At 42.8% G+C, this 1,153,433-nt stretch overlaps 6 protein-coding genes, 3 long non-coding RNA genes and 3 pseudogenes across 12 annotated transcripts; 6 read left to right on the forward strand and 6 right to left on the reverse strand.

The window, feature by feature from the left end:
• Window positions 1–24,482: 24,482 nt before the first annotated feature.
• Window positions 24,483–24,892, forward strand: LOC103222249 (small ribosomal subunit protein uS13-like; annotated as a pseudogene).
• A 15,476-nt stretch (window positions 24,893–40,368) lies between these two features.
• On the reverse strand, window positions 40,369–48,883 carry RPP40 (ribonuclease P/MRP subunit p40). The gene is made up of 8 exons (XM_007973802.3): window positions 48,708–48,883; window positions 47,221–47,365; window positions 45,899–45,967; window positions 45,120–45,215; window positions 44,019–44,144; window positions 41,540–41,738; window positions 41,272–41,406; window positions 40,369–40,604 (listed from the first exon to the last, which is right to left on the reverse strand). The coding sequence occupies exons 1-8, from the start codon at window positions 48,828–48,830 to the stop codon at window positions 40,406–40,408; spliced, it is 1,092 nt and encodes a 363-aa protein (XP_007971993.1). The 5' UTR covers window positions 48,831–48,883; the 3' UTR covers window positions 40,369–40,405.
• On the forward strand, window positions 48,597–52,035 carry LOC119626781 (uncharacterized). Its single transcript, XR_005242930.2, has 2 exons — window positions 48,597–48,787; window positions 50,844–52,035. It is a non-coding gene; the product is annotated as an uncharacterized lncRNA (long non-coding RNA).
• A 48,545-nt stretch (window positions 52,036–100,580) lies between these two features.
• LOC119626711 (dimethyladenosine transferase 2, mitochondrial pseudogene) lies at window positions 100,581–104,108 on the reverse strand (annotated as a pseudogene).
• Window positions 104,109–120,212: 16,104 nt separating this feature from the next.
• Window positions 120,213–125,106, forward strand: PPP1R3G (protein phosphatase 1 regulatory subunit 3G). The gene has a single exon (XM_007973801.3). It carries the CDS (start codon window positions 121,130–121,132, stop codon window positions 122,189–122,191), a length of 1,062 nt encoding a protein of 353 aa, XP_007971992.3. The 5' UTR covers window positions 120,213–121,129; the 3' UTR covers window positions 122,192–125,106.
• Window positions 125,107–145,766: 20,660 nt separating this feature from the next.
• Window positions 145,767–306,980, reverse strand: LYRM4 (LYR motif containing 4). Its single transcript, XM_007973800.3, has 3 exons — window positions 306,652–306,980; window positions 258,699–258,819; window positions 145,767–146,205 (listed from the first exon to the last, which is right to left on the reverse strand). Exons 1-3 carry the CDS (start codon window positions 306,735–306,737, stop codon window positions 146,137–146,139), a joined length of 276 nt encoding a protein of 91 aa, XP_007971991.1. The 5' UTR covers window positions 306,738–306,980; the 3' UTR covers window positions 145,767–146,136.
• A 28-nt stretch (window positions 306,981–307,008) lies between these two features.
• FARS2 (phenylalanyl-tRNA synthetase 2, mitochondrial) lies at window positions 307,009–818,405 on the forward strand. Of its 3 annotated transcripts, none has more exons than XM_007973794.3 (7): window positions 307,009–307,367; window positions 426,166–426,798; window positions 457,910–458,069; window positions 484,589–484,720; window positions 597,520–597,680; window positions 664,001–664,152; window positions 818,113–818,405. In XM_007973794.3, the coding sequence occupies exons 2-7, from the start codon at window positions 426,187–426,189 to the stop codon at window positions 818,249–818,251; spliced, it is 1,356 nt and encodes a 451-aa protein (XP_007971985.1). In that variant the 5' UTR covers window positions 307,009–307,367; window positions 426,166–426,186; the 3' UTR covers window positions 818,252–818,405. The 3 variants fall into 3 exon arrangements, with proteins under 3 accessions (XP_007971985.1, XP_007971987.1, XP_007971984.1); XM_007973796.3 differs by having other exon boundaries at window positions 307,015–307,129; XM_007973793.3 differs by lacking the exon at window positions 307,009–307,367 and adding an exon at window positions 307,433–307,670.
• Window positions 642,142–645,687, reverse strand: LOC103222241 (uncharacterized). Of its 2 annotated transcripts, none has more exons than XR_012089019.1 (3): window positions 644,471–645,687; window positions 642,953–643,047; window positions 642,142–642,507 (listed from the first exon to the last, which is right to left on the reverse strand). It is a non-coding gene; the product is annotated as an uncharacterized lncRNA (long non-coding RNA). The 2 variants fall into 2 exon arrangements; XR_005242852.2 differs by lacking the exon at window positions 644,471–645,687 and adding an exon at window positions 644,342–644,431.
• Window positions 658,175–662,656, reverse strand: LOC140708914 (heterogeneous nuclear ribonucleoprotein A1-like 3). The gene is made up of 2 exons (XM_073006188.1): window positions 662,625–662,656; window positions 658,175–661,126 (listed from the first exon to the last, which is right to left on the reverse strand). Exons 1-2 carry the CDS (start codon window positions 662,654–662,656, stop codon window positions 660,436–660,438), a joined length of 723 nt encoding a protein of 240 aa, XP_072862289.1. The 3' UTR covers window positions 658,175–660,435.
• A 44,451-nt stretch (window positions 818,406–862,856) lies between the features above and the next one.
• On the forward strand, window positions 862,857–880,393 carry LOC119626782 (uncharacterized). The gene is made up of 3 exons (XR_005242931.2): window positions 862,857–862,999; window positions 875,364–877,417; window positions 879,995–880,393. It is a non-coding gene; the product is annotated as an uncharacterized lncRNA (long non-coding RNA).
• A 120,747-nt stretch (window positions 880,394–1,001,140) lies between these two features.
• Window positions 1,001,141–1,009,870, forward strand: LOC103222239 (pyruvate kinase PKM pseudogene; annotated as a pseudogene).
• A 23,956-nt stretch (window positions 1,009,871–1,033,826) lies between these two features.
• On the reverse strand, window positions 1,033,827–1,042,828 carry NRN1 (neuritin 1). The gene is made up of 3 exons (XM_007973792.3): window positions 1,042,501–1,042,828; window positions 1,038,147–1,038,291; window positions 1,033,827–1,035,040 (listed from the first exon to the last, which is right to left on the reverse strand). Exons 1-3 carry the CDS (start codon window positions 1,042,553–1,042,555, stop codon window positions 1,034,812–1,034,814), a joined length of 429 nt encoding a protein of 142 aa, XP_007971983.1. The 5' UTR covers window positions 1,042,556–1,042,828; the 3' UTR covers window positions 1,033,827–1,034,811.
• Between the last annotated feature and the right edge of the window lie 110,605 nt (window positions 1,042,829–1,153,433).

Below are 1,153,433 nucleotides of genomic sequence, written 5' to 3' on the forward strand. Positions count from 1 at the left end.
CTTCAAAGAACTTATTCCTAAAATAACTTACTTTTAGTTCTACATATTTTTAACCTTTATATCACAAAAAAGCTTCTGTGACTGACTGACTTCATTCAGTGTTACATTTTCTCTTACTTAGAGTTGTAACTTACCCCTCCTCTGCCCAAACCTGTCATGTGGCTGTTTTCACTCCTGTTTTGCAGATGAGGAACCTGAAGAATTAAACACGTGCTCAAGGTCATGTAGGTAATTTGATCAGGAGTAGCACCAAGCTTTCATCCAAGGTCGATGTGGCAAAGCACATACTCTGACAAAGACACCAAGATGTCTGTTGTAGAATTTACAAATAGGGAACCAAGTGAAATCTCCATCATCCGAGACTTTGCATCCTCTGGGCCTTGTGAGCCACCTCCCCTTTTTCTGAAGCAAATCTTCCACCTTTCAACTTCTTGCACAAGAACTGAGCCCAGCTAGAAGTAGCACTGGCGACAGCAGTGAAGTTCTTCTGTTTTGTGCCCCGTGTGGGTGAGGAGGAAGGGAAATGTGACTGCTCAGATGGGTGCAAGTCTTGGTCCAACTTTAGAGGAGAATTTGACAGTAACTGTCAAATATAAAAAACCTGAACCCAGCAACTCCATCTATAAGGATTCATCTTAAGGAACGAGTGGTAGGAAAGGTAGGAAATATGACAATAAAGACACGTATGCAGTTAAGTTCATCTCAGGATTGTTCCTGACAGTGAAGCATTGGAAACTACATTCATGTTCATCAGTAGGGTTTTGGTTAAATAATTGTGCACCACCACAGTGGAATACACATTTATTGAAAAAGAATGTTGATGGAATCTTAGGTTTTAAAAAAAAAAACTATACTTTTAAAAACTTCAGGATATGCATGAAAAAATATTATCTTGTATATATATCAAGTTCTCTCCTCTAGAGCTTCCTAGCTCCTCGGCTTAAGACTGCTCAGCCCCTCAAAGCCAACGTCGGGAGCCTGTTACCTCTGAGCTCCAGAGAGAGGCACAACACCCAGGCAGCCTTGCTTCCTCGACCATGAGGGTAACAGTGACGGTGGCACTTACACTGCAGTGTAGACCAGGCTCGCTTCGAGACACTTGTCCATTTGCTCATTCAGGTTTTTGAGATTATTTTGCAGAGAATATTAATGTAATACACGTTAATACGCTCTTCCCAGATCCACTCACTGAGCCCATCAGGTGGCGTCTCTGTACCTCTCCTGTAGCTCACGGCCTTCCTGTCTTAGCATTACTCTATAAAACGAGAGCTCTCAAAAAGTCTTTAGGCAGGCTGATTTAGTTTGTGATGTCCCCAGCAAAACTAGTGACAGCTACAGAAATGAGAAGAACCCAGAACTCTGACAGTCTTGGAAAGGCGTGCCAACTACGTAAATGGGACTGTAGATGGCCTCAGACTGGGGCTGCTCCCATTCTCTCGCCCCGTATTTGGTCAAGAGGGAGTGAAGGGTGCCCCCAGTCTCTGGGCACAGCAGGTGCGTAGGGGGCTAGGGCCAGCCTTATGGCCAACTCCCTCTCTTGTTGGGCCCCATCAGAGGCTCCAACCCACTTGTACACTACTTACTCGTTCCACTAGTATGAACATACTCGTTCATACTTGTAGACCATCAGACTCGTTCATACTCATTACACGAGTATGAACAAGCGTTACAGCTTCTCCAAAACAAGAAAAGTTCTCTCCCCTAGAGATAAATATAAATATTTATAAATATTCTAAAAGAAGAAAATATATTTTCTGTGTGTTGCAAGAGAATTGGCACTTGCCAAATAGTGACACACAGCTTAAGAAGGAAAAACCCTGGGGACAGGGTTCTGTTGTTGCCCTAGGGAAACTCAGTCTCTGCTTTTCCCAGATCTCACTGAGCCATCTGGTGGTCTCTCTGTACTGACCTCTTCTGTAACCAACTTTCCCCGGCTCATGGCCTTCCTGTCCTAGCGTGCAGACAGCTTTCTGAGACTTTTCTGACACAATAACCCCAGGTCTGTGCTCCACCAAGTGTGAGAAGCTGTTTCCAAGCTGAAGCTTTTCAAATGGACTCCAGGACATGCCAGGGAGTCCTGCCCTCTAGAGGAAGGGAGAGACTCGGGCAGGTGAAAGCACTTCTCTGGGAACATGAGACCCTGGAGTACAGCCGAGAACTAGAGAAGAGGAGATTGCTGATGTTTCATGCACCAGTTTAACTTTACATGTGAAGAAACCAAGGCCCAGCAGAGTCAGGCAACCTGCCCAGCATCACACAGCTTTTTGGTGACCTTGCACCTGGGAAGAGAGGTCTACACTCCACTGCTCTATGCACTCTTCCCTTGAGTGGGAAGGCGAGGAGGGGATGAATAGCCTGCAGTGTCCAGCCCATCCTGGCATCCCATAGGCCTGTAATTCTCTGCAAGTGAGAGTGGTGGGGCAGCATGGCAGAACGGGTGGTTCCAGCCTGCTCGGTGGCTCTGGATTTAGGGTTATTTTCAAGTCAAGGCTAAACTTACCAGGTAATTCTGATGGTCTACAAGTTTCTGCCTCTGTAAGAGCTGGACCAGCCCACCGAGCTTTCTCAATACTAACTAGCATTTAGATAAATACCTTCACTATTTGGCAACAGGGAAAGGCTGACTATATCACAGGAATCCTCTCCCTCTTCCCCAGGGAACATTCTGACAACGTGTCTGAAGAAGCAAACGAATATCTGCTTTGGTGAAAATGACATTGAATGATTTCAACCCAGGTTTAAAATTTACTTTTTTGGCAGGATAAAAGACTAGCATTTCAAAGTTTAAAATCTGTTTTATGACCTTAGAGTCATAAGCAGTTAAATGGCTAATAAATGGTTTAATACAGGCATTAGAATAAAAGCTAAGATCTAATGTATTTAACATTAATTCTTATTTTCTTAAATTTTATATGCTAAAACTGGGCAAATTATATACATATCTATCTATATCACCTATATGGAACACACTGCATAGGACAACTAGACAGAGGATCAACAAGGAAATAGAAGACTTGAACAACATTTTAAACCATCTAGACCTAACACACCTATACAACCCTTCATCCAATAACAACAGAGTACATATTCTTCTCAAGTGCACCTGGGACATTCTCCAGGATACATCATATGTTACGCAATAAAACAAGAAACAAGTCTTAAAATTTTTAAATTATTAAAATCATACAAAGTATGTCCTCCAACCTCAATGGAATGCAGTGAGATATCAGTAACAAAGAAATGTGGAGAATTCAAAAATATGTGGAAATTAAACAACATTCCTAAATAACAAATGTGTCAAAGAAAGAAACCACAAGAGAAATTAGAAAATATTTTGAGATGAATGAAGGTGAAGACACAACATAACAAAATTTATGTAATGAATTATATAATAAAACATCTATATGAGAAAAGTAGATGCTAAATCAATAACCTAATCTTCTACCTTAAGAAACTAGAAATAAAGTACAGCAAACTAAACCCATAGCAAGTACAAGGAAAGAAATGAAGATTAGAGCAGGAATATGTAAAATGAAGTATAGAAAAACAGTAGAAAAAAATCTGTGAAACCTAAAGTCATTTCTTGGAAAAGATCAACAAAATTAACAAATTTTAGTTAGACTGACCAACGAAATAAGAGAATATTCAAATCACCAAAACAAAAATGAAAAGGGAGACACTACTACCAACCTTACAGAAATAAAAAGAACTATAACAGAGTACTATGAGTAATCGTATCCCAACAAATTAGATTAGCTAAATGAAATGGACAAATTCCTAGAAAGACACAAACTATCGAAATTGACTCAAGAAGAAAGAAAAAACTAAAATAGACTAAAAGATTGAATCTGCTGTCAAAGAACTTTCTGCGAAGAAAAGTCCAGCACTACATGGCTTCACTCATAAATTCTGTCAAAGGTTTAAAAAGGAACACAAACTCTTCCAAAAAGTAAGAGGAGCGAATGCTTCCTTACCTCTGTAAGGCTAGTGTTGCCCTAATACCAAAACCAGACAAAGCCATCACAAGAAAACTATAGACCATGTAGATTATATATGTTAACATTTTTTATTAATACAAATGCAGATATTCTCAATGAAATAATCTGACAACATATAAAACTTATATGTATACCATTACCAAGTAGGATTTATCCCAGGAATGCAACATCGGCTCAACCTAAATCAACAAAAATCAATGAACACAATATATCACATTAATAAAAGATAAAACCATATATCTCAATTTAAGAAAAGTGTTTGACAAAATCCAACAGCCATCACAATGAAAACACACAATAAACTAGGACTAGAAAAATTTCCTCAACCTCATAAAAGGTATCTATTAAAAACCCACAGCTAACATTATACTTAATGGAGAGACTAAAAGCTTTTACCTTAAAATCAGTAACAAGGCAAAACTGTTTGCTATTGCCACTTTGATTCAACATTGTACTGAAAGTTCTAGTCAGAGCAATTAGACAAGAAACAGAAGTAAAATGCATCCGGATTTGCTGAGGAAAACGTAAAACTATTTGCAGATAACATGATTTTATATTTAGAAAATGTTAAGTCACAAGAAATTATTAAAACTAGTAAGTTCAGTAAGGTTGCAGGGTATAAGATTAGTTTACAAAAATTGGTTCTATTTATAAACACTAACAATAAATCATTTGAAAATGAAATTAAGAAAATTCCCTTTATAATCAAAACAGTCTAAAATATTTAGGAATAAATTAACCAAAGAAGTACAAGTTGGGCAGGCATGGTGGCTCACGCCTGTCATCCCAGCAGTTTGGGAGGCCAAGGTGAGCATATTACCCTGAGGTCAGTAGTTCGAGACCAGCCTGGCCAACATGGTGAAACCCCGTCTCTACTAAAAATTACAAAAATTAGCTGGCATGATGCCGTGTGCCTGTAATCCCAGGTACGTGGGAGGCTGAGACAGGAGAACTGCTTGAACCCGGGAGGTAGAGGTTGCAGTGAGCCAAGATTGCACCACTGCACTCCAGCCTGGGGGACAGAGCGAAACACCTTCTCAAAAAACAAACAAAAAAAGTGAAGTGTAAGCCTTATGCACTAAAAACTACAAAACATTGCTGGAAGAAATTAAAGAAGACAAATAAATGAAAATATGAATTGGAAGACAACATTTTTAAACTGGTAAAACTAAATTTACAGATTCATTGAAATCCCTATCAAATTCTAGTTGCTGTTTTGGCAGAAGTGAACAAGCTGGTCTTAAAATTCATATGGAAATGGAAGGAACCCGGAATAGCATAAACAAACTTGAAAGTGAAGAACAAAGTTGCTCTTTCTGGTTTCAAAACTTCCTACAAAGCCACAGGAAAATCGAGATAATGTGGTACTAGCATAAAGATAGATGTAGAGATCGGCTGGGCGCGGTGGCTCACGCCTGTAATCCCAGCACTTTGGGAGGCCAAGGCGGGAGGATCACGAGGTCAGGAGATTGAGACCACGGTGAAACCCCGTCTCTACTAAAAATACAAAAAATTAGCCGGGCGTGGTGGCGGGCGCCTGTAGTCCCAGCTACACTGGAGACTGAAGCAGGAGAATGGCGGGAACCCTGGAGGCGGAGCTTGCAGTGAGCCCAGATTGCGCCACTGCACTCCAGCCTGGGCGACAGAGTGAGATTCCGTCTCAAAAAAAAAAAAAAAAAAGATAGATGTAGAGATCAATGAAACAGAATTGAAAGTCCAGAAATAAACCCATACATCTATAGTCAACTGATTTTCAATAAGAGTGCCAAGACCATCCAATGGAGAAAGAATAGTCTTTTCCACAAATGATGCTGGAACAACTAAATATCCACATGCAAAAGAGTGAAATTGGAGACTTATCTCATACCATATACAAAAATTAAAGTGGATCAAAAACCTAAATGTAAGCATAAAATTCTTAGAATAAAGCATAGGTGTACAACTTCATGATCTTGGATTAGGCAACAATTTTCATTAGATATGGTATAGTTTAGCTCAAAATATTAATAGATATATTCAACAAAAATGGACTAAATTCTTCTGTGAAAGACAAATATTTTCAGACTGTACTCAAAATATATTGACCTAAAGGTACATATATGCTGTTGACAAATAAAAAACTACACATCTGAAACTGAAAAGTTGAAAGTAAAAAGGTAGAAAATATATACTGTGCAAATAATAACCAAACAAAAGCTGGTGTAGCTATACTAATATCAAAATATCCATTAAAGCAAAAAGCATGCTCGGCAATAAAAAGACAACCCAAGTTTTTAAATGGGCAAAGGATCTTAACAGACATTTCTTCAAAGATATATAAATGGCCAATAACCACATGAAAAGATGCTCAGGCCGGGCACAGTGGCTCAAATATGTAATCTCAGCTCTTCAGGAGGCCAAGGTGGGAGGATTGCTTGAGGCCAGGAATACAAGACCAGCCTGGACAATGTGGCAAATCCCTGTCTCTACAAAAACTACAAAAATTAGCTGGGTGTGGTGGCATGCACCTGTAATCCCAGCTACTCAGGAGGCTGAGGTGGGAGAATCGCTTGAGCCCAGCAGGCAGAGTTTGCAGTGAACTGCAATTGCGCCACTGCCCTCCAGCCTGGGTGACAGAGCAAGACTCTGTCACAAAAAAAAAAAAAAAAAAAAAAGAAAAGATACTTAATGTCATAGCCACTATGGAAATGCAAATCAAACTACAATAAGATACCACTTTATCCCACTATAAGAGGAAAATACCAAAAACTAAAGTAGTAAGTTCAATTATAATAACAAATGTTGATGAAAATGTGAAAAATTGAAATCCTCCCACATTTGCTGATGAAAATGTAAATTGGTACAGCCACAGTAGAAAACTGCTTGATATTTCCTCAAACTGGCATAAGGATGATGTTAAACTTCTTGAGGAAATCTTACAGCCTTGCAATTCCACACCTAGTATATATCCAAGAGAATTAAAGATAGGTGCTCAAATACTTCTCTGTGAATGTCCATACCAGCATTATTCATTATAGCCACCAAAGATTCACCAACTGAAGAAAGGATAAACAATGAATTGGCATATTCAATGGAATGTTATTTGGTAGTAAAGATTAAGGAATGAAGTATTGATACATGCTACAGTGTGGTTGAACCTTGAAACCATTATGGTAAGTGAAAGAAGCCAGACGCAAAAGGCCACATATTGTATGATTCCATTTATATAAAATGCCAAGGATTGGTAAATCCATAGAAACAGAAAATAGATTCGTGGTTGCCAAGGACTGGGGGTGACACGGGGCAGTTGGAGTGGGGAGTGGCAGGTACAGGTTTTTACTTGGGGGGTATGAAAATGTTCTGGAATTAAATGATGGTAATGTTCACACAACCTTGTAAATATCCTTTAAAAATGGAATTGTATGCTTTTAAATGGTTAATTTTTTATGTTGTTTCAATTATATCTCAATTTTTTGAATATGTGTGTATATTATATATATAATCCTCTAAACTAACATAAGGAGACTATGGAAAAATACTTAACTGATGCTAAATATGCAAGAAACATGTGAAAAAGGAACATAGACTGGCAGGACAAATAACACATAGCAAATATGTTATATTTTATCTCAAAATATTAACAAACATATTAAATAAAAATAGACTAAATTCTTGTGTGAAAGCCACAATTTTCAGGCTGTATTCAAAATATATTGACCTAGATATCCATATATGCTATTGACAAGAAAACATATCAGAAACTGAAAAGTTGAAAGTAAAAAGGTAGAAGATATATACTGTGCAAACAATAACCAAACAAAAACTGGTGTAGCTATGCTAGTATCAAAATATCTATTAAAGCAGAAAGCATGAGAGGAAAAAGTTTTTCATAATGACAGCAGACTAAGTTCTACTGAAAGATATATAGTTCCAAATTTGTGTGCGCCTCGTTACTTATCCTCAGAGAAGAAGAAGAAAAAGAAGAAGAAAAAAAAGGGAGAAGGAGGAGGAGGAAGAGGAGGAGGAAGAAAGAGAAAGAGGAGGAGGAGGAGAAGGAGAAAAAAGGAGAAGGAGGAGAAAGAGGAGGAGGAGGAAGAAGAGGAGGAGGAGAAGGAGAAGGAGGAGGAAGTGTGGTCAGCAGCTTCTAAACTGGCTCCCAGTGATCCCGACCTCCTGCTCTTCACATCCGTGTATGATGTCGGGCTAGACCTGCTGACTTGCTTCTAACAAACAGAACATGGCAAAAGCAGTCACTTCTGAAATCTGGCTGTAAAAGACTGGCTTGCAGCTGGTGCACACATGTTCTCTTTTTGCCTCCTCTGGCGGTCTTACTATGGGAGAGTCCAGCTGCCATGCTGGGAGGTGCCCTGAGGAGAGGCCCATGAGCCAAGGGACAGAGGGCGACCTCCCACGAACACCCAGTGAGGGGCTGAGACACTCGGTGTAACAACCCACAAGGCTTTCAGTCCTGCCAGTGTCCACAGGAGCGGGCTTGGGAGAGAATCCTTTCCCAGTCCAGCCCGGTTCACCCTTTAACCGCAGCCCTGGAGAGACCTCTAGACAGAGGATCCAGCTAAGCTACACCTGGATTTTCGTTCCAGAAAGTGTGAGTTTGGGGGTAATTTGCTATTCAACAATGGACAACTAATACAACCAGGGTGCTCAGTCTCACAGCTCACTTTTGATAAATATACAGATAGATACAGAGATAGATTGATAGAGAGAGAGATAGAGATATAAATACAAGCATAGACATTGATATAGATGGGGTCTCAGACAAAATTTTCATCTTCACCTCCTGTAACCACTTGCTAAAATAGTCTATTCTCTGCATGTAAATGTCCCTTTATGTGGGACTGGATGTACAAATGATCTTATGCCCATACTGCGCAACTCGTTAAGAGAACATGCAGCAATGATGATGATGAATATTTATTACTGTCTTAGATGAGAATTACAATCAGCCCTATTTTTCAAATGAGAATTCTGAGACCAAAAGAGGTTATATCATTTACGTAAGGTCACCCCCCTAGCAAGGGCTGGAACAGAGATTTCATGGCAACCAAGCCACATCCAAGAACCGCATTCTCCTTTCTCATCCTTTGGGCTCTAGAGACCCCAGGGTAACGATGTGTCACGAGCTCCTGGACTTTCTCTTTCTATGACAATAAGTAAATGTGACGTTTCTTGCCCCTTGAATTTTAGAAGCAATTTGTAGACTTGTCATATGTATGTTATTACAGGTATTCTTGCTAGCCAAGCTGTCACTGTTGAGATCCTGGGTGAAATAAAATTAGGTAAGTTTTTAGACAAAATCTTGGTATATAAACTTTGGCTACTCGCTGTCTTAAACTCAGGAATGCAATTCATTTGGAATATGTGCCGTCACTCCTGATTCAGGCTTGTGCCTGACACTCATTATCCCCAGCAGGAACTTCTTGGCAATTTCCATGATGAGGGACAGTTATGTCAGCACAGAAAAGACACCCGACTTTCGGTTTGATTATCACTAATTACCTCTAGTGGGTGTGATTACGAGAAACTTTTACTTTTCAAATCAATTGGGAAAATGTTTTAATTGTTACAAACATGTTGACATGACTAATTCTTATAAAATATAACTATAGATAGCTGCTTCTTGTCCCTGTCTCAAGTTTCCCCAAGGGGTTTTACCTGAATATTTGGAAACTGATGCCCTCAGAGATGTGAACATCAGCTCTGTTTCCCTTCTTCCTATTTAAAGATCTGGGCCAGGCATGGTGGCTCATGCCTGTAATCCCAGCACTTTGGGAAGCCAAGGCCAGGAGGATCGCTTGAGGCCAAGAGTTCAAGACCAGTCTGGGCAACATAGTAAGACCCCCATCTCTGCCAAAAATAAAAAATAAAAATAAATTAGCCAGACGTGGTGGTGCATACCTGTAGTTCCAGCTACTCAGGAGGCTGAGGTGGGTAGATTGCTTGAGTCTGGGAGGTCCAGGCTGCAGTGAACTGTGATCACACCACTGCACTTCAGCCTGGGCGACAGAGTGAGACCATGTCTACCCCGCCATAAAAAGATCTCAGTTCACCTGAGGGAGGCCTCTGGCTTCCTGGCTGTGCTGGCTGGATGTTCCCTGTTTTAGAGGCGTTCACCCACGTGTCACAAGAGCTTTTTAGATTTTACTATGAAGCAAACAATTTCCTCCCCAGGCCCTCGGTCACTCAGGGTCCATTGCCAGGTGTTTCTAAGAGTGGGGAGTGGGAGCCTTTCCAACATTTTGCTTTGGGGCTCAGCTTTACTGCTCCTCTCTCTTTTTCCTCTGGAGCTGGCACTCAGAGATGGTGAGAGCCCTGTGCTGATGAGGTGTGGTCCTAGTGTGGGGACCCATCGCACCCCAGTAGCCCCAATTCCCACCAAAGACCTCGGCTGGCCGCCAGCAAGAACGATTGATCAGCAGAGAGCCCGTGAAAGGCAGGGTCAATGGTCCAGGGCCAGCGGGCCTCCCGCAAAAGGCTGCACAGGTAAGCAGTCGGCTACCATCATTTGGTAAAAGGAAAGATAATCTGTTGATTTTTATGCCTTGCTGTAAATGTCTGCCGGTAGCAATCTGTGAGTGTGACAGTCACCACTGTTTTTTATTTTTCTGTATCACTAGAGATATTCTTTGGAGCTTTAAAGCCTCCTGCAGTGAGAAACTAGTACATAAACACACTGTTTGGAGAGAAGAAAATTCCCTGTGATTCTTGTTCTCTAGAGGTGTGTGGTGATCATTAGAACCACAATCCTCAGCTCTGTCCTGGGGGCCCCAGATATGGTTCATTCCCTTGGTGTGTTAACCCCCGAACCCTTCATTCTCCGTTTTTAAATCTCCCCTGAAGAAGGAAAGAAGACATTCCCATTGCCTGTGAGGACAGGGATCCTGGGGTGAGCCCTGTAGATTGTGAAGTTCAAGCCACAAGCTCAGTGATCGTCGGGGTTGAAGGGTCGTGGGGATGAGATAGATGCAGATTCAGGAGTCTGCCCTGTTCTGTGCACCTGGCAGTTCTCTCCTCAGCTCAGGCCTTCCCGGATCTTGGAATATTGAACTTTAAGTGGTATCACAGTCACACTGCAGCCACAGAGTCAGGCCGTCTCAGTGTTGGTTTGTCCATCTTGTGACAAGGACACAAAAGATCCATGGCTCCTGCAAGTGGGGAGGTTTGCGGAGAGGTGCGCACTGTGCAATTAAAGTGTAACCTGAACCACTGCCCTGCAGACTGTGCCAGAGCTCGCACGTGTGTGCCTGTGGGGGGGTGTGTGTAGGTGCGCGTGTGGAGTGTATGTGTGTGAGCACATGCGTGTGTGCTGGGGGGATGTTAACAGCTTCACTGAGGGGCAATTGACATACGATAACTCTGTGTTCAAAGTGTAGAATCTGACAAGTTTTGACGGACGTATATACCCATGAAACCATCACCATACAGTGAACACGTCCATCCCCCCTAAGTATTTTCCTGTGCTTCTTTGCAATCCCTCCCTCCTGCCCTCCCACTCTGCCCCACCCCAGGCAACCACTGATCTGCTTTCTGCCACAATACAAAGATTTGCAAACCGCTTCTAAAACCGTTTCTGAGCCCAGCAGGCAAATCCTTTCTTTTTGGAGGGTGGGCCTTTCACTGATTGTTTAAAATCCTCAATTCAGAGAGAGATGGGGAGGAAGGAGGAGAGGAAAGACTGGCCTGGGCCCCTTCTGGGAGGCCTGGCCCTAACCACAACCCCAACTTGACTCAGGTGCCCTGGAACCTCTGCCCACAAGACAGCCCTGACTTCCCCTCTCCAAGCTTTGCAGGGCCCTCATCACCTTTCCTGGTCAGGCTCTGTACAATCTGGGACTCTTAGCCAGTCCCGACACCAAAACAACAGAAACCAGAGACGGCGCGGCGGCGGGGGGTGGGGGTGTTGGAGCCAATCCCTGCAACCTCTCTCTCATCCCTGCAGTGCTGAGCTGCTAAACCAGGTCCTTCTCTCTCTTTCCTTTCTTAGGGCTTTGCTCCTGGTGCTCTGCTCTTCTTCATTCTGGATCTCTCCTTTACTGGCTTCTCTCCCACCTTCTGCCACCCCTGCAGCCCATGGCAATGCAAACAGACTCATCTATGTCCTCAATCTGTTTGCAGAACCACTGCCCTGGCCTGGCTCTGCTCAAGGACACCACACCTCCGTTCTCCAAGTCCCGCACCTGTGGGATGCAGGTGAGGCTGGGAATGGGCACTCCCCTGACCCCACTCCTGCATCAATCCGATCCCCCTCCGATGCAGGAAGGGTTCCAGATGTTGGGGAGCCATGGAAATTTTCCAGTGTACATATGGTGTTCTGGCTTGGGCAAATCATGATGAAGATAATTTCCCCACAAAATAGGAGAGAACATCTGTGATGGCGCCTGGTTCATTTCCTAGCACAATGTAGGCATCAGGACACTGAAGGGCTTACACAAGAGGTTTACTGGGGTTATGGAAAAACAAAACTCAGAAGAGTAGAGCTTAGTAGGCAGATGTAGATTTTAAAAGCTCTGTAAGAGATACATAAATATTTATTCAACAGGACACAAAAATCACTAACCCAAAAGAAAAAGGTTGGTACATTAGATGATAGTAAAATTAAGAATTTCTTTTCATCAGTAAGAAAGTAAAAAGGAGTATACAGTAGCCAAAAGACCCATATCTGGAATATATAAAGAATTCCTACAACCTACTAAGAAAAGACTGATGATTCAATAGAGAAAAAAAAAAAAAGAGCCACAAAAATAAACAGCTAGAAATGGATGGCAGTAATGGTGGCACATCAACATGAATATACCTAATGCCACTGAACTGCACACTGGCAAAAATGGGAGCTGGGTACAGGGGCTCATGCCTGCAATCCGAGCTACTCAGATGGCTGAGTAGATATAAAACCAGAGTTAAAAATAATAAAATAATTTAATTAATTGTAAAAAGAAAAAGAAATTAACAGCTGCTTCACAAAAGAAAGAAACAATAAAAGAAGGAAGGAAAAGGAAGGGAAGGAAGAAAGAAAAAAATGATGCAATTGGCCAAGAAGAAAATTAAAAATGCTCAACCTCATACGGCATCAACCAATTAAAACCACAGTGAGAAACAAATACTCACCTACCAGAATGGCTGAAACTATAGAGATTGTTAACACCAAGTGCTGGGAGAAATGTGAGGTAACTGAAATTCTCATACACTGCTGGTGAGAATGTAAAATAGCACAACCACTTGAGAAAACTCTTTGGCAGTATCTACCAACACCAGCATACTCCACTACCCAGAAATGCCACTCCTAGGCATAGACCCAAAAGAAACGTGAAAATGTGTTCACCAGTGATGTGTACATGTCCATCAACAGGAGAATGGCTGGTCAGGCGCTGTGGCTCACACCTGTAATCCCAGCACTTTGGGAGGCCAATCATTTGAGCCCAGGAGTTCGAGACCAGTCTGGGCAACATAGTAAGACCCCCATCTCTACAAAGAATTTTAAAAATTAGCTGGGTGTGGTCGTGCACACCTGTGGTCCTAGCTACTTAGGAAGCTGAGGCAGGAGAATCACTTGAGCCCAGGAGTCAGAGGCTGTAGTGAGTTATGATTCAACACTGCACTCCAGCTGGGTGACAGAGCAAGCCCCTGTCTCTAAAACAAATAACAATAATAAGTTAATTTTAAAAAAACCCAGGAGAATGCCTAAATACATTTTAATAAACTTATAAATGAATTCTTATAGTAATGAAAGTGGATTAGCAACTGCTAAACCCAGCTGATGAATTTCATCAATGTGTTGAACAAAAGAAGCCAGATACAGAGGAATTCATACCGCATGATTACATTAGACAAGGTTAAAACCCAGGCCAAACTAACTATGGTATTAAGAAGCAGTGTCAGTGAGCTGCTTAGTGCTTCGGGGAATGGTGCTTGTGGGGAGGGTGGCTCTGGTAATATTCTCTTTCTTGATTTGGGTCTGGTGTCCCAGGTGTGCCTACTTCGTGACAATTCATCAAGCTGTACTCAGGGCCGGTAGCTTTTCTGTATATATATTACACACACACACACACACACACACACACACACACACATATATATATTTTGAGACAAAGTCTCACTCTGTCACCCAGGCTGGAGTGCAGTGGCATGATCTAGGCACACTGCAACCTCCGCCTCCTGGATTCTCCTGCCTCAGCCTCCCGAGTAGCTGGGATTACAGCATGCTCCACGACACCCAGCTAATTTTTGTATTTTTAGTAGAGACGAAGTTTCACCATGTTGGCCAGGATGGTCTCAATCTCCTGACCTCATGATCCTCCCACCTCGGCCTCCCAAAGTGCTGGGATTACAGACGTGAGCCACTGCGCCCGGCCTTCAGTTGATTTTTAAACGCTCCTACTGATTGAAGCTTAATCGATTGATTGATTGATTGCTTGGTTGGCAGGGTGTCTCTCTGCTGCTCAGGCTATAGTGCGGTGGTGCCATCTCGGCTCACTGCAACCTCTGCCTCCCAGGTTCAAATGATCCTCGTACCTCAGCCTCCTGAGTAGCTGGGACTACAGGTACGCACCACCATGCCTGGCTAATTTTTGTATTTTTTGTAGAGATGGAGTTTCACCATGTTGCCCAGACTGATCTCAAACTCCTGAGTTCAAATGATCAGCCTGCTTCAACCTGCCAAAGTGCTGGGATTACAGGCATGAGCCACTACACCCAGCCTGAAGCATTATATTGTATTTAAAACAAACAGTCCTGGCTGGGCCCGGTGGCTCACGCCTGTAATCCCAGCACTATGGGAGGCTGAGGCGGGTGGAACGCTTGAGGTCAGGAGTTTGAGACCAGTCTGGCCAACATGGCAGAATCCCATCTCTACTAAAAATACAAAAATTAACCGGGTGTGGTGGAGAACACTTGTAATCCCAGCTACTCAGGAGGCTGAGGCAGAAAGATTGCTTGAACTTTGGAGGTGGAGGTTGCAGTGAGCCGAGATCATGCCACTGCACTCCAACCTGGGTGACAGAGTGAGACTGCACTTCAAAAACAAAAACCTCTTCTCATTGTCATCCTCACTTGCTCTTTTTGCCCCATATAAAATAATCAAAAGCAGAATAGTTCTCAGCAGACTGATTTCCATGTAATGATATGTACATCTCAACAATGCATGCATTCTTTGTTTATAAAAGAATAAAGCATTATTGATTCTGGAATTGATTGAAAAAGGGAAGGGTAGGTCTTCAAACCAACAAATTGGCCAATGGATAAAATTGCAAAATGCCAAGCAGAGAAAGGTGGGGACCAGCCATATTTTCTTTTGAATCTTCACTTTGACTTACGGAATGAGGGTGTTCTCTCCCTTAAAGAGAAGTGTACCTTGGTGGAGCAGACAGGAAAGATGTTCACGCGTAGGCAGGTTCCTTTCTTACAGAACTGATTCCGTGCGGACCGACTCTTACCTAAGACCAGTCCTGGGCGTAGGGCAGGAGCTGAAGCCGGGAAGCTGGTGTCTTGCCTTTGCCAGACCAGGTGGCCTGTGAGAGGTTCCATTCTATTCTGTTCAGTTCTTCATGGCAACAATTCCTTATCATGTTACTTAAGCTGAGCCTTGGGGATCCAAAAATAAATTCGACGTGGCTCCTCTTCTCAAGGGCAGTGTCTTAGTCTGTTTGGGTTGCTACAACAGAATACCATGAATGGAGTGGCTTATCAACAACAGAAATGTGCTATTCACACACACACTCTGGTGGCTGAACGTGCGCAATCAAGGCGCTGGTGGATGTGGTGCCTGCCAAGGCCCCACTTTCTCTACCACAGACGGTGCCTTCTCACCGTGTCCTCGCATGGTGAAGGGGCAAAGGAGCTCCCTGGAGCCTCTTTTTTTTTTTTTTTTTTTGAGACGGAGTCTCGCTCTGTCGCCCAGGCTGGAGTGCGGTGGCGCGGTCTCGGCTCACTGCAAGCTCCGCCTCCCGGGTTTACGCCATTCTCCTGCCTCAGCCTCCCGAGTAGCTGGGACTACAGGTGCCGCCACCTCGCCCGGCTAGTTTTTTGTATTTTTAGTAGAGACGGGGTTTCACTGTGTTAGCCAGGATGGTCTCGATCTCCTGACCTCGTGATCCGCCCGTCTCGGCCTCCCAAAGTGCTGGGATTACAGGCTTGAGCCACCGCGCCCGGCGGAGCCTCTTTTATAAGGGCGTTAATCCCATTCATGAGGGGTCCACCCTCATGACCTATTCACCTTTCAAAGGCCCCAGCTCCTAATACTATCACTTTGACCATTAGGTTTCAACACACGAGTTTCGGGGGGACCACGTACATTCAGACCATCGCAGGCGATACAAAGGAGGAGGAGATTAGAAGATGGGGTCTTGATACAAAGGTGATGAATAATGCTGTAATTGACTATGACCCTGGACAAGTGGCTGAACCTCTCTGTGCCTCAGTCTCCTCAGCAGTGAACTGAGGATAGCACAGTCCCTCCTCCACAGGGCTGTTGTAAGGGTAAAATGAGATTAAACCTGTGCCCAACACGACCATTGCTCAGTACATGATTTTGCTGTATAACTGTAACAATGATGGCAAGACCCTGGTGATGACGATGATGAGGGCACCCATCAAGAAGGGGCACTCAACCCAGCCCGGGAATTCAGGGTTGCCTTCTTGGAGGAGGTCATGCCCGAGCTGGGTCTCAGAAGATGAACGTTTGGGAGAGGCTATGGTTAAAAAAAAAAAAAAAAAAAAAAAAGGGAGAATGTGCTTCAGACCAGGCACAGTCCAAGAATGTGAGACAGCGTAACCCTCCAGGAGCTGGGGTGTGGGGTACGGAGTGGTGGGGAGTGGTGGGGGTGCTGGAGGCGGCCCTTCTATACCAGATTGATGAGCTAGAATCTCATCCTGTGACAGGGAATCACTGAGGGGATTTTGTTAAATGCCTTTGAAGTAAAATCATCAGGACACGGTGTTTGATTGGTGAGGGTTGAAGGGACGAGGAGTCCGTGACACTGGGAACAAGAAGAAACTGGGTGTGGTGGAAGAGGGCCACGCATCCTGTTTTGACGGGGCCGACTTGGATTCGCCTGTGAAGCAGTCTTAAGCGAAAGTCTGGCAAGCGGTCAGCACACCCAGCTGAGGCTCGGGGAGGGCGTGTGATGCCGGGACTGTGACAGAGGAGTGCCAGGCACAGAGAGGAGGGGTCGCCTCAGAGCACCAGCACCCGGGGGCAAGCGCAGGGAGAGGGGAGGACCAGGAGGACGAGGACCAGAAGGAGCTTAGTATTTGTTTGTTTGTGTGCTGCCATAACAAAGCATCACAGGCCGGGGGCTTCACCAACAGACACCTTCTCTCTCACAGTGCTGGAGGCGGGGAGTCCGCGAGCAAAGGGTGAGCAGGGCTGGTTCCTCCCGCGGCCTCTCTGTTGGCTCCAGACGGCCACCTTCCTGCCGTGTCCTCACATGCTCACTCCTTGCTCTGAGTGTTGTCTATGTCCAAATTTCCTCTTCTTATGAGGACACCAGTTCTACTGGATTAGGGGCCACTCTGATAGCCTTGCCCTAACTTCATCACTGCTGTAAGGAGCCTGTCTCCAAATATAGTCACATTCTGAGACGCTGGAGGTTAGTACTTCAACAGCGAATTTGAGGGTACACAGCTCAGCCTATGACAGGCCTGCTGGACTTGGCATTGGGAAGTCATTGATATGCTTGATAAGAACAAGGGGAGAGGAAAGGGGCCGGCTGCAGGCCTGGAGAGAGGGGGTGACATGGGGTAGCCCAGGGGCTGACTGTGGGCAGGAGCTGGATGGAGAAGGAGTCTCCAGGCTCAGGAGGGACTTGAGCAGGGCACAGGCTGAGGGAAGCATGGACTGAGGGAGGGAAGGGATGAAAGGTGGGGTCACAGAGCCACTGGCCGAGCATGCCTGTCCGCCTGGGGTCCAGGTTGCCCCACATCAAGCACACTGAGTTAAACCTCCAGGAGAGCATGGAGCCTGCCCAGAGACTGTGTCAAACCCTGATGCATCCTGGCTCTCACTCCCTCAGGAACGGTGACCAAAGGAAGAACTGGTCACCCTGGAACACCAGAGGTTGTGTCACTGTGGCTTCATGGAACAGAAATGTCAAATATGTGGATTTAGCTGATAATTGTCTCCTTAGCCACAAGATATTTTCTAAATTAAAAAACAATTTTTTCCACTTATGTGAGGTTCCTAGAGTAGTGAATTTCACAGAGACAAATGGGGGTGCCAGGGAACAGGGAGAGGAAGAGTAAGAAATGAGTGTTTAATGGGACAGAATTTCAGTTCGGGACGATGGAAAGGACCTGGAGATGGACGGTGGTGATGGTTGCACAGCAGTGCGAAGGCACATAACACTGGTGAAATGCACACTTAAAAATGGTTACGATGGTACACTGTGGGAAGCCGAGGTGGGTGGATTGCTTGAGCCTAGGAGTTCAAGCCAGCTTGGGCAACATGCTGAAACCCCATCTCTACTAAAAACACAAAACATTTTTGGGCATGGTGGCGTGCACCTGCAGTCCCAGTTATTCAGGAAACTGAGGTGGGAGGATTGCTTGAGCCGAGATCGCACCACTGCACCTCGGCCTGGGAGACAGAGGAAGACTCTGTCTCAAAAAAATAAAAATAAATATGGTTAAGATGGTACATTTTCCGTTGTATTTTACCACAATTTAAATAAATAAATTGTTAGGCCAGGCGCAGTGGCTCACGCTTGTAATCCCAGCACTTTGGCAGGCCGAGGTGGGTGGATCTCTTGAGGTCAGGAGTTCAAGACCAGCCTGGGCAACATGGTAAAACCCCTTCTCTACTAAAAATACAAAAATCAACTGGATGTGGTGGCGCACACCTGTAATCCCAGCTACTCGGAGGCTGAGGTAGGAGAATTGCTTGAACCCGGGAGGTGGAGGTTGCAGTGAGCTGAGATCACACCACTGCACTCCAGCCTGGGTGACAGAGCAAGACTCTATCTTAAATAAATAAATAAATAAGTAAATACATAAATACATAAATTTGTTTTAAAGAAAGATTTCTATGGAGTTAGTTTTCCCCCCTGACATGCATTTTTGAATATTTGGGACAAAATATCCCTAGTGGTCTTGATCAGCAAAGCTGTTTTTTAGAAAGTGTCAGAAGAGTTGCTCGGAACAGTCCATGAAGTACACATAACTTGACCTTTCCAATGGGCAAAAAGAGAGTTAGGAAGTTGGTACTCAGTGAGGCAATCTTGTCAACAAGCAATTCGACTGAACTGACGTTTACTGGGCATCCACTGTGCGCCAGGCGTGGTAGGGAGGGAGACTTGTCTGCATGGCTTTTTCTCGTGCTCTGCTTTTTCACGATTGGCATCTTGCTCTCCAGGTGAACAGCCGTGTCGAGCAGTGCTGTGATTTGGGGTGCTCCCTGCTCTCCCATGTCTATGGCCTGGTCTTTTCCCAGAAGCAGCTGGGGCGCCTCCACCTTGCCCTCCCTTGGGTCCCTTTGTGTCTTGGGTGTCCTTCCAAAGTGGGGAGGCAGATCTGAGTCCTTCCCATGTCCTCACCTCAGAGGCCCAAGTACCTTCCAAGTGTGAAGACTTAAAAAAAACACAAACCTACAATGGAGGGCGGTGGGAGAGGATTGGAATTGCAGAAAATTCTGAATGAAAACAGCAGTTGCAAAATGGAATGGCTTTGCAAACTGCAGCCGATTATTCAGTGGCTGTCTTGGGCTTTGGCCAGACCATTCAAAAATCTGCCGCTGAAGGATCCAGAGAGAGCAGCAGAAAGCACAGGGAAGCTAGAACCAAGGGGGCCCCAGCTCCCAGCCCACCAGCTCCCAGCCTCAGGCCCTGTTTGGCTGTGACTGAGGAAGCTCAAGCCCCAAAGCCAGCGTGAAGCAAGGGTTGGGGCAGCTCCGGTTTCAGCCGGACTTGCCTGTGTAATACTGGGACTGGGTAACCTGATGCCCCAAACTTAGAGCCAGTTCTGGCTGTTGGCTCCAGCGGCCTGGGGAGCTGAGGCTACTTTTCAGGCACACCAGAAATGTCTGTGTTCTTTCTCAGATGGGTCCGCAGACTGTTCTGGGTGCCAGGTCTTTGATGAAATGGATTTGGATACAAATCAAATATTTAAATTGATGTTTTCCCTCTTTGGAAGGACCATTCCAGTTGGACCTGTGGACTTGTTTTTACATAAGATTTGGACTCCTTTAAATGTGCATTTTTTTCCCCTGTCTTGAATATGCCTGGGGCAGACAGTGGCTGTATTTGAAAGCCCCGAGGCTGCTGGTCTGGCTCCAGAGAGGGAGCAGGCACCTCAGCTAACCCTCTTGGCCGAAAGTGCACTTGTTAGAAAACCAATTCATGTGCCTGCTGGCTCCCCATGGTTATACATTATTTAATCACCCAGGTCTTGGGTTTATGCCAAGCAGCAACTTGCTGTCTGCCATCTTTCAGGGAAGAATACCCAAGGCAAATTCCTTCAGTTCTGTCTCTTTTTCAGCTTCTTGGGCTAAACGAAAGCAAGACAGTGTTATGAACATCCCAAAGTGCTGTGAAATACCCATCTTGGTGAAAATAGACGCCCTGCTTCCTTTTGAAAAATAGCATTTTGTGAAAGGAATTTTTACCCATACATTTAGCTCAGATATTTCTAGATATTTCAAAGGGCCTCCCTTCTTCCCTTTACTTTAGATAGAGAGACAGACTAAAGAAATGTGAAATTCCTTTAGCTACAAACTTGTCTGGGACCTGGCCTGGGGCATGAGTCTCCATCCCGGCTGGTGACAGCTGACACCGGGGCATACAGTGGCAGTTGTGAGAGAATTTCCAGGGAGGTGCAAAAACTCGGTACTTTTACTTCTACAGAGCCCACAAAGCCCTGTGCACAAAGGCCCCCTGCATCTTGGAAGGAGCCGGTGGGACATTTTCTTTTGGGGATGGGGTCCCGGATGAGCTGTGAGCTCCTCTCTGTCCCGCCATCCAAGTGGTTCCACTGTTGCCCGGCTGAGAGCTGGAGGCCCCATTACCCCTCCGAGCCCAGCCTGCCAGCCCCTTCACACGCCTTTAATCTGGTGCCTTCCTCGTAGCATGCACCTTTCTTTTTCTAAAAATAAAAATAAAAATAAAAATAAAAGTTTTACTTTATTTCAATAGTTTTTGGGGGAACCAGTGGTTTTTGGTTACATGGATAAGTTCTTTAGTGGTTATTTCTGAGATTTTGGTGCACCCATCACCCACGAGTGTACACTGAACACAATATGTGGTCTTTTATCCCTCATCCCCCTTCTACCCTTCCTCCTTGAACTCCCCCTGGAGTCCATTACATCATTCTTAGGCCTTTTCATCCACATGGTTTAGTTCTCACTTGTAAGTGAGAACATACGATATTTGGCTTTCCATTCCTGAGTTAGTTCACTTAGAATAATAACCTCCAATTCCATCCAAGTTGCCACAAAGGCTTTTATTTCACTTAGTTTTATGTCTGAGTAGTATTCCATGTTGTAAATATACCACGTTTTCTTTATTCACTCATTGGTTGATGGGCATTTAGGTTGGTTCTGTATTCTTGCAGTTGTGAATTGTGCTGCTATAAACATGTGTGTGCAAGTGTCTTTTTCGTATAATGACTTCTTTTCCTTTGGGTAGACACACAGGAGTAGGATTGCCAGATTGAATGGTAGCTCTACTTTTACTTCTTTAAGGAATCTCCACCCTGTTTTCCATAGTGGTTGTACTAGTTTACATTTTCACCAGCAGTGTAAAAGTGTTCCCTTTTCAGCAAATCCATGCCGACATCTATTGTTTTTTTAATTTTTTAATTATGGCCATTCTTGCAGAGTAAGGTGGTATCACATTGTGGTTTTAATTTGCATTTCCCTGATAATTAGTGATGTTAAGCATTTTTTCATATGTTCGTTGACTATTTGTATATCTTCTTTTGAGAATTGTCTGTTCACGCCCTTTGCCCACTTTTTGATGGGATTATTATTATTGTTATTTGTTTGAGTTCCTTGTAGATTCTGGATATTTATCCTTTGACAGAGGCATAATTTGAGAATATTTTCTCCCCACTCTGTGGGTTGTCTGTTTACTCTGCTGATTATTTCTTTTGCTGTGCAGAAGCCTTTCAGTTTAATTAGGTGCCATTTATTTATTTTTGTTTTCGTTGCATTTGTTTTTGGGTTTTTAGTCATGAATTATTTTCTGAATCCAATGTGTAGAAGAGTCTTTCCAATATGATCTTCTAGAATTTGTATGTCTTCAGGTCTTAGATTCTAAGTGTTTGATCCATCTTGAGTTGATTTTTGTGTAAGGTGAGAGATGAGGATCCTGCTTCATTCTTCTACATGTGGCTTGCCAGTTTTCTCAGCACCATTTATTGAATAGAATATCCTTTCTCCACTTTATGTTTTTGTATGCTTTGTCAAAGATCAGTTGACTGTAAGAATTTGGCTTTATTTCTGTGTTCTCTATTTTGTTCCACTGGTTTATCTGCTTATTTCTATTCCAGTACCATGCTGATTTGGTGACTATAGTCTTGTAGTATAATTTGAAGTCAGGTAATGTGATCCCTCTGGCTTTCTTCCTTTTGCTTAGTGTTTCTTTGGCTATGTGTACCTTTTTTTGGTGCCATATTAATTTTAGGATTTTTTTTTTCTAGTTCTGTGAAGAATGATGATGGTATTTTGATGGGAGTTGCATTGAATCTATAATTGCTTTGAGCAGTATGGTCATTTTTACAATATTGATTCTACCCATCCATGAGCATGGGATGTGTTTCCATCTGATTGTGTCATCTATGATTTCTTTCAGCAGTGCCTTGTAGTTTTCCTAGTAAAGCTCTTTCACCTCCTTGGTTAAGTATTTTCCTAAGTATTTTATTATTATTATTTTAATTTTTTACAGCTGTTGTAAAAGGGATTGAGTTCTTGATTGATTCTCAGCTTGGTCATTGTTGGTGTATAGCACAGCTACTGCTTTGTGTACATTAATTTTGTATCCTGAAACTTTACTGAATTCATTTATCAGATCTAGGAGTTTTTTGGAAGAGTCTTTAGGGCATTCTAGGTATATGATCACATCATCAGGAAGCAGTGGCAGTTTGACTTCCTCTTTTCCAATTTGAATGACCTTTATTTATTTCTCTTGTCTGACTCTGGGTAGGACTTCCAGTACCAAGTTGAGTAGAAGTTGTGAAAGTGGGCATTTTTGTCTTGTTCCAATTCTCAGGGAGAATCAAGCACACGACGTTCTCCTTCCCTCTTTCCACCCTTTGTGCAGTCTGGCGGGAGTCATGTTTTCCTACAGTGACTCTTTCTGTGTCATTTATTGCCAGAAATACATATCCCCAGAATCCCCTTTATTTACTCTGTCATTTGAGTGTCACCTGCATGGTGTCCAGCCTAGAGACCAGCCTCTGCTATGTCCACAGTTAAAGGTTTCTGTCTCGGCACAGCCAAGCACACATCAGATGCTGGGTCAGACTCCTCAAAGCAATATCTAGGAGTCAGGGGACACAAGCGCTTCTATGCCTGTTGTTCCAGTGAGGAAGTCTTGACTTAAAACTATGGTTGTGGGAATTGAAAACCAAAGAGAAGCTCAATGCACAGGCTTGCTAAAAAGAGAGAGCACTGGAGTCCCTACCTCATGGGGTCCTTGGGAGAACTAAACGAGGAAACTCACACAGTTGCTTAGCACTCTCTGGCACATGGTAAACTGTTGATACTTTAATCTCCTTGAACTACTGGCATCCCTCAGAATTCAGTCCTTAGAGATCACATGTGGATCTACACAGCGTACAGAAGAAAAGTGCAAGAAGACTGCACAGCATCCAAAAGCTAAGCTTCTCCAGCTTGGATGAATTCTGGGGTCAGCAGATCCTCCCTTTAGGATCTGGGGGCTGCCATCCAGCATCTAGAATCAGGGCTGACAGTCACTGCTCAGTCTCTCTCTCTCTCTCTCTCTCTCTCTCTCTCTCTCTCTCTCTCTCTCTCTCACACACACACACACACACACACACACACATCTGGGAGGCCCAGGGGGCTACAGTGTCCAGAGTCAGCCCGTCCTGGAAATCCACAGCCCACCAGGTCTGTGTCAAGGCTTTGAAATCACATCCGAGTGTTTTGATTGAGAGCAAGTATGCTGCATGGAAAATGATTTCTTTGTAATCGCACAGTAGAAAAATGAAACTGTCTCCTAAATAAAATGTCAAATATCTTAAAGTGCCTGGGAGCATTGTAGTGACATCAGCTTCAGAGTTTATTATTTCATTGATGGAGCCAGACTTGGGGCAAAAAGGCAATGACACTTTATCAGAAAAGGAATTTTTTTAGGAAAAAAGATAAAACCTTTTGTTTTATGAGACTAGCATTACTCTTATAGCAGAGCAGGCAAGGACACTACAAGAAAAGAAAATTAAAGGCCAATATCCCTAATGAACATAGATGTAAAAGTTCTCAACACAATTCTAGCAAGCTACTCTTACACCAGAGTCCTACGGACTGCTGCTCATGCTGCCACCATGTGTTTAGTGATCCTTGAGAGGCTCCAGCACATTTTGTGAGTATTCAAGGGGTGACAGAAAATAGCCTTTGCCATCACTGCCATTAAGGGTGTGGGTCGAAGATATGCTCATGTGGCATTGAGGAAAGCAGATACTGACCTCACCAAAAGGTCAGGAAAGCTCACTGAGGATGTGGTGGAACATGTCATCATCCATGCCAGTACAAGATCCCAGACTGGTTCTTGAATAGACAGGAGGATGTACATTATGGAAAATATAGCCAGGACCTGGCCAATGGTCTGGAGAAACTAAAGAAGATTTGGGTCAATAAAGGGCTGCACCAATTCTGAGACTTTTGTGTCCAAGGTCAGCACACCAAGACCATTGGCCATCACGTCCATACCATAGGTATGTCCAAGAAGAAATAAGTCTGTGGGCCTTGTCTGTTAATTAATAGTTAATATACCCCCAAAAAATACTAGCAACTAGAATTCAACAGCAGAGTAAAGGAACCATTCATCATGATCAAGTGGGATTTATCCTTGGAATGCAAGGATGGCTCAACATATTCAAATCAATTGATGTGATATATCACATTTACAGAATGAGGGACAAAAACCATATGATCATCTCAATATTTGCAGAAAAGACACCTGACAAAATTCACTGTGCTTTCTTCATAAAAACTCTTAACAAATTAGGTATAAAAGGAATCCACCTCAGCACAATGAAGGCCATATATGATAAGGCCAAAGTCAACATCATATTCAACAGGGAAAAGTTGAAAGCTTTTCCTCTAAGATCAGGAACAAGACAAGAATGCCCATTTTCACTACTTCTATTCAACATGGTACTGGAAGTCCTTGTTAGAGCAGTTAGGCAAGAAAAAGAAATAAAGGGCATCCACATTGGAAAGGAAGAAGTTAAGTTGTCTCTGTAGATGACATGATATTATAACCCCTTAGGTAGTTACACTTCCACTTTACCCTTGCAAGTAGCTGGGACTACTGGAGCACACCACCATACCTGGCTCTGTTCTTTTATTTATTTATTTATTTATTTATTTTTTTTAAGATGGAATCTTGCTCTGTCACCAAGGCTGGAGTGCAGTGGCACAATCTTGGCTGACTGCAAACTCCGCCTCCCAGTTTCAAGCAATTCACCTGCCTCAGCCTCCTGAGTAGCTGGGATTACAGGTGCCTGCCACAACACCCAGCTAATTTTTGTATTTTTAGTGGAGACAGGGTTTCACCATGTTGGCCAGGCTGGTCTTGAACTGCTGACCTCAAGTGATCCATCCCCGTTGGTCTCCCAAAATGGTGGGATTACAGACATGAGCCACCATACCTGGCCTAGTCTACTTTCTGTATCTATGAATGTGCTGATTCTATAAGTGAAATCATACAATACTGTTCCTTTTGTGACTGGCTTACCTCACTTAGCATATGTCTTTGGTTCATCCATGTTGCAGCATGTCAGAATTGTAACCACCCAAGGGGTTCACCTTGCCTCCTGCCTAGACAGAGCCAATTTATCAAGACAGGGGAATTACAATAGAGAAAGAGTAATTCACACAGAGCTGGCTGTGCAGGAGACCAGAGTTTTATTATTACTCAAATCAGTCTCCCCCAAAACTCAGGGATCAGAGTTTTAAAGAATAATTTGGTGGATAGGGGGCCAGCGAATTGGGAGTGCTGACTGGCTGGCTCAGGGATGAAATCACAAGGAGTTGAAGCTGTTCTCTTCTGCTGGGTCAGTTCCTGGGTGGGGGCCACAGAACTTGCTGGCAAGTTCAGGTAGGGCCATCTGGATGTTAGAAATGCAAAAATCCTGAAAAGATACCTCAAAAGTTCAATCTCAGGTTCACAGTTATGATGTTACCTTCAAGAGTAATTGGGGAAGTTGCAAATCTTATGACTTCTGGAATAATGGCTGGTAATATTTAGAATTCTAGCCCCTCTCATCTTGACTTGGTGGCTGGTGGCTTTCCTTTGTTTTACAAGAACAGTTTAGCCTTTTAGGAAAGGCTATTATATTAACTATACACTAAATTCCTTCCCAAAGCTAGTTTGGCCTACGCCCAGGAAGGAAGAACAGTTTAGAGGTTAGAAGCAAGATGGGGTCAGTTAGATCTGATATCTTTCACGGTCATAATTTTCTCTGTTATTATGATTTTTGCAAAGGCGGTTTGAGAATTTTCTTCCTTTTTGAATAAATACATGTATTCCAGCCTGGGCAGCATAGTGAGACCCTGTCACTACAGAAATAACTATAAAAATTAGCTTGGCATGGTGGTGCGTGCCTGTAGTCCCAGCTGTTCAGAAAGCTGGGGCGGGAGGGCTGTTTGAGGCCAGGAGTTTGAGGTTACAGTGAGCTGTGTTCACACCACTGCACTCCAGCCTTGAGCTTGATCTCAGGAGGTTGAGGCTCCAGTGAGCTGTGTTCACACCACTGCACTCCAGCCTTGAGCTTGATCTCAGGAGGTTGAGGTTACAGTGAGCTGTGTTCACACCACTGCACTCCAGCCTTGAGCTTGATCTCAGGAGGTTGAGGCTCCAGTGAGCTGTGATCGTGCCACTGCACTCCAGCCTGAGAAACAGAGTGAGATCCTGTCTTGAAACAAGAAAAAGAAAAAACTCCAACTGTGGAATCAAATTTAATTAGTAATTTTGGTTTGACTGCTTACTTAGCCAAGTGGCCTTGGGAAGGTTACTTAATTTCTCTAAATTTAGTTGTCAAATGTGAGTATCGGGGAGGAAATAGAATTTGTCCTTAACTCTCATAAGTTCATAGTTAGGGCAGACCCCTGTGGAAAAAAAACAGATTAACAAGAGGAAGATAAGCCAGTTGATGAACACGCACATGGCATGCACCATGTGGAGAAATCTCAGTGGGAGGTCACTCGGAGCAGGGGTTTAGAACGCTGGCTTATCTAGCATCTTCAACAAAGAACAATACAGTTTGGAGAAGCAGCAGGACAAAGCAGAAGAACTGTGGGTCTCTGTGGGCAGCAACTGGAGGGAAGGCAAGCCATGGCTGATGCAGGTTAGTCAGTAAAGCTTGTTAGTGTAAACGTCTCTGGTTCCATCTCCAGGCCGTTGGGGGCCCACAGCTGTCTTCGGTGGCAACCTTTGTTCTCCCTGGCAGAGCAAGGGGCAGGGCAGGATACCTTTTCTCTTTGTCAATCTATGTCCTGCCTTTTGGCAGACAGAGGGTCAGCATGGAGCTCTGCTGCATCAGCTTCTTCATCATTCTCAGCACAATCTACAATCCTTTGCGTTTTGGACCGGTATGTTCAATTTTCCTGTGTGAGCAAAACCTGCCTTGAGGGGCTGTAGGGGGCATGAACTGACGGAGGGTATATCAGATGCTCAGCCTGCTTGAACACACAGGAAGTGCTCAGAAATGTCAGCTATTATTATGAAGTCAAATATACCGGCTGTACTTTTATTCTGAGAACTTTAAAATGAAATAGGGGCAAAGTTTACCAGCTGAGAAAAAGTGACACATTTTAGAAGTTCAGAAGGCATTATATGCCTACGACTTTCCCTCGGGAACAAAGAGATGGAGGCCTGTTAGAGGCCTAAAAGAAACATGACAAATCTGGCTGCTTATAGATCCAAGAAACTGCCCCCCATTCTCACGCTTCCCAATCTTCCCTGGGTGCTGCGTGGTCTAAGAACCAAGAGGCACTAAGACGCACAGTGTGCCAGATGTGAGCACTTCCTAAACGAAAGGAAGGCCTCCAACTTACCTCACTAGTTGAGAAAGACAAAGTCTGTAAGAATATACTTTTTTTTTTTTTGAGACAGAGTCTTGCTCTGTCGCCAGGCTGGAGTGCAGTGGTGAGATCTTGGCTCACTGCAACCTCTGACTCCCTGGTTCAAGCGATTTTCTTGCCTCAGCCTCCCAAGTAGCTGGGACTACAGGCACACGCCAACACGCCCAGCTAATTTTTGTATCTTTTAGTAGAGAAAGGGTTTCACCACATTGGTCAGGATGGTCTCCATCTCCTGACCTCATGATCCTCCTGCCTCGGTCTCCCAAAGTGCTGGGATTACAGGCGTGAACCACTGAGCTGGGCCGAATATACATTTTTTTTCTGTGTGTATTTTCTCCTCAGACAGAGCTCACAGATGCTAATCGAGGAATGGCCTGGGTTTCCAGTCCCTGAACCATCTGACCCTCCCACCTTTCTCACGGAGCTTTCCCTGCCGATGGTGCTCATGTGACTACAGTGCGCTTCTGCAGTTCCTTCCCGCCCAGCTTGCCCCTGATGCCTCTCCTCCAGCCCCCACCCATGGATATTAAAAGAGAAAGAAAAAAGGCAGCCCTACCCCAAGTCCAGCCACCTTTCCATGACTCTCCCTGTCCTAAAACAAGGAAAGTCACCATAGGCACAATGTGGGAGCTGATAATCCATCACTGGGTACGGAGTTTTATCTAAGAAAACTGTTGCTTCTGTAAAGTCAAGCATTCTTCTGAGAAAAGTTTCCATTCACCGCTAGGGGAAAATGGCCCTTGTGAAGCTCTAGCCAGTGTGCTGTTGAGCAATGCCTTTTTAAACAGGTACACTGGGGCCCAGGAATGGGAGAAAGGTGAGGCGGCTGGAGCTCCAAGACCAGGAAGTTCCCGGTGGCTTTCCTCCCCGGGGCAAGGGTCCCAGCTGACCCAAGGCTCTGCCTCTTCCCGCGTGTTCATGCAGCTCTTTGGGGATAACCGTCTAGCACATCAGCTTGAGCCAAGAACTGATGAGGTCAAGATAGGGACGGCAGTCCCCTTAAAAGTCTTCTCCTCAAAGGGAGGAGTAGGTTCATCCCTTCCTCCTGTCCTCACAGCCCCCACAGGAACTGGATGGAGTATAAGCCAGGTGCTCAGTGCACGTTACAATGGACCCAAGTAATTCATGAAGGAGCCTTGTGGTGAAAATGCCACCTGGGTTTGGGGGCAACATGCCATTGGGGCCAACCCCAATGTTGGCCACAGGAAAACGAGACCATTATTTCTCCAATTATAAGAGATGAAAAGCATCCTCTTTGGCCTCAGTCATATCCTTGGAATTGGGTGGATCTCGCTGGCTGCCAAGTAACTAGTTTAATTTGACCTCTTCGCTAAAGCGAATATTGAATAACTTTCACTCAGAGGAGAAACTATTTTCCATAACCTGTATTCTGAGGAATATGCTTGCATAGACACTCTACTCCCCATGATCCAGCAGGTTACACTGAGAACTCAGCACAATCTTAGCTCCTTAAAAGGAGGGCTTCTGGTGTAGTTTCTTGCTGTGTTACTGCTCCCTTGCTCCAAACCTAAGAGAACTGCCTGGGTAACTTTGTAGAGTCTTTTTCCCCACAGAAACCTCTTGACACTCGTTCCTTGAAGATTTACAAGTTTTTTTTTTCCTATTTATATAAATTCCTCAACTCAGTCTTTTAAAACCCCTCTTTTATATCAGTCTTCTCTCTCTCTCTCTCTCTCTTTTTTTTTTTTGTTTCTGTTTTTTTAAGACGGAGTCTTGCTCTGTCGCCCAGGCTGGAGTACAGTGGCGTGATCTCTGCTCACTGCAACCTCCACCTCCCAGGTTCACGCCATTCTCCTGCCTCAGCCTCCTCAGTAGCTGGGACTACAGGCGCACACCACCGCGCCCGACTAATTTTTTGTATTTTTAGTAGAGACGGGGTTTTACCATGTTAGCCAGGATGGTCTTGATCTCCTGACCTTGTGATCCGCCCACCTCAGCCTCCCAAAGTGCTGGGATTACAGACGTGAGCCACTGTACCCGGCCAGTCTTTTCTTTAAAATGGAAGATAGTCTAACATGGTATTAACTGGTAGATACAGATAGTTTGAAAGCATGAGTCAAAAGCATGGGATGACTAAAGAGAATTAACAGCAATTAATCTTATTTCCAACTTCAACTGACACCTCCTAAGTTCCTTATTATATCACTTCCTCTCCGTTGGTGTGCATTATTACAGATAATAAGAGTAACACACTGAAACAACACCCCTTCCTGGCTTCCTGCTGGGCTGGTTCCATCAGGTTGAGGGAGGAAGAACCCAGCAGCTGGAAGCTTTCTCAGTCCTTTGTGACAGGACTCCTCAGGATGGTGATATATTGTCAAGGTCTAAGCAGTCCTGGATGGATGAGTTACTGAGCTAGAAACTTCAGGAGAGTCAGTGGTTGGAGACACTGACCTGCCCTCAAGGCTTAGAGCCAAGGAGGGGCCTGAAGATAGGGCAGAGAAACTCCAAGACCAAACAAGCAAGCTGTGTCCTCAGTGTGCAGAGTGCTCCAGAGAAGAGAAAGGCAACTTCTGCTGGGAAATCATGCAGGAGGTGACAACCCCCTGGGCATGTGATGGGCGGGGTTGGAGGTGAGGAAGACATAGATATGGGAATGCCAATTAAGAACTGGAAAATGCAAGAGTATTTTGATGGAGTGGAGAGTGTAGGTCAGAACATAACCTGACAACAGTGTATTAGAGACACCTGGCTGACCTCAGTATCGGTGAGCACACCCAGCACCCAGACTTTAGTGTCTAGTGCCATTCTCAAAAAAACAAAAAGGAACCAACATTCCTGAGAGAAATGGTTGATTCTAGGACTGAGGCAGGAAATGTGAGGTGCGCCAGGAGCATCTTGTGGTGCCAGGAAGTAAGGAAGTGCTCAGCGTAACAGTAAAAACACACGCATCCCATTGATGGGTTTATGTTGAAGGGGCACAGGAGCCAACTGAAAGAGCTTCCAATGGCCAGAGCTGGAACAGTTTGAGCTACAAAATACAGAAAGCAGTATTAGAATTGGATTTTAACAAAGTCGAAAGACCCATGAGTCCACACTGATAGAAATCAATGATTGAATACATTAATGAGTGGGGGAGAAGAGATCTCCCCTGCAGAATTTGAAATGCTTTATGTATCTATTCCACTCTAAAGGAGGGGAGCAGAATTCTCCACTCCTTAACGGTGGACTGCACATAGTGACTCCCTTCCAAAGAGGACAGAATGGAAAGGGGACCAGAGGAGAGTAACTTCACAGTGGAGATGCCTGACAATCACCGCCTCGGCCAGCTGATCAAGGTCAACAGCAACAGCCCTAAATCACATTGAGTCTATGTGCCCTTGAAATAATGTGATGACAATGGCATTTTACCTCTGTGGTCTTCCTTTCTAAAATCCACAGCTCTTATCTAATCTCAAGAAAAAAATATCAGACAAATTGCAACAAAGGGGCATTCCACAATTTCCCCAAGCAGCACCCTGAAGAACTGTCAAGACCACCCCAAACCAGGAGAGCCTCAGACACTCACAGCCAGGAGGACTCAATGGAACGTGAGGTCCTGGAGGGACCTGGGACAGGAAAAGGACTCTGGGGAAAACGAAGGGTGTCTGAATATAGTCTGGACCCTAGGTAATAATAACACGTATCAATATTGGTTCACTAACTGTAACAAATATATCATACTAATGAAAGACGTTAATTTAGGAGAAATTGTGCGTGTGTGTGTGTGTGTCTGTATGTGTGTGTTGGGGGAAGTACATAGGAACTCTCTGTACTGCTTTTTTCCCATAAATCTAAAACTGTTCTTTAAAAAAGTCTTTTTTTTTTTTATTTGAGATACGGTCTTGCTCTGTCACCCAAGCTGGAGTGCAGTGGTGTGATCTCAGTTCACTGCAGCCTCAATCTCCCAGGCTCAGGTGATCCTCCCACCTCAGCCTCCTGAGTAGCTGGGACTACAGGCATGCACCACCATGTCCAGCTAATTTGTGTATTTTTTTGTAGAAATAGGGTCTTGCCGTGTTGGCTAGGCTGATCTTGAACTCCTGAGTTCAAGCAATCCACCTGCCTCAGCCTCCCAAAGTGCTAGGATTATAGGGCTGGGCCACCATGCCTAGCCTCTAAAAAAGTTTTAATGAAGAAAGGGGGAAAAAAAAAAACCTCTTGGCAGTAAGGATGGGTGTGGCTGAGTGGTTAGTGGAGAGGGGAGGCAGTAGATGCCCCTGGATGGATATCACTCTGAACATGATAGGGATAGTCACTGAATGTTACTGCTAGAGATGGGGGCTTAGCTCAGCCTGCCATAACCAAATACCGTAGACTGCATGCCTTAAACAAGATAAACCGATTTCTCATAGTTCTGGAGGCTGGGAAGTCCCTGGAGCTGGGTGCCAGCATGACTGGGGTCCTGGTGAGGGCTCCCTTCCTGGCTTTTCCATGGCTGTGTCCTTGCTGTACCCTCACATGCCCAAGAGAGCGGTGATCTCATCCTCTTCCTGTGAGGACACTAATCCCACTGTGGGGGCTCCACCCTGAAGACCTCATCTAAGCCCAAGCACCTCCCAAAGGCCCCGCCTGCTAAGACCATCACACTGGGGTTAGGGCCTCAGCATATGAATTTTCAGGGGACAGAAACATTCAGTCCATAACAGATGGGCAAAGACAGCAACTTGTCCCAGAGAAGATATCCATGTGGCAGGTAGTGTGATGCTAAACAAGTCATATACAGAGTAGCTTTGCTAAAAATAAGATCCAAAATTTTGCCATCAACACTACTGAAGGAGGTTGCCCCAGCTAGAGCAGGGGATGGCCAGTGGCTGGGGTTGGGGGCATAAAGGAGACATAGAGGGAGAGTCCTGGGGACTGATCCTAGGTTTTTGGAAGCCCACCACGAGTGCCCTCCACATCCTGACCCACCACAGCCCTCTTCAACCAGTCTAGGCATTCCTCCCCACAGGCTGGCTCACAGCTCTTTCCCAGCAGAGGCTGGGCGCCAGAACAGGCTGCCACAGAGCCCAGCCCTGTGCCCCGCCTCGCCATCCTTGGGGTCACCCTGGCTGCCTGCCTTTTTCAGGGAGAGACCAGCCTTACCTACGGTGCAAAAGACAGTGCATGCTGCGGCCTTATGTTCTGAGCACTACCTGCCTTCTTTGTTTTGCTTGTTCCTATGCTCTCAGTTGCTTTTCATCCTCAGGAAATCCAGGACTAACTGTCTACTGGAGACATCCACCCCACCCTCATTCCCTTCCACCCCCTGTAGACTTCCTCCAGGCTCAGTGCACAGGGCTGGAGTAACCACTGTGATTTTGCATTGATTTTGACCCATTTTCATCACTGTTCCCATGCATGACCATTTATTTATTCGAATACTGTAATAAATCCACAGGAATCATCCATTCTGCAAGGAAGTTTGAGTCAGGACAATTCACATATACCTGTATGGGCCTCCCTCCTCCTATCCCCTTTTCTCTTTCCCAAATTTGTGTTTACCTTTTGAAACAATTATAGATTCAGAGGAAGTGGCGGATATCATACAGAAAGGTCCTGTGTAACATTTGATACCTCCAGTGGTAACATCTAATATAACTGTAGCACATTGTCAAAACTAGGAAATTGACATTGGTACAATCCACAGACCTGATTCAGATTTCCTTAGTTTTACTTGTAGTGTGTGTGTTGGGGGCGGCGGTGGGGTGTGTTCTATGCAGTTTTATTTCATGTGTAGGTCCGTGTACTGACAACCACAGTCAAGATATAGAAGAGTTCCATCACCACGATGATCCTTTTTATTGCCCTGTTACAGCCACACCGACCCCTCCGTACCCCCAACATCCCTAATCTCAGGCAACCACTAGTCTGGTCTCCATTCCTACAATTTTTTCATTTCAAGGATGTTATATAAATGGAATCATACAACAGTGCCTTTTTGGTCTGGGTTTTTTTCCACTCCGTATAATTCCCTTGAGATCCTTCCAAGTTACTGGGTGTGTTAATAACTTGCTCCTTTTTATTGTTAAGCAGTATTTCACGGATCACAAGTTCACACACTGAAGGACATTTGTTTTTTTCCTGGGTTTTGTTCATTACACATAAAGCTGCCATGAACATTTGAGTATGGGTTTTTGTGTGACCATAAGTTCATTTCCCCAGGATAAATGCCCAAGAGTGAAACTACTGTGTCATACAATAATTTCATGTTTACCTTTATAAGTAAACTGGGAAATATTTTTCCGAATGGTTGTGAAATTATACATTACCACCGGCAATATATGAGAGATGAAGTTTCTCAGCATACTTGTCAGAATTCCGTGTTATCGCTATCTTTTAACCATTCTAGTAGAAGTTAGTGATATCATGATTTTAATTTGCCTTTTTCCTAATGGTTAATGATGTTAGAACATCTTTTCATTCATTTATCTGCTGTCTAAATATACTCTTTGGTAAAATGTCTGTTGATGTCTTTCCTTCATTTTCCATTTGGATTGTTTGTTTTCTTATTGCTGAGTTTTGAAAGTACTTTATATTCTGGATACAATTCCTGTATCATTGATCTATTGGTATATCCTTCATGTCAATACCACACTCTCTTGATTACTGTAGCTTCAGAATAACTCCTTAAAATACGGTAATATTAGTCCTCAAACTTGGTTCTTCTTTTGTGGAGTTGTTTGGCTACTCTAGGTCCTTTGAAGTTCTACAAATATTTTAGAATCAGCTTGTCAATTTACACACACACACATACACACACACACGCATGCACGCACAAATAGGCTGCTGGGATTTTGATTGAGATTATATTAAATCTATATTGAATCTATATTTTGGGAGTATGACACGACATCTTAACAATATTGAGTCTTGTAACCCATGAACAAGGTATATCATCTACTTAGGTCTTCTTTATCATAGTAATATTTTGTAGTTTTCAGTGTACGGTATTTTTCTCATTTTTTTGGTCAGACTTATCCCAGGTATTTCTGCTATTGCAAAGGTAGTATTGTTTATGCGACTGCTAATGTTGTTGATTTTTTATTTCAATTATTAATTTTTCATTGCTACCACATACAACTGATTTTTGTACACTACTTTTTATCCTGCAACCTTGACAGACTCACTTATTTGTTCTAGTAGCTCATTTGTAGAGTCCATTGAATTTTGCAATGGAATTTTGCAAAAGCTGGATTTTGTCAAATGCCTTTCTGTATTGATTGATTATACGAATATTCTTTCTGAGTTTGTTTATATGATGAATTAGATTGATTGATTTTTCAAATATTAAGTCAACCCTACACTCCTTGGATATTCCCTCTTGATCATACTGTGTTACCTGTTTCTTATCTTGTAGGATTCAATTTGATAAATTGGCTTAGAATTTTACCCTATGCTCATGAGAAATGTTGGTCTGTAGTTTTCTTTCCTTCGTAGCATGTTGTTTGGCCAGGGTCCTAGGATAATTTTGGTACTAGGATAATTCTGTCCTCAGATAATGAGGTGGAAAGTATTTCTTCCTCTCTCTCTCTCCTTCTCTCCCTTTCTTGAGTCAGGGCCTTGATTTGTCAGCGAGGCTGGAGTGCAGTGGTGTGATCATAGATCACTGCAGCCTTCAATTCCTAGGCTCAAGCAATCATCCTGCCTCAGCCTCTCAAGTAGCTAGGACTACAGGCATGTGCTACCATGCCTGGCTAATTTTTTTAGTTTTTTAGTTTTTTTCTTTTTTCTTCAGAATCTCGCTATGTTGTCCAGCCTGTCCTTGAACTCCTGGCTTCAAGTGATCCTCCCATCTCAACTTCCCAACATGCTGGGAATACAGGTGAGATTTTCGTTACAGGTTTTTAAACTGTAATTTCAACTTCTTGAACAGACATAGAGCTATTCAGGTAATCTATTTCTTCTTGGGTGAGCTTTGGTAATCTGTGCCTTTCAAAGGATGTGTCAATTTAATCCATGTTGAATTTATTGCTATAAAGGTGTTCCTAATATTTCCTCACTATCCTTTTCTATCTGTAGGCTCTTCAGTGATGTCACCTGTCTCATTGCTTATATTGGTAACTTGTGTCTTGTTTCTTTTTTCCCTGATATATCTACCTGGCTGGAGATTTCTCAATTTAAAAATATTTCCCCCCAAACTCCCCAAATTTTGATTCATTAATTTTTCTCTATTTTAAAAATTTCATTAAGTCCCACTTTGACCTTTATTATTCCTTTCCTTCTGCTTACTTTAGGTTTTTCTCTTTTCTAGTTTCTGCTATTGATTTCTAATTTAATTCCACCATGGCCAGACAATATACTTCATGTGACAAATCTTTTGAATTTGAGACTTTTTAAATGGTCTATAATGTAGTCCATCTCTATAAACGTTCCATATGTACTTGAGAAAAACTTAATCCTTCTACATTTTACATTCCTTTTTACAAAAGGAAAAACTTTTCCTTTTACGTATGTTATAAATCTGATACTATTATTTTAACTCAAACAACTAAACATTTTTCTCAAGTTATTCCTCAGAAAACAAAATTGAGTTGTTTCTCAATTTTCTCAAGAAAAATTTTCTGCTGTTGTAAGATACAATGTTCTAAAAATATCAGTCGGGTCAAGTAGATTGAAAGAATTGTTGAAGTCTACTTTATTCTTGTTGATTTCCTGCCTACTTGTTCTGTCAATTATTGAGGGTTGGGTATTAACGTCTGATAATAGTGGATTGATCTATGTCTCCTTGAAGTTCTACTTGTTCTTGCTTCATGTGTTTTGAAGCTTTGTTATGAGGTGTGTGTTATAAGTATGAAATAACTTCCTATGATCCTGGGTGATATGGCTTGGGTCTATGTCCCTGCCTAAACCTCATGTCAAATTGTAATCCCCAGTGTTGGAGGTGGGGCCTGGTGGGAGGTGACTGGATCATGGGGGTGGGTTCCCCCATTTAGTGCTCTTCTCATGATAGAATTCTGACAAGATCTGGTTGTTTAAAAGTGTGTGGTACTTCCCTGACCCTTCCCTCCTTCTATGGCCATGTTTCTCTTTCACTTTCCGCCATGACTGAGTTTTCCTGAGGCCTCCCCAGAAGTCAAGTGGATGCCCACCGTGCTTCCTGCACAGCCTGCAGAAATGTGAGCCAATTAGGCCGGGTGCGGCGGCCCATGCCTGTAATCCTAGCACTTTGGGACGCTGAGGTGGGCGGATCACAAGGTCAGGAGTTCGAGACCAGCCTGGCCAATATGGTGAAACCCCGTCTCTACTAAAAAAAAAAAAATTGAACAAACAAACAAAAAAACTAGCCGGGCGTGGTGGTGCATGTCTGTAATACCAGCTACTCAAGAGGCTGAGGCAGCAGAATCACCTGAACCCAGGAGGTGGAGGTTGCAGTGAGCCGAGATTGTGCCACTGCAGTCCATCCTGGGCAACAGAGGGAGGTTCTATCTCAAAAAAAAAAAAAAAAAAAAAAAGAAATATGAGCCAATTAAACCTCTTTTGTTTATAAGCTACCCACTTTCAGATATTTCTTTATGGCAGTATTCTTTATGGCAATATTTCTTTATGGCCATAAAGATATTTCTTTATGGCAGTATGACTAATATGCTGGGAATTACTTTTTGCTCTATTTTGATTAATATAGCCACTTCAATTTTCATGTAACTAGTGTTAGCATATCTTTTTTCCCATCCTTTAAGTATTTGTATCTTTCTATTTAAAGTACATTTCTTGTAGACAGAATATAATTGGCTCATGTGTTTTCAATCCAGTCTGAAAATCTGTGCCTTTTAATTGGGGTGTTTACACTATTCACATTTAATGTGATTTTTGATACAGTTAGGTTGAGTCTCTCATCTTGCTATTTGTCTTCTATTCATCCTATCTGGTCTTTATTCCCTTTTACCTCTTTTTCTGTCTTTTTGATGAATCAAGTTTTAAAAATAATTCCATTTTATCTTTTGATAGTTTAATAGGTATGATTTTTTGGTACGTCATTTTAGCAGCTGCTTTAGCACACATCTGTAACTTATCACACTCTATCTTCAAATGGTAGCATGTCACTTTGTGCATAAGAACTTTACAATAGCAATGATTCTCCTCTCCTGGTCTTTAAGCTATTGTGGTCATCCATTCTACTTTTACACATATAAATCTCACACTATGACTTTCATTTAAACAACTGTCTTTTAAAGAGGTTTAAATAATAAATCCTACATTTACCCATGTTCTTACTATTTTCAGTGTTCTTCATTTCCTTCAGAAGGCAGGCATTTTCCTTATGCCCAAAGGACATCCTTTAACTTTTCTTGTAGTGCAGACCTATGGATGACAGTCTTTCAGCTTTTGCAAATTTGAAAAGATCTTAATTTCTTCATATCCATTATTCTATTTTCAGTGGCATCTAGTCTGCTGTTAAACCAACCAGTGGAACTTGCAATTTCAATTATATTTTTCATTCCTAGATTTGTTTGGCACTTTTTACAATCTGCTTCATTGTTTTTATGCTCATGCCATTTAAACCCCCTTATTTCTGTAAGTATAAAGCACACTTTATGGATGTGCTTGCTAACTTAACATCTTAAGTCTTTCTAAGACTTAGTGGCCTTCTTCTGCCCCTTGTTTCTGCCGGTTCTTGCCTATTTTACGTTTGTGATTTTTTTTCTATGAACTTATATTCCTTGAAATTCTCCGAGTTTCTCCAAAGACAATCTGTTTTGCTTCTGCCAGTTACCAGTAAGGCACTAAAATCCTGTTATCACTTGAAATTTCCAGCTTGAGTTTTTTTTTTTGTTTTTTTTTGAGACGGAGTCTCGCTCTCTCGCCCAGGCTGGAGTGCAGTGGCCGGATCTCAGCTCACTGCAAGCTCCGCCTCCCGGGTTCACGCCATTCTCCTGCCTCAGCCTCCCGAGTAGCTGGGAGTACAGGCGCCCGCCACCTCGCCCGGCTAGTTTTTTGTAATTTTTAGTAGAGACGGGTTTCACCATGTTAGCCAGGATGGTCTCTATCTCCTGACTTTGTGATCCACCTGTCTCGGCCTCCCAAAGTGCTGGGCAGCTTGAGATTTTTTAAGACTACCCAGGTTGAGCAAACAAACCACCCTAAAAACTGCCTGTGGTTGTATATAGACCCTCAAGTAAGATGTCTTCCTCCAGGACAGAAATCTTCCTTGCTGTTCCCAGGGGTTGGGGGGATGGGTGAAGCAGATGGATTTATTCCTAGTTCACCCCTACATTACATCTATCCTTTTGGGGTCTCACTTTATGAGGTCTCCTCTTAGTTTTCCTCCCTTGGGCAGGCCCTGAGCTTTGTGTGCGGTTCTGCAGCCCCTTCCCACCCCAGGCTATGAGAAGAAAAATTCAATTTGACATTTGGCAGATGCACTAAGGCTGAAAAGTGGCATCAGTACGTCACTTACTTCTTTGGGTTTCTGCTTCCATTTACACACACACACACACACACACACACAATTCTTTTTGCCTTTGAGAACTCTTATTTTGCAGCTCTTATTTTTTACATTAAAAAAATGGTTCTTCATATGTATTCTAAAGTTTTAGTTGTTTTCAACTGGTCCTTATCAGCCTTACTGCTGGAAATAAAATTCTTTCAACCTGTTCTGTAACAATTGACAGTATCCACTGATCCCTCTCTGATCCAGAGGCATTAGCGTGAGAACACACTTAGGAACTAGGCTGGCCTGAGATGAAGTCTCAGGTCCACTAGCACTGTAACTTCGGTAGCGTATTTACACACTGTGCCTCAGTTTCCTCAAAGGGTTGGTGTGAGAATCTAACATGGTAACATATAAACAGCACTTACAACAGGGACTGGCCCTGGTAAGGATGAGATTTCTTTTTATTATCTGAAAAAGTTGTAATGAGCAAAATATATCTCACCCAATGGGGTGAGATGGGGACCAATACCCCTGGTCCTTGGACATCCTGGCCCAGTCTACCACGTAGTAACCACAACCTTGTGCTTATATTGACAGAGAGGAATCAACTACGAGCTATTCATTGGACAGCAGGCCCTGCCGCCATCACAGATGGGTCCCAGGTGCAGCGCAGGATGCTAGCAAATGCTGATCTGAGAAACGTCACCATCACACAAGCCTGAGTGGACACACAGACCTTTTACCATTAAGAAATCTGAAAGCAAGCATAAACGTAGGCAAACATGATTTTTAATTCTGTAATTTTTATGGTGGACAGTGATCATTTGCCCCAACAGCCATCTGAAGCCAATAGTCTTGATTATTAAAAATCACAAAGTTATATAAATGTTCTCCTCCTTTCCAAAAACCATGTTCATTTTTTCCCCAAGAAACAGGGCTGTCTGCAAAGCCTTGAACGGACAATGTAACCCACGGAGCTAACTTCAGTTCATCAAAGTAGTGACTGAAAAAAAGGTAATTGTTAAACAGGGAGAGTTAGGAATGTCTGCATTTTAAAAAAATTTATTCAGGATAAGTAGTATTTCTGATACTCTAATAAAGCTTAGATCTTAGCTTTAATTTATGAAAATCAAGAAGTGTGTGATAAATTCCTGATGTCACATTGTGAATTCCATAAGGGTTAACTAACATACAACACACAAAACAAACCTCAGCTGTTCCCACCCTAATTCTGGGAGGTCTTTAAGAGGAAAAGAACCCAAAACAAAAAACCCCACAGGCGTTTCAAGGATAGTTTCCCTTCTATTAAGAGTACTGTTCTCAGAGTCTCAGTTAACTGAAACGTTGCAGGATAATTCACCAGAGTTTTAATATCCAGCCTTCCTATTGAAGAAAATCAAAGTACTAAACCAATAAATGTGAAAAGGGATGTTGGGCTTAAAAAGGAAAACCTTCAAGACTTAAATCTGACATTTTAAAAGGGAAGATTGAGAAGATATGCTTACTAAATAGGATTATACTCAATGTACAGTCTTTGCAATAGGGGATTTGAGTTTCCTTTCAATGTACATTTTATTTATATACTACCTCCCAAAATGAAAAATCTATACTATTTTACATACTGTTCTATACAGCAACGATGAGCGATATAAAAGGCAAAGAGTTCTTACCAGAGATGTTCCAATAGGAGACAGATCTTCTCTGGAAGTATGAAGCCAGTGATTGTACACAAATAAGCTTTTGCCACTACCGTGCTTGGCTGAGGACAGCAATAGGTTGATATGAAATTATTAGGCTCATTATTTCTGTCACCAAAAAAAAAAAGAGAGAGATAACATATTGATATCCATCATGTGATCCCTTCCAAAGTATTAAACTCATATTAAAAACAAGCAGCAGGCCAGAGCCCTAGAAGACACAGGGAGTCCAGATACCCACAGGCTGACATTACTGAAGACGGCGCCAAGCCAGTCGAAGAGCTCCAGAGCCTGGCAGGACACCTCCGGCGCTCCCTCGAGCTCACTGCTCTGCAGCACCGGGCACTGGAGATCTCTCACCGTACTCAGCGCTACTTTTGGCTGATGCTCCTGAATTTGGTACTTGGAAAAATATGACATCATTGTTGATTCTTCCGAACCTTAAAAACACACCACACAAAGCCATTTGAATCCATTTGACCATCGTAAGCAAGTTTTGTGAATCCCTGAACCCATCCATTCCCATTTGAGTGGCAAGATTAAGTAAGATGGAAGCTGTGCAGCGCTGCATTCAAATTAAAATCATTTAAAGCTGCTTTCAGCTCCTTTTGCCCAAGTTCTGTAAATGTTCATCTTTTTTCACACTTTTCCTGGAAAAGCACAATAGTTTCTGATCAGACCCAAACTAGTTTCACCGTGTGTGCTAATAAAAAAATTTCAACTTCACACTTAAAACCAAAAGCATTCCTGATGTATGAATAACATTAGTGAACTCCAGAGAGAAGCAGCTTATCTGCACAATCTCTATGAAAGAAAAATAAGAGAAACTGAATGGTGATGGAACCTCATCCAAACTTTACTCTGAAAACCCAGTAAAATCCAGTGTATCTTTTCAGGGATGTTTGCGTAGCCAATGGCCTTGGAAGACAGAGATAGTACTCCCTCCACAGCAAAGGGCAGGCTTGTTTACTGTCCAGTATAATAGAAATAATGTCACCCTCCCTCTCTCCAGGCAGAGATCAGCAGGCTTACTGCCCCTTACAAAGGACTGGAGTTCTTAAACTCCAGGTTCCTCTCCTGTAATGCAACCTACTGCATGTGCCAGCATCGCTTGGTGTCACTCTGGCAAGTGGGACTTGGTGAACTGGTGCAAACGGTGATATTCGGTGTGATGGTTAATTTTAGGTGTCAACCTGACTGGATGAAGGGTTATCTAGATGGCTGGTAAAGCATTATTTCTAGGTGTGTCTGTGAGGGCGTTTCTGGGGGTTACTGGCATGTGAGTGAGAAGACTGAGTGGGAAGATCTGCCCTCACTGTGGGCGCACCATCTACCCGGCTGGGGCGTCAGACAGAACAAAACGGCAGAGAAAAAGTGAATTCGCTGTCCCTTGCAGCTGGGACTTCCTTCTTCCCCTGCCCTTGGACAGCAGAACTCCAGGTTCTCTAGCCTTTGGACTCTGGGGCTTGCAACAGCAGATCCACAGATTGTCATATTTGGACTGAGCCACGCTACCAGCATCCCTGGGTCTCCCACTTGCAGACAGCCTGTCATGGGACTCCTCAGCCTCCACAGTTGCATGATCAATTCCCCTAATAAATCATCCATCCATCCATCCATCCATCCATCCATCCATAAATCATCCATCCATCCATCCATCCATCCATCCATCCATCCATCCATCCATCCATCCAATTGGTCCTTTCTCTCTGGAGAACCCTGACTGATATATTCTGGCTACTGCTATTCCTCTGAGGAATTAAGTCCTGTGTCTCTGACCCAGGGCTCGTGTGTCTTCTGCCAGCATCCCTGAGACCGTGGCAGGCTATCTTGTTAGCCTGCAAGTATGAGGAAATCTCAGACCTTTCACAGTTCCTGACAAATCCTTAAAACAGGAGCTTTAGGAACAGGGAGCTATTCGGAACCCAATGTCTGGATGATCCGCATAGAAGACTTTACGCAACGGAAACTTCAATAAGCCTTTCTGCTCTCTTTTCTATCTACCACAGGAGAGGCACCGAAAGCCAGACCTAGGGCTCATGGGAGCAACTTGGAGCACCCAGTGACCAGACACCTCCCACGAGGAGCAGAAAGATGGGTCTATTTCTAAAACAGACCACCATGCTTCCTATCCTCCAAAAGAAAGTACTATACCATAATTCCTGATGACTTGATCCATTATGATCTTGGCCAAAGATACACTTCTAAAAGAAGCAACACACATAGATGGCCATTTTGGGCAGATTACGCTGTGTGGTGAATAGCAAACTTCGAACTAAATTTAGTGTCCTAATCAATTAAAAGTTATTACAAATTAATCTGACATTTAACAGTAGGTCTGAGTTACTGCCTTGTGGTAATAAATAAGCAGATTGTGTATATAACTATAAAAATATTATAGTCAAGACTGTTCGAGGTAAGCCGGAGAGAGGAAAGGGGAGAAATAGATAAAATTTAGCTGCTCTAAAGCCACTCTCAAGATCTCTGGATTTATGTATAACCCAAAAAGACTCAGGCAGAAAGGCCTGCATGCCTAGACAATCCTGGACAATGGTTTTCAGAGATGTCAGAAGGGTTACTTTCCTTAATACTATTTTTATATATATATACACTATTCCTTGACTATAAGAGTGAATCACCATTCAATCCTCCATTACTCCTCTTTAATTAACAATTAATTTCAAAAATCACTGTATCATTACATAATTGTTTCTTCATACCTGTATTATGCCAAGCCAAAAGAAAATCAAATTTCAATGGTTTCTTTTCTTTGAAGGACCAAGATATTCTTTCATACTTCTTAGAATCCAAGTTTAAGGATAATTCCATCAAATCAATGGAAACAACTTTAAAAATGAAAAAAAGAATATATATTTCATTCATAGACATACAGCTTATACTATGGAAAAAGTGTTGTATTTTTAAAAACCAGAATTTTGGGAAATTTTATGGATAGTAAAATTATTTTATTCTTCTTCCACTCCCTTTGGTTTGCCAAATAAAAAAGATCCCTTTGGTGGGCACTTCTAACCTTGAGAGCTAACAGAAACAGACATTTTAAATTTATATATTTCCTAGGTCAAAGACCAAGGGCAGAGGACCTTGAGAGGTCAGGTTTAATCTGCTAATGGATGTGGCAGCCTTAGCTATTGATGTTCGAGCCAGACACTGTCAGCAAAAGATCTCTTCACTCGTGGGTGAATTTCTACTAGTAATCATAAAGACCTGGGGAAGCCAAAGGAAATTCTTCATTATAATAAGTAGACTCCTATCTTGGGTTCAGTACTTTGAATTTTTTTTTTTTTTTGAGATGGAGTCTCACTCTGTCACTAGGCTGAAGTGCAGTGATTGTGATCTTGGCTCACTGCAACCTCCTCCTCCTGGGTTCAAGCGATTCTCCTGCCTCAGCCTCCCGAGTAGCTGGGAGTACAGGCGCCCGCCACCATGCTCGGCTAATTTTTGTATTTTTAGCAGAGACAGGGTTTCGCCATGTTGGCCAGGATGGTCTCAATCTCTTGCCCTCATGATCCGCCTGCCTAGGCTTCCCAAATTACTTTGAATGTTTAACCCAAAACATATATATTTAATTGACCAGTCCAAGTCTACGATCTTTATCAAACGCATCTACAGCTGAAAAGAAATGAACTTAAAAGCATCATCCTATCCTCTATGAAGCTCAAGTCAGAAGTTTGGTAGATTTTTTTAAAAAGCCACATTTTTCTGAACAAAGAGATTAGAGGCAATTCAAACATTTAAATTTAAATTGCCACAAGAAGATTACAGACTTCTTAAGACACAGATGGAGCACACATGATACTTACTAAATTTCATAATCTTTCTGCCAGAAAACTGAGATGGATGACCCTGAAGTCCAGTTTCTTCATAAGTGTCTTTATCCAGTGACAAAATTAATTTCCCTACAAATCAGATAATAACTCCCATAAGAGATGCCAAAAATAGAACTTATGTTGTCTGACTAAAAGAAAGCAAAGCAAATTGAGCAGTTAGATATTGATGTACCAAACTGCATACAAGGATCTTATTTATATCACAAGAATATTTATATGTATACATGTCTTATAACACAGATATCATTTATACATTATACATCCAAGGATATTATTCATAATAATGAAATTAGAAATAATCTGAATTTCTACTAAAGATGAAATAAACAAGTCATGGTCTCATTCTTTTGAATATCTTCTTTTTTTTTTTTTAGACAGAGTCTCACTCTGTCACCCAGGCTGGAGTGCAGTGGCATGATCTTGGCTCACTGCACCCTCCGCCTCCCAAGTTCAAGTGATTATCCTGCCTCAGCCTCCCAAGCTGGGACTACAGGCGTGCGCCACCACGCTGGCTCATTTTTGTATTTTTAGTAGAGGCAGGGTTTCACCATGTTGGCCAGGCAGGTCTTGAACTCCTGACCTCAGGTGATCCACCTGCTTTGGCCTCCCAAAGTGCAGGGATTATAGGCGTGAGCCACCGTGCCCGGCCTTTTTTTTTTTTTTTTTTTTTTTTTTACAGTATGCATTTTTTTTTTAATTTTTTTTTTGCATTTTTTTTAACAATTAAAGAAAGATGAAAAAATAAGCATTACCATTTGGTAGCAGGGCAACTGTATTATCTTCATCAATATTTGTATTGTATGTTAGTGCATAGCAAGAACCTGTAAGAGAAAGTCCAGAGGACAAATTTAAAAGAAGAAATTACACCTGCAAGATGTTAGTGGATTATTTTCACAAGATAACCTGTCTTCCAGGTAATTAAAGGTCAGTTTCTACCACTGCTCCAGTTCATTCAATAAACCAAACATCTGCTAAAGGTAAGCTGGAGCATGCAGAAGACCAAGCTCCAGCTAGTTCACTCCCCGACCAAGGGCCTATTTGTGCAAGTTTACTATCATCAAGCAAAAAATTGACTCAGAATGGAATGTGACCTTTGGGGATGCATGGAGAGGGGTACAAAGTAGAATTCTAGATAAACATACACATCTTAGAGGCAGAGTTCCGGGTTAAGATTCAAAAGCTACTCAACCTCTCCAAGCCTCAGCTTCCTCACCTGTTAAATGAGGATCACAGGCCTGCTTCATAACACTGTTGCAAGGGTTAAATTTGGTAAGATAGTTAACAGTGCCTGCTACAGCCAGTGTCCATGTAATTGACAGAGTGGTGTCAGACCTCAAAATAGATGAAAGGGATAATGGTGATGAGACCAGACAAGATGCCCAGCTCATAAGTAGCCCCAGCAGTGTCAGAATGAGAGGAGCTACTGGTAACTAGTATTCTTCATATCTTCACTGGAGAGGACACATGTGGGGACCACCACAAGATAAGCATGTGGCCACTGTACAGGTGACTCACGTACTGTGGGTGGAGTCCCTAAATACCCTCTGAAATAGTTTCAAACAAACGGCTCTCAGGAAACAAATGAAACAAACCAGTCCAACCCAGCAGACGTGGGTGGAAATGGGGTGCGCAGAGAGGGGTTATGGCTACAAAATCTAAGCAGAGGACACTGGACTGCAACGAGCACTCTGCTCTGTGAACAGTAGCTGTGGCTGCATCTGGAGACCAACCCTGTGAGGCAGCTGCTGTGGGGCTGCTCACAGCGCAGGGTCTCTGCAGCCACTTCCTCCAGAGCAGTGCGTCTGAACACAGACTGCAAGTCTCTCCTCTCCATCAATCCTCATTTCAAGGGGACGGATACCCTCATGTTACAACGTCCCCATCCAACACTTGTGGGCAATTGCAGTCAGAAACCACCACCTAAAGAGGGCACAAGAAAGAACAGGATGAGAACGGGGGGCGGGGGTAGTGCATGTGTGCACCTGACCACACAGACTATCCCACAGGCCCTGTTCAAAACAAAATAACAGCCCCTCATCTTGCCTTGTTTAAAGCCATTTCAGGTTTTTCTTACCTTTCTTTATAAAGGTACTGATGAATTCGGGTGTAATTAATTCATAAAGAGGTAAATTCTTCACAAAGTAATAGGGTCCAGTTTGCATGACCAGATTTTTCAGTTCTTCCGATAGTATCCCACATTCAGGAATGAGAAATGAAACCTATTGGAATGTGTAATACAAACAAGGTCTTACTTCCATGAAGATGAACACCCAGGTTTTTAGGAATGAAATAAGATCATGAAAGTTGTTATTTCTCCACGAGTTTCACTGGAACATAAAAACACAGGCAACAAAACTCTTACGTTAACTTACCTATCTCAGGCAAAGAGAAATCTGACTACTCAAGTTTTTCATTTCTGCATTCAAATGTACAGTACAGGAAGGGGACTGAATAGAATACTTTTAATGGAAAACTCTTGCTTGCATTTTATCTTTTGCAAATTAGCAATACTGTATATTTTATGTCCTATTCCTTTCACCATTTTATTTTCAAGGAAATATAGTATAATTGAATATCCCTTGATTTGTTTACCCTGGTGTTATCCTGGAAGGAAATGAATTGTCTGTCGGGACATAAGGAATTAATTTATGGATATCCAATTACCAAGAAGCTGTGTGCAAGCAACGGTGCTCCTGTATGTTTCCAATTTCGAGACAGAAAAGTGCAACAGGCGAGTTAAGGTATACATCCCTGGCTGCTGTGATGAGCTTTCCATCCAAAATAGGTGTTAAAAACAGGACAGGCTTCAAATGCTGCCACACTGTAAAAGTCATCACTGTCCCAAGGCTCAAACACTAGCCTATTCTGACTGATCAGGTCACCACTTAAATCTCTGAGACACTGCTCAGTCAAACCTGAGTGATTAAGCTGATCCATTTAAAGTGTAAAATGTTTAATCCCCCATTATAAGGTTGGTTTCTTGAAGTTTCTAGATATCACATTAGTTCCCACAACCAGTTTAGAAAATCAGGTGGCTTCCTGGGCCGAGCCTAGGCAGAATGGTCCGGAGAGATCCACAGGTATGCAGGTGGGAGAGGGATCCAAGCCGGGGAGAGAGGCGGTGGTGGGGACGAGGCGCGAGACCCGCCCTGATTTGGGGAAGAAGCGAGGTGCACGTGGCTGCCCGGCAGCTACACATCGCAGCCATCACACCATCGTAACTCTCCGGTCCCGGCCCTGAACCTCGAATCCCTCCCTGGACCCACTCCCAGTTAGGCGGGTTGACCCGAGTGAGCAGCCAGAACGCCCCTGACACAGCTCCCTTCAGACTGGGTGCCGCCCCCACGCCCTGCCTATCCTGGGAGTTGTAGTCCTGCAGCCCTGCAAACCACTGGCCTACAGTAGTTAAGAGACTACAACTCCCAGCAAGCCAGGCGAGGGCCCCCGCCCCCTCCGCGCACCGCCGGCGGCCCCGCCCCGCGAAGCCTAGCACTCTCCCTAAACCTCTCTCGCACGCGGGGATTGAGCACGGCCCGAAAAGCCGAGGACAACCGGACTCACCCTGTAGTTATAGTAGTGCGTCTGCACAAGATGCCAGTGGCGCGACTTGTGGTTGCCGAAGTTGGATTTCTCGCAAACCAGTAAGTGCCGCGGCGCCTCCCGAAGCCTGCGCAGCGTGGCCATGCGCTCCTGGGTTCCTGGTCCTCCCGGCCTTCGCTGGCAGGGCAGGCCCCGCCCCTTCCCCCGCCCCGCCCCGCCCCTTCCCTCCGGTCGCGTACCCGCTGATGTGCGCCCCCGGCGGCGGTGGAGTAGGGCTGGCGGCGCCGGGCGGCTGAGACGTTCTTACACTCCACGCAGCAAGCAGCTCCCTGGTGGATGTCTGAAAATGTAAATTCACTGCCTCAAGTGGAAATATCCAGTCGCTGAGAACCTGGCTCTTGCCTTTTCAACGCCACCTTTCCTCCGTCCTCGCCATCCCTCGGAATTGCCCTAAACCCTCTATGGGCCCCGCCTCGGAGCGCCCCTGGGACCCCGGCCTGGCGCCGGCACATACCTCGGTCAGGCCCTTCAGAGGGACCGCTTCCTGCCACCGTTATGAAAGGAAAACATCGCATGGAAAGGCCCAGTTCCTTTAGTATGTGGTCAAGAAATGTAGCCGCACAGTTAAATAAGCCCCTAAGCTGCTTTGAGGGTCCACACCCAGCTGCTTTTCTGACTTCTCACACTGTTTGCTTCACAGGACTCTGTTACCCACTGGGGACCTCTTGGCCATTATTAACACAGGCCAGTAGGACTAAAGGTTTGCCTCCGCCCTTCCCAAAGCATCAGGGAAGTTTGTGCGGAACGGTAAAGCACAATTTTTACCTTACAATAGGACTCCTTTGAAGCTACTATTGATTTCCCTTTTCAATAGCCTTCAGAACCGCTTTTAACAATGCGTTGTTTCTGGGGGTTAATAGTGATGATTCTCCTAAGTCATTTTTCCATTTAGTTTTTCTGTCACGGGCTTGGAGCGGTTAAGAGACTGCGGCTCCCAGCATGCAGTACGTTACTGATTCAGGGCAAAATCAAGTGTATTACTACATGCTTCTCAAACTAGAGAAGGCAGTCCACCCACTTTGGCCTCCCAGAGTGCTGGGATTATAGGTGTGAGTCACCACACTGGGTTGCAGTTAGTATTTGTGATGTTAGAAACTAAAGTGCTGGTAAACCTTGGAAAGAAAGATCCTGTGGTCTCTGAGAGCTTCAAATTTAATCTTGGCCTCATTCCCTAATCACATCGGAAGAAGAGAATCTGTGAAAAATGGAAGTGATCAAAGGACGATGGGGTCCCAGGAGAGGGAAATCTCGTGCCTTCTGATCTATTCACGGCTTTGACCCGCAGACCTTAGATATGGGAGGAATAGACTAAAAACAAACTGTCACTGTTGTTACTGTTTTGGAGATGGGGTCTCACTCTATCACTCAGGATGGAGTGCAGTCTCAGTTCACTGCGACCTCTGCTTCCCAGGTTCAAGCGATCCTCCCACCTTAGCCTCCTGAGTATCTGGGACTACAGGTGTGTGCCACCACACCCTGCTAATTTTTGTAATTTTTGTAGAGACTGGGTCTCTCTGTGTTTCCCAGGCTGGTCTTGAACTCCTGGACTCAAGTGATCGTCCACCTCAGACACCAAAAGTGCTGGGATTACAGGCATGAGCCACTGCATCTGGGAAAGCAAATTTCTTATTTTGCAGTTTGGCCTTGGGGCCTGAGTGCCAGGCTATGATTGTCTGTTTCCTCTTTGGAGTGGGGAAATGTGTGAGCTGAAGCACCAGTCACATACACACATATCTATATGCATTTCTGTACAACCCAAGAGATCCAACTTTAATAGGGGGAAAAGGAAATCAGAATGTAGAGGCGGCCTGCTGTTTACCAGTAACTTGTAATCAACATGTCATTGAGTCCCATCTGCAATGGGTGTGTGTATGAGTTAGCTATTGCTGCATAACAAACCATCCCAAAACTTAATTAGCTTATAATTGAGCTGGTTAGCAATTTAGGCTGGGCTCAACTAGGCCATTCTTCTGGTCTCAGCTCAGCTCCATGTGTGTGGTGTGTGTGGTGTGTGTGTGTTTTGCTCTGCTTCTGGGGGTGAGCTGGCTGTCAACTGGGGTACCTTGGTTCTCCTGCTTATGGTATCTCTTCCTCCAGCAGGCTAACATGGGCTTGTTCTCATGGAGATGAAAGCATTCTGAAAGAAAAAGCAGAAGCATTCAAGATCTTTTGAGCCTAACCCTGAAACTGGCACACTGTCATACTCTCTGCATTCTGCTGGCCAGAGGAAATAAGGCCAGCCCAGATACAAGACTTGGGGAAACAAATTCTGTCTGTTTATGGGAGCAGCTATAAAATCTCATTGCAAAGGTCATAGATAGGGAAGTATGAAGAATTGTTCTTATTTTTTCAATCAGTATCATTATGCCTTTTCTTGCAGATGAGGTTTACCTAATTGTTCCAAATCAAATTCAAAACCTTGAAGTTACTAAGTGACTAGGTTGTAACTCAGTAGTATCAACTATACTTGACTCCAAAGCCCCGACACCTCTATAGACCACAGTACTCATACATCTCCCCTATTCCTTCAAGATTCTGGAGAGTGACACTTCTGTAAATGCCCATCTAGGGCTCTTCACTTATACCCATTGGGTATAATTCCCTCCAGAGAAAGCTGAACTGTCTTGGAAGAACTTAAAATAAATTAGGGAAACAGCTGAGGGCTGAGTTTAGAAATCAAGGCTCCAGCAATATATTTTTTATTTCTAATTATAGGGGAAATTTGAAAACACATATAGTGCACTCCATATGTTTGCAAATTCTTTTCGTCCATTTTTAGTATTTGTAGGCTATTTATGATTTTCAAAGCAAGCTAAATCAAACGGTGCCTGAAACAACCTCTTACTCTGAAAAGCAGGCAACATAAAGATAGATCTGCTGAGAAGACATTTCCACCTGCTGCAATTTAGACAAACAGCTGACTGTGTATTGAAGCAGTCCTTTGATTTTCACAGGGCAAAGCTGTTTCCAAGACCCCAAACTGAGGAACTGCCATGGGGCACACATGGAAATCACACACAGCTAATGCATCCCTCACTCTGAACCAGTGGTCCATATCCATGGCTGCACGTTAAAATCACCTGGGGAGCTTTTAAAATTCCCAAAACCCAAGTTACAACAGACCTATTAAATTGGATTCCCTGGAGTGGGACCCAGGCAACGGTGTCGTTTAAAGCTCTCTATGTGGTTATATTGTGTGGTCAAGGCTGAAAAGCCACTGCTTTAAACCAGCATCTTTTGATGAACTAGTTGCAAATAATTTCTCAAATGTAAAATGTTCGCTGCTGAATTGTAGGCTTTCAGTCTTATCTGTGGTACCTACTTACTGTCTTTGTACAAACCTACCTCTGCTGCTTGTTTTGTTCCTGGTTCAACCCAGTTCCATGGGTATTGAGGGCATTTTACATGCAGAAGAGTGTGGCAGGTGCCATGGCCTTGGTGAGCATCATTGTTGGGGAAGGACTTTGCTGGGGGGAAAAAAATTGTATTATAAAAACTCAAAACTATGCCATTTACCAAACTGAGGCAAAAATACAAATATCTGGGTGGTCACCTGAGAAAACATGAATAGATACCTTGGAATTTTAATATCTGTCTGATGACACCTTAAGTGAATGTATTCTACTTTTTAAAAAAATTCTGCTGTTATTCTCAGATATTGGGTTAGGATTTTTGTGTCAGTATGATGCTGGCTGGCCTCATCACTTGGGTTTGGAAGTGTTCTCTTCAATTTTTAAAAAGAGTTTGAAGAAGATTGGTGTTCTCCATTAAAGATTTGGTAGAATTCACCAGTGAAGCCAACAGGTTCAGGGCTGTTTGTTTTTGGTCAGGAGGTTTTTGATTACCCATTCAGTCCCCTTAATTATGGATCTATTCAGATTTTGTATTTCTTTGCAATTCAATATTTTGTGTCTCTAGGAATTTGCCCATTTTATCTAGGTTATCCAGTTTGTTGGCATACGGTTGTTCATAGTGCAGTCTTATAACCCTTTTTATTTCTCTAGAATTGATAGTCATGTCCCCACTTTAATTTTGATTTTAGTAACTTGCTTCTTCTGTCCTTTTTTCTTAGTCAAACTAAAGGTTTGTCAATTTTGTTAGTCTTGAAGAACTGACTTTTGGGTTTGTTGATTTTCTTGTGTTTTTCTATTCTCCATTATTTATCTCTGCTCTAATCTTTACTATTTCCTCCTTCTACTAACTTTGGATGTAGTTCTTTTTCTCATTTCTTAAGTAGTAAAGTTAGGTTGTTGATTTGAAACCTTTCTTCCTTTTTAATATAGTATAGCTATAAATTTCCCCCTTAGGATTGCTTTCAAAGTGTCTCATAAGTTTTAGTACGCTGTTTTCATTTTCACTGGTCTCTAGTACTTTCTAATTTCCCTTGATTTCTTCTTTGACCTGTGGTTGTTTAATAATGTATTGCTCAATTTTTTAGTTTTCCTTCTATTATTGATTTCTAACTTTATCCTGTTGTGGTCAGGGAAGATACTATGTATGACAGCTATCTTTTTTTTATCCCCCCAACACAAGGTCTCACTCTGTCCCCCAGGCTGGAATGCAGTGGCCCTATCTCGGCTCACCACAGCCGCCACCTCCCGGGTTCAAGCGATTCTCCTGCGTCAGCCTCCCAAGTAGCTGGGATTAAAGGTGCATGCCACCACACCTGGCTAATTTTTGTATTTTCAGTAGAGACGGGATTTCACCATGTTTGCCAGGATGGTCTCGAACTCCTGACCTCGTGATCTGCCTGCCTTGGCCTCCCAAAGTGCTGGGATTACAGGTGTGAACCACTGCCTCCGGCCTGATATCTATCTTTTTAAGTCTATTGAGACTTAATCTGTGGTCCAACATATGCTCTATCCTGAAGAATGTTCCATGCGCACTTGAGAAAACTGTTCATTTTGTTGTTGTTGGGCAGAGTTTTCTGTGTGTTTGTTAGGTCTGGTTGGTTTACAGTGTTGTTCATGTCTTCTATTTCCTTACTTATTTCTACCTGATTATTCTGTCTGTTATTGGGTGGGATAGTGAAGTCTGCAGTTGTAAAACTGCTTCTCCCTTCAGTCTGTCAATTTTTATTTCCTATATTTTGATGGTATATAATCAGGTATGTAAATGTTTGTAATTGTTATTTCTTTTTCTTGTATTGAACCTTTTGTTAGATAATATGCTTCTTTTTTTTAATTTTTAAAATTTAAAGTCTATTTTGTCTGATATAGTATAGCTTTTCATGATTTCTTTTTTTTTTTTTTTTTCCCTGTTTGCATGGAATACCATTTTCTATCTTTTCACTTTCAACCTATTTGGTTGGAGGGACTTCTGTCATTTTGCTATTTGTTTTCTATTATGTTGGTGCAAAAGTAATTGCAGTTTTGCCATTACTTTTATTTTTATTTTATTTTATTTTATTTATTTTATTTTTTTGAAATGGAGTCTCCCTCTGCAATCTCGGCTCACTGCAACCTCCCCTCCCGGGTTCAAGTGATCTCCTGCCTCAGCCTCCTGACTAGCTAGGATTACAGGCACCTGCCACCAACCCCGGCTAGTTTTTGTTTGTTTGTTTGTTTGTTTGGATTTTTGGTTCTGGTTTTTTTTTTTTTTTTTTTTTTTTTTTAAGATGGAGTCTTGCTCTGTCACCAGGCTGGAGTGCAGTGGCACAATCTTGGCTTACTGCAACCTCTGCCTCCTGGGTTCAAGGGATTCTCCTGCCTCAGCCTCCCAAGTAGCTGGGACTACAGGTGTGCACCACCACGCCCAGCTAATTTTTGTATTTTTAGTAGAGGTGGGGTTTCACCATGTTGGCAAAGATGGTCTCTATCTCTTGACCTAGTGATCCACCTGCCATGGCCTCCCAAAGTTTTGGGATTACAGGCGTTAGCCACTGTGTCCAGCTGCCAGGCTAGTTTTTGTATTTTTAGTAGAGATAGGGTTTTCCCATGGTGGCCAGCCTGGTCTTGAACCTCTGACCTCAGTTGATCCACCCTCCTCAACCTCCCAAAGTGCTGGGACTGCAGGCGTGAGCACTGTGCCCAGCCTTTTGCTATTACTTTTAATATATGCCTGAGAGCACTGTGTTCCACATTTCCCGCATTCCTGTTTTCTTTTGTGTTTAGCTGACTTTTTGTGGTGAGAATTTTAATTTCCTTCTCTTTTTGGTTGGTATATATAGTTATCTTTTTCGCGGGGTGGAGGAGTGGTTACCACCAAGGGGATCACATTTAACATCTGAGTCTGTTCATTTAATTATTGCGTAGCATTTAATGATGGGAACATACTGCAAATTGTCAGTGAGGTCCACACACCCCAGCCCTGACAGCTCCCTCTGCTCCCAGAGCCAGGCTGGGGTGCAGCGTGTAGACTCCATGCCCCGATTGACTTTCGGTGTGGTTGGGTGGGTGACAAATGGGATTGCTTCAACCTTTTAGCCACTTTCCCTTGATTTCTCACAAGCCCCAAATATGGGTGGTGCCAATCCAGAGACACCTCCAGCCTTCTCAGACTTGGGGCGAGCTGTCCCATGCTGGCTCTGATTGGCAGCACAGGCCATTTAGCGGCCAAAGGCCCCTTTGAAGGAAACAGCGCAGTGAGCACCCTCAGCCTGCTACTCACAAATCTCTGGAGGAGCGAGGGAGGAAGGCCTTAAGCCAGGGTCTTCGCTCCCAGGTTCTGGGGTTCCTGATCTGCCAGAAGGAGAAAAGGAAGGTGGATATGGGGCTGAGGAAAAGCTTCACAGGGAGGTACAATAAACATGTTCCCCTTGGGCAGACCCCCACAAAGATCAAACAAGGGAGGGACAAAAAACTGTCTATATTTACCTTTGAACAGTTTTCCTCCTCCCTGCTCCTCTGGTCACCTCCAACCTTCTTGCTAGATCAATTCCTGGTTTCTGGGATGCAATTTGTGCAGAACCCAGGTGCTAGGAAATTTTTTAAAAAAAGAAAATTATAGCATCCAGAAAGGTTAAATGGATGACAGAATAAAGAGATAGGCAGAGGCCAGGTGTGATGGCTCGTACCTGCAATCCCAGCACTCTGGGAGGCCGAGGTGGGAGGATTGCTTGAGCTCAGGAGTTTGAGACCAGCCTGGGCAACACAGCAAGACTCCTGTCTCTACAAAAATTAAAAGATTAGCAGGATGAGTGGTACATGCCTGTAGTCCCAGCTACTCAGGAGGCTGAGGTGGGAGGATCACTTGAGCCCAGGAGTTTGAGGATGCAGTGAACCATGATCGTGCCACTGCACTCCAGCCTGAGTGACAGAGTGAGACCCTGTCTCTATAAAGAGAGAGAGAGGAGAGAGAGAGAGAGAGTGAGAGAGGCAGAGAATGGAGAGTGAAGGGGAGAGAAGAGAGGGAGGGGCCTTGCGGGCTGGATCTTACACAGTCGAGGGTGTCAGAGGCAGGGTCTTCAGGAGGCTGCCATGCCGGTGGTCAGGAGTGTGGGGGACCGGGGAGATCAAGAGGCACAATTTTTAATAGATGTTTTGCTGTGTCTTAAGAACAAATGTTCCTTCTTAGCATTCCCTCAAAGGACTACATAAAGGTTTGGACTGCTTTCAGTCTTTCTTTAAGTCAGGCTATTGTTTTTTGGAAGGTGGCAAGGATGGGCGCTATTGGGGTTCCATGTTTATATGATAACATTGCACTGAGGCTTGTGTTTTCATAAACAACAGTCAGTGAGGATTTTGCTGCCACCCAATTTTTATAGCAGAGCAGAAGCACTCCGGCTTTCATGTTTTGGAAGATAGAAGAGGTGGGTGTGGGATCTAAGGACAGCAATCCTGACTTCACCTTCTTCCCCAAGGGCGGGGTCAGAAGCCCGGGTCTCCTATTTTGATCTCAGTCTCGGAGGTAAATCAGGTACATCGGGCTTTTTTTCTGAAGAAACATCCACACAACGCCAAACAAGCTGGGGGACATCGAGCGGTTTGGCCTACAAGGGTGGCAGAATAACCGAAGAGGGTGGTTTGGCCCTAGGTCTCTGCTTTATTCCCCGGCTTTGTTTCCACTCAGTTGTAACTGAGGACTGGCCGTTTCAGACCGCGCACAAAGTCTTTGTGAGTTTTCTCAGCCGCAGACTCTCGGGCCTCTTTGTTTTGGATGGCGAGGTCACACCGAATGCAACTTCGAGGCGGCGCGTTGCTGAATGCAGGACAGGAGACCTGTGCAGGAGACACCGAGAATGAAGAGGGAAACCTGCCGGCCTGCAGATACTTAAGGCAGCCGGGAAGCCGCGCGCTCGGTGGAGAACCTCTGTTAAAAAACAGGCAGCCCCTTCAGCAGTTTAAAGTTGAAAGAGTAGCTGCTGCTACTTGTGATTTCTTCCTTAAAGGAGATCAATTGGAGCCCTCAGATCGCGTCCCCAAAGGTCCTGGTCTGTGCTTGCTGACTCAGGAGAGGCCCACAGCGCTCCCTTCTGCGACCAAGGCACTTCTCCTTAATTGGTTTGAAAAATTGCAGCTGGATCCCGACAGCTGCTGCTCCCGGGGTGGGTCCGGAGGGAGGGAGCGAGGAGGGAGGGGACAGCTCAGCCTCCCGCCTCCCGGAGCCTCTCCGGAGGCTCCCACCCAGCGCCTTTCTTTCCTTCCTCCCTTCGTTGATTTCTGGGACCCCTCCCCCCAAACTTTCTTTAAAGCCTGGTCACGTGAGGTCTCCTCTGAGGTTTTGCTCTCCGCGGTCTGGGACGGCGTTTCTGGAGGCAGCACTTCCCGAGTCTCTGGAGAGTCACTTTCCTGGTCTCTGCCCCGCTGGAGCAGGCGACTCTGCTGTTTCCACCTTTGGCTGAATGCCCGTGTCTGGTTTTCTCTCCTGCATTCATTCTGTGCCCTGGTGTCCTAGAGCGCTGACCCTGCTCTGGTGACTCCATAGGCTTCCTGGGGAAGGCAGAGCCACTGCCCTGTGTCCATGGGTAGCCCGGAGAGTGGACAGCAACTCCTGGCTTCTGGTCTGGAGAAGAAGGAGCTGCGTTTGCCTTAGCCTGGGTTTCTTCCTCTGTAAAATGAAGAAGGCTGGATTAAATTGGTCTGTTTTCAGATCCCCTTTTCTTTTGATTTTATTTATTTATTTATTTATTTATTTATTTATTTATTGAGACTGAGTCCCACTCTGTCCAGGCTGGAGTGCAGTGGTGCTATCTGGGCTCACTGTAACCTCCACCTCCTGGGTTCAAGCGATTCTCCTGCCTTGGCCTCCCAGTAGCTGGGATTACAGGTGCCCACCACCACGCCTGGCTAATTTTTGTATTTGTATTTTTATTTATTTATTTTATTATTATTATTATTTTGAGACGGAGTCTCACTCTATTGCCCAGGCTGGCATGCAGTGGCACAATCTTGGTTCCCTGCAACCTCCACCTCCTGGGTTTAAGCGATTCTCTTGCCTCAGCCTCTTGAGCAGCTGGGATTACAGGCGCTCACCACCACACCCAGCTAATTTTTTATAATTTCTGATAGAGTCAGGGTTTCACCATACTGGCCAGGCGAGTCTTGAACTCCTGACCTCAGGTGATCTCTCCACCTTGACCTCCCAGAGGGCTGAGATTACAGACATGAGCCATCATGACTGGCCTAATTTTTGTATGTTTAGGAGAGACGGAGTTTCCCCATGTTGGCTAGGCTGGTCTCGATCTCCTGACCTCAGGTGATCCACAGACTTGGCCTCCCAAAGTGCTGGGATTACAGGCGTGAGCCACCACACCGGCTCAGATCCCTTTTTCTTTGTGCTGATAAGAATTCTGTTCAAACAAAACTGCCAGGAAACACACCCACAGAGCCCTGGGACTCAGTGTCACTCCCTGGTTCCCAGCTCTGACAGGTCCCCGCAGTACAGAGCTGCCCAGGGCACAGCTGGAAAGCCAGCCAGGCTGGGTGTTCCCCAAGCCCCTCTCAGCTCTAACTTTCAGGCGTCTTGGGCTGTGGAATTTTCAAGAGGGGCCCTGGAGACAAGAGGACTGGTGGCACCGCAGCCTTTCCCTTTCAGGTTGCTTAAGTGCCCTGGGCTGGTGGAGGGCTGGGCACAGGAGAGAGGCAAGTGGCAACAGTGTTTATGCTGCAGAGGACTGTAGCCCCACTGTACCCTAAAGCGAGCTGGGGTAAACAGAGGGGTGTTCCTAGCCCCATCTCCGACTCCCCTCCCCCAGAGATGGGGTTGAAGAGGAAGGCCAGATGAAGCTTTGGCATTTTTTTCCTCAGTGCAATGGAAAATTATGGAAAGATTTTACATACAGGGTTCAGCATGATACAATTTACACATTTAAAAGATTTACATGTTTAAAAAAACTAGACTAGGCTGGGTGCAGTGGCTCATGCCTATAATCCCAGCACTGGGAGGTTGAGGCAGGCAAATCACTTGAGTTCAGGAGTTCAAGACCAGCCTGGCCAACATGGGGAAACCCTGTCTCTACTAAAAATACAAAAATTAGCCGGGTGTGGTGGTGCACGCCTGTAGTCCCAGCTAGTCAGGAGGCTGAGACAGGAGAATCGCTTGACCCGGAAGGCAGAGGTTGCAGTGAGCCGAGATCACACCACTGCACTCCAGCCTGGGAGACAGAGTGAGACTCTGTCTCAATAAATGAATGAATGAATAAATAAATAGATTTGACTAAAAGGTTGGAGAATGGGTTGAGAGGATAAATCTGGAGGCAGGAGAAACTGAGCAATGTACTCACCAATCTTACGAAGAGCTGAAGGCGCACCCAAGAGAAGTGAAGCCATAAGTTCACACAAACACTTAAGCAAGAATTGCTATAGGCTGAAAGTGCATGTCTCCCCCAAATTCCTATGTTGAAATCCTCACCCCCAAGGTGATGGTATTTGCAGGCAGGACCTTCGTGAGGTGATTGGGTCATAAGAATGGAGCCCTCATGAACGGGATTACTGCCTTATCAAAGAGGACCCAGAGGGTTCATTGGCCCTTTCTGCCATGTGAGGACACAGTGAGAAGGTGCCATCATGGACCAGGAAACAGGCCCTCAGCACACACCAAATCTGCTGGTACCTTTGCTTGAACTTGCAGCCTCCAAAAGGGTGAGAAATAAATTTTTGTGGTATGTAAGCCACCCAGCTGTGGTATTTTCTTATAGCAGCCCAAATGGATTAAGACAGGAATGTACATAGCCACACTATTCATAATCCCCCCAAAGTGGACACAACCCTGATGTCCATGGGCAAACAAAAGCATACTGTTATTCACCCATGAATGGATAAACAAAAGCACTATGGCCATACAAAAGAATATTGTCCGGCCATGAAAAGGAATAAAATGATATTGATGTGTGCTGCAACATGGAAACCTTTCAACAAACTTGAAAACATTATGCTGAGTGAAAGAAGATAGTTACAAAAGACCACATATTGTTGGATTCCATTTATATGAAATGTTCAGAACAGAGACACCTATAGAGACACAAAGGAGATTTGTGGTTGCCAGGGAGAGGGGAAGGGGAGATGAGTGGCTGCTCATGGATGTGGGACTTATTTTGGGGTGATGGAATGTTCTGGAATAAGATAGTGGTGATGGTTGCACAGCTTTGTGAAAACACTAAAAACTACTGAATTGTATGCTTTAAAAGGATGAATGTTATGGCAGTGAATTATATCTCAATTTTTTTTTAAATGTAAAAAGAAGACCAAGCATCAAACTCATTCTGTAGTCTGTGCTTTAGGAGGCCAAGGCAGTAGGATTATTTGAGGCCAGGAGTTCAAAAATCAGTCAGACCAACACAGACCCCACCTCTACAACAAATTTAAAAAATAGCCGGGCATGGTGGAGCATGCCTGTAGTCCCAGCTAGTCAGGAGGCTGAAGCGGGAGGATTTCTTGAGCCCAGGAGTTCAAGGCTGCAGTGAGCTATGATTACACGACTGCACTCCAGCCTGGACAACAGAGCAAGATCCTATCTCTTAAAAAAAAAAAAAAGTAAAAAGAAGAGAGGGAAAGAGAGAAAAAGATGATGGGAGCTGGGACAAAGATAGTCGTGGGGATGGATGAAGCAGTTTCTAGAACTTATAGAAAAAAAAAAAGAATAGAGTGTGCCAGCAGGTTAGATATAGAGTGTGAGAGAGAAGAGTGGAGGCTGGTTCTCAGGCCCCAGAAGCATAAGCCTACGTGGAGCATGGCATCACTGAGCAAGGTGGGTGTGGAGGATGAGAAGCGGGGCCACAAGATGGGAAGGGAACCTGTGTGCAGATGGTGCCCTGAACATGCTGCCTTGAGGAGGGACCTTTACATGGGGTGGCCGGGCAAAGCCTGGTGAATGGAACAAAGCCACAGTCAGGGGAATCATCAGGCCACCCTCCCATCTGCTCCCCTGTGTCCTGGGCTCTGCAGCTCCCTCCATCCCAGCTCCTTTCTTGCCTTCTTTACAGGGATGCTATCTCCTCTAGCAAGCATGCCTTCCCCACCTTCCCCACCCTAGGCTGGGCCCTGGGCTCGTCTTTATCTTTGCGATGCATGGCTATGAGGGTTTAAAAGTGAGTGCCTCCCAGTCTGTGTGCCCTACTAGGACAGGGATCTCGTCGGTTTTTGTTTGTTTGTTTGTTTGTTTTCAACTTCATAACCAGACCAAGTTCTGGTACATGGCAGGTATGCGAGACATGGTTACTGAACTGAACTACGTTTTTATTTAGAGTTGGTCCATTCTCTGAATTACCCATCTGACCCTCATTCTTAGGCTACAATGGCCAAAACCCCATGTGGCATTCCAGGTATGGACCTGCCACAAGGCAGTTGTGTGCAGGAGAGAGCACAGCGTGGGGTTAACTGGGCTGGTTCCCAGTCTTGGTTCTGTCCTGAGCTCATCGTTTCTCTTCAGCAGGGTGAACATAAATAAATATCTCTCGAACGTCGTTACTCCCCTATAAAGTAAGGCCTGTACCCTAGATGTCCCTGGAGACAGCGCCATCTGGTGGAGCTTCCTGTAATGATGGAGCTGTTCTGTCTGTGCCGTCCAACATGGGAGCCAGGCAGGACACATGGTGACTGAGCACTGGGACCGTATGCCACGTGGCCAAGAGCCGCTCAGCTCTAAGGTCTCCCCTAGCTTTAGGACGCCACTTCCTGTATCTTCTCTGCACATTCTTTCCTTCAGCCTGTTGTTTTTAAGTTTTTATGTAGGAAAGTAGAAAATTCAGAATATGTTTCACCAGGTTTTTGTTTGGCGAAATGTCAACATGTTTATAACAGAGTAAAGGAAACCTTTTGGGTTATTTTGGAGAAATGAGGGCAGGACAAAAGGCTCCCTAACTGCAGGGAAAGGGGAGGCAAGTCATGAGCTCTGAGAGGGCCTGGCAGTGTCTGTGAACACATGAGATGTGCCTGTCACCCCAACTCTGCCAAGGCAGCATGCAAACAGCCCCTGTTGCACTTCCACTTTCTGCCTGGAGGCCCAAGCAACTGAAGGCTGTCGCATCAGCCCAGCGGAGGCCCAAGCAGCTGAAGGCTGTCGCATCAGCCCAGCTGCTGGGAAAGGCCAATTTGGAATCCCAGGACTTACTGCCGAACCTATGGGCCTGTCCCCAGTACATGTAAAAGTACACCCACTCCAGCATCAACATGCTACTTAGAGGAGTGTTTCTCAACTGGGGGCAGTTTTGCCCCCTGGGGACATTTGGTTGTGACAAATGAGGGAGGGGGTGCTACTGGCATCTAGTGGGCGGAGGCCAGGGATGCTGCTAAACGTCCCACAGCCCACAAGACAGCCTCCACAACAGAGTTATCCAGCTGCCCCAAACCTCAGCAGTGCTCAGGTTGTGATACCTTGATTTATGGCATCATTTCCTCCAAAAATACAAAGCTCTATTACTTGGATCCCTGGAGCAGAAGTAACTTTTGAATAAACAAAATGTCTTATTTTCAGACAATGTCATCATCTGGTTCTCTTTATTAACTATGAATAAGGCCAGCAGTTCTTTTTGTTTCCTGCTATTTACATCATATGCAATTTTATTAATATCTCAGGTAGGTAGAGTGCAAATGACATAACCAATTAAGTGAAAACAGAATCATCACATTTTAAAAATTATATTGATCAATGGAAACACTCAATCTTATATGAAAGGCATATTTTCCTACTTTGTTCTTGCATAATTTCGACTTTCTTTTCCTGCTTTCATAGGAAAAAATATATATGCATATATTTGTGCACATTTTAAATGGGCTATACTTTGTGATTACAACTAGGCTGTAAAAATGCTAGTATTTATAAATGCAGTTAGATAATATTTACCATACAATATCATCAAGTATTTAATATTTAGATTCAATAATTTCATACGTATTAATTAACTATGAGCAGTCTCGCAAGACAATATTTTCTGGCTTCATTAAGGGAAACCAAGACGTAATAAGGGATAAGCGGTTCCCTCAAGGCTCTAAGAAGGAGCAAGTTCCAAATATTCCTATATTTCTATTTCTTGGATCTCGGTATACAAATTAGCAAATAATTACCTTTTAGTTTTTTTTTTTTTTTTTTTTGAGACGGAGTCTCGCTCTGTCGCCCAGGCTGGAGTGCAGTGGTACGATCTCGGTTCACTACAAGCTCCGCCTCCCGGGTTCACGCCGTTCTCCTGCCTCAGCCTCCTGAGTAGCTGCGACTACACGCGCCGCCACCTCGCTCGGCTAATTTTTTGTATTTTTAGTAGAGACAGGGTTTCACCGTGTGAGCCTGGATGGTCTTGATCTCCTGACCTCGTGATCAGCCCACCTCGACCTCCCAAAGTGCTGGGATTACGGGCTTGAGCCACCGCGACCGGCCTACCTTTTAGTTTTAATAGCTCAACTTTTTATTCACTGTTTTTTAAAATTGAGCTTCATTGAGGTATAATAACATATATTAAAATTAAAAGATACAGTTTAATGAGTTATGACTATTGCTTTTAAACTTACTGTTTACAGCAAAATTTGTTAAATGTACAATAAAAATAGATTTCAGAGGCGCAGTTTGACTACACAGTGTCTTAGTACATGGCAAAGACCACAGCTGTTCAGTAGGTCAATAAAATCTCAATAATTTTGTCACATTGGGAGAAAGTCCAGTGTGACTGAACAGGAAGAATTTTGAACTGAGAATGTCTGTAGTTTTTTAATGAATTAGGAGTTAGGGTATCCTGCTGTGAAGTCACAGTACAACTGACTTTACTTTTGAATCTCGCTGTCTTCATCTGGACGAGATGGAGACTAAAAGAGGATTAGACTGAAAGATCTCCCGGTTCCTTGCAGCCCAAATCCACTGTGGCTTCCAGTCCATGCTTTCAGAACAGTCACCTCGGCCACTCCCTCCTGGAACTCCTCCTCCCCTCCTCCCGTCCCTCCACAGCCTCCTGCTTTTCCTCCTCTTCCTCATCCTGCTGCTCTTCCTAGTCCTCCTTCCCTGCCTCTTCTGAAATGTGGGAATTCCGCAGGCTTTACCCTGGCCTCTGATCCTGGCACTGCCCGCTCTTCATGGCAGTAGCAGCCTCCTACCTGCTGGCAATGCCCGTGTGTGTCTCCACCCCAGCTTCCCGCTCCCCCCACCCCTGCAGCCCTGGGAAACATCAGACAGCCTCAGGATATTTGTCCATGGGTGTCCACGGCAGGTCCAACTCCCCACGCCCAGACAGATGCCTCTCCTTGTCCCTCCCACCCCACATACTGCTTCTCTCCCCGTTTTCCTTGTTCAGGCGAAAAGCACCAGCACTCATTTCAATCTCAGAATAACCCCAGGGGGTGTGTTCTTCCTGCCACACAGAATCTTTAGATTAGAAATGAAACAACTAGGCTTAGGGAAGTGGGGGAGCATGTCTAAGCCACACAGCCCTCCAGTGGTGGAGACTGGATTTAAAATCAGGGGTGTCTGACTCCAAGGCTAGGGCCCTTGACCACTGCCCTACACCCCAGCATGTGCCCCAGCCAGGGACCCGGGCGCTGTCCTCAATGCCTCCCCTTCACCACTCACCGCCGCCTAGTTGTCGGACCCGAGACTCACAGAGCTCTCAGATCTGCTCCTCCGAGGACCTCTACCCCTGACTCGGTTCACCCACCCTCATCCTCGCCTGGATACAACCATCTCCTAACCAGTCTCCCATCTTCCTCTCTTCAAGCCACACTTTAAGCTGAGAAAAGGTGCTGTTCCTGCAACACAGATCAAGCCACTCCCTTGCTTAAAACACTCCAGTGGCAGTCCACAGCTTCTGGGACAAGAGCCGGCCCTTCACTTGGCAGCAGCCTCTCCATCTTCGTCTCCAGCCTTACAGTCCAATCTCATTATTTCTGGATTCCGTACTTGCAAATTCACCTCTTCACTAAAATGTATTTGTAAACCAAATCAATACTTGTGGCTTCACAGTGATTCTCAGGCTGTACAGAGCAGGGAAAATATCTGAGTAGTGCAAGGCACCTGTTCCCAGCTGAGGCGAAGCCAGGTGACCCCTCTGCCTTCTTGTCCCAGCTCTCACACTATAAACAAGTGGTCCTTCCTGCTGTCTATCCAGGGCCATGCTTTTGCATTTCTGTACTTTTTTGGTGATTTTGCTGTTTAAAATGCTCCCAGGCACGGTGCTGAAGTGCTGTCTACTGTCTCTGAGTGCAGGAGGCTGCGATGTACCTGTGGAGACAGTCGTGTGCTGCATGAGCTGCCTGTAGCGTGAGTTGGATGAGCTGCCTTCAGTGTGAGCTGGATGAGCTGCCTTCAGCATGAGTTGCAGTGCTGTTGGCAGTGAGTTCAGTGTTACTGAATCCACAGCCAGGTACATCGAGGCCATGGAAGAGGAAATTCACTTCTGCAGGCCCCTCTGGAAAGTGCTTCTATAGTAGGTTGTGAAACTACAGAAAAGAAAGAAAAGCAGCTGAATTTGTGGATTCGTGAGATGATGTCTCTTACAGTGTGGATGTCTGTCCCATTCAAATCTCATGTTGAAATGCGACCCCCAGTGTGGGAGATGGGGCCTGGTGGGCGGCGTTTGGGTCATGGAGTCTGGTCCCCCACGAATGGCTTGGAGTCATCCTTGCAGTAATGAGTGAGTTCTCGCTCTTCTGAGTTTCCATGAGAACTGATTGTTAAAAAGAGCCTGGCATCTCTCCTCTCTTTCTTGCTTCCTCTCTCGCCATGTGACTCGCCGGCTCCCCTGTGCCTTCTGCCATGAGCGGAAGCAGCCTGAACCCTCTAGCAGAAGCAGATGCTGGCACCATGCTTCCTGTACAGCCTGCAGAACCAACAGCCAAATAAACTTTTCTTTATAAATTACCCAGCCTAGGTATTCCTTTATAGAAATGCAAAGACTGACAATAAATGATTTTTTTTTTTCCCAAAAAGCGTGGTAGCAACACTGTTGTGAGTCTGAAAGCCAAAGAAGTTTACAGTCAGGAAAATGTTAAGTCCTTCTCAGCTAATGTTGACTGGTTCGCATGTTCCAGAAGGTGATACAATGTGAAAAAGGTTAAACCTGCAGGTGAGGCGGGTTCTGCAGATCAGGAGGCTGCGGGAGAGTTGTGAAAACACCCTCTGAGTGCTATCCAGGAAAAGGGTTATGTGGAAGGGCAGGTTCTCAGTGCTGATGAGACCTGCGTGTTCTACAGGTTTGTTGGTAAACACTATTTGAAACACAAATAGTGTTTCAGCTGATAAAAATGTTGTAACCAGAGGTTCACAGAACCCAACCCATGCTTTCCCCAGGAGAAACAGCTCAGTATTTGCTAGTTCAGGATTTGAAGCACATTCGTAGAACATAACTACCTTGAATCACAAGAATCAGCTGTGCTTCCCACTATCCTTAGCCCGGGGGCTCCCGTCCCATTGAACTCTCTGTAGTTGCCTGAAGTTGCTTTTCCTGGGGTGCCCTCTCCTCTCTGTCTAGTCACCCAGATCCGTCTGTTAAGCCTCAGCCCCAGTGATGCCCAAGAAGTCTCTCGGGACCCTCCCCTAGGGTGGCTGAGAATTTCCTCTTCGGCGCCAGGCGACACGCCCTGCACACACCTCTGGCTCAGTGTGCATCACAGCAGTGAGATCAGTTGCACACTCCTGCACCTCCCCCACCAGCTGCTTCAAGGCAAGGCTCTTTCTTCTTCCTTCTTTCCTTCCTTCCTTCCTCCCTTCCTTCCTTCCTTCCTTCTTTCCCTTCCTTCCTTTCTTCCCTTCCTTCCTTCCTTTCTCTTTCCTTTGCCTCCTTCCCTCCCTCCCTTCCTTCTTTTCCTTCCCTTCCCTTTCTTCCCTTCCTTCCTTCCCTCCCTTCCTTTCCTTCCTTCCTTCTTTCCTTCCTTCCTTCCTTTCCTTTTCTTCCTTCCTTCCTCTCCCTTCCTTTCCCTTTCCTTCCCTCCTTCCTTCCTTCCCTTCCCTTCCTTCCCTTCCCTTCCCTCCTTTCTTTCCTCCCTTCCTTCTTTCCTTCTTTTCCTTCCTTCCCTTTTCCTTCCTTTCTTCCTTCCTTTCCTTTCCTTTTCCTTCCTTTCTTCCTTCCTTTCCTTCCTTTCCTTTCCTTTCCTTTTCCTTCCTTCCTTCCTTCCCTCCTTCCTTCCCTCCCTCCTTCCTTCCTTCCTTTCTTCTTTCCCTTCCTTCCTTTCTTCCCTCCTTCCTTCCCTCCCTCCTTCCTTCCTTCCTTTCTTCTTTCCCTTCCTTCCTTTCTTCCCTTCCTTCCTTCCCTTCTCTTTCTTTTGCCTCCTTCCCTCCCTCCCTTCCTTCCTTCCCTTCCCTTCTTCCCTTCCTTCCTTCCCTCCCTTCCTTTCCTTCCTTCCTTCCTTTCCTTTCCTTCCTTCCTTCCTTCCCCTCCCTTCCTTTCCCTTTCCTTCCCTCCTTCCTTCCTTCCCCCCTCCTTCCTTCCTTCCTTTCCTTCCCTTCCTTCCCTTCCCTTCCTTCCTCTCTTTCCTCCCTTCCTTCTTTCCTTCTTTTCCTTCCTTCCCTTTTCCTTCCTTTCTTTCTTCCTTTCCTTCCTTTCCTTTTCTTTCCTTTTCCTTCTTTCCTTCCTTCCTTCCTTCCTTCCTTCCTTCCTTCCTTCCTTCCTTCCTTCCCTCCTTCCTTCCTCCCTTTCTTCCTTCTCCCCCTACACATACATATGTATGTATATTAGTATATGTGTATACATATAGACATGTTTGGGATGGCGGTGAAAAACAATACTTCAAGATATTTCTTGTGTTGCACTTTTATTTTTAAATTAAACTACAGTATCATGCCTATTTACTTAATTTGATGTTGTGTTCTGGAATTTAGCATAGAGCCTGGCCCAAAGAAAGGACAATAAATATTCGCTGAAGAAAAGCACAAAGCTTAACAATTGATTTATTTTACCTAACTGAACTTCCTTGTGTCATGAATTTTTAATAAATAGTTTAAAATTAACATGTTAAATTAATAGCATGTTCCCTTAAATATTTTAAGTAATTCCTCTGCCCCCTCTCTTTTTAATTTGAGCTATCTATAATAAAATTTTGTTGAGCAAAATAAACTCCAGTTTAATCCAAATCGAATAATTAAAAATGTGGAAGAAGTGGTCTGAATTAATGAGCTTTCTCAGTGTAATTCTAGAATATTGAGCCAGAGGAGATCTTAATTTACACGTGTGTTAATTAGACCCTTCCAGGTTAGCCAAGGAGATAGGAAGGAAAGAACAGAGAGAGCCTCAGCAGGCTGCTGGAGCCTGAAAGGAAGGTCATTCACAGGCAGCCCACACACGGTTTCAACAGCAGCTCTGAGAGGCAACACCAGCTGCCTCCGCTGAGTTGGCATTTGCTGCTCCGGGAGCTGGGGCTGCTGTCACAGAGCCCTGGCCGCTCAGCCCTGCTTGGCCATGGTTTGTCCTGACTCGTTACTTCTACCACTGCTTTCTCTGCCTGCCATCTGCTTCTGTCCAGACTAGCGAGTGCTGATGGTCTCTACAGTTTCAAATTCAAATCCCTCTGCAAAGAAAGCATCTGATTGCTTCAGATAGTCACTCTCCTTCCTGCTGGACTGAGAACTTACATCGGTTTCTCTCCTGAGATAAAGGCCTCCCTCTAAATGAGCTTCCCTTCAGTTCAACACCTTCTCCTTGGACCCGGACATTGAGAAGACACAGTCCACTTTCTCAGGAGACCTGTGGGCACGGGACACGCTCAAGTCACACCACTGGGAGCTCCTTTCTGAGTCAACAGAGGCAGAAACTGAGAAGTTAGGAGGTCCTTCCTAGGAGGGTGCCCTTCAAAACCCCCCTGTTATCTAGGTCTCTGAAGCACATCACTGCTCCAGTATTGAGAAGTCTTGTCTCTTTAGATTGTATTTTTTAAAACCTGCCTCAAATATTTGGATTAAGCCTGCAAAGTCTGGATGAACAGCCACACCTGGTTTATGGGATGTTTACATATGTTTCTTTTATCAAAATTATTTATGGTTAAAATTTAAGATTGCCTGATATCACTGGAACACTGAAAAGGTGGGCCCACAATACAGTATTTGTTTTCATTAATCTAAATAAATGAGTTGTTGCTTTAAAAATAAATATGTAACACTACAAGGGAAATTGGTATGAAGCTTACCAGAAGCCACCATTACTTAAAAGCTATTAGTATTGTTTTGTCTTAGAATTTCAAAGCAAGGTAATGTGTAAGATAGCATTTACTCAATTAATATTTATTGAGAACCAACTATATTCCAGGCACTGTTCTAAGTGCTGGGAATACAATAGTGACCAGGACAAACATATTCCTGCTTTCATGAAACTTAAATAGTATGTATTCAATCAATCTGTGTCCCCATTTTTTAGAACAATGAAGAGCAGGGTAAGGGGTGGAATGAGGGTCAAAAGTAAGTCCTAGAGTCCTGCCCCAAAGTTTTCCAATTACAGTATGAAGGAACAACCTTATGCCACCAAATTCGCAATTTGAACATTGAAAACGGCAATTTAACTTTAAGCAAGCTGTGAGTCAGAATCGTGCTTAATGAGATTTGTGATTATTAATGGTCTTGAGGCCACTAATTGGTTGCTTCCTTTTCCTTCTCTCTCACTCTCATGTTCCCTGACCAAAAAGAAAAGAAAACCCAAAACTCTCAAAAAAATAACTGGCAGTTGACAGCTGATATCTTCCCTACTGGATAGATCTCATAAACCCAGTGCTGTGCGATGAAACAGCTCTACAACCCAGTTTCCACCACAGAAGACTCATAGCTGCCTCAGCCGGTGTCCATCTGGCCCCTGAAGGGCATGAAGACCTGACCTACTTCCAGCTCTGATTTACTTTTTTGGCAGCAGATTCATCACTGCTCACAAAGCAATTCCTTTAAAACGGTCCCTTTAGGCCGGTGCAGTGGCTCATGCCTGTAATCACAGCACTTTGGGAGGCCAAGCCAGGAGGATTGCCTGAGCTCAGGAGTTCGAGACCAGCCTTGGCAACAAAGGGAGACCCCATTTCTACAAAAACATTAAAAACGAGCTAGGCATGGTGATGTGTACCTGCAGTCCCAACTACTTGGGAGGCTGGGGCAGAAGGATCCCTTGAGCCCAGGAGTTTGAGGTTGCAGTGAGCTATATGGTCACTGTACTCTAGCCTGGGGGACACAGCAAGACCCTGTCTCAAAAAATAAAAAACAAAAACAAACAAAAGAACAATCCCATTAAAATCCCTGAAGTATGCACCCCGAATGGGGCTCTCCTCTGTAAGGTGACTCTCAGCACCGAGAGGGCATGTTGCAGGCAGCGGAGGCTCAGCAGCAGATTTCTGGAATAACTTAACATCTTCCTGCTCACTGCCTAGAACCTTCAAAGGCCCAGATTCCCAGGGGAAGACCTTGCTTCCAGAGCATCGCTGCTCCGATCAGGATCAACAGATGATGCCCACATCCAACCCAAGGGATACTGAGCCCAAAAAGCAAACTCCAGCCTGTGCCTGAACAATATTAGTATCACTTCATTTATTTTCAACTTTTATTTTAGATTCGGGGGCTACATGTGCAGAGTTGTTACAAGGGCATATTGCATGAGGCTGAGGTTTGGGGTATGTCTGAACCCATCACCCAGGTAGCATGCTGGCACAGTACCCATTAGGTAGTTTTTCAACCCTTGCTCCTTCCCTGTCTTCCCCATCTAGGAGTCCCCGGTGTTCACTGTTCCCATCTTTATGTCCATGGGTACCTAATGGTTAGCTTCGACTTATAAGTGAGAATATGTGGTATTTGGTATTCTGTTCCTGCATTAATTCACTTAGGATAATGGCCAGCAGCTGCATGCATGGTGTTGCCAAGGACATGATTTCGTTCTTTTTTATGGCTGTGTAGTATTCCATGGCATGTATGTACTGCATTTTCTTTATCCAGTTCACCACTGATGGGCACCTAGGTTGATTCCACGTCTTTGCTATTGTGAATAGTGCTGTGATGAACATGCAGGTGTATGTGTCTTTTTGGTAAAACGATTTGTTTTCCTTTGGGTATATACCAAGTAATGGGATTGCTGTGTAGTTCTGTTTTTAGTTCTTTGAGGAATCTACAAATTGCTTTCCACAGTGGCTGAACTAATTTACATTCTCACCAACAGTGCATAGGCATTCCCTTTTCTCTGCAGCCCTACCACCATTGTTATTTTTTGACTTTTTAACAATAGCCATTCTGACTGGTGTGTGATGGTGTCTCATTGCATTTTGATTTGCCTTTCTCTGATAATTAATAATGATGAGCATTTTTTTCATATCTTGTTGGCTGCTTGTATGTCTAATTTTAGGAAGTGTCTGTTCATGTACTTTGCCCACTTTTAAAGGAGGTTATTTGGTATTTGCTAGTTGATTTAAATTCCTTACAGATTCTGGATATTAGACCTTTGTTGGATACATAGTTTGTGAATATTTTCTCTCATTCTATTGTTTGTCCATTTACTCTGTTCATAGTTTCTTTTGCAGAAACTCTTTAGTTTAATTAGGTTTCATTTGTCAATTTTCGTTTTTGTTGCAGCTGTTGTTTTTGAGGACTTAGCCATAAATTATTTGCCAAGGCAGAGGTTGAGAAGGGTATTTCCTAGGTTATCTTCTAGGATTTTTATAGTTTGAGAACTTACACTTAAGTTTTTAATCTACATTGAGTTAACTTCTGTAAATGGTGATAGGCAAGGGTCCAGTTTCATTCTTCTGGCTAGCCAGTTATCCCAGCACCATTTATTGAATAGGAAGTCCTTTCCCCATTACTTATTTTCATCAACTTTGTCTAAGATCAGATGGTTGTAGGTGTGTGGCTTTATTTTTAGGTTCTTTATTCTGTTCCATTAGTCTATGTGCCTGTTTTTTGTACCAGTACCATATTGTTTTGGTCACTGTAGCCTTATCGTATAGTTTGAACCCAGATAGTATGATGCCTCTGGCTTTATTCTTTTTGCTTAGGATTGCTTTGGTTATTAGGGTTCTTTTTCAGTTCAATATGAATTTTAGAAGAATTTTTTCTAATTCTGTGAAAAATGACGTTGATAGTTTTGTAGGAATAGCGTTGAATCTGTAGATTGCTTGGAGCAGTATGGCCATTTTAACAACACTGACTTCAAATCCACGAGCATGCAATGTTTTTCCATTTGCTCGTGTCATTGATGATTTTTTTCAGATGTGTTTTGTTGTGCTTGTAGAGATCTTTCATCTCCTGCTTAAATATATCCTAGTTATCTTATTTTTTTTGATATCACTTTATTTAAAATGGGACATGGATTTACATTTTTGAGCTTCACCCAACTCTTCTTCTATGTTCTGAAACGGTTTATAATACTCTGCGTCTTCAGCCAAAGTCTCTCTCCATCTTTGGCCCCTAATATCTACGTAATTAGTAAGTACACCCACTCACCCAGCCCCAACTCCCACTCTAACTGTTTTCAATGAAGATACTATTATAATCCTAAATTATATGTGAGCACCCTGTGATACTGAGCTCCTGGGCCGTTTCACCGGGAGAGGGATGCTTCTGACCTCCTGTTGGAAAATGAACCAGCTGTCAGATTTACCTGGAAGCCACCTGATGGACATGTCACCCTTGGACATTGATTGACTTACAGGTACAGGGAAGTGTCTGAGCAGCTTTTACCTGCTTTGGTAGAATGCTTGCTGGATTCAATAACAAGATAACATATATATTATGAGATGAAATTAAAATACTTGTCATGCTGGTAAATTTGTAAGATTGAAATAGGTTTTTGTAAGGGCATATTTATTTTTATTGTGATAACCTATCTTTGTATTTAAAGTAATAGTATCAATTATTGGGCCAGGCGCGGTGGCTTATGCCTGTAATTCCAGCACTTTGGGAGGCCGAGGCAGGTGGATCACCTGAGGTCGGGAGTTCGAGACAAGCCTGACCAACATGGAGAAACCCTGTCTGTACTAAAAATACAAAATTAGCCGGGCATGGTGGCGCATGCCTGTAATTCCAGCTCAGCCACTTGGGAAGCTGAGGCAGGAGAATCGCTTGAACTCAGGAGGCGGAGGTTGCAGTGAACCAAGATCACACCATTGTACTCCAGCCTGGGCAACAAGAGCGAAACTCTATCTCAAAGAAAACAAAAAAGTACTAATTATTACTAAAATCTGGTAGGTGATTGTAGAGCTTACTGATACATAAAACACTGGACATCTTTAAAGCCCTCATCCAGTAAGTCTATCCCATCCACCAGGTGAAGTGAGGCTTACAGGCTTCAGGTGAATCTGTGACATATGATATGAAAAACATTAAGAAATTTACATATCACTCTCTGGTTTTCTTTACCATGATTTGGGCATAGATATTATACGACTTGTTTAATTTTTTAAAGGTCATCGAAAAGATCCAGAATATGCTTATCTCATTTTTTAAGGTTATCCTCTAAAATACAACATTTAAAAACGTTTTGGAGAAATCTGGACTCATTGAGATATGTCTATAGATTCCTGGGAGTTTTGTGAACCCTCCCATAGTTCGTTTCTGCAGAAACAATTAAGAGCTCCATCCATTCCTCCTAATCCTCCCAGGATTTGGAGCTTCTCATAAAATTCCAGATTGATCCACCAATCTTGATTGCATGGCTATGCTGACAAATCTATTGTGACGACCAGTTATAAACTTTAAAAGGGGTTTCTTCTTGCAGGATATGTCTTTTTTTTTTTTTTTTTTTTTTTTTTAAATGGAGTTTCGCTCTTGTAGCCCAGGCTGGAGTGCAGTGGCAGGATCTTGGCTCATCACAACCTCTGCCTCCTGGGTTCAGGTGATTCTCCTCCCTCAGCCTCCGGAGTAGCTGGGATTACAGGTGCCTGCCACCATGCCTGGCTAATTTTGTATTTTTAGTAGAGATGGGGTTTCTCCATGTTGGTCAGGCTGGTCTCGAACTCCTGACTTCAGGTGATCAACCCCCCTCAGGCTCCCAAAGTGCTGGGATTACAGGCATGAGCCACCACACCCGGCCAGGATGTGTTTAACATTAAAAAAATATATATAAAATACTGACCCTGCTTTCTGATATTTTGTAATCCTGCTATCATCTATGAAACATCATAATTATAATAATAAAAATTGGAAACAGAGAAAGGGAGCATTCTGACATCCAATTAAAAATTAAAACTAAGTAAGTCAAACTCCCCACAGGGTTTCAGATATGGAAATTGAAAATCTGATCTAAAATTTATGTGAGGTGAAAAGGACCAAGAAAAGCCAAGACATTCTTAAGAAGAAAGAACCAAATAAAAGAAATTAACTTACAGATATAAGGACTTAATATAAAGCCACAGGAATTAAGGGAGTAATGTTGAAATAAGAATAGAAAATAGACCAATGGAATAGAACAGAGCCTAAAAACAGACCCAAACATGTGTGGACACATATCTGTGACAAAGGAAATACTGTAGATTAGTGATTAAAAATATATTTAAGAAATTAATGTTGATAGATCAATTAGCCATATGCAAAAAGAAAATCTTGAAACATATCCTAAACTACCCACAAAAATCAATTTCAGAAGGAATGTAGCTTTAAACAGCTTGGGCAACGTAGTGAGATCCCATCTCTACAAAAAATACAAAAAATTTAGCTGAGCATGGTGGTGCATGCCTGTCGTCCCTGCTACTTGGGAGGCTGAGGTGGGAGGGTCATTTGAGCTCAAGAGGTTGAGGCGAGCTATGATCATGCCAGTGCACTCCAGCCTGGGTGACAGAGTGAGGCCCTGTCTCTAACAATAGACAGATAGATGATAGATAGATAGATAGATAGATAGATAGATAGATAGATAGATAGACAGATAGATAGATAGACAGATATATAGATGGATACATACATACATACATACATAGATACATAGATACGTACATACACACATACATAGATACATAGATAAAGAAATGTCTTTTAAGGAAAGAAGGCCAGGCATCGTGACTCATACCTGCAATCTCAGCATTTTGGGAAGCCAAAATGGGAAGATTGCTTGAGCTCAGGAGTTCAAGACCAGCCTGGGCAACATAGTGAGACCTCATCTCTAAAAAAAAAAAAAAAAAAGAAAGAAGAAATAAGATTTAGTGTTCCATCAATGAGTTGAGTGACTATAGAAAACAATAATCTACTGTATATTTCAAAACAGCTTCAACTTTGAGAATAATTTGAATGTTTTCAGCATAAAGAAAAGATAAATGTTTAAGGTGATGATATCCCAATTACCCTGATTTTATTATTATACATTATATGAATGTATCAAAGTATCACATTACCTCCAAAATATGTACACTTATTATGTATCAATAAAAACCTGATTATGTAAAACCTAATTAATAGAAGGGTTATCTTTACTGCTTCTCCATTTGACAATCCAATTTTGTCAAAATTTTGGGAAGCAGAAAAAAATCAGTGGCGCCTGATGGTGGATTACTGCAACCTTAATGCTGTGGTTCCATGCCTAAAGAGTCCCATATGCAGCGCCAAGATTCAGACTTGAGTATGTTCTTTGAAGAGCTTCTTAAGAAGTTACAATTAGCTGGGCATGGTGGCCCGTGCCTATAATCCCAGCTACTTGAGAGGCTGAGGCAGGAGAATCGCTTGAACACAGGAGGTGGAGGTTGCAGTGAGCGGAGATCACGCCACTGCACTCCAGCCTGGGTGACAGAGTGAGACTCAGCTCAAAAAATAAAGTTACGCCTAGGTGTGAATTTTGGCACAAAGGAGTGACAAACTTATAGTTAAAAGCTGAATAACTTCAGTGTGGTGTAAAATGTGGTTTATAGGCTATGTTTGTGATTGCTAAAAATAATTCTCATTTACCTCAGAATCCTTCTCTTTCCCCAAATTAAGTGCCTGGCCAGCTGTCATAAATTACATATTCCTTTTGGTTTTTTTTAAAGGTTACATGTTTAAGAGTGTGAAAATAAGATGTTCTGTCTAAAGGCTACTATGCCTGGTCTGTAAATGAACCTGTTAAATGCTGTATTTGCTCCAACAGCTTACTATAGAATGTTACTTAATACAATATCATACTTATTACAATTTTTAGTATAAGAGTGTAATATGTAAAATTAGTCTCTATTTTAGTGGGTCCATGTTCAGTCTTTCACCATTCTTTAAACTGCTGTGAATTTTTTTGTCATGACTTGAAAGAAAGGATAGAGAAACACTTTAGAGATATTTGAGGATTTTTCCCATTCCAGAACTTGTGAGTATGATCATATTTGCTTGATATTTATAGTCATGAATTCTTAAGCTGGCAGCGAAAACCAAGAACCAAAAAATGGTGCATTCAGCTTCTTGTAATTCATCTCTGCTAACAAACTATCAGAAGTAAGGAAAATTAGGGAAAATATTTTATTTGGATGGTTTCTATAAACAAGGGACTGTAATTCTTGTACATTATTGTTCATCTTCGCTGTTTCTTTGAGCGGTCTAATGTGCCACAGAATTACCTAAGGTATTTGTTTTCTGTAAGAATTGTTTTAAAAGTATTCTTGTTACCAGAGTAGTTGTATTATCTTTCAAAATGTGAGATGATTTTTAAAAGCCTGAGTACTGATCTGAGAGGCAATTGTATGAACTCCACTCTGGAGGGCGGGGAGGGTGTCAGTGGAAATTGTAAGACTTTTATTTTTGTGTGTCATCAAATACAGGTAAAAACAATTGTGCAATTCTGCTGTTTAAACAGGAATTATTGGCCTCCTTGGCCCTAAATGGAGGGGCTGATATTTTAAGTTGGTTATTTTATTGTAAATTAATCCAACCTAATTTTTTTTAATTTGGTTGACTGTTTTTCTTGTTAAATGATGTTTAAAAAATAAAAACTGGAAGTTCTTGGCAAAAAAAAAAAAAAGCCCCATACGCAATATTCAGTATTATTAAAATAATCGACACCACCCAGTCAATAACTGGTATTTTATTATTACAGATTTGGCTACTGTGTTCTGTTCGTTGCCCCCTTCAAAAACCCTTCAGCACAGTTTGCCTTCACCTCTAACGGGTCACAATTTACCTTTCCTAGGCTACGCAGGGGGACCTCAACAGCTTTGCCATTGCACACTATCTTTGCAGACAAGATCTTAATCACATCCACCTTTCTGCAGTTGCACAGGGCACCTCAGACCCACATCCCAGAGGGCATTGCTCCGAAGCTCGCAGCTGGAGATGACATCACCTTGGACAACATCACCCTAGCCCAAGACATCGCTATGAAAGATACATCACCGGGACACTAAAGCCTCCACCCCAGTGACATCCATGGAATGCCTCTCCCAAGGTGCGACAAAATGGACATGGGACATTTACTGCTTTTCTTCTTTTGAATTAGGAGCTCTATTGTGTTTCCTGCTATTTACTATCTGCTTGGTCTATGATCCTGGTATGTTCCTTGCTCTCTGCCAAAACATGCACCCTCCCCTCCACGCCTAAGGAAAATCTGGTAGAAGCTACTACTCTCAGTGCCATTCTAAAATTAACGAAGAGTATTATTTTCCCCAGAAGGCAGCTGCCGCAGGTCAGTGAATCCTTTGGACCCTGGGGAGAGGGTCATACACTCCCTAGTGACTTCTATTCCACCCTCGAGCTTTCCACCAGGACCTCCTGCCCTGTTCCCAACTGTTACCACCACAACCACCCCATCCCCTTGGTTACACACAAATATCACCAATCTTCACATGTACTTTACTGACTTCTCAGATCATACCCTCCAACAACATAACTGCAGCACTTACCACCATGACCTGAGAATACACCAAGATATTATTGTCCAACTTTTTTTGAGAGGTATCTATCTATCTCATACTTTTAACATACTTTGCAATCCACCAAGATATTGGTAGAGATCCTGGAAATTTCGAATCCATTTCCCCTGCTAATGTCACATGAATGGGAAGCTTAGCTACAGGCTGGCGTACAAGGACTCCTTATACTTTGATTTTTGTTCCTCCTTTCAACTCTCATAAAAAATATTTTCTATACTATTTAGGGCAAATGATGGCCTTCTTTCTAAGTCTCATCCATCATCGCTGCAAAGGTGCCTTACTTAGCTTGATGTTAAAGTGTCACAGGGCCAAATGTGTTGACCATGTTTCTGGCATCCATAAAGTCGATGTTTTAACATCTGTCCTACATGTGTGTATCAAACATTCCTTGATCTGGAAAACCCAACAATATGCTTTGCTTCAGCCTCAGGCCTCCCTTGTCGCCTCCTCTGTGCCACCCCCCATTCCTCAGAAGTCCTCCTCCTCCCAGGGGTGTACTTTTCAAATACAAACCAACCAATCCAGAGCCCACACCCCAACCACCTCCTTTATTGGTCTCTCACATGCTGGGCCACTATCCACTTTCCCTAATCACCCAAAGTCAGGTACCAGACAGCTAGGGACAGCCCCTATACCTCAGAGCCTGCTGAAACTAGCAAACTGGTCAATCCTGAGCCTCTTCACTTTGCCTTCCTGTTTCTTCCCATGGAAACCACACAGAAAAGGCACTTGTCCACAGCCCCCCTCTCGCTGTGCCTCCTGCTTCCCTGTGCGGCCCTGTGGTGTGGTGCACACCTTCCTCTTGGGAACTGTGTGGAACTTTCCTCTACATTGGCCTTAGCATACCTCAAATTTTTTGTATTGATACACTGTTTATTGTGGGGTTTTTTTTTTTTTTTTTTTAGACGGAGTTTCACTCTTGTCTCCCAGGCTGGAGTGCAGTGGCGTGATCTCGCTTCACTGCAACCTCTGCCTCCCGGGTTCAAGTGATTCTCCTGCCTCGGCCTCCCGAGTAGCTGGGATTACGGGTGCACACCACCATGCCTGGCTAATTTTTGTATTTTTAGTAGAGATACAGTTTCACTGTGTTGGCCAGGCTGGTCTCAAACTCCTGACCTCAAGTGATCAGCCAGCCTTGGCCTCCCAAAGTGCTGGGATTACAGGCGTGAGCCACCATGCCCGGCTGATACACTGTTTTCTTTTGAACAGCTGGGAAACCTCTTATCCTCATCACCAGTGCAGGGTCCAGCTTCAGGAGGGCGGGGCTCACCTGCTTTGCTTCAGATCCCCACGTGCAGCCTGGAGCCTCTCTCTGAGCTGTTTGTTGGACTTGTTTCAGAAAGGCAGCCATGGTTTCTTCTTTTTCTTCCTCAGCCCTGATTAAGTTCAACAGCAGAAAAAGTATCCCCTCTAGTTTGTGATGGAATCCAAGTTTGATTAGCCATTCATGGTGCTAAACTGTCCTGCACCGGATGACCCAATCACTTCCGATTTTCCAGGCTTGGCTCTCAGACCATCCTGGTGGAGGGAACACTAGCAGTCTGCCCAATCTGAATGCAAGTCCAGAATAATCTTTTCTTTTGTTGACACACAGTTAGGAGGGCAATTTTTAAACTGCTGCTACTCTACAGCCTGCTTAATAATCTCTCCAGCTGGACCCCACGCACTCACATGGACACACTTCTCTCCTTCAGTGATCATCGTCCTTGTACCATGTCGGTGGCACGCTCTAATGGTCACTCAACATCTGGTTGTCTATTGCTATGTAACAAACCACCTCAACATTCAGTGGCTTGAAATGAAAGCAGGGTCTGGAAGAGATATTTGCACATTTCACGCTCATAGCAGCATTATTCACAATAGCCAACAGCTGGAAGCAACCCGATGTCCAACAACTGATGAGTGGATAACCAAAATGTGGTCCATCCATACAATGAAATATGATTCAGCCTTAACAAGGAAGGAAGTCTCGCCACGTGCTGCAACATGGATGGACCTTGAGGACACTATGCTAAGTGAAGTAAGCCAGGCACAGAAAGACAGATACTGTGTGATTCCACTTTATAGGGTACCAAAGATAATCACACTCACAGAGGTAGAAAGCAGACTGGGGTGGCCAGGGACTCGGGGAGAGAGGAAAGGGCAGTTATTGTTTAAAGGGTACAGACTTTCAGCCTGGGAAGATGAAAATGTTCTGGAAATGGTTGATGGTGATTTTATGTTGTTTATGTTACCACGATTTGTAAAAGAGCAGCTGCGCTGAGCATGAACATGCTTGTCATTGGCAGCTCTCAGATTTTCGGTGCCTGTTACTGGCTTGTTAAGAAGATGGCAGATTCTTTTCGCCGTCTGCTTCTTTCATTGTAAAATTCCATTTCCATTTTGCCTCTAGGTAGAAGCTCATGGAACTCAAATGGGAAATGATGATGGCAGGATTTTCCTGCCCAAAAGAGGTATCTCAAAAGACAAACATGTGTATTTAACATGGAGAAATGAAATCCTCCAAAGCGAGCTTTATGAACTGAATTACCCAGAATGGCCTTACCTCTATTGTCAGTATTTTTCTGCTGCCCCTTTGAGCTTGTGGTGCCTGCATAACTAAAAGAGCAGGACATCGTGCTGCTTAGTGGGGTTTGCAGTGGGAGGCGGGAACAGACGCGGGGCACTCTGCCCAGAGCCCAGGCACATTCCCTTAGGCACAGAAGTAAGGAAGAGGTCTCCAGTACGTAGGTAGGGAAATAGACCTTCAGCATGAGCTTACTACAGCTTTTTTAAGGAAAAAATTAGTGGCTTAAAATAATATTCCACTGTTTTTTTTATTTTTATTTTTTTGAGACGGAGTCTCGCTCTGTCGCCCAGGCTGGAGTGCAGTGGCCGGATCTCAGCTCACTGCAAGCTCCGCCTCCCGGGTTCCCGCCATTCTCCTGCCTCAGCCTCCCAAGTAGCTGGGACTACAGGCGCCCGCCACCTCGCCCGGCTAGTTTTCTTATTATTTTTAGTACAAACGGGGTTTCACTGTGTTAGCCAGGATGGTCTCGATTTCCTGACCTCGTGATCCGCCCACCTCGGCCTCCCAAAGGGCTGGGATTCAGATATTCCACTATTTTTTATCATAATTGTGTGGACTGACTGGATTCAGCTGGGTGATTTGCACTTGGAGTCTCTGGCAGGGCTGCCATCTTCTGAAGGCCGGACGTCCCACGTGGCTTCTTTACTAACACATCTGGTGCTTCAGCTGGGACAGCTGGGACAGCTGTGGCCTGCACAGGCATCGCGTTCCGTCCACACAGGCTCCCCATATGGTTAGTCTGAGCTTGGTGATTTTAAAGTAGTTGACCTTAGATGGCAGCTGGCTTCCCTCAGAGTAAATATGCCAAGACACCCAGGTGGAACCTGTAAGGTTTCTAACGACCTAGTCTTGGATTTCACGCCAAGATGGCTTCTGTCATATTCTGTTGGTCAAAAATCAGCCACACGTGGGGCATGGTAGCACACACCTGTAATGCCAACACTTTGGGAGGTCAAGACGGGTGGATCACGTGAGCCCAGGAATTCGAGACCAGCCCAGGCAACACGGTGAAACCCCCTCTCTACAAAAAAATACAAAAATTAGCCGGGCATAGTGGCCCATCTCTGTGGTCTCAGCTACTTGGGAGGCTGTGGTGGGAGAATCTCCTGAGCCCAGGGAAGTTGAGATTTCAGTGAGCCGTGATGATGCCGCTGCACTCCAGTCTGGCTGACAAAATGAGACCCTGTGTCAAAAAAAAAAAAAAAAAAAAAAAAAAAAAAAGCCACAGGTCAACCCAGATTCAAGGGGATAGGCTTACACAAAGTCACAGATTCAGGAAGGTATAATTTATTGGGGAACTGTCTTTAGAGACTGGCTACCACAATCTGTCACCATCTTTTAGATAAGATGATCAACATATTTCTGAGTATACTTTACATTTCCATTATCAGTGAATTTTCTGAAACTTCCCCAGTCTTAGCATTGAAGGTCCTGCACCCCGGGAAATATCTATCAGTCGTTGTCAAACCAGGACGGTTGGTCACCCTACTTTTAGACCTCCTCAGTTTCAGGAACTCCATGTTGTATAAGGTTGATCTTCCAAAAGCATGTATCTGCCTTAAAATTGTGATTTCCATCCGGATGAGTTCTCCTCATATTCCTCTGTCTTCCTGGTTTGTTTAGGACCCACTTGACTTCAGAGCTGTATAAATCCAATAATATGACAGTGATAATGCATTCTTTTATCGGCCCACAGTTATTATTTTAATCGAAGATACAGCTGAACACCATATCTTAGATCTAAAATCTCATACAATAAGCCTTAAAATGTAACTAATATAAATCTGGGTGTTCATATGACCCTGTCTTGGTGGGAGTGACATATTCAAAAAACCATCAATTTGACGAAAAATATAATCAAAAAGCAATTCAAGTTGTATTTGGACTATGAACACCAATACACTATTAGTACTAATACATACATGCTTGTTACCTTGTTAAAATAGCATAAAATATCACAAAGTAAAAAGAGTTCTGGGTGGACAGGAGTCCTGCTGAGTAGTTCTGCGTCCTGGGTGGGGGTTATGAGGAAGGGTTCCCAGGTGTGCTTCCTCCATGCTGAGGTCACCATTAAAGTTGGAAGACGATTAAAAATCAGACAGCATCAATCTCCTTCAATAGTTTTCTACAGTGTATGTGTTCAGTAAATTCTGGGTCATAGAACGGTCTTGGATAAGCTTAATCTCTCTTAGCCTCAATGTCTACTAACATAGTTCATATTCTGTTAAAGTTATGAGCATCCATATTCTAAGATTTGTATTGAGTATAGATGATAGATTAAAATTTTAGTGACAAATTTCGATGATTTTGTAGGAACTTTTCCATGTGATAAATCTTCTTTTCATGCTATCTTGGCTTCAGCAGAATGGCAACATTACATTTAAAGACAGGCTTTGACACTTTGTGGTGTGTGTGTGTGTGTGTTTGGAGGCACCCTCTCTGTTGCCCAGGCTGGATTGCAGTGATGTGATCCAGCCCAGGCTGAATTTTACTGAAGCCTTGAATTCCTGGGCTCAAGTGATCCTCCCACCTCAGCCTTTCAAGTAGCTGGGACTACAGGTGCATGGCACCATGCCCAGGTCATTTTCTTATTTTTTGTAGAAACAGCGTTGCCCAGGCTGGTCTTGAACTATGTTGCCCAGGCTGGTCTTGAACTCCTGGGCTCAAGTGATCCTACTGCCTCAGCCTCCCAAAGTGCTGGGTTTACAGGTGTAAGCCAACGTGCCCAGCCCTTGTGTTTCCATTAATGCATTCTGTGCTGTCCATCACAGACCCCTACTTCACTTCATCACTTCTTGCCTCAGAGCCCCATGTGTACAATGATCCATGGAGGCATATAGCAGCTCACAGGAGGGTAGGTGTAGCCACATAGTATGTACCTAAAGTGAGGAGAACAATTGCATAAAGGAAGGTAAATAATGGTTTGAATGGGGCTATGGGAAAGGAAAGAAAGCCAATCGTTCCTCTGAGCTTGTGGGACTGGGAAACAAATGTGGAAGAATTAGCAGGACTTGCTCCAGAAGGCTGCAAGGGAGTCAGTGCACTCAGGGAGAGCCAGAAGATTGAGTAGACTTTCAGGGAGAAAGTTAGGATAAACCTTGAGAACAAAGAGGGCTTTAATTACAGTGTAAGAAAGATTTGGGAGGAATCACTGCAGAGGAAGATTGGGAAGGGGGATGGCAGTGGAAGGATGGGCAGAGTGAGGTAGTAAAGGTCTCACGGGCATGACCACTGTGAGACAGACCTGGTATTCGTCAGGACAACATTCACCTCCATCTCTGGTCCCAACAGCAGCTATGTTACTGGAGTGAGAAGCTGCAGAGATAACATGAGCCCCCTACTACCACCCAAATTGAGAGCTGAGGATGGGCTCTCCATTTGACTCTGAATGCACTGCCAAATTAATATCCTATCCTCAGAGCACCCAACTACTGGGAGCACAAGCTTCTTACCTAGGTCAACTAATAGTCATGACATACTGTCCTCGAGTCTTCCCTGCATCCTGCCACCCCCAGGAAACCATCCCATGACAAAAGAGCACAGTATTAGTTGAGATCATAGATACTAGAATTAGTAGGACCTGACATTTGGCAGTTAAGGAACATTTAATAGGTAAGTTATTAACTGTTTTAACCCTCAGTTTCCTCATCTGTAACATAATAACAGCTCGTTGTAATAGTACATAACCTCCTTGAGTGAGAACCTAAATTGAATTCCTTCTCCTGGTTTGGTTTGGGCAGCGTCATTTTTTTTTTTTTTAAACAGAGTCTTGCTCTGTCACCCAGACTGGAGTACAGTGGCACAATCTTGGCTCACTGCAACCTCCACCTCCCGGGTTCAAGTGATTCTCCTGTCTCAGCTTCCCCAGTAGTTGGGATTACAGGTTCGCACTACCATGACTGGCTAATTTTTGTATTTTTAGTAGAGACGGGGTTTCACCATGTTGGCCAGGCTGGTCTTGAACTCCTGACCTCGTGAGCTGCCTGCCTCGGCCTCTTGAAGTGCTGGGATTACAGGCGTAAGCCACTGTGCCCAGCCTGGGCAGTGTCATTCTTCTAGAATATAAAGGCATTGGCTTTTCAGCCATAGACATCCACACCCTGCACTAAGAAGCACTCTGATGTTTGACATTCAAGAAGATGGCAGCATAGAAGCACCAGGAATCCGTCTCCCCATTTAGACAACAATTGCACTGGCAGGATCTCTCGAATGTAACTATTTTGGAACTTTGGTGTCTACTGAAGGCTTGCAACATCCAGGGGAAGACTTGGGCGGTAAATTGTGGTTGATTTTGGTTAATTTTAGCTATCAGCACAGTAGCAGCTGTCACCCACCAGCCAGGCAAACAGCTATGCATGTGTGCCTGAGGCAGCTTGCAAAAAGCTTGAAGGAGCCACGGTGGGTGTAAGGACCCAATCCTCCAAATAATGGGGATCTTTGCTGTGATTGCTAATTGCTGCTTCTGGTTATGGAAGTGTAGACACAGAGGTGAACAGCATTGCTGCAACCATCATTTGCAATTTTACAATCTTCATCTCTCTGGCTGAAGCAACTTCCAGGGGAATTGAAGGGCCAGCACCTGTTTTTGGAGCCTGCTCTTTTTTTCTTCTTTATTTTTCCTTTATTCCCCTTTCGTAAGAAAATATTTAAGAACTAGGACATCAACAACAACAATATATACAGAGGCATTTGGAAAGTCATCACACATGCCCAGGGAAAGGTGCAGGCTCAAAAAAAGAGCTGAGAAGACCTTAAGTTTACACTTAAGGCTGAACTTTGGCAGGCAGACACCCTACCAAGGCAGAGAGTTGCAGAGTTACATATTATAAGATTCAAATGTCCAGTTTTCAGCAAAAAAATCACAAAGTATACAAACAGAAAAGTATAAGATTTTAAAAAGTCAATGGAAACCATCCGTGAGAAAGACTAGATGGTAGACTTACTATACAAAGAGTTTAAAACAATTGTCTTAAAGATGCTCAAAGAACTTAAAGATGTAGACAAAAGTCAAGAAAATGTATGAACAAAATGGAAATATCAGTGAAGAGATAGAAAACATGAAAAGGAACTAAAGGAGCTAAAAAGTACAATCACTGAAATGAAATTTTCACAGAGGACTCAAAAACAGATTTGAGCAGGTGAAAGAAAGAATAAGCAAACATGCAGATAGAACAATTGAAATTCTTGACTCTGAGGACTTGAAGGCCAAAAAGATCACAGAAGAGTGAACAGAGCCTTAGGAATCTGTGGCACATCATGAAGTAAACTAACATATACATTGTTGAGGTTCCAGAAGGAGAAGACAAAGGGGCAAGGAGATTATTTTAATAAATCGTGGTTAAAACTTCCAAAATATGATAAATATATGAACACAAATATGAACATGAACATAAATTCAAGAAGCTCAATGATCTCAAAAGACCCACACCAGACACATTATACTCAAACCGTCAAGACAAAGAAAGAATCTTGAAAGCAACAAGAAAGAAATGACTCATCCCATATAATGAATCCCTGGTAAGGTAAGCAGATTTCTCAGCAGAAACCTTGGAGAGGCCAGAAGGCAGTGAGTTGATACATTCAGAGTGTTCTAGGAGGAAAAAACAAACAAAACAAAACTGTTGACCAAGAATGTTATATCCAGCAAAACTATCCTTTAAAAATGAGGAAGAAATTAAGACATTCCCAGATAAACAAAAGCTGAGGGAGTTTGTTACCACTAGACCTGCTGTCTTGGTCTGTCATGTGTTGCTATAAAGAATACCTGTTGCTAGGTAATTTTTTTTTAATGAAAAAAGAAGTTTATTTGGCTTAGAATTCTCATGTCTGGAAAAGTTCAAGATTGGGCATCTAATGAAGGCATCAGGCTGCTTCCACTCATGGCAGAAGGTGAAGGGGAGCTGGCATGTGCAAAGATCACATGGTGAGAGAGGAAGCAAGAGAGGTAGCAGGGAGATGCCAGGCTCTTTTTAACAACCAACTCTCATGGGAACTAATAGAGTGAGAACTCACCCTCCCTGTGACTGTGTAGGTATTAATCTATTCGTGAAGTGTCTGCCTCCATAACCCAAACACTTCCCATTAGGCCTCACTTCCCAGCACCACCACACCAGGGATCAAATTTCAACAAGAGGTCTGGAGGAGTCAAACATTCAAACTGTAGCACCTGCCCTGCAAGAAGGGAGTTCTTTAGGTTGAAATGAAAGGGCACTAAACAGTAACTCAAAGCTATGTGAAAAATAAAGACCTCTGGCAAAAGTAAATATATAAACAATTATAAAATAGTATTATTGCAACTTTGGTTTGTTACTTCCACTTTTTATTTTCTACATGATTCAAGAGAGTAATGTATTTAAAAACTTATTAGTTTATATTTGTGGTGACAGGATGCACAAAGATATCATTTTGTGATATCAATAACTGAAAGGGGTTAGGAACAGAGCTGCATAGAAGCAGAGCATTTGTATGCTCTTGAAGTTAAGCTGTTATAAATTCAAACTACAGTGTATATCTTTCTTTCTTTCTTTCTTTCTTTTTTTTTTTTGCAGAGATAGCATCTCACTATGTTGCCCAGTCTATTCTCAAACTCCTGGCCTCAAGTGATCGTCCCGCCTTGGCCTCCCAAAGTGCTACAATTACAGGCGGGTGTGAGCCATCATGTCTGGCCCAGTGTATAACATCAGGAAGTGCAGTTTTAAAGGTGAAAAATTTTCTAGAGATGGATGGTGGTTATAGTTACATAATAATGTGAATGTACATAATGCCACTGAACTGCACACTGAAAACGGTTATATAATAGTTAATTTTATGTTATGCATGTTTACAATCTTGAAAAATAATTTTTAAAAAATTAAAGAAGAGTCAGTTTATGCTTTTCTACCTACCCTCTCTATGCTTCACTCCTACTCACTTCACTTTTGAGGAGGAGCATGTACACTCAGTTTTGAACTCGCTCCCATTAACTGATTCTTCTTTTCAAAGGGTAACGCTTTTTCTTTCTCTCACTTTTGGCTATTCTAGTGAAGACTAGCTACTGTCTCTTATATTATGGAGCCATGCAAACTAAAAAATACACATATTATGATTATGCATAATAGAAAGAAAGACAAGATATTTCTACTTCCCTTGGTGCTATGTAGTACTAGCTGTTTTGGATATGAAATGGTTAAGTAGTCATCCCCTTGGAAGCTCTGCAGAAAGTGGGGATAGGGGATTTTTTTAATATGATTTTAAACAGGAAATGCCATGATGATCTGTTTCCACCAGAATGGGTTTTTATGTTCAGTTCTTACTCTAAATCAGGAAGTTCTTGTTCCTGCCAGAAAGTGAGACAGATAAACCCTTTCCTCTACTCCAGTCCACTAACAGTTCCACAGAGCACAGAATCCAGAAAAAGGAAATGGCTGGATATAGGGTAAAGTCTCTGACTCTACCTCAGGGCCATGAATATGGGGCTGGGGAGCAAGAAGAGAAGACAGGGATAGAGAAGCAGAGGGAGGAACATGGGAGCAGAAGAGGGAGAGGTGGAAAGAGAAAGAAAACTGGTGAGGTGACTTCACCCGTAGTTCCAGCTACTTGGGAGGATCACTTGAGCCCCAGAAGTTTGAGGCTGCAGTGAGCTATTATCCTGTCATTGCACTCCAGCCTGGGTGACAGAATGAAATCCTGTCTCTTGGAAAAAAAAAAAAAAAGAAAAGAAAAGAAACTGGACATTAAAACCAGAATTCCTAGGAAATTATTTCTAGTATTTTTGTATTGTTTCCAAGTTATCTGTACAGACAATTGTAAGTAATTGGCCTGTTTGGAGGAATCTCAGCCAGTTTCGACGACTCTCTTTGTTGCCTTCATGAAGTCCCAAGGTAAGTAACCTATCAAGCATACATACATTCATGGGGTGCCTTCTGCCTATTACAGTAAAAACAGCTAGAACTCAATGTGCCCCCAAACAGGTAAACAGGTTCCCAGAATATACTTTAATCGGACTTAAGATAGTCTGGTTATTCTACAAATTCTGGGAGTAACACCTGTGTTCTTGCTGACTCACCACTAGCAGAAAATGATTAAGATGGCTATTTACAGGGTACGCAATGTTTTCTAGCTTAATTAGCCTCTTACCTTCATCCAGGAACTAACGCCAGATGGCTCTGTCCTCATGGCAGTCACCTGGCTGTGACCAGAATCCCAGTTTGAGTGTCTCTGCAGGGAGGAAGAAAAGGGGAGGGAAAGGAAGGAAAGACATCAGTATTTATCACACAAATGCCTTGTCCCTGGCACTGTGCTTCCACATATGTTCCTGATTAATTGTCCCAGCAACTCTGAGAGGTTGGTGTTACTATGTTCAGTTTCCAGATGTGGAAACAGAGGCTTAAGGACTTGGAGTAATTTACTCAAGATCCCAGAGTCAGGAGAGAGGGAAGCCAAAATTGCAACTGTCCTGCTCCAGTGTGCACGGTCTTTTCATGGGAGGTTTGTGCAAACACCACCAAATTCTAAGCCTTTACTGTCAGCCTCCAATCATGCAGAGTATTTCCTGATAAATTCCTGGTAACAGCGTTATTCTGCGGCATGCCCCGGGAGTCTTGGGAGTCATACTTGGTTATGAGAAGTGTAAGACAAAAATAAAAGTCTAAGCGCCCCCAACCAACTGAATGGATCCCTCTGTTGGCCAAGAGGGATTCCAAAAAATACCTGAAAAACTACATCAGCCCATGATGGGAAGGGGGAGTCAGACTTGCCCCCTTCTACTGTCTTCCCTTTGGAGTTCAGACACGACTGACCAGCATTAACATTGACTCAGAGACCTTAAGACTGAAAAAACAAACTCTTTGTAGCAATAACATGCCACATTCCCACCTGACTCTGGTATGGAATTACATGGCGGATAGCAGGCCCTGAAAGAAATGGCAGTATTTTATCCCAAAATATATTTCCTTGACATATTTTGAAATGGCCCTGAAAACCTGTCTCTTGTGGGGGAAATTTGCATTCTATAATCTTCTTCCCTTATTAGGCCTTTTCTGGAGAGGTTGACACCTCTTAAAGTCAGACAAGAGACATTCACCACCTGCTCTCTTTGAAGCCTGCTATTTGGAGGCTTCATCTACATGACAAGAACCTTGGCTTAAGCTCCAGCTTAACTCTTTCAACCAATTGCCAGTCAGGAAATCTTTGAATCCACCTATGATCTGGAAGCCCCTGCTTCAAGATGTCCTGCCTTTCTGAGCAGACCCAATGTATACCTTACGTGTATTAATTTATGTATTTTCCTGGGAACTTCTGTCTCCCTAAAAGGTATAAAACCAAGCTGTAACCCAGCCACCTTGGGCACATGTTCTCAGGACCTCCTGAGGCTGTGTAACTGGCCATGGTCCTTAACCTTGGCAAAATAAGCCTCTAAATTGATTGAGGCCTGTCTCAAATACTTTCTGATTTACAGAAGAAAAGTAGAAATGGGAGTAAAAGTAGGCCAAAGAAGAGAAGAATGGACATGGTTTCACCCTGATGAAGTCAGCGTGCCTAGTAATATCTCAGACCTGTGATTATTACATTGCCTGGCCAAATAAGACACGTTCCTCAAGATTAGGCTCAAATGCTACCTAGTATCTGTCCCACTTTGTACTCCCCACCCTGGAATCCTCTTGGCTCAGTTAAAAGTGTGTCACGTTCTTGACTGGCATCTCCAAACTGAATATACCTTCACTCTACCCGCCACCTCTAAACCACTCAGGTTCAGAGAAAGCTTCTAAATGGGAGAAAGGATCCTTAGCTAAGAGATCTCTGGTTCCCATGCCAGAACCTACTCAGAGGGTCAGTTTGTGGCTTCCCTTCAGTGGAGCTTGAGAGACAGGGCCAAAGGGACCCACCAACGTAACCTGGGAACAGTTAAAAACCACATGCACCTGCCAGATAGACCTACTAGAACCTCAGGCCAGTGTATTCACGTTTTTGGTTTTTGGATCTCCCTCCCTTCCTTCCTTCCTTCCTTCCTTCCTTCCTTCCTTCGTTCCTTCCTTCTTTCCTTCCTTCGTTCCTTCCTTCTTTCCTTCCTTCCTTCCTTCCTTCTTTCCTTCCTTCCTTCCTTCCTTCCTTCCTTCCTTCCTTCCTTCCTTCCTTCCTTCCTTTCTTCCTTCCTTCTTTCCTTCTTTCCTTCTCTCTCTCTCTCTTCTCTCTCTCTCTCCTTCTTTCTTTCTCTCTTTCTCTCTTTCTTTTTGTTATTAGAGACAGGTTCTTACTATGTTGCCCAAGCTGGAATCCAGTGGCTATTCAACAAGTGCCATCTTAGCCTGCTGAGCACAAGGAATCCTCCCACCCACTTAGTATCTTGAGTAGCTGGGACTACAGGCACATGCCACCATGCCCGCCTGGCTTTTTTGCAAATCTTTTTAATGATTGGCTTTTTAAAAAACAGTTGGATCCTCATACCTACTTCTGCATTCAACAAGTTTTGATATGTGTTCTGCTTGAAGTATGTGAAGAAAATCCAGCCTCGGATAGATATACAGCTGGAAAAGGAAGGAGTGTCTTTAACGGCCTTTTCAGAAGACTGTAGACATTCTTCTTTGATATGACACCAAGACTAAACTGGATGTCATTTCTTTAAGGTAGTTACAATGTGGAATCTGAAACCTTATCATCAAACTGTCCACACTATGTTACATTACAGTCGGTTGATCTTGTACTTTACATGGATCTTTTTACCAATGCATGGTTGTGTAACATTATACGTTGATCACTTGGAAAATATGGTTCACTGAAAAATGCAGGTCTTCCAAATGTTGACAGCTTTTCTTATCCAATAACAACAATCACATTTGTTTCAATGCTAAGCTCACCATAAAAGTCTTTAAATACCGGGTAGCTGCCAAGCTCATGGTGCATACAAGTATTTCAAAATTATCATTTTTCCTTCAAAGTTCAGATTTTAGCATCAGCAATGCATTATTTCAGTTGTTTACACTGTGCTTCATTGTAGTCAGAGGCTCACATGGGACATTTTCAAGAAAATGTCTACCAGATGCCCAAGTCTGAATAATTATAGTTTATCCATTGTTCTTTTAAGTAAAAAATAGTGTTTCACTATAAAAGCAGCCAGTTCAATTCAAAACTCAATCATCCAAGAGCTTTTCCTCAAGGCAACCGTCATACATTGGTAGTAGAAGTGACAAAATACTTCCTATTTCATCACTGAATATTAAAAAGACATGCACTCAAGAGTTGAGAGTTAATAAAATTAATTCTTTTTATTGGTTTATCTAGGATATTTTTAAGTGATATTGGCAAGGTTTTACCCATCATTGCTTTTGCAGTATCAGTGCAAGTGTCCACAAAGTTAAAAAGGCAAATAATGTCTGAACATTGTTACGAAAATAGTTTCAACCTCACAACCCAACTCCCTTTCCCCAAAGGCTCTAGGAGACCTGGGGGCCCACCAGCCACACACCGAGAACTGCTCTCCTAGCCTGCTCTCATTGCTAAAGTCTGCACAGACTTTGACCTGAAGGGGGAGCTCAAGGCCTTCCCAATCTTCTTCCTTCCCTCTCCTCCCTGCCCACCCTTTCCCTCAACTTTGGGACAAAAGAGACCAGAATGGAAGACCCAAAGGGACTCTAGCTTTGGAGTTTAAGCTTCCTTCATCCCAGCTGGAGGTGGTGGCTCAAGCCTGTAATCCCAGCACTTTGGGAGGCCAAGGCAGGCGGACTGCTTGGGGTCCGGAGTTCGAGACCAGCCTGGCCAAGATGGTGAAATCCCATCTCTACTAAAAATTCAAAAAATTAGCCGGGCGTGATGGTGCCTGTAGTCCTAGCTACTCAGGAAGCTGAGGCGGGAGAATTGCTTGAACCCAGGAGGCGGAGCTTGCAGTGAGCTAAGATCACACCACAGCACTCCAGCCTGGGAGACAGAGCGACACTCCATCTCAAAAAAGAAAAAAGAAAAAGAAAAAGAAACAACAACTTCCCCCATTCCTGGTGAAACTCTCACTTTTTTTTTTTTTCTTAAAGAGACAGAGTCTTGCTCTGTCCTCCAGGCTGAGTGCGGTGGTGCAATCATAGCTGACTGCAGCCTTGACCTCCTGGGCTCAAGCAATCCTCCCACCTCAGCCTCTTGAGTAGCTGGGTGCACCACCACATGCCCAGCTAATTCTTATTTTTTGTAGAGATGGAATCTCTTTATGTTGCCCAGGCTGGTCTCGAAATTCCAGCCTCAAGCAATCCTCCTGCCTTGGCCTCCCAAAGTGCTGGAATTACAGGCATGAGCCACCACACCTGGCCTCTATTCAGTTATGTATATGGCCCATTCCTCCACATTAGGTTCCAAATACAATGTGGAACCTTTATTGTTCCATTTACCCGAGACCCAGTGTCTCCTTCTTAGGGTTCCACCCTATGAAGAGTCTACACGAGGCTCTCTGTGACTGGAGAGAGGAGAGGACCTGAGTTCCATGAAACCATGGGAACCACTGCTTCTTTTTGTCATACGGGGTCATTGATGAAACCAAATCTTGCACAGTGTGGCAGCAGATGTCGGTTCAGAGCTGCTGGTCTTCCCTGCGTGCTGCCTGCTCTCTCAACAGCCTGTCCCAAGCCTGCTCTCGCATGTCTGTGGGAACAGGTGCTCTAAGGTCCGGGACTTAACATCCACTTCCACGCCAGCCATCGTTCTCCAAACCACAGCCACAGGGCCATGGAGAGTGGGCCTGGGGAGCTTTTGCACCCGCCACACAGTGGTTTCCCTCTTCAGCCTGGATTCTCTCTGTCCTCCTTTTCTGCCTCTGAGCCTCCGCCACCTCCATGTGACTCAGCTTCAGGCATCCCTCGGGGGGAACCCATGGGCACCCGGTGTCCAACCTACGCCCTCCTCAGAGGACTCGGCTCTGTCTGCCTCCCCCTGCTATGTTTTGCCTTCTGCCTTCCTTATTCCCCTGTTATTTTTCCTGTTTTAGCCATGCTTGATTCGGTTTTACAGCCCTTTATCTCCACACTATTCATATATATATGTGTGTGTGTGTGTGTATATATATATATAAAATGCTTGAACGCTTGCTGTTTTGTTTTCCATTTTCTCTTTCTAGTTTAATTTTCTTTATATTCCTTTAAGGTAAAAATGTCTTGCTTCCAACTTGTTTTCCCTGATTTAGTATTAACTGCTTTTAATTGAAAAAGTAATAAAAGCACATGACGAACATGGAAAGAGATGAAAAGCATATACAATGACAAGCAAGCCAGACCTCTGCTCTCCTAATCTCTGTCTCCAGAGGCAACACTGCTACTGGCTTCTTGTGTTGCCTGTTAGAAGTCCTCTGTGTGGACAGGCATGGTGGCTCATGTCTGTCATCCTAGCACTTTGGGAGACTGAGGCCGGAGGATCCCTTGAGCCCAGGAGTTCAGGACTAGCATGGGCAACATTGAGAGACCCAGTCTGTATAGAAAATTGAAAAATTAACCAGATGTGGTGGCACACGCATGCAGTCTGAGCGACTCGGGAGGTGGGAGAATCCCTTGAGGCCAGAAGCTCAAGGCCGCAGTGAGCTATGATGGTGCCACGGCATTCCGGCCTGTGCAACAGAGTGGGACCCTGTCTCAAAAAAAAAAAAAAAAAAGTCCTCTATGTACATACCAAGCACACTCCTCCCCTTTTATTGCACTAATAAAAGCTTGGTATTCACACAGTTCTGGGCCTCCCTGATTTTTTCTTAACTCTGTATCTTGGGGATTGCTTCATATCTGCACAAGAATAGCTACTCGACTCCCTTCCCTGAGTTTCCATTAACTGAATTCATGTCGCAGGAAGAGGACTGTGGTCTGTCAACACACCTGGACATGCCTGCTCTGTGGCCCCATCAGACTTTGTCCCCAGGCCATTGTATGCTCTTCAAGTTCACTGAATCATCCTAAAACTCCTTTACTACCCTCCTACCATCATCCATGCTTCCTCATCTCCCTTTCCCTAAAAGAAAGGGTATTTAACCATCTGTACCCCATTGCATGGTGGGAGAATCACACACTAATAAATTTATATGACTCTTCTCCTGTTAATCTGCCCTTTTTTTTTTTTTTTAAGAGACAGGGATCTTGCTCTGTTGCCCAGGCTGGAGTAGAGGGTATAAGCATAGCTCACTGCAGCCTTGAACTCCTGGGTTCAAGTGATGCTCCTGCCTCAGTCTTTTGAGTAGCTGGGACTATAGGCGTGAGACATGACACCTGGCTTTAATCTATCTTTGGTCAGTTGATTTTCAGCATTCAGAGGGCAAAGGGGAAGTTTTCTTTTGGCCCCTCCGACATAAATTACGGATGTCCCGTAATATATTGAACCTGTGCCCTCTTTACAGAGCATGTACAGTGTTTCTGCTCTTTTCCTGTTACTAACCGTGCTTCAGTGAAATACATATGTACACACAAAAGTGTGGGATCAAGTTCTAGAAGCAGACTTATTAGGTCAAAACTATTTCTTTGAAGACATTGATAGATATTATTTTATTGCCCACCAAAGAGTGAGCCTTTTGTCAAAGATGGTGGGAATATTGATCCCTGTGTGGTTTCTTTTGGCTTTGCTCATTATAATTTTTGCCGTGAAGAAATGTTGGATTTTTAAGCAGGTGAATTACTGTTTATGCTTTGCAGGTACATTCATGTCAGCCTTTTGATTTTGTTTCTTGCTTAAGTCAGGTCTTGCCCAGTGAGGGTTTTCTTTTTTTTTTTTTTTTTTCTCGCTTACACTTTCTTAGAGTCCCCTTGGGATTCGATTTTTGTATTACTTTTTTTTTTTTTTGAGACAAAGTCTCACTCTGTCACCCAGGCTGGAGTGCAGTGGTACGATCTCCACTCTGGAACCTCTGCCTCTCAGGTTCAAGTTATTCTTGTGTCTCAGTCTCCTGAGTAGCTGGGATTACAGGAGTGCGCCACCATGCCTGGGTAATTTTTGTACTTTTAGTAGAGATGGGGTTTCACTGTGTTGCCCTGGCTGGTCTTGAACTCCTGACCTCAGATGATCTCCCTGCCTCAGCCTCCCAAAGTGCTAGGATTACAGGCGTGAGCCACCGTGCCCAGCTGTATTACGTTTTTCAATCTACCTGGAATTTATTTTGAGAATTAGAAGTCAGAGAGATTCTTCTCACCTCATAGCCAACTAGTTATACCAGTGGTATTTATTAAATGATTCATATTTTCCTGACCAATTTTGAATGCTACCTTTATCCCATACTGTTTTGTGTTCTTTTAGGTGATGGCCAATCAGGTGCAACCTCAAGAGGGGACACAGGAGAGGCTCAGAAACAGTTTATAGTCCTTTCAGGTCCTGGAGACAGGAGGCTGGCCATGCAGGTCACTTAATTAATTAAAAAGACAATTAATTAACTGTATTTTTTGGTGAGGGATTATTTTACTTTTAACTTCTTAGTGTTTAATTTTTAGTCCTTCATTTCATCTATTTTTCTGATTTTAACTTATTTATCACCTTTAGCTTTTTGTCTCTTTTATCCCAAACCGGATTTACTACAAGTTGTCTATTTTCATGCACAAACTATCACACCACGTGCAGAGGCCTGCCTGTCAGTCAATAGTTCAGTTTTGGCTGAACTGCCACCTTTGTTTCACAATAGTAAAATGATGATTTCACAATTGTTTGAATATCTTATTGCATTTTGCCCTTATTTTATACAAAATAGTGAACAAGTCTAAAATAAAAAATGCAATTCTATTTGTATCATAAATAATGAGAGAAATGTAGAAATATTAGCTGCCTCCCAAGCTTTTCACTTACCAGGATTACACCGATCCAATGTGTCTTCAATAGCAAAAGCTGAAGGTGGCTAGGAGCTATGGGGTTGGGATCTGAATCTAACTCCCTGCGTGGTGCAAGAACTAAAATCTGAAAAATGAACACACAGCTGGACCCATGACCACTGAAATCCCCAGAGACTCTGGCAACAGGAAGTCTTGTACTGTTTTATTCCGCAGCCACGTTTTTACCACCCAGAACTCACAGGGCTCCCATAGAAAACTCACAAAAATTAGTTCACACACAAAGAATTACAAAGCACTGGAAGAAATGAACATCATGAATAAGATGCAAGACCCAGAGATGGAATATTTATGCCATAATTGAGAATGTTATCACTTTTGTAATTCTCTGGAAATGGAGGTCTTGTATATGTGTGCATTGCTCAACTTTTTTATAATTAACTCTGGTACTTTTGTACCACCTCCACAATAGCAGGGCATTTAATACTGATATTTTGCCCTTTTCTTCCTTCTATTCTCCTGGCTTAAAATACTATTATTTTCATTTCTTTATTTCTTCTTTCTCTTCCTTCTTCTCTTTTTTTTTTTGAGATAGGGTCTCGCTCTATTGCCCAGGCTAGTGTGCGATGGTGCGATAATAGCTCATTGCAGCCTCAAACTCCTGGGCTCAAGTGATCCTCCTACTTCAGTCTCCCAAGTAGCTAGGACGACATGTGCACACCAACACCCCCAGCTAATTAATATCTATTAATTATATATTTAGATATTAATATCAATACCTATTAATTAACATAGTGATAATATATAAACTTATATAGTTATATACATTGACTATGTTTTATATATATTATATAATATATTAACTATATGTTTATATATAACCATATAAGTTAATATATATTAACTTACAAAATATAATTAACTTATAAATATATATTATATTTATAATCTATATTAACTTATAACAGGGTCTCACTGTGTTGCCCAGGCTGGTCTCAAACTCCTGGCATCAAGTGATCCTCCCACCTCAGCCTCCCAAAGTGCTGAGAGCCACCATGTCTGGCCTTATTTTCATTTCATAATAATATCATTTCCCCCGAATTTCTTCCACATCATTGTTTTATTTAATTCACGCTTCCCTTTTAATAAAGGCCCAAGACAGGTGCGGCCAAAGGGATGGTATCAAACGGGCAGCACGGCAGGAAGGGTCAGAAGCCTACCTTGCTGCGAGTTCCGGGTGAGCTGCCAGCTGCCTCTTCTACTGAACGCACGTCCTATTTGAGGACACCTTTCCACCTCCCCAGGATCCAGGCAACTGTCAGGACATAATTTATTTCTCTGTGCAAGCGGCACGTGCATTTCTGGCTCCGTCAGGTGACCTCTGGAACTGTAGCCTCATGGGCGAGGCTGCACACTTTAGAATCTGTGATCTCCGAGGAATGCAACCATTGGATTTGGAGCAAATCAAAGCCTGTCGCAAGCCAGGAGGGGAAGGGAAGGAGGAGGTCACACTGGCAAGGGCCCTTAGAAGGACTCATGTGCCGCTGACTGTCCTGTGGTCAAGTGGACCGTGGTGGAGGGTGCTGTGGGCATCCATCATCGAACCACTAGGTCTGCTGGTTCACAAAGCAGCTTCCCATGAGTCGTTTCCATCCCTGCACCTCCTTCTCAACAGGCACGAGAGGAGTCACTGTGGACATTTTCCCTCAACACAAAGTCTTCCTGAATAGGATTGTTTTTTTGAATGGGGCAAGCTGGGCAGCAAGCTTTGATTTTTCTTTTTTAGGAAGGCACTGAGAATGGCACAGACGGGCAGGCCATTTCATCCACCGACTAAAGCCTTGGTCCCCATGAAGCATTCTGTGCACTGAGACCTGGCTGACCCTGGGCTTTTCGGAGGCACTGTAGCCCTCAGGGAGGACCTGGTGCTTTTCTGGGGCGATTGGAGTCCCTGGAAGACACGTTAGCCCACTGCCCATTTCCAGCCCCGCAAGCCTTTCCTGACCCCCATCCTACCCGGCCCCTCCCGCGGGCCTCTCCTCCTGGTCTCCTTCCCTTGCTTTGGTTTTTTCACAGCAGTTGTCGTCATGGGATGCTACTTAAACCCTAGTGTGGCTGCTTATTCTGGCACAATCTGAACCCCACTGGAAGAAGCTCTCGAGCCTGGAACCCAGGCTTGTTCACCTGTGTCTCCCCAGCACTGAGCTTGGCCTGGAGTGATGCTTGTTCAGTGAGCGAGAGGCACTGCTCCTGGTGTGTGTGGCTTCCTCCCCCCACAGATCACATGTGAGTGCCACCGTGGACCACAGTGGGGAAGCCGTCTCCCGGGACCAGACTCAGCCTTCATCACTGCCCAGCCTGGTGCCACCCAGCGCCTCTCCAGTCTGCCCCCCTTCCCCAGACCCTGGACAGTCCTGTTCATCTCTCTGCTCACCCCCGCATGTTAAGAACCTGACCCGGAAAGTGGGCATGCGCGGGTCCCAGGAGCTGTCTGGGCGCACTAGGCCTCTGGGCGAAGGAGTTGACTTGCCAGGCCAGGGGCAGTGGCTCCAGTGCGAGCTGCCTCTCTTGTGGCCTAGAGCCATGCAGTGAGGTTCACTCCTGAGTTCTTCCAGATCTGTTGGCTCCCCAGAGCCTCTCAGCACATCATGGGAGCCCATTCTCAACTTGTGTTTGGCTTTTTGGGGCCTGTTTCTAACAATACATGCTTGTAAGGGACCCAGGTTTTAGAATGTTCTTTATTCCAAAGTCAAGGTTTTTCAAATTTTATCCCATCTGCTGGCTGGAAAAAAAAAAAAAGGTGGGGGCAGAAATAAGGGTGACAAATGAATCAGCCTTCCCACCTTGCTCAGAAAAGTTGCTATTCAAGCAAGCTCTGAATGGCAAATTAGATGTGATATCTATGTTTGTCTGTTTGTCTTTAGTCATCTTATAATTTTATTTTATTTTAAAAATAATTAATATGTTTTATTTTTAGAGCAGTTTTAGGTTTACAGAAAAACTGAGTGGAAGGTTCAGCTTTCCCATACACCCCTCGGCAACCCAAGCTCACTGTTTGCTCTGTTAACAATGAACATGAATGTAATGTATTTGTTACAGCTGATGAGACTTTGATACATTCTTTTGTATCATATATTTTTAAATTTAATTAACTTTTTGCTTAAACATTTTTTTTATAGAGACGAGGGTCTCACTATATTGGTTAGACTGGTCTTGAACTCTTGGCCTCAAGGCAATCCTCTCGCCTCAGCCTCCCGAAGTGCTAGGACTGCAGGGATGAATCATTGTGGCTAGCCTTATTATTATTTTTAGTTGAAACACAATTGTACGTATTTATGCGGTACAGTGTGATATTTCAATTCATGTATACATTGTGTAGTGATCAAATCAGGGTAATTAAGCTGTTCATCACCTAAAACATTCCTCGTTTCTTTGTGTTGGGAACATTAAAATGTGCTCTTTTAGCTGGATACATTATTTTAAACTAAAGTCCATAGTTTACATTAAGGCTTAGTCTTGGTGTTGCACTTTCTACAGGGTTTTTTTGTTTTGTTTTGTTTTTTGTTTTTTTTGAGATGGAGTCTCGCTCTGTCACCCAGGCTGGAGTGCAGTAGCACAAACTCAGCTCATTGCAGGCTCTGCCTCCTGGGTTCACCCCATTCTCCTGCCTCAGCCTCACGAGCAGCTGGGACTACAGGCACCCGCCACCACGCCTGGCTAATTTTTTTGTGTTTTTAGTAGAGACGGGGTTTCACTGTGTTAGCCAGGATGGTGTCGATCTCCTGACCTCATAATCTGCCCGCCTCGGTCTCCCAAAGTGCTGAGATTACAGGCATGAGCCATCGTGCCTGGCCCATTCTACGGGTTTTAATAATGTTATGTATCCACCATTACAGTGTCATGCAGAATAGTTTCACTGCCCTCAAACCTCTGTGCTCTGCCTACTCATCCCTCTCTCCCCTAAACCATGGCACCCACTGCTCTTCCCATCTCCAAGTTTCGCCTTTTCCAGAATGTCATAGTGAGAATCATACAGTATATAGTCTTTTCAAGCTTCTTTCACTTAGTCATATGCACTTCAGTTTTCTCCCTGTCTTTTTGTGGCTTGACAGTGTGTTCCTCTTTACTGCTGAATAATATTCCACTGTCTAGATATACTACAGTTTATTTATGCATTCACCTACTGAAGGACATCTTCGTTGCTTCCAAGCTTTGGCTTCAAATTTATTTATTTATTTTTATTTAAAATATTTTAATTTCTAAAAATGTTTAAATCATATTAAAATTTAAACAATTTCATTGTACAGTACTTGACAATACATTTCAACCAACTGAAATGCAAAACAAATCAGTAAATCAGGTTTTGTTTACTTTCTAAGCTTAATAATAAACAGACTCTTGCTCCTCAAGAAGATGCAAAAATCAGCAACAGTGAAAGTGAAATATTTAAATAGGAATCTGAAACAAAACGAATTCAATCTGATCAAATCCACAATTAATTGAAGTTTTCATTTTATTCAAGTGTGAATAAAATAGCAGCCACTATTTCATCCAATATGCCAATGATATCAACTAAATGATCTGCCTGGCATGTGCAAAACAAGAACAGTTATCTTCTGCTGAAAGGATGTGAGCTTTCAAATTTGGTTTTCATGTCATAGTTTCAAAACAAATAAACTGCTCCACCAAAAACAACAGTCTAGGTGCTACATATCTTCCAGGGTTTCATCATATAGCCATTTATAAGCACAATCTTTGGAACACTGTATAGTTTCAAAAAGTTTTTTGAAGTCTTGAGGGTACACGTTAGTTATTTTCTCTTCTTCCTTTTTTCCTATTTGCATCAATATATCCATTGCATCAAGTGGAGTCAGTGAACGTAAGTGGTCTATTAGATTGGCACTGCGCCTCACAAAACAGTGCTTTAACATGTGAAAAATATATTATAGTGAATAAGTGTTCAGTTCTTGGTAAATAAATTTCCATAAGGAGTCATTTGAATAAGATACAGATTGTGTTGTAATAGTTCTAATAATTCCCTATGCTTGGGTTTTCCAGCTGCCCATTTCAGGTGTACACATCAAACGATGACCAAGGCTCCATGTGCAGAACCTTAATCTCACAAGCTGCGTACCAGATAACACTTCATACATGATACAAGTCTGGATTTCGGGGATCTGCCGTTAGTTTCTGGAATTCTTTTTCACCAATAAAGATATTTCGTTCTATTCGTCCAAATAGAAGCACAGGAATACAAGTCATATGCAGGTTTCCAAAGTGCCCTTTCTTCACCTCTACTTGGGAACATTCCAGTTACTTTTAGAGGGATGCCTGCTGTCCAAGGAACTGCTTCTATTCCCAAATTCTGAAACAGCCCTTGAGAAGCCATAGCAGGTGGTTTTATTACTCCACCACTTCTAGGATCTATTTTAAAGAAGTCACAGTGACTCACTTGTAGTTTTCCATCCAGATTTTTTCCTAAGGACTCCAAATGTGCAATAAAAGTTTTGTCACTTTCAAGGGCAACCACTTTGGCATCAACTTCAAGTAATGCCTGAGTCAGGATTCCAGGACCCGGATTGCGCTGCAGCAATAGGTGTGGAGGCCTATTTTGTTTTCTCCATACGATTGGTGACATTTGTCGCTGCCCACAGCGGGCAGCGCCAGGGTCTCAGCCAATCTCCGATTGGTTACGTAATGCTTAAAGTCTAAGCTGGACTTAGACATCTTCCTTGGCGTGTTCCTGAAATCCGGATTGGGCCACAGCTGCGGAGAGGAGTCAGACAGGCCACGGTGGTTCCTCGCCGGCAAGTGCTTTCGTGTCGCCGCTCCAGACCCTCAAATGCAAAAGCGACCAGTGCCCGCCAAGGCGGAGAGCCTCAGCCAAGGAGGAAGCCCGGCCACTGGGATCCACATGTCCTTGTCTCTCAGGCCCTCTCCAAGGATTACCCAGGGTTGCTACTATAGTGAATCCCTAAATTTATTTTTAATTATATAATTGAAACATACATATATGCACTTGGAGGAAAAATTAAAGCAATACAGACAAAAGTATTATTTCTTTGCTACTACTCCATCTCTTCCAAGTTCACCATATTCCCTATGTGCATCTTTCTAGATCCTTCCTAAGCATTTATAGATATTTATGTACACAGAGTACGTTAATTATCTATGGCTGTGTAACAGATGACCTCAAACTTAGTATGTCTTTAGCAACAGTAAATATTTACAATTGTACAGCTTCTGAGGGTTAGGGAATTGGGGAATGTTTTATTAGGGTGGTTCTGGCTCAGTTTCTCATGAGGTTGCAATGAACCTGTCAGCCAGGGCTACAGCCATCAGAGTCTTAAATCTGCTTCCAAGGAGGTGAACTCACATGGCTGGCAAATTGATGCTGGTTGCTCTGAAGGGCTGCTTGAGTGTTCTCACAACATGGCGGCCAACTTCCTCAAAGCAGGGGAGAGCTGGGGGAGTGCTCAGCTCTTTTGTGACTCAGCCTTGGACGTTACACATTACCACTTGTGCAGCCTCCTGTTGGTGACATGGGCTATGGGAGAGGTGTGAACACCAGGAGGCAAGGCTTGGCGACTGTTTTATAAAGACTGACTACCATGTAGAGAAACTAATGGATTTTTTTGTAGTTTTTGTGGAAAGCTTTACATTTGGGAAAAGGAAAAGTTACAAATCTTAATCGTTTTTAAGCTTTACTGATACACACAAAGCAAGCAGTATTAAAACACATCCCATGCCAGTTTGTAGCAAACAATCTGTGTTGAGGAATTTTAGCCATCATAGTAGTGAAAAAATGATTACATATATAGTGTGATGATTTAAACTTTGTGAGAACTGATCTGTTAAGGTTTGGATATGGGAAGATTGCAGGAATAAATTAACTTTCACATACTTAAAATCTCCTCACAAGAATACCCTACATTTATCACAGTGCTGAAGGTGCTATGGAAAGCACACGCTTATGGAAAACAGGCTCTAAGTTTTATTTTTCCTTTAAAAAGGCAACCCTCTTGCCCCTACTCTGATTTATTTTAGGTTTGGGCTCATTCATTTTGACCCAGGTGGTTAGGTTTCTCCTTATTTACAAACAGGTGTTTGCCTTACAATTCTGTTGTCTATTCCCCGTCACGCTGCATGAGGTCAAAGTAGAGGTCTGTTTGGAAATGCGACGGGAGCAGAGCAAAGGTAAACACGGTGAAAGGTCCTGCAGCAGCAGCCAGGCAGACACAGTCAGGACCTGCCTGGGATCACAAACGCCTCCTGCCAGCGTGCCAGCCCCTCACCCCACGCAGAACCACGGGCCACTGTTTACTGTCCTGACCTCACAGTGCCATGACTACTGATCACGGGTGAGCGCAAACACAAGAGTACAACAGTGTGACGGTCCAGAGGAAAACTCACAGCAAAACACCTGTTGGTATCTTCTGACGTCCTAGGTTCAAATGTCCCATGACCTTGGGGCTTGGCTCTTCCATGCCGCAGCCCTTCCAAACAGCACACTCAGGGCCCACTGCATGCTGTGTCTGCTGTAGACGCTGTGCACGTTACTTAATCCCATCGGAAAGGGGACACTGGAACAGACAGAAACTAGAGGAGGGGAGTCTGGGGAAAAAATTGGTCAATCCGTATGTAAACAAACCTGCACGTTGTGCACATGTGCCCTACGACTTAAAGTATAATAATAATAAAAAAGAATTTTTAAAATGAGTTATCCATTTGCAAACTGCTGATTTCTTTGGGCATCGTGCCTATAAACTTTTTGTAAAGCATCGGTGATTTCACCAGTCTTCCACCCAAACTTCACCATAAGTCTGATGTTTCTTCTTGCTTCAATTTGAGCAGGATCCATGCTTCTCTGACAGAGGGGTTTTTTCAAACTGATGTCTCATCCTTCTTACAGCCTCAGCCTAGATCCTGTCCAGACATGCTACAACAAGTTAGTACAAGTTTATTTGGTGCAAAAAAAAAAAAAAAAAAGGAAATCCATGCATAGTTTTTAAATAATATGCATTTTCATGAACTTTTTGAAGACCCATTGTATACTTAAGCTGTTCCACATGGAAAAGCTTCCGTATCAAATGCAGTAAGGCAGCATCTCAAACATTTTGTTCTAAGGATTTCTTTTCGCTCTTCAAAGTTGCTAAGGATCCCAAGACCATCAGTTTATTTGGGTTATATCTACTAATGCGTACTCTGTTAGAAATTAAAACTCAGATATTGTAAAGATATTAATTTGTTAAAAAACAAAAGTAATAAACATCTACATGTTAACATAAAAAAACTAGTCAGTTGGTTCATATGTAATGAGTACTTACGATATCCAAAGCTTTATATTTCCCACAATACATATATCATCAGCTACACTATATATACACACACGTATATATACATACATATACACACATATATATACACATATACACACACATATACACACATATATATACACACACATACACACACACACACATATACATATGGGGTTTTTTTTGGAGGGGTTTTTTTTTTGTTTGTTTTATTTTGAGATGGAGTCTTGCTCTGTCACCAGGCTGGAGTGCAGTAGCACAAACTCAGCTTACTGTAGGCTCCGCCTCCCGGGTTCAAGCAACTCCTTTGCCTTTGCCTCCCAAGTAGCTGGGACTACAGGCATGCACCACCATGCCTGGCTAATTTTTTGTATTTAGTAGAGATAAGGTTTCACCATGTTGACCAGGCTGATCTCGATCTCCTGACCTCATGATCTGCCCGCCTCGGGCTCCCAAAGTGCTGGGATTACAGGTGTGAGCCACCGTGCCCGGCCTACACTATGTATTTTATATATTTATTTGCATAGTGTTTGTCTCCCTTTCCCAGACAATAGAATATGAACTCCCCAAAGGGAAGGATTTGTATCTGTTTTATTTACTGCTGTGTCCCCAGCACCTAGAAGCATATCACACAGCCAGCATATACTATGAGTTGAGTTAATGAATGGAAGCGCCGTGCTGATATGTGATCACAGCAAACAATTAGTGTGCACCAACACATGCTAGGCTTAGCAATTTGCATGAGTTTTCCTGTTTCAATGTTCATAATGGAGCAACACTACGACTCAGGCTCTAACATTATCCCATTTTACAGATGAGGAAACTGCAGTTCAGAAAGGCCATATAACTTGCAGAAACAGTGTCACTGGGGTTTAATCCCAGGTGTTCTGTCTTGTAGGTCTTCAGTTCAGACCAAGCCTCCAAAGCCACACTCTAGGAAAGTTACAAAGACCAATTAGACACAGTCCCTGTTTTGCAAGCAGAATATGCTAGTTGGAGATAAAATCTGAAAGTAAGTCAGAACCAACCAGGGCACTAATGGTATGAAGTGTGATGGAGGGTGCAGGAGTGAAAATGGGCGGGCAGAAAAAGATAAACAGCAAGATGTTTAATAACAGTATTATTGCTAGATGGTGAAAGTATAAATGTTTAATGTTTTTATTTCCTACTTTAGCTTATGTTTTCTAATTTTTCCATAATAAACAAGTATTGATTGTTTGTAATAAGTATTGTAATTATTACAAGTAATGTCATAAAGAAAAAATATATTTATCTTAAGAAATTTTCTCTTGAAAATTTAAAACAGGCTGGGTTCAGTGGCTTGCACCTGTAATCCCAGCACTTTGAGAGGCTGAGAGGGGAGGATTGCTGGAGGCCAGCAGTTCAGAACTAACCTGGTCAACATAGCGATACACAATCTATACCAAAGGAAAAAGAAATTACCTGGGCATGGTGGTGCATGCCTGTAGTCCCAGCTACTTGGGATGCTGAGGGGGAGGATTGTTAGAGCCCAGGAATTCAAGGTTGCAGTGAGCCATGATCGCACCACTGCACTCCAGCCTGGGTGACAGAGCAACACCCTGTCTCAAAAAAAATAAAAAAATAAAAGAAAAAGAAAAAGAAAAAAAAAGGTTTAAAAATACATTTTTGGTTGGGCGCGGTGACTCATGCCTGTAATCCCAGCACTTTAAGAGGCTGAGGTGGGCGGATCACGAGGTCAGGAGATCAAACCAGCCTGGCCAACAAGGTGAAACCCTGTCTCTACTAACAATACAAAATTTAGCTGGGCATGGTAGCAGGCACCTGTAATCCCAGCTACTGGGGAAGCTGAGGCAGGAGAATGGTTTGAACCCAGGAGGCAGAGGTTGCAGTGAGCTGAGATCTTGCCATTGCATTCCAGCCTAGGTGACATGGTAAGAATCTGTCTCAAAAAAAAAAAAAAGTTTCTGAGGTAAGTGTCTAAGATAAGCTTCTTTCCTATCTTTCCATTTTCGCTCCTTCAAAGTGAACTCTATTACTAGTTTTTGGATAACCTTTCAATGATAGTCTGTGCATAAAAGTAATATACAATTATAACTATTTAAAAAAATTTTTTAAACCACACTAAATTCAACTTTAACCCAAGGGCTGGCTGCTTAGGAAGAAAATGTATCTTAGGTTACTTTTCAACCACCTCCAGCAAGCAGGACTAGGACTCTGGTGAGGTGAGCAAGGCACTTGGCTTGGGCATCAAATTTAAGGGAGTGCCAGAAAACTCAGCACTCATGATAAATTATATGTGTGTGTGTGTGTATATATATGTGTGTGTATATATGTGTGTGTATATATATGTGTGAATATATATGTGTGTGTGTGTATACACACACACACAAACACACACACACGCGCGCACACACACACACATATATATATATATGAGACAGAGTTTTGCTCTGTCACCCAGGCTGGAGTGCAGTGGCACGATCTTGGCTCACTGCAACCTCTGCCTCCCAGGCTCACGCGATTCTCTTGCCTTAGCCTCCCTCGTAGCTGGGATTATAGGCATGCACCACCATACCCAGCTAATTTTTTTGTGTGTATTTTTAGTAGAGATGGGGTTTCGCCATGTTGGCCAGGCTGGTCTCGAACTCCTGACTGCAAGTGATCTGCCCACCTCGGCCTCCCAAAGTGCTGGGATTACAGGTGTGAGCCACCACACCCAGTTCATTAGCTGTTCTTCCTGATCCTCTCCCTCCTCCCCACTCCCCACCTTCTGTCAGGCCCCAGCATGTGTTTTTCCCCACCACGTGTCCATGTGTTCTCATCACTTAGCTCCCACCTATAAGTGAGAACACGCAGTATTTGGTTTTCTGTTCCTGTTAATTTAGCAAGAATAATGACCTTCAGCTCCATCCATGTATTTGCAAAGGACATAATCATGTTCCTTTTTATGGTTGCATAGTATTCCACGGTGTATATGTACCACATTTTCTTTATCCATTCTGTCATTGATGGGCATTTAGGTTGATTCCATGTCTTTGCTATTGTGAATAGTGTTGCAATGAGCATATGTGTGCCTGTGTCTTTATGATAGAATGATTTATATTCCTTTGGGTATATATCCAGTAATGAGATTGCTGGGTTGAACGGTATTTGTGTCTCTAGGTCTTTGAGGAATTGCCACACTGCCTTTAACAATGGTTAAAGTAATTTACACTCTCAACAACAGTGTAAAAGGCTACATTTTTCTCCACAAACTCGTCAGCATCTGTTGTTTTTTGACTTTTTAATAATATGCATTCTGACTGGTGTGAGATGGTATCTCATTGTGGTTCTGATTTGCATTTCTCAATCAAAGTTGTTGTTGTTGTTGTTTTTAGATGTAGTTTCACTCGTTGCCCAGGCTGGAGTTCAATGGCACGATCTTGGCTCACTGCAACCTCTGCCTCCCAGGTTCAAGTGATTCTCCTGCCTCAGCCTCCCCAATAGCTAGGATTACAGGCAAGCGCCACCACGCCCTGCTAATTTTGTATTTTTAGTAGAGACGGGGTTTCTCTGCGTTGGTCAGGCTGATCTCAAACTCCTGACCTCAGGTTATCTGCCCGCCTTGGCCTCCCAAAGTGCTGGTATTACAGGCGTGAGCCACCGCATCTGGCCAGTTTTCTTTTTGTTGTTGTTTTGTTTTGTTTTTGTTTTTGTTTTCTGTGTGGGTTTTGTTTTTTTCTTCCAAGATGGAGTCTCGCTCTGTCTCCCAGGCTGGAGTGCAGTGGCGCAATCTCGGCTCACTGCAACCTCTGCCTCCTGAGTTCAAGCAATTCTCCTGCCTCAGTCTCCCGAGTAGGTTGGACTACAGGCATGTGCCAACACGCCTGACTAATTATTTTTGTATTTTTAGTCGACATGGGGTTTCACCATTTTGGCCAGGCTGGTTTGAACTCCTAACCTCAGGTGATTCGCCTGCCTCAGCCTCCCAAAATGCTGGGATTACAGGCGTGAGTCACCGTGCCCAGCCCTCATCAAAGTTTTAAACAAAGATAAGACCAGGTTTTTGTTTGTTTGTTTGTTTTTAAAAGCAGATCCAGACTCTACAGAGCCTGAAGCTTTTCTGATTGTAGGTGATCAGGGAGTGGCAGGGGATGAAGACTTCTTTTAGAAAAAGTTCACAAAATTTCCAGTAAAAATTAGATGGAAGAAGTATTTATTTAGAATAAGAAAATAACAAAGTTTAAACATTTAAAGACTGACATATACCACAAACATCACAAAATGTGTTAAACATAATTTTTAAATTAATTGCATGACATGTCTCTATATTACATTTTCCTTTACATTTTTGTAGAAAAATTTCGGAAGACTTTTATGAAGTTTCCTTTGTATGTCAGTTGTTAAAAAATGTAGTATGGGGCCAGACATGGTGGCTCACACCTGTAATCCCAGCACTTTGGGAGGCCGAGGCGGGCAGCAGGCCAGTCACTTGAGGCCAGAGTTCGAGACCAGCCTAGCCAACATCTCTACTTAAAATACAAAAATGTAGTCAGGCATGGTGGCACATGCCTGTAACCCCAGTTACTCTGGAGGCTGTGGCACAAGAATCATTTGAACCCGGAAAGTGGAGGTTACTGTGAGCTGAGATAGTGCTACTGCGCTCCAGCCTGGATGACACAGCAAGACTGTTAAAAATATATATATATATTTTTTCCTATACTATATATATATTCTCTACTATATATCCTATATTCTATATAGTATATATTCTTTATGTCTAGTATATATAATATACAATCATATATATATAGGATTGTGACAACAAGCACAGAAATCTGATACATTCCACTTCGCATGATCACCACAAAATAAAACGTGACTCTCTATGTGAGCCTCTCCAGAAAGCATTTTAAGGCACAACAGCTGGATTCATCAGAATGTCAGCAAGAGGGAGTGCTGGCAAGAGACCTAATCACAGAAATGACATCCCACAGCTATTCAGTAGGCGGGGGGCCCTAGGCCCCGCCACACTCAGGGGAGTGGGTAACATGGAAGTGAACATCGGGTAATATGGAAGTGAACATCTGGAAGTGGGGTTCCTCTGCGACTGGCTGGCCTTATACCTTCCTGTCATGCTGCTAGCTGGGGGCACAAGGGGTCACAGAAGCCGCCTGGAAGCCATTCTGACACTATTTCAACATCCATCAATGCCTCAGCTAGACACACAGTGACTGCAAGCCACCTCTATGTACACCATTAAACTCATCTGTCCCTTGTTTGTCCCTAATTCACCTGCCCCCCATCTAGACCCCCAAAATGCCACTGGCCACTCCAACACCATCTTATACAAATGGCCTTAACTGAATACAGTTAAAATACCTTACTTTTGCAAATTCTACAAAAACGTGGTTATGTAAATACATAGAAAAGAGGTCGAAGGGCACTGAAGCTTCAGTAGTTTCACCATAAATTGGCCTCTGAGTGGAAGCCATTATTACCGACTAAGTTGGTCCAGAAAAATGGCAAAAAGGTGGTAAAATTTGTAAATTGTCTGTGACTAGCTAATTTTGATAACAAGGTGGGGAGAGAAGCACAGGTACTCTTTTTTTGTTTGTTTGTTTTTGGAGTTTGGGAGAAGTTTATTCCAGTCCTCATGGATGGCTTTGAGGGGTTCAAGACTTCAGTGGAAGAAGTCAATGCAGATGTGGTAGGAACAGCAGCAGGAGAACTAGAATTCTGAGTACGGCTTGAAGCTGTGACTGAATTGCTGCAATTTCATGATAAAACTTGAACAAATGAGGAGTTGCTTTTCTTTTTTTTTTTTTTTTAAATATACTTTAAGTTCTAGGGTACATGTGCACAACATGCAGATTTGTTATATAGGTGTATATGGAGAAGCACATGTACTTTTAAGGGAAGAGATTTGGAGGAGTTTTCTCTAAGGCACTGGCTTTTATATACAAGGTGATGGTGGTGGTGGTGGTGATGGTGGTCATAACGGTGATACTGTTTTACTGTGGAGTCCTGATATAGTTTGTATGTTGTCCCTGCTAAATCTCATGTTGAATTGTAATCCCTAATGTTGGAGGTGGGTCTTGGTGAGAGGTGATTGGATTATGGGGGCAGATTTCTCATAACTGGTTTAGTGCTCTTCCTTTGGTGCTGTCCTCACAATAGGGAGGGAGTTCTTGCAAGATCTGGGTGTTTAAAAGTGTATGGCGTCTCCCCCCACCTTGCTCCCTCTCTTGCCTGTGACCTGCTGGCTCCCTGTTCACCTTCTGCCGTGACTGCAGGCTTCCTGAGGACTCCCCAGAAGCCAAGCAGATGCCAGTGCCATGCTTCCTGTGCAGCCTGCAGATCTGTGATCCAAATCAACCTCTTTTCTTTATAAATTATCCAGTCTCAGATATTTATAGCAGTGGAAGAACAGCGTAAGAAAAGCACTTTGCTCAAACAAAATCCTAGGGAATCTGCACGTGCAAAACAGGTAAAAGTATGGCTCTCAGCTAAATTTGGAGCAGAGGGCCTGGAGCTCACATTAGCCCAAGGGGTTCCTAGGGAAGCTCTGCAGAAAACACTGTCTTAAGGGGGCTAGAGGAGAGGAGGATGGACACATGGTCAGTGTCAGATTATGTTGGGGTGAGGAGTTCGGAACATACTTGGTAGGTGGATATAGTTGGCATCAAAGATTTCTCTGTCAGAGCTGCACCCGAGGACTGGAGGTGGGTCACACTAGGCAGGCAACAGCAATCTGGAAAAGGAAGGAGTGGACAGGAAGACATTATAATGAAAGGAAGAATGGGCACAGAAATAAGACCAAGTGGCCAAAGGTAGCGAATGAGAGGACAGAAGTCAAATGCTGTAATGAATCCCGTAAGAACAATGTTGAGTGCTACATTGCTTTAAAAAAATTCTTATTATGTTTTAAATTGTGGCAAAACATACATGACATAACATTTATTTACAACTGCTTTTTAAATTTTGCTGTTTTACCAAATAGAAAGATATTTGCACTAGATAAAGAATTCAATCTGCAATGAAAAGTAAGTTTCCCTCCCACTTCATATACCTTAGTTCCTCAGAGGCACCCCCTGCTAACTGGGTTTATGTATTATTATTATTATTATTTTTGAAACAGGTTTCTCAGAAAAAACCTGTCACCCAGGCTGGAGTGCAGTGGTGTGATCATGGCTCACTGCAACCTCATCCTCCTGGGCTGAGGTAATCCTCTCACCTCAGCTTCCTTAGTAGCTGGAACTATAGGTGTGCATCACCACGCCCAGCTAATTTTTCTGTTTTTATTGTAGAGACAGGGTTTCACCATGTTGCCCAGGCTGGTCTCAAACTCCTGGGCTCAAGTGATCCACCCGTCTTGGCCTCCCAAAGTGCTGGGATTACAGGTGCGAGCCACCGCTCCCAGCTATTTTTTTTTCCACATAACTATTCTGTACCTTGTTGGTTTTGTTTGTTTGTTTCCCTTTGAACCAACCAGCCAGAGTAACTTGCATGTGACCGGAAGGAAGGTAGGCAGGGAGCAAATAGCCAGGACGTGGAGTTAGACCTTGAACCAAATCCTGGCTCTGTTACCAATTCACTGATAGCCTTGGGCACATTTCTTGAGCTCTTGGAGGCTCAATGTATTCTTTCTTTCAAAATTATTACTATAATGTCTTCCTGTTTGGACACTCTGGGCTGCAAGGAGCAGTCAACTCAACTCCAGCTGGCTGAAACCTAAGGTTGTGTTTTTCATCCCACACAATAGGAGGTTTAGCCACAGCGCATCTTTGCTGTCAACGGGGTTGAGATGGTATCACCACCCAAGGAGGGGTGCTTGGGAACAGGGGTGTAGAACTTTCGGTTGTCACGATTCCAAGGGCTGCTGGCAGCATTCTGAGGGTGGGGATCATGGATGTTGGAGATCTTAGAATGTTTGTAGCAGCCCACCACATCAAGAAACTGTTCTGCTGAAAACGCCGGTAGCCGGCTCACTGAGAAGCATCCATCCAGCCATTCAATCACATGACCACGCCAAGGACCTCCGTTCTTCTCTCTTCCATTTCTCATGCTCATGGCTTCACCTCTGACGGCAGCAGGGTGGCTGTGACCATTCAGGGTGATGCAACAATGTCCAGGGAACAAGAGAGGCCGTATCTTTTACTTTTTCTTGAGAAAAAAGGAAACTTCCCTCTGGAGATTCCTTGAAGGCTCCCGCTACCACATCTTACTTGCTCCTTCCTGAACTCATCCTAGGCTGGTCTTAGGTCACATGGACACCATTCTGGAGCAGGGTGAGGTCAGCTTCCCCTGAGCCAGGGGCTTTGTGTGGGACTATGGGGATACCTGTTAGGGCAGGTCAGCCACGCTGCCTGCCCCACCACCTCACTAGGTTCCTATAAGGATTACAGAAGACATGGTCTGTGTCATACAGTGAGAACGCAAAGTTCTTCCCTCAAAGAAAACTGTCAAACGCAGTCATTTCCCTAACCTTTTAGTTCCACCTCCCATAGAAAAATGGGCAGGCTCTGTGGACAGGGAAGCTGAGAAGGCGAACAAAGAGTGTTCCTCCCAGAAGCTGAAAGAGGCTGGGGACGGGACCTGCTCCTGGTGATGATGTGGAAGTTGGAGGTCGCCGTCAGTCCTGGACTCCCAATGGTTTTTCTGTTCATCAGTTAGAATCCTGTCACATGTATCAAGAGCTGACATTTTCACATACTTGTGTTTATCATGATGCGTATTTACAGTCATCCAAAATTAAATTTTAGAAAACTATGAAATACAAGTGAAATGACTTAAAAGGGGTGTAAGATCTATATGAGCATAAAAACTTGACACTAAAACTTGAAGAATTAATAGAAAGAAAGTCAACTATCTTCTAGTGGTCCCTTTAGAATGTAAAGAGTTTTTTATCTTTAATTTTTATTTGGTGGAAATATTCTAAGAATTTTATTACTAAAAACAGCATGTAAAATCAATGATTACACAACTAACAGAATCATATAAATAGAAGCAAAACTGAGTTAAAACTGATTCTTTAGAAGCAGAATCCATTTAGGGTTCTTCTAAAATATGGAGGATGATTCTTAACTTTCTTCAGTAACCTTAACAAATTTGTATCGCTTGTACATTAACAATAATTGCAGAATTTAAAGTTTACATTATTGTTACTTTTAGAAACATTTTGGGTTTCATCCTCAGGCCAGTCAGTTCCGACCTACAAGTTACACTGAGACAAGATTATGCAAATCATGTTAAAGTCTTAATCAAGTAAACATAAGTAAAGCACATTGACATGGAGAAGCCAAAGAGATTAAGAATTTTAAAAACACATAAAAAGCCTCAAATCTTTCCTATTTACTCCTCATCCCCTTGGTTGTAAGAAGGTGGGATGGCCCCTTGTAACTGGGTACTTTTTTTTTTTTTTGCAAATCAAAAGCAACATGACCTGTCTCAAGTGGAATTCCAGAGAGGGCTGCAATGGGGCTCAGACGGTGGACTGTGCCAGTGCCCTTCAGCTCAGTTCCTGGCTCAGCAGTTTGCTACCTGGGTAACAAGGGCTGTTCATTTAACCTCTCTCAACCTCCAAGACCTGTTGTTGGGTATAATCATCATGCTCATCCCATAGGGCTGTGTGAGGACGACCAATGATGTAAGCAGTGTTTAGTACACGGTGACCAGTAGGTGTCAGTGTACTAGATGTCATTCTAGTCCTGGCTCTTCTGGATTGGCTAAATGGCTTTGGTTAAACACATTATTTAAATATCTCTGGCTTTATTTTCTGAGCCCTTACGGTTCCTCAGTTCTATTAGAAGGCACTCATATGAGAAAACAAATGATCCAGGCAAGCAGGGTCATGTTTTTTTTTTTTCAAATTCATTGCAAGTTTATTCCCTTGCCATATTTCAGTTTCCGTTGATAAATGGGGCCTAAGGTGCTATAGAACTTGATCCCCTCAAGTTAAAAGGCATTTTTCTTGAAAGTTTCCACTGCTGCAGTTAAGCCCCTGAAAAATCACTGTGGCTTTAGCTTAAGCAAGCTAATCTCTTTCAAAAATCCAAAGAAGAGTTAGGAAAATTATTTCTAAAATGCTTTTGCTCTTTTGAAATGCTTAAAATTTTTAAATATTAAAAAAATACTTTGGCATATTATATATAGTGTAGGAGATGAAAAGCTTTTCCTCTACCTTTTTAGGTTCTATGACTGGGCCTGAGAATTAAACTCACAAAGGCAGCTAAACAGGAGAAAACCATACAAATTTTACTTAATCTGAATATTTCTATGTGTACACAATGCCCTTCCTATGTAAGAAATAGAAACCCAAAGAAGAGGATAGGTCTGAGAGTTTACACACCCTTTTAACAAAGAATGGTAAATTGTGGAGATGTAATAAAACAAAGGAAAAAGGGGTTTGAGCTGGGGTCAGTAAACTGTCAGAAAGTAACTAGGAAATATATGGAGGAAACTAATGAAAGATAAAGGTTAATTTAGTAGGTTTGTTTGCACAGATTCATCTCCGCATTGACTTCCCATCTCTAATGATAAGAATACTCTCCTCTTCTTGGTGCAAGGCAGGCATCTTTCCTATAGAATATTTACATCCTGCTTTTAGGTAGGAAGGGGAAGTTTGAGAGGTCTTCCAGCATCTTCTCAATTGCTTCCAGCTCAAAATAATCAACATGCTAAAATGGCATATTTTGGGGTCGCATGTTCTGATCCCCTTCAATTCCCTATCTGAAACTTCACAGGAAGCATCACATATTAAAAGCTGACTTGGTGGATGTGAAGAGAAAAATTGAATCAGTAGCTGAGTGGTAAGAGATTTGCAAAAGGAGAGAAGAAGATGGATTAGAACAAGAATAAACAAACAGAACAGCAACAACATCTAAACATACTTCTCATTATACCATTAAACCAGTCTCCCAATCCTGGGAATAGGCCAGTCCAATCAAATGGTTGAGCCTCATTGATCTGATAGAGTGTTAACTTCCTGTTTTTAAAGGTACGAATTGGACACCACTTATCCTATCTGATTCACACAGAAGCAGAATTTTTCACCAATGACTGTGCAAGCTCCTCCTTGTTGGGCAGTCAGTGTATCCAGGGCACAACTATTTTGGAGTATGATAGTCACTAAACTATTCATTTCTGACTGGAATACTTCCAGTGTTTGCACAGTAGTATTGAACTCTGGTTCTATTACCATGGGAAGATTTGGGATCACCTTTTCCAAACCATAAATTCTAAAACTTGGAAATAAGGTTCTCAACATTGAAAAGAACTTGGAGTGAGGGTATAGTGGGTATTCTATGACATCTCATCTGGTATGTTTATGTGGTACTACTATATGGATGAAGGAGTCCGAGTTTGTGATGTGGCTAGCATTCAAGATACAGTACATGGTGATGGAAAGTCCCAGATATCTGAGTCCACACTGTCCTGATCTTTTAAGTGAAAACCCTTTACATGCCTTGTTGCCACATAAAAAAAAAAAGAGAGAAAAAGACCAGTGCTGTTCATGGTCAAAGTCAGAGTGGAATCTGCAATTCTCCAGATCTAATGTGTTTCACGACCCTTGTCATTGGTCATACTGGGATCTGCACACCTCCATGTGCCCCTGGAAGAGCAGAACTGGTTGCCATATATCTAGTACAGGAGGCCTGCAACCTGGGTCTGGAAGTTCTAAGGCCTGGTTTTGTTACTTGGCCAAGTTATTCCAGGTTTTCGGTCTACTCATTCATAATTTCTGGCGTTGACCATCCGAACTGGGGAGCACCTGAACTATCTCTGGTTGTGCAAGCGTGGCCTGGGAAACAGCTGAAACATTTGGTAATTTGGCAAAGATTTGTGCTTAAAAGGCAGTGCGGGAACCACTTATGACTTCCGTGAGGGGTTTGAGAATGCTACCTGTGGAATCTGACTACAGGGTTTGAGTGCAACACTGCCTTGGTGTATCACCGAGGAAGAGTCCAGGACCATTTCTGTTTTCAATGCAAAGGGGAAAATTCCTTTCCAATGACTTCACCTGAATTGTTTGACATTTCCCAGCCCAGACCCCAAACCTGGTGATCAGATGATCCCAGCCCCAGCCTTCAAACCACTGCAAATAGAGAAGAGACAAGCTATTCCTGAGAGAGCCCTGCCCAATCTACAGATTAATAAAGAGAATAAATTTGTTATTTTTAAAAACAGCTCTGTTTGGGGTGGTTTGTTATGCAGCAATAGGTAACATGAATACACGGTAAAGCTTGGAGCCTCTGAATGCCTGGAGTAAATCTTTTAGCAGTGGAGGCACACGATGTTTGAAGTAGGACTGAACACACTTCAGTGGGGGTAGACTGCACAGTCTAAATTTCAAGAAGTTATTTTGCATGTTACATCATTTAACTATTAACTTCAGGGCTTTGCATCTCAGAGTAGAGAAGACCTGGGCCCTGTCCCCAGGAGAAAGCTTCGGGGACAGTGAGCTTGGGAGAGCAGTCCATCCCCACCACCCACTGTGCCAGAGTGGAGGAGTGGTGTGGGAACCACAGATCACCCATTGTATCTGTACCTTTCGGGAGGCAAGGGGGAGGATCCCAAAGTCCTCACGGGCCCCAAGGTGGGTGCACACCGTTTCTGCTTCTGAAGTCCTTCTTTGGCTTCTGAGAACAGCCCTCTCCCATTCCCTCCAACCCTTCTGGCTGTTCATTCTCTAACCCCTTTGCAGGTTCATCCTCCTCCTCCTGACCTGGGAACATCAGGGCTGCTCAAAGCTCAGTCCTGGACCCTCGTCCCTTCTCAGCTATGGACCTACTGTGGTATGATAAAAATAGACATCTGGTCTTTGTCCTTGGTTCCTGGAATAGAAAGGCTAAAACTCTTGGAATTTTCTGATAGGACATTTGTTATTATTTACATTGTTAGTGTTATTTTGTTGTAACATAATTGTTTCTTATAAAGAGACCCTTTTGATCACACCTGAATTTATGCTAATGAGATGACTTAGAGTGGGCTCCGCAGAGAGCCTCCAGATGGGCTGGGTACCAGAAACGCCACGTCATTAGAGGACTGGAACTTCTAACTCCACCCACTGACCTCCAGAAAGGGGCAAGGGCTGGAGACTGAGCTCCAGAGGTCTTGAAGAGCAAGGCTGGTGGGGCTTCTGGGTGGGGAGCATGTGGGGACCCTGGAGGCTGGTGCACCCAGAGGGGTCCTGGAAGTCCCATGCCCATCCCACACTCTGTCTTCTATCTCTTCCCTTTGCCACTTCCTGAGTTTTCTTCTTTATAATAAACTTGTGAACTCAAGCAAAGTGTTTTCCTGAGTTCCACGAGACATCTGGAAGCTGGAGACGGGTTGTGGGAACGCTAACTTGTAGCTGGCGGGGCAGGAATGCAGGCAGCCTGGGCACCCCATTTGCAAGTGGCTTCTGAAGTGGGGGCAGTGTTGTGGGACTCAGCCTCTAAACTGTGGAGACAGACAGTAGCTCCAGGTAGATAATGTCAGAATTGAATTGTTGGACACCCTGTTGGAGAACGGGTGTTAGATACCACTTGGTGTTGGAAAGAACCAGAGAAGTTCAACCTGGTCAAAACAGAATTCATGATCTTGCCCTCCCTCTATTCCTCTTCTGGGGATCCCTGCCCCAGTGACTGCTACTGTCTCTACCCAACAGCTCAAGTCCAAATCCTAAGGCACCTCCCTCCCCCCACCTCCCTCCACCTCCCCCCACTTGGGGCTGTAAGTGTGCTACCTTGGTTTTCACTCCTAAATAGCTCTCAGATCTGTCCACCCCACAACAGCCATCTCTTAAGTATGATCACCCTTCACTGCAACAATGGCAACAGTCTCCTACGGGGCTCACTCCATTGTTTCTGTTCCCAGTAATTTGCTCTTTGTCCTGTAGCCACAATGATCTTTTCAAAATTTAAATCTGGTTAGTCACATTCATGACTCAAAACCTTCTGAGTGCCTCTCACTGCTCAAGGTTGAGTGGCTGTCCCCTCCCATCCTCAGCTCTGCCAGCTCCTCCCTGCTCTCTGCCTTCAGGCCACCCTGGCCTTCTTCCAGTCCAGCCCCCGACACTCCCTCCAACACAGAGCCTCTGTGTGGCCCAGCGTGTTCTTCCTGCAGTCCCAGCTGTTCCTTCCACCTCACCTTCCTCACAGGCCTCCCTGGCCTCCTGACCAGGTCAGATCCCACCTTCTCAGCATCGGCCAGAGGGGCTGAGTTTGTATAGTGTTGGCCCCTTCAATGCACTGAGAGCTCCCCCGGGGTGCGACCTCTAGCATTTCCGCCGCACAGAGGAGGGTGGGTTGGGGCTGGGGCTGGGACCAGTGCACCTGCATGACCCTAAGAGTGACGCCTCCTTAAATTTTATGCCCCAGCACCTCCCTCACCTCCTTCCTGTCCTGAGTGAACATGTGCCCCAATGAGGGTTGTAGCCCAAAGGGTCACCACCACCACCTCAAAATCTCTTTTAAGTCTTATTTTATCTTTAAAATAGCTTGTGAATTTTGCATTCAAGTCCATGATATAGCAATGTTTGTTTAAGTGTAAAAGCAATATCCTTCTCCAAATCAGAGCTGCTGCAGGAAGACAGGCTGTGTGTGCCTGGGGCCTCTTGGCCACGCCCCAGGGCATGAGGTGCCACGCCCATGTCGAGACACAATCATGGAATTCCACACTGGCGTAAAATGACCAGCAAGAGTCCAGCAAAGGGACCGACAGGGCCCCCTTTACAGGACACCACTCCCAGCCCAAGATTAGTAGTGATGGGGGAAATGTCTCCTCTTAGCTGCCTGGGTTCAAATCTCATGAGAGCCACGCTGCGGGGCCTTGGTGATGAGAAACCTTTCCGCAGTGTTGTGTCCTATCTGTAGTCAGGAACTATGTGACTCCTATTTCATGGATGGGACATCCTGTAGCTACTCAATCAATGAATGTTAGCTCTTAACACGCTTCTCACCCTCCACTCACCATCTCTTTTACCTGCCCTCTGCTAACATGGCTAAAGTCCTGGCCCCTTTCAATTCTGCCAAACCATGACATGTTTTATTTATGAAGGCTCAATTAATTACGTTTCTTAATGAGTGGTTCTGTTTCTAGAATGCCCATCTTTCTATGTAAGTAACTGTATACACATCCACATAGGTTTAAATACGGTCGCCAGAGCCCAGCATAAGCACCCCCTTGTTAGAAATACTTCCAGGCCCCAGCCCAAGCCACTGAGTCACAAACGCTAGGGAGCTGGTAGCAGTGGGACGTGCCTGTAATCCCAGCTGCCTTAGAGGTTGAGGCGGGAGGACGGCTTGAGGCCGGGAATTTGGGACCAAACTGGGCAGCATAGCAAGACTCCTATCTCGAAAAAGTTAGAAAGAAGGAAACTCTGGAAGTGGGGCCCTGTGATGTGCCAACAAGCCCCCCAGTGATGTCTATGCAGGCTGAAGTGAGAATCACTGACTTAGATGGCCCTCAGGGTGGCCTTAAAACTAAAACAAGAAAAACACCACTTTTAGAAGTTCCACCAACCCCCGGGTACCCCCACCCCTCCCCGACCCCAGGTTCGGGCTTTGGCCCCTGGCAAGGCCGAAGGGCAGGGCGGTGACAGCACAGTCCGGTCCGGGCCTGGCCCCCACTCCCGGTGGGCGGGGAGGGTGGGTAGGGCGCCGGCGTCCGGTCGCGGTGGGAGGTGGTGCGTGCGGCGTGGGCGCCGGCCCCACGGGGCTCCCTCTCCTCCCTCCCTGCAGGGACCCGGGGCGCGGACTCGCGGGCGCGGCGGGCGGGACAGGGGGAGGGGCGGGACGTGCTCCTGGGCCCGGCGCAAATGGCCTCCCGCCGCTCTCGGCTGCTGGCCGTGGCCGCTCCCCCGCGCGTCCCCGCACGGTCCCCGCCCCAGTCTGGCCGCAGCCCACCCCGCGCCGCCACTGGGCGGATGGGGGCGGCGGCTCCTGCCTCCCGGCTTTCGGAAGCGCAGAGCGGAGCGCGCCTGATCGAGTCAGGCTTCCGAGTGGGATTGGAACCCGGGGCACACTGAAGTCTGGGGAAGGCAGGAGCAGAAGGGAAGGGATGCGCTCCCTGCTTTCCGGCGGCGCGGAATGGGCCTCCTTCAAGCCTCTGCCTAGGCAAGTTTTCCCCAGTTGCGCGCTGCACCGGGGACTCGCCCGGCCCGTGAGACAGCCAAGAGGAGAGCGCTCAGTGACCCTCCGAGGGGCAGGCACGTCAGGTCAAGTTCATGGGCAGGAAGACTTTGTGCACGTGGGGGTCTCTAAAGGTTGAGCGCGACCTCTATACCCCCACTTCGAGGCACTCCGGCGGCGGAATAGACGCTAGCCCGGCCGGGGGTGCGGGTGAGGGCCGCAGGGAGCCCGCGAACTACGGGACGTCGCCCCCCACACTGCACCCGAGCACTCGGGAACTCGCTTCCAGGTGTCCCAGGGGCCGCGCCTCCCCGCCCCCGGCCCTCCCCCGTCGCGGGCAGGTTCAACCAGGAGGCGGCGTGGCCCCGGAGCCGGCCCCAGGCCCGCATCCTCCTCCCACTTCGCCCTGCCGCAGCTAAAAGCCGGAGGCTGCAAAGTGGAACTAACTGCGTTGTCTTGTCGAGCCTGGAGCGACTCGCCTCGGGGAGGGCGAGCCTGAACTGCAGCCCTGCGCTCCTTCCACGGCCCGAGGAGTTAGTTACGTCTCCAGAGGGGCGAACGGCGTCATGGAACCCACAGGGGCGCGGTTAAGTTTGGAGGCGCCGGGACCAGCGCCCTTCGGAGAGACCCCGCTGGTCGAGGAACCGTCCGTCCCGGGGGTCTTCTGCGTGCAGGGTGGCGGCGACGGCGGTGGCACTTCGGAGACCCCGAGTCCTGACGCTCAGCTAGGGGACAGGCCCCTGTCCCCGAAGGAAGAGGCTGCCCTCCAGGAGCAGGAGGACCTGCTGCAATGCCGCCGCCGCTGCCGCGCGCGCTCCTTCTCCTTGCCCGCCGACCCCATCCTGCAGGCGGCTAAGTTCCTGCAGCAGCAGCAGCAACAGGCAGCGGTGCTGGGTGGCGAGGGGGCGGAGGACGCGCCGCTCAGCCCGGGCGGCTGCTGCGCCAAGTGCAAGAAGCGGGTGCAGTTCGCGGACACCCTGGGGCTGACCCTGGCCAGCGTGAAGCACTTCAGCGAGGCGGAGGAGCCGCAGGTGCCGCCCGCAGTGCTCTCGCGCCTCCGAAGCTTCCCTATGCGTGCTGAGGACCTGGAGCAGCTCGGGGGACTGCTGGCCGCGCCCCTCTCAGCGCAGCCTTCCCGGCTCCGGCCGCTCTTCCAGCTCCCGGGGCCGAGCGCCGCGGCAGAGCGCCTGCAGCGGCAGCGCGTGTGCCTGGAGCGCGTGCAGTGCTCGACGGCCTCGGGCGCGGAGGTGAAGGGCTCCGGCCGCGTGCTCAGCTGCCCTGGGCCCAGGGCCGTGATCGTGCGCTACACCTTTACCGAGTGGCGCTCCTTCCTGGACGTGCCAGCTGAGCTGCAGCCCGAGCCGCTGGAGCCACAGCCGCCAGAGGCGCAGTCGGGGGCCTCCGAGCCAGGTTCCGGGGATGCCAAGAAAGAGCCAGGCGCCGAGTGCTTCCACTTCTCGCTGTGCCTGCCCCCGGGCCTGCAGCCTGAGGGCGAAGAGCAAGCTGACGCGCGCGGCGTCGCGGTCCACTTCGCTGTCTGCTACCGCTGTGCGCAGGGCGAGTACTGGGACAACAACGGGGGCGCCAACTACACGCTGCGCTTTGCGCGCCCTGCGGACGCGCTCTGAGCCTGGAGAGCTTCGAAGAGCCGTGGGGCGGGGTTCATTAGCACGTGGAGCTCGGGCTGCCGCCCCAAGGGACTTGCTGCGACGCTTTGCTGAGCATGGCGAATCTGGCGGGAGGGGCGCGTGAAGGAAAAGGAGGGAGACGTTGAACCGTTGACTCGCACCCCAGCAGAGAAGTGAGCGAGCTTAGAGAGCCCGGACAAAGCTCCGAAAGCCTCTGGCCCCAGTCTTCTCGTCCTTTGGACCTTTCTGCAAGGCCTCTAGAATTCCCAGCCTGCGTCAGAATAGGAAGAAACTTCCAAGGCCCGGAGCAGCTGCCTCCAAGAAAAAGGCTCCTGACTCCTGGTCGTGGTTCTAAGGCCTGGGGATTGGTGTTTCACTCTAACATATTTTAGCCCTTGCAGCTTGCTGGAGACCCCTAGGGAAAGAACAGAGGTCCTGCCACCGCGCACCAAAGGAAGGTGCCACGGGCTGTGGGTGGACGCGTGGGACCTTTACATCCCAACCTATTTCTCAGAGAAAACCCGGTCGCGGCTGGGTCAGGCCACCCTTTCCTTTTGACTGAGATGTGGGAAATATTTGCCCGGACTTGGCATTGTTTATTTGTGCGATTGTGTACAAATGTCCTTTAAAAAAGTAAAGGCCACTCGCACCCCGTTTGACGCTGTGCTCTGTATTTTGGCTTTCGTGCGTTTGGGGAGGCGCTGGCAGTCAGCCAACCTGTCAGCTGGTGATGTGCGCACTTTAACAATTGTTCAACAACAGCCTACAAATTCCTCTCCTTCAGGCCTCCCTCTTTACTGCGAAAGGGCCCAAACTTCCCTTGTGCTTTAAAATGTTCTGTAGAAAGTGTTCTGACCCTCTCCGAATTAAGACGTTTGGTGAATTGAAAAGCCAGAGTCCTCGGCCAGGCCTTGGCTGTGATCTGCGAGAGCCGGGCACGCACGCCCCAGCGCCCTTTGTGTAGACAGACCACACTGTTGTGAGACTCGCCGGGGCCATTAGCAGCCAGAGAAGTTGGGCCCTTTTAGTCGCTGGACTGCGAGCGCAGGGGATGGGGGATGGAAAGGTGGCTTTCTGTTCCTCTCAGAGCCACAGTGGCGAGTGGAGACTTGATGGAAGAGGAAGCATGCCCAGCGAGTCAGTGCTGCGCAGACGCAGATGGCCACCTCTGCAGGCCTGTGGGGTGGGGTATGGACGGCCTTGGTCGCTGTGCTGGCTGTGGATGCAGGATGATGTGGCCGTCTGTGCACGGGCGGGCAGGAGGGCGTCCCGAGTAAGGTCTGTCACCCCTTGACTCTGCCTCAGTGATTTCCCTTTTTTTTTTTAAATTCTTCCCATTTTCCAGCAGGTGGCGAGTACAATCAGTGGTTTTAGGGATGGTGGTCTCTAAGGAGGGACAGTTTCATTGTTGCTTGATAGAACAGGGCTGGGCATGGATACTATAGCCCATGGGCCAAATTTGGCACATTGCCTGTTCTTGTAAGGCCTGCGACCTAAAAATCGTTTTTACATTTTGATTTTTTATTTTATTTTATTATTATTTTTTGAGACGGAGTTCCACTCTTGTCGCCCAGGCTGGAGTGCAATAGTGCAATCTTGGCTCATTGCAACCTCCGCCCTCCAGGTTCAAGCGATTCTCCTGCCTCAACCTCCAGAGTAGCTGGGATTATAGGCATCTGCCACCATACCTGGCTAATTTTTGTATTTTTGGTAGAGACAGGGTTTCACCATGTTGGCCAGGCTACTCTTGAACACCTGACCTCAGGTGATCCACCCGCCTTGGCCTCCCAAAGTGCTAGGATTATAGGCATGAGCCACTTCACCCGGCCTTACGTTTTTAAATTGTTGAAAAAAATTCCAAAGAAAGTACTATTTGGTGGTACATGAGAATTATATAAAATCCATATTTCAGTGTTCACAAATCAGGTTTTACTGGAACACAGCCGTGCACACTCGTTTCTGTCTTCTCTGTGCTGCTTCCACGCTACCACAGCAGAGTGGAGTAGACACGGCAGAGACCAGATGGCAAAGTGGAAAATATTTACTGTCTAGCCCTTTTATAGAAGACTTGCCAACCCCTGCTCTAGAGAAGTAGTGTTTTTTAAACACTATATGCTGAGAATTATAGTTAATAAAGCATTTAGACTTTTAATGAGCTTTTGCCACTTGAAATAAACCCCCTTTGGGTAAAGATAAAACTTTATATGACTCTCAGTAATCTTGTTTAGAATAAACATGAAAATGTGAAAAGTGCAGTTATTATTGTGTCAGATAAGGGAATCTACCTGTTGCCTTCTTTCACCTAAAAAAATAATAACACATCAGTGCAACTGAAATACAGCCCCTGTTTGAATTAGCTTCAAACTACAAAACTGCCAGGTATTTCTGTGCTTCAAAATGTGGCATCTTACACAATAGACGTATTTAGTTTGAACTTCGGTTTGGAGATATCCCTTTGACTATGGCAGTGTTTCCAAAGGAAACGGATCATAGGGAAAATTAATTTATTGATAGCAAGCCATCAGGAGTTAACAAATTACAATTTAGACTTTTAAAAATTGTCAGTGGCCACATCGATGAAATAATGAATACTTAATTCATATATGCTTATAAAACTTTATGACTAAAAATAAATGACAACATGACATAATTTTTCTGTTACTAAATATAAAAGCAATCAAGCCTTCTCATGCATCATTAGGTAATCTTGATCTGGTATACCATTTCTTAAAAGTACATTAGTGCATAACCGTGTTTTTCCTATGTATTTATAAATACATTAATTTTTAAGATATTGACAATATACATACGCTATAATATTGTTTGAAAATGCTTGTTTATGTGGCAATAAGCAACATTTTGGATTGTTTTGGATTACTTAAAATTAAATGAGGAGCCCAATATAATGATCCAGAGATCTTCTTGTCTAGTATCCTTTAAAATGGTAACCCATTGAATCTAGAATCAAACAGAGAGAAATAGATTTTTAGTGTTACGTCCAGAAGACTTTCTATTCTGTCATAACAGCATTACTGATTTTCAGAACTATATTTTAAAGTTCAAATGATTCATTTTAAAAGGAATTATTTCATAATATAATGAGCATCCAGTTTGGCTGCTAGGAAAGGAAACCTCGTTTTGCTCTCTTCCCAGTCTCAGAGTAGTACTAATGCTACCAATATTCATAATTTGGTAAAATATTTTAAACAGCCCAGTATTTCACCAATGCGTGCAGCCTTTCCAAAGCATTAGCACTGGCAATCTTTTGAATGTCAATTTTATTTTATAAAAGTGCCAGCTTCTCATTGTAGACTAATAGCAAACATTACGCAGTGATGTAAAGGTAATAAAAATAGGTTTTCTTTGTTTTTGAAAAGTTATTTCAAAGGAAAGGGCAATATGACCAGAGTCAGGAAGTATTTAAGAGTGCATTTCCTGAAAGGAACACACACACACACATACACCGCACACACACACCACAAACACAATTCTTGCCATGCAGTCAGTGCTTTTTTGCAGCAATATTTGCTTCAGCTTGACTAAGTGAAGGTCATTCTCCTTAAACATGCAGTTACTTTAACATGTTGCCTAGCTCTAGTGATAAAAACTAAGTTCTCAGCTGAGTTAATGACCCTGTCCTCCACCAGAGAGGGAGTCTAGTTTCTCCCTTATTGGCAGCGTGTCCATGGATCACTGGGTGAGGGAATGTTGGATGAATTGTGTCCCGATCTAGAGCTTCAGAAGCATGGGCTGAGAATGTGGCAGTTTGTATGAAACAATATTCTACCTGGGAACTTTCTGGTGTATAGAGCAAGGTGGTCAGCCAGTTCCAAGACCTAACTAGAGAGGCTGGGATCCTGCTCCAGGAAACGTACTGTGGACTCTGGAAGCCCACTGAGCTCTGGGGACACCAGAAGTCTCTGTCCAGGGCAGCAAGAGCTGCAGCTCAGGCAGCCTTTCAGGAGCAACTGGGAATGGGGATAGTTGCTGTTATCCACAAACCTCGGCTGTAGGGGCAGGGGATTTTCTCCTCTCAGGTGTGCAATGGGCTTTCCGTTCTGACCATCTCCTCACGCAGCGTCCTTTTTTCTGCCTTGACCCAGGGTGAGGGCTTCCCTGCAACGCTGCGGCTCTTGAGCTTGTCCACAAGGAGTCCGCCCACAGGGAAGCACAGCCTTCCTACTCAGTTCATTTTAGGAGCGTTAGTGTCGGGCTCTTCATACATCATTTCACAGGTTTCCATATTTCAGCTTTCTAGCACAACGGTGTCTATTGTAGCAGGCTAAGATCTTTCATTCCCCGACTCAGTCGTGTGTTTCTTTGGAGTGTTGTGGCTTGGAGCTTTGTTAGGCAGAGTGATTGGTGCCATGTGTTCTTTGTCAGGAGTGTAAGGAACAGCCCTAGGGAGGACATGTGATTTGTGTGTCTGTGTGTGTGGCATCGTGAAACGAAATCAAACTTGCATTTTTGGTTCACGCAATAGGACCCAGGTTTGGAGATTAAAAGAATATGCTGTGACTTGTGGAAACTGAACTGGCAACACGGATCGTGAGCTATTTGCAGTCCAGCGTTTGTCCAGCCAGTCGCCAAGATGCGGGACCCGATGGGCTCCTGGAATCGGGGATGTGCTGCCTGAAGTCACTAAGGCAAGGGGCTGGGAACAGCTGACAACCCGGGCTCATTGCAGCGTCCCAGCCTCCCCTCCCACACAGTGGTTCTGGCTGTCTTATGTGTAAGTGGGCAGGTACTTGGAAACCTGGGAAACACTGTGTTTTGCTTCCAGACCACAAAATAGACACATTCCACCTTGTGATCTGTTGTGTTCCTCTTTGGACTCCCTTTAGCTGATCAGGGAGGTGCCATCAGAATGCAGCCATCACTGATCCTTAAATCCTCCAAGGTCTGGTTGTTAGAGGGCTAAATACTGTAACTTCAGGCACATTCAGATTTCAACTCTTTTGAATCTTTTTGGTAGACATTGCATTTGCTTTTTGTGAAGTCTAGTTCCTTGACTTTGGTAGACTGTGAACAGGAAAATTTTGGAAAGAACAGAGGCACATGTCAGCTAAATGAAGATGTTTGAGATGGCAAAGATCAAGGGCTTCCTTTTAAGATTTGCTGGTGAGATTTTCCTACTGAGTTGGGTACTAGAAGAATCAAATAGGTGAGATCAATGGAGTAGTAAAAGGCTATTTAACTAAGTCATGAGTTCAGAGCAAGTTCAACCAGAATCTCCACATTTATACAAACCACACGTACACATATGCAAACTTTTCTGGTAAGGCAAAGCCATTTTCAAGTGACTTATAAGACATTTAAGGAGACTGGGCTGGTATAATTTCTCTGATTGTAGTTCCTCCTCCCATTCTCATCACTGTCATTGGTCAGGTCCTGTTCTTTGAAACTTGTTACCTGAGGCCATTTCCCACAGAGTCAACAGCATCCTAACATAGCTGGAAATAGGAAATTCGGTCTGAAAATCTGGATGGAATTAGGAGTGGGGCAGACACATTTCATGAACTAAGCTTGAAACATTTCATCTTTAAGTTGAAAATTTCATGAACACATCCTGCAGATGATTTTTCTAGAAGTAGCTACTCTCGGGTCAGGTTGAGGAAGCGTCCACTCCGGCAGATGACAGTTTTATGTTCCTGGGAAACTAACAGCCCTTAAAGGGATAGTCTCGCGGTGCTCTCTGAGGATGTGCGGTTTCAGCTCCTCCCCTGATGGCTTTGGGTAAAGAACCCTTGTCATCAGGAGGCTGTTCTGGTGCAGGTGAGGCAGCATCTTTTTAAACCCTTAGTAGGTGAAAGAACTCACTATTTCCCAGAAAGTTTTTCTTCCCATAGATTTTACATTGTATTTTAAAAATGGCCGGCCGTGGTGGCTCACGCCTGTAACCCCAACACTTTGGGAAGCTGAGGCGGGCCGATCACAAGGTCAGGAGTTCAAGACCAGCCTGGCCAATATGGTGAAACCCCGTCTCTACTAAAAATATGGAAAAAAATATTAGCTGGGTGTGGTGGTGCACGCCTGTAGTCCCAGCTACCCGGGAGGCTGAGGCAGAACAATCCCTTGAACCTGGGAGGCGGAAGTTGCAGTGAGCTGAGATTGTGCCACTGCACTCTGGCCTGGGCGACAGAGGGAGACTCCATCTCAAAAAAAAAAAAAAAAAAAAAAAAAGTGCAGTGAGTATGTCCAGAACCACCGTAAGTAGGTTGAGGCATTCCGTTTGCGTTCCTTTCAGTCTGGTGAAGCAGCAGTCACGTTTATGTGCACAGACTTCAGGCATTTTTTTTTAAATTGCATTTTTCAGCCAGCAAACCCAGAGCCCCTGTGGCGCTTGGATCACCATCAGGTGCAGAACCTGAGATTAGTGAGTTTCTGTTTGCTGCATTAGGATTGTAAAAGCATAGATCCAACTGGGTGTGAAGGTCCCCAAGATATCTGTGAATATACTTGGATATTAAACTGCAGACAAGTGTTAACAATGAAACACACGATATGCTCTTTGGAAATAAAATAACTCAGTACACATTTAGAAAGGTCTGTGAGTCCCCCACCTGCAACCCCTCCCAAAAAAAGCAACCTGAACTAGATGTTGCTTTTGTAACCAGAATCCTGAGCTAGTTTGGATTGTGCTGTTTACCAAAGTAATTAAAGATGAATTTATATGTTGGTGCAATGAGCCCTGGAGGACTGATTTCTTTTTTTTTTTCTGGCAGAGGAAACGATGCCTTTGAGATGTATTGTAAAAATATTAAGTTCTGAGGCCAGAGGCTGTCCCTGCCTAGCATGGCCCACCACTATGACAGTGGAGGGGATGGAACGCCTGCCTTGGGGCTCCATGCCCAGGCTGTGGGTGGTTCTCTCTGACCTCTGCTGACTCTGGTCTGGGCAGAAGTGCCCAGATGCTGCTTCAAAGGCAAAGGCAGAGCTTTCTGAGCCTTCACTTTAGACTCTGCCACATCCAGTTAACTCAGAAAATCTTACAAAATGAGTCTGGTACATCCAGCTATAATTTGTCACTTTACAAACTTGTGTTTTTTTTTTTTTTTTTTTTTGAGACAGAGTCTCGCTCTGTTGCCCAGGCTGGAGGGCAGTGGCGTGATCTCGGCTCACTGTAAGCTCTGCCTCCCGGGTTCACGCCATTCTCCTGCCTCAGCCTCCTGAGTAGCTGGAACTACAGGCACCCACCACCACGCCCAGCTAATTTTTTGTACTTTTAGTAGAGACAGAGTTTCACTATGTTAGCTAGGATGGTCTCGATCTCCCGACCTCGTGATCCGCCCGCCTCGGCCTCCCAAAGTGCTGGGATTACAGGCGTGAGCCGCTGCACCCGGCCACAAAAAAATTTTTTAAAAAGGGTCTCTACTATCTGGTTAGATTTGTTAGATTCAAGGGTGTCTGTAACAATTCGGCCCCATTCTCTGCAGGCACATGCATGAGAGGCAACGGTGGATGCTTGTGGTCCATTAACCATTACGTGATAGCAGAGGTTTGGGACTGTAGGGCAAGGGAGACCCAATTTCATGTGCAATGGCTTCCTTGTGAGTAATAGTCCATCGTCCACCATTGTAATATCACTGAAATGTCCAAGTCATTTCTTCAGGGTCTGAAAATGCAAGGTAGCCTAGCCGGGTGTGTGTCTGGAGTCCCTGAGCTTTCTAGGGATGCTGCCTGTGCAGGGTCCTGACTTGCCAGTGGGCCTGATGAGGCCCCCAACCCCAACTGGGGCAGAGACAGCCATCCACTTCTATTGGTAAACTGTCTGACTTAACTGCAACCAGATGGGGCTGGGTGCTCCTTCATCAGCTACGCAAGTAGTGATAAACCGTGGCGAGAACGAGCCACTATGGTAGACGGTGTATTTTAATGTGATTACGTGGAATTTTATACAGTTCCTTCTAATAATGTGAAAGAAAAAAACCTCATTTACCTCTGTTTTAAGATTTCCTTGAGGCCAGGTGCAGCGGCTCATGCCTGTAACCCTAGCACTTTGGGAGGCTGAGGCAGGAGGTTCATTTGAGGCCAGGAGTTCAAGACAAGCCTGGACAACAAAGCAAGACCACATCTCTATAAAAAATTTTTAAAAAATTAGCTAGGCCTGATGGCACACACCTGTAGTCCAAGCTACTCAGGAGGCTTAGGTAGGAGCATCACTTGAGCCAAGGAGTTTGAGGCTGCAGTGAACTATGATGGCACCACTGGACTCCAGCCTGGATGACAGAGTGAGATCCTGTTTCTTAACACAACAAAATAACAAATTAGAAAAAACATTTGCTTGAGCAATGTGCCTGGTGGAATATTAGGGATGGCTAACAGATTTCTGTGAATGTGGTTTTGACAGTGTTTATTTACACTGAAAACTACTGCAGTCCAAGCCCAGCCTTCAGATGTCTCTTTGGTTTTTAAACAGGGTAATTCTATGTGTGTGGCTTGAAAATGTCTGTTCAACTCTGAGGATTTTCTTGTACTTTTTGTTTGCTGTGTGACTGTATGGTTATGTTTCTGTATGTGTTACACCTAAAAATCGTGGAACCAAAGCCCTGATTTGAATACAGAATGTAAGCAATGTTGTACTTTGAAAAGGATCACTGAAGGGGAAGGGGAATGAAGAGGAGTTGGTTAATAGGTAAAAATATACAGTTAAATAGAAGGAATATCTTTAATATTCGGTAGTACTGGAGGGAAAGTATAGTTCACAGTAATTTACTGTGTATTTAAAAATAGCCAGAAGAGAAGATTTGTAATGTTTTCAACACCAAGATAATTGTTTGAGATGATGGATAGTGCAGTTACCCTGATATGATCATCACACATATTATACAGGTATCAAAATAGCACATGTACCCCCAAATATGTACAACTATTATATATCAATTAAAGATTTAAAATAAAAGTGATCATTGTGTCTACAAACATTTTTTGGTGCTCACAGTCGGGGAGAGGGTGTGAGTCTGGCACCTAGTGGTAGGACCCCTGGGTGCTGCTAAACAGCTCCTCATAATAAAGAATTATTTGACCTAAAACCTGTTAAAGGAAAAACCTTAGACAAATTAAATTTAACAGAGTTTAACCAAGCAAAGAACTATTCATGAGTCAGGCAGCCTGGGGACTAGAATAGATGCAGAGAGCTTCCAGTGAAACCACGTGGTGGAAGAAGATTAATGAACAGAAAAAGGCAAGTGATGTACAGAAAATGGAAGTGAAGTACAGAAACAGCCGGATTGGTTACAACTTATTGCCTTATTTGAAGCTGATTTCAACAGTTGGCTGCCTGTGATTGGCTGAAACTCAATGGTTGGCACAAATGTAGGTTACAGTCTGTTTACATATCCAGTTAGGTTACAGTGCACTATGTACAGAAAAACCTCTAGGCCAAACTTAAAATATGTAAGGAGACAGCTTTAGGATAAACTTAATTTAACAAACCTCATTGCTGAGGTTAAAAACCCTGAGTATTGGCTGGGTGCAGTGGCTCATGCCTATAATCCCAGCACTTTGGAAGGCTGACTCAGGTAGGTCATTTAAGGTCAGGAGTTCGAGGCCAGCCTGGCCAATGTGGTGAAACCTCATCTCCACTAAAAATACAAAAATTAGCCAGGCATGGTGGCTCACCCTTGTTGTCCCAGCTACTCGGGAGGCTGAGGCAGGAGGATTGCTTAAGCCCAGGAGGTGGAGGCTGCAGTGAGCCAAGATCGCACAACTGCACTACAGCCTGGGCGACAGAGTGAGTCTCCATCTCAAAAAAACAAAAAACAAAACAAAACAAAACAAATCCCGGGTATTATGCCAAAGAAGATTTCCTGATTTTGACAATGTACTATGATTACAAAAGACATTTTCATTGTGGAAATCTGTGTGAAGGGTATATGGGACCTGTGTGTGCTATTTCTGCAATTTCTTGTGAGTTTTAAACCATTTCACAATAAGAGTTACAATAATAAAAATTAAACAAAACCTTACAAAAAAAAAGAGAGACAGAGAGAAAAAACTACCACTAGGTGGGTGCAGTAGCGCATCCCTGTAATCTCAGCACTTTGGGAAACTGAGGTGGGAGGATTGCTTGAGGCCAGGAGTTTGAGACCAGCCAGGACAACATAGTGAGACCCTATATCTACAAAAAATTTAAAAATTAGCTGGGTGTGGTGGTGCACCCCTGTAGTCCCAGCTACTTGGGAGGCTGAGGTAGGAGGATTGCTTGAGCCTGGGAGGTAGAGGCTGCAGTGAGTCATGATCATGCCACTGCGCTCCAGTCTGGTGACGGAGCAAGACTGTTTCAAAAAAACAAACACAAAAATCCAACCCTACCACTGAGTAGTGTATAAAGCATTGGTGAAGAAGTACCCTTAGCTATGGGGGAGGTGACCTGTGTGGGGTGAGGCACTGACTCCAGGACAGCCAGGCCTGCAGTTGCCACCAGCTTGCCCCTGGCTAACCAAGTGCTTTCAGACAAGACCCTTAAAATAGTGAGTGAGTTTTCCTGCTTGCAAAATAGGGGCGGTAACTCCTGCCTAATATAGCTTGTTGTGAGCACTGAGGGAAGTTAGTTGTGAAGTGCCAAGCAAGCCGTTGGTCTCAGCATCTTTCTCTTTTCCCTCTGGCCTCTGGCAGTTTGGTTTTTGCTGGTTTTATTCTGAGGATCAGCAGTGTCTGGCTCTAGCTGAATGTCGGAAGCGTAACTGAACCTTGCAGCTGGGAGAACAAATGATAGTAGCCCTGAGTGTGCTAACCAGACGAACTGTTTTTGCTACCTGGGCAGAAAGCATCCATTTGCTTCTTGTCCACATGGCGGGATGCTCTTAGTTTGTTTTGTGGTTTATAACAGAACACCTGGAACTGGACAATTTATAAAGAAAGGGAATTCACGTCTTACAGTTATGGAGGCTGAGCAGTCCATGGTGAAGGAGCTGCATGTGGTGAGGGCCTTCTTGCTGGTGGAGACTCCCTGAAGAGTTCTGAGGTGATGCAGAGCATCACGTGGTGAGGGGGCTGAGCAGGCGTGTTCAGGTTTCTCTTCCTCTTCTTAGAAAGCCACCAGTCTAACATATCTATATATTTGAGACGGGGTCTTGTTCTGTCACCCAGGCTGGAGTATAGTGGCACGATCATGGCTCATGGCAGCCTCGATCTCCTGGGCTAAAGTGATCCTCCAGCCTCAGCCTCCTAAGTAGCTGGGACTACAGGCATAAGCCACCACACCTGGATCATTTTTGTTGATTTTTTATAGAGACAGCATCTCACTATGTTTTCCAGGCTGGTCTCTAACTCCTGAGCTCATGGAATCCTCCTGCCTCAGACTCCTAAAGTGCTGGGATTACAGGTGTGATCCACTGCACCCGGGCAATAAATTAATATATTAATGGATGAATCTATTCATGATGGCAGAGCCTGCATGACCTGATCACCTCTTAAAGGCCCCCTTCTCTCAATACTGCCACTTTGGGATTCAGTTTCAACATGAGCAATGAAGGAGACAAATACTCAAACCACCACAGATGTGTATTAAGCATGCACATCATTATGACATCATATACATGGTGTACACACGCTAATCTCACTTACATACACTGCCTTTCCTTACGACAGCCTCTTCAGAGAGTATCCGCCCGATCTGAGGCAGCTACTCTTGAGGGGCCTCCTGTTTGCTGTCTGTTCTTTTTGTTTTTGTGTGTTTTAAACGACAACAAAAAACTATTTTTAGAGATAGGATCTTGCTATGTTGCCCAGGCTGGCCTTGAACTCCTGGGCCAGGCAGTCCTCCTGCCTTGGCCTCCTGAGTGGCTGGGACTACAGGGGTGCACCACCGCACCCAGCTTGGACCTTAATTTCTATGGACAACTCCACACCTACATCTACAGATACAGTCTCTGCGTTTACACATCCTGCTTCATTCCAAACCCAGCCAGCTCCACACATGTAAGGAAATGGCATTTTCTTCATTCAGATGGACCCTCAGCCTCCCCCGGGTTGGCACTGTGAGTAGCTGGTAGGGCAGGGCCAGCAGGCCGTGTGGCTCTGCTCTGCTCAGGAGTGGTGTAGGGCCGGGCGGCCTTTGGATGCAGGCTGCCCACAGCAGAGAGCTGCTTCTCGGCCTGAGTTTGGCCCAGAGATGCCCGCTTCACATCAATGCCATTCTCATAAGCAAACCCATTTACACACCCTCGGAGCAGGCCTGTCACTGTGCAAACCTGTTTGGCAGGATCTCCTGAACCAGAACAACCTCACGATCAGAAATCCACCTAGGTACAGGAGTGCGTACACATGAGTGCCAGGAGACACATACAAGAACATTGACAGTGGCTTTATCTGCTATAGTCAAAAGCTGGAAACAATGCATGCTGCCAACGGCCCACCTGAGGCAGGGTGGCTGGAACAGAGTGAGGGAGGTACACGTCCACATGCCTCATCTTACATCACCCGAGGCACGCACCCGTCAGTGGCAGGTGGGCAGAAGCCCTGGTGTCCTCACTTGACACCTGTGTCTCTCTCTTGCTGAGGGGAATGGCTGCTTTCGACTTGGTTAGGTACGCATGGGATGTGATGCCACTTTCCTGGATGACTTTACTCAATCCTAACTCTCAGCTGGGGGGTGGGCTGGAGGAACCCCTATTCTTCACACCTGGTTGCTGAGAGGACTTTTCCCATATTTGTGGTCTCTCCCCTGCCAGTCCCCCCCTCAACTGCTGCTCACAGTCACCTGCTCAGTGGGTGACAGCCATTGTCCACACTGACTGGTGGCATCAGCTCGTCTATCAGAGGTTCTCAGGGTGGGTCACAGCTTTCTTCTCTCTTCTTGTACCAGTGGGGGCTACAACCTGGGCAGTGCCTGTGCTTTGCAGACTCATGTTTCCCTTGGATTTGGGGGGCTGGTTGAAGATACACACTTACAGATTTTTTTTTTTTCCCCTAAAGACAGGGTCTCACTCTGTTACCCAGGCTAGAGTGCAGAGGCCTGATCTAGGCTCACTGCAACCTCCACCTCCTGGGCTCAGGCGATCTTCCTCGCTCAGCCTCTTGAGTAGCTGGGACCACTATAGCACGTACCACCACAATCGGCTAATTAAAATATATATACACACACACATGTTATATACATATTATGTACATATATATGTTATATGTATGTTATGTACATATATATGTTATATATATATATATATTTTTTTTTGTAGCGATGAGGCCTCACTATATTGCCCAAGCTGATCTTGAATTACTGTGCTCAAGTGATCCTCCCACCTTGGCCTCCCAAAGTGCTGGGATAGAACCAATTTTGACCCTCATGTTGTTCATTGTAGTCTATGTCAATTATCAAGGTGACATTCTGTCTCTATGATCTTCATATTTTTTAATTTCTTTTCTTTTGTTTTGAGATGGGGTCTTGCTATGTTGCCCAGGCTGGCCTTGAACTCCTGGCCTCAAGTAATCCTCCCACCTTTGCTTCCTGAGCTGCTGGAATTACAGGTGTGAGTCACTGCGGCTGGCACATCATTCCTAGTTTATAGTTGAAGAAATTGACTGTCAGAAGGTTGAGTCATGTGCCAGGAAATAAGAGCCCGAGCCTGGATTTGAACCCAGGTCAATCTGACCCAGATCCACTGCTCTTAACCATCTACTCATAAAACAAATACACACACAGAGAAGACAGCATATCTGCACTTGATCCTCTCCTCCTCGGTCTCTCCTCAGGATGCAGCCCTAAACATTTGGACCTGTTCAGCCTTCCTGTCTTTATCACCTTGGACCTGTCATGGCTCTTCTGCAGGACTGAGCAGGACGAGGTCCCTTTCTCAGTAGGGAACTTACCTACTAAAAAATGGGACTTTACCTCTTGCAGGTCTCAACATGGCCCCATATTTCAATAAAACCCAGCATGTGCCAAACTGCAAGTTACAGAAACTGATATAAGCCAGCTTGAGCAAGAAAGGGAGTTGGTTCATGGATGCTGGGTTCTTGTGTAGAATCTAAGGGCTGTGAGGCCTCTCCAGGGCCTGGAAGCCAAGACATATGGAGTCCTGGAACCAGCAGGAACGGTCCCTGCCTCATCTCTGATCTCGGCGGCTCATTCTTCTCTCCCTCCAGACCGGATTTCTCTTCTCTTCTGTCTACATGATGGATGGAAGATGGCTGCTTTGGACCTCCCAGGCCTATGTCATCTGAGCTCCATCCAGCAAGAATCCCAGACAGAAACAGCAGCTCTCACTCTTGGCTCTTTTTTGGTTTGTTTGTTTTTTTGTTTTTTTGAGATGGAGTCTCGCTCTGTTGCCCAGGCTGGAGTGCAGTGGCATGATCTTGGCTCACTGCAAGCTCCGCCTCCTGGGTTCACGCCATTCTCCTGTCTCAGCTTCCCAAGTAGCTGGGACTACAGGCACATGCCACCACGCCTGGCTAATTTTTTCTATTTTTAGTAGAGACGGGGTTTCACCATGTTAGCCAGGATGGTCTTGATCTCCTGACCTTGTGATCTGCCCACCTCGGCCTCCTGAAGTGCTGGGATTACAGGTGTGAGCCACCGCGTCTGGCCAACTCGTAGTTTTAAGAGCAAGTACTTGGCCTACTTGGGGACGGGTGTCATCCCAGTTCCATCAGCTGTGGTTAGAGGTGGGGATGGGGTTATGATGCAAAATGGTGGTCAAGAGCCCCCAACTCCTGTTGTGAGGGATCAAAAGGGGTTTCTGTGAGCTTGGCTGATACCCCAGTGTCTCTACTGCAACCAGGACACTGCAAAACACAGGCATACAGCGGTGCGTGAGGTGTGTTCCTGTGGACGTGTGTTTCTGTTAAGGGGGATGTGCTGTTGCCTGCCTCTTATTTCAGTGAGGGGCATTCTCCCTGCCAGTCTTTCAGGATCAAAGCACTGGTGTTATCTTTGCTTCGCCCCCATCCTTTATTCTGTGTCTCCGTTACTTATCCAGTCCATCATTTGGAAATGCCTTTTAGATTCATTCTTTCTTCTCCATCTGACCCATACAGACACTGCCCTCTGCCAGCCCCTAGTCCCCTCACATCTCCGTGCCTGCCACAGGGCCCTAGCTGGTCCCCTCCTCACTCAGTGGCCACTCTGTGTCTCTCCCTAGCTGCTCCACCACACATCACTGCCATACATCGCTGTTCCCTTGCATAACAGCTCCCCTTCCCACCACATAACCCCCACACACCTGGCTCAGGTAGAAGTAGTTCCTCCTTCTGAATATTACTCCCTCCCTCTTCCAGCCCTATTTTATCTGTGCCTCTCCCAGGGAATTTATAGAACTCGTAAAGCTATTTACATACATGTCTTAAGGACAATGCAAAATGTTCTGTGATTAACGGATGATGAATCCATGTTTGGTCCATTTCTTCATCCCCTAAGGTATCTGGCAGTTTCTAGAAGGAATGACACAGGAGCTAACAGTTATTGCTTACTGTACATTAAACCTCGTGAAAGAACTTTGTGTTATGCATTTAAAATCCTTATAGCAACCCTACAAAGTAGGTATGTGATTAACTCCTGTTTACGAATGAGGAAACAGAAATTTGGTGAAGCTACTCGCCCAGGATCTCACCGCCAGGAAGTGGCAGGACTGGGAGATGAAGGAATGAATGACTTTCTAGGCTGTCCATACCTGGGGGCCACATAGAGTTGACCTGCTCTTATTTTCTCAACAAGAAGCCTCTATGAACCAGGATTCAGGCAACATCACACAGCCAGCTAGTGGCTGGGCTGGGGTTAGAGTCCCTCGTACATGAAGACATTCACCAGCTCAGACTGTCCCATCCAGTGACTAGTTTCTTTTCACCATTCTCAAAACTACCACCACACCATTTTCCCTTTCTCTCTCTCTCTTTTTTTTTCACTCTGTCCCCTAGCCTGGAGTGCAATGGTGTGATCATGGCTCACTTGCCCTCCTGGGCTCAAGTGGTCCTCCTGCCTCAGCCTCCCGATTCGCTGGGACTACAGGTGAAACACGACATCCAACTAATGTTTTGATTTTTTTTTTTTTTTTTGAGTGTTATGTTGCCTAGGCTGGTCTTGAACTCCTGGCCTCAAGTAGTCCTCTTGCTTTGGCCTCCCAAAGTGTTGGGATTAAAGGTGTGAGCCATTGCACCTGGCCTGATTTTGGACAAGCTTCTATTTATATAGAACCACAGGGAAGTGTTGGTTATGTTTTAAGTATCTTAATGTATGCTAAAATTTGGCAAATTAATAATTTTAAACCCATTACATTCTTGAAATATGAATGGAAGAGTGTATTTGGCAACTCTTGACAAGACTTAGCCTCAGCATTGTAGTCCTTGATCATACATCCTATATGTGCTGTGTATTTCACACGTGTACGTAAATGAAACGCTCCTTTAAGACTAGAACCAATTGTATTGTTATTAAACGGTCTCTGTATTCAAGTCACATGAATTCACTAGGTAACTGACAGAAAGTTCTAGTGAAATGTTTCAACAATATTTAACTGGCACTCCCAAACAAAGTAAATAAAGTACCTTTCTGGCTGATGGAAGAAAAAGGTTTCTATTTAGTACCATTGAACTAAGAAAGCTTATCACTTTACTAGGAAGAGAAAGTGGACCATTTCTAGGCAGGTATTTTCTTGCTGAACCAGCCTCTCACTGGAAGGCTGGCATCCCTGGGGAGGTACAGCCAGAATGCCTCATGATGAACACGGGCCACGGTGTGATCAGCACAGATATGGTCAGCCTGAGACAGGCTACTCAGACAGGCTCCAAGTGCAGGTCCAGCTCTATTGGCGTCAGTTATTCTTGTCATCTAATTTCAAGACAGCACAACACTGACTTTGCTGTTATGGTCGTGGCGTCAACGATCCCCCAGGTAAAGAATATAGTCCATTAATCTCTGAGAGTTTTCCTTCTGGGTTCTCTTCACGTTCTTTGGAGTTAGAACTCTGCCCTTGAACAAAAGCAACTGCATCCATCCTATTCCCCAAATGGATATCAACACGAGAAGCAATTTTCTTCCATGGTTCCCTGTGGCACTAATAAGGGCTGCAGAAAGATTGAAAAGTGAAGATCCTAGTGTTCTCAGAGGTGAGCTGAGCCACTGTGCATATAGATTTTGGGTAAACTCTTGAAGAAAGCCTGCTGAATCATAAGTCATCGCTTTCTCCATCAAGTTCCCGTTTTTCTCTAGATCATTTTGTAACAACTGGCAAATATTAGAAGCAGCAGGGAGGCATCTGTCAACTCACGGTATGCACGTGGCACGGCTCCTGTTGGTTGTTCTTTTGTTTGTAATAATGAATAAGAAACACAGGCTCTGCCAGCTTCATCTTTGTGATCTCAGCAAATGTGCACATTCCAGAGATCCAGGCAAGATGGCTGCTTCATGGGGCTTCTGAATCACCCTGGGCTACTGACACACAGCCACTGTCCCAGGTTCACGGAGCTAACATTGGATCATGTGGGTTCAGACCCTACTTATCAAGGGACTTCTCATCCACAACTATGGGCAGGTCCTTGGGGACAGGGAAGCTTTCTCCTTCTGCCTTTTTTTTTTTTTTTTTTTTTTTTTTTTTGAGATGGAGTCTCGCTCTTTTGCCCAGGCTGGAGTGCAGTGGCCGGATCTCAGCTCACTGCAAGCTCCGCCTCCTGGGTTTATGCCATTCTCCTGCCTCAGCCTCCTGAGTAGCTGGGACTACAGGCGCCCGCCACCTCGCCCGGCTAGTTTTGTTTTTTTTTTTTTTTGTATTTTTTAGTAGAGATGGGGTTTCACCGTGTTAGCCAGGATGGTCTCGATCTCCTGACCTCGTGATCCGCCCATCTCGGCCTCCCAAAGTGCTGGGATTACAGGCTTGAGCCACCGCGCCCGGCCTCCTTCTGCTTTTTGAGCCGTTATCTTTTCTTCAGCTTCTGCTATATTTATAGGTTGGCTTCAATATCTGAGTTTGTTTTTTTTTTTTTTTTTTGATGGAATCTCGCTTTGTCACCCAGGCTGGAGTGCAGTGGCGTGATCTCAGCTCACTGCAACCTCCGCCTCTGGGTTCAAGCAATTCTCTGCCTCAGTCTCCTGAGTAGCTGGGATTACAGGCACCCACTGCCACTCCTGGCTATTTTTTTTTGTATCTTTAGTAGAGATGGGGTTTCACCATATTAGCCAGGCTGGCCTTGAACTCCTGACCTTGTGATCCACCCGCCTCAGCCAGCCTCCCAAAGTGCTGGGATTACAGGTGTAAGCCACCGCGCCTGGATGAGATATTCTTTTTTTTTTTTTTTGAGATGGAGTCTCTCTCTGTCGCCCAGGCTGGAGTGCAGTGGCATGATCTCGGCTCACTGCAAGCTCTACCTCCTGGGTTCATGCCATTCTCCTGCCTCAGCCTCCTGAGTAGCTGGGACTACAGGCACCCGCCACCACGCCTGGCTAATTTTTTGTATTTTCAATAGAGACGGGGTTTCACCACGGTAGCCAGGATGGTCTCGATCTCCTGACCTCATGATCCACCCACCTTGGCCTCCCAAAGTGCTGGGATTACAGGTGTGAGTCACTGTGCCCGGCCAATATTCTTTAATCTAGAAAGCAAATACTAGTTTGTACGAAGTACTTAGCAAAAAACAAACAAAAAAACCCCAAAAAACCCCCCCAAAAATAGCTCATTTTCTACAAATGTATTTTATGTTTTCTGTATACTTGTCGTTATTTTACTGTGCTTTTATTTTCACTCTTAGAAACAGGCAGCCAATATATAGAGCAACCTTCCTCAAACTTTTAATGTTAATCTCATGATCAAAGTAGAAAATTTCCCCTCTACCAGCCCTCCTCTTCCAATCGAAGTTACACACAAAGAGCTTTGCCTAAAAAGGGAAGTTACTTGCTCTATAGAGAGTTACAGTTAAAATCTTTATAAGGGTCTTTTAAGTTGTTTTATTCCAGTGAATCTTTTTTTTTTTTTTTTGATACAGGGTCTCACTCTGTCACCCAGGCTGGAGTGCAGTAGTGCAGTGGTGCGATCATAGCTCAGTGCAACCTCCACCTCCCAGGCTCAAGTGATCCTCACACCTCAGGCTCCAGAGCAGCTAGGACAACAGCTGCATGCCACCACACCCAGCTAATTTTTGTATGTTTTGTATAGACAGGGTTTCATTATGTTGCCCAGGCTGTTCTCGAACTCCTGAGCTCAAGTGATCTGCCCACTTCAGCCTCTCAAAGTGCTGAGATTACCAGTTAGGAGCCACCACACCCAACTCCAGTGATTTTTTAAATTATTAAATGAATAAACAATTTCCAACCTCTGGGAAGAAAAGATAAATTCACAGAGTCTGGGCTTTCTGTTTGAAGTTGAGGCTGTTCGAAGTCAGCAGTGGGGGGAAATTCCAGACGGTGGCTGCTCCTGCCCGGTCTCAGCCAGGGCCCCTTCTTCGTTCCTCAGGCTCTGCTCCTGGGACTCCTCCTGGACTCCCTGCAGCCCTCTGCCCTGGTCTCCTCATCCAATCAATCACCAGGTCCTGTTGACTCGACTTTTTCTTTCCTTTCTGGTTGGCCAGCCCTTCTATCTGTAGGACACGTGATGACTGTTTCTCCAGGACCTGTTCTCTAAAGGGAGTGACCTGTATTCTGAAGATATTTGTGGAAATGTCCCCATACAGGAGACGTCAGTTTTGGCCATTTGTCTACCTACTCTTTGGTTTGCTATGTGGCCCTGAGAAAGTAATAAAGTATTACACGAGATGCTCTGTATATTAGTTTGCTGTTACCTCATAATAATCTACCTCCAAATTCAGTGACTAATGCACCAGTTGATTATTTAGCACATGTCTGAGGGGTGGCTGAATATGACTGACCTAAGCTAGCCCAGGCTAGGGGACTCTGTGGACTTCCTCGTGTGTCCGCAGGTGGGCTGGGGAGCTCGGGCTGTGCTCAGCTGCGGCAGCTCTGCTCCAGTTTTCCTGTCCTCCTTGGACGGCGGCCCAGCCCCGCCAGTTCTCAGGGTGATGCTGACTCTGCTTCTGTTCAGCTGTTGTCTCTTGGTGAAGTTACCATCATCGCTTGCCTGGAATGCCACACCCAATCCCCACTGCTCCCAAAAGCTGGCCTCCCTGCAGCTTTCCCAGTGGATCCCCTCAAAATCAGACAACGTGACCTTTTAAAAAAATACAAACCTCGGCGGGGGGGTGGTAGCTCACGCCTGTAATCCCAGCACTTTGGGAGGCCAAGGCAGGCGGATCATCTGGGGTCAGGAGTTCAAGACCAGCCTGGCCAACATGGCAAAACCCTGTGTCTACTAAAAAATATAACAATTAGCTGGGTGTGGTGGTGCACACCTGTAGTCCCAGCTCCTCAGGAGGCTAAGGCAAGAGAATTGCTTGAACCTGGGAGGCAGAGGTTGTAGTGAGCTGAGATTGCACCACTGCACTCCAGGCTGGGCAACAGAGCGAGACTCCATCTCAACAAAACAAAACAAAAACCTCACCTTGCTTAAAAACTCCTGAGTTTCTCCATCCTTAGGCTGAGGCTCCAAGCTGCCCCACGATGTGGAAAGAGCCCTCTTTCTTGCCTGCCGCCATCCCAGACTCCCTTCAGTTCTTTGCATGTGCCGTTCCTCCTGCCTGGAGAGCTCCTCTCCCCAGCTTCACACAGCCAATCCTCATCGTTACTTTGCAAGCGTAAGTATCCCCTCCCCAGGGAGCCCTTCCCTGGCCCATCCCATCAGCTCTGGCAGCACTCTTATTTCCCCCTTTGTAACATTCATAAGACTTGTCGTTTTCTTCTTGGATTTCCCTGCTAGACACAGGCTCTGTGAAGGTACGTCTGTCTTGTTCACTGGTTGCTCCCTGGCACCTGGCACTCGGTGGCCTTAGTCAATACTGAGTAAACAAATTAATGAGGGAAAGGGGTTTAGGGAAAAGGCCCTGACTCTCTACATGATCTGCAGATGTTCAAGCTCTTCGTTTTAACACCTGAAGATCTGAGCGTTGGCCTAGGTGAGCTCTGGTGTTTGCCATCTTTGTAGGCTTCACCCTCTGCCTGTCCCTTTTGCTCCTGGATGACGGTGGGTTGTAGGGCAGGGCTTGAGATAATGGGTGAGGCTGTGGATGAGGGGAGTTAGTAGCTAGTTACTTAGCAGCAGGACGGAGTATACCTAAAGCAATCTAGCCAATTCTTTCAGTTCCAAAATCCAGATTCCAACAGCCATCAGAACACAGTCCTGTACTTGGCTGTGCAAGACTTCCCAGCCATGAGGTCATGCCAGCCAGCCCAGCCCAGAGCCATCTCTGAATGTCTAGGACATAGCCTTGCTCGGCCAATGAGTTTTGCCTGGGAAGTTAACTAATGACAGTATTTCTCATTTGCCAAACGTTAGCGCTGCAAAGTGATCTCCAGACCCCAGCCTGGATCCTATCTTCAGAGCAGGCACAAGTTCTAGAGAGTTCTGTGAGGCTGGCAGGCCATGGATGTTCGAGCTGCCCATAGTCCCCTCAGTTGGTGCATAGTCAAGGAGGCGGAATGCTTCCCTAGAGAAACACCAGGGATCATCCCCACGGGAATGCCGCTTTATTCAAAGCTCTAGCATCAATACTGGGTCATCTGAGTTGGGGAGTACCCAGTACCAGGCTCTGCCTGGCAGATATACACCTGAGATGTGGAGGACCAAAGCCTGTTTGTGGCATTTCCTGCCACAGAATTTGGATTTATATCTTTCTGTAAATTCCAAACGCATAGTTAATTTTACAAAATTAAGTTTGCATTAGCAAGGCTTTGGGCATGTTCAAACCCATTCATGCAGTTTAATGAACACAAAAGCAACCTGCTGTTACAGCCTGCAGCCCACGTTAAGTTTGGGTGGACTGCCTCATTGCTTAAAACCTGGGGGCGTGGGAGAAGTCTACTATGGAGCTGTTATCTTGCTAGCAATTTGATACCTTTAGCACGGAGGTTCAAATCTGGACTTCGGTTCCAAGTAGCAGTTGCTTAAATTAAGTATAAATCGGCAGTGCTGTCGTTAGTACCGTGGTTGGAAGCATTCACTGCTGAGTGACCACGAACTCCACTGATGCAGGGTGGGAAACCTGAGCCAGAGCCACACACAGGGCTGGGCTGGGCGGCTCTGCCCCGTGACAGTCAGCTGAAGGGAGTGATTACTCTTGCCACGTCACCTCCGTTCACTGTCCACCGAAGGGCTGTCCCCCAATTAAGGGCTTTGCATGTGCTCTAACACTGCAGCTCCCAGGCAGGAACTGGTTAGAGGGTAAGAGATCTGGGACTTGCTAAGAGCTTCATTATTTTCACAGATGCTCAAGACTTATCCTGAAATTGGCAGGGCACGGTGGCTCACGTCTGTAGTCCCAGCACTTTGAGGGGATCATGAGGTCAGGAGTTCAAGACCAGCCTGGCCAACATAGTGAAACCCTATCTCTACTAAAAATACAAAAATTAGCTGGGCGTGGTAGCAGGCCCCTGTAATCCCAACTACTCAGGAGGCTGAGGCAGGAGAATGGCTTGAACCCAGGAAGCAGAGGTTACAGTGAGCCAAGATCGCACCACTGCACTCCAGCCTGGGCGACAGAGCGAGACTCCATCTCAATAATAATAAAAAAAAGACTTTATCCTGAAATCAAAAGTTGTACTGCCAAATAGAATGGCTACATGTTACATCTATTTGAATGCATCACTGCAGCAAATCTATGCTCTCTGGAAGACAACAGAAGACATGAGTTCTCACGTGAGGGTGAGAAGAACGTGGGCTCAGACTGCGCGTGCCCACTCCCATGACTGTGAGAGTTAAAATGAGGGGGTGACAGTGCTGCAGCTATTCCAGGACTGGTGCTATTTATATGAGCCTATTCCAAACCTTAACACACAGATACCAAATCCACTCAGCACTGTATGCAAAGGGAAACAAGAAACCACTCTGACAGGTCTGGTCCCTCGTAAATTCCCCAGATGACAAGCAAATTATTTAATACTTTCTTTCTATGTTTGGAATGAATCTGTTTCCAAGAATAAAAGCATACAAACAATATCTTTATTACCTGTAATATGCTTAAAGAGCAGGGGTCCCCAACGGGTTAAACATGAGAAACACTGGCAGAGCTTTAGAAAGAGAGGAAAATGTGCCTCACCCCTCACTTACTGAGTCAGAATCTGCAGAGAGCGAAGTGCTGAGACGTCTTTTTAAAAAGCGCTCCAACTCTCCAGGTGCTTCTGTCCACCAGCCAGATGTGGGCACCAGTGCTGCGCAGCATGTTCCCGGCTTCAGGGTATGGGGGTTGTCCTGGGCCTGGATCAGACTGGGGGCTCTCATTCACCAGGTGTTGGGAGGGGCTGGAGCCTGCATTTCCAGCAAGCTCCCAGGTGGGGCTAAGGTTGCTGATGCGCAGTGCGCCATCTCTGGGCGTGTACCTACACACCTGTCACCTTTGTCGTACTGGTTCAGGTATACGTTACAGGGTGCACCGTGTACCCTCGCAGCTCTGCCCTACTCCACACTGCCCCCAGTCTCAAGGGGGCTTGGACTTGCCTTCACCAAGGCACTTCTTTTCTCAGGGTCGAACCCTCCCCTGAGGGCCCCCAACAGCCCTCTCCAGGCCTTCTGTCAGTAGAAAATGAAAATGCATTAATCGGGAGCGGTTTATCTGGTGTGAAAGGCTCAGGGAGATAATTCTTTTTATTGTCAAGGACCAAGAAACAACATGTAGAAATGCTATACACAATGGCCATGAGCTACGAGATAGGAGTGGGGTGGAGGGGAGACGCAGTAACATACAGCACTATTCTGAACAAACTCCAGCTCTCCATTCTAACACGTGAACCAAGGAGACACAGCCATTCTTTTTCACTAAGGCTGCAACAGAACGCAAACGTGACTTGGTTTATCAGCTCCCACAGGGCAGGCAGCACAAAAGGCTATTGTAAGCTGGTTTTGGGAGCCCCCATCTCAAACAGAGAGTGGATGCTGAAGGTGGTCCCTGGCCGCCACTGGTGGCTGGTCCCCGGCTTGCTAGGTCCTGGGCATGTCTCGATTCTCAATGATCAGCTTGTCAGTTGAATACAGTTGGCCAATGTGGACCTGAAGGCAAAGAAAGGACACAGGTCAGGAACTATGGCCCTCTAGCCCCTGGGAAAGGTCAGAAGGAACATTTCCTAACATTTCGAATACTAATGTTGGCCATCCCAGGGCTGCTCCCTTCTGGCAACTGCACTGTGGGGCAAAGCCAGTCATTACAGCCGCTTGGCTAGCTCCTTGCACCATCCAACGCCCACTTCCCTCACTGTGAGAAGTTACAGAGATCCACACACCCATTCCTTCTCTCTGAAACAGCATGGGAGGGCTGTGCTGAGCTGGGTGAGGCCTGCCTGCTGCTGGCATAGCTGTCAGATGTGTGCCCAGTACCTCCTCTCCTAAGACGGTTTCCTTCCCTTTGAACTGCTTCTTGCATAGAGAAAGGGTTTTAGAACAATGTAGAAATGGGTGCCGACTATGCTGGGGTAGAAAAAGCACTGCATTCAGGGTAATGCTAACACTATTCCGTGTCCCATCCCGGGTGGGGTTGAGGGCAGCTGTCTGAGTGCCTGCACCTCCTGCCTTCCATCTTTCCTGCCCCCTTCTTTTTAAAGTGTCCTTTTTATTAAGTGTCAATGCCCAATGTTTCCACTGTCCCAGGTGGATGCTGGAGTCATCATCTGGGGCTAGAGAAGGTCTTTCCTTGGGAACAAAGGGTCTTGCCACAATTTTTCTGTAAAAGCATTTCCTGAGTGATACATTTTTAAGGATAAGTGGAACTGGTGAAGAAAGGGCTGACCATTAGCAACTCTATCTGGATTTCAGACCAGTTGGTCACTATCTATGGGAAATTTGAGGCGAGTAACTGCTGTTTAAGCAAACGATAGTAAACTCCTAAAGGCCACAGCTACCACCCAGAGCAGCCAGGGGTCAACATCCTCATATGGTTTTCCTCCCCGACCTTAGTGCTCTGTTTTGAAGTGAAGGCCCCGGACAGAAGGCGATCATGTCATTACTATAGCGCGTGTTAAAGAGCAGTACTCTGTCGCCAAGGACAGCCCCGTGGTCCACCTGAGGTGTCCTGTTTTCCATGCCATTTGCTCGGTCTTCAGTCTGCCCTTGCACAGAGGTATCCTGAAGGTCCGTGGCACGGATAATAACTGCTAAGTGTTGTGGTGCAAGAGAAAGCGAAGAAAGAGGCAAGAGCAGCGCGTCATCTAAGAAGAACGAAAAGTAGACAGTGGAGATTTGGGGGATGGGGGAGATCTTGCAGGTATTTTTAAATGCAAGTGAATGTCCTAATTAAAAACCAAAAGAGATAGGTAGGAGTTATGGGAAGGTGGTGTAGAGAACGAGCGCTCCAGCACAACTCCTAACAAGTCACAGTGATGAGCTTGGCTACTGTGTCCTCAGTCCTCCCTTCCTCTCACTAATATAGAGAAGACTTTGGATGCAAGTGGATGGGAGGCGGGGTCTGGGGTGCTGCATTTCTCACAACCTGCAGGTAATGCTGATGCTGCTGGTCCATGGGCCACACTTTAGGTGGCAAGGTCGGAAATCATCTTGAGGGCTGTGAGGAGCTGCACTGGGTTTCTTGGGGGCTACAGTACAGTCATGATGAATGCAGGGACTTTGAGTTTCCCAGCTGGACAACCTGAAATAGCTACTGGGTGAGCTGAAGCCATCTATACCCTACTACAGAGAAGAGGAGGATCGGCACTGTCCTCCACCCTGAATAGTACATGGTTTTGTTTTCATATATTAACCTCAACAGATAGATGCACCCACTATCAAACGATACTGAGAACAGAAAGGCTAGAATACCAATGATCCTTAAAAAAAAGGGAACCATTACTTTTTGGATAATTAAAACTAGGCTAATACAAACAATTTTGTATAACAGCTTGGATGGTTCAGTTACCTGGGAGCTTGTTCTGTATTTAATTGATCTCAGGGGATTCACCAGGAACCCATCCTAGAAGTATCCACAATCGGACATTCCATGAGTACTTGACAGAGTTTACCATCATCTTCTCAAGGCTTTAGTGGCAGGCAGGGGTTATGGAATGGCATAAGAAGAAACCTGTTCAAAACTGCAGTGGGCTGGCTTGGGAAGCTGTGAGTTCTCTGTCCCCATGAGGAGCAGAAAGTGAGGATGGAGAAGGAAGGTATATGCTAGACCAGGGCTGAACCAGATGGATTCCTTCCGACTCTCAGCTTCTGTGATTACAGGCACTGTCCATGGCTCCAGGATCCATCTGGGATGCATGGTCTCTGAATGGCCCAGAGTTGATCTACATGTTCTACTTCTGGCACTCTGGAAGGAAAGGCGGCACCCTGGAAAGGCCCTGGGATGAGGGGGAGGGGGGCAGCAGGAAGAGGACAGCTGGGCTGCAGCTGGGATGGCTCCGCCACTTGCCATGTGAGACTCTCCACTTCCTCTAGACTCAGTTCCTCGCCTGTGGGATGAGGTCTGGAAACTTCTAGGTGATCTTTACAGTCCTTTGCAGCTCCAGCAGTCTTTGGGCCCTCAATAAAGTTGGCCAGTGTCAAGAAAAAGATGTGTGAGGTCCCCAACCAGTACAGCACCTACATGGCATGGGAGTCCCTAGGGCAGCTGGTGGGAATCTGGCCAAGGGAGAGTCGTGGCAGACATGGAGGGGAGAAACGTGTTGCAGCAGCAGGAGGGGTGACCGGCTTCCCGCCCCCTCCTGAAGGGAGGGCGCACCTCTGTCCACCCGTCCACTGCCTGCAGCCCGGGCGGCAAGCTCGCGAAGCCTGCCCTCCTCTTTGCAGCCACCTGGACCATGTGTGTGGTCTGTGTGTGTGGGCCCTATGAGGTCACGTGCTCTAGTTCATGTCTGTCTTCCCTTCTCCAGCCCCCTGAGAGCCCCTCAAGGGCGGGACTGGTGAACGCTGCTTTCTGTGTCCCTGGGCCCCACACAGTCCTAGGAGACAACACTGCTCAGCAGATCTGTGACGAGCGAGTGAGAGAAGGAATCTGAGCCCAGTGCACTCAGAGCAAATGGCTCTGCCCCGACGATGGACAGGCAGGCAGGGCTCTTTCCGACAAGTGAAAGGCACACACAGCACACAATGCACAGGTGTTCAAAGACCCAGAAAACCCGGAGGAGCTGGAAGGGCAGCCCCAGCCCTGAGTCATTCTGCAGACAAGCAGTGAGCACCTCCTGTCCCAGGCACCTTGTGCGGGTGAGACTTTCAGATGTGATTAACGTCTGCAGAAATCTCTGAGTCCAGGAAGGGAAAACAGACAAGAATCGAGATAAACGACCTAGCATCTGGAATGTACTGGCACAGGAGGGCACACAGGACTAGAGGGATCTAGAAGATGTGACTCAGCCTGAGGGAGTCAGGGAAGACTTCTCAGAGGAGACAGCCTCAGGGGAGGAGGAGCTCAGAGGCCAGAGGCTGGAGCTGCGGCAGGGGTGAGAAGCCCACGACACGACTGGATGTGGAGACCGTCAGAGACAGACATAGACTAAATGTGGATACGGAAGGGTGAGGGTGAGGATGCGGGTGGAGACGGTAGAGAAGAGAGAATAAAAGGAAAGTGGGGTAGGGCCAGAACACAGATGCCATGCTCCACTTGGAGGGAATGGAAAGCTGGTAGAATGTTAAAAATGGAGGACCAGAGCATCCAGACCTGTGGTTAAAAAGATCACCTTGTTTTAGGGTCAAGGCAAGGAAGAGGTGGAGAGTTGTGGCAGGGGACCCGGTTAAGGGACCAGTGAGAGTGCAGGTGAGGCTGGGCGCGGTGGCTTACGCCTGTAATCCCAGCACTTTGGGAGGTCGAGGTGGGTGGATCATGGGGTCACAGGTCCGAGATCAGCCTGACCAACACGGTGAAGCCCCGTCTCTATTAAAAATATATAGGGCGAGGTTGCGGGCGCCTATAATCCCAGCTATTCAGGAGGCTGAGGCAGAAGAATGACGTGAACCCGGGAGGCGGAGGTTGCAGTGAGCCGAGATGGTGTCACTGCACTGTGGCCTGGGTGACAGAGCGAGACTCTGTCTTGAAAAAAAACAAAAAAAAAAAAAGGAAAAAGAGTGTAGGTGAGAGGTGACCCAGCTTGGAAGGAGTGGCAGAAGTTATAGAGGAGCAGCCAGAGGAATGGGTGCTGCACTGAAGGGGGACCCACCCTTGCAAGTCCAAGACTGCTGCATGTGGATGCTGTAAGAATCACTGCCCTCAGCTTTTTTGGTGAAGAATGAAGCCCAGAAGAATCAATCCATATAGAAGCAAAGACATGAACCCCAGATCTTCTGATCTCTGTCCAGTGCTTTCTCCAAAATGCTGCTCCTCTAACAGGTCCCAACCATTTCTTCCTTTCTTTTCTCTCTCTCTCTCTCTCTTTTTTTTAGAGACAGGTTCTCACTATATTGCCCAGGTTGGTCTTGAACTCCTGGGTTTGAGTGATCCTCCTGCCTCAGCCTCCTGAGTAGCTGGGATTACAGGCATGTGCCACCATGCCTGGCTAATCAATGATTTCTTCATAACGCAAATTACACATCACTATAATTATAAGCCTATGTTATGAAAATTTGAGATAACCACATGAGAGAACTGTGGCCTGCCCAGCATCCATCTCTCCTTTTTCCTTACAGGGTCAGTGCACATCTAGAAGTGTACACTCTCCAGACTCCTGTGCAGCTAGATGTGGCCAATGAGGTGTCAGCTGTCATCAAGGCAGGAGCATCTAGGAAAGTTCTTTAAAATGGGCCGCCTCAGACTGGGGGCACTCCACTGCCTGCCTGCCCCCTCTTTGTCTCCGTTCTGCCTGGAATACGAACTTGATAGCTGGAACACCAGCAGACATCTAGCACCGTAAGGTAAGTTTGTTATGGGAGCTGCACGCTAAGGCTGGGGGGCAGAAAGGAGGTGTCTGAGTGCTTGATGACCATGGAGACACCATGCCAGCTCTGGACACCTTATTGCCAGCTTTCTTTTATGTGCGAGAAAAATAAACCTCCATCTTTTAAAAGCTCCTGTTACTTGGGTTTCTTGCTACATACAGCTAAACCAATCTTTACTGACTTGAATGCACAATGAGAATTTTAATGTGAGATCATAGGACTAATGAAACAAAGGCTGGTGCAGAGAAGGGGGTGATCTGTGCCCTGTGGCAAGTGGAAACAATGTCCCTGTCATCGGGGGAGGTGCAATTAACAGGTACCTACTGTAGCTGTTTCCAAATTTAAAAAAGCTACACGAGAAATTATAAAGATTCTGTTCTTTTTCTCTTTAAATCAGGGTATCCAATCTTTTTGCTTCCCTGGGCCACACTGGAAGAAGAAGAATTGTCTTGGGCCACACATAAGACACACTAACAGTAACAAAAGCTGATGAGCTAAAGAAAAAAAAAATCACCAAAAAAAATCTCATGTTTTAAGTTTACGAATTTGTGTTGGGCTGCATTCAAGGCCATCCTGGGCTGCACGTGGCCCACAGGCTGTGTGTTGGACAAGCTTGCCCTAAATATTTAGTTGCATTCGGATATGTGGCTATTAGTAGTTTGGTATTTTTGAGTAGTCTGTTAAATCACATGTAGATTTAAAATGTGTGTGTATATATACACAATACTTAAATGTGCAATCATAGCATAACTTGCTTTTGAAATTAACTTCATATTATGATCCTTATATCATTAACTACCCTTTGAAGGAATATTTTCAGTAACTGTGTAATACTCCATTGTAAAGATACATGATAATCTATTTAATCACTCCCATATGATGAACATTTAGACTGTTTTCACTTAATGCCAGGATTATCATTTATATATAACCTTTTATCAAATCTGATTTTTTTCCTTATAAAAGGTTTCTAGAAGTAGAATTGTTGGATAAACAGATATGAAATTTTTTCTTTTTTTTGAGATGGAGTCTCGCTCTGTCGCCCAGGCGGGAGTGCAGTGGCACGATCTCGGCTCACTGCAAGCTCCACCTCCTGGGTTCACGCCATTTTCCTGCCTTAGCCTCCCAAGTAGCTGGGACTACAGGCGCCCGCCAACACGCCGGGTTAATTTTTTTGTGTTTTTAGTAGAGACGGGGTTTCACCATGGTCTCGATCTCCTGACCTCGTGATCCACCCACCTCGGCCTCCCAAAGTGCTGGGATTACAGGCGTGAGCCACCATGCTTGGCCAGATATGATTATTTTTATGGTTACTGATGGATCTTGCAAAACTACTTTCCAGAAGGTCTGTTTGTCTGGCTGACACTTCCTCTGGTGGCCCCTTTGAAGGCTTTGGTGGCACACTTATCATGCCTCAGAACAAACACGCTTCTCCCCATGTAGCTTGCTGTGTGTGAGCTCTGCGTGCTAAAGGCTGTATTCTCTATGCGCCGGCTAGAACAAGAACACAGGATTCTCTAACAGGAGAATGCGGCCCTCTGCTGTGTGTCTTACAAAAGCCCCCATTACAGTAGTTACCATCATGTTTATTTCACAAAGTCCACCAATCTAGAGGATGAAACTTCTGGGGGAGGGGTGCTCTCCTGTAAGGCATGTAGCTGTGAGGTGGGATCGGCCCCATGGAAAAGACCCTAAAGGAAACCCACAGAATGAAGAACTGGGGGGCAATCTGAAGAGCCAAGTTTCAGGAAACTTGAAATCAAAACAAACCAAATTTATAGTCTGCTTTGACAGAAGTTTTAATTAAATTAAAAAACAAAAAACAAACAACAAACCCCATTCCAGTATGACAATTTTATGGCCCTTGGGGAGGAAAAACTAATGACATCAGGTCTTACAATATGAATGGTATTAAGAGGATATAGAGATGCATGTCTGTCTGACATATATACTGCATATATTGGGGCCACTCACATGGTCCCTATACTGTAATGGTACGTGGGTCTGCCTCAGTTCCCCAGCATGAGCATCGGTGACTGAGGGGAGGGGGGAGAAGGGATCATGTTACTTGACTTAGGTGCCTTCAAAGCGCAGTTTAGGACCGTGCCAGACGCATACAAAGTGCTCAGAAAGTACCTGACAACTAAAAATATCAGTCCCGTACTCCACGGTTCTAAGGGTCTGTGCCCACTGACTCTAAAATCCAGATAGCTGAGTGATTACAGAGTGCTCTGATGGTGAGCCACAAGTGGAAATATAGAACTGATGAAGACAAGTGAATCAAAACAGCAGTAGGACCATTTAGTGCAACAAGAATGTTCACTGACCGTTAAGTGAAATGAAATGATTTAAATGTGGCCCAGCAGAGGGTTTAAGGCTAGAATCCAGGGCTATATGGGATTTACCTAGAGCCATTACAGAAGAAGTAGGGGAAATACTCAGTTCACACAGGGAGGAAATATTAAAAAGTTATCTCAATGAGGGCTAAGGAGTTGAGGCAATAAATGTTTGTGTAGCAGTTCTGTTGCATTTATTTGGGCTGTAAAATGTGTCAGCACACAACAGGAGGCTAGCCAGGATTGATGCTGTGGTGCTAATGGCAGAGAAGGATGCTCCAAGCTGCAGGTGAGAAGGTCTGGTCAACGCAAGTAAGGCAGTGCAATTAACAGCTTCAAGTTCCAGTCCCTCTAGAATCCCAAATTGACTTATACAGCCACATCAAACCAGTACTGTGCATAAACTGGTCATTAAGGCTGATCACACTTTTATTCTATTAAGTTTCGGGGGTTGGCATTAGAGTTCATTGGAAAAGTACACAGATTACTCAACTGCCAGTAGCCGGGATGACTAGATGGCCCAGAAACACTTAAGAGCTCTGAGACTCATTAGACAAATAACCTGCAGGGGAGGAAGGAGCAAGATAGAAGAAAATACAACTGGGTACAATGTTTCAGGTCTTCACTGCTTAGTCTTTCTTCTGAAGCAATGCCCAGCCATCCCTGCAACACATGTCTACAGGACCTGGGTCCCAGGAACTGGGCTCACTCGCCAGGGGAGTGGGTGGGGAAGGTGGGGAATGGACGCAGCCCTGGGCTGGGATCCTACTCCTGCCTCTGCCACTTCTGGCCTATTTTGCAGAGTTATTATGGGAATCAAACGAAACACTAGATGTGAAGAAAATCTACCATTTTCCCCAGTTCCTTCCCAGGGCCCACATACATGAAATGTCCTAACACTACTGGGAAAATCAAATAAGCACAGTGCTAAGCAGCTGGCAAGGGCCTGCTAAACATTACTTACATGCACAGATTTGTGCAAGGCCTGTCTCTGTCAAGATGCATATCATGGGCGGGGCGCGGTGGCTCACGCCTGTAATCCCAGCACTTTGGGAGGCTTAGCGGGTGGATCACAAGGTCAGGAGTTTGAGATCAGCCTGGCCAACATGGTGAAACCCTGTCTCTACTAAAAATACAAAAATTAGCCGGGTGTGGTGGTGGGTGCCTGTAATCCCTGCTACTCGGGAGGCTGAGGCAGGAGAATCGCTTGAACCTGGGAGGCGGAGGTTGCAGTGAGCCAAGATCGCGCCACTGTACTCCAGCCTGAGTAACAGAGCGAGACTTTGTCTCAAAAAAAAAAAAAAAAAAAAAAAACAACACACAACAAAAAAACCACAAAAAACCAAAATGCATATCATGGGGTCACAGACCCTGATCTTAGGATCTCAAGGCCCCTCACCCTTCAGCTATAAGTGCACCTGATTCTGTAATAATTAACCCCCAACTGCAGAATATGGTGGCAATGACAGCTGAGCTCACCACCTGGGTGTGAATGTGAGCTTTCAGGGCTGGACTCAAGGACTGACTGCTGAGTTGTTCTTCCCTCATCTCTCCTCTTATCAGCTTCCTGCCCAGACAGGGCCCATGACACTGCCAGTTGGTCAGAGCAGTCTGGTATGAGAAGGAGGTGGCTGTGCCTGTGAAGTTACAGGAGAGACAGGGATGTCTAGCTTTGCTGGTGAAGCCAAGGGGCAAACTGTTCTGCTCTCTTCCCCCTCAGAGATTGGGGGCCGCAGGGCACAGTGCCAAATCTTGCCTCTGGTGAATTTTCAATTAATGATGATAATGCTATGACTAGTACAAAATAATGACGATGATGGTGAAAGCAATAGTGACGATTAATGAGCATTCACTATGTGCCAGGCACTGCTCTAAGTGCTTAATCAATTATTAATAACTAAATGAAAGTATTTCTTTTAGCCTCACAATGACTTTATGAGGAGAGTACCATTATTATCATCAATTTGTAGGCTTTTACAGGCAAACTCTGTCATGTTTTCTTTGAATTTCTATTTTTGGAGGGTGTGTACTTGCTCTGCTAGGCATGCTCTTCCATTTCACATGTCAGAAGCTGGCACCCCAGTGAATCACACTGAAAACATGCTGGAAAGGGCAGTAACAACAGTCACAGCGACAAAAAACACTCCTAGATGTAAACTTAGTAAGACATGTGTGATCTTTAGAAAGAAACTAAAAAGCTAAGAAATATAAAATTTTAGTGAGAGATACCCATATTCGTGAAAAGACTGAGTCATATAAAAATGCCAATTTTTGCAAATGAATTCACATTTAATACAATGATAATACAAAATCTGACAAGATTTTAAAAAATACATGACAAAGTGACTTTAAGGTTTTTGTGAATAAAAAGTCACGAATAAGAAAACCTTTGTAAAGGAAAAATCTTAAAGCGTTTTTGAGATATTATTAAAACAGAATGGCATTGGCCCAAGGAGAGAGAAATTCACACAAGAGAGAGTTACAAACCAGACCCTGTTATGCAGAGGTAGTTCACACATAAAATCATACTCCTGGCCGTGTAGTGGCTCACGCCTGTAATCCCACCACTTTGGGAGGCCAAGTCAGGTGGATCACGAGGTCAAGAGATCGAGACCGTCCTGGCAAACATGGTGAAACCCCGTCTCTACTAAACATACAAAAATTAGCTGGGTGTGGTGGTGTGCGCCTATAGTCCCAGCTACTTGGGAAGCTGAGGCAGGACAATTACTTGAACCTGGGAGGCAGAGGTTGCAGTGAGCCGAGATTGAGTCACTGCACTCCAGCCTGGGCGACAGAGTGAGACTCTGTCTCAAAAACCAAAACCAAAACCAAAACAAAACAAACAAAAAAACCACAAAAAACCAAAATCGTTCTTCTGGGGATTTGGGACTTAGCTTAAAGGGGCTGTGGTAGCCAGAATATTTCTTGGAAGTCTCATATTGATCTTCATGTAAATGGTGTACTCTGCTGTACAGCATATCTGTGCTTATTTTCATATAAAAATGTTTTCCCTGCCAGATGTGGTAGGGAAACCCACCTTGGTGCACACCTGTAGTCTCAGCTACTCGGGAGGCTAAGGTGGGAAGATTGCTTGAGCCCAGGAGTTCGAGGCTGCAGTGCTCTATGATCTCGCCTGTGAATACATACCGCACTCTAGTCTCAGCAACATAGCAAGACCCGGTCTCTTCACAGTTTTTTCCCCTCCAAGTTGACAAGTAACCCTGACCCTCCAAGAGGACGCACTGGTTTTACCCTGTTACTTTTGAGTGCCTTTTGATACACCCAGTTTCAGAAACATATTATTAAGATACTGCACTTTCCTAAGATAGCTACACTTTCATGGGGGCTTTGCAAGGCAAGAAAAAACCCCCCTTGAGCCACCAAAACAGTATCTATACACATATATATTTGGAGGCAGAGTCTCACTCTGTCATCCAGGCTGGAGTTCTGTGGTGTGATCTCAGCTCGCTGCAACCTCCTCCTCCTGTGTTCAAGTGATTCTCATGCCTCAGCTTCTTGAATAGCTGGGACTACAGGCATGTGCCACCACACCTGCCTAATTTTTGTATTTTTAGTAGAGATGGGCTTTCATCATGTTGGCCAGGCTGGTCTCAAACTCCCACTTCAGGTGATCCGCCTGACTTGGCCTCCTAAAGTGCTAGAATTACAGGTATGAGCCACCATGCCCGGCCAACACGTTTTTGACAGAATTTCAACATATGGTCTCAGATGGCACATGCTAAGCCGCCTGCTCCTGTTCACCTGCACTGGGGAAGGTAAGCATGACATCTGGGCCCCTCCTCTGGCTTATGACAAGGCTGGACATCCTTTCACGCTGCCTGCAATTCCTGCAGCAATTGTTCCTGGTGAGATCCCAGCATGGAGAGGCACTGCCACAGCCTTGTCACAGTCAAGTCACCAGTGATAAAAGCTTATTTGTCAAATAGACTGTTTTTTATCATGTTTTTTATATTTCTCAATTTTTTTTAAAAAGCACACTGAAATAGGCACGCATGAATTTATGTCTACATTTTTTCAGTCTTTTCTGTATGGCAACAAGAAGTATTGTGAAACCCAAACTTAGGAATATCGACCACATGGTGTTCCTGTAAAAACAGCCCTCAGTCCACATAACCTTTTCTTCTTTTTAGAATCCAGTAGGCTTGTTCTTCAAAATGTTTACATATAATAGCATAACACTGCTACGTTTAATTCTGCCACCATTTTATGCAACAGAAGGGTGCCTGAAGGGATCATCCAAACTGGATTTACTGAAACCCCAATCTCCAATGACGCGGCCATTTCAAAGAAGCAGGAGTGCATCTTTTTGCTTCCCCTCTCCCGGTACACACTCCATCTCCATCCTTCCTGTAAGCCTTGAATGCCAGATATGGGATATTCTTTTTTTTTTTTGAGACGGAGTCTCGCTGTGTCGCCCAGGCTGGAGTGCAGTGGCCAGATCTCAGCTGACTGCAAGCTCCGCCTCCCGGGTTCATGCCATTCTCCTGCCTCAGTCTCCCGAGTAGCTGGGACTACAGGCGCCCGCCACCTCGCCCGGCTAATTTTTTTTTTTTTGTTTTTTTTTTTTTAGTAGAGACGGGGTTTCACTGGGTTAGCCAGGATGGTCTCAATCTCCTGACCTCGTGATCCACCCGTCTCGGCCTCCCAAAGTGCTGGGATTACAGGCTTGAGCCACCGCGCCCGGCCGGGATATCTTAATGTGGGGGGAGGTGGTGGGGAGTCGGCCTCTTATTTCCTCTGTGTTGTTGCTGGCAGAGTGATGAGTAAATTCATATCCCTGCCCACTATCCCGTGTCACAGTTAATAATTAATATGTTTCATCTTTGCTTGCTGGGACAAGAGAGAAACAAGGTGCAAGAGCGTGCACTCTTCGTCAGCATGACCACACGTCCAGTCCACATCCACTGTCCCAGGGTGACTATAGAGCTTTGTCCACTCTCAAGTGTCTGCCTCAATCATGAACACACAGTTGCCCTCACTCTTATCCACTTTTATCGGCATGCTGCCCCGGCTTGTGGTCTTTCTGAATGTCTCATGTTCAGTTAAAAAAGGCCGGGTGCGGCGTCTCACACCTGTGATCCCACCACTGAGGCGGGTGGATCGCTTGTGGCCAGGAGTTCGAGACCAGCCTGATCAACGTGACAAGACCCCACCTCTACTAAAAATACAAACAAAGTTAGCTGGGTGTGGTGTCATATGCCTGTAATCCCAGCTAGTGGGAAGCTGAGGCAGGAGAAACGCTTGAACCCAGGAGGCGGAGGTTGCAGTGAGCTAAGATTGTGCTATCGCACTATAGCCTCGGTGGCAGAATGAGACTCTCCAAAAAAAAAAAAAAAAACCAGCCCACCATGTGATGGTCTCTTTCCGTGGCATTCCACATCATCACAGGAAAGGGAATGAAACTACTTTATTTTGTTTTATTTTATTTTTTGAGATGATATCTCGTTCTGTCACCCAAGCTGGAGTGTAGTGGCGTGATCTCGGCTCACTGCAACCTCTGCCTCCCGGGTTCAAGAGATTCTTCTGCCTCAGCCTCCTGAGTAGCTGGAACTATAGGCGTGTGCCACCATGTCTGGCTAATTTTTTTGTATTTTTAGTACAGACAGGGTTTCACCATATTGGCCAGGTTGGTCTTGATCTCCTGACCTCCTGATCCACCCACCTCGACCTCCCAAAGTGCTAGGATTATAGGTGCGAGCCACCGCGCCCGGCGGGGAATGAAACTATTTTAATGGATCTCAAAGAGTCCGAAGTTGTGGGCAGGTAGCAGAGGTTCCCATCTCACAAGCCGCCTGTTCCCTCTGCAGGAATGAGTCCTTTTTGAATGGAGACACGGGTTAAGGCAGAGGTTCCTATTGAGGTCTGTGCACTGGAGTCACGGGGTCTGCTTTGTAGGACCTGGGTGACCCAGCCCCACCTGTGGAATTTCTCCTTAGGGAGGTAACGGGGGGGTGGGGGCACCATGTCTTTGCTTCCTTGCTTCTGACTAGCGTCCCTGAATGAGAAGCAGTGCTCATCTATGGGGATTCAGGCTGAGCACTTATTTTTTGAGTATTGCCTGGCTTTCCTCCCCCTCCACCCCTGCCCTGCAATGGAGTGCATACTTTTCCAAAAAACAAAAAACCAGGGGAGCGATTTTCCTACCAGGTGCACTTTGGGTACAGTTCTTCCAGAAGGTAGGGCCATGGACTACAAAACCAGGGGACAGAAGTGCCTTTGCACCCTATGGTGTTCCTATAGGATGCTATCGCCTGCTACGCTGCTAGCTGAAGGCAGGGAATATCTTTCTGTCTTCTATACATACACCTGTACTTTAGGGGAGCTGGGTTTTATGGGTGATTTCTATCTGCTGCTCTAGACCACTGCTCAGGGTGGAGAGACAGTTATAAAGCAGGAGATAGGTAGCTGCCTCCCATCACACTTACACATCCACCCTCTCCGCCCCTGATGGTCAGTGCAGAGAAGGCCACATGGGGACAGTGGATATCAACAGTGCCAGTCACTAGCCAGGAGTCCCCTGGGGCTGGCACTGCAGCATTGCACAACAGAGCCTCCTCGAGACAAAAGCATCCAAACAGTCAGCACACCATGTTACACGTCAGCACCGCTGCAACTGTCACCAGGCCCTTCTGGGAACTGGGCAGAACTCAGGGCCCAAACATCACGTCAGAGGAAAACCTGGCATTTCCCTGGGATGGCGACAACAGAGCCCAGGCAAACTGCCAGAGGTCATGTCCTACCAGAGGTCACACTCCCGCATTTGGGGAGAGACCAAAGCTCAGCTGCAGGTCTTTCCCTGAACTCTGCTTCATGCCACCAAAACCACAGCGGCAAGGCCAGGATCCTGGCTACTCTACAATTAGCTACAAGGTGATGCAAATGCTGAGGCTGATCCTTCCTGGGATGTGTGCCGGGGAAGGAGCAAGTTCTTGATGGTGTGTTTACCACCTGCTCTGGCGGATATATATCTTTGACAAACTTCCTGGGGGCTATCAGGCTGCCTCTATTTTACCCCTCCAGGGACACCTTTTTTAAAAGTCAACTTGAACCAGTTCTGGTTTTGATATTTGCTTTAATAGAATAGAATTGAGCAGGGAAGCTCAGCAGAAACCTGCGGAAAAAGGCGCACCCTGAGCCTGCTCGCCCAGCCCAGACGACTTGTATGCAGAGACTGGAATATTGACTGCCTCTTTGGTTGTGCCTGTTGCCTTTGCCCGGTGATGACTGACAACACCTGCTTGGTTGGAGAGTACGGAGAATAATCACCCACACTAATTTGTTTGATTCTAGAAGTTCCTGACCTTGTGGGCTTCCAGATGGGGGGTAGCATTAATTGAGAAGTCACCACTCTGAGAGTTTCACAATTTCCAGAGCAACAAACACAGCAGAACCCAAGTTAAGGGTCCCACACTAGAAACGTGACACTGAGGACTGGAAAGGGCTTCCAGAATAGGAACCAGGAGTCACACTTTTTTTTTCCTTTAAATTCAGGCTTGTAAAATGTGCTGATTACCAGCCTCCTTAAATAAGCAGTCCAGGGGAGTTTGACACTTTTTGGCGTCAAATAGTCAGGAATGAATATCCCTTGATGAGAGGCAATGAGTGCCCCTTCCCTGCTGGGCTCCTTCCTCTTGCCAACACAGTGCTTTCCAGAAGTTTCTCTCGGACAGTCCCACATCCACCTGCTCCTGACTGCACGCCATGGCTGGTGGCAGCTGTCCTACCTCTGCCCTGATGGGCTGGCATCTGGCTCATGCAAGAAATGGTGGTGAATACCCACAGAGACCAATGAGGCCGACATCCCCGTCCGCACGGTTTCCTAGCATGTGCTCTCCTTCACGCTCAGCATCCCAGGCATCTTTCCACGTAACTCTCTCTTCCCGATGGCTGCACTATGTTCCTCTGCTCACCTTCAACAGGGAGCAGCTACGTGATATCCACGGACTTGAACACACATGCCAGCAACACCCTCTCAATGGCCCAGGGCTTGGGAGCCTTCCAGGAATGATGTCATGGGCTAACAATATTGGGGTCCTATGTATACCAACATACCCAACCACCTGGGCTCCCTTCTGTCTCCCCCTAACCCAGAAATCAGGCTGAAGGGAGCACCAACATGGTGAGAGGGAAAACATCGCCTTGAGCCACAGGGCGTGACAGGGCCTCGGCTGGAGCGGTGGGCCCAGTGCTCTGATAATACTTGACCCCTGCCCAGCACACATGTCCTCATCCCAACCCCAGCCTCAGGAAGGCAGCAGCTCTGTTCCCAGAAGCCCTCAGAAGAGCTGGTCATTGAGAGTGGAGGTGAGAGAGAGAACAGAGGGTGGGACATGGGAAGTCAGCAGTGGTGGGGCAGGGGGCGGTAAGCAGAGAACAGGTAGTGCCCTGGTTAACATGACTAACCCCCGAAGACGCTGGTCCTAGACTCTTCTGCAGGACCCCCACATGGCAGGGCCTAGGAGATGTCTGAGTGTAGGTATAAGCACTTCTGGGGGAAGGGGACGCTTGGCCAGGCTACAGGACAAAACTGACGTTCAGCTAGCATGTCCTGGTCTTGTGGTCAGAAGCTGAACAACTTCCAGCTTCCCAGGGCCCCTCCTTCATAAACCGCCTTCCTCCCTTTTCCCTCCCCTGGGGTGCCCTGACCCCCGTCTGGCCTGGTGGGTCCCTGAAATGCTGCTCTAGCGTGACCAGATTCCATTCTGAGGGGCCCAGGCTGATGGCCCACAGCAGTTCAGTATTTTGAGCGTCACCTGGAGGGTGAGGACCTCAGAGTAAAAGTTTGGGCTGTCCCTGGAAAGGAAGCCATGGTCTGTGGTGACAGGCCACGATCAAGCAACTCACAGTGCAGTTTCTCTCCAGCATTGTGCAGGGGAGATGCGCGCACAGCTGCACAGAACAGCCTGTGCTGCAAGAGATGAAGATGACACGAATGGGAGCCTGAGACGACACCGGGGTCTGGGAGGTGGGGAGCTGGGCCTCCTGTTTTCTGGTGCCAGTCCAGCTGTGGTGGCTCTTTGGTAGTCCTCTGCTCTCCCAGGGCCATGGAGAGGGCGGGCACACACGCTCTCTCAAGCAAGCTCTCCTCCCGGGTCCCTGGGACTGTCTTGGGGCATGGGGAACTGGCTGGTGGCTCCACAGCCCTAGTGTGGTTCCTGAAGCCCAGTTTACTGGATACACCTTCCAGTTAAACACCTAGAGGGAAAACAATCCACTTGCCGGGCTCCACATACCGGCCCAGAAGCCTCGGCCTCCACACCAGAACATGTCCACTTCTCTCCCGCAGCCGCCCCTGCTGCTCTGTCTCAGGTGATCCTCCCACCTCGGCCTCACGAAGTGCTGGGATTACAGGCGTGAGCCACTGCATCCAGCCTTACTTTGTAGTTTTAAGAAAATTTAGAGAAAAGGCTTCTTTCCTAGCGGACACTGCTTTAATGAGTTCATGTGTCCTCTGCTTCTCTGTTCTTTCTCCTCTTTTCCATTTCCCCCTTTTGCCTCTGCCTCTGACTGGCCTAAAGTGTGACTTCAGAAATATTCGCCCTCATGGGTGAACCTCCCAGCAATAATCACCTCAATGCAGGGAGATGGGATTCAACTTTAATCACCATGATTACAAGTAGGTAGCCATTTAACAAAGGATCAATAGTGGGCAGCGGACTTCATCCTGACAGGGGCTGGCGCTCCAACCAGCAAGTGTCCCTGACCCACCTCCCTGCCCAGCTCCCTTGGCCAGCAGGGCTCAGACTGCAGTGGGTGTCGGATTTACCGGAGGGCTCTCTGCCACCCCAGAGATTATGAGTTAGTAGATCTGGGACAAGGCTGCAGACCATGCTTTGGAAAACTGCTCCAGAAAACTGTGCTCTGTCACCATCCCAGCACCAGCCACACTGGGCTGTCAATATACTTTGTGTGGTTTTGGTGTTTGTCTCCGACATGAGACTGTGAGCTCCCTGAAGTCAGGGGATGAGCCCATTTCATGTCCCCAGCACCTAGCAGTGCAGAGCTTCCCTCATCTCCTAGTGAAACTATTCCTAAGAGTCTGGGAAGCCGGTCATTTTCATACGAGACCTGTGGGCATCTTCCTGGCCTTGCTGACGTGGCTGGTGCAGCCATGGTAAGGAGAAGGGGCCTGTGCCCCACCTTGCTGCACCTGCACGGCTGCTGAAGTCATCCCTCTAGAGACAAATGCTCATCACATCAACCCATGGCCCAGAAACCTCCAGTGGTTTCTAGGACGGCTCCCTCCTATGGAATCCTCATTCCCTGGCTGGGTGCCAGGCCCTCCCCAGCTCTCCTCTCTCTTCCAAGCAACTAGGCCTGGCCTATCACTTGCTTTGGCTGCCTCGACATGGAATCTTTGGTCTAGGCAGCCAGGGTGGAGCCCAGGACCCAGGCTGTGAGCAAACACCCCCATGGACCTGTCAGCTGCTCGAGCACAGTGACCCTGGCCTGTGCCCAGTGCCTCAGCCACTCTGCTGAACGAAGGAATGAATTCCAAGAGAAGGAGGCACCTGTGTAATGTTTCAGGGCAAGCCCTGGCAGAAGAGGAACAAGAATCCCAGAGTGGTCACCACATATGGAGTTGCCACAAGCCTGCAGCTGAGCCTGGCAGAGGAAGATACCCCTCCCAGGAGGATTCTTCATGCTGTTTAGGGACCAGATGTTCTAATGTACTCATATGAATTAGGGAACTGAGATATCGGAGGGACTCAGATCTTTTTAGGCAAAGCAAACCTTAAAGGCTTTGACGATAAGCTCAGGGAGAAAAGCTCTGAGTTTCTTTCTGACCCCTGAATCCCACAAACTCAGCCTGCAGCAAGTGACTTTCCTTCGGACCCATTTCTGATGTGTGTTTTGGTTCAAACAAGGTGGCTGATCCACTTCTCTCAGCATCAAGACAAAGGGACTCTGACGCTGGGTCCAACCCTAAGGACACACCCATTGGTGGGACAAGATCTTCCTTCTGGGCAGTTTGCGAAGACATCGCCTTTCACCACTCACATGGTTTATTTCTGAATTACGGTAATATGTTCCTGTCACTTACCTTTGGGACCCTATTGTAGAAAGCTGCAGAGTTTAGCACAAAGTTGAGCCCTTTAGATATGAAGATTATTTCCTTTATTTTTTGATAGAAGTATCTTAAGGTCTTCTGATGCAACACAATGGCTCTTCCGGAGCTGTGCAAACGCAAGGCTTCCTCTCCCTTAGGAGACAGTGATGAAAGCCCTTCACATCCTTGGCCCTTTGCTAGTGACCTGGCTAAAGCCAGGCCATGAGCACCAACTGAGTATAATGCTCAGGGGAATGGAAACAAACCCCTCAAGACCACGGGGAGATCGGCAGTGTAGCTGCTAGAAATGCTCAGGTATTTGAGGAATGCAGACAGCAAGCAGCTCACGGCCAAGAGAAATGCATGAAAAAGCAACTGCAGTACAGTGCAAGAATGATTCTGTACACAGCCATACCCAAGGGAATGAAAACATGCGCCTCAGAGACGTGTAGATCTGATCACAGCAACACAGTTCGCAACAGCCAAGAAGTGAAAACAGCCCAAATATATATTAACTGATGAACAAATAAATAAAATAGGGTATATTCATACAATGGAATATTATTTAGCCACAAAAAGGAACGAGGTTCAGATACATGCTATAAGGATGAACCTTGAAAATATTATGCTAACTGATAAAAGCCAAACACGAAAGGCCACATACTGTATGATTCAATTTATATGAAATATCCAGAATAGGCCAATACATAGAGACAGAGGGCAGGTTAGTGGCTGGGGATGGGTGGGCCAGTGGGAGGGAATGTGGAGCAACTGCCAATGAGTACGGGGTTTCTTTCTGGGGTGCTGAAAATGTTTTAAAATTGATTGTAGTGATGCTGGCACAACTCTGAATATACTAAAAACCAGTGAATAATATATTTTATTGATTTATTTATTTTTCTGAGACAGAGTCTCACTCTGTTACCCAGGCACGATCTTGGCTCACTGCAACCTCTGCCTCCCGGGTTCAAGCAATTCTCCTGTCTCAACATCCCAAGTAGCTGGGTCTTCAGGCACCTGCCACCACACCCGGCTAATTTTTGTATTTTTAGTAGAGACGGGGTTTCACCATGTTGGCCAGGCTGGTCTCAAACTTCTGACCTTAAGTGATCTGCCCCAAGTCAGCCTCCGAAAGTACTGGGATTATAGGCATGTGCCACTGCACCTGGCCTCTTTTTGTATTTTTTGTGGAGATAGAGTTTTGTCATGTTACCCAGGATGGTCTCGAACTCCTGGGCTCAAGTGATCCATCCACCTCGGCCTCTCAATGTACTGCAATTACAGCATAAGCCACTGTGCCTGGCCGAATAATATACTTTAAATGGGTGAATTTTAAGGTATGTGAATTCTCAATAAAGATGTTAAAAATACAGGTTAAAAAGTCATTAAAGATTTTGCAATTACAGCCCCAATACTGTCTAGACTTGTGCTACTCTATTGGACATGTGGCTATTTAGCACATGAAATATGGCTGGTCCAAACAGAGATGTTCTATAAGTATAAAATACAGACTGGGTTTCAAAGACTTAGTAAGAAAAAAAGCAAAATATCTTAATTTTTTTGTTTGTATTGCTTAAATGGCAATATTTTAAATATACTGGGTTAAAGAAATTATGTTATTAGAATTAATTTTGTCTGTTCTTTTTTGCTTTTTAAAATGTGGCAACTTGGCCGGGCGCAGTGGCTCACGCCTGTAATCCTAGCATTTTGGGAGGCCGAGGCGGGTGGATCACAAGGTCAGGAGATCGAGACCATCCTGGCTAACTCGGTGAAACCCCGTCTCTACTAAAAAAAAATACAAAAAATTAGCTGGGCCTGGTGGCAGGTGCCTGTAGTCCCAGCTACTTGGGAGGCTGAGGCAGGAGAATGGCGTGAACCCGGGAGGCGGAGTTTGCAGTGAGCCGAGATTGCGCCACCGCACTCCAACCTGGGTGACAGAGTGAGACTCCGTCTCAAAAAAAAAAAAAAAAAAAAAAAAAAAAGGCAACTAGACAATTACACATATAGCTTGCATTTATAGCTTATGTTATTTTTCTAATGGACACTGTGATCTGTATCCTTTTTTCATTTTTATTTATTTTTAGTTGGTTTTTAAAAACCTGTGATAAAAACAACATTGTTATATACATTCACAGGAAGCTGCAAAAAAATAGTAGAGGGTCCCTGTACCCTTCACCCTATTTCCTCCAATGGAGACATCCTGCTGAATTATAGGACAGCATGAAACCTCGAAATTGACATTTACACCATCCTTTACAATTTTTTTGGTGGTAGCCAAATCGGCACCTGGATGAGGAAGAGTCTGGGCAGGCAGTGGGAGAGGGTATCTTACAGTTGTTGATTTCTCTATAAAGCAAACTTGGTTCTGCTCGGAATAACAAAAATTAAGTGAAAATCCAAACTTAGGTTTCTCACTGTCTGCAGAGAAATATTTTCTAGAAGCTGCCAATAGTGAAGAGGATAGCAGTGATGACATTTATATCCTGGAAGCAGGGCACCCATCACCGCTCACACCCTGCTCCCAGCTGTAGGTAGGGGTGACATGGAGTTGCAAAGTAAGAATGCCCTGTGGCCTTGTAGATACAAATCGCGTCCCTAGCTCAGCCCTCACTCAGGAGTAAATGAACTACTGGGCTTCATAGTGGTGGAGTGCATCTCTTTGAGGAAAGTCAAAGTGACAAGGCTGCCTGGATGACAGATGGCAGATGAGAAGGAGCCACCTTTTACTTTTCCCTCTTCAGGGAAGGAAATCCTGTCTGGAGATTTCAGTGCCCCTTGTGAGGAAGTGACAGTCACAAACACGTGCATTTGGAGAAGATGCCTCCCTCTTCTTTTCCCTCCTGACCATTTTGTGAACATGTCTCTTGAACCCTCTTACTGTTCTTCTGGTTTCCTCTTTGTCCACAGTTCCCATCCATGTTCTCACACGACTCTGGATGTGAACTACTACATGGGGTATGACCAAGCTCATCAATCTTGCTTTTACTTACATTTTTTGTGTGAGGCCCCATGTCAGCTGCATGACTAGGTGACGCTACCAGCAGAGAAGGCCTGGGGCTTCTCTTGGGCAGCCAGTGCTTGGGCCTATGCCCTTCAAAGGCTTGACTTTGCCTCTCCAGAGCTTCTGATGTGCTCCTTACATACGCGCTTGCTCAAAAAAAAGCTCAATTCCCCCAAAGGACTTCTCTCCATGTGTGCACTGTCTCTGAGGGCTTAGAGGCTGCAACCAGCCACTGCCTGCACTCCAGCCATGCTTCCAGGGAATCAAGGGCCACTGCACTTGATGGTGTGATCCTAGGGCTGCGTCTACCTGCTCCCACACTCAGCTGGGGATATGGGAAATAGTGGCATTGGGCTTGCGGGCTGCCCTGAGGCAACCCAGGTTTCTCCAAAGGATTGCCCTGTGTGTTAGCTTCCTAATGCTGCAGTCAAAAATCACCCCCAAACAGGTGGCTTAGAACAACACAAACTTATTCTCTTACAGTTATGGAGGCCAGAAGTCAAAAATCAGTTGCACTGGGTGAAAGTCCAGGTGTTGTCAGGACTGGCTTCTTCCCGAGGCTCTGGGGAGAGCCTGTTTCCTTGTCTTTTCCAGCTTGCACGGCCTCCTGCATTGCTTAGCGTGTGGTGCCTGCCTCATCCTCAGAGTAGCCACTCCGATCTCTGCTTCTGTCACTTTCTCTCCCTCAGCAGTCAAGCCTCCCTCTGCCTTCCTCTTAGAATAATAGTTGTGATTACAGCAGGGCCAATGTGGATAACCCAGGCTGATCTCCATCTTACGATGCTCATTTGATCATACCTGTGAAGTCCCTTTTGCCATAAAATGTAACAGTCACAGGTCTCGTGGATTAGGATGTGGACGCCTTTGGGGGTCATTATTCAACCTACCATATCTTCCTTTATGGCTTTGTTGAAAACAATTATTTAAAAAAATTTTAATGTACCTTACTGTAGAAAATGTGAAAATATAGCTCTAGGACTATCCTTACTCCACCAGCCACACTGAAGGGAGGGAGAAGCGAGAGCGCAGAGCAGCCCAACAGGCCAAGTCAGAGAGATTCGTGCCGAGGTGAAGCAGGGGTGTGGAAGGGTGGGAAGGCAGCTGTGCTGCGGAAGTCTTCATTCAAAGTTGGTGAAGCACTTGGAATATGCTTTTCTTACAGATTATGTTCTAAATATGGATTAGGTTCCCAGCTCTGACTACAAAAACTAATTAAATCTGAAATCTTTTTATTAAGAGGTACCAGAGAGAGGAATTCTGAACTGTGGAGCCCTGAATAGACTACGCTTCCCCTGTACCCACCTCAGGGCTGGGGGCGACGCTGGGGTGAGTGAGGTCTTGGGCCTGGGAGTGGGCTGCAGGGGGAATTCGGGAGAGCTTTCCTCCTGGTGGACCATGCAGGGCCTGGAGGCCAACGCTGGGATTCTGGGATTAGTGGGGCTGGAGGAGACATGGGGGCCCTGGGGATCCGGCTGACACTGGCCTCCCAAGTGAGCTTTATCTGCCAAGTTGGGGCTAGAGAGCAAGGCTGTTGCTCCCTGCTCCTCAGGCTGGGATTGCACAGGGGACCTGGGAACAGGGAGACTGGCAGCTGCAGCTGCTGCTACCCCACCGGTCCTCCGGGGTAGGGAGCCCTTCACTTTTATCACCTACAGAACTGCAGCCACAGGGGGCACTCTAGCAAGCAGGCCTGGGCCCGGGTGAGGTGACAAAGAAAAATACCAACACATCTAATGGAGTCCAGGAGTCAGAGAGAAAAAAATCGGAAAGAAATGGCTGCTTCTCAAACTGCGGAGGAGAGGACGACAAGCGGTACGCAGGAAGAGCACTCAGAGACTCGGGAAAACTAGGAAGCAATACACTTACTTATGAAATGTATGTCTAGGGAAACAGGGCTTGGTGGGAACAACTGGTATCCTCTTACACATAATAGTAGAAAATATATGCTTCTAATTATAAGCATTGGGCTACAGAAGACAGTCATTAAGGGCACAGAAAAGCAGAATGGAATTTCCAAAGTGACAAAAGAAAAGAGAGATAAAAAGGGAATGAATAGTTACCTGATAAAACCAGTAAAGATAAGAAAGGGAAAAGAGAGAATCAACTAAAATACGTAATAGCATAAGACAGAATAAAATCAACTCCATCAGCCATAATATGAAATGTGAATGGACTAACTGTGATAGGTAACAAGACAAGACAAAAACCCCTTAAACAAAAGTGGTAAAGGAAGACTGAAAATCAAGGGATGCGTTAAGATATACTGGATACATTTGTGGGGGAAAATTCTACATTAACATCTGACAAGGCAGAATTGAGTCTAAAACCTTCAAACTAAATAATGAGCAACATTTACAGAAAGGATGCAGCAGCCATAAACCTGTATGCACTAAATAAGACTGTAGCTAAGCATATAAAACCTAAATTATTAGAAATAAAAGGAGAAACTGACAAAGGCAAAATGATGGTAGGGAACTTTGACATTCCTCTTTCCAAGCTGGATAGAAACAGTACATTTAAAAAGGTAATGACGGAGAATTTGAATAATACAATGGACAAACTAAATACGCACACATGTATCTCAGAGAATACATTTAAAAAAAAATGGTGTCTGGCCGGGTGCAATGGCTCATGCCTGTAATCCCAGCAGTTTGGGAGGTAAAGGCAGGAGGATCACTTGAGGCCAGGAGTTTGAGACCAACTTGGCACCTCATCTCTTAAAAGAGAAAAAAGAAAATTGTGCCTGCAAGAAAGCTCCCTCCAAAAGCGACAAAGAAAACGTTGTCTGTAAGCCATTCACAAAAATTCATCAAGGGCTAGGCCAAAAGAAAGTCTGAAAAGGTTCAAACCAGTAGATATTTTAATCTCTTCTATGGTAATTGGTCTATTCAAGCTTTCTATTCCTCAGGTTAATTTACTTTTTTATTAGATTTTCAAATTAGCTGCCACAGAGCTGTCCATAGCTTTTTCCTATGCCATATCCTCACTATGCAATTATTAAGAATGACATTATAGAGGAATATTTAAAGACTTGGAAAATATGTTTTGTGAAAAGAAGCAGCAGGATACAACTCATAATTGAGAGGCAATCACTGTACGCCTTGACTTCTCTATTTTATCCCTGACGTACGCCTGTATCTTTAAGCAGTCGTGGATCCCCAGTTGACAGATCAAGGCATATCAGCAGATCCTAAATTTTAACTTGGTTTAACCCAAAGCAAGTTTTCATGATTGTACTCAATTCCTTGTGGCTTTCGGGACAGGCCCACAGAAAAGAAAAAGGGCATTTTTGCATCTCACCTGTCTCTTAACCTCCCTGCCTCTTTGGGATTAAGTTTGAGGATTACTTGCTTAATACATAAGCAACACATATTTAGGAAAGTGACATTTCTTGGGCATGTGCTAAGCTTACATGCTTTAGTTTCTCACAGTTTTTGCCCTGTCCTATGCAATACATAATATTCACATTTCCTTAGGAATGAGTATATGGAATCAGAGAAACTGAGTAACCTGTGTACATCTGCACAACTGGTAAATGAATTATGGAGCTGAGATATTCCTTTCCAGGTCTTCCTGACTTCAAAATCTAGCACTTAGAAAAAACAAAAACAAAAACAAAAACTACAACACACCTCCTCTGAAAGAGTGTCTTCTTTCTAATTAACATTTTAAATGAAAATCCCATGCTTTCAAAGAGGAGTACCCAGTCTGTGCTACAAAAGGCTGAGAGTGAAAGTGGGAGGTTTGATTTCCAAGTTTAACTTGTAGTTCTGCTCCAGGAGCACATCTCAGCTACAGTTGTTTTCAGAAATGTGAGTTCAGGATATTAACGAGTAATGCTGAGCAAAGAAAATCACAGGCCAGCCATCTCTTGGATCACATAAGTGGAACTTATCTTTGTGAAGCTCCACAGGGAGCCGCAAACCACTTGCCCAGTTTCTTTGAGTTTATTCAGATTTAGCCAGAAAAGGAAGCTGGCTGAAGCAAAGGAGAACTAGAACTCCCATCTCCATTTAACCTATTTGCAGCTCTGCCAAGGCTGCAGAGCCAGCAGCAGCTGTGGCCTATCAGTGCTCATGAGAAGTGAGTCTTGCAAGGAATGACATTTCCTTCCCAGGGTAGGGAAGCACGCCCCGCTGAGATTCTGCGCGTGACGGCAGCACCAGACACTGCAGGAGAAAGACGGCTACAGGAGATTCGCCAGTCTCCCCAAGGAATCAGGAGTGGTTACTTTGCCTCTTGCCTCTTTTTGTTGTTGTTGTTGTTGTTGTTGTTGTGTTGGGCAGGGTGTGTGCGCATGTGCTGGGCAGCCTGAGGGCCACTTGTCCTGGTGCTGCCATCTCACGGGTAAGGCCATAGGCGGCACTGTTTTACACATCAAGATGGTAGCTAGAAACAGAAGGCCCTTTCCTCTCACATAAAAACAAAATCAGGATGATCGATCGTTTTCTTCTTAGGTTTTACTAAGTTTTATTTTCTAAAAAACGACAGAACTTTTTTTGTGACTGTAGGCAGCAGATTCCTGACAGTGTCTGCTGTGTGACAGGCATGCAAGGGACATGGCTTCCTTGAGAATACAGAAGCAAACTTGCATGGGTTTAAATATAGCACGCCACCACCACCTGCGAGGAAGGCTTGAAAGACGTGATCCTGGCCCGTCCGGCCTCTGCCAATGATTCCAAACCTTGCTTGTACACCGGCATCCCTTGGAGGGCTTTAGAATATTCTGATGCTTGGGTCACACTTAAGAGACTATGATACTTGGTCTGGGGTGTTCTTATACATCAGAATTATAAAATATTGTGGTAAAATACACATAACATAAAACCATTTAAACCACTTCAAAGTGCGTAATTCAGTGGTATTAGGTACATTCACAATTGTACAATCATCAACACTCTTTAGTTCTGGAAATTTTCATCACCCCAAAAGGAAACCCCATACTCATTAAGCAGCCACTCCCTGTTTTCTTATTTTCCCAGCCTCTGGCAACCACGAATCTATGTTCTGTTTCTATGGGTTTCTGTAGACATTTCATACAGATGAAATAATATACTACATGGCCTTTGTGTCAGGCTTCTTTCATTTACCGCAGTGTTTTCAAGGTTCATCCAGGTTGTAAACATGCACCAGTACTTCGTGACTTCTAAGGATGAACACTATTCCATTGCGTGGATATACCACATTTTGTTGACCCTTTCCTCAGCTGAAGGACATCTGGGTTGTTTCCATCTTTTGGCTACTGAAAATAGTGCTGCTGTGAACATACGAATACAAGACTATGTTTGAACCTGTTTCAATTCCTTTGGAGTGAAATTGCTGGGTCATATGGTAATTCTATGTTTAACCTATTGAGGAAGTGACAAGTCACTTTCCACACATGCCAGGATTTTACCAGCTTCCCAGGTGAGTGTAATGTCTGGCCAAGGCTAAGAACCACGTTGGTTAAGATAGGGCTTTCAGTTTTTACATAAGATAAGCAAGAAAATAAAGATAAAATCAGCAAAATCCAGATAAAATAACTGACTTCTTCAACAAAGAAATTATAAGGAAAAATAAGAGCAAGGAAGAAAAAAACATACACATGGGCCTATAGATTTCTTTTAAAGACATATTACAGACAGATCACCCAGTTTGAAAATTGGTGATATTTGTGAGACATTAAAATTTTAACACTTTGTATTTGATGATATTAAGGAATTAGTATTATTTTGTTAGTTATGATAATGGTATCATAGCTATGTTTTAAAAAGAATCATCTTTTCAGACATGTACCAAAATACATTATATGAAACGAATACACATTTTTTCAAAACAATACGGGAGAGCATGGGTAGCTGTAAGGATGAAAAAAATACCAGCTATTGATATTACAGAGTATCTAACTCTTAAAAATGGGTGATGGATATACAGGACTCATTTGACAATTCTACATACTTTTGTATATGTTCACATTTTTCCATAATAACAGGCTAAAAAGCAAAAAGTCTTAGTCATTGCAAACTAACAAATTGGGGAAAATGTCATCAAATGTCTATTTAAGAGACCTCATCCCTATTCCTTCTCCTTCCCCTCCCTTGGTAACAGCACTCCTAGGACTGCGACGAGTGCAGATCACTCCAGGTGTGATTTTCGTGGGAACGGAATTGGCTCCCTAGGTGGCCTTCATTCCCTCTGGATGCCTCAGGCCTGTCTCCTCCAAAGACAAGAACTTTCTTTTAAGTTTTCCTGCTAAACACACTCAAAAAAGCTTTCTAGCTCTAGACTTTCGAACAAACATAATACTGGTGTGTGTGTGTGTGTGTGTGTGTTAAATATACAAAACACAACATTTACCATTTTATCCATTTTAAGTGTACAGTTCTGTGGTGTTAAGTACATTCACACTGTTGTACAACCATCAACAGCATCCTTCTCCGGAATCTTTTCATTTTCCTCCACTGAAACCCTGTAGCCATTCAACACTAACTCTCCGTTCCCCCTCCCCTCTAGCCCTTGGCAACCCCAATTCTACTTTCTGTCTATAGGGGGACTCTAGGGACCCCTATAAGTGGAATCATACAGCATTTCTTTCTTTTATGGCTTACTTCACTTAGGACAATGTCCTCAAGGTTCATCCTTGTTGTGGCATGTGGAATTTCCTTCCTTTTTAGGGCTGAGTACCATTCCATTGTATGGCTACACCACATTTTGTTCATCCATCCATCTGTTGAGGACACTGGGTTGCTGTTGTGAATAATACTGCTCTGAACGTTGGTGGGCAAGTATCATTTTGAGTCCCTGCTTTCAGTTCTCTGAGGCATATACTGAGAAATGGATTTACTAGGTCATTTGGTCATTCTATTCAATACTTTTAAAACCAAATCAATATTCTTCTAAGTGATAACTTGTCCCATTTCCTGCTGCTTTTCTGACTGGGGCTGGGTTGAGGGTGGAGAAGGGAGAAGGCAGGCTAATGTAGTACTTAAGAGCCTGGGGTTTGTTCCAAGACAAACCTGGTTTAAACACCTGCTCTGCCAATCACTGGCTCAGAAACCTTGGGTTTCACCTAACTCTGTAGTCTCAGTTTCCTTACCTACAGAATGGGATAATATCAATTTTACATAAATTAGATGGTATTTATAATGTCTTAGTACAACGCCTGGCACACAGCATTCAATTAATGGCTTCTAGTAATTGATTACTTCCCTTTCAACAATCCCAGGTATTGTCAAAGACGGTGGCATTTACAAATGCGTCTCACAGGTCCTAGCCATGGTCTGTGGTAATGGCATGCTAAACCACCCCAAGGAGCAACGCCTGTAGGAGGACTGGGTAGACTTCCTTCATTTCCTGTGGCAGAGGGCTCTGCACAGAAGAAACTCTGGTCTCTTCCTGATGTCTCTTAACAGCTTTATGGAGATTTAATTCATACACCATCAAATCTATCCAATTAAAGTGTACAATTCAATGGTTTTTAGTATATTCACAGTTGTGCATCCATTACCACAATCAATTTTAGAGCATTTTCATTACTCCCAAGGAAACACCACTCATTAGTCACCTTTCAAATGTCCCATCCTCCCTAGCCCCTGGCAACCACTAACCCACTTTCTGTCTCTATGCATTCGCCTATTTTGGCCATTTCATAAAAACGAAATCATACAATACATGACTTTTTGTGTCTGGCTTCTTTCCCGTAGCATAATGTTCTCAAGGGCCATCCATGTTCTAGCGCGTGTCAGTGCTTTGTTCCGTTTTACCACCAGTAATACTTTTATTGTATGGCTACACCACATGTTGCTCATCCATTTATTATCTGATGGCCATCTGAGTTGTTTCTACTTTTTGGCTATTGCTAATAAAGTTTCAATAAATATTTGCATGTAAGTCTTTGTGTGGACATGTTTTCATTTCTCTTGAGTATACATGGAGGGATGGGATTGCTGGATCACACTACCTCTTCTTTTTAAGCCTCAACATAGAATTGTTGCTTCTAGGATCTGTCAAGAGATTACCAGACAAGCAAACACCAAGCTCTTGGAATTGGCCCCACTCCTCCACTTAGTGAGAAGCTTACAAAGGTGTTTAGGTGTGTACTTTGTAATCTCACTGTATTGATACTGAGCATCATCTCTGCGCACAGTTCCTCCTCACAAAGGAACTCTGGTGTTCTTTAAATAATGACTTTGCTACCCAGCTGGTGATATGCCTCTATATGTCTACCTGTATTTAAAATAATTTTCCCTGGATGATGGAGATTTTAATATTCTGCATCTAATGTCCTGTGACTCCATCTGAATAATTAAAACCACCCACTCGATTATTGCCCTATTCTCAAAGAAGAGAGGATTCCTGCTCTTTTGCAGACATTTCCACTCAGGTCACACACTGGAGTAAGAGTTGACAAGGCTTTGAGTTTGCAAGCTGCCTGTGGCCAACACCCAAATTAGCCTCATCTGAATGTATTTTTGAGGGAGGATATGGAGCATTCGTCCTGCCATTTTTGCAAATCACAACAGCCAAGTCTTCTGACCCCTTTCCACTGTGTTACTCATAGACTTGAAGTGGTGCAGACTTAACTTTGACTTTGGTCAAAATGTACTGGGTATGGTGGTGGCTCCACAAGTCACCAAGAAAAATACAATGGTGCTGCCTTTCAGCAGGTCAAAAAGGATTCCAAAAAGACTAATGGTAGATAAGGGGCTCTCAGAAGGTTTCATGAAAGTAAATTTCATGATGACAAAAGAAGACATTTCTGCCAAGATTTTATATATAGAAGAAAAGATATTCAAAGGCCAGGTGTGGTAGCGCACACCTGTAATCCCAGCACTTTGGGAGGCCAAGGTGGGCAGATTGCTTGAGCCTAGGAGTTTGAGACCAGCCTGGGCAACATGGCAAAACCCTGTCTCTACAAACAACACAAAAATTAACCAGGCATGGTGGCACACGCCTGTAGTCCCAGCTACTCGGGAGGCTGAGGTGGGAGGATCACCTGAGACTGGGGAGGTCAAGGCTGCAGTGAACCATAATCATGCCAGCTGCACTTCAGCCTGGGCCAACAGAGTGACACCCTGTATCCAAAAAAAAAAAAAAAAAAAAAAGTATATATATATATATTCGATAGTTTTTCTTACTTAAAGAATTTTTATCAGTAGCCAGTAAGAATACTTTTTTTAATGACTGATTTCTAGACTAAGTCACAAGAAAACCTTATATACAATGACATCTATATATTAAGGAATTCTAACATGCTCCCCCCTGAAAACACAAGAAAATATCAAGATGCAATAGAAAACAAACCTGGTGGCAGACATGACTATGGACTTTATGCCTGGGGGGAAAAAAGAGAAAAAAACTAAAAGAAAGTTAAGAGTAAGAGTTAACAGAAAGAAAGAAGTCTTTGGGATTTCAAACAGAAGCAAGTGCTAGAGGTGTTTAAGACAGGTTAAAAGATAGAAATGAGATTAATCCTTTAGACATAGACATTTTGCTCTTCAAAATCAGGTTAATACTTTGAAGTCTTAAAGAAAGTCTTTCGAGCAATCAGAGGACTTCAAAGTGATTGTTACACATAAGCCTAAAAGAATTTGATCTCAAAAGAAGAATATTAATGTTCATTGAGTACCTACTATGTTCTAGGCCCTTACGCTAGGTACTTTGTCGATGTAATTAAATGTCATCCTTGTTAACATTCTCGGGAAATAGGTCTTGACATCTCTGTGGTAGGAGAAGAGCAGAAGTAGCTTGTTCTGAATGACAATAACTGGTGAGTGGCAGAGCAAACTACCCCTGTCAGCCCAATGCCTCTGATATTCCCAGGCACTGCTGCATTTCCACCTCGCTAACTGGAGAAACACCAGCAACTCTGGAAACATGGTGAGCATATCATATCCAGAACTCTGACTCTGGAAACATGGTGAGCATATCATATGCAGAACTCTGACTCTGGAAACATGGTGAGCATATCATATCCAGAACTCTGACTCTGGAAACATGGTGAGCATATCATATCCAGAACTCTGACTCTGGAAACATGGTGAGCATATCATATCCAGAACTCTGACTCTGGAAACATGGTGAGCATATCATATCCAGAACTCTGACTCTGGAAACATGGTGAGCATATCATATCCAGAACTCTGACTCTGGAAACATGGTGAGCATATCATATGCAGAACTCTGACTCTGGAAACATGGTGAGCATATCATATCCAGAACTCTGACTCTGGAAACATGGTGAGCATATCATATCCAGAACTCTGACTCTGGAAACATGGTGAGCATATCATATCCAGAACTCTGACTCTGGAAACATGGTGAGCATATCATATGCAGAACTCTGACTCTGGAAACATGGTGAGCATATCATATCCAGAACTCTGACTCTGGAAACATGGTGAGCATATCATATCCAGAACTCTGACTCTGGAAACATGGTGAGCATATCATATGCAGAACTCTGACTCTGGAAACATGGTGAGCATATCATATGCAGAACTCTGACTCTGGAAACATGGTGAGCATATCATATCCAGAACTCTGACTCTGGAAACATGGTGAGCATATCATATCCAGAACTCTGACTCTGGAAACATGGTGAGCATATCATATCCAGAACTCTGACTCTGGAAACATGGTGAGCATATCATATCCAGAACTCTGACTCTGGAAACATGGTGAGCATATCATATGCAGAACTCTGACTCTGGAAACATGGTGAGCATATCATATGCAGAACTCTGACTCTGGAAACATGGTGAGCATATCATATCCATATCCAGAACTCTGACCAATGAAGGCATAGGCTTCATTCAAAGTTAGGCAACAGGATATCAAGGTTCATTCATGACACAGGTCACTCTGTATTTACAAATACACACTGGAGTAGGGCACGGAGGAGTATCAGATAAAAGTTAATGTTTGGCTCGATTTAAAACAGTAGCACTTGACTGGTTTTCGACACGTTTGCTATGATTGTGTTTAATATTAACAAGATATTGTTAAATTAGGTTTAGCCTAAAGTTGCCTCTTTACATATTTTAAAGGTTTCTGTGTACATAGTGAACGGTAACCCAACTGGATGTGTTACACAGACTATAATCTACTCCTGTGCTGATCACTGAGCTTTGGCTACAGGCAGCCAATTGTTCAAACTGCGCTCAAATACGGCAAACAAACAAACTGTAGCCAGTCTGGCTGTTGAGCATCTCACTTCCATTTTCTGTATGTCCTTTTCCTTTTTATTGTCTATAAATTTTCTTCCAGGCTGGGGTGTGGTGGCTCATGCCTGTGACCCCACCACCTTTTTTTTTTTTTTTGAGACAGGGTCTCGCTCTGTTGCCCAGGCTCCAGGGCAGTGGTGTGATCATGGCTCCCTGCAGCTTTGGCCTCCCAGGCTCAAGTGATCCTCCCACATAAGACTTCCAAGCAGCTAGGACAAGCACACCACCAATTCTCAGGCTGAGGCAGGTGGATCACTCGTGCCCAGGAGTTTAAGACCAGCCTGGAAAACATGGTAAAGCCCCGTCCCTCCCAAAATACAAAAATTAGTGGGCCATGGTGCTGTGCCTGGCCCAGCTACTTGGGAGGCTTAGGGGGGAAGATCACTTAAGCCTGGGAGTCCAAGGCTGCAGTGAGCCGTGATCGCACCACTGCCTCCCAGCCTGGGCAATAGAGCGAGACCCTGTCTCAAAAGAAAAAAAAAATCTTTCAGCACATGACTGTGCTGGAGCCTCTCTGAACCTGTTCTGACTCATAGGCCGCCTGATTTGCAAATTGTTATTTGCTCAGTTAAACTTGGTTAATTTGTCTAAGGTTTTTCTTTTAACAATACTTAAAATAAAGCTTAACTAAAATTTGAAAAGATTGAAAAAAAATTGAAAAAAATTTGAAAAGTCTGTTTGGAGGAAGGAGTATTTAAACCTGTACAACGAGTATTTCCAAAGGACATAAGGGTGTGGCATTGCAGGACACCAACACAAAAGTTTAGATACACTATGATGTGCTTTCTGTACTTTACAAGTCAAAAGTACTTAAGTGCATTACAGGTATTCACAGTGTGTGGCTGAGGACCCCATTTCTGGAACACGGAGCTGGGCTCGGGGAAGTCAATTTGTTCTTCAACTTGATTTGCACTTGGGAACACGTGAGGCTTATCATTTCCGAGATTCTTAACCATTCAACAACAGCATGTTAAAAATGTAACATACATGCTTAAAAATGGTTAAGAAGGTAAATTTTATGTTACGTGTATTTTGCCACTATGAAAAATAAAAGAGGTAACACAAATTGAAACCAAAATGTAGACGCTTTCCCTTTTCCTAGACTGTGAGCAGTACTGACTTCCTTATGCCACTTCCACCTCCTAAATCACCAACCAAATGGCTTTAAAAGCCTTCCCACTAGTTTTACAGGTGTCCAGTTCTATAAGTATTCAAGCATTGTTTCTCTCTGTAGAAATCAGACCAAGAGCCTCTATGTGTGATTATCACTACCACGACCTTTGGTTGTAATTATTTTGGATGTTCAGCTTTTGAATCTAATTTTCATGTTTGAAAGCCTGTACTTTCATAACAGTTGAGCATTGATCACATTTGTGGAAATAAAAATAAGATGGCACTGTTGAGGGCACTGGCCCTTCACAGGAAAAATGCAGATGGGAGAGATGGGGTGGTATGACTCAGGGTCCTCATGCTCACGTATTTTCTATTAAGAGGATGAGGTCACAACAGTAAAGTACACTGCCTTAGGTCACAGGATTGTAGCCTGATTTATCAGTAACTCGCCCTCTGTCCTTGGCAGTCGCTTGGCTTCTCTGCCCAACAGTTTTCTCTTCTGTAAAGTGGAGAGTATGCTGACTTCCCAGGTCCCTGCTGCAAAAGCCACTCAAGCTTCTATCATTCCACAGAAAGGAAGACTTCTTCAATAGCCCAGGCAGGAACTTGTAAACATAGGATTTCTTCTGCCGACTCACATGTCCACAGTAGCAGAACAGTACTGGTGTAGATGAAGGAACCTCATTATGCCAAAACGAACACTACCATCAAACGTGATAGCTGGAAAAAGTTTAACTGATAATTGAGTAGACCCTTCATTTTACAGAGCAGGAAAGGAAAATCCCAAAAGGCCAAAGAGCATGACCAACGTCTCAGCACTCACAGAGGTCAGAGCTGGAAGGGATTCTAGAGTTTTTGAGGGAGGCTTTTCCAAACTTTTACCCCCCCACCAAACTGAATTGTGACCCTCACTACCACTGAGACATACGCATCAGGATACAAAAAAGGTTAAGAGAAAAGGTTAAAGTTTCCAATGACTTGGTTTGCAGCTCAGCCTTTTTGTTTCCCAGAAGAAGAAACTGAGATCCAGAGAGGTTAAGACCAGGTCAAACTACAAAGAACAAGTAGAGCTGACCCACAAACGCACCTATTTACCCAGCACAAACCCATGCCACAATCGCTGAGGGTCTGTGACAGGCTGCCCTGCTTCTGTGCCTGTGTGGGGGGATGCAGGTACGGGTGATAAGGGAACTGGTGTGGCAGATGGTATTTTCCAATGCTTGTCTTACAATGACTGGACCCTCCTCTACCGAGAGAAGGGGTTTATCTTCTTCTAAGTGAACCTGGACAGGTTCTGTAACCTTGACAGTGGAGGTGACGCTGTACAACTCCTGAGGCTATGCCGTAGAGACAATATGGCTGCTGTCTGGCTCTCTCTGCTGGGACTCTTCTTGCCCTTGGAACCCAGCCGCCACATTGTGAGGAAGCCCAGGTTACAGTGAGGCCATGTGTGCTACGTTCCGGCTGACACCCTGGCCAGACTCCTGATCACAGCCAGCATCAACCTCCAGACAGCTACGTAAAAAATGATTTCTGTCCCCAGCTTTCCAATCTTCCAGCTGAGGTTCAATCACTGTGGAGCAACACAAGTCCCCCTCACCATGCCCTGTCTGAATTCTTGACCTGTAGAAGTGGGGTATGGCAATAAATGAAGATTGTTCTTTGAAGCCACTAAGTTTTAGGGGATGATTTACTGTGCAGCAATAACTGATACATAAGGTCCTTAAGTTACCAGCCATCGTTAGATTTCTTGATTTTCATTTCTACCATTCAACCATTCCCCACTCCCTTCTACTGTTTACAGTTAAAGGCCATGCACCTTTTCATTTTTTCCCCTTAAAACCTGAGACATGATTTTTTCCCTAATGACTTAGCCTGTGTATTAGGAGACGACGTAAACCGACGACAACTCTTTGGGGCTCACAGCCATGCCCAGATTTGAAGAGCCCAGGATGCTTTACCTACGGCTGCCTCGTAACTTCAGTTTCTGGAACGTCTCTCCCTAAGGAGAGCACAGCCATCCCTAGCCACGGACCCTTGGCCTGCTGGCCTCATGCAGATGTCTCCCAGAAGGTTGCTTCGTGGGCTGGTCCCCCGTGTTTTCAGTTTTCAACAGCACCCCTATATCCCTGCCCTACTCTGACTCCCCATGTGGCTGCATTCTGGAAATGCTCTGTCAGCCTCTCAAGAAGTTGGGATGCCACATTTATTGGTTCAGAGCTGGTGAGAGATCAGTGATGCCACTTCATGTTCACAATGGCTCAGGGGTGATCCTGACAAGTGACATCTGTTAGCACTGTAGGGCCTGTGGCCACACTGAGGAGGCCAAGCCCTGCACCACGAGCGGATCTTCTGTGTGAGGGGAGTCTGATGCCATGTCAGCACACCACTGTCATTCAGGGAATGGTGGCCAATCTTACACAAATTTGCCTTCTGGCTCCAGTGACTTACGGCAACCTTTGGGGCACAGTTTCGCCACTGGGGATGGTCTTCAGGCCCACAATTGTGTGACTGCGTGCTTACACATGGGCAAGTTTTACTGGCAAAGTTAGTAATTCCTATCTCCTTAGTATAATATATTGGTGACTGTGATACAGACATCGGGAGGTTGACAGACACAATAACAGGACCTGTTACAAAGACAAACTGAGTATTGTGTCCTTGGCCTTGAGATGTGTCTGGCAGAGGCCTAAGCTCAGACGGCCTGATAGTGCACACAACCAGTTAAAAAAGCCAGGGGGAAGAAATCGGCTTTGTCATCTCTCTCCATCTTGTTTTCTCTGTCCTCCCAGAATTTTAGAGTGCTAAGGGTCTCTTCTGAAAGCCTCAAAAACACAAGGCAATACAGCTCTGATGGAGGCAAATTTTACAGCAGAAGAACCTGAGTGCCCCAAAGGCTGCAGGAACAACAAATACCAAAGAGCAAGAATTAACAGCATGAGAAAGCATGTGGCCAGCAGATGGCAACAGAGGCCTTTGTGAGCTACTGGCTGCCTGGTTCTGAAGTGCTGGAAGGTGGCTCTTCACAGCTATTGTATAAGTGATTTATGTATTTGGATTCTGCTCAATGTTATATATGCATTACTGAATAAAACATTCACAGTGTATTTTCCACCAGCAGCAGAGCTCCAATTCTAAGCTTCTGAGGTCTAATTCCCAGGGCTCAAAGGAGCCTCTGACATCAAACTGCTTTCCTCCCTGAACAGCTATTTCATACTCCAGAAAAAGAAATGCTTAGAGAGGTGAGAGCGATCTGATGTGACCACGTAGTCAGAATGCCCACCAACTCTGTGTGAGGAAGAGCAAACGTCCGTCAGGTGGTTTCCTCAAGGCCAATGTGTGCAGGGCTTCCCCAGGCTCCGGCTGCTGTTCCCTGCCTTCCTCCTGGCGGCTGTGCCTTGCTCAGCTACCTGCACTGAGATATAGGCAAGTCTTGGGTGAGGGCTGGCCTCAGCTTGGACAAGAAAAAGAAGTGGCTTACATGAAAGAAATATGTCAGGTGAGGCTGGGCACGGTGGCTCACACCTGTAATCCCAGCACTTTGGGAGGCTGAGGCGGGTGGATCACGAGGTCAGGAGATCGAGACCATCCTGGCTAACACGGTGAAACCCCGTCTCTGCTAAAAATACAAAAAAATCTAGCCAGGCATGGTGGCGGGCACCTGTAGTCCCAGCTACTCGGGAGGCTGAGGCAGGAGAACGGCGGGAACCCAGGAGGCAGAGCTTGCAGTGAGCTGAGATCGCGCCACTGCACTCCAGCCTGGGTGACAGTGAGACTCTGTCTCAAAAAAAAAAAAAAAAAAAAGAAATATGTCAGGTGAATTTCCCAAACCAGATATTTAATCAGTCAGCTACCCATGGCCCCAGGAGCTGGGAAACCACTTCATTCCTGCCTGGGAGCAGGAGCTGCATGTGTCTGGGGGCTGCAGTGTGGCACTCACTCCCAGGCTGCCCGGCCTTCCCTGCAAACCTCCGTAATCCCTTCCCGCAGGTGTTTCTGTGAGGCCACGCTGGGTGACCTCTGAGGTCTCCTTTAGGTCTGTGTGCTGAGACGCTTTGATGTGACATGGGAAGCAGGTGCAGGCTACAGAGTTTCTAGCTAATGAGCCCAACGTGAGATTCAGTGTGATGGGGTGGCCCCCAGAGAAGGACACACTTCCCTGGGAACATATGTGAGAGGTAAAAGGGCAGGCCTCATCTCCAGGCCTGGCGCTGGAAGACAGTTCCACAGAAAACAGAGAACAACGGGCACATCCCCGTGGAAAACACCAACCTGGTGTGTTGGCATTCCGTCTTTAGTCACTAACAGGTCATACGAGTTGGAATCTGAGGCAAGCTTCTCCTGCTCCTTTCTCCCATTTGCTCCCCACACTTGGTTTCTCTTTTAGAACAAAGGAGAGAAAATGCAGTTTTGGTGAGCAGAGGAGCCAGCAGCATCTACGGCATTTCCCCCATGTGGGGGCATGCGCCTGTGTAAGCGCCTTAGCTCACTGCCACTGCAAGCAGTGCTGTGAAGTCGGCACTATTATCGTTCTCATTTTGCAGGAGGGGAACTGAGGTTTATAAAGATTAATAAAACATGTGCTTAATTTCACTTGGTTAATATGCGGTGCAGTGGGACCGATACCCAGCGCCTGACTCCGGGGTCTACGCTCTTCATCACTGCGACGGCGAGGGCGAGGCTGTGGAATTTCTCTGCCACACCCAAGGCCCTCGACCCAGCAAGTAACAAAAAAGCTTCATCGAAAGGGAACGCAACAGGACCCCAGCCTTACGAGGAAAAAACATCACAGGAGAGAAGGCTGCCAGGGAGGAAGAAAGAAAAATCATTTCCTGTTTTCATTCCTCAGGCGTATTCATATGAAACGGTAGAAAACATCAGAAAGGTCACCAATTTGTCTTTCACATATGCCCACTTCATGTGGTCTTATTTATCCCACGGCTTCATCACCAATGCTCTAGTAATACTGACTGCTAGACGCAGGTTCCTAACGCAAGCCTGCAAACCAGCACATTCAGCCTTTAAATCCCCTCTAGAGTTCCTGCATTCCATTCCATTCCCTTCCCCTTGGCACTCTCTTCCCTCAGCCGTCAAATGATCTCTTGCTTGGATGAGGGTTCTGCCTGGACACTATGCCTCCACGATCAACTCCGCGATTAACTGTTCTCATGATTGCATTTCTCTAGCACATGCATACATCCGATGACACTGCATCAGTGCTCCGAATATTCTAACGCCACCTCACGGCCCATGGTGCTTGTGGCACTGGATTCAGACCTGCCTGCCTCAGCACGGGCTGTGTCTCACCCAGCACACACCACAAGCCTGTGAGTTCGGGGGCAGTTTAGTAGCCTGTCTCCTTTGTTCAGTCCTAGCAAGTGCGGCTGAGAACCACATGAATCGTGCGGAGTGCTGACGGGGCCCTTACTGACGCCCTGTCCCTAAGGAGGCTTGACTCAGAGTAAAGAAGGGGCCTGTGCTGGGTCTGTGTTTCCATCTTGCATCGCATGTTATCTTCTGAGGGGTATTGTTATCTTCATGTTTTTTATTGGTGAAAACACAGAAATGCCGAGAAGTTAGATAGTAAACTTTTATGCAGCCCACAGAGCTGGAAAAGGGAGAGCCAGGATTTATACTCCCAGGCAGGACCTGGAGTGCTTGTGAAACACGGTCCGGCTCAGTGGCCCATTCCACAGCTGCCCTCCTTTCTTCTCCACACAGCCCCAATGTTCCCCTGAAGTGGGCCTCCTCCCAGCCTAGCCCAAAGCCATCAATCTTGCTTGACCTAAGGCCGCTGTGGTGCGGTCCAGCTACCTGTCCAGTGAACAGCTTAGGCATAACTGTACACCACAACTCTGGTCAACGTGGCTAGAGGAGGGGGTGCCTGGGCCTTCTGCAAAAGGGTTCTTTGCTCTCAAAAGAAGACATAAGTCAGGGGCTTTTCTATTTTTACTGTTGGACACTGCTAAACTGGAGCTAGGAGGTCGGTCTGTGGGCAGACTCACTGTTTATAAAATAATTTCAATACATTCTCACATCAGGGATTGAGAGAGAAAGTGAGAGATCATCAAAGATGGCCATTTTAGGTCAATTTACAGAAAAGTAGAAGAGCACGTGAGAGCTCAGCACTGGGATGGATGGAACGATTTCCCCATCATCTATCCCCCAGAGGCAGGGGCTTTTCCTACTTGGGAGTCAAACCCCAGTGGCCTGCTGGAAGCCACTGGTTCCAGGCCATTGGTATTACTTGAGTAGAACTGGGATTTATGTTTTCATGATGCTCCTAATTGGGTCACAGGTAAGCTTTGTTGTGATGTTTGTGTTTGAGCCCACAAAAAAATTTTAAAGTAATTTAAACCTATATGTTCGATATGAGCTCATTTTGTTACTGTAACAAAACAAGGACGTGCTGGGATTTTCTTTTCTTTAAGCAAGTTAATGACTCTAGGAAATAAACATGTGTAGTCATGGTCTAGCTCAAGTCACTCATGTCATAATATTTTAACCTGGATTTTGGGTTAAATAATGGATAAAGTACCTAATTAGGCTACTAATAAATCACTTCAGGATTTCACCTAAAATGTCAGTGACCAGAAGTAGATGAGTATCCTCTTTCCCTGAAAACTGAGGATCAATGTGAGGTTACAGTTGAAACCATGGGTTATCAATGTCCATAGGATATACTGACCCTAGGTAAGTAGAAAAGGTTCTTGAATGGCCGGGTGCGGTGGCTCACGCCTGTAATCCCAGCACTTTGGGAGGCCGAGGTGGGTGGATCATGAGGTCAGGAGACCGAGACCATCCTGTGAAATCCCATCTCTACTAAAAATACAAAAAATTAGCCGGGCATGGTGGCGGCACCTATAGTCCCAGCTACTCGGGAGGCTGAGGTGGGAGAATGGTGGGAACCCGGGAGGCGGAGCTTGCAGTGAGCCAAGATCACGCCACTGTACTCCAGTCTGGGCGACAGAGCAAGACTCCGTCTCAAAAAAAAAAAAAAGTCCTTGAATTTGCTTAACCAAATTTTATATATGCTCATGTGACTACCTTTTTATACATGGATTCCTTTTAATCTCTGAAGGAAGACAGGAAACAGAGATACTAAAATTCACAGTCATAAAATATTTCCTTGTAGAGACATCCATCTTCCCTCGCTTCTCTCCCTACTGCCTAAAGTTGCTTTGTTAGCAGGCCAAGTCAGACATAGTCAACTGGGGGGTGAATTAGGCCCTTCTGTCTCACTGCTCCTTCCTTTTTAATTTTCCTGAGGAAGTAACAGTATGGTACTTATTAAGCCAGATTTTCCTGGAAGCTCCAGGTCTCATTAATAGCTGCACTGATGAGAGATTATTGTCCGACTTTTCTTTTGTAAATTAGTGGGTGACAGATTCTCTCCACATGGAGCGGGAAAACAATCTCTGTCTTCTTTTAGTTCCAGAACACACCAAGCTCTTTAGCACTCAGGGTCTCCGATAATCTGTCCCTCCCCAGGCCACCTGCCCTCCCCTCCTCTCCCTTCACCTCACCTTACTCATCACCAGGTCCCAGACTAAAGTGCTCTTGCTCAAAGAAGACATGTGAGACGGGTGTCCCCGCCACCCTCCCAGCCCACCCTTTTGAACAGCACTTCTTACAGCCGGTTGTGTTTTACTCACCCGCATGCTCGTCTGTTGAACATTGGCTCCCAGACCGACTGAGGCACTGAGGAGTGGATGATGCAGACTTGGTCCCCACCCTCTGCAGTGGGTACCGAGTCTCCATCATCCACTACCCAGTGCCTCAATATTCACTGAAACGTGAAAGCAGGAAGGACAAGCAAAGACCTTTACGAGCCTCAAGGGTATCTGACACCCAGATCAACAGGATATGCAGGGCTTCCCTGTGCTGTGTGGGGCAGAGTTAGAACTCTGAATCTTCATCCTGAGCTGGGCTGGGTATATGCCTTGAACAAGTCATGGTGCCTTCTAAATATTCTCAAGTGTAAAACATGGATGAGAAAATGAGAAACATTATAGAAAATTTTTTTTAATGAAAGAAATAATTCATATTGGGTGACAGGTAATGACCTTTACACACACACACTTCTCTCTCTGTTTATAGTGACCAAGAAATCAGCTTCCCATAACCTTACTAACAATAATTCTTGGAGATGACAGTCTATTGTTTGAAATCATTTTCCATGTATAGTTATATGAAAGATATAATGAAATAACTGCTAATTAAATCTATAAATATACACATAAAAATTACCTTGTCATTTGCAGTGCACTACCAAGTATAAAATTAAACGTGGTTCTGAATTTTTCCCCTAGAACTCTAGTTTTCATTTCTTAATCGTCTAGAATAGCTCCTTTAATAAAATTTCATTTTTTGACATGATGCTTGTTTGATATTTTAAAACTGTACTTTAAACCTGAAATTTCACATTAATTATTATATTTTTAGAACTGCAAAATGACACCGTATTTCAGATAAATTATTGAATGAGTAATATTTAGCCAATTTCGCTTTCTGTTGCATGTACAGTTCTGAGTGTTCATCAATATTCAATGAAATCTCCATTAGTATGTGTGATATTTTCAGGTTTTCAAAAATAAGTGAACTAGGCACTAATGTGGTGATGACAGTAAAATGAGGACCTGAAAGAAGCTCCCATATGTGGGAAAAGCCTGCTAACAAAGATGCACTGCAACAGGAAGACCTCACAGGAGAGGCCCTTCAACCCAGGATCAGTATTTTATGGCATCAGCTCATTAATTCCTCCAGGTCCCCAGGACACAGATATCAAGGATGGTGTCTGGCTCATTATCTCAGACACTGAAACTGAGGTTAGGGAGATTTTCAGTGTTTAACCAAGGTCAGACAGCATGTCGCAAAGCTGGGATTCAAACCTCCTTACATGTCTGCTTTCAAAGTCGTGGCTCAAACCACTGATCCTTACTGCTTCTCAGACAGACATTCTCCAGAATACTCTAGGATTAAGGGAAACATTAATCTAAAAATCTTGGTATGTCTTCTGGAGGGTAGGGGCGGGGGTGGGGGGGCGGAAAGAGGAACCCTGAAGTCCCTGATTACTGTGGAGATCAGGATATCGGAGGGCTTTTTATATCTTAAAAGTTCTGACTGGATTAATAAAACTAAGAGATAATAGAAAATCTGGACCAAATTATATATAAATTGTTTAGATACATAAACATCAGATACACAATTCTACTTAAAAGCATGCCTGTCCACACATGGACACACATATACACAACAGGCAGGTGCAAGCCATTCCCAGAATACATCGTCTTACTAGTTTATCATGGTACTAAGTTTGTTACTCCTCTCAATGATTTCCTACAAGCAAAACATCCATCACTTGAAAATAATGTTAAGAAACTCTAGGATAATGGTAAAAAAGGGCAAACGTCAAATGTTAAATCTTTATGCACAGAAGCAGATGAACACAGCAGCACGCCTCTGGCATTCCCAAGTGCTCGCTGACATTCAGACAGCCACCCTTGTTTCAGGCTCAAGTAATGCACGGTATTCAGAGGCAGTAATGCACCGCAGCCCATCTGTCCCATAAAAGCTCAATATGTAAGCTTTGTAGAAGGCAGGTGATCATTAACCGTGGTGAACCAGGTGTACATTATTTTAAGCAACTACATTCTCAACCTTTATTCTCAAAGTTTCTAATGGCAAACGAACCAACAGAGAAACCAACCGTATCTGCACTCCTGGCAATTTTTTTCTTCTTTTGGAGTCTGATTTTCCCCTATTGCTGCACCTCCTTTCCTCCTCTGTTTAACCAAGGCTGGAGACCTTAGGCCATCAGGCCTGGGTTCAAGTCTCACCTTTGCCATTTATTAGTTCTGTGACCATGGATACCCTGGTTTCAGGTACTTTCTTTGAAAACGGGATATAATAATGATACCTCATAAGGAAGTGAGGTCTGAGGTACGCAAAATCCTGAGCACAGTGCCTGGTACACAGTAGGCCCTCGCTCATCGTTAGCTATTAACATAATTATTCTTTCTTTGTGGCCTCTCGTTTGGCCACCTTGAAAAGCATCTCAGATAGCAAATGTGCACATGCTCTGTGAGCGGCAGAGTGCCACGCATCTACTAATTCTCAGTCGAGCCTCCAGCTCTGCCCTGCAATTGTGCGACCCCTGCACGCTCAGGCTCTGACCACTGTCTTGAGTTTTAGAATTACAGCTGAAGCAATCTCTTGCAGCTTAGAGTCACTAAATTCAGAGTCCTCAATGTGTTTCTAAGGTTGGCTCCTATTCCTGAGTTTGGTATTTCTGATGATACAGCCTTTACGAGAATGGTAGAGCATTCTCTTCCATGTCTTCTTTTCTCCCTTCCTGACTTTTAATCTTAAATTCAAGCCCCTATCAGCTTATTTAATTAGTGTCTACACTCGTACTCTCAAGGCATGACTGGAGGTGACCTTTACCTATTTAACTCCAAATCTTCGGGGGCTCCAAAATGTTTTTTTTTTTTTTTTTTTTTTTTGGGACGGAGTCTCACTCTGTTGCTAGGCTGGGTTGCAGTGGCGCGATCTCGGCTCACTGCAGCCCCTGCCTCCCGGGTTCAAGGGATCCTCCTGCCTCAGCCTCTTGAGTAGCTGGGACTACAGCCGTGCGCCACCACGCCCAGCTAATTTTTTGTATTTTTAGTAGAGACAGGGTTTCACCATGTTGGTCAGGATGGTCTCTATCTGTTGACTTTGTGATCCGCCCGCCTTGGCCTCCCAAAGTGCTGGGATTACAGGCGTGAGCCACTGCGCCCGGCCTCCAAAATGCCTTTTAATTAACGTCTGAAGTCTCTGCCTGGTCGGTCTCCCTGTTCACTGGGTTTGCCCCTGCTCCTTCACAGTTGTTGCCTCCAGGAAATCCTCTCCGCCAAGTCCACCCATTTCTAGGTCCTTGAGCAAATGGCTCCTCTCTCAGAAAATGCTTATCCTACCCTCAGTGGCATACGCTATCCCCTCTATCAATTCTCTGAGCATTTTATCAGGAGGCAGCATGTTCTAATGGAGAAGGAATGGGCTTTGAAATCAGAAAGGCTTGTTTCGAAATCCTGGCTCAATTTACTAGCTGCATGACCAGGGGCAGATTATTTCTTCTCTGAATGTTTGATTCCTTATCTATAAAGTGGGATAATAATATCCACCCTACCAGATTACTGTCATAATTAAATTAAAAGTCCATTAATTATCAAAGAGAGTCTTTAGGGCACAGAGGAAAGCTTCACAAATAGAAGATAATTTTTCCATGTCCTTTTCAACCGGTATTTTTCACGTTTTGCTTTCTGGGAGAATCATGTGTGCCCCCATTTTGTCTCCCTGGCTGGATGACAGGCTCCAGGAAAGCAGGATCTTTGTGGAATTCACTGCTGCATTGCTCACAGCATCGAGCAAGCTCCCAGACATGGGTGATTCACACATACTTGATGAATGAATAAAAGAATGATACCACATTCTTGTCAATATATCACTGGAACCACTAAGTATGGGAACTGGAAAGGACCTTAGAGATAAATCATTGACCCAATTTCGTTCTATAGCTGAGGAATACGATGCTGAGAAGCTAAGCGGCTTGCCCATGGTTAGCATGCCAGTGAGCAGTGGCAGACTCAGCTCTGTGCTTCTCCTGCCCTGCCGAGCTGCTTCCCTGATCAGCTGCAGGCAGGTATGTGATGCCAAAAGCATGTCCTAGGAAAGTGGAACCTCCCTTACAACTATGCCACTTGGGGAAATGCCCACAAACAATAAACAACACACCTGGACCGTCTCCAGTGCCGGCACGACACACTAGATTAAATAGGGAACGAGAGCTGGCTTTTAATAACCTGCCATCCTTCTAATATTTTTTTAAAAAGCATACCCCACCGTACCTTCTTTGGTGAAAATGTCCAGTCAGAAGGCATGGCTGGCGGAGGCAAATGGAGAAGTGAGGCAGCCCCAGCTGTGTGTCTGTCTCTGGCCTGGCTGTTCCCCTCTGGTCTACACCCTTCCTCCCACAGCCCCGTTACAAAGGTCTGTTTTACTCACTGCCTGAGCTGATGCCTTGCTACACTCACAACCAGCTAAGCTAACGTGCTCATGGGAACTGTTCCCAAGAATGGGACTGCATGTTTCTGGGGAAAGCCTTCCTCTTGGGCCTCCTTTGTTGTTGGCTGGTAGGAGTTCTAGGCTAGATCACGGGGCAAATGGAAACACACGGCAACACGTTACCCACTGGCCTGTGCTGACAAACTTGCTGCCAGATGAGAAAGGCATAGAGTGGCTTTTATAACGATAGGATTTAGAATTTTATTTATGTGACAACTACTATATCCTTAGTAGCATACTTAAGGCCGCTGGGCTTGCAGTTTCCTTAAATGAAGGCAGTACGTACCTAATTCTTCCTCTGTGTCCCATGACTGTCACTATACACTACGCTGTCAGTTTTGTTTCTGTTGAACCGCCGGTAATCTTATTATTTTTTGTGTGTGTGTGAGACAGGGTCTTGTTCTGTCGCGCAGGCTGGAGTGCAGTGGTGTGATCTCAGCTCTGCCTCTGCCTCCTGGGTTCAAGCAATTCTCGTGCCTCAGTCTCTTGAGTAGCTGGGATTACAGGTGTGCACCACCATGCCCGGCTAATTTTTGTATTTTAGTAGAGATGGTGTTTTGTCATGGTGGCCAGGTTGCTCTCAAACTCCTGACCTCAAGTGATCCGTGCACCTCAGCCTCCAAAAGTGCTAGGATTACAAGTGTGAGCCACTGCACCCAGCGCCCTTGCTAATCTTAAACACGGCTAAGACACCAGGTCCTAACACAGCAAGTCTCTTGTGCCTGCCTAGCTGGGCGGAGAGAAGCTGGACATCTGAAACTAACTTGATGAAGTGCTGCTGTTCAGTGTGACCGGGGGTAACTCACAGAACCTTCCAGAGCCTCAGTTTCCTCTTTTGTAAAAGAGGCAATCACCAGTACCATGTGCAATACCTTCTTCTGACGAGTAAAGCCATGTGAAATACACACGGACACTCTCGGAAAACCTGTGGTTTTCAACAGTGGTGCTCATCAAAAGCATCTCTGTAAATCTTCAAAAATACATCCTGATGTGTAGTCAGAACTGGCAACTACCGCTGTGTGGTGCTTTACAAATATAAGGAATTATTGATATATTGATATATCAATATATATTGACCTGTCTTTGGTATGTTACACCTCTCGGAAGTGTGTATGTTCCAAAGTATTATACACGATCCCTGAGAAATACACATTAGTTGACTCCTGTGGCTAAAGACAACAGGCAGAGAGAAATGTCTTGAGATACGTTTGGAGGCAGGCTGGACAAACCCAGTGTTCTCATTTCACACACAGTTCTCCAGAGGAAATACACAGATTCATAATCTGTTATTGAATATTGATATAATGCCTGTTCATTAACACGCAAATGAAATGACCATATATGCTGTGAATACAGACAGATACAATGAAAGACTCTAATAATTCTAAAACAGCAAACAGAGAGCCTGTCCCTTAGAAGCTGAACATCCCAGACAAAAATGCTAAATTGCATCAATAAACCCTGAAACGTCCTAAATAGGGACACATGGAATGCTCTGATTGTACATTACTGGCTCTTCCCTAAATCTAGTAAAGAAAATTACCTGCTAAGTGTTATCATAAATGCTACAGAAACATTTTTTACCTAAGCTATACCAAGAAAAAAAAACTGTATAAATTAGATATTCTAAATCTTTAAGCCACTAATTTTAATCAATATCAGTCTGGAAGTTTTAAATGACTTTCTCCTGAACCTCCCCACCCCACAAGTAATTATCAGAAACATCGATTTCATTCCATATATTCAATCTTATAAGTTCGTAAAATATTAGCCTATTAAGTTAACATAAAAATGTAATGCAGTGGAATGAAACAGCAGAAGGAATTCCACATAACGTCTGCAAACTGGGTCTATAGAAGGTTGATTTGTAATGTTTCACTGACCACCCCTCTTCCCCCACCTCCAGCTCCCAAGCCCCAGGGTGGGTGAGAAAGGAGGTTGCAAAGGGGATCCCGTGCTGGACAGAGAGTGGCACGCAGGACCTACGATCACACAGGACACGGATAGAAACATCACAAGACAACCCAACACCTCATGCAGATTAAAAAGAAAGGCGGATTCACAAAGATGCAGTAACTGAACCCAAATTACACAGTGTCAGAGGGGGGCGTCGGGGTTCAGGTCTCCTCATCCCAGGCCTGGGACTTTTAATAAACAATGCCATTGTCACAGGATGGTGGATGGGATGGATAGATGGAGCAAGAGTGACACAGAAGCACTGTTTCTTTTCTGTACAGAATCATCGAGTCCCCTACCCTGCCTACGGGGAGACTGAACTTTTATTATTATTATTTTTTTCAGATGGAGTCTTGCTTTCTTGCCCAGGCTGGAGTGCAGTGGTGTGATCTCAGCTCACTGCAAACTCTGCCTCCCGGGTTCAAGCAATTCTACTGCTTCAGCCTCCTGAGAAGCTGGGATTATAGGCGTGTGCCACCACGCATGGATAATTTTTGTATTTTTAGTAGAGACAGGGCTTCACCATGTTGGTCAGGCTGGTCTGAACTCTTGGTCTCAAGTGATCTGCCTGACATGGACTCCCAATGTGTTGGGATTACAGGTGTGAGCTGCTGAGCCCAGCTGAGATAGATTACTATTAAATACTACTACAGAAACATAGGACAGTTTTCAGAGTCCGCCTTTACTAGGCTATTAGGCAGTTCCCCAGCCACCGAGATCATATACACAGAAGGAAATTACAGATGCTGGTAAATTCCGTCATTTTTCAGTAACTGGGTTTCACTGGCTGTGGGTACTGGGAAGGCTGGGTAGTCATGCCAACATTTATATATCTTTTAAGGACGATACGTTGCTGTGCTGGGATGTCAGGGAACCAGCCTACCAGAAAACCAGAATTCTCACACTGGTCCTGCCATTTTTCTGTTGTAAAGTGTTGGGCCTGTTTTTCTTGGCAGCAAAATATATGGATAGCCTCTCCTAGGTGCTGTGAAGGTTCACATGTTAATGTACGGAGGAGCACTTAAGAAGGTTTAAGGCATTAAGCAAAGCAAAGGAAAAAACACAGGTCTTTGGTAGGTGACACCTCTCGGAAGTGTGTATGTTCCAAAGTATTATACACGATCCCTGAGAAATACACATTAGTTGACTCCTGTGGCTAAAGACAACAGGCAGAGAGAAATGTCTTGAGATACGTTTGGAGGCAGGCTGGACAAACCCAGTGTTCTCATTTCACACACAGTTCTCCAGAGGAAATACACAGATTTATAATCTGTTATTCAACAGTCATTTTCTCAATAGGATGGTATCATCTGTCTTCTGGAGTGTTTGCCAAAATAGGAGGCAAAGAGATAGAATGAATAACCCTTATCAAATCCAGGATGATGAAATGAAGTTAGCTCTGAAGAGGAAGACTGTGCTCCCAAGATACAGCCTAAGCTCAACACGCAAGGCAGCCGTTCATAAAGCTGAGGCTCACAGTCCTTCTCTGCAGCGTGGTCCAGAGGCGGCTCCTTCCAGCAAGGCACTGTGCTTCAAGTGGAGAGCCCTGGGTCCTAGGAGAGGACGTGGGACCACAGGCGCCTGCTAGTGGTCCAGGTCTTTGGAGTGGCTGGGGCAGGAACCCATGGTATGTATGTGTGCAAGAGTGTGCCTGTCCATTTCCTATACTGAACTCATCACAGCATTCCAGAACACAGTGGCAGCCAATCCACTAGTAGCAGAAAGAATATGCGGGGGGGGGCAGAAGCCAGGATAGAAGGGCAAAGAGATAAAAAGGAAAGCAATGGTGCACGTGTGGAATGGCTGGAGCTGCCCGTGCATCTTGAAGGACTTCCAGTCTGGGTGGGTGACCTGTGGAGGCTCCTTGCTGAGCCGCCTCATGTTCTAGGTGTCATTAGAATAATGCCCTGTCTCAGATTTGTTTTATGCAACCGAAATCCAGATCTCTTATCATCTGTTTTGTGCTAAAACAAGAAACAGAAACACCCAGCTCTTCTTCAGGAAGGGGTGGTGGCGGGGAAGATGGATAGGAGAGTACGGGTGGGAATCTGTACTGCAAGGCAGTCCTGACATCCCAGGGGCAGCTCTGCAGCTGCTCATGAACCTGCAAGGGTTTCAAATCACAACAGACATGATGGGAATGTCACAAGTCTCCCCTGAAGCTCTCGCTTTAGCCCAATTCCATCTTTTTAAGAGAAAAATAAACACAAACCTCTCTGGCCTTTTGAGTTTTTCCTGATAAATAAGAGTAAAGCAATGCTAAGCCCACTTTCCAGAATTTTCCCCTTCAAGCCAAATAAACAGTACTGAGCTACAAGGTCAGTGAGTTAGTGACCCTAGCAAAAGAAAGAGGAAAGCATTCTGTTCTCTTAAGAATATTTGCTCCTTTATAAAGAGTTACTGAGTGAAAGCACTCGATGTGAAAAAGTATTTTCCCTAGATCATCAGGAATAGCCTAGTGTGGCAAAAGTTACCATTTAATGCCTACATTTTATGACACATAATTTCACTTAAAAACATGTAAATAAATAAGGACTTAGGTATCTGCGACGGACTATGATGCAGTACTCTGATAATCGGTAGTTTATTGCCAGGTTCAGATTGTAGTTTATTTGTGAAGGAAGATCCACAGCAATTACTTCTCATACAATCAGATAGTCACAACCAGTAAACATGATGAAATGTTCTTTGCATGAGCCCTGCGAACAGGAAGTACCTAAACAGTATCTAAAACTAAAAAAAAAAGAAGACTGAAATCTTATAATTTCAACAGTATGCCTTAACTACAGAAGGAATCATGTAGGTTACTTTAAAATAGAAACAACAGAGAATTCCCAGAGGTGGCATTTGGGGTGAGATTTGGTTTTCATTTTACCTGGCTTAATAATGAAAACACGAAAGATGGCTCCCAGTTTCTCCGAGATCAACATATTAGTCCATTTAAAGAAATGCCACAAGAGGCTGTTCGTACTTTTCTTTAGAAGACAGATTTAGTTTGTTCTTGTTTAAAACTGAATATATCTCTCAATTTGAACAGTGCCTGAGCCAGAGTAGGGTAACATGAATTGGATTTTCATAAAGCCTGTAGGCGCAGACTGCAGTGAGAACACCCCGGCCGGCCAGCAGCTGCTCTGCACTGTCGGCAGGCTCTGCTGCCATCCAGGAGGTCTGATGAAAAGAGGATGCAGGATTTGACAGGAGGGCTGGCCCGAAACGCCAAGGCAACACCACAAACCACACACTCTTTGCTATGAGGACAGGATCAGAGAGAAGGAAAAAAAGAACAAAAGAAAAAAAGGAAGAAAAACAGTCCCCCCCACCCAAATTTATAATGTGTATGTCTGTGTGTGTGTGTGTACATTTATGCATGCATGTGAATGCACACATGTATGTTCATAGTATGCATGCATATACACGTGTCTTCATGTATGTACATATATATCTATACTGATATAAGAGTAACTAAGCAGTGTTTCAAAGTATTTCAAGAAGCATAAATAAACAGGAACAGAAAAACCTTGGGCAAGTATTCTTGGCAATAAAAATTTATACCATTGTAAATTTTTGTCACAAGCCAGCATTAATGATAATATTCTTTTCTAAAGCCCTTGCCACACAGAGAGTGAGATAAATTGGCTATGGCAGGTTTATTTCTCTGGTCTGCAGCTTTTTTTTTTTTTTTTTTTTTTAAAGTCAGGGTCTTGCTTTGTCACACAGGCTGGAGTGCAGTGGTTCAGTAATAGCTTTCTACAGCCTCAAACTCTTGGGCTCAAGCGATCCTCCCACTTCAGCCTCCTAAGTAGCTGGGACTACAGGCATGCACCACTACGCCCGACTAATTTTTTACTTTTTTGTGGAGGGTCCCAGTATGTTGCCCAGGCTGGTCTCAAAACTCCTGGCCTCAAGTAATCCTTCCACCTTGGCCTCCCAAAGTGTTGGGATTAGAGGTGTGAGCCACCATGCCTGGTCAAGTCTGCAGGTCTTGAGGTCATATCTGTCAAGCAGAAATCTAGAGTGGCAGCCACTGTCTTTGCCAGGCTGGAAGAGGGTCAAATCTGGAAGAAACAAAGATTTCCAGGGGCAACATGCCTAGCAGTTTGAGAGGGAGTATTTTAAAGGTTCATAATTTTACTGAAATGTGGGTGAGATGGTAACCTTGGCCCCCTCATCGTGCAGGCAGGTTCTGAAGCTGGACCTCGGCTGGGCCGCATGGGGGAGATGGGATCAGGGAAATTCTAATGCCACTCCATGCTAACGTCATGGATTTCAGGGAAAGGCATGACCACATCTGTGTCGGGAGAAAGCTGGGCTGGAGGGGGCCAGACTGACAGCAGTGATAGTACTCTTCCAGAGAACTGTATAGTAGGCAGGTAGGATGGCACCCATGGGGTCCTGGCAGGGGGGTGGGCCCCAGACAGGTACGTGGGTGTCATCCTCACTCAGGATAAGATGAAGGTGAGTAGAGGACAGGGCCAGACTAGGCAATGCTGGGACAAGGGGACAAGCCTAGAAGGGGCCATGGAGGGGACTGAGTCATAGAGGGAAGCCAGGAGAGAGGGTGTTTCAGAAACCAGTGCAGCAGGATTGTCCAGAGAAACTGGTCAATGCACTGTCAGAATTTGAGAGTGATCATGCAGGAGAAGGGATAGAAAGGACTTATTTTCTAATAATTTATTCACTGTATTTACAACAAAGAGGCCACTGGTGACCCTGGTAAGAGTAGCGTTTGAACAAAAGTATTTTTAGCGGTCCTTTACCGCCTACACGGCTACTATCCAAGCCCATCTCAAGCTCTCTCCAAAGAAAACCTGTCCTCTAGCCTCCCACTGCGCGAGCACACCTTAGGTCTTGGGTCTTCCCATCTTGACATTCTGTTCAAGACCTTTCCTTACAATTCATATCTATCTTTTATAATCTACCTCGAATCACATTCTGGGAAGTTTTATGGGACTCCTTAGTTCACAGCTCTTGATACTTCCTTTAACCTCAGAAAGCATATGAACATTGACTTTGGCTTACATCAAACATAGCTCTGTAATCTCGACACATATGCACTGGCTGGGAATCTGCTTTATTTTCCCACATCCTCATCTCCCCTCGTCTATGCCTTTCTCATTTGAAGTGATCACTTTTTCCTGGGATGTTTTTCTTCCGTTTTAGTTTTTTGCTTTCTGAAATCCCTTCTCGTTTTAAAGCTTCAGCTTATGGCTGATCTTTTTCAATGCAGAAGCAGTTCGAGGACCAACCACCCGGAAGTGAGGTCTTATTTCTCAGGACCCCATGAGCTTGGTGACTGCTAGTTTTGTAACTCGTAACACTAAATGGCCCTTTTCTTCAGCTGTGTCTATTTGTGTGTGTATCATTCCCTTCTTCCCAGTGGATGCTAAGCTCCTGGAGAAGTAGCAAACTGGTGGCAGTTCAGAGTTGGGTAAACCTGGGTTCGACTCCCTTGGATTGGTTACTAGCCCCTCGGACCCTCTACTTGCTCAGCTGAGAAGTGGAGCGCAGAAGGCTGATGCATCATGCATCAGGGATGGGTCTCAACCCAAGAGATATGGTTTGGCTGTTTCCCCACCCAAATCTCATCTTGAATTGTAGCTCCCATAATTCCCACGTGTGGGGGGAGGGACCTGGTGGGAGGTGATTGAATCATGGGGGTGGGTCTTTTCCGTGCTGTTCTTGTGATAGTGACTAAGTCTCACAAAATCTGATATTTTTATAAAGGGCAGCTCCCCTGCACATGCTCTCTGGCCTGCTGCCATGTAAGATGTGCCTTTGCTCCTCCTTTGCCTTCTGCCATGATTGTGAGGCCTCCCCAGCCATGTGGAACTGTGAGTGCAGTAAACCTCCTTCTCTTATAAATTACTCAGTCTTGTGCATGTCTTTATAATGAAAACGAGCTAACACACCAGGTAAGGCGGAAAGGCACCTGCTTGGTGCATGGCTCTGCGGGCCTTCAATGACCACGAGATGCTCTCCTTCCCTATGCCTCCGAGTCAACTGCCCATTTATAGACATGGGAAAGTTCCAAATATATGATGGAGAGCAAATGATTTAGACCAGAAAAATGGCATTCCATTTCCTGTGCCCTATGTTAACAACATAGAAAGTCAGTCACAGTCTAACTGCTCTGGACTTCAGCTTTCCTTTTCCCACTAGACGAATGAAGGATATGGTCTTGTCCGAAACTACGGAAAATGCGAGACCCTACATTGATAATACTACATATGTGGAATATCTAAAACTAGAAGAAGAAATCGCTAAGTTACAGAATTATGAAAATATTCCACATTATATTAATGATATATAAATTTAGATTTTTAAAATTAAATAACAATATTCTGAACTAGTGAATGAAAAACTACATTAAGAATTAGAACCAGGCTGGAGGTGGTAGATGAAAATTTTATTTACTGTTTGCTCTTTGGTTGGCAGAGAAGATAGGTAAATAAACAGAAAAATAAAATAAATGCAAAAACCTATTAGCTAAATGATAAATTAGTAGGACCTATCTTTAAAAGTTTTTATTTAGACTTTTCTATTGCATTGTCTTCAAACTGTTCTATATAACCCGTTTTCTTGAACATATGACAACTTTAAATAGATTATTAGGTGAGTGCAGCCTTACTGGTTAGCATTTGGAATAACTTATGAAATCAAAGCAGTATAGTACAAAATATTAAAATATATCTAGTATTTTTTGTTACTGAAGAGTAAATAAGATTTTAGTTGCTGAAGAAAGCAGTTGAAAAGGGCTGTATGAAATATGTAAATATTTCAGAAATGTATTTTCATTACAGTATATCTGTATTCACAATAGCATTTAAGAAATATAAATTAAAACAGTGCCTACCACTCCATTTCTCATTGGAGGAGGCTGTTGGAGCCCTGTGCTTTCACAGTATTGACTTAATTGTGTTACGCTCATGAACTCCTAATCAGTGTAGTAGGGCTGAGGAGAAGGACAGAAGAAGGGACACAGGAACAATCCAGGCCTTTCTTGTTTGCAAGAGCTCTCTCTGCTGAGATAACATTGGGTGCCCATTATCTTCAGCGAGGTTCTCAAGGGGTGATTAGGAAGGGAGGGAAATCTATCTCTTTAGGAAATCTGTGAGCATATTCATGAAAAGACACTCTTACCACTTTCTGTTACTCATTCCCAGGATTTATAACAGCCCCCAGAAAAAAACTGTAAAAAGAACTCCTCCCCAACCCAGCTACAACACAAGTCATGTAGCCTAACAGGGTTGCTCAGGAGGGGGACCAAGGCATTTCAGCTTTAACTATGAGAGGACTGAGCACCACCAAGGCTTTCAACCCCACCTGCACTGCAAGATCACCTGGCTACACTCTTGGCCTCAGGCATCGCTAGTTTCTGAAGCTCGCTAGATGATTTCAATCTATCAGTATGTATCAGAGCAGAATGTTTTAACTTGGTCTCTGTGTCAATTTTACACCTATTTCATTTACCTTATTTTTAAAAATCCCACTAAGTCTTCCAGCTTTTTAGAATTTCCAGGCAGAGCACACAAGAGGCCTCCTTACTTCATCCTTGCTCCTTACATGTCCCTTCAGTGTTTCCCGAAGGATGACACAACTGACCCTCGACAGTGAGCCTGATGTGGCCCAGGGTCAGGGATGTGATGTCTACAGCTCAGAGACTGGAGAGGGAGGGAGGGAGAGAGAGAATGAGAGAGAGAGAGAGAGAGAGAGAGAGAAGGGAGGCAGGTGGCAGGGGAGATCTGTTTGCTCACATTTCATGGTAATGGAAAAACTACTTTTTTCAAAGGGTTATAAGTATTTGTGAAGCCATCTGGTGCTTCCTGCTGTTGCATCCTTTAGATTCTGTATGTTTATGTGTCTATGGCATCAAAACATCATGAGCCTAAACAGTAATATTTAAAGTACGTTGTATTTTAATGCAATCATACATAATGCCAATGCTTTATAAACATACTATTTAAGAACGTCATTAGTATAGAAGTATTTGAATAGTTGAATTACACACGTATTCTCTCATTAGAAGAAAAGGGAAACCGACAACAATAAAAGATGGAATCATTGTATGTTAATTGGCCATCTGGATTCCGCCTTTCGTAAAGTGAACATTCAGGTCTTTACCTATTTTTAGAAGTTGGCTTTCAGCCTTAAAAAAACTGATTTGTAGGATTCTTTATATATTGTGGATATAAATTTTTCATGTATTTTCTTCCTTTTCATTCTACTTTTTCATTCTCTCAATAATAGTGCCCCGACACCAGACTTTTACGGTCCAATGTATTAATTTTTCCCTTTTATGGTTCCCTCTTTTGTGACCTGTTTAAGAAGTCTTTGCCTGCTCCAAGTTGACAAAGGTGTTTTTTGTTTCCTCCAACACTTCGTTGTTTCATCATTCCCATTTAAATCTACAATCCATTTCATGTACGGTATGAGGAAGGGGTCAAGACACCTTTCCCTTCAAATAGCAATCCAATTGGCTAAATCCATTTATTGACAAGGCCGTGCCATTCCCACTGCACTGCATAACACCTTTGACATAATCAGGTGACTGTATAAAAGTGGGTTTCTTTCTGCAGGCTCTTCTGTTTCACTGATCGGTTTGCCTAGCCTCGCACCAAAGCCACACTACCTTCATCATCAGAGCTTGGCATCTGGTGGCAGAAGCATTCCAACTTTTTTTCTTTAAGAATTCTTTGGCTGTTCTTGGCCATTTGCATTTTCATGTGAATTTTTGAATGAGTGTCTCAGTTTCTGCAAAAGAAAATTTGCTAGTCCCAGGACTGCATTAATTTTTTTTTTTTTTTTTTTTTTGAAATAGAGTCTCACTGTCACCTGGGCTAGAGTGCAGTGGCACAATCTTGGCTCACTGCAACCTCTGCCTCCGGGTTCAAGCTATTGAGTATTCTAACCTATAAACATGGAATATGCAGTCATCTATAAATACATGAAAAGGCAATAATCTCATTACAGAAATTCAAATTAAAACCACCATATCCACTAGAATGGTTAAAAATAATACAGGAAATACCAAGTATTAGAACGGACATAGAAAAGCCAGAATACACCTTGCTGATGGGAATGCATCTTGGCATAACTACTTTGGATAACCGCTTGGTCATATTTTCTAAAGCTGGACACATATGCAAAATCTATGATCTAGCAATTCCATTCCTAGAATGACAGCTCACTAAAGGTAAGTACCTGAAAGTTCATATTGGCACTATTCCCACTAGCCCAAAATTGGAAACCACCCAAATGCCCAGCAATAGTAAAAAGAATGAATACGTGGTGCTTTATTCACACAATGAAAAAACATACAGCTCTGAGGAAGAACTGTCCACATCTACATGCAGCAATATGGATGAATCTCACAAATACTAATGAGCAAGAGTAATCAGACTCCATCTAGATAACGTATAAAGAGAGCACCACTGAATGAGATTCCTTTTATAGAAGAGAAAAAACAGAAAAACCAGCCTCTTTCAGAAGTCAGGATAGTGGTTATTGGTGGTAGAGTACAGTGACTGCAAAAAAATTCTAGGTGTTTTTGGTTCCCTTTGTTTATGTGGATTCTGGGAAGATGATATATATCTTCAGTATATAAAAATCCATCTTGGCCGGGTGCAGCGGCTCATGCCTGTAATCCCAGCACTTTGGGAGGCCCAGGCGGGCTGATCACCTGAGGTTAGGAGTTTCAGACCAGCCTGGCCAAAATGGTGAAACCCAGTCTCAGTCTCTACTAAAAATAGAAAAATTAGCTGGGCGTGGTGGTGCACACTTGTGATCCCAGCTACTTGGGAGGCTGAGACAGGAGAATCACTTGAACCCGGGAGGCGGAGGTTGCAGTGAGCCGAGATCACGCCACTGCACTCTACCCTGGGTGACAGAGACTCTGTCTCAAAAAAAAAAAAAAAAAAAAAAAAAAAAAAAAAAAAAAAAAAGCCGGGCACAGTGGCTCACACCCATAATCCTAGCACTTTGGGAGGCCGAGGTAGGTGGATCACCTGAGGTCAGGAGTTTAAGACCAGCCTGGCCAACATGGGGAAACCCCATCTCTACTAAGAATACAAAAATTAGCCAGGCATAGTGACAGGCGCCTGTAATCCCAGCTACTCAGGAGGCTGAGGCAGGAGAATCGCTTGAACCCAGGAGGCAGAGGCTGCAGTGAGCTGAGATCGTGCCATTGCACTCCAGCCTGGGCAACACGAGCAAAACTCCGTCTAAAAAAAAATACTAGTACTAAGGGGAAAAAAAAGTTTTTATGTTCTATAAAAGCTTTCAAAATTGTAAATTAAATATTTTAATGCAGTATTTTTTGAATATTATATCTTTCCTCCTAGCATCCTGAATTCTTTGTAAGCATACAATTAGAAACATTTTCTTTGTTATTAGATGAGAAAATGGAGAAATAAAAGATACAACATATTCCCATGTTCAATCGGTTTGCTTTAATTCTCATTAAAACGATCACTTATCATCCCCGTTACAGCGCTTTATCAATCGCTCCAGCGTGGACACAAGTGTGTATCTGGGTTTAGTTTTCCAAGAACTGTAATACAATATCATAAAAAGGCACAGCGGCTTTAAGTGTTCTTTCAGATTCTGCAGATTAGTTATGCTACTGTTCTTGCTATAATTTGTTTTTCTCTAGTTTTGTGTTAACGCTAAACTAATCAGTAGATGCAATAACTGAATTCCAGGAGATTCATTTTTAGATGTGACACAACCCGATTTCCCAAGACACTTGTAACAAATGCAAGTTTATTTTTTTTCTGTTTTTAAAATTTTTTTGAGACAGAATCTCACTCTGTTGCCCAGGCTGGAGTGCAGTGGCACGATCTCGGCTCACTGCAGCCTCCATCTCCCAGGTTCAAGTGATTGTCCTGCTTCAGCCTCCTGAGTAGCTGGGACTACAGGTGCATGCCACCACACCCAACAGATTTTCACAATTATAGTAGAGATGGGGTTTCACCGTGTTGGCTAGAGTTGGTCTTGAACTCCTGACCTCAGGTGATCCGCCTGCCTCAGCCTCCCAAAGTGCTGGAATCACAGGTGTGAGCCACTGTGCCCGGCCACGAATGCAAGTTTATATCCTTTCAGTTTCTTTTTAGATAGTATGGTATTGTAATTGAGCCTCACATATAATTCACTAAAAAATTCACTAAGAAATTCTCAAATGAAACTACGAATTATGGAAGAAGTTGAGATTATTCAAGCAAACACGTATACTGAATGGCTAGATGGATAATTTCAGTGTTTTCTAAAATTATAAACTTCTATAAAATTGTCATTATAACTTCTATTTCAATAAAAATAAATCCTGACACACGAGAATAGCAAGTGCTGTGAAAGAGCTAACCTGAAGAATATGTTGTTGTGTCTGTATTTACTTCAGCTTTGGTAATGCATGAAACACTTAAAATTTTTAAGGAACACATTACAATAACTATCACTACAAATAGATCTGTGGTAGTGTTGAAAGCCATTCACAGAAAAACTTTTAAAAACCACATCGAATATTTAAAGGTTTCATTAAAGAAAGCACAGAGGTTACCCAACATGGTCATATCATGACATAAACAGCGGAGAGCTGAGTGTTTGACGGTCATTTTGGAAAGCCCTGTCACGTGATATTCCGGCTCCCTTTTTAAGCTGAATATATCATGCAGTTATTTTTCATTTGTTTTCAAGGTATTCTACTGACTGTTGATTTTGGGGGCAGGATAGAAAGACTGTAGACAACATTACTGTATCGAAGCCTTTTCCTACTTGTCCTATTTGTTCCAGGATATCGGTCCGAGACTAGCAGAGAGAAAAAACCGAGTCATTTTACCCCCAGAATAACCCATGTATATGATCATCACCACAGTCAGGTAAGACTTTAGCACAGATGAAACAAAATATTGGTCTGGGTTTCACATGGTTACTTTTGGAGAGAGGAGGAAAGTGACAAGCTGCTTAAAATGAATGAGGAATGAAACATTCTTTTTCAAAAGCTCGCTTGGATGTGAGTGAATAAAAGTTGAATTATTCAGAGTATTTGATTATTTTCCTTCGATATAGGTTGTTATATTCAAGGGAGGGAAACAAACAAACACCACATATATACACCTGAAACTTGTCAAAACCAAAAAGTCACTCAAACCAAACCAGTCTTGAACTCTTGGGTTCCAACCATTCTCCTGCCTCAGCCTCCCAAGATACTGGTTTTACAGGTGTGAGCCGCCGGCCCAGCCCAATGCCTGCTTTTATCACTGGCTTTCAGCAGTTACTGTTGCCTGAGATCAGCTCTACTCTCATCATCTGACCCAATCCATTATGAGGCTTGAGGCATTTTGTTCAGTTGGTGTAGATACCTTTTTCCCATAAGTTCAAACATTTTTAATTAAAAAAAAAATCTTAAATTAGTTTTTTTGTTGTCAGAGTAATATCTGCAAGGTGTAAAATATTTAAAAGCACAGAAGGGAATGAAGTTAAATGTTTAATTTTCCTTCTCTCTTATCCCTCTGGTCACCCTCCCCAAAGATAATCACCATTAACAGTCTTATACCTGAAAATATCTTGTTCTGTGTCTACCCAAATACACAGAAACAGACTAATTCCTCCACACTCTTCATTGCCTTCCCTCTTCCCCTATTAATTCCTGTAACACTAGTAAGTACACCCTAATGTATTTACTTTTAATAAAAATTTCTGTTTTTCAATTAGTTCCATCTTATTTTGCCTTTTTAACAGCACCTCCTTTTATATCTATAATACCAGTTAATGCAGCGCTAGGCACGCAATATAAATGGTAAAACCCCTGTCTGATGAATGTTCTTACATTCTGAATCACAAGTAGAATTCGCCTTCCTTCTTCTCCTGTCACGAAGGAGGCATTTCACACGCAAACAATGCTGAGCTCGATATTTCTTAATGGCTTACTCTTCATGTATAGGAAGTCCCTGTTTATTTGGGTTATTAGTAGTTGGGTTCTGATCCAGAGATCCATTTCTGGAGAAATACATTGCATTTTTTTTTTAAGCTATGAATGGGGTATACCTTTTTTTGTTTGCTGATTTGAAATACTCAGCTCTTCTGATACAACTATGGCTAGAAAATAACAATTGCATCTTATCATATTACTGGGAAAAGGCAGAGAAAAAAAAACCGTAATAAAGCAAGGATGTGCTCAAAGACTAATGGGGCCATGTCAAAGGGACACAGGAACTGGGTTGCAAGGGCTCCCACTGGCAGATGTGGGACAATGTGAACATCAAAAAGAATAAGGATGGTCATGGATTGTAATATGCTGAATAAAAGAAAATCCATGAGTCTATCATGATAGTTAAAAAACAAAAACAAAAACAAAAACAAAACAAAAAACAGTGAGAGAAGAGAGAGGAAGGAGAAAAGAAGCTCTTCTTTATAAAATAATGCTGGCTACATGCAAATTAATCTCCTGCAACCACTCACGTAATAATTAAATCAGGCAAGGGTCATCATCAATGGATGCAAAATGTGGGCGAAATGTTGCTGCAGAACAGGGTATTAACTAAGTTTCAAATATTACTTGCTAATGACAAGGAGAAAGATCTCAAGCAAATGCTGAAACTTGGCATCACCAATAATGGAACTCACAATATGTGCCTCCTGATGTGACAGAATGGGAAGCACACATCATGCATGCAGGATTCTCGCCAGAAACGTTTAACCTGAACCCAAGCATGAGGACAATGAGACACGTCCAGACTGCGGGACAACTGGCTTGGATTCTTCAAAACCAAAATGTCACGAAAGACAAAAAAAGGAGAAAGTGGGGGTGCCCAGATTACAGGAGATAAAACAAACATGATAGCCAAGGAGAGCCAATGGACTGACCCTTTACTGATCTGGATGGGGCAGGGGCAGGGAAGGGCTTGGTGGGGAGTTTGGAGAAATTTGTATTGGATTGTATTTTATGGCAATGAACAGTAGTATTGCAATATTGATAAATGTCTTGGGTGTGACATTAGTACTGTGGTCATGCAGGAGACCACGCTTCTTCTTAGGAGACGTATGTTGAAGAATTTAGGGGTGAAGTCGCATTACATGTGCAATTTACTTTCAAATGGCTCAGGAAAGAATACACTGCAAGAGTGACGCTGATAAAGGAAAGGGAGGAGGGCCAGGGCATGTGTGAATGAGCGAGAGCTGGCGAATGTGGCAAACAGTAACAGCTGGTGAATCAGGGAAGGTATATGGGTTTTCATTATATTATTTTTATTCTTGAAAATTTGCAACATAAAAAATTAGGGGGAAAAAAGACGAATGTGCATTTGGCTTGTTCTTTTTTTTCGTTTTTAACTTTTTTTTTGAGACAAGTTCTCACTCTGTTGCCCAGGCCAGCCAGGAACTCCTGGGTTCAAGCCACTCTCCAGCCTCAGCCTCTGGAGTAGCTGTGATTACAGGTGTGGGCCACCGTGCCCGGCCCGGCACTTGCTTGCTCTTGCCTGAATATCAAATCTTATCATTTATATGACAGCAGTCAGATCTGATCATTTTGGAATTCAATGGTGGAGATAAAACTGGCCAGAATAAGAACAAAAGGAAGGAACCGGCACACACAAAATGCATCTGGCCACACAGGAGTATTTTCAAGCAGGAATCCCTTTTAAGATGAGGAATTACAATGAGACTTTTAATGACAGCCAAGAGTATAGTTAAATAAGTGGAAATGAGCAGATAACTATACAAGGCAAAAATGCAGTGAGCATGGGTTCTAAGGTTACAAATAAATTCAGTGAGTAGCCGAATTGATAAGCATGAATAATGAGAATGAGAGTAGATGGGATGTGAAATACACACCTATTTTCATACATATACACCATGCACATTTTCCCCTTTAATTCAAACCTTTTTTTCAACCTTGAAAGTGGTTATTGTCTTGGGTTAGGATTCACAACGTAGAATGACACGCGGACTTATTTGCTTGCCTATTTCCCGATGATTTTTCTCACTGTTTTATAAGATCCACAGATCACCTCGTGTTCTGTGTCTGCTGTGAGCCCTCTATTGGGATTGGAGGAGGAACTCATGACCAGTGTAGGAGGGAAAGCTCCAAGGGTAGGAAAACTTGAGAAAGCTTTCAGAGAGAGAAGCGTTTCACAAGAAATGGCCAGCAAAGGTGCCGTGGAGGGATATTATGGACAAGGTACAAACACGGCTACAGCCCAGGGTCACGCAGACAACAACTGGGCAGGCTGAAGGAGCTGAGGTTTCAGGGATTTGGTAACGGTTGTGCAAGCAGAACTGTAGGAGAAAAGGCTAACCTGGCTACAGTGTACAGTGTTGGTTGAAGGGAGAAGAGGTTATGGGATTTCCACCTGGCCCCTTTGGATGCCAAAGGGTTTTGGATCTGAGAAAGGGGGTAAGGTAAATGTCAACATCAAATCTTTGTTTGAAAGTAAGCATTTTCATTTTGTTTTTCCAGCAAACCTAATGGAATTGGCATACTGAGCTACAATAACATGGCACAAGTGAATCCAACCATCAACCTTTTGGTCTTGGTTGAGATTCTACCAACGTGCTGTGGAAACGCACAGATGGTCTCACGTCACTCCCAGCACCGAACTGGAAGCAGTGTAGTTGTGAGGTGGAGACCAGGGCTCTGGGTTCATAGTTCTGGATTTGAATCCTGCCTCTACTATTTACTAGCTGTGCAATATTGGGCTGTTTATGTAGCCTCTGAGGCTTAAGTTTCCTCGTGATAAAGTGGGAATGGAACAGTGTCTGCCTTATAGAGAGGTAATTTGTATACTTAAGGTAATTTATAGAAATATATAAATATTAAAATATATAAATATAAATACATAAATCACATTTAAATAATGTGATTTATACAAAGGCTAGAATAGTGCCTTGTATATAGTAAATAATAAGTGCTACTTATTGACAACTATAAATGTTTTCCATTAATAAAAATGGCAAAACAGCTGGCTTGGTAGACAAAACACTCTCAGAAGCTGGGATTCATAGGGAAAAACAGGAAAAAGCGTACTGGTGGTAAAAACCTTGACAATCACTTGACAAAGGCAAAAATACCATTTAGGAGGTGACTGCAACAGACCTGGGTTAAGAGAAGAGTCGGAACTATCAGAACTAAGCAGGTAGAGCTGGAGATGGAGAGAATAAGCGAGCGATAAAGAGACACCAGGCAGGAGGAATTAACACGATTTGGGGGCCCATTAATAAGTGGAGATGTGGAGTGTGATGGTCAATTTCATGTGTCAACTTGACTGGGCCATGAGGTGCCGATGTATTTGGTCAAACATTACTCTGGGTGTGTCTGTGAGGGTGTTTTTGCATGACATTCACATCTGAATCAGCAGACTAAGTAAGGCGGATTGCCTTCCCTAATGTGGGCGGGCCTAATCCAATCAGTTGAAGGCCTGAATAGAACAAAAACGCTGATTTCCCCAGAGTAAGAGAATTCTTCCTGCCTGATGGCCCTCAAACTGGAACGCTGGCATTTTTTCTGCCTTCACACTTGAAGTGAAATATAGCCTCTTTCTCGGTCTTGAGTTTGCTGGCCTTTGACCTAGAATTATACTGTCAACTGTCCCGGTGCTCTGGTCTTTGGATTCAGGCTGGGAATTGTATCAGTTTTCCTGAGTCTCCAGCTTGCCACCTCATCCTGCAGATCTTAGGACTTCACAGCTTCCATAATGGCATGAGCCAATTCCTTATAATCAATAAATCTATCTACATCTGTGTCTGCATCTATATTTACACACACACACACACACATCTCCTCTTCTGTTTCTTGGGAGAATGAGGCTCGAGGTGAATCTAAAGTTTCAACCATAAGTGACTGGGAAAAGTGGGGTGCAACGAACAAGTATTTGGATAGAAGGAGGTGGATGGAGCATTGTTTTTCTTTTTCTTTTTTTTTTTTGAGAGGGCATCTGGCTCTGTTGCCCAGGCTGGAGTGCAGTGGTGCAATCCTGGCTCACTGCAACCTCTGCCTCTCAGGTTCAAATCTCCTACCTGAGACATGTGCCACCACACCCGGCTAATTTTTTGTATTTTTAGTAGAGACAGGGTTTCACCATGTTGCCTAGGCTGGTCTCAAACTCCTGAGCTCAAGCGATCTGCTTGCCTTGGCCTCCTGAAGTGTTGGGATTACAGGCATGAGCCACTGTGGCTGGTCGGATGGAGCATGTTTTGAGAGAAAAACAATGACTTTGGCTTTGGTCACGCCAAAGGGGACAGTATTTAACTGGATAAATAACCACATTCAGGGAAAATACATGAACAGATGTAATAAGGTGAAGTATGAGACCACCACATCCTGTATATTTGCAGTAGTCTCACTAAAATAGTTGAGATAAATCTTTGGTGAATCATTGCCAAATTTAAGCCTAGAGCAGTAGGGGCATTCTACATGTCTGGAAAATCATTTCATTCTCAATTTTTTGATAGTTCAATATAAAATAGACTATAAAAAAGGAGTTATATTTACTAGATGAACACAGAAACAATGAATTAACTTCATTCTTAACTGGCATGAAGATAATAATTAAAAACAAAAAGCAATCACTAGGAAGTAGCTATAAATCAAAGACTTAACTGAAATCCACGGGTTAGGTCCATGCCTTAGTAAAACTGTGTGTGCATGTGCATATATACATATATGTATTTTTCAAGGGGAGTATCCAAAGCTTAGTCAGATTCACAAAGGGCCTGTAACCCAAAATATACTTGGGTATCAAAAGAGCTTTCTCACTTCATTTCATTCATTCATTTATTTATTTTATATTTTTGAGATGGAGTCTCCCTCTGTCGCCCAGGCTGGAGTGCAGTGGTGTGATCTCAGCTCACTGCAACCTCTGCCTTCTGGGTTCAAACGATTCTTATGCCTCAGCCTCCCAACTTTATTTCTTTTAAATAGGGCTATACGAGTAACAGGGTTTCATTCAGTCTCATACCACAAGAATAATACAGTAGCAGAATGTTAAGAACAAACACACCCTCTTTTCTCCCCAATTGGGCATGTATAAAATCTCTTTATACTGGGTATACATTTTGGCCTGTCAATTCCACTTCTAATAATCTATCCTAGTGAACCAAGATATAGGAGTCACAAAGGTGTTCATCACAGCATCACTTAAACAAGCAAAAGCTGAAGTGACCTAACGGTCCACCATTAGGGGTTGGCTCAACATCTGATGGTTTCTGTGCTGAGTGGCACCCTATGTGTCCATTTTAAACCGATGATGCAGGCATATTTTTACTGATGAAAGATGTTAATTTGAAATTAGGAAATCATAAAAGTAAGTTATAAATGATTAGTAGGATTCCATTTAAGGAAAACTATACGTTCATATTTATCTGCAGAGTAACATTTTGAAAGGATATACATGAAAATAATATTTCATGATAAAAAGATTATGAATAATTTTTCTTTCTACCCTCAAACATTATTACAATAACCATGGATTATCTGTGTAATAAAAAAGCAATACTTCCCTTAAGCCACCGCTCCTAATGCCAACCAAACCCCTAGTCATCCATCAACGTTACAGTCCTCTCTAGCTCCTACCCTAACTCTCCTTTCCTGCCAGGCACAACACTAAAACACTGTTTCAGGAGAGTCCTCCATCCCTCCAGCTCCCATGTTTACAACTGTGAATCACTAAAGCCATTCCGCACCTAATATTTCGAAGACCTATTCCGACCTCCAGTTTATACCTCTTGCCTGAGAAAGACACACCAACGTCAAACAAAAATAAATGATTCCTGGCATGTGTGTTGGGGGAAGTGGTGGGGGGAGAAACAGTGAAGGCTAAAAGAGAGCCAGGCGATGTTTTTATAAGCAGAGATAAATCAGGGGGTTCAAACTTTTCCCAAACTCAATATAAGAATCGATAAGCAGTTGTTACCATTCTGCTGATGCTTGTTAACCAACCGTATAAACATTTTAAGAGTCCAAAGTGATGACAAAGCACCTCTTTCTGTGGTGAAAACTCTCATTAAGCAAAATTATGTAAAATGCAGGGCTTTTACACCACTGTCATTGTAGGTGATGAGATTTCCCCTGCTTTATCAAACATGGCAGATTTATACAGCATCTTTAAATTGTTTTTTATCTTGATTTTTAGGTTGAAGGGATACGGGAAGAATTATGAATGGGGGAAAACCTACTCAGAGTTTATCAATTTCTGGGACAGAACACTGTAAATCACCACTCCATTGGAAGAGTCCATAACAGTGACACCCACACGGCAATACGGGGTCATGGACAGGACTGCAGTCTGTATGTGGAGCTCTGGGTCGTGTCCTTTAGGGACAGCTCTCCTAGGTTACAGAACGCAGAGTCCACACACCACGAGCCTCACAGGCTGCACACAGGAACCCTTCACCATTCCTGAAAGGTCCTCTGGGGACACACTAACCACCTGATGACAGATCTACCTGGAAACCCTAGGGTGGCAGCTGATCTAAAAGCAAGCAAGTGAAGACATGTGCTGCACGTCGTGTGTTCCAACACGCTGGGAAAGCACGCTGAAACACGGGCTGCACGGCCCGGAAGAGCATCACCCGAGCGGCAACAACTCTCAGAAGGCCCACTAAAAGGAGCTAAGGAGGGAGGATTTGTCGGAGCATTTCCAAACACTTTCATGGGAGAGGAAGCTCTGGACTGTCCAGGAACGATGACCACGGTTCCATGAGCACCTCCCTTCCTTTTGCTTTGATGCTAGCGTCACTAAGCTGCCCCGACCCTACCTTGCTTTGAAATGTGAGATGCCCTAAGGAAAGCCTCTCCTCCCAGGGACTGAGCACCTTGTATTCTCACATCCTGGACCCGCGGGGTTGAAAGTTCCTCTCTGCGAAGGGAGGACCAGACAAATTACTGCACCGGGTCCAAAGGGCTCCCCAGCATCTCACAGACACTGTGCTGTTTATCACGCAGACAGAAACACGCACCGAAAATCATTCTCATGCTCACAAAGTCAAAAGCCTGATGTTTGCATTAATTCTAAAGAGACACGTTAAAGCACTTGAGAGAATAAAATTATCCCTTGAAGATTTTCAGAAATACTAATTTTACTCCTATCTCCACCAAAATACTAATAAAGCAATATGGTATTATTTCAGTGACCTACAGGGCTAGCAGCCAGTGACGTTCTACTCTTTGACAATAGATGATCAAAACAACCTCCCCAGATGATCTGGAGTCAAGTTGGAGAGCAGCTTCTTCACTGCCAATAAATCCATTTTCTAATTACTCAGAAAGACAGGTTTGTCTTTGGCCCTGACTGCATTAAAAACACCAGAAGTACCATCGCTTTAATGTGCATTAGAGAAACACGACTCCCCAAGTGGATCTGATCCATTAATAACATCTCTTTAACTGCTGGCTAATGATTTCTGCAGACATGTAATAGAATATTTTATGGCTGTTTTCAACCATCTGTCCTTCTTTCTTTCAATATGAATTTGCCAGAGATGTAATGAAATTTCCTGTACTCTGTGCCATTACATGTTTGTTAATACCAACACACCAATCAGACACATCAGCACTGTTATGCTCACTATATATGGAGCTATGCTCTGGGCACTGCTCAAGGAACTAGAACCTTCTGTCTGCAATATTCTCTTAGGCTACCCTTGAGCTAGCCCAAGAATGTGCTCTGTATGAGCACATTCATGTATGTTCTCGAGATGTGCAGGGCTAATGAATCATGAAGTCTGAATCAGTCATACAATTAAGAGTTCTAAGAACAAATACCTGCATTAAAGATGCCACAGTTAACAAAGCTAAACACGAAGTGTAAAATTACAATCCTTTTCTTTTCAATGAATGATATCCTACATGAACACATTTGAAATTCAACTAAATTATGCTTTTGAACAGTTTATGAGTACCCCAGTGATCAGTATTTCATATTTTCAGCTTTTTTCATTTACAAATTCTTTGAGTGAGTTCTATGTGCTAATCGCAATCACCTTTTATAAAACAGTCCATTGTTCTGAGTGTACGGCTCATGTTTAAACATGTATGCAAAAGAGAAAGCCGTTTGATAAAAAGATCTGTCCCGAATTACTGCAGTGGGTTTCAAAATAGAGCTGTAATCTGCTTTAAGGCAGGTTAACATAGAGTTGCTTTCAATAGGAAGCTGTCCTGGGGACAAGTGGCAGATTCCTGGCAGCATGGGTTGCTGTGGCATGAAAAGAGCTGTGAAGTGATACTAGAGCTATAGACTGGGGGGCTTTGTTTCGAGGCCTGGGGTAAATGCAGGTCCAAGGAGCAAGCTCCCATCTTGTCCTGAGCCCCAGGATTCTGTGAGAACTGCAACCCAGCGTGCAGAGTGCAGAACGCTGCCTCCTCTTCGCTCGCAGTTCTCCCCTGTTGTCAGACCTGATGCTTTCCTTAGCAGATTCTCTGGAAACATTCTCTTTTTTTTTTTTTTTTTTTTTTTTTTTTAAGTTAGGGTAAAGAAAAAATAAAGAGTCTTCCACAATCAGCTGCAGGTGTTTAGATCTTACAATGCATTTTGCGGTGAGTGCTCTACAGAATATCAAAAAAATCACTAACATTTCACCTGCACAGAAAACACAACTAATTTTACCCCTACAGGGCATCAGCCACGTTACTGAGGACAGTGTCACCTTTAAAATCAATTCCTGTGGTTGAAATGAGGACTATCTGCATCTGTCCTACTTCCGGCTCCACCCAGAGTGGTAATGAGGAGAGACAGGCACGCACAATGACAGTCTTCACAAAAGCTCGAGTTTCAAAATGGAACGGGAGAGCGTTCAGCGCGCCGCATGCTGTCTGGTGTCACTTGGACATTTCTTCTCAGAGGAAGGAGGCTATTTATAAACTTAGCTAATAATTACTTCAAGGAGGGCAGGCAGAAAAATAAATCTTTAGTTTCAGATTTCTTAAATCTTCTGTTGGTCACTGTTCATTTTGTCTATTTTTCTATAACTTTGATTTAGTCTTCACACTTATAATTGGTAACTGGAGGGTCCCCAATACTAAATTAAGGTGTGTATATATAAACATGTACTATCCCCCCTTTCTTCTGAACAGATGTTGTCAAGCTTAGGACAAGTTTAAATTCTAACAAACATTGAGAAAGGCTGAGAATATAAAAGATAAGCAAGCCTTAGCGTCAAAATTGAAGCTCTCTTTTTTTTATACAGCTAATCATGAAAGTTCTGCTCCTCAGCCAATTCAGCTTAGAGACATCACACACATAATTAATGCACAAAATGCTGCCATTCATGTGTGGATGAAGGAAGGGTGAGGTCTATTTATTGATAGCCTAGATTCTCAGTTACAAGAATTCTTTGCAAATGTGATTTAAAGAAAGAAGTATTTAAAGAAGGAAGGGCATTCCAGACCCCGATGTGGAAATGTCTGGGGATAAACATAATGTGCAATCTTAAATACTGCCTTGTTTTAGAGTTCTGGGTCTTTCAAAGAGGGGCTCAGAGCCAGGACACAGACAACAGCATAAACCCAGATCTCATGGTATGCTTTTAAAACACTGTGAAGCAACATTTCAATATTTAATTTCACATTAAAATGGGAAATCTGGGAACACAAGAACTTCATTCCCACCTCCGTTTCGAACAGCTGTCCTTTAGAACGCACAGGGGCTTTCCAGTCAGCCACAGCGCCCTCCACTGGCACTTGTACACATGCCAGCCTCACCCTTCACTTTCCTGCCCGACCTGTAGATTCAAGAGGGAACAGGACACAGGTGGAGTTCTAGGCCCTCATCCTTGAACTGAATTGAGGAAGGGATGGGAGAGGAGAACTAAAGAAGATAATTAGGAACAACAATTCCCGAGGTTTCCGGGATAAAGGGCCAGTGGAATACTAAGGAGAGGGGGCCTGTGGTGGTTTTAAAACAGGGTCACACGTTTTGTGACACCCCTGCCATTGAGAGTCGGTGGTCTATGTCCCCATCCCTTACATCTGAGCTTGTGACTCCTTTGACCACAAAAATATGGCAGAAATGAAACTACGTATTTCCAAGGCTATTTCACAAAAGGCACACAGCTCTGTTTTGTCCTCCAGGACACTCTTCTCTGCAGTTCTGCCCACCAAGTAGGAAGTCGCACTGCTCTGAGGCTACCACGATGTGAGGAAGCCCCGGCCACATACAGATTCTGTTCTACAGCGGCCGCTGATCCTGGCCTAGGCACCAGACCTGTCTCCAGGTGATTCCGAACCCCAGCCATTTGAGTACACCCAGTGTTAGTCTTCTCAGCTAAGGCTGATAGCATGTGCACTGTCACATTCCCAGTCCAGATCATCTGTGAGTTATAACAAAAATGGTGGTTGTATTACACTTTTTTTTTTTTTTGAGACAGAGTCTCACTCTATTGCCCAGGCTGGAGTGCAGTGGCGCGATCTCAGCTCACTGCAACCTGCCTTCCAGGTTCAAGCCATTCTTTTGCCTCAGCCTCCCAAGCAGCTGGGACTACAGGCACGCCACCATGCCCGGTTACTTTTTGTATTTTTAGTAGAGATGGGGTTTCACCATATTGGCCAGGCTGGTCTCGAACTCCTGACCTCATGATCCACCCGCCTCAGCCTCCCAAAGTGCTAGGATTACAGGCGTGAGCCACCGTGCCTGGCTTACACTATTAAATTTTAAGGTGGTAGAAACAGATTGTTGGTATACTAAGGCCTATGGAATACTAAGAAATTATCTGAAATGGCTTCTTTTGTGCTACCAGTGTTACTGTCTGTTAGCCTTTGCTGGGTTCTAAGCTTTACCTGAGATGATCAAATTGAATACTCACCTGTGTGCAGTCTGCTCCTCCCCTCCTCAGGAACCAATGGGAAGGAGGTTTCCTGGACAGTTTTCATAGACTGCACCCTGATGAGTAGTGTGGTTTAGAGGTAAGTCTTGGCTGTTACTGAGGCCTGAAGGACTGACGGAAGTGTGCTTATGTTATGACAGATTTGCCTTTGAAAATGAAGTTTCGGTCTTCATCTTGAACACAAGGGCAATGACAGCTGATTATCTGTGTCTTTCACAGTGGTTACAAGTTTTGGTAAATGTGTATCTCGGATTTCTAAAAGTATGAGTATATAATTTTATCTACAATGGTATGGAGGCAGAAGTATTACTTCTGAAAGTCCTGTACATTTCCCCAAGCTTCCCATCACATAATTACAAATGACTAGTTGTCCACAGGAAGATACTTGTTTTAATACTCCAAATAACTTATTTCAGTAGCACACATTTTGATGAGGATTGTTGGCTCTTTGAAAATATCTCCATAGATCCCCTACTGTGTAAATACCATACAAGTGCACAAAACTTGAGAATGGCAATATGAAGGGAAAATATGGAAAAGTGCGAACACAGCTGCACCATCAACAACTGCCAGAGGACTACCAAGGCCTCCTGTCTCTTCCCTGTGTGTTTAAAAGAACTCTGCTCTTAATAGGTATGACCACTGCTGAAATCACAGATGAGCTTAGAAGTTTCTCTGCTACTTAATCTCTTCTTAAGGCTGTCCTCAAATGACACAGTCCTCTTAAGGACTGAACAAGTAAGTTGTCCTAGAAAGGCAGTGACAGTGAGGGATAAGCATGTCCTTGGAGGAGTACTGCATCCAAACATTTTAATCGCTTGGAACTCAGTCTATCTGACTGGAAAGCCTACCCAGCTCTCCAGGATGACCCCTTCCTAGGCACTGCCTGCCTCTGTAAGGGCACCATTCAGTGAGATACAAGCTCTTGGTGCCAACACCAACACAATGATCATTCGGGTGAAGGATGTTTGCTGAATTGGCCTCTAGACCCAGTCTCCCATGTTGTCTTGTTAGGACATGCTGTTTCTGTCCTGCCGCTCTGGCTTGAGGAATCTTTCATTTACGTACTTTCTTTAATCCCTGTAGCTACATCTGTCAAATATATCCTTGCGGTACCAGGTTATTTCAGTGACTAATAAAAAAATAAAATCTAACTAGAGTCACAAGATGTTGTCACTTGTTATCTTCTCTGAATAGTCTGAGGGGCTAGAGGACAAGTTATCACACACAGTAATGTCTGTTTCATACTCTTACAAACAGGTCAGATGCATTTATACAGGGATGAGAAGTGATTATCTGGAAATAAAGATTTCTTTCTAAGAACATACTAGGCCTCACGTGCTCAACACTGCCAGCTTGGGGGTAATGCATTCTGGGGATGACATCTTTGTTTAAAACATTTCTGAAAGCCACTCCTCACCCTGGGCTCTCATTATACCCACACATGCCACTACCTTTTTTGTTTTTTTAAACTAAGTATTTAATTACTTTTGAGAATGTCTGTCTTCCTCTAAGAGTGTCAGCAGCTTAAGAACAGTGACTAAAATTGTCTTTTCATCTTATACCCCTGGTGTCTAGCAGAACACTTGGCAACACAGTAGACACTCAATATTTATTGAATGAATCACACATACTTTCTTTTGTATATTGTCTGTGTTGGCAGTTTCATCCTTTGAGGGTAGATTTACCTTTTGGTAACAGTCAAAAGTCATTCGGAGTCAAGTATGAATAAAGAGGCCACTAGACTACTCAATTTTCTTATGTTTATCATCAGCTAAAACTGAAGGCCATTCTGAAACGGAAGTTTATTGGAATAAACAGACAGACACTCTAAGGCAAATAATTTGAAAGGTAACACCTGGATGCAGGAATTCTCACATGGTTCTTAAAAAAAATTGTTCAGGGATTCACAACTTTTTTTTTTTTTTTTTTTAAATTAAGCTTCTAAAAGTAAACTCTTTTATTTTCTGCATTAGTGGGTGGAGGGGGGAATGAAAAATACAGAAATAGGCTGGGTGCCTAAAATGCTATAACCCCAGCATTTTGGGAGGCCAAGGCGGGTGGATTACCTGAGGTCAGGAGTTTGAGACTAGCCTGACCAACATGGTGAAACCCTGTCTCTACCAAAAACACAAAAATTAGCTGGGCCCGCGCCTGTAATCCCAGCTACTCCAGAGGCTGAGGCAGGAGAATCTCTTGAGCCCAGGAGGCGGAGGTTGCAGTGAGCTGAGATCACGCCACTGCACTCCAGCCTGGGCAACAGAGTGAGACTCCGTCTCAAAAAAAAAAAAAAAAAAAAAAAAAAAGAAAGGAGTTTCCTCTGATTGCATCTCACTGCTACAAAGGGTTGAAACACAGTGAGTTCCTTTTAAGGAAAGAAGTTTACTGGCAGTTCAAATCTGTTGTTTCAAAAGCTGAATAAAGCATGTATTTTTCCATGCCCTTGTCAGATTAGAAAATGATCTACGGGTCCTGCGCTTGCTGCTTTTCTTCTCACTGAGAAGTAAATGTACAATGGCAAGAAATAAAGAAAGGAAGGAAGAAAGAAAGAGGAAACATCCCTCAATAACTCAAAGTCAGGGCTAAGTTTTTATTTTTATTTTTTTCCTTATTGTGGCAAAATATATATAACAAGATTTAGCATGTAAAGCCCTTTTCCAGAAGGACCTATTCATGTTTTTCTTTTTAAAAAGGTGTTTAATTATTCATAGCCAAATTTACCATTTAAACTGTAATTATGTGCAATTTCAGTGACATGAAATACATTTACATTGTTTTTCTACTATCACCACCATTCAGCTCCAAAATATTCTCATCTTCCAAAACTGAAACACATTACCCATCAAACGCCAACTCTCCATCCTCACCCCTCAGCCTTCCCCAGCCCCTCATCACCCAGCCCCTGGCAACCACCATTCTACTTTCTACCTCTATGAATTTGACTTTAGTAGCTCATATAATTGGAATAGCACAGTATTTGTTCTTTTGTGCCTGGCTTATTTCACCTAGCATCATGTCCTCCAGACTCATCCATGTTATAGCATGTATCAGAATTTCCTCCCTTTTTAAGGCTACAAAATATTCCATTGTATGTATAGACCACATTTTGTTTATCCATTCATCCATCCATGGACACTTGGGCTGCACCTGTTTCCTATTGTGAAAATGCAGCTACCCATATAGGGTGTACAAAGACATAATCAAGACCCTGCTTTCACTTCCTTTGAGTATACAGCCAGAAGTGTAATTGTTGCATCCTATGGTAATGCTGTGTTTCATTTCTGGAGAAACAACATTACTAAGCTGGGTTTTATAATATTTTGCCCCATCATGCTTACAACCCACTTTAGACTATGGCTCTGCTTATCAATAATTTCTTACTGTGCCTCATCATAGGAGATGTAAGTATGGCAGACAGAATCTTTACTAGGCCAGTCACTCAGAATAATCAATTTCCTTTACATCTGGTCACATACCAGTTTCCTAGGCAGAAACAAACAAGGCTAAATCTCAACACAGAACCACAAATGATGACTCAGCTAAATAAGTAGATTCGTTTACGGGGCCGATCTGACAATGCCAGCATCTCACAGGAGCTGGTTACTAATGAAATCTGAAGGGCTGCTAATCCTAGAGGTCTCTACAAAACCTGAGGATTCTTCTGCAGTTTACACCTCCTGCTGCTCCACAGACAGGAGCCGTTCCCTGGGGCTATCATGTATGGTGGCACAGGTGTACACCACTGCAGTATTGACCTTCTTCCCAAGTGTGTGACTGTTGTCTCATGATTTCCTTACCGTGACAATGTCAATACCTAGCTCAGTTTTCCTGTCAATATTCAGCCTGCATTTTTAGGCTCAGCACTAGGCTAAAGGTCTTCCAAACAGTCTGGCTCTACACAGGCCCTAGCATCCTCAAATGTAGATCCTCATTGCCTCCCTAATGTTACCTAAACTTAGGTAGGTTGCAGCTTGGATCTCACCACCATTAGAACATATTTGATCCCTAGACTTTGACTCAGTTTCCCATCTTCCCACTTTTCTCAATCTGTCACCCCTGAGCTTGCTCTTCCTCAATATGTCTTCTGGTTCGTTGGTTCCTCCTATTCTAGCCCAGAGTCCCCTCCAGCCTCTCAGCTGCTCTGCCGGCTTGGACCTGGTGACCCACCACTGCAGTGATGCTCCCGTGGATACCCTTGCTTCACCTGACTTCTATTGCTGCATTCTCCTTGCCAATCCCAGCTTGGGGAAGATGGCACCAATCTCTCTCTCCCATCTGCGCCAGAACTGTTTCATACTCTTACAAACAGGTCACATGCATTTATACAGGGATGAGAAGTGATTATCAGGAAATAAAGATTTCTTTCCAAGAACATACTAGGCCTCATGTGCTCCTCAACACTGCCAACTTGGGGGAAAATGCATTCTGTAAAACAGGACTGACTGGTCTTGCTGGTGAAGTGTGTCACTCACCTTTGTTATCACTGCGTACAGCTATCCTTGAACCCATTGTTAATGGAGTGTCCTCACCGTCTCCACATCCACTACACTACTACTGAACCCTTTTCCCTTTTCCCAAGCAACACATCTCAATCCTACAACACAGACTTTATGCAGAGTTTTGCTCTCTTCATTTAATTTTTTGAAAGGATCACACCCATTTAAGATGAATTTTCATGCCAAATAAAAACATGAAAGAAATAATTGAAATATTTGCTTATACAATTAAAAGGTTTTTTTTTTTTTTTTTTTTTTTTTTTTTTTTTTTTTTAAAGCACAAACCAGGTTGAAAGAGGAATGATAAGGTGGGAAAAGAAAATGTGAGCTTCTTTAACTTCTTTGCCTTAGAATTGTCCCACATAGCTCTCATTTGTTCCCTCCCTCTTTCCTTCCATGACATATTAAGGACTCATGCGGGAAACCCGGCTTTTCCCTCGTTGCCCTGGGACCAGGCTCCATGAATGGTTTTCTACCCTGTATTGTGTTGCCAGTGATTTCTTTTGCATTGGCTTTTTCTTCCTAGTCAACACACACAATACGATCTTTACATCCTTATAAAAACCACAACCTAAAATCCAAAGAAAACAAAACAAGATCCCACATGGGCCCATCTGCCCATTCCCTAGATTTTCAAATGGTCTCTGTGTCCTCTCCTCCTCTTCCCCACCACACTGTTCCTCTGGGTCTGGTGCCCCTGCCTCCTGCCACGCTGTGTCCTCCCCTCCTCTTCCCCACCACACTGTTCCTCTGGGTCTGGTGCCCCTGCCTCCTGACCACACTGTGTCCTCCCCTCCTCTTCCCCACCACACTGTTCCTCTGGGTCTGGTGCCCCTGCCTCCTGCCACGCTGTGTCCTCCCCTCCTCTTCCCCACCACACTGTTCCTCTGGGTCTGGTGCCCCTGCCTCCTGACCACACTGTGTCCTCCCCTCCTCTTCACCACTACACTGTTCCTCTGGGTCTGGTGCCCCTGCCTCTTGCCCACGCCCTGGATCCACGCCCCCTGCTCTCCTCCTCTTCACCACCACACTGTTCCTCTGGGTCTGGTGCCCCTGCCTCCTGCCCACGCCCTGGATCCACGCCCCCTGCTCTCCTCCTCTTCACCACCACACTGTTCCTCTGGGTCTGGTGCCCCTGCCTCCTGCCCACGCCCTGGATCCACGCCCGCTGCTCTCCTCCTCTTCCCCACTACACTCTTCCTCTGGGTCTGGTGCCCCTGCCTCCTGCCCACGCCCTGGATCCACGCCCGCTGTGAGCAGATTCCATTCTTTCCTACAGGCCATGCTCAACTGGCCTCCCTGCCGAGCTCTCTGTAAATAAGAGATGTGGCCAAACACCCCACTTTGCAACTCTCTTCCTCCTACTGCTCTTCTCAGCCTCTTCTCTTTCTGGTCACTCCCTCTAGGTAACACAGTCCAGTTTCACCTCTTACCAGATGACTTCCAAACTTGGGTCTCCTGCCCAGATGGCCTCTGAGCTCTAGGTCTGCATTTTCACCTGCCTGCTGAATGTACCCAGAAGACACAATGCTAGCATCTTAGACTCAGCCTGTCTCCAAGAGAATTCTCCTTCCTTCCACGGATCCCCGTTGTTCCTCATTGCTGTTAATAGCATTCCTGTTGAACCAAGCCAAAAAATACCTCCCCCCGATCCCCAAACGTACTTTGTAATAAGTAAACTTTATAACAAATGAACAAATGAACTTCGCCCATGAGGCAGTTCAGACTGGTGACCAGTGCCCTGCCTGGGAGTCAGGTGATATCTCCTCCAGTTCCAGTAACTGCAGCTATTTTTTTTTCTCATGTTATGAAGCTGAGACAGGTATTAATTAATGTGACATTTCTGAACCCCTATGATGTTATGTAGGAAGAATGAAGATTTGAATTAAACCAATGATGTGAATATTTTGAAACAGGTAGAATTGTAAATGTAGTAACTGGTTTTGTAATGACTATTTTTGTGTTGTTTTAGTTACCCTTTAAGGTGTCTGAAAACTTTAAAAGAAACAGCTATATTAGATTAGCAACTGCTTTTTAAATTGGTTATAGAAATATAATTTAGCTTTTAATCAATGCTTAAATGTTTAACAAAAATCCATTTTAAAGTTTCATTTATTAGATGTGTAAAATTCATAAATTAATCATTAAACTGAGATTAAACTTATACATACTCATAAGCCCTGCAGATATTGAAAACCCATCAATACTTTAGATATGTATCATACACATCTCTCTTTTCATTCTAAGAGTGGTTTAGAACAATGACTTTAGGAGAGCCCAGGGGCTCAGAACTACGAGCTTGAATAAGTGTATTTTAAAAAGGTAACCTGTTTGAGAACCACTGTTTAGACTCATCCTTTAACCAGCCAGGAGAGAGGACAGTAATTAGTGTAGCCTTTGTTAACACCTGAATTACTAGTTAAATCTAATTTTGCTTGACATTCATGGACCTTCTGTATTTTTTTGCTGAAATGCATCAGTTTTGAAGGAAGCCATTGCCTGAGAGCGGGGAATATTTTATGTTATAGAGAAATTTTTATTGTAAAAAATTTAATCTGTATGCATGCTTTATTTTTATATTCTAGCATTTGCCACACACAGTTGTAGAGACTATAATGAAGGCATAAATCTTAGATTTTAAGTGAAAGTACCTGGCACATTTACATTATTTCATTACTAAAGCTTCTTCTTCCCTTTACCCCACTTTCCCCTCTCCAGGGTTTAGGCTCCCCGTGCTACCAAAACTAACCTACAGCCAATGTGTCTTTATGTAGAAAGACGTTCAGGGATCAGGCCTCTAGCTGGCTAATCCAGAGCTTATGGGGACATGGTTGGAGGAAAGAAAGAGAAAATGAAAGTGCTGTGTTGTAATTCCACCCTTTCCTATGATGCATAAATGAAAGGTTCCCTGTGCTCTATCCCTGCACAACATCCTCCGTCTGCTGTTGGAGAAATAATCTTAAATACTTAAATGCAGAATTCTGCAGCTTTCAGAGGCATGCATTTTTTTTTAACTTTAGTCAGTGAGAACAGTTTATAGCATGTAGCATATAAGCAATGCATTCAATGGTAACTGCTATTATTATAGCCATAATAATACACAGTAAAGCAAAGGTCTCCTATTCAAAAGGAATCAACTTGCACCAATGCAATAAAGTTGGTAAAAAAATTTCTGGAGAATAAGCTTACTACTGAGTAATTCTGCTACGCCTCTACAATCTCCAATTTTGAATTTCACATCAAACCTCAGTTCTCCCTATTCCCACACCCCTCTGCTCCCCCTTTAGATCGACAAAATCAAGTGTATGGCACAGAAGTGGTAATTTCTCATCTTTCGGCTGTGCAATTACGCGACTAGAAATAAACAAAATGGGAGAAAAATAGTCTGACAACTAAATAAGAAGGCAAGCCTGGATCTTATTTAATGCTCCACTTGAGCTGTTAAGAATAATAAGAACCACTGGAGATCTATTGTCTAACATGGGGGCTATTGTTAATAATAATGTATTGCATAGCATACTTGAAAACTGCTAAGAAAGTAGACCTCAAATGTTCTCACTATAAACAAATGGTAAGTATGTGAAGTAATGGATGTGGTAACTGGATTAAATCATTTCACAATGTACACATCTATCCAAACATCATGTTGCACACCATAAATATATACAATTTTTATGTGTCCATTTTTTTAAAAAGAGTAAGAACCAAAAGTCATACTTTTTTTTCTTGTGTATCAAAGTTTTTATACAAGAAACTAAGTGGTAATCTAGTCCATTTTCTTATCTTCAGACTTGCCTGCATTGAAGACAAATGTTTTTCATACATATTCTTAAAGACAATGATCCCGAGATGTCCACTTTGTAGTTATTCAAATAAATAAACCCCAACAATCTAAAGCAGGATATAAATGGAGAGTGGCATGGAGTTTCACAAGAAAGGGGTTCAAAATTATAACTGGATAATCTCTCTTTCTTCTTCAAAAGAGCTGTCCCTTTAAGAGAAAAGAAGTTAAAATTTTCTTTTTCCCCATCAGAAGGCAGTAGATATTAAACATCCTAGTGTCCAAAAGGGACCTATATTAATAAGCACATAGCCATAAGGATTGTTTTGCTTTGTGGAGATGTCATTAAGAACACAGGAAAACAAAAAGTCTTGCTTACATTTTATAAAGGGCAACCTCATTAACATTTTAATAAATTAATTTAAGTCATCGGGTACTTAGAAGATGGATCTTGTTCCTCAAAGAAAATAAATGAACAGGATGTAAGTAGCTCATGAGTTCAAGCTTTTAAGAACAAGTAGACCCTTTTGCTCACATGCCCTGCACTGTAACCCCCACTCATTCACCCAGCAAACTCCTGCTGAGCTGCTACTGTGGATCAGGTACTGTTTTGGGTTCTGGGGCTGAAAAAGGCAGTCCCTGATCTCCAGGCACTCCGAGAGGGTGGTAAATGAGCAGATGGTCCTTGCGGATATCAGTACAGAAAACAGGGAAGAGCGGAGGAACACAGCCTCATCACACCTCTGATTACACTTAGAAGGGCCCTTCCCCCGCACAAGCCCAAACACAGGGTCAAGGTCACGCGAGCTTGCTGCCTCTTGCTTTCTCTGAGGTTCGCCTCACAAGCCCTGCTTCTTGTCACTTGTGCACTGAAGTCCCTTCCTCCTTGCCCTGTGTCTTTTCCGGCCCCTGTACTTACTTTGCTGCATCACAATACTCTCCTACCTAGTTCCTCGAAGGTCGAGTCTGCCCCTTGTTACCATGAATCCCAATACCCGGGTGAAAGTCTGGCACAAAGACAAGGATAAATATGTGTCCAATGAATGAATGAGTGAACGAATGAATGAGGATACTGTGTCCCTCAGAGACTAAACAATGACTGACCAAGCATCTGCCCTGTGCTCAAGCTAAGGAAAGGCAGAAAGCTGGCTAAGCCAGTGGAAAGAGCACAGGCAGTTAAGACAGCTAGAAAGGACATTTTCCCAGGAGAACAGGGCTTGTCTTCTGCTAGAGCATAAGCTTCTGTAGACATACCAACAAATACTGGGAAGCAATGGGTTTCGGATTCAAATACCTCTGAGCTGAGATACAAAGCGAATACAAACACACACCTACTTCATCCGAGATGAGCTGCATAAAGTGCACAGTGTAACACCTGACACCAAGTGAGCATTCAATATGGTAAAATCTCATCTAATATCTAGTCTCTGCCCGAGCAACCCCACAGTCCAGGAGGAGAGACAGGCCCACAAGGAGGCTGAGAAATACTGAGTGGCTTCCTCAGGGTCAGCTGGTTCGTGGTGGAGATCTGAACCCAGGCTTGTCTGGTTTCCATACCTGTGCTCTGAACCACCACACTTAAGTGAGATGTCAGGACAGGAGACAGACTTCAGAGTCATCCTTGCAGGAGAGAGGTGTGTTATGGTGGCGGATGTGATCACAGGGAAAGAGAGGGACCAATAATGAAAGCTTGGGGAGTGCCTGAGTTTCAGAGGGACAGAGGGGGAGGGCCAGCAGAGGAGACTGGGCCAGGGCCAGCAGAAGGGGAGGCAGGAGTGAGGAGGGCTGGGAGAACCTCCTGGAGTGGCCAGCCAGAATGGTCAGATGCCATGGACAGGTCAAATTGGACAAAGGCATGCACGTTTTTGGCGATCAGAACCCTGGGTATCTGCGCAGGAGATGGTTCAGCACAGCATGGGAGGTTACTGCTTGGATGCCAGGGGGTTGAGGTGTTAAGGGGAGGGAGTGAAGCTTTTGAGTGCAAATGACCCTGCAGATAGAGGAGTAAGGGAAAGAGCTGGGTAGAAGTATGACCTGGAAGCCGGGAAGCCAAAGGCTTCTTTCTGGACTGGGGAGATGGAACGTGGAGAGGAAGAAGGGGAGGTTTAGGAGAGCAGACAGCTGAAGGAGCAGGCTTACCAGCACCACAGAGGAAAACGTGGTAACTCGGAGCAAAGCAGACCAGTCACTTCCGCAAAAGGATGGATGTTTCCTTTGGAAGCAAAATGCAGGGAACTGAGGGAGTTCTGGCCTCGCGTTCTGGTATGCTGGACTAAGACAAAAATGTCTCCTTATTCCGTAAATGATACTAGAACAGGAGAGAGTTATCATTTTGGAGAATGTTAAGCTGAACTCCCATCTCCTTTCTTATAACAAAATAAATTCAAAATACTTCAAAAATTAAACATTTAAAAAATCTACAAAAGCACCAGAAGAAAATACAAGAGAATTTTTATAATCTTGCAGTGGGAATTCAGCATGACACAAAATTCAAAGGCAATGAAGTGAAATGTAACTACATAAAAATTATAATTGTCTGCCAGGCACAGTGGCTCACGCCTGTAATCCCAGCACTTTGGGAGGCTGCGGCAGGTGGATCACTGGAGGTCAGGAGTTCGAGACCAGCCTGACTAATATAGTGAAACCCCATCTCTACTAAAAATACAAAAATTAGCCAGGTGTGATGTGTGTGCCTGTAATCCCAGCTAATCAGGAGGTTGAGGTAGGAAAATTGCTTGAACCGGGGAGGTGGAGGTTGTAGTGAGCTGAGATTATGCCAATACACTTCAGCCTGGGCAACAGTGCGAGAGTCCATCTCAAAAAAAGAAAAAAAAAGAATAGTAAATGGGGCCCCAAAATAAATGACAAACAAGGAACTGTATTTGTAACAAATATAAGAAACAATAGAATGGTGAATGAATAATATAGAAAAGAAATGCACATGCTAATGGCACCAAATATTCTTAACATGACCCCAACAGAGGAGATACTATCTTTCACGTGCTGTGTTGATAAAGGTGAAAATATGGGATCTTCTCAGGGCTGAAGAATCAGGGTGAAGACAGGAGGCTGGGACAGTAAGTCGTTCAGACCACATTTTAAATGTTCTTACCCAGTGATTCAGCCATCTTACCTCAAGGCCTTTGTCCATCACAAAGACACACATATCAGCTTGTTCACTACAGCACTGCTCATAATGGCAAAAAGGTGAAATCAATGTAAACGTCCATCATTCAGTGGATAATTAGAGAGATTACAGCATGTCCACACTGTGGAGTATTTGGGCATTAAAAATAAAAGACAGTTCTCTGCAAACTATCACAAGGAAAGAAAACCAAACACCACATGTCCTCACTCATAGGTGGGAACTGAACAGTGAGACACTTGGACACAGCGCGAGGAACATCACACCCCAAGTCCTGTCAGGGGGTGGGAGGCTGGGGGAGGGATAACATTAGGAGAAATATCTAATGTAAATGATGAGCTGATGGGTGCAGTAAACCAACATGGCACATGTATACCTATGTATCAAACCTGCACGTTGTGCACATGTACCCTAGAACTTAAAGTATAATAAAAAACATAAAAATAAAAGACAGGTTCATATATTCCAATGTAGAATAATGTACTATATGTTGTGTTAGTGGAAAAAAAAAGAAGCTGTAAGGGAGTATTTATAGTGTAGTCTCATTTGTGTTAAACAAACAAAAAAAGAGTATACACACACACAATCTCTCTAAATGCATGGGAAATTTCTGGAAGGCTACATAAGAATCTTCATGTGGGAAGTGAGATTTTGCAGTCAGAAGAAAGGGAGAGGAGAAAAACTTTCCTGTTGACTTTGAAGTTTCTTGTTTAAATTTACAATCTTTAGAATGCATTGGCCACGCATGGTGGCTCACACCTGTAATCCCAGCACGTTGGGAGGCTGAGGTGGGAGGACTACTGGAGGCCCAGGAGTTTGAGAGCAGCCTGGGAAACATGATGAAACCCCATGTTTACCAAAAACAAACAAACAAAAACAACCAAAAATTAGCCGAGAGTGGTGGCATGTGCCTGTTGCATGAGGTCCCAGCTACTCAGGAGGCTGAGGTGGGAGGATTGCTTGAGCACTGGAGGTGCTGTGAAATCACGCCACTGCACTCCAGCCTGGGTGACACAGCAAGACTCGCTCTCAAAAGCAAAAAAAAAAAAAAAAAAAGAGACAGTACTTTATTTTGGTTAAAAAATGGTAAGTAAATAAATACAAATTTCAGAAAAATTAAGTGACCTAAGTTGTAAATCAAAGTAGGATAAAAGGGGACTATTGGTTGTGTTTTTGTTCCTCTTATTTTTAACAATAATAGTGATCATAATAATCACATCAAGTCCCGATTAAAAGCTTCGGATCTTAGTCTGAGTGGTCTGGGTGTGAAACTGGGCTCCTTTACTCACCAGGGGAGTGAAAGTGGGTAAGTTAACCTGTCTAAACTTGTTTCCTCAGCTTAGAGTACTGTTGGAGGATTAAATGAGACAGTGCATTAAATCATTTTGTGTAGAGCTTGGTACACAGTAAGAACTTAATAAACATGACCCACTATTATTATGATGTATTTTCTGTGACAGAGTCTCGTCCTGTCACCCAGGCGGGAGTGCAGTGGCTCAATCATGGCTCACCGCAGCCTTGACCTCCTGGGCTCAAGGAATCCTCTCACCTCAGCCTCCCAAGTAGCTGGGACTACAGGGTGCATGTCACCGTGCTGAATAATTTTTATATTTTTTGTAGAGATGGGGGTTTCACCCTGTTGCCCAGGCTGGTTTCAAACTCTTGCGCTCAAGTGATCTGCCTGTCTCAGCCTCCCAAAGTGCTGTGATTACAGGTGTGAGCCACTGCACGTGGCTCCCGTGGTGCCTGGCCCATTTTCCCGTACTGTATTACATACAATTGTTATTAACATTTGCCTCTTGCTAACATATTGTTTTTAGATTATAAAACACTATTATCATATCTCAATTTCACAACAGCCCCAGTTTTATGTGTTTTGGAGAAATTAAGTGGTTAGCCGAGGATTTGAAAGCAGATCTGTGACTTTAAGAGTTTATGTCACTCCAGCACAGTTGTCGGAAGGCCGGTAAGCCACCAGTCCTGGTGCTCTGACATGCATTTTGGGTGACTGAAATTCCAGCCACAAGGCACCATAAAGCTCTACATTATTCCACATGGTGCCTAGGACAGGAAAATTAAGAGCTACTTATAACTCCATTTTGTTGATGAGCATGACTTTAAAAGCTTTTAAATTTGTCTACAGTGCTAGCCATGAGAATGAGAAGAGTTCAAAAAGCAAAAAAATAAAACACACAAAGGTGGCTAAATTACCTGTCTAAAAAAATCAGTACATGCTTCACCTAATCTATGAATCTAACCACTGTTTTCCCCAAATCTAGGCATTTTCACTGTAGTACTACTGTGTTCAATAAATCTATATACAACAAAGGTTGATCTGACCCAAATAATTCTTTTCCTGGTCTAGAAAAGTAGGCTGATATTGTTGTCTTTATTTAATAGACAGAACAAAAAGAATTTATGCAATTTCCCCAGATCTTTTTAGTGATTTAATGACGGAACCAGATTTGAGTTCAGAGACTCCCGCTTTCTAATTTGCCTCAAACACCGCACAAAGGGATTACCTCCTCCTCACTTTAATTTTTCCCTAGGATTTTCTTGGAATCAGTTCTGAGTTGATTTTGGAATAATAAAGTATTACAGTAAGTACACACAGTAGATAGTACTGGAGCCTCAGTAAATTCCTTAATAGACTCAAAGCAACTGATTTCCTTGAGGCTTTTTTTTTTTTTTTAAACCAATTTGGCTCAAACTGAGAATGTTCAACATTTTTAAGTAGCAGTGACTTCTAAATGCTCTCGTAATAGACAGATAGATGCATGGATGTATTTTAGCACAATGTAACTCTGCTTAGGCAAAAGCCCATTTGGAAAAAAATTCACTTGATATTCTGTAGTAACACCGTATCTTTTCTAATAGGCTCTGGCATTAAATATTCAATTAAATGATATTTATTTAATTAAAATCACTGCCCCCTAATATACACATGGGGGACACACACATGCATGCATGCAGAGCAGGATAACTTGACCATCTCTCATGTGACTCAAAACACTGAATCCCAAAAACCAGTCATGTGCCACATAGTAACAGATCCCATGTATGACAGCAGTCCCATAAAATTACAATGGAGTTGAAAAATTCCTATCATCTAGTAACTCTGCCGTTGTAATACCACTGTGCAATGCATTACTCACGTGTTGTCATAAGGCTGATGCTAAATCTAGTGTCTGAAACTGTGGAATGGTGTGATCAGAGAAAGCCTGAGAGAATTTCCTAGATAATACAATCTTGGGAATTTTCAGATTTCAAGTTTCTGAACCTGAGCCTATGGCTTCAGGAACTTCCAGATATGTTATGCAAACCTTTGTCTCTGTGTATATACATACCTATTTCTGGGGAAAGGGTGAAGAGTTTTTATCAGATAAAGGCATTGTATTAAAAACTTGCCTCATCTGCCTTAAGAGTATCCACATTATTTGATCTAGTTATTTTAATAAGATTTTTCCCAAGAAAAAATCAGGGATGTACACGAAGATATTTATGGCAACACTGTAATAGAAAAAAAAATTAGGGACCAAGTAAATATTCAACATTTGGAGGAAAAATAAACAAATTTAGATAAGCTATAAAATGAAATACTGGAAGCTGTTAAAACAACATGAGTCAAGAGAGAATGGGGTCACATGAGAAAAGTTCACCATGCATTGGGTAAAAAGAGGTTACTATCCCAAAGAGACTAGAAAGGGAACCTAGTCTCCATTTTTGTCCATGTCAGTGGTCCAGGCAGGTTGGATGATTGTCACAGGCAGCTCAGGGAAGCAACCTGAAGTCCTTTTGATGCCAGACTGACCCCATGTCTCTGAGTGGAAAGAAGAGCTACGTGCCATTCTGAGAAGTATATAACTCAAAGACAAGACCTGAAAATGTGTTGTGAGAGAGTATTTTCACTGTCTTGAGCTAAGTGACACTTAGCTAAGTGAATGAATTTGTTAAACTAGGAATGAGAACTGAGATAGATTAGTGAGAAATTTACCTGATTGTAATTTAGGACTTAATTCTCATTAAAATGGGCCCTAGTGTGTTATTAAGAAGACAACTTGGTGATCAGAGAATTAGAAAAATCACCATATTGCAACCACTAATGTAACAACTGATTCAGGCAAGGCACATCAATGGGTCTGAAAACCACTGAGTGAAAGGTTGTTGGGGAACAGATTTATTAATTCGAAGAGAAACAGTATGTTTACAGTGTAAACATCTGGTCAATTCTACTCTGACAAATGATCAAACTCAGCGTGAACCAGTAACGGTACAATTCACATTATGGGCCTCCTGATGTGGTGCACTGAGAAGAATGCCATACTACTTAACGTAGTTTTCCTGCCGAAAGTGCTTATTCTGAATGTAATCTTGGAGAAACAAATCTGACAAACAAAGATTGGAGAACATTTGGACTCAATACATCAATGTCATAAAAGTTAAAAAAATGCAGGGGAGCCAATCCATGCAATGCTTGATGCTTGCATGGATTCTGGATAAAAAGAGAAAATTATAAAAGATAATATAGGACAACAGAGGAAATTTGAAAACAAAGAGTGTATTAGAAAAGGCAACGGTTTATAATCCAACTTTTCAGCAATAAAAGTTTGTGTTTCCTCTGCTGAACATCCTGGGGCTGTTCCCCACAGGACTTTGTGAATGACATTTAAAGTGTTGCTACTTCTGACTGAAGATGGCCTGGGGTGGGGTGGTGGAGGGACCCTGTGTGGGTGGAGAACGGCCGGGGGCAAGGCAGGAGGCCAGTACATAATGTCCTCGCCTGGAGAGCAGGAAGAGGACAGCACACACTGCAGGAGCTGTGTTAATACGCTTCCTGAATGTGCTCTGAGGAAGCACCCCTCCCTTTACTCAGTCCCCCAAAAGAGACATGTACTAAGGCTCTGTCAGGAAAAATTGACTTTTTCAATTTAACGAAAACCGTTCTGAGGTCCTAATCATTACCACAGCATTGGGAGAGTTAGGCCTTTGAGTCCCACTGTGCTCATTAGCACAGGACAGAATGTCTGTGAGGGGCATCATCCACAGGGGACTGCATCTCTACGGCGCTGTTGCTGCTGTCCTCTTCCATGATGAGATCTAATCTTTCTGAATCTGTGCATGGTTAAAAGGTATCAAATCCACAACAGGCTGTGTATTCCACTGTATCCAAAGTGCATTTAGGGCCTGGCCAGTGGTGGCTCATGCCTGTAATCCCAGCACTTTGGGAGGCTGAGGCGGGCAGATCGCCTGAAATCAGGAGTTTGAGACCAGCTCGGCCAACATGGCGAAACCCCATCTCTACTAAAAATACAAAAATTAGCCAGGCATGGTGGTGCATGCCTGTAATCCCAGCTACTTGGGAGGCTGAGGCAGGAGAATCGCTTGAACCCAGGAGACAGATTGCAGTGAGCCAAGATCATGCCACTGTACTCCAGCCTGGGTGACAGTGTGAGGCTGTCTCAAAAACAAAAAACAGAAAACAAAGTGTGTTTGGGCCTAAGAGCTTACTGTTGGATTTCAGTTCAGTAGGCAGAGGTAACAGGCACACAACCCTACAAAATGCAAGATTCCTTAAACAAGAAGAGTGGGCTGACATGACAGCAACAACAAAAACAACAACAAGGGAACAACCCTTGGGTTTACAGGGCTTTCTTCTCCTATGAGTGAAGAAATAGAAATAACTGTAAGCTCTATTTTTAGCACCTCTATGTACTATATGTGATTTTTTTTTTTTAAACACCTTAGCTTTGTAAAGAGCAGTATTTCTGAAGACCATTTCAAATTGTAGCTTGCTAGCCATCGAGTTGAGAAACATGAAATAGAGGGCAGGGTTCTTTGTGACTCTTCCCAAAGCATCTAATAATCCTCAGAGAGAGCAGTGAAGGATGGCCAGAAATTTCATACTCAGCTGAGAGATTCTGTGTGTTGCGTTTCTGTCTTCCTGTTTTGGTCTTTGAAACTAAGGCAGCAGGGAATCTTAGAGAAGTCAGAGGGAGAGTAAAGCAGACTGTCCTAGTTAATCAGAAGTGCTAAAAGGGCAAACTAAAGCTGTTCTCTAATTAACCAACAATCTAAGTTATCAAGAGACCACGTTGATGGCTGAGATGGATGAACAGCCAGAGATCTTGACAACCTTCCTAGGCTGAAACTAAGAACCCATCAGCAAAAGCCCTTGGAAAGTATGACACAGCCAGGACTGACAGTGACTTAGAAAGATGCATACTATGGATATGATTTGGTTAGGAATTAAGAGAAACTCTGAAAAGGGACATAGAACACCTAGGTACTTAAAACTTCCCACATTTTAATAAAACGGATGATCAAATTTAATGGTTCATGCTTCATTTCAGTTGCTTTAACAGAAATACATGATTGTTAAAAAAGCATGTTACGCAGGCCAGGTCTGACTTCAAAGGTTTAGACCTTGTATTAGGCAGGGTTCTCCAAAGAAACAGAACCAACAGGGTGTGTGTTTGTGTGTACCCACATACGTGTGTGTGTGGTAGGGGGAAGAGAATGAGAAAGAGAGAGACAGAGGACAAACATGGAGACTATCCTCCAAATTAAAGTTTGCCACTAATTAACAGTCAGCTTCATACTTTCCATTTGGGGATTAGAAAAGATACGTTACCTCTTCTTATAAACTGAAAGCTCCTGAAGGTTTGGCCAACTGTAGTTTCCTAATAAATTTTGTTGAAGGGTACGTATTTGAAGGGTGCTGTCTTTGGGTAAGAACAGAGGGTGGCACTAGTAAGAACAAATGGCCACAGTCCCTCCCAGCATCCCCTGTGACCGGTGTGAACAGGCATACCCTGGTGTGCGGCTAGTAACAAGCACCAGCTTTACGGTTCCTAAGTCTGTAATTTCTCTTCTCTGGCAAAATGATGAGGTGCCACCAGAACTGGGCATGCCTTCAAAAAGGCTTAGTTCCCTCTTCTTCAAGGTGGGACATAAGACCTACCTCATGGGCTCCTAGGAGGGTTAAATGCAATAGCATTGTTAAGTCCTATAAAAACATCAAGTATTTCATGATTCTTTTTTAAGCTCTCCAGTAGAAGTGACAGCGTCTTTGGAAAAATACTACCTTTGAAAATTATCCATAAATGGCTAAATCATAACATTAGGAAAATACAGAAACACTGTTAATTTTATTTTATTTTATGGGTAGGGTCTCACTCTGTCATCTAGGCTGGAGTGCAGTGGCACGATCATAGCTGACTGCAGCCTCAAACTCCTGGGCTCAAGCGATCCTTCCACCTCAGCCTCCTGGGTAGCTGGGACTCCAGGTGTGCACCACTGCACCCAGCTATGGAAACACTGTTTTATTACTCTGATAGCTTCTGACTTTACAAAGCTCAGGTATTTTGGTAAAACCTACAGTGGTAGACTTTAAACTTTTAAAATTGTTTACGTCATTAGCAAGAAACTGTTACACATAAAGGCTTAATATACATACATTTATTTAAAAATTATGTACGTGTTCCTGTGCCACGAAATTGTTCTCATTAAAATATATACGATAAATGAAAATTGTAAGGAGAAGTCCTACCTTTTGTTCTTGCAGCTCACAGGACGGCCCTTCATAATCCTGAAGTTTACTCACCTCACTCTGGAGACCTGGAGGGTGCCAGGTAGTTTTAAAGTAAAGCAATGTACATATTGATGCTGTTATCATTGGTTGCATTTAATTAACCTTCCCTTGCAGAGGGATGTTAAGGACATTATAAAACCCCACAGTATCAGGCCGGGCGCGGTGGCTCACGCCTATAATCCCAGCACTTTGGGAGGCTGAGGCAGGCGATCACTTGAGGTCAGAAGTTTGAGATCAGCCTGGCCAACATGGTGAAACCCTATCTCTACAAAACAAACAAACAAACAAAAAAACCAAAAAAACCCCCCAAACATTAGCCGGCCATGGTGGCATGTGCCTATAGTCCCAGATACTCGGGAGGCTGAGGCAGGAGGATCGCTTGAACCTGGGAGGCAGTGGTTGCAATGAGCTGAGAGACCACCACTGCACTCTAGCCTGGGTGACAAAGTGAGACCTTGTCTCATCAAAACAAAACAAGACAAAGTACCCCCACAGTATGAAGCCCTTCTCACAAGGACTTCAGTGTCTGCTTCGGCATCTTCAATGACAAGGAAAGGGTGGGGTCAAGGTCTCAGACATGGCTCCTTCAGGTGCTCAACAGCTATTCTCCTGATGCACATGGCAATTCCCTTTCTAACATAGATTGTAAGCTGCATGAGGGCAGGGGCAGATACTATATCTGTCTTATCTATCACTGTATCCCCATAATTAATGAATAAATATTGAATGATTTCTTAGGAAAAAACTTCCTCACACCAACTGAAAGTCTGGCTTTATAACAAAGTAACAGCAAATCCTTATAATGCACTTAGTATGCATCATGCATCATCATAAGCACTTGTCATGTATTAGTTTGTGAATCCTCCCAATGACCGCACAAGTGAGGCGCTCCCACATTTCCATCTCAGAGCTGAGGAAACTGCGACAGAGAGTGGGTAAGAGTCGCTTAAGGACGCTGGGGCAGTGTGGCTCCGACCCCGCAGCACTGCCTCTGCCCAGGGCAGTGGACTCCCTCTACCTTTCCAGTCCCCATCATCTCGCGCAGATACCGTGTCTAACTCTCCCTCATGTGACTGTCTTGCAGCTACAGGAGCCTTCACAACCATTCCTTTTCCAAGCCCAACACCCTATTGCCTCTACCTGCTTGACCAGATGACGGACATTCATGCCTTCTAACACCCAGGCCTCATCCTCCTTTGGGTTTAAGCTTGTCCCTAAAAGGTCGAGTCCAAACATGGACTCAGACAGCCCTGAGCTGCAAAATCACTGTTTGACTCTAGGCAAGTAACTGCAGCTCACCAAGCTTCCTCACAGAGTTTCCTCTTCTGAAAAGCAGGTTGGTCTGGTGCCTTCCTCCTAAGAGTGCTCACTGTCCCACTGTCCAGATGCCTCTCCTCAGAGGAGCTGAGCACAGCACACCACTCTCAGGGGAAACATATTTGCATTAATCTAGATGAGACGCCGAACTCTATGTGAAAGAATTGTACCAGCTTGGGAAATAGCTTTGTTCTATTTCCATTGGAATGATTTGGTTCTTTAACGTAATTGTATATGGTGACAGTGACTCAATTCTTTGTCTCTTGCTGTACAGTTCCTCCTACCTCCCAGGAAAAAATTCTCATAAAAACAATTTATAATACATCAAAATATTGACAGGAATGTAAAGCTGTAACGTCTGAAGTTATCTGTGGGCATGATTTATTACAGAAGTTCCACTGTGATAACTCGGCAATTAGGAAATATTGATAAATGCAAACACATTATTGATGTCAATTAAAAAAGCAAAAGATTGATGAGCCTCCCCAAGTGCTTTGACACAAGCAGTTAGAGAGTAATGCTCATCAATACACATCTAACCACTGTAACTGTGCAGAGAAATTAGGCTGCCAGGAAACAAAGGGTGCTTCCACATTCAAGTGAGATTACTGAAACAGATGAGCGTCTAGTCAACAGGAACATCTAACAGAACCTCAAACCAAGTCCTTTGGAAAAAAACATAGGTGCTTACTGGTGATTCATGATAAGGTAGGCAAGGAAGGTCTTCAAGAGGGTTCAAGACGATGACACACTGAGTTGGTTAAAGGTGGGGGCCAAGTGCCTGAGTTGGCTGTGCCTGATTATGTAAGTCTAGAGCATATGCCAAGCCAGAACCTCAAGAAAAAGGGTAATATCTTAGAATAGATTTTAGTATTCGGCCGGGCATGGTGGCTCATGCCTGTAATCCCAGCACTTTGGGAGGCCGAGGCATGTGGATCACGAGGTCAGGAGTTCAAGATCAGCCTGGCCAAGATGGTGAAACCCCGTCTCTACTAAAAATACAAAAAAAGTTAGCCAGGCACGGTGGCGGGAGCCTGTAATCCCAGCTACTCGGTAGGCTGAGGCAGAGAATTGCTTGAACCTGGGAGGCTGAGGTTACAGTGAGCCGAGATCATGAGATTCTGTCTCAAAAAAAAAAAAAAAAAAAGATATATTTTAATATTCACAGCGATCTTCTATTTTGGAGGACTTGAACAAAGTCCCGAATTTATTTTAAATAGATAAACTAATCAAGGTACCATCTTCTATGTGTAGGCAAGAGGGAGGATTTGAGCCTTGGTTACTGAGAAATAGAGGAACTGGGAAGATAAATTAGTTTAAGAGAAGGGGAAGGCAGTGCCAGGCGCGGTGGCTCACGCCTGTAATCCCAGCACTTTTGGAGGCTGAGGCGGGCAGATCACCTGAGATCAGGAGTTTGAGACCAGCCTGACCAACATGGTGAAACCCCATCTCTACTAAAATACAAAAAAAACAAAAAACAAAAAAAAAAATCCTGGGTGTAGTGGCGGGTGCCTGTAATCTCAGCTACTTAGGAGGCTGAGGCGGGAGAATCGCTTGAACCCAGAAGGTGGAGGGTTGCAGTGAGCCGAGATTGCGCCACTGTACTCCAGCCTGGGCAACAAGAGTGAGACTCCGTCTAGAAGAAGAAAAAAGAGAAAAAAAAAAAAAAAAAAAAAAGAGAAAGGGAGGGCACCTAATTCAGTTTTGGACATCACTGGTTTCAAGTACTCATAAAACACCCAAGTGCAAATATCTATTTGTCACAGAGGCCTGTATCTTGCATGAAAAAAGAAGGCTAAAGATGAAGTTTCAAAGAGGAGGTATGATAAACAGTATCAAGTCCGTCAAGAAGAATCAGGCTAAGAAAAGTATGGCTGGCTTAGCACTAAGAAGGTCTGTGTTTTTGATGTGAAAAAAAGCAACCTACACCTACTGTGTTAAAGGACTCTATGAGGTACCACGAAAGGCAAGACACATTACTCTTGTCCATCTGGAGGTCATTGTCTTCCACTGCAGCTCAGGGAGGCCACAGGGAGCAGTGAGAGACAGGATTATTACCCGGAGCTCCAGATGCTCTGAATTAGTCCCTAGCTATCCAAACCTCATTGCCCAGTGATACCCATTTCTTACAAGCACTGTAAAGTCAGCAAAGGGCTAAACTGGTTCTCAATCCACAGAGAATGGAGTTTAGATACAGAGGACTGGCCTAAGGTTCATGACCCTCGCCGCCTCCCCCAAGTCTTAACCTTCCTTAAAGGGTAACTAGGTCAAAGTTAGCCTCCTAATCTAAATCTGGTTGCTTTTATGTATAAAAGGTGTATCTTACACCACTCATAACCCCTAGGATGGCTATAATCAAAATGACAGGAAAAAACAAGGGTTTACAAGAATGTGGCAAAATTAGAACCCTTATACCTTGCTGGTGGTAATAATGCACAACGGTGCAGCCACTTTGGAAAAAGACTAGGTAATTCCTCAGAAAGTTAAAACACAGTCATCATATGACCCAGCCATTCCACTCCTAAGTATATATCCAAGAGGAATGAAAACATATGGCCACACAAAAACTGGCATATGAATGTTCATAGCAACATCATTCACAACAGCAAAAACATGGGAATGACCCAAATGTTCATCTACAGATGAATGGATAAATAAAATGTAGTATATCCATATAATAGAAGATTATTTGGCATTAAAAAGGAAGAAGAACTCCCTTATGCTACAACATGGATGAATCGTGCAAACATCATGCTAAGTGAAAGAGGCCGGTCATGAATATAAATTTCATCCACAGAGATAGAAAGTAGGCTGATGACTGGCTAGGGCTAGGGAAGGGCGGGTTGGGGGAAAAAGGGGAGTCACAGCTACAGGTATGGGGTTTCTTTCTGGGGAGAGAAAATGTTCTAAAATTGATCATGGTGATGGTTGCGCAACTCTGAATATACTAAAAACCACTGACTTGTATACTTTAAATGGGTGCATTTTGTGGTACGTGAATCACATCTTAATAAAGCTGTTATAAATGCTTTTGTGAAATCTACACAGTATTGTAGGGAAGAATAGTCACTACCAGACTGAAACTGTCACAGAGATTTCCATCAACAGGCTGAACCCTGAATGGCCCCGAAGGTGAGAAAAATCAGACTAGGGAATTGCCAGGCAACTGCCTGAAAAAAGTTTGGTGTTCTGGTCTGGCCAACCCATCCCAGTTTAAGTTGTGCCATCCAGTTCCTTTGGATGCTAGGACATTTGGCCCAGTGTATTAGCATTTATCACTGGGCCAGCTCCCAAAAACCATTGCCCTGTTTTGCTTCCACAGGTCTCCTTGCTGCTCCCAAGGTGCTAGGAGAGAGTTGATATTGAGAACAAGTTGTGCAGCTGAGGACGGCAACATAGTTTCAAAACAGACTGGTCTACAGCATATCCATAACAACAATCTTGAAGGGCTGAACACATTTGACATGCATCTTTCTTGATATATAGGTATACTAATCTTCTTTTCTTCCCACAAATTCCCCCTGAAAGGACAGAAGGTGTGTGACTTTCTTAATAACTGTACATGTACTTAATCCTACTTGGGAAAATGCTTGCTATAAATATACAGGACACTGCGGATATTCTTATTGTCAGCGTTTACATGATAAGCCTGTCTCCAGAAGTGCAGGATGGATGAGCCACAATTTGTATGGGTAGCAAACCCTCAGCTGCACTACAAAAATGCCTGCAAAAGAATGTGAAATAACATCTCCTTCAGATGAGGACTCCATTCTTGAGGATATGTCTCCGGTATTCTTTTGGCACTAAGCCTTGTTATTCTACTTGGTTGTTAAGGGTATTGTCTTGTGATATCAGCCTGAACCCCAAAGAGCCTCATCAGGAGTATGCACTCTACTCCACTGGGTGGAAGCACATGAAATTTTCAGTTGCAGTAAAACTTTCATTGTTTAATTTAAAATGAAACTTATAAACAGAGTCTGAAACTCGGTAAAAGTTCAACAGAATAAAAATAATCAGCAGAACAAAGATTGAATTTAGAGAGATCCAGATATGAGGGAAAGTCATCACAAAAACCAGAGACAGCTTGCCCAGAGACTGGCCTTCTGGAGAACATGTACTCCGCAGGGCTCACAGGTGGAGGACCAGGCCAAGGCCCCTCTCTAGTTCGTTATATAAGCCACTGGTTCTCAACTGTGGCTGCACACTGTCATCACTTCGGGATACTGATGTCTGAGTCCCACACTCAGAGATTCAAATTCAATGGGTCTGGAGTAGCCTGGTCACTGTACAAGCACTGTAGATGGTTCTGATGTACAGTCAGGGTTGATAACCACTGGCATAAGTTAAGTCTCGTCTTTGAAGATACCCTTAGAGCCAGATAGCCTTTCGTTCACCTAGTAATACTGTGTAAAAGAGAAAATTGAACTAAATTCCAAGTGTACTGTAATGTATAAGAACAAAATATTTTAAAATTAAGATTAATTTTTCGTTTTTTTGGGGGGAGTGAATCATGGTTGTTTGAGATTGGTTATGGTTTTTCTTTCCAAATATTACAAGTGCTTAGATAGTGGAACGCTCCAGCTGTGTAGGGTTTAATGTATCTGAGGAGAGTACTCTAGAGTGCAACATGGGTATTTGGTATGGAATGCATCAGTCTTCATTTAGTTTTCTTTTGCCATCAAGGATGGGGACAAGTGATCAGGCAAACCTCGGCACTGCTTGCCAGTCCCGGCAATGCAAGTGCACGGGCAGGCTCCAGTGATCTTCCCTGTCTAGCCAAGAATTTCAGATCCCTGAAAGTGACCTGGAGACATACCAACGCATTAAATCGTCATCAACTGGCAAGAGGGAAGGGGGTTGACAAGCTCATGCCACAAACTGTCTTACTTTTCTTTGAGTGAATCAGTTCACCGAGCTGACTAAATCCTCTTTTCAGCCTTCTGCATTCAGCTCTGGGGCTGGCTGGGTCACCTCCTTAGCTAATCTGTTTATTGCTCCAGAGGGAACCATCTGTCTTTCCAAACCTGCTGGCAGTGACCCCCTCACACTTCTGAGGGCTTGGGGGCAGCTGCGCCTCATTTCTCTCTGCGAGCTCCTGAAGATCCAGGGCACGGAGACGGGGCAGTCAGGAATCACGGGGCTGGGGGCGCCTTCCCCAGAGATGCACTCTGACTTTGAGCAAGTCACTGGCTCTCAGTTGGAAGGGGTTAGCCAAGGCTACAAAAGTATATCTATGTAAAATTTTAATAAAATTCATTCTATTAAAATGTAATTAAAGGATCCTACTGGGGGCAGCATGATATGGTGACAGAGACTTCAGCTCAAATCCTGGCATCAACCATTCCTGGCTGTGGAGTCTCAAGCTCCTTAACCTCTCTGAGCTCATTTCTTAACTTCCCTGCGCCTCAGTTTCCTCATCTGCAAAATAAGGAGGCCCTGCAGGGTCATCCTCTTTCATGAAATGATCCATGCCTGCGGCACCTGGTATATAAAACATAAATGAAAAGTGAACTGCCTCAGCGTCCACAATCAGTGAATAACTGTGACCAACAGCTGTTTTTGCATGTGCTCAATGAACCGAATTGCACTTTGTTGGTAAATCTAAATTTTTATAATGAATTTGTGTAAACTAAGTGCCCTGACAAGAACATTACGCATATGATCTTTCTGTATTTTCATCATGTCTGAATTCACATACATAGAATTCTCCCACAGGTAAAGGTGAGTAAATTAACACTGTGTGAAGAGTCTGTGTGTCTATAATACCTGTATTCCGTGGAAGTCCGGACACAAACTGAGAGGCAGGGGGGCCTGGCTCATTGTGCGGTGTGTGGTTCCTGGACTTGCCTTTGATGCTCCAACTACCACGCGCAGCCTGATTTCCCAACTTCCAACCTCCTTACGTACAAACAGGGGGAATATGAACTTTCTATGCCATCCCAGGAGGCTGCGAAAGGATGATATGGGCACTGGATGGACCACGTGGCCTAACTCAGCAAAGGGCCTTTTGTTCAGATTTGGGCAAGAAGTACTTGTTCCAACAGGCCTTTCCAAAGTGGTTTTTGTACACCCCATCCACCTTATTTCTCCCTAGTTCTCCCAAGAAAAGATGAATAGCCTGCCCTAAGTTTGTATGTATGTCAGGGCTGCCAACTGCCTCCAAAGGCAGAGCTGTTATAATTAGTTATAGCTCTAATTATTGTTCCAGGATATAGCTAAAATTTTGTTAGCTTAGACTTTTTGCTTTTTCATAAGGGTATTCCATAAACATAGTGAATGACATGAGCTACTATGAAGGAATTCAAGTTTGTGGAATCTAGTTCTTTATAATTATAGATATAATTCATTTGGCAACATTTTCTAAGCATTATCAGTGTGTAGGGCACTGTGATAAGTGTGAGACAGAGAGGACAGCCCTAGTCCCCAAGGAGAGAAGGACATACAACACTAATAAACCAAGTCACTCTGATTACTTGTCCACCTCTACAGGCATGTGTTTGAACATGCACACATGAAATCTGTCCTTCAGCTGTCATTAGAAAACAAGTTCCTCAAATACAAACCATCAACTACCCACACCCCCTGGACTTTAGTAACGAGTTCCAGGGGACATTCCATGATGCTCGGAAAGACAGGTTGAGATGGGTAGCACAGAAATCCAAGGACAATTTCACTGAAGCTCTAATTAGGCACATCTTGTTGATCAGGCACCATTCTATGTACATGGGTATGGAGGAAAAGACAACAGTGAAAATCAGGCCTTTCTGTCTGTATACAGTAGTCTGCTGTCTGGGATAGCTGCTTGCTAGGCCTCCTAATGGCTCCTCGTCCTGCCTCCCCATCTTCTGAATTTGAGAACACCTTTATTCAAATTAAGGGACTCCCATTTTTTACTTCCAAACACCAACTTGCCCTACATGAGATTTCTATTTTCCTGGAGCCTTTATTTCACTTCATTGCCTAGCAGTCGGCAAAGTGATGGGAACGTTCAAAATATGGAAGATTACGTGGACTGAAATTCTCCCTTGGCCCTCCTGATTCTATTCGGGTAGATATACTTTTATCAGCATGCAATAAATATTTCATACTGAAACTGTCACTTGGAATTTAGTCTTCACAGCTCCACCTAACGCACTGAAAAGCGTCTGGGAAAGTCAGACATGTATTATAACGAGAACGGCCTGCCGAGAGCCTGCAGCTGGGCAGGGCCCCTCGTGTCGCGTCTAAGTGGCTGAAGAGCAGAAGCACATGAAAGAAGAACGGACAGCTGCTCCCTTTCCGCACACTTATGGGGCTGAAACCAAAGTGGGAACGTCTCCATCGGGATTTGTTTTAGCACTTGAGTTTTTAAAAGTAGTATGGAAAAAGCAGTTTAAAGTATAGATGAGGCTGCAGCTGTCTCTTGCTTATTGAACACTTACCACAGGCCCAGTGCTGTGCTGTGTGCCTCACAAACACTGTCAAGTCTCCTTCACACCTCTAGGAAGGACAGACAATTATGCCTATTTTACAGAAGAGAAAGAGTCCCACAGAAAGTCATTTGCCTAAACTCATAAAGCCTGGGAGTGACAGCCAGGACTTGAAACCACTCCTGTTGTACTCCTGGGCCTGTGCCTTCATGCCTCCCCATGGGGCACCAGGGAAAATAAAAAAGTTCCACAGTCTCCTTTCATCGTTCTGGAACTTACCTCATGGATCACCTTTTCTTTTCAACTGACTCTGGGGGTGGGCTGGGGGACAGGGGAATACTCTAGTTTCTTTGACTTCTTTTCTGGTACAGGATATGGCCACTTCATCAAGGAAAGGAGGAGTATTAGTTTGAGTGTTTGTTAGTTAAGGATAACAGGACTCACTGGTGTGAAAGAAAAGCAGAATCGAAGGACCCCAAACTCATGATGCCAAAGGGAAAGTGAAGCTTGGGAAGTGAGTCACAAAAATTGCCTTCCTTTTGCTCCCAAACAGATAACTGACATTCCCCCGTCTTCACATGTGAAATGCAGACTCACTGAGCGCTAGTCAGAGCCTCACAAGGACGGAACCACTTGTCTCACTGCTACCCTCTCTCCTTTTTTTCCCCTTCCTCTCCTGCATGCTCTTTCCCCTTTAAACACTGAAGTTCCCAAAACCCTCTTTGGAAAAAGTACAGATGACAGATCCTCCTATGACTTGTGTTTCTTTTTCCCGGGTGCGTCCTCAACCTTGGCCAAATAAACCTCTATCCGTTGAGGTCTGCCTCCATCACTTTCTGGTTTACACTGATCAGCAGCTTTGCTGTTTTCAGAGGCTGCTAGTGCACATCATCTCACTTTGTCTATTCACACAGATAGTAGGTGGTGCGCAGGGTAGGTGAAGACTGTTGGCCAGAAAACAAGTTAGAGTCTGGACCAGAACCATGAGTCTCAGTAGAACTCCCTGTGCTTTTCTACCGAGCCAGCTTGACTTTATTAGGCATTAATGGCGTGCTTTCTGCATCGACAAGGCACTGGGGGTATCACAGTGAATACAAACAACCCTGACCCTCTGGTAGCTCACAGGGTAGGGACAGGGTGACTTATTAAAATGCCATTCTCAAACAATGTGATCATGCTATTAAACGAAGTCACAATCAAGTGTGTTGTTGGCCCAGAGGATGACGAGATTTCAACAGGAAGAAAAGGGCAGGAAGGTCACTGAAGGCCTTCCCCAGGGGAGGAGGTAAATGCAGACAGAAGTGCACTGGGTGTGCTGTGGGCCTCATGCTGTGCTAGGTTCCAAGGACATGCAAGGCCCAGCCCGACAGCATCCTGCAATCTGGCTGGAGAGAGACTCATGGTTAGGAATCAACCGGAATACTGCAGAGGCTGGCCATGAAGTAGACTATCATGGGACAGGCTGAACACAGTACGGAAACAGACAGGAGCAAGCTATTTTCCGAGTGGTTCCCTGAACTGCTTGGGAGAGAAGAAAGTATGGTCAACGTCTTGTAGAAAAAAACCAGGCTGAGTTTCAAAAATTATTTCCAGTAGGAAAAATACTTTAATATTATGAAAAACATGAACAGCTATACAGACAGCAGTGAGCTTTAAATAATAGCTGAGACTTATTTTGAAAAAAACAAAACACTAAGTTTGGCTCTGTTAAAATAGAACTTGGTTCAAAGCAAGAGGAAAATTTATTTTTGCAATTTTTACCAGCCCCTCCCTTCTCCACCTCACTCCTTCTCACAAGCTCTGATGAGTTCCAGGGAGGGAAACCTCATTTGTAAATGAGGTATCTACAACCTGTCACCTGTAGGAAAGGGCAGTCTCTGTTTTCCAGGTCACAGTACCCCAGAAGTCACGATGATCCATGCAACACTCCTGCCACTGCTGGGTGTCAAAAGCTTTCACAAGGTGCAGCTCCAGGCTTTTCTCAAACAGGCCCTGCTGCTGGGGCCGACCGTGAAGAACCAGCATTACATAACTCAGCATTACATCATCCAGTTACTCTCCTATGTGCAAGAAAACACACTTGCTGGGAGATCTGGGCAGTCAGGCTTTCCCTTTACAGTCAGTTTAGTCAATAGAGAGGGTCAGTGACATAGCTCACCCTTGGTCAAAATCCAGCATTCGCCAGGGTGTTTCTGGGACTTAGCAATCATTAGCATTTATTTTCAGAACCAGAAAATGTCAGGCATGAAAGGGACCTTAGAGATCCACTGAGCAACCCTCTCTTTACCCACAGGAGGAAGCTGGCCTCTGAGGGCTGGCTGCCAGCCAGTGGCGGGTGGGGGCAGAACCTAGGTCTCCGGGCTCACTGGGCCAGCAATCAGTGAGTATTTATTGGGTTCCCACGGCATAGCTATCTCTGTGTGTAATTCTGAAATGCACTCACTTATCAGTGAAATGGAATAGCCTATTGAAAGAAACCCCAAGGATCTCAACAAGGCAGTTAAATTTAGATGGTAACAATAGAGCCAATTCATGAAAAAATTCTTGGGCTATGAAAACCAATATGCTCAACTCCTCACTTTTTACAGGTGAGGCCTAGAGGTGAGGACTTCGTGGTGATGCTATCATTAACTTGTGACAGACTTTGAAGGGGAATCCTTATGACTTCAGGGTTGCGCTATTTTTATTCCACTGAGGAGGCGGGAGGAGTGGGAAGAAAAGTGCTTCTTAGGCTGGATGACGTGGAAATGTTTGGGGAAGAGAAAGATATGTAAAATACTGATTTAATTCCACACTAGCATTATTTAATCAAACTAAGGTCATTCTGGTACCACATGTTAGAGAATTCTTAGAGCCTTTTCAGTATTCATAACTGACCAATCCAGGAAATCGCAGTTTTAATTACCAGACTGGGGAAGATACAAAATTTCTGAGACATCACTTGGCTCTGGTATTTGACTTGACTTTAGAGAGACTCAATACCAGCTCCTGAGTAAGTGTTATTAGGGTTTAAATTTAGGTGCATCTTGCTCAAAACCTCTTCTCTTATTCACCACTCCTATTACATCTCAGGGAGGAAAAAGTCACGCCGTTTTTTAGACTGATAGATGTATAATTAGGAGAGATCTTCCCAACAGCACTGATGAAACTAGCCTTCACATATACACAGGTGAAATCCAACTAGTCTGAAAAGAAGATTCAGCTGTAGCTATCAAGGGCTCAGGAAATGAGTGCATTTCCTCATATACACCGCGGGCAAGGGGTCATCACCTCCCTGCCACCTCAGAGGGTGCAATACAGAAATACAAATTAACACAAACAAGGGGGAGCCCCTTGGATTGTCCTTCCTAAAAGCTGTGACACTGTTCCTTTGTCATCTTGGGAGAAGGTCTGCATAAGCAGGACTGGAGTCAACTTTGATTACTTGAAAGGACAAGATAAGCAGTGAGGCATCAAAAAGCTTCCACTTAAGGGTACTTCGGTGATAGCTTGCCTGGAAAAGCACGATTGGAGCTGCAGCCTTCAGATCTACAGGGAAATTCTGAGCAAATACTTCTTAAATAAGGTGGTTGAACTTTCACATTTTCAGAGTGTAGTTTTTGTATTTTTTTTCTTTTGAAGGCAGAGAGACAGTGTGTTTTCTGATAAACGATAAAGGAGCCTGGCCTCTAGGGATCAAGCTATTCATGAGCCTACAGAGGGTAAGCTGTTACCTTCTAATAAGAGCTCTAAATGAACAATTAGAAAAAGGAAGCATGCATCTTGCCACCGTCTTTCATCTTCAATGTCTTGTCTTCCTTCTGTCAAGGTAAGGCCACCCATAATCTGATCCCTCTTCTGACAGCTGGCTAACAAGCGAGGTTGCATATGGGCCCATCATTCTCCTAATTGTGTGTCCTTGGGAGAATTGCTCCAGAATGCCAGGTCTGAATTTCCTCACCTACAAACATGAGGATAAGAGTTCCTTTCTCTTAGGAGACACTGAGACCACATATTTAAAGTGTGGAGTACAGTGTGTGGTGCACGGTGTGTGTGCAAGGAAGCAGCACTGACAGGCACACATCACCACTGCTGTCACCACCATCATAAACGTGACTCTTTACAGATGTGGTAAATTAGGCAAACAGGCAACTTGCCCGAGATCATGAGGGAAAATACCATCTGAGCTGAGAACTTCCACTTCTTGCCTCTGAGACCAATGTGCTTTCTCTGCCAGAGTTAATAATATCTGTTTCCACTTTAGGTGCTTCTGCATCAAAACAGTTTCTCAAGGAATTCCACAGTGAATGATATGAGGACTAAATGGGAGAAGGATGGATATCATAATAAAAATTCCCAAATGAAACTCCTGCAAAAGTTTTCGATGCAGATCATTACTGCTGCCTTCTTCGGGAGCTCTCCAGCACACAGAAATACACTAAAGGACAACTGTTGTATATGAAAGACGCATAGGGGAGACAGGCTTCTTTTAGAAAGGAAATGGAATCTTGTTTTATGCACATTATCCTTGGAGAAATCAAGCAAAACTAACAGGCAATCTCCAACTAAATGAGAGGCATTCCTTCCACAGGAACGCCGACTATGGGCATGCTGTTGCCCAGACTTGAGGATTTACTAGAATTTCTAGAAAAAGCAGGGAGGGAATTAGTTTAAATTCCTATTTGAAGACATCTTTTTATGGCTGCAGAGGAATTATGTATTAAATAGATTGAAAAAATGAATGTCATACAGGGGCCAAGCTATAAAGCTAAACAAACTGTCTCATTGCCTTGCATTCTTAAACTTCGACAGGGGGCTGGGGAATTTTCCACCCATCTGGAAAAACTTCTTATATCCAAAAGATATAGGGTTCACTTAGGGGGCAGTTCTGGTCTTTGTATGTAAATTCATGTTGCTTTCCTGAGGATTTTTACTGCAGTCCAAGACAGAATATTTAAATCTCCTTTGCCTCGGATGGGTTTATTATTACTTTTCATTTTATTATTATTATTTTTGAGATGAAGTCTCGCTCTGTTGCCCAGGCTGGAGTGCAGTGGCGTGATCTTGGCTCACTGCAACCTCCATCTCCCAGGTTCAAACAATTCTCCTGCCTCAGTCTCCCAAGTAGCTGGGATTATAGGTGCCTGCCACCACACCCGGCTAATTTTTTTGTATTTTTAGTAGAGATGGGGTTTCACCACGTTTGCCAGGCTGATCTGGAACTCCTGACCTCAAGTGATCCACCCAACTTGGCCTCCCAAAGTGCTGGGATTACAAGTTTGAGTCTATTATTACTTTTTTATTACACCCAGCCTATTATTACATTTTTATTGCACCCAGCCTATTATTACTTTTTAAATATGTAGATTGAGCCCTTGATTTAATCATAATTGATCTATAAAGGTATAGGGGAAAGTACTGCTGGGGTATGCTTTGAAACTTTATCCCTGTTCTATTAAATGAGCGAAAAGATGGGACATTTAGAAGTGGGAAGAATGCTATGTCCCCGAAGGGTCAAAATGAGAAAGAGCTTCTACAAGGTCCGAAGGACCTCACAATTCCATGTTAACTCCCCACTTCATAATTATACGGCATAGAGTGGGTGCTCAGTAAATATCTAGGAAAAGAAACTATGGACAATGGAATTGTAAACTATACAGTGTGTGTTACTTATCCAGAAGATGATGTGGAGCATAGCTGAGAAGCCAACCAGGGAACGGGGAGAAGTCAAACCAAGACAGTAGTATAAACTTAAGATGGGGCTTAGGAGAAGCATTTAAATCTCTCTTTGTCTATCAGTTATTACGTTATTGTTCTTCAACTGTTATTTCATTTTCTTTGGAAGAAATTGTCTCATCAGAGATATTTTCTAGTACTGGTAACATACCTTCTACCAGGAAGGAAGAAGGCTAACAGCAGAGGTGCTAACAACATGAATGAAATAATTCAATTTTCTGCGTTTCCTTCTAACAGAAAGGCTAGATGAAGAGAAGTCTATGGAATCTATAATGATAGAAATATATAGCTGGCATATAACTTTGTTCATCTGCAGCCTAAACTCTGTAGAGTTAAGTTCTTGGTGAAAAATGGCCAAGGAAAACCGGGCACAGAGTATTTCAGTCTAACATGTATCAGTAGTTTCTCTAAATAGAGAAGAAGGGGACAGATATTTATGTGAATGTTGAACATGAGATTTTAGAACTGGCAGCAGCCTTAGAAAATACAGTATAATCCTTTGGTTTTACAGATGAGAAAACAGAGGGCTCACAGATATAAATTCACTAGGTTCAAGCTTCAAATAACTTAAGCTTCCTATCCCTAAATACCAGCATCTGAAGAATTTAATTTCATTCTTCCAAATTAAAAAAAAAAAAATCAATGACTGGCTATAATTCATTTTGAAAAAGAAGCGGTTTGTTTTTATTGTGAAAAAAACACAAACCATAAAATTTATCATCTTAACCATTTTTAAGCATTCAGTTTAGCAGTGCTAAGTATATTCGCATTGTTGTGAAACATGACCAGAACTTTTTCATCTTCCCAAATTGAAACTCTGTACCAATTAAACAACTCGCCTTTTTCTCCTCCTCCAGCCCCTGTTATTCATCATTCTACTTTGAATTTCTACAAATTTGACTGCTTTAGACACCTCATATAAATGGAATCATATAGTATTTTTTTGTGTATGGCTTATTTCGTTTAGTGTTAAGTCCTCAAGGTTCATCCATATGGTAACATGTAACAGGATTCTGTTACTTTTTAAGGCTGAATAACATTCAATTGTATGTATATACCATATCTTGTTTATCCATTCGTTGTTGGACATTTGGACTGATTCTACCTTTTGGCTATTGTGAATAGTACGTAATTATTTTCATGTATTTTAAATGTCCCTTAGATAGGGATTGACTTCCCTTTATTCCACTAAAACAATAGGCACATAAATTTTATAAATTCTCTCCAACTATCAAATATTAACAATACTTAAGTTAAATGCATACAAGTGGAGAGATACAGGGTGCACTATGTGTTTTCCCACAAAGGACCTCAAACATACCTACTTCTTCTCAGGCTGTTACTTTCATTCAAGTTTTAACCACCATCTAGGGCACTGGAGTGGATATTGCAGTGACTGACAATGAGAGAGGGCCTGGTCATGATTCACCAGCTTCTAATTTCACAACAGCACATTCAAAGACTGAACCATATAATAGCAAATAAAGGTAAAAATAAGTATGGTTTCACAGACTCAATACTGCTACCCCAAATAGCAATAAATTCAGCAAATTACTTTGCTTAGTATTCTACAAAACGAAAAATAAAGTGTAAGCTAAGAAACACTGCAAATACTTCATCTCACACTGACATTAACAAAAATGGATACTATGTGTAGTATTAACCCCTTTTCCAATAATCTTTAATGGTTGTACATGGTGTCTGCTCTTAATCTCTTGCAACTGCAGATTCTGAACCTGAGTGTAATACATCCACTATTTTCAGTTGCTTAACTAAAAAAGCACTAGCTTAAGAACAGCTGCTGTGGTAGAAAACAGTGACCCCTGAAAAGCTGATGGGAAGATGGGCACGACTCCAAAGCCCTACCATTATCTAGAATTGGAACACATCCAGTTACCTTCTTACTGCACAATTATGTACTATAATAACAATATATTTTTTCATCCAAATACTTAGATTTTGCTGAATATTCCTGAAATCATGATCTTAATTCATGTGTTCAGGGGAATCGCATTAGAATCCAGAAATCCAGTTCTGGCAACTTCTCTGGTGCATTCCCATTCCTGTTTCCCATTCCCACTCCCAACACTCTCTATTTTTTTTTCCCCTTTTTCTTTTTTTTTTTTTTGAGATGGAGACTCGCTCTGTCGCCCAGGCTGGAGTGTACTGGCGTGATCTCGGCTCACTGCAAGCTCCGACTCCCAGGTTCACGCCATTCTCCTGCCTCAGCCTCCAGAGCTGGGACTACAGGCACCTGCCACCATGCCCGGCTAATTTTTTGTATTTTTGGTAGAGATGGGGTTTCACCACATTAGCCAGGATGGTCTCGATCTTCTGACCTCGTGATCCACCGCGCCTGGCCACAACGCTCTCTTTTACTTTGTTTTCTCTAGACATGAGGCTATGAAGCTAGCCCTACAACAAAGATTACAACTCTATTTCAAAATGCTTAGAAAATATTTTCTCTTTGGTGAACACTAAACCTCTATGAACTACACAGGGAAGGAAGGCACCCCAGTGATGCTGATGCTGCAAGTCTTTAGAGGATGCTTGAAGAGCAGGTGCTAACAGACAGGAAATAGTGACACAAAACAAGGTACACTAGAGTTAAAAACCAAAGGGGAGTGGCATACTGCAGAACTACCTATAAGCCAGGGCAGTTTACTGATAGTGACTCTAACTAACACCTTGCAAATAGGGTCCAGAGGAGTATCTTTATTTAGAATAGCTAAATGGAGGAAAGTACAGAGACAAAAGCAAAATTGGGCTGCCTTTTTGCTCCTGTTTCTGATGTAAAACACCTAAGAAGCCTTGTCAATTGTCTGGGGTAGAAATCCTTTGGTGCTTCTTTGCCGCTCAGACTGTTTGAGAGCTATTTGCCCAGCCCTACAAACCACCCAGGTTTGTCCATTCTTTCTGGCTCCAGCCGGTCTGGACATAAAAGGCCTCTCCAATCTTTCTGATCTCACCCGGGGGCAGACAGGGAAATTAGGTGTAGTGGGGGCTCGCCCAGAACTTGCTTTCAGCAGAGAGGGGGAGCTTTCAGGGTCGGCTGGCTTTACAGAATCATCTTATATGGAAACAACGGCAGTTTATCAAAAGGTAGAAGAATGTCTCTGCTAATTCTGGGATATGACATGATGCGTGAAGTTGGAAAGAGATTCGAGACTGACAGACTGGATGGTAATTTTCCAGGGGAGATGTGGTCCAAGAATGTTAAGGAAAGAACAAGTGTATGTCTGGCTTCTACTGAGTGGGCCATAATCATGGGAAATGAGCAAAAGGAGGCTGACTTGCTTATCACGAAAGAAAAACGAGCTGCCACTTCTTGGAATGAGAGTAATCCTTAAGCGCTGGGTGAAGGCTAACAAAGGCTGATGTATCTAGAATCCCTCAGGGTTGCCACAATGAAGACGACGATCTTGCACATTAAGGACACAAAGGAAGAATGAATGACCTCTGAGGAGAGTTGAAGTGGTCCTTAAATATCATCGGAACAAAACGGGAGGATGACTTAAGACTATCCTTCAGTTTCTACTGACTCAGGAGCCCATGTCCTTGAACTTCTGAGTTTGCTCTAAGGAGCTAGAAGAGCTGAGCGCATGCCAGGCCATGTGACCTTAGACAAGGCTTCCAGATTTCCTGCACCTCGGTTTCTCTACCCAGGAAACCAGATCATTTTTGTCCACAGACTTATTTTAAAAAGCAAAATTTACCAGGGTTATGGGACGGGGGGTGGGGGTATCATTAGCACCACAGCGGGACTCATGTGACTGAAGAAGCCGCCCTCTGAAGAATGAGTGGAAAGCAGGGGGAGCAGGTAAGTGTTGTGGGTGGAGAATTTCAGTGTGAGCACTGCCTTTATGGTGTGCATGTCTGGCAGCTGGAAAAGTGGCTGTGGGCTTCCTCACTGGTGGAACCGTGAAGCTGGGATCCATGTGCACCTGGGCAGGTGGGGCTTGGAGTCCAAATCATCAAGTGGAAGAGAGACTTGACATGAAGACTATCACAACTCCATGAGAGTTAATATGTCATGATCCCCATCAGATTTCCATATTCCTTTCATGGTTCATTCCTTCAGGAGGGAGACTGCGGGTGGCCAAAAAGACACCCTGATTTTGGTGGTGTTGACCCCGTGACTGAGGTGTATGACCTCAGGGAATATACTTCATGCATTTAGTTAGTCAGTGAAAACTTACTAAGAGCCAGCTCTTAGTAAGGATGTTCTTACGTGGGATGTTCTCGATCCTGTGGATAATAACAGCAAGCATTTGCATAACATTTACTATGTGCTAGCATTATCCCAGGGGCTTTGCATATGTTAGTGTACTTGATCCTCACCACCATCCATAAAGTAGGGCTTACTTTCATCTGCAGTTTGCATTAGGCACTGAGAGGTTAAATATCTTGCTCAGGGTCACATGGCTAGCAGGCTGAGTCAGGACGTGAACACAGACGGGCTGGCCCCAGAGTCCATGCTCTTCCCCACCCAGTGGAGATGATGACAACGACAGGGGAGATCCCTGTTCTCATGGCCCCTGCTGTCTTGCAAAAGAGGGAGAAAACAGACAAGGCCACAAGTAATGTCATAGTAGGTACTGATAAGTGCTGTCAGGAAAACTAATGCAGGGCAGGGGAGAGAGAGTGAGTCTGTTTTATATGGTGTGATCCCAGAGGGGCCCCTACGGGAAGATGAAATCTGAGCACAGGCCTGGGTGGAAGGGGAAGGGAGCTACAGGAATGTTTGGAGGGACTCCTCCAGGCAGGGGGTGCACAGGCATTGAGATGGGAGCAAGTTCATGGAAACAGGGAGAGTGAGGAAGAGGAGAGCAATGGAGGGCCTCTGGGGACCTCGGACGGGCTTCAGGTTTTATGTTAGGGTGCCATGAAGCAAGAGCCTGGAAGGGGTTGAGCGGGGCAGTGGCCTAATCTCTCTTTTGAAAAAGATCACTGTGATGGTGGTGTGTGGAAAACAGACCATGTGTGGGGTGCAGTGGTAGTGGGGGCACCCGGAGGACAGGTCAGAAGGCTACTACAGCAGCCAGTTACAGAGGACAGTGTGCAAGAATACAGACTCTCCACCCCACCATAGGCTGTTAGTCCAAAGGCAACTTATGCCAGCTTGCAGCCAGATGGCTTGGGGGGCCACTATGCCTTATACCCTAACTACGGTAAAGGCTGCATGTGGATTCAGGAAGAGTCTTGACATGAAAGGGAAGTGAGTAGAAACTTCCTAGCTGCTGCTGTCTAACTGGTTCTCTGAAGGGATGAGAACGCTTTCATCCCTGAGGTGGTGACAGCATGCTGTTCTGCAAGGTCGCCGTGGAAGCCCTGGCCCCGCAGTGTGTATTCTCCATCACGAAGGTGCAGTAGACAGGCTGCCCTGGGGAGGGCGCCCTTGCCCCGCACATGTCACTGCTCCAGTGAGTCTGTCGTGGGGGGTGGGGGGACTCACTGGGATGTGAGATGAGGGCCAGTTTAGTCTTTCGTTTTTGTTTTTTGGTTTTTTTTGAAAGGGTGGTTTGAGCATTTCAAACCAAGAAGTGACACAGACAATTAGATATAGCAGGAGAAATGATGGCACAGATTATTTACAATCCCCCTTTTCTAAGCAGTTTATACTCTGTATAATTTTACGCTAAAGATAAAACCTGCCTGTTTTGCCAACCTCTACACACAGAAAGTGCCAAAGAACAAAATCTTTCTGCGTTTATGCAAAATAAGAACTCAGCTGCTTGTTCTTCTATGCTCCACTGCTAAAGGATCTCATAAAATTCAACTACTGGTGACTGGAAATGCCATTGTTCTAGAGTTTTCAAAATGTTTACTCACATAAATGCTATTCTCAAAGTATATATAAATGTGCAGATCAGTTTCTTTTCTGAGTACCCTACAATCCTCATGGCTCTAGAGATCATTTCCCAGGCCTGAGTGTGGCAGTTATTCTATTACTAAATAGCTGTAGAACTCAAGGATGGTTATGAGAATCCAAAATGTTATTCTAGAAAGAATTGTTATATTATGTAGGCAATATAACAAGACCTTTACTCTTGACATAAATTGCAAATTATAGTTTCAAATATTGCTTCTTTTTTGAATTCTGTTTAGAGTCAAGCATGAAGAAGGGTCAGGGAAAGATTATTATCTAATTTAATATCAGCCAAGCTGGCATCTCCTGATGATGCTAAAGACGCCCTCTCAAAACAGTACAGCATAACTTACAGAAATGGTAAACGGTTTCCCACTCCACACTTTATAAACAAATTTCCTGCAAGTAAAAGAGAAACACGAATGGAAGCAGAAATGGAGTTTATTGCGTGATTGCTGCTAAGTCCAAGAAAAACAGTGAAAAGGGTGTTTTTATAGAGAGCAAGAAAACCCATTGGTGGACGGTGACTTTAACCGCTGACGTTCTAATTACTCTTGGGGATGTTATCAGACCGCCCAGGAGATTAAGCCGCTGCACAAGCTCCACCCACCTCACGAGAATGAGACAAGCCCCACCCGCCTCACGAGAATGAGACAAGCCCCGCCCGACTCAAGAGAATGAGAGAAGCCCCGCCCACCTCACGAGAATGAGAGAAGCCCCACCCCCGCCTCACGAGGATGAGAGAAGCTCCGCCCACCTCACGAGAATGAGAGAAGCTCCGCCCGCCTCACGAGAATGAGAAGCCCCGCCCACCTCACGAGAATGAGAGAAGCCCCGCCCGCCTCACGAGAATGAGACAAACCCCGCCCGCCTCACGAGAATGAGAAGCCCCGCCCGCCTCACGAGAATGAGACAAGCCCCGCCCGCCTCACGAGAATAAGCCCCGCCCGCCTCAAGAGAATGAGAAGCCCCGCCCACCTCACGAGGATGAGAGAAGCCCCGCCCGCCTCACGAGGATGAGAGAAGCCCCACCCCCGCCTCACGAGGATGAGAGAAGCCCCACCCCCGCCTCACGAGGATGAGAGAAGCCCCGCCCGCCTCACGAGGATGGGAGAAGCCCCGCCCGCCTCACGAGGATGGGAGAAGCCCCGCCCGCCTCACGAGGATGGGAGAAGCCCCGCCCGCCTCACGAGGATGAGAAAAGGAAGCACAAGGTGATCCTTGGCACTTCCACGAAATGAAAACACGCCCTCCAGGGTCCTTTATGGGGTCAGCACCCAAGCAGCTGACTTGACACCATTTGCACCTGCAGATGCACCGCCCATGTGCAACGTAATTCAGGTTCACCACCCACGATGGTGTCTTCAAGAAAAGGGCCACGTTCTGTTTATCCTGAATTGTGATTAAAAAATACTAGGAAAGGGAGAATATATTTATACTCTGAAATATATCGAAGTATACATGTGCAATACATCTTATAAAAACTTAGCTTTCAATAAAAGTAATGCAGAAGTTTCTCATATTTAAAGTATCAGCTTTCCAGAAGGATACACTTCCTGGAAATTCTGGAAAGCTGATATTTTAAGTTCAACTTGAATCTGAAAATATGAGAGTTCACCTTTACATATCTGTATTAGTACAAGGAACAGAGTTTCATGATCCTGCTCTGTAAATCACCAACACCAAAAGCACTGCTGTCTAATCAAGGGGGATATGTCAAAGTTTAAAGCTCTTAATGAAAAACAGTACGTCATTGAACCATCTTACCTGTCGACGAATTACTTCAAGGTCTCTCTTGGCTTTATTCACTAGGGTTTGAATTTCTACAGGATCCTTCACATTTTTATTTTCTCTGAAGGCATCTCTTATCCTCCTGACAGCATATGTTCTAAATGAATTCAGAGGAAAAAAAAAGAAAAGGTGTCAGTGTGTCTGAGACGATGCTTTCAAATGAATTTAAAAGCTTTTCCTTTAGAATTAACTGTCTAATCTTCCCCTATGGATAATCTACTTTGATCTCTGCTCGTGGCGCAGGCAGATCCATTACCATTCTGGGATGACTAAGCAAACAGATTTAGGAAAATAAATCTACTCTCAACAAGTCACATACAAATGGCAAACTGCTACTGAAGAGTTCCTTAGATTATTGGTTCTTTAGCATTATTAACATCTGGCTTCACTCCATTTACATGGATAATTGAACCTTTAGTGTAGAGACATAAATCAAAAATTCAGAGGTTAGCTGCAGTGATCCATGATTGTGCTACTGCACTCCAGCCTAGGCGACAATGCAAGACCTTGTCTTTAAAAAAGAAAGAAAAAAAATTCAGAGGTTAAATGATGATCACATTTGCATGTACCCAGATAGTGACTTACGCTTTCCAATCCCTGTCCCGTCTTCTGGCTCTCACTTCCCTTTCTGTGGTCCACATTAGGATCCCACACAGTTGAACCTGTGGAATTAGGCCAACGTGCTTTCTTTTCCTCCATCTTGACAGTGCACACGCCTACCACCCACCCGCAACCAGACAGATCACTTGCAGTACAGGACAGCAGTTCCACAGCAAGGCTTGTACATCAGACAGGCTTGGGTTCGTAGCCTTGCTTCAGTTCCTACTGTTTGTGTGAACTTGGGCAAGCTTTTTAACAAAAGGCCATGTCTCCTCATCTGTCAAAAAGGCATAATAATGCTAAGTGCTGCTGGGAGGATTTGGCTTTATAACATGGGTCTGGAATTTGGCCCAAAGCCTGTTATATAGAAAGACTCAATAAATGAAAGCTATTCTTAACACTTGTTACGCCTTAATGCAATTAGTATTCCCTCTCCTCATGCCATAACCTTGCCTTAGTCCTGCATCTTTACAGTCACACCACAGTGTGTGTAGAGAAGGTAGAGTGGTCTGGATAATTAACCACAACAGACAACTCAGCAGTCCTTAGACATAGTCCCACACTCAGATGGCTATGGTCTATCTCTAGCTCCACCCCATCTACTCCAGAATGAAAGGCACAAGACTAAGGAGAAGCAGACTGAGTCAGACATGTGAGACACCATTTTCTCTATTTTTTTCTTTTTCTTTTTTAGAGATGGGGTGTCCCTCTGTTGCCCAGGCAGTGTCATGATCATAGCTCACTACAATCACAAACTCCTGGGCTCAAGTGATCCTCCCGCCTCAGCCTCCACAGTGGCTAGGATTATAGGCACCCACCACCACGCCTGGCTAATTTAAAACAATTTTGGGGGGGATGGGGACTTGCTGTGTTGCCCAGGCTGGTCTTAAACTCCTGGGCTCAAGCTACCCTGCTGCCTTAGCATCTCAAGGAACTAGGATTACAAGCACACGCCATAGTGCCTGGCTCTCCAGTCTTAATGATCACAGACTGCTCTGCTTTTAACCTTGAGCACCGGTTAAAGAATCCATGTGATGCCAGTAGTAATATTGAGCAATAGAAGAATGGAAATATAGGCAAAGAAATGAGAGGAAGGGAATATCAATTTCCTTGGGAGCAGCGGGGAGGGGGTGTTGGGAGCTCATACAACTTACTGGGAAACTTTATCTTAAAAAGGACAAATTTTGTTTTAGATAAAGTTTTTTAAAGTAAAAAGGCATTTTACATTAAAAAATTCAAATGTCAGGTCTATTTGCATTTAAAAGCAAGAGTAAAACTAAATCTTATAATATTAGGAATCATAAAGGAGAAGGGAAGAGTTTAGGAACTGGTATTTTCAGAACGTAAGACACTGCTGAGACTTTGATCTTAACCCTCTGTGAACCAGCTGGAGTATTTCAGAGGAGCTGCTGGGTGCTCAGTATCAATCCTAAAGGGCTACAGTGATTGAGCATGGAATCCATGTACTAGCAGCTGCTACATAACTGGGGCTCATTCACTTCTAAAGGGATATAGGAGGATTTTACAAATAGAATACATCAGATACAGACTCTCCTCAGGTGCAGCTGCTAATCTAACAAGATTTTAGATGGCAGCTAGGTAAATTAACAGCAATTTCTGGCACACTTTTTTGCATTGCCTAATGGCTATTTATATAACACAGTATCACTGTTCTTGACACCCACACACTCCTCTAAAGCAGTTTCTTTTTTGGCAATGATGGCAGCAAAGAGGGGACAAAATAATTTAATTCTAATATTTGTTCCATAGGCAAAATTGGTTTACAACATGAATTTACCTCCAGGAATCATCTATTGTTTCAATTTTTCATTTCGTATGCTGCATGGGCTTCTCAGACAAACAAAATGGGCAACAGTAGTCATCGCTAAACTCATTTTTCTAAAAGCTAGTAACTAGTTTAGAATAGCTAGGAAAAAAGGAGTACTGTTTGGAATGTAAAGACCTAAGGTCTTCCAAAGTTTAAGGAAATGGGAAAATAGCTTAAAACACTCAACAATTTATATCAACTGGGCTCAAGGTCCAGGGTCCGGATATTCTGCTATGTATTCTTGTTTTTCTCCCCAGCTCTCCAAAGTCCTTACCTAAAGAAAAGAAGCTCTAGATCTTGGACTTAAATGTGTCTAAAGCAATCAAGAGTCACGATTCAAATTTTCGATGCACTTTTGAGATGAATGCTGTAATGGTTCCCTCCTCTCTGTCTTGCTCTTTCTGCCCCACTTACAGCACCAAGTGTTATTCTTTGCCCTGAGGGAAAATATTTCACTGGTTCAGAAACACAAAATTCCTACTGCATGAACAGTTGATTCCTTAGTTGTAAGAATTCTTATTTCAAATGATCACAGCTTTGTGAAAGTCATCACAAATTTGAGTGAATCTTCAAATTTGGTGGAAGGGGGCTAATCACCAATTATTTCAATCCTGGCCCTGCCCTGGTTTTTACTTTTTTTTTTTTTTTTGCAGATTCTGGTTATCAGCCTCTTGACCATACCACCGAGCAAGAACATTTCAAAGAAAAATTTGCAGATGTTGCAGTGAAAATGGCAGCTAGCTGCTACACAATGCCATGCATTAGGATGATCCTAATGAGTCAGACGCTGTCTGAAATACAGCATGAAAAACTGACACAGAAAGGGCAACACAACCAAATACAAAGAAGCAGCCCCACATCCACAGAAACGGCGAGGTGATGATGTTCTCACACACACTGTCCTTTCCAGTGTCCTGAAGCTTGGCAGTTTCTTGATGCTTCTTTGCGCAGGAGACTCCCATTGGGCTTTCCTTCTCCACCCCAGCCTTTGCTTCATTCTGTCATTAGATCTCAAGTGCCCACAGGTTCTTTTTACCATTGCAAGGATTATACTCTTTTCTGAGATTCCTCCATTCACTCCAATTTCCCAGCTGCACAGCAACACAGCAGGCAGTAACGAACGCTTGTTAGTGTTTGAGGTTCTGCTTTACTCTGTCCCCTCCCAGAAACACCAAATGCAGCCATAATCACAGCCTCTGAGCACTTAGAGGCTCCTATCAGCTTTAGCATCCAATGTGTGATGTGGAAACCAGCTAATGTAATGCCTTTCATTTCTGTCATCTTCATCAGCATCTCAAGTGCTGGTTTCTCTGTGTACCCATCCTATAAACACATCGTGCTTTTTCTTGGTCCTCTGCAACCTTAACTCAAGTATCCTAGGAAAAATAAAAGCTCAATCCTTTCTACTGGCCTCTGTGGGGCAAACTCATCTACCTCCGACAACTTGGAAGGACACATCCTCCACCTACTTGCCTTAACTGAAACGTGCAAGGGGAAGCTGCTAAATTCTAGCATGTCCCCATATTCCACAGGGCCCAGAGGAGGGTGCTAGTGTATTCCGGGAGCCTGCTGCTGCTTCCAGATCACTGATTCACCCCTATGCATCTTTGAGGCCATGCCATCTGACAATACTGTGTTGCACACCTCCATGACACTGTTATTTGTTAATTTCTGGAGGTCAAGTCTTCATATTCAAGTCTTAATGTCTAAAGAGCACTCATTGCAATACACAGGCCATCAGTTTTAGGTTTCTTTTTTTAGAGACAGGGTTTCACTGTCACCCAGGCTGAAGTGCAATGGCGCTATTACAGCTCTCTGTAGCCTCAAACTCCTGGGCTCAAATGATCGTTTCTGCCTCACCTCCCAAGTAGCTGGGAATAGAGCAGCACGCCACCACGACCCGCTAATTTTTATTTTGTAGAGACAGGGTGTCACTATGCTGCCCAGGCTGGTCTCAAACTCCTGACTTCTCACCTTGGCCTCTCAAAGTGTGGGGATTACAGGTGTGAGCCACGGTGTCTGGCATAGCTACTCCTTCCTAAGCTCCTCTGTGGGCTCATCTCATTCTGCTGCCCCTTATATGCTGTATTCTCTAGGGCACATATGTGAACCATTTTTCTTATTTATAAGATCTCTGCCAGTAATTGCATCTGTCAAAGGTTTCACCTGCCATATAGATGCCATTGGCTACCAATATTTCTCTAGTCCAGACCTTCCTTCTGAGGTCAAAATCCATATACCCAATTGCCTTTTGGACTTGTCAACTAAAATATAGACTCTTCTAGTGAACACATTCAAAACTGAAGTGCCCGGCTGGGCGAGGTGGCTCATGCCTGTAATCCCAGCACTTTGGGAGGTTGAGGTGGGCGGATCACATGGTCAGGAGTTCGAGACCAGCCTGGCCAACATGGTGAAACCCCATCTTTACTGAAAATACAAAAATTAGCCGGGCGTGGTGGCGCATGCTTGTAATCCCAGCTACTCGGGAGGCTGAGACAGAAGAACTGCTTGAACCTGGAGGCAGAAGTTGCAGTGAGCTGAGACCATGCCACTGCACTCCAGCCTGGGCTACGGGTCAAGACGGTATCTAAAAACAACAACAAAAACCAAAAACAACTGAAGTGCTCATGATGACCAGTATTTCTTTCCTCAGGTAGGAGAATCTTCATGTAGCCAACTGCCCAAGTCAAATACTTAAGAGACTCATCCTAAATTCTTTCCTTTCCCAGAACTCCCTATATGCAACCAATCATAAATCTTCCAATGTTAACTTTCCACATCCCTTCTAAATCACCTCTACTTCTCCAACTCCTCAGTCCCAATCCTGGCTCAGGCTCTTCTCTCTCAAAGTAATTTAACAGTCTTGGGGTTATGGTGTATGTATGTGTGTGGTATATAACAAAATGGATCATGATGCCTATGGACAGGAAGCTCAAGGATCATTTGAAGGTCACACGGACTCTGGGTATCTAACAGAGTGAAGAACAGCAGAAAGCTTCTTTCTGATCATGTGAGCTCCTGGTACAAAGTAAGCCCCATGTAGCAGGAACTTGAATCTTTCTGGCTCACCACTGTACGTGTCTGGCACAGAGAAGATATTCAATACATGTTTAATGAATAAATGAGCTTATCAAAATACCATAGGCAATATCAAAAAGAACTTCAAGAAAAAGATCAATAACCAATAATGAAAACAAAACCATGAAAAAAGGGTTTGCAGCAAAAAGATTAAAACAACTTCTAGAAGGCAATGATTACAAAATTCACAATTAGAATTTATTCAAGAAATACATACTAAATGCCTACTATGTAAGCATTATGCCAGGAGCTGGGAATACGGTGGAGAATAACTAGGGTGCTGGTCTCAGGTTCGGTGGGTGGCGAGATCTGTAGATAAAGAGATGATATACGAAACAGAAGCCATTCCAAGTTAACACAAAGGGCCCAAGGGGACTGATTTGAGGTAATGGAGTGGTCCTTCTCTTGAATGTGGCGGTGTTTTCACATGACCTTAGGTTTGTCAAATCAATGAACTGTACACTTAAAATGGATGCACTTTATTGTATGTAAATTATTCCTCAGTAAGTTGACTATTAAAGTAAATTAAAAAAAAAGTATAGAAGTTATATTACATTTGCCCACTTTTAAGAACAGCAAAATGAGAAAACACAAAAGAAAGATTAGAATGCTAGAGAATATGTACCTGGCTGACAGAAGCAATAACACTGAATCAAAGAAAACAGAAGACAAACTAGAAATTCAAATACAAAGCATGGAAAAATTAAATATGTTGGTGAGAAACATGTATTAAAAAAATTAACCTTCAGAATAGGGCAAAGGTGTATAACCTATGAATAATAAGTGTGAACAAACTGAACTGCATAGGTAATTAAATTTATAATGGAAGGAAATGTCCCAGAAGTGATTATAAAAAATTGAGAAGACTCGCCACTGAAATTTAACAACCAGAGGACAATGCCAAGATATTTACTTATAAAACCCTGGACTCCAAGGTTAAGAGAAAGAATACTTTAAGGACAAAGAAAGAACTTTAAGCAATTAATATCGAATGGAATACAGATAAGCACATCCTCAGATACCTATTTTCAAATCTTCAAAGAAAAGGGCTGCTTTCCACAGTCATTTGCATTGCTGTTTTAAGGGTACAATAGGATAACAAAAGAATATCATCAATTAATGATACACACACCATGCACAGAGTAGTGTGCTAAGTACCTGATACATATTGATCTCATTTAATCCTCACAAACTACAACTCAGAAAGATTTAAAAAATGTAGGCCAAGCTCTCGCATGTCTGGTAAGTGGCAGAGCTGGGTTCTAAACCCAGCTGACTCTAGAGCCTGTGATTTTCAACCCTAGGCTATTCCTCCTCCACAGGTCGATAACCCCTATCCAATCTTTGTTAAGTACTTGGTATAAAGCCGAGTGGTTGTCCATTTGAAGAGGCATTTAAAAAAATTGTCTCTGGCATCACAAAGCTTAAAAAGGTCATCTAACCTTTCAACTCTGCTTCAAGTGTTCCTACAAATAGTTCAGCACCAAACATGTCTTAAGAAAAGCAAATGGATGAGAGCATTTCAAGGGAAAGAACTATTAATAAAAGCACTAGGTAAAATAATTGAGTTTAATTGTTTTAAAAAGGAGGAGGGCAACCAATGGAGGCTTGTGCAGTGGGAGGTGAAATTACCATGAGAAAATCCATTTTGGAGATCAAAGCTTCGGGTTTTTGGGCAGTTGTAAATAAAACCTATTACACACTTCCCTATTAAAATTCCCAAATGGTTTTCCATTATCTTGAGATAACGATCAACTGCATTGGCATGGATGGCCTACAGGACTCTCTGGATTCCTGCTCATCTCTCCTACTCCATCTAGCAGCTTCCAGCAAGGACCACCAACTCTGGCCATCCTGGAAGACTTGCAGTCTCCCTGGTTTTCTCTCCTGGAGGCCTGCTATTTCTCCACACATGGAGCGTCCTTTTCCAGCTGGATTCTTGGCTAACTCCTATTCCTCTTTAAAGATCTAAGCCAGTTAGAAACAAATATGACAAAATATTAATATCCTTAGAATACAAACAGCACATATAAATTGAGTAGAAAGACAATAAGACCACAGTAAATAAGTGGCATAAAACAATAACTCACAAGAGACCAGAGAGTGATGAAACAGACAGATATAGATGTGTGCATGTTCAGCCTCAGTCACCATCAGACAAATGAAAATTTAAATGAGGCATCATTTTGTGTCCACCAAATTACCTGAAGTTTTTGAAAAGACAAAGGGACAGGTACACCCTGCTGGTGTGAGCACGAACTGGTACTTCCTGTGAAGAAAACAGTATACTAATGGATGGATACTGATGTTCTTAATATTTTACCCAGTAATCTACTTTTAGGGATCTATCCTACAGAAATAACCTGAAATATGCAGAGATATACAGAATGATGTTCATTTTAGATTTATAAGCATTAAAAATAGAAACTACCTAAGTTTTCAATAATAGAGAATTGGCTACATAAATTATGAAATTATGTAGCTTTAAAAACAGATGTTTCACCCAGGCACGGTGGCTTCCGCCTATAATCCCAAGCACTTTGGGAGGCCGAGGTGGGTGGATCACCTGAGGTCAGGAGTTCGAGAGCAGCCTGACCAACACGGTGAAACCCTATCTCTACTAAAAATACAAAACTTAGCCAGGGATGGTGGTGCATGCCTGTAATCCCAGCTACTCAGGAGGCTGAGGCAGGAGAACCACTTGAACCTCAGAGGCGAAGACTGCAGTGAGCCAAGATTGCGCCACTGCACTCCAGCCTGGGCAACAAGAGTGAAACTGTCTCAAAAAAGAGGCCAGGTGCTGTGGCTCACACCTATAATCCCAGCACTTTGGGAGGCTGAGGCAGGAGGATCACCTGAGATTGGGAGTTTGAGACCAGCCTGACCAACATGGGGAAACCCTGTTTCTACCAAAAATACAAAATTAGCTGGGTGTGGTGGTGGGCACCTGTGGTCCCAGCTGCTTCGGAAGCTGAGGTAGGAGAATGGTGTGAACCTGGGAGGCAGAGTTTGCAGTGAGCCGAGAATGTGCCACTGCACTCCAGCCTGGCTAACAGAGCAAGACCCCAAATTAAAAAAAAAAAAAGGTGTTTTAAAAAAACATAAAGTCACAGGTAAAAAAGATGTAAGGTGGAAAATCATTCTCCCTCTCATTCCTGTCCCTTAAACAACCAGTTCTCTCTAGATGCTATTACAGTTGTCAGTTTCTTTTACAGCTTTCTGGAGACATTAGGTTCATATTAAAATCTGTATATTTTTTTTCTTTCACAAATGGTAGCATTCTAAACATACCGTAGACTTTTAATTTTTAAATGAAAATCTATCTTAGTGATCATTTGATAACACAAATAAAGGTGACCAGTTTTAAAGACGGTTATATCCTATTGTACAGATGAACTAGAATTCATTCGGGTAGCCCTTTATTAACGGATGTTTCGGTTGTCTCCAATTGTGCTACTATAAACAATGCGGTAATCAGCATCCTTGCGTACAGTAGCATCCCGTGCATGTCTATGTGTGGGATGGATTCTCTAAAGTGGAACTGATAGTTCAAAGATAGATAAATATTTTACTGGGCAAAATATTATAAAAAATTATATATTATAAGGCTATTTTCCTCATAGGAAGTACAAGTTTATGTCCCCAACATCTCTGCCAACACAGTGCATCATCGAACTTTTCGATCTTTGCTAATCAATCTAATAGGTGAAAAACAGTACTTCATTTTACTTTTAATTGGCTTTCTCTCATTATGTATGATGTCCACCACATTGTCCCAAGTCTATTTGTACTTCTGTTTCTATCCTTCGCCTCTTCTTCACTGAGTGATTGGTCTTTCGAATGGATTTGTAAGGAGGTCTTTAAGAAGCTAGCCTTTTGTGTAGAGTTACAATATTCATTCTGGTTTGTTGCCATTTGGCTATGTTTATGGTGCTTTTTATTTTTGTGATGTAGAAATGTTCACTTTTTGTGTGGTCAGGTGTACCAAATTTTGTGTTACAGCTTCTGTTCATATGTATAAAAGCCTACCCTACTGTGAAATTTAAACAAATATTCATCCATGTGTTCTCGAGAACTTAATTTTTCATGTTTAACTCTGGTCTTTCCGGAGTCTGTTTTGGTGGAAGTTGTTGAATACGAATCTAACTTCACCATCCATTGTTAACAATTTGCTTTTTTGAGATGGAGTTTCGCTCTTGTTGCCCAGGCTGGAGTGCAATGGCGTAATCTCAGCTTACAGCAACCTCCGCTTCCTGGGTTCAAGCGATTCTCCTGCCTCAGCCTCCTGAGTAGCTGGGATTACAGGCATGGGCCACCAAGCCCAGCTAATCTATTCTGTATTTTTAGCAGAGACGGGGTTTCTTCATGTTGGTCAGGCTGGTCTCAAACTCCCGACCTCAGGTGATCCGCCCGCCTCAGTCTCTCAAAGTGCTGGGATTAGAGGCGTGAGCCACTGCGCCTGACCCATTGTTAAGTTTTTAAAAGTGAAAGATACAATTTGATATTTGGGATGATCTCAATTATGGAAAATATATGTGTAGGAAAAATTAGAAGGAAATATGACAGCATGTTAACGATAATTACTTTTGGTTATTGAAATTTATGCCTCCTAAATTACTACAATAACTGTTATTTCTTAATGATTTTAAAGTACCTATTGATATAATAAAAATCAGTAATATACCACAATAAGGAAACATCAGTAGTACAGAGGGCTCAAATTGTGTGAGAAGAGAATGGGGAAGGGTATATACAATTAGATCAACACATATAAGCAGGTGAGATATATGATGAGGAATTAAACCCTGGTGAAAAGAAGAGGGGTTGGATTAAGAAGTATTTATTTGATAAAGACAAAGGCTCTATGAGTATATTTTTAGACTGTTTATTTTGAGGCAACAATGGGACAAGGTGGACATGTCCAATAGGCTACCAGAAATAAAGTTTTGGAGCTCAGGTGAGAAGGTTTAGACTGGCAATAAACCTGAAAATCAGGGACAAGGAAGTGTGAGGCAACACCATGGGGTAAGAAGAGCTTGTTCTGATGAAAGCCATAGAATGGGAAGAGGCATTAGCCTTGGAAGGAGCCCTGGAGAAATCATAATACTTAAGAGCAGGCAGAGAAGGATCTATGAAAGGAGAGGGAGCAAGAAGGGTCAACCTAGAAGCTGAAAACCCAGAATAATCACAGGAGACAAGGCAGCAAATTTTACAGAGAGTAGATAAGATTGTTAGGATGTCACTGATTTTTGCAAAAACCCCCACCAGCTTAGGAACACCAGAAATAGGAACGCTTTGATACTGTTGGTAGGAGTGTAAATTAATTCAACCATTGTGGAAGACAGTGTGGCGATTCCTCAAGGATCTAGAACCACAAATACCATTTGACCCAGCAATTCTATTACTGGGTATATACCCAAAGGATTATAAATCATTCTACTATAAATATACATGCACATGTTATGTTTACTGCAGCACTATTTACAATAGCAAAGACTTGGAACCAACCCAAATGCCCATCAAAGACTAAAGAAAATGTGGCACATATATACACCACAGAATACTATACAGTCATAAAAAAGAATGAGTTCATGTCCTTTGCAGCGACATGGATGAAGCTGGAAACCATCATCCTCAGCAAACTATCACAGGAACAGAAAACCAAACACCACATGTTCGCACTCATAAGCGGGAGGTGAACAGTGAGAACTCAAGGACACAGAGCGGTGAACATTACACACCAGGACCTGTTGGGGGGTAGGGGCAAGCGGAGCAAGAGCATTAGGAAAAATACCTATTGCATGTGAAGCTTAAAACCTAGACGATGGGTTGATAGGTGCAGCAAACCACCACGGCACATGTATACCTATGGAACAACCTGCATCTTCTGCACATGTATCCCAGAACTTAAAGTAAAACAAAACAAAACGAAAACAAAAACAAAACAAAAAAACACCAGCATATACTTATTGATCACAATGTAGTAAATATGGCAGAAAAAAACCCCCTAAATTCATGGAAGTACAGTCATAAATAATAATTGGGCCTTGGAGGAAATTCATTACACAATAAGAAAGTGTCTTTTTTTTTTTTTTTGAGATAGTCTTGCTCTGTCGTCCAGGCTGCAAGTGCAGTGATGTGGTCTCAGCTCACTGCAACCTTCACCTCCTTGGTACAAGTGATTCTCATGCCTCCGCCTCTGGAGTAGCTGGGACTACAGGACTGTGCCACCATGCCTAGCTAATTTTTGTATATCTGAGTAGAGGCAGGGTTTCACCCATGCTGGCCAGGCTGGTCTTGGACTCCTGACCTCAGGTAATCCACCCGCTTCGGTCTCCCAAAGTGCTGGGATTATACGCATGAGCTACCACCCCCGGCCAAGAAAGTGTCTTTAAAATAAAGAAAAAGATAATGCATAAAATCTTTGGAATTTAGTCAAAGCCATACTTAGATGAAACTTAACGGTTTAAACCGTTATATCTTTGTTAATAATAAAATACTAGCGAAGTTTAATAAATTAAGAATATTTCCTAATAGTCCAGAAAAGCAAAATAGTACAATTCCCATGAGAAAATAGAGAACACAAGGTTTTAAAAATATTTGTTAAACAAGTTCAAAGTGAAAAAAACAATGTCAGTAGACACAGCTAAGACAATTTTGTTTTTTAATGTTGTGGCTCTTGGGTTACACCTCAGAAAAAACAATTATAACAAAAAAAGTGAAGAGGTTTGGTAAGAGCCCTATTTGGAACAGTCATTTTGAAAACTGTGGGCAGACTCCAGAACTTGCCAAGCAAATGAAGAAGGCTGCTGAGGCTGGAAATGGCCAGTGTGGCGGTACCAATTTGCCAAAGAGGGTGGCTGTCTTCCAGCTGTGGTTGATGCCCAGGTGTAGTTACAGAAAAGGCAGATGTCTGATTACATCCACAGGTGCAGTTTTGACAGATGGGTGTAACATAAGGGCAAAGAGGGAGGGAAGAACTCTCTCCATGGCTCAGAGTGGGTGGCGCTAGTAATTTATTCCTCCACAGTTACAAAATTCCCAAAGCCCCAGCTCCTGTGACTTAGGCTATCCTCTGACTCAGCCCCCTAAGTAGGACTCAAGTCCTAATCTAAATGTCCAATAAAAACCAGTCAGAGAAATTATGGTAAATCAATTGAAAGATATCTGTTGAGATAAATATGAAATTTATGTGCAAAAAAAGTATATTCAAAACAACATGACACAGTTTCATATAACTGCAGGTTTTGAGACAGGTTCTAAAGTAACACTGTCTTAAAAAAATTAATAAAATAATAGAAAGAAAGAAACATCACCATTCTACAGCAGATGCTCCTTTCAGTCCCTAGAGGAAAAGTTTAGGAGTATTTCTGCCCAGGCGCCCTTCTCGGTGCTCAATAACATTTAAGATCTTTAACCTGTAATTTATCAAAATTAAACTCTATCACTTGGATTTATCCTCATAGCCACTGACATTTTGTTGCAAATAAGATTTTTCAAAGTGTAAACCAATTTATCAAAGTAAAGGCCACCTATAAAACGAAACGTGTTTAGCTTGTCTGAGCTAGGCATACAGATCAAGCAGCAGCGAGGTCCCTGGCTCCTTTTCTGTTTGGTTGTAGACGTGCCTATTCAGACAGTGCAGTTCCCTGAAGGCTGAAGGCTAAGAACTGGTGGCTACAGCTAAGATCCGCAGTTCCCTCCACATGCTCCCAGACTCAAAGACGACCACGTGCTTCATTTGTGGAGTCCTACAAACTACTCTTGTCAGGGGAAAGACACACTTTCCTCATATCTACTTATCCTCTTATGAAACTGGTCATATTTCTTCTAAAAGTGTCACTGTGACAGTACGGTGCCCATGTATAAAAGTGTCACTGTGACAGTACAGTCCCCATGTATAAAAGTGTCACTGTGACAGTACGGTGCCCATGTATAAAAGTGTCACTGTGACAGTACGGTGCCCATGTATAAAAGTATCACTGTGACAGTACGGTGCCCATGTATAAAAGTGTCACTGTGACAGTACAGTCCCCATGTATAAAAGTATCACTGTGACAGTACAGTCCCCATGTATAAAAGTGTCACTGTGACAGTACGGTGCCCATGTATAAAAGTGTCACTGTGACAGTACAGTCCCCCATGTATAAAAGTGTCACTGTGACAGTACGGTGCCCATGTATAAAAGTGTCACTGTGACAGTACAGTCCCCATGTATAAAAGTGTCACTGTGACAGTACGGTCCCCATGTATAAAAGTATCACTGTGACAGTACAGTCCCCATGTATAAAAGTATCACTGTGACAGTACGGTGCCCATGTATAAAAGTATCACTGTGACAGTACAGTGCCCATGTATAAAAGTATCACTGTGACAGTACGGTGCCCATGTATAAAAGTGTCACTGTGACAGTACAGTCCCCATGTATAAAAGTGTCACTGTGACAGTACAGTCCCCATGTATAAAAGTGTCACTGTGACAGTACAGTCCCCATGTATAAAAGTGTCACTGTGACAGTACAGTGCCCATGTATAAAAGTGTCACTGTGACAGTACAGTCCCCATGTATAAAAGTGTCACTGTGACAGTACGGTGCCCATGTATAAAAGTATCACTGTGACAGTACAGTCCCCATGTATAAAAGTGTCACTGTGACAGTACAGTCCCCATGTATAAAAGTGTCACTGTGACAGTACGGTGCCCATGTATAAAAGTATCACTGTGACAGTACAGTCCCCCATGTATAAAAGTGTCACTGTGACAGTACAGTCCCCCATGTATAAAAGTATCACTGTGACAGTACAGTCCCCATGTATAAAAGTGTCACTGTGACAGTACAGTCCCCCATGTATAAAAGTATCACTGTGACAGTACGGTGCCCATGTATAAAAGTGTCACTGTGACAGTACAGTCCCCCATGTATAAAAGTATCACTGTGACAGTACAGTCCCCCATGTATAAAAGTATCACTGTGACAGTACGGTGCCCATGTATAAAAGTATCACTGTGACAGTACAGTCCCCATGTATAAAAGTGTCACTGTGACAGTACGGTGCCCATGTATAAAAGTATCACTGTGACAGTACGGTGCCCATGTATAAAAGTGTCACTGTGACAGTACGGTGCCCATGTATAAAAGTATCACTGTGACAGTACAGTCCCCATGTATAAAAGTGTCACTGTGACAGTACGGTGCCCATGTATAAAAGTATCACTGTGACAGTACAGTCCCCCATGTATAAAAGTATCACTGTGACAGTACGGTGCCCATGTATAAAAGTGTCACTGTGACAGTACAGTCCCCATGTATAAAAGTATCACTGTGACAGTACAGTCCCCCATGTATAAAAGTATCACTGTGACAGTACGGTGCCCATGTATAAAAGTGTCACTGTGACAGTACAGTCCCCATGTATAAAAGTATCACTGTGACAGTACAGTGCCCATGTATAAAAGTATCACTGTGACAGTACAGTGCCATGTATAAAAGTGTCACTGTGACAGTACGGTCCCCATGTATAAAAGTGTCACTGTGACAGTACAGTGCCCATGTATAAAAGTATCACTGTGACAGTACAGTGCCATGTATAAAAGTGTCACTGTGACAGTACAGTCCCCCATGTATAAAAGTGTCACTGTGACAGTACAGTCCCCCATGTATAAAAGTATCACTGTGACAGTACAGTCCCCCATGTATAAAAGTATCACTGTGACAGTACGGTGCCCATGTATAAAAGTATCACTGTGACAGTACAGTCCCCATGTATAAAAGTGTCACTGTGACAGTACGGTGCCCATGTATAAAAGTATCACTGTGACAGTACGGTGCCCATGTATAAAAGTGTCACTGTGACAGTACGGTGCCCATGTATAAAAGTATCACTGTGACAGTACAGTCCCCATGTATAAAAGTGTCACTGTGACAGTACGGTGCCCATGTATAAAAGTATCACTGTGACAGTACAGTCCCCCATGTATAAAAGTATCACTGTGACAGTACGGTGCCCATGTATAAAAGTGTCACTGTGACAGTACAGTCCCCATGTATAAAAGTATCACTGTGACAGTACAGTGCCCATGTATAAAAGTATCACTGTGACAGTACAGTGCCATGTATAAAAGTGTCACTGTGACAGTACGGTGCCCATGTATAAAAGTATCACTGTGACAGTACAGTCCCCATGTATAAAAGTGTCACTGTGACAGTACGGTGCCCATGTATAAAAGTGTCACTGTGACAGTACAGTGCCCATGTATAAAAGTGTCACTGTGACAGTACAGTGCCCATGTATAAAAGTGTCACTGTGACAGTACGGTGCCCATGTATAAAAGTATCACTGTGACAGTACAGTCCCCATGTATAAAAGTGTCATTGTGACAGTACGGTGCCCATGTATAAAAGTGTCACTGTGACAGTACAGTCCCCATGTATAAAAGTGTCACTGTGACAGTACGGTGCCCATGTATAAAAGTATCACTGTGACAGTACAGTCCCCATGTATAAAAGTATCACTGTGACAGTACAGTCCCCATGTATAAAAGTGTCACTGTGACAGTACAGTCCCCATGTATAAAAGTGTCACTGTGACAGTACGGTGCCCATGTATAAAAGTATCACTGTGACAGTACAGTCCCCCATGTATAAAAGTGTCACTGTGACAGTACAGTCCCCCATGTATAAAAGTATCACTGTGACAGTACAGTCCCCATGTATAAAAGTGTCACTGTGACAGTACAGTCCCCCATGTATAAAAGTATCACTGTGACAGTACGGTGCCCATGTATAAAAGTGTCACTGTGACAGTACAGTCCCCCATGTATAAAAGTATCACTGTGACAGTACGGTGCCCATGTATAAAAGTATCACTGTGACAGTACAGTCCCCATGTATAAAAGTGTCACTGTGACAGTACGGTGCCCATGTATAAAAGTATCACTGTGACAGTACGGTGCCCATGTATAAAAGTGTCACTGTGACAGTACGGTGCCCATGTATAAAAGTATCACTGTGACAGTACAGTCCCCATGTATAAAAGTGTCACTGTGACAGTACGGTGCCCATGTATAAAAGTATCACTGTGACAGTACAGTCCCCCATGTATAAAAGTATCACTGTGACAGTACGGTGCCCATGTATAAAAGTGTCACTGTGACAGTACAGTCCCCATGTATAAAAGTATCACTGTGACAGTACAGTGCCCATGTATAAAAGTATCACTGTGACAGTACGGTGCCCATGTATAAAAGTGTCACTGTGACAGTACGGTGCCCATGTATAAAAGTATCACTGTGACAGTACAGTCCCCATGTATAAAAGTGTCACTGTGACAGTACGGTGCCCATGTATAAAAGTATCACTGTGACAGTACAGTCCCCCATGTATAAAAGTATCACTGTGACAGTACGGTGCCCATGTATAAAAGTGTCACTGTGACAGTACAGTCCCCATGTATAAAAGTATCACTGTGACAGTACAGTGCCCATGTATAAAAGTATCACTGTGACAGTACGGTGCCCATGTATAAAAGTGTCACTGTGACAGTACAGTCCCCATGTATAAAAGTATCACTGTGACAGTACAGTCCCCATGTATAAAAGTATCACTGTGACAGTACGGTGCCCATGTATAAAAGTATCACTGTGACAGTACAGTGCCCATGTATAAAAGTGTCACTGTGACAGTACAGTGCCCATGTATAAAAGTGTCACTGTGACAGTACAGTGCCCATGTATAAAAGTGTCACTGTGACAGTACAGTCCCCATGTATAAAAGTGTCACTGTGACAGTACAGTGCCCATGTATAAAAGTGTCACTGTGACAGTACGGTCCCCATGTATAAAAGTATCACTGTGACAGTACAGTGCCATGTATAAAAGTGTCACTGTGACAGTACGGTGCCCATGTATAAAAGTATCACTGTGACAGTACAGTGCCCATGTATAAAAGTATCACTGTGACAGTACGGTGCCCATGTATAAAAGTATCACTGTGACAGTACAGTGCCCATGTATAAAAGTGTCACTGTGACAGTACGGTGCCCATGTATAAAAGTATCACTGTGACAGTACAGTCCCCATGTATAAAAGTGTCACTGTGACAGTACGGTGCCCATGTATAAAAGTGTCACTGTGACAGTACAGTCCCCATGTATAAAAGTGTCACTGTGACAGTACAGTGCCCATGTATAAAAGTATCACTGTGACAGTACAGTCCCCATGTATAAAAGTGTCACTGTGACAGTACAGTGCCCATGTATAAAAGTGTCACTGTGACAGTACAGTGCCCATGTATAAAAGTATCACTGTGACAGTACGGTGCCCATGTATAAAAGTGTCACTGTGACAGTACGGTCCCCATGTATAAAAGTGTCACTGTGACAGTACAGTCCCCATGTATAAAAGTGTCACTGTGACAGTACAGTCCCCATGTATAAAAGTGTCACTGTGACAGTACAGTCCCCATGTATAAAAGTGTCACTGTGACAGTACAGTGCCCATGTATAAAAGTGTCACTGTGACAGTACTGTCCCCATGTATAAAAGTGTCACTGTGACAGTACAGTCCCCATGTATAAAAGCTCCATGTATATGGAAAAGGTTTTTTGGCTTATTTTTTCCCCCACCTACCAGACTGAGCTTGATCTCATACCAGAAAAGCCAGCTCAAGATTCCATCATGTATTAGGAGTTAAATATTAGACTACAGAACACAGTTTTCTAAATTTTATTTTAAAATTAGGTGTGAACCAGTCAATAATGTAAGACATGGCCTTTAAATTATTTAACATTTATGGAGAATAACTACCTACGGTAGATCAGTTAATTCCAGATTTTCCACTTTATGGGGTAAAATAAAGCATGAACAATGAAAATTCCTCTTCATTAAAATTTCCATTGGAAATAGGAAATAGGAGTCAAAGAAAATGACTTTCACCTTACCCCTTCCAACAGCTATTAGTCACTGGCAACAACACAAGAGCAAGGAAGGAAGGAGAAAAGGGGACACATATCAGTCATTTACCTTCTTCTGGACACGTCAAGAAGGATGATGAACTCAGCACAAAAATGGAGTACAATTCTCCCTCCCCCTTCCTAAACTATGTGAAATGGCAGAATGTTTACTGGGCTATTCAGAAGGAAAAAAAAGTCTATATAAACACATTTCAAGGCCAGGTGCAGTGGCTCACGCCTGTAATCCCAGCACTTTGGGAGGTTGAAGTGGATGGATCACTTGAGGTCAGGAGTTCAAGACCAGTCTGGCCAATATGGTGAAACCGTGTATCTACTAAAAATACAAAAATTAGCTGGGCGTGGTGGCGGGCACCTATAATCCCAGCTACTGCACTCCAGTCTGGGCGACACAGCAAGACTCTGTCTCAAACAAACAAACAAACAAACACACAAACAACCCCCGAACATTTCAGGTGTACAGTAACCTTACCCGTTCATAAGAAAGCTACAAACCCGGCGGTAATGAGAAAAGGCTGCAGGGCTGAATTCGGGGAGGCCACAGAGCATAGTCAAAAGCTTGCTGGGCTTCCGAGTGTTCTGGTTTTGAAAGGACAGCAAGGGAACAAGCTGGGCCTCTGTTCCCTGAATCCCTGAATACTGGATTGAATTTAGGGCAAGGGAACCCACCAGCTAACTTTACTTCACTTCTTGAAGTTAAAGGGCTCCAAATGCTGTATGTAATTTTTATGCAGATGAGCATGTGAACCACATGCCTGTGTTTACTAAAAAATTCTGGTAACCCTTTCTCCCTTTGGAGAACTTTAATTTTCCCTGTTGCAGAGAAGGGGCATTTCTAAAGTCTTGTCCAGTCTAAAATTCCATAAATTTGAAAATACACTTAGCTTCTTTCATCTGCTGGGATGCCGTAAGCAGCATGAGACCCGGAATACAATACCACGCACTGTAACATAACTAGGGATAGTTATTTTGATCGGAGTGCCATATTGTCTTGAAACAAAGTTTGTTTGCTTGGCTATTTATAATACAAATAACTTGTTACAGCATCTTTCTTCCAAGTAGGTCAAAATATTTCCATGCATTACATAATTTATTTCCATAACATCCCTGTGAATCATCCAGTAGGTGTTTGTGTGTTAGGATTTATTTTTACTTTAAAGAACTTGAGGACTTTGAGACTGAATAAAATTGAGCAAACATTTGCATTTACAAATTGTTACTGGTTACCATGGCACTTTTTTCTTCTTAATACTAACCAAACAATATCAGAATGGCACTTGGCATTGATCTGTCAAAACACAAGAAGAACAGACATGGAAGGTCAAGTCAAAAAATGCAGTCTCAAAATAAACTGATGAATAATATAAACTGGACTCTTCTCCTTCCTGCCACAGGATTGGCAAAAGGAGTGTTCACCTGAGGGAATATCACATCTCTCCCTTCAGGGCACACTGCCGCTGAAGAAACCTGGTCACTCCTGTAAGCTGCAGTCACTCTGCAGACCTCCGAGGAAAACTGCCTGCTTGACTGGACAGCCCAGCTGTGGAAATTCTCTAAAGATGCCACACAGAGGTGGTGCCAATTTCCAGACACTTAAAGAGAGCATGCCTGGCTTAGGAGACATGGAAAAGACAGGCAATTGAGGGTCATTACATCAAAGGAGCCAGTATATTTTCTAGCAGTGCAAAGAAGTACAAGAAAGAATTTGCTGCATTGGTAACAAAACCATTCACATATCTCACTGGAGTCTTTTCTTTTTGAATTTGGTGTCTTCCAATTGCTTCGGTCCAGGGTCTCAGCAACTGCTGCTGTTTGGATGCTGTCCTTAAGTATGTAGATACCAGGTTGCAAATGGTGAAATAAGGAGTTTACTCTCCACCACTTGTATTTTAGCACTAAAACCTCAGGGATCAGAAATCTGCAACACACTTTCATTTTGAGTTGCATGAAACTTTTATTACTTGGCCTAAGTCCAAGGCTGAGTTTTCCATATACACAAATGCTCAGAGCAAGAAGGTATTTGGCCTCAGTATTGTTTGTAATTCCAAGATCCAATAAGCCCTGTTCAGAATCAACAAACAGCAGCTTCCCTGTGGGTGTTCAGCAACCATGTCAATGTAGGGTAGACCCACTTAACTGAGTTCCATCTTAACTACCTACTAAAAATTTAAAATTGTGCACCCTGCATTAAAGGCCACAATAGTGTGATACTCTGTATTTATCAGAATACTTAAGAGAACGCTCATCCACGGATTAGCACACAAAGCCCCATCCCCAGCATTCAGTATGCGGAGGCTCCACTTTGCCCTCACTGCCTTCTCTCTGAAGATGCCCTGCCTCCCATTTCCTGAGAGAGGGTCTCATCCACATGATCAACGGCAGGCAAAAAAAGAAACAAACAAACAAAAAACCCAAAAGAGTGACTTGGCAAATTTGGGGAGGGCCTTCTGATTGCCTAGTTGTGCTTCAGCAAGCTGAAAGCAGGTGACAATCAGATTCCACATGTGAACCAGCATTTCCCAGCATGTGTTACCTGAAAATACTAGTCCTAAGTGAGGAAGAAGAAACATAGTATCTTATTCCCTTTACTCCCAAAACAATCACAAAGAAAACTTGAATATTAAAGCAGTGGAGAAGCCCTGGAACGTGAGAAGAAAAGTTAGGGACCTGGATTCATTCGCAGAACCTTACCCACTCCCAGTAACACCCATTTATACTGTGGGAAATGCTGATCTGCACAAAATTTCTACCCAGCCAGTGCCTTCAACATTCGGAGGCTGGAGGCTGATTCAACGTATCTTACTTGAATCTCACATAACCCTCTAGCCACATATCCTAAGAAGTGCCTCAGAGCTCGCTCTCTCACTCTCTCTCTTTTAAAAGACAGGGCCTCTCTATGTTGCCGAGGCTGGACTCCAAATGCTGGGTGCAACTGATCCTCCTGCCCCAGCCTCCCCAGTAGCTGGCACCACAGGCCCATGCCACCATGCTTAGCTTAGCATCTGATAATCTTAGTCGGATGAGTTCCATTAGTTACAACAGAGATCTTCAATATATATTCACAGTCCCTTCTCCCAAAAGGTCCCAGACCATACAGATCCCTGTGTTGGGTCATGGTCATGCACACAACTGGCTGTGAGAAGACGCCTACCCAGGCAAGTGAAACCTGGTCTGATCTAAACATTCTTTGTCACAATGCAGTTCCACAGCCTGCCCTTTCACCCCCTCCTCCCCAACAACTGTAACTAATCATTTCATTTGGTTTAAAACAGGTGACCAAAATTGGCTCTAATTTCAAGTCATATTTCTGAAAATAGTCTATACAATATATGTTCTATCATGATGTAAAACATAAAAGAACAAAATAAAAAACTCTCATTCTTGTTTAGGAAGACTAAATTTAGCACTGCTTTACATTTGAAGCATTAGTTTTGGGGAAAATTTCACTATTATTTAAACTGCTTATTCTGTTTGTGTCTAGCATCCCTGAGATGTGGACAAAACAAGGAACTTCTGTGAGATGAGGCCCTCGTGTGCTTATCACCCAACGGCAAGGGGCCTTCACCGGGCAGCTCCGTTCACTCCTGAGCTCCTCTGCAGAGATGCCAGGTGCCCTTAGGCGGTAAGGATTCAAATGAAAACAGGACAAGCTTTACAAAGCTCCTGGTGCTGAGGACATATTATAAATTACTTTGTTTTATAGCAGGAGTATACATGTGGCGCTCTGAGAACAGAGAAGGAGGGAGTAACTCAGCCAGGGGCTTTGAGAAGTCTTTCCAGGGAAGGTGATGTCTTTGAAGGATGAATAGAATTTCACCACAGGGAAAGCAATTCTGCAAAGACATACTAATAATAAATACAGAATTCAAAATCCCATGTTCTACCTGAGTAGGAAAACACAGAAAAGGAAAGATAAAAATATGGAAGAAAGAATACAAAGTTTTGGAAAAAGGAGAGAGGAGCTATAAGAAAAAAAGAAAGGTAACTTTATAAAGAAGTACATGGAACTGAACATGGGATGGAATTCTCTGGTAATATTATTAGATTGAGGGGGAAGGAAATTACCAGGAAAGCTGTAGTTTCAGAATTACAGCTAGCAAGCAAAATTCGGTTTCTACCAATGAGAATGCCGAACTCCTGTCCCCCAACTCCCAAGCCCCCAGAGCCCAGGCTCACTGCCAGCCGTACACCTGCCGAGCTTTGTACCTGGCACGCTGCTTACCTATTGTATTGCCTTGTACCCGGGGATTCACCCGCAGGTCTCTCCTCCCACCAGGTTCTGCATCTCTTTAAGACAGTGCTTGGCCCCTTTCCATCATTACTTCCCCCACAGGACCTACTATGCTTTGCACACAGTGGTGCCAAAACCACTGTTAAATTGAAAAATTTTTTTTTTTTGAGATGGACTCTTATTCCATCACTCAGGCTGGAGTGCAGTAGTATGATCTCGGCTCATGGCAACCTCCAGCTCCCGGGTTCACGCGATTCTCCTGCCTCAGCCTCCTGAGTAGTTGGGATTACAGGCGTGAGCCACTGCGCCCGGCACATTGTAAATTTTATTTAATTAAAAAAAAAATACAATCACAAAGATCCATGAGCTGATTTCTATTCTAAAAGGAATAAAAATTCAGTTACATTTAGTCACAAGAATGACCTATATCAATAGACTAAACTAATATAGTACTCATATTTTTTTTTAACTTCACAAGAAATTTTGGATAATAGTTTTATGTTTTGGCGACTAATCACATGCTTATCTTCTCTTCATTATTCATTTAACAGCCATTACAGCAAATGCTAATATTTGGTAGTTGTGGAAATAATTTACATATACCTCTATTTATCAGCATATTATACTCAACATTTGCTGTATCAGGCATAAGGTATTTAAACACATGATTACAATTCTACTCCGGCACAAGATTAAGTATGTGGATGTAAGTTACTTTCAAATTCTTTGAACAGAAAAATAATTTGGTTGTATTAGTCTTAAGAACATCGCTCAAAGTCTGTTCTTTTACCCCTGTGTTTGAGCTTGATTTGGTTACGAAGTGGTTTCATCAGAAGAAAATGTGTTTACTGACTGCCACTGGAAAAAATGTGAAAATATAAAATGTTCTCACTGGTTTTGAGATTCCTAATACTGTATATGTAATATACTGGCCAAGAATAAGAAAACAATGTTAACAACATGCTAAATGCCACATTTTTGACACTATCTGAGAAGGAACTATATGTCAACAAATCGGCGACCACTCTACAAGAACAAAATATTCTTCCTGAGCGTAGAGGTTAAGCCATTTTCCCGTAGGTGGATATTGAGGTCTCAATTAACAAGTGGAGTGGTGTTAATAGGTAATGGCACTGAGCTCAAAATATTGCATTAAGAAAAATGAGCATTAGGCTGGGCTTGGTGGCTCACGCCTGTAATCCCCACACTTTTGGAGGCCGAGGCGGGTGGATTACCTGAGATCAGGAGTTTGAGACCTGCCTCGTCAACATGGTGAAACCCCGTCTCTATTAAAAATACAAAAATCAGCTGGGCATGGTAGCGGGTACCTGTAATCCCAGCTACTTGGGAAGCTGAGGCAGGAGAATTGCTTGAACCCAGGAGGCAGAGGTTGTGGTGAACTGAGATAGCACCACTGCACTCCAGCCTGGGCGACAGAGACTCCAACTGAAAAAAAAGAAAAAAAAAATAAGCGTTAGATAAAATTTTCTGAAACCAAAGTTTCAATTTTTGGTACATGTTAAGTGGCTCCCAGCTCTAGCTAAACCTACAGACCTATAGTTTATAAATTATTTGAAGGTCTCATCTGAACATTATTTTGTTTAAAAGAGATGGTCTGTTATAATAATCCCTTTAAAAACGTCTCTAAGGGGGCCAAGCGCAGTAGCTCACATCTGTAATCCCAGCATTTTGGGAGGCCAAGGCGGGAGGATTGCTTGAGCTCAGGAGTTCAAGACCAGCCTGAGCAACACAGTGAGACCCTGCCTCTAAAAAAAAAAAAAAGAAAAAAATTAAAAAATAGTTCGGTGTGGTGCTGCACGCCTGTAGTCCCAGCTATCTGGGAGCCTCAGGTGGGTGGCTCACTTGAGCCCAGGTCAAGGGGTTGAGCTTGCACTGGGCTGTGATTGCGCCACTGCATTCCAGCCAGAGTGACAGTGAGACCCTGTCTCTTAAAAAAAACAATCTCTAAGGAACAGAATAGAAGGGCTTTGAATTGCAGCAGGTTCAAAGTTCTTAGGGGTCTTTGACTGTCCACTGGAAATCCCTCAAGGTAAAGAACTGGCTTTCTACTCAGTCTAGAGCTTGTATGGGAGTGTAACTTCACATCCATTGGTGTTTGAAACAGGGGTCCCCAAACCCTGGGTCTGTGGCCTGTCAGGATCTGGGCCGCACAGCAGCGGGTGAGTGAAGCTTCATGTGTATTTACAGCCACTCCCCACTGCTCGTATTACCGCCTGAGCTCCACCTCCTGTCAGATCAGTGGTGGCCTTAGATTCTCATAGGAGCACAAACCCTATTGTGAGCTGCGCACGCGAGAGATCTAGGTTGTGCGCTCCCTATGAGAATCTAATGCCTGAAGATCTGCCGCTGTCTCCCATCATCCCCCGATGGATCCATCTAGCTGTAGGAAAACAAGCTCAGGGCTCCCACTGATTCTATATTATGGTGAGTTTCATAATTATTTCATTATATAGTACAATGTAATAAATAGAAATAAAGTACACAATAAATGTAATGTGCTTGAATCATCCTGAAACCATCCCCTCCCCCTTCAACCCCAGTCCGTGGAACAATTGTCTTCCATGAAACCGGTCCCTGGTGCCAAAAAGGGTGGGGACCACTGGTTTAAAATGTATCAAAAGTTGGGCTGGACTGAGTACTACTTATGAAGGATTGTCTAAAAGGCAAGCCCCATATCTACTCTTCTGGATATGCTAAGCTGTGTCTGTGGATGTGCCAAGGACCTGTAATTTTGGTTACCTGCAAAATGCTTTCCTACTGTGGCCTTGTGCTACCAGCCAACATGACAGGATACCAGAGGCACAGGCCCTTTGAGACCATTGTATTTATGCTGAGGATGCTGCCCTTCATGGAAAAAGCATAAGAGAATGTCCTGCGCTTTCGTACCCGAGTTACAATTCTTCTAAGAAACTGGCTGCTTGTGTACCACAGACACTCTGACTCACATTACTAATCATGGTCCTCTCCCTGCATAGGCTGCTGGGAAGCTCAGAACCAGAACTGAGGCCGTACTCCTGGCTGCCTACTGTCTGTCCTGCCTTCTAACCACTCTTTTGCTTGGGAACCTCATCCCAGGGCTTATTTTGGTTTTCTTATTCTTATTTTCCTGATTTTCTTACTTAAAGCACCCACAAACAATTCTGATCTGTGGTTAAAAACACATTGAAATTCAGAATAAAATTAAATGTAACTTGTTTTCAAATAAACTATGAGAGTATAAACTATGTACTAAGAGACATGATAGGGTTCTAAAATTTCTTACTGAGAATTTGGAACAACAATGTTAAAAGATGGTGAAGTTCACAGGGCAGTCCAGGGCAATTTAATTTAACCATGATACAGCAAAATGACAGTGTTAAGAGAAGTCACTCCCAGGGTAATTCTATATTCAGGTTAAAAAAGAAAGTCTTATTAGAGGATTTGTGTTTAAAGAGACATCATTGATTATCTGAATTTGTATAGGCACTGGATATGTAAGTTAAGTCAACTAACAAATCATAAGCATTTAAATAGGAATGAGTCCAAGGGCCTTATAAATAATCCATATTTTATTCAGTCAGTTGACTTGTTCTTTTTTCCTTACATAAACAAATAACACGGTGATTTAATTCAGTGAGGTGAAGTGAATACAGATCTGTGAAGAACAATAAAATGTTAATTTTATGATCCTGTCTATTTTGCTGAAGTTTCTACAGGATAGGAAACAAATGCAAATTTTGACCCAGGGTCAGACCTTACTATTTCCAGCAGCAGAAAATGAATCTACCAGGATACCTGAATTTTATAAGCAAATCCAACCTATTTCATATAAACATAATAACGTCTTGGATACAGTTATTCATAGTCCAAGACTATTAACTGGGCTCTCATTCAGCATTTATGCATTTGAAATCTATCTAGTCAAATTTTCTTGACAAAATTTCAGCCCCTGAAGGAAGAATTCTGCATCTGATAACCCATTATGCTACTTTCACACCCATGTGTTAAACTAGTAGCACAATCAGATAGACCCCGAGGGGGCTGTAAAAATGCAGACAGAAACTGATGACCCAACAAAAAGCAGCCACTCGTGAGACATAAGGAAGGTCCGCAAGGGAAATCAGTGAGCGAGAACCTGCTGGGCATAAGGACCTACTGACTATGGTCAAGTAACGGGAGAAAGTGAAGTGACTTCCAGCTTGCTCAAGTAAACACTGCGATGATGAGAGGGAATGCTGGAGTGTTGCATTTGCCTGACGGGCCAGGATGGGATAAGGATGATGTGCAGTTTTAGTTTAGATACGAAGTGTTGGTAGCATAACCAGAAAATGCCCAGGAGGCCCCTGGAAAGGATAAATGGAGGTGAATCACTACAGCACACAAGGCTGGAGCCATGACTTGTGTGGGCATCTAGGGAGGGTGTGAGACACTCCAGATGGAGTGCAGGGGGCCTCCAATGTCAAGGGGAGCGAAGAAAGGAGGAGGCAAGGAGAAGGTGGTGTCCCGCGGGCTAGGGAAGGAGGAAAAAAGCTGGAGACTGGTCAAACAGGCCAAAGATACAATGAAGGAAAGTGACGAGAAGGAAGGTGGCAAGCCAGACTGCAGCAGTGAGGAGTGGGGACAGCTGACAGCAGGGAGAGTGCGCAGGCCACTCCTACCAGCAGCAGGCGGTCAAGGTGTCACTGACTTCCTAATCAGCACAGGCCACATTGGTCTTTTCCCAAGAGGGTCACAGGCTCTTCCAGGTCCTGATGTGGACCTGCAGAATCTGGGTTTCTGCTCTGTGAGGGTCCCTGAGCACAGGCCCTTAGCCACATTCTCACCACCCCCATAGGGAACAGTACCTGGCCATGGGAGAAAACAAGTGCATGGGAGGACAGAGAGAGGAGGGAAGCTGATGCCCCCGGCAGGGATGCTCATGCTGCCTGCTGCAGCCAATCAGGTAAAACCCAGCGCCTGTGGTCTAGGATCTTTCCTTCCATTAATGTAAACAGGGCAAAATAAGACTCAAAACCCAACAGGCTTCGAAGACATCACCTTTCAGTACTCCACCCAGCTCCGCCAAACCTAGCCTCACTGTATCCTATTGCTGAAAACTTTCCTTACAGTACATCCAACCTTTCCAGGCCTTCTGTATGTCTGCTTGTTCCCTGACTCACTCTGGTAAAATCTTGCCTCCTATCTTTCCTTTCTCTTCATTTTTTCTGCCATCCATTATTACTACTTTGCAGAAATATTTTACATTAACACTCCTCACCCTCCTCTGTTGACACTTTGGAATACGGCATCACCCAAGTTAATTTATTTTCAATTTATAACACTGTACCCTTTGTGATAATGTTACCTTAGGATATTCAAACACAACACACAAATATTTACTTAAGAAATCTAAAACAATAGCAGCTGGGAGAAATATCTATTAAAATACCAACTGTGAAATGACGGTTGTTAAGTATCTGTTTTACCCTCTGTCTTAAAAGAAGAGCACACAAAGGGTTTTGCCAAGCTGGGGGAGAAGTGGAGTTCCAAAGACAAGACATCCTGGGCAAAGTACTCAGGGGCTTCCGTCTCCCCGCAGACAGGTCGACTGAGGATCGTAAATCCGCAGTAGCAGTATACCAATGTAGGTCCCAGCTTTGTGAGCATGGCCAGGGAAAGAAAGGACTGCCAAGAAAATGAAAATAATTATTTAGGGAGTAACAACTAAAGAGTCCACATTATGACCTGTAATTTGAAGTCAAGGGGAGGCAAGAACAGAAAAACCTTCACTGCAATACCAGCAGCAGCTCAACGGCGGGAGCCCACTTGGCGGGACACTGGAATGCGCCAGTCTTATTATCACTTACATAAAGCAGCACATCCAAAGATGCAGAAGGAGGTGGAGGCAGAGCATGTACCTGCCTGTACCAGCGTGGAATATGGGGAAAAGCGCTGGCTTTGGAGAATCCGGTGTAAAGCTGGCTCCATAGCAACTTAGTTATTTTAGGTTTGTTACTTCTATTCTATGAACTGCAGCAGCTTTCTTGTTTGCAAAATGGGGGAAATTAAAAGTGTCTGCTTAATAGAGTTTTTATGACGGTTAAATAAGATAATGCAAGGAAGGGCCTAGCATGTGTCTGGCCCCTGGGAGATGGTTAATAAAAAAAAGAGCTGTTATGATTGTATTTGTAAAATGAAGTAAGAATACCCATTTCGTAGTGATTCTATACTAAATAAAACAATGCATATTAAAGTCTATAACATATACTGTATGACAGACAGCATGTATTCAATTAATGTTAATTCACTCTGGAGCTACCCTTTCTTCTCAGTCTAGCAAATAATAAGGGATTTGTGTGAGTAGGGAAGAGAGATCCCTAAGGCAGTAAACAGTCTCATAGGCAAGTACAGACTTTATTAGCATTACAATGGTTTTCATCAGCATTTGAATGAAACCAATTCTTCCAATGTTTTTGATCCCTGGAATCTAACTGTAACTTAGCCTCACTATAGAATTTTGTACAGCAAAGGCATTTATGAGACTACTGCCTCCAGTGTATTCAGTGATCAAAAGTATTGGAAGTCTCTGTTGTAGCATAAATCTTAGTAGAACATAAATTCCATGAAGCCTGAAACTTGGTAAGTTCCGTTTCCCTGATGAATCTCCAGTGCCTAGAACAGTGCCTGTTACATGGTGGAAGCTCAGTAAATTTGTTAATTGAACGAATACGGCTCACAGGCATATGTTATATATCAATATTAAAAAGTTACTGTCCACAAGGATTAGAGACAGGAAAACAGGCAGTGGAGATAATTGGAAGTAAAATGGTGATACATGCCATCGGTCTGACTCAGAAATACTGGAGATTCTAATCGAGGCCTTCATCTTCTTTAGCAAGGCTGTAAGATCCTCCAAGCTAGATAAGAAACTCCCAAACACTCCCAACCATATTACTACTACTATCTTAATTTGTAAGTGCTTTACAGATTACAAAGTCTTCACGCACAAATTCTCTCATTTATAATTTCCTGGTTTACTTACACTTTATTTTTTTTTTGAGATGGAGTCTTGCTCTGCCACCCAGCCTGGAGTGCAGTGGTATGATCTCGGCTCACTGCAACCTCTGCTTCTTTGGTTCAAGTGATTCTCCTGCCTCAGCCTCCCGAGTAACTGGGACTATAAGCACGTGCCACCATGCCCGGCTAATTTTTTGTACTTTTAGTAAAGACAGGGTTTTACCATGTTAGCCAGGATGATCTCGATCTCCTGACCTCGTGATCTGCCCGCCTCGGCCTCCAAAGTGCTGGGATTACAATCGTGAGCCACCGCACCCAGTCACTTACACTTTTTATTAGAGTTCCTATTCTAGGCAAAGTCAATGGGAGATTTAAAAATACGTGAGGCCGGGCACAGTCGCACAAGTCTGTAATCCCAGCACTTTGGGAGGCCGAGGCAGGTTAATCTCCTGAGGTCAGGAGTTCGAGACCAGCCTGGCCAACATGGTAAAACCCCCGTTTCTACTAAAAATACAAAATTGGCCAGGTGTGGTGGTGTGCGCCTGTAATCCCAGATACTTGGGAGGCTGAGGCAGGAGAACCACTTGAACCTGGGAGGTGGAGGCTGCAGTGAGCCAAGAGCGTGCCACTGCACTCCAGCCTGGGCAAAAAAAGCGAAACCCCTTCTCAAAACAACAACAACAACAACATTAATATGATAGGATTTCTGCTCTTAAATATAGCTGGAAATATGGCAGGGCTGAGAGAATTCTTCAAGGGCAAATTTGAAGGACAAATGCTCAGTTCGTCTGTCTGCTCCACCCACACTTGTCCCATTTGTTTTGCCTGTACCCTGTGCTTTCTTTTATTTGCAGTGCCCCGTCACTGAGTCAGTCAGGACTGTGGTGACGCTCATGCCTGGGGTGCACAGCATGCTGGGTTCTAATCCTGCTGGCCATATAGGTCCCACTCTTGTGCACAGGGCAAGGACTCTGCAAATAGGAAATACATCAACCATATTCTCTTTTCTTACGTACCAATATTCTGAACACATTTTTCTCCAGGCTGGCAAATGAAAATACAAAAGAATTGCAAAATGAAACAGGTTGCGCTGAAAGGCAATAACTCTTTCCTCCATTTTTAAAGAAGAAGAAGAAAAAATGGAGGATACAATAAAAATAAACACTGGATTCCCTCTTATTCCATAGGGGTAGAAGAATTCTGGGAAATAATTCCCTGTGATAATAATTATATGCCTGAAGTATGTGAAGCTGTTTGAGAGACCGTGGGTTAAATTTAATTACTATGAAAATAATATTACCAGAAGACTGGATATGATAATAGAAGTTATGAAACAAGAAGCTCTTTTTATATGTTATTTTTAATTAATTAAAACAAAGAGTTATTTTTCCATACATTATCTTTCAAATTGGTTCTTCCGGCCTTCGAAAATCGTTGGTGAAACAGATGGTGGCATCTTAATAAAACAACATATCCACAATCATATGGTGGCAGACACTTCCAATGACATGAACCTTTCTTATTCCTAGACCAAATTTTGCTCATAATCTGAGATGTCTCAATATCTGGGGTAATTTTCCCTTATGTTCTTATTTTTTAAAAGGGAAAGGAAATGATTTTCAAGAAACTATATTTCTAACATATCTTGTTTCCTGAATTGAGTCTAAAGATGGTCCCAGACGAACGATGGTTTGACTTAGGATTTCTCAACTTTATGATGGCATGAGGGCAACAGGCACTCTGTACAAACCATACTTCGAGTACCCATACAATCACTGTGTTTTCCACTTTCAGTACAGCGTTCAACAGGTTACATGAAATAGTCAATACTTTATTATAAAACAGGGTTTGTGTTAGATGATTTTGCCCAACTGTATTCTAAGGGTAGTGTTCTGAGCACATTTAAAATTGGCTAGCTAAGCTCTATGTTCTGTAGGCTGGGTGTACTGCGTTAAATATATTTTCAACTTATGATGGTTTTACGGGAATGTGACCCTGTCCTAAGTCGAGGAGCATCTGTCCTTCTTAAAAACGCTATTGACGTGACATCTCTGTAATACATCCCTTCCCCCATCCCTGTTCGTTCCTTAGGGGATGGACCAGCTCTGAAGATCTCAGGGAATGGGGAGCCAAAAGCAGAGGGGTGAGAGTGTTGGAAAGGAGAAGAGAGACTCCTCTCTGGGCCAGTTTGTGAGTTCAGCCAGAACACAGGAAGAAAGAGCCCCAGACCTGAGTCCCTTACTCTGTGACGAGAAGCAGTTCTGACCTAGCTTGGGATAGAGGGACCCGCTGTCTGCATGGCCACCTAGCGTGAGGCACTGAGAGGGCCACAACAACAGTGACGACGTGGGCAGATGGGTCAGTAGTGACAGGATGCACACATGGACGTTCAAATCATGAGGCACGAAGAGCCCATCTGCGCTGACTGCGGGCTGTGGTACAAGAGGTGCCAGGATGAGCGTGGCGCTTTCATGGCACGGATGGGGGTAGCTGAGTGTAGTTCTGAGAAGCGGATGGCATCTGAGGTGGGGTGGGGCAGGCTGAGGGCTGTTCTCCTGGTTCCTGCTGAGGCTCATCCCCTGCTAATTGTCTTCTCCAGATTATCCTGTTACTGCATGGCTATGTATTAGCTCTTTGTTTGCCTACAACACATATGTGACACTGATCCCAATGACAAAGAAATCATGCTGACTTCATTTGCAGGAAAATCTTTAAAAAAAAAAATATATATATATATATAAAAATATATATAAAATAGGTGAATTTCTGGAAACAAAAAAGATTGATATAAACTTGGTTTGGGAAAACAGCACCTGATCTTAAAACTCTATGGGAATCTTTCATGTTCAGATGTGACGAGGAAGGAAGGACAAGGAAATGAGTGACTGGGCCTGAACATGGCCACCCCAGTAGTTCACCCAAATCCCTTTACTCCTACTTGTTAATAAGCAGCACGCACACATGCAGCGTTCACTCAGCCAATGGTTCTTATGCTTTGCAGTGTTCTGTCACTGTGGAAAGAGTTAACTCAAACACAGTTCCTACACCCACGGAGGATGGCAGTCTAGTGAAAATGTGGCAAGAGTGATGGGGACATGTTACAGCCAGGACTTTGCATACAGTGTCTGGAAGACAAGAGAGGGGCTGCCATAAACATGACTCATATGCACGGACTTGTGCACTCCACAAGCTGCCTGGCATTGATGCTGGGCTGACAGTGCTGAGCAAAAGCAAATCTAGTCCTCATCCTTGACCTCCTGGAGCCTGAGCCAGAGAACCATGATGCAGATCAGAACAAAATACATTAACAGTTACAAGTGGTGTAAGTGTCACTATGGAAACATGTATGGGGCTGTGAGCTTACAGGACTAGGGAGTACCTTGCTGGGGTCCAGGCGAGTGAGTGCAGATCTTAAGACAGAGGGACAGCATGAGCACCAGGGAGCAGAGCATTTAAGAAGCTGGGAAAACGCCAGAGTGACACCACCATCCCAAATGGGAAGGTGACAGGACATAAGGTGAGAAAGGGAGGCAAACACAGGCTATGGGAAGGATGCTGGACTTTAGCCCAAGAACAATAAGAAACAACTATAGTTTTTTCCTTTTCCTTCTTCTTCCCTTTAAAAAATTTAAAAAAGGGAGCAGGGTGGTGTTGGGCAGTTTCAGAGTGCTTACCCAGAGCTGACCTGTAAGTTGAATTTTGAAGGATGAATAAAACTTTGCTAATAAGGGAGGAAAGTGTGTTCCAAACATAGGAAGCAATATGGAATCACATGAAGGTCTATAGCCCTGTGGCACTATTAATATGCAGGAAGTTGGATTTGCTGACATGAAGAGCAGACAGGAAGCGAGGGGGAAGAACAAGAGTGTCATGTGAAGCTAACAATGAGTTCCCTTCCAGAAACCACGTGGTGCCACTGGCACATTTGAAGCAAGGGGGTGGAGTGGCTGGGTGAGACCGTGCAGGTTCTGGAGTCAAAGATTGGGTTCACTTCTCTGTTCTCCTTACAAGGTCTTTAATTTGGAGAAACCACTGAACTTCCTCTTCCTAAGAATCCCCCAACTACCACATTTATCCTAGTGCCCAGCACACAGCTAAGTGAGTTGCTGCTGTACTTGAGAAACCTCACAGAGAGGAGGCACGGTACAGTGGGGACTGACAGTGGTATACAGACACAGCCATCCAGGTGAGAAGTCAGGATGGGATGGGCGAAGGTAGTGAGGGTGAAGGGGAGGGAACGGGCCTGGGAGGTGTCCAGGCAGAACGCGGGGAAGTTGGGGCGAGGAAGGACAAATGCCCAGTTCCAGCTCTGGTGTGGCAGGTCTGGGTGGATGTGGAGCAGCTGCCTATGTGCCTCTGAAGAACCCTCACAGGAGGCAGGTGAGTAATGTGTCTGGTGTCTGGAAGAGGGGCTGGGGCTGGAAACAGAGACTTGGGAGCAAACACAGAGGTGGCAATTGAAACCATGGAATGTGATAAAATGACAGGGAAAGTACAAAGAAGGAAATGGGTGAAGGACGAACCACAGAGATCTGAGGTGCATGGACATACTTTTAGTACGTCAGAGCCTCAAGAGAAAACAGTCCTTGCGACACAGGAAAGGAGGCGTCTCACCCTCCCCTAACCCTCCGTGCTGAGACTGACGGTCATGGTCAGGATTCTGCGGCTCACAGCAGGCAGAGCTCGTGAGCAATGCCCCTTCCAGAAGGCTGCCTGATCAGGGTCTGCTCTGGTGTGGTTATACCCGCACTGGGAATTTCCTTCAAGTTTCAAGTTTGAGGAGACAGCATGCCATGCTCACTATGTCAATGTCACCACAACTCCCGAGACCCGCCCCGTGCTGGAAGCTTTTGATTCTTAGTCTGAGGAGGAGAGAAACAGAACACTAGACTTCAGGACACAGTGAGTGCTCAAACAAGATTTGTTGGATGAATAAAAGACAACTGGACTAACACAGGAGAATCAATGATTCTTTCTGGGTCTAATCTGTGTGCAAGGAATTGTTTTCTCATTTAATTTAGCTTTTTGTTTAGTCAAGGGCAAAGAAGATCTTAGTTAAGAGACACTTCTGCCTATAGAAGTGATATCTGGTTAAAACAATATCACTCTTAGGAATCAGATGTGGAGGACGGTTAACTGTATAGGGAAAATATCTGAGTGAATATGCAGAAAAATGTATAGAATCCTTAAGTCAGTAACTATGCTACAGAGTAATATTCATAATTACAATGAATTGATCACATAAGTTAACTTGGAATAAACTAAGTCAAAGGGAGAGGGTGGTAAACCCTTTCAGAACATTACACCAGAAACAAAAGAAAAATATACACGGCTTGATACAAGCATCAGTGATGTCTAATGAGGGCAGCAGTCATCCAATAAATTAAAAAAAAAATTACTCTGAGAGCAGACATAATCAACTAATTGAGCACTGAAGAACATTAATAGGCAAATTATTAACATTAATATAGAAAAGATACATCCAAATTGGAAGAAGAAGAGAGAAATAAGCAGATATAGAGGGCTACACATTAGGTTAAGACCCAGATCCAGGTACCTGCTTTCAGATCATGCGTGCAATGTTCGGATGCTCTCAGGAAGTGATACTGTACGAAAAGGTACTCAAGGAAGATGTCTTCCTCATACCAAGAAGGCAGTGTCCTCTATGTTTGATGCTTCATTTGGAATGACTTTTCTTCTTCCAACGATATTCCCATAACCTTAGTTTGATTTGTTCTCTCTAATCCAACATATTCAACCTAACACTAAGGCCAGCCAATTCTGTTTATCAACATGCCTCAAAGCCACTCCCCTTCTCCCTGTGCTGTCACATTGCTCTAGCCAGGCCTCTGGCATCATCTGAGTAAACTCAACTAGGGCAATGGCCTTCTGACTGGCCTCCATGTCTTCAGCATCTTTTCTATACGGGGTGAGCTAGCTAAAGGAGTGTCTGCAATCTGCTGAAAACACCTGAATGGCTTTTCAATGCCGAGGACCACATTCTAGCATCTTATCTTAGCACAGCATATGGAGCTCTCTGTGATTAGCAGTCCCACCTTCCTCCACCCTCATCTCCCACTACATGCCATCAGCAAAACCAGAGTGTCAGCAAAACCAGAGTTCCTGACAGCCAACACCAACTACGCTGCGTTTCTCATCTGCTCCTGCCTCCCTTCCCCAGCGAGTCCCTACTAGCCCTTTATAGCTCAGGTCAGCCACCACTACTTTCTTCAGCTCCGATCCCCTTTTGGGTTAGGCTGCTGTCTCTCCTATCTGCTTCCACAATATTCTGTTCATTTCGCTATTGGTATTTTGTCAACATGCTGTTGTAGAAATTTCAGGGAATCTATCAGTCCATATCCTGAACTACAGGTGCTTCTTGGGCAAAGGTTATGTTTTGTTTATCTCCACATCCTCAGCAAGGAACAATGAGTCTGGCACAAAGCAGGTACCCAATAAATGTTTGCTGAATGAAACATCAAACAAGCATATCAAAGCTACATACTACAGTGATAGAGTTCTTTGGATGACTAACAAATACCTGGCTGAGAATATGGTTCAACAAGTTTAACTGAGTTGGCAAAGTGACAGTTAGTTATGAGAAATTTCAAAGATTTGGCAGCTGGACTACCAGTGTAAGAGACAATCATGTAGTAATTAATTCATCTGTATCTACTGAAATACAGAAATGATTTTGGAGCACTTACTAGAATACCAAATATTCTGCTAGAAAGTTCTGCAACTGTAGTAATCTCACTTTACAGATGACACACAGGGAGTATATGATTTATACCAAAGTCACCGAATAAAAAAATTAGTTGGCCTAAAATTTGAGCCAAGGTTTCTTAAAGGCCAGAAATCTTTCTAAGACTGCCTCACTCATGATACTCATCCATTATAGTGAAAACAACATGTAAGTCAAAGTAGTTCAGGAGTCACAATTTTGGGGACAGATGGGGTGAAAAGAAAATTAGGGGAAACTTCTAGAAGGAAGTCACTGCGATTTTTTTTTTTTTAATCACGAAAGATCATTTCTGCGAGCTGTTTTTTAACCTCAAAATGCCTGAGTTAAGGGAACTATTAATACAATCAAACAGAATTCCAATGAGAACCTATGAAACCATACAGATGATTAAGATATCACAGTGATACATTATGTCATAACCTTGGCAACTTGCATTCCTATCACAGATCCAGACAACAGCCAGGAGGACCCGCCTTAACTGAGCCGAACTTTGCTAAATCTAGGAACTCTCAGCTCGGTTCATGTAACTTACCTAGTTTTATTACTTCATTTGGTTTCTGAAGGTCAGAACTTTCCTAAATTGGCTAGGTACCAGTTGATTGGGGAAATACTAAGACAAATGAAATCTATGATCTGATGAGGTGGGATTCAGTGTGAAGAAAGGGGTATACATGAGCAGTAATATGATATGAAGTGCCTTTCATCCTCAGCAAAGTCTGTATATGACTCTTGACATGAGTCATTAAGAGGTAATTTTCTATTAGGCTCATTATAGCCATTTTCAAAGAGAATGCTTTGTAATTATACTTTGCATACAAAAGAGTATCATCCTACTGCAACAGAGAATAATTGAGAGATACTTTCAGAAAATTCTATTTACTTATAATCGTACTTTCTGGCCTAACTTTACTCCGCATTTTCTTATATTCTTTTATTTTCTCTTTGCTTTGATTCCCTCATTATTTTTTAATCATAACAATTATTTTATTTTATTATATTTTACTATATGTATTTTTGTAAGTTTTAAAAATGCTTTAAAGGCCAAGGCAGAGTATAAATAGAATAAGTGCAATTTAGAAACTCTTGTAAACTACAGTTAATAAATCAGCAATGACACACAGATCTAATAACTTTTGACACTTTGCTTTAATATCTAGAGTAAAAAAGAATGCTATTTTTCACCCCAAAACCTTGGCTGCTGAATATAATTTTCTTATCTAAACATCTTAAATATTTTCTACTCTAAGTTAACTGTACTATTTTTATTTTTTGAAACCATTATCACTAAACCTGGCAGAACTTAGCAACGTAAGAGAAAAAAAATTTTTTTGGAAACTCCAGCATATTTAACAATAATGAATAATCTTTCAAAAGTCTAAGAAACTGTTTTTAGGCACAAATGAATTACCTCTAGTTGCCTGTGGTGCATTGTTGAAGAGGTCAGGTAACAAGAGTTCTTTGTAATATAGTGCCACAGGCTCTATATGAAATCCAGTCACATAAATTCAGAACAAATATAAGAACTGATTTGGAAACAACTGAGAAAATTTGACAAAGCAGTCTTTTTCTCTTTTAATTTTCCCTTCCTTTACTATGTTCTTACGTATGGTATAATTAAAGAATTAAAGCAATTTTTACCGATATGTATGATGTGTTCAACATTTCACAGTGAGCAAAACTCTTATTTGGCTGCTGAAAATAGAATACAGTGTTATTTTAAAAATATTTCTGTAATATAATATGTGACAGCCAAAACATTATGCAAGGTGTCTCCTCAGCCCCACTACATTCTGCAGATCTCCACCGTTTGGGCACTATTTCAATTTGCATGCTTCCTCTGTGAGTTTCTTGAGCTGTCCTTATATGTACATTTCATATGCCCAACCATACTACAATCTTGTAGCAGCAGGGCCATCTTGTGTTTGTATTCTACCTATTCCTAGGTTCTAGTGTGGTAACACACACACACACACACACACACTGTGAGCGTTCAAGAAATATTAGGAAGAAATGGATTTGTTGATTTGTCTCAAAGAGGAAGAATATTTGGCATTAAGGCTTTCACTGTAGCCGCCTTGTTTTACAACGTGAAAGGTGCTTGTGAATACTATTCAAATTAGGGTTGATATTGAATTAGTCTGTTCTCACTTGACTGGATAATTTATGAAGAAAAGAGGTTTGATTGGCTCACAGTTCTGCAGACTGTACAGGAATTGTGATGCTGGCATCTGCTCAGCTTTTGGGGAGGCCTCAGGAAGCTTACAATCAAGGCAGAAGGTGAAGGGGGAGCAGACACATCACATGCCAGAGCAGGAGCAAGCAAGCGAGGAAGAAGATGCCACACACTTTAAAACAACTGGATCTCATGAGAACTCACTCATTATTGTGAAGACAGTACCAAGGGGAACGGTGCTAAACTATTCATGAGAAATCTGCCCCCATGATCCAACTACTTTCTCCCAGGCCCCACCTCCAAAACTGGGGATTACATTTTGGAATGAGATTTGGGTGGAGACAACATCCAAACTGTATCATTACTATTCATGCTAGCTTTCTTGATCAATCAGTGACACATAGGGTGGAAGAGGCAGTCACTGTTAAAAGATTCACAACAAGGAAAACATGCGAAAGAAATCCTTTGATGAGTGAGAGGGCTGCCTGGTTCCCATTCCAGGAGCTCATGGTTCTAATTCCTCAGCTTGCCAATAAATCTGGATTGCAACTAGTAATATATTAAAGAGTTCCAGTGGCTCAAAAAGAAAACAAGACTCCTAAACATGAATCATTATTTGGTTCCTTCATTAAGACTGCAATCACAGATATCAATAATGTTTCATTCAGTTGTGTAGTACATAGTAATTGAGATCTGACGTTGATCAGTACTTAGGTTGATCAGGACTTAGGAATCGTACCACTCATGAAACTAGGGAGCCTGTTTAACCATTTCACCTGTAAGGAGGAACTGTGAAAATAAATTTCCTCGGGTTGATGTTTCTACAGATTTTGCAGGCTTAGTCGCAGGATGCACGGGTGCAGGAAGTTTCTTCTGAAAAGGATGGGGTTGTGGAAGCAGCAGCCCATGGGGAGTGAGGCGGCCTTCTAATCCCATTGTGCCCTTGACCAACTGTGAGGCCAATCAAGTTGCTTCCCCTTTCTATGCCTCACTCTGCTGTGAGACCTATTTTGTCACTTACTGGGGATTTTACCTCGCACTTAACATCATGGCATTTAGCTCAGCCCAACGCTTCAGCCACAGTTACCCACATCTGGTTCTGACACACACTTTGCATTTTACTTTTCACATGCCTTACTGTCTTTGCCTGGAATGCTCCTCCATCGCATGTCCACCTCTGTGGCTGACACAGACTGTTGCCTGACCAGTAGTTCTTCCCACCATTTTCTCTCTGCTGTCTTTTCACTAGAGAAGCTAGAATAGCTGTATCCTAATTTTCCAGCCTGTCGTTTACCTAGTGATATAAAATGTAATGATTAAGTTTTGGTCAATGAGACAAAAGCAGAGTCCTCCTGGAAAGCTTTACCCTTTCCTGGCTGTGACTGCCCTTCTTCTTCCTGACTAAATAAGGATATATCTGGAGCTTCAAAAGCTGTTTGCAACCATCAGGCATAAGCATGAGAGGAACACTGAGACTCACACACACCTTGATGTTTTCTAGCTGCTAAATAAGCTCTGGCAGCTACATACCTCTAGACTTTTTCTATGTGAGAAGAATAAGCCCCCAATTTACTTAAGCCCGTGTAAGGGCTTCCTATGACTTCTGGTCAAAAGCATTCCTAATTCTAAGTTGGCACTTAGGAGACCAGCTCCTCTCTATGGCCTTTTCTTTGTACTTCACTGATAAACTTCTTTGGGAGCTTGTAATTTTTTACCCTTAATAGGGGGCTCATTTTGATCTGCAGCTCTTTGCACAATGCTTAGTGTATAACACATTAATAAAAACTCAAATATCTGATGAAGAATTAGGGAGTTCTGACACTACATCTGATATGCATTTGGGCATCACTTTAGCCTTTTCTCAAGTTTTATAATAACATATTTCTTAATTTGTAAGAGGGATACCTCTGAATACAATTTTCTCTTGCATTTCAACACTGAATATTTATTAGGTTGGTGCAAAAGGAACTGTGGTTTTTGCATTGTTGGAATTTGCTGTTTGACACTGGAATACATTCTTGAATAAATGTGGTTATATTATACATCATTTTAATGGGCAATTCTCAGTTTATTTTTTCTTTTTGCTAATGACTTGCTGTTTACGTTTATTTTAGACTATGGAAATGATGTCAGACAAAAAGCACATTTGAGCAATTTTCTTATTTGAGCTCAAAATGGGTCAAAAAGCAGCAGAGACAACTTGTGACAATGCATTTGGCCTACAAACTGCTAACGAACGTACAGTGCTGTGGTGGTTCAAGGAGTTCTGCAAAGGAGACGAGAGCCTCGAAAATGAGGAGCCTAGTGGCCAGCCATTGGAAGTCATCACCGACCAATTGAGAGCAATCATGGAAACTTATCCCCTTACAGCTACCCAAGAAGTTGCCAAAGAACTCAATGTTGACCATTTGATGGTCATTCAATTTTTGAAGCAAATTGCAAAGGTGAAAAACTTCGATAAGTGGGTGCCTCATGACTGAGCAAAAAAAACCCAAAAAATTGTCATTATGAAGTGTTGTCTTCTCTTATTCCATGCAACAGTGAACCATTTCTTGATCACATTGTGATGTGTGATGAAAAGTGGATTTTATACGACAACGGGCGATGACCAGCTTAGTGGCTGGACTGAGAAGCTCCAAAGCACTTCCCAAAGCCAAACTTGCACCAAAGAAAGATCATGCTCACTGTCTGGTGGTCTGCTCCACTACAGCTTTCTGAATCCCGGCAAAACCGTTTCATCTGAGAAATATGCTCAGTAAATCCAGGAGACGCACTGAGAACGGCAATGCCTGCAGCCGGCACTGGTCAACAGAAATGGCCCAATGTCTCCATAATGACCCTCGACTGCTGGTCGCAAAACCAACACTTCACAAGTTGAACAAACTGGCCTCATCCACCATTAGTCTGACTTCTCGCTAACCGACTTCCACTTCTTCAAGCATCTCGACAACTTTTTGCGGGGAAAATGCTTCCTTGACTAGCAGGATGAAGAAAATGCTTTCCAAGGGTTTGTAGAATCCCGAACCATGGATTTTTACACCACAGCAATAAATTATTTCTTTTTGGCAAAAACGTGTTGATTGTAATAGTTCCTATTTTGATTAATATACAGTTGAGCCTAGTTATAATAATTTAAAATTTATGGTCAAAAACCGGAATTACTTTTGCACCAACTTGCTACATAGGTACTGCGCTAAGTAGTAGGAATAGAGATAAGACAGAATTTCTGCTAACTGTGTATGTGTGATATGTGCCCTAATAAAGGTAAGAACAGGTGCTTCCTCAACATCTGCTTATCTCCTGCTTTACCCAGAAACTGGCTGGCAGGCTTGGCACATAAACTCAACTTTCCACCTTCTCATACTCCACCTTACCCTCTTCTCCTTCATTCCACTCCTGTAAAACGAAACACCATTCCAGCTGTGCTCTCAGGTACCACTTTTCACCTCTCATGGGGTCCTGCTCTAGCAGTTATCTACTTTCATGTTTTAATAACCAAATTTCCGGTGGGAGGTGGAGGGGGTATCTATACTCGTGGGAGCAATTTACTCACTTCTGATTCATGTCTCAACCCCCACAATCTGGGTTCTGCCGTAACCACTTGACTAACAATGCTGCTCTGGTAACGGCACCAGAGGTCTCTACACTGCCCTCTTCATGAACTGGATATTGCTTAGACAAGCCACCCTGCTGGCCACAGCTACCTTCCCCAAACATATGACTATCTTGACTTCTGCACCACTACTCTTTACTTGGGCTCCTCCCATTTCTTAAACCCTACAGTAGGTAGCCAAGAGACCAGGCGGGGGTCTCTGAGACCTTTCACGGATCCACCAGGAAAACTATTTTCTTTTTTTTTTTTTTTTTGAGACGGAGTCTTGCTCCGTCGCCCGGGCTGGAGTGCAGTGGCCGGATCTCAGCTCACTGCAAGCTCCGCCTCCCGGGTTCACGCCATTCTCCTGCCTCAGCCTCCCGAGTAGCTGGGACTACAGGCGCCCGCCACCTCGCCCGGCTAGTTTTTTTTGTATTTTTAGTAGAGACGGGGTTTCACCGTGTTAGCCAGGATGGTCTCGATCTCCTGACCTCGTGATCCGCCCGTCTCGGCCTCCCAAAGTGCTGGGATTACAGGCTTGAGCCACCGCGCCCGGCCAGGAAAACTATTTTCATAGTTATCAGGAAGACATTGCATTCTCTTATGAGCATACAGGTGAAGTTACTAGATACTAAGTGACACGTGATATAGCAACAAATTGTAGTTAGCAACAAATATAAGCACCCAGTTGTCTTCTATTAAGCCAAACATGAAAGAGACATGCACAAGTGTCAAACTATCTTGGCTCTTCTTCAGCCAGCTCCTTCAATTTTGATGTTCCCTAGAACAGCATCTGTAGCTCACTAATTTTCTCACCTTAAACTAGGATTTCTCAATCTTGGCACGACCAACCCTTTGGGCCAGCTAATTCTTTGTCAGTGGGGGCTGTCCCCCGTGCATCCCTGGCCTCAGACACCATCCCCCGTGCATCCCTGGCCTCAGACACCTAGCACCCACTTTCCAAGTTGTGGCAACCAAAAATGTCTTCAGATACTGTCAAATAAAATCACCCCAGGATGAGAACTACTAACCTAAATAGTATTCCTAGATAATTCATCTAATATCTAGGTTTTAATTTGACTTACGATGATAATTCCACTTATCAAGTACCTATTCTGCACCAGGGACTATCCTAAGTACTTGATGTGCATTAACTCACAACAGTGGTGCTGACTACAGCCCCCATTAACAAAGAATTAGCTGGCCCAAAAGGTTGGTCGTGCCAAGATTGAGAAATCCTAGTTTAAGGTGAGAAAATTAGTGGCTACTGATGCTATTCTAGGGAACATCAAAATTGAAGGAGTTGGCTGAAGAAGAGCCAAGAAGACAAAGTTTAAGAATGTGGTTCTTGGCCAGGCACGGTGGCTCACATCTGTAATCCTAGCACTTTGAGAGGCTGACGTGGGCAGATCACCTGAGGTCAGGAGTTGAAGACCAACTTGGCCAACATGTTGAAACCCCGTCTCTACTAAAAATACAAAAATTAGCTAGGCACAGTGGCAGGTGCCTGTAATCCCAGCTACTTGGGAGGCTGAGGCAGGAGAATCACTTGAACCCGGGAAGTGGAGGTTGCAGTGAGCCAAGATCGCGCCATTGCACTCCAGCCTGGGCAATAAGGGCAAGATTTCAACTGGAAAAAAAAAATGTGGTTCTTAAACTTACTGGTCTCAGGACCTTTTTACACTGTGTGAGATGGATCAATTATGACTCTCATTTTATGAAGAAACTACAGAACAGAGAGTGATGTGACTGGCTCGGGGTCACACAGAGCTGCTGTTGCTGACTATTGCGGTGCTGACCACTCCTCTGAGCCTCAGAGCCCTGTGATTAACCACCTCTGCTGGGCATCCCAGGGGAAATTTACACCCAGGATACCCTAAAAATGAACTAAAAAACCCTTTCTCCACAAGACCTAGTTCTGCATTACCTAAGTCAGTTAAATGTGCAAGTTTAAATTCACCCTCTCTGTGCTTTAGCTTCACCAGAAACCTGGATGCCATTCTAAACTCTGCTTGGATTCTCTTTTCCTTAGTCCTCAATCCAATCATTCTAGTTCTAACAATTTTCCCTTGTAATGATTTCTCAAATACAACATTTTTCTCTATCTTCCCCTATTCCGGTCCTTACTAGCGTCCTAACCTCTACTCTGCACTGCTGTAATCAACTCCCATTTGATGTCCTTGGCCCCTCAAAATCATCTTCTACAATGCTGACAGAGTGATCTATCAAAAAATGCAAACCTGGTCACGTCATGTTAGTGGCTGCCTGTGAGCTAAGGGTAAAATCCAGGGTCCTCAGCACAGCCCCCAGACCCTCAAATCAATGGCCCTCTCCAACCTCAGTGCCTTCCTGTCACCCCCTGTATCATACTTCTCTCTCTGGCAGTGCTGTGCTGTTTGCCTGCCTGAGCACACCACGCTGCTTCATGCCTTTGATTCAACGTCACCCCTTGGGAGGCCTTCTAGATTCTACACCCTGTGCATCCTTCTGTCACAACACTTAACCTATCACAGAGATAGTCTGTGATAACTATCTCTGTACCTGTGTCCCACATAGGCCTGTAACGCCATTGATAACAGGTGCCTAGCTTAGCTCAAAAATCTCAACTTTGTCTCTCCAGGGCCTGGTATAGCAGGGGTCCCCAACCCCGGGGCCATAGGCCTGTCAGTACTGGTCTGTGGCCTGTTAGGAACCAGGCCACACAGCAACTGAGTGGTAGGTAGGTAAGTGTGCACCATGGCCTGAGCTCCATCTCCTGTCAGATCAGCTGCGGCATCAGATTCTCGTAGGTGCACCTACTGTACTGCGCATGCGAGTGACGCAGGTTGCATGCTCCTTATGAGAATATGAGGTGGAACAGTTTCATCCTGAAACCCTCCCTTGACCCGGTCCATGGAAAAGTCATCTTCCATGAAATTGGTTCCTGGTGCCAAGAAGGTTGGGGACTGCTATGGTATAGCACTAGGCAAAGTACGCTTCAGAGAAGTTTCGTAGAAGCACTGAGGTAAAAGAATGACACACAGCAATGAGACCTGTTTGGGTGGCGGGAGGGATGGGAGTGGAGGCTGTGGGATGAAGAGAGTTGGGAAAACTTTTGTTCAGAGAAGGTCACAATTGAGCTGAATCTTGAAGGAAGACGAGGCACTCTAGACAGGATAAAGGTCCCGCTGGATAGAACAGTACTTGCAAAGGCCTGGAGGCACAAGAGGACGTGGCACATTTAGGAAACTGCAACAGATGATGACAGAGGACAGGATGCACATGGGGGACTTGGGCTGAGACTGGAGGAGCAGACAGGGCTCCTGCTATCAAAAAGTGGCCTATATTATAGGTCTTGCAAGAGGGTTCCAAATTATTTATTTCACTACTCCAATTACTTTAGGCACCACAATTCGCAGGTCATTAAAAAATGTGTACTAGTCTACTTTGGATTACTTATTCAGCACTACCTGTGTTAGTTTTGATAGGTAACTTAACCTCTCTGTGCCTCAGCTGCCTTACAGGGTAATAAAAATAGTACCTACCTCACAAGATTATTGTCAAAACAAAGGTGTTAACAGACGTGAAGAACATAAGATAGCAGTGGTACACAGAATTGATAGTGGATGTTGTGTTGCCATTGATTTGCCATTAGTGACAAACAGCTGCTGGGATTAGAAAGGAGGAAGGGGTTGTTCTTGAAATTCACAAGACAGAGCCTTAATGTAAAAGAAAGACATATTTTATAACAAGTAAGTTTATCTAGGGAGGTAATAGTAGCAGGAATCTAGGTTTTTAGGTCCATGATCTCAGGCCACAGTATAAAACGATTACCAGACTCCTTTGGATAATATATTCATAGTTGGATAATAAATTTAGCTTAAAAGTATATGCTTATAAAGTATAATTTGACCAATTATTTTCTGAACGCATATGATCTTACAGTTGCCCATACTGAAGCCCATTTTCAATTTTCTGCCTTTCAGGTACAGCCTTGAATGGTTTTCCTAAAGTTTGAATGATTTTCCTGTTGAGTTTCGTGAATGATTTTCCTCTTCAGTTGGCAATTACTCATTTGAAAACACCTGGGCCTCATTTGCTCATAAATCATTTCCAAACAGAATTTCAGAAACAGAAGGGTCCTTAGAGATTGTCTAGTCCAACAGTCTATTTCATAAACAAGAAAACTGAAATACGGAGATTAAGTAACTTGTCCAAGTTATAGTCTTCGAGGGCTCCACCTTGACTTTCCTACGTGCTCTCACATAAGACTCTTCCCGCCAGGGTGAACTGCCTGCTGATTCCAAGTCCTTGTGTACCCCGAGTAAGCTTTATGACAAACTCTCTCACTCCAGACTACGGTGAAATCAAATGGTTTCCATGTATTTAACTTGCATATTTCATGTGTTTCCTCAACAGACTTGGTTAAGTACTTGATGCTAGATGTTTGGTTAATTCTTGCTAAAGTTCCACCAGTATGCCTATTATTACACTCTTTATTCTCCAGAGTCAAAGTCATTAAGTAAAATCATTCTCTCCCATGAAATTTAACCACTTAACTGGGTGGATACAACCTCAGGGGCATGACCCAGATGCTGTTTTCAAATCTGCAGGGTGAGTATATTTTCTAGGTGGGTTTCTAAAAATTTGAGAATCGTTGCTTAAGAGGCTTAGTGTTCCTGTCCTCTGACAGAGGTTGTACTGGGCAGACCCATCTCAGGGCCTGCCAGCTCACACACCTGGTGGAGGGCGGCCGACCTAACCAGGTGTGTTCCAAGGGTAGGCTCTGCTCTTATGACATCCAATCCACAGTCTGGCCAGTCACCTAAGGGGGCCTTGGGGGAAAGAGATGAGTTGATCCAATCAGATTCTTTCTCATAGGAATATGGCTCAAACTCAGAGAGGAGCAGGTAGTTAGTAAAAACGAAACAAAACAAAAAACAAACCTAAAAAAAATGCAGAGAGAGAATCCATAAGAAAATGATGGGTCACAACCAGCAACACTGTGAAAGCAGAGGCTCTGAATTACAAAAAACATACAAAGAGTAACAATAAAAGACTCAGAGGCAAACAGGGAAGTGGGGAGGCGTGGGAAAAAGTGAATGTGTTATATTAAAGATGTAAGAGTTTAGGCCCTCAGTATTCTGCTGTCAAGGTCCAGTAAGCCGGATCTCTGTCTGGTGAGCCAGGATAAACTGAGGTTTCAGCTCTAAAGCTTGAGACGCCTTTTCCTTTACCGCTACGCGTTTCCACCGTACCCTAAACAGAATGGATTTGATTCTTGCAACCAAAAGAACTCATTACGACACCCAGGAAATTTTAGGGAGGTGCTAGAGTGTGCCTTCAGCTTTGCCGCTGTGTGCAACTCACTGGCCACTTCCACTCTCAACTCTTCCAGCTCAAGGGAAGTTTTACATATGCAACACATTGGCCTTAACTTCACCAATGGCTGATTTCCATCCTTTTTTTCTCTTCTGCAGAAACATAACACTAATCATGCTCGTAGAACAACTACCAAGATAGTCTTTAGGGGGAAAACGTCACAGGTCATGAACGTCTTCCCTGATAGAAACAATGGCTCCTCCCCGAGGTCACAGAGGCCACACCTGTAGGTAAGAGCACGCTTTTCGATGGCGGAGCCCGGTCCTTGCCTCGCGGACGCCGGCGCAGGAGCTCCCGCGGCAACCCGCATCCCCGGTCCCCGGCCCCTGGCCCCCGGTCCCCGGTGCCCGCTGGGTCACCTGTAATTGTAGGAGCTGAAACGCTTGCTCTCTCTCAGCATCGCCCGGTACAGATCTAACACTTGTGCGCGACTGGAGGCTGCCATTTTGGAAAGAAAAAAAATTAACGGGTCCTCTTCGCCGAGGTCCCAAGTACGACCCAACCTCGGAACTCCAGCCTGTGCAGAAACCACGCACGAAATAAAATGCAGCGGCTCGACCTTGCCAGCGGGCCGGTCCTAAGCCTAAGCCGGCAGCCCTGCGGACCGCAGACCGCACCGGGCGTCCCGCGCCGCTTCGGGGGCGGGCGAAGGCAGGGCTCGGGGCAGCTAAGGGGGCGGTGCAGGGAGGGAGATGCCTCCGCCCCGCCCCGCTCCCGCCTCCGCCCCCGCCGGGAGGCTCGGGATCCAGCAGCCGCTCCACGCGGCCGGCGGGCGAGGAAATAAGAGGCCCGGCCGCCTGTGCATCCAGCCAAGCTCCTGGGGGACGGATATTGGAGGTCCGGGCATTCGAGGGACGTGCAGTTGCATCACGGAGAGCCTTTGCGAACCGTCTGGGGTTTTGGCGGAGACATTTGTGTTTCGGGGCGCAGCGCCCCTTTGTACCTTTAGAAGGCCGCGTTGCCCGGGTTACCGAAGGCCGCCGCGTCGACGCCCCGCCCCTGACAGCCGATGCCCCGCCCACGCTGGCTGCGGCCGCCCTCGGCGCTGCCTGAGAGACCTTGCGGGATTTCAAGGGTGACTTAACTTCGCCCGATCATGGTCGGCAGGGTGGGGTTTATTGGCATTCCTTGGGCCGGGGGATGCGACGTCTGGGTGTGGAGGTGATGAGACAGGGGTTCCGTGGCACTCCGGCTCTGCTCAGGGCGACCTGCGTAGGGGCCTCCGGGGCAAGGCCCGCTTTCTGTCAAAATGGCAGCGCCCAGCGTGCACGGGTATCTCTGAAGTTGGGGTTTAAGATTCTTGCCCGTGAGAGCCAACGAGCCTGCAGTGCTTCTGGTTTTGAAACACCTGGGTCTGGGTTTCCTGGGCGAGCGGTGGGTGAGTGCCGACCTCGTTGCAGCCTGGGGTAGGACGTGGGCGGTTCGTGTGGTTAGGGGGTTACATTGGCCATGGATTTTTTCCTCTTTCCGGATGTGTTTTTGCTTTTGAGTGAAGAGTCCCCGTGGTTTTGTAATCTAATAAATGCGTAAAATGCAGCTTGGGCTGTAGACTTTGGAGAGTAATTAGAGCCCGTTAGGGCTTTAGGCGTTCTCCAAGAAGCGGAGCAAGTTTTCAACCATGGCTTTCTTCAGAAGACTTCAACTTTTTTGAATCATTTTATTAAAGTGGTGGATAAACTTGCTTGTTCTGATCTTTGAGCATGGGACTGGACGCTGGAAGCTTCAGCCAGTTCTAGTTACTGTGTTTGCAAAGCACTTTTCTTGTTTTTGGAATCTTGCTTTATGTAATCAACCTTAGGAAGAACCACACCTTTCTGCACTCGAGCACAGAGGGGAGTACCTTATGCGTAAAAACAAAACAACTTTGCATTAAAATCCATCTTTCTCCCAACCACTTGGTCACGGTTGTGTTCTCATCTGCTTTAGTGTATTTGGTTTTAAAACGATAAACCTGCTGTATATCTAAGCAACTTTATATTTTCAGGAACTTTTTTTTCCTTTCTTTTATATTTTTTGAGATGGAGTCACTCTCCGTCGCCCAGGCTGGAGTGCAGTGGCAGGATCTCGGACTCACTGCAACCTCCGCGTCCCGGGTTCAAGGTATTCTCCTGCCTCAGGCTCCCGAATAGCTGGGATTACAGGCGCGCGCTACCTTGCGGAGCTAGATTTTGTATTTTTAGTAGATACGGGGTTTCACCATGTTGGTCAGGCTGGTCTCGAACTCCTGACCTTGTGATTCGCCCGCCTCAACCTCCCAAAGTGCTGGGATTACAGGCCTGAGCCACCACGCCTAGCCTCTATTTTCAGGAACTTTAAAGGCAGGAAACACTTCTCTGACCTTACCATTCTTTAGTGTACTTGCAACCTGGTGTCCTTGCATCCAGATATTCTTATTGATCCTGATGCAGTGACATTTTTTAAAAGGCACTGAAGAGAAAATACTTTCATTAAGATACCTTTAAGTCTCCTCCCTGACTTCTTGACAATCTCATGTCTGTGATTTTGTTTTTGTTTTTTTGTTTTTTTTTTTAAAACAGGATAGCAAAACTTCTATTACTTCCTGGTTGGTCAGGTCGTTGAGCAAATCTAGTCTCGGGTTTATTGAAAAGACTTTTTTGAGTTTTCCCTTTAGTATTTCTTAAAGGATCCAAGACCAAGGCAATTGCACATTGTTACAGAGTAAGATTCAGAGCTGATTTCTCTTGATACACTGTTGTGTGCTGGTGATATGAAATGATATGCGGCACCTCAAAGCTGCAACATTAATGCAAGTTGCTGATAGGGAATGCTATCAGAGTGAAAAAGAAAAACTTGAAGATTATTTTGGCATGTTTAAAAATAGCAAGGATTACATTATTTATATTTTGCTTTTGAGAGTAAAGTTGGAATAATTACTATATACAATTGTTTCTACCTAATTATCAAGGAATTTAATCACTAATGTATGTGGTATATCTAAATGAATCTACTTTGTTGTAATCAAATAAAACTTTTCCAAATAAATATGTATAGTTTAAATAGTTTGGGTAGCTTAATCCTCCGTTAGTACGAGCAATGGTTGCAGTTAGGAAAGTGATAGCTTCCCAGTTAATTCTTAGCCAAGTCTTCACACAAATTATTTTATTTAAAATGGTTTACCAATGTGTTGGACATCATTACCTGGAGAAACTAAAAGAAAATAATCATTCCGAAGCTACGTCTCACTTTTGCACATCTTCACTGCGGAGATTATGTAAAAAAAAAGAAACAAAAAAAAACTCTATTTGAGATTGTAAGTAGAATTGGGCCAGAAACTGAAGAATGGACCTTACACATATGTCCTTTAATATGCATTCATTCTGGGTTGAAATTTTTCTTAGCGAATATCTGTAAAGTAGGAGGTACCATTTAGGCATCAAAACATAAAAATTTCTTTAGTATTCGTTTATCGAAAGTTACCAACTACCTGTAGTTCTTTATGTAAGATCATTTATTACCTTCTATTAAAATTAGGGTTGTCAATGACCACTTAATGCTTCGTGAAGAGAAATTTCTCTAATCATAATAAACAGTGTAACAACAATTTGCTGTCCTTAAGCTTAAATATCAAAATGATGTATAAAGTAAAATTTATATAGTAGTAGTAATTTATGATATTATTTTGAAATTATTCAGCTGGGCATGGTGGCTTACACCTGTAATCTCAGCACTTTGGGAGGCTGAGGTAAATGGATTGCTTGAGCCCAGGAGTTTGAGACCAGCCTGGGCAACATGGCAAAACCCCATCTATACAAAAAATACATCATAGCGAAACCTCATCTCTACACAAAAAATACAAAAATTAGCTGGGTGTGGTGGCATGTGCCTGTAGTCCCAGCTACTTGGGAGGCTGAGGTGGGAGGATTGCTTGAGCCCTGGAGCTTGAGGCTGCATTGTGCCATGATCACACTACTGCACTGTAGCCTGGGCAATAGAGTGAGACCCTGTCTACCAAAAAAAAAAAAAAAAAAAAGAAAAAAGAAATTATTCTATTCTACACCACACATGAATCCAAGTATGATACATTGGTCCTTCATTTTAATAGAACATGAAGGGGAAAGACCTTAGATATCAACTCATTCGTTTGTACAGATGAATAAACTGAAGTCTTTTTCCTCGTTCATTCATTCCTTCAGCATTTATTGAACACTTCCTGAGTACTATAGGTTATGGTTTTTCTTTTTTTTTTTTTGAGACAGAGTGTCACTCTTGTTGCTCAGGCTAGAGTGCAATAGTGCGATCTTGCCCGGCTAATTTTTTGTATTTTCAGTAGAGATGGAGTTTCACCATGTTGTCCAAGCTTGTCTTGAACCCCTGACCTCAGGTGATCCACCTGCCTGGGCCTCCCAAAGTGTGGGAATTACAGGCGCAAGCCATCGCACCCAGCCCATGAGTACCATATGTTATATAAGACGATATAGTTACAGTGATGAGAGCCTCCCCACCCCTAAGAAACTTGTACGTGACTAGATAAGCCAAACAATAATTTATTTTATAGAGACAGGGCCTCGCTCTGTTTACTAAGCTGGAGTGCAGTGGTGCGATCGTATCTCGTTGTAACTTCAAACTCCTGTGCTGAAGTGATTTTCCTGTCTCAGCCTCCTGAGTAGCTAGGCCTACAGGCTCATGCCACCATGCCTGACGAATTTTTAAGTTTTTTTTTTTTTTTTTTGGTAGAGATGAGATTTCACTATGACGTCCAGGGTGGTCTCAAACTCCTCAGTGCCTCTCCTGTCTTGGCCTCCCAAAGAGCTCAGATTATAGTTGTGAGTCATGGCACTTGGCCAGTAATTTATTTTTGACAGTTGCTGTGATATGAGTAATATTAGCAAACACTAAAGGAATACAGAAGAGGAATACTGAGCCAGGACTTTCACCTAAGGGAAGGCTTTTCCAGAATGAGACGTAGAATTTTCAGAATCAGAATGAGAAGTAGAAGGTGTTTCCAGAATGAGAAGTAAGAGCCAGTTGAGGAATGTGGTTGAAGATTGCAGTGTATATTCCAAGCATGGAGGAAGAAAGGTGCTTGATCTATTTAGAGAACTCTAAGTGTTTTAGAATGGTAGGAGGTGGGAAGGGAGGGAGCACTGCAGTGTTTAGCCCTGTATTAGCTTTATTTTAGCGATGTTGTGTCTCTTTGTGGAATAAATTATTTTTTCCCTTATGCATTGGCTGAGTCATATAACTAGAACTTAACAGCTGAAATGTTGAAATGGAGATTATTTATTTATTTGGGTACTGATAACCTTTTGTTTCAAATCATGAATTTGAATCCTATATTCCAGGGGCACTGAAATGTTATTTATTTACCTGTGCATTCAGGAGATAGCTGGCAGCCTAGCAATTCAAGTTACTGTTCTTGTGGTAACTTGAGGGCGATATATAAATCAAACACTGATCCTGTTTTCCAGAACTTTATAGTTTAAATGCATTTGTATATGATTAAAATGAGGTATTAGGTTGGTGCAAAAGTAGCTGCAGTTTTGACCGTTACTTTTAATGGTAAAAACTGCAATAACTTTTCCACCATCCTGTACAAAGTGCTGCAAGGAAAGGGCTGGTGAAGCGTTGTGGGGTCTCAGTGCAACGAGAGGTCACTTCCTTCCCCGATGCTTGGGCCACACCTCAGACCAACAGCATGGCTAAGGCCCAGGGTTCAGAGAATTTTGTTTAATTTTTAAAAAAATTCCCTCCATGATTAGGTGTAGCCAGGGCTGAGAAACATTGACCTGAAGGAATTAGGGGGCTTCATGGAGGAGGTAGTGTTTGTGTTGGGTTTGAGAGGATTTAAGTTTCTCCTGGGCCTTGAAAGGAATGGAAGGATTTAAATGTGTGTTGTTGTTGTAAGATGACTACTGTAGCCCTTTACCTTGAAAGGATGAAGGAGAAACCCTGATTGAGATCTAAGAAAAACAATCATAACCTGCAGAAGGCTTTGGCCAGAGCTGTAGAGTGCATGAGGGTGAGAACAGGGAGATCCCGTGGAAAGTTTAATACATCGACTTTCATATGTTTTAGGCAGGAGATGAGCTGAATCCTGATAGGACTTGAGTTCATCTTTCCATGACCTGATGGAAGAGCTGTGATCTCCATTTAAGATAAGTGAAGCTGCCCAGGTGTGTTGGCTCACATCTGAATCCCAGCACTGTGGAAGGCCAAGGCAGGAGGATCACCTGAGCTTGGGAGTTTGAGGCCAGCCTGGGAAACATAGCGAGACCGCATCTCAATAAAATAAAATAAAATAAAATAAAGAAAAAAAAAATGAAGCTGAAGCTGAGAGTTTCTTTAGCCAGGGTCAGACAACTGGAAAGTAGCTAGGGTGGGCCTTGCCCTGAGATGTGATCTGTCTAGCTATGATGCAACACTGCTTCACAGATAAAGCACCGGCTTCAGGAATTTGAAGTTTTTTGATTTTTCTTGGATAATATGGGTAAATTTTAGTCATATTTGAATTTTAATTTAGTTGGATTCTCACTTATTTGTAAAGCTAACCGGTTTGTATTGGAAATATTATAAATATTCTGGGAATCTCAAGTGTTGATTTTATACCAGCTTTTTAGTTATTTAAGATAAATTTACATTTTATTCTATTAACATTTCTTTGAAAAGACTTAGTGCTTTTTTAGGTTGTCTATTTATGTGTGTGTGTGAGACATTTCCTCTTGGGGGATTTTCTGAGACTCGCATTTCTGTAGAAGCTCTTTTCAGATATACTTATGAAAATCTGTTCTCTGTTTTGAGAAATCTTGAAAGCTATGATATGTTGCAACTAGACACTCTAGCTTCATTGATTGGAGGCTAAGGGTTCCCATATTTGTGGGCAGTAACAATAAAATTGACAATTTATTTTGTGTAAAATATATCAAATGTCAGTTATTTCTAGAGGTTTTTTTTTTTTTTTTTTAAAAAACACATTACTTCCTTTCATTGTAAAGGAAAGAAACCGTCTTTTCATACTACAAACCCCGACCAACATGAGAATTCTTTGACAGTGTGATTTGTTGTAATCTGTTACAGATCACTTTCATTCTTTCTTTCTTGCTGCTTATGAGAGACCGGTATTTTAGGAATAGTGCTTTCATATTGTCTGGATATTTTAGAATGATTCGTTAATCAAACTAGATACAGCTTATTGTAATGATAGCTATTATTTATTTAGAGTTTGTTTTCTGTCTTCTAGGAGCTTTGCCATGAAAAGAAGAGTCCAGGCCGGGCGCAGTGGCTCACGCCTGTAATCCTAGCACTTTGGGAGGCTGAGGCGGGTGGATCACGAGGTCAGGAGATCAAGACCATCCTGGCTAACATGGTGAAACCCCGTCTCTACTAAAAAAATAAAAAAAAAAATTAGCCAGGTGTGGTGGCGGGCGCCTGTAGTCCCAGCTACTCCAGAGGCTGAGGCAAGAGAATGGTGTGAACCTGGGAGGCGGAGCTTGCAGTGAGCCCAGTTAGCGCCACCGCACTCCAGCCTGGGAGACAGAGCAAGACTCCGTCTCAAAAAAAAAAATCGCCACACTGTCTTCCACAATGGTTGAACTAGTTTACACTCCCACCAACAGTATAAAAGTGTTCCTGTTTCTCCATGTCCTCTCCACCACGTGTTGTTTCTTTACTTTTTAATGATTGCCATTCTAACTGGTGTGAGATGGTATCTCATTGTGGTTTTGATTTGCATTTCTCTGATGGCCAGTGATGATGAGCATTTTTTCATGTGTCTATTGACTGCATAAATGTCTTCTTTTGAGAGTATCTGTTCGTATCCTTTGCCCACTTTTTGATTTTTTCTTGTAAATTTGTTTAAGTTCTTTGTAGATTTTGGTTATTAGCCCTTTGTCAGATGGGTAGATTGCAAAAATTTTCTCCCATTCTGTAGGTTGCCTGTTCACTCTGATGGTAGTTTCTTTTGCTGTGCAGAAGCTCTTTAGTTTAGTTAGATCTCATTTGTAAATTTTGGCTTATGTTGCCATTGCTTTTGGTGTTTTAGACATGAAGTCCTTGCCCATGCCTATGTCCTGAATGGATTGCCTAGGTTTTCTTCTAGGGTTTTTATGGTTTTAGGTCTAACATTTAAAAGTCTTTAATCCATCGTGATTTAATTTTTGTATAAGGTGTAAGGAAAGGATCCAGTTTCAGCTTTCTACTTATGGCTAACCAATTTTCCCTGCACCATTTATTAAATAGGGAATCCTGTCCCTATTTCTTGTTTTTGTCAGGTTTGTCAAAGATCAGATGGTTGTAGATGTGTGGTATTATTTCTGAGGGCTCTGTTCTGTACCATTGGTCTGTATCTGTTTTGGTACCAGTATTACGCTGTTTTGGTTACTGTAGCCTTGTAGTATAGTTTGAAGTCAGGTAGTGTGATGCCACCAGCATTGTTCTTTTGGCTTAGGATTGTCTTGGCAATGTGGGCTCTTTTTTGGTTCCATATGAACTTTAAAGTACTTTTTCCAATTCTGTGAAGAACGTCGTTGGTAGCTTGATGGGGGTGGCATTGAATCTATAAATTACCTTGGGCAGTATGGCTATTTTCACGATATTGATTCTTCCTATCCATGAGCATGGAATGTTCTTCCATTTGTTTGTGTCCTGTTTTATTTTGTTGAGCGGTGGTTTGTAGTTCTCCTTGAAGAGGTCCTTCACATCCCTTGTAAGTTGGATTCCTAGGTATTAGAACTAGAAATACCATTTGACCCAGCCATCCTATTACTAGGTATATACCCAAAGGATTATAAATCATGCTGCTATAAAGACAGATGCGCACGTATGTTTATTACGGCACTGTTCACAATAACAAAGACTTGGAACCAGCCCAAATGTCCATCAATGATAGACTGGATTAAGAAAATGTGGCATATATACACCATGGAATACTATGCAGCCATGAAAAGGGGATGAGTTCATGTCCTTTGTAGGGACATGGGTGAAGCTGCAAACCATCATTCTGAGCAAACTATCATGGACAGAAAACCAAACACCGCATGTTCTCACTCAAAGGTAGGAATTGAACAATGAGATCACTTGGACATAGGATGGGGAACATCACACACCAGGGCCTGTTGTTGGGTGGGGGGAGGGGGGAGGAATAGCATTAGGAGATATACCTAATGTAAATGACGTGTTAATGGGTGCAGCACACCAACATGGCACATGTGTACAAATGTAAAAACCTGCACGTTGTGCACATGTACCCTAGAACTTAAAGTAGAATAAAAAAAATCAAAAAGAAAAAAGGAAAGAAGAGTCCTTTTCATGCTGTTTAGCAATATCTTATTTTAGTAATTTTTCTAGTGACATATTTCAAATTCTGATTGACTTCTTTGAATGAGAGTATTAGCTGCCGTCTCTTGTTTGTTCAGGTCAGTAGGTTGTTTACAGAAAGCATTTAGGATTTGCAGTGTTGAGTCGGTTTACAAAAAACAGCCAACATTTTGCTAATCACTGGAAAAATACTAGGTCAATGTCTTAAGATATGCAGTACTGTGATCTGTGATGTTAACTGATCTCTCAGAGGGTGATACATACCGTCCATAGTATACTGTAGACTGTTATAAACAATAGAAGATATACAGAGAATTCATGATTTCTTTGCTATTACAGTGAATTACATGATTTAATATTTTGTAACTTTTCAATGTAAATGTTTATTTTCTGAGCACAATTGAAACACTTCAGCCTGGCAGACCTGTCATCTGTATGTGTAATTGTGAGTTTGAGTTAACTAACAATATTTGAGAGTAATAAAAGCCTGTCTTCTGTGAAATGGATTGCAGTAATATTGGCAGAGAGTAAAACAGTTAGCTTCAGTTAATGAAGATGAGTTTTTTGGGAGAATTATATATTTTTAGCAATTCCTGGAATTCTGCAGTGCAGGGGAAAGTAAAATGAAGCAGTCATTAAATAAAAAAAGCTTAGCAGGCAGCTGTTTCTTGACGTTTTGAGATAAGCACATTGTTATTTATTTCCAGTCTTGGAGCACTTTGAGACAAGCACATGTGCCTGGGCATTCCTGACAGTGAGCCCCTTTAGGAATCCCACTGACACCCTTGGCTTCAGTGCATCGTGAGAGCTGGACTGGTTGATAATTACAGTCAGCTGTCATTTGTACAGCCCATGTCTTCAAATAATTTCCAAGTAAACTATCCTGGATTAACACATGTCAGGACATAAGTGTGGTTCACTAGAACTGTCAAGCTGTCTGGATGCCCTTCTGTTAACTTGGTAGAAGAGATTCCACGTGTATCAAGTTACAGTGTTTCCTGACATTTTTCTGTTGTCTTGAAAGCTATTTGAAAATTAAATGTTCATTATAGTACTGGTAGTCAGGTATGTTCCTTAGGTATATGTGATTTAATGTCACCACACTATAGACAGTAATTTTTATGCCACTTTCTCTGCAAAAATCTGCAGCACTTTTTGGATGAAGTCTAATTCCTTAGCACAGCCTGTGAGACCCTGATGAGTATGGCGCTTACCCACTTCTCCAGTCCCATGTCACTTGCTGTGTTTTCTTTTTCACTCGCGGCTTTTCATTCTTCAGTACTCACCTCTTTCCCCGCTACCCTGGGGGACTTTGCAGATGCTGGTCCAGCTGCCTGGAGTGCCCTTCCTTCCCTTCCTAATTATTCTTCTGATCTCAGTTTAAGAGTTGCTTACTCAAGAGCTACCTTCTCTAACTTGAGTAAACCTTCGTCTGTTAAGCTCCCTTAGTATTGTGAATTGCTCTTCAGCTTAGAGTGACTGCTGTTGCAAGTAACAGGAAACTGAAGTCAAATTGATTTAAACAAGCATAGTGACTTTATTGTCTCCTGTGTCCTGAGAGTTCAGAAACCAGATGGGCTGTAGGGTTGATTGGTTTGAGTGATGTTGCCAAAGATTCAATTTTGTGCTTTTCTCCACTTTGTCTTCTCTACTGTCAATTTTATCGTCTGGCCAGAGTCCTCGCTTGATTATGGGAAGCCATCAACTGTTTGAGGGTACTTGTTTCTAGAATCTTAGAGGAGTGAGAGCTTGTGGACCAACAGTGCCCAGCAGTCCTCTCCGTTCATGTGTCTGGCCCTCCTTGTGTCATGTACTCATCCATTTCTGAACCAGTAACTGTGGCCAGGGAGAAGATAGGATTCTTTTGGCCTTGAACAACTTGCCTAGCTCCTAGAGAGAAAGGGGAATTAATTTTTGTAAAAGGTAACAAAGTTCACTAGAGTAATCTTGCCAGAGTTATATGTTTCCTTATTTGATTAATTATTTTTTTTTGTGATACTAGGCCATGTATAAGAACAGAGACTATGTCTGTTTTTTGTTGTTGTTGTTGTTGTTTTTTTGAGAAGGAGTCTCACTCTGTCACCCAGGCTGGAGTGCAGTGGCACGATCTCAGCTCACTGCAACCTCCGCCTCCAGGGTTCGAGTGATTCTTCTGCCTCAACCTCCTGAGTAGCTAGGACTACAGTCGCCTGCCACCACGCCCAGCTAATGTTTGTAGTTTTAGTACAGATGGGGTTTCACTATATTGGCCAGACTGGTCTCGAACTCCTGACCTTATAATCCACCCAGCCTCCCAAGTCTGTTTTTGACTATTATTGTTTCTTCAACATTTTACATCTAGCTTTGCACATAGTAAATGATCAATAAATATTAATAGTGTGATGACTCAGTCAATCACATAAGCTCCAAATACAGTAAGGCCTCCCTCCCCACCCTTACCCATGGTTTTGCTTTCTTAGTTACCCAGAGTCAACTATCTTCTGAAAATATATAATGGAGAATTCCAGAAATAAACAGTGCATGCTTTAAATGAGTGCATTCTGAGTTTTGTGTTGAAATCTGCACAGGGCATGAAACCTCCCTTTGTCCAGTGTCTCCATGCTGTATACATGCTACCTGCCCGTTAGTCACTTTGTTGCCTTCTCAGTTACCACAAGATCACTATTTTAGTTATGGACAGATCACAAGAAGAAACAGGGTGAGTGCAGTGGGATGAGATACTTTGAGAGAGAGAAAGAGACCATCTTCTTTCTCTTTTTCATAACTTTTATTACAGTAGGTATATTATAATTGCTCCACTTATTAGTTTTTCTTGTTGAATTAATGATGGTTTTTATTTTTTCTTTCCAAAAAATAATAATAACCATGATCTTATGCAGAAATGATATCACGAACAGTTGCATTATCAAATCAAGGAGAAAATGCAATCATAGAACAGGCAGAAAAACTGTGATTTTAATGGTTTGTATTTTTCTTGTCTCAAATTCTTTTATTTATTTATTTTTATTGATACATAATAGATGTACATGTTTTTAGGATACATGTGATAATTTAATACATTCATATGATTTGTAAAGATCAAATGAGTGTAATTGTGATATCTATCACCTTTAGTATTTGCCTTTATGCTAGAAACATTCAAATTGTTTTCTTGTAGCTATTTTGAAACATGCAATAGATTATCATAAACTGTAGTCACCCAGTGATCTATCAGACACTAAGGCTTATCTCTTCTATGAAGCTATGTTTTTACCTATTAGCCAACCTGTCTGCATCCCTCCTGCCCTATACCCTTCCTGGCCTCTGGTAACCCCCAGTCTCTTCTCTATTTCCATGAGATTTGCTTTTTTAGCTCCAACGTGTAAGAAAGAACATATGATATTTGTCTTTCTGTGCTTGGTTTGTTTCACTTAACTTAATGACCTCCAATTCCGTCCATGTTGCTGCAAAGGACAGAATTTCATTCTTTTCTACAGCTGGATAATACTCTATTGTGTATTTATGCCACATTTTCTTTGTCCTTTCATCTGTTGATGTCCCCTTCACGTTGATTCCATATTTTGGCTTTGGGAATAGTGCTGCAGTAAACACGGGTGTGCTGTTTATAATGCACATATCTTTTTGATAATACTGATTTCCTTTCTTTTGGATCTATTCCCAGCAGTGGAATTGCTGGACATATGGTAGTTCTATTTCTGGTCTTTTGAGGAACCTCCACACAGTCTTCCATGTTGGCTATACTAACTTACATTTCCACCAACAGTTTACAAGGGTTCCCCTTTCTCCACACCCATGCCAGCATCTTTTATTCCCTTTTTGTAAAAGCCACTTTAACTGGGGTTAGATGATATCTCATTGTGGTTTTGATTTGCATTTATCTGATAATTAGTGATGTTGAGCATTTTTCATATATCTACTGGCCATTTGTATGTCTTCATTTGAGAAATGTCTATTCAGATCTTTTGCCCAATTTTTAATCAGATTGTGTTTTTTTTTTATTGAGTTGTTTGTGCTCATTATATATTTTGGTTATTAATCGCTTGCCAGGTGGATGCTTTGCAGATACTTTCTCCTATACTGTGGGAGATTCTGAGTTGTGTTTTCACTTTGTTGATTGTTTCCTTTGCTTACAGAAGCATTTTTGCTTTATGTAATCTAATTTTTCTGGTTTTGCTTTGATGGCCTGTGCTTTTGAGGTCTTCACAAAAAATCTTTGCCCAGACCAATATCCTGGGTTGTTTCCCCAATGTATTCTTGTAGTGGTTTCATAGTTTCAGGTCTTAGATTTAAATCTTTAATCTACTTTTATTTGATTTTTGTATATGGTGAGAGATAGGAACTTAGCATCATTTATTGAAGAGTGTTTTTTTTTTTCCCATTGTACGTTCTTAAGACCTTTGTGGAAAATAAATTGACTGTAAATGTGTGGATTTATATCTGGTTCTCTATTTTATTATTAGTTATTGTTGTTAAATTTCTTACTGTACCTAATTTATAAATTGAACTTTATTAGAGATATTCACATACAGGAAAAAACATAGTAAACAGTACTTAGGGTTTCGTATGCTCCATGGTTTCAGGCATCAACTGCAGGTCTTGGAACCTCCGCAGACAAAGAGGAGCTACTGTAACTTGTCTGTAAAAATTGTTGAGTGACTTTGGCAGATAGTAGTTTTTGGCTGCCCATCAACCATATCAACTGTACTTCTTCCCGGCCATCAGAACCCTGATTTTGTTTGGGTGGCCACGTGCCTAGTTCCTGGAAATGAATTGTAATGTGGTCTTAGGCTTCATGGTGATTCCATTCCTTCTTTACCAGATACTTGTTTTTCATAGCCAGGCATAGCCACAAGACACAGATCTGGTTAACGAGACAACAGGAAGTTGTCTGGAAGGTTTCTAGGAAAGATTTTTTTCTATTAAAAGATAAGTATTCACACAAGGGGGCTTGCTTATGTTATCTTCTCCCCTGCTTGGAATGCAAGTAATACTAAAGCTTGAAGCTCAGCAGATATGCGTGAGGGAAAGACCAAGAGAATATGAGATTCCAGCCTAAACATTGGCTTTTCTGAGCCATGGAATGAACCCTGGAACTGGATGTCTCTAGACTTCATATTTTTTTTAACAACTAATGTCTTTCTGTTTTCCTGTTTTCAGCCACGGTTATTTGGTCTTTCTGTTTTATGCAGTTCACCGTGTCCTTTTTTTTTTTTTTTTTTTTTTTTTTTGAGACAAGGTCTTGCTCTGTCACCCAAGCTGGAGTGCAGTGGCACCATCATGGCTCACTGCAGCCTCCAAGTCCTGAGCTCAAGCAATCCTCCTGCCTCAGCCTCCCAAGTAGCTGGGACTACAGGTGCATGCCACCTCACCCAGCTAATTAAAATAAATTTGTTTTTGGTAGAAATGGGGTTTTGCTCTGTTGCCCAGGCTAGTTTTGAACTTCTGGCTTTAAGCATTCCTCCTGCCTCAGCCTCCCAAAGTGTTGGGATTACAGGTGTGAGCCTGACCCAATATATTTCAATATAGTGCCAAACATAAAATAGAGCTTCCCTGCTTCAGCTTTGCCAAAAGTCTTTATTTGGAATTTATTATATTTGTCAATTTAAGGTTATTTGTTTTTGCTACTTTTGAAGCACTGGGATATTTTCTTTTTTTTTTTTTTCTTAAACAGAATGTGTTTGTTATGTGTATATAAGGCCCAGCTTTTTTGCACTGAAGGACATTTGTATATGAGGGTCCTTCTCTTGAGTAATCAATGTTTTCTTATACTCTTCACTCCAGTCATGACTACTCAGCTTAAATGTTACTTCTTCAGGGAATGTTCCCAACCTCAGTTTAAATTACACCCTTCTGATTTTATTATTATTTCTTATGGCATCTTATTCTTTACTTTAACTTTTTATAATTTAAAATTGTACAAAGTATATCTACATAATAGAAGGTTCTTGGTTTAATGTTGAGTTCTCTCACCAGAATGTGAATTCCATGAGGGCAGGGACCATGTCTGTTTTGTTCATCACTAGAGGCATAATGCCTGCTAAGTGCTCAGTAAACGTTTGTTAAATGAGGAAATGAAGGAATATAAGCCTGACTTTTTTAGATTTCTGCGTCTTTCGTCCTCCTGCCCAGTCACCACCAGGAATATTAGGGAACTTGGAGTTTTCAGCCACAGCACAGAATCTGCTGCGTTTGTTTGGATCATATTGCTCCCTGCTGGTCAGGATTTAGGTTTAGATTTTAGGCATTTAGACTTTAATTTTGTTTACCTCAATAGAAAATATAATGGGAGTAGCACAGTCACTTAGCATAGTAACTGAGTAAACACCCCGTCAGTTCCTTCAGAAGAGTGATTCATATTTTGCATACTTTATCTCTTGCGTTACGATTTATTCTCCCAGAATTTTACATTATCTTAAGCTTTGCTGGCACTGTTTCTATAAATTGAAGTTAAGAGCCCCTAGTAGTGAATGTTTTTATTTTATGCTTTTGGATAGCACTAGAAGCACAGAAATGACTATCATTTTAGCTCTGTTACTAGTCACAATCATTTAAAATTGCGTTTGGAAACCCTATTTTCTTTCCAAAAAAGGCTTAATGGGGGGGTTGTATGAATTATTGATACAAGTTATTGACTTAGAATGGAGATACTTTAAAATAAATTTTTTAGTTTCAGCATGCTGTAATTCTAGATTGTTGGTATTAGTTTTACTGTGTTGAGGAAGATTTATTGTGCATTTCTGAAATGAGTGTAAATGCTGTATATATGTGATAGTAAGGGAGAAAACTTGACTAAGATTTTGTCGATTTGGTCTCATTTTGCAGCTGTGTCGTAGGTTTTTTCACATCATTGTAGGTAAATTACTTAGCATTTGGACAATCACATACTTTGTTTCCTACATCAGGACACTTGCGATCAGTGAAAGTGGGTGCTGTTAACTAATTCTGCTGGCATGACAAGCATAAACATGAACTGTCTTGGGGATACTGGGACATATGGTCGCTCTATTTGATAATAATAATCTGTGATGACTCTGTTAATCTGCATACCCTTGTGAATTGCAGGAACTAAGAATTGGAGGCTCATCAAAGAGCTTTACTTTCCCTTTATTCTTTACAGAGTGGCTGCATCCTCAATACCTTCTGCCCAGAGGTGTGATTCTTCAATTGTGGGGATCACTCTGGGTCCCCAAACTGATGTGACTCCCTGGGCAGTAGGAGATTGGGACTGTGGGGTGTTCTCTGCTTCAGGGATGAATCTCTTTGTGCGTGATTAGCTGGCTGTACTAAGGTGCAGGAGGAAGGGAAATGTTTGCTTAATACAGAATTGGGGGGTACATGATTATTTAATCATGATCTTGTTTTGTATTATTTGGGCTTCTAAAAGAAAGCTTCTGAATATCAACAGGAACATAAAAAAGTAGTTGGGCATTTCAGTACAGGAACTTTTAGCAAAAGATTTGCAGTCTTTTCCCCATGCTGCATCTCTGCCATCTGTGCTTTGGAACGGGCCTCTACCCCTGCCTTTCCTTGGTTAAGATAGTGATTGTCTGTTAACTCAGTCTGTCTTCCATTAAACAGAAAAATGATAACATGTCAGTGTGAGGTGGTCTTGAGCCTCATGTAGGAGATTTTCCTGAGAGTCACAGACAATATTGAATTCTCTTCTTTCTCAAACAGTTTTTTTTTTTTTTTTTTTTTCCCAAGACGGAGTCTTGCTCTGTTGCCCAGGCTGGAGTGCAGTGGCACGATCTGAGCTCACTGCAAGCTCCGCCTCCTGGGTTCACGCCATTCTCCCGCCTCAGCCTCCCGAGTAGCTGGGACTACAGGCGCTGCCACCACGACAGGCTAATTTTTTGTATTTTTAGTAGAGACGGGGTTTCACCGTGTTAGCCAGGATGGTCTCGATCTCCTGAGCTCGTGATCCGCCCGTCTCAGCCTCCCAAAGTGCTGTGATTACAGGCGTGAGCCGCCGCGCCCAGCCTCTCAAACAGTTTTTGATTGATTGCCCAGCATTGCAAAAGACATTTGACATACATTCTTACTTGGTTGATTCTCATACTAATTTAACAAAGTAGACATTGTTACTCATATTTTATCAATAACAAAACAGAAACACCCCTCTTCCTCTTCCACCACCACCAAAGCTTAGAGAATTTAAATAAGTGGCCCCAGTTCACGTGACAGATTTGATACTTGAACTGAGGACTGTTTGATTCCAAAATGTGTGCATTTGCCCGACTATGGCATGCCATATTTGACTTGGTGGTACAAATTAAAAGCAGCCTTGAACAACTAAAAAATTATTTATGTTTAATTCTTTACTGTCTGTAATTAGCATCCGTCTACACTGGGTAAGCATTTTTGCCACTAAATGTTTGTTTTCAAGCCCTAGTTGTCCAATAATTGGGTTATTCTCTTTGGCTCTATGCTTGAAGAAGTACGATGGGTGTGTAGATTTTTAAATATGATTATAGAAAGTGATCATTAGTAAGCATACACTAAACATTCAATGAATATTTGCTACTTGGTCATTTGAGGAAACTTGAGCTTTGATTTTGTATTTAGGTTGAATCCCTTGCAAACATTTTTTCAACTTCAATATCAGTTTTTTTTTTTTTTTCCTTACTATATTGCAGGTTTTGCAATTCTAGGCTGGGGAATATGAATTTTAGAAGACTTATGGTTCTGTCAGCTTAATTAATGACAACTTGGTCTCTAACCTGTGTGCTAGGCAACTGTAGGAGCCACAGAAACAAAGGCTTATGAATCCCTGAGTGTTCCCAACATCATCTGTTGATTTAACAAGAGTTTTAAAATTTTAAACATATATATGTCCTCCCCATTTTCAAACATATGCAGGCAGTGTAGTGATTGTAAAAATATACAGTGATTAAAAACTACTGTGATTCATTAATGCTTTCAAGTAATTTTGAATTACACAATGGATGTTGAAAGTATGTATCTGATTTGTTGGGGGTTAGATACTTTTTCAAAGTTAAAACTTACCCTCAGGCTAGAATAGCCTGAGAATCCCTGGTGTGGTCATAATCAGGTCGGGATGTTTCTCCCATTTTGACCATGTGGCTTCTGTCTCTTCCATGGCTACATGGCATATTCTCATCTACCCTCATGTGGCAGAAGCATGTCCTCTCGTCATTCTGTTGGCAGCTCCTGGGTCATGTCATTCTTGGCTCCCACCCCTTTTTGACTGAGCAATCAATAAAACTCTCTATTTTGCTTCTAATCCAGCTCTGATTTTGTTTATGTGCTGAACAATATATTATTAGCAGATAGATGCTGAGATAAATTCTGAGATTGCACCTTGCGTAGGATTCAATAACTATTTGCATAGAATTCGACAAGTATTTGCTAATTGAATGATTAATTATTCACTGGAATACCCTTATCTTGCTGTAGATTCATTGTTTACTAATGTCTCTTGATTTTCTTACTTCTTTGCCCTGAAAATTGGATTTCTTTCATGATGCAGGATTCTTGTATTTGAAGCTAGGTAATATGAATTTTAAAATGTACGTGGTTCTATTCTGGTAGCTCAGTTGTCTTTGTTCCTTGTCCCTCTGATGTTCTTGGTTCATGCTCTCCTGAGCTCTCATCTGCATTAGTGGGACTACTCTGAGTGCTTATTATGTGTTGGGTGTTGGGTAGCTGCTTCAGGTGTTACCTTATTTAATACTCATAGCAATCCTGTAGAAGGACGAAACATGCACAGTGAGTGGCTTGGCTGGGATTTGGAGTCAAACATGGTTTATTGACTGAACTTCCTCCATAACCTCAATTTTAAGCATTTCTCTTACTCTGATATTCTTAGATTTCATTTGACTCCTTTTGCTCCCACTACTGTGCAGTTCTTTGAAGCTGCTAGGATTTACAATCCATTGGCCTTCCCACCTTTTCACTGTGCCATATCCCTCTCATATCTTTACTTCCCTCCTTACTTAGCCGAGATTTTGTGTTCACTGCTTTGTAATATCCTAATTGGTCTGCTATATAGTTTCCAGTTCTAATTATTTCCCTATTCTGCTTTGTTGATGAGCTTTTACTTATAGACTAATTTATAGCGTAAAGAAGAAACCTTGTAGGTATATGTGCACCTTGCTAGCTATCTACATTTCTGCTTATTATTTGGTGATATTGCATATGTAACCAGTATGTGGACCTGGCACAAGCCATGAAATGTAAATCGAACACATTTTTTTTTTTTTTTTCTCCAGCATGCCTTTAAAACTGTGTTCAGGGACACTTACTTTATTTTATTTTATGAAATGAAGTGTTGTGTGGTTCTAGAATCCTAATAAAGCCCATTGAGATCTTTCAACTAAAAAAGAAATGTGGTCATTCAGGGTATTCTTCTCCTGCCTCTGGATGAAAACGTCTTTCCTTATCCACTCCCCCTGCAAAGGATTTGGTGATGGGAAAGGGTTGGGGTGTACGTCTGGCTTTTTTTCTCTTTCTCTGCTTTCTCCCTTTCCCCTGAGCTGGCTGTTTACCACTTAGGCCACTGCCAGGGTGGAAGAATTGGGAGAGGAGAGTAAAGGACCACAACAGTCATGTTAGCTGGGTGACTTGGTACTCAAGGCTTTTTCTTGGGTTCTTCAGAAGACCCCTACTGGATCCTTCCAACTCCATCTTCCTTGAATTAGGCAATTCTTCCTTGGCTTGCTATATTGTCCTTTGCCCCTGGCTCTTCAGAGGTTCCTTCCAAGAAGAAATGTTATTGTTGATGTTCTCCAACCTGCCCAGGTGCTTTCTTGGGCAAGACTTACAGTGGCTTAGCACTGGCTCTTTCCTCTACTGCCTTGTCTGGCCCATGAGACAACTCACTGCTGGCTGGTGCAGTGACCTCAGCGGTGCAGTCCTCTGTGCTCACTCTTGGCCCTTCCTCAGGTTTCTAGTGCCCGTTGGGTGCATGTTCATAGTCTGCCGCATTGCATGGAGCACACATCAGCCTGTTTCCCCAGGGGGTTGGTTGAAACTTCCTGAGCTTAGGAGGCAAACACTTTTCTCTCCTTCCCTTGGCTTGAGGCCAGGGGCTCCACCAAGCTTCCTCTGAAGGAATCCTATTAAAATCCATCTCCTTTCAACACTCTGACTGCTTTTTGTATCTTCTTTGGACTGACTGTAGTCCTAGAGTAGCAGAAGTAATTTTCACCCATTCCTTTTGTAAATTAAACATTTTGTTATGTGACATTTATTTATTTTTACCTCATTGAAAACTTCATTTAACATCCTGACTTACAGGTTTTGTGAAAAATGATACCCACTCATTATTTAAAAATCCAAACATGTTGGAAAAGAAGTGGGAGACAATTAAGCCACCCCAAGACTTGTAGTGTAGAAATAATGGTGGTTAATATTTGGTAAACATCATTCTAATCACCTGTGTTAGTTCGTTCTCACACTGCTATAAGGACATACCTGAGACTGAGTAATTTATAAAGGAAAGAGATTCAGTTGACTCATAGTTCCTGGGGAGGCTTCAGCAAACTTACAATCATGGCAGAAGGGAAGCAAACACATCCTTCTTCACAAGGCAGCAGGATAGAGAAGAATGAGAGCCAAGCAAAGGGGGAAGCCTCTTTGAAACCATCAGCTCTCGTGAGAACTTACTCTTACGACAATAGCATGAGGGAAACCGTCCTCATGATTCAGTTACCTCCCACCGGGTCCCTCTCATGACACTTGGGGATTATGGGAACTACAATTCAAGATGAGATTTGGGTGGGGACACAGCCAAACCATATCATCACCCCTCTGAGTTTTTTTTCTTTTTTGAAACAAGGTCTTGCTCTGTTGCTGAGGCTGTAGTTCAATGGCATGATCTTGACTCACTGTAGACCTTTGCCTTCTGGGCTCAAGGGATTCATCCACCTCAGTCTCCTGAGTAGTTGGGACTATAGGTGTGAGCCACCATAGTCAACTAATTTTTGTATTATTTATTTATTTATTTATTTAATTTTATTTTTTACAGATAGGGTTTTACTGTGTTGCCCAGGCTGGCCTCAAATTCCTGGTCTCACGTGATCCACTTGCCTTGGCCTCCCAAAGTGCTGGGATTATAGGCATGAGCCACCATGCCCAGCCTCCTCTCTGAATTTTTATGTCTATGAATGGAAGCATGGATGGCTAGACAGTCTTTTACAAAGATAGGATCATACCACACATGGTGTTTTTAATTTTAATAAACATATTTAATTTTACTTGAATGTAACAGAAGAGAGAGAAATTATGAAACTGAAGGTATTGCTGAACTTCAATCATGAAACACTGATGTTTGGGTCATGATTTTTTTTGACAGAAAGTTTTGATTTTAGCTGGTCTATGTGGTTGCTTTGAAAGATGAATAAAAGGAGTGCATTTGCACTTCCTCCCACCTTCCCTCCCTGCTCCACCTTTTGATTTGTTTTATTTTTATGTTGTTTGATTTTTAACTTGAACTTTCTTCTGTTACCCAGTAACTCCAGTGGTTGTTTAGCTATACTCTTTTAAGTGGCATCAGTGCCCGCCAACCAGTTCTTTTCAAAGAGTTTTCCATTTCTTGGATGTGTATTTTGACCAACTTTTTTTCTTTTTTTCAAGGAAAGGTTTATCAGTATTATGTCTTTGAGTTATTGGATGTTTGAGAATATGTGTTACCTTTGTACTCCAAGAAACACCAGCCAGCCTTAAAACTGATGCCAGCCTGACTTTTCTGTTTTCTAGGTGACTAGCTTTTTCTGCCTAATCATACGGAATCTGATTCCAGTTTCCATATTTTGAATGACTCTACTGTCTTTCAGAGCCCACGTGATGAATTCTTTTTCTCTGAAGTTCAGTACCTTTACCAGGCTATTAGTGTTGATCATTACATATTAATTTTTCTCGGAGCATGGTCTGCTATTTTAATTTACGAGAGGTCTCTTTTCTATAATGTCTTTGAATATTTTTCTATTTCTTTTTTTGTTTGTTTGTTGTTGTTCCTTAGGAGCATGTAATGTGAAGCTAGATCTCTTGTCTTACGTACCCAGCATCTTCCTTCTGGTTATGCCTGTATTTGTATTCTTTGTCATCTTTTTTGGTGAGGCTTCTCAGGCTCGTCTTGCCTTCTTTTGACTGGATTTTTATTTATGCTTACTTAACATGTTGTTACTTCTAATATCACAATCATTTTGAATTAGTTTCATTTTTCTCCTCTATTTTTTGAGCTGTACCAATATATTTTTTGTCTTCTGTTGTCTTAAGATGTTTCTCTTTTTTAAAAAATCTCTAGTATATCTTGTTTGACTTGCCCCTCCCAAGACTACTCTATCTGTCTGTCTATCTGTCTGTCTGTCTGTCTATCCACCATCCATCCCATCCATCCCATCCATCCATCCATCCATCCATCCATCCATCCATCCATTCATCCATCTATCCATCCATCTATTTATTGAGACAGGGTCTCTGTTGCCGAGGCTGGAGAATGGTGCCATGCTCATGACTCACTGCAGCCTCAATATCCCGGGCTGAAGATTTCCTCCCACCTCAGCCTCCTAAGTAGCTAGAACTGTAGGCATGCACCAACACGCCCGGCTAATTTTTTGTATTTTTTGCTGAGACAGGGTTTCGCCATGTTGCCCAGGCTGGTCTGGAACTTCAAGGCTCAAGTGATCCTTCCACCTTGGCCTCCCAAAGTGCTGGGATCACAGGCATGAGCCACTATGCCTGGCCTGTTTATTTTTTACCTTTATCTTTAGATTTTGGATAGCAATTTGTTCAAACACTTAGCCTCCTAGGGTAATTTCTGTTCTGAGGAATGTGCTATTCCTCTTTTCTGCTTGTATTTTAAGTTTTGTTTTCATCTATCAGTGTCTACAGATAGTCTTTGATTTGGTTCTTTTCTGGTAATTCCTCATCTCTGGATCGGCAGTTTCTTTTTGTCAAAAAATAGTCACCGTGCAGCTTCCATTTTGGTTTGGTTATTTATCACAGTCTGAGGGCTCCTGAGCTTTTGAGGTTCAGGTCAGTGTGGCTTATGTTAAAAGCTTTGTATATTGTGATGTAATGACTGCTGCTTTTTTGTTTCCTTCCTCAATCCTACCTCACTGTGGCAGTCACGCACTGACAGGTTGTAACATTAAAGGTGGTGTATCTTTGCCATTCCTTTTCCTTCAGCCCCACATCCCCTGTGAGTTTCAGGGTGATATTTGTAACACACAAGTCATTATTATTGCTTTTCTGATGATACTGACCTTACTTTTTCTTTAGGGCAAAAACAAGTATTATTAGCTCCTCAATATGTAGCCCCAAACTCCCTTTGTTTTCCTATTCTTTACCACCCCATGTGTTCTCTACACTTCATTCATCCTGAAGGACTTGCTCTTTGATGGTCTTTACACTCTCTTGCCTCTAGTCCTTTGCACATGTGGTCTTTGCTGAGAACTTTGCCATTAAGATCATGGTGTGTCGGTAGGTGTTCGGTAACAGTTTGTATAGAGGGAGGCTGATTTGCAGTCTTTGGCCACGGGGGGTGTATTTACACTCCATTTCAGGATGCCAACATGAAGGCACCATAGAATTGGGAAGAGGGGTGCACAGTGTCTAATGGTGAGAGTGGGCAACCACTGAAGATTCCCTTGTTGTGAAATCTTTGTTCTTCGTTGCTTCTTCTTTTTCCCCACGTTGGGTAGTCACTTCCTGTGTTTTAGTTGCAAACCTATATATCTCTCACTCCTGGTTCTCTGGTAGTCTGCGAGCTGCTTGAAAGGTGTGACCAGTTGTTAGTTACGGTGCCAAATACTCAATTCACTCTTAAAAAATGGCTAAACCTGTGTAACAGTGATATTAGTTGTGATATTTCAGAAGAGTACATGCGGATGGATTTTTGTAGACTACTGGAAAAAGTAAGTCATTTTGATGTTTATATAATCATGTACCTCTACTTCTCATCTGTCTCATTCTAACCATAATAATAATTATATAACATCATCTGTAGGTTGCTAGATTTCACAGGTTGATAATTCAAGTAGAAAACCGGTTGAGTTTCTTTTCTGTCAACCAATGGCAATTGTTCATCAATTGATCACATATCTCAGCTTTTATGTCACTTAGTTGCAGTATTTGATACAGATTTCCTATATGAATCTCATAATTTAATGTGATTTGTTTGCTGCTTAGTAATTAATCTGTACCTCCATAGAGTGCCCCTTTGAGACCTGGTTAGATGATGACAACTTCAAGATTTGGAAGGATATTACAGTCCATGGTACATGAAAGAGCAAGAAATAAACTTACGACATTATCATTCTTACTCTTTTTAATGAATTTTTTTTTTTTTTTCAGTAGTGTTGAAGTTCAGACATTGGAAATGTTACGTGAGACTTGAAGTCAGTGTTCAGTGGAATTAACTCATCTCTATCTCAATTTGTGTCTTACCCTTTTCTTACCTTTCCAATCACTCGCTTCCAAAAGGTAAACCACTCTCCCAAAGATACCTTTCTGGTGACTTTTAATAGGATTGTCTGTGAATTTTCGCTCACTATGTTTGACAGTTGTTTGATTCATGAAGAAGAAAGATTTCAGAGGCATTATTAATCAGAAACTTCTTGACTAGGGATCAAAATGTAGCTGGGACGAGGGAAATAAAGCCAGATTGGCCAAACATCACCTGTGCTGAGCACTTTCTCTACATTTCGCTTTTACTTTTGACGAGAACTCTGAGAAAGGTGGCAGAATCCCTGTTTAGTAGATGAATACGTTGGAGCTGCAAGGGTGTGTGATGTACTGAAGTGTTGAAGCTGGAGTTTGAACCCAAGACCGTGGGACTCTAAAGCCACAGGGATGTGTTTGTTCTGGAATTTGCGTTCCTTCTCTGCCTCTCAGTTAAGTATTCCATTCTTCTGTAGATGTGGGGCTGAGGCTCTTGGACATTTTTCCTTTGCTCTGACATTCAAGTTAATCACTCCCCTCTTTCTCAGAGTTTGGCATTACTGGCAATGTTGTTTAACAAACAAGCTATGCTCTCTCCACATGTTCGCCCTGAAAGATTTTTGGAGAAAAATTTGGAGATTGTGAAAGTTGTGAAAGTTTGAGAAATGATTTATTGAATGCTTCTTATGTGTGAAGGGCTGAACTACGGGATGCTTCTCTTTATTGCCGTAGCTCATGTGGATCGCTCAGATGTTGACACAGCTCTTACTTTTGAATACCTGTTGCACTACTTTTACATCTTGTTCATTTTAATCTTGGCAAAACCCGGATGAGATATAATTGAGTCCCATTTTACGTTTGGGAAAACCACGCCTGAAAGAACCCTCACAAATTTACCAAGATTACACAGCTAGTTATTGGTGAAGCTGGGATTTGAACTCTTGTCTGGATGACTGTGAGCTCAAGCTCTTTTCTCACTTGCCTTCTGTTTTTATTTCTGTCTAGATTAGAGACCAAGGTTTGAATTACCTCACCAAGCCCAGAGGTCAGACCCATGTTCATCTATAGTTCTGTGCCCCTTGAGTTACTTCCTGCCACATGACTTGGCAGATAGGTAACTTTGTAGTTTCATTGGCACTGGGTAGCTATCCTGGCCTCTCTTTAGACTGCCAAGAACCTTTGAAAAAATACTGATCCCAGGGTTCTCCCTGTACCAAAGATACAGAAACTCTAGGGATGGGGCACAGCAATAAGGTCTTTAAAAAGCTCCAGAGGCTTCTAATGTGCCACCAGGAGGGAGAACCACGCTCCTCAGGCCTGAGTCAGACAGCTGAGTGGAATGGCAGAGGGTACCCATCTGTGCCTGTTGCCCCCATGAAGTGTGTCCTCGCCATTTCTTTTCAGCACAGCTGTGATGTGTCTCTGAATTCAGCAGGATGATATAAATGCCACCAGGAAAAATAATTGCCACCTTTGTCTCCACATCACAGATCTCCAGAAACAACTCATGCCTGTGGGTGAGCTGTGTGCAGAGCTTCTCTTGGTAAGCTCCTTTGACATGAGAGAGAAGTTACTCTTAGGGTAAAAAAAAAGTCCTGTACTTGAACTTTTCCTGCCTTAAGTAGCTTTAGAATTGATTCTGTCCGTAATTTTGAAATACGTGACAGTTAACATCACACCAAGACTTCTTGCTACCTCATTTAACCAGTCTTCTTATAACATATGTGTGTCATTCTTTCAAACTCTAACAGCAAAACTGTAAAGCAAAATCTGATGTTGCATAAAGGCCTGAATTTATATCTTAGCCTGCTGTTGAACTGGTCTTAGCAAAACTTTCTGTAGAAGATGTGAAGATAATTTTAGGATCTTTCTGAAAATGGCTAGTATTTCTTGCTTTTTACTTATTTGCAAAATATTTTTATTTCTGTTAAATATTTTGACACATCCTAGTGATTAATTCAAAATGAAATTATCATATGAAGTGATTTTTCTGATAAAAGTGATATCGGGAAATGTAGATAAATTTAAAAGTGATTATCTAAATGTGCTTATAGCCTTCTAAGTTATGTTTATATACTAGTTGAAGTTCAAGTTACAGAAAGTGTTTTGAACATAAAGCAAAAAAAAAAAGGAAGAAATTGATGGGTAGTGTGCTAGGTATTTCATGAAATCCAAGACCGAGGTGAACACCGCTTGACAGTTTGAGAACCAGCATGAGGAATCCTGGACCGTAGCGATGGCGGGAATTTGTGAACTGCTGGTTCAGGCTGTGGTTCTTGGTCCTGGCTGCACCTTGGAATCCCTGGGAGCTTGTAAAACTGCTGTCAGGGCATCCAGTTTCCTCCATCCTCCAGTACATCAAATACAAATTTCTGGAGGTGGCACCTTGACAGAGATACTTTTAAATAGCTTCCCAGGAAATTCTAATGTTCAGTCAGGACTGAGAAACGCTGGCCTTAGTGTTACCCCCAGAATATGTGACTTATGAAATGATAGTAATTGCCCATACCTCATTTCGGAGTCTTGCAAGGCCTGCCTTGTTAAGTCTTTGAAAGCAAATTTCTTACTCTTCTTTGTTTCCATAATAGGTGACAGCTCTGAACCTCTCAAGTCTATAGTAAATATTTTCAAATCAGTTTCATTTGTTTTAAAATATGACAGAATTCAAGCTGCTTCTAGCCGAAATGGATTTTATCTCCCTAGATAAGCACAGACTCATGTGCATAATTATTGAAACAACGACGCAAAAACCAAACCAGCGTGTTTGTAGGAAATGGTGAGCAGAGTGCATGGCTTGGTGTGATGGGAGTGGTCGTCCGGGTAGCTGGGCATCCAGGAGGAGGGCATGTCAGGCTGTCCAGACACTCCCAGGGACTTGGCTGACCCTCAAGGATTTCTCTCTGCCTGTCCCTTCCCATCTCTATAAATCAGGCAGCACAGGAGGAATAAACACATGTTATTGTTATACCTTGAAGTGAAATCCAACTATTCCAGTGCAGGCTCAGGATCTCCTGAGCCAGCCTCAGTACATTGTGGTGTAAGGAGAAATAATTTTTCTTCCCTGTGGTGTTTAAGCCTGATTCAAATAGAAGCTGCTCTGTAATTAACTTCACCTTTCTGTCATTCATTGATCAAATGGTGACTGAAGCAGCAGCTGGATGAAGGCACAGATAGTGACACAGATAGCAAGTGCAGTGTCATGTCACTCAAAGCTTTTTCATTTGTCAGCAGGAATGTTCACAGTATTTTATTTTATTTTTTCAGATCAATTGTTGCTTGTCACATGTAGATGTCTGACTTTTTGAAAGACTTAAAAGAAACCAAAACATTAAATAAAGTAGCAGCTTAGAATGGCAAAATAAAGTAAAGTAGCAGCTTAGAATGGCAAAATGGTTGGTTTTTTAAACAAATTAAATTGACCCAAGAGGTTTTAGAATGACTGTATTTTTCAGTTACATTTTTGAGGAAAAGAAAATGGATAGCAATTACAAATGGGTGGTGGCAGATACTTTTTTTTAATAGTTCCAATAATACACATTTTTTTATTTACCAGAAAAGTACAAGTTCAGCTGCAAAGAAAATGCAGTAAAGCTTGGTAAAGTTAAGGAATGCCACCTTCTGAATACTTTATACATTTGTTTGTAAAGAGATGATATATAATCTCTGTAGGGCATAAAGGGTGCTGGCAATTTCAAAACTAAAATCTACTTCTATGTTATAGCATATTATCAGCAATACCAGATTTAGAGTGAATATATTTAAGATTTGAAAGATATTTTGAGGACTTTCGGTTTTTTATTTAATCTTTATATATCATAATTTATAATATGCGAGAACATTGGCTTTTTTTCCTTGCTCAGCATTATTCTAAATTTTTTTGCAATAAAATCCTAATACCATGTTGTCCATTTTCACTGCCCCCTGACCCCTCATTTTAAGGAATATCACTGTACCCAGTCCATTTTGGATATCCTGACTTCATAAATGAGGGAAGTGTTAGCGGAATGGATACTTAGGAGTTTGATGTCTTATATTCTGCTCCGTTTGGACTAAAACCTTAATCTTTTCAATATTTTCTCCTTAAAGTATACTTCATCTGTAATTAATCTAAATTATAGTCTCAAAGCAGTTGACTGTTGACGTTTTCAGTTATTACAGTGTGATCCTGAATTGGGGAAGGACAACAGAGCCCTGAAAGATGAGAGTTTGGCTCTGGCTCTACCCTAGCTTGTGTGGTCTGTGAGTAAATGACCTTTTCCTCCTTGGCTTTCTTCAATCGAAAGCAGAACTGTAATAACCTATTCTCTTTTTACCCCTAGGGACATTGTAAAGATTAAGAACATATTCTCATTAGCGTGCTTTGGTTTTCTGAAATAAGGAGGGTGTGTAGGCAGAGCTTGGTATTGTTGCCATGAGTGCTGGGGTCTGATAGGAACACTGGTTTTTGGTTGGTTGTTTTTTAACTTGCATGGTGTTTTAATAGCAAAAGATTATGGTTTCTTCAAAATGTGGTACAATGAAGGGATTTTTTACACAAAGTTTTTTTTTTTTTTTTTTTTTTTTTTTTTTTTTTTTACTAAAAATAACAATGTTAATGGCATACTTTATTTGAAAGAAACCTTATTTTTATTACTGAAATACTTGATGTATGTTATAGCCTGTGTGGATTTAAAATATATTCCTTAACATTCTCCTCCATAACTATTCAACCTCACTGGGTTTCCCTGTTTACCATTGGTAATGGTTTCCCATTGCTCACTGGGTTAGCAATGGTCTTTTCTTTATTAGACTTAAAAAAACCCATCAAAACCTGTCATGAGTAGCATGATTTCCATATTTGACTCTGAATTAATTTGGTTTGAGACGCAGGCTTCCCCTTCCCCACCCAGTATGATACACTTTAGCTCTTCCCAGCAAAAGAGGTTCTGTTTTCTCTCTCTCAAAGAAATGCAGTGGGAAAGGAAATGCCTGGATGGTTTGGCTCCCACTAAGTAGAGAGGAGGGTAGAGTCTTCCAGTCATCCTCAGGAGGCCTTGAGTGCACAAGAAGACAGGTGGCTTCAGCAAATTGCTTGTGGCCCTCCTGTCCACACGGTTCGGAGGTCTTGGTGATGTGTCCTGTGTGTCCTGCAGATGCTTTGCATATGTCTTTGAAAGGAACTTGAACTAAGGATGGTGTGCTGTGATGAACACAGCCAGGGCTGTAAGATTAGAAAATCTTGAGGCTGGGCGCGGTGGCTCATGCCTGTAATCCCAGCACTTTGGGAGGCCGAGGTGGGTGCATCACGAGGTCAGGAGATCGAGACCATCCTGGCTAAGATGGTGAAACCCCATCTCTACTAAAAATACAAAAAATTAGCCAGGCGCGGTGGCACGTGCCTGTAGTCCCAGCTACTCGGGAGGCTGAGGCAGGAGAATCACTTGAACCTGGGAGGCGGAGGTTGCAGTGAGCTGAGATTGTACAACTGCACTCCAGCCTGAGCGACAGAGCAAGACTCCATCTCAAAAAAAAAAAAAAAAAAAAAAAAGAAAACAATATTGAGTTGAAAATGCAGTCAGAAGATTGAAAGATAATAGAATGAAAAGCGTATGTAAATGGAGTTCAGTGAGTTGCTGAGTGTATTTGTTTGGTTATATTTCTCTCTATAAATAAATATAGAGAAATAAATAAAAAATATAAATATGTGTGTGTGTATATATATACACTATATATGTGTGTATGTGTATGTATATGTATCTCTCTCTCTTTATCTATCTATCTAATCTATATAAAATAAGGAAGACGAGATCTGTAGTTGGCAACCTGGAGACCCAGGAGAGCACATGGCATAAGTTTCAGCTCAGGACTGAAGGCCTGAGAACCAGGAGAGCGGATGGTGTAAGTTCTAGTCCAGGTCCAAGTTCAAAGGCAGGAGAAGGCCAGTGTCCCAGGTTGAAAGACAGGCAGAGAGAGAATTCTTTCTTACTCAGCCTTTTTTCTACTCAGGACCTCAGTGAATGGTGGATGAGGACTACCACATTGGAGAGGGCAATCCGTTATACTTAAGTCTGCTGATTCAAGTGTTAATCTCATCTGGAAACATGCTCATAGACACACCAGATAATGTTTAACCAAATATCTGGGCACCCTAAGGCCCAGTTACGTTGACGTAAGACTAACTATTACACTGGGCAAAGGCACTGAAAACACCTAGTTTCCTCTTAGTCCTGTCTTTTGAAGGCTAGGGGTGTTTTTGGTTTGCTGTCTATGAGCTGTCTGTGGAGCAGTGACAGTGCTGTGGCTGCATGTCTGCCAGCTACATTTCCTGGATACTGCTGCTTGAAGTCTATGTGCGTTTTTTGCCCTTGGCATAAATAATGATAATGTGCCATTAAATGGAAACTGTTGAACCTATGATGAAAATATCTTAATTACTCATATGAATAGTGGCATGGAAGAACACAGCTATTTAAAATTCACAGTAATTCAGAAACAAACTTACACCTATTCTCTTCTAAGAAGTAGCAAAATTAATTGCTCTTTCTGTACCTGCCCACTCAGAAATTGGTGCTTCAAGAGATTAAATGACAGGCAGGTGATTTAGAGGGAGAAGGAGAACTGCCTTGGATAATATATGAACTGTTGTCTAACTTCCCCATTGGAATAGATTTGGGTGTCAGTTAAATGCTTTGCTTGGTGTTTCAAGTTTAATGAGACAGCTCTGTAGAATAAGCTAAAATCGTTTTCTAGAACATGCTAAGCCTTTCCCATCTGAGTACCTTGATATATCAGTTTATCTGGAAACTGTCTTTTTGAATGGCTTATCTTTTTAATCTTGATTTAAAGTTTACTTCCTCAGAAAGGCCTTCCCAAACCATCTTTTCTTTTTTTAATTTAAAAAAAAGGTCTCCATTCCTATTTTTAGGTTTCTAATGATTCCTACTTGAATTGTTAGGCCTTCACAGCTTCAGAAAGTACCTAGGTTTACAGTAAATTATACGCTATGTGTAATTCATTTTTCAATATATTGTAGGTATATTTTAAGGTTTAGTTAAGAAGTATGTAGGAGTAGAAGATCTTATGTTTTTAGTGACATTTTATGACTTACGATTGTCATTGCATTTTCCTTCCATTTTTCATTTTTGATTTATATTATTTTAATTGTATTTTGTCAGATTAGCTGGAGCTATCCTGGACTTTAGTTTGAGGGATGACACTTTGGGGAGTAAAGATTGGGTTACTTTGTACTTGAGCCTTCCACAGTTTCCTTTGTAGGGCTAACCATTGTCAGCAAGTATTTATGCAACTGTTGCCTTTATGACTTCATAGCATGGATTGGTCCTGCAGTCTAAAAGCTTCTTAAACAAAGCATGGGATTTAGAAAAGAAGAATTAGCAGATTAAATTTTAATAATATATTAATACTTTATAAGTGAAGGTAACACTTAAAAAGATTTAATAGAATAAACTGTAATAATTAATGTATTAGAGGCATCAGGTTTAAAATAAACTGCTGCTCTTTCACTTATTTTGTCTTATTCCAGTCTTTAGAAATGAAAAGAACATGTAGTTGTTTTGTTTTTATTGTGTCAAAAAATGCTTGAAAGTCATGTTTCATAATGGATTTTTAAAATTGTGGTAAGATATATATAACATGAAATTTACCATTTTAGCCATTTTTAAGTATACAGTTCAGTGGCATTAAGTATATTCGCATGGTTGAGTAAAACACCACCACCATCTATTTTTCAGGACTTCATCATCCCACGCTGAAACTCTGTACTCCTTAAACAGCAACTCCCCATTCTCCCACTCCCCTGCCCCTGGTAACCACTATTCTGTGAATTTGATGATATTTTAAAATTGTTGTCCTCAGCCGGGAGTGGTGGCTCACGCCTGTAATCCCAGCACTTTGGGAGGCCGAGGCGGGTGGATCACGAGGTCAGGAGATCGAGACCATCCTGGCTAACACGGTGAACCCCGTCTGTACTAAAAACAAAACAAAACAAAACAATACAAAAAAAAAAAAAATCAGCCGGGTGTGGTGGCGGGCACCTGTAGTCCCAGCTACTCGGGAGGCTGTGGCAGGAGAATGGCGCGAACCTGGGAGGCGGAGCTTGCAGTGAGCTGAGATGCGCCACTGCACTCCAGCCTGGGTGACAGAGCGAGACTCCGTCTCAAAAAATAAATAAAATTGTTGTCCACAGTGATTGTCCAAACCAATACGTAATGATGATATCTCTCTGTGTGTCTTCAGGGATCACCTCCTTTAACATGACTGTAACCTAACTAAATGCATAATTGCCTTGGATTGGGAAATGGTAGACACTTCTTAAGGACCTGAAACCATTCAATTTAGTCAGTGCTCCTAGCCATCACTAACCTTACATGTTCACCCTGAGTCAGATCATTTCTCTCATTTAAGAAAACAATAATTCTAGAAAATGACTTTTAACTGACAGGTGGTAAAATGGACTGTCTTGGGTATGTGCTTGATATTCCAAACTTTTTACCAGTCTCCACTGAGAAGGCAAAAAAAAATCAGTAACTGTTATGTAATATTTTTAATACTTACTAGCTTGTCAGTATAATGTCATGGTGAATGCTGTGCAACCATGCAAAATAAGTACATTTAAACATAGGGATTCAGATGACATTTTAGTCATTTAATGAGCAATAGGAATTTTTGGAATTTCAAGGAAAGTGTTACCTTACCAGAGGACTTGCTCTGTATTGCTAGGGTAATATCACTGAGGAACAGAGCAGGGTGTGCAGCCACTGCAGGGAGAGGCCTACCATTGCCATGGCTGCTTAGAAGGAAGCAGCAGCAAGCAGGCGTGAGAGGCAGCCTATTGCAGGGGCTGCAAAAGAAAAACAGTCCATGGCGCTTAGGGGAGGGAGCATTCATATCCCGGGTGGACCCAGGGGAAGCGCCTGAGGTTGCTGGTGGTTTCAGTAGGTGCTGAAGGCCATGAGCCATTTTAGCTGGTGCACATGGGGAAGGGAGACAACCATGACGTGGGCATTCCTGATAAGGGAGGCCACCGGAGTTGAGGGTTAGTGGTCGGGAAAAAAGGAGCAGCTGTTCAAGTTTTGATCCACTGGAGTGTGCGACGTAGTCCCTGGAAGAGAAAGGAGCTTGGGCCCGTATGGAGCACTTTGATAGGCCAAGTGGAACCCTGATTTTGTGAACGTTAATAAACTGGTGCTTTAGAAAGCTCGGTCCAGGAATGATGCCTAACGTCAGTCAGAGAAGGTAAGTTATTTAAAAGGGAAAGGGGTTAAAGCCTGTTGTAATTCTCCAGGAGGACGATGCTGAGGGTCTCTACGTTATGTCCATTGTGGTGAGGGTGGAAAGGAGGGCCAAATGGCAGACAGATTGTCAAGACCGAGGCCGGCTGAACAGCAGGGATAAAGGAGAGAGTGGCCATAAAGCCACTAGCTTGCAATGCATATAGTAGAACATTCAAGGGCCAGGCACGGTGGCTCACACCTGTAATCCCAGCAGTTTGGGAGGCCAAGGTGGGTGGACCATTTGAGTCAGGAGTTCAAGACCAGTCTAGCTGACACGGTGAAACCCTGTCTCGACTAAAAGTAAAAAAAAAAAAAAAAATGCTGGGTGTAGTGGCTCACGCCTGTATTCCCAGCATTTTGGGAGGCCGAGGCAGGCAGATCACCTGAGGTCAGGAGTTTGAGACCAACCTGACCAGTATGAAGAAACACTCTCTACTAAAAATACAAAAATTAGCTGGGCATGTTGGCATGCCCCTGTAATCCCAGCTACTCAGGAGGCTGAGATAGGAGAATCTCTTGAACCTGGGAGGCGGATGTTGCAGTGAGTTGAGATCATGCCATTGCACTCCAGCCTGGGCAACAAGAGTGAAACTCTGCCCCCCCCCCCCCCAAAAAAAAAAGGCCGGGCGCGGTGGCTCAAACCTGTAATTCCAGCACTTTGGGAGGCCGAGACAGGCGGATCACGAGGTCAGGAGATCGAGACCATCCTGGCTAATATGGTGAAACTCCGTCTCTACTAAAAAAATACAAAAAAACTAGCCGGGCGAGGTGGCGGGCGCCTGTAGTCCCAGCTACTCCGGAGGCTGAGTCAGGAGAATGGCGTGAACCTGGGAGGTGGAGCTTGCAGTGAGCTGAGATCCGGCCACTGCACTCCAACCTGGGCGACAGAGCGAGACTCCATCTCAAAAAAAAAAAAAAAAAAAAGCCAGGAGTCGTGTTGGGCACCTGTAGTCCTGGTTACTTGGGAAGCTGAGTCAGGAAAATCGCTTGAACCTGGGAGGTGGAGGCTGCAGTAAGCTGAGATCGTGCCACTACACTCCAGCCTGGATGGCAGAGCAAGACTCTGAAAAAAAAAAAACAATCAAAAGGCATAAATGTATACAGGATGAAAAATCAGCTTCTCTCCTGTCTCTGTCCTTCAGCTCTTACCTGGTCTTAGACATTTTCTTATATATGTATGTATATGCATAAGCTGCATTTATGTTGCATTTCTAAAAGGTGTCAGGTGCCATTCACACTAATAGGTACCATTCACACTAATAGGTATCTTGCTTTTTTCCTTTAACAGTATATCCCACAGATACCCTATGTCAATACATGTAGAGGTGCCTTATTCTTAATTTACTTAGCCAGTCCCCAATCAATGAAAATTTGTTTCCTGTCTTTGGCTTTTTTGTTTAGTGAATATAATACTCTCATTCAGGCACCATTTTGCACACATACAAACAGGTGTATATGTAGATTTAAATTACTACTTTAAACTTTAAATGCATAAAAGGATATATGCATTTAAAATGATAGATACTGTCAAATTATCTTCTACAAAGGTTTTTACCAGCAATGCCTCTTTCTTAGACCCTTACTGATCATGTTATCAAACAATTTGATCTTTCCCAAACTGCACATTAAAAATGCTATCTAATTGTCATTTCAATTTGCATTTCTCTCATGAATGCTATTGAGCACCTTATTATAGCTTTCAGAGGTATTTGTAATTCATTTCAGGGGAACTTTCTGTCATTAGCTCATTCTCATTTTGCTATTCAGAGGTTGGACTTTTATGGAATGCTGGTGGTGGTTTCTAGTAAATCACTATTTTGGAGTTTTGGTGGATATATTAAGGCAACAGGCTTCTATTTTATTAAAAGTTTATTTGTCTTAAGAGGGAATTTTAACTTTGGTCAAATATCTGGGGAGTTGATGGTATGTTGTTTCTCTTGATCATAGTACAAATTAGAGAAATAGATTTCCTATTTTGAATGATGGCGTGTGTGCCTGCCGTCCACCACCGGCTCTGGCTGTGGTCCGGCGTTCCCTCCATGGCTTCTGGGTTCTGGTTGTTAATATTTTATTTGGGATTTCTGCATTTAGATCATAAATAGTGCTTATGTTTTATGTCTTATTTATCACTGGAACTACTTTTCAAAGATCACCAATCGCCTCCTGGTGATTACATTAACACTCTCTCACCCTGTTTACTGTCTTCCAACCCCTTCCACTCATCTGTGGCATTTTGCACCCTGACTAGTGTTCTCATTTCACCTTCTTGAAATGTTCTCCCTCCTCTTCTGTGACGTGAAGAGCTGAGCTCTGTGGTCCTTGGCGGGTCTTCCTCCTCACAGCGCCTCTGTCTTCTGCCCAGAGCCTCCCTCGGTGGTCTTTGGACTCCCATGATCACTGGCGTGGGCCTGTCTCAAGCATTGCTTAACATGGTCATCTGCATGGCCTGCCATAGCCTGGGACTCAATGTGTCTGAAACAAACTCAGTTGTCACCCCCACCCTGAGTCAGCTTCTCACTCAACCTCTAATGTTCTGTTAAGGATCCTGGCTCCAGCATGTGTGGAGTGCCTGCCATGTGCCTGGCTCTGAGAAGCCAGGTAGCAAGGAGAAAAAGTAACAGCAAAGGGGGCAGGCAACAAATACAGATTTCAAGAGACTTGAAGTGAGAAAGAAAAGGCCACAGGTTGGAGAGGGAGAGGCTGACAGGAGCCTTATCTGTCTGAGGTGCAGAAGCAGTCAGGGTGAGAAGCATCAGATGCAGGGACCAAAGAGGCTAATGAAGCAATGTCCAGGAGGCGACTGAGGGGAGTAGAAGCCAGAGGAGGAGTCCAGAGGGAGAAGGGGAGGAAGGTGGGATCCAGAGATACTCATGGGGGAACACCAGCTGCTGGAGGATGAGCCTGTGCTGAGAAGAGTGGGGTTTGGTTCTTGAGGCGAATAGGCATTTTAAGTCCTCTGAACATTTTTCTTAACGTGTATTATACCTTTGTGAGCAAAATGCTGTTCTCAGCTACTTTTGAGAGACTCCTAAAGTGTGTAGGAGGATGCGGAGGACCATGGAGGGTTCATCTTTGCACATGGTGGGTACTGACAGTTATTTCTGGAATGTAAGGCTGCATCAGCAGGTGCATTCTGTCTTCAGGGAAGACTGCTTTTTCAGTCTCTCCGTTAGCAGTTCCATATCAGCAGCTTTAGGGCAGGTAGAGAAGGAGTTCATGTCTTGAAATGTCAGTCAAACCATTTAAGTCAAGTTTCAGTGTCTGTCTCAGTGATGTTATCTCTGTGGGTGGTAAGGGGCCATGAAGCCCAGCTAGCAGTCATCCTCAGCACTCCTGAGAGGCCTCGTGGCATTCCCTGGAATTCCTCAGTCTTGGGTGGTGCTGCTGCTTTGCACGGGGCTGCTTCTCTCCAGTTGTTTGCCCCAGTTGTTAAGAAAGTTCGTACCTGTGGAGAATATGGTTCTTCCACTTTGCTCTCTCCTTCCCACCCACAGTCTCATACAGCTGCCTAGAACACATTTCTTCCTCCGTTTGCATCATAACATTTCAAATATGATATCTGTGCCCTTCTTATGTCTCTTTCTCCAGGATATAGGTAACCTTTTTTGCTCATCCTCTAAATACTGATTTCCAAACACTTTAATTCATAGGCCTGCATTTAGTACACTTTAAGTTGAACACTGGATTGATTGTTGTCAGTGGGGTCAACACTGACCCCTTTTTCCTAGATAGAATTATAATCTGACTGTCCATGTTTCCTTATAGTATCTTATGGTGGTTTTCCTAAGGGCACTAAGTTTATACTTTTTTTCGAGACAGAGGCTCACTTTGTCACCAGGCTGGAGTGCAGGGGTGTGATCTTGGCTCACTGCAGCCTTGACCTTCTGGGCTCAAGTGATCCTCCTGCCTCAGCCTCCCAAGTAGCTGGGACTACAGTTGCATGTCACCATACCTGGATAATTTTTGTGTTATTTGTAGAGAGGGGTTTTCTCCATGTTGCCCAGACTGGTAACTCCTGGGATGAAGTGATTTGCCTGCCTCGGTCTCCCAAACTGCTAGGATTATAGGTGTGAGCCACTGTGCCTGGCCAATTTGTACTTCTATTCAGAATATAAAGTGCTTTTTCCTACCCATGCTCTATCACTCTGTATGTAGAACTACATTACATATATGTGTATGTGTGTGTATTATATACATAATTATATATAATGCGATTTATAAAATACGTGTATGATATGGGTACCAAATACATTAATATCATATAATTATATATATAATATAGAACATGCATATTATATACTTTATTTTTATGTATGTAACACATACGTTGGCCTGTGTGTATGTGTGTGAGACAGAATAGTTTCTATAGGTTAAATAATTTCCACGTTAATTTTGGTGCCACTGCGGAATCTTTCCGAGAGTGATAAACTCCTCCTGGGGCCTGTTCCCCTCCGAACCCAGAGTGCAGAAAGCCTGACCTCATCAGACCTAACACGGGAACACTGGCTGCACTTGTGGTCCCAGGCCTGGCCACCTGTGGAGCACAGAGCATGGCCATTGCCCCGTGGCTTGACTCTGTTGAGGGCTGCCTGTTAGCTCCAGCTTTACTGGCTAGCTTTTTAGGTAAAGAGCCAGAGAAGCTCAGTTTGGTTTTGGTGTTGATTCTTTCCAAAGCAAAGCAAATGTTCCAGGTGTGATACAGTGTTCAGATTTGATTTTGCGTGTTGAGCCCGAGGCATTCCTGTGCCTGACTTGGCTTCTCAGCTCTGTTTGTGGGGAACTGGGCTGTAGACATTCGCTGTGGACCTTGTGTTAGAGGTGGCAGTGGTGCTAGTGGGGAAGGGAGAAGAGAAATGGTGGAGTGGTCCTTGTTATCATCCTGTTCTAGTGCTCAGAACTTCTCACGGAGGTGTTCTCAGCCCATCCCACGGCCCGTTCCTTCCTGGCTGCACTGTTTCCTTTTTCTATCCTGATTCTCTTTTTGGCATTGAGAGTGGCCATTTTTCCGTTGCCTATTTCCTCTTGCTCTCCCATGTCCCTGAAGTTAGCCTGCCCCTGGCCTGGTGCGAGCCCAACGAGGGGACGTTCGGGCTGCTGTTCCTTCGTGCTTTCTCCCACCTCATAGCCCTTCCCCGTCCCACAGAAAGTCTTAGAGAGTTGGCCTGCTTTCTGTCGATGCTACTCTCTTGGAGGACCTTGTAGAATGCCACAAATTCTGTGTCAGAAATAGCTCTGTTTATCTGAATGGTTGGATGTCAGCCTCTTCCAGAAAAACACTTTAGTACATACGGGGAATTCCTTAAGATGCAGAGCTCTTCAAGTTGCTCCAGCCCCATGTGGCTCCAGTTGTTTTTTTCAAGAGATGGTTCATCTTTGTGGCCACACTTGGGAAATTTAAAGCTGTTCACTCTACTGAAGACAGAGGCTGGGGATGAGGAAAACAGTCACAGAAGCCTCTGATGATTATTAAGGTAGTGCAGGTGTCTGTCATGTTCTCCTGCAATGTTTTCTCTTTTCCTCTCCCTTTAGTCATCTTCCTCCCACCTGCCTTGTTCCCTGAGCTCTCCTCGTATTTATCCAGGGAGTGTCGCTGCATCCAACATGTTTGTTCCCATGTCGCTCTTTGGCACCGTCACAGCTGGGACTGGGTGACAAAGATCTTCTCCTCTGGGTCTTGCTTTCCTACTGTGCCGAGTCCAGTGATCATCTTTCATGTTTTGTCCAACCATCTGCCCTGAGATCTTGCTGTCTGCTTCTTTTGATGTTTCTAGTCAATAGCTTGAAGTGACTACTTCTTCTTCTTGTTTTTTAACCTCAATGAATTATAACAAAGCAAATACCCTGACCATCCTAGTCATAAAAGAACATTACATACACCACTGAGCTTCTCCCAAACACCAATCCCTCCTGCCTTCCAAGAGGGAATCACTCTCAGAACTCTTGGGGGTCATCGCTTCTTTCTGGAGCACCTTTGTTTGATAACTTATTGTGAAGTCAAGGTTGTTTTGTTACTGGAGGAAGGTGTCCAGGTCCACGTTTTGAACAAAGAATTGGACAAAAAGCACAAACAAAGCAATGAAAGAAAACCACAGATTTTGAAAGTACACTCCCCAGAATGGGAAGGGGCACGAGCAGGTGGCTCAAGAGCCCAGTTAAAGAATTTTCTGGGGTTTAAATACCCTCTAGAGGGTTCACATTGGTTACTTGGTGTACGCTCTGCGTAAATGAGGTAGTGGTCCACGACCAGTCTGATTGGTTGCGGAAAGGGACCAATGAGAGGCTGAAGTGAAGTTACAAAGTTACACTCCTATGCAAATGAAAACTTGGCCTGTGACCAGTCTGATTGGTTGCAGGAGGGAACTAATCAGAGGCTGAAGTGAAGTTACAAGGTTATACTCTAGTGCAAATGAAGACTTGGCCTGTGACCAGTCTGATTGGTTGCAGGAGGGGACTAATCAGAGGCTGGAGTGAAGTTACAAGGTTATACTCCAGTGCAAATGAAGACTTGGCTTGTGACTAGTCTGATTGGTTGCAGGAGGGGACCAATCAGAGGTACTTTCAATTTTTCATCTGCCACATGGAGAAGAGTGGGGAGAAGTAGGCTCTGGTTCTTTTGTTACTTGGGCATGGAAAGTTGGGGTTTTCCTTTTGATTTAGTTGTAGGAAGTCAGTGTGAATTGGCCTTAGGTTCCCTGCCTCCAAACCCTATTCTCCTGCCTCAGTTTGAATTCTTGTACCAGAGAAAATCCAAAACAGAAGGAATGCCACTCTTTTGTGTTCATGGTTCTTTTTGAAAGCTAGTTAGAGAGTGTAAAATTTTCAAGATTGATATTGAATAATGGTGCTTTAAAGTGTAAAATAGTTTTGGACAGAAATAAGAAATAGCTTACTGTGTATTACATTTCCTGAAACTACCGGAAAGTTGACTTTTGGTAAATTTTGATATCCAGAACCTTCAACAGAAGTCTTAAGTCAATGACATTTTACCCCATTTATCTGTTTTGTACCGACTCTGTGTGTGAGGGAAACAGTAACGGCTGACAACTCAAGCTTCCTGATACAGAGGTTTCTCGAGGTAGGTAGTTCACTTTCTGTACAAAGCTGGCAGGTTCTGTGGATGGAAACCATATCTCACAGATTGCATTTAAGTTACCTCTGAGATTGCAAACTCCATGGGAGAAAAGATCAAAGCAATTTGGGTATCTGTTTTAAATTGACAACTTAAAATGCACAATATGTTTATTTCTAAATTTTTGAAGTTGGAAAACAAGACAGCCTATATTAAATAATATAGGAGTTTTTAAAGCAGAATATGCTTCATATGGAAAGTAGCTCAGTTTTTCTACTTGAAGGATAAAAATTCTAGGTTGACATATTCCTATTTTGATGACCTGTGATTGGTTGATGAGCTCAACATTAGTTGGTAGTATTTCCCTTTTATCCCCCTGGGGGTGGTTTTAGATAATTCTAGAATGGCAGCACTGTGTTAATCTTTGGTTTGTTTGTTTTGAGATGGTTTCTCACTCTGTCCTGTAGGCTGGAGTACAGTGACACAATCATGGTTCACTGTAGCCTCCACCTCCTGCCAGCCTCCCACCTCCCACCTCAGCTTCTCGAGTAACTGGGATCACAGGCACACACCACCATGCCCAGTTACTTTTAAACTTTTTTATAGAGACAGGGTTTCACTATGTTGCCCTGTCTGGTCTAGAACTCCTGGGCTCAAGTGATCCTCCCACCTCAGCCTCCCAGAGTGCTGGGATTACAGGTGTGAGCCACCATGCCTAGCCTGTGCTAATCTTACAAGGAAAATCTCTTTCCAAATGTCTTCTTGAAGCATGTAGTGTATATAAGAGTCTACCTGTATCTTTATTACTTTCATACACTTCAGAAATGGTTGTAGAAACTTTATGGTGCAATGTGCATTTACCATGAAGAACAGGCTTTGTTAGCATTTACCTAATAAGTACCTAGTCATTCTGATTAATTCAGTCTTGTTGACATGATGTAATACAAGATCTAACCACAAGAAGCTGGTGCTTAGCCTCGATCCTTTCATTTATGATTGGGATTTTAGTAGGATGCTGTTTTTGAATAAGTTGAACACCTTCTAATCTTTTTTCCAAAATCCAGTGCTGCTTAAAACGTTTCTCTGATGGTGAGGTCCTGGAGGGTTCGGCGGGAGGTGGGTGAAGAGGCTTTAGTGGCCAATGGTGATCCCAACTTCCTAAACTATCCAATTTGGGGAAAAGAATCCTCTTTGATTTTTATAATTTTTAAGAAAATGAAGTCTGAGATCTTTCTTATGAAAAATAATTATTTAGTCTTTCTGGTACTGAGAATTAGTGAGAGATTTATTAATCCTTTTTACCTTTAGAATTAAATATTGAATAGCTGAGTGGTGGCATATGACTATGGTCTCGGCTACTAGGGAGGCTAAGATGGGAACCCAGGAGTTTGAGGCTAAAGTGAGCTGTGATTGAGCCACTGCACACCAGTATGGACAACAACAAGACCCCATCTCTTTAAAAAAAGAAAAAAAGAATTAAATATTGAATAGTTTTGATGAAGAATCAGATTTCTTTGTGAGTATTCATTTGTTAATTTTACAAAGATGTGCTAATTGTTGCATATACAAAGTCTAGTGAGATATACTATTTTCTTCCTCCAAAGAGTGCATAGTCTGTAGGGGAGACTAATAAGTGAACAATTACAATAAAAATCTATAATATGGGTGATCATATTATAGATAGGTAGACAGATATGTGCTGTGAGGTCAGAAAGGAGGACCCAGACAGATCGAGTCAGAGAAGGTTTTCTCAGGAGGGTTGTCAGAATGAACAGGAGGTAAGCAGGTGAAGGGGCTGGGAGACCTTTCCTTGGCTGAGGGAACTATGTTTGTATGACATATGTGTCTATATGGTTGATGTTTCCAGGGAGGTAGTTGATGACAAGACATGAGATTGGTCAGGTATTCAGGAAATGAATTATGAAGGCAAAAGACTTTAGATTTTTCTGAAGAGTCTTAAGCAGAAAAGTGACCTTTTAAGACTTGTGTTTTAGATCATTTTGACAGCAGCCTGGAGAGCAGGCCAGAGGCACGTGTGTGAATTGGTGGCAGAGAACTACGTTTGTGTTATACTTCTGGTAATCTCAGTGAGAGATGATGAAGTCTTGAACTGCCAGCAATAGACAAAATGGAGAGATGGACAAATGCCAGAGTGATTTGGGATTTGGAAGTAATAAGGCGTGGTCCCTGATTGGATATGAGGAATTGAAGAGAAGGACACTAAAGGATGCCTGCCAGTTTTCTGGATTGGGTACTCAGGTGGTGGTTGGTAGTATTCACCCAGGTAGTAAATGCACAAGGTGGTATTAGATTTGGTTGTGTTGAGTTTGAGGTACCCGAGGGGCACCCAAATGGAGAAGTCCTGCATAGACAGGTGCACGTGTAGCTTGGAGATTTTAAGGGAGACTGGTGTTGGAAATACAAATATTTAAGAGACCTTGGTGTATAATTGGTAATTCAAGCCTATTATATTTGTAGGTAGGTGAGACCAAAAAAGGGTATGTAGTAGAGGGAGAAGAGGACCAAAGATGGAACTCTGTATTGAGTGATAGGGATGATGGAAGATCCTTAAAGAAGATGAGTGGGAGTGTTCAGGGAGGTGAGAAGGCCAGAAGAGAGGCCACAAAAACTGACGGAAGGCGCAGTTCTGAAGAGGGTACAACCAATGTGCAACCGATGGCGGCCAATGCTGTACAGAATTCAAGTAAGAAAAGCACTGACAAGTGGCTGCTGGATTGAGTAGATAGGAGGGCATTGGTGACACTGTTGGAAATAGCTCCAGTGCAGTGGTAGAGAGAACCCAGAATTCACTGGGTTGAGAGGTGAATTGCAAACAAGAAGTGTTTAGTGTTTATGTCTGAGTGCCTTCTTGGGAAAGAAAGACACAAGGCCATGAAAGAGGGGGTTGAGCTATCAAGAGAGGATCGTCAAGAGAGGGGGTGCTTTTTGTTTCAGTAGGAGAAATTATGTGCTGAAGTGAATGAGCCATGAGGCTTTGGCCTAGGCCAGAAAGCTTCTGCTTGCATCCACATAGGATGCGAGCAGGAAAGATGGATGCTAATGCAATTCAGGTTGCATGTATGCTGGGAGGGGAGGAGGTGGGGACGGAATGATTATTACTTGACCATTCTGTATATCTACATTATAAAAGATGGCATTTAAAGCCACAACTGGGCCATGAGATTTTCGTGGTGAAGAGACTAGATTCACTACAGGAAACTTGGATGATTTATAAATCTCTAAACCCCAATGGGAGAAAGGTTATTACTTAATAATATCATAGATATTCACTTTTATTTAAAGAATCTTGTTAGAAAACAAATTAGAAACTCCGTGTACCATTTTTTTGTTGTTGTTGTTATTCATCAATCAGAAGGTTTGTTCAAATTATATCCCTGTCACTGGCATTTTGGAACTTGAGGACAACAGAACTGTTACAACAGGAATTTTTAGAGTCAATTTTGACCACAGTGAAGTGGCTGTGAAGGCTGAAGGTCAAGAACATGATTGATTGGGTGATTAGAATTCCTTTTAAGGCAAATTAGAGGTGGCAGGACTGCCACAGTGAGAAGTACTGCAAAGAAATGAATCTCATTATCAGATAAAACTTCTTAGATCATCAAAAAATAAGTTTAATGTTTAAAACACACACACACACACACACACACACACACACACACACACACACGAATGACCTGCATTTGAATTCCTGTTTGTGATTATTATGCAACCTAGCATCTAGCCTGATGTTCTATATAGTTATAAATAATAAAGAGGTATGTTTTATAGTTTTAATTCAGGAACAAGTGCCCTAATTGTGAAATACATTTATCAGTTCAATTTAGCCACTTATTTGGGGTCTTCTTGATGATTGAATTGGTGACTAGGCATTTGAGTTTCGGATTCTTGGTGTAAAAGGAGGTGGAGGGGCAGGAAGGAAGCCAGGACCAGTGTTTAGAAAGGGAAAGGAGGAGTAGAGGACAAAGAATGGAGAATGACGTGTTTGTGGTGGTATGTAGGGGAAACTCTCTAACTGTGTTTTTCCTGTACTCTCACACTACAACAATCATCAACACAGAAGAAGGCTTCTGTGACCAAATGTGTGGGGTTTTTCCCCATACAGCAAGCAGCAGGCACCAGTTGAGTGTCCTCTAATTCAGTTCTGACACTCTCTACTCAGAGATAGTGTCAGATCCCACAGGTTGAGGGCTCAGTCCCCATGACTGTCCTCCTCGCTCCCCGACAGTCACAAGTCCTGGCCTCCTGAACTTCTGACTGATGAGTTCCTCTTTGGGTGTGATTAATTTGCTGGAGAGGCTCACAGGACTCAGGGAGAAACTTATGATTGCTGGTTTTTCATAAAGGATATTACAAAGGGTACAGATGAAGAGACGTGCAGGGCAAGGTATGGGGGAAGTAGCGTGTAGCTCCCACGCCCTCCCTGGGTGTGCCACCCTCAAGGAACCTTCACATGTTCAGCTATCAGGAAGCTCCCTGATCCCTTTCCCCTTCGGTTTTTATGGAAGCTTCATGGCATCAGCATTCCTTCCCCCAAAGTATAGGGTGGGACTCTCTCACGGAAGGATCTTAAGACCCACTATCAGAAAGCTGGGGGAACATATAGTGAAAGGAGCGCAGGAGGTCAGAGGCCTGCCCCTGATGCCTGAAGCATCTGACATGGCCTAACACACCCACAACAAGGGCTGTAGGAGTTATGAGCCAGGAACTGTGGGCAAAAGCCAACATACCACTTAACACCACAGATGGGGGGTGTGTCTCAGTCTTGGAGAGTGGCATGAGGCAGCAGTCTATGGAGAACTGGTATTTCTCAGGAACTAGTACATGCTACACACCAAGCTATGTGCCTTCATATACATTACATCCTCACAATAACCTAGCAAGGTGGGCATTGACATTATTTGAAGTTTCAAAGGAAGAAATGAAAGGAGGTGAAAATATATTTTTAAAAGATCTTTTAAAAGTAAATAAAAATAGTGATGATGATGATTGTTGTTAGAGTTAGAAATTCTTTCAATTGTAACTGATGGTATTATTCTTTTTTTTGAGTCTTAGGTGTTTGAGTCAACAGGGTTACAATTGGCTTTGAAGCTGGTAACCTGATGCTAGCTGAACTCTCCTTTTGTGTGTGCTTGGAAATTTAATAATAAAATATTTTAAAAAGGATCAAGCAAAGAAATAAAATAGTTTTGGTAAAAAATGATAAAAATGAGAGAATGTTTATGAATAGCAAGGGGACTTTTTTCTCTCTTTTATCAGATTTATACGATAACCATAGTCTTTGAACCTATTTTTGAGCCAAAATTATTAACAAACCATTTAGGAAGTAAAGACAGTAGACTCGGTTGTTTTCAGTGGGTCATCTTAGCTTTATATAAGGTGAAGACTCAGTTCAGAAATAGGTGGCTTCTTCATCTTCATCCTGTTGCAGTGGGAGTTTTCTCTAAACGAAGGAGTGTTTATACTGGAAAGAAGCCCAGGGCTAGATATGTTTTGTCACAGAAGGTGTATAGCTCCAAGGGGGAGAATCAGAGTCTAGGTAGTGAGCATCTTTTTACGTAAAACACTGTGGCAGGGAGTGTGGGGAGCTACAGAGGCGGTAAGGTAAGATAGCAGTGATATCCATGGAGGGCTTACTGTGTGCCAGGTGCATGCTAAACACTTCCCGTGTGTTTAATCCTCACTGCAACTCTAGGAGTAGGTACTATTCTTTCTCGTTTTTAAATTTTTACTTTTAATTGTGGTGAAATGTACAAACATAAAAATTATCATTGTGGCCATTTTTAAGCATACAGTTTGCTAGCATTGAGTACATTCATGGTCTCGTATAACCATCACCAACACCCATCTCTAGAACTCTCTCTTCCCAAATTGAAACTCTGTACCCATTAAACACGAACTCCCCATCCCCCTCCCGCAAGCCTCTAGCAACCACCATTCTACTTTCTGTCTCTGAATTTAACCACTCTAGGAACTTCATATGAGTGGAATCATACAGTATTTTTCCTTTTCATCTGGTTTCTTTCAGTGAGCATAACATTTTCATGGTTCACCCATGTTGTAGCATGTACCAGAATTTCCTTCCCTTTTTTAGGCCGAGTAGTATTCCATTGTCTGGACAGAGCACACTGTGTTTCTCCATTCATTCACCAGTGGACACTCGGGTTGCTTCTACCTTTTGGCTATTGTGAATAATATTGCTATGATCTTGGGCATACAAATATCTTTTCAAGATCCTGCTTTTAGTTATTCTGGGTACAGACCCACAAGTGGAATTGCTTGATCATATGACAATTCTATGTTTAAATTGTCAGGAATCTCCATACTGTTTTCCACAGTGGCGGTACCATTTTACATTCCATTTACATTTTACAGCAGAGCACAGGGGTTCCAATTTCTTCACACAGGAGGTAGGTAATTATTTGTCTTTCAGTGTTACAGTGGAGGAAGGGTAGCACAGAGAGGTTAAGTGAGCTCACATGGCTCACATGTGCAGACCTGAATCTGAATTTGACTCCAGAAGCTTAACTCCTGTGACATACAGGTAAGGTGAGGCACAGAGAGTCCAACGGGTGTGACTGAGGGCCCCTGCCTAATAGCATCAGTGATTCAGAGCCTGCCTTCAGAGCTCATGTCGTGAAGGACTCGTAGAGTTCGCTCTTTTTAAATAAAAATTCTCTTAAAAAAACTAATTTTGGCCTGGCGTAGTGGCTCACGCCTGTAATCCCAGCACTCTGGGGGGCCGAGGCGGGCGGATCACTTAAGGTCGGAGTTCGAGACCAGCCTGGCCAACGTGGTGAAACCTCATCTCTACTAAAAATACAAAACATAGCCGGGTGTGTTGGTGGGCACTTGTAATCCCAGCTACTTGGGAGGCTGAGGCAGGAGAATTGATTGAACCAGGAGGCAGAGGTTGCAGTGAGCCAAGATTGTGCCATTGTATTCCAGCCTGGGCAGCAAGAGCAAAACTCCGTCTCAGAAACAAAAAATAAATAAAAAACCAAAAGAACAACAACAACAGCAACAAAAACTAATTTTCGCATATTTTTATATGACTTTTTCCTGGAATGTATGCTTTAAAATGTATGCTTTCCAAATATATGCTTTAAAATGTTCTTGTTATTTAAAACGTCATCTTTAAAAAGTCTGTAGTATTTTTGATTTCCCTTTTATTTAAGATCTTTGGGTAAAATTTTGCCTTTAAATAATTTGAAGCAAATATGCGTTGGTTCTTGTGGAGTTTTTAAAAACATCTCCACTCTACCCATTCCCATCAGAAGTTTACTTTTAAATAAAACCAAGCAACAGTATCTAAAGCTGGGATATAGGTTAGGGGAAGCCTGAAGGGCATCAATGGTAAACACTGAGGACTTCTAACATTTAGATAAAGTGAATTTTGCAGCTTTGTCGACAGAGGAGCAACAGCTAAGAAACCTACACATTTGTCTGTATTATTTTTGTTAAGAGGATATGCATTTTCCCTCAGAGACACGGTGGGGCTGCGTGGCCTTCTGAAAATAGCGCCGCCCCTGGATGACGCTGCTCTGCTGGGCCTGTGCGTCACTTCATGTCACTGGCTGTCTCCACTGCTTCTTGTATTGTTGTCAGGGAGATGCCTCTTGAAAATACAGACTGAGTGGCGTCCTGGACCCTGCCTCATCAGGGTTGCATTTTAAGGCTGGGAAGCCGGGGTGTACATGGTCCTCAGCCCCACTCCCGGGGCCCCTTCCGGGACCCTGGGATTTGTGTAAAACTACAGAACTGTATCTGTGCATTCTTTTCTTCTCTAACAGCAATGGCTGCCTTGGACTGTGGCTTGTTCAGTGCAGCATCTTAGCTGGTGGTGTTAGACAAACACTTGCTTTAGACAAATGCTTCTTGTTCCAGCACATCAAGGGCCCATGATCTTGCCAAGAGGAACTCTCTGACTTGGAAGATATCTTTAGAATAATCTCTAATTCGGTGGTTCCCAGCTATGGCTGTACACTGCAGTCCACCTGGGGAGCTTAGAAAAGCAATGATGCTAGAGTCTCACGTCCAGAGATTCCAGTGTAACACATTTGATGTGGGCCTTGGTCAGTGGGATTTTTAAAAAGCTTCTGAGATGATTCTAACGTGCCATCAAGATGTGGGACCACTGCTGTGATTTCTTTTTAATACCTTGTTCTTTGGGCATTAAATAAGATTTTTACTGTCAAAAGATACAAAAATACCAGGAGACAGAGGTTGCAGTGAGCTGAGACTGTGGCACTGCACTGCAGCCTGGGCGACACAGCAAAACACCATCTCAAAAAAAAAAAAAAAAAAAAAAACCACAAAAATGTCTTTTCTTGTCTTAGGGTATACTTGTTAGCTGAGATTGCTGAAATTTATTCCTTACGTATGAAGGGAATTTCTTCTATTTTGTTAATTTGTGGTGGAAGATCATTTTTATGTTTTTATGGAGTATGTTTTTACATTGAAATGATGTAGTGCGGGTTGCTAAAAGATAGATCTAGTTTACTCTGCAGAGCCTTGCATTTTGGAAGGTAAAGAGCAACTGTTTGCTGCCTAGATTTCAATGCAAGCTTTAGCTCACTTTGGGTTTTGATGGCAGTTCCATTTTATAAACTGAAGACTATATACTATATAGACATCTGTGCTGATATTTCTGATAGTTCTGAAGGTTTCTCATTTAGACTGTCATCTCCTCTGGCGAACATAGTTATAATGCTTCCTATACTCCTGTGTATTTAAACACTTAGCCTCATTATTAAATTAGAAAATCTAGGTGTATCTTTGAACCATACAGTCTAGTCTATCTGAGAGTTTTTTGGTTTCAAGGAGTGCTTTGTCTAAGCCCCTTCTGGGACCCAGGATTTGTTTAAAACTACAGAGCTGTATCTGTGTTATAACTTTTCTTCTATAACAGCAATGGCTGTCTTGGACTGTGGCTTTAAGCTTATTTGGTTGAAAGTTCATCAAAGTTTGGGGATGACTCTTGGGGTTCAGGGGAAACAAGTATTCTCTTTGCCTTGCTTTTGTTTAAAAGATGAGTTTAGATGTGACATGTTGGTTTGCTGCACCCATCAATTCGTCATTTACATTGTGTATTTCTCCTAATGCTATCCCTCCCCCAGCCCCCTACCCTCCAATAGGCCCCAGTGTGTGATGTTCCCCGCCCTGTGTCCAAGTGATGTCATTGTCAATTCCCCCCTACGAGTGAGAACATGCGGTGTTTGGTTTTCTGTCCTTATGATAGTTTGCTGAGAATGATGGTTTTTAGCTTCATCCATGTCCCTGCAAAGGACATGAACTTACCCTTTTTCCTAGTTCTCCAGTTTACAGATTACAGGACTTCACAGTCTCAATAGCCACATAAGCCAATTTCCATAATAGATTACTTTATCTATTAAAAAAAGGATGAGTTCAGATATAAAATTTTAAAAATTTGCCATTTTTAAATTTATATATGAGAGCTCTGTCAGTAGTTGGAGCAGAAAGTTTAGATGTCAGATTTAAAAATGTTTTCATTTTTTTTTTTTTATTTATCTGTGAGGACTCTGTGAGTAGTTAGAGAAAGGATGTATGACCCATGGTAGATTTCCTGCTGTGTATCTTTTAGAGCCCTCACTGAGGGCAGAAAATGATTGGATTACTCTGGTGGTTGAGGACAAGGACTCCTTACCTGCTCCAAAACCTTTTTTGATATAGGTAGAACAGAGATATGTGTGTCTGTGTGTGTACATGTAAGTATATATAACATAAGCATGTCCAAATATTATATCTGTTTATAGTCATACATAGCTGCTGATTCAGAGTGACACAGTGGAAATTCTTCCTGACCTTTGACTTGGAAGGGACATCTGATGCTGATCCTTACTTTTTTTTTTTTTTTCAAAGAGAAGCACGTTTGGGTTTGATATAGCATTCCCATTTAGATAATTTCATAACGGTTGTGGGGACTGGGAATGTAGCTGTCTTCTCACTTTTATGCAGATTTTTCCCTTAGTTAATTACTGAGGTGACAGGTGTCTGTGTGGAGGTGGTGGGTGGGGCAGGGAGAACTGTTGGATGAGAGAGACAGATTGCTTAGATAACAGTCATGGGCATCTGGTCATTTCCTCTTTTCTTCTCTTTTCTTTTCTTTCTTTTCTTTCTTTTCTTTCTCTTTCCTTGCTTTCTTTTTCTTTCCTTTCCTTTCCTTTCGTTTCCTTTCCTTTCCTTCCCTTCCCCTTCCCTTCCCCTTCCCTTCCCCTTCCCTTCCCCTTCCCTTCCCCTTCCCTTCCCTTTTTCCTTTTCTTTTCTTTTCTTTTTTTTTCTTTTCTTTTCTTTTCTTTTCTTTTCTTTTCTTTTGAGACAGGGTCTTGCTCTGTTGCCTAGGCTGGAGTGCAGTGATGCCATCATAGCTTACTGTGACCTTTATCTCCCAGGCTCAGGCGACCCTCCTGCCTCAGCCTCCCAAGTAGCTGGGACTATAATCATGTGCTACTATACCTGGCTACTTTTTAAAAAATTTTAAACTTTTTTTTTTTGGTAGCGATGGGGTCTTGCCACATTATCCAGGCTGGTCTCAATCTGCCTGCCTTGGCTTCCCAAAGTGTTGGAATTACAGGCGTGAGTCACCATACCCAGCCACCTCTGGTTTTTTCTGAAGTCCTAGAAAATGAAGACTGGGCTTACTGGGGGTGGGAGGGAGTGTTTAAGGACCTTTTGGATCAATTGGTATGCTTTTTCTAGTCTGTAGTCTTTTATTTTTCTTCTCTATAATTATTATTCTCTGGTTGTTGCCCTCCAGGGTCCGGTTAGTTACATATGTCACTAAGAAAAGATCAAGGGTTATAGAAATGAGGCACTTAACTTTTCTGATGCCTTAACTTAGTTTGCAACATCCTGGGAGTTTGAAATGAAATGGTAGAAAAGTTTGGGCATAGTGGCATGCCCCTGTACTCCCAGCTACTTGAGAGGCTGAGGCAGGAGGATCCTTTGAGCCCGGGAGTTTGAGGCTGCAGTGAGCTGTGATCATGCCACTGTACTGTGGCCTGGGTGATAGAACGAGACGCTGTCTCTAAAAAAACAAAGACGATGGCAGTAAAGTAACTGCGAGTTCTCTTTCAAAACCCAGTCCAATGTTTTGCACAAGATATTCTGCCAGCCCCATCTCTTGTCTCCAGGCCCACTCCATCTTCTGGATCAAAGCCAGCATCATTTCTAAGGGAAGCAATTGTGAAATCATTCCCTTCTATCAAGAGTAGTTTGCATTGTCTCCATGCAGAAAGTGTGTAGTTTAATATATTAGGGTGGGTTGGGGAGGGGCAACTAATAGAAAACAATTTTTTTTTTTTTTTAAACTAACATTCCAGTTTTGTTGAAAAGTAGTCCAGCCTGCTGGGTGACAGAGTAAGATGCTGTCTCTCTCTCTCTCTCACACACACACACACACACACACACACACAAATAAAAAAAAAAGAAAGAAAGAAAAATGGGAATAAATTGGTGGACCCCACACAAGTAAGGATTATGTCAGATGATTTTGGTGAACCATCTCCTTCATGTTGGGAAGTCTCTCAATAAAACAGATTCAGAAGACTTGGTCCCTACCGTCTTAAGAACTTACCAAGGAACTCCTTATGCTATTGGTCGTTTATCTTCTTGGCCACGCACTTTTCCAGTTACCAGTCACGCCTACCTACCCTCCTTGTCACTTACAGACTCCAGGTGACAGTCTTCCCACATGTTGAAACACTTCTACTTAAGAACTTTCCTCTTGAGCTCTGCTCCCCTAAGTTTGGTCCTAGGAACAGCAGAATCTCAGGCCCCATCCAAACCTGTGTTGTTGTGTTGTTTAACAAGACCTCTAGGTGACTTCTGTCTGTAAAACGTGTTAAGATTCAGATTTTGTTTCAGTAGGGCTTGGTGGGGCCTGAGATTCTAATGGGCTTCCAGGCAGTGCCCATGTTGGTCTGTGCACCACGTGGTGGATAGCAAGGCTTTGCTGTCAAGATATATTATCTCTCCCTGTGTCAGAGAGTAGCAAAGCCGCTTGGGTTATCTGATGACATGGGATGACATAGGCTAACCAAGTACCTCTGGCCTTGGGGAGTTGCAGTTAAAAAAGAAATGTGCCTGGTTACTATGTGCTGGCACAGTTCTCAGAGCTTTACTTGCACACTGAATCCTCTCCTGGGTCTTAGGAGGTAGACACTATTACTGTCTTTTACAGATGGGGAGATGAGGCACAGAGAAGTTAAGTAGCTTGAGCAAAGTCACATGAAGTAATGAGTGAAAGAGCAGGACTCTGAACCAGGCAGTGTGGCTTCGGTGCCAAGCTTTGAAATGATTGCGCACTTCCTGAGTGTGTGGGGGGCTACAGCTGTCAGCAGGGAGAGTCGGCTCACGGTGCAGAAGTGAGAGTGTCTCAGTTTGGGCAGTGGAGTGGTTCCAGAAGGCTCGCTGAGTTCAGGACTGAGGTCAACATAAGGAGGGCTGAGCAACAGAGAGCGGGACTGTGTGGTTCATGTTCAATGGACAGGGTTAGTGGAGGAAGAAGCCACACAGGGTGCCAGCTGCTGAGGAACGAGAGTAAATATAGCAAACTTCTATTAAGCATTCGTAAGTGTCAGATACTGGGGTTTACATTTGTTATTTCATTTGACCCTGATGACGATCCTGTGGTGCAGGTACAAATCTTTTAGAGAAGGAAACTGAAGTTCAAGAGAGTAATTTTCCCAAGGTCTTCTAGGGAGAAGAGTAGCTTAACTTGAATTTTAAGTCAGTGCGGTCTGATTTCACAACCTCTGTCTGAGGCTTCTTTGCTCTGCTGCTTCCCTGGCAGGGACTCAGTGGGGAAGTGAAGGTATAGAGGAGAGAAGAACTTGAGCATGGACACTAGGGTATAAAGAGGTGCCTGGACACAGGGATGAGCGGCAAGAATGCCAGAGCAGCCCTTGGGACTGGATGGTTAAAACTGGACTGGAGATCTCTGAGATTTTCCTGAGTAGGGCTGGTGCCTGGATTGGCACAGGGCTGAAACTGCATGTGGGGTTAAATGGCCCCGAGGTAAAGTCGGTTGCCATCTGATGGTTCAGGCTCGTTAGGGCTGAACACACATCTTTACCTCCTGTGTCTTCATCCTTGTGTCATCTCCGGAGAACCATACCTGCCCTCCCTTTGACCCTGCCCTCCCCACGACTTTGTTTCTTAGACAAACGTGTTTGTGGCCACGTTGGCTGCTCTCCAAGCCCCCTGCTTCTCTGAAAGTGAAAAGTTGCTTCTGTTTGCCTTCCTCCATCCTTGTGATTATTGCATTTCTTGCCACAGACATTTCTCATTGCTCCCAATGTGAAAATCTGGGCTTGTTACTTTAACCAAATGGTTATACAGCCCCACATGACCTCAAATAAATTTTTTAAATGGATAACTAACCTGATAGTACGCGAAGTGCGCCTGGGGAATTCTCTGCCTCAGGATGCTCGTAATGGAGGGAATTGACTGGGGTTAGCAGATGGACACTGCTCATTTTTTGGCAATCATTGACAAATACGCAACACCTCCAGGTGGCTCTCCACGGACTGCTCTGTGTGGCTCAGCCCATGATCCCTGTGCGTCTGTGGAATGCTAATGGTCCCTCTTCCTCCCTGGATAGCATAACAGGCTGCATGGTCTGCTGTGGCTCTTTCTTTATCCTTGAGATCAAAGGCATGCATATCATTTTAAAATAAAAGATTCTCTTTTAATTATAGAGGCATCATAGCAGTATTACAAAAAGCTTAGAAATAGAGAAGGGGAAACATCCACATTTACCGTCCTAAAACATGGTAATCAGTTTTTAAACAGTTGTTCAGTGGCTTTTCATAGTTGTACCAGTTGTTTTGTATATACATTTCCCCTTATTGCTGTATAATCTCCATAGTTACCATCTGAATGGCTGTATCGTATTCTGTTGTGATGCCACATCATTAATTAACTCTGTTGTTGACATGTGCGTTACTTCCAACTTTTTACAATTACTAATAACAGTTCAAGGCGTACATTTGTGCATGTAGCTATTTTCATATTTTGAATTAGTTTCTTACGATAGAGTCTCAGACGTGGCATTACTGGGTCAAAGAGTATGAACATTTTTATGGCTTCTAAAATGTATTGCCAGATTGCTTTCTAGAAGAGTGGAGGCAATTTACAAGGCCACCACAAAGGCATTCATTTCCCAGATGGCCAACTTGGTTAGGGATGCAGCCTCTCACAGTAGATGAGAAGCTGTGTTTGTGTTTGTGTTTGTGTGTGTATAAAACTTGTTGGTGCCTTTGTGTATTGATTTAAGCCCAGTGACACCATGCATTGCCTTTGTTAATAGGAATGTACTAGATGTCTACTGACAACATAATGGTCATCCATTAGTGTTTAAAATAGATGTGTGCTTCTATGGATTAAAGCAAGGTGTAGGTGTTTCCTCTTTTCCTAGAATTCGGACTTTTAAAAAAAATGGACAACGGTGAGTTGACAAGAGCATTCAGCCAGTGTGACAAGGTTCTTAGTGGCTCCCTTTTTTTTAGGAATACCTAGTGATTTGGAGGTGAAGGTGGAAGTCAAAGGAGCTTGCTAGTAGCAGTAGTGGGAGGGCACTGGAAGTAGCTGGGCAGGTGCTCAGAAGAGGGCCTGTTGTGGATCACACAAGGCACCTCACCTCACCTGGTGAGGACAGTCTTTTGGGTGCTGAATGGAGTGCTTGTGTTGAGAGGATTTTGAGGTCACATCTAGGCTCAGTGGGAAAGATACTGTGATTAATTAGCAATTTGTTCGAGATTTTTGTCATTGCAATTTTCTTCAAGTTGTTATCTATCCAATTGGATTATAAACATTACATGCCTTCATGTAGGAATTGTACCTTTTAAAATTATAATTTTCTACCCATTTCCTAAAGTGTCTAGCACATTGTGTTGTATATGATGTATGTGTATGGTAGTTTTGTGTCCCCTGATTGAATGAATGAGGGAATATACTACTTTATCCTCATAGTCCCAGGCATTTTATCAAAGCCCTGTGTTTCAGTAGTGGGATCCCACAGTTTGCCTGCTCACATGTGAAACGTCCAGCAGACCTCACAGGGGTAAAGGAAAGGAAATTTCAACCGAGAAACTTAGGGAAGGTAATGCCAGCAGAGACCTTTGACTCATTTATATAACCACCCAGAGCATTTAATGAGACCTCATTGTTTTATACAGGAGTAAAGTCAGTCAAATAAGAGCAAATGGCTTCCCCACCATCACATAGATGGTGGGTGACTGGGAACTCCAAGTTGGGTCCTGATTCCTGGTCCAATGTCCTTTCCTGTACACCTTGTTGGGAGAACTTGGCATGCTTGTTTTGCTTGCCCCTCTCCCACCATAGCCCCTACAGGTGTATATTGGGAGTTTTCTTTCCTGTCTTACCATGCTTGTCCTCCCATGTAACTGAATTAGAAATGAGTTTAGAGATTGTGGCCTTGAGGCAGTAGTCAGATGGGGGTATGAAGATTTATACTGAGTGCCAAGAGACAGTGCCAGATCACAATTCAATTCTGTTCAAAGTTACAACTTTGCCTTATCTCCAGTTTGGAATATAACCTTTTTTTCATTTTAAAGGGAGAACGTATAATGGTAGATGTGGTACATGATTTGAGTGTGTATTTGATACAATTGTGATCCTAGTAAAACTGCCATTCTGATCCATATGCCTAGTGTAGAGATTTAAGGTTGTTAAGGGAGCATTAACTTTGAGCTTCTTGATTTATCTTGTGTGACTGAAATCTAAACCTCAATATTATATCAACTCCGTGGTTGTTTTTCCTCCTTTCTTTCCAGAACCCCTTAGCCTCAATCTGATGAGCACATTTGGTTCTGTAGTTGAGATTCAGAAGCTAAATGCATTAATAGTGAGGGAAGTATTCACGGTGAATGTCAAATGAAATGACTGAGGAGACAAAGCAGGAAAGAGTTAACAGTCTACTGGTTCTTTTAACAGCCAAGCGATGGCTGCCCTGGGAATTGAATGATTTGTAGATCACTGGATCCTGCTCATTCCATGGTGGCTTGAGGCCCCTTGAAATTGATGTGAACCTCCTAGGCTGTCAGCAGTTACAGCCACTGGGTAATCAGGTTTGGAATTGATGGCTATTTACATTTCAGAGGGCCTTTACTATGTTTCTGTAATTTTGGATTAGAAATGCTTGTCCTTGATATAACTGTTTTTTACGCATGGTGCTACAGTGTTTAAGCCCCTTTACATTCCCAGTGTGTGCCAGTGTGTAAGCCACTTTCTTTCTGGGACAGCAAAAAGATGATCTACTCAATCCTCCTTTTGGATTAGTAGACAGGAGGATTTTTCTCTGCTTCTCTGCTAGACTAGCTCCATACTGTCTTCTGTACAGTAGTATGTCACACGGTGAAAAGAAGTTAGAGGAGTCTCACTGACCTGCTGTTGATAAATATTTCCCTACAGTGTGCTGAGGTGGGCAGATTTTGACTTTGCTTGGTTTTGAGGGATTAACATTTTTTAACTGATAAATATGAACTTGTCTTGAAAAACTTAAAAAAAAAAATTGAGAGAAAACTTATCTAAGACCCCTCCAATGGAATGCAAACCACTTAGGATATTTTAATTTTTATTTCATTCTTTTTTAATGCATAATTTTTATGTAGTTGTAATCTGTTTATGAAAATTTGGTATTTGAAAAATTATTACATATGTTTTTCTTTGTTATTATATGTTTTTCCTAGAGAAGCTTCATTTTCCATCGAGGGGCATTTGTTAAAATCTTTACTTGTTCTTTCCTCATGTTATCCAATGGTTCAGTCCTTTACTTATCAGTGGGATGTGAGAGGCTAACGGCATGTCCATCAGTAATTATGACTAACGAGTTGGCTGTCTCTTCACTCAGTAGTGGCTAGACCTCCTCTTTCATTTGAGAGTCATTGATCTGAACGGCTCATATATTTTTCCAATTAAAATTATCCTCTGGTGGGCTTTTTGTGCATTAGTTCTTTGGGATGTTTTTTCAGAGTAGAATTACTGTCCATGAAAGGGACATTTTGATAAGTTCTATGAGACATTTTGATATTTTACACACACACGTGCACACACCCGTGCACAATTTACATTGTATCATATTGTATATATTGTTTTCTGCAAGTTGCCACTAGTAATCTCAAATGTATAAACCTAACCATATACTACAGATAACATTGGGTATTATTGCTGTTTTAAGTTCGTTAACTTGATAGGCAAAAAATAGCATCAAGTTTTAAATTTCTTGGCTTAGTAGTGAGCCTGAACACTTCAGCACACATTGATTAGCTAGTTGATCTCCTGTTTTATGAACTAATTCATCGTGGCCTTCAAGTTGTAGTGGTTAGAAAGGAGTGGCACCTGTCAGAATCTCGGGGGGGCACTAACCGAGAATCTCGGGGTTAGGAAGCAAGCTGCTGTGCAGCTTCAGGGGTCAGCCTCGAGGCTCCTGTCCTGAGTTGGCAGGAAAGCACTTACACTGCCCACGTTGCTTTAGGAAGACAGGATCTCTCAACACTGAAGTAAACACTTGTTTGTTTTTGACCTTACTACTGCTTCATTTTGAGTTGGCAACTATGTGCAATTTATATGGAGATTTTTTAAGGACAGTAGGGAAGGTGTGAGATTTTTATGTTTATCAAATAAAATGGGTCATGGATGTGAGAATTTTTTCGCTTTTTAAAAACAGCTTGCTACAAAATTCTTCTTCCTTTCTTTTTCTTCTTATTTCCTCAATTCGTTGAGTGTCTCCTCTCAATCAGCATTCTGGGCTGAGAGAATGCCACATGCAAAGGCCTCAAGGCAAAAAAGGGAGTGATATGTCCGGGGAAGAATGATGAAACCAGGGTACCTGGATGTATACAAGGAAGACCTGGATGAAGTCACAGAAGGCGGGAGGGAGCCCAGTGATGCAGACATTAGTAGGTCGGGGCAAATGCTATGGCAAATCACCAAAGGGTTTGCGTTGCAGGCATGTGATTCACAGAAGCATCACCCTGGAAAGACAAGAGAGGAAGAAGCAACTCTCGATGGGTGCCTCCTGGAGAAGCCAAGGCAAGAGGTGATGGTACCGTGTGTGCTTGTGCTTCCTAAACCATCCCTGGTGAAGGGCCATAAGTTTTTATTTCTAATCTGTTGTACACTGATACTGTTATAGAATACAAGAAACATGGATTACCAGAAGAATGACCATGAGCTTGAATGTGACAGTAATGTCAAATTGCTATAAAAGTTTCTATGTACTTACTCTCACCTTGTGTCCTTACTTTATCATGGGCTGGTATCAGGTGGACCACACTTTGATAGCCTTGGCTGACAATGCAGCTCCAACCTTAACAATGTGTTGCATCTTTTCTGTGGATCAAGCCGTGGTATATGGCTAACAACTGTATTAGTTCATTTGGGCTGCTGTAACAAAATATCATAAACTGGGTGATTGATAAACAATGGAAATTTATTTCTTACAGACCTGAAGGCTGGGGAGTCCAAGATCAAGGGACGTATTTGATGTCTGGTAGGGCTTTCTGGTTCATAGATGGCACCATCTCCCTGTATCATTATAGAAGAGGCAAGGGATCTCTTTCAGGCCTTTGTAATAAGGGCACTAATTCCATGCATAAGGGCTTCGCCCCTGTGATCTAACCATCTCCCACTGGCGCCATCTCTAAGTACCATCACCTTGGAGGAGAGAATTTCAATATATGAATTTTGGGGGCACACAAACATTGAGTTTATAGCAACTATTTACACCATACAATGTGATGTGTACAAGATACACAGTGGGATATGAAGTAAAGGTTGTCTCTGCCTTTCAGATTTTTTAGTCAGGTTGAATTGGGAGAGAAGTAGATTAATATGAGGCATATATTGCAGATAGACTCTCTAAGACTTACTAATGGATCGGTTGTGGAAGATTCGAGGAGAAGGAGGACTCAAGGTTGAGAGGCAGGGATGGGGCACTGTTTCCAGAGGGGAGAGAGACACTTTCTTTAGACTTGGCAGGATTGTGTGAGATTCTTGTTAGTCTTGAACTTTTATGTTTTAGAGAGATGATATACTAATTTCATAAAAGCAAAAAGATTAGCATACTGATACAGATTTGAAATGAATTTCCCTGATGAGATGCTGCCTCTAGGAAGAAATCTGGGTGGCTAAGGATAAGGGTGGTGGAGTTTCGAATTTTGCACTGTGCCTGTGTACCTACTCAGTAAAATGTGTTTTAAAATAGGTTTCTTGTGACAGCCAAAATAATAAGATACCTGTGGATAAATGTGAAATAAGAAATGTGGAAGATACATATGATGAAAACTTTAAAACACAAAGAGATTTGCTAGAAGAGTTAAATGGAAAAAGAAACAGGTTAGAAAGGAAGACAATATTGAAAGATATCAATTCTTTATAAATTAATCCAATAATCAATGAAATCCTAATTTAAAGAGCCACAGAGTTTTTGTTGCTCTCGTTGTGCAGATGAATTTGGCACACTGATACAAAATCCATCTGGAAAAATCGAATTGTGAGAATAACTTGGAAAATTCTCCAAAGATAAGTAATGAGGGGCAACTTGACTTACTGGATGTTAGATACATTATGAAGCTATAATAATTTAAACATTAGAACTGAATAATTTAAGATCTTGCTGCAGAAAAAAGGCACACAGATCAATGGAACAAAATAATTGTTCAAAACTAAACCTGAAATGGACCTGAAATTAAATTATGATAATGATGGTTTTCACATCACTAGGGAAAATAAATTTTCTAGTAATTTTAAATGTTTAAGGAAACAAGAGTAAACAAAATGCAATATATTTATTTCATTCTTTATACCCAAGTAAATTCCAGATAGATAAAAGATTTAAACATAAAAGCATAAATTATAATTTCTATAAGAAAACATGAATAGATTTATTAATAATTTTGGAGTGTTGAAGGCCTTTCTTTAAGCAAGGCAAAAACCTCAAAGGTCATAAACTAATAATTGTTAGATTTGCTTATATAAAATTTAAGAAAAAAAAAAATACCTACAAAGGCAGTCAAAAGATCAGCCACAAACTGGCAATTATTTGTGATACATATGACCAAGAAAGAGTTGCCAGTAACAATCTTAATAAAAAAAAAAGTTATAGAAATAAGTAATGAAAAAGCTATCAGTCTAATACATTGTGTGTGTGTGTGTGTGTGTGTGTGAATTGGTAGTTTAAGAAAAAAAATGCAAATGTTAAAAACAAATGAAAACGTGCAGCTTCATTGATAATTAATGGAAGGTATGTTAGTGAGACATCATTTTTGACCCGTTTGGCAAACAGTCAAACAAAAAGTAATCTAGGCACTCATGAGGGTTTGGGCAAACAGAAGCTCCCTACCAAAACGTAAGTTCTATAGGCAGAGGCCCTTTTAACAAAAAATCTATTTCACTGCCATATCCTGAAAATAGAGAAATATAAGGGGTCAGTGAACATGTGGTGAATGAATGAATGCATGCAAATATTGTTCTTGGTAGAGTAAGTTCAGCAATCTCACTTGAGTGGAGTGTAGTTTAGCAATATCAAAATAAAATTCATGTGCCCCTTTCTCCAGCATTCCCACCATTAAAAAGTTACTCTTCTTCTGTGCTTACAAAAGTTTGCTAAAATATGTGGGCAAGGATGCTTATTTCAGCACTGGTTGTCATAGCAGAAACCTGGGAACAGTCAGAACACGTCAGTGAGGCATTGGTTAAATAAATCATGGTGCATCCAGATGATGGCGTGGTTTGTACTTGTTGAGAGTGAAGAAGATCTGTATGTGCTGTCAGAGAAGGAATTCCAGTGCATTTTGTTATTAAGTAAAAAGGAAGATGTGGTACATGACCCTGTTTGTGTTAAGAATCAAAAGGAGTATGTTTTACTGATAAATTAAATAGATGCTGCACAAGATGTGGTACATGACCCTCTTTGTGTTAAGAATCAAAAGGAGTATGTTTTACTGATAGATTAAATAGATGCCGCAGGGGTTCCCTCAACCCCTTCAAAAGGGATCACAGGAAATTTAGGAAAAGTCGCAAAAGCCACTGAGTTGGAGATGCAGAAGGGGTCCTATTTCAGTCACGTGTGTGTGTGTACATTTGGTGTGTTTTATTATTCTCATTATTTTTAACTCAACAGTTATCTGAGTATGAGGTTACAGAACTTTTCCTTCTTTTTACTTCTGTGTATTAAAACATACATACACTTACACAACCCTAATAAATGTTCCTTAGAAAAAAATTTCCACAAAATGTTCTTTATTTGTTGACTGTGGTATTGGCCTCAGATCAAATTATTTATCCTATCTTCTTTAGATATAAGAAGCCGTCTTAAGATTGGGATGTTCTCAGTTTTTGACCTGGTTGTTTTATTTAGCTAAGACTAGGACCATGTGCCTCTTTTTGGCGTGGAGGGTACGTGAGAACGTAATGGTTTGTACTTGTTGGGAGGAAGCAGCTCATATTTGGATCTAACTGTCAAAAATGAGAGATAAAAAGCCACTCACAGATTCCTTTGTTCCACAGCTGTAATGTAGTTCTGATCCACACTGATATAATATATTAATTGTGGCCTCAGGTGAATGTGCCGGTTGTCTGGGGGAGCATAAGTTAGCTTAAATAACTTTCCATGCATCATAGACTCTTTGGTGTGGATAGGGGTTTTATGTAATACAAACATATTCATCCACAAACCATATTTAGGTACATAAAGCTCCTTGATTTCTAATGAACATTTTACATGTGTTGAATGTCTGAAACTTATAAATAATCTAGGAACAAGCAAATAACTTGGGACCATCTTCTGAAAGTGATTCAGATTATGAATTAAGCTGCAGTCCTTTTGAATGTGCCTTTAACTCAAAAGGGTGGCAGTTTAATTCATAGCATTCATTTATCCTCAGAAATTGAAGTATAAAAATTTTAATAAGAATTTATTTTGGGCTTTGCTTACTATTAATCTGTAATAAGTCTCATAGCTTATGTCTGTGTAGTATTTTTTGTGTTTCAGAAGGCTTTTTTATACACTGTCACTTAAACTTCATAACAACCCTGAGAAGTAGACTGGGAATTTTCTTCATTATGCAAGGACTTATTGTTTGATATTTGAGGACTATATTGCCAACTTAAAGAAGATGTTAACAATGATGCAGAAGATTAGACTAAGACAGCAGAAAAAAGGAAATATCAAAACTTGAAAGGTTTAAGTCATCTCTAGCCGCTGGGAATGTGCTTATGGAGGAGGGTTTTGAATAGTGGGGTTATTCCCAATGCGTGTTAGAAAGTGTAGGGCTCTCTCTTCTTGCCTTCTGTTCTGGGCTCTCGTTCCCTAAAGAAGTGCCTTTCAGATTTTCAAGACCATAGTGCTAAGTATCAATTATAAGGAGTCCAACCTGGACTCAAATAAGAATTTGAGTGCCCAGCATGTGCAAGCACTGTAGTAAGTGCTGGAGGCACGGTGTTGAACAGCAAAGACACCGTCCTTTTTTTTAGGAGCTTACATTTGGGGCTTCCTGTTGGTGACTTGTGGTCACTGCGGTGGACACATTCCTGCCCCCAAAGAACCTGGGGGATACTGTCAGGTCAATGAGCAGTCCCAATACTTTGTGTTCAGTGATATAATAGGGGATGTATGAATTGCTGGAGAGCACATAGCTATGGCATCGAATCCAAATTTGAGGACTCTGGGATGGGAGAGGGAGAGGGAGAGGAAAAAAAAAAAGAAAGAGAGAGAAAAAGTGTGTGGTGGTACTGCAGAACAACCTAATCAGCAAAGTACAACCAACCAACACCCCCTAACACAAACTTCAGTGTTGTTTACACATACAGTGGTTCATTGAAAGATCATCAGATAATGGCTTATTAAAGGATCATCTGAATTTGATGTTAGAAAATCACCTGCCCCTTGTTATCAGGCTGGGATGTGCTACCAAATTCTCTATGCAAATCGCAGGTTGTCTGTCTGCTGAGGGCTGTCCATACTCAGACAGACTACCATCAGCTCCTCCTAGTTTCCCAGTTATTCTAATTTACTACTGGCTTTATATTTTACGCTGTAGCTCATCTGTAGTACTTACTGCATAAAGGCTAATTGATGCAGAGCCATACCTTATCGTTTTAGCTGATTCCTGGCCGTATTCCCTAATTACATATCACAGCTTTCACAACGCAGATCTGCATTTATTGCCGTCTCATATATCTTTTCCTGGTTGGTAACTTCATATGGATTTCTCCAGTAGGCAGTTTTTGTTAGGACATAAACTACTGTAAATTGAGTTTAGCTATTTTGGGAAGGAGATTTGCACAGGACTTAATAGGGGAGAAGTGTTCAGAGGGAGGGAACAGCCTAGATGGAGCTAGGTGGAGCTGCATAGATGTAAGAAAGCGTAAGAAAGTATTGAAAACAGGGAAAGGATTTTTATATGTGGTGGAGAAGTGGTAACAGGTGAGCCTAGAGAGGTAAGTCATTGGTTTAGTGGTTCCTAAACTTTGCTGCACAATGGAGTCACCTGGGAATTTAGAGGAAAATTAAATTTAAAAAAATAAATGAAATAAAATAACCTCCCAATCCCTAGCTCCTCCCCACCTCCTGTGCCCCAGACATTGTGACCTAATTGGTATGTAGTGTGCTGGGACATTGCGAATTATAAAACTTTCTCAGATTACAATGCATAGCAAAATGTGGGCACCTCTGAGCCAGTTTATTAAGCATCTTACGAATTAATGCTAAAGCATTTGGATTTTATTCAGAGCGGGATTGATGGCATCGAGGAACCACTGAAAGTCTTTAACCAGCAGATGTGTAAATTAGAAAGATCCTTCAGATTGCTTTGGTGAAACTGGATCGAGGCGTCTAGGCTGGAGGCAGTGAACCTAGTTGGAGGTCCCTGAAGGTTAAGGTGGCCTGATGGAGAAGGGAGTGGCAGTAGAGGTGGAAAGAGGCAGATGGTTAGCTGGGATATTGAAGAGGTGGATTCAGCAGAACTGTTTATGGATGGCATGGGTGTGATGGATGGGACAGGTGTGTGGGGGTGGAGGAGAGGGACAAGTTGAGCTTAGGTGGGTGGGAGCAGGGAGAAAGGGATGATCCCGGGAGATTGCTTCCATGTTTCAGCAGGGGTCACTCTACCAGACCTGCTGAACCAGGGTGACCAAGTTATACTAGTTTCTCCTCTCAAGAGGTAGCTGAGAAAATCCATTAGCTGTTTGCTGAGCACTTACCTTATATGATAAACTGCCTGGAGTCTGTTTTCTTCCAGGCAGAGGTGATGCCTTGTTCCTCCTCAGTTTGAGTGGGTGTTTTTTTCTCTAATGATTAATCATCTTATAGATCATTTGCATGAGACATCTGTGGCCTTGATTAAGGGGGATTCTCCTCACACTTGTGACCCACGCAGGTCCTGGTTGATATGGGGTTACCACTGGCTCAGTGGCCTCCAGAGAACTTCAGATCTCTTGTGCAAAGAATGAGAGACAGCTGGGGAAATACAGATTTCATTACTCTTTCATGTAATTGAATTGGAAATGTATCTCACTTTTATCTGAAAAGTTTTTAGAGGAATGTGAGGCAAATTTTATGTAGCAATCTAGTGTTCTTTGAGAAAGAAATACAACCTCTGTAACAAAAGTTCAGTTGTGTTCTTTCTTTAGGAAAATCCAATATACAAAAATCTGAATTTACAAAGCAGGCATATTCTGTGTAGAGGTAGTTGGTGGTTGATGATTTTGGTAGCGAATTCTTGGCTTTGTGAAAAGATGTCCTTTGAGAATCTTTTGTAAAGTAAGTTTTCTATGTTCTTTAAGTGACTTGGATTTTAGGAATAAATTTTGGGAATAAGTAACAGCCTATCTGGGTATTATAATGTATATAATCTACTATGTATTGTTATGAGAATCTTGGCCAAGGATTAGCAAGGATTAAGACCCCTTTGCCCCCACATAATGCTAAAATGTCAGATAAAGGAAGTCTTCTTCCTTTATGTATACACTGTCTAGCCTTTTCCCATTACCGTGTCTTTGGTATAAAGTTTCCCATCTCCTTCCTTGCATGCAGCGCCTAAAGAACTCCATAGTGAAATCGAATCCCTGTGTGTGACATTTTGGTCTGTTGACATCAATGTAATTCTAAAGTCATAAACTGTAATGAAATTCACTATAGATTTATCTAGGTCAGCAAGTAAGTCTTGAAGCCAAAAATCACAGGAGTAAATGGGAAAATCATTTGATGGTGAGAAAAAGGAGCAAGGAGAAATGACGAAATCACAATCTAAAAACCAAACAAAACCCATCTACAATCTGAAAAACAGCAAGTTTTTCCCCAGACACCAAAACCTACTCTTGCCAACATATTATTTTGAATATAATGTTTGTTTTATTTCTAAAGGGTACATTGATTTCTTTCTTTCTTTTTTGGAGAAGAAAGGAAGGAATAGAGGACGCAGAATACCTCACATTTGTGATGGGCTGGTTATAAATGCACGTTCAGAGGCACATGACCATGATAAACTACCATCCAGGAAACTGCTTTATTTAAATGAAGTCATTTCCCTCCTGCTCCCTTACAGGGCATCGACAAATGAGTGGCGCGTGAGGAAGGGAGAAGCACGTAGTGCTGATGCTCACTGTGTCATCTTGCAGGGGCTTCATTATGGAGAGGGATGCCGATGGTGATCCAGACAGCCTAACTGGCAGCCCAAACTGACTAACGGAGCCATCTGCCTGTTGGCTGACATCTGGTTTCAGAATTTATTTATAAAGAAAGGATCGTTGTAATCAAAACAGCCAGAGAGATTTTAAATGTCAGATGTACTGGGAAAGATTCACTTAGGGTGACTGACACTGTGGGAGGGATTAGCAGTTTCTCTAAATGCTTGTATGTGCACAGTGTGTTTCTCCTGTGTGTAAATAGTACTTTAAGACAGCATGTTATAACAAGGTATTTGAAACAAACATATGTTTTGGAAGTTATGAACATGGTAAATGTAGAGGACTATAAAACTACCCGAACGACACATTAATAAGCCAAAATATTAATGAGACAAAATGTAAAGAGCTTGAACGTCCGTACTCCTGTCTTTGCAATAAGAGAAAAGACTGAGCAAACTTAAAATCAATGACTCTTCCTAGACCCATGGGAGAACTGAGGTGACTGGGTAAACCGCTTCCCTGAGAAATGGAGAGAGGATACCTGGAATTACAGATTACCAGAAACAGAAGTCCAGGAGCAGAACCTCACTCCAACCCCCTATACTAGTAGGAACAGATAAGCTGTAATTGATGAATTACTGGGGGCCCAGCATGCACTGACTTTGAGAGTTAAAGACCGTGGGGCCCAGCGTTAGGGGAGCCGCCACACTTTCATGAATTTTAGTTCCAGGAGTCTCACCAGTGTCTCACCAAAATCCTACTTGTTTCTGGCAGAGGGAGGGGGAAAGTAACCACTTTGAAATATATCCAGAACAGGCTTTTCTCTTTAACAAAAGCCTGCTCTCAAACAATTTACCAAAGCCCAGCAGACGTAGCTTTTATCGGAGTCGAACTGACCCAAGGGATGGGAAATGCCCAACTCTTGTCCCCTTCTAGCCTTCCTGTCTCCATTAAGGGGGAAAAATAAAGCTGAGACCCACTTGTGAAGGGCACAGCCCGGTACCTAATCACACTCACCTCCTCCCACACTCACCTCCACATCAGTTAGGCTCTTGCGTGGTAACAAGGGATTACAGTGAAAAGTAATGCAAGGGTTAAAGGAGACCAAACAAGAATACTGTAGGAAATTTTAGCCTCCGGCATCTACAGTTACAGCAAACAGTAAAAACAGCTAACTCCTACTCAGATAAACATAAAACCTCACACCAAAAGCCTGTTTACCTCAGTTCTTTTACATAATAGGTTTTGTCTAATATTCGACAAAAAATTACAAGGCATGCTAAAAGGCAGAAAGCACAGTCTGAAGAGGCAGAGCAACCCACAGGCCCAGACTCAGGCAGAGGGTTTTGAATTATCAGAGCAGTAATGTAAAGTAACTAATATTAATATGCTCGGGGTGCTCATGGAAAAAGGGGAAGCATACACGTGCTACTACAGTTCAGACTCGAGTTCTTGGCTTTCCTGTAAACGTAAATTAATACCAGGCCAGGCTGCGTGTGGTGGTTCATGCCTGTAATGCCAGCACTTTGGGAGGCTGGGGCAAGAGGATTGTCTGAGCCCAGGAGTTTGAGACCAGCCTGGGCGACATGGCAAAACCCCATCTCTGCAAAAATACAGAAATTAGCTGAGCATGGTGACGTGGGCCTGTAGTTGCAGCTACTCGGAAGGCGGAGGCGGGAGGATCTCTTGAGCCAGGAGGTCCAGGCTGCAGTGAGCCATGATTATGCCACTATACTCCAGCTTGGGCAACAAAGCAAAGACCCTATCTCAGAACAAAAGGAAAAATTAATACCAGCCAAACAAATTTTTCGCAGACAAGTTTTAGTAGGCTTGCGGCTTAAGGAGCAGTCACAAGGGAGCAGCGTCCAGGAAAGGGGTCTCCGTGCTATCTCTCTGGAGGGCTTCGTTCTTATCATTTTCAGGAAGTTGAGGCGGGGAAAGAAACAACATATAGACATGTAGAGGTGGGGAACTTTTCACACCTGTGCAGTACATGGGTTATGTGTCTCATTAGCCTGTTAAATCTCCACCCTTGGGTCTGATTTTTAGTATTTTAACAAGATAGGCCAGGCGTGGTGGCTCACTCCTGTAATCCCAGCACTTTGGGAGGCCAAGGCGGGAGGATCATGAGGTCAGGAGTTAGAGACCAGCCTGGCCAATATGGTGAAGCCCTATCTCTACTAAAAATACAAAAATTAGCCGGGCATGGTGGGCGCCTGTAGTCCCAGCTACTCAGGAGGCTGAGGCAGGAGAATCGCTTGAACCAAGGAGTTGGAGCTTGCAGTGAACCAAGATGGCACCACTGCACTCCAGTCTGGGCAACAGAGTGAGACTCCATCTCAAAAAAAACCAACCAAACAAAAAACCCCCAACAAGATAATGAGGAAAAACTTGGTGGAAGGTCAGTGCTGGAGTCCGTCTTGTCTTTAGCTGACTGGATCTGGTCAGGTTTTTATCAGGAGTGCCAGAGTCTCACTATGTTACCAGTTGAGGGTAGTTGTCCAGATTCTTGGCATCTTAAAGAGTTGGATAAAAAGCACAAACAAAGCAAGGCAGCAAAACAGAGATTTATTTTAAATGAAAGTATGCTACACAGAGTGGGAGCGGGCTCCAGCAAGTGGCTCAGCCTCAGTTACAGAATTTTCTTGGGTTTAAATACCTTCTAGAGCTTTCCCATTGGCTCACTCTTTTCAAATTAAGTAGTGGCCCACGACCAGTATGATTGGTTGTGGGAGGGGAGGAGTAGGTCCGCAACCAGTCTGATTGGTTGCAGGAGGGGACCAATGAGAGGTACTTTCATTTCCGACTGCCAGTCAGCAACTGCCATGCAGAAAAGGGCGTGGTTGAAAAGGGAGTAGCCTCTGATATCCACTCAGCATGCATCGGCCTTAGGTTCCCTGCCTCTAGACCCTATTGTCCCGTCTCAGCTTCAGCAACCTGCTAAGAAGTAACTCAAGGAGATAAATGGTTAGGTTCTTCCTTATGGTTGAGAATTCTGCTTTGTCAGCTATGTTAGGAGGGGTTGTTAAAGTAGATAGCTATCCAGACATAAGCAGGTGGAGAGGCCCCCTGTACCCTCCCAGGAATGTCAGGTGACCATCAGGTGATAGTCAGGAAGTTGTTAAACTGTCTAAAATAATAATTGGTCACTACCGGTGCCAGGGAAAGGCAGTCTCCCAATAGGTAGAGGACCCCTGAACTTTTGACGAGCAGCTTCCTGATAAGATCTCAGGAGTTGGGCAAGTGGGCTCCAGCATGCACACTAAGAGGTAAAATGATGGATTTTAACTGGTATATAGCCTTCCTTTAGGAACACTCGACTGGTAAGGGAAAAATGCCTCGAATGAGCATGTGCACAACTTCAGTAAACATACTATGCATGTGGCCCCTCCCAAGTGCTGGTAGGCCACTGCTTTTGCAGACAGCCCACCCCAAGGAAAAATTAAGGGAGGAGAAATGCCAACTTCGGACCATGCCAGTGTGTAAAACCCCAAGTCAAGGGTGAGACAGTGCTCATGGATCTCTCCAGTTGCCTACTTGACCCTCTTCCACGTGTCCTTTACTTCCTTCTGTTCCTGCTCTAAAACTTAATAAACTCTCACTCCTTTCTAAAAGTTGCTGTGGTCTGTCACTTTGCCTTATGCCCCTTGGCAGAATTCTTTCTTCCGAGGAGGAAAGAATCGAGTTGCTGCAGATCTGTATGGATTAGTTGCTGGTAACGGGAAGCTTTCTGTTACCTGACCTGGATCAGCTTAAAGGGAGGCAAGAAGGTAGGGGTGGGAAATTCCTAAGCAGGAAAGCATTCAAGATGTGGCCAGACTGCTTCTAACAACCTATGCTTAGATGTGGGAACAAAGAAATGACTGGAAGCTGGGATTTATAATTAGAAGGGAAACAGAGTGTAAAAGTTTGGAAAATTTGCACTCTACCCATGTGGGAAAGAAAGAAAAAGCAAGTGCTTTCCTGAAGATGTTCTTTAGAACACACAATGCTTGGGATAATGCCACTCGATAAGTAGATCCCAAGGTCAAGTTGGTGCAGAAAAAGCAAATGTCCATCGTGACTCTAAAAAGGAGAAGAGTCCATGGGTTTCCAGAAGGTTTGGGCAACTTTTCACTTGAGCGTCTGGAGAAACTGGCGCACCTTGGGAAACACCTTTCCAGTGTTCCAGTGGCATGGATGCTCCCTGGCTGGTCTAACAAATGGATCTCCCTGAAGATCTGCTGCTCTCCAGAGAGATCAACACAAGCTAGAAGCAGCTGGAGGGAGGGGCTGCAGAAGTGTTAATGATGGGAGGCCACAAACAGAGTAAGAGGAGCTCTCCAGAGGACTGAGGTTCACCTCTGCTGACTGCCCATCCATTAGTTCTGTGATGGGGACCAGGCTCTTCAGCTCCCCAAGTGCCAGCTTTCTGCTGTGGCTGAAAAGCACCTGCTTCTTTCCTCCTTTGCATTCTTTGGACCTCTTAAGGTGGTACTGTGACTTGTATGAATTTTAACATCAACATTTATTTTCATAACTGTAATATTGGTGGGAGAAAGTAGGAATTCTTGATAGGGAGAGGAGAAGTTAGAAAATAATTGATGTATTTTGGTACCTCAAGCCTTGAGAAAATGATGCTTTCTAAGACTTTCGTTTTCAGTGTCAGAGGCAGTTTGTTAGTTCATTTAAGCAGCTATAATGGCAGCAGGATAATATGAGTGACTTTTGAATAACAGAAATTTATTTCTCACAGTTCCAGAGGCTGAGAAGTTCAACACCAAGGCACCAGGAGATTAGGTGTCTGGTGAGGGCTCATTTCTCGTAGATGGCACCTTCTACCTGTGCCCTCATGTGGTGGTGGTGGGGGCCAAGCTAACTCCCTGGGTCCTCTGTTACAAGAGCATTAATCTCATTCATGAGGGCTCTGCCATTTAGACCACAGCAGGAAGCTGGCTGAATTTTGTTAGAGAAAGTTACGTAAGATTCATCTCTCAGTTATGTTGGAAATGTCAAGGTTACCAATGAGGGCAGGTCATTTAGAAAGGATCTGACCTTCTCTTGGACATCAAAGCAATAAAAAAAGTTATGGATTTCTCCTGATTTCATAAAGCCTTTGTTCTTGGGTCACTTGTACAAAGTGATCATTGCCCCAGTTACTCTCCTGATGTCACTATGTACCTTCCAGGTGTTAATTTCAGTATTTCATTTGTGTTTTTCATGATGCTCAGACTTCTAAAATCCTGTGGGTAAAAAAGGTCTTTACACATGATGGCAGATGGTGCATTGGACTTGATGTGTTCTTGCACTGTTTGTAGAAGTAGCCTTTAAGGTGGATCTGGAAGGATGGGTGGAGCTTCTGCATGAAGAGGGAAGGAAACAGTGTGAGCAGAGGGTGGAGTGTGGCCTGTGTGATGTGTTGGGGGAAGCATTCCTGTGTTTGTTTATCTTTCTCTCTTGTCATAATTTGAGTGTGGCCTCTGTGCTTTGTAGGAGACAAGGTTAGGACTGTGCAGGGGTGAAGAGGTGAGGCTGTTCAGTCAGGGACATTTGCACTAAACTTTGCTGTAACTACTTCATCCCCATTTGGTAGGTGTCTTCTATGTTTAACTCATACCTTAGTGTAATTTTTCATCCATATAGAAATGTATCATATAAAGTGCTTGAAAGATTGTCTCTACAATCAAATCTGGTTAAATGTGGGAACCTCCAGATGCTACCCTTTCCTCCCTCATCCACTAAATCTACCTCATATTTTGATTGCTTTTAGGAAGTCAAGTAGCCGTTTCCCAGAATCTTTAGTAAAGATTAACTAGATACTTGATCACCCGCTTTCACATGTGTGTTATGACACACACAGAGTAGAGCTATTCAAAATTTATGGTGTGGTGGGACATAAATTATATCTTACATTATTTCCAACCAGCTCTTGGTGCTAAAACCTTTTGTAGATGAGGCTGGTTTGAGGCAAGAATTGAAGGGCAGATTTATTTATTGACCACATGCTATTTGTACCTGTTATATTTTAGGTTTTTCTAGAGAATGAACAATAATGGTGACCAAAAACAAACACGTGTTTACAATCTGATGAGGCAGGCAAGCTTTCATCAAATAGTCATATAAATATAAATTTAACATGGGAAGCAACTTAAATGTCCTATAGGGAAATGATAAAACAAACTGTCATTTTGTTTTGGCTTAATGTTAGGTAGCCACTGAAATTATTTCCAAGAACTGTAAAATGATTTTAATAACACTGGATAGTTTAAAAGTTTGATAATAAAAGTACAGAGTATTATCTGTCTTTTATAAAAACAAATTCATGTTTGCCAATGTATAGAAAAGTTGGTTATGAACCACAGTGAACAGTGTTTTTCCCTGGTGATATGATGAGGAACCACAGAGCATGTTCTCATTAAGGAGTAAGTTTTTTTTTTTTTAACTAGAATGAAGGTAGATTGTTTCCATTGCCTGAATTTACAATTAAATGCATTGGTTGCTTTAAGTGAGGAACTAAAGCTTAAGCATGTATTCTTTTTCTTTCTTTGGTTTGTTTCCTTTTGGTTGTAATAGGGTGGGAGGTAAGATTAGGGTCCTGGAGGGCTCATCTTGTTGTGTGGGACCCTTGTTGTTCTGGTGTAAGCCCTCACACAGAGGGACAGTGGGGCTTGCAGAGATGTGACCTTCGGGCACTAATTCCCTTTTATTGCCTGCCTAAGCAGGATTCACTCTTCCTCTATATGGTGTTTATTTTGGTTTTGATTTTGTCTGCTATTTTGAAAGACAAAAACTTGTGTTCAGAGAGAAAGTTTTAGAAGTGTTTCCAGTGAGGATTAGAGTTTGATAATTGAGTATTTCTGGACATCTGATTACCGTCTTTGTTATTGATCAATACGTGGATTGTTCTGATTAGTTTCATCATTTCACAGCAATAGCTCCCATCTTCAGTCCTTACCAAAAACAGTTGTTTTATTTGAAAGCTTTCTTTTGCAAGCATCTAGTGCATTATTACTTTTATCAATTTAATAACAATTAAATCTGTGTTTCCAGGTTTTAATTTTTTTTTTTATTAAACATCTATACATTTTGAGGGGAAAATTAAAAATAATTATTTTGGAAGTACTCATCATATACTCATAGATATAGATATTGGATATTATAGAGCATATAATTTATTTTTTATAAGATGCAAAGATTCTAGATTTTTCTCTGATCTGTAAAATGCCACCCCTCAAAAAAGTTTTTCTTTGTTTATGCTCCATAATTTATTTATTTTAAAGACCCACTGGGTCATTTAAAGTGAGAGAGCTTTGTTGGACTGAAGATAATAGTGCATAAACCTGTCTTTTATGACATCTTGGACTTAACCTTCTTTGCACAATAGAGACCCCAAGGTTTGGCCTTAGGAAGCCTGGGTTGTTCTTATGTTATGATTTGCGAGATGCTGAAAAAACCTCCTGCTGCTTTCCTTGTATCTCAGATTATACAATTAGAGGCGTAGGCTTTGAAGTCTTGACTTTTCATTATGAGTTTCTGTTAAAATATGACAATTAGGATGTAAAGGAACTGCCATCCAGAATCTTACCAAGGTTTCTACCACCAACTGAGAGGACAGAATAGAATGACCCAGTGACGGAAGGACTCATCCCTGCTGGGCCTGAGGGAAGAGCTGGAGGGAAGCTGGCTTCCTCAAGTACTTTCCAGAGCTGATCCTGGTTCTGTAGTTGATAGAGCAGGAGTATCACCATCTTGGACAAGCACTGTCATTTTAAAATTCACCTTGATCAAAAACTGCCTGAATTCAAAGGGCATCAGCCTAATGGCTAAGGTCAGCACAACCATAAACCACAAAGAACATCTTCAACCGGAAACATTCCAAACTCCTCCCCGACCAGAGACATTATAGCCCCAAGATAATCCCCCTCCAGCCGGGAAGATGCCAGCTCCCAAGATAACTTCCCCTCCTCCCAGAGACATTCCAACCTGTCATAAAACTTCTCCCTCACATGGAAACATGCCAAGCTTGTGATAGACCCCCTCACCCTAAAACCAATATATACTCTTAGTCTGTAAGAGAAAGCGCTCCTAAGTGAAATCAGCCAGAAGCCCCTCTCAGATTTTATCTAAAGTAAACCAGTCTTTAACTGTCAAGCCGCAGTTCATGTTTCCTTTCTCTTGTTTTAGCTCTTAACAGTAGTGACAAACCCTATTGTATGGGGCTATAAAATTATTTAGAAGAGAGAGGATCACGCATATGCATTTCATCTGCTTGAAGCTGCTTGGGAATTTACTTCTGGGATTTTTTTTTTTGTTTTGCTTTATCAATTAGTTTATAATCTATTTCACCTTTCTCTTTCCTTACCTGCCAATCACTGGTCTTTTTAGGTATTGTGGTATTATTGTGGAGAAGAGACTATGATTATTTATTTATTTATTTATTTAACCAAGATGTTGGTTACAATTCCATCCTACTATTCTGGAAAAATGTGGATCCCCCCACCTTTCAACCATCATCCCTTTCTTTTCTCACTTATTGCTCTGCTTCTGGCAAGTTTTTGGAACATGTCAATGAAGAAACAGTTGAGCCCTTTTGTGAGGTAAATTTCTGTTTACCAATGTGTGAACAGTACACATACTCCAAGCATAAATATACAGTAAACTGTGTACAGACAGTGTTTGAAGAAACCCAGCTCTTTACTACCACAACTTGATGAAATGAACAATGAACTCGAGCCTTTCCAGACTTGACTGGTAGCCCCTGAGTCTTAGTCCCCTTCTAGGAAGAAGTGCACCAAGGTCACTGTGTACTTCACCCCGTGCAGGGAGGGAGAGTCGCAGGGAGGGAGAGTCACAGGGCTCTCCACCAAGAAGAGATCCTATCCCTCCTCTGTCTTATCCCTGCCTCTTGAGAGCATCATGTTGAGAGACGTGCCATACCTGCCACAGGAAGGATTTTGTTAGCAAGCTCTGGCAAACACATCTGGTTTCTTGTACATCTATGTACCTCATGGTGGCAGATTTTGAGAAACTTCACCTTTTATCAAAAAAGGCTTTCAGTGTTTGAAAAGTTCCTTTTTGGTTTTGTTCAGTCTTTTTTTAGTTAGGAAAGAATGACTGAACATTGCTTGGCTACTCCACAGATGCACGACATAGCAGCTGCTTCTGGATCCCTCACCCCCTTGTAAGCTGGGAGCTCTGGTGGGTGCTTCTCAAATATACTTTTCTTTTCCTGAGTCAAAGGGGAGAGGAACTGCTGACATCGTGGGAGCCAGAGCACCTGAAGCAAATCTATTTCCAGCTTGAATAGTGCAGGTAAGGAAATTGACAGAGCCACGCATCACTGATTTTGCTTCCTGGTGCTAAATGCACCTAGTGGGCATGCTGAGTACTGCCCCCTCCTGCCATCCAGTGGCAGCAGGGACTGGCATGGTTCCCAGTGCTTTGCTGCCTGGGCTGCTTGCCTGTGCAGGGGCCAGTTTCAGCTTTGTGCAGCCTCCAAGCTTCAAGCACAAAGGATCACTCAGTCGCTGAAGAGCAGAAGCCACAAGCACCTCTGGTAGTTTATTGTAGGGCCCAGTAATCTTCCTACAGCTCAAGCGGCAGGCTCCTAAACAAGTATCCGGTAGAATTACTTGTACTCATTATCAAGCTAGCCATGAAAAAATGGTCTACTTGTTTATGAATATGCCTCAATTTATCCTTTTTGATGAAAATTTTAAATGATTTTTTCCTATCATTAAGTTTCATAAGGAAGCATGAAGGAGAAATTACCAAATATTTGCAGTGCATATGTTGGATAAATTGATAAGAAAACAATCAACACAGTAGTAGTAAAATGCCAAGGATAGGCTGTTAACAAAAAGTAAGTACCAAAGTTGAATAAAGAATTTTAAGTATCACTAATATTATAAATAAATATGAAAGCATACATTTTTAAGCATCAGATTGGCAGAGATGAAAAAAACTCACAATATACCATGTCAGGAGGGAATTGGGAAAAGTGCCTTCTCATATATTGTTGATAGGGGCCTTTACAGGGACAGTGTTTATGACAATGTTTGGCAATGTGTGATAACAGTTTATGCACACTCAATTTCTGACATGGGAATTTCTTCTTAACTCATCCTAAGATAAGTGGACAAACCCCAAAGGAGAATGACCTAGGATGGCTGAGTGCAGTGTTATTTATTTCCCGTGCCATCAGTGGAGCCTGCTCTGCCTCCTGTTCTCTCTGATATGTAACTCACTGGATTCAGAGCTTATGCGCAGCCCCAGGGCAAACCCAAGGTACCAGGCTAGTGACTGAAGGAACATTTCTTCTGTTCTGGATAGAACAATCACAGATTCTAGTGCAGGGGCCCTGACACTTGGTGAGCAGCATCCACTTTGTCTTTCCCTGAAGCAAATCATTAATGTCCAGCACATGGCAGTTGTGTCAGCTCTGCAGACAGAGCCTGGCCCATGTGGCTGCTGTCCCCAGGGCTCAGCGTGCCTGCTCTGAGATCCACCAGCAGGTATTTAGCCAGGGCAGGTCTGGTCTCCCACACTGACTGGCACCAGCCAGGATTAGAGTCTGGCCTGGGCTCCCTCCTGTGTCACCTTCGTGAAAGCTTCAAGTTCCAGGAGCAGCAGCCTTCTCCCTCTCTCTTCAGGAACACCACTGGAGCCTGGTGGCCATTTGGGTGACCTGATGCACTCACAGCGGCAGGATTTGCTCTGTCGTCATGAATGGCATCTCCATGTGCCAGTGTCATCAGATGGTCAGAGTGGGGTGTGGGGAGCATGGGGCAGTTGTGCTGTGGATTTTTTTTTCTAGAGGCAATATTTGGAATTAGAAACCTATTTACATACTCTTAGCATTAATTTACATATAATCCTCTAATAACTTCAGATAGTCTTCTATTCAGCTAATTAGTGCAGCTAACCAGTGTTGTAGCCCAACTCAGCATTAAGGGCATTAAACTTGTGAATTACTGAATAGATTTGTAAAACCGTAATCATGGTAATGGTAAATCAGCTTAGGCTGCTCACAAATGCAGCTGGCAATAGCTGTTCCTTAGCCATGATTCCTTACACTGGAGTGATATCTCAATTAACAAATTCCAGGGAAATTGTGCCTTCATAACTTTTTGCTGAATTAGCCTACCCCCTAACAAAAAAGGAAGGAAAAGAAATTAACATTTATTATCTTTCATTTTATAGGCCTGTGCTAATGGTAACCGTTATTATTCTACTTTAATTCTATTATTTAATACAAAGTCTATATCATTTGTCAAATTGGTTTATGAAGAGTTGAAACATCCAAGAAAGGCTATACTATAGATTTTGTAGATTATGTGGAGCTTGCCTCATAACAGTTTGGCTGTGTCCCCACCCAAATCTCATTTCGAATTGTAGTTCCTATAATCCCCACGTGTCATGGGAGTGACCTGGTGGGAGGTAATTGAATAATGAGGGCAGGTTTTTCCTTGCTGTTCGTGTGATGGTGAATATGTCTTATGAAATCTGATGGTTTTATAAAAGGAAAGTTCACCCGCACACACTTTCTTGCCTGCCACCATGTAAGATACACCTTTGCTCCTCCTTTGCCTTCCGCCATGATTGTGAGGCCTCCCCAGCCATGTGAGGCCATTAAACCTCTTTTTCTTTATAAATTACCCAGTCTTGGGTATGTCTTTATTAGCACTGTGAGGACAGACTAATGCATTGCCCTTAGGGTTTACAGTGTACCACTGGAGCTGAGTTTATCTTTCCCTCCTTTTCTCCTTGCTTACCCTTTATCCTGGAGTGAGTTGTCTACCACCTGCCTCACTTGAGAATAGATAGCACGGGAAAGGGGACAGCTCAGCTTGCTCTGCCCACTGACCCTGTGTTGACTTCCACTTGATGGATTCCACTGGATGTTGATGCTGTCCTGCACATTATTGGAATGACATGCTGACTACTGGTATGCACAGATGACTTTCAATACCCTTTGGGGAAATTTTACCCCTTCATAGGTTGTGCAGAGAGTAGGAAGACTGGTTGTCAAACAGTAAAAGAGTACCTGCAATTCATATCATTCTTTGCATTCACCTTAAAATACTGATTTTAATAGATTTTTTATATCTAAATGTATACCTTTTGTTTTTGTTGCTGTTAAGTCACTTATTCATTTAGAGCCTACATGTTAGCTTTGGTGTATTTTTAAGGAATTAGGAAAATAATTTTAGCCAGAGAATGCTCAGTCTCCCTCCTTGTTTACCCTTTCTCCCAAAGCACTATTGACCCTGTTGGTTGAGAATGTTGGTCTAGGAAATAATTTTATATTCTTTATAATTTTACAGTTATGTTCTCCCATGAGTTTTAAGCATGAATGATACAATGATAGGGGGTTTTGTTTGTTTTGTTTTTCACACCGAGACCGTGAAATAGGTTCTCCATTGGCAGTGTCATGTCATCAAAGATGAACAGCTCGAGATTCAGGAGACCTAGGTTCTGGCTGAGCTCTGTGCCCTTGAGCTCCCATATGATGGGGGGCAATCTCTGCCTCCATTTCCTAAACTGATCCCTCTGGTCCATCATGTCTCTGACATCCACTAAGGCTACATCTTTTCATTGGTGTTACTGTATGGTTTGAAGGATAACTGATGGCAGTGTATTTATGGTATCTTGGTGACTCCTACCTTATCCCTGTTGACTTTTAAGATTTTATGGCAAATTGAGTTAGGAATCTTTTCCTAGCAAGAATGCTTTATAAGTAAGAGGTCCTTAAAAATAAATGTAGACTTTTTCTCTGCAGCCCCATGTTCCGGAGCCTTCTGTTTTTAACCTGACTGTTAATATTGGAGTAATTTCTTATTGCAGTTTGCCCAGTTTTGTGCCAAAGAGCTCATCTTTCGTACTTCCTCAGACATGACCTTATAAATCTTCGCTGGAGATAAAGTGGGATTAGCAGGCCTGAGCAGTTCAAGGGAGGGAAGTGTCTTATCTCTATAACTTTCCAAAGTCATCCTCTTCTGTGTGGTAGGTAAGTTCTGTGGTATTAGAGTGCTGTGTTTCAGTGATAGTGTAGCCTGGTTGATTTCTAAAGTCTCTGTTTAATGTTGTTTCTATTAAAACAAAAAATGTGGCTACCAACCAACTTATAAACAAGCTGATTGGAGGCAATCCTTTTTTACTGTGAGGTAAACCATGTGATAAAATATTTTAAAGTTAACGTAGCTTATCAGTTTGTAAAACAAGTCATATGCTTTACCTTATTCAGTGTCTCCCAATGTCAGAGTGATGGTTCCAAATTATGAATTGTGATTGAGATCTGGAATGAATTCACCAGTGTTTTTCAGTTGTCTTTTTGTTGCCCTGCCATAGTTGGTATGCTTTCAACCTGTTTTTTTGTTTGTTTGTTTTGTTTTTAATAAAACTTGTGACAACAAATGTATGAGTTAAAAAAAATTTTTTTTTATGTCAACCAATCATCCAAGTCTCTGGGCACCAACCGAGTGTTCTACAATTCAATTCAGACACTGTCTGGGGTTAGCCCAGACTGCACAGGTTAAAAACTGTCTCACAAGATTACCCACAGTAGAGGCTCCAGTTTCAAACCCCATGTTATCACTTGCAGTTTTGACCAACCGGCTATAAATTGGGGGTCCCCTTGATCATTTGCTAGAAAGTTTCCCAGAACTCAGGAAAGCACTGCACTTATATTAACAGTTTATTATAAAGAATACAACCCAGGAGGAGATACACAGGGTGAAGAGGTCTGGGTGTGATGCTTCCATGCCATCTCCCGGCACACCGTTCTCTCAGCACTTGGATGTGTTCACCAGCCGGGATATTTTCTCAACTCTGTGGTTCAGGAGTTTTGATCGAGCTTTAATTACATAGACATGATAGATTACATCATTGGCTATTGGTCATTGCCTTAATCTCCAGCCCCTTTCCCCTTTCTGTTCGTGAGGCCCTCAGTTCTTGCTTTGATATTTCTGGAGACCTGTGTCCATCCGGAAGCTGTCTCATGGGCCACCAAGAGTGGCATTATGAGAACAAAACGTACTCCTAGCTTCCTAGAAATTCCGCGGGATTTAGGAGTTCTCAATCGGGAATGGGACAAACACCAAATTTTAGAACACAAGCTGCTCCTATTATTCCTGTCAATCAAGATACTACAAAGATTTTAGGAGCCCCTTGGGAACCTGGGACAGTGAGCAAATATATAGATTTATTATTATATCAGAGTGTAGTGTAGTGTTGTCTTCTAAATCTTATCCATCCTCACTTTTTTCTTTTGTGATTTCCCTCTCTTTGAACATCTCTGAGACCTACTTCGCCATGTAGATGTTTGCTTTTTCAGTTTTACATCCCAAAGTAGGTTTTAAGTCCCACGAGAGAGGAGATGTAGCTTATGCTGCTTCTGTGCTGGTGGCTCCATTCAGCTCAGTGTTATGTATCCCCAGAGGAAGCTATGTTTCTTATGCTGGCTCCACAGGTACCCCAGGAACATCGAGGGTACTGTGTAGGGTATTGCCTCCTATATGGTATAGGCTAGGAGAATAACTGTAGCACATCTTCATGGAGTTTTAATCTCACTCAAAGCTTTGGAGGAAATTAAAATGAATACAGGAATATTATGGAGTAGCAAATGATTCACAAACAGGTGGCATCAATGAAATTTTATGTTCATTGACAGATACCTTTGAATTATGCATGTTCCCCCAGACATGTATTCGTTCACTCTTCTCTAATGGGGTAGTTAAATTTGAGAAGTCAGAATATATATGTATTTGAGTGTGTAGTTTGTAAATTCTACAGGAGTGAATGTTACTGTAGTAGACATTAATTCAGTAATTTTTGACTGGGTGGAGTGGGTCACGCCTGTAATCCTAGCACTTTGGGAGGCGTAAGCAGGAGGATTGCTTGAACTCAGGAGTTCTAGAGCAGCCTGGGCAACATGGTAAAACCCCGTCTCCAAAAAAGTCCCAAAAATTAGCCGGGTGTGGTGGTATGGTCTGTAGTCCCAGCTACTTGGGGAGCTGAAGCTGGAGAATTGTTTGGGCCCAGGAGGTCGAGGGTGCAGTGAGTCGAGATCACATCTGGGTGACAGAGTGAAACTCTTTCAAAAAAAAAATTGGTTGATGGTCTTATTCTACGTATATAGTTTTTGAGTCTTATTTCTACGATGTTTTCAGTATTTTACTTAGATGGGCTTTAACAGAATGAATTTTCTCTTTTATTTTGCTTGGTTGTCTTAATCATGGCCTTCTTCATGTTAATGTTACCTCATTCAAAGAGTTTTTGCCTGACTAATGAGTTGTAGTTTTAAAGTGCTATGTATTTAGATATTCATAATGAGAGATTAACCAGAGCCACGGATCACATCTCTGGGAGCGTTCACATGTCCCATGTCCAGCCTGCCAAATTATACCCCTTAGGATTCCCTGGCCACAGGGAAGAGCTTGAATAACAGTGTTCTGGTGGCTGGGATTTTCTCCTGTCTGATCACATAAGTTAACTTATCTGGTGTCTTGTTCACATTTGTCTCTAGTTCCCCTGGTGCTATTATTGCCAATAGTGAAATAACAAAGGTTTGATATGAAGATGGACATGTGTAAGGGAGAGCTGGGGATTAGCCAGCCCAGTTTTACCTCAGCTGGTATCGTTACTGGGTCAGAGTGGGGTTGAGTCTGAAAGGCAGAGCGAGGTCAACATTGACAGAATTGAACTAAAAACAATGTGTGGGAAATAATTCAGCATTATCAAAGTGAATTTCAGAGAGCATCAGCTGCTTCTTGGGGCCTGGGGTCACACCTCTATAGTGACTGGTCTTAGAGAGAGGGCTTTAGCCCTGAACCTACTGCCCTACTCTGAACCTATTACCCAACATTGCTGAGGTACTTTATGATCTCCAAGAGAACTTGAATGAGGATATGTGCATGGTTTAGTGAATTGGCTCCAATTTCCTGAGCCCTGATGTGCCATGGCACAGCTGCTGTAGTAGTCACTGTAAATACATTATTTCATTGAGTTTTCACAGAAAGTCAATGAAATAGATATTCCGGATCCCGTTTAGTTTCAGACAGGAAACGAAATCCCTGAGAGGTCACATGATTTGCCCAGGCCTCAGGTTAAATTTGGGAAGTACCAGCGCTGAGATTCAGGCTGAGGACTGTAACTTTAGAGACATGCTGTCATCTTGCTCCAGTGATAGACACTGAGCACCCAGTGTGCAGCAAGCAGTGGGTCGTGTGCTGGAAATATAAAGAAGAATGAAGCCACCCACTCTGCAGGGGCATAGCACATCATCTGCAGCAGAATGCTAAGGAGGTTCCAAAATGACTTAATTGAAAGCACTGCATAAATGCATGACATTAGGCTGGCAATAGTTTCCTGCCAATATATGAAGTGCTAAGAATCAATAGAAAGAAGTATATGGTTATAAAAAAGAAATGAGCAGAGCCATAGAAAGGCTAATGGAAAGCATGGAATGTTAAGAAACTAGCAGATTTATTTATGTGAAGTTGGGAAGATGCTACTCTAGCAGTTTTTGGCTGATTTTGATGATTGATATTATACCTAAAGTAGCTGAGTTACTCCGATTAACATCACTTGTTTTATTTAAAACCATGCTAACTCAGAGAACCTTACTTTTAATACACCTGAAGGTATTTACCTATTTATGTTGGATGTAAGATGTTACAGAGTCAGAGGAAACAAATAAAACAAGGGCAATGTTAGGTGGTTTCAACACCAATCATCTGTATATTGCATATGATATTGTGCCCATGGGGTTAGTGATGATGTCTGCAGGGCACGTAGGGCAAACGCTTTCATGGGAGGGTGATGAGAATCAAGACAAGGATGAACCGCATTAAAAAGGTAATGGCTCAGTATTAAGTTGTAGAGAAGAGTGGATACTGAACATTGGTTTTTATTGAGCAAAATGAGTTATTCTTAGTTGACCCAGCTCTTAGGTTTATAGACCAAATCAAGAATGTTATACTAATATTGATTTTCTTATATGATCTTTTGAATTTAATCCATAATACTTTTTCTTGGCATTGGTAACCTCTAAAGTGTACCATTCTGCTTTCTGAATCGCCTTGACATGTTTCATCACCAAATACTTTTTTACTGTTTTAATGGAGTTATGGCAATGAAATTAGAAAACTAAAAGATTTTGGGAACAGTCGATAATTAAGCAATATTGTTTATTTTGGTCTTACTTGAAATAGATGGACAGGGAGGAGAAGGAGACTTGTGTCTCTTATGGCCCACTAGCTTCCTACCTATCCCATTTCATCTACGTAGCCTTGATGACCATTTTGCAGATAAGGACATTGTGATTTTTTAAGAGGTTGAATGAATTTGCTAGTTACGATGCAGTCAGAATTTGAGCCCAGGACTGTTTCTTTCAAAACTCCTTTCTTTTGCTGGAGTGTGCGGCTGCTTGCAGTTTGAAATGACTGAACTGTAATGACCAGCTAGATTATGAAACACGAAGTGGGAAAGTTGTGGTTGTTTTCTGACCTACTTATTTTGAGCAATGCTATTTATTGCTATTCATATTAAGTAGATATTTTATACAGTCTAGACATGTCTGAGGAACCTCCTACCTTGCTGGGCAATGCAGATGTATTCACCTTCAGCAGAGGCAAGTGTCTTTCTGAACTGGTGGTGGCTGAGTATAGTTGAGTTTCCTGCACTTTAAAAACTGTACTCTGGCCACTGTTTTGATTCTCTTGTTTGACTGGCCTGTTTGTATTTTGAGCAGTCCCTAGCCAGGTGTTAGACCTATAGCTTACCATATAATTCTGTATTGACTTGAGCTCTGCCATTGTGCACTTTGTACGTACATCATCTACCATCTACTGCATCATCCCTGTTTGCTTTGGGCTCTCCCAGTATGATTCATCATTAAATATCCAGTTGGAACCTCAACCTCTTCCAGGAATGTCTCCTCTGGCATCCTCTACATTTGCTGTTCTTTCTCCTAAGCCTCCAAGGGACTTGATGCCTGTCCTCTTGTTAATCATATGCTCTTTTAGAAATGTATTTATGTTTCCCTATGAATATGGTGGCCCTCTGGCTTCATACATTTTAAAATGTTTGTGGCCAGGGATGATGATTTGAACAACAGTATTTTGGAAAGTAGGTCATTTTTTTAAAGTCCTCTCACATGATCACTTAGTGTACAGTAACTATTGTAGTAAAACTACTTGGCAGTATAGCAGTAAAATAGTTTAATCACAGTGGTACAAAGGGTGCGGGGAGTATGGCACTTGTACGTTGTTGATGGGAGTCCTAACTGGCGCACTCCCTCTTAGGACATCCATTTGGCCCTATCTGTTAAAATATAAAACACACAAACCATTTGACTAGCAATTCAGCTTCAGAAATTTATTCTAAAAATGCTTGCATGTGTATGAAAAGATACAAGTATTTCCATTATAGAGTTACTGATTTTAGCAAAATATTGGAAACAAATGTTTATCAGTAAGGAAACAGCTAAGTAAACATGGGCTTTTATATGACGGAATACTTGGCACCATTGAAAAGAATGAGGTAGATCACTATGCACTACTGTACTGCTGTGAGAAATCACCAGTATTAATTCTTATGGGACAAGAAGAGGTGCAGAGCAGTTTGCTCATGTTTGTTTGAGAATCAAGTCTGGCGGAAGATGGGTATGTATACTTATACATACAAGATGATGATGTAAAGTGTGAAATATTTAATAGTTTTGGGGCTTTAGTTACCAAATTATGATTTTATTCTCGTCTGAAATATTTCCCCATTTGTCTTTAACATAAAATAATGATAAATCACTTAATATCAGGAAAACAATCCAAAAATATTATCTCTCCAGGAATAAAAATATTATTCTGTGAAAATGTGTAGTCTTGGCCTATGAGCCATGTTTATCTTAGGGCAGTGTGGAACAGCTGCTTCCCAGCTCCATATGTAGGCAAGCCCTGTTTTGAGAAGCAAAGCTTTCTATTTATAAATTAAGGTTGGGATCTGATACTGCTTTTTGATGGTTTCTGTGACAGTTTGGTGATTTAAGTTGATGAAACTGAATATGGCTTCTAAGGCATGTCACCATCTCTTGACATTTGACCTGTGAGAGCATGAGTTCCTTGACACGCGGATGACCGTACTCTAGAAAGGTGTCGTCTGAATTCCTCCTTCCAAATCAGTCTCCTCACTTCAGGATTTTCATTGCTTTAAGTGACTCTTGTATTTGCAAAGCCCATATCCATTTCAGTTCTGCTCCCATCTGATCCTTTGTGATCTGTTTAACAGCCCTGGCCTGAAAGAGGAACAAACAGAGAGGGGAAATGAGAATAAGAAATGAATAAGTGTCAGGGAGGGACCCAGAGTTAACTGTACAGGTGCTTTATGTTGATGTTTCTTCTTCAGTGTTGAAAGCTTACTATATGGATGAACGTTTTTTCATCTTTGTATTTTGCACTTACATATTGATTTTTTTTTTTTTTACCAACATTGAAATGTAGAATTGATTTGATTAATTAGACTTGTCATTCAGATAGAAACTGTTCCAAGCTCTTTTTTTTTGGAACAAATCTTCTTAGGTGAATATTAACATGTTATTGAACAATTAGCAATTAGTTGTAATGTAAATCAGTTTTCTGTAATACTTTATCACTGCTGTTTGGTGAAATCAAGTTTTATTGGATGATTCAGTGTGTAAGAGTGTCATAAATGAGTTTTTCACTATTATTGGAGATTTAAGTTTTTGGAAAAATTATGTGACTAGTAATCAAAAGGTATAAAACATTTAGCCAAGTGGAAAGTGAAAAATTGTTAACATTTGATATGTAAACATAGGCCTCATTTTAATTTAGTCATATTGTCAAGTAGCAGGACAGTATGTGTAGTAGATAGTGATACCTGTGCTTTTAATTCCATTCTTTTTATATTTCTGAGTTATTTTGCTTTGTTTAGAGGAGAAGAGAGAGGAATAGATTTTATTGTTAAGCCTGTGTTGAATTTGAGGTGCCTCCCCATTTGCCCACTGTCTTTCTAGTGCACACTCAGAGGAGCAGTGGACCTGTTTCTTCAGCACAGAGCTCTCTGAAGACTTAATAGGAAAATTTGCAGAGGTATAAATGTAGTGGAACTGTTAATTCTCAGTTTTTCATTTCCTATTGTGTTTTATTTTTGTTTTTCAGATACTAAAAGTATCTGACAAATAAACAGACTGAAAGGTAAGCTTGGTTTTTGGTAAAAACACTCAGAAAGGAGAAAATAAAAAAACCTTAGTTCTAAATATAACACTTCAGGGTTATAAAATAAGACAACCTTTTTTTCTGGAAGAACAGAGACGTGGCAGTCTGATGGATTTTAAAAGTCTCGGTGACTTTATTTTATACCCATGTAACTAGAAGCTATGAGTCTTTTCAAAGTGTTTCTAAAACCAAAGACTTTTCTTTACATATGTGGATCTCATAAACCTATGGTCAGATAACCTATTTTCAAAAGTTCAGATTTTTTAAAATTTATTTTTAATTTGTATTTTTCTAATTTTAAAAATTGTGGGTACATATTAGATGTGTATATTTATGGGGTACATGAGATATTTTGACACAGGCACGCAGTGTGAAATAATCACATCATGGAGAACGGGGCATCCATCCCTCAAACATTTATCCTTGAGTTACAAACAATCCAGTTACACCCTTTATTTTAAAACGTACGGTTGTTACTGACTGTATTCATCTGATTGTGCTATCAAATAGTAGGTCTTCTTCATTCTTTCTATTTTTTCAGATTAGTTTTGAAAGAAAATATCTGCATGTGTTTCCTCATTCACTGCAGATATTTCCCACAATTGCTTTTTCAGCCTTGCAAGTTTTTGATGTTTGTAAACATCAGAAGTTTTCAATTTTCATGTGGTCAAATGTATGTATCTTTCATTTGGTTTTGTATACTTCTTTTAAATTTCTTTTGTAAAATAGTCATTCCTCACACAAAGTCAAAGAATTACCAGTATTTTTTGTTTGTTTCTCTTTTTAAACAGGTAATAAAACCCTGTACATTCTATTTTGGCATGTGACAGGAAGTAAATATCACTTTTTTTTTTTTTACCCAAATAGTTTTTCAACACTATTTTGTATGTAATTTATTCCTTCTACATTGGTTTATGAGATTTTATGTGTGTGTGTGTGTGTGTGTATGTGTATAAATATATATATAGAGAGAGAGACTGAGAGAGAACTAATATATCAGAGTTTGTTTGCTGTGTCAAGTCTTGTGTTAGTTTTCATTATTGTTGCTCTATTTTTTAAAATAATAGATAATAATAAAATTTAAGGAATTTTAAAAAAAATTCCTGGGTCCTGTCAATTGTTTAATCTTTCCAACGAACTTGGGAATCATTTTCACAAGTCGCTCCCCTTGTTTTCCTCTTTCTTCTGCAGACCTTTTCACTGTGAATTCCAGGACAATAATTTGGGTAGAGCGGCATTGTATACTATTCAATCTTCATATACAAGGAGTATCTCCCTTTTAAATTCCAAATTTCTTTCATGGTTTCTTATAAAGTTTTGTGACTTGTTTCACATAGGCCTCTTTATATATTTGTTATTGTAAAGGATGTTTTTCATCATATCTTTATTTACTGTTGGTAATTGCTGGGATTTAAGCTGTTGATTTTTCAAAATTGTACGTTAATTCCCTTCACCACGCTTTTATTTGTTCTAATAGTTCATGAGTTGATTCACTTGAGCATTCTGGATGTTCCATTGTGTTGTGGCCAAAAATGTATCTCAGTTTCTTCCTTCTAGTAGTCACATTCCATTAGTGCCCATCTAATTAATGTTCTTACATTGACTAAAGTCCTATACATTTTAGAAATGATGGACTGTAAATTGCCTATTCGCTGTTTGGAGTGATTTTGTAACTAATTCATCCAGAGACCACAGATTACTGTGAAGAAAGGCTTCTGGGAAAGCATCAAGTTCATGTGGTAATGACCAATGACATCTTTTCATATTTTTGGTAGAACAATTACAATTTTAGGGAAAATCTATTAAAATAGTAGCTTTGAAAACTTAAGGCAGATTTTAAAATAGATAATTGTATATTTTTGTCCTTTTTCTGTTTCTGGATAGAAACTTGGTGATATTGAGACAGAGACACTTAGAATAAAAAAATAATGAGTTCACTGATTCAAAAGTAAAACCCAACTTTTATGGGTGATTGTTTTAATAGACCTATAGATTATATGGAATAAAATAGTTCGGGTTTTTTCACAAGATTCAGGTAGAGTTATCTGTTTAAAAAATTATTTATGTGACTTTCCTACTAACTTGCTCTCACGATGTGCTGTTTTTAATTTCCTGAATTGTGTACAGCGCTTTTGTTTTTACCAGAGCTGAAAACATCTATCTGTTTGCTCTCTGGGTGTGTTTTCGTCTCCCTTTTTGTACTTTTTCTTGGATGCAGACTTTTTGTCTTTCTTTTCTCCTCAGCAATCTTTTGCATAGTCTTTCAAGTGCCCCACAGTCCTGAGTAGAATTCATATGGAACATGGCCTTGTCCAGGTCGTCCTGACCGCAGTGACTTTCCTCATGCTCTTTCCTCTGCTCTAAAATGCTCTCCCTTTTCCCCGCCACCCAACCCACCTGCACAGAAGTTTACCTCTTTGATAGAGCTCTCTGATTATCTCAGGTATGAGTTCTTGGATTTGCAGGGCACTTCTTGGCATTCTCTATGGCATTTAGTACTCTGTGGCTTGCATTCTGTGTATTTGAGACATGTTTAGAGTTTGGCACAGTGTTTTCATGGCTGTGTCACCTTCTCTGTGAATCTTCAGTGCTTAGCATCACCCTTGTTTGTTGAATAAGTGAGTGAAGGGCTGCTGTACTTTGGTGCTCAGTGCCTTGGAACATGCAGTTTTCTTGTGATTTTTCTATACAGTCCCCAGATTTATTAGCCTTCCCTCAATATACTGTTATTTTCAATAATATATTAATGACTGTCAAGATACGTACAGGTATATGCTTTTTGTTTTTATTGGGTGTCGTATGTGGCTATTGGTAAAAATGAGTTGAAACTAAAGTTTATATTTTTATATGGCTTTTTCATTTCAAACATTTAAAAAAATTAAAAACACACCAGAAGGATCAGAAAAAATGCAAGATGACATAAATACAACTGTGACCAAAGCCAGGACTTTGTGTCCAGTAGCATGACTAGCCTACTCTGTCAGAATTTTATGTCCTCTAATGAAAAATATTGTACTAATGCCAATGTGTAATGTTTTAGACACTGTCATGGAACTGGGAAAGTTCTATCTCAGTAACAAACAATTTTACCTAGCAAATATTCCTAATTGGCTCAAAGATAACTATATTTTAAAATCATGTTTAATAATATCAGTGATAATGTCAAAAATGAAATCAGGGCAAGTTAGCAAATTTTTTGTTTATTGTGCACACCAAAAATTTACAAACCAGAAGACTTCTTTTTTTTTTTTTTTTGTTTTTGAGAGAGGGTCTCACGTTTTCAGCCAGGTTGGAGTGCAGTGGTAGAAACACAACTCACTGCAGCCTTGACCTCCTGGGCTCAAGTGATCCTTCTGCCTCAGCTGGCAGTAGCTGGGACACAGGTACATGCCACCTCGCCTGGCTAATTTTTATAGTTTTATATTTTTTGTAGAGATGATGTCTTGCTGTGTTGCCCAAACTCAAGCAATCCACCCAACTCCACCTTCCACAGTGGTAGGATTACAGGCATGAGCCATGGCACCTGGCCAAACCAGGAGTCTTCAAACAGATAGTGGTAAGAAGCGTGGCTCACAGCAACTTATAAAGCATAAATGAAGAAGTACATTAATCTCTGTTGCTGTTATTATAATCTTACATTCCTTTCAGGGCAAGCAGAGCTGTAAAAGCTTATTTGCTTGTAGATGGTTGGTTCACTTTTATCATGCTGACAAGGACGGAGAGCTTAAGTTTCCTTTATGGCCAGAGCCAGCATTTTAGAGAAGTCAGGATAGCTTACCTTTCTCTTATGTGGCTATGGGTGGTTGGCCTGAGGTATGCCCACACTGTGGCCTCCATTTGATTTTTCTTTAACAATAACAATATTAATAACAACCAAATACTGACTGAGTTCTTGTTAGGTGCCTTTCACATCTACTTATCACAGTGACCCAGAACTGATGTTGAGTCTGCTTTGCTATGCATTTGCTGTGCAATGATGAGGCCATACTTTGTGATAAGGTAGCAACCAGTCACCTGTAAGATGTTTTTCCACATGGCCTTGCTCTGTCCAATACCCCACATGTCCAGGAAGCAGGCTTTGTTACATGACTTGGAGCATCAGCATGTGTTCAGAAGGATGCGTGCGTATACCCTAGAAATGGCTCAAGTTTATTGATTATTTATTAAGTCAAGTAGAAAATTCTATCTAAAGTCTACTCTTGGTGAAAGATTAATCCTACTGTGTTTTCCTTCCTAAGGTCTCAGAATACTTTTATAAGAATAATCACCTTTTTTCTCTGATCTTAGTGTATGAGCCTATAAAGTTTTTCCTTAAAAATTAATCAGAATTTTTTTTTTTAAATAATCATTTTTAGCCTATATTTTCTTAATATTAGGAATGGTTAGAGCACCAACAGTGCCATAGGTTATAAAAAATAAATGCAAAGATGTAAGTAGGTCTCAGGAAATGGCTACATTAAGGTCTCCGCTTCTTTCAGTAGGAACTCTGGGAGCTCCCTGTTGTTTCTGGTCAAGGCTAAGCCATCTTCTGCCCTCCTGCCTGGGTGCTGCTGTGGTTGTCAATGAATTGGCTGTTGTGGGGAGGAGGAGCCATCTGCCTGGTGACTTGGCAGGGAACAGAAGACACAAAATGGATGAGGAAATATTTTTATTGACTCAGTTTCATATGCACACGTTGTTTCACTTTCATTTCCCTGCTCTGTGGCCATGGGGAGAGATTTTTTTTTTTCCCCCCCTGTGAGAGCAGTTGTTTTGAGAAAACTGTGAGAAGCTTTTCCTGGGAGACAGTGGGTGGGGTTTGACAGCTCCCCCTTCAGTCATCAGTGTACCAGCTGCTCTTGACCTGCCTATACTGCAAAACATCAGTAGGTCCCTAATCATCTATATATTTGTGATACTTTTGTATGGTTCTGATTTTCCACTCTTATTTCTGTTTCCCTACTTGGGACTCTGTTTTTATTTTTTATCATAACTTTATTATTTTGTTATATTTTATTTATTTTTTTTTGAGACAGAGTCTTGCTCTGTCGCCCAGGCTGGAGTGCAGTGGCGTGATCTCGGCTCACTACAACCTCCATCTCCCAGGTTCAAGCGATTCTCCTGCCTCAGCCTCCCGAGGAGCTGGGATTAAAGGTGCCCACCATCATACCTGGCTACTTTTTGTATTTTTAATAGAGATGGGGTTCCACCATGTTGGCCAGGCTGGTCTTGAACTCTTGACCTCAGGCAATCCACCCGCCTTGGCCTCCCAAAGTGCTAGAATTAAAGGTGTGAGTCACCACATCTGGCTAATTTTTTATCATAATTATATATTCTGCTGTAAGCTGATTTTAATTATTCAAGTTAAGAGAAAGATTAAAACAAACAAACAAAAAAACAAAAAGAAAACAATTCCAGTTCTTACCTGAGCTGACAAAAATGAGATAGGTAAAATAAGCCAGTTCCAATTACATTGAAAGTAAGAAAACTCAGTTTCTTTGTAAGGATCTGAATAGCCCAAGTAGAATCACATGATCATATTTTAAAGCATCTTAAAGATCACAAAGATTAATTTGGCTGTCTTGTAGAAGAGGGCACTGAGACCTAGAAAGCAGCGTAAAGCTTATAATGCTAGCTATTTATGTATCCTCCACAACTTGACAATGTGACTTTCATGCAATCAGCACTTTCAAATATTGAAAGATAGATATCCTCAAACTACCTTTTCTAGGCCTAACTGGGACTTCATGCGTCAGCTGATGAACAGTTCTACTACTTCGTTATAGTCAAGCACAATAGTCAACAGTTGCACTTTGCTAAGCAGTGTTTATTTGCACAACTATTTGAATACTGTGGTACATTTATTTATATTAGTTCCTAAAAATGAACAGAAATGGTAACATATAAGTGCTGATACTAACAGCCAGACAACTGAGACAATGATGGACACAATTAAGTGACTCATGGTCAACTAGACCAGTTATAGAATATAAGGTGAACTAGGCCAGTTATAGAATATAAATTAATCCCAGCACTTTGGGAGGATGAGGTGGGCAGATCACCTGAGGTTGGGAGTTCGAGAACAGCCTGACCAAAATGGAGAAACCTTGTCTGTACTAAAAATAAAAAATTAGCCAGGCTTGATGGTGCATGCCTGTAATCCCAGCTATTTGGGAGGCTGAGGCAGGAGAATTGCTTGAACCCGGGAGGCAGAGGTTTTGGTGAGCCGAGATCGCGCCATTGCCTTCCAGCCTGGGCAACAAGAGCGAAACTCCATCTGGAAAAAAAAAAAAAAAAAAAAAAAAAAGAATATAAGCTGATCCACTCAGTGCACAAAGGGGTGAAAATTAAACATATCCCAAATTCCAAGACTACAATGTCCAAGTGATAGGGGGAAGTGAGAGAGAATTGAGAAAAGATCACTAAAATATGAAATGAAAATTATCAGAATATTCTGGGAACTCAAATGCTGGGAAAGAGTTCATGGGTCCATTCACTAGGTATCCAGCTTACTACAGACTCATCATCAACAGAAGGTAGCTGGTGCCTTACAAGAAAACAGACAAGACCTCATTAAATTCTACATCACTCATTTCTGCCCTAATCTGTATGAAATGACCATTGATATCTCCTTACAGTTAATAATGGTAGTAATAATTTATTTTACCGATTAGAGATGGTACTACTGCTGACAAAACTGTTGTTTATTACTGTAGACAAAACTGTACATTTCATTTATTTATCTATTTATTTATTTAGAGATGGAATTTCACTCTTGTTGCCCAGGCTGGAGTGCAAAGGCGCGACCTCGGCTCACTGCAACCTTCGCCTCCGAGGTTCAAGCGATTCTCCTGTCTCAGCCTCCCTACTAACTGGGATTACAGGTGCACGCCACCACGCCCAGCTAATTTTTGTATTTTTAGTAGAGATAGTGTTTCATCATATTGGTCAGGCTGGTCTCGAACTCCTGACCTCAAATGTTCCGCCTGCTTCGGCCTCCAAAAGTACTGGGATCACTGGCGTGAGCCACTGCACCCAGCCTACATTTCAATTATTCTTGATGTGTTTTAAAAGTGTGCATTCCTTAACAGTTGGATATAAAAATATACATTTTATAACTAGAAATTTTACACATTTTTAGTTCTCTGGAACATGTAAACCCAGTGTTGAACTTCTGTACATTAAGTTTTTATCACCTTTTCCAGGAATGTATCGTGAATGAAAGTGGAGGATGAGCTGGTATGACATGGGTCCTGTCTGGGGATTCTCCTGTGGCAGGGAGAGGACCTTTGCCTCGGTAGCTGTCTACTGTACTAATATTCATGCCTCTCTGCCCGGGTCTGTGGTGTCGGTTTTACTATTTAAGAATTTCAGAAATGAAGTTTACCTCCCCAGTCCCTTTAAAAGATAAAAATAAACTAGCTCAAATTCTAGCCACAGCCGTAAGTGGTCCTTGTGTGTGGCAATGGCTAAGAATGGACACTGCCTGCTTCTCAGGTGTCCTCTGTCTTTGCTCTGAAGCTGCGTGACAGCTGTGCCTTCCGTGCTTCTCTTCGGAGGCTTGTTTCTGGGTATGTGTTCACCTCAATGGATGCCTAGATTTTGGTTCACCAAACGACACAGAAGTCACTGCATTTGATGTAGTGACCTAAGAGCAAGTGGCCTCCAGGTCCAGTTTATCTAAGTCAGAAGCTGCGATTCAGGAAAGCCACTGCAGCTGCTTCCTGTAGAGAGGCTGGCGAGGCAAGGACTCATTCCCTGGGGCGTATCTGCTTGCTAATACCATTGTCTCATGGGAATGGGTTCCTGGAGATGGAGGCACACAGGCCCAGAGAGGAAGTGACAGAGATTTGTAACAGATCACACTGACCCGAAGGAAGGCCCTGACGTAGATATGTCCCCTTTTCCCATTCAGAGTAGTTGCTGCTGCTTATCTTTGTGTCTTGGATAATCCATGTTGTCGTCTTCAGTATACTGTACCCCTCTAATCTGCTGGGCTGAAAGGTCAAGTGCAGGCAACTGAACCTTTACTGACCTTGAGTGGTTTAGGGAGGAGGCAGTGTGTTATGGAAGCCTCTCCTTGAAGTCTCTGTCTGTGTGAAAGGACACATTGCACCAACTGATAAAATCTGCCCCACTAACCAGAGGCAGTGAAGTGAGAGTGAGAGTGAGCTTGCTTGGCTGGGATAACTGACATTTATCTGTCAACCAAATTCAGTGGAAAAAAGGATGGGCATTGGAGTTAGATCTGGATTTCCGATGCTTGCCAGTCCCGCTTCTTCTCTGTGTAACCACAGTGCTTCATTTTCTCTTTCTCTTTTTTTTTTTTGAGAGGGGGTCTTGCTCTGTTACCCAGACTGGAGTGCAGTGGCATGATCTCAAGCTCACTGCAACCTTCACCTCCCGTGTTCAAGCAGTTCTCTTGCCTCAACCACCCAATTAACTGGGAATACAGGCGCGTGACACCACACCTGACTTATTTTTTTTTTGTTTTTAGTAAAGATGGGGTTTTACCATGTTGGCCAGGCTGGTCTCGAACTCGGGACCTCAAGTGATCCACCCACCTTGGCCTCCCAAAGTGCTGGGATTACAGGCGTGAGCCACCACGCCTGGCCAATGTGTTCCCTTTCTATAATGTAATATTGATCTTAGTTATGATGATGACTAGATGAGACAATGTATGTGAAGTGCCTGGTTGGTGAATAAAGAAATAATAATAATAATAAAAATAAAACACCATTATAATTATTTTTATTATGCATCTGTTCTTCCACCAGATGTTTTGCTGGAGGTGTTAGTAAGAAGGCAACCAGCTTTTAGAGATATTCCTCATTGATCTGCTACAGAGGTGAAAAACCTTAAAGGCAAGCTGCTGTTTTTGATTTTGAAAAATCTCAGAAAGACCCAGGACTGCACAGATTGTAAACCTGGTCGTTAGGCAGAATGTATTTGGCAGGAGTGTCACTTCACTCCCAGGTACGTTAAATTAAGAACAGCGTCTTGATTACAGCAGAAGTTCAGTTCTAGGTCTCCTTTACGTAGCAGTTTACCCACAGCTTCTCAGGCACGCATGTGTGAAATGAGGCCCATGTGCCCTCTGTGCAGAATATAACAGAGGTGAGTGGTAAGAGATTCAGAGAGCAGAGTAATTTCAGGTCAGTGTTTGAATTTTGTGTTTGAGAATAGCTCACAATTAAATGCTGGAAAGTGGCACCGGAAAGTGGCTTGAACTTTAAGAATGTTCCCTTTCCTCCATTCTCCCATTTTATCCTGAGATTTTCCATTTCTGTTAATTATCTCCACAGCTCCTATTAGGTTATACAGTAGAATCTGAATTTCAAATAAATGTCAAAATCAGAAAATAGACCTATAATCTTTCACAGGCAGTTATGAAGAGAATGGACTTTGTTTCTGAAGCATTTTGTCCTGTGAAGCACAGACCTTATTTTTCAAATGCCTTGTCACCAGAAACTGTGAGCAAGTCTCATTAAAAGACTCTTGAGGAGTCCTGGGGATGGTGGCAGGATACGGCGGTGTGGAAGAGCAGGCCTGGATCAACAGTGCTCATGGACTGGGGCGTCCTGCCACCTCACCCTGTCTACCAGGGACATGCAGTCACCCAGAAATCTCTTCCCTCACAGGACCAAGCTTTCTCATACATAAGGTCAAGATATTAAACCAGCTGATCCTTAACGTTCTTTCCTGAGTTCCATGTCTTTGGGCATACATATGAAAAACCACTTTGCATATCAACCATTCTTGAAGAATAATACATGAGTACATTTTTATTCACTGATGCCCATAGTACTTGGGTGGATAAAATTCATCATCACCTCCAGCAGTGATTTTCTGTGTATTTGGGTTTCGTTGCATCATTAGAGTCATTAAAATTATTTTATATGAAGGGCCAGTTTATAAAATAAATAAAGTAGAATTGCTGTGGTTTCATCAGGGACTGAACCCTAAGTTCCTGTTTCACTTTCACTCCCTGAGCATCCCCTGAGATACCATAGAGCCCCAGGATTTGAAAATTAGACATTCAGGGTTAGATCCATGCTCCTGAGTGTAGCGTTGTATTCTTGATCCAATCCTGTGCCTACTTTTCCCACCAACATTTTATTATGAAAATTTTTAAGCATACAGGAAAAGTTGAAAAAATTTTACAGTTAAACTTCGTATAGCAACCACCTCGATTCTACAATTTACATATTACTGTACTTGCTTTATATTCACATATTCATCTGTCTATCCCTCTATCCTCCACCAATTCTTTTTTTTTTTTGATAGGTTTCAAATACGTTGCGAATTCCCCTTAGATGTAGATAACGATAACTAATTAGCTGGAGTTCAACATTTATATATAATTCTTTTTTAGAGTAAAATTTCTATACAGTGAACTTCACAGACCTTGGTTATACCATTCAGTAGGTTCTTTTTTTTTGAGATGGAGCCTCGTTTTGTCACCCAGGCTGGAAAACAGTGATAGGATCTTGGCACACTGAAACCTCCGTCTTCCAGGTTCAAGTGATTCTCCTGGCTCAGCCTACCGAGTAACTGGGATTACAGGCGCCCACCACCACACCTGGCTAATTTTTGTGTTTTTAGTAGCGATGAGGTTTTGCCATGTTGACCCAGCTGGTCTTGAACTCCTGACCTCAGGTGATCCTCCCACCTCGGCCCCCCAAAGTGTGGGGGTTACAGGTGTGAGCCAGTGCACCTGGCCCATTCATTAAGTTCTGAGAAAAGTATGTATCTTTGCAATTTAAACTTTCTGTCAAGATACTAATCATCCCTTTTACCCCAAGAAGTCCTCTCATGCCCCTTTCTGGTCAGTCTTCATTCACATCATCTAGAGTAGGTATTGTTCTGATTTTTTTCCAACCAAAAAAGTTGTTTTATCTGTTATATAGTTTCCATATATATATGAGATATATATATAAAATATATTATTTGTGTCTGGTTTCCTTCATTTATCAAATGTTTTTGAGATTCATCCACGTTGTGTATAGAGTAGTTTGTGTGTGTGTGTGTGAGTGTGTAATCCATTTTAGGAATGTACCACTGTTTACCCTTCTGTTGATGGATATCTGGACTGCATCCATTTTGAGGCTGTTATGAATACAGCTGCAGTAAATGTACAACTCTTTTTCTTCTGAGTGGTTTTTCCTGGTTAAATACCTAGGATTAGAATTGCTGAATCATATGGTAGGTGTATGTTTAGCTTTGTAAAACATTGCCAGCCCTTTTTCTGAAGAGCCTGTACCATTTTACAATGTTACCAACAAATTGAGAGTTGTGCCTGTTCCACATCTTCACCAACATTTGGTTTTTTCAGTCTTTTTAAATTTAGTTTTTCTCCTGGAACAACAACAACAACAATAATAATGATGGTGATAACTAATGGTGGTATTCCACTGGCTTTTATTTGCATTTCCCTGGTGACTAATGATGTCAAGCACTTTTTCATGTGTTTATCAGCTTTTTTGTATCTTCTCTGGTAAAGTGTTTGTTCAAATCTTTTGTTGATTTGTTTTTAACTGAGCTATTTGTCTTTTGATTATTGAGTTGTAGGAATTCTTCATATATCCAGCTGTCAGTTTGTATCATATTCTTTGCCAGTCTTTGGCTTCCCTGTTCATTTTCCTAAAGATGTCTTTTGAGGAATGTAAGATTTTAATTTTCAAAAAAATCCATTCTCTAAATATTTTCTTTCGTGATTATTGCTTTCTGTATTCTAAAAAACCTTTGTCCACTCCAAGGTATGAAAGTATTCTCATATATTTTATTGTACAAGCTGCAGATTTGGTCACTAGTCTTTACGTTTAGGTCTTTGCTATGTCTTGAATGGATGTATGTGTGTGCTGTGAGATAGGAGCTCTGCCTTCTTCTGGCCACTCCTTCAACATAATCTCTGCTGCTGTTACCCTGGCCGACTGGCCATTTCCCAGATACATATACACTCAGTCTGTGTACTTGTATGTTGTGTTATTGGCTCCCTTACTTACTTGTTTATTTTATTTTATTTATTTATTTATTTTTTGAGATGGAGTTTCGCACTGTGGCCCAGGCTGGAGTGCGGTGGTGTAATCTCGGCTCACTGCAACCTCCATCATGTGATTCTCCTGCCTCAGCCTCCCAAATAGCTGGGAATGCAGGTGCACACCACCAGAGCCGGTGGATTTTTTTTGTATTTTTAGTAGAGACACGGTTTCACCATGTTGGCCAGACTGGTCTCCAACTCCTGACCTCATGATCTGCCTGCCTTGACCTCCCAAAGTGCTGGGATTACAAGCATGAGCCACTGCACCTGGCCCACTTCTTTATTTATTGATTGCTTATTATGTGCTAGCGGCTAGGATAGGTATTAAGTATGTAGTACTAAATAAAACATAAGTAATCTGTGCCACTGTGGTTCTTGTTGTGTAGTAAGGATAGACATTAAACAAATAAACACGAATGCTCTTCTATGAATATCTGGTGAAGTTCTTTTTATCCTTTAAAACTCAATCTTTACAGTATTTGGAGACAAATAAATGTAATCTACCATTATCAGCAGGCTAAAGAAGAAAAATCATATCAATTGATACAGAAAAAGCATGTAGAAAAATTCAATACTCATAAAAATAAAAACTCTCAGCTGGGTGTGGTGGCTCACGCCTGTAATCCCAGCACTTTGGAAGGCCGAGGCGGGTGGATCACAAGGTCAGGAGATCGAGACCATCCTGGCTAACATGGTGAAACCCCGTCTCTACTAAAAATGCAAAGCAAAATTAGCCAGGCATGGTGGTGGGTGCCTGTAGTCCCAGCTACTGGGGAGGCTGAGGCAGGAGAATGGCGTGAACCCGGGAGGTGGAGCTTTCAGTGAGCCAAGACTGCGCCACTGCACTCCAGCCTGGGTGACAGAGCGAGACTCTATCTCAACAACAACAACAAAACAAAACAAACAAAAAAAACCCTCTCAACACACTACAGATCTCTATCTGTTTTCAACTTGATAAAGAACGTTTATAAAAATCTTAAGTTAACCTCATATTTAATGGTGAAAGACTGAATGCTTTCCCTCTAAGACTGGGGAAAACAACAAAGATGTCTGCTTTTACCACTCTTCTTGACATCATACTAGAAGTTCTAGCCACTGCAATAAGGCAAGAAAAATAAAAGACATTCAGATTAGAAAGGAAGAAAGAAAACTATGTCTGTTTTCAGATGATATAATTGTCTACATAGAAAATCCAAAGTAGTCTATCAAAAATAAAACATAACACCCTCCTTAAACTAATAAGTGAGTTCTGCAAGGTTTCAGGATATAAGATCAACACATGAAAATCCGTGAGATTTCTTTACATTGGCAATGAATATGTGGAAACCAAAATTCCAAACAGAATATCATTTACAATCACTCTCAAGGAAATGAAATACTTAGGTATATATTTAACAAAACATATTGGGTCTGTATGCTGAAGATTACAAAAACCTGATTTTTGACAAAGGACCCAAATAAATGGAGAGACATATTGTGCTCACAGACTGGAAAACTCAACATACTAAAGATGTCAGTTGTCCCTAATTGACTTGTAGGTTTAATTCAATTCATACGAAAATATCAGCAAAGTTTTTTTTTCTTGAAAGCATCCTCGATGAAACAGTTAAAATGATTAAACTTTCAAAATTTCAACCCTTGAGTACTTTTTAGAAATGTATATAAATATTTCAGTAAACTGTGTATTTTAGAGCAGGTTTTGGTTTACAGCAACATTGGGAAGGCAATACAGAGAGTTTCCATATATCCTACACCCTTTCTCTTTCACTAATGTCTTAAATTAGCATGGTACACTTGGTGCAGTTAAGGAACCACTATTGTTACATTATTAACTAAATCCACACTTCATTCAGATTTTCTTATTTTTCACCTAATACCCTTTTTCCGTTCCAGGATACTACATTACATTTAGTCAGTAATCTTTCCCTGACTGTGACTGTTATACTTTCCTTGTTTCTGGTGACTTTGACAATTTAAAGGAGTACCTGTCAGGTGTTTAGAAGAATGTCTGTCAGTTGGATCTTTCTGATGTTTTTCTCATTTTTAGACTGGAGTTACATATATATATATATATATTTTTTTTTTTTTTTTGAAGGATCACAGTTGTAAAGGGCCATTATTTTCATCACAGCGTACATGGGTTCATTACCATCAACAAAGCTTATTACTGTAGATGTTGACCTTGATCACCTGGCAGTGTAGTGTTTTTCAGATTTCTCCATTGTACAGTTACTCTTCCCCCACCCCTACCTTTTCTTTACTATTCTCTTTGGAATCAGCAAGGTTCGTTCATTTGTTCTTTCTTGCCTGAGACTACATGGTGTGCACCACCATGCCTGGTGAATTTTTTTTTTTTGTAGAGTCGGGGTCTCACTATGTTGCCCAGGCTGATCTCAAACTCCTAGTCTCAAGCATTCCTCCTGCCTCAGCCTCCCAAAGTGCTGGGGTTATAGGCATGAGCTACTGTGCCCAGCCCCAGCAAGATTTTTTTATACACAAGCTGTTTTTAAGTTTTGTTTGGAAAGACATGTTTCTAGAATAACTAAAATTTAAAAAAAGAATAGTCAGTAGGATCACTTTACGTGATATTCATATCTGCTATAGCTATAGTAAGTAAGGCATTGTGGCATTTGTGAAAGGTTAGACACAGAGAGCAGTGGAACAGAATAGAGAATCCAGAAGTAGATCACCACAAATAATGCGCAATTTATTTTTGACAAAAGTCTAAAAGCATTTCAGTGGAGAAAGGCTACCCTCTTCAGAAAATGGTCCTGGAACATTTGGACATCCCTAGGAAAAACAGTGTACTTTGACCTACACCTCACAGTTTGCGTAAAAAGTAGCCGAAAATGGATCATGTATATATATCAATACCATTGCTATTGTGTCAATATCCTGGTTGTGATATTGTACTTTAGTGTTGCCAGATGTTATCATGGGGAGAAATTGGGTAAAGAGTCCGTGGAATTGCTCTGTATTATTTAATTACAACTGCATGTTAATCTATAGTTATGTTCAAATGAAAAGTTTAATTAAAAAAATCCCCTTCAAAGCTAATTCCTCTGGAGAGCTGGGGTGTCTTCCAGCTTGTTGTGTGTTTGCTCATTTTGTCATTTGCATACTCATCATTTAGTAAGTTGTTACTTTCTGCCAAATTCACTGATAGGTTCTGAAAATTCAAAAAATGAGTACATGTCTAGATATAAATATTTGAGATTCAGAGCCATATGGGTGGTAGGATATTACCCCAGGAAGAATGTATAATTTCAGAGAGCATCAAGGCAATACTCGTTTCTCTGTATTGCATTCATTCCACAGAGCTGCCTCTACCAGCCTGTTAACTGGAGCATAGGGCCATTATTTGTTCATCTTCAGATCCCAGCTACCTGCCTTTGTAGCTGGTGTATATAAGCCATTGTATGCAAATATGGTGAATGATTGGTTTGATACATGAATATATGCTTTTACTTTTTATGAGAGCAGTGAGCCATTTGACCAAACAAAGGGACTGGACAGGGAGATATAAAACTAAATTTTCTTCTTTTTATAGATTGCAGGAGCATATCTTTTCACAGTATGGTGACAACTGGACCCAAAATTGAGCAAACCCGGAAAATCCAGTCTTCAAAACACGTATTTGTGATATATTTCTTGTAATAGCTTATGGAAGATTTTCAGATGTTCTTTGATAGACTATTGACAGAGATTAACTGATCCCCCCTACAGCAAACTATTTTTCTTATTTTCCTCGATTACAGAAGCTCAGTACATAAAAGCAAGGTGGGAAAAATCAGATGGATTGCCATAATCTCATAAGCCACTGTTAATTTCTTTGTGAGCTCTTCTGGTATTTTTATTATAGCATAAGACACACCTACATACATAGAAAATAAAGATGGTGTCATGAGATGTGTGTAATTTTTAGCTGCTTTATCTATATTGTGACTATTGCCCAATGTCAAAAAACAATCTTAATTCACACATCACACATGCTTTATTGCACAAGCCCCTTAGTGTTGGACAGTCAAGTCGTTTCTCATTAGGAATAATAACTGTTTCTTGTTCTGCCATATTGTGTTAGGGGCAGTACACTTTTGCTATCTCTATAAAAAGATGCCACCGTGTCTACTAGAGTAAACCTCTGGAAATAGAAATTTGAAAACAGCTTATCCCTGTCCTTCATTTATATCAGGCTTGTTCAGCCCATGGCCTGTGGGCCGCATGTGGCCCAGAATGGCTTTGAATGTGGCTCAACACAAATTCAGAAACTTCTTTAAAACATTGAGTTTTTTTTTTGTGATTTTTAAAAAAAATTTTTAGTTAATCCGCTATCATTAGTGTTAGTGTATTTTATGTGTGGCCAAAGATAATTCTTCTGATGTGGCCCAAGGAAGCCAAAAGATTGGATACCCCTGATTTATATGATAGGTGATCCACTGTCATGATGTTCTTTGAAGGTCACTTTGATTTCTGGGAGGGAGCCTTAAAAAAAAAAATGCTTCCTAACCAGAAGATGAGCATTGATATTTTTCTGAAATCTTTTTTTTTTTTTTGAGATGCAGTCTTGCTCTGTCGCCCAGGCTGGAGTGCAGTGGCTGGATCTCAGCTCACTGCAAGCTCCGCCTCCAGGGTTCACGCCATTCTCCAGCCTCAGCCTCCCGAGTAGCTGGGACTACAGGCACCGCCACCTCGCCCGGCTAGTTTTCTGTATTTTTTTAGTAGAGACTGAGTTTCACCTTGTTAGCCAGGATGGTCTTGATCTCCTGACCTCGTGATCCGCCCGTCTCGGCCTCCCAAAATGCTGGGATTACAGGCTTGAGCCACCGCGCCCGGCCTCTGAAATCTTAAACTCTAACTTGAATAACGTCATGCCCACTCTGCTCAGGTGTTTGGCTTGCCACTATGTCAGTGCCTCATGCTGGTGCTTTCTTTGTGTGAAGGAAGATGCAGTGGGTCGGTCATTAGCACTAAGTGAGCAGGAAGGGAGAAAGCAAGGCCTGAGGCTTTGTCCTCAATTACCTCCAGCCAGCACTGCTTCTGCAGAGAAGACCAGCTCTGGGCCTTGGTTTCCTCATCTAGGAAATGCCCTCTGGTTGATCTAACTCATCTCTCAGTTTCCTCTAACTGTAAATTTTACGTTTCTTTTGAGATGTAAATACTTGCTTGACTAGCCTTGAGAGCTTTCCTTCCTTCTGTCCTCCCTCCTTCCCTTCCTCCCTTCCTCCTGGATTAGTTTTTATTTTTATTTTAACTGACACATAATTGTACATATATATGTGGTACAGTGAGATGTCTTGATACATACACATTGTGTAATGATTAAATCAGGGTATTTAACACTTCTGTCATCTCACACATTCATTCCTTCTGTGTAGTGAAAACATTCAAAATCCCTTCTTCTAGATACTTTGAAATCATACCGTAGAATCTTGTTAACTGTAATCACCCTTCTGCACAGAACTTCTGTGCACCAGAACTTCCTTTTCCTGTCTGTGACCCTGTACATGTACATTTCCCTTCTACACATTTCCCTTCTGCACAGAACTTCTGTGCACCAGAACTTCCTTTTCCTGTCTGTGACCCTGTACATGTACATTTCCCTTCTACACATTTCCCTTCTGCAGCCTCTGCTACCCACTGTTCTACTCTGACTTCTGTGAAATCACCTTCTTTAGCTCCTGCATGAGTGAGATCCTGTGTCTGACTCATTTCGTTTAACATAATGTGCTATAGATTCATCTATGTTGCTGTAAATGACAATTTAATGATTTTTTATGGCTGAACAGTATTCCATTGTGTATATATACCACATTTTCCTTATTCACTTATCTGTTGATAGATACTTGGGTCGATTCCATTTCTTGGCTATTATGAGTAGTGCTGCAACAAACATGGGAGCGCAGATATGTCTTTGACACACTGATTTCATTTCTTCTGGGTGCAGACTCCATAGTGGGACTGCTGGATCCTACAGAAGTCCTATTTTTAGTTTTTTGAGGAAGCTCCATACTGTTTTCCATAGTGGCTCTACTAATTTGCATTCCCACCAACAGTGTAGAAGCATTCCTCTTCCTCTGCATCCTTGCCAGGATTTGTTGTTTGTAGCCATTCTAACCGGGGCAAGGTGATGTCTCATGATGTCTCATTGTGGTTTTGATTTGCATTTCCCTGATGATTTATGATGTTGAACAGTTTTTCATACATCTGTTGGCCATTTGTATGTCTTCAGATTTTTTACCTGTTTTTAAATTGTAATATTTGTGTGTGTGTGTGTGTGTGTTTTTTTAAGTGATTTCTTGTAACAGTGGTCACAGACATATATTCTGGTCTAAGTGATAAAATCTTTTTTTAATGTTTTTTTCTAATCTTACTATGTTAACATCTCCATCTCATCTAGAGATTAGCTTTCTCTCCATGTCATCCTCTGGAGCATAGCCCAGGGCTGAGAATTCAAAGCCTCTAAGGATAAAACATGGCCATTTCAATCCTCTTACACTAAAACCAGACCCCATATTCTCTAGGTCTTTACCCAATTTCGTTGAAACTACTTAACATTCAGTTCTCATGAGCTTAATTATTTTGCTTCCCAGATAGCTTACAACAGCATGAAAGCCTCTTAGACTCAGAGAGGATGGAGGAGCTCAGTACTATTATTATAATAGCAGTAGAGGATCTGCTGACCAGCTGAAATCAAAGGGGTAAAAATGAAAACACTGACAACTATTCTATTGCACAGAATGCAGATTTTCCTAAAGGATTACTATGGTCATTGCAAAAAGCTTAGAATATATTTATACCCTCTGTTTAATAGTACAGTAACATTTCAGTGGATTTCTATGCTAGCGGTTTTCAAGCCATAGCTGGCATGAGAATCACCCTAAAGGGTTATTAGGGTACAGACTGATGTGTCCTGCCCCAAAGTTCCTATTTTTTGGGTCTAAGGTAGGGCTTGAGAATCTAAGATCTTCTCTGGTGATGTCGATGTCGCTGGTCTTAGGACTATACTTTGAGAACTACTGTTGTATTCAAAATTATTTTAAGTGTTATTTAAAATAAGAAGTTTAAATTTCCTGGGAAAAATAACTTGTGTGTAAAGCTTAGTCCTTACTACGTAATTATTTTTAAAATATTTTCATTTTGTATCCTACTTCCTGTGGCTCCCACCTCCTTTGGTGTGAATTGAGAGTCATGGGATTCTTTGCTTTTAAATAATTCTCTGTGTGATTCCCCCACCATGGGAATCTGCCCTCGGTTTCCTCAATTTAGAGAGACTGTAAATATATGTGATTTTTCCATTTTTGAATTTACTTCTATTTTCATATTTTTTATTTTATTTTGCTTCCCTTTCCTGTTTGAACCCAAAGGATAATTTTACTTTTTTTAAGTTTTTTTTTTTTTTTTTTTTTTTGAGTCAAAGTCTCACTGTGTCACCCAGGCATGATCTCAACTCACTGCAACCTCCGCCTGCTGGGTTCAAGCAGTTCTCCTGCCTTAGCCTCCTGAGTAGCTGGGACGACAGGTGCGTGCCACCATGCCTGGCTAATTTTTTTGTATTTTTAGTAGAGATGGAGTTTCACCATGCTGGCCAGGCTGGTCTTGAACTCCTGAACTTGTGATCCACCCGCCTTTGCCTCCCAAAGTGCTGGGATTACAGGCATGAGCCACTGTGCCCAACTTTTTTAGATTTTTAATGCTGTTTTCTGGGCAGTGGTCATAATATTCATACACACACACACACACACACACGGACACACATGCACACACAGTATAACATGCAAAAAGTTAGAAGGTCATATGGTAAAACATAAATTTCTTTACCTGCTCTCTCCCAGCCACATCATTGTCTTCCTTGGAGACACCTACTATTATCAATTTCTTGATATACACTCAATCCAGTATTATTCATGAATTCCGTACTTGTGAATTTGCCTGCTCTCTAAAATCTGTTTGTAACCTCAAAATCAGCACTTGAGGCGCTTTCATGGGCATTTGCAGAGATGTGCACAACAGGGGGAATAAATCTGACTTGCCTCATGCACACATTCCCAGCTGAGGTCGAACATGGTGATGTTCTGCCTTGTTCAGCTCTCAAACTGTAAATGTAGTGTCACATTTCACACTTTTTTGTGCTGTTTGTTGTGATTTTGCTGTTTAAAAGTGATGAGACTGGGCTGGGCGCTGTGGCTTACACCTATAATTGCAGCAGTTTGGGAGGCTGAGGTGGGAGGATCACTTGAGGCCAGGAGTTCCAGACCAGCCTGGCCAATGTGTGAAACCTCATCTCTACTAAGAATACAAAAAATTAGCCAGGTGTGGTGGTGCACGCCTGTAATCCCAGCTACTCAGGAGGGTGAGGCACAAGAATCGCTTGAACCTGCGAGGTAGAGGGTTGCAGTGAGCCGAGATCATGCCATTGTACTCCAGCCGGGGTGACAGAGCGAGACTGTGTCAAATGATAGATAGATAGATGATAGATAGATAGATTAGATAGATTAGACAGATAGACCTGACCGAAGTGCTGTATAGTATCTCTAAGTGCAGGAAGGCTGTGATATGCCTTACAGAGAAAACATGTATGTTAAGAGCTTCATTTAGATATGAGTTATAGTGCTATTGGCTATGAGTGCAATGTTAATGAGTCAATAATATATATTAAATGTTTTAAACAGAAACACACATAAGACAAGATTATGTATTGATTAGTTGACAAAAATGTGACCGGAGGCTCGCAGGAAACCAACTGTATATTTCCCCTCGGAGAAGCGCTTCACTGTTTGCTAATTCAGTGGTCATAGCAACTTTATAGACTATGCTGCAGATAAGAAGAATGGATGGCATATGTATTATTTCTTATATGCTTTGCAGTTTCAACTAAATGATTTCACGTATTGCTAATCCTTACAACAGACCTACAAAGGTTATAGAGAAGTGGAGGCTGTGTGTGTGTGTGTGTGTGTGTATATATGTATATATGTGTGTATATATATATTTTTTTCTTTTTAAACGGGAATTTTAGCAGAGAGCACAGTATGATGGGGCTGTTTGGGGTTAATGGAACCCTGATATGCAGGCCTGAATTCTACTCTTCTAGCAGTCTTGCCACTATGTTCAGGATATGACTTACCATGCATAGAACAGCCTACTCTGAATTATAAAATAAAAAGCTGTTTGATGTCCATCTTTTCAAAGGACTTGCTAAATGAACTTCAGTGCTGTGCTTTAGTTTTTCAACTACTTTGTCACTAGATCCACTATGGAGAGAAAATGGAGCTTTGGAAATGTCACTGTCAGTTAAATAAATGGTATCTTTTCTTAGCTAAACAGTGATTTGGAAATTTATAACATAAATATTCATAATGGGTTTCCTCCATTTGATTTGGAAAAACATTCCTTTTAAAGACAGACATATTGTCCAAAACATCGTCTGAAGCAACTTGAGGACATACTGTCCCTGTCCTCAAGTTGCTTAAGATCTGACAGATGGACTAGCATCCTAACTGGTAAGTTTAGTGAGTGTTTTGTGTGCCACAAATGAAGTGTGTACAGAAGACAATTGGGAAGAGAGAAGAGATGGCTCAGTTCTCCCTGAGGAGAGCATATAGGATAAGTTATGGTTTGCATAGAGGTAAAACATTTCTGGATTTATAGATCATGTTAGTGGGAAGATGTGTTTTGACTTAAAAATAAATTTTATCAAGAACTTACTAGGACTACATCTAATGAAAAATGCAAGGTAGGCTAATATTCATTAGGAGAGGGCAGGCAATGGAAATAGCAGGGGTGGACTGAAACCAGGTAGGAGTCAGGTGAACCTGGTTTGAATCCTGGTGCCACCACTTAAGTACTTTTGGTCAGTTGGCATGATTTTCACAGATTAATGTTTGTCTTTCATAGTGGTGTTATGAGGATTAAAAGAAAGAAGTAATAAAAGGCTTCAGAGAGAAGATGATACTCCTTTACCATTTGTAGGTAGAGAAATATTTCAGGCTGTTAGCCTCTACTTACTAATTGTGAGTGTGAAGACTGATGAAGCCTTTGTGTAATTGCTGCACTACAGTCAAGAGCAAGGAGTTTATATGCAGTGACTTCATTTAGAGAATCTTATAAATAATCAGTTTATTTAGAATATTTAGGAGAGAAGAATTTTTAACCTGGAGGCTATTTCTTCTGTAGCACAGTAATGTTTTCAATTGCTTAAAATAGTTTCTAATATGCAGTTTAGAGAGTTGATTTAAAAAAAACTTTAATTTTACTTGCCATAACTGTTCTGCTTGCTAAATTGTTTGTGGGGGAAAACTTGATTCTTTTTCATTAGCTGAATATTTTTAATTTTAAAACTGTTATATATATGTACATAGTAAGATTATTATAAAATTCTTTTAAATGCTGAATATCATGGATAATTAATTATGCCAACATTCCTGAAATATGGAGTATGTAGAACTATAGTTTGGTTAATACCATTTTTTAAAAACAAAAATAAATGATTTTGTTGAGATGCTAAAAAACATGAAGGGTGATTTAGATATTTTTGTGTGTGAGAGAGAGAGAAAGCGAGAGTATGTATTGTGCTTTTTCTATTTATTGAGAGGAATTTTTTTCCCTGCTATGTTTCAGAAAGCATTTGTACAAGTGGATATTGGTAATGTGAACTTAATTTTAACTGAATATATTTTTAAAAGTTAAAAACAATAGCAAAAGAAGGATTGGGAATCACTACAATTCCAAATACGGTGACATCTTTAAATGGATATCTTCAGATTAATTTTGTAGTGTCTTTGGTCTGTAGTCATTCTCTTATGTATTCATTTAATTACAGATTTTAACCTTTTGACTTAGGATAGCAAAACAGATTTCTTTTGGAACTAAGTACTACGATTTGTGTCTAAAAAAAAAAACTGTTAAAAGTTGTATTTTTCCATTTGTTTTTGTCACAAGATATGTTTCTCATGGGTATAGAAGTTTCCAGTGCGACAGAACACCTTCAAATCTCTCATTCTTGAACATATGGCATTTATTAGCAAAGAATAGTATTGATAGTCATTTCTCAACTGAATTACAGTGATGAAAATATATCTTTTTTTTTTTTTTTTTTTTGAGATGGAGGCTTGCTCTGTCACCCAGGCTGGAGTGCAGTGGTGCAATCTCGGTTCACTGCAACCTCTGCCTCCCAGGTTCAAGCTATTCTTCTGCCTCAGCCTCCCCAGTAGCTGGAATTACAGGTGCATGCGACTGTGCCCGGCTCATTTTTATATTTTTAGTACAGGTGGGGTTTTGCCCTGTTGGCCAGGCTGTTCTCAAACTCCTAACCTCAAGGTGATCCACCCACCTAGGCCTCCCAAAGTGCTGGCATTACAGTCTTGAGGCATTGTGCCTGGCCAAGATATCTCTTCTTAATGGGGAAGATGGCATTGTATGTTGAGATAATAATTGTTTTAGAATTGCTTCCCTCACTACTTTTTTTCCCCATTAGACTAAATTTTTTAAAAAGACATTGTCTGCACAAAAGGTAGCTATTACAAAAAAGACTGAAGTGTCAAAGGATTTCTTGGGCTTTCTGATCCATATGCCCTGGCACTGTCTCTCATAAGGCTTGCCCTCCTTGTGCAGTTGCCAAGTGCTTGCATAATTGTCTTGACAAATGGCATACTCATTAATATTGTGTTGGGCCTTTGCCAACCCATGGAAGCCATGTGCCCCGGGCAGTGAAATCCAGTGCCAAGCTCTTGCTGATGGTTATAAACCATGCCTTAAATACATTGTTGAGACCAATGATAGATAAGTAAATAGTCATTTGACCTAAAAATACTTATATTTATCCATGGAAGCCAACCACATTTGTGAATGGTAAGGGACTGCTGGGGTTCTGAGCTGTAGACACTCTCGTGTGCGGGAGCTGCATCTTCCTCCCTTGAGGGCTCCTCTTTTGTCACTAGCTCCAGAATCAATCAGAAAAACATGCCCTGATGAACCATCACAGAAAAGAGGTTATCCACTTCTTCAAGGCTGTTAAAGTGCCCAGTCTAGAAGCAGTGTCATTGTATCAGGGTCTGCAATCATTTCTAGAATTAGGTACACCAAATTCTCTGAAAATTAATATTTGAGTCTAAATGGATGAAACTCAAGAAAAGGGTGTGAGGTGCTCTCATTACAACTGTATAGTAACATTTTCTCCTAGGCATTTCGTGTTACTTCAAATTAATGATTTTAAAATGCACTGTTCATTTGGCCTTATATTGGTTGAATGGTACTATGCAACTCGCTTTTCTTAAGCTCACTGGAAACAATTGTAGCAGTGTGGTATGAGAGCCATTCATTCATTTTTTTTCATTCATTCATTCATGGAAGAAGCACTTTCTTTGGGCACTTACTTCCTGTGCCTGACCATCTTATAGTAACAATCAAATGAATGGCTCCTGCCCTCAAAGTCTTATTTTCTAGTGGGAGAGGTACACATGTCTGCAGGTAAGTACTGCCTGGGTCATTTGGCATGAAAAATGTATTTCCATTTTAAACATCCAGCTTATTTATAATGATTTCAACAAAGCTAGTGGGAGATAGGTTTCCCCAGTGCCCAGTTAGTTCCAGAATTTGTAGACCCAGCATGTTCTGTTCTTCTACACGTCCAAGCTGGCTTCCTGGTGATTTTATCATTTGCGTATTATACAAAGTCCCTCTAAGAATAACCCCCCAGTATTCTCCAAGGTAGATATCTAGACAATGTGTGACCTTGTCCCTGATAATTGATTTCATTTGCATGTGAACTTTTAAAAATTTTTATCCTCCCTCTCAGAAAGAAGGTCTGGATAGGGTAACCGGGATCAGGAGCTGAGCTTGTACAGTTTAAAATTTATCTTGTTATGTTAGTAGAAGGAGAATGTTCTGAATTTAGAAAAATTGATGCCAGTATTCAAGACATTTTTAGCAAAACAGACAAGATCAGGCTACAGAATGCTTATATTACCTGAACCAACTAAGAGCACAGTTGAAACTTGGTCAGATAGGACAATGGTTTTAAAGTTTAATTTAAAATATAATGAATGTCGATTTAGAATATTTGGAAATATTAATACATAAAATAGAAAATAAGTACTAGGGATAATTGCTATGAAATCTTTTGGCTAGTTCTTCTCATGGTTTCTAAATATCATATGCATGTGTTTATAGGTAGATATATATTTATAGAGTTAAGATCATATCATACATATAATTTTATATCCTGTTTATCACTTTATATAGTTATATCATCAAAACTCTTTGCAACCATTATATTTAATGACTGCATAATATTTTATTGTATGGTTCTCCGATAATTTGCTTAATCATTCCCTTGCTGTGGGACATTTATGTGGTGTATATATTTTTTTCTATTATAAATAATACTGTAATGAAACTTCTTTGTGTTTAACTTCTGTCTTCATTTACATTATTTCCTCGTGATAAATTCCTAGAAGGGTAATTACCCTGTCAAAGGGTATGAACAGTTTTAAGTCTCTTGATAGTGCTGAATTGCTTTCTAGAAATGTTGCGCCAATAACACCCTTGTGAGTAATATAGGAAACTGCCTGCTTATAGCCCTTCTCTTTTTGTTCATACTAGTCAGCAGGAACCAAAGCATTCTCTTGACTTGCCTTTGTATCAGTAAAAGTGAATGGAAGTTGGCCATTTCCCCATCGTTGTTTAATAGAATAAAATGTGTAACTGTGTTGGCTGAACCAAGCTTCATTTTTTCTTGATAGAAATTGTGTGAGTATTGCATCTGGTGGTTATGGATTGTGCTTGCACACTTTTGTATGGTGGTGACCGTATATGGGTTATGCTTGCTCACCATTGGCTATTTCCCTTAAGCTAATAATGCTTTAGGAAAATGATCAGTCCAGTACAGTTTGCGTGCTGCTTAGTGTTTTCTTTACACAGAAGAATGAGGGAGGTTGAAAGGACTGTTGAAACCATTATAAAACTCATTCATTCTAACAATAAACATTTATTCAGTATTTTACTAGTTGTTGTCACTGTGCCGCTTTATAGTGATAAAGAAAGCTTACAGCATTCTGCATGTGTCCAAAATGAAAAACAAGCGAAAGAATTCAAATGTGATCCATGACCATGTAACAGACGCTTCAGATACCTTTTGAAATGTTACTTCTTAGAGCAGTCTTGTAGAGAAGTGGACTTGACCACCATGCCTTCTGTTTGGACATTCCAGGCAGCTGTATCCCAGTAGTAATGATAGAAATAAGAATACTGATAATAGCTGCCATTTAGTGAGGACCTGTTATATTCCTTCAAGATACTGTGTTATGTTTTTTACCTTCATTGTTATTTAATACTCTTACTGCCATTGCAAGGTATATGTTATTTTCACGTTGAGAAATATAGGGAAAGTAAGATTCAGAGAGCGAGAGCGAGAGTTCTCCTAGTTCATCCTTGTTGTTACAAATCACAGGATTTACTTCTATTTAAAGGCTGAATGATATTCTGTTGTATACATACATCACATTTTCTTTATGCACTCATCTGTTGATGGACAGTTAGTTTGATCCCATATCTTGGCCATTGTGAATAATGCTGCAGTGAACAAGGGGGTGCAGTGAACAAGGTGACATACAGATTTCATTTCCTATGTTATATACTCAGAAGTGGTATTGCTGGATCATATAGTAACAGTTCTATTTTTTAAATTTTTGAACCTCCATACTATTTCCCGTATGTGGTTATACTCCTCTAAATTCCCACCAACAGTGTACAATGGCTCCTTTTTTTCCACATCCCCACCTACACTTACCATTTCTCTTTTTGGTAATAGTCATTCTAAACAGGTGTGAAGTGGTATCTCATTGTGCTTTTGATTTGCGTTTCTCTGATGACTAGTGATTTTGAGAATGTTTTTTCACATACCTGTTAGCCATTTATATGTCTTCTTTTGAGAAATGTTTATTCAGATCCTTTGCCCCTTTTCTTCTCTTTTTTCTTTTTTTTTTTCTTTTTTTTCTTCTTTTTTTTTTTTTGAGGCGGAGTCTCGCTCTGTCGCCCAGGCTGGAGTGCAGTGGCCGGATCTCAGCTCACTGCAAGCTCCGCCTCCTGGGTTCACGCCATTCTCCTGTCTCAGCCTCCCGAGTAGCTGGGACTACAGGCGCTCGCCACCGCGCCCGGCTAGTTTTTTGTATTTTTTAGTAGAGACGGGGTTTCACCGGGTTAGCCAGGATGGTCTCGATCTCCTGACCTTGTGATCCACCCGTCTCGGCCTCCCAAAGTGCTGGGATTACAGGCTTGAGCCACCGCGCCCGGCCTTCTTTTTTTTGTTGAGACGGAGTCTCTCTCTGTCGCCCAGACTGGAGTGCAGTGGTACGATCTCGGCTCACTGCAAGCTCCGCCTCCCCGGTTCACGCCGTTCTCCTGCCTCAGCCTCCTGGTTAGCTGGGGCTACAGGCGCCCGCCACCGCGCCCGGGTAATTTTTTGTATTTTTTAGTAGAGACGAGGTTTCACCGTGTTAGCCAGGATGATCTCAATCTCCTGCCCTCGTGATCCGCCCACCTTGGCCTTCCAAAGTGCTGGGATTACAGGCGTGAGCCACTGGGCCCGGCCCATTTGCCCATTTTTAAGTTATTTGCTTTCTTGCTGTTGAGTTTCGTGAGTTCCTTATATATTTTGGACATTAACTTTTTCCTGGATATATGGCTTGTAAATACTTTTTCCCATTCTGTGAGTTGTCTCTTCACTCTATTGAGTTTTTAAATAGTTATTTACTGCCTCTACCAAAGAGGCAGGCTTCTTTGTTTTGTTTGACCTTGCTGACCAATTTCCTTCCATTCTTTTCTTTTTCGTCCTATTTCTGTTCTTTTGGCGTCTTCCACCCAGCGTCAGATGTAGTGCTAGATTCCGGGCATTCAGTGATAAATATGAGACAGAGAGAGGGGAGAAAGAGTATGTATATATATGTGTGATTGTGTGTTCTTCTCTCAAGAACCACACAGTCTAGTAGGAATACAGACAACAGCAGATAGTAATAATACGGCATGCTAAACTTGCACATTGAGTGGTATTTGGGTTCAGAAAAGGCCCCTGTTTCCTTCTGGATGTCTTTTCCCCTGACTTCTGTGCTGTGGCACCCTTTATGTCCCCTCTGTCGTACTCCTTACATCCCCTTCCCTTCAATGTGATAAGTTCTAAGTATTCTTCTATCTTTTGCCCACTTCTATCTTGCTCTTAGCCTCCCATAGATTCTTATATATGCTTGTGATATTAACTCTTCCGTCTATGGAAATTACCTCCAAAGTCTACATTTCCAGGACTAATGTCTTACCTCCTTTCCAAACTATAATATAACTCGAATTGCCTTACAGAAATTGTAATGTGGCTATCTCATTCATACCGAACTTCTGTTTGTCCAAATCTGTTTCCCTCTACAAAAGATGATCTGAACAAACAACTAAAACCCATTCTGAGTTCTCTGTATCAGTGAATGACTTTATTAGTTCATCCGTTACCCGATCTCTTGAAATCTCTGGGTCACTTTTAACTCTGAATTCAGCTCATCTTATCTGTTAAACACTGAGCAATGAGTTAATTAGCTGATGAACACGATCTAGTGTCATCTTTTCATTATGAGATAGGTATTATTTTTCTCTGTTTTACCGATGAGGACCTTGAGGGCCAGAAAGGTTAAATAATGTTTCTAAAGATGATACACGGCAGCTAAGAGGTCAACTTAGGATCAAACCAACATTGGTATCTCTGCGAAGTCTGGCCTGTTGCCCGTTATACTGTATTTTCTCTTCTTATAGTTGGTCTGATTGTTTCTTTTGTACCAGTGCTAACATACTTCATGTCCACATTTGTATTCTTGCTCCTTTTTTTGTGAGTTTATAATCTACATATATTTGTGACTAGGAAGATTTTATTAACAATGTGGAAAAATTTTTCAGTAGGTTAAGCTAAAACAGGGCTCAGCAAACTCTTTCTATAACAGACCAGATAGTGAGTATTTGGGCTTTGTGGGCCACACAGTCTCTGTAGCAGCTATTCAATCTTACCTTGATAGCAAGACAGCCACTGCAGATGTTAAATCAACAAATGGCTGTTGCTGTGTTCCAACAAGCTTTATTTGTAAAAACAGACTATGGGCAAGGCACAATGGCTTATGCTTGTAATCCCAGCACTTTGGGAGGCTGAGGTGGGCAGCTCACTTGAGCCGGGAGTTTGAGACCAGCCTGGGCAACAAGGCGAAACCTCATCTCTACAAAAAATACAAAAGTTAGCGGGGTGTAGTGGCTTGGACCTGTAATCCTAGCTATCTCCGGGGCAGGGAGCCACTGGAGCCTGAGACAGGAGGATCACGTGAGTCTGGGAGGTCGATGCTCCAGTAAGCTATGATCATCCCACTGCACTCCAGTCTGGGTGACAGAGTGAGACCCTGTCTCAAAAACAAAAAAAAGCCAAAACCAAAAGAAAAAAAACAAAACAAAAAAACCCAAACAGATGACTGTGGGCAGATTTGACCCTTAGGTCTGTAGTTAAATACTTATTTCATTTTTACCATCTAAACTAATGTGTTTTATTAGATTTACTTATTCATACATTTATGTATTTAAAAACACATTGATATATAATCTCAATTAGATAAAATAGAAGTTAAGGGAGGTCATTGCAGAGATATCATTTGAACTGAATAATCTTGGACTTTTGATTGAGAAATAATACTTTTTTTTTTTTTGGTCAGGCAGGTTCTCATTCTGTCACCCAAGCTGGAGTGTAGTGGTGTGATCCTGGTTCACTGAAGCCTGAACTCCTGGGTTTATGCAGTCCTCCTGCCTTAGCTCCCCAGTGGCTGGGACTGCAGGTGTGTGCCACCATACCCGGCTAATTTATTAAATAATTTTTTTTTTTTTTTCTAGAGACAGGGTCTTTCCATGTTGCCCAGGCTGCTCTCAAACTCCTGGGCCTAAGTGATTCTTTCGCCTTGGCTTTCCAAAGTGTTAGGATCATAGGCATGAGCCACCACACCCTACTGAGAAATGCACTTGACACCTGGACAACATGGGGGCTTTGGGGGCACTGATTACCCTCCCTCAGTCAGTTGAAAATTCCTGTATACGTTTTGACTTCCCCCAAACTTAACTACTAATTGTTAACTGGAGGCTTTACTGATAACATAAACAGTTGATTAACACATATTTTATATGTTACAGGCATTATATACTGTATTTTTACAATAAACTAGAGAAAAGCAAATGTTATTAAAAAAATCATGAGGAGAGAAAATATATTTACTATTTATTAGGTGGAAATAGATCATCCTAAAGATCTTCATTCTTATCTTCACGTTGAGTAGGCTGAGGAGGGAGAGGAGGGATTGGTCTTGCCTTCTCAGGGGTGGCAGAGGTAGAAGAGATAGTGGAGGTGGCAGGGGAGGCAGGAGGGGCAGTCACACTCAGTGTAACTGTTATTGAAAAGAATCTGCGTGTAAGTGGATCCTCACAGTTCAATCCATGTTGTTTGAGGGTCAGCCATATTTGAATTGCCAAGAATTCTGAACTGTGTCTCATGGCTAGCTAGGCATATGAATTTATGCTACTTACGTGATCTTTTTGAGCTTTATATTCTTTGTTGGTAAAGTGGTACGTACAATACCTACATGACGGAACTGTTGAAGGATCAAATGGAAGAACAGTGTGTTAATAGAAGTATGAACGTCGTTGGTCTTATCCTCCTGGGTCTCTTATGTATTTCCAGATGATGCATTTCTTATAGAGAAATTTGATAGAGGTGGGAGGAAAGGAAGTCACTTCTCAGATAGAAGTGGGAAGGCTCTCCTAGTCATCCCTCTCTCTCTGTTAGAGATGGTAATAGAAAGGACAAATACTTTTCTGGGTGGGGTGAATGACAGTGAAGAATGTAAGCAGGGCTGAGCAGATAGATAGAAGGCCTGAAAACGAGGGCAAGAACCTCAAACTTTCATCGGGAAGCTGGGGACTGCGTGAGGAGAGCAAGGAAGGGACACGAGGCTGGGGCGCATCCCTGGGAATGGAACCTAAGTGTGGGTTTGGATGTGTGAAGAGCAGGAAACTGGGAAGGAAAAGCATCGACAGCAGCCCACAAATAACTGCATCAGGAGCACCTTTCCTAGAACAATTCTGAACTTTGTCTAACAGCATATGCCTTTGGAAGGAAGAAAGGTTTTCCTGTGTTTTGGCGAGGGTGCTGAGTTAGGTAACTAATAACCTCACGATTTGATTTTGTGCTAAGACGTGTAAGGCTGCATATGCATATTTAAAATTCATATCCACTCCAGTGACAAGTCACTGAACACTAGATGGGAAGACATTTCAGTTGAAGCTCAGCCAAAAGCCCTTTTGCAACAACTCTGACAAAATAATGCCATAAGTGAATAAAACCAGAGAGTTCCTGGGTGTCTTTGAAACTGTCTCAAGTGATGACAGTCTCAGACAAAGGTGCTGTGCACGGCTTCTAAGAAGCAATCACACGCAAGCACAGCGCTTCAACTTGAAGCTAGATATCCTCAGTTCTAATTTGGAGTCAGGTGGATTGTGTTGTCCAGGGACAGACTGTGCCTTTGCTAGTGACTTGGAACAATATAATTCTCTCCTAATGCAGCTTCATATCATGAAGTTACATATTTTCTTGGTATGATTGCACGGCCCTTGCAGTAAAACAGCCACATAGTTGTATGCTTTAAAGTAGCCCAGTAGGGAAGAATTCCACATTTTAGAAGATGGATTTTTATAACTGAAGTTTGTGAACATAAATTATTTGTGAACATTGGGAAGTGACATCTCAAGACTCTCCTTATTGGGATCCCTGAGTGAGTTCATAACTGGCTTCTGTGGGAGTGGGAAGAAGATACTGTGTGAGTGGTCCACAGCCCTTTGCGGTTGTCTTATTGAACTCTTCCACTAGCTTAGAGTTTCGCTGTTACACTTAGGTCTTTGTTACCTCATTGTGACTTGAACCGCCTATACTAGATGACGGCTGAGGTGACTTTCAGCTGTAAAGTTTGGTGATTTTATTAAATTCTAGGCATTTTATTTACTTAAAAATCTAGGTCAGTGCTCTGTCTTCTGACTGCTCTGTCACTCTCCCCCGACAAGTTTAGTCCTGTTTCTGGTTAATTGTGGGTGTGTAGTAGAAATTTGCTGTTTTGCCAAAGGTGTAATTGAGAAGGCGCCACAAAGGTATGAAGTTTAAGTGACCAGATGGGAGAAGACTTGCGTTTACAGCTATCCATTGATATAGGCTATCACTTTGTATAACATTTCCTTAGATTTTCTATTTTATTTTAAAAATATTAAAGTTAATCACCATCTAAAGTAGTGTATTTTATTTAAAACTTTTTAAGAAATTAGTAATATCCCTTTGTGATCTAGTGAAGTAATGCAGAAGTTATGCTATGTCAGAGATAAAGAGAACTCCTAATGATCGGTAGAAATGTGAAGGATGGCTCTTCTAATCTGTTCTCTTCCACTCTCCTTCAGAGGCCTCTATCTAATCATTTGCTTCCTTTATTAGTGGGACCCATAGTAGGGTCCAATTAAGTGCTGTATTTTAGGGGATCCCTCTAAAGGTTTTTGGTTCTATAATGTACAGGTTGTCACACTTAAAGTTTTTTTCCACATCACAAGTTCAGGACATGATAACATAATAAATGAGGTTTTCTACAAAGCCAAGGATCTGAATGACAAAGGAAGGACAACTAGAGATTAGGGATCTAAAAGTGACTTCCAAGAATCTTCTGATTTAGTGCATTAAATATCACACATCTGTCAGATTTCTTTAATTGGCTCTTTCAGCTGTGTGGAGGTCATAGTGGGGGAGACAAGCCAGTATGACAAGAGGGAGCTGGTGGGAGACACAAAGAACAGACTTGCTTTCCACAGAGTGACACCTGACTTGTGCTTTGCCTGTGTGCTCTTTCCAGAACCCGTGAGAAGTTTCTACAATGGTGGGCTCAGCTCTCAGGAGAGGTGCCCATGCCTATGTCTACCTGGTGAGTAAGGCCAGTCACATCTCCAGGGGCCATCAGCACCAGGCCTGGGGGTCGAGACCTGCTGCAGCAGAGTGTGCTGCCCAGAGAGCTCCAGGCAGTGTGGTGGAGCTGCTGGGCACATCCTACCCTCAGGACGACTACAGCAACCTCACCCGGAAGGTCCTCACCAGAGTTGGCAGGAACCTGCACAACCAGCAGCACCACCCTCTGTGGCTGGTCAAGGAGAGGGTGAAGGAGCACTTCTACAAGCAGTATGTGGGCCGCTTCGGGACCCCGTTGTTCTCGGTCTACGACAACCTTTCTCCAGTGGTCACGACCTGGCAGAACTTTGACAGCCTGCTCATCCCAGCCGACCACCCCAGCAGGAAGAAGGGGGACAACTATTACCTGAATCGGACTCACATGCTGAGAGCGCACACGTCTGCACACCAGTGGGACTTGCTGCACTCGGGGCTGGATGCCTTCCTGGTGGTGGGTGATGTCTACAGGCGTGACCAGATCGACTCCCAGCACTACCCTATTTTCCACCAGCTGGAGGCCGTGCGGCTCTTCTCCAAACATGAGGTGAGTCTTGAGATGTTTCTCATTGCTAAGGATGTCATAGACGTTTTATGTTGAGGTCACTAACATTTAGCTCAATGAGACCAGTATAGTCATCCTTGCTTGCCTTATTTTGCCTTAGTGAATCATCCATACTTAATGACATCTTGTGTATAGATGTGCCTCCATATTTTTTGACTGATTTCTTGTGTGAGTAACTACAGAAATTGAAAAGCCTTAGTTTTCAGTTGTCTGTCCTTATGCTTTCTCTCAATACTGACCTGCCTTTCTCTGGGTTACTTCTTATGAATGGAGAATAGTCTGTGGCTCAAATTCACCTTTAATCCAGGATAGCTGAAGGTGCAACTTGGAAACCTGTGGTCAGGTCATTCTTAGTTCTGTTAGGAGAAGTAAATTATATTTTCATGCTGTTAGAGAGAAATGAATTTCTAGGTACCTTAGGGGCCTGACGATTTATTGGCTTGGACTGTAAACTGTGTCTTGTCCCCAGGCACTTTCCTCACCCTCCCTGGCTTTGCATGTTGCTGTGAGATGTCTTAATTGCTGTGGGATGTCTTAATTGCTGCTATTCTTGAAGTATATGTTAGGGTGCATGGAGCCTTTTCCTAACTCCTTGCATCTGTTAGATGTTATCCTAATACGTTGTGTGCATCTTTTTTTGTTTTTTGTTTTTTTTTTTTCAAATTATGAAATCCCTACAAGCTTGATTCCATTTCCTAAAAACTTGCCATACCACTTGTCCTTTACTCATGTTTTAAAAACCATCTCTGTTTTTATGTAAGAAACAGATGCGTTAAACTAACACACGGTGTATTTCATTTTACTTCCTTAGCAATGTCCCTTCCAGACATGTTCATTGGAACAGGAGGAATTATTATTGTCACAAAACTCTCTCCTGCCATGTAAGCTAAATGAGTTATTAATATGAAAACAAATAGTATAGCATCCTTAGGCTAATAGGTAACCATTGTTTTGTTGTATTCTGTAAGTCATATAGCAGGAGATAACTGAACAGGACTGCCCTCCCCTTCTCTTCTTTTTCTTTCTGTTTGCCTCTGGATGTGCTATTATTTTGTGACTGTGATAATGCAGTAATAGGTTAGCCTTACACAGAAAGGCCATCCATGCTGGATCTCAGGGGATCTTAAATGAGTATTCTCACTACTTGGAATAGCTGACTATTTTCCAAGTTAGGAAAAATAATGATTAATAAGGATATAGATTTATTAGGGAACTAAAATGAGATGAACAAAGACAGGTCAAAATCTGGGAAAATTGTCCAAGTGAAGGGATGTCATTTAAAATTAATGTGCAAGAGGAGCTGTGGTGCCAGTAATATGACGTCCGGGTCACAGTAGCAGACAGGTGCTCAACCTAGCTTACCTCATTAAAGAGATAAGAAAGGACCGTGCGCCCTGACTTGTAAGCCTGCGTGCCATGAAAGAGGCAGTGAAGGCCGCCAGGCACTTCTGGCATTTTAATGGAGGGAAAATCAAGGCTGCCACAGAGGATGGGAAGTAGGAAGTGGATAGGAAATTAGCCTTCACTTTGTTTCATATTTGTTTGGGGTCCAGTCCAATTTTAGCACAAATTACTAATTTAAACTGATAATGCTACTGTATATTCTGCATATAGTTAAAAAATTATGCTCATGTGTATGTATGTATCTAATCTTCTCATGTAAGGTGCATCTGTGTTCATTGCTTCATTTACTCCTCTTAATAAAAACCTCACAAGGTAGATCATTTTGACTTCAGCCATGAGGAATGAGGTCCCAAAAGGTTTACTGACTTACCCAAAGTTGCTGCAGCAGTTAGTAACATGGCTAAAGCTAGAACTCAGCTCTTCTGAATTCATTGCCTATTTTTCTGTTTTCTGCTTTTTTTCATGACACTCCTTTGTATGTGGGACCTGCTTATGGCCCAAAGGGGAGTTTTGGTTCCAAAAATGGTATGGAGAGTGGAGTCAGAAGGTTGTGGTGTTTTCTGAATTCCTAACCTCAACTAAAGTGTTGGTACTAATTCTGACCTAATCTTAACTGCCACTTTGGAGGGTAATTTGGTAGTTTCCAATGAAAACAAAAATTGTATGCTATGTGTTTTGGCATTTTTTAAGTGTTAAAAAGTCTCAAATACCCATCAAGAGGAGCAAGGATAAATAAAATGGGCTCTGTTTTTATATTGAATCCTTTATAGCAATTAACGTAAACAGTCTAGAGGTACTTGTGTCAACATGGATGGGTTTTAATGTAATCTTGATGGAAACAAGTACACCATGAGTGGTACTAAACTATCATATCTTTTAAAATGGATATTCAAAATGCATCCGACAACAAAAACATGCCTGACAACGTGTGTTCTTATGGACTTGCTTATATTCTTTCTCTATCTGTCTTTGTCTGTTTCTCTTTTTCACACACACAAACACAATCTTTCTTTAATCCAGCTAGATAAACACAAAAGTAGATGTGAAAAAATATATGGGAATAATAAACACCAAAATCAAGGTAGTGATTATTTATGATGTGGAAGGAGGGTGAATGAGATCAGGCATCATATCATTCTTTGCAAATGATGCAATATTTTATAATTTTTAGGAGCATAGAAGGATTTTGAGACTTACATGTTTGAGAACCACTGTACTATAGCTTCAAAACGAAATTTTTACAGAACACTTGAGACATTTAGTTTGCAGAGAATGGTGGATTTCAAGTATTTGACAGGCCTACCAGCGGAAGCTCACACAAATCCTGTGTCTATTTAATCTGATTAAAAATATCAATTGAAACATGCATGTGTGGACCAGTGCTCAGAGAAGTTCCGTCTTCCTCTCTCCCTGGTGGCGCCTTGTCCTGTTTCACCAGATGCACTCTCGTGCGTGGGCCCTGAGGATGGACAGAGGAGTTGTGTGAGAGACAGGCATTCTGCAGGTTGTTCTCCAGTCTTGGCGGTGGAGTCTTTGCCTCCTTATTTTGTCTTCATTCCCCTTTGATAACATCCTCTGGGTCCGTTTCTTCCAGGATTTTTCTGTCATGTACACGCATATGCAGGCAATACTTCCTCCTGAATTTAAGATGATTCATAATGAGCCTTCTTTCCTTCTAGATTCTGTCTTCACTATTATTTTTTTTTAAAAATTCTAAATGACTCTTGTTTTCTTAAATTTTGTATAAGAATGTTTGTATCTGTTTCTTGTCCTTGCTAGCAGTTCTCAAACTTGAGTGTATTCACCAGTCTTGGTCCATGACCAAGTTTTTGTTCATTTTGCAGGAAAATCAAAAATACAAGAGCAATGTACCAATTTTTATAAAGGTAAATTTATTTATTTTAAAGAGCTCCTCTCTGTTCTCGGATGATTTCCTTGCCACTTTCTTGAGTGTTAAAATATAATTTATCTTACGAAGTGATGGTGATAGTATTTTAAGCATATGCCTGTACTTGGCAAAATAAAGCATTGCCTACCTTCAGTCCCTATAATTTTTTTGAAATTTTTACCAATCTATGAAATATATAACCTTACACCTTAACAAATGAAGGCATAATTGTGGAGAAGTTATAAATATTATATAATTTACAGATATTCACACAGAAACAAAGGGAAATCTTTTTATAAAAAACATGAATGAAGGTGTACAGAGAAGTCAGCTTTTTATATAATGTTGACCACAAACCGTTACTGGAATGGCCCTTCATCAAGAGGTGTGTGTTCAGTTCATATACCACCCACCCCTTTAAACATAATCATGCTCATTCGCCATTTCCTCATGGAGGTGTGTGGGTGAGGGGCGCCTTCCACGGGTGGTGCTCTCGCCCTCGGTGTGGGTGAGGGGCGCCTTCCACGGGTGGTGCTCTCGCCCTCACGATTCCTTTCCATGGGAGTGAGGCACTTCATTGTGAACACCCCTTTGGCAATCTTTGTGGTTCAGCCTTGTCAGAAAAAAACACTGTCATTTATCATTAGAAAATCTCACTTTTGCTGCCTTTGATATTCTCTCCCACTTTCCAGATGGTTCATTAGAACCCTCCTGTTCTTGGGCTTCTCTTTCTAAGCTTCCCCACTGTTACTCTTGTAGTGAGCTAATGGTAGTTTCTTCGTTCCTGCTTTCTGCTCTGAATCACTTTTCTGTCTTTCAGTGAGTGACAGGGTTTTATTCTCTGCCATGTGGTTATTGGATTTCCTTAATAGCCTCATGTGGAGGGGCTTTGTTGAAGGCATTTTTATTTGGCTTTGACAGATTATAGTCCCCATGTTTCCCTAATCTCTTCTTTAAAATATTTTAGGAAGCATTGTCCCTGTCAAAGACACACTTAAATTGAAACAGCTTTTCCTTTTTAAAATTATTTTTCTCTGCCCACATGTTTACATAGTTCTCTGTCTTGACAGTGAAGTGAGAGGCAAGTGGTTATGGCGAGGAGTCCATGGATTTGGGAAATACTGCATTATTGGGGGACAAAGCATGATTTGGAGGACCGTTTGGAGAGAGAGACCCCTTTTTCTGTGGCACAGGGCTTCTGCAGATAATTAGTCCTTGGCTATGACAAGATAGAAACTGTTAGGCTCTTAGCCTGAGATCCATCACTGCCTTGTAGCAGTCTTGCCCATGACCCTTACTGGGCTTTCAGCAACTCACTGCCTTGAAATGTTAGTTTGTGTGAGCCTGGGGTCTCCAGCTGGTTAGTCAGCTCTGTAAAGGGGCCACTCTATCTTTCTTTGTGCCTCATATTTCTAACCCTGGATTCTGCACAGAACAGCAATTTCTCTCTCTTTCTGAACTGCCAACTTCCACTGCAAAAGATGACAGCTAGCACTGTTACCTGCATGGCAGCTCACCTATTTGGTTTTCCGGCCGGGTGTGCTCAGCTGTAAGAGCACATGTGCCAGTTAGGGTCCAACTCTGATACAGAAATCACACAGTAACTTGATCAAGGAAAGCATAATGTAAAGAATTAGAAACTTCAACACAGAACTTGGGTAATCAGGGATTGGCTAGTAAGGGGTAATGAGAGAGTCCAGAAGTATTATCTATAAGGGGCAGCTGCTACCCCTAGGACTAAGATGGGTGACCCAAAGAAGAGCCCCTTCCTTCTTCCTGCGGCTGTGGCTCACTGAATGGCTCAGAAGTGGTAGTGGCGCCATGCTGGTGAAATTGCTTGATATCCACGCTCTGGAATTTATTGAAATATGCTTTCTTGGGTGTGGGGAAAGTTAATTTGGGAGACTTGTCTTGCAGGAAGCACTCTGCTATGAAAATGATCAAATGGGGTACTGAGGGGAACAGCTGGCCATTGGAGGAGCTGTGTTGCCACCTGCACTGCAGATCTGGGCAAAAGGAGCACAGGGTGCCCAGTAAGAATACCTTCCTTTGCAGTGTCCCTCCAGTGACCTCTACTGACAAAGTTTAGCATTTCCTGTGCCAGCTGGCAAAGGAAAAATATTTCAAGGACTCAACTCAGTTTTCACAGAGCAGGCAATGAAGGATTGATTGTTTTGTGTAGGTGATAAGTGACAGAGTCAGCTTGCTCCCTTTTCTGAATGTCTAGAAGCCTTTAGGGAGATACGTTATCATTTATGCAATTACATGAGCTGCTAGGGAAAGTCATATTTATGTGGGCAAAATATTTGTTCCGAATTCAAATTTCATATTTCTGAAAATAGGTAATGGGAAAGCTCTCTAGTTATTGGATCTTAGTAGATGGAATACATAGAGAATAGAGGATGTTCTCAAGGGTAAAAGCTTGTGCTTCTGAAGCAATGATAGCATCCAAAGAAGAACAGATTAATATTCTTTACATGTCATGTCTCTGAGATCTCAAGAAAATTATTTCCATTTATAGTCTACATTTGTTGTTGAAGGCTAAGAGGGCCTCATTAGGTTTACCAAATCCATATAATTACAGTAACTGTTTTTTTTCTACTAGCCGAAGTGATGTGTGAAAATAGCAAAAATATTTTCACAGAGAAATGATGCTCTTAACAAGACTTCACACCTTGCGAGGAACTGCGTTTCTCTGCCTGGTGTGTGTTAGCGAATGCTACTTGTGGGAATGGAGTGGTCTAATTTCACATTTCGAGCTTGGTAGGTGCAGGTGAGCTGTAGGTGAGAGGGAGTTTTCTTTACCAGCCAGCCTCAAAAATGGCTAGCAGCCTGTGCCACTCACATTGTGTTGAATTATATGTCCAGATACCCAAGTCTACTCTCAAATGTAAGACTACACTCTTGTTGTTTGACCAAGAACGCTCGCTGTACTAGGTACTTTCATTGTCCTCGCTCTGAGGCTTTATCCTAAAATCTGCTTTCCGCGTCATCTCCTTGACTCATCCTGGGATAGGTCTCTGCAAAATTGTAAACTTTTGTTAGTTTCAATGACTTTGAAAGGTAAGATAGTTTTCTTAAACTAGATACATCATCTAAATATAATGTTAGTTTTTAGCCGTATTTTTTAGTTTTTATAGAAACTTTATATAATTTTATATAAGATCAATAGTATTTCGTTATTGCAATGATTTCTTTTTTTTTTGTAATTATACTTAAAGTTCTAGGGTACATGTGCACAACGTGCATGTTTGTCACATATGTATCCATGTGCCATGTTGGTGTGCTGCACCCATTAACTCGTCATTTACATTAGGTATATCTCCTAATGCTATCCCTCCCCCCTACCCCCTTCCCACAATAGGACCCAGGGTGTGATGCTCCCCTTCCTGTGTCCAAGTGATCTCATTGTTCACTTCCCACCTATGAGTGAGAACATGTATTGCAATGATTTCTAATGTTTTTTTTTCTTTTCCTATTTGAGAGTCTGATGAGAAATTTGCATACTGCCCAGAAACACACACACACACACACGCGTGCGCACACATACACGCACACAGAATTTTTTATATAATTTAAAGGGTTTTATAGGTTCCTGGATTAGATTATGAAATTTGAAGTCAGGGTCAAGGAGATAGTTTTTGCTGTTAATAGGTAATTCCCAATCTAAGTCTGTAGTAAATTGGAAACGCTGTTCTGGATTCTTTCAGCAATCCTCTCTCTTTCCACAGCTGCCGCTTTTCTGTAACACTTCTTTTGGGTCGTGTTGCCATGCTGGGGTTATGTCCATGCTGGGGTTATGTCTGATGGTAGATGATGTCAGTAGCAACAGAAGTTAGGGTGAAGTTACCTGTAGGAAGGCAGAGAGTGCCGCCTAACTTGGGTATGACCAGATGCCAGTTATTAGAATGATTTGAGATTGAGAACCAAGTCAGGAATTCAGAGTCAGAGGCAGTATAGGAACAGGAGGCTGGGTTGAATGTGTTGGGCAAAGCCAAGAGAGAAGTTGAAAGTCCCTCTCCGAGGGCTGGGAACATTCCTAAGTTGTGGTCATTTCTGAACCAGGAAGTACAAAGAGCTGGTTTCTGTTTAGAAAGCTGGTAAGGCGGAGGGCTAGCCAGAGAGCAGACTCAGGGACAGTGGGCAGCATGGGTGCTGCGGGGAGCAGATCTTACCATGCATCTGGTAAACACTGGCCCTTGGAATCTTGTTATGTGTTGGAATTTAGATAACGTGTGTGTATTCTTCAAGGTTTATGAGCTATGCTTAAATCAAGCAGAGAAAGATTTACATTTGACAAATGACAAGAAATGCTTTCTCACCATAAAGATTCTGAGTGAGAGAATGAGAGTCAAGGGTACTTGGGTTCACCTTCTCCAGGGTGATGCTTCTTAATATTTTTATGCTATGGATTCCCAGATAAGGTAAAAGACCGTTCAGTTCAGTTACTTCAAGTCTTTTGTCTGTTTTTTTTTTTTTTTTTTTTTTTTTTGAGGCGGAGTCTTGCTCTGTCGCCCAGGCTGGAGTGCAGTGGCACTATCTCGGCTCACTGCAAGCTCCGCCTCCTGGGTTCACGCCATTCTCCTGCCTCAGCCTCCCGAGTAGCTGTGACTACAGGCGCCTGCCACCACGCCCGGCTAATTTTTTTGTATTTTTAGTAGAGATGGGGTTTCACCGTGTTAGCCAGGATGGTCTCGATCTCCTGACCTCGTGATCCACCCACCTCGGCCTCCCAAAGTGCTGGGATTACAGGCTTGAGCCACCGCGCCCGGCCTGTCTTTTTAATGTAAAAGGAATTCAGTGATAGCAATGAGGTGTCACTTGGGAATTTGGTGGTAGGACTATGTAGAATATGTATCCATCTCCTTTGGTAATAGTGGTACAAATGATTTTTATTTATTGCCTCAAATATAATCTTAAAATCTAGTTGTTAGATATCGATTCTATCATGTCAATTTATACACAGTAAAGCCATCCATAATGATGTAGCTAGAGTAACAGTGATTTATTATTAAAAGGCCCTGATAGTATGTGAGGTCTACAACCAACTCAGGCTACCACTGAAGATCTACTGATAGTTTACTTCTTGGGAATTGTGGAGATTCCACCTTTTGAAGAGTGCTGCAGGGATTAGATGGTTCTTTGTTATTGTCTATTTGTATTAGTCAGGGTTCTCCAGAGCAACAGAACCCACAGGATATAGCACAGATCTGTAATAAAAATAACGGCTCAGGAGAATGAGTGTACAGTTCATCTCAATCTGAAGGCTGGAGAAGCAGAAGAGGGGATGGAGTCCAAGACTGAACACAGGAGAAGACTGATGTCCCAGCGCAGGTATAGCCAAGCAGAGAGAATTCTTTCTTCCTCAGCATTTTATTCTGTTCAGGTGCTTGATGGATTGGCTGAGGCCCACCACACTGGGGAGGGCCACATGCTTTACTCGCTTTACCTATTCAAGTGTTAATCTGGTCCAGAAACACCCTCACAGACACATCCAGAAGTAATGTTTGACGAAATATCTGGGCACCCTGTGACCCCATCAAGTTGGCACATAAAATTAACCATCATACGATTCTTGGGGATCTAGACTTCATGGTGAAACACTGAGAGTCCTCAGTCAGTTCCAATTTCTGTGTTCTATCGATGCCACATTTTTATTAGTAACTCCTAGTATACCACTTAGCCAATTACTAATAAATAGCCTTTATTTATACATAAAAGTATAGGAATAAGGAATTATGCCTTTTTTGCCCTTTAGGACTGAATAAAGGACTGGAACTTTTGGTTGCTGGCTTTCGGAGCCCCTCCATGGGCCTGGGCATTATATCTTGAAAATGTTTGTTTTTATAGCAGTACTTATTATTCTCCAGAATAACACCAGCTTTTGAGCTAGTGAAAGGAGAGGCAAATCCTGGCTCTGCAACTCAGCCTCTGCTGACCTGAAATAAGTCATTTAACATTACACTCTGAGCTTCAGTGTCCATAACTAAAATGAGGACAACCCTTGAGTGGTGGTGAACAAGCCTGCCATGCTCCCTGACATGAGGAGGTGTTCAGCTAATAGGGGCTGCCCTGCCCATCCCCTTCCGTGTATCTTACAAATAGTTGTCTCCTCCTTTTGTGTTAAGTGTAGATCTATCTGAGCATTGTCAATGTCAATTATGTATCTTGTGGGCTGTCCTTTTTAGTTCTGATCTACTTTTTTTTTAAGCCATTGCTGTCTTTTCTGTTCCTTCCCATGGGTAACTGATTAGTAATGTGTCTTCTGTCACCTTCCTGTAGAATAGGGGATGGAATTTAGATGGGGCCTTTGTCCTGTTATATTTTACCCACTGGCATCACGAATGAGCTGTTTAGCCACCTGGAGAAGAAAATGCAATCTCTTTTTCTCTGTTTTATCTGTCATCATGGGCCGGGAAGAAGATGTTGAGAGATCATAATTTTAAAGTTGACAGCAGAATGGGTGAAGTTTTCTCCTACTTTAAATGGTGGTTGTCATGAGAACCAGTTCACACCAGAATGGGGTGTTTTTTGTTGTTGTCAGTGTGCTTTTTGCCTTGACAGATGCAGATATTTAATCTCCATGTAATTTGTGTGCAGCTTCCTTGCTTTGACGGATTGAAATTTCTGATTCTCCGTAGAGGCCAGAGCTTGGCAGGAATATTAATCTACTTCCTTTTCCCATTGGTCCCCCTAGGAGAGCCCTTAAGAGAAGAAAAGTGCTGGAAAGTATACTCATTGTGATATGTCAGGCTTAATAAAAGCAGGCAAAGCAAATGGCCAGATTTCCAAAATACCCAGCAGCATTTGGCAGTATTTTTGGGGAGACCGAGTTCAGGTAGCTGCCTGATGCCACCCCACCGACAGCACTGTGGAGGGCAGCCTCGCCTTGTGCTGGCTGCATGGCTGTGTGGAATCCCATGGGATAGAACCTGCTGCCCTTAGGAGTTCTGTTGTCCCTGGCCTCTGGAGAGCACATGTTTTGGTCACTAAGCAAGGAACTGAGTAGCCTCTGTGATATGTTCAACTTGATTTTTCTGCCATGGAGGATTAAGTAAGGAGAGATACGGACAGGCCATGTTGGCCAGCGAGGACTTGCTTGAGTTGGGAACTAAAGGTCTGACATAGAGGTTTCCCTGAGAAAGCTTAGACTGAAATAGGAGGAACCTGTCTGTCTGAAGCTTGAGCTTCTAATCTAGTATAGCACTCTGACAGCCAGTATTTTGTTCAGCTGCCTGGCAGAAGTTGTTTCTCAGCCACCAGTGTATTTCTGTAGTGTCTTTCACCACAGAATACTGACTGTTTCACATCTCTTCCCATTAATCCACTGGCACAAAGTCTCATTGCAAGGAGAGGAAATGAGACAAGCAGCAGGGAGAAAATAAAGTCTGCGTTTTGCAATGCAGAGCTTTAATGCATTCCTTCCCCTGTGCTAATCTCTGTAACTTGATTAATTGGCATGTGGTACGTTATAGAAAATCCAGGGAATGGAGAAGCTGGTTCAATATCTATTAGTTAAAACAGGAATGGACTTAGGACAGAGTTGTATTTAAGTGGGCCCTTTCAAACACAAGTCTTCCCAAATGATGAGCAGTAGAAGATCCTACTTAGGGCCCAGTTGTTTAGAGAAATTGAAAACTGTAGAAATTAGCAGCTGAAATCCACTTGGATAAGTTTGCTATCCCTTTAATATATCTGTCTATTCATCTTACTAAGGCATCCCAATCCTTCCTCCAAAGTGATTTGAATACTTAATATTTGCTGAAATGCTTTAGTTGGATTTGAATAATGTAATTGAATTTTCTTGCTGCATTTAGGGGAAATGAAGGCTTGGGAGTTTCTATTTTTTCTTTTTTTTTGAGATGGAGTCTTACTCTGTTTCCAGGCTGGAGTGCAGTGGCACGATCTTGGCTCACTACAACCTCCACCTCCCAGGCTCAAGCGATTCTCCTAGCTCCACATCCCAAGTAGCTGGGACTACAGGTATGCACCACCATGCCCAGCTAAATTTTTTTGTATTTTTTTTTTTGTTTTTTGTTTTTTTTTTGGGACGGAGTCTTGCTCTGTGCCCCAGGCTGGAGTGCAGTGGCCGGATCTCAGCTCATTGCAAGCTCCGCCCCTCAGGTTCACGCCATTCTCCTGCCTCAGCCTCTGGAGTAGCTGGGACTACAGGCGCCCGCCACCATGCCCGGCTAGTTTTTTGTATTTTTTTAGTAGTAACGGGGTTTCACGGTGTTAGCCAGGATGGTCTCGATCTCCTGACCTCGTGATCCGCCCACCTCGGCCTCCCAAAGTGCTGGGATTACAGGCTTGAGCCACCGCGCCCGGCCAATTTTTTTGTATTTTTAGTAGAGACGGGGTTTCACCGTGTTGGCCAGGTTGGTCTTGATCTCTTGACCTGGTGATCTGCCCGCCTCGGCCTCCCAATGTGCTGGGATTACAGGTGTAAGCCACCGTGCCCAGCCGGGAGTTTCTATGGTAAGAAATGTGAGTGTGCTCATGTTTAGAAGTGATTCCTATTTCTCTGTGAACCAAGAATTAGTAAGCAGTAGGCCTGCCAAATATGTGAGGCTGTGTTCATCACAGTTACAGCCTGTGTCTGTGACTCTCCAGATGACTGGCTTATCCCTGGGACTCAGAGGTCGCCTGCTTAGCGACAGGTTTTGGTTGAGCCAAGTTGGATATAGATTGCCTTTGTGTTTGGATGCCACACATTCTTGGGAAGCTCATCCTAAACCAGATTGGTGTAAAATAAGATCTTGACTAAATGCTGTTCCTATATATAGAGAGAGAGATAAAGTATAAACTCTACTCCCCACAGTCAGCATAGTGAAAGATACAGCCAAGGCACAGAAGAGGGAGAGCTCTATTCCTGGGGGCAATAATAGAAGGTATCCCAAAGAATCTCAGGCAAAACATTATAGTTGTACAGGAAGAGAAGAAGGGGCACTGTGTTTCAGGTGGTGGAGTAGCAGGTTAAAGGAATGAAGATGTATGAGGGTGACGAGTCCCTGGAATGTGTATTGTGGAGTGTGGCACATTGGGAAGTGACAGGTGATGGAGTTAGAGAAGGAAGCACAAACTGCTTGATAAAGGGCCTGCTATATAACTTTTATAATTTGAACTTCAGTTTAAAAAGAATGAGGAGTCTTTAATAATTTTTAAGTGGCCACAGTGAGGCAATCGTTCAGGTTGGCATTTTCGAAAAATAATTCTGCAACGTGGCTAGTGGAATGGAGCAGGGTCAGGCAAGACTGGTGATGGAAAGAGTAGTTAGGAGATTATTATAATCGTCCAAGAGAACCAGTGCAGGCTAAGCCAAGGAAATGGCAGGGATGATGGATAAGAAAGGATGTGAAAGAGGTGGAATGTGTTGGATTTTATCCCTGTACAGGGGGAAGTGAGGGAAAGGGAAAAGCAATTAAAACTAACTCCCGGGTTGCTTTTTTGGTGCCATTCACAGGGTTAGGGGTCTCAGGAAGAGAAATGTGTTTTGGGGTAGGGGCAGGAGAGAGACTTGAGTCTGAGATATGTTTAGGTTCGAGATTTGCAAGTAGAAATGCCCCCTTGGCAGGTGTACCTGTGTATCTGGCCCTGGCACAGTCGCCTGGGGTGAAGGTGGAGATATATGATCTATGGGCATATGATGATAGTTGCAGTTATCAGTGTAGCTGCATTCATCTAGGGGAAGGTATGCAGGGTAAGACTGTAGAGGACTGAAAATGAGTTGGAATGCAAATATTTAGTGACAGTGGAAGGAAGGGAAGCTGTGAAGAAGACCAAAAAAGAGCTATCAACCTAACTGTGTTTGTGAGAGCGGATAGTTGCAGCATGGTCTGGGATGGGAGGGAGTTTTGTTGGTTTGGTGGACTGTTTGTTTAAAGGAAAGAATGGTACATGTTCATTGAGGAGAAAGAACCTTTGGAGAGATTTCTGGTGCAGGAGAGATGGCGTGATTTCTAAGTGACATCTTTGAGGAGACAGAGTGATGGGATAGGGTGTATCCAAGGTGTGAGGAGATAGATTAGTAACATCTGCAGCCTGACCCGGGGAAGGCACACTTTTCCTTTTGTTACTAAGGTAGGAATAAAGGATTGAAGCATGGCTGCAGAAAAGACACGGATGTTTATGAATGGGAATACAGGGCTTAGACATTAGGGAGCTTCTTCTCTGTTGGCTTCTCTGTTCTCAGTAAAGAAGAGGACAAAGCCAGTTTTTTTCCCCAATTGAAAGTAGTGTGGGTGGGATAGACATTTTAACAAGGGAGGTACATGATCAACATAGTCTCTGAAGTTAACTGGAGAGAACAGCTAATACTTTCTTCTCCAAAATTTGGTTCTTGACTCGGCATGTGCTTATAGCGGCAGTCTACATTGATCAAGTAATTAGGAAGAATAGCGTGAAGCATCTGCTCTGTTCAGGGCACTGTGATGGGGGTCTCTTCTCCGGAGGTCATGATGTTACCCTTCTAGAGCCCTTTCCTTGTGCTTTTATGTTGGTTACAAACCATGGTTGCCTGTCTTCTCTCACGATAGGAGACTGAAGTGTCGTTCCTGGGGCGAAACCTGAGATGAACCAATAATTTGAAGTATCCCCTTCCTTGTGTCTTTAGGATTATCTTATCCTAAACCTTACGTCTTCTTATTTCAAAAATCATACACTTTGCGGGGAGGGGGGAAAAGGTTGCACAGAAAAAGTAAATATCAACTGGGATTAAACAAGTTCATATGACCCTACTATCAGTTATATGTGTGTTTAATTTAAAAAGTATGATTATTTATTAAATACAATTTGACACAAATCTTTTTAAAAATGAGGTTCATGGGGGATTAATAATGAAGAATGTTTTTTGGTGACAAGATCGTGTACCATCGCCAGTAATAAAATAGTTCTCTATGTCTTTGCCTCTAGATGGCACTGATTTTATATTTGCCCATGATTTTTAAGCTCTTCAGTTTGGAATAATAAAGGCTGTTCTTTTCTGGCTGCCACTGTGTCTGTGTTCACTTGTTTTTACTTCACTCTCAGCAAAACACAGAATTGGGAACCTGTTTTAGTTCCTGTGAGCGTCCAGCCATTACCAAATCATTAGTGAGTGATCTAGAATTTGCTGATGAATTTGTAAGGAAGAGAGCATTTGTATCATGTAACCTATAATGAAATCATTCTGAAAAATATTTAATGGATCTGTATTTTCTTCAAGTTCCTTTTCCTGTTGTCAGTGGGCAGTTGTCCTGAGCCATTCCTCCAGGTGGAACTTTGCTGTCTGGTACCTGCTTCTCAGAGCTAGGATATTCCAAAATCCTTTTTAAAAATCCCTTTTGTCATACTTGTCATATGGAGTTACTTAGCAGGCATCTTGTATTGCATGGGCCCCTTTAGGTTTTCACTTCTCCGTCATATCTGTTTATCGTTGCCCTCCCCTGGCATCTGCGAATGTCAAAGACTCGCTTTACTTTTTACTCAGAGAGTAACATTTTTTCCTTCCTAATTAAGCTGCTAAACTTTTCTGTCAGATCCTTTCGAATAGAATTATACAGCTAAATTAAACAGTTAAAAAATATCAGCTTGCAGAAATATTTTATGACTTTGGACATAGTTTCATTCTTGGACAATGCAAAAATTCCTTGTCGTTTGAAAATGTTACATCAGCTGACCACAGTGTTATTTGAGTACTGCTGTTGAGTTCTCCAAGGTGCTACTGTTCCTCCTCTCCTCCCTCCCTGTCTTCTCTCTCATGTCCTCTCTCTCTCCTCTTCATTAAAATGCTGGTTGGCACAGCCTGGACTCTTAGTTATGACCTCCTTTCTTTCATGTCCTCAATCTGCTACTTAAATGATTTTGTTTGGCTGCATTACCCAGCAAGATTTTTCTATTAGCATTCTCTTAGATCATCTCTTCACTGCTCATGTCACTTGTACTTGCGTTTGGTATTGTGCAGAGCAAGAATGCCCTGTGGTGTATCCCATCAGACTTTACCTTTTTGGTCTATTACCTCAGGCAAAGATTGACTTATGAAGCTAGTATTAGTGAAATTGGTGATATGGTAGTGGCTAACTGACTTACCACCTGCTTGAAAATTTCAAATGCAGTTGAAGTGACTTTATTATATTTGTCTTAATGTTACAATGCAAAAATGCATTGTAGTTTGAAAATGTTACATCTGTTTCTGATTTTCCTCTCTGAAACAGAGCTTTCTGAATTCTGCTCCTACTACAGTTTTTTGTTTTGTTTTGTTGTTGTTGTTGTTTGTTTTTGTTTCTTTCTTGAGACAGGGTGTCTCTCTGTCACCCAAGCTGGAATGCAGTAGCAAGATCTTGGCTCACTGCAAACTCAGCCTCCTGGGTTCAAGCAGTTCTCTTGCCTCAGCCCCCCAAGTAGCTGGGATTACAGGCACGCGCCACCACGCCAGGCTAATTTTGTATTTTTAGTAGAGATGGGGTTGCACCATGTTGGCCAGGCTGATCTTGAACTCCTGGCCTCAAGAGATCTACCCATGTTGGCCTCCCAAAGTGCTGGTATTACAGGTGTGAGCCACCGCACCCAGCCTCTACTACAGTTTTTTGTTCCAGTACTTACCTTGCTTGTTCAGGTTATTCAGAAAGTGAGTACTATTGCTTTCTTTCCCTGTGATATTAGGCCAGTTTTCAAGCCCATGCTTGGCCCCAGACACCTCAGGGAGGAACAGTAGGCAGAATTATTTCATCAGCATTAGGATTAAGTAGGAAAGCAATGAGTATGTATTCTTTTGCATCCCACATGCTAAAAATATCCTTACTCAGTACCCTTGAGGAATCCTGCCTTTTATGAGTCCCCAGCTAACCACAGGGACTACTCAAGTCCTACTGTTACTTCAAGGATTATTTTGATTATTTTCTATGACACATCATCTTTCAGAATTTTATAAGCCGAACAACAGTATCACAAACCAGTGTCTTTTCTGTGTGAAGGCTTTCTTGTGAACAACTCCTGGGTTTGAGCAAAATTTCTTTCCCTTACCATGTATATGAGGAACATTTATTTGGTCAATTCTCAAACATATTATGCCTACATTTCTTCTGCTGTTTCTCTTTGGTTCTCTTCCATTCCCTTAGTTTAAGAGGAAAAGGGCTGAGATAACCAGTGTCAAGCCCTGGTGTCATAATAGCTGCCCCAGGTATGGCCCCTTTCCCGTACTCCGTGTTGCCTTTGGGAGTTCACATGGCCTCTAACCACACAATGCCTTCTTGTGAGTAATGAGGAACATGATCATAGCTTACATTTTTTTCAAAGCAGGCCTCCTAGAATAACCCAAGAAACTGTTCGCGTTGATGCAATTGCATGTATGCTAAGTGCATTTTAAAGGCAGACCTGACTTCATCCACTTTTTAAGAAATATATTAGTCCTTGTTCAATAAGAATGATTTAACTAGGGTAAACCATCATTATTTTATTCAGGGTGCTTAAAGCTGTGGAAGTACATGGAACCACTGCAGCTCAGCTCTGTTCATGGGTGTTTTATGTCCAGTTCTAAATCCTATTCTTCTGACCCTATTGGCCCTTTTAATACTGAAGCTGAAGAGAGTAATAATGTATATTCCACCATGGAAATAACCACGGAGCCTGGAAGTTGGGGTCATAACTCGGAGATTTTGGGTTGAATTCAGGCCCCACCGTTTACTATGTCATGGTATATGTTATTTAACCTCGCTAAGCCTCAGGGTTCTTAGTTGAGAAATGGGGAAATAGTGAGGATTGTGAAGGTGAAAGGAAACCATATAGTATCTAAGATAAGCACGCAGCAAGGTAGCAAATGTACTAAATGGTGTGGAACTACTAACCGTTAGTACTGCAAGTGGCAGTGAAGGGTGTAACAGGGTCATGTTATCAGTCACAGGAGCTCAGAGTCAGGATAGGTAAGTGTTTAGCAGTAATTTGTAAGGCAGATTGTATAGATGAAATTGGTGGTCAATGGTTATTTTTGTAATGACTGGTATAAAAATGACTACTTTGGGAGCCACAACCAGTCCTCAATATTTCCTTGAAAATCTGTTATCATCCAAGCCCATTTTCACTTTGCCACTTCTAGGATTTTGCGTAGATGCAGATTCTTCTTCTGACCGTTTTCTTTTTTATATGCTCTTTAAATATGTGTTTAAAATCTAGACCTTTTGGAAAAATCTTGCTGGCTTTCCAAATTTTAAATTTAATTGGCTTTTACAATCTACTTTTATTCTTAAATCTGATGAGAAGTAATTCCTTGCTCATTAATTCCTCAATAGTTCTGGACTACTTTCTGTGGCTTTTGTAAGCAACTGTAGTTGGGGTTGAATTTGTGTTCTGGGTCATTTGGATTTGCACAAGGACAGTTAGGAAAATAGAGAAACAGAAGCAGTCCTTGTGGAAAAATAAATTATACAGACTGTTGTGTGTGATTAATGCAAATTAATTTAATTTCAATACTGTGGTATCTCCCACACATAAAGCTAAGTGATAGGCAGACACTTAATGGTCCCTGGCATCAAGGGTGAGATTGGTCCTGGCTTGATGTCTGATTGGCTGAGTGATCTTACCCTCTCTGGATCTTTACCTTTCTGAGTTTCCTCTCCTTGTATGGCATTGGTTAATGCACTACAGTCTCTTCTAGCTCCAGTGTTATATTTCCATTAGAAATAATCTCTGCCTTTGATTAGATAGTCTTGTTCTTCTGTGTTGTGTTGTGCACATGGCCTTATGAACTGCTGCTTTTCCTTATTTCAGAGTTTTGAAAACTTTAGTGTGTGTTACAGTTATGTTTTGGTCATACCCATATAGTGCATGTATGATTAGATCTTAATACTTTTCTAAAAATAGCCTTAAAGTGACTGACCTCTTTTGCTTAGCGCTATTCTAAGCTATAGGACCTGTGAAATCATGGGTTTGATAGGAGAGTTGTATATTTTTCTAGTACACATTGAAAGTATTATGTAGTTATTAAAATGAAGTACTTAGCCCACCTGCTCTCTCAGCCACTTAGGAGGCTTAAGTGGGAGGATCACTTGAGCCTAGGATGACCAGAGTGACCACACTGGACTGAAGGTTAAGCTTTAAGACCAGCCTGAGCAACATAGCAAAACCCTATCTCTATGATATATATATAAAAAATATATTGATTTTAAATATCTTAAAATATTTTTAAAATTTATTAAAATATATGTAAAATAAATTTTCAAAATGGAATGTGTGCTGCATTTTGGGAATTATCAGTGGGTTTTAGATTTATTGCTTCAACCATTCCCATCTGCCCCTAATATTTTTCATATGTACCTACATGGACACACGAGTATTTCTGATTGATCTATTGAAACTAGCTTGGCTGCAATAAATAATTGAATCCTGTAGTGCTCAGGTGGACTCCCAGGATGATTATATGCTAACCATGGAATCCTGGAAAAGATACTCCCAAAGATTTGGATTCCATGTGTGTAAAGGAATGGTGGTTGTGGTGTCAGTGGCAGCAGTGGAGGGTCTTGGAGTGACGATGGAGTGGCTCATGTAGAAGATGACAAGTGCTTTGGCTGGGCGCCGTGGCTCATGCCTGTAATCCCAGCTCTTTGGGAGGCCAAGGTGGGTGGATCACAAGGTCAAGAGATTGAGACCATCCTGGCCAACATGGTGAAACCCCATCTCTACTAAAAATACAAAAAACATTAGCTGGGCATGGTGGTGCATGTCTGTAGTCCCAGCTACTTGGGAGGCTGAGGCAGGAGAATGGCATGAACCAGGAGGTGGAGCTTGCAGTGACATCTCACATTGCACTCCAGCCTGACGACAGAGCGAGACTCCGCCTAAAAAAAAAAAAAAAAAAAAAAAAAAGGCAAGAAGATGACAAGTGCTTTTAAAATAATAATCCAATTTACCAGTGTGAGGTATAATTAGTACTATCACGCAATCATGTGTTGTTTGGAGAAAGGCACCCTTTTCCTCTTTGACTGTGGGTGTTAGAGCTGTCCTCCTTGCGGGAGGACGGAGAACTGCTGAGATGCTCATTGGTCATCTCCTCCGTGATGTTTGTTTAGTGTGTGGATGGAAGGGGCAGAATGAATGAGACGTCGCGAGCATCCTGTTATGCATTCGGACTGAAAATGTGTTGGCTTTAGTTTTTATTGCCAGGAGTGGTCATGGCCACACTGGACTGAAGCTTAAGGCTCTGACTTCCTAAATCATCAAGTATTTCTCCTTGGCTTGAGCAGAAATTTGAGAGAAGAGTTTCTTTTTCTCTGGTAACTACATAATGACATTAGTGTCAAAGAGAGGGCTATTTAAGCTTCAGAATGAGGAGGAGCATAAAGCTGAAATATGTGTATGTGTGTATGTATACATATACCACACAGTCCTGCACCGCAAAACCTTTCAATTTTAGTGTATATGCTGCCGAGGCGGGCACGACCGCAATACATTTCAGTTAATGGCAGACCCCATGTGTGACAATGGTCCCACAAGACTATAATGGAGCTGAAAAATTCCTGTCACCTAGTGATTTCTGTGACACTTGCCTGCAGTATTCAGTATGGTAGCATGCTGTTATAGATTTGTAGACTAGGCACAATAGGCTGTACTTCATAACCTAGGTGTGCGTAGTGGGCTATACCACCTAGGTTTGTGTGACCACACTCCCTGGTGTTCGCTCACTGACAAAATTGCCTAATGAAGCATTTTTCAGATTGTATCCTCCTCCTTAAGTGACACATGCTTGTGTGTGTACATATATGTATATATAAATATTACAGTAAAACTATGAAGGCTTTATTACTCAGGTTTTATAATCTAAGTACCTAATTAGAAAATGTCGAACTGGGTGATATCTCATGGAAACTCTGCTGTTTTTCTTGTACCTTCTGTAAGTGACATGGAGTAGTGGCTGTTTGTTTTCTCTTCCACGTGTCACTTTGAAACATCTGTGTTGTTAGGAAAGGACAGGGTTTTTTTTTTTTTTTAAATTTGGTGTCCTTAAATAACTGCAATATAAAAAGATTTTTTTTCTTGATGCTCATTAACTTTTGACATCACACTCATTTTGCCGTTTGAGGTGGTATAGAAACCATATTCCATTGTCTAAAAAAGGATGATCTGCGTCTTTTGAAAGAGAGTAGGCCTGTTACCTTGTGGGCCTCTTTTTTGTTTGTTTGTTTGCCTTTTCTTAGTTTAGCCAGGCTTATTCTTCAAGTCCCTGCTCTAGTTCCCTTTTCTAGTTGAATGACCATCAACACTGCTGATTGGTTTTGAGACAGAGTCTCGCTCTGTCACCCAGGCTGGAGTGCAGTGGTGTGATCTTGGCTCGCTTCAACCTCTGCCTCATAGATTCAAGCGATTCTCCTGCCTCAGCCTTCTGAGTAGCTGGGATTACAGGTGTGCACCACCGCACTGGGCTAATTTTTGTATTTTTAGTAGAGACAGGGTCTCACCATGTTGGCCAGGCTGGTCTTGAACTCCTGACCTCAAGGGATCCACCTGCCTCGGCCTCTGAAAGTGCTGGGATTACAGGTGTGAGTCACTGTGCCTGCCCACTGATTGGTTTTTAATGTATAATTGCAAGTAAATACTTCCTTTTATTACCAAACTAGATCAGGTAACAAAATTTTCACTTTTCCTGGATATAAAAGTTATTCTTCGGAACCTGGGTCTTTCTGGCCCTGATCAGTTATTTATATTTTTGTTTAGTAGGGATGGCACTCGCTACCTGGAGCCACATTTTGACCAAGAACACCTCATTTTTCTCTGTACCATTAGCAGAGAAATGTTCCCCCTATTTCATCTTATTAGTTCTCCTCTCCTTATTCCCCACTAATTATCGTGTTCTGGGAGTAGTTTCCATCTCAGGAACAGACAGCTTTATCTTCATTTGTAGGAATATCAAAACACTATGTGCTTATAATAATTTTGGGGTTGGCCACTGTATTTCTAGCATTAGGAGACACTGACATTTGAATCCTTCCTAGTCCCCTTTTTTATCCTTCTAGTAACATTTATTGTTTTTTCCACAACTTCAAATGTAATCTTACTTATTGAGGAAATGTATAAAATAATAAAAGCACCAAGAAGAAAAAAATTATGGGCAATCGGACCACCTAGTGGTGATAAATGTTTTTAATGTTATGGTTTTGTTTTAAATCTTGAATTTTAATGTTAATGTCATAGCCCACTGACATTCTAGTATTCTATTAGAATAATTTTATTTCATATATAACTGTTCTTTAAAGAAAATTGTTATTGCTTGCTAATTTAATCTGTTGTATTTGCTAAATTCATTGTTCTTAAAGAAGAATAATGTTCATGAAACCTGGAATTCGTATAAACTGTTTCCCAAGAGCTCCATGTTACATGTATATTATGTTTAAAAGGTACTGAGAGATTGTTAAAAACAGATTCTAGTAATTAAAGGCTATTTTTATCTTTCAGTTAATTTCCTCAGGAGAAATAAATTCCAGTGATGCTAGAGTTGCTCAAATATTGTTAGAGTTGTGTTTAATTTCACCATTATATATTGTCCTTGATACTCAGGCTTCATCACTTCAGAGATTTGTTTTTTGCATACAGTAAAACATCATTTGCATACAAGGCTGGAATTTTGGGTTGCCAAGCAGAGTAGTAATATTTTTTTGATTAAGAACAAGGTATAAAAGTATAAGGATTTTTCACCCCCTGGGAGATTTATAATCTGATTCTGAAAGCAGTTTATGAAATCAAGTTCCGGAAACTTCTACTTCTATCACAGACTAGATATGCTGGCTAAAAATACCCCAACTATACTCCACATAAAATAATTTTGTTACAATTTTTAGGCTCACCGAAAGCGAGAGAACTTCCCAAGGGAGAGGGGAAATAATGGAGGGAACTGAGTGCCAGGAGCAATGAGCTCACATGAGGTGTGTGGAGGTGCTGCAACTGCTGTCAGCAGCAGGGCAGCTGGGAGATCAGGCCTTGTGGTAGTGGCAAGATGGGGAAGTCAAACCTGCGCCCCTCCCCTTCGTCTCTTCAAGAGAGCTACATTGGTCCCAGGGCTGTTGGTGCCCTGGCTACACACAGTCTTTAAAGGCAAGTGTCCCCAACCTAGGCCCTCGCGTTTCCCCCTGACTGATATCATCCAGCCTAAGATCAGCAAACACAAACTATCCTGTGTGAAAATCAGCAGAAGTCACACCCAGTTGCTTCAGCTATTTGAATTCCTTGGCACAAATTATAAAATAACTGTGTGAAATCTTTAAAGAAGTAGAAAATACAATCTCAAATATGTATAAGTAATAAAAATGGTTTTTAACAAAAGATCATACATGAGTTATTAATCAATGAGAAGACATGGGGGAAATATATGTGCATAATACTAATGAAAGAAGACAAGCCGAAAAGGCTGCATACTCTGTGTTTCCCACTATATGATGTTCTGGAAAACACAAAGCTAGGGAGACAGTGAAAAAATCAGTGGTTATCAGGGGCCAGTGGGGAGAGAGTGATGAATTGCCTGAGTGTAGAAGATTTTTAGGGCACTGAAAACACTGTGTGATACCATAATGGTGGATATATGTTCTACATTTGTTTAAACCCATAGAATGGACAACTCCAACAGTGAGCCCTAAGGTAAACTAAGGACTGTGGGTGATTATAATGTGTCAGTGTAAGTCCATCTAGGATAACAAGTGTGCCACTCTGGTGGAGGATGATAGCGGAGAAAGCTGTGCGTGTGTGGAGGGGGAATTATATGGGATGTCTCTGTACCTTCCTCTCAGTTTTGCTGTGAACCTAAAACTGCTCTTAAAAAACGTCTTTATTTAAAAAAAGAGACTATACTGATTTGAGAAAGAACTAAATAGAACATGTAAAATTGAAAAATGTGTTTGCTTAAATTAAAAAAACATGTCCTTTTTCTGGACTAGAATTCAATCTAGGATTACATGTTATATTTTTCATGTGTCCATCTGCTTTATTAAATTGGGTTAGTTACTCAGTCTTTCTTTGTTTATCATGACTTTGATGTTTGAAGGGTACTGGCCATATATTTTGTGGAATGTTTCTCAACTTGACATAATTTGGTATTTTCTCATGGTGAAATTCATATTCTACATTTTTGACAAAAACGTCATGGAAATTTTGTTATGCCCTTAGTGCGTTATATCATGAAGAACGTAGTGTTGCTATGTTGACTTTGATCACTTGGTAAATGTGGCATCTATTAGGATTCTCTGCCATTATTATTTTCCCCTTTGTAGTTAGTAAGTGTTTGCAGGAAGATACTTTGAGACTGTGTAAATAGTTCTCATAATATTTTGCCCTGCTAACTTTGGATTCCATTGATAATTTTTGCCTGAAATTATTGTGGTGTTTGTCAAATGGTTATTTTCTTTCTAATTTATTCTAAAGGTATTAATTAGAATTTTACTATAAGGAAGACCTTTACCTTCTCTCCCATACATTTATTTAATTATTCATATCAATATGACTTCATGTATATTTAGTTACTCTATGGGTTATAATCTATTACCAAAATGACTTATTTTATTGCTGAAATTTACCCAGAATTGGTCTTTGGGAGCCCCCTCAAGTAGTCTTCTGTGTTCTCTGACATGTTGTCATCATTTTTTGTCCCCATGAGATATCCCAGATTCATTTTTTGCTTTCTCCACCCCAGCCCTGGAATCAGTCACTTCTTTAAGAAACTTTGCTCCTTTTTTATTAAAGAGTTGTATATGGAAGCCTAGACCTGAGTGTACTTATTGCCCTAGGGATATCGTTACTTGTAGGCCCCCTCCAGTGACAGAGCTAGGAAATATATATACCTACTTCTATTTCTGTATTGATGTATCTGCATATGTGTGACAAAACATGAATTCATATGGGTACCTCCAATCTAAGCCAGCACCACATGGCTCATTCTAGCCCTCCCCATTGCCTTTGACAGTGATGGTGAGAAACCTGGTTCTTCTTACTCATGATATATTTACTTCTTGTTCAGTCCTGGAATGAACATAAGGTAGTTTCATAATTGTTAACACATACCTCTGTGGAAACAATTTGCTAACTAGTTTACAATATTTGCTATGGTTACTTTATTTTTCACCTTAGAATATTTAAAATATTGTTTTTGAAAGTTATTTTGGTTAATTCTTTTCTTCTCCACTCTCTTTAAGTGGCTGTCATTTATTTAGAATAAACTTCTGTCCATCATTACTGTTTGTATTCCATTTGGGTTCTTCCCACCTCTGGGTAGATTTTATGTTTATTATTATTTTTATTATTATTATTGAGATGGAGTCTCCTTTTGCTGCCCAGGTTGGAGTACAGTGGCGTGATCTCGGCGCACTGCATCTCCTGCCTCCTGGGTTCAAGAGCTTCTCTTGTCTCAGCCTCCCAAGTAGCTGGGACTACAGGCGTGCGCCACCACGCCTGGCTAATTTTTGTATTTTTTTTGGTAGAGACGGGGTTTCGCCATGTTGGCCAGGCTGGTCTCGAACTCCTGACCTCAAGTGATCCTCCTGCCTTGGCCTCGCAAAGTGCTAGGATTACAGGTGTGAGCCAGGATTTTATTTTTAATGTTTTGTGTAGATGAAATATTAATGTCCTTGTAAAACTCAGAACTATAAAACAACGTTGACTTAAAGGTCATGACCCCCACTCTGCCATTCATTATACTCCGTTCCCATTCAACCATCTTTTCCATCCTGTTTCCGCCCAGCTCTCTGTAGGTGATTTATTTCTGTTATTTCTAGCTTATCCTTCCTTTTTGTCACAAATGGGATGATTCATGTATGTTTTATTATTTCTTATGTGAAAGGTAGCAAGTAATGTATGCTCTCTTGCACTTTGCCTTTTTTACTTACCAGTGTATCTTGAAAATCATTCCATATCAGTTCAGACAGATCTTCCTTGTTCTGTATTACACCTGTAAAAGTATTCTATTTTATATATAGACCACAGTTTATTTAACATCTTTCCAATGTAAGACTTTAAAAAAAAATGGTGCAGTTACAAACAATACTACAATGAAAATTTTGTGCGTATGTATTAATGTTGGAAGTATGTTTTCAGGGTAAGTACCTAGAAATGGAAGGACTGGGTCAAGAGACCAACAAATATGTAGTTTTGTTGGGTATTGTCAAATTCATCTCCAAAAGGGTTCTACCAGTTTCCATTTTCACCAGCAAAGTATGACTGTACTTATTTTCCAAAGCCTCAACGTATTCAAAAGAATGTGTTGTCTAGCTTTTAAATTTTTGCCATTTTGATAGAAGTATTATGTCAGTGTTATTTTAATTTGCTTAATTTGCTCTTCTCTAAGTTTGAATTCCTTTTCATATGTTCAGGGGTCATTTTCATATCTTTTTTTTGGTGAATTGTCTGTTCTTTTCCCATTTTTCTATTGAGTTTTTGGCCCTTTGTTAACTTTTAAAAGTTTCTTTACGATAGTGGTGTTACCTCTTTGTGGTGTATGTTTCCTGACTTTTGTTCCCCTTCTTTTTTTTTTTCTTTTTTTTTTTCTTTTTTCAGTTTTCAGGTGGAAAGACTTTTATGTGTGTGTGTGTGTATGTTGTTAATGATTTTTAGTTTTATTGTATTTTAATCAGAGAGTATAGTTTATTATTTCTTCTTTATGGAATGTACTTATTTCTTTGTGACTTACTATGTGATCAGTTTTTGTTAATAGTCTCTGGGCCCTTGAAAATAAAGTGTATTTTTAATTATGAAGGGAGTGAGTTTAATATGTGTGTATGTGTGTGTGTGTGTGTGTGTGTGTGTGTAAAATACATGTATACATATTTATGTATACACACATGATTTCATTTCCTGATTATGTTTTTAGGTCTTTTATGTTGTTAATTTTGCACATTTGATCTTATACTAAGAATAGTGTATTAAAGTTTCCTATTATTAATATTAATGTGTTTCTATGTGTGTCTTTTGCATCCCCTATGGTTCTTTCTACACAAAGGTAATTATTGTCTTATTGATGTATAGCTATTCATAAGTATTATACCTTCATTGTGATTTGAAACTTAGCATTAATACAAGATCTTCTTTGTCTTGCTCAGTGCTTTTTTGCTTGAATTCTACTTTTTCTGATTTTAAGAATGCTACACTTGCTTTTTTATTGTATCCATTTGCCTGTTTTATTCTGTCTATCCATTTGTTTTTAACAGTGTTTTAGGTGTATCTTTTGTATAGTTGAGTAATGCTTTGTGGCCAGATTTATTTTTTTTAAGAGGTAAATTAAACCTGTTCACATTTATTGATAAGACTTTCACATTTATTTAGTTATTGATATATTTGATCTCAACTCTATCATATATTGTGGTGTTATGTATGTCATGTTATATTTTATTTCTCTACAAAATATGTTTTATTATGCTTTTGAATTGAAATTTTTATTGCTCTTTAGAAAGGTTATATTTTTGTTTTAATGGTTGCTTTTATTTTTAAAACTTTTAAATTCCCTTATTCCTCATATTTAACTTTGTTCTGTCTAGTTTGTCGTAAAAGTATTCTTTAACTATTGCCTATGCAATAATTAATATATTCTACTTTCCTCTTTGCTTCTTTCTTTCATTATTTAGCTATGTTATTTCTACTTTGTCAGAACATATAACAATTGGATAATAGTCTATCAATGTAATCCCCAGCTTTTAGTCTGAAATCTACAATGTTTATGTATTAACGTGTTCTCAATTTGTTTTGTGCTTAAATTTTCCTAGTTATTTATTACTTGAACAAGGCTCATGCTTTGGTAAATCCTTTAGAAAGAGCTCATTAATGTGACATTCGTTATACTCTTGTGTGTTTCAAGTTTTTTCTGTAGACTTGGTGCTTTAAGGACAGTATTGATGGATATAAACTTCTTGGTCCACATTTTTAAAAACTGAGTTGTTTGAAAATGTAGCTTCATTGTTGTCTTGTTTCTGTGTTGTTTTTGAAGAATCTGATGCCATTCTGATTGCTTTACCCCTCTACATTAGTTGATCTTCTTGCCTAGAGGTCTTGATGATTTTCCCCATTGTTTGTGAATATGTCCTATATTTGATCCTTCCAGGTTCTTTTTCACAGGTACCTATTTTATCTGGTATTAGTTCTGCTGCATTGGTTTTTCTTCCCTCTTTAACGGACTCCAATTATATAAATGTAATTCCTTCTTTGCCTGTGTTCCATTTCTACCACTTTCTCTCTGATTCTTCTTTTTTTATTTTACCATCCTCCTTCTGGTTGTTTTTCTCCTTGTCTTCAGTGCCCCCTTATTAAATCTTGATTGAGTCCATTGTCCCTTGAATGCTTTGGAATTTAGACTTTGTTTCTGAGATGATTTTATTTATTATTATTTTTTTTCTGAATTAAATCAGTTATCTTTTCATTTTTTCTCTCTTTTTGTTCTTAATTTTTGAGTTTCTGACTAAAGCAATTTATATCCTTATATGCTTGATTGAACATATGTAACTTAGTTTTTAAGTATTAGTTTATGTTTCTTTTTAGTGCTCTTTTGTTTTTTTGGGGGGGTGGGAGAAAAGTTAGATTTTCATTAGTTGAGCTCCTTTGAATTGACTTTCTGATTTTTGAGTACTAATTTTCTATATTTTTATTGAATTTATTTGTTGTTCCTTTTTGGTTGTGTAAAAGATTTCTAGGCAGTACCATTCAGGCCATAGGCATGGGCAAGGACTTCATGACTAAAACACCAAAAGCAATGGCAACAAAAGCCAAAATTTACAAATAGGATCTAATTAAGCTAAAGAACTTCTGCACAGCAAAAGAAACTACCATCAGAGTGAACAAGCAACCTACAGAATGGGAGAAAATTTTTGCAGTCTACCCATCTGACAAAGGGCTAATATCCAGAATCTACAAAGAACTTAAACAAATTTACAAGAAAAAAATCAAACAACCTCATCCAAAAATGGGAAGAGGATATGAACAGACACTTCTTAAAAGAAGACATTTATGCAGCCAGCAGACACATGAAAAAATGCTCATCATCACTGGCCATCAGAGAAATGCAAATCAAAACCACAATGAGATACCATCTCACACCAGTTAGAATGGCGATCATTAAAAAGTCAGGAAACAACAGGTGCTGGAGAGGATGTGGAGAAATAGAAACACTTTTACACTGTTGGTGGGAGTGTAAACTAGTTCAGCCATTGTGGAAGACAGTGTGGTGATTCCTCAAGGATCTAGAACTAGAAATACCATTTGACCCAGCCATCCCATTACTGGGCATATACCCAAAGGATTATAAATCATGCTGCTCTAAAGACACATGCACACGTATGTTTATTGCCAACACTATTCACAGTAGCAAAGACTTGGAACCAATCCAAATGTCCATCAATGATAGACTGGATTAAGAAAATGTGGCATATATACACCATGGAATACTATGCAGCCATAAAAAAGGATGGGTGCATGTCCTTTGTAGGAACATGGATGAAGCTGGAAACCATCATTCTCAGCAAACTGTCCCAAGGACAGAAAACCAAATACCTCATGTTCTCACTCATAGGTGGGAATTGAACAATGAGATCACTTGGACACAGGGTGGGGAACATCACACACACTGAGGCCTGTCGTGTGGTGGGGGAGGGAGGAGGAATAGCATTAGGAGATATACCTAATGTAAATGACGAGTTAACAGGTGCAGCACACCAACATGGCACATGTATACATATGTAACAAACCTGCACATTCTGCTCATGTACCCTAGAACTTAAAGTATTTAAAAAAAAAGAAAAAAAAAAAAGACTTCCTTAGTCTCTGGTGCCCTCTTCTGTTAGTGTAGCAATGCACACTTTAGTGGTTCATTTATTTATTTTTGGTGTGGGTTAGAGAATGGTTTTGTAAATCCTCTAATTTTTTAGTGGTGCTTTATCTTTGGCAACCTTGAATTTTCCTTTTTGCGTCTTTTTTATGTTCCTCTCGATTGAACAGGTTGTCTTTCACTTTGTATTAACTCCTTTCTCTTCCATTGTAACTATGCTTTTGGAGGCCTGTCACTTCATAGTGGGCATGCTTTTATACCACTTTTCTGTAGTCCCTGCTCAGGCCTACTGGGACACTTTTTAAAGGATTTTCACACTTAGTGTAACTTACACTTCCTGGGTTTTTAAGGTCAACCTTAGCACCTCACTCATTCTCCTCTCTTTCTCTTATTTTTTCCAGCTTGCTCTTGCTTACTTTAAAGCCTTATCAGTGGGTAGGAGTATAACAGTTCTGTCCCTAGGTTTTAGCTGGCCGGCCCTTCCTTCCTTCCTTCCTTCCTTCCTTCCTTCCTTCCTTCCTTCCTTCCTTCCTTCCTTCCTCCCTCCCTCCCTCCCTTCCTTCCCTGCCAACGGCATTGTGTTCAGTAGTTTTATTTGTTCTTCTTGTTGCTCTAAATTATTTTTAGAGGAAGCATTGACAGCTGCCATTGTCTTTTGTCCTCACAAGAATAATTTGAGGCCTAGGAGATTAGAATATTTTTCTGAAAATGGTTTTATCTTATTTTGCTGGCGCGTTAGAGGAAGTATGTCTGGGATTGCCTTAGTTCATCTTCCTAGCCCAAGGCTCTCTCTATTGTGCAGAAAATGTGACATCTGACTTCAAGTCTGCGCAAGGACTGGTTTACTTTTGTGCTCATCCTCATCAGGGGGATGAGTCTTTTAGGGACTCCAGCAAAGCTTTCCCTTTTGTCTCACTTCCATGGTAAGTTGTTATATACCCCATGTTCAGGTTTTCAGTTAATAGGTTAGATAGGCAGATATTCTCAACGCTTCTCTCTGGCTTTGTGTTTACTTTATTTTTTATTTATTTATTTTTAAATTTTTTACCCCTGGCTTCATGCTTCCTATAGAGTTCAGTCACTCCTCTCTATCTCATTTTCACTTCTTCAATGCTTTTAAGAATGTCTATATTTTTTCAGTAGCATTTATCGGGAAGTTTGGTTCTAATTATCCAAACCAATATTACTAGAAATGGCAGCTGATTCATTCTTTTATGGAAATATTTTTTATGTTTGATTATGCAACTCTGAGTGGGAAGAATGGTACATTCATTTGCTCAGTTATCTGTTTTGAGCCAATCTCCTACCAAGTAAAGACCTGCTATGTCACTGACCAGAAAGTTAGTTTATTTCAATGGTAAAGCAACTTATGACTGAGGATAGTTGTGGTTAATCATCATGATGACAATAATGAGGAAAACTTATTTAGCCATTGGAATGCACCAGGTACTCTGTATTTTTTATATATTATTTTGTTTGTAATAAAATCTACTAATTTACTACTATTATTCCCACTTTATAGATGATTCCCTGAGGCTTGGCTACCATATCACTTGCCTAAGTTTACATGGATAGTAAGTGGCAGAAACATGTTTCAGGCTCTGCCTGGAGCTTTGGAGATACAGGGCTAGCAAATTCCAGCTTGCTTTCTACCTTCATGGACCTTACAGGATTTATTTCCTCGACACTGTGGGATGGTCAGGGATGTAATTTTAGAGTATGAAAACGATTCACTGGTATTTCCGCTAGAATTGAGGATAATGTCTCTTGCTAGGAAATGACTATAAGTTCATGCAAGTGAAAAACAGATTAGCAAAGATCAGAAGAATGTCTTAATTCTTTAAAGACCCTCCATACCATGTAGTGTAGTGCTTTCTTCAGAGCTGTACTAAGTGAATGTTAATTTCATTACATTTATTGACAAGACATAATGAGTCTTATACCCATGTTATAACTTTTTAAAGTCAAAGATTCTTAGCAGAATTTTAAAGTTATCTGATACAGATGGGCCAGGATATTTTCTTTATTTATCCTTTCCTGTTGGTTTACAGTTATTTGCTGGTATAAAGGATGGAGACAGCCTGCAGCTCTTCGAACAAAGTTCTCGCTCTGCGCATAAACAAGAGACACACACCATGGAGGCCGTGAAGCTTGTAGAGTTTGATCTTAAGCAGACGCTTACCAGCCTCGTGGTACATCTTTTTGGAGACGGTAAGTCCTCAAATGCAGGTTGGGTGTCTTTTATCTGAAATCCTTGGGACAGAAGTGTTTTGGATTTGTTTTTTTGTTTTTGTTTTTTTTTTTGTTTTTTTCCGATTTTGAAATTCTTTTTTTTTTTTTCCTGAGACAGAGTCTTGCTCTATCATCCAGGTTGGAGTGCAGTGGTGCAATCTCAGCTCACTGCAACTTCCACCTCCCGGGTTCAAGGAATTCTCCTGTCTCAGCCTCTGAGTAGCTGGGATTATGCCCATCACCACACTTGGCTAATTTTTGGATTTTTAGTAGAGACAGGGTTTTACCATGTTGGCCAAGCTAGTCTCAAACTCCTGGCCTCATAATCCGCCCACCTCAGCCTCCCACAGTGTTGGGATTACAGGCATGAGCCACCGCACCTGACCTGAAATTCTTGCGTATACATAATGAGATGTCTTGGGGATGGGAGCCAAGTCTGAACACGAAATTCGTTTGTATTTCATATACACTTTATGCACATAGCCTGAAGGTAATTTGATATAATATTTTAAATAATTTCATGCATGAAACATAGTTTTGACTGTGATTTGACTGAAAACTGTAATGAGATCAGGTATGAAACGTTTCACTTGTGGCTTCAGATTGACTCTCAGAAACTTTTAGCTAGAGAAAGAAAAATGCTTATAACCTTTGCTAAGAATGATAATGGATTGGGATCAATGTCATCAATGGAGTGAAAATATACAGGCTGATTAGGAGTATATTATTATGTTATTACATGAGGATGTAATCAGTGGAGCAAGGTTTTTTTTGTTTTTTGAGACGGAATCTCGCTCTGTCACCCAGGCTAGAGTGCAGTGGCATGATCTCGGCTCACTGCAAGCTCTGCTTCCTGTGTTCACGCCAGTCTCCTGCCTCAGCCTGAGTAGCTGGGACTACAGGTGCCCGCCACCACACCTGGCTAATTTTTTGTATTTTTAATAGAGATGGGGTTTCACCGTGTTAGCCAGGATGGTCTTGATCTCCTGACCTCATGGTCTGCCCATGTCGGCCTCCCAAAGTGCTGGGATTACAGGTGTGAGCCACCACGCCGGCCCAGTGGAGCTAGGTTCTTAACCGTGTGAATGAACCAGTGGAAAACTTTACATATTGCCATACTGATTACCACTATCAACAGCAAAAATACTAACAGTATATTATTTCCTGCAGGAGGAATGATATTGTTACAATCTAGACCTCACTTAGTCACTTGCCTGTATTTTTCAAAAAATACTTGTTTTCAGTAATGCCACCTTCCCCCTCCAACTATTTTTAACTTAATTGAGATGTATTTTGTTTTTTTAAAGCACGATATAAAGAGAAGGTTAGTGGATTTTCTTAATTGTGACTATCTTTAAGAAATACTTGTATTTCTTATCTGAGAAGATAGATACCTACTGTTGTTGGGATTCTCCTTTACTGTCTTATTCTCGCGAGCTTTTTTAAAAATCAGTTTTGTTGCGGTATAATTAACATAAAGTAAGCTATACATATCTAAAGTATACATTTTGATAAGTTGACATACAGTGAACTGAACATGAACGTACTTGCACAATCTTACAAGTTTTGACGTCTTGCAAGTTTATGCCATGAAGCTACCAGCAGAATCAATAGATGAACACCTTCATTGTCCCCAGCAGTTTCCTCCTGCTCATTGGCAGTCCTTCCCTTCTGCGCTTACCACCTCTCACCCCAGGCAACATGTGATCTGCGTTTTGGTGCCATTAATTAGTTTGCATTTTTTTAGGTTTATATAAATGGAATCTTAGAATATGTGCTATTTTTTGTCTGGCTTGTTTTACTTAAAATAATTAGGTTGAAATTCATCCATGTCATAGTGTATATCAGTAGTTGATTCCTTTTTATTGTTAATCAGTATTCCATTCCACAATTTGTTTATCCATGCATTCATTGGTAGGTATCTGGGTAGTTTCTAGTTTTTTTGCTGTTATCAGCAAAGCGTCTATGATCATTCACGGATGAGTCTATCTGGGTCCTAAGTTTTCACTCCTCATAAACGTAGGCATATGTTTAACATTAAAAAAAAAAAAAAAAAAAACTGCTAGGCTATTTTCTGAAGTGGTTACACCATTTCAATTCCCACCAGTAGTCTATGAAAATTCCAGTTGCTGTACATCTTCAGCAACACTTGATGGGGTTAGTCATTTTAATTGTAGCCATTCTAACAGGAGTCTAGTGGTATGTCAAATACATATTTGGCATTTATAAAGTATTCAATCCCATGATTTGTTTATGCATCCACTCATTGATAGATATCTGGGTAGTTTCCAGTTTTTTGCTGTTACCAGTAAAGCATTGCTGAACATTCATGGGTGATTCTTTCTGGGTCCTAAGTTTTTACTTCTCTTGAGTAAATACCCAAGAGGGAATGACTAGATCAAATAGTAGGTGTATGTTTAACTTAAAAAAAAAAAAAAGCAAAACTGCTAAACTATTTTCTGAAGTGGTTGCACCATCTCAGTTCCTACCAGTGGTCTATGAAAATTCCAGTTGCTGTACATCTTCAGCAACACTTGATAAGGGTAGTCATTTTAATTGTAGCCATTCTAACAGGAGTCCCGTGGTATGTCAAATACACATTTGGCATTTATAAAGGACTCCTCCATATAAGCAAACAGAAATTGCAACTTAAGAGAAAAATGGGTGAATATGAAGGTGGCAAATGATATATATAGAATGACCAATAAATATATGAAAAGATGCTTATCTTTATTAGTATTCAGGGCAAAACAAAAGAAAACCACCAGGAGCGTTTTCAAATGGGAAGTAATTTTTTAAATCTAACGTTTTAAATTGTTAACAAAGATGTAGAGAAATAGAGTGTGGCACAAAGTTCTGGCCTTAGTTAGGATTCATGGTCACCATTCTTCCAACTGGGACTTTAGTACTCACTATTCTTGATTCACCTCTATTTTTTCATACTCCAGATTTCCCCTACTTATGCCTGAACTCAAATATGTATTTAAAGAGAATCTTGTTGTAATTTATTAAGCCTCTCCTGCTCTGTTTAGCAAGGTTTGTTAGAATATCTTGACTGCCGTATTGCCAAATGCATAGTTCATGTAATATATAAGAAACCACTAGCTAATCCTGTATATTTTTAATATAGATATATTTTCAAAAAGTGTACATCAACTTCAAGGTAATGTTTTTCTAGGAAGTGGGAAATGGCGTTAGGGAGGGGTGGAAACCATGTTTCAAATGTATTTATAATGTTTTACTTTTTAAAAACTAAAGTTAAATATGACAAAATGTTATAGTTTGATAAAACTGGATAATGAGTATATGCGTGGTTGCTATTTTCTCTTCCTGTCTCTAGGTTTGATATATTTCATTAAAATGGCATAATAGTGAAATAGGTTTCAAATAGAAATTGCTGATGTGAAAAACCTATGATAGCCAGCATCTCTTTGCTTTCATGATAAAAGAAAGGAATTGTAATATTTTAAACAGTTATATAATCTATTTAACACAAATACAGGGAGATGGGTTGTGCTGTTCAGGCCATTTTACAGGCAGGGTAAGGTAGAAGGGATTCTGGTATTTTAAGGAGATAGTGTTCTGTCTTTACAGAAAGATTCAGGCTCATCTGAATTTTTCTGTTGTCAAACTATGGAGAGAATTTTTTTAGCACCCTCCTTATTTATGTCATCCTACACATTTCTATGATCAAATGATTTGCTGTTGGTGCCACAGGCAAGGTGCCTCCTCCTGAACCCAGCCCGTGCTCCTGGAAGGCTCCTGGTGAGGCACATGCATACTGACACCTAGAGGAGTAGTGGGAATTAGCCTTGGGAAGGGATAAGCAAGGGGAGGGGCAGACGAATGGGGTGAAAAATGACAAAGTAGGTGACACAAGTACTCGTGGAGAGCAAGCATGATGCAGCACAGTCTAAGGAAAGAAGGAAAGAAGAGGCAAGGGAAAGAAAAATGATTGACAGCAGACTCTTTTTTTTTTTTTTTTTTTTGAGACAGAGTCTCGCTCTGTCGCCCAGGCTGGAGTGCAGTGGCCAGATCTCAGCTCACTGCAAGCTCCGCCTCCCAGGTTTACGCCATTCTCCTGCCTCAGCCTCCCGAGTAGCTGGGACTACAGGCGCCCGCCACCATGCCCGGCTAGTTTTTTGTATTTTTTTAGTAGAAACGGGGTTTCACGGTGTTAGCCAGGATGGTCTCGATCTCCTGACCTCGTGATCCGCCCGTCTCGGCCTCCCAAAGTGCTGGGATTACAGGCTTGAGCCACCGCGCCCGGCCGACAGCAGACTCTTAATGACCATGGAGAAACGGTAGTGTAGAATCAGAAAATTTAAAATGAAGCTCTTGTTCATCCCCTTACTCTGAAGTCCTGAACGGATCACGTAGCATTTCAGATCTCAGTTTTCTAACTTTTAAAAGTTGCGATGATACTTACTTCACTTGAGAATAAAACAAGATAAGTGGAAAATATTAAGTAGAAAATATTAAATAAATGTGTAAATATGAACAAAGGGAAGGAGGAGGGAAGGGAAGGAAAGTTAAGACAAGACAGTAAAAGCAGGGAGCACATGAGGAAAGAGTAATACGATCAAAGAACAACGGTCGTGGTTGATTTGCCTTTATCATATCTAAGGAAGCAAGAAGGAGCAGTGTACCACCAGACTGTGGCACCACAGCCTTATTGGTGCTGATGGTGGCTTTCATATCTGCACCAGCAGATATTTTTAAAAAATAAGCCATGTACTGGCCTCTGTATAGATTATGTAATCTTTCCAAGGTGTTTCAGGATATATATCTCTCTGAAAATATGGTCCTAGACTTTCCTTTGTATTATTTTTTATATTCATATTTGCGTAGCTTTCAAAACCAGATGGCAGGTTTCCTTATAAAAAACCATTTCTGCAGTATATAACTTTTCTGACTGTGATGCCCATCCTGACATGGTGGACACGATCCTGGCCAAGAATTAAGAATCTTAAATTTGGGCCGGGCGTGGTGGCTCATGCCTGTAATCCCAGCACTTTGGGAGGCTGAGGCGGGCGGATCACTAGCTCAGGAGATCGAGACCATCCTGGCTAACATGGTGAAACCTCATCTCTACTAAAAATACAAAAAATTAGCCAGGCATGGTGGCGGGCACCTGTAGTCCCAGCTACTCCAGAACCTGAGGCCGGAGAATCACTTGAACCTGGGAGGCGGAGGTTGCAGTGAGTTGAGATTGCGCCACTGCACTCCAGCCTGGATGACAGAGCGAGACTCCGTCTCCAAAAAAGAAAAAATAAAGAATCTTAAATTTTAGAATAGCAGTGAAGTTGTAGCTTCTTTCATTTAGGCATATGTTTGCTTTATTGTTTTAAAAATATTGTCAGTCTAGACTTTTGGTAGTCAGCTTTTATTACATATCGATGTTGCTATTTTATAAATGTTCAAATTTTTTGTCTGTAAGACTGAGTTGGCAGAATCATGGAATGGAATTAAAGTTTAAAAATTCACCTGCTTGGAGAATACACGTTGGTTCCCATACACTAGAATCTATCTGGGAAGAAAGCCTTTTCTTTTTCTTCTTTCCTTTGAGCCATGGTCATTGTTAACCCCATCTACACAGTGGCCAGGCGTCCTGAGACTGCTGAAAGGCACCTCATTCACATACCCTTGCCATGCCCTGGTGTATTTCTTCTGGGTGTGTTGCCATGAGCTGTTCTTGTAGAGGTGTGTGAGCTTGTCCCCGACCGTGTTTGGCGTGTTTGTGATGTCCGCTGTATTGCCTCTCGGAGGAGATGTGAAGTGGGAAGGTGACTGGATCCCGGGCCCATCTGATGAACTAGAAGGGTGAGTGGGTCTATATCACAGAACACAGACAGTGCTGTGTGCTTCCTTCGTGCTCACACTGAATGTTAACAACTGTTTCAGGATTCTCAGCTGTTTCTTCTGAAATCTAAAGAAAAGTGCTTTGTTCGTTTTTGTGTGTGTGTTTTTTTTTTTTTTGAGACGGAGTCTGTCATCCAAGCTGAAGTGCAATGTCGTGATCTCAGTTCACTGCAACCTCCACCTCCTGGGTTCAAGCGATTCTCAAGCTTCAGCCTCCTGTGTAGCTGGGATTATAGGTGTGCACCACCACACCTGGCTACTTTTTTGTATGTTGTATTTTTAGTAGAGATGGGTTTTCACCATGTTGGCCAGGCTGGTCTTGAACTACTGACTTCAGGTGATTCACCCACTTCGGACACCCAAAGTGCTGGGATTACAGGTGTGAGTCACCGTGCCTGGCCACCTTGTTCTATTTCAGGCATTTCAGAAGCACTATTTAGTTATGGGTTTTGGGTTCTTGCTGTTGGTTTGTTTATTAAGTAATTTTGCTAGCTTCTGAAAAACATCTTGGTAAACCTATCTAGTTGCCATCAACCCAGATTAAATTTAGATTAATAATAGCAATAATAATGATGATAATGGTAACAATAGAGATAATAGTAGCAGTGTGAAACCCTGTGCTAAGCATGTTGACAAGGATTTTTTTTCTTTTGACCTGCATCTATGATACGGGTGTTACAATCTCCGTCTTTCAGATGACGGAACGTAGACACAGAGAAATAAAGTGCCACGTAAAAATCACAGGGCTGGTAAGTATTTGAGGCAGTTGGAGCCCCCAGTCTGACTTCTACGGCCATACCAGAAGTTAGCTTTTTGATAAGATACAAAGAAATCTTATTAGTAATATTTCAGAGACTGTGCGGCCTACAAAAGCCACGATGTCATCCCCCCAAAACAACAAAACAAAACAAAAATCCCCTCAGGGCCAGGTGCAATGGCTCACGCCTGTAGTCCCAGCTACTTAGGAGGCTGAGGCAGGAGGATTGCTTAAGCCCAGGAGTCCAAGGCTGCAGGGAGACATGATCATGCTACTGTACTCCAACCTGGGCAATAGACTGAGATCCTGTCTCCTTTAAAACGAAAAAAAAAATGACCTCTCTCTAGGTGCTGCCTCTGACTCTTTCCTTTACTTTCTCTCCCCATTCTGTGCCTCCTGGTAGCTAGCTTGTGGTAAAGCCTCCATTTACTACATCATATCCAGTTACACTCTGGGTAGCAAAGACCATTTAAAAACTTAAGGTTCACTCTTTCTACAGTTAGTGATGAATGGGAACTGCCTCTACAGGCCTCAGAAATATTCAGCAACTCTTTTTATATTTGTGTTTATGGTCTAGGCTTTTCACCTTTTGTTATTATTATTATTGGATTCCTTTGTTCTTGAAAAGCAAAATTAAAAATTGGAACACACTATTTCCTTGTGGCAGTGTGTTATTACAGCTGCTTTAGTTTCAGACTTTTTTCCTGTCCAAATGTGGTTTATTATTTTCTGCTAACATTTCAATTGTACCAGCATCCTAAGGCTATTATAAGAGAGGTTATCATTTTAGAATTAGAAAGAAAGAAATAAAATAACCCTTTAGACTATTTTTATGCTTGTGGATTTTGTTGTCATTTTTAATATTTCTCAAGTGTTTTCTGTATATTTTGTACTGTGCTTGGTAGATCATTTCTTTCAGAGTAACTAAGGTGGGGATTTAGGATTTCTAACTTTTAAATTTCTCTTTCTGTCCTTGAGTTTACAGCCTTTCTTTGACACAGTTTCTTTGCTAAACATTGGCATTTCCCTTTCTAAAGGATTGGCCTCGTAGCACGGTTTAGACTAATGAGTGTGAAGGAGAGATGGATTGGGACCCTCTGTTTTTGACAAGATATGTCGCCATAGGGGAGTCATGTCTTGTCTTTGCTTGTTGAAAGACCTGTGGTGGTCATTGAAGTGCACCTCCCAGCATCCCCTCCAAGGGTCCAGGCTGATGGAATTGCAGATCGCCTCCAGCTGTCAGCTTCTTGGGGAACTGCCTTAGCTTCAGGGAGCCTCCTTGCCCAAAGACATGCCCTTCCCAGGGCAGCCCACATCCGAAGACTGAATGCGGCAAGAATACAAAGGCCCTCCATGGGCCATTCTAATGGGCTGTCTGCTCCAGACCTCTGGCAAGGTAAAGGCTTCACTGGCCTGTTTGTAGTTTGTTGACTTCTCCTTCTGCCCAGTTTGCTGCCACTGTCTTCCATCCACAGGTGTTGATTCCCTTCAGATAACTTGCTTGCCAGCCCAACCTGCATAGGGACCTATATACGGTCCCATCCAGCAGAAACATTCTAGGACCCTGTGTTGTGAGTGATGTCCTGGTCAGGAGTGAAATCACTTGATCATGGTAATAAGGAATCATGTCTTCCATATCTTTTCATATTTTTTATCCGTGAGGCTCTGTTAGTATAAATGAAGTGAAAGGGGTTGGGAGTAAGAATTAGGTTTATAATTAATTGTTAGTGCTACAGTCTTCCTAAATGGAATCACATCAAAAATTTTAAGTGTGTATCACTTTAATAATTTTTAAATCAGCTCTTTTGGGCTGGCTGGTGTTGCCTGGCTTGGGGAGTGTTATCCTTCTGAGAGTACCCCTTGACAGTGAAGTAGCCACGGCAGTTGTTGCATTCAAGCCATTTTGACTTGTCTGTACTCGCCTCACCATAGCTTAGATGTAGTCTAGAGCAGGTTGCTCTTTCCGATAAAAACGGGCCAACACCTTCAACCTCTGAGACTTGGGATCATTAACTATGAAAAGTGAAATGCCTCGCTTTAAGCCAGTGGAGGGACTCAGTGGAAATAAGACATCACCCTAGGAATCAGGTGGAGAGAGGCCTAAGACCCACTTTTCCTTAGATGTCTAGTGAATGGGGAAAATGTATACTAGGGTTGATCTTTCGGGGCTAAGGAATTGGTACAAGGGAACCTCTTCAGAGAAAGGTTGAGATAGCAATGATTGAGCTGAACTATGATACTTTTAAGGAGCCCAGAAATCTTCCTGATTCTATGGCAGTTGGGCAGAGGATAACAGAAAGGTTCACTAATCTAGGGAAATAATAAATTGAAATTGTTTGGGGTTTTATGTTAATTAAAATAAAATTATTGGATCTTAAGATACAGAGAAAAAGGCACTGAAAATTTTAGGGCTACTGTAATGAAAACCATCAGTGTGCCTGGAACTACACCCATTGCAAACTATTTTTACTGCTACTAATAACTGTCAGGTGGTTGGTACACAGGTGACCTAGAAACCATTAAGATTTAGGGGGAGAGGGAAGATTCTCTTTCTACTCTTTAGGTTCATAGAAAGCTCAATTTCCTGATTGATTTCAGCCACTTCTCTTCTGGCCTCTCCTAGCTCTACTGAGGAATTGATCATCAGTATAAAGTTAGTTATCGGAACTCTGTTATCAACCACTTTAACTCCTTCACTCCTTTGACTTGCACTGGATACTCCATGAAGCCTAGCCTTGAATCGGTGCCCAAATCTCTTTGTGCTTCCCGCTCCTGTAGCGGCTCAGATTTGCCACCTTAGCCAAGTCAAGGTTGGTGGCTCTCTTCTTTCTTATTTTTGGTCAGCTCACTGTACAAATTCCTTTTTTCTGTTATTCTACACCATTTTTTCAGTCTCTGTTTTTCTAGTCTTTGTCAGAGTAAAAGCTGTATTTTACTGAGAAAATCTAGGTGACTGGGTGTGGATTTTGTGCTTAGCTGGACTGCTGATTACCAGCCCATCAGTTTCTCTAGAATTTTGTTTCATCAGCTTTAAATATATTCTAAACTATGTTATCTCATGATAAAACAAACAGCTACCATTATTTGACTATCCATCTTTCTCTGGAAACTTACTGTCCTTTCAGCTACAGTTTATGAAATATACCTTCCCATTACTGCCCAACACAGGCAGTGGTGGTTAGTTCATTCTAACGGTTTCTGTTGAGGTCACAATTGATTTCCAAATTATAAAATTCAGTAGATTGGGGAAAACACTTATCATGCTGAATCTTTCTGCTTACTCTTTTATTTATTGAATTATAATGGACTTCCAATAAGCTAAAGTGTACCATTTAATAACTTTTGACATAATTATACACACACTAAACCATCACCACAATCAAGATATACTTATCACCCCAAAACGTTTCCTTCTGCTCCTTCACTGTCCCTCTACCACCTCTTCTGCCCACTCTCCCTACCCACCAGGCCTAGGTAAGTAGTGATCTGCTTTCTGTTACTGTAGGTTGGTTAGCATTTTCTAGATTTATATTCAGTGAAATCCTATTGTATGTATTCTCTCTGGCTTCTTTCATGCAGCATAATTACTTTGAGATTCATGCATTTTGTAGCACGTTATCAATACTTAATTCCTTTTTGTTACTAAGTAGGGGGTTACATGGTATTGATATTCTACAATATGTTTATTCATCCACCTCTTGTTGGCTATTTGGGTTGTTTCCAGGTTTTGGCTATTACAAATGAAGCTTCTAGAAATATTTGTGGACAAGTCTTTATATGGCCATAGCTTTTATTTTTCTTGAGTAAATAGCTACAAATGGAATATCTGCATGGTAGGTCTATGACTGTTTTTTTTGCTTTTTTGAGACAGAGGCTTGCTGTGTCGCCCAGACTGGAGTGCAGCAGCACGATCTCGGCTCACTGCAACCTCCGCCTCCTGGGTTCAAGCAATTCTCTGCCTCAGCCCCACAAGCAGCTGAGATTACAGGCACCCGCCAGCACGCCTAGGTAATTTTTTTTGTATTTTTAGTAGAGATGGGGTTTCACCAACTTGGTCAGGCTGGTCTGGATCTCCTGACCTCATGATCCACCTGCCGCGGCCTCCCAAAGTGCTGGGATTACAGGCGTGAGCCACCGCACCCGGCCATGACTAACTTTTAAAGAAACTGTCAAATTATTCAACTGATTGTACCATGTTACATTTCTGCTAGCAGTGCCTAGGAGTGGAAGTTGCTCCTCATCTTTGTTGGCACTTATTACAGTCATTGTAATTTTAGCCATTCTGATAGGAATGTAGTAGTATCTGATTATGATTTTAATTTGTCTTTTCTTTTCTTTTCTTTCCTTTTCTTTTCTTGTTTTGAGACAGAGTCTTGCTCTCTCGCCAAGGCTGGAGTGCAGTGGTGCGATCTCAGCTCACTGCAGCCTCCACCTCCTGGGTTCAAGCAGTTCTCTCCCACCTCAGCCTCCCAAGTAGCTGGGATTACAGGTGCATGCCACCACGCCTGGGTAATTTTTGCATTTTTGGTAAAGACAGGGTTTCACCGTGTTAGCCAGGCTGGCCTACAACTCCTGACCTCAGGTGATTCACCCACCTCAGCCTCTCAAAGTGTTGGGATTACAGGCATGAGCCACCACTCCCTGCCTAATTTGTATTTTCTTAGTCGATAATGATGCTGAATATTATGTACTTATTTGCATTCATATAACTATTTGGCAAAGTATTCAAATATTTTGCCCGTTTGTTTTCTTTCTGTCCTTTTTTTTTTTTTTTTGGTCTTGCTCTTTTGCCCAGGCTGAAGTGAAGTGGCATGATCTTAGCTCACTGCATCCTTGACCTCCCTGGTCAAGTGATCCTCTCACTTAAGCCTCCCAAGTAGCTGGGATTACAGGCACTCATCACAATGCCAGCTAATTTTGTTTATGTTTTGTAGAGATAGGGTCTCACTATATTGTCCAGGCTGGCCTTGAACTCTTGGGCTCAAGCAGTCTGCCCACATTGGCCTCCCAAAGTGCTAGGATTAGAGGTATGAGCTACTGCACCTGACCCTATTAATCTTTTTATTGATTTTTGAAACTTCGTGAATTTTGGGTATGATTCTTTTGTGGGATGTGGGATTTGCAATATTTACACTCAGCCTTTTGTTAGTGTTGTCCCTCGAAGAGCAGAAGTTCCTTAACTTTGATGAAACCCAATCAACCAATTTTTTTCTCTTATGGATTATGCTTTTGATATTGTTTCTCAGACATCTTTCCTAACCCAAGGTCACAAAGATTTTTCTACTATGTTTTCTTGTAGAAGTTTTATAGTTTCAGTTTTATATTTAGATTTATGATTCCTTTGAAGAATTTTATGGATGATCTGAGGTACAGGTTGAAATTTTGTTTTGCATATTGATATCCAGTTGTTCCAGCATCATTTGTTGAAATGACCTTTCCTTCTGCACTGCAAAGTCTTTGTACCATTGTCTGGAATCAATTAACCATTTATGTCTGGGGCTATTTCTGGACTCTATTCTGTTCCATGCATCTATTATTTGTCTATCTTGACCCAATACTTCACTGTCTTTATCACAGTAGCTTTATAATAAGTCTTGAAATCGGTTGAATTCTTGTAGCTTTGTTCTTTTTTCAAAGTGATTTTAATTAGATTGTTTGCATTTGATGTTATTGTTGATGTAGTTGGATTTAAATGATCATTTTGCTATTTGTTTTCTATGAGTAACATTTTGTTTCTTTGTTCTCTTACTTTGTTTGGATTAATTGTGTTTTTTATTACTCCATTTTATTTCCCTTGTCTTATGAGCTGTAACTTTTTGTTTTGTTATTGTAGCAGTTGCTTTAGGGTTTACAGTTATTGCAGTCTCACTTTGAGTGTTGTTACCCCACTCCTGTGTAGGGTAAGAACAGCAGACTTCCCTTTTTCCCATCTTGGTCTTTGTGCCGTCACATATTTTAATTCTTATGTATGCTATCAACTCCTAAATAGGTTATGATTATTTTTGCTTTGAGTAGTTGATCAGCTTTTAAAGAGATTTACATAATAAGAAAAGCCTTTATATCTGTTAGGTCCTTACCATCTTCAGTGTTCTTCATCTGGGTTCCCAACCGATTTTTCCTTCTGCACAACCGAAGGCCTGCTTCTGCTTGTGATGAATTCTTTTGCATTTGTATGTCCGAGAAAGCCTTCATCTTGCCTTTATTTTTGAGATATTTTCACTGGAAAGGAATTCTAGATCAATAGTTTTTTTACTTTTATGTATTTATTTTTGAGATTGAGTCTTGCTCTGTCACTCAGGCTGGAGTACAATGGCGTGATCATGGCCCACTGCAGCCCCCAAGTTCTGGGCTCAAAGGATCCTCTTACTTCAGCCTCCTGAAGAGCTGGGACTACAGGTGTGCACCACCACACCCTGCTAACTTTTAAAATTAAAAAAAAAAAAAAAATTATAGAGAGATGGGATCTCACCATGTTGTCCAGGATGGTCTTGAACTTCTGGCCTCAAGTGATTCTCCTTCCTCTGCCTCCCAGAGTGCTTGGATTACAGGTGTGAGCCACTGTGCCCCCGCCCTTTTCATGTTTTAGAGATGTTATTCCTATCTCTTCTCACTTGCACTGTTTCCTGTGAGAAATCTGCTCTCAACTTTGCTTTTGTCTTTGTTTTTCTGTACATAATGTGTCTCTTCTCTCTGACTGGTTTTGCAATGCTTTCATTGTCACTGATTTTCGACAGTTTGGTTATGATGTACATAGTTAAAGTTTTCTTCAGATTTCTTATGTTTGGAATTGGTTGAGCTTCTTGGATTTATGTTTTTCATGAAATCTTGGAAATTTTGGTCAATTATTTCTTCAGATATTTTCTGTCACTCTCCTCCTTTAGGTACTCCACTTGCATGTGTATGTGGGCACTTAAAACTTTTCCACCACTGGTGCTCTGTTCATTTTTCTTTCAGTGATTTTTTTTCTTCTATATTGCATTTTGGATAATTAATATTGCTTTATCTTCAAATTTACTGATATTTCTTCTACAGTGTCTAATTTTCTGCTAACTCCATCCTGTGTATTTTTCATTTCATTCATTTGCTTCAGTTTGGATATTTTTAATATCATCCCTGTTTCAACTTAAAATGTTTAGTCTTTCCTCTAGCTTTTTGAACATAGCTAATATTATTATAATACATATTTTAACTCATTTTTTTCCTACTAATTCTGACATCTGTCATTCCTTGGTGAATTGCTTTTGATTTTTCTGTTCTTTATGTATTTTGTTTATATTTTGCGTGCCTGGTAATTTACTGTAGGATATTGCCAAACATCGTTAATTTTACCTTCTGATGCATTGGATATTTTTTACCTTCCTAATATCCACGAGCTTTGTTCTGGGATTACTTAGAAACACTTTGATCCTTTTAGGTCTTCTTTTTAAGCCTTATTAGGCAGGACCAGTATAGAGTTTAGTCTGGGGATAGTTTTGCCCAATACCTATGCCAGACCTATCTTAGCTCTGTAATTGATAACCCGTGAATTATGAGGCTTTTCCACTTGGCTGTTGAGAACTGACACTGTTCCTGGTCCTGTGTGAGCTCCATCTTTATTCCCTCTAATCCTTTTGAGAATTTGTTCCCCGACCGCAGGTAGATTTTTCAACACACAGGATCAGTGTTCAGTTGAATACTGAAGGGATTCCTCTGCAGATCTCCAGAGTTCTCTGCACAGCTCTCTTCTCTCCTTTACTCTGCCCTGAGAATTCTAGCTATCCTGACTTGTCCAGACTCCCGGCTCTGTCTCCTCAAATCAAAGAGACTGTTGGGCTCTCCTGTGCTCTCCTTCCTTCCTGGAGCACTGTTAGGTCTCGCCCCTCTGGGGGGTCTGTGTCCTTGGTCACCTGGTGTCCCATGTTTTGAGTGGTGTTATTTTATATATTTGTCTGTTTTTTATTTTATTTTATTTTTTAGTTTTTCATATGGAGGGGTAAAACTGGTTTCTTATTCTGTCCTGTCCAGATGTGGAAGTTTCTCTTTTTCATTTGAATTGTTTGGCTACTCCTTCTGGACCTTCCTTCCTGCCATTTTTATTACATCTCATTCCCCTCTTCGCCTTCATTCTATTCTTACATCTCTCTCATCACTTACTCTCTGTGCCTTTTTTGGTCTTTTCTGATGCAGCTTAATGTTTGTGACAGGAACTCTTTGAAAGGGTGGCTGGTGTTTTCCTTCTCAGAGAAGAATTTGACTGGGAGATGGATACAGTCCTGAAGATGCATTTTTAGATCTGGTTTACAAAACCAAAATTTTTATGAATTTTATTTTCTAGAACACATCAGTGAGTTATGCTTTCATGTATCTCTTAGGATATCTAAAACACACTTATTTTAAAGTTTCAGATTGTTTCATAAAAATAATCTTATCTGAGGTAAGTTCATGTTTGATTATTTGTTTTGCTGGCTGTATTACTTAGCATTAGATTTATCCATGTGTTTTAGAATTTTGGGTTGCAGGGTCATATTCAGAGGAAGGTTTTTTTTGTTCTTTACCCTTTCTCTGTTTTCTTTCTTCCTATCCTTCTCCCCCTATCCCCCGTCTCTTGCTTTTCACCCTATAAGTGGTTTTGCAGATGATTCCACCCAATTCTCTAGGCTTGAAATCCAGAATGAGATTTCCTAGGGATCCATCAGATGTCTAGCACCCATACAACGAGGGGATGGAGCTGATTCTATGCCCAAGACTTGGATCCCTAATCTTACAGCTCCTTAGGGCTACAGCCCCATGCTGTATTTGGGTGACAGTATTTGACTTCCTTCTGGCACCATCATGGAGCTTATCCCATCCCAGCCTCTGACTTGAAGCTTTTTGCCTCCCTCCTGCCACAAGCCCGCAGTGTGCCATCCTGCAGGAGGCAGGCTCCTGGTTCTTCTTGGTTGTGGACTCCAAGCCCAGCAGGCTCACTTTATCCTCTCTTCCTGTTTTGTTTCTGGCCTGTGGAGGTTTACATTTTGTATGAGTCTGTTTTCACACTGCTGGTAAAGACATACCTGAGACTGGAAAGAAAAATAGGTTTAATAGAGTTACAGTTCCACCTGGCTGGTGAGGCCTTACAATCATGGCGGAAGGTGACAGACACATCTCACATGGCGGCAGAAAAGAAAGGAGAGCTTGTGCAGGGAAACTCCCATTTTTAAAACCATCATATCTCGTGAGACTTATTCACTATAACAAGAACAGCATGGGAGAGACCCATCCCCATGATTCAGTTACCTCCCCCTGGGCCCCTCCCACAATGCGTGGGAATTCAAGATGAGATTTGGGTGGGGACACAGCCAAGCGGTATCATTCCATCCCTGTCCCCTCCCAAATCTCATGTCCTCACATTTCAAAACCAGTCATGCCTTCTCAACAGTCCCCCAAAGTCTTAACTCATTTCAGCGTTAACTCAAAAGTTCACAGTCTCAAATCTCATCTGAGACAGGGCTATGACCCTGTAAAATCAAAAGCAAGTTAGTTACTTCTTAGACACAATGGGAGTACTGACATTGGATAAATACAGCCTTTCCAAATGGGAGAAGTTGGCCAAAACAAAGGGGCTACAGGCCCCATGCAAGTGTGAAATCCAGTGGGACAGTCAAATCTTAAAGCTCCAAAATGATCTCCTTTGACTCCATGTCTCACATACAGGTCAGGCCGATGCAAGACTCTGTTCCCATGGTTTTGGGCAGCTCTGCTCCTGTGGCTTTGCAGGGTACAGCCTCCTTCGTAGCTGCTTCTGTGGGCTGGCGTTGAGTGTCTGCGGCTTTTCCAGGTGCCTGGTGCAAGCTGTTGTGGATCTACCATTCTGGGGTCTAGAGGACAGCGTCCCTCTTCTCACAGCTTCACTAACTGGTGCCCCAGTAGGGACTCTGTGTGGGGGCACCTACCCCATGTTTCCCTTCTGCACTGCCCTAGCGGAGGTTCTCCATGAGGACCCTGCCCCTACAGCAAACTTCTGCCTGGGCATCCAGGCATTTCCATGCATCTTCTGAAATCTTGGTGGAGGTTCCCAAACCTCAATTCTTGACTTCTGTGTACTCGCAGGCTCAACACCACATGGAAGCTGCTAAGGTTTGAGGCCTGCACCCTCTAAAGTCACAGCCCGAGCTCTGCGTTGACCCCAGTAATGACTGGGACTCAGGGCACCAAGTCTCTAGGCACACAGCATGGGGATCCTGGGCCTGGCCCATGAAACCACTTTTTGCTACTAGGCCTCCAGGCCTGTGATGAGAAGAGCTGCCACAAATACCTCTGACATGTCCCAGAGACATTTTCCTCATTGTCTTGGGGATTAACATTCTGCTGCCAGCTTGAATTTCTTCTCAGAAAATGAGATTTTCTTTTCTATCGCATTGTCAGGCTATAGATTTTCCAAATTTTTATGCTCTGCTTTCCTTATAAAGCCAAATGCCTTTAACAGCACCCAAGTCACCTCTTGAATGCTTTGCTGCTTAGATATTTCTTCTGCCAGATAACCTAAATCATGTCTCCCAAGTTCAAAGTTCCACAAATCTCTAGAACAGAGGCAAAATGCCGCCAGTCCCTTTACTGAAACATAACAAGAGTTACCTTTGCTCCAGTTGCCAACAAGTTCCTCATCTCCATCTGAGACCACCTCAGCCTGGACTTCATTGTCCATATCACTATCAGCTTTTGGTCAAAGCCATTCAACAAGTCTCTAGGGAATTTCAAACTTTCCCACATTTTTCTGTTTTCTTCTCAGCCCTCCAAACTATTCCAACCTCTTCCTTTTACAGTTTCAAAGTCACTTCCACATTTTTGGATGTGTTTTTAGCAGTGCCCCACTCTGCTGGCACCAATTTACTATATTAGTTTGTTTTCACACTGCTGATAAAAACATACCTGAGACTGGGAGGAAAACTAGCCTTAATGGACTTACGGTTTCACATGGCTGGGGAGGCCTCACAATCATGGTGGAAGGTGAAAGGCATATCTCACATGGTGGCAGATAAAAGAAGAGAGCTTGTGCAGGCAAATTCCTGTTTTTAAACCCATCAGATCTCATGAGACTTATTCACTATCACGAGAACAACATGGGAAAACCTGCCCCCATGATTCAGTTACCTCCCACTGGGTCCCTCCCACAACACGTGGGAATTCAAGATGAAATTTGGGTGGGGACACAGCCAAACCATATCGCCTTTTATCTTTCAACTTAGACTCTGCTGATTTGGTTCTCTCTCTCTTTCTCTCTCTCTCTCTCTCTCTCTCTCTTTTTAAATCATAAATGTCACTGTTGTGTGTTAGGAGAACAAGGACACAGACCGTGCCTTCTTGGTCTCATGAGTGTGCTTTGTGTTGGAAGCTGAGTTAATGTGGTGTTGCACTGTCTGCTCCAGTGGAGGGCAGCATGGGGCTGTGCTGTCCCACACACCTGGTTCTGATCCTGGCATTTACTGTCTACTGTAAACCGAGATTAGATATGTAAGCTGTCGCAGTCACATTTCCCTCATCTGCAAAGTGGGAATGAAAGTAATGACTGTGCAGCGTATATGCCAGCCTCACATCAGCATAAGCATGAAGTGAGAGGAGGCATGGGAAATGTTTAGCACAGTGCCCAGCACATAGTAAATGAACAGTAAATGTCAGTTACTCAGGAACACAATTTAGAAATGTTTATTGTTTCATATTTTATTAAAAAGTGAGATATTTCAGATTATGAGCTGAATTTCATGACATTCAGTGAAAAAAAAAATACCCACTGAGTGTTTATGAGGTGCCAGGTACTGTGTTAGGTTTTTTACACACTTTTCCATGCTGAATGGTCACAGAAACTCTGTGAGATATTCTTATTTTTGACAAAATTGAAGCAGCGCGAGGTTAAGTAACTGGCCTGAAGTCACTCAGCTGCAAGTGATAAAGCTGGGATTTGCGTCTAGATCTGTGTTGGCTCTTAGATCCGGGCTGCCCCCCAACCGACCAGCTTTATGGAGGCTGGTGTGTGAGCCTTCTGTCTACAGTGCCTCTCTGTGTAGCCTGCAGGGATCTGAAGATGGTTTCCTTCGAGAATGGGTTGATGAGAGGATCAAAGACCAAAGGGCTGTGCTGTGGCTTTCCCTGAGGCTGGGATGCTATCGAACTGTCCCCTCTGCTGCTTGATACAGAGCAGGGGAGTGATCACTTAACCTAGTGCCTCTGAACCCATACCCAGATTTCAGAATGAGGGGCCCATTAACTGGTGCCATACTCCATTTCTCATTTCCTTGTGAGGTAGAGAAACGATCATATCATCTTACGATCCAAGCCCTAGTCAGAAGGATCCCTGTGTAGAGGAGTCCCAGGGAAACGGTGTGGAACTACACTTTCACACGCTGGTCTTTCTGCCAAGCAGAAGAATAATAGCTGTGGGACCGGTTACGCCATTGCCAATGGTGGAGGAAATCGCCTGCCTGTTATTTTTCCCCTGTTGCTTTGTGTATGTCTTAGCAGGAGTCGTTGTGACTGAAACAGTGTTAATATCTTCTGCTGTGTGCTTGGGAGGTCCCACACTGGAGGATTTTATTACCCTCTCTGAGAGGGAAGAGGTAGTATTTACCATTAACTTTGTAGTAGGAATGGTTTTATTCCACTTGGCACTCTGCAGCGCTGGACTCCAGGGTACACGGTTGTGTGGACACATAGGATATATATGGCAGTCTTAAAGAGTCACAGTGGTGGCACTGCCAGGTTTGTAAGGCCCTAGGTAGAGATGAAGTGTAAGTCATGACTGACTTCATGCTGCGTGTGAGGTGGGCTTTGGAAACAGAATCAGTGTTTGTATTCCCCCATGGATGCTTCAGGCTTTAAAAGTGCCTCCTCTTCCTATGATTGCCAGCCATGTTTACTGAGTCCAGAAGACACTCTTTTCTTCTTTTAGGGGAGAGACGAGATGCAAACAGCAAGGGTGAGGAAGGCAGCCCTGGGAATCTTGTCTGTGGGTGCTCAACTGTTGCTTTATCTAAGTGGGAGCTGCGTAAGAGGTTTGAGCTGGTGTTCTTTTATCAGCAAAGCCCTGGATCTTTGTCTGGGACCTACACTCTCATTGTATTCTTCTACCAGTTAGTTCTATGGCCTTCGCCCCTGAGCTAATGTTAGTGCAAAATATTATGCAACACCTATCGAGGGCGTTTTGGCAGCATTTATTAACATCATAAAAACATTTACTCTTCATCTCAACAGGGTATTTAGTCACAGCATTGCTTTCAGTAGCAAAATACTGAATATACTCCAAGTGTATGTCAGTAAGACTTCTTATGTGAATGTGGGCCACACACAGGAATCTTTGGCAGGAGTAAGAAAAGGACTGAGAGCGTGCTCTATGCATTCATACGGAGAGGCCTTCAGACACATCATCCAGTGAAAAAAGTGTGGTGCCACATAACGTGTGCACTATGCTGCTTGTTATGTGAGAAAGGAGGGAAAATAGAAACAGATATTTGTATTGGCTTACATCTGGCAGTAAAATGGAAACCTGAGAGTTTACTGTAAGGGTCCAGGAGATTGGGCTAAGATGGGAAAGGGAAATAAGTGAGACTTCTTCGTCATACCCTATTACATAATGAGATGGATTCTGTTATAGTATTTTGATTTTGAACCTTGTGAACGTATTACCTATTCAAAACAATGTATAAAAGAATGCTGTTAGAACACTGTTGAAACATCAGGAAAACATGGACTCTATCGAAAGGTTATGGGTCTTCAACAGAAGCAGAAGAGATGGAATCATCAGGTGTCTTTGACGGTGGCGGCGGTGCGATTTCCCTTGGTTAGATTGTGGTTATCGAAGATGATCCCAGCTTTTTAAGAATTTATTTCCAACCAGAGAGTCCCCTCCTTCCTTTTTCTTTCCACATTCCTTTCCTTCCTTGGATACACACTGCATAGCTGTTCAGAAAGTGTGAGTAGCAACTCTTATATCAGACCACTATATTCTACTATTTTTTTTTGTGTCAACTGAGGGAAAATCTATTTTAAAAATAATGCCAAACACCAGTGATTAATTGCATATTTGTTTAGTTAATTTAAAAAAATTATTTGCTTTCATGAAGGGTACCCCTGGTATGGTGTAGAAAAATCACTGGTATATGCTCTAGTTTGGGCCAGGGATCTTTCAAAATTTAAATTCTGCCACCCGTGGAAGGCAGTTCTGATAGCAAAGTCCCACCTTTAAATATAAATGGTATGGGAAACAGCAGAAGAATCTCTTTAATGAGTCAATAAATCAGGGAAATGGAATGTGATGTTTATTCAGAATGAGATCCATAAGAAAGGTGGGATGAGATGGAATGACATCTACTTAAATGTTTACAGTATGTCAGAGTGCTCAGCCCCTTCAGGGATTGGTGGGAAGAGACCAAACACACACACACACACACCTGCGCGTGTCCCTGGTTGGTCTTGCCAAAGGTACCCCATCCCTGTGGCAGGTTGTGTCCTGCCAGAGTTGAGAAAGGCTTAGAATTCTTGCTATACCTCTTCCATTTGGGCTCATGTCACTGTCCTGAAGGAATTTCTACTTAATTCTGAAGTCCCACTTGAGGGATTGCTTCTTGACTTTGGGCTGTCCTCCTTCTTGAACAAACTCAGCATCCTCATTCAGAGGAGAAATTCGAGTCAGTGTCCAGATCTCCAAAGAGGATCGCTGCCTCTTGAGAAAACCTGGGCTCCCACAGGGTCTTCTCTTGGAACCACTGGGTGGTCTCCCTGGGTGAGACAGCAGTCATTCTCCCAGTGTGGAGAAGAGGCGGGTGGGGCTCAAAGAGGATAAGTCAGCTTCCCACGGCTTCACAGGGAAAAAGGTAGAAGGCTGAGACTTCAACCCAGGTGTGTTTTTTCCGAAAGTGTGCTTTCTTTTATGTGGCTCTAGGCTGAAGATGGAGAGGTATAATTTTTGACAATTGCTGTCTCTGAGAGTTCTGAAGCCATTAAAAAAGCTCTGAGCTTCATCTGTGTGGTTTAGGAAATTATTAAGTTCCCCTCCCCCCTCATAAAAGAAAGAAGGAAATAGAAAAAAAAAGCTTAGCATTATTTTCCACTAGATATATAGTTCATATATGCACTTAATTATAGCCCCAATAATGCATAATGAATCCATATGATTTGGACATGCTTACTAAAAATTCTCCTCTATTAATATATAACTCAAAACACATAATTTTTAGTAAATATTCTGACTTCTAATACTTGACATGTGAAATAAGTCATACTCAACATAGTTTTGAGCTAGTTATTTGGCTTTTGATTGTATCTTTTAATACAAGAAGCATGTCAAGATGCTTTTTCAGCTAGATATAATAATACCTACAGTAATTTTGAGATCATAGGGTGAAAAACAAGAAGAAAGTGTATTTTGGGGGTTATATCAAAGTATTCAAGAAATAATTTCACTACCAATGATTTTTTTAAAAAAATCACTGTTAACGTATCAATGTAACAATTAATTAATTAATTAATTTGAAACTGAGCCTTACCCTGTTGCCCAGGCTGGAGTGCAGTGGCTCAATCTTGGCTCACTGCAACCTCCACCTCCCAGGTTCAAGCAATTTTCATGCCTCAGCCTCCCGAGTAGCTGGTACTACAGGCATGTGCCACCACACCTGGGTAATTTTTGCATTTTTAGTAGAGATGGTGTTTCACCATGTTGGCAAGGCTGATCTCGAACGCCTGATCTTAAGTAATCTGTCCGCCTCAGCCTCCCAAAGTACTGGGATTACAGGTATGAGCCACTGTGGCCAGCCTCAATGTAACAAATTTAAATTGTTAAAATGTGTAAGAGAATATGGTATATTGGGAAAAAGTTCACATTAATATAATTTACTTTCAAATAATTACTATTTATGTTTGAAGTAGAGACATAGTCTACTCAAAAATAGTGCTTTGCAAATTTTGGCCTTTTTTATTTTTAGTTGACACACAATTGTACATATTTATGGGGTATAGAATGACATTTTAATACATGTATACAATGTGTGATGATCAAATTAAGGAAATTGGCATATCCATCATGATATTCTCTTCAATAAATGATGCTGGGCAAGTCCTATCTTCCTCACCATATACAAATCCAACTCAAAATTATTTAAAGACTTAAATGTAAGACCTGAAACCATAAAACTACTAGAAGAAAACATGGATGAATTGCTTCAGGACATTGGTCTAGGCAAAGGTTTTATGGATAAGACTTCAAAAGCACAGATTTTGACTTTTGTCTATTTATGGGAAAGAGGCAAATCGTAAGAACTGAAGAAGTCCTTAAAGTAGTAGAACAAAGGAAATGAATGGTGTCTCGATTTGGCGTTCTTTGTGGGGTCGTCTAGATTTTAAAAGGAAACTGAGCAGAGGATCTGAGGGGGTAAAAAGGATTAAAAACTTTCTGATCTCATTAGACACAACTTTTACCAGTCTGTGTTTTCCGTTTTCGTTTCTATGGTATTATCAATAGGTTCTGCTCCATTAAACCATTAGTGTTGATCATCTCAGTGGATTCTGAAAAACATTGGCTAACTTCCCTGCTTTTCTTGCTTTGCGATGTGTAGTTTTCACTGTGGAGCAGTTACTTTTGTTGTTGTCAAAAAAGATCCCTGCAGGATGATTGAGGAGGAAGAAACTGAGGACTGTGGTGGCTGAGATCTTAAACCGAGAAAAGAGTGGGGGTTGATAAAACATATTTTATCTTAATAATTTGTTCAACATTACAGAAGTTTTCCATGCAAAGCTATAATTGTTTTTTCTTATTATAGAAGCGGTAAAAGTCCTTCAGTGAAGGAAGGTTCCTGGAGAAGGAAAGAGCCATCACATCACTTCTCAATTCTATCCTTGAGTTGTGCTGACGCCATCAGCACCAGCAGCTCTAGTGGGTGTGTGTAAACAGGGAGGGACCTGTCTCTGTGGAGACCCGACTTCCCATGAGACCATATGCAGTAGACATTTAGTTAGGGTTTAATAAATGTTGATTATGGAATAACTTTAATCAACAGTTGTAATTGTTTTGAGTCTTATTAATGTCTTGAAATGACTTCCTCTTGGACTGGGGGAACCTAAGATACTACAGTTGTGAGAGATGAAGTTGTACAACTGAACTCTTCCGTGTTTATTTAGCCTATCCAAAATGATTTTTTTTTTAACAGAACCTAAGGGCATACCGAGAAAGTAAACTTGTGTAGAACTTACTTTACCGCTATGTTCCAAGCATTTAGGTAATGTTTAATTACATACAATTAATTACGTTTAATTATATGAAATCATGATGTTAACCCTGAGTCCTGTTCCTACTTTTGGTAAAATTCAGGCCAAATATCAAAAGCCAGGTACACAAACTATATCCTTCCAAACTGTTCTCATAAAATGTTTTTTGCTTACCTGCCAAGAGTTATAAAAAAAGAAAGATAAAAATTATTTTGTCTATCAGCCCTTCTGCACTCAGCTTACATGTCCCAAGGCGTCACACGTTTCTGTTTGTTATCAGGATTGTCTCTGGTGCTTTTTACAAAAATATTGATAGGGAATTGTTGGTCCTAAAGATGGGCAAGGATACAGGTGTATAAATCCCTTCTCAGAATACAATCCCAAATAAGCAGTGGCTCTGCATATCCGAGCTTCCACACAGAAAAGTCGACTACTCTGGGGGACCTGGGGACATTTTTCCAATGGCCTGCGACAAGGCCAGCTTTTTTTTTCCCAGTTAGAAAAGGTGTTGATGCGATCGCAGCAATAAAAAGGAATGAACTGTTGATAGGTGCAACAACACAGGTGAATCTTAAAATAACCATGGTGAAAGAAGCCAGAAAAAAAGGAGTACATTCTGTATGATTTCATTTTTATAACATTCTAGGAAATGCAAACTCATGTATAGTGACAGAAGAAATCAGTGGTTGCCTGCGGATGTCGGGGGTCGGGAGAAGGGTAGGGCAGTGGGCGCGAGGTAGGTCTACAAAGGGGCATGAGAAAACTGGGAGGTGATGGCTGCGTTCATTATCTTGATTGTGGTGGCAGTATCATGGGTGCATACATATGTCAACATTTGTAACATTGTACATTTATATCTGTGCTCTTTAATGTTTGTCTGTTATACCACAGAGAAAATCAGAAGGGGAAATATTGTATTACTGTTGTAAACAGAAATCCGTTGGCACTTGTCATAGACAGCAGGTAAGAAGGAAAATACATGCAATTAAAACAAAGAAAAATCTGCCTTCTACTGTGGAATCTGGGGCATAGGAAGGCCCCCTGTATTTGATAATTACACTCTTATCTAATGTTTGACTCTCAAAATATCTTTGTTGATGGGCAGGCAATTATGTTTTAACTGTCAAGAGCTGGGTTTTGGGTCCGAGTGCCGTGGCTCACGCCTGTAATTCCAGCACTTTGGGAGTTTGAGTCAGGAGGATTGCTTGAGGCCAGAAATTCAAGACCGGCCTGGTCAACACAGCGAGACCTCATCTCTAAAGTAAAAAAGTTAGAGAAATTATCTAGGCATGATGACGCATACTTGTAGTCCCAGCTACTCAGAGGCTGAGCCAAGAGGATTGCTTGAGCCCAGGAGTTTGCAGTTACAATGAACTATGATTGTGGTGCCACTGCACTCCAGCGTGGGTGACAGCATGACAGCCTATCAAACAAAACAAAGCAAAATAAAAAAACAGCAAGAGCAGGGGTTTTGGAGTTGGGCAGAGCAGACGTGGGTTTGGCACAGTGGCCCAGTCATCTGCTAGCAGTGGGACTTGGGGCAAAACAGTTGCCTTTTTTTTTTTTTTTTTTTCCTGAATCTATGAAATGGGTTGGTAGAAGCATAGTAAGTCCTCAATAGATGGAAGCCATTTTTGTCACTATTTTTATTTGCTTCACATTGTGATTTACACAAGATTTTTAAAATGTAGGTAGTTTGGGGTGAGAACATACAGTATTCTGAATTCACGAGGGGGCATGTCCGTATTACCATGGAGAATCGAGTACTTTAGCAGAGCGTTGCCTAAAAAAAGAAGAGGTCAGCACAGGAAGGGAAAGGAGCACAGGCACAGGAACCTAGGATTTGTCAAAATACCCACTTTTTTCTGTGTTCTTCTCAGGGGGCATCGAGTTCCTAGGTGACCCTCTGATACGGTTTCACTGCTTTTGGTGACCTCTGCTCTTTGCAGGCTTTAATTGTTTTGAATTCATTAGTCTTTTCCCTTGTTATATAATAAGACCATTGCTTAAATTACAGCACTTTTTCTCAAAAGTGCTGTATTTATGTTTGCTTATTTAGAAATTCATTCTGGCGTTTAGCATATGTACTTTTTATCATTCATCTGTAGGAAAAATGTTGGACTTTTAAAACGTTTTGCTTAAAATTGACTGATAGATTTGGTTTAATCTGACTTTTCATTAGCTTTATAAACTTAAAAATAATATATATATCTATATATACTTACGGAAGTAAAAGTTGATCAGTTTATCTTAATTGGTCATATTGTTGATATATAAGTTTGGAGGAATATATGGTAAAAATATACTTTCTTTAACTCTGAAGTAATGTCATTTTCATGTATAGAAACTAACAGAATTACTCGCTTTCCCATGATCTTGGCCTACTTTTTTCTTCTGCCAGCTGGTGGCAGGGATTTGACAAGTGATTGATTTGGTTTCAGAGGATCCTGGAATTACACAAAGTGTTTTTTATATTGGAGAAGACATGCCCAGTTTTTCACAAGTTTTAAGATTTATTGCCTCACCCTAACATGTTGCAAATTAGTTTGTTTGCTATTTATTTTACTCAGAATGTAGTAATTGGTGTCATTAGTGGAAGGGAAAATTTGATCACAAGAAAGGGCAGACAGCTATTTAACGCTACTTATTTGTTTCTTTGGCAACTTTGCAGGGCTGGAGATAAGATGGGTAGACTGCTGCTTTCCTTTTACACATCCTTCCTTTGAGATGGAGATCAACTTTCATGGAGAATGGCTGGAAGTTCTTGGCTGCGGGGTGATGGAACAACAACTGGTCAATTCAGGTACAAAAGAATCCCACATTTTATTTACACATGCTCTAAAGGAACCCTCCCTTCTCAGGCAGCCCCACTGCACACTTGCAGGTATTTACATACTTCTATGGGGGCACCAGCATCATTGGTCTCTCTTCAGAGTCCCCTGTAGATTTGTCTTTGATACTAAGCCCTGGAAAAACTTATTTCTCACGTATCTATTTGCGAAGGCTCTTTGTCTTTGGAGATCCTCCTTGTCAGCACTTGGCTGCTGGATTTGTACTTTGTGATTTCGTGTTTGTTGATATGTTGCTTTGTAATTGCCCCAAAGGCATTTGCTGCATGTCACAGGAGTGTAGTTTGTCTTTCAGACTATTTAAGAACAAAGACAATGCATAATCCATTTTTGTTCTTACTGCACTTAGTATAGTGTCCCAAATTCAGCAAGTATTTTATAAATACACTAAAACGCAATGTAAAAACACATAGGCCCATGATGCTTAATCCATCACCTCCCTCTGCATAGGCAGTGCCACCTGACTGAGAGAAAATGGAAACACAAGGTTGCTGATTGAATTCTACCCATATCTATAGGCATTTCAGAAAGATCTGTCTGGCTCTTTTCTGTAAGACCATTGCTGTGAGTTCTTTTTTTAAGTCACTATCTGAGTTTAGTATTTTTTAAAGTAACTATCTGAATTTAGTATTTTTTAAAGTCACTATCTGAATTTGATGTTTTAAGTCACTGTCTGAATTTAGTACTTTTTTGAAGTCACTATCTGAATTTAATTTAAAAATATTACAGGCTCGTGCCTGTAGTCCCAGCACTTTAGGAGGCTGAGGTGGGTGGATCACCTGGGGTCAGAAGTTTGAGACCAGCCTGGCCAACATGGTGAAACCCTGTCTCTACTAAAAATACAAAAATGAGCCGGGTGTGGTGGGCGCCTGTCATCCCAGCTGCTTGGAAGGCTGAAGCATGAGAATCACTTGAACCCGGGAGGCCGAGGTTGCAGTGAGCCGAGATTGCTATACTCCAGCCAACCTGGGCAGAAGAGCAACACTCAGTCTAAAAAAAAAAAAAGAAAAAAAAAATATATATTTTATATATATATATATATTTTTCTTTTTTTCTTTTTTTTTCTTTTTTTTTTTCAGAATATAAATCCTCCAAGAAAAAAAGGGAAAGTTGGTTTGGATCAGGCATGTGAGCTCACTGCATAAGCAGTGAGGAACTGATGTAGATTGTTCAGGAAACCTTTCTGGTTCTGCTCCCTTGGAAGGACACTTGCTGCTTGGACTTGGAGGGCAGTTCTGACTCAGGGTTCACCGCCCGGCCTCTTGTAGCAGAATGAAGAGGGGTCCTTCTTGGTAGCTAAGAAAGGTGAATAGACCATGGATAAGGACATATATGTGGTGATGGGCTTGGAAAATGAGGATGAGCAGAGAGTGACGAGGCAGGGTGCATGAAGTGCAGGAGCTTGTGTTACCTCGGCTGGGAGACTGGAGGCCTGGCCTTCCCTTCTTACCCTTAGGTACTCTCTGTCTGCAGAGGCCGGGACTCCACAGGCTCCCAGATTCCTCTTCATCCTGCTGAGGAAGCCTCAGGAGAAAGCCTGGCACAGGGCTGGAGGCTTCGTGGACGGTTTTAAAATAGGTGAAGAACTGTCCTAGAGGAGAGGGAGCACAGGGGTTGACATCAGGACCTGGGAGGAGAAGTTGTGAGGCCTGGGCTTAAGTGTCTGGAAACCCAGGGTTTTTGTCACAACTCTGTTCATTAACAGCTATGTATCTTTAGGCAGGGTTCATCGCCCCATGAGCCTTGGCCTTCTCATGGTTAAGATGGGTGCAGGGATACACCCTCAGAGTTCCATTATGGGGATAGATTGAGAGGATTCCTCTAACATGCTTAGCAAAGGGTCTGGCACACAGTGAACATTCAATAAAAATTAACTGCTGATGTTGTTATACTTAAAATTTTTCTAATGGTTACAGCCATGTATCATCAGACGGTCCCCTTAGTAGGAAATATTTAAACAGAAGTCGTTCCTGCCTGTCATAGAAACAATTTCTAACCAATGTAATTTGTAACCTCTTTGACCTGTAGTCATGTCTGTGTCCGCGATTCTATACTGAGTGAGTGATTTTACAGGGAAAAAGAAAAGTGAGAGTAATAAACAGGAAGAAAAGGAAAATCAGCTTAATAAACGTATATGCATCTCAACAGAAAACGTAAAATACCGGGCGTGAATATGAAATATTTAATCTCTCCTTGAGTAGGAGCTGACTTCAGATACCTCTGTGATGTTTTGATAGTTTTGTGTTTTAGAAAAAGACTTGAATGGCTGCTCGGCTTCCTCCCAGCAGTGCCTGGTGTCAGGAGGCTGGAGCTCAGAAAGCAAATCAGGGATGATCAGCTTACACATCAGTTGTTGCTTGGAATTGCACTTCCTTGCACGGTTTCCAATATCCTTGATGGGTTTTTATGAGGTTGAATCACACAGTAATTGGCTGAATATTGTTATCTGAAGCAGGTTTCAAAGTCATTATTGCACATTAATGAGGCTGCTGTTCTGCAATTAGATCAGCCGTGTTAGATATTCTTGAATGGAATGATAAAGTGAAAAAGACACCTAAGTTGTAAATATGTTTCAGAGATTCACAGTGATGGTAGGATGTGCTTTGAGTTTTGGAGAAACTGTACACATAAAAATTAATTAATTAATTAATTAATTTTTGAGACAGAGTCTCGCTCTGTTGCCCAGGCTGGAGTGAAGCGGTGCGATCTCAGCCCACTGCAACCTCTGCCCCCGCCCCTGGGTTCAAGCGATTCTTGGGCCTCAGCCTTCCGAGTAGCTGGGATGACAGGCACTCTCCACCACACCTGGCTAATTTTTGTATTTTTAGTAGACATGGGATTTTACCTTGTTGGCCAGGCTGGTCTCGAACTCCTGACCTCAGGTGATCTACCCACCTTGACCTCCCAAAGTACTAGGATTACAGGCATGAGCCACTGCGCCCAGCCATAATGCAAGAAGGGAAACTAAAGAAATGGAAGAAGAGACAATTTTACAGAAGAGATTCTGTGTAGACTTTGCTATTTGAATTTGAAGTTACTATGAAAGAGTTCTTCTCTGTGTTCTCAAATTCGAAGGTGTTTGGATGGCTGTAGTTTAAATTTGTAAACTGCCTGGCAGTTACTAACTACAGACATTTGCAAGTGCAGCTAATTTTCTGTTTTTTGAGTTCTATGGCATGGAGAAAGACCGAATATGTATACTTTATCCCGCTCGTTCAGTTTTGCTATTCTTTCTCTTCTTCTATATTTGCTTCCCTGCTCTCCCTTCCTTTTTCCTCCCTACCCCTGTTCTTCCCCTCTCTTTGCTTTTCCTCATTCCCTTCTGTTTTAAAAGAGAACTTCCAAGAAACAATATAATTGATGACTCCCCTTTAAGGTTCTTATAGAGAATCAGGTGAGTGCTAAAATAACCAGAAAACAAAGAAGCTGATGGAGCAATGATAGTGGCAGATATCAGTTGAGTCCTTCCTGGATGCCGGCGTCCCATAAAGCATGCTTTATATGCTTTCTTTCATTTAACCTTGCTAACAAGGTTCCAAGATAGATGCTATTATAACCCGTGTTTTACAGAGCCGGAGAAAGGTAATTCAGATCAAATAGCTAGACAGTGCTAGTGAAACTTGCCGAGTCTTTCTGACAACAGTTAACTAATAAGCTATGCTCCCCAAATAGTAAATTGCATGATTTTGAAGTTGCTAAAAATGCATTTCAAATAAATCATTCTGCCTAATATAGAATGAAAGAACTGAAATAAAATGAAACAAATACATAGCAAACAAAACTTTATTTGTTCTGTAGTTACCTCTACGGAAGGGCTATGCCCCCATGTGTGTTCTCTTCCTGTGATAGAGTGTGTTTAATTAAAGCATGAAATTAGATTGCTAATTTGAACAGTCAGTAAAAACATTTTATTACACATTTAAGCGACTGTGGCGTATATGTGTTTTTATGTGTGGAACACGGCTCTTCTAAATGACTTCTAGCATTTTACTTTATTTCTTCTTCCCTAAGTCATAGTGTCTTCACCATTGCTTTCAGGATCCTTAGACTGAGTGATTGTGATGTGAGTGGTGACCGTTTTCAGGCTGAGTTGGTTGTTTTTCCCTTAGGGAGGTATTTTGAGGACAGTACTGAGTCACGTCCCCAAATACTACACACTTGCCTCCCACTGGGTTGACTCAGGCTGCTGTGTCTTTTCACATAGTAAATGGAGCGCCACGTCCAAAACCATCACTGGGACGGCTATGGGCCGTGATCGTGCCAGGAAGGAATTTACCATTCCTTGCCCCTGTGAAGTTTAGAAGATTTTACGTGGGCCAAGAGGGAGAAGCAGCTTGATAGTTAAAAGTATCTCTTTAAAAATGAAACTTCCTTCCTTACCTTTTTGTCAAAATTTAAAAATTGGCTCTTTTGGGAAAACCTTGTAAACAGGTACATGAACAGTTTCTGGTTTTAAAGGATCGTTATTGGCTTGCTTATCAAATATTTCTTGAAGTCCTTCTAAGGCTATATCAAAGTGAGTAAGCATTGCTCCTGCTTTTGAAAATATCACAGCACACACAGACGTATAAACAAATGATTACAGTACCATGTGGTAAGTATTCATAACGGGGTACCGTGGGCAGAATGTGTGGGGAAGAGACGGGTTAGAGAAGGTGGTGCCAGGCCTTTCCCTGGTGACATTCAGGATGGAATATTGATGCAATAGGTATTTGAAATGTGCATCCCAGAGTTAGTTAGGTTCTTGTTTGCAAGGAGAGATGTAGTTTCTCTTTGCTTTTCCTATATTAGCATGAATCTATTTCCAGTCTGTCCCTCTCTCTGGTGGTTGATCTCTCTAGCTTCTACACACACTTAACATGGTTCAGTGTTGTTGATCTGAGTGGTGAATACATGGTTCAGTGTTGTTGATCTAAGTTGGTGAATCTGTAATAGCATGAACGAAGGCGGTACTAGTAATAAATATGCCATTTATATAATTAGTGTTTTTTGTGTGCAAGGCACTGTGCTGGACAGAGGAAGTTAGGAAAATGGACGAAACATACCTTCTCCCTGTGAAAACTTGTAGTTCTGTGTACTAGGGAAGATAAGATTATATCATTAGAACATAGTCATGCATATAAATGCATTTTGTGAGAACGAGCTTTGTGAGATGAGAAAAGTGAACTATGTCTATCAGTTGGATCAGCAGAGGCTTCATAAAGGAGGCGGTCTTTGAATTGGGCCTTAAGTGGTCATTCTCAGATGTGTGACTAGTAATTACTTGGAGAGGTTATTGAAAATGTCTGTTCATAGAGCATCAGAATCTGGAGGTCTGGGATGGAGACCAAGATGTGAATATTAAACAACTACCCTAGATAATTCTTATGAATGGCCCAATTCAGAGCATGCTTTGAAAACCCTGTCTACAGCATAGGTTGAATATTTTTCCCAATTTTTTGGGGATATAATTGAAGTGTAATGAACTGCACATATTTAAAGTATACAATTTGATCAGTTATTGACATATGTTTACACCAGTGAAACCATCACCACAATCAAGATGATAAATGTTTTCATTCCCAGCTGTTTCTCATGGCCTTTTTGTAATCTGTTCTTCCCCTTGTTCCTGTCTTCAGGCAATGACTGATCTACCTGCTGTCATTATAGATTAGTTTGGATTTTCTACTATTTTATCTGAATGCAGTTGTACAGTGTGTATTCATTATACCTGGCTTCTTTCACTCAGCATATAATGATTTGGGGATTTATCCATGTTGTGTGTAGTGTGTATCAATTTATTCCTTTTTATCTGGAGTAATGTTTCATTGTAAAATTCTTTGTATGGACATATATTTCCATTCTCTAGAGGCAAAAAGCCTATGAGTGGAGTGTTCTATAAATGTCAGTTACATCAAGGTAATTGAATAGTGTTGTTTAGCTCTTCTTTCTATGTTTACTGATTTTTCGGTCTTAGTACTCTATCAATTGCTCAGGAAAGAGTAAGATTTTCTACTATGATTATGGACTTGTCTATTTTACCCTTTTATCTGTCGATTTTTCTTTATGTTTTTTTGAAGCCGTATTATTAGGTGCATATATTTTCATAGTAGTTGTGTTTTCATGAGGAATTGTTCCTTTTATCATTGTGAAATGTCTTCCTTTATCTCTGGTAATTTTCCTTGGACTCTGTTTCATTTATATTACAATATCCATTCCCGCCTTGTCTTCCTTCCTCCCCAGTTGCCTTTATATTGTTATAGTTACATAAATTACAGCTACATACATTGAAAACCTCACAATTCATTGTTACACTTTTTCCTTTAAACAGTCATATGCATTTTAAAAAACCTTAAGAGGAAAGTAGTTTTCTTTTGTATTTACTTAGCTGTTTACCATTTCTGTTGCTGTTCCTTTATTCCTGAAAATACCTCCTGTTTCCTTCTGGTAATTATTTTTCCCTTCAATAAGAAAAACTTTCCTTAGCATTTTTAATAGACCACATCAAGTGATAATTATTTCTTAGTGTTATTTTTTGTGAGAATGTTTTTATTTCCCCTTTATTTTGAAGAATGTTTTTATTGAATATAGAATTCCAGATTGATGGATTTTTATTCTTTTTCTCAGCAACTTGAAGACGTTGATCCATTGTCTTCTGCCTCTATAGTTTCTAAAGAGAGAGCCATAACCTTTTCAGTCATTCTTCACTTGTAAATACTGTTATCTCTCTTTTTTTTAAAAAAATTATTAGGCCGAGACGGGCGGATCACGAGGTCGGGAGATCGAGACCATACTGGCTAACCCGGTGAAACCCCATCTCTACTAAAAACAATACAAAAAAACTAGCCGGGCGAGGTGACGGGGCGCCTGTAGTCCCAGCTACTCGGGAGGCTGAGGCAGGAGAATGGCGTAAACCCGGGAGGCAGAGCTTGCAGTGAGCTGAGATCGTGCCACTGCACTCCAGCCTGGGCGACAGAGCGAGACTCTGTCTCAAAAAAAAAAAAAAAATTATTAATTATAATTTTTTACTGTGGTATCTGGTTACTTTCAAGACTTCTCCCCACCCCCATCTTTGTTTTTCAGCAGTGTGATTTTGGTATGTGTAGGTACGGTTTTCTTTTAAGTTTATCTCACATTTATGATAGATCTTTTGATTTTGTCCCAGGAGACCCTGAGACTCTGCTTACTTTTTTTTTTTTTTAAATCTTTTTCTTTCTGTTTTTCAGATTGGATAATTTCCACAGATCCGTCTTCGTGTTCATTGACTCTGTTCTCTGTCGTCTCCATTCTGCTGCCTTGATCGCCAAATACATTTTTATTTCAGTGCTTTCTTTTTGTTTTAAAATTTACATTTGGTTTTGCTTTATAGTTCCTATTTTTCTTCTGAGAATTCCTGTATTTTCATTTGTATCAAGTTTGTTTTTGTTTACCTCATAAAGCAAAGTGACAGTGGTTGCTTTAAGTACGTTTAATATCCATTATCCAAAATGCTTGGAGCGAGAAGTGTTTCAGATTTTTGGATTTTGGAATATTTGCATTATACTTACTGTTTCAGCATCCCTAACTCAAAAATCCAAAATTCAAAATGCTCCAATGTGCGTTTCTTAATGGGCATCATGTCCATGCTCAAAAAGTTTCATATTTTGGAGCGTTTTGGATTTTGGATTTTTGGATTAGGGATACTGAACCTGTATCTCTTTGATAGTTCTAATGTCTGGATCGTCTTGTGATTGACATCTGTTAAGAATTGGTGACATTTTCCCTGTTGTTTGTAAACACATTTGGGATTGTATATTGCACATTCTGAATGCATCCTGTCATCTGCGGTGATGTTGATGTTTTAGCAGGGTGATCAACCTCGTGAGCTCTAGGCTTTCAGCGGGATCTGCTTCCTAGGGGCAGCAATCCAGTTCTCAGTGTCAGTTGTTGCTGGGCTTATTTTTGTCCATCCTGTGCTTGAGGGGTTAGTCTGCAACTTGTGTGAGTGGTTCAGATCTCAGTTCAGTTTTCTCAGCTTTTTCTGTGCTGGTTTGAGTCTGTGCTATGCGTGTGTCACTCCAGTGTCAGGCCGATATCTGTGCGGGTTTCCACAGAGAATGTGGGCATCCTTTCCTGGGCTTTCTCTACCCCAAGATCATACCCTCAGACTCCTCAACTTGCAGAACCCCTTTATCTGCAGACAGACAGACAGGTTTCTCTTTGAGTTGAGTTGCCTGTGTTGTTGTGCAGCTGTGCAACTGGGGCTCACCTTTGGGGCAAAATCATATGAGAAGAAAACAAAGCAGGAACTTCACCCTGTGTGGGTTGCCTTTCCAAGTATTAACTCTCCTTCATAATTTTTCTGTTTGTTTACTTTTCAGAGTCCTTTGTTAGTTGTTTAGAGATTTTGGTTGTAATCAGAGAGAGGGATGGACTGGTGGGCTCATGCCCCTGTAGTGGACCTGAACTGTAGTTTGGGTTGTGTATGCACTCCAGGTGAAAGGATAATTGCGTGACACGCATGTGGTGCTGGAAATGTGTGGTATTGGCTCCACTTGTCTCTTTACTCTATCAACTTTATTAATCAGAATTAAGCCTGGTACATTTTTGAGGCCAGTTAGTTGAGACTGTCTAAGATTTGTGAAACTCTGGCTCGTTTCCCTCCTCCCGCCCTCCCTTCCTTCTCCATTCCTTTCTTTCACCTTCCTGACTTTCCTTTCTTCCTTTAAGTCAGTCTTGCCCTTTTTAGTGCCTATTCAGAAAAGCAAACAAATGCACGTCAGCCCCATGTGTAGGTTTTGCCTCGAGTTTCTCCTGGTGACGTATTTTCAAGCTGCCAGGATAGAGATGCCTGTTCAAATAGTTACTTAGCCTTTTTCCCTTTTCAAAACAGCTAAGATGATAAGACTTTTTTCCTGATGTAAAAGCAATCTGTAATCACTGAAAAATTCAGAAAATAAAATATAAAAATGAAAATGAAAGTAATTCCATGATCTGACATAAAATAGATCCTTTATAAAATTTAGTTGCTATATAAAACTTTAAATCTTTATGCATACTTATAATTGTCACATATACCTACATGTAGAAGTTATTATATGTTTTGTAAAAAGTAGAATCATACTTTGAATATTTTTTGTAATAATTTTTTCCACAAGAAATGTGACGCAAGTGTCCTTTGATGTTACCAAATATTTATCTACATCATCATTGTCAGTGGCTGCATAACCACTGTGGATGGATCTTTCTGGCCACTCCCATGTTGATGGTTTTTTTTTTTAATACTTTATGTTCTAGGGTACATGTGTACAACGTGCATGTTTGTTGTATGTATATACCTGTGCTGTGTTGGTGTGCCGCACCCATTAACTCATCATTTACATTACATTAGGTATATCTCTTGATGCTGTCCCTCTCCCCTCCCCCCACACCACAATAGGCCCTGGTGTGTGATATTCCCCTTCCTGTGTCCAAGTGATCTCATTGTTCAATTCCCACCTATGAGTGAGAACATGCGGTGTTTGGTTTTCTGTTCTTGCGAAAGTTTGCTGAGAATGGTGGTTTCCAGCTGCATCCATGTCCCTACAAAGGACATGGACTCATCCCTTTTTATGGCTGCATAGTATTCCATGGTGTATATATGCCACATTTTCTTAATCCAGTCTGTCATTGATGGACATTTGGGTTGATTCCAAGTCTTTGCTATTGTGAATAGTGCCGCAATAAACATACGTATGCATGTGTCTTTATAGCAGCATGATTTATAATCCTTTGGGTATATACCCAGTAATGGGATTGCTGGGTCAAATGGTATTTCCAGTTCTAGATCCTTGAGGAATTGCCACACTGTTTTCCACAATGGTTGAACTAGTTTATAGTCCCACTAGCAGTGTAAAAATGTTCCTGTTTCTCCACATCCTCTCCAGCACCTGTTGTTTCCTGACTTTTTAATGATTGTTGTTCTAACTGGTGTGAGATGGTATCTCATTGTGGTTTTGATTTGCATTTCTCTGATGGTGAGTGATGATGAGCATTTTTTCATGTGTCTGTTGGCTGCATAAATGTCTCCTTTTGAGAAGTGTCTGTTCATACCCTTTACCCACTTTTTGATGGGTTGTTTGTTTTTTTTCTTGTAAATTTGTTTGAGTTCTTTGTAGGTTCTGGATATTAGCCCTGTGTCAGATGAGTAGATGGCAAAAATTTTCTCCCATTCTGTAGGTTGCCTGTTCACTCTGATAGTAGTTTCTTTTGCTGTGCAGAAGCTCTTTATTTTAATTAGATCGATGAGTTGTTGACAATAAAACTTTTATCCATGTGTCCTGTGCACTTGTCTTAATATTTTCCTGGGATAAGTTTATAAAAGTGGAATTACTGTTTTTTTCTCCCAAGGTTTATGATGCATATTCATAGGCACAATAGAAAAAAGTACTTGCAGTATTTGAAGGTGTTGATTTTTCCACACCCTTACCAATATTGAACATAATCGGTCTCTTTACTCTTTACATTTAACAGGAAAAAAATGTACACTGGTGTTTTGTTGTTACTGTTTTTTAGAAGTGGGGGGTCTCACTGTGTTGCCCAGGCTGGACTTGAGCTCCTGGCCTCAAATGATCCTCCCACCTCAACCTCCTAAGTAACAGGCACTACAGGCATGTGCCACAGTATCAAGCTTATACTGGTGGTGATATAATTCCCTTTCTTTTTTCCTGGTCACTAGTGTCACTGAACATGTTCCCAGAAGCTATCGACTCAGTCCATTTTCTTTCTTAGTTTTGTTTCTGTTTTGAGACGGAGTCTTGCTCTGTTGCCCAGGCTGGAGTACAGTGGCACAGTCTTTGCTCCTTGCAACCTCCATCTCCCGGGTTCGAGTGATTCTCCTGCCTCAGCCTTCTGAGTAGCTGGGACTACAGGTGTGCACCACCACAACCGGCTAATTTTTGTATTTTTAGTAGAGACAGGGTTTCACCATTTTGGCCAGGCTGCTCTCAAACTCTTGACCTCAAGTGATCTGCCTGCCTTGGCCTCCCAAAGTGTTGGGATTACAGGCATGAGCCACTGTGCCCAGCCACTCAGTCCATTTTCTGATGAGACTAGGAAGGATGCTAGAATATATTCTGTAGGTTTTCTTTTTGTTCTTTCACTCCAAATGATAACTTCTTCTCATTTGTTGAAGTCCTCTGTGTATGCCTCCCTGTCAGTGTCTTCACTCCTTCCCTCTCTCCCTCCCTTCTAGGAGCAATCACATTCTGAATTTTGTGTTATTACCTTTATTTTCATTATAGTTTTACTATTTATATAGTAAAACAAGTTAACTTTCATGTGCTTTTATATTTTAACAAATGAAATCACAGTATAGATCCTTTCATGACTTTTGGTTTTCATGCATTTGTATGAAGTTCATCTGTGTTGTCATAGGTAGAGTTTTAGTCTGTTTTTTGCAGCTATTGGATGAATGTTCCGTAGTTCATTCATCCATTCTTTAATGAATATTTGCTTGGTTACAATTTTCTTTTTGCTATTACAAATGCTACTGCTGAACATTCTTATACATCTGAATATATGGGTATAAGAGTTTCACTGAGCTATATTTTACATAGCAGTAAAATTGCTAGAAGTCAGCACTTACAAGCATCTTTGGGTATCATCAAATTGATTCCCAAAGTGGTTGGCCCAATTTACATTGTCTTAAGCCTTTCTAAAGTTCCCTGGTGCTTTACATCCTCTTTAACACTTAACCTTGTTCAACTTATTTTGGCAGTCTGATAAGTTGAAAATAGTATCTCTAGCTGAACTTGGTGGTGCGCCTGTAGTCCTAGCTACTCAAGAGGCTGAAGCTTGAGGATCACTTGAGCCCAGGAGATCAAGGCTGCACTGAGCCATGATCCCACCACTTCACTCCAGCCTGGGTGGTAGAGTGAGACCCTCTCTCAAAAATGAAGTAAATAAATAATAAATTAAATCAAATGGTATATTGCGGTTTTTATTTGCATTTACCTGGTTACTGTTAAGTTTGAACACATTTTTATTTATTTATTTGACATTTATAGTTTTTCTTTTGTTCATTTTTTGGGTGAGGCTCATTTCTGTCTTCTAAAATTGATTGGCAGGAATTCTACATTTATATCGCTTACTAATCATTTGTCATTTCTATGTATTGCAATTATATTCTTTAGGTTTGTGGCTTTTCTTTTCTGTTCTTTTCTTAAGTTGCTCTTTCATAAATGGAATATATATATATACACACATACATATTTCTTTTTTTGAGTAGCTTTAGGTTTCTTTATATAACATCATTCTCCAAAAAAGTCACTTCGCCCGGGATTGTGCGTGGGTGTAAGTTGGCAAGTTTTATGAAGATAACCCTTTTGCTTGTCATGCTTGATTCTGGTAGTTTTAAGTCTCTCGTGTTATTGCCTTATCATTCATATTTTCAGCTTTGGGATTCTAAATATTTAATGACTTCCAAGCATTTACCCTCTCTTCCCTAGTGTTCTGTCAGATTTAGTCCCACCCTCGGTGACAGTTTCCTTTGGCTGGGAAGTCGTACTCTAGGATGTGCTTGTTTGACTAGGAAATGTAGCTCAGAGCTTGCCTGGGAGTCCAGTGATGTCATTGTCACTGAATTGGATTTATTTCCTCGTATGTTTTTTAGTTTTCCCTAATCCTGCTTATCATCCACACCACCCCTCTGGTATTTCCATTACTGTAATAAAAATAAAGGCTTTAGCACCTTGTCTTAAGCTGTGGTATATGTCTACATTTCTGATGTTTTTGCAACTGTTGTGATACGTCTGTGGCATGCTTTCTAGATATAAGAAACATCTGGAAAGCTGAGAGTCTGTCCTGTATGTTCATTTCAACGTCTAAGGTCTTGTATGCTTGCCAGGTATATGAAGCAATTTCCATTTAACTTTCCAGTTTTTCCCTCATCAATGTGGACTTAATTTTCCATTTGCAACTGTTATCCTTTTTCCTGTTGTGTTCTCCCATTCCTGAGACAGCAACACCAATAACACAGTCTAACCATTAGCTTTTTACACGTAGAAGCTGTTGGGACAGTTTGTGAGTGAGCAAATAAAAGGTGTGGATTGAAAAGAAATGGAATTTGGCAAGTTGATATTGATGCAAGTGGTCCCTTCTTTTATCAGACTGTAGTATTGTTCCAAGTTCTTCACCCCTCTCTGTATCTGTGCACTTGGTCCCGTGACTTTGAAGCACTGTCTGCTATGGGAAGAATATACTTCTTTGCCCCGCTGATTTGGCGCTTGACCCTGTAACTTTTTTGGCTGAAGGGAAATTAGCAGATGTGACAGGAAAAGAGGCTTGAAATGTACTTAGCGGTTGCTTTTGCCCTTTTTAGCTTCTGCCATTATGAGGTGAATATGCCCTATGTAGCTTGCTGGTTCCAGAACAGTAAGAAGCATGTGGAGTGGACCTGAACCAACCTCAGGGCCTGAAGCTCAGCCAGTCTAGACCAGCCGAGCCCCAGCCCCGCAGATGGGTGGTGGTTGTTGCATGGCACTGAGATTCTGTAGTGGTTTGTTGATCAGCTGTAGCTGGCTGATAAAGCATACATTGTGGTTGTCATATTGTTTTTCAGCTTACCAAGGACTCATAGAATGCTTAAGATTCTTTCTTCCAGTATCATTCACAGAAAATTCAGCTCATTTATTTCTCTCAAGTATTTCCTCTTCACCCCCCTTTCTAACTTAGCAGGAAAGATACTTGGAAAGAACTTGACTTTTTTACTTCCCTCCCTCTGCAGAGAAGCCACTGAAATAGTTTCTCAGTATTTTAGTGGGTTGTGGTGGTGGTTCTGAAAACCAGACAGGGATTGGGGGTGGGATTTATCTGGAATGTCCTCTATATGGGAGGTTTTTGAAAAGCTACTGATATGTGGAAGATCCTCGTGTGTGTGTGTGTGTGTGTGTGTGTGTGTGCACGCATGCACGTGCATGTGTTTGCAATATAACCTTTTTAAAATTTTAGTGCAGGCCGGGTGCGGTGGCTCACGCCCGTAATCCCAGCACTTCGAGAGGCCGAGGCGGGCAGATCATGAGGTCAGGAGTTTGAGACCAGCCTGACCAACATAGTGAAACCCCATCTCTACTAAAAATACAAAAATTAACTGGGCATGGAGGCAGGTGCCTGTAGTCCCAGCTATTTGGGAGGCTGAAGCAGGAGAATCGCTTGAACCCGGGAGGTAGAGGTTGCAGTGGGCTGAGACTGCACCATTGCACTCCAGCCTGGGGGACAAAGTGTGACTCTGTCTCAAAAAAAAAAAAAAAAAAAAAGAAAAAAAAAAAAAGGAAAAAGAAAAAAATCTTAGTGCCAGGTGTTTAAATTTATAATCAGCCTCAGGTGAAGACTCTGGAATCAGTGGATTGTAAGCTTCATAAGGGCAGGGAATTTTTTGGTTTTGATCACTGTGGTATTTCCAGTTCCTAGAACAATGCCTAGCACATAGAAGACTCTCAATATCCATATATAAATTAGATGGATGGGTGTGTGGGTGGGTGGACCCCCCACTCCTCATCCCAATGTTTGTTATTCTTTCTTCAGGCTCATGGAAACAGTAAAATGTGGGGGGAAACTGACCTAATTTTTGAAGCTTCCTCATGACTCTTTCTGCCCTCAGCTGTTCAGTACAATTCCCAGTTTCCAAGGATGGTGCAGTGGGAAGCACATGGGACTCAGAGTGAAGACCCGGCTCCAGTCAGGCCTGGCCACCAGCTGGGCTGGAGATCTTGGGCAAGTCCTGTGGGTCTCAGTTTCTTCATCTGTAAGATGAGGGGCCTAAATTATATAATTTTCAGATTTCCTTTTAGCTGTCAAATCTTAAACAGCCTAGAGGTTCTTAATATCAATGAAACCCGTAGAGGATTGTGTGTTGTTGTGTAGCACCACACGGGGATTGTGTGTTGTTGTGTAGCACCACATGGAAAATTGCGTAGCAGCGGGACTTGGGTATATATGGTTGGTTACTCAGGGTTTTTCCTCCTCTTAAAGAAATTTGTAGAGACCTTAAAAAAAAGAGAGAGAGAGAGAGAGAAAAGAGGATGCTCATATAATTGGATTTTATTTAAACTATTTATGAAACTCTTGCTTCATGGGATCACTGCAGCTTTGCAGGCAGGTAGTCATGTGCTCTCAATGGCTCAACTTTATTTTCTCCCTTGCAAAAAGGCGATTTAGAAGTTTAGGAATTATTTATGGTACTGTGGGGATAAACACAATCTGCTAAGTTGTTTTTCTTGTATCATTTTTTTTCCCAAGGTTCATTCCTGTATTTTAGGCTGGAAGCAATGTCTTCATGAAATGGCCATGTTGTTATATCCATGCACAAAACGAGGTAATGTCAATAGGCAAAATTTATCCCAGGTAATGTCACTAGGCAAAATTTATGCCAGGTTTTAAAATTGTGATTCTTAATTGGTATAATTCAAGAGCTGGATATTACTGGGTGATTCTCAGAAATAAAGACTTGATAGTCCCCTAAGTATGGCAAATGATGGTCCGAAAAAGTTTGAGTTTTCTTTACTGGAGAGTGTCTCCAAACTAGGAAGAACTAGCTCTGTTTGAGGGAGGGAGTGTGCAGTATTTCCCAGACTTCTTTGACCACAGAATCCCTTCATGAAAAGATTTCTTCCATGGATCCTCTCCCAAGAAGTACACATGGGGACATGCTCATCCATTGGCTGCTGGGATTGATAGTAAACTAGGAGGCTGATAGAAATGTTTTCTGGGGAAGCAGGGACAAACTATAGTAAGATACTCTTTAAAAATTTCACCTTGAGGCGTGCCTTCAATACAAAGGGAAGTAGCTGATACTAACATAAGTAATTCAGAACATTCATTTATCATTTTAGATTATTTGTCTGTGGAGCCCTGGAAATTGAGGGCCTGTGGGCTTCAAAGGCATTAGAAAGAAAAAAGCTCTCAAAATCCATTATGTGTATTTGATGCTTCGTGTAGTAGAATCAGCCTTCCCTCTTTTCTTCCATCCCTGAAGCAAACCTTTAAGTATCTGTGTGGTAGGAACCATACCCAGGTGCTATGGATGTCAGGTGGTTTCTGCCTTTGGGGGACTTCCAGTGCAGTGGTAGAGGCTGATGGGTAAGCTGCTCTGTCCAGGGCGCTATGGTAACAGTTGAAGGAGGAAATGGTTCCCTGAGAGCTTGTGCAAAGCTTCGTACTTGGATGTGATGCTTGCGCTGACAGATGAAGTCTGAGTAGTTTAGATGACAGGGGCTGAGGGAAGAGGAGGTTTTTAAAGTACATTTTATTGTGTATATTTAAGGTATACAACATGATGTTATAAGATACATATATATAGTAATACGGTTACTCTAGGGGAACAAATTAACATAGCCATCATCTCACTTAGTCACCCATTTCCCCCGCTGTGTCATGAGCAGCTGTTGGCTACTCATTTGCTTGTGCAGAGATGCAGGGAGTGAGAGGCAGCACTGTGTGTCTGGGAAGACTGACTCATGGATCGGTGGATTATACCAGGAAACATGTTAGTGAGGTGGAGGAGGTTGGAACCTAGATAGGGTCAGTTCCGGAAGGGCTACGAATGCAAAATCAAAGACCTGACATCTCATCCTCCTGGTAGTAGTGAGGCGTTGAAATATTGAAAGTAGGAAAATAATGTGACCAGATTGATATTTGGGAATCTGGCATTACTGTGGAGTGTGAGTGGAAGAAATGCAAGTTCAAAGACAAGGAGAACAGGAGGATTGTCTAGGCTCTAAATGATGAGGGCAGGAGCTGAAGCAGCAGAAGCAGTGGGCAGAGAGGGGCCAGATTGTGTGCCTTTTAAGAGTTATCCCCAGGCTTTATGTGCAAGGGGACCACCTTCTTGGCATGAGGAAAAGGTCATGGATTGAAGGAGCAGATTAGTTCTGATTGCAGCTTTCCTAAGCATCATTGACACACAGAAGCTTTGAGCAATACTCTGCCACTGGCACAGCCTCCAGAGAATTGTAGGTGAATTCCACAGCACGCTTTTTACCCCCATTCTCTACCTTAAGCTGCCTAAATCATAATCACTAGCATAACCTCTTCCTCATCCTGGAGGCATTTTTAAAGAACATTATCCAGAGAAGTACAATCTGTTAGGTGAAGGCTCTTGTTACCTAAGAAGGCAAAATGTACAAATGCTACTCATCCTCCCTACCTTATCCTCAGTAAACATTTACTGAGGCAAGTGAAGATGAACAATGCTTGGCAAGTGAAGATGAACAAGGCAGAACTGCCTTCAAGGGGTGAATGGTCTGAGGAGGGATGCAGTCTCACGAATAGCCCCGTAGGCAGATACATGATCATGCTTGGAGGCAAGTGGCCTGCAAAATCAGGGAGGTTATCCCAGAAGAATTACCTGGAAGAGAGGTTCTTTTACCTTCATCTTGAAGAATGCATAGTCCTTTGCCAGGACAATAGGAAGGCAGGGCCTTCTAGGCAGAGGGGATAGCACATTCAAAGATACAGAGTTTCGAAAGATCCAGAATGTTTATTTGAGGACAGAGAATTGCAGTGTGCCTGGGGTAGACTAGGGGACAATGAGAGTGCTGGTGGGAGGTAGATCCAGAGAAGCCTGGAGTGTGAGGCTTTGTACGCAAAGCTAAAGGAGTATGGACTCTGTGCTGTTGTTATTGCAGCCAGTAGAGACTTACTTGGGAAGGGAAGGCAATGAGAAAGTGGAAGAAGGGAGTCCTCCTCTTCATGTATTGTATACAATTATTTTATAGGTCATGCATTTCTTTGGGGTGCGAGTGTGCCTGTGAGTGTGTACACTCTTCCTCCCACTGCTTTCATGTCTGTTTTTCTGTGTCCTCAAGTTTTTTTTAATGCAAATACAAATATATATTAGTTTTCTTTCTCCTTAAAAACAAAAGCAGCATACAATGTTTTTTACTTTTTTTTTTCACTTACAGTGTATTTTAGAGATGTTTGAACATTAGAAAGCATTCCCATTTCTATTCACAGCTGCGTGGTATTTCATTGTGTGTATGAACCATAATGTATTTAATCAGTGTTCCCTTGATAGGCATTTTGTGTGTTTCCATCTTTTGCTATTAAAAACAATGTTTCAGTGAATAACTGTGTGCATGCGTCACATTTTGCATGCAAGTCCATCTATAGGATTTATTTCTTGAAGTGGAATTGCTAAATCACACAGTATATGCATTTATAATTCTTACAGACATCATGCCTATTAAGTAGACCTGGGGCGAAACAGTCATATCTGATATGTGGATTGAATGGGGGTAAGCGGTGAGCAAAATGGAGGATGGTGCTAAGTTAGCCTTGGTGACTCATGATGCCATTTCACAAGATGGAGACAGAGAAACTATGTAGGTTGCACCCCTGCTTTCGACCTCTCAAGCCTGAAATGTCTTCTAGGTAGAAATATCTAGGAGATAGTTGCAAGTGAAAGATCAGAGAGTGTAAGAGAGCTCTGTAGGAGATTTTGAGTTCATCAGTGAAGTCGAAAGTCACTGGCCAGGCGCCATGGCTCATGCCTGTAATCCCAGCGTTTTGGGAGGCTGAGGCGGGTGGATCACTTGAGGTCGGGAGTTCCAGACCAACCTGGCCAGCATGGTGAAACCCCGTCTTTACTAAAAATGCAAAAATTAGCCGGGTGTGTTGGTGGGCACCTGTAATTTCAGCTACTTGGGAGGCTGAGGCAGGAGAATCGCTTGAACCTGGGAGGTGAAGGTTACAGTGAACAAAGACTGTGCCACTGCATTCCAGCCCAGCTGACAGAGTGAGTAAGACTCCATCTCAAAAAAAAAAAAAAAAAAAAAAGGGAAAAGTCATAGATTTAAGATTTTATCTACATATGAAAATTATCATAAAGAAAAGAAGAGAAAGGCCAAAAAGTGTAAGGTTTCAGAAAAATAAACATTCTCCTGGGTTCCTTTGTCTATTAAATTTACTGGAATTAATTTGCATAAGGCAAGAGTTCTCATGTGGTTCAGGTCTTTATTTGACTTATTCATTCATTGTTCATGCATTCATTCATTTTGATATTTGCTGAATATCTGGTAGTACAGATTGCATATCTCTTATATTAAATGCTTGGGATAAGAAATGTTTTGGGTTTTGGATTTTGTGTGTGTGTGTGTGTGTGTGTGTGTGTGTATTTTGGAATATTTCCGTTATACTTACTGATTTATCATTCTTAATCTGAAAACTCGAAATCAGAAATGTTTCAATGAGCATTTCCTTTGAGCATCATGTGGGCCCCAAAAAAGTTCTGGATTTTGAAGCATTTAAGATTTCAAGTTTTTCAGATTTGAGATACTCAGCCTGTACCAATTAATGATGAAAATATGGTCATCCCTTGGTATACATGTGGGACTGATTCCAGGACCCCTGAGTATGTCAAAATCTGCACATACTCAAGTCCTGCAGCTCCCTGAGGAACCGCGTATATGAAAAGTTGGCCCTCTGTATACGTGGGTTTTGCATCTGCAAATTCTGTATTTTTGACCCACATTTGGTGGAAAACAATCCATGTAGAAGTGAACCTGTGTAGTTCCAGTCTTTGTGGTTCAAGCGTCAACTGTATGAGGCTACAGATGGCCCCTGCCCTCCTGCAGCTCACAGTCAGGCGGGAAATATGGTCAGGTAAATGTGTAGTCAGTATGTACTGACACATGCTGTGAGGAAGGCAGCACATTGCACTGTGGGAATAGTAGGAGGTGGCACCTAGTGTGACCTGGGGAAGTTTTCAGAAAGGCCTTCTACTCTGAGGTGTGAGGAATGAGTAAGGGTTAGTGGTAACAGGGAGTGGGGAAGGGGAAGTGTGATGTGGTCTGCAGGGGCGAACCAGTTTGGTAAGGGGCCAAGTGGTAGGCATTTGGGTTTGGGCTGGCCTTGGTCTCCTGCTCCAGCTCCCCAGTGCTGTTGTAGTGTGAGGGTCACGGTGGCCATCAGTGAAGTATGGCTGGGTTCTAGTAACTCTTTATTTATGGATAGTGAAAATTTCCTCCGATTTCCATGCATCATGAATAGTGTTCTTCTTTTGATGTTTTCCAGCCATTTAAAAAAGAAAAATTCCTTCTTAGCTTGTAAGCCATACAAAAACCAGAGGGTTGGCCGGGCGCGGTGGCTCAAGCCTGTAATCCCAGCACTTTGGGAGGCCGAGATGGGTGGATCACGAGGTCAGGAGATCGAGACCATCCTGGCTAACACGGTGAAACCCTGTCTCTACTAAAAAATACAAAAAACTAGCTGGGCGAGGTGGCGGGCGCCTGTAGTCCCAGCTACACGGGAGGCTGAGGCAGGAGAATGGCGTAAACCTGGGAGGCGGAGCTTGCAGTGAGCTGAGACCCGGCCACTGCACTCCAGCCCTGGCGACAGAGCAAGACTCTGTCTCAAAAAAAAAAACAAAAAACAAAAAACAAAAAAAAAATCAGAGGGTTAGGGAGCTAGACTGGGCGTGCAGGAAGTAGTGTGCTGCCTCTTAGTCCAGGCACAAGGAACAGCTTGTTCAAAGGTTGAGGCAAGAGAAGCACACAGGGGCTTCTCTGAGAGCCTCTTCTTAGGGGTCTCCTTGCCTCCAGGGTCTCCCTCCTCCAATCTGCCCTATGTGGAATCCCTGGATACATCGCCTTGGGCTACCTCTTTCATTATTGCTGTGCTTCTCTGGATAATCTTCCGTGATTCTTCATGGAGGTATTCAGGGTCCTCCCCTGATTTTCTGCTTTGTTTACCTCCACTTCCTTTCATGAAGATTTGGGGAAAATCCTGCTCCATGGACAGGAATCTGGTGTTTTAGATACGATTGGAGGTGCTGTAAACACTTCAGGGCTTTCTAGGCCGCTGCTCATTCCTGTGTATGCACACATAGTTTGCTTTCATTGTGAACTTTTTGTGTATTTCCTAGAAAAGTTACTTTGGGATTAATTTACATATAAAAGTCCTATATTTTCATCTTATTTTTATCCTGCCACTTCAGGTATAGGGAAACAAATGAAAAAGTCTTCAAATGTTGACTTCTAAGGCTTTATTACCTCAGACAGCTTCATTATGTTTGTGGAAATCTAGTGTGCTTTGAAGGAATTAATCTAGCCTTACTTGCAATCTGTATGTGTTTACATAGAATGAACAAACATTGCATTACGTTTCATGAAAATTCAATTATTCCTGTCTCCAGGAAACACGCTCTGCTTAGTATTTAATTCTCAAGTATGCCAAGGTGATGGTTCTCGAACTGTCGTAAGAATTGGGGAGTTGGGACTCACTGCTCATTTCCATAATCAATGGAGAAATGGCCAGTGGAGACTTTTTATCACTAAGGTCCTCATGTCACCCATGTCTGAGTTACAGGGGACACTGGGGACATCAGTTGCGGTGGCATAGGGCTAATGTAAAATCCTCTCTAGATTTTTGTTAGAATTAAGAGAAGTAACATTTAAGGATGATACTCTACATAATTGATCTTTTCTTTTGGAATTTGTTATGCTTATGTATGGTTTATTCAGCGGGCATTTTCTGAGATGCTGTTGTTAATGGGGTACAGCAAGAGAAGGAAGGGGTGACAATCAGCTGGTATTAGTGTCTGTTGTGATTGGTTGGACCCTACTTAACTGGCAAGGATCAGTTTAAATGCTCTTTTATTCTTGAAATGTTTCTTGAGAAGTCCAACAACTCATCTCCCACTGTGTCGTCATTGCAGTGAAATGATTATTTTATGGAAACACCTATCACCTATCATCACCATGTGTTTTATAGTCACGTGATAGTTACTAAATGTATCCTTTTCTGCCACAAGAGCCTAACCTCCTTGAAGGCAGGACCATGCTTCATTTCTACTGGTTAGTGGCTGCAGTATTACACTGAAGACACGGTAAGTGGGGTTTCAGCAGGCCGAGATGTGGAGGAGACGGTTTGCGGTCCAGAGTGGCCTAAGGGAATGATTTGAGTCAGGCCAGGAGCGTGAGGTTACTTGGAGTCTTTGCGGAGTGAGGTGTAGGTGGGTATAGCACAGTACTACGAACTGAGAATGGATCAGACATGTAGCTTGGGGGCTACACCAGTACGCACAGAGGCCATGCTTAAGGGTTTGGAATGGGGCACCATTGAGAGTTTCTAAACAGAAATCACATGGTGAGGTCCACATGGCCTTTCAGGGCCTTCCTGCCCTGGCCTTTGCCTGCCTCCTCGCTTTCTCTTCCACTCTTGCCTGAGGGTACTGAGTGCTCCAAAGAGCTCTTGAATGTGCCATGCACCTGCTCTGTTCAGCATTTCCCAAAGGGACCCTTGGCAGTCCTCATGCTCGTTTTTCAAACCATGCCATGGTTTATTGCCCTGCCTTTGCACCGTTCACTGGCTGTTTAAGGGAAGAGGCTGGGTCTCTTTATTTCTTTGTCACCAGGGCTTCACGCACACCTAATGTTTAGTGGGTGCTTAGTAGATATTTATTGAATGTTTGGATGGGTGAATGCATTTTGGCACAAAACCTTCACTTCTGGGCTGGAAGATAGATTGGATGGAGCAGAGATGGGAGGCAGTGAGACCAAGCAGTGGCGTCATACCTGGGGGAGAAACATTGAGCCTGTGAATTACAGCTGTAGCAGTAGAAATTCAAGGGGGGAAATAGATTCTAGAGACCTGGGCAAGTAGAACTGACAGGACCCAGTGATCAGTGGATAAAATGGATGCTATGAAGAGCTAAGGGAAGTGGAAAAGTTAGACAGGCACCTGAAGCCTGCCTAATCATGTCATTAGATGTTTTGCAGGGTGTGCGGTGGGCGAAAGTGGGGGTACGGGATGGGAGTGGAGACCGTTCTATGTAGGTCTGTTGGGAGAATCAGCTTATTGAGGATTATTGCCTTGGTTTGAAAAACTCCACTACCAAAGGCTGCACAGCATAGTAAATTGTGGAGCACTAAAGCATCCTTCGCTTAACTATTCAATTTATTTACAAATTTAGCTGCAACATAGTTCTATAAAGGATATGAGATAGTGGCATCTGTAGATATAGATGTATCTGGAGAAAACAAAAACCAAGGGGCAAAAGGTAAAAGGAAAATAAGAATGTAAAAATAGCAAAGCTGGGGTAAGGTTGCATGAAGAAATACACATTTCTATCAGTTACCACAAAAAAGCATAGATTTGGATTTCAGCTGCCTAATGGTAAAAGGAAGGAGGGAAACATAATTAATTAATACTATCTACAGTGTCTGCAAGATAAAATCATGCTCATTCTTTTTCAGAGAAAGCACAATATTCTTGACAGAGAAAGCTGAGAAAAAAATTTCCCCTCACGTATGAGGCGGAATGTGTTCCAAACAATTGAATTTCAAAATGAGCTTTCTGACATTCCTTAGTCTCTTCTTACTAGTATAATAGGATTTGATTTGCTCCGTTTAACATGTGATGAAGTTAATTGTGAAAGATCTCTACAATCCAAATCTGCAAATTATTTCCAAAACTCTATTTTTTCTCTTTGACACCAATTGTTCTATTGGCGAGTCAATACTTGCAGCTCCTGTGTGTGCGGCAGGTTGCCAGGTGCCCCAGATGGTACCAAGGTATGTAGGAATTTTTGAAGGATTTCACAGTGCCAGTGGGTAGCCTAGGCATAAACACATGGAAAGTATGTTAAATGCAAGAGTTGAATAATGAGAAACCGTACAGGAGAGCCCACAAAGCTGTGCCCGATTTACTGCTATGTACCTGCTTAGACACCAGGTGGGGTCTGTGAATTCAAAAGACGCCAAGACCGGTGTGGGCTGGAGGAGCCAAGGGAGGCTTCACAAGGCGGGATGCTTTGATAATAGCACCAATATTATTATTATTGTTTAGCTTATATACTAAATTAAAAAGTTGATTATTTTGACATTTTTTTTTGGACTATTGTTTGTTTTTTTTTTCCAAAGCATTATACCCAGTACTTTTATCAATGCCATTTGGGGTTACTAAGTTCTCCCTCCATTTTTTTTTTTAGACCCATGGACATGCCTTTCTGCTGTCACTCGTGAATGCCATCAAATAATCCCTACATCCTAATTTACATGTGCTTATGTCAAACTGCTTGTACTGTTCTGAAAATATCAACACTTGTTTCTTTAAATTTATTTATTTGTTTATTTATTTAGAGAGGGAGTCTCGCTCTGTTGCCCAGGCTGGAGTGCAGTGGCGTGATCTCTGCTCACCACAACCTCCGCCTCCCGAATTCAAGCAATTCTTCTGCCTCAGCTTCCCCCTGAGTAGCTGGGATTATAGGTGCGTGCTACCACGCCTGGCTAATTTTTTGTGTTTTTAGTAGATATGGGGTTTCCCCATGTTAGCCAGCCAGGATGGTCTCCATCTCCTGACCTCGTGACCCACCCTGCCTCAGCCTCTCAAAGTGCTGGGATTACAGGCGCGAGCCACCAAGCCCGATCTTGTTTTTTAAGGAATAATCTTTTAGCAGTCAACTCTCGGTCCCGATAATCTCTGTATAATCTCTGGATTCTCATTGCTATGAGGGTAAAGGTCCAAATCTGTAGTGACTGTGTCCTCCGAGGAAAAGCCTGCTCTGCTCTCCTCTGACCAGCTCTCTGGCCATGCAGAGCCGCCTTCACCGTCATTGCAGCTGAGCAAGCCTTTTGGTTCCCCTTCCTCTGCTGGGACTGCCTGGGCACATCTGATGACCCTGTGACCCACTCCAGGAGCATCTGCATATCTACTTCACAGCAAGCATCACCACTATAGTAAACCAATTGTGATGCTGTCTTTATTTAATGTCACTGATTCTGACCTCCCCTTCCCAAGACTGCAAGTGCCATGAGGACAAAGACCTTGTTGGTCGTAGACTGCTGACCCTCCAGCATCTAGCACGATACCTGGCACAGAGCTGGTGGTCACGTGTACTTGTTTTTGATGTCATTGGGAGGAGATTTCCTTTTCCGGTTTTCATTCAAAACCATCGTGGTTATTGCTTATTTGTTTCTTACCCTGCAGATGGTTACCAAGCAGCTTTTTGATTTTTAAATCTTTGCAGAAGATTCCAAAAAGCCCCTCCAAAGATGACACAAGCCTCTATTTTATTGCCTTTCAAAATATATACACTTTTATTGCCAAGGGAAAATGTTTGAAGCTTGGGTGTGCGTTAGTCTCCAGGGAACCAGCAGGGAAGGCCAGATTGTGAGAGTGTTAGTGGAGTAATGTCTGATGTCGTTTACTGAGCAATTTCAAAGCAGAGTAACGGAGGTAACCTCAGCAATTCTACACAGCAGCATTGAAAACGCACAGAGTGTTGCTTTCATTTCATTGACCTGAAATCAGCTTGTTTCGCCCATCCGACTTCTAATTTGTTTTTATTGCCTTAATATTCTGTGTCATGGAGGTTCTAAACATCTTTAGAATAAAATTCTTTGGAGATCTATAAACTGCTGCTTTCTAATTTCATTGCTCTTAATTATAGGTCATTGAAAGTGCAAAAAACAGAAGTAATGCAGGATAGTAGAAACAGCATCAGGAGGCCTGGACAATAGTTTTTAACTAACTTATTACTGCCTGGCTGACTGTTTGCCCTAGAGGAATCCTTTGACATCTCTGAGCCTCAGTTTCTCATCTATAAAAGGAAGCTATTAGAAATGGTATTTAAGATTATTTATTATCTCAGTTTATACTCCCTCCATGCATCAAGCTTCATTTGTTCACTTAACAAGGTCGGGTGCGGTGGCTTATGCCTGTAATCCCAGCACTTTGGGAGGCCAAGGCAAGCAAATTGCTTGAGCCCAGGAGTACAAGACCAGCCAGGGAATGTGGTGAAACCCCATCTCTCCAAAATTACAAAAATTAGCCAGGCACAGTAGCGTGCATCTTTAGTCCAGCTACTCGGAGGGCTAAGGCAGGAAGATTGCTTGAGCACGGAGGTTGAGGCTGCAGTGAACTGTGATTGTGCCATTGCATTCCAGCCTGGGTGACAGAGCAAGACCCTGTCTCAAAAAAAAAAAAAAAAAAAAAAAACCCAAAAAGCAAAAAAAGAAACAAATATTTATTACATGCCTACTATGTGCCGGGTACTCTCCCAGGTGCTTGAGATACAGCAAAGTGCAAACAAAGCAGTGTTCTTGTCCTCCTACAGCTTGCGTTCACTCAACATTTGAAGGGCCTACTATTTAGTCCCAATTTATGAAAGGTTCTGTGTGATTAAAGGCTGTGGCTGGAGAATATGTTGAGTAAAGAGATAGGCAGGGTTGGTCAGGCACAGTGGCTCATGCCTGTAAGCCAACACTTTGGGAGGCCAAGGCAGGTGGATCATGAGTTCAGGAGTTTGAGACCAGCCTGGCCAACATGGTGAAACCCCATCTCTACGAAAAACACAAAAAATTAACCAGGCGTGGTGGTGCACGCCTGTAAGCCCAGCCTCAGGAGGCTAAGGCAGGAGAATTGCTTGAACCTGGGAGGCAGAGGCTGCAGTGAGCCAAGAAAGCATTACTGTACTCCAGCCTGGGCGACAGAGTGAGACCTCTGTCTCAAAATAAATAAATAAATAAATAAATAAATAAATAAATAAATAAATGAAAGAGATGAGCAGGGTCATTAGCAGGCAGGATTGAAAAGTGAGGCTCCATCTTGCCTTGGCTGGTGAAAATGGCTCCCCCAGGGCATGGCCCCCCGAACGGTCCACAGGAGGAAAGCATACTCCTGTCCAGCTACCAAAACAATAGCAGGGAAGGGGAGGCCGAGGCTAGCCCACTTACCTTGCCTTGGTAAGGGTCTCCCTGCTGTTGGATTTAGCTTCCAGTTGTGTCATTTCAAATGCCCGTGATCCTCTACTGTGTGCAAGACGAAAGCATGAACACTTGCTTTTCCAGCGAGGCCCCGAGCCACCTTCCTCCCTTTCCCTTACACGTGTCCAAGTCAGTGGGCAAGCTGGCAGCCCGGTGTCTGCAGCACATGGGGTGCCCCTGTCTCATCTGCAGGCCATTGTGTGTGTGTTCGCAGTTCAGAAGCTGACTCACTATCTCTGCCTGCCAACATCCTCCACCACCCCCCCCCACCCCTATGGTCAGGGGGCATAGGTATTGAATGGCAGTGCCATCAGAGCTTAACGGCGCCTTCTCACCCAATTCTCGGCCACTAGGATCAGAGAGTATTTCTTCCTCCCTGAGTCTCTCAGTCCCTGCTGCACCATCCACAGCTGTGGGGGAAGGGCCGACAGACTTGTTAAACTTTCTTTCCGTGCCTATCACAGTGCCTGGCACATACCAGATCCCCTGAAATTGTTTGTTGAGCAGACTGTTATCATAATCTCCTGTGGTATTTACCACATTTTACCTTTTGGCGTGGTTATTTGAGAATTTTTTAAACTTTCTAGGTCTGAGCTCTTTGATAGCAGGGCCTGTGTTTTATTTATTTTTTAATCTCCTGAAGCACCTGGTTCTTGGACTCCATGAATATTTAATAGCCTGAAATAAACAGAATTTAATTCCTGGATAGTTGAATGTGAGAGGTGGAAATGATCATATGGTTTTTATTTCTGTTTCTCTCAGAGGAAACTGAGTCAAAGAAAAATAAATAACTCACAAGCTGATCAGTGTCAACCAAGGCTAAAAATCCAGAGAGGAAATCAGCAATAAAAGAGCATTGTAATATTAGAAAGCTTCCAGATCTCTCCCTTCAGGAGTGTTTCCTACCTGTCACACAAAGATCTGTCATACAAATTATGCTTTGTTTGCTGGAAAGCCTCCTGAAGCTGAATGGGTTTACTTTGGCATCAGCGGAGGCCATGATTGAGGGCGGAGATGAGACACTGGATTGCTCTTGTGTGGCTTCCGCATGGCCGTCGTGGTTCCTCTGCCCAGCCCTCTCCTGCGAGGGACTTGATCAGCTCCAGGGCGCAGCTTGTGCGTCTGCTCCCATGGCCAAGTCCCTTTGGCTCCCTTCCCCTTGGCTCTGGTTTGGCCTGACTCTGCCTTCTGCTCCTCAGGTCTGTCTAGGTTTAGTCCTATGTAATCATTTGCAGCAAAGCCTGCCCATGGCTGGAAATGCAATCCTGGCTTGGCAGGAAAGGGGTTTGTGCAAGAGCTGGCTGTACCTGTGTCTGAAACACCTGAGGCCCTCCCAGGCCTAGGGATGCAAGAAGCCTGGGTTGGCAAAGCTGGCCTTCCTGCCAGGGCTGAGGAGCACTGGAGCCCTAGAAGGAGGCTGCTGTCCAGCCCCTTGGCCAGCCGGAGCAAGGGCCTCTGTAGTCAAACATGAATTCACAAATGGGAAGAGCAGGAGGTGACTCAGATACACCTCCCCCATAACTGCTAATAATAGTGAATTATTAAGAACATAAAATCAGGATCTTGTTTCCCACATAGAGATCAGGCCCATCAGCCCTGAGTGGTTATATAATTCACCTCGTACACGTGGGTAATATTGAGACTGGCACTTCCAAGCAGAAGCCTGCTAAATAAGGACATGTTTATTGTTTCTTCTACCTCATCAAAATGTCTGTTTCTTATTCCTAAGAATGGCAGGGAGTAAAGGATTATTTATTTCCCTTGATATTTTTCATTTCAAGAATCAACATGGGCAGATTTACAGTGTTCACAAACATGCTGGTAGCAATTTGATTGCAGGAAGAATGAAATTTTGCTCAGGCAAGTGCAAATTTGTCTGTTGTGGTGAGAATGGCCATCCATGCCTGTATAAATGGTGCCATTCTGCCCTGAAGATACATTTTAACAAGGATGGTGGTAATAGTTTTTATTCTTTTGTTCTCTCAGATGCATTCCATTAAAATTAAAGCCTGAAATATATTAACTTGATGAAATGGATTTGTTTCCACTTGATGTGTTGCTTTGTGAAACTTTAGCATTGTCTCATCACCCACAATGTTCAACAGAACTGCTGACGCTGGTCAGCGTGGCCGGCATGGAGGGAACCATGATTCCTCTGAGAGCAGTCTAATAATCCATTTCTTGGACCTGCTTAATTCCAAGAAAAACAAATTAGTTTAATATATTTCTAGAAATGGAAACTCTTGGATACATCAGAAACAAATTTGAATTTAGGCAATCTAATTAACCTTTAGCTCAAAACATCGTTATTTTCACAACTCTTTTAGACAGAGATCATTGTTAGTGGTTGCTTCGAACTTTTTTTTTTTTCAGATCTTTGATCTCTAAAAAGCAATTTATGATTTTATTTTGACCCTAGTATACTGGGATGTCTTTTTGACATGAGTTTCTTGTATTGCTCTGGCTCCACTTTTATGGGAACTTCTTTCCTTTTCTCTTTTGTGCTCTTGGCTCACAGTGACCCAGCCACCTTTGTGCACGGTGGTGGAATGTGCTCTGGTTGCCTGCTGCCCATGTTGGTGTGCCCAGAGTGGGAGGGACATTGTTTTGACCACAGCACTTTGGCCTTAGAATGATGCAGAGAATCCATGTCACTGCCTGTTCTTCTTTCTTTACTCTTTTTAAAAAATACTCCTATTCGTTCTATTAAAGTTTACTCACTTTCTGGCTTAAGGAGTCAAATCGTTCTGCAAGGTTTAGTACCAAGCCCCAGCAGTCTCCTGTACGCGTTTCCCTCTTCCCCGACTCTCTCCACCTTCCTATTTCTTCCTCCCTAGAGGCTGCCAGTTTCAACTCTTTGACATCTGAGTCTTTGGAATCATTCTCTGTATCTCTAAGTAACATGTTCATATTGCTGCTTCTTGATTTCTTTACGTTTTAAATATTCTCCTTTGACCATGCAATGTGAAATATGAGGACTTAGCCATGTCTCCCCTACCCTAACACCAAACCAACCAAAAGGCAGCCTTTTCATTCTTCTAACTTCTCTGCAGTTAGAGCATATTTTCGGGTAGATCGGTGCTCTGCATTAGGTTATGTTGACTGATGCTATCCACAGGTGAAATATTTAGTAAACTGTAATTACCTTTTCTCTTTCACGTAACTTTTTCTTCAGTCTTTTTTTTTTTTGTCTGCTTAGTTTTCTGTATGCTTTTCAGTAATGCAAACGCATACTGTCTGCAAATTGCCTGAACTGACTCTCAATACATTCACATACATCACTCTTTTGGTTTGATCTTTTGGAGATGTCTGTCCCAGAGCCTCTGACCTGCCCCTACCTAGGCAGGCTGCTCTTTTATCACATAGGTGTACTGCTTCCTGTGTCTTCCTGTGTATTATGTTTTTCAGGGGTTCAGTTGGAGGGCCAGAAACCACACTAGCTATTTTAAACAGAAAGAGACTTAAAACAGAGATTAGGTGCTTTCTAAATTATTGGAAGGGCTGGAGGAGTGGGCTTGAGACTAGGTTTCCAGCAATGCCCCAAAACCACACAGTTGCCCTGGCCTGCCAGGGGTGTTGCTTTATCTACCGCATTAGGATGGGAGGGAGTCAGGAGGCCGCCTCTGTGACTTCACTTCAAGAACATTCTGCTGTAGCTGCAGTCCAAGGATCAGAACCTTACATTGCAGCTACTGCCTCTTGATACCCATGAAGCTGGTGACTGACTGCTGGAGTACTTCCAGAACAATCCAGTAGCCCTCCGCATGCCGATCAGGGGAACGAGCCAAGCTTCAGAACGATGGCCTCCACCTTCACTTCTCGAGTCTTACTTGAGTACATCTAATTGGAAAAAACCTAATTTACTCAAGGAACTCAGTTGTCAGAAAGGCCAGAAAATGTGGTGTTTAGCTTTCTAGGTTCTGTAGTACAGAAAGGCAGATGGGAGTGGAAGTGAATGCTGAGTGCCGTTCCACCGTGCACACCACACCAGGGCACTCTCTGTGTGTGTGTGTGTGTGTGTGTGTGTGTGTGTGTGTGTGTGTGAGATGATTATGGGCTTGTTTTGATGGACTGCAGACATTTTAATGTCTTTTTTTTTTTTTTGAGTCACGGTCTCTCTCTGTCACTTAAGTTGGAATGCAGTGGCACGATCTCAGCTCGCTGGAACCTTTGCTTCTCAGGCTCAATCGATCCTCCCATCTCAGCCTCCCGAGTAGCTGAGACTACCAGCAAGCACCACCCGGCCTGGCTCCTTTTTTTGTATTTTTAGTAGAGATGGAGTCTCACTACATTGCCCAGGTTGGTCTTGAACACCTGAGCTCAGGTGATCCACCCACCTTGGCCTCCCGAAGTGCAGAGATTACAGGCATGAGCCACCATGCCCGGCCCAGACATTTTAATTTCTGATCATTTATTTTTAGCCAGTTTTTCTCCCTGGGACTTAAAATTTTTTGAATAGCTTATTGAAGAAAAATGTAGGTAATTATTCAAGGATTATTTAGTAAATTTATAGAGTTTTCCAGCCACCATCACAATCAACCCCAAAAAGTTTCTCATGCCCATGTACAGCCAGTCGTTACTCTCTCCCAGCGCCAGGCAGCCACCTGCTCTACTGCCTTTTTTGGAGAGAGGGTCTCACTGCTGTTGCCCAGACAGGAGTGCAGTGGCGCGATCCACTGTCCTACTTTCTGTCTCTATAGATTTGTCTTTTCTTGACATTTTAGGTAAATGGAATCATTTGCCTAAATCATTTACCTGCAATATGTAGTCTTTGGCATGTGGAGTTTTTCACTTAGCACAGTGTTTGATGGTTCATCCTATTAGCAAGTCTCAGCATTTGTTCTTTACTATCGTTGAATAGTATTGTACACATTTTATTTATCCATTTACACAGTCAGTGGGCATTTGGATCCTTTACAGTTTTTGTCCGTAATGAATAAAGATGCTATAAACAGTCACATACAGGTCTTTATGTGGCCATATGATTTCATTTCTTTGGGGTAGACACCCAGGAGTAGAATTGCTGGGTTGTATAGTAAGCTTATGATTGACTTTTAAAGAAACTGCTGAACTTTTTCTAAAGTGTCTGTACATGAGCAATATATGAGGGTTCTAGTTTCTCTACATCTTCACCAACACTTTGTATTATCTGACTTCTTGAAAATAGGTGTCCCAGCGAGTATGTATCTCATTAGTTTTACTTTACATTTTCCTCTTGAATAATCATGTTAAGCATCTTTTCATATGCTTAGTAGCCATTTGTATATATTTTCTAATGAAATGCCTATTCAAATATTGTGCCCAGTTTTAATTGGATTATTTGTCTCATTATTCAGTTGTAAGAGTTCTTTATATATTCTAGATATAAGATCTTTATTGTATGTATGATTGCTTATATTATCTTGTAGTCTGTGGTTTGTCTTTTTATTTTCTTAGTGGTATCTTTTGAAATTTTAAATTTTAATGAAATCTAATTCATCTATTTTTTTATGGATTATGATTTTCATGTTGTACCTAAGAAATATTTGACTAACCCAAGTCACATAGATTCTCCTATGTATTTTCTTCTAGAAGTTTATTATTTTATCTCCTGCATTGTGGTATATTTTCCATTTTGATTTAAGTTTTGTGTGTGACATAGGAAAGGTTCTAAAATTCATCTTTTTGAATGTGTATATCCATTTGTTTAGGACCATTTGTTGAGAAAACTAGTCCTTCCCCACTGAATTACCTTGGTATCTTGGTTGAAAATCTGTATATAGTACCATGCAGTCTTGACTATTGAAGCTTTAGAATCTATTTAAAATCAGTTAGTGTTAAGTTCTCAAACTGTTCTTTTTTCAAAATTATTTTGGCTATTCTACTGCCTTTGTATTAGAATAGCAGTTTTGTCAACCTCACAAAAAAAGTCTGTTGGAATTTTAATAGGAATTTCATTGAATCTGTAGATCATTTAGAGAAAATTGCCATCTCAATAGTATTGAGTAAGGATGGAATTTATATTTATATCAGAACTTGGCAAACTTTTTTTCTGAAAGGGCTAGGTAGTAAAGAATTGTTTTCATAAGCCCTGCAGTCTCTGCCACAGCTACTCAACTCCGCTATTGTGGTGAGAAAGTAGTGTGGACAATGAGCTGTGTTCCAGTGACTATTTACGAAAGCTGGAGGCCAGACCCTGGGCCTCTGACTTGATCATCTTTAGTTCCTTTCAGCAGTGTTTTATTTAGAGTATAAATCTTGCACTTATTTAATGAAATTTATTTCTAAGTATTTTATTCTTCTTAACAGTATTGTGAATGGGATTGTTTTTTAAATTTCATTTTCAGACTGTTTATTCCTGGTACATACAAATATGATTGATTTTCATATGATGATCTTGTATCCTGTGACCTTGCTAAAATTGTTTATTAGTTCTAGGAGGTTTTGTGGATTCTCAGGACTTTTCAGGAACCTTTTCTTTGTCCTTGTGGGTTCTGAAACCTCACATTGTGTGTCTTGGTGTGGATCTGCTTTCATCCATTGCATGCACTGACTTTCTTGTCATCTGTAAAAAAACTAACAGCGAAATTCCTTTCTTGAGCTTAGGGCATTTGTTTTGTGGCCTCGTCTTTGTAAGGAAAGAGAAAGAGCACGGTTGTTATTATGCCTGTACTGAAACTATCATAGGAAAATTTTCAACAATAATAGGTGTGTTAAAACTTTAATAATACAAATTATCTGTAGATTTCATTTCTTATGCCTGTGGCATCAATATATCAACAGCATTATGAGCAGATTTGTTTTCTTAAAAAAAAATGGGATTAAAGCTCACAGCACATTGCCATTTTTCTGTTGCCCTGTGCATGAAAACTGCTTTGTGGATTCTGCATAGTGAGTCCCTTAACAGCATGTTTCAACCCTGCATTTCTTTCATTTTCCTTTTGGTTTACATTACTGATTTCCTCTCTCCCCTTCCCCCAGTAATAGCCAGTTGGGAAAGGCCTTGTTAAAATGAAGGAATGGAAGAGTCTTTACTAAGGTAATGTAGTCATGCTAATAACTTCATAAGTTTTTATGAAGATTTCATAAGGGGTTGTTCTAGTGTCGGCATTCATGGCAGGTGCTGTGGAGTGGACCACGATTCAACCTCTGGCCTTAAGTATGTACATTTGGTTGCACTTCTCCATCTTATTTTTTTATTAACCAGTTTTTTCCTTTCTAAGCAGCATTTATTGAACACCTGCTGTGTGCTGTTTCCTAGAAATGCAAAGGAAGGTTAGCCCCTATTAAGGGGCCAGCATTACATTTTGGATAGACAGAAATAGTTTCTTATGTTGCCACCCAGCTGAGCTTGAGGAACAGGCTGTGACTCAGCAGAGCAACTGGCTTGGTCAGCAGCTGGTTCCACCATATGTGCAGGCTTCATACTCCCACAATGGACAGTCCTGACCTTGACTGGCCCTCAGGCCGGTGTCCTCCAAGTCCATCAGAGCAGTCTGGGTAGAGTCATTGGGAATCTTGGGCTGTCTTCTAGCTTATTGCAGGTCTTCCTTATTATTGGGGATATGTTGGGGGAGAAAGAACTGCTGCCCGAGTCAGGCCTTGCTGATCCTACAAGATTGCTTTGTCACTTTTTCCCTTCTCTGTTTTGAAAACTCTCCTTACCTTTACTCAATTGCCAGGGATGAGAACATTCCTTAGTAGTGTTTAGGTTTTCCTCAACCTCTTAGATACCTATTTTCCTCTTTCATTTATAAGCTCTTACAGTACTGGGACCACATATAGTATTTTCCTATAACTGTGAAATCAGTAGCAGGCCAGCATTCCTTACCTTTTTATAATACATGAAAATTTTCAAACCACAAACCAGAGAAAAGTATCTCTTATAGAGTTGAGAGAGAGAGAGAGAGAGAGAAAGAAAAAGAAAAGCAAGAAAGAAAGAAAAAGAAAGAAAGAAAGAAAAGAAAGAAGAAAGAAAGAAAAAGAAAGAAAAAGAAAGAAAGAGAAAGAAAGGAAAGAAAGGAAGAAAGAAAGAAAGAAAGAAAGAAAGAAAGAGAAAGAAAGAAGGAAGGAAGGAAAAGAAAGGGAAAAACATTGGCCTCCTTGGAGAGGTCAACAACTTAATCATGAAATCACATCTTAACGTGAAAATAACAAAATGAACATGTTTTCACAAAGAGGATGAATTATCTTTTCAGGTGTCCTTGATGAGAACAACTAGAGGAGTCACGCAGGCTGCCGCATGGGCGCTTTAGATAAGATATAAGGAAGACCCTCTAGCTGGTGGAGAGTGCAGAAGCTTGAACTGAATTATGAAGAGTATGTTAGACTTTTGAAGTTTACTGAGTAGATTTTCATTTCTTGGAGGCATTTTAAATACAGTCCTCTTGAAAGGAATAGATATGTGGAACATCCTTGGAAATGTCCATTTTAATCGCAAGTACTAGTCAAATCTATTTAAAAGCAAAAAAGGAGAAAAAATCTGCTTTTAATAGTTAATTTTTTTGTAGTTGTATTAGGATGCAAACTGAGCTTGTGCTCTTCATCTTTAACAACTGTCTGTTAAGCTTACATCCTTTGAAAAAGTGAAAACAATGAGAATTCTAATAGCATGGTTAGCAAGATGGTTGGTTGGTGATGTTTATACTTTTTGTTTCTTCATTTTATGTTAATACTCGTTTAAAGTTAACTTAATCTGGGCACTCTACTAGTCTTATCTGCATATTTCTATTTTGCTCATTGGCTTCTAACTAAAACTAGACCAGCTCAGCGCCTCGCTTCAGACTACATCTCTAATCGATTTTCTGTTCTGACTTTTAAAGACCCCCTGGTCTTCCCATTTATCTGTTTCATCCCCACTAACTCTGATGGACACACCTCTAATTCTTAACCCAGTGTTACCTTCTATAGCCATATCACTCCAAGTACTCTTGTGAAAACCAGTCCTGTAGCCTTTGGTATTTGTCAGAAATTATTTGATAAGCACTAGGAGATATCTTTTTTCTTCTAATAAATGGAGGCATTGAAAGTCCATTCATTGGAAGTTTTTTTTTAAAAAAATGTAAGCATCATTAGCTTTTTTATTTGTTCACTTTTATATAACATAAAGACCTCTTAATAGCCATACTTTTTTTGAAAGAAAGAATTTTTTTCAAAAACTTTTTATCAACCTCTGTCTGGATTCTTCCACTGTAGGAGAATCAATTGTTTCCTTATTTTTAACAGACCTCGATAACTCTGTGCTGAGTGGCCCTTAGCAGGACGGACCTGCCTCTTTTTTCTGATCCTTGCAGACGTCTGAAGCTCATTTCTCACACACAACACCTGCGTAGTTCTTTCTTTTCAGCAGCGATGGGGAATGCGCAGCTCTCCGAATGCTCCTTCTCCCTTTGCCTTGGTAACTTTACACATGCCACTCCTGGCTGTAGTCCCTTCCCCATTCCCTTAATTTCTACTCATCCTTGAAGATTTAATTTGTTTCTCATCTGCAGAGTCTTCACAGATCCTGCCTCTGCCCCTCCTTTTACATTCCCATCCCCACTCCAGGCCAACATGAAACATGTTGTGTTTCTGAAATGCTCTGTGTGCCTGTCTCCAGGGCCACTGTCATGCCTGTGTGATTTCTGAGTCTCCTTCCTGTTTCCCCCACTAGATGTTGAGCTCCTTAAAGGCAAGAGCCATGTCTTAGTCAACTATATTCCCAGGCTTAGCTCTGGAAACATAGTTAATAAATGTTTAGTGGAAGAAGATAAGGAAATACATTCTATACCTCATTGGAGGTTTTGTTTGTTTGTTATTCACTAGGCTTATTTCAGTTTCGCATCAACCCAGAGGATGTGAGACTTAATATTGGTCCTGATGGCACTCACCAATCCACTGAGAGCTCATTCTCAGGCATGCTGGCAAAGTAACTCAGTGATTTTCAAACCTGGGGAGCTTGATAAAAATGCCTATTTCCTTCCAGAGAGTTGAATGCAAGGCTGTGTGTGGTGCCTGGGATCTGTAGACTGAAGCAGCACCCCTGGTGATTCTGGTGCAGGAAGTTGTTACCCACCTCTGAGAAGCACTGAGTTCGGAATGGAGCCCATTTGGAGTCAGCGGCCCATGCTGACTCTTCTGTGGATTCCTTGAACCCATGAGCACATGCGCACCTCGGCCTTATGCTGCAGTGATTTCTCTCTTTACTAGCACAGCCTGTGCAGGAATGATAAGAGGCACATATTCTTCAGTTCATGCAACAGGATGTGCTCCTGAGACGCTGAATACAAATTAAAGTTTTATAAATGGACCACGGGATACCAGCAGTGAATTATTTTGTAAGTTGAATACTCACTCCCTGATTTATTGGTTGTTAAGCCCTCCACTTTGAAGAATTAGTTTGTTTAAATTAAACTAAATGTTTCTATCTGTGGTTTACGTTTTTTGACTGTATGAATTTAATAATTTATTTTTTATTTTTATTTATTTATTTACTTATTTATTTTTTGCCACAGGTGATCACCCATTCTTAACCAGTCCTTAAATGGGCATTTTAAGGTTTAAGTAACAATATTTTACTGCAGTTGGAGAATGACTTTCAAAGCTTCAGAAGCCCTAATCTCGGGGCCATTTCATTTCTGAGAAGGTTCATGATCATTGCCCTAGTAATTTCTCATTGTAATATCTAGAGTCCTACAAGCTTATGAGCTAACAACATTTGCCCATGAAGTTTTAGATGCTGAAATAAGATACCATAAGTCTGAAATGTTAATAAAATATTCTTCAGTGATCTCCTTTCTTAGTCAACTTTGCTGTATCCTCTTCCTGTGTCAGCTCCTCAAAATGTGGGCTTTCCATACTGACAGTACCCCCACCATGCTAAATGTTATAGGTGAACAATCTAAGTTTTTCCAGTAGCTTCCACTCTTTTCTATGGATAAATGTTAGTTTGATGATGATAATAATAGCCATAAGTTTTATTATCATTATTACTGTTCCTATTATTCTTCTCTGGACCTCTGTATTTCCTATCAGTAAAATAAATGTGGTCAGACCAAAAGATGATTTCTGAGATGACTTATGTCTTACCATTTTATGGTTCTATGATTTTAGATACAGACTTTGATGATTCTAGATGCTCATTACCTTAAGAAAGTTATCAGAAGGGAATGATGAACTATGTTTCTAAACATTTATTTCTTCATATGTCTAACTTCAGAATGTCATTAAATAGAATATATATTGGTGCAATGTTTATTATCCATTTTCCTGACTGAGAGACTGAGGCCAGTAGTAAAAACTTATAGCCACCAAATACCAGAGTTGGAAGGGACCTGAGAGAGCATCTTGTCTGTCCCTGCTTTCAGAAAGTGGTGATATTCTTAACCCAAAAGTTATGGTGATATGTTATATACATCAAGATAATCTCTTTTAATAGCTTCATGTCATGGAAACCGTTTGTGCCAGCAACATCAAAGCCCATGATTTTCTAAGTGGCATTTCTCATTCTACGATGCACTCCTAAATAATATTCTCAAACCATGAAAGACCACACATCTGTAGTACCAGGGTTAGCTCAAGATTTCAGAGCATGCCAATTAGATATTTTTTTCCTTGGCTGGTGAAAGTTAAAAAAAATAAAAAAAGCCATATAATGAAAGAAAAGGAGAATTTGTGTGATGGTAATGTTGTATCTTACTAAAATAATTGAATTCCCTTTAATATTTTCATCAAGTGCTTCATATTTAGGGAGAGAATTATTTAAGGATAATCTATAATATTATAGAAAGAATATAAATTTAAAATATAATTTGACCAGAAATCTTTGAATCTGTTTCAAAGAGGACCATTTCATTCATAAAAGGTAATGACACTATTCTAATACCAGTGTTTGATTGTTCCTTTTTTTTCCTGTGTCTGCAGAATGGATTACAGGTTCCTTGCATAATCAGCAATCCGTTTTGTTTTCTAACAATTAGCCAGTTATTCATACTTTCACAAGAATGCAATGCCTAGCATGCGGTAGTCCGTTTCAGATCTTACACAGGAAAATGACAGTGAGATAAGAGTAAAAAGATGATTTCATCTGTAATGATGTAAAGATGATTTCACTGGTAATGTATGGGAGATGTTCCTGTATAGTCATATCCTTTTGGAATGATGAAATTTAAGGGTTTCCGTATCTGAAATTTGTGTCCATATAACACAGATGTGTATATGACTTGGCATACCGTAACTCCCTTTTCCAGCTGTTATGTGGCAGGTAAATTTTGAAAATGTATCTTCCTGCCAATCTCAGTTTACTGGATTCTGGTCATCTCAAGCCTGATGAGATTTGGGCTCTTGAAAAGGACTCGAGTCTGACATAAATCCCTTACACAGATGTCTTCACAGAAACCAGTGTTTAGCCATTGCCATTTCCAGTGACTGTTTCTTGGGACCACTTGGTGGCAGGCCTGCAGTCAGCTGCCCAGCTCGTACTTTCCGTTGTTTTCCCACATGCAGCTATCACCACTTGCTTGGTCCACGGAGGTTCCTCTCCTGTGCATTGCTGCACCCCCCGATCCCACTCCATTTCCACTGCCTTACAGCAGAACCGGCCTGTCTCCCATTGTGCGGAGCCCCGCCCCACACTTCATATCCTTGCTGTGTGTCCCTCAGGGGGTGTCAGTAGCTAATCCCTCCGCTGGATACCTTCTTGATTTTCTCTCTAAACAACTGCAGAGAGCTGAGGAAACCCCTTCTTCCACTCCAGCATGTCAGAATACAGTGCCTAGCTGCTAGTTGCCACTCCAGCAAGTCTCAGACCCTCTGCCAGGCTCTGGAATTTAATCATATAGAATGTTCTGTACACTGGCCTCGGCATCTCTTAAAGGAACTGGGTTTCTGTCAGTGAGGATGACTCAGTTCAAGTGTCAATTGATAATGTCTCATGAACAAATTAAAGGTGACGGAAAAATATGTGGTCATTGCTTCTAAAAGGATAAGGTTTGGATTTGGAGTAGGAAATACATAAGATGAACAGAACTTTTACAATTTTTCTTTTAACAGAACTAGATTTCTAATCACTGTTTTTCAATATAACTTAATGGCTAACTTTGTGGGTTTAGGATTTCAAGGTCCTGCATCTGAATTCTAGTTTCGTTATTTGTCATTCATGTGCCCTTACACGAGATGCTTACCTCTCCGAGTCTCATTCTTCTTATCTCAAAAATAGGAATAATACTGGTGCTGACTTTGAAGAGTTGTAAAAATTAAAAAGTGATGGATGTAGAGCACTTAGAAAAGTTTCTGACACAATAAAACTTCCATGAGTAGTAGACTTCATTATTATCTATTTTATTGTTACTATTGTCGTTCACAACACCATTCCAAAAGGAATTAATTTTTGATAAAGAAGCAGAATTTCTTTAATACAGTTGGCCCTCCCTACCTACAGGTTCTGCATCCACAGACTCAGCCAACTGTGAATCAAAAATATTCAGAAAAAAAATGCAAGTAAAAAACAATACAGTGTAGCAATGATTCACATAGTATTTACATGGTATTATGTTTTATAAGTAGGCCTAGAGATGATTTAAAGTGTACAAGAGAATGTGCATAGATTATATGCAAATACTATGCCATTTTATATCAGGGACTTGAGCATCTTCAGGTTTTGGTATTTGCAGGGTGTCCTGGAAGAGTCCCCTGAAGATATTGAGGGATGACTGTACACTGCCCAATTTCAGCTCTACGCCGAACTCGTATTTACAGATGAATAAATGTTAGGTATCATCATTACATAATGGAATCGCTTTATTTTCTCCTCTGTAATTTTTTATTAGAATAACTAGTAACTACATATAAGACTCGAGAGAGGATTTGTTCTGTATCGTTTGTGTAGTTCTGTATAGCACATGGGACTGGGTTTGTTGCGACTAAACTCAAAAACAAAGTTGGAAACTAAGTCCTGTGTTTATTAAAAATTCAAAGAAAAACAAGACTTTCTTTTTCATCTAACTTTTCTAGAAAACAGACAAGTCAATGAGATCCTGTAAGTATCATTGTCCTGGAAGAAGGTGAGTGGAAAGTAAGACACTGAGTTTTTTTTATCTTTTAATATGTGTGCATGATGCAAAACTGAGCACTCTGAATTTTCCCAGATCTTTCTCCCTTCGCTGTATTAACTTCAAGTACCTTTGACTAGTCTTGGTACAGGTATATTCTATTTATAACAACCAGTCTATTATCTGGCTCTCTTCCTCTTACTGCGTTCCTTTCTTCCTGCTCTTACTGATCAGAAAAGGCTTTCTAAACTAGAGTGGGCCTTACATGTTAACAATAAGTGAAGCCCGTTGAGGGCTTTCAGCCACTGAGAGACTGACCCAGAAGCAGCAGTAGAGGGCGCTCGGCCCCTCATTTCATAATAATGGAGCCTGCACCAAACATCTTTCATCTGAGGAGCTAAAAATGAATTGCACGTATTAATTAAGTCTTGCCGAGGCCTTGTTCAGTGATCCAGTGCTAAGTGCCTAAAATAAGTAGATCTTATTTTAATCTTGGGGAAACTGGGTATAAGAGGGAATTTCCTGAGACTCCATAGCAAGAGTCAGAATTTCAGCAAAAACCCAGGAATCCTTCTCTTACCTTCTCTTGCTCTGGCTAATATCCCAAATAGCCCTTCATGTAGGAAGAACCAAAGGGAAACTCCAGGAGTTTTAATTTCCTCTTGAATAATTCCTTTAATGAAGGACATATGAGATTTTTGCTTTAAATAAATATTACCCACAACACTGTACCACCTATTTTAAAATTAATCCCTTTTGTTAGATAGCTATTCTAGTGGCTCTTTGCTTTTAACCAACAAAGGCCCTTAAGGAGAGGAAAATGAAAAATAAATAGCAGTCCTGGAATCCTATTGCCTAGTGCAGGCAGATCATATTCTGTGTGATCTTGTTGGCTCATATTATGTGGTGATTAGAGCAGGGCTTCAGTCAGCTGGATGATTCCCCAAGGCAGGGTCTCGTCCCACCAGTGCACATGGTGCGCCCTGTCTGACACCAGGGCAACTTGAGAATTGAGCCCAGGGAAGCTGCAGTGTGGTGCAGCAGATGCGTACTGGTGGTTGCCATGGAGATCGCTAATACTGCTGAAACCCAAAGAAAGGGCATTTGCCACAGCTCAGGAGCCTGCCTGAAAATGAATGAGAAACAAGTGGAATTCAGAATAGTCCCCCAGCTCCTTATCCACATGGAGTTTTAATTTCCTTTTTTCCTCCTCTTCCTCTTCCTTTTTCAAAGAATAGATTGAAAACAAGGCTGTGTTGTAAAGCATGCTCAGCCCCCTCCGACCTCATCGCGGCCTGACATATCCCTGGAATAGATATGTATTAATGACCACGCATGACTAATAGGATTGGGGCTGGGGGCTGGTGTAGTGGCGCTTCTGGAGCCCGTGGGCCACATGTCACTGGGGTTTAGCAGGCACGCTGGGATTTGTCTGCAGCATATGCGCTGCTGTTAATGATTGAAAAATTACCACAACAATTAGTCATGGATCGCTGGAGGCAGGGCCCCCAAATGTGATGGACAATGTGATTAAATCCATGTATGTGACAATTAACTCTCCTGCAGGTTTATCCACCAAGGAGGGTGCCCTAGGGGTGAGAGCAAAGGGGAATGAGAAGGAGGAAAAATGGGAAAACAAAAAGGAGCAGGAGAGAATAATGCTGCAGAATGGATTGGATACAGCTGGCACTATTGGTTTTAATCTGATCCTGAATTAATCATGGTTTGATTAATCCTGGTTTTATTGCACCTTTCTGTTGCCCATTTATTTATATCTTCCTTAATTTTACAGAAGCATGACTGATTAAATTCTGCCCATTCCGTGTTTTTTAAATTTTAAAGTCAGGTCTCTCCATTTAATGTGATGTCCTAGGTGGTCCAAGGTGCAATTATCTCGTAAAAGCTTAGCAGGCACCAGACATAGCGTGTCATGAATCCCCTTATGTATCACAGCTGAGTAACCCAGAATAAATATTTGTTTGCTCAATATTCTGCTAAGCACAAAGAAGCCTTGTGATGTCAATCTGCTTGTTTATTTGGGTGGAAGAAATAAGAATACACACACCCGCAACTTTGTTAAATACAGAGAGCACACATTCAGTATATGTCGCACACAAAATTTTGTGCGTAAGGAAAAAGTGTGTTAACATTTGGATGAAGTATCTGCAAATATATATTCATGGCCCAAAAGGGTAACGTTTGCAGTACATAGATATGTTCATACATGAAATTATTTTTAACCAGTATGTATTGTTCTTATTTTGTTCTCATTTAGATGTTACTTTTGGTGTTACCTATATTTTGTATACAAAACACTACATTTAAATAATGCCAGGGAGGTTGTGACATGAATCAGCGCAAGCAAAGGCTCATGCTTTGTAACTCACACATGTTGGATACACTGTGTGCATTAAGAGTACCCTGCTCCTGGCCAGGTGTGGTGGCTCACGCCTGTAATCCCAGCACTTTGGGAGGCTGAAGTGGGCGGATCACAAGGTCAGGAGATCGGGACCATCCTGGCTAACACGATGAATCCCTGTCTCTACTAAAAATACAAAAACTTAGCTGGGCATGGTGGTGGGCACCTGTAGTCCCAGCTACTTGGGAGGCTGAGGCAGGAGAATAGCGTCAACCCGGGAGGCAGAGCTTGCAGTGTGCCAAGATCTACAGTGCGCCACTGCACTCCAGCCTGGGCGACAGAGCGAGACTCCATCTCAAAAAAAAAAGAATGCCCTACTCCTGATTCAGGAGAGGCATCTAAAGCTTTAGAAAACATTGAATTATATATACATACGTTGTTTTTCTTCTTATAGCATTCCTCAGAGTTATTCCATTGTTCTTGTTTAGAGTGAATTTGGTAGAAGACTCAGTTTTTTATTTGCAGGCTAAATTGGATTATCTTTGTTACTTGCATTTTAGCCTGATCTACCCAGGCATATAAGGTTAGATTTGTTTGTGATGTGGGCAGCGATGTGTTTCAATCTAGTAGAAAAAGAAAATAATCAGCATAAGCAAAGATCTTACTGCACAGGCCACACAGAATGCTATCCTATTAGATCCCTTTAGAAACTTGCACCCCTAACTGCTGATATCACTGTGTTTTTAGAACACCACTCTAGAAACCCAGCCTATCCATGAATGATTTAGGAACCTCAGGATCCCTCCTGTTACCAAATTTGTGCTCTCCATGTAGCCTCCCAATAACCAGCCCTTCAGTGCTGTGAAGGCAGGAAAACACATCGTTCGTGAATGTCCTTCATACCCATCAGACTAAAGGACTGCATACTTCTCGAACCATCGTCACATTTCTGTTATCTCTAATGGCACATGCCACTGTCTACATTTATTAATTTCTGCTGGGGCTTCAGTAACCAGGGCCAGCCAGCACGGTGTGTTCATTTGTTTGTTCATTAATGCATTATTTCATTTATTTATTATAGACATATGTGTGTTCATTTGTTTGTTCATTAATACAATATTTCATTTATTTATGATTGACGTATGTTGGGCAGTGTACTGGGTACTTGAAGGGGAGATGAAGGTGGGACATAGGGAGACTCACAGTCACAAATTTTATGCTGAAGGTGTGTTGTCGAGATAAGATATACAGTCATGCGTCACTTAACAACAGGGATGCATTCTGAGAACCATGTTGTTAGGCAATTTTGTCGTTGTGTGAACATCATAGAGTGTATTTACACAAACCTAGATTGTGTAGCCTACTACACACCTAGGCTGTATGGTATGGTCTGTTGTTTGTAGGCTACAAACATGTACAGCAGTTTACTGAATACTGTAGGCAATTGTAATGCAATAGTAAATTTTTGTATATCTGAGGCATATCTAAACATAGAAAAGGTACAGTAAAAATACAGTACTGTCTTTTTTTTTTTTTTTTTTGAGACGGAATCTTGCTCTGTCACCCAGGCTGGAGTACAGTGGTGTGATTGCGGCTCATTGCAACCTCTGCCACCTCAGCCTCCTGAGTAGCTGGGATTACAGGTGCCTGTTGCTGCACCCAGCTAATTTTTGTATTTTTAGTAGAGACAGGGTTTCACCATGCTGGCCAGGATGGTCTTGAACTCCTGACCTCGTGATCCACCCGCCTCGGCCTCCCAAAGTGCTGGGATTACAGGCATGAGCCACCGTGCCGGGCCAGGTTCTGTCATCTTAAAGGACCACTATCATGTATAAGTAGTCTGCCATTTACCGAAACATTATTACTTGGTGAACTACAGTATACAGAAAGAACCATATACAAGGTGGAAATTGACAAGTACCACAAGAGGAAAACTAAATGAAAGGATATGATTGTTTGCAGATAGGAGAAATGACTCCTCTATGGGTACTGGGGAAGGTTTTGTGGCATCTGACTTAGTCTTTGAAGAGGTTCCCGATTCACTCATAGCCAATGGTTGAAAGACTAGATTTCTTGGACAGTTCTCGAAAAGAGTTGGATATGCAGGCTTGAAGAGAAGTATATTTTAGGCACGTGAAAGAATGTGGGCGTAGTATGACTTTGGACATAACAAAGAAACAGAACTTGATTTGAATGCATGATGTAGAAAAAGCCTTTTGGAGTCAGATTACCGAGGACCTTAAATGCTCAGCCAAGGAGTTTAGACTCTTCCTTTTATAGTCAGTGAGTTGAGGGATAATAAAAGAGGACAGATGAGACGACGTTGCACGAAGCATGTGCGTTTCAGACTAGGACTCTCCCTGACCACAGTCCTCCAAAAACTTCCCATGCAGTGAGCCAGGAATCTCGGCTCTAGCTCATGGCCTTCAAGGCTCTGCACTGTGGGCATCTGCCTCCTATTTGGACGTCATAGACCACCCTCTACTTCCCTCACTCCTGTAGTCACACTGTTTACTGTTTCCTGAACAGGCTGACCTTGTTTTGAGCTGAGTCTCTGCTCTTACTGGTCTCTGTAGCTGAAATACTCCTACCCCAGGGCTTTGCATGGATGCCTCTTTCTCATTACTCAGGTGTGGTTCAGAGTCCTTCTTCCACTCTTTGCCTCACAGCCTCCAGTTCTCCTCTCTATACCCCAGTCCCAGGTGGCTTGCTGTCATGGATGCTGGTCATTGCTCCCCTGATGTTGTTTTCTCTCATAATTTGGCTCCAGTAGCCATTCTGTAACTCAGGGGAGGTGTGCCTATCCATTGGCCAGGGGCTAATGTGATCATAGTAATTCTCTTATTATCAGTGATTGGTTCATTCATGGCATGTGACCCAGCGAGGGGCCAATGAGACATGATGGGGGAAAAGTGTCTTCCCTTCTGAGAAAATGTCACTAAAGAGATGTTGCCTCTTCCTTCCTTCCAAGTTGAAGATCAGGAGGTGAGGTCTGGGTCTGCTGAGTAAGGACAGTTGACACTCAGAGGAAGGCAGCCCCTGGCGAATGGCAGAGAGCCAGAGTCTGGATGGAACTTACCCACACCTAGACTTCTTGCTTTGTGAGATGTTATCTCCTTCTCAAGTCCCTTTGAGTCGGGTTTTCTATTACCTGAATGGGAAGCATACTGATTGATGTTTTCTTTTATATCACTCTGCTTTATTTTCTTCATGGCATTTGTCAGTTGGTGAATTATCCTCTTTATTTATTCTCATGTTTATTGCCTATCTTCCCTACTATCAGTTAAGCTTCATTTGGACAGGAACTTATCTGTCTTGTCTGCTGAATTCACAACTCCTAGAACGGTGTGAGGAGTATCAGTAGGTGACCAATAAATGTTTATTGGATGAATGAATGAATGAATGAATGAAGTGAGGGAGGGATGAGCAAATGAAAGAATGAAGTGAGGGAGGGAGATTAATGTCGCCCTTGTGTATTTTATAAAATATCATGGGGAGGGGTTGGAGAGGGCTTATAGAAGGCTGTTGCTGTGCAGAGGAGTTCACAGCTAGGCATTGAGAGCCTGCCCCTTGGTTGTTGCAGTGCAGTGGGGAAGGGCCAGACAAAAGGGATGTGACAAACCTGACAGGACTTGGAACTGCAGCCAGAGGGGAAACAGGGGGAGAGGTGGGCTTAACTCCTGAGGCTGCACCAGGGGGTTATTGGGAGGAACAGGATATAGGAGGAATAGCAATTGCCATACTGGAAAACAAGGAAGTGTGTTTTGGAAGTGTAGAACATTAAGTGCCAGTTAGGCATCAGTGTGGAGCTCTAGCTGGTAGTTGAAAATGTGGAAATGAAGACAGACTACTTTTATAATCAGAAGAAAATATCCCTCTCTTTCTTTCTAAAGATGATCAGGCCTGGCAATTGGTACTTCTCTTTCCTCGTTATTATGCATGACTCAAAAGCAGACTCGATGTCCAATTCAATTTATGTGGCCAGAGCCCCTGTTTTATGTGCTTACCATAATAATTTGTGTATAATTCCTTTATTAGAACAAAACCAAAACCAAGTAAAGACCTTGACTGTCCTTGGGTCTAACAGGGCTAAATAGAGCTAGTTCTAAGAATATTCAGATGGTCCAAGACTAGCCAGGAACTAGTTTCTGAGCAGTGTCTCAGCTCACAACAGACCTCCTTCAGGTATTCCCTCTCTCATTACCCTAGCTTCTTGTCTTCCTGCTGACACTTCCTGCTTTCCTAAAATGCCACTTTTATTTGTTTGACCCATGAGAACAGGGTTGATTAATGCCAGTGGCGACTATTATAAGGCCTAGTTGATTTGAGGTAGAGAATACTACAATGTTTTCACTTGTCTTGTCTCACTGCGGCATCTCCAGGACATACAGAATAGTGATTAGGAACACTGGCTCTGAAGTCAGACTGCCTGTGTTTGTATCCAGTCTTACTAGTTGGGTGACCTTGGGCAAATTACTTAATGTCTCTGAGCCTCAGTTTACAAATTATCGTAAATTAATTTTGTGTGCGTAACTAACTGGTATCTTTTGAGGAGTAAGCAAATAAATCCATATAAAATACTTAGGTAAGGCTGAGTGCAGTGGCTCATGCCTGTAACCCCAGCAGTTTGGGAGGCCAAGATGGGAGGATGGCTTGAGACCAGGAGGTGAAGACCAGTCTGGGCAACATAGTGAGACCTCATCTCTACAAAAAATTTAAAAATGAGCTGGGTGTGGGGTGGTGTGTACCTGTAGTCCCAGCTACTTGAGAGGCTGAGGTGGGAGGATCACTTGAGCCCAGGAGGTTGAGGCTGCAGTGAGCCATGATTGCACCATTGAACTCCAGCCTGGGTGACAGAGCGAGACCTTGTCTCAACAAACAAACAAACAAACAAAGAAACAAAAAAACCCAGTAACAATGACCCGCCCCCGCCAACACGCACACAATAAAACATTTAGGTAGTGGGGGCACATATTAAACGTGATGCAGTATTAACCTGGCACATGAAGACACTCAGTCAATATGTGTGGAATCCAACTGAAAGAGCACAGATAGATGTGGCTGTAACAGAGGCTCCAGATAATTTCATTAGCCTAAACTGTGACCAGTTACTATTTAACCTGGCTGTCTATTGGTAGCTTTTTCCAATTCTAGATAAAATTCCAGTGTGTTACAGACAGATAGGTGGTGATAATATATCTTTCACTCGTATGATGCTTTTACAGATTATTTTCTTACTATCTGATCTCATCCTGACAGCTAATCTTGGGAATAGACAGGAATATCATTTCTGTTTTATGAAACAGGAAGCTTAGTCACAGAGAGGTTAAGTGTCCTTAGTAACTCATGGCAGAAGCATGAGTAGAGTATGAGCCTCCTGTTTCCCAGACCTTGGCTGGAGCTCCCCATCTGTTCATCCCAATCTGTGCTACCAATGGACATAGAATAAATGTCCAGAGGCCCAGGCAGGGTAAGTGTTCAAACCGCCATGATTCTCTCACATCGACTCAGTGCCCCCATCTTCCAAGTGCAGAACAACCAACACCACCATTAAAATAATGGTTCATCCAGGGTGCTTCCCTGGCTTGTGCCCAAATTAGTGCTCTTTGGGCTGCTGTATACCTGGTCTGAGCTGCCAGGAGTGGCCAGATGGTTGTGATTTGTTCATTCCCTCATGGTGGCCACAAAGCAGGGCTTCCCAGGATTGCCCATATTCTCCCTCTGAGCCAAGGAGAGAGTGCTCAGGCCCGCAGGGAAGTGAGGCTGAGCCCCAAATACTTGCTGAAAGTGCCAATATTTTTAGACGCTCCCTATCTTTTCTTGGCTATAAAATATACAAATTACAGACGCCATCATATAGTCACATTTATTTTAACATATAAAAGCAATTAGTTTATTTGTTATATAGTAAAATTATGGCTTTTGGGAATTCCATCGGGGTGAACCTGGGAATCTGTATCCTGGATATACTTGCATTGCATATCAGCCTGTAGTCACTTTTGCTTAGGGTAAGGGTCTGGTCATCCAAGCACAGTTGGTTCTCTGTATACAGTCTTTTCACTTGTAATCCCTTTCTTAGGGAAATCCTTCTTGGGGTTACAGCATTTAGCATGTTGCCTACAAATGTGTTGGGTGTGTGTACTCTTTCTTGTTGGCATTGTTAGATTCTACTCATTGTGTTCACAATGTTGTATTCTGTTCCAGGACGTACCACAATGGGAGAGGCAAAATGACACAGAATGCATTTAAGGAGTCTGAAGCAGGAATTGAGTTCTACTTTACTTTAGTGTTCATGCGTTTGACCAGGGGACAGTCTTTTCTTGAAAACCCAGGACAACAAAATCTCCAGATAGTCATCTAGTTTTAACTCCCAGCGGGATAAAAGCATTTCTAATACATAGTTGTTTATCTTTTAAATTTTATCATCTTTCTGATCTATAACTTCTACTTTTACATAATGTATCCATAGAAGTTATAACTTCTTATAACAAATACTGTTACAGCTCAGATCTCTGCATAATAAAGCAATTGCTAAAGCCCTGTGCAGTGACCCAGTTCAGGCAGTATCCTATATATAAAATTCCACAGTCATTTAAAAAAATCATTCTGGTTTGAATTATTGTATTAACTCCACATTACAACTTAATTGTATGGTTAGGTAACAACTTTAAAGCAGTTAAGCCAAAACCTGCACAGGCACACGTGAATATACCAGTCTCAGGGAGACATCAGCTAGCTATATTGGTGCACCCTGTTCTAGCACAGGCCTCTGCTCCTCAAGAGAAGGAAAAGGGCAGGACAATTGGAGGAGTTAGGGACCTACAGTTCCCTTCTGTCATGTCTATGTCTGCAGGTCCTCTGCTTACCCACGGTAATAAGCACACATGCTGATACAAGACACACACACACACACACACACACACACACACACACACACACAGAGTCTCTCTCTCTCTCTCTCTCTCTGTCTCTCCCTATCTCTCTCTCTCTCTCTCTATCTCTCTCTCGAGTTTTCTTGTCCTTGCATGATAAGCCTCAGCTCCCAAACTAAAAAAGGGGTTGGGCTGAATAAGGGCAAGCAATGATTTGTGCAGAATTGAGGAGGGCCTATAGCTGGGCCCTCCCAAGGAAGCTCCCTCCTTTGACAGATAAAGTGATTGAAATGCCTAGAAGACAACTGGCATGATCAAGGACAGAGAGCTTTTCCTGGCAGCCCTGGGGCATGGGGTCTCCTGAGCCGCTATTCAGTGCCTCTTCCTTCCAGGAGAGGGGCACACGCATACGGGGGAAAAGATACTACCCAGGGGCTTGTAGTTTCTGCTTTCACTGCTTGAGGCCGGTTTTTAAAACGTCATATTCAGATTTTGAATTTGATTTACTTTGCCTCTGAAGATGAAATAACTTGGGTCTCTAGCCCACCAATATGCAGACCTTTGGTAAAGGGAGTATATAAGCCAATGTAGGTGGCTGAAGTCCTGGGTAAGAAGGAGGAGGGATGGTTATGAACAATATCCTTAGGACTGGGGGATGCCAAGGTAGCTGTGACTGGTCATCATGGCCATTGTGCTGCCAAGATGTGACTGAAAGCTCCTCCCTGCCCTACCCCTCCCTTCTCCTTCCCATCCCATCCAACTGAGCTCAGGACCTTCATTTATCTAACTAACAATGGATCGAGACCACATAGTATATTGCATATCTGTATATCCACAAGGCACCTGGTGAAATCTCCCCAGAGGCCCTTCTGAGTGACTGGAAAGATGTGGGCTGAGTAGAGGAATAATGAATTTAGTTATATTTGTATTTATTTGAACAGATCTTTCCAAAGTGTAGATTATTGGCTTTATGTTAACCTGGAGGAATATTTCTAGTAGAGTGATGTAGAGCCCTGTCCTCAGAACTGTCTAGTTCACGATTTTTATCAATGATTTTGATGAAGACATGTTTATCAAACTGGCAGTTGACACAAGGCTGGGAGGATAGCTAATGTGATTAGTAACTTGATCTTGAGTCAAGAAAATCTCGATCCTCTAAAAGGATGGGCCAGAAATAACAAAGTAAAAAATAGTAAAGTTAAATATAAAGCCTTCAAATTAGTTTTTAAAAATTAATTGCACAACTCCAGAGTGGAGAGAAGTGGAGGATATAATTTGTCACAGATTCAATATGAGTTAACTTATAATAAGGCTGTTGAAAAATGCAGGCAATGTTATAGAAGTACATAGGCAGCTCAAGAAAAGTAAGAACATGGAGCAGAATGCATCTAGTTTATTGTATTTGGTGTTTCTTTTCTCTTCCTGACCTGAGATATACTAAAATTCAGAGATTATCAAATGGCATACCTGTTTTAGTAAGTTAAGTGCAAATATTCTTTTTTTATTATTATACTTTATGTTCTAGAGTACACGTGCACAACGTGCAGGTTTGTTACATATGTGTACATGTGCCATGTTGGTGTGCTGCACCCATTAACTCGTCATTTACATTAGGTATATCTCCTAAAGTGCAAATATTCTAACTGCAAGTTGAGGTAGGTTGAGACATGTGACTTTTGGATAAACTCTTTGAAGTAAGAATGACGGTTTCAAGCACATTTTGGGAAATTGTCAAAGATCTGGAGTAAGCCCTGCCCTTTGCTATCTCCTTGTTGCCTCTCTGCCACTCTGTCCCCTTCCCTCAAATAAAAACTTCTGCTACCACTGCCATTTAAAGCAAAGCTACCAAGTAGGTGGCTTCTTTTCTGACTGAGTTGCCTGCAATCTTTCATCCTTCCTCCTAGGTTTAACTGCATGGTGAATTTATAGTGTCATAATGGATGTCTCTATAAAGCAGGATTCTACAGGGTCTATAGAAGACTTTAAAAATGTAAACAACTTTGAGTATGTGCGTGTGTATGTGCACACGCTTGCGTGCATTTGTGCATGTGCTAGTCTGTTGGTCGAAGCCATTTTGCAAAATTAAAAATGAAAGCACTCTTTAAAACAGTCTTTGCAGTTAGCCTGCAGCACAGTGTTCACTGACAGCAGGAAAAGGCAGTCAGTCCTTTATGCACGTCTTACACCTCCCTTTCGATTCCCCATCTCTCCCCGCTGGAAAGACAAATATTCTGGCACAAGCAGCTTCTCGTCTCAGTTCAGAACGGGTACCACCTGCCTCCAGAGCCCAGGGGAGCCCTCCATGTGTCCCTGCCCAGGCACACCACATGGAAATGCGGACACAGTGCCAGGCAGACGTGTTAATAGGCAGGGAAGGGGGAGGGGGATGTGCAAAGCCCTGCAAAGCTTTTAGCCACAGCCACCTACTTATTAGCTAGTTAAGGCTGCCCGTGGTGTTGTGAAGGGAGAATGAAGCCATGGGGCACATTGCAAGCTGTCAATTGGACACAGGGCAAGTTGTAATTACTACCACAGTTTCTTTTCCTTTGTCATTTTTTTGGGTTTCCCTCAGTTCATTGTTCTTAGACTTGGGAAGGGGAGAAGCTGTCTCCAACCATTTGTTATCAGTAGTCCAGAATCCGTGGCCATTAAGTTGACCCTTTGAAAGAAAACAACAATTTGATACCATTTTCTATCCCGAGGCGCTTGTCTTTTAGAGTCACAGTCTTATTTATTTATTGCTTGCATTTGTCATGCACAGCTTCAAGAGAATTTCCTTTTAAATTTCTCACTGGTCAGTTGCGCTTATCGGGCGATTTTTCCCTGGAAATTTGGGATATCTGTTAGTATACATTCTGGCGGGTACTTAGGCGGATTGGAATGGCAGGCTGTTAAAAAGACCTCCCCCCTTGCTTCCAAATCCACTCTCGTGGTCTGCTCTGTGATGCTATATTTTCACACGTGGAGATGCAGCCCTTAGGCTGGCTTCTTGCTCCTCCCTAAGTATCTGTGGATATGCTTGAAGACTGTCCTTGTAAGTTCCTTCTCAGCATGAATCGGTTCATCAGAGGCTTTCTTGAAGGAAGGTCTTACCAGAGTGGGGACTGAGTCTCATGAAACGGAGAGGAGAGAAGCCAAGGAAACATGCATTCTCTTTCTTAGAAACCTCAGGTTTTTACTGGTAAAGTGAATAGTAAGTATCTGTCTCATAGGATTGCCACCTTCAATCTTTTTTTTTTTGGAATCAGATGGAAAATAAATAAATGCCACATTTCAAAAAGTCTAGGAAGCATAATCCCTCCTCACATTTTTATATTTTGATATCAGTATTTGATATCAGTATAATCCATATTATCTTTCAATTATTTTGGCAGAATTATTTTTTTCTAGTGGTAAATAAAATAATGCATCATCTTATAATCTCTGATTTGATGAAATATGGTTAAACTGACCAGGACTGTTGCTGGATTAAATGAAGTAAGATGAGGCATGTGGAACTCTACAAATGTCCACTGAATTGTTTTGAGACTGGGCCCTTTTTGCGGAGGTTCGTTAATGGAGAGCATAAACATGGAGAGAGACTTGGCATCCTGACTTCTTAGTGGATTTCTAGGGATGCTCTTGTCCTTCTTTGCTTCTTCCAGGTATTGAACACTCGAGTGCCAGGTGGTGTGCTAAGTGCAAGGTTCCTGGAGGTGAAGGACACCCTTATCCCCAGGGAGTTGAGGGTCTAGTGGAGAGAGACAGAGCAGCACCCATTTATAAATTACTGTGATGAGCACTGCAAGGTGCTGGGAAAGCACAGAGAAAAAAAACCCAGCTTAGCTGACGTGGGGCTGGGTAGGAAAATCTTCAAGGAAGGGGCCACTGGGCTGAGTCCTAAAGGACAATGATGGATTAGCTAGGAAAGTTCGAAGTCAGCACTTTCCAGAAATTACAGTTGGGAAAATCGTGCTTGTTCTCATTTGTAAAGCAGCCTGCCTTGGGTGTACCTAATGCTTCCTCCTCATGACCCAGCTCTGGTTTCTGCCACAGCAGCAGTGGAGGAATCGCTGGAGCTCTGACTGACCATTGCTATCAGGGCCCACAAGAAGCCATATGCACATCTGTCCACCTCTATCTGGGACTTCTCCAGCTCTGTGGGTACTCCCTGGGTCCATATACAAGAACATTATGGAATGGCAGCCCTCAAATAAGGAGGGATGGGAACTGGTGGTTAGATGCTCCAAACTCCTGGGTTCTCCTTCAAGCTGACAATTTCTAAAAGTATGCTGTGCAGTGGATACTACTGCAATCTCAAAACACACCTTTATCATAGCTTTTCTCCTTTTGTCACTCCCCCTGCTTTTTCACTCTGTGGAATCAACTCTCAAAAGAGCCACCTGCAACAAAGTCCTTGTCTTTGGCTCTGCTTTTGGAGCAACCCAAAGTAATTCAGTACCGAATTTTTTTCATAGTACCAACTTAGAGCTTATATTAGGCCAGGCATGGTGGCTCACACCTATAATCCCAGGCCGAGGCGGGCAGATCACCTGAGGTCACGAGTTCGAGATCAGCCTGACCAACTTGGCAAAACCCTGTCTTACTAAAAATACAAAAATTAGCCAGGTGTAGTTGTGCACACCTGTAGTCCCAGCTACTCAGGAAGCTGAGGCAGGAGAATTGCTTGAACCCAGGAGGCAGAGGTTGCAGTGAGCCGAAATTGAGTCATTGTACTCCAGCCTGGGTGACAGAGTGAGATCCGTCTCAAAAAATAAATAAATAGGCCGGGCGCGGTGGCTCACGCCTGTAATCCCAGCACTTTGGGAGGCCGAGGCGGGCGGATCACAAGGTCAGGAGATCGAGACCATGGTGAAACCCCATCTCTACTAAAAAATAGAAAAAAATTAGCTGGGCGCAGTGGCGGGCGCCTGTAGTCCCAGCTACTCGGAAGGCTGAGGCAGGAGAATGGCGTGAACCCGGAAGACGGAGCTTGCAGTGAGCCTAGATTGCGCCACTGCACTCCAGCCTGGGCGACAGAGCGAGACTCCATCTCAAAAAAAAATAAATAAATAAAAATAAATAAATAAATAAATAAATAAATAAATAAATAAATAAATAAAGCTTATGTTAAGGAGATTTAGAATATGCTATAAAACTGGCTCAAGAAAGGTAGCTCAAGAGATGGAGATGAAGAAGAGGATGAGCAGGTGAGGCAGGGCATTAAGACAAAGACAGCCAGAGCTTATGGACAGAAGGTATAGCTGCACATGCATTTCTAAGGCTGAAGTGGTTCATAGAGTAATTTGAACAGATTCAATGCATGCCACCAACACCAGAATACTCCAGGGGATAAAGGAGACTTGGAAATTTGAAATGCCCAGTAAAACGTTCAGGCAATAGCTACTGAGGAGGCTGAGACTAGAGGATTGCTTGAGCCCAGGAGTTTGAGGCTGTTGTGAGCTAGAATCATGCCGCTGCACTCCAGCCTGGGCAATAGAATGAGCGAGACCCTGTCTCTAAAAATAAACAAAAACAAAAGTAAAAATCGTTCAGGCAAACACATAAATAGGTGATTCCGTTATTTCTGGATGGACCAAGGGGGACATGTAGAAGGCAGTGTTCAAAAAGTAATCATAATGGTGAGTTGAATTCATTATGCGGTGAAGGAATTATCTGGTAATGGTTATGTGGCATTGGTGCATTACCAATCAGAAGTTAGAAGGAAATCACGATCTTCCTCATCATGTATTTGCATCTAATCGGAATTGTGTGAATATTAGGTTTTAGGTGGGAACACAGTCTAGTAGAGCTTGCGGTGATGATGGGAATGTTCTGTATCTGTGCTGTCCAGTATGGTAGCCACTAACCACACGTGACTAGTGAACTTGAATTCCAAGTGAGTGTAACTGAGGAACTGAGTTTTAATATTACTTAGTTTTAATTAGTATAAACCAAAATAGCCACTGGCTGCTTTATTGGACAGTGACGTTTAGAGAGAGCATAAGGAAAGGATACAAAATACTGAAGTCTCACATGTAACCTCTGGGAAACTTGGGGACAGTCAGTGGTCCCAGGGTGAAAAAGAAAGGGGTAGTTTGCTTTACTCTGTAAGCCCCAGAAGGTCCTCACATCCCAGGAATCACAGGAGTGGCCTGGAGGGCGTGTCAGAGAGAAACCTGCTAGCTGGGTTGCAGGGCACAGTGAGTTTCCAAAGGGACTCTGTTGTTGCTGAGAGAATGGTATCCTTATTGCATGCAGCTAGGTAGACAGGGTAGACGGAGGCACAGCTGTTCACCTTTCAGAGGGGGCCTGGACTCCAGGAGCTGTGTTTGTGCTAGTTTTCAGGAACCCCTGTGAAAAAGCCACCTTAGACACTGTGGGTGTTCTGGAAACCAGAAGTGGCCCCAGAGGAGCTCTCCCTTGGCATTCAGTTGGTGGAGAGGAGAGAGGCTCTTCCTCCCAAAGAGGCCGAAAGCCCATGGCCTTAGCTATTCTGCTTGAATTAGTTGAACTTATTGGCTACTCCTGTGACCCTGGTACATGCACCATTTTTTTCAGCTTCTACAGAAATTTTGTTTCATGGCCAAATCAGTGGACTCGGAGCTGCCTCTCCTTTGATACAGCATTGAGCGTGGTGTCTCACTTTTCTCCTTTGTAAAATGGGCATACTTTGCTCATGAGATTGTTTTAAATAAAACATGAGATAATGAATGCAAATACAGTTTGTAAATGTTAAATGTTGTTTTGGAGGCTGACTGTACAAAACTTAATGAGGGCATACCTTGGTCAGCAATTTTTGCCTTCTCTCAGGCTTGGATCCCTTAAATACTCTAATGGGAAACAGTCAGTAAATGTTAGCTATTAATATAGAAACAGATACATTTCTGTTACTACTCATTTTAGTAAAGCTTGACTTTTTATATATTATATATTTTTATATTTGGAAAAAGGGATTATCATCCTTACTACAGGACACCTGGGAAGTCAGAGATGCGGTTTTGGTTTTAGTCTAGTTCTTGACCAGAGAAAGGGAAGAATTTCCCTAAGCCCCAAACTCTATTTCCACACTGAACAGGTCTGTTCTTGGTGTCTGTCATTTCTATGACTTGTTTTTATTTTAATCTTCTGTTCGGGTGAGTTCTCACTCTGTGGTAACTTCATGAAAAAATTGTGGTAAATCTTTGTTCAGCTTAGTGGTGGGGTTAGGGATAAAAGTTACCTCACGGGGGAGAGGGCTTCGTGATCAGAACTGCTGAGTAAATGATTGCTTTCCCTTGGCTTGTGAGGAGGGATAGCCAGTGCTGTATTGATTAGCTTCTCTTTCAATACTAGTGTATTTTGTTACTGAGCAACAGGACTTTTAAAATATATTGTAATGAGCCAAATGTGATGTCAGGAGGTCAGCACATTGGGGTGTGGGCTTCAGCTTTGCATTGCTTTCCTTCATCCCCCGTGGTCAGCTGTCAGTCACGTTTCCATCATGGGAGTGCATGAACAGGCCACCAGGAGTTAATCCTTCTCTTTCCAAGCGAAATGATCTACCTCTGTCTTCTGTGAAGAGAGGTCATGGTCTTTCAATGCTAATATGATCAGCTGATAATGGCAGTATTATTAGCAATCTCAAATGAATCTTTGATCAGTTGAATTGTATGGTTTACCTACTCATTTACCAGTTTTTTTTTGTGCCGTGTACATCACACAGAATCCTAGAAGGGCCCCGTCACTAACAGAAATGAAGGTGGTTGGATATTAGCTGCTCATGTCCAGGGGTATTGATGATTCTTTCAAATAAATCACAAAGTAAGGTGTACATAAAAAGATAATACTCAGCTGATATAACATAGCTTATACAGAGAGGTTTTTCATTTGTTTGTCTTTCAATTTCCACATCCAGGTGTTTTGCTGTTTCCCTGGACCTCTGGGTTCATCGCACAGCCCCTGGTGCACCTACGTGGTTGCCAACGTTGTAGGAACAAGCTGTCTGCACTGACAGGCTTGTGGAGGTGAACTAAACTCAATAACCCCATGACTGTATATCCTGGAGCAGAGTTAGTGAGAACCAGTCTCCAATGACCACTGACAAAAACAGAATCAAAGTGATAATAGAACCAACCAGCACTACAATTCCTAACATATAGTGTGCACTCAACCACCAAGTGGTAGGTACCAAGGTCAAAAACATACCTCAGTGATTTCCTTTAGTATCTACAACAGCCCTGTGTATTTGGCACTATTGTTGCTATTCCCATGTCACCCATTACAGACTGGAGGCATAGAGAGCAAGTCACACGTTTCATTTGGTGGCAGAGCCGGATTCAACCCTAACTGGTCTGAGGGCAGATCCTGTGGTCTCCCCAACATGTGTGGGTTCTCTTTTTGTCTCTGCCACTCACCAACAGCTGATGGAGGTACGTGGCTTTAATACTCAGGGCCTCTTCTGGAAAATGAATGGTTTGACCAGACTGCTCCAAAGACTTTTGGTCATTGACATGTCGTGGTTTTTTTTTAGATCCTACAGTCATCAGACCCCTCAGTGGCTTTACTTGCTTACATCACCTGGTCTCCTTGAGGACACATGCTCCATGTGTGTGGCATGTGGAAAGACTCAGTAAACACTGATGAGCAGACTGACTTCCATATTATCCCATGTTGTAGAGGCATGGGAGCTGGACTCTGGGGCCTATTCTGGAGAATAGTCTCTCCTTGAAGAGGTGTTATTTGCTTGAAGATTATTTTTTTTGGATTTTACTCTTCATCAGAAAGTAGGTGTTATGATCAGCTGTGTCCTTGGACAAATGTGTTTTCTCCTATGCCCTGGCATCTTTTACTTTTGTATTAAGCCTAGGCCCTTTCTTTACCTCTGTCTCTCTGAATCTTCCCTAACTTGATCCCAACTTTCCCTAAACAGCAGTGATTGGAATACTCAAACTTCAAGGAAAAAAGTACAGACATACATTAGTGATAATATTCAAAGGCTTTCTTTAGTCAGGTTGTACTTCTGCTCTTTGTGAAGAACTTTTTCACTGGTTCTGTATATATGAAGTACTCAGGCTTCCACCAGTTCTGTCAGAGCTGAAGGATTTAGTAGGGTCAATATCTACTATTGTACTGCCTAAGTATTTCTAATCTAATGTACTTATATTTGATTCCATGGACGGAATTATTTGCTCTGTACTAATATTTGACCATACATGAAATCATCATTACATTGTGTTCATATTCATCTGTTCATGTGCTAATGAATAATTTTACAGTGCAGTGCTGAATAAAATATTGTAGATTTTTGTTTATTTGCTGTAGGTCTCTTACATGAAAGAGAACTGATTTAATGGAGCATAAGAGTTTAGTTGTGGACTTTTTGAATTTTAGGTGCCTCTTGGAAATCTCGTGTCTTTGCAGAACTTCAGCCATTATCTTTGGGAAAATCACCAACCTAACTTCTCTTGCAGTCTCTGGCTTTATTTGGCTTTTAAATACTTCATACTCCGCATATCTACATCTGAATCCATCATTTCTTCCTGCTTTCCTTAAACACACACATGTACATGCCTGTTTCTTTTTCTGGTGTTCTGATGTCTTTTAATGTTTTCAGTCAATTCATGTAGTAAATATGTATTGCGCTCTTACTGTGTCCTGGGTACATTTCTAGACACTGGGTCTGTAGCAGTGAATAAAACAGGCCAAAATTCTACCTTTCTGGAGCTTACAGTATGGTGGGGGTAGGCAATCAACAAGGAAAATGAGTAAATTATATTATCTAGTGTCATCAGGTCATAAATGATAGAGTGAGAAATGAATCAGGGAAGGAGGATAGGAAATTCTGAGTGTGGGAGTGGGGGTAGGGGTATTTCAGTTTAAAATAAGACAGGCTAGGTGCAGTGGCTCCCGCCTATAATCTGAGCACTTTGGGAGGCTGAGGTGGACGGATAACTTGAGATCAGGAGTTTGAGACTAACATGGCCAACATAGTGAAACTCCATCTCTGCTAAAAATACAAACGATAGCCAGGCGTGGTGGTGCATGCCTGTAGGCTCAGCTGCTCAGGAGGCTGAGGAGGGGGAATCACTTGAACCCAGGAGGCAGAGGTTGCAGTGAGCTGACATGGCACCACTGCACTCCAGCCTGGACGACAGAATGAAACTCCATGTCAAAAAATAAAAGAAAATAGGACAATCATCAGATGCCCCACTGGGAAGGTGACATTTGATGTTTCAATGTTATCATGACATTTGAATTTCTCCTTTGATTCTCTTTCATCTCCAGTGAGTTGACAAATTCAGTCAGTTCAACCCGTGTAATATGCTTCCATCTATTTCCTTCTCTCTACTCACAACGCCATTCCTTCCAGTTCTGGGCTTTATCACTCTTTCCTGTACAGGCATATTAGCCTTCAGATAGGCCTACCAGTCACTAGGCTCTTTTAAATTTGATTTTTGATTATTCATTGCTGGTTATTATCATAGAATGGTTTTGCATTTTATGCATAGTGAACTTACATTAGAATAAATAGGTTATGAAAATTTTATAAAATTTGAATAGATTGCCATAGTTTTCTTTGAAGTTGAAAAACATATGATGATGCCACACACATAATGATAATATTTTTTATTACAGTATTATTTACATAAAATAAAAGTCATTCATTTCATGTGCAATTTGATGAACTTCAGTAAGTATATAGAGTCACGTAGGCGCAATATCAAGATACAGAACGTTCTCTCACCCTAAAAGCTTCCTTGTGGCCCTTGCAGTTGACCTCTCTCTTCATCCCCAAACCCAAGCAATTGCTGATTTTCTTCTGTCATTATGGTTTGCATTTTCTAGAATGTCATAAAAATGGACTTGGATAATACTTAGATGTTTGTGTTTGCTGTCTTTAACTTTACAAAGTATTTTTGAGGTTCATCCATGTTGTATGTATTAATATTTTGTTCTTTGTAATTGCTAAGTAGCATTCCATAGTATAGATATATCACAATTTGTTTATCCATTAATCAGCTGGTGGACATTTGGATTGCTTCCAGTTTGGGGCTATTGTGTATTAATGCTGCTGTGAGCATTCATGGACACATGTTTGTGTGGATAATGTGTTCATTTCTTTTGTTTCAGTACTTAGAACTGGGAGTGAAGGGTCATATAGGGCTGTATATTTACTTTTCTAAAATATTGTTGTAGTGTTTTTTAAAGCGACTGTACCATTTTGTATTCCCACCAGCCTGCAAGATGGCCCGCCATGATCCCTGCTTCCTTGAGCTTGTGCCGGTAATACAGTCTTTTCCCACATTTTGTCAGCATGGGTTTGTGTGATCAGTAGAGTATAGCAAAAGAGGTGGTACATCACTTCTGAGCTTAGGTTGTAAAATACACATTAGCTTTCATCTTGGTTGGTTATTTATGCTCTCTTGAATCATTTGCTTTGTTGGGGAAGCCAGGTGCTGTGTTGTGAGCAGCCCTATGCAGAGACCCACATAGTGAGGAACTGAGGCCTCTGGCCAACAGCCAGTGAGAAACTGCTACCGTCTACCCACAGCTATGTGAGGGAGCTTGGAAGCAGATATCCAACCAGTTATACCTCCAGATGCCTGCAGCCTTAGGGGACCTCTTAATTGCAACCTCAAGAGAGACCCTGAAAACTACTCCACTAAACTGTGCTTGGATTCCTGACCATCAGAAACTGTGTGAAATAATTAATTTTTGTTGTTTTAAGCTGCAAAGTTTTGGGGATAATTTGTTTACACATCAATAGATAAGGAATACGAGTTCCATCTTCTCCATACCCTCAGCAATATTTTATACTGTTAGTTCTCTTTAGCAATTCTAGTAGTTATGTGGTGGCATTTCGTTGTGTTTTTGTTTGGCATTTCTCTGTTGACTCATGATGTTGAGCCTATATTCATGTTTTTGATGGCTATTTGTGTATCTTGTCTTGTGAAGAGTTTGTTGAAATATTTTGCCCATTTAAAAAATTGAGTCATTTCTGTTTTCATTTTGTATTTTCTTCCCTGAGAATTTGTTGCCCCGTCTCTATAAGAGATGAGAATCCTTACCAGATGCAGTCACCATAGTTGTTGCTGTGCAGAGTTAAGTAAGCCTTGCAGTAACTTTCTAGCAGCATTTTGATCATACTTAGCTTTAAGTTCCATCTCCTGTATTTTCCTGCAGTGACGTCGAATTAGTAATCATGCACCATTGATGGCAATCCTTCAGCCTGCACTCAAAACGTTTTCCGTATCATTAATCGCTTCCCTGTCTCTTGCCAGTTACTGAGGGTTCCATAGACCCACTACTTTCCCATGTTGCAAGAATCCTTCTCTGAAAAATATGAGCATTTTTTCTTCTGCATCTGCTTTATGGCACATTCATCATTTTCTTACCTGTTCATATTTTATAGTCATCCCTAATTTTTGTTTCCATTGTAATCTTGCCCTCTTTCTCACTAGTCCCTTTAACACCTATTGCTTTTGTACTCACCAGATATCATAGGCTACTGCCACTCTTGTAACACCTCACATGTAAATATAAAGCACAATGAATTCTATGAAAACTATATCCAATCAAATTAGCAGAATTTTCATAACACCTACCTCACGGTGCTATTGTAAAGATGTTTTTTCCTGGTATGTAAATTCTTTTTGAGGTTAGAGATCTCCTTTTACAGGATTTAGTATATAACAGATTCAGTAACCAAACTTCTTGACCTCCCGATATTAAATCACTAAATGTGCAAAAGAACTACCATTATCTAGGTCAATAAAAACTACTCATTTTCTGTGAAACAATATGTGCACAGATTTTCAAAGCTGTGAAAATGCAATAAAGAGCACAACACATTTTGGTCACTTTATTAAGTGACATTTAATAAAGTGTTAGTAGTTGACGTTTCAGGTAACAAACAGCACTTTGAATGGTGAAAACACAGATAGTATATTGTCATATTTGAATGCTTTTCTTTAAAAACATAATTCTAATTTTTATATATATGACAAAACAGCCTTAAGGAAAGAAGTGAGATCTTTCTGCAGTACTTAAGATAACTCAGTACAGGACTCATTTATTAAGATAGTGCATATTCAACTTTTCTAGCTCAAGAGACGGGTTAAAGGATAAACTCTGAAAAAGTAAAATGTATTATGTAAACATTGATAAAATATTACTATTTATTGCTGGCTTTGTTTAAATGGGCATTTCTTCACAGCTTTATTTTAAGTACAGATTTAAAATTCTACCAGCGATATAATCATGTCAGCAAATATTTATTGAGTATCTGCTATGTATTAAACATTATACTAGGTCTGTAAATGCCAATGTTGGCCGTTGGCATATTTTCTATGAACTTTATTTTCTATTCAACAAGTGTTTATTGAGCCCCCACCACATTCTGGGCCTAGAATTGGGAGTGAATATATGAAAATGAATAAGCTGAGAATCCCATAGTCCAGGGAGTCCCAGTTGGAGAGGCTGACATGGAGATGCTCCACTGTGCCTGGCTTTCCCTGCAACCTTTTGTTTATGGAATTTGCATAGTGGCTATAGTCGGGTCGTGCTGCCTTACACTCTGCAGACCTTGCTCCTGCCCTGCCATCCACCACTTTAGGGTTTCCAGCCTTATAAGCACGCCCTTGTGGGCTGGAGCTGATGTTTGCCTCTGGTTTTCTTGTAATATGGTCTCAATGGCTCACAAAGGCACCTACACATTTTTTTCCTTTGGACTTTTTCTCCTATGGCCCTGTATTCTGTCTACTACTTATTTAGAAATGAGCCGCATATTGGCTGGTGCCTGTAATCCCAGCTACTTGGGAGGCTGAGGCAGGAGAATTGCTTGAACCCAGAAGGCTGAGGTTGCAGTGAGCTGAGATTGTGCCATTGCACTCCAGCCTGGGCGACAAGAGGGAGACTCTGTCTAAAAAAAAAAAAAAAAAAAAAAAAGGAAGAAATGAGCTACATGTTATACTATGTTGCTCTTTCATTACTTAACTATTGGACAGTTGCTTTTCATTCTCATTTATTCCTCTTTTCTCCAGGTAGAATTTAATATTCTAGAAGGTAGGGATCACATGTCTCTTAGTACAGTGCTCAGTTCAGAGCAACATTTAAGAAATACTGCTTTAAATGAAAGCAGGATCTGACAAAACATTGATAGAACAAATGTCTTTTGATGTGTGGCTAGATGAAGACTGCAGTGTATTGACCTCCAAGAGGAATGGAAAGTCAAAGTCCCAGTCTCTATAGGGGACCTTATGTCTACCCCGGACCGCCAAGCTAGGACTTGAGATCTAACTTCTAGCTGTGTTGCTAACTAGCTCTGCAACCTTGGACAGGTCACTTGATGGCTCTTAGACTCAGTTTCCTCATTTATAAAATGGGACCAGTAGTATTAGTGATTCATGGAGTGGTTTTGAGGATTAAAAGAAATGAGGCACAGAAAGCACACAGAATGAATGAATAACTCTTACATAGTAGGCGCTCACACACATTTAACAAATTATTTACAACATTTTTGTCATAAAGCACTAGAGGTGTAATGACAGGTCAATTGCTTTATAAAGTACAACGTGCTGCACAAATATTTTACTGTCATTTGCTTTTATTTTGTCTCTTGCATTAACGGCATACCCCTCTATATTATGAAAATACCATTTTAGTTTAAAGACACAGTGGACAGTGGCATGTGATACAATGACAGTGAGTGCCAGGGCTGTTTCAGCAGCGAGGATTGTTGGAATTCCTGTCAAAAGTTCATCTTGGGCCACTGTTGGGCCATTTCAATACTCCTTACATTGTTTTTCTCTAGCTCTTGTTTTCTGTTCCCCCCCTTTTTTTGTGGTGTCAAGTAGCCTTTGTGGGGGTGGTTAAAAATGTAGGGTATATACTCAGAGATTAAATAGTCAGTGACTACTTGTTTGAGTCAGGTTTGGTTTTAAAAAGTAAAATTCTATGTTTTAGAACCATAATACCTTCAAAGAAAGCAGCATCCTTGGTGATCGTACAGTCCTCCCATCCTTTAGTTCACAAACGAGGCAGAGAAGGCTCAGGAAGCCTGCCAAGCTTGTGCAGCCGCAGGACTGGAATCCGGGCCTGTACTGGCTGCGGCTTCACACTGCCTCGCTTCTCAGCGGGCTTCGAAGCTCTGCATGTTAGGTGTCCTTGATAGGTTCCTATTCTTTTTGTATCTTTCTATTGTTAATAAGAGCAACTTTTCATTTTGCACTGTAAAAACATACTTCCTACATTTTGGGAAGGCGGTCCTCCTGTGGAAGGGCAAACTCCATTATTAGGTTCATGCCCACTAATTCTCTTTTCTCTCTTCCTACTACCCATCCTTTCCACTTGGAGTAGTCTCTTCTGCTGTATCCTTCACATCTTACCCTTCTTTATCATTCCCGTGTCTCCCTTGCTGTACCGCCTGCACAAGTTCACGTGTTTGAGGAACGAAACTTCAAACATAGTCTGTACCAAGAGGCTTTATTATTTTCTTTTTCCTCTCTCACCCTTTTACCCTAGAGCTAGTTCAAGGTGTCCTGATGGTCTAAAATGTCAAAAGAAAACTAAATGAGGAAAAAGCAATCGAAAATAACTCTATTATAAGCTTCCTTATAGTTCAGATTCATCCCTTTCTTTTTGACCCCTTTAAACAAATGAACGTGTTAGCCTATTTCAGGGGGTAATTGCTCTTCTCTTCAGAACACACCTCCTAAAATCACTGCTGTGTGAGGTTGAGCATTCTGGGTGACAAAGGTCTGCCAGAGCAGATAACTTTGTTGTTTTCCCTCCTTCCCTCTCATTGCCTTCATTTTCTTCCCTCTCAGATAATAAAATCCTTTTCCAATTATAGAAACTGTAGAGGTCAAAATGTGACTCAGGTTAAACCCTGTGAAAATTGTAGCCACCTGAAATTATAATGCACATTTTTGCTTTTGAGCCAAGGTAGTGTGCCAGCTGGAAGATGTAAATTTGTCATCATTTTCTGCCTTTGTTTCATCTTTTCTTTCCTTTTCTACACTGTCGTAATTCTCAAACTTTATTGTTTTTCTCTGTTATTCTCTCCCCTTGGTAAACCCCTGTGCTCCCAGTGGAGCCAGAAGAAATTGTACATGGGGCTTTGATATTTTGCCAACTGTTTTCTATAATTAAAAGTGAATTGGAAATGGGAACACTTCCTCTGTTCCACCGATGCTTCTGGGGTCTAGTGTAATAGAAACATGGAAAGGTGCAAAAAGAATCTGGAGCTAGGAAGGGAAAATGGAAGCCTGCAATTCAGGCTAAAAGGTTCCTAGTGGAACTTCAGCCCTTAAGCCTTTGGGTTTTCTGTTCTAAATTTGCTCTTTTCTTTGGCTCAGATCATTAGAAAGTTTTATCCAAAATTAAACCAGTAATACTGAGGTGGTAGCTCGTAGAGCTTGTGATTGGCTTGATCCACGCTAATTATCTTCTCAGTTGAAGTAATCAAGGGCAGAGACCATAATAGAACAATGTGGACTCTGAGAGATTTGTATTTAAATTCTCATGATTTAAGCAGGAATAGTAAGTAGATTGCAATATGTGTATCAGGCCTAATCGGTCCCTAGTGCAGGGCTGATGGACTGTGATCCTGTAAAATATTCAATATCACGATGCCCTGCCTGAGCAGCTAACCAGCGCTTCACTGTCTAAATATGGAAGAAAGCTTGTCTCCTTAAAATCATCTCAAATTACTATGATCTGCTTTTCCACTAGGATCCCTGCCCAATTCTCCCTGACTCCCCACCCCCAGCTAATTCTTGTACTTTCTTCCCAATTACTTTGGCCATATCAAACAATATATGCCCTTTTCATCTTACCTTTTATTTGGTGGGGGACGGAGGGAGGTTGATGCTCTATTGGGCCCTCTTTTTGAATGTGTCACGTGTCTCTCTAGTTCTGCAGCAGAACACATTGCTTCAGTGGGCCATTTGTCACTTCTGTGTTTTTGGTTGATGACTCTGGTGTTGGTACTATAGGAATCAGTATAAGATTATTTAAAATGAAGCCTTACAAGGTGTTCAGCATTCAGAATATTTTGTCATCAAGAGGGAGGAGCTTTGGGAAATTAGTGAATTTGCTCTACCTAAAAGCTGGACATCTGTGCAGAGCATCCAAGAGATGGGGGTGTGTGTGCATTAACTTGCTACGGGTGCCATGACAAATACTACAGAGTGGGGTTGTTTAAGTGGCAGAAATATATTTTCTCATAGTTCTGGAGGCTACAGATCTGACATCAAAGTGTTAGTAGGGCCGGTTTCTCCGGAGGCCTCTTTTCTTGGCTTGTGGATGGTCACTTTCTCCCTGTGTCCTCACGTGGTCTTTCCCTCTGTGTGTATCTGTGTCCTTATCTCTTCTTCTTGTAAGGACATCCAAGTCAAATTGGATTAGGGCCCATCTTAAGACCTCATTTTAACTAATTACCCCTTAATTACCTCTTTAAAGGCTGTATCACATTCTGAGGTCCTGGGGATTAGGACTTTAATATATGAAAATTTTGTTGTTGTTGTTTCTTTCTTTTTATTTAATTTTATTTATTTTTTCAGAGATAGGGGTCTTACTATATTGCCTAGGCTGGATTCAAACTCCTGACCTCAAGCAATCCTCCCACCTCAGCCTCCTGAGTAGCTGGGCCTACCTGCATGCACCTCTGCACCCAGCGCTGAATATATGTTTTGAGGGGTATGATTCAGCCCCAAATGGGGTGAATAAGCGCTAATCCTGTGACTGTGAACAGCATTCAATATAAAAGTAAGACTAATTCCCTTATAGGATGGTACTGAGACTTAAATAAAATCTTGTGTTGGATGATTTTGGAAACTCCAAATCCCTGCTTATAAGCATGGTAGCATCGCTATCATTATTATATAAAATACAACAGTACCTGTAATGATCATTATAGTATAAAACTGATCCTGTTTGAAATGACTGAGTCCACATGAGGAAAGAGTGAGTTTGAATTTGGTACCGTTCCCAGAGAGACTAGTCCATGTAGAGAAGGAAACCAAGATGTTAGGAGCAGGCCAGGGGCCAGCACTGTTGCAACTCTGTTGAGTTTGGAGCAGTTCTAAAATACTGAATCTTTTTGCCAGGCCTGATGAGAATGAAAATCTTTATGTGGGATAAAGGACAAACTGAACAGCCCCTAAAATGATTGGCTGTCATGGATTAAATGTCAGAAAAACAAGTAAAAGGAACATTGGGTGTTGATTTCATTAATAATAGAAATAAAAATGTTTCAACAAACATCATTTCACACCTTCAGTTAAAAGCCTGTATTAACTGTTATCATGGTACATAAGATATTAACATGGAAAATGAATGCTAATGGTATCATTCAAACTTTTTACAGTTCTCTAAATGTATTTAAAATATTTTCCTCAATATTGTTCTGATTAAGAGCAATAGATGTGGGTAATTTTATTATTCTTAGTTTCACTTTAAATAGAATTTTAGGAAATGTTTATTTTTAAAATGTAATCCTTTCATTTATTCTCCTCTACCCTAAATAAGTAATTCATTAACCTTTCATTGTAATAGGAGCGTGAGCATCTGAAGGCAATTAACTGTTTTACATTATCATTCATTGTGAATAAACAAATAGTTTCACCCTCTTTCCCCAGAGAGCTATAATTTAGGGATTGTGCAGCTAATTATACAACTCTAGAGCCAGTTTTGAGAGGGATCGATAGCTTCTCTGATCACATCTGCTTTCACTGGCTGTGCTGGGGGCCCTGGGGAGTGGAAGGGACTCTCTAGGGGTGTTTAGGACTTACATATTTGTTGAGTTAGGCGATTTGGTGCTACTTGTAGTTTCACTGAATGGAATCTAGGACAGATCTTAAAGGATAAGAAATGATTAAATTTTTTTTCATCTTTTGGTGTTCTAAATTGGAAACACATCCTCTGATGATAAAATAGTCAGTTCTAGATTATCTCAGAAGATAAGATTATTTGAGTGGCAGAGTTTTCGGGCTCCTTATTTTTTCTTTTTATTCATGTCACTAGGCTTTTGGTTGTTTCATTTTTAAGAGTTATCGTTCAAGAGCATCAGCGGGGAAAGGAAATCCCAAGGTGAATCAGATCAGCCACGTTAACCATTTGACTGTCCGATGGAGCTTATTTTACTTATCATAAGCGCACGTATTTCTCCTCCAGATTTTCAGTTGCTGGAGGGAGGAATCTGTTCATTGCTGTGTCTCTAACACCAGCAGAGTGACTGCACACACCGGGTACTCTGGATGTTCAGTTGTTGAATTCGATTTATGATCCATGTATTTTTGTTTGTTTGTTTTTAGTTTACACAAAAAGCGGAGTTGGCTTTACGTCACCTATGACTAACTCCTCCTCACTAACTCCTCCTCACTAACTCCTCCTCACTAACTCCTCCGCAAAGCAGCTGTCACTCACCACCAGCAGTTAGTCACTTTTCAGATTGAATTCCTGCTTCTTTACAGCAGGATAGGAGCATGAAGAGAAGGTTAAGATATCTGAGTTAAGATGAGGGAGCTCTTCGATTCAAATGGGAGAACCTACAACATAAATTAAGCAGGATGCTAGAAATTGAAACAAGGCAGTTGCATTTCCATTGAAGATTGAAGCCAGTAGTGCCTTTTTTTTTTTTTTTTTCTGAGATGGAGTCTCACTCTGTCGCCCAGGCTGGAGTGCAGTGGTGCCATCTCCGCTCACTGCAACCTCCGCCTCCTGGGTTCAAGCGATTCTCCTGCCTCAGCCTCCTGAGTAGCTGGGATTACAGGCACGCACCACCACGCCCAGCTAAGTTTTGTATTTTTAGCAGTGACAGCGTTTCACCATGTTGACCAGGCTGGTCACGAAGGGGTGCCCTTTTCTTGTTAAAAGAATTCTGGACGGGGCGTGTATCGATGAAGGCTGCATCTGGCCTTTCACTGGCAGGTCACTTACTTGGTTCTGGCCAAAGTGTACCTAACTCAAGGAACCTGGAAGATTGCAGCAAAGACTTTTTTTTTTTTTTTTTTGGATGAAGTCTCTTGGGAGTAGAAAGAAGGGAAGCAAGTCAGACAGTGTGGTGCTTCCCTAGTGGTTTTATTAGGGAGGTCCAGACCCATGTTTCCTTCATGAGGTGCAGACCGCACTTTAGTGCCCTTCAGCGCAGGACAGGAGTGAATTGGGGCAGTGCGGTGAGCAGGAAAGGATGATTAGAATAAGGTCAGAAGGTTTGATTTCTGTTTTCAGATTTAACACTGCTTGGGTCTGTGAGCTTGGAGCAAGTCATTTAATCTCTCTGGGTGCTAACATGCTCATCCATGAGTGTGTTAGATGCATTGACAGCTAATGATTGCTGCTCCTAAATTCTATGCATTTAGAAAATTCAAACTTCCCTCAAGTTCCCCGCAGAGTTCTTACTGTTTGCTGTAGTTTGAACCTCAGGATCATTGTCTCCCAATTTACTTCCTTTGGCTTGGTGATATCATTGCCTGCAGAAATAGAAAACTGGTACCAAGCCATTTATCTAGTTTTGTGTGCCAGAATATCTTTGATGAGATCATAAGTTGTTCTTTTACTTTTTAAAACTAAGTGACTCAAATAGTAGTCACTAACTACTTAAACTTTGGGTATAGCAATGGCCTACATTTCCTGTTTCTTTTGTGTTGGTTTTCAACTGTCCCCATATGATTGCTGCCTTTTCAATGCCTTCTTTCTTCTCCCTGCATACATTAATATAAGGGACAGCTGAAATTTTGCCAGTTGTCCCAAGCTGAGGTAGCAATTCTAGGGCCAGTGTCCTTTGCAAATGTGTTGTTTTATGAAGATATAATTTTCACATGATTCTTTGTGTCAGCAGTTTTACCACTTGCCATCGTTTAAGAAGTCTGTTGGGTATCTGATCCTGTTCTCTATTATTTCATTGTGCTGCCTCCCTCCCTAGAAAACCTTATTTTCTCTAGCTTGGGAAAATGTGTGTGGTACAGTGAGAAATTCTGGTAACTTGGGTACTGCGTTTTCTTCAGCTTTTGAGAAAAGGCTGCTGTGGAGGCTGGGAAAGTACTCATAGAAATGCAACTTTTCTCCAGGCTGCAAAGAGCTGCTCGTGTGGTTCTGTCAAAGCAGAATGGAGACCAAATAAGACTTGAGGAGGAAGATACCACATTAGTAAGCATCTCTCCTGGGTGACTGAAGGGAAATCAAGGCCAGTCAAACCAGCGGAGGGTGGGGCAAGGCCAGGCGCCTCAGATGCAGCTTGCAGAGGAGAGAACACTGTGCAGTTTCCTTCCAGTGTTTTTCATCAGAGCAGGTCAAGTGCAGGCGTGTCTGGTACCAGGGGCTGGCTAAGGAACATACCGGGGTACCATGGTTAAGGCACACACTCTGGAGTTGGACAGACCTAGGTTTAATTGCTAAGGGAGTCAGAGTGCTTTGGTTGTAAGCTGTGGAAACCAATTTTTGCTACCTTACATTTTTTTTTATTGGGTAATTCGCAGAACTGGTAGAAGAGTTGAAAGGATAAAGGATAAGAACAGGGTAGTTCTGGTATCTAGGACAGCCTCTTAAAGGTGGTGCCACTGGAATGACTTGGAACAAAACATTTTCTGTCCTTGTGACATTCCAGTCAAGCTTCAAATCCCCGAGAGACAGAGAGAGAGATGCCAGGACTGGTCTTGTTCTTATTTTGAGAGATGGGGTTAGACGAGGGAACACAGTTATTAACAAATACAAGTTTCATTCACCCAGAGAAAACTGGGCTGTGCTTATCAAAAGAAGGGGTTAGAATTGCTGGACAGACCAAGCCAACAGATACGATATGAATGAATATTGCCACTTCCCATCTGGTATCTAATCCTCGAAGACTTTAGGTAGTATCTGTATACCTCAGCCTTCTACTTAAGATAAACAGAGGACATAAGTCTAATGAAGAAGTAACACCTATCTCAGAGATATATGCACTGTGGGCTTATTGAAAAAGATATTGCCTGTAAAGCTCTTAGCATATGCCTCGTGGTAAGTTCTGAACTCTTAGCTATGTTAATTACATTTTCTTAGCAGAGACATTCACTGATAGATGACTACACAGCTCAGTTTGCCCAGACAGTCCCAGTTAGTGCCTTGAACCTTCCTAATTAGCATTGTCTTGGGTTCCTCATTTTTAATTTTATTTTTATTTATTTATTTATTTATTTATTTATTTATTTTTGAGATGGATTTTTGCTCTTTTGCCCAGGCTGGAGTGCAGTGGCGTGATCTCGGCTCACTGCAACCTCTGCCTCCCGGTCTAGTGATCCTCATGGCTCAGCCTCCTGAGTAGCTGGGACTACAGGCATGAGCCACCATGCCTGACTAATTTTTGTATTTTAGTAAAGATGGGGTTCCGCCACATTGGCCATTATAATATTATAAACATTTTTATAATAAATTAACCTTTTGCTATTATAAATTTAAGTTTACTTGCCTTTGGCAACCAGAAGAGTCTTTTCTTTTCCACCTAAGTTTTAAGCAAATTAAGACATTGAAACAGGTGAAGGAAAGAGAATGTCAGCTTTATTTCTCCTCAGCTGATTGAATCACATGGCTTTGCATCTACATGAAGAGGGCCTGCTCTCCCTCCCTCCCCTCCAGCCCAACCTGGGGAATGGTGGGGTCTGCATAACAAGCATAGTCTCTCAGCCATCCCATTGGAGAGCGGGGCAAGAAAGCCTGTTCCCAACTTTCAGGTCCTTTAGTAGATCAGCTCCACCTCATCCAGAAATATGGACCAGCAGGTAACTTGCTCCTCCTAGGGAGTACTGAGTTCCTAGCAGGACTCAGTAAAGGGCAGGGTGCGGGGTCAGGAGGGTCACTCTAATGGAAGGTTTTTAGCAGATAGAAAACACAAGGCCAGCAGAATGGAGGCACCCCACTGTGAGTTGAAACTAAATCTGAACCTCGACTCTCAAGATTCGTGAATGTCCCAGTGTTGGTCCAACATTCAAATGGGCAGCTAGAGAGAGTGGAGCTGGACACAGCCTCTTAACTGCCGAATTGTCTTCTGTTTACAGTTCTATGGGCTTCTTTCCCATGTTTTGGTTGGGATCAGTGCGGAAGCTTCCCTGGTTTGTCTCTGGCACCCTCCACCACTGCCTAAGATTCCAGATGGGTATCGCTCTGTGAACACCTAGCATATACAAACCTTCATAACGTTACAGGAAGATGCTTAGAGCCTGGGAAGGATCCGCTTTGAGGGGAACTGGAGCCTGGGAAGGATCCGCTTTGAGGGGAAAGAGCAGATTTAGCTAATAGACGTAGCAACTGGTGAGAAAAGTCATCTGCTTCAGTGGTTGATCATTGAGGCATTCATGAAAACAGCTAGATGGAGAATCACTCTGAAAGTTCGTGAACAATAAGATAGCAGGGGAAATCTGACTATAACAATAAATCTTCAGTGTTGCTCTTGGCAATCCAGAGTTTTTCATAGAGAGAGGCTAAAAGGCTAACCGTATATTTAAAGATTGCCCCCTTTCCTGGATACATGTCTACTGTAAATGGCTTTGATTTTTCAACATAGGATGACTTTGTCCAGTTTTGCACATTTGAGTGCATGCACACTGCTGTTTGGAGTTTTAGATCTTTCTAAAAACTGATTCACATAGACACCTAACCTCTTTAACCCCTTTCTGCCACCTACCTTCTCTGTGAATACAGTGCTTGCAGCCTTTCAAAGACAGAGGTTTCAGAATTTGGCAGCAAAAAAAGTGATGGCTTCTAACACATTAACAGTATGGTTAACGATAGCAGTTGCTTAACTCTGCCATGCCTGACTAGCTTTCCACTGTTAAGTGTGGTCAAACTGGTAACATTTACTTAGGAACTGGGCACACAAGTTAAAATGTTATGTTCACAACACATTTGGGGTTTGAGGTATTCTCTCCTACATATGTTTTACCTGTTCATTAAAAGGAAGCTCTTAAAAACAAAACAGAACAAAAAAAGTCTGATATTTAGCTCCTGTTGTTTTGTAATGGCTGAGAAGGAGTTTGAGACATGTTTCTTTTCATCTCCTTTCAGCTGTTAATTTTGAGTCGTTTCATTTATGTCTGTAAAAAGCAGTTTAAAGTGAAAGTCCCCAGACAAGAGTGTGTAATTGGCAGGCTGGGATGGAAGGCAGGGGCTCCACCTGCTTTTAAGAGAATGTGAAGGGGAAGCAGAGCTGTTCATTGTCAATGGTAATAGCTTTTAGGAGAGGTGGAAATTATAATTTGAGCTTAATTTCTAAATGAGGCTCATTTTCCAGTGTCCCAGCCCACCTCTCAGTGGCCTCCTGGCTAGTGAGTCAGACTGCTGACATGCCATGATGGCACACGAAGAGAAGACTGGAGGGAGCAGAGGGACAAAGGAGAAGCAGAGAGCAGGGGAGAAAAACTTAGAGGTGTATAAGAATTTATTTATAAATGTGTAGCCTGTTAAAACCTGACCATCCAAATAGGATGTGTGGCCAGAGCATGTGCCCCGCGGGAGGAGAAGGTTTCTTTTTCTTCTCAATTTCAGAATGTCTGGTAAGCAATTGATTGAAAGTTCTGGGTTTTCATATGCAGATAGAGAAAGGGAACAAGGTATGAAGTTTTATTAAAGCAAGGTATACTTTTATGTTTCACAATAAGTTATTAAGTTCCTCTACTTATTATCTAGCACTACAATATATATGCATATTCTAATGGGGAGTTATTAACTCTTTGAAGAGATAAAAGGCAAAGATGTGAAATGTCTTGGAAAGCAAGTGATATATAAGTCAGTGATAGAAACTGTTAAGTGCAGTGTGCACCAAGATAGGAATTTCCACCTGGACTGTAGGTGATCCCCATGTTGAGACCTAGTATAGTTTTGGAGGCCACATCTCCAAGGGGATCATCCCCCACATGGATTCCTCTCATCAGAATCTTTCTTGTAGTCTTTGTCCTAATTTATTTTTTGTTACCATCGGAATCTATAAGATGAGCAGATAATTCAGCAAGAACCAAGCTCAGGTAAGTGAACACATGGCAGCAGGGACTGAACCAGAGGGACACATGGCAGCAGGGACTGAACCAGAGGGACACATGGCAGCAGGGACTGAACCAGAGGGACACATGGCAGCAGGGACTGAACCAGAGGGACACATGGCAGCAGGGACTGAACCAGAGGGCCGAATGCGGAGAGGCTGGGAGGGAATCTGTGGATCAGCAGGAGATCTTCTTGGGGAAAGGGGAGCAGAGCTGGCAGGAGGGGCGGAGGAGGCGCTGAGGCCTGCCCAGCAGTGGGGGAAAGCGTGGGTGTGCCCACAGGGAGGGCGCGGGCCCAAAGGGTACAGGGCAGAAGGGAGACCGAAGTCTGAATTGAAGGCCCTGAAAGATAAAATTAGGAGATTGGCTCTGGTGGCACCTAAGAGCATGTATGTTCTTGGGCATGGGTTTGAGAGGATTCAGCAAGTGACAGGATGACAGCCAGGCAGCCGTACGCAGGGCAGACTGGATTGGGAAGCTATCCCGCACGGAGAGGTAGAGAGAGTTTGAATCATAGTACTATCATTGGAAATGAGGGGGCACTGAGAAGTCGAGAAGACTTTTGGAGGAAGAAACGACAGTATTTAGTGACAAATATAAAGGAAGGAGTCAGCAAACATTTTCCGTAAAGGGCCAGATAGTAAACATGTTGAGTTTTGCGGGCTGGTCTCCAGTTGAGTTTTGTGACTATCTGGCTCTGCCATGGTAGTGTGAAAGCAACCAGGGACAGTACATCCGTGCATGCTCATGGCTGTGTTTGCCCCAAGGGCCAAGTTTGCCAACCCCTGATAGGAGGCATGAAAAACATTTTCAACCTTAGAGAATAGAAGTAGACATTAGCTAAAAGCTGTTAACCTTGTAGCCAAGATTTCATTTCACCCAATCAGAATTGCTGAGAACACTTTCTTCCTGAGTTACTAAACTTCCAGCTTTGCCCAGGTTCTCCTGTCCAGCATTCCTTGGTGTGGAGCGCCGGGGTGACACTGGTGTGTATATGCAGATAGAGAAAGGGAACAAGTTACGAGGTTTGATTAAAGCAGCAGCCCCTCTGTCTGGTGAGTGGCTCCCGGCTTACACCACGTAGCTGATGAAAATGTCGCGCAGAAATCTCAGTGAGCACACTGGGGAAGTGTGCTGTTCCTGGTAGGACACAGTTGGCCCCAGTTTTTACAAATCCAGTGCAGTTCAGCAGACAAGGGGCAGACTCAATGGGCGCAGTACAGGGAAATGGGTTCTTAAGGGTAAGGCGAGAGGTCCCAGCCACTTGTGAGTGGCTTGCTTTTCCAAGGAGTCGATAATGAAGGAGAAAAGGATGTCCAGAGGGTCGTCCGTCTAGCTTGGTGCCAGAGCAGGAGAGCTGTGGAAGCTGAGCAGGAAAGGCTGAGCGTGGGGACTGTGGTCTCCGCAGAAAGTGGGCGGTTTCTTTATGTGGATACCTGCTGGAGTGTGCTGGTTTTTAAAAAACAGGTTACTGGGAAGAGCGTTCTCCACAACACAACATCTATATATACCAACACATAGCATATGCACACTCCTCTACATGTTTATATATACACATCGTTTCTGGTTTATTTTCCTCTTACTCAAAATACATTATGTCGCCCAATTTTGTTTTCTCATTTAATGTGGAGCTCTTTATGGCAGTGCTGACTGTAATTTTAGCTCTACATTTTGTGAGGCCCGCCAGTGTTGGGCTGGGGATTAAGGAGAGTGTCATCTGGATAGATGGCAAGAAGGCAGTACTGCTAGATTTTTATAGGACAACCAAAGGCTGGGGTTTGGAGGGGTTTTTTGTTTGGTTGATTGGTTGGTTGGTTTTTGCTCCCTTTTCTATTTAAACAAAGATTTTGCCTAATTTCATTTTTTTTGTTGTTTTTTGTTTTTTTAGTTCAGTGATTCTGTGGATATCTGTAGAGTGAAACGTTATATTATTTTTCCTCAGGGGTGGCAGATGAGTTAGTCTACCCCTTAGGGGAGACTCTGCCTGGTCCCTTTGCCCTCTCCCTGCAGGGCGCCATCCTGGCCTGCCTCCTTCCAGGCAGCCCCTCAGAGCTGTGGAGCTGAAGCAGCCTCTCCCCTTCAGACCTCAGAGAGCGTTTCTCCGACCCTTTGTTCTGCCGCAGCCTGGCCTGTCTTCCACCCTAGTCTTTAAGCTCCGGAATGCCCGCCGCACACCCAGGGCCTTGCACATGGTGGGCACACGGTGCCTGTTGAGCGCATGAGAGGGTTGTGAGCTGTTTGCATGTGGAATCTGTGTCTGACTCATCTTTGCAGTCCCTGTGCCTGCTAGAGAGCTTGCACACTCCCCAGCGTTGGCCGAGTGAGCAGCGAGTAGGTGAGTGATGAAGCAGTGAGGAGCTTGACCCCATATGTAGTAGAACGGATTCCCAGCCTTGTTTCTGAGCCCCACCCACCCTGTCTTGTCCTCTCGTCCTTTTGGGGATTCACTGTCAGAGGAGATGAACTCAGGAAGGTAATGAGCCCATGAGAGATGAGCTGGTATTTATTAATGGCTGGCAGATGCCTAGGAGTGCCTGTGTGTGCCGGGCTTTACTGGTACGCAGAGGTGGAGCCCCGCAGTGAGCTTAATGTGAGATCTCCTCTCCCTCCCTCAGCAGGGCTGGGGGAGGCCTGAGGATCGGAGCCGGAGTTTTCTCCCAAAGTGCCCTGTCCTGAGCTCAGAGGGGACTGAGCTTCCCTTCTCTCTCAAGACACAGGAAGGAGAGGGAGAGGCCAGATGGCACGAGTGTCCCACACTCTCACGCCAAATTGGTCCAACTTTTAGTCAAACCAGCAAATGAACCGTAGAGGGACAGAAGCAAGAACAGGAAAGAATGATAGATGCCAAGATGAAGATTTTGTATACGAGAAGGTATTTAAGGGATCTTGTAGTTTTCCTGCAGAAGAAAAAGAGAAAATGAGGAGAAGGAAAGCATTTGTGCTGTAAGAACTAACCTATAAATTATACTTAAATAACTTCCTCAATAAGCATAAATCATGCAGTTACATAAAATCATTCTGATTTCATTGTGTTCATATTAATACATTTTAATTTTTAGGTGCACATGCCTGAAGGCACAAGGCTCTTAACCATGCAATGATCGAAAAGCTAATTAATCACAAATGGGCAAGTTCCCAAATAATTTTAGGAATAGTTACAATTAAGAAATAATACCCTGTGCACGAAGTAGAATAAAAATACACAAGCAGACAAGAAACTTCATTACAAGCCATAAAAACCAAAGAGAAAAACAGAAGAGTCTCACTTCCTAAGCCAGGTAATGCCTCTAAATGTATCAGGAGGGATATCAGAGGAAAAGGGTCGTTTCAGAGACCTATGGCCCTAACCATGCCTTTTCTCTGTTTTCCTTGTTAAACTGCTGAATCTTGACTCATGCCTCTGTTATGTTAATGATGTATTCTAGCTTTGAGGGATGTAGAAGTCTCATAAACACCCCTTTTATTTCTCCTAGTGGCTGCTGAGAACCCTAAATAGATTAGGGGCAGGTTCAGGGGTCTGTAAGATGATACAAGGAACCTCTTTCCATGTGTACACATTCATTAATCAGAACTTTTCACATATAAAGGTTCAACAAGTTTCACATCCATCTAAATAAACAGTTGAGTCCTCTTTTCTCTTTTGTGAGTATATTCCAGAGACTTCAGCCAAATGCTTTGCTATAATCAGAATATGCTTTATCTATGGCATGTTTGGGCTTGCCCTCCCAGTAAATGCAACCACAAGAGATGATAAGAATGGGATGTTAGTCAGCATTCTTTTAGTTCCAAGAATCAGAAACCCAACTAAAGCAAATAAGTAATTTCAATTGTTCACATAATAGGAGGCCCGGGGGGGTGGGCTTGCTTCTGATACAGCTGAATTCAGGCCACACAGCTAATTAGAGGGAGAGTCAGTTCTAGAATTGACTTCAGGTCCTCTGACTCCCAGGGCAATGCTCTTTCCATTACCTGGTGCTACCTCTATGCTACCTCAATCAATAGCAGCTGAATTAAAAACAAAATGAAACAAGAAGGGCATGTCTTCTCCTTGAGGCCACTAATAATTTATTCTGATTTTACCTGTCAAGACTCGCATTGTTCATGTTCCTGAAGGAAATTAGCAAAGGCTTTTGGACGTCTTCGTGAAGGAGAAATCATTGCTTTCTACCTCCTTGTATTCTACTTTCTGTCCTAAGCTAAGGTGGATGGCTTTGTCTGTCAGTTATTCGTTCATCCATTTATTCTGAAAACATGATTCAGCATTTCCTAGGTTACAGATGCTGTGCCTGGCACCCGAGATACAAATGTGATAAAGATACATTGATACATTGATAAAGATACCCGAGATACAAATGTGATAAAGCTACCCGAGATACATTGATAATTTGGAGATAAAGGGCAATTCAAGCAGAAGGCCTAGTAAGTGTAAAAATACAAACATTTTCATGCATTCATTCTTTTCAACAAAAAAGTATGTATTAAGCACAAAGTAGGTGACAGGAACTATGTATGCTAGGTGTCATTAGTAGGCATAAAAAAAGTAGAACATAGGTGAGGAACTGCAAATAGTTCACTATGGCAGAAGCACAGGGCACACATGGGAGGATAGGGGAGCGAGGGAAAAACGTAGGCTGATGTCCAGTCATCAGACACATTGGAGACCCTGGATAGGTTTGACGCAAGAAAGTGTCCTGGTCCGATTTTCATTCTAGGCACTCCAATTACAGGTGCGTGGATTGGGTTGGAGAGGGCTGGACGGCAGGCTGGAAAACCTGGTGGAGGCTGTGGGAATATTTCCTGGGGAGAGGGTGGACACTATGAGGTAGCAGTGGTTGGGACGGAGAGAAACTAGATTCACGAGAGAATCCAGAGGTCAAAATCAGCAAGTCCTAGTGACTTATCTAATGTGACAGGTGAGGGAGGGAATGGGGTTCAGACAGTCAGGAACCTTGGGGAACAGCAAGGTCATTACCTGAGACTGGAACTCTGGGGAAAGGAGCAGGGCTGTGTTTGTGTTGTATCCACATTACCTTGAGCAGTACCTGACATGTAGGAGGGACTCAGTCAGTATTTTTGAGTGAATACCTGAATATTACAAACAGGACCATACCAGGAAGTACTAACAAGGGAAGTCATCCTAATTCAGAAGGCCACAGGAGGCCACCTGAAGAAGTGATATTTAGCCGAAGGTCGAGAATGATTTGGAGGCAATCAGGGAAAATAGAGAAGTTTGCATTGTTTGTGTTCGACTCTCAAATGCCATCCAGGGTGCCTCTATCTTTTCGTTCTGGGTGCTGCTTCTACCTTTTTCTTCGTTCTTTTTTTAAATTTTTTATTATACTTTAAGTTCTAGGGTACATGTGCACAATGTGCAGGTTTGTTACGTATATATACATGTGCCATGTTGGTGTGCTGCACCCATTAACTCGTCATTTACATTAGGTATATCTCCTAATGCTATCCCTCCCCGCTCCTCCCACCCCACAACAGGCCCCGGTGTGTGATGTTCCCCTTCTTGTATCTAAGTGTTCTCATTGTTCAATTCCCACCTATGAGTGAGAACATGCGGTGTTTGGTTTTCTGTTCTTGCGATAGTTTGCTGAGAATGATGGTTTCCAGCTATATCCATGTCCCTACAAAGGATATGAACTCATCCTTTTTCATGGCTGCATAGTATTCCATGGTGTATATGTGCCACATTTTCTTAATCCAGTCTGTCACTGATGGACATTTGGGTTGATTCCAAGTCTTTGCTATTGTGAATAGTGCCACAATAAACATACGGGTACATGTGTCTTTATAGCAGCATGATTTATAATCCTTTGGGTATATACCCAGTAATGGGATGGCTGGGTCATATGGTACATCTAGTTCTAGATCCTTGAGGAATTGCCACACTGTCTTCCACAGTGGTTGAACTAGTTTATAGTCCTGCCAACAGTGTAAAAGTGTTCTTATTTCTCCACATCCTCTCCAGCACCTGTTGTTTCCTGACTTTTTAATGATTGTCGTTCTAACTGGTGTGAGATGACATCACACTACCTGACTTCAAACAAGGCTACAGTAACCAAAACAGCATGGTACTGGTACCAAAACAGAGATATAGACCAATGGAACAGAACAGAGCCCTCAGAAATAATACCACACATCTACAACCATCTGATCTTTGACAAACCTGACAAAAACAAGAAATGGGCAAAGGAGTTCCTATTTAATAAATGGTGCGGGGAAAGCTGGCTAGCCGTAAGTAGAAAGCTGAAACTGGATCCCTTCCTTATACCTTATACAAAAATTAATTCAAGATGGGTTAGTAAACTTAAATGTTAGACCTAAAACCATAAAAACCCTAGAAGAAAACCTAGGCAATACCATTCAGCACATAGGCGTGGGCAAGGACTTCATGTCTAAAACACAAAAGAAATGGCAACAAAAGCCAAAATTGACAAATGGGATCTAATTAAACTAAAGAGCTGCTGCACAGCAAAAGAAACTACCATCAGAGTGAACAGGCAACCTACAGAATGGGAGAACATTTTTGCAATCTACTCCTCTGACAAAGGGCTAAAATCCAGAATCTACAAAGAACTTAAACAAATTTACAAGAAAAAAACAAACAACCCCATCAAAAAGTGGGCAAAGGATATGAACAGACACTTCTCAAAAGAAGACGTTTATGCAGCCAACAGACACATAGAAAAATGCTCATCATCACTAGCCTTCAGAGAAATGCCAATCAAAACCACAATGAGATGCCTCTACCTTTTTCTACTCCTGGCATTGCCTCGTGGCCTTCTGTTCCTGAACCTCTTCTGTGTGTTCACGGAAGCAGCAGGTTGGCCAGGGTGATAAGAATGGTAACGTCATAGTAACTACTGTTTATTAAGTGTTTAGTTTCCCGATCTCTTTCAGCAGCCCTCAGTCACAGAAAATGAGTGCTGAGTTCTTAGTTATTGCTGTCTAAGTGGGCATGTAGGCCCTAGTCCTGCCAGGTCCCCAGGGTGGGGAGGCTTTCTGTGCCACTGCAGATCACAAGAGTTCAAGAAAAAAATGACTTTATGAGGTATTTTTAGGTTATTTAAAAAACAAAAAACAAAAAACACTGTTGATCCAGCCAAATGCACTGTTGTATCTCTTCATTGGGGATTTGTGTTCTCCATGATATACAGAAGGTTTGAGGATGCTTAAGGAAAATATACAGTGCAGTAAAGTAGGGAAAAAATAGAAAATTAAGATAAAAATCAGGACATATATATATGATAAAGGGAATCTTGGAATGTGCCAGATGTGTTGTAGTTTAAAGAAATATTCTGTGTATTACAGATTCACAAATATGCAGCCAAACCCTTAAATGAAACGTAAGTAATCTGCCAGCCACCTAGTGAAAACAAGTTTTGTGAATTATGAAATTCTTTCCAAGTACACATTTCTAATGGAAGGAAATGTACTTTAGAGGAACATTAAAAAGACAAAATTCTTGATCGTCTTGGGTAGACGTGGGTAGCCTTGTCTTGCATAGTCATTCTGTAATAGTAATTGGGACTTGCCTAATTTCATTTATTATTTAGAGAGGCTTGGCTGCATTTAAAAGTCTAAACATTCATGAAAATGTGTTCTAAATTTCTAAAAGTTTTTCAGGACGAATTTAAAGTTGGGACATTCTGGGCTTAGGGAATTCACCCCACGATTGGCTGAGTGATTCTTGCCGAAACACAGAGTAATCATGGTTTTAGTTTGTAAAGTAGCTATTGCTGTGAGCAGCTCTACCTGGGGAAGAGTATTTTCCCTGAAACTGACAACAACTCTCTTTCCAAACGTTCCACTACAGTCTTATACTGACCTCCCTTGACATCCCTATGGGTACAGTCATGAGATTCAAATTGTACATGCAATCTTCCCCCAAAATGACATCTGTGGCTTTTTTCTTTTTCTTTTTCTTTCTTTCTTTTTCTTTTTCATTTCATTTCTTTCTTTTTTTTTTTTTTTTTAAGAGATGGAGTCTCGCTCTGTTGCCTAGGCTGGTGTGCAGTGGCATGAACTACAGCCTCAACCTCCTGGGCTCAAGTGGTCATCTTGCCTCAGCCTCCCAAGAAGCTGGGAGTACAGGTGCATGCCACGCCTGGCTAAATGTCCCCCACCTCGCCCCCCACCAAGAGATGGGGTCTTACAGTTGCCCAGACTGGTCTTGAACTCCTGGTCTCAAGTGGTCATCCTGCTTCCGCCTCCTGAGTAACTGGGATTACAGGGACACGCCTTCAAGCAAAACTCCATCTGTGACTTTTAATTAAAGATGGACATATTGTAATATGTGTGGACATAGGAAAATAATAGCAAATAGTAAAATTGAAAGAGGTACATCATAATAAAATATGAAAGAGGACAGTCATAATAAAAACTTTTTTGTAGTTCTGGAAATAAGGTGACACTGCACTGCTATTCAGAGATGACGAATGAAGCTTACTTGAAGTTCCATGAAACTTGCCAATAGGAATGTTTCTCATGGTGTACTATTACCATGTGGAACAAAAACTCTAGGTCCTAGACGCGGACAATGACTATGTATAGTCATTTCATGGGGATATTGCCGTTTTAGAAAAAGTAATTAGTGCTTGAAACCTGATTCAGCATTTTTTTATTTTTATTTTTATTTTTTTGAGATAGTCTCCCTTTGTCACCCAGGCTGGAGTGCAGTGATGTGATCTTAGCTCACTACAGCCTCCATCTCCTGGGTTCAAACATTTCTTGTGCCTGAGCTTCCCAAGTAGTTGGGATTATAGATGTGTACCACCACGCCCAACTAATTTTTGTATTTTTAGTAGAGAGGGGGTTTTGCCATGTTGGCCAGGCTGGTCTTGAACTCCTGGCTTCAAGTGATTCACCTGCCTTAGCCTCCCAAAGTGCTGGGATTATAGGCATGAGTCACTGTGCCCAGCCCAGCATTTGATTTTGACTGTGTGTTTTAGACATTGATAATTTTATAGGACTTTAATCAGGTTTTATACCTGATAACATCTTAAATTTAATGTATGATTTAGCATATCATTTTAAAATAAAAATAGCAGAAAAATATTTTAAGTGGGTTTATGTTTAGTAATTTATGTCATATTAATTACATTTGTTACAGTGCTCAACTTCAAGACGCACAGTCCTATGTCTGTAATTTAGTTTGCTGTCTGTGTTAGGGTAATTAAGCATGAGCTGCTTAACAGAAAAAACATCTCAAAACCTCAGTCACTTAGCACAACAAGTTTATGTCTTGTTCTTGCAAATGCTCTGAGCCTGCAGTGGTTGACCCCTCCATGTGGTAACTCAGCATAGCCAGCCAGGCCCCTTCCAGACTGTGGCAGTGCCAGCCCAATACTAGTTCTGGGGTCAGGGAACAGAAGCATGGAATCATCACACCAGCTCTTGAATGTCTCTACCCAGAAGGGACACACTTTCACACATACTTTATTGGCTAGAATGAGTCACATAGCCCCATTAGACTGCAGAGGGACTAGAAAGTGTAGCACAAGGAATATTTGTTTAACAGTATGTTCTCTGCCATGCCATCTTGGAAGTAATTGACAGCAACAGTAACAGCAACAACAACCAAAAGGGTTTTCAGTAGTATAGGTTCTCTCTAATTTGTAAATGGATTTTAATTATAAATTTTATTTGATTAATGTGCATAGTTGACACAGCCACAGAAGCAGAGTGGTGTAATGAAAGCTCTGGGGACCTAGGGACCTGGGCACCTTTCTGATTATGGTGCTATTCTGTGTTACCTAATTTTTCAAATTTATGTTTGTCACTTAAACTCTTTCACCTATTTTCTACTCATTTGCAAAATAACTAGATCATGCCTAAGATCCCTTATAACTCCAAAGTTTTTAAATTTCTTTATTCCACTCAAGCTCTGACCATAGGTATAATGTTATAAGGAGGCTCTGTATTGAAAGAGAACCTATAAAAGAGCTGTGTAACTTTGCAATGTAACTTTGCATTTTTTAATTAACCAAGGATATAATTTGTTTACTCAGGAACCCCCCAGTTTAAATTTTTCAATTCCAGCTTCAGTGGTGCGCATGCTACTCTAAATCTTGTGAATTCAATGAAGATGTATCTGTCCACTGCTACGTATAAGCGTTTTGCAAGATGCTTGGGGTATAAAAATGAGTAGATCTAGTAGGATGTTATTCTGGAGAAACTAATCTTCTAGCCTTAGAGACAAAAGTTTAGATAGATGCATTCATTATGCTTTGGGAAGTACTGTGGTGTATGGAATATGAGCATGGATGGAATAAGAGTGTCTGTGCTTGGCACAGTTTGGGAGATGGGAAGGGCTCTCTGAGCTGAATTTCAAAGAATGATACGAGTGAGTGTGGAAAAGAGAACAAAGGTATAAAAAAAGCACAGTCTATGAGGAAGAACATCAAGCATTTTATTAGTGCTGGAGCTACACTGTCTATAGCCACTGGCCACATGTGGCTAGTGAACACTTGAAGTATGGCTTGTTCCAATGGATATTTGCTTTAAGTATAAATGTATACTGAGGTTCAGGCATGGTGGCTCACTGCCTGTAATTCCAGCACTTTGGGAGGCCGAGGCAGGCGGATCCACTTGAGTTCAGGAGTTTGAAACCAGCCTGGCCAATATGGAGAAGCCCTGTCTCTACTAAAAATACAAAAATTAGCCTTGTGTGGTGGCACACGCTTGTAATCCCAGCTACTGGGAGGCTGAGGCAGGAGAATCGCTTGAAGCTGGGAGGTAGAGGTTGCAGCGAGCCAAGGTCGCACTACTGCACTCCAGCCTGAGAGACAAGAGTGAGACTCCGTCACACACAAAAAAAGAATGTATATACATATATACACACACAACATACACACACACATACACACACACTGGGTTTCAAAGACTTAGTTCAAAAAAAGGAATGTAAAATATCTCATAATTTTCCAAATTAAATACATGGTGAAATGAGTGTTTTAGATATATAGTATTAGGTAAAATATATTAATAAAATCAACTTTGCCTGTTTCTTTTCTCTTTTTAAATGTAGCTAGAACATTTTTAAAATTTCCTATTCAAGTTACACTCTAGCATAGCCCAGCCCAATAGAAATATAATGTAAGCCCCCGCCTTGGCCTGGGCTGTGCTAGAGCATAACTCGTACAGGAAGGTGTGATAGGAGTTGATGGTGTAGAGTGTGGCAGAAATAGGGTGTGTTAAGTCTTGGGTGCTGTTCTCTAAGCAGACTCAGAATAAGGTGTTTAAACTGGTGAATTTTAAATACGAGAGTCGTGAGGTCATGTTTGCATTTTACTTAGCTCTAGGCCGTGTGGGTGATGGTACAACAGGCTCTGCGGCAGAGGCTGGGGTACTGATCGAAAGGTTGTTGTTGCTGTATCCAGGGAGCAAATATGAGGGGTTGCTTAAGGGCAGTGGCTATAACTATGGTGATCAGGATTTGGAGTTTGGAGCAAGTAGTCAAATGTGACTCTTGGATTCCTGTTTTGGGTGACAGGTGGGCAATTGTGTCACAAAACTGAGATTCTGAATTTCAGAGAAGTAGACTATGTATCAGGAAGAATAAACAGTGAGTTCCGTTTTGGAAATGTTGATGTAACTTGGATGTGGCATAATCAAAAGAAGTTACGGTAGATGAATGAAGTTTTGGAAGGATGTCAGAGCTAGAGAAATATATCTGAAAGTGATCAGTTGGTGGCTAAAACAGTGAAATTCTATGAGAATTTAGAGTGAGAAGTATAGGAAGAAGAAATAGTTGCTGGAAGGACATCGACTTTTCAGAAAGGACCAGAGGAAAATATATGAATGTATATGACTGTGATTGATTACATATATTTAAATACCCATCATTGATTCCATCAAGGGTCACTAATATTTATTATAATTAATGTTGAAAGTATAGTGTTTCTATTATTAGTAATGTGAGTGTTGGCATCAAGCAAGAAATTTTTTTCATAATTACTTCATAGTTTTAAATAATTATATTACATTTCTAACTAATAATTCCTAATAAAATTGATGTCTGCTTTTGTTAATATTAGCAGCAAAACTAATTCCTTATGAAATCTAAGAATTTCTAAGGCAAACAGAAGCTTTGTAGTGGTTACAGTAGCAGCACTTGCAATTTTGTTGGATGTATAGAAGATTTTCAAATTAGTGTGAACTGATATAATTCTTGAGGTTTTAAGGCGCCAGTTTGCACAAAATAGGTGATAATTTTGTGGTAAAACTTTACCTCTAAAATATTGATACACTACTTGATATTGTGTATAACATACAGAATTCTAGATAGAATGCAAAATTGTGGTTGGAAAATTTTCCCAAAAGCTCTGAAAGGATGGTGACCAGGCTCTAGCCCCGAGTATATGAGCTGTGGTTTGTCTGTGCAAACCCAAAGGAAGGGTGTTGTTTCCCGTGTCAGAACAGAAACTTGCTGTAATATAGATTAACTTTAGAAGGCAGCTTTGGAATCAGAGGCTAGGGGCTCTTGTCAATGTCAGTGAAAGTAGTTTAATAGAATGGTGTGGTAGAAGCCAGATGGCAGCTACATTTAATTGCATTGAGGAGTAAATGAGAGTTGAGGGAGTGGAAACCATGACTGTAGATTACTCTTTCAAGAAGCTTGTCCGGAAACCAAGAAGTAAAGTATGCTAGAAGGGGTACCAGTCACGGAGGGTTTTGTTGTGATAGGAGAGTTTTAAACATGTTGATTGGTTGAAGAAAGAGGTCATGATTTTAGACAGACTGCTGAGTGAGGACTGAGAACAAAAATAAGGCTATTAATTTCTGTACTCCCAACAAGGGCAAGGAAGAAGATGTATCTAATAAAAGAGCAGTTCTGTGTTCCAAGTATCCATTTTCTTTAACTACACTCATAAAGGCAGTATGACTCTGAGTCCAGTCCTCTATGCGATTAAAATAATAACAATAAAGTAAAACAAGCATCCCCTTATGTCACTGAATTTATGACGTTGGTTCCATTGTGCCTCACTCGATGGCTTGCGGTGTGCTCTTAATAACAAACTCTATTGAGAAAGTCGTTGATGTATCTATTTGTAATATTATTGTGTTGCTTTGAATAGCCAAATTAGAAGAGAGAATTCAAGCTCAGAAGTTTTAGCAGTGACCTTTGATGACTTCCTTAAAATTCGACTTTGCTTCATGTCAAATAGATTGGGGTCTCCCTGCTGAACAGTTCTGCCCAGTTCCCTACAATGCACTTTTTCAGGGGCGGTAACCAATAGTACCCTCTCTTGGCCTGAAACTAAGGAGGAACCTGCCACACCCTAGGGTGAGCAAGACCTGAGGATCATAAGTTTAGTTCCAAGACTGGGTTTGAACTGAATTGGGGCTCACGTTGGGTTGATTTTTTTTTTATTTAATAATGTTATTATTTCTAGGTTCCTGAGGCCTCCGTGTGGGCATTTAAAAAGAGGCTGTAATTACACCTGGTGATCAGATATTCACAACTTCCCACTGGAGTCTCGCTCTTGCTGGGAATAGCCACACGTAGTTCAGAGCTGCCCAGTTAGGAAACTGCTTGTGTCTTGCTTTCTTAGACTTGCATAGTTCTTTCTTTCTATTTGGCAGTGTGTGAACCAAGTGACCTGTCCTGTTACAGGACATACTCGAAAAATAATTATTAAGAAAAACTTCAATCATTCCACAAAATATAGAGAATAATATAAGAAACACCCTGTTCACATCACCAGCTTAAGAAAGAAGACGTTACAGATACAAATTAAGCCTGTTTTCTACCCTCCTTCCCCTGGCATCAGCGTATGGAAGTCTTGACTACCTTTTTGCCAACATTTTTCATTGTCAAACTGACACATTTGCCAATCTGATGAGTGAAAAATGATGAAGCCGTATTTTTCGAATTATCCTTGGAGTTCCTGAGAAAAATAATACATGAAGGACACATTCTCAGGGAAATATAGCCCCAAAAGGAAGTAAAATATTGATTAAAAATACATGGTAAATTTATTAAAATTGAAAATCAGAGAATATTGACATATGTGTGTGTGACTGAATCAGAATATTTTTAATGTCCTGTTGGATTGTGATTGGTTGCTGAAATGATGGATTTGGATGCTACCCCCAAAAGAATCAGGGTAGGCTTTTTTTGACAGGTGTTATTTAACAACAAGAGTGATAGTCTTGTTCCTGCCTCTTTCCTGATAAAATTGCACTACAGATGAGCTCTGGTTCTTAGAAGCTTTTTTGCATACTTGTAGGAGTTCTTAGAAATCCTTCGTTTCCCTTTTAAATTATTTTTGTATTTGTATTATGTTTGGTTCTGTTTTTTAACTTTCAAAGAGCATATTTCTGAAAGAATTGAATCCTAGAGGCTTGAAGAAGATCCTGATGATTTCTTTTGAGGTTTTATGTAAGATTTAGGTTTTGGTGCTGCCAGGCAGTGGGAAATTGTGTACCGACATCTGATAACATTCAGTATTTAGAATACCAGTTGGCAGTTGACACTGAAATTGAGAAGCTGTGTTCAATATGTGATACTTGTCTTTTTCTACTAAGAAAAAAAAAAAAAAGATGAGGATAGCCCCTAAAGCTGCTGGACTGTGAATGCAGGGAAAGCAGGGACTCTTTATTTCCTGTTGTGTCCCCGTACTGGTGCAGTGTTGATGTGTACATAGATAGTACTAACTAAATAGCTGTCAGATGAATACACGCCAGAGTTACCTCTATTTTCTTCCTGTAGTAGAAAACCACTGCTTGAACAAAGAATTATAAAGCTGGAAAAGCTCTTCTGACTAAGACCCAAGACTCTAGCTATGCAAGAAACTAACTAAAATTTGGGTACAGACAAGACTACATACGATTGTCAGTCTTAATTATAGGGACTTGCAGAACTCATGGTTATACAATCTCTCTGGGTAACCTGTTTCAGTGTGTAGGTCCTTAGACATTCAAGGATTTTCTTTTCTCATATTTTAACCAAAGTCTTGCTTATTGAACCTTTGCACTGTTGAAGAACATTATCTTTTTTATAACTGTTTATAAGTGGTTGAGTCTCTACAAATCTCCTCCGCTAGAACTTAAGTGAAAAGTGTATAATTAGTGAGCAAAAATATTTTTATAGGACAAGGATAAAATGTCATTAACCATAAGAGTTTGGTACCATTCAGAGGTTATGTAACTTCGATGACTCCAGATTCCTCTTGTGTACCAGACTGTTAGGGCTGATTAATAGTCAGGATAGTCTAGGCTTGCTACTGTGCTAACAGATAAACCCCCTGAAATTTAAGTGACTTAATTCATTGATGCTTTATTTCTCAGTCAGAGAGAGACCAGTGTCGAGTCCACCATGCACAGTCAAGCTCTGGAGCATATGGCCACCAAGATCCTCACAGCAAGGGAAGAGAGCATTGCAGGGTCTCCCAAGCCCAGACCTGGAAGGGGCTCTCAATCTGTCTATCTGTCTGTCTGTTTAGATGCCACTAGCAAGAGGAAGGTCACATGGCCCCAGTCTGTCTGCAAGGGGGTTAGGACGTACAGCTTCCTCTGTGACCAGGGAGAGGAGAATGTGGTTTTCATACAGCGTCTTCTCTCATGTAGGTCATTCTTACTGGCTCAGGTGTGACTGGACAAAGTTTGTTGACGAAAGGGACAGCCTGCATCATTGTTCCACAGATAAACTATACCGATTTGGTTTGCCTCATTAGCACATTTTGTTATAGAAGTTTCATGTGCTCGGACCAGCGGAAGTATGTTTTTGGCTTTGCCAACCAATATCTTATTTTTATCCATCGCTATTCAATGTCCTTTTAAGTTCCTCCTCCATCTGTTTTCTTTCTTATATTCCATAGCCATGGCTAAAAGATGCATTGGATTCGCTTGGGAAGAGTGAGCCATTTTCTTGACTAACTGGATGAATTTTTTGGCAAGATTTAACATTAGAAGGAAAAGAATAAAAATAGAGAAATTGGACCTATTTAACCCAAATTATCTCTTTCATTTTTTCTTTCTTCATTATTTCTTTTTTTTTTTTTTTTTTTTGGAGACGGAGTCTCGCTCTGTCACCCAGGCTGGAGTGCAGTGGCCGGATCTCAGCTCACTGCAAGCTCTGCTTCCCGGGTTCACGCCATTCTCCTGCCTCAGCCTCCCGAGTAGCTGGGATTACAGGTGCCCGCCAACTCACCCGGCTAGTTTTTTGTCTTTTTAGTAGAGACAGGGTTTCACCGTATTAGCCAGGATGGTCTCGATCTCCTGACCTCGTGATCCACCTGTCTCGGCCTCCCAAAGTGCTGGGATTACAGGCTTGAGCCACCGCGCCCGGCCTATTTCTTAGTTTAACATGATGTGTTACTCTAATTTGGGCCAGGAATAAAGTACTTAAATATTTCAAGTATTTGTTTGTTAGCTAGAGGCATAAGGAGATAAGGCCAGATACAGGATCGAACAAAACAGAAAGGAAAAGAGAACTGAGTGAAGCCATTTGGGACGAGAGGAGGAGAGAAGGAAGGTTGAAGTAAAACATAGTGATAACCATTGCATTCAATGTGCTGGACTCAGAGGAAGTAAACTCCTAGAATAGTTTTATTTTTTACGTCACTGCCTTCACGGAGTTCTGCCAGAGTCTTCCTCAGTCAGAGTGAAATTTCAAGAGATCTTGTAACTTTCCTGGTCATTTTCATGACCAGTCCAGTCTAATGGCAAAGCTTCCATCTTCCATCTAATTTAAAGCTTCTTTCCCTCCTTCGGCTCAGGACACCTGCACAGGTGTAGAAGCTTGTGGTATGGTGGTGGTGAAGAAAGGGTTGAGAGGGAGGAGAGAAGTAGGGCAAGGACAACAGAGGGCTTTTTTGACTGGTAGAGTTGGAATCCACCAGCATGGGTGTGACCAGTAAGTATACAGATGCTATCTTTTTTTTTTTTCTCATGGGAGTGCTTTGGTGGATTTCTTGGAGACTCCCCATTAGTGACTTTGGATTGGAGGCGTGGGCCTGGGTGATGTCGTATCTGGCTGGTGGTTGGGTCCCTGCTCAGGGTCTCTGTATTCAGTGGTATACCTGTGGGCTGTTTCTGCCTGGACCTGGGTGATGTCGTATCTGGCTGGTGGTTGGGTCCCTGCTCAGGGTCTCTGTATTCAGTGGTATACCTGTGGGCTGTTTCTGCCCGGACCTGGGTGATGTCGTATCTGGCTGGTGGTTGGGTCCCTGCTCAGGGTCTCTGTATTCAGTGGTATACCTGTGGGCTGTTTCCGCTGCGGTCGGCTCAGCCGCTGCATCAGACCTCGTGCATAGGGCGCTTTTCATGGAGGTTCACAGACAGCTGCTGCATGCTCAGGTGCCAGTCCAGGCTACAGCAAACTCACAATTCTTCTACTGTTATCTAGCACACTTTGTGTGTGTGTGTGTTTTCTCAGCTGCACGACTATAGCCTTTTCCATTTTGTCTTTACCCTTTAGGGTTTTTCGGGTATGGATGATGGTTAGTCTCTAGGTCCCTCAAATCCAAGGAGACACATGCCAAGTTCTCCATGTGGTTTCCCAAATCCCCCTACTTCTTTGATGGGAGAGCCACTGTCTCTTTTCCCTAGGAGTAAGGGAAAGGCAATTATCTCATGATAATTTTTCAAAGGGTTCATGTTTCCAAGAACATGATGAGTTCTTAGTTTTTACCAATATAGCATAAAGGAGAGTGATGAGAAGACTGGTCTCACTGTTTCACAGTTTGCCCAGCATCTATTCTTTTTAGCCTTTGGAACCTCTGCTGACAATAGGTAATGTACCACTTAACATTCTACTCATATTCACATCTTTTGAGATAACAGTGATACCTATGGGAAGGAAATATTAAGGTGAGCAATCCCTAAGACATTAAAAGCAGTGAGACCCATAGGAGAGAGGGAACTTGGAAGAGGATGTATGCTGGATTTCAAGGATTAAGGGCATATGCGGGAAAGAGGAATTGTGAGGGCACTGAGTGCCTGACTACAGAGTGAGCTGGTCATGTAGAGGCCCTTGGTTTCCTGGGCAGAGGAAGCTACAGGGAATCCTAGAACCCCTAAGCAGAATAAAAGCTACTGTGTGAACATGAGAAGATTTGGAGAAGACGTATTAGTATAGGATATGAGTGATTTGGTCACAGTGAAGATTCAGTGACAAATCCCAAGTTAAAAGCAGAGCATGTTCATTGCTACTTTATGTGTTTGTATCTACACAGAACTGTATAATGATAATACTTACCAGTACCTTTGTAATCCTTCCTTTGCACCAGGCCCTTTTCTGAGCCCTTTCCCTGTACTAACTGATTTAGGCCTTATAGCAGCTCTAGGAGGTAAGTACTGCCAATTATTCTTACTTTACAAATGGCGAGTTTGAATCAAAGAGATTCAATAACTTGTCCAGCATCACCAGCCAGTGAATGGTATAGTCAGGATTAGTCTAGCTCCAGGGTCTGTGCTCTTAACCTGTCTACTCTTTTGATAGGTAAATAGCGTGTGATTAAGCTAACTGTATAGCTATGCTTATAGGACAGGAAGAGGCTGCGGCTTATGTAGAGCCGTTTTCCTCTGAGAAGGAAAGCAAACCCTGGTGACTCTACAGTAGCTTTTTGCCACTGGTCTGAGACCGCTGTGTTCTACTTTCTACTAAAGAGCAGGCATTGCTTCTTGGGGAAACTCTGAGCAGGGAATGGCCAATAAATAGGCCTTTGTAGAACGCAAAAGGGCAGTGTTCCTTCTTTCCTTGGGCAGTCGCTTTCCTCTGAAATTCCTGGGAAGGGAATGGCTGCCAACATACAGCCTCTGCTTCCCAGGAGGTTCATCTCTTCTTGGCTTCTGCATTCTTCCCAGCAAGCAGAGTTCCCCCATAAGAAAACTCTCATTTTCTATGTTGATAGAAAAAAATCCATTTAGTATATTTTTAATATTATTAGTGACTTATTGTTGTGGTTAGATTATTATTCCATCCCTGGCTTTCCTGCTGTGGGGAATCAGGAGCTGGTATTTGGTAACGTTGCCGGCTGTTACATATTTCATAACACAGTGAATGAGCAGTGCCCCTTCAGGACTGTGTTGGGACGTGATTCATGCATTTCCAGGTTTTATTGTAAGTAGTTGCACACAGCTGAGAGGCTCAGGCCCTGGAGAATTCCAGAGTGGCATTGACCACATGCCTCTAATCAACCTCTGATTACTGTAGCTTCATAAGGGATGTGCCCTCCAGTAGCAAACACTTTGTTAGAGTTAAGTCTTATAAAGAAAACTCTGTGAGTGTCAATGAGGGGAACAGAATCTAGTAGATTAAGATTTAAAAATAAGGAGCAAAAAGCAGTTCAAAGAGCTTACCTAGGTTTTAGTTACTTGCCCTTGAGATACTTGGGAATAGATTGGATCAAGATGTTTAATTTTCTCTCAGAAATTTTGTGTATTAATAATTAACTGGGCTTCAGCCAAGGAGTTATAGAGGCCACTGAATTTTGTGTTTGGGCAAATATGAAAACATGCCTTTTCTCTTAGTGTAGATAGTTGGTAAAATAGATGTTGTAACAGGAAGACCACAAATGTGCAACTCAATAAATTTTACACCACTGGAGCAAACTGAGGGAGAAAACAGAAGTCTTTACAAGGTAACCCTATTGATTTGTTTTCTTTTTGGAAAGGTTGAAGAATATTTCTGCAGCAGTGAAACTACTCAATTAGTATCTGTCCAATAAGATTCAATGATTGACTCCAATAAGATTGAATCCAATAAGATTCAAGTATCTATTCAATAAGTATCTATTCAACAAGTATCTATTGAATAAGATTCAAGATTCAGTGATACAGTGTTTCCTGTATTGATAAGTGAGAGTGGTGCTGCAGGGCAACAGCTAAAGCATAAAAGGTAGAAGTTAGAGATAGGGGTTTCTCAGATTCCTCTCAGTGCTCAAGTGCAAGGAAAGAGTTGTCTCTCAGTTGCTTTTCCTTTGGGAGTGGGATGCAGTTTGATTTTCTGGTTTGTTTTTAAATGTCATCTTTTAATTATATTTTGGATAATGATGAAGAGAGATGAAATTTGGTTATGAGAATAAATCTTAAAAGGCTCAGTGACTCCTTTATCTACTGCTTAAAACAACTCCCTCTAGTAAAGAGTATTTCATTAATTGTCATTACATGGGAATTATGGAATTAGAGCAGCTGACATCCCTTTTATCATTCATATATTTAAGTGACAGTGGCATCACTTACTCTAAATTAAGTTCCTTTCCTGGTTAAAAAATTATGAGTGTGACAAGAAATAGAGCACTATTAACTTTTATTTTGGAAAGCAATTTTTCTATTGGAGATATGAAAGTCACTATTATGCCTGGTTTCTTTTTTCTTTTCTTTTTTATTTTTCTTTGAGACGGAGTTTTGATCTTGTTGCCCAGGGTGGAGTGCAATGGCATGATCTCGGATCACTGCAACCTCTGCCTCCTGGGTTCAAGCGATTATCTCACCTCAGCTTCCCAAGTAGCTGGGATTGCAGGCCCCCACCACCACACCCGGTTAATTTTTGTATATTTAGTAGAGACGGGGTTTCGCCATGTTGGCCAGGCTGGTCTCAGACTCCTGACCTCAGATGATCCACCCGCCTCGGCCTCCCAAAGTGCTGGGATTACAGGCGTGAGCCACTGCGCCGGGCCTATGCCTGGTTTCTTAACAGAAAGAAACATCTGATAAGTATACCTACTTCAAGAATTTGAATACTTCAAGAATTATGAAGTACATAATTCTTCAAGAATTTCAACAATGGGTGAACGTGTTTAAAAGGCTTATCAGTGGATTTTCATATTCCCCACACTCAGGAAGGAAGCAGACACTCTTCTTAATATATACGATATTATATAGATATATGTAAAAGTCATTCAAGTGCTGTAGCCACTGTTTTTTACCTTCTTTCATCTCTTGTGTTGTTTTCTCCTCAGTCAGCAGTGTGCTAGGCCAGCGCTTCTCCCAAGCTGGAACTGACCCTATAAGTCTATTTTGCGAGTGGAATCAGAGCAACAAAGGGTCATGGCATTTGTCGGAAGAACTGCGTTGACCCTGCTGTCCAACGGCATGTACCTTGGGGTCACAGTGTCTCCATAATTTTGGCTCAGAGGATTTGCTCAGTTTCCTTTCCCTTCTGCTCTATTCTTTCTGAAAGACTTATTTTTACTGTAGTGAACTCACTAAACTCTAGTTAGCTTTCTACTTGTGGCCTAGTTTTGATGACTCTTGTTAATAAGGAATTTAATAATACAGTTGCGGTAAACGAAAACATTTCCCGACACTCACAACTCTGTACAGTGTTTCAACAGTGTTTCCTCAAACTCCTCTTATGGATATGACTTGCATTATAAAAATTATGATATGAAGAATCCACATTAAGTTGAAAGTGATTATTTGATTAATGATCATTTTAATTCACTTAAAACATCATTCAGATTTTTTAAGTCTCCCCTATAAATTTGGGGGAATATGTTGTTTCCTGAAGCTCTGTATGCAATTCAATTCAGGCAGCTAAAAACAAACCACAATAAACAATCAAGGGAAAACAACTTCTATCTGAAAAATGGAAATTGTTCAAGGCTGGTAAACTGTTAGGAAATCTATCTTTTGCTGAATGAAAACTGTTTGTTGCAATGATCTGCTTAACAGTACTTAATTCTGAGTTCTCGGAACTTAGATTGAAATTTGAGGGAAAGGGATGAAAGACATAATGCTGTATTGGGGGCTAGTCAAAGGGAGATGTAGGAGATGGTGTATGAGTCCTTGGTAGATCATATGCAAGTCAGTATATTTAGCCTTTAACTATTAATAAATGCTAAGCAAGGCATAACTATTCCCTTTACATTTTCAAAAGGTTCTACAATACTCTATCCCAATTTGGTCACTTCATCTTCATTTCACGTTTCTGTATTCGTATGTTTGTGTTTACTTTTCCTTCTTGTTGGAAGATCTTTACTTTTTGTAAAATTTGTGTTTTTCTTAAAAAAGAGATGGAGGTTTCACTCTGTTGCCAAGCTTGGATTTGAACTCCTGGGCTCGAGTGATCTTCCCACCTTAGCCTCCTGAGTAGCTGGGACTACAGGTACATACATGTCATTGTGCCTACCTCACCTTTAAAACCCCTACATGTCGTTTAAGACCATACTTGCCTGACTTTTCTAAAACATCCTTGTTCGGGATGTTTAAAGCGACCTCTTCTTCTGGCACCCCGTAGAACCTAATTTCTATCACTCATGGCACTGATTTGCATATGCATTTATAGATCTTTCTCTCTCTGCTTTCAAAGTGAGCATCCCTTGAAGGCTTGAACTACGGAGCTAACACATGCTGGGTTCACACCCCAGATGGGACGCTTGCTTGCTGTTGGTTGACTGACTCAGTGGCAGTCCTAGCACCATTTGACCTTGCATACATCCCACTCGAGAGTTTGGAAAAGCCAGGCAGTTACGCTCTTCTCATCCTTTAAATATAAGAGTGGCCAAGCAAACCAGTTTGCAGCAATGAAATGTAAGACAGTTGGGGACCCTTGGGAAAGCTTGTGTTTCCCTATAAAAGCAACAGGTATGTAAGTCATGCACACTGAAACTGTTCCTGCTTTCCTCCTGACTGATATATGATGACTGGAGATCGACCAGCCATTTTGTAGTTATGAAATCACAGCAATAATGATGGAAACGGACCTGCTAAGATATTGGAGCAGAAAGATAAAAAGAGCAAGGGTCTTCAGTGGCATCCTCTAGCTCCTGTACCAACTCTGGAAATGCCTATCTTCAGAGTCCTTTTTATGGAAATTAGATGTCTCTTATTTAGATCACTTTTAATAGAGTTTTCTATTGCTTGCAGCCAAAAATATTTCTAGATAGCTGTATAATCTGCGACAAATTAAACTCTCTGAACTTTGGTTTTCTTGTCTATAAAATGGAACTAGTGATAGTCACCTAACAGAGTTGATGTGACCATTAATGAGGTCATGTTTGCTGGCACGTGGCGAGCAAGCGAATGTTTCTTTCTTTCTCCTTCCTTTGTATGGTATTGTTTGCCAGAAAGCATCTATCACATTTTTTGTACAAAAACAAGTCACAGTATTTTTTTGTTTCTTTTTTGAGACAGAGTCTCACTCTGTCGCCCAGGCTGGAATGCAGTGGCGTGATCTCGGCTCACTGCAACCTCCGCCTCCTGGGTTCAATCAGTTCTCCTACCTCCAGCCTCCTGAGTAGCTGGGACTACTAGCACCTGCCACCACACACAGGTAATTTTTGTATTTTTAGTAGAGACGGGATTTCACCATGTTGGCCAGGATGATCTCGATCTCTTGACCTTGTGATCCACCTGCCTCGACCTCCCAAAGTGCTGGGATTACAGGTGTGAGCCACTGCATCTGGCCTAAGTCACAGTAATTATCAGTTGAATGAGTAAGTGAATATTAGAATAAAGCAGTTGAACAGACTTTTCAAGATAAGCCACTCTAATGGCTTCTCACTGCCTTTTTAATGACTGAGTAGATAGTCCTTCTCTGCCTCTTGAATCTGACTTGGCTCTATTACTTGCTTTGGCCCATCAAGGGAGTGGCAAACATGATGAAAAGAGATGCATGAAAGGTGATTGCACCCTGGGGCTTGCTCTCTTGCTGCAGTTAGAACCCTGCAACCCACATAAATAAGCCCAAGCTACCTGGTTGGATGATGTGAGAGAACCAAAGTGCCCCAGCCAGCAGGCAGCCAACACCAGACCTGTGAGTTCCAGCAGGCCACATGCATGAGTAAACCCACCTGAGGGCTGAAGAACTTTCCTCCTAAGTCCAAAGTGCCAGCCAACATTGAGCTAAGTGAATAGTTGTTGTTTTAAACCACTGAGTTTTGGGGTGGTTTGTTTTGCAGCAAAAAATAAATGATCTAGAGGAGCTCTGAAGTGGATAAGTAAGCATCAGGGGTCTCCAGATATGTCACCTGGAGAAGGACACCATAGCACTTTTGCAGTGTTCCAGCTGGGGTCCTGAACCTGAATTCAATCATGAAGAAGTATCAGGTAACCTCCAATTGAGGAATATTTCTATAAAACAACCAGCTAGGAGTCTCCAAAATGTCAATGTCTTATAAGACAAAGGAAAGCTAGGGAATGGTCCTAGATTAATAAAGACTAAAGACACATGATATATAAGTACAATATGTGACCCTCGACTGGATCCTGAATAGGAGGGAAAAAAATGCTACAAGGACATGATTGGCAAAATTTGAATATGAATTGCAGATAAGGTGGGGTTATTGCATCCATGTGAAATATCCTGAATTCGATAACTATACTAGGGATATGTAAGAGAATATCTTTGTTCTTGGGAAGTATACACAGAAGTATTCAGTGGTAAAGAAGCATGATGTATGTAACCTACTCTCAGATGACTTGATAAATTATTGTAATATTTAAAAATATATTGATATATTTATATTTATAAATATAAAATATATATAACAATAACTATATCTATATATTTGTATTAATATCAAATATATAACTATATATTTTATATATAAATATTTTATATATTATGTAATATATAACTATTAACAAATATATCAATATATAAATGGAGATATGTTTATAAATATATCAATAGATGTATATTTATGCTTATATATCAAGAGACATATATTTACAATCTACATATAACTGTATAATGTATACATATATAATTAGATAATTTATACATACATTATAAATATTAATAAATGTCAATATAAATACAGGGCTGCTGACCTCCAGCTTTTTGCTCCAGGTCACATGTTGGCTATTGCAGCTCCAGGCATTATATTCTTGAGTGATAGCATCTAATGTGGAAAGAAAGAAGGGAGTAGTTCAGAGGGCCTTTTTTTCTGGGGGAAAAACAAAAAAACAAAAAAACTCTTGCCTATGAGCATCCTAGCAGATTTTCACTTATATCTTATATTTTATATCGCTCATATCTTATCGGCCATGTCTCCCCTCAACCAGTCACTGGAAATTGGTGAGGGGTGGGAGTCAAGCCCCTGCAGGGGTTGGTGCATCACTGTCCAAACTGCAGACAAAGAGGGACCAACACTTTCTACACATTCCGTGTAAGGAGGATTCGCACTGCGCGGGACCACTGGGAATTGCTTCATGCACTGCTCATTAGCATGTGCTTCAGACACTGCAGTTTTCTTTCTTAAACTCCAGAGAACCAAAATCTAGGACTCAGGAAGGAAAGGGGGTGGTCCAAAGTGAGTTTTTTTAAGATGGGTATGAAAGTTTTTTGCAGTAAGCTGATTAGAATGCCATCCAGTTCAGACTGTATTAAAGAACCCTGCTTGTAAGACCCGGAGACTCTCATCCACAGTCTGCTCTGTACCATGAAAAGCTTTCTTTTAAAAGAGAGGTCTGCCTTTGGATGAGGTGAAGCACTTACTGGCAGAGTGTTTGGGGCCGAGGATATATATAGCTGGAGAAATGTTTCAGGCAGGGGAGTGATCTTTGGGCACAGCTTGGAAAGTCAATCATCCGATAGCGAGTCTCTGAGGAAGCAGTTCAAGTATTGTGACTGGAAAGCAGGGGATGAAGGACTACATCCATGGTTGGAAGCTAAGAAATCAGAATTTACCTAGCTGGGCTGACCTTTCTAGGCCTGCCTCTGGATGTGCAGTGTCTCAGCAGGATACTGCAGTGCTTTTATTCCTGTACGTCCGTCATTGTAACTAACAATCAAGCGACGTGGATGCCTTCATTCAAAACCACTGCTAACTACTAGACCCTTCAGTTCACTCAGTAGGTCTGTGTGTATATTACAGTCAAATCCAGTGTGAAAGGCGTTTTGGAGTGATAAAACCCAGTGTTCAGAAGAGAAATCTACTGTATGTGAGCACCTACCTACACAAATCATTTTACTGGCTTCCATGGAATAATTATAGTCAAACAGGAACTCAGCTGTGACAACATAGAAAGCACACAGATGTCAGTAGCACTTTCTGATATTTTGACATACCTTGAACGTAGCCCTTCTCAGTTAATGTTTCAGCGTGAATCTAGGGGAACATTTACTGGGTGTAGACTTAAAGTCAAAACATAAATTCAAGTCCCAGTGTCTAGTGATCTTGCTTAAACAGTGTTTATCTTTTCAACATAGATGATACCAGTTTGACATTTCCCATAGAAGCACTGTGAGGATAGAACTCCAGATAATATAGGTGAAGTTCTTTGTCATTGGTGAAGTTCTGTAATATATGAATGTTGGCCGGGCGCAGTGGCTCACACCTGTAATCCCAGCACTTTGGGAGGCCCAGGCAGGTGGATCACAACGTCAGGCGTTCCAGACCAGCCTGGCCAACATAGTGAAACACTATCTCCACCAAAAATACAAAAAATTAGCAGGGTGTGGTGGTTGACGCCTGTAATCCCAGCTACTTGGGAGGCTGAGGCAGGAGAATTGCTTGAATCTGGGAGGCAGAGGTTGCAGTGAGCCAAGATCGTGCCACTGCACTCCATCCTGGGCAACAGTGCAAGACTCTGTCTCAAAATAATAATGATAATAATAATATGAATGTTCATTGCTAGGTTGTTTTAGTGTTCCTTGTAGCAGTTATTTTGGAAACATGTGAGTTCATTAAGTGGAAGAATTCCCGGAAGTCAACCTTTTTGACAAGGAAGGAAAAATATGCTTAAAGTCATACAAATTTTTTTTTCGATATGTAATAGTTTAAGCATTTCACTTATCTCTTGGCTTTGTAACAAAACAGTCTATAAGGAGAAACCTGAGGATGCAGGGGCTGTTTGCATTTCCAGAGCCCAGTCACTGGGGAAGAAAATAAAATAGAAAGAATGTTGAAGTAGAAGTGGCAATAAGATCCTGGGCGTCAGGGGACTCGCGGCCCTGTGCCTGCTGGTGCCCTGTATACAGCAGAGCTCAGTGAATGGTGATGAAGGTAGGGGTCAATGAATAGAATATTCACTTTTTTCTGTTACGTTGTGTGTTCCATTTCTCTCCTTTCTGAGATGTCTTTTCGGAAATGGCACCCCCAATATCACTACTATTAAATGTCACTTTATAATACGATAGATAAAATCTCTCACAGCTACAAAATTTAAGAAAGTCATCACTTGTATTGAAAACTTAAAGTATGAAATTCTTCATAATACTATCCATTTAAACGAAGTGAGTAAACTAAAAAGGGGGACAATCTTGAAACCTTTCCTACCATACCATTCTGTTGTTTCTTTGCAAATATTTACTGGGTACTTGCTGTGTGCCAGTGTGTCAGCCACTCGAGACGGGTCAGTGGCGAAAACCAGCTCAGCTGCTGCCCTCATGTGCTGCAGGCTAGCAGGGGAGTCTGAAAGTCAGCAATACGTAAACGAAAAGGCTGTAGCGTATTAGAAGATGGTGTTTTCTGGGGAAAAGAGGGCAGAGTTGAGAGGGTTTGGAGGGTAGGTTGATGGAGAGGTTTACCGTTTTAAAGTGGATGTCCAGGAGACCTCACTGAGAAGGGACATTCAAACAGGGACCTGAAACAGATGGAGGGAAGACCCTTCCCCCTGGACATTACTGCCCCAAAAGGGGTGTGACATTGAATGTACCTGTATGTCCCAAGGCTTTAAGGGGACCGGAGGTGAGAGGAGAGAGAGCAGTCGGCAGGTATATTTTGTTATGCTGTTAAATGTTAAGCAAAATTATTCTGCAGTAGTTTTTATTTCATTAAGGGAGATATAGAATAGAACCTTAGTTAACTGTTTCTAAACTGAGCCAAATCATAGACTGTTCAGAGCTAGGAGGAACTTGAGACACCCTATCATTGCTGTTCTTCATTTTATGAGAGAAAAAGCTGAAGTCCGTTGAAATAATTGGTGGTATAATGGCTCAATTAGTAGATCTCAGTGTTTTCAGAGACAGATGTGGTGATGAGAAAAAATATATGTTTATTGTTTTCCTTTCAGAAAGTGAAGAACACATGAAAACTTTCTTCAAATTTTTAAAGATCTACATCCTCTGAAATTTTACTTTTATGTGATAAAATGTTACATAATATAAAATTAGCCAGTTAAGGCATTTTAAGTGTACAATTCAGTGGCATTAATAACATTTACAGTGTTGTGCAACCATCACCACTATCTGTCTCCAAAATATTTTCATCACTTCAAAGATCAATTCTGTACGCTTTAAGCAGTAACTCCCCATTCCGTTCTCCCTCCGGTGCCTAGTAACCTCTAATCTGCTTACCGTTCTAGATATTCCATGTAAGGGATATCATAGATTTTTTTCACCTGGCTTCTTTCACTTAGCCTATTGTTTTTGAGGTTCATCCATGCTGTCACATGTATCAGAACGTAATTCCTTTTTTAGGGCTGAATAATATTCCATTGTGTGTAACTAACATGTTTTGTTTATCCATTCATCTATTGACAGACACTTGAGTTGTTTCCACCTTGGGACTTGTGAATAAAGCTGTTATGAACATTGGTGTGTAAGTGTCTGAGCTTCTTTACTCAATTCTTTTAGAGATGTACACACAGAGGCATATATACAGACACATATATACACACATGCATGCACGCACACACACACACAGAGATTGAGAGAGAGGATTGGTGGGTCATATGGTCAAATCCGTGTTTAACTTGCTGAGAAACTGCCCAACTGCTTTCCACAGCAGCCGCGCCAGTTTATATTCTCAACAGCAACGCACAGGGCTTCAGTTTCTCCACAACCTTCTCAACACTTTTTATGACAATTTTCATTATTATAGCCACCCTAGTAGATGTGAAGTGGTATCTCACTGTGGTTCGTATTTGTATTTCCCTGATGACTGATAATGTTGAGTATCTTTTCATAAACTTATTGGCCATGAATCTTTTCATGGCCAATCTTCCTACAATTCTCTCAGTAACATTTTATAGTTTTGAATGTACAAATATTTTACCTGTTGTTACATTTATTTCTAAATACTTTATTTTTGATGCTTTTGTAAATGAAATTGTTTTCTTAATTTCCTTTTCAGATTGTTCTTTGTTAGTGTATAGAAATGTAAATATGTGCAACATTTTTATGTGTTGATTTTGTGTCATGCAACTTTACTGAATTTGTCGATTAGTTTAGATAGTTTTTTGTGTGTGGATTCTTCAGGGCTTTCTACATATAAAACTATGTCATCTGCAAATAGAGATAATTTTACTTCTTCTTTTTCAGTTAGGATGTCTTTTATTTCTTTTTCTTGCCTTATTTCTCTGGTTACAACTTTTAGTACTATACTGACTAGTAGCGGTGACTGAACATTTTTGTCTTTTTCCTGATGTAAGTGAAATTTATGTAAGTGGAATGAATGAAATGTTTTCAACTTTCACCATTGTGTATGATGTTGGCTGTGGGTTTTTCACACATAGTCTTTATTTTGTTGAGGGCATTCTTTTGCATTCCTGGTTTATTGAATATTTTTATCATGAAAGGGTGTTGGATTTTGTCAGATACATTCACTATATCAATTGATAAGGTTATGTGGGTTTTATTTCCTTTATTGTTATGGCATATTACATTGATTAATTTTTATATTTTGAATCATTCTTGCTTGCACTCCTGGGGTAAATCCATTTGATCATGGCATATGATCCTTTTAATATGCTGCTGAATTTGGTTTGCTAGTAATGTGTTGAGGAGTTTACATCTGTGTTCATAAGAGATATTGGTATGTGGCTTTCTTGTAGTGAGCCCCTGTGAAACTATCTTTACTTTAAACCTCTAGTTTTAATTTATCTCTCCTTTTTTTTTTTTTTTTTTTTTTTTTTGAGACAGAGGCTTGTTCTGTTGCCCAGGCTGGAGTGCAGTGGCACAGTCTCGGCTCACTGCAAGCTCCACCTCCCGAGTTCATGCCATTCTCCTGCCTCAGCCTCCCGAGAGCTGTGTTCCTGTTGGTGATGTCCCAGGCCTCATCTCGAGTTGGAGATATCCCGGGCTTCTTCTAAAACTGGAGATACAGACAAGAGGCCGCGTGCAGAACCTCTGTGCTTTGGGCTCTCCTTTGCAGATGCTTCCATCTCTGCAGCTGTAGAGGCAGAGCCTGTAGAGCCAGATGCTGCTTAGAAGGATCACCCTGTGGGATCAGAATCTTTTAAGTTCTAAGATAAATTGTGTTTCTCTCCCTTCACACTGATAGCTTCTCACTGTCCTCTTTTCTATTGCCATTCTCCTCCTCCTCCACTTTTTCCTCTCCTTTTTTAAAAAACTTTCCCATCTCTGGATTCTTCTCTTACATTCTTTTGCTTCTGTGCATAGACTTGCCCTCTTAGGAAGATTTTCAAGAATTATAAATACAAAAAATGTTCCTGCATGGGATGCTCAGTGCTGTACAGACTTACATTAGTCAAAATGCCTAACTGCTTCCAATCCTACATATTCTGTCTAATTGGGAACGTTCCTCCACAGTGAGTTCTATACTCTGGTGACTCTAGTTTACTGGAACTCGCTAGTTGTGGAATGAGGCCAAAAAAAAAAAAACAAAAACAAAACTACTGCCTTAAAACCCTGTCAGACCTGGGTACTTGGCAACAAATTACAGCTGAGGAGTGCCAAAGACCTGAAAATTATACCTACCTTGGCTGACAATACCTTTAAGTGTCTAGGTATTTATGACTCACTTTCTTCCATAAAGAATTTGAAGTGCCTTATAAAAGTACATATCCGAGGATAAAATAAATAGTTGAGATAATCAGGGCAAAGAGGGAATACGGATAAGAAAATAAAACTGGAGCAAGAGTCACAAAGAGAAATGTACCCTGAACACTTGTGCAGTTGTAAAGGTGACCTGCAGGTTTGCCTCTAAGCTCCCATGGGACCAAAGTAAAAAGTGAATTTTGACCAATTATGTAGCACATGGCGTCCTTAAAATTAAAACAATCCAGTTGTCAAGAAAAGGAAGGCTTTTCTGTTCCCAGGATCCAAAGTCATTTTCTTAAATCTAAGATCAGCTTATTTCCTGGAGCCTCCTACAGAAAACTGTATGATAGAGTGGTCAGGTCCTTCACAGGAGTCCCCAGTGTTGTCTTACTAATGGAATAGGCCAATGACACAATGCAGGGGTGCGATTCAGAAGAAACAAATCGAAAGGGAACCAAAACAAAATGTTTTAAAGGTAAAATTTGATGCAACTCAGCAAATGGACACCGTATCCTTTCTTGCAACCCTCCATGAAAATTGATTGTCACAGGGAAACTTTTTATCAGGATGATTCTGAGAATGGAAGGTTGTAGGCAGTGGTAGGCAGCTGGAGACCAGTTGCTCTCCGTTCCCAGTGAAGGTCTGGTCCATAAGGTTTGACATACGTGGTGGGATTTTACATGCCCGCAGAAATGACCCCCTCACTCACCTTAGCACTGGGTCCTCTCAGGTAGAGCCAGTCTCCTGTCTTTAGAAGAGGATGTCCATTTGTCCCTACTGACAGCTACATGGGAATGAGGCCCTGGAGTCAGGCGTATCCCTAGCACAACCATCAGCCTGCCTTTTCCCCATCAACCTTTTAGTGTGGTCCAATCATCCACTTAGGCCAGTGAACATTTCTTTCTTTTTTTTTTTTTTTTTTTTTTTTTTTGAGACAGAGTTGCTCTGTCGCCCAGGCTGGAGTGCAGTGGCTTGATCTTGGCTCGCTGCAAGCTCCACCTCCTGGGTTCACACCATTCTCCTGCCTCAGCCTCCCAAGTAGCTTGGGACTACAGGCACCCGTCACCATGCCCAGCTAATTTTTTTGTTTGTTTTGTTTTTTTTTTTGTAGAGGTAGGGTTTCACCATGTTAGCCAGGACGGTCTTGATCTCTTGACCTTGTGATCCGCCCGTCTCTGCCTCCCAAAATGCTGTGATTACAGGCTTGAGCCACCGCGCTCAGCCAAACATTTCTACATTTCTAATAAACCAGCTCTAGAACATCTGACTTTTAGCAATGTAGCTTTGCAGTGAGCCTTCTGAGAAAAGCAACTGGAAGTTGTATTTGTGAAAGTAACTTTTTTTATCTTTTCAGTGGAATTCTTGGATATTAGCTAATCTGATTAATGACTTTAATTTTAAGACTCATTGATGTTGAGCCATTCTGTATGGCAGTCATGGAATGGCAGGAGCAACTATCTATTGTGGCCATTTCGAATGCGAAAAACTGAATTCTCATCATCAGCACGACTCCCAGTGTGCAGCTTACCTCCTCACACCGGACAGCCCGGCCTCCCTCGCTGTGTTCTGCAGATGTGATTTCCAGCTGGTGCTGCTCCCTCTGCTCCCTCTTACCCTGCTCCATTCAGAGGCCAGGCCACATCAGGCTGGTAGAGCAAGTCCTCCTTGACTCTGAGACCTGTTATGTTACAGTGGAGCCTAGACTGCCCTCACAGTGGCAACCATGGGGCTCCCTCTTATGTGAAGTTTGCTCACCCTTTTCCCGAGCCGTGTTTCTCACCTGTACCTCGTGGCAGTGCACGCGTGGGTCTGGCCTCTTCAGGGCCGCTCGCTGTGCTTGGCAGCTCCCTGGCTCAGCTGGGAGGAAGATAACAAATGGGAAATTTCTGTTTTTCCATAACTTTATGGTAATTTGATTTTGGACTCATACCTTTCTTTCCTATTGTTTCTGATATGTCTATTTGGACAAACATCATAGAATGTAGATTTACCTTTTAGATGGTATTTATTCCCTTCAATGCTGTTACTTCTGAGCATTTTGTGATTATTTACATTTCCCATCTGTGGAACTGGTATTCTGTGTCTAGCAAGCAATGAATGAAGCATTTAGTGCTCTTTTTCTTCTTCTGTACGCCTTTAGCCTCACAACCGTTAATTGTGAACGTTGTATAAACTTTGGTTTTCAGAACACCGGCCCTTTTTGTTTTTCTCTGAGACATTCATTCACACTGTCATATCTTCAGTTTTGTGCTGTGAGAATGACTCAAAGAATCCACTACATGGGAAGCGCATGTTCTTCTCATTAGCACAGATATATGTCTGAAAATCATTTATGGAGTAATCAATACTGTGTATGACATTGTGTAGGGACTGTTTTCTCAGAACTCTCAGGTTTAGATGGGGAGAGAGACTTATAAATATGATAGTTGCTAATAGAAATATGTACAGCATGTTTGTGATGGGGAAATGAAGGTAAACTTAATGATTCCGGGTCAGAGGAAGAATCTCACAGTCAGAATACTTCAGTGAAGCTTTAGAGGACCAGGAGAGGTTACTTTAGGAAAGGGGCAAGTGTTAGGAAGATCCGCTATATTATGACAAGGACATGTGATGTTTAGAAAACTGTGGATAATCCGAGGTGGTGGGCCCAGCACCCGGTGTGAGGGGCCTTTGATGCTGTTGTTAGGGGTTATATTTTGTTTCCCAGTCATGATTCTCAGCTTGCAGTATGCAGATTCCTGGGGGGTCTATGAATCAGCGCTTAGAATATGTAAGAGTTTGCTATGGAACGTCTTAACTTTGTGGGTTTAAATATATATATATATATATAAGCATATTCTATATCATTTAAATCAGTGTACCTCAAAGTGTGGTGCTCAGAATGGTGCTGGTCCACAAACTATCAGTTTCCAGTTCACAAGGAGATAACCGCAGACCCTGAGAGTAAGCCTTTAGAAACTTACAGGAATTTGACTTCATATTGCCATGTCATTCAAGTATAGTATGTTTGAAATGCCAGTTTGCTGAGGTAGTATTACACACAACAGAATTCATACTTTTAAAACATAGCTAGATGAGTTTTGAAGGATATATACAGTCATGTAAACACCCCACACTCAAGATAGAAAAAATTTCCATCTCCCGAAAAAGTTCTCTTATGTCCTACCAATCTGTTACCCGTCTCTGTAGTTTCACCTTGTCTAGAATGTCATGTGAATTGAATTCATATTGTAGATAATCTTTAGTGACTAATCTCTTTTTGTTAAACATAATTCTTTTGAGATTAATTTATTTTGTTCTGTATAGGAATAATGTATTTGTATTACTAGGTCATATTCTGCTCTCAGAAAGGGGTTCTGATCCAGACCCCAAGAGATTGTTCTTGGATCTCGTGTGAAAAAGAATTCGGGGCAAGTCCACAGTGTAAAGTAAAAGTGAAAACAAGTTTATTAAGAAAATAAAGAAACGAGCAGTGGCACGGGCTGTTCCACTGCATAATATTTGTGGTTATCTCTTGATTATATGCTAAACAAGAGGTGGATTATTCATGAGTTTTCCAGGGAAGGGGCAGGCAATTCCCAGAAGTAAGGATTCCTCCCCCTTTTAGAGTATATAGGGTAATTTCCAGACATTGCTATGGCATTTGTAAACTGTCATTGCGCTGGTGGGAATGTCTTTTAGCATGCTAATGTATTAAAATTAACATATAACCAGGAATGAGGAGGACCAGAGGCCACTTTTGTCGCTGTCTTGGATATGTTGGGTTTGGGCCTGCTTCTTTACCATATCCTGTTTTCTCAGCAGGGTTTTTATGACCTGTGTCTTGTGATACCACCCCTGCTGACCTCCTATCTCATCCTGTGACTCAGAATGCCTGACCTCCTGGGAATGCAGCCCAGCAGGTCTCATCCTCCTTTTACCCAGCCCCTACTCAAGATGGAGTCACTCTGGTTCAGATGCCTTTGACAATTCTACTATATGAATATACCACAATTTCTCCATTCACTGGTTGATGGACATTTCGGGTGTTTTGGGGTTGGGCTATTCTGAAGTAAGCTGTGATGAACATTGATTCACTGGACTTTCCGTGCACATGTTTCCATATCTTAGGTAAATACTTAGGAAGGGAATGGTTGGCCGGGCGCGGTGGCTCAAGCCTGTAATCCCAGTACTTTGGGAGGCCGAGACGGGTGGATCACGAGGTCAGGAGATCCAGACTATCCTGGCTAACACGGTGAAACCCTGTCTCTACTAAAAAATACAAAAAACTAGCCGGGCGAGGTGGCGGGCACCTGTAGTCCCGGCTTCTCGGGAGGCTGAGGCAGGAGAATGGCGTGAACCTGGGAGGTGGAGCTTGCAGTGAGCTGAGATCCGGCCACTGCACTCCAGCCTGGGCGACGGAGCGAGACTCCGTCTCAAAAAAAAAAAAGGAAGGGAATTGTTGTGTCATATGCTAAGTGTCTGTTTATCAGGGTTTCTCTGTTTCCTGTTTTGGGTTGGATAATTCTTTGTTGTGGGAAACCATTCCTTCCATTATGGGATCTTTAGCAACATCTTTGGCCTCTACCCACTAGATGTCAGGATGCTCCCCACTCCCAGTTTTGATCACCAAAAATGTCTTCAGACCTTACTAAATGTCCCCTGGTGGCTAAAATTGCCCCCAGTTGAGAAATATTGGTTTATTGTAAAAAACTACCAAACTGTTTTTGAAACTACCCAAGTGGCTTTATCATTCCCACCCAATAATTTACGAGTTCCAATTGTAATGTGTCATATCTTAATTTGTATTCATTTAAATATATTTTCTGATTGCCCTTGTGATGACTTCTTTGGCTCATGTGTTACTTAGAGAAATATGTTGTTTAATTTCCCAATATTTGGGAGATTTTTCAGATATTTTTCTGTTGATTTCTGATTTATTTGCATTTTGGACATAGCACATTTTTGTACAATTTCAATCCTTTTAAATATTTGAGATATTTTATATAAAAATAAAGATTTATTTTGTGTTCCAGAATATGGTCTGTGGTGGTGAATGACCCATGTGCACTTGAAAAGAATGTCCATTATGTTGCTGTTGAGTGGAATGTCATGTGCATAATTTTATACGTGACCAAATTATCAGCCTGTGATGTGCTGGAAATTTTTAAAAAGTTCTTTGCTAATGACCAGTGCCTCTCGATCTCTCCGTAACTTATAGCCTGTGTTCCCATTTGTCTTGATGATTGCCTTGATGCCAAGTGATAACCACAAATGCTGGTGTTTCACTTGTAATGAAGCATTTTCCCTCCTGGACTTTGCACATGTAATCCTGAGGCTCCATGAACGTTCAGGTTCAGCTAGAGCGAATGGGGATTTGTGAAACAGTTATCAGTGGTTTTTGTTGTTGTTGTTGTTGTTTTTGAGACGGAGTCTCGCTCTGTGGCCCAAGCTGGAGTGCTGTGGTGCAGTTTCAGCTCACTGCAACCTCCACCTCCCAGGTTCAAGCAGTTTTCTTGCCTCAGCCTCCCGAGTAGCTGGGATTACAGGCACACGCCACCATGCCTGGCTAAATTTTGTATCTTTAGTAGAGATGGGGTTTCACTGTTGGCCAGGCTGGTCTTGAACTCCTGACCTCGTGATCTGCCAGCCGTGGCCTCTCAAAGTGCTGGGATTACAGGCTTGAGCCACCGCTGCCGGCCAAGTTTTTTATATTTTAGGAAAACATTAAATGCAAAGTAGAAATGAGAACAAAATGTTTCTTGTGGCTCGTCGAGATGAGTCCTGCCCGTATCTCCAGAATCCACTCCTCAGCCTTCCCATGCTGCCTCCCTTCCCTTTGCTATTGAAGAAACTCCTTCAGTCTGGAATTTCCTATCACCTTTCGCTACATTTTGAATCTGGATTAGTTATTTTTGTTTGTTTGCTTTTTTTGTTTGTTTGTTTTGTTTTTTTCTGGGTAACAAATTACACTTAGTGGCCTAACATAGCACAAATTGACTATATCACAATATCCTTGCATGTGGCTATGGATTAATAGCGTCCCCTGATCAGGATCTTACCAGGTTGAAATCAAGGCAGAGGCAGGGCTGTGTTCTCCTCTGAAGCTGGGGTCCTATCATCAGCTCACTCCGGCTGTTGGGAGAATTTGTTCCGTCCCACTGTAGAAGTGAAGTTCCCGTTTTCTCCCTGGCTGCTGGTGCCTCTCTGAGCTCCTTTAGGACTTCTCAAGGACCGAGCCATGTGGCCTCTTCAACCAGGAGGGGGATCTCTCTCCAGTCGGCCAGGATGGAGTCTTGGATAAAAAAGGAAACCAGTCACAGGCTTAAATTCCCATGCTGTTCCTAGATCCCACCTATACTCAGCTCAACGGGAGGAGTTTACGCAAGGCATGTGTGTGCGGGGTGGGAGTCTCAGAGGCCGTGTCAGCCTACCACAGGATCCTACTCATCTGTTAGTGTCCAGTTGGAATTATATTCCTTTCATGAGCTCATTTCATAAGCTTTCCAGCAGTGTGAATTGTTCCCTTGCCTGCCTTCATTCTGCAGTTTCTGTCTTCTCTTCTATAGTGCCTCAGTCTGCGAAGCAAACCCTTCTAATTCATGGCATTGACACAATCTGAGCAGGACACTATACCTTTGGAGCAGGTGGTGCTAGATATGCCCTTCATCTGGGCTTGCTTGTATTCTCTGCAATGCTGAAGTAGCTCTTCCTAAGCATAAGCATTATGGTGTTTTAATAAAGCTGAGGTTCTTAAAGGCATGACATATATACTTTCTGGATGTGAGTTCATTCTAAACATGTTATGGTCAGTATGGCATGTTTTGAATGTCTCTCATTATCTACCATACTTAGGGACAGAGACCGTCTTTTCTTTCCGCTCTGTAACCTGTATACAGTGGGCTAAATATTTGCATCAGAGCAAGCAAAGACTACAGAAAAATCTTAACTCAGTTCAGGAACCAGTGCTTGAGAAAGCCTAGGATTTAATCTGAAACAAAAGACAGTACTCCAGACAGTGTGACTTCAGAATGCTTCCATGAGGGAAGTCGGGAATATGGAGAGAAAAAGTGTGGAAGATTGGGCAGCCTCATGGATGTCTTTGTAGCGGCTGCCCAGTGCCTTGGCCACTGGTAGGCATCTCATTAGTGTCACTGATAACTATCAGGGAGTGGTATGAGCCTATCCAATCTCAATACTTTTTAAAAACAACTGTTTTGTTTTGTTTCCTAATCATAGCTGGTGCTCAAGACCGAATCGGCTGGGCTTTTGGCCTAGGATTAGAAAGGCTAGCCATGATCCTTTACGACATCCCTGATATCCGTCTCTTCTGGAGTGAGGACGAGCGCTTCCTGAAGCAGTTCCGCGTATCCAACATTAATCAGAAGGTGAAGTTTCAGGTAAGAGGACTTGCAAGAACTGAATAGATAACAATAAAAATGGCTGTCAAGGATTGACAGGATCATGTATTTGAAAGCCACTGTAAAATTCAATTATTTATTTTATTTTATTTTTATTTTTCATTTTACTTTAAGTTCTGGGATACCTGTGCAGAACGTGCTGGTCTGTTACATAGGTATACATGTGCCATGGTGGTTTGCTGTACCCATCAACCCGTCATCCAGGTTTTAAGCCCCGCATGCATTAGGTGTTCGTCCTAATGCTCTTCCTCCCTTTACCCCCACCCCCCAACAGGCCCCAGTGTGTGATGTTCCCCTCCCTGTGTCCATGTGTTCTCATTGTTCAACTCCAACTTATGCGTGAGAACATGTGGTGTTTGGTTTTCTGTTTCTGTGTTAGTTTGCTGAGAATGGTGGTTTCCAGCTTCATCCATGTTCTTGCAAAGGACATGAACTCATTCTTTTTTATGGCTGCATGAATTTTAAATAATGTGAATTTGTAGAGAATTTCCTGGCCAGGCACGGTGGCTCATGCCTGTAATCTCAGTACTTTGGGAGGCCAAGACGGGTGGATCACCTGAGGTCAGGAGTTCGAGACCAGCCTGGTCAACATGGTGAAACCCCATCTCTACTGAAAATACAAAAATTAGCTGGATGTGGTGGTGCGCACCTGTAGTCCCAGCTACTTGGGAGGCTGAGGCAGAATCACTTGAACCCAGGAGGCAGAGGTTGCTGTCAGCTGAGATCATGCCATTGCACTCCAGCCTGGGCAAAAAGAGCGAAACTCTGTCTCAATAAAAAAGAAGTCCCTAAATAGAGGTCCATAAACACACAAGGGGTTTATAAACCTTCAGAAAATTTATGCAAGAGAAAAGATATTTGTCAATATTATTAGTCTAGGCAGAGAACCAATTTTGTACTTTTTTTTTTTTAGACAGAGTCTCACTCTGTCACCTGGGCTGGAGTACAGTGGTGCAATCTCAGCTCACTGCAACCTCTGCCTCCCAGTTTCAAGCGATTCTCCTGCCTCAGCCTCCTGAGTAGCAGGGATTACAGGCACCTGCCACTACGCCCAGCTAATTGTTTGTATTTTTAGTAGAGATGGGGTTTCACCATGTTGTCCAGGCTAGTCTCAAACTCCTGACCTTGTGATTCACCCGCCTGGCCTCCCAAAGTGCTCTGATTACAGGCTTGAACCACCGCACCCGGCCAATTTTGTACTTTTTTAATGAACATTTTATCATTATGAAATATCCAACTTTATCACTGATATTTGTCTCTTAAGGTTTACTTTTCATAATATTAATATAGACACCCTGGATTTCTTATGAATAGTGTTTGCATTGTAGATCATTTACTTTCATTCTATGTATTTATGTTAATTGTACATCTCATAAGCAGCATAAAGTTGGGTCTGTTTTTTAAAAACCAGATTTAGTCTTTGTCTTCTCAATTGGAGTGTTGAATACACTTGCATTTAATATATTAAATAATAACTGACATTCTTGGGCCTAATTATATCAGTTTTTAACTTATTTTCCATTTTCCTCATCAATTTTTTATTTATTTGGCTTGAAAATTGAAGTTTGTTGTTTTTATTTTGTGTGTGTGTTACATTTTATTTTTTGTTTGTATTCAGTTTCATCATTTTCTGATTTCAAATGATTACATATTAATATTCATAATTCATTCATCACGTTTGATCATGAATAAATATTATTCAACTTTGTGAAACATTTAGTCACTTTATAATAGTGTAATTTTGTTATCCCTCCTGTCTAGGTGTCAGGTTTTGTTTTTTTTTTCTTTTTGTCCTAGGACTTTAAAGAGGTCAGGTTATTGCCTTTATTTCTGGTTTTCAGCAATTTGGCCTACATATGACTTCCTATCTATTTTTCTGCTTCAGGATTTACTGTGTTAGGTTAATATCTTTCAAGCATTTTGGAAAATTCTCATCTAGTATCTTTTTTTATTTTTGAGACAGAGTTTCGCTCTGCCTCTAGGCAGGAGTGCAGTGGCGTGATCTCGGCTCACTGCAACCTCCGCCTCCCAGGTTTACGCCATTCTCCTGCCTCAGCCTCCAGAGTAGCTGGGACTACAGGCGCCCACCACGACGCCTGGCTAATTTTTTTGTATTATTTTAGTAGAGACCAGGTTTCTCTGTCTTAGCCGGGATGTTCTCGATCTCCTGACCGCGTGATCTGCCCACCTCGGCCTCCCAAAATGCTGGGATTACAGGTGTGAGCCACCGCGCCTGGCCTGGTGATGGTTATTTTAAAGTACTTGTCTGTGAAATCCAACCACTTAGTTATCTAGTGTTCTTTTGTTGTTGTTGTTTTCCTTTCCTAATCATGGCTTACATTTTTCCTGCTTCTTCAGTTGTCTGTGTGTGTGTGTGTGTGTGTGTGTGTGTGTGTGTGTGTGTATGTGAACGGACAAAGACTGAGGTAGATAAAATTGATCCCCAGAAAGCCTTATGCTTTCCACCATCCGGCTACTAAGGTGACCAGGCCAGATCTTTTTGTTCTAATCAGGAGTTGAGTTGGATTTCACATCTGATTTCCTCTTGATGGTGAGATCTAGCCGTGCCGCAGAGTTTGGGATCTAACCATGTGAGATAACAGGATATCTTTCTGCTTTCCATCCACTTACCAGCTTCTACCACCACCAGCATTTGTAAGCAGAAATATTATGAAGGAGAATTGGCTGGCAGGGAGGGTTAGCTCTGTTTCTCCATTTTCCAATCTGCCATGCCAGCCCATGCTTGGCTGATACAAGTGTGGCTCATTTCTTCTTATTTCAACAAAATGTCTTTGGCAGTAGCAGGCTAGCTCTTCTGCCTACTCATGCCCCAGTGGTGAAAGCAGCCGTCAGGGCTCATCTCTCTCTGGAGTTACACTTATTTATCTTTGTGTACAGATCTCTTCAACTGTATTAGTCCATTTTCATGCTACTGATAAAGATATACCCGAGACTGGGAAGAAAAAGAGGTTTAATTGGACTTACAGTTCCACATGGCTGGAAAGGCCTCTGAATCATGGCAGGGGGCGAAAGATTCTTCTTACATGGCAGCAGCAAGAGAAAATGGGGAAGGAGCAAAAGCAGAAACCCCTGATAAACCCATCAGATCTTGTGAGACTTAATCACCATCACGAGAATAGCACAGGAAAGACCGGCCCCCGTGATTCAATTACCTCCACCTGAGTTGCTCCCACAACATGTGGGAATTCTGGGGGATACAGTTGAAGTTGAGATTTGGGTGGGGACACAGCCAAACCATATCATCAACTTTAAGGACAGGTGTGATTTTTATAAATGTATTTTTTTTTTATTGTTACAGTGAGGCACACTGATTTTGTGTGTGTGCCCATCTGCATCTTAAACCTTCCTATGTACATATGTATATATGCGTATATTTTTGGTTTTACCTTATGAGGACTTTTAAAAACTTCTACTTGAATAATTATCATTTTATTTTAGCATCAATTCCTTCTAGACTAGTTTGAAATAAAGTTGCATCTAATTCACAGTAAAACCTGGCTAAGGCTGTAACTTTTTCTCAATTCATTTTTTAAATATATTGTCAGTTATTTCATCAGCGAACATTTATAGAACACCAACATTGTGCAGAATGGTGTGACAAATAAAGATGAAAAACACAGTTGCCACCATAATTAAGTGGCTTAAATTCAATTTCAAGTGGACTTACAACAATCTTTTTTATGAGACACATAGTCAGAAATAGACTCTTGATCTCTTGTACTAAGTATCATTCTTTTTCTCTCTTCTGCCTTCAAATTTGAAAGCCAGTATATGCATACCTGCACTAATATGTAATTTTTATAGTTGTCTTTGTGTAACAAACTTAAGAACTTCTAATGGGGCAGTTAGGATTTGTATATTCATATTTAGTATATATTTATAAAATACTTTGTAAAGTATAGATTACAGATCATACTATTACCTAAGTATTCACTTATAATTAGTATCTATTCTTGTTAGTTTCCTGTTGCTTAGGTAACCAGTTACCACAAATCTAGTAGCTTAAAACAACATGTATTTATTATTTTACAGTTCTAGAGATCAGAAAACCAAAATCCACCCAATTGGGCTAAAGCTATGTTGTCAGCAGGGCTGGTCCCTTCGGTAGGCTCTGGGGGGAATCCACCTTCTTGACTTTTCTGGCTTTTTTTTATTATTATACTTTAAGTTCTAGGGTACATGTGCACAACGTGCAGGTTTGTTACATATGTACACATGTACCGTGTTGGTGTGCTGCACCCATTAACTCATCATTTATATTAGGTATTTCTCCTAATGCTATCCCTCCCCTGTCCCCCCACCCAACAACAGGTCCCAGTGTGTGACGTTCCTCACCCTGTGTCCAAGTGTTCTCATTGTTCAGTTCCCACTTGTGAGTGAGAACATGCGGCGTTTGGTTTTCTGTCCTTGCAAACTATCACCTTTTCTGGCTTTTAAAGGCCGTCCTCAGTCCTTGGATCATAGCTATGCATCACATTGTCTTTTCTCTCTCCTTCCGTCTTGTGTCACATTGCCTCCTCTTCAACCTTTGCTTCTTTCTTATAAGGACCCTTATGATTATATCAAGCCTTGCTGGGTAATTCAGGATAATCTTCCCATCTCAAAATACTTCTTTTAAAGTAATCCTTTAATACTTTAATACAAACTAATTCTCTAATACAAAAGGAAATGTAAATTTCCTTTTGAATATAAGGTAACGTATTTCTAGGTTATAGGGATTAGGACATGGATGTCTTTGGGCAGGGTTGGGGGCATTTTTCAGTCTACCACAGTCTTCCCTTTGAGCCCCAAAGATTCACATCTGTCTTGTGTAAAATACATTCAGCCTATCCCAAGGTCCGACAGACTCTGAACCCACTGCAAAATCAACTCAAAATCCAAAATATCATCTAAAAATCAGCAGCCCCTAAGTCCCATTTCATTATTTAATTATCTAAAGCTGGTTTATGTGACACTCTGGGTATGATTCATCCGGGGGCAAATTCCTCTCCACCTTTGTACCTGAAACAAGGTACTTACTCCCAAAATACAATGAGTAGGATAGGCATTGGAGAATAATCATAGACATTTCCATTCAAAAAGGGAGAAAATGCAAGGAGAAAAAAAAGAATCACTGGTTCCAAGCAATTTCAAAATTCAGCCATTAGGTTTTAAGGCCTGGGGATAATTCTCTGTGGCCCTTGGCTTTGCCTGTTTGACCTGTATTTCTACCCTCTCAAATATCCTTCTTTTTTAAAATTTATTCATTTATTTATGAGACCAGGTCTCGCTCTGTCATCAGGCTGGAGCCCAGTGGTGCCGTCACGGCTCACTGCAACCTCCACCTCCCAAGCTCACGTCTCAGCTTCCCAAGTAGCTGGTACTACAGGCACATGCTACCACACCCAGCCAATTTTTTGTATTTTTAGTATAGAGGGTGCCTTGCCATATTGCCCAGGCTGGTCTTCCACTCCTGGGCTCAAGCAGTCCGCCTGCCTTGGCCTCCCACAGTGTCAGGGCTACAGGCATGATGAGCCACTATGCCTAACCTCCTTTTTTATTAAGGGTGGCATGTATCTGCAGGTGAGTTGTTTTATTACCCTGGCTTTTGCCTGAAGAATTTGGGGAGTCAGATAGCCTTCTTTCTTTCCTTTTCTTTTTGTTCTTTTCTTTTGTCCCTCTCAGTTCCAGCTGACAGTGTTCCTGATGGTAAATCATTCTCAAAAACCTTGTGGCTCTCCCATGTATGTCATAGGGATTCATTCCATTACACACGAGGCTCTTCTGCAGATCTTTCTTGAATAATTCATTGCTATTTTTGGCTTCTGCTGAGATGCCTGAGGGGATCCTTGAATCATATGCTTACTTTCTTCAAAGAGCCCTCTGTGTCACTAAATACCTTGATCCTTCGAAACTTCTGAGGCATTAGCAAAGGGGTGTATAGCTGCACTCTTGGCTTTCTCTCCAGAGCACTTTTCTATCAGTGAAACTCCTAACTTTTTGTCTTTCGCAATCTAGATAGGCTAAGAATTTCCCAAATTACCTAATCTTGCTCCTCTTTGCATAGCAGTTCTCTTAATTAGTCTGTTTTCTCCTGCAAGAATAAAGCAGGCTGCATTTTCACTGTTTGCTTGGAAATTTCCTCAGCTAAATATCCAAGTTCATTGTTTGCAAGTTTTGCTTTCCACATCCAATTCATCTAATTCTGCCACTATGAATGAACAAGAATCCCCACTCCTCCACCTTCCACTAACATGTTCCTCATTTCCTTGCCAGCCCTCACCAGCAGGGCTTTGGACATCTGTATTTCTACCACCAGTATGTTTATGAATATTTGGATATTCTCAGACAGTATAGGTTTTCTCTACCATGCTCCTCACTTTTTCCTTGCCTATCGGAGTCTGTAACATCCGTATTTCTGCAAGAGTCTCTTCAAGGCAAAATAGCCATTTCATATCATGGTGCTCCAGGTTCTCTACTCCCCATTGACCAATTCCAAGGCTAATTCCACATTTTTATGTATTTGTTACAAGCAGTACCTTACTTCCAGATACAGCAATATGTATTAGTTTCTTGTTGCTGCTCTAATAAATTACCACAAACTTAGAAGCTTAAAACAACGTGATCTTATTCTCTTATATTTTTGGAGGACAGAAATCCAGAATCAGCCTGATTGGCCTAAAGTAAAGGTGTCAGCAGGGCTGGTTCCTTCTGGAGGCTCTGAGGCAGAATGTGCTCCCTTGCCTTTGCCAGTCTAGAGACAGTCCTCAGTTCTTGGACTATGACAGCATCACATTGCCTTTCCCCACGCCCTGCCTCTTTCCTCTGTAAGCACCTCACCCTCTCTCTGAATTTTTGCCTCCCTCTTCGAAGAGCTCTTCTGATTACATGGAACCCACCAGGATATTCAGGATAACCACCTCATCTCAACATCCTTCCTTATTTATATCTATAAACATCTTTCCTAATGTAGGATAACATATTCACAGGTTCCAGGGAGTAAGACATGGACATCTTTGGAAAGGGGCTATTATTTAGCCTATCACTTGTGCCATTTTATATCCTATTTCATCATGACAGATTGCTTGCCTTCAGGTATGATAGAGTGGTTTGTTTTTAGGGATAAAAAATACGGATAATATTAAAGTATTAGCCATTTTCAAATATTTGTGTAGAGTAGTCGTATTTACATATATAAGAGGGGACTGTATCGACAGAAAACTTGTTTTATCACCACAGTTAACCTGCCTTGAGAAAAATACTTAAAATGATTGTAATCCTATGCAATCCCAGAGGTTGGGCGAGAAAACGGGGAAAAGGCTTGTTGGCAGCTATGAACTTGTGGTTCTCCTGGCCAGGAAACTCTGGAAGCCGTTTGGGAATCCTGCTGTGCAAGAAGCAGAAATTTCTCTTCCTTGGTCTCCTTTTAGGCCCTCCTAAGTTATGCGCTAGGCTGTGTTGGTTTCTGTGGTGTCTTCCTGTGTGTGGCCTCCACATCCTGTCATGTACATCTTTCTGTCCAGCTGTGGGTCTCTCTCCTGGGTGCTAGCAACAGTCTCTGATTGATGGGACCCTGAGTCCTTACCTGTGCGACTCTTTTCCTGAATACCTTGAAACCCACTGTTTAAATCTAGTCAGTGAGAAACTCAAGTTAAAATGTGATTTTAATTTTTGATTTTCATTTTACATATTTTGAATTAAGTGCTTTGCCTACCGTGACTTTAACCAACCTGGATCTGTGCTTGAGATAAGTCGGTGAACAATATGGTTCTTCTGTTAAGCAAATGATACCTTGTTCTGTCCACCACTACACCTTCCCATGCTGTGTTCATTCTGAGTGTTTGGGTCTTTGTTGTATGTACTCCTGCCAACTCCCCTGAGACAAAATTTGCTGTTTCAGTGCATTGAACTGAATATTCAATAATAAAACTTTAATTTATGCTTTGTTTTTTAAACAGTCCAAAGTTATGAATTCAATATTTAGTCCTACACAGAGCAATACTTATTATTGAAAATTACTCAACATTGTACACTTACAGATTTTATTTAGAACTTACTAATTCTGTGTCTGTCCGTGGTGGCTTACAAGGTCAGTCCTCATTTGATGAAATAATTCAGCAGTGTTGACTGTTACCTTTTTTCCCAGTTGAAGGGTTTTACTGGCTCTCTTCTGAGGCCACAGACTATAATATTTCTAATCCTGAATGGAGTCTCAAATACTTACCACTGCAACAGGAGTAGATGAGAATGGATGGGTAGTGGCTGCAAACCTATCACACTACACTCTTATCCAAGATGATAATACTTGTAGTTAGTAGTTAATACTTGCTTCAGCCTTACTCTGTGTCAAGCACTATTCTAGAGACTTTCTGTGTCTTAATTTAATGTTCTCAGTAACCCTCGGAGTTCGGGCACTGTTATTCCCCCAGTGTTACACCTGAGAACGTTGTAGCGGAACCAGCATCTCAACAGCATCGTTAAGTTACCACAGTCTGTGGCTCAGTCAGGGTTTCCAGAAGCCATTCCCTAAAGTTTAACCCATGTATAAAACTCATAGGTGGATTATTCAGAACCAAAGGATTTAATTTTTTTTTTAACAGACCTAAAAATCAGTATACAGTTTACAGAAAAATATAGCATGAAGTTTAAATGATCTAATTCATGAATGTACTGGTTTGTAGGCTACAAGTATTAATGCTTTCTCAAACTTCACTGTGCAGGTGAATCCCTGGGGGATCTTGTTAAAATGCAGATTCTGATTCAGTGGGTCTGGGGTGGGACCTGGGATTCCGCATTTCTAACAGTCTCCCAGGTGAAGCTCATGCTGCTGGTCCATGAGCCACACTTTGAATCAGAGTAACGATGGGCAAAATTATTTAACTTGTCAGGGTCTCAGCTACATTGTTGTTCAATTAGATGGTAAAAGGAGATGGTCTGACTGGGTGGTGAAACTCACTTCCTTCTCTGTTGTACTCTCATCTTGGGTATAACTATTATAATAAGCAGGTCTGTAATTTGATATCTTTTGCACTTAATCTTGAAACTCTTTTCTTTCTTTTTGCCCTAACTTTTATTTCCGTGGATTCCCAACTGTTGTCAAATTATTACACTTGTTTTTTGCTGAAACTCCTTCCTTCCTTTCTTCCTTCCTCCCTTGTGTTTTTCAAGGTGAGGGAACTATGTGAATAACTCATTTAGTTTAACTGCATATTTTTAAAAATTATGCTTAAGTCAGAGATTTGCTTGTGCACTTTAATTTGTGACTGAAAAGTGTTAGTATTTACTTCAGAAAAAAAGGAAGCTAAAGACGAGGAAAGAAGAGAAAGGGCAAAGAATTTGGAAGCATCAGCAGGAGGGACAGTTACTGTGAAACAGTCTTGTATCAACTAGGTCATCTCTGAGGTCAGTCATGCTTAGAGTCCCAGGGAAAACTCTGGGCCACGGTTCATCCTTGCTATTACTATGGTAGCAAGCATCAGCCGTGAGTGCTGCATGATACGAGGCCTGGGGGGTTCTTAAGGCCAGGGTTGGCTCTTTTATGCCTTATGGCAATCACAGTTCAATACACTGTTGGCCTGTACATTAATTTGTTGAGGACCTTATAATACTTGCCATTTGTTGAGTACTGTGTGTAAGCCATTGAGCTAAATAGTTTGCCTGTGTTACAGCTTTTATGCACCACAGTGGATGAGGTGAGTACTATAAACCCATTTTATAGATGATGAAACTGAGGCTTAGCACCAACAAGTAATTCAACCATAATAACTATAGTAGTAAGTAACAGAGCCAGGATTTTAACCAAAGCTGACTCCAGAGAGCTCCTAATATTGAACTAGTAAGCTGTTACTGTTGCCTATACCAAGCTGCTGTGCTGGATGCTAGAGTAAGGTGGACTTCACAGTCCCTGACTTCAAGTTATTTCTAATCTAGAGGATGAGGCAGATTTATCAAGAGACACTTATAAAATAATATGTGATATGGTTTGGCTCTTTATCCCCACCCAAATCTCATCTTGAATTGCACTCCCATAATTCCCCCATGTTGTGGGAGGGACCTGGTGGCAGATAATTTGAATCATGGGAGCAGTTTCCCCCATACTGTTCTCATGATAGTGAATAAGTCTCATGACATCTGATGGGCTTATCAGGAGTTTCTGCTTTTGCATCTTCCTCATTTTCCCTTGTCACCACCATGTAAGAAGTGCCTTTCACCTCCCACTATGATTCTGAGGCCTCCCCAGCCACGTGGAACTGTAAGTCCAACTAAACCTCTTTTTCTTCCCAGTATCAGGTATGTCTTCATCAGCAGCATGAAAACAGACTAATACAGTATGTAGCAGTGGTGGAACTGTACATAGGTGAATGTGGAGTTTCACTGATACTGACCAATGAATGTGGCGGTCAAAATTTTCTTCCTTTCTTTAATCCTTTTTTGCTAGTTAATTCTCTAAATCCTTCCATGTCTCTCCAGAATTGTATTAAGCCTTGAGCCTGTGATTACTTGCTAATCTCCTTGGCTTGGAATAGCTTCTAGATCTGGTTTTGCTGTCATTATCATAAATGTTGTCTAATAGAGACTTAATGTGGGATTTTGCAGTGTTTCCTCATTCTATTCCCAAATAAATCCAGCTATGACAATCACATCAGCTTCATTGTGTTGCAATGAAATTCATGGATCTCAAACTTTTTCATTATTTCCATGTGTGTTTTTCTCATTTTACTTCCCCCAAAAGTATATTAAGTATTTTCTTTTGCTAGAGAAGAGATGTTTATCTCAGAAAAATCTAATTTTCTATTAGGGATACAGGAAGAAATGTGAAAGATGACCAATCACAGAACCTTTTATATGTATTCAGTAAACACTGTTGACTTAAAAATAAGGAGGGGGCAGTGACCAAGACTTAGACAAGTTTGTTGGAATCATTATAGTGCTTGTATCTAAAGCATTTATAACAGAGCCTGTCACATTGTAAGCATTTAATCCATGTTAAATGTTATTTACATTTTCACCACTACCACTATTCTGTTGTCACCACCACCCCCACAACTTCAGATAGTCACTTATGAAATGGATGATAGGGGCTTCTGGAAAAACTATTGCAACCTACAATCTATCTTCTGCTGACTAATGCTTGAAATCTCCCCTTAGAGCTCGCTTCCTTTAGCTTAATACTTTAATCCTAGTTAAACATAACATGTTCCTTTCGCCTAGAACTGGCTGTGCCTACCTTTCATAGTACAACTGGATGGGATTAGTGGGGAGTGTGTAGCTATGGAACACTTTTTTCTGTTTGAAATTGAGTATAGAAATCGGGGTCATTGTGATGTGTTCAACTAACTTAACTCTGTTGGTCAAAAGGAAATAGACACTGTTCTGAGAGCAGCAGCCACAGTCTTCATGATTCTCAGTCCCTTGTACCCTCAGTTTCCATCTTCAGCTTGCTTTGCTAACACTGATGTTGTATAACCTTAGCCTGATGACGTTAGGACATTTAATTGCCCTGTAGTCTGTGGAGTTCTATGGATTGTGGCCCTCTGCTTGTGTTGAAACCTGCTCCATCAGCGGTCTATGGGCCAATTTGTTTGTGTGAAAAAGGAGATCTTTTGGTATGTTTTACATATTTAGATTATTGTAACTCCATATTTCTTTCTTGTTTAAGAAAGAAAAGAAAGAAAGAGGAAAGAAAGAAAGAAAGGAAGGCAGAAAGAAAGAACGAACAGACGAACTGGGTCCTCAGCATTTTCTTACAGTTTTCTTGTGGTGTAGATTGGAAGAATATTAAACATATTCAATATCCCTGTTGCATTTTCTTGGCTATTAACCTTATAGAAGTAAATATATAAGAACTTTCTATTTATAGATAGCATATTAAGCCTTAAATCTTGCCAACAGTCTATAAAATTTGACAAATTAGGTGTCCTGTATTTTAGGAATCATCTATCTGACTAAAGAAGTTTTGGTACTTCTGTCCCTGGCATCAGAGAGATACTTTTATACTGCACAGAATCACTTAAACTGTATATTTAACAGTTGGTGGATTATAGAGTTAAAAAGTTATAGTTGTAGAAAGAGATAATCAGAATAGGGACCAGAAACAAATACCAGTCTGAAGGAACTGACATAGAAAGAAAGGTCATGTCAATTAACTGATGATGGACAAGTTAATGTTTTTTTTTTCCCCCGGGATGTGAAATGGGAAGTACTTGTTACAGGGTGGTAGTAGGGATGACTTTGGCTTCAACCAAGAGAAGACCCAGCTAAGAGTGGCTTAAATAAGAACAATAGCGCACACCCGCCATGATGTCAGGGCTCTAAAACACTGAACATTTTAATCTCAGATTTGTCCCTTCAAGATTGAAGGATGGTGACAGAACCACCAAGCATTACCTCTTACGACAAAGTCTAGAGGCAGAAAATGGAACACATTTGCTTCCTTTTCATAAGAGTGAGGGAGAGTTTTTCAGGGAGACCTCAGCAGATTTCCCTCACATCTCATTTTCAAGGTAGTTGGAGTGGTCTGTGAAGTTAGCCTGTTATTTTTATTTTATTTTATTTTATTTTTTGAGACGAAGTCTCGCTCTGTCTCCCAGGCTAGAGTGCAGTGGCGGGATCTCGGCTCACTGCAAGCTCCACCTCCCTGGTTCATGCCATTCTCCTGCCTCAGCCTCCCGAGTAGCTGGGACTACAGGCTCCCGCCACCACACCTGGCTAGTTTTTTGTATTTTTTAGTAGAGACGGGGTTTCACCATGTTAGCCAGGATGGTCTCGATTTCCTGACCTCGTGATCTGCCCGTCTCGGCCTCCCAAAGTGCTGGGATTACAGGCTTAAGCCACCGCGCCCGGCCTGTTATTTTCTGATATTCGTACTAAGCTCTTGTCAATAAAGCTTATGCTTTTGCGTTATTTCACAACGAACAATGCCACATGTGTACAGTTATGGCCTATTGAGAAAGATATCTCTTGTTGCTAAAGATATTTTTATGAACAGATAGTCACTTATGAAATGGATGATAGGGGCTACTGGAAGAACTATTGCAACCTACAATCTATCTTCTGCTGACTAATGCTTGAAATCTCCCCTTAGAGCTCGCTTCCTGTAGCTTAATACTTTAATCCTAGTTAAACGTAACATGTTCCTTTCGCCCAGAACTGGCTGTGCCTACCTTTCGTAGGACAACTGGATGGATTAGTGGGAAGTGTGTAGCTATGGAACACTTTTTTCTGTTTGAAATTGAGTATAGAAATCAGGGTCATTGTGGTGCATTCCACTAACTTAACTCTATTGGTCAAAAGGAAAAAAGGACTGAAAACTAACTTTACACGACTTAGGAGTTAGATCTTCAGAGTTACCAAGGAACTCTCAAATGTTGATCAGAACTAATTCAAATGGAAAAGTCAAGGTTCATATTAATTTGAACCTTGTCTAGGGACCAAATTAAGTCAAAGTAATTTACCGAGTAAGAGTGATTAGTTAAGAAAGGTAAATGTAGTTTTTCTGTGTCGTTAACTTCCCTCATCCTGTACAAAAGAACAAACACATTTCTTCACTATTTCAGTCAGAGGCTCATTCTACTCCTTTTACTCGGAGGGTAAGAGGAGCACATGGGCACACCTGAGATGTGAGGAATTGAAGGCTGCCTGTATTTAGACAGAGAAATGAGTTACTTTGTAGGTAGAGTGTCACATGGCTTTTCAAACTTCATGCATTTATACTGGCATTTTCTATGTGTAATCTTGCAACCTTGAAGATGAAGAATGTGGTTAAAGGAAGCAGTCCTTTATATAGTGGATAGCTTAATTATTCTATCACTTGACCAAATAATGAATTAAATGTTTTCTTTCAATGTGAGAGAATAATTTTTTATTTTATTTTATTTTATTTTATTTTTTTGAGACGGAGTCTTGCTCTGTCGCCCAGGCTAGAGCGCAGTGGCATGATCTCGGCTCACTGCAAACTCTGCCTCCCAGGTTCATGCCATTCTCCTACCTCAGCCTCTGAGTAGCTGGGACTACAGGCGCCCGCCACCATGCCTGGCTTTTTTTTTTTTTTTTTTTTTTTTTGTATTTTTAGTAGACACAGGGTTTCACTGTGTTAGCTAGGATGGTCTCGATCTCCTGACCTTGTGATCTGCCCACTTCAGCCTCAGAATTTATTTTTTAACTCTCCCTGTAAGATGTGTAAATTACAAGTTATAATTCACTGTCCTTTATAGTGAATGATAAATGGAGGACCCTTGTAAGAGTTCATATGGCAGAATTTGAACTCTTGGGTAACTGTGATTTGAGAAGCGATTGTGCATCTATTTTGATTCATTTTTAAAATGATGATAAGTTCTAAACATATATTTCTGGATTTAACTTGCTAATAAAAATGTATAACTGTGTGCCTACCAGCCAGGTATTTACCTCTGTCAAATCCTAAGATTTTACTACAGATTTTTTTAAAGAGTATAAGTGGTTAGGCTCAGGGGTCTCTCTCCTGGAATCCCAGCACTTTGGGAGGCTGAGGCAGGAAGATCGCTTGAGCCCAAGCATTTGAGACCAGCCTGGGCAACATAGAGAGACCCCGTCTTTACAGAAAAAATAAAAATAAATTAGCTGGACATGGTGGTGCACCTGTGGTACCCGCTACTTGGCTGGCTAGGCAGGAAGATTGCTTGAGCCAGGGAGGTCGAGGCTGCAGTGAGCTGTGATCATGCCACTGCACTCCAGCCTGGGCAACAGAGTGAGACCCTATCTCAAAGCAAACAAACAAACAAAAACAGTAAAAGCATTAGAAATGCAGTTGAAACACCTATGTCTCCCTGATTTCATTCTGCTTCCCAGTCTCCCCAGAGGTCATCACTAGCTGCAGTTAGATATCTACCATTCTCGTGTTCTTACTCCATTTGTAGTGTCCAAAAGCCATTGTGTAGGATTGCTTCAAAATTTATAGTATATGGTCAAATTCGCTAAAATATAGACATCCAGAGAAACCTCTGGATGTTTTTCTGGAAATTTGTTGAGCACATTCTAAAATGTATATGGAAATGTAGAGGGCCAAGAATAGCCAAATAACAAATGTCGAAGGATTTGCTTAATCTTATGTCGTCTTTTTGAAAAGCGATAGTAATTGTGAGAATGCAGAACTGATGCAGGGATCAACACGAAGGCCCATGGAATGCAGTAAGGAGCTTGGAAACACACCTGCACACTCTGGCAGTACGAGCAGTATGGAACAGAGGCAAGAGGACAAGGCTTCTGTGTAAATGGAGTAGGGATAATTGGGTATCCACATGGAAAAAAAGGAAACGACCCCATATTTATAATTGTTCAAACATGAATTCCAGGGGATTCATAGATCTGAATGTGAAAAGCAATTTATTAGCTTACTGCCTTTGAAAAAGCCATTTTACCACGAGTGATTCTTTCATTCTTTTTGGAGTAAATTGAATTGAGGAGATTGAACTAAATGAACTATGGTAATGTAAAATGGTAATGTAAAATTAAAACCTAATTAAATGTCTGCTCTTCAAAGTTTTGAAATGAGTATTTACTTAAAGTGCTTCCTGTAAGTTTTTTGTAAAGCGTTTTATCAAATTAGGGGTGTTTCCTTCTACTTTGAGTTTGCTAAAAGTTTTTGTTACAAATGAATGCTAAAATTTATTAAACCCTTCTATGTATTTTGAGATGATCTCATGATTTCTGGCTTTATTCTGTTAATCTTGTGACATTTAGTGATTATTTTTTGAATGTTAAACCAATATTTTATTCCTGAAATATATATAACTTGGTTGCAAAATATTACCATTTTATATACTTGTGGATTTTATTTGTTAATATTTCTTTAGGATTTCTAACTCTGTGTTCAGGGATGAACTAGGCCTTTAATTTCCTGTGTTTGTTATGATCTCAGGTTTTGATGTTAAGATTATGATATCCTTATAAAACTAGTTTAGAAGTTATTTCCATTTTCTAGCCTCTGGAAGAGTATTTTGAAGATTTATGTTATTTATTATTTGAAGATTTATGTTAAGTGTTTGATCAAATTTACTAGTGAAGTCACCTGGGGCTGTGGAAAGTTTTAAAATTACAATTATATTTTTAATTAGTTATTAGGCTATTCAGATTTTCTGTTTTATTTTCTATCAGTTTTGATAAATTGTGTTTTTTTCTAGGGATTTGTCTATTTTTAAATTTTCATATGTATTGGCACAGCTGGGCACTGTGGCTCATGCCTGTAATCCCAACACTTTGGGGGACAGAGACAGGCAGATCGCTTGAGGCCAAGAGTTTGAGACCAGCCTGGCCAACATGGTGAAACCCTGTCTCTACTAAAAATACAAAAAAAAAAAAAAAATAGCTGGGTGCAGTGGCTCATGCCTGTAATCCCAGCTACTTGGGAGACTGAGGCACAAAAATTGCTTGAACCCGGGTGGTAGAGGTTGCAGTGAGCTGAGATCATGCCACTGCACTCCAGCCTGGGTGACAGAACAAGACTCCGTCTCAAAAACAAAAACAAATGAAAAAATGTGCTGGCATAAAACTGTTGGTAATATTCTCTTAATATATTGATTTTTAAAAAACACTATTTTAAATTAGTCAACAGTTGAGCGTAATTGTTAATATTTTATCAAATTTTGCACACACTTTTTTTTTGGGGCATACCAAACCTTCTCTTTGAGTTTGCTTTTCTTCTTTTTTTTTTGTGAGACGGAGTCTGGCTCTGTCGTCCAGGCTGGAGTGCAGTGGCACGATCTCGGCTCACTGCAAGCTCCGCCTCCCGGGTTCACGCCATTCTCCTGCCTCAGCCTCCCGAGCAGCTGGGACTACAGGCACCCACCACCACGCCCGGCTAATTTTTTTGTATTTTTAGTAGAGACGGGGTTTCACCATTCACAGGGTGATCTCGATCTCCTGACCTTGTGATCCACCCACCTTGGCCTCCCAAAATGCTGGGATTACAGGCGTGAGCCACTGCACCTTAGTACTTTCCCAGTCCTTTTCTTCTTAATGAAGTATATTGTTTGAGTATTTGTTTCTGTGAGGGGTTATGAGTGGTATATTCTTTTGGTCTTTGTATATCTGAAAATGTCTTCATGTTACTCCCATTCTTGAATGGCAGTTTAACAGGGCATAACATTCTGGAAAGGAAGTCATTCTCCCTTAGGACTTTGAAGATGCTACTTCTGCCTCCTGGAAAAGTCTAATATTAATCAAATTGTTGTTTCTTTGTAGATAATAATGCCTTTTATTTTGGGTGATGTTTAAGAATTTCTGTTTAAATTTGGCATTCCCCAATTTTAATATGACACATTTTGGTTTGGATTTGTTTTTGTTTATCCCACTTAGTATTTGGAGGGTATTTTTGTTCTGAGATTCATATAGTTATTCAACTCTAGAAAAATCTTAGTTATTACTCTCCTTGAATAGTGGCTCTCCTAGATTCTCTCTGTTATCTTCTCTGGGCTTCCTATTGTGTATCAGAGCTTCTTAGTTATCAGTTATCTTAACTATTTTTTGGCATTTCTTATTTCTTTGTCTTGTATTGGTGAATTTGTCAGTACTTTCTACCAATTTAATAATTTCCTCTGTAATTTTTTAACTTAATAATGTTTACTTTTTTATTTCTAAAACGAGCTCCTTTTCTTCTCCATTTTCTTGTTTGATTTTGTTTCCAAATTTCTTGCTTTTAAAAATGGTTACTTTGTTTAGTAATTTGAATATCTTCAGTATGCTTATTTTAAAGCCTTTAGATATTCTGTATTTTTTTTTTTATCTAAAATGAGTTCATATTCTTGTTGTTGATTTAATTGGTTGTGTTTCTTCATATAATTTTTCTGTGTTTCAAAGTCTGACTTTGCAAGCTCATTTTGAATACATGCTCATTTTCCCCCATTTTTGATTATCACCACTTGTCCATCTTGTCTACCAACTTTTTATGGCATCCTCTTATCCCTAGGGTGCCCAGTTAAGAACTGGTCTTTTAATGGCATTATAGAGTGCTTGCCTTCTGATTATATTGTCACCAGGTTAGTGGGGATTTTGGCTCAATACCTGATCAAGAGTAGTGAGTATCTCTCTTTCCTGTGGCTTCCTATAAAGCAGTAGGTGATTCAAAGCATGAACTCATAGCAGCATCATAACAGGATGTTGAAATGAGGCCCCAAGGAAATAATTTCCTTAACATTTAGGTTTTTGGATGAGTGTTCATCAGAAAGCAAGTTATATGGCATGTGTCTGTGTTTGTTATGTCAGCCTTTTCCATGCCCTGACATTTATTGGCACAGCCCATTCCCACAGATGTATATTTTATGTAAGTCAGTCAAATGGATATTCTTAAAATGACAACATTGACTCCACTGTAATTTATATATATATATACACACACACACACACAATGTTTTTCATTGCATTAAATCTTTGTAATATAAAATTAACTATTTAACCATTTTTTTCTTTTCTTTTCTTTTTTTTTAAGATGGAGTTTCGCTTGCCGCCCAACCTAGAGTGCAATGGCGCATCTAGGCTCACTGCAACCTCCGTCTCCCAGGTTCAAGCGATTCTCCTGCCTAAGCCTCCTGAGTAACTGGGATTACAGGCACCTGCCACCACACCCAGCTAATTTTTGTTTTTTGTTTTTCTTTTTTGTTTTTGTGGTTTTAAGGAGCAGAAAGTTTAATAGGCAAGAAGGAAGGGAGAAGAAAGAAGGAAGAAGCTGCCCCGTACAGAGACAGAGGGAGGGGGGCTCCAAAGTCAAAAGAAGAGGTCCCCACCTGCCAGGTATATATGCAGAGGCTGGAGGAGGCAGTATTTGATTTGCATGGGGCTCAGGGGATTGGTTTGACTAGGCATGTCATTCATGTAGCCCATGAAAATGCTGGCCCTCCCACCCTAGCCTTTCAATATGCAAATGCACGGCACCATGATGTTATACACACCTGGGAATATGTGGGGGCAGCCGTGTTGCCGGGATCATGTGGGGAAAGGACAAGAAGACTGAGGGAATCTCCATGTTTGGGTAGACCCAGGTTCTAATGGACAGTATTTGCATATCAAAAGTTACTGGCCTGGCTCTAAGAGCCAGGGCTTTACAAGAAACTTTTCCAGAGATGCTTTAAAAAATGAAAACTTCCCAAGGACCCCTTTCCTACATCATTCCCCCCTGTGGAGATGCCACCCTAACTGCTGTTGGGGGCTTTGGGTGAGGACTCTTTCTGGCTACTTCTTGCTGCAAAGGGGTTTCAAATGGGAAAAAGTAGCTAGGGCTCCGCCTAGGATCGATCTAAGGGTCCTTGGAAGAATGGCGTGTCCATGTGTAGTTCAGCTTACAGCACCATTTGGACTTCGATTGCTTCTTGGCGAGAAGAAACAATTCGAGTTATAGTATTAAGTATACAGGGTCCGAATATCAATACAAGATATATAAGCAAGAAAGTTCTTAATAAAGGGGTTAACCAATTCTGTAAAGAAGACTGGAGTTTATTAAAGAGGGATCGCAGCCCCTCAGGGCTGAAGCCGGCATTTTCCCTGAGCCTGTCAATAATTTTGATTTGATGTTTAAGTACCTGTAGATTTTCTTCTTCTTTACTAGAGGTGTTAATCCAAAAGCAGCATGTTTCATTTAAAACTGCATTACTAAACCCAATAAAAAGTCCTAGCAGACTCAGTGATAGTCAAACTTTAATGCTTCCTTTTTGTCAACTATTATCCCTGTTATAAGGATAATAATTAAGCAAAATACTATAGCAATGGAAACTCTCTGTCCAATATTTCACCTAGAATGTGCTACCATGTATAACCCTATCGCAAATAGTAGAGTGAGGACAGCCATTCCCACAAATGTGGTGTGGGTAGGTAATTTCCATCTAAAATTTTACTTGCCTAAGATACAGAATTCCCCGTTGAGGGTCTATGAAGTTCCTTGGTTTTATTTTCCCAAAGAAAGAAACCTCTGGGTTATGGGCACCTTACTCATTTTCATTACCTGGCAGAATTTGCAAGATAATTGCCCAGAACCAGCATATTGATTCACATTTTTATGTTACGCATCCCTTTTTTTTTTCCAAGTTGCAGATCACCACTTGATTAACAGGAATAAGTGAGGTTAGTCTAAAATGTAGACAAAAAGCTTAAAAACAATTAATGAGACTAGGATTTAATGACAAATGTATGATAAGCTTTGGAGCAAAATTTTTCTCTCCAGTCCTTATTTTTGGTAAAAACTAATTATGAATAAACTTTAGTCTTATACTTGGCCTGGTTATTTGCATAAAGTGCAGCAAGAATGGTTATTTTTACGCAGACCTTTTGTATTGACTTTGATGAAACTGTTCCACAAGGAATTTCAGATAAGACTTTTAAAGCCAAGCCCAGCCATGGGTTTGTATCCTCTAATACCTGTGTGTTGGGGGATCCTCTCCTCTTAAGGTCCTAAGATAAACTTGGAGCTTCCAGACCTATTAGAAAGTGACATTCTTTACTGACCACAGGTTAGGAACCCTTTGCGGGGACTGTGCAGATAAGATATGAGGCCAGTTCTTCCCAAGTGGCTTTTTTTTAATTGGTTGCATGTCAAGCTTGATTCCTTAAAGGGAAACACACCCTTTCAGTCAAAGCCTTAGTAAAATAACCAGTTTTTCCAGTTGTGTCCTGTTGATGAAGAAAAATGGATTCTTACTGCAGTGATGCAAACAACTATATTGCCATAAGTTAAGAGTACTCACAGATAGTTTCCAAATTCTAGAGGAACCAGGCAGAGAAAAATAAACATGCTCCAAATTTTGTTTGCAGGAGTATACCTTACTCAATTATTAAAGGCCATAAATAGTTTAAAATAACTTTCCTCGACTCTGAAAATCAAAACAAGGATCAGCAATATTCCAAGCAAAAGTTAAAAAGGTTACTTTAACTTTCTGAGTGTAGTCCACTTAGTGAACTTTTGTTTTGCTTTGATATTTGTCAACATGTCAGTTCTTTATGAGTCCTGTACGTTCTTTATTTCAATGTTACAATCTTTAAAGCTTTTAAAAACCTGCATTTGAGAACACCTGTTGAAGTCCTTAATATAGTTTGATTATAAACTGTCTTTTGAGAAGGAACAAAGCAAGACAACAATTGTTTGCAAATGCCAGATTTCCAGGATAGTTGTAGTTAAAAATATGACTGACAAGTTTATTTATCTTGGTGGTTTACAATAACTTTACCATTATTATGATTGATAGCATATACTTACACATTAGCATTTAGAAATCCCATACAATTTTGGAACATATATTGTATTATTCACCAAAATATAACTTAAAGAAGATTGGACATCATTTCGGCAATCTCATGTGACTAAACATCTAAGATGATCCCGTTTACCTCTTTTCTGAATGTTTCAGGGGCCTTCTGAATTATCCAAAAAGCCAGGGATCACAAAGGACAATTTCCAGATTGCCACAAATTATTTTGTCAAAATGATGACTCAAGAGGCAAAAACCTTTCATTAGCCTTTACTATGACATGAAAAGTTTGTGCAAAGCCAAATTTTACCCTTGCATTAGTTTATTAATGTTAACCCCAATTCATTTACATGAAACCATATGGATTATTCCATCTAATCCTAACCAATTTGACCATGAGGTGAAATCTTTACAAACCTTTTATAACCCTTTTACTAAAGGGCAGATTAGTGTCTTAGGACCTCCTTGCTATGCTTTTATTTTAATGCTTAATTTATGAGAAGACCATCTAGATGCTGTGGGAGAAGATAGTGTAGTGCTTGTACCATGCATTTCATTGCAAGGCAACCCAAAGCCAATTGGTTTATTTTGTAATCAACCCATCCCTGATGGGAGTCTCATCTCCCAGTGTGGGGTGGGGATGTTTCCGTATCTTCCAGGTGGTCAAGAGCATGCTTCTCTGATTTATAACTACTATCAGCCATCCCTTACAGTGTATTTTCTACCTAGTTATTACACACCAAAGCTCTCTCATAATGCGAAGTCAATTTCTGATACCCCCAAAACCCAAAACCGTTCAGATAACACAAGCAAAACAGAACAGAGCCAGCCTTTGATTTTGAGAGGGATTTAGCTCCTTTTAATTCCCGAGGTTTCATGAGGAAAACAGAGGTTTTTCCCCAAAACAGGCTTTGTGACGCCTCCTCTGTTTTTCCCCAGAAGTCCCATACTAGCAGAAGTTATTTTAGGGCCTTCTGTGCATGCATTAAGAGTGGTAAGACAAAAAATGGAGAAAAATAATTCAGTCAACTGAGAAGAAAAGAGCCTTTTTCTAGAAAAAACAAGATTCAAGAAAAACATAAAGGCCTTTTAAATATACCTATAACTTGAATATCTACTTTTAATTAAGCTGAGCGCTCTTTAAGAAAATCCTTTTACATCCCTTGTTACTTGACTCTAGCCACACCAAGCAGTTAAGATTTTCGACTTTTGAACGTTACAAAAGGTGCCCTCACAGGTGAAACCAATGAGCCTTAATGAGGTTATGACTTAACCACGAAGTGTACAAGTTTTTCAAGTTTTTTTTTTTTTTTTGAGACAGAGTCTCGCTCTGTCACCCAGGCTGGAGTGCAGTGGCGCAATCTCGGCTCACTGCAAGCTCCGCCTCCCAGGTTCACGCCATGCTCCCACCTCAGCCTCCTGAGTAGCTGGGACTACAGGCACCCGCCACCATGCCCGACTAATTTTTTGTATTGTTATAGAGACAGGGTTTCACCATGTTAGCCAGGATGGTCTGGATCTCCTGACCTTGTGATCCGCCCACCTCGACCTCCCAGAGTGCTGGGATTACAGGCGTGAGCCCCCATGCCCGGCCTGTACAAGGTATTTTTAAAGGAGTGATAAGCAGCTTTTGAAACTGTCATTGCAAAACTGTCACTGAGACAGTGAAAGAGATTTGACCCAAACAACTTCATTTTGTTTCCAGCCCCAGAGCTGTCCTTGCCCATGTCTGGGCGTAGGCTGAACGAACTTTGGGAGGAGCTGGTTTTACAATCTGTAGTCTACAACAGTCTATAGGTTTATAGTCTGTAGTCTATAGTGGCTACACCATTTTATATTCCTGCCAACAGTGCACAAGTGTTCCAGTTTCTCCATATCCTCGCCAACTTGTTATTTTTGTTTATTTTAATAATGGCCATCCTAATGGTGTGCGGTGGTATCTCATTGGGATTTTGATTTGCATTTCTCTAATGACTAGTGATGTTGAACATCTTTTCATGTAATTGTTGGTCATTTGAATATCATCTTTAGAGAAATGTCCTTTCAATTACTTTGCCCATTTTTAAACTGAGTTCTTGGCTTCTTGTTATTTTTATATATTTTAAAAAGCAAATCATTTGCAAATGTGGCCATTGTATTACTGTAAACAAATTGCTGTCAATACAGATTACATCGTTAAGCATCATGGTTGAAAATATATAACACATTTAGACCATTACTGGCCACAAGGAATTGGTATTATTTGATGTGATTTTTGAGGTTCGTTCTTTGTCTTGTGGTTACTCTTCTAGGTACATATCTATTTGTTGAGTATAGCCTGGTGTCATCACCCTAGGTCCTACACGTTAAGGTTCCTAAGGTTCAGACAATAGATGGAGGATAAAGAGTTGATTCTAAGAGTCTTTTAAAATTCTGCCCATGTTTATGCTTATATATGACATACAGTCAGATCCATCCCCAACATCATCTTTGAGTGTATGATGAGAAAGAAGAGATCTGAAATTTAGAGGCCTTGGAATTATTTAGCTGGTCGCTAGCTATTTTTCCCTGGGTCACTCACCTAACCGTTCTGTCACTACGTTTTCTCACTGGTAAAATAAGTTCAGATACTCTCAAAGGCCACTCCTTATTCTAGGATGCTATGAAGGTGAGTAGGATTTCCCTGTCTCCTCTTCTGTGTACCTCAGATTACATTGTTACTCCTGACATTCATCTTGACTTAATCTTGCTAGCTTAAAAAAATTGTTGTGAAAAGAGATGGTGACTGTTTCTCTGTTGACTTGTGATTGTGCGAACAGTGCAGAGTGCAAGCCTCTCTTTCTGCATCTGTCTGGTCTGCCTCTGTCCTTCCCCCTTTCTGTCTGTGTCTCTTGCTGTCTTTTTCTATGTGGCATTTTCTTTCACTCTGTCTCTTGTCACTCTTTTAATATGCGGCTGTGATTCACGTTCAACTGTCAATATAGCAAGGGGGAAATGGTCCCAGGCTGCATAAAATCCGCAGTGGGAGTGATTTATCTGTTCTTTATTGAGACTATTGTTGATGTATGTGACATTCGACAGGGTTTATCCCAAACACAAGAGTGTTATTAATTCTTTATAAAACATTTCTGAGCATCTGCTCTTGTGCCAGGCACCGTGCTTGACCCTGGGGACACAGGGAGTATGGTTTCCTGCCCTCAGATAGCTCCCGCGCTAGTGAGGGAGGGGCATTAATATGTATAGGTGCTTGACAAAGGTAGCTAGGCCTGAGGACTCTGCACTGTGTGGCGGGCAGTCAGTCCGGTAGTGGGAAGGAGACAGAAGTATGAGCAAAGGCCTGGAGGCATGAGACAGCCACAGTCTGTGGTTCAATGTAGGGTGTTTATAGCAGAGTGTGCTGAGTTAGGTTGGGGAATGCGGGCAACGGCAAACTTAGCTCGCAAAGCTTAGACTTTGAATGGTCTCTCTAAGGCAATTAGCAAGACATCTAGTTTCATGATCAGATTTCTATTTTAGACAGATCCTAGTGCTGATAAGATGAGGATAGATTGGGGCTGTGAGGCTAGGAGCCCACTCGAGGCCCAGCACAGAAGAAATGATGTGATATTGTGTAGGGCAGTAGCAGAGAGACTAGAAGGTAGGGTTGGGCTCAGAAAATTTTAGGAGACAACATTGAAAGATCTTGGATCCTGATATGAGGCAAGGCACAGTGATTGCACGGCTGAGCACCTAAACTGGGGTCTGGCTGCCTTTGAGACTTGCAGGGGCACTGTTAATAACTGTGCTGCATGTCCAGATACTAACTGGGATTGACCTGGGTAAAGTGGGTGTTTAATCACAGTAGGTAAACATGAACCAGAAAGAAAATGGTTCCTAGGTTTCTGCCTTAGGAGCTGGGTGAATGAGAAATAGGAAAAACAGGTCTGGAGAAGAAGATGATGAGTTCAATTTTGGCCAAGTGAGTACAGCAGTATATATATATATATATATATATTTTTTTTTTTTTTGAGATAGGGTCTCACTCTGTTGCCCAGGCTGAAGTGCAGTGGTACAATCATGGCTCTCTGCATCCTTGACGAACTGGGCTCGGTCGATCCTCCCACCTCAGCCTCCTGAGTAGCTGGTACTACAGGCATATGCCCCCATGCCCGGCTAATTTTTGTATAGTTTTTGTGGAGATGGAGTTTCGCCACGTTTCCATGCTGAGCTCAAGTGATCCACCCACCTCGGCTTCCCAAACTGCTGGGATTACAGGCGTGAGCCACTGTATTTGGGCAGGATTATAAAAATGTGAATGTAAACAACTTCATTGTGGTGGTGGTAGTGGTCATTGTCTTTGTTTTGTTTGTTTTAATTGGCATAGTCAAGTCTTCAGCTGACCATACGGTCTTAGGTATGACTGGCCTAAGTGACAACTCAGGCCAAAGCAGAAGTGAGAAGTTGTAACAGGGGTGTTTACTGTGGAGGATGAGTCAGAACTGAGCCCTGTAAGAGAGGATGGTCCAGGGGAGGTGAAGTCAGGGCATATTGTTACTGGGGAGAGGTAGTTGCTGAGCAAGCACTGGCATGGGTTGATGCTTGGGAATGGCTGTCAAGAGGACAGAGTGCAAAGGTCAACAGGTAAGGTAAAGGAAAGCTTCCTCCAGAAAAGAGGACTGCGGTAACAGGGTTGGGAGAGAGGTAGAAGATGGATGTCGGGGTCGGGCCTACAGTTTTTCTTCCCCGACTGCCCAGCATGTTGGACTCTGTAAAGGCCCTTCAGTTCTTGCACCTTGCTTCAGGACAGGTTATGTAAATGCTAGTCATCAGCAAAAGCCAAACTCACATTCTTTTTTTCTTTAATCACAGCTGCATTAAGCTTTTGGAGGTCTGTTCTCCCAGATGTTTCTCTATGTTAAGCAGAAAATATTTCTCCCTTGACCAAGGACTGAAAAGTGAAAGAAAAAAGATAGAATAAGATGTTCTCTCTAGAAAGTGCTATCTAGATTTGAATAGTTGGAACATCTTCCTAATGTGTTTATTTTGGTGGAAATGTGAGGAAATGAGAGGATGATATTGAAAGTTGACTTGCATTATTTGTTTAAAGTTTTGACAATTTTGAATATTATGGTGTGCCCTTTGCATTCTGGTGCAGTGATAAAAACCACAACATCTTCTCTTTATTTCACTCTTCTGGGCTTAAATTTGCATCTTTAATATTGTATTACCATAATTTTTGCATCTCGTAAGGTAATTCAGTTGCCCTCTTCCTGCATGATTCAAATTTCCAGTTTTGTGTGAGTTTCTTATTATTCTCACCCAGTTTCCCAATTAGCACCTTGTTAACTACACACCTGCTGCACAGAAAATTGTATTATGCCATTTAGCCTTTTTAAAGAAAAAAGAGAGAATGGAAAACACTCTGTTAATAGGTTATTTCAACCTCAAAAAGTGATGCTTTTGGGCGTGGAACCACAACATGATTGCTGATGGGGAGAACCTGATTGTTTAATAGATTCTAGAACTGGAACAAGAAAAGCTTCTGGCGGACCCCTGGAAACAGGGAGTACATCTGCGCTGTCACCGCAGCTGTGCACGCATTTCCAGCTTCAAACCACAGAAGCCAAGCCTGATCCATCAGGTTCTGCACATTCATTTGTGGAAGAATCACTGAGCCACTTCCATTACTATGCCACTCTGAAATAATTTCCATTTATCATCTCATCCTGGGATTAGCTTTATTTCCTAGCATAGAAGAAATAAATAGATTCACTGACTGTTTCGTTTTCAAATTTTTCATGAAGATGTGGTAACTTTTCACTCAAATGGTTATTCATTTATTATACTTACTTCCACATAGTACATCTATTAAAGGCAAATATGCAGCCATTAGTATGTAAATTGAACTTGTATGCTGAACAAATGAGGTAGAGCCTCAAACGATATTTATTGACTTAATTAGTATTATTGTAATCAGAGGAGAGCCTATAGAAATGCGTAAAACTATGCATGATGGGCCTGCATGAATATAAGCAGATGTCAATTTCATGTTGGTCTAACTTAATTCATGCTTCTTCTGTGACATATGGGTGGAATACCTTCATTTCAAGTTGATTTAGATGCTTACTTAGCTATTAAATAAAAATAGCTAATTTAGTGGAAAAGATTATTAAATCATATAAAAAAGAAAGTCTCACCAACGCACACGGAGAATCCTACTTACTGAAGCATTGAAGGTGGAAAAGAAGGCACAACTGGGGCCTTCATTAGGATTCTTCAGGTTTGCCTTTTCAGAGATGGCTTTCTGAATCATGAGCCCTCTGCTTCACACTGTCGTCTGTCACCTCCTGATCGTCCTTCTGTGTCATCTAGTGGCTCTAGCACCTGGCTGCAGTTCTCCCCACCAGCCTAGAGGCAGTGCAACTGCCCAGTCACTCAGTCTTCTGTAAACTGGGACTTCGCAGACCTTCACGGCCACACCTGGTGCCCTAGCCACCATTCTTTTATCAGAAATTGCCTCTCATCCCACAATCTTCTACTCTTCTCTCCCTTCCCCCGATCTCCACCAATCCCTCTCCTGAGCTCCCTCTTTACCCCCTGTCTCTTGCTTGCCAGTCTGCTGTTAGGCAAACCTCAAGCCTCACTTCTTGTGCCATCAAGCCCAGACCGAGCCCACAGTCACCTGTGTGCACTGTCCTGTCACCTGCACCCTCAGCTCCCTCATCCTTTAATTTCTGCCAGCCTACTTGGTCAGGCCCCTATCCCATATCAGCCCCCAAACTTATGTTTTTCCTGTTTGGACGTGTTGTTTTCATGTTGAACATGCCTGTAGTAGGTCATTCTTGCATTGCTATAAAGAAATACCTGAGACTGGGTAGTTTTGTAAAGAAAAGAGGTTTAATTGGCCCACAGTTCTGCTGGCTATTCAGGAAGCATGGTGCTGGCATCTGCTTTGCTTCTCAGGAGGCCTCAGGAAGCTTACAGCCATGGCAGAAGGTGAAGGGGCAGCAGACACATCCTATGGTGAAAGCAGGAGCAAGTGAGAGAGACAGTTGGGGGTGGGGAGGTGCTACACACTTTTAAATGACCAGATCTCACAAGAACTCACTCGCTTTTACAAGACAGCACCAAGCCATGAAGGATCCACCCCCATGATGCAAACAGCTCCCACCAGGACCCACCTCCAGCACTAGGGATGCAATTCAGCATCCCATTTGGGTGGGGACAAATATCTAAACTATATCAATGCCTAAAAAAAAATAGTAAGAAAGAGATAGATGATTGCCTCCCATACAAATGTACGATCTTCTCTTGGGAGTTCTAGGTTTGTGTCACAGCTTCCTTGCCCACCTCCCCACCCCAAGCCCTTAACAAGTCGCCTCGTTTTATCCCAGGAAAAGAACTTAGACCATCTGACATGAAATCCCCCATCTTTTCTCTTCTCCACTTCTGATTTTTTTCAGGTGCCTCTATCCATCCTAGATCTGCCTAATCAAAATCTTTGGGGATAGAATCCAGAAATCTGCTTTTTAAAATGCTCCCGGTGATTCTTCTGTGCCTTAACGTTTGAGCACTTCTAACCAACACTGTAGTAGTAACCAGTGGACTGGTTCCACTAACTTGGTTCTTCCTATTTCTGGCCATCATCCACATATCATGGTACTGTCTCATGTTAATAGTTTCATACTGTCTTGTTTCAGTAGTTCCTCATTACTTAAGGAATAGATCTTGAGTTCCTTAGCACAATATCAAAACTATTTGTTCACTAAATGTTTCTTCCTCTCCGGTCTATCTTGCCCCCTGCTCCCTTATACCCACTTTTTGGCAGTCACTTAGGACTTCTATTTTCTGAAGTCTGTAGAAATTTATTTGTTGATTCACTGATTCAATAACTCTTTGTTGAGTCTCTGTTATGATACAGACTCTGTACTCAGCCACCGAGTTCATGACAAGACATAGTCCCTTCCCTCAGTGAGATTACAGCCATGCCTCTTTTCAATTACTTCTCTTAGAAAACACCCTCCTCACTCCATTTCTCTCACTGAAAACAATAGGCAACTTTTATTGAGTGCTTACCATGGGCCAAGAAATGGGCCTAAGCCGGGCAGCCCTCTCTTTCCCTTGCTCCTTTTATTCACACACACACACACACTCATCTGGACACATATGTGTGTGTATAATTTTATTTAATCCCAGCTGAATGGTGTAGGTATTATTTTTACCCCCATATTATAGTGAAAGCAATGGAAATTTAGTCTTAGAGCTGGTGTGTGTGAGCTGGATCTGCAAACCTGGTCTTCTGACTCCTGTGCTCCACTGCTTCTCCTTAAGGCCACAGTCAGACATTCTGTCCATCTTTCATCCCCTCTTCCCTATACCCCTTTACCTTATTGTTTCCATTGCCCTTTGTTTATTCAACAAACTTCCGACAGCATTTAAGTGCCTTCTTTCTGTTGGGCTTAATTACAACACTTTCCAGGCACGGGCGTTCTATCTCCGCTTCCTGGCATGGGAGATCCTTAAGTATAGTGGATCACATGGCATTCCTTGTATATTCAGAGCCCAGCACTGGTTTTCTCTCTCACACAAGCACAGTGTCTGGGTCCTATCAGTATTCAGTAATATTTAGTGAGCAATCTAAGGGAAGTAGAACATTTTCAGTTAAAGTGTATTTTCTACAGTCTATGACTTAAAGTATTTGCTCACCAAAATAATGGTGAAAATTGGAGAAATGTTTAGCCTGCTATACAGTAAAGGCTGGCAAATGTTTTCCAAGGAACTCTTCAACAGCAGCATTTGTATTTAAGTAGTGAATATGCTAATTGCATGTGCTTCTCAACTACTTCTTTATTAAAATCACTAGGAGAGTCTTTTTTTTTTTCTTTTTTTTTTTTTTTTTTTTTCTTTTTAAGACAGAGTCTCTGTCTGTCATCCAGGCTGGACCACAGTGCTGCGATCTCAGCTCACTGCAACTCCCGGGTTCAACCGATTCTCCTACCTCAGCCTCCCAAGTAGCTGGGACTACAGGTGTGCGCCACCACACCTGGCTAATTTTTTGTATTTTTAGTAGAGACAGGGTTTCACCATGTTAGCCAGGATGGTCTCAATTTCCTGACTTCCTGATCTGCCCACCTCGGCCTCCCAAAGTGCTGGGATTACAGGCGTTAGGAGAGTCTTTTGAGAAAAATAAGTCTAATGTATGGAGCGGTCATATTTATAATAGTAGAATGTTGACACCCTATGCCTCCCTCAGGAAGAGAGTGAGTTAAATACATTATGCAGAGTGTGTAAAATAAATACTTTGTGGCAATGAAAAATATACTCTCTACTCAGATTTTGTGTGTGTGTGTATGTGTGTGTACAATAGATTCTCATTATTTGCAGTAAATATGTTCTATAAACTTGCCCTGAACACTGAATACTGAGATTTAGTTCCTAGAGAAAATGCAGGATTAGGTTCCTGGGAGCTTCTGATCACCTTTTCATCAAATCATTTAATGAATAACTTTGTTTTATGTGTGTTTCTGTTTAGTGGTACCTTATTTAAATTACAGTTGTTCCTCAGTATACTCAGAGAACTGGTTCCAAGGCCCCCTACAGATACTGAAACCTGCACATACTCAAGTCCCGTAGTTGGCCCTGTGGAACCTGCATATACAAAATGTCAGCTTCTGTATTCTAGGATCCAGAGAATACTATATTTTCCATTTACATTTGATTGAAAAAATAAATCCACATATAAGTGGACCAGTGAAGTTCAAACTCATGTTGTTCAAGGGTCAGCTGTGTGTCGTTGTGTTGTTAACATTGAGCTCTTGACCAATAGCACTATAACTCAAACACAAGTATTTTCTCGATAAGACACACCACAGCCTTCTTGGGCTAAGGGACACCAGAGAGTACATCAGAACCATGTTTGGAGTTCATTTTAAACAGTGAAACCACCAACATAAAGCACCAAATTCCAAACAATGTGGCACTTAATCAAAATAAAACAAGAATGCACACCATAGACCATCACCTTGTTCAGCGTCAGCTGGGAACACGTGTGTTCTGTTTCTCTAAATTTTCACTCCTTCATGGAGCATGGCAGAGAATGATTTGGAGGTTACAAATAAATGTTCACAAGTAGATGAATGAGTGCACCCAGGATCTGAGCGTCATGAGGATCAGCTGTGTATCTGTACCTCCCTCCTCCACCCAATATTTGAGAGCAGATAGGAGACACATAACCTCTTCTCCTAAATGCATCATGTGTTTTCTAAGATCAAGAACTTTTCCTTACATAATCACAGTAAAGTTAATATATGTCAGGAAATTTCATGTTGATTCAATATTTAATCCAAAGCCCATATTCAAATTTTGTCAGCTCTCATAAATAGTGTCCTTTATTGCCATTTTCTTCCTGATTCAGGATTCAATACAATTTTATACATTGTATTTTGTTGTCATAGCTCTTTGGTCTCCTTGAATCTGAAATAGTTTCTCAGTCTTGCTTTGTGTTAGTTAATCATGACGTTTTTGAAGATTACAGGCCAATGTAGTAGAATGGGCTTCCATTTGAATTGGCAGAACCTTCCTCATGACATAAAATTCTATTTTGTTCTGTTTTATACTATTTATTGGCTTCAGATTGTGCATTTTTAGTGAAATACCACAGAAGTGCAGTTTTGTCCTTTTCGATGCATTGTGTCAGGAGGGGCATGGTGTCAATTTGCACCCACATTGGTGGCGCTAGCTTTGACCATTAGGTTAAGGTGATGCACACCATGTTTCTCTATCACAAACTTACCCCTTCCCCCTTTACACATTATAAGTAAGTTATTTATGGAGTGGTACTTTAAGGTTGAGTCTCATCACATTCTATTCACTGGTTTTAGCATCCATTAATATTATCTGTAAGGTATTTGTAATTGTGATGGTTAATACTGAGTGTCAACTTGATTGGATTGAAGGATACAAAGTATGGATCCTGGGTGTGTCTGTGAGGGTGTTGCCAAAGGTGATCCACCTGCCTCAGCCTCCCAAAGTACTGGGATTATAGGCATGAGCCACCGTATTTGAAAATAACTTAAAAAAAAATTGAAAATAAAAAGATAACTAAGCAAAAAGAAAACAGTGGGCCGGGCGCCATGGCTCACGCCTGTAATCCCAGCACTTTGGGAGGCTGAGGTAGGCGGATCATGAGGTCAGGAGATTAAGACCATCCTAGCTAACACAGTGAAATCCCGTCTCTACTAAAAATACAAAAAATTAGCCGGGTGCGGTGGCGGGCACCTGTAGTCCCAGCTACTCAGGAGGCTGAGGCAGGAGAATGGCGTGAACCCAGGAGGCGAAGCTTGCAGTGAACCGAGATCGCGCCACCGCACTTCAGCCTGGGAAACACAGTGGCACTCCATCTCAAAAAAAAAGAAAAAGAAAACAGTGGCAAGACATGAGCTCTAGAGCCAGACTGCCTGAATTCACATCCCAACTCTACTAGCTTACGACATTTCTCTGGCCTGTGTACTCATTTGTAAAATGGGAATAATATTAATGCTTACGTGGAGGATGAGGTTTTGTGAGGATTAGTGAGTTTCAATACACATAAAATTCTTAGCACAGTACCTGACATAGAGAAAACATTGCCTTAACTATTATAGCTATAAATGTCCATGTCAGTGTTTTAAACACATGCTTTACAGGTATTTAAATGAGTATATGAAGGCTTGTGTATAAACTTCTTCTTGCCCTGCTAGGAGTTGCTGTATGTACTTAAAGTTGTAAATAAATGTTTCAAAACACGTTTTTCACTGCTCTTACATTTTGCCAGTGACTTTGCCCATCTTATCATGAAGTTTTTGTTTGTTTTAAATGGAGTCTTGCTCTGTCGCCCAGGCTGGAGTGCAGCAGCGCGATCTCGGCTCACTACAACCTCCGCCTCCTGGGTTCAAGAGATTCTCCTGCCTCAGCCTCCCAAGTAGCTGGGATTACAGGTGCCCACCACCACACCCAGCTAATTTTCGTATTTTTAGTAGAGATGGGATTTCACCATGTTGGCCAGGGTGGTCTCAAACTCTTGACCCCAGGTAATCCACCTGCCTCAGCCTCCCAAAGTGCTGGGATTATAGGCGTGAGCCACCGTGACCAGACTATTATGAGGTTTTAATGCCTATTCTCTGGGTTTGGCAGAAGGAACAAGTTATTTTTCCCCCAAACCAATATTTTTCTTTGTCCATTAGAACATGCTTTATACTACATGTGGAGGGATGTGTGTGCCTGCTGGTCCCTGACCAGCACCTTGTATCTTGTTGAGTTATTAATGAATTATCTATGGTTATTTCTTTTCTGAAAATAAGTAATCACCATGGCAATGCTGTCACTTGTTAATGATGCAAATAAGACTTTACACATCTCTGCAAATCTACTTAAAAATAAAATAGCTTTAAAAATATATTGCTTTCACATTTGAATCACTCATTCTATCTTGTTTTTTGTTTGTTGTTTTTGTTGTTGTTTTCTGCCTTTAGTTTTGTCTGCTTTTGCTTTGTCAGAACATAGGGCCTATAGAAAGAAAGGGTAGGCCGGGCACAGTAGCTCATGCCTGTAATCCCAACAGTTTGGGAGGCCGAGGCAGGTGGCACTCACCTGTAATCCCAGCTACTCAGGAGGCTGAGGCAGGAGAATGGCGTGAACCCGGGAGGTGGAGGTTACAGTGAGCCGAGGGCATGCCACTGCACTCCAGAGCAACAGAGGGTGACTCCGTCCAAAAAAGAAGGAAGGAAGGAGGGAGGGAGGGAGGGAGGGAAGGAAGGAAGGATGAAGGGTAGAGTTTAAGATGGTTTGATTCTCTAAATGAGAGATTACTCTCATTTTTCATTTGAAGAAATGGAGGCTCTCTGAGGCATATCTATCATACTGTAGTCTGGTCAACCAGAGAAACAACCAAACAGAAACAAGGTGCCCCTGTCCTAACAGCTGCACCCACCTAAAGCCCAGATACCCACATGGCCAGCAGCAGCAGCCCGTGTGTGTCTCTGCAGCCACATTTGCCTCAGTTTCTCTCTGTAAAGTGGGTATAATGCCTCCCTTACTCATCTCACAAGGGTGAGTGAGACCTTGCCTGAGAGATGGCTTTGTGTGCAGGGATAGTGCTAGACAGTGCTTGGAAGGCGTGATTGATGGTCATGCTCTGGACACCGCCATTCATGAGATGAAAGTTGGGAAACCATTCTCAGAGAGAGGCCTCACCCTTCCCAGTCCAGGTAGCCCTCTTCACGTCCACATTGGATACTGGTTCCTATCCTCTGTTACCATCTGTGGACATAAATATCTATCTGTCAATATGCACAATTAGTGGAAGACGTAGGTTGCCAGAAACCACATTTGTTTAGTATGAAAGATAAACAGAACCTCTGGGAAAGTTGTCTATTCATTGGTTCTGGAAAGTTTTCCCTCTGTGTGCATAAAATTAAGAATTTGGAATTCACAGCAGCGTGACAGAGTTTACAGGAAGTGAAAAGGGCCATGGTTGTTGTTTTGAAGGCTTGCAGCCTTAAAGGTGTGCAGAATTACAGAGGACAAGAAGCCATTTTCACAACTGGATTTGCAGCATCAATTATTCACCATCTGTTCACTGAGAGCCTGGTATGTGCCCAGCACCAGGGATGGCTCCTGCCTTAGCACCGAGTGCAGCTGAGGAGAGAAAAACAGTGCCCAAGAAACAGTTTCAGAACATTTCCTGCTCTCTTGACTAGGAATACAAAAAGAAGTTAAAAACCAAACCCACGCGCACACATAGAGAAATGAGGGTCGGCCATAGTGGGCAGAAAGGGGATTTCAGAAAGCCTTTGGATGAGTGATATTTTGCTTTTTCTTAAAAAAAAAAAATCTGTCATATGTCTAACCGGTTAGTGCTGCTGCTGAAGAAGCTGAACACGATATCGTCCCAGAGGGCAGCAGAACTCTTGGCATCTCATACAGGCAGTTCCCAGCCAGGTGTGTGCCAGTTGCTGGGTATGCTTGTTTGCTCTGAGCCCTGGCACCCCCTCCAGCTGACAGCTGCTTTGTTGAAACTGCTGTTAATGCTGGAGAGGGCGTCGTGAGGTGTCCTGCCTCTGCAGGTTGGGGCACGGAGTGGTTCTCTCTGAGGAGCCAGGCCCTTAATTCCTGATGCGCCTTTAAAAATGGTCACAGTAACATACCTTCAGTTTAGCATCAGAACCAGGTGCTAATATTATGACTACAAATAATGACTTACCTATGTTAAGTACTAATGGACCTACGGTGACTATGCTAAATGCTTTTCATGTATTTCCTAGAATCTTTACAATAATACCATAAAGAAAGTACTAAGAGTGTCCCATTTGGCAGATGAGAAACTGACATTTAGAGAATTTAGAAATCTGTCCTACGTTACACAACTATCAGGTAGCCCATATGAAATTGCTTTTTTAGGTGTCAAAAACCAGTCACTTATTAAAAATTTCACGTAGTTCATGCTGACAATTTCTGGCAGAGCCATTGCTACCAGGTAGCTCTAAGTTTGTGTGTATATGCTGATGTAAAACTCTCCATGGCTGGGCTAACTTTTTTTAGTCAAATTTCACCAAATTAAAAAGATGACCTTCTCCAAAGTTAAAAAAAAATTGTTTGCACTTTCAGCACAATAGCTGTTTATGTTAAACTCTGAGATATGGAATACTAAAGTTTATGATATCATTGTGGTTACAACAGTGTTGAACTTGCAGATTCCATGATGGCTGATTTTTGACTGCTTGGGTGTGTTGCCCTGCCTGCAGGGTGAGCTGTGAAGCTCACATAAAGCTATTTGAGTTGTATCAAAATGGGTGCTTAGCCAAGGCCTAATGGGCTGTAAGAAATCAGTATGCTGTGGCGGTATGTCTGGTGATTTCCAGCCCTCATTCTTTCGTTGTTAGACCAGTGATACTCTCCGAACAAACATCTTACCAGTCCATGGATAAGTGGTCCCTGTGTCCAATACATAATTCTCATGCTTAAAACTGAAAAGTAATTATAAAAGCAAAATGGTCAGTGTGCCTAATATATCACTGTTCTTCCTTAGCAATTAGAACTTCTAGAATGAGTGAAGTTAGAATAAAGAAGAACATTTCTATCTTGGTTGCATGAGCAGATAGGTCTTGGACCTCTGGAAATTCAGCTCAGTCCACCAGTGTTGATTGTGCACCTGCAGCCAGGTGGGAGGCATTCTGCAGAATCTGTGGAAGAATCATACATGCTTAAGTGTTCCCTACTGTGCCTCAGTCTCCCTATTTATAAAATGAATCAAGACAGCTCTACTTCCAGAGATTTCATTTGTATGGCAGCTTAAAATCTTCCAGAGAAACATGGCTGCCATTTACAGTATTAATAAATAAAATTGTTCCCTAACAGAAACCAGCTCCCTCAACCTGTCTATATTTACAATTAGAGTGGTTTGTTTGTTTAACAGATCCTTAAGCCTTACTTCCAGGTACTGTTCTAAGCATTTTACATATTTTTTAAAAACCTATTACATAGATATTGTTACTATTCCCGTTTTACGGATGAGGAAACCGAGACCTAGAAAGGTTAGATAACAGACCTAAGGCCACAGGACTCTGAAAGTCAGTGAGGAAGCCGGGTTAAACCCAGGCAGCCTGGTTCATACCCTTCCTGATGTGACAACCCTGCAGCCTGTTCCATCCCGGGCACAGGCAAGTGGCTGTTCTCACTGGGGACGTCTGTTTTGAAAGGGTCCTTCTTTGTGTCCGGAAATGTGATGCATTTTGCACTTATTTCCTGAGGAAACTATTGCTGTTTCTTAAAGGTTCAATGGCTTTTTTACCCAGTTTGTGATGGAATTCAAAAACAGAAGGAAGGATTTTTCCAGGAGGTATCTCTGTTTCTGTAATGGAATAGCTATTAGTTCCAGTTTCTCCCCTTAGCTAGCTCTCCCCTGACATTCTCTCTTTCTCTCTCTCTCTCTCTCTCTCTCTCTCTCTCTCTCTCTCTCTCTCTCTCTCACACACACACACACACACACACACACACACACACTCCTTGAGTGTTCGGATGAGGACCCTATGGGCCGAGTTCCTGCCTGACAACATAAGAAGTTGGCATAGAGTCAGCCCCTTCCCACTGCCTGTCAAAACTCTACTCTCTTCCTTTTAGTCCTATAAACCCATTCACCCATTCATCAAAACTGTGAGACAGAAAAAAAGCAGAATTACTAGATTCCATTAAAGAATTGGGTAATTTTTGCAACATTATCATCTTTTCCCCACCCCGGCACCCCACCATCAGAACAAACAAGCAGACCACTTGGTTTGACTTTTCAACACTCAGCCATATTTGCAAGTAATGATTACTCTGGTTAGAATTTTCATATATTTTAAATGTGGTTTCAAAGGTCTTTTTAAAATTAATTCCTCCTTCCAGGCTTCCTCTCTCTTTTTCTCTCCCTTCTTCCCTCTCTCCTTCCCATGTGTGCCTGTGCATGTGTGTGTGTTTATATATTTTAAATGTATTCTTTGAAGACAGACCATGTTAGATTTTGTCAGTGGCACATTTCCTTGATGGCTATCTTATCAGCATGTTTTTCTTAACCCTCTATAGATACGCATTTGCCCCCAAATAGCGTTTAATGAAGAGGTCTTCGAAATAAATCTCTGAAAACAAAAGCTACTTTATTCATCATCTGCATGGAGAGCAGCCATGGAAACTCTTCTGTGAAATGCATAATTAGAAACCAGAGGACTATGTTTGTGCATTTGCCAAGGAGTGGGGAGATATCGATGATGTTAATAAAATCCTGATTTTCAGTTCCTTCTTCTCTGATCAGAATAAGAATTAGGTTACACAGAAACTAAATGACAAGAGGCAGCATAGAGAAGAAAAATGCATTGTTTTTCTTATTGTAATATCCTTCCCATATTCTTTTTCATACCAAAACATGGTGCTAAAGGTCTTTAAGATTCATATATATGTTATATATGAAAAGAAAGCAGAATTATATGGGGAAAATAAATATTTACTTTTCTGTAGACTAAAAATCTTCATATTTCTATTTTACTGTTTTTTATTTTAAAATATTTAATTGACAAAAATTTATATATTCAAGGTATACAATGTGATGATGCGATGTCTGCATACATTGTGTAATGATTACTATAATCAATTAATCAACATATCTATCACTACTCAGTTATCATTTTTTTGTTTGTGTGTGAGTATATGTATAGTAAGGACAACTGAAGTCTGCTCTCATCAAATTTCAAGTAAACAAATACAGTATGAACAACTATAGTAATCATACTGTGTATTAGATGCCCAGAACTTATTAATCTTATGACTAGAAGTTTGTGCCCTTTGACCAACACCTCCCCATTCTCCCACCCCCAGCCCCTGGAAACCACCTTTCTACGCTTTGCTTCAGTTAGTTCAACTTTTTAAAGATTTTTCATCTAAGTGAGATCATGTACTATTTGTCTTTATATGTTTGGCTTATTTCACTTAGCATAATGTCTTCCAGGTTCATCTATGTTGTCACAAATGGCAGGATTTCCTTCCTTTTGTGGCTAAATAATATTCCAATATATTATATATATAATATTCCATTATATATAATATTCAAATATAGTAATATTCCATTATATATGGAATACACACATATATATACTTATATTTACATACAAACACTTACATACACATATATATGTCCGTTTCTTTATTCATTTATCATTAACACCTAGGCTGTTTCCACATATTAGCTAGTCTAACTAATGCTGCAATGAACATGGGGTACAGATCTCTCTTCTAAATACTGATTTCATTTTCTTTGAATGTATGCCTAGAAGTGAGATTGCTAGATCATATGGTAGTTCTGTTTTCAATTTATGGATGTATGGAGGAACCACTGTACTATTTTTCATAATGATTTTTTTTCAGGTAGTTTATTGTTAGTGTATAAAAACACAGCTGATGTTTGTTGATGTTTGTATCCTGCAACTATACTGAATTTGTCTATTAGTTCTAACAGATTTTTGGTGGCATCTTTAGAGTTTTCTATATGTAAGATCATATTATCTTCAAACAGACAATTTATCTTCCTGCTATATTTAGATGCCTTTTTACTTCTTTTTCCTGTTTAATTGCTCTGGCTAGCACCTCTAGTACTATGTTGACTAGAAGTGGCAAGAGTAGGCATCTTTATCTTTTCCTTAATCATAGAGGAAAAGCTTTCAGCTTTTCAACTTTGAGTGTGATATGTACTGTGGGCTTGTCATATATGGCTTTTATTGTGTCTCATTTATTGAGTGTTTTTATCATGAAAGTGTTGCATGTTGTCAATTCCTTTTTCCACATCTTTTGAGATGATTGCATGATTTTTATTCTTCATTCTGTTAATGTGGTGAATCATATTTATTGATTTGTGTATGTTCAACCATCCTTACATCCCAGGGAGAAATTCCACTTGATCATGGTGTGTGATCTTTTTAATGTGCAACTGAATTCAGTTTACTAGTATTTTGTTGAGGATTTTGGCATACATATTCATTAGAAATATTGGTCTGTAATTTTCTTTCTTCTTTTTGTAGTACTCTTGTCTAACTTAGGAATGAGATAATGCTTGTCTTATAAAATGAGTTTGGAAGTGTTCCTTCCTCTTTAAATTTTTAGGATAGTTTGAGAAGGGTTGTTGTTAATTCTTCCTTAAATTCTTGGTAGCCATGTTTCTGTTTTAAAAACTATTGACACTTAGGATTGGCTTTTTGGCGTATTGAAGACCTTGTAATCCTGATATGCTAAACCACATTATTTAGAAGACTTATTATAATATATTCTCTTCAAACTACCAAGGTTGAGGAATGGGATTATCAAAATGTGTGGCTAATGGAAGCTATATGACTTAATAATATGAATAATCTCCTGATAACTAAGAGAACTAAATGCTTTTCTTATAACAACTGTGTTAGTATTTAGTCAGTACATTAATGTCTGGCAACACTTAAAGATGTACTGTCACTTACTTGCTTGCTCTTTGACCTTTGTCAATTCGTTTAACCTTTTTGGGCATAATTTTCTTCATCTATAAAATGGAAACAAAATCATTTCTACTTCATAAAGGTGATATTAAGGAATATGTAAAACAATACATGTCAAAATATCCTATACCTATGTGAGATTATTTTTTATTATCTTGCTATGGTTGAAGTGTTAGAATTTCAGATTAATAGAATCATAACAACAGGATTTATTTTCACTGAGATTTCAGGTTAGTAAGGAAAAGGTGGGATCATAAGCTAATAGATGTCTATACTTGAAGTACTGTTTTCAAAAATGTAAGGTTTGCAAATAATTGATTTGGCTTAGAAAATCCACATTGCTCGACCCATAATTAGAAGTTTTCATTCATCTTGCTTTAGAAGCCATCTTGCCACCACAGCATATTTCATGCTGTGTTTCTGGCAAAGATTTCATGACTCAATTTGGAGACATTTGAAGATTCACGGTCGGGCGCGGTGGCTCACGCCTGTAATCCCAGCACTTTGGGAGGCCGAGGCGGGCGGATCACAAGGTCAGGAGATCGAGACCATGGTGAAACCCCGTCTCTACTAAAAAATAGAAAAAAATTAGCCGGGCGCAGTGGCGGGCGCCTGTGGTCCCAGCTACTGGGGAGGCTGAGGTAGGAGAATGGCATGAACCCGGGAGGCGGAGCTTGCAGTGAGCCAAGATTGCGCCACTGCACTCCAGCCTGGGCGACAGAGCGAGACTCCGTCTCAAAAAAAATAAAATAAAATAAAAAAATAAAAAAAATAAAAAATAAAATGAAGATTCACAAAGCCCATTCGTATTTTAAAGATTCTGAGAATCTTAAGAAAGAAACCTGAAACGAATATTTCCCTAACTTACTTGACATGAAAAATCCTTTTAAAGAGAGCATCTATTAACATTCTTTGCATCTAATATCCCATACCACCTCAAGTTCATGAGCTCCAGAGGTGGACTGCCCTTGTTCAGATCTCCGTTGTGTGACCTTGGGCTAATTACGTAACTCTCTACACCTCAACACTCTCATCTGTAAAAGGGGGACAATGATATTTATCTCATAAGCTTGTTAAATGCGGTAATATATTTTTAATACATGTTGTTTAATGGGACAGTGTATGTAAATTATGAAATAACATATTTTAAGATAGGTCAAACCCTGACTGTGGTGGGAATGGGAGGTGGGAGCAGGCTGGAAGCACTCGCAGGCGAGTGGCCTTCTCTGGCCTTTAACTCCCCAGTGAAGGTGACAGCAGGGCCTCTTTGTAATCGAGTCTCCCCTTACTGTAAAGCATGGGTCCTTGTTCTTCCCCAAGGCAGCCGTATTCCCTCCTGTTCTTAGTCTCTGAACTTAGGGTCGCCTGTTCAAATGCGTACATGGACCAGGCAGGGGATGCCCACATGTTAAGGGGCCCAGGGTGACAGGCAGGGGGAAGTGGTATGGGTTGCGGGCAGCAGGGCATTGCCAGCCTCTTCTCTACAGGACCACGCTGTGGCCTCCTGGAAGCCCAAGGCCAATCTGCCTTGACTTTTATTTTTTAAAAGGTAAGTTAGAAATCTGGAAGATGTAAACTTTCCTGATTTTCCTGTAGACAAATTGTTCAGAGTAAAACAAAGCAGTACACGGTTTGACCCATGAGCTGTCAGTTTTGCAGTGTCTGCGTATAAAAGCAAAGTCCTAGGGACCTCTGCTAATGGGCTCCTGGCAGCTGCCCTCTCCCTCCCCTGCCAGCTTGCTCACCTTTTAGCTTTGCTCTGACCTCTCCCCTTTCGCCTTGCTAAAAAGAAAGAAAATCCATGTCTTCTGTTCAACCAATGGGTTCCGCTGGTTCTGCCTACTGGGCCTCTCTTTCCATCACAGGACTCCTTCTCCAAGTACTTCCTAACCAGTAATCGCCATTTATTTCATTGTCCACTAGGCTCCAGACTTGCTAGGTTCTTTCGCATGGAATTCTTTGTGGGGATCCAGCTGCCTCATCTGTGATCCCCAGGCAGCCTGACATTACAGGCTTCAGTTCTGTTTTCATCCTAAGGCCATGCCTGCCTGTTTCTCTACGCCTTTCTCTATATTCACATCATCGCCATAGGCGATCAGCTCTTTGGAACCATTTTCCAGGAATTAGTACTCTACGAGAGGGAACCTTTCCTGATAGTCTTTCTTGACAGTTTTAGGTTAGTCTTTACTATGTTACTCCTTTAGACTTAGACAACTGGCCCTCCATGTCCCACCTCCACGGTGATGAGTGTGTTTCTCCACTTCTCAAGGAACTGCAGCTCAGATACCTTTATAATCCCAAGGCCTGTCACACCGCCTCGTCTGTAGGGAGGGGGTGGTAAAAAGCCAAGGAGCTAGAGCCAGCTCCCCTTCTCCCAGGTCCACCAGCCCCAGTTCGGCTGCTTCCTAACTTAACCTGGGGCAACTTTCTTAGCCTCACTGTGCCTCGGTCTCCTCAGCTCTGATGAGGGGTTGGTGTGAGGATTAACAGAAAGCCCCAAGACAGCACTTGGCAGGTAGCTAGAGCTGCATAAATATTGACCCTTAGTGGTAAAATTAGTATTCATGTGGCAGTTTTGCAGTACATGCTCATCAGAGGACAGAGCTCAGGAAACTAGTTTGTCTTTGGCAGTAATCTTCTCTTGAACAATGTAAGAATCATATTTTATTTTGAAGACAGCAAGAACCCCGTAGCTTCGCTTTGGCAGTGCCGTGTTTTTCAGAGCCTGCTCGATCTGCACACTGAGTGCGGCTACCTCTGCAGATGCGCTGGAACGCAGCAGCCCCACTGCAGTGATTCCTTAAGTGCTGGATGCAGCACATTGCAACCTGCCGTATCTGGGAACGCCAGTGGTATCCTGCTAAGAGTCTGGATGCTGAGACTGGACACAGATAAGGAGCAAAATAGCTTATGAAAATAAATGCTGAATATATAACCTTTTGGTAAATCATTTCCAAGTAGATATTTTATTTTTCTCTATTTTATGGATAAGTATGTGTCAACTAGCTTTTTGTGCATAGATGCAGAGCACATTAAAAAATTGAATATTCCATACATATAAATGAGCTGCTATATTCTAGTGATTAGAAGCATAAACTTGGATGCTGAGCAGAGAGCATTTCCATCCCCAGCTCCACCGTGCGTCGCTATGTGACTGCACAGTCACTTAACTGCAAGTTACAGTTTCTCCATCTATCAATTGGGAAACCCATAAGGACTTAACTCCTAAGGTGGTTTTTGAAGATTATATATCAAAATGTACGTAAGGTCCTCAGTTCAGTACCTGACATACTCTAAGTGCTCAATAATGTTAGATAACATATTTGAAGTTGATGGTGCTGCTGGACTGGGTCTCAGTGCAGGCACATGTGATAGTGAAGAACGTTCATAGATGACCAGTAGCCTTTTACTGAGTGAGAGAAACACATCGCATGAGGCTGGAGCAGTGCTTCCCCATGCTCCGTATGTGTCTAAGTTCTCTGTGGAGCTTTTAGAGGAGACCGATGCCCAGCACTGTTCCTGGAGATGTAGATTCACTTGCCTAGAGTCTCAGGCACCCAGCTAGCCCGATTGAGAGCCCTTCGGCTCCAGCACAGTGCTCCACAGTTACTGAGGTCATGGCTACCAGCTGTACCTTGGTGTCATCTAGCACAGAGGTGTTCGTTGTTTTAGGAGGACAGGCTGGGAATCTGAGCATTCATTCAGATCCGTCCCCATCTCTGAGAAAAAGATTCCCAGCATAGCATCTGTTGATATGGACTTGAATAGGAAATGGGCCTCATGCACTATTCACATGCCTGTTTTACCCCTCAATCCCATATGTGCAGTCCTCATCCCAGTAGACTTTATATTAGTCAATGGAAGAACAGCTTTGTCCATTGTAATGAAGCTGGCCAGCACTTTAATTTTTTGAGGGAAGATATATTTTGCTCCACTTTTGCATTTGGCCTATCATGTCTTATGTTATAAACATTTCTAGGCCTTTCCCTTTCTCTAAATTTCAAACTCCTCTTGAAGAATACCTGTGTCTTACTTATTTTAAATTTCCTAACAACTCATTGCTTTGCACATTATAAGCTTAGAGTGAAATTTCTGGGAAATGGATTAACCATGAGAAATTACTAAGCAGTCATGGAGATGAGCTGTGAGAATGTATTCTGGTGATGTGGTGTAAATTATCCATATCAATCACATATAAAAAACACGTCGATCTAAGAAAATAAATATGAGTGCAACATTACACTTTCACAATAAACCCAGACTTCTGTTTATTGGACCTTCGGGAATGGATGAGGGAATCTTTTGGTGTTAATGCCATTGAATCTTGGGTAAGAAAACCCTATCATTTCATCTTTTTTGACAAAGTTATAAATTAATTTCCTGGAACTTAGAGAAAAGAATACCGTACTTAAATGAAGTTTAGATATCTGAGAGTCACACTAAGGTCGAGTAACAAACAGCAGGAACAAGGGAAAACACTAGAACCAAGTGCTCCTAGACGAGGTGGTCAGCTTTCTGTATTTGAGAGTTGATTGAATATGAGAAGAAATCTTATGTCCCCTCCACAACTTAACTCAGCTTCTCTGAGCACACCTGTGACCACTCTGTTGGATTCTGTGGGGAAGATCACAGAAACACAAGACGTGACTTCTGCTCTCACGAGGTTTGCCTCTGGCCTGAACGCCTCCTTGAGCTGTAGGCAATCCAGATGCCTGCTGGCATGTCCACTCAGATGTCCTGTGTGTTTCACATTCGACATACTAAACCTCGTTCATCTATACCGTGGCATGTGGAGCTTGAAGGAACCTCGGCTTTACCTCCCAGCCTTTGCTGATGGAATATTGTTGCCAGACCCATTTCTTCTTGCCCCGAGGATCCTATCCCTTTCCACTCCTGCCATTATCCAATCATCAATTCACGTAGCCCCTCACTCTACGATCCTCCCAACAGATCATGATTGCACCTTGGATTCCCATAGTACTGTGTTTGTACTTCATTCCTTAAATTAGTGTAACCGATGTTTAAATTAAATATTTAAATTAATTTAACCCATACTTACTTCGCCATCACTTGGTAAATTTCTTGTGGAAAAAGAGTATCTTTCTAATCTTCTGTGCCTTTCGTGTTTCTTCGCACATGGTGTTCTATACATATCTGTTGAATGAATGAGTGAAGAGAAAAGGAAGACTGTCTAAGATGGGTCAATTGATGCCGAAGTGTTTGCAGACAGTACATTTTGTAGATGCTCGTATTTTTATATTGCTGCTCTAGCCTTTTAAAATATGCTGTATTTGGCCGGGCATGGTGGCTCACGCCTGTAAGCCCAGCACTTTGGGAGGCCAAGGTGGGAAGACTGCTTGAGCTCAAGAATTTGAGACCAGCCTGGGCAACATGGGAAAACTCCATCTCCACAAAAAAATTCAAAAACTAGCCACACATAGTGGTGTATGCTTGTAGTCCCAGCTACTTGGGAGGCTGAGATCAGGGAATCACTTGAGCCCAGGAGGTTGAGGCTGCAGTGAGCCGTGATCACAGCACTGTACTCCAGCCTGTGTGACACAGTGAGACCTTGTCTCCAAAAAACCAGGAAAAAACAAACAAAAAAATCACAAGAAGAAAAAACAAATCTGCCATGTTTACTTTGATTGGTTCAAATCTTTAAGAGATACAGCCTCCACTATCACTTGTAATATTTTAAATCCCTTGAAAACAGTGGTGCGATCTTACAGTGGAAAATTCACCAACCTACCAACCCTGAAATAGACTGAGCCTCTGCCCCAGGCTTTCTTTGTTTATTGGATTTATCTAGTGCCTTTGCTTTAGAGCTGAGAGGACATATGCTATTCACCTGGAGAGATCCCGTATTTCAAAACAACCAGTAGCCAGTAAGAATGGGGAAGACAGCAGACACTGCCTCTGATATTGACATATCCTACTTTGTCTCCCCTCGCTTTCCCTTAGGAAAGAAATGTTTCATATTCACAGCACAGTCAGTACTCCTTGCCTGCCACCAGGCCCGGAGTGAGAGAAGCCCAGAAAGGAGGACCTAGCAGGTACCCAGACCTCTTGAAGTCACAGCTGATGGCGTGAGGGACCGACCATCCATCACACCGGGCCACACAGCACCTGGTCGCAGCCTGCTCGTGGCCCCGCCTCTTAAGGCAATGGGTTCTTCTTCTCTCTCTGCCTCATCTCACAAATCTTCCCTCTGGCCCTCACCCTCCTCCCATCTCTGCTTTCTGCCTTATCTCCTTGTCACAGTACTAGAAAGGGTGAGCCGACCAAAGCCATCCTGAGCACTGCCGTGGTTCTGGTTCATTAGCAGCACACAGAACAAGTGAGGAGGAGTGGACAGAACAGACAGGATCCTGCCAACCGTGAGTGAGTAACAAGCGTATCCATGCAAGGTTTTCCAGCTCACGCGAAGCCGTGTCTCTTGGAAGCTTACCCCTATAGCTCCTCCATGAAGGAACTGCACCTCCCGCCCCTCAGCCTCTGCTGGCACCTTTCCAAACACAGAGGTGCTCCGCCGTACCCAGCAAACAGTTATCTTCACAATGCAAGGACGAAGTGATACCTGTAAGAGGAGGTGCAGCAGAGAAAGCTAGAGAAAATGTTGCAGAGAAACCCCTCCAACTGAATTGATGAGCCAGTAGTCGTCTTTTTATGCCCATCCTCTTCCACCTCCCTCTCCACAAAAATAAATAAATTAAAGAAATTCAGCACCTGTGGAAAACTCTGCCAAGAGGAAATGACCTCCTGTGTGGTTTGTCAGATTCAGGTTCTTCACACTTTCCATGGGAACAAAGGCTGTCTACATATTACCTGTCAAGTGAGGACAATGGTGAGACTCTGCAAACCATTTTGAATCCTTGGGTTATTTGGGGAGGAAGTTATTGAAAAAAAAAACAGCCTGTAGGAAAATGTTGGATTCTATTTTATTCAGGCTCAGGCTGAATTTTTTCTGGCATTTCAGGGCAGTGGAGAAGCCTTGGGGACAGGAGGACAGTGGGAGGGTCCTGTGCCAGTCAGAGTGCAGGGCTGTGCCTTCTGGCTCATTGCTATTGCTCAAACACAATTCATGATGGCCCCACAGGGTAGCAGGTGGCTGGACACACAGCACTAAATCCCTGGCTAAGGATCTGTGAAAGGAGTATTTCCATGTGGCAGGCGTGGGAACAGGCCCCTCCAGTCCTGTTCCGTACTCCTTCACCCTTCCTGACATTCATTCCCAGGTCCCTCACCTGGCTGGAGTTCTCTTCTGACATGCTGAGTATTTTTTGAGAATGGAAGGGGAAGAAACTTGAAGGCGTTAGGCCTAGGATCTTTTCTTTGCAGGGACGGGGATCCTTCAGTGTAGGGCCTAGTACTTGGAGAGTGTTTTCTTGCTGAGTATTACGAGAGGAGAGTTGGTACCTTTGAAGTTTCCCTCAGTGAGCAGAGGATTCGTGCCTGAAGCACCTTTGTTATTCCGTGAGCAGCTTATCCACACCCTTGTTCCTGCAGTTCTTTGTTCAAATTTATGTTGTGAATTGGTTTTTCTGTGTTTTCTTTCCGTACTTTATTAGAATCTGGTGTGATAATAGGGGTAGAGACCACAGTCTTCTTGATAAATGTATTTCTCCCTTCCTTCTTTGTCATATCGGTGAGGTCCAGGCAGGAGACAGAAACCATGCCATTTGTTTGGTTTTTAATACAGAGAATTTAAACTAAAGACGTGTTAGCCTTTGAGGGAGGTCATTAAGAAGTCAAGAGGAGAATGTGGAGGTGTCATGGAGGTAGATGACAGAAAGCGTCTCCCCACTCTGGGGCTGAGGGAACAATTGAAGAGGCTGGAATTAATGAAACTTAAAAACCTCAGTGGAGGGTCCTTCAGAGCTAAGGCCCAGACCCCCAAAGAGGAGGACAAGCCAAGCAGGTGTCTCTGAGCTCAGAGGAGGGACCCGTGGGGCTGGGACCCACCTCCAAGGAGAGGGGCTGCACTGGCAGCCCTGAGGGAGGGGTGCGATGAGGCTGATGCTGTGATGTTGGGAAGACTGTGATGGGAATGAAGCCTCTGCTCCTGGCTGCCAATGTGTAGGAGCCGTGTTGCTGAGCCCCTGACAGGAACAGGAAGCCAGCAGAATGGAGCCAGCCCCTTCTCCTCTGTCCGGCCAGCAGCCTTCCTCCAGGGCCAACTGGAGGCGCTTCCCAGGGAGCCGCTGGCCAGGTTGAAGTACATTGAAGTGCAGTTATCAGAGTCCAGCCCAGTCTCCCACAGCAGAGTGCGGGAAGCAGGTTTGGAGCTGAGAGGCCACAGCCTAATGACTGCTTTGTTAGCCCAGAGCAAAGCCAAAGTCCCTTTCTGTCCTGTAACTTTGAGCCCTGCACTTTCTCTTGCTGTTTCTTCCTCTCTAGCTCTGAGTTTGACCCTTTAGCTCTTCAGAGAAAAGGTCTAAAAGACCCTAAGCATTTCCAAGTGTCCATTTTATAATCCCTTCATGCCTTCCGCCTAGGAGGTCTACCCCTTAATCCTTTGACGTGTACCTAAGGGGAAATGACGTCTCAGCTGAACCGCCAATGATGCGCTCTTTCTGACAGTTTTTCTCCGATGGCCCTTCCTCCCATTTCCTGCGTCCTGGTACCGCAGCCAGATCGAGGCTGGTGAAACCAGAAATCATGGAAGAGAGCCACAGGCTTTCTAATTCAAGTCCACAGATGTTAGTTATTTCCACTGTGTGCCAGGCGCTATGGTTGATAGAACGAGGGAGAAAATGTGATCCCTGCCCTTACACTGCCATCAGGTGACACAAACAGAAATGTAAACTCTTCCCCAGGTTACAGACTGGGATGGTCATTGCCACAGCTTGAGGAGGTGGGAGAAGCAGATAGATGTGAACTAAATTGTGGTTGGCCATGAATGGAAGAGCAATAAAATAATAACCACATCTATATTTACTATATGCTTTACCAATACCGATACCTTTAATCCTCACTGGCAACGCCACGACAGATGACTGCAATGATCCCCCTTTTGTAGATGGGACATTGGGCGATTAAGGAAATGCCAAAGATCACAAAAGCTAGCAAGTAGCAGAGCTGAGTTGTAGCGGCTGAGTGACCTCCCCCTTAGACTTCGTTTGAAGATGAGATAAAGTAACAGTGCCTGGCAAGAGAAAGCGGGTAGTTAATTATACCTTACCTTGTATGGAGTTTTGTAATTTATAAGGGTTTTAAATATGTTACCCTATTTAATTTTCATAATAATTCGATGAGGTAAGGATGTTAGTCTTATTTTGTAGGAGTCTACTGAAGCTAAAATAGGAATAGAGATGGTCTCTAAGAGACAGGAGAGGCGCCACCACCATTATACGTTCAGCATATTCAGGGAGGCCGTCAGGAAGAGGTGATGCTTTGTTGGGTGTGCTGTGATTTCTGGCTGAACAGGAGATTTGGGAGTCACACACACGATAGTTTTTGGAGAAAAGAAGACATCCCTAAATTTGGTTTCCTGGCTAGTGCTATGTATGGAACCATTATCATTCATTTTGCATAAGGGAAATTAATCATTAAAGGGCTTAGAATGTTAGCTCTTAATTGATGGTTTTACTTGTTCATAGCCTCTGCGACATTGCATAGAATTTATTTGATGGAACACTAAAAAGCTACTTTTCCAGATATCAAATAGTTAATATTCTTAAGCCAGCAAGAAGCCCGTGGTCATTTTGAGAAACAGGAATAGTGATTTGAGTGGAGGTGAGATATGAGGTAGCCTGCAAGTCGGATGTGAATGCCCCTGCCAGGTTCTCTTCTGGCCTCTGGTAACCAGTGGAATCCAAAATTTGGGTTGCACTTGGTCTTTTCTGTTTACAATGTAGGAAGGACAAACTCACTTATAATCTTTGTTAGGTTTCCCCTGCCTAACTTGGTTAAATCCAGCATGTCTCAGAGGTACTTGACAATGGCCCAGGGTTTTCACGGTCCCCCTCATGACACACTGTGGGACAGTTTTGGTCAGATGACAGTGTGTGAGGTGCTGAGCACCCACTTTTGCAGATGAGGAAACCTGGATGCAGAAAGCTGACAGTTTGTGCCTGGTCAGGGAGAAGCAGGCCCAGCCCTGGCACTGCTGCCCTAGACGGTAAGCAACTGCTCCAGAAAGCACTCAGTACCTTTTTCTTCTCCCTGCTAAGTTTGGCATTTGACCCAACAGATGGCCAACAACTTGTAAATATTCACCCATGTTTTGTTATTTGAATGTGCTGATCATACTGAGACTTTTACTTGCTGGATGGAAGGTGTGGCTATCTCTGGGAAGGGGAGAGTGACCTGACCCCTTGAGGGCTTTGAACCATGTTTGCCAAGACGGCTGGGTCTGCTTCTGCTCCTAGTGCACAGTGCCACATTTTGCACTTGCCACGTCTAAAATTCCCTTTTCCCCTCTGGCCTATGAGCTCTTGGGAAGCAGGGAGGAAGTCTCAGTGGCTGAAGCAGCCATCGCAGGCAAGACACATCGCAGCGCCTGACGTTCTTTCTCTGGTCTGATGTTTGAGTTCTGCAGGCCACCGCCAGAGCTCGGAACCGGCCATTTCTCCAGCAGCACTCCGTATTCACATCACTCTGCTAACCAAGGCATCACAGCGGCCCCCTGTGAACCTTGGTGTAGACTTTGTTGCACTCATTTGAATTTGGTACGACAGAAAATAACATTCACATTTCTCCCTAATGTGGAGAAATTGAACTCATTGTCTTTTTTGTTGAAGTATACTCTAATATTAACAGGTGGAATTTTATTTTAATTATGGAAAAGCCAATTTTTAAAAACATGCAAATGCATAAACTGTAGCCAGTGTTTCCTTCCATTACATAATTTCTCTAGGTCATGACTCACATTGATATCCTTTGTCCTTTAATTTTCTATATCTAGTACTTGATATTTAGAAAATACATGCTATGTTTAAATTATACAACATAATAATACAGTAGCTACCCATGAAGCCACCACCCGACCTGTGATCAATCTCACTGGTCCCTGGGGTCCCATGAGTTTTCTTCTCCATCCTGTCTGCCTGCCACCCCTTTCCTTGCCCAGAGCAACTGCAATATTTTCTCTTAAAAAGTTAGGTGAAAGATGGGGCCAGAAGACTCATGCCTGTAATCCTAGCACTTCGGGAAGCCAAGGTGGGAGGATTGCTTGAGGCCAAAAGTTCAAGATGAGGCAAGGCAGCATAGTAATACCCTGTCTCTGCAAAAATAATTAGTCAGGCCTGGTGGTACCTACCTGTAGTTCCTGCTGCTCTGGAGGCTGAGGCTGTAGGATCACTTGAGCCCAGCAAGTCAAGGCTGCAGTGAGCTATGACTGTACCACTGCACTCCAGCCTGGACGACAGAGGGAGACCTTGTCTCCAAAATAAATAAATGAGTAAGTAAATAAATAAATAAGTGGTTATGTTTAGCTTGTTAGTCTTCTCTCCATTTCTACCCTGTAATTGAGAGTTGATGTGAGACTATTTTCTGGAAGTATCAATCAATAAATGTTTTCAGAAGTCATCAACTCAACATAGCCACTTTCCCTGGGTATTTCTGTCACCAAAAGAGATAGAGAACAGTGCTTCCAACACAGGCATAGGATGAATGTCTACTGGGGGACTGGGGTCACTGCAGAGAAACAACAGAAACCGTGTTCATTCTTTGGCACTGTGGAGGTCAGGAAGAAATCTAAAACATGTAGTATCAAAGCATCTGGCCCCAAAGGACCACTAGACGAGGACGTGGGGTTAGGGGCAGGGTGAGGAAGAAAGGAGGAAGGTCAGATTCAAGGGGGTCCAGTCTATAAAAGGCCTTCCTTCTGTGAGATTTGGAAGTTTGACATTTACTCCAATTTTGAACAAGTCATTGGAAATCAACGTCTTAAGTTCTTTGGGTTCATTTTGATTTGTTCCTTTTCCTCTGTACACTGCAACAGTCAGAAGGCCAGCTCTGTGTGGATTCAGGCAAATTCAAGTGACTTCGCTAGCTGGGCTTCAGTTTTACCTTGCAGCATATATAGTCCCTGTCAGAATGAGGGCCCTGCAGAGACTGAGATGTTGTAAAATTAACAAGAAACTGTGAGCCAGCTCTGAGAGTTCATCCTCTAAGTATATTTGAGGTTAAATTCAAGGTCAGGGGTTCACAGACCTAGCTCCCGTTATGTGTGTTTTCACCTAGCATCTCCACTCATTTTAAATGAGGCAAATGGAAGGCTTATATCTGTCTCACAGTAAGCATGATCAACTGGGAGAAATTATCATCAAAACCGTACGTGAGTTCACTTAAAGTATGTGCTGGTACAAGACCATGACGATACAGAAAAGAAATGGAATGGAAGATCTACACAGATGGGCAAACCTCCTGCAAATATTTTACCTCTGAGAGGAAAAATAGAGTGACAGTAATGCCGCCTCCAGAAAGACTAGTTATTTAACCGAAAAAAAAAATGGATGTAAAAGTTGAAGTGTTTGATAAGTTCTGAAGATGAGATACAGAGGCAGAATAGAAAAGAGAAGTTCCCTGTATTTCTTCTATCAATATATTTATTCATTTTTTGTTTTCATAAAAACGTTTGCAAGATTAATTTACATGCTATACAATTCACCCATTTAAGGTCTGTAATTCAGTGGTGTTTTTCAGTATATTCACAGATATGTGATCCCCACAGTTGATTTTAGAACATTTTCATCACCCCACAAGATACTGTACTTTTGGCATTTTTATTCTGTTTAAAATACCTGGCCAGATGTTCAAAGGCAGTGAAATGTTAGGAACTCTGGGCTGAGGCCTCCACCTCCTCTGCAAGTCCTTCCCTAACCAGAGGCACATGCGATATTTTATTTAACAAAGATTTCTGAGGCTTGCTGCTTTTTGTGTGTGTGTGTGTGTGTGTGTGAAAAACCACTAAGTTCAGGCAGGGGCCTTGAAACCTTGCTCCAGACCCTATGTCCCCGTGAACCATGAAGATTTTGGGGCCACATGCCATACAAATGGGCTCTTACTCTCCTGTCTGACTAGAGTAGCACACTGTAGCTCCGTTTTCCAAATGCATGATCTGTTTAAGTGAAGCATTCTAGAGCTTTAAGGCAAATATGAAAGGATTCAAAAAGACTTAAAACTCTGTTTCTGTCCTCAAGGAATTGATAGATAGTTGGGGGACCATGATATTGAAACATCAAAAGTTAATTGAATACAAGGTTACCAAAATGATTGTTCCATATGATTTCATTATAGAAATACAGAAATTCTGTCAAAAGTTAAGAACAAATATGGGAAACAATACAATTTAGAGGAATGTTTAGAACTTGGTGAGTCCCATGTGGTTTCTTAATGAAGTAACAGAACAAAAGTTGCCTGAGTGGGAACTGTACCTAACTCTGGCCAACACAGTATGCTCCTGGTACTCAGTGAAATTGAGTAAGAATAAAAACAAAATATTGGAACAAAGTGAGAAAATCTGTAAATATCAAAGCAGCATGAAATCACAAGTTAAAACAACCTGAATTCATAAAATACCAAACTCACCAGCCAAATTTAACAAGCAGTTTTTATTAAAAAAAAAAAAAAAAAAAAAAAAAAAATGAGTAGATGGAATTAAAAGTAAGGGCCATCATACATTTAGATGTAAAATGAAGTAACTGATAGTGCATGCTGTTTTTTACAGGTAAAGCTGATTTTTAAGTTAATTTAGATAACAACACAATCGCATGGGCTATAAGCAGACTGGAAGTGCTTATGACTCAAGATAATTAATCTAAAAGCTAAATTAATCATTTGGAAAGGAAATGTCATGGAAGGCACCATAGGGATAAATGTTGGATTTGGTCGTATTTACATAATTGTTAATTAGGCTGAATAGACTACTTCTGGAAACAGTAGTAGAAACTTGGACTAAATGTTTGTGTCCCCCCCAAATTCATACTTTGAGATCCAACCACCAGGGTATTAAGAAGTGGGGCTTTAGAGAGGTAATTAGGTCATGAGAGTGGATCTCTCAGGAATGGGATTAGTGCCATTAGAGGAAGAGACAGCAGAGCTTGCAGCTCTCTCTCCCCCCGCCGTGTGAAGATACAGCAAGAAACCTGTCATCTCTAAACCAGGAAGAGGGCCTTCAAGCACCCAACCATGCTGATACCCTGTGGCCTCCAGAACAGTGAGAAGTAAATGTTTGTTGTTCAAGCCACCAAGTCTGTGATATTTTTGTTACAGCAGCCCGAGCTACAGCAGAGCCCTTGGTTTTAAATGGGAGGCCTTGGGGCCGGGCTCGGTGGTTCACGCCTGTAATCCCAGCATTTTGGGAGGCTGAGGCAGGTGGATCACCCGAGGTCAGGAGTTCAAGACCAGCCTGACCAACATGGAGAAACCCTGTCTCTACTAAAAATACAAAAAAATTAGCCAGGCGTGGTGGTGGGCACCTGTAATCCCAGCTACTCGGGAGGCTGAGGCAGGAGAATCACTGGAACTTGGGAGGTGGAGGTTGCAGTGACCCCAGATCACGCCATTGTACTCCAGTCTGGGCAACAAGAGTGAAACTCTATCACAAGAAAAACAAAGTTGGGGGTGGCGGGGAGGCCTCAAAGTACAGGGGTTAACAGCACAGCCTGGCCCTAGTAGACCTACATTTGACCTTGGCTCTGCCACTTACTGGCTGTTGGACCTTAGACAGCTTAGTTAAGGTCTCTAAGTCTCAGTGTCCTTGTGGACACATGGAGTGGTAATGGTGATATGGAGTGGTAATGGTGGCTATCTCGTGGGGTTGTGCTGTGTGTTAATGAGATAATGCACATGAAGAGGCTGGCACAGTCTCTGGCACACAGCACCCCACAAACAGTGACCATTGGTAATCATATAATCACAATCAGAATCAGGGGATGTGTGTTCTGATCTAGAAAGAGAACAAGTGCCAAAGAAGCTGCAAAGTGGTCCTTTAACTAAACGTGGCCATGGTTCGAAGCTGACTGAAGGTCACTTTGGCAATGTCATAACTGTGGAGAACTTGTGGAGAAAACAGAGACCCTCCCCTATTTGACACTCTTTCCAAATAATTTCCGAGCTGAGAAAGAAAACCAAAAAACATAGTAACAGCCTAAAGGGAAGGAAACCAGAGAATGACTTAATAATGATTGACTAGCACGGAAAAATTAGCAAATGGAGAACAATAATATTACCCTGTTTCAGTAACATTAAAAAGGAGAAGAGAGTTTTAAGGGAAGGGGAAGATTTTGGTGCAGAAAGAAACTTTACTGAAATAAGGGTGCTGCGGTACTGAGTTGTATTAACAACTGACAATGTATTATTAGCTTTCTTGAGAATGTTTATGAACAGATTCATGGGAGCTGAAGAATTTTTATTCAATCATGGAATGATAAAAGGGAACCTCCGGCCAGGCGCAGTGGCTCACACCTGTAATCTCAGCACTTTGGGAGGCTGAGGTGGGTGGATCATGAGGTCAAGAGATCGAGACCATCCTGGCCAACATGGCAAAACCCCATCTCTACTAAAAATACAAAAATTAGCTGAGCATGGTGGTGGCCACCTATAGTCCCAGCTACTCAGGGGGCTGAGGCAGGAGAATTGCTTGAACCCAGGAGGTGGAGGTTGCAGTGAGCCGAGATCATGCCACTGCACTCCAGCCTGGCAACAGAACGAGACTCCATCTCAAAAAAGTAAAACAGGGAACCTCCCAGGATTTTAACCTTGGAAGGTGCATGGAGATATTTGTATTTCAGATATGGGGGCTAGGCCCAGAGCAGAGGACAGTTAGGATGGAGTAGCATTGTTAAACCAGAATCCCACTTTTCCCCTTCCCCTCCCCAGTGCCTTTTGGCAAGCTTATAATTTATAACGGGGTCATGGACAACTGTGAAACTTGTGTATCTGTTGAACTCTCCAGATCAGTGTTTTGTCCAGAACACTATGACGTCTGTGCTTTGTGAATGTTCTTTCATGTCATCTTCACCACGGTATGCTGCCGCAGGTGCTGTCTCCATTTTATAGACGAAGAAACCAAGGCATATTGGCCTCAGTCATGTGTCAAGCCCACGGCACATGAGTCAGGGCCAAGGCCTGACCGATTTCAGCTGGTAAAGATACAAGGGGCCACTCTATTTTTTATCGTTTTATTTTTTGACACAGGGTCTCGCTCTGTTGCCCAGGCTGTAGTGCAGTGGCGCAATGGTTTTCGCCATGTTGGCCAGACTAGGAGCCTCTGTAGATTTAGACAGCTCATTACTTACGTAGACGCAGAAGGAAGAGTAGCCAAAGGTACCAGCTCCCACACATCACAAAAGGAGGATCCTGAAACAAAGGGAGGGTATGTTAGTTTAGCAGGGCGGTCATAAACAGGTACCATAGCCAGGGTGGCGTAAACAACAGAAACTTACTGTGTCTCAGTTCTGGAGGCTGGAAGTCTAAGATCAAGGTGTCAGCAGGGTTGATTCCTTCTGAGGATCTGTTTTGTGCCTCCTTCACCTCCAGTGGTTTGCTGGTAAGCTGTGGCATTCCCGGGCTTGCAGGAGCATTTTCCCAGCCTCTGGCTTCATCTGCATGTGGTGTGCTCCCTGTGTGTGTGCCTGTGTCCAGATCTCCCCCGTTTGATAAGGATACCAGTCATATTGCATTAGGGTCTGCTCCAATGATTTCATTTTAAATGTTTTACCTCTGTAAAGATCCTGTCTCCAAGTAAGCTCGTATTCTGAGGTACTGGGGTTTCAGACTCCCACATACCTATTTTTGGGGCGGAACACAAGTCAATCCATAATACAGCAGGTGATTACAATGCCAGCTGTGACATAGCCCATTGCAGAGAAGCCAGTTAAAGGCTGCAGCTAAGACGTTTTGTATTCTATGGTACTATTCCAAGGAGGGGAGCCAGAAAGCCTCATACCCCTTCAGAACCTGGAAGGTGAGGAGAGACTATCTCATGACAGCCTCCCAGGAAAGTAGGGAGATGGGCAGGAGATGGCTCCTGGTAGCTCCTTAAAGGCCTGGAACACCAGAGGATCACAAGGCATTTATCCTTTCAAGACACAGATGAGCTGTGGTTCAAGTCTTTGTTTGGTGGCTTATGCAGCTATATGCAAGGTTGCCGGGGGCCCCGACAGAGCCGTTCCTGTGTCATCGGTCGTAGGACAGGGCAGATTCTAAGCCAGGTCTGCCACACTCCCATCTGCACTCCTTGAGGCTTGCTGTTTCCCTGGACACCAATTCTTATGTTGACTGGTTGCTGACGTTTTGTTGATGTCTTGGAGTCACGGGTCAGTTTCCCCCAGAAAGCAAACTCTGAGGCAGAGATGAACATGCCAGAAGCTCGTTAGCAGGTGCTCGCAGGATCACACCTGTGGAAAGGCAGGGGTGGCAGCAGGAATGGGTAGGGGAGGAGGTGGGCTGCCGTGCACTCACTACCAGGCCCTCAGCTGACCCCAGGCAGCTCTGAAACTGTGGAATTGTCTGAGCCGCAGGGAGGGGTTTCTCTTCTAGCCCGTAAAAGGCAGCCTTTCTTTATTGAAATAAATATGCTGCATTGCAAGTAGTTACCACAAGACAAACAATGATTGCCTTCATGTATGATTTTATCATTAAGTATATATTCTTAACAGTATCAAAGTATACACAGTATATGTACATACATGTATAGATCATGTTAGTAAAGTATGATTTTGGTACTTTTTAACTCACTTAAGACAGTCATCACAGCTGTCTATATTTGAACTGCATGACACAATTTTGAGTCTGGGTCACAGACCAGATCCTTATTCTAGTCATTGAATGACTTTATTGGGTTTGTGAATCCTGAAAGTTCTATATGAAACTCTGTGTTTAAGAAGATACTTACATTTCTGGAACAAGAATTTGAATCTGTTTTCATATTCTCAGGGAGACCTGTGTCCTGCTCCCCGACAAAGTTAAGAACCGTTGTGTAAAGAAACAGAGTCATGTTGTGGTTGCTTTGTAGGCTGCACTTTGCCTGCTCCAAACACACAGCAGTGATAGATCAAAATCTAAAAAGGGAAAATGAAAAAGTCATAATCATGCCCCCTACTCCCCTAAAAAAGATATCACTATAGACAAGAGACACACACAAAGCAGAGTGTGAAACCCGACACTGTGGGCTGCAGGATCACAAGCTGGGAGGTGGAAACAGAGGCTGAGCTCTGGTGGCAGTAAGACTAAATGTGCCAGGCCAGAGCATGTGCTCTGCTTGAAAGCGGGCAGGGTGGTGGTCCTGTCCTCTAACCTAGAAGGGAGGTCCAAATCACTGCCCACCATAACCTCTAGCCTATAGAAAGCTTTGATCCTGGGAAGAGCACAGGACAGAGACAAGGCCTCCTTCTCAGGAACTGAGCCAAGTACCCCATGTCATCGTCAGCCATATCACCACTGGGTAGGAACACAGACCACCATGTCAACTCCATTCTGTGTGAGGGGTTCAAGCAGAGGAACCATAAAAACCTCTGAGCAGGGAGAGTGATCAGCAAGAGAACATTCACAAGTATCCCCCATACAGGCCAAGCCAGCACACCCAGATTCCACGCCGCGTGAGGAACTCTGACCTTGGGGTGTCAGCCATCCAAATCAACAATCAGAATGTGAATTCACTGAGAGTAAAGGAAAATAAAAAAAGCTATCTTGAAAAAAGAAATGCGTGATGCCCTCAAAGAGACCATTGGATAAATAATAACCATTTAAAAAAAAGGAAAATTCTGAATAAGAGGCAAAAACTAGCAGAAATGAAGGGTAAGTAGATAAGGGAAAAAATTAGAATCTCAGAAATGAGTGATAGATTCATTAAAATAAAGAAGGAAAAGCAGATGAGACTAGTAGACTCACTTGACAGGAGAATTAGTTAAGAAGCTGTCACTGAAGAATTCACCTAGAATGCAGCACAGACACACACAGAATAAAACCTAAACTAGGTCAGTTAAGAGGAAAGGAAGATAGATTCAGAAGCTCCACAGTATTGATTATTGCAGATCCAGGAGAGAATGAAAGGAATGGCAGAAAAGTAGTGCTGAAATTTTTCAGAATTGGAACAAGATGGGAACCGTCTGATTGAGAGCACTCTCAGAGTACTGAGCAGCATAAAGAAGGATAAATGCAGACCCAGCCTCATCAGAGTCAAATTGCAGAGCCTCAGGGATAAAGATACACCGCTTCCAAACTGCCTGGAAGGAAAGACAGATTACCTGTGAAGAAGTAGCACTGACTGACAGCAGACTCGTCACCATTACTAATAGGCAGCAGGGAAATTGTCAGAGTGCTTAGGGAAGACAAACATGAAGCTAGAATTTTGTGTCCTACCAAATTATTAAAGTGTGAGGGGTTTCAGACATGTAAATACTGAGAGAGTTTGCCTCCTGTGGACTTGCACTGCCAAAAAAACTGTTGAAGGATACTTATCTGAGAGAGGAGAAGTGAAAAAGAAGGAAGGGTGTTAGGACTAGGAAAGGCCTAAGATTTTACCTCAGGTTGGGTTTTTTTTTTTTTTTTTTTACCTCAGTGCAGGTTAACAAGGTACCACTGCACTTTCATAGATACAGGCAGAAAGACAAGAGACTCCTGCCTCAAAGACCAAGGACTTTGTTACTCATCACAGAGGCAGCGTGAGTCCTCTTAGCATTGGCTCTTCTAGTTTCCCAGTTCAATAGCAGGGAGGTGGAGCAGCTCCGCATGCTGTGCACACACTGGGCTGGGGCACAGCTGAAAAGCCTCAAGCTTGGGCTCCTTCCAGTATTTCATTTGTCCATTTACATGTGTTTGTTTTTATCCCAGTCTTTTAAAGGGGCTGCTAGTAAACCTGCCCAATCTTTGTCCCTGAGGAAGACATTATGTTTATCATTCCAGTGAGGGAACAACCTGCTTTCTGCTCCAGAGGGAGAGACTCACCGTCTTCCAGTGCTATTTGGTGTACAAGCCACCACGAGTTTTATGAAAACTCCGTAGAGCACTGTCCTCCAACAAAGAGGTGGAATACAAGAAAAAAATATGGAATTTAAAAATACTTTTAACTTAAAATTAGCTGTTGAGTTTATTGTTTTACCTGTGATTTTGTTTAGAAGATGAAACTCTAGGTAAGAATAACCAGGAAGACGGACTGCTAGGGAAAATGAAGCTTCCTGTCCTTTTTAGGAGTTGAATAGAGACACTAAATAACTTTGTGCTTGGAACAATCTATTAAAGATTATATATATATATATATATATATATATATATAAAATATTATATATGCATATATTTCTTAAAGAAGAGAAATCCAATTTACTGTTTACACCAGAGGGAAAAATGTTAGAATATTTTGAAAATCAAGCATCTACTAGGAGGCAGAAAAGGAGAAACTTTATGAAAAGAGGAAGACTGGTTAGCAGAGAAACCAAATGAAGATGGTAGAAATAAAATATATTGGTTATCACAGTGAATATAGATTAAAGTGACCTGTTAAAAATCTGAAGCCACTCAGTCATCATGACCTTGTTCCAACATCTCAAGCAGGAAGGACGGGTTGAAAAGCTATCCCCACTAAGGTCTGATGTTTTAGTCTCCGCAGAATTGCCACAACATGTCATTGGTGAAACTGAGCTCATGCCCACTCCTCGCCGGGCCAATGGTGTAAATAACCATCACTCGTTTATACTAGTCCTGATTAACAAGTCATGACTTTCATTTCCTGGGACTGAGGAGGGACCTTTCCAAGAGATCAAGTGGGAGATTTTATTATCTTCTTGATAGATCGAGAAAATCAAGCAGATAAAAGAAAGGATATAGAAGATTTGAATAATACAGTAAAGAAGTGTGACCACACCAGAATGAGAGGTAATATACTTTTCAGGCACCCCGAGAACATTGATTATATTGCCACTTTTTACTTGGGCATGGGTTTTGGTTTTTTTTTGTTTTGTTTTTTTAGTTTCCAAATATATGAATTTTGTGACTTTTAATGAATATCTTTTTATTGTGAGCTTCAAATTTAATTGCATTGATGTCAGAAAAGTTAGTGTTACTCATTATTGGAACTTCGTTGTAACTTGCTTTTTAACCTCAAATATAAGGATATTGTTTCAAGACCATTGGAAGTAGCTGCAGTGCAATAAATGTAAGGGTAAGAAGAGAGTGTTACAGGAGTGTTTAGCATCAGTTTGCACATGTCCAAGTCGTATGCCTGGTAGGAAAACTTTAAATTTGGGATCACACATTTTTGCCTATGCCATTTCTATTCATTAGGTACATAGCTATTTCTTGTTTACTGCCTTGGTTAGACCTGTGAGGAGACAGAGCACTGCTAATGGTGGGTACCTAGTTATCAGTTTAAGTTTTCTGTTTTGAGTGAAATATCCATTTGATCAAAGTTTCCAAGTTCATTGTTATTAAATCGTTCAAAATATTCACCTATGACTTTTAAAGTCTCTACTGTATCTATAGTGTTTTTTTTTTTTTTTGAGAATTAAATCATTTATTGATTACACATGAGAATGAATGATACACAAACTTCATTCCCATCTATAATTTTATCTGGTACCAGATTCAATTTAGATATATTGCATAGGATGGGCCAACAATCATTTTTATAACCAGTAACTCCTTGATTTTGCTTGGGTAATCCCTTTTAATGGTGAACTTCAGGTCACAACAGTAACCATCAGTTCAACTACAGCAAGGTTTCTGAAGACAATGGCTTCTCCACCCAAGCAGGTTGTATACAAACTCCAAATAGAACCTGGCATCACCCTGAAGGAATTCTAACTTCACACTCATGGGAGAAATTTACCAAAGTGCCTTCAGAGTAGACTAACTTTACATAGTACATTAAAAAAAAAAAAAAAGACATTTATTCAGCATCACAATAGGACTATTACATTTAGCAATCAACAGCATGGGTGCCAAAAAAAAAAAAAAAATCTACATTAAAACCCTTTGTTGGAATGCCTTACGCTTTCCACAGAACAGAAACTAAAATAACCTGTTATACAGTTAGTCACAAATACAGTCCTCAGTTTTTTTGCCCATACACATGAGTATTTGTCTAAAACATGTCTTCTTTGTAGCAACTAGGCCCTGCCACTGTGCTTGCCTGTGTTCACAAATCTGTTATAACCTGTAGCTTCCCTGACACTTCTCTGGCTCTCCTCTCCTGCTAAGCTTTGTTTTCTAATTAAAATCTTCTGCCACTGCCTTAGCTACTACTGCTACTGGAACTGCCCTAGCCACCTTGGTTTCATGGTTTGGCAAAGTATTGGCCTCCACCACCATAGGGACCAGAGCTTCTGCCTCCAGAGTTTCCTCCCTTCATGGGTCCAAAATTTGAAGACTGATTGTTGTAGTTGCCAAAATCATTGTGGCTTCCACCACCTCCAAAATTGCTTCCATCATTACCAAATCCATTATAGCCATCCACACTGCCACCATATCCACCACCACCACAGCTGCCACCACAGCCACCACAACCACTGAAGTTTTCTCCACCACCAAAGTTGTTATTCCCACCAAAACCACCTCCACGACCGCCACCAAAGTTTCCAGAACCACTTCACCTCTTTGACTCTAAGAAGCACTTGCCATCTCTTGCTTTGACGGGGCTTTCCTAACTTCACAGTTGTGACCATTCACAGGATGGCATTTCTGAATGACAGTCTTATCCACGGAGTCATGGTCGTCAAAGGTTACAAAGGCAAAGCCCCTTTCCTTGCCACTGCCTCGGTCAGTCATGATTTCAGTGAGTTCAATTTTTCCAAACTGTTCGAAATAATCTCTTAGGTGATGTTCTTCTTCTTCAGTGTCTCCTTTAATGCCACCAACAAATATCTTTTTCACAGTTAAGTGGGCAACTGGTCTTTGAGAATCTTCTCTTGAGACAGCTCTCTCTGGTTCCACAACTCTTGCATCCACCTTGTGTGGCTTTGCATTCACGGCTACGTCCACCTCCTCCACAGTGGCATATGTGACAAACCCAAAGCCCCTGGAGCGCTTGGTGTTGGAATCGCTCATGACCACACAGTCCGGGAGTGTTCCCCGTTGCTGAAAATGGCTCCTCAGGCTCTCATCGGTTGTTTCTAAGCTCAACCCTCCAATGAAGAGCTTCCTCAGCTGTTCGGGCTCTTTAGGAGATTCTGACTTAGACAGAACAGCAGGGAGAAGAGAGACTTTAACGATGCATCTTTGGTGTGTCCACGAGCAGAAAGTAGCAAGCTGACGAACGTGTCTCGTATGTGTAGTTTTGATGCCCTTTTCAATTCTTAAAAAAAAAAAAAGAATTCTAAAGAGGACCAACAAAAGAACACGTCAGTGCAGCCAGCTCTCTGTATATGGGGGTTTCACGTCTGTGGATTCAGCCAATCGTAGGTCCGAAATATTTGGGGGAAAAACAATTTAAAAATACAACAATAAAAAATAAAAATTTAAAAATATAGCAGCTACTTACATAACATTTGCATTGTATTAGGTATTATGAGTAATCTAGAGATGATTTAAAGTATACAAGAGGATGTGCATAGGTTATATGCAAATACTACACCATTTTATATAAGGGACCTGTGGATTTTGGTAGCTATGGGGGCCCTGGAACCAATCCCCCTCAGATACTGAGGGACGACTGTATGCAGTTATCTGATAAAACTAGTAAAATAGTCATCCTTCTGTTAAGAAAAGAAATAGGAAAACACAAATAATATTGTATGTAATTGAAGGTCCCTTTGGATTCTAAAATTCCACTATTCTGTGGTTGTGGGTTATGGAATTCCTACCAGGTGGCTTTGCCTGTCCAGCTTCAGCCTCTTTGCCGTTCCACATGGTTACTAAACGCTAGGACAATCCAGGGATGGAGGCAAGGCTCTATGTCTCACCCACGTGGTATGTCCATTAGCTCATGCAGTTAGACGAGAAAACACAGCTGAATGCATTGACTGTAATGTAGTCATTGCTCACAGCAGGCGCTCTGTAACGTGCCCCTCTAGCCTCTAGAATACCTATAATGTAACAGGGACCGTGCACAATAGATTCCAGAGGTGGAAACAGAGATGCATACCCCACCCTCAAAAATGGCAACCTCTTAGGAAGACAGCCATGGAATAAGTAAGTACACAAACAGTGAGGATGAAAAGTACTGAGCAAGAGAAGGATAGGGTGCAGTAACGGGATTGACGGTGTCTGTGAGGGTACCAAGTGAACAGGGTGGCTGAGGACCAGAAGTGAGGTAGGGAGGGTAGGAAATTGTATGTGGAGAAAGCCACTTAGTGTGTTTAAGAAACCCAGTAGGCTGGGCTGGCCCGAACCTAGAGAACATCGGAAAGAGGTAGAAGCCTCTAGGAATTGGAGGTTTTCTTCTGGGGCAGTGGGGAGCCACCAGATGGTTTTTACCACCACTGCTGGTTAAGCACCTGAAAGAAAGCCCACATCTCAGTAACCATGATCTGTAGTTAGCCTCTTATTTCCCAAACAAAATTCTATTTCTCCCGTTTAAAAGAGCAAAGGCCACTAGTGGATATCCTGTGTCTGATACCTGTCTATTAGTGAATTAAATGCTTTCTTTTCAGTTAAACCATTAAACTTTTCATATTTTTTAACTTGAAATAGGCTTGCAATGCAATAAGCTTTCTGGGTTTTTCTTTTGAACTGCGTGGATTTTAAACTGTATTTACCACAATATCTATTTTAATAATGTCTTGGGGGATGTGTTGTGGCTGCCTGCGTTATTATCATACCGAGTGTTTCCATGAATTGCTGACCTGTTTCACTGGAACGCCTTCTCCCATTTCTCTGTCACCATGCCTCGCATCAGAACTCGTAAGTGTGGTACCTCAGCTTGGATTAATTGAAGAGGAGATTCCATGCTAACTCTTGGCAATCTCAGTCCCTTGTCTCCCTAAATTTCCATTTTCCATGAGGAACAAGAGGGTGTTGTCAAAAGGAAAAACAACCTGTGTAACCACCAAACTCCTGTCATCTATTGTTACATTAACCCATGGGTCATTTATCACAGCATCGTGACTGTAGGAGAGAAAACAGAGTGCTTCTCAGGAGCCAGCAGATTTTGTCAACAGCACCAGGATGCTAATTTTACCGTGTTTGTATGAAATGTGTGTTCTAAACTGATGCATTTGTTTGACAACTTTATTGATATTTCAAGTTGAATAATCATCTATGAGCATTTAGTTCTTCAGGTATTTTGCCATTTAAAAGTTTTATACTTTCTCTGATCAATGATTCACCGAAGGAGTTATAGCAATGTCAGGCTTGGCATACATCAGTTTATAAATTTGCCCGGATTTAGCAGATATTCCCTTAGGATTTCATAGGTATGTAACGAAACTTTTTTTATTGCAGCAGTAACTTGTAGACCAAAACATACGCACATACACATGTGTATCTATGTATAATTTTGATGTATATATGTGAGAGCTGTATGTTTAGTTGTTTTTTATATATATATATATTTGTGTGTGTGGGAAAGCAATAAATATAGTAACTTCTAAACATATCTAATTTTAAATATCTGTCCTATATAATGGTGAACTAACTACTGAGCTAATAAGCTGGAAAAAATGGAATAAAGTGGGGGAAATGGCTACATTTATGTTTATCACATCCTTAAAGGCATAATTTGAAAAATAATTCCCCAAGTGACTACTTATCAACCCAATCCTTTATTTTAATAATTAGAAATACTAACAAATAATGACATTACTAATTGAAATGTCAGTTTTGATAAGCTCTTATTTCTCTACTAAAATGGCTTTCTGAAAGTATCACAAGAAGTTAATGAATTGCATGTTAATTAAATTTGAACTTTTCTCCTCTAGTATTCAAATGGGAAAAACTGAAATATAATATATTCGAATTGCTTTGTAGTAAGTTGAACATTAATGGCAATATAAATATAATATATGGTAACGTTACACATGAATGTGATAAGAATCTGTAATATTCATAATGGAATTTGCTACTTTTGAACATTGATTTATCTTTAAGTTCATTTTGTTCTGCAAATTTAAATGCTGAAATGATGTTTTACCAGCATTTCCTAATAGCCAAGTGCAACTTTTTATGAAAAATTTAAATATTCTCATTCAACTAACAAGTTCATGTATCTTTTCTCCTCTTGTTTTGTTAGCCTCTGAGCAAATATCCTCCTGTGATAAATGATATTTCGTTCTGGTTACCCTCTGAGAATTACGCAGAGAATGATTTCTATGACTTAGTCCGAACGATTGGAGGAGACCTGGTGGAAAAGGTTGATCTCATAGACAAGTTTGAACATCCAAAGTAAGTGAAAAGCTTTCTGATTTTACTCTTGACTATCTCCGTGTGATAAATGTCGTATGGAAGCATATCATAAAATTTGCTGAAACCCAGTATATCTGAAACAGAATGTCTTCTGAATTTGTAGTGAATGTATAGCTTATCAGGAAACTCTTTGATATCAGTCCTCTCTGAAAATCTTTCCAAGATGCATATTCCATCCTTCCTGCCTTAGTAAAGAAAATATATGAAACAGAATCTTTTAAAAGTCCTGTGACTTTTCAGTATTGTTTGTGGAAGTGACTTCTAACCTTAGCATGTTCCAGGTGCAGAGGAAATGAGGCAGAAAGAGTGGTTTGTGGAGTAGAAGTTGTTTTGATAGACTCTCAGCAAATAATTTATTAAGCATTTACCACATGCCAAGATCTATATTACGTCCTAGGAATTAAACGTGTTCCAAACAGACTTATCTCTGCCTTCTTGGAACTTACAGTCTTGTGAGAGAGGCAGACATTAAATACATGATTATGAAAGTGTGCTACTATGAGGGAAAAATGCACTGGGTGTCATCAAAAAACTAATTTCATTTGGGGAGTCAGGGCAAGCCACTTTGAGACATGGAAGCTGAGAACAGAAGGATTATGGGCGGTGAAGAAAGAAGCAGGAGCATCCCAGATAGCACATGGGAGTCCTGGGGGGCAAAGGGCACATGAGGTGCAGAAGGCAGCCAAGAACACAGCAGCTCAAGGAACAAGGGGGAGGCCATGTAAAGTGATGATTGTAGGGTAGTGATGTATTTCCAGGGCCAGGTGGGGCCAGAACCTGCAAGGTCTGAGACTTGGAATTTTACCTTAATTGTAGTGGGAAGCTATAGAAGGATAGGAGCAGAGAGATAAGGGACGTGATTTAATTTGCATTTCTGACGGCTCTCCTTTAAATGGTCCCCTTTAGCTCCTAACTGTTAAAGAAGAAACAGTCACCAAATCCTGTCTAGCTCACACCTCCATTTTTGCCTTCCCCTCCTGATTGTTACAGGTGTGTCATATCTATGTTGTCAGGGCTCCTGGACCCCATGTTCTGTCCTGTGATTCAGACTCCCATCTGTTTTCTTCTTTGTCTTTTAAAGCATTCATTCTCTAGATAAAGATGTTCAGTGTTCACTGCCAATACTTTCACCAATCATCTAAATGACTGAAGTACATCATCTAGAATTTTGCTCAACAACTTGTGGAAACAATGGTCCCTGAGCTCTCGCATGTTTGTTTATACTTGAATAACAGTTTGGTTGGAAGTAAAATCTTGGCTTGGTCTTTCTTTTAGGGAGGATCTTGTAAGTACTGCTCGATTGTTCTTTCAAGTTTAATTTCATGTAAAGAAATCTGATGCCATACTTGATCTTTTTGCTTTTTGTTTTAAAGGATTCCTTCTTTATCTTTCTAGTTTAATACCTTTATCAGGCTCCACCTCAGTACTGATCTATACTCCTTAGTATATGTGATATGTACTCCCTAGTATATATCATTGTGTTTCACAGATTGGACTCTTATTTATTTTAGAAAAATTTTCTTGAATTATATCTTTAGGGATTTCTTCTGATCCATTGTTCTGTTCTGTTTCGTTCTTCAGGGATCCAGTTATGCATAAGTAGGCTCTCCTTTGTCTCACCTCTGTACCTATTATTTTCTTTCTAATGTTTTAAAATTCTTATTTCCGCTTCATTTGGTATGCTTTCCTCATTGTTATTCTTCTCTGTCCCTTACTGTGTTTTCTTCTGTCTTTTCTCCCTTGTGTACCTTCCATCTGCAGTTACTTTGCTTTTCTCCCTGTTCTGAGTTCTGCAAGCTCACATTTCAGCTCCCCCTGATTTCTTGCCATCTTTTCTCTGAGTTATTTCTGCTTTCTGGTCCTCCTTCGTAGAGAAATTGCTTCACTACATTTAAAAAATTCATTGTAAAATATTTAGCCAGAAATTTCATATGCCCCAATGGCAACATTTTTTGGTGACTTCTCCGTTTCTCTGCCATTGTCCTCTTTTTTCCCTCAATTCTTTTTTAATTGATCTGTCAATGGTGTGCATATGATCGCTTTTTTGCCACTCACATTTAAATGCATTGAGTTTCCTGGACCAGCTATTTGGACAAGACTGGGGGGAGGTTGAGGGTTGGCATAGCAGGAAGGGGCTGGGGTAGACATTCAGCCTAGCTTGTTTTCACGCTTTCTTTTTCTCCAGTGCCAAGAAACCAACTCTTTCTTTAAACATGACTCATCTCTTCGATTTTTTTGTATAGGTCTTCCTCCCACCCCAAATCTACACTTGTTAGAAACAGAAGAATGACCTTTGCCTACCCCATTATCAACACTTGGAGATAGAGACTTTACACTTCAGACTGTAACCCTTAGCTCAAAAAAAAAAAAAAAAAAAAAAAAAACCATGTTTTTGCTGGAGTTTTCTGAGATGTGCCACTCTGTGTATTTCATCTCTTCACTTCCTCTCATTTGGCTTCGACTTGATTTCAGCTGCTGTTGGCAGCCTTTAAATATATTTTGGAGCTTGCAGATGATATCTATCTCCTAACTTTACAGAAAATAGAATGTATGGGGTAGTCTGGATCCCTGATGCTGTGGAGTGCCAATTCAGCCCAGGACTTTTATGTGAGAAAGAAATTTCCAGGAGTTTCCATGTTGATACTGGAAGTCTAGTTATTTACATTTGAGGAGAAGGAAAAATATTGGAACACGACCGATTGCTAAGTACTAATTGATATGCCAAAAGCATGTGACTTGTAATTTTTTTCCCATTCTTTTTTAGTACAAGTTGAGTATCCCTTATCCAAAAAATACTTGGGGCCAGAAGTGTTTCAGAGTTTGGATCTTCTCAGATGTTGGAATATTTGCATATATATATGTAATGAGATATCTTGGGGATGGGACCCAGGTCTAAACACAAAGTTTCTTTCATATATACCTTATACACGTATCCTGAAAGTAATTTTATACAATATTTTTAATAATTTTGTGCATGAAATAAAGTTTATGTATATTGAATAATCAGAAAGCTTCAGATTTTGGAGCAGTTTGGATTTTGGATCTTCAGATTAGAGATGCTCAACCTACAGAAAACTCTGGAATCAGGGATTTGGAATTCGTTCTTAATTTTTGAGCTCACAGTCTCTTGCTTTCTGATATGGCTGTAGCTTCACCCTTGCCAGCGTCAAAAGTGAGATGAGTGACCTTTTCGCTTGGAGATTTTCAGAACCTACAAGGTTATGGAGAGATGCTAAAAACCTAGGAAGCTGAGAGAAATTTCTGTTGTGCTGGATGTGGGCGTAGATGTTGCTTGAGGAGGGGTGAACACTGAATTTGTTTGATAATTTGGTAGTGTTCAAGGGGAATGCTGAATGGGCATGCTAACTGGAGAGACTTCAGTGGGAGTGGGGTAGTGTCGGGGTCCTGTGGACCCAGGGACAGATCAGGCAGGCAGACACCCCATGAAAAACGAAGTCACTGAAAAAACATGAATATTTTTCTAAAAAAAATAGAGTATTAGAAATACTCTTTTAATGCAGATATACACACACAACCCCATACTGACTGCTAAAAGGTGAACTTTTTCAGTTCCTTCTGAAGGAGACAGTACTTTTGATTAGAAATTTAAAAAATTCCTCATTGGCACTGATCTTACAATATCTTAAATACATATTGTACAGATATTTAAAGACTATTTTTTTGGAGCTATGCCAAAGGGCATGGCTGCCAAGGGCATGTGACCCTCTTAATAAGGGGCTTGGTGATTGGAGTAAGGTTCCTATGGCAGATGTTGCTAATTATCTCTCAATATCCAATTCCCCCCGTCCTTCCGCCTGGTGCCATTTTTGTAATAACAAAAACCTGACTTTTTAGCTCAGCAATTTTGCACCCAACTAGAAGTCTATACTTCTAAATTTGACCAATGATTTGTAAGTAGACATGTCTAGTGGTATTTCCAGAAGTTTCTTTAAAAGTTGAACTGAGGGTATTCTTTTTTCTTCCTGCTACTTCATTGTGAATGTGATAGCTAGTATTCTGGCAGCCATTTTGGGCCATGGTGCGGCCTTGGCAATGGAGACTGTATGGAGTGGAGCAACAACATAGAAGAAATAGCCTGGGGCTTGAATCTGTGTCACTTCAGCCCTGGACGTTTAGCTGAGAGAGAAATACCTTGTTTAGGCCACTTATTTTTTAGATCTCATTATTGACAGCCAAAGCGAAACCTAGCTATTATAGTACTGGGAAATATACCTGAGAAAAAGGACACATTATTTAGTAATGATGGCTTACTGTGCAGTGATGCTCAATAAGTATCTAGGGCAAGAGTTGACCAGATTGTGAGTATTTTTGACTTTGTGGGTCATAAGATTTCTCTCATAACTACTCAAGTCTGCAACTGCAAAAGCAGTCACAGATAAAATATGAACAAGCAAGCCTAGTTGTGTTCCTATGAAGCTTTGACTACAATATCAGACAGTGGAGTGTGAATTTGGCCCATGGGCTATAGATTGCTAACCCTTGATTTGGGGGAAGGGGATACTTGAAGTTTTTTTTAAAGACTCCGACTCTCAAATTCCAAAACCCTCTACTAGGAGATCATCCTTCCTTGAGCACCCTGTGCCCACCCTCCCCATCTCCCCACTGGGTCCCTGACTACTTAGGTGATACAAAGTGAATGGTCTCCTGACCTTGAACCTTGACCTCAAGATGTATTTTATTCCCTAAACACATAAATGAAATATAGCCAGATAGTGCAAAAGAGCTTCGACCCTTTCTTTGCCTAACATCAAAGCATGCTTACATGTGAGATGTGATAGGACTGAGTGAAAGACAAAGTCATTGAACACATTGCATGTTATTTTCTGAACCAAAACAGATCCCGAGATGTCTCAGGGAGACATAAACTGCCGAAGAAGAGCCTAATTTCATAATATTAGACAAATGGAGAAATTTTTTCTTGATTACGAATAACAGCTTGTGTCCTGAAGGAGGATAGATGTTCAGGTTAGAAAAAAAATGGCATTTTGTTCCAACCAGTCATTTAGAACCTTCTCCCAGAGGATCTTTTCCACTTAATCTGTGGGCCACTTAATGTGCAGAAGAGTTCTTGTAGTTCTAAAATTTAATGTAACAAAAAATAGAATGGGGATTACCTGTAGGGAAGGGAACCAGGTTGCCATGTCCTTTGACATCTTTGGAATATTGTACTATACAATGCACTGACTAAATGGGTAACTTGAGAAGACAGTCATGTATGTCAACATATGAACTTGATATCCCCTCCAACACATTTGTAATATGAATACACTGATCATCTTCAGTCTCCAGGTTCATGCACCTTAAGGAATTATGGTAGCGTTTTTTGTTTTATTCTGTAACACCAGTTGCCCAGAATATTTCTTAGCGAAATGGGGTATGAGGAAGAGTGAAGAGTAGCCCAGGGGAACTAAGCCATTGCCTTTAGCTGCCAACACTTCATTCGGAGATGCCAGCTGATTATTTATGAACTGTGGAGATGAACTGTAAAATTCAGTAGACCTTAACAGGTTAGGTTTGGTCTGGGTTTAAGACAGACCTTTTTGAGAGTTAGAATTGGGGAGTAAAATTTTTTTTCACTACCATCCCCCTCCTTTGACTGCAAGGAGGGGTTTGGTGGTGAAAAATGCCCCAGGCACCTGCAGCAAGGGCAGGCTTGAAAAGGTGGATTCACTGATGCCCCAATCCGATTCTGCTCATAGACTCACTCCTTGTTCCTGGGCCTGCGGCTGGCCTGCCACTTCCTGCTCACAGTCGTAGAAGGGGCTTCCTGAGTCTGTGCACTGTCAGTCAGAGCGGGGATGCTGGAAGTGAGCTCCTCCCTCAACCCCAGGTCACTAAAGGTGCCTCTCAGTTCTCTTCATCCCTACTTGAACTTCCTCATGGTTCTATTCCCTTTGGTGATCTATCACTTGCCTTTTTTTATAATTTGGCTTAAGTGAGTAGACTAGAACACTTGTGACCATATCTGACAGAATTCTCAAGAGGGTCTTCACCATGAAAGACACCTTCTCGGTGTGGCTGGCCTGGCTTCCCTGTGTGCATGAGTCATGCATGTTGACTTGGTCCGAGCTCTTCTTTCTGCAGTACTGGAGCAGCATTCGATGAGGCAGTTCACGTGCATTCTCCTTCCGGTCTCGCTCTCTTCGTTCTTGTTTCCATGTGTTCATTCATTTTCACTTTGTCAAATTACACCCAATAAAAATGCCAGTGCATAAAAATTTGAAAATAGGAAAGATGAGATTCACCCATCATCTCAACACCCTAACACACCAACTCTTACACTTTTACATTTTCCCAATCCTGACTGTTTTCCGTATGTGTGCATCAGATGAGTTTTCGACCCTTACATAAAGAAGTTAGTATATGCTTTGCATTGTCATCCCTTGGTCTTGGGGAAGGTTTTTTAACCTCATACTACTACTATTTTGGACCCGGTAACTCTGTGTCCTGTGTGTTATAAGATGTTTAGCAGAACCCCTGGCCTCTATTCACTAGATACCAGTAACAGCCTTCCTACCGTGCACGCACACACACACACACACACACACACAAACACACACAAACACACACACACAAACACACACACACACACACACAAACACACACGACAGTCAAAAATGTCTCCATTGCCCCCTTGATAGGCAAAATTGCCCCCAGTTTGAGAACCACTGGGGTTTTCTTTAATGGAGAATGTCTTATGCTTCGTATAAAAAAAAGTTTCATAAAATTGTGCTGCATTTTATGTTACGAGCAGTGGGGAGAAGGGATAGAACACATCACAGGAGGAGGTGTTCTAGTAGGGGCTGTAGTGGTCCCAAGGAACAGAGATCCACTTGTTCAAACCTAGGACAAGCTGGACAAATTAACCAGGCTTTGGAAAGAGCAGGAACTGAGGCAGATGAAAGGTCTGACCTTCACTCCTTCCGTGGTGTCACTACTTCCCTATTCCGTTCCATTTTCTCATACTCATTCTGTCTCTCCCCACCTTCCCACTGTGTCATTTCTGCTCTTTTTTGTCTTATACAGAGTTCAGAGTACCCCACCAGGGCCCTGAGCCCACAGGACCTTCACTGTCCAGCAATCAGCACCAACTCCAAGTCCCTTGCCTTATTCTGATGGTCACAACAAAGGGACCTGATTAGCCCAACTCAACTTTTCCTGCCAGATCAGAGGCAGCTGGTAGATGGGCTCCACTTGAGTCAGATGCCTGCCCAGGGTCTAGTTAGCCACGTGGGTCAGGTAAACAGGCCTCCAGCCTTCTCCTACCTGTCAGTAGGTTTACTATTATTACACATCCTTCTTTATTTTCTCTTTCACCTGAACTACATAGCTTCTGATTTAGGCACTACCACTTCTAGACTTCCTTAAACTTCATGCAAAGAGACATGCCATAAACAAATTTGCCAAGTGATTCTTGAGTTCCTGTGCTACGGAAAACATTGGGCTAATTGCCGTGTGGTCATAAGGGTATGGAGGCAAGATTCTGAGGTTTTTGTTTGTTTGCTTGTTTTTATCTGTTTTTTGAGACAGGGCTTTGCTCTGTTGGCCAGGCTGGAGTGCAACTCCTAGGCTCAAGTGATCCTCCTACCTCAGTCTCCCAAGTAGCTAGGACTACAGGCGTGGGCCACCATACTTGGCTAATTTTTTTTTTTTTTTTTTTTTGTAGAGATGGAGGTCTTGCTCACAACTCTAGTTAATGTGTGTAAACTACCTGTCATAAAAATTCAGCTTCCGTAAACTGTTGCCAGGATAGACCCACTCATGGTGGGTCCCTTAGGACAAAGGGGATTTATTTGAGGATACACCTGAATCAAAACTGGAAAGCTCTTCAGAACTGAGGGAAGGTTTAAGGGCCAGAGACCCTCAGCCTCTGGGTGCTTCTGGCTCTGTTTCTGTCCTTCCTTCTGCTGGCCAGTCTGTATCTTCTACTTCCCCACCATACACACATTAACATCTCTTCTCTTTCTACGATACCTGCAGTCTTTTCTAGCCAGTCTGCTTCATTATCCAGTGCAAATTCTGGAATGAAATAGCCTGACTGACTGAGCTAAACACCATCACGCCTTTTGGGCAGATCCCTTTGCATCAGGCTGCCTCCTGGGGTGCTGGGCCACCTGCACATGGACCACCGTTGGGTTAAGAATCCATTGTCAATCTCATTAGAGGCCACTTATAAAACAGCCCGACCCTACTCACCAGAGCAGGAAGCCATTGGCAGAGCAATTTCAACCTGGAGGGCTCATCAGATTTTTTACACCGCCTTTCTCTTTCCCCCATCCGCCACCAGTCAGCTCCACGTGTAGAAGTCTGCGTAACTGCACCTCATTGTTGGCTCATTCTTAGCTTTTATTCTCTATTTGCATTTAAACTTTTCTAGGCTATTCCACATGATGGAAACTCCTTAGAGGCCTGTGGCATAGTAGCTGCTATGGTTTGAATGTGTTCCTCCAAAATTCATGTCGAAAAGTAATCTCTATTGTGGTAGTAGTAAGAGGGAAGGCCTTTGGGAAATGATTAAGTCATGAGGGCTCTGCCCTCATGAATGGGATTTGTGCCTTTATAGAAGAGGCTTCAGAGAGCTGCCTGCTCCTTCCATCTCTTCCACCATGGGGAGGACACAGTGTTCGTCCCTTTTGTCCTTTGTCCCTCCGCCATGTGAGGACAAATAAGAGGAGCCATCTATGAAGTGGAGAGAGACAGCCTTCACCAGACACCAAATCTGTTGGCACCTTGATCTTGGACTTCCCAGCCTCCAGAACGGTGAGAAATGCATTTCTATTGTGTATTAATTACTCAGTCTAAGCTATTTTGTATAGTGGCAGGAACAGATTAAGACAATAGCTCATTTTCATCTTCCTGCAATGTTTATATCAGTGGAGGGAGACTTACTACATAATGCTTGGTGGATGGTTAACTAGTCCTTCTTCCTTCCTTAGAGGAACTGTTATTAAATGACTGGAAATAGTTTATGACATGAGAAGTAGAGTCAATGTAGTTTAGTGGAAGGGCTCAGAATTTAGAATTGGAAGGCATGGGTGAGTCCTGACTGTTTTACATCTTAGATGTGTGATGCTGGGACTTTCTGAGCCTTAGTTTCCTCATCTACCACCAGGAGTAATATCATCCATAAATGGTAGTTATAAAAACTAGATGACACTATATATGTGAAATGCTTTGAAAATTGCAGAGTTCCAAAACACGAGTTAGCTGGTAGAGTAAAAAACCAATAAGTGTCATAGTCAATCTAACTTGTACTTTAAAATGAAGAATAACCTCCTCAGTACAACTGGGAGCCTTAGACTTGGCAGCCAAATGCATATAACTGGGAAGTTGTGATAATGAAGGGAAACAGAATGAGACTTTGCATAAAGCTGTCATTCAGAAATGATGCATGCTATTCCTGCAATTTAAGGAGGAAATTTTTAATTAAAAAAATACTTTGTAGGCTAGGCATGGTGGCTCATGCATGTAATCCCAGCACTTTTGGAGGCTGAGGCAGGTGAATCACAAGGTCTTGAGTTCGAGACCAGCCTGACCAATGCAATGAAACCCATCTCTACTAAAAATACAAAAGTTAGCTGGACGTGGTGGCGCGTACCTGTAATCCCAACTACTCAGGAGGCTGAGGCAGGACAATTGCTTGAAGCCAGGAGGTGAAGGTTGCAGTGAGCCGAGATCACACCACTGCACTCCAGCCTGGGTGACAGAGCGAGACCGTGTCTCAAAAAAAAAAAAAGACTTTGTAAAGTGACATCGATGCTGGTCAGCAGAGTTATATAGCCAGTCTTGATGTTCTCTGGGTCCTGTGTTGGGAAAATGCTGTGGACAGTGGCAGATGAGATGACATTTCTGGTTTGCAAATCACATCCTGGTCTTATTCCTCTGGCCAGAGCGAAATAAGTGCAGTAATCTGAACTTAAAGATAGCCCAGCACTGAAAAGCCAGTGACAGCTAATCTTGAGAGAGGCGTGGGTGCAGGGAGCTTGTCAGGAGTTGTGTCCCCTTGAAACTGACAGCATGCAGTACCAAGGAGATGGCCAGATGCTGCCAGGCCTCTTTAAAACTCTCCTGGCTGCTCCCTTTTCTTTTCCATTTTTATTATAATGCCGGTGATGTGGGTATAAGAACTTTTGTTGTGGTGGTTCAGACAGCCGAAAAAGCAATTCTCAAGAACTATTTTTAGCCTGGATATCTGCTTTCCCCTTCTTCCTTTCTCTTTCCTCCTTCCCCAAGCTTTCTTTTAACAGCTTAGGATGGGTGCATCTCATTCCCATCACATAGCAGCCCTGTTTGAGAGCAGCATTAGATGAATTAAATCACAGTTAGTTCAGTCCCCAAACACCTTGCTCCTCCTTGTCGCCCTGCACATCACCATTTGCCTGAAGATTCTTCAGGATTCCCTTCAGTGCTGTCCTGGCAGGGACCCAGGAGTAGTGTCTCTGCAGAGAGAAGGGCAGAGGCAGAGAGACCGCTCAGTGATAGCTAGGCAGGGAGCGAAGCCAGGCGCTGAAGGAGCTGTGTCTTCAGTGATCTGCGGTGGTAATGCGCACCTTTATGAAATCCTTTGTAACTTTCACTTAGCGGTTTTCAGCGAGTCTTTGGCTATGTCTTCCCTTGGCATCCCGGGCACCTTTTTGTAGTGTGGCGATGGAACGCTCTCTTTCCAAGATGAGGGATGAGAGCAACTCACATCCTTTGATGTCCCCTGTCCCACCCCCTTATGATTAGATTCAAGCAAGTTAAACGCACACCGAGAGCAACCTGCGACATGATATAAGTTACAGAATTGCTGGCAGAAACGGCATTGGGTGGGGCACCCCCCCCCCCCCATTTTAGGCAGTTACGAGTGAGACTCTGAATTGTTCGAGGTCTTTAAACTTGTTGCCTCTGTTCACAAGATCACTTCCTTCTGGCTGCCACCCAAATTCGATGTCCAGAGCCAGCATGGGAGTCTGCCCCTCATCCCCGCCCAACTCACTGTCCATCCACCTGTGTCAGTCTCGGAGTTCTTCCCATCCCACACATGGCTCAGCCTTGAATGTACCATAGCTCCCACAGTTAATGATATTGTCTTGAAAATGAAGAGATTTATGAATTTGGGTACATCTGGCCCCTTCAGAGGGACCATTATCTTAATTGTAGATCCCGAGGCTACGTCTCTAAAGACAAGCCTGTGATTTGTGAGACAGTCTCGAGGATATGTAGGTGATACCTGTTGGAGTCACGCTTCACCAGTTCACATTTCTGAGCAGCGCAGACGGGTCTGGCAGACTTGAGGCTCACGTTGCTGGTCTTCTCCAGAGCAAGAAACAAGCTGGGCTCCAGGATAACACAAGCAGGGCCACGACTGACACGGGGGTGCAGGCTGAGGCAGCTCCCATGTCTCTTGTGCTAATTCTTTTCTTTAATTTGCTCATAACTGAGGCTCAAGTAGCAGCCAGGAGGGTGAACTAAAGAAGGCAAGGGGCCAGCACAGAGAGGGGTGCATGGTCAGCCCCTAGGGGAGGGACTGATGACGTGCACAGATGTCTGCCAGTGGTCCTAATGGCACCCAAGATCCTGGGCGTCTGTCTTAGGAGGGATGTTTGGTAGAGAGACCAGTGGCCAGTGGACACTGCACATGTGTGTCGGGGCAGACACGTGGTCACAGAGAAATAAGGCTTAGGGGGACAGCAATCCAGTCACTGGCAGAGTGGAGTCCTAGGTAAGGCACAATTATAGAGGAATGTGGAGATCACTCCCTGGGCTGTGGGACCCTGTTGTTACAGCAGAATCATCAGCAAGGCTGCCTGCCTGCCCTGATGCTGAGCCACTGGCCGGGCTCCAGATGGTCTCTCCTGAGAGGTGGGACTGGGCTTGGAATCACAACAAGTCTGAATCTCAGATGCGCAGGTGCTGGGGATAGTTAAGTTAGAAACATCCAGGCATCGAGCAGGTCTTTATGGGGCTTCAACTGGTTTTTTGTTTTGTTTAATAGTGTACAGCTTCATAGTGATCTACATATTCATGTATAGTTTAGAGCCAGGGAAGGTGTTATCATGATTGGAATTTAATTGGGTGTCTAGTAAGGAAAAAGCAAGGCAGAATGTTCCGTGACATTCACAGGAAGAAGATAACGCCCGAAGGAAGCCTAGTACAAATGAGGGAATCCCTGCTTTCTAGTGGGAACTACCTCAAGGAAAAGGCACTAATCAGACACTTAGGAAATGAGTTCTCAAACTCAGACATCCCCAGCCTGCGAGTTCAGATGAGGGTACGTAATAATGTTCATACTCAGATATCCCAAGTGCATCGCCACCTACCTGATGTCATGGACCCCAGTATTGCGCAGAGCCCCCCAAAAGTGTTTCTGTAGGTCTCAGGGGGTATCCACAGCAAGCTAACTTCCACTGGAGATGACAGTGACTCCCACTGGGCCCCCAGGGGACACCACCGTTGAGGCTTTGGGGCCATGATGGTGTCCAATTGTATTTCAGAGCTTTGCCTTTCCCCACTGTCCGCTTGTCACCTGAGACTTAAGCAGCTCAACTTTGAGCCCCACCTTTCTACCAGCTTTGCAAAGCCCCTCTCCCAAATCCTCCTTAGGCTTTCCCCTCTAGGTAAACCCATGCAAATAAAGGTTTGGAGATTTCACCTCAGACCTGATTAGATCTCAGTTTTGACTAAATTCTTTTATGTGGGAGCACAGTTCAGAAATGAGGGCGAAATCAACAAAATTCCAGTTGCTTGGTAATCTTTTGTGAGCATCGCTGGAGTCATGTATCACTGGACGGCGGGGAGGCATCCTGAGAAATCTGTCATTAGCTTTTGTTGTGCAAGCATTATAGAGTGTACGTAAGCAAACCTAGAAGGTGCAGCCCGCTGCGCACATAGGCTGTATGGGGTACGCTGTAGCCTGTTGCTTCAAGTCTACAAACCTGCACAGCATGGTACTGTATTGAATATTGTAGGCAGTTGTAACACAATGTTAAGTATATGTGTATCTGAACATATCTAAAGATACTTGATACAAGTGGCAGCATAGTAGGTTTGTTTACACTACATCACCACAAATGCAAGAGTAATGTGTTGCTCTGTGACTTTACATGGACTATAATGTCACTAGGTGATAGGTAGCTTTCAGCTCCACTACAATCTTATGGGACCATCATTACATGTGCAGTCTTTCTTTGACTGAAATGCCGTTGTGCAGCGCACGGCTATATTTTATAAGGTGAGCCTAATTTGCGTTATACTTCTCGGGAATGAAGGCATACTCTACAGTAGGTTTTGGATTCTGTGTTTGACAGATGTGGCTGCTTTTCTTTGCTTTCACTTCCCCCTAAAGGAAATAACAGTAGTAAGATGAAGAAAGAAGAAACAAGTAGTGAAAATTAAGCAGGTGAAATATTTATATAAGGCATGACAGCTGTGGTCTAGACATTTACACAGAATGTTACTAGAGTAATTGCTTATCTCATAATTCATTAAATATGCTAATTTCTCCTAGCAGATTGCCTGTCCAGCAATGCACATGGCATACAATTTTTGAAATTCTGCATTGATGATGGAATAAGCATTTCTAACCCATTTCTCTGTTATAGCAATTGCCACATTGCATGGTGTTTATACATCTTTTCATCATTGCATTAAGTTACTATGAAGTACTGGGTCTTTAGCTTTCCACTACATTTGGGATATACAGCAGAATAAGTACTCAATACATATTTTTGATGAATTAATGATAAAGAGAAAGAAATCCCACCGACAGCATATGTTGTATTATTTTTTCTCTAGATGTAACTGACCTAACTTGCTCCACAGGCCACAACTTAACCTCAGTTGGCAGTGTTTTCCAGCTAGGTGACCAGAACTCTTTACTGTCCATTATGATGATTTCTCTAAAAGGGAGAAACTGACTGGGGTGGAGAATACTCCTTAGAAACAGAAGTTGGGTGTACAGTAAGTTGGGTTCTTAGTAAATTGCTGATATAAAAATAATTTGGTTCAGGCCAAATATTCAGATAGGGAAAAGGGAAAAAAAGAAAAGTGCTTTTAACAAGGTTAGTCAAATCCTATACAAAATGTAGTTTAAAACTCTTTAGCTTCCAGGAGCAGAAAACGGTAGGAAGTGTGTAAATTATTCACGGTTACCTGGGAAACCCTTTCTGATAGGAAGCGCGGAGATCACAGGGTTAGAGAGAAATTCAGGGAGTCAAATTGCAATGTGTTTGTGTGTAAGTCTGCTCGTTTGTTTGCCACAGATGAGGAGCAGGGAACATTTCTGAAGGAAGGTAACATCAAAGGAAGTAAAATGCTTGTCTGTACAGGGAAAGCAGAGAAACTTCAGGTCTCTTGAAGGTGTAATTTCCAAATCACTGTGAACCTCTGGCCCGGGCTATCAGAACCCCTTTGTAGAAGCAGCTTCTTCCCCCAAGTGCATGGTCAGTAAGGGAGCCTCCATGTTGGCAGAGCGAGACTCCATGCTTTGGCCCCGGGGACAGATCTGAAGATGGGCACCCAGCAAAGCTGGGCAGGCAAGGCCTCTTCTCTGTAATGTTTGGACAGAAAACCAAAGGGCGCTTGGGTTACTCCTCCAGCGGCTGAAGCTGTGAGTACCTAGGAACCATCCCTGGCCACGTTTCCCATCAAGGGGAGAATGTGGTGAACAGAGATGAGAGATGGAGGGAAAGTGCTGGTGTGCCCAAGCCCCTGGTTCGCTGGTATCCTGGTGCCCAGCCGCATGCTGCCCTTCGCACAGCTTGGTTATCCAGTCCTTCCTCCGATTCCCTAAGCCAGTGGTAATTCTCCTGTTGTTTAAGCTGGTTTGATGTGCATTGCCATCACTTGAGATCAAATGAGTTCTAAAACACGTGCAATTGCAGACTTCAGGCACTAGAAGAGGACAAGAAGGAAGAGGTAAGAGGTTGAAGTGATCAACTTCTTTGTGAGAGAACTCTGGAGCACCACAGGGTTGAGGCTGAGATGACCATTTCAGTATGAACCAAAAAGGATTCTTTTCCTTATAGCTAGAACAGCTGAAAATCAACACGATGTCAGGTTGTAACGCATCCGTTCCCGGGAACATGGGATGACCCATGAATGTGTTAAACACTCACCATGGGTGAGACACTCTGCCATCTGTGATATTTATGGTCTGAGACATAAAAGTAACTTTTAAAAAATGAGTGCTTGTCCTCAAGGAGCTCACAGTCTGATAGGAGGTATCGCATAGATATATGTGATTCATTGTGAAAAAATGTCTTAAATTAGAAATGTGTCACCATGATTTCAAACAGGGGTAGCACCTTACTTTGCTTTATATACTCAAGAAATGTTTGCAGATTGTGGTTCAGCTGAATCTTGAAAAACAAATAGGAATTTGATATGGAAGGGGCCTAGAAATTTCAGCTAGAATTCATACGTCTGTCTTTGTACATGTTGCCCATGTATAAAGACAGAAATGTGAGAGTGTTTTAGTGTGAGCAGCGTAATAGGGAGAATGGGAGAGTTGGGAAAACGAGGCTGGAGAGATGAGGGGCTAGATCCTAAAGCCTGTATTCCCTTATACAAATATGGGCTTTCCTGGTAGAAAATGTGGAGAGTCATTAAATAATTCTATGTGCAGTTTTTAAATGATTACCTATCTTAACTATGTTGGCCAAGGGTAAGGTTGGTGGTTGGAAAACAGGTCAAGCAAACTTTTAATAAATAGTCTGAGTGAAAGGAAATGAGAGTCTGGGCTGAGTCAGTGCCAGGGGCCTGGTGGAGAGAAGCTGACAATAAAAAATAAAAAGACAGGAGCTCAAATCTGTGGGAAAGGGGCCAGTTCAAAGGAGAGATCGTGGGGATGAAGAAGTCACGTAACTCCTGGAGTCCTGACCTGTGTGGCCGAGAGGTTGGTGGTTGGAATGGAGATGAGGATTAAGTAGCGGCAGCAGTGCTTTGGTGGAGAAGATGGTTTAGTGACTTTTGGACTTCCTGAGTTTGAGGCAGGACACAAGGGAATGTTACTGTAAGAGCTCAGCAGAGAGAGGCCGGTATTGGAACGTGTACTGTTCTTGACCACTGGAGCTCCAGACATGACCTAAATGCCCGGTGAATATCTAGAACAGGTGAAGAGCAAGATGAGGAAAGGACCTGAGGGAACACCAAGGTTTAAAGGATGGTGGAGAGAGTGAGTGAGGAACTAAGAAGGAGGACCCAGGAGGAAGAAGTCAAAGAGCAGAGGCTGGGAATGAAAGCCGTTGGAAGGTAGAGTCTCTTGCAGGAGCGAGACGGTAGTGTCGTCAGAAAACGCGCAGACCACATGGATTTGACGATGAGTAATCTTCTAGTAGTCAGTTCAGTGGTAGAAAAATACTTTGGATGACCATGTTTCTTTAAATATCCCCCCCGTTGTGCCTTTACTTATATTTATTCCACAAATGTTCATAACTAGAGAATACTTAATTTAATGGATTTATGCAAAGGGTTGGTGTCTCACGGAGCAAGCAAAACGTCCTGACTCTGGAAACAGACCCGCCTCTTCATAGTTATGTGTCTGGCAATAGACATTTGGAATAATACTGCAGGGAAGTTTCACGTTGCTGTCATTTACCCGTTCTGATTTTCCATCCTTGTATAGCTCACTTGAAGGATGGGATAAGATGGCTGAAAGCTCTCCTGTCAGCCCTGTCTGAGAAGGGAGAATGACACAGGCGTGATGATTGGCTATCAGAGTTCCCGAGCATTGGGGTGGCCCACTTAAGACAAGCCTCATTAAATTCACTGCATCAAGTAAAGCCAATGTGTCTAACTTAAGAAAGGATATAGCATGCACATTAAGACCTGAAAATATGAATGGATTCTGAGCGATGCTTTGATCAGCATTTCTTAATATGGCACATGGGGGAGAAAACTTCTTAAAGTTGCATTTACTTCCCTTCAGTTTTGTTTGGCCGGGAAATCTATTCACCTGCTGCATAGAATTGCCTCCTCCGAAGGAGAAAGCCACTCCTCGGGAAGCAAAGTGCAGTACAATGCAAAGTATGCACAATTTGAAATTAGACCTGACCTCCACTCACCTCGCAAACTAAAAACAGCCTCCCCAAAATAAGAGAAAGAAAGCTGGGAAAGGAAGGTGTGAGGAACATATTGCTGGGAAAACAGATAAGAGTTGATTATATTTAGAATTTTTTTTCAAACCAGATTGAATCAATGAATACCTATGCATTGAACGTCTTAGTTTTGGGATTCCTACTGCAGGAGAATCTATTTAAATATGAATCCCAAATAAATTTATATCATGTCTGATACAGGAATAAATCTGGCAATATTAAACAGATCAAATTATCAAGATGACTAGTCTGAATGGAAGCTATTCTTAGCATAGTTTAAGTAAAGGAGATCAATATAGATATTTAAGATGAAAAAATCCTAATAGTTAATAGAAAACCAAAATTCAAGGTCCCTGTAACCTTCAGAGCAGAGCTGTTTCAAGTGCTTCTCAAGAAACAAATGTCTCTTAGAGGGTGTAGCCAGGGCCATCTAAGGCAGGGTGTGCTCCTACATCCTGTCTGTGTGGAATCCTTCTTCCGTGGCTGGGATTGTCTAAGATCTTGGATACCATTCTGCCCTACAGCCAGCTTCACTCAGCCAGTGGCTGGACCAAGTGGAGGTCGGAAATTGAACCCTATAACATGTGGTGGCCTGATTTATGCATTTTACATATTGTAATTACACTGTTTAACTATTTAAAATAATATTTGTACTTCAGTTTCATGCTTCTTGCAATAAAAGGAGAATTTTCTTCCTTCTAGCTCAGGCTATAATGTAAAAATGTCAAGGCAGTTATTATACTCATAATTGCAAATTTGTTTAATTAAAACTACATTCAATTGTTCTGACACATTTTTAAGCAACTGTGAAAAATAGCTATTATGATCTGTTGGTTCGCTTCCTTGAGTGGCTAATAATTTTGTTAGATGATGATTTAGTTCTTTTTCATCCGTAAATATGAAAATTAAAGTTAGATAAAACTAGCCATAATTTCAAACTTTGTATTTGTTTATCAGTTGGGCTTTTGAATTATGTTTCAAAAATCACTTTTTCAGCCTATGCTCCAATAAAAACATAGAAACTATATCTGTTAAAATATCCCATAGGTGTATTCTGTGGAAAAACAGATCCAAAAAATTCATACCAGACGACAGGAGGAGAATCTCTTCACAGGCAGGACTTGCTCTGCCTGTGTTTCACCTCTGAATCCGAGGTCTCGGATTCAAGGATGTGCTACAAATCTATTTTCAGTTGTTCTCCATTCAGCTGCTGACACTCTAGAAGGGCCATTCCAAACTTTTTCTGGTGATGTGGGAAGGGTGTTCTTTTTCCTTTTTTTAAATGAGGTGAAATTCACATGACATAAAGTTAGCCATTTTCAAGAGGGCATTTCAGTGGTACTTAATGTAATGACCATCACTATCTAGTTACAAAATATTTCCATTACCCAGAAGAAGCTGCATACCCATTTAGCCCACCCCCACCCTTCCTTCCTCCTTCTTCCTCCCTTCCTCCCTCCCTCCCTCCTTCCTTCCTTCCTTCCTCCCTTCCTGCCTCCCTCCCTCCTTCCTTCCTTCCTTGCTTCCTTGTTTGCTTGCTTCCTTCGTTCCTTCCTTCCTTTCTTCCTTCCTTCCTTCCTTCTTTCCTTCCTTCCTTCCTTCCTTCTTACCCTTTCTTACTTTCTCTTTCTTACCATCCTAATGGTTGTGAAGCGGTGTCTCATCATGGTTTCAATTTGCATTTCCCTGATGACTAAATGATGTTGAACATCTTTTAATGTGCTTTTTGGCCATTTATGTACTCCTTTGGAAAAACATCTATTTAAGTCCTTTGCCCACTTTTCAGTTGAGTTCTCTCTTTTTTGTTCAGCTGTAAGAGTTCTTTATATATTCTGAACACTAGACCTTTATCACTCTAAACTTTTCATTGCCTCCTAACCTCTCGAAGGTGAAGAATTCTTTCCTTCCGTCCGTCCTTCCTTCCCTCCTTCATTTTTTCCTTCCTTCCTTTTTTCCTCTTTTTTCTTTTCTTTCTTTGCTTCTTACATACTGAAAGTATTGGATTTTGTTATTAGAAGTAGTGGGTTTTTATTTTAGAAAAGAAAGCTGTGAGGAGTAAAATTTAAATTCCCCATCATTCTACCACCCAGAGAGTTGGTTTTGTTTTAGAGACAAGATCTCGCTATGTTGCCCAGGCTGGACTTGAACTCCTGAGCTCAAGGGATTCTCCTGTCTCAGTCTCCTGAGTCACGAGGACTATGGGTACATGCCACCATGCCTGGCTTTGGCTTTGTGTGTGTGTGTGTGTGTGTGTGTGTGTGTGAGAGAGAGAGAGAGAGAGAGAGAGTCTCACTCTGTCACCCAGGCTGGAGTACAGTGGCGCAATCTCAGCTCCCTGCAACCTCCGCCTCCTGGCTTCAAGTGATTCTCATGCCTCAGCCTCCCAAGTAGCCTGGATTACAGACATGCACCACCACACCCAGCTAATTTTTGTATTTTTAGTAGAGTTGGGGTTTCACCATGTTGGCCATGCTGGTCTTGAACCCAGGTGATGCACCTGCCTCAGCCTCCCAAAGTGCTGGGATTACAGACGTGAGCCACCGTGCCTGGCACCAGGCTTACCAGAGATAATTTTTATATCCTTTTTCTAGTGTTTTTAAAAATGTGTAGGATAAACTTGCATACATATATACTAAGAAAATTCTGCCACTGTCATATACTATTTTAATACTTTAACCCTTTTTTACATGGCAAAATTATAGTTATTTGCATCGATTTATTAGAGCATTTGTTATGACTGGTGAAACAAAATATTTTCCTATATTTGTTAATCATTTGTATTCCTCTCTTAATTGTTCAACTCTTTTTTTGTCCACTTTTTCTGTTGGCATTTTATAAATAGTAAAAATCTCATATAAATGATTAGCTAATTATATACCCAAAATACTAGTCCATTTTATCGCATATTTGTTACAAATTTTTCAAGTTGTTATCTGCCTTTTATTATCCTTCATCATATGTGGGGCATAAAGTTATTTTATATTTTTTGTTTTGTAATATCCAACTTTCTTTCATTAATTTTTGTCCATTGCTTTTACATGTAAAAAGTTCTTATCCATCAAAAGATTATATAAATATTTACTTACATTTTCTCTTAAGTTGTTTATTATTAAACATTTTTTTCTAGTTCCATCTGGAATTGTAATTATGGTGTTGTGAGATGAGAAGATCAAACTTTTATTTTTCTAAACGGTTAACCAGCTTTCCTGATACCATTTATAGGATAGATAATTTACAATAAGTGAATCTTTTATAAAAGATACAAAACCAATTATTTTGCTCAATTTTTTTATTTTTATTTTTGAGACAAGGTCTTGCTCTGTCCCCTAGGCTGGAAGGCAGTGGTATGACCACAGTTCACTGCAGCCTCGACCTTCTGGGCTCAAGCAAGCCTCCTGTCTCAACCTCCTGAATAGCTGGGACCACAGGTGTGTACCACCATGCCTAGCTAATTTTTCTTTTTTGTTTTTTTTGGTAGAAATGAGGTCTTGCTGTGTTGCCCAGGCTTGAGAGCCCAAGCTGGTCTCAATCTCCTGGGCTCAAGCTATTCTCCCACCTTCACCTCCCAAAGGCATGAGCCACAATGCCAGGCCTTGCTCAATTTTTAAAATAGTACTTTAGGTACCAGTTGTATATGAAGCAATTCATTTGTGGTTTGTTTTACTTGTGCTCCTATTCTTACCAAAAGATAGCCTTAGTCTCATTTCAGACCAGAGTAGCCCATGTGGCAGTCCCCCAGTCCCTTTTTTGGAGGCCACAGTGTAGCCGTAAGTAACTGGAATGCAAAGCCTCTGTGTGGCCTTCGACCCAGCTAAATCATTCCACGGTCAGATTGATCCATTTCCTGAGCTTTCGTTATGATTTCTGGAGTTCAGTTTCCTGCAGTCGCTATACAATGTAGTTTTTGTCATATTCTCTCTTATTTCTTAGTGTTTCCTGGAAGGAATGGAATTTGAAGCCTTTGTAGAGTAGTGGCTACAGCACTGGCTTTAGGACACTCTGAGTGCAAGTTCTGGCTTTGTCACTTGTTGACCATGGAACCATTCGAGCAAGTTACTCACCTCTCTAAGCCTCAATTTCTTATCTTTGGGTTTAACAGTGAACCTACCTTAGAAGGTTATTTTGTAGTGCCTGGTGCATAACAGGTGTCCAGTAAATGTTAACTACTATTGTTGATGGTGCTGGTTACATCCTAATGGTGAGTTTCCTCTGGGAAAAACTAATTGTAATTAAGTACAAGCATTAAATACAAACAAAGAACAGCCAAGCTTCTAATGAGCAAACTTTGTGTTTTATGTTTACTGTAGTTAAGCCCATACTCAAAATAGGCACCCAGTTGCTGATGATAATTTACTCCAAACAATAAATTTACTTTCTTAAGGTCTAATTGTTTTCAATAGAAAGAAGAGGAAAAAAAGAATAAAGCAGGTTGAGGATGTCACAAGCTGGGAATAAAAGTTTGGTGGGTTTTTAAGATGTGAAAAAGAAATTTTTTTAACACCTTAAGGAAAAAAGTTGCAATATACTTTTGTTTCTTTTTTTATGCACAGTAAGTGTTATAGGATGTAGGTAACACATGTGCTGGTGGGGAAGTAAGGTAGAGGAAATGGGAAGGACGCCCCATGCAGAAAATGGCAGAATGGGAGCATGCACCCAGCCCCTCTGTGTGTAGGGCGGCGTCGGAGGAGACGTGCAGCCTGGCCAGGCCTCATGTCTTTGTTCTCCCAGGTTTTGATTCAGGCCCGAAGCCCACCCTATGGAGTCTACACGGCAAAGGGAGCCTGCAGAAGGCGTGTGGCGCTTCGTATTTGCATTTGGAATTCAGTGAGCTGCTGATTTGATGCTGGAAGAGAATACCCAGCAGTCACTGTCAGTGTTCATGAAATAAGATAGATCAGCCATATTTCTAGGATATGACACTGTTTTGTATTATCTATTGGTATTTTAAAAAAATGTTATGGTAAAAAAAATTTCCAAAACACATAAGCTATAGACATCTGTTTTAAAATAGCACTGCTGTACTCATTCACAAAAAGCAGTTGTGTTTCTGGTGGGGGTAGCGCTTTAAAGAAGTGTAATAGGGTTTGTTGTTTGTTTTATCAGTAGTTTTCTTTGGAGATATCTAATGAGCATCCCCAAGTGTAAAGTCCTAAATGAAATTATAATACTGGTTATTGCTAACAAATGGGCAACACTTACAAGGAAGACTAAAAGGAAAAATCGCTGTGAAGTGCCCTCCATGTGATAGCAGGGTTGAGAAAATTTGGTTACAGGACCTGAGCTTCTGCAGCAGAGGCCTGACAGTGTACAGTCACTGTCTGGGGTGTCCACCCAGCTCCCAGTGATTCCCCCTTTGCAACTGCTCCTCCCTCCCAATCCAGAGCCATGGGCCCTGGCAGCCATTTTGTGCAGTGAGGCATCCTTTTACCCTCGAGTCTCAGCTGATTGGACCCGGACAGATGCTTGACCCATGAAGGAATTTACAATTGGCGATGATAGAGGTAGTCTTTCATTCCACAGTCACTTTCCACATTGTCTGTTTGCCTTGAGCAGCAGCAAGGCCAAGAATGGCAGTCTGCAGAGAGCAGAAGCAAGCTTCCCTTCAGAGGGAAGCAGAGAAGGGAGACAAGAGAGTCCAGAGGGCATTCGAGTCCCCATTTCTGTGCCTCGCCTTCATCTGCTAGCTTCTGAAACAAGTTCCCCGCCTGATCAAGCCACCAGGAGTAGCTTTCCACTACTTGCCCCCAGCAGTCCAGCAGAGGCACCCTGGGAGCACAGAGGTGTCCTGTTTCTGTCCCCTGAGAGCCTCTTCATTAGCCTAAGTGTCCACCTCAATCAATGAGTTGCTCTCCCTGACCCACTACGTTAACAGAAGCAGCTGGTGCAGCAAAGAGGCCTCAGGTAGTGAGCACAGCGTGCCCCAGGGCCTCACAGGGAGAAAAGCCACTGCAGGCTCTAGATGACAAGAAGTCCATAGAACATTCCAGGAAGAAGCAGAGCTCTTTGTTTTCCATAGACACTCTCAGTTAAAGGGGGACTTAGGCAAGTGCATAGGAAGAGACCAAGATCCGGAGCTGAATAGATGCACACAGTCCTCCCAGCCTCATTGGCGTGAGATGCTCCTGCCGGCGTGGCAGACTTGCAGAGAAGACAACCCAGAGCTGACGGGGGGCATTCCAGTTGCCAAGTCAGACGAGGCTCTCCAACCATTCCTGGTGAGGAGGCCTTAGGTACCAAGAGCTTCATCCTCCACATATCACATCTAGGTAGTTGTATCTGATGGCATCTGGATTAACTAGGTGAAAATAAAAGCAAATTTTTCTTGAGGACAAGGATCATAGGCTCTAGCACCATGCCAAGGCTTTTGCACGCCTGGCATCCCTACGCCTTCACCACACCCATGACGTGTGCAGTGTTCCTGGCTGCCTTCCATTTATGAGGCCATGGGTAAGCAGCTCGCCCAGGGAGCCACAGCCTATAAGTGACAGAGACAGCATCGCCCTCAGCAGTCAAAATCCAGGACCATATTCTTACCAAATTTCTATATTGCTTCCAGCACATTGATTTAATCACTCGTGAGCCTCTTTTTGCTTTTCATAAAAATCTAACTTGAAGTCTTCTGTATGAATTTGCTAGGGCTGCATAATAAACACCACAGACTGACTTGAACAGCAGAAGTTTATTTCCTTACAGTCCTGAAGACTGGAAGTCCAAGTCAAGGTATGGGCAGGTTAATTTCTCCTGAGGCCTCTCTCGTTGGCTGGTAGATGGCATCTTCTCCCTGTATACTCACGTGATCCCTGCTCTGTATGTGTGTGTGTCCTCCGCATCTCATCAGGACACCAGTCAGATTGGATTAGGCCACCCTAATGACCTCTGATCTCTTTAGAGACCCTGTCTCCCTCCCAATACAGCCACATTCAAGGTACTGGCAGTTAGGACTGCAACACATGAATTTTGGGAGGACCCGTAACAGATGTCTCCAGGGATTTTTATGGGTAACCATAAATTTCAGTCCCTCGGATGTCCATGGTGGTTGATGAAAGCCAGGAGAGCCCTTTCGGAAGAGTGACTTCTGCCTGGGGATGCCGTGCCTTATACTGCGAGATGGTGCTGTCCAGTCCCTCTCTGATCCTATGTTCTAATATAGTACTTTAAAGCAATGATAATGCTTGGCTCTGCTAAGTTACAATGAAAAGAGCTACTACAGGTACTGGAGGCTTGCATAGAGAATATGCAAGCTGTTAGGGGAGACTTAAAACCATCCCGGGCCAGGCGCAGTGGCTCACGCTTGTAATCCCAACACTTTGGGAGGCCGACGCGGGCGGATCACCTGAAGTCAGGAGTTTGAGACCATCCTGGCCACCATGGTGAAACCCCATCTCTACTAAAAATACAAAAATTAGCCAGGTGTGGTGGCACGTGCCTGTAGTCCCAGCTACTTGGGAGGCTGAGGCAGGAGAATCGCTTGAACCCAGGAGGCAGGGGCTGCAGTGAGCCAAGATCATGTCACTGCACTCCAGCCTGGGTGACAGAGCGAGACTGTCTCAAAAAACAAAAACAAAAAACAAAAACCATCCCAGTCTTCTCAGAGCAGGCCTCGCTGAAACCTGAGGACTCTCAGGAGAGGGTGCCTTGCTAGCATTCCAGGAAGCCTGTTCCCGAACCCCCTGCTCTGGCTCAACCAGTATGGGGTCTGGGCACTTGGTGGGGCCTCCCTCAGTTGAGCCTGCTGCTCCTGACGACTGTTTGTGCCACGTCCAGTTTCCTCGCGAGAGAGAATCTAATTGATCCATACAGTCACCGCCAGGATAGGGGCCTCCACTGGGCAGAGCTCAGGCCACTCACAGCTGAATGCCTGGCACCTAGCCCTGGTGATGAGGTCCAAGCACAGACTCATACAGGGGCCTTGGAGGTGGCAGGCACTCTAAGGCTGCTCATAACATCACTCATAACTGACTGGCAACTCGTATAGCCTGTCAACTACAAGATAAAATCTCTGGCCTAAAGATATTTTAAGTACAGTGACGGTGACTGATGTAGTAGAAAGAGACCTGTGTTCTAACCCCAGCTCCTCTCTCATCTGGACAAGTTACTTAGCCTCTCTGAGCCACTGATGTAATAACCCTACCTTAAAAGCAGTATTATAAGTCTAAAATGAGTTGAAGTGCTTAAACGTACATCCACATATTTCAAAGCAAGGTATTGGATTTTTCATTTTGACATGTATTTCTTCAGCCTTTCGGCGGCCAGCATATTCCCAATGCCAGTGCCCAGTCCCTCTGCCTTTGCATTTCAAGTCCCATCATGGGAGTTACCATTTAACCAGAAGCCATATTGTTCTCAGTGATTATTTGAAATTTGCATATGAAATGTTACCAGGTTTACACCCTGTACTTAAAAGAACTCCTAAAGGTAGGTACTCATCTGGGAATCATGACGGATATCTTCAGAATACCTTTGAGGATTTTCGACAATGAGAAGTGGATTTCTCTTGCTTCAGTAGAGGGGTGTGTTTCTCAGGGGCCCTTTGCATAAATGCCCTGTGGGAAGCTCTGAGCTTGGGAAAGGCCATATTCTGTTGTAAACTGGGGAATCAGACTTACCTTCCTCCCTTCTTCTATCCACATTTGTTCTTTATTTGCAAATAAGTCAGCTAAGAACAGTGCCCAGCAGGCTCTTGGAGTGTAAGCCTTTGAGAAGGTGTTGTATTGTACTTACAGCACTTCCCAGATGACCAGTGGCTGCTTACCACTGAAGATGGGGTCAGTGCCTCTGGGCTGGGGTCCCTGTTGCTGCCCATCACATCCTGGGCATCGGCTGGAACCCAGAGGTCTTTGAAGACTGACCTGCTTTATTCCGCTCACTTCAGAGCATTAGTGCCCCAAGTGGGTCCCCTGCTTTCCCTCAGTGGTCTCTTTAGTAAATTCTCAGCTCATCTAGTGGGTTTTGGAATAATGTTTTTTTAACATCGGGATCCATTTTGGGCATATCTGTTCCATTATTGCGCTGAGCTTGTAAAAGTTGTATTCCCAAAATAATGTGTAACTTTTGGGGGAGTGTGTATCTTTCAAGTCTCTTTTTCCTTTAGTCATCTGAGGGAACTTTTGTCAGGGGTGTGTGTGTACCTGAGAAAACATGCACACGTGTAGACACGTGCTTGCACATGCCACTGAGTGCCCATTCTGCATGAGGTACCGTATTATGTGCTGGTACTGTGGGAGGACCAAGGCGCAGAGCATCTGACTTACAGGTCTAAGGTCTCACGGCCATTACGCAGTCGTGGCAGGATTAAAGGGGATGCAGCAGATCTGAATTGGCTTCATATCATGGCAAACAACCAAGCTAAATCTGCAAGTCGGCTACTCGCACCCCTGGCTTCCCCCGAGTTGGAGCATCTGAATGTTACTCCTTCTAGGTCAGCATAACAGACTGGAGGCCTGGCTTGCTCACTTAGTTACTGAGGAAGAAAAAGAAACATTTTATCTGATGAATGTGAGCTGCCTCTAAATTATCAGGCCCAGACAGGCATGGGAATGAGGCAGCGGCCACCTCCCACTACCCCCATGAGTTAATTAATCATCTCTGGAAGCTGCCTGCTATGTGGCCTCTAGGCCGACTTGTCACAAGTAGCCGTAAATTAACCTAACAATACTGCACACCAGACACCTGACCCATACCACATAGTTCAACTGCGTATAGCCAATCACTAATCAATGCTATTTCTGTAAACCAATGAGAGTTCCTGACAGATACCTTTCTGACACCCCACTCCTTGTCCCTTTTCTTGGCTTTTAAATCCTACTTGTAACAAAGGTCAAATGAAACTCATATCCAAGGTTACTTGGGTCTGAGTCTTTTAAGAAGCTCTTCTTATCTTGGCCCTAATAAACTCTCCTCTTATTGATTTTGCCTCAGTTTCTCCCTTTAGGTTGACATGGCTATGCTAATGGCAAAGGTTTCCTTAAAAGGCTCCCCGATGCCCTGCTCCCAGTACAAGCTGGAGAGGAGGCCAGCTTGTCATCCTGTGGACAAGAGGAGCACTGTGAGAACAGCAAACAGTTGTTCTGCAACATTGTCTTTATTTTCAAAATACCTTTCACTTCCCTGGGTGTGCTTCTTGCTCACTGTGGTATGCCATTACCGGGCCACTGAGAGGCGAGGGCACCAACTCATCCAGTTCACCAGGCATTTCCCGTGAACCTCTCCACTCTCTACACTGCGCTGTCCGTTTCACATGTCCACAGTTCTTTTTTTTTGTTGTTTTTTTTGTTTTTGTTGTGTTTTTTTGTTTTTTTTTTTTTGAGACATAGTCTTACTCTTCCACCCAGGCTGGAGTGCAGTGGCGTGATCTTGGCTCACTGCAACCTCCACCTCCTGGGTTCAAGTGATTCTCCTGCCTCAGCCTCCCATGTAGCTGGGATTACAGGCGCCCACCACCACGCCCAACTAATTTTTGTATTTTTAGTAGAGACAGGGTTTTGCCATGTTGGTCGGGCTGGTCTCAAACCCCTGACCTCAGGTGATCTGCCTGCCTCGCCTTCACGAAGTGCTGGATTACAGGCGTGAGCCATTGTGCCCAGCCTCACATGTCCACAGTTCTAAGGAAAGCACCTAGGCTGTGTTCACTGGATGCCAAAGGCAGGTAAAACTCAGGATTGACGTCAGCCCTTTGAGCTAATATAGAAGATGTTTGCATACCCCAAATGGTTATCAATAAGCTACCATACATACCAAGAGCAGGATATGAAAGATAACCATGTATCAAAGATCTCATACACAGAGACTTCTGGGCAAACACCTCTAAGATGCTTCTCAAGGCCACTTCTTTAGAAAAGCTTTCATGTTGCCCCATCCTCCAAGGTCGTTATCCTTGGTGGTCACCGTATCTACATGTAGGTCCATCGGAAAGCTGCTGTTTGACACTTACTGACTTTGTGTCCCTCTCACTAGACTGTTAACTCCTTGAGGGTAGGAAATCTGTTGATGTTATCCTTGGTATTTACCGTAATGATTGCACAATTAGAATGTTCACTGAATGAATAAGATCTCCTTAGCCAAGGACTCACACTGATACTACATGGGTGCATACATACATATATGTATGTGTGTATTTGTGTGTGTTTGCATGTGTGTGTATGTCTATGTATGTGTGTATTATAACACATGCGTATGTGTATATGTATATGCATACATAATACATATTTTAAACTCGTGTAGTTTATCATCTTGGGAGGAATAGGTTTATTCCTCTAGAGCACTATAAATGTAGAATGATAGACTTAAGCTTGAGCTGCATTGATCCAGGACAATCCATGGGAAGTGCTCTTCTGAGCACTGTAAGTCCCCGATAGGACTTTTTTGTTAAGTTTCTTATCTATTGTTTAAGCTATCTGATTGCTTGGATTCGGGACTAATGATACCTTATGCCAAGGTAAAAATGTTACTAAAAAAATAAATTGTAATTTTAAAACTTTTTGGAATGTCTTGAGTTATTCTTTCTCCATCTAAAGCAGTCATTGAGACTTGACATCAGAGCATGCCCCATCTTCCCCCTTGCATATGGAATCTAACCCAGCATCTCAGGAAGAAGAATGGAAGATGATTTTTTTAAATGTCAAAAAAAAAAAAAAATTGAACTTCCTCCTGTGCTTCTCACCTCAGCTTCTGTTGCAGACCTTAGATGCCTGCTTTCCAGTATTTGAAAAGAGAATGATGTATACAGCCGTAAACAACTTAAAAGAAGGACATACTGAAATGTCTTGTGTGGTGTAGTTGCTCGTTATTTTGAGTTCAGTCCATTCTTAGGGCAGGCACAGAAAGATGGGACCTGTAAGGAAATTCGCTGGATTCATCAAACCTCCACAGACCATTTGATGTCTTCCAAGAGCCCACTGGATCCTGATACCCCAGCCCCCTGCAGCCTTGATGAAGCGTGTTCACACTGGCTGTGGTTGGGTCTGGCCTTGCAATGCAAGACATCTGGACATGAACACAGCCTCTTCCCAGAGAGATGAGCTTGAAGAGAACAGCATTATGGGTTCAGAGCATGAGCTTCAGGAAAAAGCTTGATGAGTAATTGATTTTAAAGAAATATTTACTTAAGATTACTTAAAGAAAGAAATAGCTTCATTCTAAAAAAAAGTCTCCTGTCTCCCTTAGGATCTATCTTCACACACACAAATTTTCTTTGAGGAGGAGGGAGCAAATGTACCTGGGGGAGACAAAGAACTGAAATAATAATCCACCTTTGATCAACACTCCTTGTTATAGTGCTCCCTGTGAAAATGATTTCTAATCAATGAGCGCTGCCACAGCACGCTGAGGGGTAATGACCTTACACGTGTTTCACTCTGAGCTGTGATTAGAGACAAGATGTGGGCTCAGAAGGGCAGACGACGAATATAAGGAGGAAAAGCCTCAAATAGGAGCCAAAATGTGCAGACTGTGAGATATTGAATAAGCATGGAGGCCTGCTCCAGGGAATGATGCCGACATTCATTCATTCACTCGGTAAACATTTCCTCACTGTGTTGGGCATCGATGATGGTATTAGCAGTCATGTTAAGGTAACTTATCACATGTTACCCTTATATACAAAGATAGGGCAACTGACTGGCTCTCACCGAAGCATGAGGTACTCTGTACTAGAGTACTCTGTACCGGAGGTGGATTTGGGTTGCTAAGACTACACCTTCTGACCAGACTTCCCAGTGGTTTGGAGCCAATTTCCAAGCATAAACTGGTTGGTCCACAGTCTACCAGCCTGAGCATTCATTGTACCTGGGCTTCATGAGACACCAGGGCCTGGAAAAGGGAAAGAAAGACTTGGAATAATTCTACGTAGAAGAAAAACTCAAGGAGGGGCTAGGGTCACGTGTGTGGCAGGCTTAATGAGAAGGCGAAGGCCACTTGGTCTCTGTAGAGAAGCTAGAAGAGGCCTTTGGCCTGACAGTGCTTGCTGGGACATTTACTGTACCCGTGAGAAAGAGTTTCCAGACTCTGACGAAGGTTGGATGCAGGTGTAATGAACACGCTTGCCCACTGAGAAACAGACGTGCTCGTTGCGAAGGCCCTGCGCCTGTGGGGGTGTCTTCATTTGCCATTAAGATAGCAGATACTGCCACAGCACCATCACCACCTAACCATAGCAAAGCCACCCTGGGTAGGTGCCTTCCCTTCTTGGAGAGGTGCCAATCATGTTTGTTGTTTCTTTTTTCTTTTGTTTTGTTTTTTTTTCTTTTCTTGAGACAGGGTCTCACTCTGTTACCCAGGCTGGGTGGTGCAGTCACAGCTCACTGCAGCTCAAGCTCCCTGGGCTCAAGTCATCCTCCCATGTCAGCCTCCCAAGCAGCCGAGACTTTAGGTGTGCACCACCACGCCTGGCTAGTTTTTTTTTCTTTTGCGTTTTGTAGTGATGGGGTTTCACTATGTTGCTCAGACTGGTCTTGAACTCCTGAGCTCAAGCAGTCTGCCCACCTTGGCCTCCCAAAGTGCTAGGATTACAAGAGTGAGCCACCGTGCCTGGCCTGTTGTTTCCTTTTAACCCTTGTCTTCAGACAGCTATGAGAATGCCAGCAGATCTACTCATATGACCTTAAAAACATACTCAGCATCTTTAGTCCACCTTGGCCTCCCAAAATGCAGGATTACGGGTGTGAGCCACCTCGAAAACATTCTTGTTAGGCGATGTGCCCCAGAGGAAGGCTTGGACATTCTGAAGTTTGACCGGTTCTAAACTATCATTGACTGCTTACTTATATCGCCATGTTCCTAAGTCGCGGCCTGCATTCCTACCCCTAGTAGGAAATGATCCAGTTTTTAAAATTCTTACCCTCTACAAAAGGATTGAGAGAAACTAGAATGAGCGGCAGGCTTAGTAGAGCAGTGGTTCTCTGGATATGTTTACAAATGGGAATCGCTACACACTCAGGATCATTGAAGACTCACCTAAACATAACCTAGAAAAGAGACTGAACAAACTCTGAGTTGACTCAGCCCTTATGATTCTGAAGAAGTGATATTCAGGCACAGAATAGTACCTTATTAAACATCTTTGTGTGAAAGGCCAGCTAACCAACTTGGATGAGAATGTTTTCCCCACCTTCAAGGATGCTTAAGTTTTTCTTGGGTTACTTCTCCTGCAAGGCTTCTACCCATCGGGAAATATTGGCCACCTTGAAAGCAGTAGACAGAATGACAGTCATTCTCCCTCTGGTGTAAAATTAGGCACTGGACAAGCGTGCGTTTACCTGCTTGCGGGCAGAATTAAAATAGCCAGAATGTGCTTGAAGTGTCTAAGGAAAAATTTGGTCAAGGCTCTGGGCCAGTGCGTCTGTTGTTATTTTAGATTTATTCAATTAGAGTCACAAGCCAAGTAAATTGAGCTGTGTGGTTGATTTGAATATTACCTTGGAAGAGAGTGTAAAGAGATTAACAAACCCTAAGGGATGACAGACGAGTGCCAAGCTCCTCCTCTGTCCCCACACACAGTTGGGCCAGGTTTCAGGGATTCATTTAGGAATGACGAAAATGCATGCAGAAGAGCAGCTGTGCCTTTTGTTCAGGGCCACGTAGCCATTTTCCCGCTTCTCCATCCTCTGAAACTTCCTCTGTGTGCATGAACTGCTGCAAAAATGAAGCTGGTGCATATGGAGGCTGTCAGGTTTAAGAAGGTGACCTGCCCTGAGAACTGGGGGGGCTTGGGTCCAGTCGAATCCTGCCTTTATCTTGGCAAACGTATTGTCTGGCACAGCCGGCTGCATTCAGTTGACCTGGTGCTTTGATAGATTGGCATGGTGAACTATTAAAATTAATTGCACAGGCCTCATGTGTTTCCAGAGGCTATAGGATAAATAAGCCATGCATTTCAACAAAGAACCTTTTCAGCGTTACCATTTTTAGTGCCATGTGGCAATTGGTTGTCTCACACTCCCTTCAAAGAGTGAAGCATTTTTACATGTTTTTTACTTAGTTTAACGGAGGTAGGGACTAGAATGATGCCAGGAAGCCATCCTGTTTTTAGGACTGAAGGGGCATTTTTCAGTGTAAGTGGCTGATAAGGATGAGTTTTCTTAGAATAAGAAGCTAGAACTGACATGACAGAGAGAGAGAGAGAGCAGCAGGGAGATACAGGGGAAAAATGGTGAGGTTTGCTTGGGGTCACCGTGTGTCCATAATGAAGACTTTAATATTCTTACTCCCATGGCCTCTCACTGTTTTCTGAGTATATCTAATGTTGCCCTAATACCCAGGCTATAATATTGCAGTGAGAGTTAGATTAGAGAAGAATATATGCAGGCTGTAGTGGTTCTGACAAACCAGCTGTGGTATGACCTTCCACAGGTCACTCAGCCTCTGTGAACCTGCTTCCCACCTGTGCAGTGAAGACCACGGGCCCACACAGTCTCATGGTCTACTCCAGCATTGCCAGTCTGTGGTCTATGCGTCATGGCCTCAGATTTCACAGCTCCTCTACTCTTGAAAAGAGTAGAGGTTTTTAAAAGAATGCCTAGTAGGGTGTGGATTATGAATCTGTTCAGTATAACTACAGTTGCACTTTGCTGTCCATGGGGGATTGGTTTCAGGACCCCCAGCAGATACCAAAATCCAGGGATGCTCAAGTCCCTGATATAAAATGGCATAGTATTTGCATATAACCTACACATATCCTCCTGTATACTTTAAATCATCTCTGGACTATTTATAATACCTAATACAAAGTAAATTCTATGTAAATGGTTATTATACTATATTGTTTAGGGAATAATGTCAAGAAAAAAGTCTGTACATGTTTAGTATGGACCAAACCATCCTTTTCTTTTTTCAAATATTTTTGATCCACAGTTGGTTGAATCCATGGATATGGAACCCATGGATATGGAGGACCAACTATATTTTGTTTTTCCTAGCTCCTTGTAAAGATTTTCATCAGAGAATATCTAGAAAGATGAGATGAACCCCTCCATGTCCCCTTTGCTTATTATCAGTTGTGACAACCTCCTAGTTTAAAGCTTAGGAGCAGGAGAATGAAAACAATGGCCCAAATGTATTTCTGGTTTTGTTTGTTTGTTGTGTTCCTCACCAACGGTAAAGGTAGAATTGTTTGCTATTGCTTACTACTGTTTTGTCGGGGAGGGTCTTCACCTTCATCCCATCTCAAGTAGTGAGTCTGACTCTAGGCGTACCTGCCTTCCCTGCCTCCTCCCGTCTTCCCGCCTCTCTTCCTGGGGGAACCAGTGTCTCCTTCATCTCTGTCCCCTTAGTGTAGTTTGGCACGTACCAGATAATCAAAATGTATTTGTTGACTGCATTGGTCCAAAGTTTAGGGCTAAGAAGATGAAAAGGAAGACATGGAACTAAAACTAGAATTTAACATAATCAACCATGTCCTCAAAGTAAAATGGAAACTAAGGTGATCTAGGAAAGGTAGAACATGTTCACGTTTACCAGCCTGGGCCTGGGAGGCACATTTCCTGCCCAAGGATTGACTAGAGTTATCTAAAAAGTTTTGGCAACTGATTGATCACTTATGATTTCTGTATCAAAATGGAAGATAGATGACTTATTCTGTCAAACTCACCCAAATCACTGCCTTCTTCATTCGGAAGGTAAGAGAAGCTTCTCTCTTATATGTCAAGCACCACATCTTGAAGTCAACAGAGCAAAACAGGTTCAGAATAAAACGTGGTGATGGGGAAAGGACTAAAAAGGCAGGTTAAATGCAAACATGTGCTTTAACTTCCACAGGATCATCAGTGCGTGATACAACACACCCAGTGACCCAAACCACTTTCTAAATCCTTCTCCTTTTTTCATCTCCTGTAATTAGCTCGTAACCTAATGGTTAAGAGTATGGAATCTGGAGCCACATTGCCGTGGTTTGAATCACAGCTCTGTATTCACTTATTTTAATTTCTCTGTCCTTCACTTTCCTGATCTGTAGAATGGAGATAGTAATATTTTCTACTGCATTCAGGTTATTGTGAGAATTAAATAAATTAGTACACATGAAGTGCCAGGCACACTGCCTTCTGCACTCAATGACAGTTAAGTTTCTCACTGTAAATAAATGTACTTCTGTTTGATTTGTACATAGTCCACAAGACCTAAGATAATTCCAGAGAATTTCCCTTCAGTGAAGTCACGTACTCCAAACGGGAGTAAATTCCTCAAGTTAAACACAATAGCCTCATGTCCTTTAGCAGCCAATCGGCCTCCTTTGCCAATTTGCCAACATCAGCACCTCTTCAGACTTCAGAAACAGGGCTACAGGGTTGGCTTCTTACGTGGAGCCCTCAGTCTCTGCTGTCACTTACTGGCAAGAATACGGGTCCCCCCAGATCTCCATGTCATCTGTGACCCCATCAACTCCCCTTGGTCGGCTTGTTTCTCTCCCTACCTGGGGTGCTACGTGTCAGGGTTCTCTGTGTCCTGAGTGGGACCCAAAGGTGGCCTCCCTCTCCCTGCACTCAGGATCCATTCCCTGTAGGGTGAAGGGAGGAAACCAGGGTGTTTGGACCCAGGGTCTCTAGGTGAATAGGAATCCTTCCTGGGTTCCTATTTTATGAGCCTCAGAGCTCCTTCACTTCCTTTCTGATGCTTTCTTTTTTTTCCCTTTTAATCTCTCCTTTTTTCTCTCTCTCTTTCCATCTACCCTTCATAGGATTCAAATTCAAAGGCTAGATTTTTGGATTACCCAACTGTCTTTATTTGAAGTATTTAATTTAATTCCACTATTATTTTTATAGTAATTTTTAGTTATATAAAAATATTATGTATTAGCATATTTGGTGCCCATCTCCCCTCATTGACAAACACCTTTTGTGGAAACAAGGATTTTGTCTCCATTGCACATGCTGCATCCCCAGGGCCCAGACAATGCCTGGCACTTAGTAGGTACTCAGTAAATAGGTAGTTGAATGGATAAATACAGTATAAACAACCTTGTCCTGTATATTTATAATGTCTGTGGGTCAATAGTTAAGGTTGGGATTTAGGAGCTCCTCATTATTCTGTTTTGACAGACTTACTACGAAATGTCTTTTCAAAGTCACCAAAGCACACCATGCAGCAATTTGTTACAGGGTTAATTTTTAAAATTATCATGGTGCTTGGTAAATCTCCTTGAATTAATGAGTGCTGCAGAATTATGGCTGATGTGAAAAGGTATATAGTTAGCATCTGTTTGTTCTGTGCATATATCTCTCTTCCATGCTGTACATATATTTTAAGGAACATTTCTTTGGGTGCTGTGTTTTTTTCTATTTATGTCTTCACCATAAAAATATAAATAGATCATTTATCTCCGGTATCCTTAAAGTAGCTTGCATCACTTCACTCTTTTAAACTTTTACATAACCAAAGTTTCTGTCCCCAGTACACATTGTTTGGAAGATTTGAGTGGCTGGGGGCAACCCTGGAACCTTGAGGCCAGCTTCTGGTGACCCTCGAGGTTTACAAGCAGGGCCAGGAGCTGAGGGTGCAGGCTGCTGGGGACCTCGTTCCCAGGAACACCGTGAAGATACCTGTGGTGTTTGCCCTACCTGGCACCAGACCAGATATTATGCCTAATGCTTAATATACGGTATCTCATTTAAACTGATGGCAACTCAATGCAGTGAATACTGCAGCTATTACCATTTTATAGATGAGGAAACCAAGGCTTAGAGAACTGAGTAACTTGTCCTCAGTCTACGCAAGTAGATAAGTGGCAAAGCTGGGATCGAACCCCCCGTCCATGTGATTGTAGAGCCTGTGCTCTTATGTACCAGGCTGTGTGGGACGGACTGATGGGGACCCGCAGGCCAAGTTCGGCACATGTGGTCTAGGGTTGCCCATGAGCTGAAAGCCATAATTGTTGGTGAGTGAGGCCTAAAAGTATCCCTCTCATTGCCTTTTTGATAAAAAGACCCCAGACTTTTTCCGAGAAGGGGCTTCTTAGATTTCCTGCAGGTGCTTTGATCACTGGGAAAGGTTCCCGTTGACAATCGTATTATAGGGCAAGCAAGGGAGAGGGCCCCACTGCCGGACCCATTTTCTTTCCTGTTAGGAACCCTTTCAAACTAAGGTCAGAGGACTGAGCCTGGGTTTTAAAAGAATTCACGGAGCAAAAGTGCAGGGGCATTCAGGAGGGGGGCGTGGAATGCGGCGTGGCACCAGCAGTAGGCCGAGAGATGTCACCTGAATCTTCAAGGTCTAATGGTGGTTATCCTGGTACTGATGTCAAAGTGGGACACTTTTTTTTTTTTTTTTTTTTTTTTTTTTTTTTGAGACGGAGTCTCACTCTGTCGCCCAGGCTGGAGGGCAGTGGCGCGATCTCGGCTCACTGCAAGCTCCGCCTCCCGGGTTCACCCCATTCTCCTGCCTCAGCCTCCCAAGTAACTGGGACCACAGGCACCTGCCACCACGCCTGGCTAATTTTTGTAGTAGAGACAGGGTTTCACCATGTTAGCCAGGAAGGTCTGGATCTCCTGACCTTGTGATCTGCCCACCTCGGCCTCCCAAAGTGCTGGGATTACAGGCGTGAGCCACCGTGCCCGGCCAAAGTGGGACATATTTCCAATAAACAGTTCCTACTGGAAGAGGCCCCATGTTTCCCTGGAGAGGGAATGTGCTCCAATGGAAAGGGTTGGACTTTAGGATCAGGCTGACCTGATCCTGAGTTCACTTTCTGATTGTATTTCTTACTGGTTTTGTGAGCTTCCACCAATGATTTACCCTCTCCTGGTACCTCAGCTACTCTCCCAGTAAGATGTAGGGTTAATAGACTTTTGATTAAAGATGGCAGATAGCACATATGCTTTAACCTCAGTTGCCTCTCAATACAGTAATAGTAAAGGGTTTGGTTTTTTCCCCCTCGGGTATAAAGTAATTAGAGACTAAGTGAAGGGGAGAGGAGACATCAGCAACTTAATTTTGGAAACTGAAAAGCAGATGGAGAAGTGGAGTAGTTAGGTTTCAGTAGACCCAAGAAAGCTGAAATCCCAAGTTGGCCGGGGCACAGTCAAGAAGCAATCCAGCTTGAACTTCAAAATCCCCCAAAGATTCAGGAGTCAGTAGTACCAGCTTCCTCTTGAAGTAGGGCTAACACGGGACTGTCGATTGAAAATGTGTTTGAAGAGCAGAACCCTCAATTTTCTCCCCCTGACGTGTAGCAAAAGGACCACCCTGCCAATCACCAACAAGCCTTCATCTTGGTAGAAGTCTGGAGATTTCTTCTCTGGAGAGGATAAAAGCAAAGTGTTTCCACCAAAACGAGAAGTAAGCGAAGACAAGATCCACGAAATAAGAGTTGCAACAAAAAAAGCAAGGCCAGAACCATCCCAAAGCCTCAGCTGCACGGTCATCATCAGACGGGGATCTGTTCAGACTGGAGCAGATCTGAAGGCTTCAGGGATGCTTCAGGAGGATCAAGTAACTGCAAACCTAATAACAACCATTGCCTCTTATATTTATTGAGGGTTCATTGTGTGCCAGACACAGTTCTAAGCGTATATGTATTAATGATTACATCCTGATAGTAGCCCTATTAGATAGTAATCATTATCCTCCTCTTATCAGTGAGGGAATTGAGGCACTCAGTGCTTAATCATTAGTCCAAAGTTGCATAGCTGGTAAGTGGAACACTGAGATTTGAACCCAGGCAGTCTACACTAATAACCAGCATACCACGCCTCACCCCCTTGACAACAGGAGAAACCAAGCTGGTGACAAGTTAACACGGCTGGGAAAGCTAGGAGAAACAGAACGTTGCGCAGAAAAGAAGTCATCTTAGTGTACTGTGCGGCTCAGTAGGGACCTAAACAGGTAACAGTGTGAAAGGTGATCTGACGGGAGGCTCAGCACGCCCACATCAGGAAGATGTGCCCGGGAGGGGCACAGGCACGGGCAGGAGGTGTGAGGCGTGAAACAGCTAAGTGCTTTTCTTCGGTGATACAGAGGCAACACCTAAAACAAATAACAAACCAGAAGTAGCAAGAAAAATAGCTTGTTTAAAGCTCCAGAGAGACCCACCAAAGGAACCAGCTAAAAGAGTTGAAAACAGGTCACCTGTAGGCTGTCTGGGCAGACTGGGGCAGGATAGGGGATGGGGGCTGCTGTCTTTCAGGAAAAGTCCTGAGAATTATTTGACCCTTCAAATCTGTGCAAGTCAAACTTTGATAAAAATAAAAGCTAAACTTTAGAAGGGCATAAATACGTGGCAGCACTGTTATAAAATAAATCTGTTTTATCTTCCTAGGGACTCGGTCAATGTTAGTGTTCCTCTTTCCTTTTTCTTTCAAAGGACAAGTTCCCGTCCCAGGCAGAAGTGAAAGCCCGGCACGGTGCGGCCGCTGATGGCTCACCTCTCTCAGAATGGCCCGGCTGCCCTTCAGGCCTTCATTTCTCGCTTGCTAACTTCCAGGGAGGGACAGAAAAGCAGGGGATTCTGTTGACAGACCTTTGATGAGCGCCTGTTACCATCCGTGGCCTTGTTGGGTGCCTGGATCGAGGCCCAGCAAATGGCCAGATGTGGGGCGTAGCTAATGTGGGTAGAGCACCTCCTGCGGCTGTGGGAAGGCACAGTGACAATGTCTGACTGCTCCCGGGGCGCTAGCAAAGGTGCCCTCCTGGCTGCAGGTAATGGGGGAGCTGCCCCAGACAGTCTGTAAGGCAATGATCGCGTCCAGGATCCTAAGAGTTTCCTTTTAGCCACCTCCAACTAGGGCAAGAGGCCAGTATCTTGAAAGGCAGAGTTTGGGGCTTGTGTGTATGCAGGAGAGAGAGACAAAGTGTGTGTATTTATAAAGCAGGCCATATGCCATTTGTTCAATGCAATATGCCACTTTATTTTTATCTCTTCTTACTTCGAAGACAGGGAAAGCCTATTAATTAGTAAATCTAATCATACATATATGCATATATATCTACATTAATATCAAGTGTTTAGATATTGATAAATTGATTTAAGAATGCTTTTCATTTCTGGCAGAACCTTAGACATTAATGACCCTGAATTCTCTTACTGAAGTATCATCTTATTATTTTATAGCAGTTCTTCCTCCTACAGGGTAATTATGAGCCTGATTTTAACAAAAAAATACACTGATTTACTGTAATCTTCTGCTCAGTAAAACAAGTGAGCTTTTCTATGCAAACCCTGTCACTCCAAAAAGAATTGAAGAAAAAATGTTTTAACCGATTCAGACCCACGAGTGTTTGTTGTGCAGCTACTAAATGGAAGGCACTGGGCTGGCTGCAGTGGGTATAATGGTGAGTAAAGTAGGCTCAGCCCTTAGCTTTTTGCATTTTATTATGAAAAGGAAAATCCTAAGAACTAATTGACCACAACACAAGTCCGACAAGAGTGGTGTATGAGAGGAACAAGCAGGCCCCTCCTGGGGGATCGGAGGGGAAGACGTTTCATTTCAGGGATCAGGAAGAGATAGACATGAGTTGAGGGATTTGCACCATTGGAATTATAAAATAACACATCCCCAACCTTCATTCATTGATTCATTTACCCATTCAACAATTGTGAGGGCCTGTTACATGTCGGATGCTCCTCTGGACCCTGGGGACGCACCAAAGCAAAGCTCCCCTTCGTGGAGTGCACGGAAGAGGATAGTGGAAAAGGGTAGGCTGCATCTCCCTGCTGTGACTCTACCTTGGTTTCTGTGAACATTCAGAAGTTTCCTGTGTAACGCTGGGCAGTCCTTGGCAGTCTTGGAGTTTGGCTGGCATGGGTGCTGTGTGTAAGTACAGTATCGGTGGCACCCTGGGTTCTCTGACAGCACCAGGACATCACTAGCGGAGTGAGCAGTGTTTCTCAGAAGCTTCTGCCCTGACCCTTTGACATGGAATCCCAGTCACATTAGGGCTCTAAGCCCACAGGGGAGCAGCAGGAGCAGAGACCTTCTGTGGAAACCAGGGCTGCCCCGTCCCAGGCGGGTCATAGGTCAGTGTGGGTCATAGGTCTGCTTCAATGGGGCATAGCATCCTTTCTGGACCACCCTACCTGCCACATCCACGGGTTTCCTCTTGGCAGACCATGGGGTCGGATGACTCTTCCCCAGTATCTCTGTTACAGTATTCACTGATAACCATCTTGGAGAGATTAAATCAGAACTTAAAAAGGTTTTCCTGGAGTTGATGTTTAAAATATTTATTCCAAAAAAACGGTGTTGTCAGCCTGATACATCCTTTGTGGATAATAGCTTGGACTGCATTAATTGCCTCTGGCGTTAGGCTACTGCCCTTCCCCTTAAGCTTAACTGAATGTTCAACAAGGATGAGCATAACACCGAAAAGCTTTCAGACTCAAAGAGCTGCTACTCTTCAAGGGTGGATTCCAGGCCTTGCAAAGACTGTGTTAGGGGTATTTACATATTCCCTGTGTATGTCGGGAGCCTCATACACCACTGTACTGAGACCCATCGGTGGGGGGTTTCACTGTCTGTGCTGTCAGGAAGTGGTTCTCTTTTCATTACAGTTGACCCTTGAACAAGTTTGAACTTCATGGGCCCACTTCTACATGGATTTTCTTCCGCCTCTGCCACCCCTAAGACAGCAAGACCAACCCCTCCTCTTCCTCCTCCTCCTCCTCCTCAGCCTACGCAGTGTGAAGATGACAAGGATGAAGACCTTTATGATAACCCATTTCCACTTAGTTAAGAGTAAATGTATATTTTCTTATTTTCTTAGTAATATTTTCTTTTCTCTAGCTTACCTGATTGTAACAGTATAGTATATAATACCCATGACATACAAAATATGTGTTAACCGTTTGTGCTGTTGGCAAAGCTCCTGGTCAAAAGTGGACTATGAGTAGTGAAGTTTCAGGGGAGTCAAAGGTTGCATGTGAATTTTTGACTGGGTGAGGGGTTGGTGTCCCCAACTCCCAAGCTGTTCAAGGGTCCACCGTATATGCTTTTCTCTCCTTGAGAAAAAATTTCTAGCCAAATTTTGTCTTCCTTCAACTCTATAGAGCTTGAGCTTCCAGCTTGTGGTCTGAGAAACCTCTCATTCTTTGGTGTTTGAGCAATAATCCTTTTTAGCTTGATTGATTTTTTTTTTCATTCATTTTTGTGTCCAGGATCCCACCTTTCACTGCAGTGAGTAGCTGTACAAGTTTCCTATCACTGCTCTAACAAATTACCACAAACATAGTGGCTTAAAACAACACACATTGATCATTTTACAGGTGCAGATCAGATGCCTGAAATCAGTTTCACTGGGCTGAAAGGGACTTGTTGGCAGGGCTGGCACCTTCTGGAGGCTCTAGGGGAAAATCCATGGACTTGCCGTTTCCTGCATCTAGCAGCCCCCGCATCCTTTGGCTCGTGGCCCCTTCCTCACGTCTCCTCCTCTGACTCTGACCCTCCCGCCTCCTTCTTATAAGGATTCCTGTGATTATGTTGTGTCCGCCCAGACAGTCTCCCCGTCTTATGATTCTTAACTTAGGCATGGTTGCAGAGTCCTTTTTGCCATGCAAAGCAATATTTTCTCAGGTTCCAGGGAATTGGAGGTAGGTGTCTTCGGAGGATCATTCTTTTACCTACCACAGGTGCTGATTAAACGTTTTTAAAACTCAGCTGGTTGTTTCCTTTCTCCATCTCTGTCTCTGAGTATTTATGGACCAGGTTTTCAAAACACATAACTCACTTCCTTGTTATAAAGTAATAAATGTTAGAAAATTTCTCTCAGTTATTTAAAGCTGTTAGGAGATTATTAAAATGTCTTTACAGTGATGGTGGGTTATCACTCTGAAAACTGGACTTGAACTCCAGGTGTGTTGGGTATCATCCTAGGGAACCACTAACACTCGAGAAAGACCAGTATCACCATATTTCTTGGAAACTCTCCTTTCATCTCCAAGTACAATGGAAGACAAGGAAGAGGATGGTCGCGCTGTTGTTGCGTTTGCCATCATCTTTGTTGTTGTGGATTCCTGCCTTCTTTATCCCCAACTCCAGAGCTCCCGTCTATGCCAACCTGTCGCTAACTTTGCTGTGGAAACCTTGACCTCGTCTCACACACATCGGCTGTAGCTGGCTCCGATCTCTCATCTGCCTCACGGGCACAACCAGGTCACCTAGAACTGGAAGTGTTTGTAGAGGAGAGGAAATAAGCTGAGTGCATGATGTGCTTGAGCTCCAGGGCCCACTTCACTTTTACTTACCGTCTGATTCTTGCCACCCCCCAGAGCACCGGAGCAGTGACATTAAACAAACTCTCACCTCTCGGCCGTGTTTCTCCTTAATCTTGTTCTTTGTTTTTGGTATTTATTTATTTATTTTTAGAGACGGAGTCTCACTGTGTCACCCAGGCTGGAGTGCAATGGTGCAATCTCGGCTCACTGCAACCTCCGCTTCCTGGGTTCAAAAGATTCTCCTGCCTCAGCCTCCTGCGTAGCTGGGACTACAGGTGCATGCTACCACGCCCGGCTAATTTTTTTGTGTTTTTAGTAGAGACAGGGTTTCACCATGTTGGCCAGGCTGGTTTTGAACTCCTGACCTCAAATGATTCACCCGCCTCAGCCTCCCAAAGTGCTGGGATTACAGGTGTGCACCATCACACCCAGCCAACTTTGTTCTTTGACACAGCTGTTTTAAGCATCCATGTGGTGTGTCCCAATGAGAATGAAAATCTTGTGAACGGCTAACCATACTGTATATATCTTGGTGGTCCAGTGAGTGTCACATGGGTGGCTTTTGATCTGTGTTTAACAGATACTTTAATAATGTTATACAGATATTTTACAGATACTAAAATATATTTTACATATCCTTATGTAATGCATATATGTATATACATTTTGTATATATACATATGTATCACAATATGTGAAAATATATATAAAGGCCTTATGAATTCTTTTCAACTATTATCTCTTTATCACTTTTTGCGGGATGTGTATTTTAAAAAAAATAATATTAAGTACCCTTTAGTATTGTTCTGCTTCTACTCCCCTCACAGTTCAGAAGACTGATCCTTGTATCTTTCAAGATGGAAGCCTTTATTTAAATGAGGACCCACGAGGTTAAATTTCTCTGGACAAACCCAGATGAAGGATTTCTTGTTGAAATGAAGGCATCTCTTACACTTTGCTGCACTGATTAGATTGACCAATCACGCTTAGAATAGGAAATGGCATGGAAGATCAGATGCGGGAAATCGTTTAAATATTTGCCCTCCTGTTACAGGATCACTGAAGTCCACTGATGATGGGACCCAGAGGTTTCCATTCTTAAGATGCAGGAAGGCAGTGACTGTGAAACTGGTCCTGGAAGTCTGTTGTTCTGCCATCCTCTGCCCTGGCTAAATGAGGTTCTGGCTTCAGAGGGGTCTTGATTTATAAGTGCTCCAGGGGGATTTATATGCATTTAGCTACACAAAACCTGGGCTGCATTAACGGTTCTTAAAAGCAGATAATATGAAAGGGAGGACAGAGTCACTTTCAAAAATTGATGTTCAATTTTATAACTCTCAGTTTCCAATAAAAATTTCTGTATGGTCAGTAGTTTATAAAGGAGCAGTTTTGAGTCATCGTCAAGAGTGGAGGCTCGCAGGCAGATGGCCTAGATTCAAATTTTAGTTCTACCCCTCACCAGCCGTGTTGGTTAGAAGGTTACTCAACTTCAATTTCCTCTTCTATGACATGGGGAATAGTCATAAATAATGCCTTCCTCGTAATTGTTGTGAAGATTGGAAATAAGATAACATATTAAAAGCTCTTAGATTGGGAGGCCGAGGCGGGCGGATCACCTGAAGTGGGAAGTTCAAGACCAGCCTGACCAACATGGAGAAACCCCGTCTCTACTAAAAGTCCAAAATTAGCTGGATGTGGTGGCGCATGTCTGTAATCCCAGCTACTCGGGAGGCTGAGGCAGGAGAATCGCTTGAACCTGGGAGGCAGAGCTTGCGGTGAGCCAAGATCGTGCCACTGTACTCCAGCCTGGGCAACAAGAGTGAAACTCTGTCTCAAAAAAAAGAAGAAAAAAAACAAAAAGAACTTAGAACGGTGCCTGGCACAAAATAATTGCTCAATATACATTGGTGGTTGTTACTATTATTAAGTTATCATTGTTATTACTTAGCAGAGATTGGAAGCATTAACATATAATATTTCAAAGACTTTTTATCTTCAGTAACTAAACTCCAGAAACATATGGGTACTTCAAGGGGGTGACCATTGAGCTATTCAAATGTACCCTTCTAGTCCCAAGAGTATACCAGTGTGCACTCTAGTATACACTTGTATACCCTAACTACATAAACTGCATTACATGTCTACTCATACGTTGCCTCTTTAAGAAATGTCTGTGGCACAGCATTTTATTGTCATAGCCGTGATGGCATTTATGTTTTATAAACTGGAGGGAAGTTACAAGAGTTTTTCATCGAAGAACTAATCTTTTCTAGAATTAGGTAGATGATTAGCAAAATGTATGACTGGATTTCTGTCATAGAAATTTTCAAGGAGATGAATTCTAGGAGAAATGAAGCATCTTTCCCCCCACCCCAATAACACAAGTTACTGGATAATTTTAAATTTGTATCAAATGGCTTAATATCCTTTCCACAGACCCTGAAAATACAAACATTTGCTATATGGTCATATCCAATTTCAAATTCTGCTTATGTTTTATTTGAATTACTATCTCCTTAGCTGCCAGGCGCCCCAACACGAATGTTCACCCCTGTGTTTTACAGTTGTTCCTGATAGTGCTTTGTTATGTATTGGGAGACTTTGATGCCCAGTGCCCGTATTGGACTACAGTCGTTCCTTTACCATTCATAGCAGTACCTCTCATGATTTGCAATATGGAAGGTTTTTCAAAGTCATGTGTGTCCCACTGGGATTAGTGCAACTGCTTAAGTCCTAGCTGTCCCCAGCCTTTCTCTGCTTGTTCACATGGTTAATTATGGATTCATCAAATGTCAGAGCTGGGAAAAAGATCTTGGAGGTCATCTAGTGCTATTGTCTCATTTTAAGTCCAGAGAAATGACGTTTTTCCAGCTGAGTCTAGCCCTGGTCGTCAGTGCAGGGGCTTAGACTAGACTTTGATTCCTTTGGTAACTACATTAAGGGGGATGAGAAGAGAGCTCACGTTCACTCTGCACAAGGACAAATAAAAAGGCCCTGCCATCCCTTGAGGAACTCACAGTACAGTGAGGTGACAGTCAGGTGAGCAGAAAATTACCTTCTGATTCTCAGCCCGTTGCTTGTTTCCCTGCACTGGAATGCCTTTGGCATATACTGTTTCAGCTTCTTATCCATCCACATGGTTGTAAAGTGGGGAGCTTTTGTTTTTGATGCCTGTCTCTCCATTTATCCATTCATTTATTTTTCTATCTATAAGTCATTCATCAAAAAACACTTAGGAATGCCTGAGCTATGCTGGACCCCAGAGTCACTTAAATGCTACATACTAGTGGAGAAAAATCATGGTTCTTGCCTCCAAGTAATGTACAGTCTAGTTGAAGGAGACAAGCATATAAAGAACAAGGTACAAACATGTGTTAAAGGAACTGTAATATAAACATGACAAGGTACATGGAAGACACAATTTCATCCTGCCTAAATCCTCCTGAGGTTTTCACGGGTATTTCATGTGTTAGTTATTCGTTATTCGAAGGAACTTTACAATGCACCTCCTTCTTTGGGGCATTTACTTTTTAAAGTAGGTTGTGAAACCCGCTTTACTCACCATCCTCTCCCTTCCCTCTTTTACTTTCTTTCTTACGTTCGAGACTGTGTCCCACCTGTGTTAGAGGAGGTGGGCCTAGCCTTGTGCTCCATGATTAAGTGCAAAGAGAATGCTATCCACCAATCCTGCCCTCTCTGGCTCACAATCTGCTTGTTCCCTTCATTAATTCGTTCTTTCTTTTGTTCATGCATTTGTTTATTCAGTTGAATGTCCACCATTTGCTAAGCCAGTAGTCACTATGGAAAGCAAAGGCAGACATGGCTGATATTCTCAAAGAGCAATAGTCTAGACTAGAGGGGAAATTAACTTTCGTGGAATAATCACACATGTAGATATGAGTGACAGCTGAAATAAGCATCTGCAACTTGATGCTTTAAGAGCAGTGAGCAGGCCGGGCACCATGGCCCATGCCTGTAATTCCAGTACTTTGGGAGACCGAGGTTGGAGGATAGCTTGGGTCCAGGAATTTGAGACCAGCCTGGGCAATATAGTGAGATCCCCATCTCTACAAAAAATTAAAAGGTTAGCTGGGCATGATTGGCGCATGCCTATAGTCCCAGCTACTTGGGAGGCTGAGGGGAGGATCACCTAAGCCCAGGAGGTCAAGGACTGCAGTGAAGTATAATCACACCACGGCATTCTGGCCTGGACAACAGAGGAGACCCTGTCTCGGGAGAGAAAAAAAAAAAAAAAGTAACAGTGAGCAGTGGAGTCAAGGTTGAGTGTGGGGCTGGGGAGAGAAGCGCATTCAAAGCCAAGGAGTGGCCTAAGCAAAGCTCCCGGGCAGGAAAAGAAATCTACGGATCAGAGCCCTGGAAAGGCCAGTGTGGCTAGAAAAGTGGGAGACACGGTGTTGAGGCTGAAACAGGGTTAAGGTCAGACCACACTGGACCTTTTTGACCATGTAGGGATCTCTCACTTTACCAAGAGCAATAGGAAGCCCCAGGAATGTTTTAAGCAAGGAATGTCACATGATCAGATTTGGTTTCCAAAAACATGACTCTGGCTGCTCTATGGAGGGGGACTGAAGGGGAAGACTGTGGCCACAGAACCAGCGGAAAGCTACAGCACAGGTACACAAGCAACAGGTTGTTCCAGCTGAGACTGTGGCGAGGGGATAGAGATAAGTCAGCAGATCCCAAAATAAATAAAACCCAAAACTTCCACAGCTTGCTACTTGGTTGAACATGAGGGAACAGGGATGATGCTGATTATGGAACCAGATGGATGATACTGCCTTTGTTGTTAAGGACACAACTGGTTGAGATTTGGGTTTAAACACATTGGCCTTGAGGTTTATTGGAGGCACTGAAGTTACCACATTGCACAGATAGTTTGAAACAGTCTGGAGCTTACAGGAAACACAGAGACTGGCATATGAATGTCAGTGATCTTCACTGAGAATGTATTTGAAACTGAAGTATGGAGAAGGTGGACTAGGAAGCATGGAGTGAGAAGAGCAAGGGCCTTTGCATGAATCTTATGGAACTAGGGCCCTTAGTGGCCAGATAGAAGAGAGCAAATCTGCCTGGAACATGGGGGAGCCAGAAGTGAGGAAGAGCCAGGGTGTGCGAGTGCTGGAAGCCAGGGGTAGTAGGTTCCAAGATGGCGGGAGTAACCAACATCACTGAAGAGCCAATGATGTGATCAACAAAAAGCCATTGCATTTAGCACTGGTGTCTGTGGGGAGAAATGATCACTCAGCAGGCCAGAAGCAAGATTAGAGTGGGTTGAAAATGAAGTGGGAGGAGAAGAAATGGAGATAATAAGTAGATACCTCAAGGAAAGAAGAGAGACAAGGCCATGCTTGGAAAGGTTGTGTGCAGTAAGAGAAGTTTCATAAAAGTGAAATAACGTCGGAGTGTGTAGAAGTCAGTAGAAGGATCCAGCAGAGTAGGAGAGGTAACTATGTAAGAGAGAGACAGAGGAGAGGTGCAGCGTTCCTCAGAAGGTAAGACATCCTGGGACCCCACACTGGAGGAGGGTGAGCAGGGTTGACCTTAGACTGGACACAAGGGTATTTTACATTGAATGAAAAAGAAAAGGAAAAATATTTCCTCTTGTTTTGCTTAGATTTCATCTTAGGCTTATCTTTGACATGGATCTAGACCACTGTAATTTTTATGGACTTTTTACCATGGGTTTTCCACCTAACGTATTGTTAAATTCAGAAAGTTAGGGTTTTTTCATTCTTTTTTTCTTTGTCAGCTCTTTTATTACATACTGTTCTATTCATTTGTTGTATTTTCCCATCCTTGCAGCGCATTGCAGGCAATATTATTATTACAGTTCTACATGCATGTTATTACTTTAGTTTTGCAGGGACTTCCCCATGAATAGCAGAATGTCATTTAGGAAATCTGACAGTCATTCTCAATACACCTCTGTGTTATATGTTAAACTCACTCGAACAGCAACGTGGAAATCGTCGCCCACACTGCTGGCTTCCGGAGCGTCGCCATGTTGCCGCTTGCCTTTGGAAGGAGCCTTCCCTGATCCTTCTCTGGAGGAAGCCCTGGAGGGAGGCATTACCTACCAGGGCCACTCCCCTTATTGGCTTTACCGTTTGAACTGAGGGACAGGTGTCTCTAGACTCATCCAAATGTGTGTGAAGAGACGAACTTCTAATTTCAGTTATTTATCAAAACTATAATTATCTTAGAAAGTTATGCAAATTAGTCAATTTTTAGGCCCTTCATTGAGAAGCCAGCAATGTAGAATTGGTGTGTGCAGTGGTCAAAAGGGAAGATTCTCAGATCAGATCCCTGGGTTTGAATGCTGGTCCTGCTACTTGCTGGCCATGTGTGACCTCGGCGGGTTATAATTTCTTTGTGCCCCAGTTTACTTCGCTATAAAGCAGACCTAATACTCCCAAGCTCGTATGATTATTGTAAGGTTTCAATTAGCTTGTGTAAAGCTCTTGGAACAATGCGTGACGCATAGTAAGTACTTAATAAATTCTATGATAGCATCTTGGAAGCAGTGATGGTGCTTTAGGAGCCTGTTACCTTCTGCTGCCTCCACGTGTTACAGTTTCATTTGGGAAACGCTTTTTGTTTTAGTCACATACAACTCTCAAAGTAGGTGATTCTATGTCCAGTTTTTCACAATGTCTAAAATAATATGGTTCACAGTCATAAAATTTTGTAGCAGATGAATGTTTACATCTCATTTCCCATATATATAATAATCAACAGCCATTCCCTTTGCGTTAAAAACAAGCCCCCCTGGGTACCGAATGGCTCTTCGATGAAGGGAGTATCTTAGCCAGCTTGGCACAAATAAAACCTCTTTCCTTTTCAGCTGTTTTAAACATTTAGCAGTGGGATCAGGTGACTGAACTTTCAAAAAAATTCTTCCTAAAATCTGTTTGGGTGGAATCATTTGCCGTAAAGATCTGGCATTATTCAAAGCTGTTCTGTGCTGCCTTAATTGAAAAGCCCTGACATTGGCATTGGACAGGGCCTGCCTTTGGGGCCCCCAGCAGACAGCTTCCTTCAGTGCTTCGTATTGTTAATGACTCAGAGAATGTGTTTCGATGAGATCAGAAGCAATCCACTAAAGAAAAAGTGGAGAGGACTTGAGAGCTTAAAAGAGCGGAGAGGAGAGATGTGAGAAAACCTAAAAAAAGACAAAAGTTGGTGTGGAAGAAGGGGTGGCGCGGGCTCCATGGCAGATTTGTCATTCGTCCCAGTCCAGCTATTTAGAATCATTTTTCCAGTGGGAAGAGAGATGAAGAGAAATCCTGTCCAAAAGAACAAGGAAGATGTCTTTGAAATGATATGAGGGGAGCCAGAGACAGACATGGAGGTGAGCAGGACCAGGTCCTGCTCTGTAGATCTCCAGGGAAGATGTACTCAGCACTACGGCGCGCTTCTGGGCTGCATTGTTGTCTTTACTGCAGGCGGAAAGGATGGATGCATGCTGGCCAGGGCCATGGCCTGCAGGTGCTTAAATGTCCCCACAGTAGATGGCTGTGTTCACAGCTCAGATCTGTGGCCCCCCAGCCCTCTCAGCCCCCTTGAACAGTGTCCCACTGTTAGCAGCTCTGCAGTGAAAGTATAATCTGAACACAAATTAAGTGGCAGCTTTGGGGTTTTAAAGAAAAAGGAAAACTTTTTCATTTTAGAAACAGAAAACTTAATGTCTCCTGTGTCAATTCATTCTATGCTCCTTGAAATGGTTCATCTCTATGCTAATTTTATGCTGAAAATAGGAACTCCCCTGTGCTGGAGAGGAGAGAAAGGGCTGGGAAGTCAAAGACTATCCAAGTGGCTGAGAAACAAGTGGACCCCCTTGACTCATTTTCACTTAGAAAATGCTCTCAAGGCAGCCAGTGTTACATCAAGGGTCCGCCAGGGGAGCCGAGGCCTTTGCCTGCCTCCCCAGAAACTGGCTTCTAGGCCTTGGGGATCCCTCACCCAGATACTGCTTGGTCTTACGCCAATGATTTTGCAGGTTATATCCAGACCTCATGCTTGATAATAAGATAGTAAGCTGACTTCCCTTGGTTTCCTCCACTTCTGTTTTAAATGAATAATTAATCCATTAAAAGCATCATCTCAAAAGCACAAAGTATCCTATAATCAATGACTGTAAGTTCCTTGAATAAGAAGTGGACATTGTGTTATGCTTACTTCTAGACTGGTCTGTCTCTCTTCTTAGGACATGAGATGTTGAGGATGGATCTCATCCTGGTCCTCTCTGTGCTTTAAGAGCACCAATGCGGACCCTTCCTCAGCATAGGCATATAACTGTGATCTCTGAAGAGTCCTATGGGTCTATCATTCAGTAGCTCAAGGGCAGCTGGACAGAGAAGCGATTAGAAGTCTTGTTTCTGCTCCTTCACTTGTTCACAAAGATACTTTATTTTTATTACTCTGGTCCTGTCAGTTCTCTTCATCTGGTTTCCTGTATCCTTCCATATACGGTGATGCTGAGGGGTTTTTTTGTTTGTTTTATTTGTTGTTTTAAAGAGAAAAGGGAGTACACTTGTTGCTTCAGGGCAAAACAAAGACCAGTGGGAAGAAAGTTATCAAAGGTCAATGTCAGCTCCTCACAAAAAGCTTTCTAAGGACAGGCTGTTTGTGAAGGGACTAAATGTGTTTAAGTAGAGCTGGGCAGTCACATGCGACCATTGTCCTGAGGGTGCTCACCCAAAAACTCCAATGGCCAGGATGTTGACTGATGGCTTACCCTGGAGAGTTGACATCTGGAGCCTCCGCTGACAAGCAGCATGGTCCACAGATGGGTGAACAGGGGCCATGGTTCTGCGGGCTCTCTCCAGAGGTAGCTGAGGCTGGCATCTCGCAGTGTGGTTAAGCACATGGGTCATAGCTGCAAGTATGCTGGGGTGTGCTGACTGGGCAGGCATGTGGAGGTCATGATGCAGCTCCATCTTCAAAACAGGAAGCATTTCTCAGAGATGTAGTCTCACAGACTCCAGAAAGATTGGAGAGGACACTGTCAGAGAGATACAGAGGCCTGGGTGTGTGTGGATGAGGTGATTTCTAACTGCTTGATAATAAGGTGGTAAGCTTTACGTTTCTATCCTATTTATTTTCCTCTCAGATCAGGTTGTCTGAGCCAGAACCACGCATTCCAGAGCAGACATGTCAGTGACCTGGGATAGAGAGAAGTACATTCTAAACAATTTCTGGAAACGTAAGGGGCTGAGATGCATTTAGCCATTTGAAAAGATAATGGAAATTTCAACTAATTCCTTTGAGGTTTAACTATATAGTATTGCCTTTTTAATCCTTTCACAAAACAGACCCTGGAAGGACTCAAATTGGTAAGTGAGAAGCCAGTTACTACCAACTACTAGGCAGCTTCTTAGCAGGAGGTAGGAGCTTTCTGCTTCCTTTTTAGGACAGTTCCACCCTTCCTTGAGTGGAAGGAGTTGGTGATGTGGCTGAATGCCATGAGGGTTTGGAGAGGAGGTGGCTGTCATTGCACAGGCCCTGGCACTGAAGAGACCCAGGGAAGGGAGGTACCTCTGGGTCCATGGTAGGATCTGGAAGGAGGAAGGGAAGATTCATAGCATAACAGGTCTAGGGTGCTGCACTTGAAAAGACTATAGTAGTTATCGGTTCATTGAACTCAACTAAACCCGAAATACTGGGTACCTCATGTGTGCGGTGCTTAGTGCCAGGAATGGTGGGCTATGTAAAGAAGAATCCAGTAACTCCCTCAACTGACTTAGAATATTTATTTCCTAACTAAAAGAAACATAACTAAGAGGCAATAATATCGTTTGTTTGTTTTGCTTTTTATGTAGTGTAAGGCACAGAAATATGCTCAGTAAACTCTTGCTCATTAATGACCACTGCAGGTCCCTGAATTTGCTTTGAGTTGAAAGAAATGCAACCAACATGCCCCCCCAGGAGTTCAAGTCAGGAGAGCAGCCAGCCTGACTATGGAAGAACTATATGATGCCTGAAGTTCCAGGAAACTTTCCGGTTGCAAGGACAGAGAGCAGTGCTATTTTAATAAATAGTACATGATAGCTTTGCTGTATACCAGGCCTGTACAGCGCTAGACACTGGAGGCAAAGACAGATAGACAAAATAATTAAAATGTGGTTAAGATCATATCCAAATGTAAATTAGGTCCACCACTGTGGAAAACAGTATGGCAATTCCTCAAAGACCTAAAAACAGAACTAACATTTAACCCAGCAATCCCATTACTGGGGATATACCCAAAGGAATATAAATTGTTCTATTATAAAGACACCTGCACATGTGTATTCATTGCAGCACTGTTCAAAATAGCAAAGACATGGAATCAACCTAAATGCCCATCAATGGTAGACTAGATAAAGAAAATGTGGTACATATGCACCATGGAATACTATGCAACCATATAAAAGAATGCGATCATATCCTTTGCAGAAATATGGATAGAGCGGGAGGACATTATCCTTAGCAAACTAACACAGGAAGAGAAAATCAAATATTGAATGTTCTTACTTACAAGTGGGAGCTAAATGTTGCAAACACATGGACACGTAGTGGGGTACGGCACATCCTGGGGCATATCGGAGGGTGGAGGGTGGGAAGAGGGAGAGGATCAGGAATAATAACTGGTGGGTACCAGGCTTAATACCCGGATGACAAAATAATCTGAATACCAAACCCCCATGCCATAAGTTTCTCTGTATGACAAACTTGCATATGTGCCCCTGAACTTAAAAGTTAAAAATAAAGATTATATTTGGCCGGGTGCAGTGGCTCACGCTTGTAATCCCAGCACTTTGGGAGGCTGAGGTGGTTGGATCACGACGTCAGGAGATCAGGGTCAGCCTGGCCAACATGGTGAAACCTCGTCACTACTAAAAATACAAAAATTAGCCGGGCATGGTGGCGCATGCCTATAGTCCCAGCTACTCAGGAGGCTGAGGCAGGAGAATTGCTTGAACCCAGGAGGCAGAGGCTGCAGTGAGCCAAGATCATACCACTGCATTCCAGCCTGGGCAACACAACGAGACTCCATGTCAAAAAAAAAAAAAAAAAAGATTATATTCTTTGTTAAATATAACTAAGTGAATATAAACAAAATAAAAATTTGGGGGAAAAGTAAGATATCATTTGGCATTAAAGATAACCCCTTAAGAAAATGACTATCAGTACCAAACGTGGAGCCATCCAGCTAAACCCATAGAATTCTAGAACATCAGAGCTGGATAAGCCCTTAGAACAATCTGTCCAAATCTGTTATTTTACAGAGGGGGAAGTGGAGACCCAGCCTTGCAAAGATATTAGCAACAGTTAGTTTACATTTCTTTCTGGCTGCATTTACAGTGGGTAAATACATCTTAACTTTAGTGGGTTGAAAAAGACAGGTGCTATTTTCCTCAAAAAATATTTTGGCTGCTGGTGATCGACTCTCAGAGCAAGAGAAACACTTTCTAACATTGATGTGGGATTTTGTGTGTGGTGTGTGGGTTTCCTGAGCTGCTGAGCTTTTCCAAATCTCCTGCTCTATTATTTCGTAGCCCACTTTCCTTTAATGCCCGCCATCAGAGAGGTTCTCTTTACTGTTCCTCTGCTCAGCTCCTTCAGAAGTCTGTGCATACAGTAAATAGGAGGACAGTAAATAGGAGGTCTGAAAACAGATGAGAGGTTTTTACATTTGAAAACAGATGAGAGGCTTTCTTCCCTCAAGGGATGATGTGGGGTTTAGTAGCTTCAGCTATGTTGAATTTTACTTATAAATGGTGATGACTTCTTATAATGTGAGGTTTCTTTTCTATTTTATATGTATAAGTAGCCACATAAGCAAGTATTTAATTTGTTGTCACTCTTGTGCTGTTGGACAGCAGCAGCTCATATGAATAATACTGTACCAATTCAAGCTTGGAATGGCTGTTGGACACCCAGCACACTATTAGGGTTATCCGTGTGTGTCCATGTGATACTGAAATGGCTGGTCCCCTAGTCAAATAGCCAGAGAAACCAGAGGGAAAGTGAATTCCTGAACTTCATTCAATTAAATGAATTGAGGTTTAGATGTTTTTTACTGTTTAATTCAGGCAAAACATTTGTTATTCTTTATGTAGAAACAGCTGAGGCAAAAAATGAATGGCTTTGAAGGAATATCCAAGTTTGAATCCAGGTTTTACCTCTTCATTGCTATGTTACCTTGAGCAAGTTTCTTGTGTGTGTGTGTGGATTTTTTGTTTGTTTGTTTGTTTGTTTTTGGCTCTTGTCGCCCAGGCTGGAGTGCAATGGCATGATCTCAACTCACTGCAACCTTTGCCTTCCGTGTTCAAGTGATTCTCCTGCTTCAGTTTCCCGAGGAGCTGGGATTACAGGCACCTGCCACCACGCCCAGCTAATTTTTTTGTATTTTAATAGAGACAGGGTTTCACCATGTTGGCCAGGCTGGTCTTGAACTCCTAACCTCAGGCGATCCACCTGCCTCGGCCTCCCAAAGTGCTGGGATTACAGGTGTGAGCCACTGCACCCGGCCCACCTTGAGCAAGTTTCTTAACTTCTCTAGGCCTCAAGGGCTTTAATCACTTGTAATGATGATAATAGTGCACAGTGCTTTCAAGGTTATATTTTAATAAGCAATATAAGGTACCTAGCGCAGTCCCTGAAAACAACAAACAGATGTTAATTCCCTTTCTCCTAAGAAAGTAGTCCTGGAATGGGAAAATAGGAACCATTCCTTGACATGGAGCAGACGTGTTATCCTGGCCTCCTTCGCCATTGCCTTCTGTGGTCAGTACTTGAACATTGTGCCTTTGGCTTCCATCAGCAGATCCTGAGAAACAGAAAATTACTACTGCAGGTCCCATAGTAAGCTTGTTGAGGGTTGTCCATTACTATCACTCAGCCCATCCCCCATCCCCCCTGGTCCCCTAGTCAAATAGCCAGAGAAACCCCCGTCCCGCCTATAAAACCTTTTGTGAGAAATGTTTTAAAAATTAAGCACCAAGAGTTCGTGTGCCTCAAGATAAGGATAAATTTAACCTTAAGGGTTTCGTAAGTGACCATTTTTCCTTCACTGTGGCTGGAGAGAGCCTCCGAATGCGTCAGCCCCAGGGCTTGCTGCTGTGTGCTCTTTTCCCGGATCTCAGTAGTCCTGTACTTGCTAATATTTTCCCTCATCATATTGCAGTGTGTTAGGAGAGGGCTTTGATGCTGTTCTGTGATATTATAGGCCCAAGTCAAGAGCTTCCAAATCCTGCCCTGCTAGTCTTTTGGCCTCCTGATGTCAAACAGAGGTCCTGAGATTCAGAGAGTGAAGCGGAGTGACTGCTGGCACCGCCTTCTCACCTGCAAGAGCACCCAGCACCTTGTCCAGAGTTGGGCTTAGTGGAGGAGCTGGTGAAGGAGAAGAAGAGGCCGAGTTGGCTTAAGCATGCCTTGTGCCTCCCTCTAACCCTACACCTTCAGATCCCTTTAGCTGCTTGCACAGCTCATGACCTATGAATGGGAGTGGGGAAGAAGCAGGCAAAATGGAGTCTGACGTGAGAAAAGTGTCAGTAACATCCCATTTCTTATGTTGATTCTTGATTTCTATCCTATTCAAACGTTATTTTATTGTATACTTTCTTTTGTAGGCCTCCTTAAAATTTTCATCGAATGAGGCAAGATATAAACCCTTATATAAAAGTTAACAGTGGTGTGTTAATGATATATGCAGCCAAGCATGGGTGCGTCTGCCCAGAATGCACAATGTATACAGAGGACATTCAGTGGCCAAAGCTGGCTAGAGTTGCTTTGATCCTTGATCAAGTCATATTTAGATTTCTCCACCCAAATAACTTACATCAATACTGACTAGATAATATGTATTCAACGGGCAGTACACCTCCGATCACTGTGGATATCACAATTCGGGAAATATTTACTTACAGGGCTAAGTAAACTTTCAGCTTCTAGACAGTAGAAACCGTGTCTTATTGTTCTTTATACTTATAGCACTTGGCCTATGACTGATACACAATGGATTACAAGGGGTGACTAGATAAATGAGAATTTTTAATGGCAAGATTATTCAGAGTAAATGAAATGTAGAATACCGTAATATTTTATAAGGAATGGCGTTTTGGGCAAGTTATTACTTGTACGTACTTTTAGAAACACAAACTCTTCCCCTAACCAAATGCTTCTGAGTAGGATCCTGCTTTAATGGATAGAAAAACATGAGTTCTCATTAGTATGCACAGCACTGAAGCCCAGTTACATTTTTTTTTTTAAATAAGCACACTTTTTAAGTGTTGCTCTGCAGTGTCATCGCTCCAAAACCTTATCACATTGTTCATTTTCTTAGCAGGCCCAGTTCTACTGATGGTGCAAAGTTTCAGCCAGGACTTCTCATAATTATTACTAATTCTTAAGACTGAAATCAGGTGGCTTTTTATTTTTAGTGTCCTTATTGTGCTCACTCAAGACTATATATTCAGCAGTGTGCAGTCTGTGCCTGACTGTATAAAAGACTGGAATGTTCACGCACTATAATGAATAATGAGTGTCAGTGAACTCATTACAGTAAATCCTTAGGTAATTACTTTCTGCTTTAGTTGGGGGACGTATGGTAGCATAAGCTAAAATTATTTCATCTCCAGACAAACCCTGAGGTGGCTGTTAGAGTTAAATATAATTCATTTGCAGCATGTTTATTATAGTTAAATTTAACTAATTTAGGGCCTGTTGCTGGCCAGAAGCTGAGGAGGAGGAAGTTGCAGTGTCCATGAGTACCTCAGAAAAATGAGGCTTCATGGCCGAGCTTTCAGAGCATGACGTCAGAGTTACTCCCACTCTGTCTCCGCTCTTCCTGTCCCCAGAGCTAGATGGGTTTGTTCATGAAAGTGATTGGCTAATGAGCTCTTCGGTCTTAGGATTAATGTGGTGGAGCACAGGGAAGTCTCAGCGTTGAGCTGGGGCTCTGCTCAGTTCTCTCCTCTGTTTCTGCTGGAGCTTTGTGGTGTTACAGAAAGAACTATGGTGTTCAAGGTCACTGTGGTATGAATGGATTTATCAGCAGATGCTGAGGCTCCCCTTCTTGTGCCCCACTTCCACTCAACACTGTAGGGCCAATTTGGGCGTTATTTCTTCCTAAGTCCTCCAGCCTGGAAGACTTAGCTCTGGAAAAAATAACTCCAAGAACCAAGCACATGTTTACACAGGATGGTTTAACCTTTAAAGATGTTGCCACTGAAGAGTTTTTAGATTAGATTTTGCCTCATGAAAGCGCTTCTGAGCTGGATGTCTTGCTCTCCCAAAGATGTTACAGGGACACCCGCAGGAGAAATCGCAACAACGCTGGGAGGTGAGGCTTCTGAGCCATCGCTTGTGTCTAAGAACATAAGCCAAAAATCACTGTAGGGGGACTGTTCCCCAGAAGACAGGGACCATGCCAGGAGAGGAAACACAATTCCGATCATCGTGAGGAACGTGCATTTGAGGAAGACGTTGTCCTACTTTTCCACAAAAATACCATGTCTCCACTCTGGAAATATGTGCACTGTGCTAATTGCTCAAGAGAAGGTAGCAGTTGGAAAAAGTCCAGAGAAGGATGAGTAAATGAACACAGGAATCAGTTGGTAGCCGTGGGAACAGCAAAGCCCCTTCAGTGGGAAGGCAAGAGTAAAAAGAAGACAGCACTGAAGTCTGTGGAACCTAAAGCGGCTTTGGTGGGGTTTCTTCACCAATCCAAAGTGCAGAGCTAGCAGGGTAGGCACACCCACCAATGCCCGTGGTGGCCCGCCCTGAGACTCCACCCAGGACAGCCACCTCAGCCTCACTATCCCCTGGCCACATCCTGGCCATTCAGTCCCACAGTGACACAACTTACAAGCTGCAGAACCATCTGCTTCTTAAGCCAGTGTTCCTCCCACTGTACCATAATTGCTTCCCTTGTGTCCAGACCCTTCTGAAAACTTTTCGATTTTACTCAAAACAAATTTTGGCCATGGAAATGGTTTGTGACTTTAATGGGCAAACTGTGATATAAAAAGTAAACTATGGGTTACATAACTTCAGGGGCAGGTTAACTTTTCCAGAATTCTGGTCTCAAAGTAAAGATTTAGTTGAGGCTATGAAAATTCAGGAAAAAATAATAAAGCATTTCTACACCTCCCTCCTTCCCCTTGCGAGCCCCCCCTTAAAAATAGCATCCGAAGTTTCATTGTAGCTGAGTCACTGCTTGGTGTGATCTAGGGCTAGGCTGCAACTGGACCTGTCAGAATGAGGCCACAGTGATTCATGATGAAGCTAAGTTTGGTTGCCACTGACAACATGTGTTCCTCTGTTCTTTCCCTGGCGTTTGGAGACACTGTATTTTGCCTTTGGATTAGAAACACCTTTGAATAGTGAGAGTAATGTGATGAGATGGGCCACTGCAATTAATGCGCCCTCTGGGTCCTCCTGCTGTGACACCCTAGCCATTTGTTAGGGGAAGGTAGGAGTAATTAACATAACCAAAGACCTCTGGGGCTGTGAAGGGAATGTATCTCCTCTGCCTTTGCAGTTTAGCATCAAGTCAGTCCACCAACCAAGAGCCCCCCAGCACCTTCTCTGGGCCCCAAACTGTGCTTCCCATTGAGGAAAGGCAAATGATAGAATATGCGGTCCCTACCCTGAAGGAATTTGGGGAAGCACAAATCAATTAGAGAGGCACTCTCTGCTTCCCATGTTGATTATACTCATGTATGTGTCAGTTTCCACACCAGTGTGCACCCGGAGGGCAGAAGCCACATCTGGTTTTGCTGTGCATGGCACCTGTGTTCCTGGAGCTGAAGTGAACGGGTCCAGCCTCCAGCACCTGCTTCCCCACTTCTGCCATCAGAAAGACTCGTTCGGGAAAACATTCCTTCATTCCCTTCCTAGGGCACCACGGTTAATAAGGCCACGAATTTGGGCCTGTCCATCCTGGTGCAAGTATCTGCAGAAGCAGGAAGAGATCCAGGTTAGCAAGGATACAATTACAATGGTTTTATTTTTTTAATGGGACTGGGGCAGTGAGAAAATTCTATGCTCCCCGCCATTTATGCAGACTTCAGCTAAACTTATGCTAGTTGAACTCATGCCAGCTCTGTGGAAGTGAGGGACAGATACAAGAAACATGGGGACTTTCCAAGAAATGAAGCTTCTTTGCTGCCATGTCAGTGATGCTTGTTTCTGATCAACTCAAACTTATGGAAGTGTAGAGTAGAGCTTCCCAAACATGGTGCCTTAGCTCACAGATTTGCACACAGGGGTGCCAGCATAATGATCTGTGCAGCTCTTGGAACGCCTTGGTATATCTGGAGTATGAGATGGACTTGAGATATGAATATACATATAAATATGTAATATATATAATGTATCTGTCCAACTTAGGAGACTAGATAGACAAGATGTTAAATGCGTTCCTCTCTGGATGGTAGGTTTATGGAATCCTTTAATCATTTTACTTATTTGCTTATTTAAACTTCTGAGTCTATAAGAATTTATTGTGTGTGTGGAAGAATTCTTTCAGCCCAACCAAATACTAGCCAAAACATTGAAGTGAATCGTGTCAGTATTTGGGGATCCAGCCAAAGGTTTATGTCTATGTTGTATTCAAACACTGACTTAGAAACCATTTGCCCTGAGGATGTGTCCTGTTTTTTGTCAGTTTAAAAATGATTTTTTTCAGTTACTGCATTCTTATTAAAAAAAAAAAAAAAAGGAAAGAAAAAGAAACAGGAAAGCAGATGTCACATATCAGAGAAATTGCCACATCTTGATAGATTCACACCATTATTTTCTTTGCCTGTAAGCCTAATATTGGCAACAGCCCAGACTGCCAACTTTCTTCATTTGTCGACATTCTTATAAAGTTAACTTCCTGTTGAGGATGTTTTTGACGGAGATATTAAGAGAAAGACTTGTTGGTCAGATGTTGGTTCTAGCTGGTCACACTGTAAAGGCCACTGGGGATCGGACCCTTGGCCGACCCATGCAGAGGTAATAGTTTGCAAGTTGGGAATTCTTATTTCCCGGCAACTGTAGACAAGGAGCAATGATTTGCTATTGGTATTTTATATCACGTTACATTTGCAGAATGTTTGTGGTCATTCAAATTTGTTTTTTTTTCACAGTACTTCTGTGAATGCCTGATTTCTCTTTGCATAGACTCTCAGATTCTTGAGTGGGTAGATGGAGGTGTGATATTTGCCTTCTTCTCACATAGGAATGCCTATAACCTAAATGAGATCAATATCATTTCGTTCTTCTGGGAGAAGTACTATTTTTGCCAGTTACCAACATTATAAAATACTTCCATATTTGGAACTGTGGCATTTTGTGCTTGGAGGGATTTTTTAAAGAAATTGTCTGGTCTAGTTCCTTCATTATACAAATGAAACCATTGAGACCAACCCAGGCAAAGGGAAGTTCTCAGAGTCACAAGAAGTGGTTGGTGGCCAGGCTGAGGCCAGACCCCAATTTCCTTTTTACTACCAGTCATACTCTGTACTTTCTACCAATATTTCCCAATTACTATGGGGAATTAATAAAAAAATGTTTTATAATCTGCATTTTTGGGGGGAAAGAAAAAAATACAGAGTTATGTCACAACTTAGGTGGTCAATAAATATTTGGTGAAGGTGTGTGATAAAGTTGCATATATTTACCTCTTGAGTCAATAAAAATGTATTATATTTGCAGATAGATAGACACACACACACACACACACACACACACAGTGATAAGGAGCTGGTAACCACATGTGTGCTGTCAGTCAGTACAGGGACTTGATTGTCATGTGTCCCAGTCTATGTGGCTCTGTTCAAAGGAAGAAGCTCTGGAGAGGAGTGACCGAGAATTTTAGGAGACAGAGAAAATAGACTTCTTTTCAATGGAAACTTACCGGAATTGTTGAAGTGAGAAAGCCATACACATCTCTGTGTGTATTTTGGTATCAGTGTAGTATTGTCTGCGGTAACTCTTTGTCTAGTCATGAAATATGTTACTTGCCATTCCACATGTACCAAATACAGTGTTAAAAAGAGTCCTGTTCAGCTGGGATAAATCACAGAACAAGTATAGTAAGAACATTACCAAGTAATTATATAGTATGTCTTTGAGATTTGTGTCTCCAAGTTTCTGAATATTTCATTTTGAAAGAGTAACTTAGAAACCATAAAGCGAAGTTGCATGTAAGTGCCTAGGAGAGCTGATCTTTACCAAATTCAGTAAAAAATTCAGATATGAATAAAATAAACCTGGACTAATTCATAATAACCTATAGAAGATACATTGTTTTCATTATTTTCCATTGGCTAACATATCCAGTAGGAAGTTAAATGTCACTGTCCTTTGCATAGCACAGAATTTGTTTTCCTAATCACCTTTCCTACGTATTGAACAATGTCTCGGTCATAATCATGGCACATGCTGCATTGAACCTAAGGTGAAAATCATTCTTTTTTTTTCTCGCCTGAGGGAAATTTCACTTTTTTACTGAATGAAGGAAGCACTTAAAGTATAAATTAAAATAAAGATAACTAACTATTAAATTTGGTTAGGCTCATATAAAAAAATAATAAAATGGCAGTCAAAACAACCTGACTCAAGTTTGTGACAGAAAGGCTTAATTTAGTACAGCCCATCTATGTATGCAAGAAGCTTCTCTTAAGGGCACTTAAAGATGTCGGCTCCAGTCATAAAGGAAACACTTGAACCAAGCATGAGATGAACGAAGGGATTCTGCTCTTGTCTTTTATTGATGATTTCATTTATTTGATTCTTCTCTTTCCTCCTACATTCTCAGATTAGGCATGGCCTTCAACTGGATTGTGTATTCTTTAAATAGAAACAATACACATATTAGACTGGATACATATTTGCAAATTCAGATTTATATCATCTTCTATTTTAAAATTATAAGACTAATAATATATTTTATTGCACATGCCTATGGTGTCCGAGTTTGGGATCTGCTTTAATTCTCAATAACATTCTAATAAAACCATTGCAAAGAGCAGAGCTAGCCATAAGGACATTTACAATGTCACATAAAGGTGGACTATATGCCACAAGCCTTATAATAATATATTAAATGATCGCAAATCGGATTTTTATGGAAAGTGTTAACAGCAGTTAAAAGAATTATATTTGAAGTCATATTTCTGAATGTGAGACTTTCATTTTGTTTAATTATCTATTAAATGCTGCCAAACTTACTAGGACTTAGTGTGTGCTTTTATTCTATGCTAGTAAGAGAAAATCTTGGTAGTCAATCTCAAGTGTATGCCCCATCTTATGACTGCAAGATTCCCTCTTTCATTTTGGTATTGTCCCATGATATTTGCTGCTTTCTGCAGTCAATATAGACAGACTTGAGCCAACTTAAATGTTGTCTCAATATTTACCTAGTACAAAGAAAATTCCATTTGAGAAAACCACAGAGTATAGTCATTCCTGGAACAACCAGGAGATGGTTATTATCATTGGAAACAATTATTTTTAAAAATTGATCTCAAATCAGAGGCATATGTATATTTAAAGCATCCACACATCTAAAACTGTTCAAAATTAATTTCATGAAATGTTATTTTTTAATTTAAAACAAACCAAAGATGATTAATTTTTATGTAACCAAAGATGATTAACTTTCATGTAAATTTGTGAATCAGAACAAATTCTTGAGCGAACCATGTGTCTCGCTTTTTTTTTGTTTGTTTGTTTTTTTAATATGGGCATGGTATAAATACTGAGCATCAAAGCAACCGTATTTTAAAAGGCCTAGTCTGAAGAGGAACCATAAAATAGGTAAGGTTTGTGTTCTGCTTTCTTCTGTCTCCTCCTAGTTCCCATTCAAGTTATTTCTTCCGGCTTCCTCTCTGGCAAGGTACAAATGCCCCTGCCCCTGCCTTGCCCCCTCACACTGTAATATTGCTTCAAGAACGTGGCAATGAGCAAGCATAATCAAATTCCTCTGGCTAGACTTCTCTGGCAGTAGAGCATTTAAGTGCTCTGCTCCAAATACTTTCCAACAATCAGAACCAAGATACCTGTGTGGGAGCCAGTGCCACAGGTAAGTCCCCATTAGTGACAGTGGCCTTGCAATGATGCTTTGGGAAATTATCCTGGCTTCAGTGAGTAGGACAGAGAGGAGTGGGTACCCAGCCCATGCAGAGCCAAGCAAGGGGCTGTAGTCAAAGAGTCAAAGGCAAGAGTCATTGTTCTTCCCTGTGAGCTTGTGCAGCAGAGTGTGCGTTCATTTCTCACACATGCAGTTTTATCTCACAGCTACTTGAAGTGTTCACATGTCTGTTTGCTGACTCGATTGTGAAATTCCCGAGGGTAGGAATTATGTCTCGTGCCCAGCACCAAGGAGGAATGCAGTAAATGGGTGAGGAATGAATGAGTGAATGAATCAGTCTGTCAGGCAGTCCGATAATGCAGATGGCAGCAAGGAAAGTATGGAATCAAATGGCATCTTTGAAAATTGCAAGAAACGGATGGATGTGGAAAACAGAGAGACAAAACTGAGAGGAAAAGCAGGAGAGATCAAGGCATCAAAGCCTCCCAGGCTTGGAGCTGAGCAAAAGAGCCTGGGAGGCAGTCGTAGAAGTGGGAACTCAGTGAGAAACCTCATGAGGGAAGCCAACAGATAAACAGTTTGCCAAATCTCTTTCTCAAAGAAGCATCCTCTAAAAGGTGCCTGCGTTTCTAGCCTCTCACATCCCCTCCCCTTACCACACTCACCCAAGTTCCTGGAGTTCTGATAAGCAGACGAAACTATTTTGTAGACTTAGCCGACGTCCATGTTTTAAGGGACATTTCCATCAACGCTTGAAGGTTGCCATCCTTCGTAGATTTAGGAGGAAAGGTGGATGGGAGGGAGATAGGAAATCTGAGCTGCTGCCCTGAGGAGACGCTTTGGCCTCCTGGAAGAGGGTACCTGTCAGCCGGGATTAGCCCCTCAGGCCACGGATTCTTTCAGAGGCACTAAGTTTACATCAGAGAGGACATGCTTTTATAGTCTGTGTTGTCAGTGCTGTGCCCTCAACCACTACTGCAGATAGCCTCTTACTCTAAGTAAATGATCTCTCAGGGAAGAGATTCACCTCTTTTCACACACAGCCATCCTTTGTAATATGAGGGCTGCTTGCGCTTTCCTTGGCCTCTGGAGCTTCAAATGTGTCTCATTCCCACATCCTTCAGAAGTGCCGAAGAGGCACCTACCTGGCTGAGTGGTGTGGAAGCTAGGAGGGAAAGACCCTGGTTTGTGCTCTTTAAAGTCTGTGAGTTACAGAGAGAGTATGATAAATAATTCATTTTCTATTTTCAGCCCCTCTTTCTCCAAAGTTTTGGAATGAGCTCTCTAAATCTCCCAAGAACTTCTCTGAAAGTTCTACCAGCTGACCGAATGCGGAAATACCTGCTGTGTGCCTCCTGGAGATTTTCCCCACTGTCTGTTTCATAACCTGATGAATGAGGCTGCAGTCTTGTCTTGATCCAGAAGTGGCGCCCCTTGGATCAGAAGGAATGTCTGAAACACATTGATTTGTGGCCGGAATCGTAAGCTAAGCTCTAGGAACATCCTGCCAGAGGCTTGTCCTTAGGAAATAGTCTCACAAATTTTTTTGCTAGAGAAGAGATGACATGCTGCAATTGACCTTCTGTTGAAGGCCAGAGAATGGAGGTGACAAAGCAAACCGCTCAGTTTCTAATGCTTCCTTCAGGCTATACTTTTTAGGGGTGATCCCCTCTATATCCTGAGAGACCTTAGCCACCCAAGACATTAAAACTTGGTCCTCAAAATGAGTGATACCAGCCCGTGGAACATAATTGCGACCAAAATGTGCCCTGGGGTCACCAGCCTCCTTCTGCTCTTCCCTCTAAAATCCCAATAAAAACATTAAGCCCTACTGCACTGACCTGCCCTGTTGAGTGCTTTTGCAGATTGCCTGGGAGGTATTTATGTCCTCCTGTCTCCTCCAGCTCTAAATTCTGGCTTCAAGACCCTCCTCCATCACCCCTCTTGTCAACATTCCCTGGGGTGTTAACGTGTCCACAATGCTGATCGCCTTACTTCCCTCTTTTCCCAGGGTCTCCTAAACAGTACAATGGCTTTCAAAAGAAATAATGGAGAGGAAACTATTAAAATTGAATTTCCACATTGCAGTTTTGACAGTTTATCAGTGATTCATCACCATAAAGAATCTCTTACTCTCCATCCTTGCCCTGTGAATAGATTCACACCAGGAAGCAGCCGTCTCTTTAGAAAATCTTCTATCCTTTCTTGGTTTTTCCTAAGTGCCTGGTCCTCCCAAAGCTCCTATCTTTTTTGTCCTGACTAAGAGGAACCCTCACTTCCCCCATCCCCACCCCCCAACACACACATTTCCTTTGTAACAACACCCTAGAATGAGATCCTTTTACTTTCCGTTTTTACTTCCCAGTTCCTGAGAGCCTTACTTTTCATAATAAAAAAAACTCTTCAAAGTGTTTTCCTAAAGAGTTGTTCTCCCTCTAAAGTTGAATTTCTTCCTCCAACCCAATATGGAAACAGCTATAGCCCAGTATGTGCCCATAGCAATCTTTCCTTCCTGCTACGTAATCACAGTTATTTTAATGATTATTTGATTTCAACAGAATGTAGCGTAGCTCGGATGCTGTTAGGGTCTTGATGAAGGCATGAGAAACAGTGCTTGTCCTCAGAGCACTTGTGTGTGCTTGGACATTGTGCGAATGTGAGCAAACTTGTACTTCGGTAAAGGTGCCCAACCAACACTGAGATACATAACCAGGAAAACAAGACTGCAGCTGATGGTCAGAGTAGCCACGGGTTAGGCATGAGTGGCCATGGGTTATACATAAGCATCCACAGCACCAGCTTGGGCAGGTGTCACCTGCCATTGTTCATCCACAGGGTCAACTAGAACAGGGTTTCTGGTGGGCATCTCTATCAACAACACAGGTGAACATAGGGAAAATGTTAAATAAGAATTATGATCAACTAGAATTAAAAGGAAAATCAGTCCACCCTGTATTTCCCATACAGCTGTCCCATCCGTCCTGCTATCTTCACCACATGAGATGTATATGGAAGATGATTTATTGTTACCTTTTTATTAGGCTGCTTCTAGAAAATTCAGCAAGTACCCGCAGTCCTACCACCTAATCCATAACACCTGCTCAACATTTTGGTGTATGTCCTTCTAATTTTGTTTTCATGCACATCTCTTTTGTTCTGCAGAAAGTATAGCCATTGTCTTTTTTTTTTTTTTTACTTCTACAAAGTACTGTTATAGTAGCTCCAACAACCAGTGAAAAAAAATTTGTTCTAATAGAAAAATGAGCAGCAGCTCAATAAAAACAGTTCACTAAACAGTTTATCTACACTTATAGCCAGAAAACAAAATTTAAAAGTTTTACCTTACCAGTAATCAAAGAAATGTAATTTAAAATAATGATTCCATTTTTCATCTACAGTAAAAAATATAAAAACAATAATACCTGCTTCCGATGAGGAAATATTGACATAATCGCTCTCGTAGAAGGCTGCCTTGAGTGTAAATCTCCAAGTTTGTATTTTGTCAACACTAATCAGCCTGGAAGTGCCCATTCCCTTGATCTGGTAATTCTGCTTTTTAACAATCTGTGCTAAGAGATTTATCTGAGAAAGGTTCAAAGATGTCTGCATCATTCTTTATTAGATTGAAAATTTGGAAGCAACCTGAATGTGACCTATTGAGAAACAAATACGTTATAGTTTATTCATCTGGACAAGGAACTATTTTACGGATATTTAAAACATTTTAAAGAATAGTTGCACACCTTTGAAAAAAAAAAGTTCACAATATAACAATGGGCTTAAAGGGTAAAGAGAAGAATATGTGATCTAGTTCACATTTTATATTCATGTTTTGTCCACGAGGGAGAGCAGGACAGCAGATCCAGTTTTCACAATGGTTATCTGTGACTCACAGGACTACAGGTGACTTTTACTTTCTTTATGCCTTCCCATAGTTCCCAAATTATTTTCAATGAGTATTTCATTTGTGTACGGGGGAAAAAGTTACTTAAAAAATGGAAAAAGAAGAAAATCACTCCTTCGCAGCAGTTATGAAGCATTTTAACAATGAAAGATAGGGAAATCCCCAAGATAGACAAGCCCTTTCTTCCCCTTCTGACTTTGGCTGATCCATCTGCTAACAAACTGCGGACTGTATTCTCAAGAGATCGAAGAAATGAAACAGGCTGTAGCAGGGGCCTTTATTGAAGTCTTCTCAGCTTCCTTACAGCTGTTGCTTTTCCCCCTCCCCTTCCTTCTCTGGCTCCCTCCCTCTTTTGGTGCTTTTCCTGAGGCTGGTGGCTACGTTTGTTCAGTGCTTGAAGTCATTCTTTCATCAATAATTTGTAAAGTGATTTAGAGCTTTCTAACAGCAGCCTACAGTTTGCTCTAATAAACTAATGTGGTAAAGAGTCGGAATTCAGGCTGCTGGGTGACAGACCAGCGTGCCATTTTACTCTGCCCTGGTCAGCATGTGGTTTGGGTTCTGCTAAAAGGACATTTCCGACTCTACCTCCATTTGTTTAGCATTTCTACTCTCAGTGAACTTTTAGTAGCTGAATGCCCAAAGGGGGAGACTACAAAAAGCAAATTATAGTACATCACCTTGATGGAATATTACCTAGCTGTTAAAAATGACAGTAACTAGGTTGCAGTGTCAAAAAGTGTTACCAAAGAAAAACAGGAAACAAATTAATATCTATATATAGTTACAGCAATGTAAACATATACATTTGTATTGGAAGGAAATACAGGAAGCAGGGAAAAATGAAAATTTAATGACAGATGAGAAAAGTTTTAAATTCAGCAATAAATATTGAACTTTCACCATATGCCAGACACTATGCAAGTCCCGTGTATTGTTTTAAGGTAGTTTAATAATACGTTAAGTTGTAAAGAAGTATAAAGTAGGGGTGATGGAATTCATTTGCAAAGATGTTATTACGGGCAGCCTGGCTCTATCCGAAGGGAACACTGAACGTGTCATTCTTTTCCACGCTGAATTTATGTAAAAAGTACTGTGATGGACTCCAGTATGTCTGTCCAGTCCTCAGTGAGCAGATAGGGCTTTTCCTTCTTGCCTTGCATGTCATTCTTTTATCCATGCACTCAGTAGATACTGAGCCCTGCTGTCAGCCAGGTCCTGTTCAGCTGCAGCTGATACACAAGAACCAGGATGACAAGGCTCTGCCCTCACAGAGCTTCCAGGCATTGGGAAAGACAGATGCTGAACTAAATAAGTGAACAAGTTCGTTTGCAATGTGATTTCAAATGGTGACACCTGCAGTGAAGAAAAGTAAAGGCGTGTGCGGGGCAGAGACTGAAGGGAAAAGCAGTAACTCATTTTAAGGAGAGTTAGGGAAGACTCCTCTGAGAAAGCAGGGAAGTGAAGGAGCAAACCATGGAAAGGCTGGGGAGGCAGTGGGAACAGCACATGCAAAGGCACTGAGGCAGAGCTGAGTTTGACATTGCTGTGAGAGGAAACGCGTTCAAAGAGGGAAGCTGGCGCTGCGACATATAGGGCTGTGTGGGCCACAGCCTGGGGTCTAAGTGAGATGGAGAGTTTTAAGGGGTGGGACAGATTTACACATTTAGCATGTGATCTGACTTCTTGAGAGAATGGCCTATCAGAGAAGGAGGTAGCGGAGGGCTGTTGGAGGCTTTCAGCCGTCCAGGTGGCCTGGACTGGGAGGGCAGGCATGGGAATGAAGGGAGTCAGGGTCTGCTCTGAAGGCACAAGGCGTAGGGCATGCTGTGTGGGGTGTGAGGAGAAGCCAGGAGACGAGGACACATCCTGGGTTTGGGACTAAGTAAGCAGGTGAATAGTGATGTCATTTTCTGGGAGGAAGAAGGAATAGATTTTATTATTCCTGGGTGAACATTTGCCTAGCTTTGATTGCAGTCTGCTAAGTTAGTCTGGGAGCTGCTCCTTACTCCCAGAATTCCACGGCTATCTCTTCAGGGCAGGAAAAGGATTTCTAGGGATACAGGAGAGACCGCCAGCCTAGGAGCTGGGAAACATGAGTCTGGTCCGCCTCTGCTACAAAAGAGCAGTGCTTTTATGTTTTTGTCTTTTTCTTTTTTCTTTTACTTTAAGTTCTGGGATTCATGTGCAGAACTGCAGGTTATTTACATAGGTATACATGTGCCATGGTGGTTTGCTGCACCCATCAACCCGTCATCTAGGTTTGAAGACCCACAGGCATTAGATATTTGTCCTAATGCTCTCCCTCTCCTTGCTCCCTACCCCTCGACAGGCCCCGGTGTGTGATGTTCCCTTCCCTGTGTCCACGTGTTCTCATTGTTCAACTCCCACTTATGAGTGAGAACACGCAGTGTTTGGTTTTCTGTTCTTGTGACAGTTTGCTGAGAATGATGGTTTCCAGCTTTATCCATGTCCCTGCAAAGGACATGAACTCATTCTTTTTTGTGGCTACATAGTATTCCATGGTATATATGTGCCACATTTTCTTTATCCAGTCTATCATTGATGGACATTGGGGTTGGTTCCAAGTCTTTGCTCAAAATAGCAGTTTTGTAGAGAGAGTATAACTTTGCCTCTCAGAACGTGGTTTCTTGCATACCTGCCTAGCTTGCCTTTCAGAGCTTTGTCAACCACTTAAAGCCTAATTCAGGTGCATAACGGTGTCATCATTGTTATCTGCATTCCTGCGCATGAGCAGTCACAGCCCGGGTCCTCAGAGGACCATCCCTGATGTGCCTACTGTGTTAATAATAAACCCCACTGACAAGTCCCCGGCCCCTCGCCTAGTTCTGCTGCACGCCCATCACCTACCCAGCCCTGTGCACTGGTATGCAAAACTACATCTGAGAAAGAGTCCCTTCAAGAGTGAGACCAAGGGATGTCCTTATGAATCCCTGAGTATCCAGAAAATTAAACTGGCACGTCATTCTCTGAGGATTCCTGCCAACTAAGGTGATTCGTTTGTTTTCATTATCACTGCCTTCCTAAGTTAGCAAATGCTGCGCTTTGTTTCCAGTGGCTGTTTCCATCACCCTTACCCTAGAGTAAGCTAGCCATATAAATGAAAAGCTGCAACAAGGATCTAGCTTCACCCTCCATGCGCTGCTTAGAGCTTCCAGTCAGGAAGCTTCTTTCTCTTCAATACTATCTCAAAAATCCCAGTGCCTGTCACCTAAAGGCGACATCTTTCACATTGAATGGAGAGGTGGAATGGATTTTGAAAGGACAATTTAGGGAGCTAATCTCAGCCATCAGATGTTTTTCTTGCTAACAGGAGCCAATTCTATTATGTTTGTGAAAGGACTCCATTAAGACAGGTTTCTGTGACTCCCAGCACTCTATTTAAGCTTCTAAAGTCATTCACATTGCCGATTCACCAGCCAGGGAAGAATTTGTGTGCCTTCCCCCTTAGCAATCAAGGGAAAAAAATTAAGTGGAGCCAGAGAGCAATTTTCTTTATAATTTCTTTTCTTGAAGTAAAGAAATTCAGAATCCTTGACCCTAAACACCATGGAACCCATGGAGGCTCGTGATATCAGTGTGTGGGGTTGTCACTTGGAGGCAGGAGGCTCTTCACAGCCAGCTCAAGAAGAAGCAGAGCCAGCCGCAAGCAGAATGGAAGCAAAAGGGAAGGGTTCCTGTCTTTTGGGGACAGAACCAATCAATAGTTTCTTCACATCTGCCATTTCAAGGAAGAATTTTCTTCCCTTGTACGTATAGTTGCTTTTTCATAAAGGATTCATTATTTTTGAGCCAGGTACAGAACCAAGATTGCCCCTTGGTTTCCTCTGGGTCTCTTCACACGGAAGTCTTGAAAAGATTTAGGTCTGGAGATCCAATGGCTGGCTTCAGAGCTGCCCTGTCCAATCCTTCTAACCCATCTGAAATCGTGGCAACGGAGGTGAGCAGTTAGGCCTCTTTTCAAAACCCTGCAAATCACTGTCGCACCAGGGTGGCTTTAGTCCTGAGGTGACTGGCCTGCTGTGTGACTACGCTGAATGAGGGGTGTCCTCAAGACCTGGCCAGCTCTGCTGCACCGAGTAGACGGAACTTGGGTTGGGGAGCAGTTTAAGCCAGAGTGACTCTGGGCTAGAGAAGGCGTTTTACATTCTACCTGGAGCAGATAAAGTGTATGAGGTTTTGGCTTTAGGCCTAGTGGACTGGACGCTGGGGCAAGGGGAACATGCTACACCCTCTCTTGAACCAGCTACCACAGGCCTCACCCAGGACCAGAGCTGAGGTTTCACTCAAGCGCTTCCTAGAAGAGGCCCATGTCGGGCCCCTTCCTATTCAAGTCTAATTGCTAGACAATATTTCCTCCAATTTCAAGGTGAGAAAACTCTCCTTGTATTAGCAAGAAGAATGAAGACTGTAATTTTTAAATGATGTTATTTAGATTGAATAACTTCAGAATACTCTTCCCACAAGACCACTCGGGGGATATTCAGATCACTTCTACTGCCTCAGGATTCCCACGTGAAGGGTGAAAATGATGCTGGAGCTGAATTTACAGCTCCTGGAAGCATGCCCAAGAAAGACCGGTGGATGATGAGATTTCACCTCTGTTTCCCCTGCATTTCTTAGCACAGTGCCTGGGCCATAATGAGCACTCAATAGATGTCTGCAGAAGTCATGCAGGTTTGATATTGTGGATGACAACAGTCTTTCTTTCTATGAACTTCTTAGGCTGTTTAAAATTTATCTCAACCTCAGCTGCCAAAGTAATAACTAGCCCTTGCTGTATCTTTTGGCAAACCATATATTCACTGCCTTGGCCTCAGGTTTCCTTTCCCGTCGATCAAAACGTATTGGCTAAGTACTCACTCTGCACCACACACTGGGCTTGACACTGTAAAGTCATGCTCGGAACTGACTTTGATAATAGGAGTTTTGAAAACTTTAGATTGAAGGAAAATAGATAGGCAGAAGCTTAATGGGCTTAAAAATACTGCTGAATGGTTAAAAATCTTAATCTGTTTATGTTAACCAATGTTAGCAGAGGAATATGAAATTATTTCTGTAACGTATAAAAATCAAAAATAGATGCTGGTGTGAAAATATATGTAATAACGAATGTATTGAATTTATGGCCTGTGAACATGTGGGATATGGTGTGTGTCTCGCTAGTTTTATATCCTTTTATGTTGGTTCGGATGTTTAGAAGGTGTCACAAAGGCCAGATCAGGGGTGCTGTCACCAAGCCCACCAAGTTGCTGCCAACCCTCCCAAGCTTCAGAGCTAATAGTCTGGCTCTTTGTCCCACCCTCCTTTTTTCTTCCTTGCCAGAAATGAGGATCTTTATCGAATCAGATTAGTCAATACCACATTTCCCTTCCCCGTCCCATTGTTTTGTGTTAGACTTTGTATTAGGGAATTTGTATTTCATCTGTTTTGCTAAACAAATATTAACAATAAGTTATTATTGTACTGCTCTGGCATAGTAACATCCTGTTAGTTTACTTTACACGTAGCAAATCCAGCCTGACGTTCATCTTTAATGATCTCAGGATAAATGGTTTTAAGGTTAAACAGCCACAGAGACAACTGTCACACATTGTCAGCTGGAACAGATGAAAGAGAAAAATGTGGCATCTGAAAAGCAACTTGCGAAACGATCTAAATATTTTACTTTATTTTCTGAAAACCCTCACCAGATCTGCCCCCTCACCACTAATCCTGGAGCAGCCTGATGACTTCTGGGAAATCCATTGCTTAGCTTTGATGGAGGGAGGGAGAGATGAACGACCGTTTCCCAAAGCGTGGCTGTTGAGCAGGATATTAATGGGCAAGGTGGCTAATGCATTTGCATTGTTCTGCGGAAGTTTTGCAGTGCTTTGGGGAATCATTTATCCTTAGCAGTTGCAAGGTGGCCTGTTTTCAAGTAAACCTAGAGTGGAAATCTAGTTATCTATTGCCATGTGACAAACTGCCTCAAAACTTTGTGACATAAAGCACTGATGTTATGATGCTCGTGCGTCCTTGTCTCCATTCTGTGGTGCTGGGGCCTTGTCTGGGAATACTCAAAGACTGGAAGTGACTGCTTGACTGGGCTGGGATGAGGCATCTTTACTTACACATCTGGCACTGGACACTGGCTGTCTGCTGGAACTTGCTGGGCTGATGGCTGGAGAACATTCGCCCTCTCCAGGCAGCCTGGCCTTCCTCACTGCAGTGCCCTCTGAATTGTTAGCTTCCTTATACGGTAGCAAGTGTGCAAGTTAACAGGTGGAAGCTCTGCTGTCTTTGTCACCTAGCCTCAGAAGTCGCATAGCATCACTTCCACTGCCCTCTACTAGTGGGAACAGTCACAAAAGCCCACCCATTTTCAAGGCAAGAGGAGCTAGCCTGTGCCTCTCAAAGGGAGGACTGTCAAAGCCAAACTGGAAGACCATGTAAGTTGGAAGATAGCATTGCTGCTGTATTTGAGAGATTGTGCTGTGCTCTATGTAGAGGTTTCTGTAGGAAATAAACAAGTTGAGTTCTCTGGTGAAAACACATCTGAAAACATGGTAATAGGAATATAGCTAATCCTTAGCATTTCCAGTAGTAGCTAAGGTCAGTGTATGCTAGGCCTGGTACCTGAGCAGTAGTCTTGATGCTAAGTTGACAACAGGTAGCCTACAGGAGTGTTTTCTAGCTATTTGGAAATTGAAATTCAACCAAAAAAGCTACTGCCGCTCTGAATCAGTTACGTCCTGATCCCTTAGAGCTAGGCTGCCTTCTTTCCTGAATAGTAGAAGGTTACATTGATTAGAAATTATGGGGAAAGTAGATTCCTTCATATAAAAATTGGTTAAAGTTTGACTCTATTCTCTGTTAAAGTAAGATGCTTTTTAAATAATTGAGTTCTTCAAAGGAATGTTTATATTTTATATTTTTTTTACCTATCTAGCCATGATAAATAGAATCAGATAAGAGACCGAGTGTGAATATTCAGCACAACCTTCAGCCGGGTGTACATATGTATTTCTCTCTATGTTCTAAAGGACTCAGCAATGTGTAGTGCTTATGAGTTCTCATTTGACAGAGGAGGACTCCTATGTGGAATGCCATGTAACGGCCAGGCGCGGTGGCTCATGCCTATAATCCCAGCCCTTTGGAGGCCTAAGCAGGAGGATCACTTCAAGCCAGGAGTTTGAGACCAGCCTGGCAACCTAGTGAGACCCGCACACACACCTCTACAAAAAAAAAAAAAAAAAAAAATTTAGCCAGACTTGGTGGCACACACCTGTATTCCTGGCCACTGGGGAGGCTGAGGTGCGAAGATCGTTTGAACCCTGGAAGAGTTTGAGGCCACAGTGTGCTATGATCACACCATTGCCCTACAGCCTGGGTGATAGAGCAAGACCCCATCTCTAAAAGAAAAAAACAGATAAATATATATATATGCCATGTAAACTTTTACACTTATTTCTTGTCTCAATTCTGGTTTTTTCTTGAGCAATTTCTTCTTTTCATTCTCATGAAAGTTAGGGTGATGACGCTGTGCTTACCCACAAACTGTGCGTCCACGTAGCTTTCACGGTCATTTGTCCTGAGCCTTTTCAAGAAGCTCAAATCCTAGAATGATTGAAACATCTCTCAGATCCCAAAGTGACTTAAGAACCGTGCTAGGAATTAATCCTGCTCCGTAGGAAGTTACACAGCAGCAGCATTTGTGGCAGTGCCATAGCAAGCCAGGGACTGGCCCACGGGCGGTACGCTGTCATTCCCAGTGCTCTCTCTGCCTTCCAGAGAAACAGGAATTTGCCACATGTCTATGACGCATTTGCTGGAGCTGTTCAGTGATGATGGTGTTTACAATCTCGGGGAAGAAAAGCCGCCACTTACTGAACACTTCCTGTGCGCCATGCGCTCAGTCGTAACCACATTATTTTATTTGGGATTGACGATGATCCTTTAAAGGAGCTTTTACTGTCCCAGTTTCACAGATGAGGACATTGAAGTTCTGGGAGGATGAGTAACTGGTAGAAGGTCACACCGTATGTGATGGACCCAGCCTCTCCATCTACTTTCAGCTGATTATAGAGATTAAATTAGAAGCAGTTTTTCCTTTCTTAGAAAAGTAAACCTAGTGGGAAAGTCAGAAGCCATAAAGGAAAAGAGTGATTAATTTAGCCACATAAAAATTTAAGGCTTCTGCTGAACAAACTGCACCAAAAAATTGGGTCAGGGACATATAACACACTAGTGGGGTGGGGAAGGAGACTGCCAGGCTGTGATAAAAGGCCAATTTTTAAAACATAACAAAGAACTCTTTAACAGTCAGTGAGCACGAGATATACAGACTGCTGTGAACATAGGACAGGATGCTCACCCTCACTCATGATTAGAGAAATACAAATTATTTGCTGAAAATTACGTTTTCAGTGGTAGGTTTGACAAAGATTTTAGAAGTGGATAATGTTCAGTGCTGTCAAGCGTGCAGGACGACAGGTATCCTCCATCTGCATTATCTGTGGATATGCAAATCGGTACAACTCTATATTGAAACTGAAAATACACATACTCTTTGACTCAGCATTTATTTATTCCACAAATATTTTAATACAGATATTCACAGATATGGGTACTGCAGTATTCATTGCAATGCCAGAAACTTCATCAATAGAAGACTGATTAAATAAATCATAGAATGTTTATACTACCAAACACTAGTAGCCATTATTATTGTTATTTTTTACTTGAATCTTTTTTTTTTATTTTAGCACTTTATACAGCTTGTCTCATTAAGTATCACCCAGCTAAGATTTTTTTTATAGGGCATGGCACATATATTTTGTTTTGTTTCCTTTCATTTTTGCTCTGGATCTCATGTGTAGCAAGTAGAGATGTGAAATTAACTATTCCACAATAGGTATACCCCCTCAAGTAGCCATTATAAAGTGGTCTATACACCATTAAGTAAAGAAGACAAAGATCTATTAAAAGAACTAAGGTATACAATATATTATAAATTATTCCATTTTTTGTTTGTATAAATATGTAGACTTTTGTGCATAGGAAATATCTATAAAGACAAAGGAAATCATTAACAATTATTATCTACTGAGGACTGGAACTGAGGGTATTGTCTACTTTGCGGTTCATATGCATACGATTTAAATTTTTTACTATGAACATACCTTTTTTTTATAGTAAAACGCTAATTTCTAAAAATACAGTGTGGAAGACATTCATTTATTAGGGCCCTGTTTGCAGGAAGCAGCATAAGTAAATCATCCATGTTGACAGATAGAACTTATCCAACCATAGAGAACAGATATCAGTGACTTAATAAGCAGTAGAGACAATAAAAATTTTAGCAAAACCAACTAGAACCTCTTGGGAGTGAGTTTCTCTAGCTAGATGAGTTCTTCAGCCTAGCAGAAATAAGGGAAAATAGTTTTTTTGGAAAGATACTTTCTGAAATCTTATCCAATTCCATGTATATGTTAATACCTTTTTTTTCTATTTACAAAGTGGCACTTTCATTGTCAAAATTTGGAAAATACCAGTAAGCTCACATGGGCTTTATTTTTAACAGGCTACAAATTTAAATACAGATAACGATTGCAAGATTATGTCTAAGCAAAGAGAGCAAATTGATGGCCAAACTGATGATTGATTAGAATGATTTTTGTCTTTTTAAAATTGAGTTATCTAAGAGGTAAAGGAAATAGACTGATGGCTGGAGAATTTGACAGTGTATAAGAAATCTGAGAATTCCTTTGAAAAATACTCAGATTTCCAGCCAAGTTAGAGTCATATCCACCATTGACAGGAATCTTAAACCGTCATTGCATAAAACTTTGGAGATGAAAGACTTCTAACTCCTTCATTTTACAAAGAAAAAATTGGGGTCTAATTTTTTCATTAATTCAATTTAAAAATAACAAGTATCCAATGCAATACTCTTTCCACTTCCTCATCCTATCTGATGCAAGAAGAATATTTTTCTAGGACATTGCTCGTTATTCACTTGAGAAATAAGTATGGCTTTCAACAAACAAAGGCAAAATCATGAGATATAACTAAAATTGATGATTCACCTTTGAAGTAGTTTCAGGTCACTATTTTAATACCTTGTTCACACAGAACCTGTTTTGCATTCATTTGCAGACTTCAAATATCTCATTTCAGGGTGAAGTTTAGCTGAGTGACATTAGAGCCCTGGGAACTCTCTTTGGTTTGGCATGAAGTGAGAGGTCTGAAAAGAATATCAAGCTAAATCCTCAACTTAAAAGCAACACTTGTTTTTTTAATTTAAAAAAATCCAGTATTATTTCAATTTTCTTAACAACAGTTCGTGTCATGCTCTTTAGTTAGAACTCAATGTAGAAAATGCAGCATGGGTTGAAGTAGACAGCAGAAGTGAAAGCCAAAAATGATGTCCGATTCTCACTCACTGTGATATGGGAGGACGAGGGAAGAAACGGTAAAGCACCACGGTCAACAGCACTGACTTAGGAAATATCTTACTCACAAGGTTTATTAGGCTGTTCTTGCATTGCTATAAAGAAATACCCGAGGCTAAATTTGTAAAGAAAGAGGTTTAATTGGCTCTTAGTTCTGCAGGCTGTACAGGAAGTTTGATGCTGGCATCTGCTTAGCTTCTAGGGAGGCCTCAGGAAGCTTACAATCATGGTGGAAGGCCTAGGGACTGCAGGCACATCACATGGCGAAAGCAGGAGCAAGTGAGAGAGAGTAGAGGGAGGGAGGCGCCACACACACCAGAACTCATGAGAACTCACTATCCCGAAGACAGCACCATGCCATGACGGATCCACCCCCATGATCCAAACACCTCCTACCAGGCCCCACCTCCAGCATTGGGGATTATAATTCAGCATGAGATTTGGGCAGGGACAAGTATCCAAACTATATCACAAGGAGAACTTCAGGAGCTGAGGCCACCCTTCTAACATGTGGGGTCTTGCAAAGTTTCACTAGTGGTCCTGGAGGTTAGGTGAGTTACTAGGATCAAGATCCTCAGGCCATATCCCCCTTATAAAATGGAATCTGGGCAGTTCTCCAGCAGGCCCGCCAGGCCTCGGATCACCTTTGCCAGGTTCCTGGAACTGGCCCACAGGGTGTGGGTCCAGCTGATTAGTGTAACAGTCAGAGTCAGCCAGGCTAGTGTTGCAGTAACAAATAACCTGAGAATATCTGTGAATTCACCCAACAGAAATGTGTTTCTCACTCTGGCCATGTGTGGACGGGGTGCCCTCTACATAATTCTCACACACAGAGCTGGTCTGTGGGGGATCTACTCTCTCGGCTGTTCCTGGGGCTGCTGGGCTGCAGGGAACGAAGCCACACCACCTGCGTGTCCTGCCAACTGCTAAGGCGCGGGCACAGGCAATTCCTCCATGTGCCTGGAAGCAGAGGGAAGGCACTGTGCTGTGCAGGTAACTCAGACTGCTGGGAAGGACTGTATATCTAAGTAGACTACAGTTCACAGGGTCTTTGAGATCCTGGTAGGGTCTTTTACTGGCCCACCCCGTAGCAACAGCCCCCATAGAGTGGCGTGGAATGTGATGGGGTTACTTCTCCACAGGGAGCCTGCTACCAGGAATTGTTCAGACTTCTCCGAGCCCATCTCTTGTTCTCTCTCATCAATTTCTTTAATGGTCTGCTACCTCCTTCCTTCCCCTTTAAGTCTGCTTCTGCTAAGGGATGCTTGATTCCTCTTTGCACAGTTCAGCTTTGGTTACATCACTCCCTCACACAGAAATGTTTGGAGGTTTCCCATTCTCTATACTTTTGCAACTCAAACTTGTCCATAGACCAGCAGTGTCAACATCAGCTGGGGTCTTGCTAAAATGCAGCCTCTCAGGCCCCACCCCAGACCTGCAGAATCAGACAGAATCAGAGTCTGCATCTTAACAGGATAACAGGAGATTTCTTTTCTTTTTGTTTTGTTTTGTTTTGTTTTTTGAGATGGAGTTCACTCTGTCGCCCAGGCTGGAGTGCAGTGGCGCAATCTTAGCTCGCTGCAACCTCTGCCTGCCAGGTTCAAGCAATTCTCCTGCCTCAGCCTCCCGAGTAGCTGGGACTACAGGCGCCCGCCACCATGCCCGGCTAATTGTTTGTATTTTTAGTAGAGACGGGGTTTCACCGTGCTGGCCAGGCTGGTCGAGATCTCAAACATTAAAGTTTGAAAAGCACTTATGCCTAGTATTGGGTCTCAAATATGGCAGCACAGTTGAATTATCTGGAAAGCTTTAAAAACTGCCAATTCCCAGTTTCCAGGTCTGGACTGGGGCCTTGCACCAAGATCCTTTAAAGCTCTCAGGTGACTATCATGGGTGAGAATTTGAGAACTCTGGAGTTTAAGAACTCTGAGGACACTCCCAACCACCCATAGTATGGCTCCCAAACCTTCCCTGTGCCGTCTTTCACTCTAACTCTATCAGACTGACCTCCAGGCCCCAAACGCTCTATGCTTTTATATAATGTGTTTTAGCCTATTAGCAGAAGTCACCAGGCATTATACATGCCTTCTTCTCATGACTGGAGAGGGCCTAGGATGACTGCATCTAAATTTTTCCTTGAAAATGCCACGACTACAAGTCACGGAGACATAAATACATGCATTTACTCAATTGTACATTTAGCTTTCCTGATTAATAAAATGTAAGGCTTGATTCATCCAGATGACAGCTTACTGTGGTACCGTGTATCTTTTTTTGTTTTAGTCTTATTGAACATCAAAAATGTGATGGGTAATTGGAAGAATATGCTTGTTTCATTGAGTTAACTTTGGGAGTTATAAACTGAGGAGCTTTTAAAATAAATATATATATATTTTTATATTGCAGTAGCAGTGTGACATAAAATATATATATCTATCTATCTATATATCTCAGTAGCAGTGGTAACTGCTTTTCTTTTCTTTTCTTTTCTTTTCTTTTTTTTTTTTTTTTGAGATGAAGTCTTGCCCTGTCACCCAGGCTGGAGTGCAATGGCGTGATCTCAGCTCACTGCAACCTCCACCTCCCGGGTTCTTCTGCCTCAGCCTCCCGAGTAGCTGGGATTACAGGTGTGTGCCACCATGTCCAGCTAATTTTTGTATTTTTAGTAGAGACGGGGTTTCACCATGTTGGCCAGGCTGGTCTCAAACTCCTGACCTCATGATCCGCCCACCTCGGCCTCCCAAAGTGCTGGGATTATAGGCATAGCCGCAACTACTTTTCATTACTCTCACTGCTTCACCTCCACTTGTGATCAGTGACACATGTTTAAGAGACACCTGACTTTGGAGACAGAAATCAGGATCCTTGACCTCTTTATTACCTTTCCCAATGGAATGAGGTTGCACACATGGGCCGCGCTCTGCTGCACACTGGTCGTTCAGAGAGCCCCGTCGTTTTGGGGAGCACTCCTCTGTCACTACAGCACCTATTGTTGTAAAACCTTACCCACGGGACTATTTTTTCCAAACGACCTCAGATAAATACTTTACTTGATGTTTTTATTCGCGCGAGGTGTTAATTTCTAACAAGACTTTTATGAGCGCAGCAAGCGGCAGTTGCTTTTTCATGTGAACATTAAATAAGACTCAAGGTACGAAAAGCCTGCTGCAAAGGGTCCAGAAGGATCTGTGGGATTTGGTGGGCTGCAGCAGACAAATGGCCTGCCAGTCTATGACAAGTGCGCAGTCACCGTGGGCGCCAGCCTTGGGAGGCACAGGATCCACTAAGTCATTGGGATTACCGGGCTCTGTCCCTAGCAGCCCCCGGAGAGTGAGGGCCCTGCGTGCACATCTCTGCAAAGGCTGTTGGTCAAACACATGAAAAGCCGGTATTAGTGGTGTCTGCCTGAGCCACCATAAATCACCTCTGTCTCTGGGCTGCCACTGCGCATTGCCTATGCACAGCCTGGAGGCATGGGGTATGTGTCATTGGGGGAAGCGTGCAGTGCAGGAGTCCTGTTACGTCCATATGAATGTGAGTATGAAAGCATGCCCTGGCGCCTCTGTGCTGGGCTATTCTTGGTACCAAGGACTCACACACAACAGTGACGTCATCCAGGGGCAGAATAGAAGGTTATTCTGAAATGTCAGAAGCCAGATACCAGGTTCTCTCTCACAAACAGTTGTTTTAAGTGCCAATATCAAGGCCTGACAATGTTAGTGCTGGCAGAACTTTTGGTTTCATTATCCCCATCTTCGTCCCTAAATGAACAGTAGAGATGCAGAGAAATGGTCATTAGAATGAACTAAATTAAAAGCAGGGAGCGGTTAACTTTATGTTGACTCTAAGATAATGTTAGTAAATAAAAAGGCTAATTGGAATTCTCTGTATTCTAATAAGAATTTTTTATTAGTAAGTTATTTGTGCTTTAATGGGCTGCTCATGGCATGTGGTTGAGTCGTGATGCTTTCCATCACTCATTTTTATTAACATATACGGTAAATATTAAAATAGATCTTGGGAGCGATAACATAGGTAGAAAATGATGGGTGGCTTGTCAGATATAAAATACAGCACCATACTTACAGATGTGTTCTCATGCCATTTTCAAATTTATGTTGGCTATTTCGTAACTTTGTCAAGCCTTTCTCTGACTTCTGTTTTATTGTACTGCTGTTCTTGACCTTCCCCCCTCTCCCAACCAGCTGGAAATTTTGGTGTAGCTTATAGAAGGTACTTTGACAACCAATGATATGTATCTTTTTTTTTTTTTTTTTTTTTTTGAGACGGAGTCTTGCTCTGTCACCCAGGCTGGAGTGCAGTGGCGCGATCTTGGCTCACTGCAAGCTCCGCCTCCCGGGTTCATGCCATTCCCCTGCCTAAGCCTCCCGAGTAGCTGGGACTACAGGCGCCCGCCACCTCACCCGGCTAGTTTTTTGTATGTTTAGTAGAGATGGGGTTTCACTGTGTTTGCCAGGGTGGTCTCGATCTCCTGACCTCATGATCCACCCACCTCGGCCAATGTGTATCTTTTTTAAATGTTTCATTCAGGGTAAGCAAATGAGCAACAGCAAGGGACAAACACATTTTAGTATTTTTCTCCCTGTTAGAGATTGTTTTATGCTTTTTAACTAGGATACCAGAAAGCGAAGTATTTCGTAGTGTTCCTTTAGCAAACTATATATGCTCAACCAGATTTCCAGTATCATTTTTCTTCAATATTTTAAAAAAGTGAACTTTTAACTTTTACTTTCTATTCTTCTTATCCTTCTATAAGTGTTATGTGTACTTTTTGCCGTGTTTAGAATAGATAAAATATAGCTTTAATTTTTCCTTGATAATTAAAATGTTTTTCTAATGGGCTGTAGTCCATAATGTTTCTAGAATTTGGTGGAAAGTCAATTCACTAATTTAATGGATTAGTGTAGGTCAGTTCTTACTGTAAACTTTAAAAGGTATAAGAGCTCCAGGCTAGACTGGAACTTGTCCCGAAGTCATATTTAGGGAGTTTTTGTTTTATTTTGTGAAAACACTCATCTCACGTTTCCTAAAAATGAAATAAGGCAGCAAAATAAAACTCATGCAAGGATTCTGATTCCTTGGGTTTTATAGCTGGCTAAGATTTTATTTTCGTTTTCCTTTCCCTTTCAGGTTCTGACATGTCCCCAAACGTTTAGGACTAAGAATGAGGGGAGAGGCCCAGGCTTGGAGGGCTCCTGGACAGGGTCTTGGGGAGACTTGTCTTCCCTGTACCCCCTGGGATGTCACTGTGTTCACCCTTAGGGACACCAGGAAATTTCATACGAAGGGACTTTGGTGGAACTCCCACAGGCACTGCTTTTGTTTTATGGATATTGACTTTTCAGTGTTATGGGATCCTTCTGCTTCAGAGTGAAACTAAGTCTGAAATTTTCAAGCTCAGAAACTTCCATAGGCAATACTTTTCATGGAAACAAATTATTTTTTTAAATCCTCATTAAGTAAAACTCAGACATTTGTCAAAAGCAAACATAGCTGTCAAGCCTTATGGATTATATGTTTTGGTTCCAAAGAATGATGAACCTCTGGTAGCCCCAGGGATGGGAGATTTTCACACTGTTGTGATTCTGAAGTCACCAACTTAACAACTGGCACCAAACACCATTGGCGCTATTCGGTGCCTTCTCACTATCTGCTTACTGTCCGCTGGGTGCTGAAAAGCCCCGGTGTTTAAGATCCAGTTGTTTCAGATCCAGTACATTATTTTAGAAAACAAGGTTTGTGGGTCCCTAGTGGTCTCTGTGGGCTAACTAGTAGGTCTGCTGGCGGCTTGGTAATTTTAGAGGAAATGTGAAGTGTAAGATCAGTTGTGATTTTTGCAGCTATCCCATTGTATTCTTAGTAACAGTTTATAGCAGATATACATTTTATCCCACAACTCTGGGTGTGAGAAATGTCACCACCTTCTATTTGTCTAAATTTGATTTCATCTACTTCACACTACCTCTTCCTCCCTCCCTCCACCCACACACAGACCAGATTTGGGGAAGGCCTTGGGAACATTTGGGAAAACGCCCTCAACCTACCATCTTGGCCTGAGAGTCTTACAGGCAGACAGCTCCTCTGCTTCCGTGCAAAGGTGGACACAGGGGCTTTTCACCAGGGCTCCAGAAGCTCCAGCTCTTGATGTTCATCCCACCTTGTATCCCAGAGCTCTCCCACAGAGGCCCTGCCACCCTTGGAAAATGCTGTACAGGCCTGGGTTCCTGGCTTCTCCTTCTCTTACGATCCTCCAACCTCTGTTGCCTTCCCAGTTGGTGCCTCCTAAACTGCCTGTGACCTAGCCATTTTTCTCCCTCTCTGAGCTCCTTCGTCCGTCTTCCTCCTTCCTGCGTCACCTCCTCCCTTTAGTGAGCTTTAAAAACATAATGGTGGGTTCTCCTTCCTACGGCAGTGGAGATGGGGTGAGATGCCAACACTGGTCTGCTTAGTTTTCATAATGGTCGTCTTAGTCCATGCTGGCTGCTGTAACAAATCACCATAGGCTGGGAACACAGAAACGTATTCCTCACAGTTCTGGAGGCTGGGAAGGCCAAGGTCAAGGCACCAGCAGATTTCGTGTCTGTGAGGGCCCACCTCTTGGCTCATAGATGGTTTTCTTCTTGCTGCGTCTTCACATGTCACAGGGGCAAGGGAGCTCCCCAGGGCCTCTTTATGAGGGCACTAATCCCTTCGTAAGGGCTATGCCCTCCTGACCTAATCACTTCCCAAAGGGCCCTTGAAGGTTAGGATTTTAACATGAATTTGAGGGGAAGATAAACGTTCAGTTCAGAGTAATGATAAAATATATTGCCCATATGCTGCAAGGACTGTCTTGGTCACTTTTCAGCTAACATTTAAGTAAAAGAGTGTAATTCTCTGCAACTGCATTTTGTCTCGTTCACATTTTAATATGTACATATGCTAGATTTCCCTTTGCAGCAATGGTTGGATCAGTTCAAAGTGGTTCACTGACGTCCAAAAAAAGTGAAAATAATGCATAAATCCTAGAACTCAAGATATATGCAAGTGGTAATAATTAAGTTTCTACTGTGCCTGTGGATTGTGAATCTATAAGTGTCATGATTTTATAAAAACAGCCCAAAAAGAAAAATACAAATCAGAAGTATAATAAGGAACATCTGAAAATTTGAACTTACTTGCACTGTGGAGGCACTGAACTCTGGCCTTTGGTAGTTATCTGTTACGGAATTCCATTAAATAGTGTCCTCATCTGTAAATGGAGATAATACTAGAACTTACTTCAGAGTGGTTGTGAAGCGTAAATGAGGTTACACATGTGGCATGCTGTGTACATGTCTATGTGCTGTCTGGGCAGTCATTATTACAGTTATCGAAATTATTATTATTAACATAAAACACAGCCATCTCTCTCAACCTATCAGGTTTTTCCAGAATGAATTAAAGTAACAGTGCTTTGTTAGGGAAAGGCTACACTTTTGTCATTAAAGATGGAGAAATGACCAGAATTGTGGCAGTACCATGAATACTTGTAAAAGTTGGTCCAAGTTGCAATCTGACCAAATAAGCCATAAACTAAATAGAAAATATAGTTCAAATCATGAAATTGCCATTTTGTTAATAGTTCCAGGTAGTGAAATATTAGAAAATTCTCATGTTTCTTCTTGACTTCATGCTCAGAGGAAAAGCAGAGTGAGCTGCTGGCAAAATTCCTCTGCTAAGCGACAGCATGGAGGCCGTGCGAGGTGAGTTGCACGCGCCATGAAGAGCAGTTCCGGGGTACGCGTTGGCAGATGGTCTGCTCTGCATTCTACTCAAGCCACAGAGTATGGCTCTTCACACAGGTGGGCTGAGGGTCTGAAGAGGCGCTCAGTAACTACCAGTAACTGGTTTCCTGTGCCTGCCTCCCTGCCTTGATTCACCCTGAATTTGCTGTGCAGCCAGCCCCTTCAGTGACAGCCTTGACACCTGACCGCTGAAGAGGGCACAGTGCTTCCCCATTCTACCCACTGAAACCCCGGGGTCTCGCCTGTGGCTTACTGCCCTTTTGGTCCCATCATATTTCCAATGTGATTTCCTTTTGTTTGCCTAGTTGCATAGTCTCTGCTCTAGCCATTTGGAATGTTCCCATTTTTTGAACACCTCCATGCACCCATCCCTCAGCTCACCCCCCTGTGTCTCCCCATCTCTGCGGTTTGAGCTTATGCCCATCTTTCCTTGCCCATCTCCAATGCAACCGCACACACAAAGCCACCCCTTCTTTCCCAGTCGCCTGCGCTCGCTGCCTCCTCTGAACTTCAACCTCACTTTGCCATTTTCTCCTTGTTGGTGATTGTTATCTTAGTCCTCTGTGATCAGCAGTGACATATTTGTTTTACCCCATCTGTTAGAGCAGCAGTCCCCAACTTCTATGGCACCAGGGACCAGTTTTGTGGAAGACCATTTTTCCATGGATGGGGTGGGTGGGGATGGTTTCAGGATGAAACTGCTCCATCTCAGATCATCAGGCATCAGATTCTAATAAGGAGCAGACAACCTAGATCCCTCGCCTGCACAGTTCACAGTAGGGTTCTCACTCCTGTGAGAATCTAATGCTGCCACTGATCCAGTAGGAGGCAGAGCACAGGTGGTTGTGCTCACTCAGCCAACGCTCACTTCCTGCCTTGGAGCCTGGTTCCTAACAGGACACGGACTGGTACTGGTCCACAGCCTGGGGGCTGGGGACTCCTGTGTTAGACGACAGCTCTCTGAGGGCAGGGGCTGTGTCTTGATCACCATCATGATTCTCCCACATAGTATGCTGGTGGTCAGTAGTTCTAATGTTCAAGTTGGCCAGTGCTGTCCCCATTACTCTAGGGCCTTTTCCCGTTCCATGGCAGCATTGCTGATGTCTTATGGACTGAAGGCTCACTGGCCCCGGTTGGCAGGTGCTACTTACCCTGCCTGAGAGTCCTGATAGTAGCCCAGGGAGATTCCTTTAAACTCGTGGCTACATCCACTGTTGGGCTTCCTACAAGGAAGACCATATGTAGCTTTTGAAGGAGGCCTTCAGCGGCTCCCCTGGGCAAGCCAGCTGCAAATCACTGGCCATGTTTTAACTTTCTGTGTTGCTCCTCGTGTATGGACTGAGAAGTTCATTCAGCAACTCCTCCTTCTGTTAATCCTATTGCTACATCTCCAGCCTTGAGATTTGCCAAATGTTGCTGAATGAAGCACTCAGAACAGCATTCAGACAAGGCTTTGTGAGACTGATGCGGTCTGAGAAACTACGATCTTTCCATCCGTTGATGGGGCTCCTGTTGTTTGCATGTCACAGTCGGCAGAGCTGTGATAGAGTCTGAGCAGCAGCAGCTCAGCTTTCTCCAGTGCATCTGGATGAACCAAAATATTTTGTTTTTGTTTTAGCAGAGGCATGGTCAGCACAGAACCTGTAAGCACTTGCTTGTTCTCACTCACTTCTATTCTTCTGTATGTGCTTTTCCTGCATTCCTTTATTAGAGACCTGTTGGATATCATCATCTTGTTGCCATATTTGTTGAAAGAAATGAATGTGTCCGTGCAGTTTCCCGTTGATCCGTGTCTAGAGTTAGCAGCATGGACCTACCCCAAGCCGAGCTGGCAATGCGGGTTTCACTCAAAAAAACAACTTCTCATTACCCGTTAAGGACCAACCATTATTCCAGTATTACATAGATTTGAAAAACAGATTCAGCACCTGAGAATGAAGTAGTACCAGGATCTTTCACAAGCCACTAAGCATCTGAAAATCTTGATGCTACTTCAGGCTTCACTACTTAAGAACACATGACCGAAAGGGAGGCGTAGACGATTGCAACTGGATCAGAGATAAAGTAGATAATTCCTTAAAGCCGAGGCCCACAGACTTGCTCACAGTCACCCAGAATACTCCGCAGGAAAGCCAGAACTAGAGCTCAAGTCTCTGTGGGTCTAGTTTAGGACTCCGGGCAGCATCAGGCTCCCTCTCATTTCACGTTTTCCAACACTTGTGTCCTTGTGAGTGGAGCATGAATAATACTTTTTCTGCCTCCCCAGGAGGGGAAGGGCAAATCAGAGCGCACATGCCAGTCTACTTTGAAAATCCTGAAGCCTACACGGCCAGTGTGGAGCAGCCATGTCCGTCCGTCCATGTGTCCATCCCCCGGCGCACATCTCGCGGAGCCCCGTCTTGTCCCTGAGTAGCCTCGGGGCCCCAGACAGAATGAATCTCAGGCCCTGCCGTCAGGGGCCTCACAGTCCAAAACAAGACAGGAGTTGAACGAGCAGTGGGGTGCAGCCACGGGAGCCCAGGGAAGAAAGGCTTGGCTACTAATTCCTTATGGCCGTGGCAAATATCGTGGAATCTTAGGGACTATCTCAGAGGGAAGGTGCCATTGGAATTGAACCTTGGAGAATAAGCAAGAATTCCCCCAGGGTGGAGCAGGTCAGGGGGGCTGCTGTGGGTAGAATGAAAACGTGTGGGCCTCGAAGTCATGGTGTGATTGTAGAACAGTGAACTGTCGGGGTGGTAGAAGGGCTGGGTAGCAGAGCTTTGTACCAACATTGCCCTGGAGGTAACGATCAGTTATTGTAGAAAATAGCAGTTTAATTTTGTGAGAAATTTTCATTCCTTAGATTTGCCCAGGAGATGGGATTTCCTTATGGGTTGAGCCTACATCTTGCATTGGATGGATTTTTCTTTTTTCTTTGTTTTGGCGTCATTTCACTCTCTTATCAGGATGTGAGATCCAAGGGGACCTGTCACTGGCCAGCTCACACCTTTACTCAGGAAGTCCCACATGGTCAGTGAGCTCCAGTTTGTCTTGTGGTCCCCTAGGCTGTGGGAGTCTACAGCTATGGCCCCAGGCAGGTGTCCTGAAGGGAATCAGGTCAAAAAGGGGTTCGGTCATGGAAACTACTTCAGTTTCATCCAGCAGAGATCTGTGAGTGCCAACGGAGCGTAAAGACTCTGGTCAAACCACTCAAAGCAGGCTTCATACTGAAGCGGAGCTCATGACAATCCCCCCAAATCCTCCTACACCCCCACACACCCTTCCCCCACTTTATGGTTTTTAGAGACACGGTTTTGCTCTGTTGCCCAGGCTGGAGTGCAATGGCACTATCATAGCTCACTGTGGCTGTGACTCCTGGGCTCAAGCCATCCTCCCACCTCAGCCTCCTGAGTAGCTGGGACTACAGGCATGCGCCTCCGCACCCAGCTAATGTTTGAATTATCTTTTGTAGAGACAGGGCCTCGCTATGTTGCCCAGGCTGGTCTTGAAATTCTAGCCTTAAGTGATCATCCTGCCTCAGCTTCCCAAATCACTGAGACCCATTCCCTTCTTAAAGAGGAATATATTAATTAACTCTAAAGCCAGGGTTGCTGGCCTTCATCTGTCTTAATGGGATACTTCCTCCCTTGTTGTGAACAACACTAAACAGGTCTTGAAGAAGCTCCATGTCTGAAACAAGGAGTTCCATGGTCATTTATGGTTACTTCACTACTTAGAAGTCTTTTTTAATGAGGATGAACATTTTCATTTCTCTAAGGGCTTTCTTGCTTTGTTTGGGCCAGAAGGTATGGTTGGTGGGAGGTGTGGAATGAGACTGAAGGTGAGGGTGAGGCCATAGATGCTGAGAGTGGACCTTACCCTCAGGACAGTGGAGGCCTGGCAGGTGGGCCCAAGCAGAGGAGGGCAGTGCCTCTCCTTGACACCTTTTCCATCCCAGCTGCACCTGCCCTCACAGCTGGTTGAAAGAAGACAGAGAATGTGGTCTCATTAACTCACTTGGTGATGGCTTTGTGGTACTTATTGCAAACTACAGGTAAATCTGCCAATTGGAGGAACTCTGATGTACACAGTGAGCTGCTTGAAGAAAATTCTTTGCACTCACCTTTGGAAAGCATTCTTTTGTTTAGTATAAAGTTCCTGGATTTTAAAAAAAAAATGTTTCCAAATGGACACATGGACGGAAGGACATGGCAGCTGTGGAAAGAACTCCAGAAAGGACAGGCAGAAAAATCTCTGAGCTCATTTGCAGCAGGGAATAGTTTGTGCTCCCAGCAGCCACGGGAGGATGAACTTCAGGTACGATACTCAGAAGGGTATTACTTCTAAGTGGTTGTGGGGGGTGTGTGTGTGTGTGTGTGTGTGTGTGTGATTCTGATGTAGTGGAGCTGAAGGAAAGATACTGAGCAGAGGCCCAGGGGGCATTCGCAGCCCTATTCTCCACCTTCCACCCTTGTTAGCCAAGTGGGTTTTCAAGCTCTTGGTGAGGGCTCATGTTCCAAATCTACCTGTTTTAGAAGGAAAGTTTCTAAGATCTGAAGACAATGAAATTGAAACCAAGAAGAAAATTATGGTTCCCTGTTGATGTTCCAAGAGGGTGTGTGTGGGAGGGTGTGTGTGGGGGGGTGTGTGTGTGTGTATGTGGTGTGGGCGGTTGTGGGATGTGTGTGTGTGTGTGTGTGTGTGGTGCGGGGGGGGTGGTTGTGTGGGGAGTGGTTGCGTAGGGGGTGTGTATGTGTGTGTGTGTGGTGCGGCGGCAGTGGTTGTGGGATGTGTGTGTGTGTGGTGCGGGGGGGGTGGTTGTGGGATGTGTGTGTGTGTGTGTGGGGTGCAGGGGGGGTTGTGGGGGGGGGTGTGGTACGGGGGGTGGTTGTATGGGGGGGTGTGTGTGGTGCGGGGGCAGTTGTGGGATATGTGTGTGTGTGTGTGGTGCGGGGGCAGTTGTGGGATATGTGTGTGTGTGTGTGTGTGGTGCGGGGGGGGTGGTTGTGTAGGGGGTGTGTATGTGTGTGTGTGGTGCGGCAGCAGTGGTTGTGGGATGTGTGTGTGTGGTGCAGGGGCGGTGGTTGTGGGATGTGTGTGTGTGTGTGTGTGTGGTGCAGGGGGGGTTGTGGGGGGGGTGTGGTGCGGGGGGTGGTTGTATGGGGGGGTGTGTGTGGTGCGGGGGCAGTTGTGGGATGTGTGTGTGTGTGTGTGTGGTGCGGGAGCAGTTGTGGGATATGTGTGTGTGTGTGTGTGGTGCGGGGGGGTGGTTGTGTAGGGGGTGTGTATGTGTGTGTGTGGTGCGGCAGCAGTGGTTGTGGGATGTGTGTGGTGTGGGGGGGTGGTTGTGTGGGGAGTGGTTGTGTAGGGGGTGTGTATGTGTGTGTGTGGTGCGGCGGCGGTGGTTGTGGGATGTGTGTGTGTGTGGTGCATGGGGGGTGGTTGTGTGGGGAGTGTGTATGTGTGTGTGTGGTGCGGCAGCAGTGGTTGTGGGATGTGTGTGTGTGGGGGTGTTTGTGTGTGTGTGTGTGTGTGGTGCAGGGGGGGTTGTGGGGGGGTGTGGTGCGGGGGGTGGTTGTATGGGGGGGTGTGTGGTGCGGGGGCAGTTGTGGGATATGTGTGTGTGTGTGTGTGTGGTGCGGGGGCAGTTGTGGGATATGTGTGTGTGTGTGTGTGGTGCGGGGGGGTGGTTGTGTAGGGGGTGTGTATGTGTGTGTGTGGTGCGGCAGCAGTGGTTGTGGGATGTGTGTGGTGTGGGGGGGTGGTTGTGTGGGGAGTGGTTGTGTAGGGGGTGTGTATGTGTGTGTGTGGTGCGGCGGCGGTGGTTGTGGGATGTGTGTGTGTGTGGTGCATGGGGGGTGGTTGTGTGGGGAGTGTGTATGTGTGTGTGTGGTGCGGCGGCAGTGGTTGTGGGATGTGTGTGTGTGGGGGTGTTTGTGTGTGTGTGTGTGTGTGGTGCAGGGGCGGTGGTTGTGGGATGTGTGTGTGTGTGTGGTGCAGGGGGGGGTTGTGTGGGGGGATGTGGTGCGGGGGGGGTGGTTGTATGGGGGGGTGTGTGTGTGGTGCGGGGGCAGTTGTGGGATATGTGTGTGTGTGTGTGTGTGGTGCGGGGGCAGTTGTGGGATATGTGTGTATGTATGTGTGTGTGTGGTGCGGGGGGGTGGTTGTGTAGGGGGTGTGTATGTGTGTGTGTGGTGCGGCGGCAGTGGTTGTGGGATGTGTGTGTGTGTGTGTGGTGTTGGGGGGGTGGTTGTGTGGGGAGTGGTTGTGTAGGGGGTGTGTATGTGTGTGTGTGGTGCGGCGGCAGTGGTTGTGGGATGTGTGTGTGTGTGTGTGTGTGTGGTGCGGGGGGGTGGTTGTGTAGGGGGTGTGTATGTGTGTGTGTGGTGCGGCAGCAGTGGTTGTGGGATGTGTGTGGTGTGGGGGGGTGGTTGTGTGGGGAGTGGTTGTGTAGGGGGTGTGTATGTGTGTGTGTGGTGCGGCAGCAGTGGTTGTGGGATGTGTGTGTGTGTGTGGTGGGGGCGTGGTTGTGTGGGGAGTGGTTGTGTAGGGGGTGTGTATGTGTGTGTGTGGTGCGGCGGCGGTGGTTGTGGGATGTGTGTGTGTGTGGTGCATGGGGGGTGGTTGTGTGGGGAGTGTGTGTGTGTGTGTGGTGCGGCAGCAGTGGTTGTTGGGGGGGGGGGTGTGTGTGTGTGATTCTGATGTAGTGGAGCTGAAGGAAAGATACTGAGCAGAGGCCCAGGGGGCGTTCGCAGCCCTGTTCTCCACTTTCCACCCTTGTTAGCCAAGTGGGTTTTCAAGCTCTTGGTGAGTGCTCGTATTAATCAGCACTTCTTAGCTTGCCCAGGATGAACTCCTGTGAAACCAGTCGCTCTCCTGGGCTCTTGAGGCTTCTTGTGCCACCACGCATATCACTTCTATAGGCCATTTTCATTTAAAACCCGTGGTGGCTGCTGGCCAGCACAGACCCTTGTCTCCTGAGAGAGGGGCTGGGCCTGCCCAGCAGCCCTCGCTGCAGCTACCTTCTGATGGTCCTGTAGAGCGAGTAGGAAAGCCTTGGGCTTTCAGACCCTCTCAGTCTAATCCATTCCTAATTTTGTACCACGAGCAATCTCATATGTGATAGAGACAGACGAGCGCAGCTGTACAACGCCGTATGGTACGAGCCGCGTCCCTCCCTTGGTCAGGAGATTCACTGTGGGTCACTGACTATGACGAGACTATTTAGCATCCCAGGAAAGTCAGTCTCATTGCTAAATGGGACCCTTTGGTAAATGTTGGTGTCAATTAGAAGTTCTACTCAGGCCAAGATAGAGTCACAAGGTCTGGATTTACCTTCCCGTCTTAAACAACTGAAAACCAGGCAAAATAAATGCAATGAGGGTTTTCAGACGTTAGACATGGAGTAGTCCAGGACAGTGATCGATGAGAGGGAGAGCAATGGAGGTGAGCCCTGCTGCTTCCCCCGCTCACTGCCTGGGGGGCTTCCTAGGCCACAGCACGGGCGGGGGACCCCACACAAAGCCCAGGAGTCTCTAAATGCACAAGACAGTGATAGGAATCTGGGATGCTGAAGCATCTGGAATTCTCAAGGCAGAGTGCCAGACAGGCAAGAGCTGCCCAGAGAGAGAGCTCTGGAGTTCCAGAGAGGATCCCCCAGTCCTCGGCTGGGCACTGATGGACACGTGTGTGAGCATAGGGGCTCCCATGGCAGCTGCGGAAAGAACTCCAGAAAGGACAGGCAGAAAAATCTCTGAGCTCATTTACAGCAGGGAATAGTTTGTGCTCCCAGCAGCCACGGGAGGATGGATACGATACTCAGAAGGGTATTACTTCAATGGTGGCGAACAGCCCTGGACTGAAAGCTACTAACAGCTTAAAAAGCAAGTCTACAAGTCTTCTTGGAGAAGTGATTGATTCTAGGACTGGGTCAGGAAATATATGAGCCAATAATTAATGCAATAATAATATAATACAAATATCTCATAATGCCAGAAAATAAGAAGGTGCTCCAAAAAGGCCACAATATTGGGGGATGGCAGAATGTCAAAGGAGAACAGGAGCCAACTGAAAGAGTTCCAACAGCCAGAGCTGAAACACATAAGAAACGGAATAAACAATGGAGTGCTGGGTTATAACACGAAGTATAAAATAAAAATCCATCCGATTATACCAATATAAATGAATGCCAGATGGATGGATGGATGAATAGAGAAATCTCCCGTGCAGAGGAATTCCAAGTAATTCATACTCTTCCCCCAACAAGGTGGAACATAACTCTTAGTGTGCGCTGTACATGGAGGCTTCTGTCCAGAGAGGACGGGTTGGAAAGGGAGGAAAGAGAGTTAGTGGAGAAAGCTGATGACCACTACTTCTACCACGTGACCAAGGCCAACATCAAGAGTGAAGCCATGCTGAGAGAATGTCCCCTTGCTATGGTGTGATGAGAATGGTACTCAACCTCTATGATCTTCCACAAAAAAGAATCCCATAACCCCGGTCTAATCATGAGGGGAAAAAGTCAGACACTTGTCAATGGAGGGCCATTACGCAATATTCCTGACCGATGCTCCTCAAAATAGTCAATGCCACCCAAAACAAGGGAAGCCTGAGAAAGTGTCACAGCCAAGAGAGCCTGAGGAGGCATGACAACTAAATGCAGTGTGGGATCCTGGACAGGAAGAGGACAGCAGGGGAAAAGGAAGGAAATCTGAGTAAAGTGTGGATGCTGGTGAAAATAATGTAGTGATGTTGGTTCACTCCTTGTGACTAACATACTCATGTACCAGGCTAATGTGTGATGTTAATATCAGGGGAACCTGAGTCGGGGGAATATGGGGACTCAGTAGTGTCTTTCCAATTTTTCTGTAAATCTAAAGCTTCTAAAATAAAAAGTTTCTTAAAAAGTAATTATATAAACTTAATTACATAATATTTAAAACAAAGGCAATAAATATTTTTAAAGCATTCACTTTACCAGATTATTTTAAATATTAAAAAGGGACCAAAACAAAATATCCAGCACAGCTGAAGTACCTACTTCTCGCTTCTTCTTTCCTTCCTTCTCCTTCCCATCCTCACTATGACAGCCATTCCTCATATCACAAGTGATGTTAGTGGCTCCATAGAATAATATAATGAATTTAGTTTTAAAAACCTGAGTTACTTCATTACAAAAATAAATCAGGCCACTCAATGCCTTCAGCTTGAGCTATCCCTTGAGATAAGCAGTCAGCCGATCCAGGACCCTTCTGGTTTCCAGGCCTCCCAGTCTCTTGCGAGTGGCAAATGTCCATGAGGGAGTGGGTAGGGCTGGGTACCTGGCATGGACCTCCACAGCTTCTGCACCCACTTTTTACAACCACCATTACCCCTACTGTGCACCTGCTGTTCACTTTCCATCTCCTCAGCAACTCTGAAATATAGACAGTTCCTGTTTCTCATGTGAGACACACAGGGCTAGGAGAAGTGACTTCACTCCCCTACTTACAGACCTGGAAAGTGGCAGAGCCAAGCTTCCAACTAGGGCACGTCTGCCTGTAAAGCCTGCAGTCTTTCTGCTGCAGCACCTGCCCGTCTTCCAACTCCTTGCCCACCTGTCCCAGTCCTTGCCGCCCTTGCTTTGTCATCCTGACCGGCTTGGTCTAGGTAGCACTCCTGCACTCACACTGCCAAATCGCTGCTGTGGTCACACAGACACACAGTCAGGCATGCACAGAGGAACCTGTTACTAATGCTTAGTCCTGCAGCTCACACAGTAGACGCGCCTACTTGTAGCTAAAATGGAGCATATGAAAAGCGTACCTGGAGAACTTTCACTGTCCCCATTGTGATCCTTCCATCCGATAAGCTTTCTGGAAGTAAGAGAAAGAGCCATGTTACAATGTACAGTGTGTGCCCTAGCTTACCCTGATCTGTGCCTCCAGTGTGCAATCACAAACCTTTAATGGTCCTGGCAATTTGGCATTATGGTGGAGCTGCTGATTTGTGATTTTGTCTTTAAACTTTTACTCTCTTTAGCTTGACCTGGAAATGGATACATTTGACAGGGAAGAAGGCAAGTTATACACAGGGTATGTGAGGTTACAGTATGTAGCTAGAGGTGATAGCATTTTGGTTGTAAAACATCAGTGTCAGTGTGGTATCTGGGCAAAGTAATACAGTACACAGTTCTATTTCAATTTCCAAACCAGAGGAATACAAAGAGCTTATGCAAGTCAGTTGTAAAATCACTACTTATTTTGGCAAATGCTTAAAAATGTGTGAATTCTGGATATTATCACAGTAAAATGAAGTTTATTTCTGGCTTATTCTTCTGTAGGACACACTTGCTCACCTCACAAAAGGAATAGAGGTCTAGAGACGGTGACACTTAGGAAAATAAATTTAACTAACACCACCTTTATTTTTCACTGTAAATGACAATCTCTTACCCTTGTAGCATAGCAAATGCAGACACCCACAGAAATTCAGTACTACAGATTGCTTTGCTAATCCTGGTGTGTCCATGGGCAGGTCTTGAGCATTGCTCAAGGTGCAAAGAACACCACTAAGCAGCACCGCAGAGCTTTCAAAGGGGCCTCCGCATATTTGCACAGGCTGCTGCAGACATGAGGGTGGCGCTCTGAGCGGGAGCCCCACGATGGTTTGGCCCAGGTGTAACATGGCCCCTCCCCAGCCAAGTGGCAGCTCCAGAGAGCAGAGTGGAAGATCATATTGCTGTCTGGCTCTACCATGTTCTCCAAGACATGAAATTTACTCCGTATGTTTAAGTATCTCTTTGGCTGATTGCCTTGTGCAGTTGATACATACAGTACAACAGAATAAAAGTTAAAAAATAAATCTGTTTGGGAGCAAACTTGAAGGGGAGAAAATGCTGCATCCTTGGGCAGACAGCTCATGTGAGTATCTATACACGCCATTGTGTGTGTGCGTGTGTGTTGAGCTGTGCTTTCAGAGTGGCATTTATGAAATATTTATCATAGTCTCGCTGATGAGGTTCAAAAAGAGCCTTTGTTATTGACAAGGAGCCAAAGCACTTTGCTAATTTAGGAGGCCATCGTTGGGTTGCAAGAGTAAGGACCCAGGCAGATGGCCATGTGGGGATCCAGGGGAGAGTGGGCAGGTCTGGTAATGTCAGGAACAGCACACAGTTGCCTCCAGGTTGAGCCAGTCTTCTAATGGCATCACCCATGGGAAGGGTCTGGAAGGACGATCCATGGGATTTATTATCCTTCACTATCCCCACATGTGTGGCCCTGGTGTGGGGGAGTCAGGCCCTCTGGCACAGAGTCCATGAATGTGACTCAGTTGGTCTCCTTCTTCTATCTCTTCCTGCTGCTCCTACATTTTCATCTGTAGCCTAAAATCAAAGAGAAAACAAACTTACTAAGTGACAAAAAACAGAACCTTCTGAAGATAATGCCTTGGTAAGGGGCATCATAGAAACTAAGAAGGTCAGAGCCACCAAAGGAAGACTTTGTGAGCCCCTGCTAGGTATCCCTAACGACTGCGGTTTCTGAGGGAGATGCTGAAGAAATGGGCCCTCCTGAAGGAGCTGACCCAAAGACAAGCACATGACAGTAACAAAACTTCACATCCTACCGGGCACGGCGGCTCACGCCTGTAATCCCAGCACTTCGGGAGGCTGAGGTGGGTGGATCACCTGAGGTCACGAGTTCGAGACCAGCCTGGCTAACATGGTGAAACCCCAGGTCTACTGAAAATACAAAAATTAGCTGGGTATGGTGGCCAGCACCTGTAATCCCAGCTGCTGAGGAGGCTGAGATGGGAGAATTGCTTGAACCCAGGAGGTGGAGGTTGCAGTGAGCCAAGATCACACCACTACACTCTAGCCTGGGTGACAGAGCAAAATTTCATCTCAAAAATAAAAAATAAAAACAACTTGATGTCCCATGGACATTTTACATGTACAGGACACTGTTCTATGTGCCTTAAATATATCAACTTCATTTAACTTGTGCACGCCTATATTACTATCCTCATGTTACGTTTGAGGAAACTAGGTTTCAGACTGGTTAAATATCTTGCCCAGGGTCACACAGCTCATAATTTTGAGAGTGAGGATGTGATCCAGGGGGTCTGATGATAGAGCCTTCACATTTAAAAACTTTCAACACATGGCATGTTATATTTCACCTGTACCGCTGCCCACACCCTCCCCAGCATGCTTTTTTCAAAGCGTACAACTCACTAGCTTTTAGTAGAGTCACAGAGTTGTGCATTCATCACCATGGTTATTTTTTTAAATGTTTTCATTACCCGTAAGAAACCCACGACCCCTTAGTAATCCCCGCCCTTTCCCTGCCACTGCCCCCAGTCTCCTTGTTCCTGACACCACAGCCCTAGGAAACCCCCTGATCTACTTTCTGTTTCTACAGTTTACCTATTCTGGACATTCATATATAAGGAATCATATAATACATGGTATCTTGTGACTGGTTTCTTTTACTCAGCATAATGATGTCAAGGTTCATTTATATTATAGCATGTATCAATACGTCATTTCTTTTTATTGCAGCATAGTAGTTTACCGTATGAATATGCCATACTTATCCATTCATTATTTGATGGACATTTGGACTGCTTTCACGTTTTGGCTATTTATAATGCTGCTATGAACATTTATATATGTTTTTCTGTAGACTCATTTTAATTTATCTTGGGTGTACGCCTAGGAGTGCAGTTGCTGAGTTGCACATGATAACTATGTTTAACCATTTAAGGAATTACCAAACTGTTTTCCAAAGTGGCCACACCATTGTATATTTGTACTAGAGTGTATGAGGGTTCAGATTTCTCCACATCCTCACTAACATTTGTTATCATCTGTTTTTTATTATAGCCATCCTAGTGGGTACAAAGTGTTACCTCATTCTAATTTTGATTTGCATTTCCCTGACGGCCAGTAATATTGAGCATTTTTCATGTACTTATTTTTCCAGCTATTCTTTTGAAGCTAATTCGGGATGTCATTTCATCTGTAAATACTCACATAGTATACCTATAACAGTATAAAGACACTTTTAAAGAACATAGCTGCAATATTGCTATCACTACCTAAAAAAGTATTTAATTATTACATATAGAGTGCTCAGATTTTCTTGTTTTCCATGTTTGTCTCATACTTAAAAAATAATAATTGGTTTAATCTAGATCCAAACAAGGCCCACACTTACATTTGGTTAATATTTCTCTTGGGGGTCTTATTTTCCAGCTCAGGGGAATGGGGCCCCCCTCCCCACAGGTTGAGGGCTCCATCTCACCAGACTGCTTCCATTTAAGATGCCTTCACAAGGCTCAGCTGGCTATAATTCAGGGAACCCGCAACTCCCTTCTTGGGTTTGATTAATTTACTAGAGCAGCTCACAGAACTCAGAAACATGTACCAACATCTACTGGTTTATTTTGAAGGATATAACAAAGGATACAGATGAAGAAGTGCAGAGGGCAAAATATGGGGGAGGGGGAATGGAGCTTCCATGCCCTCCCTGGGTGCACTACCCTCCAGGAACCTCCACATGCTCAGCTATCTGGAGGCTCTCTGTACACTGTTCTCCTAAAGCTTGTATGGAGACTTCATTGGATAGGCATGTTGAAGCATAGACAACCATGTAGATATGTGAGTGGACACAAAGGGTATGATCTAATACTAATAGACTGAGTGGGGAAACCCAGCAAGTCCTATCTTTTCAGATTCTTCTTGGTCTCTCTGTGCAGCATTCCTTCCTCCTGGGATGAGGCAGGGCCCCTTCAGAAATGGGGAACTTATGACCTACAGTCAGACAAGGTAGATGAGAGAAAGGTGGGGAAAGATTAGAGTCCTGCCTTGGGGAGAAAAAGGAGCAAGGGAAAAGAAGGTAGGAGAAGGTCGGAGAGAGATTCTGTTTTCTGAGGCCTGCTTCTGAGACCTAAAGTGCCCCAACGTTGTAACAAAAGAGTGTAACAAAGGTCATGGGAGTTATGAACCAGGAACCATGGATAGAAACATATATATGTGTATACATGTATGTGTGTGTGTGTCTATGTATATCTCTCTCACAACCCCCTCTCTGGTCATTCTGTTGTTTTTGAAGAAACTGGGTTGTTGGCCCTGTGCAGTTTCCCATGTTTGGAATTTTGCCAGTTGTATCCCCATGGTGTCATTTAACATGTTCTTCTATCCTCTGTATTTCCTGAAAACTAGTAGCTGAATGTAGAGGCTTGATCAGATTTAAGTTCATTTGGTTTGGGTTTTGGCAAGACTACTTGATGAGTGGTGCCTCTACTGTCTCTCCTTTCATTCTATTGAGATTGATCAATAGATTCAGGTGTTGTTAACTCAATATATATAATTATAAAATTCCTCCATTGGCTTTTTTACCTAATATATTCCACAGCGTTGATGAGCACTGCCTAAGTCCATTATCCATCAGGGAGCTGGCTTTCCTCATAATGGTGGTAAACGCCTTCTAAGAATGCTACAGTGCTTTTTCTACCATGCCCTAGTGCCCTTATATTGCAAAGGCAGGAAAATGAGAAAGTATCAGCTTTTTTTTTTTTTTTTTTTTTGAGACGGAGTCTCACTCTGTTGCCCAGGCTGGAGCTCAGTGACACGATCTCTGCTCACTGCAACCTCCATCTCCCAGGTTCAAGTGATTCTCGCACCTCAGCCTCCCGAGTAATGGAATTACAGGCGTGTGCCACCACACCCGACTAATTTTTGTATTTTTAGTAGAGACAAGGCTTCACCATGTTGGCCAGGCTGGTCTTGAACTCCTGACCTCAAGAGATCCACCTGCCTCAGCCTCCCAAAGTGCTGAGATTACAGGTGTGAGCCATCATACCTGGCCAGTATCAGCTATTAAAGGGCCGTTTTATTTTTGTATTAATTATGTAATAATTTACTTAACTCTTCGTTGGTAGACTGAAAAATTCCCAAGGGCAGGCACTAGGTCTATCTTGCTAGTTCTCAGTGCCCGCCCACCCCCAACTGGACCCATGGTAGGATCTGGCTGAGTAGTTGTTGAGTAAGTGAATGACTATCAAGTACTTGTTACAGTTTACCCTCCTTGAAGATTTCCTGTGATACACGTGTTGGCGGCATTTTTGCTGATAGCTTTTCAACAACTTCCCTATTTTCCAGCGATGCCACTGTTCAACAGTAAACCAGGTGAAACAGACTGTAGCCTGCATATACACACAAGAGACATTTGAAATATCAAATTTAAGCCTGGGAATTCAGAACGCAAGCTCATTTTTTTTTTTAAACCAAAGCCTCTTTTACCTAATTGAACCAGAAAAGATGTGGCCCTTTTCCCTCCCAATTTGCAGCTCCAGTTCTCCTTGACACACCGAGTAGCTAATGGAAGATGGGGCTTGTCCCTGCTCAGCTTGTGAAATCTGACTCTCAGCCTAAGGCCGTGTGGCTTCATGTTTTGGATCTGAAAATAAAACGCTTTTATTTAATCCTGGTTTATTAAATTCAGGTTAGATGTGTTGCAAAACAGGGAAATGTTATCTAGAATCTTCCTGTTAATACTGAATCTTTGGTTCTTCTGAGCCACTGTGTCCCACCAGTCTTCCTATGGAAGATGGCAGGAAGGTTTCTAATCCCACTTTGAGGCTGAGTGCTTGCAGTTTATGCAGAACAAATCACAGTTCATATCATAGTCAGGATCTGAGATTCGTCTCTCACCTCACTCCCTCTCCTACTGATTTAGTTAAGCTCATCTGAAGTAAATGCTGCCTGACTGGGTGCAGTGGCCCATGCCTATAATCCCAGCACTTTAGGAGGCTGAGGCAAGAGGATGGCTTGAGCCCAGGAGTTCAAGACCAGCCTGGGCAACAAGGTGAGATCCCCTCTCTACAAAAAAATTAAACATTAGCTGGGCCTGGAGACACACACCGATGGTCCCAGCTACTTGGGAGGCTGAGGTGGGAGGATCTCTTGAGCTGAATGGTGAAGGCTGCAGTGAGCTGTGATCATGCCACTGCACTGCAGCGGTGACAGAGTGAGGCAAGACCCTGTCCCGAAAAAAAAAGAAAGAGAGAAAGAGAAAATGAAAGAGAGAGAGAGAAAGAAAGAAAAGAAAGAAAGAAAAAGAAAGAGAAGAGAAATGAAAAGAAAAAGAGAAAAGAAAAGAAAAAGAGAAGAAAGGAAAGAAAAGAGCTGCCTGCTGTAGCTGAAAGATAGCACTTAAATGCTAATGTGGGATTTTGAAAGCAGGAGACCTTTTTTCAGAAATCTCAGGCAAGGCAGTTGTGAGGACACAACTCAGTGCCCTCATGAGGCCTCAACTCTCTGGGGCCTCCCACAAAGATGAGCTTTATGTGGACTTTACCAGAAGTTCTGGGGATGTGGCCAGCCAAGAGCTGTGGCTGTCACCAGTTTGTCACTGATGTGACACTAACAGAGAGAATGTACGTCTTACCAAGACAAGGTAGTTCCAAGTTCAGGTTCTGTAGCATTATTCAGCTCATCTGAAAGCTTGTAGTTGATTTTATATATTGCAGCCCATTCAGAAATAATCTTGTAAAGCATAGTGTTTGCTTAAACATGAGACAGCTTGCAATGTGGCTTCCATTTAGCGTGACACAAACCCGTTGTGGACTCTGTTATACCACAGAATTATTATAACCACAATGTCTATCGTCTTCCAGAAGGACACTTGAGAGTCACTTTTAAAAGTTGGCAAGTGCTTTCCTATTAAAAACTGCTGTTTCAATGGTAGCTAGGCTCCTGTTTAGTATGCAGTGTAGCTAGATCACCCTGCATTCACAATGCTCAACATTAAAAAAAAACACTGCTGCAATACCAATAGTTAAAATAAAAGCAATTACGTTAAACACATTGCGAAGTAGTTTTAAATTTTTATCTCGATGAAGGCACTTAAAGAAAAGGAAAGGATAAAAAATAGTTGGAGACATTTGTAGTGATTCTGAGGGTAACTTCTGAGTTCCGGGGCTTACGCACTCTTGCCGTTGGGTCTTCATCTAAGTAGTGCTACTCGAACATGTATGAGCCATAGTTAAAGCATTACGGCTCACAAGAAAATAAAACAAACAGATCAGTTTTCCAGATGTTAATTGGAGAGGTTTTGAAAGAGAGAACCTTCAGAAGGCAGACAAATTCTAAAGAGAATGTGTCTTTACAATATTCATTCAGCGTTAATTGAGTACCTAGCATGTATTAGGCACTAGAGCAGCATTCCCAGACCACTAGTTTTCTAGATCACCTTTACATTCCTAAGAGTCTCAAGATTATTAAATTTAAATAGCCTCAAGATCCCCTTTACATTCTTAAAAATTATTGAGGACCCCAGAGAGTTTTTGTTTATGTGGGGTTATATCTACTGATATTAACCATATTAAAAATTAAAACTGTATATAAATGTTTAAATGTTTTGGCTGGGCATCGTGGCTCATGCCTATAGTCCCAGCACTTTGGGAGGTGGAGGCAGAAGGATTCCTTGAGGATAGGAGTTCAAGACCAGCCTGGGCAACATAGCAAGACCCCCATCTCTACAAAAAAAAATTTTTTTTTAATTAGCTGCTCATGGTAGCACATGCCTGTAGTCCCAGCCACTTAGGAGGCTGAGGTAAAAGGATTGCTTAAGGCTAGGAGGTCCAGGCTGCAGTGAGCTGTGATCATACCACTACACTCTAACCTGGGTGACATAGTGAAACCAGTCTCTTTAAAAAAAATGAAGTTTAAATGTTTTAAGTAAAACATTTTAAAAGATTTTGTTAATTTATGTAAACATATCAATAATAAAACCATTGCATGTTAACCTAATATAATTCTATGAAAAATAACTATAAAAATTTTTATGAACAGAATGACATTGATTTATATTTTTGCCAATCTTTTTCGGGTCTGGTCTAAGAAGACAACTAGCTTCTTATATCAGCTTCTGTATTCAGTCTGATGCTGTCAGTTGTTTTGGTTACCCAAGATATTTTGTTAGAAAAGGGAAAAGTGTGTTAATAGCCTTTTGAGAAAATCGTGGCTATTCATTCTTTGACACTCTACCAAAACTGGACAAGTAGTAGTTTTTTAAAAGTTAGTTGCATTGGGAAATCTGAAATTATATCAATGACTGGTATAATTTTTCACGTGTTACATTGAAATCCTTTAGTCTAGCCTGCAGTTCTGAGTGGATCGTTTACTCTTGCATGATTGTGTGAAATCATGCATCATTCAATTAGAAATATGGGTTCACTGAGTTATGTAACTCTCTGAAGCATCGACACTTTTCATTATCTGAGACCAAAAAGTCACATTCATTAGTATCATCCCCAATCCTATCAGGAATGCCTTGAGTATTGGGAAATACGGAGACACGTTTCCCAACGCTGAGAATTTTCCAAATATGCTTGAATTTTATCATTGGCCAAAAATACCATCAGTTCTTGAAGTGGCAGGCTCACTGCATTTATTATCTCTGCCATCATTGGTCTGTCAGTACTTCTTTCATGTAAAAATAATGTTCCCTGAAAAAGAGTTGCTGGTTCAGCTCACAGTTGAATCTGAGGCGCACATTTCCTTGAGACAACCTTGTGTTTCAGCGTGTACCACGGGCTCTCTGTGTGTTCCCCACTGAGTCACACAGAATATAAAAAAGACATACTCAAGGATTGAAACTTAATAAAGGTAATAATTTGTAGTGCTTTTTAAGGACTTTTTAAATGTTCTCCTTTTTTCCAGCTGTAATGGATGAAACAAATTGTTATTTTTTTGCCCTGCAAGTGTGAGATGGTAAAAAATGTAGTGACTACCAGTATAAGCTGGTGCCACTACCTTCATCCCGGCTAAGGCACCCACAGTGTTATCCACTGTGGCTTTTGCACCAAAGGTGTAAGCAGCAATACAGCGAAACGGGCAAATAAAGTCTTAATAGTATGAAAATGCTTTGACCTTACAAATCCCTGAAGGGGTTTTGGAGACCCCCACAGGTCTGCAGAACAGTCTTTTAAAACTCCCCACTAGATATACAGTTTGACATAGACAAGACTTTTTTTCTTGTAAAGGGGGAAGACAGATAATAAACAGAATACACCAGGAGTGCTGTAACCAAAGCAAAGCAGTGCGCTGTGACAGAGGGGCTATCTCAGGTTGGATGGCCACGAAAGGCTGCGGAGGCAGTGACATTTAAGATGAAACTTAAGAGCAGGTCGACTGGGATAGCCAGCCCAGGTTTGACGGCAAGAGCTCACAGGGAATGTTCCAGGGGCAGCAGAAGAATCCCCGTGCCGAGCATGGTGAGGAGGGGGAAGTGCGGGGAGAGAAAAGGTCAGCGAGGCTGTCAAGGGCTACCCTGATCGGGCCTGAGGATCCAAGGTGAGGGCAGGATTTTATTCTAAGTGCAACGAGGATGTCCTTGGAGGGGCGTGAAGCAAGGTGAAAGGTGACGTCCACCTTGTAGCCTCAGGAAGTCTCCCCTGAAATTCTTCTCTGGCGGACCACCACTGGGTTTGAAACTCTAATCCCTAGTTATAAAGTTGTAAATATAAGTGAAAAAGAAAATCCCAAAAGATTACATACAACATGGTATTCGTTTTGTAAAATAAACAACTTATTAAAAGCTCAGAGCTGTGATAAAGCTATCTACAAAGGAAGTCAAGGGAGCAATAAACAAGGATTCAGAAGAGTGATTCCCTGAGAGGGGGCAGGCAGGAGGACGAGTTGGGGAAGACTCCACAGATGGACAAAAGTCCTCGTCCGAGTTCTGGTTCTGGGGGTGAGTGGTGTTCTGTGGGTGTTTGTGATCTTAGGAAGGATGAGTGAGTGAAGGTGACAGACCATGAATGGGCCACTCACGAGTGTGTCAGGAGTTGCGGGTCATGACGGACCTAAGTACGTGCCCCTAGGTTTGACATAAAAAGAGAATAAGGGTAGAAAAGAAACCAAGCTCAGATCTATATATTTCATTCATTTACATGCCAGAAGTTTGTTTTCTGGCTTGTTCAACCCTAGTTATGCAAATATCAAGTGTACCACCATGGGTCATGGGAGAAGGCCGCTGGATTCAAAACGCGGCTTTGTGTACCCCCTTGGACACATTGCAGACCCCTCCAGGCCTCAGGGGCTTCATCTTCTTCCTCTACGATGTGGAATAGTTGCGGGATCTGCTCACAGGCTCGTTGAGAACATCGAATAGGACAATGCGTGTGGACCGCTGTCACAAGTCTCTCGGTCACGTTGACTGCACAGGTGGAAATTCTCTCTCCTGTGTACGCTGCCTCCCTCTATGCATTTTTCTTCTCTTTATGTAACTGGGAAAAACCAAGAATGAAGCAGGTTTGTTTTTGTTTTGCTTGGGAGGAAAAGGTTGTTGAATCTGTTCTCAAGAATGTTTGAATTAAATTCTCTTTGCCTGGGGATGGTATTTTTATCTTTTATGATTGTTCTTTGAACAAGCAGTAAGAAAACAAAATGAAATTGGGAGGCTCCATGCTTTCTTCCTGAAAAGAGGCTTCAGGGCTTTGGGCCAAACTGTGCCTTGAAATGAATTTTAGAAGCAGCCACAGCAGGCGGTGTCTGTTGTGAGGGGCCCTGCTAGTGACAGGCAGACTCCCCCAAGACAGCGGAAACGCCCTGCAGAGCACCGCGGAGAGGTGGCCACGCTGGGCTGCCCACCGCGCAGGGGCTGTCAGAGAAAGAGTGGGCTCCGCGGGAAAGGAAGGGCCGCCCCAGTGGGTTACACAGGAGGCCGCTCCAGGCAAGGGTTTTAAATTTCAGTTCACTTTTCCCCACACTGCATGGTTTCACTTCTCTGATGGGGCTTAGAATCTGCCCCATTAGGCAGCTTCCACAGCTTAGACGCTTTTCCGGAGGAAGGATTGGCACAGGGCTGTCAGCCATCAGAGACCGGAGAGGGCAGCCATCGGTGCCCTCCCTGCTGGATTCAAGAGGAGCTGGGTGATTCTGGGTTCCAGGATGAAGAGGAGCTAGCAGGGACAAGGAATAACAGAATGTTTGCAGGAAATGACAGAGGACTCCGTTGCTGGAGCCATCCCTTCCCTTTGTAGTCATCAGGAAATATCCATGACCATAGTGATGCCATTGTGGCCTGAGTCTCAGGATTGCCTGTGCCCATGAGGTGGCCAGAGCCAGCTCTTGAGTCCCAGGATGGCCCACAGCCAAGGAATGGAGCCCCCAGGGCACAAAAAGAAGCCACCACTAGTGAGAAGGCAGGAGAAGAACTCCTCTCATGACTACCTGGCAGGAGACGATGCATCCTGCAGCCAGAGCCTGGTGCTCTACTGGGGCCAGCCAGGGCTCAGACTGTCCCTCATGGAAGGATCTGGAGGCTTCTGTGTCCTCCCCGACACAGGCTCCACTCACCTCCCCTCAACCTCTGGGCATAGCAGCCCACTGTACTTCAGGACAACGCTTTGTAATTAGGGAATTCTTCTTTACATTGAGCCGTAATCTGCCCCATAATTTCGAGAGATCAATCCTATTTCAGGTCTCCACAGTATCATGAAATACATCCGTCCCTTTTCGAAATTGATATTAGATCTACTCCGTGCCCTGCACCATGCCAGGCAGCAGACAAGACACAGACATAGATTTTTCCTTCCAGGAGACTAAAATGTAGTGGGGCAGATGCTATTAAACAAATAATCGCACAAAATTCTAAAGATAAAATGAAGTTTCCCGTTATTACTGTGTTACCACACATGTGGAAAATAGTCAGCTATGTTTTCTGGCTAAGGGAAGGTATTTTGCAATGGCCTGACTTAAAAGCCATGGGATTTCCATGAAATCTTCTCTGGGTGATGCAGAGCACACACCACAGTGCTGAGCAGCTTGCTTTAGTTGAAAGGGAGGGTTAGTGATCACCAAATTCACAGCCTGTTTTGGGGATGGTGTGATGACTTTAAACATGGGCACTGGGGTGTATGGAGGAAGTTGAAGGGTGTCTGTGGGGAGAAAATTGGAAAGGAGCTTTGGAGGCAGGTCGTGCAGGGTGTTAAGTGCCAGGCTAAGAAGTTGGAACTGCATTTGATGATCATCAGGTGAGAAGAGCTTTGAGCAGGGAAGGAAGTTAGAACTGAGTTTCGAGGCAGTTATTATAAAATGGTTCCAAGCATGGCCTCTGCAGCCTGGCTGCCCAGGCTCCAATCCTGGCCAGTAGCAGTGGGAAGAGTTACCTGGCCTCTCTGTGCCTCAGTTTCCACATCTGTAAAACGGAAATAATAGTGATATGTACTTATAAGAGCAAATGAGTTGATGCATGTGACATTTTTGGAGCCATGCCTAGCTGTGGAAAAGTGCTTAAAAAAGGTTAGCTGGAGTCAGGCACAGTGGTTCTCACCTGTAATCCCAGCACTTTGAGAGGCCAAGGCTAGTGGATCAATTGAGCTCAGGAGTTTGAGACCAGCCTGGCCAACATGGCGAAACCCCGTCTGTACTAAATATACAAAAATTAGCTGGGCATGGTGCGCACACCTGTAATCGCAGTTACTCAGGAGGCTGAGGCAGGAGAATCGCTTGAACCGGGGAAACAGAGGTTGCAGTGAGTCTAGATGGGGCCACTGCACTCCAGCCTGGGCAACAGAGCAAGACTCTGCCTCTAAATAAATAAATAAGGGTAAGCTGGTATTATAATTACCACCATTGTCGTCATGATTGTTGGAACATGCATTGGAAGGAGGTGGGTGAATCTGGGTCAGTGGGTGTCATTCGCAGGAGGGCACACCAGAGGCCTGACTTTAAAAGTCTAGATATGCTGCCACCTTCCTGGAAACGGCACCTGCGCTGTGTTCACTCACATAAGTAGAAACCTGGCTCTTTTTTTTTCTTTTTAGAATCTTTTTTTTTAATCCTCACTTGGGATTAATCACCTCCGGAAGCCCCTCATCAGGGGGTACAGTGCACTTGTGCGTGTTTGAGGCCATGCTGCCCACGTGCAGACTTGGGGAAGGAATTTCCGGAGCCTCACTCTCTCAGCAGCAGGCCCAGTGCCAGGGGGCTCCTAGGTGATGGCTGGAACCCACCAGTATGAGGCTAAGAATGAAGACTCTGCAGCCACGTGGGCAAATATTTGTGCAATGATGATAAATGAAATAAAGCCTGAAACCGCACACGCATGGTGGTCCTCACGATGTGAAAACATGGATGAGCCAGGGCTGTAAAGAAACGCAGATCAACAGTGGCGCTCGTGTTAAGACGGGCAGCGCAGGAGCGCATCGATTGTTTTCCTTTAATGTTTCTGCAGTTGTCTTAACGATATTTTTAAAGTAGAAAAAATAAAGGAGGGAGCGTGTGCCCAGGATCCCTCTATGCCTCAGAGACCACGACTGCAGAGCAGCCATTGTTTTAGCGGAGATGGAGGGCTCCAGAGGGTGGGGGATGTCCGTTCTTAAAGAACTGCCCTTGGTCTGCAGAGCCCTTCGGCCCTCTCTAAGCCCCAGGAGGCACTGCCATCTCTAGCAATGGAAAATCGCAGCCAATGGCTCCTGCACCAGAGAGAGGGGGCCCTTCCCTTCCTCACAGACAGTGCTTCCTCAGGATCAGGGCCCTTCCAGGGTGAGCTTCCTGGGTAACTGGACAGGGGCTGAAAGTAGCATCCTTAGGCTATTACACTGATGGTCTTGGTTAAAACAAACAGTTCAAATACCCTCCTTAGCACTGTCAGCTGCAAATGGTATGGTCTTGGGTAAGAGACTTGGCCTCATCGAGCTTCACTTTCACCGTCTGGAAAGGAGCAGTGCCTCTGCAGTACCTCCCTTCCTCACCAGGCTGTTACTAGTAGGAAAAGCATGACTGCAGTGCATGGCACCCGGGAAGCTGCTAAGTCAGCAGTAACGGTGGCCGCTGCTGTAGGGGTGGACATGGGAGGGGACTGTTCCTCTCATCACTAGTTTTAGTCAGTGGTTCAGATGGTTCAAATGCAGCTTCCTCTATGAGGTTGGACCCGGTTCTTCTGCACAGAACTTTCCCTGCTCCCCTGGGCTCCTGGAACACTGTGTTTGTGCCTGTCTCACAGCACCTGCTACTTTCTCTGTGGCAGTGTTGTCATTTATACTTGTTACACTTTTCAAAGGCAGGGTGCTGACTGGCCAGAACGCAGGAAAGGCCAGGTCAGAGACTTCCTGTTTCAGTAAAGACCAAAAATGCCACGCTCGTGGGTTTCGGGCGACGGAAGAAAGTGCGTTCAGCGGTCTCCGTGTGTTCAGAACTTGGCTCTGTGAGTCTGCAGCCCTGCTCAGCCCTGCCTGCAGTGTCACTATATCTCTGTCCTCCTACTGAGGCCGCGCTTGGGCTACTGTGGCACCCATACATATTTAATACATGCCCCAATTGATGAGTTAAGTCCAGATAAAGTGGGTCTGAGGAGTTCACAGATTGGAGTGCCACGAGGATCACACTTTCAGGCGCATTTTCTTCCAATGCACTGTGACAGCTCAAAACACTTCCTCGAGCTTCTATACATTCTGCTCATTGCCGTGTGTCCCCAGCACTTGGCTGTGTAACGCGAGGGATACCAACAGACTGGTTTCTAAATGAGCTTCCTGCCTCAAGGCAAAGGTTGAGTTGCCCGTGCAGCTGGGAGGGCCACCAGGTGAATGACGCTGTTAGAGGGGAAGCGCTGGGGTGAAAGGTCCCTGGGAGCTTAGCTTACCACCGTGGGCACTTAATGGATGCTAAATAATTCAAAGAATAAAGGGAGAGATGGGTGGATGCCGCCTTGATGGCCCCTCGATGAACTAACGGGGTCCGAGAACATTTGCAAATTGGTCATTAATGTTTCATCAACAGCGTCTGCATCCTTTGTTCATCTCAAATGGCAGCCGGGGTTTCCGATCACAGGGAGAGTTTTCATGAGAAACTTAAATGGAGGAGTCAGGCCGGGCCTGCAATTCCACCCAATAATTTGGGTTTGTTTCCGAATAGTCTGATAGCTGGGAATGGGCTGGTTTGGCTTGCTAATGCGCTTTGAAGGGGCTCGAGTGCTTTCACTCAGTGACATTTGGAGGGGGATTATGGATTTTGGAGCATTAAAGCTTTATTGTTTTGCTCTGCTTGTGTTTGAAGTGAGGTTTGCTAACGCAAAAATGACTGTTTATTCATGACAGGGAGGGGTGAGGAGGTACAGGGAATAATTCTACTCGTGGAAGGAGGATTCCTTCTTCGAAATGATTTTTGCTGTTGGCAAAGCCGAGAACACACTCACATGATTCTCTGTCTGCAGTAAGTGACAGGAAAAACACACTGTGCGCCGTGGATAGCTCTAACTAGCAGCAAATTGGTTTAAATCATAAAGGCTCAGTAGACACAGCTCCCTCTCCTTCAGAAAAGCCTAGCTGGAGGAAGGAAATGGAGGCTGGGTTTTGAGTACTAGAAGAGGCAGGCCCAGCCTTGAGCCTCCCGTGGTTGGGTTTCTTCAGAAAATAACCAGGTACTCGCCCGACGTGAGCTGCGGATTTGGGTGAAACTTTCCACTCTCAGCCACTGCGCTGGCCTCCCTCGGCAACCCTACACCGCAGGGATTGCCTGCCCTGAAACCCTGCCTGAGCTCACCACTGTCCTTTCACTGACTTTTGAAGGTGGTGGAAGGGGAGAGAGATTCCTTGTCCCCAGCACTGGCTGGTGCGCTCTTGACAGTGGCCTGTTCTGAAGCCTGCTAGGACGCCTGCTACCTGGGAAGCTGGCAGGAGATTCGATGGCTTTCCGCATCTGCAGTGCTCACTCATACTGCAGATGGCTGTTAGTTCCATTTTTCACAACTTAACTGAAAAGGGCACTTAAGCAAAGCAGGCATTTAGTCCCAGGCGAAATCAATCTTCCTGCGGCAGGAAAGAGCCAGGCCCTGGGCAGCTGGTGTTTGGAGTTGGTCTTGAGTATGTGTTGACTCACCTTCCTCTCGAAGTAAGGGAAATGAATAGCTTGTGCTAATGAATGAGGTGTCCCTAGAGCATCATCAGTCTCTGGAGGTGTCCAGTGAGGCCCTGTGACTGTCCCAGCCCTCCCACGGGCAGAGCAGGGGCAAGGCTGAGAGCCTGCCCCTGGGATGGGGGCATGGACGTCCCAGAGAGCAGGGTCTGAGGACACTGGAGTGGGATCACTGTAGGAAATGGGCAAAGGCTGCCTAGTAGACACTCACCTTAGAGGCTAGGGAGCTTGTCCAGAAAGAGCAGCCTGCACCTGGCCATAAGTATTTTCCAAAGATGAGGTTTATGCTCATTGTATTTTTCTCTTAGAAAATGTTGAGGCTCTTTTGCAAAGCTTTTTCCTCCTCGGTACTCAGAAGACTGCGTCTGCCTTTCCCCCTTCTTTCCCGTTCAAGGATGGATGTGTAGGACCCACAAGTACCTGTGCCCTCATTTTTTTAGGCACAGGCTTCTTTCTCTGCTTTGCTTTTGTTTTTTGTATGTATGCTTTCAAGGCACATGTTTTCAAGTATAAAATGACTCCTATGCTCCTTCACTTACCCTAAAAACACCCACCTATTTCCTAAGAGCCGCCTTTCAAAACTCTGGACATTTTGAACTAGATTATTCTGTATCATGGGGGCTGACCTGGGCATTGTAGGGCATTTAACAGCATCCCTGGCCTCTGCTGACTGGATGCCAGGAGCAACCCCCTGACCCCAGTTGTGACAGCCACAAATATCTTCAGTCATTGTGCAGTGCCTTCTAGGGAGCAAAAGTCCCTTCAGATGAGAACCGCTGGTCTACAGGAACCACGCCAAGGCAGCCCGCCCATTTTAAAGATATGCCAGGCTGTTTGTTTATTCAGTGTTTAGTAATTGTTCATTATTCACTTGTCTGCCTACCCATTGATCTGTCCATCTGTCCATGTAGCTGGGCTGCCCGGTATCCATCCTGGGACACTAGTGCCTTGGGAGCTAAACAGACTCCAACTGTGAGGCTTTCGAGAGAGAGAGAGGCAGTGAGAGAGCGTGACTGATGGATTGAGGATGGAGGAGATAATTACTGAGCAAGCTGGATAAGATCCAAGGTACTACACAGTTGGGGGAAGATACTTGGGAAGAAGATAGCTGCTGCCTTTTTGAGACCAGAGGGAAGAAAGAATGGAAAAGAGAGAGGAAAATGTGTTGGTCGTAAGGAAGATCACTTAACCCAGTCCTAGATCTATTTATGTAGAAAAAGGATTTTCTAGATTACAAAGAGTTTTTTTTAGATTTTTCTTAGATTTTCTAAGTTTTTCTTAGATTTATTTTCTAAAGATATATCACACGGCAGTAATTCACCATCATCAGTTAATATGTCCGAGCACAGGACCAGCAGAGAGGAATTAAACCTTCTAAGAGGAGCAAAATATTCCTCACAAAGGACAGATTATGCAAGGGCTGGCAGTGTTTTAGAGGTCATGAGCGAGGTCTTCACTTGCTCACCCTTGTTAAATGGTTCTTTTGGTAGTAGTAATCTTACCTCCCCTAATCACTGCAGTGATGATTGCCAGTTCTACTGCGTACTTATGTTTCAAGCACTGTTCTGAGGGCTTTATATGGATTAACTCAGTTAATCCTTTCAGCCCTGGATGGTCTTTTAGAGATGAGGCAACTGGAACACAGCAAGGTTGAGTAACTTGCCCAGTGTCACACAGCTACTGAGTGGTAGAGCTGGGACGCAGACCCGCGCTGCTGGCTCTGAAAGCATCAGCCCTCATGACTACACGCTCGTTTGTCTGGAGAAAACACTGAGACCTGGAGCACGTGTGTACAGCCCGCCCCGATGATTCTCAGGAGAGTCCGCTGCTCTGAGAAAGTGACAAGCATTGGTCATTTCAGAGAAACTGGGAGTTGGGCTTTTTAAAAGAGGCATAAAGAAACTGGGAAAATGAGACTGAGTGTGTTGGACAGACCCCAGGGACTACTACTCAGAAGAAGACAAGCCCCGCTCCTGTTTTTCCTTCCTTCCTCTCTCCTCCTTCTCTTCCGTGTACCTTCTTCTTTCCCTTCTTCCTCCTCTCTGTTTTCAGCTCTCCTCTCTCTCCATATAGCCCCCCAGACTCTCCTCCTCTATGGGGCTGTCTCCTTGGTCCCCTCAGAGACCATGGCCCCAGATCCTCAATCCTCTTGCTCCCCAGATTCGTTCTATGTCCCTGCTTCTGCACTCACGCCCCGGGCTCCTGCCCCTTGGATTAGAAGCCATGGGTGCCATTCTTTGAGCACTTTTCACACACAGGAGTATGATTTTTAATGAACAGTTCTTTTCTGTTGTACCCTTTTAGCTCCTGCATACTCCTCTATGAGTAGCACCATGTCGTCGCAGGGCAGAAGCCAGGGCGCATCGTGTACTTGGAGCTCAGAGTCCCTTCGCAGTGGAATTCCACCCAAACCTGTGGCTTTTTTCCTTTGGGGAACACTGTTTGATCTCTGTCTGTCTTCTCCAACATCCTTTCTCATTAAACTGAAGATCAGAAAAATGGGGCCCCTTGGTCCCTCTGAGGTCCTCAGCATTTGCTAGCCATGGCTGGGACCCTTTCCCCCTCTCGGCATCCTAATGTGATTTATTCTTTCATGTTTCATCTGGGCTGTGTGGGCCTGGCTGTATGAGACCCTCATACTCTCTGCCTCCCTGTCTCCTGCGCTCCTCCTCAGGGTCCTGCTGACCCCATCACTGAGCCAGCTGTCCCCGATGCTCCTCACGCACAGTTTCGTGTTCTTCTTATGTGACTGTCCTTTCTTGTTGGATTGAAAGTCGCTTAAATAACACAGCAAACATTGCTCAGCACCTGCTGTGTACCAGCCACTATGCTGGATGCTGGGGACACAAAAGTGAAGAACAGTCCTTGAAAGTGACAGTGTCAACAAATGGCTCTAGAGCAGGGTCTGTGTCCCAGCTCTACCACATGACTGAGGGAGGTACGTGTCGGTGACAGAGTGGTGAACACTGCAGCCCTTCGTGGAGGGCAGCGACCCATATGTGTCCTGACTCCTAGGGAAGTAGTGAGGATTAGACGGGTTAAGGCTTGGGGAAGCGTTGCTGTCGGCACATAGCAAGCACACAACACCTGTTAGCTCTCATTGTTCTCATCTCTGTAGCTCCTCTCCCTTGCAACCCATTCCCCCAGCTTTCAATATCAGACCACACAGATTGTGTTCCGCAAATGAATAAATGACCATGAATGAAATGAATATTGGGCCCATGGAGAGAGAATCAGAGAACTTGGAAAGAAGAATAGACGTTCTCAGTGAGGAGGGAGGAAAGCAGCACAGTGCCAAGGGGCCGAGCCTGGGAGCAAGAACCCTGGTCTCCAGACATATCAAGCTTTCCTGCCGGGGCTCAGCCGGACTCCAGCCCCAGTCACGAGCTCCTGGACAGCTCCCAGTGAGTCTCCTCTTCACTTCCCTCTTTCTTTTCTCCTCCAGAGTTAGGACCTTTTCATACACTTCTAAAAACAAAAAATCAGGAATGATTCAAATCCTGTTCTTCTATTCCCTCTGCCTTCACTTCGCATCACTTCCACAGTTGTTGAATTCTTCCTTTGTGCCACATACTGTGCTAGGCTCTGAAAATGCAACCATCATGAGACAGTCCTGCCCCCACACCCCCTTGGCTGGGTGATGCCCGGCCCAGCCTCACCTTCCACACCACCACCAATGGCCAGACAGGCGAAGGGAGGGCTTGGGCTTGGATTCCCTTTTCCCAGGAAGAGGTTTTGTGTGATTTTAACTTATTTGCAGATAATTAACCTCAGGGTCAAAAAATCCTACCCTTCTGCCTCTGCAGAGATTGAAATTAGATTTTTGAAGAGAAGCAATTGCTGTGTAGAATTAAAAACTTCTTGATGAATACTGCCATCGTGACATGGGGAGGAAATCACAGTAGCACTTTCTGCTGTGTAATTAAAAAACCAAAAAAGCAAAGATGAATGGAATACCCACAAGTGAAAATGGGATTTGGTTTTCAACAGAGGAAATTGGAGTTCTGTCAGTGAAGCGTGGAGTGTGTCCTGAATCATTTCAAGTTACAGTAGGACGTCACGTGGCCCATTTTCTTTAATCTATGCAATACCACGAACCAGGAAAGGTAATTTTTGCTCTAAAAAGATGTGATTTTTTTTCCATCCTAAGCCTTGACTCTCCTTCCAAAATACCAAAAACATTTCATAGCCACAGGTGGGTTTATGTTTTGTTTGTGTTCTCCCTCCTCTCCACTGCCTTGCCCTAATTTTAATCACACTGACTCTCCAGTCTTTAATGGCCTTTGCTCAGGAACAAAGATTAGTAGCACAGAGTTGAGTCTTGGCAACACTGTGGAGTCCATGCTGTACTCCCTGGTCTGCTTTTTCCTCAATGTCATGAAATCAGATCAGAGATCCCATAGCTGCCACACACTGACAGGTCCCACTGACCATGGGGGACACTGGCTCCAAAGTGAGGGAGACCTGGGTTTTGGTCCCAGCCTAGTTCTTTACTGTGTAACCCTGTGAAATCAGTAGCCTCTCTGGACTTCGTTTTCTTGCATGTATAGAGTAGGGATTGGAATAGCCTTGCCACTGGAGTTGTTGTAAGAATTAAGTGAATGGATATATGAGTGTCTAGTGCATGGTAAGTCCACAAGAAATACCTGCTATTATAATCACCTTTGCTGTTGTAAAAAGTAATCAGGGGATTCAAGAGTGCTAAATTGGTGTCATAGCTAAGGGACTTGGGATTGCCAAAACCTGCTGTGGACAATGGCCATCACTTCTTGGCAAGTTCCAGTGGCAGATGGAAATACAGCCCTATATCATTCTGAGAATTCTAGAAAGCTAGGCTGGAGCAGGACCCCTGCCCTAAAGGCCAAAGAGACCTCTTCCTGCCCGCCACAGGCCAGCACTTGGGGTCTGACCACCGGAGCACAAGAGCCTGCAATCCTGAATCCCCGTTATCCTGAGAAAGGAAGCCACGGCCAGCTCTTGTCCTATAGGAAAGAGCTGGTCCTCTTTAGGACTTCAAGCACATGGGAGAAGGAAGCAAGCCTTGGGCCTTCAGTCTTCTTTCCACTGTGACGTAAAGCAAGGAGAGGGTGTCAGGAGGGGCCGTGCATCTGTGGGCACCGTCGCAACACACGGCAAGCTTGTGCTTTCTAGTGTAGAGCCAGCTGGCCCCAGAATCTGACCCTTCAGATCAGAATCCCTCTCTGTAGAGAGGGAGCAGAGAGATGATGGTGTTGATGGCGGGGAACACTTACATAGCACTTAACGTAGCCAGATAGTAGTTTAAATGCCTCATATAAATTATCTTACTGAATCTTCTTAATAACCCTTTGATATAGGCATTATATTATATTCATCTTATACCTAGAGAAATTGACACAAAATGAGGACAGTTCATTAGAGCCTGGAGAGTTCTTCGGTAAATAAGAGGGAAAGATAGGTGGTTGATTGATTGATTGATTGATTGATTGATAGATAGATAGATAGATAGAATTTATATCTATAGTGTAGATAGAAACTGTATCTTCTGTCGCACAGATAGAAACCGTTAGTATAGTATACATATCTAGCTGTAAGTAGTTAATTCTTCTCCTCACAACTGCTGCGTCCAAAAAGACCAACCCAATAAACTAAGCAGCTTTCTAGAAGATTCACTCCACATTTATTGTAAGATGTGTCACCTGGTCATTTTGTGGATTCTATTAAAATGCAAAAAAGTATTATTAGTTATTAATTTTAAAACAAAGGCTAGAAACTTTAATTTTCAGTTTAGCTGCAAGGGCTTTTTTACTCTCTGTACCCCTGGCTACATTTATTATGCATTTATCATACATTTATGATAGAATTTTAATCTATGCAATATGTCTATGTATGAATGACTGAGAGGTTAAGTAACTTACTCAAGGCCACAGAGCTAATAAGTAGCAGAACTGTAATTTGATTCCAGATTCTCTGATTCTGTCAAGTGCTATCTCCACATCATTTTCCTGTGATCCTTCCCTTGGTGTGTGTAGCTCACCAGGTCACACTAGTGGACTGGACCAAGGAAAATGCTAGACACTCGGTGACTAAGGGCTTGGAGCTTTGGAGAAAGACAGGTCCAGGCCCACTCCCGACTCCATCCGCTCCATCGCTCCTTGCTGCCTGGGTACTTGACCTCCTGGGGCCTCCGTTTCTCTCGAGACTGTTGTGAGGATCAGATGAAAGAAAGCTGTGAAGTGTCAGCGCAGAAGTGGTCACTGTGGTTATAATTAATAGTACACCATACAGTCCTGGCTGTTTTCTCCCAGGAATTTTGTATCTTTTACCTGCTAATAAAACAGTATGAAGTCTGAAAGGCCTTTGTGAAGCTCTGAATATTTACTGTTAATAACCGCGGTCAGTAGTGGTAATGTTCTAGTGCTTCAAATTCACTGTTTGGGAGCTGCCTTCTTCCCCAGCCTATCGAACACACCCTGTGGGGCTGGACCTGTTTGTGGCACCATGCTTTGTGCTGTCCCATGCTGACTTGCCAAAAAGCATAACGAAGTTAAGAGTGTCCTGACAGCCACTGATGTTCTTCTTTTAGAAGACTCTTCTCAAGAAGATTGGAGAGCTGGCTTGAACCATTTAGGAAGTGAGAAGGATGTTAGATGAGTTGTTTGTTGCCGCAGAATGAATTACCTCCCAAAACAGAGGGGCTTGGCGGATTGATTCTGGCTGTGGATTTCTCATGGGGTTGCAGCCAAGATGTCAGCTAATGCTGCAGAGGTCCGAAGGCTCAACTGGGGCTGGAGGACCCCCTTCCCAGCTCAGTCGGCTGTGCCAGGAAAGGCTCGGTTCCTCCCTGGCTGTCGGTCAGAGACCTCAGCTCCTTACCACCTAGGCTCCTCCACAGGGCAAGCATGGCAACTCTATTCCCCAGGGAGTGGCCCAAGAGCGGGGAGAGGCCACGTGTCTTGTATAGCCTGGCTTTGGAAGTGACACACCATCACTTCCGCCATATTCTCCTGAACACACAGACCGACCCTGGTCCAGTGTGGGAGGAACCACACAAGACAGGAACACCAGGAGGGGGGATCTCTAGGGGGCATCTCTGGAGTTTGCCACCACAGGTGGCACATTCTCGTCTCTGGAGAGCTGAGAGAATTCTCCTTCTCCTCCTCACAACTGTTGCCTCTAAAAAGACCAGCCCAAATAGGGCGGGCAGCCCTTCAGAATAAGATTATGTCCACGTTTATTCTAAGACATGTCACCTGATTATTTTTTTTGGTTATATTCAAGTGCAAAAAGCACCGATATTAGTTTAAAAACAAGCTAGAAACTATTTTTCCAGTTTAACCTCAAGGGATTTTTTTTTTTTTAATTACATGTACCCCTGGCTATTTATCATAGAAATGGCTGCACATCTTTAAATATAGACCAGCATGAATTCAACTCCTGCATAAATTTAAACCACATAGGTGCTAGAATACCCCTTTATTTAATCCAGAAGGGAGAGTTATCTAAGAGTGATGGGTAAGTACATGGCAAACCAATTTACTACCTCAGCTGCTGTAATGTGGAATAATTTGCATCCCATCTCGCTCATCTCTCTTCTGTCCCCACCATTCCCATTAGCACGTGAGTTTGCTCCCTTTCTCTCGCCCTCCACACTAAGCCAGATTATTCTGGATGAAAACATTCATTTAAATTTACTGTACTTTCCCTTTGCCCTATGAATTAATGTAAGGAAATGAAATCAGACTTCATAGGTACCATATATTAGCAACACAGATGAGCTTGCATGAAGGGAGATCACACAGTTGCTTCCATCAGAAGTAAAATTGAGCCTCAAAAACCTCACAGAAATACACTCACAGCCACTCAAAAGGGATCCTGAAAGGCAATGGGGGAAACAAGAAATAGAACAGGCTTTAGAAATAAGATCCTGGCTGGGCGCAATGGCTCACACCTATAATCCCAGCACTTTGGGAGGCCGAGGCGGGTGGATCACGAGGTCAGGAGTTCAAGACCAGCCTGGCCAACATAGTGAAACCCCGTCTCTACTAAAAATGCAAAAACTAATGGTACTTGGTGGCACGTGCCTGTAGTCCTAGCTACTCGAGAGGCTAAGGCAGGAGAATTGCTTGAATCCAGGAGGCGGAAGTTGCGGTGAGCCAGGATTGTGCCACTGCACTCCAGCCTGGGCGACAGAGCGAGACTCTGTCTCAAAAAGAAATAAGATCCTATGGGAAGGGAAGTGAGCCCCTCCCTGCTTTCTGGAATAGTGTGAGTGGCAGATGGCATTGGTCAGCTGACCTAGCCCGCATGCATAACTTCCCCGTCCCAGCCTAGAGGTGGTCATGTGACCCAGTTTTGGCCAGTGAGAATAAGCAGAGGTTTCTGGGCGAGGTCTCGTGAGGACTGTCTGTCATGCCCCTTTGGCCTTTCACCATGTGTCCCTTCTTCCATCTCTCTGTGCATTGCTGATGGGAGGACTGGAGAGGGAGCAGCCGTCTTGCAAACCATGAAGACAGTGGCTTGCTTCCTAAGGGTAGTGGAACAGAAAGAAGAGCCCGGATTCCCCGTGGCACCATTAGTAGTTGCTTTGGTCTGCATACCTTCAGAATCTGTTGTTGTTATTGTCGTTGTTGTTGTTTAGAGAGCACATCTTGCTCTGTCACCCAGGCTGGAGTGCAGTGGTGCAATCTTGGCTCACTTTTGTAATCTTGAACTCTTAGGCTCACGCAATCCTTCCACTTCAGCTTTTTTGAGTATGTGGCACTACAGATGCACACCACCACACCCAGCTAATTTTTTAATTTTTTTCACTATGTTGCCCAGGCTAGTCTCAAACTCCAGGCTCAAGCAATCCTCCTGCCTTGGCCTCCCAAAGTGTTGGGATTACAGGCATAAGCACCGCACCCAGCTACTTCTAGAATTTTTTAAATGTGTCCTTTTTCTTTTGTTGAATGCAGCTGCCCTCATCAGAAGTGACACACTATGCCAGAGCTCTGAAGAGATTGAATATGTTGCTCTACTGCAAACAGTCAGAGGAAATAGAACCCTAAAAGATATATGAATAGAACAGGTTCTTTGAGTGTACATTACTACAATCCAAAGTGAGGTCAATGAATAAGAGATTCAGAATATGTCCAGAGATGAATGACAGAGAGCATCGTCATTTCTTAGAAGTAAAACAGCAAGGAGAACAAGAGTTTTTCCTGTTTACTGGGTACAAAGCTATCTACATAATTATAAGGGATGTTTTTATTGCCAGAAACATCTAACTTTTATAAAAGCTTAAAGTAGTTTTTTTATCATTATTTCTGTAAAATGTTTTTATTAAAGGAAACACCATATGGTAACAGCAAGAAGAGTTGGTTACGAGTCACGAAGCTAGTCAGATTTCTTTCCAACAGTTAAAATCAAAAAACTTCACACAGCCCCTACATTTAGGGGAAAAAAAAAAAAAAAAAAAAAAGCAGTTTCAAGACTCCTGAAAGCATAAAACTTTAATCAAAGAGTTGTGTGTGTATTGTTGCTGGTTTTTTTCATTTTCCAGGATGCAAGACAAAATCTTGGAACACTTAGGGGTTATATTCATAATATTTAACAGCCAGCACAGCCTAGGCAATGACTCGTCAGAGCAGGCATCAGTCATGCGACATTCTGTCATGAAAAGGCTCTCCCTCGTGCTGGTCCTTGTCACACCTGCCCTCCTTACCCCACCATCACTGCCCTCTGGCAACCACTAATCTGTTTTCCATCTCTATACTTTTGTCCCTTTAAGACTATTATGTACATGGAGTCATACTCTATGTGACCTTTTGAGATAGGCCTTTTGCGCTCAACATAATGCCCTTGGGATTCATCCAAGTTGTTGCGTGTATCAAAAAAAATGAAGAATCCTGGCCAGGTGCAGTGGTTCGTGCCTGTAATCCCAGTGCTATGGGAGGCCAAAGTAGGAGGATTGCTTGAGATCAGGAGTTCAAGACCAGCCTGGGCAACATAGTGAGACCCCATCTCAAAAAAAAAAAAAATTATAATTAAAAAAAATCAAGAATCCTAACTTCTAGCACAGCCATTTCCAATTTTGGCAAAGTTGGAACACTGACCTGTTGTTTGATCAGTTATTCCCTGGGAAGCAATAATAAAAACCAAAATAAAGCAGTGGGTTATTTTTTATGTTTAAAATTAATTAAAAATGGCTTAGGAGGAGGAATTTGTGGCCTGGGCCCTCAGGTGCCCAATGGCCTGTGTGTAGGAGGGAGGACCAGCTTCATGGGAAATGTCTACAAGACATTTCTCAGGCTACCAGCGACCACTTTGCTTCTTACAGCAAAACTCTGGAGTGTTAGAAAATAATCTTCCTTCTAAATCTTCTTCTGTAGTCCTTGCTTTGGATCCAGGAGGACAGCGGGTGAGGGGTTCCCCTACCCAGAACGGTAGGTCAGGCAGGACAGCGCCTGGTGCTGCCACAAGGTCACATGGCCTTTGTGAGCAAAGGCAGGGGAGTTGACCTGGGTCTACATCCAGACCTCCCTCTTCTTGGAGCTTGTCATGTCCCTGCTACCCCACTAAACACACTGCTTGCATCATTTGATTTAATCCCGTCAACAACTGTATGAGATGGATACTGTTCCTAACCCAATTATACAGGCAAAGCAATTATGGCTTAGAAAAATTAACACGTCAAGGTCATGTAGCAAAGCTAGGACTTAAACCAAGGTTCAAAGGCCCCCAGAGTCCATGCTTCTGACCACTGCATGGTTTTAGTCCAAAGTGAAGAAGAACAGGTCAAAGCCCCTATATACAGTGGCATCTGACCGCTGTGTGCTGGTAGGGAACGTGTCCTGGGAACACTGGAAGTCTAGAGCATCTCCTCCAGACTTACCATGGGTCCCCTCCTGTCGTGGGTTAGGGCCCTTCAAAGCCTCTTCATCTAAGGTGTGATAAATACAGGAAAGTTTCAGCTGTTACTTAAAAGGAAACCGTCCAAAATAAGTTTTCTGGGAGCCTCATTGTAGAGCGGCCTGCCTTGATGGTTTTTTGAAATACATTTGACCTTTGAGGCCATTTTAATTTTTACCAATGAGGTAAGTAAATAGTAAAGATTTCTTAGGCCTGTTGATGCACCGCCTGTGCGAGGGTTGTTCCTAATCAACATGAAGTACCAAGTGAGGTTTTCATTTTTTCTTTTTTCGAAAAAGCAAAATCCATCAGCTTGGCTTCAGCAACCCCACTGCGGATATTTACAAACCTCCCTCCCAGGCTTGTCGTGGAGCCACAGACGCCCCCGTTTCCAGATGCTGTGTTCTCCAATTGCTCACCGCTCACCTGCAGTAAGAAAGCACAGCTCCACTGTGCTTCACCTGGGCAAAGAGAAACTCTCCTGGAGCCCTGCCTTTTATCCCCAGTAAGCAAGCACACATTGTCCAGGAAATTGAAGGCAGGGAAGCAACTCGTTAGTCTGTAACCTGGGAGGAACAGCACCACTGCTGGAGACTTCAGCGCTCCAGGATCCGCGTTGCACTTCATTCCCAGGCTCCGTCTTTTGTAGGCCAGTGCCTTTGAGAAGATAACTGCTGGCACACTCTGCCCTTCGTAGCCTGTTCTCCTTACCAGGAGCCTTATTGAGGCAGAATATTCACGACAGCCTACTGGATCTACTAAAGGGAAAATGGACTCACTTCTGACCGCCACACTGTTCAAACAAGTCAGTGCGATCACAGACCGTGGCAGGGTCCCCCAGGGCCTCTCGGGAAATGCCTGTCCTTCCTCCCACACCAGCCTCTGCATCCCGAGAGAGTTGGTGCACATCCAGATCTTAAAGCATCCCGAGAGTTGGTGAACTAATTCCTGGTAAAACCAACAGTTATTTTAAGTTTGAGGAAGAAAAGTTTAACCAGGTTCTAGTAAGATTCACATTTTTAGCTTTTGTTCTTCCAGCTGACTCTGTGCACTGGGCCCACAGTTGTACAGAGAGTTACCCTCTGCTGGCTGCACGGGAGATGCACAGGGCATGTGGATGCTATGGGAATGGAGAGCGTTGGCCATGCAGCAGCTCTGCCTATGACGCCATGTCTTTCCCTGCCCTTCTGTCTGTTCTGCATGTTTTCAGGTCTCCTGTTGATTCGTCCACACTGTGCGCAGGATTAGGATGCCCAGCAGCTGGGAGAGCCTCTCCAGGGTGTGGTTCGGCTGATATTACAAGTGACCCTTGCTCACTCCTGTACCTTTGCTTCCACGGGGCCACCCCCGTGGGGTCTACAACCCCTGTGGGTATGCACCAGCAGCCGGGCCTGCACAACAGCCTCCCGGCCTGGCTGCGCTGAGGGACTCCTTTGGATTTTTTTGTTTGTTTTTTCAGACAGAGTCTGGCTCTGTCGCCCAGGCTGGAGCACAGTGGCACGATCTCAGCTCACTGCAACCTCCGCCTCCTGGGTTCAAGCCATTTTCCTGCCTCAGCCTCCTGTGTAGCTGGGATTACAGGCACGTGCCACCATGTCCAGTTAATTTTTGTATTTTTTAGTAGAGACGGGTTTTCACTATGTTGACCAGGCTGGTCTTGAACTCCTGACCTCAAGTGATCCGCCTACCTCAGCCTCCCAAAGTGCTGGGATCACAGGCGTGAGCCACCACGCCCGGCTGGAACTTCTCTTTAATTATCACGGCCTCTGTGTCAACAGGCTCCTGGGATATATCCTCAGTCTCTGTCTCTGATGTCTCAGCCATCTATTCTGCCCAAGACAGAAAGTTTCTCTGTAGCTCTGGCCTTGGGAATGACAGATCAGAGTCTCAATTCTAAGATGAATGGATACGTTGGTGTCAGCTTTTGCCCCAGGGTTGCCCGCTCCCACATTCTTTCCTATTATTTGGTTACCAAGATGCTCACATGCAGCCGGCATTTCATGTCCCATAGATCCAGTTTGGGGTGCAGCTTTCACCCTTCCACAATTTGCTTTTAGTAGTCACACTTTCCTCCTGTCTCTTACTTTGAAACCTCTCTGCATTGTTTCTCTTCCCGTATTTCTTATCCCTTTCATTCTAAACAGTTTTTTCAAAAGAACAAAGTCAGTTAGTCTACGGGAGGAGGGCGGGGAGAGGGATGACAATTCTGAAGAATTCTAGTAGGCTGTTTTTTTACCAAGCACACGGTATTTTTTCTCCATTATATGTAGTACCTTCTAAGCACGGACTTCAATGAGAATTTCCCTGGTAGAAAGCTTTTAGAATTGGAGACTTTTGTTGTTTTGTCTGTACAAAGTTTCCTCTTATTTTTTATCTGGCAGAGTTTGCCATTTTGTTTTCTTGGTTTGGTTGGTTGGTTGCATTTTCCTATCCTCGCACAACCCTGCCACTTCCACTCTTCTGCTTGCCTCTTGCTTTTTGAGTGTCTGAAAAAAAGAAGATATGTTTGAGGGTATTGCAAACAAGGAAAAATCAGGTGACATTGTTCTGAACTGGTAAACTTTCTATCCCATAAGAGTTTCTTTAAATAGGAAAAAAAAAAAAAAACCCGACATAATATTGAAGGAATTCTTGGATCTAGGAGGAAGGGAGCAAGTATCCACAGCCCTGCCAGGAAAGGGGTTCCCGATACTCCTGAGAGAATGTGTGTGTTTCCTGAAGGCCAGCAGGGTACCTCCAGGGGTGCGTGTGTTTGTGTGAGGGTGGAGTGGGGTGTATATAAGGCTCACAGGGCAGGGGCAGGATATATGGGCCCCAAAAATCAAGGTCATTATCAGTTTTGCCTTGTAGGCTCTGTCCAGGTATTTGAATTTTGAAAATCTCTCCGGGCTGTCATCTCGAGCTCTCTTGGGAACCTTTAAGGATGCCAATATCTTATTAAATGGCAACCGAAGCTCCCTTTTGAACCTTTCACTTTTCTCATCTCTAAAATTCTCTTGATGGACCAGCCTTAAGTTGGTGACTCACATCCTTCAAATGGCCACATTGGAAATGGCGGAGACCTCCTTTCACCCACCCTAGCCCTAACACTGGAATCTACAGCCCACCCTGTTTTGGGGGCGCTGGCCACAAGCTCTGGATGCCAACAGACGAGGCCAGGACCTTGTATCACCTTCCTGGCGGTGGCTGAAAGGCCACAGTGTTCGTATTGATTTACAGGAGCGCTTCCCAGTTTTGTTGTCCCTTTGCAACTGTACAGAACAGCTTGAATATTAGAAGGTGAAAGCCATGCTCTATAATAACCTTATGAAAGTTTCATGCTAGCATTTGATCAGTAACAAGCCTGGCTTAGAACAAAACCATGTTCCTTCGAATGCTGTGGTTGAAGGCTCACACTGGCACCGATGCTGTTTTCACGTTCGGGCGGCCTCATAAGGGAGCGCACTGTTGGTAGACACCACTGTCTGGCGGAGTTGGGAGAGAGAGAGGATGAATGGAAGCTTGGAAAGCATTGTCATCGAAAACATGCTGAGTTTAAAGTCAGCTGTTTCACTCTCCTTGGAGGAAGTTAAAAACAAAGGTATTCTATCAATAGACATTGAATAACTGTCTCATTATTTACACGATTACACAGTAATAGTTTCCACTCATTGAGTGCTAATCACATATGTGTGGGTCCCACTCACTGTGCGTTTCTCCTCAACGTGCTTCCTGTCTTACCTCTTATATAGGAGCTCGGCCATTTGGGGCATTGACGCCTGCTTTCTCACCAGGTCTCAGTCAGTGCACACTACTTCCTGTGGGACAGGATTGGTTTAGGAACAGGGGATAACCCAAATGGGAACAGTGGTTTGTGAGAGGAAGGTGTGCAAGATCTGAGGACCTCTGGGAGTGATGCCTTACTCTGGAGAGAGAAGCCTGGGGTGAGCAGCTGGGCCTGTTATAGGCCTAGGGACAAAGCTGCCACAAAGAAGACAGTAGAGGTGAGCAGGGGTGGAGAGACCAAGGCAGAACCACTGCGGTAGGATAACCCTGCCCTCCTCCTCATGAATCGAATTCAGTCCAACACAGTTCTGCATCCTTTGAAGCTGTTTGGATTGGAAATTCTGTTACCCACAGCCAACAGTATGTTTGCACCGGTAACAATCAGTGTGTTAGTCAATCACCCATGACAGCAGTCCTCTGAGATAAGTACCATTAAGTCTCCGTTTATAGATGAGGAAGTGGAGGCTTTGTGGGGTTAGTTAACTTTTCCAGATCACAGGACTAAGTAGCAGAGCTGGGATGCAAACCCAGTTCTATCTGATTCCCAAGCCTGCCTCCTCTGCCCCGTGGTTTCTGTCTGTTCCCACATCCTCACCAGCTGATCATCGGGAAGGTGCTCACTTTCTGGGAAGCAGGAGGAAACCTGCTCTCGTTCTGCCCTTGAGCCAAAATGGATAAAGGCCCGAGCACAGGGCACGTGTTCAGTGGCTTCTGCAACACACCTTAAAGCTCAGGGCAGTTCTGTGATTGGCACATAGCCAAGGAAACCTAACAGGAGGCAGCACATTGAATCTTTCAGTCCTTTTTATGGCTAGATGTAACACACATGCATAAAAATGCATAAAAAATAAATATACAATATAATGAACAATTATAAAAACAATGCCCAAATCAAGAACTGTTTGAATTTGGCAATTAAATGTTGGTGGCAAAGGAAATCAAGATGATCATCCTGGCCTAGTCACGACATTACCTATACCTGTAGCATTTGACACTTTTTTTTTTTTTTGAGACGGAGACTCGCTCTGTCGCCCAGGCTGGAGTGCAGTAGCCGGATCTCAGCTCACTGGAAACTCCACCTCCCAGGTTCACGCCATTCTCCTGCCTCAGCCTCCCAAGTAGCTGGGACTACAGGCGCCCGCCGCCACACCCAGCTAATTTTTTGTATTTTTAGTAGAGATGGGGTTTCACCATGTTAGCCAGGATGGTCTCGATCTCCTGACCTTATGATCCACCTGCCTCAGCCTCCCAAAGTGCTGGGATTACAGGCATGAGCCACCACGCCTGGCCCGCATTTGACACTCTTTAGGAAAAGTAATAGTGTTTATACCCTAGTCTATATACCATTCATGCCACAATGAACATCCACAAATATACCCACAAAATGCTATCCTAGAAAAGAGCCATTAATGAAATAAAACTGACTGAGTCAGGGCGATAGCAGCAATGAAGCTATTATTAGCCCTGTTCTACTTTCTATCTCTCGTGATGCCAAATTCTCAGGGAAAATGGCCCCAAAAGTGATTTCTTGGAAATCCAAAGTTAGAGAGTGGTTTCCAAGGCCATTAGAAGGGACATCTGTCATGCCATCCATGGCCTTGTGCCAGCCAGAGCACACTAACATTTGAGGCGGGCCATCTTAAATGGATACACTTCAGTATATGTGTCTGTGCTTTAATGATCTTTTTATTTTTCAGGAGATATCCTGCATAGATAAATACCCATTTCTGATTGTGTATATCTCTTGTAATTGATTCTGTATCAGCTCTTTCAAAGACAGTGTAACCAAAAAGTCTGTTTGTAGAATGTCCATTGGCTACAAATAAGAGAATAAATAAATCAATGGGTCTTTCTTATTTTGAGACAGGGTCTCGCTCTGTCACCCAGCCTGGAGTGCAGTGGCGTAATCTTGATTCACTTCTGCCTCCACCTCCTGTGATCAAGCGATCCTCCCACCTCAGCCTTCTGAGTAGCTGGGACTACAAGGCACATAGTACCACGCCTGGTTAATTTTTTGTATTTTGTGTAGATTTGACGTCTTACTGTGTTGCCCAGTCTGGTCTGAAACTCCTGGGGTCAAGTCATCCTCCCACCTCGGCCTCACAAAGTACTGGGATTACAGGTATAAACCACCGCACCCCGCCAATCAATAGGTCTTTACAGCCACCTTTATATCAGAGTGAGCCCTCTGTGACTCCGTGTGGTACAGAGTCGGAGGAGAACCCTGGGGAGACCTCTCCGTTGGAAGGAACCCCAAAAGCTTGTGAGGAGGCAGCAAGCCTCCAACTGCGTCCTGTAATTATGAGATGGATTAATAAGGATGCTCCTTTCCAATTCATATTTTAGCCCTTCTTTAGAGTCTTCAATTAAAATGATTAAAAAAATATTCTAGTCCTGATGATTCTTTTCATTATTTCAATTACTAAGGTAATCTATTTGATACCTTACATTCCCAGGCGGCCGGCAGATAATTATCCTTTTACACTGCTGAGACCAACCCAAAGCCAGGCAGCCTTTCCACCAGGAGCAGTCAGAGCCTGCCCTCATGAACAAAGACAGTGACATGATGGCCACGTGGTCCTTAGATGGTGCGTGGAAGAGGGGATTTTAAAGAGCGTGTGTCTGTGTGTGCACTGTTCTTCCATTCAGAAGGTATCTGCTTTATGTGTTTGACAACGGCAGGTTTTTGTCTGCTTGCCACACATTCATTTGCACTTTGAGTGGAATCCAGACAGCAGCATTCTGTCCCCCTTGTCATTGAGGTCCTGCCACTCAGAGTCCCCCAGCCAAGCAGGGTGACAGGGTGCTCTTTGTGTTTTCAAACCAAAGTTCTTTGCAAGCGGCATCTCCTTGGGCCGAGGGATTCAGTGAATATTGTCCCGGCCTCCAGGTGGCAGCAGGATTTGGCTGGTGAGATTGCAGGCTGTGTCAGGAGGAAGCAGAGTGGAGAATAGGCAGAGGTGGGGGTGGGGGCTGAGCTTCCTTAGGGCAAGGGTCAGGTCTTATTCTTCCTTGTCGCCTCAGTCAGTGCATGGGACTGTGCACATCACTAACAGTGATCAGTATCAATATCTGCTAATACTGATTAAACCCTTGCTGTTTGCCAGGCTCAAAGACAAGAGAAGAGAACAAAACTAAGGAGAAAGCTCTGTGCATGTACAGCTGACAAGTGGGGAAAGGCAGACCATAAAATAAATGGGGAACATATGTAGGACCTTTAGATTGTGATGGGAGAGCGTGTGCAGTTTTAAATGGGACAGTCAGGGAAGGCTTTGCAGAGATGGTGACAACTGAGCAAAGACATGCAGCAGTGGGCCAGCTGGAGACTGGGAAGAGCATTCTAGACAGAAGGAGCAGCGGTTGTAAAGGGTATGGCAGCAGCATGCCCCAAATTTGAGGAACAGGCGGTGGTACCATGGACACCAGCCGAGAGAGGCCACAGCAGTTAAAGCAGAGTCCGTGATGGGCATTGCAGGAGATAAGGTCAGGAAGAACAGGTGGGAGCCAGATCACATGGGCTTGTAGGCATTGAAAGGACGGCCTCTACTCTGGAGGAAGTGGGAAGGCACTAGAAGATTTTCAGGAGGAGGGATGTGATGTGCCTTGTTTTAGCAGCATTGCTTTGGCTGCTGTAAGAAGGCAAGGGTGGAAGCTGGGAGCCCAGTTAGACCATTGCAAAAATGTAAACAAGAGATGGTGGTGGTTGGATAGCAGTGATGAGGTGGTAAGAGGTGCTCAGGTGCAGGATATGTTCTGGAGATGGAGACTGTGGGATTTGCTTCTGGGTTAGATGCAGGGTGTGAAGTAAGTGACACCCTGTCCTGTCTGCCATATGCTGTTGGCCTCACCGGCCAACCCCAGTACGATGTGGGAGGGGCTCACACCAGCGATGAGTGCCAGATGGCAGGGGTTGTTGGCCACTGTCTTAGAGGCTGGATGCCACAATGGATGGAGGTGAATGGATGCGTGAGAGGCACGCAGCAGCCCCTGCAGTGAGGATCGGAGGGTTCAGTCACTTGCTGAAACTGTGCTTGTAATCTTGAGAGCTGGAAGGACAGGTGGCAGTCACCTGACAGCCTTCACTTCGTTGCTAAATAGTCTTTTCCTATTGATTGCTGAAATATATTGAGTTGTCAATCTGTCTTTTATATTCCCAAGATGCTTCTCTTTTTAAAATTATTCGATTCAGAGATCAATTGATTTCAAAAATCTATATCCGAAGCCTCCATTTTCTCTGATTCTAAGCTCATTCCTTTCTGAAATATTCTGTTTCATCCTGGATCATTTCTTGAGATCAAGAGTTCATCTGAAATAGCTTTAACAAAAATGTTGCTCAAAATCTGCCTCCAAACCCAGTTCAACCCTCATGCCAAGAAAACTCCCATTGCTACCCCTCTCTCCTTCCCTCACCCCTCCTACCCACTCTCACCCCTCCCCTCAGCTTCCCATCACTATCCCTGCTGTGCGAGCAGGAATTTCTGCTTTCTGAGGCTTGGATCTTCTCCCCTTCACCCTTTCCCACTGGTACCGGGAGCCCCTTTCTTCGTGATTGGCCAAGGGAGAAAATGACACCTCTCATTTTGAGCAAAAGCTAAAAATAAGTGTGTCTCAGGGACTCATATATAGTGGAAAAGATGGCATGTTTGGTACAAAGGGCACAGCCAACTTCAATGCAGAAAATGTAAAGAGAAAATAACCTCAAAAGCTTTGGGACTCTCAAGCCTCAAAGCTAATGTGCTTGGCCAGTTTTTTCTCCCCAAGAATGGTGAGGGCCAGGCATGAGTCCAGCCAGCCATCATGGCCACGGGCAAGAATCAGTGATAAGAGTAAAAACTGATAAAAATAAAGAGCTAACATAGATTACCAGTGTATACCTGACAGTTGCTAAGTGTATTACATCCAGTATATTATTTTGTCCTAATGGCATGGCAGGGGCCAAGAGAGGTTGAGTAACTCGTTCAAAGACACACTTCTAGTCAGTGACAGAGCCCGGAGCAGTCACCAAGAATGAGTTCGTTCAACTGTTCCCAGCCAGTTCTGAATACTTTTCATTCACTCATTCAACCAGTACAGATGAAGTGCTGCCTATGGGCGAATGCTGTGGATGCCTGCTGCTCTGCTTTCTAATTCGTGTATGTGAGCCTGCAACTTAAAAGATGGGGTCTGTTGATGTTTTGAGGGGGACCTGTACGTGGCATCCCCCTTCCTTTGCTGAGTTCAGATGTCATTAAGAGTACAGACAGGAATCAGGCGAAGATCAAATATTCATTACTGATATGATGAAATGAGAGGCTACGGCTTGATTTATAGCCACAGTCAGGCTCCCTAACCTGCCTTCCCTGACATCATCTCCACTGCAACTCTGAAGAGATAGCCTTGCAAGCCAGAGGATGAGCTGGTCCAAAAGGGGACTGAGCCATGGGCCCAGTCCTCTCCTCTCCTCCCCTCATACTAGCCCTCCCCGAGGGAAGGGTCCAGGTCTGGGAGTGGGAGTAGCCTGTGAGAATGCCTCCAGGAACACGCCAAAGGGCTATGGGACTCCAGCTGCAGGAGTGAGGCGGGACAACAGAGTGAGGAAGTGGCTGGGGCCAGACAGGCTGGCTAAGCATTTGAAGCAGGGTGTAACATGATCAGATTGATGTTTGTCAAAGATCTCACCAGCTGTTGTGGGGATTGGAGGAAGGCTGCAGTCGGTGGGGAGGACCAGAAACAGAGACCCTGCTGGTGGCCTGGATGGAAGGTGCCAGTGGCAGTGGAGGCCACCGGGGGCTTCTTTGTCACCTCCTGCTGCCGGCTTCTCCTTGGGACTGGCACTGACCCAGGTGGGGCAGATACAGCTGCTGGTCCTCAAGAACATCAGCTGTGCTGTGCTCAGGCCTCAGACCCTGGCCTGTGCCTTCTGCACTGAAGGCCCCAGTGAAAAGTGTTTGCTCTTCAAGGTTCAGTTTTACCCGAAAACTTCTTCCTCCTGGCATGTTTACAGTGGATGAAGTAAAAAGACCGTAAAGAGTTTTATCCTCCCCATACCAAAGCTATAACCTAGGTGTAGTCGTTGGCAGGCTAGCAGCCCGACCTCCCCTGGGGAGGAAGGCTTGTCACTAGGGAAAGTGTGCATGTTGCTAATGAGAGAACACGAAGCACTCCAGGTCCACCTCTGTGTGCTGCCTCCGCTCACTGCGGCCGTGAAGGTGCCCCAGCTGGCCCAGCAGAGCAGCCCTTGGGAGGCTGAGGATATTGGGCCTGTGGGGGGATACAAGCATTCCACCTAGGAAGGAAGTTTGTTCGTTTGCCATTCACCAGGTATCTGTGGAGCCCTCCTGGGGGCCAAGCATCATGCCAGGTGCTGGGGATGCAAGTGAAAGTGAAGAAAGGCAGAGTCCCTGCCCTCTCAGAGTTAGGGGTCTGGGCTGGGGGAAAAGCCAAGTGTCAGATCATCATGGTACGACAGCATGGCAATGCCAGGGGAATTCCTAGAAGAGTGGGGCAGGGAAATCTTTTCCAGGGGGGACCTTCCAAGCAGGGAGGACCTTCCAAGCAGACACCTGAGGAATGAGCAGGAATTGATGAAATGGAAGGTTGGGGTGGGGCAGGATATAGAGGAAGGGGAAGAACATGCCCTCGCGGGAGTGATGGCCGGGCACCCTTCTCTCCTGGGACGCAGACCCAGCCCTGCACCTGATGCACAAACTGGCCTTCAATTCCTACTTGTGCCCTTGATCAGACAAGATGGCAGTGGTCTGGACAATGGAGATATTTTCAGGAAGCTTGGCTGAGAAGGAGAGGCAAGAGATAAACAAGATGGCCGGAGAGGAGGCCCAGGCAGGAGTGAGTTTCTTTCACATGGGCTAGAGTTCAACTTCTCTAAGTGCTGGTGGGAGGGAAGAGAAGGCTTCCAGGTGAAAGATAGGTTGCAGGTAAAGGAGGAAGAAGGGATCATTGGTAGGCAAGGCCCCTGAGAAGTTGAAGGCAGTGGAATGCAGCTCGCCATGGTGGGGTTAGACTCAGGAGGGGACAGAAGAGAAAGAACAGGATTGATGTGAATGCAGGAGGTGGGGGAGTTGTGATTCTGGTGGCTGAACTTTGAAAGCATTTCTCGGTGGCTTCTTATTTCTGCCTGGAAAGAAAGGCTAGAATATTTTAAAAGATGACTATTAATAGGCTCTCTTTCAACTTCCCCACTCATCTCTGATCATCTCTCATGGTCAACCCATTCTTTTAGGATTTCTAAGTCTTTCATCACCATCATTTTGGATATTGTTTTGCTAGACACCCAACTGACTCAAACTAGAACTTGATGCTTCATTTTCCCATGCTAAGGTGAACTTTGTAAATATAATAAATTAGGTGGGTTTTGGGGGGCTGGGCCACAATCCTAACACCATATACTGTTCAGTGTTTTTTCTGAGTTGTTCGATGCATTCTAGGCCCAAACTCAGTCTTGTAGATGATACTTTGGAACGTAACTCCAAAGGAGTCGAAGGACTCTCCCTCGAGTGATTTTAATTATATTAGGAAATCATGTAAGTTGAACCTCCGCAGTTTGTCAGTCTTAGAAGGAAAGCCAAGAGTAGCCAATGAATGGACTCAGGCTAAGTCTGGGCTTTCCACCTCCTTTTAGTTTATTGGACAAATGGCATCTTCTAGCCTTGGGTTTAGGTGTTGTTATCCTGGGCACCTGATGGTTGTTGAAATAATACAAATGCATCAATTCTCAGCAAGCAGTAGACACCATTTTCCTATTGGGCAAAAAGCAAGCTTAAGAATGAGCCATTATGTGAACTGCCTTTAACTCTGTCCTCACCCGCATTCATTCTAGTGAGGAATCCTTTAAAAAAGAGTCTGTAAATCTAATTGCAATCATGGATCCTTTCCAAGCTTCTAGAGTAGAATATCTCCTCCCTCTCCATGCCCAACTCCAAAGGAAGCAGATGAGTAAATGCTTTTCTGCCCACTAGTGCCAGGGGTGGGCCTAGTGGAAGCCTGTGCTGGCCTGGACCACCCCCCGCCCTGGGCTGTGCACAGGAAGACAGGTCCTCCCCACGCCCTGTTCCTTGGCTCTGATTCCACACAGTGACCCTGGACATGCCCAGCACTGCCATTCCTCCTTCGTGATAAGCCAGTGAGATCACAAAAAAAGGACTCTCAGTTTCTTCCATTTAAAAATGGTTTTTCCACCTCAGTTTGTGCCTGAGTGCCCTGGTAAACATTTCTTTTTAATGGCATAATGACAGATTTCTCCCACTTCTCACCTTGTCAGTGCTGGAAGATTAAAAAATCAAAGTCCTCAACCAGCTCTGCCCTGGCCCTTCTTCTTAGGGGGTCCTGCACTGCATTATGTGCCTGGTGGTGGTTTAGTGAGGGGCCAGGCTCACTTCATATCTCTGTTGTGCAGAGATCCCAAGAAGGGAAAGTAAGTAATTTATACGAAACACTCAAGCTTCCTCCCTACCCTCCTCTTCCAGGAAGATGTCATAACCAATACATCAGGGCGCCCAGTGCTGTTTCTCCCCCACCCCCATCAGAAATCTGTGCAGAATTAGAGCTAAATCACGGGACATATTTAATTAAAAGACTAATGGCAAATAAGGTTCTGGTGGATGTTGTCTAATTGCGGTCTGTTAGATTTTAATTACTCATGGTGAATTGTGAAAACTAATCCACAGCGTGTCTTTGCACACTCCTGTTCTTTTTAATCACAAAGAAAATGTTCTTAGCTGCCGACAGGATGGGCCTCATCATCAGCACAAAGCAACTTGATCTTACACGACAGTGACTCAGCAACTTGCCAAATCCAATTAGCAGCTTTGTAGCTACTTACTCAGAATGGCTATAGCAAAGTCTCGCTTCAAACGCCACAAACAGCAAGGTCTCCCAGCCCCTGATTCACTTGTATGCTAACAGCAAGGATCACTGCCAGAGTGGAACAGAACAGACGGGTTCTGCGATGAGTTAGAAACATGCTTTCCCAGGCCGGGCACGGTGGCTCAAGCCTGTAATCCTAGCACTTTGGGAGGCCGAGACGGGTGGATCACGAGGTCAGGAGATCGAGACCATCCTGGCTAACACGGTGAAACCCCGTCTCTACTAAAAAATACAAAAAACTAGCTGGGCGAGGTGGCGGGCGCCTGTAGTCCCAGCTACTCGGGAGGCTGAGGCAGGAGAATGGCGTGAACCCGGGAGGCGGAGCTTGCAGTGAGCTGAGATCCGGCCACTGCACTCCAGCCTGGGCGACAGAGCGAGACTCTGTCTCAAAAAAAAAAAAAAAAAAAAAAAGGAAACATGCTTTCCCCTGGATCCCAGATTTTTGTCTGTCCTCACCAGAGATTGACACAGAAGCACTAGGAAGCTCCTGGAGACTTTTAGAGCTGAGAAGCCAGAGAGAGATCTTCGTGGTCACCCGGTCCTGATGAAGGAGCTGGGGCCCAGGGGTGGAAGGCAGTTGCTCAGGATTACACAGGTGGGTAAGAAGGCCCACCCACATCACAGGAACCCAAACCTCCTGATACCCCACACCTTGCTCTCCCCAAAATCCCCCCAGGTCTCTCTCCCAGATATGTCTTAGGAAGGGACAGTGTGGTGTCCGGTGAGGACCCTGCTGACTCTGCCCCATTCAGCAGAGTGAAGCAGCAGGTCATGACCCTCCCAGGTCTCAGTTTCCTGGTTGTTCCTGTAATCGTCATGCTCTGTAAGAGAGTTTGAGAAGTATATGAGATAGCCATAAGAAATTGCCCAAAACAAGTAGAAACTCTTGTTTTAGGCACCTGAAAGTCCTTTCATTCTTGATTTGAGGGCAATGAAGCGGAGAGAGGGTGAGAGAGTAGAGAGAGTGAGAATATGTGTTGTGTGAAAACATTATGAATCAAAGTTACTACTGCAAACTTTGAAGAAAGATGGTGGCCAAAGGGGACTCTACTTTGGACATCAATTTATTTGGTAGATAATAAAGAAAAAGGGTGCCCTCTTGGACATTTTTCTCTAGGACTCAGAATTTATGTTTAAACCTCTGTTCCAGCTATAGAGCTCTGCTCCGCGCCTGCCAACAAGATATTAGATCCCTCTGCAGCTTTCTCCTTGGACACTTGCCTGCATCTGTGAGTTGCTGCTTTTGTCATTGCAATAGACCAGTTTCTGTACCTGGAGGCTAAGGTGAATGAGTGTCTTTTAATGAATCGCAGAAATGATCCGCTGTGGCATGGAGCTGTCAGTAACCCAGCCTCTCTTGCCACTTATCACCTCCCATGTAACATGCATAGACATTTCATGCCTTTGTCCGCTCTGTTTTGATTTTTCCTCTGACGAGAGATTGCTGCAGAGAGTGATTGTTAAAAGACAAAACCAACCAGGATATATCTTCCAGATCAAATATGGTCAGCATAGCCTTTCGGAGAGAGACTCACCAGCCATTGAAACTTCTCATAGTTTTAATGAAAAGTGGCAGTCCAGCACCATGGTGGTGCTGACAGAGGACCTGCCTACATGTCATAGGCAGCTGGTGGGGCTCACAGGCCAGGAATAGTATGAGATTGCCTGTATAGTGTCTAACACATGGCACCAAAATTTTAGTTAACATCAATGCTCTTACTTTTTTCTCTTTAAGTAATGCCAGGGACACGTAACTTTTTATTAATCTAAATACATATGTGTGTTTCTCATTAAACAAATTAATTAACAAAGCTTGTAATACTGATAATTATTATAGTAACTGCTATCTTTCATTGAGTATTTATTTTGTTTGAGGCACTGTGTTAGGATCTCATACACATATGGCTATCTGACTTAAAGACGTTGAAACTGAGGATTAGAGAGATTCAGTCACTTGCCACAGTGGAATCACCTAGTATGCACTGAGAGTGGGTCCGTGTGCCTTCAGAGCCTGCGCTCTCAGCCCTTCTGCTGTTTTGCTTCACAGTGTGTTCCAGGGAGTAGTTGGTTCTCTGGGAAGTCTGAGAGACTCATTGTAATGGCCAGGACAGGAAATCAGCTCTCCTGAGCTATTTACTCCAGCTTAGGGCAATTCTGCAAAAACCATCTGAGACTATCTCTGGAACACTGGGACATCTGAAACCACAGCTTGAAAACAGTCTTACCGGAGAGTAAACTTAGTTTCCATAGGTTGTGATCTGAACCATCATGTTATTGTTGCTAGCTTCTCACATCCACTTCCTTTTTGAGTTCATTATTCTTTTTCCTGAAATATACCCTTCTTAGGTCTTTCTTCAAAGGTATGTGAGTTGCAGACCTTTTCATTGTGTCTCACTTCATCAGAAAATGTTTTTATTTTGCCATTATTCTAAAATCACAGCTTAGCTGGGTATAATTGATATAGGTGGACACTTTCTTGGTATTATTCCATTAGCTCCTAAACTCTTTGTAGCTACTGAGAAAGCTATTTCTTTGTGGTTGCTTTGTAAGTCCTGTTTTTCTTCTCTAGTTATTTCCAAGGTCATCTCTTCATCTTGGGTATTCTGCAGTTTCATTACAATGTGACTAATACAGATTTTTAAAATTTAACCCCATTCAGGACTTACTGTGTTTCCTGAGTCTGAAGAGTTCATTAATTCTGGAAACCTCTCAGTCATTGTCTCTTTAGATATTGCCTCTTTGTTCTCTCTACATTTTTCTAATATTCATATTGTATCCTACATGTTTCTTAACCTGTTTTATGTTTTCCATTTCTGTCCTTCTCTCTACTGTATTCCAAACAGTTCCTCAGAGTTGTCTTCCAGTTTACTCATTCTCCATTCAGCTGTGTCTAATCTGTCATTGAACTCTGTGATGCATTTTTAAATTATATTTTCATTTCCATACATTTTTATGTGTCTTTTTTTTAATTATACTTTAAGTTCTGGGGTACATGTGCAGAATGTGCAGTTTTGTTACGTAGGTATACATATGCCATGGTGGTTTGCTGCACCCATCAACCTGTCATCTATATTAGGTATTTCTCCTAATGCTATCCTTCCCCTAGCCCCCCAACCCCCAGCAGGCCCTGGTGTGTGATGTTCCCCTCCCTGTGTCCATGTGTTCTCATTGTTCATCTCCCATTTATGAGTGAGAACATGCAGTGTTTAGTTTTCTGTTCTTGTGTTAGTTTGCTGAGAATGATACTTTCCAGCTTCATCCGTGTCCCTGCTATTCTTTCTTCATTATGCTCTTTCATGTGGTTCTTTCATGTCTTTAAGCATTTTAAACATTCTTAAATGTTTAAATTCATTTTCAATCATTTAAATACTTTTTAGATTGTTCTTATATTTGAAATCGTTGGGACACTGATCCTTCTGTCTTTTATGTTTAGCACATAATGGGTTATTTCTTCATGTGTTCTGTAATTTGGGGCCTTGAGGTTATGTTCATTGGAGCATATCCTGAGACAATCCCCTGTGGCCAGCCTTTTCCTCAGTGCTGTTTCTGCATTTTCTTCTGCCAGCTCTTCAAGGGTTAGCACTTTCCCAAGACCAGTGTTTTGTTAATTTCTCAGCTTTAGGATCTGAGGTATTGTACACTTTGAACTCTAAATCCACGTAAGACACAGACCTGGAATTTTAACTTTCAGGGTAAGCTTCTTCTCCGTGTTCTTCACATCCAGATAGAGACAAGATTCCTTTTTGCCAATCTGTTCCAAGGATATGTTTTGTTTTGTTTTGTTTTGTTTTCCTTAGTCTGCTGTTACATCAAGGGTGGCAACCATTTAGGATACCCACACTGGGCAGGAATCTCAGTTCCCACTTCTTGGTTCACGTGGGCCAAAGCCTTCATTCTCAGGTGAAGGTTAAAATCTAAGCTCTAGGTCACAATAATGGATACTGTCTTTGCTCCAGGTAGCTGCAGCATTGGGCACTTACCGCTGTGGTTTGTGTTATTTACTTTTTGCATCTGGAAATTTTTTTCCCTTGCTTTCTTCTTATCTCCTCAGCTACCTACTTTTTTTAGAAAGTCACTGCTCTTACATATGGTATTAGTTCATTCTCACACTGCTATAAAGAACTACCCGAGACTGGGTAATTTATGAAGAAAAGAGGTTTAATTGACTCACAGTTCTGCAGGCTGTACAGGAAGCATGGCCAGGAGGCCTCAGGACACTTACAATCATGGTGGAAGGGGAAGCAAACATGCCTTACCATGGCAGAACATGAGAGAGAGAGAGAGCAAGGGGGGAAGCACTACACACTTTCAAACAACCAAATCTCATGAGAACTCACTATCACAAGATCAGCAAGGGAGAAATTTGTTCCCATGATCCAGTCACCTCCCATCAGATCCCTCCCCCAACACTGGGGCTTTACAATTCAACATGAGATTTAAGTGGGGACACAGAGTCAAAAAAGAATCATATTAATGTTATTCAGCACATCTAGGTATATGTAGCAGTAGAATCTTTATTTTCTCTTATTCTGCATCACTCTAGAACCTTCTAAGTCATACTATCTTATGATAAACTAACTGTCATACATAGGAAAAATTGTGGTAGAGAAAGAGACAGACATACTCTTTGATCATGTGTTTTAGCAATCTGTCCAAAATGCACACTCTGCCCAACCTGTGCTCATTTATTTGCCTAGTAAAAAATTCAGCATGAAGCAACGGGGCCTAAAAATGTTTGTCCACATCAATAGCTTCTTCAAGGCATGACAGTGTTTCACAGTCCCCCCAAGCCCATAACTGAAGTCTCTTGACATTTTGCCTTTGAAATTAACCCATGGGCAGTCTTATTAAATTCTCCCTAAGCATTCATAATAGACAGACTTCAAGTTGAAAAAGTTGATTATGTTTCTCTCCAGTGCACTAGAAATGTAAGCCTGACATCTTTTTTTTTTCTTTGAAGTAAGACAATACCAAGAATAGAACACTTCTTTTCACAAAATTTGGAAATGGACAACTGCAACTCAATATGATTTTGAAAGAGTTTATTGACTCTGACTTTTACTTTATTAGTACTTACTTGTTCCAAGTTGCTGACAATGCTTCACTCTGATGGCTTCAATTTTTCCTAACTGAGGGAGTAGTTAGGAGCAAATAGCATCATTTCTGTTTTATTGAGACCTGGAGAGTCCATAGATTTATCCAAGTAGCAAAGATAGCCAGACCTCCAAAAAGACTGTGCACTTGAACCCAACCCAACCCGCTTGCCCCAAGCAAAATTACTCTTTTGTGGAAGTATATTTTAAGGCTATTCCCTCAAGTTTCATCAAGGGATCAGCCTTATGAAACCTGCTGGTGCTTTGAGGTGGGATATAGCTGAGACGTTGGCCACAAACATCAGACGACGTTTTCTAGCCAGGATTACGAGCATAGCTTTGGAGGCAGCTGCGTGCCTAAATTGGAATCCCACCTCTGTCACCTATTATTTGGGTGCACCTCTGCAATAGGAGGTGACAGTGTCCGCCTCTCAGGGTGGCTGTTCCAATCACAGCCAGTGAGATCACATGGGTACAAGGGCTCTGGAAGCTGCATAACTTTATAATTGTTCATTGTCCCTATTGTTGCTGTGGTTACTATTAACAAAATGTCTTCAGTTTTACAAATACTGTGTGATGGCAAGACCCAGAGCTTTCTTTAGTTTTATGCATATTTGGAATTTAAAATTTGTTTTCATATAGAAGTGCATGGTTCTAGGATGAGTTTCCATCAGTTTGTCATGTTAGCTCTTCAGGTGAAGAGGTGGTATGGGATAGTCACGTTCTCCCTAGGAGGTAAAAATGAATCCACAAGACATGTAGCATAACTGTGATACAGCTATGAAATAGTAAGCACAAACATTCTAGCAACTTCTGAATTCAGACAAACACTGCACCCTCCATGTGGTCTATGGTGAAGGCCTGTAATGCAGCCAGTTCTTTTTTTTTTTTTTTTAAGAATTTTTATAGGCCCAATAATAAGCCACATCAGGAACTATATCTTATTACTTTATGGTTATGCCTTCTTTTAACATACATAGAATATTAATCAATTAGATTACTTTCTCTCACCAATTTTGGCTCTAAATGTTGCTGGACCATTTGCAAAAATGAAGTCTCCCTTTTATGGTGATAAATTTAGTCATTTATAATTATAAAGTGCCTTAAAAACCTATCTTCTCTCGATCACACCGTGAGACAGCTGGAATCCCCACTGTAAAACAGGATGCCTAGGCTTAGAGCCGTGAAGGGACTCGCACCAACTCTCTTCTCTTACAAGAGGAGCTCTAAGCTGAGAATCCAGTGTCTGACCTCCTCAGCCTGTTTGCTGCTTGTCTTGCTGCCTTTATGCTCTGCAGAGCAAGGATTTCTCTCTCCTTGAAAGAACGTGTTCCCCTAAATGAGTTCCCATCATATCTTCAACAAGTTTCACTTGGATCTGTAAATTCTGAGATGAGTTTGGGCAAATCACTGTCTCTGGAAGCTTCGCTTCCGGCTATTTTTAAAAAATGGAGTCGATTTAAAGTTGCCCCCTGAGCCTTAGGGGTTCTGAGGAGGTGATGGGGAGGGGCTGTGCTGAGTGGGGCGGAAGGCTAGTATGTGGGGTCCTCTTGCCCCTTCAGCCAGAGCAGCTTTGCTTTGAGCTGTGCCTCATACAGTGTAATTTAGGGGATACAAATAGGAAGGGCAGAGAGATTGGGGTTCTGTTTCATCCAAAAACAAAAAAGATCCCAGCCAGGAGGCCCTGAGATGGTGGTGCTCCGAACTGAGCTTCACCAGGCTTCCCTGCCTGATGAGACATGCAGAACTGTTTTCTCCTTATTATAGATGAGAAAACCCGTATGTAGAGAAGGTAAACGATCTATCTAGATCCTATAGCTCAGAAGAAGGAGAATGGGAATTTAAACTCAGATCACAGGGCCTTTATATGTGCCGTCCCCTCTGTCTGGGACTGCCCGCCACCTGCTCTCACTTTCTTTCACCCCATCGGTTCCTACGCTCTGTCGGGCCTTAGCTTGTTGGTCCTTCCACAGGGAACCTTCCTTGACCTTTAATAGCCCTTTTGTGTGGCCTCATGGCACCATGTACCTTCCCTCCATAACCTTTGGCACACTGTAATTTACATTTCTTTGTAATTCTTTCATGCCTATCTCCTATGCTAGACTGTGGAATCTACAAGTCACGTCTTGTTTGTTTTGTTTTGTTTTATTCCATTAGGTCCTCAGTACCCAGCAGCATACATGGCGTATGGTGGGTGGTCGGCATTCATTTGCTGAACGAATAAATGAATTGGGTGGATGCATGAATGGGGGCAGTGATGTTAAACATCATATGTGCTGCCTCCAGGGTCCCTTTCCAGTCTGACCACCAGTGGTCCTGGCGTTTCCTAGCCAAGGCTGTCATGCGTTTTCCTGCCAAAAGTGAGTAGAGGAGTTTGAAGGGCTGTCATGGGGGAGAAGGACTGGAGTGAATCCAGGGCCAATGAGGAGAGACACAGGACACACTCGTCAGCTCAGTATACGGGGAGCCCGCACTGTCAGAGCATAGAATGGGCTGCCCCACGAGGGATCCAACATAAGGCCTGCCAGAAAGAGCTCAAGCATGGACCAGAAGACCCTTCTGGTGCCTTACCTTTGAGTCTGTGATTTCATGAACATTACTTGTATGATGAATCTTTAATCAGGATATCACTGCTATATTCCAGCCTAGAATATTATAGATGGAGGAGGTGCATCCTGCCAGCCAAATCCCTGTTTTGCCCCTCTTCCCTTCAATCTCTCACTGTTTGTCAAGAGATGATGCAATTAATTAGAGCCAGAGTTCCCCTCAAAGGTATTTGCAGAATAACAGTGTCATTGGAAATGTATACAAATTTCTCTTTACCGATGTGTAATTCCTTCGTAATTAACTGACACTGAGTCTTAAAGTAATTAACCTATTTCTTCCATTAGTCACTGAAGAAATAAAAGTTTTACAACATAACACAGTCATAGGTAATTCTACTCATGAATAATGGGGGTTGAGGGTGATGCTGCAGTGAACTCCTTGGATAGGTGGCTCTTAATACCGTATGGGTGACATGGCAAACTCATGTCCTCTGCCTGTCCTTTCTGACCTCCAACTTGTTTATGGTCCATGCCATTCCTTTAACATCTCAGTGTTTCTCTGTTATTTGCCAGGAATGAGACCTGAGGTGAACAGGAGGCTAGCCTCTGTATGCAGTGAGGCCACTCAGAGCAAGGTCATCCCAGCCTCTCAGAGGAGGCTTTTCAGGACCTGATCCTGGGCCCAGTTGTTCCTGTTGCTTACGTAATGATGGATTTTTGGCTGGGCCTTCTCAAACAGAAATATAAGGCCCTCTTCTGTGACCCCACCCTCCCTGCAGCATCCCACCCGATTTCTGCCCTCCACCCTCTGAACACGCAGACCAGCTGCTCTCAACTGTTTGCTGCTCCTTGGACTGGTCTGTGCAGGCTCACAGTTCTCTCTGTGCCCTCTGCAGAAAGGGCTTTTCCTCTGTACCACTTCACCCCGTGCCAAAGTCATGTCCCATCCTTTCATCCCCAGGTCACTTGGCGCCAGTCTGTGAAACTGCTCTGATCGCTCCTGGGCAGGGCGAACCACTTTGTGGACTTGCCATGGCCAAAGCCAGCTTCCTACGGTGATTGTACACAGCCTGTCCTCTTTCAGTAGGTCATGCGCCCTCTGAAGAGGTCCGCATTGGGCCATTTGTACCTGGAACATATACTCAGCAAATCTTTGTTGAAATGGAAGGCAAAGTAATACAATGAATGCCCCTTGCCACCAGTACCTCTGGTGACATTTTGCCAACTGGACTGCACTCTCTCCCCACCTGTTAAAATTCTACTTGTGCTTTAACATCTAAACCTAATCTCATCTCCTCTGCCAGTCTTGGCTGACCTCCAGGTTGTCTATGGTCCATGCCATTTATTTAACATTTAGTATTGATAGTTTCATCCTGTTGACTGTCTTTTCAGGTATGAATGTCTCATGGACCCCAAGTGGATTGTAATATAGCCTAATCCTTCTTTCTGTAACTTTGAGATATGTGTTCCCCTCACACTACCACTGTGTCATGCACAGAACAGCCACTCCATGAATATTTATCGATTGATCAAGCAGTTCGTTTGCCTGTTTGTGTCTCCTGCAGTGTCCACCTCAGCACAGAACAAATAAGTGCTGATCAGTTGCTTGAGCTGGAAACGCAGCATTTCACCTGACACAGGGCTTATCTTCTGTAACCTGACTCCGCCGCCAAAGTGTCGACACGACTGGGAGGCTGCCTTGTAACAGTACACGGTTAAAGTTGGCTCTGTTGACTTTGGCTCTGCAGACTAAGCCAGAGAGAAAAATAAAATCTCTTCCAAATTTTCCACACAAACGAAAAGCACAGGGCTTTGGAAATCCGTGTAAAATGAGACATTGCTTCTTGTTAGAAATGTAAAAAGATGGTTTCGAAGATAATGGAATCGTTGAAAAGAATGTGTTAAATATGGCCCGACTCTGCCATAGCATTCTGAGTGGAGGATCTAAAAAAAATAAAAAATAAAAATAAAAAAAGTCATTTGTATACAAGGCAAGATATCTTCGTTGCTAAGCTAATGAAATCATGAAGATGCTCCATCGGGGAGGGCAGAAGCCAGTCACATGAGACCCATTGCAGCCCCCTGCTGTGTGCACACCAGTGAGCTGTTGCCTGTTTTGTTTTGCTTTTCAGTATAATGTGGGTTCCCACCTTGCATTTCTGGTAATAATCACTGGACATCATGGGTTCATGGTTCATCTGTGTCGTAGCCAGCGTCATATCAGTGATCCATCTGTACAGACGAGGAGGTTGAAGCTCGGATGATTTGTCTAAGGTCATTCAGGTCTTTCTGTGTGGGCCAAAGTAGAGGGCGCTATAGCCTTCAGCTACCTGAATGATAATACCAATTGTTAACTGTTAACCTGAACAACACTTAACACTTTACCTATACATTTTTTTCATTCAGTTCCTTCAAAAGCTCTTGGCAGTTCATGATCTATATTCTAGAAGGAGAACCTGGACTAGAAATTAAGAACCAGCCCAGGACTCTGTAACTGAGAAGCGGCAAAGCTAGGCGCGTCTGCATCCCAAGCCTCTCTGTGAGAGATTCCGTTAGATTTCCCCAGAGCAGTTATTTTCATATACACATGCGTGCAAGGACCAAGGAGCTCGGCCACATCCCCCAGGAGGTGCTTGGCAGGAGACACTCACTGGGAAGCACCAGGAGAAGTCACAGGGAGTGATGGGAATAAAAACCTGGGGGTGTTTTGAAACATCCCTGAGGACTTGGCGAGTATTTGATGTTAAAAAGCATTTCTTGCCTGCAAAACGCATGTCTCTAAGGAACTCTTACGTTGCCGACATGTGCTGGCTAGGAGCTGGGCCCGGCGGGGGAGGCCCTCTCTCTCTCTCTCTCTCTTTCTCTCTCTCTCTGTCTCTCTGCCTCTGGCCCTGCCTCCATCAAGGCCTGGATTGGAGTTGTCTTTCCCAAGGCAGTAACTGTCAGAGGAACCATCTGGACTGGTTTCTTGTGACTGACTCCGAGGAACAGAAATCCCTCTGGGAGGAAATCACAGGCACAGCAGCAGCAGCAGCAGCAGGGAGCGGCAACGATGGTGTTTGCTGGCTGGGAGCTGGGGGAGGCACCACTCAGAATGGCCCCACAGGAGCATCAGGCCCAGGACAGGCCCTCTGAGAACGAGGAGGAGAACCTCCTCTGGGGAGTGCGTGGATGGTATTTGCGAAATAACAAAGGGAATAGATGGAGGGGCTGAAGAAGCGTCCAGAGCACTGTTACTGCTGGAGCCCCGTGGTCTGCACGACTTTCTCAGTGGGCCCTGCCAGGCTGCACTCCGCCCTCATTAGGCCAGCATGCTTCCCGCTGGCTCTCATTGCTCGTATCACGGACCCATCCTAGCCTTGCCCTTTCTTCCTGTGCAGGCTCTGGGAATGCTGGAGTTTTGCTTGAGCCTAGGAGTTTGAGATTAGCCTGGGCAACATAGCGAGACCCTGTCTCTACAAAAAATTAACCAGGCGTGGCGGTGCACGCCTGTGGTCCCAGCTATTCGGGAGGCTGAGGTGGAAGGATCGCTTGAGCCCAGAAGGTCGAGGCTGCAGTGAGCCGTGATTGTGTCACAGTGCCACTGCACTCCAGCCTGGGTGACAGAGCAAGACCATGTCTCAAATAAATAAATACATAAAAATAAAAGGATCTCTTCTGTCTTCTGAGGTGACTCCTGGGATTCTAGAGCCAGAAGGAGCCTCAGAGCCCATTTATTCCACCCCTGTCATTGGGGGCAAAAATGAGGCCAGTAGAGGTTAAATGACTCACCCAAACTCACACAGTCATCATGGGAGCCTGGGCTGGTGCCCGGGCCTCCTGCCTCCCAGGCCTGTGTTCTCTTCTTGCATTAAGCCCGGAGCAGTTCTTTAGGAAAGCCTTATAGAGTCATCAGACCCTAAGTCTCATGATCAGAATTTCATCCTCTTTTCCCTTTTGTTTTTTGTTTTTGTTTTTTTTTAAACATAGGGAAGGTAAAGGGGGAAAATGATTTACTTAGTTTCCAGACCACTTATTTAAATCCTGCCCAATCTGACTTCCACTCTTCACTTCACTGATGCAGCCAAAGCTAACAAATGCATTCATGCTCCATGGGAAGGAATCTCTTCCCATCCTCAGTCCAAAGTCAGAGTCCAAACCCAGACGAGGGTAAAAGAAACAGAGAAGAAATACAAGTCCCTCACCCCCACAGTTTCATTCCACTCTCCAGTAAACCACAGGAGTAAAGGAGGAAGATGGGGCGGATGCGTAGGTGTTCAGCGCCTACTCTGGGTGGCTGGCTCTGTATTAATACTCTCCGTGCCCCCTCATTCAGCCTTCACAAACCCTGGAAAGCAAGTTTTGTTCGCCTCACCCTGCAGATGGAGTTATTGAGGCAAGAAGGGTGATGTAAAGTGCCCAGAGTCGCACAGATAGCAAAGGGCAGAGTGGCAATTAGAACCCAGTTTCTCTAGCTACAAACTCTGGTTCTCCACTCCACCATGCCCATTCAGTTCTATATTTTCAGGAGAGGCCATGGAACTTGTCCTTACTTCCTCCTCCTCCTCCTCCTGCCATACTGTGCCTCTTGCCCGAGTCCAGCCCCACCCACTAAAGCGTTGCGTGTATTGACCCTCACAGCCATGCACGGTGCCTCTGACGTGGGCAGCTCCAGACTGAGCTTCTGCATCAGAAAAGCAGGAGACAGATGAGGAGTGAGCCGGGGAAACCCAGTGTTTGTTACTCTGAAAATGGAAGCTGCCCCGTGACAGCATCTTCTCTCCTGTTGAGTAATCCCTGCGTGAATAGATGGCAGCTGCAGTGACTGCTGGTCGTATGTGATCTATTCTGGGAGGTGGCGAGCGCATCATCCAAGAACATGAAGTCGCTGCTCTGTCACAGATGGAGAAGCAGACTATTGTGGATGTTGCAGGAGCTGGGATTTGGCTGGATCCCCTGGAAAGGTTTTATTTTGAGTTCAGAGCCTGTTTGGTTGCCAGGGTAAACCAAGGGGTTGTATGATAGAGGAATTCCAACCCTCGCTAACACTCTGACCCCTTGTGCCAGCTTTCCAGTAAGGCTTGAGAGCCCTGAGCTCTTTGGAAAATCTCCTCTTGGCACACTTTGAACTGGAGAGCAGTGACGCTCTTGGCAGTACTTTTGGTACTTGTTAGTTGTATCACTTAAGTTGATCAGGAAAAAAAAAAAAAACAACATTTATAGTTTTGAGAATGCTTCACCGATCCAGCCTTGACTATACTGAGCACCTGGATATCCTTGTCTTTGGTCCAAGGGCTCTGGTAGGAGGCAGCATCAAAATACGCCATCCCCTCGGTGGTGTTGCATTCTGCCGTCCAGCCCAGCTCTCCCATCGGCCCACACGGGGCTGCCCCTCTGGCCCTGGCTCTCGGCTTCCACACAAGCAGCTACTCTTGTACAGGATGGTAAAGTTAGGTGGCAGTCACACTGGAGCAGGGACCAGGATCCAAGTGAAAGTAAGGTTCAGGATGAGTTTGAGTCATGTCTCCAGCTTCCAGAGCCAGGCTGAATCTCTCAGAAGGGGAGCTGATGGGCGGCAGTGGGAGAGTGGAAGAGGTGGGCCCTGGGCGCAGCATGTACCATGGCATCGTTCATCACCTGCCAATGGCAGGGAGCGTGGGCTGTCTTATATTCTGTTTGCCACCCTCAAGAGGTAAGCTCCTAGCAGGCAGGATAATCTGAAGCCCTCTGGTGCGCCCTGTAGTGCCGCACTGTACTAGACAAACCGTGCATGGCAGTGTTCTCGGGGAGGTGGGAAAAATCATGTACTGAAGAGCAAATCTCAGGAGAACATGAGGTTCCACGTGGTGTGAGATGTGGCTGACTTCACTGCCAAGCAAGTACCAACCCCTCCTGCTGTCATGGGCGTACTCGGGGACGGTCCTCTGCTCAGCCGGCTCCTGGGTTGCTGCAGGACCTCAGCAGGCTACTAACTCCCGGATGTGAGCTGGTTGAGGGCAGATACTGGATCCCCTTCATGTGCTTATCTTTGTCCAGCTCAGTGGCTGGAACATGGTGTTTGTTGAATAACTAAAGAAATCTATGAATAAACTGGTGACAATCAAAGCCCCGGAGGTTCAAACATTCTAAGATTCCTATACCAAAATCTTTCAGAAATTCAAACTCTATCCAGTGACCAACTCATCTTAGCCAATACCCCAATGCAATGAAATGGTAGCACCAAAAAAAATTTTTTTAGAATCTCTCTTCAAACTCCTTTTAATGGAATTTGACCTCTCAGACTCAGTCATGGGCAATCTCCTTTACTTTGCCTATGAGTAGAAGCTGTGAAGTACATAAAAGGGAACTTTTATTTGCCTCTAAAACTCCAGGTAGTCAGCGCAGCCTGTTCTCTCCTTTCGGGGCAGGTTTCTTGTCCTGATGAGTGTACCTGCATGAGTTGGGAGAGGGCAGTGGCAACCTCGTGGTGCCCACCCTGGCCCCATGCTCTTACCCTTCCTTTCTTACCCTTGCAGCCCTCTCATTTTCCCAGCCAGCTGTCTGGTTTCCCAGACCACCTCTTAATGCCCCTTTAAGCAGGAAAGACATTAAAGCATCTGTGCCCCAGGCACAGCCCCCCCCCACTCACAGTCATTCTTCCTCTCCAGCTGTGCCCTCTGTTGTTGGTGGAAGGGCAGAACCAGAGAGGAGCATGGGCTCATTCCGTCTTTTTTTTAACAGCACAATTAAAAGAAATTACTCTTCTCCATAACTTGCAAACTTTGTCACTTCTTAGAGGCTGTTGGGATTAAAGGAAGAGGGTGATAGTTAAGAGCTGGGCTCTGAAAGCAGATTTCCTAGTTTTTATTATTTTAATTGAGGAAAATTTTACATAACATTAACCATTTTTTAAAGCGTACAATTCAGTGGTATTTAGTATAAGAACAGTGTTGTGCAACCATCACCTCTATCTAGTTTCAAACTATGTCATCACCCCGAAGGAAAACCATATCCCTGTGAGGCAGTCTCTCCCTACAACCCCTGGTAACCATCAGTCTGCCTTCTATCTCTGTAGATTCCCGTTTTCTGGGTGTCTTCTATAAATGGAATTGTATAATATGTGCTCCATTGCATCTGGCTTTCTTCACTTCCGTTCTTGAGGTTCATCCACATTCCATCTAGTGTCCATCCCTGTATCAGCACTTCATTCCTTTTTATGGCTAAATAATATTCCATTGTGTGGATATACCACATTTTGTTAATCCATCCAAAAAAAATTGTTTTTTCAGACTGAGTCACACTCTGTTGCCCAGGCTGGAGCGCAGTGGAGCGATCTCCGCTCACTGCAACCTCCACCTCCAGGATTCAAGCGATTCTCGTGCCTCAGCCCCCCAAGTAGCTGGAATTACAGGTGCCCTCCACCACACCTGGCTAATTTTTGTATTTTTAGTAGAGTTGGGGTTTCACCATGTTGGCCAGGCTGGTCTCGAACTCCTGACCTCAAGTGATCCACCCATCTCGGCCTCCCAAAGTGCTGAGATTACAGGCGTGAGCCACCGTGCCCGGCCAATCCATACAGATATTAATGGACATTTTCATCTTTTGGCAGTTGTCAATAATACTGCTATGAACGTTCTTGGACAGGTTTTTGTTTCAACACATGCTGTCAGTTCTCTAGGATATATTCCTAGGAGTAGAATTGCTGGATTATATGGTAATTCTGTGTTGAACTTTTTGAGGAACCACCATACTGTGGCTTGTACATTCCCACCAGATTGCTTAGCTTTGAATCCAGCCCTGCCACTTACTTATTAGCTGTGTGAGCATCGGTAAGTTACTTATGCTCTTTGTGCCTCAGTTTCCTCATCTGTATAATGGGTCAGTAATGCTGTTTACTCAATGAGGTTGTGATACTTAAAAGAGGTAGTGTACGTGAATGCCTCAGAACAGTACCTGGTACACAAAACTGCTGCATAAATGTTAGCTGTTGCTGCTGCTGCTGTGACTGAGAGACAGTGTAGGTCACGGCAGATGGAAGACTGAAAAGCTTTTGGTCTAAAAGAGACTGCATTGGGTGATGTAAAAGAACCAGCAGAAGTAGAGTCCAGACACTTGGAGTTGGTTGCTGAGGACATCTTTCACTTGAGGAATCAGTTTTCTTTCCGATTCACTGATGAGCTCCGAGAATCTTCAGCTCCGTGTGCCTGTGGCTTTCCTGGGGAAACTACTCTTCAAGAATGAGGGACCGGGATCCTCCACTCCTGACCACCTTCCAGCTCCATTCTCTCAGCTCTCCAACATGACAAAGGAAGACAGGAGTATGTCCTGTCATCTGAAAGCTACACACAGAAGTTTCTAGAAAATAAAAGGAAGCCTTCTCTGTCATCATTCATGTTAGGAAAAGGCAAATCTGGTTGATTTTCACTTGACTCTATTGAATTCAACAGAATCACCAAACAAACATTCTGCTAAATAGTATTTCTCTCATGTCTATGTATTATGAGAATTTATCTCATAATCCATGTATTTATGAATCATTTACACCTAACTCATCAAAATCCTCTGTATAAGCTATTTGAATCCCAAGTATCCTTATAGAGGCCTTTTTCTGAGCACATAGAAATAGGAAAACAGATTTTTCCCCGTCCATCTTCAATTGGCAATAACTTTTAGAGGTGCCGTATTACCACCTCTTCTGCTAGGAGGAACCAGAGTGAACCAGTGAAAAAATACAATGTGATAACAGTTGCCACAATGATACTTTCACCTCACACCCAATTAGCACTTTATAATTTGCAGAGCCCTGTCAATTTCTAAACAGGCCCTGATTTCTCCATGTCTTCTCCAGTACTTGTTATTTTCCTTTTGTTTTTAAAATGGGCATCCTAATGGGCCTGAAGTGGTATCTCATGGTGGTTTTGATTTGCATTTCCCTGATGGCTGAAGTTGAACATTTTTTCATGTGCTTGTTGGCCATTTGTTTATCTTTGCAGAAATGTCTATTCAAATCTTTTGTACTTTTTTTACTGTGTTGTTGGCTATTTTACTGTTGAGTTGTAAGAGTTCTTTGTATGTTCTGGATACAAATCCCTTATCAGGTATATGACTTGCAAATATCTTCTCCCATTCTGTGTGTTCCTTTTTCACCTTCTTGATGCCTTGAATTAAGAAAATGTCTAATTTTGATGAATTCCAGGTTTATCATTTTTTTTTTATTTTTTCACCTGTGCTTTTGGTGTCATCTAAGGAGGTTTTGCCTATGTGGTCATGAAGATTTACTCATCTGTTTTCTTCTAAGGATGATATAGTTTCAGCTCTTATATTGAGATATATAATTTTGAGTTAGTCTGTGTGTGTTGTGTGAGGTAGGGATTCAACTTCATTCTTTTGCATGTGGATATCCCGTTGTCTCAGTACCAATTGTTGAAAAGACATTCCTGCCTTGAATAGTCTTGGTACCCTTGTCAAAAAACAAGTAACTGTAAATGGAACAATTGTAGTTTGAACGGAATGGGTCAGCACTTGGTGGCAGCCAGGGTCTTGGCTATGTGGTTTCATAAGCTCCCACTCCTGGAGAGCCTCTGTTTTCCTCTCAGAGCCAGGTTTTATGTCTCGCTGCATTTTGGTGCCTGAAAGGCTTAGGTGGGCATGGTACCTGGAGTACTCTTGTTAGGAGCAGAGAGTGAGGAGAAAAGAGGACTCTACTTTGTGGGAGGTCCTTGGGGCACTTTGAGCAGCAGTGCCTCCCCCAGGAGTCAGGGTCCCCACCCCAGAGGAATGTCCACAGAGCAGAGCCATTGGCCTGAGCTGGACTGAAAGAGAAGGAGCCAGGTGGGGAGAGGATTTGATTTCTCCCTTTGTCTAAAGCAGGCAGCCGACACGGGGTGAGGGAATGGGGCAGGCCTCCATGTGCTATCGGAAATCCCCAGGAAGTCCCTAAAGAAAACTTCCTCCCCTAGCCCAGCTTGCCTATCGCAGCCCCTCAGTGGTAACTTCCTCCTGTGGCTTGATCCAAACGGGGGCTGCATACTTGGCTGAAATGCACATAACCCTGTGAGGCACAGTGTAGCAGCTTATCCTCCCTGAAAGTGGAAGGACAACAGCAGGACAAAGATGACCAAGCCAGAGTGGGGGAGAGGGGAGGAGACACTGGAAGGGGAGGTGAAGGGGCAGACTAGGGAGACCAGGACCAAGGCAGACTCTCACGCACCAGGCATATTCTGCCCAGCCAAGGGCTCTGGCATTCAGATGAGGGAGAGGGAGAGGAAAGAGGAGAGAACCCAGTGAGAGCAATCCATGAAGCGTCAGGAGGCCCCTGGAAGCAAAGGCTCTGGACTCAGGTGGCATCAATGGGACTACCAGTTTCCAGTGATTATATGGGAGTGGCCCAGGTGCCAGCTCCACCAGAAGCCCATTTGTTCAAGACCCTGGTATTACCGAAGGCCCAGCCCTGTCTCACCTGCCAGAAAGCACATGGCGTCTCCCTGACTAGGCTAAGGGCTGCTTGACGGCATCATAAAAGGAATCTGCCTGGGAGCCCTCAGTTTGTTTCCATTTCCTCCCCCAAGGCCAAGAAGGGATTAGGTTGCCTCTGTTGTTGTTGTTGTTGTTGTTGTTGCTGCTGCTGCTGCTGCGGATGGGAAAAGAGGAATTTGTGTGGCTCTGAAGTTGACCAAGTCCCCTTATTGTATAGAAGAGAAATGTGAGCATTCAGAGATGGTGAGACCCTGTCAGACACCCAGCCACACAGCCAGTGAGAGGCAGGCTGGGGACAGGGCCAGGCCTGCTAGTTCATGGCCCAGGGGTCTTTCTCATGAGATCAACTGACCAGTGTGTCTTAGCACCTGCCATGCAAATAGAAGGCCCTACTGCTGTCCTCTCCATGTATTCCAGAATTACTCAGCTGTCAACACCTGTGTCGTAAAGGAGAGACTAAAGTAATTGTCTACACAGCACATACATGGCATATATGGCCTGTATGCTTCCTGGACTGCCAACAGGGGTGCTGAGAGAGTGAGTGCCTCAGCCTTGCCTCAAGCCTTGCTGATACTGCAGTGGGCCTCACAAACACAGTTACCTTCCATGACACGAAGGAGGCACACTTGGGTTGACCCCTGACCCTGTCTGCTTGTTAGAATCACGTGGGGAACCTGGGACAGGCTTAGAAGCCCAGGTCCCACCTCCCACCTGCTGAATCCAAATCTCCAGAGTGTGGCCTAGGAAATCAAATTTGTCAGCGTCCTTCCCAGGGGACTTTGATACATCCAGTCCAGTGGAAACCAGCAGCCTCCTTTAGTCAAGCTAATGCTTCCCTATCACCTTCTCCGCCTGTAAAAGATGCAGATGATTAGCGGTAAGTGATACCTGGATCCCAACCTCAGTTCTCCACGGCAGTTGGGGAGATCTGGCCAGGGCAAGCCACACTGCTCCTTCAGGCACAGCCTCGTTCATCCCGCACTCACCTGTGTTCTCTTCCTCTCTATAGGACGCACAAGACCAGCCACTGCTACCGCATCACCTACCGCCACATGGAACGGACTTTGTCCCAGAGAGAGGTCAGGCACATCCACCAGGCCTTGCAGGAGGCTGTAGTCCAGCGGTTGGGCGTGGAGGGCAGGTTCTGATGTCACCACTTCACCCAGGCTGCAGCCCTTTTGGGGCTCCAGGATTTGCTGAAAGAGAAAAAGATATGGTTTGTGAACTGGGGCATCAATCATCTTTTGATAAATGGATCAGTCTTAGGACTTTCACAAAATAAAAGATCACTCTTGAAAAGCTGTTGGCATAGCATTTGTCTTTTATTTGGGGAAAGGGGGAAGGTCTTTTCCTTTTCCTTTTAGAAGTGCTCTGCCCACTAGCATTGGTGCTCAGTATGGTTAATTGGTCCCTGGGTTCCATTAAGCACCAGGCATGATTTCTTGCCTGACAGGCTCTTCCACCCGTGTAATGAGTGAAGCCACACAGAGGGACATCAGAAATTCCAGATACAATACAGGAAGCTTTTTGAATCAGCTTTCATTCCTTCCTCCCTTCTCTTCTTTTTCAGTTTTGCAAAGGGCAGGCTTCAAAGAGGGCACTAATGAAATGCCAGCGCTCCCCTTGAATGTGAAGGGAGTTGCATCTTTGAGCCAGGGCAGGATATCTATTTGCTTTTCATAAACCCATGGCTTGGAGTCAGGCCTCTGGCCCCAGGACTTGGGCTTAGCTGCCTTCCGCCCCACTGGAGAGGAAGGAAAGGGGCGAGAGCTGCCTGAGTCTTGGAGGAACAGGTCCTCAAACTCCCTTCAAGTTTTCCCAGCAGGCAGCCTCCACTTCCAGAAGGCGACCTTTAAGGAAGAATATGGGGCTTTGATGTTCCCCCCTTTCCATCCCAGGCACTTTGTAGTCTGCCTGCCTCATTCATGACCAGTTTTAATAATCAGCTTCCATCCCTGGCATGATGCTAGAGGCTGATGGAGGGCTGCAAGTGCCGGGATAAATATTTGATGAGGAGTGGCCATTATCAGCTAGCGGCATGGGGGTAGGCAGCTGCTTTCCTAAGGGAAGGAACAGCTTTAATGTCATCTTACCATGTGATTAATTTGGACTCTTCCCTTGGATTGTTAAGGGAATTGAGGAAGCCATACCCCAAGTCCCACAGCCAATCCTGGAACCAAACCGCTGTCTGGGGTTTTAGGGCCTACAGGTACAATTCCCCAAGTGGCTGGGTCTCAGTGGGAAGGCACAATGTGACAGTGATTTCCTCTTCCGTGGCATTTGCCAGCAGGCCATTTCTGATTCTGCCTTAGGCTGCACTTCAAGATGTCCCTTCATCCCCATGACTGATTAGGCATTTATTAATGTTCTTAAAGAAAGCAAACTAGGTGTATAAAATGCAAAACCATGATACTGCCCTGTGGCCCAGAATCTGAGCAATATTTGTCAAATACAGTCACACGTCACCTATGGACAGTGAAACATTCTGAGAAATGCGTCATAGGTGATTCTGTCACTGTGTAAACACCATGAAATGTACTCATACAAACCTAAACAGTAGAGCATACTACACCCCGAGGCTACACGGCATCGCCTGTTGCTGGAGGCTGCAGGCGAGAGGCTCCAGACCTGCACAGTATGTGGTATGGTTTGGATCTGTGTCCCTACCCGAATCTCATGATTGCATGTAAGCCCCAGTGTTGGAGGAGGGGCCTGGTGGGAGGTGGTTCGATCATGGCGATCAGCTCCTCGTGAATGGTTTAGCACCATACGCTTGGTGCTGTTCTCATGATGGTGAGTTCTCATGAGATCAGGTCGCTTAAAAATGCATAGTCTCTCCCTCCCCACAATCCTCTTGGTCCTGCTCCTGCCATGTGAGACGCCTGCTCCCGCTTTGCCTTCCGCCGTGAGTAAAGGCTCCCTGAGGCCTCCCCAGAAGCAGAAGCCTCTGTGCTTCCTGTACAGCCTGCGGAACTGTGAGCCGGTTAAGCCTCTTTTCTCTATAAATTGCCCAGTCTCATGTATTTCTTTATAGCAATGCAAGAACAGAGTAACACAGCATGTTACTGTGCTGAATACTGTAGGCACTTGTAACAAATGTTATTTGTGTTTCTAAACTGAAAAGTTATAGCAACAAGTACTGTATTATCACTGTCCCCTGCGCCATCTGTTGTTGACTGAAACATTGTTACGTGACATTATATTTGTGCCAAACCCTATACTAAGGTCCTGGGGTGGGGCTGACATTCCAAAGGCCTTTCTTGAACACTCCCCTTAACACTCCATGAGGTGTAATCGACTGTTATTTAAATCTTACAAGTGAGGGAACAAAGGACTGAAGAAGTCACAGGAGTTGGCCATGACTTAAGCCGTGACTTCTTCAGGCCTCTGTTGTCTCGTCTGTGACTTCAGGTACATACACAGGAGATGGCAGGCCTCACACTCAAGTCCACAGCCTCCACATTAAGAATGTCTGTCTACAGCCCGGGCAACACAGTGAGACCCTGTCTTTACAAAAAATTTTAAAAACCAGCTGGACGTGGTGGCATGCCCCTGTAGTCCCAGCTACTTGGGAGGCCAATGTGGGAGGATTGATTGAGCCCAAGAGGTGGAGGCTGCAGTGAGCCATAATCGTGCCACTGCACTCCAGCCTGAGCAACAAAGCAAGACCCTGTCTCAAAAAAAAAAATCTGTGTAAACGGTAGTGGGTTGACTGTAGGATCTGTGCCTCTCCTCTCTCTTGCTCCCTAGACCTTCATTCTGTTTCTACGAGGGCTTGTGCAGAACCCCCTCAGGGTCCACTCTGACCAGCACTTGTGCCAAAAGTGAGCCTTGCCTACCACCAAAGAGCCAAAGGGACATACAGCTCTTGACTTTTTCATGTGACTCCCACAGGAGAATAAATAATGAACGAGGAAGAAGAAAGGTAAATTAATCCATTAGATGAAATCACTTTGCAGTTCAAGAAACACATGAGTCCCATGGGAAGGATAGCATGGTGACCAATACCAGCGCTATGGCTGTGACCCTCCGGGACGCTCAGTTTCCTCCTTTGTCAAATGAGGATGATAATAGCGCCTGCTGCAGAGGTCGTGGCGAGGGTTGTGTGAGACATCGCGCACTGCTCTTGCCACAGAACCCGGCACCTGATAAGCCGTCAGGAAGGGACACTGCTCTGATCATTATTCAGGGAGAAAACGATGGACGCGTGAACCATCCAAACTGGAACAGATCCCACGGGGCATCCACGTGTTCCCCCCGTCTATATGCGAGGACACTGAGGTACAAAGGGACAAAGTGACTTACCCAAGGGCACAGTGACAGTGAAGTATTGTAGAGCTGGGCCTCAAACTGGGGTTTCCAGAGCGTTTTTCCAAACACCACATTGAGGCAGAGCTCCTGAGGGTGTCTTTAGGTGGAAGGCCACCACCGGGGTCAGGGCAGGTCGGGCTGGGGCGGCAGCGCCTTGGGATATGCTGGAGAGTCCTTCCTAAAGGGCCCTCAGGCTTGACTCTTGCAACTGCATGGTCTTTTGGAGAAGTTTCCCTGCAGCCCTGTTGTCTGGTGCTTCAAGATACAGTGACATAAGAGGACAACTTTACGTAGAGAGTTTCTCTCCTTGTAAGGATGGTCTAGGAGCCCACATCCTGGAGCTGGGGACCAAGGATCCTTCTAGCACATGTGTTACCTGTCCCTGTGAATAGGCCTCTAAAGATGCCAGCAAGACTGGGGCCAGCAGGCACTAGCAATTGGGTTTGTCGTGGGAATGAATTCTGTGACCAGCTGTAGCCTCAGGTGGAGAGAGGGCCTTGCAGGCTCAACAGCCATTTGTGTCTTCTTCCCCTCCCCGGGTTGCTCTGCTCCTGGCTGTGCCCAGGTCCTGAACAAGCCAGCAAAGCTCAACCGGGGCTGGATACTCCCAGCGGTGTCTGGTGGTCAGGCAGCCAAGAAATGGAAAAGGAAGCCCCTCAACACTGGAAGTTCTATTTTTTTCATATATAAGAAACAACAGCTCAGGGGCTGTGCTCAGGAGGAGAGCGGGGCAGGAATGCTCCTCGGAGCCCCGGACCAAGCCCAAGGCCACACCGGGGGTCTAAACCCAGCTCTGCCACAGATAAGTCATTAACATCCCTGAGCCTGCATTTCCTCAGCCCTAAAATGGAGGTTGTAATCTCTGGCCCTTGTGTGAATGGCTCAGCAAGGAGTAGGGAAATCGTGTGTGTAAAACTTGATGCATCTCGTTTAAACCTCACAAAAACTCCACAAAAGGTAGCCACCGTGTGTCTACTTGGGAGTTGAGAACATGAGGCCCAAGGACCAGGCCTGAGTCCTCAGTGGGTTTTGGAGAGAGAATTTAAGGTCCTTTCTCCTTGAGACTAAAGCCCACAGCCTTCCCTCCATGCCGTGTGTCTGCCAGGCATGGAAGACAGATGGGAACGTTATGAATACGAGCAGTGCATTGCCCTCCACAGCCTTCCCTCCCCCAAGTGAAGTGTGTCTGTCTATTCTGGATGTAAGCCTCAGGAAGGACGTAGCACGCTCTCACATGCAAAACAACGGAGAGAATGTTGAGTTCAACAAGAAAAATCAAGGTGGGCTCTTGAGACTGGTTAAACAAAAGGTTCCATCTGAAAAGGAGATCATTGCATTACACTGTCTAGAGCTACACTTCCCGGCCTGTGCTTCCTGCTGCACCCTTAGCTGTTAGAAGCTCACGTGCAGGACACAGGTGCACCCATGGCTGTGTGGAGAGTACAACTCGCCCCTGCTCTCCCAATCAAGAAAGGACCTCACAATGCACACGTATGAGCTTGACATTAGTATAAAGGAAACTTTGACATCTATTTTTAAACAGCTGCTAATGTAGCAAGAGTGAATCATTTGATGCCATCTATACTTTATTATTAATGAGAAACAGCTAGGATGCCAAAGCAGTCCTAGAGAAAGGAAGGCCTTTTCAACAAATGATGCTGGAGCAATGGGTTATTCATATAAGGAAAGAAACAAAAATCTCGACACCCTACCTCACACAAAATTAATTCGAGTCGGCGCACAGACCTAAGTATAAAAGCCAAAAACTTACTACATAGCTTAAAGAAAGAGACATATGGGACCATCTTTTTGACCTTGGATAGGCAAAGATATTTTAGAAAGGACACAGAAAACAATAAAGAAAAAGATGATAAACTGAACTTTTTCCATATTTAAAACTTCTGCTTTTTGAAATATGTTATTGAGAAAATGAATGGGCAAACCACAGATTGGGAAAAAATATTTGTAACACATGTATTTGACTTATATCCAGAATATACAAAGAATTCCTACAACTTGATAACAGTGTTTTTAAAAACCATTTTGAAAAAATGGGCAGACTTGAAAAAATACTTCACAAAAAGATTATAGATGACCAGTAAGATGAAAAGATGGTCAACATTATTTGTCAGTGGGGAAATGCATTTATGAAGTTACAGAAGAGATGAAAGTAATCTTCAGTGACAAAAAACAGATCAGAGGTCGCTTGGGGCTGGAAAGGAATTTACTGTAAAGGGGAACAAGGGAAATTTTCAGGTGATGGGAAATGTTCTCTCTCTCTCTCTCTTTTTTTTTTTTTTTGGCTAGGCTGCCCAGATTCCCAAATAGCAATTCTCTCTCTCTCTCTCTCTCTCTCTCTCTCTCTCTCTCTCTCTCTCTCTCTCTCTCTCTCAAACAGGATCTTACTGTGTTGCCCAGGCTGGTCTCAAACTCCTGGCTTGCATCAGTTCTCCCTCAACCTCCCAAAGTGTTAGGATTACAGGCATGAGCTACCACATCTGACCAGAAATGTTCTTGTCTTCATAGGATTGTGGTTACACAGATGAATGCATTTGTCCAAACTCATCAAACTCTAGACTGTAGGATATATGCCTTTCACTGTATGCAAATTATGCCACAATAGAAGAAGAAAATGACTCGCTACATCTCACAACCAAATGAGCAGCGCAGCTCCTAAGTGGAGATGGCAGCTCAGAGCTGAGGGAGCAGATTTTCCAGAAGAGATGGGCAGAGAAGTGGGTCTGAAAGGGCTCTGGGGATTAGGTCAGCCTCGAGTTGATGGAACACCTGGGGCATGGAGCTGTCTCCAGGAGAGTGACAGCTCATGGATGAAGCTGCAGGGTGGAGCTGGAGGTGTCTAGGGTGCAAGCCAGGCCTGCAAAGACAAAGGGAGAGAAACAATGAGGGCATGTGGCCCCAGCTGTCGGTGGTTTCCTCGGAGCATCAGGGGCTGCTGACATTGCCCAGCTGGGCAGCATCCTGGGAACAGATAGGGTGGACTCAACAGCACAGAGAGGCAAGGGAAAGGGTGAGACCCCAGTGCTGAGGGTGGAGCCTCTGGTTTATCCACGCTACTTCTTCTCAAAGTCCCTTGAGCTAGAGCAGTGGGGTGGGCATGAGTACTTCCTCAGTCCATCTCCCACCCAGTGACCACACAGCAAAGCCAGGCCAACTGCCCACGGCTTCCCTCTCCCACCCATGGGAGTCAGACTCCATGAGCCTCTACCCACTGCTCTCAGGCCACCAGCCCTGCCGTCTGCCTCGTTCCACTCAGATGGTGTGAGACCAGCACCCGCCCTTGAACCAGGGCCTGACTCCACCCCACACACCCCTCACCCCCTGGGTAACACATCTAACCTGCCAGCTGGGAGGAACCAAAAGCCCTGCTGAGGGTTAGATGCCTCAGGCATCAGGCATGAACTGTGGCTCTGCCACTGACCAGCTGGGAGAACTTGAGCAGTTCCCAGAGCTCTGGGACTTGGTTTCCCCACTTGGAAAATAAGGGTACTAATCATACTCATGGGTTTGTAGTGAGGCTAAAATGAGCTAAGGCAGGGGAGCTCTTAGTTTCTAACAGTACAATGTTACAAGTGAATTAGCATTTTTCTTTTTTATTGTGCTTTATGTTCTAGGGTACATGTGCACAATGTGCAGGTTTGTTACGTATGTATACATGTACCGTGTTGGTGTGCTGCACCCATTAACTCGTCATTTACATTAAGTATTTCTCCTAATGCTATCCCTCCCCCTCCCCCCCACCCCACCACAGGCCCCGGTGTGTGATGTTCACCATCCTGTGCCCAAGTGTTCTCATTGTTCAATTCCCACCTATGAGTGAGAACATGCATGTTTGGTTTTCTGTCCTTGTGATAGTTTGCTCAGAATGATGGTTTCCAGCTTCATCCATGTTGCCTCAAAGGACATGAACTCATCCTTTTTTATGGCTGCATAGTATTCCATGGTGTATATGTGCCACATTTTCTTAATCCAGTCTATCGTTGATGGACATTTGGGTTGGTTCCAAGTCTTTGCTATTGTGAATAGTGCCACAATAACATATGTGTGCATGTGTCTTTATAGCAGCATGATTTATAATCCTTTGGGTATATACCCAGTCATGGGATGGCTGGGTCATATGGTACATCTAGTTCTAGATCCTTGAGGAATCGCCATACTGTCTACCACAATGGTTGAACTAGTTTACAGTCCCACCAACAGTGTAAAAGCATTTCTATTTCTCCACATCCTCTCCAGCACATGTTGTTTCCTGACTTTTTAATGATCGCCATTCTAACTGGTGTGAGATGGTATCTCATTGTGATTTTGATTTGCATTTCTCTGATGACCAGTGATGATGAGCCTTTTTTCACGTGTCTGTTGGCTGCATAAATGTCTCCTTTTGAGAAGTGTCTGTTCATATCCTTTGCCCACTTTTTGATGGAGTTGTTTGATTTTTTTCTTGTAAATTTAAGTTCTTTGTAGGTTCTGGATATTAGCCCTTTGTCAGATGGATAGATTGCAAAAATTTTCTCCCATTCTGTAGGTTGCCTGTTCATTCTGATGGTAGTTTCTTTTGCTGTGCAGAAGCTCCTTAGTTTAAGTAGATCCCATTTGTCTTGGCTTTTGTTGCCGTTGCTTTTGGTGTTTTAGTCATGAAGTCTTTGCCCATGCCTATGTCCTGAATGGTATTGCCTAGGTTTTCTTCTAGGGTTTTTATGGTTTTAGGTCGAACATTTAAGTCTTTAATCCATAAGTATCCCGGAATTAGACCATGGTGATGGTTGACCAACTCTGTGAATCTACTAAATGCCACTGAATCACACATTTTAGAAAAGGGAGAATTTTATGGTAGGGGAATTATGCGTAATAAAAAGTTGTTTTAAAAAGTTAAGCATACGCCGGGCGCGGTGGCTCAAGCCTGTAATCCCAGCACTTTGGGAGGCCGAGACGGGCGGATCACGAGGTCAGAAGATCGAGACCATTCTGGCTAACACGGTGAAACCCCGTCTCTACTAAAACTACAAAAAAACTAGCCGGGCGAGGTGGCGGGCGCCTGTAGTCCCAGCTACTCGGGAGGCTGAGGCAGGAGAATGGCATGAACCCGGGAGGCGGAGCTTGCAGTGAGCTGAGATCCGGCCACTGCACTCCAGCCTGGGCAACAGAGCGAGACTCCATCTCAAAAAAAAAAAAAAAAAAAAAAAAAGTTAAGCATACATTTACCATATGACCCAGAAAAATCCCATTTCTAAAGTATTTCCCAAGAGAAATAAAAGCGTGGGAGTTGATTGAATTGGGACAAAGGTGGAAGCAGGCGGAAGTGGTGGGCCTCCCCTGAGGTCTCCCTGGCAACTCAGCCTGTGTCTTTGCTAGGGATTTGGCTATAGATAATTCAGATGGCAGCTCCCAGCCTGGGGCCTTGGAGCAGATTTGACTATGCACTTGTAATAGGGATACCGTTTTCTGTTGCTTGTTAAACTGGAGTATTCTGCTTGCTTCCTTCCTTCTAGCACTTGACCCTTGCAGTCCTCCACTCTCCTCTGGGGCAGGAGGAGCCTGACTCCTTGGGAAGGTTTCATGGGCTAGCTCCTTGCTATTTAAGTGTGGTTCACTGACCAGCAGCCTGAGCATCACTTGGGCGCTTGTTAGAAATGCAGAGTCTTGGGCCCCTCCCCAGACCAGCTGGGTCTGAATCTGCCTTTAACAAGGCCCCAGGCAACCCATGCGCTCAGGGGAGCTGGAGCACTGTGTTCTTTTCAGAGCATGCAAGGCTGAGCTGCTCACCATTGAGGCTTAACCAGTAGACTACACAAGGAAGGAGGAAGGAAATTTCACCCTCAGATCCTCGAGAGCTCCGGATATGGGTTGAATTGTGTGTCTTCCCAAAGACAAAGGTTGAAGTCCTGACCCTCAGCACCTCAGAGTGTGACTCTGTTTGGAGGTAGGGTCTTTGCAGATGTCATTAGCGAAGGTGAGGTCATACTGGAGTAGGCTGGGCCCTGATCCAATGTGACTGGTGTCCTCATTAGAAGACGATCACATGAAGACAGACACATGGAGAACGCCATGTGACAATGGAGGCAGAGATCGGAGTGGAGCATCTATAAGCCAAGGAACATAAAGATTGCCAGCAAGCTGTCAGAAGCTGGAAGAAATAAGGAAGGCTCCTCTCCTACAGGTTTCAGAGGGAAACGTGGTCCTGCTGACACCTTGATCTCAGACTTAGGGCCTCCAGAACTGTGAGACCAGACATTGCTATGGTTTGAAGCCGCGTAGCTCGAGGTGCTTTGTTATGGCAGCTGTAGGAATCTAATATAGTGCCCGAGACAGGCGGACCGTGCCCCTCTCCAGATGACTCCCCCCGTGCCTGCCTGTGACAGTGGCCACAGCTAGTAAACTGGGGGCTCATGGTGTCTTTAGGCTGAAGGGGGCCTTCACGTTTAGTGTCCCCAGGAGATGCTCAGCCTTCATGTGACCCAGATGCCCCCGCGTGTTCTGGCAGCCACTGGAGAGGCAGCTGAGCTGAGAGCCTGTGAGCTGGCCCCTAATCCATGGCCGAGACTCAGAGGGGTGGCCCAGACTGCCAGCTCCCAGTTCAGGCCAAGTCAGCTGAGGAGGGCCTGTCCATGCGCAGAGGGTCCAGACCACATGCTCTGCCAGCCCATGACCTCGGCACTGGAGGGCACAAGAGACAGAAGGGCAGTGACAGGTGCGACGAGAGGAAGAGCAGATCTCAAATGCTCCCAGGCACTCGACCCTCGCAGATAAGAATGTCTTCTGGATTCCCTAAGAATTTGCTACTCAGTGGGGAGGAGGAGGAGCAAGGAAGTGGCCACCGTTGGCTGCTGTGCCCAGCAGGTCCACATTCCCTGCTCTGATGAGGCAGCTACATGTGAGGGGATTTCACGGTGCCCCTTTAGCCAGTCACAGGTCATGGGGACCCAGGCAAAGGAAATCCTGATGATCCCAAGGGAATCCTGGATACGAGTAACATCTTCAATGCCTTCCTCTCCCATTTCCCCACCCTGCAAAGCACTGGCACTGGGCAGTGCAAGGGAACTTTCTCCTTCCCTCTCTCCCTTCCTTCCTCCTATCGTTCCTCTCACTCCTTTCCTCCCCGGCTCCCTCCCCTATGCACCTGTCTCCTGCCCAACCCCCCTGGAGAAGGCTGCTCTGGGATTAATTCAGACCTAGAAGATGGGAGTGAAGCCGCACCCGCGTCGGAGGGAAGCACTTTGGGCCCAGCCACCTGTTTCCCCCGTTTGATGAGGGAAACAATGCCTGGCAAAGCACCGCTCCCTGGCCAGGGCAGCAGGCCAACCTGCTGTCGCTGTGCCTTAATCACCCCCACGCCCAGGTGGCACCGTCTGCAGGGCCTTTTAATAGCACAGGGACAACGAGCTCACAGAGCTTCTCTGTCCCCTACAGACAGGCACCACAGAACCCTGGGAGAGAGAAAGTTAAACAAGCCCAGCCTCCCTGCCTCACACCTTGGGGCTGACTGGCTCTGACGTGGTTTGGCTGTGCTGTTCCAGCCTGGGACAGAGCACCCCGCTGCCTGGCCTTTTCCATGCCTGCATCCCCAGCAGGCTCTAACTGGGATTTGCTGGGGACTCACTCCAGGCCAGAAGAGGGCCTGTGAGCTCTGGTAGTTCATGCTGTATGTGGGCAACAGACCTGAGAAACACTGTTCCATAGGGTTGCCTCAAGCACATTTCAGGATGAAAACAGGAAGTCTAGCAAAGTAGTGAAGAGTTTGGACTTTGGAGTCGGGCAGTTCAAGTTCAAATACAGTGTCCTTGAGCCCCCACTAAGCTCCCTGAGCCACACCTGCAGGCTGGGACACTGGGCTGATGTAAGAGTTAAATGGCACAGTGTGTGCAAAAGCTGCTAGCATCAGGCCCGAGAAGTCGACAGTGAAAGGAGGACGGAAGGGGTTGTGAGGTCTGGGAAGTGTCTGGAAAAACGTCGCATTGCAGAAGGCCTGTGGTGTTGGGATATGTGTACTGGTTTTGGTGCAGGTTCCCGGCTCCCAATGCCCACATTCCTTGTTAGAATGCTGGGGTGCTTTAGGACTCAGGAAACAGAATCTCTCTCTGACCTTCTCCTGTTTTCTCTCACTTGCCCATGGTGGAATGCTAATCTGTTTGTGGATCAAAAAACCCTCATTCCACAGAAGGTCCTGCCCCATACCCTAGAGGAAGGAATGCTGCTTAGAGAGGCCAAGAAAAGTCTGAGCGGGTCGGCCTTGCTGGGCTTAAGTCACACGCTTTCTGTCCAGTCACATTTCCGCGTGGTTGTCAAGCATGCCCGTGCATCGGAGCCTCCATAAAAACCCACGAGGACGGGGTCCGGGAGCTTCCGGATACCTGAACCCATGGAGGCTCCTGGAGGGTGGCGCACCCAGGGAGGGCACTGAAGCTCCAGGCACCTTCCCCCTACCTCATCCTGTGCATCTCTTTATCTGTATCCTTTGCGACATTCTTTAAAATAAACTGGTAAACGTGTTTCCCTGAGTTCTGTGAGTCGCTCCAGCAAGTTAATCAAACACAAAGTGGGAGTTGTAGGAACCCCAACTTAAAGCCAATGGGTGGGAAGCGCTGGAGGCCTGGCCCCGCAACTGGTGTCTGAGGGCTGAGGGGCACTCTTCCAGACTGAGCCCTCCCGCTGTGGGATCTGGGTAGATATTAAATAAACCCATCAAGCAGTAAATCTCAGGTCTGATGCCCACGCAGGGTGTGAACTGCAAGAGTTCACAGACCATTGTCTTTGACTGATGAATGCCTGTTTGTGGGTTCATCAGTCACGACATTGGCATTCACAACATGCAAGCCTGCCCTCCAGAGCTGGCACTTCACGGAGCTGTTTACTCACTGCTGGGTACCGTTCCTTTGAACGTTCTGAGGCTCTTTACAAACGTTAATTTATTTATGTCCATAGCCCATGGTTAAGTAGGCGGTAAATGTTCTTTCAGGTGATGAGTGTATTCAGCGCCCAGAGAGGTGGAGGGGCGGGTTCAAAATCACGCAGAAGCCCACTGGGGCTGACTGTATTTGTCATCAGGACCAGTATGTATCGCCAGGAGTTAAAATGTCACTTTGTCACTCTTTCAAGCTAAATGTCAAGAAAGCAATTAGGGATGACCCAAAGGCTTGGAGGCCGGGAACAGCGTGGCCATCCGGGAGGCCGCAGGTGGCTCCCTGTGGCTGGTGCAGGCTTTAGGAAGGATGGTGAGAGGTGTGCTGGGAGGGCAGGTGTCACGGCTGCCTCATGACTTACCTTACTTGCTTACCTTATACCAAGCAAGTTGTGATGTGACCACACCACTGTTAGCAAAGACAAAACAAAGATATCAGGGTTCTGTGATGCTGGACAGGGAAGTAGGCGGTGAATGCTCCGAGGCCCAGCCTGAGGTTCAGAGCCCGGCTGGGGACCCTGTGGGAGACAGCCTGGGGACAGAGAGGTGTTGATCCAGAGGACAGACCTCCGGAGACAGAAAGGGCCTGGCAATGGCCTGGTGGGACGTGGGTGAGGGAAGAGGTGAGGGGTGAAGGAAAGTGACCATCTGTAAGCCAGAGGATATAGCAGGAGAAGGGGTCTGGAGAGAGAGACTGGGGTGTGTGCAGGACCTCCCATCTCTGGTCACTGCTGTGACCTGCAGGCACCTCAGCTTCTGGCTTCCCTGGGAATCCGCCCCACAGCCACCTAGAAAAAATGAATTATCCCCCCTCTTCATCGCTGCCTCCCTTCATAGGTGGGTTAGAATCACAGGACACCACAGCTGGAAGGAAGCTTGGCAGCAGTAAGTCAGCCCCTCTGTGGCAGAGAAGGGGACACCCACGGTCACTTGCACAAGGTCTGAGCTGTCGTTGGCAGAATCAAGACTCTCAGACCCAGAGCCCCAGGAGACAGCCAAGGACGTGTTCTCAACGCTTTGATGACTTTCTTGTCACCAAGACACTCATGTCTGATTTCTCTCCCCGTGGACCCCGTGTTTTAAAAGATTTTCATTCACCAAACAACTTCATTTATTAAGTAATAATTTATTCATTTTCCAATTTTTAAAATTAATCAAAGATATACATAACTGCCAGCTAGAGAGCCAGAGTCTGATCAGCAGGCAGTAACTCTTATTACCACCATGGGTTGATTTAATTTCTGCCAAAAGCAAAGAAACTTGACATTTTAGGTAGCTTGAACAGCTTCATCGTGCGAAAGTGGAGGTTTTCCATTACACTTAGTGAAATATTCAAAATAGCTCCCAGACCCTGGTCAATAATTCATGGCACCCTTGGCCTCCAGGGACCCCCGTTGGGAACCACCGCACCATATTATTTATGCAGGAGGTAAGATGCAAAGGGAATCTCACTGTCCTAGAGTCTCAGCAGCAAACTGTTAAGGGATTTGTAGCCTGGATCCAGTCAGGAGCCTTGGACAAACCACTCAGTCTTTCCCTGAGCCTCAGGTTTCCCATTAGTAAAGTGGGAATAAGGTATCAGTCAGGGTTCCTAGTTGCAAACAACAGAAATAAACTCTGATTGTATTAAGGAGAAAATAATGTATTAAAAGGATACTGGGGAAAATAGCTTGGCAGTTCCTCCGCAAGTTAAACATAGAATCACTACATGACCCAGCAATTCCATTCCTAGGTCTATACCCGAAAGAATGGAAAATAGGTCTCCAAACAAAAACTAGTACATGAATATTCATACTCTATTCACAATCACCAAAAGCTGGGCACAACCCACTGTCCATCAACAAATGAATGGGTAAACAAAATGTAATATATCCATGCAATGGGATATTGTTTGACTGCAGAAAGGACTGAAGCTCTGACACAGGCTACAACATGCATGGGGCTTGAAAACACTCAAGGAAAGAAGTCAGACCACATAATTCCATTCATGTCAAACATCCAGAAAAAGCAAATCCATGGAGACAGAATGCACTAGTGGTTGCAAGGGACCGAGTGGGGAAGGGAGGATTGAAAGCGGCTGCTTCGTGGATACGGGGTTTCCATTTGGGTGATGAAGTCCTGAACTAGATAGCAGTGATGACTGCACAACACTGAGAAAGTATTTATGTCACTGGATTGTACACATGATGTCTGGCAAGTCGCAGAGCGGCTAGCTGTGTGGGAACCATGCCCGTGACCGCTCCTCAGGGACGCTGCTTCTGCAGCCGCTGAGGGTCCTAGTTGCTGGGTGCTGCACCTGCACTGCTGACCCAGGGTCTCCATGGCCTGCAGCTGTGCTACCTGCCCCAGAGAGGGCCTTGGGGATCCCTGGGACTCTGGGCAAACGCATCTGATTGGCTGCCTCACATCCCACCTTACACTGCAAGGAAGGCTGAGGAAGCAAGTCCCTGGCATTTTGTCTTCTGCTGCGGGAGTCAGTCCCTGCCTCCCACTGAGACCCAGGAGGTGGGATTCTCCCAAACACAGGAAGGTGGCAGAGAGAGAGGCGCTTCAGGACCACCAGCATGTGCAGAGCTAATGCCTGCTTCAAAGACAGAAGAGAACCTGTCTGAGGAGTGTGGTGCGTGGGGGATGTGCAGGAAATGCTAAGACGGGCCGATCGCGAAGTCAACATCGCTCTCTACAGCGTTCTTCATGGTTGGCAACTTCCTCTCCCCTCTTCAGCCTCCGTGAACGCCCCCCACCACTGCCACCGCAGAAAAACTCATTATTCAGAGACAATTACTCTCTCACCTTTCCTATCTCGATGTTTCTAAACGTTCAACAAGATGATAATCGCAGTTGGTCGTTTGTCTAGTGGACACTAATCCTTGCCTCTGGGCTCTGTGATGTGTTTTGCAGTTTAGCACAAGGACCTTGCTGCTGTCCACTTAGAAACCCAATAATGGTGAGATGGTGCTCAGGAGCGGGCTGGCGCTGTGGGGACCTGGTCTGCCCTCTGCGCTAGGTGACAAAGCCCCTGTCTGCCGTTTGGCCACCATCCCCACGGTACCATTCACGGCCCCTCCCAGCTGGGTGTGAGGGTGGAGCACTTTGGAAGCTCTTACCTCTAATCTCCTATACAGACAATTCCAGAAGTAAATAGAAGCAAAATAGGATGCCAGTTAGATATTATTTTTTTTTTTAAGGGTAAATTTTGATATAATTTTAAAATTTCACAGAAGTTGCAAATATAGTACAAAGAGCTCCCATATACTGTTTACCCAGGTTCAACAATTGTTTAACATTTTATGCTGTTTGCTTTTTCACTCCTCTTTCTTCCTCCTCCTCCCTTCTCTCTCCCTCTCCCTCCCCCCACAGACTGTGCCATTTTACCTCTAAATGCTCCAGTGTGTATTTCCCAAAAACAAAGACCATCTTGGACATGACCACAGTGTAATTACCAAAATCCGGAGACTTAACACCGATACAATATTATTACCTGAATCCTCAGCCCATAATCAAAGCTCATCAATTGCCCAGTAATGCCCACTGTAGCTTTTTGGAGATTTTCAAGATGTCGATTTCTAGTTTAATTTCACTGTAGTCAGAGAACATGCTCCCCAAAATGTCAACCTTTTGAGATTTACTACATCTTATTTTCTGGTTCCTCCCTTGTCTCATCAGCACTCCAGCTGGCTCCTTCTGAAAGTTTCCCTGGACTCTCTCCCACTCAGGCGCAGCTGAGAGGTCAGTTGAAGACCTGGGGGAATTTATACACAGGTTTTAGCACTCCCCCCTTGCTCCTTTCTTTTTTTAAGCCTTTTCATTTTTATTACTCAAAAAAGTTTCATTTTTTATTTAGCTTTCTGACTCTGTGCTTGTGCCTTCAACACTTTCACAAGAATGTTCTGCTCCTCGATAAGGAAGGCACGCTTGGTCCTGTCACGAACACATCTAGCACACATGGAGCCACCACAGGCCCTGCTGACATGTTTCTTCGTTTTGGACAATCTCATAAGAACTTTAAGTCTTACCACACGAACCCCTCGAAGTCTGCCTGGGCACATGCCACATGCAGATGTTGGCGCTTTCCCAACCTTCCTGGTATAAAGGTAAACAATTCCATTACCAGGGGTTCAGGGCAGCCTAGTTTTGTTAAAGGCTGTATTTTAGGAAAGCCTACGGCAGTATGTCAAACGCCGGACCGTTCTGAGTGCCTGCAGACAACATCCCCGGAAGTGCTCACTTGCTCCTTTTGACCTGCTCCTTTCCCTCCTCGTTTTCCAGCCTTTTAGGAATGCCTTCTCTTCCGCTGAGCCCTCAAGGCAGTGAGAGAGGCTCTACTTTCTACATCAGCCCCAATGGAAAGCCAGGCAAATCCTCATCCCTTACAGATGGACACTCTTCCCGTTTCTGCCTGTTCTTATCCACTTTCCAATAGTTCTTTAAGAAACTTTAAATAGTTTCTTAACTATTTGAAGAACTATTTAACTGAAGAACTATTTGCCTTCAAATAGTTATTTAAGAAAACATTTTTTTGGTCCAGAGTTGATACATCAACACGCACACACACACACGTGCACAGACACATATAATTAGGAATGCATCTTGTGTCTCATTCCATAATATGTTGCTATCACTCAAAACAGTACAAACGCGACCCTAATATGACGACTTTTAATTTTGGTTGGATTCACCAGATTCAATTGTTTATTTATCTGATTTCATTATTTCACGGTCTCTCCGTAACATTTCATGAAAAGGTCTTTTGGGGACTTAACGTAAGTGACAACAGAATTCAGTGTGATGAAACCAAACATATATGAAATGCACCAGAAGCCATATGCTGAAACCTATGAATATGTCAACCAGCAATTCACTGGCGCATAAATGTGCAAATGAGGAAACGTTGTTCAAACACTTCAGCTTGTATTTTACAAAACAGTGTTTAAATATTTGACATAGTTTAGTAATATTTTAGAAAAATGGCCTACCTAGTCTGGATGATGTATGCATTTGCTGGGGTTCCTGTGAGGAAGCTACACACACTGGGGGAATGAACAGCAGAAGGTTATTGCTGCGTAGTCCCGGAGCCTGGAAGTCCAGGATCAAAGTGTCAGGTTTGTATTCTCCTGCAGCCTCTCTCCTTGGCTTGCAGACTTCCCTGTCTACATGTCTGTATCCTAATTGCCTCTTTTTAAAATGTTTATTTTAAGTTCCTGGGTACAAATGCAGGTTTGCCACATAGGTAAACTGGTATCATGGGGGTTTGTCGTACAGATTATTTCATCACCCAGGTATATTAAGCCTAGTGCCCATTCGTTATGTTTCCTGATTCTCTCCCTCCTCCTACCCTCCACTCTCTGATAGGCCCCAGTGTGCATTATTCCCCTCTATGTATCCATGTGTTCTCATCATTTAGCTCCCACTTACAAGTGAGAACATGTGATATTTGGTTTTCTGTTCCTGTGTTAGTTTGCTTAGAATAATGGCCTCCAGCTCCATCCGTGTTCCTGCAAAGGACATGATCTTGTTCTTCTTATGGCTGCATAGTATTCCATGGTGTACATGCACCACATTTTCTTTATCCAGTCTACCATTAATGAGCATTTAGGTTGATTCCATGTCTTTGCTATTGTGAATAGTGCTGCAATGAATATACATATGCACACAAACGATTTTAGATTAGGACAGATCCTCATGGCCTCATTTTAACTTAACCACCCCTGTAAAGACTTCAGAAGATCAGGACTTCAGCAGTGAATTTTGGGGGACACAACCCAACCCATCACAGATGGACAGTCTCTCCCCCTGCCTGTCTTTGGTATATTAACTCACATTTTACCTAAGAGTGGAGTGGACTGTATCTTAGGAGGAGTGGAAGCTGTGCCCTGGAGAGCCAAACTCTGACCAGAAAACCCATTTGGAGGTGCTGGCGATTCTAGGGGTGCTCCTCACACCCTGTGTCCCGGTGACTCCTTTGCCCCAGGAGTCAAAGGTGCAGGATGAACTCTTGCGTGCTTCCACGGACTATCTCTTGGGACCGGCTCATTCTTAATCTGACCAGCATCTGCTTTACATTTTTTTCCTACTTAAAAATATTCCTACTTAAAAAATATTATCACTGTCAGGTGCAGTGGCTCACGCCTGTAATCCCAGCACTTTGGGAGGCTGAGGTAGGCAGATCACTTGAGGTCAGGTGTTTGAGACCAGCCTGGCCAACACAGAGAAACCCCATCTCTACTAGAACTACAAAAATTAGCTGGACGTGGTGGCAGGTGCCTGCAATCCTGGCTACTCAAGTTGCAGTAAACCAAGATCATGCCATTGCACTCCAGCCTGGGTGACAGAGGAAGACTTTGTGTCAAAAAAAAAAAAAAAAAAAAAATTAGTAATCATGGACATGGCAACCAATCAAATGCCACAAAAGAACTTATAATGAAAAGACCCCATATTCCATCATTAAAAAATTACATAGTGGGGTGTATTTAATGTGGCATTCATTTGAATGAACTCTCTTTTTTCCCAGCTTTATTGAAGTGTAATTGACAAAAAGTTTACATTTATGACACGCAACATGATGTTTTGATATACATATACATTGTGAAATAATTACCGCAATCAAGCCAATTAACACATCCACCATCTCACATATCTGTCATGTTTTGTGGGAGGAACATTTAAGATCCACTCTCTTAGCAATTTTTTTTTTTTTTTTTTGAGACGTTGTCTCACTCTGTCGCCCAGGCTGGAGTGTAGTGGCGCGATCTCGGCTCACTGCAAGCTCCGCCTCCCGGGTTCAAGTGATTCTCCTGCCTCAGCCTCCTGAGTAGCTGGGACTACAGGCGTCCGCCACCACGCCCGGCTAATTTTTTTGTGTTTTTAGTAGAGACGGGGTTTCACCGTGTTCGCCAGGATGGTCTCAATCTCCTGACCTCATGATCCACCTGCCTCGGCCTCCCAAAGTGCTGAGATTACAGGCGTGAGCCACTGCACCTGGCATCTCTTAGCAATTTTTAAGAACACAATACATTGTTATTAACTATACCCACCATGATGTACAATAGGTCTCTAGAGCTCACTCCTGTCTAACTGAAGCTTCACACCCTTTGACCAGCATTTCCCCATTCTTCTCACCCCAGGGCACTGGTAACCACTATCCTACTCTCTGCCTCTATAAAGTTCAACTTTTTTACACTCCACATATAAGTGAGATCATGCAGTATTTGTCTTTCTGAGTCTAGCTTATTTCACTTAGCATAATGTCCTCCAGGTTCATTCATGTTGTTGGAAATGTGTTTTTTAAGGCTGAGTAGTATTCTGTTGTGTTAGTGAGGATGTGGAGTATATATATCACATGTGTGCATATACCACATTTTCCTTATTCATCCATCAGTGGACACTTAGAGGTTGATGTCATGTCTTGGCTACTGTGAATAGTAATGCAACAAACGTGGACGTGCAGATATTTCTTCTAGATACTGATTTCCTTCCTCTGGATATATCCCCAGTAGTGGGATTGCTGGATCACGTGGTAGCTCTATTTTTAATTTTTTGAGGAATCTCTAAATTGTTTTCCATAATGACTGGTCTAACTCACATTGCCACCACAGTATAAGGGTCCCTCTTTCTCCACATCCTCACCAACACCTGCCTTTGGTCTTTTGGATAATAATAGCCTTTCTCAAGGTGTTAGGTGATAGCTCATTTTAATTTGTAGTTCCCCAATGATTAGTGATGTTGAGCATTTTTTCACAAACCTGTTGGTCATTTGTATGTTTCATTTGAGAAATGTCCACTTAGGTTACTTGTCCATTTTTGATGAAGCTATTTGCTTTCTTGCTGTTGAGTTGTTTGAGTTTCCTATATATTTTGGACATTAACCTCATATAGGATATATGGTTTGCACATATCTCATTCCATTCGACAGGCTGTCTCTCCACTCTTTGTTTCTTTTGCTGTGCAGAAGCTTTTTAGTTTGGTGCAGTCCCACCTGTTTACTTTTGTTGCCTGTGCTTTTGGGATCATGTCTAAAAATCATTGTCAAGGCTAATACCAATAAGCTTTTTCTCTGTGTTTTCTCAAAATGGATTAAAGACTTAAACATAAAACCTGAAACTGTAAAGCTACATTCCATCATTTTAACCAGTCCCTGGTAAATACTTACAACTCAGTTGCTCTGCTTGTTGCTCTCATGCTTGCCTGGAAAAATCCCTCCCCTGGTGTCTGCATCTCTGTGCCCACCTACATCTGTGAACCCAAACAGCCTGGAGAAAAAGCCCAGCCAATGCCAATGGGTGGCACTCTGCATTGCTGACTGAACCTCAGTGGCCCCTAATTATTTCCAGCCAATTCCACTGCAGTTTTTTAATCAGCAGGTGCCTCCTTTTCCTGGATATCAGCTCATACTCTTCTGTCCTGGAGCCTCCAATATTCCTTCCTCCTGCTCTCACTCGAGGGGAGCTGGTTCCCATTCCCAACTTTCCTGGGAAATGGAAGCCATCAGAAGAGAGTGCCTTTATGCTCCCGTACCTCATCTCCCATTTCCTACACAAGTCACTGGGTGTCTACTAGAGCTTGTGTCCCCCTTCTTCTATTCCAGGATTTCACTCAGACCTCATTCCCTTTGATATGTCCACGCTTTGAAATTGCTCAGCCTAAAGAGGGTGAGGCTGTGCTTTGATGCAATGAGAATTTCTTGAGCAGCCTCCTCCCGCCTCCTGTGGGTCTGCAAGGGAAGCCTGAGCAGGAAACCCCAGGCACCAGAGGGACATACAGCAGCCACTTTCAGTAAAATGCCATTACCTGATGGCTTAATTACAAGCTGAAATGAAAAAAAAAAAAAAAAAACCAAATAAACAAATAAAACCCTAACTCCTTTTTTATGCTTAATTTCATTCCTAGTGACCTTATTTGATGGAAATAGAGAAATTCTGTTGTTGTATTGAAGAAGTATTAAATTTCCCAAATGTGCATTTCAGCTTCTCAGAACTCATGGTTGCCATGGGCTCTGGTGCAAGCTTATCTACCCATGGCCCACACAATGTCCAATGTCATGTCATGGGACCCCCGCCACTTTATGACATAAAATGTAAGAACACGTGATGCTACTGGCTGGGTGTGATGGCTCACGCCTGTAATCCCAGCACTTTGGGAGGCCGAGGTGGGCGGATCACAAGGTCAGGAGATAGAGATCATCCTGGCTAACACAATGAAACCCTGTCTCTACCACAAATACAAAAAAATTAGCCAAATGTGGTGGTGGGCGCCTGTCATCCCAGCTACTCGCGAGGCTGAGGCAGGAGAATTGCTTGAACCAGGGAGGCGGACATTGCAGTGAGCCGAGATTGTGCCATTGGACTCCAGCCTGGGTGACAGAGCAACACTGTCAAAAAAACAAACAGCAAACAAACAAAAAACAAAATACAAAACACTTAATGCTACTTTGAGGCTAACACAGACAATATGTGTTTCCCTGCCTCAAGCCAGCCTACATTTGGCTGTGCCAAGGTAGAGGGCAGGAGCTTGTCTGGAGTAGGCAGTACGGTGGGCCCCATCAGGAAACCCACCCCCTGGTCCACAGGGGACTGCTCTGTGACTGAAGAGCTTACAGGAAAGGTCAATGTTGACTCAAGGTTAACTCAGGTCATTCAGTGTGTTTTGACTGAGAGTTTACCACATGTTGGGTGCAGTCCTAGGCAAGTGAAGGTGGCGTCACTGTCAACAAGGATGTCACAGCCCTGCCGTCATGTTGCTTACATGCCAGTGGGAGGGAAACATGAAGACAGATAAGCAGGCAAATAACTATGTGCAATTGTAGTGGGGGCTGTGAAGAAAATGAGCATAGGCCTGAACCGGAGTGACAGGGGTTGCATTTTAGGGGTATTGGTCAGGAGAGTGTCTCAGAAGGTTGACATTGAAGCTGAGACCCAGAGGATGAGAAGGAGCCACCTGAGGCGAAGACATCATTCTGGCCAAGGGCAGACCCAGAACAAAGAGCCGAGATGAGGCAGAGATGGGTGATTATGAAACAGAAGACCCATCAGTGTGGCCCCTGGAGCAGAGGGACCAGGGAGAGGCAATGCAATGAGGCTGGGGAGAAGGGCCTTGCAGTCAGGTGAGGAGTCTGGATTTTAATCTCAGAGAAATGGGAAGCCCTTGGAAGGCTTGAGAAAGAGCGAGCCATTGTTTGATTTGTCACCTAAGCAGTTCAGTCTTGCTGCTTTGTGTGAATGGATTCAAGGGGGGAAAAGTGGACGTGGGAGACCAGCTGGAGGAGGCTGTAGTCATGGGGGCTGGAGGTCAGAGTCATTGGGACTAGGGAGGGAGAAGTGGACAGAGTTGAGATGGGTTGATTGGATGCAAAGAATAAGGGAGGGGTGGCATCAAGTATGACACCTGTGTTTTAGGGCCCATGCCTCTGGGTGTCTGGCAGAAAAAGGTGGAGGTGCATGAGTTTTGGGGGTGGGTGTGGAGGTGACGTGAAAGAAAAATTACACCAGACAGAGTTTAACAGGCCAAGAAGACTTTTTTCCAGACTATTGCAATAGGGAAGGAGACTGAACTCAAATCCTAATGCAACAGGGGCAGCCATGGATTTATGGCCAACAGGGTGAGGGATCACTGGGCAGAAAATTACCAAAAGGAACTTGGTTAGGTATCAAGAGTGGAGAGATTCTCACCAATCTGGGCTTGGCATGCTGAGGATGAGGCCTAATCTAGAAGAGAGCTGAGCAGGGCCTGACTCAGGTTTGGCCAAGGAGGGTGTATTAGTTTGTTTTCATGCTGCTGATAAAGACATATCCAAGACTGGGAAGAAAAAGAGGTTTAATTGGACTTACAGTTCCACATGGCTAGGGAGGCCTCAGAATCATGGCAGTAGGTGAAAGGTGCTTCTTACATGGCAGCAGCAAGAGAAAATTAGGAAGAAGCAAAAGCAGAAACCCCTGATAAACCCATCAGATTTGTGAGACTTATTTACCATCAGGAGAATAGCATGGGAAAGACCAGCCCCCATGATTTAATTACCTCCCCCTGGGCCCCTCAATTCTGGAAGATACAATTCAAGTTGAGGATCTGGGTGGAGACACAGCCAAACCATATCATTCTACCCCTGGCCTCTCCACATCTCATGTCCTCACATTTCAAAACCAATCATGCCTTTCCATTAGTCACCCAAAGTCTTAACTTATTTCAGCATTAACCCAGAAGTCCACAGTCCAAAATCTCATCTGAGACAGGTCAAGTCTCTTCCACCTATGAGCCTTTAAAATCAAAAGCAAGCTAGTTACTTCCTAGATACAGTGTGGGCACGGTTAATTGGTAAATACAACCATTCCAAATGGGAGAAATTGGCCAAAACAAAGTGGTTACAGGCCCTATGAAAGTTCAAAATCCAGCGGGGCAGTCAAATTTTAAAGTTCCAAAATGATCTCCTTTGACTTCAGGTCTCACATCCAGGTCACGCTGATGCAATAGGTGGGTTCCCATGGTCTTGGACAGCTCCGCCCTGTGGATTGGTAAGGTATAGCCTCTCTCCTGGCTGCTTTCATAGGCTGCCATTGAGTGTCTGCAGCTTTTCCAGGCAAATGGTGCAGGCTGTTGGTGGATCTACCATTCTGGGATCTGGAAGATGGTGTCCCTTTTCATTCAGCTCCACTAGGCATGCCCCAGTAGGGACTCTGTGTGGGGGTTCCAACCCCACATTTCCCTTCCACACTGCCCTAGCAAAGGTTCTCCATGAGGGCCCCGCCCCTGCAGCAAACTTTTGCCTGGGCATCCAGGCTTTTCCATATATCTTCTGAAATCTAGACAGAGGTTCCCAAACCTCAATTCCTGACTTCTCTGCATCCGCAGGCTCAACACCACATGGAAGCTGCCAAGGTTTGGGGCTTCCACCCTCTGAAGCCACAGATTGAGCTCTATGTTGGCCCCTTTCATCCACAGCTGGAGAGGCTGGGACACAGAGCACCAAGTCCCTAGGTTGCACACAGCACAGGGACCCTGGGGCCAGCCCATGAAACCACTTTTTTCTCCTGGGCCTCCAGGCCTGTGATGGGAGAGGCTGCCCTGAAGGTCTCTGACACGCCCTGGGGACATTTTCTCCATGATCTTGGGGATTAACATTAGGCTCCTTGCTACTTATGCAAATTTCTGCAGCCAGCTTGAATTTCTCCTCAGAAAACAGGTTTTTCTTTTCTATTGCATCATCAGGCTGCAAGTTTTCTGAACTTTTATGCTGTTTCCCTTTTAAAACAGAATGCCTTTAACAGCACCCAAGTCACCTTTTGAATGCTTTGCTGCTTAGAAGTTTCTTCTGCCAGATACCCTAAATCATCTCTCTCAAGTTCAAAGTTCCACAAATCTCTAGGGCAGGGGAAAATGCTGCCAGTCTCTTTGCTAAAACATAACAAGGGTCACCTTTGCTCCAGTTCTCAACAAGTTCCTCATCTCCATCTGAGACCACCTCAGCCTGGACCTTATTGTTCATATCACTATCAGCTTTTTTGACAAAGCCCTTCTACAAGTCTCTGGGAGTTCCAAACTTTCCCACATTTTCCTATCTTCTTCCGAGCCCTCCAAACTGTTCCAACCATCTGCCTATTACCCAGATCCAAAGTCACTTCCACATTTTAGGATTATCTTTTCAGCAGCGCCACACTCTACTGGTACCAGTTTACTGTATTAGTCCATTTTCATGCTGATAAAGACATACCCAAGACTGGGAAGAAAAAGAGGTTTAATTTGACTTACAGTTTTACATGGTTGGGGAGGCCTCAGAATCATGGTGGAAGGCGAAAGGTACTCCTTACATGGCAGTGGCAAGAGAAAATGAGGAAGAAGTGAAAGCAGAAACCTTTGATAAACCCATCAGATCTCGTGAGACTTATTCACTATCGCGAGAATACCATGGGAAAGACCAGCCCCCATGATTCAGTTACTTCCCCCTAATTCCCTCCCACAACACATGGGAATTCTGAGAGATACAATTCAAGTTGGGATTTGGGTGGGGACACAGCCAAACCATATCAGAGAGTACCCTTGTAAATGGGAAGGGGAGGACTTAGACACTTGTTGGGTGTGTTAAGCTTGAGATGTCCAAGAATAGATGTTGAGTACATGCCTCAAAATGTAAATCTGGAGCTCAGGAGACAGTTCTGGGTGGGATATATGAATTTGATCATGACTATAAAGATGATTTGGGGAAGCTACAACCACCACTGAGCTCTCAGACCTGTGATGTAGAGTCTGACAGACCAATGCCAGCCAGAGCTTCTAAATCCTGTATGGAATAATTAAGTGTGTAGCTATGGCTTGAATGTGTTCCCCGAAGTTCATGTATTGGAAACTTAATCCCCAGTGCAATGACGTTGAAAGGTGGGACCTTTAAGAGTTAATTAGGTCATGAGGGCTCTGCCTTCGTGGGTGAACTAATGCCATTTGCAGGGGGGTGGGTTAATTATCCCAAAAAGTGGGTTCCTGATAAGAGGATAAGTCTGGCTCTTTTCCCTTCTCTCCCTCTCTCTACCTTTCTCTCACCATGTGATGCCTTCAACCATGGGATGACACAGCAAGAAGGCCCTCCCACCTTCAACCATGGGATGGCACAGCAAGAAGGATCTCCCTAGATGCCAGCACCTTAATATTGGACTTCCCAGCCTATAGAACTGTGAGAAATAAATTTCTTTTCTTTATAAATTACTCAGTCTCTAGTATTCTGTTATGGCAGCATGAAACAGACTAAGACACATACTGAACAGGTCTTAATCCCCCACCCCAGAGGGAGCAGGGCCCAGTCATTCTCTTGCCTCAGAATCAGAGTCCTTATCACATGAAGGCAGGTAGAGACTTACTAACGACTGGCCTCTTATAAAGAATGAAAATTCTCATGCCCCTCCTGGGTGTTAACTGAATAAAAATATTTCTATTGTAGTGATGCTTAAATATATGTAATTATACAATTAAGTATAAATGCTGTCTTAGTCAGTTTAAGCTACTGAAACTAACTACCATACACCAGGTGGCTGATGAGCAACAGAAATTTATTTCTTGCTATTCTAGAGGCTGGAAGTCTGCGATCAGGGTGGCAGCATGATTGAGTTCTAGTGAGGGCCTGCTTCCAGGTTGCAGCCAACTAACTTCTCACTATGTCCTCACATGTCCAAGAGAGATTATCTCTCACATGTCTCTTACAAATGCATTGTCTTAGTCCATTTGTGCTGCTACAACAAAATATCCGAGACTAATAATTTAATTGTGCATTTAAAAATAACTAAGAGTATAATTGGAATGTCTGTAACACAGAGGATAAATGCTTGAGGGAATGGAGACCCCATTCTTCATGATGTGATTACTACACATTGCATACCTGTATCAAAACATCTCATGTTCCCCAGAAATATATCTACCTACTATGTACCTACAAAAAAATTAAAGTTTAAAAATTTTAAAAAATAAATGAAATACCTGAGACTGGGTAATTTATAAAGAACAGAAATTAACTTTCCCACAGTTCTGGAGGCTGGGAAGTTCAAGATCAAGGTGCCAGTGGATTCAGTTGTCTGATGACCATCCAGTCACTGCTTCCAAGATGGTGCCTTATTGCTGTATACTCCAGAGGTGAGGATGCTGTGTCCTCACCTAGCAGAAGGCTGAAGGGCAAAAGGGACGAACTTCCTCTACCAAGCCTAATTCCATGCAGGAAGAAGGAACCCTCATAGCCTAATCACTTCTTAAAGGCCCCACTTCTTTTTTTTTTTTTTTTCTTTTTTCTGGAGCATGGCACTGCTATAAGCAGAGGGCTCAGAGTAGGGAATTCCATTTTCCTCATACCCTGGTTCCATAAACAAACAAGATTTGGTCATGAGAAATTTATTATATTCACAGAGGATTTTCTTTCTTTCTTTCTTTTTTATTATACTTTAAGTTCTAGGGTACATGTGCACAACATGCAAGTTTGTTACGTATGTATACATGTGCCATATTGGTGTGCTGCACCCATTAACTCGTCATTTACATTAGGTATATCTCCCAATGCCATCCCTCCCCCCTCCCTCCTCCCCACAGTAGGCCCCGGTGTGTGATGTTCTCCTTCCTGTGTCCAAGTGATCTCATTGTTCAATTCCCACCTATGAGTGAGAACTTGCAGTGTTTGGTTTACTGTTCTTGCGATAGTTTGCTGAGAATGATGGTTTCCAGCTCCACCCATGTTCCTACAAAGGACATGAACTCATCCTTTTTTATGGCTGCATAGTATTCCATGGTGTAAATGTGCCACATTTTCTTAATCCAGTCTGTCACTGGTGGACATTTGGGTTGATTCCAAGTCTTTGCTATTGTGAATAGTGCCACAATAAACATACATGTGCATGTGTCTTTATAGCAGCATGATTTATAATCCTTTGTAATGGGATGGCTGGGTCAAATGGTATTTCTAGTTCTAGATCCTTGAGGAATCACCACACTATTTTCCACAATGGTCCCACCAACAGTGTAAAAGTATTCCTATTTCTCCACATCCTCTCCAGCACCTATTGTTTCCTGATTTTTAATGATTGCCATTCTAACTGGTGTGAGATGGTATCTCATTGTGGTTTTGATTTGCATTTCTCTGATGGCGAGTGATGATGTGCATTTTTTCATGTGTCTGTTGGCTGTATGAATGTCTTCTTTTGAGAAGTGTCTGTTCATATCCTTTGCCCACTTTTCGATGAGGTTGTTTGTTTTTTTCTTGTAAATTTGTTTGAGTTCTGATATTAGCCCTTTGTCAGATGAGTAGCTTGCAAAAATTTTCTCCCATTCTGTAGGTTGCCTGTTCACTCTGATGGTAGTTTCTTTTGCTGTGCAGAAGCTTTTTAGTTTAATGAGATCCCATTTGTCAATTTTGGCTTCTGTTGCCATTGCTTTTGGTGTTTTAGACGTGAAGTCCTTGCCCATGCCTATGTCCTGAATGGTATTGCCTAGGTATTCTTCTAGGGTTTTTATGGTTTTAGGTCTAACATTTAAGTCTCTAATCCATCTTGAATTAATTTTTGTATAAGGAGTAAGGAAAGGATCCAGTTTCAGCTTTCTACTTATGGCTAACCAATTTTCCCAGCACCATTTATTAAATAGGGAATCCTTTCCCCATTTCTTGTTTTTGTCAGGTTTGTCAAAGATCAGATGGCTGTAGATGTGTGGTATTATTTCTGAGGACTCTGTTCTGTTCCATTGGTCTATATCTCTGTTTTGGTACCAGTACCATGCTGTTTTGGTTACTGTAGCCTTGTAGTATAGTTTGAAGTTAGGTAGCGTGATGCCTCCAGCTTTGTTCTTTTGGCTTAGGATTCTCTTGGCAATGCGGGGTCTTTTTTGGTTCCATATGAACTTTAAAGTAGTTTTTTCTAATTCTGTGAAGAAAGTCATTGGTAGCTTAATGGGGATGGCACTGAATCTATACATTACCTTGGGCAGTATGGCCATTTTCACGATATTGATTCTTCCTATCCATGAGCATGGTATGTTCTTCCATTTGTTTGTGTTCTCTTTTATTTCACTGAGCAGTGGTTTGTAGTTCTCCTTGAAGAGGGCCTTTACATCCCTTGTAAGTTGGATTCCTAGGCATTTTATTCTCTTTGAAGCTATTGTGCTTGGGAGTTCGTTCATGATTTGGCTCTCAGTTTGTCTGATACTGGTGTATAAGAATGCTTGTGATTTTTGCACATTGATTTTGTATCCTGAGACTTTGCTGAAGTTGCTTATCAGCTTTAGGAGATTTTGGGCTGAGATGATGGGGTTTTCTAAATATACAATCATGTCATCTGCAAAGAGGGACAATTTGACTTCTTTTCCTAACTGAATACCCTTGATTTCTTTCTCTTGCCTGATTGCCCTAGCCAGAACTTCCAACACCATGTTGAATAGGAGTGGTGAGAGAGGGCATCTGTGTCTTGTACCAGTTTTCAAAGGGAATGCTTCCAGTTTTTGCCCATTCAGTATGATATTGGCTGTGGGTTTGTCATAAATAGCTCTTACTATTTTGAGATACGTTCCATCAATACCGAATTTTTTGAAAGTTTTTAGCATGAAGGGCTGTTGAATTTTGTCAAAGGCCTTTTCTGCATCTATTGAGATAATCATGTGGTTTTTGTCTTTGGTTCTGTTTATATGCTGGATTACGTTTATTGATTTGCGTATGTTCAACCAGCCTTGCATCCCAGGATGAAGCCCACAGGCCCCACTTCTTAATATTATCATATTGGCAACACCTGAATTTTGGAAGGGACACATTCAAACCAAAGCATTCCACCACTCCGACCCTGGCACCCCAAATTCATGTCCTTCTCACACGCAAAATACGTTCATTCCATCCCAATAGCTCCAAATCTCTGAACTCATTCCAGTATCAACTTAAAAGTCTAAAGCCCACAGACTCATCTGAATCTGGTATGAGTGAGACCCCAGGCAGGAGTCATTCTAAGACAAATTTCCCTCCCTCCCACTGTGAGCATGTGAAATCAAACAAGTTAAATGTTTCCAAAATACTTTGGTGGTACAGGGACAGGGCAGACATTTCCAGTCCAAAAGGGAGAAATAGGAAAGAGGAAAAGAATAACAGATCCCAAGGAAGTCCAAAACTTAACAGGGCAAATGTCATTAAATCTTAAGGCATTCAATCTTCTTTGACGCTACATTTTGCTATCTGAATTTACTGGGTGAGGGTTGATCCCCCACAGCCCTGGGCAGTCCCATCCCCATGGCTTTGCTGGGCTCAGCCCACGCAGCCACTCTCAGGGGTTGGAGTTGGGTGCCTGTGGCTGTCCCCATTGGCATTGCTTGCTGGTGTGAGTTCCAGAGTCCAAAGGCTGGAGAATCTGGAGTTCCGACGTCCAAGGGCAGGAGAAGAAGGGTGTCTCAGCCCTGGTAAAGTGAGGGAGAGAACTTTGCTGTTCTTCTTTTTGTTCCATTCAGGCCCCCAGTCAGTTGGCCGGTACCTGCCCACATCGAAGGCAGATTTCCCCACACTTAGTCCATTGACCCACAGGCCAGTTTCCTTGGGAAACACTCTAGTCCAAAGTAAAACCAGCTGGGTGTCCGTTTCCGCAGAAGAGGAATAGCTCAGTGCCTGCTGCAGCATTCGGAGTAAATGATACTTTATCAGCTTTCTGAGAATTCCTCAATTCAGTCAAGTTGACACCCAAAGTCAACCATCACGATCATTAATCCCATTATGAGGGCTCTGCCATCATGACCTACTCACCTCCCAAAGGCCCCACCTCCTAATGCCATCTCCTTGGGGCTTAAGATTTTAACACACGAATTTTGGAGGTACACAAACATTCAGTCCATTGCAAATGCCTTATGCTTATATATAGCCTTATGCTATTATAAAATTATCAATCCAAAGTAAATTGAAGGACTACGTAACAACAAAGCCACATACCTTTCTACTTCCAACTGACCCTAATTTGAGAAACCTTGAACAGAAGAATTCTAGCATCCTTTACAGTTCTTTTTCTTTTTACTTTTTGGAGATGGAGTCTCACTGTGTCACCCAGGCTGGAGTGCCGTGGCATGATCTTGGCTCACTGCAACCTCCACCTCCTGGGTTGAAGCAATTCTCCTGCCTCAGCCTCCTGAGTAGCTGGGATTACTGGTGCCCACAACCACACCTGGCTAATTTTTGTATTTTCAGTAGAGATGGGGTTTCTCCATGTTTCCCAGGCTAGTCTCGAACATCTAACCTCAGATGATCCATCTGCCTCAGCCTCCCGAAGTGCTGGGATTACAGGTGTGAGCCACCATGCCTGGCCCCATCATTTACAGTTCTAACATGCGATGATTTTCTTTTCATTTTAATTGATTAGTTAACGTTTAAGAGACAGGGTATTGCTGTGTTGTCCAGGCTGTAGTTCAGTGGTTATTCAGAGGCACAATCATCAGGCACTACAGCCTGGAAATCCTGGGTTCAAGTGATCCCCACATCTCACTCTCCCCAGTAGCTGAGACTGCAGGTTCGGGCCATCATGCCCAGCTAACATGCGATGATTTTCTGAGCCTGCAGTAGTGAGAGAGAAGTACCAGCTTGATGCAGCGAGGATAAGAGGGTTAATTGGAAAATAGTGACCTAAAGGTCTAAAGTTTGCATGGAAAGCAGCATTTAAAAAAAATAGACAATAAAAATTAGCATTTAACTCAGAGAAACTAAAACAAAATAAGGGTAGAAAAAAGAGAGCAATTTTACTGCTTTGGTGAAAAGAAATCCTTCTTCAAATTTGAAAACGCTCAACTTTCAATCTTTTCTGACTCACTCGGCCCCATGCCTAACAGGCTTAGTTAAAAAGAAATCATAAGAATAGCCAGCCTTTGGACTCTGGAACTCACACCAGCAAGCAATTATGACATTTGGTTTATATCTGAAGATGCTCAGGGTACTATTTATTTTATTAATCATACATCAGAAGGGAAATCATGTTTACAGCTACTCACCTAATATTACTAGTGTTATTTTGTGCCTTCCTTTCTGGCACTTTGTGTGTATATATACACACATATATATTATTTATACACACACACACACACAGTCATATCTATATATCTATATCTGTATATCTATATATCTATGTCTATATATATCTATAACTATATATACGTCTTTTTTCTTTTAAATTGAGACAGAGTTTTGCTCTTTGTTGCCCAGGCTGGAGTGCAACCTCCGCCTCCTGGGTTCAAGCGATTCTCCTGTTTCAGCCCCCCGAGTAGCTGGGACTACAAGCGCCCGCCACCACGCCCAGCTAATTTTTGTATTTTTAGTAGAGACAGGGTTTCACCATGTTGGCCAGGCTGGTCTCGAACTCCTGACCTCAGGTGATCTGCCCACCTCAGCCTCCCAAAGTGCTGGGATTACAGACATGAGCTACCACGCCCGGCCTATATCTTTTACTTGCTATAATCGTGTATTCTTTTAAAACTTAAGATTGTAAGACGTGTTGTTTCCTGTTGCCACGAAATGTTAGTTATACTTTTGTTGAGTGTGATAATATATTGCCTGGATATACCACAATTCATATAATCATCTTCCTGTCATTTAACCTGTCTCTGTTTGTCATGGGTATAAAACAGTTCTGCAGTGAACATCTTCATGCATACAGCTTTTATTATCTTGTGAATTAATTTGTTTGGGCTAGATTCCCGGGTGGGAATTTCTGAGTTTAAAAGTGCTATTTTTTTTCAAAAAAAGTTTCCAATGATCTAAGTAGAGATCTGAAGATAAAGTAGAAAGAAAGGCAGATTGGCAACAGATAGGAGCAAATTTTAAAATCCCGACGGAGAAGCAGGGGCTGTGTCACCCAGGCATAGATGGTCCTCTGAACACAGGGGTGTTTGGTGCTCATCTTTCTAAACCTTTCTTGATGCCCCCAGGCAAAGCTGCCGGGAGCTGAGCAACAAGAGTGATTCAGAAGCACTCTGCTCAGATCCACCGGAGGCAGCAACTCCAGCCGGTGTGCAGACATAGTTACCAAGGAGACCTCTGCTTTTCCCCTATTTTCCAGGTTAACAGTCCTGAATCTGAACTAGATGGTTGGATAGAATTAGTTAAACATAGGGAGAAGAAAGAAAATGGCTTTAAAAGATAATTTAACTATTAACCTCAGGAATCAGCACCAAGCACAACACAGAGAGCATTCTGTTCCATTCCTTTTTCTGTGTGACTTCATGGTTTGATCTTTTCTCTGAGATGAATTTATTTCCATGTTTCTTTAATAAAATAGAACCACCAGCATCTTCCATATGCATCCAAAAAATAATCATGGTAGTGTCAAATGTCGCTGCCACACAAGCCCACCGGGGCCCCTGTGGGAAATGCACTGAGGCCTAATAGGATGATTATTATGGCTCTGTAGAAAGTAGGAACAAGGGGTCTCAAGCTCACACGCTCCATCCCCGGCATGACTCCACCGCTGGCAGACTTATTACTGTGGAAGTTTCAGGATTTGGGAACATGTTGCTCCTGGCTACTCACAGAGTGCTCAGAAGCTCCATGGCTTTCTTCTCACTGGATTTCTACATTCCTACCGGCTTTTCTCAGCTTTCAAAGCCAGCCACACAGAGGCTGAGAACTGGGTCCTGAGGTGGGTGGGTCGCTGCTGTTGCTTGGGTATGTTCTTGCAAGACCAGAATTCAGGATGTTGCTACTTTCTACCAAGTGCGTTGTCTGTAGTTTGCAATAACAGCCTTCTTTACAGCTTCGGGCTAACAAGACAGAACAGTAGAATTTACCACTTAATGATGTGTGACGCGTAGCACACAAACTGGGTGCGCAAAAATAAATACCTTTTCACATTTTCTAACTCTGAGCTTCTATTCGGTCAGATAAAAAACATAATGATGGTTGTTCCCGGGAGGTTTCCCCCTTCCTTAGCATTGGACTACAATCATGGGGTTTAACAAAGTCCCGTTGCCCAGGGGGGCATCCGTGTGGTCTTTGGACATCAGTACAGGCAGGATGCAGCTGGGATGCCTGGTAACTCTCGCTCCCATATCACACCAGAGGAAAGTAATTCCTGTGCATGGGCCTGTGGCCTCATCCGTCTGGACCCCTCATGTGGCCATTTCCTTTCTGGAGTTCATTGACCTCTTTGAGGGGCAGCCTGGGCTTGGTGGTGGGCAGCGGCAGAAGTGACAGGAGCATTTCTTTTAAGCCTGCATGCTTCTTTCTTCCATTAGGTTTCCTCAAGGTGCTCTGTGAATTCCCTTTCCCTAAGTGTTTAGGGTTTCCTACAAAATAAGGAATCAAGAAGTGAGTTTCTTTTGTCACAGACCCTATTTAGAGCATTAAGCACTAGCTTCTCTCTCTCTCTCTCATATTAATGTCTTAAAATAGCACTCTGCCAAATTACTCTTCTTGCAAATCCTTATGTTCACTTAAAGAAAGTGTACTTCTCATCCAGGTTTCCCATCATTACCCAATGAGGTTGGACCTCTGTCTCTCCTAAATAGAACTCTCTCTCTCTCTCTCTCTCTCATGATCAAGTCCTGTTTATTTTAGAAACACGAACAGTATAACTAGAAAGGAGTGTTGAAAATAAGGCACCGGTCCCCTCGACAGGGCCAAATCTGGCACAGGCTCTGTCTGTGCAATCAAGGCTGACTCAGCAGCCTCAATCTGCCTTTTCCTGTGAGGATAGGGTGTGAAGACAACCTGCACACAGGTGAGTCTCCCATAAGGGTGAGGTTGAGGTAAGTTGGCTCTGGGTATCTTTGGATCAGTTGCAAAAGGTCAGAGGATCCCCAATACCCTTGGCCAAGAGCATCCCAAGCTGGTTCTGTCTGTGCCCAGGCAAAACCACATTCTGGAGAGGAAGCCATGGTGCCTGGTGGGCACCAGAAAGGGCTCAGATGTTCAAGAACAACTTGCAATGAGGCTTCATGGCCAGCAAGTGTCTGCTTCCCCAGCCCAGTCATCTCTGCAGAGCCTTCAAAGAGGGAGCATCCCAGGCAGCCAGACTTCACATGCACATGCACAGCAGCACCTGGCTGTGTAGGAGACATGTTCTCCAGCCACCCTCAGGGTGGAGATGTGAACATGGTCACTGGGTAAATATGGGCTTTACCGCAGATGACTGAGACACAGACATAGGAGGAGAGGCAGGCACAGCCACAAGACAGTGACCCAGCTGGGGAGGGGAGGGCTGTTCCAGATGTGAGCAGGGCTCTGTGGCTAGGGGTGAAGGGTGCCTTTGAGGGGGATGGGAGCACGGAGAAGTTTGGATTGGGGGCCAGGAACAGGCATGACAGGCTGGTCATGCCACCCAACCTTGAATTATACATGGCCCTTCAAGGAGGTTCCTGACTCTTGGAAAGGCCATCCATGACTGCAAGTCCCTGTGTAAAGTTTCAAGTCAAATAGAGTAACTTATAAAAACAAAAGTACATCATGACAGCATTGAGCTTTTCCCAGCAATGCAAAGGAAAGAGGCCAATTAAGTCTCTTTTCTTATAAATTACCCAGGCTCAGGTATTTGTTTATGGTAACGTTCTTTGAATTACAAAACAAAATCCCAACAGCAAACTGGAGACATCTTAAATGTTCATCTGTAGAATAATAGATACATGAAGTATGTTACAGTCATATAAGAGAGTAGTATGCAGCAGTGAAAATGCATGTGCTAGTGTTATGTATATTAACATGCATGATTTCAAAAATGTGTTGAGTAAGAAAAGTTACAGAAGAATATGTATCATCAAGATTTAGTTCTAATAAGTATAAAACATAAAAAACAATACTATGTCATATGGTTTAAATATTTGTACTCACTTAAATGTCTTGTTGAAATGTGATATAGTCAGGCTTTGTGTCCCCACCCAAATCTCATCTTGAATTTCAATCTCCATAATCCCCAGTGTCAAGGGAGAGACCAGGTGGAGGCAACTGAATCATGGAGACAGTTTCCCCCATGTTGTTCTTGTGATAGTGAGGGAGTTCTCACAAGATCTGATGGTTTTATAAGGGGCTCTTCCCCCTTTGCTCTGCAATTCTCCTTCCTGCTGCCTTGTGAAGAAAGTGCCCTGCTTCCTCTGTGCCTTCTGCCATGATTGTAAGTTTCCTGAGACCTCCCTAGCCATGCTGAAGTGTGAGTTAATTAAACCTCTTTCCTTTATAATTTTCCCAGTCTCTGGCAGTTCTTTATAGCAGCATGAAAACAGACTAATACCAAATGTAATCCCCAATCCTGGAGGTGAGGCCTGCTGGGAGATGTTTGGGTCAGTGGGGTAGATCCCTCGTGACTTGATGCTGTTCTTATGCTAGTCAGTGAATTCTCATGAGATGTGGCTTTTTAAAAGTGTGGCATCTCCTCCAACACTCTTGCTCCCACTTTGCCTTTTGCTATGATCGTAAGCTTCGTGAGGTCTCCCCAGAAGCAGATGTTGGCACTAGGCTTCCTGTATAGCCTGAAGAACCATAAGCCAATTAGCCTCTTTTCTTACAAATTACCCAGTCTTGGGTATTTATTTATAGCAATGCAAGAATGGCTTAATACAGAACATTGGTACCAAGGAGTGGGGCATTACTATTAAGATACCTAATGATGTGGAAGTAGCTTTGGAACTGGCTAATGTTCAGAGGTTGGAAGAGCTTGGAGGACTCAGAAGAAGACAGGAAGATGAGGGAAAATTTGCAACTTCTTAAGAGACTGGGTAAATCGTTGTGACCAAAATGCTGGTAGTGATATAGTCAGTGAAGTCCAGGCTGCTGAGGTCTGAGATGGAAGTGAGAAACTTATTGGGAACTGGAGCAAAGGTCATGAGTGTGATGCCTTAACAAAGAACTTGGCTGCATTATGTCCATGCCCCAAGGATCTGTGGAAGTTTCAACTTAAGAGTAATAATCTTGGGTATGTGGCAGAAGAAATTTCTAAGCAGCAAAGCATTCAAGATGTGACTTGGTTGTTTCTAATGAACTATGCTCAGATGTGGGAGCAAAGAAATGCCCTAAAGTTGGAACTTAGGGAAACAAAGAATAAAAATCTGGAAAATTTGCCACCTGGACATATGGTACAAAAGAAAAGCCTATTTTCAGAGGAGAAACTCAAGCAGGCTGGGGAGAAACCACTTGCTAGAGACATTTGCATAACTAAAAGGGAGCTGAGTGCTAATATCCAAGACAATAGGAAAAAGGCCTCTAGGGCTCTTTGAAAGTCTCTGAGGCAGCTCCTCTTATCACAGGCCCAGAGGCCCAGGAGGACTGAATGGCTTTGTGGGCCAGGTCCAGGGCCTGTGCAGCCTCAGTACATGCTTCTCACATTCAGGCCACCCCAGCTTCAGCCTCAGCTCAGAGGACCCCAGGTACAGCTTGGGCTGCCACTTTGGAGAATGCAAGCCATAAGCCTTGGCAGCTTCCATGTGGTGTTAAGCCTGCAGACACACAGAGTGCAAGAGTAAAGGAGGCTTGGCAACCTCTGCCTAGATTTCAGAGAGTGTATGGGAAAGCCTGAATGCTCAGGCAGAAGCCCGCTGCAGGGGCAGAGCCCTCATGGAGATACTCTACTAGGGCAGTGCAGACGGGAATGTGGGATTGGAGCCCCCACACAGAGTCCTCACTGGGGAACTGCCTAATGGAGCTGTGACAAGGGGAGGGGTCACCATCCTTCGGATCCCAGAATGGTAGATCCACCGGCAGCTTGCATCCTGCACATGGAAAAGTGGCAGGCACTCAATAAGCTGTGAGGGCAGCTTCAGGGGCTGAATCCAGCAAAGCCACAGGGTCAAAGCTCCTCAAGGCCTTGGGAGACCACCCAGCATACGACGTGCCCAGAATGTGGGACATGTAGTCAAAAGAGATTATTTTGAAGCTTAAGACAGTGACTGCCCTGGTAGGTTCTGAACTTGCATGGGGCCTGTAGCTCCTTTCTTTTGTCTGATTTCTCCTATTTGGGATGGGAATATTTACCCAATATCTGTACCCTGATTGTATCTTGGAAGTAAATAACTCGTTTTGATTTTATAGGCTCGTAGGTGAAAGGAACTCATTCTAGATGAGACTTTGGACTTGGGACTTTTGAGTTAATACTGGAAAGAGTTAAGATTTTGGGGGGCAATTGAGAAGGCCTGATTGTATCTTGCAATGTAAGAAGGACATGAGATTTGCTGGGGGTGGAGGCAGAGGCTGAATGACATTGTTTGGATATTTGTCCCCACTGAAATCTCTTGTTGAAATGCAATCCCCAGTGCTGGAGGTGGTGCCTGGTGGGAGGTGTTTTGGTCATGGGGATAGATCTCTCATGGTTTGATGCTGTTCTTAGGCTAGTGAGCAAGTTCTCATGAGATCTGGTTGTTTAAAAACTGTGGCATCTCCCCTGCCACTCTTGCTCCCCCTTTGTCTTCTGCTGTGATTGTAAGCTTCCTGAGGCCTCCCCAGAAGCAGATGTTGGCACTGTGCTTCCTGTGCAACCTGTAGAACCATGAGCCAATTAACCTGTTTTTCTTATAAATTATCCAGTCTTGGGTAGTTCTTTATATCGATACAAGAACAGTTTAATATGCTACATACTACATAGAAATACAGGCATATGTACTAAAGGTATAAAGAAAAGTATGATGATTATAAATCCTAATTTCATGGTGGTGTTTATCTGTTTGTGGGGAGGTCAATATGCAGCCTGGGACTGGGTACCCTGAGGGCTTCCAATGTACTGATAATGTTTTATTTCTTCCATTGGATGGTGGATGCACAGTAGTTCATTGAATTATTCTATATGCATCGTGTACATTTTAAATATTTCACAGTATTTCCAAATAAATATTGAATTAGTTATAAAATGAAAAGCAAAAAGAGGAAGCAATAAAGGGAACTCTGATTTGGATTTATTGTTGATCTATGAAGATGAATTGTGTAGGAATCTTGGCAGAAAGGAAAATTTCAGAACAGATTCTTGGTGCTGAGCATATATACATATACCCTAGACTTTGGGGAAAGAAATTTTTAAAAAGAAAATGCGTAAGAGTTACATTGACAGAGACTCAAACTTAAATTATAAGTATTCGAGTCCAAGGGATGTAAAATCCAACCAAGTGACTGACACACAGCCCTTCTCCAATGCCCCTAACAACCCCTGGGGATTTGTGCAGATCTTAGATTTTACAGGCCTTCCTCATAAGATGGAAACCGTGCATCACTAAAAAGAAGCAAAACAGAGGCAGGAGTGATAGAGCAAGAAGACTAAGCCCAGAATAAGCTGATGCTCGCCAGAATACTGGAGCCCACAGAACATCCCTGCAGAGCAGAAAGCCTCCTTAAAGGCCCTGGCACCTGCCCAGGGTGTGCAAAGGTCTACTGATCTCCAGGAGCTGACAGAGGCTGAGAGTGATCACCTGGCTCCTGGTGGCCCCTGGGGAGCTCTTCCAGCAGGAGAGAGAGCAGAGTCTTCAAAAGCTCGTCACCAGCCAGCTGGCCTGAGGGACAGCAGTTCCTGAGTGGCCCTCTGTTTTCAGGAACTCAGATCAGAGGGCACAGAAGGACCTCACAGGAGGATCACGCTGCTGTCATTTGGATACCAGGGACCAGGACATGGGCCAGGAAGCTGATGTCTGGCAAGTGTCATTTTGTCTCAAAAAAGACAAATAAAAAGAATGTCAACAATTTGATTTTAATTTTTTTGCAGAAGCCTTCCTGCCTTCCTCGTGTCCTTTCTTTTTTCCTCTTCCTTCTTTCCCTCCCTCCTTTTTCCCCTTCTCCTTCCCTTCCATCAGCACTTTCTGTGCCCAGAAAATGCCATGCACCACTGTGCTAGTCCTCTTGCTCCTTGCATTGTCAGTTGCACTTCTGTATCATATATCTAGACTCCCAATTATAGGCCCAGTGCTATTTTTCTTTATTATCTTCGGTGTCTGGCACAGTGCTAGTCATGAAATACACTTTCTAAGTATGTTTGTTGAAGGAAGGAAGGAAAGAAGGAGCAACCCTCTTGGGGATAATGCTGCCTGTACTCCCTGAAGTTCATGAGGCTGTGAATAAAGAATGAGGACCCCCTGTTCCCCACCCTCCCAGCCTTGTCATGGTGGCTGGGTATGCAGGGATGGAAGCTGTGTCTTTTGCAAAGTGTTCTCCACCCGAGGGTGTAAACTACATCATAAGTCAAAACCCGTAGGGGAATCTCCCGAGCCGTCGGTGCACATAGCTCCATGCAGTGCTCTGTGAATGCGCTTCTGGATGTGTGCAGGTGCATGCAATGGAATCCATTCATGCTATGAAGGGTGGTAATATTTGAAAAGGGATGAAGGGGAAGGAGAAGGAACACCTGTGGGGTGTGTGTGGTGAGTTCAGTTCAGATGGCTGTGAGTGTTTGGTGGGACTGGGGTTAGTCGAGGGAGGAGGCAGAGACAGGGGAAGGAAGGTGCAGTACAGAGGTATAAAGAGGCCAGAGGTGTTCAGAACTGTAGGTGGCTCCTGGGGTGGCAGATAAAACGGGCCTGAAGGGGTGGGTCAGGGCTCTGTTAGGCAGGCCTCAGTCACAGGCTTATGAGCAGAAATTTCACCCTGAGAGGAGACCTCAGACAGATTTTAAGCAAGAGCCTGACATCAGAGAGACAGAAAGGTGTCATGTGGGGAACAGTGCAGGGAGGAAATGCCGCTGGTCTGAGGCCACACAGGCAGTGGCTGGAACTCAGGATGTCATGAGACCCAAAGCAAGCCAGGCCTGGTGGGGCTGGGAGGTGGGCATGGGTCTGAGGGGTGTTGTAGAAGGCAGAGTGTGCAGGGTTTTGTGCTGAGAGGGGGAAGGTACTGAGGTCAGTATCTGACATTTTAAGCTCCAGGAGACTGGGAAACATTAAGATAGTGCGATGGACAATTTAACGTGTCACTTGGTTGGGCCACTGGGTGCCCGGGTATTGGGTCAAACATTATTCTGGGCATGTCTGTGAGGTTTTGAATGAGGGTGACATTGGAATCAGTAGATCCCAATGTGTGTGGGCCCGGTCCAATTAACTGAAGGCCTGAGTAGAATGAAAAGGCTGAGTGAGAGGGAACTCTTCCTCATGCCTGACCTCTGAACTGGGACACAGGTCTTCTGCCCTCGGACGGGAGCTACACTAATGGCTCTCCTGGGTCTCCTGCTGGCTGACTGCAGATGTGGAACTTCTCAGCCTTCACAGTCATGTGAACCAGTTTCTTGTCATAAAGGTATTTACACACACACACACACACACACAAACACACACACACCCCACTGGTTCTGTTTCTCTAGAGAACCCTGATGTATTTGATGTATAGAGATAGAGTCTATAGGAAAGTTTGATTTCTGGACTAGAGCAGAGAAGTCTGGCTCAGACAGACCAACACTTCAGTGATACATGAACCACTGAAACAGTGATTGTGAGAGAAGCTTAGAGCAGTCCTGGGAAGCTCACATTCAGCGGGTGAGAGTCAGGGAAGACGGGCCTGATTTCAAGCTGAGACCTGAAGCAGGAGTAAGAGTTTCCCAGGCCAGGCTCTGTGGTGGGTAAGCTGAGGGCCCAACTGGGCATGGGCACAGCAGGTGCAAAGGCCCTGGGGCCGGGAGGAGCCTGGTGTGCTGGAGGGATTGCAGCAAAAGGGTCTGGCAAGGATGTGGTTGCAGAGGCAGGCAAGGGTGGGGCCAGCCATGCAGGGGCTCTCATAGCCCTGGCACTAAAGGCCCGTCTCTACCTGGTAACAGCGCTAATGAAGGGAGGTGGTGGTGACAGATGTTGATAGAAGCATATTCTTTCTGGTTTATCATCCCAAAAATGTATGATCCTGGATATGACCTATGTTTTAAATATGTGAACATTATTGTCCTTCCTTGGACATTCACTGCCCAGGGCAGACCTCTGCCCTGATAGGTCCTGAGGCACTGGGTGTATTACCTGTGTCTTTACTTTTCCGTATTCATTCATGACACTTTGACATCTGAGGCCTTGGTGACCCTGGGGGGACTGCCCCTCCCAGGGCTAGCTAATTCCTAGAGATAGCAAACTCCTCTGCGAGTTCATCTTCATATGAAAACCCACCAATCCGGAGGTCATATCCAACCACCTTCCCTGTCAGGTTCTCACATGAGGGCTACTGTCTATCCACCTGCGTTAGTTACCCCAGGGCCATTGCCAGACATTAGGGACAGTCATCTGCCCCGGAGCCCTGAAATTAGTTAAACTAGGTGATCCTAAGCCTATGTGCTCCACTTATCCACTCCTCCTGTGGAAACCATAAAAAGGCTCCAGCCCACAGTTCCTCCCTCTCCCTGTGTTCCTGACTGGCCCAGTGTCTCCTGTGAGGCCCTGTGTGCTGTGCTGGGCCTCCTGTTTCTAGGGATGTATGAGCAGAATAAGCTTCTTCCTTCATGACAGTCACTTTTGTGTCTGTGTACCTTATCATCCTTAATTAAAACAGATCCTGGGGACCCTTAAAACACAGGTAAGCACTTGCTCATCCATTCTTCAGGAGGCTAAGTCTGGATCATTCGCCTCTGTCTCTTTTCAAACCCTTTCAGGGTGTAGCATGGGGCTGGGGTTGCAATAAGGGCTCAACGAACGTGGCTGGCTGAGCTCTCCTGTGCTGTCCACCAGGCCTCCCCATCGGGTCTGTGCCTCCCATCGGGTTGTCTGTGTGTCTGTCTGATGTGGGGTGTCACAGGTACAGACATGCCAGTGTGTTGTGTTTCTCTCAGAGGCAGCCTCGGGGCTCTGCCTGCCAAGGGTGAGGACAAGGAGGTGCCAGGTGGTGACGTCTTAGACTTCATCTGAGCCTTCAGCGAATCATGATCTTTTTGCTGGTGGAGGGTCTTTCTTCACTGTGGATGGCTGCTAACTGACCAGGGTGGTAGTTGCCAAAGGTGGAGGTGGCTGTGGCAATTTCTTAAAATAAGACAACAGTGAAGTTTGCCTCGGCAATTGACTCTTCCTTTCACGAAAGATGTCTCTGTAGCATGTGATGCTGTTTGATAGCATTTCACCCCCAGTAGGACTTCCTCCCAAATTAGAGTCTGTCCTCTCAAACTCGACCACTGCTCTATCTACTGAGTCGGTGTGACATTCTAAATCCTTTGTTGTCATTTCAACGAGGTTCACGGCATCTTCACCAGGAGTAGATTCTGTCTCAAGAAACCACTTCCTTTGCCCATCCCATATAAAGCAGCTCCTCACCTATTTAAACATTATCATGAGATTGCAGCAATTTGGTCACATCTTCGGGCTCCACTTTTAGTTATAGTTCTCTTGTTATTTCCACCACATCTGCAGTGACTTCCTCTGGTAAAATGACCAAAGTCTCAATTGAGCCTCTTGAAGTCATCCAGGGTTGGAATCAACTTCTTCCAAACTCCTGTTAATGTTGGTATTTGACCTCCTCCCATGAATCATGAATGTTCTTAATGGCACCTAGAATAGTGAATTATCTCAGAAGGTTTTAATTTCTTTTGTCCTGATTCATCAGAGGAATCACCATCTGTGGAAGCTACAGCCTTACAAAATGTACTTTTTAAATTATAAGAATTGAAAGTCAAAACGACTCCTTGATTCCTGGGCTGCAAAATGGTTGTTAACAGACATGGCAACATTCATCTCCTTGTACATCTCCGTTAGAGCTCTTGGGTGACCTGATGCTCAATAAGCAGTTGTATTTTGACAAAATCTTTTTTTTTTTTTTTCTGAGCAGAGGGTCTCAACAGTGGGTTTAAAATATTCAGTAAATCATGATATAAACAGATGTATTGACACCCAGCATTTGTTGTTCCATTTGTAAAGCACAGGCAGAGTAGATTTAGCATAAGTTTTTGAATGGTACATGAGGACTGGCTTCAACTTCAAGTCACCAGCTGCACTAGCCCCTGACAAGAGAGCCAGCTTGTCCTTTGAAGCTCTGAAGCCAGGCATTGACTTCTCCTTTCTAGCAATGAAAATCTTAGGTGCCTTTTTCTTCCAATAGAAGGCTCTTCAACTCCATGAACAATCTGTTGCTTAGTGAGTGACCTTCATATCAATGATCTTAGCAAGATCTGGAGCACTTGCTGCCTCATCTTGCACTTTGATTTTACGGAGATAGCTTCTTTCCTTAAACCTCATGAACCAATCTCTACCAGGTTCCAACTTCTCTTCTGCAGCTTCCTCACCTCTCTCAGTCTTAATAGAACCAAAGAGTTAGGGCCTTGCTCTGGATTAGGCTTTGGTTTAAGGGAATGTTGTGGTTGGTTTGATTTTCTATCCACACCACGCAAACTTTCTCCATGTCAGCAATAAATCTGTTTCACTTTCTTATCATTCGTGTGTTCACTGCAGTAGCACTTTTACCTTTTTTCAAGAACTTTTTATTTGCATTCACAGCCTGCCTGTTTGGCACAAGAGGGCTAGGTTTCAGCCTCTCTTGGCTTTCAACATACCTTCCTCACTAAGCTTCATCATTTCTGACTTTTGGTTAAAGTTGGGAGACATACCACTTTTTCTTTCACTTGAATACTTAGAAGCCATTGTAGGGTTATATTAATTGGTCTAATTTCAATATTGTTGTGTCTTAGGGAATAGTGAGACTTAAGGAGAGAGAGAGAGAGAGAGAGAGAGAGAGAGAGAGAGAGAGAGAGATGGGAACAGCCTCAGTGGAGCGGTCAGAACACACACATTAATTGATTAATTCATTGTCTTATATGGATGTGGTTTCTCGTGCCCAAAAATAATTACAGTAGTAACACCAAAGATCACTGATTACTGATGAGTGTTACAGATATAATAACAAGGAAAGAGGTTGAAATATTGCAAACACTACCAAAATGTGACACAGAGACAGGAAGTGAGCATCTATAGACTTGCTCAATGCCATGTTGCCATAAACCTTCAGTTTGTAAAAAATAGAATCTCTGCAAAGCACAATAAAGCTAAGTGCAATAAAATCAGCTATGCCTGTATAAAAAGTGCCTGGCATATGGGAGATGGCCCATGCATGGTACTTATTATTATTGGTAGTTTTCATGTGCTGACCCCAGGAATACATAGATAGATTAACCCAGAGGAACTCTAGGGAAACTTACGTTAAGTCTTATGTCGCTTTCCTCCAGATATCATGGGAACAGACATGTCTTGGAGAGATGCACACTGGGATCTGTCCAGGATCAGAAACTCCTGGAGCCAGAGGAGGTAGCCAGCCAGAGGTACTGCTCAAGGACTTCTCTCCAAAGCTTCGAGTCATGAAAGTGCTCAGCCCAAGGTGGGTGCCAGGGTGACTGTGCCCCAGGGAATGCTGGGCTTCTTTCTCTGCCTGGTTCAGCCCAAGCCATTTAAGGCAACTGTGGGTTCACAGCAGTACCTCTAACTCTTCCCACCCCATGGAGACCTGGGCATGCATGAAAGGCTAGGAGGACAGCATAGAATTTGGCCACTGGCCCCTACGGCCATGGGTGGTGGTTGGTAACTGAAGAAAGAGATGAAGGCTTGTCAGGGAGGTGCTTGAACGCTGTCTGGAAGCCCACAGAACCGAGATCGGAGGCAGTGGAGGCACTGCTGCCTCCTGGGCTCTAAATGAGCAAATGTTTGGGAACGAGGATGCCAGAACAAAGCTGCCTGCGCTCCTGTCCCGGTCCCTTCTCAGCTCAAGTCACACATGTGCTAAGAGGCTTTTGGCTCCAAGTGGCTGGTAGACATTGGCTGACAGATTTGGGATCTGATAAGAGGCTGTTGATTTCATTCGTTTGTGCAATGTCGGAGATAAATTTTAACAGTTAAAATGGGGAAGAAAAAAAAGCCCTAGAACTTTGCCAGCATCACAACTCTGCCTGTTTCTTCTAACGGATTTCTTGAAACTGTCAACTGCCTGAGCTGGAGGAGCCTATTTATAAGGAGTGTTGTCATGTGTCTTCGGGGGAAGCAGGACCGTCCAAGGGGTTGGCTGGCCCTTCACAATGTGACCCTGCTCCCATGGGCTCCCTCTTTCCTCCTGCACAGCCCTGGGGTGCAGGGCTCCCTCTGGAAGGCAACAGCTTCCAGCGACTCAAAGGCCTGCAGGGTCATGTGATCCCAGCATCACGGCGGGTCTACTCACAGAACCAGCAATTTTATCAGTAGTATTAATTATCCTCTGCAAAAAGAGACGCTGAAAACAATGTTCCCTTTCTCAAAGAACTCTGATGAGAAATTTAAAAATACATTTGACCTTGGAGGACTCATTGTTTTGGAAGCCATGGAGACCTGCCTCATGCAACCCAAAAGAAGGATTGCAGCTGTGATGTGTGGGACGGGCACAAGTGGCCCCTACAACCAATTTACCCTGTGTCTTGACTTCTCTGAGAGTTGCATTGGGTTCAACAGTGATCCCATTTCCTCCCAAAGGGCCACTGGGAGATCAGAAAGTATCAAGTTTATATCCAAAAAGCTCTATACAGTTTCAAGGTGTTTCCAAAGCACCTCCTCTGATCCTCATACCCTCCAGGGTGATAGGCGCTACAGGGTATTTGCATTTGCTCTGAGATGAAGATATGACCATAGGGTTGTACCCAGAAGGTCTCATGACTCTGGACATCCAGCTCTTTCCACTACACTCCAACATTCTCAAAGGGAGAAGTGGTCCAGGTTTCCCTCTGAGAGTGAATATCACTTCCAGCACAAGCTGCAGCCTGCATCCCAGCCAACCCTGCTGATGCCTCCAAGGATGTGAGAGTTGCCCACATCATGGGAACCCTTTTCTGGTCTGCAAAATATCCCAGAGCTTGTTCTTTTGAACCTTGTGTGTGGAGAGCTTTGACTTAAATGTGCCATGCATAGAATGAACCCCTGCAGGGGTGTGTCATCCCTTGGCTTCTCAGGAAGACCACCCGCTTTTTTGACACTGTCCCTGTAAAGACCAACTGTGGCCTTTGTACAAACTGTTCAGGCTTGAGAAATGCACATCCTCATTTACAAGGGATATGTGGCAAGTCTTGAAATTGGATCCGCAAAGTGTGGTTTCTACAAGAACTAAAGCTCCCAAAGCAGTTTTGAGAAGAGAGGGACATAGGCTAGCATGGATTTTGGCATGGATTCTTTTCCTTTGCTCTCAGGATGTGTGTGATCTCAAAGAGTTTGCCAGCAGGCTATGGGAACTCCATCCTCACACACTCAGCCTCTGCCTCAGGTGGCAGGGGCCCTGGCTAGGGTTTGGCTGTAATATTCAGGACTGACCAAGCATCCTGCATGCTGGTAAAGGGAGGGGTCCTCTGGAGACCATGCCTCTCCTACAGCAAGCCCCAGGTGGGAGGGATGTGCCAGTGCCTTCTCACCCCCACATGCCTGGGTGCTGCCCTTCGTCTTGCTGTTTCCTATCACACCTGCTCTCAGGAACAGGTGCAACACAGTCCCACTAGGTGCGTAGCTACTCACACTGACGCTCCCAGGAACACCAGCCCAATAAAGCCTGGGAGGAGAGGGCTGGAATCCGAGGCAACCTTGAGCTAGGGAGGGCTCCTTTGAACTGGGGGATTCTTAACGTCTTTGGAGTCTTATTCTTCTCAAAAGTCCCTCTGGAGCAGCCTGGTCTTGGGGATTGGCCAGAGGGAAAAGTTTATGGCAGCACTTCCATCAAAAGACACCACAGCATCACATCAACCAGCGATCACCTGTAATGATTTCACTTTTATCAGTATACACATGATTAAAATCTTTAGAAACTGGACTACTCTTCTATTCTACTAACCAAACGCTCAATGCCATGAGTCATGTGAGAGGACTCTTGCCCATGTTAAGTTATGTGGCCTTTTTCTTTTGACTGGGGGTGGTATATTCATTGATAGTGCCTGAGAAGCTAGAGCTCCCGAAGCCCCTCCCCTTTCTCCAAGAGTCTGGAATGGAAACTGACTTTGGGAAGCCTGAGTGGGGCAATGACTCCCCAGTAGCTGGGGGTTCACTCTTCCTTTTGTGCTATTGGCGGAGCTGGTGGTCCTGCGGTCTTACTCCTTGGAGGCCATGTGGACCATAAGGTCCACCACTCTGTTGCTGCTGCCAAATTCATCCCAGGAAAGGAGCCTGACAAAGTGGCCATTGAAGTAATGCCAGTCCTGGCATTGAAGGTAGAAGAGTGTGGGTGCCACTCTTAAAGTCAGAGGAGACAACTTGGTCCTCAGTGTAGCTGAGGATCCCCTTGAGGGGGCCCTCCGATACCTGCTTCACCATCTTCTCATGCATCACATTTCGCAGCTTTCTGCAGATGGCAGATGAAAGCCATGACCAACATGGCTCTTATGGGTGGGAACACAGAAGGCCATACCTGTGAGCCTCTCATCTGGCTCAGTGATGACCTTGCCCGTAGCCTCAGCCACACCAGTAGACGCAGGGATGATGTTCTGTAGCAGTCATGCCAAAGTTTCTCCAACAGTCTTCTGGGTGGCAGTAGTGGCATGGACTATAGTCATAGATGACCTTGGCAAAGGGTGCCAAACTATGATGGTGCGGGAGGCGTTGCTGACAATCTCCAGAAGAGAAATCATACTTCTCATGGTTCACGCCCATCACAAACATGGAATCTGCACAAGAACACGAGGGGCACAGATGATGACAGTTTTGGCTACTTCAAGTGAGCCCCAGTCTTCTCCATGGTGCTAGACACCAGTGGGCTCTGCCCCATATTCAGCACCAGAGTTGCCTCATTTGATGTTGGCGAGATCTTGCTCCTGGAGGATGGAGATGAGCTTCCCATTGATTACAAGCTTCCTGTTCTCTTTCCTTGACTATGCCATTGGACTTGCCATGAAATATACTGGAACATGTAGACCATGGAGTTGAGGCCAATGAAGAGATCATTGATGATGACAATGTCCTTTTTGCCAGAGTTAAAAGCTGCCCTGGTGACCAGGTATCAAATATGGCCAAATCCATTGACTCAGACTTTCACCATTGTATTCTGGATGAGGCTGACACTGCATGAGTAGATGGGGCTGTTTGTCGAACAGAGAGGAGAAGAGAGTCATAGCTTTTCTCTTTTAAAAACAGACTTCATTTTCTGAGCAGTTCTAGGTTCACAGAAAAATTGAGCAGAGTACAGACGTATCCCAGGTACCTTTGTCCCTACACGCGCACAACTTCCCTCATTATCAACATCCCCCACCAGAGTGGCGTGTTTGTTTCAATTAATGAACCAAGATTGACACATCGCTATCCCCCGGAGTCCGTGGTTTACCTTAGGGTTCACTCTCTGCATTGGGCATTGTATGGGTTTTGACAAATGCATTATGACATGTATCCATCATTATAATATCAGAGTAGTCTCACTGCCCTGCAAATCCTCTGTAAGCTACTAATTCATCCCTTCCTCCCGCTTCCCCCTTGGCAACCACTGATCTTCTTACCCTCTTCATAGTTTCACCTTTTCCAGAATGTCATACAGTTGGAATCGTACAGTATGCAGCTTTTTCAGATTGGCTTCTTTCACTCAGTAATATGCATTTAAGGTTCCCCCGTGCCTTTTCATGGCTTTGCAGCTCAATTCTCTTTGGTGCTAAGTAATATACCATTGTCTGCATGTACCCCAGTTTATCCCCTCACCCACTGATGGATATCTTGATTGTTTCCAAGTTTTAGCAAATATTAATAAAGTGGCTCTAAACATCCACATGCAGGTTTTTGTGTGGAAAAAGTTTTTAACTCCTTTCATAAATAAGGGGTGTGGCTGCTGGAAGTTAACGCAACTTTTACTTTACCTTGATGGCTCTCAACCCAGGCTGCCCATTGCAACCATCTGGTGAGCATTTAACAAATCCCTGTGCCCACCCCCACCCAGGCCACTTAAACCAGACTCAGTGAGTATGGGGCTTGAACAAAGTGTTAACCAACCCATCGGGAGGTCCTCAAGTGCAGCCGGTGTTGAGCATCACCAATTCAGAGGCTGACACCAGATTCCCGAGTTTCTGCAGATTTCTACTCAGCTTCTCTACCAAGAGACATTCAGACTTTGAGAGCAGTAAGAAAATGGTTAAATGACCAAGTATTTGTTATGTTTTATAAAACATTTCTTTTTAAAAATTTATATATATGTGTATGTGTATATGTGTATATATGTATATGTGTATGTGTATATGTAAATACACACACACACACACACACATATATATATATATATAGAGAGAGAGAGAGAGAGAGAGAGTGAGAGTCTCACTCTGTTGCCCAAGCTGGAGTGCAGTATGCAATGGTGTGATCACGGCTCGCTGCAGCCATGAACCCAAGGGCCCGACTGATTAAGTGATTCTCCTGACTCAGCCTGTAGCTGGAACTACGGGCACACGCCATCACGCACAGCTAAATTTTTTTTTTTTTTTTCCTGAGATGGAGTCTTGCTTTGTCACCCAGGCTGGAGTGCAGTGGTGCAATCTCAGCTCACTGCAACCTCCACCTCCCAGGTTCAAGCGATTCTCCTGGCTCAGCCTCCTGAGTAGCTGGGATTACAGGTTGGCACCACCGTGACTTTTTGTATTTTTAGTAGATACAGGGTTTCACCATGCTGGCCAGGCTGGTCTCATGATCCTCCCACCTCGGCCTCCCAAAGTGCTGGGATTACAGACACCCAGCTAATTTTTTAAACTTTTTTGTAGAAATGGGGTCTCCCTATGTTGCCTAGGCTGGTCTCAAACTCCCGGGCTCAAGTGATCCTCCTGCCTCAGCCTCCCAGAGTGCTGAGATTTCAGGTCTAAGCCACTGCGCCTGGTCTGTGAAACATTTCTATTTTCATTTCTAGAAAAATCAATTTCATTTTTCTAGAGAGTTTCTATATGAAGTTAACATCAGCCCTTTTTCACTCCCTTTGAAAACAGGCCCCAGAAGGTCTCCTTTTAATGAATTTCAGCATCCCTGGGCCCAGTCAAGCCACCTTGGGCATTCAAATCAATTTCAACTTCTCCCAGCTCCCAGGGGCAACAGTTCTTGGTGTGAGGAACAAGAACTTGATCCAAGTCCTTTCCTTCTGTGCCAGCTTGACCTAGCCAGTTCCTTACGGCTAACAGAGTGGACATCTGTCACTGTCTGCCTGGGGCAGGGTGAAGACCAGGAGATGTCTGAGGTGGAGAGGTCCTTGGTGGGGTTGGGGTGGAGTCCAGGCCAGTCCTCTGCGTGTTTACGTTGAAGCAGTGGTTATTTATTTTTTTGAGACCGACTCTCGCCCTGTTGCCCAGGCTGGAGTGCAATGGCGCAATCTTGGCTCACTGCAACCTCCACCTCCGGGGTTCAAGTAATTCTCCTGCCTCAGCCTCCTGAGTAGCTGGGATTACAGGTGCCTGCCACCATGCCTGGCTAATTTTTTGTATCTTTAGTAGAGACAGGGTTTCACCATGTTGGCCAGGCTGGTCTCGAACTCCTAACCTTGTGATCCGCCCATCTTGGCCTCCCAGAGTCCTGGCATTACAGGCGTGAGCCACGGAGCCCAGTCCCAGAATGTCTTTTTAATACACATTGAACAGATATAAACTGAGTAGCTCTCCTTGGATAGTGGGCTGGAGGGTCAGGCCCCCGCCATGCAACATCCCCTGCTTGACGACCTGGTGCCTCAGGCACTTCTGAGAAACTTGTAGAGTCCCAAAGGCGACATGTTGAGCCTTATTTTCCACAGATGACATGGGGATAGGGTGGGCAGCGATCCGAGAAGAAACCTCCCATTTCATAAGATCTGTTGGGCCCAGCCTTTCAGTCTTTAGATGTGTCTTGTGTGCGAGGCACTGTAGCTGCTCTTCAAGTGGTGTTAAGTGTCTCCCTACTCTCCTCCCCCTTGTTCCTCCCACCTGTGTTCTGTCCTTGCCCTCCCTGCTCTCTCCTTCCCCTCCCCTCCCTCCGCCTTCCCCCCTCCCCCTCCCCAGGCCAACTCTGAAGGAAAAATGTCTTCCCCCAAGAGAGGCAGTTGCTCTCAGATGAGGAGCTAACCTACGAATGCTCAGATGCCCCAATGTTAGGGGAAATCATCTTCCTTGAAAGTCAGACCCTAAGCATTTGGGCTCTCTCAGGTTTCCCTCGTCCTAAGTGGAGCTTGGAGCCGCTGAATCCAGGGCAGCCGAGCAAGCAACTTCTAAGCAAACAAGTGGGGGGCTCTGAGTGGGAGAGAGGAGGAAGTCTGAGAGTGAAAAAGGAATCTGTTGCTCTTCCACTTCTTCCTCCCCTCCTTCTACTTTCTCTCTTGCTTTCTCTGCCTTTTGTTGCTTTGACTCTCCAGAAAGTCTCCCTGGAGCTGCAAAGTGGCGTCACTGAAACTTTCCAGAAATGAGCTGAAGTCACTCAAGGAAGGCCTTGGGAACTAGGGTTTGGCCCAGTGGGCAACGCATCGTAGACATTCACAGTGTATGCTCCAGCACTGAACACTGTGCAACCTGGCAGGTAAGTACTCAATCTTTATGATGGTGGGAATGAAGCGAGATAACACCTCCAGTGCACACTTCCTTTCTCTGCCCCTGGAACATCCCTGAAGCACGTGTGGTGCAGGATCTTTGAAGCAGTAATTATGAAATGTTTGGCACTGAGCTCTCTGCTCTGACCCAGGAAGAGGCGTTAGAGGAATTCTGTGGAAGGTTTGCAGAGGTCATTGACCCAGGATGCTGCTGGAACCCCAGCAGGAGGGGAGGCCCCAGGAATAGCACATCACTTGTCCTGCACAAAGGGAACCACTGGGAACCCAGAACGGAAAAAACACCATGTGCTTCTTACTCCTACTGCAAAGGAAGAGGAGAGACCTGGAGAAGGTTGCAACAAGAGCAGTTGAGATGACCATGATTAAGGAGACATGGCTGCAGAGGTCAGACTCCAAAAGGACTCTCAAAGGTCAGTGGCTGGGGGTTGTTAGGGCTCATTCATGATGATGCCTGCTACAAAGAGCTTTAAAATACGCAGCAACTCCAAAAAGTCAACAGTGAAAGCACAAACGTCCCAATGAAAAAGCAGAGAGAGGACTGGAGCAGACATTCTTCAAAGGAGACAGATAGCCATTCAGCACAAGAAAAGGAGCTAAACCTTGATCATCATTAAGAAATGCAAATCAAAACTACAACGAGATACCACCTCATACCCATTAGAATGGCCATAGCTAAAAATAAACAGAAAATAACAGGCATTGAAGACATGGCAAAACTGGAACCCTCATGCACGGTTGGTGGGAATGTAAAATGGTACAATCGCTGTGGAAAACAGTATTGAGGTTTCTCAAAATAAATAAATAAACATAGAATTATCATATGATCCAGCAATCCCACCTCTGGGTATACAACCAAAATAACTGAAAGCAGGGGCTTAAACAGATATTTGCCCACCTATGTGCCTGGCAGCATTACTCACAATAGCCTGAAGATGGAAGCAGCCCGTGTGTCCACTGAAGGCCGAATGAATGAACAAAATGGGGTCTATCCAGACAATGAAACACGATTCAGCCTTAAAGAGGAAGGGAATTCTGCCGCATGCTGCCACATGGATGACCCTTGAGAACGTACTGCTCAGTGAAATGAGCCAGGCACAAAAGACAAATTCTCTGTGATTCCACTCACATGTGCACCTACAATTGTGAAATTCACAGACAGCGAGTGCGATGGTGGTTGCCAGGGACTAGAGGGAGGGAGGAATGGGGCGTTCGTGTTCATGGGTTCGGGGTTTCAGTTTGGGACAGTGAAAAAGTCCTGGAGCTGAGTGGTGGTGATGGCTGCACAACAACGTGAACGTGCTTAATACCATTCAATGATGTCCTTCAAAATGGCTAAGATGGCACATTTTATATTATGTATATTTTATTGCATGATAATATTTAAAAGATAGGCAGGGAAGGAAGTGGTGATGAGTGTGGGCAGGGGTTTGAATTTGTGTCCCAGAAACCAGAACAGGCCAGGAGAGAGAACCCACAGGAGAGGCTCCCACACACTGCCCCGCAGAGGGTCCTTCCCCCAGGGCTGTGCGTAGGTACCCAGGGGCCCAGGTTCCTTGAGGGTTGTATGAACTCCCTGCAGGCAGGGCCTGGCAGAATCAGAGCAGCAGAGGATTCCAGCAGATGTCCCCAGGGGCAGGAGGATGAGGCTGCACTGAGGTCCCTGGCCTTATTGGTCAAGGGGTTTAGAGAAGAATGTCAGATAGCACTAGTGCCCTTGGGGCTTCTGGAGCAAGCACTGAATCTCAGATCAGCTTCCTCCTCAGTCTGCATAGAAGGCTGGAAGCGCTGTCAAACAGGGTCCTGAACTGTTGGGGGCAGGTTGGGGAGTCTTCCAGTCTCTATTGGCAGGTTGGCCAATAGAGACACTGTTCCCCATTGGCCACCACTGCCATGACGGGAGGACCCGGGTGGGAGGTTTCTGGAACTCAGTGACAACCACCAAGCCAGCATGTGTGACGAGGGCTGGATTTGAAGGAGGAGCTCAAGGCAGTGGGAGAAATGCCGTCTCAGTGGTTGAGGTCCCTCCGCATTCGTGGCTTTAACTAGCTTGACCCTCTCTAGCCCCTTAGCAGAGACAATGACGCATCCCTGCGTCCCTGCCCACTGGCTGGACCTTCTGTGCTCAATCCCACCTCACTTTCTGCTTCCAGTTCCTCGTTTCAAGCGGAAATCTCACCGTTTCTAACCCTCTTGGCAGGCTTCTGTCTTCTACTCTGAACTTTTCCTGAGACTTCATGTCAGGATTCAATCTCTCTAGTTTTGACCCCTCTGGCTCCTCCCATCCTTGAACCCACCTGGCCTGCTCTGGCCCCTGGGCCTGCTCTATGCATCCGCCTAGACCCTGTCCCCTGTGAGAGAAACTGCCCATGGGATGATGGGTGTTCAGGGCTGCCTTCAGGACGCGGCTTCAAAAGGCAACGGCCCCTGAGTCTCTGTGGTGCGGAGGAAGGTAAGGAATGGGGACACGGGGGACAACCACCCTGCCCCAGAGCAGGCTGCTGAGGAGGTGTCTGGGAGGACTCTCCCCCTGTTATCACAGGCCCCGAGGCTGGACGGGCCTGGTGGTGAGCAACAGTGTGGTGTGTTTGTGTTCTTGTGGGAGGTGGAAGGAAACAAGCCCAGAATCAGGGGAGAATCACCCCGAGTCACCCACAGGACAGTACTCAAGACCCAGCAGCAGCACTGGGCTTCAAGCCACCAGCCATCCTCTCCAGATGCTGCTCCCTTGACAGGAGAGCAGAAGCCTCCATTCCACGCCCACCATCAGTGCGTTTTCTCAGAGTGAAGCTCACTAACGTTCACTAGCTGAGTCTTGAAGGGTGCTTAGGGGAGGCAAGAAGGAGGAGAGCCAGGCTCTGAGTCTGCGAGAAGGTGATGCTGAGCACTATTTCTGTACTAAATGCACACGAATCAACTTGCCACTTCCTTAGCTCAGGACTCGTCCCTGTCACCTTTTTTTTTTTTTTTTTTTTTTTTTTTTTTGAGATGGAGTTTCACTCTTTTTGCCCAGGCTGGAGTGCAGTGGCGTGACCTTGGCTCACTGCAACCTCCACCTCCTGGTTCAAGTGATTCTCCTGCTTCAGCCTCCTGAGTCGCTGGGATTACAGCCCCCACCACCATGCCTGGGTAATTTTTGTATTTTTAGTACAGATGAGGTTTCACCATGTTGTCCAGGCTGACCTCGGACTCCTGACCTCAGGTGATCCACCCACCTCGGCTTCCCAAAGTGCTGGGATTACAGGGGTTTGCCACCATGCCCAGCCATCCCTGTCACCATTACACAGCATTATCCACAGCTCAGTGTCTGCAGGGCCAGGCCATGGCCTCTCTCCATGTTCCTGTGAAGAGCCTTCATTGGGATCATCCAGGGCCACAGAGCTTGAACGTGCTGTCCGGCTAGCCCCTCCACTAGGGCAGCAAGGAGAAAGAAGCTTATTTATTTATTTAAAGTTAAAGCAACAGCAACTCAACTAAATAGCAAGGGAACAAATCCAGACAGTCCCCCACTTATGATGTTTCCATTTATAATTTTTCAACTTTATGATGATATGAAAGTGACATGCATTCAGTAGAAACCATACTTCCATGCCCATGCAACTATTCTGTTGTTCACTTTCAGTACAGTATTCAATAAATTACATGAGATATTCAACACATTATTATAAAATAGGTTTTATGTTAGATGATTTTGCCCGATCATATGCTAATGAAAGTTCTGAGCACACTTAACGTAGGCCAGGCTAAGCTATGATGCCGGGTAAATTAGGTGCATTAAATACACTTTTTAATTTTAATATTTATTTATTTAGAGACAGGGTCTCTCTCTGTCACCCTGGCTGGAGTGCAGTGGCTCCATCTTCGCTCACTGCAACCTCTACCTCCTGGGCTCAAGTGATCCTCCCACCTCAGCCTCCTGAGTAGCTGGGACCACAGGCATGCTCCACTATGCCCAGCTAATTTTTGGATTTTTAGTAGAGATGGGATTTCGCTATGTTGCCTAGGCTGGTCTTGAACTCCTGAGCTCAAGTGATCTGCCTGCCTCAGCCTCCCAAGGTGCTGGGATTACAGGCATGAGCCACACTGCCTGGCCTAAAAATACTTTTGACTTATGGTCTTATCAACCAACAGTGAGTTTATTGGGACATAACCCCATCGTAAGTCAAGGAACATCTGTAAATCAATTAAAAACTGGACACAGGACCAGAATAGACGTTTCTCAAGAGAAGACATACAAATGGCCAATAGGTGTATGAGAAAATGCTCATCATTAATCATCATGGAAATGAAAATTAAAACCACAATAAGATAGCGCCTCACACCTGCCAGGATGGCTAAGGATGTGGAGAAAAGCGAACCCTTGCACATTTGGTGGAGATGTAAGTTAGTGCAGCCATTGTGTAAAACAATATAGAGGTTCTGCAAAAAATTAAAAATAGAACTCCCGTATGATCCAGCAATCCCACTACTGGGGATATATCCAAAGGAAATGAAATCAGTATGTGGAAGAGATATCCGCACTCCCATGTCATGGAACATTTTTCACAGTAGCCAAGATGGGAGTATCCATCAATGGATGAATGGATAAAGAAAATATGATGTATATACACAATGTAATACTGTTCAGCCTCTAAAAAGAAAGAAATCCTGTCCTTTGTAACATGGATGAACCTAGAGGACATTAGGTAAGTGAAATAAGCCAGGCACTGAAAACAAAACACAGCATGATCCCAGTTACATGGGGAATCTAAACAAGTCAAACTCATAGAAACAAAGAATAGGATGGTGGTTGCCAGGGGTCAGGGGCTTGGGGGGCTTGGGGAGATGTTGATTAAAAGATTAAAATTTTCATTTAGACGGGAGGAAGAAGTTCAAGACATCTATTGTACAACATGGTGACTATAGTTAATGTATGGTATACTTGAAAATTGCTAAGAGTGTATTTTAAGTATTCTTATCACAAAAATGTATGTGAGGTAATGCACAGGTTAATTAGCTTGGATCAGCCATTCTATGTGTCAAAATATCAAAACTTGCTGTACACACAAATATATACAATTTTGTCAATTAAAAAAGTTACAGATTTTATTTTATCTAGACAAAAACAAGAGATATAAGAGAACAAACTAACACCAGCAGCCACTGTGACCATTTGAGCCCACCCATGGGGGGATGATTACTTTACATGTGTTGTATCTTATCTGGCTGTCTCTCTCCAACCCTGCAGGGCAGGTGGCATCTCAACCATGAGGGAACAGAGGCTCAGCCAGCACGTTGAGGCACCAGAATTCAAAAGCCCAGTATCCTCCCAGGACTCCATCAAAGCAGATGTGCAGAGGGCAGGAAGGGCCTGAGCAGAACCAGCGCCCCTGGGGGAGGCCCACGGAACCTTCAGGAAAATAAGACAGGCACAGGAAAGAGATGTTCGCGTCTGAAGACAAAGCCACAATGAAAGCCACCATTCTGGGTTTGGGAATGTAAAGAACTTCAAACCAGATAAATGAAGACTGCAGAAGAAAGAGGAAGAAATGGAAGTTGCTCTCTGACAGGACAACATGAATTTGGCAAGGGGTGGATTAGGCCGAGTGCTATCCACGGTGATGAAACGCAGCAGCCGGTGGTCATGAAATATTTATGAATGGGGAGAGGATGCTGCATTCTGCAGTGCAGCACAGGGGAAAGCGAAGTTTCCAGAATACTGTAATAGCAAAACCCTCTATTCATTATCGGAAGCAAGCTGTAATGCCAGTTCCTATGGCAACGGGGTCTCCAATGGATTTTGTGCTTTTTTTTTTTTTTTTTTTTTTTTAAAGCTACTCCCATTTACTATGGTACATTGCATTTGTTTTCTACTGGAGGTTTTGTGCTTGTCCTCTGCAAATGAATTCATCCTGTCCTCACAGTGGCTGGTGTGGAGACCGACAGGCTGGGGCCTGGGGAAAGTTAAACATTATGCAACTTTGAGCTAAATGTTCTGTAAGGACATTGATGACCGCTACCAGCACTTTCACTTCTGAGGGGAAAAGAAGGGGAGGGCAGGAAAGAGGTGGGGAAGGGAATAACTAGGGTCATGGCTAATTAGAGGGCATCTATCCCAGCCCCTACAGGCATGATCTTTGCAACCCAGGCTTGCACCAGGGAAGAGTCCTTGAACCCAGCCAGGCTCTCCAACAACGTGCCTGCTGCAGCTGCAGTGGAAGCTGATACTTGTACAGAAAGCTCAGACACAGAGTCCTCTGGGGTAGGGGTGTTGGAGAGAACAGTGGCTTGGTTCCCAGGGGAGCAGGCTGCCCCTCCCAGAGAAGCGCTGCAGGCCACCTCCACCTGTAGGCCAATTCCTCTGCACCACGCCCCCATTACTTATCACTTCCCCCTCAGTGTGAAGTGGGAGTTTAATTCGGTGGTCCTTTGAATGCGGGTCTTCCAGGGGAGATGTTTCTGTGATTGCCTGGCCATGGACTGCTGTTCACAGAGACAGTCTGTCCCAGGCCACAGGAGCGCCTCAGAGCCTCTCTGGGGCGTGGGTGAAGCGGTCAACAGCGGCTTCCTCCAGCTTGCCCCGGACAGCTTGATGACGGAACAGTCCGCCACTCACTCAGGAAGAGGCTGCCTCCAGGGGGCAAAATTGTACGTGTCCCTCTCAGGGCTGCAGCTGTGACTTGGGAGGTGTCCTGTCTCTTTGGTGGCCTCATGAGGGCTGTGTGGGTCCTGATAAATGGCATAGGATGGGGAGTCCCCTTAATGGGGGCCAGTACAGGTCTCCTGTCCATGGGGCTATTCCAGGCTAAAAATAGATTCTACCGCTGCAGAATGACTGTGCTGGCTCTACTGTGCTTTCTAAGTCACCAAAGGGACTCACAAGCATGTGTGAGCAGAACTGGGAGGATGCCAGAAGAGGGATGAAATAACAATTGTGTATGCATATCTTTCTTTTTGTGGAATTCTACCTGGAGCCATAGGAATGCGACTTACCACTCATGGGAAAGGCTTGCCCAGAGCCAAGGAGGAGCTGCGGGGACGTTTCTCCCAAGTCATCCATTCTCCGCATTTAGACTTCATCCTTAGGACGGACCTTCAGGCCCCCAGGCTGCCTACTGACCTCCCTGGCATGGGTGGGAACCGGGAGCTCATTGGTAAGCAGGAGGATTCAGGACTATCGACTGAACCCCACTCCTCTGTGGCACGCACCGTGCTGTGACTTTGGGGTCATCATCTCTCATCCGCTCTGCACAGGAAGATTATCTCCCCCACTTTGTAATGAGGAAATGGAGGCTGCAGGAGGTAAGTCACTGCCCAGGCCACACTGCTCCTCAGAGGCAGAGCTGAGATCAGAACCCACTTCTGTCCGACCCCAAAACCTGTGCCAAATGCCTTGCTTGATGGCCTCTTGCAGGGAAGGGCAGTGTCCCATTGCAGCCAGGCCTTAGCCCAATACCAGGCTCTGCAGGCTCCACATCGCTTTCCCAAGGCCCAAAGGGGGTACACCACAAAATGCTGGGGGTGTAGGAAGAAGATATCAGAAATTCTAGTTACGGTTTCCTCTTATCCTAGTAAAATACCAACTTTTATGTCTGCATTGTGATGCATTTATTAGCTCAGTAGCACATTTATAGAATTTATAAATCAATAAACCTTCACATTGTGGAATACGTACTCAAGTTTATTTTACTGATATTGGAAGTGAGCAAAAAGACTAGAGTCTCATGTTCAAGAGAGTGACCAGGGTCCACCCCAGGGCTCCTCGGGGGCCAGAAAGGACGACTTGCTGAGGGCGGCCTCATCTTCACTTGCAGCATTATTGGTTCCCCGGGATCCTTCCAGGCCTGCTCGACTCTGATCTCAGTCCCCTGTGCATTTCTGTAGAAAGCTCGCTTTTTACTAGACCTGAGAGTGCAGGAAAGCCCTGTACCCTTGGGAGGCTGGCTGTGTGCTCTGCTGCTGTTTACTCTCTATTGGGGCTCTCCAGTGGTCCAGTGGGCACTACAGGAGCACAGAGAGAACGGGGGGAATGGAGAAGAGGGAGTGAAGGGCACACACACTTAGACCCCACCGGACCCCTACAGAAGGCCTGAGGGGACAGCCCTTTCTGAAGTGATGCCTTCCTCTGTTGGGAAGCCAGGAGCCTCCCCTGGTGGGATCCATGAAGCCCTGGGGGTGGGGCAGGGTATGTGAGATGGGCACAGAGCCCCTTCTGTTTCCTTCTCAGGCCAGAATCATAACTGTCCATGTATTCCTTAAAAACAGAGAGGGACCCTCTCCTTCCCCATCCATCAACAGCCTTCAGTGTCTAATTACATGCATGGAGCTTCAGTTCCCTTCTCTGTAAAATGGGGCTAATACTAATAAGACCTCTTCAGGGCGGTGTGGGAAGTCAGTGAAACTCCAACATCTCCAAAACCACCCAGCAGATCATAGGATCTTGAAGTAAGCACAGTGTTTGGCATACAGTAGGCGCTCATCAATGCTGGTTCCTTTCACCCTCTGCCACTTGCTGGCTATGTGTGACTTAACATCCCAATGCCTCAGTTTCTTCATTTTGAAATGAAAGATGATGGCTATCATCAACTTCAGATGAGATCAGGCACATTCAGGGTGGTATGGCCATAGACCCCAACTTCAAAACAACAGGCACATCCACTCAATTCAGGTAGCACCCACCAACTGTGCCATGGGCTGAAGAGGCAGGAGGAGCATGGTGTGAGCCCACGGCTTCGGCTCCTGTTGCTCACTCTCTGCATATCCTTGTGCAGTTATCTGGGGTCACGTGCTGGCCTTTTTGAGTCTCAATTTTCTTATTTGTAAGCTGGGGATAGTCATATCTCATTAGATTTTTAGGAGGACTAAATGGGACAATAAATATAAAATGCTCAGCACCAAACTTTGTCTATGATCAGTGCTCAACAAATATTAGTCACTGGTAAGAGCAGAACCACCTGCATTATGACACTGTCATTTCTAGGCCCCCATGAGGATTCTCATTTACTGGTCATACCAGCCCTGCACAACGGACACTATTGCTTCCATTATACAGATGAGGAGACTGAGGCTCAGAGAAGCTAAGTAACTTCTTCAGAGTTACCCAGGCTGGGCACAGTCACTCATACCTGTAATCCCAGCACTTTGGGAGGCCAAGGGGGGCAGATTACTTGAGGGGAGGAGTTTGAGAACAGTCTGGCCAACATGACAATACCCCATCTCTACCAAAAATATAAAATTTAGCCGGGCATGGTGGCACATGCCTGTAGTCCCAGCTACTCAGGAGGCTAAGGCAGGAGAATTGCTCGAAACAGGGAGGCAGGGGTTGAACATGCCACAGCACTCCAGCCTGGGCAATAGAGCAAGACTCTGTCTCAAAAATAAATAAATAAACAAACAAATAAATAAATAAATAATAAAAATTCTGCCCAGTTGCCCAGTGACAGAGCCAAGTCTTGCTTTCCAAGCCTGGGCTCCCTCTCCTACACTAACTACCTGGCTCCATGCTGCCCAGTCCTGGGCTGGCTGCAGGAGGCTGCTGCACTACCCACCTCAAACCACACAAGCACTGGCAGTAACAAGAGGCCATAGAGAACCTAGAGTTCTCCAGTGGGTGTGGTTGTCTGGCTGCCGTGGGCTGCCAGGGATCCCTTAGATTGCAGACGCCGCAGTTCTTTCTTGCCACCTCCGGAAGTGAGGCTGCAGCGCCATGAGCCAGGCAGCAGGAAGGGAGGAAGTCTCGCTTCTTGCCAGACATATTGTTTAACTGCAACAGTCAGTTCTCCAAAAGCTCTGCCGGAAGTCCACCCCAGAAACTCCAGGGAAGAAACTGACTGCCTTCTTGGGGTTTTCTTAACTGTGCTTTGTTTTTCCGCTCTGCAGGAAAGATGCAACCTGGGCCAGAGGCCCCTGGAGGCTGTGCCTGACCCCAGACAGCTCAGACGAACCTGGGCAGCCATTAGCAGCTGTGTGGGCTCCTTTGCACTGTGGGGCTGCTCCTGGGGTGAGAGATGTCTTCGTTGTATATGGGGTTCGGGGGCTGAGCTGGCTCACTTGCAAAAGACACACTTGGCCCAGCCCTGGGCAGCATCCAGCCTGCTTAGGTGGCTTTCTGTGGGCTTGGCCACAGACACTGAGACCTTTCTCTGTTTCACTTCCTTGTGTCAGCTTGGCTGTGTGTGAACCAAGGAATCACAAGCACACACCTCTCTGAGCTCACACTTGTATAAAGTTGGACTGAAGAGCTTGGTGAATCAAAGTTCAAGAAGGGTGACTTGGCCAGACTTGGTGGCTCACTCCTGTAATCCCAACACTTTGGGAGGCTGAGGGGGAGCAGATCACTTGAACCCAGGAGTTCAAGACCAGCTTGGGCAACACAGAAAGACCCTGTCTCAAAAAAAATTTTTTTTAAATTAGCTAGGTGTGGTGAGGTGTGCCCGTATTCCCAGCTACTTTGGAGGCTGAGGTGGGAGGATTGCTTGAGCCTGGGAGGTTGAGACTGTAGTGAGCTGTGATCACGCCATTGCACTCCAGCTTGGGTGACAGAGCAGGACCCCATCTCTTAAATTTAAAAACAGGAAGAGAAAGGAGAAGGAGGAGGAGGAGAAGAAGAGGAAGAGGAAGAGGAGGAAGAAGAAGAAGAAGAAGAGGGGGAGGAGGAGGAGGGAGGAGGAGGAATGAGGAGGAGGAGGAGGAAGGAGGAGGAGGAGGAAGGAGGAGGAGGAGGAGGAAAGAGGAGGAGGAGGAGGAAAGAGGAGGAGGAGGAGGAATGAAGAGGAGGAGGAGGGGGGGAGAAGAAGGAGAATGGAGGAGATGAAGAAGGAGAATGGAGGAGATGGAGAAGGAGGGCACCTCAGAAGCCCTCAATAAAAACAGGGAGGAAGGTAACGAAAACATCAAAGCTGCTGAGTCTGGTGCCAGGAGCAGGGGCCTTAAAAGCTGCGTGACTTTGTCATTTGAGTTAACCTCTCCGATCCTCAATAACTTCTTTGTGAAGTGGGAATAAGATTTTTTTGTGAGTTTGTTCTGAGACTCATAAGTAACGTACGTAAAGTTGTTGGCTCCTGGTCTCTTTTATCATCTGGGGTTAAGCTTAGAAGTGGGCACAGGTGCTGGCAGCTGTGGAATGATGGGGAGGTTGCAGGGTGGGTCCCCTGGTCACAGAGAGCTCCTCACTGCCAGGGCTCAGGCGCCCTCTCACTGGAAAGGCCTCACTGCCAGGGTTCGGAGCTTCCTTACTGGAGAGAGACTCCCTGAGTGTTGCAAGCTACATGGACAGACCATGTGAGATCAAACGTCCAGACCCCTGGGTCGAGTAAATCTTGGGCCAAGATTGTGTGGCTTTAGGGGACATGATGGAGCCTCTCTGGGCCTCAGCTCCTCCTCTGTAGACTGGGGACTGCGGTGGTGATAATGGTACCTATGCATACAGAGATTGACAGGTACTGATGAAACAGAGCTAGGCATGTCTGTCTCATGTCAAAGGGCTTTCAAACAGCTCTTATTTTTAATAAAAATCATTATATCAGTATACATTAATATATAATTATATTATGTTAATATATAATAATTATATATTAATTATTAAAATATAATAATAATTATTAGCTAGCCCTGGGAGAAGGTTATCATGAATTTTTTTTGGAGGGAGGTCAGATGACAGCTCGTCAAGGTAACAGAGTGCAAGAGAAGAGCCTGCCTCGGTTGGGGGTGGTCAGGGCCTGGGCACCCCAGGGAGACACAGGGGCGCTTGGGGGAGGACTGAGACCCCTTCTCTTGCTCAATCAACTTTTTCAAGTCAACAACGACATGTGTGCCAGGCTCTAGCCCTTGATCACAGCTTCCCCTGAGAGGAACATCTGTGGGATGTCTTGCAAGGCCAGGGGGATCTGGAAATACATCCCTTCCATAGGCTGCACCCCATCGTCAAAAGGAGACCTCGGGGGCCCACCTGCCCCTCCGGCCTGCCCCTGTCCCCAGCCCAGAGAACTGAGCTGAGCCACCTGTCTGTGCTACCAAAAACACACCCTGTCTGTCCCAGCTTGAGTTCCACAGAGTAAGTTACCTGAGGGGCATGTGCTGGCCAGAGGCCAAGTGGGTTCATCCATCTGCCCAGGGCAGCGTTTTAGAACAGGGACTGGAAATAGTGTCCAGGTTGTAACGAGTTTTTGGAAGAGGGGAGGGGTGGAGAACAGAGGAGGAGGGGGCCGGGGAGCGGGAGAGAGGAGTCACCTGAGGCTTCTCCTCTCCGGCGTTTAATGGGGAAATGAGATATTTCCCAGGCAATTGCTTTTAAGTGACTATTGAAATTAATGCCTCGTTCCAGCAGCACATCTTTGTTAGAACATTAGCCTCTCAGAGGGAGCAAGAAAATGAGAAGGGAAGAAAAAAAAAAAAAAAAACCTACCTGAAATGAGCCCAGCAGAGAAGGCTGAGGACAGAGGACGTGGGGCCCCGGAGTGCTTGGGGGTGAAGTGACTCTGGGATCATGCCAGGTGCCTAAGCGCTGAGGAGCCTTGGTGGCCTGGGGAGACTGTTCCGCCTGAGGGCCACCCTCCTCTGCCACCTGGGGCTGGGGTATGGTGGCTGAGTGACAGGACGACTTGGGGTCCACTGGATGGGCCCTGGTGAAGTCCCTGCTCGGCCTGTGGGCCCCCTGGCCTTCTGAGGTGGCGGGAAGGCTCTGGGCCCGCATGTGGTCTCTCACAGGCTTTGGGGCCACATTCGCAGTTTCTCAGTTTCCCCGACATTGGGGGTTCACTGAGATGTTAGGGACCCCCGTAGTGATAATAACCGCTGAGACTTATGAGCGCTGCCTACCTGTGAGGCACAGTCCCGGGAGGAGCAGCCTGGGTTCCTACTGGGGAGAACCCCTTGAGCCAGCGTGAAGGCCGTGACCTTCCCAGGTCTTACTGGTGGGGATTTCTCAGAGCCGAGACACATGCCTTGGTTCACTTGAGGCCTGAAAAGGCTCCTGTTTGTTCTTTGATTTGGGTGGGGCCGGGGGTTGCATTTCCCCCCTTTTTTTTTTTGCTTTGTTTCTGTGCATGTATAGAATTGAGCCAAATGGAATAGACGCTTTAAACTCTGAATGCATTTTGCCATTGTTTTTTTAAAAAGCTTGTTCTCATTTAAACTCACAGCATCAGTGAATGAGAGTGTTTATCTTACGATATCCTCACCAGCTTTATGTATTATGCTTTTCAAATTTGTGTCAATTTTAGAGTAGGAAAATGGTTGTGAATGTGAACTTATAAAAGAAATAATTGTTGGCTGTTGTGAAAAATAAATATTTGTGTTTGTTTCCTAAAAAGTAGAGTTGGATCCCTAAGAATACCCAACATTGTCAAACAACAGCAGGCAGCTAGGTGCGGTGGCTCACACCTGTAATCCTAGCCTTTGGGAGGCTGAGGCAGTGGATTACTTGAGGTCAGGAGTTCGAGATCAGCCTGGCCAACATGGTGAAACCCTGTCTCTACTAAAATACAAAAATTAGCCAGGGTTAGTTGTGGGCACCTGTGATCCCAGCTACTCAGGAGACTAAGGCAGGAGAATCACTTGAACCCAGGAGGCAGAAGTTGCAGTGAACCGCGATCATGCCATTGTACTCCAGCCTGGACAACAGAACAAGGCTCTGTCTCAAAACAAAACAAAACAACAAAAAGCAACAGCAGCCACCTGCTCCTTGAGCAGCCTTGAATGTCTATTCTCCGGTGAGCTCTGGTAAGGAAAATCCTCTTGGGATTTGCTGCCGTCCTCCCCTCCAGGGCTGGCACACAGGATGAGTACTCCAGGCTGGATTTAATAGAGATGCAATCGGATACCTGCGACATGGACTCCAGCTGGAGGCTAGCACGCTCTGTCCTGCTTTGGAAACTAGAGCTAGAGTTTGGGCATGAAGTCAGCGCAGCTGATACAGTTGTCAGGGGGAGGGGGGTTGGCTGGCTGTGATTCTGAGCCACTGGGGCCACTTGGGAAGGTTGGCTTTGCTATGCTGCAGTAGGAACTTCTTGGACACGTCGTACCCAAAGTCTGGATATTCCCTTGCTGGGCTGCGTGCATCCAGGATGAGCTAAACCCTGGTCCCACCTGCTCTGACCACAGCCCTCTCCGGAGCCTCTTCCAAGCCTCAGTGCTACTGGGTGAAATTGACAGAGAGAGACGCTTTTAGGCTTGAGGAAAAGGACAGTCGCTGGATAACCAGAGCTGTGGAAAATAGGGACTAAGGCTTGACCAGGCGAAGCCATCGACTTGGGAGAAGGCAGGAGAAGCTTGGGTCAGGTGGGGCTCCAGAGGGGCTTCTTGTCCCCAGAGGGGCCTTGGACCACAAGGTCCCGAAGCTCCCCTGATTCCAGGATTCTGCAAAAGAGTGAACCAAGAACAACCTAGAGCGCTGGTCTCTGAATCAAAAAACACACAGCACCTCAGGCCCAGAGCTGGGCATGGAGGGAACAGGCTGGTATGCACCTGTGTGACCCCGGGCATGTCACTGGGCCTAACGTCTTCACCTAGAAAATGATGGCTAGGGCGAACTCGGAGGAATGATTTTATTTTGGGCTTTGTGCATGCAGCCAGGTCTATGTGAGCCACAAAGAGAACTCCTCCCTCTCTGCATCTTCCAAACCTACCAAAGAAGAACCGAGGCTGACAGAATAGAAACGGGGACGCTGAGGAGGTGGGACTGGAGGCGTCCTCGTTCCTTTCTTGGTATGGCCTGAGCTCCCTCTGCCTCCAGACAGGCCACTCCTTGGGCTTCCATTTGCACATCTTATCCCTTTGATGGTAGAACATGCCCTATCTACTCGCAGGTTTGACGAGAAGCAAACATTTGGTTCCACTTAGTGGGTTAGCTCAGGGCCACTGCTTCCTAGGTATGATTTCACTTAGTCCTTCACACAAATCGTGAGGTTGACATCATGTTCACCCCCATCACACAGATGAGAAAAACAAGGGTTAGAGGATAGGCAGTGAGGGGCAGGCAAAGCCAGGGCTCAGATCTAATCTGGCTTCAGAGCCTCGCCTCTCTCACAAATAGAATATTTTCTTCTAAAAGTCATAGCACTGTCTTTGGGGTGGGGTGGGGCATGGATTTTCTTGTTGAAAAACATCTAGAGCTCTCATATGGAAATGGGTCCACAGAGGCAAGGAGCCTGGCCAGGGGTTGCAACACTGATGGATGGACACTTTTGGAAGGTGCTGGGAACGGGCGTGCGGTCAGAGTCACCGGCCACTGCTCTCACCTGTACGTAGTATTCAGTACTGGTCCGTGTACCCAGCCAGTTACCTCACAAGTCCACAAGAGCAGGCACATGCCTGGAGAATGAGGATGAGGCGGGGAGGGTGAGGAGGGAACACTGGGGCATAATGCAGGGTCCTACCTGGGGGATTGGTTATTGATTGGGAGCTCCCTGGGCAAGTGAGGCAGGTAAGGGCAGATGAGGCAGGTAAGACTAGGTGAGGGCAGGTGAGGACAGCTGAGACTAGGTGAGACCAGGTGAGGACAGGTGAGGCAGGTGAGGGCAGGTGAGGGCAGTTGAGACTAGGTGAGGGCAGGTGAGGGCAGGTGAGGACAGATGAGACTGGGTGAGGGCAGGTGAGGGCAGGTGAGGGCAGTTGAGACTAGGTGAGGGCAGGTGAGGGCAATTGAGGACAGATGAGACTAGGTGAGGGCAGGTGAGGGCAATTGAGGACAGATGAGACTAGGTGAGGGCAGGTGAGGGCAATTGAGGACAGATGAGACTAGGTGAGGGCAGGTGAGGGCAATTGAGGACAGATGAGACTAGGTGAGGGCAGGTGAGGGCAGGTGAGGGCAGTTGAGACTAGGTGAGGGCAGGTGAGGGCAGGTGAGGGCAGTTGAGACTAGGTGAGGGCAATTGAGGACAGATGAGACTAGGTGAGGACAGGTGAGGGCAGGTGAGTCAAGTGAGGTCAGGTGAGACTGAATGAGGGCAGGTGAGGCAGGTAAGGGCAGATGAAGTCAGATGAGGGCAGGTGAAGCCAGGTAAGGGCCTGAGCTTTACTGGGAGATGCAGAAAGGCAAGGACAACACTGAAGAGCAAATGGAGACTTGCTGTGCCTGAGGACATCCAATCACATGCGTTCCCCGGAGTCCCTTTGTTTTCTGCTCCAGCCTCATACGATGCCCTTCCCCGCACCCGACCTGCCTCTGCAGACGCAAAGTGCCATGTGCTTGAGGACTAGCCGGACACTGTGGCTGAAGAGAAACCTGTGCTCTGTCCTGCAGAGAATCTTCCCAGTGAAGGGACTAGAAAATAGAGTGAAGCAGAGGGGAGCAGGTACGTGGGCCCTGCCTGGGGCTGGTGGGAAGACAGGAGGAAACTACATGGGATGACAGCTCCAGAACATGAGCCAGTGTGTGACCCTGCTCTGACCACTCTGAGTACTGCAAGTGTCCACAGAGGCTGCACGGTGGCTCCTTACAGATGTGACACCTACTGTCGCTGCCTCAGTTGCTCCACATGCCAAGCTTCCAGGAGAGAGGACAGATTTTCTCAGGTTCCAGTGATACATTGAGCAAAGCGGGAAGGTGAGCTGAACACCACTGCTGCTGTCAGAGATGCTGGGAGAAGCCAGCAATTTCTGTCCCTCCCCTGGAAGGACCTTGGGCGTCCTGATAACCCGTGGTAGTCAGCCACCGACCGGCGCAGCTCTTCAAGACACTGCTAGAAAAGTGTCCCCTCGCCTCCCTGCTACTGCTGCCCAAGCAAGCTGAGTTTCCGCTCTACTTTTCTGCAAGTGACCTTCTGCCAGCACCGAGGGTGTTCTGTCCTTTACAATTCATCATCCTTGAAGGGTCCTTTCACAGATCTCTCCAGCCTTCCCTGTGGAAACAGATCAGCAGACACTCTTGTAGTCGTCCATCCACGGCTTAGAGGGATTCCTTGATTTCAAAGAAACCTGAACTGTCATGTGTGTGTGGGGTTGTTGAATTAGGAAGCCTGGATTCCCTTCATACTTCTACTTACACAGCTGTGCGACCTTGGACAAGTCACTTCTCTGGACTTGTTTCCTCATTGATAAATGTACACCAACCAACCAGATGACCTGGAAGGTTCTAGCCAAACTGAAACTGCGACTCTTGCTGAGATCATGCAGCCGTTTCTCTTCCCCAGGCCCAGGGAAGCAGATAGCACAGACATTTGCCACTGGAGGTTGGCTAAACATGGGGGCCTGGGGACCCTGGGCACAGTGACTCCTGTTCTTCCCACCCTCACCTGCGACATGCCAGTTTAGACACCACCTGTGAGGCTGTCCTTACTGATTTCCATGACAACAGCAGAGCACTGGGTACAGGACAAGCTTGCTACCCCTGGGTGTGGGGCTGAGCAGGCCTGGAAGAAACAAGGCTGCTGGACTGAGCTTGAGGCCAGCCGTTCATTTCACCAAGCTGAGCTGTAATCACATCCCCAGGTAGCACTGTGCCTTCCCCAGAATATGACTGGGCAGCATTATGTCTGCGGTGCTAAGCAGGTGTGATCAATAGATCGAGAGCTGTGACCAGCTGGGCTGTGATGTGGAGCCTGCAGTCAGGCTGCCTGGGGGAAATTCAGGAGGCCAGCCATCGTTTTTAACCAGGGCAGCCCCGAGAGTGTCTGCAGGGGCTGCATGCCCTGAGAAGATCCTCACAGATGCTGATCAGGGCGGCTTCTGGGCTCCACCTGGCACAGAAAAGCCAGCAAAGCTCCAGGGGCCTCCCTTCTTTCCTGGCAGAGAAAGAGCAGGTGGATTCAGAGTCCGGTGAGGCTGTCTTGAGCTCCGCCGCGATCTAGGAAGAGCCAGCACCACCAGTAAGTGAGTCCTGATAGATTGTCTCAGACTCTAAGATGGAGGAGGGGGGGGGCATCAGAGCTACCCATTGGTGGTTGGCCAAGGACAGCCGCAGCCCAGGTGGTTACTTGCAGAAGAAAGGCAGCCACTTATGAACACTAAAATCTCAGGGGAGGGCTTCTCCAGGCAATGCTGGGCAGTATGTGTGCCAGTGGAGGCTGGCTGGCTCCTAGTGCCAACTCATTACTTCCCAGGGATGTGGCCCTTTGGGGAATGCCTCCCAATTTTCTCCTCGATAAAATGGGCCTAGGTTACAGAGTGTGTGCGGGTGAACTGAGATGCTTCCCGTGAGCTCCCAGGATGGAATAAATGCTCTCTTTATAAGGAACAGGGAACCTGCCTTAGAACTTTCTCCATGACTGAGTTAGAGGAGTAAGCGATCCTTCTCTACAGCCCAGCACTGTGTTCCTTTGAAGAATCCTTTGATCAGTTGGGCATTGAGAAAGGGGTGGCTTGGAGATGTAGGAAAATGTAAAATGTTCCCTGTCCTCTCATTCTCAATTTGAGTGTGTGGTCATGGAGCAATTAGAAATAATACTCCAAAATGCAGGATCCAAGGTCATGCGTGTACAAATTGTTCCCTAATGCTGAACTCAAGTCCCTGTCCTTCCAGAATTAATAAACTAGTGAAAATAGTGGGAGGGACAATACCCAATCCATTTGAACATAGGTACTACATTTCACTCTGGACAGCAAATATGTTTCTAGAAAGTTCCACATGGTATGAGCATTTTGTAAATTGAATTACATATGTTTTTTGAAAAACACTTTTTGTTGATCTATAATGCACGGGCCCAAAAGTGTACCAACTGAACATACCTGTGTGACCAGTTTAGATCAAGAAATAGAACATTATCTAAATTCCTACATTTCCTCCAGTCATTTATCCCTTCAGGATAATCACCATCATGGCTTCTAAGAACATAGATTAATTTTGCCAGGTTTTACTTTGTTTGAAAGGATTCATACAGTTTATACTCTTTTGTGTCTATCTTCTTTGGCTTAACTTTGTGTTTGTAAATTTCATTCATGTTGTTCTATGTAGTTGTAAATTTGTGTTCATTGCTCTAAAATATTCCATTGTGTGAATATATCACCATTTCTTGATATCCATCCTACTATTAATTAGCATTCATGTAACTACCAGTTTTATCCTATAACAAATAGTGCTGCTACGTATATCCTAGTACGTGTGTTTTGGTGAATGTGTATGTGCATTTCTGTTAGGCATATACCTAAGAGTGGAGTCTTTGAGTCAAGGTTATGTGCATACCCAGTTGTACAGAAATTGTCAAATCGGTTTCTACAGCAGTTGTAGCAATTTGGCAACTCGACAGCAGTGTGTAGGAATTCCAGTTGCTCCACATCCTTGACAACACTTACTATTTTCCGTTTTAACTATTATGATGGGGTCTATTGGCATTAGATTATGGCTTTAACTTGCATTTTCCTGATGAATAATGAAATGTAGCATATTCTATGTTTATTGGCCATTTAAAGGTTAGATCCCCTAACCTTGTAAAGAAAATGCTTATCCAAATATTTTGTGCATTTTTCTGTTTGGATATCAATCTTATTCTTGTTGATTTGTAAGAGTTCTAGGAGGACAATTCCTTTGAAATTGGGGAACTTTTTGTGGTATGAATAACATTTGGGTCTACATTTAGAAATCTAAATACTGGGTTTTCTTAGAAGCAGGTCACTGTATACACACTTACAAATTTCAACAGTGAGGTAAATCTAAGCATCGGGAAAATCAGCCTCAAATGTTCCTGAATACAAAGCTTCCTCTCCAAAGATGAGAAGACTACTGCTTTTTCCTCCAGTTTATTTCATGCTGGTGTGGCAAATGGGGGTGGGAAAGGTCATTCCGTATGGTGTGTTGGTACAAGGAGGACAGTGAATTAAGTGACTGGTGGACAATGAGGAAAGAGATAAATGGGTCAACCAAAAAAGGACTTACAGTTCTGCAATCAGGCTTGTTTCATATCAATGTGCTCACATCAATGTCCTCAACAAGCACTAGTGGGATGAAATTTCATCAGACAGGGGATTTCTGATGGATAACAAATGAGTGGCGGGAGATTTACACATTAGATGAGCAAGTATCTAGAGATTTATTGTTAGCTCATCTAAGAAAAATGCCTTGTTTAATTTGAGGACAGTTGTAAAAGCCAAAACATGGAACAAAAGTGTCTCTGGAAGCCACCCAAAAGAGTGTAGATGCACTACCAGGCGTACTTTAAGACTCCTCTGTTATCCTAGGTGTGAGGCACAAGGACTAACCTCAAATCCTAAGTCCACATTTCAGACAGTGGCCCAGCCACCAGCTGTGTTCTGTCACCTACCCTGCCATATGCAGCTCTTTGGTGCTATTATCAAAGGAATTTCCCGTTTTAATTTCCATTTTATACAATGTAATATAGCAACATAAACATAATTATCCTTAGTGAAATTAAAATGAAACCAAGGAAAAGTTTCCTTGGCTTTCATTCATTCAATAAACTCAAGCACCTAATATATGCTAGGTATCATGCTAGAAGATAAATAAATAGCACAAGGTCTTCCCCGCAGGTAGCTCACAGTATTGTGGGGGAAATGAAGAAGTAAATAGTTAATTTCAAGATAATGTAGTGGCTGTGAGATGGAAGTTTTCAGGGCGTTAACAGGGATAGAGGACCTAACCAGTGGCTGAGGAAGATAGGCAGGGGTGAGAAGTATTGGGAAAGGCTTTCAGAAAGAGTTAATGCCTTCAAGTCTATTTCTTCCTATCATCCGTGAAGGGGATATGTAGGAGGAAAGTCAGGAATTCACAAACCCCACCATGCATCTGAGGAGAAGGAAAAAATTTCCAATTTTCTGTTATTCCTAGGGTCCTTATGACTTACATTAATGAACATTTTTTTTTTGCTTCCCATTTTGAACATGAATTCAATGCAAGTTAATTAAAATGATGTAAAATGTGACCTTATGTGAATTAATTAATGTTAGTAAAAATGAGCCTTTTTCCCCTTTTTCTTTTCAATTACTCACATATGGAAACCCAAGAAAATATTTGCCATCCCTTGACTAAGCACTGTCAGGACTCATGGTTTTCAACATCTTTCTCCTGCTTACAACCATAAGAATAGGCAGATGGCCAATGAGGGGAGGAGGGTAAATGCAAGAATTTGTTATGCTGGAATTCAGCAGACTCTCTCTAACATGTGGGGTTTAAGATTAGTGGAATCATGAATAAGAGAAGTGGGAAAGAGGTAATTACAAATCAGAGTGGTGGGTATAAGCTAAGAATCTACTTAGAAAGCTGACTGAGCCACTAAGAAAGGGGTTGTGGTAGTCAGAAACCCTTTCTCTGCTCTTCTCAAAGAACATGGAACGAACTACCACTTGAGTCATTTGGAATGCACTGGGCTGCAAGTAATAGAAACCCTAATTCATCACAATTGGAACAATTAGATGGTTTGTTATCTCACATAATAAGAAGTCTGGGGGAATGGCCATTCCAGAGTTGATTAATTTACCAGCTTGCCAGTGTCTTAAAGATCCAGGTTATTTCTATTTTTCTACTCTGCCATCCCCAGTGTTTTGGCTTATCCTCATAGACTTCTCTCTTAATGGACCCAAGATGCTTTGGTTTCAAGAACAACACACAGAGCCCAAGTCCAAAGGCAAAAAAGCAAACATTCTTATCTTGTGGCTTTTGTTTCTTTTGTTTTGTTTCACTTTTTTGTTGTTATTGTTGTTTTTTTTGCAAGGAAAACCTTCCCAGAAGCCCCATCAGCAGATTTCGCTTTCAGCTCCATTGGCCCAAATTACATCTCATGCCTGAACCAATTGTTTGGCAGGGGAAATCACTCTGTCCTATCTGGCTTCAACCATGAACTCTCAGTCCTGGGTAAAAGGGCAGCCTAGCCTTCCCTAAAGGACTTGGTAACTTGGAATAAGATGAGCAAAATCAGAGTTCTACTAACAAGGAAATGGGGGGATGGCAGAGGGGATGGCAACTAATACATCCATATTAAACAAGAGTTCTCTGGTTTCTCTTCTTGAACTTGAGGGGCACAGCCTTGGGGGTTTTGGGGGTACCCCTTTGTTCATCTTATTTCTTCTCCTTGGTAGCAAGTAGTTGATAGAATCACACCAGAAAAATGAGCAAAATGTGACAAAGAAACAACTTTAATACAGTGAGGATACTGGAGAACAGACCAGATGTGAGCAGGCAGGGAAGTCTTTAGCAAAATTGTGGAGTGCCCAAAGTTTGGTTTCTGATGTGTGGAGCCTTTCTGTTTTGTGTTCTTCCTCCTCACTCCATATCCTACCCAAGAAACCAAATATTTTAATATTATCCTCTTTGCTCCATTAAAGCATCAAATATAGTCACACATAGTTTACATGACCAAGGAGCGCTGGATAGGGATTAAAAAATAGACTTTAAATACCAGCTCTGCCATCTGCTAGCTTTCTGACCATTCTGAGCCTCAAGTTCCTCACCAACAAAGTGAGAATAATGATACTACCCAGCGGGCTGTTACCACTGTGTTTATTAGTGCTCATCCTGTTGGAGCAAACTAACTGCTAACAGCTTTGAAATCATGATGGCTTAACACAAGTTTGTTTCTTACTAACACGGAGTCTAGTGTCAGTGGTCCTGACTGGGTGGCTTTCTGGTGACCTGAGGACTCAAGGATACTGCCCTTGCATTTTTAAGTTGCCACTGTCTTCAACACAGGATCTTTAAGTTTTTGTTGGAAAGTTGTGGCTGCTTAACTTGGCTTGGAAGCATTTCATTGTTGAGAACTACCAGCCGAGATGCAGGGTGGGAGCTGGAATAAAAAACTTTGCTATGTGCCCAGGTAGAGATGTGATGAGCATCAAGCTAGTCTCTGCCACATTATTATTTTGGCTGTTGCTGTTATTGTAACTAATACCGTGTATTGAAATGGCCGTCATTTTTCAGATGTAACTATGGGCCCTAACAGTTCATTGATGTTCATGGCCATAATTCCAGGAAGCCATTTCTGGGAGCTCATGTACCTTAAATCCCAGTTTGAGGTGTCTAGGGATGAGAAAATAGACCGTTAAGGATGACAACAGGGAAGTCTAGTAACTTCTCTCCTGTCCGTGATACTTAGCATGGTGTTGGACACGGCAGGTGCTGACTCAGTGACTGTGGGACTTACTCATGGTGGATGCACTACTCTATTTCCTTGGGTCCCTTTCCCATTTTCATGCCCCTTGGCTCTGAGTTTGCTTTTACTCCCGATATCCAGAACCCATGCTTCTTTGTGAGAGGGCTGCCCTCATGCTTCTGGAATCTGCTTTGCCTGTGTACAGAGAGAGTGAGGGGTACCTAGAAACATGTATCCCTCTGAGATGGCCCTTGATCAATGGAGGGAGGGGCTCTCGGTCTCCAATCCTCCTCTGTGGGAGAAGCTGGGCACCCTGCAAGCATGAGACCTTGCTTGACATTGCACCCTTGCTTGGTTTCCTTCTCACTGTCTTGCATCCTCACTTCCCTGCAGGGGACGCTGCCCAATACATCACTTTCTCACAAATCCTCATCTCTAGGATGCTTCTGGGGAAGCAGCCTGAGACAGTAGGTAAGCTGAAGAAGCAGAATTTTGAAGATTCTGGAACATGTTTGAACGGAATAGCCAAGACGGGTCTTTGAGAACATCAGTATTTGCCTCCCACCTCAGTTTTTACATTCACAAATTAAAAGATCACACAGGCAGACTTTGGTATGATATGCAGTCCCTGAGCAGTGTGGGGACTCGAAGACATTTATGGCAGCTCATCAGCCTGCATCCAGTGCTTCAAAGGGTTCTGAGAGACTGGTTCAGCCCACTGCCAGCCAGGTCATCTCAAAACTGAAATGAAAGCAGCAGAGAGGATTATATTTATCAACTGAGTGAGACTTGCTTTTCTCAACAGGATACTTATGTTGTGAACTGGTAGAATCTGAACTGCAGAATGTAAATTTCCAGACATTCTTCTTAGATGATGCAGTCTGCCACAGGTGAGGTGCTTTCAGCTTTACGCTGACTATGTATTAATATAAAGGCATTCCTTACTCTTCTACCTTAATATATGGTCTCTTTGGTTTTAATTAGGTCTGTCCTTGCTTCTGAACTTCTGATTTCCCCCAAAGGTTGAAGATAATGTTCAGGAATGACTTCAGAGCAGGTACATACAAGGTACAGCGTGGCACGTACGAGGCTGTACCTCAAGCCACTTGAGAGGCTACCTTGGCATTGGGCACTATGGTGAACACTGTACAGTGCCACCTAGATCCCCCTCAATAAGGACTTGTAGTCCCCGTGGTGCAGAGTGCTTCTAGCACACAGAGGTTGCCTGGGCTACAGAGAGCAGCCTTACTGATGTTACACCTATGCCCATGGGGCCCAAATCTAATAACTGATCAATGTGAACACATAAAGATCTGGCCATCTCAGACCACCTTAAAACAACTCTGAAGGGCCATTTGATCTCCCAAACCCTGCCCCTGTGGGACTGACCAAGGCTGTCTTTGACCTTGGCTCAATTTCTGTTTCAGCATACTGCTTCCTCCTCCTTACACAGGTGTTGACCCCTTAATCGGCATTCTGCACAAAAATCTCCGTCTTAGGGTCTGCTTTCCAGGGAACCCAACTTGTAATAGTCACACTTCCCTCCCTCACCAACCAGACTCTCCCTGAAGACATCAGGCAGGAATAAATAGAGTGGTCCTTCAGTGCTGGATGCAGCTTGGCTCTTGTTTTCAAGCCCTCTGGGTGTCTGATAAGGATAGGAAGAGGAGAAAGACTCAAGGGTGCAGTTTGAGGATTGTATGATGGCAGGGCTACCTCGTTTTGATGCAAGGAAAGGGGTAAAGAAGCCTTTGCAGTCTCTGCAGGGGGCCATGCATTATAATTCCTGAGCATCTCTAACTGGGGCAGCTCTGTGTTCATTCCAGACATCATCCCAGAGGGCCCCCTCTCCTTCATCCTCACACTCAGATGCTGTAGAGGTCAGCAAGTGCTGCCGACTCTTCATTCAAACTGTATTTTGAATCCATCTGCCCTTCTCCCTTTCCTCTGCCTCCACCCTAGCCAAAGCCACATCATCTCTTACCCAGCTAAAATGTATCTTACCTCCTTGCAATTCGTTCTCCTCACTATAGCCAGAAAGATTTTTGAATACTGATATTTTTCACTCCCGGGAATTTCCCTGTTTCTTTTCATAATTGCTAGCTCTCGATTTGTAATAATCTTCTCTCATTTGATATGTAGATACCTGCCCACATCTCTGCAAGATACTAAGTATACAGATTTTAAGTTTCTGTTCTGATTAGACTATTAGCTCGGTTTCCTCAGTTATAAGTTTTTTCTTTTGTTGAGTCTGGTGATGTTCTTGTATGGAGTTTAGCGTCTTCACATGGTTGATGTATTTAGATTGTGTGAAAAGCTCTGTGCTTTCTGCTTGTTGTTGAAATGCAGCCTGGTTTCCTTCTGGTCTCTTGGGGTGTGGGTGGGAGCTGATGTCTTGGCTTGCACTGTGGGGAAGGCCAGCACAGACCACCAGGCAGGAGCTCACTGTCCCACCTGCGTGTAGAGGCTGCCTGTTCCTCCTCAGCTCCCACCCACACCCCAAGAGACCAGAAGGAAACCAGGCTGCATTTCAACAACAAGCAGAAAGCACAGAGCTTTTCATACAATCTAAATACATCAACCATGTGAAGATGCTAAACTCCATACAAGAGCATCACCAGACTCAACAAAAGAAAAAACTTGTAACTTATTTCTCCTTGGTGTCATCAGCCATCCAAAGCTTTGACCTGGTCCCGGCCCCAGATTTCACACTGACAGGTACTGCTGGACGCAGCAGCACCCCTTCCTGACCTGGAAATCGTTCCTAATAATGCAACCTAAAGGCCATCCCACATTTTTCCCTTCATGACACTAATTGCAATGAAGAGTTAGTAAATATTTACTCGTCTTTGGTTGGATTTGCCTACTAAACCAAGGTCTATGAAGGCAGAGATCAAGTCTATCTGGGCCACCACCGTGTACCCAGTCCTCAACACTGCACTTGACACACACTTATTCAAGAAATCGTTATGGAATAATGTGTTGTTTAGGCTTCCATAACACCTTTCATTTAAAGAAAGGGTTCTTAGCTCAACACAGTCTGAAAACAACCACAAGAGAGAACACCTTATCAAATCAGGAGCAAAGGGCCTTGTGCTTCTGTGTAGGTTCTGTGGGGAAAGGTACCCGGTGGGGTCTGCTGCACAGGCCCCTTGTCCAGAGGGAGTTACAGTCCTGTGGCTGTTCTAGGCTGACTCGGGAGCCGGACTTCACCTTCCCGAGAGCAGGGAGCTCATTTTCCTCTGAACTCACAGCCTGCTGCCAGCAGAGAGAGGCGGAGCCTGCAGAAACTGCTGCAGGGCCATTATGGGGCATTGGAGGAGACGATTACATTAGCTGCTGGGTCCTGGGGGGCTCAGCAGGCAGGAGGTGGAAGGAAGGAGGGAGGGAGGGCTTCAGCCTGCACCACTTTTGAGTTATCCTGGGGTGCCAGCACCCCACCCTCCCATCAGTACCACTGCCATCTGCACCCACCTGCTCATTGCTCTTCACAGTGGTAGCCGCTGCAGTTGGTAAGGGACCTTCCAGAAAAGAGAATGCTCATGCCACTCAAGGAGGAGGGGGCTGTAGAGATCACAGCATCTCTCTGCAGCTCATTTGATAGCTAAGGGAGCTGGCCCAACGTCACACAGGCAGTAATAAGTGAGGCTAGGGCCAGGATGCAAAATTACTGATCCCCAGGGCACTGGGACTGCAGCAAACTGCCCTCTCCTTCGCTCTCTTTTCCTCCTGTCTCATTCCCTTTCACCTTGTCTGCTCCATCTTGTTCCCAGCCTCTTAATACTTCAGCCCTGTGCCACCACTGCAAAGACACTGCCGCACACTGACACCCCAGGCTCCTGGGTCACCACCATGCATTTTGCCTACCCCTGCTTGGGGCTGAGGGTCTTGCTGGCCTCTGACCAAAGCACTCTCTATGGTTTCAAGCAGAATCTTGGAGCTGCAGTATTAATACCAGGGAGGGCCTGCACGAGCCCAGGATTCCCGAGCCTCTGCAAAAGCACTGGGGATTCATTGTACTCCCAGGCTCGCTCTTGTCCCAGGAGAACAAGAGCCTGATTCCCAGCTTCCAGAGCCTATTCTCTGAGATGAGAACATTCCTGAAGCCCCTGGATTGTGCGTGGCTTTCATTTGACAATCTCGAACACAGACCTTTGACTTTATGCTCTCTGAACCCCTTCTGCAACAGCTCCTCAGGCTTGCCCACCTCCCCCAGACAAGATCATCCCCTTCTTTTGAGTCACTCTCATATCTGACATTACCTCGACTCTCGCACCCAGCACACTGTATTGCAATGACCGGCTTATTTCTCTGTTTCTTAGTCCTTCCAGGGAGCACCTTCAGGGCAGAATCTGTCTCCAGCACCTAAGGAGCTGGCACTGAGAAGGAGCGGGCACTGAGAAGGTCCTCAATCATTGTCGGTTAGAGGGGATCTGGCCACCTGGGATCCTGCTCTGTGGTGCAAACGGGAAGAAGGGAGGTAGAGTCAGGTTTCCCATCCCCAAACCTCCCAACCCCACCTCCCACCTCCCACCCTCAGTTGGAGCCTAAGGTGACAAGGGGCTGCTGCTCATACCTTGCTATGTCACAATTTTCTAACTAACCAGAGCCTGTCACCCCAGGTGAATGTGTGGGAGGGAGAACAGCCGGAGTAAGGAGGCCCTCGGAGCATTCCTGACCAGCCGGGGATGCTGGCGGGACGGATCCTCCACCGGAGCGTTTTTCTCGGGTGTGTTCTGTAGAACGCTGGACCTGTGATGTGCTCTGGGAATAGAAGGTTCAGAGGTTGGCTTTTGGGAAATGCCGCTTCCTACAAACCTATCTGTCCCTGTTGTAGCTTCACAGTACACTCTGGTGTGTTCGGGCTCTGAGAGACCCTGCGGCACGAAATGTGAATTGTAAAACGGTAAAAACAAAACATTAACAGCGGGGGACATTCCTCTGCTGACCCCTAAGTGCAGCAGGTGCGGGAGAGGGAGGGGCGGGCTCTCCTGTCTGCACAGGGCTGGGGGAGTCATGTCAGCTTCGGGGCTCGCAGACAGGGCTTCTCGTGCCAACGCTGCACCTCGTGTTCTCCCACCCATCCGTGCTCAGGCATCCCTTCCCTCTCCTCTGGATTTTGTTTTGGCCTATTTGCAATTTCTTAAAAAAAAAAAAAAAAATCTAATAGTTGGAACCTGAAAGAGAGCTGGCCAATGAAACGCCGCGTTGGGGCATTACCGCATCGGTGAGGCCGCCCATTGGCTGGCGTGCCCTGAGGCGATGACTGCGTTTCCCCGGCACCGCCCCGCGCAGGTGCCCACGCCTCCCAGGCTTTGGGGGAGTACCCGGGAAGCGTCGGGGGGTCTCGAGCCCTTGGCCGAAGGCCTGGTCGCCCGCCGGCCCTGCCATCCTCGGCTTGGCCGTTGCTGCCTGCGCGCCTGTAGCGGAGCGAGCCTGCCTCCAGGGCAGCCTCACTGCCTGGATCCTGTGCAGGAGACCTCCCAGGTGGTAACTGTGATCACGGTGTTGATGCTCACTCTGGGGCAAGAGTGCTCACGTGTTCTTGTACTTGGGCGGAGTAGCCCTCTTTCAAAGTCAGCCCCGGTCCCCTTGCCCTCTGCAGCCCTCTCAGCTGGTCCCTGCCCGCGTTAATCTCCCGCATTTTAACTTCTAACATGTTCATTGTCAGCACCCTTCATTTGGTATTTGTAGCAGATACCGTCTCCTGGTGCAGCGCCATGTCCATTCTACCATGATCTAAAACCTCCTGATTTTTAGCTGGGTGCGTGGCTTCTGGAATCAAGACTATGTTCCCAATTTGCTTGCAACTAGATGTGACTGAGTTCAGGCCAATGGGATGGTCATGTTCTACTTCCAGGAACTGTCCCTAAAATAAGGGAATGTGTCTTTTTAGGTCTCTTCCTCTCTCCAAGCTGTCTGGAATGGAGCCACCATGTCTGGGGCTCAAGCAGCCAGCTCTGACCCAGAGGTAACACATTATGTATTGTGGAGCCGCAGGATGGAGTAGCCTGGGTCTGATGGTTCTGTTAGACAAGGCTAGCCAAAGAAGCAGGACCAACAGGAAATACATATGTTTACATATGTATGTGTTATGTATATGCTATGTATACACACACACACACACACAAGAAAGTGGCTCGTGTGATTGTGGGACTGGCGAGTTCAAAATCTGCAGACCCAGAGAAGAGCCGATGTTGCAGCTCAAGTCTGAAGGCAATTTGGGGGCAGAATTCCCACTTCTTCAGCGGACGTCAGTCTTTTCTCTTAAAGCCTTTTACTGATTGAATGAGGACCACGCACATTATGAAGGGTCATCTGCTTTACTCAAAGTTTACTGATTTAAATGTTAATCACATACAAAAAAAGTCTTCACAGCAACATGTAGATTAGTGATTGAGCAAAATCTGGTTGCCATGGCTGTTATGGACTAAGTTTTGTCTTCCCTAAATTCACAAGTTGAAGTCTGAACCCCTGATAACTCAGAATATGACTACATTTGGAGATAGGGTTGTAAAAGAGGAATTAAGTGGGCCGGGTGTGGTGGCTCACGCCTGTAATCCCAGCACTTTGGAAGGCTGAGGTGGGCAGATCATGAGGTCAAGAGATTGAGACCATCCTGGCCAATATGGCGAAACCCTGTCTCTACTAAAAGATACAAAAAATTAGCCAGGCATGGTGGTGCGCGCCTGAAATCCCAGCTACTTGGAGGCTGAGGCAGGAGAATCACTTGAACTGGGGAGGTGGAGGTTGCAGTGAGCTGAGATCGCTCCACTGTACTCCAGCCTGGCAACAGAGTGAGACTCCGTTTCAAAACAAAACAAAGCAAAACATAAAAAACAAAAGAATTAAGTTAAAAGGAGGCTTTTGGGGCCCAAATCCAAGCTGACTTGTGTCCCTATAGAAAAGATTAGGACACACAGAGGGACACTGGGATGCATGCGCACAAAAGGATGACCATGTGATGGAAGGGGAAGCAAGAAGGTGGCAAGCCCAGAAGAGAGGCCTTTGGAAACACCAACCCTGCCAGCACCTTGATCTTGGACTTCCAGCCTCCAGGACTGTGAGAAAATAAATTTCTGTTGTTTAAGCCACCAACAGTCTGTGGTATTTTCTGTGGCAGCCATAGCAAATGAACACACATGACCTTGCCAAGCTGACATGTAAAATGAACCATCACAATGGTGCTTATTTAACAAGACTGCATGTACTTCAGAGGCAGGCACAATGCATTCATCTCTGAAAATTATGTGTTTTTCATACAATGCTAAAGAGTTTCGGCTTTAAAACCATCAATGCTAGTGAGTAATTGAAGGTGGTAAGCAGGGAGTACCAAGGTCAAATTTAGATTTTAGAAAAATCTCTGAAACCAGTGATGGGTAGAGGAGAGTGAGATTGCTATCAGAGAGACCGGTTAAGGGTTGATGAATAAAGACAGGTAGAAGATAGGCACAAAGGGACAGTGATGGTGGGAAGAGGAGAACTGAACAGCACGTTGGCAGGAGGAATAAGGAAGAGGGAAAACCTAGGGAGAATCCCAAGTGTCTAGTCTGAGAGGCTTAGGGGGATGCTGATGTCACCAACCAAAGTAGGGAATGCAGGCGATTTCCCCTTTTGTGGTGGTGAACCTGGTGCAGCATCAAACAATTCATTTGCTTTTAGGCATGTTGAGTTTTATCTGCCTTTGGGACATCTGCATAGTGATTCCAACAGGCAGTTTGATATGCTAGCATGGTGCTCAAGTCTGGTTGGAATCCAGATTTCTATGTCTGTTTCCATTCAGCAATTAAATTTCCAAGAGCAGTGAACCTTCCCACCACACTTGCGGGTCTCAGTCCCAGATCTTCCAAACACGCATGACTATTTGCTTTTGTTTTCCCTTTTGGTCATTGCTATCCAATAAGATCAATTTCCGAAAGGATGTAAGCACCATTGAGGACCCCCTGCTGCACAATGAAGACCCAATTGTAATTCATAACAAACGTGAATCATGTTCTACTGTTCTGGGGGTCTATTTTTTTTTTTTTTTTTAATATAGAATCTTTGAATCTCTCCTCCAAAGACCTAAAACTAGCTTGAATGTTAGAAGGAGCTGCCTCTGGGCTGTATGGAGAAGTGTGGCTGCTATTTGAGAGCAGATTCTTGTGGAAAAAAACATTTTTCCCCCAAGGAATTTTCTTCCATGAGTCTAAACCCATCCTGGCTCAGGGCCCTCCCAGTCTCCTGCACTGAGCAAGCAGAGAGGGAGAGAGCAAAGAGGGATGGTCTGGAGTTTTAGGATCTGCATTTGAATCTCTCCTCTCGATTTGCGACCCTGGGCAAGTCTCCGCCAATCTCTCGTTCCTGAGCACCTGGTCTATGCCAGGTCCCAGAGCTTTCTGGGTTCTATCTGGGCCTCAGCATCCACATTGGACAAAAAGGGTAAATATTTCTGCCATGCAGGGTTATTACGACAAACGCAATGAAATAATCAAAGTGGAAGGGCCTCTCACAGTGCCTACCTCAGAGTGGAAATTCAATAAATACTAGGTCATTCTGTGCCTGAAAATCTCACCTCTAATTATTCTCTTTCCCTTCCCAATTATACAAAACAGCAGCAGCAGTAACAGCAACCGCAAAATGCGCTCCAAGGTACTTCTAACCATTTCTTGCTGGGGGAATGTTTGCATCCTTGGTTAGTTAAAAATTTTGTGTTCCTCCCATGTCAGAAGCCCCTGGATCTTGTATGAAGCTGTACATTCCTTGATTAGTTTGTTTCTGTCCTTCTGTGGCTTGTTCCAAAGGGCTTTGCTGCTGCCTTCATCTGGGGAAATTCGCACACGAATGCAGTGGTATCTCATCCCAATCTATTAGGTGTGACAGCTACTGGCGAGAAATAGATTTGTGTTTAACTCTTTGTTGCCCAACAAGGACCTCTATCACCCAAGGGAAAGCAGCCGTCTATCTATGAAGCTGTGATCTGCCCTGCAAGCAAGAGAGCTCAATTGCTTGGAGGTCTTTGCTTTTTCTGGCTTCCAGAGAATGCAGAAATCTCAGGGAGCCACTATTGGGCTCCTTCCCCATAGGATGTTGGGCCAGGCAACAGAACAAACCTCCTGAGGCACTTCTACCTGGGAAAGCCCTCCTGAGGCCGGTGGCAGCCCTCTGATGAAGACACTATAGTATTTATTTTTTGCAAATGTTGGTGATCATCTAGTATACATCTCTGCTGAGCGAACCTTTGTGAACTGGAGGCCAAACGTTCTCATCCTGTGTTGGTAGAACCACGTAGGCTGGTTCCAGGCTGTTTTCTGTGCAACCCTCAACATGACAATAATAATGATGATGATGCTAATGATGATTGTAAAATCTGCAGTGGTTTCCATTTATTGCCCTATTTGGCTTGTAAGACTTGGCAGATCACAATGACTCTCTCTCTCTCTCTCTCTCTCTCTCTCTCTCTCTTTACTGTGTGCCAGGGACTGGACAAAGCACTTTGCATGCATTTTAACACTTTTCTTAACAATCCTGTAGCAGGCAGTAGTAGCATCCCCGCTTTATAACTAAGGAAGCTAGAGTTCAAAAAGGTGAAGAACTTGCCTTGAAGTTCAAGGTCATATAGCCCAAAATGGCAGAATCAGACCTGTACCCACGTCCATCTGGGCAAAGCTGGCCCTTCTACCCTGTACAACTCGGTGTCTTTCCAGTGCGCTGTGACTCTCGGTGGTGGAACCAGCCTTGTCAATTGCTGTCTGCCATATCCAGTCTGACCTGGCTGCCTGGGCATTCTCCCACCCCACAGGCAGCAGTGGCTCCGGCTGCCAGGGCTCCAGGGTGTGGGCAGCGGATGGGAGGGAGGGGAGGCCAGCTGTGCAGTTCTGCCGAGCTGGGACAGAGCTGGGAGGCAGGGTGCCTATTGATTGACTGAAATTGGATTTGTTGACACAAACTGCCAGCATTTCACAGTGATGAAAGGATAGCCCACCAGCCTCATAACAAGCAGAGATTTCCCTGAGGGCCACCAGAGCTGCTGGTGTGGCTCTTCTGTGAGGAGAAGAAAGCAATTAGGAAGACGGGTGAGGTTATTAGGTCTTATTGCTTCCCTCAGCTCCTGCACACAGTGAGTGCTGCGCGGCGTGGGATTTCAGGCTCCCTGTCCTACGTGCTGCGGATTCTGTTTGCGCCTCTTCTACTGCGTAAAGCCAGATGGGGGACAAACAGCTCGTGTACGCGGACTCCAAGCATATGGAGAATGCACACATAGATTTAGGGCACCAAAAGAAACCAGCAGGTGGAACCAGCTTTAGCAGTCTTTAAAAATAACAAGATCATTGGAGTATAAATACAAATCCATGAATGCACGAGGCACACCCATCTCTCTCTCCCTTGCTTTCTCCATCCCTTTTTATGTTTTGTCACATTAAAAATATTTAGACTGGTTCGGTTTAAAAGATTTATTCAGGTAAGTTGGCCAACTACACACGTCTACAGATGGGCAGGGGAGGAAGAGGAGAGGAGGGTATGTTCTGTCAAGACAGCACTGGTTTAGCAAATGTTTATCGAAATCTGGAATATGCACAGCAGTAGGGGTGGGTGTATGAGGGGGAGAGGTAAGAAAATATCAGGTATAATGTCACCTTATATTGTATAAGTGGGTTTTTGTGGCAAAATATACATAACCTAAAATTTACCATTTAACCATTTTAAGTGCACAGTTCAAGAACATTAAGTACTTTCACATTATGTATGGCACAGCCGTCACCACCATCCACACCATCCATCTTCAGAACATTTTCATCTTCCCCACTGAAACTCTGCCCTCATGACACAATAACTCTCCATTCTCCCCTGTTCCCAGCTCCCGGCAACCAACATTCTACTTTCTGTCTCTATGAATTTCACTACTTCAGGTGCCTCATATAAGTGAAATCATGGAGTATTTGTCCTTTTCTGACTGGCTTATTTCACTGGGCATAATGTTCTCAAGGGCCATCCTTGTGGTAGTACATGTTGGAATTTCCTTCCCTTTAAAGGCGTAATAATATTACGTTCTACAGCGAGGCCACATTTTGTTTATTCATCATCCATTGATGAACATTTGGGTTGCTTCCATCTTTTGGCTATTGTGACTACTGCTACTACGAACACGAGTGTACAAGGATCTGCCTGAGATCCTGCTTTCAGTTTCGGGAGGTATATTTCCAGAAGTGGGATTGCTGGACCATACAGTAATTCTATGTTTAGTTTTTCTGAGGAATTGCTATAACTTTTTTTTCTATAGTGGCTTCATCATTTTACTATTTTACATACCCACCAGCAATGTGAAAGTGTTCCAATTTCTCCATGTCCTTGTCCACACTTGTTATTTTCTGGGTTTTCTTTCTGGTTCTCTCTCTCTCTCTCTTTTTCCATTACAGTCATTCTGATGAGTGTGAAGAGGTATCTCATTGTAGTTTTCATTTGGATTTCCCTAATGATTATGATGTTGAGTGTCTTTTCATGTGCTTATTGGCCATTTGTATATCATCTTTGGAGAGATGTCTATTCAAGTTCTTTGCCCATTTTTAATTGAGTTGTTTGTTTTTTATTGTTATGTTGCTTTATTTTTATTTTTATAATGGCTAGGATTAGAGTTGTGGATTTACCCCATTTTGTGGAGAAAATGAAGGTCATAGAAGTTCAGGAACTTGCCCGATGTCTCCCAGTTGGGTGGAACTGAAGTGCAGCCTTTTGGTTTCTTATCCTGCCTTTCTCCCTTGCTCATGCCGTCTACTCCAAGATGGCGAGATGTGGTTCACAGCTTCTCAGACTTCACATTTCACTTAGGAACAATACAGGAGAATGTAAAAGATGTGTCAAATGAAGGTCACAGAGGATGAATTTTATGGACATTCAGAAAAAGGGGCCTGATGTCTGGGTCATTTGGGAAGATTCTGTGACAAAGGGGAACCAGACGTGAACATTTAAAAAATAGTGTGATAGCAGCTAACGTCAAACTCAATGGGAAAAAACCGACAGCTTTCCCCCTAAGATCTGGCACAAGGCAAGGATGTCTATGCTCACCACTTCTATTCAACATAGTGCTAGAAGTCATTGCCAGAACAATGAGACAAGAAAAAGAAAGACATCCAAGTTGGAAAGGAAGAAGTAAAATTATCCCTATTTGAGAATGATATGATTTTATGCATAGAAACCCCTAAAGACTCAACCAAAAACTGTTAGAGCTAATAAGTACATTCAGTAAAGTTGCAGGATACAAAATCAATATATGCAAATCAGGTGCATTTCTATACATAAACATTTAACTATCTGACAAGGAAATCAAGAAAATAATCCCATTCACAATAGCAAGAAAAAGAAGAGAATACTTAAAAGTAAATTTAACCAAAGAGATGAAACACTTGTACACTGAAAATTATAACAATGATGAGAGAAGTTAAAGAAGATACAGATAAGTGGAAAGATATCCATGTTGACTGAAATAATTAATATTGTTAAAATGTCTAAACTACCCAAACTGATTTACAGATGCAAAGCAATCCCTACCAAAGTCCCAATGATGTCCTTTACAGAAATAGAAAAATCTACCCTAAAATTCATATGTGGCCAGGTACAGTGGCTCTCACCTCTAATTCCAGCACTTTGGGAGGGCAAGGTGGGTGGATCACTTGCGGTCAGGAGTTCAAGACCAGCCTGGCACACATGGTAAAACCCCACCTCTACTAAAAATAGAAAAGTTAGCTAGGCATGGTGGCAGGTGCCTATAATTCCAACTACTCGGGAGGGTGAGGCAGGAGAATTGCTTGACCCTGGGAGGCAGAGGTTGCTATGAGCTGAGATTGCACCACTGCACTCCAGCTGGGGGGACAGAGCAAGACTCTGTCTCAAAAAAAAAAAAAAAGAAAGAAAGAAAAGAAAAGAAAAATCATATGGAACTACAAAAGACCCAGAGTAGCCAAAGCAATCTTGAGCAAGAAGAACAAAGCTGGAGGCTTTACCCAATCTGATTTCAAAATATATTACAAAGTTATACTAACCAAAATAACATGTACTGGCATAAAAACAGACACATAGAACAATGGAAAAAACCAGAAAGCCCAGAAATAACTCACACATGTGTGGTCAACAAATCTACAAATCTTCAACAAACGTGCCAAAAATACACAATGGGGAAAAGACAGCCTCTTCAATGAGTGGTGTTGAGAAACACACTGGCTACCCCCATGTAAGAAAATGAAACTGTATCTTTATCTTACACCATACACAAAGATCAACTCAAAGAGACTGAAACATAGCCCTGAAGCTCTAAAACTCCCAGAAGAAAACATAGGGGGAAAGAGTTTCATGACATTGGTCTTGGCAATGATGGTTTGGATATGAAACCAAAAGCACAAAGGAACAAGTGAGGCTACATCAAACTAAAAAGTTTCTGCACAGCAAAAGAAACAATCAACAACAACAAAAAGCAACCTACAGAATGGGAGAAAATATTTGCAAGTCATACATCCGATAAGGGGTTAATATCCACAATATATGAGCAACTTGCACAACTCAACAGAAAAAACAAAACTTGATTAAAAAGTAGACAGAGGAATTGACTAGACATTTTTCCCAAGGAGACATACAAATGACTAACAGGTATATGAAAAGATGTTCAACATCACTAATCATCAGGGAAGTGATAATCAAAATCACTGTGAGACGTCACTTCACACCTGTTAGGATGGTTATTATCAGAATGACAAGAGATAACAAATGTTGGTGAGGATGTCAAGCAAAGAAAAACCCTGTCCAAGATCGATGGGAATGTAAATTGGTACAGGCATCATGGAAAACAATACGGAAGTTTCTCAAAAAAGGAAAAATAGAACCACCATGTGATCAGCAATCCCATTGTGAGGTCTATATCCAAAGGAAATGAAATCAGTATCTTAAACAGATATCTGTTCATTGCAGCAATATTCACAATAGCCAAGATACAGAAATAACCTAAATGTCCAGTGGCAGATGAATGGATAAAATGTTGTATATACATTTGCAATGAAATATTATTCAGCCTTTAAAAAGAAGGAAATTCTGTTATTTGTGACAACATAAACCTGAAATCCAAAAATGTCAAACTCATCAAAACAGAGAGTAGAATAGTGGTTACTGGAGGCTGAGGGGGAGGGATATGGGAAGATGTTGGTCAAAGGGTATGAGCGAGGTCATTATGTAAGGTAAATAAGGTCTGGAGAACTACATGCAGCAATGTGACTACAGTTAACAGTATTGTATACTTGAAATTTGCTAAGAAGGAAGCTCTTAAATGTTTTCAACGCATCAAAAAATGATAACGATGTGAGGTGATTAATGTATTGATTTGCTTGATTGTGGTGAAGAGTTTCCAATGTATACATATATTGAATCATTGAGTTAACCTCAAATATACACAATTTTAAATTGTCAACTATACCCCAATAATGTTGGGGAAAAAGAGAATAGTGTGACATGCAGAATAATGGCCCCCAAATGTCCACATCTGATTCCTAGACCTCTGAAAATCTTACGTTACTTGGCAAGGAAGAATTAGGTTGTAGATGGGTTTAAGGTTGCTGATCAGCTGACTTTGCAATAGGGAGATAATCCTGAATTATCTGGGGGCCCAATGACATCACCAGGGTCCTCACAAGTGGAAGAAGAGGCAGGCGGGAGGGTCGGAGAAGACGAGGCAACAAACTCACAGAGGCAGGCTGACATGATGGGAGAAGGATTCTGCAGGCCATTGCTGACTTGGAGGATGGACGAAGGGGATGACCAAAGATAAACAAAGCTGGACACTGATTAAAGTGATCGGGACAGACTTAAATCAGTAAAAACAATTGCTGACTTAACAGGGAGAGGAGTCTGTGGTGAACTGCACTCAACTTTGTACAGAAGTGAACTAGCGTGTTGAAGGGAGAATGCGGGAATGGGAGGGGAGAAGTTGGAAAAAGCCAAAAAGCAGATTCTTCCCCAGAGCCCCTATAAAGGAACATGGCCCTGCTGGCACTCGGAGTTTAGCTCAACAAGACTCATTTGGACTTCTGACCTCCAGAATCCTAAGAGAAAAAAACATATGTTGTTTTAAGCCACGGAGTTTGCGACAATGTGTTGCAGTGGCAATAGGAAACTAATACAAATAGCCAGAACTTAGATAAGCAGAAAATCCAGACCTTGGGTGTGAAGAGAGGACCATGGGGAGGAGATAAATCTCACTACAACAAAGTGTGATTTGGGAAGAAAGAATCGCCAACACACATGGAGCTTTCCTTGTTCTGGCTGGGTTTAAGCACTCAGGCATGCATTTTCAAGAATGTTCTGAGGTTGGTACTATTATTATCCTCATTTGCCAGGGGAGCAGACTGAGGCACAGAGAGGTTAAGAAGTTGTCTAAAATCACCATGGTGGTGGTACCTGGTGAGGTAGTAAGAGACAATAGAGAGGGTGTGACTGCAGTGCTAAGGTGGTGGACCCCTGAGAGCTGCTGTGGCCCCTTCCCCAGCCTAAAATAGTATGAGAAGGGTGGTGGGCCCTGCTTCTCAGGCAATGGCTCACTCAGCCTGGCAGGCTGCCTCTTGGAGCCTGGGGTCTGTCTCTGTGAGAAGCAGAGGGCAGCCCTGGGGAGCACATCCCCCATGTCCTTGCCATGTTGATAGTAAACCAAACTGAGTAGCTGCCGTTCTTCCCAAACCCTGAACCTGGGCTGGCCTTCTGTCTGGCTGAGCTCACTACCAGCTGGGAGGTAAGGCCCTGGCTTTCAGACCCCAACCTTAACCACGACCTTTCACTGCCTCTCTGCAGCCAGGTGGGGGGAGTAGAGAAGGCCACTGTGATGAAGGGCCTCCAGTGCCAGGACCAATGGCAGATGTTAGGAACAGTGGACTGACCTGCCTTCTCATGCTTGCTGAAGACTAATCTGGCAGCAAGAGGTAGGAAGAATCAGTGGAGGGGTTTACATGAATGGTCACAGCAACATTATTCATAATAGCCACAAGGCAGGAGAAACTCAAATGTTCATCAATGGGTGATGGGTCTATCCACACAATGGGGTATTATCAGCCATCAAAAGGAGTGAGGCACTGACACATGCTACATCCTAGATGAACCTTGATGACATTAGGCCATGTAACAGAAGCCAGTCACTAAAGACTGCATGCTGTATGATTTCATTCATATGAAATATCCAGAACACGCAAATCCATAGAAATGAAGAGTGCATTCATGGTTGCCAGGGCCTGGGGGAGAGGATAGGGAAGTGACTAAAAGGTTTCTTTTTGAGGTGATATGAAAATTGACTGTGAAGATGGTTGCATATATCTGTAAATATAGTAAAATCCATTGAATTATATACTTTAACGGGGTGAATTGTATGGTATGTAAATGATATCTCAAGGAAGCTTTCAAAAAGGTTAGTTGGGGAGAAGTTCCAAGCCAGCAGAGTGCTTTGTGCCACCCCAAGATGTGACATCCAGGGATGCAAAGACTGGAGCTGTCAGCCAAGGCTAAGAGCTAGGCTGCAAGCTGGCACCAGGTTGTCCCAGAAACAGTGGACAGACACGCAAGGTGGGGTCCCTCAAAGAGCCTCAGAGTCAAGGTGGGCACAGATTCAAACCACGCAGGCCTCTGACCCTAGGTTTTCTCGTTCAAAAAGTGAGAGGTCAGAGGTCAGCATTCTTCAACCTCAGTACAAGCTCTCAGGGACTCTGCTCTGGATCTCAGGATGAAGGTGAGGAGTGGAGATCAGTGGGAGGGTAGGACAGGGGTGAGGAGAGAGGACTGAAGTCACACACTCTTGGGCTATGGGAAGAGATGGGAAGAGGCAGGTGTCCATTGGCTGGGACCACCAGATAAGCCTTATTCTGAGGCCTCTCACTAGTGGAAAGAGGCTCAAGACAGAAACGGGTGGTGTGGGAAGAGCATCTTAAGCTGGAAAGGAGCAGTTCCTTGCCACACCTGTAGACGCTTGACAGGTAGGAGGCTTCTGCCACTGTGAGGTCAGGAGGAAGGTGTGGGGGACAATCAAAACAAGGGGTGCATTTCATTCATTGCATTCCTGCACACATGCAGTAAGAAAATATTTTTTAAGGATTAGGCAAAGTTCAGGGCACCTTGAAGAGACAGGTGAACAAAGAGAACAAAGTGCACACCCTCAAAGAGCTTCTGTTTTAGAGCTGCGCTGTCCAAGATGGCAGCCACTAGCACGTGTAGCTACCAAGCCCTTGAAATGTGGCCAGTCTGAATGAGAGGTAAACAAAGTGCAAAACACACATCCAATTTCAAAATTTAGACGAAAAAATGTAAAGTATCTCATTAATGATTTTTCATATCGATTACATGTTGAAATAATAGTATTCTGGATATCATGGTGATATGGTTTGGCTCTCTGTCCTCACCTAAATCTCATCTAGAGTTGTAATCCCCACATGTTGAGGGAGGGAACTGATGGGAGGTGATTGGATCATGGGGGCAGTTTCCCCCATGCTGTTCTCGTGTTAATGAGGGAGTTTTCATGAAATCTGATGGTTTAAAAGCAGCATTTTCCCCTGTGCTTTATTGCCTGCCACCAAGTAAGATGTACCTTGCTTCCCCTTCACCTTCCACCATGATTGTAAGTTTCCTGAGGCCTCCCCAGCCATGCAGAACTGTGAATCAATTAAATCTTTTTTCTTCATAAGTTACCCAGTCCAGGTAGTATCTTTGTAGCAGTGTGAAAATGGACTGATACACATGATTAAGAGAAATAAATTCTTAAAATTAATTTCACCTGTTTCTTTTGGCCCTTTTAAATGTGGCTACTATAAAATGTAAAATTACTGATGTGGCTTAAATTATATTTCTGTTGAATAGCATTGTTCTAGTAGGAGAAACAGACAATAAATATATAATCAAATAAACAGACATAACAATATCAGTAATGTTTGATAAAATGGTCTTTCTGGGGAGATGGTGTCTGTGGAGAGGCTTTGGAGGAGCAGCAGGCAGTGTGGCTGGGGATGGTGAGCATGGTAGGTGGCTGTAGGGGCTGTAGGCAGAACTGGTCTTTGAGCAGCCTTGAAGACTGTTGTGCTCATGAATTTACAGGCCTTGGCAATGGTGACTGACTGGACACAGGAAAAAAGTGAAAGGGCAGGGACAGAGGTCAACGTGAAGTTCTGAGCCAGTGTGACTGGTGAGCTGCTGGTTTGCCTAGATTGGGATGGAGATAGGACCTGTGATGAATTCTGAATTCTTGTCTCATCCTAATAAGTCTGAGTTGGCTCCAGGAAATTCAAAGGGAGATGTACAGTTTCCACTGGAGACAGAGCTAAGCAGCAAGGCTGGGGATGGAAACACATAGTTGAAAGTCATCTTAGAGGAGACACTTGAGCCCACATACACGGATGCATTACTGAGGGTAATAAGAAGGGGGAATGAAATGACAATGGGTCAGATGTGGTTTGAGTCCTGGCTCTGCCACTTTTCACCTTCCTGTACTTCCTCATCTGTGTAATGAATTAAAAACAGTCATGAATCATTTTGATATTGTTTTTAATCCCTCTTCTTAAATGTGGGCTGGCCCTATGACTACCCCAACTACCAGAGCACAGAGGAAGTTATGCTGCCCTGGTTCCATGCCTAGACCTAAAAGGAGTGGCAGCATCTGCCTCACTCTTCTGGAGCCCTGAGCTACTAAGAAGTTCTACCCTGAGCCTGCCATGTTGTAAGGAAGCCCATAGGTGAAGAGGCTGGGTGGAGAAAGAAAGTTACTTAAACAGCCAAGACATTCCAGAAGAGGCTTCAGACACCATGGGAGAGAGAGAAGCTATTCTTCCTCCATCCTGTCCATATTCCTGGCCCACAAAACGGTGAGGTATAAGAATAATCAATTGTTGCCTTAAGGTACTAAGTTTTGTAGTAGTTTGTTATTCAGCAATAGATTAATGGAATAGCATGCAAAATGAGATAATAATTTATATCTTATTTGATTGCTAGAAGAAGGATGTAAAATGCTAAGTACAGTTTCTGGCACTGGATAGGTACTAAATCAATATTCTTTTTCTTTCTCTTTGAAAGGCTTATGCTAGAAAGTCAAAATCTGTGAGGTTCAACCTTGTGAAATGACATCAAATAAGTTGAAGTCCTATTTCACATCTATTTTTTTAAACACATGGAAATAACAACTGACCATAGGCTATCTTCTCTATGCTAGATTGCCTATTCTCCCCTCAGTTCCATTGGTCTCAAGGCATGTTCTCTTGGTCACTCTTTCCAGAATCTGATCTAATTTAAAATTCCCTGTTTGAGTGAGTTTCCCTAGAAGGGCCGCCATAGGTGTGGTCAGTGCAGCGCTGGTCAGGAGAAGTGTGTCTGCTCCCTTTGTTGGGACACACCACCCCACTGACCATGTTGGCAGATCAGACCAATACTGTAGGCATCTAGGATTCTGCTTCTGTTATTCAATGTGTTTACTATCACTTCCAGTTTCATGATATCACAGACTCGATCAATTATACTGTTACTCTTCTTATCCAAATCATTTATCAAAATGTCGGACAAGTCTGCAGTGAGGGTAAAGCCAATAGAGATCTCACTATCTGTTGACATTTGTTCATTAATAGGCCCCGTTGGGTATGTTTGTTCAACCAGCTATGTGTGAATCACCCAGCACTTCTGTCATCCAGCCCACATTTTTTCCCATCTGTTTATGGGAATATTCAGTTTCACTCTTTAGCATATACGATCTGCTTCTGTTCCATTGCAATGGCTGGTAGTGTTTGTCTAACTGTGATAGGTGCCACTGCAGGCAGGAGCCACATCCTGTTTTTCTCAGATAACCTCTATGTTGAACATGGAGGAAGTGCTCAGTGGGCTCTTGAATGAGCTCTTTCAGCCGTATCATTCCATCCAGATGTCTGCTTTCTTACTTGTGCCTGTTCTGACCCTGCATCTTAGCATACATCGAAGGAAACTTACATCTAAAGAAGGAAATTCTACAACATGTGACAACACGAATGACAATTGAGGACATAGTGCATTTCTGTTTATAATTATTTTATACGTAGGATATGTGAAAAAATACTCCATTTGATTTAAATTCCTGTTTTAAGAGAATCAACTACATTTAACCTAGGATGAATCCTTATCAGTTGGATTATGGAAAGTTACACAAATCAGGAAGAGCAGCTGAGAAAGGTTTGCCTTAGGCTCCTCCAGGAGAGAGCTGCACTATAAAGATGTAAGCTAAGATGAAGCTCCAAAAAGTGAAGCTGCTTACTAAAGATGATCTGGAGCTCACCGAAGACAAGTAGACGCTGGCTGTGCGGGAATGCAAGGAACGGTCACTTGCGAGGGTGTGGAGAACTGGAACCCTTCTGCACTGTCAGTGGGCATGTAAAATGGTGTAGCTGCTGTGGAAAATAGTATCCTCAAACAAAAAATACATAGAATTAACTTATGATTTCAGCAATCCCACTTCTGCGTATATACCTCCCAAAATTGAGATCAGGATCTCAAAAAGGTGTCTGCATCCCATATTCATTGACATACCAGTCACAATAGCCAAGACATGGAAACAACCTAAGTGTTCATTGATAGATGAATGGATAAAGAAAATGTGGTTTATATGTACAATGGAACAGTATCCAGTTTTTAAAAAGAAGGACATTCTAAAATATGTGACAACATGAATGGCTTTTGAGGACATGATGTCAGTGAAATCAACCAGTCACAGAAGGACAAATGCTGCATGATTCCACTGACATGAGGTACCTAAAACAGTCACACTAACAGAAGCTGAGAATACAGTTCCTAGGAGCTGGGGGGAGAAGGAAATAGGGAATTAGAAATAAAGTTTTAATTATATAAGATGAATTAGTTATAGAGATGTGTTGTTGCATAAGTATAATAAAGTTTTAGTTATGTGAGATGAATTAGTTATAGAGATATGCTGTTCCATAGTCAATAATAATGTATTATTTGCACTTAAAAATATCTTAAGTGGGTAGATCTCAGGTTAAATGTTCTTACCACACAAAAAACCAAAGGGACACAAGGAAGCTTTTGGAGGTGATGGATATGTTTATTGCCTTGAATATATGGTGATGATTTATAGGGAATATACATGTGTTCAAACTCATCAAATTGTACACATCAAACATGTATAGTTTATTATATAACAATTATATCTCAATAAAACTTCTATTGTTTATTTTGAGACGGAATCTCATTCTGTCACCCAGGCTGGAGTGCAGTGTCGTGATCTCGGCTCACTGCAACCTCCACTTCCCAGGTTCAAGCAATCTTCCCACCTAAGTCTCCCGAGTAGCTAGGATTATAGGCACACACCACCTGGATTATGTAAACTTAAGAAGGGAAAAATTCAAATTAATTTTTTTGAATTTTTAGCAGAGATGGAGTATCACCATGATGGCCAGGCTGGTCTCGAACTCCTGACCTCAAGTGATCCTCCTGCCTCGGTCTCTCAAAGTACTGGGATTACAGGCATGAGCCACCACTGCACGTTTGCCAAAAAACTGTTTTTTAAAAAAGAGAGAAACAATCAGCCCAGATAAACTTGGTGAGTTCATAGGAACTTAGTGCGTAGAAAATTTTTGTTAACATGCTGTTTAGCCACTGAGAGCAGAGACAGTCAAAACAGATTTACCAAGGCCAAATTAAGAAGAAATCATTTTAGTGGTCTTTATTTTTAAATTTTCTTCTATTTTTATTTTGATTATATATGACCAATAAGATAATTTTAAGACTTTTGTCCAATCAAATCATATTTATGGAGACGGTTATTAAATCATAGTCAAGACCCTGGAACAGATTATCTACATTCAAATCAGCCACTTCAGTCATTAGCTGGGGTGATTATTTAAGATCTTGCTGCCTCAGTTTCATCATCTGGAAACTCTTCAAAGAGTTTGTTGGAATGATTAAATCAGATAAGAGATGTAAAAGACATAGAACAGTGCCTGGCATATAGGCATTGCTATTTAAAGTGACAAGTATTATTATTTATTTGGATACTCAGGTAATATTTTCTCAGGACTCTATTCAAATCCTAGCATTGTTAATTCTCAAATTGAAATTGCTGCTATGCAACTTTACGAAATGCACTTAGAGAGCATAAATTGGTAAAGAGATTATTAGGAAGAAAAGACGTTTGGAATTCTTTTAGGACATGCCCCAAAACTTCAAAGAGCAAAGTCAGTCACTGTCACTGAAAGGCACAAAAAGAGTAACACTTTCTGATTTGTGGATCTGCATTATTTATGCCAGTAATTCTCAAAGTTTAAAACATCACCTGGGGTGCAGCTTATAAACACAGACAGTTTCTGTTGAATCTCCTTTGCCTGTCGACTTCAGAAATTAAGATTCAGTAGTTTTAGAAGTTCAGAAGCCAGAATTCTTAATGAGCACTGCAGATAATTTTTAGTCTTCCTTCTTCCTTGCTCTCTCATGCCTCCCTTCGTCTCCACTTTTCATTCATTCATTCATTCATTCATTCACCCATCCATCTGCAGTGCCTATCACTTGAATTCCCTTCCTAAGTTTATATAATCCAGAAATTGAAAAAGATTAGATATTTGTTCATACTGAAACCTGGCAGCAAAAACATAGAAGTGTGACTGAAACATAGATGTGTGACTTAAGCCCATCACAGACCTGAATCTAGAGTAAGAGTGAGAGGACACAGGGGCAGCTCAGGGTTCACAGCTATGGTGGCAACTGACCGATTCCTGGGATGTGGCCTTCTCAAGTTTCCATCAGTCTGGTTTTCGACCCCAGCTCTCCAGACTTAGCTTACCCCCAGAGGCGTGAGTTACTTCACAGCCATCTGAGAAACTTTTTTTTTCCCTTAGGTTGACCAGTGTTGGTTCCTGTTGTTTGCAACCAAGAATCCTGAGAAGTTCATATGTAGCCCACACATAAGCTGAAGTATTGCCTTATGACATATTCTGAATATTCCAATTATTTTGTAAATAATTCCTCAATTTGACCATTAACTAAAACTGGTGATATCACTGTGGTAATACTATCTAGATTCCATCTGAGGTCTTTCTAGACCTTACAGTATTATTAAATATGAGACATAGCTTTCTTCCTATATAATATCCTCAAACTAATTCTTAATCTTTGTATTTAAAACTTAAAGTTTATGCCACCCCAGTTGTATTTTTGGTCATTCTAGAATAAATATTATTCAGCAATGCACCATTAGTGGAATGAATAGATACATACCATGCTGGGTTTAAAAGCATTTCCTGAAAGAGACTCTACAGAGTTGAAAAATATGTCACAGATGAAAGTATAAATAAGAAATCAAACACTTATATACCCACCTCCCAACCTAATAAATAGTGCACCATCAATACCTTTGAAGATACCTGAAGCTCTTTCCCAGCGAAGTTCCTCTATATCCCCACAAAAATTCACCACTGTCCTAAATTTTGTTTTAATCAATTTATGCTTTTTATTGTAGTTTTATCACATGCATAGGTATGTCCAAATAACAAATTGTCTAGTTTTGCTTTTTTTGCACATCATATATAATCTTTATTTCTTTGCTTCTTTCATTCCATGTTTTATATCTGAGATTAATACATTCTAGAGCATGTAGCTGTGGTTCATTCATTTTCTTAATTGTGTAGTATTTCATGGAATGAATTTGCTCTCTCTATATTTTCAAACCACTTTATTGAGATATTGTTGAAATGTTAAAAAGTTGTACATATTTAATGTATATAACTGGATTTTGAGGGTAAGTATGCATCCGTGAAACCATCACTACCATCAAGGTCATAGACACATCCATCACCTCCCAGTTTTCTCTCACCCCCTTTATCATCATCATCATTATTAGTATTATTTATGCTGTAATATATTTATCCTTTTTATTTTTGGTAGACATTTGATACTGACAGACGTTGTTTTCAAGTTTTGCTATTACAATGCTGATATAAGGATTTCTGTATGTATATTTTTGTGTACATGAAAAAGTACTTTTCTGTGATATATTCCTGAGAATAGAATTCCTAAATGATAGGAAATGCATATGTTTAACCTTATTAGATAATGCTATTTTTATAACGTGATTAAAACTACTTATTCTTCCACCAGGAGTCACTGAGAGAATTTAAATGTTTGCCTAAAAGTCCTTTAGTATTTTGTTATATTTATTGCTAGGTATTTTATGGTTTGGTTGCTTTTATAAGTAGTAATTTTTAATTTTTTAACAATTAATAACTGGTGTATAGATATGCAGTTGACTTTTTTTTTTTTTTTTTTTTGAGACGGAGTCTCGCTCTGTCGCCCAGGCTGGAGTGCAGTGGCCGGATCTCAGCTCACTGCAAGCTCGGTCTCCCGGGTTCACGCCATTCTCCTGCCTCAGCCTCCCGAGTAGCTGGGACTACAGGTGCCCGCTGCCTTGCCCGGCTAGTTTTTTGTGTTTTTTAGTAGAGACGTGGTTTCACCGGGTTAGCCAGGATGGTCTCGATCTCCTGACCTCGTGATCCGCCCATCTCGGCCTCCCAAAGTACTGGGATTACAGGCTTGAGCCACCATGCCCGGCTGCAGTTGACTTTTTTATATCAAATTTATATCTAGAAACCTTAGAATCTCAGATGTATTTGGATTTTTTCTGGGAAAGACAATCATATTATCTGGAAATAATGCCAGTTTTGTTTTTAAATTATACTTTTTTTTTCTTTTTCTTGTCTTATTGCACAATGTAGGAACCTTCAGTAGAATGTTCACTATAAATGGCACTGGCAAACATTTTTGCTTTATTTGATTTTAAAGGAGTTGCTTTTAATATTTGACTAATATGACATATGCTATATTTAAATCTTTAAAAACAGTCTAAGAAAAAATTTCTATTTCTAGTTTGCTAAGAATATTTTTTAAAAACACAAAGAGTTGTTGCTAATTAATTTCTAACTTACACCTGCTTTGAAGAGTTCAAAAGGTTTTCTGTATTCTTGCCCTTCTCTTTTTTCCTTGAAGCCTGGAATATTGTTTTCATAATTGGCTGTTAAAACATTCACACTCATACACACAGGCATTTATTCACTCACCCATCAAGACTTTATTGAGTGCCTACCAACTGAGGTATTCAGAGGATACAAAAGTCTACTGAGTAAAATAATTAGTACATCAACAATTAATAGGGATTTCCCATCTGCCCTTTGTGGTTCCTTCAGGGTTTGGTAGTACTCTTCAGAGGCAAGCAGCCAGAGTCGAAAGAACAAGCTTAAGAAGTGATACTATAGCATGGCCCTGAGATCATGGTAGGTGCTCTGTAGAAAGGTCTCTATCAAACACCAAGGAAGAGTGAAACCAGGGAGCCAAGCAGGACTTATTCTTAGAATCATCAGCATTTAGGGTTAGAAGATATCTCAGGGCCACTTGGCTGAAACTCTCATATGGTGCTCTTTTTGACAGGTGTCTAGTCATTGGTTGTGTACTTCCAGTCAAGGATGGGAAGCTCCACAAGACACTCTGACCATTGTTTGTCATTGTAATTGTTAGTACACCTTTTCTTAAATTGAAGTGAACTTTCCTTTCTGGTGGTCTTTTCCCAATGATCTCACTATGCCCCATGCATCCACCAAAAACCTCCGCCTGCCTCTCTATATGTTGGCTCTCCACATAAGATAAGACAGGTATCATGGCTCCTGAGACTTCTCCAATCCCGAGTAAACACTTCCCAGTTCCTTCAACAGCTTCTCAGAAGAATTCTTTCCCAACTACTCACCATTCCTCTCCTGGGCACACTGCATTCATCAACATCTCTCTGCAAACTTAGCATCAAAGTCACATGAGATCACCATGATTTGTGACCATGAAGCTGACACCTTCTTGTCCTCACTACTACCCATTCCACCTAGCTTTTCCATATTCATCTCTGAGTGAATCCTTATTTTCTCCTTTCAAAACCGGGGCACCTTGGAGAGATATGTAGGTGTCATTACAAGTAAAGGTGATCCAGAAGGAAATACATCCATTTTTTCCAGAAAGATAATGAGATATGTGAATGGGTAACTGCTCCAGTGCTCAGAAGAGCAGTTCTTTATGGTGCTAAGACATTAAGAACTTTCTCTCCACAGTCCAGGAAAGAAGGCATTGTATGGTACAGTGAATAATATATAAAAGAACCCTTTACATTAAAGAAAATAACGCACTTGTATTTGTTGTGATATTCACCATTGCTTTCAAAATGCAAATGTCAAATATGCATAACGACAGAATGTGGAGCTGGAGTAGCTATGGGGTCTTGGTTGAATCACCCAGTTTCTCCAAACTTCAGTTTCTTTTTCAATTCACCCAGTGTCCTCTTCAACTGTGAAATAGCATGACAGTAATAATCACTTGCAAGTCTACCTCCCAGGAAGAATGTGTTGGACCTTCATAAACTGTGACCGGCCATACAAATGCAAGACATCATTGTCACAGTGAGTGTGGTTTTGTCAGAGAGTGAGATAATATTGTCAAAATAGCAAAATCCAACTCAAATGTGCACTGCTTTTGCATTCTTAAATTGCTCCAAAGTAATTACCCATAATTTTTAGATACAGAATGGTCTAGAGGACATTAAAATTCTCAGAACAACCTGTTGAATGTTGCTTACTTCTCATTGTTTATCAAGCATGTCACCTTATGGACGGCCTGGAGTGTATATCTAATTTTCTACATAGAAACAAACTTTGTTTTCACCAGTTACTCCACAGAGGGGTCATTCCCCAACTCAGGACCTTTCTTCTTGTGGATAAGATCATTGAGAAGTGGCTGTCCAGCCAAGAAAACTGACACTCCAGACAACTGAAGCCCCAGAGATGCCCAGACTCTTCCTGAGGTCCCAGTTCCTACTTTTATCTCTGGTCCCTGATGCCTGTGGAGCTTTCTGCCCAACCCATTTTAGCTTTTGAGTGCACAAGAAGAATAAGAAGTACAAATATAGCTAGAGAAGACAATTAATTACTAATATGAGCCAATCCAAAGGGGCTTTAAAAGGAGCATTCTAACCTTTTGAGAGTCATAAAGAACATAGATAATTTCCCCATGTTTTATGCAAGTATAACTTTTTGGTGGTAAACAGTAAGATGAGATACAGATATATGTATATTTCCTATCCAAAACTGTATGCAATTAGCATTTGGAAGACTGTAATTATAGCCTGGTTGGGTTTTTTTGTAGGTGCTAAAATTGATTTCTTGGCTGAATTATTTTGCAATAGACTTAAACTACTAATTGTACACCTAAATGAAATTGAGTGTGAACAAATCGAATAACTTTTATTTTACCTTGGATAACAATTTATCGATGCAAATAAAACTCCTTAATTAAATCTGGCATAGCCAGGACTGTGGAGGCCCCACATAAAGGCATTCTGTCACCCAGCTTTAGTGATTATTTTAATTTTAGAATAATGCTCTGCTATTCTTAGGGAGAATTGTGTATCTATTAAGGCCAGCAGAGGTAGTGGGTATCAGTCAGTTCAGTATCTCTTTGAATCGCAGATGGATGTAGGAGAGAACTTTTTTGAAAGTAGTGCTGCTCATTTACAAATTATAATTAAATACATCCAAAATTGATACATACATTGCTATTCCTAAAAACAGCCTCTTAATTCAGAAACTGTCAAAGTCCCTCAAAAAGGGAGAAAATGGGTGAAAAATAGAGACACACTTTTATCCTGATCAACACATCTTAGGTACTTGATCAAAGAGAAATAGTTTATGTAAATGTATTAGTTTCTTAGGGTTGCCATAATGAAAGTACTTCAAATTGGGTGGCTTAAAACAACAGAAATTTAATTTCTCATGGTTCTGGAGGCTGGAAGTCCAAAATCAAGGTGTTGGCATGGCCATGCTCCCTCTGAAACCTGTAGAGGATTCCATGCCTCTCCTAGCTTCCGGTGGTTTGTGGGCAATCTTTGGCATTTCTTGGCTTGCAGCTGCATAACCTCAGTCTCTTGACTCTGTTGTCACATGGCATTTTCCCTGTGTGTGTCTCTGTTTTCATGGGGTTGTCTTTCATTCTTTTCTTTTCTTGTTTTTGTTTGTTTGCTTTTTGTTTTTTGTTTTTTTGAGACAGAGTCTTGCTCTGTCACCCTGGCTAGAGTGCAGTGGTGTGATCTCAGCTCACTGCAACCTCTGCCTCTGAGGTTCAGGCAGTTCTCCTGCCTCAGACTCCCGAGTAGCTGGGGTTACAGGTGCCTGCCACCGTGCCTAACTAATTTTTTTGTGTGTGTTTTTAGTAGAGACTGGGTTTCATCATCTTGGCCAGGCTGGTCTCAAACTCCTGACCTCGTGATTCACCCGCCTCGGCCTCCCAGAGTGTTGGGATTACAGGCATGAGACACCGTGCCTGGTCTGTGGCTGTCTTTCTGTAAGGACATCAGTCATGTTAGATCAGGGCCCACCCTACTCCAGTATGACCTCATCTTAATTTAAGTATACATTTGCAACAATCCTGTTTCCTAATGAAGTCAGTTCTGAGGTACTGAGAGTTTAGGTTTCAACATCTCTTTTTTGCAGGGGGAGGGGTGACTGATTTAGCCCCTACCAATAAGAGAAAAAATATTGTAGCACAGTCTGTATGTCTATTTGATATACACAGTCTGTATATCAAATTGAGTGAAAAACTGCAAATAAGAAATGCTTTATATATTCTCAGCTTCCTTTAATTCTCATTAATCATTAATAACCTTAGGGTATATAAAAGTATAACATAAAATGATGGTGGCTTCTTACTGTTCCCAGTGAGATTAGGACAAGAGGAATGAGGACTGAGCTACAATGAGAAAGCATTAAGGCAACATTCATCTGTGTCAAAGTAGTGCAGCATTGCAACGTCTTCACAGGGAATTCTGCTCTGGTCTCCTCTGGGATATCCTAGCAAAGTGGAGGGGTCCCATCTGTTAGAGATGACTGAGTGGAGATTCTCTAGAAGAAAGGCAAGAGTTTAGCTCAGGTTTCCAAACTGAGTTTCATGGAACATTGATGTTTCACAAGGCGTATAAGTGGTTCCTGAAAGTGTGGGCAAGAGTAGACATGATTAATATATGCAACTTCTCTCCTTCTATAGATGAAAAAGGACTTATTTCTACAGTTACCACATATGTTTAGGTTTATCAGACTATAGGTGCCCTGCACATCTGTGGGTAGTGGTGCTCTCAGAGGCACTGCAGCAGAAAAGAGAAGGCAAACTCATATTCAGAATAGAGGTAAATTCTGGTAAAGATGAACTCTGCCCCCTCTAGGTGGAAGTGGTCTGATCTAATACATTTATTTATTTGGTAATAAATAAATAAATAAATAATAAATGTACCAGCTGTCTTGGTGAAAAGGAGTCCATGCTGGATGATGGATGAGGCCTTGAATAATGGCCTTCCCTGCCACTGTGGCCACTCTCCATTCAAGGATCTGTTGTACAAGCATTGGGGTGGCTGGGACAGAGGATGACTGACATCTACCAGCCGGTTCCTCCCATCTACCTGGTTAGTGAGTGTCCCGTCTGTGCCAGATCTTTTCTAGTGGCATTGATGTGAGACACAAAGATCTGCACATTTTGTGGCCACTTCCAACAGTTCATCTACATGCTTCTTCCCAGACCACTTTGTCTCTGGTCATCTAAACTTGCCCCTTCTAAACCCCAGATCAACACCAGCCAAGTTATTTGCCACTACACAGGAGTCCATGTATATCCTTATCTCATACCACTTCTCCTGGAATACAAAGTGGACAAACAAGCATACTGCCCACAGCTCTACCCTCTGGGAGGGTTTCCCTTCATCACTGTCCTTTAGGGTCACCACTGAGTTGAGTGGTAGTGTTGACAGCTGTCCACTCTCAGGCAGCATTGATTATCTGAACCAATCTATCCATGAACCAGGAATGAGCTGTGTTGTTCCTCCTTCATCAGTGAATCCTAGAGTTCCCTCACTCCTGCCCCCATATTTATACATGTGAGCTGAGAGATGTGTCAGGACAGCAGAGGTAGCTAACATAGAGCCCTGAGCCACCCTCTGGACTTGCTCAGACCTGGTCCTGAATATACCATTTCCATCATACCTTACCAACTTGTTGGATCTGACAATGTCCAGCTCATAATAGGAAACGCCTATCATATAATCACTTCATGTCCCACTTTCAGGTGCTTGATCTCTCTTGACCCCTTATCACATCAGAAGCTGTTTTTTTGAGCAGTGAGTAATTAAACAATAAATAGTCTCTTGAATGGAGTAGACATGCCTTTCTCCAGAACCCTACCCATTCTGTACCGCAAATCTATTAGGGTTTGTCCAAGATTTCCTATAGCATTCTTTTCTACCATGGATACCCCAAGCACTGTTGGATCTGTTGAGTTATATGGCCTCAACAGCAGAGTACATTGTCCTGAAGCCTAGAATTTCTGCAGTTTTCTTATGCTTTGGGTCCCACTCAAAACTGGTAGACCTTTAATGACCCAAGAAATGAGTCAAAGAAATAATCTCAAGTGCAATATTGGCTGCCTCCAAAAACCCAAAGTGGCCCACCAAACAATATACCTTTTCATAGGGGTAATTGTTTACCTAGGGTGCTGCACACTATGGGACTCCTAAAATCTTCAACGATATGGCAGGATTTTGATACTGTAAATGATTTATGTTTCACCTTTATGTGTTTTACTATGACATCCAGAATACCGGCCACTTCCTGTTCACCAAGTCCAACTAGCGTAGTGTCAACAATATAGTATACCAGCATGATATGTCAAGGTGACAGAGAGAAAGAGAATACATATAGCCTTGGGGAAAGACAGTGAATGTGTACTCATATCCTTTCTTAGTAAAGCAGAACTGACCTTGACCATCTTTCCTGAGGAGATTTGAAGATGACTTGTTTGCCAGATGGATAGCCACAACCCAGGTACCAAAGGCTGTGCTGATCTGTCCCAGTAAAGATACCACATCCAATTCGGCAGCTACATACAACTGGGCCTATGACTTAGATAACATTTCGGTAGTCTGCTGTTATTTATGAAAATCCATCTATTTTTTGCAGAGACCATGTAGATGGATTGAATGGGGATACGATGGGGATGGCCATCCCTGCATTTGCTAAGTTCTTGAGAGTGGCATCAATCTCAGTCATTTCACTGGAATAGGGTATTTCTTTGATTTGCTATCTTAGGTCGGAATGAGCACTTTCTGGGTTTCCATTTGTTTCTTCCTTCCTGGTTTTTATTTCACAGGTCAGGAAAACAAATCATGAGGGCTCTACCAGCTGCTAAGTCTATCCTTTCCAATTAAGCATACTTGAACTGAGGAAGCAACAACAGAGTGAATCCTAAGACCCTCATCATCACTGTTGAGCCTGCCTTGACAAGAACTCCATTTATCACCTGCCTCCATAATTTCCCATCCTAATTAGCTGTCATCATGGAATTTCAGGTTCTGCTGATGTCATTGTAAGGTTAGACCCTGTATACCCTGAAAAATCTGTATATTTCCATTTTCTTAGTGTAAAGTTACACAGGTCCCTTTGGGAGAAGGTTTGTGGCATTGCAGAGCTTTTTTTTTTCCAAGGGGGCTCAGCCTCCCCTGCAATCACTAGGCCAGGGGCCTGAGAACTGACTCAAATCTGGGAGCTAGGTGAGGGATTATCATTTTTCTTTTTGGCAGCAGACATCCGATTTCAGCTTACCTTCTCTTAATATTTTTTTTCTGGTTACACAAGTCAAGAAATATTCACAATGGGTACTCATCTATCTTTCCTCTAGAAATACCCTGTGTGTACAGGACCCTGGCTGGCACCTTGGCCTTGCTGCCATATGGTAGTCATATTCACTTTGTGGTAGTCATATTCACTTTGATGGCTGAATGCTGCTCCTTGGCCTCTGCTACTCAAAAATATCTTCATCCAAAATATCTTCATCTTCAGTAATGTTAGAGAGGTCAGTTCTGTGGCAGCATTTCCTACTTTGAACCATAGACCATGGAAGACAATCACTAGTGAGAGTCCCAACATTGCTGGTGGCCCCTTACCAGTGAGTTTCTTATTTTTGTATAAAGGCATGTCCTCTTGGCCTCACATGGAACAAGATCAGGGCCTCTGGTCTGGCATAATAAATCCTCCCTGGACGGTCTGACGCCTTCCTCAATACCACGCCATGGCAAATATGGCATCTTTCCCTCATTGCCTGTAGGCTGTCATCTTTTCCAAGTTTCAAGAAACTTCTGACCAGCATTATTAGGATAGGCACAGTTGTCTTTTGAGGCCAGTGAGTTGTAGGAGAGTGTCAGGAGACTTTCCCTGGTCACTCTTATGTATAATACCCACCCCTCCTGACCCCACACTCTCAAGATCCGGCCTCATATGTGTTTCTCTGACTTCTGCTGGTAAGTATTAGGCCCTTTGACTCTTGGCGAGTCAACCAGTCACCAAATACTTGGTGAACAACTTTCATAACTGCCTTTGCAATGGGACGTCTTTTCCTTCTCTGGGGTTTTGCAGAGAATGGACCTTAACTGGTGGGCTGGAGGCAATGAGGGGATGTGAGGATGCATCTTGTGAAGGACAAAAGTCATCTTGTAAGTAGTCCCCTCAGGTGAGGACTTCCTGTGGTACCCAGGTAATGGGAGGCTGCTTTCTTCTAGCAAGGGAGAGGGGGCTGCTTCTGTTGCCCCAGAGATCAGGGAAATCCTAGGGTTCAGTGTTCTCAGACTCACCTCAGTGGGAGTGGCAATGACACTTAACTCTAACGGAAGCATTTGGTGTCTATGGTATCTATAGCTCATGTAAGTTTCCTCCACAGTGTCCTCTGCCATGCTGGACAGAAGTGTATGGTAAGATGGTATCAGTCGGTGGGAAGAGTCAGTTTCCTTTGGCAGCAGCAGAAGCTCAGCATAATCATTCATTTAAAGCCAAGAGGGATGCGGGGATTTGATGGTTAAGGTTAGGGGATAATGGACTGGGCACGGTGGCTCAAGCCTGTAATCCCAGCACTTTGGGAGGCTGAGGAGGGCAGATCATGAGGTCAGGAGATTAAGACCATCCTGGCTAACACGGTGAAACCCTGTCTCTACGAAAAATACAAAAAATTAGCCAGGTGTGGTGGCACGCACCTGTAGTCCCAGCTACTCAGGAGGCTGAGGCAGGAGAATCGCTTGAACCTGGGAGGTGGAGGTTGCAATGAGCTGAGATTGTGCCACTGCACTCCAGCCTGGGCGATAGAGCAAGACTCTGTATCCAAAAAAAAAAAAAAAAAGTGGTTAAGGGATAATGGTTTAGGTGGGTACAGGTCATGGGGAGAAAGGTAGTCAGTGTAGCCAGAGCTGTGAAGAACAGTGAAGAAAAGGTGAATGGAAGGTTGCATGACTATGGAAAAGGCTATGTGAACATGAGCCTCCTCAGCTGTATACTGAAATGCTCAGATGTGCAGCGGCAAATATGACCATGTTATTGAAGATTAAAGAGAAACAGAAGATATCTGCCTCTGATTATTATGGTCTAACTCATATCAGAGAAACAGATAAGCCCTCCTGCTGAAAATAACTAGAATAGCTGAATACAATACAGAAAAACCCTTGGAGAAGGCATAGATAGATACCAAGGCAGTCAGACTTGTGGGACCAACATCTCAGAGAGGAGGGGAAATGTTGATGTGAGCCAGACTTTCTTCAGTACGTTTCCTCTTGAGGCCTTCGATGATTCCTAAGATGGAGCCAGGTGAGGCCGTCACAAAGCAGAGAGCCTCAACTAAGGCACAGAGAAACCGAGCAAAGTTCTGCAGAATTTCACAGGACTGTGGAGAAGAAAATTGGGTTTTAAGGCTACCAAGGCAAATAAAATGTAAGGAGTCAAGATTCTGGAACAGAAGAAAACACAGTTTTTGTTCACTAGTGTATCCTGCTATATATAGAACTGTGCTTGACACATAATAGATGCTCAATAAATATTTGTTTAATACACTTTGATGATGCAGAATTCATCTGAGGATTGGGGTAACTAAAAAAGAGAAGCTGAACCAGATTAATTTTTTTTTTCTCCAGGCCACTAGTGTTTACAAGTTGTATTTAAATGTACATATAGATATCAGTAAATCTATGCATTCTCAATGGATCTCTTTCCAAATGCCACATTAAGCAATCCCAATCAACCTAGCATTGTTATAAGAGCTTTGGCATGAAATAGAACTCGGTTTACCTTCTCTCTCCACTGTTAACCATGCACATGACCCTGAGCACGCTACTGGACCCCTTTGAGTCTCAGTTTTCTTGTCTGTAAAATTGGGATAATAATGTCTACCTGTAAGATTAAATGAGATAAAATATGTTAACCCTTATTCATTCAGCAATTATTTAGTGAGTACCATGTTCTAGGTACTTTCATAGGTACTGGGGGACCATTCATTCATTCTTCACTAACTATTGAGTTATAGGCAGTGTACTAGTAACTGGGGAAAAAGCCAAGAGTCCCTGCTCTCATGGCGTTTGCATTTTAAGAGAGGGAGACAGTCATATTTTAAGCAAGATAATGGAAGTAAATATTAAATAAATGAGATGGTGTGATGGTTAATGTTATGGGTCAACTTGACTGGGTTAAGGGGTGCCCAGATAGTTGGTAAGACATTATATTTGGGTGTGTCTGTGAGGTGTTTGTGGAAGAGATTAGCATTTGAATTGGTAGAAGATTTGCTTTCACCAGTGTGGGCAGGTATCACTCAATCCATTGAGAGACTGAATAGAACAAAAAGGTGGAGGAATGTTGAATTCTTTCTCTCTCCTCTGGTTCTGAGACCTTCAGACTCAGGCTGAATTAGACCACTGGCTTTCCTGGGTCTCTAGCTTACAGACGCCACATCATGGGACTGCTTGGCCTCCATAATCACGTGAGCCAATTCCCTTAATAAATCTTGTTTTGTCTCACTCTCTCTATATATACTCTGTTGATTCTGTTTCTCTGGAGAATCCTGACTAATACAGATTGTGACAGGTATTTTTGAAAAAAAAAATTCCACGGGGGGACGTGGCTGGAGAGGCTGTGTGTGGTATAGGGGAGGCGGAAGTCACAACCTTCTCTCCAAGTACAACTCAGCATTGGTGGCCAAGTCTTGCGTCCACGATCACGCAGTAAAGCCCACTTCTCTGGTGTGCAGCAGGCACACGTTGGCACTCCATGGGTTATCTCCTTTTGCTGCTACTGCTGCCACTATAGGAGAAACATATGAACTTGATGACTCTGTAAGCCTGTGTCACGCCTGCTGGGTTACTGGTCACAGACTCAGTTTACCCTGCTAACTCCCAAACATATGCATCCGTGTAGACTTGCAGGGGTGCCAGGTATTCAGTCTCACACAGCAGATATTTCTCTTCTACAGTGAAAATGATAACAAAGGCTGGATGTTTACATAATGGCAGAGAATTGTCTTTGTGCCTATTTCTACATCTGCACAATTTAAGAACTTGGGCAGACCCAGGTCTAGAGTGTATACAATGCCCGTTTTATGACTGTAGTAGAAGTACAGACTGTCTACAAAAAGAAAGAAATCCATTATCTCCCCTAATGGATGTTATAGGGAGTTTCTACTAAATATTGAATAAATTAAACTTAAAACAATTCTCTGTACTGAGTTTATGATACAGTCTATGGCTCCCACAAGAGAATAAATGATAATGGAGAGAGAAATATTTACCAAACCCAAAAGCAGGAGCCATTTATTTAGTCATTAACAATGAAATTGGCAATGTTAAAATTACTGTGCTAAAGAAATTCATTTCTTAAACACATAAATATCATGCTCATAATTTAAAGGCTTCATTTTCAACTGTTCATTTAAGAGAAGAGAAGGATTGGTAGACTTTCATTTTAGGTAGACAGGAAAATTTCCACGGACAAAGAGAACTGGGTAAATAGGCTCTATGGACCTCATATAAAAAGAAAGGCTGGATGTTCCTGAGAGGATTTCTTCAAAGAGGCTTCATTATTTACTGAATAGCTGCAGAAAACCCCAGCCCCTTTATGTAATTTGGAATGACCTCTTCTGTTCTTTGTAGCTGTCCTCATCCTTCCCTTCTTTCCTTTAGGGTTCGGTCAGCTCTCACAACCTCTGGGCAGCTGTACCCAAATATCCCAGCACAAGCTCTCATCTTTTCTCCACCCACCTGTCACATGGATTGTCTGAGCTGCATGATATACTTCCTCATGTTTTCACACACATGTGTCTTGCCTCTCCTAACAAAGCAAGAGACTTGTTCTCAATAGAAAGGGGGAGTGATGCTTCCAGTCAGCGTCCACAGTCATTCTTGATACTGGGATGGGTACTTCACTTATGTGTAACAATCTGGCATGAATAAAAAACTTAAATATGACTCTAAAACTTTCCTATGTATCTGTTTACCTCAAGTGCATGACTGACAGATTCCCTTCTACCTGGGTTTACTTTTGGGAAATCAAATGAAAATTTCTGAATGTTAACTTCCTTCATTCTTTGGCGCTTTAAGGTACCAAGTAGACATAATTACCATTAGGAAAACAGAGAAAATCATAAAGCAGTCTAGAAGAGAGTCTCGTTTTGACAGACCTAGGGTTAGGCAGGTGGGGAGGGTGATCACATTTAAATGAATTCTTTTTCTTAGTTAAAAAGCAATGCATATTCATGTTGGGAAAAGTAGATATTAAATGTAGGCAAAAGAAGAAAATAAAAACCACTGACAATCCTACTCCAGTAGAAAGCACTATTTGCATTCCAGTTGATATCCTTCAGGTCTTTCTTAGTTGTATGTATTTTCCTATGTATGTATTTTTCTTTCCAAAAATAGAATCACTTTGAAAACACTGTTTTATGACATGCTTTTCCACTTAGAAATGTATTCTGAATATTTTCTCATGTCACTGAATTTTCTCAGGTCACTGAATTTTCTCTTGTGCATCCTTCAGAATGGCCGACTCTTCTTGATGTCTGTTCTTTCATCACATCCTATATTCAAAATGGCAGCAAATCTTGTTGGCTCTGCCTCTGCAATCCAGCTGGAAGTTGGCCACTTGTTCAACCCTAGTCCAAGGTACCATTATCTTATGCTTGGGATATTGCAAGTGCTTCCTGGCAGGTCTCTTCCTTTCTGACGTTGTTACTTGACGTCTGTCTTCAGCATGGTAGTCATGGATCTTTTGAAACCTTGGTTAGATCTTGTTACTCCTCAGCCTTCTCTGTTCCTCCTCAGCCTTCTCTGTCCCTCGGCTGGTGCCCCTGGCTCAGAGGGAACTCTGAAGTCCTCAGTGTGGTCCACTAGGCCCCGTGGCATCCGGCTGCCCCTTATCTGCTGCTCTTTCCCCCTTGCTCACTCCACATCAACTGTGGTGCCTTCCTTGCTATTCCTTGAATATGCTCTAGTCTTAGGGCCATGCATTTGCTATTTTCTACAACACTGTTAAACACCGTCTGCCCACAGCTTGCTCCCTTGCCTTCTTCAGGTTTCTACTTAATGTCACCTTTTCAATGAGGCCTTACATGACCACCCTGTGTAACAGTTTCCCACTCCTCCACAACCCCTCCCCACGCACGTCTTCCATTCTTCTGCTCTGTTCCTATGTGCCACATATTGCACTTCTATGAAAAGTGTGTTGGGCTTGCAGTCTCTATTTCCCACCAGCATGCAGGCTCCACAAGGGAAGGATTCCTGACTATTGTGTCTACTGCATCTCTCACGTTTCCAGAACATGACATAGAGTAAGCACTTGATAAATATTTTCTGAATGAAGGAATCGCCTGCCACATTTTGATAAATCATAGTATATTTAACCAGCCCTGATGCTGGGCATCTGATTGTATTCAATTTTTCTTTACTATTGTAGATAATGCTGTAGTGCACTTCTATTCATCCACTCAACCTTTTCTGCATACACAACTTATTTCATTAGAACAAATCCTCAGAATAGGGGATACATTGTTAAAGTTAATTTACTTTCAAAAATGCCTGCATACAGGTACTGTCATGCCAGGAGGATGAGGTAATTTCCCACACCCAGGTCAACTTTGAGCAATGCTGGGAATTTCCATATGTCCAAACAACTGTTTATCAGGGAATGCAACAAGGTACTTTTGACACTGAGGGTGAAAGGAACTCATTGAACCAAAATCTTCCAAAAAGACTGGAACAGAAGAGAGTGGATGAAGAGCATAATAGAAGAGAAGTGCCAGGGAGGAGGATTGTCTTAGGCCAAGCACACTGAGGATGGACAGTTATTAGCCCTCCCGAATTGTCATTCGCATTGAACCAATGAGAGCCAGCCATGTGCCTGTCTGTGCCTTGTGTTTTTATTCTTCAACATATACTTTAGAACATTCATTCTGTGCAAAGCTCTGTGCCCAGAGCTGTTGAGATACCAGATGCATATTGTTCCCTGCCTTGAAGACCCCAGCAGTCAGGGAGAGAAGACATGCTTAAACAACCCAAGAGTCGTCACTGGGGAGAGACGAGTGGTGCCTGATGAGAGATTGAATAAGAGAAGACACCACCGTGGGCTACAGTGGTCAGGAGAGGCTTTGAAATAGAACAGCAAATCTTTATGGAGGGTTTACTGGGTAACAGGCAATATTTTAAGCACTTTCTGAATCACTTAATATTCACAGTAACCCAAATGAGCTAGGCACTAATAGTACCTACAATTTACCAATGAGAAAATTGAAGCACAAGAGTTGAAATACGTTGCACCAGGTTGCAGAGGTGGTAAATGGGGGAGTCAGGCAGGTGGGTTCTGGAATCCCCTATTAATCATGACTCTATGCACCTTCATGTTTAAGTTACTATCAATACGTAACAAATCACTATGACCATAGTTGCATAAAGCCACTGTTTTATTATGCTCCCAAATTCTGTGGGTCAGGAATTTGGATAGAACACATCAGGGACACCTTGGCTCTGCTCCACATGTCTGGGGCCTCGACTGGGTCCATGAACGCCTGGGGTTGACTCAATATGACTGGAATCACCTGGAGGCATCCATGTGTCCAGTAGATGATGCTGGCTGTCAGCTGGGACCTCAGCTGAGGCTGCAGCTGGAACACCCATATGTGGCATCTCCAGGTGGCCTGGGCTTCTACATAGTATGGTGGCTTCCGAGCAGTCAGACTTCATACACTGTGGTTTAAGACTCTAAAGGCAAGGGTCCCAGCAAACAAAGAGGAAGCAGCATTGCCTTTCCTGAGCTAGCCCTGGAAGTCCCACAGTCTCAAGCCCACCTAGATTTAACAGGAGGGGATACAGACCCCTCCCTCCACCCAAACTCTTGATGGGAGGAATGTCAAAGGATTTGCAGCCATTTTTTTTGGTAATAGACTTTAAAAAATTTTTTAATAATAATTTATTTTATTTTTTATTATTTGTTTTTATTATACTTTAAGTTCTAGGGTACATGTGCACAGCATGCAGGTTTGTTACATAGGTATACATGTGCCATGTTGGTGTGCTGCACCCATCAACTCGTCAGCACCCATCAACTCGTCATTTACATCAGTTATAACTCCCAATGCCATCCCTCCCCCATCCCCCCTCCCCATAACAGGCCCCAGTGTGTGATATTCCCCTTCCCATGTCCAAGTGATCTCATTGTTTAATTCCCACCTATGAGTGAGAGCATGTGGTGTTTGGTTTTCTGTTCTTGCGAAAGTTTGCTGAGAATGATGGTTTCCAGCTGCACCCATGTCCCTACAAAGGACACGAACTCATCTTTTTTTATGGCTGCATAGTATTCCATGGTGTACATGTGCCACATTTTCTTAATCCAGTCTGTCACTGATGGACATTTGGATTGATTCCAAGTCTTTACTATTGTGAATAGTGCCGCAATAAACATACGTGTGCATGTGTCTTTATAGCAGCATAATTTATAATCCTTTGGGTATATACCCAGTAATGGGACGGCTGGGTCATATGGTATTTCTAGTTCTAGATCCTTGAGGAATCGCCATACTGTTTTCCACAATGGTTGAACTAGTTTACAATCCCACCAACAGTGTAAAAGTGTTCCTCTTTCTCCACATCCTCTCCAGCACCTGTTGTTTCCTGACTTTTTAATGATTGTCATTCTAACTGGTGTGAGATGGTATCTCATTGTGGTTTTGATTTGCATTTCTCTGATGGCCAGTGATGATGAGCATTTTTTCATGTGTCTGTTGGCTGTATGAATGTCTTCTTTTGAGAAATGTCTGTTCATATCCTTTGCCCACTTTTTGATGGGGCTGTTTGTTTTTTTCTTGTAAATTTGTTTGAGTTCTTTGTAGGTTCTGGATATTAGCCCTTTGTCAGATGAGTAGATTGCAAAATTTTTCTCCCATTCTGTAGGTTGCCTGCTCACTCTGATGGTAGTTTCTTTTGCTGTGCAGAAGCTCTTTAGTTTAATTAGATCCCATTTGTCAATTTTGACTTTTGTTGCCATTGCTTTTGGTGTTTTAGATGTGAAGTCCTTACCCACGCCTATGTTCTGAATGGTATTACCTAGGTTTTCTTCTAGGGTTTTTATGGTTTTAGGTCTAACATTTAAGTCTCTAATCCATCTTGAATTAATTTTCATATAAGGAGTAAGGAAAGGATCCAGTTTCAGCTTTCTGCTTATGGCTAGCCAATTTTCCCAGCACCATTTATTAAATAGGGAATCCTTTCCCTATTTCATGTTTTTCTCAGGTTTGTCAAAGATCTGATGGCTGTAGATGTGTGGTATTATCTCTGAGGGCTCTGTACTGTTCCATTGCTCTAATAGACTTTATTTTTAAGAGCAGTTTTAGGTTTACAGCAAAATTGGTTAGAAGGTACAGAACTTTCCCACATATCATATTGCCTGCCTTAGGTGGCACTATCTTTTTTTGTTTGTTTGTTTAGATGGAGTCTCGCTCTGTTGCCAGGCTGGAGTGCAGTGGCATGATCTTGGCTCACTGCAACCTCTGCCTACTGGGTTCAAATGATTCTCCTGCCTCAGCCTCCCGAGTAGCTGGGACTACAGGCATGCGCCACCAAGCCTGGCTAATTTTTTTGTATTTTTAGTAGAGGTTTTGCCATGTTGGCCAGGATGGTCTTGATCTCTTGACCTCGTGATCTGCCTGCCTTGGCCTCCCCGAGTGCTGGGATTACAGGCGTGAACCACAGTATGCTGGCGTGGCACTCTTTTGTAGGAAGGGCTCTCTTCCTTGTATTTCCACATGGCAAAATCACTTTGCTTGTCGTCAGATGGAGTATTTATAAAATAAAGCCAAACTCTTCTATTTGTGCTTACTCTAGCTTTTCAGATTAAACAAATCCTTAATATTGGCAAAGGGCCTGACAAGCCTTTAGTATTAATTAATTCTTGGAAGTCTCTGGGGAGAAGGTAAGTATTCTTGGGAACTGACAAAATAAATCGTTTCATTAAGCAGGTATACCATTCCTCTAAGCCCTGTGCCAACTTCTGACCTGTGAGTTCTCTTTGTATCAGGCTGGCCAGGGGCCCTCAGGTCATGCCAAGCTTGCAGGCAGAGCTGGACGAGGGCACGATGGGTCACGTGCGTGTGTCTTTCTTTACTATTCACTGCCAGGCTCTCTCCAGGCTTTTCAAATTCTCTACTTTGTAAGTGAATTTGACCAGCATTTTCCTCCCAAAGTCACAGTTGAGTGTTCAAAATGAGGATCCACTGGTGTCTGTTGCTGATGTGGCATAAAAGTTGCTTGAGCGGAAGGAACATCTGTCCTCGATAGGCTTCTACTATTTTCCAGTAAATTATATTAAAAATTTACATCATTACTTTACCCATGGGAAGGCTGTGTTTGCTTTCTTCTCTCTGCTCTTTCTCACCCCATCCCTAATAGGCCCAATATCCCTCAATCTAGAAATAGTCTGGAGGTGTGGGTGCCCAATCACAAGTCATCCAGATTTTCACTGCCCATCGAATGTGGAAAGAATTGGGATTCTTGCCTGATATCCTTGTCATGTGTTGTGTGCTTATCCATATTGTCATGCTCAGGATTGGTTATGGAGTTTATGGCTAAGGGGTGTATAGACCCTCACCCTCCTAACCCACTTGCCTTGCAGCAGCTCTTTCTACAGGTGTGTCTGTCTTGGTCACTGGGCTGGATGTCTGCCTATCAAGCAGGGGCCTCCTCTTAGCTACTTTCTTCTCCTGATCAGGGCTTTGCTCATGACTGATGCTCAACATCATAGACATGACTTAATTTGCCAGTTTCTCATTTTGGATTACAGTTCTGCATGCCATTGAATTCAGGCCAGGTGGGGTGATGAGTTCTAGACGATGACATTAGATAGAAGTGATGTGCGTGCCTTCTGGGCTAAGGCATTTATTTGCCAGAACGTGCCTTATTGGGCCTCCCCTTTCCTGCTGTGGGGAACCCTGAAGCCTCACATAGAGATGGCTCTGTCATAAGATGCTGTGGTTACTTCGTGGAGAAAACCTCCCTCCCCATCAACCCGTGATTGGCATGTCACATGAGGGAGAAATCGCCTCTCATTGTGTTCAGCCTCTGATATTTTGGTGGTGTTTGTTGCTATAGCCTATCCTACTTTATGGGTTGGCAAACTATGGCCCATGGATCAAATCTGGTTACTCACTTGTTTTTGTAAATAGAGTTTTAATGGGACACAGCCACACCCATTCACTTATATATTGTCTACACCTGCTTTCACACAGCAATGACAGCAATGAACAGTAGTGACAGATGCTGCATGGTCTAGAAAGTAGAAAATTGTACTATTTGGCCCTGCAGAGAGGTTTGCTGATGCCCGCCTACCTTGACTGATACACTCAAAAAAAGTCTCTTAAATTATTAAATTGACAATAAAAAGGTGGAAGCCCAAAGCTGATGCTAAAACAATGTGAGATAACTTTGCATGATAATCAACCCAGCTTAATTGGCAAGCACTGATTAAGTGCCAGTTATGTGTCGGACTTGGGGCAAATGATTTTCCCTTGGGGTCCTACGGGTTTGGGGATGGAAGGAGGTGTTGCTCTCCTTCTCAAGTTCGGGAAGTAAAGACTTGAGGTGCAAAGGGGGATGTGACAAGAAGATTCAAACCCCAAGGATTCTGCATGAGCTGCGGGATTCATCACGACTGTCTCCATCAAAGTTCATTCATTCACCAAACATGCTGTGAGCCATTGCCATTTACTATGTTTGGTGTTAGCTGAGTAGACAGCACAGAGGATTATTAGGCAATTACAATATAGTGTGATGGGTGTTAGGATTGGAGTGCGCAAGACGCTGGGGAAGGATGTACCCTTGATGGGGCCAAAATGGTAACTGGTGTAATTCCCTGAGACTGAAGCCAGGTGAAGGCTGAGAGAATTGCTGGTTGGCCAACTGTAGTACTTGGGGATTTTCTTGCCTAGGGAGAAAGCCCTGGAACAATCTCTTCACACCCTAGATTTGCACAGCAGTTCTCAGATCCTTGCTTTAGGCAGAGCCCCACTGCTAAGTCTTGTAACACAAAAGAGCTTTGCCCATGCCCAGCTTTCTCTGGCTCTTTTTATCCTATCCTCCCCTGACAGGCAGCCTGGAAAGAAGCATCCTATTGATCATGACAGCACAATTGGAACTTGTGGACTTTTTTTTTTTTTTGACTCTAGGATTGGGAGGAAGGGGCTGGTGGCACAGGGTGGGAGGTAATGAGTGGTGCATACCCACGAGCCGACAAGATCATCAGCATGGATACTGCAGTCTGCAGTTTTATGTGAAGTTCTCCTTCCCCACATTGGTACCTCCAACAAATTGATTTGGTACCCAGTTTGAGCCATCATCTTATTTCAAGTTTGGTTACCTAGGAAACTGAGGGCACACTGCTGGGACAGTCTGCCTGTGTTCTGAGCCGACCGAAGCTATTAAAGCCCATCAACTTGGCCTCTGAGAAGCACTGAACACGGACAGTTTCAACTTCCAGCCAGGTTCTTATTTATTTATTTTACTGCCTCAGCAGCAAAATGAGTTATTGAACTGTTCAGCCTATCGATTGGGGCAGCTTTTCCCCTGCATTTCTCGGCCACCCGAAGCCCGTCTGGAACTGGTGACAGCCCAGAGGCCTTTTGTTGATGGTGAGTTCTCACCAGGGAAGCCAGGCAGCATCAATCCTCCAGCCAGCAGGGCCTGGGGCCTGGGCTGTGGTCAGGCATGGCACCCCACAATGGTGGTTCTTGCAAAGTCTTTGAATTTGTGAAGAAAGTGATACTCGGGCCCTCTTGCAGGGAAATACACACACACACACACACACACACACACACACACACACACACACACAGAGAACTTTGCATGCAACGTATTAGGGGAGCCAGACTCCCAGGCTAAAAACCTTTGATCAAAGTTTATTCTATTTGGAATTAGTTTCTTAGTTTTGAAAAAAAGTAAATAAACCTCATATATGCCCAGGATTTGACAGTCTACAGTCCTAGGAACTTCCTGACCCAAAGAAAAATTACATTTCACTTCTGCTTCTTGAGAGACCTCACAGCCCCCTTGGACGTTTCAGGCCTTCTCTAAGAATGGTGAACTCAGCAGAGACCACGCCATGATGTCTTCAGCCTGTTGGATATTGCACAGTGTGTGAACTAAGAATGGTTTTTAGATTTTTAAATATAAAAAAAGATGATTAGCCTTTTGGGGGAGGAGGACGGTTGCTTGAGGAGTTGAAGATGTTGCTTCTTGGCTTGCAAAGCCTAAAATATTTGTTATCTGGCCCCATACAGAAGTTTGCCAGCACCTAGGTACTTGTGTGCTGGCAGAGGGGCAGTACGTTCAGAGGCTTCCAGTTGGCTTTTTCCACTATGGTAGCTCTTACCCCACAGGGCAAGGACCCAGTATGGGTGCGGGGCACCTGTCAAGTCTGTCTATCCCAAGTATACATTCAAGTACCAGGGAAATGACTTCCAGGAGGGGTCTATGGGCCCAGTGGATCCACTATGAGCAGGACCTGGGCCAAGACTCCATTTATTACATAATCCCTGTATGTTCTGATTCTAGGGTGGGGAGCAGCATTGATTTGTGTCTCCATGATGTCAGCTTAGACTCTGTGTCCAGCAGTCTTCAAAATGTTTGGGTACTTGCCTTTCCTCAGTGTACAGTTATCCAAGTAAATGTCCCTTTGAGGAAGACTGGATGAATCATTACCATGTTTACTTGCCATGGTGTTGCAGGCACTGCCCTCCCTGCTCCTGCCTTCCCTGCTCCCACCCTCCCTCCCTTCCTTCTGGGAACCCAGACTCTCCTTTAGTTAGTGGGTTCTGGATCTGAAATGTGGATCAGAAAGGATGGTTTCGGGGGCACAGCTCTTGGCCTCCAGTTCACCCCCCTTGATTTCTTTTTTTTTTTTTTTTTTGAGAATTTTTTTTGAATATACTTTAAGTTCTAGGGTACATGTGCACAACGTGCCAGTTTGTTACATAGGTATACATGTGCCATGTTGGTTTGCTGCACCCATTAGCTTGTCATTTACATGAGGTTTATCTCCTAATGCTATCCCTCCCTGCTTCCCCGACCCCACAACAGACCCCGGTGTGTGATGTTCCCCTTCCTGTGTCCAAGTGTTCTCATTGTTCAATTCCCAGCTATGAGTGAGAACATGGGTATTTGGTATTTTGTCCTTGTGATAGTTTGCTCAGAATGATGATTTCCAGCTTCATCCATGTCCCTACAAAGGACCCCCCTTGATTTCTCTGATTGCACAGATGCAATGCTATCCTTACTGGCTGCCCATTTATTTTGCTCCTCAGGGCACTGAGTTTTACAAATTCTTTCCGTCACTCCCTGAGGATCAGACCCCAACTTCTTGCCACTCGCTGTGATGATTGCTCCCCACAGTGGGCGTCATGCCATGAGGAGTCTTTGGTTGCTTCAGGGTCCCTCTACATATCAGTGGTAGGTAGTGGGTCCCTCTACCCATCAGTGAGCCCAGCTCCGGGGCAGTATCTTCTGCAAAGCCACCACCAGCCTCCTGAGTGAAGCTGGCGCCCTCTCCCCAGCACATCCTTTAGTGCTTGGTGAACACTGTGTGCCCTGGGCTTTTCCATGGAATGCATCCCTCTGATGTATTTCCCAGCTTCATGGAGCACATACACTTGAGAGTGCGTATTCCTCTGAGCCTTTCTTCCCTTCCTCCACCCTATGCTGCTGAAATTCTGTCATATCCATCTCACCCAGCGCAGCTGTCACTATCCCATGTTATTTGGGGCCATCCTCGTAGTATGTTTACACCATCTCTTGGGGTTCTTACCCGGGTGTTCCATCCTGAATCCAGAAAGAGTACACCCAAATCAATAACATTTCCTTGGCATTTTCCATGATTGATTATTTCAAATCAATAACACTTCCTGGTAGCTGTTACCTCATAGGCCAAGGACCATTTTCCAAACCTCAGGCTCTGCCTCCCATCCAGCACCCTCAGGACCCAGCCCACCCATACCCTTTCCTGTTTTGCTGCACCACCTGCCTGGGTCCTGCAACTCCTTCAAGGCACAGTCCCTTTACCCCTTTTCAGGCCCAGCATGGCCCTGGCTGGGTTATGCTGTGACTCACCCCTAGTTCTAGGACTTGTGGCCAGTGGGCAGCAGGGGTTGGATCCTGAGGCAGGGGCACATGCTTTGTGGGGAGAGGCCTCTGTACCATATTCAAGCAAGGATTTGGTAGGGAGAGTCCACTTCTGTACGTTCAGAAGGGTCGGCCTAATCTGGGCCTCCAGGGTCTTCAGAAACATCCACCCAGATGCCGTCATCGTGTGTGTCAGGGTCCCATTCTCTCCCACGCACGGCCCTGCCCCCGGCACAGCAACTTCACCTTGTTAAAAGTGTAACCCTCTCTGAAACTCTGCTGCTCTCCAGATGAAGTTCTTTGTCTGGTCTCCAGCCTGCTCTGCCCTCACACTTCCGGAGATTTGAGCCTCTTTCTAGGCTTCCAAGAAGGCCCTCTAGCTTTCAAAACTCTCTCTTAGTTGCTGGTTAATCACACTCAGCTTTTTGTTTTCTTCCCTAGGGATGGTTCACAGAAGGGCAGGCAGCCCATAGGCTTAGCAGCACCCTATGGTAAGTACTGGCACCTAGAGGCTCAGCCCTAACAGTGGTGGTTACTACTTACCGGACTGTTACTCTTAGAAATATTAGATGGAAACATGAAACGCGTTATTTACCAATGAGAGTTAAAGTTTCAATGAAAGCACCAGTAGCATCATGATGGGTCACAGCAAGTCAAAGTCATAAGGAACCAAAAATGATGAATAGCATAAATAAGTGAAAACTATCATCAAGAAAAGCAGAAGCTGGGAGGTGGAGAGAAGAGAGTCTAGGTGGTAGATAAGGAAGTCAGTTTTACTGAGGAAGTTGGGATTGGAACAGAGAGGGAAAGAGTCGCTAGTACTTGTTAATGTCAGAACAGTATGGTGATGAGCCTTGATTTCATGTCCCTAAAGCCCCTGGGACTGCCTTGGACCAGCTCCTGTTCTCCTGGGGCTTGGCCAAGCCCAGCTCCTGTTCTTTGTTGGCTCTTAACCACCACGGCAGTGAACAAACTGTCTCTGGAGACCTGTCCACCTGTTGGTCACAGTATTTATATATAAGGTATTCCTATTGTCCCGAGAGTCTAACAGTGCTGTACTTTATAAAACATGTTCCTTTTTCAAAGATGAAAAAATTATAAATTCTCCAACCATACTTGCTTTTTATATTTTGTCTTTTAATAATCCTCTCCAATATTGTTATTTGATTTCAAACTGAACACAGAATCAATTCAATTAAGTGCAGTAAGTGTCTGGTTCAAGATTAGGATCCACTACTTTGGAGCCACTCAATAATTTTCATCTTTGCCATACATACGTTAAGTTTAGGAGGCCAATAATGAAATTTTCCACTTTCCACCAGCTTTAAGACAGAATGGGGTTCAAGTACAATGAAATGGCCCCATGTGAAACCTAAGGATAGCAGCACTGCGGAAACTGAACTGGCAGAAGCACAGCACAGAACGTCTCAGAGTGTTTGCTCACTAACCGACGCTCAGCAATTCAAAACTCTGAGCCCAAGGATCCGTTTAGAGTGCTGGTGTGTGTGTGCGTGTATTGAATGAAGTCAGAACACGCTAGTTAAGGACAGAGAGCAACCTGATAAACCGATAACTGTGTCCAGGGTGAATTTGGGCTAAGATTTTTGTAGTTATAAAAAAACTAAGAGAGTCAGAAAATTACATAATATTTACTTATCTTTACTTTTCCCAAACCATACAGTTTTTTTATATAAAGAAAGTTCCTCTAGTAATACTCCATGTTTAAAGAAACACAAGCCCTAAGTGCAAATTAAATGCGCTTGTCACCCTGCTTAACTCTTCTAAAGGTCACTTGATAAATCATTTGCTATACAGAACTCTCACTCACGGACAGCATCCACCCTGGGACGTTTTTACACTCTTGCCCCTTCTGTTAATTTCTCAGAGAAAAGCTACTAACGATCTCCACACGAACCTTCTGAGAATTACCTGCCCCACTGCCTCCATACGGAGCCCTGCCTTGGCCTCCCAAGCCGAGGTCCAGTCCCAGTACACCCTTTCCCTGTTAAATGGCTCTCGTGGTTTCTGGAAAACAAAGGCACAGATGTCTCTGTTACTGCAACTAGCACCTGCCTCAGTTACTTCCTTGTGTGGGTCCTTGCAAAGGCCATGCATTAGCTTTTATAAAGCATAGACTTTTCCTTCGCATACTTTTGAGAGTCACCAAGGAAAACAATTTCCCCTTTAAATAGGGTAATTTGGATTCCTTCGGGCTTCTCTCCACCTCAGGTGGTGTGGACAGAGGGTCACTCAAACTGCTCAAGAATTGTTCAACAATAGCCAAAGTGGGTCCAGTCAAAGGGGTCTCTTACAAGCCTCCAAGCAGGGCTTCGTGTCCCAAGCTGCTGTCTTGCACAGGTTTCTTTATGTTGCTACAGTATTTGCACTTCACTGTAAGCCCCTCAGAGGAAAGGGTTCTGCTTAGCAGAGAATCCTGAGACATTCTTTGTCAAAGCTCTGTGTGATACAGAAAGAATTCTCTTCTCTCTCTGTGTCATCGAGGGAAAGAGACACACTGTTGGTGAATGCCAATCATAAAAAAAGAAGGGCTTCATTTGTAATGGTGAATGAAGGCGGACAAGATTCTGGCAAGAGGGAGTTCTCTGGAATATGTTGGTTATCAGATCCCTTGCTTCTTAAAAACACTATCCACGTCAGCCTCCCCGGGAGAAAATGGTGTGGCACGTTCTGTGGATTAGACCATTCAGCAGCCAGCCCCTCCTCCTCACGGGCTGCTCTGCACTGCAGCACTGGAAGGCTAAAATCTATGCCTCACACTCCCTGCTGCTAGGATTGGAAGGTGAATTAAGTCTTCCCGGTTAGATGCTGTATTATTTATCTATTGCTGAGTAACAAATTGCTCCAGAAGTCAGCAGCTCACTGTAGTAAACACTTCTTCTCTCCCCCAGTTCCACGGGTCAGCAGTCTGGGAGCAGCTTAGCTGGGTGCTTCTGGCCCAGGGCCTCTCACGAGGCTGTAGTCAGCTGTCAGCTGGAGAAGCTGCCTCCACGTTCACTCGCACGGTTGTTGGCAGGAGGCCTCAGTTCCTCACCACGTGGGCTTCTCCCCAGGGCCGCCTGAGTGTCCTCAAGACAAGGCAACTGGTTTCCCCCAGAACAAAAGACCTGGGAGAGAAAGAGACTCTGAGTGCCTTACTAAGATAGAAGTCACATCGCCTCCTGAAACCCAGTCTGCTAAGTGACACACCGTCCCTTCTGCTGTATTCTGTTGCTCACACAGACCATCCCTGGCACCATGTAGGAGGAGGCTACACAAGAGTGTGGACGCCTGGAGGCAGGGACCACTGAGGCCATCACAGAGGGGCCTGTGCAGCATGTCCAGACTTGTCTTCATGGATCTGAAAGGCATTCTTGTGACTGTGGTGACCAACTCAGCTTTCTCTGGTCCTCAGCTTCCTTGTGGTGGCATCACTCGCTTCCCGATCTTTGCATCTCAGCTGTAGCTTCTTGCTCTTGAGCTCAGCAGTTCCAAGGCTGTCTCCTGGAGTCCTTCCTCCAGCCCTTCCAATGCATTACATTTTCTTTCCTTAAAAAGAGCTGAAGTGGTTTCCTATACCTGGAACTGGACCATGGCTGATACAGGCGGGTATCATTCTGCCAAGGAATAACAGCAAACATTATCATGCAATATGTAAGTATGTTACATTCATTCATCAGATTTTACAGATAAGGAAACTGAGATGCTGGGAAATTAAGTGAATTGCCCAGGCTCACACAGGTAATGAAAACTACAGCTGGATTTCAGAGCCCATACTCTTAACACTGCCACATTGGGGCCACTCAGAAGGTCGCATCTTATGTGACCTTCCCTTATAAAGATGGCAGTGGCTAAAAGGACTTTGGTGTCCGTTCAAAGGCTGATGAGATCTTGGATTTCTTCATAAAATCATTTTTTTAATTTTTATGAGACATCTAGTAGGTAATAATTTATTGTCGGGGATGTCAAACTCCAGGCAAAATACTGCACCAGGGTAACAGCCAAGGCCAGTAGGTGAAGGTCAGCAAGGCCAAACTCTCATTTCTCCTATTGGCATCTGAGTAGGTGTCCCAACATTAGGGAACACATGTTAAATATTTTTGGAACAATTTACCCAAGACCCAATTTTGTTCAGACTTTACATTGACACAAATTACCCTTACTCTGTATTAAATATTACTATCATTTCTGTAGAGTCAGCAATCAAGTTCCAGTGAAACCCACTTGCTACCATAAAGACACATGCATGTATGTGTTCATCACAGGACTTTTCACAATAGATAAGACATGAAATCAACCTAGATGTCCATCAGCAGAGGACTAGATAAAGAAAATGTGGTACACTTGCACCATAAAATACTATACAGCCACGAAAAAGAATGCAATCATGTCCTCTGAAGGAACATGAATGGAGCTGGAGGCCATGATCCTAAGGAAACTAATGCAAGGACAGAAAACCAAAGGCAACATGTTGTCACTTACAAGTGGGAGCTAAATATTGAGAACACATGGACATAAAGAAGGGATTTCTTTAAGTACTGCATGGTAAACACTAGGTAGATAAAGGATATGATGGTAATTTTTCCTTAACCATTTAGCTCTTCCCATCATGTTGTAGTTTAATTAAGCTGGCCTCCTACAGAATTGTTCAGGTGAGACCATTGGTGGGGACACAAATTGATCTTTTTGGTCTTGGGTTTTTCTGAGTTAATCTTACTCATGTCCATCTACAAGATGCTGTTTCAATTTGTATAGCTGAACTAAAAAAGAAGAAATCCCTACTCTATTCAGTGAGCAGTACAGAGACACGTGTGAATCTTCAAGGCAGATTCCTGGGTCTCATGCCGGTACTACTGAATCAAAATCTTTGGGAGAGTGGCCCAGTGATCTGCATTTAAACAAGCATGTCCACTGAGTCCCATGCCGCACAGTGAAACCCTGGGACAGGGAAACTTTTGCGGGCACCTGGTTAAAATGCCTAATCATACTTTAATCAGCTGAGGTCATTTGGAAGCACAGCCCTAGGTTCAAATCCTGCCCATGCCACTTACAACATTACATAAGTCATGTACCCTCTTTTAGCTGCTATTTTCTTATCTATAGAATGGAATTAACAGCACTATCTCCCTCAGGATAAAGTTATTATAGATTAAATGAGTAATTACATCTAAGGCATTTAGCACAATTCCCAACTAACAAATGTTGTTGCTGCTGCTGTTTTGTTATTGGAGCACTTCCATGATTCCTGATACAGCTAGTCCATATTCTTAGTCCTTAATACTTTGTCATAATACATGCTATAGTAGAACATCTTGAAGTTGCATGTGTGTGTGTGTGTGTGTGTTCAGTGTGTTTTTATGACACAACAGTAAAACATCTAGGGATTCTAAAGAACCAAAAGCTGGGCCTTCATTCATTAAACCAAAAATTGTTGACCAATATATGTCACCCTATGCTGTATTGTGAGCATAGCAAGATGAATATGACACACAGTCTTGGAGCTTAGAAGAGGAGACACACCTACACATCCTGCTTTAATATTACTTGACAGGAAAGAACAATTTAGGCCTGTTTCTAGTGAAATTTTTTGTATTTATTAACATAAAAACATGTCATAAAGGTTTAACACTTGGAAGCTGTGGCATGGAGCACTTACTATGTACAATTCTTGTTATACCTTTATGTTGGTTCCCATCCTGACTGTCACAGCATAAGGGACATAAGGGGACAGAAGTGACTTTCAGAGAGTTGAGAAGAGTCAAAGGCCATCACTGACCTGCCACATGGGTCCCACAGGGATGGAGTTGTTTTCCTTGAAATTATGCCTTTATCCAGGTCATTTTCACTACCTAGTCTGTTTCTCTTTTTCTTTTCTCATCCACATATTAAAAATTTTTCAGACCCTGCTTCCTCCATGGATCCTCCCTGACTACCTTTGACCATCATGGGCCTCCCTCTCCTTAGAACTCCTGTTCTGTTATGTATCCACCAAATATTCATGAAATGCATTATTCATGAAATGCCTCCTTGGAACTTCCAATCTGTCATGTATCCATCAAATATTCATGAACTGCCTTATTGGGAGAGCGTAAGGTGGAATGCCTGGGGATGAGGTCATAGAGGATGCCAGGAGCGGATGGTGTGCGGCCTTGCAACCCCAGTAAGGACTTTGGATTCTCCTTGGAGTGATAAGAAAAGCCATTGGAGTTTTCAGCAGGAACCTGTGATGTTGCGACTTATATTTAAAGAAGATTCCTCTGGTTTCTCTGTGGACTGTAGACTTTAGGCGTCAAGAGTAGATGCAGGGGGATCAATTATGAGGTCTGACAGTACTCCCAGTGAAAGAAAATAGTAGCTTGGACTATGGTCTTAGTGTCCAAGGCCTTGAGAAGTCACTGGATTTGTGATATATTCCAAAGGAGAAGCAAATGTGATTGATTTGATGATATTAGATACAGGATATCAAATAAATAAAGATGGTGTGACTCGGAGCTTCTGTTCCTGAGTAGAAACGTGTATGAGATTACTATTGTTACTGTAACAAATTGTCACAAACATAATGGCTTAAAACAATACCTATTTATTATCTTATAGTTCTGAAGGCCAGAAGACCAAAATTAGCGTCACTGGGCAAAAGTCAAGGTATATACACTGTGCTAGTTTCTTTCGAAGGTTCCAGGAGATAATCCATTTTCTTCTTTTTCCAGGTCCCAGAAGCCACCTGCAGTCCTTGGCACATGGCTTCTGCCTCTGTCTTCAAAGTGCATCTCTCCACCTCTTGCTCCGGCCCTGCTTCCAGCGCCACATCACTTTTTAGGTCCCTCTGCTTCCTTTGTCATGTCCCTTTCTGTGAGTGTGGCCCTGCTGCCTCCCTCTTATAAAGAGCCTGGTGATTACATTGGGCTCACCTAAATAATCTAGGATAATTGCATCATCTCAAGATCGTTAACTTAATCTGCCAAGTCTTTTTGCCCTGTATGACAATGTATTCGCAGGTTATAGGAATTAGGAAGTGGGCATCTTTGAGGAGCCATCATTCAACCTACCAGAGAACGTAAAATCTAATAGGAACATAAATAAATAACTTAATTTCCAATAGTGACATTTTGAAAAACATTGAGCGGGGAAATAGAATGGAAGGGGAATGGTGGTAGTGTTGATGGTGGGGAGAAACAAGGGGGTGGCTAATTTTGATACAAAGGTTGAGAAACTCTCTCAGAATGATATTCAAGCAGAGATCCTATCAATAAGAAGAAGCGTCAAATATCTGGAGGAAGAATGTTTCAGGGAAGAACCAGCCAGGGTAAAAGGATCCTGAAGTGGAAACAAATTTCAGGTGTTTGAGACACCCAACAGGTTGGTGTGAGGTAGAGGACAGGAAGTAGACAAGGGTAGCAGTGAAGCTGGGAAGGCTTGCACGGGTTGGATCAGAGAAGGTAAGGGGATTGGAATTTAAGGATAATGCTAGAAGAAAAGCAACACTTGGGTTATAATAGGTAATCAATACAAAGTAGTTTATATTTGTAGGTTTTTAGTTCTTTTAAAGAATAATAGAGGCCGTCAGAAGAGAGTGATATGATTGATGTGATGTGGTTTGCAAATCCCTCTGAGCTGATGGGATAGATTAGAGAAAAAAAAAATAGGCTGCTGTATCAGTACGAGTTCAGTAAGGAGACAGAAATGGCACCAATTATTTGGACAGAGAGAGTTTAAAGAAACCTAATAACACACAAAGAAGTTTCTTTTTGTTAGCCACATTTTCTATTTTTTGGCAATCTTCTTTGTGTAGATCCAAGTTTCCTCTGGGATCAGTTTTCTTCACTCTGGAAGCTTCCTTTTCTCAGTATGAAATATCCTTTCACTTTTTTTTCTTAGTATACTTTAAGTTCTGGGATACATGTGCAGAACATGCCGGTTAGTTACATAAGTATACACGTACCACGGTGGTTTGCTGCACCCATCAACATTAGCCTTCAGGGGTAAAGAGTAGATGCAGAGGGATCAATTAGGAGATCTTACAGTAATCCCAGTGAAAGAAAATAGTAGCTTGAACTATGGTCTTAGTGTCCGAGGCTATATTAGGTAACCTCATCATCTGCATTAGGTATTTTTCCTGATGCTATCCTTCCCCTAGCCCCCCACTCCCTGACAGGCCCCAGTGTGTGATGTTCCTCTCCCTGTGTCCATGTGTTCTTATTGTTCAACTCCCACTTATGAGTGAGAACATGCAATGTTTGGTTTTCTGTTCTTGTGTTAGTTTGCTGAGAATGATGCTTTCCAGCTTCCTCCATGTCCCTGCAAAGGACATGAACTCAATCGTTTTTATGGCTGCATAGTATTCCATGATGTATATGTGCCACATTTTCTTTATCTAGTCTATCATTGATGGGCATTTGGGTTGGTTCCAAGTCTTTGCTGTTGTGAACAGTGCTGCAATAAACATACATGTACATGTGTCTTTATAGTAGCATTATTTATAATCCTTTGGGTATATACTCAGTAATGGGACTACTGGGTCAAATGGTATTTCTGGTTCTAGATCTTTGAGGAATCACCACACTGTCTTCCACAATGGTTGAACTAATTTACACCCCCACCAACAGTGTAAAAGCGTTCCTTTTTCTCCACACCCTCTCCAGCATCTGTTGTTTCCTAACTTTTTAATGATCACTATTCTAACTGGCATGAGATGGTATCTCACTATGGTTTTGATTTGCATTTCTCCAACGACCAGTGATGATGAGCTTTTTTCCATATATTTGTTGGCCACATAAATGTCTTTTTTTTTTGAGAAGTGTCTTCACCCACTTTTTGATGGAGTTGTTGATTTTTTTCTCATACATTTGTTTAAGTTCTTTGTAGATTCTGGATATTAGCCCTTTGTCGGAGAGATTGCAAAATTTTTCTCCCATTCTATAGGTTACCTGTTCATTCTGATGCTAGTTTCTTTTGCTATGCAGAAGCTGTTTAGTTTAGTTAATCCCATTTGTCAATTTTTGCTTTTGTTGCCATTGCTTTTGGTGTTTTAGTCATGGAGTCTTTGTCCATCCTATGTCCTGAATGGTATTGCCTCAGTTTTCTTCTAGGGTTTTTATGGTTTTAGGTTTTACATTTAAGTCTTTAATCCATCTTGAGTTAATTTTTGTATAAAGTATAAGGAAGAGGTCATTTCAGCTTTCTGCATATGGCTAGCCAGTTTTCCCAACACCATTTATTAAATAGGGAATCCTTTCCCTATTGCTAGATTTTTCAGATTTGTCAAAGATCAGATGGTTGTAGATGCGTGGTGTTATTTATGAGGCCTCTGTTCTGTCCCATTTCTCTATATATCTGTTTTGGTACCAATATCATGCTGTTTTTGTTATAGTAGCCTTGTAATATAGTTTGAAGTCAGGTAGCATGATGCCTCCAGCTATGATCATTTTGCTTAGGATTGTCTTGACTATGCAGGCTCTTTTTTGGAAATTTAAAGTATTTTTTTCTAATTCTGTGAAGAAAGTCAATGGTAGCTTGATGGGTGATAGCATTGAATCTATAAATTACTTTGGGCAGTATGGCCATTTTCACGATATTGATTCTTCCTATCCATGAGCATGGAATGTTCTTCCATTTGTTTGTGTCCTCTCTTATTTTCTTGAGCAGTGGTTTATAGTTCTCCTTGAAGAGGTCCTTTATATACCTTGTAAGTTAGATTCCTAGGTATTTTATTCTCTTTGTAGCAATCGTGAATGGGAGTTCACTCATGATTTGGCTCTCTGTGTGCCTAATATTGGTGTATAGGAATGCTTGTGATTTCCGCACATTGATTTTGTATCCTGAGACTTTGCTGAAGTTGCTTATCAGCTTAAGGAGATTTTAAACTGAGACAATGGAGTTTTCTAAATATACAATCATGTCATCTGCAAACAGAGACAATTTGACTTCCTCTCTTCCTATTTGAATACCCTTTATTTCTTTCTCTTGCCTGATTGCCCGGGTCCAGAACTTCCAATACAATGTCGAATAGGAGTGGTGAGAGTGAGCATCCTTGTCTTGTGCTGGTTTTCAAAGAGAATGCTTCCAGATTTTGCTCATTCAGTATGGTATTGGCTGTGGGTCTGTCATACGTAGCTCTTATTATCTTGAGATACGTCCCATCAATACCTAGTTTACTGAAAGTTTTTAGCATGAAGGAATGTTGAATTTTATCAAAGGCCTTTTCTGCATCTATTGAGATAATCATTGGGTTTTTGTCATTGGCTCTGTTTCTGTGATGGATTATGTTGATTGATTTGTGTATGTTGAACCAGCCTTGCATCCCAGGGATGAAGCTGACTTGGTCGTGGTGGATAAGCTTTTTGATGTGCTCCTGGATTTGGTTTGCCAGTATTTTATTGAGGATTTTTGCATCGATGTTCATTAGGGATGTGGGCCTGAAATTTTCTATTTTTTGTTATTGTGTCTCTGCTGGGTTTTGGTATCAGAATGATGCTGGCCTCATAAAATGAGTTATGGAGAAGTCCCTCGTATTCTATTGTTTGCAATAGTTTCAGAAGGAATGGTACCATCTCCTCTTTGTACCTCTAGTAGAATTTGGCTGTGAATCCATCTGGTCCTGGGCTTTTTTTGGTTGGTAGGCTACTAATTACTGCCTCCATTTCAGAACTAGTTATGGGTCTATTCAGGGATTCAGCTTCTTCCTGGTTTAGTCTTGGTAGGATGTATGTGTCCAGGAATTTATCCATTTCTTCTAGATTTTCTAGTTTATTTACATAGAGGTGCTTATAGTATTCTATGATGGTAGTTTGTGTATCTGTGGGATCAGTGTTGATATTCCCTTTATCATTTTTATTGTGTTAGTTGATTCTGCTCTCTTTTCTTATTAGTCTGGCTAGTAGTCTATGTATTTTGTTTATCTTTTCAAAAAACCAGCTCCTGGATTCATTGATTTTCTGAAGGGTTTTTCATGTCTCTAACACCTTCAGTTCTCTTCTGATCTTAGCTATTTCTTGTCTTCTGCTAGCTTTTGAATTTGTTTGCTCTTGCTTCTCTAGTTCTTTCAATTGTGATGTTAGGGTGTTGATTTTAGATCTTTCCTGCTTTCTCCTGTGGGCATTTAATGCTATAAATTTCCCTCTAAACACTGCTTTACCTGTGTCCCAGAGATTCTGGTACATTGTGTCTTTGTTCTCATTGGTTTCAAAGAACTTATTTATTTCTGCCTTAAGTTTGTTATGTACCCGGTAGTCATTCAGGAGCAGGTTGTTCATTTCCATGTAGTTGTGTGGTTTCGAGTGAGTTTCTTAATTTTGAGTTCTAATTTGATTGCACTGTGGTCTGAGAGACTGTTTGTTATGATTTCTGTTCTTTTATATTTGCTGAGGAGTGTTTTACTTCCAATTAGGTGGTCAATTTTAGAATAAGTGCGATGTGGCACTGAGAACAATGTATATTCTGTTGATTTGGGATGGAGAGCTCTGTAGATGTCTATTAGGTTGGCTTGGTCCAGAGCTGAGTTCAAGTCCTGAATATCCTTGTTAATTTTCTGTCTCATTGATCTGTCTAACATTCACAGTGGGGTGTTAAAGTCTCCCACTATTATTGTGTGGGAGTCTAAGTCTCTTTGTAGGTCTCTAAGAACTTGCTTTATGAATCTGTGTGCTCCTGTATTGGGTGCATGTATATTTATGATGGTTATCTCTTCTTGTTGCATTGATCCCTTTACCATTATGTAATGCCCTTCTTTGTCTTTTTTGATCTTTGTTGGTTTAAAGTCTGTTTTATCAGAGACTAGGATTTCAACCCCTGCTTTTTTTTGCTTTTCATTTGCGTGGTAAATCTTCCTCCATCCCTCTATTTTGAGCCTATGTGTGTCTTTGCAAGTGAGATGGGTCTCCTGAATACAGCACACTGATGGGTCTTGACTCTTTATCCAATTTGCCAGTCTGTGTCTTTTAATTGTGGCATTTTGACCATTTACATTTAAGGTAAATATTGTTATGTGTCAATTTGTTTCTGTCATTATGATATTTACTGGTTATTTTGCCCGTTAGTTTATGCAGTTTCTTCATAGCATCAGTGGTCTTTACAATGTGGCATGTTTTTGCAGTGGCTAGTACTTGTTTTTCCTTTCTATGTTTAGTGCTTCATTCAGGAGCTCTTGTAAGGCAAGTGTGGTAGTGACAAAATCTCTCAGCATTTGCTTGTCTGTAAAGGATTTTATTTCTCCTTGACTTATGAAGCTTAGTTTTACTGGATATGAAACTCTGGGTTGAAAATTCTTTTATTTAAAAACGTTGAATATTGGCCCCTACTCTCTTCTGGCTTGTAGGGTTTCTGCAGAAAGATCCACTGTTAGTCTGATGGGCTTCCCTTTGTGGGTAACCTGACTTTTCTCTCTGGCTGCCCTTAAAATTTTTCCCTTCATTTCAGCCTTGATGAATCTGACAATTAGGTGTCTTGGGGTTGCTCTTCTTGAGGAGTATCTTTGCGGTGTTCTCTGTATTTCCTGAAATTGAATGTTGGCCTGTCTTGCTAGGTTGAGGAAGTTCTCCTAGATATCCTGAAGAGTGTTTTCCAACTTGGTTCCATTCTCCCCATCACTTTGAGTTACAACAGTCCAACATAAATGTGGTCTTTTCACACAGTCCCATACTTTTTGGAGGATTTGTTCATTCCTTTTCATTCTGTTTTCTCTAATCTTGTTTTCATGCTTTATTTCATTAAGTTGATCTTCAATCTCTGATATCCTTTCTTCCACTTGATCAATTCAGTTATTGATACTAGTGTATGCTTTATAAAGTTCTTGTGCTGTGTTTATCAGCTCCATCAGGTCATTTATATTCTTCTTCAAACTGGTTATTCTAGTTAGTGATTTCTCTAACCTTTTTTCAAGGTTCTTAACTTCCTTGCATTGGGTTAGAACATGCTCCTTTAGTTCAGAGGAGTTTTTTTATTACCCACCTTCTGAAGCCTACTTCTGTCAATTCATCAAACTGATTGTCTGTCCAGTTTTGTTCCCTTACTAGTGAGCAGTTGTGATCCTTTGAAGGAGAAGAGACATTCCAGTTTTTGGAATTTTCAGCCTTTCTGCACTGGTTTTTCCTCATTGTCATGGATTTATCTACCTTTGGTCTTTGATGTTGGTGACCTTCAAATGGGGTTTTTGCGTGGACGTCCTTTGTGTTGATGTTGATGCTATTCCTTTCTGTTTGTTAGTTTTCCTTCTAACAGTCAGGTCTCTCTGGTGCAGGTCTGCTGGAGTTTGCTGGAGGCCCACTCCAGACCCTGTTTGCCTGGGTAGCACCAGTGGAGGCTGCAGAACAGCAAAGATTGCTGCCTGTTGCTTCCTCTGGAAGCTTTGTCCCAGAGGGGCACCTGCCAGATGCCAGTCAGAGCTCTCCTGTATAAGGTGTCTATTGGCCCCTACTGGGAGGTGTCTTTTAGACAGGATACACGGGGCTCAGGGACCCACTTGAGGAGGCATTCTGTCCCTTAGCAGAACTGGAGCACTGCGCTGGGAGATCCACTGCTCTCTTCACAGCCAGCAGGTAAGAATGTTTAAGTCTGCTGAAGCTGCGCCCACAGCCTCCCCTTACTCCAGGTGCTCTGTCCAGGGAAATGGGAGTTTTTTCTATAAGCGCCTGACTGGGGCTGCTGCCTCTCTTTCATAGATGCCCTGCCCAGAGAGGAGGAATCTAGAGAGGCAGTCTGCCTACAGCAGCTTTGCTGAGCTGCAGTTGGCTCCACCCAGTTTGAAATTCCTGGTGGCTTTGTTTACACTGTGAGGGGAAAAATGTCTACTCAAGCCTCAGTAATGGCGGACACCCCTCCACCCATCAAGCTTGAGCATCCCAGGTCAACTTTAGACTGCTGTGCTGGCAGCAAGAATTTCAAGCCAGTGGATCTTAGCTAGCTGGGCTCCATGGGGTTGGGACCCGCTGAGCTAGACCACTTGGCTGTCTGGCTTCAGCCCATTTCCAGGGGAGTGAATTGTTCTGTCTCATTGGTGTTCCAGGCACCACTGGGGTATGAAAAAAACCAAACCAAACCAAACAAACAAACAAAAAAACTGCAGCTAGCTCGGTGTCTGCCCAAATGGCCACCCAGTTTTGTGCTTGAAATCCAGGGCCCTGGTGGTGTAGGCACCCGAGGGAATCTCCTGGTCTGCAGGTTCCGAAGACCAGGGGAAAACCGTAGTATCTGGGTCAGAATGCACCATTCCTCATGGCACAGTCCCTCATGGTTTCCTTTGGCTAGGCAAGGGAGTTCCCTGAGAACCCTGTGCTTCTTGGGTGAGGCAACACCCCACCCTGCTTTGACTTGTCTTCTTTGGGCTGCACCCCCTATCTAACCAGTCCCAGTGAGATGAGCCAGGTACCTCAGGTGGAAATGCAGAAATCACCCACCTTCTGCATTGATCTCGCTGGGAGCTGCAGACTGGAGCTGTTCCTATTCGGCCATCTTGGCAACCCCATCTCCTTTAGCATTTTTTTGTAGTGTAGGTTCTGCTGGTGATAGCCTCTCAGTTTCTTTGTTTGTGTTAAAAAAAAGGTCTTTATTCTGTTTGTATTTGTGAAAAATTTTTTCACCAGATTTAGAATTCTAGTTCGACAGATTTTTCTTTCGGATCTTTGAAGATGCCATTCCTTTGTCTTCTGGTTTGTATGATCTCTGACAAAAAGCTTGCTTTAATTAATTATCTATTTATTTATTTTAGAGAAGAGGGTCTTGCTATGTAGCCCAGGCTGAAACGCAGCTGGCTATTCACAGGTGCAATACTACTGCTGATCAGCATGGGATTTTGACCTGCTGGTTTCCAACCTGGGCCAGTTCATTCTTCCTTAGGCAACCTGGTAGTCTCCCATTGCCAGAAGGTCACCATACTGATGCTGAACTTAGTGCAGACACCTGATGGGCATAGTGCACAAAAGCCCAGAACTCCTTGACTCAAGCAATCTCCTGCCTTGTATTTGGGACTATATGTCTGCACTACCATGCCTGCCTCTGTTTCAATTTTTCTTTATTCCCTTGTACATAATGTATCTTTTTTCTTTGGCTGCTTTTAAACTTGTCTCTTTTTCTTTGTTTTTCAGCAGTTTGATTGATGTGTTTGGTATAGTTTTTAAAAAATTACTTCTTGATTGGGGTTTGTGCTTCTTGGTTCTGTGGATTTATAGTCTTCTTCAAATTTGGGTAAATTTTAACCATTCGTTTTTCCGATGTTTGTTCTGACTCCCTCTCTCTTTGGGGCTCCAATTATACATGCATTAGACAGCGTGATATTTTATGGGTCACTGAGGCTTTGTTCTCTCTCTCTCAGCAGCAATCTCACCCTTATCTGGCTTTTTCCCCATTTTCTTGCACACAGGTGTTTCTCCTAATAAAATCTTTGCACACTTAATCTCATTTTGGTGTCAGTTTCTTAAAGATCTGGAGTAACATGATTTCTGTTGACTAATTTTTTCTCCTGATATATTGTCTTTCTTTAGAGAGTGTTGAAGATTGTTTTGGCAAGCAGTTAAGTTACTTGCAGGTGAGCTTGGTCCTTTCAAGGCTTGTTTTCAAACTTTATTAGGGTATAACTTGCGAAATCTTTACTCTAGGGATAATTTAGCCCTACTATTAAAGTTTGACATTTCTGGGTAGCCCCTGAACGCCACAGGTATTCAAATAGTTTTTTCCACTTAGACTGATTAGAATTTGAACAATTCCCAGTCCAGAAAATTATTCATTTTTTTTGTAATGACAGCTGCCTGTCACTTGTTCTTTGCCTGGCCTCATGGAGTTTCACCCTATGCATGCCCAGAATAATATGAAACCAAAGACTAAAGGAGACTCTTATGCATATTTTTGAACTTCTTTCTCCATGTGGCTCTTTCCTGTCTGTACTCTGCTCTGTAAATTCCAGTTGCTTCAGGATCTCTAAGCATCTTTCTATGTCTCCCCAACTCAGTGAGAGCACTGAGCTCTGCTTGGGTTCTCTCTCTCTGTGTGCCATGAAGTGAAAATTACTTACAGGTAGAAACCTGGGACAATTATAGAGTATTCCTTGTCTGCTAGTTGTCCAAAAAGCAATTCTCAAACAAATTGCTCCTTCATTTAGTGCAAGTCCCAAAAGAGAGAATTTAATACATAAAATTCCAAACTAGCTGTTATAAGTAACTGGTAAAATGTATAAAATGTAAAAATTAACCTGAAGTGGATTATAGACCTAAATGTAAGAGTTAAAACCATAAAACTCTTGGAAGAAAACATAGGTCCCTGATTTCTGCCATCTCACTGATTGACTTCAAATCTGGGCTCAACCTCCCTTTAACTGGTGATCTTGGCCAATTCACTTAGCTTCTGTGCCTTAGTTTCCTCATCAGCAAAATGAATTAATAAAAAGGTGTTTTCCTCATAAAGTTGTGAGGATTTGATAGGATAGTAAGATAGAACTTATCCTTGGTACTTCATAAATGCTTAATAAATAATAGTCATTATCCTAATACAAAAAAATACCCCAAAGAAACAACAATTTGCATTCTCTCTGCCTACTACACAAGACACTGGAATAGGAACTTTTCTTCCATACACCCTCTGAGGCAGTTGTTTTAACTACTACTTTTTCCAGGTAACTGAGTCTCAGACATGCTATTTGAAAGTCAGCCAAGGTCACATGAGTAGTAACTACTCTTCAGTGTGATAATAAATCAGCTAGGAGAGCCCTGCCATCTTATCAGCATTTAAACTTTCAGCCACTAGAATCCCCTTATCTCTCAGTAGCCATTTTGTACTCAATCCGACTTACTGGTTTCAACTGCTTTGAAGTTACATATTAAAAAATAGCACAATGCTTCCTGGGTAACAATTGGTTTAGTCTACGTGGCTGCAACCCAAGACTCTTTGGATTTAACAAAATAAATGAATGTTTCAACCAAGACTTCCTTCAAGATCTGATTTGTTTTTTAAGAAATCCCATTTTGGGACTGACTTCTTTGTCTGATTTTGGAATATCATTATAGTGTGAGGCGGAATGAGCTCTTGCTTATAACTAAGGTTGTACGCCTCCACGTGAGCAGAATATCTTCCTTTTTATTGTCTCTCTCCTCTAACACAGTGCAGGTTTGCACCTCCAATGGCTGTTTAAATTGGCACCAGAGATTCTTACATCAGGTTGCTTCTCAACATTTTTAAAGCTTTTATTAACTTTTTTTTTTTTTTTGCTTTTTAATAACAAAACAATTACGTTGGGAAAATTGTAATTATAAATCTTTAAAGTATGATGTAGCTTGTGTTTCCTGCTGTCCTCTTAACACTGTAAATCACATTATGTCCTATTTTTTCTTGGAATTCTTTAATTATTTGTTTACATTTCATATGTCTTTCTTGTATCACATATCACAAACTTAATGTTTTTCTTGAAAATCAGAAGAAAACTAAAACGCTTTTCATCAAAGAAAAATCATTTATTTATTTAACTTTTGATTTTAATTTCAGTTACTTAAAATTGTGATTTTTGTGAGCTAAAACAAAAAAGTACATAGATATAAAATGATCTAAGTATACAATGATTGAAATTAAGGTAATCAGACTACTTCTCAAGCCCCCTTCTGCCTAAAAGAATTGTGTTTTACCCAATTGTCTTTTTCTCTAGTGTCTTGAAGTTCTGAGAGAAATGAGATTGCAGCTATACAGCGAATCTGAAAAGAACATCCGCATTCCTAATCCCTAGGAATATGATTATTGGAAAATAGATATAATTATACAAATGAAACAGAACCTCCTTGTTCTCAACAGTGTCTGGCACAAAATAAGCATGCTACAAATGTTAGCTGTGATCATTACCAACACCACCAGCACCACCATCACCATTATCACCACCACCACTACCATTATCATCATCACCACCACCATCATCACCACCATCATCATCACGTTTCCAAAATCTTGGTGCCCTAAATGAGTGTTGCAGCTTTTGGTTAAAAGAGTAAGCCCCCATGCTAAAGGTGTTTTATTAATGTGTTCAGTCTATTGACTGAGAAGAAAAAATATCTATCACTAAGAAATAAACCATGCTCACAGTGAAATAGTGTCATCTAAGAACTTAAATTTTTCTCTTTTTAAAATGCTTAGATTGATCAAAATGGGAAATCTATGTAAATGAAGATCTGAGTTGGACAAATCCTTTGCAAATTTTGCTGACGTTATCTTTATGGACAGGAAGGAAAATGCATGTTAGCTGATACTGTAGTTGGTGAATTTGACTCCGGCATATGCTTTGAGGTTTTACCCTGTATGAACTTTTACTAAATCTTTGAACGAAGAAAGCTTTAATAAAAATAGTTACAAAATGTACAGATAAAATGAAGTCAAGAAGGATAGTCAACATGTTAAATGAAAGAAATCAGATATTAAGGTTGAAGACTTCAACTATTGGGATGAAATTAACAAACTAGCATTTAAAGGAGATAAAAATTAAAGGAGATAAATATTATATTTTGCATTTGAGTCCAAACTTTAAAATGTACAAGCATAAGCACACAAAAACAAACACTTTGTGGTTTCAGACTGAGGCACACCAGACTTGATTACAGATTTTGATATAAAGTAGGTGGAAATTATTCCAGAAAACAGTTTGGAAGTGTCTTTCAAAATTAAGCATGCAACTACCATATAACCCAGTAATTGCACATCTGAGCATTTGTCCTAGCAAAATGAAGACTTCTGTTCACACAGACACCCATACACAAATATTTATGGCAGTTCCATTACTCAAAGCCCAAAACTGGAAACAAGGTGTCATTCAATAAGTGAATGTTTAAACAAACTGTGCTATATCCATTAGGTGGATTACTACTCAGCAATAAAAAGAAATAAAACTATTGATACACATAATTTGAATGAATCTCTAGAGAATTATGCTGAGTGAAAAAAGTCAATCACAAAGGTTACCATGATGTGATCCCATTTTTACAACATTCTTGAAATTATAAAATTATGGAAATGGAGAACAAATTTGTAGTTACCAGAGATTAAACGGGGGAGGGTATGAGTGGGAAGGGAATGGGTATAGCTATAAAAGAGCAACATGAGTGTCTTAGTCCATTTTCTGCTGTTGTAATAGAATACCACAGACTGAGTAATTTACAAATAAAAATAAATTTGATTCATAGCTCTACAGGCTGGGAAGTCCAAGGGCGTGGTGCCAGCATCTGACAAGGGTCATCTCATAACAGAAAGTGTAAGATGAAAGTAAGCATGGGAGGAAGAGAAGATATTGGGCCAAACTCATCTTTTTTGTCACAAATCCACTCCCATGATAATGCACTCCAGCAAAAACAACATTAATTCATTCACGAGGGCAGAGCCCTAGTGGCCTAATCACCTCTTAAAGATCTTACTTCTTAATATTGTTACATTAGCAATTAAATTTCAAACCATAGCAATAAGGGATCCTTGTGAAGAAAATATCTTGTTTCTTGACTCTATCAATGCCAATATCCTAACTGTGATGTTATACTATAGTTTTGCAAGATAAGCCACTGGGGAAAAGTAGATAATGACTGCACAAGAGGTCTCTGTATTATTTACTACAATTGCATGCAAATCTATAATTATCTCACAATATAAAGTTGAATTAACACACATGCACACATACACGAGCACACACACATACACGCACACACACAAATAGATCGAGTTCTTAGTCATACAGACTTGAGCTACTTTAATTGGACAAGTCAAGAGAAGATATGGTCATTCTCTGTTCTCTACTGGTCAGACTACATCTAAATATCATGTTTAGTTCTGAGAATCACATTTTCAGAAAGGCATTGAGAAGTGGAATAATTCTAGAAAAGGCTTGCCACCAAAATAAAAGGCCTGAAAATTATACAAAATGAAGAAGGGTTGAAGGAGTTGTGAATATTTAGCCTGCAGAAGAAATAATGTAGGAAGCACACAAGAATTGGTTACAAAAAATCTAAAGAATTGTCACCCTGATTGTTTCCATCTAGTGAGTAGAAGAAATAATGTATGGAAGTTGTCCCAAAAAAAAGAAAAAAAAAGGCTTCATACAAGACTGATGGAATAGGACATAGGTTCCCATAACTAGAAAGAAGGACCATCCCTTCAGAATGAATAATCATTTTGGTTTCTATATTGGTCCTTCATAAGTTTGGTTAATGTTAGGCTTCTTGATCCCATTCAACTCAAATACAGTCACCTGATTAAAATTATGAATCTGTTGAGTTGGGAGTCAGTTCTTGAACCATGGAGAGCTTACAATGTCATTGACACCTTATGAACCCTGCCTTGGTGATGTGGAAATGACTCTGACAACTCTATATCATTTGTCAAATATTATCCAGGCCCTACTAGTTGGTTCTCCCAGGATTAGAAAATTTGGTTAAATTGGCCTACATTTTAAATCCAATAAAATTATATTATCAGTAGTTTTCTTTCTACAGTGTCTCAGTCTGTTCAGGCTGCTTTAACAAAACACCATAAACTAGGTAGCTTTTTCATAACAGAAATTTATTTCTTATAGTTCTGGAGGCTAGGAAGTTCAAGATCAAAGCAGATTCAGTGTTTGATGAGGGCTCACTTCCTGGCCACATACAGCCTTCTAGCTGGGTCCTCCATGTAGTAGAAGAGGTGAGGAGTCTCTCTCAGGCTTCTTATAAGGGCACTAATCCCATTCACAAGGGCCCCAGCCTCATGACTAGCCACCTCCCAAGGGCCACACCTCCTAAAACCATCACTTTCGTGATTAGGCTTTAATATACAAATTCTGGGGGAATTCAAACATTCAAATTATAGGATACTATATTTAGATTCTAACAATTTAAATTAATGTTAGAATTTTTCTTTTATACTTTATATATAAGCAGATTTTGAAACTGTCATCTTTAATCTTAATGTTTTGGGAAAATTACAGATGCTGAATATGACTATTGGTAGTGAAGTTCATAAACAACATACTGTTCATTAGTAATCAGTGGATTTAGAAAATCAAAGAATCTCTCTTATGGGGGTCACTCAGAAATTTTCTTGAAAAATGTAGATTAAAACACAACGAAGGGGATTGTTGGGGAGGGATTTTTTGTGGGGTGAGGTAGGGAAGGGAATTTCTTTCATTCAAGCCATGCCAAACTCTGAGGGACTTTCCTTGCCTCTTAATAAAGAAAACCACTTTTGTAGTCATGATATTCCACACTGAAAGATTCTGTCCTCTCCTTTCTGGGCCTTGATGGATAAACACCACTGTATACATATTCATTCGATTCTTTCTCTTTTAGACTCTATGTAAACAGTCCTTCTTTGGCTAAGACATTCTGTCTTCAGATATATTAATTAGATTGATTAGGTTACAGCTTCTCTTTTAATCAGTTTCATTATTGGCAGAACACATCCCTGGTCCTTGAGTCAGATTTCAGTGTGTCCTAGACCTCCTCAAGTCACTCATTTTACAGCCATATTTTTGGTTGTGTTTCTCCTACAGTTGGGGGACTCTCATCCATTCCATGTCAGTTTTTACCAGTTTCACTGCAAAACCCATCAGTCTAATTTCCTACGTAGTGACTTCAGCAACCACAGTGTCAAACTCTATAAAATCATGTTTTCTCATTTCTAGGATGCAGCAAGAAAAATTTTAAGTTAAAAGAGAGCTTTCTTTTTCCTTCCTTCCTTCCTTCCTTCCTTCCTTCCTTCCTTCCTTCCTTCCTTCCTTCCTTCCTTCCTTCCTTCCTTCCTTTCTTCTTTCTTTCTTTCTTTCTTTCTTTCTTTCTTTCTTTCTTTCTTTCTTTCTTTCTTTCTTTCTTTCTTTCTTTCTTTCTTTCTTTCTTTCTTTCTTTCTTTCTTTCTTTCTTTCTTTCTTTCTTTCTTTCTTTCTTTCTTTCTCTCTTTCTCTCTTTCTTCTCTTTCTTCTCTTTCTTCTTTCTTTCTCTTTCTTTTTTCCCTTCCTTCCTTCCTTCCTTCCTTCCTTCCTTCCTTCCTTCCTTCCTTCCTTCCTTCCTTCCTTCCTTCCTTCCTTCCTTTTTCTTTCTTTCTTTCTTCATGACAGAGTCTTGCTCTGTTGCCCAGGTTAGAGTGCAGTGATGCAATCATGGTGTTCATTGCAGACTTGACCTCTCTGGGCTCAGGTCATCCTCCTACCTCACCCTCCCTAGTAGCTGGGACTACAGGCACACACCACCATGCCCAGCTACTTTTTGTCTTTTTTGTAGAGACTGGGTTTTGCCATGTTGCCTAGGCTGGTCTTGAACTCCTGGGGTCCAGCAATCTGCTGGCTTTGACCTCCCAAAGTGCTGGGATTATAGGCGAGAGTCACTGTGCCTGGTCTAAAAGTGAGCATTCTAAAAAGAGATATAGCCATTTTTTTTTAAAAAAATTGACATTCAACAAACTTAATTGTATTATCTGTTCCTCTCTCCTTTATACACAAAGGGTCTAAAGTCCCGCTCGGTAATGTTATTTTTAGACAAGGGATAGCAACATTGGGAGCAAGAAGAAATTCAAGCAAGAAGAAAGTAGCACCACCTCCCTCTTTGTGCCCCAGAGATGGAAGCAGCTGAGAATGCTGGAAAGTCCGTTTTCTGCTCTGCAGTGCATCAGCGTTAACAGGGTTGCATCTATATGGGTAGGAAGACCCTAAGGCCTGGTTTGCCCAGGGTGGCTCTAGTGTATGCCCGTTGTCTTGGAGTAATTATTATTCATGATCCCTTTCACTCTCAAAATTATTCCCAGGTTGGATGATAAATGATATGGTTGCTCTAATTATGTAGCTTCTTAACTCTAAGAGTGGGTCAGGTCTCCAGACGAAGCAACAAAGACACCTAATTGAGAGGAGAAATATGCTAGGAAGGAAATGGAGAGAAGGCATATTAATCCTTCACTTCAGAGGGCCTGGGCTTGATCTCCCAAAACTCATCCAAGAAATCTGAGTGGTTAGAATCCATATTTAGAATAAACTACCATCAGCAAAGGGAAGGAAGGTAACTTGCGTTCCTAAGCAGGGCTTCTGAACAACTGTATAATCTACATCTGTCTGTCTGCCCAGTCTCTTCCCATGTATTTGTATTTGAGTTGAACTAGCCAAAAGCTATCCTTTTCCACATAAGACACAAGTGATTTTCAGTTTGCAGGCTCTTGAGAAACAAGAGTTGGTGGAACTTGGCTCCAAGCAAAACTGCAAAGGAGAAGGCTCAGGTTTCCTTTCTGTTCCCTGTTCTCCACACTGCCCCATGATGGCAAAGACAGGGAGTCAGCTCAGACTATTCTGTTAGGAAGCCTTTCCCTGAGCCTGAGTTAGGTGCCCTCCTCTGCCCCCATCGCACCTGTGTGCTCTCCCTCTGAGCAGTGATCACACCGTACAGCCATGGCCTTTCTCCTCATCTGCCTCCCGTTGTGGACTCTGAACCATGTGATGGCAAAGACTGTTTCCTTTTCTGTAAAATGAGGATGAGTAGGCAGATGTTGTACCTACCCTGAAGCATGAACTGACAATTAGATACATAAAGAATTAAGCATATAGTTCCTTTCTTCCCCTGAAACAATTTTCTCCATTTTGGTCTGTCAATCAGCCATGCAGGTTCAATGGCTGGAGTTGGCTCTTGCATTGAAATGCCAGGACCAATCACTCTCATTGGGAATTTGGAGTTCCTGTAGGTTCTGTCTTGCATCTTCAGATCAATTTTTATATTTCCCTCTACTCTGTTTCTATAAAAAAATAAAAGCTTGTAAATGTAACCTACATACTAGGAATTTTTTATAAAAGTAAATTTTTATAGTCTAGGGAAGATTTTTTCTGAGTTCTCTTGCCGTCTTCACTTGACAAAGGGGACACTTTCCTGCTGACTTTTACAGGCAGTCAAACTTGGCTATTATTTTCTCTGACAGTCTGGTCACTTAGGAGTAGTTAGACATTCAGCTGAAGATTCAGATTGGAGAGACCAGCATCTCCCATGTAGCATAAAACACAGCTCTCAGTCTCAACAAATTTCATTTAACAGGCATTTATGGAGTCCCACCACGTGCAAAGGGCTGTGCTAACTCCCACCCAACTGTGACTTTTTCATCAATAGTGACAGATTTATTTCCTGTTGTCTCCTACCCATGAGGCAGCCCTGAAACTGCCTCTGCTGGTTTTGAGGAAGCACCCCAGGACGTTAAGTAGAATATAACAAAGGTAACAGGATTTTGCAGATGTAATTTATGTCCCAAATCCTTTGGTTTGGAGTTAATCAAAAGGGTGAGAATGAGTTAATCAGGAGAACATCCCTGAAAGGGGGACTGGCCCTCCCTGAGGTGAGAGACTATGCTTGATTAAATAAGTGGCTGTATTAGAGAAGTCCAAGTGGCAAGGAACCTTGGGTGACATCTAGGAACTATGGGTGTCCTCCAGACTTGAAGGTGTCCTCCAGGCAACAGCCAGCAAAAAGTCCATCATCAGTCATGTGGTTGCAAGAAAATGGTTCTTCCACCAACCCAAATGACCTTGGAAGTGAATTCTTCCCCAGTCAAGCTCTAGATGAAATGCAGCCCTATGGGCACCTTGATTGCAGACTTGTAGGACCCTGAGCAGAGGACCCAGCTAAGACATGCCTCATGAACACTTTAAGATAGTAAATGTGTTACTTTAAGCTGCTAAGAGCATGGTAATTTGTTTCTTAGTTACAGATGACTAACACAGGACTGTGGCTCTTATTCATCCAGCTTCTGTGGTTAGGTGGCTGGGTCCGTTTCTGGGAACTGTCCTCAACCACAGATGGCTGCCTCCTGTAGGGCCACTTCTCCTCATTTTCTGTGACAGCCAGATCACATGACTGGTCAAAGATTGGCGAGTAGGAGCAGGGGTAAAGGGACGTGAAGGCACAGCCTGCTTGCCTGGGGCAGGGACATCTCTGAAAGACTATGCCGGAGCTCTCTGTGGAATTAACTGTGGCCTTTTTGTGACTGCAGGATAAGGGGTTCAACTCCTCCCTCTCTAACTGCTTTCTTTACTCCCCTCTGGTGTGGATCCCGAGACCACATCATGACATACTTCCTGTGTGAAAATCTCTCTACCTCAGAGCTGTTCCTAGAGAAACTGGCCTAAAATAATCATAACTGTTTTCTTTAATACATAGCTTATTATCAAGTGGTATTCCTTAAAGTCTGCAAGTCTAAATGAAAGGCAGTGAAAGAGGAACAGGTGCTGGTGACCTTTTTTTAGATTGCTTTTGTTTTGTAAATGCAGATTCTCCTATTATTTTTCAGTAATCTTTCAGAATATCCTTTACATAAATTAGCAGGAAGGCACTGGGATAGTCCCTAGAGATTATTGAAGTCCATTCATTTTACTGTACAGAATGGGAAATGAAGGCTCGGGGTTGTGTGTGTGTCTCTATGTGTGTGTGACTTGTTCAGATAATTCACTCATTCAACCAGCAGATTTTTTATCAGGATTGGATCTGGCTTCTGTAGACTCTGCAGAATGTGTTTACAAATGCATGGGACGTCTCACCACAGTCTTGCAGCTTCCTGAGGTGACACCACTGGTGCCCAAGCTGGGCTGCATAGCCAAGCTCTCTGGACTGGTGGCCACTCAGTGCCTCTGCCCTTGGTGCTGCCCCACATCTATGAGGATCTCTACCTAGCTCCTTTTCCTTTCTTGGGCTGGGAAGTCGCAGAAACTCGACTTGGACCCATCAAATTGTTCTTTAAGCTCTGGTGTGTTATTGCATGATGGAAAGAACCATGTTCTATTTTTGTATCCGAGTTCTATGTAAGATGGTTTACTCTGATTTAACCATGATGAACTGTGACACTCACGCTAGTTACTATGTGCCTGGCACCATTCCACTTAATTTACAAATACCAATACAGTTAATTCTTACCATGACTCTATTTGGTAGCTGATATTAAAGTTATTAATAGACAAATGTCTATAAGTGTGTGTGACTTGCATCCAGCTTTTATGTCAGAAAAAGGCTTGGACTTGTGAGCTAATGCTTGGGGAAGACAAGTGATTCTTTTTCAAATTATGTATGAAATGCTGAATTTGCTAATAATTATTTCTCTCTTTGGAAAATAATCCCTTTTGAGTATAGATATTATATAAAATACATGCCTATTCTTGACCATTCTGGGACCAATTACCAAGGTTTTAAAATAGCCCAGGCTCATTGCCTCTTTCTCTTCTCCCTCTCCTGCCCACCTTCTGGTGTTCCTCTGTTCATAGACACGTCCCTTGCAAACAGAAGAGGAGATGAGCAGAAACTCAAATCTGTCAGAAAAGGTTGGCTGTTACCAGCGCTGCTAAAGACCAGGGGACGAAGAGCTGGAAGCTAATGGAATGCCTTGTCAGGGGCTCTTTCTATACCAGCCTTGTCCCTCCTGCCATCAGGGTCTGGGACCCCCAGACCACTGAGCAACAGGAGAGCCTTGTTTATATGACAATTTTATTCCATGTTGTGAGTTTTTCCTTCAATTTACCACCAAAAGTTGCTGGCAAGACACCAATTTAGTGCAGTTTGAGTAAGCGAACATGTTTGCTGTTTTCCACTGTGTATTTTTAACCTATCCTTGTTTATTGGCCACCTTCTACTGTATGGTATCACTTCATGTTGAGTACTAGAAAGGCATAAGTCCCAATCTCTGCCAGGGAGGAATGATTAGACAGAACAAAACAAAACAAAACCACAAGTGGATACAATAAGGAATAAATGCTTTTATTATAACTTTTTTTGGATAAAAAATGCACCGACATCCCTTATTTTCTATTTCACTTAGTCTCTGCAGTGTATTAGTTTTCCATGACTGCTGAACAAATTAACCCAGACTTAATGGCTTAAAACAACACAGATTTATCATTTTACAGTTCTGGAGATCAGATGTCCAAAATGGGCCTCAGTGGGCCTCAGTGGGCTGCAATCAAGGTGTCAGCAGGGCTGCATCCCTTCTGGAAGCTCTGGAAGAGAATCTAGTGTCTTGTGTTTTTGACTCATAGAGGTTGCCTACATTCCTTGGTTCATGGCTCCTCTTCCACCTTCAAAGTCAGGAGCAGCTGGTGGAGTCTTTCTCACATCACATTGTTCTGACATTGACTCCCCTGCCTGCCTCTCCCACATTTAAGGACCTGTGATGACACCAAGTCCAATGGAATAATCCAAGACAATCTTATTTAAGGCCAACTGATTAGCAAGCTTAATTCAATCTGCAACCTCAGTTTCCACCTGTCATGTCACAGAACATATTCACAGATCTGGTTATTAGGTCTGAGGTCTCAGATTAGGACATTGATTAGGTTTGAGGATTTGGACATGAACATCTCTGGGGCCATTATTCTTTTTGTCATACTTAGCATGCATACTTTCCACAGAATGCCATGTAGACCAAATGTCATTAGATCAGTGAATATTGCTATTAAAATAAAAACAAGAGGAAGAAAATGAGAAGCTTTCTATATCTCAATGCTCATTAATGCAAAAACAATTGTCCATTTTTCGTGTTTGTGGGGAGGCTGTTGTGCATACTGTCACTTGTAATTATAATCCCATTTCCTTGTGTGAGTTCAGGCAGGCTGGTGGGAAAAATTTTAAAGACAGTTATAAGAGATAGACACAAACCTTCTTGGAAGACAAGGGGGAGTTTGCATAACTTCAGTAATAGATCTGGTTAAAGGCAGCCTAATCCTCTTATCTTAAGTAAATAGCTTAAAATAGGTACAAAGGAATGTAAGGGAGTTTATCTAAATAACTTGTGCACTCATGTGGTCCTAAAACTAACCTTTGATCATTCTGGGGCAGGATTGCTCTCTCAGGGAGAGGGCGACCAGGCTAATTACCCTCCAGTGGTGTTGACTCAAAGCCTTTGTCATTTAATGTGTGCTGAATAAATGCCAGCAGGGCCAGCAAGTCAAGGCCGTGGCTGCTAGGGCCGTGGCTGCTACAACTTTTTCTGTCTGCAGCCTGGCCCCCTAGCCTACTCTTTCACTGAATATCAGTGTCTGAGTACGTTATTCACCTGTTGTGCAGCTGGAGCCTGCGGGACAGACCCCAGCACTTCCTCCTGCCCCCATTAAGTCAGCTGAGTTAGAAATGTTGTCATGATTACATGGCCACAATTACTGCTTTCTGTGTACCATCAAAATCAGCATTACATGTAATTAGTTGTTGAATTATGTGGTATAGACAATATGTGTTTTGAGAATAAAATAAATGGATTTAGCTTCCTTTCCACGCTTTCTGATGATTCACATTTTCTTGAGATGAGCTAAGGGACCAAAATGCATCTATTCAAAGTAATCAATTCATGCACTAAATATTTTGTAAGTGTCTGACAAATGCCAGGCTCTGTGCTAGATGCTGGCAAATGATAGAGAACAAATCAAACACGGCCTTTGTGCTCCTGGAAATTTTAACCTACTAGAGTCCTTGTGGGAAATTCTCTAAGCCTTAAGAGGGAATTTATGAGCCATGTATTAAAGCATTAGGATTTAGAGAGGCTGGGAAGAATGAGGAAGGCATTTCAGGGACAGGAGAGCTGCTGAATAAAGCCACTGAGGCAGAGATGCATTGGAGACTGGTGTTTGTGTTTTCACCTCTTCTGATTCCTAATTCCTTGTTGGTTCCCATGATGTCAGTTTCAACCCCACAAACTCAAAATCAAGATAGAAACAGTGACGGAAAGACATTTTCTGGACTCAAGGGAAGAGAATCAGAAATCTGACTTTGGGGAAAAGAGGACCATTGTGTCACATGAATAGAGGCACAGTCTTTTGGTGCCAAGTTTGGGAAATGCTGAATGTTGAAGGGCAGCTCATGACATTTTAGCAGAAAAGGACACATGGGGACACATTCCAAAGAGTTGATACAGAATGTTAGATAACTCAAGAGTTAAAAACAGGAAGACTCAAGAGAAAACAAGGAGCATTTGTTGTTGTTGTCCTAAAATGTTAGACAGCCTTCTGAAACAAATCTCTATAATTTTACCTGGAAGTGACAGCCAGTACATCAGTCCCTGGACATCCAGTTTTCTCTTTTGAATGATTAATTACCAAGTTGTTATTAGCATGAGCTTTTTAATTGATTGTCCATTAATAAGTATTTTGACAAAATGCCTTGCCCTTGATACAGTCATTAAAAACAAAAAGCCCAACAACAATAAAACCAATCCTGATTTTTATAAAGCTGTTGGATTCAGGAGATGAGAAAGAAGAAGGCTTACTGCAAAAATCATAACTTTAGCTGTGCAACTATATTAGCGGAAGTAATACTGACAGCAGGAACAGACTAACCTCAAAAATCTCAGTGATTTGATGCAACAAAAATTTATTGTTTGCTTTTGTCACAGTTCAGTGTGGTCAGTGGGCTCTGTTCCATGTAGTCGTTCAGGGATCCAAGCTCCTTTCATGACGAGGCACAGCAATCTTCAGTGTGCGTCCTTGTAGAGACCCTCACATCAGCTAGCCAGCAAACAAGGGTCAACACAGAGAGAGACTAAAAAGGCACATCCACTCTTAGCTGGCTTAGTCTGGCAGGAACATATATCTGCTCACTTTCCGTTGGTAAGAATACAAGAATATATCATATGGCTCCATCTAACTCTAAGGGGGCTCAGGACTCTAAGAAACCTTCTCAAGTTTCTGAGTTGTTTTGCAAAAAGTAAACAATCATGATCTTTTGGCTACGATTCCATCTACAGGATGAGCAGCTTCTCCTCTTCATTAACTCTTCTTGGTGTTTACCTCTAGATTTGCTGGAAGGAGAAAGATGGGGAAAGGAGGGTAGAAGCACCCTCTGGAATGCCCCAGGTAGATATCAGGCACATTTCAAGTGATTCTTATCTCTGTTTGATTCTATATCCTCACTCCCGCCTGGAAAGTTTCATCAAAGGAGTCTGTATTTAACACAGAAAAAAAAAAAAGTCTTCAAATGCGCCAGTTTGTAGTTTTGGCCCCCTTAATGATGCGACGTCAAGTTGCCACAATCTAAAACAGTGTTTTGGGGATTGGCAGCACCCTTGCCTACTGTGTTTCTGCAGAACTAAGCTCTCATGTCACAGATGCTCTCTTTGAGGGTCAAGAGGAGGTTCCCAATAATGATTATCTGCATGTAAAAGTAACATGGCAAAACACCCCCGTCGTTCCTTCTGCCCTGCTCGCATGATCAAAGCCCAGAGGCAGCCTCGTGGATCACAACCACTTTCTCTACTCACACCTTGCCACCCTGTCTGATGGGCCAGAGAGATAGGAATTGGCACCCTTAGGCTGATTTAAGGAACATTTGTTATTCTCTGATTTCCAGGCTATTTAGCACACAGAAGAATCGCTGCCAAATAACGGAGAGAGATGGTTACAGCTTGTCGGGCCCTCAAACAGCCCCTCCTCCTTCCCCAGACTCTACCCCAGTGGCACCTTAATGAGAATTATGAGGACTGTGGTTATTCTGAAGGGAATCTGGGCCACTCTAGGCGGCCATTTCCTACTGAGCCGAGAGGAGCTAACAAGTGAGGCAGAGAAATAAATAGGTTTGTCCCCGCTAACTCCCCTAGATGCTGTTCCCATTAAAACACACCCATTGGAGGAGACTTCTCACTTGTAATTGCCACCGATAAATCTATCACACCACACATAGTTTTACTGAAGCTTAACCTGCCAATATAATTAACAAGGAAAAGGGAGCAAATTTATTCATGGGGGTCATTCATCAGGCTTCTGTTTAGACTTCTGTTGTCAACTATTACCATTTCTGTTTTACACTGGAAGCTGCTTCTTCTATAGCCACTTTGCTTCACAGACAATATGCTTGCATTTCAAAAGCACACATGGGTCTCCTACAAGGGACTGCCCTTGAAAAATGTTTTTCAAGTACATGGATATAAGTTGGAGTCCTGACTCTGCATACACGGTGTGCTACCTGTGTGACTTTGTTCAAATTATTCAACCTCTCTGAGCCTGTTGCCTTCTATAAAGTGAGCATAGTGACACTCACTTGCACTGTTTTGCATAGAATAGATAAGCATAAGAAACAGTACGAGGAGGTGCCCAATAAACACTGGCCTTTCTATTTTTTCTTTACCTTCCTGACCTTTCTATCTCTCTCCTTTCTCTCTTCTCAGGAGCATTCGGTAGTTTTGTAACCAGGACCCTAATTAATGAGCTTGCTGGGAGCTAGGTGAAAGTTGCCCAAATGGAGAGGTGATGAGTAGGTGTATATTCTGTGTCAAAGCAAATGAAATCGAGATCATTAGAAGCAAAACACCTTACAAAGGAGCCAAATGCTAAAGGCACTGTAGAAATATAAAAGGAGTCACACTCTGGAGGCAGTTCTCTGGGGTGTCCAAGATCTAAGGAGCCACTAGAGTCAGCGCTCACCCTTTTGCCTCCATGGTGAGCTCTCCTGGTTTTACTTCTTCCGCCTTCTGCTTCTTTCAGCTCCTTTGACAGCTCATCTTCCACCCAACTTCAAATGCTACAGTTCCTCAGATGCAACCTTGGGCCCTTTTTATGCCTCATTCCACATTCTTTTCCTAAACAATCACGTCCACACCCAACGCTTTGGTTACGAGGCATACTCTGGTGACTTTCAAATGGACTTCTTCTGCCCAGATACATGCTCTGAGCTCTAGACCTGTCTATCCTTCTGCCTCCATGACATCTATGGGATGTCTCTTGGGTATACCAGATGAAATTGGACAAAATAAACCAATGCTATTTGCACCTGCAAACCTGGTCCTGCTGCAGTGTTTGCTGACTCAGGGAACGGTGTCTGCAGTCAAGAAGTTGTCTGGGAATCGTCCTTGTCTCCTCTCTTTCTTTGTTCACCCTCCATCCAGTCAATCACAAATGCAGCCACAAATTCCAATTATAAAGCTACTAGGCTCTCTCACGAGGCTGTGATGGCCTGTGCTGGCTTTTCCACCATCCAATTTGGCCCCACCCACTCCATTCTCCAGAATCTAAATGTAGAGATCTTTTAAATATCTCATTGTTGCACTCATCACTCACCCTCTCATATCCAACTTCCTGTGGAAAACCTTTCAAAGGATGCTTATTGCTTTCAGAATGAAATTCCACATCCTTAACACCATTTATAAGGATCTACCTATCAGCTAACTTCATCCCTCATTGCCTCATCTCTATTTCTGAGGACCAGCCACCCAGCATTTTTAATCTCCTGGACACACTACCATTTCTCCCACCTCAGGGTCACCACGATTGCTCTCCCTCGCTTCAGAATACTTGGCTAGTTTTTGCTCATCCATTAGATCTTATCTTAGATCTGACTATGTCTTACTGGTTTTAAAGCATGTTTTCCACATTTTAACATCTCTGAAGTTAAGGTGTGTACGTTGGCATGGACTGTTGGCTGGCTGCTGCTGGGACATGGTTGTCTACCTGTGCACACAGCGACAGCATCAGTGTCAAAACTTGCAGGATGGGGTTAGCGGCTTGGCAGCAAGTCCTGGAGATAACATGGAGCACTCTTTTAACTCCTAGGAAGCAAATAGTTGTGGTGTGTGAGTGGGGGAGGGAGTGGATCCGATCTGTGTAGCAACATTCCCCAAGCAGAAGTCAAAAATAGGTTAGCTCTACATAATTGCAAATTTGGCTTAAGAGCAAAGTATCAATAGCTTTTAGTTCTTTTATAGATTCTTTTAAGAAATACCATATCATCAATGCTCTTAATGGCACAGGGAATGATGTTGTGGGGAAAAGCCTAGACATTAACCATGCTGCATTGAAAGTGATTAGGAAGAAATAGATTCTGAATGTAAAGAAATTCTAGGAATTCCTTAAGAACCTATTTTGCTTATATTTTCTCTTTTAATTATGCACAAAATGATATGTAATAAAAACATCAAATTAAAGGTAAAATGAATATCCTAAGTCCTAAGACAGCTTCGTGTCATTTTTAATTGGAAACATTTTTTTTTTCTTAGTGGTACATACAATAATGGTGTGTCTTACATTTGGTGACATCTGAGACTTAATGAAAAACAGTCATTCCTAAGAGCAGGCTTTGCTGATGCCTCACATAGGACAGGCCATCTTTTTATAAGCTCTCTCATATTCTGGTAGCTCCTTATATCACTAATAATAGCTGTAATAAATGGTGAATTAGTCATTTAATATCTGCAAGATTGCAAGTTCAATATGAAAAGAGACTGTATCGTTCATGTTAACTTCTTTTCCCAGAAGCTAGAATGCAGAGGTTGCATAAGAGATCTTCGTTTGAATAAATGAATGAGCCTGATCAGGACTATCTTCTCTTTTTAGGGGGTGGCCCGGAAAGTGACAGCTGCACCAAAATGCTTTAGGTCATGGCCCAGGTCACAGAGCTGGGAAAAAGACTGTGTAGGGGAAGAGCAAAGCTGCACAATGAGAGGCCCTTAGCTCCCGAGAGGGAATTGTAACTCCAGCAGGCACGGCGAGCTGGCAGCACCGATCCACTGCGTACCTCATGGCAGGATGCCTCCTTGTTCCCTCCTGGCTTCACAGCTCTGGTCTGCTTGTATCTCTGGGCACATTCACAATTTATTTGGAAAGGACATTATTCCTGCCACTGGAGATTAAGGCCTAAGAGTGGCAAGAGTCAGTGTGTGAAAATCAGGGTGTGACAACAAAACACACATACACACCCCATAACGAACCTCTTCACTTCGAACAGTTAAAAAATGCTTAAGAAGGCCTGTCAGCCAGTGTTTGTGTGGGTGAGGCTGGAGTTTTGTAAAGGGAGGAAGGAGACAGACCACAGTTCCCTGCATGGTGGCCCTGGGACACCCCTCTCTTGGTGTGCTCCTCAGAGCTCCTTGAGGGCCACCCCAGCAGGGAACCCCAGGGGACTCTCCCAGCCTCTTGTCAGTTCTGAAGACACCTGAGAAGGAAGGTTAGCAATGAATTCACAGCCTGAGCCGCTAGGAGTCTTCCTTTCACCATGCCCCAGGCAAACGAGGCAGCGCCTGTCTGCTTTCCACTTCTGTGCCCAAGGGGATGAGCAGTCACTTGCCACAGTGCCCTGGCTGTTCTCTTTTGTTCTGTTTCCATCAGAAATGGCAGTCCGTGGAAGGAGTAGGACCATCTGCTAGCCGGAGACATCGCAGGCTTCAGTGGAGGAGCCCGCCCTTCGATATTCACATGAACAGGCTCCAATCCCACCCCACCTGCAGAGGGAGCCCTGAGTTCTTCCCAGACTCCACAGGGGTGGGGATTGGTGGGGTCGGGCGGGCTCTTGCCTTTCTCACCCAGTGGTCTGCTCCCCATCCTCTTTGGGAGCTCTGCTTGTGGCTCGCCTGCTGACGTGGGAGGGCATTGCCATGTGGTACTACAAGGACCAGGTAGCCACAACACCTCCCTGGATTCCCCACAAACTTCCTATCGCATAAAGCCTCTCCCACAGGGTAGGCAGCTGGGTGGAACGTACACCCCCCAGACACAGACAACTGAGAACTGAATGTTGGGCATTTCCTTTGTTGAAATTCTCAGCCAGTTCTGCAAACTCAGTTGTCCCTAGATTTTGTTTTGTTTTGTTTTGCTTTTAACTTAGAAAAGCTCAGCTGTCTCCAAACCCCATACACAAGCTGGGCTCTGAGACTCCCTTTACACAACCGGTGCTCCAGGATCCCCCTCCCACGACCCATCTCTGCTAGCAGTTTACCCTTTGATACAGTTCTGTCCATACCCTTTCCTCACCTTAGAAGGCAAATTCAGGCCAAATTCATTTTAATACTTAAGAATTTAAAAAATTATCACTAATAATGTTTTAGTAGTATTAAATATTTTAAAAGAATAAATAAATTTTAAAATAGTATTTTAAATGAAATATTAAATTTAAACAGTATTTTTCTCCTGGTTTTATACTTGCGTAAATCATAATTGTTAGAGCTGGGAAGGACTTTAGGGTATTTCTACACAAGCTCCCCACTTTGCAGATGAAAAACTGAGATGCAGGTGTGTTGAGGCGCTTTGCCTATGTCCACATGATGGTAAATGGCTAAGCCAGTATTAGCCACAGGTCAGTTGACTTTCAACTTTTCTGTGCCATAAAGCACAGGTCGCAACCCAGACACTTACCTGGAGCAGGTCAGTGATGCTGGTGACTGAGAGGGAGCAGGTGCAAGCACATTCACATGCACCGTATGTGTAGTGAGACTGTGTGAAGATCAGTTTGCAAGGGTGCAGGATTTGCTGAGCTGCAGCAGGTTTTTGCCATGTGGGAATGCCTGCCTAGTGTTGTAAACATCTTCCTGTTTTGTTTGCTTGCTTGTTTGTTTTTCTTTTTTTGAGATAAGGTCTTGCTTTGTCACCCAGACTGGAATGCACTGGCACGATCACAGCTCACTGCAGTCTCAACTTCTTGGGCTCAAGGGATCCTTCCACCTCAGCCTCCCTAGTAGCTGGAACTACAGGTGCATGCCACCATGCCTGGCTAATTATTTATTTATTTATTATTATTATTATTATTTTGTAGAGATGGGGTTTCACCATGTTGCCCAGGCTGGTCTTGAACTCCTGGGCACAAGTGATCCACTTGCCTCAACCTCCCAAAGTGCTAGAATTACAGGCCTGTTTTTTTTTTTCATTCAAGGAAAACTAGAAATATAGATTTTCGAAAAATTGTATAATCTCCTCATTTGCTCAAAATTAAAACAAACACTGGATAGGCCAACTATGACCCATCTGTAAACCAAGTTCAATCTAGGGATGGCCAGTGCGCAATTTCTGCCATAAGAAAATCTTACTGGCTGAGCAAAGTGGCTCATGCCTGTAATCCCAGCAATTTGGGAGGCCAAGGTGGGCGGATCACGAGATCAGGAATTCAAGATCAGCCTGGCCAACATGGTGAAACCCTATCTCTACTAAAAGATACAAAAAATTAGCCAGACGTGGTGGCATGCACCTGTAATCCCAGCTACTCAGGAGGCTGAGGCAGGAGAATCGCTTGAATCTGGGAGGTGGAAGTTGCAGTGAGCTGAGATCATGCCATTGTACTACAGCCTGGGTGACAGGGCACAAGACTCTGTCTCAAATAAATAAATAAATAAAAACAAAAATAATAAAATCTTACTGCAGAATGCTTCCCCAAAGGGTCCCTCTCCTGATAGTTTTGTGCTTTTCCCCTTGAGGTTTCCTACTACTTCCTGCCCGCTCCCAGTGCCCCTCACCATGTTCAAGCCAACTCCTAGTGTTCCTCTCTGTAGCCCCCTAGACCCTGTCTTTTTAAGCCCACAGGAAGGGGCCTTCCCTGTAAGCTGCTGAGCTCCAGCCTAAAGGTCCCAGTGGTCCTACCTGGCTTAATTTTCCCTCCAACTCGCCTTCACACTGCTGGCAAGATTGAAAAATGAGTCATTAAATTACATTCCTAAATTCACTGGGGATGAGACTAGAGCCAACCATGGTCAGTGAAATGCCTTGGAACTTTGGTGCTGTCTCAAAGGAATCATAGGGAAATGATTTTTGCCTTATGTAGAATTTACTTAAATGGTAATCAGAAGTAAACAAAATGAAACACATAGCTAAAGAACAGCTTCCTTTGAATGCAGAAAGCCATGAAACTATCTGGCATGCTTTGCTAAAAATACTGGGAGAGCAGTTCTGAGAAGTAGTCTGTTCCTTGCAGAATTCCTTGTGAACCCCTGAAACTATAGGTGGATGTCACATGTGTAGCCCACTTCTGAAGTGATGACTGCACCCTCAGCCAGTCCCTTCCTGAACCAGGGGTTGCACACTTTGAAGCTTGCAGGGACTAGAGTTACAAGAATGCAATAGGCCAGGAAGGGTTCTGATGGCCTGAAGAAGGGGCAGGCATTACTTCGATCTGGTTGATAATGGACTGCAGGCCCAGTGCTGCCATACCTTCTGGATTTTCATGAGAAGTTAGAAATCTGAATTTTTGTGTGAACTCTGGCTTATTAAAGTTTGGCAACTGATTGAAGTAAAAACAAAACACCTTTCCAACCATAGAAGAGCTCTTTCTCTGAGGGCATGATTCAGCCGTGGGCTGCCAGATAGCAACCTCTACACGAAGCAGAGGGCCAAGAAATACTCAAAAGAAGCCAGATAACTTAGGTTGTTGCTTCCAAATGCTTCCAAGGAGTTACTCATCCAGGATTTTAGATTTACACACAGTCACATAAGGACGCACTGTTTGAGGCCTCATTCTCCTAAACCTCCTTCTAAACAGGGATGCCACATGCCACCTGCATCCTTTTTAAACATGTACCAACATTGATTGGACATATCCATGAAGAAGGAAACTGACAATTGTGATTAATGTCCCTGGACCTCACTGTACTTGGTCTCAAACACCTGGAGAAGGCCAGCAGCACTCATATCATTCTTCCCTCTCCTCTATCTCATCACATTTCCTTTGCTCACAACCAGATTCTCTTCAAGGTTGAATTCATTCATTCGCAGTAGCCATACCTGTCCTGCAATAGAACTATCCTCTGCCTACACAGGACACCTGGGTATATTCAGTAAAGGTTGAGTTACTGTGTTTTGCATTTTGTAACTCGTGATGTGTTTTGTGGTTGTCATACTGAGGCTCACAAGGAAAAGCTTATATTTTCTCCTGGATGAGGAGTAGTGGCTATTCCTACTGCCAGTCACATGAAGACAAGTCTGGTCCTTATTCAGAAAGCCAGAATGGAGAAAACAAGACTCTGGGGGAAGGAAAAACTGCTTTTCTCTAAACAAAATTTGGTTAACTCAACAGTATTTACTGTGTGTCAGTAAGAACTCAGTATGTGTCAGGCACTTACTGTGTGACACACTGATCATCAGAGTCAAGACTTTGGACTTATCTTTCAGGTTGCTCCTCAGAGAGGGAAGTAGCGATGGCCTTTGTAAGAAAGGGAAGGAGGGAAAACGGATTAGGCCCCAAATGGAAGATGAGAAAGTAATAGTTTTAGGACATGTATCAGTTTCTTGTGACTACATTTCTTTTCCTAGTCAAAGTCTTTAGTAAAATTCCAGCTCTGTCTCAGCCATGCTATTGGGTATTGATGTGAAGGTCGTGTTTTCTCATTTAGGTCAAGGATTTACTTACAAGGGTGAGCAGTGTCCTTCCCAAAGGCCATCATGATGGTGGTTGCCATAATGTGAAGAGGTCCAAAGGGAAAGAAATTTTAGGAGACCATAGCCAAGTGTTTGGAAATAAGCTTTCTCTTTATGGATAGATTTTTGCTCTAGTTAATGGCCTTAGAGGATGTAAGGTTTATTTTTTATTAAGTACGTTGGAAATTTCCTATGCAGAGATGAATCACTCTTATGGGAAATATCAAAGAATCATTCTCCTTTCCAGCATCTATATTTTCATGCCCCAAAGTGAATTTCTCATTTTTGCTTCAAGCCTGCTACTCCTCTCATGTTCCTATCTTAGTTTTGACATCACCATCCAGTTAGTGACTCAGGATGAAAATCTCAGAGTTGTGGTCAACTCCTTCCTCTCTCTCCTTCATCTCCCTCTCTAACTCCTTAATACTGTATTCAAACATTTGAAGTTTTGTTGTGCAGTATTTCAAACTGATACTCCATGAAACACAGGAGATGTTACTGGAGGCATTACGAGAACAGTAGTCTTTGGCCAATAAGTTTGGGAAACACTACAAGTTGTATCTCTCTTTTAGAGATTTTCAGAGTACCTAATCATATTAAATGCTTTGAGAAGTTCTGCAATTTAGAAACCTGTTTAACTTCATCAACCACAGAATTTTCCACATGTTAAAAAAATATAAAAATTATCAGCATTTCTGTTAGTGGTCTACATAAATGTGGTTCCGTACTAACTGTAATTTGAAAAATTCTGTTAGAAATATAAAAATTATTAGCATTTCTGTTAGTGGTCTACATAAATGTGGTTCCGTACTAACTGTAATTTGGAAAATTCTGTTAGAAATGTACCCCTGCAAAATCTCTCCCAGAGGCATTTATTGCTCATTTTTTTTGAGATTCCCTTCTTACCTAGACACTTGCACCAGTATCTTAATTATTCTCCCTGCTTTCAGTCTCTACCTATTTAAGTCAATTTTTTCTTTATTTACAGTTATGTCCTCTCAAAATACAGTTGTGATTAAACTTCTCTTCTACTCAGAAATCTTCCATGGCTTTCACACTGCCAGCAAAATAAAGTTCTAGCTACTTACCATTTTGAGGGCTCAGGTCAATGCAGACTGAAAACTGACTCCATTTGCCAAGTTCTGAAAGAGGGTTAGAAACCAAATTTCTTAAAACATCTGGAGTCAGAGATAGTTCAATACAATAAACAAGGAGAGAAACAAAGGTCAAGAATTTTCCAATATTGATGACAGACAACAAACTGTAGATCCATGAAGTCCAGAAAACACCAACACACTTAAGTATATCAAATTGAACTTACTGAAAATGAAATTCAAAGGGAAAATCTTGAGGGTGGAGAAAAGAGACTTTATTTATGGAGGAATGCAGATAAGTATTACAGCAGACTTCTCAACAGAAATCATGAAAGCCAAAGGCAATGGAAGAACATCAAAATTCTACACCCAGTGAAAATATCTTCCAAAAATGCAGGAAAAATAAAGACTCTGTCATACAAACCGAAACTGAGAGAATTCATTTCCAGAAGGCCTACCATGCCAGAAATGTTAAAGGAAGCTCTTAAGGCAGACAGAAGATGATAACAGAAAGAAGCTTTGATCCACACAAAGATATACAGAATGTTTTTAAATGGAATAAATAAGGAAAAAGAAATCCATTTTTCTATTATTTTTAATTACTTTAAAATATAAAGTAAAAGTGTTTGGGGAGAAGAAGGGAAAGAGTATGCAGCTCTCATTTTTGGATAAGGAAGGCAGATCAAGAATAGATTAGACAAATAAGGATTAGGTTGGTGCAAAAGTAATTGTAGTTTTGGACCATGAATTTTCAGTCATTATAACTAGGCCAAACACATCTTTATTAGTCAAAATAGGAACTATTACATTCAACACATTTTTCCCAATATGAGAAATAAGTTTGTTTATTTCTGTAGCATAAAAATCCATCCTTCAGGATTTGGTGAACTCTTGGAAAGCATTTCTACCTTCTGCTGGTTTTGAAAATGTTTTCCCTGCAAAAAGTTGTTGAGGTGCTTGAAGAAGTGGGAGTTGCTTGAGGAGAGATCAGGTGAATATGGCAGATGAGGCAAAACTTCGTAGCCCAATTTGTTCAACTTTTGAAGTGTTGGTTGTGTGACGTGTGGTCAGGTGTTGTTGTGGAAGAGAATTGGCCCTTTCTGTTGACCAGTGTTGGCTGCAAGTATTGCAGCTTTCAGTGCATCTCATTGATTTGCTGAGCAGACTTCTCAGATGTAATGGTTTTTCCAGGATTCAGAAAGCTGTAGTGGATCAGATTGGCAGCAGTCCACCAGATAGTGACCATTGCTTTTTTTGGATGCAAGTTTGGCTTTGAGAAGTGCTTTGGAGCTTCTTCTCGGTCCAGCCACTGAGCTGGTCATCGCCAGTTGTCATATGAAATCCGCTTTTCATCGCATGTCACAATCAATTGATATGGTTTGTTGTTGTTGTGTAGAATAAGAGAAGATGACACTTCAAAACTATAACTTTTTTTGATTTTCACTCAGCTCGTGCGGCACCCACTTATGGAGCTTTTTCACCTTTCCAATTTGCTTCAAATGCCAAATGACCATAGAATGATTGAGGTTGAGTTCTTTGGCAATTTCTCGTATAGTTGTAAGAAGATTAGCTTTGATGATTGCTCTTAATTGGTTGTTGTCAACTTCCGATTGCTGACCACTATGTTCCTCATCTTCAAGGCTCTTGTCTCCTTTGCAAAACTTCTTGAGCCATCACCGCACTGTATGTTCATTAGTAGTTCCTGGGTCAAATGCATTGTTGATGTTGTGAGTTCTCTTTGCTGCTTTATGATCCATTTTGAATTCGAATAAGAAAATCACTCCAATTTGCTTTTTGCCTAATATCATTTCCATAGTCTAAAATAAATATAAAATAAACTGCAAGTAATAAGTCATTAGCAAAAAAAGATAAAGAAATGCACATTAAAATGATGTATAACATAACCACATATATTTAAGACTATATTCCAGTATCAAACGGCAAATTTCAACAATGCAGAAACTGCAAGTACTTTTGCACCAACCTCAAAACTTGGGACAGTTGTCAGGTCAAGATTTTGTCTCAAACAATGCCAGAAGCTGAGGGATCATAAGCATTTGTGTGAGGACTGGCAGGCTGGTTTATAGCCAGAGGACCCTCTCTCAACAAGATTCTCCACTTGTGAACTCCAGCCCTTCTTCCTATCTATGCTTCTTGCCACTTCTCTTCCTTTACCAGCCCATGATTTCAGACATAAGGATACCCTGTTGGAGCCCACATAACTTGCCCTTTTTTGGGTGCTACATGTTATTCACCTGTTTCCCTCCACTTCCATCTCTACCTATTATATTCCCTTCGTTTTTTAGCATCCAGGTAAAATGATGTTTCCTCTAAGAAGCACTTTGTAGTCTGCCCAATTAAGGTAGATTTCTCCCACTCCTGCGACCCATGACAATTTTATTGTACTAGCCGTAATAATCTGACTTATGTTGAACTTAGTTATTTATGAGGTTATCTCAAGCTCACTGTAAGCTCCACAAAGCTAGCCACCATGATTTAGTCATGTTTGAATCCTCCTTTCCTAAACACTCCCTATACACCACCTAGCCCAAGTACTAATTATTGACGGTTTGTGACATAGACAGACTCAGCAAAAGTTTCTTGAATGCAATTAAGACTAAGGACCTTTGGCTTCTTTGATGCCTATGTTCTTTGAGGTAAGGTAAAAAATGAAACTGATTTGGATGCAGTCACAGGGGCTTTTTTCTCTGGTGTTTGATCTAAGCAGGGTCTGTCCTCCAAGAGTTTTTTAGAATCAGTCAGAGTGTCATGGCCATTCCAGCAAGGGAACAGAAGTGCTAGTCAGGAACCAAGGGAGACTTGTGTAAAGAGTCCTGAACCCCTTCCACGTGGTAAGAGACAGGGACAGCCTGTGGCAAGACCATTCCTTCCAACTGTCCAGCTCCTGGACTTATAACCATAGTGGACACAGGGTCCTCATGTTTTCCTTCCCTGGACTGTGTGCTCAGTCATTTGGCAAGACTAAGGCTAACTGAGATGGCTCATATTCAGCAAATTTCACTCCACAACAGAAAAACAAGGCAAACAAACAAAACAAAACAAAAACAAAAAAGAACGAGGTCAGGAGATCGACACCATCCTGGCCAACATGGTGAAACCCCATGTCTAGTAAAAATACAAAAAAAAAATTAGCTGGGTGTAGTGGCGTGTGCCTGTAATCCCAGCTACTCAGGAGGCTGAGGCATGAGAATCACTTGAACCCAGGAGGTGGAGGTTGCAGTGAGCCGAGATCACACCACTGCACTCCAGCCTGGTGACAGAGTGAGACTCCATCTCAAAAAAAAAAAAAAAAAAAAAGTGTCAAGATGGAGCAACAGCTAACAGAAAAGGGGAACAAGAGTTGGGAGCAGGAGATTTGAGGACAGACAATTGAGCTCAGTCCTGAAGAGCGAATCAGTCTCAGCATGGCAGAAAGTATACATATTCCAGGAGCATAACTAAAGTTCATAGGCCAATGAACTCAATGTTCAGACTGGTAAGAAAACCAGAGTGATAGGAGGAGCTGTTCTGTCGTGCAGGAATCAGAGAAAAATTGTAGGCCCTTGGTGTGGAAGTGATAGTGCTGGTGCTAATTGGATAGGAGTTGCTATGGAGTGCTGAGGACCTCGGTCCTTGAAAAAACTTCACCCTTCAGCTTGAGCACTGACTGACAGCTGGAAAGGGCTGTGAGTATCCACACCCTTATTAATATAAGGTCAGCAATGTCACTATCTTCCCAGGATATAGGCACAGGCCATCATGGCTGTAGAAATCTTCAGTGACTTGATGCTGAAGCAGAAAGTAATATATATCTTATTGCTTTGAGAAAATAATCAAATCATTTTCTACCCTGGATTGTTCTAGATAGAATTTTAATGTAAGCAGAATCTAAATGTGTCCACCAATCTTACCCCCCTTTTCTCACAAGAATATGGTTCCAATGATCCCTGTTTTAAAGAGGATTTCTAGTGTAATTATGGGAGTGTTTGCCCAACTAATCCTTTTCTTTGCTTCTTTGGCAAGGTGCTCAGTTATCATTGTTTGAGTTTAGTTCAGCTGTGGAATTTTCTTCTAACTGTACTTGGGCCCTGGAGAGGCAGAGCCTTAATGGGGGCTGCCTTCTCCACATCCTGCAAGGATTGCAGAGATCCAATAAGTCAACTTTTACAGAATGCTTGGGGATCTGAAGGGTCTATTTGGGCTATAAATGTGCCAGGAAAAAAATCCTTGGATGTTCATTACTAGTGTGGTGGCTCAATGTACATCCCATTTTCTACCTTGATACCTTATTAAAAAGTTGGAAAATCTCTATTGGGGTGAGAAAGACAACTTTTACTTGTTTGGTGGGTGGTTTTTAAAAGCCTTGGAGATTCATTCCTAACACAGGTCTAGTCCAACATGTCAGAGGCATTTACCATTCACCCACACATGCAGGGAAGGCAAGAGACAGAATATAGAAGAAATTAGAGCCTCCAGGGTGAAAGGAGAAATTTTTCTTTTTTGGCTTTAAGGAGGTCCTTCAAACACAGCAGTTGTGGGTGATGTCAAGGGACAGCTATTGCAGTCCATCTCTCTACACCCACTCAGTGGGGAGGAGTCAGATACAGCCCAGGATTTTTCAAACGTTCAAGTTTTCACTAAAAATCTTTCTTAATTCAAAGCATTCAGCATGACTTATATAGGGCAATCACAGTTACTGATTGTTTAGATCTTGTAGAGAATTCAGGATCTGCCACTCAAAACCAAAAACTATAAAGCAGTCGAATAACTAATCAATTACACAGGAGGAATTCTGTCTCCAAACCCCAGCACCTACTTTGAATTTTGACTCTTAGGACTGATAAGACGTTCAGGTTATGTTAGTAGCATTGATGTCCAGTCATTTGCATTTCCAGCTAACATGGTGGGGTCATGAAAACGGGTATATGAAATTGTTGCCTTAGTTTTTTACCTTCTTCACATTGCTGGGGACCCTTGTGGGAGGCATCATCAAACTCTCCATCTACTGACAAGCTGAGGTGATGGCCCAAGGCAGACCTTCCTTCCCAATCAACACTTCACCAGTTTCATTCCAATTTCATTCCAATAAAACCCAACTCTTTTCTCCAGACTCTTGATCTCCACTTGTTGCTTTCCTGGAGCTGGTGTTTGAACTCAGCTTCTCTTCCCTCACATTTTCACTTAGCTAACCTTTTTGCCCTGAGCATCACTTGCTACCTGTAAAGGTAGAGGATTCCCTGCTTTAAATCTGGCCCTATAGAAAAAGACCTTTGATCTTAGCAGCTGTCTTAATCCGTTCGGGTGGCTATGAGACAATACCTGAGGCTGGGTAATTTCTAAAGAAAATAAGTTTTTTTGGCTTACGGTTCTGCAGACTGTACAGGAAAAAATGGCACCAGTATCTGCTTCTGCTGGCAGGTTGTTTCCACTCCCGGTGGAAGGTGAAGGGAACTGGCATGTGCAGAGGACGCATGGAGAGAGAGGAAGCAAGAGAAGAGAGGAGGTGCCAGGCTCTTTTCAATAACCAGCTCTCTTGGGCACTAATAAAGTAAGAATCCATCTCCACCCAGGCAGGGCATTCATCGATTCATGACCCCTCCCATTAGGTCATACCTCCAACATTGGGGATCACACTTCAACATGACATTTAGAGAGGTAAAAAACAAAACAAAAACAAAACAAAACAAAACAAAACAAAAAATTATAGCAGCCACCCAGCCTCCAGCCCAATAAAGAAGGAAGAAGGACAGTGGCTATGTATGTACCAGAGTAACAGAGGTAGACCCTCTCTCTTTTCCCTCCACTGTCTCAGAACATCTTCTTTTGTAGCGACTAACTATAAAATTGAACAACGAGACTGTAAATACTGAGACCACCCAAACAGGTTGCCTCATCCTAGCTTCGTCAGTGAATACCCCCAAGATTCTAGTGTAAGGCATCATTCAATGCCTTTATGCTGGTATTGTCACCCACCAAAAGGAAAAGATAATCTGGATTTTTGTCAAGCTTTCCATACAAATTTACCTTTATGCTGAGGAGACATTTTGTTCCCAAAGGGTAATTTATTCAAAAAACTGCAATTGTCTAGGAAGAGGGACTTATAATGAAGATGCCTTTGTAACCATTACTACACTGTGTCCTGACATTTATAATGAAGCCTAGAGCCAGAAATAGATTCTTTAGGAGCATGGGATGTGTCTAAACGCTAGATTAAGTCTATTCTTCTTGAATGTACCTCTGCCTAGGAGGAGTCTGGGGGCTTCCGTGTCAGGGGGATTCAGTGGGCTTCTGGAATTGCCTTTGGTTTACTCATGAGCTCTCTTGATGATGCAGCAGTGGCCAAGCTGAGACCACAGACACATGTGCTTCCTTTCACAGGCAACTCAGAAAAGAAAATAATTACCTCAATTTCTAAGCAAGGCAGAATGCTAACCTTTCGCTATCTGTTTTATTCTCCCTTGAAATTATATTGATCTGGTCTTTCACTTTGTGATTAAGAGAGAATTTTGTTAGCAGCTGAGATGTGCTGCTCTTATATTTTTCATTGTTATTGAATCCACCTTGAAATCCTTGGGTAGAGAGTTGGAATGTTTTGGAAAATTAATTAAAAGAAGACTTAAAAGTTTTTACAGCTTGAAGAAACTGAGAAGGGTCACCGGGGGGATCGTAGGCCCTTCCATATTCAGTAGAAAACTATTAGACATTTTCAGAGACAGAGAATTGTAAAAAAAAAAAAAAAAAAAAAAAAAAAAAAAAAAAAAAAAAAAAAAAAAAAAAAAACCAAAAAACTTGTGAAGTAGGTGTGAAAAAAAACATTGTATAATTTTGCTTAAAAATTGTGCTTTTCGAAATGTCTTCTGAAGAAAACATACCACTTCAAGAAATCATTTAGTGTCAACTGGAGATGCTGGGGTAGAGAATAATCTTTAGAAACTTGAGTGTATACGCAAAATAATTTTAAATAAACTGAGATTTAGAAGCCACAAAGAAAAGTGGATGGGAGGGTGGCTGGATGGTGGCCAGGGAGACATTTTTCTGGTTGAAAAGCAGCCACCACAGGCTTTTATGCTGACACAGAGAGCGGTCTTCTCACCTATGAGGATATATGGAACGAGCTGCCACAGAGATGGAGGGGAGAGATGCATCAATTTCACTTCTCTTGGCAGAGGGGAAGCTGTGCACAGACAACAATTACACGGGGTAGAGTGAGGCCATCATTCACGCAAAGAGAGTGCAAAGATGGAAGGCAGGATGGGGACTAAGTGTCTCCAGTCAAGCCAGCAATATAAGCTATAACCCAGGTATATAACCCCAGTATAACCCAGGGGTTGTACTGGAGAATTCATGTCCAACCTGCAGGGGGCAGCACAGCCAGACCCCCGCCAGTCATCATAACCTACAAATATAGGGTTGGAGTAGCCAGATCTGACATTCCAAGAAAAGCCAGAAAACTGGATTTTGATTTGGAATTTCACCTACTTTAAGAGGTCAGAAATACAACTAAAACTTTTTTAAAATGTTGTTCAGAGGGCATAGAAATTTTCATGAATGCAATAGACGAAGGGAACAGGGTTCTTACCATTGAAGACAGAGGGAAATTGCAAATGCAAGGCACTGGCAAAGGCTTTTATGGGAAAACTCCTCTAAAGCCTCAGTGTTGAGACCAAATACTGACAGTATGTGTGCATTCCCGAAGTTTCTAACCTTAAATATGGAAGTTAAAACCAGAGTTACATTAACTAGTGATTAATAACACTTGAAGCTGAATACAGGATGATCACTTCTACATAGCGAGAGGTTAAATACGTATGCTGTTGTTTGAATCAAAAGTTATACTCTGGTGGAAAATTCATCAATGACTGAATTATGTGTTTTGTGTCTGGTCTCTGTGATTTGCATGCTTAACCATGTGATCCGCATTATCATAAATCAGGTAGCACTGCTCACCTGGTGGCGGCTGTAGAAGTTTTGGACATAACGTCTGGAAGGAAATGAGTCCTTGGAGGGCAAGCCTTGCAACCTCTAACTTACGCAATGAAGGAAATTTTCAGTGGAGTTGGAATTTCTTTCCACACTCTACTGAGTTTGAATATTGCTTCATCTCACAGCAATTGTTCTTGCTGTAGGAAGTTTATTCTTTCTGTCTGACTTCACAACCTATGATAATGTACCCGGTAGAATTGTGTAGCAGGAGAAAACACTTCCATTGTATCCTTCTATTACAGCCTCCACTCTGTCTCCTCCGATCCATGTTGCATCTTGCTTCTCCCCCAGTGGCCCTCCCAGCTTTAAAACATTTCCATGACTTCCTGTTTCCTTTAAAATAATGTCTAGCTACCCTACCAAGGCTTACATGGTCTTTGTGATCTGGTCCCTGATTCCATTGCCAACATCTCTCACCACCTCTCCCCTAACCTACTCCAATGTTTACATGCTGCTCTATCAGCTGCAGCCCTGTCTCTCTGGGCCTTCACACTGTTTCCCAGGTGGGTCACCACCCTCATGGCACCCTTCTGTCTTTCTGTCATTGCAATTCTCACACTCACAATGGGTTTATGAAGTGGTCTGAACTCAGAAGAAAACATGAATGGAGGTTTTTTTCTATTGCCTCCCCAATTAAACTATGCTAAATATCCTTTCCTTCCCCATATTGACAAAGTGGGCAGATCCTATTACTATTTAATAAAATTCTGTTATCAGAAACCCATTCAGGTTAAAACTCCAATCTCAAACCTAATTCCAATTTCCTTCCTCTACGACCCAGCAAGGCTTCAACATAAAGATTTCAGAGTGTGGGAAACCTGTTGATCTGACTTTAGAATGGAGTGGGTGGAGTGCATTGTCTGACTGTCTGCAAAGGCCCTCTCTTCTGGGACTCTGGATTTTCCAGAGTATTGGGCTGGGGCTGATGAAGACAAGAAAAGGGATGGGTATGTCTTACTTAAATGGCATTACAGTCAATGCCCTCATGTAGCAGACATCCAAATGCTGATATTTTTGTGGCACATAGTGTGGATCTATGGGAGGCTCCTTTAGGGGAAATATCTACCACGCATTTCCCTGACAGGGTCCACATCTGGTTATTTCCTTCTAACTCCCTTAGTCTCTGCCCCATTTCCCTCCCCACCCCCACCACTGAAGTACCCATTGCTTCTGGGGTCTTCTCACCAGTAAGCTGCTCTCCTGGATGGGGGCACCCATAATTTTAGCCAAATATTTAAGCAACTCTACTGAAGTCATTTTTTAAAAGACAACTAGACAGTATTGTTACAAATTGTTTTTGAAGAGTAAATTCTGCTTTTAAAAAGTTTGCTGGTAAACTGGAATAGCAACAATCAAATCATTGTTAAGTTAATGGCTCTCGCTGTATTTTTAAATCAATTCTAGAATAATTTGGTCATTCATATCTATCCCTGCCCACATTTAAAAAGTTTTCCTGATGTAAATGAATGGGAATGAGCATTATGGATGGTTTGTTTTGTTATCAAACATTCTTTAAAATACCTAAAGAAGATGAGTCCTAATTCCAGCAGTCTCTGCAATCTCTAAAGCTGTGTGAAAGCAGGACAGGGTGTTCAAGCCACCCTACAATGGCAGCCACCTAAGTAATAAGATCCCTGGCTGGGGAAATAATGCCTGGCTCTTCGCCTCTCAGATGCCGGCAGATGAAACAAAATACAGCAACTTTTGAGTGTTTTGTTCTGTGCACAAGTGGAATTACACCAGTACAAATTGCCAGACCACAAGGCCAGCTGCTTCACCTGCAGGTTGAAGATGACGTTCCACTAAACCTGTAAGGAGGAGTGTATTCAAATCCATCTATCTGTCAATCCACTCTCTTTTCATCTGGCCAGGGGTCACCCACCTCCCAGCTGCCCACATACTGAGATAGGCCCCTGTCTACTCATGCTTCCCAGATGTGGGATATTTTGTCTTTATCTTTTGGTTCTCTCAGAGTGGTAGACTATGGAGTCAAACCCCAGCTCTGTCACTCGCTACTTGAGCAATCTTGTTGAGCCTCAGTTTCCTCATCTGTAAAGGAGGGGTAATACTAGTGCTTACCTCAGTGTTACTGTGAAGACTAAATGAATCAACACATGGTTTGCAAATTTTTCTCCCATTCTGTATTCTTGGCATACTTGTCAAAGATTAGTTGACCATATACATGTGAGTTTATTTCTGGGCCCTCTATTCTGTTCCATAGGTCTATACGTCTGTTTTTATGCCAGTACTACATTGTTTTGATTACTATAGCTTTGTGACATAGTTTGAAATCAGGGAGTGTCATGCTTTCAGCTTTCTTTCTTTCTGAAAATTACTTTTGCTTTGAGGGTTATCTGTGGTTCCGTACAAATTTTAGGGTTATTTGTTCTCTTTCAGTGAAAAATGTCATTGGAATTTTGATAGAGAGTGCATTGAATCTGTACATTGCTTTGGGTTGTATGGACAGTTAAATTTTTTAATTAATCCAATTCATGAATACAGAATTTCTTTTCATTTATTTGCGTCTTCCACAATATTTTATACTTTTCAAGATCTTTCACCTCCTCTGTTCAATTTATTCCTAAATATTTTATTCTTTTTGCTGCTATTGTAAATATAATCATTTTCTTAATTTTTTGGATTTTTTTTGTTAATGTATAGAAGTATAATTGATACTTGTATGTTGATTTTGTGTCCTGCAACTTTACCGAATTCATTGATCAGGTGTTTTTTTTTTTTTTTTTTTTTTTTTTTTTGGCCGGATATGGTGACTTCACACCTGTAATCCTAGCCACTTGGGAGGTTGAAGTGGGAGGATCACTTGACCACAGAAGTCTGAGGCTGCAGTGAGCTATAATCATACCACTGCACTCCAGCCTGGGCTACAGAGCAAGATGCTGTCTCTAAAATACTAAAAATAAATTTAAAAAAATTTTTTTATAGAGTCTTTAAAGTTTTCTATATTTAGTATCATGTCATCTGCAAACAGAAACAATTTCTAATTTGGAGTCCTTTTGTTTCTTTTTCTTGTCTAAATGCTCTGGCTAGGACTTCCAGTACTATGGCGAATAGAAGTGGTGAGAGTGGGCATCCTTGCCTTATTCCTGATTTTAGAGGAAAAGTTTTCAGCTCTTCACCATGGAGTGTAATGATATTAGCTGTGAATTTGTCATATATGCCCTTTATTATGTTGAGACACATTCCTTCTACACCTGATATGTTGAGAGTTTTCTTTTTATCATGAAAATATGTTAAATTTTCATTAAATGCTTTTTCTGTATCTATTGAGATGATTGTATGATTTTTATTGCCAGTACTAGAAAGTAATCTCATGTATGTACCTGAAAATATGAGAAATGAGCTATGTTTAAAGCAATTCATTATTAGAGCATTGCTTGTAACAGCAAGAGATTGGAAACAGCTTAAATGTCCATCTAGAGGGAAGAGTGTAATAAATTATGGTACATACAAGGGAATTGAATGGCAGGCATTAAGGAGAATGAGTCATCTCATTTTGTAGTGATACGGATTGTTTTCAAGATGTCTCATTAAGAAAAATAAATAAGTAATAAATATACATATTTGCTTACATTTGCATAATATATATCTGTCAGAAGACCAAGCAATTGTATCAATTGTCTTTAGGGAGGTGAACTGGGCTATAGGATAAGAAAAGATTTTACAATATGCTTTTCATTTTCCAATGTTTGTACATGTGAAATGTATTTCTTATTCAACTAAATATATAAATACATTGTTAAAGAAACCATGCAAAAGCCTGAGCACATCTCAAGTGAACACGTGTGATTGGACAAGATCGGAGAACTTGCTCATGACTCCAGCATTCAGTTTATGGCTTAGCTAAAATATCTAGTTGCCCTGAGATTTTTTTTGACCATTGTGCAATATCACTTGTTTGTAATCTTACTCAAACATTGTTCAGTTATTCACACAGTGGCCATGGGTTGGTCAGAAGGCATAAGAAACTAATGAAGAAATACAGCAAATTAATGAAGAACAGATAAAATTATATGCATTCTGCAAATGTGCCTCAAGAGAATCTATACCCGGTCTAAAGTTGTAGTCATCTTATCAAAATTCTTCACAACACGTCGAGATACCAAAATGAAACAGAAAGCATCTAAGTGATGATCTTATCCGATTTGGCTTTTCATATTGGGGTCTGACTGGATTTCCTCATGCTGCACAGCAGAATATTATCCATCATGAAATACGTAAGTCCCTGCTGCTGATTACCCAGGAGCTACACTGAGTTCCCCAGGTGAGAAGTAGCTCCACCACAAATTAACTTTAGCCACTGGGTGCATCTGTTCTATTGATTTTTAATTTGGTGCTTATATCTAAAAATCATTGCTTTTCTATTTTCCAGTCCAGTACATCCTAGTGCTTACAACGTGTTACTTCTGCCTGATGTCACAGGATCCTCTAACTTGACTTGTCTCCGCTGCTTGGGAGAATGTCTGATTCTGTTAGTGGTTCTTAGGTGCCCACATAGAAAATTGTTTTGCCATATAAACTATATTTCAGGTTATATTATTTCAAACATACCCTCTATATTTGGTGAAAATCCATCCAGTTATTTGCATATGAGGCAAGAGCAGACACCCCAATAAACACAATCTTTATTTGTATAGACGTCTACCATCCACCCTACAATGCATTATTTGTGGCAAAGAACTTATAAACAGAAATCCATAATCCTTTCTCTTTTCATTTGGAAACAAAACAATAAAGTTATATAAATAAACCCATTTTGTTTACTTTAATGCTACACACATACATTGTAACATATGTTGATATGAATTCAGTCTAAAAACAAACATGTTGCAGATAATTTAATAGTTTTTAACACATAATTGCATAATTCATGTAGAGAAGGAAGTACAGAAAGTTTGTTATTAAATGAGGAAAGACAATATTTTTTAAATTGTAGTAAAAATCACTTTTCAGTTATTTACAAAAATATTTTGTATTAATAGCTTAAAATCATTTTTGTGTTATTCTATGGAAAAAATGGCAAAATGATGTTAAATTCCTAAAGATCATTTTCCTGGGATTATGTTTTTCTTTTAAAAGAATTTGTGAATCAGATACAAAAATGCACAGTGAAAGGTGCCTCCCTTAGGAAACCAAGAAACATGTCCAGATTCTGAACTTATGACGACATCCGTGGGAGATGAATGGCCTCCTTTCTTTTTTCTTTCTTTTTTTTTTTTTTGTTGTTGTTGAGACAGAGTCTCGCTCTGTCGCCCAGGCTGGAGTGCAGTGGCCGGATCTCAGCTCACTGCAAGCTCCGCCTCCCGGGTTCCCGCCGTTCTCCTGCCTCAGCCTCCCGAGTAGCTGGGACCACAGGCAACCGCCACCACGCCCGGCTAATTTTTTGTATTTTTAGTAGAGACGGGGTTTCACCGTGGCCTCGATCTCCTGACTTTGTGATCCGCCCACCTCGGCCTCCCAAAGTGCTGGGGTTACAGGCGTGAGCCACTGCACCCGGCCGAATGGCCTCCTTTCTCCCTCTTCTCTCCGTTGTCTGCCTTTTTCACACCTGCTCAAAGCCAACAAAACACTAAGTGTTCTCCAAAGTAGTTCTTCGAAGTTTGTTGCTCTTCTAGGGTTTCACTCATCTCAGACACTTATCGAAGAGCAAGTATAGTTAAGCATGGGCTGTGTGTGTAAACACGCAATACTTGGGCAATAATATGAATAAGAATATGAATGATAACAGTCCCTGCTATCACCCTTAAAAACCTCCTCCTTGTTAGGCCGGGCGCAGTGGCTCACGCCTGTAATCCCAGCACTTTGGGAGGCTGAGGTGGGTGGATCACGAGGTCAGGAGATTGAGACCATCCTGGCCAACACGATGAAATCCCGTCTCTACTAAAAATACAAAAAATTAGCCAGGCGTGGCGGCACGTGCCTGTAGTCCCAGCTACTAGGGAGGCTGAGGCAGGAGAATTGCTTGATCCTGGGAGGCAGAGGTTGCAGTGAGCCAAGATCACGTCACTACACTCTAGCCTGGGAGATAGAGCGAGACTCCATCTCAAAAAAAAAAAAAAAAAAAAAAAAAAAATTCCCCCTTGTTAAATAGGTAAATAAGCTGCTATGCTAGTTCAGTCACAAGAGGAAAGCAGAATTTGTGGCAAAAATGAGTCAGCTGAACGCTATCTTATGGGAATTAGCAGGGTCCATTAGAAGAAGAGTGACGGGTGTGTGAACCTCTTCATCCTAACCTGCTTCAAGACCCCTCGGCACAACAGCTGGGGGTCCTTGGGCACACTTAGCTCTAAACATGACTATGGCCACCCCATCCTAGAACTTCTTCATGGAAAGATGTCACACAAATGCCAAGCAACACTTTGTAAATCTGTAGACTTGAACTCTTAATGAGGAATCTGTCCTAGCTTCAGCCTCACAACTTCCGTGTGAGTTTTTAGGGGGTGGTGTTGCACATTTGTTAGAGGGCAGAACCTTCCATCACACCCTCAGGCAAAATGAACTCTGCTGTCATCCTCTCTGGGGCTCACAGAACTCCAAAGAGCTGGAATTCTGGCCCTCTGGGGAAATCTCTGTGGGTCCAGTCACTAGACTGAGTTGCTGCTGTTTCTGGGTGAAGGGGAGGCAGGAGTAAAAAATGGGTTTTGCAATTAAAAAAAAAAAAAACCAAAAACTAAAAACAACCTTAAAACCTTCTTTAAGAAATGATTGTTTGCTGAGTTAATTATTTAAAATTGTGCGTACAGACACAAAACAAAGGGGAAATGTAACTCATGCTTTGGAATTATTAGTCCAAATTCTGAACACTTAGAAATGGCCTCATTTACTTCGAGTAATTTTCTCTAAGTGTACGTAAGCCTCAAAACAAAATTCTGCTAAATGCAATGTGGGATCCTGGATAAGATCCCGGAACAGAAAAAAAAAATACCTATTTAGGGGAAAAACTAGGGAAATCCAAATAAAGTCTGGAGTTTAGTTAATAGTAAAGCACCGACATACCATGGTAATGTAAGATGTTCCATTAGGGGAAACTGGGTGAGCGATATATGGAAACTCTCTGTACTATCTTTGCAACTTTTCTGAAAATATGAAATTGTTCCAAAATTAAAAGCTTATTTAGAAAATAAAAGGGTAATTCTGGAAGTTGCTTTCCCCTTGTACGTGTGCAGTGAGATGCCTCACTCGCTCTGCACAGGGATGGGGGAGGCGTTCTGAGGCATCCACGGGCAAAGCAAAGCAAAGCAAAGCAAAGCAAAGCGACTTCGGCTGCAGAGCGGAGAAGTTCGTTGATGTGAAGAACCAGCCAGAACTGCTCAGTGTTGGCACTTTGGAAGATTTGGCTTTCTAGATCCTCTTTCCTTGCAATGACAGGACTTAAGTCTGCATGATTCTGAATGAGGCAGCAAACCTAGGTCAGTTGGGCATGTCTGTGGGCACCGTGCTGGCACACAGAGCACTATCAATACATGTGTGCTGAAGCTATGAACAGTAAACTACGTGAATTGATTTTTTTTTTTTTTTTTTTAGTGACTCTTGAAACACGCTATTGTTCTCTGTACGTACCTCTCTCAACTTTCTCTACCTTCATATTCGCCATCCTTTCCTCCTTGTGTGCTTTTTCTCTTTGAGAGCTTGGCCAAGCGCATTCATTGGTTCCCAGCGACCCCACCATAAACCGCAAAGGGGCTTCTTTGAGGACCTTGCATAAAAGAAATGACTTCGTAGCGAGGCTCGTCAGGCTACGTGGCCCTGTCATGTCTCTGAGATACGGGATGTTCCCCTTAGTTACCAAAGTAAAATGGTGACAGCTGAGAGACCAAAGCAGAGAGGCAAAACCACACAGGGACAAGATGGCCAAGAGCTATAAATTCAGTTGAAGGAAAAGAAAGTACGGGTTGCCGAAGGCGGATGACAACCTGTCTGTCTCTGCCTGGCTGGGAAGAATTCAGCTTTTTCTTCCAAACTGCTCGCACCTTGCAGGTGGGGAGCTTGGGATCCAGAAAGGGACTCTGTGCGTTTGTTTTACTTCCCAGGAGGGGTGGTCGGCTCACAACGTGCTCCTAACACTGGGCTAGCACAGAATGTGGTACCCAGGTACGCAATAAATAGGAGACTAAGCTAAGCTCTGTGGAGAAAGCTGGGAAAGGTTCCGCAAAGTCACAATTCTCAGGCCCTAGTCTCCAGAAAATGCTTCAGAAAGGGTCCTGTAAGTGGCGGAGGTTGCAGTGAGCCGAGATTGCACCATTGGCCTCCAGCTTGGGTGACAGCGAGACTCTGTCTCAAAAAAAAAGAAAAAAAAAAAAAAAAAGAAAGGGTCCTCTAAGCATGGGGTAGCAAATTCTGCAAATCACCTCCCATGACCTCCCTAAGCTTCTATAGAATGAGGCACTCCTTCTCTAACGAAGGTAGTGCCAGTCACCACTTCCAAGGAGAGCTGCTTCCCCTGGAGTAAGGAATTTGTAATTAATTAGATGAGCTCTGAATCATGACACACCAATGGAGTGGAAGGCGGGAGGAGGGATAGGGAAGGACCTGGATCTTCCTAATGGAACTGGTGTTGGGGGGCTGTGTCAAGAAAGGATTATCTAAGAACTGACATGTGAGAAGATTCTAGAAGAAATTCCCCAGGTGGAGAAAAAAACAAGCCAGTGTGAATAGGAGAAGGGATGCCTCAACATTCCTTAGGGGTTAAGGGTTAGCGGTTTTGAGTTCTGAATCCAAGTTGTGCCTCTGTCATTGGAAACTTTAAGACTTCATGACCTCACTTGACTTCTTGAACATCTCTGTTTTCTCAGGTGTAAAACCAGACTCCCTAAGGCAGCTTATCTTCTATTTCTAACATGCTGTGAATGAATGTGTTGGATTGGACTGGAAATTAGATAACTTGGGTTTATGTCTGAGCCCTCCTACTAACTTCTGAGCACTTCACTCTTCTGACTTCACTTTTTCCTTCCATTAAAATGAGCAGTTGAGTTTTTAGTCTAAGAAAGAGCGTTTCTGGGTTGATTTACCTTTGACCTTCGTCCAAGGCCACAAAAATGTTAATTTTAAAGGAAGGGGTACTTCCATTATTTTTTCCTGTTCTTCTTTCTCCCTGATGCCATCTGAAACTGGGGCAACTGACTGGTTTTACAGGTGGATCCTGGGGATACTATTCCATACATAGCACTATTTCACAAAGTTCCCTAAATGCATTATTCTAAGTATCTAAAGTTCTTTGCTCTTTTGACCCTGCCGACCTTTTACATCTCATTCCTTCTTCACACCCTACATCCTAGCCACACTGAAGAATCTCCGGGGGTCTGTGTACTGCCAGGCTTCTCGTGTCCCCGGCTTTCTTGTGCTCTTCTCTCCGGCTAAAGCATCCCTTCTCTTATTTATACCTGGCTTGTTTTTTTCTCCCCCTGGGGAATTCCTTCTAGAACCTTCTCACATGTCAGTTCCTGGATAATTCTTCCTTGATGCCCTCTACCCCTAGTTCCATTAGGAAGATCTAGGTCCTTCCTTATCCTTTCTCCCCTTTTCCACTCCATAGCTGTATCATAATATGTACCATAGGACATTGCAGCTCACCGCCCCCTGGGGGCCCTTCTGACCGACTGTCAGTTCCTTCAAGGCAGACTGTGTGCCCTGGCATTTATCACAATATCTAGCCCCTCTACCTGTAATGAAAAGACGAGTGAATACAACTTACAGTGAGTTTGAGAAAGTGAAGCTAAGGGACAGGGAAGCCAGGAGCCAACCTGCCCTAGGTGGAGCAGGGCTCCCATGGTGAGATTCTCCAAACTGTGCTGTAAGAAATCTGCCCGTGAACCACATGAGCTCAAGTCCTTCCAGTGCTGCTTTTTTTCTTGAAGCAGTGCATTTTGGAGCAGAGTAGTGGAGCAGATGCCTCTCTTCCAAACCCCAACAGGGCAGGGGCAAGTGCTGGACACATCCCAGAAACAAGAGGCATGTCATGCACGTGCTGTTCCATGTGGTGGCTCCAGAGATGGTGTTGCTGTGTGGCTCATGGTGACATGGCTCTGCTTGTCACTCTGTGGCCCCAAACGGCATGTACCCAATGACAGACGTGTATGTCAAACCACGAAAGACAGCAGCCTGGGGGAGCCTGGGGCAGCTTCTGCAGATCTGAAATAAGATGTTAAATTCAGCCCCTGGAAGCTGGGTATGTTTCTCGCCTCACCATCCTGCTTCTCCAGGAGTCAGTTCTCAGCTGGCTCTGTGCCGCCACACTGGCAAGCCACTCTGCTGGGCCTGGCAGGTGTGAGAAGGGCCTCAGAGCCTTGTGAGCGGTCAGGGCATAGGGCACCACATCCTCCAGTACCCCGCTGTCTTATCTGGATCCACTGGGGGCTCACATTAAGGGTAAGATGGTGGAAGAGGAACTGTCCGCTTTGCAGTTACTCTGCCCAAAGCTCCCTACACCTAGGAACCCCCTGCACCTACACCTACACTCTATGGCATCTTCCCTTCATAAGAGTAATTACCAGTATATTGCAGTGGCTGAAATTAACTGAGAGCATATGTGTCAGGATCTGTGCTATGCTATTTATGGGATTATCTGATTTAATTATCACTATAATCTTATAGAGTAGGTGCGCTGTTTTTTTTTTTTTTGGATGGAGTTTTTACTCGTGTTGCCCAGGCTGGAGTGCAGTGGCATGATCTCGCTCTGGGATTACAGGTGTGAGCCACCTCACCTTGCTGAGTAGATGCTATTATTGCTTCTATTTTGAAGATGAGATGATCCAGTCTGAATTAGTTCAGTCACTTGCCCATATTTCCTCAACTAATGAGTGTTGAGGCAGGGACTCAGACACAAGCTGTCCCATGCTTTTAGGCACACTATGCTGCATCATGCAAGGCCTGGAGAGACAATGGGAGCAAGGACAAGTGGGATCAAATGGAGCCAAGCGATGCAAGGGTACCTGTGGGAGCCCCATCACAGGGGCCTCATGTTCCTCTCTTGACCTGGACAATAAGAAACCAGAAGAAACCAGCTGGGTCATTTCTCACTCCACTCCCTTAGATTGAGTGGAGGATCAGGCTCACATAAACAGAGTTCTCTTGGCTACTAAGAGGCACTATCTGAACTCAAGGAAGGAGTGTGTAACCATAACAACAATGATATAACCCAATCTCTAGCCCCGTAGAAGGAAGAGAGCTTTATGTTAAAGAACTACTTATCTCAAATAACTATTGAACAGGATAGCTTACCACTAACATTCAACTTGGGCAGCAAAAAACAAGTGGAAAAATTTGGTGGCTGAAATATTTTCCTTGACCACCCACAGTCTGGGTGTAGTATGCAAAGGGGACACCATGGGTCAGACAGTTCAGGCCCCCCACCGAGGAGCCATCAGGGCTAGGGTCAGTAGGTTTGCCATCTGTCAGCATCATTCCATTCTCTAATACCCTTGGGAGGGTTGCCTTGTCACATCTATTGAAAGCTACAATCTCCTTCCTCTTGCACTGCCTCACAATGTTAGTAAGCAAGCAATTTAAGAAGTGAATTATACTAATTTTGCTTATCCTTGAAGTGTGAAATTTTAGAAGATGGTGCCAAATGAACGATCATGTATATTTCTCAGTTTGTTCATGACTTTTTTAAAAATTTGTTCATTCTTAAAGATACTTCCACGCTGTGTAAATTTAACTAGAGATGAAAAATGGAAGATGAAAACAATTGTGAAATTATCTGAAAGTACAGGTTTCAGATGCTGATAACAAGAAAAAGAATTTCTATGGCCTTGAAACTATAGATCTTTTTGTCCAAGGAAATTCTAGGCCTATCATTCATTACCTAAATAAAAGCTAGGATATCAACTGCAACAAATTGTCACAAATTTTACTTATGAAACAAGACTAAACAAAGTTGTCATTGAAGGCAGGGTGGGATCTCATTTCATTTGTGAATTTGAGACTAAAGCTAGTGCGTGGATTGTAAAAACTGAATGTGGTCAAAGTGATCCCTGAAAATTATTTAATTACACCATAAAGAACAGTGTCTATGATTTGACATATGCAACCTGGATCAGGTAGCTATTGCTAGAATTTTGCTGCATTACAAATAACCTCCAAATCTCTGTGAAAAACAATAAGCATTTATCACCCATGTGCCTGTGGGCCTCTGGGTCAGTTGCAGCATCTCTGTTCCTTGTGCTTCGTTCTAGGGCCTGGGCTGGAGGACATTGGCTATCCAGGGCATATTCTTCCCATGGTCATGGCAGACGCTCAAGGGGACAAGCCCATCCCTGTTAGTGTGTTTTTAGCCTCTTCTTGCATCAACATCTGCTAACATCCCATTGGCCAAAGTGAGTCACATGACCAAAACCCAAATCAAGGGGCAGGGAAGTACATTTCTCACACCTCAAGGCTGTGGCTAAATGTGGCTGTCTAGCACTACTAGCAAAGAATAAAGAAATGGGACGAATCTGTCCCAAGTTAAATCTGTCCATGATGCTGTTTCCCCATGAAGACACTCCATTTACTTTACTTATGAGGGGTCTGTTTCCTTGTTATATGTGCCATCTAATGGTCAGAGATATCTTTAAGAACTGACCCAGTAGTCCCAACAGTCAACACCCCCATGCAGAGACTCCCTTAAAGGATCCTTCTCTCTACTAGGAATTGTTTGATGACTTACTAAGATCTGCTTCTCCATGCTGCCCTGATCCTTGCAGACAACCCAAACTTGGTTCCATTCCTGCTCTCCTCCCCCTCCCTTTGATCTCCTGTTTTTGGGCTGCCCAGGGTGTGACTTCCATTTACTCTTGGACGTTGGACAACTCTGTCACTACCCCGTATTCCAATACTGCCAGAACCCTGGGGCTCAGGCTCATCTGGAGTGAGGTTGATGAGGATAGTCTAACAGTCAGGGTTCATTCAGGCAAGAAAAGAAAAGGAGAAACCAAGCATTTTTAGCAGAAAGAGATTAATTCCAAGGAAGTTCATGATCATTGAGTAGGCCTGGGGTTGTCAAGGTCAGGAAATCTGCTCTCACTAAATCTAGAACAGTAGGAATCAGAGGAAGCTGCCACCCAGTCTCCAGCTGCCCTGGAATACTGAAGCAAGAGATTCTCAGGAGGGCACCTCAGATCAAGGGCAGCTGCTACCAATAATCTCAGCTGCTTGCCTGCAGTATGTGGTTCTTGGGGGATATTCCCCCCAAAAGCAACCGCGCATTATCTCATCTGCATGACAGAATTATTTTCTTCCACTTTTCATTGGGAAGCCCTAACTCTGAACCACACTGGGAAAAGAAGTTGCAGACTTTGCTCCAGCAATGCAGAATACAGGGGTCAGGGACGATGCTGGGTTTACACAGACCAAGCAGAAAATCCATCACACTCCTTTCCCACATTTAAACTTCCAAACAACCACCACTACTACCCCACACTCTGCCTAATGTGATCCCTGTTACATTAAAATGCACCAATTCTGTCTACCCAATGGGAGAGGAACACAGTCTCATAAGTCATACTATACAGACCAAGACAGAGGGTGACTTTTAAGATATCATCCAGATAATTACATGAATTTTAAGATTTGCTTGGCACCAGTTGATTCATTTTATATTCTTTTATCTAAATGAACGCTCATATTCATAGTTGAGGGATTATTTTATTTGAATACTATATCTTTTAAAATATTTGCTGGGGTTATGATGTCAACAGAACCCAATAGAAGGAAAACTGAAGTTTTTACAAGTCTCTTCTTTATGGTAGAACCTGAAAAGACTCTTCAGTTCTACCTAAATGAAGAAGAAAAATTCTTCTGGCATTTATTTCCCTCCCATACGGTTTCCTGCCTTTGTTCATGCACGATTTTCTTCCAAAGAAAGCCATATTCTCTAATCATAAGTCATACTGGAAACATCAATAAATACAAACAATTATTCTCATCCCACTCTCTTCAGTATAAGAAGAAACTATAAAATGTATACAATATGTTTGTAACACAAATAAGAGAAATATGTGTGTGTGTGTGTGTGTGTGTGTGTGTGTGTGTGTGTGTGTGTGTGTGTATAGCCTTTAAGTAAATTCAGCGATTCTTATATAGTGGTTCTTATAAAGCTAAGAAATTTGAATTCAAAGGCCTTTGGGGTCCTGTAATTCAACCATTCATCATTTACTCATTTATTCAACAATCATAGATTAGTGCCTGCCCTGTGCCAGGCAAATTTGCTTACGGGTCCTATCCACAGGGTGCCCCGTGTAGCAGAGGAGTTCACAGTTCTGTTACCAAAGGCTTGAAATTCGCATACTCCAACCACAACTAGCACACAAAAATTCTCCTCCCCTAATTGAGTTGAGAAAACTACCCATGTCTCCAAATAATTCTTAGCTTTCCTAAAGGAATCACCAAAGAGCTCTTTCAAACTGGTAATGAGATTGGAATTCCTAAAAATAAAAATACACTCCACTACATATGGAGAGCAACACTGCCAGCAGGTGGCTCCGGCAAGGCCGTCTGATGGACGGGTGAGTCAGGTGCTGGCAGTCCAGGGCCGAATGTGCTTGGGTCTCCTCAAAGTTGCCTGGCTTTTTTTTTTTTTTTTTTTTTTTTTTTTTTTTTTTGAGACAGAGTCTCGCTCTGTCACCCAGGCTGGAGTGCAGTGGCGCGATCTCAGCTCACTGCAAGCTCTGCCTCCCAGGTTCACGCCATTCTCCTGCCTCAGCCTCCCGAGTAGCTGGCACTACAGGCGCCCGCCACCATGCCCAGCTAATCTTTTTTGTATTTTTAGTACAGACAGGGTTTCACCATGTTAGCCAGGATGGTCTCTATCTCCTGACCTCGTGATCCGCCCGCCTCGGCCTCCCAAAGTGCTGGGATTACAGGCGTGAGCCATGGCACCCAGCCTTGCCGGGCTTTTTAGGGTGATCAGTGGAGTCTCCAGTGGCCAGAAATGCCTGAGTTCTGCTGATTTTGTTTTGTCAGTAACCTCTTATTGAATTGACTGTTACTTATTTTTATTAACAACAGGTTGATGCTAATGATTACCATAGACTGGGAAACACAGGTTCTGTGTAATATAGATGGGTTCCTATTTTAAAAGAGTCTTCTGTTGTATCCAACAACAAAGCTGTAAAATCATGGAACCAGACGACTCTTCAGAGAGTTGCTAGTGCACTGCCAGCAGCTCGCCAGAGACAGTCACAGAAGGTTGGCGCTGAAAGACATCTTACATTTCAGAGCAGAAAACAGAGGCCAGGAGAGACCACTTATCCCATGCCCCACACCGGGTTGAAGGCTGAATGAACCCTCAGTTGGTCACGGGCTGCCCAGGTGACCAGTATCCCTACTGCACTACACAATAAGCAAAGACATAGCCATGGACATAGTGATAACATAGCCATAGCAATGATCAGAGAATCATTTCTTCTCAAGATCCCAAGAAGAAATGATTCTGTAATCATTGCTCCTTTGCTCATTAGCTGTCACTGAAAATCTAATTGAAACATACCAGTGATGTCGTTTTACAAAGGATAGAGTTAAGTGGAAATATTACAATGCTATCTATAGGAAAAACCTGTCAAATATACAAATACAAAGCTCAGAGAGGCTGTTGCTAACAGATAAAATGTGTGAAGTGGTGGACATTAATATACACAGTAGACTACAATTTGTTACTGAGAGTCTTAACTACACAGATAATGGTTAAGAGCCTGGTGTTTTTGAGTTAGGCAGGCCTACTTTCAAGTACAGTTTCTTTTTCTATTTTTTTCTTTTTCTTTTTTTAACTTTTACATTTGGGGGTACATGTGAGGGTTTGTTACATGTCATGGGGTTTGCTGTACAGTACAGTTTCTATTACATATATATATTTTTTAAACAGAGTCTTGCTACTACACCCAGGCTGGAGTGCAATGGCTTGATCTCAGCTCACTGCAACCTCCGCTTCCTGGGTTCAAGTGATTCTCCTACCTCAGCCTCCCAAGTAGCTGGGACTACTGGCGCACACCACCATGCCTGGCTAATTTTTGTATTTTTAATAGAGATGGGGTCTCACCATATTGGCTAGGTTGGTCTTGAACTCCCGGCCTCAAGTGATCTCCCCGCCTCGGCCTCCCAAACTGCTGGGATTATAGGCATTAGCCACGGCGTCTGGTCCCTATTACACATTAACTTGGAAAGTTTGGCAAGTTATTTAGCCTCTGGGAGCGTCAGTTTCCTCTTCTGTATAATAGGGATGTCATAATGAGAGATAATCTATGTAAGGTACTATCACAGCATTGCCATATAGTGTGTGCTCACTCACTGCTAATCATGGCCAAAAAGTGTGTAACATGGATTAAGGAAATGGTACCGCCGGAAACTGACGGAGCCTTCTTAAGATATTCGTTCTCCCTATTGTGGGGGTAATTCCAGGCTGCATTTCAAACAGTGTTGGCACAGAAATTCTTAAAGTGCAACCCTTCTCTCGTCCCCCTATGCCTTCTGGATTTCTCTAGGCATACTGGGAACCTGAACTCAAAGTCTTAACACAGGAACTTGTAAACTACTCACACCTATAGCCTGTAACTCTGACCCATTCACAAAGATTACGTTCTGTGGGAATACTATTTTTAAGAATTTTCCCTGAAAAAAAAAAGGTGAATTTATAGAGTTTCAAAACTTTAGCGTGTGAGAAACTTAAGGGACCAGGGGGTCTTTTTAGTTATGAGGAAATAGGAGTTGAAATAATGTAAAATTAGAACTCTTTCAAGAGGTTGGTCAATCCAGTCAGTGGAACCCCAAGCTGGACCTTCTCCTTCTTGTGGGCACCAAGACTCCAAGGGCAGGCTGACCAGGAAGCCCCAGGATAGAAAGTTGGAAAGTGCCTGTGGGTGCGGCAGGTTCTGAGGCTCAATTCAAAAGGAGGTGGCCTCAGCCAGGGGAGAAGCACAGAAGCACCACAGGTAGAAGGGGAAATGGGCCATTTACTGGTCAGAAATCTGCCTCTGCGTCCGCCTTCACTTCCTGCTGGCTATGTAACCTTGGGCAAATCACTTAACCTCTCTAAGCTTTAGTCTTATTGGTAAAGTGAGACGTTCTGAGTGGGTGGCTGGCCCACAGCAAAAGCATAACTAACGTGAGTCATTATTATGAGTAAGAAACAAGTCAGTGGAGGCACTGAGGCCTGCAAACAAAAGTCCAACAAATCACAAGGCAACAGGGAGAATGGGCTCAGCACAGAGAGGCCAAGAGTCCTGGGCCAGCACCACTGGGAGGAGGAGAAGCCCCCTCTTTCTTGTTCTCCATGCCCTGGCCTTCTGCTGTGGTACTTGCCTTTCTTCAGGTTCTTACCTTCTTGCTGGGACCTCAGTGGTCTCTTGGCCTCCTGTGACCATCCTCACTCAGATTCATTTTCCTCAGTGCTGCCAGGCAACATTTCCTACAATGCAAACCTGAACAACTTGCCATTCTGCTGAAAACTCTTGAACAAGGGTTTTAGCAAGAGCTAGCCCAGACCCTTTGGCATGGCTCACAAGCCTTCTGTAACTTGGCAGGTGCTTCCATCTTTTGACTCACCTGTAGGCATGGCACACGGGAGAGTCCTGCAAGCCAGACAAAGGTCAACTTCATGTTGGTGAGAGGCTGGGGGAGGTATAGCATTAAGAGAAATACCTAATGTAAATGATGAGTTGATGGGTGCAGCACACCAACATGGCACATGTATACCTATGTAACAAACCTGTACATTGTGCACAAGTACCCTAGAACTTAAAGTATATATGAAAAAGTTGTCATGCAAGAAAAAAAAAAAGGCCAACTTTACTTTGTGGCTCGCCAGCTGATAAGACACCTGCTTGGGCACAGAGAAACCGCACTTACCTAAGCATTTACTTTTTAGCCTTTCTCACCCTTCATTGCACATTAGAATCACCTGGGGGTGTTCATAAAATACTCCAATGCCCAGACCACACCCCAGACCAATTATGTCAGAGTTTCTGGAGTGGGATGTGGGCGTCAGTATTTTTAAGCTTCTCTGGTCATCCCGAGGTGCTGTTAAGCTGGGGATCACAGCTATACATTCATTTTTATCTTTCAAAGGAAAGAGTCTTATCACTTGTTTGAAGTCCAAAGACATCAGCCTCATATCTGAATATCAACCACCTGCTAGTTATTGCTGACTTTGGGAGAAACATTGATCAATTTCAGAAAGAGGATGTCGGGGAAGTAAAAGTGCATGACCAATTCAGGAAGTGGGAGATCAGCCCAGTCTCCTGCAAAGCCCGTGGTTTTACAGAAACCCTACTGAATGTCAGCGAGCATAAGCCCTCGTGGCATGGGCAGCTCTCCGTGAGCAGCCTGGCCTTGGTCCAGCTCGGCACAGAAGGACCAGCACAGGGAGGGAGGAAGTGACTCAGGGCTGCCCTCTCCCCGACAACAGGACAGGACTGTAACCTTTTGTGAAAGGACAGGTAAAAATAGCTGCAGCACTTTAGGAAGAACTCAGAATTTTTAGATTCTGAACCATCTGATTATATAACGGAGGGTAAGTGATCTGGGAAAGGGCAGGAAACTATTATTTATTGTCTTTTAGTGTCCTGGGCTCGGTGCTGTATGTAGGTCCCACTTAATCTTCACAATGACCCTGTGAGGTTATTGTTTTCCTCTCCTTTTTCTGTAAATGAGGAACCTGCAGGCACTGAGGGGGAGAGGATGAACTTGAAATCACCCAGCTTGCAAATGACGAAGATGGGACCAACCCTGGTGCTGTCGTGTCCCACACCCCATTCGCTGGCTTGACTCTGGCTCAACCCCAACCATGACACATATGGGGTGGCCATGAACTTCTCCAGGAGCTAGGGCTGCCTGGCTGTATCCTGTATCCTAGTGTTCTTGCAAAGCTTCAGTGAGAGACAAAAGCAGGGCCGGGTGCAGGAATGTCTTAGCTGATCTGAATGGCTTGTATTCTGTTGGCCCCATAAGTTCGCTGAAAGCCGCGGGATGATCTATCCCACCAGGGGTCCAGGAATTTTCATCTGGCAATGCTACTTCTTATGGTAGATCTGTGAGGGGGTGAGCAGAACCTAGAAAACAACTTGGAAGACTTTACAGGCACTCAGATAGTGAACTTTATATACCTTTCATGAAAAGGAACCAGGGCTCCTTAGAAAAGTAGCCATTTCCAGGTCTGGGGCAGGAAATGCATACATTGAGAAAGAAAGAAAAGAAGCAGTCAAAGATTAGATTTCCGGGGTCATGCTGAAAGGACACACGCATCAACTTGAAATGATACTCACTGGCTAGAGATGGGTGATTTGGATAAAAAAGAATAATGACTGAAATGGATTGAAAATGTCAAGCATATAAAAATTCAAGAGTTTATAATAATACACCATACTACCCTTTCACAAAAACCACAACATGCAACTCACTGGTTAACTACCTTTGGGAGTTGCTTGGGCGCCAACTCATTATTCTGAAGACTGATAAATAGAGGAAAGGAATAAAACATCTATCCTGTTTTTCCTGTATTCATTTTTTTTTTCAGAGAAACCAAATAGCTGATGTAAGAAAAGTTTTTATTTATAGAAAAATCACAATTGGCCAGGCGTGGTGGCCTATGCCTGTAATCCCAGCACTTTGGGAGGCTGAGGTGGGTGGATCACCTCTAAGGTCAAGAGTTCGAGACTAGCCTAACCAATATGGAGAAACACCATCTCTACTAAAAATACAAAATTAGCCACGTGTGGTGGTGCATGCCTATAATCCCAGCTACTCGGGAGGCGGAGGCAGGAGAATTACTTGAACCTGGGAGGCGGAGGTTGTGGTGAGTCCAGATAGTGCCATTGCACTCCAGCCTGGGCAACAAGAACAAAACTCCATCTAAAAAAAAAAAAAAAAAAAATCACGATCGATAATAGAGGAGGAATGTTAGAATTAGAAAATTACCAGTTTGCAACTCTGTTGAAATAATGGTATCAGGAATGATCATCAATGGCTATTAAAACCATGAAGTGAAGGTTAAGTGAGGCCTTGCTAATAGATGGGTATCCATGAACCTACTGATCAACCTTAGCCTACTGGAAGTGGAACAGTGGAACAGGCAGGCATGATGTATCCCAGATGTCACAGAATACACAACACTAGCACCATCTAGATGGAATCTGAAGCTAATCAAGCCACCAGATCTGAGTATAACCCACAGGAAATGCAGAGAGTAGAGAAATGTGTTAAATGGTAGTGAGTCCTCTCCCCTCATGGTATAGAGGAATGAGGTAGCTAGGCTGAAGGCACGTGCCTCAGCCCCATTCTGTGATAATCCTATACAGGCCCTGGGACATTTACAAGACAAGCCAGTAAAGAACCAGCTAAACTTTAGTCATCGTTCACTATAATTCGATGTGAGAAAGATGATCAAGTTAGCGTGTAAGACAGGCAGGACCTATCGGAGGATGAGACATCTAAGTTAGTTCTCTTGTTTGAGGGCCCTAAATAATATTTTTAAAATAATAAAGAAGCACATATTGTCATCTATTTTAAATGTTTAGGTTTGAAACCTTTCACACACACTCACACAATGACCATCTCGTGATCCCATTTGGAAATCATGTCCTTCATGAATTGCATCACCCCACGACCTTGGCCCATGCTCCATTATGGACTGCTGGGCACACTGCAGATATCCCAGCTGGAGAAATAATAAAGCCAATCCCTGCCTCTTAATTCTGTTTCTTTTCTATCCCATCCCAGAGGATAGCTATAGAGATAATGAGGGCACAGAGAAGTAATGATTCTCTTGCAGCAGTAATTGCCCCCAGATTTGCTCACCTATCTGCACCCATTTTCTCTGTCTTCCCACCCAGGACCTCAGATTTCTTATCGATGCTCTTATCAAAGCCATCCTACCACTTCATACTAAATGACACCTCCTCTAACAAACCCAGAAACATTCTTCCAGAAGTCCTTTTGCTACATCATTAATTTTTCTTCTTTTTGGGATCATTGACATTAGCATAACACATGTTATTATCTCTCTCATTAAAACTACCTCTCCAAATACCTGTAGAGTATACTATGTTCACTATTTAGGTGATGGATTCACTAGAATTCCAAACCCCAGCATTATGCAATATATCCATGTAACAGACTTGCACATGGAACCCCTGAATCTTTAATAAAATAATATACGATAAAAAATAAAGTCAAAATAATAAAATAGATTCCAACTGCATAAGGATTTAGAGAAGAAGAACAAGATCATTTTCAAATACAAGCATTTGTGGAGATTGAAATTTTTAAAAATAATTTTGTACAATATTACCATGTGCAGAATAAAACTTTCAAAGTTAGTAGCTAACAATAAAGGAAGCTAATTTATGTTTTAAAAATATATATTTTCCTTAAGAAAAACTAGAGCAGAGATCAATGAACTAGAAAATAGAAAAGTAATACAAAAAATCAACAAAATCAAAAGTTGGTTATTCGAAAATATCAACATAATTGACAAACTTTTGGCTAGATGAATTAGGAAAAAAAGACCACTTAAATTTCTATAATTAGAAATGAAAGTGGACACAGCAGGTGCACATCCCAGGGCTCCTGACCTGTCTGCTTTTGCAGCGTAGCCCAAGTCGGTCAGCACTGCAGGACCTCAGAAGCCATGTTGAAGCCCTGTAGTGAAGCCAGGGCTTCACTATGACCCAGCAGCTGCACGCAGCCATGGCTGACACATTCCTGGAGCACATGTGCTGCCTGGACACTGACTCGCCACCCATCACAGCCTGGAGCACTGGCATCATCTGTACTATGGGCCCAGCTTCCCCATTGTTAGAGATGCTGAAGAAAACAATTAAGTCTGGAATGAATGTGGTTCATCTGAACTCTCACGGAACTCATGAGTACCATACAGAGACCATCAAGAATGTGGAAAGCTTTGCTTCTGACTCCATCCTCTACCAGCCCATTGCTGTGGCTCTGGACACTAAAGGACCTGAGATCCCATCTGGGCCCATCAAGGGCAGCAGCACTGCAGAGGTGGAACTGAAGAAGGGAGCCACTCTCAAGCTCATGCTGGATAATACCTACATGGAAAAGTGTAAGAGAACATCCTGTGGTTGGACTACAAGAACATCTGCAAGGTGGTGGAAGTGAGCAGCAAGATCTACATGGGTGATGGGCTAATTTCTCTCTAGGTGAAGCAGAAGGATGCTAACTTTCTGGTGACAGAGGCGGAAAATGGCAGCTCCTTGGGCAGCAAGAAGGGTGCGAACCTTCCTGGGGCTGCCGTGGACCTGCCTGCCATGTTGGAGAAGAACATCCGGGACCTGAAGTTTGGGGGTAAGATGTCAATATGATGCTTGTGTCATTCATCTGCAAGACGTCTGATGTCCATGGAGTTAGGCAGGTCTTCATCAAGATAATCAGCAAAATCGAGAATTATGTTGGGGGTTGGAGGTTTGATGAAATCTTGGAGGCCAGCGATGGGATTATGGTAGCTTGTGGTGATCTACCACAAGCCTTTGAGATGAGATTCCTGCAGAGAAGGTCTTCCTTGCTCAGAAGATGATGATTGGGCGGTGCAACCAAGCTGGGAAGCCTGTCATCTTGCCACTCAGATGCTGGAGGACTTGATCAAGAAGCTCCACCTCACTCAGGTTGAGGGCAATGGTGTGGCCAATGCAATTCTGGAGGGAGTTGACTTCATCATGCTGTCTGGAGAAACAGCCAAAGGGGACTATCTTCTGGAGGCTGTGCACGTGCAGCACCTGATTGCCTGTGAGGCAGAGGCCACCATCTACCACTTGCAATTATTTGAGGAGTTCTGCCACTGGCACCCATTACCAGCGACCCTACAGAAGCCACTGCCATGGGCACTGTGGAGGCCTCCTTCAAGTGCTGCAGTGGGGCCATAATCGTCCTCACCAAGTCTGCAGGTATGTCCACCAGGTGGCCAGATACTGCCCACGTGCCCCTATGATTGCTGTGACATGGAATCCCCAGACAGCTCACCAGACCCACCTGTACCATGGCTTCTTTCCTGTGCTGTGTAAGGACCCCGTCCAGGAGCCCTGGGCTGAGGATGTGGACCTCTGAGTGAACTTGGCCATCAATGTTGGTAAGGCCTAAGGCTTCTTCAAGAAGGAAGATGTGGTCATTGTGCTGACCTGGTGACACCCTGGCTCTGGCTTCACCAACACCACCACGCATGTTGTTCTTGTGCTGTGATGGATCCCAGAGCCCTTCCTCCAGCACCTGTCCCACCCCCTTCCCCCAACCCATCCATTTAGGCCAGCAATGCTTATAGAGCTCACTTGGCTGTAGTGTGGCACTGGTGCGCTGGGACACCAGGGAAGAAGATTTATGCCTCGCTGAAACGTAGCCGTTTTTAGAGACTGCTGTGGTGGGACAGCCCAGAGTTTGGCTGCCAATCATGTGGCCCCACCCAAGCAAGGGAAGAAGGAGGAATGCAGAACAGAGGCCCCCAGAGTGTATGGCAAGAGGGTGACAGCTTCCTTTCCTGTGTGTACTCTGTTCAGTTCGTTTAGAAAATGGATGCCCAGAGGACTCCCAACCCTGGCCTGGGGTCAGGAAACAGTCAGCGAGAGTTAGGGACCTTAGGGCATGGGGCAGTAGTTCCAGTTTAAGCAGACTCTGGCCCTGGCCCTTACTTGCTTCCCCAACCCCCTGGGCCTTCCTCACTGGCACCTGTCCCCACCCTCCCCTCAGCTGTCCTGCAGCAAACATTCCACCCTCTACCTTCCATTTTCCCCCACTACTGCAGCTGCCTCTGGGCCTGTGGCTATAGAGCCTACCTTTATGTCAACAAACAACAGCTGAAGATAAAGAAAGACAGTGAGGACATTAACTACTGACTTACTGAAGTAAAAAAGATTGTAAGAGAGTACTAGGAGCAATTGTACACCAACAAATTGGATACACTACATGAAACGGACAAATTCTTAGAAACCCAAAACCTACCAAGACTAAACCATGAAGACATGGAAAATCTGAATAGACCTATGACTAGTAAGGAGATTGAATCAATAATTGGAAATCTCCAGACAGCCAGGGGTGGTGGTGAATACCTGTAGTCCCAGCTAGTTGGGAGGCTGAGGCCGGAGGATCTCTTGAGCCTAGGAGTCTGAGGTCAGCCTTGGCAACATAGTGAGACTGTATCTCTAAAAAAAAAAAAAAAAAAACTACAGCCAAAACAAGTCCCAGATTTGATGGTGTCACAAGTGAATTCATCCAGTGTTCAGATCAGAAACCTAGGAGGGAGTCTGGACCCTCTCCACCCCATGCTCACTCTATCCTACAGTCACAGGCCACCATTTCTCACCAGATCCACTCTAGCTTCCCCTACCCCTCTCTTGCGTATTTTCTGCAGCCACAAAGATTTCTTAAAAATTTAAAAATCTGACTCTCTCTTTTCTATATTTAAAACTCTTCAATGTTTCCCTTTTCTTTCTGGATAATGATGGAAATGTTTTGTGGAGTCCTAATTAGGGAAAAGGAGTCAGGATGGCAAGACTGAGGGAAAGAAAAAAAGGAAAAGCAGATTGGGCTGGGCACGGTGACTCATGCCTCTAATGCCAGTACTTTGGGAGGCCAAGGCGGGTGGATCACCTGAGGTCAGGAGTTCGAGACCAGCCTGGCCAACATGGTGAAACCCTGTCTCTACTAAAAATACAAAAAAAAAAAAAAAAAAAAAAAAAAAAAAAAAATTAGCTGGGCGTGGTGGCGTGTGCCTGTAATCCCAGGTACTTGGGAGGCTGAAGCAGAAAAATCACTTGAACCCAGGAGACAGAAGTAGCAGTGAGCCGAGATTGCGCCATTGTACATCAAAAAAGAAAGAAAGAGAAAGAAAGAAAGAAAGAAAGAAAGAAAGAAAGAAAGAAAGAAAGAAAGAAAGAAAGAAAGAAAGAAAGAAAGAAAAAGCAGATAAGTTGTGTGTGACTTTCTTCATGGTCCAGGACACATAGCCCTCCTGTGCAAATAACTCACTATCTTCCTACACCCAGTTATTGTCAGACCCTTGGCTGGTAGAAAAATGCAAGCGAGCTCACTGCCACCTTGGCGCTATCAGCACTGCACAAAGCCCTCTTCAGCACACAGCATAAGCACTATTCTCTAAAATCCCCAGCAAGCCTTTGTCTCTTTACAGTCAGCTCCTCTCTTACTGACTGGTCATTGTTCCCTTACAGCATATTTTCATACTTTCCCTAATAAATCTGCCTTTCTTTACCTACAACTGTCTTGGTAAATTCTTCTCACCTCCACACCACTGGTCTCAGATAGTGACATCTTTGACATGGTTCTCTGTTTTCAGGACCTTTGCATGAGCTGCTGACTCCTAGCTGGCTCCCTGTCATCCTTCACAGTGTAGCTTAGGGCTATTTCCCTTAGGGAGCTTTTCTGAACTTCCAGAGCAGTTCTAGGCCCCCTGCTACATACTCTCCTGAAGCACTTTTATTTCAGTGTATTTATGTACATTGGTGCTATTGTTTAAAGTCTGACTGACCTCTTAGATTCTAAGCCCCATTAGTATAGGAACCATGCATGCTTTTCTAATCACGGAATTTCTAGCACTAACATAGCACATGATATAGTGGAGACTCAATAAATATCTAATGAATAAAAGAGGGAAAAAGGAAATAAGGAAGGCAGGTGGGAAGAAAAAAGCTAATAGTCTCAGCCAAGCTCAGTGACTATGGTAAATCCTGTGGGACATGGAAATATTCTGTTATACCAAACCTTCTTTATGTGCTTAACTACTGTGCTGAATCTGCATTGACCAGTGTCTGCTGTATGTGATCTGCACACACAGCATGGGTATAATTTTCAGTCACAACTTTTTTTTTGTTTAAAAAAAAAAAAATGGAAACGTTAAATTTAGAAGTTAGGTCTATCCACACAATGTCTAACAAACTTACTAATCAAAATATTTACAAATGCAGCTTCCAACTGTTGAAATTAGATAATTTAATATTTCCTAGTTTAGGCGGAACACTCAAGAACACAGGAAAAGACTGAAAGTCTAAGAAAAATGGAGTGAAGTTTTTTGGAATTTATGTTGTTCATTTCATCCAACAAAAGTCGTGAAACAGTTACACATTGAGTAGTACTGGGGGAATGTCATGACACCAAAGCTTCAGATCCAATGGGACTCTATTTTCAGAAGAGCTTCCATTTTAAAATTCAGTCTTCCCACAAAAAAGGAGTGGGATATAGCCTCTGTGTGGGCAGAAGGCATGCTGCAGACACGTCTGGAGGAGGAACATTCAGACACAAGCTTGCTGCAAGGGCCCCTGAGCAGAGAGGTGCCCTGGTCTGTGATCACCACCCTCACCCTCCACTTCTGCCTTTGAATCTTGACTCAAACAAAGCTGCAACAGCATCAGCTGGCTCACAATTACATTTCTCGTTTTAAAAGATGTTTTTACTTTAAAATATCTCTACTTAGGGGCTGGGTGCGGTGGCTCATGCCTGTAATCCCAGCACTTTGGGAGGCCGAGGTGGGCAGATCACGAGGTCAGGAGATTGAGACCATCCTGGCTAACACGGTGAAACCCCGTCTCTACTAAAAATAGAAAAAATTAGCCGGGCGTGGTGGCGGGCGCCTGTAGTCGCAGCTACTTCGGAGGCTGAGACAGGAGAATGGTGTGAACCTGGGAGGCGGAGCTTGCAGTGAGCCGAGATCGCACCATTGCACTCCAGCCTGGGCAGCAGAGCCCGCGACTCCGTCTCAAAACAGCAACAACAACAACAACAACAAAAATTATATTCTGCTCATATGTAGAAATCCAAGTTTCAAATATTTCATTTAATCTGGGCCTACTTGGTAGAGAACACTGGATCAAAGTTGTATTCCTTTTCTATTGCTGCCATAACAAATTACTATCAACTTAGTGGCTTCAGCAACACCAATGTATCCTCTTACAGTTCTCTAAATGAGAAGACCAATATGGGTTTCTTTGACTAAAGCCAACATGTCAATAGGCTATGTTTCTTTCTGGAGGGTCTAGGGGGAAAATCCATTTCCTGCTGATTTGGGTTGTTAACAGAACTCAGTTCCTTGCTGGTTGTGAAGGGCCATTCCCAGCTTCTAAAGGCCCCTGCATTCCTTGGCTTATGGCCTCTCCCTCCATCTTCAAAGCCTGCCATGGTGGGTTGAGTCCCTCTTATACTGTGAATCTTTCTTCCATTTTTTCCCCTCTCATCTTTTTACTTGCAGCTGGGAAAGGTTTTCCACTTTTAAGGACTTGTGTGATTATATTAAGTCCACCTGGATAATTCAGAGACACTCTCTATCTCAAAATATTTAACCTTAATCACATCTGGGAAGTCCCTTTACCATGGAAGGTATCATATTCTGGGAGATAGAAAGTAAACCAACAGGGTTTCAGCCTGACCAACAGGGTGAAATGCTGTCTTTACTAAAAATACAAAAATTAGCCAGGCGTGATGGTGTGTGCCTGTAATCCCAGCTACTCAGGAGGCTGAGGCAGGAGAATTGCTTGAACCCGGAAGGTGGAGGTTGCAGTGAGCCAAGATCGCGCCACTGCACTCCAGCCTGCGAGTCAGTGACAGAGCCAGACTCCGTGTCAAAAAAAAAAAAAAAGAAAAGAAAAAAAGAAAAAAATAAAGAGACATATTTGTAGGTCCAAAAATATTCATTAATTGAGGTCGGGGGTGGTGGTGGTGGTGGTAGAGATTTTCTTTAGAACTTTGAGTGAGCTTCTCTGTGAATCAAAAAGATATTCTTATAATGTCTCTAGCCTTATGCTTCTGATATTTAAGAGCTTCAATGATTGCCATGTCTTGGAGAATTCCTTTATATTTTAGTAAACCCTCAAAGAACATTATTACCCTTCCCCACTGAGTTTTACGCAGTTTCAATGTCATTATTTTATTCCTTGCACTCCCTTTTTTTCTTAGAGTCATCAACTATAATGTAAATTGCTTTTCCTTGTTGTATATCCCTTCTTCTGAACCTTTTGGAGATGGTTCAGATTATAAATTTTTCCTATTTTTTCAGAGTGGGGAAAAAAATCTCCAGGAGAGGAGAAAGAGTTTTCTCACTTGCCTTCTATTTCATTTCCCTAGGCTTTCAAATTTATACACACAGTCCTTGTATTCTGATTTTTCCACACAGACATTTTCTAACAGAGATGGTTGTGCAATTTCTTTGCATCTTCACTTCATGTTATGAATATAGCCAAATTCAAAAAATATATACCCAACCAGAAAAAAATGCTTGATCTTGTATCACTGGATTCTTGCATATAACTGGCCGTTAAGAAACTAAAACAACTGGACTTTAGAACAACTGAATTAACAAATACATTGATAGTCTGATCAATTTTTTGGTTGGATAAGATCCAAACATTTTAAGATCTGACATTAAAGAAAGAAAAAGAATATATCACGCATTTTTCAATCTAGTTAATTAACAGCTCCTAAATTTAGTGTCCTATTTCTGGTTATGTGTTAAATTTACCCATGGTGTTGTCCTTTACATTTGAGAAAAATTTAATGAAGTCTTTCTATGGAGAAGTGTTAAAAGTATAATGCCAAGTGAAAAAGAGATTATAAAATAACACATACAATGCAATTTATTAATATATATTTTACAATATAAATTTTCTATAGTACACAAAATAAAAATATAAAACAGATATACATATATACACACATAAATGATATTAAATCCAGTTGACAAACAGTGCAATCTTTCACCTTACCTCCAACCCTGAGTCTATTAAAATGAAAAGCTGTATTTTAGAAAGAATAAATTTACAGCATTGTAGGAAAACATGAAATGAAACCACCATTAAAAGAGCAGAAAATTCGAGACATTCCTGGAAAGAAGATAGAAAATGAATGGGAGGAGATTGATAACAGGTGTGAACAGAAAACTACATTCCAGCACACCCATAAGTGAAAGGTCAATTGAGGAAATTCCAAACTTAGAATAAATGGAACAAGAAGAGAAGGGGCCATGGAGCAATGCTTCTAGTGAGTAATAAAGAGCTGCATCAGGTCAGAGAGGACAGTCCAGAAACCATCTCTCTCCTGTCTCCTGGTTTATACACACAACACAGTGTTTGATTCCAGGTTAAAAGTGGAGAACTACACTCTGAAGCAAGCAAACTTCCTTCCCTGCAAAGGTGTCCTGGTGTAGGGGCCTAGAATAGAAAAGCAGAGCTTGAGATAACTCCAGACTGTTACAACAATCAGGGAGAGAAAAATGAAAACACAGCTCTGTCCAAGAAGGAAACACATGAAAGGACTAAGGTGGGAGGATCTTTTGAGGCAGGAAGTTCAAGACCAGCCTACATGATATAGCAAAACCCTCCCTCAAAAACGAAACAAAACAAAACAACAACAGGGCTTCACCACCAACCCTCTGAACTATTGCCATGGTTTGCCACATGGTTGACTAATATCCATGTTGCCATGAGAAGTGTGATGCCAGTTTTTTGTCTCTTTTCATTGTAGTTAACTGGCTTTCTTCCTTTCTTCTCTCTGGAGATGTCACTCATCAGGCTCTTCCAATCTGACAATTGGTGCTTTACTTCAGCTTAGGAAATTTTATTTTATTTCTACAATTACTTCCCCTATTTTCTCTGTTCTCTCCTTCTGGAGTTTCTATGAATGAAAGTCTTTCAATTTTCAATGTCTTTCAACTTTCCTATCATATTTTTCTTTTAATTGATTTTTTTTTCTCTTCCTTCTGGATCCTTGCAAGGGTGAGCTCTTAATTTGGTCACTGTTATGGACTGGATGTTTGTGATCCCCCAAATATATATGTTGAAATTCTGACCCCTAAGGTGATGGTCTTAGGAGGTGGGTTCTTTGCAAGGTGATTAGGTCATGAGGGTGGAGCTCTCATGAAAATGATTAGTGCCCTTATGAAAGGGACCCCAGATATCTCTCTCACTTCTTCCCCTTCTGCCATGTGAGGACACAACAAGAACATTGTATTAGAATTAGGAAAGTGAGCCTTCACCAGAACCTGACTACATTGGCCACCCAGGCTGTGGTATATTTGTCACAGCAGCCCATACAGACTAAGACTGACACCTTTGTGAGCAAATGCCTCTCAATGCTGCCAGGACCTTCTTAGAAAATGTGTAGAATGTGTCTCAGAATTGTCCACCCAAGGAAGAGAATAGGGGAATATTTACTCACCAGCTTTCCATCACTTTCAAATATAGGTAAGCATTTTAGATGTAACTCAGGGTGAAAAATCCATTTATGTGCTTTGCAAGTTGAAATTCCATAGTCAGTTGATACATAAATATTTATTATTATAAAATACTGTATTATTAATTATTCTTATGGAAACTCTTAATTTTGCATACTAAAACAGTTATTAAAGAGCTTTCCAATTAACCACGCTGATGTATCTGGAAAGTGTAAGTATTTCTTAACGGATACTTGCTGCAAATATCCCCCCATCGGCTGTTTGAGATTAAAGGAGACTGAAGAGGCATGACAGCAACATGCAATGCCTGATACTATGTTGGATCCTGGCTCAGGGAGAAAAGATCTATGAGAGACATTATTGGGACACTTTGCAAAATTGGTTTCTCTCTTGTGTTGAGTCTCTTAACCTGAGATTGTTGGCTGTTTCTTTGCGGAGACCTCCAAGGTAACTGTGATCCTTAATTAGAGACTCGCTAATCGTGCAAAGGTTTATCACAGAGGAAAAACTAAGGCTAAATTACTGCCCACAGGAGAGGAGTTTGGAACTACAGGATGATAGTCATGCTTGACACTAATAAATCACTCTGGAAAAGAAGTTTATAAAAACTAGCAGCTCTTAAAAATCAACATGCTATTTATAGAAAAGAATAGGAAAGACAGAACTGTGGAACAAAGACTTTTTTGCCTCCTTTGAGCCATTTGAATCATCACACTCGCCGTATTACAACTTGCACTACTTGCAGCATTCATCCTTTGGTGGCAGAGGGCCAAAAACATTCTTAGAAAGTAGTTAGGAAGAGAGAGGAGTCATCACTTCCTCGGCTTAGGTTCAGAGTTCTGCTGAAAACCACTGTTTCTAGCACTCAATCTGTCCTCTTCACCTGACTCCCAGGGAGAAGGTTCTACCGAGGAGAAGCTGGAGCATAGAACAAGGCCCTTAAACTCACCATGCATTCTGAAATATCCTCTATAGTAGCATGCATGCTTACTAATTTTTTCACAGTGGACACAGGAATATTAGTATTGTTTGCCCATTCATTTATATATTAATTAATTCATTTATTCATTCACATGCTTTGATTCATGGTTTCAGAAATCAGTTGTTGAGTTTCCTGAATATACAAAAATCTGGGCTAGCTGCTATAGATATAGACACATACACGAGAGATGGCTTCTGCCTATAAGAAGAAACAGGCAGTAGGCAACTGTCTGAATTCATTCATTCAGCAAATATTTATTGAGTGTCTACTCCAGATCAGGCAATATTCTAGGAGCTTATATCATAGTTGGGGCAGAAAGTTATTAATTAAACAAATTTAAAAGGTTGTTCCACTTTATGATTAGTGCTGTGAAGGAAATGAACAAAGTGATGTATGTACCTGCTATGTGTGAGCCATGTAATTGCTGTTATTTGACCAAGTGAAGCTTAAAATATATTATCTAGTAGAGACATGTAGCAAGATATTAAAGTCAATCTTGGCCGGGCTCAGTAGCTCATGCCTGTAATCCTAGCACTTTGGGAGGCCCAGGCAGGAGGACTGCTTGAGCACAGGAGTTTGAGAACAGCCTGGGCAACATAGCAAGAACTCATCTCTATAAAAAATTCAAAAATCAGCCAGGCGTGGTGGTACATACCTGTAGTCCCAGCTACTCAGGAGGCTGAGGTGGGAGGATCACTTGAGCCTGGGAGTTCGAGGCTGCAATGAGCCGTGTTGTGTCACTGCATCCTAGCCGGGGTGACAGAGGGGGACCCTGTCAAAATAAATTAATGAATAAATAAAGGAAATCTTCAAAACTGATTTAAGCCACTATGGTTGAGTTATTAAGCAAAATTACCAAATACATCATTGGTCTATGACATAGTTTCTCAGCCTTGGCACTACTGACATTTTGGGACAGACAATTATTTGTGGCAGGGGCTGTCCTGTGCATTGTAGGATGTGCAACAGCACGCCTGGCCTCTACTCAGGGATGCCAGTGGCACCCCCTCCTCAGATGTAACAAGTAAAACTGTCTCTAGGCATTACCAAATGTCTCTTGGGGAACACAGTTACCTCTAGTTAAGAAACACTCGTGTATGCGGAAAAATGTTCTGAACACCAACTAGGGACCCTAGAAATATATATTCTGTTCTCAATGTCCTCGCCCAAGAGTCTCAGAGGGCTTCTTTTCCTCCTTGTCCTTATGTTTTCTGTCTAACCTTAGCCCTGCATCAGATACTTCATTTTCCTCCTCCCCTCAGCTTCCTCGGGGAGAAAGGGCAGGAAAAGCAGCTTCAGGGAAGCTTCTTTCCAATTGGAGCAAGTCAACCCCAAAGACAGGAGAAGTAGGGACCTGAGTGGTGTTGCCATCACAGGCAAAGTTTGCCTCTTGATTCGTTTTGCTGAGGATCCACACACCCCCAGTCACACTCCACACAGAGCCCTGCGGCGACATTTACTCGTGCAGTCATGGGTTCACGTGTCCTATCGCGGGCCATGAAAAATGTGGTTTGTATCAGCTTACTTTCTGCTCTTCTGGATGGTTGAGGGCAGCCACATAGGATCCTCTGGAGGTGCCCAGCGCTTGCTTCTTGTTCCTATATTGAGGCCTGCTTACTGTTAAGAGTAAAAGAGACCAAGAGATTGGCCAAGCATGGTTGCTCACACCTGTAATTCCAGCACTTTGGGAGGCTGAGGGGGGCAGATCACCTGAGGCTGGGAGTTTGAGACCAACCTGACCAACATGGAGAAGCCCTTTCTCTACTAAAAATACAAAATTAGCTGGGCATAGTGGTGCATGCCTGTAATCCCAGCTACTTGGGAGGCTGAGGCAGGAGAATCGCTGGAACCTGGGAGGTGGAGGTTGCGGCGAGCTGAGATCATGCCACTGCACTCCAGCCTGGGCCACAGAGCAAGACTCCGTCTTCGAAGAAAAGAGACCAAGATGTGAGCTGAGTGGTGGAGATAAAATCTGGATGTGGAACAGTAGTGATGCAAATGCAGAGGGGAACAAGGGAGAGGCTGGAGGTGACCACTCAGGACTTTTAGGGACAGAAAACAGCACAGAAAACTGTCTGCCCAAGGCCTAGGGCCCAACTTTGCCCAGGGCATCGAAACTTAGAGTAGGAAACAATGTTATAAAGCGATTTTTTTTTAAGTTGTGCAAGTGTCAAATGCTGTAAATGAAACAAAATCAGGCAATGTGATAGTGCCTGTTTGCTGGGAGGGTTTCCGGGAGAAGGTGGCTATCACTTTACAATGAAAGGTCAGAGAAGGTATCTCTGAAGAGGTGGTATTGATGTTGAAACAAAATGACAGGAAGGAGCCTTCCATGCAAAGATTCTGGGGAGAGGCAGAGGAAATGATGAGTTCAAAGGCATGAAGGCTGAATGAGTGTGGGGCATGCAAGGCAGAGAAACAGCAGATAAACAGTGGGGTAAGAGAAAAAGGCAGGCCTTGGATCAAGTAGGGAGAGACACATTACAGAAAGAGCAAATGATGATCCTTACCCTGATGGGCTCTCTCAGCTCTTTGCGGTCCCTCTCAGTAGCAGACCCCCACCTGTCCTTGAGAGTCTTCACTGTTTTGTAACGTTGCACCTACTCAGAAACCACCGTCTGTATCTGTGGTCACTTGGAGTCCACCAGCTTGGTGCTGACCTTCTTCTCGTCATGTGGACAGCTGTGTTATAAAAAGACCCAAAAGGAGAGGGACAAAACTGAAAAAGGCTACTTTGGGGTATATATGAGCTTTGGAATGACCCATCCCCCTGCCAGGAGGTGAGGAGGGAAGAGTTCACAGTTGGCGTGTCCCTTGAGCAAGAGAAGATGACTCGCTCCTGCTGGGTGTGCAAAGTTTCAGCAGTGGCAGTTGTTTTGTAGTAGCTCTGAACTTGCCAAGAAAAACGCATTATTTGAAACAAGCCATTCATTTTGAGAAAGGCTATTGTGTAATAATTTATTTTCTTTACCCCTTCATCCACAACCACGCAGAGGCCATGGTCATCAAAATAACCGGTCGTTTTAAAATTTTTACTTAGGAGGTTCCAGCTTTTCTCCTGTGGCCATGAACAAGGGAAAATGTAGCAAAGGGAATGCTGATTGGTTTATTATGCAAGTATGTAGGTGGGATGACTATAAAATAATGAATATTATTTTCATAAACTACATGAAAACCAGTGTCTTATATTAAGCTTACATAATTACAGCTATGTCATTCTTTATGTTTTTTCCATGTCAGTGTTCTCTGCTTCAGATGCCCATCCAAGAGGACAAGAATTGGACCCACTTTGGGTAGCCTTGTACAATGCAACCCAGCACCCAGCAACATCCTAAAGAGCCTGTTGACTGCTCTGGACCAAGTGGAGCAGAGCCCTTCCTCCCTTCACTGGAAGGTGGTGGGCAAGAAGCATCAGTGCTTCTGGTATTTGGCTCAGTGAGACCCAGGTATTGCAGATCTGCCATCAAAAATATTTGAAAAGCCATATGTGCCACTATTATCCTTCTGCTCCTTTTAAAACCTAACAGGCAGGTCCAACTTGGAGACTTCCAAGAATGAAACACCACCTTCAGAAAACGTGCTAATTGATAGAAGAGTCTGGTTCTACTACATGATGCATTCCACACCTCCTGGGCTCCTCTCTCTAGCTCTTTAGCCTAGTCTCTCTCAAGCTATGATAAGAAAGTCACTGATTATTTCAAAATGGTGCAAATCACCTGCTGTTTAAAAAACAAGTTAAATTCCCCAAACACGAAAAAAATAAAGTTGTCAAAGACACTGGAATGAAATTTCTGAAGAACCAGCCTTTTCCCACTGTGTCTCTCCATTAAAAGGAAAAGCTAGGCAAGCTTGCTGAAATGATCAGCTTCCTGTGTTCAGCCTGAGTATAGGGTAACAGGAAACTGCACCCTAATTCTGCATGGACTTTCATTACTGCCCAAGCACATGGCTCTTGCATGAATAAGTCTTTCTTGAGTACTGGTTACTAACCCTCTTCCACACTTGGTTTGCAGAGGGTATTTCCAGAGTTAGAAGGTCTTACGGAATTTCAGGAAAACAGCACGAGATACTCAAAAAACCATGGTTTTTCTAAAATAATTAATGGGTTGTCTGTCAGTCAACATTTGGACAAGCTGAGTCTAAGGTTGGCCCTGTAGCTCAGGGGTTGGGTTTCTGCAGTGCCTGTTCTCTAGTTCCTTTTTGTATTGTTCATCTTTTTAAATAAACTTTGGGCATAGGTTCAGCTAGTGAGAGGCAGGATAACAGAATGGTTAAACACATGGCCTCTGAAGCCAGGCTATCATATTGGGACCTAACTCTCACACCATCTCTGTGACTTAACTTCTCTAGGACTGAACGTGCTCACCTGTAAAATGGATCACAATAGGGCCAACATCATGGAGATGTTGATGAGCTAAATTAGTTAAGTGAAAAGCAGTTAGAACAGCGCCTGACCCATCATGTGTCCAATGTGTTAGCTCTTCTTAATAGGGGTGCTCTACTACAATTACTGAAAGGGGCTTTATTGTGGCAGCTCATGTAAAGAATTTAGCGGTCTATACCTATGGTGGATTCCCAGTCTTTTGGCCGACTCCTGGGATACGTCTTGGAAGATGAATGTGGGAGCATCTGAATTCCTCTTTCTCTAATCACTCAGGTTGGCTACTTCATTTTTGAATAGCCCCTTCAAACACATACATTTTTCCCCCATTATGTCTGTTATTGTTCCTGGTGATGAGGTGTATGTTTTAGGTTCAGCTCCATGGTTGCCCTATCTATTAATATATCTTTTCTCCATTGCCAGGGCAGGAAGCCTGAAAACTACATTTCCCAGACTCCTTTGCCTACTGATTCCTGTTAGCTTCTGCCAATGGGAGGCTCTGGCAGGAGATTGGAAGGTGGGAGGAAAGTTGAAGAAAGGTTTCTCCCTTCAGCTTCTGGGGGTGTCTCCAGCTATGCAAAGGGCAGCATAGTGTCATAATGGCCCTGTTGCGGTTTTCATTTTCCCATTTACTTGTGTTGAGTAACATTCTCTTTATGACTCTTCACCTGTTTGTATACTTACTGCTATTTTCCTAAACCATTTCCTGATTGACAGAAATCATTGTTTAAAGACTTTAGATGCTCAAATAATTTTGCTATTTGCTATACAAAATGACTTAAATCTCTAAACTCCTTGTTTTAAAAAATCTTAAAGGCTGGGTGTGGTGCGGCTCACTCCTGTAATCCCAGCCCTTTGGGAGGCTGAGGCAGGAGGATCACTTGAGACTAGGAGTTCAAGACCTGCCTGGGCAACATAGGCAGACCCCTGTCTCTACAAAAAAAAATTTAAAAATGAGCTAAGTGTGGTAGTGCACATCTGTAGTCCCAGCTACTTGGGAAGCTGAGGTGGGAGAATCACTTAAACCCAGGAGATGGAGGTTGTAGTGAGCTGAGATCATGCACTTCAGCCTGGGTGGCAGAGCAAGACTCTATCTCGAAAAACGACGACAATGACAACAAAAAAACTTACGAACAAAACCTATCAAAACTCACACGAACACACATGGACAAGCGAACAAGCATTACAGATTAAAATGAAAGAATATGCCAGACACACTTTATTAGTTATCTGTTGCTGCATAACAAATTATCCTTAGACAGTGGCTTAAACAGCAATCATTTATTATTTCTCATGGTTTCCTGGGTAAATAATTTCAGAACAGCTTGGTTAGATGGTCTTGGCTCAGGGTCTCCATGAAATTACAGTTAGATATCAGCTGGGGCTGCAACTCTTCAAAGTTTTGACTGGGGTTGGAGGATCTAGTTTTCAAAATGGCTCCCTCATGAGGCTGGCAAGTCAGTGCCGGCTGTCGGCAGGAGGTCTCAGTTCCTTTCTACGTGGGCTTCTCCACAAGGCTGCTTAAGTGCCTCCTGGCATGGCTGCTGGCTTCCCCCAAAGAAAGTAATCCAAGGGACTAAGGAGGAAACTGCAATATCTTTTATGACTTATCCTTGGAAGTCAAATGTCGTTACTTTATTCATAGTCTATTGGTTACACAAGGCCAGCCGTGATTCATTGTGCAAACTGACTACACACAGGCACATATACCAGGAGTCAAGTTCACTGGAGGCCCTTTTGGAGGCTGGATCCCATGTGCATAGTCACTGTGTATGCATTAGGTGATAAACGCATAGTCTGAGTGAAGATGAGACATGAAAAACTCTCCTCTTCAAACAAGGGGTCAGGAAAATTATAGATTTCAATAGTTCCTCAAATGAGAAAGAAGGAATGAAAGAAGGAACATGAGTCCTTCAGGTTTCCCTGTAGCCTATGAGAAAATAAAACAAGCTGATGAAATGTTGAGATAGTTGTTCTGAAAGGCATGAATAGGACGTAGTCAGTTGCTTCTTTTCTCTTTCCCTTTTGTTTTAGCCATCATTTTTTCATTCTTTCTTATCTGCATTGCTATGGATGTGTCTGTTCCTTTGTTTCTAACCATTGGTAGGTACTCCATGACATGCAGCCAACAATTTTATGCCTCTACTCACCAGTAATACACACCCATGCTGCCGAGGGGGAGTTTCTGAGGGAGAAAAGGCATTAGCAAGAAGTGGTCCAGAGAAGTGTTGGCATTAGCAACACCTTTATTTATTTAAAATTAGAACATGCAACTACATATGTGTGAGGTGGTAAGGACTGGAAATGTTCTTTACTCAGTAATCATCTGTGCCAGGCACAGTGCCAGATACTGTGGGAGGTTCAAAGATGGGTAAGACATAGTCCCTGACCTCAAGGAACATATGGTTTAAAGACAAAATGGATCAGCAGTCATCTAATTGTGATACAAAATTAAGAACAACAAGAGATTATTGAGGGGCATCCCAATAATTCTGACGAGGGAATCAGAGAAGGGCTCATGCAAGGTTGAGCCTGAGAAGGGTCTTGAAGGAATACAACATACAAGGGTGGATGGGAGGCATTGGGGTGGAAGTGCAATATATTTTAGCCTGGAAGAACTAAATGAGCAAAGGCATGGAATAGAGGAGGGGATACGTCAGTTGAAGGAGCAAGAAGGAAGTCAGTATGACTGCAGCACATGAGTGGGAAACACAGAGGGCTGTGGATGGGGAGGAGGCTGGCAAGATGAGATGGGACCAGATCCTGGTGAGTCTTCGGTGCCACGCAGGGAGTCAGAGTCACTCAGCAATGATTCAGCAATGGGAAGGAAATGAAGGTTCTTAAAGAAGGGAAATGACATTTTCACACCCATGTGGGAATGGGAGGATTAATACCAGAGACACTGAGACCAAAATGTGTGTCTCTGGTTGAAGAAATTATGACTATTTTAAATTTTTCCCCTTTGAGTCACCTGTAGTTTCTAATTTTCCCAGTGAATGTGGACATGTGGTGAAAATTTTAAAATAGAATACATAAAATAGTTTTTAAAGGGTAAGATACACATGGGGGAAAAGGAGAAGGCCAATGAGAGTGGAGTGTCTGCCATTGGTAAGGAAGAACCTGGCTCTGGAGGCCACAGGCTGGAGACCAGCCAGGAGGAAGCTGGCAAAGAGGAGAAGGAGAGGATCTCATTCATGTAATCTCCCAATATCTGCTGAGTGTTTGCCTTGGGCTGGGCACTATTCTAGGAACTTGCAGTTGCAGTCATCTAATTGTGAAATGGCTGAGAAATGGAGACATGGCTGAGTGGAGTAAAAGGATGGACAGGGAAGGGTTTTTTTTGTTTTGTTTTGTTTTGTTGTTGTTGTTTTTTTTGTTTTTTTTTTTTGTTTTTTTTGTTTTTTTTTTTTTTTAGGCTATAAGAGATTTGAGTGTGGTGTTGGTGAGCTCAGGGGAAGGAGCATGTGGGGAATGAAACACAAAATGGCAAAAACAATGGAAAAGATAAAAGATGACTTCTAAGAGCCAATCAGAAGGAATAAGGTCAGGGTTGCAAATGCAGTGTGTATGTGTGTGTGTGCGTGTATCTGTGTCTTAGAAAATATGTAATTTAGAGAATATATTAATATCTGTATAAATGGGTACACACGAGCACATTTTGGATCTGAATTTACAGTGACTCCTGAAGATAAAGATTTGGGCAGAGTTGGAGGCATTTTTCCCTGCTATCTGTAAAAGTCTCCAAGGGCTCTTCAGAAATAGGAAACGATATACAACAACCCCAATAAACAAAGCAGTGAGGAAATGCAGTTTTCCCCATGTTATGTTCCAAGGAGCAGAAAATATTACAAGAGGATGGGAGAAGAATGGTTACACAGGAAAACATGCTGCACAAACGGTGCAGTGTGAAAAGTAGAAGGTGTACATGATAACAACATGACTGCCAGGCCGGCTGAGAGTACAGAAGCCTCCAGGAGGCCTGGCCGCCGCATGACTGGACCGTCCGGTCTCTGGACAGGGATTGATGAATGTGCCTCCCGTGCGCTTTGATGCTCCTTATCCCCTTCAAAGTTGCCTGTTTTGAAGAATTTGTGTTTGGCCAGAGTTAAATGACCCACTTTGCTTGGGATTTCTCTCCCTGCCTCAGGGAGAACACAATCCAACTTGTTTCAAGTGGCAACCTGAGGAGGCAGGCAGAGGACTTTGAGGACTATGAGAGCCATTTTTTATAGTCACTTGCTGAATCTCAGCTGACCCTCCCAGGAAATGGAAAGACTGAGGCAGGCCCAGGCACTGCAGTCTGTGGCAACCAGGTCAGGAAGGTGCTTTGAAGTTAATTATCCAGCCTGGCATCCCCACAGGCTTGCTTGTTTGGTGTTGCTTCTTTCTTAATCAAGAAGAGACTCCCCTGGTGGTGTCTTAATGTAAACAAAGCAATTTGTGACTTGATTAACAAATCAAGGATGGACAAACATGTGCTTTTCTCCCTTCTCCTCTTTACTAGGGACTTCTAAGGAGTGTCTCTCGATGTGAAAGGTAGTGGCTGCCTGAGGCTTTTCTGGTTTGGTGTCTTCCTTTGTTTCTCCCTTCTTACCACATCCACAGCAAGGGATTCATTCCAGGCATTCATAGAGACTGAACCCATTCCTTCTGTGTCCTGGGAAATGTAAAGGGTGGAAATGCCATTCCCATTAAAAGCAATTCAACATGTGATTTGTCCAGGTGATGAGGTATGTAGCTAATATTAGTCGCTGCGATTTATCAAGAGAATAACTACCTGGTGATAGATTTTTCATGAATGTATCTCAAGTCATCCATCACCGTGACGATGGACTTTTCACATCTGGGCAGGCCTGTGGTGGTTACAGAAACTAAGAACTCCTTTAATAGAACTGCATGTCCATTAAATTACTGGAGGGAAAGAAAGCAAATAGGAAGCTCTTGCAGCCTAAAAGAGCGCAACAAGGGGGAAAAATAAAAAAGATTCTATGACGAGACATTGTGAAAAATCAACACACTTTTTTTTTTTTGTCCTTAGAAATTCATTCTCCATGTCTTCTTTTTCTCACAAACACCATCACCCCAGATTGAAATGAAGCTGCTGCCTCCTCTGAATACACACATGGACAAAGAAGGGCCCTGAGAAATCCCTAGTACACGTACATCCTGAACGCCCAGGCCTCTCTGGTGTGATGTATTCCCTTAACTAAATTAGTACAGTGCAAATAATGACTTGCACTAGTTTTCTATTTGCAATTTTAACAAATTACCACGAATTTGGTGGCCTAAATAATATGATTTTATTATCTTGCCATTAGTTCTGAAGGTCAGAAGTCTGACATGGGTTTCACTGGGCTGAAATCGCTGGGGTGCATTTCTTTCTGAAGGCACTAGGGAAGAATCAGTTTTCTCGCTTTTGCCAGTTTCTAGAGGCTGCCCAAATTCCTTGCCTCTTCCTCTACGTTCAAAGCCAGCAAGGGGGCGTTGAATCTTCCCATCATATGACTCTGACCTCTTCTTCTTTCCTCTTCCACTTTTAAAGACTTTTGTTGCTACATTGGCCACTAGGGACAATCCAGGATAAACTCCCTATTTTAAAGGCAGCCAATTTAGCAGTCTAATTCCACCTGCAACCTTAATTCTCTTTTACCACATTAACTAACACATTTACAGGTTCCAGGGATTGAGTCATGGACATTTTTGCAGGGACATTTTTCTGCTTACCACAGGACTTACAGTTCTTTGTTGTTGTGTTTTTTCTTTGTGTTTCTTTGCCTCAAAATACTAATAGAACAAGCAAAGCGAAGGAATCTCTTAAAGCAGGTTCCCAAAACAGATTAGCGTTCAAAGGTCAGCTCTCGCTCTTGCTACTTGCTGGTCTTGGGCAAGTTACTAACCTCTCTCCAAACCTCAGCTCATCATCTGTAAAATGGGGATAATACAATCCTCTTACAGAAATTGCGAAGGAGATGGGATGATGTTTGCAAAGCTTTCCCTAACACCTCGCAGGTAGTAAGTGCTCAATGAAAGTTAAAGTTTTTTAAAAAGTTAGAGTAAATGTGGTGGGGTGGGAGTGATGAGAGAGAAGACACAGTATGATCTGGATCTCTGTACCCTGAACCGCCCCGCCCCCGGATGGTTCAGCCTTCCTTATTGCTCTCCTTGGGTTGGATCCTGCTCATAGAAGCCTCTCAGGCTCTCTGGGTGGGAGAGGAAAAGAAAAATTCAGCTGTCATCTTTGCCGCCCTTGTTCTGTGGTTGCTGTTTTCTTTTCCTTTGCTGCCTCCTTCCATCGCTGGCCCTCCACTGCAGACAGGCCAGGGGGTCGCAGCCTCAGTGCAGAGCTGGTTCAGGCTGAGTGTCCTGAATGGAGGCTGCAGGAGCAGTGGGGAGACACGCAGCTGAGCCCCACCTCTGCCAGTTCACAATCACTCGCTGAGCCAGCCCTGCCTGGTCCAAGCCCTAAACTCCCCAAGGCATTTTGATTAGATTAGCCGATGAGAGCCAGGGTCTTCCAGTACTAATTATGCCTGACTGCACAAAAGTCACTCCCTGTGCAGCCCTTGCCACTGCTTCTGGGGAGGGGGACCCAAAGTCCAGCTGGCCCTTCCCCACTAGTGCGGGACACTCTGGTGGTGATCAGGGCCTGAGAGGGACCCAAGGAACCTAATGCAGATGGCAGGACAGCCTGACCTTCCAGAGCAGCAAGGTGACTTACTGGGTTGACAAAAAAGGCAAAAAAGTGTCAGCATACAGTGTTGATAAGGATGCAGGGAAACTCCACATACCTTTGGGAAAGTAAACAAACATCTTTTCAAATTAAAAGCACACATACATACCTTTCTGCCCAGCAATTCAACTTTGACCAAACCTATTGTATTGAAGAAATAAAAATGCTGGTACATAATGTTGTTTGAACAGGAATATTTATGAACACAATACTTATACAGTACAAAAAAATAAAAAACCTTGAAAAACTTAAATATCCATCAATAGAAGGAATTATGTAACCATTTAAAAGGAGATATTTAACTATTGCTCTTGAGAAATTCGGTTGCAGACAAATACATATTACAATTTTGCAAAAATGAAATAAAGCAAAACCCAAAGCCAACCTCCATATATGTATGTGTGTATATGTGTATAGCAGCATGCGGAAAGGCATGGAAGAACACTTATCAGCCTGCTACCATTTATTAGTGGAGGGAAGATGCTTTCTTCCCTCTCTATACTCTGGAATTGTTTCATTATTACAGTAACTTCATTACATTTTTCAATGTTGGGAGAGGAATTTAAGATAAATGGCGGGAGTGAGGGCGGGGGCAGGGAAGAGAAGTTGTGAAGGAAGATAGAGAAGAAATCCTGTGCTGGAAGAACCTGGCCACTCCAGTTGGGGGTTTGCAGAAAGAAAAGCCAGAAGTCTGGCCTGGAGACTGAACGGGGTGGGGTGGAGTAGAGTCCGGACGCAGTCATTGTTGAGCGACCTAGCTATTTGAACTCAAGGAGCTTATCTAGAGCATCCTTTGAGAAGGCCAGAGAGGACCATGGAGCACTGGGTAGTAGCCTGTAGTAAGAGGAATTTAAAACGCTTTACCATAAAGAATAACTGCTCCCAAAATATTAAAAGAATGAGGTTCTCAAGGTTATTTTGAAGAATTCGGTGAGATCCACCTGAGGAAATTAAATTAGTAACACCTAGCAGGAGGTAACTGGCATGTTGTCTGAAAGAACTTTACCTATACTATCTCATTTGATACAAGGTACAATCCTATGAGGTAAGTGTGATTATCCTTATTTTACAGAGGAGGAAACTGAGGTATAGCGGGGTTCAGTAACCCGTCCATGGTCATGCAGGTGGGCACAGAAGTCTTCCGGCTCCGAAGTCCTGGCTCTTGGAAGCCACACTGAAGGCTGTCCTTCAGTGTGGCCTTGGAAGCCACACCGAGTCCTTCCAGGGCTCAGATCTGGACAGAAAGATTACACTCTCCTCCCCTCACCCGGTGGGGATGGAGTGGTGAGAAAGCGCCTTCTCCGTGCGCGTGCCAGGATCGCCGGAATTCAGTGGGGCCAAGCTGAGGTTCCTCTCCTGGGGCTGGGCAGGGTTTGGGTTCGCTTTTCTCACGCCGGCGTTCGGGTTTGGGGGCGGAGGCTGCCCAGGCGTTACCCTCCAAAAGGGCCTCTGCAGGGGGTGCTTTCTCTACACTGTTCTTCTCTTGGGTAATGGTGGGGGAACCACAAGCTACAGGATTACAAAGTTCCTAGACTCCCTAGCCTAGGGAGGTACAATAACTTGGGACCCGGAGATGGGGGTGGGGTGTCTTCCGGAGCCCGAAGCTGGCATCCTCAGCCGCTCCTTCCCATTCCCGTCCCCCACCAACCCCCGACTCACCACTTCGTTTTCACATCTGGGAGGGGGGGCGGGGGGCGGTGATGGGGAGGAGACCAACGCTTTCATTTCCCTTGGTAGGTGTTCTGAGTGGTCAGGGATCCAGGGATCCTTCCCTGAAGTGCCCCTGGGTCGAGGCGGTAGACCGCTCCAGAGGATGGACAGCCGGCGAGCAAAGCTAGAGCTCGTGTATTGTAGGGAAAAGTGGGGGGTGGCGAGGAGAGAATGGTTTAATACCTTCCTGATATTTGAGGGAGAATTCGGCAAGGGGGAAATCTCTGGTTCCATCGTTTCCTGACTCATCGGATTTCCTGGGGTGGGCTTCGGGAAAGGGCTGGTGGCTGGCACTCCTGCCTCGGTCCGTCCAGCACCAAAACTCCAGGCCCCTGCGGCCGTGGCCCTCTGGGGTTCTGATTACAGTGGAAAGATCTCTGGATCCGCTGAAGGAGAACCTGTGTCGAGATTCTTGTGCTCATTTGCTTCTCTGGGGGTCCTGAATGAAAATAAGTACCGAGGTCATTTTTGTTCCTTAGCTCTGGCCCAGAGCTCTATCTCCGTCTCCAAGTTTCTCCATCATCTCCTTCTGTGTTTCAGGTGATCGCCCACCTCTCTTCCCTTCTAACTCTACTTCCGGATGTTTTCCTCCCTCTTTTCTCCCTGTGTCCCCCATTTTCCAGGCACGAGTCCTTTTTCTCTTGCCAGTTTCCTCCCTTCCTCCGATTTCCTTTCCCACGGGCCCTGGAGTTCCTTGGGCCCAGGCCGGGCTCTGGAGCTGGCCTGACATGTTCACAATAAGGATTGTAGGACACTGCACTCAAGTGAACTGCGTTGTCTTGAACCTACTCGGATAGGGGAGGTGATGAAGGAGGTCCTTCTCTAATCCCAACAGCTCCTCAAAGGCTCGAAGCCAGCCTGAGTGGGCCACTTGAAGAGCCACGGGCGGTGGGAAGATACGGAGAGGCTGCTCCGACGTGGGGAGGAGATAGGTATGACGATGTCCTCCGTGCGCCAAGCCCACTCCGTCCCACTCGCAATACTCCCACCACCTCATCAATGGGGCATGCTTGCCCTGGTTAATGTCATCTCCCTGAACTGCCAACAAGGCTAGCCGCTTTGCTGCTTAAAACAGATAACATCAACGAACATATGGAGATGTCATCATGATTAAACAGCAAATTATAGTCGAAGACGGTGCGATAATAATCTAAACAATCACCACAAGAAGAAGAAACGTTCTCTAACGCTCCAGTTGCAGAAGCCTGCTTTTCCAAGACTAGCGGCCCTGCATTCCCAGGGATGTCTCCATGCTCACGTGAGCGTGGTCCTCGGTTTAGGACAGGCAAGGGAGCCCCAGACAGGACAACAAAGTTTGGAGATTCCCGGGGCGACCTGGGACTCTGTGGCGTGGGGGCTTGGAAGCGCGTGGAGGGGCTGAGAGAGGGGAGAGGGCGCCCTTCCTCTAGGGCGGCCCCGCCTGGGAAGCAGTCGGAACCGCAGTAGGAGCCAGGGGTTCCTAGAGAAGAACCCTGTTGGGAGAGCAAAAGAGCCCGCGCTCCCAGTCCCCGCCCCCTCGCCCCTTCTGCCCCGCCCTCAGCCTGCCTCTTCCTAGATCTTCCAGGAGATTGCTTTCTGAGTGGGAAGCCCGCGCTGCTAGGGGAGGGGCGTCCTCTGCGGGTCGTGGGGGTCTCCCTTCTCCCCACAGTCGGAGCAGAAGGGCGCCTGCCTTTTATTTTGACAAGCAGTGGGCTTGGTTGTGAGCACTTGTTTGCCCCCAATATGCAGAGAAAAAGATAGTGATAGGAGGCGGCGTGCTATGATGGCAAAAATGGAGAAGACCCTCCCTCTTTATCCTGGTTCTCCTCCTCCTCATTACATAGATTCGTATTTAAGATAAGCACAGACATTCTAATTTGAATTCCAGGGATTGAACTCAAGTTAGAATCATCCTATTTATACGCAGACCGAAAATAACCATTGAAAGGAAACCAACAAAATGCAACTATTTTCCAAAACCCCGAGCGTTTGCTGGTGGGTGACCACCCCGCGCAGGTAGCGCGGTTCTGCTTTGGTTTTGACGGAGAACCCGGGATCGACCGAGGAGGGGACTGGGTGGGAGTTAGCGGGCGAAACGATTCCCCAGAGAGGCCCCGAGCGGCGCGTGCGTGAGCGCGCGGCCGTAATATATGCTGCCATTAAGAATCGTTGCAGCTTCCAGCGCTCCGGGCGCAGGGACGCATGTGTTGCTGGAATTCAATCCGTGGGGGGAATGCAGATTGGACTGCGACCCACTGGGTTTGATTTATGAACTGTTACACTAGCGATTGTTTACACATTGCATTTCAGAGCCCGGGCGCACCCTCCCGGCAGCGGACGGCGGGCTTCTCCGTGTAGGAACCTGCTGCAGCCCCCTCGGTCTCCCTCTATTCTCCTCCCTTCCTCCCACCCCCAGGGCCCCCGCAGCTTCCTCCTACAGCCACCTTCTCCAAGAACTCAGACTTCGATTTCGATTTCTCTGAACCCATAGACCTACATGCAGTTCTTTCCCCCCGCCCCCACCCCCCGCCTACTCCAGGCCTACAGCCCCCAGACCCGGGTCGCCTCTGCCCCTGTTTACTCCGGAATGTTTACTTCTCCGTAAGGCCATGCGGGGCCTATAAATAGGAGAGGTGGAAGCAGCCCTACTGCCAGATCAATAGGGCCCGTCTCCTCGCCATTTCAGCTGAGCTATCTTATTAATTATGAAAGGATTCACCTGATCCCTGCGGGGGAACACAGCCTCTCGGCCCCTCTGCTGGAGCCCTTAATGGCGGTTCCTTCGCAAGCTGCCTCTGGCCACCGCAGAGGAAGAGGCGAGTCGTGGTTAGGGCCAGGCCTGCAAGGATGGTGGTTAGGGCTCCGATCCGCCTGAGGCGGGGGCAGCCGGCCGGCCACTGGCATTGTCTGCCTGTGCGAGCAAGCTCAGTTTCTGTAAACCTCAAATAGAACGAATCTCTGCTTTGTAATTAATTCATTTAAAAACAACTTTCATTTTCTCTTTTTTAAGGAAGCAGGGTTTTGGGGAAGTGGCCAAGTGGCTTAAGTGAGGAGGGTCTGCTTGAAGGTGGCAGGTTTCCAGTGGCTTCCTGAAGAGGTGAGCTTGTCACTGGCATCCTGTGTCCCTCCAGGTACCCTGAGAACTGGGACAAGGAAGCAGGTTGGGGTAGGAAACAAACGACACCCCCATTTCAAACAATAACTTTTATTTTATACTTCTCTATACTTTGTAGCAAATCTTTTTTTGCTGAATTTAATTTATAATAAACTTTTTAAATTACATCTCTCTCTGTTTTTTTTTTTAAAATCAAGGCTCTTTTATGTCAAAATCTTTTTTTAGCTATATTTTAGATTAACATTTAACGTCCCCCCCTTGTGATCTATACCGTTGGATATTCAGGTATTACTGTGTGTGTAACAGCTAAAACAAGAGGGAGGAGGGAAAATTAAAGGCAGTGAACTTGGACGGATGCATCAACAACAGCAGATAAAGCTAACCCCTCAGTGACCATAGCAGCATGTCTTCTGGAAGCCTTTACTCTTACCCCAGAGATTTCCTCAGCCCCTTCCCTCTCTCCCTCCTATCCTCCAAACACAAAGCCAACAGTCCGTCCTTTCGCTTTTCTTGAGGAGAAATGTGCAGTGGAAATGATCAAAACAAGATACTGTGGAAGAACGACGTGAGCGTGAATTATTCACCGTATGCTTCGTCCGTGGACATCTCTCTTGAATTCATTCCCCTGGCCTTCTCCTCTCCTCGCCTTCCTATTAGGAGGAGCCCATCATTTTTCATGTTACTAGCATGATTAATATAGTAGGTGGCCCAGGGCCGTTCCTGAGATTCTTTTGCCAAACAAAAAAAAAATATTTAATAATAATAAAATTTAAAAATGGGGTGGGTTTGCCGTTTTCTTATTTGTGTGTGAAGACGGACTAAAGCTGAGGTCCGATTTTGGCTGTGCTTGCTTGCTCACTGATTGGTAACATTTGGCAAATAAAACACAAGAAATCAAACGAAATAAAAAAGAGAATCAGGATTTCCCACAGTCCTATATGAGTGTTTTCAGCATCACAGAGAATCACAACGTCCCCAAAGAACGAATGGATCTTCCTCTCGATTTCCGGGAGCATGGAGTGAGTGTGGGTGGACGCGTGGGGGGAGCTGGCCCCACGCTCAGAAGGAAAGCCAGGTCGCTAAAGCTGCCGAGAGAGACACCAGGAGCACGGGGAACGCCGGGAGCAGAGACCCCGCCGCCCCGTTGCCGCTGCCGCAGAGTTCGAATAAGCTGCCTTGGATGTTGAGGTTTTTGGATTCTTTTCTCAGTTTATCCCACATATCTTTCGCCCCTTCCTGGCAATCCGTAAGGGCTGTGACCGTGCAGCTGTGGAAATCCTCCCAGTATCTGGTGAGGAACAGAACAAAACAGAAGAAGCAGGTTCACTTGGGGCGCCGGGAGGACCCCGGGCCTGCACCCCTGCGCCTCCCCGCTCGCGGCCCCGCAAACTTCCCAGGGTGTCCCGTCCCTACCTTCTCTTCACCGCCTTGGCGCCTGGGCTGCGCAAGGTCGGGACTCGTGGGACCTCCGCCTACGCCAGAAGCGGCTGTCTAAAGCGGGGGTGGGGGGACGCCCCCTCCTGCCTGGTTTTCCCTTCCAGATGCCGGGAGAGGACTCGGCAGCCGGGAGCCGGGTCGTGCACCCGCTGCGGCGCGCTGGCACCTCGGCCTCAGCAAACAGATTGCTCGCCCTCCTCGGGGAAAGCTAGGAAAACAGTGCTAAGCCTCGCAAGCTGCCGCCCATTAATGCCTCTTAGCTTGCAAGACGGGTTACTAGCTCTGAGCACGGCCCTCCCCTCGGGGCTTCTTACATTCTCCTCCCCCTAACCCCTTCTGTCTCCCTCCTTCTCCACGCCGCGGTACTCTCGCCTTCGCCCTCATTCTTTCCCTCCACCCACTACCTCTTCCTTTTGTTTTCCATTCTCCTTATTTTCCCTTTCTTTCTTTTTCCATTCCGTCTGCTTTCCTCTCTTCTGTTCCCCACTTCCTCTTCCTCCTCCCCCCGGCCTGCCTCGATCCTCCTTGCTCTCCACAGTCCCCGGCTCAGATTCGGCCTGGAGACTCCTGCCTGCCTCTCTTCTCCCTCCGGTCGGTGAGTGTTAGTGGCCAAGCACCTGGGGCCGGCTTCGTAGCCTTCATCTGCTCTTGCAAATCCCAGGGCCCCGGGCCTGCGCGTTGGGTTCCTCCTCTTTCTCCCTCCCCAGTCTTTTCGGTGGGCTTGGGCCTCATCGGGCTTCCTCCCCACAGTTTTCAGGGTGTAGCGCCAGCCCCCAAGGCCGGAACTGCGGGGAGGGCGTGGTGCCCACCGCCCACATTCTGTCCTCCTCTGGCGGTCAGTTCCCGGAGACCGGCGCCTAACTCAACCACTTCCTCCTCCCAGGCTCAGCTCCTAGACCCGCCCCCACAACCTTCATCCAACCTGTGCCTTTTGATTGTCCCCCTTTCTTCTGAAAACCCAAAATAGATCCTGAGACTAAATATAATCCCAACCCGTGATCGATTCCTGGGGCGCAGTCTCCTTTCAGAGCTGGGTCGATCTGTGCCTCTCTGTAACTCCGGGCTGGTCCCCACCTCCCCTGAGCCTTGAGCACCAGGTTACCGGTGCCTGCCCTCCACACAGTTTGATTGTATTTTCTCCTCTCTTTCCCTTCTGCTCGCTGGCCTGGACTGTAAGCACATTGAAGGCAGGCACTGTGTTAATTTATGAGTACTGGAGGGACACGGGGCTTCCAGGTTCCTCAACTTGTAATAAACAGCAATATTTGGACATTGGGAGGCCCAGGGAGGACAGCTTTCCTGCAGAGAGTCTGTGGAATCACCCCTGCTAAAGAATGCCTAAATCGCTCTTTTCTTTATGCATGCCCAGATGGGGGCAGAGTCCTGAGGGACCTGGTAGAGAAGGATAGACTCCACCTGGGGCTGGGCAGAGGTGGGCTTCAGCTCCGTGTTGAGCAACCAGCTCCCCCAACTGAGTAGGGCCGGGACCTAGCCATGGCCTGTGACCTCAGGGAGGAGTTCTCACTTTCCTGTTTTCCAAGACAAAAGTTCTGCTTCAAATTAAAATAGCTTGGAATAAATAAGTTCCAACAAATGACAGAGGATTCAGGAGCTGTTCTATATGCAACCTTTTCTTATCCTTATAGATACATTCTTATCCATCACAAGGCTTTTAGAATTAAATGCCTTCGTTCCTTTCATGATAGGAAAGCTCTAGCCACTTAGCCGCGGTGGCTCCTAGTAGGCACTGGGGCATTTAAGAAATAGAGTAGCAAAATGGACACCCATTTAAGTTATCAAAACCTAAACAAACATCCCTCCTTCCACCAGTCCCCTTTGCCCCAGTTGGGGAGACAGGAGAGCCTTCACAGTCTACAAATGATGCCATAGAAAATGGTCACTCTAACCTCAGGGAATAAGGGGCACAACCTGCCTTGGCTTTACTGGAAGGGTTATTGTGGGGGTGGGGGAACACAGCTGTTTTTTGCAAAATAAAACAGTGTGTGTTGCAGAGGATGGGGGTGTTTTCTAAGGTCTGTAGCAGCTAAATTGCTGCAGGTCCACTGCAGTAGTGCTCTGCTGGTTACCTTATTGCTAGTGTGAGCAGTGCTTTCCAGCCAAGCTCTGAGAAAACACCACTGGGCCTGGCTATGAACTCCTACCCATCTCCCTTTACCTTTGAAGCTGTCCAGGTCTGGGGACACCGTGCCGATGTGCAAGGGGGTGAGGGAAACAAGGAGAGTGGCTATTCCAAACCTCGGAATCTGCGGTAACCTCAACAGCGACTATCACTGGACTACCACCTGGACTTACTCTTTTTGGGTAAAGTCACTGGCACACAATAAGACAGTGTTTCAGCCTGTCTGCTAGAAACAGGAGGGGGACCCGTGTCTCCTTGCCTGTGCCGGCATTTCCTTGATGTGTATTACAGGGGCGTTATGTCAGGAGACATGGACAGATGAGACGAGTGACTTTCCCTTCAGGCAAATGTAGTATTACCCCCAAACAATCCTCAAATCCAAACTAACTGTTCTTCAGAGAATACCTGGCTCGCTCTTTCACGCAAGAGAAAAGAATGATAAAGATTGCTACGAGGCAGAGAGATTTTGCAGCATCAAGAACTGGTAGCAACTCTTCACGCCCCTTGCCCTGGGTCCCAGCATGTTGAGCATGCGCACGTCTGTGCAAGCCTGTGAGGCCGCGTAGAGCTGGGACTGGGTCTATGTTGAAGGATCCTCCTCTATATCCCACCCCGGGCTGTGGGATCCCCTTGGGAAGTGTAGGTTCTAACCCGGGGGCCTGGTCCTAGGCCTGGGGGTTGGAGCCAGAAGGCAAGAGTGAGCAGATTCGGATTCTCGCTGGCGCTGAACGCTGAGCGCAGGCGGGGAGGCTCCGCACTCTCCGACCTCAGTAGCTCCCTCAAAACCGAAGTCCAGCCGGCCAGAAAGGACACTTACGTGCACACGGTCTTGATGTTCGTCTTGTCGTCCAGGCCCTGCGGGTAGTTGGCCATGCTGTCGCCCAGCTTGAGCAAACAGTCCGAAAAGCCCTTGAAGACCGCATCGCACTTGCCCGCTGCTCTCACGGCCTGCACCAGATACGCTGCGGGGAGGAGGGAACACCGGTCAGCAGCGCCACGACCCCGCCCTGCCGCCCCACTGCCCTTCCCTGTGCGACCCAGGCTCCGCGCGGCCTCGTTGCGTCGGGTGGCCTCTCCCAGTACCCAGCCTTGGGGCGCGCCGGTGTTAAAGGTGAATGAAATACTTGACCCAGGAATGCCCGACCTGCGGCTAACGCTGCGACTAGTGCAGATTGTCGGTGCGTGAGCAGGTGTGGGTGGGTGGGAGGTAGGTGAGTCCATTCCTTTCCTCCAGCTCCCTCCCGCATCTCGCTCCATATCTTTTTCTGTTTCCATCGCCCCCTCTTCTCACCTCCCTCATCTCTTTTATTTCTCTTTCTCCTCACTGCCTCCTTCGTCTCCCAACACTTCCCCAGCAAGCCCTGTCACAGCTCTCACAATGCGATCTTCCATTTTGAGGTGACAGAAGGGGTCTCGGCTGCAGCGTGCGGGGGCGAGAACGGGGTGGGGAGACGGCAGGGCGTGGGGTCACGCAGCTGAACCCAACGCCACATCACGCGAATAAGCCTCAGGCTTGGCGCTCTGTCCTTGGTGGGCGCTCAGCAAACGCTGCTGAATGAATGAACGAATATAGTCCCCGGAAGCCACCAGCAGTCACCGAAATGGATTGTTTCATTCTAAAACCGATTGCCTACCGTGGACTCTGTATTCCGAGTAAGACCCTCGGATGCACCCTTTCCCGCCCCACTGGAAAGAGGGCAACCTAGGCGTCCTGAGACCTGGCGCGGGTGATGAGTGGTCTGGGGCGGAGAAGGCCAGAGGCCGGGCGGGGTCACGGATGAGTCTGCCCGGGTCACCTCCGCAAAGGCCAGATCCACGAACCTCGGGCCTCCTTCTCTCCTCCTCCTCTGTCAGTCACTCAGCTCCCCAGACACCCTTAACAACCCACCCGCCAGCCAAAAAGGCCAGCCTCCACTCCGGACAGCAGCGGGGAGAGGCTGTTCTTCTCCAGGTCCCAGCCTGGCTGCTGAAAGTGAGCTCGCCGCGGCCCGGGGCTCCTGGCCCCAGCTCAGGACTCCCTGCAGAGAGCGGGCAGGGATAAAAGCTGAGCGGCGGGAGGAAGAGGAGGAGGAGGAAACACAGGCCGCACGAAGGTCCAAGCTCCAAGCCCCTGGCCTCTGGGCGGTCAAAGCCCGAGGCGCGGGACGGAGAGACAGGCACCAGGCTGCGGTCGCGCGGCTGTGGTCATCTCTTTCCTCCCTGAGGCCGACGAACCCGGCTGGAAGCTGAGTGCCCAGCGGCCCAAAGCAGCCCGGGCGCGGGGAGGGCGCCAGGAAAACACAGCTTTAGGGCGGGGAAGAAAGGGTGAATCTCAGAATCGAAATCCGCACCGGCGCCCACGACCCTGGGCTCCGGCCTGGTCCTCAGCCGCGTTCTGGCGGCTGCGTTTGTGTGTGAATGTGTCCCGGGAGGACCAGATACCTCACTCCCCCGGTCCCCCACGCGGGTCCCTATCCCCGAGCGCCGGGCCAAACGCCGAAGAGGAAGGTGACCGAACCCGCAGCAGCTTCCGAGAACGTACCATTTGCAAATAGCTGCAGGAAGAGCGAGGCGGGCCTTGCGCTTTTTAATCCGGAACGGGAAGCGCCGGGGAAGGGACCAAGGTTAACTTCGACCTCCCCTGGGGCAGATACGTAAACCTTCTTAAACCTCCGGGTTCACCTTACAGCGAAAATTAAGTACCCTGGCGACTATAATACTAACAAATCGAACACTCACGTAAAATCTTAAGAATAAACGAATCTTTGTTCTGATAGAACTCGTTCAAAGTGGGAATACACGCCACACGTCTTCCTCTATAAGGCATGTCAGAAACACAGCTTTGAAGCGAAGAAACGAAATAAAATAAAGTCCAATCTCCCCGTCCACGTCTCTCCTCACCCCTTGCCTACACCCCCAAAACTCGGTGGCGAAAGAAGCCCCTAAAATGCACTGACATTTTTTAAGGGGAATTGGGGCTCGCCGGGGGCGGGAGCTCTCTTGTCACGTTATCTTCCCAGGAGCTGCTGGAGAAGACCCTGCACACCGCGCATGTGTGAGTGTGTGCGTGTGTAAAATAAGAAGTCGTGAACATTTCTCTCTTTTAAAACTGTGACTCCTTGGACTCTAGCCTTCTCTGGGAGGCCGGGAGGCTGCGCGCGGGACGGGTTTTGCAGGCGCACGCGTCCCAGCAGGTCGCAGCCCGTGTGTCCCTCGCTGTCCTTCCTGAACCCCGCTTAGGCGAGGCTCTGGCGGGTGACCCTGGCTCCTTCCCTGTCCTCTCTGCCGTCCCTTTCTTGTGCGGTTTCCATCCGTTCATTCATTCGTTCGACATCTCATTCATTCCGAATTTCCTCCTGCTGAGTCTTCTTTCGTGTTCACCACACTCTTCTACCTCCCCGCCCCACCAACCCCCACTTTTCTTGCCAAATGTCAATGATTTGGGACAGCTCCCAGCCATGAATTAATAAAGATCGAGGTTCTGGTGCAGGAAAGGGCAGACATTCGGGAACAAATACGCTCAATTTCAATTCCACAGCCAACAATTAGTCATTTTTGGACCGAGGTTAATGTGTTCAAAACGCGTCCCTCAGGCACGACCACCGTCTTTTTTTTTTTTTTTTTTTTCCCTCCAAACCTCTCAAAGTAAGGTTATTTCCTACTGGGAAAACAGAGTCCCAAATCTTGTCCGATTAAAATTTCTATCTCAAAAACAACCCTGTCTCCTGCTCTCTAAAGATTCAAAGGTTTATTGCAAAATGCCACATTCACTTATTTCCAACATTTAAGGAATTTGCTGCCATTAGAAATATTACTTATAGCAGCACTTCTCACTAATGTCAAAGATTCAAAACACCCAGATTTAAAGCATTGTCGTTTTTTAGAATTAAAGGAAAACACCAATATCCTGCATTCACACACTCTAAAATCCTTATAATGTTTCTGCAAAAGAAGATCAGATACTCAAAATCATGTCAGTTGCATAAAACCCACTGTAAAGAATCCATTTTAATGTCTAGAGAACTCCAAACCTTGTTTTCCTTCACATTTCTTATGGAAAAAACATGTTATGTATTCTCCTTTCTTGTCCCAAACCAATTACCTAAAGCACCCCTCCCCCCAATACTGCAAGGATTTGTCTGCAAAGAATGCCACAGCCTGAACTGATAGGAGGCAACAATTCCGTTTCAGGAGTTTCTTTTTTTCCCCCCCTGTTGTCCATTCTATTAATAACCTGCTTCACTTTCACTTTTAGGCCATGTTAATTAATGTTCTGACCCCGCCTCAGAGAAGAGGGTTTTCTAGTGCCCTCTTGTATATCTTTTCTTCATTCTGGATGGTAAAAATGTGAACTTTAAAAGACCCTTGACAGCGTAACTACGACTCAACATTCCTTAACATAAAATGGGGAGTAAATAAATCCTTCCACAACCAACCTCAAACAAACAAAAATAACAAACACCCGACATGACATATTCCAAATACTTCTTAACCCTTTCCTCTATATGTAATACAGACACCAATGTGTAAAGTAGCAGACAAATGCGCCTAGAAAAGTACATCTACGTAAATTTGGCTGAATTCATCCTCTTCAATGGCAAGCATATTAAAATATATGGTCTGGAGTTCCCTATCACTCTCGGTTTGCCCACCAGCAGGGTCTGCGGTAGCGGTGCAAACGCTGCAGCTAGGATATAGGGGAGGAGGGGCGGGAGAATGACAAAGTTCTAAATGCAGCAGTCTGAGCCCTGGAATATCTTTGCTTTCTGCACATAAACTTTCCAGTCCTGGCTGCCTAGCCATTTTGTTCCTGCATTCACCTTTAGACTCTTCAAAATAATATCTTGCAGTATCGCAGGAGCCAGTACATTGCCCCAGAGCGCACCAAACCTGGTCTAAACCCAGAAAGGGAAACAAAAATGGATGTGTGCTTTGGAAAAAGGTGGAAAAAAACCCTGTCCAGAAGACGTCCGGCCGTACACATTTCCTGGCGAACATTTGGAATCTATAGCTTTAGGAAAAACCGATCTGGGACGCGCTAGTCTCCAGGAACTGATGCCCCCACCCTCGGGGGTTTGCCGGCTTCTCCGCACCCTGGGGCAGCCGCGGGCCCGCCAGTCCCCTTCCGCGCTTCGGGCCGGGGCAGGCTGCCTCCCGCCTCCAACCTCCAGCCGGGCTGAGCGGCCACTTACCTATTTGCACCGCGAGGATCAGTGAAATATATCTGCCGTTCAACTTAAGTCCCATCCTACGTTTAGTCAAACCATTTGCGACCGCAGACCTTTAAATAGTTAGTTTAGAGAACGCGGGGGAAAGCCGAAAAATAGGCATTGCCAACAAGTTCCGGGAGCGACAGAGACTTTATGCACGGGGAAGGCAGAGGGAGGAGAGAAAGAGAGGGAGCGAGGAAGAGAGACAGAAAGAGAGAGAGAGAGAGAGAGAGAGAGAGAGAGAGGCTTGGGGGGGGAGAGCTGGGAATGGTTCACTCCATTAGGAGGGGGCGGAGGAAGTACAGCCTCACGCCCACGAGCAGGCCTGACGTGGGGGATGACACGGAATGATTTTTTTTTTTTTTTTTAATATAGACACCTTGGTAGAGAATCGCCATTTATAGTCATCAGAAGCTGGAATTAATCAGATATCTCCAATTAATGTGCGATCTGAATGAAATTTTGCCTCCCGGGGGTGACCACTTCCCTGTTCTAGCGGTCACCCCTGCCTCTTCCTCGTTCCGGGGGCCCCCCAACCCCGCCCCCTCCCTGCGCAGAACAGGGGCTCCCCCTCCCTTCCCCGCCAGGAGCTGGGGAGTCCTGGCGCGCCCACTCGATTGTTTCAACCTGCTCCCCCTCCTCCATCAGCACCACAGAGAATTCAGCCTTCTCTCTACGAAGCAGGGGGGTTTAAAGGAGCGGGAGAGGGAAAAACAGCTAAGCTAGCTCGATTAATTCGAAAGCCCTCCTCGGCCGCCCGCCCCCTGCGCTTGCCTACCCTCTTTTTCTCCAACCCAGCAGCTGAGCTCTGGGCGCAGCCTGCAGCGCGTGAGCACGCAGCCCGGCCCCCCGCACGAGCGCGCACACACACACACACACACTCACACACGCGCGCGCGCACACCCGCCAGCCGCGCCGAGCGCCCCCGTGCCCGCCCGCACACAAGGGATGCGAGCGCGCTCACACGCCCAGGCCCCGGGGGTTTGGTTTGCACACGTGGGGCCCCAGAAATATACACCGAATGTCCTCTGTGAATTTTACCACCTCTGACGCCCCAGCGGGCCACAGGCCTTTTCAAGGGACACAGCGACACCTGTTTTAGGGGGCGAGTAGGGCACCAGGGAAGGAGTCTCTGATACGACAATTTTCGGATACTAGTGATTTACCAATCAACTCTCAGCGCTTTAGGAAATTTCCAAGGCAAGCACTAGTGTGCGGACTTCTTTCTAATCTTGATGCGCCTCTTGGGGTTATTTGTTGGGCTACACACACACGTACCCACACGCACACACGTATATCACGTACGCACACGCACACCCGGACCCACACACACCTGCACTGTCTTTCGATGCTCGGCACAGACCCTGTGTGGGTGTTGCCTACCCTGTAACAAAATACTTCTGCAGCTGGGTTTGTGCTCGGTGCAAGGTGCTATCGACGACAGCTTGAGTCAAAATCGAAAAATTAACAGGGCTCTTTCCTTTCTAAACGACTTTAAGCTCTGGTTTTCTTCCCTTCTTCTGCACCAAACAGACAAACAAAAGTCTAAATTGTAGCGTCTTTAATAAAATGCTAAAGAAGGCATTGGCCAACTTTAATCCTTAAGCCTGTGGAGAGAAAAAAATGAAAACGACCCCCAAAATTTTGCCAGACTACACTAGAGGACGTCAAGCTGTCAAACTGTAGAAATGCAAACGGATTAAGGAGAAGCATTGAATTTGCTTCTCTAGGCAGCGTGCCCTCCAGGGCCAAATTTGCCGTCCCCATACTCAGACATTTGGAGATGCATAGACAGAGAAAGGGGGAGAAAGGTGCAAAATAACGGGGGTAGGACAGGCTGTGGAGGGTAAGGAGCTGAGGGGGAGCCGCTGGGGTCCTATTGCAGCACTTGGCGACGTGAGGTGTCTGCAATGTGCGGCCTCTTACCCACGTCCCGCGGGAGCCGCAGACTCCCAGGCAGCCGCCCTGGCCCTGGAGGCGGAGCCACGTCGCCCCGCCCTGGTTATGTCACCTGCCTGCGGGCGGGGTGGTTGGGGGCTCGCCTTCCGGCGTTCAGGGGCACAGTGGCGGCCCCGGGTGTTTCCTTTCCCCGACTCGGAGACTCCGGGAAGAACCGAAAACGTGGGCGGACAGGGGGCGGGGCGGGGGCTGGTGGCGAGAGGGGGGCGTTTCTCGGACCCGCCCCCGACGTCTTCCAATGGCAGGGCAGGAGGCTTTCCGAGGGGCGGAGCCTCGGGGGGGTTGCCACGCGGCCCTGCCCACGGCTCTGCCCCGCCCCCTCGGGGTTCCGCGTGGGGCCGGCCCAGTTTTTGGGGACCTGGGCACCAGCTGAGGGTCCCCCACCTCGCTCAGACTCGTGCAGAGCCCAGGCTTGGGGGTGGCTTAAGGTTTTTTGCCCTCAATGTCCTTGCCTTCCTCCTGCTTATCCACCTGGGATCTTTTCAACATCATTTTCTGGGATCCTCTCCAACCTCTCCCCTATAACTCTGAGCGTGGGGGCGCTGGGGATGTGGAGTAGGCAGGGCTGAGGGCCTCAAAGAAGCGGGTCAACCCTCGCGCGTGCGCACTGCCGCCGGCGCCGCGCCCCGGGCCGGTCCAGGTCTTGCCCTTGGGACGTGGCTGCGCCGCACCGCCCTACCCCGGGAGGGAACCCCCGCTGACTTTTTCCTCTCTTCGCTTTCCTCCCCAGGCGTCCCAACCTCCCCTCATGGGCGTGAGTCTTTTTTAAAGTGAAGAAGAGAGAGGCGAACAGAGTTAGTACTCTACACCAATGATTTTCCGGGTAGATAGATGCACATGATATTTTCTTTTTAAAAAATTTCTTATCTTTTAAATTAAAGGTCGTTCTGCAGTGAAGGCTCCATGCAGGGTTGATTCTTCGTAGTTCTTTAATTAAAGGATATTGCAGTTCATGGTTGTCAACGCATGCTCTCTGGGAACGGTAGCATCCATGGTTGGAGGTGGCTTTGGAGAACGTTCCCTCCTTTACCAATGTGAAAAGCTCATCTCACATCATATTTGAGCTTGAAGGTGCAGTGGGAAGAGCAGTGAACGGGGGCAGGGAAACCCAGCTCACAGGCTGACCCCCACACTTTGGAAAATGAAGGAGAGTGGACTATGAAGTATTTTCCAAGGCTGTTTTCACCTTTGAAATTTTGTGAACTAAGGATTTTCTAGAATTCTGTGAATGGGATTAGGAGTGGAAATTCACAATCCAAAGAATAAAATCCGTGCTAGAGTGCTTGTTATAAGCTACCTTCTTGCAAAGAACGTATTTCCTTTTGATAAGCAATTTTGTTTAAAGAAACAAATACAGTTCAGGAGAGGGAAAAAGTCACAGGTGCTGTTTGGGTCTGCATGTTGAATTGAGCCAAAGTAACCCCCAAAAGTAAGTCTGCATAATTAAGGCAATAAATCTGCAAAACTCCTTATCCCTAGAACGGCCAGAAAGAGACTCTGTCTAATTTTAAGCCTGGTGGGGACCAACTTCCTTTCTCAGTTCATGCCACTACAGCCCCAGTCTGGAGGAGCAGTATGCCAGTTGATTCCCCAACTCCTGCTATGAATCCATCATAGGTCGGCTTTCCAGAAACTGCCATCTCGACAAACAGCCCTTTGAAATTATTTGCAAAAGCCGTTGTTGAGGCCACTGGGAAATTCCATCTTTGTATTCTAGGTCAGAAAAAAATCTGCTGCTCTATTAGAACAGATTGGTCTAGCAATACATCTCTCTCATAAATTTAGTCAGCCATTTAAATATCTTCAGCTAAAACTTTAATCAAAATGTGAATTTATATGTACATAACTCTTTTCATTAAAATGATAAAAACTATACTGTATTTAAACAATCATATAGCTTACGAGAGGAAGGAGATTTTTGTGGAGGTATGTACATTGGTAGAGGTCCCAATAAAATCTACTTCAGGAGGCCTGGGTCTACCCTTGCATCTGTGACTTGGTAAGGGGTTTTTTTTCACTCTCTGGTCTTGAGACTTTACAAAATTAAGATGAAAGTTAATCACACGTCTATGTTTCAAATACAGCGTTTGCTCCTGGAATTCAAATTTCTGCATTAAAATCAAGTTCCATTTTTTAATATTTTTTGTTTTTTGAAACAAAGTCTTGCTCTGTTACTTAGGCTGGAGTGCAATGGCATGACCTCAGCTCACTGCAACCTCTGCCTCCCGGGTTCAGTTAGTTGAAACTTCAAAGCTTTGCTGGCTGGGCTCAGTGGCTCACGCCTGTAATCCCAGCACTTTGGGAGGCCGAGGCAGGTGGATGACCTGAGGTCAGGAGTTCAAGACCAGCCTGGCCAACATGGCGAAAACCCATTTCTACAAAAAATACAAAAATTAGCTAGGTGTGGTTGTGGGCGCCTATAATCCCAGCTACTTAGGAGGCTGACAGAGGAGAATCACTTGAACCCTGGAGGCAGAGGTTGCAGTGAGCTGAGGTCATGCCATTGCACTCCAGCCTAAGTAACATAGCAAGACTTTGTCTCAAAAAAAAAAAAAAAAATTAAAAAATGGAACTTGATTTTAATGCAGAAATTTGAATTCCAGAAGCAAATGCTATATTTGCAATGTACAAGTGTGATTAACTTTCATCTTAAAAATAAACACTTTAAAACAAATCGACATTTTCATTATGAAATATACACACAGAACAATGCACAAAACAAGCATGCACAATCCATTGATTTATGACAAAGGGAATGCCTATGTGGTCCCCACTCACACTGAAACAACTGGAAGAGGCATGACAACTAAATGCAACCTATATTCCTGGATACGATTCTAGACAAGAAAAGACAGAGATATTGTTGGAACAGCCAGCAAAATTTAAATGAAGTCTGTGAAGTAGGCATTAGTTTTGCACCAATGTTGATTTCCTGGTTAGAGAATTGTATGCTGATTATAGAAGAAAGTGTCCTTGTTTGGCGCAACATGTACTAAAGTTTTTAGAGTGACAAGACATCATACCTGTAGCTTGCTCTTAAAAGGTTCAGAAAAAGGAATACTGCTAATGGGGATAAATACAAAGCAATGGAATACATGTAGCAAAATGCTACTAACTGGTGACTATCTAGGTAAAAGGGTATGCAAGTTCTTTGTATTGTTCCAGCACTTTTTCTTTAGGTTGAAAGTCATTTCGAAATAAATCATTTGAAAAAAACATCAACTCCAGGTGGGTTAAGGACCTAAATATTCAAAAGCTTTGAAATACAAAGTGAAGCACTCAGGCAAATAGTTTTAAATCTTTTAAAAAGCATGAATTGAAAAAGACTGATAAATTTGATCAGAATTACTGAAAAACTTTTGTCTGTAAAGTAATATGTTAAAGTAAATGAAAAGAGCAAATGACAAACTCATAAAAATTGGTCTCAAGAGCTGAAGAACCTCCCAAACCAATTTTGTTTTAAAGAACACACACATACACACACACCCCCTAAAATAAGTTTCACAGAAGAAAAATCATATATGATTTATTCCAGAAATATGGTCCAAACTGGTTTAATATTCCAAAATTACAGTGTGTCCCAGTCTTTCATGTCCTGGATGCTTTCAGGGATTGCAGGGCTTACATTCTACGATAACCTTACTGTGGTTCATCTGATTTTTCCTCATGACCATCCTCAGACCCTGAAAATCAGGATGGGATTACCTCAGAGACGAAGCTGTGTTCTTTTCAACACATCTCATTGGGATGAATTACGTCACGTTGACCCGTTTCGCCATAGGTGATGTTAACTTCGTTTGGTGTCTGCCAGGTTTCTCTTCCTTAAATTCACAGTTTTCCCCTTTTGTAACCGTATGTGGAAATAATTTGTATTTGGAAGTGTTCTGGGATTATGCAGATATCCTAGCCCCCATCAACTCCCCCACCCTACAGCCTTGGCATCTGTTCATCACTTCAGTGTGAATCAACCACATCTATAGTGGTTTCCAAATGGTGGTTCCTCACTGCTTTTAAATGTATTATTTGGCATTTGACTGTAAGGACGAGCTTTCCTTGTTCATTTATTTATTTCTTTGTTTGTATCAGTAGAAACTCATAGATTTCTGTTTTATTTAATGTGCCGTGGTCCATTCTTATTATTTTGATGCTTATATTTTTCCCTATTTAGCCAGTAGGAGCCCTGCCAGGTGATTTCTGTGTTCTTTCGGTGTATCCTGATTGTTCATTGAGAATTCTTACTTTTTGATGCAAAAAGATATTCTAGGTTCATTTTTTTTTTTTTTTTTTTTACATTTATTTTTTTTTTTTAATTTATTTATTATTATTAAACTTCAAGTTGTAGGGTACATGTGCACAACGTGCAGGTTTGCTACATATGTATACTTGTGCCATGTTGGTGTGCTGCACCCATCAACTCGTCATTTACATCAGGTATAACTCCCAATGCAATCCCTCCCCCCTCCCCCCTCCCCATGATAGGCCCCGGTGTGTGATGTTCCCCTTCCCGAGTCCAAGTGATCTCATTGTTCAGTTCCCACCTACGAGTGAGAACATGCGGTGTTTGGTTTTCTGTTCTTGTGATAGTTTGCTAAGAATGATGGTTTCCAGCTGCATCCATGTCCCTACAAAGGACACAAACTCATCCTTTTTTATGGCTGCATAGTATTCCATGGTGTATATGTGCCACATTTTCTTAATCCAATCTGTCACTGATGGACATTTGGGTTGATTCCAAGTCTTTGCTATTGTGAATAGTGCTGCAATAAACATACGTGTGCATGTGTCCTTATAGCAGCATAATTTATAATCCTTTGGGTATATACCCAGTAATGGGATGGCTGGGTCATATGGTACATCTAGTTCTAGATCCTTGAGGAATCGCCATACTCTTTTCCATAATGGTTGAACTAGTTTACAATCCCACCAACAGTGTAAAAGTGTTCCTATTTCTCCACATCCTCTCCAGCACCTGTTGTTTCCTGACTTTTGAATGATCGCCATTCTAACTGGTGTGAGATGGTATCTCATTGTGGTTTTGATTTGCATTTCTCTGATGGCCAGTGATGATGAGCATTTTAAGCACTCCTCAGCAAATGTACAAGAACAGAAATTATAACAAACTGTCTCTCAGACCACAGTGCAATCAAATTAGAACTCAGGACTAAGAAACTCAATCAAAACCGCTCAACTACATGGAAACTGAACAACCTGCTCCTGAATGACTACTGGGTACATAACGAAATGAAGGCAGAAATAAAGATGTTCTTTGAAACCAATGAGAACAAAGATACAACATACCAGAATCTCTGGGACACATTTAAAGCACTGTGTAGAGGGAAATTTATAGCACTAAATGCCCACAAGAGAAAGCAGGAAAGATCTAAAATTGACACTCTAACATCGCAATTAAAAGAACTAGAGAAGCAAGAGCAAACACATTCGAAAGCTAGCAGAAGGCAAGAAATAACTAAGATCAGAGCAGAACTGAAGGAGATAGAGACACAAAAAACCCTCCAAAAAATAAATGAATCCAGGAGTTGGTTTTTTGAAAAGATCAACAAAATTGACAGACCACTAGCAAGACTAATAAAGAAGAAAAGAGAGAAGAATCAAATCGACGCAATTAAAAATGATAAAGGGGATATCACCACCGACCCCACAGAAATACAAACTACCATCAGAGAATACTATAAACACCTCTACGCAAATAAACTGGAAAATCTAGAAGAAATGGATAATTTCCTGGACACTTACACTCTTCCAAGACTAAACCAGGAAGAAGTTGAATCCCTGAATAGACCAATAGTAGGCTCTGAAATTGAGGCAATAATTAATAGCCTACCAACCAAAAAAAGTCCAGGACCAGATGGATTCACAGCTGAATTCTACCAGAGGTACAAGGAGGAGCTGGTACCATTCCTTCTGAAACTATTCCAATCAATAGAAAAAGAGGGAATCCTCCCTAACTCATTTTATGAGGCCAACATCATCCTGATACCAAAGCCTGGCAGAGACACAACAAAAAAAGAGAATTTTAGACCAATATCCCTGATGAACATCGATGCAAAAATCCTCAATAAAATACTGGCAAACCGGATTCAGCAGCACATCAAAAAGCTTATCCACCATGATCAAGTGGGCTTCATCCCTGGGATGCAAGGCTGGTTCAACATTCGCAAATCAATAAACATAATCCAGCATATAAACAGAACCAAAGACAAGAACCACATCATTATCTCAATAGATGCAGAAAAGGCTTTTGACAAAATTCAACAGCCCTTCATGCTAAAAACGCTCAATAAATTCGGTATTGATGGAACGTACCTCAAAATAATAAGAGCTATTTATGACAAACCCACAGCCAATATCATACTGAATGGGCAAAAACTGGAAAAATTCCCTTTGAAAACTGGCACAAGACAGGGATGCTCTCTCTCACCACTCCTATTCAACATAGTGTTGGAAGTTCTGGCTAGGGCAATCAGGCAAGAGAAAGAAATCAAGGGGATTCAGTTAGGAAAAGAAGAAGTCAAATTGTCCCTGTTTGCAGACGACATGATTGTATATTTAGAAAACCCCATTGTCTCAGCCCAAAATCTCCTTAAGCTGATCAGCAACTTCAGCAAAGTCTCAGGATACAAAATTAATGTGCAAAAATCACAAGCATTCTTATACACCAGTGACAGTCAAACAGAGAGCCAAATCAGGAATGAACTTCCATTCACAATTGCTTCAAAGAGAATAAAATACCTAGGAATCCAACTTACAAGGGATGTAAAGGACCTCTTCAAGGAGAACTACAAACCACTGCTCAGTGAAATCAAAGAGGACACAAACAAATGGAAGAACATACCATGCTCATGGATAGGAAGAATCAATATCGTGAAAATGGCCATACTGCCCAAGGTAATTTATAGATTCAATGCCATCCCCATCAAGCTACCAATGAGCTTCTTCACAGAATTGGAAAAAACTGCTTTAAAGTTCATATGGAACCAAAAAAGAGCCCGCATCTCCAAGACAATCCTAAGTCAAAAGAACAAAGCTGGAGGCATCACGCTACCTGACTTCAAACTATACTACAAGGCTACAGTAATCAAAACAGCATGGTACTGGTACCAAAACAGAGATATAGACCAATGGAACAGAACAGAGTCCTCAGAAATAATACCAGACATCTACAGCCATCTGATCTTTGACAAACCTGAGAGAAACAAGAAATGGGGAAAGGATTCCCTATTTAATAAATGGTGCTGGGAAAACTGGCTAGCCATAAGTAGAAAGCTGAAACTGGATCCTTTCCTTACTCCTTATACGAAAATTAATTCAAGATGGATTAGAGACTTAAATGTTAGACCTAATACCATAAAAATCCTAGAGGAAAACCTAGGTAGTACCATTCAGGACATAGGCATGGGCAAAGACTTCATGTCTAAAACACCAAAAGCAACGGCAACAAAAGCCAAAATTGACAAATGGGATCTCATCAAACTAAAGAGCTTCTGCACAGCAAAAGAAACTACCATCAGAGTGAGCAGGCAACCTACAGAATGGGAGAAAATTTTTGCAATCTACTCATCTGACAAAGGGCTAATATCCAGAACCTACAAAGAACTCAAACAAATTTACAAGAAAAAAACAAACAACCCCATCCAAAAGTGGGCAAAGGATATGAACAGACATTTCTCAAAAGAAGACATTCATACAGCCAACAGACACATGAAAAAATGCTCTAGGTTCATTTTGTCCTGACCTAGCCCTGGGTCATTTCTCCAAAAGTTTCAAAAACAAAGTTTAGACCCTGGTAGTGCTCATCGCTACCAGTGTGTCATCGCTCTGGGCCCTCTCAGAAGATAGAAGTAGGAATACAAACATGTATATGTTCCTGCCCCCTCCACCCCCTCTCAGAAGATAGAGATGCACATGTTCCTACCCACTCCACACACTTCTTTATTTCAATACCTGGAAAAGATATTATAAAACTGAGTTTATGTGGGTACTTTGTCTATTGGTCAAAGCCACTACCCAATGACCACACGTTATAACACCCCCTGTCACCTCAAGGATTCTCAGAGTTTTCTCATTAGTTTCTTCAGGGTTGACCTTGGGGTTGGGACCAGCAGCTCACCTGTCCAGGACTGTAATATTCTGGTTATCATTTTGATATTAATTTATAGCTAAATTAAAGTGTAGTTAGAAACTATATGTTGCATGGTTTCAACTATTTGTTGGGAACAATTTTTGGTGTATTTTAAAAGAATATGTTTTCTATAATTTTTGGCTTTAGCATTTTTTGAATATTATTAGATCAAGTTTACCGATTATGTTTTCAAATATTCCATATCTGTACTGACTTTCTATGTATTCACTTTTTCAGTTACTGAGAGCTTTGTTGAAAATATAATGATTTTGGATTTGCCTATTTTTTCTTTCAGTTGGTTAACTTTTGTTTTATATTAGATGCCTGCAAATTTAGAATTTTATAACTTCCTCTTGAATCTAACCTTCTATTATCATTAAGTTTCTATCTTTATGAATGCTTTTTACCCTGAAGTCTACTTTTGTTTCTAATATCAATGTAACTATCCAAGTTTTTTGGGGGGCAGAGTGTTTGTGTGATGTATCTTTCTCCATCTTTTTACTTACAAACCATCTGTTTTCTTTTATTTTAGATAATTCTTGCAAACAGCACATCCTTCAAAAAAATTCAGTCAGGGTCAGATGCAGTGGCCCATGCCTGTAATCCCAGAATTTTAGGAGGTCGGGCAGGTGGATCACTTGAGATCAAGAGTTCGAGACCAGCCTGGCCAACACAGCAAAACCCCATCTCTATTAAAAATACAAAAATTAACTGGATGTGGTGGCACATGCCTGTAATCTCGGCTACTCAAGAGGCTGAGACATGAGGATCTCTTGAAGCTGGGAGGTGGAGGTTACAGTGAGCCAAGATTACACTACTGCACTCCAGCCTAGGTGACAAAGTGAGACTCTGTCTTAAAAACAAACAAACAAACCAAAACAGTCAGACAATCTTTGCCTTTGAATTGTAGCACTTAGTGCATTTATATCTAACCACCAATATATTTGGGTTTAAATCTACCACCTCGTCATGTACTTTCTATTTGTCTCATCCGTTCTATGTTTCTTTTTATCTTTTCCATTGCTTGTTTTTGGACTGATTATCTTTTATTATTCCATCTCCTCCCTCTATAATCCTGGCAGTCATGTACCCTTTTACTAGGTTTGAGGAACCCTATAAATTACAGCATATGTTTTAAATTTATCAGAGTCTAGTATGTATTATCTTGTTGTTGGAAAATGCAATAATTTTTTAAACTATAGCTTCATTTGCTGTCTATTCAGGTTTATATACTATCATTTTTGTGCGTTTTACTTCTTTGTACATTTAAGACCTAATGGGGCATTGTTATTATTGTTTTATACATTTAGTATTTATTCATATTTATCTACATATTTATTGACATATTTACCATTTTTTTTTGTTCATTCCTTCTTGCATCTCACAGCTTCCATGTGGGTCCCTTTTTATCTGGTGAAGACTTTCAAGTAACAGGTTGTTTGTATGAATGCGGCTTTGTTTTACTGTTATCCTTGAATTATATTTTCCTCAAATATCCTTCATGGTACTTGATTCTAGGTTGTCAGTTTCTTTCAGCACTTAAAAAATATCTCATTATCTGTTGGTTTCTGTTTTTTTTTCTTTTTTTTTCTGTCGAGAAGTCAGTTATCATTTCTAACTGTTATTCTTTTGAAGACAATCTTTATTCTTTTGCTACAGTTACATTTTTTCATTTTTGGTTTTCAGCTATTTTATCATAATGTACTTGATGTGGAACATTTTTTAATAAGTTTTTTCTTTTCTTTTCTTTTCTTTTTTTTTTTTTTTTAAGAAATGAGGTCTTACTCTGTCACCCAGGCTGTAGTACAGTGGATCATAGCTCACTGCATCCTTGAACTCCTCAGCTCAAGCAATCCTCCTATCTCAGTTTACCAAGTAGCTGGGATTACGGGTGGAGCCGTTGCTTCTGGCTGGAGTGAATTTTTAAAAATAATTTGTCTGTTTGGGGTCTTAAGACATTTTGAATCACTAGTTTAATACCATTATCTCTTCAATTATTTCTTCTTTTCCAATTACACACAACTAGACATTCTCATTGTGTTTTTTCAGTTCTAATTTTATTTTATTTTCCCCAGCTTTATTGAGGAATGATTGATGAAAACTGTATATCTTTATTGTGCACGATGCAGTGTTTTGATATAGATACACATTATAAAATTATTTACCCCAATCAAGCTAATGAACATATTCATCACTTCACATGGTTGCCTTTTCCGTGGTGAGAACATTTAAGATCTACTCTCTTAGCAAATGTCAAGAAGACAGTATAATATTATTAACTATAGTCACCATGCTGTCACAATAGGCCTCCAGAACTTACTCATCTTGCATAACTGAAATTTTGTACATTTTGACCAACATGGTCACCCCATTCCCTTCCACAGAATCCCCTGCCAAACACCATTCTACTGTCTACTTCTATGAGTTTGACCTCATAGAGGTCACATGTAAAGGAGACCATGAAGTATTTGACTAATTTCACTTAGCGCAATGTCCTGCAAGTTCAACCATGTTGTCACAGGTAGCAGGATTTTCTTCCTTTTTAATGCGGTATAATATTCCATTATATATGCACATACACACACAAACACATGTAGGCACACCACAGTTTCTTTATCAATTCATCTCTTGGTAGACACTTAGATAGGTTCCATATCTTGGCTCTTGTGATTGATGCTGCAATGAACTTGGGAGTATTTTGAGAGGCTTATTTTATTTCCTTTGGATATATACCCAGAAGTGAAATTGTTGGATCATATGATACTTCTATTTTTATTTTTTGAGTAACCTCCATACTGCTTTCCATAATGACTGTACAAATTTACGTGTCCACTAACAGTGTACAAGGGTTCCCTTTTCTTCAAATATTTGCCAACACTTGTTACATTTTATCTTTTCGATAGTAGCCATTCTAACAGATAAGGTGTAAGGCAATATCTCATTGTGGTTTCGATTTGCATTTCTCTAATGATTAGTGATGTTAAGGATTTTTTCATATACCTGTTGGCCATTTTGTATGTCATCTTTTGAGAAATGTCTATTCAGGTCCTTTGTCTATGTTTAAATTGAGTTGTTTGTTTTCTTGATCTTGAGTTGTTTGAGTTTGTTACATATTTTGGATATTACCCCTTATCAGATGTATGGTTTGCAAATATTGTCTCCCATTCTGTAGGTTGTTCATATACTTCATGTTTCAATTGCTGTGCAGAAGTTTTTTAGTTTGATGCAATCCTACTTGTCTATTTTAGTTTTTGTTGCCTGGGCTTTTGGAGTCATATCAAAAAAAAGTATCATTGCCCAGAACACTGCCAAGGAGAATTTTTCTTATGTTTTCTTCTAGTAGATTTACTGTTTCAGGTCTTATGTTTAAGTCTTCAATCCATTTTGAGTTGATTCTTGTAGATAGTGTGAGATAGGGGTCCAGTTTCATTCTTCTGAATGTGGATATACAATTTCCTTACTACAATTTATTTAAGTGATTATCCTTATCCCATTGTGAGTTCTTGGCACCTTTGTTGGAGATCAACTGACAGTAAATGAGTGGATTTATTTCTGGACTATCTACTCTGTTTCACTGATTTATGTTTATATTTTTATACCAGTTCAATACTGTTTTGATTACTATGGTTTTGTAGTATATTTTGAAATCAGGTAGTGTGGTGCCTCCAGCTTTGCTTTTCTTGCCCAAGATTGCTTTGTCTATTCTGGGTCTTTTGTGGTTCCTTTTCACTGTGTCTTGTGTCTTCTATATGTCTTACCCTCTGATTCATATTTCCCATCCTTTTGTTTTACCATGTCTCCTTCTGGATATGTTCTTTTGTCATTTTTCTAACTTTCATAAATTCTGTCTTTATTTATGTCTATACTATTGTTAAACCATTTCGTTTATGTTCTGGAAGACAATTGTAGAAGAATTTCTAAATTTCTCTGTGTATTTTTTAAAAAATAAACTGTTTATTTTTGAACAGTTTTATTTTTAGATTTACAGAAAAATCATGAAAAAAAGATACAGAATTCCCAAGCATCCCACACTTAGTTTCCCCTATTGTTAACATATTGTATTAATATGGTATATTCTTACCATTAGTAAATCTCATACTTATTCAGATTTCCTGTGTTTTTCCTTGTGTTATTTTCCTGTTCCAGAATCCCATCCAAAATACCACACTTTATTTACTTGTTTCTTGAGGATCCTTTTGGCCGTGGCTGTTTCTCAGACTTTGTGTTTGATGACCTTGGAGTTTTGAGGAGTACTAGTCAGGTATTTTTTACTAAGTTCGTCAATGGACATTTGTCTTACATTTTTATCATAACTAGGTGGTGATTATGCATTTTTGGAAAGAAGATTATGGAGATTAAGTGCCATTCTCATCACATATCAAGGGAATGCTATCATTATGACTGTTATGAACTGAATGTTTATGTCCCTTCCAAAATTCATGTATTGAAGCCCAATCCCTACTGTGATGGTATTTAGAGATAATTCCTTTGGAAGATAACTACAAGGTGAAGCCTTTGTGATTGTATTAGTACCCTTATAAGGTCCCAGATAAGAGACACCAGACAGCTTGCCATCTCTCTCTGTGCGCACAGTAAGAAGAGGTCATGTGAGCCTACTACGAGACAGCAGCTACACCTCAAAACCAAACCTACCTTGCTGCTACCTTAATATTGGACTTTGCATCTGGAGGATTGAGAGAAATAAATTTCTGTTTTTTAAGCTACCCATTCTTTGGTATTTTGTTATTGCAGCCTGAGTTGACTAAGAAATGGCTTATCACTGTTCATGTTAAACTTGATCGCCTGCCCCAGGTGGCGTTTGCTAGGTTTTTCCACTGTAAAGTCACTCTTTATGGCCCCTTTCCATCTTGTATTCTTTGGAAGGAAGTCACTGTGCCCAGCCCTCACTTATGGAGTAGGGGAGTTAAGCTCCATATTCTTGAGAATAACTACGTAATTTTTTGGGGAAATTCTTCTGCATAGGATATTTGTCTATTATCTTTCATTTATTTATGCATTCAATCATTTATTTATATCAGTATGGACTCACTGATATTTACTTTATGATTTGAGTTATAATCCAATACTCCTTTATTCATTTTATTGCTCAAATTGTTCCAGTTTTGACCATTGGGAGCTCTTTCAGTTGACTCTCATATCCCTTTGACATACCCCATAATTATGAACTTTTTTCTTTTATTGTAGCACTTCTTTGCCTTCTGGCATGACAGAATTCTCTATATTCATCATATATATTTTCTACCCTAGCCTAAAATAGGCTATTTCTCTAAGGAGCTCTCTTTCATTTTATTGGAAAATGGTATTAGAAACCAGAATCTGGGCAGTAAATGTGCTTGTTGCTGCTGAGGTATTGTTGCTTCTAGGCACTCTCAGCTGACTAAACAAGGAAACATGTGAAATATATATGGGTATATGCACATTTTCATCAGTATCTTGTTATATAACCATCTACATCTGTATTAGATTAAACAAGAGTTCATACTGATGTCTCTAACTCTAACCCATCACATACGGATCATTCTAGTCCCCTCCCTTTGCCTCATTGCTATGTAACCTCCCACTCCAATAGTGGGAAACCTGGCTCCCGCTATCTGCCAGCCATTTACTTAGTTGTTCAGTTCCAGTGCACATGTATAGTGATTTCAGAATCATTAACCTGTTCCACTATTGGAAACAACTTTTTGGCTGAGTAAAGTGCTTCCGTGCAGTTCCTCTTACCTTTAGTCTTACAGACTCCATTCAGTTCAAAGTCACTTTGGTCAGCACCTTCTCCCCTCACCCCCTTCAGTGAGGTCGTTTCATACACTTGGAAGGTAATTAGACTCTTTTGTCATATTCTGCATTCTGTCTTGGGATTCTTTGACCTCCTAAATGATTTTTAAAAATTTGCATACATTAAGGTTCATTCTTGGTGCTATAAAGTTCTATGTGTTTTGACAGATGCAAATTGGAATTGACTGACTTTGCACAGCTTCAGAATCCTTGAGAAAGGAAAACAACCTCAGCCTAGCCGACTCTGCTCTCTAGGCACACTTGGAAAGCCTGGAAGACCCCACGAAGCATTTAAAGCAGTTCTGCCCCCATGGAAATAGAATAAGAACCACATATGTAATTTTACATTTTCTAGTAGGCATAAAGTGAAAAGTAAAAAAGATACAGGTGAGATTAATTCCAATAATGTGTTTGATTTAACCCAATATATCAAAACTATTATTTCAATATGTAACACATATAAAGACTTATTAGTAAGTGCTATTATATTTTTGGTACAAGTTTTCAAGACCAATATGTATTTTACAATTCTGGCATATGGCAGTCTGGAATAGCCACATTTCAAGACTTCATTAGACACATGGTGGCTAGTGGCTACCATACTGGATAGTTTATGAATTAGAGAGACCCTTATACTCAGCAGTTTTCTTTCAGATTGTGCTAAAAATGAGGCCCAGGATTTAATTTTAAGGAACCACAGCTAGCAGAATGAATGTATAGACTTGATCAATCTCTTATGTCCAAGTTAAGACTTTGTTAGGGAAAGAGTAGTACCCTAACATCTGAGATAAAGACATCTGGGTGGATAACCCCAATAATATTTACCATGAGATTACCCTCAACTCCCCAGGCCAGCAGAAGGATGCCCATGCCAAATGAAAACCGTGTTCCTTAAGAAACCCTGAAACCCTGCAAAACTCTCACCCAATGCAAGAGTACGACACGATGATGCTTATTCTCAATCTTTAGATGATTGTGGCTCCCTCAGCTCAGCAGTTCCCATCATCTCACTGCAGGTCGCTGAGCCCCTACCTTGCAGGCAGCCCTCTCATTTGTGGAGATGAGAGCCTTTCCTAGTTATTTTACCTGCTGAATGACCTAATTATCAGTTTTCAGGAAATTTATTAAATTCGGAAAGTCTTCTTTCTTTGCTTCAGTGGAAGATGGTTTGATTTTATCATTTTATTTTACACCTAGAAGATTTAAAAGTGGCATTTACAAAGTGGCTGTTTGTCATTAGGGACTGAAAGCTTCACCTGCCCATCAAGACCCTGTGGCTACAAAAAGGAAAGAGCAACCACTTCTCCTGACAGAGCATGTTTGATGTCATCTTTCCTGCTCTTAAGGTTTTCTGTGAAGTTTTAAAAAATAGGTTCAACTGATCCATCCTTTTGAATTATATCCTTATATATATATGTGTGTGTGTGTGTGTGTGTGTGTCTGTGTGTGTGTGTATATATATATATTTATTTCCCAACTATAATTCTGAAAAATATCATTATATCTTTTAGACCCTATGTTGCCAAGACACTGAGATAACCCTTATTCTGAGGTTAGCCTGGCTACAAATGCCAACAATTATTTTGTGAAGCTGGAAAGAAAGCTTGGCTTGCATTGAGGCAGCCACCACAAGGGCATTCTGGCTCCAGCCCTGTCCCTGGTGTGAGGCTGGGCTTGAGTACAATCTTTACACAAACTTTTTGGATAAATTTCCTTTCTTTCCAGAGGCTCCTGGTAATAAACTTTTGGAAGTTACTCTGTCTAGCCCTGAAAATAACAGGAAATTCAACCACACCAATCACAATCAATGAATTCCTGATCATTATGAATCATTCATTAACACAAAATGGAAATGGTCACACTGTGGGTCACAGCTTGGAGTCAGACAGCCCAGTGTGGGATTGAGTTTTGGTTTCCTCCCTAAATGTATTGGCTCTGAAACATGGGCCAATTATATACCATCTCTAGACATTAGGTTCCTTACCTCTAAAGAGGGCATAAAGATATTACCGAATGGGGGTTGTTGAGAAAGTGTGATGTTGTATTGAAAGAGCCCATGGTAGATGGCATGTATTGTACGTGGAACTGAGAAGACAGTAAACCTTCTCTGTATCCTTAGGCATCTCTCTCTGTCTTACACTAGAGACAGGTGGTTACGGTATGCTAATCCCAAGATGTATTTGGAGTGGGAAGAGGGAGACCCACTTAGACCTCAGGCTTAAGCCACCCCTCTCCCTAATCCAGGTTTTATTAGTGGTTTACTATGAGGTGCTGAGTATTTGTCTGGATTGATGAAGCTCTTCTTTGTCTCCTATTCAGTGTATTGTGCATGTGTGTCCTCTGCTGTTCAAAACCTTGAACAAAGGGAGAGGTGACCAGTACCCCACACCCCTGATACACAGTCACTATTCAATGTCACATCGTCACACACTGTTCAAAGCATTTCTAGGTGTGTGTGTGTGTGTGTGTGTGTGTGAAACATGTAATCCTGGGTGAACCCGGACTTCAAAGTTTTTTGAGGGAGTACTGAATAAGAAACTTGAATGAGATTGAAGCAGTCAAATCAGGACTGGGCAGTTGATGAGGCACTATTTCAAAATGAATAACTCAGGCTTTGAGAACTAGGTTGCTATGAGACTACAGTGTGATTATCTTGCTGGTGTTAGAGGGCATTATGGATTAAATTGTGTCTCCTCAAAAAGATGTGCTGAAGTCCTAACCCCCAGTACCTCAGAATGTGACCTTATTAGGAAATTGAGTCTTTACAGACGACGTCAAGTTAAAATGAGGTTATTAGATGGGTTCTGATCCAATATGACTGGTGCTTCTAAGAAGGGGAAGTTTGGACACAGAGACAGACATGCACAACGGGAAGATGGATTGAAGACAGCCATGTGAACAATGGAGTTTGGATTGGAGTGATGTATTTTACACCAAGAAATGCCAAAGACTTCTGATGAGCCTCCAGAATCTAGCACAGGGGCTGGGAATAGATTGTTCCTCCCAACCCTCAGAAGGAACCAACCCTGCCAACACCTTGACCTTGAACTTCTAGCCTCCAGCATTGTGAGATAATACATTTCTGTTTTTAAAGTCACCCAGTTTATGGCACTTTATTATAGCAGCTGGAGCACACACACAGAGATGACACCATGGAGGGCCGGGGTGGGGCTTCCTTAAAAGGAGTGAAATTTTTAGGAGGCATTTGTCTTGGAGCAGAAAGTGAGGTGGGCCTTAGGCTGAGCTAAAGGAAGGGCTTTCTGCCTTCTCTATGGCCAGAGGTCCACTGGGCTGAGACTTTGAAGCCGGGGGAAGCCTGAAGTACCCCCACTGCTGATAGAGCCCAGTAAGCTTCTCTGACCATGGGAAGGCAGGCTGCAGCCAGGTAGGGCTTTGAACAGCTGTGGACGGGGCCAGCAGTTGTATGTTGTTTGCTGTGTTGTGTTTCCTTTCTATTCTTCATGAACCTTCAGGAAAGTCTCACTACCAGTTTACAGCCCAGCATCAGCTGTATTGAGAAGAATGAGGTTCCACATTTGGGGTAAGTAGATGAGAGGTCAACAGAAGGAAACAGAAGAGGCATAAGGACAGGGCTGTGCTGGGGCCACCCCAGGCATAGCCAACCCCAGGTGACTTCGAGGGGCACATTCCTGGCCCATTGGAGGTGGACCTTTGGAAAATGCTAAGGAATATCTGGGGAACTTGAGAGTGGTGAAGTGGGTAATTTATTTCTTCTCTTTTCCTTCTTCTCTTTTCTTTTCTTCTTTCTTTCTTTCTTTCTTTCTTTCTTTCTTTCTTTCTTTCTTTCTTTCTTTCTTTCTTTCTTCTTTCTTTCTTTTTTCCTTTCTTTTCTCCTTCCTTCCTTCCTTCCTCCCTTCCTCCCTCCCTCCCTCCCTCCTCTTTCTTTCTTTCTTTCTCTTTCTTTCTTTCTTTCTTTCTTTCTTTCTTTCTTTCTTTCTTTCTTTCTTTCTTTCTTTCTTTTTCTTTCTCTCTCTCTCTTTCTTTCTCTCTCTCCTTCCTTCCTTCCTTCCTCTCTCTTTCTTTCTTTCTTTCTTTCTTTCTTTCTTTCTTTCTTTCTTTCTTTCTTTCTTTCCTTCTTTTCTTTCTTTCCTTCCTTCCTTCCTTCCTTCCTTCCTTCCTTCCTTCCTTCCTTCCTTCCTTCCTTCCTTCCTTCCTTCCCTCCCTCCCTCCCTCCCTCCCTCCCTTCCTTCTTGACAGGGTCTCATTGTGTCACTCAGGCTGGAGTGCAGTGGCACAATCACAGCTTGCAAGTGACTCTCCTGCCTCAGCCTCCAGAGTAGCTGGGATTATGGGTGGGTGCCAGCATGCTTGGCTACTTAATTTTTTTAATTTTAATTTAATTTAATTTTATTTGAGATGGTGTCTTGTTATGTTGCCCAGGCTGGTCTTGAATTTCTGGGCTCAAGTGATTCTCTCATTGTGGTTTCTCAAAGTTTTGGGATTACAAGCATGAGCCACCAAGCCCAGCCCAATCTTGTTACTTTAAAAAAAAATTTTTTTTTTTTGAGACAGGGTCTTACTCTGTCACACAGGATTGAGTATAGTGGTATGATCTTGACTCATTGCAACCTCTGCCTCTGGGGCTCAAGTGATCCTCCTGCCTCAGCTTCCTGAGTAGCTGGGACCACAGGCATGCACCACCATACCCTGCTAATTTTTGTATTTTTTGTAGAGACGGGGTTTCGCCATGTTGTCCAGACTGGTCTTGAACTACTGGCCTCAAGCGATCCTCCTGCCTCATCTTGCCAAAGTGCTGGGGTTACAGACATGAGCAACTGTGCCCGGCCACAGTCTTACTACTTTTAAAGTGTGTATGACTTGAGAGTTTTCCTACTCCATGAAACGAGGGGATAAGGTTTCTCAGATGATGTCACAGGACTCTTCGAGGCATAAAATTTTATTATTCTAATAAAGCAGAAATGCCACTGAGCAGCGAATAGTTGTCACAGAGTCATGTGCTTTCTTCTGCAGGTGAGGGGAAGCCATCTCCGGACCCTCAGACTGAGCAGCTGGAGCCAACACAGGGCTGCTGTTCAGCAGCAGGGGTGACTGACAGCTGTAAGAAGTGACAGCTGGTGGCATATGGAGAAGGCACAATTTTCTCCTCTGAAAAACCAGTGGGGGCTGGTGGTGGTGGGTAGCTAACTGATTTCCGGGGTCCCTCTAGTACTACAGTTCCTTGATTCTGGGAGTGCAGAAGGACTAGCAAGTATCAGGCCAGCAATCTGGGACTATTTAGTTTTGCCCACACATCTCAAAAACCAAAAGGTGTGTGAAGTATTAAAGCACAATTCATGGAATGAAAACAGCTGTTACTGAAGCCCTGCAGGACCAGCACTGTCCAGGCATACAGAGGTGAACAAAATCAGCATGGTTTTTGACCTTGTGCCTCTTATGGTCTGGTAGGAGAGAAGTATTTGACACAGATAAACAAACCAATGAGTAATACAAACTGTGACAGGTGCTCATGCCTTCTCAAAGTATGGGAAAGAAGTACTAACAGGAGGAACCTACTTTAGATTGGGTGGTTGTATCAGTTTCATAAGACAAAGTACCACTAACTGAATGGCATAAACAACAGAGATTTATTCTCTCACTGTTCTGGAGGCTGGAAGTCTAAAATCAGGGTGTCAGCAGGGTCCTTTCCTTCTGAGGGTTGTGAGGAGCAATCTGTCCCAGATCTCTTTCTGGCTTCTGGTGACTCTTGGCAGTCTTTGATGTTCCTTGGCCTGCAGCGGCATCACCCTCACCTTTGCCTTCATGTTCACATGGCGTTCCTCCTGTGTGTGTGCCTGTGTGTCCAAATTTCCACTTTTTACGTTACGTTGGAATAGGTCCCACCTTAATGATCTCATCTTAATCATCTGCAAAGACCCTATTTCCAAATAAAATCACATTCACAGGTCCCGGGGTTAGGACTTCGACATATCCTTTTGAGGGACACAATTTACTCCGAATCTCAAATACTCAAACACCCATCCACTGCCACACAAGCTCACAAAAGGAATATGCAGAGGCGTCACCAAGGAAAACCACTCTGTTTATCATAATTAGGCAGATGAGCAAACCCAATCCCCCCAGAGGAACCAGGTAGATACAGAGGTGAACTATGGGGATCATAGATGTTTTCTCCAAGGAGAGATAGTATTTACATTGAAACCTGAAGGAGAAAAGGAACAAATGGGCAAAGAGCCAAGAGGAGGACATTCCAGGAAAAGATAAAACCTGTAGCAGGGCATTGTGGTGGGAGGGAGCTTGCACATGTGAGAGTCGAAAAGAGCCCAGCCAGTGAAAAGGATAGCAAAGGGGAGAAGGGGACAAGACCAGGTGGCACAGAAGCAGGGCCTTGCACCTCACCTTAGGGGTTTCAAATTTATTCTAGGAGTGATGGGAAGCCATGGAAGGGTTTCAAAGGAGGCCAGTGTCACGTGAGGGTAGAGACAGGTCTGCAGCAATGAATAGCTCTGGGGACCATGGACTGAGTGGGTCACAGGGCATCCATGCCGGAAGCTATAGAGGTGGTAGGTGCATATTCCTTTTGTGAACTTGTGGAGTAGTGGATGGGTCTTTGAGCATTTGAGATTCGGAATAAATGTCTTTCTGTCATCTAAGGATGGTGGTAGCTGTGGAAATGGAAAGAAGTAGATGGATTCCTGAGATATTAGGAGGCTGGACCCACAGGACTGATTGGGATTGATATAGATATTTCTAATATAAATTTTGGTCCACGTGCACCAAAGGGAAGTTTTGGGACTTGCACGTGGTGTCACTCAATTGATCAGTTTCACTCACAAGAATTCAGTGATGTTTACATAAGAGCCTGAGTCCAATGCCTTTCACTAGATGTTGACAAAAGATGGCCCCCAGTTCACCTTTGAGCTGAGACAGCTTTTGTTTATTCCGCATAGTATTTAAATAGCAAGGACTTGTCACATAAAGATCTATACTCCTAGCTGCTCTCGTAAAGTCAGAGAAACTGGCAGCAAGGGGACCCGCAACCTTGTTTGGCCCCAGTGAGCTGGAGGTGAGCAGCAGCTTCTCCCTTTAGACAGACAACATGTTCTCCAGTACCTCACAGGCTCAACTCTCCCTCTTTCTCTACACACATGCATTTTCCTTATTTACCTTATTGTATCTACCTGATTCCTCTAGGGGGTTGGGTTTGCTTTTCTGCCTAATTATAATAAGCAGAGTGGTTTTCCTTGGTGACTCCTCTGCATATTCTTTTTGTGAGCTTGTGTGGCAGAGGATGGATGTTTCAGTATTTGAGATTTGAAGTAAATGTCTTTCTCTCCAGAGACTTTATAAACTCGAATGAGAAGGGGTATGATAAATCCCAAAGGTGGACTGTGTGATTTCCATGAAAGGGTTCAAATTTTGAATGCAGTGGGTCTCTTACTTCCTTTTAGTCCTCCCCGGAACTACCTGTAGTAAGTGTTGGCAGCCTCTCCGATAACTGAGGAGAGTAGTGTATACACATTATATTCTGTTTAAGAAAGGAGAAAAATGTATAATATATTTTTCGGGGATCCTCACAAACCTGATGCAATTCTAAAAATAAAGCTTGTATTCAACTCTAGTGTTTAGGGAATTTTAATCTTTGTAGGAAACTAGGCATTTCCTAGTATTATTGGAAAAAATGGGAAATACTAGGAAAGCAGGTATTTCCCTGTATTGTTGGAAAGATGAGTCATTTCAGTAATTATAAGTGCATAAATAAATTGATTTGGATATATTCCCCATAAACTGATCTCTAAATTATGAAACCACGAGGAACTATAAATTGCAGAAAACTTTAGCTGTGGGAACAAATGTCTTAGCAAAAGCTACTCAGAGTCTAACGCTTATTTCTTTAGATATGTAACTTAGCTAAAGAGAAAGTCTTACATAGTCTTTTAGAAGCATACTAGCTGGCGTGTGTAAGTGAGGCTTTATTCACAGGCAAGCAGCTAAAAGGAAATTCTTGTTTCTGCTCATGGAGAAGTAACTACCATTACTAGGATGATCACAGGAAGGAAACGGCTATTTCCACTTACATGCTCTCTAAACAACAATTAAATATTAATTAGCAGCAAAGTAAAAGGACGGATCACTGTTTGGACTTCCGGATCTTTATTGAGCTTTAACTCCCTGCACCCCATTTGTCCTAATTGTTTGACGTTAAACCACAAAACAGGATAAAATGTACCAAAAGCCTGTGACTGATAGTTACTAGTTATAATCTACCCTGAACTGAGCCTAACCTTGAGGTGCCATTTGTAATCATCTTCAGTGGTGGTAACAGTGGGGTTTTGATGGAAAAGTAGTAGTTTTATTAATGTCTATATTTCATTTTCCTTTAAAGTGGAACTCCTCAATAATATTGGTGTTGGGAAGTAGGATCTGTCTTATTGAGTACCTTAGGAAACTCAAGGAATAAAATGGAGAGACAGTGAGGGTGATATGATTTGACCAGTAGTTTACTCAAGTTTCTGCCATTCTATGAAATACAATGAATTTTTGCCAATGCCCTTTCAGCCTGACCACACGCAAACATCATTCCTTTCTTCCCTTCTTCCTTTAATATAATGCCAAAGTTGTATCATATTAAATAAATATATGCAGAGGTAAATAAACAAATATCAGCTATCAGGAAAACTGGTTGCATCCCAGAAATACGTCTTAAGCAATAGGTCATAAATAATGTTATAACAAAGCCGATCAATCAGTAGAGGTTCTATCTCAGATTCGGCAGAACCAGAGAACATTCTTGTCCTCATTGGGAAGAAGCCAGGATTGACATGATATCTAAATCAAAAGACTCATTTTGGGTCACCATAAGTTAGTTCCCTTCCCTGCCTGCAGCATTCCTGTCTGAAGTCTAGGCATTTACTATAGCACACTTCACTGGTCTTTCCCAACTTTCAGCACTCCATCTGTACTCCAGAGGGTCCAAAGATGTGATTTTGCAGCAAAGTTCTCCCCACCCCAGCCAGAAATTTGCTGCCTCACATGAGCTGCTAAGGGTGGATTTCCTGTTTTCTACACTTGACATCACAGTGAATGTAACTGAACAAGGGATATTGTGGATTTTCTCTTGGGCCCTCCCCACTGATTACAGAACTGTGTTGGAAATTCTTTACTCGAGCCAGCTAAGTTTGGAGCAGCACATTGGGGGTGGAGGGAGGAAAGTGATGGTGAGCCTAATGAGCATTTTTCTTTTTCACAGCTGAAGATAAATAGTGTTTACCTCCGCTTGGCAGCGTAGGTGTATAAATGTGTTGGACGGTTAAATGACGATTTGGGATGTTGGCAAAGCCTGGTAAATGAGACTCTAGTTCACTCTCCCCTCCATTAATCAAAAATAGAAATGCTTTCCTGCTTGCCTGAAAGTATTGACATTATACTATTGCCCCACTACTGAGCATTTGCTCAAAGGCCATTACAAAATAATTGGAAAATGGATGCGTATTTTGGTTGGTTTAGGGGAACAAAATTGCTCAAGCAACATGTATTTATTGTGCTTTTTTTTGAAAATCTCCCATACTACCCAACATTGTGAGAGATATAAAAGAATGATATTCTTTCCTTCCGATGCTATAAAAGATTGATGTTTTCCTTTCTTTTACTTTTTGTCGACACTCCAGAAAAAAATAACAGGTAACATGAGATAGGTTATAGTGTAGTTTTTAACAGGTGACATAGGTTGTTTAATTTAGAAAAGAGAAAACATACTGTAGGCCCATAGAGGTGGAAAGATTTTTCTTCTCCAGAATTTTTCTCCTCTCTCTTGCCACCTGCTGAGTGACACACTCATTCTCTGAGCCTCAGAGATATCCTGGGCACATCCATTCCTTTACTTGCCACATTTTATTGTAATTACAAGTCGGGTGACTGGACATCCTGGTTTGCCCAGCACAGTCCCAGTTTATGCCTGTTATCCCAGAATAATCATTAATAGTTCTCCCTTTTACTCTCAACAGTAACTCAGTTTAGATGTTAAATATAATTATAACATAAACATAAACTGAAGATCATATAGCCCAGGCTTCTTATGTAGTTGCATTCAAAAGAGCACAGTCTAGTAACCATAAGTAATTAGAAATGTTTCTTGAGGCTCAAGAACATGAAAAGGGATCTAATGTCTAACCTATAACAACACTCTTCAGAAGTTTATTTCTCTCTTCCCCAAGTACCCCTGATAGCTGTGGCTGCTCTAAAGCTTTGCAAACATAACACCCCTAACTTTACTGATACCCAACCCACATCTTTTATTTTGTCCCTTTTGCCTCTCTTAACTCTTTTTTTTTTTTTTTTTTAAATCTTGTGTCTTCTGTTGTCTCTTACCTTTCCTCTACACGTTCTCTTAATTCTGCATTACGAAGTCCCTGAAGCCAGCCTGGCAAAGACTCTCTTTGGAAGGTGGGGAAGGAGAAGTATCCAAACTGGCAGACAAAGTTGTTCTGAGTGGACTGGAAGTGGGAGGAGGGAGGCTGGGTACTCTCATCAATGAGTAAATCTTTGCCACAAGTTATCTGAGAAGGGAGCTACAAGTCCTACATCTCAGAGTACAGCACAGGGCTTGGCACAAAGAGGAACTTGAAAATGTGAGTAAATGGAGGCAAATTAGGGAGGCCCTCGACCTGGCTTAGAAGAGGAAGATTTGAGTAGGTGTAGAGGCAGTTGGAGGGCATTCCAGGGACAGAAGGATCAGGGTTTCTGGGTTTATTTTTCTGTGGTGGGATGTACATGAGGATGGGGGACAGTGAAGAGACTTGGCATAGAGCATTGGAACCTCTCAACAGGGAAAAATGGAGAATCTATTTTTCACTTAATAGTGGTTTAATAGTGGAAGCCATCTACTGGTTTTCAAAAATGGAGACACTCAAGAAGGGCTTGAAAAACTTGAAAAAAGACTGTATGCCGAGAGCTAGGGTAGATTCATGAAGCAGGTGGTGACTTGATGTCAGTTCTTTATTAGATAGATTAATTTATCAGTTTTGTTTGATGTAGTTTGTATGCTTGGTACATTGGATTGCATTGTGATGGACAAAGAGCATATAGCACATAGGAGAAACTCAATAAATGGTGACTAACATCACCACCACCACTACCACAACCACCACCACCACCACCACTATCATCACCACCATCACCACCATCATCATTATCATCACCACCATCACTACCATCCTGATCATCGCTACCACCATCACCATTATCACCATCATCATCACTGCCATCATCACCAACACCATCATCACCACCATCATCACCAACATCACCACCAACATCATCACCAACATCACAACCATCATCATCTTCATCACCATCATCATCACCATCATCTTCACCAACATCACCATCGTCATCATTATCATCACCATCACCATCATCTTCACCTCCATCATCATCTTCTTCACTGCCATCACTGTTTTCATTATTGAGAATATTCTGAGACAGTGAGATAAAGTGGAGGATTGTTTAAGGGAGATATTGTGGAAGGCAATAGAGAAGCTTCTCGGGAAGAAAGGACATTCCAAATATTAGAAGGGCTGTGTGGTAGAATAGGGAGGAGAGACCTTCTATAGCACTTCCTTTGGAAAGTTAGGATGAGAGGGGGAATCAGAGAAGCTGATTTCAGTTCGATATTCATGAGCTGTCTCATATTCAAAATGTCTGACTACGGGATAGCTTATCTCCTGAGAAAATGAAATCCCTGATGCTGGAGAGTCAAGCAGAATCGAGGTGATTGCCTGCCAGGGATGTTACAGATGCTTTAATAAACATGTGGAAGAGAAGATTTATTTCCTCTGAGATCCCTTCTAACTGAAAGATGCAAGGGACTTGTAGACCTTCAGGGCCTGGACTAAGTTGGTAGTGGTTGGAATGGCAAAAAGGATCATGGTCTCTACCAGTGGTTCTCAGCTAAGGACAATTTTGCCCTTCAGCGAATACTTGGAAATATCTGGAAACATTTTTGGTTGTCAAAACTGGGGGAAGGGTGCTACTGGCATCTAATGGGTAGAAGCCGATGACCTGCTAAGCCTCCTACAATGCACAGGACAGCTCCCCAACAATAAAGAACGATCCGGGCCAAAATGTCGATAGCGGCAAGGCTGAGAAACCTTGGTCTACATTTTAATAAGTCCATTGTCTTCTTCTGTAGAGTGAAGAGAGTTGCTGGGTGGATAAATGCTGACTCACATTCACCAGGTCATATTTTCCTAAGCAATAAGCCAGAAATATTGCCATATATGCCCTTTACGTTATAGTTTTCACACACATCTTAAAGTTTCCTCTTTTTTCTTCAAAGCTTCTTTGAAGTCAGTTCAACTGGTTAAGAAATGCAGTAGGTGATAAAGACAAACTCATTCTTCAGTTTTGTCTGCTACCTAATTCTGGCTGCTATCCAATAGGCTCTGTGGAGTGCAGTTTTGTATTTCTCCTCCTTCCTGGAGGGTAACTGACTTTTCTGAAGGCTGGAGATGGATAAAGAGGATTCAGGTTTCATAGATTTTTCTTGGTAGCCTGGCCAATTTCCTCATTTGGTACACAGCTTACAAATATTTAGGGTAACCACATGTCCAGGTTTACCTAAAACAGTCATGGTTTACTCATATTGTGTTAGGGTGATTATTAATAGTGCCTTCTTTTACCATCAAAAGTGTCCTGGCCTAGAAAATAAGTTATATGATCACCTACTCTATTACTTGGTCAATGAATATTTTGATAATACATTCATACCATTTTAAAGAATATCTAAAACATAGGAGGTGTTAGTTTAAAACAACTTACCAACACTAGCTAATCTGATTCATCATCACCATAATCATAAAAGCTAATCTGAATTACTTTTCCAAAATAGTGATGACTTCTGTCCTTCAAGCCACACTTTTACCCATTTCCCCTCATAAGCCACAAGCCACACTTGTGACTTGTATATACCAGGGGGATTAAATCTGTGGTCAGAGATAGAAGTGAGTTATTTGCATAGGGTCCTTAATCTGTATATCTTTATCGACTTTGCATATCAATCTTACTTTGACCCATTGCCCAACTCAGAGATATACTTCTATAAGACAAACAGCACTCCAATAACCTTTCAGGCAAATTCTTTCTAAACCATGACCAGTTCTGTATTAATATGTACATCCTATTTTGTCTTTGCTATCCACTCTTCAACTCTCTCCTAAACCACTGACTTTTTTTCAACTTTGATTCCCAAAGAGATGATCTCAAAACATAGTTTCATTGGTTTCCCCAAGCACATATAAATAATAGATCTGATTAGGTGAATCTATATTTCACAAATACAATGTATAGAGTCTCATGATTGAATACATTAAACACAAACTGATATCTGTTCTAGGAAAGTTTCTGGCCATAAAGACCACAGACTGCCTTCCCTTTGTCTCGATTATGTTTTTCCTTCATTGTACTGTTCTATGTTAAACTCTTCTCAGCTCTTTGGGGCAGGGAGTCGGGGAGTTGTTTGTTCAGCAGGTGCTATGTATAGTAAGTTGCTGCATGCATTTATGTTGCTATATAAATAATGAACAATTCTGCACTTACAGACACTTTGATAGTCACAGTGATAATATATATCCCTTATTTTAGAAAAAATGTACATAAGAGTTTTACCTTGCTTCAGCAGATAAGATGCATCAGATTGGCACATGACCTTATTTTTCTTCTTTTTTAAGATCATAGTGTAACAGTTCATGAGATTGCTCATAAAATAAGCCAATTGCATAGAATGCAGAAAAACATGATGTTTTTGGTAATCAATCCCATAAATCATCCCATTTTCTCTTCCCAATTAAATCCCCAAATTTGGGGTTTATAGGTTAAATAATTAGGAGGTTCTTTTCCTATTTCTTCTCTCTGCCCTCCCAGTATAATACGTCAGAGCAGATGTGTAGTCAGAAGCGTGGACGTGGGAGTCTGTCACGAGTTGGAAAACTGAACCTATCACTTACCAGCTGTGTGACCTTGGACTTGCTACCTCAGTTGTCTCATATGCTCTAGAGGATAACAGCGCTCATCCAAAAGGGGCATTGTGGCAATTAAATGAGATAGCCTGTATGTATACATCTCTAGCACCTGGAACAGAGTAACCCCAAATAAGGCAACAATTCTTTGTAGGTGTTCCCATGTCTCTACCATTATACAGCTCCTAACTCAGCTATTATCATCTGTCCAAATGCCTGTCCTCATCACTACATAGTGAGCAACTTAAGGCCAGGCACAACACTTCTTTATCCATGTAGCTTCAGAGTCTAGCCTAGCAAATACTAGGCATTCAATACATTTTTTCTGAATCAATAAACCAATGGGTAAATTTGGTAGCTTTGGAGCATGGCAATTTCTTGTTACTTTCCTTGTCTACACATACAAAAGATGCCCTCTGAAAATTCCGAATTGGGAAGTGTTCAGGGTCTCCCATTGTCCTGAGCAAAATGTTTGATTTGGCTTTGGGGATAACTCTCTCTCTCTTCCCCTAGCACCAGAGATTGTTTTAGGCTACAGCTATGGAGTAGATGCTGTTGGCACCCTGCCCACATCCCCTTCGCTGGGCAGCGATCCACAGCTGCTGTGAATGTTGTCTACTGGAAGCACACAGCTGTAGCTTTTCGGAGAGTTCCCCTCTATTAACAGGAGCCTCTTGCTCACAGGCATTGGGAGGTTAGACCCACTCTCCCAGTCAGGTAGTCTGCTGTAGCCAATGACTGACTGATACAGGCATACAAAAGCCTGACCCATTTGGGACCATACTTAAACTAAAGCCAGCTCAGCTTAGTAGGATTGTGAAGCTGGGCAGTCATGAGGCTGTCAACGTCGGGGCTGCACGTCTCAGCCTCTGATCAATGCACACATATGGGGCAACATGAAAGCCTTTCTACAGTTTTCTTACTAGCGCCCCCTCTGACTTGAGTCTTCAGGGCCATTGTAACCTCTGGCAGTTTTCCTCCTTTTTTTATACTTTGTTCACACTTGGAAAAGATAGGTCATATTTTAGTATTTCCAATGTGAAGATTATAAACTTACTAAGATCAGTTTCTAGCAAAGGATCGACATAAGTTTCTAATGAAGGTTTAGTAATTTTTGACATTTGCTAAGGAAATTAATATTAACAAAACGTTGTCTTAAAAATGTAAGTCCAGAGTGCCAGAATGTTCTCTTTGTATCACCGACAGAAGTACAGGTTAACTTGTTTGTGGTAAACTGTTTTCCGGAATGGTAGAATATAATGTTCTGATAAGACAGAGAGAGAGAGGACAGAACTGATTTTCCAAAGACTATATTCAGGTCTGTCAAAAATGAAACCAAATTTATTTTTCCCTCTGACAGTATCAATATCAAGATTTTGCAATGCTTCCAGTTGGAAAGTATGAACATCTGTTAACTTAGCATTAGAGATATGTAGCAGAAAATTCTAATAATAGAGATTGTTCACTTGTTACGGTGTTGTAATAGAGCTGGGATTCAAGATGCAAAGAGCTGGTTTGATCAGTTTGCACAATACCCAGGAGGTTTCCAGAAATGGAACCGCATCACATACATCGTCACCACCCAGATCTGGTCTATAACGTTGGTGCTGGAATGACGTAAAAGACCATTTATTCTAATTTCCCTGTTTTATTTCTCAGATGGAGAAACTGAGGACTGGGAAATGCAGTGGCCACACATTTTAAAAACCATGCAACAGCTCCTTCCCTGTGCCCTTGAGATAGAAAGGCCAAGGGGCTGTTGCTGAGCCATCTACACTGATCAGGATCTGAATGAGCCAGGTGGGCAGCACAGGTGGGAGGTATGTGAAGGTTGTGTTTTATCCTATCTTCCGAAGTGTAAGGAGACAAGCCGTTCTGTATTGCCACGGCCCCAGAGACGAGAAGGGAAGTACACAGTGATGACCAATATCCTTAACCACACCCCCATACTCTGGGCTGGTTCTAGGTATTCTAGGCTCACTTATGGCAACCCTGGGCTTATACGAGTCCATACAGCCAACACAAACTGGAAGTAGCCTGGGGTAGAGGGGTAGAGGGAACGGTGTGTGTTTTGGGCCCTGTTATGAACACCTCTGGGGGCTGAGGGTGTAGGTTTTACATTTCAGTCCTGGGTGAGCCTAATGTATTTTAGAGGTAAGGAAATGTGGAAGAGGTTCAGAATTGGGATTTTTATCCATCCACCCATGAGGAGACTGGATATCTTGCCAACAAAGACCACTTGGGGGATGCGTGGGGTCAAGCTGGTTGGGGTGCATAAAACCCTAGGGGTAGATCCATTGCAGAGTGGGGGGCTGAGACACATGGCATGGTGTCCCCTCAACTATGTCTATGCTACCATGACTCCCAGGAGCCACCTGCTAACTCCCAGCCCATGTCAATGACCAAAATACTTGAGAACATTCAGAGATTATCATCAAAGAGTGGAGCCAGGCAAAGGAGTGAAGAACAAGGAAGAGAAAAACGGAATCTAGAATGGTTCTGGTGCAGATCAAATCCTAAATCTGGAGGACACTCATTTGCGTTTGTGTTCAGAGTACTGCTGATTGGGGTCCACACACCCCACAGAGCGGGCACAACCTCAGAGCGCTGACTCCAGTACATGCAAACCTTGTGTGTCAAAGAGGAGCTAAGAGAAAGAATAAAATAGCAACCAATAAATAAGTAAATCCCCAACAAACGAACAGATATCCCCCCACCCCGACCATTACCATTTGAAATGGCCTCATTTTTTTTTTTTAAACAACAAACATGGAAATAAAAACCACAACATATCTTCTCCTATGCCATTCTCTCTCAGGAGCCATAAACAGCTGGAGGAGATGGAAAATAGATTGTGTTGGTAGCAAAGCAATTGCCCGTGACATTTTCAGATGGAATGGAATTCTAGCTGAGAAGTGATACAGCTGTGAGAAAACACAGTACTTAATGTGTTAAGTTTACTTCATGAACTTCTTTTTAATACTGGCAGGCAGAGACTTTTAAAAATGACACTGTGCCCTTCCGAAACTCTGGAGTCGCATTACTTAGTATTTGTGGTAATTTCCAATCAAGACACTCATTGTCATCACTGTAGATATTCAGACAGGTGACAAGTGATAGTGATAGCAGATTGGAACAGGAAACAGCCATGGAGCATTTTCCAGTGTATCTATAGGGAGCTGCTCTATCAGCAGATTCCTGATAAAGGTTGGGTCGAGGGCACAACTCCCCTATGTCCGTAGTCATCTCATATGTCTTTGATTTGAGGAGCTTTGAAGTCAGAGCTTTGGTCTAGCAATGTTGGCATTACAACTATATTCTGATGGAGGACAGGGAGCTGGAGAATCCAACAGTGGAGCTGGGAATAAGGCTGTGTGCGATGCCAAATGTATGGCTCTGACCTCCGTTTGTGGGACCAGCAGGAGTTCTGAGCCTTTTCCTCTCTCCTGCTTCTGTACACATGAGGGCTGGTGTTCTCATGCACCACACATTGCCATGCATATTTCTGAATCTTTATGAATCCTCACAAAATGTTGCAGAGAAGTAGAGCAAATAACATTACAATTTTTATGGTATTCATAAATATATTTTATAAGCATGTGAGTAATGAATCAGCCCTTTTGGAAGTCTCAAAACTTGTCTTTCTACAAAGAAAATATGGCTTATCCAATTTCAAAAAAATGATTGAACTTATAGAAAGGGACTTGATGCTTCCAGACTGTCACTCCAAAAGTAATGTTAACCAGCTAGAAAGTATAGGCTGTTAAATAATGAACACAAACGAAATTTATTTCATACAAAAATTACAACATGCAGATTTATTGATTTTCAACATACACTTATTACTATGAATAATATTATTGCTGATTTCATTTGATAATCATTCTGTCTACCTTTGATTTTGAAATGAGAGTTGGGATGTGCTAAGCAGCATGCTGGTAGCATCCTTCTTACTTATGTGCACTGAAGCCCTGGATGTGCCTATCAATCATGCTTCTTTACCTACTGGTGCATCCTTACTTAGGTCAACTAAGAAATAAAGCAGAATTAACTATAAAATCACAACTTAGAAGCACTATAAAAATGCATCATTCCCAAAGAAATTTTTAAATGGAATCAAATGTTTTTGTGTTTTTATCATAAACTCATACATGTGTATTGTATAATCTAAAGGCAAAGTATAAAATAGAGAAAGTTGACTTCTCCCCTACATGATCACAGTCTACAAATAAAACACTATTCCATATATATATAAAATATATTCCATATATATAATACATATATTGAATGAGAGCCTCCAGTATTCCATTATATATATGTGTATATATATAGCCCTCATTCCATATATTTTTTTATATCTATAAATTTTAAAAGATATCTGTATACTTAAAATGAGATCACCCTGTAACCCGCTTTTACAACATAATAATACAGCATGGATATCGTTCCCTGTCAGTGCACACAGATCTACCACATCCCTCTAATCACTGCCAAGCAGAGGAGTTTCACAGGAAACCACTAAGGCAGAGAGGGGCCAACTAGTGCAGGTCCTGGTTACTGTGGACTTGATCCTAAGAGCAATAGGAAGCACCGGGAAGACTTTAATCAGAGAAGTGATATGACCACAGTCGCATTCAAAAAGACCATGGTGGCTGCAGTGTGATGAATGGATGGAAAGGGGCCAAGAACAAGTTTGAAGAACCACACAAAGCCATTGCCATTTCCATTGTAGAGAATGATGGTAGCTTAGACCAGGGAGGTGGTGGTGGAGGTGGAGAGAAGTGGATGGATTCAAGATATATTTAAAAGATGGAACAGAAACCACCTGGCTGTTGGCTGGTCATGAGTGTAGGGAGGAGAAAGGTGTGGAGAATGACTTGAAGGGTTCTGGCAGGCATGGTGGACTAAAGAGGGATTTGTTTGCTGAGCGAGGGAATGATGGGGAATCTTGTTGGGGGAGGCAGTGACACCACGAATTCACTTTGACTCTTGAATTGGCAGCACCTGTGGAATAGCCGAGTGATTACATCCCACTCTGGAGTACAGCTCAGTGGTGTATTAGAAGCAAATTGGTAGGGCAGGCTAAGGTAGTGATCCCCTCTCATGGAGAGACTAAATGAGAAGGGGGCTGGGCCTGGGGGGAACTCCATGACTTAAAGGCTGGGTGGAGACAAATGAGGGAGGCTGGGAAAGAGAAGCCAGAGAGAGGGAAAACCTGTAGATTTGCGAGCTCCCTGTGGTTACGGACCAGGTTTGTTTTTACTCACTATTTTACCTCTAAGGCTTAGCACAATTCCAGGAACATACATTTTTAACAAACAAATGAATGGAACTATGGGGTCATATAAGCCAAAGCAAGGAAGGTGTGGCAAGAAGGACATATGCTGAAAAGTGGTCCCGAATTAGTGATGTGGGAGTCATTACTAACTTAGCAGAAGCAGCTTAGCAGAGATGGTGGGGTCATAGGTTGTCAGAGCAGATAATACCAATTTATATCACCACCACCACCTATATGAAGTACCATTTTGCTTGCATTCTCACCAACGTTAGGTATTACTGATATTGCTGATTTGAAAGCCAAAAATATGTATTATTTGACTTTGGAGGTTGCTTTTTATGGGATGGGGAGTAAATTATTCATTTACATGTATTTCTTGCTTTTCTATTCTGATGTTTTATTTTTTCCTCTCTTTAGTTTAAACAGCTTTATGTATAGTAAGGAGTTTAACTCTGTCATCCAGGTGATAAACAGTTCCCTGTTCTCTCATTTGTCTATTCAATTTAATTTGCTTATAATATCTGTTATAGGGAAAATGCTTTAATTAATTAGTTAATTAATTTATTTATTTTGAGACAGAGTCTCACTCTGTCACCAAGGCTAGGGTGCAGTGGCGCTATCTTGGCTCACTGCAAGCTCCGCCTCCTGGGCTCACCCCATTCTCCTGCCTCAGCCTCCCGAGTAGCTGGGACTACAGGCACCCGCCACCATACCCGGCTAATTTTTTGTATTTTTAGTAGAGATGGGGTTTCACCGTGTTACCCAGGATGGTCTCGATCTCCTGACCTCGCGATCCGCCCACCTTGGCTTCCCAAAGTACTGAGATTACAGGCATGAGCCACCATGCCTGGCCAAATGTTTTAATTTTTAAACTCAAATTTACTTCTCTAACTTTTAAAATGAGCAGTACATTCACTTAATTAAAAAACTGAAAAAAGAACACAAGAATTTTGGAATGGAAAATCTCATTCCTACCTCTGTGCCCATCCATCCAGTGCCCCCTCAATCAATGGTGACAGGTACCACTATTGTTAGTGGCTTATGTACTTTCCAGAGTTTACTTTTGTGTACAGACACAAACATAAAAATAGGTGTCTATTTTTTCTCCTTTTATATACACAAAAGGTAGAAGACTATACACACATTCTGTACCTTGGTGTTTTTCATTTAATAGTATATTTTGGAGTTCTTTCCATTTCAGAACACTGTGATCTTTATCCCTCTCTACAGCTGTAGAACATTTTGATAAGAATGCTTTCATTTTAAATGGTAAAAAATAATTCCTCATATTTCTTATATATTGATGGTTTCAATTTTTACATTTTTGATCAGTCTGGCAACTGTTTTCACAAAGTTTGAATCAAACATTCATTATTTTTAAAATAGAGATCCTGTTGTCCCAGCAGTGCTTCTTGGATAATCCATCTTTTCCCCATTGATTTGAAATGCCATTTTACCCTATAATAACTTCTTATAAACACCATGGCTGTTTCCAAAATCTCTATTATGTTATATTGATTGATTTGTCTGGGCCAGAACAGTATTGTACTGTTTTAATCTCGCCAGTATTTTAGTGTATTTTGTTAACTGGTAAGGCAAATACCCTTTCTTCTTAATTCTTTTCAAACATTTCTTCATTATTTTCTTATCTTTTACTTTATGAGTGAACTTTATAACTAATTAATCAAGTTCAAAAGAAGTTAAAATGTTGATTGACATTGCACTAAATATATATATAAACTTGTGGATCAATATCTTCAAATATTGACTTTCCATTTGGAGCATCAAATGCTGTCTCTTTATTGATTAAGCTCTTCTATGTTTTTCTGTCAAGTTTTGTGATTTCCTTTTTTTTTTTTTTTTACATCTTTAAAGTTAATTTCTAGGTATTTTATGTATTTTTTGTTGCCGCTTTTTCTCCTCAGTATACCTAATTGATTCTTTCTGGAATAAAGTTTGCTACTGATTTTTATAAATTTGTCTATTTTTGTTTTGTTTTAGCTCTCGTTATAGAAAATTCCAAACATACACAGAACTAAGGGAAGATATGATAAATCTCCATACTCCAAACACCCAGCCCAGCACCCATCACCCTGAAGCCAATCCCACACCATCTCTACCCTGTGCATGTCTCCCACCAACTCCAGGTTATTTTGAAGCAATGACTAGATATCATATTTCAGTATAAATTTCTAAAAGATGTAGACTCTTTCTTAAAAAGCATAACTACAATACCATTCTAACACTTAAGTAATACTAACAACAATCCCTTCATTTCATTAAATATCCAGGGTTCATATTTCCCAAATATCTTTACACTATTTTTTAGCAGTTCCTTTGAATAAGAATATAAATAAATTCCACGCATTGTAATTATTTGATATCTCATACATGTTTTTTAACCTATAAGCTTGTCCTCCCTTTTTCTGCTTGTTGTTATTGTTGAAGAATTCAGGTCTTTTTTTCTCCAGAGTTCCCCATATTCTGTTTTTTCTATTTGAATCCTGTGGTGTCATTTAACATGTTCTTCTGTTACCTGTATTCCTTCCAATTTATTATCAAGGTCTCTCTAGTCATTTTGGTTGGTTGTAGCTTGTTCTTCTGTGGATTTCCAAGAAGGGCTCATGGAAACATATTCTCTGAGTTCTTGCATGTCCATGCTACTTCTCTGCAGACTTGCTGTTTGAAGGTCAGTTTGCCTTAATGTAAAGTTCTTGGTGATTGTGAGGTTCTTCTGTTCTCAAGGCTAACAGACACCATATTGTCTCCCTCCGCTCGCTTCTGCAGGGCTGCTAATACCACATGGATCTTGTGGCTGTCTGTATTTGTCCCCACCTGTTCCTGTTTGAGGTTCTTGGGAATGACATCTCCTCGCATTTTGTTGTAGATGTTATCTGTGGATTTTTGGTTTTGTGATCCTATTTTTTGTTTTTATGGAGGATTCAGGAAGATTAAAGAACTCTAAAATTATCTCTTAACTCAACAACTTACCAAAATGTATGGTTTTTAGAAGTTTTCCAGCTAATTCTTATGAATTTTTCTAGCTGGAAAAATCCTACCATCTGTTTTTTATTTTATTTTTTATTCCTGAGAGTTCTTTCTTGTTCTCATATTGTTCCTTTGCTGATCCGATTTTGTCTTCCCAAACTTGTCAAATCTCACTGAGGAATCAAAATGGAATACGTCAGAAGTTCTGTCCTTTTTGGCTTTAATTTCATTTTGGTGAGAACCAATTGTTTAGCTTACTCAAATATTTTATTTTGTGTTTGCATTCTTACAGTTAAAATCCACACTGGTTAGTTTGGGAAGATTGTGTAGTTTCGGCCAGCAATTATGTGGATCACTGTCCGACTTCCTGGTGGATGTCTCACCCTTCATCTGCTCAGCTGGGGTAGGTGGCTTTCATGGCGCGTGGTCTAACTTTTCCTCAGAGTGGGTGGGCTATAAGAACAGCTCCACAGCTGGCTTGCCTTTGGGGTACACCAGCTGGGAACACTGTGGGAGATCCCCTCATGAATGAAACGGGTGGTTACAGGAGCCCATTTAAACGCAAGTGATGATATTTACAATGGTTGTTTCTCATTGATTATGCACGGTATTGACTCAGTTGTCATTTCTCCACGATCACCTTCCTCTCCTTCTCTCTCTCTCAAGACAATTCAGAAGGAATGTGAAAGACAGTGATGGCATATTAGGAGTAATCTTGAATTTGCTTTAACATGCATGTGGCCAAAATAAAAGGCAAATTATTTAAAAACTCAAGTACTTTATTAGTCAAATGTGATAAAGTATATGTGATGCACCTCAGAATTGATATTGACAAGCCAAGTGCCTCAAAATCTCAGCATCTTGGGGGAAAATTATGGATTTTGTATAATATAATCCTTTGTTCATGACACATGATATACAGTGTTGTAATAACAGAAATGCTGTCAATTAAAGAAACTTTGAGATTTTTCTGTTGAACCTAGGTCTGGCAAACCTTCAGGAAAAGTTATAAGTTGCAAGGTTTGTGTTGACTTATTTAACAATATTAGTTGATTTACTTTGATCAAATACAATAATCATCACATCCTCCTCTTTAGTCGTGTTATGTACACAGAGCTGTACTATGAGAAAACATTTTCATACACTGCATTTAATGACTTTTGTGGTGAGGACACTTTTAAGGACAGAGCTCATTTAAGTGAATATGCCACAATTGATGATGAAGTTTGTTCATGGTTGAATTAACAAGTTCCTAGATGGGGCTAGTGGTTGTAAAAATTCTCAGTTTTGACTTACTAAAATATCCTCAAATTATGATCCACATTATTTGGAGTATTTAGATACCAAGGGAGAAATGGGATCTGAAAATATCTCAGTGGAGGTTCTCAAAGCAAAGTAGAAAATCATTTCATAGGTAAAGGTGGAGGAGAGAAGTGTGTCCCAGGTCCTCCCAGGTAACAAACCAGTATACAAGTGGTGCATGAGAAGCACAGATTTTGACCGTGATCCTTTTCTCTCCAGTTTTTTGAATTTTCCTTCTCTGGAAGGACTGATGGAATGAGGACATTTTATTTGTCTTTAAACCAGACAGCAAGCCAAGTGTCGTTAAAGATGGCTCTGCTCCTGAATCATTAAAGGCCGGTGGAGGAGCTGCAATGAAATATACCACTTTTTGACATTCCATAACATTGTCCTTCACTGCAGCTGCCAAAATTGAGCAGCTGCTTCTTACATTCCCCTGCCACTTTCTAGCTTTGCTGGAAGAGGTCAGCTCTGTTTTCTCATTACTGGTCTTTTCACCGGCTGGGCATCTGGATTCATAGTCCTGGTATCTTAATTCAATATTTTCTTTACCTCATAAATGACATGGTGGACAGATTGAGCAACCTATAGCAATGACTTTTCCTAGCATGGTCCCAGTGACCCAGGCCCAGAGGTTGAACCTCAGAAATTCATCCCAGGTGATGCAAGAACCATTGTATTTTTCTCTTGAGCTAGTAGGTAGCGGTGCTCTTGAGGACACAGAGAGAGGTGGGAGGTGAGGAAACCAAGGTCTGCCATCTATTCCTGTCTCTCCTCACTTGTCAACATTTGACACAAGTAATGCACCTGACAATGAGGAATACATAGAGGGCTCTCCTGCCTTCTGCTGTAGCAGAATCTGATGTTCTAAAGCGGTTAGAAGATTTCGCTTAGGGGGTTTTCTAGCTCCATTGCCTCTGTAAATATGAATAAATAAATTTGAGATTAGAACTTCCCATTTAGATAATTTGAATTAAATAACAGGAATGCAATACCCAACAGGGTATCAGATGCCTGCATAAAACCAATTCTGAGGTGTCGGTCAGGTGCCTGTGTAGGCTCTGGTGGCCCTAAGTCAGGGTCTAGGGCCACTCTGGAGACAGAGGCTCTGTCTGGGGTGGGGCTGAGAAAACCAAGGCCATAGTGGGGTCTGCGTGTAGACTCAAGTATACTGGGGTGGAGCCAGACCACTGCTGGAAAGACCTTAATGCTTCTGTGTTATTTTCCTGCCCCTGGCTGGTATTTGGAATTCTGCCTCTAGACAGCCATCCTTTTAGCTTTGGCTGACACCTCATTAAGCTGTGATTGTGCATATGAAGATGAATTGGTCAGAGTTTTCTCCTGAAAGAATTTTTTTAGGGGCAAGGGAATTGAGGAACAGGATTGAGAAGTACTTGATGTGGATGAAGGTGGAAAGTCAGCTTGAGGGGAGGGATGGGAAAGGGAAAGGAGATTGGACACCATGGAATGGGAAAGGCATACAGAATATGAGCAACAGTAACACCAGAGATCAAGCCCTGTGTTACCTGAGGATCCAAAGTAAGGTTTGCCCAAACAATTGTGTAAGAGATTGTGATGATTCGTAAACCACATCTGGTTCTAAGAGACATTGCATGCAGGGAAAGAACCACTCATCTCAGATATTCTGGACTGATTCAACATCTTCATCTTTCTGGATTGATGTCTCTGTTACCACTGAAAAATCTCAGAAACACTGATGAGTTTGTTTCTGAATATATTCGAGACCCTTGGGACTCAAAATGTGGTCTGTGGATCTGCAGCATTGGCATCATCCAGAAGCTTCTTAGAAATATCGAATCTCACGGCCGGGTGTGGTGGCTCATGCCTGTAATCCCAGCATTTTGAGACGCTGAGGCTGGTGGATTGCCTAAGGTTGGGAGTTCAAGAAATATTGAATCTCAGGTCCCCCCACAGGACTAGTGAACACAAGCTAATACAATCTCCAGTTTGTGAGTCATGGTTCTAGAGCACTTCTTATTATTAGCCGCATGAAAATGATTTGTCAGAGCAGGACAAAGTGACCTTTGTAGAGAAATCCAGAGGAGATCGTATTTTCTCATTACCAGAGCTGAACTCCTCGTTGATGTGGCCCTGAGTGGGACCCGGCTAATGTTCATTTAGTACACATCTGCCTCACTGGGAAAAAAGGATTAAGAGCTTTGAAAGGGAAATAACATCACAATATGTCTGCCACTGAGACTCGTTAGTCCTTGGATAAAGATATTTCATTCTAAACCTGGAGCGATACCAAACACTTGTTTAATTTGTGATTTTTTTTCTTGTTGTTCATGAGCAGAAAAATGATTGAGCCCATGTGGCAGCTGGAAGGTCATACGCACCCTTCCAGTCCAAGAAGGATGCAGGCAGCTTCTGCAGCCCCACCAGCCAAGGGAAGCAGATCCGAGAACTGACCCATCCCTCTTACTGGCTCCTTAAATTAATTTAGGAGTCAGACTGTCATGATGATATTGATAGCATTGGGTGAATACTATTAGATTCCCAAGATAATGCAGTCTATTGAAGAACGCTGTTTTAATATAAAATACAGCCAATTTTCAAAAACATATAAGGCATTCTTCATATTTAAGAAGTCACATACCTTGCATCTTTAAAATCACGTAGGGACTCAAGCTCTCTTGTTCACTATTGAAGAATTTTAAAAATAAGGATTAAGGAAGTCACATAGTGGTCAGTATCGTCAATCATATATTGAAACATTCCAACCCTCTATTCAAGAAGCTATTATCTTTTTAATCAAGAAAATGCCTAGGAGAGCCTTTCCGTGTGAAGAAAAAAGAACTCGAAGACAGCGCTTCAGGGATTTTCCCTGAAGTATTTTTCCTGATGGTATTTAGCTGCTAAAGTGGATGAAATCCTTAACATGAAGACTTTCTCACCAAGAGGAGGAAGATATGAATCAAGGAACCTGATTACTCAAGGCTTAACGCCCTATGGATAGAGTGGTCATCTGGTTTGCCCCAAGACAGCCAAGGTTTATGCCTCCTATGCTGGTATGGTTATTACTAACCTTGCCTCCTCCCTCATTTGCATGGACCTTAAATTATTAGATTTATAAAAGTGCCAACTGCATAGGCTATGAAAAGCCATATGGTTTATCGTCTAAATCCCCACTCATTACTGGAGTCCAGGTGGCCCTTCGGGAGCTGACTGTGCCTACCATTCCAGTGTAATTTCCAGCATTTTCCAATGTACTCTGTGTTCCAACTCTGCTGAACTACTGGGTTCCCAGAATGTGATATGTTTGATTTCTCTGTGGTTTGTATGTGGCGGTTCTCTCTGCTGTTGGAAATTCGTTTTCCCCACAATTTGCTCAATCAACTCTTCTCCCAGACTCTTCTAATACTAGCTCTTAGTGAAATCTCACCTGGAAGCCTCCATTCTTTGGTGTTTTATAGAACTTTGACTCACTGTTGACTGTTTGTGGATTCTATCATCAGGACCACTATGTGTTATGCCCAGTGCAAGTTTGTGCAAGGGAGAAAGAGAGAGAGGGAAGAGAAAGAAAGGAAGGAAAGAAGAAAGAAAAGAAACATGGAGAGAAGGAATAAAATAGGCATTATTACTGCAGAGTCAATAGCTGCTAAAAGGGAAACTGGAATTTGGGAGTAACTTTTGCATAAGACTGTGAGACTTCTCTTTAATTCTCTGTTCATGTTTATTTTCCTCTTGTCCCTTCCTCATTGTTTATAGTAAAGCTTCAAGGAAACCCTCAAATGTCTTGCACGCTTCTTGAGACAGGGTAGGTGGGGGAAAGCAATAGACTGCATATTCTGCAGTACTGCAGGGAGAAGAGTCTGGTCGGAAAGAATCAGTGAAAGTCCTTTTAAGACATGAGCAGAAAATCCAGCCTAGAGTGATGGAGAAAATAAAAAGCATCGCAGGGGCTAGTCTGGGATCACAAAGTGTCCCGGGGGTGTCTACACTGGCAGAAGGTCCTGTATACTGTCATCTGGTTGAATTTCAAAGTAATAGCTACATTTATTGTAATACTATTTAGGCAAGGACAGAAATCAGTACAAAGGAGTTTTTATTCCATGAGGATCTCAGTAGAAGATGGATGCTCATAAAGAGAAGGTCTTAAGATGTCAGTGTATTTGGCCAAATATGCTTCTTCACTTCTTCAGGCAGTTTCTAAAGTGTGGTTCATGGATCACCTGCACCAGATGATGCTAGTGGCTTGTTAAAATGCAGATTCTTGGGCTCTTTCCAAGACCCACTGAACCAGAATCTCAGGAGCAGGTGTGGACTCCAGATTTTCCACAGCTCCTAGGGGGCCCCTATATTTACTACACTGTGAGAACCACTGTCCAGGGAGGGGTTGGTGGCCTTTCCTCACTATATTCTACCTTGGACAGGAGTGAGCTCCATGGGAGAGTCAACATTTTCACACAATGGTTGAGTTATAGAGCTAAAATGCCCCATACTACTACCTGAGCCTCCCCTGGGAAACCCGGGCAGAGCAGGTAGGCCTCACCCCCAGCCTTGTTTCTTCTGCCAGGAATGATTCACAAATTTCCATGTTGATTATAGGGATGGCTGAGAGGCTCTAGAAAATTCCTTTTCTGTGCTTCTTTGTAGCAGAGGTTGGGATGAGATTGTGATCAACCTGACATCTTCTCTTTGAATTTCCTGCATCAAGGAGACAGGCATCTGATTTCCCAGCTGGCTTACTTTGGCTGTGTCGAAACTTCTATAATAGGCTCTGTCCAGTTTCTGAAAATCTGCGGAAGGTTAACATAGTGGGTCTTTGTATTTGGTGGCCAGGAGATGAGATACAGATCAACACAAAGGAAAGGCAAAGTCTCCTTAGTAAAATGAAACACTGACATTTTTAATGCTATGCAGAGAGGACCCTTACAGTGCAATGGTAGCCATCTTCCAAGTGTCCAACTGTCCCTCAGTGCCATACACACATTACATTGAAGTGTGTGGAATTTTGGAAACTATTAATATTTTAAAATTACCTTTTCCTATTATTTAAAATCATCATTTTCTATGCCACAGAATCCCTATTCCAAAATTTTGGGAATCCACATAAGAGCTTCGATTACCAGCTTGTTTGGGAGCATATGTGTATGTCCCATGGAGTTTTATTGAGGATGATAATTTCTGTGTTATTTAAGTCATTGCTATAATGCTGCTTTTAAAATAATACTTCTTAATTTGCCTGATGTCTTGAATTGCTCAACTTTTTGAACATGGGTACTGTGCTTGAACTCCTGTCTGTCTGTTTCTTAAAATTACATCTGATTTGCCCAGATAGGACACAATACAGAAAGTTTGTTTTCAGTTTGGGAACTGCAGAGTCTGGATTGCTGGCTCCAACAAATTAATCAGTCAAATGTCCCTTTACTGACAGGATATTTGTGGAGTCAATTTGAATAATCCTGTTAAACATGGATGACTGGAAAACAATGTAAGAGCGTTTTGCTTGCTACTAGTGCAAACCAGAGAAGAATTAACTGATGTGAAGAATCATCTAGCGTTAGGGCTTGTATTCTGGTGTTGATAGCCACTTTGAAGGGCTGTTAAATTAACTATTTCAAAGGCAAGGTTCATCAAGTTCACTTTGATCCAGTAGAGGGCACTGTATCTCTGTCCTTATGCATACATTTATCTGTATATTACATAGTATTATATGTGCCCTATATTAATTATATTACTATAATGCAATATAGCCCATCTGCTATTTAAAACTCCTTTGGAAATTTGCCTTTTATCTTCCCCAAAGGATGAGAGATTGTAATAATCCCAAAGGATGAGAGATTATGTGTGATAGCGCATTTAAACGTGAAGCAAGTACCCATTATTACATATTTATCCGTCTGTATCAACACTCGTGTGGAGTAAGCAAAGCAGGGGTAATTTTTTTGAAAAACAACATTGCTGTTGACGACTCTGGCTTTTAAGGGGGGTATTACTGCATTTTTCCCTTTCTAGGAAGAATATGAATTTCTTGAAAACGACTTTGAAAACTCAAATCCCAGAATCCAGAATTCCGATTTTAAGTTGTTTTCCGTGGTGCCTGCCCCAGGCGCCCAGCTGGCGTCGCCCGGGAAGGTCAGCGCCCGGTGTGGGGCGGGAGTTTCAGAGTCCTGGGCTGCGGGCGCCTACCAGGCCCCTGTGTGCGCAGTGCCAGGAAACCTGCTCCTGTGCGCGGAGGTCCTGCTTCAGTTCCCCACGAGGTCCGTCGATTTCAAACGCTCTCTAGAAAGCCTCCTAGTGCAATGCTGCTGTGGGAAGACGCCTTCCCGCCCTGGCTTGGGCTCCTGGCCTCGGTGATCATTTGCTGTTCGTCCTTCCTAATCCTTCATGTTCAAATACGCCCGCAGACGAGCAAGTCAGAGTAACTCGAGTATTAAACACAGCAAAGCAGTTTGTTAGAGTTCAGAAATCCGGCTTTAAACCTAACACAGAGCAATGAGGCTTTGCAATGCAGGGATGATTTCACTACGGTGACTACAGAAGGGAAACATCCTTTCTGTCCGATTAACCTGGAACAGGCATTGCTCTCCTCATGATAAGCATGATGACTTCTGGAGAATGGGATCTAATTATTGAAGTTTTTGGAAATTCAGCCCAATTGGAAAGTGAATGCGTCCTTCTCTGCCTCTGTTAAAAAGGAGCTTGATTTTTTAATTCTTCTGGAAGAGTTTGTTCATTCCTGTTAGAGAATCTGCCGCTGCACTAAAGGCTTTAAACCATGACACTTTCTGAAAGGGTAACAGGATAAAAGGAACGTGTTGGATGTCATCAGTCTCGATATAGTTCTAAAGTTTTGATGATCAGAGTGCCGTGGTGAAGGCCTGGAAGTAAGGGAGAAGATGCAGGCTGGCCTCCACAAGATTGCAGGTGGTCCAGAAAGTCTGCAGAAGAATCATTTTCATGCTTCCTTTCATGTTAACTTAAACAAAAAAGCAATTCCCCTTCATTTCTTCTTTCTTTATCAGGAAGAAAGGCTCATTTATCTACTAATAAGTCTTTAACTGCTAATCTCACTGAATTCTTTTAATTATAGAGGCTCTGGGCAAACAAATATGTATTAAATGAATGAACTGGTCACATAGAACTAAAGAAATCACTCATTTCCCCACCTCTGTGCCTTGCTGAGGCTGTTCTACTGTCTTGGACATCCTTTCCCCTTGGCTGGGACAAGCTGAATCCTGTTTATCTTTCTGCACTGCACCTATAAGAGATTTTATAAAAAGAAATGACAACCCCACGTTGACAAAGGTGTGGTGAAAAGGGCACCTTGTCTGTCACCGGATGGAATGTACCTGGTTTTACCTTTCTGAAAAACAATCAATGTACCTCATGAATTGCTCCTCAGTAAGCTTATCATAATAAGGTGAGCAAAGATTTAGGGACCAGTGTGTTTGTTGAAACGTTATTTTTTTGTGTTGGGTCTTGCCTAGGCTACACAACGAGATGAATGGAACTTAACTCTATCAATGGATGCAATGCAGCTGGTTTTACCTTTCTGTAAAACAATCAATGTACCTCATGCATTAATCCTCAGTAAACTTATCATAATAAGGTGAGCAAAGATTTAGGGACCAATGTGTTTGTTGAAATGTTGTATTTTGTGTTGGGTCTTGGCTAGGCTAGACAAGGAGATGAATGGAACTTAACCTAGGTAAGAAAGCCTTGTCCGGACATCTATTCACATCTGATTAAATGGCAACTGAGATGCTTCTTGGAAGAGAAGTGGGGTTGGAATTAAAGAAAATTATTAAGAAAAATTTCAAACACACAAAATAGAGTGATAGAATAAACCTTCATATTCTGGTCACCCAGATTTAATAAGTATCACAATTTTGCAACATTTGCTTCATTTTCTTTGCTGAAATATTTTAAAGTACATCCCATTGCTCATGCCATTTCATCTTTACATACTTCAGTATGCATCTTTTAAAAATATTAACTTCCTTATGTCTGCAATGTCATTATTTACACCTAACAAAATTAACATTTTCTTAGTATCATTTATGATTTGGTTTTAAATGAAAGTTTAATTTTTATGGGGGCAGTAGTCAGAATCCAAACAAGGTCCATTACATTTGACTGTTGGGGATGGAAGGTTTTTTTTGTTTTGTTTTTTTTGTTTAAAATTTTTTTTATTTACATAAGTTTTTGGGAAGCAGGTGTTGTTTGGTTACATGAATAAGCTCTTTAGTGGTGATTTCTGAGATTCTGGTGCACCCATCACCCAGGCAGTGTACCCTGTACCCAATGTGTAGTCTTTTATCCTTCACTAACCCCCACCTTTTCCCGATTCCCTGAAGTCCAACGTAGCATTCTTATGCCTTTGCGTCCTCATAGCTTAGCTACCACACGTGAGTGAGAACATATGTTGCTTTTCCTTTCCTGAGTTACATGACTTAGAATAACAGTCTCCAATTCCATCCAGGTTGCTGCAAATGCCATAATTTCATTGATATTTATGACTGGGTAGTATTCCATGGTACATATATACCACATTTTCTTTATCCACTTGTTGATTGATGAGATTTTTATGCTGTTTCCACATTTTTTGCAATGACAAGTTGTCCTGCTATAGATATGTGTGTGCAAGTATTTTTTCATATAATGACATCTTTTCCTCTTGGTAAATACCTAATAATCCTGGATCAAACGGTAGATCTACTTTTTTTTTTTTTTTTTTTTTTGAGACGGAGTCTTGCTCTGTCGCCCAGGCTGGAGTGCAGTGGCACGATTTCCACTCACTGCAAGCTCCGCCCCCCGGGGTAGATCTACTTTTAATTAATTTTTTTTTTTTTTTTTGAGACGGAATCTCACTCCGTTGCCCAGGCTGGAGTGCAGTGGCACAATCTCAGTTCACTGCAAACTCCGCCTCCCAGGTTCAAGTGATTTTCCTGCCTCAGCCTCCTGAGTAGCTGGTACTACAGGCGTGTGCCACCATGCCCAGCTAATTTTTGTATTTTTAGTAGGGACGAGGGTGGGGGGTGTTCACCATGCTGGCCAGGATGGTCTCAATCTCTTGACCTTGTGATCTGCCCACCTCGGCTCCCAAAGTGCTGGGATTACAGGTGTGAGCCACTGTACCTGGCCTACTATTAATTCTTTAAGGAATCTCTATACTGTTTTCCATAGTGGTTGTACTAGTTTACATTCCCACCAACAGTGTAAAAGTGTTCCCCTTTCACTACATCCATGCCAACATCTATTCTTTTTTGATTTCTTGATTATGGCCATTCTTGCAGGAGTGAGGTGGTATTGTATTGTGGTTTTGATTTGCATTTCCCTGATAATTAGTGATGTTGAACATTTTTCCATATGCTTGTTGGACATTATTTTATCTTCTTTTGAGAATTGTCTATTGATGTCCTTAGTGTACTTTTTGGTGGGATTGTTTTTTATTGCTAATTTGTTTGAGTTCTTTGTAGATTCTGGATGTACTAATATCCAGAGTAAGAGTTCCATCACTCTTACTCTTGTTGGTTTCAGTGGGTATATATTCCTAAGTTTGCACATGGAATTTTAGGTTGACTCAAAAATGTTATTACACTGTGTTCTATCATCCATTAGTCCCACTATTTTTCTTTATAAGTAAACTGTCCTTTTTTCTCCAGCTGCTTCTAAGATCTTGTCTTTGTCTTTGATGTGCTGTAGTTTCTTTTTTCTTTTTTTTTTTTGAGGGGAGTCTCACTCTGTCACTCAGGCTGGAGTGCAGCGGCACGATCTCTGCTCACCACAAGCTCCACCTCCCGAGTTCATGCCATTCTCCTACCTCAGCCTCCCAAGTACCTGGGACTACAGGCACCCACCACAATACCCAGCTAATTTTTTGTATTTTTAGTAGAGACAGGGTTTCATCATGTTAGCCAGGATGGTCTCAATCTCCTGACCTCGTGATCCGCCCACCTTGGCCTCCCAAAGTGCTGGGATTATAGGCGTGAGCCACTGCGCCCGGCCTGATGTGCTGTAGTTTCACAACAATGTGTGTGCCTAGATGTTCACTTCTTTTTATTTATCCAGCTTAAGATTCTTTAATCATTCTAAATATGAAACTTAGCATCTTTCAACAATTCTGGGAAATTCTCAATCATAATCTCTGTGAATATTTGTCTAAGTATTATCCATCTTTTATCTCTTCTGGAATTTCAGTTGGTTGCAAGGTAGATCCTATCATTTTATCATTTGTCTGTCTTAATTTCTATATTTTTTTATCTCTTAGTTTTCATGGAGTGCATTCTGGAAGTGGCTCCTTGGATCGCTTCCAGTTCAATAGCTCTGTTTTCAGCTGTGTCTATACTTTTGTTTCAGTCATCTTTGAGTTCTATATTTCTAGTTGTTCTACTGCATTATTTTTCAAATCTTTGGTTGTTATTAAGATTTTATATTTCTTACTTATGTTTTAAGACTCAATTTATTTCTTGTTACATACTAAACATACAAATTTTATGCTCAGAAGTATTTGCAATCTGAGTTTGATGTCTAGTTTTTTTCTGCTGGCTCTCACTCATGGTGTTTATTCTCCATGTATGTTTCTGATGATGTTGAACACAAATTAATTTCCTTGAAGTTTTATTTTGGGAAACACTTTGAGAGCTGCTTTGAAATTACAGTCTTTCATAGAGGATTTTCATGTCTTTCTGCTAGTTCTCTGGGGCACTCGTTATCCTAGACTATAAATTAAATAATCCACTTGACAGTTTTTTGGATTGCACACGTAATGTGAACCTGGGACCCAAATCTATATGAGGAAGAACTTCTTACAAATTATCAGGGTAATTTGTTTTGCCTTCTATCAAGTATAAGAGTCAAGAGAAGAAAGTTTCCAGCTGAAGATTTATCTCTCGTTCACCCTTATTGTGAGCCTCTAGACCTTTGAGGGTTCCAGCTTTATGTGGGGGATTTCGCATTTGATTCCTACTTTGATTGGACCCTGGATTTTACCTGTGGCCCATGTAGCTCTAAAAAAAGAGTTATAAGATCACTAGAGTTTGAAGGTCACTAGAGTTTTTTCACAGCAAAACTCAGTTTGGGTGCTCTTTTAATCTATGACTCTCACTTTCACATTTTGTCTTTGGAGTTCCTTACTTTTTTGTCTAGCTTAGCAATGAACTTAATATGATGTTTGTTATATTTTATGGCACTTTTATATTATTTACCTTTATATGACCTTATTATAAAACATTTGGCAGTAACGATGAAAACAAATATCTATATGTTCTTTGAATCAGCAATTCTACTTCTAGAAATTTCTTTGGCAGAAATACACATATATAAAAATATATGCATTTTTTGTTCACTGTTATATTATTTATAATAGTGAAAAACTATGAGTGTTTATTCATGACCACTCCGTGCTATGAAGTAATGGTGAGTAGTTATTTAAAAGAATGAGTAGACATATGTACCAGCATAGGATGATCTCCAAATTTATTGTTAGGTAGAAAAAAACCAAAGAAGAATGCTGCTTAGCTCTTCAGCACACCTTATTATTATTTTTATATTTTATTTTTGGTGTCTCAAAAAATTCTTAGCAGAAGTGGTCATTACAACATTATATGCAAAAATAATGAACTATAATAAAAATGTGCTCTGCTAAATGCCTTTCATCTCTTGATTTCAAAGAGCATCTGTTATCATAACATCAAACCATTAATAGACTAAGCATTTGTTATATGCATAAAAGATAAGATTATTTAAAAATTTCAAGATAGGATATTAACTTTATAAAAAAAGCTTTTGAAGTAAAAGCAATCTATTTTTTAAGGATTTTTTGGAGAGGTAGATAATTTCATCCATTATTATATTTTCCCTTCTAATACCCAGAAACAATGTATCTTTTATAAAAGGCTATAATTCTGTCTAGCATAATGAATGATTTTTTCCCTTAATTTTTAATTTAAGTTCTGGGGTACATGTGTAATATGTGCAGGTTTGCTACATAGGTAAACATGTACCATGGTGGTGTGCTGCACAGATCAACCCATCACTTGAGTATTAAGCCCAGCATCCATTAGCAACTTTTCCAGATCATCTCCTTCCCCTGACCCAACCCACCAACAGGCCCCAGTGTGTGCTGTTCCCTGTCATGTGTCCATGTGTTCTCATCAATCAGTTCCTACTTATAAATGAGAACATGCAGTGTTTGCTTTTCTGTTTCTGGGTTAGTTTGCTGAGGATGACGGCTTCTAGCTCCATCCATGTCCCTGCAAAGGACATGATCTCATTCCTTTTATGGCTGCACAATATTCCATGGTGTATATGTACCACATTTTCGTTATCCAGTCTATCATTTATGGGCATTTATGAATGATTTTAAGTCAGTAAAATGTAATTATTTCTTATAATAGACATTTTAAGATAGTTGATGCTGTGAAACACTGGTGCCACATTTTACCTACTAGGTGCAAATGATATTTGAGTTAGGCAAATGACACTGTGAGAGGAGATAAGCAATCTTGTTCTTCAGGCAATTGTCATATAACTAAAGTAAATAATTACACAGTGCATAGGAAATTTTATGAAACAATTTGATTTTTTTTAAAAAAGGAAAGAAATAGAAAAATAATAATCTTGATTAATCATTTTTAAATATATTAAACTGAATATTTTAATGATATACCCTGCGCTTTTGAAAGCAAGAAAGAAAAAATAGTCACTAAATTTCTACTATGATGGGAGAGAAGGCATAGAAGGTTTTGGGAATGAATATAAATTTGAATATAAATTTGGGAATGAATATAAATTTCCAACAAAAGCCATATGTTAAATATCTTCCTCAGTATGCTGTGTGACACACCTATTAGAGTCTGCAAAGCGTAGACTGTCTTAGAAAGCCAAGTTTATATGTGAGTAATACTCAGTCCTCAAGAGTGAGGAGAAGGCTGTTAGAAAGAGTTAAAAAAAACTTCTCAGCCTAATAGATAGAATGGGATTTTGAGAGAATAAGCTCAAAAGTGTACGACATCTTCATGAGTAAATTGTATAGAATAACAGTGACAGCACATACGCAAGGAGGATAATAATGGCACAGTCCGCATTCAAAGTTTATCTATTTATAGCTTCTTGAGTCTTTTGCTTTTGAAACCTTTGTCTTATCTCCTCCTTCTTTTTCTTTTTCTTTTTTTTAATTAGTATACTTTGAGTTCTAGGGTACATGTGCACAGTGTGCAGGTTTGTTACATAGCTATATATATGCCATGTTGGTTTGCTGCACCCATCAACTCATCAGTTACAGTAAATATTTCTCCTAACACTATCTCTCCCCTAGTCCCCCAACCCTCAACAGGCCCCGGTGTGTGATGTTTCCCTCCCTGTGTCCATTTGTTCATTGTTCAACTCCTATATATGAGTGAGAACATGCGGTGTTCGGTTTTCCGTCCTTATGATAGTTTGCTGAGAATGATGGTTTCCAGCTTCAGCCGTGTCCCTGCAAAGGACATGAACTCATCTTTTTTTATGATTGCATAGTATTCCATGGTGTATATGTGCCGCATTTTCTTAATCCAGTCTATTATTGATGAACATTTGGGTTGGTTCCAAGTCTTTGCTATTGTGAATAGTGCCATAATAAACATACGTGTGCATGTGTCTTTATAGTAGCATGATTTATAATCCTTTGGGTATATACCCAGTAGTGGGATCGTTAGATCTAATGGTATTTCTAGTTCTAGATCCTGAGGAATCACCACACTGTCTTCCACAATGGTTGAACCAATTTACACTCCCATCTATAGTGGAAAAGTATTCCTATTTCTCCACATCCTCTCCAGCATCTGTTGTTTCCTGACTTTTTAATGATCACCATTCTAACTGACATGAGATGGTATCTCATTGTGGTTTTGATTTGCATTTCTCTGATGACCAGTGATGATGAGCATTTTTTCATATATCTGTTGCCTGCATGAATGTCTTCTTTTGAGAAGTTTCTGTTCATTTCCTTCACCCACGTTTTGATAGGGTTGTTTGATTTTTTCTTGTAAATTTGTTTAAGTTCTTTGTGGATTCTGGATATTAGCCCTTTGTCAGATGGGTACATTGTAAAAATGTTCTCCCATTCTGTAGTTTGCCTGTTCACTCTGATGGTAGTTTGTTTTGCTGTGCAGAAGCTCTTTAGTTTAGTTAGATTCTATTTGTCTATTTTGGCTTTTGTTACCATTGCTTTTGGTGTTTTAATCAGGAAGTCTTTGCCCATGCCTATGTCCTGAATGGTATTACCTAGGTTTTCTTCTAGGATCTTTATGGTTTTAGGTCTTACATTTAAGTCTTTAATCCATCTTGAGTTAATTTTTGTATAAGGTGTAAGGAAGGGATCCAGTTTCAACTTTCTACATATGGCTAGCCAGTTTTCCCAGCACCATTTATTAAATAGGGAATCCTTTCCCCATTTCTTGTTTTTGTCAGGTTTGTCAAAGATCAGATGGTTGTAGATATGTGGTGTTATTTCTGAGGCCTCTGTTCTGTTCCATTGGTCTGTATCTCTGTTTTGGTGCCAGTACCATGCTATTTTGGTTACTGTAGCCTTGTAGTATAGTTTGAAGTCAGGTAGCGTGATGCCTCCAGCTTTGTTCTTTTGGCTTTGGATTGTCTTGGCTATGAGGGCTCTTTTTTGGTTTCATATGAAATTTAAAGTCATTTTTTCCAATTCTGAGAAGAGTCAGTGGTAGCTTGTTGGGGATAGTTTTGGATCTATAAATTACCCTGGGCAGCATGGCCATTTTCACAATATTGATTCTTCCTATCCATGAACATGGAATGTTCTTCCATTTGTTTGTGTCCTCTTTCATTTCTTTGAACAGTGGTTTCTGGTTATCCTTCAAGAGGTCCTTCACATCCCTTGTTAGTTGGATTCCTATTTTATTCTCTTTGTAGTAATTGTGAATGAGAGTTCACTCATGATTTGGCTCTCTGTTTGTTTGTTCTTGGTGTATAGGAATGCTTATGATTTTCACACATTGATTTTGTATCCTGAGACTTTGCTGAAGTTGCTTATCAGCTTAAGGAGATTTTGGGCTGAGACGATGGAGATTTCTAAATATACAATCATGTCATCCACAAACAGAGACAATATGACTTCCTCTTTTCCTAATTGATTACCCTTTATTTCTTTCTCTTGACTGATTGTCCTGGCCTGAACTTCCAATAGTATGTTGAATATGAGCAGTGAGAGAGGGCATCCTTGTCTTGTGCCAGTTTTCAAAGGGAATGCTTCCAGTTTTTACACATTCCATAGGATATTGGCTGTGAGTTTGTCATAAATAACTCTTATTATTTTGAGATACATTCCATCAATACCTAGTTTATTGAGAGTTTTTAGCATGAAAGGCTGTTGAATTTTGTTGAAGGACTTTTCTGCATCTACTGAGGTAATCATGTGGTTTTTGTTGTTGATTTTGTTTATGTGATGGATTACGTTTATTGATTTGCATATGTTGAAACTGTCTTGCATCTCAGAGATGAAGCCAACTTGATTGTGTTGGATAAACTTTTTGATGTGCAGCTGGATTTGGTTTGCCCGTATTTTATTGAGGGTTTTCACATCGATGTTGGCCTAAAATTCTTTTTTGTGTGTGTGACTCTGTGAGGCTTTGGTGTCAGGATGATACTGGCCTCATAAAATGAGTTAGGGAATGCTGAGACCATCTCGGTCATGGAGACCCTAACCCAGCAGCACTAGAGGAATTAAAGACACACACAGAAATACAGCATGTGGAGTGGGAAATTAGGGGACTCACAGCCTCAGAGCTGAGAGTCACGAACTGAGTTTGACCCACATATTTATTGACAGCAAGCCAGTGATAAGCACTGTTCTTATAGATTATAGATTAACTAAAACAGGAAATGAAGACATGAGCCGAAAAAAGGATGTGCTCTGGCTAGTTATCTGCAGCAGGAACATGTTCTGAAGGCACAAATCACTTATGCTATTGTTTGTGGCTTAGGAATGCCTTAAGCAGGTTTCTGCTCTGGGTGGGCCAGGAGTTCCTTGCTCTCATTCTGGTAAACCCACAACCTTCAATGTGGGCATCATGGCCATCACGAACATGTTGCAGTGCTGCAGAGATTCTGTTTATGGCCAGTTTTGGGGCGAGTTTATGGCTGGATTTGAGGGTCTGTTCCTAACGTGTCCCCCTTTTTTGTTTTGCAATGTGATAAAAGCAAAGGCGGCTTTATCATGGTGAGCTACTTCTCACAGGAGTCAGGATCCACATCTGCAGACTACACAAACAGCACAGATTAATAACACAATCGTCATTGAAATCACAGAGCCTCCAAGTGTTTTTATTTATTTTAATGGATTACTAGATGCTAAGCCATCTGCAGCTCCTTCAAGCACTCTAGCTCCTGGCATTAAGGTCAGGTGTGCCTGGGATGCTTTAAATATTTGTTCTTTTAATTTTGCAATATCCAAAGACAAGTTTGTAGAGTGTCCTCCTAGATGTTTTTTCATTCTTTCCCAAATTTTGATCTCATTAAGAGCCGTTAATAGTTTCCACAGATCCTTATGTTTAGCTCCTACAGTGGGTCATATCATTTGAGGTTGAGGTGACATTATACTGCCATGTTTCCAGATAATAGGAACCCTTACTGTATTTCTTGCCATTTCTACCATCTGACCATTTCGTTCAGAGCAGCTGAACATAGTGTGGCCATGGCACACAGACTGAGAGGTGCAATTCAAACTAAACATCCCCTTAGAGGACCAATCAATAATGATTCCATAGGAATTGTTGCACAGCACCTCTACCTGTTCTGCAATACAATCTTTCCAAACAAGTACATTCATTTTTTTCTGACCAGGTCTGTTCCTATTTACAAACAGGTTTTTGAAAGTGGTATGCCTCAATTATAGGAGCAGATTTATTATGGTAAATACCGAGATCAGAAAGCCTGTGTAACTTGTCATAGAGTGATTACATCCAGGCATTATTGACAGCCAAGATTGATAAATATGCCCAGTAAGTATAAGTGTTCTCTGTGTCAGCCCTTGTTTAAGGAATATTCATGGCAATGGTGATCACCGCTATCATAGCTGTCATTAAATTACTCATTGTGACTGGTTGTCCCACTTTCCTCAGGTTTTCTTCCATCATCTGTGACAGCTTCTTGATCTGTCCTCAGGTAGGTGGCTGTATTCAGCGGGTGTTGCTCGTGACAGTTGGGGTCCTCCTCAGTGTCAGTCTTGACATGGCTGCCACCAGTGGGTCTTTGGGATCCTCCAAAAACCTCTTCCTGGATATCTGGCTCATAGTAAGGCTTTAGATGTCTCGATGGCACCCAAACTGGCTGTTGACTTGGTCCTGGAGAAACACAAGCATAATCTCTACTCCAAGTTATTGTTTTACCTATTTCCCAACTTTTTTGTTATCAGATCTCTCCACCAAACCAGTTGTTCTGCTTCTGCCTTTGCAGCTGGTTTCTGTAGATGATGTTCAGCTGCTGATAACATCTGGCCTTTAGGCAGGCTTAAAAAATTTAAAGTCGATAATGCTAGATTCAATTGCATATGGGATGTCCCATAGTCCCTGTTTCCCCCTTTTTGTTTTTGCAACTGCTGTTTCAGGGAGAGATTCATTCTTTCCACTATGGCTTGTCTTTGAGAATTATATGGGATACTAGTAATGTGTTTAATATTCCATATAGAGAAAAATGTAGCTAGACCTTGGCTAGCATAGCCTGGGGCATTATCTGTTTCAATTGAAGCTGAAATGCCCATCACCATGAAACACTGCAAAAGGTGATATTTAACAAAGGCAGAAGACCCTCCTGATTGGCATGTAGCCCAGACAAAGTGAGAAAAGGTGTCCACACATGCATGTACATAAGTTAGTCTCCCAAACGAGGGAATATGTGTGATGTCCATTTGCCAAAGAGAATTAGGTTCCAATCCTTGAGGATTAACTCCTCCTGTAAAAGATGAGAAATGCACCATTTGGCAAGTTGAGCATTGCTGGCTAATAGCTTTAGCTTCTTTCCAGGTAATGCTGTATCTGCATTTGAGACCAGAGGCATTATTGTGGGTTAAATTGTGGAAGTGCCTGGCATTAGATATTGCAGTAGAAACTAGGTGATCAGCTATTTGATTCCCTGCAATCAAGGTCCTGGAAGAGGTGTATGAGCCCTAATACAAGTAATATAAAAAGGGTTCATTCTACTCCTAATTGCTGCTTGCAATTGGGTAAATAAAGTCATCAGTTATTCATCTGTACGAAATTGTAACTGAGCATTTTCAACTAACTGTATAGAATGAACCACATATGAAGAATCAGAAATCACATTAATAGGCATATTAAAAGCAGTCAATACCTCAATTACAGCTACAAGCTCTGCTTTTTGAGCTGAAGTATAGGGGATCTGAAAAACCTTACCTATTGAGCCAGAATAAGAAGAAGCTTTACCATTACTAGACCCATCGGTAAAAACATTCTTAGCACCTTCAATTGGTTTAAATTTAGTTATTTTAGGGAGAATCCAATCAGTTAATTTCAAAAATTGAAACAGTTTTGTTTTAGGAAAATGATTATCAAGAGCACCCACAAGGTCAGTTAAATGAATTTGCCAAGTAAGACTATTTATAACAGCTCATTGTATTTGTGCCTTCATGAGAGGGACAATAATTTTTCCAGGATCATATCCATGCAATTTAACAATCTGAGTTCTCCTATTTCCTACCATAGTAGCGATTTGATCCAAATAAGGAGTTACAGTCTGTGGATTAGTATGTGGAAGAAAAAGCTGCTCTACAAGATCTTCCTCTTGAACAATAACACCAGTAGGTGAATGCTGAGTTGAAAAAATTAGCAAATCTAGAGTCTTCTCTGGATCTATTCTACTTATTTTGCTTTATGGGCTTGCTTTTTGATTAGCTACAGCTGTGCCTCAGCTTCTTTTTTAATTGCTGAGGACTAGGGAGACTAGGATCTCCTCTAAGGATAGAAAATAGATTACTCATGGCATAGGTAGGAATTCCTTGAGCAGGTCATATCCAATTAATATCCCCTAGTAATTTTTGAAAGTCATTTAATGTTTTCAATTGACCCCTACATATGGCTACTTTCTGTGGCACAATGGTAGTGTCATTTACTAAGGTCCCCAAGTAGGAGTAGTCTGAATTTTGTCAGGAGCCATAATTAAACCAGTATGAGAAATCAAATTTTAGAAGCGAGCATAACATTGGAGTAATATTTCTTAAGTGGGGGCAGCACAAAGTATATCATTCATATAATTAATAATGTAACACTGTGAAAATTTTTTATGAGTAGGTTCAATTTCTTGCTCTACATAAATCTGGCAAATTGTTGGACTGTTTAACATGCCTTATGGCAACACTTTCCAGTGAAAATTCTTAGCAGGCTCCAGGTTGTTTGCTGCAGGAATTGTAAATGTTCACAGTCTTGCTTAGCTGAGGGGAGAGTCAAGAAACATTATTTTAAATCTATGACTATTAATGGCAAATTTTTTGGAATCATAACAGGAGAAGGCAGTCCTGGCTGCAATGTCCCTGTAGGTTGTGTAAGTGAATTAATGGCTCCAAGATCTGTCAACATTCTCCATTTACCTGATTTTTTCTTGATAACTAAGACTGGAGAATTCCAGGGGGAAAATGTTGGAGTTATGTGTCCTTTTTCTAATTGTTCAGTAACTAAGTGCTCTAAAGCCTCCAGTTTCTCTTTACTCAGTGGCCATTGTTCTATCCAAATTGGCTTATATTTTAACCATTGTAAAGGTATAGGTTCTGGAGGCTTAACAATGGCCACAATCAAAAATGATATCCTAAACCTTGCTGGGAACTTTGTCTTTTGACTTGAAGTGGTTCCTTCAAATCTTGCAATTATTTTCCTAGTCCCATACCAGGGACAGACCCCATTTCATGTATCATATGTTGACTTTGAGGGCTATATAATTGCTCTGGAATTAGAACTTGTGCTCCCCATTGTTGTAATAAATATCTTCCCCATAAATTTATAGGTACAGAAGTTATAATTGGTTGAATAGTCCCAGGTTGTCCATCGGGCCCTTCACAATGCAAAATACAACTACTTTGATATACTTCAAGGGCTTTACCAACTCCAACTATGTTAAACTGAGCAGGTTGAATTGGCCAAATGGACAGCCAGTGCTGTAGAGAAATGACTGAAATGTCCACTCCTGTATCTACCAAACCTTTAAATTTATTTCCCTGAATAGTTATTTCACAGGTAGGATGTTTATCAGTAATTTGATTCACCCAATAAGCTGCTTTGCCTTGTTTATTTGTGCTTCCAAATTCACCTGTTTGTTTAATTTCACTTTGCCCCATTTCCATGTATGACACAATCAGGAGCTGTGCTATACACTCTCCTGGCTCTGCTTTCCAGGGAACAGAAGTAGATAAGACAATTTTAATGTCCCCATTGTAATCTGAATCAATGACTCCTGTTTGTACTTGTACTCCTTTTAAATTTAAACTAGACCTACCTAGAAGTAATCCTATCATCCCTGCTGGCAACATCTGATGGAGACAGCAACATTCTTTAACAGTCCCATTAAAAAAGGAGAATCTGGTCCGTATTGATTAATAGCTTGCTTAAATTATCAAGTAATTTAAAAGGAAAAGGCTGAAATGTAGCTATAATATTTCCCTGTTGATCTGGGGGATGTATCCTAAGAGGGAACTGCTAAGCATCCATATCACCCTCTCATCTAGCTTGCTGGATTCCTGCCTGAATAGAACTGAGAGTGATTGCTTGAGGTGCTGCTTGAACAGTCACTGGGGCAACTACTTTTCACCCAGTGTTCTCTGGAAAAGAAATCTCTGGAGAGTCAGGCCACTCTTTTTCTTCAAAATAATGAGGGGGTGCAGAAGGGTAGGGATGAACCTCTTTCTCCTTTATTGCTTTAGCTTTAGCTGACCAACAAACTTGCTCTGTCACCTCTTCTGTTACTGCATTATACTTTCCTTCCTACTCATCATCATTGTGAAGTGGTTCCAAGGTGGATGAACCAGAGCCCACACCTGTCCCATTGTTACCCTGATTCTTCCGAGGTCCCCTTCTTACTCACCACAGGGATTGCTTAAGAGTACTCAGGTGTCCTCCAGCTTAGGTCCATGTTTCTAACCATCACTCCAGCGACACTTCAACCTGGGTTTGAGCCCCACGTTCGGCGCCAGTTTCCCAGACCAGCTCAGTCATGGAGACCCTAATCCAGCTGTGCTAGAGGAATTAAAGACACACACACAGAAATATAGCATGTGGAGCAGGAAATCAGGGGACTCACAGTCTTCAGAGCTGAAAGCCACAAACCGAGTTTTACCCACATATTTATTGACAGCAAGCCAGTGACAAGCATTGTTTTTATAGACCACAGATTAACTAAAACGGGAAACAAAGGGATGGGCCGAAACAAAGGGATGTGCTCTGGCTAGTTATCTGCAGCAGGAATATGTCCTTAAGGCACAGATCGCTCATGCTATTGTTTGTGACTTAGGAACACCTTAAGTGCTTTTCCACCCTGGGTGGGCCAGGTGTTCCTTGCCCTTATTCTGGTAAACCCCCAACTTTCAGTGTGGGCATCATGGCCATCATGAACATGTCACAGTGCTGCAGAGATTTTGCTTATGGCCAGTTTTGGGGCCAGTTTATGGCCAGATTTGTGGCCCTATTCCCAACAAGGGAGGATTCCTTCTTTTTCTATTGATTGGAATAGTTTCAGAAGGAATGATACCAGCTCCTCTTTGTACCTCTAGTAGGATTCGGCTGTGAATCCATCTGGCCCTGGACTATTTTTGGTTGGTAGGCTATTAATTATTGCCTCAATTTCAGAGCCTGTTATTAGTCTATTCAAAGATTCAACTTCTTCCTGATTTAGCCTTGGGAGGGTGTATGTGTCCAGGAATTTATCTATTTCTTCTAGATTTTCTAGTTTATTTGCATAGGGGTGTTTATAGTATTCTCTGATGGTAGTTTGTATTTCTGTGGGATTGGTGGTGATATCCCTTTTATCATTTTTTACTGTGTCTTTGATTCTTCTCTCTTTTCTTCTTTATTAGTCTTGCTAGCTGTCTATTTTGTTGATCATTTCAAAAAATCGCCTCCTGGATTCTTTAATTTTTTGAAGGGTTTTTATGTCTCTATCTCCTTCAGTTCTTCTCTGATCTTAGTTATTTCTTGTCTTCGGCTAGCTTTTGAATTTGTTTGCTCTTGCTTCTCTAGTGTTTATTTTGTTGTTTTTTTTTTTGTTTTTTTTTTTTGAGATGGAGTCTCATTCTGTCACCCAGGCTGGAGTGCAGCGGTGCTATCTCAGCTCACTGCAAACTCCACCTCTCAGGTTCACCCCATTCTCCTGCCTCAGCCTCCCGAGTAGCTGGGACTACAGGTGCCCACACCACACCCGGCTAATTTTTTTTTAGTAGAGATGGGGTTTCACTGTGTTAGCCAGGAAGGTCTCGATCTCCTGACCTCGTGATCCACCTGCCTCGGCCTCCCAAAGTGCTGGGATTACTGGTGTGAGCCACCATGCCCGGCCCTCTAATTCTTTTAATTGTGTTGTTAGGGTGTTGATTTTAGATCTTTCCTGCTTTCTCTTGTGGGCATTTAGTGCTATAAATGTCCCTCTACTTATTGCTTTAGATAACATCCTGGAGATTCTGGTTACAAAATCATAATGTAACATAAAGACATAATGTTCTTTCTGGAACAAAGAACATTATGTCTTTGTTCTCATTGTTTCAAAGAACATCTTTATTTCTGACTTCATTTCATTATTTACCCAGTAGTCATTCAGGAGCAGGTTGTTCAGTATCCCTGTAGTTTTGTGGTTTTGAATGAGTTTCTTAATCCTCAGTTCTAATTTGATGGCACTGCAGTCTGAGAGACAGTTTGTTTTGATTTCTGTTCTTTTACATTTGCTGAGGAGTGTTTTACTTCCAATTATGTGGTCAATTTTAGAATAAGTGTGGTGTGATGCTGAGAAGAACGTATATTTTGTTGATTTGGGTGGAGAGTTCTGTAGATGTCTATTAGGTCCACTTAGTCCAGAGCTGAGTTCAAGTCCTGAATATCCTTGTTAATTTTCTGTCTCATTGATCAGTCTAATGTTGACAATGGGGTGTTAAAATTTCCCGTTATTATGGTGTGGGAGTCTAAGTCTCTTTGTAGGTTTCTAAGAACTTGCTGTATAAATCTGGGTGCTCCTGTAATGGGTACATATATATTTAGAATAGTTAGCTCTTCTTGTTGAATTGATCCCTTTACCATTATGTAATGACCTTCTTTGTCTCTTTTGATCTTTGTTGGTTTAAAGTCTGTTTTATCAGAGACCAGGATTGCAACCTCTGCCTTTTTTTGCTTTCCATTTGCTTGGTAGATCTTCCTCCATCCCTTTATTTTGAGCCCATGTGTGTCTCTGCACGTGAAATGGGTCTCCTGAATACAGCACACTGATGGGTCTTGACTCTTTATCCAATTTGCCAGTCTGTGTCTTTTAATTGGAGCATTCAGCCCATCCCATTTACATTTAAGGTTAGTATTGTTATGTGTGAATTTGATCCTGTCATTTATGATGCTAGCTAGTTATTTTGCCCATTAATTGATGCAGTTTCTTCATAGCATCAATGGTCTTTACAATTTGGTATGTTTTTGCAGTGACTGGTGCTGGTTGTTCCTCTCCATGGTTAGTGCTTTGTTCAGGAGCTCTTGTAAGGCAGGCCAGGTGGTGACAAAATCTCTCATGATTTGCTTTTCTCTAAAGGATTTTATTTCTCCTTCCCTTATGAAGCTTAGTGTGGCTGGATATGAAATTCTGGATTGAAAATTCTTTCCTTTAAGAATGTTGAATACTGGCCCCCACTCTCTTCTGGCTTGTAGGGTTTCTGCAGAGAGATCTGCTGCTAGTCTGATGGACTTCTCTTTGTGAGTAACCCAACTTTTCTCTCTGGCTGCCCTTAACATATTTTCCTTCATTTCAACCTTGGTGAACCTGACAATTTGTGTCTTGGGGTCGCTCTTCTTGAGGAGTATCTTTGTAGTGTTCTTTGTATTTCCTGAATTTGAATATTGGCCTCTCTTGCTAGGTTGGGGAACTTCTCCTGGATAATATCCTGAAGAGTTTTTTCTAATTTGGTTCCATTTTCCCCATCACTTTCAGGTACACCAATCAAAATGTAGATTTGGTCTTTTCACATAGTCCCATATTTCCTGGAGGCTTTGTTCATTTCACTCTTTTTTCTCTAATCTTGTCTTCTCACTTTATTTTATTAATTTGATCTTCAGTCACTGATATCCTTTCTTCTGCTTGATCGAATCAGCTATTGAAGCTTGTGTATGCTTTACAAAGTTCTTGAAATGTGGTTTTCAGCTCCATCAGGTCATTTAAGTTCATATCTACACTAGTTATTCTAGTTATCCGTTCATCCAACCTTTTTTTCAAAAGGTTTTTAGCTTCCTTGTGATGGGTTAGAACATGCTCCTTTAGCTCGGAGAAGTTTGTTATCGACCTTCTGAAGCCTACTTCTATCAATTTGTCAAACTCATTCTCCTTCCAGTTTTGTTCAATTGCTGGTGAGGGGTTGCATTCCTTTGAAGAAGAGACATTATTGTTTTTGGAATTTTCAACCTTTCTGTTCTGGTTTCTTCCCAACTTTGTGGTTTTGTCTACCTTTGGTCTTTGATGTTGGTGACCTACAGGTGAAGTTTTGGTGTGGATATCCTTTTTGTTGATGTTGATGCTATTACTTCTGTTTGTTAGTTTTCCTTCTAACAGACAGGCCCCTGAGCTGCAGGTCTGTTGGAGTTTGCTGGAGGTCCACTCCAGATACTGTTTGTCTGGGTATCACCAGTGGAGGCTGCAGAACAGCAAATATTGCTGCCTGATCCTTCCTCTGTAAGCTTTGTCCCAGAGGGGCACCCACCTTTATGTGGTGTCTTTTGGCCCCTACTGGGAGGTGTCTTCCAATCAGGTTACATAGGGGTCAGGGACCCACTTGAGGAGGCAGACTGTCTGTTATCAGAGCTCGAACACTGTGCTCGGAGAACCACTGCTCTCTTCAGAGCTGTCAGGCAGGGATATTTAGGTCTGCAGAAGCTGTCTGCTGCCTTTTGTTCAGATATGCCCTGCCCTCAGAGTTGGAATCTAGAGAGGCAGTAGACCTTGCCAAGCTGCAGTGGGCTCCACCTAGTTTGAGCTTCACCACTTTGTTTACACTGTGAGCTTAGAACCACCTACTCATGCCTCAGCAATGGTGGACACCCCTCTCCCCACCAAGCTTCAGCTTCCCAATAGATCTCAGACTGCTGTACCAGCAGCGAGCAAGGCTCCATGGGTGTGGGACCTGCTGAGCCAGGCACAGGAGGGAATCTCCTGGTCTGCTGGTTGTGAAGACTGTGGGAAAAGCACAGTATTTGGGCATAAGTGTACCATTCCTCCAGGTACAGTCACTTATAGCTTCCCTTGGCTAGGGAAGGGAAATCCCCTGACTCCTTGTGATTCCCAGATGAGGCGATGCCCCACCCTGCTTCAGCTCGCCCTCTGCGGGCCGCACCCATTGTCCAACCAGTCCCAATGAGATGAATGAGTTACTCAGTTGGAAATGCAGAAATCTCCTGTCTTCTGTGTTGATCTCTCTGGGAGCTATAGACCGGAGATGTTCCTATTCAGCCATCTTGGAAGTGACCTCCTCCTTCCTTTTCTGAGTTTCAAAACTGTTTATATAGATTGGGAATTTTATTTGCTAAAAGTCTGAGGAACTTATTTGTAAAACATTCCAAACCTGTAGCCTTTGGAGTAGATATTTCTTTTTCTCTTATTTTTCCAAAGTTACTAATCCATGCCAGTTGCAACATCTTCTTCTTCTCTTTTTTTTTTTTTTTTTTTTTTTTTTTGAGATGTATTCTCACTCTGTCACCCAGGCTGGAGTCTCGGCTCACTTCAACCGCTGCCTCCCAGGTTCAAACAATTCTGCCCCAGCCTCCAGTGTAGCTGGGACTACAGGCGTGTGCCACCACTACCGGATAATTTTTAATATTTTTACTAGAGACAGGGTTTCACCATGTTAGACAGGGTCTCGATCTCCTGTCCTTGTGATCTGCCTGCCTCAGTCTTCCAAAGTGCTGGGATAACAAGCATGAGCCACCGCATCTGGCTGCAACTTCTTCACAAGCAATTTTGGCAGCTTCTACATTTGCAAAAAATGTTCTATTTTATTGTGATCTTAAAATTTTAAACAGAATTGTACATTGTGTTGTATTACAATTCTTATTCTCTCTCACACCTGTGCTGTCCATTTACTTGTTCATAATTTGAGTTTTTTAATGGTATGACAGCATTTTTATTTAAATATAAATAAGGGATAGGATATAAATATGGAAAGACAGAAACACAAACATTAACAGCAGGTATCTCTGGGTTGTTGGATTATAACTGATTTCTTCTTTGTTAATATTTTCAATGAATTGTGAATGCATTAATTTTTAATTAGGGAATATATAATCTTTAACTTAAGTAATATATCCTGGCTGCCAAATTTTGTTTTCCAATGGTACTTGAGTTGCTTGTTGTTCTTTCTCCCAATTAAAGGGCACAATCGTGGAGAAATGGTACCATCAGTCACCACTGTGGAAGTTTAAATTAACAAAAATTTCTGGAGCCCAACTTGGCAATAAATAAAAAAAATGCAATATTTGTATATTCCTTGTGCAGAAATTGCACTTTTGGGAATTTTTTAAGTGAAATAGTAAAATCGAGGAGTAATAATAAAATGTCTACATATGGGTGTTTAGAGCTGCTCTTTTTTTTTATTATTATACTTTAAGTTCTAGGGTACATGTGCACAACGTGCAGGTTTGTTACATATGTATACTTGTGCAATGTTGGTATGCTGCACCCATCAACTCATCAGCACCCATCAACTCGTCATTTACATCAGGTATAACTCCCAATGCCATCCCTTCCTCCTCCCCCCTCCCCATGATAGGCCCCGGTGTGTCATGTTCGCCTTCCAGAGTCCAAGGAATCTCATTGTTCAGTTCCCACCTATAAGTGAGAACATGCGGTGTTTGCTTTTCTGTTCTTGCAATAGTTTGCTGAGAATGATGGTTTCCAGCTGCATCCATGTCCCAACAAAGGACACGAACTCATCCTTTTTTATGGCTGCATAGTATTCCATGGTGTGTATGTGCCACATTTTCTTAATCCAGTCTGTCACTGATGGACATTTGGGTTGATTCCAAGTCTTTGCTGTATGATACCTGGGATTTGTTTTAATCAGGTATGAAAAACATGCAGACATGAACATGCTTGCTAGGAAGGAAGAAATTTTTATTATGGTCAGAGTGCTCTAGAAACAGGAGGCATGATAAGTTATGCATATCACATGGGGAAGCACTGAGGTGGTGTGAGCTGGTGGGGGTGAGTGAGGAATGCTGGTGGGATTCTTTATTGTGGTTTTCATGGGAAGAGTTGGGGAAGACAAGGTAAGCAGGCTGAGCAGGATTATGGTGGAATAGCTTAAATAATTTCCCTGGGCTCTAGGCTGCAGGGGCTGTTTCTAGTTGTCAGGTACCTGGTTCTAGAGTGATTATAGCATAGGGATCAGTACCCATGCATGAGAGCCATGAAAGAAGGAAGTGGGGGTATGAGCCCTGAACTGGTTTGTTTGCATCTAATAGATGTGCTCACAGGCAAGTCCTTTACTTTCTCTAGGAATTAGCTAGTCTCCTGGGTCATCAAGGTCTCAGATGTCAAAACACTAAGAAAGCAGAAAAATTGTATAAACTATAATCACTCTACCATGATCTACCACTCTACCATGAGAGTGCTTAAACTATAAGCACTCTACCATGCTATCAAACTCCAGGACTTATTGGTTCTATTTGACTGTAGTTTTCTGCCCATGAGTGATCCTCTCTTCATCCTCCTCTTCCCCCTACCCTTTCCAGCCTCTGGAAACCAACATTCTTCTATCCCCAAATATGTACAATTGTTATGTATTGAAAAAGAATACAGAAAATAAGAAAACATGATTAATATCTCTACACTATCTAATCTGGCAGTCATTAGTCATTTAACACTGTTGAGTACAGTCAATCATCAACTACAATGGTTTGACTTAGTGGATTTTTGACTTTATGGTGGTGTAAAAGTGATGCACCTTCAGTAGAAACTACTTCGAGTACCCATACAACAATTCTGTTTTTTACTTTCAGTACAGTATTCAATAAATTACATTAAGAAAATAAGCAAAAAGAAAAAACCCCACAGTTAAATAAAAAACATAAAATAAGATAATAGGAAATAAGTTAAAACTGGGCAGTAATTACAAAAATATAGAACTAAAAGATAAAAGATTTATTAAAGCCAGATAGTCTTAGATTAGGTTAAGAAAAAAAAGCCCACCAAATCCAGCTACACGCTGTTTACAAGATACACGTACATAAAACTTAATAAAAAAACTTTGATAAATAAAGGATAAAAACTATTTCACATAAATGTTAATCAAAGAAAGCTGGTTCAGAAACATTACCAGACAAAATGGATTTTAGGGCAAAAAGAATTATTTGAGATAAAGATGGCCATTACTCAAAAAAAAAAAAAGGAATAATTCACTCACAAATAATGGAAAAACATATGAAAGATTTGAATTATATATACAGAGTAATATATCCAACATTTAGGGAATTAACATTATTTTTAGGCACACATGAAATATTTCCAATAAAATTGGGTATTTAATAGGCCATAAAGCAAGTTTGAAAAAATGCCAAGAAATTGATATCATACAGATGTCTGTTGATAACAATCTGTCATATCAATGCAATAAAATTAGAAAGCAGTAAAAGAAAGATACCACCTTTTATATTTAGACAATTAAAACCACTCTTCTAATATATTTGAATCAGGATAAGTCACAATGAAAACTAGAAAATCTTTAGAAATGAATGGCAACATAATCTCTACATATCAAAATTTCGAGATTATAGATAAAGTAGTATTTAGAAAAGAAATCATGTCCTTAAATGCACATAGTTTAAAAGAGTAAGGATAAGAAAACGCACAAGTATACACTCAAAAAATTGAGAAATGAGAACAGTTAATCTAAAGAATAAAATGATAAGGGTAAGAACAGAAATTAAAGAAATAGAAAATAGACCCTAGAGAAGATAAACTCTACTGAAAACTATTTCTGTGAAAGAAAAAAAAAACCCTTAATAAAAGAGAGAAGACTTTCAAGTTAGTGAAGGCACCAAAAATGACATTAGAAATAAAAAAAGAGGGGGTGGAGCAAGATGGCCGAATAGGAACAGCTCCAGTCTCCAACTCCCAGCGCAAGCGACACAGAAGACCGGTGATTTCTGCATTTTCAACTGAGGTACTGGGTTCATCTCACTGGGGAGTGCCAGATGATCGGTGCTGGTCAGCTGCTGCAGCCCGACCAGCGAGAGCTGAAGCAGGGCGAGGCATTGCCTCACCTGGGAAGCGCAAGGGGGAAGGGAATCCCTTTTCCTAGCCAGGGGAACTGAGACACACAACACCTGGAAAATTGGGTAACTCCCACCCCAATACTGTGCTTTAAGCAAACAGGCACACCAGGAGATCATATCCCACACCTGGCCGGGAGGGTCCCACACCCACGGAGCCTCCCTCATTGCTAGCACAGCAGTCTGTGATCTACCGGCAAGGCAGCAGCGAGGCTGGGGGAGGGGCGCCCGCCATTGCTGAGGCTTAAGTAGGTAAACAAAGCTGCTGGGAAGCTCGAACTGGGTGGAGCTCACAGCAGCTCAAGGAAACCTGCCTGTCTCTGTAGACTCCACCTCTGGGGACAGGGCACAGTAAACAATAACAAACGCAGCAGAAAGCTCTGCAGACGCAAACGACTCTGTCTGACAGCTTTGAAGAGAGCAGTGGATCTCCCAACACGGAGGTTGAGATCTGAGAAGGGACAGACTCCCTGCTCAAGTGGGTCCCTGACCCCTGAGTAGCCTAACTGGGAGACATCCCCCACTAGGGGCAGTCTGACACCCCACACCTCACAGGGTGGAGTACACCCCTGAGAGGAAGCTTCCAAAGCAAGAATCAGACAGGTACACTCGCTGTTCAGAAATATTCTATCTTCTGCAGCCTCTGCTGCTGATACCCAGGCAAACAGGGTCTGGAGTGGACCTCAAGCAATCTCCAACAGACCTACAGCTGAGGGTCCTGACTGTTAGAAGGAAAACTATCAAACAGGAAGGACACCTACACCAAAACCCCATCAGTACATCACCATCATCAAAGACCAGAGGCAGATAAAACCACAAAGATGGGGAAAAAGCAGGGCAGAAAAGCTGGAAATTCAAAAAATAAGAGCGCATCTCCCCCGGCAAAGGAGCGCAGCTCATCGCCAGCAACAGATCAAAGCTGGACGGAGAATGACTTCGACGAGATGAGAGAAGAAGGCTTCAGTCCATCAAATTTCTCAGAGCTAAAGGAGGAATTACGTACCCAGCGTAAAGAAACTAAAAATCTTGAAAAAAAAGTGGAAGAATTGATGGCTAGAGTAATTAATGCAGAGAAGGTCATAAACGTAATGAAAGAGACGAAAACCATGACACGAGAAATATGTGACAAATGCACAAGCTTCAGTAACCGACTCGATCAACTGGAAGAAAGAATGTCAGCGATTGAGGATCAAATGAATGAAATGAAGCGAGAAGAGAAACCAAAAGAAAAAAGAAGAAAAAGAAATGAACAAAGCCTGCAAGAAGTATGGGATTATGTAAAAAGACCAAATCTACGTCTGATTGGGGTGCCTGAAAGTGAGGGGGAAAATGGAACCAAATTGGAAAACACTCTTCAGGATATCATCCAGGAGAACTTCCCCAACCTAGTAGGGCAGGCCAACATTCAAATCCAGGAAATACAGAGAACGCCACAAAGATACTCCTCGAGAAGAGCAACTCCAAGACACATAATTGCCAGATTCACCAAAGTTGAAATGAAGGAAAAAATCTTAAGGGCAGCCAGAGAGAAAAGTCGGGTTACCCACAAAGGGAAGCCCATCAGACTAACAGCAGATCTCTCAGCAGAAACTCTTCAAGCCAGAAGAGAGTGGGGGCCAATATTCAACATTCTTAAAGAAAAGAATTTTAAACCCAGAATTTTATATCCAGCCAAACTAAGTTTCATAAGTGAAGGAGAAATAAAATCCTTTACAGATAAGCAAATGCTTAGAGATTTTGTCACCACTAGGCCTGCCTTACAAGAGACCCTGAAGGAAGCACTAAACATGGAAAGGAACAACCGGTACCAGCCATTGCAAAAACATGCCAAAATGTAAAGACCATCGATGCTAGGAAGAAACTGCATCAACTAACGAGCAAAATAACCAGTTAATATCATAATGGCAGGATCAAGTTCACACATAACAATCTTAACTTTAAATGTAAATGGACTAAATGCTCCAATTAAAAGACACAGACTGGCAAACTGGATAAAGAGTCAAGACCCATCAGTCTGCTGTATTCAGGAGACCCATCTCACACGCAGAGACATACATAGGCTCAAAATAAAGGGATGGAGGAAGATTTACCAAGCAAATGGAGAACAAAAAAAAAGCGGGGGTTGCAATACTAGTCTCTGATAAAACAGACTTTAAACCATCAAAGATCAAAAGAGACAAAGAAGGCCATTACATAATGGTAAAGGGATCAATTCAACAGGAAGAGCTAACTATCCTAAATATATATGCACCCAATACAGGAGCACCCAGATTCATAAAGCAAGTCCTTAGAGACTTACAAAGAGACTTAGACTCCCATACAATAATAATGGGAGACTTCAACACTCCACTGTCAACATTAGACAGATCAACGAGACAGAAAATTAACAAGGATATCCAGGAATTGAACTCATCTCTGCAGCAAGCAGACCTAATAGACATCTATAGAACTCTCCACCCCAAATCAACAGAATATACATTCTTCTCAGCACCACATCGTACTTACTCCAAAATTGACCACGTAATTGGAAGTAAAGCACTCCTCAGCAAATGTACAAGAACAGAAATTATAACAAACTCTCTCTCAGACCACAGTGCAATCAAATTAGAACTCAGGACTAAGAAACTCAATCAAAACCGCTCAACTACATGGAAACTCAACAACCTGCTCCTGAATGACTACTGGGTACATAACGAAATGAAGGCAGAAATAAAGATGTTCTTTGAAACCAATGAGAACAAAGATACAACATACCAGAATCTCTGGGACACATTTAAAGCAGTGTGTAGAGGGAAATTTATAGCACTAAATGCCCACAAGAGAAAGCAGGAAAGATCTAAAATTGACACTCTAACATCGCAATTAAAAGAACTAGAGAAGCAAGAGCAAACACATTCGAAAGCTAGCAGAAGGCAAGAAATAACTAAGATCAGAGCAGAACTGAAGGAGATAGAGACACAAAAAACCCTCCAAAAAATCAATGAATCCAGGAGTTGGTTTTTTGAAAAGATCAACAAAATTGACAGACCACTAGCAAGACTAATAAAGAAGAAAAGAGAGAAGAATCAAATCGACGCAATTAAAAATGATAAAGGGGATATCACCACCGACCCCACAGAAATACAAACTACCATCAGAGAATACTATAAACACCTCTACGCAAATAAACTGGAAAATCTAGAAGAAATGGATAATTTCCTGGACACTTACACTCTTCCAAGACTAAACCAGGAAGAAGTTGAATCCCTGAATAGACCAATAGCAAGCTCTGAAATTGAGGCAATAATTAATAGCCTACCAACCAAAAAAAGTCCAGGACCAGATGGATTCACAGCTGAATTCTACCAGAGGTACAAGGAGGAGTTGGTACCATTCCTTCTGAAACTATTCCAATCAATAGAAAAAGAGGGAATCCTCCCTAACTCATTTTATGAGGCCAACATCATCCTGATACCAAAGCCTAGCAGAGACACAACAAAAAAAGAGAATTTTAGACCAATATCCCTGATGAACATCGATGCAAAAATCCTCAATAAAATACTGGCAAACCGGATTCAGCAACACATCAAAAAGCTTATCCACCATGATCAAGTGGGCTTCATCCCTGGGATGCAAGGCTGGTTCAACATTCGCAAATCAATAAACATAATCCAGCATATAAACAGAACCAAAGACAAGAACCACATGATTATCTCAATAGATTCAGAAAAGGCTTTTGACAAAATTCAACAGCCCTTCATGCTAAAAACGCTCAATAAATTCGGTATTGATGGAACGTACCTCAAAATAATAAGAGCTATTTATGACAAACCCACAGCCAATATCATACTGAATGGGCAAAAACTGGAAAAATTCCCTTTGAAAACTGGCACAAGACAGGGATGCCCTCTCTCACCACTCCTATTCAACATAGTGTTGGAAGTTCTGGCTAGGGCAATCAGGCAAGAGAAAGAAATCAAGGGGATTCAGTTAGGAAAAGAAGAAGTCAAATTGTCCCTGTTTGCAGATGACATGATTGTATATTTAGAAAACCCCATGGTCTCAGCCCCAAACTTCCTTAAGCTGATAAGCAACTTCAGCAAAGTCTCAGGATACAAAATTAATGTGCAAAAATCACAAGCATTCTTATACACCAGTAACAGACAAACAGAGAGCCAAATCAGGAATGAACTCCCATTCACAATTGCTTCAAAGAGAATAAAATACCTAGGAATCCAACTTACAAGGGATGTAAAGGACCTCTTCAAGGAGAACTACAAACCACTGCTCAGTGAAATCAAAGAGGACACAAACAAATGGAAGAACATACCATGCTCATGGATAGGAAGAATCAATATCGTGAAAATGGCCATACTGCCCAAGGTAATTTATAGATTCAATGCCATCCCCATCAAGCTACCAATGAGCTTCTTCACAGAATTGGAAAAAACTGCTTTAAAGTTCATATGGAACCAAAAAAGAGCCCGCGTTGCCAAGACAATCCTAAACCAAAAGAACAAAGCTGAAGGCATCACGCTACCTGACCTCAAACTATACTACAAGGCTACAGTAACCAAAACAGCATGGTACTGGTACCAAAACAGAGATATAGACTAATGGAACAGAACAGAGGCCTCAGAAATAACACCACACATCTACAGCCATCTGATCTTTGACAAACCTGACAAAAAAAGAAATAAGGAAAGAATTCCCTATTTAATAAGTGGTGCTGGGAAAACTGGCTAGCCATATGTAGAAAGCTGAAAACTGGATCCCTTTCTTACACCTTATACAAAAATTAATTCAAGATGGATTAAAGACTTAAATGTAAGACCTAAAACCATAAAGACCCTAGAAGAAAACCTAGGCAATACCATTCAGGACATAGGCATGGGCAAGGACTTCATTACTAAAACACCAAAAGCAAAGGCAACAAAAGCCAAAATAGACAAATGGGATCTAATTTAACCAAAGAGCTTCTGCACAGCAAAGGAAACTACCATCAGAGTGAACAGGAAACCTACAGAATGGGAGAAATTTTTTGCAATGTACCCATCTGACAAAGGGCTAATATCCAGAATCTACAAAGAGCTTAAACAAATTTACAAGAAAAAATCAAACAACCCCATCAAAAAGTGAGCAAAGGATATGAACAGACACTTCTCAAAAGAAGACATTTCTGCAGCCAACAGACACATGAAAAAATGCTCATCATCACTGGCCATCAGAGAAATGCAAATCAAAACCACAATGAGACACCATCGCACACCAATTAGAATGGCGATCATTAAAAAGTGAGGAAACAACAGGTGCTGGAGAGGATGTGGCGAAATAGGAACACTTTTACACTGTTGGTGGGACTGTAAACTAGTTCAACCATTGTGGAAGAGTGTGGTGATTCCTCAAGGGTCTAGAAGTAGAAATACCATTTGACCCAGCCATCCCATTACTGGGTATATACCCAAAAGATTATAAATCATGCTGCTATAAAGACATGCACACATATGTTTATTGTGGCACTATTCACAGTAGTAAGTTCACAATTCCTATCCATGGTTGGTTGGGAACCAACCCAAATGTCCATCAATGATAGCCTGGATTAAGAAAATGTGGCACATATACACCATGGAATATTATGCAGCCATAAAAATGGATGAGTTCATGTCCCTTGTAGGGACATGGATGAAGCTAGAAACCATCATTCTGAGCAAACTATCGTAAGGATGGAAAACCAAATGCTGTATATTCTCACTCATAGCTGGAAATTGAACAATGAGAACACTTGGACACAGGGTGGGGAATATCACACACCAGGGCCTGTCATGGAATGGGGGCAGAGGGGAGGGATAGTATTGGGAGATATACCTAATGTAAACAAGGAGTTAATGGGTGCAGCACACCAACATGGCACAAGTATACATATGTAACAAACCTGCACATTGTGCACATGTACCCTAGAACTTAAAGTATAATTTAAAAAAAACCTAAAAGAATGTAATTCAATTGTTTGTAACAGAAAGAATAAATGCTTAAGTGGATGAATATCCCATTTTCCATGATGTGATTATTATGCATTGCATACCTGTATCAAAACATCTCATGTACTCCATAAGTATATACACCTAGTATGTACTCACAAAAATTAAAAATGAAAATAAAAATAAAAATAAAAATAAAATTAATATAAAACATAAAGGGCCAAAACCAGTAGAAAATACATTTGAAAAGTAGTAGCTGCAGTGATCAAAGCAAAAGCAGAAATAGTATCAACTGAAGATACTGAAGAAGTATCTTCAACTGAAGATAGGGAGGTATAAGAGATTATACAGCTGTAATAATTAACATGTGCAGTTATGGGAGGGCATGGCAGAGGAATAGACAAATAATGAGACAGAATAAAAAATCTAGAAACTGGCTCACAAATACCTGGGAACTTCGTAAATGATAAAGATGGTATTTCAAATCATTAGGGGAATGATAGATTATTTAATACAGCCATAATTGTTTACTAATATGGAAAAAGATGCAATTAGATTTCTACCTCTTCCTACACACAAAAACAAAATCTTGGTGGGTTAAAGACTTATCCTGAAAAACAAACTGTAAGTCTTTTAGAAATAAACCCAAGAGGTCTGTTATTTTTAGTTCTTTTCTATATGTTTAAAATATTTTATAGTTAAACTGTTACTTAAGAAAAAAGTAAATGAACCAGAAATTTGAGGGAACTATACTATTTATAGGGCAGTTCAGAAAACCTAAGGGGCAAAATATTTACGATGATCATAAAATAAGTATTTTCCAATTTCCCATGGTTAAAATGGCACTGGAGGCCAAAACCTAAAGATACTAGACTCTAAAGAGTATTACCGAACTTCACCAACTCATTATAAAAATGAAGAAAATAAAACCTACTTTGTATGGTTGTGTCTTTTATGTCTTTTATAATATTTATTTATTTATTTATTTTTTATGGTAAGGTCTTTTATGGCAAGGTGAAAGGAACCCAACCGAGATTTGCTTAAGCAAAGATAGGACATTTGGCTCACGTAACTGGGAAGTTCAGGGGCATTGACAACAAGCATGTGTATAGGCCAGGCTGTAGTCTAAGCACTTTACATCCATCCACCCATTTAATCCTCACAATGGCCCTAACAAGGTGGGTTCTGTTATTATTCTCATCTTGCTGATGAGCAAACTGACACGGAAAGGCAAACAGAGAGTCAGGAGGTAAGCAACGCGCCTGAGGTCACCTGGTTAGTAAGTGGCTGAAGTGAGGTTTAAACTCTTCCCAGCTGGCTCATGAAGCTAGGCTCGTAGAAGCTATGCGTTGTGGCCTTAGTGGAGCTGTCTTGCTTTGCACACTGAGCAGGAGGCAGAGAATCACTGAGGGGATACAGGTCTGGTAGACTGGGTATTGGGTGGGTGGAGAAAAGGTCAGATAGGGAAACACACAAAGACAGACATACACACAGACAGACACACACACAGACAGACACACACACGCACGTGCGCGCATGCACACACACACACACACACACACACACCCCTCTGATGGCTCCACAGCCAAGAAGACTTAGGAAGCAGACTCATTGGGTATAAATTTCCCCTTTGCATAGGGGTGTGCAGTGTGAACCACTATTCCCTATCTCCTGAGAAATCTTCAAGGTCTGAGTTGGTCACTAATACTTTGCAGTGTTTGGTTTCTTTGGGGAAACCCAAAAAGGAGCTAAGCTCATGTAGTTTGATGTGAGATGAAAATAAAGACAGCGAGCATAGAAGGAAGAACCCAAGGATAAAGGGCCAGTTGGCCTCTGGGTGATGCCAAACTGGAATTTACTCTGTGGGTTTAGGGAGCCCTACATAAGATTTTGAGCAGGAACTAATACAATGAAAAATAGTGTTATGAATATATCAAGTGACATGCACTTAAAATGAAAGGTGAAAAACTCAAAAGGGAGGGAGACCAGTTAGAATGCTGCTTGCTACATTAGTCTAATGTTAAAGTTAGATTAAATTAGAAGAATAGGGTTGTGGCCAGGCAAACAAAAAAAGGAGACATGAATGAGGAAGGCATTATCACGGCAAAGCCAGCAGCATCTGCTACTTGAACGGATGTTTGGGGGAAAAAGAGTGGGGAAAGTTAAAGATAACTCTGAAGTTACAGTCTTGGTGACTGGGAAGATGATGTCATTGGAAAGTAAAGGAAAGTTACAATAAATAACAGGTTTTAGGGGAAAAACAGAATTCAATTTTAGGCAAGTTGAATTTGAGATGATGGATAAGAAATGGTATCAGTTAGGATTCTTAGTTGGAAGCAACCAACACCAACTCTGATTTAAGAGGCAAAGGAACATTTTAAAAGAAGATTGAGTCATTTTCAGAGTTTTCAGGAAATGTACAAACCAGGCTTAGAGCTTCCCACCTTGAAACAATGCTCCAAATTAGGAGTTATCCCCTGGGAGTTGCCTCTGAGGCCTGGACACTGTGGCCACTGTGGCCTGTGACACCCATGGCCACTGCTGCAGTCACCTTTACTGCCAGGCTTCTGGGTCCCTGCTTCCTTGGGTTACAAGCTCCTGGTACAAGAGACAGGTGCACCAGAGGGGCACAGACCATATGGGCATGCCTAGCTGCAGGGGTGGCTGGGAAAGTGAGTATTTGGCTTTTCCAGCTTATTTATAGCAGGGCATAGCCTCTGTATCCCACCAAAACTTCTTCAATCTTTTAGGTCTCCCGAAATAGTAAAGGGGTCATATGCCAGGTAGCCAAAAGATAATTCAAGTACAAGTACCTATCAGGGGCTTAGAACATTTGGACTGGAGCTCAGGTGAGAGGCTGGCATTGGTGATACACCTCTAGAAGAGGATGTTCTCTAAGTAGAGGGTCTACAGCATGATGGGGAGAGAAGACAGCAGAGAATGAAAATTTATGGGAAATGGTACTTAGATGGCTGAGGGAGCAAAGAAAGGCATCAGACAAGTTAGTCAAGAGAGAAGAGAACTTCCATGGAGCAGAGTAGGGTGAATGAGTATGAGAGAGAGGGCCATAAACCCCGGGAAAATGTCAACTTTTGGAATTAAGAAGTTAGTATTGGCGATTCCAGGCATTCAAAACAGTCCCAGGGAAGTAGTGAGTGAGTGGCAAAGAAGAAGATGCAGGAGGTACAGTCAACCTATTTATGAGCAGCATGGAGAATATACACTATACAGTTGGAGGCAATTTTATTTGTGCTGTGAAATTATTCACATGTTCCATTTACTGGCCCCTTAAGGAGAGTTCAACACTGGAGTGCTGTTTAGCAATTAGCTTTATGCATTTTCCTGAATACTTAATGTTGTTTTGGCCAGGGCTTGGGCAGTGAGGGGCAAGCTTTATCAATATTTGAAATCTCTGGTTAAGTATAGAAGGGCTGCATTAGTTTCCGTGGCTGTCTGCTAGATCACAGAACCATGGCACATTAGAGATGAATTCACAGACAATACACCTGAAGTGAAGATGGGCAGATGAACTTCCTTAGGGCCCACAGAACCAGGTTCTTCTAAATTCTGGTCAAGTCAGAAACGTTATTTGAAATCAATCAATATGAGGCCATTAGCTGTGCTCTCTGGGATGGTATAGGAAAGAGGTGAGATCTTGGGAACAGATGAAATCCCCAGGTGTCTTAGTCTCCTTGTACTGTTATAACAAATAACAGACTGGATAATTTACAAAGAAAGAAATTTCTTGCTCATAGTTTTGGAGGCTGGGAAATCCAAGATCGAGGCGCCAACAGGTTTCTTGTCTGGTGAGAGTCCAGTCTATGCTTTCAAGATGGCGCCATGAAGCCTGCAACTACAGAGGTGAGAACCGCTGTGTCCTCACATGGCAGAAAGTGGAAAGGCAGAAGGGACAAACTTCCTCTGTCAGGGCCTTTTATGAGGGTACCTAATCCCATTCATGATGTCTCTACTCTCATGACCTAATCACCTCCTGAAGACCCCACCTCTTAATTCTTTTAGATTAGCCACTAAGTTTCAACATAAATTTTGGAAGGAAAAGAAACATTTAAACCTTAGAATCATGGTTTTTATGTTCCACAGGAGTTTAGACCTGGCTGGGTCTGAGGTGTGGTCAGGATGTGAAAGTCTGAATGTTAGAGAGTGCCCATGGGTCTTGTGTGGCCAGCTCCCAGCTGGGAAGCATGATGTGGTTTCCTTACTTACATATTCCTTCATTCCTTGCACTAAAAACTCAGCCCGTAGCAGCATTAAGACATAGTTCAAAGAGGCTATGGCTCACCTCTCAGTACAGATTCTCTGAAGTGATGGTTTGGCAGCTGGTGCCTGTTTTAAGAGGGTCTCAAACAGGATCTTGGTAAATGCTAAATGTTGAGAAGCATTACAGGAGAGGTGAAGTGGTGGGATCAGTAATCTCAGAGAGATTGTGAGAGGCAGGGAGTGAGCAGGGAGTTCATGGAAGACCAGTGACCTGTTTGAGTGGCTGTCATCCTGAAGGCTTAGTTACTGAGGTTTCATGAAGAGAGTCTTTTCTGACGAATTTGGACAAATTCTGAATTGCTATGAATATCTATTAATGGTGACCCAATGGCCCCAGATGAAAGTGATCTTTCTCTTTTAAAAATTCTAAACTCTAAACATCTCTTTGTTTCATATGGATCTTATCAATTTCCATCAAAGCCATTATGTATCTTATCACATCAGGGAGCACTTTATTAACAGGGGAGCACTATATAAGCATTAGTTATTTATGTGTGTAGTATATAACAATGTCAAAATCGAACAGGCTCAAGTTTTGACATCCCACAGGCCTAGATGTCAACCAACCACATGTTTAAAAGTGAGGCATGAGAACGTCTGGTATAGACTGAATGCTTGTGTCCCCCAAGTTCACATGTAGAAACTCTACCTCCTAATATGATGATATTAGGAGGTGGGGTCTTTGGGAGGTGGTTAGGATTAGATGAGGCCCTGAGGGTAGAGTTTTCATGAATGGGATGAGTGTCTTTATACGAGTCCTAAGAGAGCTTGCTTCCTCTCTCCTGTTTGAGGACACAGCAAGAAGACAGCAGTGTATGAACCAGAAAGTGGGCTGTTATCAGACACTGAATCTGCTGCTGCTGCGTGATCTTGGACTTTACAGCCTCTAGAACTGTGAGCAATAAATATTTGTCGTTTAAGCCTCCCAGTCTGTGGTATTTTGTTATGGCAGCCTGAGCTAACTAATGTAACACTCGTGTGGGTTTGGCCAAGGTGATTTCTGAAAACAAGTTTTTGTCAGTGTTCACCCATCACCCACTTTGTGGGCCATATAACTGAAAGCTAAGAAGTCAGGGAAGGAGGTTAAAAATCAACAAGAAGTTTCCTTCAAAGAGAGATGTTGGAGGGCTGTGGCAGGAATCAGGGGGAATTGGCTTTAGTCTTCTGGGATACATAGGACCCAGAAGTTGTTGTCTTTCTATCTCTGGAAGGTTAAAGACTGTGCTGGATGCCACTTGCCAGGCTTTGGGATGAACAGAGGTGACTTGTGTGGATGTGAACATCATTCCAAAGAAGGTGGGCCCCAAAATGGTGCCAGTTTGGGGATAGTTCTGTGATTCCATACAAGAAAATGGCCTGCAGGAGTGAGATAGCCTCAACAGGGGAGTATCCTAGCAGGTACTAGGGACTGGGTGAAAAACCACAAGTTGCCAGGCATAGTCCATATGAAGGGGTTGAAGATTGAGGATTCAGTGGGGGTACCCATCACATCTATCCTGCTTCATTAGCTCTTTCTTACTTTTCCCTTCCCATCCCTACCCACTTCTCTACCCTGGAGGAACCAGAGACAGCTTGGTGACTGGAGAAAGAGGGACAGAAGAACTTGACTGGCAAAGAAGGTGACTATTTTCATCCTTCCTTTCTGACTTCCTCTTTGAAGGAAGACAGAGCTGGCGGGAAGGAGAGATAACAAGTATCGTCTTGGGTGATTTTGACACTCAACTAGATAAACTAAAATAGGCCCAAACCTTCTTATTATCTTTGTGGGGTCTGGAGAAATAATCAGTTCTGCAGAAGCTCTCATTCAGGGAACAGGAGCACCCTAGTCCACAGCTGGGTTTGAGCTGTCTTTGAAGGGACAGTAGGAGGGAAGAATAGAGTTTTCTGATTGAACCTTGTAAGTGCCACTAGTATAAAGAAATAGTTACAAATTAATTCACAATTGCAAAGATATGGAGTCAATCTAAGTGCCCAGTGACGAATGAATGGATAAAGAAAATGTGGTATATGTACACCTTGAAATACTACTCAGCCATAAAACAGAACAAAATAAAGTATTTCACAGCAACTGGGATGGAGCTGGAGGCCATTATTCTAAGTGAAGTAACTTGGAGATGGAAAACCAAATACCATGTGTTCTTGCTTAAAAATGGGAGCTAAGCTATGAGTACACAAAGGCATACAGAGTGGTAAAATGGACACTGAAGACTCAGAAGGGAGAGAGTGAGAGGAGAATGAGGGATAAAAAATTACATATTGGGTATGACATACACTACTTGGGGGACAGGTGCATTAAAATCTCAGACTTCACCAATTCATTTATGTAACCAAAAAAACACACACCAAAAGCTATTGAAATAAAAAAATGTTAAAAAATAGAAATGGTTGTAAAAGACTCCTTGAGATCAGGGAATGTGTCAGATTCACCCTGTCGTGCTAAAAATGTGTTGTTCTTGAGTGGTAGATTTCCTGTTGAAACCTGGGCTTTGCCTAAAGCAGAGGTTCTTGAACTTTAAGCCTGCATCAGAGTTACCAGCAGCACTTAGTAAAATACAGATTGTTGAGCCTCGCCCCTAATGTTTTGGTGAGGGGACATTTCCCTGTGAAAAAGTTTGCTGGTGATGCAGATGCTGCTGGTTGGGGGACCACACTTTGATAGTACTGGCCTAAAAGAAATAAAGGAGGGCAGGGCTATCATCAAGTAATCTATTCATCCATTTGTTCATTAACTAATTCGACAATTATTTACAAAGGACTTATCATGTGTTCTGTGCTGGGTGGGCCTGGGTGGGTGGGGCTGATCTAATTGGCCCAGTGAAGCTGCAGCATTTTCAACAGGAAGGAGGAATGAACAAACTCCGAACCAACTTCTTTCTCTCCTATTCTTCAACCTCACACAGTGGTTTCAGCTTCCTTGTTTGGCCTTGTCCTGGTTGGAATTGAAGCTCTGCTTCATATTTAATAGAGGCTTTTGTTCTCTCTTCACATAATATATTGATTCTTATAATTAGGCCTTTTTGCTTTTTCCCAAACTACATTACCAACATTAACAGCTAGCTTAAAATGCCATTATGAAACTGTAGGAGCCTTAGTGGAAGAGAAAAAAGGAAATGAGCCTTTCTGAGCTCTGTCTCTTCCCGTAAGACACTCCTCAGCAGGGGCAGTCTGGCAGTGTCTGCCTTTCCTCCCCTTCTCAGCTGCAATCCCCCAGGGCTTTCTGGCCAGTAGGCCAACTGCTTATTCAGCTCTTCCCTGCAGATCAGAAGTGTCAGGATGTGGTAGGCTGGGGGTTCCCTATTTTCCTGTTTTTTCATTGAGACCTCTGTCTTTTGAGCCTTTGCATATATATTTGTGTACTGTCCTGGGCCTTGACCTACTCCATGGGAAAGTCAAGAGGGGATACCTAACCCTGCAGAAGTTCCCAGGTTAACAAACTAGACTTAATTTTAGTGACTTTCTCTTTTGTATCCTTAAGTTTGCTTAGCCAAGGGCATATTTGGACATTCTGAGGCGCCCAAGTTGTGATTTGAGATTTTCATTATGATCAAGGAGATTTTGAATGCAAATAGTTACTTTGATTTGAGATTTAAAAATATTTATTTTGTACTACTTATAGGCAAATGCAGTCTCGAGAGCGGAGAAAGCCTCGAAGACAAGAAAAGTCCTGCAGAAGGACAGCGCCTTGCAAATCTAGTGTGGGTGACAGAATGCTGGCTTTCCTTCACAGTCAGGGCCTCTGCATATGTTTTGATTGGACTCAATTCAGCCCATGTTTACTGAGGACCTGCCATGAGTAAGCTATCATGGCACACTGTGAGTGGGGCAATGAGTTGGGGGTACAGTGAGGAAAAAGTAATAGTCTTTGCCCTCTGGTGCTCAGAGGTTGTGATGGTTAATTTATGTGTCAACTTGGCTGGCTATGGTACCCAGATATTTGTTTAAACATTATGAATGTTTCTGTGAAAATGTGTTTTTGGATGAGATTAACATTTAAATTAGTAGACTCAGTAAAGCACATTGCCTTCCTATATTGTGGGTGGGCCTCATCCCATCAGTTGAAGTCCTGAATAGAACAAAAGATTGCCCTCCTAGGAAGAAGAGGAGATCCTGTCAGTAGATAGCCTTCAAACTTGAATGGCAACCTTGACTCTTCCCTGGGTCTTCAGCCCACCTGGCCACTCTGCAGATTTTAAACTTCCCAGCTTCCATAATCATGGGAACCAATTCCTTAAAATAAATCTCTTTCTCTATATATGCACACATACACATCCTATTGCTTCTGTTTCTCTGGAGAACACTGACTAACACAGAGGTCAAGACACAGACTTAAATGCACTAATCAAATCAGATTGCATCCTCAGATGGATTAGTGTAGGAAGGTCCTATGAGACTTGTTAAGAAGAGCCAGGAAATCTGGGTAAAATGCCTACTCATGATGTGAAGGAAGTGAACTCAACTTGGGCAAAGTGCAGAATCTCTTCTCTTCAGGGAATAGCAGAGTCTAGTTGGGGGTAGGAAGTGGGAGAGGAAAGTGCAAATGGAATTGGGTCACATCAATATGCAAATAGACCAATGAATACTTTGAAAAATGGAGAGACGTTGACTCATCAAGTGAAAGCACCTAAAATATATATCAGATTTTCTTCTTTTGCCATGAAACAATGCGTTTTTCCAAAGAAACAAACTTAACTTTGTGGAGGATGTTAAAGACCTTAGATTCTATTCTGTGTGTAGTAAATGTAGAAAGAAGAAAGAGAGGGAGAAGGGTTTTCTATTTATGAGGAGTACTCTGGTAGTGAGCGTTTGGTGGGATTTGTACTAAATTTCAGAAGGGGACAGTTGAAGTGGAACTGAGACTGTAGGTAACAGACATAATCTAGTGACCTAAGAAAGCAGACGAGTAGAAGGTAGACAGACCAGGTCATGGAGGACCATCTTCATAAGAAAACGGAGAGACTCAGGAATATGCAAAGTGGAGAGAAAAGCGTGATAGAAAGGGAGGCAAATAGGTGACAGGAAAGGTTTGTAAGAGGTTGCAAGGGAGTTCGGTGTTTCAGGGTTCAGGGATCATTGCATCATTTGGAATTGTCAGCAAAGTCATTGTTAAGATGTCGCAGTTTCTCTTGGAAAATGAGTTCATCCTGGGTTGTTTTTCTGCAACAGAATGGATTTACTCAGATCTAACTGTAGCAATGTCTATCCAGTGTTATCAAAAATATGCATTTTGTGTGTGTGTGTGTGTGTCTGTGTGTGTCTGTGTCCCCAGAAGAGTCATCAGGCAGCATGGGATAAAAATTTTGACCCTAAAATTTTTCCATAGCAGCTTCTCTCACAAAACCATGGACAGAAAGAGCCAGAACATTCTGGTGTATTTCCTGGTACAAAACAGGTATTTACTAAATATCTGGTGAATAAGAAGATGTGAGTGAATGGATCTCAGAGCAAGTCAGAAGACTCAGAAGTTACATTGAGTATTATGTTTTTGAATGCTGAAAGCTAAATGCACACACCTTTGTATACACACACAGATACACACACACACGCAGCACCTACCATTTTAAATGCCTAATATGGCACAACCACTAAGCCTTTGACACCAGGGAAATGGTTCTGATTCGAGAGAGAGAGAGAGCGAAAGAGAGAGAGACTGGGGAAGTGTCTCAACTGCTTAGAAAGAATGAGGTTTATTCTTGCACTACACTGAAGGTTCTCAATCTTGGCTACACATTGAAATCGTCTGAGGAGCTTTAAAAAAATTACTGACACCTAAGTTCTGACTTCTTTGGAATGTGTATGGGTTGAGAATCAGGATTTTAAAAAGCACCTCCTGAGAGGATTCCAATGCACAGCCCAAGTTAAGAACCCTTGCTTTAAACCTCTGCTATCCATTTTGGTAGCTACTAGCCACAGGTAGCTATTGGGTCCTTGAAATGTGACTGTCCTTGAAATTGGGATGTGCTGTAAGTGCAAAATACACACAAAATTTGAAGAATTTGAAGTGAGAAGAACCAAAAATAATAAATAATATTTTATTAATCATTTTTATATTGACTGTAATAGGCAGAATAAGACCCCTCTCCCTGTGATGTGCATGTCCTAATCCCCGAACCTGTGACTATGTTTTGTTACATGGCAAAAGAGAATGCAGGTTGCAGATGGAATTAAGGTTGCTAATCAGCTGACCTCAAGTAAGATCATCTTGGATTATCTGGGTGGGCCCAGTGTCAACAAAAGTTTCTTAAATGTGGAAGAGGGAGGCAGAGGAGTCAGCATCAAAGTGATTTGATCTAAGAAAGACTCCACCAGCCATTGCTGGCTTTGAATACAAGCAAAGGAATGTGGGCAGCCTCTGTAGGCTGGAAAAGGCAAGAAAACAGGTTCTCCTCTAGAGTCTCCAGAAAAGAACATGGCCCCGTCAATGCCTTGATTTTAGCCCAGTGAGACCCATTTTGGATTCCAGATAATACATTTGTCTTGTTTTAATTCACTAAGTGTGTGGTCATTTAAGTTATATTAAGAGCATGATTTTTATCAGTTTCTTTTTACTTGTTTTTAATGTAGCTACTAGAATATTCCAAATCACATGTGGCTTGCATTATGTTTCTATTAGACAAGATTGTTTCATACCCTGCCATCCTCTGGATGATTACTTTAGGGACCTCCAATGCATGCTTCTCAAACTAGTCAAAGTGGGAAGAACAGCAACCTCTATAGAAATGTCTGGCCTAACTGAAAATAGTTTACATTCTCATCTCCTGCTGGCTTGCTGGTAATAAGGACAGAAATTGTGTCTCATGCCTGATTGTCAAGTGAATAGATAGCCAGGGATTTTTTTGAATGAAAGCTTTACAAATTTGTAGAAAATATGAAACTGGACCAACCAAATAAATTGTTAGAGTTTTTGAAAGAAGTGGACATGAATTAGTGTGTCCATTCAACATTGAAACATAAGTCTTGGAGTTCTCTCAACAACAGTGCAACCACAACAGTAAGGCAGTGTGGACCAAGACCACCATGTGCCTTTGGTGATAAGTTTCCTTTTTCTAACTAGTGTCTTTTTGGTTACAAGTAGTACATTTCATGTTTGGATAGATAAGGTAGTTGCTTTTGCTTTTAGCAAATCTATAAGAGGAAAAATCAACCTAGAGTTGACTGACTGGATGGAAGAGAATAGGGGTGAAATCAGAGTAAAATTGGGACCTAACTCCTTAGCACCCTTTCTTAGCAAGAGACAAATAAGGGGGTGTTGTTTTTCCTCTAATTTGGTCTTGAGCTCTCTCTGTGGAGTGATTATAAACTCTAGCCCCATCCTAATGGGCCTCTAGGGGATTTGATCATGGGTGTTTACAGTGTGCTTTTCATGGAGTACTTCTTTATCCTGGTCCAAGTGTCTGACCTGTGATCAGGTGTCCCTCTCACAGGAAGTTTGGTTAGATTGGCAGATGTCCTTGTGCTCTTGTCTAAACTGTGTCCAGTTTATTCCTACCAACATAGCCACTCTCCAGGAGAGCCCTAACTGGGAGAGAAGTTAGGTTTGGGTATATTAGTCAGGTGAGACACAGAGGAGGCAGTTCAATAAAACACACGAAATACCAGGAGCAGTGTATTACTCACAGGTCCCAGAGAGAACATGGCAGCATGCCTCACAGGGCCAAGGGAAACGGAGAAGCCTTCCTGGACACACACACTCAGGTGGGGATCAAGAGATGGTAAGGGGCTTGTGGGGCTACAGTCTTTAATGGGCTCCAGGTTGCTACCCAGGTAGATTCCCTATGGGGAGTTCTAATTGGTGGGTTTACAACCAGCAGGCATGAGTTCTGTGGAGTGACACTGTGACTGAGAACTGGTCACCATAGCATTTCTGCACAGTCTATGTGCGGTGTACGGGTCACAGGGGGTGAGTCAAGTGAGCTGTATAGTGAGCTGGCCCATAGGCAGGCGGTCACCAGGAGGTGGTTGTTTAGGGCAGATATTTGGATTGACCACCCTGAGGAACGAGAGGAGGTGGAGAACTGGAAACTGTTTTAACAGTAACTAAGGTCTTCTGGTACAAGAAAGTTAAAGTTATATTCAAAATAGATACCAAGGCAAGAAAAAAATTATAGGAACTCACCCCCACTAAAAGGGGGTGAATAGTCACTTTTTGTGGGACCATGGCTGGATAGAAACTGCCAGTCCTTGCTGCATTAGGGTATTTAGGTCATTTCTTACCCTCAAACAGACCAATGAATACTTTGAAAAATGGGGAGAAGTTGACTCATCAAGTGAAAGCACCTAAAATATGTATCAGTTTTTCTTCTTTTGCCACGAAACAATACTTTTTTTTTTTTTTTTTTTTTTTTTTTTTTTTTTTTTTTTTACCAAAGAAACAAACCTAGAGTTCTGCAGAAATTGTAATCAATGCCTTTCAAAATCAATAGTAATGATTTTGGATTTGAAGTGCTGGAATATCTGGAGAGTCTGATAGCAACATTTGGAGCCACTTTGTGAGCCAAAGGGCTTTTGTTCTACACCTGAAAAATGCCCCAAACAATTACCAACAATGTGGAATGTTCACAGCACAAAATGACTGTCCCAGTGTGAGTGAGGAGCTCAGACGGTGGACATCAACTTTGCCCAGTTCAGCTCTTGGGAACCACTGAAAATGACCACTGCCCTCTGTAGTTGAATGGAATCCAGGAAAAGAGAAACCTCACTACTTTCAGTTTGAGTGTTTCCTCCCTCAACCCTGATTATGCTGAGTGAAACAATGAATGTAGAGGAGAGTGTTTTCTGCATCTTCTTCTCAGCCTCATGCCAGTATCTAACACACTTAATGCTACTTTATATTTCTGGCCAACCCCTGTAATCCGCTTACGATAGATTTTTGAACTGCTATCGGTGCCCATGCCCTACCTCATGCACCAGCAGTGATGGACATGTCCTCCATAGCTAATAAAAGAGATACAGTTATCGGAACTATTTTCTAGTTGCAGGAAATTCTCCTGTGTGAGTAAAGCTCTCTGTGAAAAATGAACTGCTTATGCAGTTCAGTAAGTTCACAGTGGTGGAACTATGATGGTACCCTCTGTGCTTTAATTGCCCCAAATTCAAGATCCAGCTATGAGGAGTCCCTCACAGGATGATGTTAAGGTTGAAAATCTTTCCAGCATTTTTATATGTTTCCTTACTTGTAACTCTTGATCAAGGCTTCTTAAAAAGCCCAGTCTTTCTAGGTCAGCTTCCTAACAAGATCAAGTCATAGGATTTTTCTTTCTCCCTTGTACATTCCTCTAGGATTATCTCTCCCACTTTATAACTCACCTTTCCTAACTCTCTTTGGTCCTTCTTAGGAAATTTTTCTTTCCTTTTTAATTCACAGATCGATAGAAGGCCAGCAGGAGTACCACCAAGTCACAGATTCATTCCTTCACACCAAACATCAGTCACGTCAAAGACAAAAATGCCACCAGTTTAGGTGAGCGTGCAGAGCTTGGCTAAAAAGAGAGAGAAAGAAAGGTGAAGGAGAACACTTCTTAATATTTTCTCTCGTTACTGCTCAAAAATTTTATGACTTGTTGCCAAAATATGAGATAGATTTGTTGTGAGTTGCTTTGCTCTTTCTTTTCTGCTAACAATATCTTAGCTTAGATGTATAAACTTAAGGACCAGAGGCTGGGGCAAATAAATATCTAGTCAAACTTCATTGCATTTAATGTGAACTTCACTGGCCTTCCTATGTCTGCCCTTGTCCTCCTTTGGTCATTGTCAACAAAGCAGCTGGAGTGATTCTGTTAAAAATCAAAGTCAGGTCACATGACTCCTATACTCAAAAGCCTCTGGTAGTTTCCCACTTCAGAGTAAAAGCAAGGCACCTGGAATGGCTCTAAAGCCCTATGTGATAAAGTCTGCACTTACCTTTTTGACCTCAGCTTCCAGAATTTCCCACTTATTCACCTCTGCTCCAGTCACCTGGTTTCCTTGTTATTCTTTGAATGTGACAGATACTCTTCTGCCTCCAAATGTTGCTCCTGTTATTCCTCAGTTTGGAAAATGGAGATGTACATGGCTCACATTCTCTTCTTCTTCAGGTATTTTCTCAGTCATCACCTCTTTTCTGAGGCCTTCCTTGCCTAGTTCATCTAAAATTACAATACCTACCACACTGTTATTTAACTAAATTGTTTATTACCTGTCTCCCTCAACCAGAATCTATGCACCATGAGGGCAAATATTTTGTCTACTTTGATCACTGCCCTGTGGCTTGTGCTCTGGCACAGAGGAGGTAATGATGCAATGTGTTGAATGAGCAGATGCATCACATCACCCCACTGGGGGCCAGTCAAGCCATGAGATGGGAATAAATTAATTGCTCCCTCAACTGTGCTCTGTCTTAACAGATGTTTTTTGGCTGTGACTACAGTGTTTGTGAAAGTTGACCTTGATAGTTTGTGAATAAAATTGATTTGTCACTAATAGAAATATTGCAAGTCACTGATGGGCAGTAAAATGATCCAGAGTGAGGAAGAGAATCAAAGCATCTTGGTAACTATCATTAACCAGGAGTAATGTCAAAGTAGTTCATCGAATCACAGAAAATGAAAGTATAGGAATGTCAGCATCAGCCTTCCTGTGCTAAAATCCACTGTCACTGAGAGGTTGGTTTTCTGGTTATATTTTAAATATTCCCATCTGGTGCACGATCAGGGCCTGTTAAGAGATGAAGCTTGATTTTGATCCTGGATTCTTTCAGCCCATCACATTTGGATAAAGGGGAAATACTGGATTAGAACCAGACTTTGTCTATCCTTACGGAACATCTTGTTCATTATTTTCATTCTCACCTTCTACCTTGTATAGAATATATGCAATACAAATTTGGGGGCTTATTTGTTTGTTTTTGGCATGTTAGTTCACAAAATGGTCAAACCAGCCATGCCACCTTGTCCTATTATTGATTATTCATCAGAGAATCGATTCGTGCTTGCCTGTGAGTAAACTACCTCATACTGGAGAAACTTCTCTCTGTGTAACTCATGAAGATATGGAATGTTACTCCAAGGACTATTGAAATAAATTTTTTTAAATGGAATATTTCTTTATCCGAGAAAATCCTTATTGCCCTTCAAAGTCAATCCTTGCCTTTACCCATAATCACAGGAGGCAACAATTTTTCTGATTTCTACCAACAGAGATTAGTTTTGCCTATTCTTGAATTTCATTTAAATGGAATTATATTATGTGTCTATTTTTTGCTCAGCAAAATGATTTTGTGATTCATTCATGTTGTTGCATACACATGTATTAAGAGTTTGTTCCTTTTTATTGCTGAGGGTTATTCCTTGTATGAATGTAAACACAATTTTCTTATTTATTCTTAACTTGAGAACATTTCCCCCAACCCACAGGAGGCAGTTTTATTGCTGCTATGAATAAAGCTGCCATTGACATTCATGTACAATGCTTTTTATGTACATATATTTTTCATTTCTCTTGGATAAATACCTAGAAGTAGAATTACTGGTTCATAGGATATATATATGCTGAATGCTAAGAGAAATGTCCAAATATTCTCCTATTTTTTTTTTTCAAAAACTTTATAGTTTCAAGTTTTACATTTAGGTCTATGATTCATCCCAAATTAATTTTTGTAAATGTTATGAGCTATGAGTTAAGTTTCATTTTGTTCCATGCAAGGATATCTAGTGGTTCCAGCATCATTTATTAAATAGAGCTTCTTTCTCCATTGAATTGCTTTGGTATGTTGGTCAAAATTTAATTTACCATATACATGTGGGTCTCTTTCTGGACTCTCTTAATTTATTCTGTTGATTTATTGGCCTATTTTTACACCAACATCTTGATTACTGCAGCTATACAGTAAGCCTTAAAATCAGATTATATGAATATATATTCTAACTTTGTTCTTTCTTTCAAGATTGTTTTGTGGATTTTAGGTCCTTTACATTGCCATATAAACTTTAGAATCAGCTTGTGAATTTCTACAGTGATCCCATAAGGAATTTTTATTGAAATTGAATTCAATATATAAATCCACTTGAGGAGAATTGAGTTAATAACATTAAGACTTCCAAACCATGAACATTGTATATCTTTCCATCATTTAGGTCTTCTTTAATTTTTCCTCAATTTTGTTTTATAGTTTTTAGTGTAGAGATCTTTCTATATTTTGTGAAATTTATCTTTAATTATCTTATGCCTTAAAAGTGACTGTAAATAGATTTTAGAAACATTTCATTTTAGAAATTTTCTTGCTAGTGGATAGAAATACATTTCGTTTTTGTATAATTACCTTGTATCTTATGACTTTATTAAATTCACTTATTAGATTTAATAGGTTTTTTATTTGCAAATTCTTCGGGATTTTGTAAGCAGAACTCATGTCATCTATGAATATAGGCATTTTTACTTTTTCTGTTTTAATTTATATACCTTTTATTATTATTTTTTTATTGCTCAAGTTAGGACCCCCATTTACAATGTTAAATAGATGCAGCAAGAGAGGATATACTTGCTTTGTTTCCAGTTATAATGGGGAGAGTTTAGTCTTTCACTGTAAGTTATTCTGTTCTATGTGAGGTTTTTTGTTTTCTGTTTTTTTTTGTTTGTTTGTTTGTGTGGTTTTTTTTTGTTTTGTTTTGTTTTATTTTTTTGAGACGGAGTCTTGCTCTGTTGCCCAGGCTAGAGAGCAGTGGCGTGATCTCAGCTCACTGTAAGCTCTGCCTCCCGGGTTCATGCCATTCTCCTGCCTCAGCCTCCCGAGTAGCTGAGACTACAGGCGCCGCCACCTCGCCCGGCTAATTTTTTGTATTTTTAGTAGAGACAGGGTTTCACCTTGTTAGCTAGGATGGTCTTGATCTCCTTACCTTGTGATCCGCCTGCCTCGGCCTCCCAAAGTGCTAGGATTACAGGTGTGAGCCACCGTGCCTGGCCCCATGTGAGTTTTTATAAGGTTGAGGAAGTTTGTCCCATTCCTACTTTGCAATTTAAAATATATCTATATATTACTGGGGGTTTAGTTTGGTCAAGTGCCTTTTCTGTCTCTAGCGAGATAATCTTACTTTTTTTTTTGTTTGAGACATAGTTTTGCTCTTGTTGCCCAGGCTGGAGTGCAATGGCACGATCACGGCGCACTGCAATCTCCGCCTCCTGGGTTCAAGTGATTCTCCTGCCTCAGCCTCCCAAATAGCTGGGATTAAAGGCACCCGCCACCATGCCCGGCTAATTTTGTATTTTTAGTAGAGACAGCGTATCTCCATTTTGGTCAGGCTGGTCTTGAACTCCCAACCTCAGGTGATCTGCTCACCTCGGCCTCCCAATGTGCTGGGATTACAGGCCTGAGCCATTGCGCCCGGTCATCATGTTTTTCCTCCTTAATTCTGTTAATGTGTAGATTTGCACATTGATTGATTCCTAAATGTTAAAGCAAATTTGCATTCCTTAAAAAAACTCTACTTGGTTATGATATATTATCTTCTTTGTATATTTCTGGATTTGATTTACTAATATTTTGTTAAGGATTTTTGTGTTTATATTTATGAGGGATATTGGTCTACAATTTTATTTTTAAAAACTTGTCTGGTTTTCATATCAGGCTATTGCTGGCCTCATAAAATATGCTGAGAAGTGTTCTGTTTTACTATGTTTTCTAAAAACATTTGTGTAGAATTTGTGAATGTTTGATAAAATTTATTGGTAAAGTCAATGGTCTGGATTTATCTGTGTGTGTTTGAAAAGGCTTACTTACAAATTAAATTTTTTGAGAAAACATAGGGTTATTTAGATTTTGTTTCTTCTCAAGTCAGGTTGGTAATTTGTGTTTTTCAGTGTGTTTGTTCTTTTCATATAAGTTGTTAAATTTTTTTGTCATAAAGTTGTTTTCCCTGCTTCTTTATTTTCCTTTCAGTATCTATAAGATCTATAGTTCTGTCTCCATTTTCTTTTCTGTTATTAATAATTTGTGACTTCTCTCCCTTTGACCAATCTAGTAAGGATTTATCAGTTTTATTAGTATTCTCTGAGAACCATCATATGATATCATTGATTTTAAAACATTGTCTATTTGCTATTTAATTATTCTTTTTCCTTTTCTTTAGCTTTTATTTTAGATTCAGGGGTACATATGATAACATTGATTTTAACACGTTGTCTATTTGCTATTTAATTATTCTTTTTTCTTTTCTTTAGCTTTTATTTTAGATTCAGGGTAAGACATGCAGGTTTGTTACATAAGTAAACTCTTGTCATGGGGGTTTGTTGTACAGATTATTTCATCACGCATGTACTAAGTCTAGTACCCAATAGTTGTTTTTTTCTGTTCTTCTCCCTCCTCTCACCTTCCACCCTCAAGTAGGCTGCAGTGACTATTGCTCCTGTCTTTGTGTTAATGTGTTCTCATCATTTAGCTCCCACTTAAAAGTGAGGACATGTGGTATTTGGGTTCTTTTTTTTTTTTCATGCGTTAGTTTGCTAAGGATGACGGCCTCCAGCTCCTTCCACACTCCTGCAAAGGACATAAATTTATTCATTTTTATGACTGTGTAGTATTCCACAGTTTATACGTACCATATTTTCTTTATCTAGTCTACCATTGATTGGCATCTAGATTGATTCCATGTCTTTGCTATTGTGAATAGTGATGCAATGAACATATGCATGCGTCTTTATGGCAGAATGATTCATATTTCTTTGGGTACATACCCAGTTATAGGATTGCTGGGTTGAATGGTAGTTCTGTTTTTAGCTCTTTGAGGAATTTCCACACTGCTTTCCACAATGGTTGAACTAATTTACACTCCTGCCAACAGTGTATAAGCATTCCTTTTTTTCCCCACAGCATTTCTACCACCTGCTTTTTTAAAATTTATTTTTATTTTTTAATAACAGTCATTCTGACTGGTGTGAGATGACATTTCATTGTGGTTTTGATTTACATTTCTCTAATTTATCAGTGATTGAGCTTTTTATTCATATGCTTGTTGGCCATATATATGTTTTCTTTTGAAAAGTGCCTATTCGTGCCCTTTGCCCACTTTTTAGTGAGGCTGCTTTTTTCTTGTAAATTCATTTAAGTTCCTTATAGATGCTGGATATTAGACTTTTGTCAGATGCATAGTCTGCAAATATTTTCTCCCATTCTGTAGGTTGTCTGTTTACTCTGTATATAGTTTCTTTTGCTGTGCAGAAGCTCTTAATTTGTATTAGATCCCATTTATCAATTTTTGCTTTTGTTGTGATTGCTTTTGGTGTTTTCGTCATGAAATCTTTCCTATTCCAGTATCCAGAATGGTTCTGCCTAGGTAGTCTTCCAGGGATTTCATAGTTTTTAATATTGTCTTTAATCCATCTTTAGTTGATGTTTGGATATGGTATAAGGAAGGGGTCTAGTTTCCATTTTCTGCATGTGGCTAGCCAGTTTTCCCAGCACAACTTATGAAATAGGAAGTCCTTTACCCATTGCTTGTTTTTGCCAGCTTTGTGGAAGACCAGGTTATCGTAGGAGTGCAGCCTTATTTCTGGGCTTATTCTGTTCCATTGGTCTGTGTGTCTGTTTTTGTATCAGTACCACACTGATTTGGTTACGGTACCGTGTAATATAGTTTGAAGTCAGGTAATGTGATGCCTCCAGGTTTATTCCTTTTGTTTAGGATTGTCTTAGTTATTAGAGATCCTTTTTGGTATCATATGAATTTGAAAATAGCTTTTCCTAGATCTGTGAAGAACATCACTGGGGCCGGGTGCAGTGGCTCATGCTTCTAATCACAGCACTTTGGGAGGCCAAGTGGGCAGATCACCAAAGGTCGGGCGTTTGGACCAAACTGGCCAACATGGTGAAACCCCATCTCTACTAAAAATACAAAAATTAGCCAGGCGTGATGGCAGGTACCTGTAATCACAGCTACTCGGGAGGCTGAGGCAGGAGAATCGCTTGAATCAGGGAGGCAGAGGTAGCCGTGAACTGAGATTGAGCCATTGCCCTCCAGCCTGGGTGACAGAACGAGACTCCACCTCAAAAAAATCCTCAAAAAACCAAAAAACCAAAAAAACAAAAAAACAAAAAACAAAAAAACCCCACAAAAAACAAAGGATGTCATCAGTAGTTTGATAGGAATAGTAATGAATCTGTAAATTGCTTTGGGAAGTATGGCCATTTAAACAATTTTAACAATATTGATTCTTTCTGTCCATGAGCATGGAATGCTTTTCCATTTGTTTGTCTCATCTCTGATTTCTTTGAGCAGAGTTTTATAATTCTCTTTGTAGAGATCTTTCACCTCCCTGATTAGCTGTATTCCTAGGTACTTTATTTTTTTTATTTTTTTTTATTTTTTTTTTGAGACGGAGTCTCGCTCTGTCACCCAGGCTGGAGTGCAGTGGCCTGACTTCAGCTCACTGCAAGCTCCGCCTCCCGGGTTCACGCCATTCTCTGGCCTCAGCCTCCCGAGTAGCTGGGACTACAGGCGCCCGCCATCTCGCCCGGCTAGTTTTTTGTATTTCTTAATAGAGACGGGGTTTCACCATGTTAGCCAGGATGGTCTCGATCTCCTGATCTCGTGATCCGCCCGTCTCCGCCTCCCAAAGTGCTGGGATTACAGGCTTGAGCCACCGCGCCCGGCCCGGTACTTTATTTTTTTTGTGGCAATTGTGAATGGGACTGCATTCTTGGTTTGGCTCTTGGGCTTGCCTGCTTTCGGTGTGTAGAAATGCTAGTGATTGGGTACGTTGATTTTCTATCCTGAAACTTTGCTGAGGTTGTTCATTAGCTCAAGGAACTTTTCAATGGAGACTATGGGTTTTCTCGATATAAAATCATGTCATCTGCAAACAGAAATAGTTTGACATCCTCTCTTCCTATTTGGGTGCCTTTATTTCTTTCTCTTCCCTGATTGCTCTGGCCAGGACTTCCAATACTATGTTGAATAGGAGAGGTGAGAGAAGGCATCCTTGTCTTGTGCCAGTTTTCAATGGAAATTATTCTGGCTTTTGCCCATTTAGTATAATGTTGGCTCTGTAATAGATAACTCTTATTATTTTGAGGCATGTTCCTTCAATATCTAGTTTACTGAGAGTTTTTAACATGAAAGGATGTTGAATTTTATCAAAAGCATTTCTACATCTATTGAGATAATTATGTGATTTTTGTCTTTAGTTCTGCTTATGTGATGAATTACATTTATTGATTTGCTCATGTTGAACCAACCTTGCATCTAAGGGACAAAGCCTACTTGATCATGGTGGATTAGCTTGTTGAGGTGCTGCTGGATTTGGTTTGCAAATATTTTGGTGAAGATTTATGCATAAATGTTCATCAGCGATATTGGACCAAAGTCTTCTTTTTTTGTTGTGTTTCTGCCAGGTTTTGATAGCAGAATGATGCTGGCCTCATAGAATAAGTTGGGAGGAGTCCTTCCACCTCAACTTTTGGGAATAGTTTCAGCAGGAATGGTACCAACTCTTCTTTGTATGTCTGGAAGAATTCAACTGTGAATCTATCTGGTCCTGGACTTTGTTTTCTTTTTTTTGATTGGGAGGCTATTTATTACGGATTCAATTTCAGGGTTAATTACTGGTATTTTCAGGGAATCAATTTCTTCCTGATTCAGTCTTGGAAGGGTGTATGTGTCCAGGAATTTATCCATCTCTTCTAGGTTTTCTAGTTTGTGTGCATAGAGCTGTTCATAGAAGTCTCTGATGGTTATTTGTATTTCTGTGGGGGCAGTGAGACTATCCCCTTAGTCATTTCTGCTTGCAGTTATTTGGGTCTTCTCTCTTTTCTTCTTTATTAATGTAGCTAGTGGCCTATCTATCTTATTAATGTTTTCAAAAGCAAACTTCTAAATTTGTTGATCTTTTCAGTGGTTTTTTCATGTCTCAATCTCCCTTACTTCTGATTTTGATTATTTCTTGTCTTCTGCATGCTTTGGGTTGGATTGCTCTTGCTGCTTTAATTTTTCTAGTTGTGATGTTAAGGTTGTTAATTTGAGATCTTTCTAACTTTTTGATGTGGACATTTAGTGCTATAAATTTCCCTTCTTAACACAGCCTTAGCTGTATCCCAGAGATTCTGGTATGCTGTATCTTTGTTCTTATTAGTTGCAAAAAACTTCTTGGTTTCTGCCTTAATTTCATTCTTTAACCAAAAGTCATTCAGAAGGAGGTTCTTTAATTTTCATGTAATTGCATGGTTTTGAGCAACTTTTTTAGTCTTAATTTCTATTTTTATTGTGCTATGGTCTGAGAGTGTGTTTTATATGATTTCAGTTATTTTGCATTTGCTAAGGATTGTTTTATATCTGATTATGTGGTTGATTTTAGAGTACATGCCATGTGGCAATGAGAAGAATGTGTATATTCTTTTGTATTTGAGTGGAGAGTTCTGTGGAAGCCTATCAGATCCATTTGTTTCAATGTTGAGTTCAGGTGCTGAATATCTTTGTTAATTTTCCACCTCAATGGTCTAATACTGTCAATGGAGTGTTGAAGTCTCCCACTCTTACTGTGTGGGAGTCTAAGTCTTTTTGTAAGTATCTAAGAACTTGTTTTATGAATCTGGATGCTTCTGTGTTGGGTGCATATATATTTAGGATAGTTAGCTCTTCTTGTTGCATTGAACCCTTTATCATTATGTAATGTCCTCCTTTGTCTTTTTTGATTTTTGCTGATTTAAAGTTTGTTTTGTCCAAAATTAGGCGTCAACCCCTGCTTTTGTTTCTGATTTCCATTTGCTTGGTACCTCCATTCCTTTATTTTGAACCTATCGGTGTCATTGTGTGTGAGATTTGTCTCTTAAAGACAGCATACCATTGGGTCTTGCTTATTTATTCAGCTTGCCACTCTATGCCTTTTATTTATTTATTTTTTGAGATGAAGTCTTGGTCTGTCACCCAGGCTGGAGTGCAGTGGTGCGATCTCAGCTCACTGCAACCTCCGCTTCCCAGGATTTAGTGATTCTCCTGACTCAGCCTCCCGAGTAGCTAGGATTACAGGCGTATATCACCACATCTAGCTAATTTTTGTATATTTAGTAGAGATGGGGTTTCATCATGTTGGCCAGGCTTGTCTCAAACTCCTGACCCTAGTGACCCACCCACCTCAGCCTCCCAAAGTGCTGGGATTACAGGTGTGAGCCACCATGCCTGGTCTACTCTGTGCCTTTTAAATGGAGTATTTAGCCCACTCACATTCAAGGTTAGTATTGATATGTATGGATTTGTTCCTGTCATTTTGTTGTTAGCTGGTTATTATTCTGGCTTGTTTGTGTGGTTGCTTTACACTGATCTGTGTACTTAAGTGTGTTTTTGCATTGGCTTGTAAGTCTTTCTACATTTAGTGCCCCTTTTGAGATCTCTTGTATGGCAGGTGTGGTTGTAATGAACTCTGTCAGCATTTGCTTATCTGAAAAAGATCTCATTTCTACTTCTCTGAAGAAGTTTAGTTTAGCTAGATATGAAATTATTGGTTGAAGATTTTTTCTTTAAGATTGTTGAATATAGGCCCCCAGTTTCCTCTGGCTTGTAGGGTTTCTGCTGAGAGGTCCCACATTAGCCTGATGGGGCTTCCTTTGTTGTGAACCTGACCTTTCTCTCTAGCTGGCTTTAAACTTCTTTATTTCATTTCAGCTTTGGAAAAATCTGAGTATTATGTGTCTTGAGGGTGGCCTTCTTGTGTAGAGTCTTGCAGGGGTTTCCCGAATTTGACTATTGGCATCTCTAGTGATGTTGAAGTTTTCATGGATAATATCCTGAAATATGTTTTCGAAGTTGTTTACTTTCTTTCTGTGCCTTTCAGGGATGGCAATGATTCATAGATTTGGCCTCTTCATATAATTTCATATTTCTTGGAAGTTTTGTTCATTCCTTTTAAGTCTTCTTTTCTGTTTTTCTGACTGTCTTATTTTAGAAAGCCAGTCTTCAAGTTCTGAGAAGTTTTCCTAAGTTTGGTCTACTCTCCTGTTAATACTTGCAGTTGCATTGTAAAATTCTTGTAGTTTGTTTTTCATCTCTATTAGATCAATTAGGTTCTTTCGTATACTGGCCATTTTGTCTGTTAGCTCCCATATAAATTTATTGTGATTCTTAGTTTCCTTAGATTGCGTTTTCCCATTCTCCTAAATCTTGATAATCTTTGTCCCTATCCATATTTTAAATTGTATTTCTATCATTTCAGCCAACTCAGCCTGGTTAAGAAATCTTGTTGTAGAACTAGTGCACTCGTTTAGATACATAAGACACTGTGGCCATTTGAGTTGCTGGAGTTCTTATGTTGATTCTCATCTCTGTGTGTAGATGTTCCTTTAAATGTTGGGCTGCCTCTGATTGAAGTGGTCAGTAGAGGGCAGGGTGGTTGTGCTGGAGTCTCAGGTTGGAGAAGTGAGGACTGGGACTGTTGCTCTGAGGTGGGGAGTCTCCCCTGGCTCTGTGTCACTCCCAGTTGGGCAATTGTTCTGCCTTGCTTTACACCTTTCTCCATGGGTCATGTTCTTTTCTTGATGGAGCCCAAATGCAATGCATGTACCTGAGTGTTTAATTTAAAGGTGCTGTATTTACTTGGCCCTTCTATTTCTCTCTGTGAAAGTGGCACACACTAGCTGCTTCTAGTCAGCCATCTTGGCCACCACCTCCTAATTTACTTTCTTATCTTTATTGTTTCCTTCTTCTACTTACTTTAGATGTAGTCTTTTACAGCTTACTAAGGTTAACGTTTAGATAATTTAAGACTCTTTAAAAATTTTTGTTTTAATTTTTGTGGGTACATAGTAGGTGTCTATAATTTTGTGGTACATGAGATGTTTTGTACAGGCAAGCAATGCATAATAATCACATCATGTAAAATGAGGTATCCATTTCCTCAAGCATTTTTCCTTTTTTTGTTACAAAAATTCCATTCATACTTTTAGTTATTTTACAACGTAAGATTAAATTATTATAGACTATAGTCACCCTGTTGTGCTGTTAAATACTAGGTCTTATTCATTCTTTCTAATTTTTTGGTATCCATTAGCCATCCCCACTTTCTCCCCACTCTCCTACTATCCTTTCCACCTTCTGGTAACCATTCTTCTACTCTCTATGTTCCTGAGTTCAATTGTTTTGATTTTTAGGACCCACAAATAAGAGAAAACGTGCAATGTTTGTCTTTCTGTGCCTGGCTTATTTCACTTAACACAATGACCTCCAATTCCTTCCATGTTGTTGCAAATGACAGAATCTTATCCTTTTTTATGACTGATTAGGACTCCATTGCGTATAAGTACCACATTTTCTTTAACCATTCGCGTGTTGTGTACACTTAGATTGTTTCCAAATCTTAGGTATTGTAAATAGTGCTACAACAAACAGAAGTGCAGATATCTCTTTGATATACTGATTTCCTTTCTTTTAGATATATACCCAGCAGTGGGATTCCTGGATCAGTAGCTCAGATTTTAGTTTTTTGAGGAACCTCCAAAACGTGCTCCACAAGGGTTGTACTAATTTATATTCCCACCAGTGTACAAGAGTTCTCTTTTCTCCACATCCTCACCAGCATCTGTTGTTTCCTATCTTTTGGATATAAGCTCTTTTAACTCAGGTGAGATGATATCTCATTATAGTTTAGTTTGAATTTCCCTGATGGTCAATGATATGAGCACCTTTCCATATGTCTGTTTGTCATTTGTCTGTCTTCTTTTGAGAAATGTCTATTCACATTTTTTTGCTCATCTTTTGATTGGATTATTCAATTTTTCCTATAGAGTTGTTTGAGCTCCTTATATATTCTGGTTATTATTCCATTGTCATATGGGTAGTTTGCAAATATTTTCTCCCATTCTGTGAGTTGTCTCTTCACTTTGTTAATTATATCTTTTGCTGTGCTGAAGGTTTTTAACTTGATGTAATCCCACTTGTCCATTTTTGCTTTGGTTGCTTTTTGCCTAGACCAGCATCCTGGAGAGCTTCCCCAAGGTTTTCTTGTAGTAGTTTAATCGTTTGAGGTCTCAGATTTAAGTCTTTAATCCATTTTGATTTGATTTTTGTATATGGCAAGATATAGGGGTCTAGTTTCGTTTTTCTGCATATGGATATTCAGTTTTCCCAACATCACTTATTGAAGAGTATTTTACCCAGTGTATGTTCATGGCACCTTTGTAAAAAAAGGTTTTGGATTTTTTGTAGTTCAATCTTGGTAGGTTGCATATGTCCAGGAATTTGCCCATTTCTTCTAAATCTTTCAACTTATTTGCATATAGTTGCTCCTAGTAGCCACTAATGATCTACTGAATTCCTGCAGAGTCAGTTTTAATGTGTCCTTTTTCTTCTTTGATATTCTCTCTTTTTCTCTTAGTCTGGCTAAAGGTTTTTCAATTTTATTTAACTTTTCAAAAAACCAACTTTTTGTTTCATTGTTTTATATTTCTTTCTTCATTTCAATTTCATTTATTTCTGCTCTGATCTATATCATTTATTCTACTAATTTTGAGGTTGGTTTGCTTTTACTTTTCTAGTTCTTAAAGATGCATTGTTTGGTTTTTTATTTGAAACTTTTATTCTCTTCTGATGTAGACGCTTATAGCTATAAATTTTCTTACTAGTACTGCTTTTGCTGTATCCCATATGTTTTGATATTTTGTGTCATCATTATCATTTGTTTTGAGAAAAATTTTAATTTTCTTAATTTCTTTGTTAATTCACTGGTCATTCAGGAGCATATTATTTGATTTCTGTATATTTGTATAGTTTCCAAAATTGGTCTTATTATTGATTTCTAGTTTTACTACATTATCATCAGGGCAGATGCTTGATTTAATTTCAATTATTTTTTAATGTTTTAAGACTTGTTTTGTAACCTAACATATGGTCTATCCTTGAGAATAATACATGTGCTGAGAAAACGAATGTGTATTGTGCAGCCTTTGGATGAAATGTTCTGTAAATATCTATTAGTTCCCTTTGGTCTATAGTGCAGATTAAGTCCAATATTATTTGGTTTTCTGTCTGGAAGATCTGTCCAATTCTGAAAGTGTGGTGTTAAAGTCTTCAACTATTATTGTACCAGGGTTTATCTCTCACTTTAGCGCTAATAATATATGCTTTATATATCTGGATGCCCCAATGTTGGGTGAATGTATATGTAAAATTGTTAAATATACAATTTTATATTTGTATAAATATAAAAATATATATTTTATTTATATATTTATATATTTTATTATATGTCATATATAAAATATATATATAAAAATATAAATTTGTAAATCCCCCTGCTGAATTGGCCCCTTTATTTTTATATAATGATGCTCTTTATGTCTTCTTACAAAATGAAATATATTTTGTCTGATGTAAGTGTAGTTACTCATGATTTTTTTTGGTTTCCATTGGCATGGAATATATTTTTCTATCTTTTTATTTTCAGTCTATGTGTGTATTTAAAAGTGAAGTGTGTTTCTTGTAGGCAACAGATCACTGGGTCTTGTTTTTCTATCCTTCACTGCTCTTTGTCTTTTGACTGGAGTTTAGTTCATTTACATTCAATGTTATTATTGATAAGCAAGAACTTATTCCCGCCATTTTGTTATTTGTTTTCTGGTTGTTTTGTGGTCTTCTATTCCTTCTTACTTTCCTTCCTGTCTTCCTTTTAGTGTAGGTAATTTTCTCTGGTGATATGATTTAGTTTCTTGCTTTTTAATTTTTTGTGTATCTGTTGTATGTTTTTGGTTTGAGGTTATGATGAAGCTTACAAATACTATCTTATAACCCATTATTTTAAGCTGATAAAAACTTAACAATGTTTGCATAAACAAAGAAACAAACAAGCAAAAAACAAAAAGAAAATTAATATTCTACACCTGAACTTCATCTGCCTGCTTTTAAACTTTTTGTTGTTCCTGTTTATATCTTATTATACTGTCTGTGTCTTGGAGAGTTGTTGTAGTTATTATTTTTGATTGGTTAATCATTTAGTCTTTCTTCTTAAAAGCAGTTTATACACCACAGTTAGGACGTTACAATATTCTGTGTTTTTTGTTCTTACTGTTACCAGTGAGTTTTGTGCCTTCAGGTAATTTCTTATTGCTCATTAACATCCTTTCTTTTCTGATTGATGTACTTTAGCATTTCTTGTAGGACAGGTCTAGTGTTAATGAAATCCCTCAGCCTTTTTTGTCTCCTTTTTGATGTTTGAAGAATATTTTCATCAGATATACTATTCTAGGGTAAAAAGTCTTTTTCCTTCAGCACTTTAAATATGTCATGCCACTCTCTCCTGGTCTCTAAGGTTTTCACTGAAAAGTCTGCTTCCTAATGTGTTGGAACTCCATGTATGTTATTTGTTTCTTTTCTCTTGCTGCTTTTAGGATCCTTTCTTTATGCTTGCTGTTTGGGAGTTTGATTATTGAATGCCTTGAGGTGGTTTTCTTGGGACTAATTCTGCTTGTTGTTCTATAGCCTTCTTGTACTTGGATATTGATATTTTTCTCTGGGATTGGGAAGTTCTTTGTTATAACCCCTTTGAATAAACTTTCTATTCAATCTCTTTTTCTACATTGTTTTTAAAGGTCCATAATGCTTAGATTTTCCCTTTAGAAACTATTTTCTAGATCTCTAGGAGTGCTTCATTATTTTTTATTCTTTTTTCTTTTGTCTCCTCTGACTGTTATTTTCAAATAGCCTTTCTTGAAGCTCACTAATTCTTTCTTCTGCTTGATCAGTTCTAATATCAAAAGACTCTGATGCATTCTTCAATCTGCTAATTGCATTTTTCAGCTCTAGAATTTCTGCTTGATTCTTTGCAGTTATTTCCATCTCTTTTTAAAAATTGTCTGGCAGAATTCTGAATTGCTTTTCTGTGTTGTCTTGAATTTCTTTGAGTTTCCTCAAAGCAGCTCTTTTAAACTCTTCATCTGAAAGGTCATACATCTTCATATCTCCAGGATTGGTTTCTGGTGATTTATTTAGTTCACTTGGTGAGGTCATGTTTTCCTGGATGTTTTTGATGCTTGTAGATGTTCTTCTGCGTCTGGGCATTGAAAAGTTAGGTGTTCATTGTAGCATTTTTCACTCTGGGCTTGTTTGTGCTCATCATTCTTGAGAAGGCTTTCCAGATATTCAGAAGGACTTGAATGTTGTGATCTAAGCTGTATCTGCTTTGGGGGCACCACAAACCCAGTAATGTTGTGGTTCCTGCAGATTTGTAGAGGTACTGCCTTGATGGCCTTGGACAAGATCCAGAAGAATTCTCTGGATTACAAGGCAGAGACTCTTGTTCTCTTTCTTTACTTTCTCCCAAAGAAACAAAGTCTCTCTCTCTGTGTTCTGAGCCACCTGGAGCTGAAAGTAGAGTGACACAAGCACGCCTGTGGCTACAACTACTAGGACTGTGCTGGGCCAGAACTGAGGCCAACACACCACTGTGTCTAACCCAAAGCCTGCTTTAACCACTCCCAGGCTACTGCCTATGTTCACTCAAGGCTCTGGGGGGTCTACAAGAAGCAGGTGGCAAAGCCAGCCAGGCGTGTGTCCTTCCTTTCAGGTGGTGAGTTACCCAGGCTCTAGGCAGGTCCAATAGTGCTGTCCAGGAGTCAGGGACTACAGTAAAAAACCTTAGCAGTTTATCTGGTGTTCCAAAGGCAGAGAAGCCTCACCCCAAGGTTACCACCACCACAGACTCACAGGGAATACTGCCAGACTACCGTCAATGTTCCCTTAAGGTCCAAAGGCTCTTTAGTCAGCTTGTGGTGAATGCTGACTGGTCTGGGACTCACCCTTTGGAGGAATGGCTCCCACTCTGGCCCAAGAAAGGCACAGAAATGCCATCCAAGAGCCAAGTCCTGGAATCAGGGACCCCAATATCTCACTTGGTACTCTATCCCACTGTGGCTGAGCTGGTATTAAAGGTGCAAGACAGAGTCCCCTTTACTTTTCCCTCTTCTTTTCTCAAGCAGAAAGTCTTACTCCACAGCCATCAAGCCATCACAACTGGGAATGTGCTGTGTCTCACTTGAAACCAGCAAGTCTCAGAGCCTCACCCAAGGCCTTCAATGTAGTACTTAGGTATTACTGCTGGTTATTCAGGGTCCAAGGGCTCTCTAGTTAGCAAGTGATGAATCCTGCCAGGACTGGGTTCTTCCTTTCATAGCAGCAGGTTTCCTTCTGGTCCAGGGTATGTCTAGATATGTCTGGGAGCTAGGGCCTGGAAAAGAGGTCTTGCAACTCTAACAAGTGCCCTAATGTGCTGTGGCTGAGCTGGTATCCAAGATGCAAGAGAAAGTCCTCCACACTCTTCCTTCTCCTCTCCTCAAGCAGAGGAAATAGATCTCTTCTGGAGCCACAAGCTGTGCAATCTGGGGTTGGGGGAGGGGAGATGCCAGCATTTCCTGAACTACTCTAGCTGATGTCTCAGTAGGTCATGTGGTCCCCGAGTCCACAGTCTGTGGGCCTACTTCCGCACTATGACTTGCCTAGGAGTAGCAGTCCTTGTGGTCAAGACTGCCTTTCAAGTTTATCTATGGCTCCAGAGCACTTTAGCCCATGGTGGTGAGGTGTGCAGGAACTCAAGTTCAGACTGCTGGGATCCTCAACTTCCCTCTGGCTAGAGCTGGCTTAAATGCTCTCTCCATGGGCAACTGTCAGCTGAGTTTGGTCTGGTTTTGTTTTCTGCTATAATAGGGCACCACTGAGCTGAGTTCAATGCCTCACAATTGCTGCAGTCTGTCTCTCTGCCTGATGCACAGGAGCTCTCTCTACACCACGCCACTGCTGTCAGGGGATGGGGAAGGAGTGGTGTTGGCAATTCAAGACCGTTTTTTTACCTCTTCCATGCCTCTTTCAGCAATATGAAATTAAAAGTGGTACTGTGAGTGCTCATCTGATTTTTGACTTTCATAAAGGGGTGTGTGTGTGTGTGTGTGTGCGCGTATAGATATTAAATTGATGTCCTTGCAGGGTGGGGGGAACCATTGGTGAAGACTTGTATTCTGCTCTCTTGTTCTACCCCCCAACTTTTTCTTTTATAATAAAGTGTTTATAACCGTAAATACCAGCTTGGTACCGTTAAAAGTAATGGCAAAACCCCCAATTGCTTTTGCACTAACCTAATATTTCTCTAAACACTTTTTTAGCTGCATCCCAGATGCTGCGATGTGTGACCTTTTTATTAACATGCAGCTTAAAATGTTTTCTTTTTTGTTTATTTCCTCTTTTACCTTGGGGTTATTTAGAAAAGCACTGTTTGATGTCCAAGTATTCGAGGCAACCCCTGATAAGTTATATTATTGATTTCTAGCTTAATTCCCTTGTGGGCAGAAAATACACTGTATCATGTCTATTATTTTAAACTTATTGAGACTTATTTTATGGATTAGAATATAGTATATCTTAATTAATGATCCATGAATACTTGAAAATAATGTATATTCTACTTTTGTTGGTTGTAATAGTCTCTAAATGTCAATGAAGTCAAGTTGGTTAATAATATTGTTCAAGTTTTCTTTATCTTCACTGATTATTTATCTACTTATTCTATCAATTAATAAAAAAAGTGTGTTGAAATGTCCAAATGTAATTGTGAATTTGTCTACTTCTTCCTTCAGTTCTATTCATTTCTGCATCATGTGTTTTGAGTGAATGTATTAAATGCATACATATTTAATTAAGCATATTGTTTCCTTGATAAACTTTACTCTTTCATCATTATGAATTATCCATCTCTTAATATCTGATAACAGATAACATTTCTTTTCTTTCTATTTCTATTTATCTTATATTAACATAGCCTCTACAGTCTTCTTCTTTTTTGTTTTTTTAAGACGGAGTTTTACTCTTGTTGCCCAGGCTAGAGTGCAGTGGCGCCACCTCGTTTCACTGCAACCTCTACTTCCTGGCTTCAAGTGATTCTCCTGCCTCAGCCTCCTGAGTAGCTGGGATTACAGGCATGCACCACCAGGCCCGGCTAATTTTTATATTTTTAGTAGAGATGGGTTTTTGCCACGTTGGCCAGGCTGGTCTCGAACTCTTAATCTCAGGTGATCTGCCCGCCTTGGCCTCCCAAAGTGCTGGGATTATAAGCATGGGCCACCACACCTGGCCTACAGCCTTCTTATGATAAGCATTAGTTATTTAAAATTTTTACCTGATGTAAATGACAAGTTGATGGGTGCTGACGAGTTGATGGGTGCAGCACACCAACATAGCACATGTATACATATGTAACAAACCTGCACGTTGTGCACATGTACCCTAGAACTTAAAGTATAATAAAAAAGAAAAACAAATTTTTTTTACTATTTCCTTGTCTTTATGTAAATATGCAAGTTCTGTGAATGGCACATAATTGAGCCTTTCTTTTTATACATTCTGAAAACCTCTGTCTTTTAACTGGAGAGTTTAGTCTATTTACATTTTTGTATCACTGGATATAAGACTACTACCTTGCTCTTCATTCTTTTTTCCCCCATCTCAGATTAGGGTTTTAACAAATTTGGTCTATTAATTTTAGCATTCAGGCTTATCAGTCTACTTTAAAATCATATTATACCACTTCACATATGATATGAGATTATTATAACATTGTACTTTTGTGCTCCTTCTTTTCAACCTTTATACTAGTGTTGCTGTACATTTTAATTTTATGTATGTTATAAGCTCTGTAATTCTGCACAGTTGTTATTTTTGCTTTAACCAATTATGTTTAAATAAATTAGGAAATGAGAAAATAGTCCCTATAATTGCTTACTCCTGATACTCTTAATTCTCTCATGTACATTCAAGATTTTATCAGTATCAGTTCTCTTCAGCTTAAAAAAGCTTTTTATTTTTATTTATTTATTTATTTCTCACAGTTTTTTAAAAAAATACTTTAAGTTCTGGGATACATGTGCAGAATGTGCGGATTTGTTACATAGGTATACATAGGCCATGGTGGTTTGCTGCACCCATCAACCCATCACCTACATTACGTATTTCTCCTAATGCTATCCCTCCCCTAGCCCCCCACTCCCTGACAAGCCCCAGTGTTTGAGGTTCCCTTCCCTGTGTCCATGTGTTCTCATTGTTCAGTTCCCACTTATAAGTGAGAACAAGTGGTGTTTGGTTTTCTGTTTCTGTGTTAGTTTGCTGAGAATTATGGTTTCCAGTTTCATCCATGTTCCTGCAAAGGACGTGAACTTATCCTTTTTTATGGCTGCGTAGTATTCCATGGTGTATATGTGCCAAATTTTCTTTATTTAGTCTGTCATTGATGGGCATTTGGGTTGGTTCCAAGTCTTTGCTATTGTGAACAGTGCTGCAATAAACACACGTTTGCATGTGTCTTTATAGTATAATAATTTATAATCCCTTGGGCATGTACCCAGTGATGGGATTGCTGGGTCAAACAGTATTTCTGGCTCTAGATCCTTGAGGAATTGCCACACTGTCTTACACAATGGCTGAACTAATTAACACTCCCACCAACAGTGTAAAAACATTCGTATTTCTTCACATCCTCTCCAGTATCCGTTGTTTCCTGACTTTTTAATGATTGCCATTTTAACTGGCATGAGATGGTATTTCACTGTGGTTTTGATTAGCCTTTCTCTAATGACTAGTGATGATGAGCTTTCCTTCATAAATTTGTTGGCCACATAAATGTCTTCTTATGAGAAGTGTCTGTTCATAATCTTTGCCCACTTTTTGATGGGGTTGTTTTATTCTTATGAATTTTTTTTAAGTTCCATGTAGATTCTGGATATTAGTGCTTTGTCAGATGGATAGATTGCAAAAATTATCTCCCATTTTGTAGGTCGCCTGTTCATTTTGATGCTAATTTCTTTTGCTGTGTAGAAGCTCTTTAGTTTAATTAGATCCCATTGGTCAATTTGGGCTTTCATTGCCATTGCTTTTGTTTTTTCAGTCATGAAGTCTTTGCCCATGCCTATGTCCTGAATGGTATTGCCTAGGTTTTCTTTTAGGCTTTTTATGGTTTTAATTCTAATATTTAAGTCTATAATCCATCTTGAGTTAATTTTTGTATAAGGTGTAAGGAAGGGGTCCGGTTTCAGTTTTCTGCATATGGCTAGCCAGTTTTCCCAACACCATTTATTAAATAGGAAATCCTTTCTCTATTGCTTGTTTTTGTCAGGGTTGTCAAAGATCAGATGGTTGTAGATGTGCGGTATTATTTCTGAGGCCTCTGTTCTGTTCTATTGGTCTGTATATCTTTTTTGGTACCAGTACCATGCTGTCTTGGTTACTGTAACCGTGCAGTATAGTTTAAAGTCAGGTAGTGTGATGCCTCAAGCTTTGTTCTTTTTGCTTAGGATTGTCTTGGCTATACGGGCTCTTTTTTGGTTCCATATGAAATTTAAAGTATTTTTTTCTAATTCTGTGAAGAAAATCAATAGTATCTTGATGGGGATAACATTGAATCTATAAATTACCTTGGGTAGTATGGCCATTTTCACGACATTGATTCTTCCTATTGTTGAGCATGGAATGTTTTTTCCATTTGTTTGTGTCCTCTCTTATTTTCTTGAACAGTGGTTTGTAGTTCCCCTTTAAGAGGTCCTTCACTTCCCTTGTAAGCTGTATTCCTTGGCATTTTATTCTGTTTGTAGCAATTGTGAATGAGAGTTCACTCATGATTTGGCTCTCTGTTTGTCTATTATTTGTGTATAGGAATGCTTGTGATTTTTGCACATTGATTTTGTATTCTGAGACTTTGCTGAAGTTGCTTATCAGCTTAAGGAGACTTGGGGCTGAGATAATTTCTAAATATACAATCACGTTATCTGCAAACAGAGACAATTTGACTTCCTCTCTTCTTATCTGAATACCTTTATTTCTTCCTCTTGCCTGACTGCCCTGGCCAGAACTTCCAATACTCTGTTGAATAGGAGTGATGAGAGAGGGCATCCTTGTCTTGTGCCAGTTTCCAAAGGGAATGCTTCTAGCTTTTGCCCATTCAGTATGATATTGACTGTGGGTTTGTCATAAATAACTCTTATTATTTTGAGATACATTCCATCAGTACCTAGTTTATTGAGAGTTTTTAGCATGAAGGGGTGTTGAATTTTATCAAAGGTCTTTTCTGTGTCGATTGAGGCAATCATGTGTTTTTTTGTCATTGGTTCTATTTATGTAATGAATTATGTTTAGTAATTTGTGTATATTGAACCAGCCTTGCATCCCAGGGGTAAAGCTGACTTGATCGTGATGAATAAGCTTTTTGATGTGCTGCTGGATTCAGTTTACCAGTATTTTATTGAGAATTTTCGCATCAATGTTCATCAGGGATATTGGCCTGAAATTTTCTTGTTTTGTTGTGTTTGCAGGGTTTGGTATCAAGATGATACTGGCCTCATAAAATGAGTTAGGGAGGAGTCCCTCTTTTTCTATTGTTTGGAATAGTTTCAGAAGGAATGGTACCAGCTCCTTTTTGTACCTCTGGTAGAATTCGGCTGTAAATTGGTCTGGTCCTGTGCATTTTTTGGTTGGTAGGATATTAATTACTGCCTCAATTTCAGAACTTGTTATTGGTCTATTCAGGGATTTGACTTCTCCTTGGTTTAATCTTGGGAGGGTGTATGTGTCTAGGAATTTATCCATTTCTTCTAGATTTTCTAGTTTATTTGCATAGAGGTATTTATAGTATTCTATGATGGTAGTTTGAATTTCTGTGGGATCAGTGATGATATCCCCTTTATCATTTTTTATTGCATCTATTTGATTCTTCCCTCTTTTCTTCTTTATTAGTCTGGCTAGCAGTCTATTTATTTTGTTAATCTTTTCACAAAACCAGCTC

Source organism: Chlorocebus sabaeus, chromosome 17 (genome assembly GCF_047675955.1).
Source record: "Chlorocebus sabaeus isolate Y175 chromosome 17, mChlSab1.0.hap1, whole genome shotgun sequence".
NCBI lineage: Eukaryota > Metazoa > Chordata > Mammalia > Primates > Cercopithecidae > Chlorocebus > Chlorocebus sabaeus.

Excerpts from the sequence above, each read along its gene's own strand:
- LOC140708914 (XM_073006188.1), bottom strand. The coding sequence starts at position 662,656 with ATGGTGACAGAGAAATGGGAGAAGGCGTTCCA. Across the intron at positions 661,127-662,624 it reads AAATGGGAGAAGGCGTTCCA|AATTGAAAAGGGCATCAAAA; the intron begins GTGAAACAGGTC and ends TTTTTTTTTAAG.
- RPP40 (XM_007973802.3), bottom strand. The coding sequence starts at position 48,830 with ATGGCCACGCTGCGCAGGCTTCGGGAGGCGCCGCGGCACTTACTGGTT. Across the intron at positions 45,968-47,220 it reads CAGTACCTTTATAAAGAAAG|GTTCTTGCTATGCACTAACA; the intron begins GTAAGAAAAACC and ends TTTCTCTTACAG. Across the intron at positions 44,145-45,119 it reads CAGAAAGATTATGAAATTTA|TTGTTTCCATTGATTTGATG; the intron begins GTAAGTATCATG and ends TCATTTTTAAAG.
- FARS2 (XM_007973794.3), top strand. The coding sequence starts at position 426,187 with ATGGTGGGCTCAGCTCTCAGGAGAGGTGCCCATGCCTATGTCTACCTG. Across the intron at positions 458,070-484,588 it reads GGTACATCTTTTTGGAGACG|GGCTGGAGATAAGATGGGTA; the intron begins GTAAGTCCTCAA and ends GCAACTTTGCAG. Across the intron at positions 597,681-664,000 it reads ATCAGAAGGTGAAGTTTCAG|CCTCTGAGCAAATATCCTCC; the intron begins GTAAGAGGACTT and ends TTGTTTTGTTAG.
- LYRM4 (XM_007973800.3), bottom strand. The coding sequence starts at position 306,737 with ATGGCAGCCTCCAGTCGCGCACAAGTGTTAGATCTGTACCGGGCGATG. Across the intron at positions 258,820-306,651 it reads TTCAGCTCCTACAATTACAG|AACATATGCTGTCAGGAGGA; the intron begins GTGACCCAGCGG and ends GAATTCATTTAG. Across the intron at positions 146,206-258,698 it reads TTGAAGTAATTCGTCGACAG|GTCCACATTGGCCAACTGTA; the intron begins GTAAGATGGTTC and ends CTTTGCCTTCAG.
- NRN1 (XM_007973792.3), bottom strand. The coding sequence starts at position 1,042,555 with ATGGGACTTAAGTTGAACGGCAGATATATTTCACTGATCCTCGCGGTG. Across the intron at positions 1,038,292-1,042,500 it reads GATCCTCGCGGTGCAAATAG|CGTATCTGGTGCAGGCCGTG; the intron begins GTAAGTGGCCGC and ends TCCTCCCCGCAG. Across the intron at positions 1,035,041-1,038,146 it reads AACATCAAGACCGTGTGCAC|ATACTGGGAGGATTTCCACA; the intron begins GTAAGTGTCCTT and ends GTTCCTCACCAG.
- PPP1R3G (XM_007973801.3), top strand. The coding sequence starts at position 121,130 with ATGGAACCCACAGGGGCGCGGTTAAGTTTGGAGGCGCCGGGACCAGCG.